The 972,307-nt window shown below is 36.8% G+C and overlaps 2 protein-coding genes and 2 long non-coding RNA genes across 16 annotated transcripts; 3 read left to right on the top strand and 1 right to left on the bottom strand.

Moving 5' to 3' along the window:
* Positions 1-7,712: 7,712 nt before the first annotated feature.
* LOC307185044 lies at positions 7,713-10,036 on the top strand. The gene is made up of 3 exons (XR_013827865.1): positions 7,713-8,033; positions 9,155-9,208; positions 9,596-10,036. It is a non-coding gene; the product is annotated as an uncharacterized lncRNA (long non-coding RNA).
* Positions 10,037-32,892: 22,856 nt separating this feature from the next.
* On the top strand, positions 32,893-37,946 carry LOC307185043. 2 transcript variants are annotated; one of them, XR_013827863.1, is made up of 3 exons: positions 32,893-33,174; positions 34,902-34,989; positions 35,367-37,946. It is a non-coding gene; the product is annotated as an uncharacterized lncRNA (long non-coding RNA). The 2 variants fall into 2 exon arrangements; XR_013827864.1 differs by having other exon boundaries at positions 34,902-35,003.
* A 10,685-nt stretch (positions 37,947-48,631) lies between these two features.
* On the top strand, positions 48,632-741,685 carry LOC307183788 (uncharacterized protein). Of its 11 annotated transcripts, XR_013827611.1 has the most exons (13): positions 48,632-48,752; positions 83,805-83,960; positions 197,924-197,966; positions 332,343-332,450; positions 350,196-350,330; positions 361,636-361,717; positions 378,789-378,856; positions 472,330-472,441; positions 590,648-590,717; positions 736,022-736,177; positions 737,737-737,946; positions 739,973-740,139; positions 741,551-741,685. XR_013827611.1 is itself a non-coding variant. In XM_079916852.1 (12 exons), the coding sequence occupies exons 1-4, from the start codon at positions 66,917-66,919 to the stop codon at positions 350,307-350,309; spliced, it is 429 nt and encodes a 142-aa protein (XP_079772978.1). In that variant the 5' UTR covers positions 66,913-66,916; the 3' UTR covers positions 350,310-350,330; positions 361,636-361,717; positions 378,789-378,856; positions 472,330-472,441; positions 590,648-590,717; positions 736,022-736,177; positions 737,737-737,946; positions 739,973-740,139; positions 741,551-741,685. The 11 variants fall into 11 exon arrangements, 8 of the variants coding, with proteins under 8 accessions (XP_079772978.1, XP_079772985.1, XP_079772980.1 ...); XR_013827610.1 differs by lacking the exon at positions 197,924-197,966; XM_079916852.1 differs by lacking the exons at positions 48,632-48,752; positions 197,924-197,966 and adding an exon at positions 66,913-66,972 and having other exon boundaries at positions 350,201-350,330.
* Positions 737,665-947,248, bottom strand: GABRG2 (gamma-aminobutyric acid type A receptor subunit gamma2). Of its 2 annotated transcripts, XM_079916851.1 has the most exons (9): positions 857,014-857,168; positions 828,706-828,857; positions 826,939-827,006; positions 824,432-824,652; positions 822,093-822,175; positions 819,379-819,516; positions 747,041-747,193; positions 741,488-741,693; positions 737,665-738,006 (listed from the first exon to the last, which is right to left on the bottom strand). In XM_079916851.1, exons 1-9 carry the CDS (start codon positions 857,118-857,120, stop codon positions 737,731-737,733), a joined length of 1,404 nt encoding a protein of 467 aa, XP_079772977.1. In that variant the 5' UTR covers positions 857,121-857,168; the 3' UTR covers positions 737,665-737,730. The 2 variants fall into 2 exon arrangements, with proteins under 2 accessions (XP_079772977.1, XP_079772976.1); XM_079916850.1 differs by lacking the exons at positions 737,665-738,006; positions 741,488-741,693; positions 857,014-857,168 and adding exons at positions 906,821-906,898; positions 947,057-947,248 and having other exon boundaries at positions 743,645-747,193.
* Positions 947,249-972,307: the final 25,059 nt, after the last annotated feature.

The following is a 972,307-nucleotide window of genomic DNA, read 5'->3' as shown; positions in this document are numbered from 1 at the left end:
AAAAACCATTTGTTCCTTCTATGGTAGATAGGTAGTTTATCTTTATTGTTTGGTTGCTCAGGATTGATTTTTCCTTTTATGTGTAAAAAAGCATCACAATTTCCCACTCTTGTATGTTTCACATTTGGGTAAACTACTTCCCCCTGCTCCAGGTCTGGGCTCGTATGAACACATCGATATACGTATCCTCATCCTCTAAGACTGAGTAAGTAGTGCAAGCCAGGTTTGTATCAATTTTGGGATTTTACTACAATGAGAGAAAAGAAGTTCTCTCTCTGTTATTCTCCAGGATTTTGAAAACAACAGAGAAAATTATAGCAGAGAAATGGAGGGAGAAGGGGGAAATGGTGAGGAGAGAAAGAGGGGGACAGGAGGAGCAAGACAGAGTTAGTGGTGCCTGAAGCAAGAGCTTCTGCTGTACTTTACATCAACATGAGCCAATCAATTCCATTGGTGAGTCTACCTTTCCTCTTACTCCTTTTTAAAGGCACTGATCCAGCAATTTCTTTTCTATAATGTATATAATGTATATACAATATAGTCAGTATAATGACTATAATGTGTAGTCATTATTCAGTCATCTAGAATGTATTCTTAATCTTTAAAGGTAAAATAATTATTTTTCAGTCATCACAAATAATTTGGAACCAAATAAACATGTTTTTCATTTTCTTAGCATTTACTATTACAAAATGTTTACTATTACAAAAAGGTTCACACAAGGTAGGTTGTTTGTCTCCTTGATAAAGTAGAGAACAGAGATAAGAGAAGACTTTTTTCTCATTCCTTCCTCACCTTTCAGCTTTGGCTATTATATTAGCAATCTAATGGTGACAAGTGACTTTGGTTCCCTGGTCACCTCATTAATCACATTAATGATGTCAGACACCAAAAGGAAGGTAGAGAAATCGCTTGCCTTATCATCTAATGTCTTTCCATTAGGGACCCAGTCAAGGAGTTTTAAAGACATTGACATTGACAGCAAATAGGCAGTTGATATTAAATCAGCTGAAAGCAATAATAAAGCATTCAGATTCCAAACAAGCTGGCAGTAACCTAATGGGACTAGGTTAATCATTTCATTTATCAATGTTTAAATTATTTTCCAGGAAAGCTCTTTAGGAGGCTGGAGGATAATATTGTTTTTGAAAAGATAATCATAAACTCTGGTATTTATTTGCACAACTCATTCCTAGGCTTGATGGAGCTCCCAAATTTATTACTGGACCTAGTATGAAAAAAGAGTCATGTCTTTTGTAGGAATGGCCAAGGGTTACATCTGGGAATAAGAATAACAGGTTAATACTGAAGAGAAGTTGAAAACCATGCTGAAACATAGACCACCTTCCCAGAGAGATTCCAACAGGAATTTAAACTTTGGGTCAGTGTAGCATTTGGCTTATCAATAAGGTATAGACTTGGTTTAATTTGATTAGAAATAGATGAGTACAAAAATGCTAAAACATGCCTCAGTATAGCATTAAATTAAGTGCTGGGAGCCAGTTCTCAAAAAATATATACAACCCCCACTGAAAAAAATGTAAAAATATACTACATATGCCTTTGGTTTTATTCATGCCACGTGAATAGCAATAATGCACTAAAGACAGCGGAGGTACTTTAACATCTTTTTCATTATAGTGATCAGCATTTGATTAAATTGTCTTTTGCATCCTGTTCTAAGAAAATGTTCATGATATGTTCCAAGTACGAGGCACATACCAGTACTGAAGAAACAACATCTTTCTTTAATTTTTCTTCCTTGGAAAACCACTATACTCTGCATTCAGTAATTCCTTAACAAATATTCTAGACATTCTTGTAGAAGATAGGAATCTAACAATAAACATGATGTACAAGTTTCCTATCCCCAATCCAATCTATATTGTTATAGTGACAAAAAGACAATAAGCAAGTAATCTAGATAATTTCAGATAGGAGTAAGAACCATGAAAAACATAAAGCTTTACCTGGGGTATAAAGTTACCTTAGATCGGTCAGTTAAAAACATTTCAAAAGCTAACATTTGAGCTGAAACCCAAGTAAGAAGGAGTTACCTCTGTGATGACTGGGTGAAGGAAGAAAATTTCTTGTAGAGGAAAGTGAGCGAAGTCAGAAGGGACTTAAGTTTTGAGGCTATGGTAATAGGATAAGAGACTGGAGAGATAGGCAAGTCCAGTTCATGTAGAATCTTCCAAAAGAGGATAAGGAGATTATACTTGATTCTTAGCATAATTTATCTACTTCATGATAGTCCTTTCCTTTCTTTAAAATAGAGATAGCAAAACAAAGGGCCTATATTGTTCCTAGAAGGGTTGCATCAGGTTGTATTTTCAACTGAGAGAATTAGGAACACCCACATGTTTGGTACATCACTGGTCCTACCTACCATGGCTGCATCTTGTTACAACCTATATCACATCACAGAGTAATATGCCATTATAGGATAGTATCGATGACACAACTTAATCATCAGTCAACAGCCATCAGTTGTTTACATTGATTGGCAATATTTATCTCTTTCAGATTTTTAACCATTTATCCAAAGTTGCTTAAGACTGGCAAATAAAGGCTAACTCATGGAACGTTGGGAGAACTTTCTGCTCCATTAAAATTTTGAGAAAGAAATTTTTGGATTCTGGAAATTTCTAGAAAATTCCTCAGAATTATTTTCATTTCCATACTTCCCCTCAGGGTTCTTTCCTAACTTTTTCAGATGGATTGAGAAATAAAAGAGGGAATCCTGAGACCTTGTCTCAGAAGTCTGCAGAAAGCCACTTCAAGCCCTCTTTCTTTCTGAATGCCATGTTTTCCAACATCTAGTCCCAGCATAGAGCTTGTGTACAGATAGTATCAGTAAATGACAAATTCTAATATCTTGGACACCCCTTAAAAAGGATAGGTTGCCCCTGGCAAAACCAACCAATCAGCATACTTTGTAATGCTTCCTTAGCTGCTTAGTATGGGGAAGTCAAGTACTTGTTAACATGTTCTTTTGAAGTGATGATTTTTGTGGTGTATTGTCAGGGTTTGAATGCTCAAAGGTAATGAGTTTTGTTTCTTTTGTTGCCTTTGCTTGAAGTAACGCAAAAACTAGTTGGTGTTGGCTGCACAGCTTGAGCTGCTCACCCAGTAGAGAAAAATTAAATGTTTAAAGTATTGGGTTGGTCAGTAGTGCTTTTAAAATATGTGTAAGTGATTGGCTCTGCCTCTATCCAAGGGAATAACACCTGACTTTAAATGAAAAGTCCAGTGGTTGTATTGGCTAAGGCTATAGCACCCCATGGAAATCCTTACTAGTGCCTTTGACAGAGATTTTCATGCCATTCAGTGTGGTCTGTTCCCCTATTATCCAGACTAGAAAGATGACCTATCCTGCATTTGGGAGCCATACAGGATTTCTAAATCCTCTTCAAGTGGTATGCAGAGAGCAGGAGGATTAGGATGGAGCTACGTGCTAAAACACTTGCTTCCCTGAGTGGGTGGGGCTTAGCGGTAGTAGGTGCTGACAGAGGCAGTATTTGTACTTGAATATGCATTACTCTCCATGAACCATGACCCAGTAATGCTGGCATGTAGGAGGAGAACCTAAGGGATTAAGTGCAGGGAATTATATCTTGATAATTCTCTTTGGAGGGAAACCTAATATATGGGATTCCTTGCTGTCTTTGCCCAAGAAGGGATGCCAGGCTTATAGGAAAGCTAGTTTTACTAGTAGAAGTAGGTAGTTTCCCAGTAGCCTAAACTAGTAGCTTGGGCAAACCAAGTTATGCCCTCAACATTCCTAGGCTCTTTAAGTAATATCTATGTAATTATATCTGTAGTTAGAGGGAGAGAGATAGAAAGGCAACAGCCCATCTCTCTTTAGTCCTCCAATTTGAACACACTCCTTCTAGGTATGTGGCTAGTAATGAAAGCAGTAATTCCCCAGTTGGAATAGCTGAGATTTTGTTCCAGGGAAAATGAAGAAGTAGAGTTGTGTCTAGATGAGTAATGGCAATATGTGTTCTTAATTTTTTTTGTATATATTTCTTTTGCAGTTTTCCTAAAATGAGCATGAATTATGATTCAAATGAGACAAACGTTATATTTAAAATTATGTTCAGCATTTTCCAGCAACAAATTTCAGCACTTGTTTCTTACGCTACTCCCTTTCCCAAAGGATTGAGCCCAGGCGGAATGCAAGAATTTTAGTACCTTATCTACTCATTTCAAAAGCATTCTTGAAATCTATCACAAGTAGCAGCTATTATAAGAACTTTCTACTCCCTTAAACACCTAATCCCCTGTGACACATTCCATTTATCCTTCTTTTGTGGAGACTACAACTTTAGCTGCCCCATGTGGTGAGATGTGCTGATTTTATTTCATTGCTCTGGATTGCTGCTTTCAAATTGCTGGAAAAATGAACTTATTCTATGCCGATCAGTTTGTCGTATTCCTCCTTTCCCAAGTTACTGTTCTAAAGTATCATCCAGTGTCTGAGATAATTCTTTATCTACTCAATATAGTTCTTGTCTTTTACCTTGTACCTGCCAACCACTTTATATTGGTAATTTGTGCAGGCCTATGCTAAGAGCTTCTTTGAAGAGAAAGTGAATTATGACTGCTTTGAACTCCTTCTAATCAAAACCTGCTGTTTGAAATTCTGACTGTGATTTTGCTTCTGCTAAACCGTGGACAGTTTTGGCATAGTTATTTTTATTCTTTCCAGCTAATGAAAATCTGAGAATAAAGAAATGATCTTTTGGTTTTACATTTCTAAAGGTGCATTTGTTTAACTGGCAAAATTATCACAGAGTTTTGGAAAGTCAGATTTGGAAGGGACCTCAAAGACCATCTGGTCCAACCTTTTTATTTGTTAGGTTGAGAAAAACCAGCATCAGACCTCAAACATACAGTAACCAAACTGAAACTAGAATCCATATCTCAGGTCTCCAAGCTCAGTACCTTTTTCCCCCCACTATATCTGATCTGTTATAATTTACTCTCAGTGGAAAATGTAATTTCATTTCCTAATTTCCAAAAAAGAGAAATGTAAGGAATGCAATCTTGATTCATCAGAGGGGCTTTAGTTGCAAAGGACAGAAACTAACTCTGGCCAATTTAGAAATTTTCTGAAAGGTCATAAGAGGCTCACTTAATTCCTTAGCACAGGTTTTTAGAGTGGGGAGTGATTAGGGTAACTGAGGGAGAAGCAGCATGTTCACTGACAAAGATGGCTTCAGTGTTCTTCTCACCATCACTAAACATAGACAGTTTTCTTTCTGACTATAGGCCCCTGAGATTCCTTTCCTTAGAGTATTTACTTTAGAAACCTTGCAACTATAAAATCTCTCTCAGCCCCTTAGAGATATAAATCTTTTCCCAGTCTCCTGCCGGTTTTACAACCCAAGAATGTCTTCCTTAAGAACCTAGGAGCCATTCCTTTGAATAGTAACCATCAAAAAAGATAGAGCCTCTATCTCGCAGTCTCTGTGGAACAGTCAGAGCCTTACTTCAATAAATGTCAATTATTAAATACAGATGGTCTTCAAGATTTGTTCAGTGCCTGAGTGATGTCCGGAAGCCAGCCACTTTCTATCCTTTTGTTCTACTATCCTTGACCTTTTTTTTTTTTTTCATCCTGAAACAACTAATGGCTGTGGAATGGCTGCCAAAGGTCCATGTATCACATTTCTGTGCAAAAGTAGGAAGCAGGAGAGAAGTAGGGCAGCTTGAGAACTACTTCTTTCCTTTTATCTGGGAAGGATAGATTGTTGCTCCAGAAGCCCCCAGCATATCTCCCCTTATGCTTTATTCACTAGACATAGTTCACATGCTGCTAATTAGTGGCAAAGGCAATGGAATTAGAAAACAAAAAGAGATTTATCCCCTAACAATGGATGAGAAAAATAAATATTCATCCCCCCCCACCCACCCTCAGGGTTGGAAGAGAAGCCTACTTTCCTCAAGTACATTGCTAGCGATCTGATACCCAGACAAGAGCATGTCACTATTAGCCAGGGAGAATGGTGAAAAGGCAGTTATGTAGGGCGTCAACAGTGTGTGCTACAACCAACCTTGGGAGGCTCTGAGTGTGTAGAGTTATGCGGGGTTAGATCTGGATGAAGAGCAGAAGTCTGGAGCAAGGACTCCCAAGAGGAACAGACAGAGATAGAAATTGCAGTAGATACAAGAAGCCCTGTAAGATGAGTGATAAAGAGGACTGTAGAGATTTCAAAAAAGCCCTAGAAGACTCAAAAATATTACTGGTCTAAAGGGTAATTGAAATAAGTTTCTGGCGGGAAGTTTGCCAGCATATGTTAAATGCATTAAATTTTCATACAGTTTTTGACTTGAGAAACTCTACTTTTAAGAGTTTACACTAGGGAAACAACCAGCTCTGCACGCGAAGATTTACATATTAGCATGTTTATCATAGCGTCATTTATAGTTACGTAGGCCTGGAAACAGGTAAAATGTACCATGGTAGGGACTTATGCAAATAAATCAAAAGTTCATATTTTTGAAGAATATTTAATGATTTGAAGTATAGTAAATGCTTCTGAGGAAAAAAGCAGTTTTCCAAAAAGGTTATGTGTGGGTGGGGGGGAAACGCAACATAATCAGGATCATCAGTCTTACATGGTAGACTTGCTGCAGATTTTTTATGTTATTCTTTATATTTGGGGATCGTTTCCAAAATTTATACAGTACCTATGAAATAAATTCTGTGAAAGACAGCCCTTAGTTTTGCCTAGGGTAGAACTGGAACCTGATGTTTATTTCAGATGCAGAATCTGTGGTCAGCCAGCCAAGCTTGTTTCACTTTCCATGCAGAATTTAAGTTACATGTAAAAACAGCTCACTTATAGCTCACAGTCTGTGGGTGAGGGAGCTGAAGCCAGAGAGGCCAAGTAACATGTTCACAGTGCTGAGAAGCGGCATCATCACTTCTCACCGGGAAGAGTATTGCTAAGCTAGGCCTCCTTGTTCATTCTGTCCCACCTACTGTTAGTTCCCCATCCAGCAGTGAGTTTGAACTTAAAAATCTAAGTCAGATGATGACACACACACTTACTCAAACTTCCTAGAGGCTTCCGATCACACTCAGTAACACCCATATCCCGTGAGCCTATCTCTTGCTGTCTTGCCTACCTCATCCTCTGCATGGCTAATTTAGTCGTTACAATGGTTATCTCTTGTCCCTTAGACCCACCAAGACTCACCCTCTTGAGAACATTTGTGCTGGCTGCTCCCTCTTCTGGGAATACTCTTCTGTTAGGTCTTTAAATGGCTTACTTCCTCATCTTCATTCATTTCTGTCGTTCAAATGCTTTCTCCTTGAAGAAGCCTTCCCTAATCACTACATATTATAGTCCCCCCTCTCTCCATCACCCCCCATTTTTTCTTTTGGATCTATGTAACTCTTCTTTATAAAAGGAAATACTCTGTTCTGTTTGTTTGCCATTTGTTTGTCTGTCTTCCCTACTGGAATGTAAGCCCCGTAAGGGTAGAGATTTTGTCTTGCTTCCTGCTGTATGCCTAGTGCCTAGAAAAATGACTGGCACATAGTATGAGCTCAATAAAATCTGTTGAATAAATGTATCAATAACAGCCCATGCTGTCTCACCTCAAATCACATGCTATTTTTATTATACCTTAATCAGAGTATTTGTATGGTTATAGATCATTTTAGACATGTATCAATGAATTAGTGATTAGAACATGTTTTTCATAATTCTTTCATAATTCTTCATAAAAACTAGAACATCAAACTGTATTTCTTTTTTTCTTTTTTTTGTGGTATGCGGGCCTCTCACTGTTGTGGCCTCTCCCGTTGCAGAGCATAGGCTCCGGATGCACAGGCTCAGCGGCCATGGCTCATGGGCCCAGCTGCTCCGCGGGATGTGGGATCTTCCCGGACCGGGGCACGAACCCGTGTCCCCTGCATCGGCAGGCGGACTCTCAACCACTGCGCCACCAGGGAAGCCCCCAAACTGTATTTCTTAAGCAGCTGTACATCTGGAAAGAAGAAAGTAAAGATTCATGTATGTTAATATTCTAATTATTTTCAGAGTTTACTTCAAGAGGAGGGAACATTATACTGACCAGAAATTCAGTTTAACTTGTCTATGAAGATTTATCACAATTAAGTTTTTCCTACTGCTTAAGCCCTGCTATTAATTAAAACAGGTGATTATGTTATAAACTATTTATAATGTGTTATAGCTATTAATAAGCTGTAAGTATTTAAAGCATCATTAGTATGAAAGTGCTTAGAGATAGAAAAGTTTACTGTGTCATTACAGTAAATTATGCAGTCCTTTAAAGGACTGCATAATTTCAGTGATGTGTTAGTGATTCCTGGGTATAATGTCAAGTGACTGAAATGTTGGTAGGTGGGCAATGAGAAATGAGTTTGAAGCTGATGAGTTATTATCGCTTCATCTTTTGCCCTTTTTTTGGTCTTAATATTCAAAATTCAGTTTGAGTTACCTCCTTAGATAACTGATAAATTTTATCTCCTTTCTCAGTGGTATATATTCCATTTTCATTATTCTTAAGTTTCAATTCCTAGACTTAATAATTAAAAAATGATAGCTACCATCTAGAGAGCATTTATAATGTGCCAGATATTGTGCCAAGTTCTTTGCACACTCTCACATACAATCCTCTTAGCAAGCTTTTTTTTTCCTTTGTTTTTCTTTAGACTTTTAATTTTGAAATATTAGTTTGACTCATTAGAAGTTGTAAAATAATATAGTGAGTTCTTGTGTATCCATCACCCAGTGTCCCTCAGTATAATTGCTTACATAACCATAGTACATTGTCAAAACCAGGAAATTGACATTAATAAACTATTAACTTGAATCCAGACCATATTCAGATTACATCGGTTTTACATGCATTTTTTGGTATACAGTTTTATGAAATTTTACCATATGCATCTATTCATGTAACCATTATCACAATCAAGATACAGAGTTCCATCATTGCAAAGAAATTTCCTCAAGTTATCCCATAATAGTCACACATCCCAACTAAACAATCTGATAACCACTGATCTCTTTTCAATTGCTATAACTTTATTACTTTAAGCATATTATATAATTAGAACTGTCAGCAACCTGTTAAAGCAGGTACTGTTATTTTCTTCATTTTAACCTAGGACACGAAGATGCCAAGAGTCTGGGAGGATGCCGTGTTAAAAATCAGCTGGCCAGTAAGAAACGGGCTGGGATTCTAACACAGGCTTATTTGACTCCAAAGCCTATGCTCTTATCTATGCTGCTCATTTTTCTTCACCTACTTTGTAACTGATAAATGCCTAGGTCCTAATGATATTAAAATTATTATTTACAGGAGTTATAGACAAGTTTCCCTTTGAAAATTTTTGTTATTTTTCCAAGTGAAATAGTCTTTAATGAGTTAGTTTAGATATCTCTATTTGAGTAGAGTAGAACATTATAGCATGTATGGCAGTAAATGGATCTTTCAATGGAATGGAGCTTATCTTGGAGGACGTCTACTCTAGCACATTACCTGGCCCTTTCTTAATGTTATATGCAAAGGAAATTTTGACCATTTTGATGTTACTTATACCTTCCAGTTGAAAGATTTGCCAAATTGGAGGATTCACAGGGGACCATAAAGGAAAGTAAATCAAAGATGGTTACAAATGCAGCAGCGTTAGGTGAGTCACTAAATACAAATTTTGAAAAATGGAATAGACAAATATCTATACTAGGTAGTTTAAATCAGATTGAAAACTGGTGTATTGTGTATTAAATATGGCCTACAGGTGTTTTTATTTAGTCTGTGTAGTGTTTGAAAAACATCATTTTGAAATAGTTACAAATATCTAAAAATGGAAAGTTTTAATACAAACTCTGAGTTTCTGGCTTCTTTTGGAAAATGAAATAATCTGGGACATTGATTCTGCACTAAAGCTGAAGCTAAGTCATTACTTTCTCCTCTATGTTGGATATATTCTTTTCAGTGTGCTTTAGTCCTGCATTTGAGTTTGTGACATCTGGTCAGGAGACCGAGTGAGGTGATCTCTTGAGATCTCTTCTGGTTCTACAGTTTTAAAATTCTTTTTTTTTAAATTAATTAAGTAAGTAAGTAAGTAAGTAATTTTGGCTGTATTGAGTCTTCATTGCTGTGCATCAGCTTTCTCTCTAGTTGTGGTGAGCTGGGGCTACTCTTCGTTGTGGTGCATGGGCTTCTCATTGTGGTGGCTTCTCTTGTTGTGGAGCATGGGCTCTAGGTGCACGGGCTTCAGTAGTTGTGGCACGCAGGCTTAGTTGCTCCACAGCATGTGGGATCTTCCCGGACCAGGGCTCGAACCCGTGTCCCCTGCATTGGCAGGCAGATTCTTAACCACTGTGCTACCAGGGAAGTCCCAACAATTTTAAAATTCTTGAATTAGAATTTTAATTACTCTCCCTAGAAAAGCATTTTCTATACTTTGCTCTGTAGAACAATGCTTCTACAAGATGATAGCAGATGACAAGGACTTGAGGGTCAAATAAAATTGGAAATGCTGAGTACTTTATTCCACTTTGGAAATTCATAATCATATTTATATGTTAATAAAGGCTCTGAGAAATTGACAATTATAAGGCCTGTTTAGCCTTGTCTAACTCAGTATTTCCTATATTTATTTGACTAGATAAATACCTTGTGTGTATATATATAAATGCATGTCTTATGTATGTATATAGGTATGTGTGTATGTGTTTTTGTATACACACCATCACTTCTTAGAACAACTGTTTTTATTAAAAAGTTCTTTTGGCAACTGCTTATTCAGATTAGAAATGTTTGAGGGCTTTCCTGGTGGCTCAGTGGTTAAGAATCCGCCTGCCAGTGCAGGGGACATGGGTTCAAGCCCTGGTCCGGGAAGATCCCACGTGCTGCGGAGCAACTAAGCCCGTGCGCTACAACTACTGAGCCTGCACTCTGGAGCCCGTGAGCCACAACTACTGAGCCTGGGTGCCCCAACTACTGAAACCTGCACACCTAGAGCCCGTGCTCCTCAACAAGAGAAGCCACTGCAATGAAAAGCCCGTGCACCACAACGAAGAGTAGCCCCCCACTCACTGCAACTAGAGAAAGCCTGCGCACAGCAACAGACACCCAATGCAGTCCAAAATAAATAAATAAAATAAATAAATTTATTAAAAAATGATTAGAAATGTTTGAGCCTTCAGTTAACATCCAAAATAATTGAGTTTTTGGAAATAAAAGTCTTAAATTTTCATTCCACTTCTCTGAAATCAGCATGGCATACCCATTAATGCTGACTGAAACAAACACTCAGTTGAAAATGGGAAAAAGGTTAAAAATAAAATCCAAGATCTTTGAAGACTTGTGAAATTGGAGACATCAATGGAATACTCTATGGTTAGCATATTTCAAATGAGAGAGGAAATAGCATCCTTTTGCAGAAAAACACTGCCAGATTGTGGTTTCAGTTTTTGCTTTATTTACTGTTAGTAGGTTCTGAATTCAGTAGATTATTAGTGGTGATTTGCAAACTGGCCCCCATACATGGAGGGCAAGGAGAGACCAGAGAAAGAGGCAGACCACTCCAGATTGGTAGGTGGCAGTTTCACCGAGCAAGGGGACTTACATACAAAGCTTGTCTTGGGCAGCTGCAAAATGAGACCTTCGCATGCACCCACCAGAATCTTAAGTTTATGTAGAAGCCCTAACGGGATTCATTCATGTATATCGTCCAGATGGTCTCAACAACACATTACTCTCATAAGGCTGTGTCCTTGAAAACAGTTCCTACTTGGGAAGAGTGGGCAAAACATACATTCCAAGGACACAGGAGGGGGTGAGGAGACTCCAGTTCCCTGAGTCCAGATCAAGGGTCAACTGGAGGTCACATCCTCTTGATGATTTCCTTCAAAAATCAGCCAGGCTGATGTTTGAAGATGCATGCATGATTGTCCAAGGAGGAGCATTTATCACTTCACTGCATCCTTCATTCTTTCGGCAAATATATATCTACAATGTTCGACAGGCTAGGTGTAAATTAGTGAGTAAAACAAAGCCCAGCCCTCACAGAGCTCACAACGTTATGGGGAAAATGAGAAATAAGCTAGTAAACAAGGCAATCAACATCTAATTACCTGTTGCCCCAAGTACTGTGAAGAAAGCAAAGACTAGGCTGCTGAGTAGGGAATAAGGGTGAGGGGAGAAGATGTTTCTCTTCCAGTTGAGTGACTCTGGAAGGACTCTTTGAGAAGATGTCATTTATGCTGAGTCCAGAATATGAAAAGGAACAAAAAAGGATAAGCAGAAAGAATAAAATTCCAAGTGAAAGGGACAGCACGTGCAAAAATCCCAAAGTGGGAAAGACCTCAGCATATTTGACCAGCTCCTGACATGGCCCTGTGACTTGGTGACAGTGAGTACATGACAGTGAGTACATGGTGAGTGATGATGTGGGGTAGGTGGGAGAAGTAGGCAGAGCTCAGCCTGCAGGGATTCACCTTTGACCATGAAAAGGGGTTTGGGTTTAATTTGAAGTTCATCTGGAAGCTAGTGAAAGGTTTTAATCAGGTAAATGACACGATCATGTTTATGTTTTTCTAATATTGCTATGGCTACTATTTTTTTTTTTTTTTTTTGCAGTACGTGGGCCTTTCGTTGCTGTGGCCTCTCCCGTTGTGGAGCACAGGCTCCGGACGCGCAGGCCCAGTGGCCATGGCTCATGGGCCCAGCCGCTCCGTGGCATGTGGGATCCTCCCGGACCGGGGCACGAACCTGTGTCCCCTGCATCGGCAGGCGAACTCTCAACCACTGCGCCACCAGGGAAGCCCTATGGCTGCTATTAATTTGGGTAGGGGATGAATTTAGACGCAGGGAGATTAGACAGGGGGTAAGGTAGTTATGCAGAAGAGGATTGATGGTGATTTTGACAGTGCTAGTGGTAGCAGAGTTGGAGACTACTGTATGGATTCCGTTCATATTTTAGATATGATAGCAATAGGATTTGCTGACAAATTCTATGTGAGATGTAAAAGAGTAGGATGACTCATGTTTCTGACTTAAGCAGCTGGGTAGCTTGAACACAGTTTAATGTCATAGGGAAACCTAAAGGGTGGACAGCTTTGGAGGAAGAAGGTAGCAATCCATAATCAAATTTTAGAGCATTCTGCGGAATAGCCTAGTGGAAGAGTCAACATGGAGTGGGTATGAACCTGGAAGTCAGAGGAGAGGTAGAAGCTATGGTTTATATTTTGGGGCACCTCTACATTTGTTTCAATGTTTGAGAAACTAACAAACAGAATCTGATCACATATAGGAACCATTTCCTGTGAAGTTTTGGTTTCCTGGAGGCAAGTCCATTTGTACATCTAATTTTACTTATATGTCAGATTTAAAAAACTGTATTTTCCTCATTCATGTCTAGTAGTATTTCCAAAATCTAAAATTTAGGGAGTCTGATTCTTGACATTTCATGGATATAGTCCCAGAAGCAGGGAGAAGAGCCAGTTAATGGTACTCACAACTGGACAGTTCGCCACCCACTCTTGGTTGAAGTCAAGTTACCCTGAATAACTAAAGGCTGATATCGCCTATGGAAGAGATTCACCCTTGGATGTAACTCTGGGACCCCATTTTTTCTTAGTTTCCTTTTTCAATCCATTGATGGGCAGGTGGTGATGACTCAGTAATATTAAAATGTAAGCTTCATCTTTCATTTTTCTTGCTTATTTAGAATAATGACACTTGGATTAATCTACATGATAGAGAAGAGACTCATTTTAATAGAGGAACTCACGGGAGGTAAAAATGAAAAGTGTGGTTTGAGGAAGAGAGTCCTGGTCTAAGACACACCGTGATCCAGATGCCAGAACTGCTATTAACTGTTTATGATTTGGGGATATATTTATTTTCTCCCTTTAGTGTGTGGGGCTTAAACAAACATTTGAGGAAAATCTAAACTGAAGTGAGTTTTAAAATAAGTAGAATTACCTGACGTTCCAGTTTATATAGCTTTGTTTCCAGTGCTGTAAATATCATTGAGCTACTGTTTTTCTGGTTGGTGTATGGTTACAAGATCCCAAAGATCAAATGCTTTTTTGTATATTTATGGCATTGTTAGATGTAAGATAAAAACTATTCATTTGATGTATATGTTCTGTTTCTGTTGAAAAAATTAGAAAGAGGTGTTTTTTCTCTTTGCTTCATCAACCTACAAGTAAGCAGTTGTCTTATTTCTGAGATTCTATTGACAGCTCTGTGCCTTCTTTCCATTTAATTTTATTTGCCATTATGTCCCACTAAGTAATTAACTCTGCATTTTAGAAAATTTAGAGGGTAAAGAGAGCTATTTCAGAACACTGTTGAATAGTTTTCTTATTTATAATAGTTCAAGCTGTGTTAAGCTTTATCACAGGCTTTTAAAATGTGAGACCCACTTGCATGTTTGTGTCTGGATGGAAATTAACATCTGAGAGAAAAACAAAATTATCTCTAAGGGATTGAGAAATCAAGGCAATGGAAAATACAAAACAAAGCAAAAAAGCAACACCAAAAGCTACTGTCTTGACAATTTATTTATATCAAAATAACATGAATATTGACATAAACTTTCAAAGGAGAAATTGTTTTGCAGTTACACATTAGGTTTAATATATGGAAAATCAAGCTCCTCATGGGTCTCTTCTAACAGTAACTTCTCTCCCCAGGCAATCCCAAGTATGGCCAGGGCCTCAGGTAACAAATATATGTGACTATTCCCTTCTGTGAGCTATTGGCTTCCTTTTCCAAACGTTTACTGAGCAGCTCCACTTGAATGTCTCAAATGCATGTCCAAAGTGAAATAATCTTCCCTTATCTATATTTGCTCATTCTCTAATATTTATCTAAAATGTATCCAAATATAACTCTATATAACTCTCTCTGTCTCTGTCTCTCTCTGTCTCTCTCTGTCTCTGTCTCTCTCTCTCTGTCTCTCTCTCTCTCTCTCTCTCTCTCTCTCTCTCTCTCTCTCTATATATATATATATATAGTTTGTTTGTTTGTTTTTTAACATGTTCTATGGTCCAGAAGTGGAAGGGGCAGTATCTGCATGGATACTCCCTCTCCCGTAGTCATCATCAAATCCTGCCAATTTAAATCAATTCATCTATTTTTTAACTCTGTGTCTAGTGCAAGCTACCATTTTTGCTCCAGTGTGCTATACATGGCCTCAGGGTACTTCTTATACCTACTCTGCACTTTTCTAAACTAATCTCTGCAAGATAGGCATAGTAGTCTTTTCAAAACACACAAAGTTTTCTTGCCACAGATACTCCTTTCTTAAAACCTTTCAATGGATTTTTATTGATCTTATTTATCTATTGAATAAATTCAACATATAACATTGTGTAAATTTAAGGCATACAATGTGCTACTTTGATACATGTATATATATTGTAATGTGATTGCCATTGTGGTATTTCTAGCATTATATAATTATAGTGTAATAATTGTCTATATTTATTACACTGTGCATTAGGTCTCCATGGCTTATTTACTACTGGTTACAAATTTGTACCCTTGAACAACATCAATCTTATTTTAAGGACTACAGGTTATAATATGGCCTTTAAGGCCCAGAATGACCTACCCCCTGCTTGCCTTTTCAGACTTACCTCCTGCTAGTTTTCCCATCTTATGTCTACATTTCAACTCTATTTCCTTTTTTTAATTAATTGAAAGTATTTCTTAGTACATTCTCATTTATCTTTCATTCGTCATCTCAACCTCACTTTTTCTATGAAGCTTATTACCAATCTCCCAGATAAGACCAAATCATCATTTATATCCATTTCTTCTTCCAGAACTTCTTGAAACATGCTCCATATATTTGTTTTGGGTTGGCCAAAAAGTTCGTTCAGTTTTAAGTAAAAATAAAAGATACATTTTTCATTTTCACCAAGAACTTTATTGAGCAATGTATTCATTAACCGAACGAACTTTTTGGCCAAGCCAATATAATATTTTAGTTAATATCCTTTAACTACACGAGTCTACCAGTTTCAAAATGGGAGAGATTTTAATCTTTTATTTTCAACTTTGTATCTTTTACATTTAGAACAGTGCCTAGCACATAGCAGACACATAGTAGATAAGTATTGGCACTCTAACAGCATGTCATAGACCCATATCGGGATCTGTAGTAGATTCTGTCAGTTGTGTCACCTCAGCATACCCTAGGACAACTGCACATAGATCCCTTATATGCCCAGAGCCTTCTGTGCTTCTTTGCCCAAGGACTTTCTCTGGCTGCAGGAGTATGGCAACCAAGGGGAAGGCCAGAAGTGCTAGAGAGTTAATATCCTGGAGTGACTTTCAACCCAGTGAGGAATGGGAATCTTAGTGTGTGTTCCACAGAGACTCTCAGAGGGTCTTTAGCAGGATTGATATCCAATTGTCTACAGTAGTAACTTGCTTATTTGTGAACCCTGTATTAACTTTTCCTCCCTTCCCTCTCTCGTTTTTCTGTTCCTTCAAAGTGCTTCCTGGTATCATCTTCTAAATAAACTACTTGCACCCACATCATTGTTTATGGAGACACTCAAGCTAAGACAGGGCCAGCGCGTTGCAAAACTCCAGAGGCGCTGTTCATGTTGTATCCTGTCCTTCAGTGGGTGCCATTTACATTACGGTATCTAAACAACAGTGGAAGAAATATTTAAGGAATAGACTTTGATAATAACTAAATCTTAGTTTAAATCTTTCAGCTAGTGTTTATTGGATGCTTTCTGTGTTCTAGGAGTAGAAGAGAGGGAAAGATGGAAGAAAATTAAATGGTATGTCTTTGACTTCATTGAATTTATTGTTTATTGAATACAAAACAGTTTGGAATACAATATGAGACTTTCTATATCCAAGTGCTGATTTTGCCTAAAAGATTTTGATCTGTTCCTAATCACAACATTTGTGACACCAAATGTTACGGGGGTTTTTTCCCCACACCAACCAATTCTCCAACTTTCCAGACACCAACTGAGTGTCTTACAATTCAATTCAATTCTGACACTAACTACCATGTGTTAACACAGACCCCAGAGGTTAAAGGCTCAGTGCTACAAGACTACCTCTTATTTCACATGTCCGTTGCAAGTTCTGGGCCTCCCATCCTTCTGGCCAACTGACTATGAGTTGAGGGTCCCCATGAACCCCTCCTCATGTTCAGTAATTTGCTAGAATGGATCACAGAACTCAGGAAGACGCTCCATTTATTATCACTGGTTTACTATATTAAAAGGATCAGTCATGTTTTGTTTCAAGGAAAATTATACTCAGAGACTGAGATTGTTTTTGCCAACAGTTTATTTAACACAGGTTTACTGTGGAAATTGTAATAATTTCACAAGCCAACAGCATACAGGATAATGTCTCTTAATAAGCCAGTAAAGATGTAACATACTCCAAACCGATGACAGATTAATCACAGTATTGTTCCAGACAAGGGGAGATGAAAGAAATAAAGTTCAGATTTAGTTGAGGTGAACCGTTTCTACAAATTGCTTCTTGGGAGAGTGGGCTTAACCAACCGTGAGCTGACATCCAGCTGCCAGTGAAACAAAGGTCCCCCGTTGCTAGAGCACGTTGCTAGGGAACAATGGCCTTGATGCTGGTGGGCAAGATGATTCTCTTCTTGCAGCTACCGCACTGCCAGTAAAAGAGTCGCCTTTACTCCAGCGGGAGCTGTGCCCCACGGTCTTCGGAGAGCTAATTTAGACCATCAAAGGTTAGCATTGCCTAGATGAACGATCTCGGTTAGTGCTCGTAAACTTTTGGTATTTACAGTCTAAATGTTCCTCCCCATAGTTGCTTCTCCCTATGTTCTTACTAATAAGGCCCCAGCAGGGCCCCTCAGGAGCTGAGCTTCTGAGTGCTTACTGGAAACCACAGATGTGGATAATGACATCCTGACACACAATTTTACTTTTATATCAAGACAAACATTTCATTCTTAAAAACAACTTTACTCTTAAAAACAACTTCATTTTTGTCATAAACAAGTGGATTTGAAATCCTATCAAAACAATCCACAGCAATCCACATGAACAGGTGTACAGAGTGAGGTCTGGAAGGGTCCTGAGTACAGGAGCTTCTTCCCTGTAGAATTGGGGTGCACCACCACTGTCCCGGCACTGGATGCATTCCCCAACCAAGAAGCTCTCTGAAACCTGTAGTTTAAGGACTTTACAGAAGTCTCTTGACACAGACATCATTGATTAAATCATTGGCCATTGGTGATTAGCTCAAATTCTAGCCTTTCTCCCTATCCCACAGATGGGGAAGGTATGGAAAGTTCCAACCTTCAAATCATGATTGGTCTTTCTGGTGATCAGCCCCCATCCTGAAAGTATCTAGGGGCCCTCAGCACCAGTCATGTCACTAGCACACAAAAGACACATCACTCTGGAGATCCTAAGGCTTCTAGGAGATTTGTGCCAGGAATCTGGGACAAAGACCAAGTGTATATCCCCTGTTGTACCACAGAGATGAATACCTGAGAGACTCAGACCAGAGGTTGGTAGAGTTTGTCTCTTTGAAGCATTGTCTGATGGAACCTGTGAGTAAAGGTGAGGGAGGATTTTGATCAGGTAAGATGTGGAACACCTTAATTCCATTTCATCTTAAGTGACATAAGTAGGAGTATATAATGCAACTTAAAAAAAAAAAATCGGGCTTCCCTGGTGGCGCAGTGGTTGAGAGTCCGCCTGACGATGCAGGGGACACGGGTTCATGCCCCGGTCCGGGAAGATCCCACATGCCGCGGAGTGGCTGGGCCCGTGAGCCATGGCCACTGGGCCTGCGCGTCTGGAGCCTGTGCTCCGCAACGGGAGAGGCCACAACAGTGAGAGGCTCGCGTACCACAAAAAAAGAACCCCCCCCCAAAAAAATCGAGGTAACATTGGTTTATAACATTGTATAAGTTTCATAGCCTGCCCATGCACATGAATTTTGTTCTTACCAAAGCAGTGGAGATGCTTCATCAAACTAACTTCACTTCTGGTTATGTGCTCATTCTATCAACACTCTCCCTCTTTCAGATTACTGTTGAGTAAGGAAGGACCAAAAGGAAAAGGAACTATGAGTTACCCCATAGTTCTCTTTTCTTCTGAGTCATTATTTTCAGCATAAGTGGTTGCCTAATACAGGAAAGTAACAGTAAAAAATGAATACAATTGGGTTTTCTGGTCATTTATGTTTCCTAGAATGCTATTGCTTTTTTCTCCATTGAAGCAAACCTGATTCACGTGGAAAGTGTGGTTTTCAGGGGCCTCAATTACTCAGTTTTAGTAAAAATTCTTAGTGTTTGCTTTGAATCTTCATAACTCTACAGACTGGAATGTTGTATTCATGGGACCTCCAGAATGTGATATACAAATTTTATATGTGAATGGAGTGACCAGGAATGGTGCATATTGTATGTATTTTCTCTGCGCACATGTATATTCTATTGTCTCATGGGCTTTATTTACAAAACACAAATTCAAAGAGAAAGTTATTAGCACTTTGAAACAGAGACTGAAGAGCATTAAACCCAGTGTGAGGCCCTTATAAGTGCAGGGCCCTGTACACCTTCACAGCTCACATGCCTGTAAAGCTGGCCCTGCAAGGGCACGGGAAATACTCTGGTTCAATCTCAGTCACTTGCTTACCACTGGAGTTGTGAGTCATAATCAAAGTAACAGACTCAGAGTGGAAAAGGAAATGATTCTTTAAGAGAAGGGGAGAATGGACTGTGGAAAGATAAATGCAGCAGATGTTCACCATGGGAATAGAAGACAAGGGGGAATTGTCTGTGCTATTTTCTGCATCCATAAAATACCAAAGGGTTGTCCAGCCCAAGGGTAAGTGGAAAGTTTTTTCTCCAGAGTACCTTTTTATTTCTTGCTTGCTTTATGTGAAATTTATCTCTGCTAGGAACACAGAATCTAATCTGTTTACATCTATTTTTAGAACCTGTGCTATCCAGTACTTGTGAATAATATTAAGTTGATAATCCCAGGATTGTCTGTAAATGGAGATTACCATGGCTATAATGTGAGACTCCAAAGGAAATTGTCTTCAGAATGTTCCTGATGGCACTTGTTGGGATGGAAAGTTGATTCCATGTGCATGAATTGTTTTATCACATGATTCTGTGAATGTGTCCCTTTTATCTGTCCAAGCCCAGGATGAGAGGAAATGGTCTACTTATTTGTATTCCTAATAATAATATAAAGAATAATATCTGAAACATAATTCATGCTTACCAAACATTTGCTGACTATTGAATGAGTGCCATTATTACATGGTTGCTATTCTTTAGTTTTTATTCACAGGGCTTGTATTTTCCAGAGTTAAGAGACTATGATATGAAATTCATTTGGACATGCTTCTTTTTTTTTTAACATCTTTATTGGAGTAAAATTGCTTTACAGTGGTGTGTTAGCTTCTGCTTTATAACAAAGTGAATCAGCTGTACATGTACATATATCCCCATATCTCCTCCCTCTTGAGTCTCCCTCGCACCCTCCCTATCCCACCCCTCTAGGTGGTCACAAAGCACCTAGCTGATCTCCCTGTGCGCTGCTTCCCACTAGCTATCTGTTTTACATTTGGTAGTGTATATATGTCCATGCCACTCTCTCACTTCATCCCAGTTTACCCTTCCCCCTCCCCGTGTCCTGTCTTACAACTTGGTAGGATCCCTGTGTTTATTATGCTATTAATTCCCCTTGCTTTTCCAAGAGTTGTTATTGGTAAAATCACAGGGAAAACCTTTAAAGAATCTGTCTAAAGAAGGGGCAGGGAAAGGAAGGGAAGAAGTCTTAAAACTGTATATCAGTCCATGGCAAACTGTGTAGGAAAGTAACCCAAATATAGAAATCAGGGTGGCTCTGGAGGGAGATGGTGGCTCAGTCCTTGGAGTTCTTATGAGATAAAGTTAGGGAAGTGCCTTGAAGCATATACCAGCACAAAATGAATCTTCATTGGACATGCTTCTTTTTTAATGGTATCATGTTGTTCTGAGTAATTTGCCCAGGTCTCCACTGTACAGGGCTCAACTTGCAGCAGTGCCTCAGAGGACTTTCCTGATTTTGGGGAGGTCGTTTTGGGAAAGTCAAAATATTCCATGGTGCACTTACTGCATTGAGTGAAAAAAGGAGTTAGAAAAAAGATTGGCCACGCTGACTTCCTTATACTTCCTCACCCCAGTGTCTTTGCCTTTTTCTTCCCTCTGCCTGGAATTCTCTTTCCCCAAATATGCAAATGGCTTACAACTCACCTCACTGAGATCTTTACTCAAATGTTATCATCTTGGTAAGCCTTTCCCTGACTATTCTATTTAAAATTGAAACTTGCTCCCCACCATGGCAATTCTATACACCTTCACTGTTTATTATTCTCCAAAGCACTTATCATCGTCTGACACAGAATATATATTATTAATTTTTATGTGTCTGTCTCTGGACACTAGAAAGTAAGCCCAGGAGAGCAAGGGCTTGTTCTATATTATTTACTGCTGTATCCTCAGCATCTAGAATAGTTAATAGCACATATTACATCTAAGGAATATTTGTTAATGATATTGCCACTGAATTGGAGAAGTTCATGGCCCACTGTAAAGTGTGTGACAGCCCATAAAGGGCCATGGACCACACTTTGAGAATAACTGTCTGATAAGACACCAGTTTATTAGTATATTGAGAAATATTTTTCTGAGGCCCCTTGGATTTGTATCTTTTCCCTCTTTCTTTTAGATTTTGCAAAATCCTCTGTCACTGAAGGTTATCTGATCAGTCATGCTCATGTGGAAGTGTCAGCACATGTGTTGGTCTTGTCAGGTGCACAGTCATTTTTATAATTTAATTAGGACTGAATGGGTAAGCATCTGCTGAAAATAAAAGCAGATTAAAAGATTGAGTTGTGACTGAATAGAGTATTCCTAATCACTTAAAAAGATCATACTTTTCCTTTATAATTCAACTTCAGCGTCAACTTAGTAAGTTTAATTTACTTTCTGATTTGTTCTGGTTTTTCCTTTCAGCATATCTTCACATGTGGTAGGCTGAAATCAGTTTAGCCCTACAGAGCTGGGCTTAGAATAATGACATTGCTGCAAAAGGCACCAATGGGTTAGCTAAGGATAGTTCATGAAGTGGAACAACTCAGGTGGGAGGGGCAATTTCTACCAATAACTAGCAGGTATGGAGCACTTACTCTATACTAAATACCTTGATAAGTGCATGTGTAGACATGTATTTTGTCAGTTAATCCACACAACAATCCTATGATATTACTGTTATTCTCATGTTACTAATGAGAAACGGAGGCACATGGAGGTCAAATTGTTTACAGTTAAAACAGCCGGTGATTACTGAATCTGACATTCAGTTGTGTCTGCTTGGACTCAAAGCTCATGCTCTCACCACTGTCTGCTGGACTGCCTTAGGTAATTTAAACTTTCAAGCAACATAAAGAAGTAGAATTCATTGATTGGTTAATTAATTCTCCAGTGGGTGGTTGAAGCTGCCTATATTTACATTTATTGAGTGTTTTGTACTTTTCAAAATGTTTCCATATTCTCTCTTGTGTCTTCATCTCTGTTTCTGTCTCTCTGTCTCTGTCTTTCTTTCTCTGCATCTCTCTCATCTCTCTCTCCTCTACTTTTTCCTTTTTTTTTTTTTTTAAACTAGGAGCTACTTGTTTGTTTGGATTTGATGATTGAAAAGACCAGTGTATAATTGCTGTCTGAGATGGAGCTGGAATGAATGGATACTTTTCAGGTCTGTCTCTTTTCTCTCCACAGTAAATTGGTTGAAATGAGACAGCATTACTTTATTAATAAAAATTTGGTGATAATTGGGACAGGAGCTAGGCTATGTTAAAATGAAAAATACCTTTTGATATGCAAATGCTTTCTTTCTTAGGAAAATTAATCACATACATTTGATTTCAGGGGAATATTTAAATGACTTTGGGCAATCGTCCTCAAGGACCTTAAAGCCCTTCACATACTTAGTTAAAAAAGCAGAACATAGGCCCTCACTGAGCATTTGGTTCGACTACTTCGTTTTGCAGATTTGAAAACTGAAGCACCAAAAACTGACTTCTACAAGATCACAGTTTAAAAATTGGCTGAGTGAGATTTGAATCCAGATTTCCTGGTTTCTTGTCTAGAGATCATTCTTCCAAATCACAAGGATATAAAATACACAAACAATACTTGCAAATCCATATATTGTTCAACAAAATAGCATGACAGCTGAATTGAATTATTGCATCAAATTCTAAAAACTAAGGTAGCGTTTCTCTTATGATTTCCATAATCCAGAACTTCCCCTAATTTGTGTGGTACTTTATCCTTGTTTTGTTTGAAAATGTGGGTATTTAGTTTACTGCCTCTACTCCTCCTCCTGCTGTGGCTATTACTACTACTACCATTACAAGTTATCTTTATTGAGTGCCTACTCTGTGCTAGGCACTGCACTGTGACGAATACTTTATAGGTTTATCAGTCAGGGCAGTCAGGAAAACAGACATTATTCTAAGTATTTTGTGAAGAGAGGAATTTAATACAGGTGATTAGTTGATTACAAAATTATTGGATGGGCTTGAAGAGTGAAGGTCAGGAAAAGTCACTGACTTTCTGTTGGCTCTAGATCTTTAGAGGATCAAGAGGTTGCTGCTTTTGCCATGTTAGGAAAAGACAACTTGTAGCATGAAGATAGGTAATGCTGAGGTGTGGGTGGGGATGGGGGTGGGAAATATCCAGAGGCCTCTGTGAAGCATTATGTATGCCAGAGGTCACACGATTACCTGCTACTACCAAAGGAAGAGTAATGTACTGTAGCTGTCTTGTCTTCCAAAACTCACCCGAATTGTAGAAACTAAACTATATCTAGAATCACATTGGCAAAGGAGTCTGAGAAATATAGTTCCTAAGATTCTAGCCTCTGTTATAAAGGGAGAAGACTAGAAGAGGGTGAAAAGTCTGCTAAATCTCTACATTTAACTCATAGCAGAATAGTTGTTGTCTCCTTTTATTCTTTAAGGATTATACATGAGGAAACCTGAGACTTGGAAATTTTAAGGAACTTGTGTAAGTAGCCCCTGGATTACATAATAGGCTGACTGACACATGTTTAGTATAGCAGAGATAACCCCTGAAAGATAAAAAGTAATGAAATAATGTGTTATTTGACATTTTAAAAAGAGGCATTGAGGCAGTAATCCAGGGACTTATATATATAATTTTATATATAATTACATATTTTTATAATTTCAGATATATAAATATATGTATATTGATATTTTCTTTCCTTTTTATTTTTGAAATATAAAACTGGTGAGGATGTGGTAAGAAGAACATCGAGCTTAAAGTCACACAGTTGATCAGTGGGAGAAGCAGGATTTAAGGTCTCTGGAAGTCTGACTCCAGAGCCTGCTTCTTTGCAACAAAACCAACTCTGTTGGGCTTCCCTGGTGGCGCAGTGGTTGAGAGTCCGCCTGCCGATGCAGGGGACACTGGTTTGTGCCCCGGTCCGGGAGGATCCCATGTTCCGCGGAGCGGAACAAAAACAAAAACAACTATGTTGAGTCACTGAGGGGAGCTCCACTTAGTATGATTATTTGTTAATTGGCATATACTTTAATAACTTCTCCTTTGCTTGTCCTGGATCTGAAAGATATATTTTACTTACTGTCACCCTATTTTAGAAGGAAAAGAATAAAGGTTGTATTATATTTTAGACCTATTGCTTTAAGCTAGAAAGCAAACAGTCAGGGCTTGTGCTCTATGAGGAAATAAAGATCCCAAAGTAAATAGTCTTGACTTTTAGGGTGAAGAGGAACCAAGAAAACAGATGAGGATGAGGGATTGCAGGTTTCTTTGTTATATAAACCTGGCAGCCACCCAGCTCTGAAGAGAGGAAACTGAGGGGGCTGCACGTTATGATGGGAAGAGGTGGCAAGCACTGAGTGAGCAGGCAGTACCCTGGGGTTTTAATCCCAACTACCCTTGTCCCTTCTGGGAGTTAACTCAGATTGTAAGTATAATAAACAAATGTGAAACACAGAATTTCATTTAGGTGGTTGCTGAGATTTCTTTCTGCTCTGAAATTCAGACTTTGCAGTCTGTGAAGCATTATCATAGTATAAAGTTTACTCTTGCTTGCCAGGAACTGCTGACATTTTCCTTACACCTTTGAGATTTTGAAAGTTTAATAAGTTTGAAATTCATGGTCACGTGATGCAATTTTGAGGTAACTTATTTAAGCACAGATTTTTCACATTTCTAAGTATATTTTAGTCAGGCAAATTTGTCATTTTTAAACATTTCTCTATCTGTTGCGTATATTTTTAGTCCCAGGAGACAACTCTCAAGTTATTTAAAGGAAAAGATTTTTGCAGATAATTGCTAAATTTGCAAGTTTATTAGATGCATCTCAGCCTCAGACCGAAGAAAACTAATTAGGATCTACGTTGGAAAAATAGCTATGTCTGCTCAATATCTGATTATTTTGAAGTTCAAAGCTTCAAAGTACTTTTATTTAAACTGAACTGCTTTTGTGTTTTTCTCCATTTTAGTTTAAAAATTGATAGGCTGGAAAACCTAACTGTTTTAACCAACTCCCACTGAAGTGATTAATTTGAGGTATAGATTATTCTCATCCAAATTGAATTAATATAGTAGAAGAAATAGATCACTTTTTTGTTGATTACTTTTAATTAGTTCCAGTTTAATAAGCAAACATTACTTTAATGAAGTTTCTGGGTTTATTATGGTAGGAGGCTGTTCACTCCAGTTCCAGTATTAACTTGTCACCTTAGGGCATAGCTGCTTTATATTAGTACCTTTTCTTGTCTTTTAGGAATGGACTAGAAGTTTACTGTTATCGATTGTGTCAATTCTTATCCTGGGTAGAGGATGCATGGGGTACTGCATAGAGAACTATTTGAGTCTCTGTATATGCTCAATGAGTAAGTGGATTGCGATAGAAAAACCTTTGTCTATCCCAAGAGAAGGGAGAGAATGAGAGTGTACTGGGGAAGCAATGGCTATAAGAAGTAACAGGTAGCAGTCATTCGCTGTCACTGGTGTTATACACTGGGAGAAGCATGGCCCTGGAGACAGAGGGAATTCGGCTCTAGAATCCTGAATCAGCAGCTGCACGTATTTTGTAGGACAAGACACCTCATCTCTCTGCATCTCAGCCTCCTCATGTAAGAAATAAAGGTTTGACCCTGGTGACTTTGCCAGCTCTGAGAGTCCATGATCCTCTTTTGTTCAGTTGATTTGACAATTGACCACTGTCCATTCAGTCTTTGGCAGTTCATTTCAAGCCCATCTTTTTGAAAGTTTTGGTTAGAAAATAAGAACAAGCCTTCCTAGGAATCGAGAGTCATTCAGGGAGACAGTCTTATTCTTTAATAATACCAATTCTGTCCACTTCAGGTTTGTCCTGCAACTTTTTACTTGAGTCCTTTATTTTTTTCAGAAGTCCTGCTTCTTGGAATTTGCTAAAAAGTTGCCCTATTCTTGTAATATTCTTACATATTGAGAAAAATGTCCATCTTTCCCGTGTATAAGTTTTTAAGGTACTTAACCACGTAATACTTGGAGGTACATATTCATAGGATGCTATTTTTCTTTTTAGAAACTCATAAATGTAAAAATATTCAATTTGATTCATACATTCTTTAAATTCTTTTTATTTCTTATGATAGATGTTTATATTTAATAAACGTTTACATTTTATAGTAGTTTTAGACTTACACAAAAGTTGTGAAGATAGTACAGAGAGTTCCCATAATACCTCATACTTGGTTTCCCCTATTATTAATATATACATTAGTATGATACATTTAGCCCAACTGATGGACCAGCATTGATACATTCTTACCAACTAAAGTCCAGATTTTACTCAGATTTCTTTAGTTTTTGTCGTTTAATGTCTTTTTTCTGTTCCAGGATCCCATCCAAGATACCACATTACATTTACACGTCATGGTTCCTTAGGCTCCTCTTGTTTGTGACAGCTTCTTAGACTTCCCTTGTATTTGATGACCTTGATAGTTTGAGGAGTACTATTCATGTATTTTGCAGAATATTCTCCAGGTCAGATTGAGATTACACATATCTGTAAGTATTCCTATACATTTCCATCTATATTTATATTAAGCTAAACGTGAGTTTATACTGATGTCTCCCATTCTAATCCATTACCACAAGAGTCATTCTAGTCTTGTCCCCTTGCTTCTCTATAATTTCCTCTCAAATAGTGAAAAACCTGCTCCCACCACCCACCATCCATTTACTTCATTGTTCAATTCCAGTATACATACATAGTTGTTTAGAATTGTTAATCTAAGCCCCTGTGGCAAAAAATGTTATCAACTAGAGAACTGCTTATGTAAAAAAAATTTTTTTGCCTTTTCTTTTGCTGTAGCCTGCACTTTATATTTGAATACTTTTTTAAAATTGAGGTATTATCATTATAATTGACATATAACATAAGTTGCAGGTATAAAGCATAATGATTTGATACTTGTATATATGGCAGAATGATCACCACAGTAAGTCTAGTTAACATCCATCACCATCACCATACATAGTTACAATTGGTTTTCTTGTGATCAAGATTTTTAAGATCTACTCTCAGCAACTTTCAAATATGCAACACAGTATTATTAACTATAATCCTCATGATGTACATTACATCTCCATGACATTTATTTTGACCCCCTTTGCCCACTTACCTATCTCCTACCCCCCACTTCTGGCAAGTGTCTATGAACTAGTTTTTGTTTGTTCATTTGTTGTTTTTTAAAATTTCACATATTAAATAAGATCACATGGTATTTGTTTTTCTCTATCTGACTCATTTAACTTAGCGCAATGCTCTTAAGTTCCATCCATGTTGTTGCAAATGGTAGCTTTCATTTTTTTCCTGGCTGAATAGTATTCCATTGTGTGTGTGTGTGTGTAGTATAATATATGTATATACATGTACATATGTGTATATATACATATATGTATAGATATACACATACATATATATGTGTATATATATATAATAATCATGTCATCTTTATCCGTTCATTCATTGATGGACACTTAGGTTATTTTCATATCTTGGCTATTGTAAAAAATGCTGCAGTAAACATGAGGGTGCATATATTTTTTTGAATTAGTGCTTTTGTTTTCTTCAGTTAAATACCCAGGAGTGGAATTTCTGGATCATATGGTAGTTCTATTTTTAATTTTTTCAGGAACCCCCATACTGTTTTCCATAATGGCTGCACCAATTTACATTCCTTCCAACAGTGTACAAGGGCTCCTTTTTCTCTACATCCTTACCAACAGTTGCTATTTCTTGTCTTTTTGATAATGGTCATTTTATCAGGTATGAGGTAGTATCTCATTGTGGTTTTGTTTTGCACTTCCCTGTTGATTAATGATGTTGAACAACTTTTCATGTACCTGTTGGCTATTTGTATATCTTCTTTGGAAATATGTCTATTCAAGTCCTCTGCCCATTTTAAAATCAGATTTTTTTCTTTGCTATTGAGTTATATGAGTTCCTTATATATTTTGGATATTAACCCCTTATCAAATATATGGTTTGCATACATGTGCTCCATTCCATAGGTTGCCTTTTCATTTTGTTGATTGTTTCTTTTGCTGTGCAGAAGCTGTTTAATTTGATATAATCCCACTTGGTGATTTTGCTTTTGTTGCTTGTGCTTTTAGTTTCACATCCAAAAATATCATTGCCAAGACCTATGGCAAGGAGCATTTCGCTGTATTTTCTACCAGGAATTTTACCAGTTCAAACCTTATATTTAAGTCTTTAATGCATTGCATTTTTGTGAATGGTGTAATATAGGGGTCCAGTTTCATTCTCTTGCATGTGACTATCCATTTTTTTCCAACATCATTTATCGAAGAGACTATTCTTTCCCCATCGAGTATTCTTGCTTCCCTTGTCAAAAATTATATGAGCACATGTGCAAGGGTTTCAATCTGCATCCTTGATTCTATTTCATTGGTCTATGTGTCTATTTTTATTCCAGTATCATACTGTTTTGATTACTATAGCTTTATAATATAGTTTGAAATCAGGAAGTATCGTACCTCTAGCTTTGTTTTTTCTCAAGATTACTTTGGCTGTACAGGGTCATTTGTGGTTACATACAATTTTAGAGTTGTTTTTTCCATATCTGTGAAAAATGCTATTGGAAACTTGTTAGGGATTGCACTGAATCTGTAGATTGCTTTGGGTAGTATGGACATTTTAACAATGTTAGTTAGTTCTGACCTATGAAAACAGGATCTCTCTCCATTTATTTGTGGCTTCTTTAATTTCTTCATGAATGTATTATAGTTTTCAGTGTCTAGATCTTTCACTTGGTTAAGTTTATTTCTAAGTTTTCATTGTTTTTGACTTTGTTGTAAATGGGATTGTTTTCTTTATCTTTTTTTCAGATAGTTCATTGTTAGTATATACCAATGCAATTGATTTTTGTATGTTGATTTTCTATCCTGAAACTTTACTGAATTTGTTTATCAGGTCTAACAGTTTTTTTGGTAGTTTCTATAGCATTTTCTATATACAAGATCATGTCGTTAGCAAACTAAGACAATTTATTTCTTCCTCTCCAGTTTGGATGCCTTTTGCCTTTTATTCTTTTTCTTGCCTAATTGCTCTGGCTAGGACTTTCTGTACTATGTTGAATAGGAGTAGTGAGAGTAGGCACCCTTATCTTGCTCCTGATATTAGAGCAAAAGCTTTCAACCTTTCCCTGTTGAGTATGATGTTAACTGTGGGCTTATCATATAACGACCTTTATTATGTTGAGGTACATTCCTTCTATACCTAATTTGCTGAGAGTTTTTATCATGAAATGATGAATTTTGTCAGATGCTTTCTCTGCATCTATTGAGATCATATGATGTTAATCTTTCATTTTATTAATATGGTGTATCACATTTATTGATTTTTGTATGTTGAGCCACACTTTCATCTCAGGGATAAATCCCACTTGATCATGGCATAAAATTCTTTTATTTATTTTATTTTAATAAATTTATTAATTAATTTATTTTTGGCTGCATTGGGTCTTCGTGGCTGCACGCGGGCTTTTCTCTAGTTGCGGAGAGCGGGGGCTACTCTTTGTTGTGGTGCGTGGGCTTCTCATTGAAGTGGCTTCTCTTCTTGTGGAACATGGGCTCTAGGTGCGTGGGCTTCAGTAGTTGTGGCACATGGGCTCAGTAGTTGTGGCTCGTGGGCTCTAGAGCACAGGCTCAGTAGTTGTGGTGTGTGGACTTAGTTGCTCTGCGTCATGTGGGATCTTCCTGGGCCAGGGCTCGAAACTGTGTTCCCTGCATTGGCAGGCAGATTCTTAACCAATGTGCCACCATGGAAGTCCTAAAATTCTTTTAATGTGATGTTGAATTTGGTTACTTAGTGTTTTTTGGAGAATTTTTGCATCTATATTCATTAGGGATATTGGCCTGTAGTTTTCTTTTCTTGTAGTATCCATATCTGTCTTTTTTTTTTTTTTTTTTGCAGTATATGGGCCTCTCACTGTCATGGCCTCTCCCGTTGTGGAGCACAGGCTCTGGACATGCAGGCCCAGCGGCCATGGCCCACGGACCCAGCCGCTCCGCGGCATGTGGGATCCTCCCAGACCGGGGTACAAACCCGTGTCCCCTGCATTGGCAGGCGGACCCTCAACCACTGTGCCACCAGGGAAGCCCCATATCTGTCTTTGGTATAAAGTAATGCTAGCCTAGAAAACTGAGATTGGAAATGTTGCCTCCTCTTCAATTTTTTGGAAGAGTTTGAGAATGATTGGCATTCATTCTTATTTAAATGTTTGGTAGAACTTATCGGGGAAACCATCTGGTCCTGGGATATTCCTTGTTGGGAGGTTTTAGATTACTGCTTCAATCTCTTTACTGGTTACTGACCTGTCAGATTTTCTATTTCTTCATGGTTCAGGGTTAGTAGGTTGTTTGTTACTAAAAATTTAATTAATTTCTTCTAGGTTGTCCAATTTGTTGGCATATAATCATTCATAGTAGTCTCTTATGATCCTTTGTGTTTTATCAGTTGTACTGTTGCCTTTTTCATTTATAATTTTACTTGTTTGAGTACTCATTTTTTTCTTGGTGATACTAGCTAAAGGTTTGTCAAATTTGTTTATTTTTTCAAAGAGTCAGCTGTTAGTTTCATTGATCATTTCTTAGTTTCATTGATCATTTCTGTGTTTTTCATTCTCTATTTCATTTATTTTTGTTCTGATCTTTTTTTATGTCCTCCTTCTTCTAACTTTGAGGTTAGTTTATTCTTCTTTATCTAGTTTCTTAAGGTGTAAAGTTAGGTTGTTTGAGATCTTTCTTTTTTCTTAATATAGGCATTTATTGCTATAAACGTCCCTTTTAGCACTGCTTTTGCTTCATCCCATAAGTTTTAGTATATTTTTTCATTTTTATCCATTTCAAGGTATTTTTTGATTTCCCTTTTGATTTCTTGTGACCCATTGGTTGTTCAGTGGCATCTTGTTTAATTTCCACATTTTAATAAATTTTCCCATTTTTCCCCTGTTATTGATGTCTAGTTTCATTCCATTGTGGTCAGAAAATATATTTGGTATAATTTCAGTGTTTTTAAATTTTTTGATATTTGTTTTGTTACCTAACATATTACCTATCCTGGATAATATGCCATGTGTGTTTGAGAAAACTGTATTTTGCTGCTGTTGGATGGAATGTCTGTATATATTTGTCGGGTCTGTTTTGTCTAAAGTATAGTTCAAATTTAATGTTTCCTTATTGATTTTCTGTCTGGATTAATCTATCCATTTTTGAAGTGGGATGTTGAAGTAACCTACTATTATTATTATATTATTGTCTATTACTCCTTCAGATCTGTTAATATTTGCTTAATATATTTAAGTGCTCTGATGTTGGATGCATATATACTTACAATTGTTATATTATCTTAATGAATTGACCCTTTATCATTATATAATGACCTTCTTTGTCTCTTGTTACTATTTTTTACTTGAAGTCTATTAATTTTGTCTGCTATAAGTATAGCTACCCCGCTGTCTTTTGGTATCCATTTGTGTGGGATAACATTTTCCATCCCTTCACTTTGAGCTTATGTGTGTCCTTGAAGCTGAAGTAAGTCTCTTGTGGGCAGCATATGGTTGGGTCTTATTTTGTCTCCATTCAGCCATTTACATTTAAAGTAATTATTGATATGTAAGTACTTACTGTTGCCATCTCATTAATTGTTTTCTTGCTGTTTTGTAATTCCTTTATTCCTTTGTTCCTCTCTTGCTGTCTTCCTTTGTAAATTAATTATTTTCCATGGCAGTATATTTTAATGTCTTTCTCTATCTTGCATGTATTTACTAGAGGTTTTTGCTTTGTGGTTACCCTGAGGCTTACCTCAAATATCTTATAGTTATAACGGTCTGTTTTAAGCTGATAACAGCTAAACTTCAATTGCATATGAAAAGTCTACTGTTTCATTTCCCCCTCCACATTTTATATTTTTGATGTTACACTTTACATCTTTTTATATTGTGTATCCATTAATAAGTTATCGTAACTATAGCTATTTTTATTACTTTTGTTCTTAAACCTTTATATTAGCGTTAAGTGGTTAATATACCACCATATTACAGTATTAGTGTATTCTGAATTTGATTATATATTGCCTTCACTAGTATGCTATTTATTTTCATAAGTTTTCATGTTACTAGTTGGTATCCTTTCATTTCATCTTCAAGAATTGCTTTCAGTGTTTCTTGTGAGGTAGGTGTTAGGAAATTCTTTATCTCATCTTCATTTCTGAAGGATAACTTCGCTGGGTATTCTTGGGATGGCAGTTTTTTTTCTTTCACCACTTTGAATATATCTTCCCATTCTTTCTTGGTCTGTAATGTCTCTGCTGAGAAATCTGCTAATAACCTTATGGAGGTTTCCTTGTATGAAAAAAATTTGATTTTTCTTGCTGCTTTTTAAACTCTCTTTTTGACTTTGATTTTAGGCAATTTTCTTATGCTGTGTCTTGGAGAAGATTATTTTGAATTGAAGTTTTAACATGACCTATATGCTCCATGAACTTGAATATCCGAATCTCTCCTCAGGTTTGGGAAGCTTTCAGCCATTATTTCTTTCTTATCCTTTTCTCTCTTCTCATTTCCCGCTCCCTGCGTGAGATAAAAATGCAATAGTATTTTGGTAAGTCTGTAACTTTTTATATTTTAAATGTACCTCATAGGATGTCACTTCCTGTATCACATTATGATTATTTTTGTTTACATATCTGTATTATTTCCTGCTGGGCTATAAGCTGTTCCTGAGCTGGAAATAAATTGTCATCTCTCTAGTGCCTGATGTGATGTTTGTGTTATACGTAGTGCTAATTAAATGTTTGAATCAATGAATCTTTGAGTTTTATGCGAGCAGAGCAATGCTGTCATAGTGAACTAGGCTTACAGAGCTGGGTTGCCTTCAAACAGAAAGTTAAACTGCCTTTTGGGTGTTTACATGCAACATTTAACCTGATACATAGTGGTGTGATGTCCAGGATAGGGTCTCTGGAATCAGAACGTCTAGCAATGAATCTTGGCTCTACCACTTACAAGTTGTGACCTTGGGAAGGTTATTTAACTTCTTTATCCCTCAGTTTCCTTATCTGTAAAATGTGGGTAATAATAAAATCAAGCTCATAGCGTTCCTGTGGGTTGAATGAGGACATACTTGTAAAAGGACATGGACTATATATATACTGCTTTAAAAAGGTCAGCATTATTACCATTGAATAATTTTAATATAATTTTATTCTTAATTGGCATATTTAAAATATTCCTTCCCTTTTTCCTTTCCTTCTACTAGAATATTTTTAACCTTAGTTCTCAGCCTTAATTTCTATAGATTTGATTATTTTTCTCCTAATATTTGTGTGTGTATGTCTTTTCCCTCAGCAGTGAGCAGAATCATTGTTTCTCAGAGAGCACACTCTTAGCTTGGATCTTGGCTTGAGAAGTAATTATTTTGTCATTACCTCCCATTGCTCTGAATTTGCCATCTGTTGGCAACATCATTGAAATGATCCAAGTCTTCTGTAATCTGGCAGTAGTTAATTAATTAATTATTATTATTATTTTTTTGCTTTAATGCCAGCTTAAGTTCTGTCTCTCAGATGGGGAATTTGGCTAATATTAGAAGTAAGCCTGACTATTTGGCGTTTATATAGAACATCTATAGTTTGCAATTTGGAAAGACAGCTATTTTACTTTTTAAAATCCTATTAAATATGAGAGGAAAGACTAACTTAAAAAGAAAAGAATGGCAGAAAGTTGTTTTAATTTTGGTTTATGCTATTATTTGTATTAACTCAGAACTATGCAAAGAATGGCCCATCTTTGTAATTTCTACATTGGGTATGGCAGTGGTCTTTGAACACTGAGATGTTTTAAAGATAATCTGTGCCTTAGAAACTTTATCATACAGACCATCTAGTTTCAGATTCTAAGCCAATTTCCCCATAGGTCTTCCAATTGCTCGATGTTCTTTTACAACTGTCATTCTCAAGAGCTATTCATCAGGCTGAGTTTGCATCCCCGGAATCACTGTTCCTTGGGGTCTTCCATGTCACATGAGGAATGTCTTTACCACTGCCACATCCGTCTTTCTTTTGCAATTTGTATTTATCTTTCATGTGGATCTATTCCAAACCTCCCGTAAATCTTAGTAGAGTGCCTCTTAGCCTCTGAATTCTCTTTATCATCATGGAAGCATATTCTTGAAAGGATTCCAGGAGGGCAGTTATAATGAGTGATCCTCTCATTTTTCTCATTCTTTCTTTCAGACCTGCCAGAGAAATTGCTTATTTCACAGAAGGATGGTGCTGGCTGAAAGATGCTTTCTTGAAATGGAGGGATTACTGCCTTCCACAGGTTCCCCTGAAGATGTATTTTATTTGCATTTTAATTCTTAGAGCTAAAAGGCACGAGCATGAACTATTGAGGATATTAACTCGGAAACTTTATCTGCATTGTTTCTGTTTGCATGCTGTATAGTGTGTTACATAGGACTCTATCAACAAAAATATATACTCCTGGCTATAAATTAGGTTTGACTATTCATTTGATAAAAGCTACACCTATCCTTTTGATAATAAATAAATACACAATAGATTGATAATGTCTAGTGTTGGTGAAAGTATGGGGAAGCAGTTACAGTCATTCTTACATATAGTGGTGATTGCTGCAACATTTTGGGAAGGTAATCTGGCAGCATGTAGCAATATTTTAAAATCCTTTTTTTCTTTTAGGAATTCATTTAATGAAAACCTATTGAGCACAGACTATGGAGCAGCAACCATTCTAGTTACCGGGGATATGGCAGTGGCAAAATGAAGTCCTTAACCTCATGGATCATGCTTTTATTTGGAGTGGGAATGGAGACAGAAAATAAACAAACAACTAAGTACAAAGTATGTCAGATGGGGACTAATGCTCTGGACAAAATAAAGTAGGGTAAGGGGGAATAAGAATACCTGCTTCTTTTGGGGAGGCGTGTCATTTATTTTATATAAAGTGGTCATGAAAGGCCCCACTGAGAAAGTGACAGTTGAGTAGTAATTTGAAGGAAGTGAGAGAAATAAGGACATCTGGAGACCTGAGCAACAGAGTTCCTAGTAGGGGCAACAGTGAATATAAGAAATTCTAAGGTGGAGGCTTCTTATTGGATCAATGGACTAGTGCTGAGGCCAGTGTGTCTTTTGTAAACATTGATAATGGCATTTTATTATTCAAATTTCTGAAATGTTTATGTTTTCAAATCTATCAGCCTCTTTCTTTACAGTTTTGAACTTTGAAAATATGTTTAGAATGACCTTCCATGTGCTCACAATTATGAAAAAAAATACGGTTGGCCCTCTGTATCTGCAGGTTCTGTATCCATGGATTCGACCAACTGTGGATTAAAAATGTATTGTAAAAAAATTCCAGAAAGTTCCAAAAGCGAAACTTGAGTTTGTACCATGCCTGCAGCTATTTACATAGCATTTACATTTTATTTACAACTATTTACATAGCATTTACATTGCAATAGGTATTATAAGTAATTTAGAGATGATTTAAAGTATATGGGAGTTGTGCGTAGGTTATGTATGAAAATGCTATGCCATTTTATATGCGGGGCTTGAGCACCGTCCAATTTTGGTATCTGTGGGGGATCCTGGAACCAATCCCCCATACATACTGAAGGATGACTGTAGTTTTTTCTTTTAAACTCTACTGATAAGTGTGTTCACACTTAGAACTTTTTGAAACTAGATGTTAACTATGAAAATGATCATGCAGTGATTGTACATCACTACAGTATGTATCCTAAAATCATCTATGTTTATGTTGACAGATTCTTTGCTTGATTGACCAAACTTTAGTTAGGCTCCTGAACCTTCTCCTGGACTCACCTGTATACTTCCTTGTAAAATCCAGTTTTAGCAAGAACCCTGCCAAGTCAGTTTAGCAAGAGACCCCCATCCTCAATATCTGATCACCCTCTATATCTGATCAGGTTCTTCATCCTTCACCACCCCCAGATGATGCCTAATTACCCTGGCCTATCTTCAGCAAAGAACCCTGTTAGGTCAGTTTAGGTGAAATTCTCCTTATCCCTGGTGTTCCTCTTAATAATTTTCCATCCACTACCCTCCCTCCCCTTCCACTCCTGGGCTGTATATTCCCACTTGCCCTGTATTTGCAATTAATCCAGGTTTGGTACTGAGTCACTTTTACCTTATTGCGATAGTCCTGAGTAAAACTTGTTTTTGCTGCTTTAACTACTGCCCAGCTCTGGTTTTTATTCGAGAATGTTTAGTCTGCAGTGGAGCATCTGAGTCAGTCTAGAGTTTTGTAGGTTTCTTAATATTAGGAAGATCATTAGCTATTATAAAGTTAGAAATCTTTGTGTGAGTAGGTGACTATGTTTTTCTTTTTGTATTAGTATGAATAAGCATTTAATATGGTTATAATAGCATATAACTCAATGTCTTTTTTTGAGAAAATACTAATCATGAATTATTATGATGGATCAGTGTTGGATGATATTATTTTCTGTGGTTACCTTAAATATATAGTTAAAAATGCCTGTCAATGCAAAAGATCAAATTTGACTATACTCTACCCAGTGATGAATGGCAAATATGCTGAAAACTTAGGTTAACCCAGAATTATTTACTTTCTTCAAGATTCCAGTTATTAAAACTTGCAAATACAACACTAGATTAAACTTTCATTTTTTGTTTCTGGCTTGGTCTAGGTACATATGGAGTCCTCCTTTTGGAATGTAAGTCTTATGTATGACTTGCTTTGAGGAAGAGATGCTCGTTAGTATTAAAATTTGTATATGAACAGTTAAATGTTATACTATTGATGGGTTATATATCTTTTATTGTTACTAATTATATTGCCCTTAGAACCTTTGAAAAATCTGTTGATAACTTCCATTTCTAACAGGAATCATGTTATTCATAGGGCCTCAGCTAAAGGGATACTAATATATATATTAGAGGTGCATTCAGTGTTGGAATTGTGTGACCTCTTATACCATAATCATTAAAACCCAGGACTTCTTCATATACTGCCTTAAACGGGATTCTGGGATCCTTCTATGTATACTGGTCTAATTTCCTCAATGACATTAGAAGTTCCTTGAGGAGATTACACGTGGGAAAATAGCACAACAAGTTTTTAAGTGAAGTAGGGAGGTAAACATTACAATTTTGACCCATAATTTCAGAGTAAAATATGATCATTATCAGCTAGCAGTCATGTTTTTCCATTTCTGGTCAAATTAGGTGTCCACTGTTTCTCTAACATTTGCAGAAAATTGGTTCAATAGTCTGTACATGAATTATTCCCCTTTCTGGTATGAATAAACATGCAATGGAAAATATTAATTAAAGCAAGTCTGGTTATTCAAACAATGCATTATTTAGGAAAGATCTCTAATATTTAATGCTAATTTTCTTTCTTGTATGTCAACAATCTCCATGATTTTTTTTTGTTTAAATTTATAAGTGATTAATCAAAAGCACAAATAGATATAGGAATCTTAAGATCTAATATCCTCATTCATAACAACTCTTTAGTAGTGGTCCCTAAAAGATATCAAATACTTATTGTTTTACAAAGCCTGGTGGTAACATTCTCTGTGTTGCCTAAGGGTAGCAGTTCTTCAACTGAATGTTTTTACTATGACATTTTTTATTTCTTGTTGTGATGTACATTAAGGTTAATATAACTTGTGTTCTTAAAGCGATTCCTTCAAAAGGAAATGTCGTGAGCTAGAAGTTCATCTTCAAACCCAATGGCAAGGACAGCTCTTTAAAGTGATTTTAATGAATTATCAATTTTATTCTGATACACTACAGTGCCTATAAATACCTACATATTTTCTGGGAATGCATGCATGAAACTATACACACGGTGTCCTTTGTTAGAATGCAAAGCATTGATGTCTGTCTTTAAAAACTATTTTCAATTTCATTTGGAGATGGCCAAGTTTTAATTAAATAAAAATGTCAGGAATAATGAATAAAGATGGAAAAATGAGATAAAAATTCATCAACCTGGCAGACCTTGCTGATTTGGCATTAAAGAAGTTGTGTTTAAGATCTAATTTTAACAACATTCTTCAATAATGTGACACAGTAAAGGAATATTCTTCACGGACTACTTTACTTCTAATTTGCTAAATAATGCATTTCTAATTGCTAAAATAATAGTCAGTGAATGGACTTCCCTGGTGACGCAGTGGTTAAGAATCCGCCTGCCAATGCAGGGGACACGGGTTCTAGCCTTGGTCCGGGAAGATCCCACATGCCGCAGAGCAACTAAGCCTGTGCGCCACAACTACTGAGCTCTAAAGCCCACGAGCCACAACTACTGAAGCCCACGTGCCACAACTACTGAAGACCGTGTGCCACAACTACTGAAGCCTGCGTACCTGGAACCCATGCCCCGCAACAAGAGAAGCCTCTGCAATGAGAAGCCCTCACACCGCAACGAAGAGTAGCCCCCGCTTACCGCAACTAGAGAAAGCCCGCGAGCAGCAACAAAGACCCAACGGAGCCAAAAAAAAAAAAAAGGTCATTAAATTGTTAAATTGCATTATATTACTGAAGTGCAACATATATTTAAAATATAGCTTTTTAACTGAATACTTAAAATTTTTGACTCACAGTAATTGTGGTGGTTTTAAAATGTGTCCCCCAAACCTTTGGCACGCCTGTCTATAAAATGTGGAGCCTAATTTCCCTCCTCTTGACTATGGGCTGTACTTGGTGACTTTCCTCTAATGAATCAAATGTGGTGGAAGTCATGGTGTGTCACTTTCAAGGGTGGTTGTAAAATATACTGAAGCTTCTGTCTTTCTTTTGAATCACTTGGAAAGTGGAAGTTGCCTGTCTTGTGAGGACACTCAAGCAGCCCTAAGGAGAGATCCTTGTAATGAGGAACTGAGTCCTTCTGCCAAGAAACAGTACTGACTTGCCAGCTACTTGAATGAACCACCTTGGGAGGAAATCCTCCAGCCCATTCAAACCTTCAGAAAACTGAGCCGTGGCCAACATCATGGCTACAACCTCCTGTGACACTCCAAGCCAGGATCACTGGGCTAAGTAGTTCTTACATTTCAATCCATAGAAACTGGGAGGTGATGCATATTTTTTGCTCTTTTAAGCCACTAAGTTTTAAGGTAATTTGTTAGCCTTAACCCTTTAATACTTTGAAATCAGCCTGATAGAGTTTTTGGTTTAACTAGAGTGTCTATAAAGCTGTATTTCAGGATGCTTTTCTTCCAGTAGTTTTAAATTATCCTCTGGACATTTATTTTTAGTAGTAACTTTAGAAACCTTTTGAGTCTCTGTACAATAGGTAATTAAAGGCAAGCAAAAGTAGATACTTTAAGATTAAAAAAAAAACAAACCTTTTGGTCATATTTATTCTTGAAACAATGATTTTTAAAAGTCTTAAATGTTAACCTACATGTAAACTAGATGTTAAACAGGCTTTTATTGACCTGTAAGATTTGGAAAAGATTACTTGAAACTTCATTTCGTATATAACAGTATGACCACCTCTCCAGGATTTGCATGGTTCCCAAAGGGCTTACTTTCTTAAAATCACTGCTGCCTTTCAAATTCTCCATTAATTAATTAATTCATTCATGCATTCATTCCTTCAACCAACAAATATTTATTAAGCACCTACTACATGCCAGATACTATTTAAGGTCCTTGAGATGAGTGATGAATAAAGTCATCATCTTCTGATGAATAAGGTCAGTTTGGGGATGGTCTGTCCATTCTGCCTCTGTCTCTGTTTCACACCACATGAACCAAGAAGCAGCCTTCTTAGCCTTCCCCCTCACTTTTCACCAAACCATTTATTTAAGGAATTTGTGTCCAGGTTTTCCTGAATTTTTGAGTAGATGGAGAGTTTTACCCTGAAGAAACACATAGAACTTAAAATTCACAGTAAGACATGCCTGTTTTTAGAAGTCCTGTAGCTATTTCCAGAAGTTGAGTTTCAGGCTCCCTGGTTGTGTTTCCTCACCCTCTTCGTGCCTCCTTCTCTCTTCTTTGTTCTCACACCTTCCCCACTTTTGATTCTCTGTGTATACGATAGGTAATTAAAGGCAACCAAAAGAGGATACTTTATCTCTTTTTCTCCAGTGCGGAGAATTTTAAATATTTCTTCTGTTGTGCTTGTTTTTGCCAACCTATCACCACTTTCACTTTTCCCGAACTCGCTTTTGTTTCATTGCATTCCCTACACAAAGTTGGTTCCCTCCACAAAAAGAAATGTGGTGCTACCTGTTAAAGAAATAATTTTCACACTGCTCCAAGTATTTTTTCCCTGAAGTGAAACATTGATGAATAACATCCAACGAACGGTCGAACTAGTGGTAAAAGTAGTTCAAAGATTATTTGCTGTGCAGCCACATATATACTCTGTAAATCTTTATTTACCAGTGAATTAGGGACACAATGATAATCACGTAGTCCAAGAAGGCTATTATTTCCAGAGAAATAAAAAAGTTTTTTTTTCAATCTTTAATTTAAACCCCAAATTGGCTTTTTTCAACCTGTGTTCTGTTGTTTGACACAGCAGTTCCATCCAGACCATAGTTAATCTTAACATTAGGATCATTATTCCATTAAAAGTCTAGGCTATAAATCATACTTTTTTATGTGAGAAAAATACCAGGAAGAATAGTAAGATTGAGAAATGTATGTTTTGGGAAAAGTCATTATAAAATCTTTGCTTATTTTTCTTCTTGGTAAAGATATGCAAGATTCTTTACCTTTTAGAGGGTTCAATTATGGAATATCTTTGAAAGCTATAAAAACACAATGTTTTAACTTTCAAGTTAGGAGTATAGAACACAGGTTTATCATACTACTATTGTTATCCCTAAACAAACAAAAAACTTGTAAACATGTAGATTTTATAATGGATTTGGTTTCCCTATCAAGTGAAGCATATATATGTATATATTTGTATATGTGTGTATATATATATAGTATTGTGTTGCATTGTATGGTATGGTATGATATGGCATGGTATGGTATGGTCTGGTATGGTATTGCATTGTATTAGTATTGCATTGCTTACCACTTCTGACAATATTCTGCTATTGATGTTGGCAGAGACAAAATCCGAGAACAATATAAATTTTTTTTCTAAATCTGAAAACCTTGAAAAAGATTCGCCTTTGACAAAATACAAGGGCTAGTAATTAAGCTATTTCTTTCCCTTCCCTTCTCTTCCCTTCCCATCGCCTTTCTCTGTTTCTTCTTCTCCTTTCTCTTTTCATATTATAGGCTGGAGAACTTGAAAATATATCAAGCCAGATGAGTGACTATGTGGGACCATAGCATGTGCCCAGGCAGATGTAGAGACTATTATCTATTTCCTCCCTCAAACAGGGATCCATCAGTTGTCTTCTCTTAGAAGTACTTAGAGAATGTAAGTCTGGTTTAAAAATTGCTTTATGTTTTATCAATCTAAATTTTCTCTATAAAGATTGAGGTTTGTTTTGTATATTTTTTCTAAGCTGCTCAAAGAAAACATAAATATGAGTAGAGAAATATGGATTCTAGTTACAGTTAACTTTTAAGTTTGATGTTAAGCATGACATTTATGCTATTCAGGAAACATTTTTATTTATCTATCAAATATATATGTTACATTAGCTGCTCTCTAAGATTTCTTGTAGTTTTTAAGCTGTAAGAGTTTGTGATACTAAGTATCACTTTACTTTGTGTTAAAGTGTGGCATTATTTAATGTAAAATTATCACTGAGCATAACTGGTGCAGTCCATGGCTAACTCAACACCCCCTGGTAATAAAACTTACCCTTCAATTCTCCAAACAAACAAAATTTCAAAACCAGTTTAGTGGACATTTGTTGATATCTTCTTTTATAACCCTCTCCTCAATCCCTTTTGAAAACACTTGCCAGTTTCTCTTGTGGGCATCTAGTGGTGAAGCCAAAAACCTAGGTAGACTAAGCCAGTCAGATCAGTTCATTTCATTGATTGTATGCTTTGGTTCTGGGGTTGCCATCCCATTCTCATGTCACCTTAGTTCTAATAGAAGTGAAATTCAGGGTTTTGCTGAGAATTCAGGAGTAAAGATATTCTCTTTTCCTGCTACATGTGGATAAGGAAGCATGTATACCATGCATTAGCAGCCATCTTGAGATCATAAAATACGCTGGTTTTAGGAATATGTAAACATCTTGGCATGCAGAGTGAGATATGGGACGCACACACACATACATACACACATTCACATGCACACACAACTTTTGTGATACCGTTGAGCCTAAACTTTCTGGGTATTTCTTTTATTGGTGACCAAAGCCAATGTTTAGCTTTTTAAGTGTGCTAGCTAAAGTAAGTTCAGGGGATTAATCACAATTATATGGGGGGAAAGCAACTACATGATGGAACAAAATTAGGAGAGGTCCTTAAATCACGGTGAAGGATCCTCAGCTGGTTAAATAAATGGTGATATAATGTGAAAAGTATGAGCTTTGGAGGAAGGTAAACTTTAGTTTAAATCCTGACTCATTTACTTAGCATTTACTTAGCATTAGCTAACATTTATTGACCATTTACTGTGTACTGAGTGCTTCTTTTTATCTCATGTAATCCTTTTAATGATTCTTTTACAGGTACTATTTTTAATCTCCATTTTACAAATGAGAAAACTGAGGATTAGAGAAGCTAAGGACATAGTTGTTATGTGGCATAGTTCGGTTTCAAACCCAGGTGTGCACTATCCAGAATCTTCATTTTTTTACTTATCCACAGGTGTATTTTATTTGGCCTATGTATTATATTTTTAAATTGTTTGAGCCAGCATTTAAAAATTGAAGGACTTCATGTGAAAATCCAGACTTGCATCTTCCCTTGAAAAATGTGTCCATATCCTAGGGGAACTATCAACTAGAGAGTTACTCTGTCTCCTCCATTTAGTCAAGACATGACCTCTACAGTTTGCCATAATATCTATCCTTCTATATTGTTGTCCTGACTGCAAAGCTGGGACAATAAGCAGTGACCATTTCTTTCACATTGTTGCCTTTCTTATAATAGAGAAAATGTACCTTCAAAAATGAAGGATGGATCTAGAGGGTGGGGATTTTCAAGGAAAAGGAGACAGTGTTCTCTTTTTCTTCTTTCAGATTTATTGAGATATAATTGATATATAACATTGTCTAAGTTTAAGATGTACGTGTTGATTTGATACACTTATATCCTACAAAAGGATTAACACCATAGCATTAGCTAACACCTCCATCATGTCACATAATTACCCTTTCTTTTTTTGTGGTGAGAACATATAAAATTATAGTCAATAATACTGTATTGTATACTTGAAAGTTGCTGTACTCTTAATTCTAGAGGCAAAGAAAATTTTTCTTGTTTCATATGCAAGTGCCACACCTAATTTATTCGTTTGTCTTACCTGCTTGGCTCCTGTGAACATTTGAGTTTGTGAAACTTGCACTAAACAATACTTTTTTTTTTTCTGTGTAATTTGGGAGTCTCTTCTTCAAGCCTTCTTTTCCTCATTTTAAGAATGGAGATTTTATGACAGGATTAAATGAGATAACCTATTTAAACATCTTAGCTTAATACCGGTTCTGGTGGTTGCTCAGAAAAAGAAGCCTTAGCTTCTCTAATCATTCTTTTTCAGGTATGAATGTGGCCTACATTACTGTAATACAGTTGTTAACACAGTATTTTTTTTTAACATCTTTATTGGAGTATAGTTGCTTTACAATGGTGTGTTAGTTTCTGCTTTATAACAAAGTGAATCAGTTATACATATACACACATTCCCATATCTCCTCCCTCTTGCATCTCCCTCCCTCCCACCCTCCCTATCCCCCGCCGCTAGGTGGTCACAAAGCACCGAGCTGATCTCTCTGTGCTATGCGGCTGCTTCCCACTAGCTATCTATTTTACGTTTGGTAGTGTATATATGTCCATGCCACTCTCTCACTTTGTCACAGCTTACCCTTCCCCCTCCCCATATCCTCAAATCCATTCTCTAGTAGAAAAACAAATACCGTATGCTAACACATATATATGGAATCTAAGAAAAAAAAAAAAAGGTCATGAAGAACCTAGGGGCAAGACGGGAATAAAAACACAGTATTTTATTTTTTTTACCTTAATGGCTTTGCTGTCTATATCATTTGCAAACTATTATCTACTTGGTCTTTTGCCTCATGGACCTGTGGATAGTGCCTTTTGAATTTGAGGGCTGTAAAGGGAAAATGAATTAGTGCCATGTGGATGAGATTTCAGTGGGCTGAAACTTCGCATGGTATGAGAGAAATCAAGTAGCGGTGTCTGTTTCCTCAAACTGCCATCCGAGAGAGAAGGTTTATGACAGAAAGAGGCCAAATTGCACATCTAGAATAAAATAGGTACTGACTGTCAAGAAAGAGAGGCACTTTAATTGGTGATGGTACTGTCAAATTTCCCAGAAGCTGTCACCATGGGAGTGACCCCTCCAGAGGAATGTTAGGTCAAATGAGGGAAGAAAAATATATCCTTCTCAGTGCCTTGCCCTTTTGGAGCCATTCAGTATGCCAGGTAAAATAAGAGTTTCATGATAGGAAAGTCAATCCCAATATCTATCTGCCTTTAACTTTGGAGAAAAATAAATATTATTTATAGTCATCAACATATCCTGGAATTTAGCCCATCATTGAAAGGATTGAATTTTAAACATTTAAAGCAATAAAAAGTAATACTGTTTAATTTAACCCTTTTACTGTACAGTGACTTCTCTGAATTTTTCCAGCTGGTTAACTAGATACTGGAAACCAAGTCTTTTAACTTTCAGGGTAGTGGTCTTTTCACTGTACTATGCCTGTGATTGTGGTTCTTTTGTGAGCTGATGCTTAAAGGACACTGTTAACATTCAAAAAAAATATAGTGAGAGTGGATGCCTATCCATGATCCTCTCAGCCCCCTTAACTTATTGAGGTCTGCTTCCTTTTGGGGAGCAGGTAATTGCTCTCTCCACCCACATGGATTAGAGGGAGCTGCTATATTTGTACAATATGACCCTTGCTCTTTAACCACAACCAATTTGTTGAATGGTAGGTCTATAAATCAAAGCAGTCAAATCAATCCTTTCCATGAAAATTTGGAATTGGGACTTTGAAAAAATAAGATTGACCTCTTTTTGATTGGCTGAATTTGTAACATATAAATTCAGTAGCCTGTGGCTACTCTATTAACTAAAAAACAGAAAGCTAGTTGAAATGAAGAAGACATTAAATTAATTGCAGAGGGAAGCAGCAATGAGAGGGGGAGGAGGACTCCTTGCGTTCCCCATTTCCAGTCTTGTGCTCCATGAGATATCACTGTAATCTCCTAATGGAGTCCCTCTTCTATTTAAAGTAGTTCAAGGGGGTTCTCTCTAAATATCTTTCATTTTTTTATAATCAGAGTCCAAAATTCTCATTTGATATTTTGTATCTTTATATTTGGGGTTTTCTTTTTTTTTTCTTGCGGTACGCGGACCTCTCACTGTTGTGGCCTCTCCCGTTGCAGAGCACAGGTTCCCGGCGCGCAGGCTCCGGACGTGCACGCGCAGGCTCCGGACGTGCACGCGCAGGCTCCGGACGCGCACGCGCAGGCTCAGCACGCACACGCGCAGGCTCCGCGGCCGTGGCTCACGGGCCCAGCCGCTCCGCGGCATGTGGGATTTTCCCGGACCGGGGCACGAACCCGTGTCCCGTGCATCGGCAGGCGGATTCTCAACCACTGCGCCACTAGGGAAGCCCTGATATTTGGGGTTTTCTTGATGGCAAGTTGCATCTTGTTTCTTCTTATCAGTGGACGGTATATAATAGTATATACCACTTACAAAGCACTTTCTGTGTGCCAGGCACCATCGTAGGCACATTATAAACATTATCCCTAAGCCTTAGCCTACAAATAAGGAAATAATATGGACATTTTAGAAGTGCCATTTAGAATGATTAAGTAACTTGCCCAAGATTCCTCATCTCATAAGTGACAGAGCAAACTTTATACCTATTTCTTTATTTATTCCTTGCAAAACATCTCATTAAATGCCTACTATCTTCCAAGTATTCCAAAGGCACCGAATATGCATAAATGAGCCAGACAAGGTCTCAGCTCTCATGGTTCTACATTTTAATGGAAGATGCAGGCAATAAACAAACAAGTAAGTATAAATATAAAGCAGTGGTAAAGGATATAGTGAATACAATATGAGATGGGGTAAAAATGAGAGAATGGGGACTATTTTACGTTAAAATTGTCAGAAAAGTACCCTTTGAAAAAAGGACCTAAATGGAGAAAAGAGTAGCCAAGAAAAGACCTGCCGGAAATGCTTTCCAGGTAGAAGCAACAGCAGGTGCAAAAAAACTCTTGCTAATAGATAAATTAATCAATGGAATGTTAGAAATCCTAGAAATATATCCATATATCCAAATATTTCATGTTTATATATGAAAACATTATATTACAGAAGTGCTGTACTGATGATTTGAAAAAAGGTGGGCTTAGCAATAAAAAAGTTAATGGGCACACGTTTGTTTATGTGGAAAGATATGATATTGAATCCCACTTCTACACACCCACACACAAACATCAATTCTTGGTGACATTAATTATAAAAGATGTAATTACATATTTTTAGAGAAACATATTCTTTTTTTTTTTTTTTTTGCGGTACGCGGGCCTCTCACTGTCGTGGCCCCTCCCGTTGCGGAGCACAGGCTCCGGACGCGCAGGCCCAGCGGCCATGGCTCACGGGTCCACCCGCTCCGCGGCATGTGGGATCTTGCCGGACCGAGGCACGAACCCGCGTCCCCCGCATCGGGCAGGCGGACTCTCAACCACTGCGCCACCAGGGAAGCCCGAGAAACATATTCTTTATTATATTCTTAAACACGACACAAACCGTCAAATTATACAGGAGAAAATTACTAACTTTACATTAAAGGTAAGACCTTACATTTATCAAAAGACTAAATCATGAAAGTGCAAACTAAAAACAATGATGTATTTGTAATACTTATGACTCTCATAGGATTAATATCCAGACTGTCTTGTACACGATGTTCTAATGATGAATACATAGGTGATGATGATGATGACACAAAAACATCTTAAATAGTTCTTTCCATATAGTTATTAGATTTTCACACAAAGACACGCACACATACACAACAGATAGGTTTATTAAGTGTACAACATGATGATTATTTACTACATTAAGTAGAAATGGATCATCATAAACGTCTTCATCTTTGTCGCCTTCACGTTTAGTAGGCTAAGGAGGAAGAGAAGGAAGGGTTGGTTTTGCTAAGGAGTCACAGAGGCAGAAGAGGTGGGGGAGGTGAAGGGAGAAAAGAGGGGCAGGCACACTCGGCAAACTTTATGGAAATACACTGTAATTTCTGTCTGACTTTCTAATTTCTCTGAAGTTTTTTATATGGTGCCAATCCTTTGCTGGAATTAAACTCTCCAGCTTTATATACTTTGCCTTCCTTTTGCTTTAAGTTGTCATATATTGACTTCACTTTTTCTCCAATCCTATTAGGGTCTACAGGTATCCTTTCTTATAACAATCCTGCACCCACATAGAAGCTGCATTGTTAATAAGAGATTAAAAGTTATTTTGCAAAATACAAGGTTTTCGTGCCTGCTGGTATAGCTGCAGGGATGGCTTCATGAATTTGCTTTTCTTTTTTTACAATGGTCCTTACACAGGATTCACTTATCTTGAAATGGCAGCAACAACAGCTGCAGACCTCAATTTACGGTACATAGCAAGCAATTCAGACTTTTCCTGTAATGTCATGACCTTTCTCTGCTTCTTCGGAGCACTTCCAGCACCACTAGTAGCACTTTGCATGGGTTTCATGGTGTTATTCAAGGTTTAAGGTATTTCACTAAATACGATGGAAAACACGCGAGAACTGCGAGAGCTCATGTTCCCGCGAGATGAGATTTTACGGGCGAGACGCACGGGCTCAGGTGGAGATGATTGGCGTCTCTGGCGTTTGAAGCTGATGCAGCGCTCGAGCTCCCCGCAGTAGCAACAGGAGGTGGCTGTGAAATTATAACAGGACTACGGTATGTACTACCGTTAATTTTATGCAGTTATGACTTAATTCTTCAACTTTACATTTGTTTACATTTTTCTTGTCTGTAAGTGGCGCCATGTACAGTTTGTATACATAAGTTTTGGTAAATTTTAACTTTTTATGATAGATTTCTGTATATTTTATAGTAGTAAATGATAAAATAGACTAGTATCTACATATAATTTATGAATTTATGACGTACCTAACTTTTTCTTAATTTTTTCGATATTTCTAGACTACTAGGTTCATCTGCGAGTTTTTTCAAATTGTTGCAAATCTCCAAAAATTTTCCAGTATGTTTATTTTTAAAAAATCCCTGTATAAGTGGACCCCTGTTGTTCAAGGGTCAACTGTATAATCACGTGGGAAACGTTAGTATTATCTAGGAGAAAAGCAGATGCATGTACCTTAAGAACAGCAATTGTATAAGGTATTGCACGCTCACACCTTGGATAAACTCTTACACATTTCTAAGTGATAAGATACGTGTATTTATCACAGCTTTTTTTCTTAATAGAGGAAACAGTCCAACTTCCATCATTAAAAACAGTAGATAAGCAAATTTGGTTTGTGCCTACAGTGGTTTACTATTTAGTAATGAAACGTAGATGGATTTTAAAAACAATGCGGATCAATCAATAAATAAAAGTGGTGTAAAGATCTACCTAAACCTTAAAAACATGCATGAGCAAGCTTTTCAACTAGGGACATCTGTTTGTAGGGCAAGTCGAAGGAAAACCAAATGATGATTAAAAGAAATTTAGTACAGCTGTTACCTCTCAGCTGGGTATGGAGGGCCTCTGTTCAGGGAGGAACATGCAGAGATCTTCAAAATACCCATAAGGGTCTCTTCCTTAAGCTAGGTTCTGGGTGCTAGGTGTTGTTTTTATCATTATTTAAACCATACATCTAACAAACTTTAAGCATTATAGGTGCTATTTTCTATGCACAAAATAGTTCACAATTGAAAAATAAATAAAACATAAATACACCATAACACTATACTTCCACAATGCAAACAGAAAGCAATCATTTTCCCATGCTAGTACAATTCAGATTGATTCTCTTTATTTCTTCCTTTAAGCATCCCTAAAATTCTTTCACAGGAAACCAGTTTATTCCTCATTTATCATTTTATACCCTGTTTCTCGGCTTTAAAATTTGGTGAAAGAAATACCAATTTCATGTTTGGATATGGGTAATCAAATGTGCAGTTGAGTAAGTAAAATGTAAATTGTTATTGTCAAATACTGTTTTGCACTTCTTTATGTACCAAAGACAACTTGTTTTCTTATTAGATGCTTTGAAAGCCCTTCAGAACTTTGATAAGTAGCAATCTGTAAAGAAGAGTTTGAGCTTTTAATTTATTTTTTTCTATAGAGATGAACTAGAAAAAAATTCTTACTATAAGTGCATGAAATTGAAGGCTGGAAGAAGAGATGTGTAGTAAAGGAAGACAATAGAAATTTATGTGCATAGTATTCTATTTTTTCCCTAAATATTGTTCTCTGTTCTTCATGGCTGGCTTCTTATTCTTTGATAATACTGCCCAAGCATTTTGATCGATTAAGAAAGAACTTCTGATCCACCTATACAAAGGTAGTAACCTTCAACTAATGCCACTTTTAATTTCCCAGTAATTGTAATTTATAGTTGATATAGGAAGAAGACCAAAGATAAGGACCATTTAGGGAAAAGGCTTATTTTTCTGTCTCTGAAAGGTGCCACATGTAATATAAAGAGTAGTAAAGATTGAAGCTAGTTGGGCTCTAGGAACAAAGTTCCTTCTACTGAGTATCTTTTTTCCCTTATTTCTTACTGTGGCTCAGGTCAGAGTATCTAATTCTTTCCAATACTAAATCCTCTATTTAAAAATATAATAAAGGGCTTCCCTGGTGGCGCAGTGGTTGAGAGTCCGCCTGCGGATTCAGGGGACACGGGTTCATGCCCCGGTCCAGGATGATCCCATGTGCCGTGGAGCAGCTGGGCCCGTGAGCCATGGCCGCTGAGCCTGCGCGTCCGGAGCCTGTGCTCCGCAACGGGAGAGGCCACAACAGTGAGAGGCCCGCGTACCACAAAAAAAAAAAATATATATATATATATATACATATAAAAAATAAAATTGTACTTTAAAAACAGTGGTATATTGGTTCAAATCTTTAAATTTCCTTCAGTGCATCAGACAGCTAGAATTAAATCATTAAAAATACCTGTATGCCAAGACATGGACATGAACTGCAGAAGCTCTGAGTTATAAATCAAACTTTTGGAACTATGTAGCACTTTTTCTGTAGAGTTAACCTATATTTTTCTTTCAAGAATTGGGGGGGATTATCTTCCCCCCATTTGCTTTAGAAGCACAGCACTCAGGGATGTAGAGGGACTTTGGGGGCTTGTGCATTATCACATTTGGTCTTCGCTCTTCATATCAATTATGGTTCTTTAGTCGAAAGCAAATAAAACAAACTCGGATAAGCCTAAGCAAAGTAGATATTTGTTAAAAGGATATAGAGTAGTTCGGAGAATTGTTGAACAATTGTGTAAAGATTGTAAACTTTATAAATGACTACAGTTGCTCTGAAAATTCAGGGAGCAGAAATGGATGGTCCTTATAGGGTACTTCTTTTGGATGAATGAACTTGAACTTTTTAATCTGTGGGTTTTTCTGCTTAAAATTCAAGTTCCAGGAAGAGAGCATCTGGCATCCTGCTCACCCTTGGCCAGGAGTTGAGGGGATCTTGATCTATTTTCCCGCTAAATTTATATTCAAAGAAAAATCAGGGTCCTGTGACTGACACACACACACACACACACACACACACACACACACACACACAGGAATTGATGCTGGTATAGCAGTAAACTACAAACAAAACAAAACAAATTATGGAAACATATTGCCACAGCATTAATAGTCGGGATACATTGCCTAGCAGAGCTCTTTTGCTTCTCTCCTACTTTTACGATGACATACATCATTTCAGTGGACAACCCATTTACAATATTAGAAATGGGGGATGTTAGTAACTTTCCAACTAAAATAGGCTGCAAAGGAGGCAAAAGTGGAAGAATTACGATCAGTCTGGAAAGCATTAGTGAATATAGCAATCTGGACTAGAGGAATTCTTAGAATTAAATGACTAAGTCTGCAGTTTGTTCTTCAGTAGATGGATGTTTATGCCAAGGGAATGGTTGTTTCACTGTATTTTATTACGCTCCACTATTCTCTCAAATTAATAAAAAGTTCCTTTGCCTTTGTTGACCAGAAAACACACATAATTTGGTGGGCTCAGGTAAAGAATATGCCCTGGGATCCAATGAGGTGACATTAATAGCAGGTTAGGGAACTGAGTTACCCATGTTGTATAAACAAAAGGCTTCCTTAGATTTCTTATCTGGTAGCAGAGAACTTTGTGACCGAGTTTCCAATAACAATAAGGTGTTACCTCTGTCTGGGATTTGGGCTCATAAACCTTCCCCCTGGAGAAATTGGGAATGCATATTGCCCATTTATAGTATAGTGGCTCTACTTTATGATACCATTATCTTCTAAAATATGAGCACTCCTGTTCATTAAATTACTCCTTAATGTTTATTGTCTAATCAAACTGGATGAAATTAAAGTCAAATTGATTTTCATTTTAATTTGTGGGAGGCGTTATCAAGATTTTTATGGGAGAGTTTCTTGAAGAAACAATGAGTTGCTCTTGAGTTTGAGGTTTAAATTTGCAGAGTCTCAAGAACCAATGGATACTCACTTGTGCTGAACATTGTAAATTGTTTAATATTTATCTTCTCTTTCTTCATGAGTAACATTTCCATGAATTGTGGAGATAGGGAAGGGAAGCAATGTGCCCTGCTCAAGAAACAAAAAACAAAACCAAAGTCCTGCAATGCCCAGTCTTCCTGGCAGATAAAAATGACTGATGTGTAAGCAGGAGTCATTTATTTGGTAGAGACTCCAGGAAAAAATTTGTAAAGGGAGCAACTTGGTGACAAGATGCACGCTGTCTGTCCTTCCCCCTTTTCCCATCTTCCACCCTTCTCTGGGAACATTATGGTTGCAGTGGCATATTCTCTGTTTCCATTGAGACAACCTTGAGAATGAAAGGCACATGCTAAAGACGATGTGACAGTAAGATGGAAGAGGCTTAGGACAATGAGAATATTGTCCATCTTTCATATCAGCCCTGGTTGTCCTACTTCTTCTGGGCTTCCATATTGAGAAAATAAAACTGTATCTTGCTCAAACAACTGTTATTTGAGGCCTGTTTTAGCAGCTGAATACAATTCCAAATTCATGTGATGCTTTTAATAGTTTTATGTTCTTGGTCTGCTTTCCAAACTAAACCATTTTAAGCTCATGGGAAGATTGTGGGAAGGCCAAACTAGAGAGAGCAAAAATGAGAAGTAAGAAGGTGTAGAAGTAAACGAGGCAAAGAAATGCAGAGCAAGGGCAGAAATTATAAAAAAACAATTAAGAATTTTAAAAGTACCCCCAGGGAGCTTCTACGTTGATTAATACTGTAACCATATGAGTAACTCTGGTAGCACATGTTAAATATACAATACAGTACCGTTAGCTATAGGTACTATGCTCTATATAGTAGATCTCCAGAACTTATTTTGTATGGCTGAAACTTTGTAACCTTTGAGCATCACCTCCTCATTTCCCTTCCCCTCAGCCCCTGACAACCATCATTATGTTGTCTGCTTCTATGAGTTTGACTATTTTAGATTCCACGTGTAAGTAATATCATGTAGTATTTGTCTTCGTGTCTAACTTCTTTCACTTAGCACAATGTGCTCCAGGGCTACCCATGTAGATCTTATGTTACGTGTTCTTACCAGACACAGAAAATAAAAATAGCAATATTAATAGTAACAAAGGGAGTGAGAAGCAAGTTTGGGAGGTGATGGATATGTCTGTGGCCTTGATGGTGGTGATGTTCCATGCATGTATTCTTATCTCCAAACTCATAGATTTGTATACATTAACTATGTAGAGATTTTTACATGTTAATCATACCTTAATAAAATCGTTAAAAAAACGAAGCAGATAGGCTTCACTTCTTCATATCTAGGTTGACTCTAGTGTGGAGAACTCATCTCTTTCCGTCATGTGTGGGTTTTTAAATAGCAGATGTTTGTTCTTAAATCCTTCTTAGAACAGGAATGGTACCAATAAATGTATAAATTAATATCTAAAAAGTAACTAAATGAACATATATAAACTGTCTTGTAAAAGGCATATCTTGTTTCTGCCAGGCCAGTATCTAGTTTCCTGTCTTTTAGTAGCTGCAGCCTGATTTTGAGGAGTACCTGCCCCTACCACAGTCTAAGATTTGGATGAGACTGACCTCTATCTTGGCACCATGGTTAGGCAAACAACCCAGGCGTGGACATATTTCACCCCCTTCCACGATGACTGGTACAGGAATCATCAATGTGACATGAGTCAGACCAGTAGAATGTAATCTAGTAAAGGCTGGGGCAGAGGAGCTTCTGTTTTGCTACCTGTGCAGAACGAGGAATCTTGGAGCAGCCTGTGACATCTCAGGAGAGAGCCTGCCTGAAGATGATGCCAACACAGGAAAGCAGACTTGAGAGACAGAGAGGAACAGATTTCTGGCTACATCACTTTCAATAAGTTCTCCAAGTGATTTTGTGCAGGTCGTCCAAGGCTCAACTTTGGAAAACATTGTTTTATGCTTCAGCCTTACTAAAAAGGCTACCTAGAGAAATACCCTAAACAAATCAGAGACCTATTTTCCTAACATCCCTGTTACTTGCTTATTTCTTGTGTATGTTAAACTCATATTTCCATTGCTTGAGATTTTTTATGCTTGTTAATTTCAGGTGTACAGCATAGTGATTCAGTATATTTGCAGATTATACTCCATTATAAGTTATTACAAGATAATTCCCTGTGCTATACAGTATATCCTTGTTGCTTATCTGTTTTATACCTAGTGGTTTGTATCTGTTAATCTCATGCCCCTAATTTGTTCCTCCCTGCTTCCCTTTTCCCTTTGGTAACCACAGGTTTGTTTTCTATGTCTGTGAGTCTGTTTCTGTTCTGCATATACATTTATTTGCATTATTTTTTAGATTCCACGTGTAAGTGATATCATACAGTATTTGTCTTTCTCTGTCTGACTCTCCGGTTTCTTTATCACATTGGTCTCGGTGTTGACAACTTTATTTATCTTCTCCTTCTCCCTATGGGAAAAGGGCCAAAGCTGATGAGACTGGGAGCTGGAGCTAGTGACTGGGTGAAAAAGACTGAGGATTCATCTTTTCTCAGAATCTGTTACCCTGGTTACTGCACTTTAACCTAGGCATTTGTTCCCAGAAAACAGAAAAAGATTTTGCCACATTCATAGAAGCCCCCAATTCCAAAACACCATCCAGTAATCCCCCAAAGTACTATAACCTATGTTGAACTAACACACAGAAACAATCTCTTTTTCCCTAGATGCACATTCTGTGGCAATATTTTCTCAGAAACTGTACCTTGGTGGGCCATTCTGCTCTGCTACTTTAGCTATTAAGCCTACAGTGTGGCTTTGTTAGCACCAAAATATGTTTTCATATTATAATCATTGCTGTAATAAATGGGATAACAGAGAGTATCTATTGAGTAAGGCTTCAGTGGACCCACAGGAGTTGTATATTATATAAAAAACGAAAATGAATTCAAGACTGTAAAACACAAAACTTCCTTTCCCAGCAGCAGTATGCCAACCTGTAAACTACAGTCATAGGTGTTTTCCACAATCAAAAGTCTAATGCCAATCCCTATCGTTATTCCGGCTTCCTAAACGGAAGTATTTCTTCTGTAAACAACCTAAAGTTTGATTCCAAAGATAACCTTTTCTCCTAGAGGGAAATATCACAATCCTATGCTTTCTGAAGAACAGTGTAAAACTTGTATCTTATTTTGTGCTCCCATTTTAAGTGCATATATGATTTCTGTTAAGGTACTCTGTCTGACTTTTTAAGAACATATATTTTGTTAATTTAATAGCATTCTGGGTGAGCAGGCTAGTAAAATATTGGGGACCAGAAATTTAAAAAATGTAAGATCACAAAAGTTAAGAAATTGAATTGCCACTTGTTTTCAATTTACTTACCTGAGAAAATAGTATTTGCTATTATCTAGTACAAAATAATATTGCAGACTAAATTTAATATTTCTACATGAAATTATTTGAAGATGTTAGAATATGTTCTCTTAGGAAAAACAACGTGGTAAGTTATGTGAATGGGTAAATCCACATGCAGATATTTTTCTCCTTTCTGCCTTGTGTTTCTTTCAGTTCAAGGAAAATGCCCAGAGTACAAGATAACTCCCAAACCACGCCTAAGTCTTCACTTGCCTTCTGTTTATTCAATCAATCACTCGATTATATAGCAAGTATTTGAAGGACCTCCCTCCTTCCCCTCCTCCCTCCCTCCCTCCATTCTTTCCTTATTTCCTTGAATATTTAAGTTCTATTCTCTTAGCAAATATCAATTATATACTATAGTGTTATCAACTGTAGTCACCATGTTTTACATAAGATCCTCAGACTTCATTTTATAGCTGAAAATCTGTACCCGTTTACTAACCTCCACCTATTTCCTCCACTTTCCGGTCCTTGGCAGCCAGTTTACGCTGTTTCTGTGAGTTTGGCTTTTTTATGTGCCACATGCAAGTGAGGTCATACAGTATTTGTCTTTCTCTGTCTGACATTTCATTTAGCGTAATGTTCTCAAAGTTCATCCAGGTTGCTGCAAACAGCAGGATTTCCTGCTTTCTCTTGGCAGAATAGTATTTCATTGTGTACCTCTTTATCTGTTCATCCATTGACAGATATTTCGGTTAATTCCATATCTTGGCTATTGTGAATAATGCTGTAATGAACATGGGAGTGCAGATATCTCTTTTATATCCTGTTTTCATTTTCTTTGGATAAATTCCCAGAAGTGAAATTGCTGGATTGTGTGGTAGTTCTATTTTTAATTTTTTGAGGAACCTCCATATTATTGTCCATAGTGGCTGCACCAATTATATTCCCATCAGGAGTGCACGAGGGTTCCCTTTTCTCCACATCCTTGGCAATACTTGTTATTTCTTGTCTTTTTTTAAAAAATTTATTTATCGTATTTATTTTATTTTCTTGGCTGTGTTGGGTCTTGCTGCGCGCGGGCTTTCTCTAGTTGCAGTGAGTGGGGGCTGCTCTTCATTGCGGTGCGCGGGCTTCTCATTGTGGTGGCTTCTGTTGTAACAGAGCACGGGCTCTTGGTGCACGGGCTTCAGTTGTTGTGGCATGCGGGCTCAGTAGTTGTGGCTCACGGTCTCTAGAGTGCAGACTCAGTAGTTGTGGTGCACGGGCTTAGTTGCTCCACAGCATATGGGATCTTCCTGGAGCAGGTCTCGAACCCGTGTCCCCTGCATTGGCAGGTGGATTCTTCATCACTGTGCTGCCAGGGAAGCCCTATTTCTTGTCTTTTTGATAATAGCCGTTCTAAAGGGTGTGAGGTGTTATCATATTGTGGTTTTAATTTGCATTTCTTTGATGATGACTGATGTTGAGCACCTTTTCCTGTACCTGCTGGACATTTGTATGTCTTCTTTGAAAATATGTTTATTCAGATCTTCTGCCCATTTTTAATCATTTTGTTGTTGTTGTAGAGTTGTATGAATTCTTTATATACTTTGGATTTATTTATTCCTTACCATATGATTTGCAAATATTTTCTCCCGTTCCATAGGTTGCCTTTTCATTCTGTTGATGGTTTCCTTTGTTGTGCAGAAGCTTTTTTAGTTTGATGTAGTCTCACTTGTTGATTTTTGCTTTTGTTGCCTTTGGTTTTGTTGTCAAATCCCAAAAGTCATCACTAAGACCAATGTCAAGGCTTTTACCCCATGTATTTTCTTCCAGGAAGTTTATGGTTTCAGGTCTTATGTTCATGCTTGTTAATGCATTTTGAGTTGATTTTTGTGCATCATGCAAGATAGGGGTCCAGTTTCATTCTGTTGCATTGAGGATCTATTTTAGAAGGCATCAGAATCTCCTCAAGTGATTATAAATGAAAATTATCAGGCCTCATTCTCTGAACATCTCTCTCAGTAGATTAAGGATTTGGTATAAAAAAAATTTCAATTTTACCAGGTTTTGCAAGTACTTCTGATTCAGTCCTATAAGCCACACTAAGGAAAATATTGCCTTCCTGTATGCTATGTGTCCTAATGTCAGATGTGGTTGAAATGATCATACTATTTAAATCAGGGCTGGGTGCAGCAAGCAAGGAACCCAAGGTACAAAATTTAGGGAGGCATCCTTGCCATAACCCTGAGCTTGACCTATAGATTCAGGTAACCCAGCACTTTTTGTGAATTGTTGAATCCCCATCCCCACGCTGCGTCCAGGTGGAGGCTTGCATTTCATCATGACTTTGGCTCTCTGCCTTCTCAGAGAGAGCTAATAAAGTTCAGCTGATTGTCACGTAGATGGGCATTATGTAACTCCCTGTAATACCATATTTACTTTCAGATCATCAGTGAGTTAATTGAACAAATGGCAGAGATCCTGCCAAAATCTGAGGCCTTGTCCTCTGCCCTTGCAAGTAGTTTAAGTGTAATTTCATTTAAATAGTCCAAAAGCTTTTAAATAAATACAACTTGGCAGATAAATGATATTTGGGGAAGGTAAGAACAGAAGCTGTATGAAAGGGCCAAATTAAGTGAATAAATATTTCTCATAGAAGTAAGTCATATTAATTTGTGCTTTTCAAAGGTATTACTGTCCATACTTGCATTTACCTGTCAAGATGTTTATATTTATCTAACACATATTCTTTAGGGTATGTTGATCCTAGATGTAAGCAAAACATGACAGTGATGTGGCCTGTAAGCAGAGGGGCTCTGGATGTGACCAAGTGGAATAATGCTGTATTCCTCCTACAGATGACATTGCAGTTACTAATTGCTGAGTGCATTAGAATATACGTGAACCTCATACATCAGGGGTGTTTGTTCTACTCTTGAAGTTTTTCAGTTCAAAAAAGGTCAAAGATCTATTTCCTGACCAAAGAGAGTCAGCCATCTTCAGGTTTGCTCTGTACTATGTACTAAATTTAAATCTTCCTGTTATAATAAGCTAGTTGGGAACAGACCTACACTCTTAAATCTCTGATGCCGAGACTTTTCTTAACTCTGTTTCTGAGGATGTTGTCGGCCTCTCAGCATTTCAGTTGTTGCTAATCTTATTCAGCATCCCACATAGTTAGAGTTGCTACACATTCTAACTGTTCAGTCATCTCTTCCCTCCTTTATGAAACATGCTAACAGACTATGAAATGGAGGTGGGCTCCCTGTGCTCTTGCTTTGAGTCTAAAGGAAGTTAAATATAAAAACCCAGGAAGTGTCTGAATACACCTCCCTTTCAATGTGATCTTCAGTTAGTATATTTCCCTTGAGGTTGGCAGAGAAATGTGAATACAATTTTTGTTTAAAACTATCCAATTTCAACTTAAAATTTAAAGTCTTAAAATGTTCCTCTACTGATCCAGTGGGTGCCCTAGATTATAGAGGAATGGAGAGAGAGAGAGAGAGAGGAAGAAAAAACTTGGCTGAATCATTTGCTGTCTTGTGATATTTCATGTCGTATGCTGCTCGTCTTACTAGAAACGAATATATGTTAATTCAGATATTCAGATCTAAGAAGAGGGTATGACATGGGACAAACTAAGCTAGGTTGAAGACACCTACAGATATGTTGAGCTTTGGAAAACATCTGGATTTTGGAATGTTGGTCCAAACCTGTTTGCTTTCAGAGGGTCTCTCATAGGTGTGAAGAAAAAAACTTCCATTGTGATTTTTATTATTTTCTAATTTAGCAAAAGAGTAGAATTCATATCCCTAGTTTAACTCAAACCTGGGAATTTGCCTCTAATGCGTAGCCCAGTTTGTGAGCTTGACCTTTTCTAGAGTTTTTGGAAATGCAGGTGAGTAGAGAAGCTTGAGCTTATGAACTCCTGATTGTCAACAGTGTCTTCTTTCTTTTCCTCACATTTGAGAATTTTCTGTAATCAGTGTGACACTGGCTCCATAAAGCTTCTGTAAAAGTGCAAATAATTTTCCAATAAGGCACTGAACATTAAAACACCTGTCAGTACTTTATATTTGTAGTAGGGACCTAGTTTTAATGGAATATTGATAAAAGTCTCAACATTTGAGAACTTCCAAGAAAGGAGGGAAAACGGCATGCTGTCCAGGGGGGTCCTGGGTAAACTTAGGCACAGGCAGAATTAGGGCATCGAGCTCAGAGACAGGAGGACTGCCTCAGATATTGCTTATTTTAGTTTTCCTTGGGGCTGCCCACACAAAATTTTCGGTTAGTGACTCATCGAATTTCACCTCTCCTAAATGGATGCTATTTTCGCTATCTTAAGAGGTTCAACAAGGCTTTTCCACCAGAGAATATATTTCTGATAAGCAGAAGTCCTTAAGCAATTTTGTACCATGGACCTCTTATGGAACATGGTAAAGCCTGTGGACCTCTTTTTTGAATTATTAAAGGTAAAAAATAGAACACCTACGATTAAAGGAAACCTATCATGTTTAAATACAATCCTCAAAACAGAATAAAAACAAACCTGTGACATAGTAACATATATACTTCTTCAACACAATAATAGGATTTATTATTACCTAATTATTACCATAATTTTGAAGTAGTGGTGAACATTAATATATTGAACTATTTGCAGCAACTGCAGTGTAATACAAAAATATCTTGATTTTTCCTGATAGAACCATAGATTCTGCTAACAGTACTGGAATTTGTTGTCTGCATTCATGATTGAAGGAAAAGCTAAATCAGGTACAGGTTAGTGAGAAACAAAGGATATAATTTTTTTTAACATCTTTATTGGAGTATAATTGCTCTACATTGTTGCATTAGTTTCTGCTGTATAACAAAGTGAATCAGTGATACATATACCTATGTCCCCATATCTCCTGCCTCTTGGCATCTCCCTCCCACCCTCCCTATCCCATCCCTCTAGGTGGTCACAAACATGGAGCTGATCTCCCTGTGCAATGCGGCTGCTTCCCACTAGCTATTTTACATTTGGAAGTGTATATATGTCCATGCCACTGTCTCACTTCACCCAGCTTACCCTTCCCCCTCCCCGTGGACTGCCTGACTTTAATCCATGGTCTCTTTGGTGGCCTGTTGTTCTCCAGGTTAGACATTCTTGTTACATAGGTTAAGAAAAGATATATCAGATGACTTCTTATGTGTCAAATAGTTTTGATGCATTTCTCATGACATAAGTTATAACACTGAAAAATTATCCTTGAAATGATATTTCTGTAGGGAAATTGGGACTAGATGTTATTCTTTTTGCTTTTTTTATTATTATGAAACGAAGTGTTCCCTTGGCATGCCCATCTCAATTAAATGCATTTAATAAAATCCCTGTGGTATTGGTATACTCTGACATTGCTGGGGAAGGGTGTCTATTTATAAAAATAATGTTGTTAGACTAAAGAACTAAATAAAAGGATCTGATGAATCAGAAATAACAAATTTCTGTGGGAATAGGGATTTTTTTTAAGAGTAGATGAATCAATAGCATTTTACCTTAAGATGTTATTAATCTCTCTCAGTCAAGACCAGAACAGCAAGCCATTGCAAATTGATCACAGGACAAAAATTGGCACCAAGCTCCTTAGCTTCCACTTGAGCATGCTACATGGCTCATTTCATGAGTAATGAAAATAATGATGATAATGACATCTGTGAGAATACCATCCAAAATGTAGGAGAGAAAGAAACCAAATGGGGAAAAAACATACTTGTTTCTAATACTGTGTTTAAAGTTCTTGGAATTTGAATTTCCATAGTTAAATAAAGCTATCTTCAATAGCAAACCAAGCATAACATTCCTAATATCCAAGTCATGTTTTGTTTCTGTTTTCTGAAAATTTACATTTCCAGGGAACACAATGAGAAGAAACCAAAGGAAGTCATAATTCCAGATCAGGGTTATGACTCAAATGTTGACAGAGGTCAGGCAGGAAACATACAAGCCTATAATAGGCCAGGTACAAAATAGAGGAAGGGCTCATAAGATGACCATAGGTCACAGGGAGTGGGTTAAGTGAAAAGAAAATTGTGTAGCCAATGAGATTTTCATCTCGAACTATGAGAAAGATGGTCATGCCTAGATTCATAAATTTTTGGGTCTTCCATAGGTACAAACCAATGCCCTTGATTCTTCCCTTTTTCAGTTATGGATTTTTGGAAAGAGGTTTCGGGAGCCAGACACACTGGCCATGGTTTGAAAGAATGGTTGGAGAAAGGAAAATGTACTTTCTTAAAAAAAGCAAAATTCAGTATTTCCGTCCCGATTCTAATGGTATGCTCCACTGTACTCTGGCAACATTTAATTAATTGATCTTTTGTTTTGGTACATTCTTACCACTGATACTTCTACCTTGACTCATTATGTAACAATAGAGTTTCATGCAATAATTTATTTATTGGTTTATCCCAAAAGATTATGTATATATAGATACGGCTACAAAATAAAGCAAAGATATTAGTTTATTTAGCCTCAAGTCTGTGGAGTTTCTCTGATTTGAACTGGGTTTGGCTGATTTGGCTATGCTTGGTTGATGTCAGCTGGGCTCACTGTGTCTCTGCACTCAGAGCAGGTCAGCTGGGTCACTCTGCTCATCTTGGCTGGCCTCACCCACATGTTTGAGCATCAGCTGCCTATTACCTAATCTAGGATGGCCTTGTCTGGGATGACTTGAGCAACTCAGCTTTGTTCCTCATATTCCCTCTTCCAACAGGCAAGCCTGAGCTTGTTCTTCCCATGTTATTGGCAGAGAGCAAGGCATAAGCATTTTTTTAAAGATTATCATTGAGTTGCTGTGCTAATATTCCATTGACCAAAGTTAGTACCAAAGTCAGATTCAGGAGTAAGGGAATAAATTCAAATCAAAACCACAATGAGATACCATTTCACACTCATTAATTTCGTTGTAATCAGAAAGTAAGAAAATAACAAGTGTTGGCAAGGAAGTGAGCATAGCTGGCAGGAATGTAAAATGGTGTATCCCCTGGGGAAAATGGTATGGTCATTCCTCAAAAGATTAAATGTAAAATTCCACATCTGGGTCTGTATCCAAAAGAATTGAAGAAAAGACCCCAAACAGATATCTTCATACCCATGTTCATAACAACACTATTCACAGTAGCTCAAAAGTGGAAGCAAGCCAAGTGTCCACTGATAAATGAGTGGATACACAAAATGTGGTATACACACACACATAATGGAATATTATTCTATCTTAAAAGGAAGGAAATTTTGACTATGCTATAAAATGGATGAACTTTTATGATATTAATCTAAGTGAAATAAGTCATAAAAGGACAAATAGATTCCACATATATGAGGTTCCTAGAATCATCAAAATTGTGTAGACAAAATAGAATGATAGTTGCCAGGGGCTGGAGATAGGAATGGGGAATTAGTGTTTAATGGGTACAGAATTTCAGTTTGTGAAGATGAAGAAGTTCTGGAGGTGGATGGTGGTGATAATTGCACAATGTGAATGTACTTAATGTCTTTGAACTGTACACTTAAAAATGGTTATGATGGTAGATTTTATGCTATGTATATTTTACCACAATAAAAAAATATGTAAAAAGAGAGAATAGATTCAATCTCATTAGTAATTATTACTGCAAAGACATGTAGCAAAATAGGCATGGATGCACAGAAAAGCAAATAATTGGGGACATTCAACCAATCAGTCTACTGCCGAGGGGATTTTAAAGGCAGTAACATTTTTTTTCAAAGCACAGTGAATCATTGTAAAACTTAATTTTCTTCAGATGACTTTGACCTTCGTAACAGATTTAAAAAATTGTGGTGAGGTGTTATATCCATCTTAGCAGAGCACTTTGTATGTAACAGGGACTTGAATTTTGGAACTGAGTTCAAGAATATCAGTGACAGGACACCCAGTCTCCTTACCACACAAAATACTAGTTACAGTGACAAACTTGAGCTGTAGGAAAGGAGTCAAACCCCATTTATTATGCTTTGCTATGCTGCATATAATCAACTAAGCAGTCAAAATCTTCTGTATCAAATGGATAACATTAAGATATGTAAAAAAATTAAGTGCCAAACACTTTATTCAACTTCACTTACCTTTCAGCAGTTATATAAAGATAGAAATCTAGAGTTGCTGCCATAGCATTGTTATATGTCATCGTGATTTAAACTTAGAGTATTTCAGTATTAATTAAAATTCTGTGCTATTATTCATTATTTCCTTCATAATCTATGCTATTTCCAATTTTCTGGTAATGGAAATGCATATGGTACCCATCAGCAAGTCATCTGTCTGCCCAGTATTTGCACATTAGCATCATTAAGTATTTCCAATTTATTGAAATTCCTGTGCATGTTCTTTTTGAAATATTGGCTAATGACTCCATTCATAAGGGACATTTGTGTGAGTTCTAATTTCACTTAGAGAAAACTAAACATCACATAGTGTACATTTTTAAAACCACAGTACAAATAATAGTAATAATAGTAGTAGTAGTTACAGTAACAGTAATCCTTTTGAGTGCTTTATGTGTTTATTATTAATTTAGGAGGGATAAAAATCATGAAAGTAAAGTAAGATCAAAGTCATTCCTTATAATGTGAAACACATGTTGAATTACTTTAAAATTTAATATTTTATTCTTATAACTTCTCAGGGCAGATACAATGGATACTATGCCCATCTCACAGATGACAAAATGAAACATACAATTTAAGTGACATTTTCAAGGTTACCTTGTTTAGTGATGGAGTCGGAACAAGATTCTAAAATCACTTCCCTCTAGAACTGTGATGTTCATTACAGCAACCACCTGCCACATTTGGCTGTTGAGCACTTGGCATGTGAAAACTCTGAATTGAGATGTGCTTTGAGAGTAAAATAAACACTGGATTTCAAAGACAGTACTAGAGAAGGAACGTAAAATAGCTCAGTAATAATTTTATATTGACAGCACATTGGAGTGGTGAGACTTGGGATATATTGGGTTAAATAAAACATATTAAAGTAATTTCACTTTTTAAAAATTCTTCTAATATGGCCCCTAGAGAACTTAAACATTTTATATGTGGCTCTCATTCAATTTCTCAAGGACAGTGCTGTCGTAGAACTTTTTTTCTACTGATTTGGGCTAAGCATCTGAGTATGGGGTATGAATTATGTGTCTAAGTTCATATTGTGTGAGTCACAATTTAAGAATCAGGTTTGATATGAGTATTTCTATGTTGGTATAAACATCATTACTGGGTATTGTTCAATGAGTTCATAAATGTCATAATGAAAAAGTTAAATGTATTGCCTAGAACTTATAAGTTCTAATAAATAGGGTTCCTTGCTTTTTATCACAGATTTGTTAAGTTCCTTGAGGTTATGCATTTTAACATCTTCATTTTTGGTCATCATCTTTAATATGCAATGTCTAAGTGTTTAGTAGTAGTCAGAAAGCTTATCTGAGAGGAAAGAGCGTTCTGATTTCTCACCAATTGGGTTTTCTCCAATGCTTAGCTCAAAGCAGTAGAGAAAAATAAAGTTCTAGAATAGCACTGTCCACGAGAAATGTGAAAGCCACATATAAAATTTTAAATTTTCTAGTAAACCATTAAAAGAGTAAAATAAAGTGAAATTAATTTTATAATATATTTTATTTGATGCAGTATATCCAAAGGATATATTCAGTCTTTTAAGAGTAGCAATCTTTTAAGCAAAGCTGTCCATGTCTCCTCACTTCTTGTAACCCACCTATGCCTTTCTACTGTTCTCAGGTTCATTAAAATTCTTACCATGGTAGAGTTCTTGCCATGATTTATCCATCCTATGTGCTCACTCGCTGTCAGTCTCTTGCTCCACTCTGTTCCCACGACCAGGCCTAAGCTGTCTTCATTCCTGTCCTCCAACACTCTAGCATCCTCTCACTTAGCCCAGGGACCTACCTGTGTGATGCTTCCTCCCTCTGGAACGCTGTTCTCTTTTTGCCTAGTTAATTCCTGTTAATCCTCCAGCTCTCAGAACAAGACTGTCATTTCCTTGTGGACTATTTCCTTGACTTCCAAATGTAGATCAGTCATTTTTCATTATATGCGCTCATAACATTTTGTTTCTTTACTTTGGGTAAATTATTTGAATTTAGAATGATACATCCATTAACATGCCTATTTCATCCATATCTCTATGCCCTGGTGGACTCTGAGATCCTTGAGGGCAGGCTCCATGTCTGTTTATTTTCAGTATTGTATCCCCAAGGCATAGTCCTTAACACATAGTAGGTACTCAATAAATATTAGTTTAATGAAGGAACAAGCAAATGCATATATCAGTAAATGAACTAATAGACAGTCTTTGGTGTATGCATAATGCTCCCTTTATTATACAACTCTTGGTATATAATTTAAAAGAGTCCCTTGACATTTTACTAGCTATTTTATCTTCCCTATTTGCTTTTCAAAGTATTTCAGTTTCCAGCTAAAAATAAGATTCTCTATTGTAGTGTATCTTTGAATATTTGAACATTGTCAGTAATATTGCTTAACATTAACCATCATTAGTTACTTGGTTCACACAACATCCTTAAGAAGGAAATACTGATATTTCTACTTTGGGGAAGAAAAATTAAATTATAGGAAGGGTAGATAACTGCTCAAACTTAAGGGGACAATAATAAATATGGAAATGGTGTGTGTGTGTATGTGTGTGGAGAAAGAGAGATTGAGAGAGAATGATCAACCAGGGCTAGATTTTGAAATACTGCCATTTTTGGTGTCAGTTTTCACATGTGTGGGATTTTTATACTTTTTAAATGCTACTGTTGCCTTAAAAAATATAGACAATATAATCTTAACTTTCAATTATAGCAGAATGTTTTTACCCCTATGAAAAGAGGAAAATCATAGGAAAACTTTAATTTTAACTACAGATTACCAAGGAAAACTCTCAGAGACGCTATCCTGGGGTCACAGTAGCATATATGTTGATCATCTATTCTATCTAAAATTCTGAAGAATGAGAACTGATGTCCAAATGATGACTTAATGACCCAGAGGGATCCAGAGAGATCCTTTATTAAAGAAACATTAAATTATGTCTGGTAAGCATTATGAAATAAAAATGTAGACCTTTCCCTTTCAGAAGATTTTTTATCAGAAAGTTAAAAATGTTTGAAATTGTTTATGGTTTTCTAGTTGGTAATAAAATGTACTACACTAGACTAATAATTTTCAAAGTGTGGTACCTGACCAGGAAATGGACATCACTCTGGAACTTGTTAGAAATGCTAATTCTCGAGCCCCAATTCAAATCCACAGAATCAGAAATTCTCAAACCAGGAATTTGTGTTTTAATTTCTCTATATGATTCTGATGCACTTTAATATTTGAGAACAACTGAACTAGACTATTATATTTAAGGAAAATACTTAGTGGCAAAACATTATTGAGCCATGCCATAACAAAGGGAAAATTATAAATATTAGAAAACTTCTCTAAAAAACAGAAGTATGTGAAATTTTTCATTTCAAAAGTCTCTCTTAAATTTCTGTTTCAAGTTCCAAGTCCTCAAACATTTTTATAAGAGTAGAGGTTTTTAACTATAGGAAATATTTGGAACATATATGATTAGGGATAACAAATAGGCAAATTTGTTGGCAAATAAGTTCTCTGAAAAAAGCCCACATTTGTAGTATTTTCTGATTTTCATGGTGTATATTTTCCCAGCATGGCCAATTTCTAGCCTCTAATATAGTGTCACTGAAAATAGAGTTGGGGAGAAATGCTCAGAATAGGCCTTCTATTTCTCTGAACAGAGGGGGAGACTCTTTAGAAAGGTTTATCTTTTCTAGTCCTCTCATTTTTGGAACATTTCTTTTTACTGCATATTCTTTTCTGCCTTGTTAAAAAGAAGACACACAGGTTCTTAGATTCTTGACATTAAGAATTCTTATGTAAGAATAATTTAAAAAAATTTTTTTTAATTTAATTATAACTTGATTATAATATCCTTTTTCACAAGTAATGTGCTGAATTCTCAACAATTTATGCATAGAGGTGTCCTTTACAATGGGAAACGTTTGGAACATATGCAGTCTAGGTCAGATTTTATATAGATATGCCAATTATTCTGTTTTACTTAGGGACTCTTTGGTAACTGGAGTCAATCTTCAATAATTTCATCCTCTAGCAAAACCAAAAACCTTGAGTAATTAAGAATCAACATTTCAATTTTTCAAAACATTATTGAACATAATTATAATTGAAAATGGTGCCAGTGAGTAAAAACAAACATTGAAAGTGAGGACATCTTTTTTCAGAGCTGGTAAGAAACAAATCTGGTGTGTTGTTATTGGTGGTGAGGACTCCGTAAACAAATCTGGCTGGTTATTATTTCTAGTGTAGGCTGCTGTCCTGGATTTCAAAATATTTCAATTCCTCTTTGGGTCTTTCTGCTCTTTTTAAATTCCGTACTCCTGCCAGATTAATCTTAGTAAAAGTCTGTTTTGTGTCTGCTGCTCCTGTGCTCAGAAAGTTTTAATATCTCCCACTGCCTACAATATAAAGCCCAACACTTTAGCTTGGTACTCATGCTCTTTGACTATTTGGTCCCTTCCTAACTTTCCATCTTAATTTTCTAATACCGCTTTACATGAACTCATGTACTTTGCCAACTCTGCAGTATCATGTTTTTCCTGATGCCTGCAATATGTTCTCTTTGTCATGACTGGAAATACTATGTATACTTTATGACCCAGGGCAAATCTCGTATTCTTTCCGAAATTTTGTCATCCTTCCCACTACTGTAGGTGAACAGTGGGGTACAGTAGTTGGAGTCACTGCCTGGGTTTCAACACTTAACAGCTATGTTATCTTGTGCACATCACCCAAAACTCTCAGCATGTCTTCATCTGTAAAGTGAGTTTAATAATAATTATCTTATAGAGTTGCATTTTAAGGATTAAATGAGAGAAGACCTGTAAAGCGTTTAGCAAAGTGCCTGGAAAGAAATACTACCTTTGACTTATTTTCTCTTTTGAACTCAAAAGCTATGTCTAACCTCTTGTTTGGTCCTTATGTGCTTTTTTGTAGTATAGATTTTGTGTATACTATTGTACTGCCAATATATTTTAAGAATCTTGGCCATGGGGACCGACCTTTTGACATCTCTGTAGGACCTAACACATGCCTTGCATATAATAGATGCTGAGTAAATAGCTGATGAATCGATAAATGGAAGAGGGCAAGAAAAACTCATTTGGGTACTGGGAAAAGAGGGTCCTGGTCTCAGCTCTGCTTACATACTGTTTATTAACTAATTTTTTTGAGCTTCTGAGTCTTCATTCCAGAGGAAGAACTACTAGATAATCTCCATGGCGTTTTTCAACACCAATGTGTAATTATCTGGGATATGGTTTAAGCCTACTCATGTAAATATAGACCGTTTTTAATAATTATTTATTAATGCCTCTGTTGAAAAAAATGTTTTGTTTTGTTTTTAAGTCCCCAGCAGTGAGATCATCATCAGTTCATGGCACATAGTTATCCTTCATCTGTGGGAAAATCATTTTAGAAATTGTGTAACCGGACTCTCCCTTCAGCTTATACACTCTGTGGATTAAAGATTTAAATGTAAAAAATAAAATTGTAAAACCAACAGAAGAAAACATAAGGGACCTTTGTGACATTGGGTGGAATATATTTTTTGATTCGCAAAGGAAAAATCCTAAAGGGAAAAATGATGGATTTAACTATATCACTACTTTATATCTTACTTTTTCCCCCAGGCTATGCAAAAGTATTTAGAGTTAACATGCCCCAAACTGCCCTGAATTCTTCTATCGAATTGTTAATACAAACGAAACAACAAAAAAACAAGAACAAGCTTTCCTTGGTATTTCTTTCATCCTCACCTTCAATATCCAATCATTCAAAAGGTTCTGTTGGGCTTCCCTGGTGGCGCAGTGGTTGAGAGTCCGCTTGCCAATGCAGGGGACACGGGTTCGTGCCCCGATCCGGGAGGATCCCACGTGCTGCGGAGCGGGCTCGCTGAGCCTGTGCGTCCGGAGCCTGTGCTCTGCAATGGGAGAAGCCACAACAGTGAGAGGCCCGTGTACCGCAAAAGAAAATAAAGTAAAAATGTTCTGTTGTTTTTGCCATCAGAAATTTCTCTTGTGCCTTTCCATTTCTAACCATCTCTGCTGATAATACTAGTCAAGGTTACCATCATCTCTCTTTTTTTTTTTTTTGTGGTACGCGGGCCTCTCACTGTTGTAGCCTCTCCTGTTGCGGAGCACAGGCTCCGGATGCGCAGGCTCAGTGGCCATGGCTCACGGGCCTAACCGCTCTGCGGCATGTGGGATCTTCCCAGACCGGGGCACGGACCCGTGTCCCCTGCATCGGCAGGCGGCCTCTCCCCATCATCTCTCTTGTATTATAATCTCAATATTTTCTCCGAACTATTTTTGAGTTTTGAGTTAGGCTCACCCCTTATCAACTTATTTATTTACGTAGCTCAAGCTAGTTTGAAATGTGTTTTGCTACTTGCAATCAGAATATTTCTTATAATAAAAGAATCAGACTTTTGAAAATAGCATCATTCTTAAGAGCTGAAATGAATTTTAGAATGGATTTCTTATCCAACCCACTCATTTCATAGAAAATTTCTTATTAGCTCTGATTTCTTTGTGAGTCACTAAAAAGTCACATAACGTGTAGGTTCCTTCACACTAAGGGCTTTATTTTTCTCTCTCAGCAACAATGTCTGGGTTTTTTTTTTCCCACCCTTTCTTTCTCAGCAAGGACCAGCATTATTTCAATGTACAACTTTCTATAATATCAGTCCAGTTTTTATAATTCTTAATAGTTTTAGTGGACTGTGGGCCAAAAGTAGTAAAGTACTTACCATATGCTCTGCAGTAAATGAGCTAGTGATTTCATTTCCTCATTATATCAAATTAATTGGATTATCAAGTGCAGCATAATTTTTTCTGACCCATATTTTTAAAGAATTATTTTTTTCATTAAATCTTAACATCAGAAAGCAAACTAAAGAGTGTAGACCAATACTAGTTGAACTGCTTTCAAAATATGGAATATCTGCACATTTGGAAATGTTTAGGAAATTTAACTTCCAGTTTCCATTTCAATGTCTATGGCAGCAAATAATAATTCACCGTATATTACTCCAAAGCATCATCAAGAATAAAACAGCAAAACATGGAGTATTTCTATAGAATTGCCATCTACATGGAAATATAGGGAATGATATTTTAAATGTGTACTGCTGTTGGAAAGTACTATTTCTACCTCATCTGGTTTACATTATTTTTAGTTAGTTTGTTTAGTCATAGAGAAGCTTCTTTGATTTTCCTTTATGAAAGCATCTGGGAAACCCTCCCAGTAAAAATTCTGAGAGAATTTTTTTTTTTTTAGATTTTTTAGAAAAATTCCTGAAATTATTTAGATTTGCCTCTTTAATGTGGTACTTAAATTTTTCCATATTTGTTTGCATTTTGTTTTCAATTAATCATATATTCTTTAGGTCAGACATCATGGTCGACAACAATTAAAAACACACTGGACCTATAATCAGAAATCCCAGGTGAAGTCCCAATTCTGTCATTGTCTCTATGAACTTGGGTGAGTAGCAACCTCCCTTGGATCTGTTTTCCAGAGAGCTACTTCACTGTATTATTATGCAGGTTAAATGAAATGTAGTGAAATACCCTTTGCAAGCCATAGAGAAGTATAGAGATGTAAGTTGTGTTTATTTTTCTTTTGCAAATGCCTCAACACAGTGCAGAAAATAGAAAAAGAGATTAGATATTTATTAAAGGAACACAGGATTTTTTGAAGATTGATGAAAATTAGAAAGAAGTGACTGTGTTCTAAAGAATTCATTGAGTTCCTAAAGTACTAAGACATTATTTAAATCAATTAATTTCCCCTATCAGGTGGTCATAGAGCATGGACATGAAGAACAGAATGTGGTTAAGTTTGGGGTATTATCTTCAGAGAATTCCAACATCTGTTCCCAAACTCTGTCTAGGTTGTTGTGAAGACTTTATTGAAATATTGGGTAATTCTCACTTCTTTCTCTTCTTACAGGAATATGATTTTAATCTGACATACTCTGGTCTAAACTGAGCATGACACAATATATGCAATGTCCCAAGTTTCATGCAAATTAAAAAAATTAGCTATCTGTTCTGAGAAAGCAGATTAATTAAAAGACAATAATTTTCTCAGGACATTTACTCAAAGGCACAAGTCATATCCATTTAAGTACTTATTTATCTTACTGATTTAAGGAACTCAGCCAAAATAATTTCCATCCAGAGCTCAAAAGGACATTTGCTAACTGAATTTAGAGCTCTATGATAAGAAAGTAGCTAAGTAACAGATAAACAAAAAAAGAAGCTAAGATTATTTTTCTTTTATGGTGAGTAATAGTAATTTTAACCATTGGAAATAATTGGAAATGATTCCAACTTCAGAAACCAACTCATTTTAGAACCTAGATAGGGCACACAGAAATAATATACTTAGCAAATTCGGCTTCCTATACCTTCCCATAATGCATTTATAATCTATATATCCCATTTGTTAGGTAATGTTGCAAGTTTCGTTTGAGACTTTATATAGAATAAACCATATTATCCAAGGGAGACAAGTGAAAAGAAATCATCACATTACTTTTATGTAGAACCAAATTTATTAAAAAAAAACACACACACACACATACAGTAGGAGTATAGCATATATTTCCTAATACAGAGATGAAATACTTTCTTATTTAAATCTAAACAGATTCAAATTTTGTAAAACAATCAAAATTACTTATTGTCATATTATGGAAAATCTAAACAGTGCTTGCAAAATATCACCTTCTCTAAAGTATGACTCAGTATTGCTTGAGAGATTCGTCAGTCAAAACATGATTTGATTCTGTGCTGGTTTGTGCTCAATGTGATTTCAGAACCTGAAAGTAAATAATTAGAATGTGCCTTATCTCACTAAGCCAGTGGGAGAGGTTCATTATGAATCCAGCAACAGACTTATGGTCCTGTGGTCATGCATCAAAAAGAAGAGCTGAGATTGTGTTTAGACCTTCAGAAAGTTTAGTCATCCATCTTTGTAGTTTCAGCACCGTGAACAGTACACTTTCCTACAGTGGTGAGGGGGAAGGGACTGAAAATTCAGTTAGAGCTATAGTAACCTTAAAGGAACTCTTTTTCTATATTATCAAACTAATTTACTGGAGAGTGAGTGAAAATGTACAAAAATCTATCAGACTAGTAATTAGATATTCGAGATTGCTTTAGGATCTTGATGTAGATTTAGTTTGTAGGCAACTTTTTTACTTAGTAGTCAAAGGATTTGCCCTATACGTTGTCCAACTCTTTTCCACTCTTCCAATTTCCAACAACTTCTGCTAATTTTCTGTTTGTTGGAATGTATAATGTTGAGCAAAAGAAAGATAAAAACAGTCTCCTTTACTGACAGCCATGGGAAAAAAAATCTTCTTCTACATGTATAATTATTGATATAAATGAGCGTTCAGCCATGTATTTATTTTCATCTCTATTTATCATGTGTCCAGAGATAGCATTTCTATTGAAACCGTATTTCTGAGATCAATGAAGGTTAGTGTCAATTCTTATTAAGCTGGCCATTCATTCAGTCATTCAGCAAATATCTGTTGGGCCTAAATTCTGAACTAAACCCTCTTCTATGTACTGGAGTTAAAAGAAGTAAATAAAACTGATGCAATCCCTGCCACTCATGGGCAAGTCTAGTGAAGAGCAGGCATTACAAAAAAAACTATAGCATACAAATTATACATCTTAAATTGAGATAAATATGATGCAAAAAAAGATACCATTAAAGTACATAGTAGCTGGGGATAAACTCTTTGTCAGGTTTGATATTGGTCAGGGAAGACTCACATGAAAAGATGCCTTGATTTCTTGCCAGAATGTCAAAAATAACCTCTAAAATGGATTTCACACACTCACTCTATTTCCCATCCAAACTGTGTCCCACACTGTAGTCAGAGTTATCTTTGCCATTTGTTAAGATGACCATGCTTGTCTCCTCATTGACTGTCTTCAGTGGTTTCATGGCTTCCCGTTAGTCTTAAGAATAAAATCTTAAGATTAAAATCCTTGCTAGGAATGATCAGGAACTGTAATGACTATCTCTCTTTATATTTGGAATCCCATTTCTTCTATACCCCCTGTATTTCTCAGGCATACTTTCTCCATACTGGGGGCAAAGGTCCTCATGAAGCTCATGTTTATGCCATTCTAATGGTTCTCAATCTCAGTTCCCCAAATTACATGGACTAGGGGAGAGAAATCTTCCAAAAGAAAGAGATGAACAATGGATAAAATAACACATATTCTCTCTAGTCATATAATTAGAATAAAATTATTCTGCATATAGTATAATTTTCCAGCTGTCAACGAATGTTCTTTTTATTTAAACAAGTATATAAAGCAATTTGCTACAGTAAATTCCCACATAATGAAATAATTTAAAAGTCTCTTGGAGATATTTGGATACAGGTCGAAAGTTTGTGAGGTAAATTATTTTATGCTCTCTGTATTCTGGTTCTAGAAAATGACTGGATTTAAATGTTGATATTTTGAGTTCATTTAGTAATATTAAATATAGTTAACATTATTGATTTCCTACCATTTTCCAGGCACTTTGTTAGTTTGTGGGTACCTCTCATAACTTTCTTGCTCCTGTTGTTGTTATTCCTTAATTTTTGATGGGAACCTATGGAGAATTTCATGCTTACTGAGGTAACACAAAAGCACTGCTTTTTAAAGCATGTGAGTTTTCGTTTATTGACAATGGAGTATTGCAACATAAAAGGTGGATTGGGCAAACTCTATCATAAAGCTGCTTTTCTTCTTGTATAGCTTCTGTCTAGTTCTTTTATTAGTGTCCAGGAGGCTCAAAATCCTAGGCCAAAATCATATCTCTAATATCAAGATTATGACATGTGTAACAGATTGGGCATAGGAAAGTGTAAATCATTTGAAGGCTATAGATTTAGCTGCCCACTTGGAACAATAAATTATGTGTATGTACTGGGCCATTGGTGTATAACTGGACAAAGTATGAAGTTGATTTCAAGCTGGAAGGGTTATGAATCAAATGATATTAATGGTATAGCATGGATAGGTACCCTGGGGTAGATATCTTGGGATTATTGAGTAGGTAGTATGTTCTCTATTAGACAAGGTAGGTATGTCCCCTAAGAAATTCTCATTGAGAAGTTGAGAATTTATTCAGTTATTCACCTCTAAATCATATATGGCTAATGTTAAATTGACAATTATGCTAATTTTTGTTTTGTTTTATTGTGTTTTGTTTAAGTGCATAAATTTGTAATTTCCAACAGAACTATGTCACTTTTCATGTCTTTATTATCTTTTATTTTTATACTTATTTCTTTAGGTGAGATCCTGAGATACTTAAATTGGTCATCCAACAATTGAAGTTCTGTAATAGTAAAACTGTGGAAATCCTGTGTAATTATTACTCTATTCTTTGTGACAGGGTTTTTACTTTATATCAACATTAACAAAATACCCTGATTTAGAATCAGCATGAAGTAATGCATAAGCTTTCCCCTGTCTTTCAGTATCTTAGTGGCTTAAATTGATGTCTTACTGAAAGTCAAACTTTCTAAAAGAAGAGACACTTTCAATAGAGAAAATCCCCCAAATTCTCTTCTTTCAATCAAGTTTCATCCTGTGACACTTACCTAGGTTAGCTTGGAACATGTCACTATTATCTACATTTGTAGAGTGTCAGGCTGTTAATGTCCTAAATATTTTGACAAGCACCATCTAGTTTAACTTTCATAATTACCCCCTGAGATAAGTACAATCATTATTTTTAGGTGAGGTATGTGAATCTGGATTGTACAATAGAACAGTTTGTTAAAATGAAGCTGGGACTCAGAATTTCTTCTGTTTGACCAGACTTCACACTCTTAGTACTACATTAGAAATCAAAGAACAACTCATTTTAGGTGGCCCCAGGCTGCTTCTAGATATTACTTTACGGCACTGGCTTTTTATTAAAATTTTGTTTTGGTTGTTCAGTTTCTTTTGCCAAATTGCCAAGTACACAAAATGCCCCATAATGTACTGTATAGTAACTTGGCTTGTCCATTTAAGTATAGATAAAATTCTCAGAGCCTGTCCTAGATACACCTCCAGAATGTCAGTGTGGATTTAGAATTATACTGGAAAGAATGACTGAAGAGTTTTTCTTCCGTAGCCTTTATGAATGTATTCCTGGGATGAAGAACTTAATCAGGTGTCTGAAAAATGGAAAGATTTCAAAGTTTTTGTCAGTTTTCATATTCATTGACTTTTGTGGAGTTTGTAATGAGATCTGAGTATGTTTTTTTGTGACTTTAAGATGTTTCTTTTTGATTTATATCAGGATTTCTCAACCTCAGTACTACTGACATTTTGGATAGAAAATTCTTTATTACGGGAGACTGGCCTCTGCATTGTAGGATGTTTCAAAGCATCCCTGACCTCTGTCCATTAGAGGTCAACATCAGCACCCTGTTGTGGCAAACAGAAATGTCTCTAGGCATTTCCAAATGTTCTGTGAGAGAGGGCAAGATTGCCCCTATTTGATAACCACTGATCTATAGGTATACACTTCGCAGAGATGCAAAACGTCCTTATTTTATGGAATGTAAACAAATGCCAGTGCTTTTTAAAGTAATGAGTATCCTGATTTCATTGTTGTTAAAGGGGGACTCCTAATTGATCACTGTTGTGTGCTTTTTACTTACTGTTAGATACATTGATTGCATTACTCTCAAGCCAATTATTATCATTTAAAATCCTCAGAAAGGTCTTTGCTGTGTAAGTGTTCAAAGATCCCATATGAGGTGAAATGGCAGATCTTTTTATCTGAGCACTCAATAAAGGAAGTATTTCAGAGGAAGTAGCAGCTATATAAGCTATTTTTTCCTATTAAATCTACCGTTTCCTACAATCTCAGACTCTTGAGTTGAGGCAGAGTTGCCAGCTTGTAGTAGCCTCATTTTTCAAAGAAATTTTATTTCCTTGTCTTACCACTGGGCCTCGGTTGAAGCTATTCTGGGCCACTCCTCTAATTTCCAAACATCAGATCTCAAAGATAAGGATTTCAGGTATGACTCCTTTCCCTCCTTCAGGTTCTAGCCTCCTTAGGCATACTAGTCTATTCGTTCTGAGAAACCAACCTGGAATATGAAGGAGTGAAGATTTGCTAAGGTACTCAAGAATGTAACAACTGACTCCCACTTCTTTATACTGGCATAACTAAGTCATTAAAATGACCTTTTGCAGAACCAAAATTCTCTTCAAGGTGACTTTTCCATCCATTTCCATATTTTAAAGTAGATGTCAGCTTCTCTTTCCAAAAGACAAGTGATCTCTTAAGCTAAATGGTAAGGAGTTTTAGTTACCAGTTTTTATACCACACAGTGATGCAGTGTCCTTGCAAAAAGCAATCTGCTTTTTCGATCAGTTGCAAAATTCAGTGGCCACAAACAGGGAAGGGGGCAGGAAAGAAAACCCCACAGGCATAGTTGTCCTTGTTTGAGGATGCCATTAAGAAGCCTATTCTGGTTCATGGCCAGATACTTCCTGGCTGCCTTTGTGGAAAGCCAATCCACTCGTTTATGTTTGGTGATGCAAAGAGCTATTTTTGTTGTTGAGTGCAGTTGCCTCCACTTAGGAGTACTTAAAATGAGCACACATTCTTTCTGCAAAATTATTCCATTTTCATTTTATTAAATGATTTATTGGATGGCTCCCAAAATGATTACCTAGAAATGTCAGGTAAAGGTTAATTCAATACCATGGAGCAGGGTAGTATAAGACTTGTGTGGCATGAGGTTGATAATACCATTTGTTTCAGGAAAGAAAATGGAATGATTTAGTATAACACCATGGGTACCTGACATTATTTTTCAATTTATCTGTGGTAAATAAATACATTTTGAACGTCTTTTCCATTTCATAAAAAGTGGGAATGTTTTTGAAAGACTGGCCTCACATTGCTATTTGAAAATAAGTGCTAGAATAACTTAGGAATATTTTCATTTCTGCTGAAACATTATCTCCAAATGAAGTTATGATATGGAAGAAAAGTTAGATATGGGGAGGCAGGTGAAGTAAATTTTTGCAGACATATTATTACATAGTATTTTTGAGCATATAGAAGCTCTCAGTCAGAAAATGGGGGCTTGATTCCTGGCTGCAGTACCAGTTTATTGAATATATGATGTTGGGGAAATCACTCAACTTCTTAAGCTTTAGTTTCCTCATTTATAACGTGAATAATGCAGAACACAGTTCTTTGCACACAAGGAACTATTCCTTTATTCTACCTATTCCCTTATTCAAGAACTATTTATGAAGCACCAAATGTGTGCTAGGAATGTTTTTTTCCCCAACTTTATTGAGATATAATTTCATACAACATTGTGTAAGTTTAAGGTGTACAGTGTAATGATTTGCTACTCATATATTGCAAAATGTATATATTGCAAAACCCAACTAACAGTAGGGTCAGTTAGCATCTTCATCACCTCACATAATTACCGTTTCATTTTTGTGTTGAGAATGTTTAGATCTACTTGCTCAGCACATTTCAAGTGTATAATACAGTATTACTAACTATAATCACCATTCTGCATATTAAATTCCAAAATATATTCATCTTAGAACTGGAAATTTGTATCTTTTGACTAACATCTTTCATTTCTCCCACTCCCTAATCCCTGGCAACCATCATTCTACGCTGTTTTTGTGACTTTATCTTTTTTAGATTCTACATATAAGTGATATCATACAGTGTTTGTCTTTCTCTGTCTGACTTATTTCACTTAGCATAATGCCCTCAAGGTCCATCCAAGTTGTCCCAAAGCCATGATCTCCTTCTTTCTTATGGCAGAATTGTATTCCATTATATATATACATTTATATATATATGTAAATATATATATGTACATGTATATAGGTATGTGTATATATATATACACTACCCCTTCTTTATCCATTCATCCATAGATGGACGCTTAGGTTGTTTCCATATCTTGGCTGTGTAGTAATGCTACAGTGAGCATAGGAGTGCAGATATGTCTTCGAGAGTGATTTCATATTCTTTGGATATATACCCAGAAGTGAAATGCCTGGATCATGTGGTAGTTCTCTTTTAAATTTTGAAGAACCTTCATACTGGTTTTCTTAGTGGCTGTGCCAATTTACATTCCCACCAGTAGTGCATGAATGTTCCCTTTCTCCCCATCTAATACTTGTTATTACTTGTCTTTTTGATAATAGCCATTCTCACAGAAGTAACACCCTTGATTAAATTTATTCATAAGTATTTTATTATTTTTGATGCTATTGTGAATAGGATTGTTTCCTTTATTTTTCAGATATTTTGTTGTTAATGCATAGAAACACAACTCATTTCTCTGTGTTGAATTTCTGTCTTCCAACTCTACTCATTTATTTAACAGGTTTTGGTGGAGTCTTTAGGATTTTATATACTATATGATACATCATCAGCAAGCAAACATTTTACTTCTTGCTTTCTGATCTGGAGGCCTTTTATTTCTTTCTCTTGCTTGATCACTCTGGTGAAGGTGAAGACTTTAGTATTATACTGAATAAGAATGGTGAGAGTGGGCATCCTTGTCTTTTTCCTCATCTGAGAGTAAAAATTTTCAACTAAAAGCTTTTGAGTGTCATGTCAGCTATAAGTTTGTCATATGTGCCCTTTATTATGTTGAGGTACATTTCTTTTATACCCACTTTGCTGAGAGTTTTTATCATGAAACGTTGTTGAATTTTGTCAAGTGCTTTTTCTGCACCTATTGAAATGACCATATGATTTTTGTTTTTGTTTCTGTTAATGTGATATATCACATTTATTGATCTGCATATGTTGAACCATCCTTGCATCCCTGGAATCAATCCCACTTGATCATGGTGTGTGATCTATTTAATGCTATGTTGAATTCAGTTTGCTCATATTTTGCTGAGAATGTTTGCATCTGTATTAATCAGGGATATTGACCTGTAGTTTCTTTTTTTTCCTTCTGGTAGCATCCTTATCTGGCTTTGGTATCAAGTAATGCTAGCCTAATAAAATGAGATTGGAAATGTTGCCATCTCTTTAATTTTTTGGAAGAGTTTGAGAAGAATGAGCATTAATTCTTATTTAAATGTTTGGTAAAATTTATTGGGGAAACTATCCTGGAATTTTCTTTGTTGGGAGATTTTTTTTTTTTTTTGCGGTACGCAGGCCTCTCACTGTTGTGGCCTCTCCTATTGCGGAGCACAGGCTCCGGACGCACAGGCTCAGCGGCCATGGCTCATGGGCCCAGCCGCTCCGTGGCATGTGGGATCTTCCCGGACCGGGGCACGAACCCGTGTTCCCTGCATCGGCAGGCGGACTCTCAACCACTGCGCCACCAGGGAAGCCCTGTTGGGAGATTTTTGATTACTGATTTAATCCTTACTCATTATTTGCTGTTCATATTTTCTGTTTATTCATGATTCAGTTATGGTAGGTTGTACAATTCTAGGAATTTATTCATTTCTTCTAGGTTGCCAAATATGTTGGTGTATAATTGTTTATAGTAAGTCTCTTATGATTCTTTATATTTCTGTGGTATCAGTTGTAATGTCCCTTCTTTCATTTCTGATTTTATTTGGGTCTTTTCATTCTTTTTTCTTGGTGAATCTAGCTAAAGGTTTGTCAGTTTTATCTTTTCAAAAAGCCAGCTGTTACTTTCACTGATCTTTTCTGTTGTCTTTTTTAGTCTCTACTTCATTTCTTTTTGCTCTGATCTTTGTTATTTCTTTCTTCTACTAACTTTGGGTTTCATTTGTTCTTTTTCTAGTTCCTTGAGGTATAAAGTTATTTTGTTTACTTGAAATCTGTCTTGCTTCTTTTGTAGGCGTTTATTACTAAAACTCTCTCAGCACTGCTTTTGCAGCATCCCATGTATTTTGGTATGTTTTGTTTTCATTTTCATTTGTTTCAATATTTCTTTATTTCCCTTTTGATTTTATTCTTTGATTCATTGGTTGTTAAGTGTGTTGTTTAATTTCCACATGTTTGTGAATTTTCCAACTTTCCTCTTGTTATTGATTTTTAGTTTTATATTATTATGTTTGGAAAACATACTTAGTATGATTTCGGTCTTCTTAAATTGGCCAAGACTTGTTACCTATCACATAACGTATCCTGAAGAATATGTTCCATGTGTGCTTGAGAAGAATGTGTACTCTGCTGCTGTTTGATGCATGTTCTGTACATGCCTGTTAGGTCCGTTTGGTCTAAAGTATAGTTCAAGTCCAAGGTTTCCTTTTGATTTTTTGTTCCTGCTCACCTTTGAAAGTGGGTACTGAAGTCCTCTATTATTGTATTGTTGTCTATGTCTCCCTTCAGATCTGTTAGTATTTGCTTAATATATTTAGATGTTTGGATGTTGGGTACATATATTATTTATGATTGTTATATCTTCTTGATGAATTGACTTCTTTGTCATTATATAGTAACTCTCTTTGTCTCTAGTTATAATTTTTGGTTTAAAATCTACTTTGTCTGAAACATGTATAGCCATCCCTACTCTCTTTTGGTTTCCACTTTCATGGAATATCTTTCTCTATACCTTCACTTTGAGCCTAAGTGTGTCCTTAAAGCTGAAGTGAGCGTTTTGTAGGCAGCATATAGTTGGGTCTTGTTTTTTAAATCAACCAGCCACTCTATGTGTTTTGTTTGCAGAACTTATTCCATTTACATTAAGATTAATTATTGATAGATAAAGACTGACTAATGCCATCTTATTAATTGTTTTCTGGCGTTTTTATAGTTCCATTCTTCCTTTCTCTCTCCAGCTGCTTTCCTTTGTGAATTGATAATTTTTAATAGTGATATACTTTAATTCCCTTCTATTCTTCTTTTGTGAATCTACTGTAGGTTTTTGTTGTGTGATCATCATGAGGCTTACATTAAACTTCTTATAAATATCTACTTTATGTTGATAACAAGTTAACTGTTTTTGCATACAAAACTCTACTTTTTTATTCCTCCTTTCCATTTATGTCTTTGATGCCGTAATTCACCTCTTTTTATATTGTATGTTCAGTAACAAATTATTGTAGCCATAGTTACTTTGAATACTATTGTCCTTTAACCTTTATGCTAGAATTAAGCTGTTAACACATCACAATATCACAGTATAATAGTATTCTGAATTTGACTACATTTTACATTTACCTTTACTGATGTGTTTTATATTTTCATATGTTGTCATGTTACTAGTTAGCATCCTTTCATTTCAGCTTGAAGAATTCCTTTCAGTATTTCTCATAAGGCAGGTCTAGTGGTGATGAACTCCCTTCAGTTTTTATTTGTCTGAGAAAGTCTTCATCTCTTCTTCATTTCTGAAGGACAACTTTGCTGGGTAAAGTATTCTTGTTTGGCAGTTTTTTTCTTTTAGCACTTTGAATATATTATCCCACTCTCTCCTGGCTTAAATGGTTTTTGCTGAGAAATCCACTGATAGCCTAATGGGGGTTCCCTTGTAAATTGCAACTTCTTTTCTCTTACTGCTTTTAAGAAACTCTCCTTGTCTTTGATATTTGACAGTTTTATTATAACATGTCTTAGAGAAGATCTCTTGTCCTATCTTGTAATTCACAGATCATTTTTTCTGCTTGATCTAGTCTGCTGTTGATTCTGTCTGTTGCATTTTTTATTTTATTCCTTGTGTTCTTCAGCTCCAGAATTGTTGTTTGGTTCTTTTTTATGATTTCTGTCTCTTTGTTAAATTTTTTATTTTGTTCTCATATTGTTTTACTGATTTTGTTGAATTGTCTTTCTGTGTTTTCTTGTAGCTTAGTGATCTTCCTTCAAACAGTTATTTTCAATATCTTATCTCCATATCTTTGAGGTTGGTTACTGGATGATTATTTTGATCTTTTGTTGGTCATATTTTCTTGATTTTTTTCATGTTCCTTGTAGTCTTCTGTTGCTGTCTTATTTACATTTTAGTCACGTCCTCCTCCTGTCTTTACTAAACTGCCCTTGGGAAATAAATATCTTCCATCAGCCCTACTAAGGAAATATGAGGCTTTCTCAGACCTTCTGTGGATATAACTGCTCCATGCTTCTTGTTCCCTCTTGTAGCAGAATATGTAAGAGTGCATGGTTTCTCTCCACCCCAAAAAGCACCAGGCCAAATGCTGACAGCCTTCCTGTTGCTTTCTCAAGGGCCAAACTCAAGCTCAAATTTATGGTCTGTCTCTAGCTCACAGATTCAGGTCAGCTTTCTGCATGTGCTCATTAGCCATCTTCCAAACCTGGCTCTGCCATCATCTGGAGCAGGCACAGAGAGCTAGCTGCAGGGTGGGGATATGTGTTGGCAAGGCACCCAGAGCACCGAGGATACCCATGGGTTAATTGGGGGTATCTGTAGGTGAGGCATCCCCAGTGTCTCATGGACAGGCTTCTTGGTGTAGTTTATGATGTAGTTGGTAGGATCTATGTCTCTGTAAAGCCATCTGAGAGTCCTGTCTGCAGCTCTCTCCTTTTTCCCTCTCCTACTCACGCAGCTCATGACCTAGTAGCTGGGATGGGGCGAGAGAGAAATGGGATTATGGCAACATCTCATATAGCTGGGAAAGCTGGATACTCACCTACATGTGCTCAGTTTTCCTTGTGGGAGCAATCCTGGGCCTAGCAGGTCTCATTTGGCACACTGAGCTGTGGCACACTGAGCTGTGCCACCCTGGGGGAGGCATGACATGGGTAAAGGGAAACTTTTCCTCCAGTCTTCTTCAATGCATCTAAACTCATTTTTTTTTTTCTCCAACAGTGTGCTGGAACTTCTTTTTCGGAAACTTGGACTTCTGCAAGGACTCTCTTATCTGCATGATTGTCCAAGACAGTGTTCTCCAGGGCCTCCTGGACCATGGCTGAGAGTGGCTGGAGCCAGTTCACACACCCTGCAGTGTCCACAGTCAGGACCAAGGTCTGTATGCCTATTATCTAATGTATGGGTGAGCGAGACTCTTCCTGGGTTCTTTGGTGTATGGTGCTAGATCCCACAGCTCCCCCAAAGGCACTTTTGTCTGTGGATGGATGCCAAATTGTTGTTGTTGATGGGGGGGGGGATACAACGAGGGATGTCTTATTCAGCTATGATGCTGATGTCACTTGCCCAGGAACGGTTTTAAGTTCTGGGAATAAAGGGGTGAGCCAAGGCACATTCATTCTGCTTTCATGGAACCTATAAGTTGGGGAGTTTGTGAGCATAGTTGAGAAGACAGCTATGAATTAAATAACTACACAAATATGTGTAACATTTTAACTGTGACAAGTGATATGAAATAAAGCAATATAGTATTATAGCTCTGAGGTATTTTCTGAGTCTGAAAGAACAGGAAAACTTCCTTGAGAAGTGACATCAAAGTTAGATCTCAAAGATGAGTAGAAGTTAGCTAAGGGAAGATGGGGAGAGAGAGAGGAGAGGTTTCATCACGTGGAGAGTAAGATGTGCAAAGGCCCTGTGTCAGCAGGGAGCAGGAGGCTTCTGAGGAACGGAGTATAGGCCAGTGTGGCTGGAGCCCAGGGAACAAGAGGGATGAGTGATGTGTGATGAGGCTGGAGACGCTAGCAGGCGTCAGAACATGTAGGGCCTTTTAGACCATGTTATAGAGTCTGATTTTTTTTTTTAATTGAGATTTTTGAGAAACTGCAGAAGGGTTTTAAGAAGGATAAGGTGGTGGTGGTGTTGACATGAGTATGTTTGCATTTTGAATTGTGGTCACAGCATGAAGATAGGGGAGGTAGGTGTGGATGCTCAAAGACCAAAGTGAGGAGGCTACTGCTGTCCACCAGGTGAGGGCTGATGGCATCTCGGATTAGAGAGAAAGGGGAGTGGAGAGGGCAAGAAGTTCATGACTTTTCAAAGCTAAACTCAGTATACATTCGCCATGATGATTGTCGTTGTTATTGCTATGGTTCTTTCGCCATATGATCAGACTACTGACATTCTTCCTTTTGAGTTGGAGCCAGTAGCTTTTCCTTGATTAGAAAAACTTGATGATGGTTGGAAGCCCTGTTTTCTAGATGTTTATTCTTTGATGACCATCACATTTAAGGGAAAGTTTTCACGCAGTCCATTGAACCCATCTGATAGGCTCTGAGAGATCCAACAGCAGATCTCAGGTTGTTTCTAGCGTCTCCAGATTCTAAGTTTTCCAAAGAACAGTGGACCCCTGCCAGGGAGGACCCTGGGTCAGCCTGTTGGCCTTCCTAACCTTGACATGATTTAGTTCCCGGTTCCCTATCATTTTTGGTGAAGAAGTGTGGATCTTAAATTTCTCATTTTCTCCTGTGTTACTTGAAGGGTAAAACATTTTATACTCTCGATTTAGCTGTGAACCCAAAACTGCTCTAAAAAGCAAAGTCTAGTATTTAAAAAAATGTATTCCACATAATTGCAATCTGATGGGTGGCAATAACTGAGTCTCTACTCTGGAATACCTGGCTCCTTTTAATTCTCATTTTTAGTTCTAACAGTTAGTATGTGAACTTGAACTCATCTCCCCCTGCCCCCCACACTTGTACTCAAGTTTTGGACTAAAAAGTTGAAGATACAAGTATCTAGACACTCATAAAGATATTTTGAGGTTAAAACATTGTATGCATTTCCATAAACATACAAGTACCAACTATGTATTTATTCAACAAATATGTATTAAGCACATACTAAGTGCTTAGAAATGTTTAGGGATGAAAACACAAAATAGAGCTGTTCTTGTGGAACTTGCATTCTGATTATAGATGGGATAGGGGTGGGGTTTAGACTGCAATACCTCTCTGAAATTCATACAAGCAGGGCCATGTCCTGGGCCTTACATTAAGAGGATCCCACTTTGGCCCTACCCAGCACATCCCTCCATACTGGCCATGGTGTCCGAATGGCCAAGGGAAACTGCTGACTTGCCTCTCTTTTGAGATCATAAACCAGGTAACTGGCACCTTGGATTCCCTGCACAAACCTCCCTGAGCTGACTTGTAGAGAGTGCACAAGCCTGTTCCATGAATCCCTTCTAGTATGACACTGTTGTGCTCCCTTCTGTCTCGGGAGTGGCCAGGGCCTTGTTACTTGTCTGGGAGGAGGAACTGTAGATGAGACATGGCTGAATGGTGTGTTTTGTCTGTTAATATGAGGCTTTTTTTCTGAGTGGGACAATGTGAAACGGTGGGAAGGGAAAGGGGTTGGGCCATGAGCCAGGGTTTGCCCCCCTCTCCCAGGCTGCATATTCTGACATAGTACATCAAGCAGTCTGAGCATTCTAAATTTGAACTGGGCCTTTCATTATTAAACCTTTTTATCAAAGGTAGGAAGATAGAATATATTTTATTTAGCAGGTTTTTTTAGCTTGGTTTATAACTTTTAAATGTTTAAACATATGTCAGTGGGTGTTGAAAATCTTAGGGGTGGGCTTGTTGAACAGACGGCTAATCAATAGGTAAGCAAATACTTGAAGACAATATTTTAGACAGTGATAAATGTGTGAAGTAAGAGGGAGTTGAGAGTGAATTCAGGAGTAGCTGCTCCTTTAGATTGGATGTTGACAGTAGGTCTCTTCAAACATGGGGCAGAGAACTGAGTTGAATAAGAAGGTGCTCATTAGAAAAACCTTGGAGCAGTACATTCTGTCAAAGGAAAAGGCCGATGCAAAGGCTCTAAAGAAGAGAGGTACTTGGTGCACCCAAGGAATAGAAAGGCCAGTGTGGTTCACATATAGTAGGTCCAGGTTCCTAGCATGAGTTGGCATTGAAGAGGTCTGCAGGGGCCAGAACCCTATATAAGGCCTTGAAGATCATAGTTTGGAATATGGATTAATTTCCAGTGCAGTGAAAGCAGTGGAACAATTTATACAAGGGAGTGGCATGATCTGATTTAAATTTTACAATAACTCTGGCCACTCAGTGATGAACTTGTAGGAACAGGAATGGAAGCAGGAAAGCCATATAAAAGGCTATTGCAGTGGTCCAGTTTAATACTGATGGTGGCTTGGATAATGTTTCAGACCATGGTAGGCATTCAGTGTGAAAATAATTTGGCAGAACATGTACTTAGAACTGTTATTTTAAGTTCTATGAAACTTCTAGCAGCTAACACTTGTTCAGTACATTTTGTGACAATTCCTTTTGTGATCACTAAGCAAACTCACTTTTTTCAATAGTCCTCCTCTTTAATATGGAACCACCTATGATCCTAAGAGCATTGGAAAATCAAAAAAAATTATTTTAAACATTTGACAATGGAACATAGGGAACTGCAGTAGAGGCTTAGGCTGGGTTTTGTGATGGTTCACGTGTTAACAGCTGATAACGGAAAATGATTAGTAAGGAACAGGAAAGGGTATGAGGAAATAGCGCAGTTAAATTTATTCTAATTTCATTGTCAGACAGCATGAAAGCTGAAATACTTGGCTTACTAATAAAACTGTGGTATAACATGCAAGGCCTTTGCATAAGGAATGACTAAGCAATGTTTTCAGCTTTGCTATTGAATTATTAAAACACAGAGTGGAATTTACAAGGCCAGAAAATTTGCTTTATCCAACAAGTAATTCCTGAAAGCTTGCTGTGTGCAGACACTGAACCAGGGAATCTTGAGTAAGCTTTAGGATTTGACTACTAGATGACCACAGTTTGGTAAAGTCTTTGCATTTTAAATCTTAACCTGTTTTTCCCATATTTAGAAAACTTATAGTTGAAAAAAATTACCCACTCTATCTTATTTAATATTTTTTTCAGATTGCAAACTTTGAGAAAAGGGAGCCTGTGAATTTTACTAGGCTTTTCTTTAACACAGCCCCATTCCATGGATGTCTTTCATAGTTGGTGAAAATGTTCCTAGCCCTGGATTCTTTGTCTTTAGAATAAATTACTCCCTAGGTTATTTTAATGTTCTGGTAATGCAATTAACCTGCCTCTTGCTTCTCTTTGTCCAAAGTAGCCAGTTACCATTAAATTAGATCTTGATTCTGTGATTGGATGGCAAAGCACTTAGATATAAAGGAATGATGTCTGCCATAGTAGGTGTCATTTTAAAATAACAAAGTATATATATACTTTTTGCACAGTGTCAGTTTCACTGTGCTTATGTATCCTGTTAGAAACTGAGAATCTGCTTGCTTTGAAATCATTTTTTACTCGACTTTTATAGACTTCCACAGAAGTTGCATGTGCAAATTGCTTTTACAAATGCAACTTCCCGAAGCCCACAGTGTCACTAATAATATTAATGATAACTAAGCCTTATTCAGTATTTATTAGTAGGCCAGTGAAGGGATTTATATACATTATTTTATATAATTTTCACAATAACCTATAACATAAGCATAACAAAGGTTTTGTAAAAATATCTTCCTTTTACAAAACTGGCATTGTTTGTTCACTCCCATTTTGAATAATCTCCACGTGAATGTAAACTCTAGGAAGCCAGGGGTTACATCTGCCTGTTTCTCTATTATACGCCAGTAGTTTGCATGACACCTGATCCACAACCAATGATTAATAAATATTTAACTGCCTTCTTTTTTTTTCTTAACATCTGTATTGGAGTATAAATGCTTTACAATGGTGTGTTAGTTTCTGCTTTATAACCAAGTGAATCAGCTATCCATATACATATATCCCCGTATCTCCTCCCTCTTGCATCAATGGCAGCCAGAGGTTAAGTGGCTTGCCCAAGGTGATAAAGCTAGTGTCATCCTATCTTACTCCAAAGAGTGTGTTCTTAGTGTGCTTGATACAGTTTCAAGGAAGAGTTCATTGGCCTGCTGGGTTGGATATTAGGAATTCCTTATATCATTTAGATTTATCTCTCTATGGTACAGCTCAAGATCTGCTACACTTGGTATTAACTCATTTGGGAAAATGTTATTCTCAGATAAATAGCCTCAGGCTCCTATTATACACTAATGGCATACTTTGAACTTGTCTTTTTTTTTTTTTTAAATAATTCATTTATTTTGGCTGTGTTGGGTCTTTGTTGCTGTGCGCGGGCTTTCTCTAGTTGCGGCAAGCAGTGGCTACTCTTTGTTGTGGTGCACGGGCTCTAGGTGCGCAGGCTTCAGTAGTTGTGGCACGCAGGCTCAGTAGTTGTGGCTCACGGGCTCTAGAGCATAGGCTCAGTAGTCGTGGCACACGGGCTTCGGTGCTCCGCAGCATGTGGAATCTTCCCGGACCAGGGCTTGAACTCATGTCCCCTGCATTGGCAGGCGGATTCTTAACCACTGCGCCACCAGGGAAGTTCAGAAGCTTGTCCTTCTTACCATAGTGATGTTTTCCCATCATGTTCCAATTCAGTTCTAAAGGAAGTAACTGAACAATGAGTGTAAAGTTCCTCTTTCTCATATTACCCATATAAAGTTATTAACTTTTTCTTAGGTTCTAATTAAAGTCCTCCTGTCCCAACCTCAGTGAGTTTAGAAATAGCAAATTCTCCTTTCCAGGCAAATTATTAATCCTGATGTCATTGTTTAAACAGCAAGTTTTGGGTTGATTTCACATTTCCTGCTGAATTGAATTCCAACTTCTCTGATGGGCTTCCTTTTCTCACACTTTTCCAAACCTTGAAATCCAATTATATCTTCTGGTCTCACTCCCAGAAAATTCTACTGATACTCTATAATGCAGGGAGACTGGAGGGCTGGCTCAACATTTAACATACTCTGGGATCCTCTAGATCTGTACCTTTGTGTGAACTGGTATTACCACCACCATGCCTTTCTTCCTGCATCTTTGTTTATATGAAGCTTGCTCTCTCCCTTGGGCAGAACAGAGGCAAACTCTCTTTTGCAACTTGTGTCTTCCTTATGGCTGTCTCCTGTGGACCAGACTGTGAGATACAATACATCCCCTCAAGGTCTGGGCCTTTCATGACAGGAACTGAGGCTCCATCTCTTTGAGGGCCCAAAGCAATGCCCACTTCATAGCGTGAACAGAAGGGTACACGGCGGAGTGTTCTGTTTTCTTCCTCATTCTCCCCCCCACCCTTTGTTCTTTCTTTGAAACCACTTTCTACCCCAAAGGGTCAGGATCCTGAGCATCAGTTGAGGAGGATTTAGATTTTTTTGGATGGAGCATCTACATAAAAACAAAATTTCTTTTGCTAATATTAAACATCCCTTTACTCTGCCCTAGTGAAGAACTTCCTCCAAGCAAAGGGTCAGGGGGAAGGAGAAAAATGAGTTCTTCAAATGTAAACTCTGTGGTTATTGTTATAATGTGTGAGAGGGTATAGATATAATCCATTACCCAAAAGAAAATGGTACATACTAATTCTTGATTTTTCCATTAAATAATTTGTCAGTACATCTTGACTAGGCACCATGGAGTTCACTTCTTTGTCTGATAGTCTCCCTTTTTTCAGTGTGTTAGTTCTTTTGTTTTCTTCCACCTCCCTGAGGGTCTTAGTTCCATATTGGGGAGGTACTTCCAGGTTTTCCCCCCGTGTGTTGCAGGAGTAGGTTCTTAATAGTCTCTAGGGTGAAACAAAGACAAACACATCGTTCTTTGGATAATAAAGAATTTTTCACAAAATAATTTTGATGAAAGATCTAGAATGTAAGATCCATAAAAATACATGTGCTCTGTGGGCTGGACCTTATTAGCTCATTATGGGATTATCAGTACTTAGTGTTCAGGACTTACTTGTTAAATGTATGAATAAATAAATGTGTTAGAGTTCTAAGACATCTTTGCCCCTCTTCTCTGTTTATAGTACTGAATGAGGGGTGAGAGTGGAGGAGGTTGCAAAACAAGGAAGTCTGGGACAGGGAGAGAAGTCTTCATCCTGCTGCAAATAAAAATGTGAGGAACTGAATTTTTAATGCTTCTTTAGTGTTGCCAAACCCCTCTGTTAGGGACCTCTCTTATTTTTCCTTCAAATAGAGCATGCGGAATTTAACCTGTCACAGTGTCATTTTGAAAGGCTTTACTTCTTGAGGACGAGGAACTCAAGCTTTGCCCCGTCTGTTTTGTTTATGGTAAATTTAATAGCAAGATACAAGCAGTACCACAGAGACTTAACCTACCGGCAGTTTGAACCTCCTGATCACCATCCTTGGTTAATTTTTTATTCAGAGAACTCTCAGTAAAATTTTCCTGTCTTGTGATGAGGTCCATGAAACGTTTTTTCTTTGGGCTTCTTGAAATCATAGCTGAAAGCTCAGCCGGTGTAAAACATTTCCATTATCTGATTTGAATTTTTCAGTACCCCACCTGACTTTGCTCTAAACCCCATAGCTCAGATGCTTTAGTGACGAAGTATATTGTATTGTGCATATGTCCCAGGACAGAAAGGGGAACTTTCAAATTGTTCTGAGAACATGTGGAGGGAAACAGAAGTTTGGCCTTCACCAGTAGAAGCTAAGATCAACCAATCCATGTGGCTTCCCATGTATATTCAAAGAGCTTTTGCAAATTTTCCTAATACATTTACCTGTTTCTTTTTGTTGAAGCTATTACATAGTTGAGTTGCAGCTGAAATATTCCTTCCAAGAAATAATGTCTGATCTCATTTTTTTCCTCCTCTGTATCTTATTGTTTTCTCCCTTCTGTGATTTATGCCTTGAACTTGAGAAAATTTCTGTCTATGTTTTATCTTCCCTACTATGTTCCAAGCTACTTAAGAACAGGGAATACTTCTGTTATAGTTTTTAAATGTCTCCAGTACATAGATATATATTGAGGGCCATTAATTTTTTTTTCTGGGCCTAATTTGGGTGACTCAGCACACCAGTGAATGCAGGGCTAGGAGGTGAAAAATTTGCCTTGAGGAGGAGAGTCATAGGTAAGCCTATACATTTACCAGAGTTGGAGATCTGATCCTTTTGGTCCAGGTGCTCTGGACTCAAAGAACGACCTTGCGTAAACTCAGGACTCCCCCGTCCCAAAGCTAATGGGGAGTGTACAATATTCCTTAGTCTGCTCTTTGTCTGAAAGCACAAAGTCTGGTGTGTATGTGTGTGTGTGTTTGTATGTCTATGTGAGTGTGTTGTGTTAAAGGACTTGAAACAGCCGTATCTAGGCACGAGTGGGACTCAGAGCTGGCCGTAACCACTAGCCATTAGCTGTCCTTCCCAAATAGGCTATTAATGGCTCTAGAACTCTGCTCTGTACCTGCATTTCAAACTAAAGGCACACTCTCGTGATAGGCCAGAAGGACTTCCATCATTTGGCCCTTATTTTTCACTTTACCTGTTCCTTGGACCAGTTTCGCTTCTACATATAACACCCCAGAAATATTGGCTTGCTTTCTGTTCCCTGGCACGTCGAGGTATTTCCCGCTCTGAATCTTCAGACGGGCCTGTGATTTTTTCCGGTACTGCTACTCATTTCCTCTTCCCCATCCTGTTCATGCTTTACCTGGCTCACTCCTCTGTCTTTTAGATCTCAGTTCAAATGCGATTTCTTAGAGAGGATGTCCTTGCCACCCACATCTAAATCATGCAAATTTTATTCCACCTGTTATTCCTATTTATAGTTTTTCCTTTATTTTACACTCTCACAATGTAAAACTGTGCCAATTCGTTTTAGATAAAATTCCTCACTAAGGTCAAGAACTGAGATTAGCTGCTATATTGACAAAGTCCTGCATGATACTTGGTATGTTGTAAATGTCGCTAAATAGTTTTTTAAGTGTGTGAACTACCAAGGAAGACTAAGGAAAGATTGGAGCCTAAACTATACAGGCCAGAGGAAGGGGTTGTTTGTTCTCGGTATAAAATTTAAATGATGCATCTAAAAGAAATTTATGCAGAGAGTTTTCTCTTGTCTGTAAACATCGATGTATGTTTTTTACAGAGATCGGGTGGAGTAATTTAAAAATGATAAATGTGTCCAGATTTTCTCCGTGCTGCTTATTCACTCTGGTGTGCTATCCCTGCCACTGTCACTTCCTTTTTTACTCCCTTTTCACATTCCCCCTCTTTTAATTTGGTACATTCCGTTTATCTTCTAGATCACAGTTTAGACTTGCATATACTCAGGGAGACATTCCCTACCCCTAAATTAGGCTAAATCCTTTGCTATATACTCTTAAAGCGCTCTAAAAAGCCCTTGACTGGCTCCTGAGAGATAACATTTAAGCCCTTGGAATATCCTGCCTGATAAGAGTATCTTTGTACACCTGAGGCCTTGGGCCACAGCAGATACTTTATGCTAACAGTGAGATTCACAGGGTGGCCTTGAGCAGTATTGTGTCAGCTTGACCTCTAAAGGGGCAGGAGAGGTCACTGAGTAACCAGTGTCAGTGTTTCCTACCTATGTGATTGACCTCCAATAATAGACCCTGGACAGCAGGCTTAGGTGAGCTCCTTGGTTGGCAATATTTAATGCCTGTTGCCGCACATCATTGCTAGAGAATTAAGTGCTGTTTGTATGACTCCACTGGGAGAGGACCACGAGGAGCTTGTGCCTAATTTCTGCTGAATTCTGCTGTATGAGCCTTTTTCCTTTGCAGGTATCAATCTGTATCCTTTTGCTGTAATAAACCATACCATGAATATAACAGCTTTTCTGAATTCTGAGAGTACTTCTAGTGAATCATTGAAACTGAGAGTGGTATGGGGACCCCAAACATAGTCAGTTACTTGTCTAACATGCCAGACATCTATTAGGGGCAAGATTTACAGTGATGAATGAAGTAGACATGAGTCCTTTCTTCATGGGTGTATCAGCTGATGTTGGAGAACCCAAATTACAAACAAATAAGTGGACAAATAGATAAATACAAATAAAAAGTAAGTCCTATGAACAAACGAGCAGAATAAAATAATAGTGTGGTAGGAGAGTCTGTGCTTTTTTGCCACATACAAACTCTGTAAGAGGGACTGTGTGTGCATTTAAGTTAACCATTTATCTTCAAAGTGTAACAGGTTCCTGGCAGAGAATAGACACTCAATAAATGCTTGTAAACTTAAATCAAATACCTACTCCCTTTCCCACAGCTGTCCTTTTCCTTGCTGAAATTTTCCTGAGCAAAGTAAATTTAGGATGGTAAAATGTACAGAGCATAGCTAGATTACATAGTAAGCACGGTGTGTGTGGGTGGGTGGGTGGGTGGGTGGGTGGGTGTTGTGTGTGTGTTTGTGTGTGTGTTTCCTCTTATAGAGAGAAGCCTAAGCTGACTTTTGAGAATGAAAATCTCTAGTTTGCTGATTTGGGTTTTGAAAATTTTGTTGTTACTTCTGACTAATCATAAGTAAATAACTTTATATGGGAAAATCCATTTACTGATTTAAGAATAAATTCAATATGAAGATAACTGCAAGTGTTTCATTGCATGAGTATTATGTAGTGTTAAACATGCAAAATACTTATTGAGCTTTGAAGACTACATAAGGCAACATCAGATTTTCCTTTGAATCCTAATATCTAACATGTACTGTATGTTGAGTAATTTCTACATCTTAAACTCTGTGTTAAGAGATGAAGAGATTTTATGAAATCATCATCTTTCTAACAGGTTGAAACATACCACTTCTTTATTCCTCTAAGATGTTTTTTTCAGCGCTGCATTCTGGATATTCTCATCTGTGTTTATTGTGCATATTTCAGAGCTGAGGCAAGTGTAAACGCTGATCGTGTTTGTTTATCGATCCTTTCTCAAGGAACTAGGCTATACTGCATTCCTTCAGATATCTTTCTGTGATAGTGGGCCACGTTAGAAGTTACCAAATAAATGGTGCCATGTGGAAATTTAAATACTGTAACAGTAGTGATAGAATGTATTGTTTGGCAGTTGAAATATTATGATGGAACATTCTCCCTGGTTGTGTCGCTTGACCAAAGATGAATTTCTCCTTCCTTTTAGAAGTGCTAACACTAAATGCAAGGATATGTGATGGAGGTGGCAGTGGTGGTCAAGTATGTCTGTGTGTGTGTGTGTCAAAGGACATTAGTGATGGATTAACCAGAGATACGTGAGAGTTTTTTTTTTTTTTTTTTTTTGCGGTACGCGGGCCTCTCACTGTTGTGGCCTCTCCCGTTGTGGAGCACAGGCTCCGGACGCGCAGGCTCAGCGGCCATGGCTCACAGGCCCAGCCGCTCCGCGGCATGTGGGATCTTCCCGGACCGGGGCACGAACTTCTGCATCAGCAGGCGGACTGTCAACCACTACGCCACCAGGGAAGCCCCTTTTTGTGTGATATTTTAATTACTGATATCTTTACAAGTAAACCTTTGAAGGAAGAGAAATGTAAAGTAAAATTGAAGTATCAGGGGCTAAGTTGAGCCATTGGGTAATGGCTTGTTTCTAGAGGATCACATTAATCAGCCAATTCAGGAAAAGAAAAAAATCCATCAACAATTTGTAGAAATGGTAAGGTGGCTTTTTGAAATGACTGTTCGCGTCCAATAGATATTTAGAAGGCCATACCAGTAGCGTTCTGTCAAGTCAGCACGGTTACGTATGGTGAGTATAATAGTTTTGAGAGTATTATCAAATTAACTGATTTAGCAGTCTCAGGAGTGAATTCTGAACTTTCTGACTATGTTTCTGCAATGAGGAACAAGTTTCTGCAGGCATCCCAGCCTAGGGCATTAGAGAAGCTGGGGCAGGAAGTGAGAGGGTCCCAGTCCAGTTTGGAGGTGAAGGGCCGTGACTGTATCGATGACTGGATTAAGAGGTTAGGCGGAGAGGATTTGAAACAATGCCCAGCATGTCCAGTTCTGATCTTACAGTAATTTTATAGAAAAGAACAGTTTTCCTTCCTCTGTGGCTTGGTGTCAGTTTACCATGAGCAGAGTATCTGCTGACCTTTGACACCAAAGTAGAAATATAAGTTTTCTATTACAAACTGATATACAGTAAGTCCCCTACATATGAATGAGTTCCATTCCAGGAGCGCATTTTTTAAGTCCAATTTGTTTGTTAAGTCCAACGAAGTTAGGCTAGGTACCCAACTAACACAATCGGCTACATAGTACTGTACTGTAATAGGTTTATAATACTTTTCACACAAATAATACATTAAAAAAACAAACACAAAAATAAAACACTTTAAATCTTACAGTACGGTACCTTGAAAAGTACAGTAGTACAGTACAGCAGCTGGCATACAGGGGCTGGCATCAAGTGAACAGGCAAGAAGAGTTACGTCATGGAGGAGGGAGAGGAGGTGGGAGATGGTAGAGCTGAAGGATCGTCAGCAATAGGAGACAGAGGGCAAGCTGCAATGTCACTTACGCCTGACACTGATGGGATGCATGTTCGTACCTTTGAAAGTTTGCAACTTGATGGTTCGTATGTAGGGGACTTAACTGTGTTGCTTTGTTTCTAGAATTTATTCACTAAGCTTCTGAATACTATGAAAAAGACATTCTGGAGGGAGATAAAACTTAAATGGTTAAAAACATTTTCTTATGTATTTAAGCCAGGAAATACAGAGAATACCATAGTATAGAATTTATTATAGGTGGTGGGGAAAGCTTTAAAATAGAAAAAAACCAAACCAAAACACACATAAATGGATAATTCCTGCTCTTTATACACCAGAATTCTTTTCATTGCAGGACCCAGAAACCCAGAAAAGACTAGTTTAAGGAAGGGAAATATATTGTGTCATATATCTGGGAAATCCAGGATGTAGGATTGATCTACTCGCATTTTAGTCCAACTGCTTAACTAATGTTATTAGTATTTTTCTTTTCCTTCCTCCATCTCTCAGTTTTGATACCTTCTATGTTGGTCACATGCTGTGCTTTTCAAATGGCCTTTCTTTATGTAGCCAGGGAAAATGATGGCCAGCAGCTCTAGCTTCACGTTGGCCTTAATGCTTTTATTTCACATAACATTTATTTTATTTCTTAATAAAACAAAATGTTTACTATTAAAGGTGGACAGATAAGTCCAGCTACAATTTAGTATCTACCAATAAAAATATAGATCATAAGAACTCTTCTTCCACGCTATCCTAGACTTACACCTACGACCTTGAGCATAATGATTGACAGACTTGTGTCACATGAACACTCTGACTTCACAGGTTCATGAAAATCACATGGACTAAAGGAGGGATGTTGAGATAAAACAATATATATGCACTACAGGTGCTGAGCTTTAAGAATTTTAGGCTGTATTAGGAGAGAAAATATATGCCTAGTGAGTATGCTTTGTTCGATTAATGGAAAATTAAGTTCATCTATATGGGAATGAAGTTATATATTGAACTAACCAAGGCTGCGAGGGTTACATTAGGGATGCTTCCTAGAATATCATAAGAATATTAAATATTAAAGTATAAAAAGATGCTACTCTAATGCCTTTATTTTACAACAAAGAACAACTGAGATTCAGAGAAAAGAAGTAACTGTTTCAAGGGTATATATAAAATATTGTTGGCATGCATGTTGAGGAGGGGTGGGAAAGCGTAAAGGGAGGAGCCAGTAAACAGATTTGTGGAAGTGAGTGAGATTAACTTTGCATTTCATGAGGCTCATAAAATGGAGAAGGACTAATTAATAAAATACATACTTGATGCTTAAAATTTACAAAACTTCAGTATCAAGTTTTTGAATTTTTAAAAAATTTAGTTCAAACAATGTTTTTCTCATTGTAGAAGCAGTAAAGACATGCTGTAGAAAGTTATAAATGATATAAATATAAAATATATAAGTATATCATAATTATCCCAGTTGTAGTTAATGAATTATTTATATAGTATATAGTAAATAAAATATGTACAGACACTGAGATATATGCACTATATAAAAATATATTTTCCCACTGAACAGTTTTTTCCCAGTTATTTTACTATTGTGAACAGTATTTCAAGCACACTTCTGTAAGTAAATCTCTGTGTAAGTTCTTAATTATTGCTTAAGAAAATTTTATGAAAGAATTTCTAAGACAGAGTCTAATTATTTAAGAATCTTGTTTTTATTTTTAAGTAAAATTGGAAGTAAAGTATCTTTATAGCCTTTTTTTTTTTTTTTTTTTTGCAGAAAAGCAAAGAAAAAGAAAAGCCAGTTCATTTAATTCCTTACTCTTTTAAAAGCAAGACATATCTTTAGCAGCAGTGGTCCTGTAACATTTATGTCTTGTTCAAGGGTAATCAACTGAAATGGATGTCTCTGAAATTAATATCCCATCAAGAGCACATTTCATAGCAGGTCTTAAGGATTTCAGTGCAGCTAATGACCTTTTACATTTGTCAAAATTTATTTATGATTTTGAAAAGCAGAAACAGTTGTATGTTCAACCAGTGAAATAGGAAGTCTAGTATTTAATAGATATTGAATAAGACACAAATCTTCTGTAACATGGATTTTTCAGATTGCTATGCAGTAATCAAAATACTGCTCATAGTTACTTCAGTTAATATTTTAAATAATTGTATTTAAGCAATTGCTGGATGTTGGAATGTTTTAAAAATTCAGTGCCTGGCACATTGCTTTATAAATAATAGGTTTTTAATACTTATTTAAATGAATGAGTGAATGAATGAATGTAGTCTTTCCCAATTTTACATTAACAAGTTATGTACATTATATATAATTCTTATTCAAAAGTCATAGGTTGAGGGAGTAAATTCAAATATAATAGGTTTAAAACTATAAATATTGATTATTCTGATAGCAGATAATCAAAGAGGCAATTGACCTATGGTATATCCAAATTTGCTGCTTCTTAGCAGCAAATGTATATGTATACGTATACATATATATGTATATATACATTTTTTGACACATAAAATAACCAAATGAAAGGTGTAGGATCATGCCTACTGAAAAAAGCCATTGGTAACTCATTTTATATTGTCTTTCTGAGTCCTGTTTGAGATAGTCAATTAGATGCAATGTCAGCAGAGCCTCTTGCTTGGGAATCCGAGAAGTTTTAAAATAATTTTCTTAGGAGCATGAAACTATCAACCACAGAAGGCCATAAAAGTCTGAGAAGGCCATATGGAAAGTGACCTGACCTGTGAGAGTAATCTAATACCAACTCTTACTGTTTGGAAAACAGGCACAATTGTTTTAAGGAGAATGAAAGACCCCTGGAGACGCATGTAAATTTATTTTTTTCATTTGAGTCTATTTTCAGGCCTAATAACTTGTATTTTTTTTAAATGCCAATTAGCTTTATTAAATTGGCATGTGGCTTCTGGGAGTCTGAAATGAGAAACAGTTAAAAATGCCAGTGAGCTTTACCCAGAGAGCTCAAGTTTCAGGACCATGGACAACTCATATCCCCCCTCAACCAGCCTGTTCACAAGTGTCCTCTTGTTGGCAAAAGAGGCGCATAAGGTTGTGTTGCTGGAGTGGTATCAGTGCTCTAAGTGAAGAGAAATGCTTCATGGTTTGTGCTTTGTCCACGTTGGATTGACACAGCCTCTGCATATATATATATATATATATATATACACACACACATATATATATATATATATATACACACACACATATATATATATATATATATATATATACACACACACATATATATACACACACACACACTCTTTGGGCAGAACACATTTGAATATTTTGAGACTTTTTAATATGTTTATATTCCACAATGAAAGACATCATTTACTCAACAAATGTTTGTTAAATATCCACTGTATGAAAGGCATGGAGATAAGCAGAGATGAATGAAATAGATGTGGCTTCTTTCATTTCGACTTGGTCACTGAGTACTGTGTTATTCAGATAGTGACTGTTTCTTCTTTCTCTCAAGATACAATATTTCTTAAAGGCAGAGTGTCTGCTCTATAATATTCAGTCCTTTATAATATTTGAATTGTTAGAATGCTCTGTTTTAAAATAGGCTATAAGTATATGAAAGTAATATTGTAGAGTCAAAAGCTCAAGATTTAGAGCCAGACTTGAGTACGAATTAACTAATGCTATTTGGTAATTATGCACTATGTTTGGGAATAACACTTATCCTCTTTGAACCTTAATTTCCTCACCTGTAAAATGAAGATAATGATGCTTATTTTGCGGTGTTGTAAGAAATAGATAACATACCTATGTCTTCTCAATATATGATAATTCCTTGAACTAACTTTATTAATTTGAATGAATAATGTCATATAGATATTTTTACTTTCAGGGGAGGTCTTCTTCTGGGACTTTCAAAATTTTAAGTGTATTTGAGAGATAATATTTCTTTACAGATTTTATAAAAATTAAAACATAAAATAAATACTTTGTAATAATAATAAGGAAAATTACCCATGCTTTTGCAATCTAGTTTAAGGTAACTGATGTTGACAGTTTTGTAAACACTTTTTCATACTTTTTCTAGTATTAAAATAAGGCTGTACATAATTATAGAGGGATTTTGTTCATCTTTTAAATTAGGATTATTCTCTAATTTCCTTTTTCACTTAACAATGTAACTTGGAAAGTTTTCATATTTATATACATAATTTTTTCCATAGCTGCATTATGTACTACAATTATGGAACTTATTCATATGTTCCTCTCTTAGAGAATAAAGGGTTTTCCTTTGCTATTTCAAATGCTGCTGCTATACATCATAATAAGATCATATTAAATACTTTCCCATTTTGTCAAAACAAAATTAAGTCACTAAAGCTGGGAGGAGTGTGAGAAAGTGTCTTTAATGTGCTAATGCTGATGGCCATGATATTAACAACACCCTCATTTTCAGCAATGACCATTAGAGTTAATGATGTTTCTGAATTACAGTGAGTTTTTGGTAGACAAATGCATGCACGAGTAGATAGCGTAATCAGTACCTAGAGTTTATTAATCAAATTCATAGACACTGTTTTAAAAACTAATGACAAGAGTCAGGCTTTTAATTCTTAAGGATATCATTAAGTATGGTTGTTTGGAGTGAGTGTTGATGCATGCTCTTTATTAACTGAGTTTATTTAAGGATACATATGCGCAAGTACATATAATTACTGTCATACTAAGTGATATATAAGTGCCAATTGATATTTTTATGTATTATGTATGCTCTAATATTTTTATTTATCTTGTTTTGCCCTTTAATTTCATAATGTATTATTGAAATTTTTAAGATTTAGCAATAAAGATTTTGTTCGACACCTGTGGCAGACATCTATTTGACAGTCCCGTGGATGTAAAGATGAGACTGGGATAACAAGAGGCTGGATTCAGAGAGCCTCACTCTGACTCTTAGTCTCTACAAGTTACTCATCCTTTATGACTTTACAGACCAGGAAGGAACTTTAGGAATTTTTTAACAGCTTTATTGACGTACAGTTGACATATGATAAACTATACATATTTAAAGAGCACAGTTTGAGGGCTCCCCTGGTGGCGCAGTGGTTGAGAGTCCGCCTGCTGATGCAGGGGACACGGGTTTGTGCCCCGGTCCGGGAAGATCCCACATGCCGCGGAGCAGCTGGGCCCGTGAGCCATGGCCGCTAAGCCTGTGCGTCCGGAGCCTGTGCTCTGCAACAGGAGAGGCCACGATAGTGAGAGGCCCGCGTACTGGGAAAAAAAAAAAAAAAAAAAAGAGACCACAATTTGAGAATGTTCTATATATATATGAAAATATCACTGCAGCAATGATAATGAAAGTTTATTTGTGCATCTCTGTACTGTCTCCCTTACCCACTCCCTGACCCTCTTATCTCAGGTAACCACTAATCTGCTTTCCTTGACTATAGATTAGTTTGCATTACCTATAATTTTATATAAATGAAATAATACAGTATATAATCATTTCATCTGTTTTTTTAAAAATCTGCATAATTATTTTGAGTTTCTTTATCCTTTTCCATGTATCAGGAATTAATTCCTTTATTTTGCTAGGTAGTATTCCATTGTATGCCTGTATCCCAGTTTGTTTATCCTTTCATCTTGTGATGGACAATGGCTTGTTTCCAGCTTTTGGCTGTTACAAATAAATCTGCTGTGATCATCTGCATACTTATCTTTGCATGAATATGTTTTCAATTCTCTTGGATTGGATTGGAATATCTGGATTATATGGTGGACACGTTTCACTTTTCCAGAAACTATCAGATTATTTTGACTAGGTTGACCCATTTTACATTCCCTCCAGTTTTGTATGAGAATTCCAGTTTCTCCACATCCTTGCCAACATTTGATGCTGTCTTTTTAATTTCAGCCAATTTAATAAGTGTGTAGTGATATTTACTGTTGATCAATAATTAAGACCTGCTGGATTCACCACTGAGTTTAAGTTCGATTTAAAGATCAGAATATTCTAATGGCATTTAAAGTAGTCCAAGACATAGATAAAGATGAATTGTTTCCCAATTTATTTTGTGAAAACTAAAATTGCTTTAATAACTATAAATACATAGACATCTCGTATAAAGAAGAAACTAGAGACCACTTTCATTCTAAATGTTGAGCAGAGTTCTTGATAAAATATTAGCAAATGGTTCAGAAATGTGTCAAAGAATAATAGACTGTTAAAAAGTAGTTTATTTAAGGAATGCACGTTTATTTTAATATCTAGAAATATTATTGTACATTGTACTAACACATTAAGGTAGACAATTATATCAGTATGTATGAAATGTATCTGACAAAATTCAATGTTATTTCTTCACATGCAACTCCTATATATAAGTAATTTATCCAAAAAATATACTAATAAAATATGATACAGACCTTTCTTCCAAAGACTAAAGTATGTAGACATTTTGCATTTAGATCATGGTAGTTGTTGAGAACAATATATAGTGGGTTTGAGGTGTTTTAATGAATTGAATAATTTTTCACATTTGTCAAATATTTGAAATTCTAAAAAGGTAAAATTTGTAGAGTTTTAATTTAACATTAAATTAATACTGTTAAAAATAAAGCCGTTTGAATTCAATTAGAACAAGATAGGCATGTTTATTATCAACGTTATTATTCATTGACTTAAAAGTTCGTAAAAGTTAGTAACTCTTGCATAAACATTGGAAAAACTAGAATAAAATTCTGTCTTTTTTCTGATGTGTTGTATTTCTATAAAATGCAAGAAACCAAGAAAAAATATAAAAACTTACAGATTTCAACAAAAATTGGGTACTATGAATGGGGAGAAGAAATATCATAAACAAACCCATTTTTTCCTACTGCAGCAATACTTAGAATAATATAGTTAAATCTGCACTGGAAATAATCAACTGCAGCAAAAGTACGCTGAAAAGTACTTAGTAATAAATTCAGGAAAAAAATGACATAAGATTTATGTGTGAAAATAATTTTGAAAGTCATAAAACAAAATCTTAGTGAATGGATAAGAAAGTCATTCTTTTTTTAAATTTAATTTTTATTTTATATTGGGATATAGTTGATTTGCAATGTTGTGTTAGTTTCAGTTATACAGCAAAGTAATCCAATTATACATATACATACATACATTCTTTTTCAGATTCTTTTCCCACATAGGTTATTACAGAATATTGAGTAGAGTTCCCTGTGCTATACAGTTGGTCCTTGTTGATTATCTGTTTTACTTTTAGTAGTGTGTATATGTTAATCCCAAACTCTTAATTTATCTCCCACCCGCCTTTCCCCTTTAGTAACCATAAGTTTGTCTTCTAAGTCTGTGAATCTGTTTCTGTTTTGTAAATAAGTTCATTTGTATCATCTTTTTAGATTCCCCATATAAGCGATATCATCTGATATTTGTCTGTCTTACTTCACTTAGTATGATAATCTCTAGGTCCATCCATGTTGCTGCAAGTGGCATTATTTCATTAAAATCATATTCTTAACCGGGAAGGCTTCTTATGAAAAGATGAATAGTCCTCAGATTTACATAAATTAAATCCAATTCCTATTAGAGTACCACATGGATTTTTACTGGTATAAGATAATCTTAAAATTTATATGGAACCATAAATGCTGGCAAATACCCAAAGAACAACGAGAGGATAATATAAAGTCACTGCAACCAATTCAGTGTGGTAGTAGTATGTGGAAAAGGCAAATAAATTAGTGGACAAGAATATATCCCAGAATATTTGAGAAAGGAGACATATGATATACATACGATAAACTACCGTATGATATAAATGATAGCTTAACTCACTATGGGAATAGGATAGTGATGATATTGTCAAAACAGCTCTAGAATAAAATGATATTGGACCCTCCATCTCCAACTACATTTAAAAGTGTAGTCTATATGGATTAAAACTTTAAATTTAAACAATTGGACAATAAAAATGTTGCAAGATATATAGGAGACTATATCTATAATCTCACGGTGGAAAAACCTGAATCAAGGGTAAAAATGCAAAACTAAAGAAAAGCAACAGGAAAAAAGGTAAAAAACAATTAAATTATAAAACAAAAATATTTTTGGTATTATAAATACATATAAATATATTGTAGATAAATTATGTAACAATAGAATTCAAAATTAAAAACCAAACGAACAACTTCTTAAAATCTTAGTAATGGAATGGATATGGGAAGAGGATAGTCTCATACTTTGCTGTTGAAATGTAAAAAGCTACAGCTTTTGTTCTTGGTGATACTTATTTAAATTCAAACATATATAATTTTGACCCAACTCTGTTGATTTTAGAAGTCAGTCTCATTGATTGATGCATATAAATGTATCTTTATGTAAGGACATATGTACAAGGATACAGCAACATTATTCAGAGTGGCAAAGAGTGAAAAAAATAAATGTCCATTAATAGGGTTATGGCTGAAAAAATGTTTGAGTTGTTTAATGCAATATCATACATGATTGACAAAAAGAAACTAAAGCTTTATTGTCTGAATAGAAAAAAAAATCCCTCAAATTATTGTTTCATGAGGGAAAAAAGGTACAGAAATGTGTATTATATGATCTTATTTTAATAGCATAATGACCAACACTTCTCCCTCCCCCAAATTTCATGCATACATTTGTATTCATATTTCAGAAACCTGAGTCATTCTTTTTAGAAACATATGTTCAGAGTCTACTATATACCACACATTATTCTAAGGGCTGGGCTGAAGGTAAACTGTACAGGAAAGTCTCTGCTCTTTTAAAGTGTGTATTCAGGGGAGAGAATGACAAAAAAAAAAGAAGATTCAAAGAATAAGGCAGGGATTAGATGATAAGTGCCTTGTTAGGTAAAGAGTTTGGACTTTATTCTCAATGCAATGTGAAGTCAGTATGGGGTTTTGTTCAGCTTAGTGACACGCAATGATACTCTGTTTCAGAAGATTACTCTGGCTACTACTTGCAAATGGTCTGGAGAAGGGGCAAGAATAAAGGCAGTGATCTATTTCAGAGACTGCTGCAGTTTGCTGGGCAAGAGATGGTGGTGGTTTGGACTAGCATGGTAACAGTGAAGGTGGAGAGAAGTAGGCACTTTGGAGTTATATTTTACAGGTAGAACAAACAACTTGCTGGAGGATTGCATGGAGAGAATGAGGGAAGGCAAAGAATCTGGGACAATTTGTAGATTTTAAAATCTGTGCCATAGAGTAGATGGTAGCCCTTTTTTACCCCAATGGAAAAAACAAATTGTTAGAGGAGTTTATTTGACTTTTGGAGGTAATAGTTGACTTTTGGAAGCATGAAGTTTAAAATGTTCATTAGATGCCTATTCAAGTGGAAAGATCAAACTAGCAGTTGAATGAATGGATATGGAGTACAGTGGAGAGCACCAAGCTAGAGAAATAAACTTTAGAGACAATAGTAGCACATAATTGGTATTCAGAGATTTAAGACTGGATGAGAGGACCCAAAGGGAGAGTGTAAATAAAGAAAATGACACATGCCTGAGCTCTCGCTGTTGATACCACATCAAAGTTTGTTAAAACTTTAAGCTTTTATGGTGTTGAATGTGGATGATTCACTATAAAAAGGGGAGTTCAGTTAAAGTGTGTTAAGGGAGGCATATTAATTATTGATAAATTCCATGTAGATGATTACTTGGTCTTCTGAATAATTAAGGACATGGTTCAGGGCATGCAATTCCTTTTAAGGCTAAGACTAATCCTGTCATCCTATGGTATTGTTCTTGGTGTTTATCCATAATGAATGTAATAATTACCTCGTGGTGATAAAAGACCTGCATAAATTTAAAATACTGATACTTCCTAGCATGGAGAAGTTTTAGAGATTGAATTTTTTTCAGGCCATATGACAATTTAGAGAAATTTGGAAAATTGGAAAAATATTTGGAATTTTAGTGAGAAGATTCTCAAAGATAGAAGACATGTTACTTTCAATGGGGAATTGCCCAGAATGAGAAATGAAACATGATTTTTTTCCCCCAGAATAGCTGGACTGATTTTCTTTAGCAGCATGAAAAATACATGGATTTCTTTGCCTCTGGATTGACAGCTCTCTTAGCCTAACTGTTGTGTCAGAGTTAAAGTTCTTGTGCAAACCACACAGAAATTCTTCCCATGGGATCCAGAAAAGGGTTTATTTCGAGATTTAGGGATTTCCAAGCATGGATGTAATTGGAAAAGCCATGGCTCTGGCTCTTGGGAGAAAAGCAAACATAGGAGACAGGTTTTGAAGATCAGGTGGAAATTTAATTGAGATATAAAATGTTCATCTGAGCAACCTTTGTGAGGAAAGTGTTTTTGAGAACCTGACCTTTCAAAGTGTGGCTATCCTTTTCCCCAAAGTTGTTGCTTTTCTTTTAAATATATTTATTAATAAGTAAGAACTTGAGTGGTAAGATGACTACATGATAATTTATTCTTTACTAATTCAGAAATTCAGAGCCAGTAGTAATTTGAATTTAGCTCAATTTAGGAAACGGTATCTTCCTGAAGGTTACTTGTGGAGATAAGGCTTAATCTTAGAGAACAATTTTGTTCAGAATCTTAAAGCCCTAAATTGGCACATAGTTATCTACTGAAAATTAATAGAATAAATTCCAAGTTATTATTGTTTCTTCACCAAGGAAGTGATAAGACATCTATTAGGTAGTCCTTTTCTATTCTACTTAATAGTAAGCACTACAAATAATAAAACTATTTTTAAAAATTCTACATATGGACATTTTAAAATCAGAACTTTAAAAATCTACTTGAGAGACAATAAAATCTCATCATACTATTAATAGAAATATTTTTTTTAATGGAACAAATTTAGGAACCTTATTCAAAAAAGTATCTCTAGAGATCATGGCATTTGGAAGAGTTATCTCTTCTTGTTTATTTCTTGAATAAATGTTTAGCTGTAAGTCCCTGCTGAAACTTATGGGCAACAAGACTCTTTCCTCCTTAAAGTATTTCAAGATCTTACTTTCATTTTAAATTCTGACATTTTTGGAACATTCAATCCTTTTGCAATGATGATGCACATTGGATTCTATGTTTCATGTACCTGTGTAAAAGACCTGATAAGAATCTTAAATGTGGCTAAATTTTGACAGGCCTAGTATATTTCATACCACTATTCTCCTTGATATTTAACTAAGTTGCGAAGAGTAAGATAAACTGTGTTCCTGATTTGCTAGAAAATACTTAACTGAGAATACAACTGAGATATGGAGAGTTAATTTTGCTTAATTTTAATTCAACATATACTTTATATATTTTGCCTATGAATTTCCAGGATTTTGAAATAAAACTTAAAGTAATGTTTTTGATAATGTATTTTATAATTTGAGAAAAAAGGTACCACCCTATGCCCTCCCCCCCCCAAAAAAAAATAAATGAGGGAGGTTGATATTTTGGCTAAAAAATTTTGTTTCTGAAGTTCTTGAAGACATATATAGAGAAAAGTAGCCATGAATCTTGGATGTTTAGTCTAAGGTTCAGGTAATTTTGAAATCTTAGGATTCAGAATCAATACTTCTAAACCTAGTTCTGATATAAACTGTAAAGCATTCTCCCTCACCTATGCAGACATTGCTAATCAAGCATGACACTGTGCACCACCTCTAGAACTCCCACAGTCCTTTTGAATGCAGTCCTCCAGGAAGCTACTTTAATATTAGACGTGATACACGAGATTAAATCTGTTTGCCTATTCCTAAGGCACACACATAGAATTTTTTAAACTCATAAAAGTATAAAAATAAAGGTAATGGTTAAAAATGAAAATTACCTCAGTGAAAAGGATTATGAAAGAAGATTTGAAGATAAATTATAGGCTTGATACAATATGACTAACAACTTCCTTAGGTGTCACTGAGAGGCTATGATATAGTTTGCCTACTTCTATTCTACATTTTTCAGGGTAGAAGAGATTTTACATATTATCTAATGTAATTCTCATTAATTCAAAAGAGGAGAAAACTGGCAGAGAGATGTTAAATGAGTCAGACAGTGTCATAAAGCCAGTTAACAACAAATTTGATTCCAGTACCCAAGTATACACAGTCAACTGCAGTAATTCCATTCTGCCCATCTTCCTGAAGCCTGGACTACATATCCCTCTTCATTCCTGCCCTCCCTCCTGCTTGAGCACACAACCTAGAAGAACTTGAGGATGAACTAGACATCTAATTAGAACCATAGTGGGAGTGTTGCCCAGACTTTACCAATTCACATACAACTGCATGATTTTTGTCTTATCTGTGCTCTATCCTTCCTCAGACTTAGACTTAAACATAGTTCACAGATGCATTTTGTTTGTTTTAGCGTAATATTTTAGAAACATTTTCAAAACTATAAAAAATCAAAAGATTGGACAGCTTTGAACCTAAATTCTCAAAGGCAGTGGTAAGATAGGACTGGGGAATAGCTGACACCTTTGGTGAGATATGGGGTCTTCACTTTGCCAAAGTCCAAATGCTTCCCTCTTGTCTCTGACACTAGCATTGAACATTATTTACCATTCATCATCATATTTGTATAGTATATAAATTTTTACCTTCACTGTATCTCTGTCAAAAGATTGATGACGCCAGGCAGCCGGAGAGACCAGACTCTGCTTCCAGTCTGCAGAGAAGGGGTTAATGCCTTTTACCAGCCTGCCACCTTTGCCAGGGCTGTAACTGCCCACGCTGTGGAGAGAGGAATTGAGAAAGGGAGGCGGGGGCCTTTGTGGTTTCGGCCAGAGCACAGAGTGGGCTGGGTGGTTCTCATCCCCACCAGGCTTCCCAGCCCTGTGGGCATCTTCTAATTGTCTGGGGAGCTTTTACCACACACCACTGCCCACTGGGACAATTGAAATTTGAATGTGGAGGCCAGATTAAATAATAGTTCTGTGTCAGTGTTCAACTTCTCGATTTTGATAACTGCCCTATCCATAGGTAAGAGAAAATTCTTGTTCTTAGGGAGTAATATTTAGGGCTAAAGGGATACCATATCTCTAACTTATTTTCAAAGGGTTCAGAAATACACACACACACACATACAAATACACATATAGAGAGAAAGAGAACAATAAAACAAGTGAGGTAAAATGTAAATAATTGGTAAATGTGGGCAAAGAGTATGTGGGTATACTTTGGATCTTTCTTCCAACTTTTCTGTAAATTTGAAATAAAATGCTAAAAAAAAAAAAAAAAGATTGATGACAAAAATTTAGACCAAGATGGCCATGTGCTTTTTCTCCAACTGGGTTCACTTTACTCCTTGACTTTACCTGTATGGACCCTGAAAGACATTTGTGTTTACAATGCTCAGACAGACTATAATACACCCACGTGACTACAGTATGTATCAAAAATTTAGATTTAAAAGTATAAGACTACATGATCTTTCCTAAATTATCAATGTTGAAGTAAATAAATAACAAATTAGCCATTTCCATTACTCATATTATTGTTGTCAGGTACATAATTATTTTCTGTATAGCATTTGTACACCTAAGAAATGACTAAAAAAATACCTCTTCTTTTGAAGTTCAGTATTTATTATAAATTTGGCAATCTTTGTAACACTGCTAAATGTCACAAGATTTAGAAACACATGGCAAAGTAGTTTCTGAGCAGCAGATGAATTCTATAGCCCAAAGATTAGAATTGCAATTAAGCCTGTGACGATTGGTGATGCAGTTTTTTCCAGCAATATAGGAAATCCTTGGCTAAATCATTTTTCCCTTCTCAGAATGACCTGGCAGGCTATACTGTGGACATCAGACACCTCTTTCCTCAACTGATTCCATTCATTATGAACATTTTCATATGAATTCTAGACGAACTTGGCAAGTGATGGATTGATATCCCAGCTATGGCTTATTAAAACTGTAGGGAAGCACTCTGTTCTTTCTATTTCCTGACTTCTATGTAACTTTGGTGTTGATTTACACAGCATCTCATTTATTTCCAAGGAAATAATCTGATTAATTGATTCTTTTATGTTTTAAGAGCCAAAGATTTTACCTTTACATCCAAATATGAAGAAATCTAATTACAAAAATGGTCAGTGTCTCTCTTCATCCCTTTTTCATAAATGATAGCATAGCTTATTTCCTTATCTAATCATCCAGCCTTCACTGTGGCACATTTGGGCTATTGTCTAAATTTTTCTCTGACAAAGATTTCTGATATGAACTTCATTAAAGAAATAACAATGCTATAATTCCATCAAAAAAGAGAATCCCAGAAATGTTTTGGAAGTATGCGGATGTTACCAATGAATGTATGAATGAGCCCTCCCCCTCTCCCATTTGGAGCAAAGATGAAAAGATGGCACACATCTTCCTATTTTTTCTTCCTGCTGCTTTTTTTTTTCTTTTTTCCTACTCAGTGAGTGAGAAAAAAAAAAAAAAGCCACAGGAACAATCACATTTTTCAGCTATCTTTTTAGATTCTATTGTCAGCTGTCCTTGGTGGGTTAGAGATCATTCTTTTTAAGAGGCACCCTCCAGATATGGGAACATATGTATATGTATAACTGATTCATTTTGTTGTGAAGCTGAAACTAACATACCATTGTAAAGCAATTATACTCCAATAAAGATGTTAAAAAAAAAAAAAAAAAAAGAGGCACCCTCCAAAAGCTCATCTCCTGTTTCCTGTGCAGGATGAAATACCGAGCAGAATTCTGTAAAGGACGACTATGGGTTGTGGGACTTTATTATTGCCACTGCCTCCCTTTCTATGTGCTACTTTTACTCTTTTCTCCTCCTTTTGTCCTTTACTCCACCGTCTTTTGTTGTTTGCAACCTAGCTATCTTCTTTAGTCCTTACAGAATTATCACATAATTATGGGTTTTAATCTCAGCCCCTCTGGTTATAGCTCTGTGACCTATTGTAAATTGTTTATTTTCTTTGAGTTCCTGCTTTCTCTTTTGAAAATAGGATGGCTAATAGTTATTTTTTATGCTATTATTCACTTTAGCCTAATGCCTGGCATATAATAATTATTCAATTATAATACATAATTATAAAAGTCTTTTATGGATTTCCTGGAATTAAGAGATAGGGGGATTGCTAAATACTGAAGAAATACTTTCACTCCTGTGAGAATTGTACCTAAAAGGGAAGTGTACTTTGTTCAGTTTCATTCCTGAAAAGGATTTTGGTCAGTTGATATATAGTTCTCTAAATTTCTGCTCAGTCCAAATCCACCTTTAATCAGAAATTTGGTGAGCATGGTATTTTCAGAACTAGAAGAAAATAAAATGGGATGACCTAAGGACATGAAATAAATGCCCTAGGGACAGGTAGTACTCTTCTCTGACTTCCTTTATTTCTAAATCTCTTGTACTTCGAGGCTTTTTTTTTTCCCCCAAAAACATGAATTTTACAGGAAACACAGAAAGAGATTAAAAATGAGAATAAGTGAGAGATTGGATAACAAGAACTAAATTGTCAAAAAATAAAAATAAAGAGCCAAATTGTCACAGTGATCAATTATGAACTCTACTTAACCTTTTATTTTGTTGGTTTGTATGGTCTCAGTATTTTTGAGCCAACACGTAAAAATCAGTATATTTTACATAAATATTTGCATTTTTGGTTCGTCTTCAAAATCAGATCTGTTTTGCCTTCTGAGACTCATATGTGTTGATTTCTAAATTTTAACATAAAGGCTGGCACTGTTATACGTTATAGGTGCTCAGTAGATAGTTAAACACATTAAGGAGTGATTATACTAAACAAAGAATATGGCGTGATTGTGATTGAGTGAGTCATGCCCATGGGCCTTTAGGTTGCCAACAGAGGATACAGGAGAGAAAGCCAGTGGAATGATCTGTTTTTTTCCATCTTGAAATAGCTTTGCAAAATGATTCATATATACTAATCTTTAAGAAATGCCTGTTAGACATCCTGGACAATTTTTTCCCCAAAACATTACATGGGAACACAATAAGCTCCTGCCGTCTATCATCTTTAACTTCTCTTGCTCTTCTCGAATTGCATTCTTGTAATTTCAAGTGGCAGTCAGCTAGTCAAATCCAGTGATATCCTCTTAACTCTTATGCCCTTTGACTTTTTGCAGTATTTGATACCTTTTGTCCTCCTATTTTTTCGATTCTCCTCACTGGAATTTTGCTAATGTTTATTGAGAATTTACTTTGTCCTGGGCACTATTCTAGCCTTGAATAACTTATTTAACCTTTGTGAAAACCTCATGAAAGTATTTATTATTACCAATTTAAAGATGGGCAAATTTGCCCGTGATCACTCAGCTAGAACATGGGAGAAAAAGAATTTGATTCCAGACACTGAGCTCAGAGCACACCTTCTCATCACTGTTAAGATGATGACAACATAATGACCAGGGTCTTCTCAGACCACTTCTCTGTGTCCCTTTGTCAGTTTGGCTGGCTGGTTCTGTTTTACTATCTGCCCCTTTCCTTAGTAATGATAACAACCACAAAACAAAACAGTGATTGCCCTCGTTCTATTTTATCCTTTCAAATTAGTGTTCTTTGATCACATCCCATGAATTGTGGAACAAAGGGTAATTCTCACTGATTGTTTTTTTTTTAGCAATTGAGATTATTTACTTCTTGCTTCAAAAGAAGTTTAGGAGAGTGTTTTTAAATATCTGAGGGTCTGGATATAGTTTTTACTTTTGATTTCTGTTGCTTTTTAAAGTTGTAGTTGATTTACAACATTGTTAGTTTCAGGTGTATAGCAAAGTGATTCAGTTATATATATATATATATTCTTTTTCAGATTCTTTTCCACTATAGGTTATTACAAGATATTGAGTATAGTTCCCTGTGCTGTACAGTAGGTCCTTTTTGTTTATGTATTTTATATATAGTATCTATTAATCCCAAACTCTTTTTTTTTTTTTTGCGGTACGCTGCCAGCGTCACTGTTGTGGCCTCTCCCGTTGCGGAGCACAGGCTCCAGACACACAGGCTCAGTGGCCATGGCTCACGGGCCCAGCCGCTCCATGGCATGTGGGATCTTCCCGGACCGGGGCACGAACCCGTGTCCCCTGCATCAGCAGGCGGACTCTCAACCACTGCGCCACCAGGGAAGCCCCTCCAAACCCTTAATTTATCCTTCCCCCTACGCTTTCCCTTTGGTAACCCTAAATTTGTTTTCAGTGTCTGCGAGTCTGTTTTGTAAATAAGTATCTATTGCTTTTTAAACTTAGATTATAGTCATTGAATGTCATTTGTATGCTTTTCATTTTAAAAAAAATTAATTTTTTCCTTGTGGCCAAACGTATGATCAAAATTTGATTACTATTTCATGGATATTTGAAAAGGAAATGCACTATTTTTTTTTCCAGAGTACAGAGTTCAATTCTTATTACTTTTCTTTTATTCATCTCTCTTATGTCACTTTTGATTATTTTATTCACATAAAGAATGAGAACTGTGTTAAAACACCTTGCTACTTATACCTGTTTGTCTCTGCATACCCAGATGTTTGGACCCTAAGTGTTGTGTTACTATAGTAGTTTGCCCATAGGTAAACCACAGTTACATCTTCACTGTATATTGTACTCTTCACCCTTATAAGGATGTGCTCTACTTAATGTGTAATATTAACTGTTATTTCAACTTTTAAAACAATATAGTAACTCCTGCATATTTAACCATGCATCATGTATTATTTAATCCCAGCAGGAAGCCTCAAATGCCTGACACATAGCTGGTACTCTAATATTTGTTGTGTAAAGAAGTGAATACAAATTAGTTTACTGGGTTACATATATGGTTCCTCAGTCTGTTGTTTCACCCAAAGACAGGCACAAGGGCAAAATTATAGAAAAATTCTCTGAAGTTAATTTATAGAAAACATCTCTAACATAGCCCACAGTTTGTCACTAGAAGATTATCTAAACTTTTCAAAAATCAATATTTTGGGTCAGTATTACTTCTGTTTTCACAAATAATTTTTGTTTGAAGTATAGTTTATTTTATCTTCCTGAATTCAACAGGCTTAAGGTGTTAAAAAAAATTGGTCTTGCTTTATAATGTGTTAAAAAGTGTCCATTATAGCAGTATTGTCTCAAGTGGGAGGTAAGATCATTATTTATATTGAACTTTACTTCTTTAGATTTCCAGTTTTTTACTATTTAAAACAAAGTTTCAATCAGTATTGCTCTTATATGCAATGTTATTTGTCTAAAGCACTCATATAGTAAGAGTCCATCAAATATGCCTCTTTCCATAAACCTGGGAATATTCTTTATTGATCAGCTTGACCAAGGTATATTGGTATCTCTGGATATTGCTATCAAATGATGAGGTAAGACTTTTAGAAAAGACTCCTTTTACCTCATTTCAAAAGAAAATGAAAAATCTCTTGGGATGTTGTCCCTTTCAGATTTTTGATATCTTTTTAAAAATTTTTATTTTATTTATTTATTTTTTTATACAGCAGGTTCTTATTGGTTATCTATTTTATACATATTAGTGTATATATGTCAACCCAATTTCCCAGTTCATCCCACGACCACCACCACCCCCTTTCCCCCCTTGATGTTGATACATTTGTTCTCTACATCTGTGTCTCTATTTATGCCTTGCAAACCAGTTCATCTTTACCATTTTTCTAGATTCCACATATATGCATTAATATATAATATTTGTTTTTCTCTTTCTGACTTACTTCACTCTGTATGACAGTCTCTAGGTCCATCCACGTCTCTACAAATGACCCAGTTTCGTTCCTTTTTATGGCTGGGTAATATTCCATTGTATATATATACCACATCTTTATCCATTCGTCTGTTACTGGGCGTTTAGGTTGCTTCCATGACCTGACTATTGTAAATAGTGCTGCAGTGCACATTGGGATGCATGTGTCTTTTTGAATTATGGTTTTCTCTGGGTATATGCACAGTAGTGGGATTGCTGGGTCATATGGTAATTCTATTTTTAGTTTTTTAAGGAACCTCCATACTGTTCTCCATAGTGGCTCTATCAATTTACATTCCCACCAACAGTGCAAGAGGGTTCCCTTTTCTCCACACCCTCTCCAGCATTTGTTGTTTGTAGATTTTCTGATGATGCCCATTCTAACTGGTGTGAGGCAATACCTCATTGTAGTTTTGATTTGCATTTCTCTAATAATTAGTGATGGTGAGCAGGTTTTCATGTGCCTCTTGGCCATCTGTATGTCTTCTTTGGAGAAATGTCTATTTAGGTCTTCTGCCCAATTTTTGATTGGGTTGTTTTTTTTTTTTTGCGGTACGCGGGCCTCTCACTGTTGTGGCCTCTCCCGTTGTGGAGCACAGGCTCCGGACGCGCAGGCTCAGCAGCCATGGCTCACGGGCCCACCTGCTCCGCGGCATGTGGGATCTTCCCGGATTGGGGCATGAACATGTGTCCCCTGCATCAGCAGGTGGACTCTCAACCACTGTGCCACCAGGGAAGCGCAGGTTTTGTTTTTTTTTTTAATATTGAGCTGCATGAGCTGTTTATATATTTTGGAGATTAATCCTTTGTCCATTGATTCATTTGCAAATACTTTCTCCCATTCTGAGGGTTGTCTTTTTGTCTTGTTTATAGTTTCCTTTGCTGTGCAAAAGCTTTGAAGTTTCATTAGGTCCCATTTGTTTATTTTTGTTTTTATTTCCATTACTCTAGGAGGTGGGTCAAAAAACATCTTGCTGTGATTTATGTCAAAGAGTGTTCTTCCTGTGTTTTCCTTTGGTAGTTTTATAGTGTCTGGTCTTACATTTAGGTCTTTAATCCATTTTGAGTTTATTTTTGTGTATAAACTGTTAGGTGTTAGGGAGTGTTCTAATTTCATTCTTTTACATGTAGCTGTCCAGTTTTCTCAGCACCACTTAATGAAGAGACTGTCTTTTCTCCATTGTATATCCTTGCCTCCTTTGTCATAGATTAGTTGACCATAGGTGCATGGGTTTATCTCTGGGCTTTCTATCCTGTTCCATTGATCTATATTTCTGTTCTTGTGCCAGTACCATATTGTCTTGATTACTATAGCTTTGTAGTATAGTCTGAAGTCAGGGAGTCTGATTCCTCCAGCTTTGTCTTTTTCCCTCAAGACCGCTTTGGCTATTCGGAGTCTTTTTCATCTCTGTACAAATTTTAAGATTTTTTGTTCTAGTTCTGTAAAAAATGCCATTGGTAATTTGAGATTTTTGATATCTTGATATGTGTTTTTTCCCTTATGCATGAAATCAAATATTAATTAATGGATATAAATAGCATTGATTTAAAATGTAATTATAAGTATTACAATTTTCTGATAAATTTGAATATATGTTAAAATAAAACAGAAATCTCCCTCAAGTACTTACAATGGAACAGTTGACCACCATACATATAATTACTTTTATACCTATAGTTATTTTTAGTTTAAAATTATTCCAGTTAATCCAGGGATTGACATACCTCCTTTACCACCCAAGAAGATCAGAATGATTATATTAGACTCACTGAGGTTGTGAATGGAACTTAGTAGTGATCGATTTAGTGGATGTGAGATATATGTGGGTCTTCATGGTCCTTCTACTCTAAACACCTGTCAGAGATAGTCTTTCCTTCTTATTTCAAGGACTTTCTAAATCTTACAAGGTTCAAAGAGTTAAATGAGTTCCAGTTTATTTCTAGTCATTTCCCATCAAACTGATATGTGTTCAAATTGCTCACATAGTTGCAATTATTTTTCTTGTGGTAGGAACTTTTAAGATCTACTGTTTTATCAACTTTCTAACATACAATACAGTATTGTTAATTATAGTCACCATGCTGTATCTTACATACCCCAGCCCCCTGCCTTTGGTAACCACCAATCTGTTCCCTGTTTCTATGAGTTTGCTTTTTTTTAGATTTCACATATAAGAGATCATACAGTATGTCTTTCTCTAATTTACTTCGCTTCAAATTGTTTTTAAGTGTCATTATACAACCTTACTTACAAAATTTTGTTATAAATAGGGCCTGGTTTGGTTTGCCTAAACAGGAGGCTTCTGGTCAGTGTGGTTCCCTATGGCCCCATTTTTTGGTGTGTACATTCATTAATGATTAAAAGCCTCAATGTTAGATGTTAGAGAGACATCTCCACACTCTCCTCCTTAATGCCGTTCTAGTGTCACAGCATCTAACTTTTATTTTTATATTTGTAGAAGCATATTATATCTCTAAAATTCCTGCAGACGTAGTTAACACTTTTTTTGGATAAAGTGTGCTCAGTGTGGGCTCAAGGTTGTGATCCAGTGCTGACAATCCGTATTTTTTTCACAAGGACCAAATTCATTTGAGAAAAGAGGATAATCACATTTAGGCCAAATATAATCGTTCAAATGCAGTTTTAATGAAAAGGAGCTGTGGCCCAGTCTCCCCTGACTCAGGCAGTGGAACTATGGGATGAGTTTAAAGATTTACAAAATCTTTTCTATTTGCCTCGCTCTGTCTTTCTCTATCTCTCTCTGTGTGCACATATGTACATTAATATATGTGTGCATATCTATTTATTTATCGCTATATAAATATGCATATATTTATATGTATGTATGTATATATACTTATCTATCTATATATCTAGATATATAAACTTATTTAACATCAAACGTATATAATAGATATATATAGAGAGAGAGATAAATAAAAATTCTGATACCTTCATGGAATGACAGTTTTGTTAAGTAACCCAGGAAGTGAAGCCTGAGTTTGGAGTATTGTAGAGTTAAACAATGCATTTTGCCACTAGTGATTTTTATTATTGGATTCTTATATCTCTTGTATATATTCTTTTCCTTCCCTATAAAATGAACAGGCACATGAAGGAAAGAATCATGCTTAGAGCAAATGCTCAATAAATATGGCTGCTCTTATTATTCCCTGTCTTGTGATATTCTGGAAGGTACCCAGAACATGGAACACAGATTTAAACTCCTCTTCTTCCTTTCAGTATTCTGTTTCTTTGAGCCAGTTTCACCTCAGAATACTCTGGCTTCTGTCACTTTGCGTGACAGTTGAACCAAAGACGATTTACTCTTTGTAAAATAAAGGTAAATTGTCATGTTTTCTCTTTTCCCCTTTTAATTTCACCCCAAATTTATAGCTGAGAGTGTAATAGTGTTTCTAAGGTGATGTTCTCAGTGTGTACTGAGCAAAACTGAATATGCAAACATTCACATTTGTTCTGGTCAGCCCTTCTGTTGGGTTTGGAGTGATCATTTTTGCATACAGAAACATCAGACTTGGCATTACTTGATCTCTTACTATAGCTCATTGGTAATTACCTGCTAGTGTTCTGTTGCATACACAGTTAAGAAAGGAATGAAATAAAACTAGCTTGGAAGAACTAATCATCAGGAGTCCCTCTAACATTTGATTCAAAGCTGTTCAGCCCATACCCATAGGAGGAAAAGATTCCAGGTTTGATTTTAGCACCTTGAAGTGACACTAACATACTGACAACCACACAGGGCAGACACTCACTGTTTTAGCTTTTCCTTGTAGATTTTGTAATGTTAAGCTTAGATATGTAATGTCTGTAAAGTTGTTGGATAAAAGGAAGCTTTTGCAAAAGTATTTGAGCCAATGTTTTAGAAATGCACTGAAATTTTAGATACTCCCATATAATTTATAACATGGTATAAAAATGGATTCTAGTTTTAAACAATTTGTTATGACTAAAATCTGAATACCGGATGATATATTAAACTTACAGCCATGGATGCCTAGTTAACGTGCCATTCTAACAGAACAAAGAGAAATCTACACAGCACTGTTCTCACTAAATTTGAGCCATTAAAGACTGAAAGATTGACAAGAAGTGTGCAGCTCACCTTGTTTGCTTGTTATAATGTAAGCCAGAGCTGTTTGTTGGGTGATATGCTCAGCTGGTTAAGCTGGAGCCATCTTTAGATCTGTATTACACAAAACCTAGAAAGAGCTAAGGTATAATTCTCAAAACCAGGTATACAAAACCTACATTTTAAGCTGCATAAGGGAATTCGGCTTTACAGTATTGACTTCTAATAGACCCCTTGGCACTCAGATTATTATATTGAGATCTTAAAAGCAACATGGCACCTCATTTTAAACAGGCCACTAGCTTGTTCCATACACTGGACATAGAAAGGTTCTTTATTTATTTCGGGAAGATATTCAAAATCAGTCTGTCCTCTCTCTATGATAAGTCCTCCTTTAAATTCAATTAACAAGACCTAAATAGCCCATAAATGACTGACATGAGAATTATTAACCACATTTTAATTGCTAAAGGCATCATAGATTTTGGATGGGAACATTTTCAAAGCTGTTATCCAGTGCTTGATGCTCCCATCATATTTTTGGGGGGTTAAGTTAACAATTTTATTCTCTGTAGGAGGAAATTTTCTGAGGTTCACTTACAATGGATCAAGAAACATCTGCAATATGGTGCAGCTAGATTAGTAAACCTGTAATTTAGGACTGAAAATATCTATTTCATTTTTCTCCTCTTGTACTTTCTGCTTTCCTTTTTAATAGTTTCTTACTCATTATTTTTAATTTAGGCAAGGTTACAGACACTGAAGGGTGGAGTAAACTGCTATCTTCAGAGACAGCATTCCAGGGTGAACTTATTTCCTCTCCGCTGCAATTATTTACGTTTAAACAATATTTTGTCCTCCAGAAAGATTTCAAATTCATGCAAAGATAATTAGGAGTTATATGCATTCTGTTTTCTCTGTAAACTTTATCATACAGAGATTTATACTAAACCATTTTTAATTGCTTTGGGCTATAGCACAGCTTTTAAATGTAGTCAAACCACCCAGAGACAACATTTTAAAGATCTTTTAGCTTGAACTAGCAAAACATAAATGAGAAACATTACTGGGTATGATTAGGAGTACATCTGATTAAAAGAAGGAAAACAGAGAGGGAAAGAAGAAAATAAACGTAATAAAGAGAGAAGAATTCAGTGGTTGAATAAAGCCATATATACAAAAATAAAACACGATTTGACTGGAAATCAGGGGACTTAAAATAACAACCTTACACTAGTGAATTTTCCTGTCTCGGTCTCAGTTTCTTCAGGTGTAAAAGCCCAGATTAGGCAATTTTGTTGGTTACTTCTAGCTTCATTTCTGTGATAACAAAAGGTAACTAGTGCTGGAAGAGGTAGGTGCCCTGGAGGGTCATTTTTGTTCTTAGAGAAAAAGAAAGCTGTTGAGCAAAGACATTTTTTAGAGCCAAAGAAATATAGACCGTTAACCATTCCACTTTTGTATGTAATTTTGATATAGAATACAAAAGAAGAGTTTTTATATGTACTAAATTCTAAGATAGTGGATCTCAAAGTGGAATCCATGTCTTTAAATGTCTCCTGCCACTCCCTTCTGGCTTGCAGAGTTTCTGCTGAAAATCAGGTGTTAACCTTATGGAGATTCCCTTGTATGTTATTTGTTGTTTTTCCCTTGCTGCTTTTATTATGTTTTCTTTGTATTTAATTTTTGATAATTTGATTAATACGTCTTCGCATGTTTTTCCTTGGATTTATCCTGTACGGGACTCTCTGTGCTTCCTGGACCTGATTGACTATTTCCTCTCCCATGTTAGGGAAGTTTCCAACTATAATTTCTTCAAATATTTTATCAGACCCTTTCTTTTCTCTTCTTCTTCTGGGACCCCTATAATTCAAATGTTGGTGCGTTTAATGTTGTCCCAGAAGTCTCTGAGACTGTCCTCAATTCTTTTCATTCTTTTTTCTTTATTCTGCTGTCAGTTATTTTCACCATTTTATCTTCCAGCTCACTTATCCATTCTTCTGCCTCAGTGATTCTGCTATTGATTCCTTCTAGAGTATTTTTAATTTCAGTTATTGTGTTGTTCATCACTATTTGTTTGCTCTTTAGTTCTTCTAGATCCTTGTTGAATGTTTCTTCTATTTTCTCTATTCTGTTTCCAAGATTTTGGATCATCTTCACTATCATTACCATGAATTCTTTTTCAAGTAGGTTGCCTATTTCATCTTCATTTATTTGGCCTTGTAGGTTTTTACCTTGCTCCTTCGTCTGTAACAAATTTTTTTCTCATTTTGTATTATTTTTTTATGGGTGGGGCTGTATTCCTCTCTTACTGGTTGTTTGGCCTGAGGCGTCCCACACTGGAGTTTGCAGGCAGTTGGAAAGAGCCTGGTCTTGGTGCTCAGATGAGGACCTCAGGGACGCCTCACTCCGATTAATATTCCCTGGGGTCTGAGGTTCTCTGTTAGTCCAGAGGTTTGGACTCAGACATCCCACCACAGGAGCTTAGGCCTGACCTCAGGCCTGGGAACCAAGATCCCACAAGCCAAGTGGCATGGCAAAAAAAAAAAAAAAGGAGCAATATAATTACAAAGAATAAAAAGCAAAATAAAATTAGATAAAAAATATATTAGGAAAAATAAAATAAAATTGAAACAACTACAACCAGATAAAACCACAAGGGAAAAAAAAAAAACTCTTGGCTATAGGGGATGGAGTTTAGGCAGGTGTGGAACTTAGGCAAGGGCGGGGTTTAGGGAGTGGCGGGACCTAGGCGGGTTGGGGGTGACCGCTGAGCATGGGATGGGGCCTAGGTGTGATGACGTTCAAGTGTGGGGCGTTCAAGAGGCCCCCTGTGGGCGGGGCCTCTTCTTAGGACCTTTGTGCAGAAGGGTAGAGGCAGCACATCGAAAGGAGGGTCTCCGGAGTATGTAGTTCTGGAGTTTGGAGGTAAGGCCCTGGGTTAGGGTGTGTGGGTGGGGTTTAGGCCTAGCGCAGTTGGAGGGGGTCTCTGAGGGGGCCTCTGAGTGTAGAGTTAGGGCCCTGGGTGGGGGTGTAGCGGCGAGGCTTGGGTTCTGCACGGCAGGAGGGAGGCTCTGAGGTCAGAAGGTTAGACCCAGGAGCCCAACAGTTTCCCCGCTGCCTAAATGGACAGGGAAAGTCCTGGCCACATTCCCTTCCGTTCCATCGCGCCCCTCCCCCCACGGTCTCCCACAGGGTCTCCCCTGTCCCCTCTGGACCCCTAGCCATGGGTGGGTCCCGCTGGATGTAGGAATTCCACCGTTCCCCCAGCCACCCCTCAGAGGTGCCAGTCCTGTAGGTCTGGACTTTACTTTTGCTCCCCCTTCCTTCCCTCCCATTCCCTCAGGACCCAGGTGGCTGGAGGGTGCCTCGGTGGACAGAGGACCAAGCCCAGGATCTCATCAGGCTCCCAGGGGCCCAAGTGGGCAGGAGAAACCTGGCCACGCTCCCTTTTGATCCTCTGCCCTCCCAACTGTCCCCCAATTTACCCCTTTGAGCGTGGGATCCCTTCCCCTCCCTGCCAGCTGCCCCTCAGGGGCATCAGTCCCATCCCACCTCCACTCCTTCTCCCCCTTCACTCCTCCCATGCCCCATGTCCTACCCAGTTGCTGGGGTTCCTCCCGTCCCCTTAGGTGTCCATGGTCACCCACCGATGCCTGGTAGGGGCCCTAGTTGTGCGGAGATGCGAATTCTGCGTCCTTCTAGTCTGCCATCTTGACTCCACCCTCCCAACTATGCCCTTAACTGATTTTCTACCTGCTGCATCTGTCCATTTCTGATAGAAGGGTGTTGAAGTCTCCAGCTATGAAAGTGGATTCGTCTATATATCCTTACAGTTCAACTAGTTTTTGCATCATATAGTTTGGTGCTCTGTTGTTAGGTTTATCTGCATTAAGGATGTTTATGTCTTCTTGGAGAGTTAATCCCTTTATAATTATACAATGCCCTTCTTTATCCCTGATAATGTTCCTTGCTTTGAAGTCTTTTCCATCTGGAATTAATATAGGCAGACCTTGGAGATATTGTGGGTTCAGTGCCAGTCTACCACAATAAAGTGAGTCACATGAATTTTTTTGGTTTCCCAGTGCATATAAAAGTTATGTTTATACTCTACTGTACTCTATTACGTGGGCAATAGCATTATGACTTTAAAAAGTACATATCTTACTTTAAAAATACTTTATTGCTAAAAAAAAATTGGTAACCATTATCTGACAATGCAGTGTTGCCACAATACTTCAATTTGTAAAAACACGCAATATCCGTGAGGTGCGATAAGGCAAAGGGCAATAAAATAATGTATACCTGTATAGCTACTCCTAGTATCTTTTAATTAGTGTTGGGATTTTATATTTTTCTCCATCTATTTACTTTTAATATTTATGTACCTTTATATTTATAGTCTTGTGGGTTTCTTGTAGACAATATACAGTTGGTCTTATTTTTTGACCAACTGATAATCTATCTTTTAATTAGTGCATTTAGACCATTGATGTTCAAAGTGACTATTGGTATAGTTGGATTAACATCTACCATATTTGTTACTATTGTCTATTTGTTGCCCTTGTTCTTTGTTCTTATTTTTGTCTTTCACTCTTTTCCTGCCCTTTGTGGTTTTAATTGAACATTTTATGTGATTCCATTTTCACTCTTTCCTTAGCATACCAGTTATACTTCTTTTTTCCTTTGTTTTCCTTAAAGATTGCCATATACATTTACAACTAGTCTAAATCCACTTTCAAATAACACTGTACCATTTCACAGGTATATAATAACAAAATCATCCTAATTTCTCCCTCCTGTCCCTTATATCATTGCTGTCATTGTTTCTTTCCTCTGGCTTCTTTAGGGACTTTATCTTCGATTTTCTGTAACTTGATAATGATATGTCTATGTGTCATTTGTTTGTTTGTTTGTTCTCAGGGGTAGCATTTACATGCTTGATGTTCTCTGAGCTCCTGGATCAGTGGTTTGGTGTCTGACACTAGTTTGGGGAATTTCTCAGTCATTATTGCTTCAGATATTTCTTCTGTTTCTCTCTCTTTCTTCTTCTGGTATTCTCTTTACATAAATGTTACACCTTTTGTAGTTGTCCCACAGTATTTGAATATTCTGTTCTGTTTTTATCAGTATTTGTTCTCTTTGCTTTTCAGTTTTCAAGGTTTCTAATGACATATCCTCAAACTCAGAGATTCTTTCCTCAGCTGTGTCCAGTCTATGAATAAATCCATCAAAGGCATTCTTTATTCATGTTATGATGTTTTTGATCTCTAGCATTTCTTTTTCGTTCTTTCTTAAGACTTCCACCTCTCTGCTTACATTGCACATCTGTTCTTGCATGCTGTCTACTTTATCCATTAGAGACCTGAGCATATTAAGCATGGTTGTTTTAAATTCCTGGTCTAATAATTCCAACATCCCTGCCGTATCTGCTTGCTATCTCCTCAAATTGTGGATTTTGCCTTTTAGTATACCTTGTAATTTTTTCTTGCTAGCTGGACATAATGTACCAGGTAAAAGGAACTGCTGTATATAGGCCTTCAGTAATGTGGCAGTAAGGTGCCAGGGCAGGAAAAGAAATTGGTAATGCGATGATTAGGTCTCAGTCTTTTAGTGAGCGAGTGCCTCTGGACTGTGATGACAAGTGTTTCTCGTTTTTCTTTGTTTTGTTTTTTTTTTTGGATCCCCTCTTAGGTGGGAAAGGATGGCTAGAGTGGCCTGGAATTTGATATTTCCTTTCTTTCACTGTGGAAAGCTTGAGGGGGCTGGAGTTGGGCTTTCCCTTCCCCAGGTCAGTGAGGCCTTGTTAAGAAGAAGAGTGCTCTACATATCTCAAAATTATTCCTTTTCCCCTCCCCATGCCTGAAACACAACTAGATTTTTTTTCTGATATTTACTAAGAACCTCTTTGAGTTCCCTGTGGTAAGTCTCACAATATTCCAGGGCCCCTTTATGCCTGGGTTCCCCTGGAGTTCTAACTCTCAGAGTTGTCCACATTGAGCTTCCAGCAGTTCATCAATTACAGTTCAGGTTTCCCTACCCCAGTTCTACTTTCTGCTCTTGAGTCTCTGTTCCACTAAGCCACTACTCTTTATAGTTGCCTGTCTGTCTCTCCATCCTTGGGGCCAGCAGTTTGTTCTGTGTCCTTCCCTCTCTTTGACATCCAAGGAGAGTTGTAGATGTCTTAGTTTGTTGAGCTTCTTACTTGTTGTTAAGATGAGTAGTGACTTCCAAGCTCCTTATATGTGGAATCAGAAGTGTTTTTTTTTAAACCATGAGTAGCTCAGTAAAGAATATAACAACTGCTAGTACAATTTGCTGCCACTGAATTGATTTGTACTAAGGCACCAGCAATTTTACCTGTTATTGCTTTTTGTATAATTATGGCAAATTTCAAACACTAAAATAGCAAATAATGTGTTAGTATTACTATAAAAAGTTTTGACCCTGTGGATTCCTGAAGGAATCTCAGTATTCCCTAGGAGTCCTTGGGAAAGGGAAAAACTTAAAACCAAGATTACTACCCAGCAATGATCTCATTTGGATTTGAAGGAGAAATTAAAACCTTTACAGACAAGCAAAAGCTAAGAGAATTCAGCACCACCAAACCAGCTTTACAAAAAATACTAAAGGAACTTCTCTAGGCAGGATACACAAGAAAAGGAAGAGACCTACAATAACAAACCCAAAACAATTAAAAAAATGGGAATAGGAACATACATATTGATAACTACCTTAAATGTAAAGGGATTAAATGCTCCAACCAAAAGACATAGACTGGCTGAATGGATACAAAAGCAAGACCCATATATATGCTGTCTACAAGAGACCCACTTCAGACCTAGGGACATACAGACTGAAAGTGAGGGGATGGAAAAAGATATTCCATGCATATGGATATCAAAAGAAAGCTGGAGCAGCAATTCTCATATCAGACAAAATAGACTTTAAAATAAAGACTATTACAAGAGACAAAGAAGGACACTACATAATGAACAAGGGATCAATCCAAGAAGAAGTTATAACAATTGTAAATATTTATGCACGCAACATAGGAGCACCTCAATGCATAAGGCAAATGGTAACAGCCATAAAAGGCGAAATAGACAGTGACACAATTATAGTGGGGGATTTTAACACCCCACTTACACCAATAGATCATCCAGACAAAAAATAAGGAAACACAAGCTTTACATGACACAATAGACCAGATAGAGTTAACTGATATTTTTAAGACATTCCACCTGAAAGTGGAAGAATACACTTTCTTGTCAAGTGCACATGGAACATTCTCCAGAATAGATCACATTTTGGGTCACAAATCAAGCCTTGGAAAATTTATGAAAATTGAAATTGTATCAAGCATCTTTTCTGACCATAATGCTATGAGATTAGAAGTCACTTACAGGAAGAAAAGTAAAAAACACAAACACATGGAGGCTAAACAGTGCACTGCTAAATAATCAAGATATCTCTGAAGAAAGAAAAGAGGAAATAAAAAAATATCTAGAAACAAATGACAACGAAAATATGATGATCCAAAACCTATGGGACACAGCTAAAGCAGTTCTAAGAGGGAAATTCATAGCAATTCAAGCTCACCTCAAGAAACAAGAAAAATCTCAAACAGTCTAACCTTACACCTAAAGCAACTAGAAAAAGAACAAAGAAAACCCAAAATTAGTAGAAGGAAAGAAATCATAAAGATCAGAGAAGAAATAAGTGTAATAGAAACAAAGAAAACAATAGCAAAAGATCAATAAAATTAAAACCTGGTTCTTTGAGAAGATAAACAAAATTGATAAACATTTAGTGAGACTCATCAAGAAAAAAAGGGAGAGGATGCAACTCAATAAAATTAGAAATGAAAAAGGGGAGATTATAATCAACACCCCAGAAATACAAAAGATCATAAGAAACTACTACAAGCAACTCTATGCCAATAAAATGGACAATCTGAAAGAAACTGACAAATTCTTGGAAAAGTACAACCTTCCGAGACTGAACCAGGAAGAAATAGAAAATATGAACAGACCAATCACAACCACTGGAATTGAAACTGTAATTAAAACTCTTCCAGCAAACAAAAGTCAAAGACCAGATGGCTTCACAGGCGAATTCTATCAAACATTTAGAGAAGAATCAACACCTGTCCTTCTCAAACTCTTCCAAAAAATTGCAGAGGGAGAAACACTCCCAAACTCATTCTATGAGGCCACGATCACCCTGATACCAAAACCAGACAATGATATCACACAAAAATAGAAAATTGTAGACCAATATCACTGATGAACATAGATGCAAAAATCGTCAACAAAATACTAGCAGACAGAATCCAACAACACATTAAAAGTATCATACACTGTGATCAAGTGGGATTTATCCCAGGAATGCAAGGGTTCTTCAATATACACAAAACAATCAATGTGATACACAGTATTAACAAATTAAAGTATAAAAACCATATGATCATCTCAATATATGCAGAAAAACCTTTTGACAAAACTCAACACCCATTTATGATAAAAACTCTCCAGAAAGTGGTCATAGAGGGAACCTACCTCAACATAATAAAAGCCATATATGACAAACCTACAGCAAACATCATTCTCGGTGGTGAAAAACTGAAAACATTTCCACTAAGATTAGGAACAAGACAAGGATGTCCACTCTCATCACTATTATTCAACATAATATTGGAAGTCCTAGCCACAGCAATCAGAGAAGAAAAAGAAAGAAAAGGAATACAAATTGGAAAAGAAGAAGTAAAACTGTCACTGTTTGCCAACAACATGACGCCATGCATAGAAAATCCTAAAGATGCCACCAGAAAACTACTAGAACTAATCAGTGAATTTGGTAAGGTTGCAGGATACAAAATTAATGCACAGAAGTCTCTTGTATTCCTATACAATAAAAATGAAATATCAGAAAGAGAAATTAAGGAAAAAATCCCATTTACCATCGCAACAAAGAGAATAAAATACCTAGGAATAAACCTACCTAAGGCGGCAAAAGACCTGTACTCAGAAAAGTATAAAACACTGATGAAAGAAATCAAAGGTAACATAAACAGATGGGGATATATACCGTGCTTCTGGATTGGAAGAATCAATACTGTGAAAATGACTATACTACCCAAAGCAATTTACAGGTTCAGTGCAATCCCTATCCAATTAGCAATGGCATTTTTTGCCTAATTAGAAGAAGAAATTTACGATTTGTATGGAAACACAAAAGAGTCCGAATAGCCAAAGCAATCTTGAGAAAGAAAAACAGAACTGGAGGAATCAGGCTTCCTGACTTCAAACTATACTAGAAAGCTACAGTAATCAAGACAGTATGGTACTGGCACAAGAACAGAAATATAGATCAATGGAACAAGATAGAAAGCCCAGAGATAAACCCACACACATATGGTCACCTTATCTTTGATAAAGGAGGCAAGAATATACAATGGAGAAAAGACACCTTCTTCAATAAGTGGCACTGGGAAAAATGGACAGCTACATGTAAAAGAATGAAATTAGAACACACCCTAACACCATACACAAAAATGAACTCAAAATGGATTAAAGACCTAAATGTAAGGCCAGACACTGTAAAACTTTTAGAGGAAAACATAGGCAGAACACTAGATGACATACATCACAGCAAGATACTTTTTGATTCACCTTCTAGAGTAAGGGAAATAAAAACAAAAATAAACAAATGGGACCTAATGAAACTTCAAAGCTTTTGCACAGCAAAGGAAACCATAAACAAGATGAAAAGGCAACCCTCAGAATGGGAGAAAACATTTGCAAATGAAGCAACTGACAAAGGATTTATCTCCAAAATATACAACGGAGTTGGCTCAATTTCACAAAAACAAACAACCCCATCCAAAGATGGGCAGAAGACCTAAATAGACGTTTGTCCAAAGAAGACATACAGATGGCCAACAAATGCATGAAAAGATGCTCAACATCACTAATCATTAAAGAGATGCAAATCAAGACCACAGTGAGGTATCACCTCACACAGGTCAGAATGGCCATCATCAAAAAATCGACGAACAATAAATGCTGGAGGGGGTGTGGGGAAAAGGGAACCCTCTTGCACTGTTGGTGGGAATGTAAATTGATACAGCCACTATGGAGAACAGTAGGGAGGTTCTTTAAAAAACTAAAAATATAACTACCATATGACCCAGCAATCCCACTAGTGGGCATATACCCTGAGAAAACCATAATTCAGAGACATGTACCACAGTGTTCATTGCGGCACTATTTACAATAGCCAGGACATGGAAGCAACCTAAATGTCCATCAACAGATGACTGGATAGAGAAGATGTGGCACATACATACAATGCAATATTACTTGGCCATAGAAAGGAATGACATTGACTTGTTTGTAGTGAGGTGGATGGACGTAGAATGTGTCATACAGAGTGAAGTAAGTCAGAAGGAGAAAAACAAATACCATATGCCAATGCATATATATGCAATTTAAAAAAGGAGTACTGATGTACCTAGTAGTGGGGCAGGAATAAAGACGCAGATGTAGAGAACAGACTTGAGGGCACAGGGGGGATGGGGAAGCTGGGATGAAGTGAGAGAGTAGCATTGATGTATACTACCAAATGTAAAATGGATGGCTAGTGGTAAGCTGCTGCGTAGCACAGGGAGATCAGCTTGGTGCTTTGTGATGAGATAGAGGGGTAGGATAGGGAGGGTGAGAGAGAGGCTCAAGAGGGAAGGAATATGGGTATATATGTATACATATAGTTGATTCACTTTGTTGTACAGCAGAAACTAACACAACATTGTAAAGCATTTATACTCCAATAAATATGTGGGGAAAAAAAAGGACATAGTTGAACTTTAACGACACCAGCAATGAACTGGATATAATTGACATCTGTAGACTACTTTGTCAAACAACAGAAGAGTGCACATTCTACTCAAACTCATATGGACTGTTCATCAAGTTAGATGAAATTCTGGGCCATAAGACACACGTTAATAAATTTAAAAGAATAGAAATCAGAGAGTATCTGCTCTCAAACTGTAATGGAACAAATTTTTAGTCACTGACTGAAAGATAACCAGAAATTTCTAGAATACATGGAGAGTAAACAACACAGTTCTGAATAACACATGGGTCTCAAAGAAGAAATTTCAAGGAAAAAAGATTTTGAACTAAATGAAAATGAAAACAAACCTTACCAAATTTGTGCGATGCAGTAAAAACAGCACTGAGAGAGAAATTTATGACAGTGAACACATATATTATAAAAGAAGAAAAATCTAGAATCAATAATCTAATTTTCTTCCTTTGGAAACTAGAAGTGGAAAAACAAATTAGATCTAAAGTAAGCAGCAAGCAAGAAAGAAGTGTTTCTACAGAAATGAATGAAATTGAAACCAGAAAACCAATAGAGAAGATAAATGAAGCCAAAAGCTTGTTCTTCACAAAGACCCATAACATGATAAACCTCTAGCCAGGCTAACTAAGAAAAAAGAGAGCAGACACAAATTACTAAGACATGAAAGGAGGAACATCATTATAGCACTTATGAACATTAAAAGGATAATTAAAGGAATACTGTGAACAACTCTTTGCTCACATTTTGATAAACTAGCTGAAATGAACCAATTCTTAGAAAAACACAATTTGCCAGAACTCACACAAGACAAAATAGACAAACTTAATAAGCCTATCCTATTAAATAAATTAAATCAATAATTAATAACCTTCCAAAATAGCACTGGGCTCAGATGGGTTTACTGGTGAATTCTACTAAACATTCAAGAAAAAAATTATACCAATTCTTTACAATATCGTTCAGAGAATGGAAGCAGGTGGTATACTTCTTAAATCATTCTGTGAGACCCGTTTTAACCTAATACCAAAATCAGGCAAAGACATTATAAGAAAAGAAAATTCCAGACCAGTATCTCTCATGAACGTAAATACAAAACTATGAAAGTAGTAAAAAAGATCGGTGATTTCCAGAGCCTGACTGTGGGAGGAGGGATGTTCGGAGGGACACAGAGGATATTTAGGGCAGTGAAAATACTCTGTATCATACTATAAGAATGGATACATGTCATTACACATAGGTCCATACTCACAGAATGTATTAACACCAAGAGTAAATCCTGGGGTGAACTGTGGACTTTGACTGATTATGATGTATCAGTGTAGTTCATCAATGGTAATAGAAGTGCCACTCTGGTGGAAGATGCTGATAATGGTGGCGGTGCGTAGGGAGCCCTGTGCATGTGTCAGGGAGTATATGGGAAGTCTCATCACCTTCCTCTTAATTATGCTGTGAACCTAAAACTGCTTTAAAAAGTAAAATCTTAAAAAAACAAAGTTCAGTTTACATCCGTAAGGAACCCAAAAAAAAATAATTTTAATAAATCTCAGCCTTTGAGTACACATCTTTTTAACATTCTGTGTGACAAAATCAGATGTGCACATAAAGCACGTCCGCTGTCTTCCGAAGTAGTTGTTTGAGTTGCAGGCAGAACTAGCTGTTTTTCACATGAGGTACCATTTTTCAAACCCTCTTATCTGTGAGAGCCTGAGTTTCCTACACATACTTTAACCATCACAACAAATCACAACAGATTGAATTCAGAGGAAAATAGAACTCTGGTGTCTTCTATCAAGCCAGACATTGATAAGTTTTGCAAAAATGGGAACTAATGATACAGTTCCCACTAAGTTATTTTAAAATTACTTTTATTATTTTTATAAAAATATGCTCTTCATGTGAACATGTTATATAGGTTATTTAAATGAATTAAATATTTTTAAATTTCTCAATTTTTGTTTTGAAATCTGCTAAATATAAATAGATAAAATCCACATAAGCAAAGGCCTTTAGTGGTCTTCAGTAATTTTTAAGGATGTAGAGGGATTGTGAGACCAAAAAATGTAAGAATAGCTCTTCTATGTCGTCTCCTGAAAATTAATAGCAGCACATCTGATTGCATTTTTTTTTCCTGAAGATGCCTTTTCTGCAGTAAAAGTTTACCAGTTTCTCAGGACAAAATATGAGAAAGAACCATCTTTTGGAAGAGCCATGCCTTAACTTCTGTCAGAGTCCTGGAGCTTCCCAGAAGCCAGTATTTTAGGTTTGAGGACAAGGGAAAATGCTAGAATTATGCCACTGACCTTGGAACACATTTTTGAAACACCCAGAATCTCTAATTCTTCCTTTGGTTTTATTTTTTCATCCTGCTTTAAAATCATGAAAACACCTGGAGGATTTTTAATAGGGTTGTGTATAGTGAAAATGATTAAGGTGGCATATTGGGAGGTAGAGATTATTTCCTTTGGTCCTTCATCAATTCAAAAAAGTTCAAGGAGGCCTTCACAGGAGGTATATGAGCCAGTGGATAAGTTTGCTAAGGCATCAATTCATCTTAGCTCCTGAAATAACATTGAAACAATAATAAAAGGTAAAATCAACCAGTGGAAATAGGTGTAATGGATTGTGTAAATGAAGCATAACATGCATTATTAGAGGTGACTACATGTGAACTGCACTTAGGCCAGACCTTACTGCTAATTTCCCAAGTTATACCGGGAAGTTGAATGAAAGGCAGTAGATTATCAGACTGCTCTGAGCTGGGCAGGACTCTGTGAGTGAATAGTGATTTATTGGTTTGTATGCCATTCCATACCTCCTGGGAGGAAATTCTGGTTGGCAGTACATCACAAATTATAAACTTATCCTCTCCGCAGCCAAATCTTCCTTTCTTCCTCTTCTGTTTTTGCAGAGTACTTTATGATGTGCTAAACTAAACCGCACTGGGTGTTCCCTTGATGGAGCTTGAACAATCCCTCACGGATGTTTCCAGTGTAACTGTGGAAGTAGATAAAAAGTCAATTTGTAATATGCATGGGGTGCTTCTGAATGTCAGGCTCTGAACTAGGCTCTGTGGCGGAGAACGCAAGAAGCCAGAAGAAACTAGTTTCTCCCCGGTAGGGGCTTGCAGCCCACTAGGACATCATTGATGCAGCAAAGCGTGAGAAAGTCTAGAATTTATAAATTCTTCCAAAGCAGACTACACGACTATCAGAGGGGAAGTCACAGAGTAGTAATTGGTAGCCTGAGTATAACACAAAGACTGCAATGACATGTTTTTAAAAAGCCTTTAAAAATACTATAAAGTATTTTAAATATATTGCTCACACAGTGATGTGGTAGTCCTCTCTGTTATCACTGTGCACATTTAAATGTTAATATTTGGCTTTACTTCCTTCAAAATCTTGTCCCTCTCTGAGCATGTGTTCTTGGTTCTTTTGTAAAAATAGGGTCCTACAGTATGTGATGACACTCTACAATCTCTCAACCCCATACATGGTCCTCTTCATTTCTCTCCCATCTCTGTGAATGCAACACCTTCTACTAGTAGATTCTAGTTATATAAGCAGGACATGGAGTCATTTAAAAAATCTTTTTCCTCTGTCCTCATATCTAGTCCACCCCAATCCTGGTGATTTTATTACTAAAATATCTCTCAGGTCTAGAGAGTTATTTTCAGCTACACTACAACTGTGGCTGTCAATGGTCACCTTACCACCACGTTTCACTCGCGCTGCTACAATGACCTTCCAACTGCTCTAATTCCCATCCACACTTTGCCCTCCAAACTATTCTCTATCACTCTAGTGATCTTTGTGAACTGCACATTTGATCCTTAAACCATGCAGTGGCTTCCCTTTACACTTCAGATGAAGATAAATCTATCATAGATTTAAGACCCTGCAACATCTTACTTTTTTAGCAACATCTTGCATCAGTCACACTGTGCCTCAAGGCGGCTGTGTGTAGTTGTGTATGTTGCGTACTGTACAGCTCCAGGAAGCATTTGACACATTTTAGTCTGTGTGAAGAAGGCCCCTAGCTTTTGCAGTATCATGGTCCATACATCCATGTGAGGTAGCATTGCTCCCTCCACTCCTTTGGCTCTCCAACTCTACTGGCCCTCTTTTGTGTTCTGCAATGTATCCTCTCTTTTTTTTTTTTATCATAAGGCGTTTTTCTCCTGTTCTTACTTCCTCTTAGAATGTTCTTCTATCCCCTCTTTACCAAGTTAACCTCAAGCCATGCTTCAAATCTCTGCTTAGTCTTTGGACCTTCACTTGAGTCATGTATCCTTATTATACTTAGTAATAGGTCCATGTAAGCTGTCCTTTATATCATGTAATTATTTGACTAATATTTGTCACTTTCACCAGCCTGTGAAATGTGGGCAGTGTGTGCCATTTGTTCATCATCATATGACAAATAAGTGACACATAAAAGGAGCCTCTTAAATGTTATCAGTGGGTGAATTTATGATGTTTGTACCTCTCTTTTCCACATATCGATTTATTATATATGCTCTTGTACAGAATGCCTTTGCTAGTTGCATATTAGTTCACAATACACATATTCCATAGCTAGCTAATCTCATTTGTTGGACATATTCATTGTTTCCAGTATTCCAGTATTCACATTCCTTCATTTTATCTTATTAGTCATCAGTTGGATTGGGAGAGAGGGCTTGTGCAGAGATAAGAATGTTTTTTAGATGGAAAGAAAAGCATGTTAAATGATATAGTTAGGAGGTAACAAGAGTTAGTAGGGAGGTGGGCTTGGCAGAGTCAGAAGCAGCTTTGACATGTAATCAAAAGTAAGTTTCTTATGAAGAGGAAATGAGAAAAATTACTATTAGTTGAAAGCCTTGAAGTTTGGAGTGAAGTGTTTGGCTCCTGCCATATTGCTAAGTTTGACTAAATTGCTTGGTTTGGGATGAGTATAATGAGTGCAGAAGCTCCTTATTTAATAAAAAGAGACAATATTTTTTTACCTCTTTTCCCTTTTTCCACACTAATTATGTAATATCATCTTGCTTTTTCACCTCTAATTTCCCATTTTGGCCAATTTAGGGCTACCAAGACATACTGAGAACATCAAAGAAGCAACTGTAGCATACTTAGTCAATATACAAATAAGGTTTGGGATCCTATCAGCCAAACATCAAATGCCAACACTATCATTGGTGAGTGAGAGTATTGATGTGGTGAAGATCAGAGTTGTATCAGTTGGTCAAAGAGAATTCAGAGTATCAGGATTTAATGACCATCTACAAACATTGGATTGATGAAAATAGAGGAAGCAAGACTCCTTGGTGTTTGATGGGAAAATATCAGACGGAGACTCATGCCTCCATGAAGTGAAAGTTAATAGTGAAAGCTACAGAGGACAGCTTAGGATAGGGAAGTAGTTCTCTTGCCACCAGTTGTTTCAGTCTTTTGAACTTACCTGTGTTATTATAGGAAAGAGTGCTCTGGATAGCAGTGGTAATTAAAAGAATATTCTTTTGAGGGGTGTCTGAATAAATTTGGCTACATGTTGAAAAAACTCAACTACAACTGCTTTAATCAATAAAGAAATTCCTTGCCGTCATAACTAGAAAGTCTGAGGTAAGGTAGTTTGCAGGGGATGTCTGTTCAGTGGCTCAATGATATCATCCAGGACCCTTTCCTTTCCATCTCTCTGTTCTACAATCCCATTTCAAAATGGTGGCAGCAGTTCCACCACATCTAGACAGGATAAGAAGATACAGTATATCTTTCTATGCAGTCAGTAAAAAAAGAGGAGGTATTTCAGAGTCCCATCCAACAGATTCCTACGCATGTATGAAGAGCATTATATGACCAGTCTGTTCTTGAGCCAATTATTGGAAAAGGGATGAGCTTATCATTATTAGCTTAGAGGAATGATTAGGGGTAGAGATGACATGGGGTAGTCAAACACAGTAAGCAATATAGCAAGCAGCATATGTTATTGAAGGAATAAAAAGTTGTTAAAGTATTTGAATTCTGATTAATGAAGATGATTTATGGTAGGGTTGATAAGAATTTGTATATCTAGATTTCTTTATTGAAAGAGATGTGGCTTGAATTTTATGAATTTTCATAACATAGGTATTTTGGCAGTGTTATTTATATAATTATTTCCAATTTTTTTTCCTCATAATGTGTTTCTTCAAATATAATCTATTAAATCACTGAGGAAAGATTCTCATTCATTCATTTATTTATTCATTATAGGTTCTGGAGATAGAATACTGTAAAAGACAGAGAAAATTCTGTCTTCTTGGAGTTTATACTTACTGACAAGAGGTGGAAAATTAAAAAGCAAAAAAATATGTAAAAAATATAATTTCCAATATTAATAGTTGTCTTTCAAAACTGAAAAATCTCCGTATCACACAAGACACTCAAGTAACTACTTCTTCTGACAGGCATTTTAGTAAAAGTACATATCAATTGTAATTAAATCAAATTACCACCTTGATCAGCATTTGGTCGTGAAGAACCTGTGGCCCACCAGCACTTCATAGTACATGGATTGAGAACCACTAGCTGGATGACCTTGGGCCAATTATTTAACCTTTCTCTATGGTCCAGTTGCCTTGTCTTTAAGGTAGAGTCATATTCCCTATTTTAAGGCATTTCTGGATGATTAAATGAGATGATGTCTGTAAAAAGTTTAGAACAGTGCCTGGCACATGTAAGTGGAGTATGTGTATAAAATAAATAAAATTAAATTAATAAAATAAATGCATCTTATGAAACAGGAGGTAAAATGTGCTTCTGCCTTAATTCCTTTCCATCGTATTAGGTGGTTAGAAATGGCTTTAGTGTATTTAGTTCAATATTCTCATATTAAATGAGAGGAAATGAAGCTGAGAGAATGGGCAGTATTTCAGCCAGAATAAGGCCTGAGGTCTTTCTCATGCCTATCCAGTGCTCTTTCCAGTATTTTATTCTGTCATGATTTCCATGCACACATTTGTAAGTATATACATCCTCGGGAATTCAGAAACCTGCCTCTGTCTGAGGGTTACTTCTTCAGGACCTGTAAGCTCCTCTTTCCTGGAGTTGTAGTCACTACTTCACTTTTACCCTGGGGTCTGGATAAGGCGTTCGTTTGGTAAGAAGTGGGTGTTTTCAAAGCCAAGATACTGTGGTTAACTCAATGGGCAGTTCACGTAGTGGTGCTTTTGGTTAAAGTCCTAATTAGCCTTCTGTAGCTAATGAGTTTGGGGGTTATAAATCTACTCATTATTATGAATGATAGGGCCAGTGCTTAAAATTTGCCAGTGTTGCACTAAGACATAATTATTTATGAAGAGGCCTTGCCCCAGAAATGGAAATCATAATAATTAGATTTAACCTTTCTGTGGCTTATGTATTTTTTTTTTCCCCAGGGAAACAGATGTTTAGAGGGTACTAATTACTAGTAGTGGAAAGTTTCCTACCCAGACAAATCAGAAAGTCAGGAGGCTAACTCCACCACTTAGCTGTGAGCCTTCAGAAAAGAAGCAATACCAGAGGCTTTCTGTCTGTTAATGGCAGATTTGTGCTACATAATGTCACCAGCTGAGAATCCTCAGAGCTTTGTTTCTTCAGAAAACAATGGATGTTTTTTTAAGGTGCTTTTCTTTTTTGTTTTTAATTGAAGTATAGTTGATTTACAGTGTTGTGTTAATTTCTGCTGTACAGCAAAGTGATTCAGTTATACATATATATACTTTTTTTTTTTTTTTTTTGCGGTACGCGGGCCTCTCACTGTTATGGCCTCTTCTGTTGCGGAGCACAGGCTCTGGCCGCACAGGCTCAGAGGCCATGGCTCACGGGCCCAGCCACTCTGCGGCATGTGGGATCTTCCTGGACCGGGGAACGAACCCGTGTCCCCTGCATCGGCAGGCAGACTCTCAACCACTGCGCCACCAGGGAAGCCCAATACATTCTTCTTATATGCTTTTCCATTATGGTTTATCAGAGGATATTGAATATAGTTCCTTGTGCTATACAGCAGGACCTTGTTGTTTATCCATTCTGTATGTAATAGTTTCCATCTGCTAACCCCAAGCTTCTAGTCCGTCCCTCCCCTATTCCTCTGCCCCCTCCCCCTTGGCAGCCACAAGTCTGATCTCTATGTCTGTTGAGTCTGTTTATGTTTTATAGATTGGTTCATTTGTGTCATATTTTAGATTCTACATATAAGTGATATGGTATTTGTCTATCTCTTTTTGACTTACTTCACTTAGTATGATACTCTCTAGTTGCATCCATGTTGCTCCAAGTAGCATTATTTTGTCCTTTTTTATGTATTCCATTGTATAAATGTACCACATCTTCTTTATGCATTCATCTGTTGATGGACATTTAGGTTGTTTCCATGTCTTGGCTTTTGTGAATAGTGCTGCTATAAAGATAGGGGTGCATATATCTTTTTGAATTACGGCTTTGTATGGACATATGCCCAGGAGTAGGATTGCTGGATCATGTGGCAACTCTAATTTTAGTTTTTTGAGGGACCTCTTTGCTTTTTTCCAAAGTGGCTGCACCAACTTACATTCCCACCAACAGTACAGGAGGGTTCCCTTTTCTTCACATAAGGTGCTTTTCATAAATGGTAAAATCGATATAACAAACGCATTTCCAAGAGATTATTAATTTGGTTGAAACTGGACCATGAATAATGTTATATCAGGAAAAGAATGTGGAAATTACCCCTTTTGGTCAAGATCCTGAGCTTTATGGTCAAGTATGGGCTGGCCCAAGAGTTCTACAGCTAGTGGCACATCACCAACTGACACATGGGTATTCAATTCCTCAGAGTTATATCCAGTTTTCTTGAATCAAGTAGTATAACATGCATTCATTAAACTTAATGAAAATTTAATTAAAAATCCTGTTTCTAAGATTAAAAGATATTGCTGGGGGTCTTTGTGGCTAAAGATGTTATTTTTGGATTTTAATATAATAATACAATTAAATTAGAACTGCGATGATCTTTAGAGACTGTCTAAATTAATTTGGTCTAGTGCTAGACCCAACTCTTCATTTTAGATGAGGACACCAAGGTAGTGTGATAGGTTACGTGAGGTGAAATGCTAGATGCTTGTTAGTGGCAGAGCTGAAACTAGGACATAGATCTCCTGGCTTCTAGTTCAGTATGCTTCCAGCTACACCTTAAAGCCATCAGGTTGTCTTCAGCTAGTCAAAATATTCATCCTGCTGCTAATCTCCCACAAACCCTTGCCTCACATCTCCCATCTTCCCTGTAACACGGCTTTCTCCCCATCTAGCCCAGCTGAGGAAGGATGCACTGGCAATTTTATAGAAACATTTTCAAGTATTAATATTGCCCCTAAAAAAAGAGGTGTGCAATACATAGGTCTTTGTGCTTCTTAGTCACACTGCATGCTTTTATCGTTGGTACCCTAGCATGATGGGTGTGAATATGGCTTCTGAAGTCTGACTGCTTAGGTTCAAATCTCACTGCCCTCATTTGTAATCTATGTGACCTTGAGTAAGCAACTCTGCTTCAGTGTTCTCATGTAAAAAAACCCTGAGGTTATTAATGGTAAAAACCTCACATATTTTTGTTAACATTAAGTAAACTGATATTCAGAAAGCATTTAGGAAAGTGCCTGGTACACAGTATGCACTTAGTAAAAGGTAGCTACTATTTTTTATAGTATTAGGCAGAAACAAATCAATGTGTAAAATAATATGGATTAAAAATGCATTAAACTTCCAAGTACAATGCATAAATAAGCCCTTATATTCATTAGTCATCACGACAACCCAAAATTGGACATTAGCCCAATTTTATACACAATAGCACCAAGATCCAGAATGATTATATCACTTGCTCAAAGCTCCACAACTGGTTACTGACGGCGGCTTCCATAAGTCAGATTGTTGGTACGTTTGAAGCTCAAGCTTTTGCCTTTCTATTGATCCAGATTCCAGAGGCCAGTGATGGTCCACTAGGTTTTCTGTGAATTTTTTTTAAAGCTTTTTTTCTCTAAAAAAAAATCATAATTGATTGACAAGTAGTGCTAGCTGAGTAGGGTTTCCAGAGGTAAGGCTCAAAAAGGCTAAGGTTGTATTGCATCAGGTTATAATACAATCCATAAGGTTGTATTATAAGGCTTCAGAGGATTCTCAGCTTCGGAGGATTCTCAGCACTGGAACACACCTGGCCAAAGGGATGGCAGGAGATAGGTCTGAATTAAAAGGGCAACCACTTCCACCTCCTGACTCAGGCCATTCTTTAAGGTCCACACTGACAGGGTTGCTCACCAATAACGATCACCCACAGAATGACACCATCTGGCAAATGTCAGAGGAGAGGGGACAGGAGGAACAGCTGCTGGACTTCAGCTGCAGTCATCTGCCTGTGTTGCCAGTGACTTTAAAATGATTGGGCAGGGAGGGTTGATGCTTCCAGCTGAGTGAATATGCTGTCATGCCCAGTTCCATCTTTTTTTAGATTTTAATAGAGATACTCACTCCTTCAAAGATTCCTGACATCCTCATGTATTCTTTTGTATGTGGAAGTTAGATTGATGCCTGTAATTCCAGATGTTTTGAAATTGAACACATGGTTTCTTCAGCTCAACCTCTTTACTCCCCAAAATCAGAAGTGTCCCTGTTTCAACAAATAATACTCTAATCTACCAAGGTGGGCAAACCAGAAATATGTATGTTATCTTTGATACCTTGTCTTCTACCCTTTATGACTCAGACTAAGTTGGGTCCTCTTTTTGTGCTCTCATAATACTGTGTGAATTTTGGTTCATAGAATTTATTGAAGTTTGTGATCATTGATTTATATTGTGACTATTTCATGAATATATATATGTATGTGTATATATATATATATATAACTTCACTGGCCTGAAAGCTCCATGAGAGTAGGAATCATGTCTATGTTTACTCATCAGTGATTACATACTTGTTTATGCTATAACTCAGTGTTTATTACATAGTAAGGGCTCTAAAATTAATTGCTTAACAAGTCTTGAACAAATCTTCACTTTCCTTGCTTCATTATTTTCAATGCCTTGTCTTTAGAAAAGGATTTGCTAATAATGGCAACAATAAAATGGGAATCAGCCAACCCTGGAAATGGTAAGATCGCCATCACTGGTTTTCACCATCATCTGGATGGTCTTCTGTCATCTTGAATTTAGAGGAGTTTGGATTAGGTGATCTTTAGGTCCACCCCCAACACCGTGGCTTATTATTCCATTGTGCTCACTAAGGCCTTATAGATTGGTATAGTGATACCCTCTTTGCATTGGGGTGTCAAGAAACTTGGATTTCAGTGCAGATCTCAGTGACCTTGAATAACTCACTTCTATTATCTGCAACCCTGTTTCCTCATCTTAAAGTGGAGTGCATTAGTAAGGATGGGTTAAATTATTCAGAAGTAACAAGTAACCATAGTAACTCAAAATTTAATACAGTAAAGTTACCTTTTCACTTATTTTGCATGTCCCATGGGGTTGGACAGAGAGGTCTGCTCCACAGTCACTTGGGCAAGGAGATGGAGGCTTCTCTCTCTTGCAGTTGAGCCATTGTGAACATGCGTCTTCCCCACTTGCCATCTCACCTCATCAATAGAAGAGAGAGAGTTGGGAATTGTGTATGAGCTTGTTACTGCCTCATCCTAGAAGTGATATCTTTCATTGGCAAGGATCAGTCCTTGGTCCCCTCTAACTGTAAGAAAGCTGAGAAATAGAGGAGAACAGATGAAATATTTGGAGTGTGTGACTTTGTCTTTCACATGAGGGGATTTTGATTTTTTGTTTTATTTGCTTAACCAGTGGAAGCATTTCTTTTAATGAAATATATAAATATGTAAAGCAAATAAGAGTGAAACTGTACTAATGGAAGCAGTGCTGGAGAGGCCTGGGTCTCTGCCTGCTTGCCCTGTGCTTTATAAAAACCATTTCATGTAATTATACCCAAAGCACTTCCATTGACCTGCAATGGCTTTGTTGTGCATAGTGTGAAAACTTCCTGGCTGGCTGGCCTCTAAGGTCACCTTTACCTTTTAAAATTCTATTTGTAAATGATGAATTCTTCAAATTTGTTATGCAACTGTATATACATGTTAAAAGCCTGTAGACGATTCTTAAGGATTTTAAACATCTTATTATTTTAATTGAAAACATGGATGTCCTACTACTAAAAAAGATGTCCTCCCATAGTCCCTAACAAAATTATTTTTTACTTGCCTCTAGGTCTTGTCTATATTCCTTATATATATATTACATAGTTGCATTTATGTGGAATTTTTGTATTTTTTTATTTCACATTTTTTCATACATTTATTTCAATTCTATTTGGCCTTTGTAATAATTATTTTTATAAATAGAATATTATTAACTAAAGCAATCCTAAATGCAGTAATGTAAGTCGTTAACTCAGTATATTGAAATGTGTTAGTCCTCAGAAAAATGACAGTAATAATTAATAACAGGTTGAATTTTTAAGAGGAATTTAGAAGTTAGAAGAGAATTGTCCAAAGGAAATTAGATGAGTAGTACTCACTGTATGAATCAAATGTATTATCTGAGCTAAAATCAGAATTATGTTAATATTGCTGAAAGTATACTATGTATTGTGCATTGTCTAAGCATTGTCCATTAGTTTCTCACTTAATCCTCACAACAACCCCTATGAGCAATAGGTAAAATTTTTTTGTAAGTCATTTTACAGAGGAGAAAACTGTAGCTCAGTTTGTTAGCAGTCTGTCCTGAGTTAACTGACTAGATAGTGCTTTATCCTGGAGTCCAATCCAGGTCTGTCTCCCAAGCCTAGACCCTTGCCTCCCATTAAATGAGACGTTTAAAGCAATGCTGTATACCTGAAACTAATATATTGTAAATCAACTATACTTCAATAAAAATATAAAATAAAACTTTAAAAAAAAGAAGTGAAAAAAAGGCAGTTGTCTATGGTGAGGGCAAATTGGTGAAGAGGTATTGCAATTCTATTGCCGTGGCCTTCCCCAGTCCTACTCATTGTTTTCCTTTTTAAATTATCAGCGTTTAAAATTACATTGAAATTTAGCTTGAAGATTTAAAATATAAATAAAACGTCAAGGAAGACTTTTAATGCAAACCTACTTTAATATAGTTCCATGGTTCATTTTACCATAGGATTAATGAGAATATACAAGTAACAAATTACTCTTCGGGTTAATATTAATTCTGTCTCTTGACCCAGTGAAAAATATCTATTAGATTATATAAATCAAACCCAGTAAGAAAATGACGTATTTAAACTGCCTTCAAACCAGCGTACATAATAGTAATGACTCTAATAGTGTTGCAAAAGAGAGAAAGGTTACAAACAAATGTTGATTATTAATTATTCAAATATTAGCAAAGTCCATTCTGAAGGATCTTGACCTCTATGTAGTACTAACAAGTGCATGTAGGAGCAAAGACCAAATATCCATAAAACCAAATATCCATTTTCTTTTTAATATTTTTATCTTCATGCCAGTTCACTTAAGAAAGAACATTTTATTTTAAAAGATACAGCACAATATTGGTCTCGTTAGTAACATGTATCTCCTAAAGTAGAGATTACAAATTATGTCCCCAAGTCAAGATGTGGACCACAGACATGTTTTGTCTGGCCCAAGTGGTGTTAGTAATTACTTGTCAACATTTTAAATTTGGGCTTGTGGTAGGCAGAGTAATGGCTCCACAAAGACGTCCATGTCTTATTCCTTAGACTGTGTATATTTCCTTACACAGCATAAGAGACTTTGCAGATATAATTAAGATTATGGACCAGACCTTAAAATAAAGAGTTTAGCCTGGATTGCCCAGGTGAGCCCTATCTAATCACAATAACCCTTAAAAACAAAGAACTTCCTCCAGATGAAAGGCAGTGAGATGTGACAGCAGGGAATACCTGAGGTAGTCAAAGCTTTAGAAAAAACCCTCAACTCATTGCTGCAGGAGGGAGGCCACATGGAAAGCACGAGAAAGGATGTGGGCAGCCTCTAGCAGCAAAGACCAGCAAAGAAATAGGGACTTCACTTCTACAACCACAAGGAATTGAATTTGGCCAAATTTGCATGAGCTTGGAAGCCAATTTATCATTAGAAGCTCTGGAAAGTAACTTAAATTTGCTGACGCCTTGATTGTAGCCTTGAGAAACTCTAAGCAGTGGACCCAGTTGAGTTACGCTATAACTGCATTTCTGACCGCCAGAACTGTGGGATAATAAAAGAGTGTTTTAAGTCCCTAAATTTGTGGAAATTTTTTATGGCAGTGAAAGGAAACTAATACTGAGATATTTCACATAGAAATTCATGTGTCTAAGTATATTTTTTGGCCACACTGGATTAGAGTTGAGTAGTAGAGGCCCCATTTGGTTGAAACCTGGGACTCTTATTTATACAAGTTATCACCTGGCCCGCTTTACTCATTTGCCCTTTTGACACTTGTGTTTTAAACACTGATCTGTAGGGACTTCCCTGGCAGTCCAGTGGTTAAGACTCCACACTCCCATTGCAGGAGGCATGGGTTTCATCCCTGGTTAGGGAACTAAGATCCCTCATGGTCTAGCCAAAAAAAAAAAAAAAAAAAAAATTGGGAATCAAACACCGATCTGAAAGTTAAAAGGGACACAACTGGATAGGCATGGGTAGCTTGGGGATTTTTCTGTCCCTCTTCCAATGACCTTGACTTCAGCAGTCCGAAATTTTGCCTAATATGCTGTTTCACATTAGACACCACTCTGTCCCTCACTTCCATCTCTCTTTGTTTCTTTCTTCATTTTTAATAGAGCTTAGTGGATCCAACAAAGTTGATTGCAGTAGAAACATCATCCTTCGTTTTCACAAATGTTTTTCAGGAACAAATGTCAGCACGTAATTGTTTTATCAAGTTTTACTCGTAGCCTCAGTTGCTGTTGAATTTCCTTCCTCCATTTATTGAACCACATTGGACAGATGTTTTTACTGCAGAATCCAAGTAAAGGCACTGCTCCAATATTTTAAATTTAATTACAGTTGCTACATATAAGGACAGGGCACTAGATTATTTAGAAAGAGTAAATAAATCTTGTTCTTGGTGTAGAATTATTTTGCACTTGAAAGAAACAAGTCTAAACCATGAAACAAACATCTGCTTGAGCAATAGTTAAAGGAATTCCAAGCCCTCCATATTTGTATGCTTCTTGTTCCCATGATTAGAAATTTCAATAAAGCTTGATCATCACTTACATATTCTCATAATACCCCATTATCTCTCTTTTATCACATTCTATAACTGAAATTTAATGTTTATTTATTTAGTAATTTATTTAATCTCCTCTTTTTTTTTTAATTTATTTATTTTTGGCTGCATTGGGTCTTCATCATTGTGCACGGGCTTTCTCTAGTTGCGGTGAGTGGGGGCTACTCTTCTTTGTGGTGTGTGGGCTTCTCACTGGGTGGCTTCTCTTGTTGCGGAGCACAGGCTCTAGGTGCGTGGGCTTCAGTAGTTGTGGTGCACAGGCTCAGTAGTTGTGGCTCGTGGGCTTAGTTGCTCTGCAGCAAGTGAGATCTTCCTGGGCCAGGGCTTGAACCTGTGTCCCCTGCATTGGCAGGTGGATTCTTAACGCTGCACCACCAGGGAAGTCCTAGTCTCTCTTTTCTACTATACATATAAGCTTTCTGATGGCAAAGTCTCTATATCTTTTTTTTTTTTTTTTTTTTTTTTTGCGGTACACTGGCCTCTCACTGTTGTGGCCTCTTCTGTTGCAGAGCGCAGGCTCCGGACACGCAGGCTCAGTGGTCATGGCTCACGGGCCCAGCCGCTCTGCGGCATGTGGGATTTTCCCAGACCGGGGCACGAACCCGTGTCCCCTGCATCGGCAGGTGGACTCTCAACCACTGCGCCACCAGGGAAGCCCCCAAAGTCTCTATGTCTTGATTCCATTTTATATTATTTTAACCTTTCATTAATTCTTTGTTGAATGAAAGATATATTCGTTAGTTATCATTTGTATGGGTGGAATTGGGTGGGCAGTATCTAATTCTGAATCGTAACATTACAAAGCATTAGAGACAAAACATTTAAGTGTAGCATGATTCAGAAACCATTTGTTCAAGTTGAAAGAATTTAACTTCCCACATCTATCCACATTAGGGTAATGCCTTGCCAGAGAACTGAGTCTGCTCCATATCCTGTTAAATAGTAGCCTGATGGTGTCACGTATAGGATGCCAGGAAAGTAAAGGAATAAAAGTAATTAATGATGGCCTACAAGCTGTCTTGTTGTGGGTGCCAAGTATCCAGTAGTCTCTAAACAGTGCTCCTCAGAATCTTCAAGTAGTCAGTTTGACTGGTAGTTTGGACTCATTTGACGATCTTTCTTGCTGCTGTTTGCAAAAACTTTGGACCTTTTTCCAGCCTCACTGTGTCTCTGCCATCTTAATTTCTATATGCCTTGAATCTCTGTTGATCTCATATTTTATCTACCAATCTGTTTCATTGGGTTGCAGTTTTGTTTCTTATCTTCCACACAGTCTGATGTTGCTCATGACCACATATGTCATTTCATTTTCACCTCAGAGTAGAGCAGCCTACAGCTTGAGACAGATGCTTTTCCTCTAACAAGAGTTCTCAAAGTTAATCCTAGAAGAAGTCAATTTCTAGGGCTTGAAGAACTGCTAATATCCCTCTTTTTCAGGATGGAAAGAACAGTTGAAAAAATGTCACCTAAGAGCTTTTCTCTTAAAATTAATATTCACATATTGATACTGATACATTAATTTTCCAATTTAAAAAATAATGCATATTTATTATAAAATTTAAATAATTGAGATTATAGAAAATTGCTTCTTTTCCTCTACTCCTTACTTAATTCTACTCCCCAGATATAACCATTTTTGATGTTTGGCACATTTCAAGCGTGTTTTTCTTATCCAGGCTCTGAATTTGATCTGATCCAGGGTAGAGCTCAAGTTCTACCATTGCCTTACTGAGTGAAGATAAGCAAGTCACTTAATCTTTCTGAGCTTTAGTTTCTTCATTTTTAATTTTAAAATAGAATTTCTAATGGTACCTACTTAATAGGCTTAATATAAGGATTTAGTGAGGTAATGCACATAAAATGCTGAGGTAATGCACATAAAAAGTTTGGTATTCTTCACAGCAACTGGTATTAATGGGGTATTGCTATTCACTTTCTTTACGACATTTTACTAAAACTATGTTAATGGATATCTTTCCATGTCAATACATAAACATCAAAGTCCTCTTTATAAGTGACCTCAGAATATTCTAATAGATGGATGTACCATGATTTTCCTAATGATGAAAAATTCTCTTAATCTATGTTTCTATTCAAGTTGTTTGATTATTTCTTATAAATGTAAGATTGAGGTCATTAAGAAATCTCCCTAGACCAACCCTCAGTACTTAGCTATTGCCACTCAGAGGCTCTGATGTCCATTACCCACCTGACTGAATTAACTGTGATTCCAATTTAGATGATATCTTATTGAACACTAGTACCAAATTAGGGATTTAAAATGCCTATCAATAAACCCCTTTGGTTACTAACAATTATGAAGTCTGAAGGGAAGACAGTTAACTGGCTAAATTAAACATTGCGTGTTATTTGAAAACATTTGATATTTGTTTTATTTGATATAATAAAATAATATATAATAATAATAATATCAAATAATAATAATAATATCAAATAATATCATTTGATATTATTCCCCAAGAAAAAAGTAAACAGTTTATATCATCTGCCTTCTCTAAATGTCAGAGTTACCATAAAATTTTACGGTAAATTCACATCCACTTTCTAGAGTAATTGCTGATTAGTAGGTATCCATCCAGTTGAATAGGTTATGTTAATACATGTCAGTTTATACATACTTGAGCTATAAATTTTATTTATTTATTTTTTCTGCGGTACGCGGGCCTCTCACCGTTGTGGTCTTTCCCGTTGCGGAGCACAGGCTCCGGATGCACAGGCTCAGCAGCCATGGCTCACAGGCCCAGCTGCTCCGCGGCATGTGGGATCTTCCCGGACCGGGGCACGAACCCGCGTCCCCTGCATCGGCAGGCAGACTCTCAACCACTGCGCCACTAGGGAAGCCTCTAAATTTTATTTTTTATAAAAATCATTTGAAAGTATGAACTGATATTAGCAGGTTTCTGGTTAGATTTAGACCTAGGTAGTGACATAGTAACAGATCTGAAGACTAGAACGTTTCTGGAATCTGTATAGGATGAAACTTCCCTGAGAAGTCTCTTTGCCTAAGGTCAATAAGTAAATACATTTATAAGCAAGAAATTGTACAAATAAATTTATAGGTGAGCAATGATGGGATAAGAGAGAATGGAATTTTGAGTGAAGGAAGCTGTAATTTGCCAAAATAGCAGAATAGCTGCATTTTTGTCACCAGTGGTAGTGTCTTGCCTTTCTTTCTCCTATTGCCTACCTACTCTATTCGTGAAATTATAGGGACCTTAGTTCATTTTTATTATACAGATTTTAAAAGGCAACTTAAACTTCTCTGATAAAGATTAGAGAATGAGTAATTTTCATCTTGAGAATATATTATAGATCTCAGCTTCTAAGTTTATCCTAATTTTAAAGTTTAAAGTCAATTTTTGGATAGAGCAGCAGTTCTAATTAGAGAAATAACAAAGAAAGTATTTTAAAGCTTCAACCAGAAATCTCTGTTCTGGATAAAATGTCAATTTGGATGAAAGAAAATTGTCTTTAATGGTCAATGAAATCCTAAGAGTCAGGGTATTGAGGGAAATATTACAGATTCTCAATGGTTCATTGGCTCTAGAGTCACTTGCCACTGATACTTGGATTGCTGGTTTGTAACCAAATAGAGATAGCCTCACTTTCTTGTTGTTTTTTTCCTAAGAAGGCATCTGGAATACTTTCACGGAAAATGTCTCCTAGTATCAAAAATATTACTAACCGACTTTCCGATATCAAAAAGATTACTATAGAATGTAAAGGAATTGTAGAAAAAACCCAACTTTGGCTAACTTAAAGTCTTTAAACTTCCTCATTTTAGAATTTCTTTGTCCAATCACTGCAAGCCAAGTTGTTCCTAGTCTAGGTTTTCCTAGGGCTCTGTATCCTTTCTGGTTCTTTTTGGCTTTTTGTCTTGGTTCAGGCTATGTTTTTCTCCCAGAGACTTAAATTTCTAATGAAGAAAAGTCATGGACTTATCATTTCATTCATTCAGTACATATGTCCTGAATGCCTACCACATACTAGGCACTCTTCTGGGTGTCTGGGAATAAAACAGATAAAGATCCTTATCTTCATGAAGCTTACATTCTTATAACGGAAGAGCAGTAATAAATAATAAACACAATAAATAAGTAAATTACATGGCATGTTGGAAGGTGGTAAGCGTCATGGAGACAAAAGGAAAAAGTAGAGCAAGAACTGGGAATTGAGAGTGTGGGAGGCAGGCTGTAACTTCAAATGTGGTGGCTGGGATGGTCCTCCTTGAAAAGGCGACATATGAGCAAAGATGTGAAAAAGGTGTGAGGTTAGCTGTGTAAATATTGGGGAAGAGCATTCCAGGCAGAGGAAACAGCTGATATGAAGATTTTCAGGTGAGAATGTGCCTGCAACATTCAAGAAACAGCACGGAGGCTACCATAGCTGGCAGAGAGTGAAAGAGGAGGAGAGAGAAGGAGGTGAAGTCAGAGGTGAGGTGAGGCTGCTGTGGCTTTGGAGAGGCTGTAGGTGAGCAGATCACAGAAGGCCTTGAAGTTCCCTTTAAGGAGTTTTGCTTGGACTCTGAGTGAGGAGGCACCTTGGCAAGATTTTGAGCAGAGGAATGCCAGGATCTGCCCCCCGTTTCAAAGGGGTCACTCTGGCTGCTGTGCTGAGAATACCTTCTACCTTCTTTTATATCCAGTCTTACGCTGCATTTTAGGATCTAATTTTTTGCATATATCTATAATCAATTTTACCTCTGGGCACTTCACAATATATGGTTAAAAATGTGTTGACTTCTTTATATTTTAAAATAGTGAAGTCAGTCGGAACAATGATAAGTATAATTTCTTATCCCCAAATCCAAATATAAATTGAATAATTTAAGAAAACTTTCTGACTACTTACTACCACTCTTTATTTCAGATGCCTCAGGCAAGTTTTGCAGATTCTACCCTGTTTTTACTGTTCATAGTCAACTCCTACTAAGATTTTAGGAGTTAATTAATTCTTAACAGTTTTCTGCAACTTACTCTGAGTACTAGTTTTAACTGATAGATTTTTTTTTAATGCTAGGTGTTTTTTATTAAGAGAATTCATGTAGTAGAATTTTGTGTGACCCCATCTGCTCTTAATTCAGGTCAAAGTTTTATATAAATCCAATCGCCTGGTTTGAAACCCTGCTGCAAAAAAATATTGATTAAGCAAAGGTAAATAGGTCTATTCACAGGTTCCTTGCTTTGACCAGCAGGTTAATTTTTTTCACTCTTTTTCCCCTCTAGTTTTTAATTTTCAGAAGAATTCTTACAGAAACAGACCCATTGAAAATATAAGATTGTCTAAAATAGGATTATGATAACTTACAAATGTAGATACAACTTTCTTCAAAGCACTACTTAATACAATCTCACTTTTTATTGCTGGAAACATTATCCTTTTGAGTTATAAAAAATCACTTAAGGTTCAAATTAATGCAAACTTAATTTGATTGCACAGTCTCCCTAGAAAACTGATTTTTGTCCTGAAGCAGTAAACTATATGGCATGGTATAAGTGCTGTGGAATGTTGATGGTATGTGGAATACCCCATGAGTACCTCATGGGCAGTATATATGCCCATGAATACCATTTTTAATACCAACCAATTTGTGTTCAAAGTATCCAATAATATTCTCAGAGTTTTCACAGTATAATAGCTTAATCAGCACCTCTGAACTCCAGTAAACTTACTAACAAGGAATACTAAGGATACTAATGTTGTAGTCTTCAGATGTTTTAAGTATAAGATATGGTCTAATATCTAGAAGAAATAGTTTTAAGAAACTTCTGAGTCACGAGAAATAAAATACAAGTTCAAATGAGCAATGTGTTAAGAAGACACATGAACGGCAGTTTCTCAGTTATTTCATTCCAGGTTTCCCCTGCTTTGTGGAATAAAGCTGGCAAAGAAGAAACTAGAGAAAATGACTGTTGTTTCATAATTAGTTTTCATGAGAAAATTTGATGTCTCCTGATAGGTAAATTTCTCAACACACAATGTATTTATTTAACAAATATTTACCATGTTCCTGTCATATTCTAGACATTGTATTAAGTACTGAGGAAATGGTGGTGAATGAGATGTTTGTTCCCCACCTTCGAGGAGGGAGGAAAAGAGAGATTAAAAATAAAGAGACAGATGAGTTAAATAATTGCACATTCTAGTAAGAGCCATGAAGGAAACAAATAAAGGACTTAGGTGGTGATTAAGGAGAAGCTATTTTTGGTAGGGTGGTGAGGGAAAACTTGTCTTTGTCTGGCATCAAACTAAACCCTACAGGAGGAAAACAAACTGGTTACGTGAAGGGGAATGGGCTAAGATATAAGAAGAGGGAAAGGGAAAAGCATGCCAGGCAGAAGAATTAGAGACAGCCTATGCAAAACCCAAAGGAAAAATGAGATTGGTCTATTGCAGGATCAGGGGCTCCTAGAAAAAACTGATCAAGGAGTAGAGCCAGTCAGGGTGAAGATGGAGAGAAGCCCGTGATAAATCATAAAGGGTTTTGCAGAGTGTGGTAAACAGTGTGCACTGGGAATCCAATGGAGGGTTTAATCGTAATCATGACAATCTTATTCATATTTTTTAAGTTTATTCTGACTGTTGGAGAGAGAGAATGGATTTTGGTTTGGGTGAAAAAGGAATGGAAGCTGTCTACTGGAATAGTCCAGGCAAGAGCTGACATGGACTTTGACTAGAAAGTAGCGGTAATGATGGGGAGAAGTGAATGTATTCAAGACATTTTAGAGGTGGACTGTTATGACTATTAGGGATTGGATGTTGAGGGTGGGTAGAAAGAAAGGAGGAATCGGGAATTTCTGGTTTTAGCACCTGGATGAATTGTGACACTAGAAGAATAACTTTGAGGGGGCAAATCAAGTCACCCTGATTTTGGACATGTTGAGGTTGAAATGGCTGTAAGACATCTAAGTGAAAATAGGCATATAGATCCACACTTCAGAATAAAAGTATGGGCTAGATTTGAAAGTGTTAGTTTAAAAGAAATAATTGGCTGCCTCAATGGAGGACTTAGTTTGGGCTGCCTTAACAAAATGCCACGGACTGTGGGGCTTAAAAAAGAAACATTTATTTATCAGAGTTCTGGAGGCTGGCAAGATCAAGATCAAGGTGCTGGCTGACTTGGTTCCTGGTAAGAGCTCTATTGCAGATAGCTGCTTTCTCGCTGTTTTCTTACACAGTGGGGAGATCTCTCTCTCTCTTTCTCTCTCATTCACACACACCTCTCATCTCTTTTATAAGGGCACTTATCCCACCATGAGGGCTCCACCCTCCAGACCTTATTTCCTCCCAAATGCCCCACATCCAAACATCATTACATTAGGGATTAGGGCTTCAAAAGTGAATTTGGGGGAGCACAAACATTCAGTTTAGAGCAAGGGTTAAGTTGGCATTTACGTACAGAGATTTGCCTCCTTGGAGTGTTGTCTAGCTCCTTCCTGTGACCTTGCAGTTCCAGCTTTACCCTCTAACCTCTCTTCTCTAGGGATCATAGGATTGCTTCCTCCACTGCCTCAAATTCACCTTTGGAGCCGTGACTGACTCAGACCCATACTCTTTGCTTTTACTATACTATTTAATGCTCTGCTTTCTTGAGCCTTCTTTCTTGAGGTAGTGGTGGTATTGAAATATCACATCATTTTCCTATGATATAATAAAAAATGTGGAAAGGTCTTTAAAGACTATTTTATCATAATAACACCCTCACCCCCACCAGCACCCACACCTGTTAATAGATAAGAAAATAAGCAAAGAGAGAGTAAAGCAGTTTCCTCAAGTTCTAATATCTGGTAAGGGTCAAGCAGAGTCTTAAATTCAAGTCAGCTGACACCAGCATCTATATGTTTTTTAAACCTTCAGAATTTTTCTTATTTAGTTTTTGTCTCTGAAATAGGTTTTCACAGATTAATTTAAAATAATGGTTATGTGATATTGAAACAAGTAATCTAAAACATTTGATTTTCTAAGCTCTGCTGTAAGTTAAATTCCTCTTTCCTTTGTATAAGTAAAGGATGCCTTGAGAACTTAAATAAAATCATAATATTTTAGACGTAGAACTCCTTTAGAGATCAATCCTAATTGAGGCCCAGAGAAATTATGTATCTTCCCCAAGGTCATGCAGCTTGCTGGAATAGCCCATGCTGGAAACTTTTCTAAAGTTTAGAGCTTTCCTCCCCAACCTTCTAAAGTAATAAGCAGTAACTTTTATCAAGCTACTCCATGCATAAATTACTGATGATTCATTGTCAGATGTTTAGTCCTATTTTATCAACCTTTTCAGAATATTAATTTTCTTTTCTGTTAGTGACTTGACACAAAGAAGATTTTCAGTTTATATGGCATAAAATGCTCTTTATGCTGGAACATTTGTCAAAATAATTTTGGGCTTATTTACTGAACACTTATTCTGTGGACAGTTTGGACAAGAAAATCATTAAACACAAGCTCCTTCCCAAAGGGTTCTTCATAATGGTGAGAGAACATATAGAGAAGAAGAATATGAAAGGTTTTAATTAGTTATTAAATTTGTTCTTACAGATTATAAGCAGTAGTAGAGTATATCAGAGATGAGTTAGATTAACATGAACTAATTAAGACATGAGAGAAAAGTCAGAACTGAAATAGGTTAAGAATTATACTTTTCGGTAAAAGAGGATGATGCCTGTAAATTTAGGTTTGCAGGTATAATTTACATTAATTTTATTCATCTTTAAATGATTGGTTCAGTGCGATGTATGTCCACCTATCACATTTCAGTGATTCCCTGTTGTTCAAATGTTATCAGACTACCTATCTAGTTAATGCAGCTCAGCTTACTCATCAAAATTTACTTGGAATAAAAATAGCTAATTTAAATGTTACCACATCTAAAATGAAAAATTGGAAGTTTTAAATATTGTGTGTAATTATGCAACTCTCTCACTAATCTTTAAATGTTATCGATCCCTGTTTAATCTTAACCTGGTCTGATTTTGAAGCTAGATTCCTCTGGGGCTCTCTGTCCCTTTTCAGAAGTCAGCCTATATATCTATTTTTATACTTGTAAAACAACTGTGGGGTATAATGGAAAGGATGCTGGTTGGAAACACATGGCTTCTCATGCAGATTAAATCACTGACTTCCTGTGTGATGGTGAGCAAGTCTCCCAGCATTTTATATCATTTTATAAAATGAGGGGTTATACTCAATATTCCGTAAGAGCATTTCCATGTCTGCAGATTCATGAATATGATAATACCTTTTTCCAACTACACAACTTTTTGGTTTCAATTGCTTAATTACAAGGGCAAAAACAAAAATGTATTTATGAGGCTCTTATTCTTTCTCTTGTAGGAATTTGACTAGTCGTTATAAGATACGATTCCCTAGCAAAAGCTTGGCAATTATACTAGTTTGAAACAACTTTTAGGAAATGAGCCTATCCATTTCCACAAACCATAACATTCAAAAACAACAGAATGTTTTGTGAATGTCATTTTCCTGGTTTTAATAATGTACTATGATTTGATATTAACATCGGGGGAAACTGAGTGAAGGCTATATAGTAGCCCTCTTGATAGAAGAAAATTTCACATATCGATGTATGGAAAAGTCATTCTGACTTATACATGATTTAACTTAAACTTTATGCTAACTATCAAAAGAACAGCCTGTTTCGTGCTTCTTAAACATGCATTGTACATCTGCTTTAACCATTAAAGAAAAAAATGTATTCAAAATTCTAAATGGTTCAGCTGTGGTTCAGGCGCGCAGAATGGAGCTGGGTGGCTACTGTACACATGCTTTCAGACATGTTCCTGCATCACTGAGAACTTGAATTTTCTGAACTCTATTAGACTCAAGGACATCACCAGCTGTTTTCAAAACATTATCTGCTAGCTGCCACTAGCTGCAAACCTATGGTCTCAAGGTCTCCCCTTGAAACGATGCAACCATTTCAGACCCCAACTAATCCTTGCTTAACAAGCACCCCTACTTCTTGCCGGCTCCAGTTAAAATTCTTGACAAACAACTTATGTAATTTTTCAGTTTTTGCCTTTTTAAGCCTCCCGCATTTTGTACTCTGGCAGAACACATTTCAAGTGCTTCTGAATCTGTATCTCCCAGGCTGTAGTCCTCAGTTGGGCTCAAATAAAACTCTTTTCTATTCCTATTATAGATTGTTTACTTATTATTTTCAATAATACTCTGTACTGTATTTGCAACTTGTACTGAGTCTAAAATTATTGCCCAAAGGTGTTTTTTTTTTAAACATCTTTATTGGAGTATAGTTGCTTTACAATGGGGTGTTAGTTTCTGCTTTATAACAAAGTGAATCAGTTATACATATACATATGTGCCGATATCTCTTCCCTCTTGCATCTCCCTCCCTCCCACCCTCCCTATCCCACCCCTGAAGGTGGTCACAAAGCACCGAGTGGATCTCCCTGTGCTATGCAGCTGCTTCGCACTAGCTATCTATTTTACGTTTGGTAGTGTGTATATGTCCATGTCACTCTTTCACTTTGTCCCAGCTTACCCTTCCCTCTCCACGTACGCTAAAGTCCATTCTCTAGTAGGTCTGTGTCTTTATTCTCATCTTGCCCCTAGGTTCTTCATGACATTTTTTTTTAGATTCCATATATATGTGTTAGCATACGGTATTTTTTTTCTCTTTCTGACATACTTCACTCTGTATGACAGACTCTAGGTCCATCCACCTCACTACAAATAACTCAATTTCATTTCTTTTTATGGCTGAGTAATATTCCATTGTATATATGTGCCACACCTTCTTTATCCATTCATCTGTTGATGGACACTTAGGTTGCTTCCATGTCCTGGCTATTGTAACTAGAGCTGCAATGAACATTTTGGTGCATGACTCTTTTTGAATTATGGTTTTCTCAGGGGATATGCCCAGTAGTGGGGTTGCTGAGTCGTATGGTCATTCTATTTTTAGTTTTTAAGGAACCTCCATACTGTTCTCCATAGTGTATCAATTTACATTCCCACCAACAGTGCAGGAGGCTTCCCTTTTCTCCACACCCTTTCCAGCATTTATTTTTTTTATTTTTTATTTTATTTTTTGCGGTACACGAGCCTCTCACTATTGTGGCCTCTCTCTCACTGTTGTGGCCTCTCCCGTTGCAGAGCACAGGCTCTGGACGCGCAGGCTCAGCGGCCATGGCTCACGGGCCCAGCCGCTCCGCGGCATGTGGGATCTTCCCGGACTGGGGCACAAACCCGTGTCCCCTCCATCAGCAGGCGGACTCTCAACCACTGCGCCATCAGGGAAGCCCTCCAGCATTTATGGTTTGTAGATTTTTTGAGGATGGCCGTTCTGACCGGTGTGAGATGATATCTCATTGTAGTTTTGATTTGCATTTCTCTAATGATTAATGATGTTGAGCATTCTTTCATGTGTTTGTTGGCAGTCTGTATATCTTCTTTGGAGAAATGTCTATTTAGGTCTTCTGCCCATTTTTGGATTGGGTTGTTTTTTTTTTTTTTATATTGAGCTGCATGAGCTGCTTGTAAATTTTGGAGATTAATCCTTTGTCATTTGCTTCATTTGCAAATATTTTCTCCCATTCTGAGGGTTGTGTTTTCATCTTGTCTATGGTTTCCTTTACTATGCAAAAGTTTTTAAGTTTCATTAGGTCCCACTTGTTTATTTTTGTTTTTATTTCCATTTCTCTAGGAGGTAGGTCAAAAGGATCTTGCTGTGACTTATGTCATAGAGTGTTCTATCTATGTTTTCCTCTAAGAGTTTGATAGTGTCTGGCCTTACATTTAGGTCTTTAATCCATTTTGAGTTTATTTTTGTGTATGGTGTTAGGGAGTGTTCTAATTTCAGTCTTTTACATGTACCTGTCCGGTTTTCCCAGCACCACTTATTGAAGAGGTTGTCTTTTTTCCATCGTATATTCGTGCCTCCTTTATCAAAGATAAGGTGACCATATGTGTGTGTGTTTATCTCTGGGCTTTCTATCTTGTTCCATAGATCTATATTTCTTTTTTTGTGCCAGTACCATACTGTCTTGATTACTGTATATTTGTAGTATAGTCTAAAGTCAGGGAGCCTGATTCCTCCAGCTCCATTTTTTGTTCTCAAGATTGCTTTGGCTATTCGGGGTCTTTTGTGTTTCCATAGAAATTGTGAAATTTTTTGTTCTAGTTCTGTGAAAAATGCCTCTGGTAGTTTGATAGGGATTGCATTGAATCTGTAGAATGATTTGGGTAGTAGAGTCATTTTCACAATGTTGATTCTTCCAATCCAAGAACATGGCATATCTCTCCAGCTATTGGTATCATCTTTAATTTCTTTCATCAGTGTCATAACTTTCTGCATACAGCTCTTTCGTCTCCTTAGGTAGGTTTATTCTTAGATATTTTATTATTTTTCTTGCAATGGTAAATGGGAGTGTTTTCTTAATTTCACTATCAGATTTTTCATCGTTAGTGTATAGGAATGCAAGAGATTTCTGTGCAGTAATTTTGTATCCTGCTACTTTACCAAATTCATTGATTAGCTCTAGTAGTTTTCTGGTAGCATCTTTAGGATTCTCTGTGTATAATATCATGTCATCTACAAACAGTGACAGCTTTACTTCTTCTTTTCCAATTTGGATTCCTTTTATTTCTTTTTCTTCTCTGATTGCTGTGGCTAAAACTTCCAAAACTATGTTTAGTAAGAGTGGTGAGAGTGGGCAACCTTGTCTTGTTCCTCGTCTTAGTGGAAATGGTTTCAGTTTTTCACCATTGAGGACGATGTTGGCTGTGGGTTTGTCATATATGGCCTTTATTATTTTGAGGAAAGTTCCCTCTGTGCCTACTTTCTGGAGGGTTTTATCATAAATGGGTATTGAATTTTGTCAGAAGCTTTCTCTGAATCTATTGAGACGATCATATGGTTTTTCTCCTTCAGTTTGTTAATATGGTGTATCATATTGATTGATTTACGTATATTGAAGAATCCTTGCATTTCAGGGATAAACTCCACTTGATCATGGTGTATGATCCTTTTAATGTGCTCTTGGATTCTGTTTGCTAGTATTTTGTTGAGGATTTTTGCATCTCTATTCATCAGTGTTATTGGCCTGTATTTTTCTTTCTTTGTGACATCTTTGTCTGGTTTTGCTATGAGGGTGATGGTGGCCTCGTAGAATGAGTTTGGGTGTGTTCCTCCCTTTGCTGTATTTTGGAAGAGTTTGAGAAGGATAGGTGTTAGCTCTTCTCTAAATGTTTGATAGAATTCCCCTGTGAAGCCATCTGGTCCTGGGCTTTTGTTTGTTGGAAGATTTTTAATCACAGTTTCAATTTCATTGCTTGTGATTGGTTTGTTCCTATTTTCTATTTCTTCCTGGTTCAGTCTCGGAAGGTTGTGCATTTCTAAGAATTTGTCCATTTCTTCCAGGTTGTCCATTTTATTGGCATAAAGTTGCTTGTAGTAATCTGTCACGATCCTTTGTATTTCTGCAGTGTTAGTTGTTACTTCTCCTTTTTCATTTCAAATTGTATTGATTTGAGTCTTCTCCCTTTTTTTCTTGATGAGTCTGGCTAATGGTTTATCAATTTTGTTTATCTTCTCAAAGAACCAGCTTTTAGTTTTATTGATCTCTGCTATCATTTCCTTCATTTCTTTTCATTTATTTCTGATCTGATCTTTATGATTTCTTTACTTCTGCTAACTTTGGGATTTTTTTGTTTTTCTTTCTCTAATTGCTTTAGGTGTAAGCTTAGGTTGTTTATTTGAGATGTTTTTTGTTTCTTAAAGTAGGATTTTATTGCTATAAACTTCCCTTTTAGAACTGTTCTTGCTGCATCCCATGGGTTTTGAGTCATCGTGTTTTCATTGTCATTTGTTTCTAGGTATTTTTTGATTTCCTCTTTGATTTCTTCAGTGATCTCTTGGTTATTAAGTAGTGTATTGTTTAGCCTCCATGTGTTTTTATTTTTTACAATTTTTTTCCTGTAATTGATATGTAGTCTCATAGTGTTGTGGTAGGAAAAGATACTTGATACGATTTCAATTTTGTTAAATTTACCAAGGCTTGATTTGTGACCCAAGATATGATCTATCCTGGAGAATGTTCCATGAGCACTTGAGAAGAATGTGTGTTCTGTTGTTTTTGGATGGAATGTCCTATAAATATCAATTAAGTCCATCTTGTTTAATGTATCATTTAAAACTTACGTTTCCATATTTATTTTCATTTTGGATGATTTCTCCATTGGTGAAAGTGGGGTGTTAAAGTCCTCTACTATGATTGTATTACTGTTGATTTTGCCTTTTATGGCTGTTAGTATTTGCCTTATGTGTTGAGGTGCTGCTATGTTGGGTGCATAAATATTTACAATTGTTATATCTTCTTCTTGGATTGATCCCTTGATCACTATGTAGTGTCCTTCTTTGTCTCTTGTAATAGTCTTTGTTTTAAAGTCTATTTTGTCTGATATGAGAATTGCTATTCCAGCTTTCTTTTGATTTCCGTTTGCATGGAATATCTTTTTCCATCCCTTCACTTTCAGTCTGTATGTGTCCCTAGGTCTGAAGTGGGTCTCAGGTAGACAGTATATATACTGGTCTTGTTTTTGTATCCATTCAGCCAGTCTCTGTCTTTTGGTTGGAGCATTTAATACCTTTACATTTAAGATAATTATCGTTATGTATGTTCCTATTACCATTTTCTTAATTGTTTTGGACTTGTTTTAGGTTTTCCAAAGTTTTTTTTTTTTTTTTTTAAGAATCATGAATGACAGAGGAATTTAATTTTAAAATTACCTTCAGTAAACTTGACTAGAATTAGTTTTAATCTCACTACTTTCTATATGCTTTTAGTTATTTCATCCCCATCACTTTTATAGAGTAAGGAAACATTAAAACTGAGTTACTAGGATATGAATCTGAGATGTGCTTTCCTTTTCCTCCTGTCCCAAGTACTTATTGGACATCTACTATGTGGTTGTATGTAGTGAGATGAGGAAAGACTCTGGAATCAGGTGGTTTAGAATTAAACTCTGGTTTGACTGTAATTCAGTTCCCCCTTTTGGAAAAGTTGGTATGATAATAATACACATCTCACAGGGCTGTTGTGCAAATCAAATGAGGCACTACATGTAAAATCCCCTAGGAAAGTGTTTGGCATTTAGCCAGCTGTTTTTACAGTGAGCCAGGCAATACCATGCATATAAAGGAAGGACTTTTCTCAGTCTAGGGAACCAGACTAGACCACACTCTGCATTTAAGTGCTAATCCTTATGCTGCTCTCTGAGGATGAGCATAAAGAGGGAAAAGAAAGATGAAACTAATGCAGTGAGAGTGATCAGTGAAAGTATTATGGGGGAGATTGGATTAAGCAAATGTTATGTAATCTTGACAACAAAACAGATCTCAGTTACTTAAATCTTGCCTATTATCCTTATCCTAATCTACAGAGATAATATCATTTGTAAATTGCCTAAAGTATTTTGATTGTTAAAGTCCTTCTATAGAAAAAGTGCTATCATTGTATTCACAAACTATAGCTAACTCCCAAGTGTTTGAATGGTGTTTCTGCTAGAAACTCCACACTTAGCTGTGGGAAATTAAAATGACTGATAATTAAATTTATAATAAACCTTGAAGACAGAGATCCACAGTTTGAGCAGTGAGAGAATTTTTCTAACAGCAGAATATTTATTTCTGGTGAAGGAAAGTTGATTCGTCATACTCTACTTATGTGGTTCTTATGTCATTCTTTGAACTTGTAAAGTTGAACTGGAAATTTATAAAAATTTACTTTCAATTCACTCTTTTGCCTTAGATAATTTTTAGGTGGCTGTAGATATATAAAGGAGAAATTAATTTTTCTTTTCAATGGATTTGGATAGCTCTGTTTACAGGAATTCTTTTTAGACTTTTATCTTCATTATGTGGCCCTTATAAAACATAAATTTACTTAAATCAGTGATTATTTTTTGACGGAAATGTTCAATTTCATGTAAGTAAATAGGTAGTAATTGTGGTATTAAAAGCACCTGGGTTTGATCTAAGTGTCCCTGTTGTTTTTTGGCTTTCCTATGTAAACTGCTGTAAGTAAAAATAAAGCTATGCTTGGGCATGGAAAGAGAGATGAAGTAATTCACCCTGTGTAGCTGTGAGTTTGATTAATAACAGTGCACAGTCACAAATGAGACTATCAGTTTCATGTGCTCGCTGTCAGAACAATAAACTCCAGGTTATTATTGCTTGTAATTCAAGCAAGATTTCATTTTCAGAGGACATGAATGGATATTTTACAATGGTATTAAAGTAGTTTTTGGTGGTATGAATTTGTTTTTATTGTGCTATGGGACTTCCACTGATATACTTTCTCAGATTACTATACTGAAAATTTTCTTTAGATGCAGCTTAATAGCTATATTTTTATTGAGCCCTTTTTATTTTCCAGACACTGTAATAGTATTTCATATTCTTGCTTGGGGTCATACAACTACAGTAGGCCCTCCATATCTGCAGTTCCGTATCTGTGGATTCAGCCAACCACAGACCAACAATATTTCTTAAAAATCCAAAAAGTTCCCTAAAGCAACTATTTACATAACATTTACATCCTATTTACAACTGTTTACATAGCATTTACATTGTGTTAAGTATGATAAGTAATCTACAGATGACTTAAAGTATATGGGAAGATGAATGTAGGTTATATATGGGACTTTAGTGTCTGCTCATTTTGGTATTTGGTGGCTGGGGTGCTGGAACTAATCCTCCATGGATACTGAGAGATAATTATAGTAACTGTGGAACTAGAAAATTTGTATTAATACCTAAACTGTAATCCCATGCTATTATTCTGATACTTCAAAGGCAAATAATTAAAGAGTTATATTTTCTGTAAGACCAAAACTAAATCTTTTCAGAGGCATAGTTTATAAGTATTCATATTTTAAGCTACCTTTGAAAATAAATTATGATAAACATATAGTTTTGATCACATTTTATTAAGGAATATGTCAATGTATGTAATTGCACATTATTTAGTTTTTAAAGGATATTTATTTTAAAACTAATAATATGTATTTAGTAGAATGTTCACTATGAAAAAAAGATGAGAAATAGAGGAAAAATAAATAGGAGAGTGGCATTCTCTTAAAATTTTGACATATTTTCTCCATTCCTTTTTTTCTCCCTTCCTCCTTTCTTTCCTTCCAGTTTTAAAAAGTGCACTAAGTTCTTATTTTGTGCCCATGCCTGTACTAAGAGTTGGAGGTTCCAGAAGTAAACAAGACAGAAGTAACCCTTTTCCTCATGGATGGAATAGATGTATGAATACATTTTTAAAATAGTCTGCCACTTAAGTTTCTAGGACATATTTGGGTTTTAGTTTTCTCTTTTATTATTATAGTTTTATATTAAGCAATTCTTTTCATGTGCTGAATAATTGTGTGTCAAGTTGACTGGGCCACAGCGCCCAGATATTTGGTCAAACATTGCAGTTGTTTTTGTGAAGATGTGTTTGGATGAGATTAGCATTGAAATCGGTGGACTTTTGATGACTTTTGCTCTAATAATGTGGATGGGCCTCATGCAATCAGTTGAAGAGGAGTCAGTCCTCCTCTTCCAATCAGTCCCCCGAGGAAGAGGGATTCTGCCAACAGATGGCCTTCAGACTCGAATTGCAACATCAGCTCTTCCCTGGGTCTCTAGCCTGCTGGCTCACCCTGCAGATTGTGGACATGCCAGCATCCATAATTGCATGAGATCTCTATTTCTATATCTGTATCTATATCTACATCCTGCTGGTTCTGTTTCTCTGGAGAACCCTGATGAATACACTTTGTAATTCATTTTTCTTGATTTTGTGTGAGAAAGTACTATCTCACTCTAATATATAGTAAGTTATCCACTAATAGTTTCTATTTTTCATATTAGGGCTAATTTATTTTTTTTTACATTCATCTATGTTATTGCATTTAAATAATTAATGTAAAATTCATTTGTATGTGTGTGCATACATGCATGTGTATGTAAGAGAGAAAGGGTTTCAACTTCATTTTCTTCCAAATAATTGATTATATCAGGACTACTTATTTTTGAATGCTTAAACACACACACACACACACACACACACACACACACGATCACTTGTAACATTTCTAAGCACACTAAAAAGTACAATAAAGAAAGTTAAAAAGAAATCTCAGTAGCTAAAAACAACTTTCATAACTGTTAGTGAACATTTTAGTAGTTGTTTCTCCTTTGTGCATATTGATCTACCAAAATAGAAGGAAGAGAAGGATGAAAGGGGTAAAACAAAACAAAGAGAACTATAAGGAAAAAAGAAGAAACTATTTTAAATATAATTTAATTATACAGGCCATATTTTTAAATTAAAATTTCATTTTAATTAAATTTTCTTAAAAAAGAATCTGAAGAAAAACAGAATTAGTTCCTGTATCAGTCAGGTGTCTCCAGAGAAGCAGAACCAGTGGTAGATAGATAGGTGAGAGAGAAAAACAGAAACAGATGGGGAGGGGTTTCAAGGAACAGGTTTACACAGTTTTGGGTGCTGGCAGGTCTGGTATCTGTAGGGCAGGTGGGGAGGCTGGAAACTCAGTCAGGAATTGATGTTCCAGGCTTGAGGCAGAATTTCTTTTGTTTTGGGAAATCTCAGTCTTTGCTCATAAGGCCTTCAGTTGATTGGATGAAGGGTCATTGAAGGTAAGCTCCAGATCATTGATGGTATTTTCCTTAAAGTCAGTTGTTTATAGATGTGAACTACATCTATAAAATATTTTCACAGCAACACTGAGATCAGTGTTGTTTAAATAACGAGGTACTATAGTCTATTTAAGTTGACACAGTTGACACTTTAATGTGTTCCTAAAAGATCACACTAAACTTAAGAAAAAGATTATAAAAAGTTATAGGTTGAAATTCTTAGGTATTTGTACTATGTATTTTTATTTAGATATTTTCTGTTCCCTTTCATAAAAGATATTTTATTGTCCCAGTTTCATTTTCCTCATTTCTGCCTAGTCTACTTTCCCTCGATTCATCTTAGTTATATTATTATTATCTTGTTAGGGTTTATATCTATAAATATATATGTTAATGTTTGTAACCATAATTCCCACAGCTTTAAAAACTTGATTCTGTATTCAAATTGACTTATTTTTTTTCAGTTCCTCTATTCCTTAATTATTTATTTTAACCTATGTCTTCGTTGGATTTCATACTCAAGTGAGTTTTTTTGGCTTGTTTTATTTTCTAAGATAGCCTCTGTTTCCTAGTTTCTCGCGTACTCATGCATATTTGTCTGGGAATAATATTCTTTCCCTCATCATATCTTATACATTGTGATAGTTTCCTGTGGCTGCTATAACAAATTACCACAAAGTTGATGACAAAATAACAGAGATTTATTCTCTCACAGGTCTGGGGACTAGAAGCCTGAAGTCTAGCAAGGCAGCAATCCCACCGGGGGTTTAGGGAAGAATCTGTTCCTTGCCTCTTTCAGCTTCTGATGGCTGCCTTAGCCTTCTTTGTTTTGTGATTATATCATTCTGCTGCCTGACTCTTGTCGTGGCCTCTGTATGTCTGTGTGAAAGCTCCCTCTGTCTCTGTTTTACAAGGACACTTAAGGATGGCATTTAGAACCCACCTGGATAATCCTGGGTAACCTCATCTCGAAATCTTAATTTAGTCAAATCTTGCAAACACCTTTTTTCTAAACAAGGTAACATTTACAAATTCCAGGGTTTAGAACTTGATATCTTTGGGTGACCATTATTCAACCTACTACACACATTAACCCACTTTATTTTGGCATTGAGTATTGCCATAGAGTAGTCTGAGGTAAATCAGTTTTTCACTAGTACATTATTCAGTTTTCTTGCTTAGATGCATATGAGATTCATTCCTTATTTTTGATGTTCAGTAATGTCTCAATATATCACTGGAATACTGTATCAATATATGGGATGCTCTTTTAATCTACATCTCATTGTCTTTTCTTTAGTTCAAGGAGAGTTTTATCTCATCCCGAATATTTTTTTTCTTTTGCATTTTGGGACTCTTCTTTGGATATGATTTGTGTATTCTCCACATTTATCATTTGCTCTGTGCATTTTCGTGCATACATCTTGTGGTGGTTTGTTTCTGGTTACTGTTTATTCCTTAAGAAGCCTGGCTCCTTCCTAAGAATAAAGTGAGGAGGGGTGTGTGCAAACTGGCACAGTCCATGGCTCTAACATGGTTCTGTTGCCTTATACCATTTATCACCATATCTGTTAACCCTATTATTTTTCCCCTAATATTTTGTTGTTGAAGCAAAATCTTTGAAAGATCCCCGATCTATCTGTTGTAGTCCTAGACAACACTTTCTATATCTCCTTAACTGTACTTTTCTTCTTCTAGGAGGCTTGGTTATAGAGCGGAGCTTCCTAAGGTTGTAAAATTCCTTTATCCACCATTGAGTTTTTTTTTTTTTTTTTTTTTTTTTTTTTGTGGTATGCGGGCCTCTCACTGCTGTGGCCTCTCCTGTTGTGGAGGACAGGCTCCGGATGCGCAGGCCCAGTGGCCATGGCTCACGGGCCCAGCTGCTCCGTGGCACGTGGGATCCTCCCAGACCGGGGCAGGAACCCGTGTCCCCTGCATCAGCAGGCGGACTCTCAACCACTGCGTCACCAGGGAAGCCCCACCATTGAGATTTTAAAAAATCATATTGTCTGCATGAGTTTTACATAGTATTTTTCTTTAGATCAACTTACTTCTGTAATTTAATTAATCTCAGGAAGAGATCTTATACCACTATGGTGAATTAAACTCTAGGATCATTTGCCATAAGGAGTAACAGTAAATTAATACAGTGAAAACACATTGCTTCTAAAGGCCTGCCTACCCTTTGTGAGATGAGTGTAACACATTTTAATGATAAAGAAATACTGTTATCAAACAAAGACAATCTTTGAGCCTACTCGGAAAAATTGAAAAGAATTGAGGGAGGAATAACTATGACTCAACTGGAGCAGTTGCATTGTTTAGCCATTTTATTATATTTTCATGTAAAATTTGAAGACAGGTTTCCTCTACTAAAAAGATTTAAATTCACTATTCTAGATTATACCTACAACTTTGAAAGATGGAAAAATACTGAAGCAAAAGTATGCTAAATTCCTCAGTTTTCCCAAAGATAGTCACTGAATGCTATCTCTTTCTGGCAGTATTTTAAAAATAAAAGTATGTAGAGATATATTTTTTTAAAACCTAAAAGAAACCATCAAATTTCAGAATATATATAAATATAAATACATATATATACATATGCATTTAACTTACTAAAAGTCAAAGATTTTTATTTGAATAAAAAAAGCCATCTGCAATATATTTCATTGTTATATATTATTACTTACAGCAGATATACCTAAAACCAAAATTATGTGAAGTTTAAAAAATAAAAAAATTGTCAAAGTATAATGGGCAAAAACAAATAAAGCAAAGGCATTAAATCCAGCAGTTATGCTTCTATGTGTTTATTCAACTGATTTGAAAACCTGCCCACACAAAAACATACATTCAGGGAACACTGGGGCGAACTGGAAAAACTTCCAATGGAGAAGATGAAACAATTTGAGACAGAAAATAAAGAAGTATTGCATTATAACCCAAAGTATAAATTAAACATCTATGAATCCATACTGATATAATTAATTGATTGAAAAAAATAAATTGGACAGAATACACAAATCCCCTGTGAAGAACTGTTTCAAATAACCTATATGAGAATGCACTCTTAAGGAGTATAACCTCCAACTTTTTACATGTGAGCTATGTATAGTGACTTCCTTCCAAAGGGTATAGTATGGAGATGGCAGAATAAAGAGTCACTTTACAGTGCAGAAACCTGGCAAACAGTGTCTCAACCAGGTGACCAAGGTTAACACCCACAGGTGTAAATCATCTTATAGTATCTATTCTTAATATGATATGGTGAAAATGGCACTTTACCTCTGTAATCTTCTCTAAATTCCATAACTCTACTCCAGTCATGAGAAATATATCAGATAAATCCCAGCTGTAGAACATTCTACAAACTACCTGATCAAAATTACTGAAAACTGTCAAGGTCATCAAAAGGTAAGAAAACTCTTAGCCAAGAGGAGATGAAGAGACATGATGACTTAATCTAATATGGTACCTTAGATGGAATCCTAGAACAGGAAAAGGATATTATGTAGAAACTTAGGAAATATGAATAAAGTATCCAGTTCTTTTTCATCTTTCTACTTGCTGACTACTATATGTATTAGCTTTTTCGCAAGTTGGCTTCCCTCCGTGTTACAAGATAGCCAACAGCAGAATCGGTATAACATACATTCTTGTTTACAAACATCAAGAGAAAGAAAGAGAAGCCTCTTATTCAAGCATGGAATATAAGATTATCCTTTCTGTGGAGTTGGGCAAACCATTAGGAATATGCACATAAATGCTCTCTCAGGCTTTTGACAAAGGATGAAAATAAAAGCAAGGCTTTAGAAAACTTGAAATATGAATTAATAGGCTATATGTGGTATATAAATACAAATTTTTTTGTGTTACAGAGAGTACAGGAATTTTTTTATAAATGTTGACTATTGTTGGGGAGGGGGAAATTTCCCTCTCTACCCTTCTTGAGTTCTTATGGCTGGACTAATAATAACATTGACACAGGACAGATTAACAGGAGAAAAAGAAGCAAATTCATGCCGGTGGAGGTCTTAATAGAAATGGGATCTAAGAAGTGGCCAAAGCAGGCAGTTTTTATACTTTTTAGAAAAAGAAACAATAAATTGGAGAGAAATTGACAGGACAAAGAAACTTAAGTTTGAGTGGTTAATTAGTAAGGAATTTAAGCCAAATTTGGGCTTGGGTAGTAAATTAGTGAAGAAGTAACAAAGTTAGTTTATACAGGCTTCTTGGCCCTGAATTCCCTGTCTCTGGTGATGAGGATGTCTTTCCACCTCTTGTTACAGGAAGGGTACCTTTCACACTGGAGATTTACTTCCTGCTTTCAGGGAGATATAGAGGAGGGTCAGAGTGTCCTCTTGCATCGGCCATTTCTTAAATAGCTATAATTCAAAATAATCAATACTCTGCTGAGGTATTTTTGGGTAGACTGCCCTGGGTCCTAACACTATTCACATTCTAGGTCACCAGAATAAGTTCAATGAATTTTCCAAAGTAGAAGCCATACAGTTTACATTTACCATTATCAATACCATATGCTAAATATGAATTTTTAAATAGAAAGCACTAAGACATTTGAAATTAAAAAAAAAAGAATCTAAACACTCAACATAAGGTAGACATAAAGCTCAAATTATATACCATTTAGTAAACAATGTCAAAGAAATCATTATAAAAATTGTATGTCATGCTACAAAAATCAGGTGAATGTACATTCTTAACGCTGTTTATTGTTAAATAAGAAAAAGAAAAGAATTTAATTTTAGAAATTAACAAAACTATAGTAAAATAAACAGAAGATGTTAGTAAATCTAGAAGGAGGAACTTGTAGAAAACAGAAAAGCAATAAATAAATTCCAAATAAAAGGTAAATTCCACATATACACAATTCAACATTAGAAATATGACTAGCAATCCAGAGAAAATTGGAAATTCATGAGAATAGTATATATGTTATATGTATTAAATATTTCAAAAGCTCTGAAATGGACTATTTTCTAGGAAAATTTAAATATAAAAAATAATTCAAGAATAGACTCATGATTATGAAAGGAATTATGAAAAAATTTCACAAAAATTATGTTTTCTACAAGTCATTAATGGCCTTCACTTTGCTGAATCCATTGGTGAGAGCTTCTAGAATAGCACTATCCAATAGAAATATAAAGTGAGTTACACATGTAATTTAAAACTTTATAATGTGTTAAAAAAAAGTAGAGAAATGAAATTAATTTTAATTATATATTTTATTGAAATCCATGTATCTAAAATATTATTTTAATCCATATAAAATTATTAATAAGATATTTGACACTCCTTTTTCATGTTAAACCATTAAAATCAGTGTTTAATGCAACACATCTCATTTTGGACTGGCCATATTTTAAGTGTTTAATAGATTTATGGCTATTGCACTGGGCTCTGTAGTTCTCATGTTTAAGTAGCATTGCTTTTGCTTAGAGGAAATGTGACCAGATCTTGTGGAAGTGAAGAGTTTTCATTTTTCATTAAGCAGCCTTGGCAAGCATGGTTGCATCTGGCTGTAGTTTTATTTATGTTAAGAGAATGAAACAGATGTACACTATTTTTTTTTTTAGAAAATTGGATGGTTGAACATAAATGAGGATGATTTTAAGAAACCTGTAACAAATTAGTTGAAGTATGTTTCTAAGTCTCTTTTCATTAGGGAGAGATAGGGAGAGAACTGTTTTCCAGTGTCCACTTTGGCTCTTGGAAACCATGTGACTTTAAGAAAGAAGCATACTTTTTTAATGTCCAGTTCAAAAATTAGAAGACTCTTGCAATGTAAAGTTTGGGCAAGACCAGATTTCAAAATTCTATCACTCTTGCACCAGTTGGGTACCTTATACATAAGTTAATGGTGTAATTTCAATGAATAACAAAATAATATTGAATTCCACTTAGAGATCAAAGGCTCTGAGCTCTTTCTTTGCTAAAAAAATGGTTAGAAAGTTTAAAAGAAGTCTGAAAGACATACTAGTATTGATCTGAACATTTATCCTTGACTAATCAGAAAATAAAGAGAAAGAGAAAGGGAGCATAATACATTTATTTATTAATGCCTGTCAGTTTGTACCACCTATAATTATGTTACACTCCTCAAAACTAACTTTTTTTTCTGTTAATCTACTTATCCTTATAATAATAATTATTTTGTTAATCTGTCTTTTGACCTCTTGCTTGGCTTGTATCTTTGTCCCTTGCTTTTTAAATTTGGACCTTTCAGCTTCGACCAGTATTTTTGTTCTTTAATTGTTTCTTTTTCTATGATATCATTATTTTTATTCTTTTCCCATCTTTTGTTTCTTCCTTTCTTTTTAAAATTTCTTTTCTCCTCTTTCCCCCTCTCTACCACCCTAACCTTCCCTCCCTCCCTACCTCCCTCCCTCCCTTCCTAACTTCTTTCCTTCCTTCCTTCCTTCCTTCCTCCTTTTTCTTGTTCTATAATTCATCCTAGGAATTACATGTTGTCTAAAACTGAAGGCAGAGTCTGACAACTGAAGTGTATAAGTGCTTTAGTATTCAATGAATGGGCCACAAATGTGCTTGGATGACTCAGGGGTGGTCATTGGTGGGAGAGGCTAGGATAGCTGAAAATACTCTTGGTCACTTACCTCAGTGTGCTACATAAAATTACCATTATTTAAGTATACCATGAAATATTTGAGAAGCATTGCCTAAGACTACACCAGTTAAATTTAAATAAATTGTGTCAAAAATCAGAATAAACAACTTCTGTCATGAGTTTTGAAGGTTAGACTATAATATTTTTCAGTGAAAAAGGATATAAAAGATGAATGGTAACAGTAGTTCAGGACAAATGCAGCAACAAAGAATAACTTCCAATTTTCAAGTTTCTTAGATAATTTCCTTAATTTTTTGAAATTTATAACTTACCTTTAAGATTCTGCCAGAGGTAGAATGGCAGTCACATTCTACTTAGTCAAAGTGCAACTGAAAATGGAAATACAATTAATACTGCCACCCAAGTGTTAGCCTATCACTGAGGCATGGAAGCCTACCAATGGGAATTATAATCACACAAGACTAATTATCAGGACTTTGTATTTCTACATAGAGAATGAGGACAATTTTGGGAAAATGCTTTGTTTCTGTTTTTGACTTAGGTTCATGGAAATTGCCATTTTTCCTTCCAGCTGCGTTCTTGGTTCATATTTAAATTTGACCCTTAGTGGCAATATTGAATGTCTCTGGTCTTAGTACCTTATTTCAAATTTATGTCACATATTTTCAAAGTTTTAAACGATACTGGTGTTTTCCCAGCATGACCCTTTGACTCTCTGGAATGTTACATTTATATAAGATTAATAATGGTTTGAAGGAGGTAACTATTTCAGAAGAAGGTGGCACGGAAATTGAATTTAGACATATGTAGACAATGCTGTCTAGAATATATGACGATTTTAAACAGCAATTCTCAAACAGTATTCAATGGCCCTTTCAGAAGGGCGAAGGATACTGCAGACCGTATGCTAACTACCTGTATTTACTGATCAGAGTAAAAACAACACCCTCTGAACTGTCAAAACAAATACTGAGAATGATGCTGGTTTTAGCAAAACATCAGTGGGGGGGCTTAACATCTTTTTGTTAAATATTGAAAGTAAGTTATTCAGATCAGAATAGAAAGTGTAAATCTCATTATCCAGAAATCTAGATTATCTAGACAATCCTCATGGACCATTACTCATATAGGAAGGACAGTAGATTTGTTTTTCATTTGTGTTTTTGGACTATCACTGAGCTGGGCTTGGATGTAAAGTGTTGGTCTAGGTTTGAAGATTGGTGATGATGCTAACTCATTAGGATCATGCTGGCTTTTGTTTAATTTAATTTTAATCAGGATCTGAGCATAATAACCACAGGTATGCAGTAGTTCAGGATATAAACATAGGGAGCTCTGCAAGTAGCCAACACCCTCCTGGTTCCTAGGAGAGATAAGCCTAAAGTTCCGGGACCAGCACAGCCCATGTGGAGGTAGAAACTCTTCAGGGCAGAGGAGCTCTGAGGCCTGGTTCACTGCAAGGGGAGATGCCAGCATGCAAGAGTCCACTGACTACTGTAGAAGAACATGCTAATGCAGTGGTTCTGAAACTTAACATCAGAATCAACTGGAGGCCTTGTTGAAGCATAGATTACTGGGCCCATAATCTAGAGTTTCTGATTTAGTAGATCTGAGACAGGTCTGAGAACAGCATTTCTGTCAGGTTCTCAGGTAGTGCTCCTATTGCTGGTGCAGGGACTACACACTAAAAACCATAGTTCACGATCGACCTATTTTCATTTTTCTTCCTCGCTTTGTCATCAAATCTACAACCTGAGTATAGCCTACCAGTAGGTACCTGGGAGTAAGCCATAAAAACTGATGTGTACATTCTGGAAAAAGTCATTAGATTTGAATTGGTCCTACCAGAATTAAGCAGAGGATAATTCAGACCCAAGCCCACTTCTCTCTCAATTTCACAAGCAGAGTCAAGCAGTTTGATAAGCAGGATTTAGAAATGCTATTGGCCATGACAGTTTTTAGGAATATAAATAGCAGACTCTTCTAATCTTTGCTCGTGAATATTGATATGCATCAGAAACTTTAGAGGGTCAACCAACTTGTCACTGAATTCATTGTTACAGTGAATCAGTAAATGTACTTACAGAAGCAGCAGTAATTGCAACATTGAAGATTGCCCAGTTTAGGATTTTTTGTTGTTGTTTATCAAAACAAGGCCTGATCTCATGATCTGCATTTAATATGGTGGTGGTGAAGCCTTAATTCAGTAAGGGGACTGAGTTAAGTTTGTTTAGCCCTAATGTTAAAAATAATTAGCAAATAGTTATTGTGAAAGTTGTTTTTTTTTTTTTTTTTTTGCTGTACGCGGGCCTCTCACTGCTGTGGCCTCTCCCGCCACGGAGCACAGGCTCCGGACGCGCAGGCCTAGTGGCCACGGCTCGCGGGCCCAGCCGCTCTGCGGCACGTGGGATCCTCCCGGACCGGGACACGAACCCGCGCCCCCTGCATCGGCAGGCGGACTCCCAACCACTGTGCCACTAGGCAAGCACGTGCAAGTATTTTTGATCAAGAGAAAATTCTGTGTAAGGAATTTTTAACTGTAGGAAAGCAGTTAAAGATGAACTTTTTCTGAAAGGATTAAAATCTAGTTTAACACATAAATCAAACTTAAACCTCTTTTAAAAAGGTAGACAATGTCTTGACAGTATATTTCAATGAGCAAGGACTTAAGGGTATCTGATAAATCCCTGCAAGATCTAAAATACACAGATTCAGGTATTTCTTTCTAGAGTTCTCAGGGATGGCTTCTTAAATTCATTTCTAATTAGAATTTTAATTAATCTGAACATATCATGCCCCTTCTTTGAGTTATTCTTAGTATGGATCAAATTAGAAATGCCAGCAATTCCTTGAGATTTCTAATTCCAGTTTCAAGCAAGAGTAGTCTAATCTGTAGAGGTATTCAAAACAATTTGCTAAGAAACAGCCAACCTCTTAGCTATTAATTATTTGAATTAATTCTTTCAAAAGTCATGCCTTTGAAGAAAAACTTGATCAATTGATGATTTAAAAAAATTCTTTAGTGTGCAATTTGATCTATTTTTGTAAAATTTAAGAAATCTTCAAGGAATTTTGAACTCTTATGTAAGTTTCAGGACATGTTTCTCAAATCTTTTTTCTGTTCAGGATCCAATGATATTCCTAAAAATGGACATAAGTTTTTTTTACTAAAATTTGAAAGAAAAAAAGAAACAATCCCATTTACATGTGATACGAGGGGGTTCATTAAAAATGAACTGTATTTTGTATAAGATAATTCCTACAATGGGAAATATAAGTAACTATCAGTAGTTTCATGTTTTATCCCTGTTAGAGCCATTCAGTTTGTGGAATAATGTTGACTGACTTAATGACTCATTTATTTATGAAAAAATATTATTGAGTGTCCATCACTGCCTAAATCTAGGAAGAAGGTACTAAAAGAGATAGACATGGCTCCTCCCCTCATAAAACACAGATCATAGGGGGAAATAACAGCCAATAAGCAAATACAAAAAAGTAAATTAATTAACAGTTACAAATTATGATAAATGCTCTGATGGAAGCAGTGCAGTGGATATCAAAGAGAAAAAATGGAGATCAGCAGTAATTTAGAAAAATGGCTAAAAAAGTCTGCTTTGGAGGATCAGATTCAATGCAGAGAAAAAGAAGAGTATGAATAAAGACAGGAAAAAAAAGTGCTTTAGGCTGTGCTGCATCTTCTTAATCTGAGGTTGTTAAACTTTGCCTCTGATGCTCTGAATTGATTCAAGTTTATCCATTGTGTTCCTCTGCTTTACAGTACTAACATTTGATGTAAAGCTAGCAGAATTAGGGGCCCAAGTCTCTACTACTGTAAACTTTTTCCACCTGAAACACCACAGGTTTCAACAGTTTATATGAGATACGTGCTGGTGGAACATGAATCTTACTGTTTACTACCGGATACCACACAAAAGTGAAATCGTAGGCATGAAGCTGATATAAACTATCACCTTTCTGAGATTCTGCTGCTAGTTCTTTATTCCAAACAGAGCTCCCATGACTTATCTTGTTTCCTATACTTTTCTACTAAAAGATACAGTTTTCAGGGGTGTAGAGGTTGTATTTATTATTATAAATTATTTTGAAAATTTATAACATTACTACATGCACAGTGCAGAAAGAAAGCCATGCAAGTATGTGAATGTTAAAATCTCCCTCTATTATAATATTAATTATATAATTAATATTTATTTACAGTTAATCAGTTATTTTAATCAGTTAAAATTAATAGTTACATAATTATAACTACTAATTAGTTTGTGTTATTCTTCTAGACCAATTATGTTGTGCATATACATACACACTGAAGATATGCATTCAATTATATGTATGTATTCTGTTTTATTTAATTAGATTACACTAAGTCTTGCATTACAGTAAGCACTCCAAAAATTTCCAGTCTTAAAACAGTGGTTTGGTTTTCTTATACACATGACATGTCCAAGATGGGTTGGTAGAGACCTGCTCTTTGTAGCTGCAGAGACCCAAGTTCATGGAGAAGCTACCATGTGGGATCTTGCCAGTCGCAGTGCCAGAAGGGGCGTCCAGGTGGAGAGCAGTAGGGTAAGGGAACCCAGGAGAACTGCTCTGCCACATGGCTCAGAGTCTCATAGAACTCTTAATGTCTCAAACCAGCAATTAAATGCTTTGTCCCAGACGTGACCCATGTCACTTCCACTCACAACTCATTGTCTAGAACTAGTTGTCTGTTTCCACTGAACTGTGAAAGGCCAGGAACTGCAATCATACTCAGTCTAGAAGATGGAGATTAAGAAATATTTCAACAGTTCTAGTGATGACCACAGTTTTCCTTCATTTACTTCTTTCTTTCAAGAATATGCCATGAACATTCTCACTTTTTACATATATATATATACCTATTTTTATACTTAATTTTTCTTAACCTATTAAATCACATTTAGGTAAATACAACATTAAAGGTAGTCACTTCTGTTATTCTTGTTGCCTTTGTTAAGGAAGACATATCTGAAAGAATTTGTGTAATTCTGAAAGCTTAGAGACTGACTCAGACTAGACAAAAAATTTATTTGGTTGTTATGTTGAAAGGAGAAATCAAGGAGGGAGAGTTTCTTCAAATTAAACTGACATTGAATACCAATTTGATACTAACGAACTTTAGATGCTCATTCAGATGTCAGCTTAATCAGGTGTTGTCACTTAAGTATGGGTGGCCAAATTCAAAGTATGAGGTAATAAAGGGAAGGTCTGTCTGCTAGTTAGAAAACACAGATTTCACACACTAAGAATTCATCAGGGTTTTATTTCATAATGTAAAACTCTCTTTGAAGTATTTACAGATGATGTACAGGCTCACCTTCGTCATACATGAGAGATTTTAATGGATAGACAATGGTCCCTTGTACTTGACAACTATTCATTGGATACCTACTATATGCTAGGCATTGTTCTAGCCACTGGGGATACAGTTGCAGATTAAAAAAATACCCATTACTTTTATTTTTTTTTTGCAAAGATATTAAACTCTGAAATACTTAGTTTTGTTATTCATCTTTTGCTGTAGCAAAAACAACCCCAATACCACGGTGACATATACCAATATGTATTTCTTGTTTATGTTATGTGGCTCTATGAAGGCTTTGATTCTGTTTAGATTGCTTGAGCTCCATATATCTTCTCTAGAATCCAAGCTGAAAGAATAGGTGACCACTGAACATTCAGTTCTCATGGTATTTGTCTCAGAGCAAGAAATTCAACACAAAATGACATAACTGCTGTTCAAGCTTTTGCCCAAGTGCAACAGTAGTCACATCCATTCACATTTCTTTGACTAAAGCAAGTCACATAATTAAGGCTGAGATTGATGGGGCAGGTAACTATAATCTGCCTGCAAGGAAGCATGGGAGGGGTGCAGAGGAAGCAAAAAATTGTGAGCAATTTAATTTGTTTATTGTTTAATACAATTCACCCCTGTAGTAAATATTTTTCTAGTAGTTACTTTTTGTTCTACTTGGTGTCACTATTTCAGCAGTATTATACACATAAACAATAATATAGGAATTCATTTCCACAAATGCTTCTCATTACTTTTTAAAAAGCTTTTTTAAAAAAAGCTTAAAGACCTAAATGTAACCTGAAACCATAAAATTCCTAAGGGGGAACATAGGCAGAACACTCTTTGACATAAGTTGTAGCAATAATTTTTTGATCTGTCTCCTAAGGCAAAAGAAATAAAAGGGAAGATAAACAAAGTGACCTAATTAAACTTAAAAAAAACCTTTTTCATGGCAAAAGAAACGATCAACAAAATGAAAAGACAACCTACAAATGGGAGAAAATATTTGCAAATGATATGACCAGTAAGGGGTTAATATCCAAAATATATAAACAGATCATACAACTTAATTTATATAAAAAAATACCCAAACAACCCAATTGAAAAATGGGCAGAAGACCTGAGTAGACATTTTTCCAAAGAAAATATACAGATGACCAACAGGTACATGAAAAGGTGCTCAACGTTGCCAATCAAGAGAGAAATGCAAATGAAAAGCACAATGAGATATCACCGCACACCTGTCAGAATGGCAATCATCAAAAGACCACAGATAACGTTGGCAAGGATTTGGAGAAAAGGGAACCCGCATACACTCACTGTTGGTGGAAATGTAAATTGGTGCAGCCACGATGGAAAACAGTATGGAGGTTCCTCAGAAAATTAAAAAAAGAACTACTATATGATCCAGCAATCCTACTACTGAGTATATATCCAAAGAAGACAAAAACACTAATTCAAAAAGATACATGCACCCCAAGGTTTGCATTATTTACAGTAGCCAGGATATGGAAGCAACCTAAGGGTCCATCAATGGTAAAGAAGACGTGGTGTATATACATACAATGGAATACTACTCAGCCATAGAAAATAATGAAATTCTGCCATTTGCAACAACATGGATGGACCTAGAGAGTATTATGCTTAGTGAAATAAGTCAGCAGTGAAAGACAAATACTCTGTTACCATTTATATGTGGAATATAAAAAATAAAACAAATGCATATAACTAAACAGAAACTGACCCACAGGTATAGAGAACAAAGTAGTTGTTACCACTGGGGAGAGGCAAGTGGGGGCAAGATAGGGGTATGAGATTAAGACATCCAAACTATGTATAAAATAGATAAGCAGCAAAGATATGTTGTGTAGCACTGGGGAATATAGCCATTAGTTTGTAAAAACTTTAAATGGAATATAATCTACAAAAATATTGAATCACTGTGTTGTACACCTGAAACTAAAATGATATTGTAAATCAACCATACTTCAATTTAAAATTTGAGGACATTGAGAGGTCAATTTTAATAGGAACTTTCTCACCACTGATTTATTCACTGATTCAACAAATTTATTGAGTGTCTACAATGTCCCAAGCATTGTTCTAAGCACTAAGGTTTCAGAAATGAATGAAACAGATAAGCTCATAGGGAGAATATTCTTGTTGGGGAAGAGATACAATTTAAAAAATGAATAATTAAATATATAACAGATGATGATGGATACTATAAGGATAATAAAGATGAATAAGAATTTTGAGAGAGCATGGCTGCAACAGTTTTAGATAGGGTGACCAAGGATATTCTGGTGAAGTGATAGTTGAACAAAGACCTGAATGAAATGAGGGAACAAGACATGTGGCTATCTAGGAGAGGGAATAGCAAGTGTAAAAATCTGGGGGCATGATCATGCTGATAGCGTTTAAGGAGGAACAGAAATGTGTCTGGATTACAGTAAGGGGAGACAAGTCAGATTCTAGGTCTGAGAATAGTGCAATGCAGTATCACAGTGGGCTTTACCAGCCACCAGGGAAGCCCTAGACAAGTATTCTTAAATGTAGTTATCCAGTTCACTTAATTATTTTGTGCTAAAACTCAGTTTTAAAAAAGGTAAACCCATGATTCTCTTAAAAATATAAAATGAACACATATTCAAATTGTTGTTTTATTTTGAATAAGATGGGAAATCATTAGGAAGGTTTGAGCAGATTCTGTTGCTCTACTAAATTCAGATGTCATCATTTAGTTTTCTTTCTCTCAGTTCAGAATATTTGTTTAGCTTGCAAATGATGTGTTCTCTTTTCAGAACCTTGTTTTGTGCTTTTCTTAAATATATTGATGTGCTCTTGTGCTCTTTTTAGGTTTGGTCATGTTGTTATCTTTCTCCTTCAGAATCTCTAGTATCTGTAAGGGCTCATTTTGCTTGTCCATTTCCTCTTTCATGCCGATAGAGTGCCACTGAGCTTGTGGTAATTTTCTTTTGTATGCCAGTTTCTTGGTACCTTAAGTGTTGGCATCCCATGAGTGAGGTAAGTTGCAGGACTCTGAGGGCTTGGTCTCCAAGGAAAACAGGCCTATTTTGGCAATCTGTATCCTGTCTCAGGCCTCTCTGTTGCTGTTCTCCTGGTCCAGAGAGACTGTCCGTCTCCGTGAGGAGGAAGATGAAGTTGTAACCTCACATTTACCCTCCTAGACTCTGCCTACCTTTTCTTCTCAGTAGGGGCTTGTTTAGCAAAAGTGAACAGGTGAGAACTGAGAGGCTAACCAAGGTGGGAGTCATTCAAGCCACCATCTTCCAAGAATCCTTGTGCTGTGGAAATAATTGTATTTCCAAGGAACTTTCCTAACTGCTAGATTAAACTAATACTTCTCAATCATTTGAATATACCAAAAAATTACTTTAAAATGCCATTTTCATTTTACATGTTTATTTTGTAAACATGAAGAACTCAAGGAGTGGGACTTCCCTGGTGGTCCAGTGGGTAAGACTCCATGCGCCCAATGCAGGGGGCCCAGGTTCGATCCCTGGCAGGGGAACTAGATCCAGCATGCTGCAATTGAGACCCAGTACAGCCAAAATAAATAAACAAATAAATATTAAAGGAGTATAATCATTAGTGATTAAAATGTCTGTTAGAACAACGCTATTTGCTTCTAGTTTGATTACTACTGAAAATATACTGTTCAATTTCTTGAAAATAATCAGCTCCATGCTGACTTTGCAAATGTCCAGGCAATGTGTTTCTAGTTAGTTGTGGGTATGACTTCAGAGTGGATTCTTTTTGTAACAGCAAACAGTTATGCCAAATGACTTGCTCAAAATGGGTATGAAAGGATGTAAAACATTTATAACACATCAGGGACAAGGTATTAGGTAAACCTGCCCTAGCTGGAAGCTTATGAAGCATATTTTATGAATTCAGTTCAATTAAAAAGATAGAAACAGTTGTGCAAATAGTGGGAATCATTATTCTTCTTGAGCTTTTGAAACACCTGAGTGAAGAAATGGCAGGTGAAAACTTTAAAGAGAGAAAAATGTGTAGCTCATTGTGTGACCAATGGAAAAGCATAGATTTTTTTAGTAATTTTTTAATTTCACTGTCAAAAATTTAAAGACAATCAATTATGAAGAAGGTGACAAAACTTATCAACCATAAACTTCTTCGGGAAATAGTACTATTAACAGTTCAGAGGGTTTCTTTCCAGTTTATATATGCCTGTGTACATGTGTGTATATATAAAACATACATAGTTGATTTTTATTCATTTGACATTTTATGTAATATTTTTGTTTTGCATTTCAAATTATATCCTGTTACTTTTTCATAATTACAAATACTTAACCTATAGTAAAATATTAAAACATGGTTGGAGGCCAAATCTGAAGTGTTAGAAAATATGGAGCATGTTGATCTTAGAATTATCTCTCACAAGATTGAATTAGAAAATTCCACCTGCACCGTCATGTATTTAAGAGTAATAGTGTGGCTTGGTGTGTTTGTTTCTTTTGATGCGGTCATTATACAAATGGCTTTTTCTTTGTATTTGAAGGTGAGTCTATCTATACGAATCACTAACTAGATAAGGTGAACACTTAAGGATAGTCAAAATAATGCATTCCCTGAGTCATGAAAGTGTTTATTTTTGAGGTAAATGGAATTCATAAAAGAAGTAATTTCCATGGCACCAGTGAATTAAGATCAGTAAGTCCATACTTATTTTCTTAAAAGGATCATGGTTTACATTTTGTTAATTTATGCCTACTTTTTCAAATAGCACGTTATTATGCAAATTTTATTTTACAGGTGTAATTAAAATATTGAATAATTTATTCTATTTCATTACATGAAAACTTAGGGCATTAATAATATGTTGCGAATATTTATGCTAAAGTATGAAGCTAGACCATATAGTTGTTAGGCTGAAATTTTCCAACTGCATTTTTTTCCCCATTTCAACATGTTTTTCTCTTAATCCCTAAGGGAACTTGTTAGACAAAGTGCAGGTTTTATTGCAAAAATAGCTCCACAGTGACTAAGGATATACTCTTGAACATTCTGGCTAATACTCAATCATTTCTTTCTCAATACAATAGAGATTCTATTACTATACAGATATGTACAGTTCTAATTTGATTAGATGTATTTTACTTTATTTGTGGTTGACAAAAATGAATATATTCAAGTTGTGAATCCATATAAATGGGAGACTGTGATTTTAAAATTATTAATGCTGTGAGGTTGATACAATGACGGTTATTAAGAAGATCTGGAGGGCAAGCTTCTAGACAGGTTTTTTTTTTAAATTTTTTTTTTTGCGGTACGTGGGCCTCTCACTGTTGTGGCCTCTCCTGTTGCGGAGCACAGGCTCCGGATCGTGCAGGCTCAGCGGCCATGGCTCATGGGCCCAGCCGCTCCACAGCATGTGGGATCTTCCCGGACCGGGGCATGAACCCATGTCCCCTGCATTGGCAGGCGGACTCTCAACCACTGCACCACCAGGGAAGCCCTAGACAAGTATTCTTAAATGTAGTTATCCAGTTCACTTAATTTTTTTGTGCTAAAACTCAGTTTTAAAAAAGGTAAACCCATGATTCTCTTAAAAATATACAATGAACACATATTCAGAATTTTATTTGCTTCATTAATTAGTGAGGGAACCAATAAGATGTTAAAACCAGTTTAAAAAAAAATTGAAGAACTGATGTGTGTGTGATTCTATGTGTGTGTGTGTACATGCATGCACATACAGGAATGTAAAAATGAAGTTGCTAATAGATGTAAAACTGGTTAACATCATATAGGACAATAAAACAGTGTCATGTTGATCTATTCTACAAGGTATAAATAATTGATTCTCCACCAGATGATCTTCATTTGCATTGTTATGGGTAAGGATAATTTGCATTCCTATCAGATTTCTTCAAGTTATCTTCTGCCACTAGAGAGATGTAAAATAATCTACTCAATAGAAAGTTAGATGTTCAACTAATAGAATCAGATAATTCCCAGAGGGCATGCTAGAAAACATGGACATACTCCTTAAAGACACCCAGTGATCTCTTGCCCATTAATTTCCAAGTTTTGAAAAATTTTTCCTGACATTTGTGATTTAATTGTGCTTTGGAGGAATAAAATTTCAATGACCTAGTTTTCCAGATTTGCTTTTCAAGGTAGAACAACAAAACAATAATGGGTGAGAGAACAATATTTTTTAAAAGGTCATTAAATCCATCTTCAAATCTCTAACCAATAGCTAGGAATTCTTGGTTAAATATGCCCAAAATTTATATAATATATTTTAATTTTAATATATTTAATTTATATAATTAATATTAATGCTTGGTAAATATTTTAAGTATCATGTGACTCAATACAAATGCAACACAATGCTTGATGGTCTTTTAATACCATTGACCAACTTGTATTTCTGATTTGAGAGGCTGTGTTCTGAATTCCTAGCCCAGACACTTTGGCTTTGTTGAGCAACTGTGGAGAAATGAGTTAAATGTATGTGTGTATGTGGGTGTGGTGGGAAGGTTATACACATCTGGTGTAAAAAATGACCCATGTTTCATTGATATTGACCCTCAACTTTTGTCACCTTGTGTATTTTTCAATGTTATAGATTTCACAGCCGTTTTATCTCCATCTTTCTAATCACTAGATTAACAAAATTATTTTTGCTACAGTGTAATTTGTAGTCTTTCCCTTCTGATGTATACCTTTCAGAAGATAAGTGTACATTCCAAAGAAAATAGAATCTATTAGTTTACAACATTTATCACTTTTCTTTTTTCAGTTTCTAAATATACCTAAAAAGAGCCATGTGTCATTATAGCAGTCTTATCTGAGAGTAAGCAGTGCATTTTACCTTTTACCTTAAGATTAAGCCTCTCATCTACTGCAAATTCTTTAGGACTTTGTGCATTCGTCTTTGCCTCTCTATGCAACCCCTTTATTTAAAAGCCCTTTTGTTTAAAGCACACTGTTTGCTCCTCCATCTCTGAACAAAAATAAAATGATACATCAACAAAAAACCTGCCCTCATGCTTATTATTGCTTTCAGCTGCCTCCATTTTGTCACTCTCTTCCATCCTTCTGGAATTTCTAGGTAAAGTCGTATATAATTATTTTTCCCACATCATCACCTCATTTCTACTCTTCAGCCAGCTGACACCTGGCTTGTATTTCTACTACACAGAGAGTCTTGCAAAGTCCAGGGGCTTATTTTCTAATTGCTAAATCCTATGACCTATTTTAGTTTGTCCTTAGACCTTTTCTTCAGTTTTTCTTGACCAAGTCCTCCTGTCTTTCTTCCTTGATGTAATCTTGTCGTGGCTTCAAGAAAACTGTTCTGCTTTGCCATTAGCCACTCCCCTGACCTCCGTGCCCTTAGATTTCCTCTAAAATTTGACCCCTTCTCACTTTCCTTCATTTCTTAGACTTTGACACTCCCTGAAATTTTATCCTTGATTCTCTGCTTTTTCTTCCTCTTCTCCCTGGGTGATAACATTAGCTTCAAGATTTCAAGTACCGTACCATCTAGAGCAGTTAATTTCCAACTACATGATTCCTGTACCTGATCTCTCTCCTGAGATCCACTTCTGTATTTGTAACATAATGTTTGCATTTCCAGTAGGTGTTTCTTAGGAAATTCAAACTTGAAATGTCCAAAATAGAATTCACTGTCTTGATATTAATTCCTTATTTCTATTTTCTATCTTGGTTAATGACATTGCTATTAACTTTAAATCTATACAACAAAGACTGCTGTCATTCTTAACTTCTGTCTTTCCATTCATTTCCCAACATAATTAATTATAAAGTTTATTGATTAGGCCCCTTAATGTTATCCCTACTATACTATAACTGTTCAAACTGCTGTCTCTTGTCTGAACCATTGAAAATATCAAAATTTGGTAACAAATCTCTCTTTAGCTCTATTAGCTGCCTCATCCTTTGCATTCTATGCTCTTGTAACATGGAATTTTTCACAGTTCTTATATCACCCATGAGTTTCAAAACTCCAATCCTTTTCTCAGTCTGTGCTCTTTCCATAGATTGTCTTCTCATATTCTCAGTATTGCAAACTTATTCCTCAAGACTAAGTTGAAATGCTACTTTCTCTGTGGACAGTCTCTTGAATGTCCCAGGTAGATCAGGCATGATTCCTCTGAGCATGGTTCTGTTACAGGACTGTGCAATCCGTATGTGTGCCTCGCTTCCCCACTGTGTGAGTGCGGCTTATTTATCCTTGTATTCTCAGCTCCTTTTGCATGTCTTAGCCCGTGGTTGATTCTCATGAATGCCTTTTGACTGAATGGGAAACATTATTTTAGAGTGAAAGATTTGCCATTATTGAGAGATTATGGAATAACTTCTCAGTGTAACTTCCTCTCACTCTTACTCTTAGAAGGGGTCTTGGAGATCTTTTCAAGTGAACAAATGTGTTTTCTGTGTGGGAACATAAAGCTAGTCAAAACTGACTCATTCCTAAGGGTTTGTTCTTCAGAAATGACAGAATGTTCTTTAGGGTCTTGGGTTTTTGTAAACATAAATCATTTCAATGCTTTAGGCCACATGTCCTTTGTGGTTGTGCATAAAATTCCTCGTTGTGAGCTAACACTTGTGCTCTGCTTCACGGTTGCTACATATTTCAAAGTTTGAAAAATATCAGCGCTAATGGCACAGCGTTTCTAAATTTTAATTTTGACTCATCAAATGCTGCCATTGATAATCACAAATACCACACACCTGAAGAAAGCGATTTTAATTTACCATAACTTTTGACAAAAAGTATGAGGATAAGAAATATGACTTGCTTCTTTATGAAACTCTGACATATATACTGTAACAGTTATGGTTTAAATGGTTTTCCTGTGTCCCGTATGACCACATGGTCCACAGGAAAGGTTGGCCATTTGGCAAAACTGACTTCTCAGGAGGAGACATGCATATTTTGATAAGATAATCTTATGATCCAAGGTCAGTGAGCAGTTGATGAGCTATGTGCAAGTTTATATCTCTTTTTATCTTGTAGCTACACATCAGTATTGCATATTTTGGAAATATAATTCTTCACGCAGAAAAATGTTCCATGTGGCAACTTGAAAGACAACCTGCTGAGGAACCAAGAGAATATTTAATAATGTTCATGAGCAATGAGGCATGAATGATCAAATGAAGGTCTTCCTAGTTATCTATTGATTATTCTATCATGGCAGGTAACTTCAAAACCACACACAGTCTTTTGAACTTTACCTCCATCTCCTAATATTTCTCCCTATCATTAGAAGAAAATTACTTTTCTTGACCTTCCATAACAGGCAAATGTATTTTGTATAATTTATTGATCTTATAATATAATATTCTAGCGAGGGTAAATGGGACTCATTAGGTTCAAATGAGTTATAATTGTAGGAAACGTAAAGGTAACTCTTTAATCCTCCTATACTTGATACGGAAAAAAAAAATCCATTTCTTATAGAAGGGACTTCCAGAACACTATCAGGACTTAGAGTTTAAATTGAAAATGAGTTTTTATTTTATACTCTTTAACATCATAAGGGGAGTGTGCCATTTGGCAAATATACCTTAATATACAGGAAACTAGTAAATATATAGGAAACTAGTAGCTAGGTTTCACCTTAGCTTACCAGTCCTCATGGTTACCTCCATTTCCTAATTGACAAAAGAATTCTAAAAATTAGCTTCGAAACAGAAGAGGAAAACATACATGCTCAATAAACCCTATTCACATGTGGTAATAGTCTTCAAAAATGGCAATAGCCATAAAGGCAATAAATAAATGATTTAGTTTGAAATTAGAAGGGACAGCAAAAGCACAATCTACTACCTTGCTAATCCTTGTGGGAAATTATTCCATTTACTGACTGTAGCTATTACATATACACTGAATGAGGTCAATTTAAAATTGTTTAATTTGATAAGGAAAATTTCTATATAAGCCCAAAATAATGAACATGTAATTAAAAATATATTACAAAAAGATGAAGGCTATTGTTGTTGTTCCTTGGTGTTCATTTTCCATGTGGGAAATCTGATTATATGCTGGAGCCTTTTTCCATTGTACCAAATTCTGGTCAGTAAACATTTCATGCAATACCCTTAAAATTGTTTAATACCTTGTCTCCCACTGCAGTTGCTTTGTTGAGTTCACAGATATGTACTTGTCTCTTTTTACATCATAAGGCAGCAAAAGCAAAAGCTGCTCTAAGAAATAAAATTGGTTTATTTTCATAGTTAACAATTTAATTAATTAAACTGCTTGTTTATTGCTTATTGGGCTTTAAAGAAAGAGCTGAGTGCTATAGTAGAAAATAAAGAGGACATGTCTTACAAGGCTGAGACTGGACAAGATAACCTATATACATGTGTAAATGAATAGCTGTTATATTGGTTCACAGGGCTTATGATTTATGATATATGCACATTTATAAAATAATAAACCAGTATATAGAAATAGTCTTCTTGTATTTGCTTTGATTCATTGCAACAATGTCTTTATTTTTTTTCACAGCATTTACAAAACATAACCTAGGTGAGAGCTATAAGAATTGTTTCTCTTTTTCTGTAGTACCTTACTTACCCTGAGATTTATCAGTTTTAAAAAGTTAATAAAAATAACCCTTTCTTACATTTATGCTGCATCCTTCTAAAAGCTTTATGATTCACCATTGTGCTCATTTCCATGGCAACCGTTTAAGTCAGGTTTCTCAAAACTAAATATTATAAAGGAAAATAGAAAATCCAGATGAAGCTTTGGAGTTTTCTTACCTGGGAAGATCAGTTATGTCCAACATGTGTTCCAAAGGTCAATACTTTGATGAAACTCTTTTTAGACCAAAGAGACGGTCGATGTTATGTTCTTAGCTTTCTCAAGAAAAATGGTATCTATCTTTCAAAAAACTTAAGGTCTGAGGAAAACAACAGTTTCGTGACACTTTCCTAGCCCCTGCCCTATAACCAACTGCTCTTTAGTCATAGGAAATATTTATAAATGTTTGTAGATTCAAGATATTTTCAGAATTTCTTAGTTCAAGCAGGTAAATGAAATTGGGAGATTAATGAGTGTTTATTCATTCTACATATATTTGTTGAGTGCCTATCGTGTCATATACTATTCTTGGCACTGAAGATGAAGCAATGAACAAGAAGGATAGGTTTTCTGTTTCATCGTGGTTATATTTTAGCAGGAGGAGAAAAAAATATTAAAAAGTAACAGTGATAAGACCTATGAAGAAAATGGTACCAGGTAATTTGGTTTGAAGAGGGAACATGAACATTTGGTATTAAGAGAACATGGCATTTCAGAGACATTGAATATAAACTGCAGGTAAAAATTTTCCTAGTGCTTCATGAATTTCTGGAACTGTAAGCAATACCTGTAAGACACAATAAACCCTCTCACCCCTAGGCAACGACTCATCTCCTTTCTGTCTATAAATTTGCCTAATTGGGATTTTTTTTTTTAAATAAAAAACCTCACATCTGTATACAAAAGTTATGCACTTGTTGAAAATTTAAAGTAATAGTGAAGTACATATATATGTATATGCAGGAAATAGGTGCGTGCGTGTGTGTGTGTGTATTCAGGAAATACATATCTGTGGGAAGTATTTATATATCTGTAGGAATCAGGACATTTCCAAATAAACTGGCACATCAACAATTGACAAACATGATTTAGATTTTTTTTTAGTATTGGATTAATGAGTAATTAAAATAATGAAATAAACTATTGAGTTTTTAATAGTAAACACATTTTAAATGTTAAGTAATAATAAATTTAAAGAAAAGTTAATAAAGTTAACTTAGTTCAAGAAACAGTGAGACTTTTATTAGTTTAGTTTGAAAATTACGTTTTCCCCTGAGTGAATTTAAATGAGCTTCATTGGCTGTTAAAAGCCATTAATCAAGCTTTTAGTTGTATTTGGAGAGTATTTGGCATCATTCAGGTAGCCTTTGTGTAAATTATGTAGTTTCTGCATCTGTGCTTTTTCTGTTTTAGCTAATGAAGGCCAGCATTCATGAATAGTGAATTTGAAGGTGATCTACTGTTTTCTCCTAATGAGTTAATATTTGATTTCTCAACATTAATTTTTCTTTAAACCTCAGGTAATTATGGTTAATGGAAAAAACTCATATTTTTTCTTTGCTCTTGTGGATCATAAAAAGCAATCCCTGTTACTGTCACTGATATGATTGTTGTTTGCTTGCTGTAATCTGAATTTTGAAGAGACTCTTCACTTTTATCTGCGGAGTGAGATGTGTGAAGTTGTAGGTAACAAGTAGCAGGGATGACACTGAATGAAGGTGCAAATACAGACAAACATAAGAAATCTTTATGATTTGTCCTCCTTTAATTTGATAGTTTTTATAGTGCTTTAGCTGCCCATTTTGATTTTACTGTTTGAGCAAGGGAAAGGTAGTTAACAACCTCAGCAGGCAGAAGAGATGAATAGGGAAACACAATCTCAGTGTTTATATTAGGGAATATCCCAAAGAACTTTTTATCCTGCTTTCACTAATTCTATTGAGCTGAGAATTACCTTATTATCACGTTATATTGTCACTCAAGGAGAGGTTTTTGTAGAAATTATTCCCAGTCAACTGCCAGTTACCACCCACATGCTAGTCATCCCCTTGCCCTACATATAATGCCTCAGAACAGGTGGTGCCTGCTCTCGGAAACAGACTGACTCCACGGGTTAAATTAAACGTGCCTCAAGATTCCAGTTGTCTCTGCCTGTAATTCAGTAGGTGGCAGTCTTTTCATTTTGACTAAAGCTAGGACCTGAATTACACACAGACTTAGAGAGAGGAGGCAAGGCTGGTATTAGGCATAGAGAAAGTGTCCATGGTGGTATGATTTGGGGAATTGAAACATCTTCTTTGCCTGGAAATTGTTTTCTGAACAGGCACTCACATTGCCTGGTCAGTTAGTTGGTGCTCCTGAAGAGCCTTTTAAAAATGGTTCTATTCATTAGAGCCATTGGAATGACTTTGTATCAGAAAAAAAAAAAAAAAAAAGTCAAGTGTGTTTGTGTGTAGAGAGGGAGCATGCAGTGGTGTGAAAGAGGAGAAGAGAAGATTTGGGATTCTGGGTCCTTGTCCTTGGGTAAGGATACCAAGTGATGGTGAAAGTAGGCAATGGAAAGAGGAAATGATCCACATTTTCATGCTTCCTCACACCCATATTGTCTGTGGCTATACCTAAGAAGACACACTCTGCTCATGTTTAGGGAAGAATGAACTTTATTTTAAATATCTGCTCGATGTGTAATCTTTTAATCAGGAGTTCTCATCCCTTCTAATCCTTAGTATATGCTTAAAAAGCAATGTTTGCTCTGTAACTCTAATGTTTATAAATGGTACTAAACTATAACATCTTCCTAAATAACATTTCTGGATTTGTATATTAATAAAGTAACAACTTAGCCTTCCATAGTCATTGCAAAACAATTGTAAAAATTTTTTCTTGTGTGTATTATTTTTTTGTTGCTTAACTTTTAGTCACACACACATCCCACCAACAATAAAAGTATAGCTGAAGCCTTACCATGCAGTACGTTGAAATGATAATATTTTTGAGCATGGAAATGATTCTAGGTATTGTCTATTAATATTAGAATATCAAATAAAATATTGAATCTAAAATATTTTTGAGCACTTGAGTTAGAGCTTACAAATTACATATTTCACATTCATGCTTTTGACACACATAAAAAACCTTTTTGAAAAGTGTTAACGAGAACTTCTCTAGGCTGTTATTACTTTGGTAAAATCAGCGTTTTGGGAGTCCAGTCATTTGACCACCTGGAAATATATATAGCCCATCTCAACATCATAAGAATTATGACTGAATGCCTGGCTGCAATCCAGATACATTGTCCATCTATCCATTCAGTCATCCATCCATGCACATATCCATCTATCCAGTTATTCATTCGACATTCATTGAAAGCCTAGTAGCTATACAGAGTGATGAACATGGCAGAAAGGACCCCAGTTCTCCTACAGCCGATATCTTACTGGGAAAAAATGAACAAACTACAAGTAAATAAATACATAAACTAGATAAATTCCATGGTTTCAAAGCGACATATACCTGGATGTATATGGATATATATCTGGATATATGATAGGCATACATGTTGGTATTTTTGGAAGGGCAGTCAGGGAATTCTCCCTGTGGAGAAAACCAAGCTGAGATCCAATTGTTGAAAAAGAGCTCCCTTCAAAAAACAATGGGAAAACATTCTAGGCAGAGGGAACAACATGTGAAAAGATGTTGAGGTGGAAATAAGCTAGAAGTCTATTTATTCATTCACTCAACAAATACCTACTACTGCATGCTCAAGATGTGCCAGGCACCCCCATTGTGGGGGACTGCATTTTGCCAATGGCATTTCAATTGTGTCTTTTTCTAACAAAGGTAGATCTAAAGTGCAGATGAGAATCATGCCACGCTAGGTCAAATTCTGACTGCCAATGGTTATTTATACGACTTTGGAGAAGTTACTGATTTATCTAAGTCTCAGTTTCCCCTCTGTAAAATGAGGATACTAATAATTCCTATCCCATAGGATATTTGTGGGGTTAGGTGAGTCAATTTTTATATGAACTATATAGATATAGTTGGAGTAGTGCCTCGCACATAGTGAGTCCTCAGTAAATGTCATCTACTATTTTAGTGCCTACTGATTTAATTTACTTTTTTTTAACGTCTTTATAGGACTATAATTGCTTTACAATGGTGTGTTAGTTTCTGCTTTATAACAAAATGAATCAGTTATACATATACATGTGTTCCCAAATCTCTTCCCTCTTGTGTCTCCCTCCCTCCCACCCCTCTAGGTGGTCACAAAGCACCGAGCTGATCTCCCTGTGCTATGCGGCTGCTTCCCACTAGCTATCTATTTTACGTTTGGTAGTGTATACCTGTCCATGCCACTCTCTCACTCTGTCACAGCTTACCCTTCCCCCTCCCCATATCCTCAAGTCCGTTCTCTGGTAGGTCTGTATCTTTATTCCCGTCTTGCCCCTAGGTTCTTCATGACCAATTTTTTCTTTTCTTAGTTTCCATATATATGTGTTAGCATACGGTATTTGTTTTTCTCTGTCTGACTTACTGCACTCTGTATGACAGACTCTAGGTCCATCCACCTCTCTACAAATAATTCAGTTTCGTTTTTTTTTATGGCTGAGTAATATTCCACTGTATATATGTACCACATCTTCTTTATCCATTCATCTGTTCATGGACACTTAGGTTTCTTCCATGTCCTGGCTATTGTAAATAGAGCTGCAATGAATATTTTGGTGCATGACTCTTTTTGAATTATGGTTTTCTCAGGGTATATGCCCAGTAGTGGGATTGCTGGATCATATGGTAGTTCTATTTGTAGTTTTTTAAGGAACCTCCGTACTGTTCTCCATAGTGCCTGCACCAGTTCACATTCCCACCAGCAGTGCAAGAGTGTTCCCTTTTCTCCACACCCTCTCCAGCATTTATTGTTCGTAGATTTTTTGATGATGGCCATTCTGACTGGTGTGAGGTGATACCTCATTGTAGTTTTGATTTGCATTTCTCTAATGATTAATGATGTTGAGCATTCTTTCATGTGTTTGTTGGCAGTCTGTATATCTTCTTTGGAGAAATGTTTATTTAGGTCTTCTGCCCATTTTTGGATTGGGTTGTTTGTTTTTTTTGTTATTGAGCTGCATGAGCTACTTGTAAATTTTGGAGATTAATCCTTTGTCAGTTGCTTCATTTGCAAATATTTTCTCCCATTGTGAGGGTTGTCTTCTCTTCTTGTTTATGGTTTCCTTAGCTGTGCAAAAGCTTTTAAGTTTCATTAGGTCCCATTTGTTTAATTTTGTTTTTATTTCCATTTCTCTAGGAGGTGGGTCAAAAAGGATCTTGCTGTGATTGAGGTCATAGAGTGTTCTGCCTATGTTTTCCTCTAAGAGTTTGATAGTTTCTGGCCTTACATTTAGGTCTTTAATCCATTTTGGTTTATTTTTGTGTATGTATGGTGTTAGGGAGTGTTCTAATTTCATACTTTTACATGTAGCTGTCCAGTTTTCCCAGCACCACTTATTGAAGAGGCTGTCTTTTCTGCATTGTATATGCTTGCCTCCTTTATCAAAGATAAGGTGACATATGTGCATGGGTTTATCTCTGAGCTTTCTATCCTGTTCCATTAATCTATATTTCTGTTTTTGTGCTAGTATCATACTGTCTTGATTATTGTAGCTCTGTAGTATAGTCTGAAGTTAGGGAGCCTGATTCCTCCAGCTCCATTTTTCTTTCTCAAGATTGCTTTGGCTATTCAGGGTCTTTTGTGTTTCCATACAAATTGTGAAACTTTTTGTTCCAGTTCTGTGAAAAATGCCATGGGTAGTTAGATAGGGATTGCTTTGAATCTGTAGATTGCTTTGGGTAGTAGAGTCATTTACACAATGTTGATTCTTCCAATCCAAGAACATGGTATATCTCTCCATCTATTTGTATCATCTTTAATTTCTTTCATCAGCATCTTATAATATTCTGCATACAGGTCTTTTTTCTCCTTAGGTAGGTTTATTCCTAGATATTATATTCTTCTTGTTGCAATGGAAATGGGAGTGTTTTCTTAATTTCGCTTTCAGATTTTTCATTATTAGTATATAGGAATTCTAGAGATTTGTGTGCATTAATTTTGTGTCATGATAATTTACCAAGTTTATTGATTAGCTCTAGTACTTTTCTGGTAGCATCTTTAGGATTCCCTATGTATAGTATGTCATCTGCAAACAGTGACAGCTTTACTTCTTTTCCAATTTGGATTTCTTTTATCTATTTTTCTTTTCTGATTGCTATGGCTTAAACTTCCAAAACTATGTTTAATAATAGTGGTGAGAGTGGGCAACCTTGTCTTGTTCCTGATCTTAGTGGAAATGGTTTCAGTTTTTCACCATTGAGGACGATGTTGGCTGTGGGTTTGTCATGTATGGCCTTTATTATGTTGAGGAAAGTTCCTTCTATGCCTACTTTCTGGAGGGTTTTATCATAAATGAGTGTTGAATTTCGTTGAAAGCTTTCTCTGCATCTATTGAGACAATCATATGGTTTTCTCCTTCAATTTGTTAATATAGTGTATCATATTGATTGATTTGCGTATATTGAAGAATCCTTGCATTCCTGGGATAATCCCCACTTGATCATGGTGTATGATCCTTTTAATGAGCTCTTGAATTCTGTTTGCTAGTATTTTGTTGAGGATTTTTGCATCTCTATACATCAGTGATATTGGTCTGTAGTTTTCTTCCTTTGTGACATCCTTGTCTAGTTTGGTATCAAGGTGATGGTGGCCTCGTAGAATGAGTTTGGGAGTGTTCCTCCCTCTGCTATATTTTGGAAGAGTTTAAGAAGGATAGGTGTTAGCTCTTCTCTAAATGTTTGATAGAATTCCCCTGTGAAGCCATCTGGTCCTGGGCTTTTGTTTGTTGGAAGATTTTTAATCACAGTTTCAGTTTCAGTGCTTGTGATTGGTCTGTTCATATTTTCTATTTCTTCCTGGTTCAGTCTCAGCAGGTTGTGCATTTCTAAGAATTTGTCCATTTCTTCCAGGTTGTCCATTTTATTGGCATAGAGTTGCTTGTAGTAATCTGTCATGATCCTTTGTATTTCTGCAGTGTCAGTTGTTACTTCATCTTTTTCATTTCTAATTGTATTGGTTTGAGTCTTCTCCCTTTTTTTCTTGATGAGTCTGGCTAATGGTTTATCAATTTTGTTTATCTTCTCAAAGAACCAGCTTTTAGTTTTATTGATCTTTGCTATCATTTCCTTCATTTCTTTTCATTTATTTGTGATCTGATCTTTATGATTTCTTTCCTTCTGCTAACTTTGTTTTTTTTTTTTTTTGTTTTACTTTCTCTCATTGCTTTAGGTATAAGCTTAGGTTGTGTATTTGAGATGTTTCTTGTTTCTTAAGGTAGGATTGTATTGCTATAAACTTCCCTTTTAGAACTGCTTTTGCTGCATCCTATAGGTTTTGGGTTGTCATGTTTTCATTGTCGTTTGTTTCTAGGTATTTTTTGATTTCCTCTTTCATTTCTTGAGTGGTCTCTTGGTTATTAAGTAGTGTATTGTTTAGCCTCCATGTGATTATATTTTTTACAGATTTTGTGCTGTAATTGATATCTACTCTTATAGTGTTGTGGTCAGAAAAGATAGTTGATATGATTTCAATTTTTAAAAATTTACCAAGGTTTGACTTGTGACCTAAGATATGATCTATCCTGGAGAATGTTCCATGAGCACTTGAGAAGAATGTGTATTGTGTTGTTTTTGGATGAAATGTCCTCTAAATATCAATGACGTCCATCTTGTTTAATATATCATTTAAAGCTTGTGTTTCCTTATTTATTTTCATTTTGGATGATCTGTCCATTGGTGAAAGAAGGGTGTTAAAGTCCCCTACAATGATTGTGTTACTGTTGATTTCCCCTTTTCTGGCTGTTAGTATTTGCCTATGTTGGGTGCATAAGTGTTTACAATTGTTATATCTTCTCCTTGGATCAATCCCTTGGTCATTATATATTATACTTCTTTGTCTCTTGTCATGGTCTTGATTTTAAAGTCTATTTTGTCTGATATGAGAATTGCTACTTCAGCTTTCTTTTGATTTCCATTTGCATGGAATATCTTTTTCCATCCCTTAACTTTCAGTCTGTATGTATCCCTAGGTCTGAAGTGGGTCTCTTGTAGACAGCATATATATGGGTCTTGTTTTTGTATCCATTCAGCCAGTCTGTGTCTTTTGGTTGGAGCATTTATTCCATTTACATTTAAGGTAATTATCGATATGTATGTTTCTATGACCATTTTCTTAATTGTTTTGGGTTTGTTATTGTAGATGTTTTCCTTCTCTTGTGTTTCCTGCCTAGAGAAGTTCCTTTGGCATTTTTTGTAAAGCTGGTTTGGTGTGCTGAATTCTCTTACCTTTTGCTTGTCTGTAAAGGTTTTAATTTCTCCATCAAATCTGAATGTGATCCTTGCTTGGTAGAGTAATTTTGGTTGTAGGTTTTTCTCCTTCATCACTTTAAATATGTCCTGCCACTCCCTTCTGGCTTGCAGAGTTTCTGCTGAAAGATCAGCTGTTAACCTTATGGGGGTTCCCTTGTTTGTTATTTTTCCCTTGCTGCTTTTTATATTTATTCTTTGTATTTAATTTTTGATAGTTTGATTAATATGTGTCCTGGCATTTTTTTTCTTGGATTTATCCTGTATGGGACTCTCTGTGCTTCCTGGATTTGACTAACTGTTTTCTTTCCCATATTAGGGAAGTTTTCAACTATCCTCTCTTCAAATATTTTGTCAGTCCCTTTCTTTTTCTCTTCTGGGAACCCTATAATTTGAATGTTGGTGTATTTAATGTTTTCCCAGAGGTCTCTGAGACTGCCCTCAATTCTTTTCATTCTTTTTTTTTTATGCTGCTCTGCAGTAGTTATTTCCATTATTTTATATTCCTGGTCACTTATCTGTTCTTCTGCCTCAGTTATTCTAGTATTGATTTCGTCTAGAAAATTTTAAATTTCATTTATTGTGTTGTTCATCACTGTTTGTTTGCTCTTTAGTTCTTCTAGATCCTTGTTAAATGTTTTTTGTATTTTCTCTATTCTGTTTCCAAGATTTGGATCGTCTTTACTATCATTATTCTGAATTCTTTTTTGGGTAGACTGCCTATTTCCTCTTCATTTGTTAGGTCTGGTGGGTTTTTGCATTGCTCCTTTATCTGCTGTGTGTTTCTTTGTCTTCTCATTTTGCTAAATTTACTGTGTTTGGGGTCTGCTTTTCGCAGGCTGCAGGTTCGTAGTTTGCGTTGTTTTTGGTTTTTATCCCCAGTGGCTAAGGTTGGTTCAGTGGGTTGTGTAGGCTACCTGGTGGAGGGGACTAGTGCCTGTGTTCTGGTGGATGAGGCTGGATCTTGTGTTTCTGGTGGGCAGGTCCACATCTGGTGGTGTGTTTTGGGGTGTCTGTGGCCTTATTATGATTTTAGGCTGCCTCTCTGCTAGTGGATGGGGTTGTGTTCCTTTCTTGCTAGTTGTTTGGCATAGGGTGTCCAGCACTGTAGCTTGCTGGTCTTTGAGTGAAGCTGGGTGCTGGTGTTGAGATGGAGCTCTCTGGGCGATTTTTGCCGTTTGATATTACGTGGAGCTGGGAGGTCTTTTGTGGACCAGTGTCCTGAACTTTTCCGCCCCCCCCACCAGATGCACAGCCCTGACGCATGGCTGGAGTACCAAGAGCAGCCTTTCATCCACACAGCTCAGAATAAAAGGGAGAAAAAAATAGAAAGAAAGAAAGAAACAAGATAAGGTAAAATCAAATAAAGTAAAATAAAATAAAGTTATTGAACTAAAAAATAATTATTAAGAAAGAAAAATTTTAAAGTAATAAAAAAAAAAAACAAAACCCAAAATGGACAGACAGAACCCTAGGACAAATGGTAAAAGCAAAGAAAGCTATGCAGACAAAATCACACACAGAAGCATACACATACACACTCAGAAAAAGAGAAAAATGGATAAAAAAATATATATCTTTGCACCCAAAGTCCACCTCCTCAATTTTGGATGATTGGTTGTCTATTCAGGTATTCCAGGGATGCAGGGTATATCAAGTTGATTGTGTAGATTTAATCCTGTGCTCCTGAGCTGCTGGGAAAAATTTCCCTTTCTCTTCTTTGTTTGCATAGCCTCTAGGGTCCAGCTTTGGATTTGGCCCCACCTCTGGGTGTAGGTCTCCTGAGGGCGTTTGTTCTTCGCTCAGACAGGACGGGGTTAAAGGAGCCGCTGATTCGGTAGCTCTGGCTTACTCACACTGTGGGGAGGTATGGGTACGGATGAGGGGCGAGCCTGCGGCGGCAGAGGCTGGCGTGACGTTGCAGCAGCCTGAGGCGCGCTGTGCGTTCTCCCCGGGAAGTTGTCCCTGGATCCCAGGACCCTGGCAGTGGCGGTCCGCACAGGCTCCCAGGAGGGGAGGTATGGATAGTGACCTGTGCTTGCACACAGGCTTCTTGGTGGCGGCAACAGCAGGCTTAGCGTCCCATGCCCGTCTTTGAGGTCCGCGCTGATAGCCACGGCTCGCGCCCATCTCTGGAGCTCCTTTAAGCGGCGCTCTTACTCCCCTCTCCTCACGCACCAGGAAACAGAGGCAAGAAAAAGTCTCTTGCCTTTTCAAAGACTCCACATTTTTTTCCGGACTCCCTCCTGGCTAGCTGTGGCGCTCTAGCCCCTTCAGGCTGTGTTCACGCAGCCAACCCCAGTCCTTTCCCTGGGATCCAACCGAAGCCTGAGCCTCAACTCCCAGCCACGCCCATCCCGGAGGGTGAGCAGACAAGCCTCTAAGGCTGGTGAGTGCTGGTGGGCCCTGATCCTCTGTGCGGGAATCTCTCCGCTTTGCCCTCCACACCCCTGTTACTGTGCTCCCCCTGTGGCCCCGAAGCTCCCCCCTCCGCCACCCGTAGTCTCCGCCTGCGAAGCGGCTTCCTAGTGTGTGGAAACCTTTCCTCCTTCACAGCTCCCTCCCACTGGTGCAGGTCCCGTCCCTATTCTTTTGTCTCTGTTTTTAATTTTTTCTTTTGCCCTACCCATGTACGTGGGGAGTTTCTTGCCTTTTGGGAGGTCTGCGGTCTTCTGCCAGCGTTCAGTAGGTGTTCTGTAGGAGTTGTTACACATGTAGATGTATTTCTGATGTATATGTGGGGAGGAAGTTGATCTCGGCGTCTTACTCTTCCACCATCTTGAAGCTCCTCCCGTAATTTACTTTTGAAATACTCATACATTTTCTGTATAGTAAATAGCTTAAACATTTTTTTATAGGAGTTCTGTTTTGAAATTTGGCCTTTTTTTCCCTCTGAAAATAGTCAGAACATTGGACCATATGCAGTTTATTCTGAATTCTCCGTGATTCCCCAAACAGCACCACTAACCTAAACCATGTTTGAAAAGCAGTTCCTCTGTACTTGAAAAATCAAACCACTTAAAAGCAGCTTTCTCTTCACCTTTCCTTACTCCAGTTAATTTTTATATTAACACTGCTCCTTCTAATTCAATTGCAGTTCACGCTGACACCGAGTTGAATATTTCTACTTTCTTTGACAGGTAGGAATCATACCATACCTACCTTACTGTTTTGGGGAATTGAAGAGTTAATGAGATAATAATATGTAATTTTACTGACACATAGAAAACATGTTAACTATTGTTATTTTGTCTCAATATTGTGGTTCTATCTCCTTGTTCTTATTTGGACTTTTAAATATTCCTGTTTGTACATGCCGAAATAGGTTTTTTGGTTGTTTTTTTGATTTTGTAATAACATTTTGGGTATTTTTTTCTCAGTGATTTTCTTAAGCTTGTTCTTGTTCTTCTTTGCTTTTATTGCCCTTGTCCTCATACGTATCTACAACTACATTCTGGAACATGGTAGAGAATGAGTTTATTTTGAATGAATGGATGAATGAATGATACTTTTTGCATCTTTAAAAAACTGGATTTATTAATGAGACCTTTATATAATCCTATTAATTTAATTAGCTTCTTTCTCCTTTTTTAAATCATTTATCTAGTGCCTGGAATAGAGTTGGTGTGTGGTATGTGTTCAATATTTGTTGAAGCAATGAATTAATATGTTATGGCGTTTTCAAAATTTAGTTTTGAATGGAATAGTTTATGAGCTTGTATTCATAAGAGAAAATGCATACAATATTTTAACTTCGAAATGTCTGTTTATCTTAAAACTGGTGACTTTTGTAAAATAACAGAAAGAGTTTGTCTACTGTGGATATGACTCATATTGTATATATAAATGTAAATATGATATGGTTTATATTCCTCTGAGATGCTCATCTTTTTTTTTTTTTTTAAAGAAACCAGAGCTATATTATGTCTTCTGTGATTTCAAAATGCAATCCAGTAGGTGAATTAGCCTTTTTATCGTTTACAAGTTGTTTAATTCAGGGAAGTAAATTTATTAAATTTTAGTAAACAAATATTTATTTATATGACTCTGGAGTCAAATACTCCACCTTTAAATTGTAATTTTGACATTTACTAGCTGTATGACCTTGAGTAATTGGCTTAATTTCTTTGTATATTGATTTCCTTTTTTATAAAGTGGGAATGATATTAGCATAATCTTATTGGTTTGCTGTGTGGGTTAAATGAATTAATCTATGTCATGTGCTGAGAGCAGTGCCTTGTATATAGTTAGCAATATTTAAGCGTGTTAGCACGATTACTAGTATTTCTGTTAATACTGTACACCAAACACTATACTTGGTCCTGGATTCAGGAGATCTTTGGCAAATATGCGTGATAAAACTGTATGCAAGAAGCAGAAAGAAAGCAGTACTTTAATTAGCAAATGTTCCCTTTCAGCTGACAAAGAGGCACAATTCTTCTGTGGTTCTGCTTTGTTTCTCTTAGGTGTGAAAAATAAATGACAGTCCCGCTGAGTCTGATGAGCTGTTTATGATACCTGAAGTCATATGTTGGCTTCTATATGTGATGAAAAGAATTGAATGTTAGTTTATATAAAATTCAGATAATTTTTTTTACTAGAATTCTATAATATTTCAAAGCAGTCTCAAATTTTTAGGAAAGTACAAATAACTTTTTGTCACTATAACATTTGAGAGGAGGTGATCTGACCTGATGTCTCCTGACCCCCTGCTGGTTTAATGTGTGTATATTGTATTTATTTAATATATTACTTTAGAATTTTTCCTACGATATCTGTGGTTTTGAAATTTGTCCTTTATCCTCTTGAACCAACCAGAATGTTGACCTACATGCAGTACATTCCCAGTTCTCTTATAGCATCACAATAAACTACCAAGATCAGGAAACTAACACAGATACATTACCATCATTTAATCCTATTCGAGTTATACCATTCTCCTGATAATATATTTTATAGCAAAATAATCCATTTCAGAACTTTATACTACATATGGTTGTCATGGATCTTTATTCTCCTGAACTATGGAAGTTTTTTTTTTCCAATTTTTATCTTGACATTCAAGACCTTGACCCATTAAAGATAAGCCTAGTTATTTTTTTCAGATGTTCTTCAATTTGTGTTTGTCTTTTGCTTACTCATGATTATATTAAATTCTGCATTTTTAGGAGCAATATTGCAAATTGATTGTATGTCTGATGCATCCTGTCACATGGCACACAGTTTTGATCTGTGGTGTTACTAATGCTGTTTGCTTTGATTACTTAATTAAGGGGGTGTCTACCAGTCACTGTTTTCTCTTTTGAAATTAATAAGTATCTGTGGACCTTACTATTTAACCATTACTTATCAAATTATGGACTCATGGTTTCCTACTTTTGTCAATGCTTTATAATCCATTAATTTGATTATTTATTTTGATACCCAAGTTTGCTTCAGATCTAGTCAACAAGAGTTCCTCCAAGGTGTTCTTTATGTCCCTTTGACATGGTCTAATCATTTCTTAAATACTTACCTGCTTTAGGCACGCAAAAACTTGTCTTTGGCTCATTCTACTTTTTGTGCCTCAGCTCTGGAAACAGTCATTTCTACAAAGGGTCCTATGTCCTTTTGGTGAAGCATGATATTTGGTGAAGACCTGGGCATTAGGTATATTTATTGCTAGGGTGTCATTAGTCCTAGACCATTGCTTTGAACACAATATGCATTGCACGCATAGGTGTATATACACTTACTTTTATGTTTGTTTGTATATCTATCTGTATATGTTGAAAACCATGAATTCACACCATACTCCCAATTGCAGTCCCCCACCACATGGGTCATAATAGAGTTCTCCTTTTGCGTATTTGTAACTCCATTTTCTGACAGTAGGAAGACTGGCTTGCATCATCCTTATATATTTATTTATATGACCAATACCCTCTATACAGCCAATCTTCTACTACCATTGCCACCCCTTCTGTGTGCTGATGCCCCCTTCACTATGCTGGGCTCTGACTCCCCACTCCTGGATGCCTGCTCACACTATGTAGCCACCCTTCTTCTCACCCTGCATGGGCTCCCACCATGCTGGACCACACCCTCATGGGGATGCTTTGCTTTCCTTTCATCAAGTGGTGCCATAAACTCCTGACTACACCTTCCCTCCCTCCACTCTATGGATGACATTCCCATCCCACGTGATCCTATGCAGACCCTGGCACTCCGTACCAGGTCGCCCCTTTTCAGATTTGCCTTCCTTGTCTTGCACAGGACAGGCTCTGATACTCTGCCTGAGGTCCCCCATCTATGGCAATACTTCAGCCTGTCCTTCTCTGGACCAACGCATTCTTCCTCTCCCAGTGTGTGAATACCTACTTTGCTTTGCTGTACTTAATGGATATAAGAATTAACTATTAAGGAAGCTAAGAAAATGGAAGGGAAGGGAGAGGGTGGAAAAGGAAGGGAAAGAACAAGCCAGATATAATTAGCCAGATTATAATTAATTATAATGAATCATTTTAGAAGGATGCAAAAGAAACATTGCTTGTGGCTGCAAATGAAAGTTGAATTAGTTTATATTGGTTCTTAATAGCATTGGTTGGTTTACCAACATGCATACCTCCCACTCCCACATCCCTAATTCTCTTTTCTTTCATTAATTTTGTGTTACCTAGAAAGAGAATTAGGTCAGTATCTGTAGTGTCAGGGTGTGTCTTTTGGGGGTCTCAGTTTAGGGTGCATGTAGCTTAGTATAGAAAAAGGAAACTTCAAATAGTAATCAGAAGATCAGGGTTGCCCCTTTCTCTGGGTGGTCTGAAGCAATCATCTCATCTTCCAGTCATAATTCTCCTTACTTATAAAGTGAAACGGGCTGATAATCTTTGAGACCTCATGGAAAACTGGGACTGTATTAATAAATAAGTGTGCAATGTAGTAATTCAATAAATATTTACTGCATGACATTGGGATTGGTTCTTTAATCAATATATTTTATTATTTGATTCCATGTATGTAAAATGTTCAGATGAGAAAGATCAAAGAAATAGTAAACAGATTAGTGGTTTTCAGGGACTGCAGGGAGGGGGCAAAGGGAATAACTGCTAATGTGTATGGGGTTTCTTTTGGGGATGATTGTAATATTCTGGAATTAGATAATGGTAATGGTTGCACAACTTTGTAAAATATACTAAAAAAATCCCAAACTGTAAACTTTAAAAGAGTGAAAGTTATGATATGTAAAGTACATTTCAGTAAATGTGTCATTTAATGTATTCTATAATGGGAAAGTTGTGGTATAACATGGCAGGGTTTGGGCACTAAAACCAGTTATATATATAAGCATCTTTCACACCTTAGAAATATGTGGGTTGAACCATTATATGTTGGTTACTATAAAAAAGCAAAAGTAGCCACAATTGGAATTGAGCCAGTTGTAAAAATTCTGAAATTTTGGAGAAGATGCAATCAAAGGAAATGTAGTTCACATGGCTAAAAAGACCAATAAGGGCAAGAAATATCAGCATCATTTATAACAGTGAACATCAGAAAGAGCTCAGATATTGGCCATTGGAGACATTAGATCAGCTGTGTTACATCAAGTGCTGGAATGCTAAGCAGCCTTAGAGACTAGGAAACGAGACATTGACATGAGAGAAAATGTATGACTATAAATATATTTTGAAAAAAACAACATAAACTGGGTGAAAAATAGCAGTTGTAATAGCCACAATGTAATTCTTCAAATATGTAAATACACACAGAATGAAAATGTTAGGATCTGTATCCTTTGAAATATTGATATATTGCTATCCTTTCTTTTTGGGGTAGTGAGATTATGTATAGTTTTAAACATATATGGTCTTAAATATTTTCCAAGTGATAACATAAATAGCTTTTATGCTTACAGAGATAAAAATGTATGTTTTTGGGAAAAAATGGGATTCTGATAGTGAGATACGGATAATACTAAAATGAAATATTAACTGAAATGCTTCATTTATCAATATGCATTGAAAGTGATCTTGCCATCTCTCTTTACAGGTATTTAGTATTGTTGGCCTTACAGCTAAGTGCTAGTAGCATAGTCATTAAGTATTGTGACAATCAGAAATACTCCCCTCACCACATTTCTGAATACCCTGGGAGAGGGATAGTTACATTCCTATTTAAAAATAACTAGGTAGCCATACGTATTCATTTGGCTACATTTAGGTAGCCATATGTATTCATGGGTATTTTGCCCTCATTTTCCTTCTTCCATCACAGACTTTCTTTTGGGGTCATTTCCTTCTTTTTAAAGTATATTAATAGAAATTTTTGTAGTAAAGTTCTGTAAAATTGATCACATTTTTGTTTATCGAGAAATGTTTTTATTTTACCCTTGTCCTTGAAAACTAGTTTTGCTGGGAATACAGTTTTAGGATGACTTCCCCCCCTCCCCTCCACCTCAGCTGTTTGGACATATTATGCCATTGTATTCTTGTTTTCATTATTGCTCTTAGAAGGTCTGCTGTTACTCTATTTTTGTTCCTGCTCGATTAACCTTTTTTATTCTGCTTAAGTTTAATATTTTATTTGTTTTTTGTGCTCTTTAGTGTCACTACAGTAGGTCTAATATTGGATCTCATTTAATTTATACTGTTTAGTTTATAATTTACCTTTATCTCCATCCTCAGTTCTGAAAAATTCGTAGCCATTATTTTTTCAATACCTCTTCCCCTCCACTCTTCTATTCTTTCCTGATAGAACACTGATTATATATGTTTGACCTTATTCTGTTCTATATATTCTCTTAATAACTCCTTCATATTTCTTATCTTGTCTCTCAATGCTTTACTTTGAGTAATTTATTTAAATATATATTTTGTGCAGTTATTTTCTCTTTAGTTGGTTCCTAGTCAACTCTTTGTCCACTTATTGTTTTTTGTTCCAATAATTATATTTTTAAGTGATAGAAATTCCCTTTGAATTTGTATTTTAGATATGACTGGTCATTCTTAATAGCCTCCTGTTGCTTGTCATTCCATCCTCTAAAATATGTTTCTGTATTAGCTATTATCTATTCATTTTGACAATTCTAAAATCTTAAAATCTTGGGAGCGTCTGCCCGTTGTTTATTTTTGGTTTTGGTGTCAATCTCATGCAGACTTTTGTTTTCTTGTACATCATTTTTTAATGTTAGTTTATATGCTGAGGTTAATCTGTGAGAATCCCAAGTGTCTAAACTAGGGACAATTTTTATTTTCAGAGAGGATTCATAATTGTTCTTCTGATTGCCAGGAATTTGTCACACCCTTGGATCACTGTAATTCTCTGAAAGGGAGTCTCTGGGTCTACATCTTTCTCTTGTAGGACTTAAAACTCGGTCTTATATTTGTCCTGGAATTGGCATTGCCTCCCTCTTGGCTCTTGCATTATTTATGGCTCTCAGGTATCAGCTTTCTCTTCCTCTCTTCCCCTCCTGCTTGGGAAATGCCTTTAATTTTTTCAAGGGTCTAGTTATATGCTAGTTACAAATCAATTCAGAGAATCTAGTCCATTAAGGTATTGAAAGCAGAAAGCCCCTCATACCTTTATGACTAGAGAAGTTTCTATTTATCCTCCATGTTGCTAATTAAAAATGTTGCATCTTCTTTTCGCTTGAAATCTAAATTCTAAACTGTTGTGGTATAGTTAGCTTTTCTAATTAGTCCTTTTCTTGTCTGTTTCTCTTTTTACATATTTGAATTCAGGAAAAGTTTTTTTTTTTAATGAATACACTGCTGCTTAAAAAGATTCATATCATTTCCCATAAGTCAAATCTTGTAAATACGATTATGAGAGGGTCATGAATCCCTCTTTCTAACTACTCTCAATTAGTTTGTTATGCATGTTTTTATTCTGCTGTGATTTAAAAAAAAAAAAAGCCTTTATTTTTCCCAGTTGACTTGTGAAGAGAATCATTGTTAAAGAAATACAATTCTAATACCTGAAACATGTAGAATAAATGTGAGAAAGCAGAGATTAGTTGGGGTACAATGATGCTTTACTTAGATTTATTTAGGTGAGTGTGGTACTATTGATTAAATTGGTGTCCTTAAATATTATTTACAAGAAGAAAGCAAGCGCTGGAAAGGTCCAGATTAAATGATTAAGTTGATGGCAATATCACCAGCATATGGAGAATTCCACTTTATCTTGAGATGAAATTGCTCTGAAATATTTAAAGCAAAGTATCTGCTCAAATTAATTTGCTTCCATCACACCTTTCTCCTAGCTGCAAAAATAAATGTTAATCTCTGAGCATTTTGCTTCTCATCTGAAGTTTTTATATATATAAAATTAAACAGCCTGCTTAGATTGCATTCTTGCCTTCAGCTGTGATCTCCCAAGAGTACATCTAAAGACCATTGGAAGCCTCAATTCTCTTTGGATTGAGGTTAAAAATAGGTTTTCACATGAGAAAGAAAAAATGGTGGATAGGGTTTAGAAAGGGGACATAAAAATCTTAACTGTTAGGACTTGATTATCCAATCCTAGAAACATCCTCTGAACTGTGAAGGAGGTAGATATAAGAGAAACAAATTGAGATCTTATTTCACGCAGTATATGGCAAATTCTCTGATTTTATTTGTACCCATGTTGTTTCCTCTATTAGACTGGGAGACTTTGTGGGCAGGGGTCTGTTCCTACACATCTTGTCATACACGTCTGCCACAGTACAAAAGGTGTCAAAGACGAATGGATGAAGAAGATGTGGCACATATATACAATGCAATGTTACTCAACCGTAAAAAGGAACGAAATTGAGTTATTTGTAGTGAGGTGGATGGACCTAGAGTCTGTCATACAGAGTGAAGTAAGTCAGAAAGGGAAATAAAATACTGTATGCTAACACACATATATGGAATCTAGAAAATTGGTACTGATGAACCTAGGGGCAGGGCAGGAATAAAGATGCAGACGTTGAGAACAGACTTGAGGACATGGAGGGGGAAGGGTAAGCTGGGACAAAGTGAGAGAGTGGCATGGGCATATATACACTACCAAATGTAAAATAGATAGCTAGTGGGAAGCAGCCACATAGCACAGGGAGATCTGCTCGGTGCTTTGTGACCACCTAGAGGGGTGGGATAGGGAGGGTGGGAGGGAGACGCAAGAGGGAGGGGATATGGGGATATATGTATACGTATAGCTGATTCACTTTGTTATAAAGCAGAAACTAACACACCATTGCAAAGCAATTATACTCCAATAAAGATGTATTAAAATAATAAATAAACATAGTGGCCAAGTTAAAAAAAAAAGGGTCAATATATGTCCATAGAGCTGAGTTGAATTGAAATTGACTTTCTCAGAAGGTTAACTGGGGAAAATGAAGAATTTAGAGGTTTTCCAAAAAAAAGTTATTTGTGGTATCTCTCTAGCAGAGGACTAATGTAAGCCAGGGGCTGCTTTTTGGGAGTCCTATGCTGGTCAAAGTTTGGGTAGTTATCTCTTGTCTATTAAAGTAGCATCCTGATTGGTCTGTTTGCTTCCAGTTTTGATGTGCTACAATTCATCTTATACAGAGCCACCAGAGTTGTAATATTAAAACATAAATCATCCCCAGTTTCAAAACTCTTCAGTGCTTTCTCTTAGCACGATCTGTGGGGGCCCTGCATTGTCTTCTCCCTGCAGTTATAGCTGATGCCACCTGGCTCTCTCTCTCGAACTATATGCCTCAGCCACACTGGCTCCTCACTGTTCTTTCAACAGCTCCTGTGGGCCTACTTTTCCTTCTTACTGTCAGGTTCTCTCTTAGACTTTTCACGTGTTAATAATAGAATAAATGTTCATCTTTTAACTCCTTCAATCTCAGATCCAAATGTAATCTGAGAGAGACCTTTCATATTCTAAAGTAGGCCTAACCCAGATTCTTTCTGTACATCACCCTGATTTATTTGCTTTGTAACATTTGTCACAATTTTGATAATTTTGCTCTTATTACATTTTACTTTTTTTTTTTTTTTTTTTTTTGTGGTACGCGGGCCTCTCACTGTTGTGGCCTCTCCCGTTGCGGAGCACAGACTCTGGGCGCGCAGGCTCAGTGGCCATGGCTCACGGGCCCAGCCGCTCCGCGGCATGTGGGATCCTCTCAGACCAGGGCACGAACCCGCGTCCCCTGCCTCGGCAGGCAGACTCTCAACCACTGTGCCACCAGGAAGCCCAACATTTTACTTGTTTTGACTTTTTTGTCTCTTGACCCTAGACTAATGTCCCTGATGACAGAGGCTTTATTCTTTGGTTCTTTTGTGCATCTCCAGCACTTACTAAAGTTACCTGAATATAGTAGACACTCAGTAAAAGTTTATGAAGGACTGAATATATGAATAATGTATGTAAGCCTAAGTTCTTAAGTTTAATGTCATAAGGCATTTCCCCCTTGGTTACAATTATGTATGATTCCTTTAACCATCCCACTGGAGCTGCTAGTTAGAAGAGATATGGGTCCTCTTTATACAGTCTTGAAGTCAGGGGCAGATTGTGAAACATACACATGACTAAATGGGACGCAGTGAAATGATAAATGCTAAGTAATGTGGAATTTAGGACCAAAGGGACCTTTTGCTATTGAGTGTCATTACTTCTAGGGCCTCTCAGAAGATAGAGCTAGAAAATACATGTGTGAATACCAACCTGTGTGTGCACACATAACATGTATTTATGTATATAATCATATAGTGCAATGTCCATCTGTATCAATGTTACACTAAACACGAATTCACCCTGATGTCTCTGACTTTTATCCAGTACCACATGGATTATTCTAGTCTTCTTCCCTTGCTTATCTGTAACTTTTCACTCCAACAGTGGGAATCCTGGCTCCTTCTGTCATCCATTTACTTATTTGTTCAATCCCAGTACACTCGTCCTGTGATTTTAGAATTGTTAATCCCTATCCCTATGGGAAACCACTTTAGCAACTGCAGTGCATAGCGTGCTTGCCTGCAATTCCTTTTGTCTTTAGTTTTACAGTCTGACATTGTTTCCCGTGTTACTTAGGGCAGCACTTTTCCTCACACCCACTTCAGAGGTGTGTCATACATTTTTACACAGTTAGATACTTTTGCCAGTGTCCGCATTGCATCTTGGGCTCCTCAATCTCCTAATTGATTTTTTTATATTTGTATATATTAAGGTTCATTCTTTGTGCTGTAAGAATCTATGAGTATTGATAAATGCATAGCGTCATGTATCCAACATTACATTGCTATACAGAATAATTTCACAGCCCTAAAATATCCCTTATTCTTTACCTCTTCAAACACCTGGAAACTACTGACCTTTTTACCATTTCTATAGTTTTGCCTTTCCCAGAGTGCCATACAAATGGAAATGTATAGAACGTAGACTTTTTAGACTGGCTTCTTTCACTTAGCGATATGTATGCAAGATTCGTCATTGTCTTTGCATGGTTGAATAGCTCATTCCTTATTGCTGAAAGCATTCCATTGTATGGACATATCAAGTTTGCCTGTCCTTTCACCTATTGAAGGACATCTTGGTTGCTTCCTATTTTTGATGATTATGAATAAAGCTGCTATAAACATTCATGTGAAAGTTTTGTGTGGACATAAATGGCAACTCATTTGGGTAAATCCTAAAAGCCTGATTGCTAGGTAGTATGGTAAGGCTTTACTTAGCTTTATAAGAAACTGCTAAACTTCCAAAGTGGCTGTACCATTTACGTTCTCACCAGCAATGAATAAGAGTTCCTGTTGCTCCATGCAAATTGGTAGTGTTAGCGTTTTGGATTTTAGTCATTATAATAGGCATGTAGAGGTAACCAGTTATTGTTTTACTTTGCGTTTTCCTAATGACAAATGATGTTGGACATTTTTTTTCATATGCTTATTTACTATCTCTGTATCTTCTTTGAGGAAGTGTCTGTTCAGAAATGTTGGGTATTTTTAAATTGTCTTGGCTATTTTAAAGTTTGTTTTATTGTTGAGTTTTACGAGTTCTACGCATATTTTAGATACAAGCCCTTTACCAGATTTGATTTTCAAATATTTTCTCTCAATCTTTGGCTTGTCTTTATATTCTTTCAGCAGTGTCTTTCACAGAACAGTGTTTAATTTTAATGAAGTCCAACTTATCAAATATCTTTCAGGAATTATGCCTTGGTGCTCTGCCTAAGAACTCATCACTAAACCTGAGGTCACACACATTTTCTCCTGATGGTTATTTTTCAGAGTACAAATAATTTGTAGTGCAGGAAGCTCCTGTGATAACTATAATAAATGATTTTTTTTTAAAAAAATTATCACCCAAATCTTTATGTTTTATTAATAAGCAAGATGATGATTTTTAGTTTTGTACAAGAGATGATCATGAAATACTGCTTACCTAATGTACAGAAATAAAATCAAAGGCATTTAAAGGCATTTGTAAAATATTTCCAATTGCGATGCTAGCCAATTAAGGATTAATTTTCTTTCATTACTCTTAGACCTGCACAGATAATTGGTCAGTTCCTCCTGCTTTGTGTGTAGATAACTCCCTTTATCATTAAGTGGAATTTTATGTGTAAGAAACATTTAAACTTTATAGGGAGAAACCATTATCAGCTGTCCAGTAGGCCGAATTCTCTCAACCAGTAGATGTCATTCTCCCTCTATTTTAATGTGAATTTCTAACCGCTACCTTTAGTTATGTGTTTTGACGACAGGTGAGGAAACCCGTTTCATTTTGGTCTGATCATTGTTATATTATAGTTCTCTTGATCATTGTTCCAAGTTAGTATCTTTTCCCTTCCATGATAGGAAGAGTGCCAGAGTGTGAAATTGGGACAGTTTGACAAAAGTGGCAGTTGATAAGCTTCTGTCTTTCAGTCATTTAGCCCTTGGTGTGGAATATTTATCTAGTTATTCATTCAATTCACGGTAAAACGTTGATTAACCTGAAATGGAGAGACATTCTGTTATCTGTCTTTCAGAGTTAGGGCATTCCATGATGTTTTTTGGGGTAAGGATAAACAGGAAATAGCTGTTTATAATTTGGGTAAGGTTCCAAAAAAGCAGTCAGGAAATGCAAGGACCTTGTTTCCTTCTAGTGTTATACAGCCCTTCGGATGCAGACAGCTGTAGGTGTTGTCTCTCCCTTGAGAGGACCATGGCTCACCAAGTCCCAGTTAATTGCCTCTGCTTCTCGCTCTCATCACACTCCATAACTACTATAGGGGTGCATGTATAATCCTGCAATATCTATGTCTGTTTACTGTACTCATTAAAGAGTAAGTGTTTGGAAGGTGGACACACCACCCCTGCATTAACCCACATTAATTTAATGAGTAAATATTTACGGATATCTGATTGTTTCAAGCACATTTTAGGCCATGGAAACACCATGGTGAATGCCAGAGTGATTGCTTGTAGGACACTGAGGGGCAGGGAGAGTCTGGACAAGAAAATAGCCAATGACTGTCCAAGATAAAAATGTTACAAAAGAACTAAATAGAGAGCATTGTGGAAGCATATGGAAAGAACGTCTTTCACTCTTGGAGCATCAAGTTAGGTTTTCCAGAAAATATAGTGCCTAAGCAGAGTTCTTAAGTATAATCAGAAATAGCCAGGAGGAAGGCGCTAGGGTGGAATAGCAAAAGACAAAACAGAATTTCAGGAAAAGTGCATTTACTTTCTTCATTATTTTATTCCCTGTACTTAGAACCGTAAATGGTAGATACATTATAATTGTATGAATGAGTAGGTAAATTTCAAGAATCCAAGGTTGAGTTGAAGAGGCTAAACTCTCCTAAACATAGAAAAATTAATATGCCTGCTATTTTAAATAGCCTCATAGTCATATTAGCAAGAGAAGAGAAGAAAAAAAACACTTTTCCCCAACTACTGGATTCTCTAGAAGACATAATCATTTTGGAGAATATATTTTCAAGATGTATTATTCTCAGTGAATGGCCATAATGGTAAATGTAGTTCTCATGTGCATTTTTAAATTTTGGAAAATATGGAGTCTAAATACATGTACTTTGAAATAAGAGTATGTTTGTTAAACCTAAGTCATGCCATTTATTAAGCTTTTAAGCCCCTAATAACGATTCACTTGATTTTCTCTATAACTTACAAAAAACAGGAAAAAATGATTATTTTACTTGAGTACGTATTTTTATACTTCCATTGTTCATAAATGTCATGAATTATCTATCAATTTGGATAGGTATTTAGCATGGTTCACCCCATTTTTGTTGTGTGTCTCCAATCAACTATCTAAAATGAATACCAAACATCCTTAGTGCTAGTAAAATGTATTTTAATAAATGCATACGTTTATAGTTCTCAGATTTCATAAGTTTAAAAGATTTATGTAGGGCTTCCCTGGTGGCGCAGTGGTTGAGAGTCTGCCTGCCGATGCAGGGGACACGGGTTCGTGCCCCGGTCCGGGAAGATCCCACATGCCACGGAGCGGCTGGGCCCATGAGCCATGGCCGCTGAGCCTGCGCGTCTGGGCCCTGTGCTCCGCAATGGGAGAGGCCACAACAGTGAGAGGCCCACGTACCGCCAAAAAAAAAATTTGTGTAGTTGTTGAAAAGTTTGGAAGAAAATAGGAATTATTTCCTCAAGAAATGGAGTAAAGGGTTTGAGTATAGGTATGCGTCTGAGGTGTTTATGTAGTAGGAAAATTTTAAAGTATGAAACCTTATTCTTTAAAAATAGTGTGATAAAATATCACAGTATATATTGGAATACTTGGAATAATCAGTGACTTTCAAATATATTTTTTACAGCTCTTTCACAAGTGGTCCAGTTACAACGGCAATTTTGACCACCATGAGCTCTCATGCATCTCACCCCTTGATATGGGTGTCCCAAAGTCTTCTCTAATAAAAGAGATCAGAATCCCTTGAAAGGGCAGTGCTGGAAGAAAATAGAGCTAACTTAAAGAGTCTCCATTGGCCAAGAAATCTGAGCACAGTTTCAGTAAAAATGACAGCAGCAAAAACCATCATAGCTATTATGGCTGATTGAAATAATTTTAGTTTGTTAAGGTTACTGTGTTCATAATGATAATTAGAAAAGAAAATACAGAGTATAAAAAAGTTACATAGTGTTAAAAAGGTTCAATAAGCATGACTTGTGGATGTACCAGCGGTTCTTTAGAGCTGGCATTCATTGTTTTGCAGCTGGCATCTGTTTTGATGAACTGGCATTTGAACTCTTCCAGTTGTTAACTTTTAAATAGCACTCCTTGTTTCAAATTTATATTCATGAGTCAGGATATATACACACACACATGCATAAACACACGTGTGTATATGTGTGTATATATACATATTTAAAAAAATTATTATATTCATTAGGTATTTGTCTACATATTACATCTAACAAAATTATTTTCTAACTGTATAAGCAGTGAAGCATGAACATAGGGAGTTGTAAATTAAGACAAGTAGTCCTTGAAATCTAAGAACTCTATTGTATGGCAAGGAATGATAAGTTCCTACACAATTATCAAGTAACAAAAGTTATACAGCCTGTTCCTGGATAACAAATTAGCAAATTTCTCAAAAAAGACAGCTAACTACATAGACTCAATCTCTTACTTTCTAGGATATGAAACCTCTACATGGCCCTGCTAATTATAATATTATGTTAATAAGGGATGCATCAACTTTTAAATAATTCTAACAAGTCAGGTCAATATGGCAAACTGACAGAACAATGGATTATGTCATGCAAACTCTATTTTTATTTATTTATTTATTTTTAAAATTAAATTTTATTGGAGTATGGTTCCTTTACAATGTTGTGTTAGCCTCACTGCATGACAAAATGAATCAGCCATACCCATACAGATATCCCCTCCCTTTTGGACTTCCCTCCCATTTAGGTTACCATAGTGCATTAGGTACAGTTCCCTGTGCTATACAGTATGTTCCTATCAGTTGTCTATTTTATACATAGTATCAATAATGTATATGTGTCATGCGAACTTTAAAAGTGGGACTTTAAAAGTTCATCTCACCGTTACAAAAGGCTTTCACAGTCATTTTCCTGATGGACATTTCAAACTAAGCCTATCTATTATTGTAGGGTGACGTAAAACTATTTCAAAATAGTTCACTAATTTCTTAAACCTTTGGTGTTATTTTTAGAATAGATTTGTCTAAGTATAGAGCTAACTTGTATGATACTTGTATTGCTGTGGTTTGTCTGCTTTACATGGTTTGAAGCATCCAAAAGCAGCAGGTACACAGTGGCAGGCAGAATAATGCCACACTCCCCTGACAGTGTCGTTTCCTAATCCTCAGAACCCGTAAATGTGTTACCTTACATGGAAAAGGGGACTTTGCAGATGTGATTAAGGTAAGGACCTTGAGATTGGGGCAATATCCTGGATTATCTGGGTGAGCTCAAACTAATCATGAGTCCTTAAGATCAGAGAACATTTTTCTACTGTGGTCAGAGGGACATGTGACCATGTAACAGGAGCCAGAGAGATGCAGTATTGTTGGTTCTGAAGATGACCATGGGACAAGTAATGTGGGGGGCCTCTGAAAGCTGGAAATGGTGAGGAAACAGATTCTCCCTGATAGACTCCAGAGAAGAACACAGAGTTACTGACACATTGATTTTAGCTCAGTGAAACCTGTGTCAGCATTCTGGCTGTCAAAATGGAAAGAGTATATCTGTGTTGTTTTCAACATTACAGTAATTTGCTGCAGCAAAAAAATATATATCAAATGTGCCATATAGTTTAAATTGTTTAATGGAGTTTATTTAATTATGATTATATCCAGTGATAAAATGCTTAGATACAGTTTACCTCTAAAGTTTTAATTTGGTAGATATTTATTATTTAGTGGATACTTATGATTTATTATTAGACATATAATGTGCCTAATTATCATGAGTTCTAGGTGAAGATATTAACAAACAGAATGTTATTAAGTTGTTTGCTTATTATTTTTTGCCTTTAACAAGGAGCTGCAAGAAACAGATAACTCAGAAAATTGTTGGTCATTGTATAAGCATGAATAAAGGGAGAAGGAGAGAGTTTAGAATTTCAGGGTTGGAAGGGGACTGATTGGGAATTGAGTCTCATTTCCATTGGGTAGAAGATAACACAGAGATGGGCTTTGCACTACAAATGCAAGTTAGAACTCATATGGTTTCTTTTGGCCTATGAATTGCGAGGGGAAGGGACATATGCAGTCTGTCAAATTCTCTCTTTCCTGGAGCTGTGATCATGGGAGCCTGTGTCATGATGGTGCTTCCATCAGCCTGAGTCCTGGAAACATGCCATTAGGCAGGGGCCCCTTGCCAATATAGAGCGTGATCTACCCGAACCTGATGGGTAGTCAACTTTGCTAACAGTTCAGGAAAAACTCCTAGAAGTAAGTTTTTATGGTTATAATTGTTATAATATAAGCCATAATTCCATCCTTGAACAAATCACTGCTGTCAAAAGAATAACATATGCTGAGTAGTTTAGGCACAGGTTATGGGACTTGCTGGAAGATGAGGCATGTCATCAGATCACCAAGTTTGGGGTGAAGGAAAGGAGTTGGTTTTCACAAATCTAGCATTTAATGGATGTTCTGTTTATAGAAGTGGTTGAATAGAGGAGGGACAGTAAAATTCATACTTATCTGATCCACTAGTAATTCCACGTCATCAGTGTCATCTATACCTAGCTCCTTGATAGTTCTGTTTTCTTCGGATTTATACCAGTACTCTTCAAACATTTTTTTTTCTTACATGAGAAAAACTGAATTGACTTTCAGTCACTGTCAATGCGACAAACTAACCCAAGTCAAAACTGAATTCTCAAATTAAAACTCATCAGTTTAGATGATATGCTGTAATGATAAATACTGATGGTTCCCACTATTTCATAAACTCTACAATGTAGAAGAATCTCAGAGAAAGACTGTAGCACTGTACCACCTTCAAAATACAGAATATATATTGGGCTTCTTATAAAATTTCTAAACATTTCAACTACTCCAAAAAGCTAGTTCCTCACCACCTCCTAGTTTATACTAACTCTAAAAACTCCAGTTAGTTTGCATATTATAACTGTGAAAAATACTGTCCTTGGAATTAATTTTCTTATTTACTGTAGTGGTAATTATGGATTGCATGCTCAAACTTCACACTTCTAGAAAAATATTGTACTTAACAAAACCCCCAGGATTAATGTATAAATGCACTTTTTTGATCTATTTCAGCCTGACTCTGAAATTATCTGTGTTTGGAATTTACCTTTGAGATGTTATAATAAGAGCTTCGATGTGACTTTAAAATAAACAAAAGGCTATCCAAACAAGTTGATTTTATTGCATTGGTTTTAGCAGTGAACTGTATAATTTGTTTTCCTGCCAACAATATTTTGTTTGGTTAGGCTTGCTGAAGGAAGAACAGAGTAAAATCCTTTTTTGAGTAGAGGAATATTTAAAGGATCGAGAGGCTTCTTTAACAGCTAACCTTAAATATGGCTTTCATCTGTAACCTGCACAGCCAACTGTACAACTACCTTGCTTTTATAATCCAAAGAGGCCAGAGGATTTGGACAGCTTTGCACCAACGCCTTGGCCGATAGAGAATGGAGTCTAAATGCTCCTGAATTATAGCTGCTCTCCAAACTGTATTTTAAAGTGCATCCAGTAGGTTTAAATTTTACACTAGCCTTCTCACTAACAACTTGATCTTCAGTTCTCCCCTGCTTAGCTCCATTCTCTGTATTACAGCTAAAACCAGCATGGCATCGTCACACTTCTGCTTAAAACATTTTGGTGGTTCTTCATTGCCCATGGAATAAAGTTTTAGATCTTTTGGTCTTCTGTGTCCTAGTCTCTATCTACTTCTCAGCCACTTGCTGCTGAAATGATACCACATTATTGTGAAGTCTTTACATACCTTGTGTGGTTTCTCTCCTCTGTATTTGCTCCTGTGCCTTCTGTCTGGAATGCCCTTCTCACCCTTTTTTCAATTAGTCTCATTCTAATTCTTCCTTCAAGATTCAGGTCAAATGCCATAACCTCCAAGTATTTCCTCTGAGCCCTTTCTTTGTGCTCTTACAGCAGAAGAACTGTACTTATCGTCTTGTGTTGAGATTATCTATTTGTATTTCCCTCTTTGGATAAACTCCTCGAAGAACCTGACTGTTGAGAGTGTATCCTCTATAACCCAGCTCTGTTCCCCAGCCACTCCTCCTCCTCATGCCCCACTCCTGCCCACAGGCATCTACTCATTTCCTAGCATAGAGCCTGGGTATAAAAAGTGCTCAGTGGGGGCTTCCCTGGTGGCAGAGTGGTTGAGAGTCCGCCTGCCGATGCAGGGGATGCGGGTTCGTTCCCCAGTCCGGGAAGATCCCACGTGCCGCGGAGCGGCTGGGCCCGTGAGCCGTGGCCGCTGAGCCTTCGTGTCCGGAGCCTGTGCTCTGCAACGGGAGAGGCCACAACAGTGAGAGGCTCTGCGTACCGCAAAAAAAAAAAAAAAAGTGCTCAGTGGGAATTCCCTGGCAGTCCAGTGGTTAGGACTCTGCACTTTCATTGCCAAGGGAGGGTGCGGGTTCAATCCCTGGTCAGGGAACTAATATCCTGCAAGACGCCACGTGGACAAAAAAAAAAAAAAAAAAAATTGCTCAGTAAATATTTGTTGAACTGAATGAAATAGATTTGCCTTAAAACATCCTAGAAGAGTAAGTAAAGCACTAGAATTCAAGTACTGATTTAGTCAGTTCAAAAAGAAATGCAAGACCAGCATTAATGAAGTTAGACTCATGGATTTGATGCTTATCCAAATCCATTTTCTAACTGTATCTGGCTGACTGTCTATGTCTTAGAATATTCCTGACCAACAATGTACTTTCAATTTTCTATAATGGCCAAGCTTCTATTCTTTTAACCCTCAGTTTAAGTATTATCTCTTTGGGAAATCTCACATTCTGCAGTTATCTTTTCACACTTTTTTCTTGCCCTTGTATCTCACTGCGTAAATAACTCTGGTACTTATAATATCATATTGTAATTGCTTATTCATCTGTCTCTCTGCACTTTCTTTAATTCAGTGCTCCTTGAGGGCAGGATTTTCTTTTTTCTTTGTTATCCCCACACCCCCTTCCATCCATTGATTAATACAAGGCTAAAAATTGGATGTTGGATAACCACTTAGTCTCACTGTGCTGGTGTCAGCCACTGTCTCAAAACTGTGCTCCATGGGTGATAAGGAAGATTGAGATTTCGAGCACAACTGACAAATTACCTCCAGCTAGAGGGACAAAAAGTCTAAGTATATGATGCCTTCAAGGACAGCAAGCATTAGACTCTCACACCAACTTCCAGCACATGCTCTGTAGGGTCTAGAGACCTAGTTTTAAACCTCGCTTCACCACTTTAGTGGCCTTGAGTAATTTATTTGATATGTATTTCTCATCTGTAAAATGGATTTCATTCATAAAGTTTAGTCTGGCCTCTTTTGGCTAGAGGTGTCAGAAATCCAAATCCAACTCCATTGACTAGAAAAGGAATTGACTGGTCACGTAACTGAAACCCAAGTGTAGTTCTGGCTTTAGGCATAGTTTGGTGCGGAGGTTTCAAAAGATGTTGCTGAGACAGTGTTTCTCTTTTCACCTGTTGGCTTGGTTGTTCTTTGCTCAGCTTCATTTCATACTTTCTCTGGATCAGGCAGGAAGGCCTCTGCCATCTCCACTTACATCTCCACAATAGAAAGCCCAGAGGAATTGCTGCTCACAGAGGCCTTGGCAGATCTGACTGGATCTGCTTGGGTTATGACTGTGGTCAGGCAAATGAAGGCATTCTCGATGGCCAGTTTGGGGTTCGTGCTCCCTCCCTTTGTTTGAAGAAGGTAGGGCAGCGTGACTGAACACACCCAGAGAACAGAGTATAGGAAGGATATTCCACAAGAACTATAGAAAAGGAGGAGCCATGCTACACTGACACTATTTTTTATTCAAACAACTGTTCATTATGCTCATCTCTCAAAAAATTGTTATAGGAATTAGAGATAATTGATGTAAAGTGTTCAGCTCACAATTTAGCACATAGCAAACACTCAAAAAAAGGTGACTGTTATTACCATTAGTTAATTGAACCAAAGACATTTTGTTGCATACTTAATAATCCCGTACCTGCTGTTCATTTACAGTGAAAAGTTTCTAAAGGGACGATTGATTGGCAGATTGACTTCTAGACATATCTAGATAATGTAATTGTTTCAAAATACCTTTTGCCATTCAGATATGAGGACATTAATCAGCTTTATTTCTTTGAGAACATTAAAATAGCAGCAACAGTAATAACAACAACAAAAATTTTAAAACCTGGTCTTCTCTTTGCACCTAGAAACTTCCAGGTATTATTTTTTACTTCCAGAGCAGTAAAAAAATGAAGCCTCAGTATTTTGGTGCAAAAATGATTTTTTTTTAATTAATTAATTTTTGGCTGCATTGGGTCTTTGTTGCTGTGTGGGCTTTTTCTAGTTGTGGAGAGCAGGGGCTACTCTTTGTTGCGATGTGCAGGCTTTTCACTGCAGTGGCTTCTCTTGTGGAGCATGAGCTCTAGGCGTGTGGGCTTCAGTAGTTGTGGCACACGGAGTTCAGTAGTTGTGGCTTGTGGGCTCTAGAGCGCAGGCTCAGTAGTTGTGGCACATGGGCTTAGTTGCTCTGCCGCATGTGGGATCTTCCCGGACCAAGGCTCGAACCCGTGTTCCCTGTGTTGTCAGGCGGATTCTTAACCACTACACCACCAGGGAAGCCCTTTGGTGTAAAAATGATTCTTACTATGAAACCCTACCGTCTTTGAAGCAACCTCTCCTTATAGTATCCTCATAAGAATTTAATCCTCTGTGGAAAGGTCATATGGCTGAAAATCAAGATGGCAGTCAGTTGTGCCCAAGCATCATGAGAAGATGCTCCTCTGAAGAGGCTTTTGCATTTGTCCCATTGCTGGCTTTAATCAGTGCCCTAGACATAAAGAAGAATCTGAAAGACCTGCTGGCTTCAAAGAAATGTAAATTCTGGGACAAGGTGGAGATCTTGGAGCTGGTTCAGAAAGCTCGGGCCCCCTGCCCAACAAAGAAACAATGTACCAGTCAGGAGAGCATATTTTTAAAATGGGCTCCTGCTTCCATCTGTGACTTTGAGCTTGATATTTAACATGTCTGGTTGTTAGTCTCCACATTTCTAAAATGGGACAAGCTAACTACTAGGGTCAGAAAAATAAATAATGCTTTTAAATATGTACTCTGATCTTTCCCTAGAGGCCTTCAGAAAACTCTGGATACCTCTTAAGTAATTCATTCATTAAACAAAGAATTGAAATAATGCTGCATCTTTTGCTTGATAAAGTTAGACAAGGCAATTGCTACTAGAACTCATAATTCAGAAATCCTAATACAGAGCTAATAATAACAAATTATGAGGAACTTCCTGCCAGGACATTAAAACTTTTTGTCAATTTTAATCAGTGTTTAATCCTTTGAATTGTGTTAAAAGTTACAGAGCAGAATCCTGCTCTTCTTTCAACTTTCTTTTTCCCATGTGCTACACTTCCTGCTCTATCCTTAAAAGAGAAACAGAGAGGATGAGAGTAATAGTTAGAAAGTAGACTATATTATAAATGGATGAACAGGAACGTGGGCCCCTTGGGAGACCTTGAAGATATTGGATGTTTTCCTATTGTGCACAGAATGGATCAGCGTTATCTGGATATTGCAGATGGACCCCCAAAGGCCAGAGGACTTTGAGACATCTGGGTTACACTAAGAAGACTTTCTTTTATGACTAATGTATCTATATAAATGGTATTTCATCCCTACTCACTTTGATGCCTCCCTTGACGATTTCCAGGCAACTGTTCTTTTCATCGCTAAAGGATGTGGGACTATTGCTGCAATTTCCTAGAACCTGGGCTTCCTCTGTGGATTTGAGCCCTGTGATTCAGCACTATGGGGGTTTGTGTTATAAGCCTGTCTGGAAGAATATGCCCATTACAAAGTCCTACACCATATAAACGTGCTTGAATGATACTGGCCCCTTATTTTAGCCTTACAAAGGATCACAGCTGAAGGGAGGAAAATCAACCCAAGCAACCCTGTCTTTTGCCTCTTCTCAGACATGTTTCTTACACTGTCTTTTTTTTGTCCAGTTCTGGTTTCTGCTGTTTGGTTTGATATTCTGATAAGCACAGACTCAAGAGGGAACAGAACTGCAGGACTGCTTTCTTTGATGCATATTAAAGTCACCTCTGTGGAAAATATCTAGAAAGCGCTGAGGTACCAGAAAATAGGAAATTATAACACACAACTTACTAAGTCTACCAGCACTATAGTATATCTTTATGGTAAGCTATTGATCGCTTGGTTTTAGAGATACCATGCTGAATCTGTGGCTCAGTTTGTGGCATTGACTAAAAGCAAATCTCCATAAGACACTGAACAGTGGTTGTTCCAATTGCCATTTCCCCCCTGTATTTTAAAGTACAAAAACATGCCCAGACCTAGTTTGCATTTTTGCCTGGAACCGCTGTTTATAATTCGAGTGATTCAACACAAGTCATTGGAGCTGAATGTGTCATGTCATGCAATAAAAATTAAAATATACCTTATTGTTTTATGGGAACATGCAGTTCCAAAAAAAAAAAAAAAAAAAACCTGGGGTAAAAAATACCAATTTATGATTTAAACAACGAGATGCTTATTTAGTGAATAGAACATGTTAGTTCAGGGATCAGTAAAAAGATAGGCAGATGGTGCTGTCAGGGCTTTACGACATTTTGATGGTCTCAGTGCCCATGAAGTTAAAGAGGATTTTATTAATATTGTCCTACTTTTAGTATAGCCATACCATCTCAGTGATGATATCTATAAAGCCCACTTTGAATCAGAAACCTGGTCAAGGGGATCTGATGCCTTTTTTCATTCATTTGGAGACAAATCCTTACCAGCTTCCACAACCATCAAACTAGAGGTACTAGAGATTCATTTTATTTTCTGACTTTAAACACATATATTCAAGTTTCACTTTTTCTCCCTCCCTGTTTTCCTCAAGGTATTTTCCTTAGGACATTTAGTCTGGGTTGATGTTGTGGTAGTCCATAAAAAACATGATAGAAATGTGAATTAGGGAGATTGAATAGGCACATGATGGGTATTTATACACCTGGAATTTGGATAAAGAGATAAGAGGAAATCAAAGCCGGTTACAAAGTTTTGAGCCCAGGTCCAGTATTTTTCTAATACTAGAAGTACCTCTCAGGCAAAGAACTTGAAATGACTTACAGGGGAAGATAATGAACTTGGTTTTGGATATGTTGCAGTAACCTCTAAAATTAAAACATATGACAAAGAATAATAATGGTAATAGTACCTTATGTACATTTATTTGTACCATAAACTGCTAAGTTCTATGTACATATTAATTAATCATTACAACTTTTATGAGTAGATGATGTTAATTCCATTTAAGAGAACAGGAAACTGAGAATCAGAGAACTTAACTGACTCTCCCAAGCTCACACAGCTAGAAATACACAGAACCTTAGTTTAAATCAGGTCTGTCTGACTATCCTGTTACATACTGTCTCAGTGAAATAGAAGAGCATAAAATAGCATAACTATTTTTTAATAGATCTTTTTTGGAGTATAATTGCTTCACAATACTGTGTTAGTTTCTGTTGTACAACAGAGTGAATCAGTCATATGCATACATATATCCCCATATCCCCTCCCTCTTGCATCTCCCTCCCACCCTCCCTATCCCATCTCTCTAGGTCATCGCAAAGCACCGAACTGATCTCCCTGTGCTGTGCTGCTGCTTCCCACTAGCTAACTATTTTATATTCGGTAGTGTGTATATGTTGATACTACTCTCCCTTGACCATTGATCCAAGGTTGAATTTTCAGTTCTCCTGTATAATGCCATTCCAACATTTTGATTCTATCTACTTTTAAATTTGCTATTTTCCTGATAGATTTACATTGATTTTGAATTAGTGGTCCTTAGAACCTGAACTAGTAATAGTCTGCCTTTGAAATTCTGTTGTCAGTCAAGATGAACTTAGTTGTACTGTTGTTGAGATGCAGACGACTAAGTGACTATCAAAAACACTTTGTCCTTTTCTGTGTCAATAGAAGCATTGTATGGTGGCTGCCCAGACAGGAACTACACTTCCCAGCCCCTTTGGCCTTTCTACGGGGACATGCACCTAGTTTTCATTAATGTGAGTGGACTTGCTGTGTGCCTTTTCTGGTTTATGGCCTTTAAAAAAGCTGGTGTGGGTCTTTATCCCCTTCATCTAGTGGGGTATGGGCACTAACAAGGTTCTGGAGATGTAAGAATGGAAGAACTATGGACCCAGATCACTGTGCAGAGAAGAGCCACCTGCCAACATCACCTGTTTTGCACTGAGGCAGAAATAAGCAGCTACTATGTCTGAGACATTAGAGTTTTGGACCTCTTTTTAGAGTATTCTAGTCTAACATTACTAACATTTCTATTATCAACAAAATGGGTCTTCTTTTATAATAGTAATAGTGGAATATAATTCTATATTATCTTCTATAAGACATGTTCAGACACCTAGTGTCTCTTCCAAGCTACCTGGCATCTTAAGTTCTTTTGTGGCCTGGATTTAGGCTTGGGTTGTGAACTGTGCCCTGCATCCTCAGGTCAGACTTCTTTCTGTTTGAAAGTGCAGAAGAAATTTTGATTGCGCTCTTATTTATCATATAATGGTCCATGGCGTGATGAATGAATGTTTATTGAAGTCTTGACATATGCTTAATCACTGAGCCTGAGATGGGCTTTTTAGTGGATCCATCGGAAGGAAAACACACTTCTTTTTACAAATGTCCCCGAATACTATGCAGCCTATTTTTTCACAACCAGATAATTTTGTTCTATTCAAATTCCTATCAGTCTTTGAAATTTAATTTTTCATATGCAGAAAAGTTATCTTGCCGCTACAGATGTCTCTGAGAGAGAAGCTTATGGTCAGGCAAATCCTGAAAGGAATTCTACAGGAAGACTTGGGTTAGAAAGTCTGTCACTTAGAGGAGTCTGTGGACAATATTCACCCTCTTTTACTTTGTGTACTTCAGAAGGGCAGTCTCTGATTCTGGCATTTTGAATACATGTTAAGAGAAGTATTTTCAAGCAAGTTCTCCAGAGGTCAGGAGAAAACTTTCACTTCAGCTTTTATTTGAATTGTATCATCTCTTCCTTTTTGTTGCTGTTGTCCAGCAGTTACACTCCCCAGTTCTGGCTGTGTGTCTAGGGTCTTCAGTTATTGCCGTCTTCAGGCAATGCCAGAGAGTAGTGTTTGAAGAACAAGCTTTGAAAGCTTAAAAAATTAATCTACCTAAAAGCTGGACCAAAAGCTTTTGCTAGAGAACAACTTTCACTTTAAAAACCAATTACTAAGCTCTCAGAGCAGAGCAGAAGCAAAAAGCAGAGCAGGCAAGAAGGGCAGTTGTTATAAGGAAACCTAGCTCCTTTTCCTTGAGCCTCTGAAGGTTTTCTCATTCATTTCTCTGCCACTTCTTAGCAAGGCAGTCTCACCACTGGACCAGGACCTGGAAAGATTCCACCTATATTTTGCATCAGTATGCTTTATGATTTTATTTTTTCTGTAAGAAGTAGGTGGTTTATTTTTTTTATGATAACTAGAGTTAGATTAGGTTGGGTTCAAATTCCAGCCCTGAGGTTTTCTAGCTCCATGGTCTTGAGTCTCAGTTGACTCACCTGTAAATTATAGGTAATAATATTTATTACAGTTACTGTGAGAAGTAAATGAGTTGCTGCACGAGAAGGGCTCCACTCAATTTTTTGCTTTTGTAAATGTTCAGTAAATATCAGCCCTTCCTGTGTTCTTCGGGGGTGGTTGTTGATGGTAGAGGTATACCTTTGTGAATTCCCTGTTCCCTTCTGATTAATGCCCTCTTCTCCTTTAGAAGTTGTAATGTATTTAATCCAGTTTTGTACTGAATATCACGGATAACATTTTATATCGTTAGTATGGCTCTCTCAAGCTCTTCTGTGATACATACTGTTTCATAGTTAGCTGGAAGATCCCATTTCCACTCACATCCAAGCTGTTTGGAAGGGGGCATTACTATAATATACATTTGATTGAAAATGATAAATGTTTCTTAAATGGTCGCAATTGAATACCTTGGTTTTCTTCCAATTTTTACAGCAGTTACAGCTGTAAAAGTAGCAAGGAAAGTTCAGTTAAATAAAAATCCTGGTGTATATTTTGTGAGGTAGTTAAAACTTTTACATTACTGAGAGCAAAAATAGTGTGATTGTCCAGGACGTGGTGTGAACCCAGAACCAGACTGTTCTGGATTTTAATCCTGCCTCTGACCATTCATAGTTGTGTGACCTTTTCAGATGACTTGTGATTCTTTGTGACTCCATATTTTCATCTATGAAATGGGCATAAAAATAATATTTACCTCTTAGGACTCTTGTGAGAATGAAATTATTTAATGTATGTAAAGTGCTTAGAATAGTACATGAGTCATAATAAAGTTTTTATGTTTTGGTTGCTGTTTTGTTACTGTTGTTGTTACTGTTGTTCTTTCAGATTTCACTGCTGTATAGCTTGAGGAGGAGTTAGCTACAGTGTTTGTAGAGTCATTTGCTTGTAGTATAAACTTTAAATAATGTGTGTTTCACATGGCATTGGGGAGCCATTTAGTTTTTAAAGGCATAGGGAATAGTGAGATCAGTGATCTCCATTTAAAATATATCACTCTCTTGGGACTTTCCTGGTGGTCCAGTGGTTAAGACTCCACACTTACAATGCAGGGGACCCTGGGTTCGATCCCTGGTCAGGGAACTAGATTGTGCATGCTGCAACTAAAAGAGCCTGCATGCTGCAACTAAAGATCCTACGTGCCACAACTAAGACCCGGTGCAGCCAAATAAATAAATTATTTAAAAAAATAAAAGTAAAATGTATCACTTTCCCTGGGGCAGCCCAGAGTAGACTCGGGCAGACTTACTAGGAGACTGTCAAAACTCTGAGCATGAAAAAAAGTAGTATGTACTAGGCTAGAGCTGATGAATATGACAAGAGTGGATAGAATGAAAGATATTTAAGTGGTAAAGTTTACATAATTTTGTGATTAAGTGGATACAGAGGTCAAAGGAAATGGAGATTTCAAGAATAACATTTAGGTTTCTCAGTAGCACAACAAGATGAGTCAAGAATCCAATGACTGTGTAGAGAAATGAACAAAAATAGGTGTAGAGATGACATGGTCATAAGTTTTATTTTGGACACATAGAGTTTGAGGTGCTCTAGGATATGCAAAGGAAATGTCAAATGATCAGTTGGACACAGTGGGTTGGTTCTCTGAGGAGAGACCTGGGGTTATTGTGAGCTCTCACCATATACATTTCTATTAAAGCCATGGGATCTCTGAGGCATAGAAGCTTGAGTGAAAGGAAGAGGTGAATTAGGACTCTGCCTTGAGAAACACCACCATTCTATGGCCAGGTAGTGAAGAAGAAGAGAGGAAGGGAGAAAGGGAGAGAGGGAGGGAGGAGAGAAAGTGGGGAGAGAGAGAGATTTCCCAGAAAGGAAGGAAAATTGGGAGACTGTTATGCACAGAAGCCAAGGAAGGAGAGGGACTGATGGAAATCAGTTTGGAGTGGAGTAAGGAGTGAAAGGAAAGTGAATAAATGACCCAACAAGAATAGATGTCTCTCCAAGAAACTTGGGTTATGAAGGGGAGAAGAGAGACAGGACAGGGTTCAGACAAATGTAAGGGGCCAGATAAAATTTTTAATTAATTAATTAGTATTCTTAAAAGGGGGTAGCTTGTGTATTTAAAGGCAATGGAAAGAATCTAATTAAAAGAGAGAGAGTTTAAAGATTTTGGAGAGATGATTATAGAGAGGGTAAGACTCTTGCAAAAAATGTCAGGGGTGAGTACAAGAAATAGGTACAGAAGGGAGTAACTCTAGAGCAGTAGTTATTGACTGTGAGTGATTTAACCCATAACTTCCTCTTCCACCCCTCAGGGCATTTGGGAAATTCTGGATATATCTTTGATTGTCACAAGTGGGAAAGTGGTGCTACTGGCATTTAGTAAGTTGAGGCCAAGGATGGTGCTAAACATCCTACAACATACAAGACAGTCCCCACAACAAAGAATTATTCCATTCAAAATGTCAGTAGTGTTGATGATGAGTAAGCATGTTTAGAAGAACAGACAACTTCAGTGTAAGAAAAGAGCAGAGGAATAGAGTGGAGCAAGAAGTGGGCATATTTTTACATCCAGTATTTATCACATAGTGACTACCCAATAAATATTAGCCACGGTTAATTAAACTATGTCTCTAGTGATGTCTACTTCCTAGTAACATGGGAATAATGAGCAGTTTTAAAAAATGGAATTAGCTGAATTCATTACAGAGTTACTATAATTTGTTTTTATAATATGAAATGTGAATATTATAGGTGCTCTTGACCCCCGACATTGAATTCTACCTCCTTTTAAATTATAAAATTTTATAGACAACATCTGTGACTAAGTAAATACAATTAAATTTGAGCCACTTGATAGGAATAAATTAGATTCATTTTTCTTAAATATTGTGCAAAGCTGTCTGATGATTTTTAGAGAATTATGACATAGTGGATAAAAACTGAGGTCCAAGAAGCCTTAACCACCAGTTCTAAGCATCTACTAGCTAAATGATTCTAAGTACAGTATGTTACTTAACCACTGTGGGCTTTATCATCTTTACCTATAACATGGGAATAGGACCATTCTTCTTACTAGTGGCTGTAGACATCAGTGACTGTTGTCTGCACAGCATCCATCACAGGGCTGAAATAGCAAATTTTAGTGATTGTTGCTGCTGATAATGATTTCATTTAGGCTTACTAAGCACATAATAAAATAAAATTCATCAGTCAAAATGCTCACTGTGCATATTGGGCATGTAAAACTGTTTTTAGGTGTTCTTGGTAAATAAATAAATATTCCCCCAATCCTTATTTCCACATCAAGTTTAAAAGATTGTAAATCTGGGAATTCCCTGATGGTCCAGTGGTTAGGACTCCGTACTTCCACCACAGGGGGCATGGGTTTGATCCCTTGTTGGGGAACTAAGATCCTGCAAGCGGCGAGGCCTGGCCAAAAACTAAATAAGTAAAAGATTGTAAATCTGAAAGACGGAAATTGGTTATTCACCTCTGATTTATGTAAAACTAAGTTTTCCTTGTTTTAATACTTCTTCTGTTATGATAAACTCGTATACTGATGTGTAGCAACACCCAGAAACTATTGGCAGTGAGCAGTTATATTTTCTACAAAGTAAAATAAAACAGAACCTCACAGATTTTCAGCTTGATTCCTGTTAAATGGGTCTTGGCAGTTTGTTTGGTTTCCTTTTTGCGATAAGAAGGGCAAAACAACAAGAATCCCCACGTGCAGGCCTGGTCTCAAATCAGTATTGAAAATATACCTGCAGTCAGGCAGCAAGGCTAGAGTCACATAAAGACAAAAACAGAGAGGCATGGGTATAAGCCTGTACTGATGTTCTGGGCCTCTGTTGCAATCTGCCTTTTCAGTCTTATCCTGATCAATGCCTAAATGTGAAGAGCAGTGTAGTGCCTGTTTATTTTATTCCCCTCTCTCCCATTTGATAATAGCATCCCCTTTTCCTTTTGGGGAATCACCTTTGCCCTATGCAGTTTTGTTGGAATTACCAGTTAAAGCATTGTGCCATCTCTGGGCGTAATGTCCCAAATAAGACCAATTGGATGTGTTCCTCTGAGAATTCGAGCAGATTCCCTGAACTGTTGTCCTTTTTTGAGTCTGGCTCACTAGTATTATCTTTGAATCTATACATAACAACCTTCTAGTTAATTTCTTAACGTCTGTAGTTATTCAGTGTTGATTTCTGTTGATTACAACCAACAAAATCCTAACTGACATAGGCAGTACTAATACTGGAGGCTGGATAAACAGTCTTGGGACCAGGAAATGACTGAATAACTATAGTTGTTTAGCAACTAAGGGTCAGTGAGAAGAGCTGTATATCATTCTTATATTCTAGATGAGAATGTCTATGTATGTCTTTAACAAATTCCGGTGTGTGGTTTTATTTCCATTACTGCATGAATATCTTACTTCCTGACAAACCTTTTCCATTTTTCTAAGACTCTTTTGCTTGGATCAGAACATGATTCAATCAAATAAGACACTTTTGTTGAATGAACACATTTATTCCTAATGCTTTGAGTTTGCAGTTGCCAAAAAGGAAATCAATCCAACCCATTCATACAAATAGATTGGGCTGCATTCTCCCATCTTTCATCATTGTGTTCAAGGTAGAGCTATGCTTTTATTTCAAGAATGAACAAATTTCGAGGAAAGATAACTTGTTACTGAAGAATTCCTATATAATCAGAAGCCTTAGAGGCAAATAATAATTATAATTCGGACTCAAGAGATTGGAGCCACTTCAATAATGGTACTCATCAGATTTTTTGCTTCTCTGCTCTTGACTATTTAGGAGCAACAATTGCTTAATGTCCTGATGGACATACCCAACGTAAACATGGTGATTATTCCTGGCACGATGTCATCCTTGCAGATCACCAGATTGAAGGCTCCAATTGCTTGCCTTGTCTCATCTAAGCAAAAACAAATCTTTCCCAAGATGCAATAACACACGGTTAGGATGTGCAAAAAAAAAAAAGTGGGCTGATAGTCTATCTGCAAATTACTTCTAGAAAGCAAAAATGTATTATTCTTTGGTTTGTCCTAACAAACTTTCTTTTATTAATAGCAGACTATGAAGATCCATGCCAGGCTAACTGCAGAGGGGATTATAAAATGGTTTATTGTTCTCTCCAAGGAGATAGGTATGCAAATGTAGCAGAACTAGATATGAATAAACAATATGGTAGGCTCAGTTTTTATTGTTAAGTCCACCTCTGAGAATAGAAAATTTTGGTTCTTTGTAACTTGTAAAGGAGGATCACTTTCCTATCGAAACCTAGGTATGTTTATAAGGTTTTTTCACTATATTTTACTTCATGTAGTAGTCTTTTGTTAATAGGAAAAAGCAAAAACAACAGAGAATTAGGATTACTAGAGACATCAATGTACAATTCAACACCATTTTTATATACATGAATATATTTGAAAGGCCAGAATGATAGGATCTGGATATTGGAAAGAGAATCAGTTGTATAATATAAAAGTATACAACCAAGAGACAGAACACTTAGAATCTAGATCTAGCTTTGCCACAACTTAACTATAATGGCTTTAAGTCAATATCCACTGCAGTTTTCTATCTGTAAGATAGCTGAACATTAGACCTGGAATTTCACCTAGTTGACTCGGAGTCAGATCTAGTACAGGCAAATGTTTGTTTCATCATCAGGGAATTTTTATAAATTGAATGTGATGCATTTCGTCAGGGGAGAGTCTGCAGTTCTCCACAAACTCTGTCACTCTCTGATGTCTTATATTTCTATTACCTGCCTGGTCCTTGAAGACAGTTGGTTCTGTGTTCCCTTCAGGAGATGTTCCCTTAGGATAGTTATGTTCTCAAAATCTTATGATTCTGACTCTGTAGGTTTGGAGTGGGTCAACTAGCCCTGTTGGAGCTTACTTAGTATAAGTGAATAGCAAAAAGATTGGGGAGCCAAATTATACATTTAATTTTATCCTATAGTCAAATATGATTTTAGAATGAATTTCTGATTTCCCCAGATATGTCTAAAAAATGTGTTTATTTATATGTAACCTCAGATAAATATATGTGTACTATACATATACAAGAGGTTTTCAGTATAGCTCATGGAAAGTTATGCATTCTGAAAACTGATTTAAATTTATGCCATCAGTTTCAGTCTGAACGGGCTATAGAGTTAAATGAAACAAACAAACTCAAGTCACTAAATATTGAGTCATAACTTATTTCATGAAACAGTTTTCATTTTGATCATATGTCTCAATATTGTTTTCCTAGTATTAACTCTAAATAAAATCAGTTTTTCTCCTTTCAAGTTATTTCTGAGCAGAAAGTTCTTTGAAGTTTATTTTCAAAACAAAAGCAACTCATGCCTCCACTAATAGAAATGATAGGTAAGTTGCATATTCACGTTGAAAAGTATGTTTTTAATCATGCATTTGACAACAGCATCTAAGTCATAAGCATTCACTGTGAAAATGGTGAATAAGAACTAATTGGTTTTTTCCCCCTCTCCTTTTACCACTTAGACCCATCATCTTCAGAGTAATGGCATATTAGCATATTACTCAATGATATTTCATTGGAGGAACCTGTTTCTATGAATGACAATGTCTCTCCTTTGCATAATGTTGTTAATTTTAAAGTTACTATTATATTCACTATTTTCTTTTATTGTCAGAAAACAAACATTTATTAAGCATGTACTGTTTGCAAATCGCCATTTACAGTGCTAATAATATATAGAGGCATGTGATAGTGATACTGCCCCATGAGTCTTAAAAATATAGTTAGGAAAGCCAGCGTAAAAGTAAAAGCAATAACACAAGTTAAAGAATTCACACAAAATGCTGTAGATACTGTTGCTTATCTAAGTACTGCTTACATTTTCTCTCATGAACAAGGGAGCCAGTCTTCACACTACCATAAAAACGCATCCTTGGATATTTTCCTTTGAGTAACCTTTCTGACTTAGCCATGAAAAAAATGAAATTTTTGCATATTTTTTGCATTATCTTCTGTTGGAATATTCCTCTTTCTGCCCCCACCCCCAGGACCAGGGTCATTAAAAACAGGGAGGTGCCAGATGCCACTCCCTGGTTCCAAAGGAGGGACACTATGGAAGGGGCATGTTGTGGGCAGTGCAGAGGTCTGTTGTTAATGCTGGAACCTGGTATAGCTCTTTACTCCCAAAATGAGAGCCTGCTGTCACTGGGTCTAGGGAAAGTTCCATCTCATAATAGAGCTGCAGTCGACATTGGTAACCTGACTCACCTCGCAAACTGCTGCATGTGGCTTGTCTCTGAACTCCTGGCACACACCTCCAGTCCTCCTCCTGCCACTTCTCCTTTGCCACTTGTCACATGTATGGAAAAGTGCAAGGTCCTTTAGATCTTCTGATTCAAAACTTCCATCTTCTTAATAAGTACACAATTCCAGCAGGACAACACTGTTGACATTCTATTTCTAACTTTTAATGCGTCCAAATCACAATCCCAGACCTGCGTACAGAAGCATAGCATTTTCAATCTCTTCTGACTGTGCTGATGTCCTGGCAATAACTCTGTTTTTCTTTTCTGGTAGCTCTCAGATGCTGAACTGAAAATAATTTCATGCAGTAGGAAAGAGCACTGGATATATTCACAATTTTTTTTTTTTTCGTTACGCGGGCCTCTCACTGCTGTGGCCTCTCCCGTTGCGGAGCACAGGCTCCGGACGCACAGGCTCAGCAGCCATGGCTCACGGGCCCAGCTGCTCCGCAGCCTATGGGATCTTCCCGGACCAGGGCACGAACCCATGTCCCCTGCATCGGCAGGCGGACCCTCAACCGCTGCGCCATCAGGGAAGCCCCTATATTCACAATTTTAAAGTAATTAGTTGGAAGAGACTTTGGAGCATATCTAGTACTATCTTCTGTATAGCACACTAACAGTTGATTGATTACCTAGCCTATGCTTGAACCCTTCTAGTGACAGAAAGTTCATTACATTGCAGCTTTGTGTTTTCACTTATGGACAGCCCTAATTGCTAGGCATATTTCAACTCAGATTTCTTTTTTTCATGTGGTGTTCTACTGACAACACTTCTGAAACCTTACTTGTCCTGGGTAGTCATCCCTGATTGTTTGAAAGTTTGTTCTTATGACAGATTCCAAACACTTCACTTAGTCCTACTTAGGAGGCTCTCAATGTTCTGAGCAATGTCTGCTTGATGTGACCAGTACAGTGTGTGGTACCCTGTCTGTCCCTTGAGCTAGACAATAGTTGTATTTTGTAGTCTTGGATTTCATTAGCCTTTTAGCAACCAGTTAATTGAGATGTCCCTTCATAGGCGATTGTAATCTTATTTTAACATTTCTTCTATCCTGTATTTGGACAGTTGATTTATTTTGAGGAATTGACTTTTTGAACTTAAATGCCAAACTTTACATTTACCTACTATCTCATTTTAACCTTACAATGATCTTGGGAGATAGGGAGAAACTATATTAGTTTCATTTTTATTGATAAAAATAGTGTCTCACAAAGAACCTTTCCTAAACTCAAATAGCAAGTTAGTGGTAAAGTTAAGTACCAGAACATATGCGTTTTTGATGTGGTGAGAAAATGTCCAACATTGACTAATGACTTAAAAATGCATTTATGTGGTAACCTCTGTTGGTAACACATAGTTGAGAAAAGAAGTAAAACTTCTGATATTTAATCTATTTCACTCTTTTGATTTCATCCTTATCAGAGATTCCTTCATGTTTCTATGTACCTTCTTAATTATCGGTAGAATTCTTCTCTATCCAATTGCACAAATCAGTCATGTAACAAAAAAGATCTGTATTTGTTCTTGCTTTATCCCATAGAGATATAGGCATTGCATTTTAGATCCGCATGGTTCTTCCCAAATCTACAGCTATAACATGTGCTTGTCTTACTAAACTGAACATTTGCTCAGTTTGAATCTCAATTTCGACTGTTTGTATCCAGTGTTTAAATGAGAATTCTCTGGTGACCAAGCTGGGAATTAATGCACATTTTAGCTTTTACTTAAGAGGCACAATTAGAAGATGAGAAAATAGAGTTTCAGTGACTTGAGAGTAGCACCTCCTTTTTTCCAGAAGAATCCCTAAATATTTTGCTTAGTTGTCTCTTCTGCAGATATTTCTGTATTAAATGGTACATTCCTCTGAGCCATCTGTTTATCACTCTCAAAGCAACAGTGCAGTCACTTTTTTAAGGACATGAAATAGCTGGAAAATGCTTACCTGAAAATATATTCTTTCTTTACACTATCATGTGTAACCCTGATGTGATGGCTTATTACGCATTTCCATATAGAGATTGGTGTGGGCAGGTGTTACTGACACATTTGCCAATTCCAGCCTAGAGCTACAAAATTCCTTGTCCAAGGACACAGAATCGACACTCAGTATTAATGTTCAAAAAATGCCAGAGACAGTTCTGTTCTCTCACTCATTCCATTTGGTCTAATTGAGCTTCGCTAACCTTTTCTCTTTGACAGAACAACTTTGAATGCATGTCAGGAGAGAGCTTTATAAATATTTATAGAATAAAACAGTTTGTTTGGATATGAAATGAGTGTAGAGACAGGAATTAAATCCAGTCAAACTCTAACTTTCCGGTGTGGAAAATGTGTGCTGGGAGAATGCCCAACATCAAATTTTAAATAATAACCAATTTTGCTTTTAGTGTTCAACTTAATGTAGTGTTATATTGAACTTGCATTTGCCCATTATTTGTAAAAATTTTCTGGAGGGATAGGTTTTATTTATTATTCACTCATTTACTCATTAATTCACTTATTCATTTGTCTGTACGGTCATTCATTCCTCAAATTTCTAAGAATGATTTAAGGTCATTTAAAGAAATATATATGACATATTTTAAATTGTACTCAAGATATCCAAGCAAAGCAAGAAAAATATGATAAATACAGGGATGGTATCTAAAACAAAATTACACTCTATAAGGCATGAACATTTGCATCAGGAGGATTTTAATATAATAAACGCAAAATAGTTTATTAGAAGAAGCACAACATCTTTCTGGATGTCAGACTAGAGTGAAAGTTTTCCTCTGGGTATTGTAAGATATAAGAAAAAAAAATCTCTGATAACTCCCACATGATAAACACAACTTATAACTATGCCTTATACTTTTATTATTTATGCATGATAATTGGAGGTGGGGCATCTGTGTACTTTGTGTTTTTTTCAAATGAGTGGTCTGTTTTGGCATTGCTGGTGATAATATATGTCTTCAGTGGTACCTCATCTCCTTGTCGCTGTGCATTTTAAAATGCATGCCCTTGTCCCTTGCCGTTGTTTCCCCCACTCCCTCTTGCACAAGACTTCATCTCCTTACTGTTCCTCTGCACACCTCTTGATAAGATCCACATTGTCCAATCAATGAATGGTAATTTACAAGAAAAATTCCTCCTTTTCCCCAGAACTATCTTTCATCCATTGTTCCTGAAAATGGCTGCATTTTGGCCAGCCTCCTCATGCTAATGCCCTATAACACAAGTTAGATACTCCTTAAAATCCTTCTGCCAGGCATTTTCTAATAAAAGCTCATGCAAATGATTCTGTGTTTGGCTTTCTTCCTTACCTAGAGCAGGGGTGACTGGTGCTTAGTAAATGGTCAAAAATCTTTGTGGAATGAAACAGACCTTTAAAGAATCGTATAAAAATGATTCTAAATCTAAAATGATTTAGATGGTTTAAATCAGCAGCCCATCTGAATACTTTGTTATGTCTATTTTCCAGTCAACTCCAGTAACTAAGAAGAGTTTTTCTCTCATATTCCTAAGTTATCAAGTTTAAAATTTTTTGCCGGTAATTTATTTCTTTTTTACATGTAGATTTGTGTTATGAAGTTGAATGGCTGAATCAAAATATTTCCTTATGAGCGTAGAGTTATTAAATAGGCAAAGGTCTGGCTAGTCAATTTAATTTTCTGGTAAGATACCATATCTCTCTTCCAGTAAATCATGTAGGAGCTAGACTCTAAAAATGTGAAGAGTTTATATATTTTATTGTCCTACTTGACATGGATCAGAATGAGTCATCACAAATCATTCTTTTTATGGTGTTGCATCCTATAAGACATAGACTTCCCAGAACTATATAAAGGTTAAAATACCAAGTCAGAGCTTGCTTGTTATATCATATGGGTATTAATAGATATAGGGGTGAGGAGAGAGGAATAATTTTCTGAGAGTTTAGAGTTGTGAATTTCTGTACTCACTCACTTCCAAAAATTGTTCATTCATTCCTTAGACAGGAGCAGTGATGGGCTTTCGGGGAAGAAGATTTCAGAGTTGAATAGAATATAGTCTCTTGTTTCAAGGGTGTCACAGTGTCATGGGACAGAAAGTATTGTTGCAAGTTCTAAAATCAGGAAGTATACAATATTGTAGGCACATAAATCTATGAGGTGGAGTGCCAATGCCCTCATCGTATTATCTGAGTGTTAAAGATTGACAAGTCATAGTTTACAAGTTAGAGAGAAAGGAAAATAATTCCAGAAATAGGGAAAACAAATTTCAAGGGCACAGAGACATTGAAGAGAATACTACCCTGAAATCTAGTGGTGGGAGAAAGAAATGAGTATTTAAAAATTATAAAAAAAAAAAACCACAATGGAGCTTACTTAACAGTAATAGTGCACTTTCATGGGCTATATGTTCCATATTACCCAAATGATAATATTTGATGAACTTGACAATTTTATCCTTTCATTAATGTTACAGGTTTAAAGTTTAAAAAATAAAAATATATTTCTTGGAAGGTTAAATAATTTTTCTTCTAAAATGGCCATTGCTTTGCTTAATATTTAATCATGATAATTATTTTGATCTCTCTGTTTTCATGAGATATCATTAATGTAAAGTTTTAGATTGTTCCTCAAATTGGAGGGTTAATAATGGTTGATAAAACCTGAGAAAACCACTTTGGTAAGAATTCATATGTGAGGAATGAGTGGAGTGAATAGGTATAGTGGGAAGAGGCAATTTGCTAGAAAGAGAAGCAGAGGAATCTTTTTTTTTTAATGTTTCTTTATTTATCTAGCTGTACCGGGTCTTAGTTGCGGCACGCGGGATCTTTAATTGCAGCATGTGATCTCTTAGTTGCGACATGCCTGTGGGATCTAGTTCCCCGACCAGGGATTGAACCTGGGTCCCCTGCATTGAGCTCGTGGAGTCTTAGCCACTGGACCACCAGGGAAGTCCCCAGAGGAATCATTTATGCTTTAAAATGAATCTTTTGAGTATTCCATTATTTAGAGGTTCATTTTTGTAAATAAAGCCCTTTTAAAAATACAAGAATAGTGAATTCCCTGGCGGTCCAGTGGTTAGGACTCCTTGATTCCACTGCAGGGGGCTCAGGTTCGATCCCTGGTCAGGAAAATAAGATCCTGCATGCCACACAGTGTGGCCAAAAAATAAAAACAAACAAACCAAAAACAAGGGTAACAACATTCTTTTTTTTAAAAAAATAGAGCAGTTAAAATAATAAACTTGGAATCTTGGAGTGAAAATACCCAGATCATATTCTGGCTTCAACATTTACTAATTTCATGGGAGAAGAAGTGCCGTTCTCTCCGAAACATTTTTTTTTTTTTTCTGTTTCCCTAGAGAGAGAAATCTAATTCCTCAGAGTCTGGATCAGTGGTTGGACCACTGTTATTAGTAATTAGGGTCTTTTTTCTACTGCAGCTCTTTTTCCTACTTTCTCCTCCTTATCTAAAGGACCTGTGTGAGACCAAGGCCCACACTACAAGGGAGGGTTAGTTACCCATCCTGTATCTCTGTGCTTCCTCTCAGAGCATTCCTCAAGCATTGGGGAATCATCATCGCTGGGTTCCATTCTTTGACTAGAGAAGGCTGTTTAGGGCTTGGGTGTAAGCTGTGTGTTTGATCTAGGTTACAAGAAAGTCTCACATTTGGGTATCACTGTTAGCCCACCTAATACTAAAGTGATGTTTTGGGTTCCCATTTATTAGTGAAGTACAAATTTATCTGCCTTAGCAATTATATAGAAGAAGAGGGTGTTTGGTGGAAAGGAATTGTGGGGCTCTTAGATTCTTATTCAAATTCCATCAACTAGTGCTTCAAACCCTACCTTGATTACTAATATTAGCATTTGAGGATTAGATATCCAGACACTTAAAAAACGACACTATCTAAACTTGGACTTGTTAAATAATTTGTCACATCTTTTAAAAAATATATATTTATTTATTTATTTGGCTGCTCCAGGTCTTAGTTGCAGCATATGGGATCTTTAGTTGCAGCATGAGGGAACTTTAGTTGCGGCATGTGAACTCTTAGTTGTGGCATGAAGGATCTAGTTCCCTGATCAGGGATCGAACCTGGGCCCCCTGCATTGGGAGCACAGAGCCTTAGCCACTGGGCCACCAGAGAAGTCCCTATCACATCTTTAAAATAGGATTAACTCTAGGTCAATGAGTTAATCTTTAAAATAGGATTAACTCTAGGTCAATGAGTAAAATGAGCTACTATACTTTGATCATCACCTGTTGGCATATAGTAAGGGCATAATAATTTTTTATTTATTAGACTCTAAGCAATTTGAGGGAAGGAAATTGTTCACCATGGTTTCTTCAGTACTTACCATATTGTCAGCTTATTGTGTGTGTGTGAACACTTAAATGTGTGTTTGTATACTTCTTAATGAATATGAGAGTGTTAAATATGAGAGTGTTAAAATTTTTTTACGGTGTCAAGTAATAAGATAATCATCTATTTTACATTCTGGGATATATCTTCTGATTGATATGGGAAGAGAAACAGAAGAGACATTTTATGGAGTAAAACAAAGAGATCTTAGTATTAGAGTACAATTTGACAGCTCTGGGCAGCAAAGGATAATGGGTATCTGAAGAATTTGAGGAGAAGAGTCAAAAGGTAGGATACCCATTTATGACATAGTTTTAGATATAATTTCAATTTAATGTTTTCAACCCACATTTGTGTGCATTTATGTGTGTACATATTATATGTATTATATATATAAACGTGTATGTTATACAACTGTAAATACCACTTGAAAGTTAAATAATTATCAAATAATAATAACATGATATATTAAAATTATTTTCCCAAATCAGAATGCCAACAGGCTTGATTAGACTAGACTACATAACTGGAGTAATATTTAAAGCATAGTTCATAAAGTATAATCTATAAGTTTATTTTAAATCAGTAGCTGTATCTATGGATAAATCATACTCATAAACAGGATATTTACTGTCAGAATCTTTTAGTCTGATCTGTGACTTTTCCAGTGAAGTGGCAGAGTAAACTGTCGCAAACATTCTTTGTCATCTGCTTACAAATTGGTTGCTTGAGCTACTTAATTTTTCTATTCCTAAATGAAAGACAGAAGGAATAAAACAAGTACAGGAGAAAAATTATATGTGATTCTATTTTTAATCTTCATTATTTTTTTGGTCACATTGTCATTAAAGATGCTCCCAGTCAAGAGAGTTTTGCTTCAAATATGTAATTGTGAACAGTAATTGTGAACAAGTAACTCCAAAGATTTTGGAATATTGCTTTATGTACAATTTGATTAAAATTTTAATTATTTCCTTGTTCTTTAAAATGGTCAGTTTAAAATGGTCACTCAGCTATTTCCTTTTCAGAATGCAAATTTTAGGACTTTTTCATTACTTTTTTTTAATTTTTGGTACCCTGAGGCCCCACCTGATAAGTGAGTTATTTGAAAATTTATTCAGCAGCTTCCTCTCTATTAGTCTGTTGTCAAGAGCATTTGCAGTAGTCACCTTTCCAGATTTCTGCGTAGGACATTGACAACTGTGTATATACCTCCTCCCTTCTCCCCCACCAGTGTCGATAAATGATAGGTCATAAATGACCTAAACTAACTCAATCAGATTATTTCTCAAGATAATTTGGAATTACTGTGTAGTGAGAGAACTAACATTAATTTGGAAGCTGTGGGGCTGCTTTGTGACCTTGGAAGCAGGGAAACTAGTTTTAGGGAGAAAAGAATAAAGCAAATGCATGGGGAAAAAAAAGAAGAGAAGCTGTGTAGAGAGAACAAGAAGGTGAAGGAGAATGAGAAAGAGAGAAAGAGAAGCAGACAGGTACCAATGCGTACTAATTAATGAGTCTTCATCTCAAACAAATAATTAGAATGCATTCATTCTTTATTTTCTTCATTTGTTTAACATTTATTTTTGTTACTGTGTGGCAGACACTGTTAAGATTCTGATGATAAAGTGGTAAACATGGGACTCTGAAGTCTCTTTTTCATGGAGATTTTATTCTAGAGAGACTGATCCTTCATGAGTAAACAACATATTAATTTAGGGTTATAGTGAATAATATGAACTGATACAGAGAGTAATGAAGGGTTAACTTGCGGGGAGTGACAAAAGCAAAGTCCTCTGTGATGAGGTGACATTTTTAGAGCCTGGAATAAGCAACTAACACCACTCATTTTCTGTTTTCCCATTTCTTCTCCTAGAGTTTCAAGCTCATTAATGATGTGATCATAGTTACTGTAGGTAGTAGCATGATCACATGTTTTGCTACTGGTAAGAGAGATTAATATCTTTTCAACGTTCAATTTCACTTCCCTGGCTGTCCTAGCACTTGACTCCTAAGCAGATGCCACATGTTTTGCTTTTTGTCTTCGTTAGAGAAGCTCCTGCCCATTCCTGGTACCAATCTTATCAATTTTTAGAGTAATTAACACATCCCAAAATCATTTCACTGTCTCATGCAGTTTGGGCAGATCTCCAAAGCAACTCTCCTCCAAACGGTGACTGAAGAATCCACATACCTTCCATCTTCTAGCTACTATCTGGAACACGTGGCCTTCAAGGTCACTACAGCAGAGGAAGAGAGAGATGAAGGAGGCACACCAACTCCTAATTATCTTAGACTGGAAGTGATACTGATTATTGCCATTCAAACTTATTTAGCTTGAATTAATTCCATGGTTTCAACCTAACAGCACTGGGACTGGGAATGTGAAGGGGAATGGGGATGTTTATTGAACATTAACAATTACTTCTATAAGGGACATGTTTTGAAAATAGAACTACAGGCCGTAGTGATGAATGGACTATAAGGGTGGGAGAAAAAAGGGTTCAACCTATGTAATTGGGGGAAAGGTAGGGCAGGGTTATTGACAGTACAAACCTGACTTTAACTCAGAAGTGTGCTTTATTTATCTATATCCATAACTGTTACTGCTTGGTAACACTATTTGTACTTGATTTAGTAATATGATGATATATCTGTTTTATAAAGTTATTTTTAGTTCATAAAGTACTTATTTTTTGTACACTGGATTTTCAGCTTCTCAGGTATATATAACATATGTAACCTCTATATAGAACCTATATATATAACATATATCCAGGGTTGAGAACCTCTGGTATTGGCCCTTACAGACCACTGTAGCAAAAAACGAACGAACAAACAAAACCCAAAAACCAAACAACAACAAGAACAAAACTGGGCTTTTCTTTGAGAAGAGAAATTATGGGATGGTTTTTGGGAGAGGAGTGACATGATTGGTGTTTTAACATAACTGCTTTGGCTGCTTTATTAAAAAACAGATTGCATGGTATCTACAGCAACAAGACTAGTAATATTCGCAAGAGTGTAGGTAATGAAAAGAAGGGAACAGGACTAGAAAGGGAGTCCTGGGGCACACTAGATTAGAGAAATGACAAAAGAGAGTAAGAAATAGTGGCCAATCAAGTAGATGAAAAATCCGCCTATGGTGTCTTATAATCTACGTGAGTAACGTGTTTCAAGGAGTATGAGGAATAAAGTGTGTGTCCCAAAAGAATGGATTCTCTGGCAGACCCACTCTGAGACCAGTTGCAGTATATGCCATGTTTATTAGGGAACGCTGGTAGGAGGAAAACCTGTGGGAGGAAGAGGAAGAAAGCAGCATGGGGCAGAGAGAGAGATGGAGCTGCAGTGATCTGGTGACAGCTTAGCTTGATCCCACAGAAGTAAAATGGCTCATCATAGTTGTCCCCTGTTAAATGGAAATTGTTGGACTTTTAATGCCCTACCGCAATTAGTCATTAAATACGTGTTTCCCTGGGAAGGGTGTAACCTTGAGCCAGGTGACTCTTTGCAGCTGAGGCAATTCCTTAAGGGTCTGACAACCGCAGGCTGTTGACTGACATCCTTCTTAATGGCTGAGGCAACAAGTCCTTTCTTGAGTGGTGCATCTTTGTGCCCACTATAATCCACTCTTTGCACTCAGATTCCAACTTGGATTTGATCTGAAAGAGTCCACTTATATGCAGAGTTTTTCAGTAAGTACAGTACCAGTATTTTCATTTTACAGATCTTTAAATTAACTAAATATGGGGAAAATTTTGTGTTCGATTACAGATCACAGTGCATGGAATCAAAAGAACTAGGGTTTGAGTCTTGATTCTATCCATACTGTTTCAGCTTCCTGCCCTTGTGTGTGTCCTTTATCAATTCCTTTGTTTTTGAGGCAGAGATATCAGTACGTGGACTTTTGACTGTGTGTGTGTTGGGTGGGTTGGTGCCTGTGTGTGTGTGTGTGTGTGTGTGTGTGTGTATATGTATATATTTGCATTTGTTGTTTGTTTTGTTTTACTTTAATTTCAGAGAGCAGATCCTCCATGGTTCTGATTGGTTTTGGGGTCACAATGAATGCTCATTTTCTTTCTCCTCTGCTGTATATTCCAGATTTCCCTCAACAACAGTTAGCATCGCTGGTGATTTCGGGGCTTGTCTGGTAGCATGGCCCAGAGCCTCATTTCTGGTCACCATGCTCTTCTCAAATTGTTACTTCACTTGTTGATTTATCATGAAAACTTGGCAAGAGAGTATCAAGTGGCACCTAAGTGTATCACTGGAGTGCCAGAAATACTCCTTCTTGCCCTCATTGCATAACAGTAACCCTATCAGGATGGTGACTCTTTGATGTCTGGTCTCTGGACATAAGGAGCACCAAATGCTTAGGCAGCATCTATAGTTTATAATTCAAAGGGACTCTTGCTTGGTCCCCTAGCCTTATTTAGTTACTAAGACCTCTAATTCTGCAGTACCTAGAGTTTTGGGGAGAGAAATTACAAATCCCTCAAGTGACAATTAAATCCTAGGTCTGGTTCTTAACTTTCTCTGGCTTGCTGCAGGAGGTGAGAGCTTAGTTGTATACCACCAAAGAGGCTCTCTGGCTCTCACACTTGGCTTTCAACTGCCTGTTAATTGCTCTTAGCTTTTATTGTCTTTTTCTAGCTCCATCAGTGGAGCTTAGTAATAGCCACTTAATTCCATTATCATTATAGTTACTATTTCCCCATATTTTTCAAATGCCTGATGCAGTGTGTTAGCTCTTGCCTTCCCCTGAACTAGCACATGATTACAATTCACTACCAGTGAAAATTGTAGCAATTGGGACATTTTGTTTTACTAGCGTCTATTTGTGTTATACCTATCACCAATGATGTGACTAGGCAGACAGTGACAGGCAGACAGTGACTAATCCAGCTACAAAAATCCATTCTATTGCCTAATTTTTTTGTACCACTCCTGTTACATACTACTGCATGTTGAACTTTCTGGGAATTGGACCATGAGATGGGTTTAGTGTGCCGGCCATTTATTAGGGTGGGATCCTGGGCAAGGTGGCTTTATACAGCTGAGGCAAACTATGAAGGACTGACCCTTGTAGGACATTTGGTCCTGCCCAAATCATCTATAAGATATTTGGTCCATAAGACATTTGGTCTATGGCAAAAGGTCTTTGAAATTTGGTGCTGTCCAAAACGTCTGTGAGCATATTTAGTTAATGCCACTGGCTTTTGGACAGGACCAAATATTAAGGACCTTTTGGCATGGACCAAATGTCTTATGGACGTTTTGAACATGACCGAATGTCTACTAACTGAACTGACAGATGAAGATGGTGGGCCACCACTACTCCTAGCAGCTGGGGTAAGATCACTCAGCAATGTAGAAGTCATTAGCGAATATTGAATATGCTTTTCTGATAATATTTTATTGTCATTCTTTTCAAAAATTCAAATCAAAACCAACTTGACTTCTGTTGGAGTCATATTATATTAGGAAAGATACAGATTAAGTTGCTTTAACTAAGAAACCCTACTATTAAAGTGCCTGGAACTTTATTTCGTTTTCATGTAACAGTCCAGTGCAATCATCTACCATGTTTGCTTTATGTAACCAAGGAATATCCTTTAATTCTCACCATCCATCAACCTGTAGGAAGGAGCAAAGCCTAGAGGATACACATCCACTCCTTTTAAAGGCAATATCCAGGCATTGCACACTTAATTTCTTCTCATATTCCAATGGCCAGAACTTTAGCATATGGCCACACCCAGATGCAAGGGTTGCTGGGAAATGTAGTTTAGCTGGGTGGCCACATCCTCATCCAAAACTTTATGAGAAGGGGGGAAGTTATTCAGGAACAACTTAAAATCAGTCACACCTGTACCATGCAAAATAATCTCCACAGGTAGAAACTTACATTCAGCCTTCCATGAGCTTTTACCTATTTTAAGAGTAACTCAAAATAAAAATTCTCTGTGATAGACCTCACATTCACACTAAGCAGTCTAACCTAGAGCTTACAGTAACCACTGTGTTACTACTATTCTATAGCAACATTTTGATGGCAGTGTTTGGTTTTCTAAGTTTTCTCCATCTTCTATCCTGAGTTTTATGTATTCCTGGTTATTTCAGATATTTATAGTGTTTGTCTCTGAGTCACCCCTTTATTTCCTCTGATTCCATTGTAAGGCTTTGACACAGTGTAAATGTAAGCAATATTTAGAGATAGGTATATAGACTGAAAGAGTTTGTATTGAAGTTAGTTACCACTTTTGCATTTTTATCAAGTTTAAAGTCCCAGAAAAGTAAAAAACAAGAGACATCTACATATTGGTTTGGCATAGTATCATTGCTATCCGAGCAAAAGATGAGGACAAATAATACCTGAAATAATGTCTGAAGGTTATGTTTGAAAATTTGGTTTAAAAATTCTGGGACAGTCTTTTTTTCCTTCAGATTTTATCTTTTGACGTCTGGGACTAAATTGGCATCAAAGTTAGTGAAAACAGATTCGTCCTGTAAGATATTTTGGCAAAATTTATCAGGCAATTTAAAATGTTTATTCCTTGATTTGGTAATTTCCATTTTGGGAACTTCAAAGATTTGACACTAAACATGAGAAAATCCACGCATAAAAATATTTATATCAATATAGTTTATAATAGTAAAACTGAAAAGAAACTAAATGTTCAATTAGAAGAGAATTGTTGAATAAAAATATTCATTTGATAGAAAATTGACAACTATTAAAAATAACATGAAAAATATTCATAATATTAAGTGAAAAAATCAGGATACTGATTAGCTAGCACATATTCTACATTTACTATATGTTAGGTGCTTTTCTAAGTACATTAAATGTGTTAACTCTGAATTGTCATAAAATCCCTGTGAAGAAGACCCTGATAGTATCCCTATTATGCAGATGAGGAAGTCTAGACACAGAAGATTTATAGAATCTTGATCAAGGTCATAAAGAAAGTAAATGACAAAGATGAGATTTGAACCCAGGCTCTGAAGCTTCAGAACCCATATTCTTAACTGCCAGGAGATGTTGCCTTATATGTAGAATATAGTGACTATGCCTGGTGGGGTAAAATTCTATTTTGTCTGCTTGAGGAAAGCATTGATTGATGTGACTTGAAATTTGTCTTGGAATTAATGGGCTCATTTACCTAAGGTGCCAGGGAGGTTTTTGAAGAGAAAGAATCAAGACCTAACTCCTTTCTCCTAAACCAGTTGGACTGAGGTGGCCCTGAATGATGCTCTGGGATCAGGGAAGAGCAATTATGACTCCAGAGATAAACTTTGAATAAAAGCAGAAAAGTACAGAATGACCATGTGGGCTCTCCACTGCTCTAAAGCTATAGGTCAAAAGGGAATGGTGTGCTTCTATGGGTGATACAGGGATGAATGATATAGGGATATGCCCTATGCTAGCCAGGCTTGTGCCCTGCAAAGTGGTTTTTGTGACTGAATCCAGTTATAATCCTGGGATCCAAGACTAATGGTAGTGCAAAGATGTTTATCTTTAGCTCCCATCACACTGATGGAAAGTTCATCCTGTCTCCCATCTTGAAGAAGCCCTGTGATCTGCCTGGAGGGTAATAACTTCTTCAAAAGAAGGCTCAGGGCCAAGCATTAGCGTTGGAAACATACAGGATTATGATGTATTTCAACATCCACAGTGGTGACTCTGCCTTTGTCCACTTTTCAATTCAACCCCAGGCATCTGTTTTGGGAACTGTTTGGACCAGACTAATCAGCTCTGGTCGTTATTCTGGAACCTTTCATCTTCAAGGTAGTACATACATATTCTGGCTCAAGTAAGAAAATGAGGGTAAACAGGACTTGTCCTTTGGATGAGAGAATTGCAGGTGAAGTTGTGTGTGTATGTATGTGTGTAAACATGGCCTGATTCCAGCTTAAGTATTGTGCTTTGGAACCAAACTGTAAAGATAAACAGTATGGTTACAAGAGATGATTGATGCTTTGCAAAACAAACAAAAATTATACATGAGGAGGAAAGATGGGAGGAAGTACAGCAAAACATTAACATTAATTGTTTTATGATAGTGTTTTTTTTCTTTTTCTCTGTTTTATTGGACATTTTTGAACATAAAAGTAGAGAGAGTAGTGTAATAAACCATGTGTTTCTATTACTCATCTTGAGTGATTTTCAACATTTTGCCATGTTTGGTCATCTTTCTCCCAACTATTGTGGGGAGGATGGTGGATCATTTTAAAGTAAACCCCACACATTCAACTGAGGACATTTCTTTTTTTTTTTTTTTTTTTTTGCGGTACGCGGGCCTCTCACTATTGTGGCCTCTCCCGTTGCGGAGCACAGGCTCCGGAGGTGCAGGCTCAGCGGCCATGGCTCACGGGCCCAGCCGCTCCGTGGCATGTGGGATCTTTCCAGACCGGGGCAAGAACCCGTGTCCCCTGCATCGGCAGGCGGACTCTCAACCACTGTGCCACCAGGGAAGCCCAGGACATTTCTTTTTATGTCTAGCTGTCCCTCACATTTTTATTTGTTAGTTTGTATTTTGTACTAAAACTCATTTTTTGTTTAAGTCCAGTATAATATGTTTACTGTGGAGAGTTTGGAAAATAGAGAAAAGTATTAGGAAAACAAACCATCTGTAACCCAACTTTCAAGACGTAACCACTGCTAACATATGACCATGCTGAATTTATATTTTTATACCCTATTTTTTTCATGTCTTATATCTTCAAAGATATTTTATGGAAATATATGATGGTGGTTCTTGAGGTATTAAAAATGTTGTCTATGTTCAACCTTTTCTTTAAGGAATAAGCGTTACTTTTCTAATGAAAATAAAGGTAACAATTCTTTATCATTTTATCTATAACTATTGTCGGGGAAAGACATGTTTCCTTAGGTTCTCTTCAAACAATTAATATCTCTTAAACATATTTATTTGTTTCAGTCTAACATTTAAAAGTATATGTATAGCTGATTCACTTTGTTATAAAGCAGAAACTAAACATTGTAAAGCAATTATACTCCAGTAAAGATGTTAAAAACAAAAACAAGAAAAAAAGTATTTCTTCATCAATTCATTGTACCTTTTGAAGAAGAATCAACGTTTACGGAAGCAATTTTACTTGCTAACTACATAGAGGGGACATGATTTCAGCATTTCACTTGAATAATGCACTGCCTTCTAAACAGATAACATAAGGACCTTAGGGAAACACCAAGGATATGCATTTACGATCTGTGTACACAGTGAAATCTCAAGGAACTCAGCCCTTTACACACTTCATCTCAAAATGCCCAGATCAACCATGCATTAAAATTGAGTGGTTTAGGGAAATGCTCACCAATGTCATCTTTATAACCTCTTACAGGGAGCAAGGTTAATTCTATAAAGTTGTTCCCTGCATTTTAATACCTCTTTAGTCTGCACTTGGGGCATGTGAAAATTAAATTAAGGGAAACAAATTAAATTGCCGAATTCTATCATATGTTAATTTTTTTTTTTTTTTTTACATTTCTCTAAAACTAAAATGATTTACGTTTTGATTTGAAGGTTGCTTGGGTTGCTTTACTGTAGAAGGTCACCGAGACAAGTTTATTCATCCCGACAGCAGTCCATGACTCCAACCAGCATACTGGTTCCTTTTTAGAGAGGTGCCTTGCAGATGTCAGTAAATGCCTTGCTTTTCCTAATGCTGATTTCATGGGTCTGGGTAAGAATAATAGAAGGCAAGGTGCATGATAAATCTCAGTAAACAAATCAGGGTGTATGTTACCTTTGGGAAGTTCAGATACTTAGTAGTAAACCTCTATTACTCTTTGGAGTGGCCCAATCAGGATAACTGTGTACTGCTGTTCATATGGTACCCTCCAAGGGGGTGCCATTCACTGTACTATCTTGTCAATGGCACCTTTTAAAGTTATGTAACACATCAGGAAAAAAATTCTGTCACGGTGGTATCATGGAAAAAACATTGTTCTGAGAGCAGGAAGAGTGCGATTCCTTACCTGACTTTGCTAGTGTTGAGCCATTATCTTGTCAAACATTGTAAAGAATAAAAGCATAATTTCCTCATCTGGCTAATCAATTTATATCAGTAATGGGTGTTATACTTTAGTGACTATTTTTACGTTTTGTTTAAGATCATATTGACAAGAATTAGACACCTAAAATGATAGCAACTGGCATTTTAAAAATAATGTCTTTGTAAATAGTGCTGCTGCAAACACTGGGCCAAGACATGGAAACAACCTAAATGTCCATAGACAGATGAATGGATAAAGGAGATGTGGTACCTATATACAGTGGAATACTACTCAGCCATAAAAACAATGAAATATTGCCATTTGCAGCAACATGATGGACCTAGAGATTATCACACTAAGTGATGTAAGTCAGAGAAAGACAAATAACATAAGCTATCACTTACACGTGGAATGTAAAAAAAAATGATACAAATAAACTTATTTACAAAACAGAAATAGGCTCACAGATGTAGAAAACAAACTTATGGTTACCAAAGTGGAAAGGGGAGGGATAGATTAGGAATTTGGGATTAACATATACACACAATTATTTATAACTTAGGTAAACAACAAGGACCTACTGTATAGCACAGGGAACTATACTCAGTATCTTGTAGTAACCTATAATGGAAAGGAATCTGGAAAAGAATACGTGTGTGTGTGTGTGTGTGTGTGTGTGTGTGTGTGTGTGTATATAGGTAGGTAGATAGATATCTGAATCACTTTCCTGTACACTTGAAACTAATACAACATTGTAAATTAACTATACTTCAATTAAAAAAAGAATACACCAAAGGAATCACAACAGGAAAAAAATAGCTTTGAGATATAATTCAACTATTTAAAGTGGAAAATTCAGTAGTTTTTAACGTATTCACAGAATTGTGCAACAAACAACATGGTTTTAGAACATTTTCATCACCCCAAAAAGAAACTTCACATCCATTAGCAGTCAATCCCCATTTCCCTCCAACTTCCCCTATTCCCATATTCTAGTCTTGGGAAACCACTAATGAACTTTTTTGTCGCTATAGATTTGCTTATTCTAGACATTTCATATAAATGGTATCAAGCAATGTGTAGTCTTTTGTGACTGACTTCTTTTATTTAGCATAATATTTTTAAGGTTTGTCCACGTTGTACCAATACTTCATTCCTTTTTATTGCTGAATAATATTTCACTATATGCATATACCACCTTTGCTTATCAAATGGTCAGGTGGACAGGCATTTGGGTTTTCCTCATTCTTTGACTATTATCAGTAATGCTGCTGTGAACATTTTTGTGCAAGTTTGTGTGTGTGTGAGAACAGATGTCTTTATTTCATTTGGGTATGTAGCAAGGAGTGGAATTGCTAGGTCAAATGATAAAATCTGTGTTTAACATTTTGAGATTTTAGGTTGTTTTCCAGTGTGGCTGTACCATTTTACAATCGCACCAGCAGTGTATGATGGTTCCAATTTTCCACGTCCTAAGAACAGTTGTTATTATCTGCCTCTTTGATTACAGCTATCCTAGTGGGTGTAGAGTGGCATCTCATTGTGTTTTGATTTGCATTTCCCCAGTGGCTAACGTGCTTATTGGGCAGTTGTATTTCTTCTTTGGAGAAATGTCTATTCAGCAATCCATTTTAATTGAGTGTTTCTCAAATAATAATTTCTTAGTGGAAACTTGAGAGTTCTCAAATTCTTAATAAGTGAGATATACTAGACTTTTTAAATCCTAAGTTTAATCTGTCATTTTGTGTGATGTGTATAATCTGAAGAGGGTACACAGCCCATAGTATCTCTCCCCACCAGACTATATACTCCAAGAAGACAAATACAGTCTGTTTTAGTTATTAGCGAGTTTTTAGCAGCTAGTACTGGACTTTTAATATGAGAGATAATAAAATTTATTTGATGGATAAATGAATGGAGACATCTCTTGTTCAAAAACACCAACCTATTCTGCTCACCTGGTCTGGTTTATATGACCTCTTCTATCCCCACTAGGTCAGGTTTATCCTGAAATTATTAAAAGTAACAGTAAAATCTTAATCACCTGCAACTTAAAAATTATTATAATTAACCAAAAATATACTTGATTCAAGAGAATATCACCCCTATGAAGAAAAGAACATGATTCAGATCATATCTTCGGGTCTTTCCAAGTAGGGCATTGTGATATAATAAGAAATATATATTTGATCTTTGTCCTTGGTTCTTAGCACAGAACAACTAATATAATAAAATAAAATAATATTTGCTTTTTTTCCCCTCAGTTCCTGAAATAGCTCCAAAGTGATAAAGGTAAAAGGAGCATCTTTTGTTATTCATAACAAGTCCTTTTCAACTACACCTGCACTTATTTTAATGAGATGACTTTTGGAAAGTACCTAGGATAGGAAGCTGATTACTGTGATTAGAGAGCTGGCACTTTTGGGCCCAACCCCCAATCCCTGGGGAGGGGAGAGGAGCTGGAGATTGTTAATCACCAGTGGCCGATAATTTAATCGCTCATGCCTATTTAGTAAAAACTTCATTAAAAACCGTAACCAAAGAGGTTTGAAGAGTTTCTCGGTTAGTGAACAAGAATGTATCCAAGTGCCAGTAGGGTGGTACACTCCAAACTTCATGGGGAAAGAAGCTCCTGTGCTTGGGACCCTTCTGGACCTCATCCTATGTATCTCTTCATCTGGCTGTTCATTTGTATCCATTAATGTATCCTTCATAGTAAATTGGTAATAGTGAGTCAGCTGTTTCCCTGAGTTCTGTTAACCATTCCAGAGAATAATTGAACCTGAGGAGAAAGTCATGGGAACCTCCAATTTATAGCTGCTCATGCAGAAGTACAGTAAGTCCCCTACATACGAACCTTCAAGTTGCGAACTTTCAAAGATGCAAACGTGCCTCTGGTTCTAGCATGGAACCAGAACCTGTGCCATCAACGTCAAGCATCAGTGACATTGCAACTTGCCCTCCGTCTCCTATTGCTGATGAACATTCAGCTCCACCATCTCCCCACCTTCTCTCCCTCCTCCAGTCAGTAACTCTTCTTGCCTGTTCACTCGATGCCAGCCCCAGTATCCCAGCTGTTGTACTGTACTACTGTACTTTTCAAGGTACTGTACTGTAAGATTAAAAATGTTTATTTTTTTTGTGTTTGTTTTTTATCTATTATTTGTGTGAAAAGTACTGTAAACCTATTACAGTACAGTACTATGTAGCCAATTCTGTTAGTTGGGTACCTAGGCTAACTTTGTTGGACTTACGAACAAATTGGACTTATGAACGTGTTCTCAGAACGGAACTTGTTCGTATGTAGGGGACTCACTGTATCGGTGACAACCAGGGCCTTGCAATTGGCATCTAAAGGTGGGGGCAATCTTGTGGGCTTGATCCCTTAAACTGTGCTGTCTGTATTAACATCAGAAGGATCCCAAGCACAGTAGCCATTTTGGCAGATGTGAGGTGATATGTCATTGTTGTATTGATTTCATTTCCCTGATGATTAGAGATACTGAGCATCTTTTCATGTGCCTTCCTTCTTTTGTAATATCTTTTCTATATAAAGTTCTAAAATGCTCATATTTAGCATAACAATGGATATAATAGATTTTCTTTCTTCTGGTTCATATATGTTTACTATTTATTTTATATTATCGTGTACTTTTTTTCCACTTTGTTTTTCATTGGTTGGACCAAGCTGCTTTTTTTCCCCCAATCTCTTTTGCTATTTTGGAGTTTAATTGTTCTTTCTGTTTCTCTAATATCCACCTACGTTTGTTAATGGCAAAATACATGTATCATTTTATGAAAGTAATTTATAAATAATTCTCATAATAAACTATGTTTTTCAATTCCAAGAAGAGACACTGAGAATAGTCTACATCTGTATCCTACTACATTTTAATGTTTTATTTATTTTTTCTGAGATATCTTAGTACTTTTAGTTCCAGATTATTGTTTTTTATCTTTTTTAAAAAAATATTTTTTAAAATTTATTTTTGGCTGCATTTGGTCTTTGTTGCTGTGCGTGGGCTTACTCTAGTTGCGGCGAGTGGGGGTTACTCTTTGTTGGGCGTGGGTTTCTCATTGCAGTGGCTTCTCTTGTTGCAGAGCATGGGCTCTAGGAGCGTTGGCTCAGTAGTTGTGGCACACGGGCTCAGAAATTGTGGCACGTGTAGGCTCAGTAGTTGGCGCCAGGGTTTAGTTGCTCCACTGCATGTGGAATCTTCTTGGACCAGGGCTTGAACCCGTGTTGCCTGCATTAGCAGGTGGGTTCTTCCTCTATTTTGGGGGGGGGGGAGTTGCACATTTTGACTTTTAATTTTTTTTTTATATCTTTATTGGAGTATAATTGCTTTACAATGGTGTGTTAGTTTCTGCTTTATAACAAAGTGAATCAGTTATACACATACATATGTTCCCATATCTCTTCCCTCTTGCATCTCCCTCCCTCCCATCCTCCCTATCCCGCCCCTATAGGTGGTCACAAAGCACCGAGCTGATCTCCCTGTGCTATGTGGCTGCTTCCCACTAACTATCTGTTTTACCTTTGGTAGTGTATATATGTCCATGCCACTCTCTCGCTTCGTCCCAGCTTACCCTTCCCCCTCCCCATATCCTCAAGTCCATTCTCTAGTAGGTCTGTGTCTTTATTCCTGTCTTACCCCTAGGTTCTTCATGACATTTTTTTCCTTAAATTCCATATATATGTGTTAGCATACAGTATTTGTCTTTCTCTTTCTGACTTACTTCACTCTGTATGACAGACTCTAGGTCCATCCACCTCACTACAAATAGCTCAATTTCGTTTCTTTTTATGGCTGAGTAATATTTCATTGTATATATGTGTCACATCTTCTTTATCAATTCATCCGATGATGGACATTTAGGTTGTTTCCATCTCTGGGCTATTGTAAATAGAGCTGCAATGACCATTTTGGTACATGACTCTTTTTGAATTATGGTTTTCTCAGGGTATATGCCCAGTAGTGGGATTGCTGGGTCATATGGTAGTTGTATTTGTAGTTTTTTAAGGAACCTGTATACTGTTCTCCATAGTGGCTGTACCAATTCACATTCCCACCAGCAGTGCAAGAGTGTTCCCTTTTCTCCACACCCTCTCCAGCATTTATTGTTTCTAGATTTTTTGATGATGGCCATTCTGACTGGTGTGAGATGATATCTCATTGTAGTTTTGATTTGCATTTCTCTAATGATTAATGATGTTGAGCATTCTTTCATGTGTTTGTTGGCAGTCTGTATATCTTCTTTGGAGAAATGTCTGTTTAGGTCTTCTGCCCATTTTTGGATTGGGTTGTTTGTTTTTTTGTTATTGAGCTGCTTGTAAATTTTGGAGATTAATCCCTTGTCAGTTTCGTTTGCAAATATTTTCTCCCATTTTGAGGGTTGTCTTCTCTTCTTGTTTATGGTTTCCTTAGCTGTGCAAAAGCTGTGAAGTTTCATTAGGTCCCATTTGTTTATTTTTGTTTTTATTTCCATTTCTCTAGGAGGTGGGTCAAAAAGGACATTGCTGGGGCTTCCCTGGTGGCGCAGTGGTTGAGAGTCCGCCTGACGATGCAGGGGACATGGGTTCGTGCCCCAGTCCGGGAAGATCTCACATGACGTGGAGTGCCTAGGCCCGTGAGCCATGGCCGCTGAGCCTGCGTGTCCGGAGCCTGTGCTCCGCAACGGGAGAGGCCACAACAGTGAGAGGCCCGCGTACCACAAAAAAAAAAAAAAAAAAAAAAAAAAAGGATCTTGCTGTGATTTATGTCATAGAGTGTTCTAGCAGGTGGATTCTTAACCACTGCGCCACCAGGGAAGTTCCAGATTATTGTTATGTTTTCCCCAGTAGTATTTCTTTTCTATGCCAAGAATCCTTACTTGGCTCTTAAATTACATACCCTCAACCACTATATTATTATCCATTTAGATTCAACTGTGTATACTGCAAAGTTCATTGTTCTATTTTCTTTCAATTTTTTATCTTACTTTGAGGTCTCTGCCCTAACACTTGTATTTTCGGTTATATTTTTTTCCTGAATTTTTCTCAGAAAATTTTCTTTAATTTACTTAATGATATTTTATTCCTGGACTACCTATTATTTTTAGCTAGTACTCTCAGAGTCATCATGCAAGTCTTGCTTCCCATCTCTTCTATTATTATTTTTTGTATTATGTCTTTCTCTTAATCTTCCAGACCTCTAAGTTGGATTTCAAAAATGCTTATTCGGTTCCTCATCAATTTGTCCTTGAATTTTAAGTTGTATATCACTTTCTTTCATGTAAGCTTTTTTTGTGCTAATTTTGAATGTCTTTAATTCCTCTTATTGTTTTTTTCTGTTACTCAAGTTACTATCTTTTTCCCCAGTAGTTCTGTTTCACTGAGTCTCTCATTCTGTTTTTTTCTGCTTATGTTTTCCTTATCTAGTGGCCTTTTTTTTTTCCCTCTGTGTTTGCCTCTTGGTGCTGAGGTTGAATTTCTGGAGCATGTTGAGTCCTGACCATCTGCAGTATCTATCCGGTTAGTCTTGGTTGAGCTAGTGAGCCAGGCAGCAACTTGTAAGGCTCCTTCTCGAGTCTAGATCCCTGAGGGAAGCTTCTCTGCTTACCAACTTCATTATTGCTAAAGCTGGTGTTCCTCATCTGTGAGAGAAGAGATGTTTTCATGCAACATTTACTCCTTTTTAGGTCCTCTGATCCAGAGTCACATCCAACTTCCAAGACACATTACTTATGCAGGGGCAGTATGTCAGTATTTCTTCACCATGTTTGGTTAGATACCCATTTTAGAGGTCTCTCCAGACCATTACCAGACTCTCACTTCTTCCTTATCTCTTCTTGAGAACTCAGCATGGCCAGAGGACTTGACTCTATCTTTCAAAAACCAGCTTAATTTGGGAGATGATCTGTTGGATTACACTTCATGAGCAAGGGAACCAGAGCCAATTTCAGTTTGTCATTTTATAAGAATCTCCTTCTGTCCATCAGTTCTTCAGAAGTTATTACCCATATAGGAACTGAAATGTGTTTTCCATTCTTATACTTATTCTTTGTTTCTGAGAACCAGTGAGCTACATCCATCATTAGGTATCTTTTGCAGTGAAAAACAACAGTAAATTTTCTGCTTTTGAGTAGAGTTAAAGTCTGAGAGAAAAGTCTTTTTTTTTTTTTCATTTACTTGAAATACCAACATGATTATACTGTTGATAGCATAACCTGTAGTCATTGAAGAGAAAAACTAGCTTCAGAATGGTAAGACACATATAAGTCAGTGTATTCACATGACTACCATATTTATAGAGTCAGTTAGCTACTGAATGTCTGATTTGGATCAGTTCCTATGTCAGAGATGATTGTTTGTAGGTAACACCGGCTGTTGCAAATAAGTAGGTGCTGGAAGGAATTCATCTTCTCGAGAAGCATGAATTTATTGAATACCTGTACAAAGAATTGTATTGTCTTGAGAGATTATGTTGGAGAAGGGATGGGCAAAGAGGAGAGTGAAAGCAGTAAGAGTTTAGACCCTACTCCTGAGGACCTCACACATCTAAGTATATAGAATATATTATATCTGTATAATGAAGATTGTATTAGAAACCTGTACATGAATGGATGATTACAAAAAGACACACTTAAAGATATATATTGAGAGACCATCTATTGAATCCTTGTAGTGTAGAAGAAAGATCAGAAAACTGTGGGCTTAAATGCCAATTTGCCTACTTACTAGATGAGTAATCTTGAGTCTTAAAAATAGGAATATAGTTAGGGAGAAATAAGATGGTTCTGTTTCAGAAATTTAATTTTAGAATTATGTATACCAGAATGCAGAATTAAAGCTGTATAACTTCTATCTTCCTATTCACAATCACTGGAAAGGCACATTAGTTATAACATCACTTAAATAACAAAAATAGCTAACATATATTGAGCCCTAACCATGGATCAAGCATTGTGCTAAATACTTTACATGTATTATCTCATTTTACCCTCACAACAGTCTTATGTGTTACATACTATTATTATCACTGTTTTACACATGGGAAAATTTAGGATTAGACAAGTGAGTGTGTATGAGTGTATGTGCCTGGATATGGGCATGGACAGTAGAGATATGTGTGTGTGTGTGGTTGTATGTTAAATTGTTTTGCAAAGCTTGCCTCAGACACTTTTTCTTTTCTTTTTAAACTAGTTCAGTATGATGAAAATTGACAGTGCAAAAAATCTTGGCTCTTATTGGAATTGGTAAACTGGCTTCCCTTTTGAGTTTTATAGTTGTGTTCACTCTGATGTCAATTTATGATTCTCTTAATGCTAAAGTCAAATCATAGGATATATATCTAAACTTAGCACAACTTGAAAAAGATGAAACTAGAAACTAGTACGTATTACTGATCTCAGGTAAGACAATCAGCACTTGTCTGCCCAGTACTATTGCCTAAAGCCCAGGTTACATTTCATTCCTGCTGCTTTAGGGCCTCCTATATATTTCATTCCAATTAAAGCATCAAAACAAAACAAAACAAAACTAATGAGATCTTGATAAAAAATAGATTCTTGACAGCATTTAAGGGTCACTTAACATTTATGTGATTTATAATCAAATATTAGACTATCTCTTATACTGTTGGTTCCTCATTTTGCAATTTCCTATGTTCCTGTACTAAAGATTACCAAGAACAAGCTTTATTATGCCTAAATAGTGATATAATTGAATTGCCGTGTACACTAATGAAATTAATTTAGAAAAATATTTTCTAACCTTTAGATTTTAAAATAACAAAACACTTTTCAAAAAAATAGCATCTTATTTGGAATTAGCTGGTGGATTTAAAACAAATTCTTCAACACCCTTTCCACCAAAAGGAGGAGTCTAAGTCTTCCTGCTTTGACTGTGGGCTGGCCTTACTGACTCTCTTCTAACAAATAGAATATGGCAATAATGATTGTGAGTAACTAGGTCAAAAATGACATTGGGGTTCTCTTTCTTCTCTATCTCTTGGATCACCACTCTGGGAGAAGTTAACTACTGTGTCATGAAGATGCTCAACAGTGTTATGGAGAGTTCCACACAGTGAGCAACTGAGGCCTCCAGCTAACAGCTGTGTGAATGAGTCATCTTGGAAACAGATGACTGTAGCATTAGGCAGGAACTTAACTGCAACCTCATGAATGACCCTGAACCATAACCACATAGCTAAGCTAGCTCCCACATTACTGACTCTAAAAACTGTGGGAACACATAAATATTTTTTAAGTAATTACATTTAGGGATAAATTTGTTACACGGCAATGATTAACTAATAAAAGGACCAATATATAAAATAGTTTTAAGTGGGACTGCTACTTTTGAAGATTTTTATTTAGGAACCAGGAGAAACTTGTCTCCCTAGGGCTACTTCTGTTTCTCCAGCTCAGGTCTGTGAAACACCTTAGCATGGATATAATGACTTAACAGAGCATTAGATTGTGGCCCATTGGTATAGAAGCCTCTTCTGTGTTCTTGAGATGATGATTCAATTTGATTTAATTTGCTAAATCAGAAATATCTTCCTATAATGAAAGGAAAGAAGAGGCTTGATCTACAACATCCTAACTTTCCCTAACTCAATACACCAGGATAGAAATTACCTGCAGACTGAAGGTAGATAGTATTCCCTTCCCAGTGTGTGAACATGGAGAAAAGCTCTCTGATATTCTGCATACTGTGTGTGCATATACTAGATGCATGCATGTGTGTGTGTGTGCATATCCTGGAATTATATTTATTTATCCTTAAAACTCTTAATTATGATCTATGAAGGCTATTTTGGTGTAGCAAGACCAAAATTCAATACTGGGTATGCCACGGTTCAGTCATATGAACTCTGGAAAATTATTCATCTCTTTGGGGCTCAGTTTTCTTAACTGTAAAGTAAGGATAATAGTCATATCTCAAAGAATTTATATTCTTGGTAATATATATGTGTATGTCCTAGTACAGTTCCTATAACAAAGTAGGCACTTAAAAAATGATTCTTGTTTTCCTCTTGTCCACTGCTTTTCACTTTTTCCTTAATGCAGAAATATCAACTTAAATAGCAGTTCATATTCTTCTCTCTCTTCCCTCCCCCAACTTTCTCTCTCCTTCTCTTTCTCTCTCTTCTATTTTGCTATAAAAATAAAGGAGATTAAAGCTCATATAAATCAGAATTATGTATTATACATGTAGAAACCACATTAGCTGAGATTTTTGCCATAAGTTTTCTTTCTTTTCCATGGTTCATTATTTCTATTTCTGTTTTAATGTGCTTTATTGTATATGTGAGATTTTCTTTTTTTGGATAAGCTGACTACAGTCCTTTTTGACAGTAGGCAAGGCATATAAATAAATAATAATGGTTTTTAAAAACTATGGTTTTTTAGGTTGGAAAGGCTGTTATATTAATCAAAAAAAATTGTAACTCAAAAACTCTGAGCATTCAAGATCCTTTTTGCTGTGATGTTTTCTTGAACATACTCACTGGCTGAGAATGGAACTTATGAATGCCTTCCAAGGACTCTCAAGTCTGTAACAGTAATACATTTATATATTTAAAACTTTTTCTTTCTCTAAATATTGAGGACTATACGAAACTTTCTACTGATCTTTTGGTTGATGCTGGGGAAAATATTATAGAAATAAAAATACATAGAAACAGAGATGATGATATTTATGAGAAACAGGTGAATTCAAGGCAAAAGGCATTAGATAAATAAAACAGGAATATTTGACATAGTTTAGGTACAAGTCACTGAAAAGTTATAAAAATGATATATAATCATAATACAAATAATATAACCCTAGCATCAAAGTGTATAAAGCGTCAGTTGTTAAAGAGAAAAAGATAATTTGATAACATACATTAATTTATTCAGTCATTAAAATATATTCTGAATACTTTGGCTGTTTGTACTAGTCATTGGGGACATAGCAAGAAAAAAAACAAAAAAAGTCATTGTATTCAAGGAGTTCACATTCTGCTTTATGGAGAATAACCACATACCAAACATATATCCAGTGGGTCAGATGAGGATATGTAATTTGAAGGAAAATAAGGCATAGTAAAGAGTGATGGGATAGGGCTATTTTATATCAGGTGGTTAGGGAAGACCTCCGCAAAGATTTGATATTTGAGTACAGATCTCAAAGAAGCACACAAGCCGTGCTGATATCTCAGGTAATAGCTTTTCAGGAAGAGGACACAGCAAATGAAAATCCCAAAGTAAGAGCAACAGGAGGCCTGATTGATTAGAGTAGATAGAGCCAGTATGAAATCAGAGCAAACAAGAGGCTAGATATCCCACCTTTTATTTCTCTGGGAGAAATAAAATGAAAAAAAAAAAAAATGATGGGCTCCCCTATAATCTCTGTTATAATTTCTTATCAATCAATGAAGTTATTGCTGTTAGCTAAAAGCATGGATCAGTACACTATGGTTTGTTGAGATAACTCAATAAACATAAAGAACATGTTTATAAACATAAATTTATAAACATAAATTGTTCTATATGTTCAATAAACATATAGAACAATTTAACACAAATGTTCAACAAGTACATGCTTAGTAGGATACAAGCTGCAGTAGTTAACTGTTGTTACTCACAACTAATAAGTATATTATTTTGCTTGAGGTAGGAGTATTGACAATATTTAAATATTGACAATATTTGGAAACTTATTGTATAGCTGAAGGTTCTCATGATAATGACAAATGACAGTTATATCACAATTTCCACTCAAAGGTTTTGACACAAAGTATGCCACAACCTTTTAAATGACATAAATATGTCACACACAAGTAAAAACAGCTACTTATCGTGTAAAAAGCAGGAGGCAACTTGTAAAAGGCCTCAAGAATGTACATATGTAGGAAAGTTCTACACTTAAGAAAATAAATTTGTAAACTTCTTAAATGAAAAAAACATCTTCTCAAAGCCTCTTAGATAGCCTCATCCACCAGAGGGCAGACAGCAGAAATAAGAAGAACTACAGTCCTGCAGCCTGTGGAATGAAAACCACATTCACAGAAAGACAAAATGAAAAGACAGAGGGCTGTGTACCAGATGGAGGAACAAGATAAAACCCCAGAAAAATAATTAAATGAAGTGGAGATAGGCAACCTTCCAGAAAAATAATTCAGAATAATGATAGTGAAGATGATCCAGGACCTCAGAGAAAGAATAGAGGCAAAGATTGAGAAGATGCAAGAAATGTTTAACAAAGACCTAGAAGAATTAAAGAACAAATACCTAGAAGAATGAAAGAAGAAACAGAGATGAACAATACAATAATTGAAATGAAATATACACTAGAAGGAATCAATAGGAGAATAACTGAGGCAAAAGAACAGATAAATGACTGGGAAGACAGAATGGTGGAATTCACTGCCAAGAGAATAAAGAAAAAAGAATGAAAAGAAATGAAGACAATCTAAGAGACCACTGGGACAATATTAAACGCACCAACATTCACATTATAGGGGTCCCAGAAGGAGAAGAGAGAGAGAAAGGACCTGAGAAAATATGTGAAGAGATTATAGTCAAAAACTTCCCTAACATGGGAAAGGAAATAGCCACCCAAGTCCAGGAAGCGCAGAGAGTCCTAGGCAGGCTAAACCCTAGGAGAAACATGCCGAAACACGTAGTAATCAAATTGACAAAAATTAAAGATAAAGAAAAATTATTAAAAGCAAAAAGGGAAAAATGACAACATACAAGGGGACTCCTGTAAGGTTAACAGCTGGTTTCTCAGCAGAAATTCTACAAGCCAGAGGGAGTGGCACTATATATTTAAAGTGATGAAAGGGAAGAACCTACAACCAAGATAACTCTACCTGGCAAGGATCTCATTCAGATTTGAGGGAGAAATCAAAAGCTTTACAGACAAGCAAAAGCTAAGAGAATTCAGCACCACCAAACCAGTTCTACAACAAATGCTAAAGGAACTCCTTTAAGTGGGAAACACAGGAGAAGGAAAGGACCTACAAAAACAAACTAAAAATAATTAAATTCTAATAGGAACATACATATCGATAATCACCTTAAATATGAATGGATTAAATGCTCCAACCAAAAGACACAGGCTCCCTGAATGGATACAAATACAAGAACTGTATATATTCTGTCTACAAGACACCCACTTCAGACCTAGGAACACATACAGACTGAAAGTGAGGGGATGGAAAAAGCTATTCCATGCAAATGGAAATCCAAAGAAAGCTGGAGTAGCAATCCTCATATCAGATAAAATAGACTTTAAAATAAGGAATGTTACAAGAGACAAAGAAGGACACTACATAATGATCAAGGGATCAATCCAAGAAGAAGATATAACAATTATAAATATATATGCACCCAACATAGGAGCACCTCAATACATAAGGCAATTGCTAACAGCTATAAAAGAGGAAATCAACAGTAACACGATAATAGTGGGGTTAACACCTCACACCAATGGAAACATCATCTAGACAGAAAATTAATAAGGAAACACAAGCTTTAAATGACACAATAGACCAGATAGATTTAATTGGCATTAATAAGACATTTCATCCAAAAACAGCAGATTACACTTTCTTCTCAAGTGCACATGGAACATTCTCCAGGATAGATCACATCTTGGGTCACAAATCAAGCCTCAGTAAATTTAAGAAAATTGAAATCATATCAAGCATCTTTTCTGACCACAACACTATGAGATTAGAAATCAGTTACAAGGAAAAAAAATGTAAAAAACACAAACACATGGAGGCTAAACAGTGCACTACGAAATAACCAAGATATCACTGAAGAAATCAAAGAGGAAGTCAAAAAATACCTAGAGACAAATGACAATGAAAACATGATGATCTAAAACCTATGGGATGCAGCAAAAGCAGTTCTAAGAGGAAAGTTTATAGCAATACAGTCCTACCTCAAGAAACAAAAAAACATCTCAAATAAACAACCTAACCTTACACCTAAAGAAATTAGAGAAAGAAGGACAAAAAAATTCCCAAAGTTAGCAGAAGGAAAGAAATCATAAAGATCAGAGCAGAAATTAATGAAAAATAAAGAAAGAAATCAATAGCAAGGATCAATAAAACTAAAAGCTGGTTCTTTGAGAAAACTGATAAACCTTTAGCTAGATTCATCAAGAAAAAGAGGGAGAGGACTCAAATCAGTAAAATTAGAAATGAAAAAGGAGAAGTTACAATGGACACCACAGAAATACAAAGCATCATAAGAGACTACTACAGTCAACTCTATGCCAATAAAACGGACAACCTGAAAGAAATGGACAAATTCTTAGAAAGGTATAACCTTCCAAGACTGAACCAGGAAGAAGTAATGAAATTGAAACTGTGATTAAAAATCTTTCAAAAAACAGAAGTCCAGGACCAGATGGCTTCACAGGTGAATTCTACCAAACATTTAGAGAAGAGCTAACACCCAATCTTCTCAAACTATTTCAAAAACTTGCAGAGGAAGGAACACTCCCACACTCATTTTACGAGACCACCATCAACCTGATACCAAAACCAGACAAATATATTACAAAAAAACAAAATTACAGACCAGTATCACTGATGAATATAGATGCAAAAATCCTGAACAAAATACTAGCAAACAGAAGCCAACAACACTTTAAAAGGATCATACACCATGATCAAGTGGGATTTATCCCAGGGATGCAAGTATTCTTCAGTATATGCAAATCAATCACTGTGATACACTATATTAATAAATCGAAGAATAAAAACCATATGATCATCTCAGTAGATGCAGAAAAAGCTTTTGACCAAATTCAACATTGATTTATGATAAAAACTCTTCAGAAAGTGGGCATAGAGGGAACCTACCTCAACATAATAAAGCCCATATATGACAAACCCACAGCAAACATCATCTTAATGGTGAAAAACTGAAAGCATTTCTTCTAAGATCAGGAACAAGACAGTGATGTCCACTGTAACCACTATTATTCAACATAGTTTTGGAAGTTTTAGCCACGGCAATCAGTGAAGAAAAATAAATAAAAGGAATACAAATTGTAAAAGAAGTAAAATTGTTACTGTTTGCAGATGGCATGATACTATACATAGAAAATCCTAAAGATGCCACCAGAAAACTACTAGAGCTAATCAGTGAATTTGGTAAAGTGGCATGATACAAATTTAATGGCAGAAGTCTCTTGCATTCCTATACACTAACCATGAAAGATCAGAAAGAGAAATTAAGGAAACAATCCCATTCACTATTGCAACAAAAAGAATAAAATACCTAGGAATAAACCTATTTAAGGAGGTAAAAGACCTGTACTCAGAAAACTATGAGGCACTGATGAAAGAAATCAAAGTTGACACAAACAGATGGAGAGATATACCATGTTCTTGGTTTGGAAGAATCAATATTGTGAAAATGACTATACTACCCAAAGCAATCTACAGATTCAATGCAATCCCTATCAAATTACCAACAGCAATTTTTACAGAAGTAGAACAAAAAATCTTAAAATTTGTATGGAGACACAAAAGACCCCAAATAGCCAAAGCAATCTTGAGGGAAAAAAACAGAGGAATCAGACTCCCTGACTTGGGACTATACTACAAAGATACAGTAATCAAGACAGTATGGTACTGGCACAAAAACAGAAATATAGATCAATGGAACAGAATAAAAACCCCAGAGATAAACCCATGAACCTATGGTCAACTACTCTATGACAGTGGAGGCAATGATATACAATGGAGAAAAGACAGGCTCTTCAGTAAGTGGTGCTGGGAAAACTGTACAGCTACATGTAAAATAATGAAATTAGAAAACCCTTTAATGCCATACACAAAAATAAACCCCAAATTGATTAAAGACCCAAATGTAAGACTGGACTCTAAAACATAGGAAGAATGCTCTTTGACATAAATCACAGCAAAATCTTTTTTGACCCACCTCCTAGAATAATGGAAATAAAAACAAAAATAAACAAATGGGACCTAATGAAACTTCAAAGCTTTTGCACAGCAAAGGAAACTATAAAGAAGACAAAAAGACAACCCTCAGAATGGGAGAAAATATTTGCAAACAAGTCAATGGACAATGGATTAATCTCCAAAATACATAAACAGCTCATGCAGTTCAATATTTAAAAAACAACCCAATCAAAAAATGGGAAGAAGACAGAAATAGGCATTTCTCAAAGAAGACATACAGATGGCCAATAGGCACATGACAACCTGCTCAACATCACTAATTATTAGAGAAATGCAAACCGAAACTACAGTGAGGTATCACCTCACACCAGTTAGAATGGACATCATCAGAAAATCTACAAACAACTATTGCTGGAGAGAGTGTGGCTAAAAGGGAACGGTCTTACCCTGTTGGTGGGCATGTAAATTGATAGAGCCACTATCTCCATATTGAGAGCAATATGGAGGTTCGTTAAAAAATGAAAAATAGAATTACCATATTACCCAGCAATCCAACTACTTGGTGTATATCCAGAGAGAACCATAATTCAAAAAGATACATGCACCCCAATGTTCATTGCAGGACTATTTACAATAGCTAGGTCATGGAAGCAACCAAAATGCCCATCAACAGACAAATGGATAGAGAAGATGTGGTACACGTATACAATGGAATATTACTCAGCCATAAAAAGGAACGAAATTGGGTCATTTGTAGAGACGGGGATGGACCTAGAGACTGTCATACAGAGTGAAGTAAGTAAGATAGAGAAAAACAAATATTGTGTATTAACACATATATTAACAATCTGGAAAAATGGTACAGATGAACCAGTTTGCAAGGCAGAAATAGACACACAGATGTAGAGAACAAACGTAAAGGATACCAAGTGGGTAAAGTGGGGGTGTGGTGGGATGAACTGGGAGATTGAGATTGACATATATACCCTAATATGTATAAAATAGATAACTAATATGAACCTGCTGTATTAAAAAATGAAATAAAATTTTAAAAAAATCATCTTCTGCAAAATGTCATTCAAATCTCCTTAGTTTTTATAACTATAAGTGTTTTGGCCTTATTTAGAAAAGGTCACTAAGGGCTTTTTTTACTTACATTCATCAAATATAAGAATGTCAAATATAATTCTTTGTATAAAAGTAGATATTCAGTAAATTTTTGTTTAGAGAATATGTAAATGGTAATAGGCTTTGGTGTCATGGATCCTTTATATTATCAATTCTTAAACCTTGATGTGTACATCTGCATAATAATCATAAAATAGCCATTGATGATTGTGATAAAGGGACCCTTAAAGGAACTCTTAAAAAAACCTGGAGAACTCTTTATCTAGAATAGTATTTGTCCTTTTCATCTTCCCAATAATTTTTTCTCAATATAAAATTTCTCTTTCCTTAATTATATACTATTCTGAATTAAAGGGGGGAATTTCAGAGTTTAGCATTGTGTGCCATGCTATGTGTTGACATAAACAAAGTTTATTGTTTTTTAATTTTTAGTTAGAACAATTTATTAAAAGGGTTATGAAACTTCTTTTGAGGATTCAAAAAGATGGGCCATAATAATAGGACAGTGATTTGTGAGAGTACAGTTTCTGAGTTTTACATGATATACTAAGGTATGAAAGTAAATTGTGAGACTAAGCACAGTTTCTGTTTTAATTGACTGGTATGGAAAAGTTTTAATTTCATGAAGATACTCATTAAATTTAAAAAACACTACAAAATATGATTTTAAAAAGTACTTGCTAGTAACCCCCTAAGTAATCCAGTTTCTCTGCTAAAACAGTATAAACAAATACTGTGTAACTTTCAATAGAAAAGATGATATAAAAGTAATAGGTGTAGCTACTAGGGCACTTGCTACTTCTACCACCTTTTGTCCATTGTATCTTTTTTTTTTTTTTTTTTTTTTTTTTTGAGATATGTGGGCCTCTCACTGTTGTGGCCTCTCCCGTTGCAGAGCATAGGCTCTGGACACGCAGGCTCAACAGCCATGGCTCAAGGGCCCAGCCGCTCCACGGCATTGGGATCTTCCCGGACTGGGGCACGAACCCGTGTCCCCTGCATCGGCTGGCAGACTCTGAACCACTGCGCCACCAGGGAAGCCCCATTGTATCTTATTGTTAAAAAAGAAAAAGACCAAATCATGTAAGGCTTAATATATCATGGTGAGGCCTTTTGATACTATTCTATGGAATGTGTAAAACCCTGGGATATTTTAAATAGATGGGTCATATAATCTTATTTATACTGTAGAAGAAAGACTAGTCTGCAAGGGGCAAGCACTGAAGTGTGAAGAACAGGTGAGAAATGATAATTTGGACCAGGATGATAGCAATGAAGGTTTGCAGAACTAATAAGATTCTGGGTATATTTTGAAGGATTGTATTTTCTGATGAATTCAGTATGAGATAAGAGAGTAAATTAAACATTAAGAATGATTTGAGGACTTTGGTTTGAGCAAATGAAGGAATGTAGGGCCATTTACTGAGATTGGGGAAAACGTTGGTTTGAGAGAACAGCTTAAGAATTCCACTTATATGATTAGGTTGAGATGTTTATTAGACAATCATATGGAGATGTTGAGTAGTTGGTAGAGTATATGAATCTTGAATTATGGGTGAAGTCTAACTTGGATATGTGAATATTGAGTTGGCAGTGTGCATTATAGTATGTTAAAAGCTGGAATAGATTGTTTAGGGAATGTAGAAAGAGAATAGGTCTAAAGCCTGACCTTGGACCCTTTAATAGTTACAAGAGGAACTAAAGGAAGGAAGAGCAATGGAGTAGAAGGATAATAAGAGATGAAGTGAAGAAAGTTCTTTAAGAAGGAAGGATTTAGAAAATGCCAAATATTACTGATAAATCAAGTAAGATAAGGATTGATCATTGACCACTGGATTTGTCATTATGGGAGTCTCATAAAGTAATATCCAAAATATCCAGGCTTCAGTAGGAAATAACTTGTCATACCAAGAAGCAGGAAGATTGCACACTGAAGGGGCATAAAAATCAACATATAGAAACACCAAGATGACAGGGATATTAGAATTGTCTGAAAGATTTTAAAGCAGCCATCATAAACATACTTCAGTGAGAAATTATGAACATATTTGAAACAAATGAACAAATAGAAAGTCTCAGCAAAATAAATAGAAAGTCTTAGCAAAGAAATAGTTCTGTCAGAGGAAGTAAACAGATTTTAGAACTGAAAAATACAGCAACCAAAATCAGTCAGTTGATGGGCTCAAGAACAGAGTAGAGGGGGAAAGAAGGAAGAATCAGTGAACAAGAAGATAGAACAATAGAACTTATCCAATTAACAACAGAAAGAAAAAAGAGTGAAAAAAATGAACATAGCCTCAGGAACCTGTTGGACTATAACAAAAGATCTAACTTTTTTGTCTTTGATGTCTCAGTAGAAGAGAAAAAATAGAACTGAGATAAAGAAGTACTTGAAGTACTGAAAAGTACTTGAATGGCTGAAAACTTCCAAAGTATAGCAAGATGTAAACATACAAATTCAAGATTCTAAGCAAACTCTAAATAGAATAACCTTAGGAAATCTACATCATGACATATCATGGTAAAACTTTTGTCAACTAAAGACAAAGAAAAATCTTGAAAGCAGAAAGAGAAAGAAATGATGCCTCGCCTATAGAGGAACATATTCAAATGACAATGAATTTTAATAGAAAACCATAGAGGACAGAAAGAAGTGACCCACCATATTTGAAGTGCTGAAAGAAAATAACTGTCAACCAGGAATCTTATACCAAATGGAAATATCCTTCAGAAATAAAGGGGAAATCAAAACATTTTCAAATAAGGAAAAACAAAAAGAACTTGTTTCCAGCAGACATACCCTAATGAACGGCTAAAAGGAGTTCTCTAAACAAAGTAATGGTAAAAGGTGAAATGTTGAAACATCATTTCAACACGGTAAGCAAAAATATGGAAAAATACTTCTCTTGAATTTTTTAAATTTTTGATGGTTGAAGTGAAAATTATAAAACCATCAGATTTGGTTCTACATGTATGCAGAGGAAATATTTACAAAAATTTTAAATGGAGTTTAAGGGGACTGAAAGGGAGGTAAAGTATATATACTATACTTGTAAAATGTTGACAGTAGTAGTCTGTGATAAACTGTGTAAATGTATAATGTAATATCTAAAGCAAGTTATACAAAGTTATAACTCATACAAAGTTATACAAGTTATACAAGTTACAAAGTTACAAGTTATACAAGTTATACAAAGTTACAAAGTTGTAACTTTGTATACAATGTAATATCTAAAGCAAGTTGTAACTTTGTATACAATGTAATATCTAAAGCAAGTTATACAAAGTTATAACTTATACAAAGTTATACAAGCTATACAAGTTACAAAGTTACAAGTTATACAAGTTATACAAGTTACAAAGTTATACAAAGTTATACAAGTTATACAAAGACATACACTCAAAACCAGTGTATAGATATGCTAACGCACATATATGGAATCTAAAAAAATGGTACCAATGAACCTAGTGGCAGGGAAGAAATAAATATGCAGACAGAGGACGGACTTGAGGACACAGGGTGGGAAGGGGAAGCTGGGACGAAGTGAGAGAGTATCATCCAAATATAAAATGGATGACTAGTGGGAAGCTGCTGCATAGCACAGGGAGATCAGCTCAGTGCTTTGTGATGACCTAGAGGGGTGGGAGGGAGGCTTAAGAGGGATATGAGGATATATGTATGCATATAGCTGATTCGCTTTGTTGTATAGCAGCAACTAACACAACATTTACTCCAATAAAGATAAAAAAAAAAAAAACAGTACAGATCAAAATTGAATTCCAAAGAAATATGTTTAAGTATTCCATAAGATGACGGAAAAAAGAGAAAAATGAAAAATATTGAGGTAAAACAAAAGTAAAATGGCATAGTTAAGCCCTAAAATATTAAAATTAAATTAATATAAATGATTTAAAAAATCAGTTAAAATACAAAGATTGAAAGAGTAGACTTAAGAAAACACCACTGGCAACACAACAATAAAAAATAACCCAATTATTTGTTGTCTAGAAGAACCTCACCTTAAATGTAAGGATATAGTCCAGTTGAAAGTAAAGGGATAGAAAAATATACAAAAAGATTCATTAAAATAAAGCAGGATATTAGTATAAGATATTAATATCATATAAAGTAGACTTCAGAACAAAGAGAATTTCTGAAGACATAGAAAGTCATTATATAGTGATAAAAGTGTTAGTCCTTCAGAAGACATAACAATCCTAAATACGTATCCACAAAATAACAAAGCTACAAAATATGTAAAATAAAAACTGAAAGGAGAAATAACTGACCTGAAAGGATAAGTAGACGAATCCATAAATATAGTTGAACTTTAACAGTCTTCTCTCAATAATTGATTAGAGTAATAGAAAATTAGCAGGGATATAGAAAAACTCAAAAGTACTATTAACAAACAGGATCTAATAGATATTTATAAAATATTCCACCCAACAATAGCAGAATACACATTTCTTTCCTAGTGCCAATGGAATGTATACCAATGTGGGCCATATCTTGGTCCTTATAAAAAATCCTGAGCAAATTTTAAAAAATTGAAATCATACAAATTGTACTCTCTGACTAAAATAAAATTAAACTAGAAATCATAATAAAATATATCAGGAAAATCTCCAAACACTTGAAAATTAAACAGTACACCTCTAGACAATCTGTGAGTAAAAGAGGAAGTATCAAATGAAATATAAAAAACATACTTAGCTGAATGAAAAGGAAAATACAACATATCAAAATTGATGGGGCTAAATGGCTAAAACAGTGCTGATAGGAAAATTTATAGCACTAAATACATATATTTGAAATGAAGAAAAATCTCAAATCAGTAATTTATGCTTCTATGTCAAAAATCTAGGAAAAGAAGAGCAAATATACCCAAAACAAGCAGAAGGAAGAAAATAATAAACATAAGAGCAGAAAGCAATTAAGTTGAAAACAGAAGCAATAGAGTACACCTATAAGAGAGATTTAGCTCTGAGAAAAGATCAGTAAAATTGACAAAATTCTAGCCAGACTGACGAAGAAAATATAAGAAAAGAAAGAAAGTACAATTTAGCAATAGCAGAAATGAAATAGGGGGTGTAACTACAGACCTGCAGACAACAAAAAACCTAAAAGGGTATGTTGCAAACAGCTCTTCACATGGAAATTTGATGACTCAGATGAGATAGGCAAATTTCTCAAAAAGTACAAACTAATACAAATCACCCAGTATGAAGTAGTAATTTGAATAGCCCTATAACTATTAAGGGAATTGAATTTGTAAGTAAAAACTTCCCCAAAAAGAAATCCTCAGGGGCACAAGGTTTCACTGGAGGATTCTACCAAACATTGAAAGAAGAATTAACACGAGTTTTGCACAAATGCTTCCAAAAAATAGACGAGGGAACACTTATTAAGTCATTTTATAAAGCAGTTATTACCCTGATACCAATATCAGAAAAAGACAGTGCAAAAATAGAAATAGAGTATACACGGATATCCCTCATTAATAAGATGCAGAACTCCAGAACATATTATCAAACAGAACTGAACAATACGTGAAAAGAATTATATACCATTACCAAGTTGGGTTCATTCCAGGGATGCAAGATTGGTTCAGTATTTTAAAAAATCAGTGTAACACATCATAATAACAATCACAGAACAAATCACACAATTTAAGTATTTGAGAAAGTTTAACACTCATTCATCACAAAAATCTCTCAGAAAAATAGGAATAGAGGGGAACTTCCTCAACTTGATAAAGAGCATCTAAAAAACCCCCCACAAAAAACATATATAATATTTTACTTAATGGTGAAAGACTACATACTTTTCACCTAAAGATTGGTAACAAAGCAAATATGTCAGCACTCCCACTCAACATATTGCTGGAAGTTCTAGCCAGTGCAATAGGTGAGAAATGGATATAAAATGCATAGATTGGAAATGAAGATCTCAAACTTCCCCTATTTGCAGGTGACATAGTTTTCTACTAGGAAAGCTCCTAGAACTAATAAGTCAATTCATTACGATCACAAGATACAATTTAAAAAATCAATTTAAATACAATTTAATATGTATTTCTATATATTAGCAATGAATTTGAGACACTGAAGTTAAAAACACAGAGCTGCTTATAATCACTCAAAAAATTAAAGTACTTAAATGTAAGCCAGTCAGAACATGTACAAGAATTGTATGCTGCAAACTATAAAATGCTGATAAAAAGAATTCAGAGAAGAATTAAATACATTCACAGATGTACCATGTTCATCAAAAGAAGACTCAACGAATAATGATATCAGTTCTGCCTAAATGGATGTACAGATTTAACACAATTTCTAGCAAATTCTCAGTGGCACTTTTTATATAGACAAAATTATTCTGAAATTTAATAGACAGCAGATGTGGAATAGCTAAAACAATTTTGAAAAAGAATAGAGTGGGAAGCATCAGTCTACTTACTTTCAAAGACTTATGATCCAAACTATACGATATTGGCAGAGATAGACAGAGAGACCAATTGAACAGACTAGAAACAGAGAAATGGACCACACAGATACATCCAACTAACTGTTGACAAGGGAGTAAATTAATTCAGTGGAGAAAAACCTTTTCCACAAATGGTGCTGGAGCACATACGTAGCATAAACAAAAAAGCGAGCTCCAACTTAAGTCTCACACAGTATGCAAACGTTGAGTTAACATTGATCGTGAATTTAAATGTAGCACATAGTGCTGTAAAACTTTTAGAAGAAAAGTTAGGATGAAATCTTCAGGATTTAGAGCTAGTCAAAGTGTTCTATCACTTGACATGATACATAAAATAAAAATTTGGTAAATTGGACTTGATCACAATTAAAAACTTTGGCTCTGTGAAACGCTGTTAAGAAGATGAAAAAGACTAGCTACAGCCTGGGAGAAAATTTGGCAAACTGCATATCTGACAAAGGACTAGAATCTAGAGTATATAAAGTTCTCTCAAAGCTCAGCAGTATTTTTGTTTGATTGTTTTTTATATTCCACATACAAGTGAAGTCATACAGTATTTGTCATTCTACATCTGACTTATTTCACTTAGCATAATACCCTCAAGGTCCATCCATGTTATCATAAATGGTAAGATTTCATCTTTTTGATGGCTGAATAGTATATATATGGAACTTACGTTATAAATCAATGTTACCTCAATTAAAAAGCCAGACAGTAAAAAGAAACCCCAAAACATTCCTATTCCAAAATAAGCAAAAGATGTGAAGAAGATATATACAGATGGCAAACAAGTTCATGAAAAGAAAATCAGTATCATTTTTATTAGGAAAATTAAAACCACAATGAGATCTCACTATACACTTAATCAGTATGTCCAAAATAAAAAATAATAACACCACCAAATGCTGGCAAGAATGCTAAGAAACTAGATCACTTATACATCACTTTTCGAAATGTTAAATGGTACACCTATTCTGGAAAACAATTTGACAGTTTCTTGTATAAGTAAACAAGCAACTACTATATGACTTATCAGTTGCATTCCTGGGCATTTATCACAGAAAAATGAAAACACATTCACACAGAAGTCTGTATGTGAATATTTATAGTAGCTTTATTCATACTATCTAAAAACTGGAAACAATCCAGTTGTCCTTCAATGAATGAATGGTTAAACACTTGTGGAATAATAACTCAGCAATAAAAAGGAACAAACTCTTGATAAATGCAACAACCTGGATGAATCTCCAGAGAATTATGCTGTGTAAAATAAGCCAGTCCCCAAAGATTACATATTCTATGATTCTCTTTATATAACTTTCTTGAAATGACAAAATTACAGACACAGAGTACAGATTAGCAGCTGCCAGGGACTGAAGAGAGGCTAGGACTGTCAATAAAGTGGGTTTGGTTGTAAAAGGTAACATGAGGGATACTTGGTGACATGTTCTGTAACTTTATAGTATCAGTGCCAATATCCTAAATGGGATACTGTACTATAGTTTTACAAGATGTTACCATTGGGTGAAACTGAATAAAGGTACACAGGAGCTTCTTATAGTATTTCTTAACACTATAGTTTGTGGATTAAAATTGCCTCAAAATAAAAGGTTTAATTATAAAACAAACAAAAAATAGTGTATCCTTTCATATTTGCTATAGACTGATGTTTAAATAGTCTTGTGTAGCTCAAAATAAAGTCATCCATCTTCCTAAGTGATAAGTAGGAATTGACTAAATAAATATTTAACAATAATGTGTAAAGTTCAGGCACTTTTTGTAAATCATGCACCAAACTTCAATCTGCTCCACAGCTGTAAGCCTATGTATTACAGCTCCAATCATGGAGTTGAGAACTCAGTGTAGTGCTAAGAGAGATTCTAGTTAGCATGACGACTAAAAGCTAAAAGTGCAGCCACCAAATTGAAGCCACCAAAGTAGCCCTGAAGACATGTTATACTCAATATGCATGACTACTGCTGACTTAAGTAATTATGAATTCTACAGAAATATAGAAAATTTAATGTATATTATTTTGCCTTGAGTAAATGGGATCTGGATTATCAAAGTGTGGTTTCATATTTTTATTTTATAGGAGAGTATTTACGTTTTGTGCTTCCAGTGACGTTGAAGGCAGCACAATAATTTATGCAAAAGGCTTTGGTCATGACTTTTGAAGTTGTATGGATAGAGCCTCCCTGTATTTGTAATCCTGATAATTCATTATTAAGACTGGCAAAATAATTTCTATATAAAGATTTTCTATGAACACGCTTCTTATAGTTATGTTAGGGCTCTCTTGAGTCTTTAGTCACTAATATATTCTGATATATGGTCAGATTCTCAAAAGAGTTATCACTTCTCAAACTTGCATGTCCAGTGGCAGAGCTCCCTATTCTGTGTCATATGGGACTTCAGTAATGGCTTGTTGGCTCCTGTGGACTCTGCATCAGCAAAAATTACTTCTTAAAACAGCTTCTCAAACTAAGTAGCAGGTTTGCTAATACCTTGCTTTCCTGCCCAGTATTTTATGTTTTTCAGTGGTGAGATCTTTGCTGCAATTAAATTTCAAATCCTTTTTCCTGCTAAGAGCCTTCCTGGGCACTGACCATTTGGGGTTCCAACTGTCAAGCAACTTCTCTTTTTGTTACACTTTGCTGGCATTATTTGCTCTTGAGTTCACTTGCTAAGCACAAGCCACACCCACCCTAGGCTTCTCTTAGTCTCTTGGGTCTTGCCTGCTCTGTGGCTAATGGCACCTTAGTCTTGACAGAAACTAGGTCTTGACTACCCAAGGCTATGCAGCGTTATTCTTGTTTAGGTGCTGAATCGGGTGGTGCAAGTCAGGCATTGCATATTTTGAGATCAACTGAAATTTTAAGAGGAGGATTAAAGTATACAAATTATAGTGTGTTATATTTATGTTGGAATGAGTGAGGGCTCAATAATTATTTGCTGACTGGAATATTTTTTATATTTTAATATTGACCCAAGAGCTCCACTATACCTATGTCAAATTGTACAAATCAAGTATTGCAAATGAAGGCAGAGGCACAGTATAAAGGATGGATGGGGAAAATCTGACATCCAACCAACCAAAGCCATAACTTTTAATGAATTGCCTTTTTAACAAGCTTCCCTGCTAATTACTGTCACAGAATCATATTAGCATAGAGCAGTCTCTGTTTCTGATTTATTTGTTGTTTTAAGGCCACACATCTTTTGTTTTCCTTGCTTTGGCTTAACTCTGTGACTTCTAATATGATTTATACATTATTATAATCAATAAAATTTTGAAACAGTGGGGGTTATGATCTGAGTGTTTCTACAATAATGATTTTCATTTTAAAGTAAAAAATGCAGGACCAAGGATAATGAAATATGAAAAAAGTTTTTTATTTCTTTGGAGACTTAGGCAATCATTTTATTTGAAATTGGCAGTTTCAAAAAACAATTTTTGCATCGTTTTGAGTACAGAAGTGCTTTAAGTTAGATTTTTTCCATTTAATTGTATTCTGTTTGATCTAGATATGTCAGCTAAACACAAAAATCCCCATTGGATCCTATTGTTACCATAGCAACCACATTGCAGTTTCCAATATCTGTGTAATGAAGTGCTGACACGTTTTCAGCACAAGGTGTTAAGTGGAGGTTCGTTTCACTAATTAGGTGGCAAAAATAATTAATTCCTTCATGATTAATGATATCACAAATTATGCAGTAGACAAACCTGAAAACTTTCTTAACTAGTACTTTGTTGCTTAGAGGGAAAGGTAAAAATGATAAAAGTCATTTTTCAATTCTTTTGGTTAACTAGTAAGAAAGGCCTAAGTTCCTGGGACCATCTTACTCCCCGTTAATAGATATGCTCTGTGCTTTGCTTAGATTTTAAAGTCGTTAGCCTTGTTAACATTTTATATGATTTAGTATCAAAAGAATGACAGTTTGATGTTTGCTTGGATGGTAGAGGACAGAAATGGATTGTAATTGTTTCGTAATCTTATTGCCATCTGAAGTTTACTGGTCTTTCAGAAGCCTGTGCTTTCTCTTATCTAAATGAGCTTCTCTTTATTAAGTATGTTTTCGATGAATGGGACATCTTGGGTAATTGAGTTAATTAGTTAATAGGATGACTACTATACCTCTAGGATGAATCGAATACCATTCTTGTCCTTTAGAGGTTTATAATCAAGGTGAATTCATAAGATATACAGACATGGTGATAGTTTTTCCAAAATCCTTCCAAATATCATATAGACCAAGGCTTCCTAATTCAGAGCAAATGGGAAAAACTACATAACAGTTCCCATACTTGGGCACCCTTAGTTTAGGGACTTACAAGTGACCAGGACTATTGGTTTAGTGGGTTGTCCTTAGATAATGGGTCCTCCATTCTTCAGAAAAATTGGGAGAGTTGTCCTTTCTATGCTACTTCCTGGTCCTCCAGAATGTAAACTTCTTTTTTCTTTGGTTACTCAGAACCCTTCACTCTTTCCGCAAATCCTGCCTTTATAAAAGCACGGAGTCCATGATCTAGAAAGAAAGTAAAAAGAAAGCATAGGGATAAACGCTTTGTCTAGTACTCAAGGGGAGGCACAGTCACTTTCTAGTCAAGAATGTATACTGATGTCAGCATCTTTTTTGAGTCTTTGTTTCTACTTTGGCATAGGCTGGGTAATGCAGAAGGCTGTTGTCAGGATATACCTGAGCTACAACCATGACACACATCTATGAAGCAACCAACGTAGCACGTAACACATAATATATAAAGAATAAAAGGAATCTATTGTTAAAAATAATAGTGATCATGATGAAATGATAATAGGACAAGCTATATATGCTGAAATTTTATGCGATTGGCTATGCATAGTGAAATAATAGAGGACAGATCGTCCATAGGCAAATGACACAGGGCAGGTTATACATGGTTTAGGAATTCAGAGAAGGAAGAGATTACTTCAGAATGTACTGATTGCATAAATTGTTATAGAGAAAAGGGGCATTCCTGTGAGTATAGGAGAGCTGAGGAGGATACTTTTGAGGTTGTCATGCCCTGGGAAATTAAAACAGGAATGAGCAATGTTTGTATAAAGGGTAGTATCAAATAAAGCAACAATATGGTTGATCTGGGAGGTTGCATGTGAGGTTGTTTAGGCCATTTCCTTTCCTCTAGATGGCGAAGGGTGAGAGCCTAGAGCAACTTGGCTACAATATCTTCCATCCCAAGATTAAGTTGTACTGCCTATCTAGATGGATGAGATCCTCTTTTATTCCTTCCTAGGAGTCTTACTTGAAGCTGTGGGATTGTATGAAAAAGGATGACCTTACCAAATACAAGAGAACCATTTTTTGGTCAAAGTTTAGTGTCCAGAGCAGACCATGATTACGCCAATGACCCTAAACCTAGTGGAGTTCTTAGGTATTATCGGGTCTGTGAGTTACTTTTTGTGTCCTGAGTCCCTACTGGAAACCACATATTACCCACTGTCAGTTTATAAATGCATAACATTTATAAAACTAAAATCTAACAGTTCTTCACTCTAGCTCATAATGATCTAAATTGTGTGGTGTCATATATGTCCTCATGGTTCAAAAAATTCATAGTACATGGAGTTTGAAAGATATTTTATAAAAATATCCATGATGTAGAAAAGAAATTAAAAGGGAAACATAGTGATACAGTTTGGAGACTTACTGATTTATTAATTCCCTCATTCATTCGAACATTTATTCTGCAAAAAATTTTGAGCCACTACTCTGTGCCAGGCATTTTGCCCACCATTGGGAACTCAATAATAAATAAGGCAAAGGAAGGGCCTTGCTATCAATGAGCTTGGAGTCAGCCTTGCCAGACAAATGACTCATTACTGTATTTTAGAATCATTCAGCTTTATGCATGCTTACCAAGGCTGAAACTGCCATGGATTTATCTCTGAAGGGAAGAGGAATAAATTCATTGAAAACTTTGTGTCAGTAATCATTCCTTTTAGACACAGTGTTAAGCAGCATTAAGATCCATTGTCTGAGTTCCCACTAGATGCTTTATTTACCTAAGAGTTAGCACTTCTGTATTTTCAATGAAAGTATCCCCCAAAGAAATCCAAGTGGGTAGAAATTAAATCTCATTTACTTTAAAGAATTGTCATAAATAATTGTGTGAGTGTGTGTGTGTGTGTGTGTGTGTGTGTGTGTGTGTGTGTGTGTTTCTGCTTATGCATTCCTGGGCCTCACAGCTGCTTTGACATGGTTACTCTAATAAAAGAGACAGACAATCGCTGGGACAGCGAGGCTACAAAAGCCACACAGAAAATTGCGTAATTAGTCTTCAACTATACAGTGTACCTTGTTGAAAACGGTGCTGTGAACCCATAGGAATCTGCATTAGAGATCAGCAAATTCTTCAGGCTTAAAAAACTCACCCTCTTTTCTCCTATGCTTTGTCTTCTCTTCTTTTCTCAAAATTAGTGTGACAAGTACTTAGATGTGAACATTTAAAAATACCTTTTATCATTTCATTTAATCTGCTTAATTTCAAGAGCAAGTTTTCAAAAATTTAATTGCCTATTGTTACAGCTCTAACATAGCAAAAAAACAAGGAGACAGTGGACTGCCAGTGCTTTACAAGCCCTTCGGAGAGATTCCTAGTCTTCCCCATGTCACCATGCCGTTGTACTTACCCAAAGAGCTCAGTATTGGTTAGAATGATTTCAAAAACAACTATTGAGCTTCCCTGGTGGCACAGTGGTTGAGAGTCCACCTGCCGATGCAGGGGATGCGGGTTCGTGCCCCGGTCTGGGAAGATCCCACATGCCACGGAGCGGCTGGGCCCGTGAGCCACGGCCACTGAGCCTGTGCGTCCAGAGTCTGTGCTCCGCAACGGGAGAGGCCACAACAGTGAGAGGCCCGCGTACCACAAACAAACAAACAAAAAACTATTTTAAAACTTCATTAGTAGCGGCTTCCATGTTACATGCAGTTATTCTGCTTACATGGTGACAAGTCTGGGGGGAAGTGGTTCCAGGGTTGATGGGTCAGTGGCAGTTGTTGGTGCAGCGTCCCTGTGATTGTCTTGGCCCTTCCTTCTTGATTGGAAGTTGGAGGCAGCAGAGCTCTGCCTGAGGAACTTAAAGGACAGATTCTCATGCAGGAAGTAGGATGGGTGGTTGTCAAAGGATTTCTCTTGCGTGCCTCTTTTCAAGGAGGAAAATCTTTCCCTGGAGCACAAAATAGATTCACCCTGCTTGTCATTGGCCAGAATTGAATTAATGTCTATCACAAGACCAATTGTAGGTAACAGAAATATAATTTTAATGACTTGCTTCAACCAGTTATAATTTATTTCCCAGGGAGAACACCTGGTTGCCCAAACAAAATTGGGATCTGTTAGCAAGGAATAAAGGGGAAATAGCTTTTGTGGGGACAATTAAGAATGTCTGCTGTTTGGTTCTGATCTAAACAAATGTCTGTCTTTAGTTGTCATATTTTTAATTCTTTACTGTTACGCTACACCATTAGCAAATTATATTTGTACAGTTTCATATCTTTGCAAGGAATTAACATCTGGGTTATGTTGTTTGTTCTTCAAAACCACCCAGAGAGGAAAGAAGTGAGTATCTTTACCAGCGCCTTGTGATGAATAAACTGAAGTTTAGCTGGATGAGGCAACTTGTCCAGAGCTGCAGGGGTTAAAAACAAAAACAACAATAATGAAAAACATGGTCAGAATTTTAATCTAAATCTTCTGCAAGCCTATCCTCCTTTTTAAGCTATTCTGTTGGTTTGTTCTTTAATTGTAACAAAAGTTGCATTGTCTCCACAGTAACTATGCCTGTGTGCCTGTGAATAGCCTAGGAAGTGCTTGGCTTTCTCTTCACCTCATGCTACCAGAGTGTTATGAGATTATAAACAAGGAGATTTATTTTCCCATAAGACCATGAGCCCTTCATTAATTATTTGAGAATAATTCACTAAGCAGCAGCTCTACCAAAAACTGTGTTATGAGGTTAATATAGCAGACAAAACATTCCTTGTCACTGGAATTTGGAATCTGAGAAAGATGACAGAATGTTAAACATGCTTTCACATTAAAGTGTCACGCATGCTCTGAGGGAGGAGTAGACGGTGTGTTGAAAGCACATAGTCAAAGGATCAAATCAAGTCACTGGGAAGGGTAAATACAGTAGTTGCTCAATAAACATTTTAATGCCTTTTTTTTTTTTGCGGCCTCTCACTGCCGTGACCTCTCCCGTTGCAGAGCACAGGCTCCAGACGCGCAGGCTCAGCGGCCATGGCTCACGGGCCCAGCCGCTCCGCGGCATGTGGGATCCTCCCGGACCGGGGCATGAACCCGTGTCCCCTGCATCGGCAGGCTGACTCTCAACCACTGTGCCGCCAGGGAAGCCCTTAATGTCTTTTTTAAAAGAGCTTTATTGAGATATAATTCACATTGCATGCAATTCACCTATTTAAAGTATACAGTTCAGTGATTTTTAATATATTCTCAGAGTTGTACATCCATCACAACAACCAATGTTAGAACATTTTTATTACCTCCCCCAAAACCCCACACCCCTTCGCACACACCCCTGCAATCCTCATATTCCCTCTTCCCCAACCATAGGCAGTTACAAATCTACTTTTTGCTTCTATAGGTATGCTTATTTTGGACGTTTTATATAAATGGAATCATACAATAGGTGCTCCTTTGTAGCTGAATTTTCTTACTTAGCATAAAGTTTCAAAATTCATCCATATAGTAGCATGTATCATTTTTTTTTATTGCCAAATAGTACTCCATTGTGTGGCTATAACACATTTTATTTATCCGTTCATCATTTGATGGATATTTGGTTATTTCCACTTTTTTGGTTATTAATGATGATGCTGTGAACATTCATGCACAAGTCTCTGTGTGGTGTTGAGTTGTAATAGTCCCTTATCATATGCAGGATTTGCAAAATTTTTCTCCTAGTCCATAAATTGTCTTTTCACTTTCTTTTTGGTGTCCTTTGAAGAAAAACTGTTTTAATTTTGATGATGTCTATTTATCTATTTTATTTTGTTGTTGCTGGTGTATAATTCAAGGTCATGAAGATTTATGCCTACATTTTCTTCTAAGTTTTATTTTTTTATAGCTTCTAAGATTTTTACTGCCTTTTAAAATAGTTCTCACATTTAGGTCTTTGATTACATTTTGAGCTAATTTTTGTATATGATGTGAGTTGAATGCCTTTTGAAAAGTTGAGATTCTTCTTCAGGTTAGTGAGTGTTCTTCAAAATGTGTCTGAGATCCAATAACAGCAGCATCACCTGGAAGCTTGTTAGAAATGCAAATACGCAGGTTTCTACTCCCAACCTATTGAGTCAGAATCTCTGGGGGTATAGCCCCAGAATTTGCATTTTCTCAGATTCTTAGGTGATTCTTACACATTCTAAAGTTTGAAAAGTACTACCTTACAGAGTTGCAAACAACGTTACTATCCAATCGTACTAACCACCTCTTCAGCTTCACCATAGGAAGGTATCACTTTAGTGGAAATCAGCAGTCCTCCTTCCATTTTAAAATGGCAGATAGCAATTTTCAGCATGTCAAACTGTTTCAAAGAAGAAGAGCTCAGAGATCACCTTGTCCAAAAATTACATTTTACATAGGAGAGTGCTAACATGCAAAGTCTGTATTTTCATATGGCTCAAATGTATACTCAAGTAAAACCTTTCTGTGGACTAACAAAAGCCTGTGACCTCTAATTTTGTGGTCTCTGATTTATAACACACACATTCCAGGTTTTAAAAATTTCCTTTCAAATATTTTGGGACATAAACAGAGAAAAATAGTATTCCTTGGTGAAATGTCTGTTTTGAGAAAAACAGTTATTTTATAAATCGTTTTTAATCTGAAAACTAGTAACACATGGTAATGCAAAATATATACAGTTCTAGGCCTATCATAGCTTAGCACTAGCTTCTGTAATGTGGTTAGCTATTTATTTTAGGCTTTTCTGATATATTTCTATTTAGCAAGCATCAGAGCAGTAAATCAAACTCAAGAAAGACAATTTCAAGAGTGTAATTTTGGCTGCATACTTTTAAAGGATAAAAATATTCAAAGTATTGAAGAAAATTCAACTAATGCATGAATTACAGAATACATGGGATTCTTTAAATAAGTGATTAAAAATATCCTTTGCTCTGAAGACATATATCATTTGGTGACTCTTAAAATAAATCTGTGAGGCTAGATGGTTCTGAATACTCTCCTTTTTCTCTATGTCCACCATATGCAAACTCCCACACATACTCACATGCATACTAGAAGTAAGCCAAGTGAACCACTCTACTTTCCTGTGTATCTAGGACATATCCCTGGTCCATTATATAATACTACAAAAATACTGAGTCACCAGGTCACTGTTTACAAGTATATTTGGTCTTAATAGTTGGAACTTTCGGACATAAAGATTAATATAACTTCAGGTTAAGCAGAAAGCTCTGAGTAGATTGGTAATCATGTCATGGTCTTTGGGGAAATTTCAAATCTTCTCTACTCTTTTAGAGAGAAATGAAAATCATTAATGCACAAATGGAAAAACTCTGGCGTATGTGAAAGACTTTTCCTCCCACTGCCAAAGATAAATAGCACAGTACAGTTGTTCCTACCAAGCATAGATTTAATCTCAAAATTGTCACTTGTATGATTTACATTTATGATATAAACGTTTGTGACCCTCTATGGGGATGTATTTAAGAATTTGAACTATGTAGCCACATACACCTGTGTTCAAATACTGGCTCTACAATTTACTAGCTGTGCCACTCTGGGCAGGTAACAATTCTTTCTAAGCCTTAGTCACACCATTTGTAAAATTGAAATAACATGGATACCTAAATTATGTTATTTTGAGGACAAAGTGCAATGATGCAAATATAGTGTCTAGCATTTAAATTATTAGTATTAGCGTCTTTGTTCCATGTTTTCCAAGAAAAACAGTTGAGAAGAAGCTTATTTGAGGAAATAGAGGAAGTAAAGAGTTGTGGAAATTTTAAAATTTAAACTAGTTTTATTTAACATATATAATTTGATAGAGACACCATTTAAAAGCATTAAGATGCCAAAGAGAAATGAGATATGTTACTATATTTTATGTTGCTTTGTTATTGTTTTTATAGGAAATCTGTTTTGTGGAGATGTTAGATCCAAGGTCAACCAGTTTGTTACGACATACTATTACAGGGCTTAATTTGTTTACTGAATGGAGAATATCAACAAAAAAATTCCCACCTAGAAAAATATAAGAAAAATGTGAACACATGAAGAGTGACATAATATTTGTCAGTGTTTTTGCAGAAAATCATGAATTTATGCATCCAGTTAAGCCAATTAAACACGTGAACCCATATTGTCACTTTAAGGGTAATCATAGAAGATGTAAAGGTGAGGACCTAAAAGATAACCAAGTTTTAAATGAAACCTCCAGAGAACGTATCCCCTCTGATGACTGTATCTTGCTTTTATGGTGCTAGGTGATATGGGGTCCATAATTAATTTCCCATTTGAACCAAATTGAAGATTTCTCTAAGCTACATTTATTTATGTAAGTCTGGTCCCAAGTACTCATAGAATTAGTCATTCCTAGGTCACAGTTGACTCCATAGCTCTCAATTGATTTCTATTTTCCACTGCCTAACCTGTAGAGAATGGCATTAGCTTGGCAGTTAAGACATTTTTTGTCTCTTCTTTCCCTCCTGGATCCTAATGAGAGAAACATCTAGAAATCCCAGGAGAATTGGAGGAAGAGAAGGTCTTTAATGCGGTTTGGCCGATGACTTTGTCTTTTTAAGAGTGCCATTTCCCATGAGCAAAACACAAAAAGAAAATTGTACTTAAAAAATAGTGTTCCATGGGATGTGTGGAAAAGTTTGGAAATCCACTTGGGCCCTGCAGAAAATTAAAGAGCAGGAAAAACTGGACCAAAGAGATTAAGACAATTTTTAGATTACAAACACTTTCTGGGAAAGAATTCAAACCAATTCAAATGAGCAGCACAGAGGAGAACAAGAGAGGATTCAAGGACGACTGGGTAAAACTAAATTGCAAGGTTAGGTTAATTGGTATGGGCAGGAAGGCTTCATATCAGGTTTAAGCAGTGAGTGTGTCTAAATAATGCTGAGAAAATTGAGTTAGAGAGTGTACACACAGCACTTAGGAACCGTGATGATTGCATTTCTGCTTAAACCAGAGATCTAGCTAACAGAAATCATTTCCCTATTTATTTATATGTGCAGGAGGGAAAGGACATCTAGAATTAAATCTGAAGGCAAGCTCATGAGCCTGAGTTTGGTTGTCTGCAACTGTAACAAAATGATGCTAGTTGCAGATCTTTTTTAGAGCTACTTTACTTACTTAGCTTCTCATTTATGTCAAATAAAATGTAAACAGTGAAAGTACATAAGTTCAATTGTAGAAGGGTAGGGATGCAAACATAATGAGTTTTCTAAAATTTTGTATGTAATGGTGATTGCAGTCAAAGTTGATTTTATTAATATTTGTTTAATTTTATTTTTATCTTTTTTAAAGGGTACATATTTGCTAAATGAAAGCTTTAAACTTCACATTTTTTAACCTTAAAAAATGGGATGATCTTACTTGGAAAAGAGAATACTGAGATATTTTCATACAGTCATTCTCATGCTATTAAAAAAGGAGATGGAAAGGCAGGGGGTTTAAGATAATCAATTAGCATTTGCAAACCTAGCATCAATATTCTTTTCCATCCTTTTTACCCACACGTACAATTACTTTTCCTGAATGTCTGTCACTGTATGAGTAGTCAATACCATGCTTTAAATCCAACAGTATAACAGTCAGGGCTCTTGAGTTTTTTAATTTCTTTATTGCAAGCAACTGAAACCATCTCTAGCTGTCCTGAGAGGAAAAAAATATTTAATGAAAAGATCTTTGGAATTCACAGAGGAGAATAAAGGCTGGAGAACCAGGTTTGTAAAGTGTGCATGTGGGCAGGAGGGATAGAAAGAAAGCTGGTTTGACAGTAGGAAGCATATACCATGCTTAAAGAGGCAGGTGCTTGTACTCTTTACCTCACAATCAAGTGAATAAGAGTAGATTTGGGAACTTGTGATTGGTGACCTAGTCCGTGTACTTGCGTACAACTGTAAGCAAAGTGGACAGAATAAGGATTAACGATTCTGTAGCTCTCCCCGACCAGCCTTCTACAGAGGGATGTGATGTAAAGTATCCCACCTATTATATTTGCAATGAAGGGTTCCCCTCGAGGAGGAAGGGCATGGAGCGTTGGACACACACACACACTCACACACACAGAAATGTACATACATACCCTGAAACAGTGCTCAGAAAACACTTACTTGTTTATTTATTGCAATTAATATTGGTAAGACTAAATAAATCTAATTTAGCAAAACAGTCATCTGGTATGGTTTACTAATAAAGATTTGTTAAAGCTAGTCACAGCTTAGGGAGCTTTGGAATCTGTTTTCTATGAATTTTAAATTGGCACAAAATAAATAGTGTTTCTGGTAAAAGCTTCTTTTGAAAAGGCTGGGGAAGAATCATAATTCACAAAAATGTCATGTTTTAAAGAATTTGTTAGTATTAACATGACCTTTAAAACTGTATCTCATAATAAACCAAGTACAAGTATAGAGAACCAAGTCAGTTACACCCACCGTCCAGACTCAGAACCAGGCTTTGTTTTAAGGTAAGATAGAGAATACAAAGGTGTATTCTGGGTAACTTGACTATTTACATTTCTAGCCGATATCTGAAACAAAATGGAAGTAGTATCAACAAACAATAAATATTGATGTGTGACTTTTATGTTCTTTCTCTTTTTCATTGACACTCACTTATAATAGATGTCTGTCTCCAATATTACTCATCATCCAGAGTTTTGGAGGACATTGCCACAATTAGATATTTAAGCTCTCTTTAGCTCCATATTATCTATAGCAAAAGAAAGAGTGGGAAATGGAAGAATAAAAAAAATGCATGGTGTGGCCAAATGAATAATTTAGGCTGGATGCAATGTTTAACTTTGACTTTTTGTTGTTTTTGTCGCTCTTGTTTGAAATTACTTTCAAGTCTTCCTTAAGAACATACAGAGTTTAATTTTACTCTTCTAAATGAAAAACTTTATTTTTCATTAAAGGAAAAATATGCATGGTTTTCCATGTAGCTCTGAATTTATTTCACTGGAATGCAATTAAAAATCATTACACTAATTTCTTATGCAAATGTGTCAAAACTGACAATTTTTATTTTGCTTATAACTCATTGAACACTTTAGTCATGTAAATAGAAATAAATAGTGACTTGATAGCAAAACAAAGTATGAATTAAATTGGCAATTTCCAAATGCATAGTTAAATTCTTTCAAATGAAATTCCTTGTATGAATGACAAAACTACATCAGGGGCAAGGCTGTATTCTACCCTCTCAGAATCTAAGCCCTGGATTGCAGTAAATCAGGTCCCCTGTGAAGTGCTCTTAGCTCCTTCAGAGTCTCCATTAGCACATTTGATGTTGTCTGTACTGTTCAGTGTTCTTGGTTGAAAGCAACTAAATCAGACTTTAGCTGAGTAAACAGAAAAAGAATTTATTATAAGGATATTGAGAGTTCATAGAATTGTTGGGGTGCTGGAAAACAAGACTCAAAGGTATGCAGCCAGAAACCATGTCTAAAACGGAACCATAGAGCTTGTTTGTTAATAGAACTGGCAATTTTGATGGGATTTATTATTTTCAGAAACTGTTACTGTCGCTATAAAGAGAGAGATCCTTACCACCCTTGCTGATCCAGTCACTAAGCCTGATGCACTGTTAAGGCTACATCTAGGTTACATGTCTCTGTCATAGCATTGACACCTAGGGAAATGAGTATCCAGTATTTTCCAGCTTTTATGGTTGGAGATACTCATTCATAAAGTGAGGAACTCCCCAAACGTGAGAAAGAAGTTCAGTATTCCAAAAAATGCAATACAGAATTTATCACCCTCAGGGAATTCACAGGAAGACACAAAGTACACTATAACTGTAGACAAAATGTTTTATAGCATGCTTCAAAGAACCTGAAGAAACTTCTCTTATCAGCCTTTCTCATTACCTAAACACCTGGAAGGTGTATATTAAACCCAGATTTGGAAGAAGGACACTACTAAGCTCATATCACCATTAATCTTCAATAAAATGTAAATTCTTTCCCTTAGTTGATAGAATAAAATGTATGACAATTACATATTGAAGGATGGAGAAGTAGTCAAAATTCTAAAGATTGCTCACTCCCCAGATAAACATGCCTTAATTTTACAACTAAATATTAATCCAAGTTGTTGAGCGTTTTCATCACTAAAATGTTTTGAATTTTATTGAATAAAATTTATTGAATTTTTCTGCATCTATTAAGATAATTATATGATTTTTATCCTTCATTCTGTTAATGTCTTGTATCACATTTATTGATTTGTGTATGTTGAACCATCCTTGCATCCCACTTGATTATGGTGTATGATCCTCTCTATGTCCTGTTGAATTTGGTTTGCTAGTATTTTGTTGAGGATTTTTGCATTTATATTCATCAGGAATATTGGCCTGTAGTTTTCTTTTCTTTGCCTAGCTTTAGTGTCAGGATAATGCTGACCTTGTAAAATTAGTTTGGAAGTTTCTTTGATTTTTTTGGAAGAGTTTGAGAAGGAATGGCATTAATTCTTCTTTAAACATTTGGTAGACTTCACCAGTGAAACCATCTAGTCCTGGGTGCTTTTTTATTAGGAAGTTTGTTGTTGTTTAAGTTTTATTTCTTTATTTTTTTTAATGTTTATTGAAATATAGTTAATTTACAGTGTTGTATTAGTTTCAGATGTACAGCAAAGTATATATATATATGTGTGTGTGTATATATATATATCTATATATATGTGTATATATAGATAGATATATATTCTTTTTTAGATTCTTTTCCATTATGGGTTATTACAGGAAACTTAGTATAGTTCCCTGTGCTCTACAGCAGGTCCTTGTTGGTTATCTATTTTATATACAGTCGTGTGTATATTTTAATCCCAAACTTCTGTCCCTCCTCCACATTTTCCCTTTGGTAACCATAAGTTTGTTTTCTATGTTTGTGAGTCTGTTTTGTAAATAAGTTCATTTGTATCATTATTTTAGATTCCACATATAAGTGATATCATGTGGTATTGGTCTTTCTCTGTTTGACTTCACTTAGTATGAAAATCTCTAGGCCCATCCATGTTGCTGCAAATGGCATTATTTTATTATTTTTATGGCTGAGTAATATTTCATTGTGTATATGTACCACATCTTCTTTATCTATTTCTCTGTTGATGGACACTTAGGTTGCTTCCATGTCTTAGCTATTGTAAACAGTGCTGCTATGAACATTGGGGTGCATGTATCTTTTCAACTTAGAGTGTTCTCCGGATATATGTCCAGGAGTGGGATTGCAGGATTGATCATACGGTAACTGTATTTTTAGTTTTTTTAAGGAAACTTCATACTGTTTTCCACAGTGTCTGCACCCATTTACATTCTCACCAACAGTGTAGGGGGGTTCCTTTTTCTCCACACCCTCTCCAGCATTTATTATTTGTAGACTTTTTGATGATGGCCCTTTAGATTACTGATTCAGTGTCTGTACTGCTTTTTGATCTGTTCAGATTATTTTCTATTTCTTCATGATTCAGTGTTGGTAGGTTATATGTTTCCAGGAATTTATTCATTTCTTCTATGTTTTCCAATTTGTTGGTGTATAATTGTTCACGGTCTCTTATGATTCTTTGTATTTCTGTGGCATCAGCTGTAATGCTTTCTCTTTCATTTCTAATTTTATTTGAGTTTTCCCTCTTTTTTCTTACGTAGTTTACTTAAAAGTTTGTCAATTTTATTTATCTTTTCAAAAACCGAGTTCTTCCTTTCGTTGATCTTTTCTATTGCTTTTCTAGGTATAGAAGGAATGTATTTCAACATATTAAAGGGCATACATGACAAAGTCACAGCTAACATCACACTCAACAATAAAAAAACTAAAAGACTTTCAAGATTAGAAACAGGACATGGGTGCCCACTCTTGCCACTTCTATTCAACATAGTACTCAGAGTATTAGCCAGAGCAATTAGGCAAGACAGTTAAATAAAAGGCACTCAAATTGGAAAGGAAAAAAATAAAATTGTCTCTTTTTACAGATGACAGACCTTATATGTAGAAAACCCTAAATTTCACCAGATAAACTTAAAACTAATGAATAAATTTGGTAAAGTTACAGAATGGAAAATAAACATACTAAAATCAATTGCTAGTCTCAGTACAAACAAGAACCTATCAGAAAAGGAAATTAAGAAAACCATCCATTTAAAATAGCATCAAAAGAATAAAATAGGGGTAAACTTAACCAAGAGGTTAAAAGACTTATACACTGAAAAGTATAAAACATTGATGCAAGAAGTTAAAGAAGGCACAGATAAATGGAAAGACATACCATGTTCATGGATTATGCAAAAGAATGAGACGGGATTTCTATTTTATACCATATACAAAAATCAACTCAGAATGGATTAAACACTTAAACATAAGATCTGCATTGTAAAACTCCTGGAAGAAAATACAGGGAAAAACTTGTTAACACTGGTGTTGGATATAACAACAGACACAAATATAAACAAGTGGGACTATGTCAAGCTAAAAAGTTTCCTAGAGAAAACAATCAACAGAGTGAAAAGACAACCTGTAGAATTTGAGAAAATATCAGATAAAGGGTTAACATCCAAAATATCTAAGTAGCTTCTACAACTCAAAAGCAAAATACAAACAAACAAAAACCCTAACAAGTAATGCAATTAAAAACTGGACAAAGGACCTGATTACACAGTTATCCAAAGAAGACATATAAATGACTACTAGGTATGTGAAAAGCTGCTCCACATAACTAATTATCAGAGAAATGCAAATCAAAACCACAATGTGTACCACCTCACACCTGTTAGGATGGCCATTATCAAAAGTACAAAAGATAACAAGGGTTGGAGAGGATGTGGGGAAATTGGAGCCATTGTACACTATTGGTGGGAATGTAAAAAACTACAGCCACTGAAGAAAACAGTATGGAGGTTCCTCAACAAACTAAAAATAGAATTACCATGTTATCCAGCAATTCTACTTCTGGGTATATATTCAAAAGAATTGAAATCAGGTTATCAAAGGGATATCTGTACTCCCATATTCATTGCAACATTATTCACAATAGCTAAGATATGAAAATAACCCAAATGTCCATTTACAGGTAAATGGATAAAGATAATGTGATATATACATACAGTGAAATATTCACTTTAAAAAAGAAGCAAACCCTTGCCATTATGAACCTGGAGAACATTACACTAGGTAAAGTAAGACAGTCACAGAAGAACAAGTACTACATGATTCCACTTATATGAGGTGTCTAAAATAGACAAACTCATAGAAACAGAATGGTGGAATGGTAGAATGGTGGTTGCCAGGAGCTGAGAGCATCAGGAAATGGAATTTGTTGCTCGATGGTTGTAAAGTTTCAGTTATCTAAGATGAATAAGTTCTAGAGAGCTGCTGTACGATATAGTGCCCATAATAAACAGTATAATATTGTGTACTTAAAAAAAATTGTTAAGAGGGTAGATCCCGGGTAAAAGTGTTCTTACTACAACAAAAACGAAAACAAAACACAACACAATAGCAAGAAACAACATGGTGACACAGAAACTTTTGGAGGTGATGGATATGTTTAGTACCTTGAATGTGGTGATGGTGTCATGGGTGTATGTATATGCCCAAACTCATCAAATTGTATACATTAACTATGTGTAGGTTTTTTGTATATCAGTTATATGTCAATAAAACTATTTTAAAAAGTTATCTAGGTACTGCTGTGAACAAACTTCACAGAAGGAATTTGTCTACTAACCCACTGACCTTAATATAAAGAGATTATCCTGGTGGGCCTGATGCAGTCACATGAATCCGGAAAGCAGAAGAGGAAGGCAGAGAAGAAATGAAGTTAAAGGGTAGGTCAGAGAGATTCAGAGCATGAAAACTAAATGTGCTGTTGGCTTTGAAGATGGAGACAGAGAGCTATGAGCCAAGGAATGGGGATCTGAACCATCAGAAGTTGAGAAGGACCCCCAGACAACAGCTAGTCAGGAAGTGGGGACCTCAGTCATACAATCACAAGGAACTGAATTTGACCAACAGCTGGATAACATTGGAAGCAGATTTATCCCCAGGGGATCCAAAAACTGTCTCAGTCCTGCTCACACATGAATTCAGCCTGGTGAAACGTGGAGCAGAAAACCAGCTGAACCAGGGATAGCCCAGACTTCTGACCTTCAGAACTGTAATATGACAAATTTGTGTTGTTTCAAGCCACTAAGCATATGGTAATTTGTTTTGAAATAGAAAGCTACTACAAGGTAATAAGAAAAGATGAGGATAGAGAGTGATAGCTGGCCTTCTGTTACAAAAAAATGAGCCATATGGATAAAGACAGCATCCTAGCATCAAGTGCTAGGATGTGTAGGGATTGAGAGGAATAGGAAACAGAATTTGGAGAGAAAAAGAGGACCATAAAAAGCAATTTGAAGGCTACTGAAGACACATTTGATCTTTGTTTGATTGGCTATTCTTGTTTTTAAGTAGTTTTCACCCTAAACAAGCTTCTCCTGATAGAATAATATTACTATCATTTACAGATCAAAAGATACTTATTTTCTCTCTGCAAGAAGGACCAATAAATGGGGCTTCCCTGGTGGCACAGTGGTTGAGAGTCCACCTGCCGATGCAGGGGACGCGGGTTCGTGCCCTGGTCCGGGAGGATCCCACATGCCGCGGAGCGGCTGGGCCCGTGAGCCATGGCCGCTGGGCCTGCGCGTCCGGAGCCTGTGCTCTGCAACGGGAGAGGCCACAACAGTGAGAGGCCCGCGTACCGCAAAAAAGAAAGAAAAGAAAAGGACCAATAAAAATGAAGGACAGTTTGGAATTTCTGCTGATTGGTCTAGGGGATGAAATATGTTGCACTGACCCATAAACCTTAAAATATACTAAGAACTCTTTATTTTTTAGAATTTTTCTCTCAATGAATATGCAGGCATAGGCATAAAAAGTAAACCAATATCATATATTCAGTATTTACATAGAAAAAATCCCTCATTTCCCAAAACTGAATTATTTTTTTTAACAATGCCAACATTTGCTTTTCTTTATTCTTCTACAAATACAAACATATGAAGGTTTTGTTTTAAAAACAGAAACAAAATACTTACAGATGGGTGAGTTATTTCCAAATAGACTTTTTTTTTTTTACTTGTGATAAGAAAATAAAGACTTCTGGGCCAATAAATGTAACACTGTCAAAAGTTTATTGTCCAGTTTAATATATGACTAAATTGAGATTTTGGGATGTTGGGGGTAAGTTAGTTTAGGGTACCTGGGGTTGACAACAGCTAAGCTAGTTGGAACCAGGGAGAGAGGGTCAAGATGTACCAGCTTTGTTCCCACATATTCCTTGGTCTAGAGGTAGGATTTTGGTAGAATAATGTATTTTTATTCATATCAGCTTTTGACTCATCACCTGAGGCTGCATGTCAAGGGCTGCAAAACACTAGAAAAACTAGTCACTTAAAATTGATGAACTAGGAACTGTATATGTTAGAAACGAAAACAAATGAACAACAGAAATGGTCCTCTAAACAAACAAACTTGGATACTCTCTTGCAATAATTGAAAATACAAAGTAATTTAAAAAATACAGGGACTTTATTGACTCTGATAATTTGAAAATCTAGGAGTAAATGTGGCCTTAGTTTGTTTTGTATTACTGGTTCTAAGATGTCATCAAGGTCTGTGTCGTCAACCACATATGAAGTCTTGTTTGTCATGATAGAAATATGAATGTAGCAGTCCTAGCTGTCAAACAAACCATATCACACTATTCAAAAAGAGAGACATAACGGCTTCTGGTATCATTTTTCAAAAGTGTAAGGAAAGAAATTTCTATCTCCAGAAAATACCCACTTTTTTTTTCTTTGGCCCCAGCTGAGTCACATTCACATTTCTTGCTTTCTCCCTGGTTTAGGCCTAGGTTAGATGAACCAATAGAATCTCGAACTGGGGGATGGAGTCCATCTCCACAAACCACATGGCTCTCACACAATGGATATTGGAGTCACCATCAATGCCCATCTAGAAATCATTGATTTTCATCTAGAAATCGTTGACTTCTTCCTTTATCCCTTAGACAAGATTCACTCCCATAATATTTTGTATATCTCTCTTTATAGCAATTATTATACTTTATAGAATTGCTTGTTTTATTTTCTATCTCTTCTACTGAACTTTTCTCTGAAGTTTTACTGTGAAAAATTTCCAGTGTACAGAAAAATGAAACAATTACAGATTGAGCATCTATATTAACTCTACCACCTAGATTTCATAATGAATATTTTGCTATCTTTATGTTAATATATCTATCCAACTCTTCCTCCCTCAATGTAGTCATTATTCCAGTTTAGTATCTATGGCTGGATTTTAATACCCTTGAAGGAAAATGAGCTGTTGTCTTGTTCAATATTATAACCTCTACATACTAGTATGGTATCTGAAACATAGAAGGAGCTCCATAAAGACTGAGGAAGGAGAAAGTGAAGGAAAGGAGGGAATAAAAAAAGGAAGAGAGAGAAATAAGGAAGCAAGGAGGAAGGAAGGGTATCTTTTGTGGAAAGAGAGCTTATTTTTGGCTTAACCAGAGCAACTTGTACCACTATAGGACATGACCTAATTTAAGAGTTCACAAAACAGTACCTAATGCCAAAGTCAGCATGAAATTCAAACTGTGTCTTTGGAAATGATTACAAAACTAGAGATGTTAGTATTTTGTCAGTAATGGGGTGTGTGATCAGAATTCTGCATATTTATGTTGGCTGCATGGATTGGTGGCATGTGACCATTGAATGTGACTTAAAAGTATTCATATCTGTTTTCTTATAGCCAGGCATTATTCATAACATAGTTCACGAAGTAATTTTGGAGGGATTAAACTTGAAATGTTCATAACTGTATAATTAATTATACTCATCCTTGGTTACATTTGCTAATTAATGTCAATTTATGAGCATGGACGGTACCTGGTGCAGTCAGCCACACAGCAGGAGGTGTGAGAGTGATGGGGGTTTGTGTATGGCATTGAATTCAAGTAGTCTTGTTTGCAGTTTGTTCTGAAAAGCTCAGACAGGCGGCCTATCATGGTCAGTGGGGGTGGCTTTTGGCCTTTAGTTTCCCAGGCTGTAGGTAGAGTAAGAAATCATTTGGGGATAAAGGGTGTGGTCAGTTCAAGTGTGGTAAAACACATGTGGAGAAGTGACAATATCAGCAGGACAGCAGAAGGAGGCTGCATCTGGCAGGGTGCAGAGGTAAACAGCCAATAGCATTTACAGAGGACAACCGTAATACCCTATAAGAAATATGGTAGGGACCATTGGAAAAACACCAATAATCAACTTCAGGGTTAGGATCTGGGACATCTGCTTCTAGAGACTCAGAAATGGCATGGTTCCCAACACACAGGAGATAGACATGCTTAACTTTATCCCTTTTCTTATGTCTCAAGTGGCTGGAAAACTAAGGAGGCATAACTTATACAAGTAAAATGCCTTTTTAAAAAAGAAAGTCACAAAAGATGTTTCTGTTGGGATGGTAAAAACTGATCTATGTGTATGATATAAAGTCAGCATTATGTTGTGAAATAGGTTTTAGTGATTAAAGTAGTCCAGACAATAAAGCTTTGCTATTTATGTGGGTCATGTCTTCCAACTGGTTACATATAAATGCACTGTAATATTATCAATAAAGCTGAGGAGCACACAGAGAATATTTTATTATCCTCATTTTATAGATGAGAACATTGACAACCAGAGAGGAAAAAGTCACAGGTGTTGAGAACCCAGTCTATTGATTCAACTTCACCTTTATGCATTGTCTCTTATTTGACTGTTATCTCCTTGCCTTGTTAGGAAGCTATGTCTTTTAAGTTAATGCTGTACTTTCACAATCAAAAAGAATTATAAATTCTCTTTTGGAGTTAACTCTAGAATAAGTGGATATATTTAACTGTGTTATATTGTGTTCACGTAGAAATTTTGAGGACTAAGGCTAGAAATCCATTTCATACAACTTCTATACTGTGCCTAATTGCCTTCTATCATAGAGAAGAGATGTCCTATAGGAAGATGATTTTTAGTCTGAAATAAATAATCCTCTCAATTTTGCGTGTTGTCACATCTTGGTGAATATTTTTTTCCCTTTGTGTTAAAATATACTAGCAAGACTCTTTTGGGTACAAGTCCTAAAAACTCAGCTCACACAGATTATACAACATAAAAAATTTATAGGCTCAGGAAATAAAAATCTACCTGGAAAGATCAAAGCTTCTGGCACAGTTGGACCCAGGAATTTCAAAATGTCTTTACGACTCTTTCTCTACCTTTTCTTGGATCTGCTGTCCTAGAAGTTGACCTTAGTCTCTGGCAAGCTGTCCTGTAAAGTAGGAGAAGGACCACCAGGAGATCCAGGCTCACATTTTACCAGCTTAGTAACTCTATGTGAAAGGTACTCTCTTTCCCAATTCAAACAAACAAAAAAAAGTTCTAGACTTGAGTTCAGTGGCCTGTATCAGGTCATTTGGCCATATTTAAACCTCTGACTAGCCATATGCTAATCTCTCAGTCCTTGGACTAGTCTCAGACCCCTTTAAATCACGTTGTCTGAGCATGAGGTGGGATGACCCACCAGAAAAAAAATCAAGGTATCAGTTAGCAGAAAGGAAAAATAGATGCTGGGCATACTCAAACAATGAAGTCGTTCCTTCAAGTTTAAATAAAGTGATGTGTTTTTTGATGTATTTGTAGGAGAAAAAAAGTAATTTTACAAGATATGCTTCCTTGAGAGATGTAAGTTGATAATACTTACATGATGTTAATGAGCTATTCATATTTGATATGTCAAAATAGAAAAATATTTGTTGAGTAACAGTACCGATCATAGTATTCCAAAGCCTAGTCTTCCTTTAAAGGTTGTAAATAAAGAATAAGTATTAACACACTGGTTAATTAATGTTATGTCCTCGCTTTTATTGGCAAATGAAAAATAAGTTTAAAGGGAAGTTTATTTAAATTCCTGTCTTTTATTTCTGCTGGTCATTATACTTAATTTTCAGAATATATATATTCCTTGCCAAAATATACTCTATAAAGTTCTGGAAGCTTTTGATTTTTTTTTAACATTTCATTTTTCACTTTCACCATGCTGAGAAAACAATTCAGAAAGGACATGTCTGTAAGAGTTGACACCTTGATATTCTATATTCACAGACTAAAAGTGTTATGCAAACAGAAGAGCTCTGGGTGAAAATTAGTTTCCTACAATCCAGTCAGGTTGATGGGCCACGCTGAGGCATAATTGAACAGGGGCCATCAAAATTGATGGTTTAGCATTTGTGCCTTAGAATCAAAGAGAATTGGGTTGAGTCACAGCTTCATTATTTACCAGCTGTGTGACCTTGAACAGTTTGCCTCACCAGTCCTCAGTTTCCTCATCTTTGAAGTTAAAATCAAAGGTTTTCTTCCAAAAATTGTCAGGATTATATGAAATTAAGCAACTGAAACATTCATTATAGTTCCTGGTACAAAGTAAGTATTCAGTTTGTCATTTTTTATTTTCTTATTGGAACACACTAAGTAATGACTTCTAAACCATAGTGATTCAGGGCATAACCTTTCCAGCTGGCTGTTTGAAACTGTTTTATTTGCTCTGTCAGTGGACTACCTTCTCATTAATGAAGACATTTGGAAATACACCATTCAGTCCTAATTCAAGTGAATTAGATTTTCATCAGCTTCAGTGTGCACATGACTGTAATTAACAAGTAAAATGAACACATACCATTTAAAATTCATTAAAGTGTGGGAGAAAAATTCCATTTGATCACACGTAGAATTCTGTATTCATGTTTACTCACTTAGTGGAAGACATTTGGGGAGAAGCACTTAACTTGCTAATGTGTTAGCACATCGCAAATGAAACTGCTTGTAACCTCCTGCTGCCATCATTATGAAATGTAGGCAACATTAATTGAAATATCTGAGTGCTTAATGTCACAAACCTGTGAGCCAGGCGTGAAAATCCGTTGTATATTTTATTGTTTTCTCCATTATGACTATTAGAACATTAGGTTTTCATTTATTGCTTGTTCTGTTTTGATAATTATTACAGTAAATGGTTTCTCTAAAATATGCCTAGGAGATACCCATGAAAGAGTTAATATCCCAATCTGTGCCAAGTGAACACAAGGAAATTAGCTGTTTGCAATAAAGGTTCAAAACTAGACAACCTCAACTCCATCTTCAAAGGACTGACATTGTGAGATTGAGTGGAATCCTATAATGTTTTGAAAAAGGGAGGAAGAAAAGGCTGTTCCTTCACTGGGTGTGGGGGAGAGAGGGATTTGCTCATAGTGTTTGGGACAACATGATGCTAATTAGTTTTTGTCACTTACTGAAATGGTGGCTTAAAAAGCCCACAGGGCCTTTTTTGGTAAGTACTTTCCTGAACTCAGCCTTCTTTATTCTGTTTGCCTTGTATTATTTTTTAACATATGCCAAAGAAAGAAAATGAAGGAATATTGCACCGGTACAAAAGCCACTTTGTAAACTCAAATATACAAACTGATTTTGAAGGCCTTGTCACTTAATAAAATAAAATAAAATGATTTAGCAAAATGACTACTGAGCTATTATGCCATCTTTTTATTTTTTCATTAAAAATCACACACAAATATTTATGAGCCTCTGATGAGCTTGTCCCTGTTCTAGTATCTGGAAACCTGGAAAGAAGAGCACCTCTGCCGCAAAGCTGTATACAATCTTCTAGAAGATTATGTTGATTTAATGATTTCTCAACAATAGAAGCATTGGTGTATTAGCAGTATGTTAAAAATTGTTCCTTAAATCCAAAGGCTAGATTACAACCTCATTGATCCATAGGATATAAGAGCTAATAAAGCTTTAATTAAGTAGTCCAAAAGATTCTATAACTTTATTTTTTTATAGTGGAACCCATTTTGACAACATTTTATTAAGAAAATGTTCAAATATAGAGAAAAATTGAAATAACTTCATAGTGAACACCATATTCACACATGTAGATTCTACTATTAAAATTTTAACTATATTTTTATCACATACCTATCAATGTATACAGAAACATACATTTTAAAATTTAATCTTACATGGAACCCCAATATTTCCTGAAATCAACTCAAGGATGCTCTTGTCACACTAGATCTTAACATCCAGAGGTCCACTTGCTCTAGTTAGCCCTTCCCTGAGGGGACCCCTGTGTCGGTTCCTTTGTACACAATATGACAACCAATGATCAAGTCAAACCTCATTATTATGCAGATAAAAATCCCCTGAGATGTAGAAACTTGAAGTCTCTAATGTAATGCTACCTTCTAAGCTGTTGCCAGAGCTGGAACTAGAATTTAATTTTCTGTCTTTGCTGCAGATGTAATCATTTTTTTAAAAATCACATCATGTTGTTTAAACAGATGTCAGGATAGTCTAATCAAGCTGTATATTTTATATTCTTGAAGAATGACAACATGTGTGGTGCTGGTTAGAATGAGTGTGGAATAGCTTAGCCCATGTGATGCAGGGACAATAACTATTGTTGAGACATTGGTCAGGATTATATTTAGGCCACAGGGCATTGGTAATGCAGAGAGTCATCAGAAAATTAAATCTTACCATAGACCCAAGTTATTATACAAATCCTCTTAAGTAACATTTCTTTACTTGCTGTTAGACTCATTGCTTTACTCGTGCATTCATTCAGAGAGCTCCTCTTTGGTATTTTTATTCCTTTCAGTTACATAGCATTTGGATATTTCCTTTAATACGGGGCCTTAATATTTGCAGTTTCCTCTACTGGAGTATTTAGCCTCTAGCTTTTTCAGTGGTTAGCTTCTGCTTAGCCTATAGGCATCAAGTTAAATAGCACTTCCCCAGAAATGTCTTCCCAGGCCGACTTAAGGTAGTCTGGATTGCTATAAAACACATCATTGTATATATTTCCCTCACAGCACTTATTATCATATGTAATTATCTGGATTTTTGTCTTGGTTATTTATTTTCTATTAGTTTATTTTCTGCATGAGGGCAGGACCAGAAAAAAAAAAAAAAAGCCTGGCTTATAGTAAATGTTCACTCAAACATTTATTTGAGTATATTTAAACATTCACTATGTGTCAGGCATGGTTTAGACTCCAGAATACTACAATGAAAAAATAGACAAAGTCCTTGCTTTTTAAACTTAATATTTTCATGAGGGAAGACAAATAGTACACAACAATGGGTAGATAAATAAAAGAATCAGGAAAATATAAAATAAAAATTTTAAAATGTAGGAAGTGGATAGAGAGTGATGGAAGGTGCTTTTTTTTTGATATGGTGGTCAGATAAAGTCTCTTTGGGGAGATGATATTGCAACAGAGATGAATTAAGTGAGGGGGTACGTCATTGAGACGTCTGGGAGAAGAGCCTTCCAGGCAGAAGGTAGAGCATGTACAAAATATCTGAAGTAGTATTGTTTTGGGCATGTACAAATAACAGAAAAAAAAAAGTTTAAGCCTGGAGAAAATCATAGGAGATAGGACATTTGGGGACCAGGTAAAACTTACAAATTGTATTTGTAAAGAGAGGCTTTTACTTCTCTTTAGCATGAGGCAGTGATGGCTGATTTGACACATATTGTACAGTAATGACTATGGCTAACATTTGGAGAGGAGAATGATGCTAGGAGTGGAGGTGTCGAACAGGGGAACTAGTTAGAAGGTTGATGCCGTGGCCCAGGTGAGAGGTAATTGTCCCACAGGTTGGAGCAGTAGAATCTGTAGGGGAGGTTGGGGCAGGATGGATTCTGAAGGGAGTAACGGCAAGATTTGCCAAAAGTGAATGCCAGATTTTTATCCTGAGAATTGGAAGAATGTTACTGTCATTTATTGAGGTTGGGAAGATTGAGGAAGAAGCAGGGGAGAAACATCAAGTGTTTGTTTTGGGACATGTTAAATTTGAGGTTCCTATTATGTATTCACAAGGATAAATTAAGGAGGCAGATGGATATAGGAGTCTTAAGTTCAGAAGAAAGCCAAGCCCGAAGAAATTAAATTGTGAGTCATCAATATAAAGATGGCATATAAACAGTGAGGTCACCGAGAGATTGAGTGTACCTAGGTAAAATAAGATATCCAAGGACAGACCCTTGCGCACTCTATTATTTAGAGTTTGGGAAGAAAATAAAAATTCAGCAAAGAAGACAGTGAGCTAGGAAGTAGGATGAGGTAGGAGGAAAGGAAAATACAGGGTATCATATAAATCAAATGACAGTATTTCTAGAAGAAAGGAGTGATCATCTACATTAAATGCTAGTTAATAGATTAATAAAAGAACTAAAAATTGGCCATTGTATTTCTTCACATAGAGGTCATTACTGACCTTCAGAAGAATGGATTGGATGATTGGAGTAGATTGAAAGAATGTGAACAGATAATAAATAGAGACAGCATTTCAAAGAGTTGTGCTGTAAAATGGAGAAGATAAATGGGTGGTAACTAAAAAGGAATGCAGAGTAAGAGCTTATTGTTAAATGCAGAATTACCATAACAAATTTTTTGATGATGGAAATGATCCAGTGAAAAAGATACTAGTGATGAATGAGATAGAGCAGACAACTGGAGAGAAAATGTTCTATAGTGAGCAAGAGGCATGGTTCAAATAAATGGAGAAAGACCAGTTCATTATCACAGCAAGGAAAGAGTGGGACAAGTGATTGGAGCATTTTGTAAGAGCGTGATTTACATGGTAAATTTGGAATCTAAATTGATTACGGAGGGAAATGCGAATATAAGGGAGAAGGGTCAGCAGATCAGAAGTCTCTATGTGGTTGAGGAACTGGTGATTTCAGCCTATTTGAGGGAAATGAGATTTCAGAGTTACGGTTAATAAAAAAAAAAAAGATTTCAGAGGCAGGGGAACTATTGGTAATGAGAAAGGTCTAGAGTACAGCTTCTTTTTCAACTCTAACGTATTGTAAAATCCCTCAGGAAATTTGTCTGTTTATTTATTTATCCATCCATTTATGTATTCTTTCCTTGCCTGCCTGCCTGCCTTCATTTCTTTATTTTAAAGAGAACTGTTGCCTGGCCCCATTCCCTGAAATTATGACATTAATTGGTCTGGGCTGTGGAACCAGAACACTGAAATTTAAAAAAGGTTCCCAGGTGCTGTTGATACAGAGAACTACTGGTTTATGACACTGGTTTGCACCCCTAGCTACTCATGGGAATCACTCATTGTGGTTTGAAGTGAGCAAATTAAGGTATTGGTTGAACTGTTTCTTTGGATTGTGAAATCGCAAATAAAAATGATAGGAATAGAAGATGCAAGAAAGTATTTGAGCAAGGTGCTAAAATCTTGAAGGAATGAGATGGCACCACAGGTTGGGAAGCATGGTGCGCTATGACAGTAAGAACTGGGGGCTCATTAGGGAGAAGGAAGGAATGGTGATTTGAATGCAGCAGTGTGAGGCAGGGTGATCAGTTACCCCACCTCTAGGTCTAGGATATGGCAGCTGAAGCAGCCACCAATCGAGAGAACTTCAGGGGACCCCAAGGGAAAGCTCGATACCTGTTACTACTAGAAGGTGAAGAAGATGTTACTGAAGTGTTTTACGTTTCCTGGGATGTGACAACCAAACCACTGCAGTGTTCAATGAATCTTTGTGAAGTGAAAAAGTTTTTTTTTTTTTTCCGGATCATTGTTGTATGTATACAAGGACCATATGATGCTGGATTAAAAATAATTATTTGGACATCTCTTTACCTTATTTGTTTAATTAGAATTTATATTGTGAAATATCAACAGATACTTTTATTAGCTCTGGGTTCTCGCGAAGGAGTTCATCTAATGGCAGGTCCACATGAAGATGTAGGAGTCCTGTTGTATTGAAAGAATCCTTACACAGAGGTTTTATCCATTAGGAAGTGCTAATACATAGGTCAAGCTATTAGCTTACATATAAAAATGTTATTTGAAGTTATAAATATTTACCATGACAAAGTTTATTTATAATCTCTGATTAAAAATGTAATGTATTACTTCACAAGTGCATTATGGCTTCAGTGATTCTTCATGTGTGAACCATGGACCAGTGGCATCACCTGAGAACTTGGAAGAAATAAAAATTCTCAGGCCCCATCCCAGATTGACTAAATCAGAAAGTTTGGGAATGGGATTGAGAAATTTGTGTTTTAGTAAGTCTTCCAGGTGATTTTGTTGCATACTAAAGTTTGAGATCCTCTGCTCTATGTAATGTTCCCAGTTAATCCATGGAGACTTCCAACAATAACAACACAAAAGAATGTGTGGGGCTTCCCTAGTGGTGCAGTGGTTGAGAGTCCGCCTGCCGATGCAGGGGACATGGGTTTCTTCCCTGGTCCGGGAAGATCCCACATGCCGCGGAGGGGCTGGGCCCGTGAGCCATGGCCGCTGAGCCTGTGTGTCCGGAGCCTGTGCTCCGCAATGGGAGAGGCCACAACAGTGAGAGGCCTGCATACCGCAAAAAAAAAAAAAAAAAAAGATTGTGTGATTTACACAGTAAACGCTATTAGGCTTGATTGAAGTTTTATGAAAATTACTAAATATACCAAATATTTTGTTGCCATGGAGATAAGGCAGTCAGAAGAGTTTCTGAATTTGGGGTGAGGGGCAATAGCCTATAAGGGTTGCTACTATTTCTTTCCTAAAGTTTTATGCCTAGTTGGGTAATTCAGTCAATTTACAAAAAAAACTAAGGAAATTGGGTAATATTATAGTTTAGGAACCTTCAGTAGTCCTCAACCCTCTATTTCATCATGAAAAATAGAAAGTCTTGATTCTTTTAGTAGTTACTATAGTTATCTGCTGTACCTCAGTTTCATAGAGCAGGGATCCCAAACTTGAATGCGTTCACGAACAAGGTTGATAACTTGATTGCAGCCGGTTGAATGGAATCTTCACTTCTATACAGAGAGTTGTTTTCTTCCACTTCCACTGGAATAGGCAGGCCTTTCAGTTTATCATGAATTTTGCCACTTTTGACAGACATGGGAACAAATAGTACATCTCATTCTTTCTGATTCTAGGAGAACAGCAATGCAAGCACAGCGATGACTATGAACAGACCCTCCATCTCAGTGTTATGAAGCATAAAGAGAGAAAGGGATTGTGGCAACTTAACTGCTGTATTGTCTTAATGACAGGAAGGGAGCCCAAGAGGTGGGGAGGAGCTTCTGCTCAATACCTACCAAACATGGCCATATGTGAATGTGAAGTTGACAGCGTTTTAGCTCCTACTCTCCCCACAAAGAGAGACCAGAGATTAAATTTTCCATCTAAAATTTGTTTAAAAAAACATTTTTGTGTGTGGTAAGGGCACGTAATACAAGATCTACCCTGTTAATAAAATTTTAAATGCACAATACCATATTATTAACTACACGCACACTGCTGTACAGCAGATCTCTAGAACTCGTTCATCTTGTGTAACTGAAACTTTAAACCCAATGAATAGCAACTCCCCATTTCCCTCCTCCCAGCCATAGGCAACCACCGTTCCACTCAATGTTTCTGAGTTTGGCTCTTTTAAATACCTCATATTTGTGGAATCATGCACTATTTGTCCTTTCATGACTCGCTTATTTAACTTAACATAATGTCCTCCAGGCTCATCTATGTTGCTGCAAATGGCAGGATTATCTTCTATTTTAGGGCTGAATAATATTCCATTGTATGTATATACCACATTTTCTTTATCCATTCATTTGTTGACAGGTATTTGTGTTGTGTCCACATTTTGGCTATTATGAATAAGCTGCAATAAGTATAGGAGGGCACATATATCTTTGAGATTCTGATTTCAGTTCTTTTGGAAATATACCCAGAAGGGGGTTGCTGGGTATATTCTGTTTTTTAATTTAAAGTAATAGTAATTCTGTTTTTAATTTAAAGTGACCCAATAGGACCCACAGTCTTTGGCACTTGGTAAACTCTATGTAGAGACTTTTTTTAAGGTAGAAAGTGAACTCTCAGTATCTTCTTGTTTGTCTTGGAGAAAAGAATGTGGATACAGGAGGTTGAGGAGTTTTTTCCATACCTTGTATATTTCTGAATCAGAACTATCTAATATCCCTAATCACACAAAAATAAGGGGGCATCTTATTCAAGCATGTTAATCTTTCCCTGGTTTCTTAACCAGCTGATTTTAGAGGTTGTATCACTCTAGTACAACCAGAAAATGGTTTTAGTCAACATCTGATTAAGCTTTAAAAGCTTCAAGGTGACACTCAAAAAATCTGGTCTATGTACTTAAAGTAGCTTAATAATGAAAAGCTTTTACAAAATTCTTTTTTTTCCTGTCTTTTATCCTTACTCTCTACCTCCCTTTCTTTTTCATGACAGACATTCATTCTAACATGTTTAATGAGTTTCTTTTGGTTTATTTGTGTTCCTGCTAAATAGGTGGTGTTGCTTTATATGCATTATTTTTGATTCATATAAAAGTAATTGGGGGCTTCCCTGGTGGCACAGTGGCTAGGAGTCCACCTGCCAATGCAGGGGACGCGGGTTCATGCCCCGGTCCGGGAAGATCCCACATGCTGCGGAGTGGCTGGGCCCGTGAGCCATGGCCGCTGAGCCTGCGCATCCGGAGCCTGTGCTCCGCAACGGGAGAGGCCACAACAGTGAGAGGCCCGCGTACCGCATTAAAAAAAAAAAAAAAAAAAAAGTAATTGGGTTACATTAAAAAATTTTGGCATTGTAAATTACTGTATTATCTCCAACTATGTTTGTCTATAAAGTGACAAACTGCAGTTATTTAAACAAAAAAAAGATTTCCACCTTATTGAGGTACAGTGAAGCTTAAACAATTAATCTTTATAAGAAGTTTTGACATTTTTCAATATATTTATGGTCTTTAAAGAAAACTTTAATTTCTTCCATAACTTTCCCTTTCTTCAGAAAAGCATAATTGAATAAGCCCCAAATTTTTAGAAATCAGCTATTTTTCAAGTTTCTCTTTTTTGATTTTAGGGTGAACATGTCTAGACTGCTAAATATATTAAATGCATATATTCAGGGTAAAAAATTCACATAAGGGATTTTTTTCCTTTAAAGTCTCGTAAAATAGGTCACTCAAATATTTGGATCTATGTACTAAAATGACAGGCAATAAGTTTAAAGATAAAGTAGAATTTAAATTTAATGTTCACTTGCTCTTAATTATTAATTTTAGTTCACTCATTCATTTCATAAGTGAAAATACTTAGGTATAAAAATAGACATATTGTCAGACCATGATGCCTAATGGATAATTATTACTCTGGAGGTATAATGAAAGATTTCCCCTGTGTCTTTACATGAACATTTTCTCTCAGTGACAGCACATATTCTGTCTTTAGCATTCCACTTCTTGACTGTCATTTTTGCTGTCTTTTTTTTCCCCTCTGGTTCTAAAACACTCTGTCAAACGTGGTTTCCCAAAAAAAGGACATGATCTTCTAGAAATAGAGAGGAGTATAGTAAAAAAAGGGAAATGAAGCATAATAGGAAATAAGGCAACACTGAAACATAAAATTGTAGAATAAGCTCACTTTTGAATATGGATATAAATATACTGGATGAGTTATTCTCAGAGGGAATTTAACAGTATAAGACACAATTCTTTGTGACTTAGTTGGTTTTACCTCAGGAATGTAAGGTTGGTTTAACATCTGTGTGTTGAATCACATCAATAAACAGAACAAAATTATCTTGGTGTTACTAAACATCATTAGAGAAAATTAAATACACATTCCTGAAAACACACATAAACATATTAAACTCCCTCTAGAAGGATTTTTAAGGTTAATAAGTTGTTTTCTCTATTAAATCAAATGAAAACATTAAATATAACAAACACTAGAGATATTCCTACAAATATAAGAACTAAATAAAGATCCCTACTATTAACATATTATGCAATATTGTTTTAAAAATGCTAGCCTATATAATGAGACAAGAAAATTAATAAGTAAACATATTGTGAAGGAGCTAAATATCATCTTTTGTGATGATAAAATTAGTGTCAGTGTGATTTTCATCTAGATGAATACATCCTTTCTCAAGTGTATTCCTAAGATGATGACAGGTAAAAGAATGAGGCAATGAAGAAATGGAACTGCATGATTTTTTTTTTTTTTTTTTTTGAACTGCATGATTTTAACTGCTGAATTGGCCAGGTATACTGGAAAAGATAATTTGATACTACCCCAGGTGCTCACTTTAAATGTTTTTATTTTATTTTAATTAATTTAATTTTTTAGCCTTCTTTCTCTCATAGTCTCACTTTGAGGAACTAATTGTTCCAAATTCTTCCACACAGTCTCCCCCAAGTGATTCTGAATAGATTACATTTGGCTTTGTAACTACTTAATTGCCATGACTCTATGAGGGTGGTGAGTGGGATATTGCAAGGAAATTGTGAGTGTACATGTGCGTCTCAGCCTTAACTGAAAACTTAACCCCATGGTTAACCTCTGTGTCTTCAGCTTTCCTTATTCTTGTGTTTCAAATAGTGCATTGCATTCTAATATTGGGAGAATCTGCATTGCATTCTAATATTGGGAGAATCTGAAGGATTCTCCCTCTTTTATTTTTCCTCAAGATCTTGGTAGCATGCACACAGCCCCCAGATTTCATGGATTTTACATTCTCTTTCTTCTGCCTATCCCCAAGTACTTTCCATTTGCTTCTAAAACACATTCCTATTTAGATAAATATTTCCCTATCAACAACAAAGAGACTCAGTGTACTGTATTATCTACCTCCTTCAAGCCCAGAGACTTCACATTACATTTCCTGTTCTTCTAGCTTGATATCATTTCCCTTTGAATATCATGGCTTTGTACAGAATGAATGAAACTATGACTTGACAAAAACACTTAATACAACTCCAGACAATGTGAAATGGAAACTTTTTAGTTGGCATTGTAAATGTATCAATATTATAACATATATTTATTTGTCTAAACATATTGAAATAGGTTTAAATAAACTTTCTGTCCCTTTCTCTGGGGGGAAAATAGAGGAAGGCGGACAAAGAGTACAAACTTCTAGTTATAAGATGAATAAGTTCTGGGGATGTAATGTACAGCATGGTGATTATAGTTAACAGTACTGGGTTGTATATTTGAAAGTTACTAAGAGTATATTTTAAAAGTTCTGACCTTAACGCCCCCCCCCCCAAATTTTAACTATGTGAAGTGATGTATGTGTTAACTAACCTTATTGTGGTAACCATTTTACAATATATACATATTTAAAATTACTATATTTGTACACCTTAAACTCACACATTGTTATCTGTCAGCATATCTCAATAAAGCTAGAAAAATGTTGCTGAAATTGGTTAACATGGTAAGCAATGGTAATAAGTAACATCAGATTTAAGAACTTCTTTACGTAGAAATTCAAGACTGATAGTTTTTTTTTTTTTTATGATAAAGTGAAGAGTGAAAGAGACAGAGGTGGGAATGGTAGATGAATCAAGTTCTAAGAGATAATTGTAAGAGAAGAACACTTCTATTTCTAAACAAGAAGAGAAGTAAAAAGTAGATCTTAAAGGAAGATGTATTAAGAAGAAAGGAGCAATAGGAAGAGTAGCTTGTCAATTCAACTATAATGTTACACAAAAATAGTAGTCGATTTAAGATACACACACACTCATATACACATTTGTACATTCTGAGTTTAGTCATAGATTCAAGCAAGTGATATCATTGTGTTCTCTATAGAGATGTTCAAGGTTCAAGTTGTTCTTTGTTGTACTCTAGGACTCCGTGAATATCCAAAGATGTGCTAGGAAGGAGAGAGAAAGAGAGAGAGAGACAGAGACAGAGAGACAGAAAAGAAAGAAACAGAAGGGTTGAGAGTAAGCGAGTTTTCTCTGCATCAAGAGTAGTTCTTTCTTCTTACACACTGAGTTGCTTGTAGAATAGTTACTTTGAAAATAGTTATCATTTCAAAAAGTGATGGGATAACCATTGTTCATTGTTCTTGGTTAATAGTTTCCAGGAAGGTCATCAGGAGCTGGTAGTTGATTCAGAGGATAAGAAAAAACCCTAATATAATAATATAGAACTATGATAAAGGTTCAGACATGTTATCACTGACAGTTCTTTCTGATACTTGCGGGTCTGGAATAATATGAAATGGAGTCATACGAAGAAATATTTAGAACCCGGTCAAGGAAGATTATTATCATCCTATTATCAGGAATTAAAGGAGAGAGACCAAGAGAAGATCTTAAAAGATGATGCCTCTTTGGCTCATTGTCATGGCATTAGCAAAGAGTGTACTTTTCACCCAATAAGGAGAAATAGCTCAGTTCCTCTGGTCCACAGTGGCCTCCCTACAATGGACTCCATTAAGCCAGTGGTTAATAAAGACCAGAACTGTGATCAGATGCACAGATACTGCCTTTGGTAGCTGTGAAATGATGCAGTATCTCACTGTCTCTAGCACTATTTTACGCTCACATTAGGATCACTGAATAAATGAATTTGGGCAGTCATTCAGGTCCTAAAGCAGAAGTCTTAATCTAGCAGCTCATTAGCTAGGTCTGGCCTGAAAGTTTAGTGTGACACACAAAATATATTTTAAATATGTGAATTCATTACCGGCATTTAAAAGTCAAGAAATTCACAGTCTACATTTTTTTCTTCCTGTGGAAAAAAAATGTCAAAATACTGCAGTACCAGACCCTATTCCTACCTGGCAGGCATCAACTATAGGTTAGAAGTTGCTGTTACCTGTCTGAATCTGCAGACTTTGAAGAGAGTGACCTCTGACTTTATGAGTGGCCCTAGTTGTGTTTCTGTCCTGAGACAGAAGTAAATTGAATCTGAGTATGACTGACTATTTTTCTATACCTGGAAATCTCAAGAAGTGCCCTTGGGCAATTCTGTACTTAGGCAGGAACAATTCTTTGTACAAAAATAAGTTATGACTAGAAGTGCTCACATATGCTTCACTGAGAGAATCAGAAAGTATACTGCATGAAATGTCTCCTGGATTTTTTTTTTTCTTTTTGCTCAAAAACTGCAGTAGCTTTCCTGCAGAGAATAATCACTTAAGTAGCATCGTTGTGATTATGCCTTGACTGTTTTTAATAATTGTATCTCAAGACAGATGAACAAGGGTTTGAAAGTAAGAAAATAGTTGGAAATCCAGTTGTAATGGGATATTAATGTTCTGTGCTGGTGGCCTGAAACTCTGAGAATATTTGTTACCAAGAGATACATTAAAACTAAAACCCTAATAGAAACTGGAAAAAAAGAATAGAGTAGCAATAAAAAGTGCTTCTTACACTAGGCCTTTACTTAGAAAAATTTACAAAGATCACTTTTGTTTAACACAGTGGCATTGGAGTTTCCTGCACTGGTTAGATCTCCTGATGAAGGGCGTTAAGGTGGGAATAAAGCTATTAAGCCATTAATCTTAAATAGCCCAGTGGGACAGCTATCAGAAAATCTAATTACCTGGCCTGAGACCAAATATTAGGGTATGTGCAACTTAGGCTAAATCTACAGCCACAAATTATTTTGACAGATTCAACCAGGTGAGTCAGCTTCATCAAAAACACAGTCAAATCACCTTTCAAGTTGTCTGCTAAAGAGCACCAAACTATTTTGAATGGAAATGGGGAAATAGTGTTGATAATGCTAATAGCCGGTGTTTACTGAAAAATGCGCTAAGCACTTTGCGTATGTTATCTTATTTAATAGTATCAACCACCCAATGACATAGGTTCACCACCCAATGACATAGGTTCTTGTATTATTCCCATTTGAAAGATGAGAAACCAAAGTTTAGAAAAACTAAATAAATTGTCTCAGCTCATGTGGATAGTCAGAAAGAGATAAATCTGATTTCGAACTTATATATAAGTGTATGTGTGTGTGTAATATTTTGCTCTGTCATGTAGACATAGCCTGTGGTACTTACCTACAGTTGAGTTAATAAATTTTAGAATTTTTAAATCATTGCTAATAAAATACTTTTTCCAAGTATGGGTTTTAGTCACCAACCACCATCACACAGAATGTGAAAAAGGTAATGAACTTTGCATGTTTGCTCAGCAAACTTTTAAAGTAACTTTGACTTCTCACCCTAGTAGTAGAAAATAGCTCACCTCATAGCACTGACCTCATCTCCTGTTGCTAACTTATTTTTATCCAAAACAAATGTTAAGATCTTTTCTTATCAATGTAAGCATCTTACTTTTGCTGACACTGAGTTCTTCAATAGGCATTTTGCAAAGTGAGGCTTATTTGCATTCAACCAGACATCACTCTGCAAGGTGTAATTTGAATTTCTGATCATGAGTATAATTTTCCATTTACTTTGTTGCAACATAGAACATAGTACTGATATTACTTTAACTTTAATTTTAATATAGGGCATAATTTTAAAAACCAATCCAAATTTCTATCTGAGTCTTGTGAACTGCTTTTTTTTTAATAGGCATTCAGTTCTATTATTTACTAGCTGCAGAATTAAAATAATTTATTCTCAAATCAGACAGACTTGTGTTTATACCTCAGTCTTGATACTTACAAAATGTATCACATTAGGCAAGCAACCTAAATATGCTGAACTTCAGATTTCTTATCTGTAGAATAAGCACACTAACGGATTCATAGCAAAGGGATTTTGTGAGGATTAAATGAAATAATACACAAAAAGTACTTTTCCTAATAGTTGGCACATAGAAAATACTGAACACAGTCAGTTTGTTTTCTCTTTTTTTTCAGCTGCAATTTTAATTTTCCTCTTGTTGTCTTGATTATTCAATCATTACTTCTAGTTATTTTCACATTTTATATTAGAGAGGATTATTTTATGGACATAGACATGAATTCTGGAATTGGTCAGGGGACTTTGGCAGAGGAATCAGGTAACAGATCTCCTTGAGCAGGGGAGAGTTCGTGGAGGATAAAAGGGGCAATGGAGCCTCTGATCATCCCCAAGAATTATACCATTTGCACTGGCACTTTCATGGAATATTACTGATAATTGATGATATGGTATATTTCAGTTTACATGTGACTAAAAATTAAAAAACAAAAACAAAAAACAGGAGCTGACCTGGGTATGATGACACTGGTGATTTAGTTCCAGAGCCCATAGTTCTACTAGTGGTGGGTATTACAATGAATGATCATTAGTCAGGGTGGTATTAGTCAGTCAGATGGTCAGGAAGAAAGCACAGAAACTCCCGTATGAACAAATATGAATGTGTTTCAGTTTTGGAAGATATCTAAGTGGACTTCAGAGAAGGTACTTGTCTTGGGTATAGAATTAAGTAGGGTTACTTTGAGGTGCATGAATCTAGAAGAAATTTGCTTTGAGAGACATGAGTCCTGAAAACTAAGTAGTCTGGATAGAAGAAAGATTCATCACAATGAAAGCAGGCTAGGTTCAATACTGGAGTAGATAGGACATGAGAATAAATCTCAGAAACATCTTCTATTGTTTCCTGCTCTTCCATCCATTATAATGTACATGACTTTATGCAATTAATATGACAAAAATAACAAAGTTGTTTGTAAAAGTTGATATTAAGTCTACATCTAGTTTACATAGGAAAACTTGAAAAGTGTTGTTACTACCATTATTGAAAATTATGAGGTAATTAGGAGTGTAGACACTGAAACCCGAATGTCTGAGTTTAAACCTTGTGCCACTACTTACTAGCTATGTGACTTTTAAAAAAAAAAAAATTATTTTTTGGCTGCATCAGGTCGTAGTTGTTGCACGCGGGATCTTTCGTTGCGGCGCGCAGGCTTCTCTCTAGTTGTGGCATGCAGGCTTCTCTCTAGTTGTGGCACGTGAACTCCAGAGTGAGTGGGCTCAGTAGTTGCGGTGCGCGGGCTTAGTTGCCCCGTGGCATGTGGAATCTTAGTTCCCTGACCAGGGATCGAATCAGCATCCCTTGCATTGCAAGACGGATTCTTAACCACTGGACCACCAGGGAAGTCCCTTTTTTACTTCTTTGTATCTGTTTCATCTATAACGTAGGGATAATCAGACTACCTACTTCATAGGCTTTCTGAGAGGATTAAGTGAGTTAATACATATAACATGGCTTAGAACCCAAGTGCCCTGTATTGACTTAATGTTAGCTATTACATCACTAAGTAAAATAGTGGAAGTCATTCTTTATATTGCCATTTTTATTAATGTTATGAGATAATATGTACCATATATTAAAAATTCCCCAGTTATTTATTCCTAAGACTAGAGCTAAGAACATAGCAGAGAGATGCTCAGGATGTGTTGTTTGGGTTAGTTAAGACCCATCTGAATGGTTATAATTTGAATCATACCTAGTAAGGAAATTTAATTTTTTTATTTAATGTGCATCTTATATATAGTCCTATTTATGACAGAATAGTCCATTTCTTGGAGATTTGTGAGATACATTAAAATGAATCTATTCTTCTGGTTTGCTGAGAAGGTCCCGAGTACTAGAAATAATTTTTAAATATACAACTGACAAATTTTGAGCCACATCATCATGATGATCAATCCAATCAGTGTTTCATTCTGATGACAGTGGCAGAGAGGCACTGTGAAGGCAGGTAGCAGAAACCAAAATAAGAAAACAGTATCCTGTGCTGAGCCAGTCAAATAACTCCAAGTATCACTGAAACTGATTTGATCCCAAATTCACTCCAAAAATGCAGCATGCATTTTTTAAACAGTCATGCAAATAACCCATTTGCATACAGTGACCTTTCTGATGGAAATCATATTTAAAATTTGCAATGAAAACATGTCCTTACTTGTCATATTATAGCTTAATTTTAAGATGAAGAGTAGCGTACATTAAAATGTTTGGTGCTTCCTGCCTGTTATCCTACTGTTAGCAGATAATAAGAAGAGTTATTATGATGATATTTATTGGGTGTTCACCATAGACTAGTCACCATACTAAATCTCACCTGTTATTATTCATTTAAACTTCCCAATAATGCTATAAATTATGCACATTTATTATCTTCAGTTATCCTTAGGAGACTGTGGCTTAAATTAGTTATTTATCCAAGGGTACCCAGCTAATATGTGGCAGACCAGGTTTGAACTCAGGGCTCCATTCTCAACCTCTGTGTAATCCTGCCCATATATGGTATGATGGATAGTAAGCCTATTCATTGAAATTTAGTGAGAAACATGGTTTTTTCCAACATCTGAATATAAGGTATCATCTAATAGTTCTAAGCATATGGGGTGCTCAACTCTGACAATATACGAGAGTTTTAAGTGGTTTAGAGCAGTGGTCCCCAGCCTTTTTGGCACCAGGGACCGGTTTCATGGAAGACAATTTTTCCACATATGGGGGCGGGGGCTGTGTGTGTGTGTGTGTGTGTGTGTGTGTGTGTGTGTGTGGCATGGTTAGTTCAGGTGGTGATGGGGAGCGATGGGAAGCAGCAGATGAAGCTTGCTTGCTTGCTTCCTTCCTTCCTCCCTCCCTCCCTCCTTCCTACCTTCCTTCATCACCTTGAGGAAAGGGAAAAAATGCTGTCCCTGCATCAGATCTCCTTATGGATTACCATCATGCCAGGCTCCTTTTAAGTCTCATGTCATGTCCCTTGCTCATTGCCTTTTCCTGACATTTTGCAAGCATCAAGGCTGGCCCTTGAGATCATTTACTCTGACTCATCTGGTTTGATTTCCTTCACAGTAGCTCTAAACCCAACAGAATTTCCCTTTCCTGTCTGTTTTTTTTTTTTTTTCATGCAAAGCCTTACCTTCTTGATCACATTGTGTTCTCTTTTCTTTCCTCTTTGCAATGATGAAGCGTCACCGGAAAATGGAGGAGACTGAATAATTGCTGCATAAGCTTCCTAGTGCATGGAAAAACATTGAAGTCATTATTGTAAGGTGCATTGTGAATTTTAAGAAGGACTGTATGATATCTCATTCCTCCTCTAATTATCTCCAGCAAATAGTAACATGGGTAATGAGAATTGGAATTCTGGCCACAGGCAAGATATTAATGTGAACTTGAACTTTCATTTAAATAGTGATTAATAAAATGGTATTCTAAAGGGAAATTAAGCATTTAGTCAATGTAAAAAAGTTAATATACCAAGCAATTTTAAGATGTGTATTTTAATAGATGCCAAATTAAAGTTTGATTTAAAGCTGCCAGAAACATTTCTCTGTGTAAAGATTATTTAAATAAATTCAACAATATGCATTATTTTTTCCACAAAAAAAAGGCACAATAAAGATCACATTTTTTTTTATTTGTAAAGGCAAATTCTTACCATTATGTTTTAAATTTCCATTGCAATTTTTTTTTTCTTGAAAGCTTCTCTGAGGAAAATCTGATGAAGCTGTGATAAAAATTACTGCTTAAATTACACATGAAAGAGTTGGAAACTTTTCAAAATTTGAATAAGAACTATTTTATGATTCTAATACAGTTCTCTGACCTGTATTTTATTTTGTTTCTCTAAGTGATAGCATTTATTCTTATATAATTTCCAAAGCTGTTATCTGATTAGCTCTATTGAAAGTAATGTCTTTATAGATAGTGATGCCTGATTTTTAGGATTTAAGATACATGATGTCAGTTGGAGGAAATAAAAGAGATATGCCTTTGGGATTTAGTATTTATCATCTTTTTGGAAAATTCTCATTGCTCTGCATTAGCCAATGATATGAAACAAAATGTGAAGTGGAAGTCATAAGGTCTGCTGTAGTATTACAGGTTGATTTGTGCTAATTACAGCATAAATGCCACATTGGTTTTCAGCAATTCATTTGCTAGACAGTTCTTCAAGCAGCCCGAGAAAGAAGCTAGAGACAGTTTCGGCAGTGCTGAGACTCTTTAATTAAACTATGGCTGATGCCCCATAACCTCTCTTCAGAGCCTGAGGGAATAATAATGTTTATTTACAAGGCACCTCTTACCCTAAGGCTTTCAGCTCTCCTAGAAAGGAAAACCAGGCATTCCGTTTGAATTTATAACACTTTTGTGCAAGTGTGAATTTCATTGATTAACGTATTCCAGATTCCATTTTGTCTTTGATACCCATCAAAATAATTCTTTCTATAAAAATGTAGTGAGGAAAAAAATAGGACCCTTTCCGTTCCTGACTAGCTCTCACCCAAGCTCTCTTCATATGACTATATAATTACAAATCTGATTTGGTAAACTAAAAATGCTCTTGAGAGAATTCAATTAATTTTCCCTAGTTTTTAATCCCATTTCTTGCATATTCAACTATTTATATGTAACTATAATTTTTTTTCTCTCATCCAACTCCCCAAACTTACTTCGTGAATATTTAGTGGCTTATTAGAAGGCATATAATAAAGAATGAATACACTTAAAACCAGGCTAAAAATTGAGGCAAAATAAGATATAGAAATAACATAGAGCCAGGTATTAAAATACTGTGTAAAATAAATGCTCTTCAACCTCACACACGACTTCACCAGAGAATATACATATATGGCAAATAAGCAGATGAAAAGATATTCAACACCATCAGCCATTAGGGAAGTAAAAATTAAAACCACAATGCAATGCCATTTCATACTCATTAAAACATCTAACATAGCCAATATCCGGTACCTGTGAGAATGTAGAGCAACTGACACTTTCACATGCTGGTGGGAATACAAAATGTCACCAAAAAACAGTTTGGCAGTTTTTTACATAGTTAAACATACACTTTACTTATGACCCAGTGATTCGTTTCTTGGTGTTTACCCTAGACAAATGAGGTTATAATCACACAAAACCCTGTACATGAATGTTTATAGCAGCCCTATTTGTGATTGCCAGAAAATGGAAAAATCCAAATGTTCTTGAATGAGCGAATAGGTAAACTGTGGGATATCCATACAGTGGAATACTATTCAGAAATAAAGAGGATGGACTACTGATGCATACAAAATCATGCGTGTATCTCAAAGGCATTATGCTGAGTGAAAGAAGCCAGTCCTCAAAGGTTCTGTAATGGATGGTTTCATTTAGACAACTTTCTGGAAGAAAGCAAAACTATAGTGATGGAGAAGAGATTACTGGCTGCTAGAGGCCAGGGTGGAGGTAGAGTATGATTGCAAAGTGAGGTAGCATGAGAAAGGTTTCTGGGTCGTGAAATTGTTCTGTATATTGATTACGGTGATGTTTACACAGATATTTACTTTAAAATACATAGAAATATATACCAAAAAGTCAATTTTATTGCATGATAATTTAATAAATGAAATGATACAAAGAACACTCACACATTTAGAAGAATTAAGCCACAGTTTTCCCTCTGAGTTCTCCCTTGAGCAGAGAATATAATAATACCTACAGATAAAGTCAAGCTAGCTACTCAGGGTCATATTTATTCCTAATAGAATAATATAATACATATATCCAATATAATAAAATGTCTCTTTTACTAACCTGCAGTATAAATCAGCAGTGAATCAAATTATGCCTCCTGCATGTCTGACCATACTTTTTTTGATCTTCTTCATGCCTCTGTTTCCTCTCTTTGCTTTTAAAGTATAGGTATTCTCCAAGTTGTATCTTCATCGTAATTTCTTCTAACCCAGCATCACCTCCCATGGAAATCTCTTTCAGTCCAGTTGCTTGACCTAAAAACTCCTTAATGAAGATGACTTCTAAATCTGTACCTGCAGTCCTAATGTCTTTTTATCTCTATTTACAGTTCTTTGTGTAATATCTTCTTTTAAATATCCCACTAGTCCAAAAAAATCAAATCCAAAACAATTTAATTAGTAGCTTTTCTGAAATCTAAGATTCTTCTGAAATCATTGATTGTTAAAGCTAGAAATACTATCTTTTTATCCACCTCCTTATACTCTCCCTCATAAAACTGGTCACTAAATTTATTCTGATTCTTTAAATTATACATTTTTTTCCATCACACAAACCTAAATTAGAGGTTTGATCATGGGTACTTTGCAATGTTACATAGCCTTCTCTATGGTCTCTCTGACTCCCATCTGTTATTTCTGTGATTCATTTTTGTACTTTTGTTAGCATTTGTTGCTTTATAAAACTTTTTAAAATTTTCCTCCTGCACCATCTTGAATAGAAATCTTATTTTCAGAGAAAAGGAAATCCAAATTTCATATGATATTCTTAACTGTCAATAATTTAAATCTCCCTAATTTTTGTAATATCTTCCAGCACTGCTAGTATATCACCACTACTATCTACTTACCCACTGTCCACCTGGAATGTAGCCACATTCTATGTCTTGTTCCTTGAAACCATCGTAGTTCTGATCATCTAGTTCACTTTCTATGGCCAATGCCCAGTATGTGTTTGTCTCCTCTGCCTGTTAGAATTCTGTGATTCCTTCATATCTCTACTCTTACACCATATCTTTCTTTAGAGACTTCCCCAATTCAGCAATTTGGAATTCATCTTAGACTCCTTTGAGCTTTCATAGAATGGTTATTTTGCTTTGTTTTGTTATGCATGCATATAATTGCTATTGAGATGATAACATTCTTAAGAGAAGCAATCATATATTAATCACATTTTCTTGCCTTAAATCCTTTCCGGAATGAGGTGCAGAACATGTACATATATAAAGAAATGGTCTTCGCTTTCTTGTTAGATCTGGAACAGTGCCCCTCACACATAAGATATACGATAGATATTTCCTCTATGAATAAATGGATGAATGAATAGCAGGCAGATTAAGCAGGCTAGGGAGTGTTGGAAATGTTATCCTGTACATTACAATTATAGGAAGATTATCATTAGCAATAACGTATTATTACAAATACCATTCTGCATGATCAGGTAATGTCAACATTTATTTATTGTACACCTGCACATACCACCCAAGGCCAAATTATTTTCATGCTATCATTCAACTGCTCAAAATTCAGTATCTGCCTAGGTACGTTAATGATTGAATTTAAAGGTTTTTTTAATTTGCATTTATGGCATTTTTATTAGCTGTGCTCTTTATCCAGTAAAGGAACACACATATCTGAATATATGAATATTGCATCCTTTCTCCCTTCCTTCCTTCCACTCTTCTTTTTTTTTTTTTTTTTTTTTTTTTTGCGGTACGCGGGCCTCTCATTGTTATGGCCTCTCCCGCTGTGGAGCACAGGCTCCGGATGCACAGGCTCAGCGGCCATGGCTCACGGGCCCAGCTGCTCCGCAGCCTATGGGATCTTCCCAGACCAGGGCACGAACCCGTGTCCCCTGCATCGGCAGGCGGACTCTCAACCGCTGCGCCACCAGGGAAGCCCCCACTCTTCTTCTTTGTTCTTTACTTTTTATTTCTTCTCCGCTTCCCTGTCACTGTCCCTCCTCCTTCCTGTACTACCTTTATCCCATCTTCCTCCTTTCCTTTATATCATTCCTCTTTCTCTTTAACATTTCTTATTGCTTACTGTCTACTACATCTTGATCTGAAAATGCCACAAACTCTATGAAATAGTTACTTCGCTTAAGGAGCTCACAGTCTAGGGTGAGCCTGGTCAGTTTTTTGCTTATTTTTCATTTGTTTTGTATTATGTGCTTCACTCTTCTCAGTAAGAATCATGCTTATTCTCATTGTGGTACAACCCACCATTACCTTTACTCAGCCTTCATTTGATATCTGCAGTAATATCATTCTGCCCCATCTTCATTCTTGCTTTCTCCAGAATGAACAAACCTTCCTTAACCATCTTTGTGGCAGACGTGAGCTCCACTACATTTGCTACTCTGCATTTCATTTCTCTGGTTGTGACTTATTTTTATAACATTATGCTGCCATTCATGTTCTGCAGTTGGTTGTTTCATGTGTGCTTGTTATATGTTCCTCAAGGCTATTGGGTAGTTTTTATAATAGTCCTCATTGTTCCTGGCATAAATCTTCATGGGCGATATGCTTGAGCAATTGAACTTTTAAGATATTTGAAAGAACCAGTCAAGAAGAAGATAAGATGCCTTTTACATTGAGTAAAAACAAAAGTTTACTTAGGAATAGTTGTGATTTTTTGGTAAGTATTCAATAAAATTGTGTACAATAAAGTCTGGAAGTATAGCATCAGATGTCACTAGTGTTTATCTATGAGTATAGGATTTGGGGGTCTTTTGTTCTCTTCCTTGAACGTTTCTATGTTGCGCAGTTATATTTAAATGTGTATGTATTATTTTATTGAAATTAATAAGTTAATTTTAATAAATCTTGATAGTATATCATATTGTGTCCTGAAGTATACATGCCAAAATAAAAACTTTTACTAATGGATTTTGGATTTCCAAAGAAAAACTACAAATGTTTTACCTTCCAGAGAATGCTCTAGGTGATCTATAAATATATTGGAGACAGATATATATGATTGCTTTGTAAAAGACATTTCACTCGATTTCACCCTGTTCAAGGACCTTATTATTCAGTTTTTAACAATAGAGGGCAGTAGAATAATGGCTCATAAATTTATTTTAGGCAAGACTAACCAAATCCCTCATTCTAACCTCTAGAAAAATGATCAAAATAGTTCTAACATGTTTATAAAAGAAGAAAAGTTAGTGTCATGATTTATGCTTTTTATTTGCCCAAAATAATGTTTTTCTTTTCTTTCTTTCTTTTTTTTTTTTTTTTTCTGAGAGAGAGGAAAAGGCAGCGTGGAGGTGTTCAGAACCTGGCAGTCTTTCTTTGACCTTGTGTTAACTTTCCTGGGCTTTGAAGTTTCCATCAGAGCTCTAATAAGCAATATTTATGTGGTCCATTGATGTTGTCACATAGAGTATGTCTATTCACAAACAAGTTTAGAGAAAAAGAAGAACAATCTGCTTAATCTAGCTACTAAGTACTGAATGATTGTTGACAAAGGTAACAACACCTTAAGTGACTGAATTAAACCATTTGTGTTCAAATGTGCTTATTCATATGGGTTATGTAAAAATCAGCTACTGCAAACTAAGTATCCTCAGGTGCTGAGAGTGACAGTGCAAACCCAGGGAAATTCTGATTAAAGAGGCATCTACCGGTGCCATGTGGAGCCGTATGGAGCCTACGTTACAAAAAAAAATCAGTATTATGATCCTGTCTTTATTTAGAATTTTGATGTTTTGTTCGTCATGGATTTTCTTATGTTAATTTTAGTTTAAAACATTCACTAAAATATTACTTATTTTGATTAGTGTTTTATTTTTTGGCATCTCCTTGAAATCTGTCCCTAAGGAGGGGATCTCATTCCCCTCATCCTAATCCCAGCCCTGATAGCTACTCAAACCAAAATATTGTTCACTCACATCAACATAAGAAAAATTGGTATGAGGTGGGATGCTAGAAATGGAAATAGAAGTTTCAGAGAAAGTATCATGAGAGTCCCGGTGTGGAGAATTCTTAGTCTGGTACATAATGAAATGTATATCAATAAATTATGCTTCCAGCCTATTTGGAAGGCCTCTCTCACTACTTCAAGAACAAGTATGCACTACTACCTTGATCACGTAATTTCTTTAGATTATGGAGTGCACTGGTTTAATTGCTTATTCCAGAGAGAAAAACAAACTAAAGAGGATCATGTTAGATCTATAAACACAATCCACAATTCATATTTTCCTTTAGTCCTCTTCTCCCCTCTTCAGAACATGGTTCACCGTCTCAGACCATGTCTGTCCTAAGAAAAATGATATTAGTTCTCAAAGTATTGGATCTTCTGGAAAAACTCCAACTACCCTAGCCTCACACAGCCTGGTGCTGTGCCTCTGCCTTTCCCATGTGTTTTCTAAACAGAGCAACATGAGAAAGAAAGAAGGGAAGCGGGAAGGGGGAAGGGGGAAGGGAGAAATAGTTATCAACTTAAAATAGTCTTGACCAGGAGTGGCAGTGGAGTGAATTCTAGCCAGTCTTGGACTTAACAGAAGTCCCTTAGAGTTCAAATTGCACACATCAGAAAGATTATTTTTCAGTGAAGTGAGAGAAAAAATTTCTCTGCTCAAATAAGTTGTGTAACTGCTGTGTCCTCTAGGAGAATCATATTAAAGGCTCAGAAAAGTCCTGCAGATTCTCCCTGAAGGACTAACCCAGCATTTTCCAAGCATGTTTGACACTGAAAGAAACTTCTCTTTTTAAATATAACACTAACACAAAAGTTTCACAGAATTAATATTCTGAGAAGTGCAATTTAGGGAATGTTGACCTATATTCAGAATACAGAGTTATCAGTATACCTTGGCACAGGTTTAGGGAATGGTTCTTAATAATGTTAGAAATAGTAATAATAATTAACAGTAACTAACATTTGTAGAGTATTAGTGTTTTTCTCTGGGTTGGGGCCTGTAAAGAACAGACAACTGGTTTACTTTTCCTTCCCTTCATTGTTTGTCAAAATGTTAACATTTTTAAAAATTTGCACATCACAAGTTAGAAAATATTTGACTTATATACCAAAATATATATGTGCAAAATATTTGTGATGGATGCCTGGGGAGTATGTGGGCATTTTAAAGCTAATAGAAATGCCTTCTTCATGACCTAAATTTGTATTGTACTGGACCACTTTCTCTTAGTTCGGAACATTTATATCTTCATATCATAGTTGTTATAAACCTCTTATCTTCCCCACTAGATTTATATAGTTCCATGAAAGCAAGATATTTCTGTTTCAAATGCATTGGATTATTACTACTATATTCCCTGAAGCTCTTCTTCATACCTGATACAATGTAGGCCTGCAGAAAGTACTTATTAAGCAAACAAATTTCTAGAACCTTGTTTCCTAAAATTTTAGACATTATGATATCTTTTAGATGATGATTTGCTTATTCATTAGGTATCCTCGTTGCATTTATTCAAATAGAAACCTGCGATGCAGAAGGATGATTCAATAGATCTAAAAGTCAATTTTACATTTATTAAAAGGAGTTTGTGCAGGAAGAGATTATCATTTATTGTTTCCCATGCCTCAGAAAGAGATTGGTTTTAACTTTGATAAATAAAACCTAAAGGTATCTATTTTTTTGCAATTTGAGAATCTTAGAGCATATCCCATATTATTGATACAAGTGACCAAGAAGTAGTCAGGCTGTGCGCCAAATGGCAGAATTATCCTTTTACTTGCCTCAGACACAATTTGTTTTTCTGAAAAATCAAGGAATATGAGGTCATAATGTGATTGGTTGAATATTTCAGTATATCTGTCAGACATCAGTTTGTATGTTTAAAGTATGATGGTTGAGTCTTTGGAACCTTCTAGTTGGTGGGACCTTGAAGTTTTATCTGTAGACACTATCTCTGGACCTATGAGAGGGGTCACAAAGATCCTTGCCAATACAGTGACATAATGATTTTGAGATTCTGAAGCTACAACTTTGGAGGCTATTGAGATTTTCCTTTTTTTTTTTTGTACACATTTTAATTTCTCAACTTTATTTTATACAAAGGAACCACTACAAGATGACCTTTGCATTAGATTTTATGTAATATTCACATATCTTTGTCCATTAAAAATTAATGAATTCACTATTCAGAATCTCCCATTCCAAATTGTAGAAAACCTAGACATATGATGTAATTATAAATTATGACTCAGAACTTACTGTCTTAGCTATTGTTCTAAAGCACATGACATTTTGTGGGAACTATCTTTAAGCTCTTTTGTCTTGGTCTCAGAGCCCTGTGATATACACACTTTCAATTTGAAGCACCACAATTGGAGTGCCTCTCCTCTGTCCTGCTCCAAACACCCTCCCTATCTTGCTCCCTCCTAACAGTTTTCTTTGACTGTATTTTTTTTTCATCTTCCAAAATAAGTTGTATTCTCATTTATGTTTGGAAGCATTTTATTACTGAATTCCCCAATGTATTTCACTTCTCAATTAACCAAGACTACTAGCTGTTCTTTTTTGTTTCTTTGTTTGTTTCCATAAAGGCCATTTGGGTAAGTGGCTTTACCACCTCAGCACTTCATTCCTCCTTTACCTTCTAGGTACCCTTATGTGGACAGTGCCCAGTGGAGCATTACTTCTGTGGTTTCAGCAATGCTGCAATTATCATGTGTTGATACCTGTGCAAGAGCTTCAGCTTAGCTCATTATTGTGAACATTAATAAGTTGGTGTGTGTGCATGCATGTGTCAAGGTTTTCCTTTTTTAACTCACTATTATCACCAAGTGTCTATCACTTTTGATGATATTTTCTCTTGATGTGAGAAAGTATAAGCCTTGGGGGTTTCGTATGTTTTATTTTTTTTTTTTTTCCTGATAAGTGACCTCATCTCACTCAAGTTAGCTTGGTTGCATGAATACATACACACACACACACACACACACACACACACACACACACACACTCACTATAAATGTGTGAAATAAACCAGCTCACAATTCCACTCACGGATGTTAACCTACGTTGAATGTTCATTTTTTGAAAATAATTCTTAGTCCGATTTTCAAGAGGCAATTCAGCTGTTTTAATTTATAGTTCATTAAATTTTGCTAGAAAGGAGCAAGAGAGTCATTATAAATATAAACTGCCTCATAACTATATTGACCCAACATCTAACAGCATCTATTGACCTCCTTGCAGTGTAAATTTAATTAAAATAGCATTAGACAGAACAAAGTTAACTTCAGATAATAAACAGAGCAAATGGCTATAATAAATACAATTACCTATTACTGTTGTTTTACATCATCAAAAGACTTGCATCAATATTTTCTGAAAGATAAGTGCCTATAAAATTCAGGTGTAAAATATTTCCCCATGAACTTTTAATGTTTCCTTATTTTCAGGATAAGAGTTGTGTTTTTAAATTTTTATTTAAAGGCTGAACTTCTGGGGGTCGAAGGGAAGATGGCGGAAGAGTAAGACGCGGAGATCACCTTCCTCTCCACAGATACACCAGAAATACATCTACACGTGGAACAACTCCTGCAGAACATCTACTGAAGGCTGGCAGAAGACCTCAGACCTCCCAAAAGGCAAGAAACTCCCCACGTACCTGGGTAGGGCAAAAGGAAAAAAGAATAAACAGAGACAAAAGAATAGGGACGGCACCTGCACCAGTGGGAGGGAGCTGTGAAGGAGGAAAAGTTTCCACACACTAGGAAGCCCCTACGCGGGCGGAGACTGCGGGAGGCGGAGGGGGGAGCTTCGAAGCCGCGGAGGAGTGCACAGCAACGGGTGCGGAGGGCAAAGCGGGGAGATTCCCGCACAGAGGATCGGTGCCGACCGGCACTCACCAGCCCGAGAGGCTTGTTTGCTCACCCGCCGGGACGGGCGGGGCTGCGAGCTGAGGCTCTGAGGCTAGGGTTTCGGTTTCGGACGGAGCGCAGGGAGAGGACTGGGGTTGGCGGCTTGAACATAGCCTGAAGGGGTTAGTGCACCACAGCTAGCCGGGAGGGAGTCCGGGGAAAAGCCGGCACCTGCCGAAGAGGCAAGAGACTTTTTCTTCCCTCTTTGTTTCCTGGTGCGTGAGGAGAGGGGTTTAAGAACGCTGCTTAAAGGAACTCCAGAGACGGGCGCGAGCCGCGGCTAAAAGCGCGAACCCCAGTGACGGGCGCGAGCCGCGGCTGAAAGCGCGGACCCCAGAGACGGGCGCGAGCCGCGGCTGAAAGCGCGGACTCCAGAGACGGGCGCGAGCTGCGGCTGAAAGCGCGGACCCCAGAGACGGGCGCGAGCCGCGGCTGAGGGCGCGGACCCCAGAGACGGGCGCGAGCCGCAGCTGAGGGCGCGGACCCCAGAGACGGGCGCGAGCCGCGGCTGAGGGCGCTGACTCCAGAGACGGGCGCAAGCCGCGGCTGGAGGCGCGGACCCCAAGGCGGGCGGGAGACGTTGGGGCTGCTGCTGCCGCCACCAAGGGGCCTGTGCGCGAGCGCAGGTCGCTCTCCACTCCCCTCTTCCGCGGAGCCTGTGCAGCCCGCCACTGCCGGGTTCCCGGGATCCGGAGACGACTTCCCCGGGAGAGCGCACGGCGGGCCTCGGGCTGGTGCAGAGTCACGCCGGACTTTGCCGCCGCAGGCCCGCCCCGCATTCCGTGCCCCTCCCTCCCCGCCGCCGGCCTCCGTACGCCAGAACCCCCGAATCAGCGGCTCCTTTAACCCCGTCCTGTCTGAGCAAAAAACAGACGCCCTCCAGCGACCTACACGCAGAGGCAGGGCCAAATCCAAAGCTGAGCCCCTGGGAGCTGTGAGAACAAAGAAGAGAAAGGGAAATCTCTCCCAGCAGCCTCAGAAGCAGCGGATTAAAGCTCCACAATCAACTTGATGTACCCTGCATCTGTGGAATACATGAATAGACAGCCAATCATCCCAAATTAAGGAGGTGGACTTTGGGAGCAAGATCTATGATTTTTCTCCCTATTCCTCTTTTTGTGAATGTGTATGTGTATGCTTCTGTGTGAGATCTTGTCTGTATAGTCTTGCTTCCACCATTTGTCCTAGGTTCTATCCGTCCATGGTTTTTTCTTAAAATTTTTTTTCTTAATAATCAATTTTAATTTTAAGAACGTTATTATACTTTACCTTCGTCCTTTCTTTCTTTCTTTCTTTCCTTCCTTCCTTCCCTCCTTTAGACAACGAATCATCCCAAATTGAGGAGGTGGTCTCTGACAGCAAGATTTATGATTTTTCCCCCTTTACCTCTTTTTGTGAGTGTGTATGTGTACGCTTCTGTGTAAGACTTTGTCTGTATAGCTTTGCTTCCAACATTTGTCCTAAGGTTCTATCCGTCCCTTTTTTTTTTTTTTTTTTTTTTTCTAATTAAGAATTTTTTAATTCAATAACTTTATTATACTCTATTTTATTTTTACTGTATCTTCTTTCTGTTTTCCCTTCTTTCCCTCCTCCCTTCCTTCCTCCCTCCCTCCTTTCGTTCCTTCTTGCCTTCTTTCCTTCCTTGCTTCTTTCTTTCTTCCTTCCTTCCTTCCTTCCTTCCCTCCTTCCTTCCCTCCTTTAGACAACGAATTATCCCAAATTGAGGAGGTGGTCTCTGACAGCAAGATTTATGATTTTTCCCCCTTTACCTCTTTTTGTGAGGGTGTATGTGTACGCTTCTGTGTAAGACTTTGTCTGTACAGCTTTGCTTCCAACATTTGTCCTAAGGTTCTATCCGTCCTTTTTTTTTTTTTTTTTTTTTCTAATTAAGAATTTTTTAATTCAATAAATTTATTATACTCTATTTTATTTTTACTGTATCTTCTTTCTGTTTTCCCTTCTTTCCCTCCTTCCTTCCTTCCTCCCTCCCTCCTTTCGTTCCTTCTTGCCTTCTTTCCTTCCTTGCTTCTTTCTTTCTTCCTTCCTTCCTTCCTTCCTTCCCTCCTTCCTTCCCTCCTTTAGACAACGAATTATCCCAAATTGAGGAGGTGGTCTCTGACAGCAAGATTTATGATTTTTCCCCCTTTACCTCTTTTTGTGAGGGTGTATGTGTACGCTTCTGTGTAAGACTTTGTCTGTACAGCATTGCTTCCAACATTTGTCCTAAGGTTCTATCCGTCCTTTTTTTTTTTTTTTTTTTTCTAATTAAGAATTTTTTAATTCAATAACTTTATTATACTTTATTTTATTTTTACTGTATCTTCTTTCTTTTTGTTTTTACTTCTTTCCCTCCTTCCTTCCTCCCTCCCTCCCTCCCTCCTTTCGTTCCTTCTTGCCTTCTTTCCTTCTTTGCTTCTTTCTTTCTTTCTTCCTTCCTTCCTTCCTTCCTTCCCTCCTTCCTTCCCTCCTTTCCTTCTTTCTTTCCTCATACGTCTACTAATTCCCTCTACTTTTTCTCCCTTTTATTCTGAGCCGTGTGGATGAAAGGCTCTTGGTGCTCCAGCCAGGAGGCAGGGCTCTCCCTCTGAGGTAGGAGAGCCAACTTCAAGACACTGGTTCACAAGAGACCTCCCAGCTCCAGATAATATCAAACGGCGAAAATCTCCCAGAGACCTCCATCTTAACACCAGCACCCAGCTTCACTCAACGACCAGCAAGCCACAGTGCTGGACAACCTGTGCCAAACAACTAGCAAAACAGGAACACAACCCCACCCATTAGCAGAGAGGCTGCCTAAAATCATAATAAGGCCACAGACACCCCAAAACACACCACCAGACGTGAACCTGCCCACTAGAGAGACAAGATCCAGCCCCTTCCACCACAACACAGGCACTAGTCCCCTTCACCAGGAAGCCTACACAACCCACTGAACCAACCTTAGCCACTGGAGACAGACATCAAAAACAGGAGGAACTACGAACCTGCAGCCTGCAAAAAGGAGACCCCAAACACAGTAAGATAAGCAAAATGAGAAAACAGAAAAACACACAGCAGATAAAGGAGCAAGATAAAAATGCACCAGACCTAACAAATGAAGAGGAAATAGGCAGTCTACCTGAAAAAGAATTCAGAATAATGATAGTAAGGTTGATCCGAAATCTTGGAGATAGAATGGACAATAGAATGGACAAAATGCAAGAATCAGTTAACAAGGACCTAGAAGAACTAAAGATGAAACAAGCAATGATGAACAACACAATAAATGAAATTAAAAATACTCTAGATGGGATCAATAGCAGAATAACTGAGGCAGAAGAACGGATAAGTGACCTGGAAGATAAAATAGTGGAAATAACTACTGCAGAGCAGAATAAAGAAAAAAGAATGAAAAGAACTGAGGACAGTCTCAGAGACCTCTGGGACAACATTAAACGCACCAACATTCGAATTATAGGGGTTCCAGAAGAAGAAGAGAAAAAGAAAGGGACTGAGAAAATATTTGAAGAGATTATAGTTGAAAACTTCCCTAATATGGGAAAGGAAATAGTTAATCAAGTCCAGGAAGCACAGAGAGTCCCATACAGGATAAATACAAGGAGAAATACGCCAAGACACATATTAATCAAACTGTCAAAAATTAAATACAAAGAAAGCATATTAAAAGCAGCAAGGGAAAAACAACAAATAACACATAAGGGAATCCCCATAAGGTTAACTGCTGATCTTTCAGCAGAAACCCTACAAGCCAGAAGGGAGTGGCAGGACATACTGAAAGTGATGAAGGAGAAAAACCTGCAACCAAGACTACTCTACCCAGCAAGGATCTCATTCAGATTTGATGGAGAAATAAAAACCTTTACAGAAAAGCAAAAGCTGAGAGAGTTCAGCACCACCAAACCAGCTTTACAACAAATGCTAAAGGATCTTCTCTAGGCAAGAAACACAAGAGAAGGAAAAGACCTATAATAACGAACCCAAAACAATATAGAAAATGGGAATAGGAACATACATATCGATAATTACCTTAAATGTAAATGGACTAAATGCTCCCACCAAAAGACACAGATTAGCTGAATGGATACAAAAACAAGACCCTTACATATGCTGTCTACAAGAGACCCACTTCAGACCTAGAGACACATACAGACTAAAAGTAAGGGGATGGAAAAAGATATTCCATGCAAATGGAAACCAAAAGAAAGCTGGAGTAGCAATTCTCATATCAGACAAAATAGACTTTAAAATAAGGACTATTAAAAGAGACAAAGAAGGACACTACATAATGATCAAGGGATCGATCCAAGAAGAAGATATAACAATTGTAAATATTTATGCACCCAACATAGGAGCACCTCAATACATAAGGCAAATACTAACAGCCATAAAAGGGGAAATTGACAGCAACACATTCATAGTAGGGGACTTAAACACCCCACTTTCACCCATGGACAGATCATCCAAAATGAAAATAAATAAGGAAACACAAGCTTTAAATGATACATTAAACAAGATGGACTTAATTGATATTTATAGGACACTCCATCCAAAAACAACAGAATACACATTTTTCTCAAGTGCTCACGGAACATTCTCCAGGATAGATCATATCTTGGGTCACAAATCAAGCCTTGGCAAATTTAAGAAAATTGAAATTGTATCAAGTATCTTTTCTGACCACAACGCCATGAGACTAGATATCAATTACAGGAAAAGATCTGTAAAAAATACAAACACATGGAGGCTAAACAATACACTACTTAATAATGAAGTGATCACTGAAGAAATCAAAGAGGAAATCAAAAAATACCTAGAAACAAATGACAATGGAGACACAACGACCCAAAACCTGTGGGATGCAGCAAAAGCAGTTCTAAGGGGGAAGTTTATAGCAATACAAGCCCACCTTAAGAAGCAGGAGACATCTAGAATAAACAACCTAACCTTGCACCTCAAGCAATTAGAGAAAGAAGAACAAAAAAACCCCAAAGCTAGCAGAAGGAAAGAAATCATAAAAATCAGATCAGAAATAAATGAAAAAGAAATGAAGGAAACAATAGCAAAGATCAATGAAACTAAAAGCTGGTTCTTTGAGAAGATAAACAAAATAGATAAACCACTAGCCAGACTTATCAAGAAAAAAAGGGAGAAGACTCAAATCAATAGAATTAGAAATGAAAAAGGAGAGGTAACAACTGACACTGCAGAAATAAAAGAGATCATGAGAGATTACTACAAGCAACTCTATGCCAATAAAATGGACAATCTGGAAGAAATGGACAAATTCTTAGAAATGCACAACCTGCCAAGACTGAATCAGGAAGAAATAGAAAATATGAACAGACCAATCACAAGCACTGAAATTGAAACTGTGATTAAAAATCTTCCAACAAAGAAAAGCCCAGGACCAGATGGCTTCACAGGCGAATTCTATCAAACATTTAGAGAAGAGCTAACACCTATCCTTCTCAAACTCTTCCAAAATATAGCAGAGGGAGGAACACTCCCAAACTCATTCTACGAGGCCACCATCACCTTGATACCAAAACCAGGCAAGGATGTCACAAAGAAAGAAAACTACAGACCAATATCACTGATGAACATAGATGCAAAAATCCTCAACAAAATACTAGCAAACAGAATCCAACAGCACATTAAAAGGATCATACACCATGATCAGGTGGGGTTTGTTCCAGGAATGCAAGGATTCTTCAATATACGCAAATCTATCAATGTGATAAACCATATTAACAAACTGAAGGAGAAAAACCATATGATCATCTCAATAGATGCAGAGAAAGCTTTTGACAAAATTCAACACCCATTTATGATAAAAACCCTGCAGAAAGTAGGCATAGAGGGAACTTTCCTCAACATAATAAAGGCCATATACGACAAGCCCACAGCAAACATCATCCTCAATGGTGAAAAACTGAAAGCATTTCCACTAAGATCAGGAACAAGACAAGGGTGCCCACTCTCACCACTCTTATTCAACATAGTTTTGGAAGTTTTAGCCACAGCAATCAGAGAAGAGAAGGAAATAAAAGGAATACAAATCGGAAAAGAAGAAGTAAAGCTGTCACTGTTTGCAGATGACATGATCCTATACATAGAGAAGCCTAAAGATGCTACCAGAAAACTACTAGAGCTAATCAATGAATTTGGTAAAGTAGCAGGATACAAAATTAATGCACAGAAATCTCTGGCATTCCTATATACTAATGATGAAAAATCTGAAAGTGAAATCAAGAAAACACTCCCATTTACCATTGCAACAAAAAGAATAAAATATCTAGGAATAAACCTACCTAAGGAGACAAAAGACCTGTATGCAGAAAACTATAAGACACTGATGAAAGAAATTAAAGATGATACAAATAGATGGAGACATATACCATGTTCTTGGATTGGAAGAATCAACATTGTGAAAATGACTCTACTACCCAAAGCAATCTATAGATTCAATGCAATCCCTATCAAACTACCACTGGCATTTTTCACAGAACTAGAACAAAAAATTTCGCAATTTGTATGGAAACACAAAAGACCCCGAATAGCCAAAGCAATCTTGAGAACAAAAAAAGGAACTGGAGGAATCAGGCTCCCTGACTTCAGACTATACTACAAAGCTACAGTTATCAAGACAGTATGGTACTGGCACAAAAACAGAAAGATAGATCAATGGAACAGGATAGAAAGCCCAGAGATAAACCCATGCACATATGGACACCTTATCTTTGATAAAGGTGGCAGGAATGTACAGTGGAAAAAGGACAGCCTCTTCAATAAATGGTGCTGGGAAAACTGGACAGGTACATGTAAAAGAATGAAATTAGAACACTCCCTAACACCATACACAAAAATAAGCTCAAAATGGATTAAAGACCTAAATATAAGGCCAGAAACTATCAAACTATTAGAGGAAAACATAGGCAGAACACTCTATGACATAAATCACAGCAAGATTCTTTCTGACCCACCCCCTAGAGTAATGGAAATAAAAACAAAAATAAACAAATGGGACCTAATGAAACTTCAAAGCTTTTGCACAGCAAAGGAAACCATAAACAAGACCAAAAGACAACCCTCAGAATGGGAGAAAATATTTGCAAATGAAGCAACTGACAAAGGATTAATCTCCAAAATTTACAAGCAGCTCATGCAGCTCAACAACAAAAAAACAAACAACCCAATCCAAAAATGGGCAGAAGACCTAAATAGACATTTCTCCAAAGAAGATATACAGACTGCCAACAAACACATGAAAGAATGCTCAACATCATTAATCATTAGAGAAATGCAAATCAAAACTACAATGAGATATCATCTCACACCAGTCAGAATGGCCATCATCAATAAATCTAGAAACAATAAATGCTGGAGAGGGTGTGGAGAAAAGGGAACCCTCTTGCACTGCTGGTGGGAATGTGAATTGGTTCAGCCACTATGGAGAACAGTATGGAGGTTCCTTAAAAAACTACAAATAGAACTACCATATGACCCAGCAATCCCACTACTGGGCATATACCCTGAGAAAACCGAAATTCAAAAAGAGTCATGTACCAAAATGTTCATCGCAGCTCTATTTACAATAGCCCGGAGATGGAAACAACCTAAGTGCCCATCATCGGATGAATGGATAAAGAAGATGTGGCACATATATACAATGGAATATTACTCAGCCATAAAAAGAAACGAAACTGAGCTATTTGTAATGAGGTGGATAGACCTAGAGTCTGTCATACACAGTGAAGTAAGTCAGAACGAAAAAGACAAATACAGTATGCTAACACATATATATGGAATTTAAGGAAAAAAAAAAATGTCATGAAGAACCTAGGGGTAAGGCAGGAATAAAGACGCAGACCTCCTAGAGAACGGACTTGAGGTTATGGGGAGGGGGAAGGGTGAGCTGTGACGGGGCGAGAGAGAGTCATGGACATATACACACTAACAAACGTAGTAAGGTAGATAGCTAGAGGGAAACAGCCGCATGGCACAGGGATATTGGCTCGGTGCTCTGTGACAGCCTGGAGGGGTGGGATAGGGAGGGTGGGAGGGAGGGAGACGCAAGAGGGAAGAGATATGGGAACTTATGTATATGTATAACTGATTCACTTTGTTATAAAGCAGAAACTAACACACCATTGTAAAGTAATTATACCCCAATAAAGATGTTAATAAAAAAAAAAAAATAAAAAAAAAAAAAAAAAAAAAAAAAAAAAATAAAAATAAAAATAAAAGAGGCCTCCAGCTGACCTGAAAGAATTCAATTTTGGAAAATTACTAACCAAGTACTAGCTACTAAGGTCTTACCATGCATTTTAATATACTTGTTTGAAAACAAAAAAAAAAAAAAAAAAAAAGGCTGAACTTCTTTAGTGTTATTTACAAAAAAGATACTTTAATGATTAAATAAATCTGCATAACAGATGAATAAAAATAGGCCACTTGAGAAGATTTGAATTAAATTCCTTAAATTTGAAAAAGGCAGAAAAATCTGTTTTTAAACTTTCTAACAAGAGAGAATAAAAAATAAATGTAGTTAGCATAGAAAGTATGTGTGGGTATAATCGTTGGGTATGAAATAAATACATTTAACAACTCAGCTCATTTGTGCTCCCTAAGGGCAACACTAAAGCAATTTGACATAGCTGCAACATTACATCAACAAATGAATATAGCCAGAATTTAAGAGAAAAGGGGTATATGGAAAGCTTTTGATGTTGATAAGTTTTGGTGTCTTTACCTTGATGATAGAACATAGCCTTCTGGGGTTATTTTAGTTCTGGGGTTATTTAGTTGCCATAGTTCTTTTAGTTCATAAGCAATTCTGGAAAAATTCCAAAGTAAGTAAATTAAAACATGTATAATGTCACTTCTTCTGGGTTTGAGCATTTCAGACTAGTGCTTTTGCTATTGCATAAAGTTTTGTTTATTTATTTTAGTTGAATATAGATAATTACATATCAGAATGCAAAAAGGTAGGCAGTTTGGCCATTTGGTTGTAACTATTATAGAAGTGAACTAAATTTCACCTTTCAGAACAGAATGCAAAACTCTTAGAGGAAAAGTAGCCTATTAAGTGTCTTAAAACGGTTCTTTTCACAGTTATTTTGGACAGCTGCAAACAGGAGAGATGAGTCATCATGTGGAGCTCTTGAGGTCATGGGAGGATTCCAGATACCCTTATCCAGTACACACTCAAAACATCCCAAGGTAGGGAACATATTCAATTTGGAAACATACTAGTATTATCAAAATATTTCTTTAACTATGTAAATTAAAACAGAAGTTACAGTATTAATCATTACATAGCATTATAAAACTAAAGGTTTCAACATGGTGGAGAGTGGAATAAGAAACCAAGGGTCTCTAGGAGAGGTTGGATCAGTGATAGAAACCTCCCAATGTTAAGAGAAGTCATACTGTCTTCCATAGGTAGTTATGTCTGTTTTAACTGCTGAAAATCCAATGCCTATTATGGTGACTGACACAGAGTAAGCACTCAAAAAATGTTTGCTTTTTGACACCGTAACCTGCCATAATAAAATGGGATCATGGGCTAATGATCTCATGGATTCTCCTCCATGATATTTTGGTCGTGTTCCACATTTGCCAGGAGCAAGCTAAAACAATGGTTGGCAAGGTATAAAAGGAAAAGGCTGGATCCAGAACATGGACCTGGAGAAACTGAAGGAGGAAATAATAGTTAAAACACCTTCAATTTTCAAGTAAAACTCTTTGTCCGGGAGACTGGACCTCTGTTATTTTCTTCTTTTCAGTTCAGAAACAGACCCTGAATAAGCTTCACTTGCTCATTGACAATTAAAACAACAATGATTATTACAAGAACATAGTGAGAATTATCTCTGATTCTAACGCATAATATGTAGAATGAGCTCCTAAATCAGGTGGTATGACATACAGAAATCTTTCTATAATTGGATAGCTTTTTAGGCTTTCCTTCTAACTCCAGCTCCTGGGAAAGAGAACTGAAGAGTGCATAGAGCAGATATGAATAACATTTTGAAAATCTTACACATCTGGAGTTACTACCTTGCAAGCTTCTCAACTGCTTTTATTTACTTTTTTAATGATTGTTTAAAATATCTTATTAAATTTAAAACCCAGCATGTAACTGTTTCTCCATATATTATTCAGATGCTTATTTTTGAAAATATTCTTCATAATATATAATGCACAATAATTATATTCCTTACATTTATTCTGTAATTATTTATTTTATAAAAAAAGTATATAAATTAACTTGTTCGTATCCAAATTTAAAAATAAAATTAATGTAAATGTAATGTGCATGTCACTAAAATGAGATGTTCTTAGCTGTTAATAGAAAATAAAACCACATGGAAAACGAACTTTTTCACTTAGAAATACATAACATATAGCTCGCTTAGTGGGATGAGTATTTTTCTTCCGTGATGTTCCAAGTCATGTTAGCTGTTTGACCTCACTGGTTTGTTTTGAGCTTTACTGAAAGAAAGAAAGAAGGAGAGAACAGCAAACTCTGAATTTAGATACAGACTCCTCTCAGACATCTCTCCTTTAAAATAGAAAATGGCATGGGATTCTCATGCTTTATTCTACCTAGTTCTAAACTCACTTAGTATACCTTTAAATTGACCTCTCTCTTTTATTATTATTATTATTATATTGAGGGAATCAACCTTTCACGGGCAATGTGAACTGGAAATTCAAATGAATTCAGTTGAATTCATCCTTAAGCCTTCTCTAACAGTGTTCTTTTAAAGGATCATTACCTGTTTTGAGTGCTTAATGACATCTGAAAGAACGTCCTTTAAAAATGTGCCCAGATTCAAATAGCTTGGAAGATTAGATTATGTCTCAGCTCAGCTACTTACTTGTGCAACTTTAGGCAAGTCAGTTTACTCTTCTCTGCCTTGGTTTCATCATGCAGCTGCGAAATGATTCTTGAGCCACAAGTATGATGGCTAGATGAGACTATATTTTGGAAAGTACTTTCTAAGCTCTGAAGATGTACACGTATGACAGATACTCTTATTCATCTACTCAACAGACATCGCACCTCTCTTCTTTGCTAAAAGAATTTTAATTATGTTGTGCAAAGCAATGTACCCAGCCCCAGGAAATAACTTATTATTGATCTAATCTAGTCATGGATAGATACTAATTTCTCAGCCTTGCTTGCACTGAAGGGTTTCCATGTTACTCTCTTCTGGCTGAATAAACAGAACAGGAAGTCTGCTAGCATGTTAATGGGAAAGATCTTTGCTCTCTAATGTGAGGTGAGAGAAGATAAGGTCCTTACTTTCCTAGTTAACCACTGCTTTCTGTCTTTGAATGAAGACATACAGTCCAAAGTCAATACCCTTACTAAGAAAGGGAGAGAAGTTAGTTGAAAGCGGTTGGGTCTTAGGTGAAGTCATTGAGGACCTGAAGAAAACCCAGCAATTTCCAACATCTACAATTAGTTTTAAGTGAGAAAGACAAAACTATATTAGGTTAATACATATTACTTGAGATTTCTATTATCTACTGCCAAATGCCTAAGACAGGTATTATTATGAATAGCCTTGTAGCCACTTTGGGAATGAGAAAATGGAAGCAAGATAGGTAGCTAGGGAATTTTAACCAAGAGTGTATGAATCTCTGGGTTCTATGAACTCTGTGGAATTGTGTGCTAACCTGTGTGTGCATATGTATACACTTCAGGAAATTGTTGAATTAATATTCAAATAGGTATGTGATCCAAAATATCTTCTCCCACCTGCTATATTGGTTGTGCCGGCACATGGAAGACACTCAATAAGTATTTGATGACTTAATGAATGAATAAATGAATAATGTCAACATTTTGCCTTTTATGTTCTGGATAGTTGCTAAAACCTTGAGATTTCAGGAGTGCCAACTCATGCTCCCACTCCTCAAAAAGCCTGCATTCTCAAAGAAAAACAAGGAATAGAAAAGATTTCTCTTTTTTGTAGTGGTACTTGATGAGGTAGATTTGTGCAAGGATGCTGTAGAAGCAGGGCCCTGTGCCCCCACAAAAAAAGCACAACATACTTCATATACCCCAGACTTTTTCAGTGGTAAGAGGAAATCCACTCCAGAGAAATGACAAGAGTGTAAATTTTGTTGAACTATGAAGAAGAGTCCAATACACAATGTAGCAGGTTGAATAATGTTCCCCCCAAATTTATGCACATCAGGAATCTCGTAATGTGGCCTTATTTGTAATTAGTTAAGATGAGATCATATTGGGTCCTAGAAGAAGTCGTAATTTCAATGACTGGTGTACTTACAAAGAGAAGAGAGGACACATAGAGAAACACACAGGAAAGAGGGCCATTAGAGAGGCAGGGATCAGAGTAATGCAGCTACAGGCCAAGCAATGCTGAGGATTACTGGCAACTACCAGAGCTAGAAGAGAGGAATAAAACAGATTTTCAAAGGCTCCAGAAGGAACTAACCCTGCTGGTGTCTTGATTTCAGACTTCTTCACTCCTGAACTGTGAAAGAATAAATTTCTGCTGTTTTAGGCCATTTAGTTTGCAGTAATTTGTTATGGCAGCCCTAGGAAACCAATACAGATGTAGAGCCAACAGGAAGGCTCGGTAAAGTCCTCAAAAAGAAAAAAATTATGAGCTCAATTTAGAAAGTATTTCAAGATTTTTATATTACTTCATTCAAATTTAAAACAAAAAAATCCACAATACAGTATCTCAAACCACTTCATATACTCTAGGCTTTTTTAATGGTTATAAGAAATCCACACTAGAGTCAAAACCCAAAAACCAAAACAAATACTGCCAGAGTCTGAGCTTTGTTAAACTACAAGGAAGAGCTGAATACCAAGTGTTTCCATTCTTGCTGTTGAAGTACAAATTCAAGACTCAAGCTGATAACATTTATTAAAAAGCAAATTTTGTGCCTACTGTTGTCTAGAACCAGTCCTCCAGTATAATTTTGACTCTTCTGAGTAGTTCAGCGGTGAGAGGGGGCTTGAAAGATTTGCACTTTTAAAATAAAATAAAATTGGGGCAATAATTATTGATATTTCTAAGCATTTTTCAAGAAATAGATGTATATACATCGCAGTGGATGTTTTTCTTCTGGTCAGCATTCATTACTCTCTCTTCTGGTAACCTCATTTTGATTTCCCTTTGTGGAACCACCATTCTCTCATGTTCACTAGACATGGTTTGGGGAATTCTGGTGTGCGCACATGCAAATAAGACAAATCTGGAACTTTTGCTGGAACTACCAGGAGAGAGACACTATTTTATGCTAAGGTTGCTAAAATTGATGGGCTAGGTGAGGCTAAGGGACAACCTGGCAATTCCTGGAAGTGGAGGAGTAAGAAGAAATGAAAAAGGGGCTCTCTTCTTTATCAAACATCTCTCATATCACAGGCAGTATGTGAAGTGTTTTACACAGAGTGTTTCATGTAATCTCACATAAATCCTGTAAAGCCAACGTTATCTCCCCCTTTTTCAGAGGAGACTTAAAGAGGTTAAGTGACTTGTCTAAGATTACAGAGTGTCAAAGCAAGAATTTGAACTCAGGTCTGTGAGATATGGAAATGGGTTATATTTACCATTTCTTTCCAATCTGAGTATTCTGCTATCTTAAGAGTATACATATAAGTTTATGTATATGTTAAGGTTATCATGATGGGCTGAGATAAAATTACATATTATACGGTGGTTTTATATCATATTTTAGCAACTCCATCAATCCTGATAAGAAATCTGCTCTCTGGTCACAGAATGCTTTTGGCCATGGCCAAACTGGTGACCAAGAAATGTCTCCCTCTATGGTGTGCTGAGCCAAGTGGACATTGCTAGTCATCTTCCATGTAAGATTAATTGTGTAGCATAGAAGCTTATGACAACCACATTTGCGTTAAATGGAGGCAGCATCCATTCACTTGCTCAGGCCAAAAATGGGGTTCATCCTTAACCACCCTTCTTCTCTCATTGCCCATAGCCATTAACAAGTTATGTCTACTTTACATCCAAAATATATCCTGGATCAATATTTCCCCATCTCCTCTGTCACCGTTCTAGTCACGTTACCATTTTCTGTTAGTACCACAAAGTTGTTTTCATGATCTTTTAAAAACAGAAATCAGAAGGTATCACTTCCCTGCTTAAAGTGCTTCAAATGGCTCTGTACTGCAATTAGAATAAATTCCTAGCTTAGTACCATGCCTATGGGACTCTAGTATCTTCCTTCTACCTACACCTAAACTCATTCCCTACTATTGTCCTCTCTCCTGCACTCTAGCAATCCTAACCTTTACAAAAATATATTATTTCTTAAGCACACTGAGGCTATCTGTTTCAGGGATTTTACATACTGTTTTGTCTTCTTGAAATCCTCTACTTCTGTGTCTTTGCACAGCTAATGCCTACTCATCATTTAGTTGTCATCTCAGTCACCCCCCCACAGAGGACTTTTTGAGCATCCTACCTAAAGTAGCACCTGATGTTAGTCACTTTTCTCCCATTAGCCTGTTTTAATTTCTTCATAGAATTTGTAACTAATTGAAATTATCTTATTTATGCATTTATTTACATTTTTATCTTATCTTCCTTACCTTCCACTTACTCAAGCTCTGTAACTTAAAGCCCCATGAAATGCAGGGACTGTTTCTGCCTTGTGCATACAATAGTGTCTGGCATGCAGTATGTGCCCAGTAATAATTGTTGAATGAATGAACCAGAGTTGGAATAAAAATTAATGAACCCAGTATGAAAAGTTGTCATAAATCCATTTATTAGTATTTATTTTTCTGCTTTTATGTATTTATTTTTCTGCTTTGGATACAAGTGGGCAACCAGCCAACTGCGGGAGCTGCAAAGCCACTTCTACAAAGTGGACATGTTATTGGATGGGAAAAAGACAATTAACTGTCATACTTGTGTAGTCCTCCCTCCTTGAACCCAAGCATTCAAAATGAAAATCAAACAAGAAAGCTTTGTGTTTGAAAATGAATTCCCTGCAGTAGAGGTTAGCATGTTTTTGACATTTGTACCCAAATTCACTTTCCCAGAAATGAACAACCACCAAGGGTGAAGGATAAAGGGTAGTGTAATTTCCATCAATAGCAGACACCATACTTAATTTTATTTTTGGCTCAGAAACTCTGGTCAATTTTAGAACAATGCATCACATAGAAAGTATACCCTGCCACCAAAAGAGTATATAGAGGAGAGAAATAAATGTTTTATAAAGCCTAATATGCTGGGTTGTACCTTGCTATTTCCATAATGTCAGAGCACAATATTTCTCTATTTGTGGACTACAAATAAAACAGTTCTTCCATCAGCAAAATGAGATTATTCATTGTAAACAGGGATCATGTTCATGGAGACAAATAGCTCGAAGTAAATTATAGGTAAATGAATCTGTTATAGGTTAATAAACTACCAGTCTGTTGGTTGTAGTACAATATTTACCCCAACTACTTGTGGAGTTTTCCACAGAAATAATATCATGAGGCAATTAGATACATGGTTATACCAGTGCTGCCCAGTAGAAGTTTCGGTGATGCTGGAAATGTTCTATATCTGTGTTGTCCAAAATGGCAACCACTACACACATGTGCTTATTGAGCACTTGAAATGTGGCTAGTATGACTGAGGAACTGAATTTTAAATTTTATTTATCTTTAATTAATTTTAATTTAAATAGCCACATGTAGCTACTGGCTTTCATGTTGGACAGCACGAGTAGATAACAATATCCTTAACGGAACTAACTATACATAGAGATCTGGACAGTATGAATTAAACTATCCAGAGAAATTCAGCGCCTAGCCAAAGATGAGGCAGTTACCTTTCCCATAAAGCATTTTCCTTTTCACTGGTCTTCAAACCATTTTCTACCTTGGTAAGACCTGTGAGATAATCAGGTGCACTGAAGTGGCAGTAGGGAGAGTTTGGGGACAGGAGGTTCTTTTATGATTAGTGGAGTCATAGACTAGGGTACATTTACATGATGTACTAACTTTAGAATCTAACCTCTCACACCAGCTAATAAATCTCTTAAAATAACTTGAGATAAGGGCGTAATGTTAAAACTGGTTAAACTGATGTGTAAGGACAAACACTTTGCAATCCCCACTCACCCCAGCTTACCTCTACAGATTTCATCATTGCATTTAAAGCAGAGAGGTATATAGAATTTCTTTTGTTCTTTCCTTAGTTCAATGTTTCTCAAATTTTAGTGTGCAATTTTCTGGATTAAATGGGGTACACAGAATTTTGTGTACTGTATTTTCCAGGTAATTTCAGGGCAATTTTTACATAATTGATATTGTCTTCTGTACTGACTTAACTAACTCCCGTGTGACTCGTCTACCTCTCTCAGCGCTTAATCCTAGCTCTTTTATATAAAATTATTTTCACCCAAGGTTGTGAAGCAGATCAATTCAGTATTGCTTCAATTACATTTAAAGCTTTTAAAACATTCATACCTACAGTTGCCTAAATTTTCTAAGTATTTGCAAGCTCAAAGGCCTAATTGCTAAGAGCAGAGTTCGAAACAATCTAATACACTTCAAGCATCTGAATACTGAATGGTAATACCTATTTCTACATTTTTTTCATCTTTTCCAGGCCAATGGAAGCTTTACATTTTTAGAATCTTTTCAGAGTTAGAGTCAACTCATGAAAAAATATTGTTTGAGATTTTAATTATAGGAAACTAAATATTCCCTTTTCCACTCTTAGAGTTTTCTAGATAGGTTTCTTAATATCTTCTTACCTCGAAATCATATTATATAGCTTCAGATTGTCCAACAATTAATGTCTTTATGTAAGTTAGTAAATTCCTGAGTATCATCCTAGAAACTGTTGTGGAAACAAAAAGATATCTAATAGTATTATCAATATTCAGGTATTTTACAACATAGTTGTGGTCACAAGATAATCATAGGTGAAATAAATGTGAGTGAGTAATATTTTAGAGCTTGTTTTATAAGTTACTATTTTACAAGTCAACTTGTGTCAAAGTATTTAAATCAGTGGTTTCTGACAAGCATTGCATGTTGTGTAAAACCTATCACAGGTTGGCAAATAAATTGTGATCAACACATAAAATAGATTTGGTGCTTCTGAAACACACACGCACACACACAGGGTTTATGTTTTTCACGGGGAATGTTTTATTTTTATTCTTAGAGATGGAAGTTTATCAGGAACCTGTATTTAGGAGAAATACCTGGGTAATTTATTAAGCAAGAATAGCCCAAGTCTTACCATCTTTATGAAACCAACAGTAATATTACAGTCCTATGTATTTAACGATGTCGGCATTTTAAAATTTGACACTGAGTCTTAAATTCTGTAATAGTGCCCTCTGCAAATGTGCTCACTGTTTAACAAAAGCAAATCCTTCTTTATGTCTAGCTTCTATGACTAGACTGTAAGACGGGCAAGAGAAGGGACATAGTTCCTCACGTTCCTGCAGAATTCCAAGAAGAGTGAGCAAGTGATACAAATTGGGTCTTCCGTGTCCTTCTTTAAATTCCTTAGCTACCCTTTCAACTCATTTTCAAATAAAATTGAGTTTGCTCTCCTAATTTCTTAGTTTAGGTCCTTTTCCTGATTGCTTCACAATTCACTTCTGCAACTGTTTATTGAGTACAGCCACCTTGCTGGGTACTTAAAAACAGTCCTTGCCCTGAAAACGTTCATCATGTAGTGAGTAATGTTATCCTCCCACTTATTCTTCTACAGTCTTATTTATCTTCTTTCCAACTTTGAGTTATAAGACTATCATAAATATTTATTGAGCACTTAGTAGAAGCTCAATAAATATTTATTTGAATAAAAGAAAACATAAATGTGCGGGGCACTGTGCTAGGCCCTGCATTTTAAAAGATCAGTGACTGGCTGAGTGTGAAGTGGAAACCTGGAGCTACAAAGCATATTAAGGAGCAAAAAACTAATTTTGTATTTGCTATAATATCAGAAAATATCATTTTCCCCTCCTTCCTAAAAAAGATGTCATCATAAATCTAATTGAATGGAGCTTGGCTATGCTTTCAACAATCCTACTTTTACTCAGAAGAGAGGCTATATATCAGGTTATCAGGTTTAGCATCTAGAAATCAGATTGAACAAAATAATCACATCAGCATCTCCCATGTTCTTTTGGCCCAGATAACTGTTGCACAGTAAGGCATCCCTCAGTGTGGCCCTACTTGTGCAGAATTACTGCTCCTTGAGATAGATTTAACCTTGATTGCTGGGATAAGTGCACTGTTCAGCTGTTCCAAGGGAAATGCTCTTCCAAGGGAACAGGAGCAACAATGGCCTCTCTGTTGGCCGAGGTAGTAGAAGATAAAGAGGACTTTATGGATTTTTTATATCTTTGGCATTTTTTTAGGCTAGGGGAAAATCCAGGTTCTCAATGAAAGAGAATGCTGTGGAATACAGACAAGTATGTTTCAGATATACCTACCCTTTTCCTACCTCTAAATAATCCCACAATATTTCATTTCTACAACTGTCCCATACATCTTTATTGAAAGTCAAGCTTTGGGGATACAATCCTCCTTCTCAAGGAGTTCCTATTGTGCATGGAAGAAAATCACATGTAGCAGCATTACTGGTACCATAATTCAGATTTATGTAACTCAAAGGTGGAACTAGGCAACCCCTAGCAACTCTCTCACAGTCATTTGCATCCACTGACTTACATAAGGATAATCACTCAAATTGTGTCAATGACTAGGGTTCAAGCAGAACCCTAGTTTAACTATTGTACTGTGGACTGGGAAGAGGGGAGACAATGGGATTCATATGGCAGAGGAGACATAAGAGAATATGTGGTCTGATTTAACTAGATTTCACAGCAGAACATTGTCTTCAGAAGCAAGCAGATTTTTGGACGTGTTATGGTGACTAATACTGCTCTGATCAAGAAAAATGATAAATGTTTTTTCATCTTGTGGGGGAAGTAGAGTTTGTTCATTAAAAGATCTTAATCATTTAGGGACATGTTGGCGCCCTGAGCGCTTCACTGTCGGTAATTCATGGGGAGCATCTTTGTTTAAGTAGAGATTGTTGAATTGTTGTGGAATACAGGAATCGAAGCATGAAGGAGGTGCATCAGCAGCATCAAAATCCAGAAATTATTTTTAAGTGAATATAAGTGCATGGAAACTTCAAAATTACTTTGGACAGATTTTTAAAGGAATTCTGTATCCCGTGAGTAGAAAAGGGGGTTTGGAGCCAGTAGAAATTGAGTAGGATGTTCAAGAGCTAATGGGATGTGGGGACGTTAGGATAATATAGGAAAAATAAAGTATGACAGTTAATTGGTTGCATCCTTGTCTTCACGTTCATACCTGTGAGTTCCTTTATTGTGAACTAGGCTCATCTGGGCCACTCAGGCCCCACTGTCTTCATTAGTAGTCTAATGACATTAGACATTCATTTTTGGCAGATGTGCTATAAATAATCTGAATCACTCCTGACCCACACCAAGAAACACAAAATATCCAAACACAGACCAATGGGATAGGACTTCAGATCCTGGAAGAGAATTTGGGGAATAATGAACAGGAAGACAACAGATACAAGTGACAGTGTTATACGAAGGAGAATCATGATAAAGGAAAGAGAGAGAAAGAGAGAGAGAGAACTAAAAAAAGGTTTTCTAAATGAATAATTCACTCGGCTCAGAAAAATTACATCCAGAAAACACCTTGGTCTGATAACAAATTCATGGTAGATGGGAAAAAACCCAACAAGAATAACAAGTAAAAGTTAATATTCTAATTTCTTTCAGTGATAGGATAAATTTACTATTTAACATATTTCACATGTCCTCCAAGAATATAGTGCTTTGTTTTCAAGTAGCATTTTGAGAAATATTTGGAAAATATCTGAAAGTATTAAGAAAAAATAAAAGCGACTATAATATTAAAGAATGTGTTTCTGCTATACAAATTTCTTGGTTCTTGAGGACCTACCAGGTTTTCCCCCAGTGGTCCTAAACTGAGGAATGCTTGTGCTTACTCTATCCTCTGTGGAGATATGGACTTTTTCATCTTTGTATATTAGCCACTTAATGCATCTTGGAAAATTAGTAAGCATTTCTTATTCAACAAACAGTTGATGAGAAAGTTTGCTACTAAAACTTTTTGGTACATCTATGTCTATTATTCTTAGAAACTCAGGGAAAAAATACTTAAATCCCCTTCACTGTAAACTTGAAATTACTACTTTGGATATGTGTGTGTGTGCACACGTGTACTTTCTAGGGTACTGAATCTCAATCCTAGCAGCACATTGGTAGCACCTAGGGGGCTTTGAGATAATACCAGGGTCTGGGGCTTATCTCCAGAAAACCTTAACTTTTTGTTTGTTTGTTTGGGTTGGGGTCTAGGCATGAGTAGTCTTAAAAAGCCTCCTCATTTTTTCCCCCAAATACAGGACTTTATTAATAAAGTAATCATTATTATGATTTTTGGGAAAAAAAGTTTAAAAATGTTCAGTCTTCATGTTAATGTAGGTTAGGCCACCCAAAAGACAAAGCAAAGATAACATTAAGTCATGGTCCAGGGTTATACTTATGAGAAACAAATACAAGACTTATGGGACTTGATATGTAAAAACAACCAAAGTAAACTGTATTTCAAATTTGTTTATATAAAAACATGTTAAAGATCACTTTAAAATAGTGTCCATCTTTCCTTTAAATGGGAACAGACTAATCTGCAATCATGTACAAATATGATAAACTCAACTAACAGCTTGCTGAAGCTTTTAATACAAATCCTTGCTTCTTTATGCAACTCAACAAAATAATATAAAGTGAAGTCATTAGAAAAATATGGACCTTTCTGAATCTATATTGCATTTTTAATTTAAGTTGGAAAATACAATTCAGATCATATGAAACACGTGAATTTCAGATTTACATATTAGCTGTATCTTACAGAATATTAGATACGGTCTTTATTTTGGCTGAAATGCAAAAATATGGTTAATTTCTCAATAACAGACTAGTTAAAAATACTTTCCATTGACAGCAGTGCTAGTCCTAGAACAAAACGTAAGCAAAACATATTTGTAAGTCATTTGTCTTTTCAGTGCCCCAAATATGCAGATCCTAACACTAAGCCCTTAAAATGCATCTGCTTTAAAGATGACTGAAGGGAAATCTTACATGACTGAAAATCTGAAAATCCTACAAACGGTCAAAATCTGCTTTTAATAGAAATAAAATTCAAGTAAACATTGCATATTTGATTTAAACTAAGTTAAATTGACTTATGGCACGTTGGATCATGACCACTAAATATGTAAAAGGATTTTAAAAAATCATCCATATGCAAAGATGAAACTATACTGTGTAAGCAGTGCAAGTTTAGTGACCACTAAGATGTAGCTGCTCTTCGGTCTGGCACAGTGACAGTGGTCAGAGGCCTCAGGTACTGAATATTCAAGTAAGTTTGTACTCAGGTAAAACCAAGCTTCTTGTGTAATTTGTTTTTAATGGCAATGGCAAGACCTGAAATTCAACTTTATTTTCCTTAAATATTATCACAACTGTTCAAGTGTTTGAAGGAACAAAGACAGTACTAATAAATTTTGACAGGGCTTCATTTTGACCGTTTCTCCCCAAAGGTTGGCAGCACTAATCAATACCAGATGAAATACCAAAGAGGTAGCCTTTCCCTGATTCCCATTACCACTTATAGGCCCTTGCCAAACAGTCTTTAATATGGACGACTAAACTAAGCCAAATAGTATTTAGAACGTGGCAAATGTTGGCCATAAATTAATTAAACCAAAGGTAACTAAATTAAAAGCCTTCAGCTGAAAATTCCTGAAAAGATGTCTACTATGCTATTAAGATGATGTTAACAGATACTGAAAGAACTGAAAAAGACAAAAACACCACAAAAGCACCCATATAGGTTAAAGGGAAAATTAAGTTTCCTCAGTTGTTAATGAGGTGCATGCAAATCCTTTGACCTGAATGTAGAAATACCCACAAGAAGTACCAGGAGGACATTTCTGAAAGCAGTCACTTACGTTTAAACATCTACTATTGAGAAACACTGTTTTAGGGGAAAACAGTTTTCATTTAGCTTGCAATCCTTAAAACTTTCCTAGTGTTGATGAATTATATTTCTCTACACTTTACATTGTCAGAGACAAGGTAGAAAGAAGTCTCTGTATGATGAATGCCTATCTTAAACACATGCTATTTGTATGGAAGAATCTTTAAAGCCTATGAACATGGTCCACACTTAGTTCCCATGGGTCAGTGTCAGAATAGTCCTTAAGTATGTCTGTCTCAATCATTATTACCATGTGTTAGCTTGAAAAGTTATTGGAACGTAAGTTGGTTCCCATGAAACGTATCTTGATTTGACTATATTAAAGATTCATGTTTTAAAAAGTGATATTTCCATTTTATAATCAAGAAACTGAACGTAAAGCATATTGACTAGTGGCTAAATAATTCATCTGTTTAGACCCCACAAGGATTCACTAGAACTGCTTTAAGACCTACTTTGCTGGAGAGGAGCTAGCTTCATAGTGACATAAACCAATAGGGGAGGCTGATACTGGGAGTGAATGTAGAATGTTAAGTAGAAAAGCAGATGGGTAATATAGGTGAGAACAGAAATTAAATGTCACAAAGCAAAACTTTCTAAGTTTAGAAACAGAAGCATTTACATTTAATATGATTTCTGCTTATGATTCTTAAATACTTTCCCTAATCACTTGTCTCTTAATACCTGATTGCACTTGACTTTTTAGTGCACCTTGGCTGATTAGCAAACTGGCTTCATCAGGAGGAAAATATGTGTGTTTTTCCGAGGAGAGGAGTTGCAAGAGCCTCTGAGAAAAAGAAAATATTGTTGCCGTGTTAATTTTCATGATAGAATGGATGAAAAACAGTGTGGACCAACATGGTCAAATTCTTCTTAGGATTCAGTTGCCTCACTCCTTCCTGTTCTGCTGGGATTCCAAAGGTTTCTCAGTGACCTTTTCAATTTATTCTATTGGGATACTAGCCATTTATGAAAAAAACACTTTGAAAGTAGCTTTCTACTGTAGCAGCAGGAATTCTAATCCCACTCAAGGTGTATAAAGTTCATGAAACTCTGCAGAGAAGGAGAGCACTATTTCAGGAGAAGGAAGTCTCCCTGAAGAATCCCAAGCAATCTACCAATGTTTAATGAGCCTTTTACTGTGTTTTAAATAAACTCTGCTACTTTATTACTCTTAATCACAAATATGCATTAAAATTTATTTAAAAAGTCACAGGGGATGCCCTGGATTAGAAGCAAGTTTTGAAGTTTAATAGACTGTGAGTTCCTTTATTGCACTAAAAATATTAAAATATAACATCTTTAAGGATCTAAATATTTGCTCATAGGGTGCAGTCCAGAAATAGATTTTCAAATATTTCATGTGTTTGTAACTACTTTGTTTTTCAAACATTTAGAGGCATTGTGTAGCTGGATTATTTTAGAGAAATCTCTGAAGGTGTATTTATATACGGGAAAAGATATCCCTACACACACCACGCATAAACACACACACACGTACCATGATACCATAGGGAGTTCTTCAATGTCCTGTAAAGTTCAAGAGAGTTGTTTTGTTGTTGTTGTCGTCGTGGTTGTTTTCTCCATGTTTTAGCAGTAAAATGATCTCTTCTGCAGTGGGTAGAGGAATAATCTGACAAATGGGAGGAGTTAGTGCATCAGGAATATTATGACAAAAGAAGGTAGCCAACCTTAAATTTGAGTTTACGGTCAACTCACAAACACTTATCATTGCTTTCCAATGGTGAACTGTCACACTGGCGCCCACGTAACATTTCTCTGCCTAGAGATCTGTTTTCTCTTTCCTGTAGAATATCACAAATTGCTTCATCAAAAATTCCATTAGCCCTGTGCATCTAGCATAGCTCTTATTGTACTGTAAACTTAGTTGCCTTTCCTATTTTTATTAGTAGTGACTTGAGTTGAACAACCTAATTTGATTTAATTTTCAATTCCCAATTTATATTACGTATTATCTGATACATTATAGGCAAGTACAACATAGGCTTACTGGTGTGAAAGCCGATTATTCTGTCTTCGTATTTGCAAGGAAAAGAAACTATGGATGATTTTAGTACAGAATAAATTTATCCAAGGATATCTGTAAGTTACAGGCCAGATATCCAATTATAAATTCTCTCCCTTGCTGCATATCTTCATTACGTATAATCTTTGGGGGACTTTTAAACAAAGTAACCTATGCTCAACCAGCCAAGAGATGGACATGAAACCCAAACTCAGGTTTTTCTCCTGAGAAATTGAATCCTGAGCAGTTCATGGAAGGATGGCCTAAAGTGATTATCCAATTGTTTCTGCTCCCTAGTTCCTCAAGCTTCTCTTGTGCCTGCCCTTTATGAAGTCTGGTGCTTCATATTTTTTTCTTTTTTATAATTCCCTATGTAAGTTTACTTTACCTCGCCAGAGTTGCTTTCTACTCATAGTTACCCAACTACCCTTTCCAAATGTAGATACAGTACATAAATATAAACCATGATGAAGAAAAATATCACTGGTTTCTTAATCCCTTTGCTTCAACAAACAAAAAAAATGATAAACAAGTGAATACATGGATTACTTTTGCATGATCACACAAAGCATTTTCATTCTGAAAGGTGACCTTTTATTTGTGAAAAACATAATCTTTTTGTTTTGCTCATCTGTGAATCTGGCTGACCTGATGCTGATGATTTTTTACTTTAGTTGATGTTAACTTTAAGTTCCTGGAAAATTACTACATGGGCTACTGAATTGTACTCTTGATAATCTAGGCCAAGTCTGTTTTTGAACAACTGTCTGATATATGATAAGCTCGGTGAGTCATTTAAAAAGAGGCAGCTGCTTAGAGTAAAACCAAACCAAAATTTGCTACAGTAAGGCCAAGTCTCCACATTCAAAAGCAAAGTGGAAGATCATTACAATAATTTATGTAGTTTATGTAGAACTTATTTTAAAAATATGGGATTGTGCTTTGTTTTCTCTGCCTTAATGTGCCATGAGGGATAAAATAAGACTTGTCACTATATTTCTCTGATTGTGAACGTGGAGGGTTAGATTAACTCAAAATCAAAAGAAACTTTCAGTTTCCAAATTAGTAGAGTTGGCTACTACCATATGTTCTAATTTCCTTTCAAGGAACACATTTCCTGCCATACTGAGTCTCATTTCTCTATTTCTGTGGACAGGTAGTTTCATGTGTATAGTGCCTCCTAGAATCCAGTAACATGAATTAGCATGAAAAGAATGTTGGCTAGTTTGTTTTTTTGTTTTGTTTTGTTTTGTTTTGTTTTTTGTGGTACACGGGCCTCTCACTGCTGTGGCCTCTTCCGTTGCGGAGTGCAGGCTCAGCGGCCATGGCTCACGGGCCTAGCCGCTCCGCGGCATGTGGGATCTTCCTGGACCGGGGCACAAACCCGTGTCCCCTGCATCGGCAGGTGGACTCTTAACCACTGCGCCACCAGGGAAGCCCTGTTGGCTAGTTTTGTAATGCATTTTACTTTTGTCTGTGAAGCCTGTGAGGTTTAATTTACATTCCCCTCGAAGTAGGTGGAATTGTAGTCATTATACAACGATTTCTGTATCTGTCCTAAGTTTTCTGATTTTCTTTGTGGCTTCCTTGGCTGCCTGAGGCTGGAATATGCCAGATTCATTTTGTTTCTAGGAAATGTCCCAGTCTCTTTCTCTCACTCTTCTTGGGAGTTCTTGTTCCTAGACTAGTTGGTGTGTTTGTTTTGTTTGCCCTAGAGCGAAAGCATGATACACTGCATTACCTATCAAACTAATTATACAGTGTTTAAAGCCTTCAGAAGAAATACCTTTAAAATATAGATGAGGACTATTATTAGGCCATTTAAAAAGTCCATTTTCCTGAATGTGAGCCATTATTTAGTCAGTTTGTTAAAGCATGAATTCCAGTATATGGTTGATGGATTGTTAGTGATTGTTTGGCTTTCTTCCATCTGCCCAAAGAAAGATATATGAAGAAAGTGAAGATGTCTGTGATACTTTTAAAAAGTTATTTAAGTGGGAATAGCTTATAAATTTACCAAACTCTAAGGTCATTTTCGGATGGCTGTAAGTCCATGTCATTTTTATTCCATCTGTCATGAAATGTCCTTTGGATTGAATGTGGAAGATACTTATGGCTTTAAGCCATGTAGTAGCAATATCTTCAGTATTCTTTTTGAGCATTGGTTAAGACAGCAATGGAATTAATGAACTTTTCACAAATTAATTGTACATTGTATACTGTATAATTTATTTGTGGATTGGACTATGAGATAGTTGTATAAAGAGCTAATTAATTATCTGCTGAATTTATCTGTGCTTGAATGCTGTAATTCAGAATCCAAATATTTTTCCCTAGAGAGTAAAGTATATTTCTAAAATCAGTCAAATACTTGTATTTACAGAGGACATCTGCCTATTTGTATTGTTAATAGAGTAACTTCCTCAGATATATTTTTAAGGATCTGTTGAAGGTTTCATTCCTGATTGTCCACTGAAGAAATATTTCCACATATTTATTTTGAATATACTGAATAGAGAGTTAGTGAAGAAACACAAGATACACATAAAATATGGAGGAATTACAGAGTTGAATTTTCTCATCGGAAACAGAAAATAAGTGGGTGAAGAAAGATGGATGATAGTTGGAAAGACAGAGTAGGTAAAAACAGAAAGAGAGAAGGTTTTTGTGTGGTGTGTGTATGTATTTTCATAGTAATTTATAAAGTCAAAAAAATCATGCAATTTGGAACTCTTCCCTACTTCTTTTTCTATAAAAAGATGTGTCTGTGCATAAATTATGAAAGTATGATGAGAAAGTGGCATGTCTGCTTACCTAGATTGTCTTTATTTTCTGTTCTTTTAAGAGAAGAGGTAAAACGATCCAGTGCATAATGTGCCGATTCCAGATTCCGATTCCGATTCCAGAATCCTTCAGGAATTTTGAAGACAAAGAAGACAAGGAAGGGATGATTACCTGAGCTGAGCTATATAATATTTAGGTATGTGAAGATTTACTATTGCTCGTGGCAATGCCATGCTTTGTATTTTTCAATACAAGGAGAAAGGTAAGCTAGTTTCTGTATATCTCCATCTCGTGTCCTTTGTGCCTAATTATCTATTAGCAATTTTTTTCTCTCTTAGGTCTGAAACCTCTCTTTCTGCCAACTTCTTCCTAAAAGAAAAATTTAAAGGTGCTCACATATCTGTCAACTTAAACAAATACATATTCATATTCATATGTAATTTTCCCAATCTAATACCTCTTATTCACCAAACATTTAACACATGGTAATTTGTCTTCTGTGCTTACCACTCCATTGAAAATGATCTCAAAAACCAAGATATGAACCATTCTCCAAATGTTAAATGCAGTGACCACTTTTCAGGCCTTATTTGACTTCTCTACACTGTTTGTCACTGTTAAGAACAACTACTTCCTCCTTGAAACACATTCTCTTGGCTCCTGTGACACTCGACTTGCTGTTCTTCTATCTCCTGCTGTGGATAATGCTTTGTTTCCTTTGACCCTGTTAGGGCCCTTTGGCCATGTTAGTCTTTCCCTGTAGTCTGCATGAAGCCTGCTTTTCTCCAGTCTCTACACTTTCTAGGAAACTCCTTTACTCTCATGGCCTCAAACTCCAAGATTATGCAGATGATTCACAAATCTTCATCTCTAGGACTCCAGAGCCAAATCCCTAGTATTTACTCTCGGATATCTTTCTCTAAAATTTTACTTCCCTGCTTCCCGAGCCCCTCAAACCTGCTGCTCCTTTCGTATTTTCTCTTTCAGTAAGATTGTCTCATGCATACAGTTGGTGACAACTTGTACACATCCTTTGGTCTTATGTGGTACCTCGTCTTGGAACCTTTGCTGAGCCCCTGAATTTGAGTTATGTGCTCTCCTATGTGCTCCTATACACCCACACCAGCCTTTGCTGTCTAGTCTTATTTATCATGAAGCATGGTCTGCCTACCTCACTAGACATAAAACTGTGTGAGGGTCAGGACTTTATGGTGTTGTTCACAGACTTGTATTACCCATGATAGTGTAAGAACCTACCACATAGTGGACTTCAAATATTTCCTCAATGAATGAATGAAAGAGAAACAAGAGATGGACCATTTACGGCAAGCCAGAAGGAAATCAGTCTTATCAATAGCAATGGGCCTTTTCCAGATGTTGATTGACATGTAGTGTGTGAATTTCAGATCCTGCCAAAAAAGCATGGTCATCAAGTATAGTTTTACTTGCCACATTTTCTTAATTGCATACATTAGAACACAAATAAAAGTGACTAAAACTGAAACCAAACTCAATTAAGCAAAATAAGAGGCTTTATTGCCTCTAGTCACTGAAAAACTCCAGGTAGTACAGTAGTAGCTGGATCGAGGGGCTCATGTGATATCAAGAGCCATTTCTCTCTCTGTCTTTTAGCTTCCTTTTGTGTTGGCTTCACACTCAGGCAAATCACTCTCCAAGCTCTAGGTCTAATTTAGAGTCTCTCTTCTTTATGGCAACAAATGTTTTGGAATTGAACTTCATTAGTCTGAGTTGGATTGTTTCTGTACCTGAACTAGGGGGTCATTTATGCTCTGATTTACAAGCCTTGGTCACATACTATCTCCTTGAACAAGAGGTACTGTCAGATAAATTAAGTTACATGAACTGAGGGTGGGGGAGATGATTCTCAAATAAAACACATTCTATTACCAGTAGCAGCGGGAATGGATTCTGAGCAGGCAAAACTGGAAAATTAGGTACTTGAAAATGGTGGTACCAGCTATGTTCTTGATTATAATGTCCTATACGGGGGAAATTTTAAAATCTCCTAAAGCTGATGCATACTTTTTTTTTTTTATACAGCAGGTTCTTATTAGTCATCAGTTTTATACACATCAGTGTATACATGTCCATCCCAATCACCCAGTTCATCACACCACCACCCACACCCCCTACCGCTTTCCCTCCTTGGTGTCCATACGTTTGTTCTCTACGTCTTTGTCTCAATTTCTGCCCGGCAAACCGGTTCATCGGTACCATTTTTCTAGGTTCTACATATATGCGCTAATACACGATATTTGTTTTTCTCTTTCTGACTTACTTCACTCTGTATGACAGTCTCTAGATCCATCCACATCTCTACAAATGACCCAGTTTTGTTCCTTTTTATGGCTGAGAAATATTCCATTGTATATATGTACCACATCTTCTTTATCCATTCGTCTGTCGATGGGCATTTAGGTTGCTTCCATGACCTGGCTATTGTAAATAGTGCTGCAACGAACATTGGGGTGCATGTGTCTTTTTACTTTATGGTTTCCTCTGGGTATATGCCCAGTAGTGAGATTGCTGGATCATATCGTACTTCTATTTTTAGTTTTTTAAGGAACCTCCATACTGTTCTCCATATGGCTGTATCAGTTTACATTCCCACCAACAGTGCAAGAGGGTTCCCTTTTCTCCACACCCTCTCCAGCATATGTTGTTTGTAGATTTTCTGATGATGCCCATTCTAACTGGTGTGAAGTGATATCTCATTGTAGTTTTGATTTGCATTTCTCTAATAATTAGTGATGTTGAGCAGCTTTTCATGTGCTTCTTGGCCATCTGTATGACTTCCTTGGAGAAATGTCTATTTAGGTCTTCTGCCCATTTTTGGATTGAGTTGTTTGTTTTTTCAATATTGAGCTGCATGAGCTGTTTATATATTTTGGAGATTAATCAGTTGTCCGTGGATTCATTTGCAAATATTTTCTCCCATTCTGAGGGTGTCTTTTTGTCTTGTTTATGGTTTCCTTTGCTGTGCAAAAGCTTTGAAGTTTGATTAGGTCCCATTTGTTTATTTTTGTTTTTATTTATATTACTCTAAGAGGTGGATCAAAAAAGATCCTGCTGTGATTTATGTCAAAGAGTGTTCTTCCTATGTTTTCCTCTAAGAGTTTATAGTGTCTGGTCTTACATTTAGGTCTCTAATCCATTTTGAGTTTATTTTTGTGTACACTGTTAGGGAGTGTTCTAATTTCATTCTTTTACATGTAGCTGTCCAGTTTTCCCAATACCACCTATTGAAGAGACTGTCTTTTCTCCATTGTATATCCTTTCCTCCTTTGTCATAGATTAGTTGACCATAGGTGCATGGGTTTATCTCCGGGATTTCTATCCTGATCCAGTGATCCATGTTTCTGTTTTTGTGCCAGTACTATATTGTCTTGATTATTGTAGCTTTGTAGTATAGTCTGAAGTCAGGGAGTCTGATTCCTACACCTCTGTTTTTTTCCCTCAAGACTGCTTTGGCTATTTGGGGTCTTTTGTGTCTCCATACAAATTTTAAGATTTTTTGTTCTCGTTCCGTAAAAAAGGCCATTGGTAATTTGATAGGGATTGCATTGAATCTGTAGATTGGTTTGGGTAGTATAGTCATTTTCACAATATTGATTCTTCCAATCCAAGAACATGGTATATCTCTCCATCGGTTGGTATCATCTTTAATTTCTTTCATCAATGTCTTATAGTTTTCTGCATACAGGTCTTTTGTCGCCATAGGTAGGTATATTCTTAGGTATTTTATTCTTTTTGTTGTAGGGGTAAATGGGAGTGTTTCCTTAATTTCTCTTTCAGATTTTTCATCATTAGTGTATAGGAATGCCAGAGATTTCTGTGCATTAATTTTGCATCCTGCAGCTTTACCAAATTCATTGATTAGCTCTAGTAGTTTTCCGGTGGCATCTTTAGGATTTTCTATGTATAGTATCATGTCATCTGCAAACAGTGACAGTTTTACTTCTTCTTTTCCAATTTGTATTCCTTTTATTTCTTTTTCTTCTCTGATTGCCGTGGCCAGGACTTCCAAAACTATGTTGAATAATAGTGGTGAGAGTGGACATCCTTGTGTTTTTCCTGATCTTAGAGGAAATGCTTTCAGTTTTTCACCATTGAGAATGATGTTTGCTGTGGGTTTGTCGTATATGGCCTTTATTATGTTGAGGTAGGTTTGCTCTGTGCCCACTTTCTGGAGAGTTTTTATCATAAATGGGTGCTGAATTTTGTCAAAAGCTTTTCCTGCATCTGTTGAGATGATCATATGGTTTTTATTCTTCAGTTTGTTAATATGGTTTATCACATTGATTGATTTGCATATACTGAAGAATCCTTGCATCCCTGGGCTAAATCCCACTTGATCATGGTGTATGATGGTTTTAATGTGTTGTTGCATTCTCTTGCTAGTATTTTGTAGAGGATTTTTGCATCTGTATTCATCAGTGATATTGGTCTGTAATTTTCTTTTTTTGTAGTATCCTTGTCTGGTTTTGGTATCAGGGTGATGGTGGCCTTATAGAATGAGTTTGGGAGTGTTTCTTCCTCTGCAGTTTTTTGGAAGAGTTTGAGAAGAATGGGTGTTAGCTCTTCTCTAAATGTTTGATAGAATTCACTTGTGAAGCCATTTGGTACTGGACTTTTGTTTGTTGGAAGATTTTTAATCAGAGTTTCAATTTCATTACTTATGATTGGTCTGTTCATATTTTCTATTTCTTCCTGGTTCAATCTTGGAAGGATATACCTTTCTAAGAATTTGTCCATTTCTTCCAGGTTGTCCATTTTATTGGCATAGAGTTGCTTGTAGTAGTCTCTTACGACGCTTTTATTTCTGCGGTGTCTGTTGTAACTTTTCCTGTTTCGTTTCTAATTTTGTTGATATGAGTCCTCTCCCTCTTCTTCTTGATGAGTCTGGCTAATGGTTTATCAATATGGTTTATCTTCTCAAAGAACCAGCTTTTACTTTATTGATCTTTGATATTGTTTTCTTTGTTTCTGCTTCATTTATTTCTGCTCTGATCTTTATGATTTCTTTCCTTCTGCTAACTTTGGGTTTTGTTTGTTCTTCTTTCTCTAGCTCCTTTAGGGGTAACGTTATATTGTTTACTTGAGATTTTTCTTGTTTCTTGAGGTAGGCTTGTATAGCTATAAACGTCCCTCTTAGAACTGCTTTTGCTGCATCCCATAGGTTTTGGATCATCGTGTTTTCATTGTCATTTGTCTCTAGGTATTTTTTGATTTACTCTTTGATTTCTTCAGTGATCTCTTGGTTATTTAGTAACGTATTGTTTAGCCTCCATGTGTTTGTGTTTTTTACGTTTTTTTCCCCTGTAATTAATTTCTAATCTCATAGCATTGTGGTCGGTGATTTCAATTTTCTTAACTGTACTGTGGCTTGATTTGTGACCCAAGATGTGATCAATCCTGGAGAATGTTCTGTTTGCACTTGAGAAGAAAGTGTAATCTGCTGTTTTTGGATGGAATGTCCTATAAATACGAATTAAATCTATCTGGTCTATTGTGTCATTTAAAGCGTCTGTTTCCTTATTTATTTTCATTTTGGATGATCTGTCCATTGGTGTAAGTGAGGTGTTAAAGTCCCCCACTGTTATTGTGTTACTGTTGATTTCCCCTTTTATAGCTGTTAGCAGTTGCCTTATGTATTGAGGTGCTCCTATGTTGGGTGTGTATATATTTATAATTGTTATATGTTTTTCTTGGATTGATGCCTTGATCATTATGTAGTGTCCTTCCTTGTCTCTTGTAACATTCTTTATTTTAATGTCTCTTTTATCTGATATGAGTATAGCTGCTCCATCTTTCTTTTGATTTCCATTTGCATGGAATATCTTTTTCCATCCCCTCATTTTCAGTCTGTATGTGTCCCTAGGTCTGAAGTGGGTCTCTGTTAGACAGCATATAGATGGGTCTTGTTTTTGTATCCATTCAGCAATCCTGTGTCTTTTGGTTGGAGCATTTAATCCATTCACGTTTAAGGTAATTATTGTTATGTATGTTCCTATGACCATTTTCTTAATTATTTTGGGGTTTTTTTGTAGGTTCTTTTCTTCTCTTGTGTTTCCCACTTAGAGAAGTTCCTTTAGCACTTGTTGTAAAGCTGGTTTTATGGTACTGAATTCTCTTAACTTTTGCTTGTCTGTAAAGCTTTTGATATCTCCATTGAATCTGAATGAGATCCTTGCCAGGTAGAGTAATCTTGGTTGTAGGTTCTTCCCTTTCATCACTTTAAGTATATCATGCCACTCCCTTCTGGCTTGTAGAGTTTCTGCTTAGAAATCAGCTGTTAACCTTATGGGAGTTCCCTTGTATGTTGTCATTTTTCCCTTGCTGCTTTCAATAATTTTTCTTTGTCTTTAAGTTTTGCCAGTTTGATTATTATGTGTCTTGGCATGTTTCTCCTTGGGTTTATCCTGTATGGGACTCTCTGCATTTCCTGGACTTGGGTGGCTATTTCCTTTCCCATGTTAGGGAAGTTTTCAACTATAATCTCTTCAAATATTTTGTCAGGTCCTTTCTCTCTCTGTTCCCCTTCTGGAACCCCGTATATTGCGAATGTTGTTGCATTTAATGTTGTCCCAGAGTTCTCTTAGTCTGTCTTCATTTCTTTTCATTCCTTTTTCTTTATTCTGTTCCATGGCAGTGAATTCCACCATTCTGTCTTCCAGGTCACTTATCCGTTCTTCTGCCTCAGTTATTCTGCTATTGATTCCTTCTAGTGTAGTTTTCATTTCAGTTATTGTATTGTTCATCTCTATTTGTTTGTTCTTTAATTCTTCTAACTCTTTGTTAAACATTTCTTGCATCTTCTCGATCTTTGCCTTCATTCTTTTTCCAAGGTCCTGGATCATCTTCACTATCGTTATTCTGAATTATTTTTCTGGGAGGTTGCCTGTCTCCAATTCATTTAGTTTTTTCTCTGGGGTTTTATGTTGTTCCTTTATCTGGTACATAGCCCTCTGCCTTTTCATCTTGTCTGTCTTTCTGTGAGTGTGTTTTTTGTTCTACCAGCTGCAGTATTGTAGTTCTTCTTGCTTCCACTCTTTGCCCTCTGGTGCTTACCTTTTTATAAACAAAGAAAATATAAGCTTTTGGGTTTTTAATTGTTTTCCCATTGTGTATAACTTTATATTCCAATGCCAGTAAACTCGTCATTTTAATAATGATGGCATCTATAATTTCTATCTGAATGTTTGAAGAAACCAAGTACTATTAATTAAAAGTTAAAAAAAAATTTAATCACTTTTGTAGCTTGCCATGGCTCATAAACCTTGAATTTTCCTCCCTTCTTCCAGTATTTTTCAACTGAGCACTCACATATGTATAAAAAGAATTATCACATTTACAAAGCTACATGCTGAAAGCATAGTGGTACCTGAAGGTCCAGTGTGTAATCATTTCTGAAAGTCACAAAGCACATTAAGTGAAATTTCCCTCCTGGATTGGGGGTGTCTACATATGTAGCTTAGGAAATGTAAAGCCAGCTACAAGGTATTTCTCCCATCTCAAGGCAAAAGCAATTAATATGCCAAGAAGTACGTGTCCTTCTAGGTCATTTTAGTTGCAAAGCTGTCTTTTTAAAGATAAACTGGGCTTTCTTGTGAAAAGAGACAGCAACATTCCTTTTAGTTTCTGATAGAGACACACACAGGCACACAGATACAGACACACACACAAGCAAACTTGGAAGTTAGAAAAGCAACACAATTCGTAACATTTCTGAATCCCTGGATTATCATTTGTTCTGAGATATCTTTTTCTCACTAACTGTAAATTGATATCTGTGTTTGGAAATGTAATTGTGAAACACCACTATAAAAGTGCACTGTGCTTAGGCTGTAATTTGTAGGACATCTAGGCTAATGAACATGTATCATTCCAGCCTTTGAAAACATGCTGTTTAGAAAAGGAATAGTATCTTCATTTCTTAGACTCTTTATGGTTTCCAAAAAGAGTCAACCCCAGATTGTCTTTGTTACTGTGGATTTATAATAAGGACACAGAGAAAGGAAAGTAGCAGGGGAAACAGCCTTAGTACCTTAACATTTCTTCTGGATCTCACACTTCCCATGTAGCATAGGTGGTCGCATGGAAAGGTGGAAGCTGAGCTCAGCATTATTCAAAGAATTCAGTCTGAGCTCCAGTAACCTGCTTCTTCCTGGGCACCTGGAATTTATACTTCCTGGAGTGTCAATCTTATTAGGGTAATGTGCCATCTCAGAGAGCATCAACTTTCCTCATATCCAGGTCTTCACAGAGTGACTTTGGCTTGGGCACTAGTCACTGTTCCCACCAAAGAAAGCCGGGGATATTTTGTTGATGCTGCACACATGACATGAGCAATACTGTTCAAGAGAAACCACTTGGAACTGCTTGCTTTCAAGAAGCATACTGTGCAAGATTATAAGCTTTGAACTTAACTCAAAATTACTCAACTTTTTCCCAAAATTACAACTTACAATACATTTTGGGGTCTCAGAGTATTAATTAGGGTTGGCTAGGTTATGCTGTGGTAACAAATAAGGCCCCCAAATTTAGTGGTTTAACACAACAAAGATGTATTTCTTGCTCATTTAATCTGATGCAGATCAGTGACTCGAGGGTAGCTTAATGCCACATATAACTCATCTTCCCAGCATGATTCAATCTTGTGACATCATCATCTCAACAGATAGCTTCCAGGGGAAGAAAGAGCTAAGCAAACTCACACCCATTCTAAATATTTGGATTAGCACCAATCAATTCCAAACATAGTCCATGGTCCAGAACTAGTTACATTCCTGTTTCCTACAGGAACATTGGGAATTGTGGAGAAGTGTATTCAGTGAGTATGCAATTTTTCTTTCACACTCAGTTTCTTATCTGTAAAATGGGCATGCTCACAATAATGCATAGGATTATTACAAATTAGTGCTATGTAGTAATCTAGGACTACTGTATAACAAATTAAGTTATAAATCTAATGTGCTTAGCACATGTTTGTTATAGAGCAAGTACTAAAGAAATATTTATCCTCATTGTTATTTTTCTCTCAGAAAAGGAGCTATTGGTGTAGTCATTACTTATATTTTCATAGACTCTTTCTATAGTACAGCTTTCAAGATGACCTCAAAACATTTTCATGAACTTTAGATATGTTTTGTTTTCTTTCCTCTGTCTTGTCTTCTTAGTCACTGAACTGAAACCCCATAGTGAGATTTTGACAGTAGTTTGAAACACTTCAACATTAGATTGAATTATAATAATAACTGAGAACATATTTTTTTCAAGTTGGAACTTACTTTACGACTACAGGTACACACATATTAGGAATGGCTCTAGTTGTTGGGGGTCAGAATACATTTAACCAAAACTTCATGCTCTTTCCACAGATTAAGGAGCCAAATTCAAATTCATTCAAGGCAACATGTTTATTTTGTGCATATAATTGTACTATGGGAGCTAAGGATGACTCAGATATATCTGTGGTTTTACCATCTTAAACTATTGATGAATACATAGAACAAACATATGCATAATCATAATACATGTAGATTAAGCTCTAAGTATCAGCAAGAAAATATAATACCCAGTCAGGCAGCTGGGGAAGGTGACCTGAGAGAGGAAAGGTTTTGAGATGATATCACTGGGTATGGAGTATTTTAGAACGTGGAGATGAGGGGAAAGGCAAAATAGGCAGAAAGAAAAACACAAGCAAGAGGAGAGCAGGTCCTAGTCTGTAAGTAAAGAATGCTGTGAAGGGCACTTTAAAAAATAGATCAAGCTCGTGTATAATACTAGGGGACCTTGAAGGCTGTAATCACAAATACTGTTAACCTACTCAATAAAGTGGATCTGCAAAAGGTTTATTTAATTTTTCCACATTATAGTCAGGTTATAGATAGATAAAATTTTCTCTGCATTCTTTAGTCACTAGGAAATTTTTCTTGAATTGGGCATCTGTTCCAATATAAAAAATATGAAACTTTGTATCTTTAAAAACTTATTTGACCTTGTGTCACTGTCTTTCTTTTTTTTTCACTGTCTTTCTTTTGAAGACTTTTTCAATTAACTTTTAATCCATTTGAAACCTGATAAAAGAGATGAAAGAATATTCCCCAATATAGATAGTAACAGCTGATATGTATATAAGTTAATGCAGTAGATTTCCATTCTTAGACTTTTAGGAGCTTTGGAGGAGTGAGAGAAAAAGTCAAATAGAGAATATTTTTTTGAAAATTGTCAAGGTTTTCCACGTAGAAGTTGAAAAATATTTTTTAAAAATTAATAGAAGGCTTGATCCTTTTCATGTGTAAGAAAGTTTTCAGAAAGATTGCTTTACTTGTCGGATCTATCAGAGAGAAAGACTATGTAGATAGTATATTCGGCCTTTATAGTTGGAAAAATGAGAGGATTAAGTAGAACAGGAAAATAGTTTGAAATTATATTTGAATGATGTGTTCAATGTTCACTTGTGGAGAATACCATCACTAGAAACATCTTTGTTAGAACTGGAGAAACGAGGCCACAGAAAGGATGCTTTTCAAAATAACTTTATTTAATTAATATGTTCTCCTTTGTCATTAAGCCACTTGGGAAAAATCAGTTATAGATTCGTTTAATAATTACCTTTTTAAAAAATGTTCTGGTTGACTAATGTTTTTAATTAACTATTGATTATTCATAGCAGTGTCCTGCAACAAATCATAAAGTGTGTATTTTTAAAATCAAGTAGTAACATAAATTATAAGAAAGTCTTGTTATATTTGTATCTGCCAAAAAAATAGGCAGCTTAGGATAATTGTTGTCCTTTAATCTGTTTACACATGTTTATAGGTGCCTGGAATAAGTGCTCAGATGAAAACATTATATCTAAATGTGTCAGGCTTTACACACTGATACGATGCTGTAGGAACATAAGCAAACAGGATTTTTTGGTTCATTTTTTTGGAGTGGGTTATTTTCTGCTATTTATTTGTCAGAGGCCTATAATAAAATTATATTTTTGGCTTCATTTCAGTACAAAACTAGAAATAGTGATTGCTTCAGAGTCACTTAAAGGCATCTTCCTTAGAAACATCATGCTCTTGCCATTTTGCAAAATTATGTCCGAGAAATGAAATGATTCCCAGCATTCTTGAATATGTGAAGGAATTTCTACTATTTTAAGTTAAACAATGTCAAATTCTATTGGTGGCCAGTGTAAATGCAAACCTAAAGATGGTGTGGTTGAGAGAAATCAACCAGCATACTATATATTATTAGGTAGTATCTATGGAATGGCTTTTTTGTAATTTATTTCATGTTCTTAATAATTTTTAAAACTTTATTTTAAGCCAAATGTAGGATGTACCTACAATCTGAGATATTTTATATTAATAATTGTCAACCTGAGGTCAATGCAAGCATTTCTTTTTTCTGAAAGTGACTGTGTAATGGGAAAGGGTACATTAATTCCTATCTCTTATTCTTTTCTTTGGTTCTATATCTAGGAAACCAATGCACTTCCCAGACTAGAGACTTGGCTTCCCAGAATGGAGCTTTAAAGAAAGAAGGAAGCCTGAAGAATAAACAGTAAGTGCAGGGGGATGCCATCAAAGATGTGAACTATTTGGTGAGTTCAAGATGTATAGTATCAAAACCAAGATGAAAGAATGGGATAAGGACCCACACACATTTTTATTATGTTTGATATTATTTTTAACAATAGCAGCATATTGAATTTTGCTATGTTTTACTCAATTTCTGATTCTTATAACAATCTATATTAAGTTGAATTGAAACGACTCCTTTATTTTCACATGTTGTTGCTTCTTTTTCTAGAAGTTCTAATTCTTTTCATTAAGTTATAGGTCAATTCTTATTCAGTGCTATACAGTTTAAATTACTGTAGGTTTATAATGTATTTACTTTTCAGTGAATATAGGCTGTAGTGCACTCTCTCTATTTCTTCTCTTCCTTTTCATAGAGCCTCTTTCATTCACCTGCCTATTCCAAAGCCTGATACCCAAGGTATGACAAATCTCTTATATTCACAGTAAGCCACTGTGATACACATTCCCACCCAGACAGCTCCCATTTGAGTGCTGTGAGGAAGCCCCATCTCTCTGACCATCTACACCTTTTCCCTTCATTATTTCTTACACCTGGTCCAACATTGATGCCTCTTCAAACCCTTTCCTTCTCCCATAATTCTCAGCTCAGGATGGGAATGTCTTGTTCCAATAGGTGTGAGTGATTAATTGAGAGGAACAAAAATTCATTAGAAAATTAAGCTAGATGAAGCTAGAAAAGGGGTAGAGAGCAGAAATATTTTATCTAAGTAATAGGGAAGCAAACATGAAAAATGGAACTCAAAGCAGACTAAGTTTCATGTCTGTGTGAATGACATATTTATGACTATGGTCTTCATGCCCAGTAATTATCATAAGGAACAATATCAGAAAAGTCCTTAAATCTCCTCTTTTCGTGTGTAAATAACAACCTCTGTTTTCATCTAAATGCAATAACCAGTAGATACTCATGAAAACCAGCCAAATATACTTTTCTCTCAGATATCATACACATATATTCCTTTTTCTTCCAAAACAGCATTTTCTTATGAAGCCACATTAGTTGTTGACATAGTCTGTGTAGCATTTCTTCATAGGAAGAAGTTATTTGAAATTTTGCTGGTAGGCTTCCCCAGGTTTGTGCAAAGAATTACCATGCTTGTGCCTCTAGGCAGTTTTTCCTGTCTAATATATTTTATTCAAAACAATGATTTCCAAAAACTTATTTGCATATCAGAATTCTCTAGGGAGTTTTATAAAAGCTGGACAAACAGCTCTCTAAGCCTAGTGAGTCAGAATATCTGGGCTGGGAACTGTAGGTTGCATTTTTACCAAACGGGCAGGTTTATTTCCCTGAATCTGGAAAGCACTGTTTTGAATATTTTCTGGATATGCATACACTGAACATCTTAGATGAACAGATCTTAAATCTGGCCAGTTTTCATAATCACCTTGGGAGCATTTAAACACTTATAGTGACAGGTCCCATCCACAAAAATGTGATTATGTAGATCTTAAGATGGGCAACCAGAATCTATATTTTACAAAAGCACCTCAGATAATTCTTATCAGAGCCATACTTGGGAATGACTTTCTAAAAACACATTAATATCAGCCTCATCTTTAGTATTCTACAGTTTTGGAAATATCTGAATGTTTGCAATCGTCTGATTTTTTTTAAGTCTACCAGAGTTAATATATTTGACTTCTTAAATACCTAAACATGGAACTACCCTTAATTATTTTTAGACTCCTTAAAAATTAAGTTATTAAAATCTAGTTTTTTAAAAACTATGCTAAAGTTTTACTGAAATATTCAGTAAATTTTGGATATTACTCATATGTATATGTATACAAATGAAATATCTAAAGTGGGTCCCCTCCTTAGTTACCATATTGTCTTATTCAATCCCTTATAAAACATCAATTTTAAAAATTTGTTTATTTTATCTTCTGTTAATAGACTGTTAGCTCCACAAAGATAAGAACTCTCTATGCTACATTCACCACTGCACTCCTAGGGCCTAGAATAATGGTTGGTACATAATAGGGGTTCAGTACATATCTGTTTAATAGATAGGGTATTATATACGTATATGCTATTTGTGTATATATTGTTTATGTAAGCCATATGTCCATATGTGAGGTTGACATATTACCCAATTATGTGCACACACAATCCAGGTGTAATATCTTAGATGCTAATAAAAGTGCATTTTATTAGTCATGAAAGTTCTTTTATTCAAAGGCATAGGAATCTCCTCTAAATCCCAAATAAAAAGGGAGTAATAGTCTTGAATAGATAGCCTCATCCCTTTCATTTGAAAGGGACCTGGAGGTTTTGATTTGGATATTCCATTAATATTTCTTTTCAGGAGGGGTCATGCCACTCAGGTGTTGTGAATCACTCTCACTTAATGTAGGTGAAAAGCCGCTGAATCATACTGAAGTCACATTGCCCCATGAGGAATGTGTCAACTATTTGCCTTCATTCACATAATGAAAAGTGTAGTTAATGATATTGTCACATTGAAAAACTTTAGAATCAAGTGGCTAAAAATACTTTCTTACCATATAAGGGAGTGAGGACACTAAAAGCTTACCTTTAAAACTATTTTTAAAGGATGAGGCTATTATAATTGCATCTTTTCTGTCTGGGTAATAGCCTTTTCAAGTGAAGAGTGCATTTCAGAGGTGTTCAACATAGCCGTTCCTTGGATCCTCAGCCAGGCTGTAATGCTGAGTGTGGTGCCTGGGAGTCTGGTGGATGTATGGCATATTCATTATGTTGTTCATTTATACATTCATTCTTTCAACAACATTCAATCTAGTATTCTTTGTATTCCAGGAACTGTGTTAAGTACCCTCTAGAAGGTGAGAGAGAATAATAATGATGGCTTCATAGTACATATGTTACATAGTACATAGTATAATGTTATATATGCTATGATAGTGGTATATATGCAGACTGCTCTGGAAATAAGAACAAGGACATCTACAGGCAGATGTCATCAAGGATAGCTCCCTGGAGTTCCAAGTACTTATGCTGAGTCTGGAGGATGCGTTGCATTTATCCATTCCACAGATATTTATTGAGTGACTTTTATGGAACTAGGCTACACTCTGAATATACTATGAGGGAACAAGACAGGCATGAACACTGCCAGTCATGAACTCACAGCCTGTGAGGGGAGGCAGACATAAAACAAATAACCTCCAAGTAAAAATACGTGATAAGTGAGGAAAATTTAATAAGACAGCATTGCAGATAGACCAAAATCTTGATAAATTGCTCAGGGAAAACCTCTCTTGGAGAAAATCATATTTGAGATGACATCTTAAGTGGAGTAGAAGTTAGCTAAGCAAAGACAGAGAAGAGCATACCAGGTAACAAAAACAAGATTCCCTTTATTTTACTCAAAGAGTTTTGCTCTAAAAAAAACCCCCCAAAACCCCCCAAACAAACAGAAAACTAGAAAAGAATTGTTAAAGCATTACCTTCACTGAACATTTTGCTTGTAGAAAAATTTCAGAATACCGTGCATAGTTACAAAAAAAATGAAGACTAAATTTTTTTGTAACAATGCATGTTGACAGATGTTAACTAGACTTATTGTGATCATTTTGTAACATACACAAATATCAAATCATTCTGTACTATACCTCAAACATAGTGTTATATGTCAATTATTCCTCAATTTAAAAAGGTATAAAAAATTTCAGAACACGACCAAAAGTGATGGTTTGGAAACTCCTAGGAAAAGAGCCTGGAATATCTTTTTCTTTTTTTTCCCTTTTTTGATTTCTTTCTCTTTCAAATTTTTTTCTTGAAAGAGAATAGAAGGTATTTTAGAAATAGTCATCAGAATGTTTGAATTTTATTTTGTTGTTGTTTTTAAGTTATACAGTAACTTCTGATTTCATGGTTTTATTGCTTTTGGGTTTTTTGAATTTTCAAATGTCAGCTTATACTTGGCTCATTGCAGCCATGGAACACTGTAAAATACACAAAGACCCAATGTGGAGTTACTGCCTTTCTAACTTTTCATTCTCCAACAAACTTTGCTGTTTTTTGCCATCTGGCCATAATAACTCACTCTTGTCAGATTGTATTCCTCTCTGCCCGTCTCCATTTTCAGTACATTTCTATTCTCATTCAATATTGGTTATGCTGCAATATAGCACATTCATGAGATCTCGGCTTCTGGTCTCCAGTGATGCAAATGCTTTCTCATGTGCCATGAGGCAAAGGCTTTCGTTTGGTTTTAATCTAACAGGGCAATGGGTACATCAAAGTCTCAGAACCTTTACTCCAAGACTTCCTTGAGGAACTGACATTTAAATGGAGAATTAATGGAGTTGGTCATGCAATAAGAGTGAGAAAGAGTGAATAAGGGAGAGAGAGGAATTCCACGAAGTAAGAACTGGCATGTACAAAGACTCAGAGAATTAAAACACTGTAATCTATTCAAGGAACTACTCTTAGCTGTGTGAGCTACAGTGAAGTGTAAATATACAGAGGAAAAAGGAAGGTTTTAACAATTTTTTTATTATTTAGAGAGAGAAAATGGAACAAAGGTAAAGGGAACATTTGTGGCTTTGATCTCTCCAGCACCCCTTCCTGCTTTGCCCAGCGATAGTGTCTTAATCCAGTTTCCAAGGCATTCAGCCTTCCCTTTAGCCCCACTGGTTTGAGTAAGAACTCAATCCACCTCTGGATCTAAGCATGCTTAACAATCTGCTAGTTATATCTCCTTCACCAAAGTGACTGGTTCAGGGATTGACTTATTTACCCAATCAGGGTAAGCAACCTTAATTCTAGAACCTTTGCCCAAACTCTTGGGAAGAGAGTATCTCTCTTTCAAATGGGATGGGAGGTAGAAACTATAAAGGGTGGCATGGAGAAGGCCAAACATAGTAAATCCAATAGGGAGAAATACAGATCTTAAAGATGAAGAGAAAACTACCAGCACATAAAGACATTGTTTGAACCTCTGGGCACAGTCATATCCCAGGCTACATGCCTTTCAGTTACAGGAGCTACATCAAGTAAGCTTTATATAAAGTAAGCTTGAGTTGGATGTCTGTTGTTGCAATGAAAGCATCCTGAATAATATACAGTTTAATGGGGGAAGCTTTACTTTGCCTGAATCTAAGACATCAGATGATGTTAATCTGGGGCTCCTCAGATTAATTTCAACAGCACTCCACAGGTAGCTTTAGTTGTAATGAACCAAGTTAAGAGTTTTACATTATATTTGACTTACCGTTTTTTTAGTTATAACAGGAAAATACTCCCATTTATCAGCTTCCTAGTATTTTTTTTTCTATCTAGAACTTATGTCACCTCAGAACAAATGTATATCCTATATTGGAATGTCATTTCTGTCCCAAAATAATGTGTAGTAAACTTTTAAAAAATTACTTGCTGGGAAAAAATTTATTTCAGTCACATGCTGTCCCACAATAGGTGTTTTTATTTTTAGCATTATCTTTTTTCGTTATTTTCTAAACATTCTTATGTCCTTCAACTTATATTCCAGAATGTTAAGCAATTTTTGCATCTTTCTAAAGCCATTGGAGATTTAACTCCCTCAAATGATTGCCTAGAGCCTACATAATCTCCCTTAAATCTTCCAGGTTATTTGATCTGCCATTTCAAATGGTTTCATCAGCAATTTTTTTTTGTGCTTTATCGGTCTGATAAACTAACTGGAACAGAAATGGAGGTACTAATGTAGTCAAAATAAGGAGGCTTAGTGAAGCAGGGCCTATACTGAGAGTTAATAGACATGTTTAAAGAGATTTTTTGAAAAAGCTTCTGTATTACATTCACAAATGAAACAAACAAATGTTTCTATATATTCACAATCTAATCCAGATACACAATTCATCTCATTTCCCTTAATTCCACACATAGTTTGAGATATACAGGAGAATCCTAAACCCAAATGTTATGTGGATTTCTTAGAGGTACAGTAGAGTTGGTACATTTGAGGTAATGAGAGTTGCTTTGCATACAAGACATGCTAAAACGGGTTGATGAAAAGGGGGACTCTGACACAAAGATCACCCTGTCAAAAGATCCTTGTTTCTTAGAGGGACATTTGGACAAATGGCCAAGACAACAGGCCAAAGTCAGGCTTTGAAAATGACAAGGAAATGTGTCAGTTGATGGGGGAGAATATAGGGTTATTTATTAAGAGACTGGACTTAAAAGAATAAAAAAATTGAAAAGAAAAGAGACTGGGCTTAGTTGACAGTCATGTAAATTGAATCTTGACTCCATAACTGAGTGGTCTTGGTCAAGGGATTTCACTTTGAACTTGGACAAGCAACTTCTGAGAGCCTCAATTCTCTTATCCTGGCAAGTGGTTTAACTGCAGGTGTCAGTTTCTTCATGTGTATGAAGACTAATTGATGAAATTAACATTATCGAACTGTTGTGAAATGCAATGAGATAATTCATATAGGGCTCTCAGCAGAGCGTCTGACATATAATAATAACTCTGCAAATGTTAAATATTATCATGATTAGGATTAAGATGGTGATAGCTAATTGTGATTTAGAATTCCGAGGGTTAAGAGAACGTGAAGAATGAGACCCTGTTACTCAGGGAAGAACTAGCACTTGCATAAATCTAATTAGACAAAACTTTAGGGCAGGGGCTTAGTCCTAGAAAGACATTATGGTTGTCGAATAGTTCTGCTGTCAGCAAAGTAGGGATAATACAAGTTGCTAGGCCAATATGGATGGGTTTTTGAGAAAGACAAATATTAAAACTTTCTGTGTCTATTCTAGTGCCTACAACAAATTGAGGTTATCAGGAAATTCAAATCAGGCCATCAGTAGATCCAGCTGTGACCACTGGAATTGGCAGAGACAGGGAAATAAAATTAAATAATTCATGTAAAGCACTTGGCACAATGCTCCTTAAACAGGATTTGTAATTCTTGTGTTTTCCTTGAAATATTTTCTACTCTTGACATCCCTGATAACAAAGGTTGCCAGATTTAGCAAACAAAAAATAAAGGATTCTCAGTTACATTTGTATTTCAGATAAGTGATGAATAATTTTTAGTATTTCTCTGATAGTGCATATACTTAGGAGCTTTACTAATCGATAATCCACACTTTTTTCCCTGCTATACCTTCTCAGTCTTCTCTGGTGGCTTCTTTTTTTTTTTTTTTATTGGAGTATAATTGCTTTACAATGGTGTGTTAGTTTCAGCTTCACAACCGAATGAATCAGTTATATATATACATATGTTCCCATATCTCTTCCCACTTGCGTCTCCCTCCCTCCCTCTGGTGGCTTCTTGAGTTACATGGACCTTTTATGCTACATGAGAAACTTCTTACTACCTTGTAAGGTTTGCATATTGTATTCTCTTTGCCTAGAAAAGATCATTCTTCTACTGTTGGCCTGGCCATATGATTCTCATCTTTTAAGTCTTGGAACACTCAGATTAAACCCCAGACTAGGTTCAATTCTTTATTGTGCATTTTCGCAATACACTTTGTAATGCATATTACACTTACATTTAAAGGATGTCTGTTTCCCTTTCTAAACTAAACTCCATGGGGCAAGAATTATATTTGACCAAATCTCTACTGAGCTGCTCAAACACAGCACAGGAAACCCACTCAATAAACATTTGTAGAATATGGAGGGAAAAATAATTGTTGTTATTATTATTTATCTTTTAAAAACAGTTTTATTGAGGTATAATTTACATACAGTAATCAGTAAACTCCATATTTAAAATGTATAGCTGACACATGTACACACCCATTAATCATCACCATAAAGTAGTAAACATATCCATTACCCCAGAAAGTTTTCTCATGCCCTTCTGTAATCCCTCCCTCCTCCCCTTCCCAGTGCCCGAACTCAGCTTCTTTTTACCTATAGATTAGTTTTATTTTCTAGAGTTTTAAGTAAAAGAGATCATCATACAGTATTACTTTTTAAAATCTGATTTCTTTCGCTCAGCATAATTATTTTGAGAGCCATCTGTGTTGTTGTATGTAATATCAGCCTATTTTGGTCAAGAAGGTTCATTTAACTGTTAAAAAAGATGGAAGTTCCAGTGATTCATGATAATTTTCTTCTACTAACAGGAGAAAGCTCAAAATTGTTCTTTTCTAGAGTATTCCTAGGGAAATATTGCCCAGCACTAAAAAAGAATTAACCATTGATACATACAACAACACAGATGATTCTCAAAATAATTATGCTGAATGAAAGAAGCCAGAGTATGCTAATTTTTAGCAAGCATTAGCCTTTGCTTTGCATGGCAGATCTATTCAGTGTATTTCAAAGACACTAAGAAGCCCCCTCCTATGACACACTAATAAGATACTAATCAACAGTAAATTTGTATTGGGTAGCGGTCAGTTCTAGTTTCTAGTGTAATAACAAACATTTAATGAGCACCTGCAATGTCCCAGGTGTTTTTGAGGTGCTTAAAATATCTAATTTTATCCATAGCCTACTCTAATCATATCAGTACTAGCTCAGAGAATACTAATTAATGATCCAGAATGATAGCTGCTTAATTTTATATTTGGCAGGTTACTGATATTTGGAACAAATTAATTATTAACAAAGGACATCACTCTGTATAGGTAGGACCATTCAAGAATGAAGTAACAAAACAGTTTTTTGGTTTTTTTTTACCATCTTTATTAGAGTATAATTGCTTTACAATGGTTTGTTAGTTTCTGCTTTATAACAAAGTGAATCAGTTATACATATGTTCCCATATCTCTTCCCTCTTGCATCTCCTTCCCTCCCACCCTCCCTATCCCACCCCTTTAGGTGGTCACAAAGCACTGAGCTGATCTCCCTGTGCTATGTGGCTGCTTCCCACTAGCTATTTGACATTTGGTAGTGTATATATGTCAATGCCACTCTCTCACTTTGTCCCAGCTTACCCTTCCCGCCCCCCGTATCCTCAAGTCCATTCTCTAGTAGGTCTGCATCTTTATTCCCGTCTTGCCCCTAGGTTCTTCTGACCTTTTTTTTTTCTTTTCTTTTTTTAGATTCCATATATATGTGTTAGCGTACGGTATTTGTTTTTCTCTTTCTGACTTACCTCACTCTGTATGACAGTCTCTAGGTCCATCCACCTCACTACAAATAACTCAGTTTTGTTCCTTTTATGGCTGAGTAATATTCCATTGTATATATGTGCCATATCTTCTTTATCCATTCATCTGTTGATGGACACTTAGGTTGCTTCCATGTCCTGGCTATTGTAGATAGAGCTGCAATGAACATTGCGGTACATGACTCTTTTTGAATTAGGTTTTTCTCAGGGTATATGCCCAGTAGTGGGATTGCTGGGTCATATGGTAGTTCTATTTTCAGTTTTTTAAGGAACCTCCATACTGTTCTCCATAGTGGCTGTATCAATTTATATTCCAACCAACAGTGCAAGAGGGTTCCCTTTTCTCCACACCCTCTCCAGCATTTATTGTTTGTAGATTTTTTGATGAGTAAAGGAAGTTAATGGAAGAACAAAGAGACAATGTCATAAGGCACAAGTATTTGATATTTTCTTTTCCAATATAGGGAGTTAATTTCTGTCTAGCTAATGAATATTACAATTATTAAAATCAAATCATGCTTTTTATTGACTGGAAATTTCTACTTATTATCTTTTGTTTTACTTAGCCATTAAAAAAAATGACTAATAACTCATCCCACCTGAAATATTACAATTTTCTAAATATTTCTTCCATTTTACATATTTTAAAATGCCAGTATAGGGCTTCCCTGGTGGCGCAGTGGTTGAGAGTCCACCTGCTGATGCAGGGGACACGGGTTCGTGCCCCGGTATGGGAAGATCCCACATGCCGCGGAGCGGCTGGGCCCGTGAGCCATGGCCACTGAGCCTGCGTGTCCGGGGCCTGTGCTCTGCAACGGGAGAGGCCACAACCATGAGAGGCCCGCATACCGCAAAAAAAAAAAAAAAAAAAAAAAAAAGCCAGTATATATTTAAGAACCGCTGAAGTCTTATAGATAACTTAGATACAAATTATTTGTTGTAAGTAGCTTCCATAATGAGTAATCTAACCCTTGCTATGTGGATTTTTATTCAGTTTCTGCAAGTGATATTTCCTACCCTTGTTTCAAATGCTTGGGATACATCTTTTTTGAGGCTTTCAACTCCCTGTTCACAGATTACAAAGTGTTTTGAATTATTCAAAGACAAGAGAAATTATTAAATGAAGGTATAGTTAAGACGTTATCATAGTTACTGGACTATTTAACATGCTTTCATAAGAAAATCAAGGCCACACACACACTGTCAAATTTTATATTATTTATTTTATTTTTAATACACTCTTAGTACAAGTTTAATGTATTTACATAAAAGTGTATGAATCACAACTGTATAACTTAAGAATTATCACAGTGTGAACATACTTTTGTAATGTACCCTACAGATCAAAAAGTAAAATATTTCCAACATACCAAAAGATACTCTCAGGTTTCCATATCACTATCTCTACCGTACTCATCAAAGAGGAAAACTTTTCTTGTAACATTTTAGTTTAGTGTGGCTTTATGAATTCCAACGTTTGTTCAAGCCATTATGTGTTTGGTTTCAATATATCGCTGAACAGTCTATGTGGCTTTCTAGTTCTGTGTCTTATTCTCTCCATGCCTCTTGCTTCTCATTTCAGCATTAAAAATTGTAACCATCTCTGAAGATCTTCACATGTTTCCTGCTCCACAGAGTCAACCCTTTTTGTCCTTTCCATACAATCATAAATGAAAGTGACCACTCCTATTCTAAAATTCAATGAAGACAGTCTTTCTCTTATGACAGGATTACATTCTAGTTGCATTAAAATTAATTTTATACATGTTTAACCAGCGCTGCTAGCTTGAAAACAACATGAAGGCAGGGACTCTAATTTATTTTGTATTAGCACAATGACTTTTAATTCGTATACAAGCAATACATATTTTCTGAATAAAAAATAATTATTTTATAATTACAATCTCAGGTGAAGTCTTTTTACATTCCATGAATAAGGGTTTTTGATCAACTCATCCCTAAAGACAGTTCCTTTAAGAACTGAGCTGACCTCCATGTACTAAGTTGAAATGGCTTCTTAGTATTTTTGGAATACTATAAAACAGAAAACAGAGGTTCAAAATTTGTCAAAGTTAAGAAAAATGGTTGATGTGATTATAGAGCCCCTTCAATTGGAAGGCTATATCAAGGAATTAGTGTCAGCTGGGCTTCTACTCATAAAAGTTCACTCTTCACAGTAACCCATCTGTTGATTCACATAGTAGGCTTGCTGTTGATGACATTCTGATTGTGCCATGGGAAAAATCAGTGAAAAAGCTTAAGGTAATTTAAAAGAAACCAGATTTTAGTTGAATCAGCTAAATATCTGTATCTTCTCTCCATGTTCCTCCCCTACTTCAGAGCATTAAAATATTTTTATTACAGGAAAGTTTTGTGGGAGGGTTATGGGTAACCAAACCAAAGACCAAACCAAAGATGATTTGGTCTTTTGTTAGGTATCTTTAACAAGTCAGAAACTACTGCTCTAAAAGCTTTCATAGATGCTGTTCTTTTTCAGAAAGTGGAGTCTCAGTTCTTAGAACTACCCTTTAGGGTAGCCGCTTTATGTTAAATTATTTAAAAGTAGAGGTTATAGAGTTTCAGTTATGCTGTACAATAAAAATGCCAACATTTCATGAGATTTAGAAGAAGCATCTGTAAATAAATTGGTAAATTTTTATGTAAAACTAAGTGAAAATTGAAAAAAATCTAGCACCTTAAGCATCATTGTGACAGTTACACAGGAGCAAAACAATGACACATGATCTGTGAGGGTATATGCATTCCTAATAGTGTGCTACAGCCAGAAGGTGCAGTGACTGTTAATCTGTGGCTGCTTAGATAATGTTGTTTCCAGTTCTTCAAATTTTGCAAACAAAACTCTCATCCTCCTTTACACAGAGGAAATGTGTAACCTTCCACAGTCACTTAACCTTTCTATGTTTTCTCATCTTGAAAATGATAATGTCATAATCAACACAGCTCCCGTTTGAGGCAATGTATATTTTCTTCCTCACTTTTGAAGACGTTTTATATAAAGCAGTATGAGCTCTGCCAAGCATGCTGTGGTATAATGAGAATTTTTTATTAGAAGTCATAGTGAGAGGCTAGTTGGCTGACTTAGAGCACAAGACATAGAACTTGGATTGAAGGCTGCATTCCTATGTGAGCAGACACATATCCAGTTCTGTGAAACTTGATCTGTTCTCTGATCTCAGAAAGCCTTTTTAAAAATGACTGTCAAGGGTAAAGAAAAAAAATGATGAGGAATGACAGAGATTTTAAAAAGAATACTGAAAGGAAGGTCTTTGAATCACCCTCTACTTTGTCTGCCTAAGCTCTTTGCTTTGTCATATTTCAGAGCTATGCTTATAGAAAATCAATTTGGCGTTAATTACTTATATTTAAAATAATAGTTAAAAAAATCCAAGCTACGACAAAAAAAAATCATAATGTGTTTGACTAATAGTTCATCTTTTCTGAGATTTTGAAGCCCTTTATAAATTGCCCTTATAGGAGGGCAGGATTTTAGTGGGATATACCTCTGAAGTTCTTGATATTCATATATAAATCTGAATTTTAAGAAAAACATATTATTTTTACAGATAAAAATTTGAAGAAAACATATGTACTTTCACTTGTTAAACTACTTCTGTTTCAGTTCTAGAAAATGGATCTGAATAAACAATCCTCCCTAAGTTTGATATCAGAGCTAGTTTAATTGGTACTGATTGACAATAAGGGACAGTTGTCAAGAGTGACTTTGAGGTCAGTAGGCCTGAGTGTGAGTTTTGGTTTTACTTACTTGGTACATTACCAAAGCTTCAATGTAATTTTCTGTAAGGTGAGAGTACAGTGGATATCTGTTGTTTTAGTCAGCACAACTCCATTTAGCTCTCTTCCAATGACAGCTTCCTGAGTTTCTTCTGTGAACTAACCTCCCTTAGATTCAATGCTCATGTTTCAGAGGATGCTGAACCTGCGGTGTGGCTTCGAGGTAGGCAGATGATTTAGGCACAATCACAGAATATCAATGAGCAAGCAACATCCCAGGATCTTAGTTGGAATTACTGGAAAATCTACTAGGATGGCAAATCCAGAGGTGTGGTTAAATGTTTTTTTAAAGAATTTGCTTCCAAATAAAGTCAGCAGAATGGAAAACAAAACAACTGGAGAGTAAAGAGAATTCATGCAATATTGTTTGGGCATCTGAATCTTGCTGTGCCGGAAGCCAAATCCCCTCCTTACAATTTCAGTTTCATGAACAAATAAATCTCATTTATTATCATCATCATTATTATTATTATGAAAAGAGTGTGTTGAATACACAGAGTAAGATTTGTAATATTTATATTCTTCTTGTAGGAATTTTGTGCATATAAAGTATGTTTTTGCCATAGTGACTGGCGGGTAGGCACTCAGTGTGATTTGTTTGTGTGTTACCTGAGTCAATCTGAATCAATGGCTGAACCTCACTGACACTATAAACTGAAGATTGAGGGACCATGACAGTCTTCTACAGAATATTCTCCTAGCACTGATGAGCAACTTTGTGAAACAGAACAGATGAGTTTGAAAAAGTTAGAACCAATTATCTTGAGCAACTTCCCTGGGATGCCTTTATGGAGCACATTCCATGTATCAGACATGTATTCATGCTCTTAGCCACCATCCATGCTCCTATCTAAAGTCAGACTCTCCCTTGACAATATCAATACCAAGACTATGGGACAAATGGCATAAAATTCATAAAAGGATATTAACCAATGTAAATAATATATATTTTAAAAAATCTGGATCACACAAGAACTAGAGACACTGAATCACATCTATTTAAAGATTTTCACCTGTATCTTTGGAAGGAGAAACTGAAAAATTATCTAATTTCACTATTTGAGTCCAGCCATTCTTAAAATTTTTTTTAACTTCCATCATTTCCAGAAACTTCTACATTTAGGGTACCTTTAAATTTTATTATATGCAGATCTGGACCAGGAGGCAGAGATCCTATCTGAGTATTTCAGATCACTATTCTGGTTTCCAGAGTGGGCACACCTGAATAAGCAGCACACCTTGAAGAATGTTACCTTAAAATTCTCAGCCATCTGGATCTATTACACTGTAGATATCTGCATGCAGAAAGAGTCTGGGCATCTATCCCAGTGTTCCTGTGCAGTACTCCTTTAACATGGAGAATTTGACTTCAGAAATGGCACAAAAAAATTGCATTCTTAAGAGTCTTATAATAGAGCTGTTAACATATTAGCAATCTGTTAGCAGTCTGGACTGTCATGAGCAAGAACCTACGCACAATATGAGCCATCGTTTATTTTTGACCACAACGAGAATGTACAACATTTATTTTAGTAAACTGAGACATAAAAAAAAACAGGTTGAGATGCACCAAATGGGGTACTGAGAGACAACAAAACGTTGTTGGTGCTTTATAAGGACAGAGGACAGACTAGGAGCTCGCAATTTGTTTTTAATTCTCACACATATAGTCAAGCCATTCCCTTGGTCACTCTAGGAGAAATATCAATTACTGTGTTACCTTTTTTTAGTGGTGATTGGTCAACGCCATTATTTACAATCCACAGGAATTGTTTTCCAGAGAGATACTCCATTGGTAACATGCCACAGTATGCTTTTAGCTGGTTGCTAAACACCAAGTTATTTTATTCCTCTTTAGGGATAGGGAGGTATGAGTCTACACGTACTGGTACATGATTCTGGCAAGACATTTTAAATGGGAAACTATTTAGGGTGAATGTATGCGTACCAGGGTGAAAATTGGGATGTTCCTGCAGAATATAACACACATTATCTGACCTCTGGAAGTTAATATTCTGAAGGGGAAAAGCCCATAGTCTTATTATACATAATGCACATACAACTATGGAGGTGCTATGTACACTTAATTTTTGAATTTTGGTCTTCCTCTTGGAATCAGAGGAGGAAAATTACTGATTGAAAATCAGAGGCAAAAGAAAACAGAATCAGGGTTTTGGTGTGAAAGCAGAGGCTTGATGTACAGTGCACAGATTGCACTTGCATAAGGATTACATATTTTAAGTGGATTTTTCCAAACTCAAAATATAATGTAATCTTTGCAGAAGAATGTCCATCACAATTGGGAAGCAATTTCAGGCATAGTACCTTGCTTGATAGAGAGGTGGGATGAGAGTAAGGGGCATCATTAGTACAACAGAATACTGTGCAAGGTGAGAACTGTAGCAGTAGAGCTGTGATCTTCATGCAGGACAGGTAATTTTCCTGTTCGCTTTTCACTTCATAGCTTAAGTAAGAAAATAAGTTACTCTTTTTCCTTTCTTCTGCAAGTTTCTTTTTTGCAGACGTCCATAGCCCACAACCATACATGACTCTTTTCCTGAGAATCAGCTATTGATCCTCTTCTGTCTGACTGATACGAAACTTGGATAAACTAGCCTTGTTAGGATGAGTCCTGAAGAGACAGGACAGGTACGGGGAGTGCTGTTGGTTCACAAATGGGCCCCCCATATGCGAGGGCAAGGAGATAGTGAAGAAAGAGGGCGACCACTCCACATTGATAGGTGGCCACGTAAGCCAGCTGCCTGATGCACATAGACGCCAATACTATGGCACAGGCTTTTGAGAGAAGAAAAAGCTTTATTGCAAGGTCGGCTGGCAAGGAGACAGGAAGCAAGGCTCATACCTGTCCAGCTTTTATAAATCAGGGGAGGACAGCTGGTATGCTAGAGTCCTGGTGGTGCAGGTTCTGACTGGAACATGGCCATTTATGAAAAAGCGTGGGAAAAGGGCTTCAGCAGCACAACCTCCTGAACACCGGACCCGTCCTCTTTGAAAGGGTCCCGGCGTTCAGCTTCCGGTCATGCCCTGATTCTTTGGTTCCGTGGGAGGGGGAAGTTTGGTTCCGGGTGTTGAGGTCAAAAGTTTCTCCTCTGCGCATGCTTCGGCGGTGTGAGTTTCGGTTTTGTTCTGTTACCGCTGAAAAACAGCTCAGTATCTTGTTAGAATCAGGACAGGGCCAGTGGCGGGGGCTGGTTCTGCGGTTAGAGCAGGTTTACTAAGCACGGGAACTTACATATGACGCTTGTTTTGGGCGGCCGCAAAACGAGGACATCTCCGCACCCACCTGGCAGAGTCTTAAAAGTTTATAGAGGCCTGAGTGGAGGTAAGTCGCCTTACTTTCCAGATGGTCCGAACAGCACGTTACTCTCTCAAGGCTACGTCCTTGAAACAGCTCCTTGTGTGGGAATGATGGTCAGAATATACATTCCAAGGACAAGGGAGTGGGTGAGGAGCCTCCAACTAGCTTGAGGGTCAACCAGAGGTCACAGCCTCTCGATAGCCTCCTCCAACAAGTGTTTCTTATGATTGCAAGTTCACTCAGCCTGAGGACAAGTATGCAGTTTCATAGAGTACAGGGGCTAGAGTTCAAAAGAACGTACTTGTGAGTTTTAGAAACATGTAGCAGGTATCTAGACTGCGGTACTGAACTCTGCAATTATAGAAGAAGGAATGGTGACCTTAAATGGTGAACTGGTGAGTAACTTCTGGCATCGAGACAGTTTTAGCAAGCTGTTTGTTGCGTGAAAGGGATAAGTTAATTTAAAAGGCATAAGGTATAACTGCTTTTAAGAGTGTTAGAAACACAGCTGTGAGTAAGGAAATACCATACTTGCTCGTGGTGCTTACAATCTCAGTCCAGTTCTTATTGATAAGATACTTGTTTCTCTCAGGAAATGATGTGGACGTGAAGTTGATTATAGTGGCACAGGTATCAGGTTAAGTGCTTGTTTTAAATAGGTCAAAGTATAACAATTTGCAGTAAAGGACTTCAGTTTGGTCTTTTCCAAATTTATCATGAAAATACTCTGATCACACGTTTTCAGCAATATGTAGATTTTTAGATTGTATAAAATGATTAATTTTCTTGAACTACATTTAATTTTCTGGAGATAAACTGAAAAGATGACTGTTTCAATTGGCAGGACTGGTTGCTCATTCATCTCTCTTGTCAACATTTGGAAAAAAGAAAAAGAAGAAAAGACTCCTAAAGGTACTTTGTAGAAATGGATCTCTCTGTCTCAATGTGGTCAGTAGCCACAGGTTTACTTAACTATGGCTATTGACCCAATTAAACCAATTAAACTACCCTTATGGTTCTTGTTTCACTAGGAATTTCTCTCCACTTAATATTTCACCTCTCTGTAGCACCTCTGCTACTTACATTACCTCTATTGACTTGCTTATTTGACTGTTTGCACCTTTGGCAGCTACTAAGATAATTTCCAGAGAGAACCACAATTTTTTATTATAAAAATATAATTCAGAGAAATATTAGTTTTTAAAACATGTAAGAAAATACAATATTTTAAGGAATAAATTTGTTATTAACAATATTAGTTGTAATATCCAGTTTCAGAATATCAAAAACAAGAACTATTCCTGTCATATTAAGTCATGCAGTTCATACAAATAGTGAGTTTTGAAGAGTATGATTTTGCATTTTGCAGCTTGTCAAAAGCATTTCTCAGTCTGTTGGAGAAGCTGGTATTAAACCTTTCAGCAAGAAGACTGTTTCCACTATTGCCCGTTTATATACAACTGCTTAACTGGCTTTCCTTTGTTTAGACGTCTTTGAGAGCCACTGTTTTAGAAGGAACTAAGAGGAATAACTTAGCAATTATGTGAGAAACTGGAATTAGTCCGGTGAACCTTGTGAAAAAACTTATTTAATGGGAGTCCCAGAGGATGGAAAATAGAAATGCCTTGTTCCTAAGTCATATACCAGCTTTTCTTGGTTAAGGCATAGGTATTAATAAGAGTCTCCTCTGAGTATAGGAAACATCCACTTCATTGAACTGATATAATAAGATTCACATCGGGTATGGCTATGGGGAACTATGTATGAATATATCTTACCACTTACCAGCTGCATAATCTTGGTTAAATTACTTAATTTTTTTGTGCTAAAGATGCTTCAACTGGAAAACGGGTATATAAAACGGTATCTACTTAACTGGGTCATTATGCCGATTAAATGAGTTAATATTGTAAAGCACTGAAACACCACCAACATTTTAGAAGCACCTCATTGTTTTTGTGCTGTACAAAAACAATTACAAGGGTACCAGGATGAAACAATACAGTGTCTCAATGCTTAGTGCACACTAGTTTTCATTAAATATCAAATTCCTACTCCCCATTTTCCCATATGGGAAAAGAAATGGAGTAGACAGTTCTCTTCGAAATGAATGAGAAATTTTAGAGTGTGTCATTGGTTGTCACACTCACTGCCTAGGTTCAAATCCTGACGACTGTGTACTTGTTGTGTGATTTTAGGTAAGGGCCTTAAACCACACTGTGCTTCGTTTTTCTCGTTTGTGAAATAACACATGGTACGTACCACATAGAGTTTGCTATGAGGATTAAATAAAATAATGGCTGATAAGGGCTTATCCATTACAATGCCATTGTAAATTTTCAATGATGATGTTTTTATTATTGTTAGTATGTTACATGTAGACAGTTGAATAAAATATTAAATCAATATACTACAGAAGGGTAACATTTTTCACCCAAGTTGGACTGGTTAGTCAATTTTATGTCTTTTGATTTAAGGAATGGTTTCCCAACATTTTTTCCTTATTGGCACACCTATGAATTTAGTGAATAGTGTTGAAAGAATTAAGTAAAACGGATATGAAAATAATCTAATAAGTAAATTATTTCTTCCCTGATCATCTGAAGACTAATATCACTGTATTTAAATATATAAAATTGGGTATTTTATTACCCAGGTGATTTTCCTACTATTTGAAATTTTTACTTGTCCTGATATGAGGTATATCAAAGTGAGATTCTAAAATTTTGCTCTCAGACTGCAGAGCTGGTGAAGAAGAGCTGTGAAAAGAAAAATGGAGCAAGGTAGAGATATTCAAGACATGAAATGTCCCCAGGGGGTCTTAACAGAGTCTGGGCTGGAAAAGGGTTTTGTAGTTCTACTTTCATGAAAAATATGGGTTGGAAAGTAGTAGAAAACCTGTCCTTCCTCCTCCACTGATTTCCATTTCAGTATTGAAGTATCTCAGTTCCCTGGAAAATAAAGTCTGGTTGCAGATGATAGATGGCTTTCCAAAGGCAATATTGCTCTTCAGCACCACCTGAAATAGCAGGTGGGACTTCTGTGGTGGTTTTGCCTGAAGGGCAATGCTAAATCCTGAGAAATAGAGAAGCCCTTTGAAGAAAAGCACCCCAGGCTCTATTCCACAAGCTTGCTTTGATGATAGATGAATTATAATGGCAATTACTGTATTTAATTCCAAAACTTAAAGAAACACCTACTTTCTTTCAAGCTTTGCTATAGTATGCAACGTTTTTTCAAAGATACTCAAACCCATTTGTTGTTTGCCTCAGGTTTTGCATGTATGGCTCACCCTTCTAGAACTCTAAAGTAGGTCTTTCTGATTTGCACTCACCTGAGGTATGCAGGCGTGCTTCCTACCACCTAATCGTTCTGTCCTCCAAACCAAAGGGTGTCATCCTTCTCTAATGTTCTGGACCGCTGAAAATTGGATGCTTTATTTTCAAACACAAACGAAATGTGGCTCTTTTTTTATTTCTCTCCACAGGGAGGCCATTTCATTAATGTGTTCAGCTCTTCTGAGGGCTCAGATTGTTTGGGTGGATGCTTTGAAATGTTTGGTCATTATAATTCAGTCACCCAAGGCCTTTCATTTAAAAACTTTATTTATGGAATAGTTTTGATGCCATAGGAACAAAATTAAGCAAGCTGTCTGCTCTCATTGGGAAATATTGCAAATGCTTATGCATACTGGGAAGAATCCAGGGGCAAGAAAATGAGCCATACTCGGTCAGAATAATTTACTATGCTGTTGTTAATGTCTTCTTAGTTGTTGAGAGGTTATTAATTTTTATTAAATACCAAGAAATGGGTCACTGAAATTATTGAATTCCAGTTGTTTTGGTGAAAGATATATAAGATGAAAATTAAATAGTAGCTAACAGTTTTGACAGCTGATTGTAAGGGAGGAAAAATAAATTTTTGTCTGCTTTTTTGAATTTTTAGCTGAGACCCCTGTAATAAAAGACTTACTAACAAGAGAAAAACAAACAGAAGTTTATTAACATGTATATCTCATGTACATATGGGAGATACCCAGGGAAAAATTAGTAACTCCCTGAAGTGGCTTAGAATTCATGATTAAATACCATCTTAATAGGGAAAAGGGAGGGGAAATATAGGCCTCTTAGAGGAGAGTGAATGATTTTTAGGAAGGGTTGAATGGGGTCTTAGAAGAATAGATGGGAGGTATGACAGTTTGAGACAAAGTTTGGCTGTGGTGTCAATGTCTAGTCTCATCTCCTGTGATAAGAGTCTTTCTTTCTTGGCTGGTGAAACTCTAGGGGAGGGGATCTATGACAGCTGAGTTTCTTTTGGAGGCTATGTCTTTAGGATGATAAGGGCAGTTCAGAGAAAGCCTCCCCCTGCATTTGCTGCTGAATTGCTAGTGCTTCCAGTTCAAAATAATCAGCATACCAAAGTGGCATATTTTGGGGTAGTATGTCCTGAACTCCTGCAGTCATGTTTTGGGGTTGTATATTCTGCTCCCTTTCACTGATCATTGGTAAGATTCTGTGTTTAGGACTCTATTTAAAATCCTTCATTTAATTTTCACAGTGATCTGTGATCTAGGGTTCTGATGAAGATGCAATGAGATAGTGCCTATAAGATACTTGGAATTAATGGTTTCTGACACATAGTAATTATGCAATGAATGGTAGTGTTATTCCTTTTATTATTTCTTGCTACTATTGTATGAAACTTAAACATACATGGACATAAAATATATAATCATAAATATCTGCAGTAGTTGCAATGACAACGCCCCCCCCCCAAAAAAAAGTTCAAACACATTTGAATGATGATTGCATTTGAAATAGAAATTGACTCAAGGGAAGTATTTTTGACCAGGACCTTTCAGTTGTATTCACTTATATTTATTATGTACTAATCTGTATGGCTAGAAACTTGAGAACTTTTTAAAAAAGTGGTCTTAGAAAGCATGTAATAGAATTGGGAAGATGTCAAGCTTGCAAAACAATTACAGAATAATAGATAATGTTGTGTGATCAAATGCTAAACAGTAAGATACAGGCGATATGACTGAAAATACAGTTTGGAAAAGTATTCTTGAAGAGAAAAAGCTTGCTTGGGTCTTCAGGTTTGATGAGAATTTAGGTGATTTTATTTTAAAGAGAAAAAAGAAAGAAAATCAAACATGAGTAATACTGAAGAGTTCTTTCTCTCCACGGTGAACAGTGGGATGAGTTCTTTTAGATGCTTAACACTATCTAAAAGTGATTATATAATCTCTCACCAAAAGTACTCTGCAAATGTATGGCCCATCACGAGTATAACTCCATACTTTTCATCTTAGAACCTAACACTCTACATCTTGACTCCAGCCAAAGGCCCTTAGCTAGGCCTAAAACAAGTGTTCCATGCCTAGGCATCAAGAACGCTGAAGCTGGAATCTCACTCACACACACAGACACGCACACAGACACACACACACACACACACACACACACACACGCAAACCTTGAGTATTGGTTGAAGACAACCTACCTTCTAAGAGTTGAACTGATGTGCTGAAACCTCAAGTGAAAGATCAGGGCTGAGATTTTAGGCTGGAGTAAATCTGCTAACTTCAATAGCATTCGAGGCCTGTCTCTTGCGTTTCTCTCACTCTCCTTCCCTTTCCCTTCCCCTCTGTGTCATAGTTATTTATTTATTAATATTTTATAACTTAGTTTCAAAAATAAATTGAGGCCACCATACAAAAAGTACTCATATGTTCTTGGAATCTTGTCAATAATATGTAACATCTGTAAGATGACTTGATGAAACAGGAGGTGGGATTTCTATCCAAGAGTGTTCTCTGGGCATAATCTGTGTTTTCCCTTTTTTCTGTGCTTTTCTTCTCATGGATCCCTTTTTCTTTGTCCTAATTCTTGGAACCTATGCATATGCTAGGTTAGCTGGCAAAATGGAATTGAGGTTGCAGATAGAATTAAGTTTGCCAATCAGTTGACCTTAAAATAGGGATAATATCTTGGGTTATCCAGGGGACCCCAATATAATCACAAAGGTAGTTAACTGGAGGAAAGATACAGAAGAAGACAGGCATAGAGAGATGTGACTGTAGAAGAAAGCCATAGAGAGATGCAAAGCTGATGACTTTGAAGGTGGAGGAAGAGATCATGAACCAAGGAATGTGGGCAGCGTCTAGAAGCTGGAATAGGCAAGAAAATGGATTCTCCCCTAGAAAGGCATGCAACCCTAACTACATCTTGAATTTACAATTGGACTTCTATAGAATTGTAAAATAATCAAATGTTTTAAGCCACTAAATTTGTGATAATTCGTTACAGCAACAATAGGAAACTAATATTCCTTCATAAATTCAAATACATGGTGTAGATTCCATTATGATAGGAGCTCTGTCATGAAGTTCTGTGGCTTTCACAATTGTTGGGACTATGATATATATATAGAAGAAATTTAGTGAATACCTGTTGGGTTGGTAATGAGTAGATGTCTCCCCATGGAAAAATGACAATCTATATGTTATACTGGGTTGAAGGATTATGCTGACCAGTGTATATGCGGACAGGTTGATCTATACTTACTAGGGAATGTTCCTGAGATATATTTGTAAGGAATGGTAGTAGGATATAGCTGAAATCTAGCAAAGAAGGATGAAGGTGGGATCAAGTACTGCTGCAGCAGATTAAGCACTAGACAAGAGGACTGAAGTAGGATCTTCCAAGGCAGAACAAGTGTATTAGAAATAGAGAGCAGGAGAAGAAGAAGGAGGCTGTCTGGTACTGGTAGCTTCCTGGTGGTAGAGGCTATGTATAGGAGTAGTCTTGCTTAAGGTGGGGTGGAAACTGATTGATTTGAACGTGATAGGGGATTCTGAATTACATTCATTCACTGAGATTGCCTTGTTGTTGTTGTGTTAATTGACTAAGGTCTTAAAAGCTTTAATGCATGAACTTCGGAATGAACCAGACTGAGTTCTATTTCTGGGTCTTTTATGTGCTGTTTGAGCCTCAGTTTCCTCCTTTGTAAAATCACGGTAACAATTATAACTGTGATAAAGTTGTCAGGAGGATGATACAATTTTTACACATGTAAAAATCTTAAGTGTCTGGAATCTAGTAAACATCAATAAATGGTAACTTTCATTATTATGATAATAATTATATAATACTTAAAAATTTGGGAAGACGAAGCCTCTGATGTTTGGCTCACTGATGCTTCTGTCAATTGTGCTAAGAAGTGCCCTATTTTCCTAGAGGTTCTACAGTTGGCAAATACTGCATTTTATTCCAGTGTGGGCTTATAGAGCATTCTACTTAATGTTACAGAAAGATTTGTTAATTGTAGCTGTCACAGCTGGATGTTTATTACATGTAAGCATTTCATCAACAAGAACAGGAATTTCAAAACACATGCAAGCATTCTCTTATATAATTAGGACGTGTAAGTTATTGACATTTCTGTTCCACATGGCTTACAAACTCATGATATTTATGGGTTATATATATTGTATATATGTGTATGTATATGTATATATATGTACGTATATGTACATATAACATCTTACAGAAAAACCCAAACGAACCTTTTGGCCAACCGAATATATATGTATGTATATGTACGCACACACACACTAAGTTCTGTAGGGTTCAAAAGTAACATAATGTAACCTATGATAATTAAAAGGCACATGTTCATGTTAGATATATGAAATGATTGTTGAGAACTAGACTATATGTAATAAATTGCTAATTTTGTGCAGTAGAAAATAGCCTGTTAACAACCAAATTCTAATCTTGTGATTGAAAATAATATTAAAGAGAGCTCAGTTAGAGAGGCGGAGGGTGACTAGAATAAGAAGGCTTCATGAGGAGCTGGACTTTATTTGGGCTTTGAAGCACAAATTGGTAGAGAACAATGGAGGTGGCAATTTCAGAAAGGAGAAATGATATGAGAAAAGGATTATAGGAAGCATGACAGTATTGAAAAATGGGAGACGATAATAACCATCCGTCTCCAAGGGGAGCTGGGTAGAGGAGACATCTGGAAATGTGTTTAATTCCTGGAAATTTTGTTCCGGCTCCCTAACTACCCCAAATAAGGACAGGGCTGGCATGAAGTAAATGGCCTGCAAAACATAGTGCTATTATTACCTTTGTCATAACTTTACCTTGGCTTTTTCCTTTGTCTTAAATCTGAAATTTATGGGTACTTTATTTAAACTTGCAGAGAAAAAGAAATGAGAACAAATGAATTAAGATAATTAGGTTTAATCTTAAACCAACTATGCCTTCTCGGATCTTCTCTAAAGATGTTCAGGTTCCTTCTTTACTAATTGGCCCTATTATATATAATTTGACTGTTCAGAGGTTTTTTGTTGGAGAAGGCAAATAAATGAAGAGCAAACTGCAGATGTTCAAGTATCAAGCCTCATTAATTAGATACATGTTAACTAATTCTAAAGACCACGTGCTGTGCCTCAAGGGATTGATGGAGAGGTTAAAGAGGTTTTATTTTATGTCAGTCTATCCTGTTTTCTTAAGTTTTATGCTAGGCCCAAACAATATCATTCTGTAAATATTCCAATGTGGGATGGATAAAACATCACCATTTTCTCAAACTTAGTCATTTGCCTATCCAGTTGAAGTTTTAAAATATACACTTTTTCTTGTATCATCTTAATTATTTTTTGCCATATTTACATGTAAAAAGCTTGTCAGTTATTCAAGATTTCTCCTTAAATAAATTTTTGGTTTATTAAATAAATATCTTAGAGGAGGACTTTATGCCAAGAATAGGAGTGGAAAGCCAGTACTGTTTGCTCTGAATAGAAAATGTGTATTCAGTGGTAAAATAAAGCCAAAATATTATTCAATCCTATATTCAATCCTGTAAATATGGTTGTTCCCTGAAAATTCTGAGTGAGAAGCTGTCACTCTTAGTTAAAAAGCAAGATTTGTAAAAGGAAGAATGACAGTAAGCACGACTTGAATTTCTCATGATGGGATTCAGTATTATTTAATGCTGTGTCCAGGCACTGTGTAAAGCCGTTTGGCTCACCGCTGGCACTGTGAGAGACGGTAGTGAAAAGAAAGGATGGCCAGAGTGATATGAGCATGTTGTTTCCCAACTGGGCAGCGGCACAGTTCTGTTTTGCATATGCCACAAGCAGTGTAGTGACTTGAAATCCCTGTTTTCCACTCTGACATCGATAGTTTACACTAAGTAATTTTTATAAGATTATTATTATAATATCTCACTACCATTTTAATACTCCATAGCATTTTAACCTTACTAAAACTAGTCCATTCATTTACTCATTGAGACATTAAACAAATATTCCTTGAGTGTCTATCAGGTGCCAGACTCTTTTCTATGTACCAGAGATTCAGTAGATAAACAAAACAGACAAAAAGAAATCCCATAAATAGGTAGGTAGATAAATAGATAGACAGACGTAGATAGTGATCGGTGTTATAAAGGAATGTAACCTTGGAAAAAGGGGCAGGAAAGGGATCAATGAAAGGGTGATATTGGATCTAAGGCCTGAATGACATGAAGAGTAGAATTGATACATGGATGTTAAATATCTTGGAGAAGAATATTCCAGGCAGAGAAAGAGTGAACATAAAACCCAGGTATCAAGACACTGCACAGTTGTCAGTGCTGCTAGTGTAGAGTGATAGAGGGAGGAAAGGGGAAGAGATAAAGTCAGAAAGGTTATGAGCGGCTAGATCATGTAGGGTTGTGGAAGGCACTGCATGGATTTTGGCTTTTCCTCTGAGTGAAATAGTAGTTACGTGGCGTTTAGGAGTATTGTCCAAGTTACATTTTAAATGATCTTCAGACTGCTGTGTAACTGAAGATGGGCAAAAAATTAGATAGCTGTTGCAATGATTCGGGCAAGAGATACTGTTGATTTGGACCAGAGTGGAACTATCAGTGATGAGTTTTCTGAATATATTGGAAAGTAGAGACAACAGGATTTGCTGGTTGTTTTAAAATCAGGAATAAATCCAAAGGTTTTGGCCTTAGAAACGGAAGGGACGGCATTCCCATTAACTAAGATGGGTAAGATTATGAAAGGAGCATATTTTGGTGGGCTGGTAGGGTGAAATTAGTTTGGAATGTAGTTCTGAAATATCTGTTATTGAACATCTAAGTGGAGACGTCAGATAAATTACTAAACATTTAAAAATGAAGTTCATAGAAGGAGTTCGGATTGGAATAATCACTTTGTGAGGAGATATCTTATAGATTGGATTTAATACAGTGAGCTTAGATGAAATCAGCAAGATAATGGGCATTGATAAGATTAGAAAAGAAAATTTAGAACTGAGCTTTGCTTAGTGGTTGAGAATATGAGGTGACAAGAGCAAAGAAGATAGAAGAGTGACAGTAAGGTAGGGAGAAAAGCAGCAGTATGTAGTGTTCTGAAAGCCAAGCAAAGAGAGTTATTTAATAAGGATGGATGAAATGTTAAATATGCAGAAAGTTCAACAGTGATGATGTCTGAGGCTTAAATATTCTCTTTGATAATATGAAGGTCATTGGTCGCTTTGACAACAGCAGTTATAATGGAGGATTGGAGACAGTAGAATGATTTGGTGGAGAGACATAGGATAAAAGGAGTATATAGGACTTTCGGAGAGTTTTGATGTAAATGTGAATGGAATATTGGTGTTACTTGAAAGGGGAAGTGAGGTCAAGAGAGGGCTTGTTTATGTGATGGCAGAAATTGCAATGTGTGCGTAAGCTAAGAGAAACCATCTGCAAGAGAGAGAAGAAATAGTGTCAAGATGATGAGAGGAAATTTCAGGATCTGTGTTCTTGAATAGGCAAAAGAATATGGGATCTAGTGCCTAAATGGAGGGATCAGCTTTTCATAAGAATATGGACAGCTCATCTGTAAAAACAGGAGGGAACAGGAGGAGTATGTGGGCTCAGGTGTTCTTTGTCCCACCATTGTGAGTCATTCTTCCATTTTGTACAAATTTTATAAATTTCAGTGGTCTTTTTGTGGTTTCTCTACCCTAGAATACCTTACAAGACACAGATCAATTTTTTTTAGAAGCTTTCTTCAATAACAGTTGCTCATACTTTGTTGAACTCTAATAATATTTAGTAATTAATACAACATATTTCAGTATTTAACATAGAATGCCTTCTTTTGTCTTCTGTTTCTACATTAAAAGCTGAAGATCTCTGTAGTGTATTCACACAGTCACCTTGTAAGCTCATATGCATTTTTTATTCAAATATTATTTTATTGTCGAATTCACAAGGATAAATTTTTGACACGTTTTTAATGACAGAAGATAATGCTGATGAAACAGATAACTTGAAACAGTATTGGTGGTAGTTTATGCCACAGTTGTTCTGGAAAACAATCATGAGCTTTTCTTTAGCATCTTTATTGGAGTATAATTGCTTTACAATGGTGTGTTAGTTTCTGCTTTATAACAAAGTGAATCAGCTTTACATATACATATATCCCCTTATCCCCTCCCACTTGCATCTCCCTCCCACCCTCCCTATCCCACCCCTCTAGGTGGTCACAAAGCACCGAGCTGATCTCCCTGTGCTATGTGGCTGCTTCCCACTAGTTATCTATTTTACATTTGGTAGTGTGTATATGTCCCTGGCACTCTCTTACTTCGTCCCAGCTTACCCTTCCTCCTCCCCATGTCCTCAAGTCTATTCTCTACATCTACGTCCTTATTCCTGTCTTGCCCCTAGGTCCTTCAGAACCTTTTTTTTTTTTAAGATTCCATATATATCTGTTAGCATATGGTATTCGTTTTTCTGACTTACTTCACTCTGTATCACAGACTCTAGATCCATCCACCTCACTACAAATAACTCAATTTCGAATCTTTTTATGGCTGAGTAATATTCCATTGTATATATGTGCCACATCTTCTTTACCCATTCATCTGTCGATGGACACTTAGATTGCTGCCATGTCCTGGCTATTGTAAATACAGCTGCAGTGAACATTGTGGTACATGCTTGTTTTTGAATCACGGTTTTCTCAGGGTATATGCCCAGTAGTGAGATTGCTGAGTCGTATGGCAATTCTGTTTTTAGTTTTTGAAGGAACCTCCATACTGTTTTCCATAGTGACTGTATCAATTTACATTCCCACCAACAGTGCAAGAGGGTTCCCTTTTCTCCACACCCTCTCCAGCATTTATTGTGTGTAGATTTTTTGATGATGGCCATTCTGACTGGTGTGAGGTGATATCTCACTGTAGTTTTGATTTGCATTTCTCTAATGATTAGTGATGTTGAGCATCCTTTCATGTGTTTGTTGGCAATCTGTATATCTTTTTTGGAGAAATGTCTATTTAGGTCTTCTGCCCATTTTTGGATTGGGTTGTTTGTTTTTTTGATATTGAGCTGCATGAGCTGCCTGTAAATTTTGGAGATTAATCCTTTGTTAGTTGCATCATTTGCAAATATTTTCTCACATTCTGAGGGTTTTCTTTGCATCTTGCTTATGGTTTTCCTTTGCTATGCAAAAGTCTTTAAGTTTCATTAGGTCCTATTTGTTTATTTTATTTCCATTTCTCTAGCAGGTGGATCAGAAAGGATCTTGCTGTGATTTATGTCATAGAGTTTTCTGGCTATGTTTTCCTCTAAGAGTTTGATAGTGTCTGGCCTTACATTTAGGTCTTTATTCCATGTTGAGTTTATTTTTGTGTATGATATTAGGGAGTGTTCTGATTTCCTTCTTTTACATGTAGCTGTCCAGTTTTCCCAGCACCACTTATTGAAGAGGCTGTCTCCATTGTATATTCTTGCCTCCTTTATCAAAAATAAGGTGACCATAGATGCATGAGTTTATCTCTGGGCTTTCTGTCCTGTTCCATTAATCTATATTTCTGTTTTTGTACCAGTACCATACTGTCTTGATTACTTTAGCTTTGTAGTATTGTCTGAAATCAGGGAGCCTGATTCCTCCAGCTCCGTTTTTCTTTCTCAAGATTGCTTTGGCCATTCAGAGGCTTTTGCATTTCCATACAAATGGTGAAATATTTTGTTCTAGTTTGTTAGGCATTGCATTGAATCTGTAGATTGCTTTGGGTAGTATAGTCATTTTCACAAGTTGATTCTTCCAATCCAAGAACATGGTATATCTCTCCATCGGTTGGTATCATCTTTAATTTCTTTCATCAGTGTCTTATAGTTTTCTGCATACAGGTCTTTTGTCTCCTTAGGTAGGTTTATTCCTAGATATTTTATTCTTTTTGTTGCAATGGTAAATGGGAGTGTTTTCTTAATTTCTCTTTCAGATTTTTCATCATTAGTAAATAGGAATGCAAGAGATTTCTGTGCATTAATTTTGTATCCTGCTACTTTACCATATTCATTGATTAGCTCTAGTGGTTTTCTGGTAGCATCTTTAGGATTCTCTATGTATAGTATCATGTCATCTGCAGGTAGTGAAAGCTTTACTTCTTCTCTTCTGATTTGGATTCCTTTTATTTCTTTTTCTTCTCTGATTTCTGTGGCTAAAACGTGCAAAACTATGTTGAATAATAGTGGTGAGAATGGACAGCCTTGTCTTATTCCTGATCTTAGAGGAAATGGTTTCAGTTTTTCACTATTGAGAATGATTTAGGCTGTGGGTTTGTCATATATGGCCTTTATTATGTTGAGGTAAGTTCCCTCTATGCCTACTTTCTGGAGGGTTTTTATCATAAGTGGGTGTTAAATTTCGTCAAAAGCTTTGAAATCATTTCTTTGTCAATGACAGTGAAAGCTTGTAACATAGAAAATGGTATCAAATGGTGCCTTTAAATATAGTACACAGAATACCTAAAAATAAATGAATGCTTTATTGAGTGTATTTAATATATTGACACTAAAGAGAAGTTCTTAAATATGTACATGAGTCACTATGAATATTTGGAATCTTAGGTTTGAAGAATGAAGGAATTATTTTTACTATGCAGCTGCTTCTGAAGAGAGCCTGGCTGTATTTGAAAAACAGCAGCTTAAACAAGAGATATAGGTGTTCTTAGATGACCTGAATGCTGCCTGTGGAAGGAAGTTTATATTTGTTATGTCTGTTTTGCTAGTTTTTAAAACTTCATAAATGGGGATTTTGTGTATTTCCATGTTGTATCCTTTTTACATAATTATCTCTTTTTTAATTTTCATAATAGGAACACTGCTGTAGAAATTCATTCTGGATAAAGGAAAGGATTTCAAATGTTAGGGAAATGGTGAGGTCAGCAGCTGTCATATTAGGACATTTTGTATGCTCTTCTGCTAAGATTTTGCTTGAGATACGGGCATGAAGGCCCATGAGTTTCTCCTAACTCGAGTATGAGTTGCAAGCATGAGTAGAGAGCCTGCTGCCTAGGAGGCTTCTCTCTCCTGAGAGAGGCTACCATTGTGTGGGGGCAGGGAGTATATGGGAAATCTCTACTTCGCTCTCAATTTTGTAGTAAGCCTAAAATTGATCTTAAAATATACAGTCTTAAAATAAAAAATAAGTTATATATAACAAACTCAAAAGATATATACTAACTCATCTTTCTTTCCTCATCTTCTTTAACAGACATAAAATAATAAGTATAACAATATATGTTGGGCTTGTAATATAATTAGACATACTATGTATTGTATAATAGCACAAAAAGAGGGAAGAGAAGGTAGAGCAGTATGGGAGTAATGCTTCTATATTTCACTAGAATTAAGTCAGTATACATCTGAAGTAGATTCTGGTAAGTCTTATAAGATTAGGAACTACTAGAAAACAACTTGAAAAACATAGTGAAAAAGGGGCTTCCCTGGTGGCACAGTGGTTGAGAGCCTGCCTGCCGATGCAGGGGACATGGGTTTGAGCCCTGGTCTGGGAGGATCCCACATGCCACGGAGCAGCTGGGCCCATGCCACAACTACTGAGCCTGTGCGTCTGGAGCCGTGCTCCACAACGAACGGCTGCAACAGTGAGAGGCCCGTGCAGCGTGATGAAGAGTGGACCCCGCTCGCCACAACTGGAGAAAGCCCTTGCACAGAAACGAAGACCCAACACAGCCAAAAATAAATAAATAAAAATAGTGAAAAAAATCTTTAAAGGAATTAAAATATTACACTCAAAAATATTCACTTAATGCAAAAGAAAGTAATAAAGGAGAAATAGAGGAAGAAAAAAGCAGTAAAACATATGAAAATAAGTAAAAAGGTAATAAAAATTCAAGTATATAAATAGCATTAAATGTGAATGGATTAACTAATATAAGAGGAAGATATTAACAGACTGGATTAAAAAGAAAAAGGAAAACACATTCAACTGTGGGCTATCTAGAGACTAAAAAATATAAATAGGTTGAATGTAAAGGGTGGAAAAGGATATGCAAACTGAAACCCTAAGAATACTGGAGTGCCTGTACTAACATTGGTCAAACTTGACTTGAAAAGCTATTTAAAAAAAAAGGTTACCAGATATAAAAGACAATATTGTGTAATGCAAAACGGGTCAATCTGTCAGTAGGCTGTAATAATTCTCACCATTTATGCAGTAGATAATAGAGTCTCAAAACACGTGAGGAGAATTGAGGAGCGAAATGGACAATTTAACAATAATGGTCAGAGATTTAAATGTCCCACTTTCAATAAAGCATAGTATATCTAGACAGAAAACCAATGAGGAAAGTAAAGGACTTGAACAACATTATACACAAACTAGACCTAACATATAATTCCACCAAACAACAGAATACATATTCTTCTCAAGTCCACGTGGTCCATTCTTTGGGATAGGTCATATGGGAGGCTACAAACAAGTCTTAATAAATTTAAAAATATTGAAATCATAAAAAGGTTGTCTGGGCCACAGTGGAATGACGATAGAAATCAGTAACAGGAAACCTGGAAAGCTCACAAACATGGAAATTATATAACCAATGGGTGAAAGAAGAAATCACGAGGGAAATTAGAAAATACCTTGACACTAATGAAAATAAATACACAATACACCAAAACATATGGGTTGCAGCCAAAGCAGTGCTTAGAGGGAAACATGGCAGTAAATGCTTAACATTAAAAAAAGAAGAAAAATCTCAAATAAAAAACTGAATTTTCAACCTTAGGATACTGAAAAAAGAAGGGAGAACTAAACCCAAAGCAAGTAGAAGAAATGAAATAATAAGGATTGGAATGAAAATTAATGATGAGAAAAATATAGAGAAAAGTCAACAAAATAAGAAGTTGGTTCTTGGAAAAGATCAACAAAATTGACAGACTTTTAGCTAAACTGAGAAAGGAAAAACTCAAATTGCTAAAATCAGAAGTGAAAGTGGGGGACATTACTACCAACTTCACAGAAGTAAAAATAGTTATAACAGAATATCATGAACAAATGTGGGCCAACACATTATATAACCTAGATGAAATGGATAAATCCCTAGAAAGATAAAAAATACCAAACCCAAAGAGCAAGTTTCCAGGAGGCCTTTTAGTGTCTGTCTGCCAGTTCTGCAGAATCTTTAAACAGACCACTTAGTGACCAAAGTTCAGTAAATGTATAATTAAATATTACCTCATCAGCAGAGCACGGGCCCCTGATGGCTATTTGCTGGTGCTAATCTAGACCATTGGTGAATGTGTAATAGTGAAAAGAAAGGAGGGTATACTTAAAATGGCCTGAAATATATCAATTGAGTCATCTTCTTTGCCTGATATGTATGGTATTTCTTTTCAACCAAATATATTTTAGCTAATAATGATGGTTTTTAGCTAAGTTGCAAGTGGTTCACATTGTACTATTACTTTTAATAATTTCAGAATAAAACTAGTCTGGGGAGAATAAAAAAGAACAAATAAGCTGCAGGCAAATGGAATAGCGTGGTGTTTTGTGTGTGTATTTTTTTTTTTTTTACAGCGATGTCTCCATTTCTCCATCAAATAATTTTGAATATCCACCATATTAAAGGAACTTTATTAGTTACTAACATCTCAATTATGATAAAAACAGACTGTTCTTTTCTTGTTAGATTTTACAGTCTGGTAGGGAGTGATACTGGGGACATATGCCCTCTTCAGGTTACATATATCATAATGATGATAAGATATTAATGATGCAATGAAAAACCTGATATTTCTCAAATTCATTTAGAATTTGGGTACTCTCAGGTTTCTATAAAAATTATCGTTTTGAGAGATGCTTCATTAAATATTGATTTCTCAATAGATATTTTTCTAAAGAATATATACTAATGGCCAATCAATACATGAAAAGTTGCTCAACATCATTAGCCATCATGGAAATGGAAATCAAAATCACAATGAAATATCACTTTAACTGCTAACATGGCTATAATAAAAAAGATAGATAATAACAAGTATTGTTGAGGATGTGAAGAAATTGAAACCATCACATACTACTGGTAGGAATGTGGAATGATACAGTCACATTGGAAAAGAGTCTGACAGTGCTGCAAAATGTTAACTGTAGAGTTACTATTTGACCCAGCAGTTCTACTCCTAGCTATATACTCAAGATAAATAAAAGCATATGTTCACTCAAAAACTTGTATATGAGTTTTAATACCATCATTATTCATAATAGACAAAAAGTGGACACAGCCTGAAGGTCCATCAACTGATGAATAGAAAAAGAAAATGTGATATATCCATACAATGGAATATTAAGGGATAAAGAGAAATGAAATACTGATGCATGCTACAACGTGGATTAACCTTGAAAACATCCTAAGTTAATTAAATCATTCACAAAGGACCACATACTGTGTGCTTTCATTTATATGAAATGTCCAGAATAGACAAATATATAGAGACAAAGGTAATTAGTGGTTCCTTATGGGTAGAGGAGATGAAAGGATTAAGGGGTAAATGGTAAGGTGTAAAGGGTTTATTTTTGGGGTAATAAAAAGAGTCTAAAATTGGTTGTGATAAAAATCACAAAACTGTGCATTGGACTGGAAGAGTCATTGGGTTGTATATTTTATTTTTATTTTTTAAATTTAATTTTTATTTTATATTGGAGTATAGGTGAGTTATAATGTGTTAGTTTCAAGTATACAGCTAAGTGTTTCAGTTATATATACATATATCTATTCCTTTTCAGATTCTTTTCCCATATATATTGTTCCAGAATATTGAGTAGAGTTCCCTGTGCTGTACACTAGGCCCTTGTTGATTATTTTATATAAAATAGTGTGTATATATTAATCCCCAATTCCTAATTTATCCCTCCCACCCACATTTCTTCTTTGGTAACCGTAAGTTTGTTTTCGAAGTCTGTGAGTTTGTTTCTGTTTCGTAAATAAGTTTGTTTGTATCATTTTTTTTAGATTCCATATGTAAGTGATATCATATGATATTTGTCTTCCTCTGTCTGACTTACTTCACTTATTTTGATAATCTCTAGGTCCATCCATGATGCTACAAATGGCATTATTTCCTTCTTTTATATGACTGAGTAATATTCCATTGTATATATGTACCACATCTTGTTTATCCATTCCTCTGTCAGTGGAGATTTAAGTTGTCTCTACGTCTCAACTATTGTAAATAGTGCTGCGATGAACACTGGGGTTCACGTGTCTTTTCGAATTGTGGTTTTCTCTGGATATATGCCCAGGAATGGCATTGCTGGATTATATAGTAGTTCTATTTCTACTTTTCAAAGGAAGCTACATACTGTTCTCCAGGATCGTTGTACCAATTTACATTCCCACTGACAGGGTATGAGGGTTCCCTTTTTTCCCACACCCTCTATGTCATTTATTGTTTGTAGACTTTTTGATGATGGCCATTCTGACCTGTGTGAGATGATACCTCATTGTAGTTTTGATTTGCATTTCTCTAATAATTAGTGATGTTGAGCATCTTTTCATGTGCTTCTTGGCCATCTGTATGTCTTCTTTGGAGAAATGTCTATTCAGATCTTTTGATTTGGTTGTTTGGTTTTTTTTGATCTAGAGCTGCATGAGCTGTTTGTGTATTTTGGAGGTTAATCCCTTGTCAGTTGCTTTATTTGCAAATATTTTCTCCCATTCTGTGGGTCGTCTTTTTGTTTTGTTTACGGTTTTCCTTTGCTGTGCAAAAGCTTTTAAGTTTCATTAGGTCCCATTTGTTTATTTTTGTTTTTATTTTTATTACTCTAGGATGTGAATCCAAAAAGGTATTGGTATGATTTATGTCAAAGCGTGTTCTGCCTGTGTTTTCCTCTAAGAGTTTTATAGTATCTGGCCTTACGTTTAGGTCTTTAATCCATTTTGGGTTTATTTTTGTGTGTGGTGTTAGGAAGTGTTCTAATTTCATTGTTTTACGTGTAGCTGTCCAGTTTTCCCAGCACCACTTATTGAAGAGGCCGTCTTTTCTCCATTGTATACTCTTCCCTTCTTTATCAAAGATAAGGTTACCATATGTGCGTGGGTTTATCTCTGGGCTTTCTATCCTGTTCCATTGATCTATATTTCTGTTTTTGTGCCCGTACCATATTGTCTTGATTACTGTAGCTTTGTACTGTAGTCTTAAGCCAGGGAGTCTGATTCCTCCAGCTCCATTTTTCTTTCTCAAGATTGCTTTGGCTATTCGGGGTCTTTCGTGTTTCCATACAAATTAGAAAATTTTTTGTTCCAGTTCTGTGAAAAATGCCGTTGGTATTTGATAGGGATTGCATTGAATCTGTAGATTGCCTTGGGTAGTATAGTCATTTTGACAATATTGATTCTTCTAATCCAAGAGTATGGTATATCTTTCTATCTGTTTGTGTCATCTTCGACTTGTTTCATCAGTGTTTTATAGTTTTCTGCATACAGGTCTTTTGTCTCCTTAGGTAGGTTTATTCCTAGGTATTTTATTCTTTTTGATGTGATGGTAAATGGGATTGTTTGCTTAATTCCTCTTTCTGATCTTTCATTGTTAATGCATAGAAATGCAAGAGATTTCTGTGTATTAATTTTGTGTCTTGCAACCTTACTGAATTCATTGATGAGCTCTAGTAGTTTTCTGGTAGTGCCTTTAGGGTTTTCTATGTATAGTATCATGTTATCTGCAAAGAGTGACAATTTTACTTCTTTTCCAAGATGCATTCCTTTTATTTCTTTTTCTTCTCTGATTACCGTGGCTAGGGCTTCTAAAACTATGTTGAATAAAAGTGGCTAGATTGGACATCCTTGTCTTTTTCCTGATCTTAGAGGAAATACTTTCAGCTTTTCACTGTTGAGAATGATGTTAGCTGTGTGTTCGTCATATATGGCCTTTATTATTGAGGTAGGTTCCCTCTATGCCCACTTTCTGGAGAGTTTTTATCATAAATGGGTGTTGAATTTTGTCAAAAGCTTTTTCTACATCTATTGAGATGATCACATGTTTTTTATTCTTCATTTTATGAATAAATGTGTATCACACTGATTGATTTGTGAATATTGATAAATCCTTGCATCTCTGGTATAAATCCCACTTGATCATGGTGTATGATCATTTTAATGTATTTTTGGATTTGGTTTTGGGTTGTATCTTTTGAATGGGTGAATTGTGTGGATATGTGAAATATATCCCAATAAAGACATTTTAAAAAATAAGCAAAGAAGAGAAATTTTATATACCAGAAAGAAGAAAGAATTCAAAGCCAGAATCATGAGCAGCAATCGACATTATATAGCCCACCAGAGTAGCAGAAAAATTATTAGATTGCAGGAGTTGAGGCTTCAACAGGCAAATGAAAATAAGAAAGTGGCCTCAGCCTTGTGCATTGCGGGGAACAATTTCTGAGATCCCTGCCTAAGTTGAAAATTGAAGTACTGTCCATTCTATGAGATAGTTTAGAAAATTTCCTCTCCCTGGGATGGGGATGAGGTACAGAAGGCCACATTTAGAAACAGGACCTCCAATCTTATGTATCATGAGGGTAGCAAGTCAGATTTCAGCACTATTCACATTAAAGCATTGCAGGTGGAGAAATTAACAGGTAAACTCACCCAGAACCAATAATCCCAGGAACCCTGTAGAGACAATGCAGAATCACTTCTCATAAATCTGTTGCCTTCAGATTTCAGCACATGAACAACTTTTGTGTGAAAAAAATCTTTTAAAACTAAATAAATGCCTCTTACTGAACATCACTTTACTGTTAGAAAGTGTAAAACACATGAAAGGTGACAAATTAAGAGGTTCCCAAATGGTTACTGGAGATTTCAAATGCCAACAACCAAAGGTGACGTGTCACATGGAAGTAATATAAAATTCTGTAGTTGTTTTCCTGAAGTGATTTTATGACTTCTTTACCCTATAGGTCATGGGAAATGACCTATTTGATTCACGTGCTCCTGGACGTGGCACAAATTGACCCTTTTTCCATTCTCCACTGCCCTCACTCAGTTCTTCAGCATTTACTATCTAGTTTTGGTTCTTATTTGTTGCCTATAATCTATCACTTCCCTAGAACTTGGCTTAAGTTCTACTTGGTAATTTCCTACATTTTAATAGCCTTCTGATGCTTCCTATTCAACCTTTCAAAGCCTACTTTCTGCTCTCAGCGTTACCTGATCCTTCCAAGAGACATATTTTTTTCCTCTCAGAATGTTATGACTCTTCTGTTACTCATCTGTTACTTAGAACTTACCATAGTGCACTCCCTTTGGAGTCCTATTCATGTCTATCCACTCTGTAAATTACAAATTTCTGAAAGTAGTTCTTAACCATTTTTATATTCTTTTCCACAACTTCTACACCCCATGTACACCATAAAGATCTGCCACAAATCAAGACAAAAACAACATTAAAAGTGTAGGCATGAAAATACAAGTGCTTGAAAAAAGACAGTTTAAAAATTTTATAGTCCTTTATCTAACTAAGGTTCCCCACCATTGTCAGGAAGACTTGTAATATCAACAATGAATACCTTGTTGCGTTTAGCAAACTGAGAGAAATTCGGAAAAATCTGCTGCAGACAGATAACAAAAGCAGTAATAGTAAGCTGACAGACACTGTGCTACGCTTTGTCTCATGTGAATCTCACAGTATTTCAGCTTTCCCTCTTATAAATGAGATTGGTTAGCTAGCTCACCCATGGTTAACTAGCTCACCCATGGTTTTTCAGCTAAACAGGGCTGGGTACCAGATTTGAACCCAGGTCTTTCTGATTTGTAAATTACTTCAGAAAGTCATGATTTTGCTGGCATATTTACCAATGCAGAAAAACCCAGGGTTATGTATGATGTGACGCAAATGTCTGCGTGTGTTTCTGATTCCTTGTCTGGGTCAGTTTACCTTCACAAATCAAAACAGTGATGACTCTCAGATGAGCTCAGTAGCTCAGAATGTATTGTGACATACAGTATTTCTAGATTCTCTCCCCTTCATCTACCTAGGATCACACCAAGTTATTTGATATTGCATTAGCTATCAGAGATTTTGGCAGCTTCATCATTATTATACACATGTCCTTTTATGCAATAATAAGGTGAGAAAATTATGATTACAGGATGTCTTCAGTAATAGACACTTGAAAACTAAGTTGTCTATCAAGTATGTCATATCCCTAATTAAAAATATTCATGGATTTATGGAAGAATGTTTGCTGATAACTAAGACATTCTTCTACCTTCCCTGGCATGTGTTAATCATAACTCCTGGTGTATGTTCAAAAAATAATGGAAAAAGTTATTTTTTTAAAAAAGGCGAATAAAGAGCTAATAGGTGGATAACAAAATGTTTGTCAAAAATATATTTATAAACCATGGAGCATAGTTTAATCCACTCTGTGATATAGTGAGAAGATGTGTACATTGGCACTAGAAAATCAAGTTTAAATTCCAGCTTTAGTAGCTGTGTAATCCAGAGGAAGTCACTCAATTGCCTGAGCTCTCTCTTTTTTTAAATTAATCTATTTAATTAATAGATAATTATATTTGCTTCAGCATGTTTTTCATTGAAATTAAATGAGTTAAATTAAGGAAAAAAACATAGTTCAATATCTGAAGTAATAAATATTAATTACATTTGTTAAAATCTTTGATGGTGTCTTTTTAAGAGTTCATCAGCAAAAATAGCCATTTACTAATATTAATGCTTATGAAATACTTTAAATATATAGCATGTAATTTATATATAAGATAAATATCCATATAATGACAAATATATCATTACAAATAACATATATACCCATGTATAATAATAACAGACACACACATACGTAATCACCTTAAAGAGGTAAGGAGACATTTTAATTTAGTTGTTAAATGTACAGCCTTTAGAACCAGACAGTTGGATATAAAAATGGCTCTCCCACCTACCAACTTTGTGACTTTGGGTAAGTCACCCAAACTTTTAAAGGCTTAATTTCCTCCTCTATAAAATGGGCATATTAATAGAACTTGCTTCATTGTGTTTTCCTGAAAAATTGAATGATGTATGTTTAAAACAGTGCTTTGTACATCATGGATACTCAATAGATGTTAGGCATTTCTATTATCTTCAGTTAACCAATGAGAAAACAGAGTTTCAATTAAGTATCCTGCCTATGTCCCCACAGGTATAAATTAGCAGAATCAGAATTTGAATTTGCTTCTGTACAACTCTAAGACTCATACTCTTTTCTGCAACATGCAACAGTTCCCATTCAACTGATTTATCTTCCCCGATCATGGAGTTTTCTCTTTGTACCATCATAGTCTGATTCCTACAATGACTATCTTCTAGTACAAAGTATTTTAATTATGGATCACCAATAAAAAAGAAATCCAAAGTAAATCTAAAAAAATCCAACCCAAATCTAAAAATCCAAATATTAGACCAGTATTGCAGAGGTATAAGTGGTAGAGCTGAATTTGAACCCATTGCTGCCTCTCTGTGGGAGTGCACCTTTAGGGCATTGCTGTTATCAAGCCCAAGTACTTTAGGCAAGAAGTAAGTGCTTTGCAACCCAGTCACATCCGGTTTTAATACTGGTGCATTTTTTTCCTCCTAACTGACATTTACTTCAAAAACAAATAGAGAATCAATGGCCTTTGAAATAAAGGGCAGTCATTGTTCTTTACGCTGGACATAATGCTTATTTAATATTGACATAATGGAGACAGAATAATGTAGGGTAGACAGTTGTTATTGCAAAGGATCCAGAGTGTATTTGTGTATGTCAAATGAGGCTTCAACTGTGTGGGCTCCATGTGGCCACTTGGGAATAAGCCTTGACATAAACTGATGAAGTGGGAGGATTGTTTCCGTGTGTTCTCTCCACCTCTAGTGAGAAATGTTTTCATGTCATCACCCAGACTTTATGTGGTGGTTGTTATTTGCATTCCTCACAGAGATATCTTTTCTGTACATCTCTTAAGACCTTAGTAAAAAGTAAATAACAATAAGAAAATAAAACACTGTGTGATATATCCTCAATTCTGAAGATCCAGTGGCATGGAAAAGAAAATATGATTTGCTTCTCAGAACACCAAAGACTCTTATCAGACAGCTGACTGGAGATGACTCATAAACTCTGACTATCCCCAAAGGGAAGAAAATCAGTTTGTCAAAATGACAACTAGATAGGCCATGTGCTGTTCTGTGCTATGTTTTCTATGCCATAGCTCTTCAGTTTCCTAATCAAAATCTCTTTGGCTTGTTGCCCTCTGCTCTGAAAATTCTGGTTCTATTCATACCTACAGGTTATCCATTCTGAGACACAGAGCTGATAAAGAAAATGAAGAGTCAGTAGATAAACCAGTGACTGAAAACTCCTGTAAATATCTGGAGGATGAGATAGAATATGGAGGATAGCATAAATATCTTATTCTCACACTTTACAATGTGGGTGCCAAAATATGGGTATTAAAAGTTTAGGCTCTGGATCCTTTTTTTTTTTTCCTCACTAGCTCTGTGTCCATAGACAGCTTAACCTGTTAATTCCTTCAGTTTTCTAATCTCTAAAATTAATAATTAAGATGCATAACCAATCAGGTTTTTTGAGGATTAAATAAAGTAATATATTTAAAATTCTCAAAATAGTTTTTGGTGTTAAAAAGGCCATCAGTGAATGCTAGCTGTTATTTTTTTTTAACATCTTTATTGATGTATAATTGCTTTACAATGGTCTGTTAGTTTCTGATTTATAACAGAGTGAATCAGGTATACATATACATATATCCCCATGTCCTCTCCCTCTTGCGTCTCCCTCCCACCCTCCCTATCCTACCCCTCTAGGTGGTCACAAAGCACCGAGCTGATCTCCCTGTGCTATGTGGCTGTTTTCCACTAGCTAATCTATTTTACATTTGGTAGTGTATATATGTCCGTAATGCTAGCTGTTATAATTATAAATGTATCATTTGACTGCCACAAAAGTCATGTGAGATTGGCACATTAAGCAGCATTAGACCTAATTCATAGATGAAGAAAATATGTCCTAGATGGTCAAATGAACATAGGCTACTTACGGCATGTCAAAATGAGAAGGTTGGCAAACCCTCTTCCTCAAAAGTAAAAATATAGTTGGACAAAATTGCCAGAAACAACCATTTTGGTTCTCTGGGATTCAGCCAAATGCATACAGCAAATGGAAATGCATTTTTTTTTCATGAGGAACTACTAACTTTCAGATAAAGAATAGTGGGTGTCTGCAGCATTCTTGCCTGGAGCTGCTCCCATCTATTGATACCTGCCCTGCAGCTTAGTAGGCAGGGTGATTCTATCAGAAAGGGACAATCTGGGAAATCAGCAGCATTGATGCTGGAGAAGGAGCAATTAATTTAGAGTACAAGGCAAAAACCCTGCACCCAGCAGAGAAAAGCAAAGACCTGAAGATATCCTAGACCGAGATTGCAGTCCCAGTTGGAGTAAGTGGCAGAGCCAAAGACTAAACAGGGATTTAACAGGAAAATCTGGAAGGTGAGATAGCCATAGACAACCTTTATATGCTCTCTAAGTATGCCTGGATTTGAACAGAGGCTGTGCACTTTTGTATCAAACACTGGATATAGTTCAAGATATCAAAATATTGCCAACAGAAGGAGGCTGCACACACATGCAAAGGACACATGAGAGGTTCTAGCAAAAAGAAAATAGGGAGAGATTGAAAAATATATAACATTGAGTGTGCTACTAAAACTACACACAGACCCATCAATCAATCCTGTATTGCACAATACTGAGAACAAATACCTCCTTAAATTTCCCTTTCAAGGGTCCTTACTGGTCTCACCTTAGTCCTGGCCCTGCAATGCAGAAACACAGGCTACTCCTGCTAGCCATGTTTAAAATAATAATAACACCACCAACAATAATAAAACTTAACTAAGCCAAGATCTCAGCTAACACACATTGTGAGAAAGAAAGATTTTATTAATAACGTCCAACCACATTACTAAATACACAAAAAAGAACAATAACCTTCAGAGGGAGGGGGGAATAAAAATCAGAAACAATAGTTACTACAAGATATTATCTAGAATATCCCTTTCAAAGACTTCCTTTACTATTTCTTATAAACCAAGTCTGTTAGCAGTTGATTCTATTAGTCTTCGGTTATGTATGAATGTCTTTGTTTCACCTTCAATTCCGAAGGGTAATATTGCTAGATACAGAATTCTTTTTTTTTTTTTAAACATCTTTATTGGAGTATAATTGCTTTACGATGGTGTGTTAGTTTCTGCTTTATAACAAAGTGAATCAGTTATACATATACATATGTTCCTATATCTCTTCCCTATTGCGTCTCGCTCCCTCCCACCCTCCCTATCCCACCCCTCTAGGTGGTCACAAAGCACCAAGCTGATCTCCCTGTGCTATGTGGCGGCTTCCCACTAGCTATTTACCTTACGTTTGGTAGTGTATATATGTTCATGCCACTCTCTCACTTTGTCACAGCTTACCCTTCCCCCTCCCCATATCCTCAAGTCCATGCTCTAGTAGGTCTGTGTCTTTATTCCTGTCTTACCCCTAGATTCCATATATATGTGTTAGCATACGGTATTTGTTTTTCCTTTTCTGACTTACTTCACTCTGTATGACAGACTCTAGGTCCATCCACTTCACTACAAATAACTCAATTTCATTTCTTTTTATGGCTGAGTAATATTCCATTGTATATATGTGCCACATCTTCTTTACCCATTTATCTGTTGATTGCTTCCAAGGTTGCTTCCATGTCCTGGCTATTGTAAATAGAGCTGCAATGAACATTTTGGTACATGACTCTTTTTGAATTATGGTTTTCTCAGGGTATATGCCCAGTAGTGAGATTGCTGGGTCGTATGGTACTTGTATTTGTAGTTTTTTAAGGACCCTCCGTACTGTTCTCCATAGTGGCTATATCAATTTACATTCCCACCAACAGTGCAAGACTGTTCCCTTTTCTCCACACCCTCTCCAGCATTTATTGTTTCTAGATTTTTTGATGATGGCCATTCTGACTGGTGTGAGATGATGTCTCATTATAGTTTTTTTTTTTTTTGGTACGTGGGCCTCTCACTGTTGTGGCCTCTCCTGTTGCGGAGCACGGGCTCCGGACATGCAGGCTCAGCGGCCATGGCTCAAGGGCCTAGCCACTCCGCGGCATGTGGGATCCTCGTGGACCGGGGCACGAATCCGTGTCCCCTGCATTGGCGGGCAGACTCTCAACGACTGCGCCATCAGGGAAGCCCCTCATTGTAGTTTTGATTTGCATTTCTCTAATGATTAATGATGTTGAGCATTCTTTCAGGTGTTTGTTGGCAATCTGTATATCTTCTTTGGAGAAATGTCTGTTTAGGTCTTCTGCCCATTTTTGGATTGGGTTGTTTGTTTTTTAGTTATTGAGCTGCATGAGCTGCTTGTAAATTTTGGAGATTAATCCTTTGTCTGTTGCTTCATTTGCAAATATTTTCTTCCATTCTGAGGGTAGTCTTTTGGTCTTGTTTATGGTTTCCTTTGCTGTGCAAACGCTTTTAAGTTTCATTAGGTCCCATTTGTTTATTTTTGTTTTTATTTCCATTTCTCTAGGAGGTGAGTCCAAAAGGATCTTGCTGTGATTTATGTCATAGAGCGTTCTGCCTATGTTTTCCTCTAAGAGTTTGATAGTGTCTGGTCTTACATTTAGGTCATTATTCCATTTTGAGCTTATTTTTGTGTATGGTGTTAGGGAGTGTTCTAATTTCATACTTTTACATGTAGCTGTCCAGTTTTCCCAGCACCACTTATTGAAGAGGCTGTCTTTTTTCCATTGTATATTCGTGCCTCCTTTATCAAAGATAAGGTGACCATATGTGCGTGGGTTTAACTCTGGGCTTTCTATCCTATTCCATTGATCTGTATTTCTGTTTGTGTGCCAGTGCCATAGTGTCTTGATTACTGTAGCTTTGTAGTATAGTCTGAAGTCAGGGAGCCTGATTCTTCCAGCTCCATTTTTCGTTCTCAAGATTGCTTTGGCTATTCGGGGTCTTTTGTGTTTCCATACAAATTGTGAAATTTTTTGTTTTAGTTCTGTGAAAAATTCCAGTGGTAGCTTGATAGGGATTGCATTGAATCTGTAGATTGCTTTGGGTAGTAGAGTCATTTTCACAGTGTTGATTCTTCCAATCCAAGAACATGGTATATCTCTCCATCTATTTGTGTCATCTTTAATTTCTTTCATCAGTGTCTTATAATTTTCTGCATACAGGTCTTTTGTCTCCTTACGTAGGTTTATTCCTAGATATTTTATTCTTTTTGTTGCAGTGGTAAATGGGAGTGTTTTCTTAATTTCACTTTCAGATTTTTCATCATTAGTGTATAGGAATGCCAGAGATTTCTGTGCATTAATTTTGTATCCTGCTACTTTACCAAATTCATTGATTAGTTCTAGTAGTTTTCTGGTAGCGACTTTAGGATTCTCTATGTATAGTATCATGTCATCTGCAAACAGTGACAGCTTTACTTCTTCTTTTCCGACTTGGATTCCTTTTATTTCTTTTTATTCTCTGATTGCTGTGGCTAAAACTTCCAAAACTATGTTGAATAAGAGTGGTGAGAGTGGGCAACCTTGTCTTGTTCCTGATCTTAGTGGAAATGCTTTCAGTTTTTCACCATTGAAGACGATGTTGGCTGTGGGTTTGTCATATATGGCATTTATTACGTTGAGGAAAGTTCCCTCTATGCCTACTTTCTGCAGGGTTTTTATCATAAATGGGTGTTGAATTTTGTCGAAAGCTTTCTCTGCATCTATTGAGATGATCATATGGTTTTTCTCCTTCAATTTGTTAATATAGTGTATCACATTGATTGATTTGAGTATATTGAAGAATCTTTGCATTCCTGGAATAAACCCCACTTGATCATGGTGTATGATCCTTTTAATGTGCTGTTGGATTCTGTATGCTAGTATTTTGTTGAGGATTTTTGCATCTATGTTCATCAGTGATATTGGCCTGTTGTTTTCTTTCTTTGTGACATCCTTGTCTGGTTTTGGTATCAGGGTGATGGTGGCCTTGTAGAATGAGTTTGGGAGTGTTCCTCCCTCTGCCATATTTTGGAAGAGTTTGAGAAGGATAGGTGTTAGCTCTTCTCTAAATGTTTGATACAATTCTCCTGTGAAGGCATTTGGTCTTGGGCTTTTGTTTGTTGGAAGATTTTTAATCACAGTTTCAATTTCAGTGCTTGTGATTGGTCTGTTCCTATTTTCTATTTCTTCCTGGTTCAGTCTCGGCGGGTTGTGCATTTCTAAGAATTTGTCCATTTCTTCCAGGTTGTCCATTTTATTGGCATAGAGTTGCTTGTAATAATCTCTCATCATCCTTTGTATTTCTGCAGTGTCAGTTTTTACTTCTCCTTTTTCATTTCTAATTCTATTGATTTGAGTCTTCTCCCTTTTTTTCTTGATGAGTCAGGCTAATGGTTTATCAATTTTGTTTATCTTCTCAAAGAACCAGCTTTTAGTTTTATTGATCTTTGCTATCGTTTCCTTCATTTCTTTTTCATTTATTTCTGATCTGATCTTTCTGATTTCTTTCCTTCTGCTAACTTTGGGGATTTTTTATTCTTCTTTCTCTAATTGCTTTAGGTGCAAGGTTAGGTTGTTTATGCGAGCTGTTTCCTGCTTCTTAAGGTAGGATTGTATTGCTATAAACTTCCCTCTTAGAACTGCTTTTGCTGCATCCCATAGGTTTTGGATCGTCGTGTCTCCATTGTCATTTGTTTCTAGGTATTTTTTGATTTCCTCTTTGATTTCTTCAGTGATCACTTCGTTATTAAGTAGTGTATTGTTTAGCCTCCATGTGTTTGTATTTTTTACAGATCTTTTCCTGTAATTGATATCTAGTCTCACAGCATTGTGGTCGGAAAAGATACTTGATACAATTTCAATTTTCTTAAATTTACCAAGGCTTGGTGTGTGACCCAAGATATGATCTATCCTGGAGAATGTTCCATGAGCACTTGAGAAAAATGTGTGGTCTGTTGTTTTTGGATGGAATGTCCTATAAATATCAATGTAGTGCATCTTGTTTAATGTATCATTTAAAGCTTGTGTTTCCGTTTTTATTTTCATTTTGGATGATCTGTCCATTGGTGAAAGTGGGGTGTTCAGTTCCCCTACTATGATTGTATTACTGTCGATTTCCCATTTTATGGCTGTTAATATTTGCCTTATGTATTGAGGTGCTCCTATGTTGGTTGCATAAATATTTACAATTGTTATATCTTCTTCTTGGATCGATCCCTTGATCATTATGTAGTGTCCTTCTTTGTCTCTTGTAATAGTCTTTATTTTAAAGTCTATTTTGTCTGATGTAAGCATTGCTGCTCTGGCTTTCTTTTGATTTCTATTTGCATGGAATGCAAATAGACCTTTTCTGTTTGCATGGAATGCAAATAGACCTTTTCGATCACCTCACTTTCAGTCTGTATGTGTCTTTAGATCTGAAGTGATTCTCTTGTAGGCATCATATATATGGTTCTTGTTTTTGTATCCATTTTGCCAGTCTGTGTCTTTTGGTTGGAGCATTTAGTCTATTTACATTTTAGGTAGTAATTGATATGTATCTTCTTATTGCCATTTTGTTAATTGTTTTGGATTTGTTTTTGTAGGTCTTTTTTCCCCTTTCTTCTTCTGTTCTCTTGTGATTTGATGACTATCTTTAGTGTTATGTTTGGATTCCTTTTTCATTCTTGTGTATATATATATCTATTATAGATTTTAAGTTTGCAGGTGCCTTCAGGTTTTTTTATAGGTGTATATATATAGGTATATATACATATAAAGTATACCTATATTTTATAGGTATATGTGTGTATATAGGTTTAAGTTGCTGATCTTTTTATTTCAAATGGATATTAAAAACCCTGCATTTGTACTCTTCTCCCCTCACAATTACAGTTTTTGATATCATATTTTACATGTAATTGTTTTATGTACCCCTTGACTGCTTATAATGGATACAGATGATTTTACTGCTTTTGTCTTTTAAGCTCCCTAGTAGCTTTGTGTGTGGATGATTTCCTACCTTTACTGTATGTTTACCTTTACTGGTGAGCTTTTCTGCTTCTCACTCTGTGCATCCATTCTCCTCTAGAGTTCTTGGATCATCTTTAAGATCGCTATCCAGAACTCTTTCTTGGGTAGATTGCCTGCCTCCACTTCACTTAGTTCTTCTTCCAGGGCTTTATGTTGTCCTTTCATCTGGAACATGTTCCTCTTCCAACTCATTTTGTCTAAGTTACTATTTGTATTTTTATGTATGTGGTAGGTTAGTTATGTTTCTTAACGTTGGGTAATTGGCCCTCTGTAGGAGGTGTCCTGTGTATCCCAGCAGTATACTCCCCTCTCATCACCCAAGCTATATGCTCTAGATGTTCCCCCTAAGAGGGCTGCATGGGTCCTTCTGTTATGGTGGGAGGACTATGTGGGCAGTGTTGTAGGCTTGGTTGGCCCCTAGTCTCGTTGGTTGCCAGGCCCTGCCTTGTGTGGATGCTACTTCCTGCTGTTTAGGGGGGCCTGGTCCTGAGGCACTGGTTGTGGAATCCTAGAGGGCCCTGGGGCTAGTGCTGGCTCCCTGATGGGTGAAGACAGGGTCCTGAAGACTTGTGTGTGTTGCCCATCCACTGGCAGGTGAAGCCAGATCCTAAGCTCAGTCTCAATATACTGGCAGGCCGTGCTAGTCTCTGGAGTCCAGCTGTAGTATCCAGGAATCCCAGATCTCATTTCAGATTGTTGGTGGTGAGAGGCTTGTTCCTGACACAGTTGGGTATGGGGTCCATGGATTCCTGAAGGTTGTGTTGGCCTGATATTGAGCAGGGCCAGGCCCCAGCTGCTCCCAGGGTAGGGTCTGAACTGTATTGAGGGATCATAGTTTTCTTACTTCTGGTGTCTGTCCCCTGGTGGGTTAGGCTGGTCTAGAGGCTTATGCAGGCTTCCTGGTGAGAGGGGCTGGTGCCTGTCCACTGGTGGGTTGAGCTGGGTCTTGGCCTTCTTGTGGCCTGTGCTGTGTCTAGGGGTGAGTCCAGAGGCGTCTGTGAACTCTTTACTCTTTAGGCCGCCTGTCTGCTGATGGGTTGTGCTGTGTCCCTGCCCAGTTAGTTGTTTGGCCTGAGATATCCCAGCACTGGCGCCTGGGCTTTCAGGTGGTTCCGGATCTTGGAGCTAATGAGCCAAGATCTCAGTCACCAGCAGCAGCCGTGTTTATGAGGCTGAATGTTCCCTAGTATGTATACCACCAGTGTCTGTGTCCCTAGGGTGAGCCACAGCCTCTACCACCCTGCCTCTCCATGAGACTTTCCATGCCCAGCAGGTAGGTTTGGCCCAGCCTCCTATCACATTACTGTTTTTGCTGTGAGTCCTGGTGCATGTGAACTTTGTGTGCACCCTTTAAGAGTGAAATCTCTATTTCCCCAAGTCCTGTGGGGCTCCTGCAGTTAAGCCCCACTAGCCTTCAAAGCCAAATGCTCTGGGGGCTCATCTTCCTGTTCCAAACCCTTAGGCTGAGGAGCCTGACATGGGATTCAGAACTCCCACTCCTGTGGGAGAATCTCTGCAATAGAATTACTCTCCAGTTTGTGGATTACCCACCTGGGGGGTATGGGATTTGATTATATCACGAGTCTGCCCCCCTACCTGTCCTATTGTGGTCCTTCTTTATGTCTTTAGTTGTAGATCTTTTGTGGTAGGTTCCAGTCATTTTCATTGGTGATTGTTCTGCAGATAGTTGTGATTTTGGTGTACACATGAGAGGAGGTGAGCTCTGGGTCTTTCTACTCTGCCAGTTTTGCTGCTCTAACCCATTTTTTGAAAAAATGTAGCTTGTCTTTAAACATTTATTTCAGATGAATAATGGAAGGCAATTACATTTACCCTAAATAAAAATTAAGTAGAAATAAATGTTCTCTTCGTAGAAAAATCTGTGGCAAAAGTATGTACTGGAGAAGAGACAGATACTGTCTGTGCCTCACCACCTGCCCTAGGACTGCCTGCATCATCCTTTTAGATCAGTTATAGCCCCACTATTCAAAGTGTCTCCTGTGAACCAATCCCACTCCACCAACTCTGTTAAGAAGTTGCAGCAAATACAGAAATTTAGAGACAATGTTTAGAAACCTTAAAATATTTTGGACATTGCCTTGACATCTATTGCCTGATCAAAAATCTTGTATTTTCTGTGTTTTCCTTTGTATTTTGTTTTACTATTAATTTACTATTAATTCTTAATTATATTAATAATATAACTAATAATTATAATTATTAATATATTAAAATTATATTTCTCAATTCAATCCACATGCAATGAATTGAAAATTAAAAATAAACTGAAAATCACTGATCTTTTATTAGATAATTTGAAAAGTGAGAGAGTGCATGTATAGTAAAAAGTCTTTTTTGTGGCATTAGAAATTCTTTTCCTTTTATTAACATTACCATGTTTTTTTTTAACATATACAATATGCCAAATGTATTATTAGATTGTTTTCAGAACATGAAGAATAGATATGGAACAGATTTATGGAATTATTTATAATTCCTTATGGGATAGATTTGATTACTAATACGTGCTTTGTCATGGTCATTTTTATCTGCTTTGGGAACTATCTGGAAGATAATCAGACATGGAAAAGTGTGGAATGAAAACTGTCAATAACATTACCTTGAAATCTCCTCTGGCCAGGCACCTTATCGCCCTCTGCTTCTGACTATCATTTCACAGTACTAGTTTGAAAGGAGGAGCAAATCCGTATCATGTCAGAATGCTTTAAGTCTCTTGACATCCACCTGCCAGGTTTCCATATTGAACACTATATGCAATAGAAATAGAGACAGCTTTGTTTCCCAAGAGAGTTTAGAAGTCAAGAGGAGAGAGAGAAAGATGTTCATCCTGGTGGTATAAAGTGTTTTTAAATAATAATAAAATTTAAAAGTACTGTAATAGTAGTATAATTACATATGTCAATATATTCAAGCACCTCTTTTAGGTTTCTAATATGTATAGCACCTGCCCTCCTGCTTTCTGAAAGCCAAATTTCTGAACAGGTTCTTCCTGGTCTGTAATTGTAAAGGCCTTTTAATATGAGATAAGCTAATACACAATATCAAGGAAAGATACCAGGCAAAAAATGTTAAATGATTTGTAAGTTCATCTCATATCTATCTATTCTGAATATAAATGGCACAAAAGACAGATGTGGAGAAAGATACAGAGCAGAAGACAAAATGTTGCTGTTAAAAGCACAAAGACAAAAAGCATAAATAGGAACAAAAATCATTAAGTATCTGACAGTCTATTTTTCTTCTTAAATAGGCGGTAGAATGCTTAATTAAAGACATAGATTCTTGGTGTATGTGCCTTACAGAGAGGGCTTCCATTTCTCTGTCCCTAGACACATAACCACCACTTCTTTACAGAGGACAGTGTATGTCCATAATACAAATGCTGCCAAGCAGAACATTAAAAGAGTTTGTTGAAATATCTGCCAGAAAGATAATTTAGTTTAGGCTTTAAAGTTTTAAGCAGTGCATGAGGTATAACGGTAACAATCTCTACTCCCTTTTAAAACAAAAGTAAGGGGAAAAAACCCCACCTTTTACTGAAACCCTCTAAAGCTACCAGAATTATTTGTAAACTATACAATATGCTGTTGTACTTGTTATGATTGAAAACAAGGAAAAAGAAAGGGGGAAAAATAAGGAAGAAATGCTGTAAACCAAGTCACAACACAACCGCATACTGATTAGAAACCAAAGACTTGTTTCAAACAAACTCCATTTAAATCACCTTGTTATCCTGTGGGGGCTGCTTTCAGTGGGTCATCTTATATGACCCCCAAATTATTACTTGTCAAGAAAAGCAGACAGATGCCTACATATAAGGGTGTCTGATTTCTACTGAGCTTAGCATGGCAATTGAGAGTTAATGTACAACAGTATAAGAAAATAAAAGATGAAATCCACGCTCCATGTTGTTCCGCAGCCGTGAGTTGAGAGAACATCTCCTTACTCCAGTCAGTCACCAGTTCCCCAAAAGGCCAACCAGAAGCATAGGGAAGTTTGGCACATAAATGACAATACTATGGAGACTTTTTCTATAATTACATGTCCTACCCAAAGAATCATGCCACCACATGAGGAAAAGCTTGCCTTTTGCTCAGGAAACAACCATACTTACAGGTGTAATGATAGTAGGTGACACTGATTCACAAACCCATTTTGAATACATTCATAAGAACAATACCGTTGAAATAAGTATGTGGATAAAATTCATACCTTCTTTGTACACTATTCTGGTTATGTAAATTGAGAAAGTTTGGAGTATTGCCTATTTATTGCTGTGTAACACATTATCTGAAATTTGGCATGTTGCAAACAACAAATTTTTTTTTTATTTCACACAGTTTCTTAGGTTCAGGAATCTGAGACCAGCTTAGCTGAGTCATTCTGGCTCAGCTACTCTCATGAGCCTGCAGTTAAGCTGTTAACTGAGGCTGCAGACTCTCTGAAGGGTCTGGGCCACTTCCAAACTCACTTACCTGGTCATTGGCAGGAGGCTTCATTTCTTTACCATGTGGAGCTCTTATTAGGGCTGCTTATAACAAAGCTTCTTCCATAGAATGGAAGAGAGGAAAAGAGGGAGAGAAGGAGAGAGTCGGGGGAGGGGAGAGTAGGTGGGGAGAGAGGTAGGGGAGAGGGAAGGAGAGAGACCACATTTTGGAGGTCATTTGGAATGCTGGTTACGAGAGTCTGCCCTCTGGCTCAAATGGTTCAATTTCCCCCCACATGTAGAATACACTCACACCCTCCCATTCTTCCCCCCATCCCCACCTACATCTCATTCCATCACAGCATCAGATAGACCTCTAGTGTCAACTCATCTAAATCAAGTCCAGGTGTAGATGAGTTTCCTCACATGCAGTTTTTTACTTGCTATTCCTGGAGTAAAGTTCCTTCAGACTTGCAGGCCTGTGGAATAAAGAGACAACTGCCCCTATACATCTAACATACAAGTATGCTTAAGGCAGTGGATGACCACTATAGACATTCCTGTCCCAGAAAAGAGATGATGAGAAACACAAAAGAGTTACAGATTTATAGCAATTCTAAATTCACCCAGGTAAATGCAGGATGTTCTTCCTGGAAATGATTCTCCAAAGCCTTCACTCCGCTCTCAGAGCTCTTGGTGCTTTTTGGTAGGTTATGCTTTTGTCCTCCAAATCGCCCTTCTTTGGCCATGAAAGGCAGCACAGGCTTGTAGCTAAGTAGATTCCTCAACCTATTTCTGGCTTTTAAAAGTTTGGAGTTCCAAAGGTTTTTTTTTTTTTTTTAATTTTGTAATTTTTTTGTTCCTTTTGCTCTGAGCTGGAGCATCTATGACTCTGCATACATGATTCTCTTAAAGGTTTTATGCATCTCCTGTGACTGTCAGTGGGGTTCATTTCATTAGACAGCAGTCATGCGCACAAATGTCTTCTGGATAAAAACTTCTTTACCTTAACCCTTTTCTAAGGTATAACACCCTTAAGAATCTTAGAAGCCCTGTTGTTTTGTTTAATACTTTTTGAAGTATAGTTTATTTACAGTGTTGTGTTAGTTTAAGGTGTACAGCAAAGTGATTCAGTTATATAGACTTTTTCAGATTCCTTTACATTATAGGTTATTAAAGATGTCGAATATAGTTTCCTGTGCTATATAGTAGGTCTTGTTTATCTATTTTATATATAGTAGTGTGTATCTGTTAATCCCAAATTCTTAATTTATGCCTTCCCAACCCCCTTTCCCCTTTGGTAGCCATAAGATTGTTTTCTATGTCTGTGAGTCTGTCTGTGAGTCTGTTTCTGTTTTGTAAATAAGTTCATTTGTATCACTTTTTTTAGATTCCCAAATAAGTGGTATCATATATTTGTCTTTGTCTGACTTAGTATGATAATCTCTAGGTCCATTCATGTTGCTGCAAATGGCATTATTTCATTCTTTTTTACGGCTGAGTAATATTCCATTGTGTATATGCGCCACATCTTTATCCATTCATCTATTGATGTTCATTTAGGTTGTTAGAAGCCCTGTCTTTGATTGAGAGAATCTGTGAGTCACATCATTAGACAGCATTTTGTAAGACTACAGATCTAAACAAAACTGTAAGTAAAACTGGCTTAATATGAAAGAGGACTCCAGCTAACAACTGAAGAATACACATTCCACTTAAATACCCATGGAAGAATTATGAAGACAGACCACACTCTGGGCAATAAAGACAGCCCCAGCAAATTTAGAAGAAGTAAATTCACATGAAGTGGGGACTTCTACTTCAGGATATAGACGCAGTTTTTCCCTACTCCTCCTGCTAAGTACAGGTAAAAAGCCTGGACATTATGGATATAAAGCAATGTAAGAAGACTCTGAAAGGAGGAAAGAAGGCAGACTGACTAGGCCTCCAGTTCAAGGAACTGCCATTCTCTGAGTTTTCCTTTGCTTCAGCATCACAGATTGGAATGCTGGAAAAGACAGCAATCTAGCAATGCCCATGAGTGAGGACAAAAAACTCCAAGAAATGCCTTGTGTCTGCAGCTAAAAGCCAGAAAAGGGTCAGCCTAGCAAGAAAGAAAATAATTAGATAATAATTGCCCTGCTTCAGCCACAGGCCACAGAAAAATCTGCAGCCCCTCTCCCAGTGCTGTCAGTGGGAGCCTAGACCAGCCTTTACCAGACTAAAATGAAGCAGCCCTCTCCTTCCAGCCTGGGTGGTGTCAGAGAAGACTGACAGACTTCAGAAACAGACTTTCTTCCTAGCTTGTGTCCAGATCACAAGGGGAGCCTGGATTTCCACCCCCATGTAGTGGTACATGTCTTCCTCCACATTGTATTGGTGTCAGGGAAGGCCATGAGGGAAGCCAGGACTTTTACAACCTTCCAGGGGTACCAACTCCCTTGACAGGGAGTAGTGAGGGCAGAGTGGGTAGTGAGGGCAGAGTGCTAGTGGGAGTCTGAACCCCCCACCTCTGCCCAGCTGTAATGAGGCAGGAAGAATCCTGAACAGGGTGTGGACAGGGGCCACGTGGGGAACACAGACAGGCTTCAGGTGAGGCTCGATCCAGTGGCTCAAGTAGATTGTCCAGGATGGTTTTCATTCTCCATTTCTTCATTCTACTCTGGTTGGCCCCATTCTTCGTAGGCTTTCACTTTATGACAGTGAACTAGCAACTACCAGCTCCCGGGGCTACATACACTCATATTCAAGCCTGTATCTGGTCAAAAGTAAAAAGCCTACTTCCCAATATTCCCAACAAAGATCATGAGATTGAGTCTTCCTAAGGCATTTTGTATGAACTGAGTCATGAATCACAGTAGGAAAGGAGTGTGAGACATGCTTAAGGACTTAAGCCACTCACTACCCCTGTTATCCAGATAAAATTTAGGATATTGTTGCAAAAGAGACAGTGAGTGGGTACTAGGAAAGCAATTAACAAAACCACACTCAAACATATAAACTCAGTTTTGGAAATAACACATATGATATCTATTTTTTGGGTTTTTTTTTTTTTTTTTGCTGTTTTAAACAAGGTTGCATTAAATATCTTCATGTGTAAAGCTGTTTTAAAGCACAACCCAATTGGAGTTACAATTTCAGTAAAAAGGAAAAAAAAACACTTTCTGTTTGCCTTTAAGAACTCATGGGGGGGGAAGGGAAGCAATTTCAAATATGAAAAAAAATACGTCACCTGATGTTATATGAACAGAACAGATGGTAAGTGTAATGTGTAATTTTAACACATTTCAGGTTTCTGCATCATGTTAGGTATTAAAACGTATCCTCCCATCTTCCTCAAGTGCATTGATTTTAAGCTTCTTAAATTCTCAACCACATAGAGTATGGTTTACAATATAAAATAGAAAAGTTAAGCACTCAGCTTTATCTCTGATTTCAGTGAGATAAAAGCACACACACAGTCACCTCGTCACTGTAAATACTTCAGGCAGTGGGCCTGATACTGCTTAACATTTTCTGATGCTTCTGTTCAATGCTCCAGTTTCCTATTTTGAAATATCCCTGCTAATTTATGAGCTTACCATGGAATGCTACAGAAGTAACAACAACAGATGCTTCAGTATGTCTATTTTGTCAGGAGTATCAGGACCTCCAAAAGGCTATTTACAAACTATATTTTACTTTCATTTCCACAAGAAGATGGCAATTCCTTTTTGTTTTTGTTTTTGTTTTTTTGCGATACGCGGGCCTCTCACTGTTGTGGCCTCTCCCGTTGTGGAGCACAGGCTCCGGACGTGCAGGCTCAGCGGCCATGGCTCGCGGGCCCAGCCGTTCCGCGGCATGTGGGATCTTCCCGGACCGGGGCACGAACCCGTGTCCCCTGCATCGGCAGGCGGACTCTCAACCACTGCGACACCAGGGAAGCCCGGCAATTCCTTTTTAAATGCAAAATACGTATTAAACCAAAAAGGGAGAAAATGGAAGGTTTAGCATCTTAGTTGATGTCATTTTGATTTTCTGATGAAGGATGAACATTTCTGTTGATTCTGTCTACCAATGGTGTTATTTCGCTTTTCTTTCTCTTTAGCCCATGTTAGGTCACTCTTTTGCACCACTTGAGGTTAAAATATTGAGAGTTTTCAATGTATTATTACATTTTAAGATACACTAGTGCCAAGAATGAGAGCACCTTTCCCTCACTGCAAAATTTGTTTAGAAGTTTTTCACAGTGGTTGCAGTTGTTTAAATGTTCAATGTAATTTTTCCCCCATTTAGGAGCTGACCGAAGTAGCATAGCTAATTTGAATAATTATAGTATCCTTCTCTAGATTTTAAGTGGAATCCCACCTACGGTCTCTCTTATCTTCAGGACAACCCTTGGGACAGGGAGTTATAACATCTTCATCTTAACCAGTAGAGAAACTGAGCAGTTTCTGCCTTTGTCTATTCATGTCTCTGGTACTGGTAGAGTGAGATCTAGACTTCAGGCAAGTCCTGTTTTTACTAGATCTGCCTTTGGCTAGTCCATATTTATTTGCATTGATCCTGTATTTTAAATCTTCTTTTCTTACTGTTTTTTTTTATTGCATTTCAGAACTTTTTTTCTTTCTTATTAATCCTCCTTCTGGAGTATTTTTTAAAGGAAGTTCATTTAATAAGGGCAGATTTATGGGAAACTCTGTTTTTAGTAATTTGAAGTTGTCCTTATTTTATCCTTATTCTTGAAAGAATTTACCTAAATTGAATATAGAATACTGACAGTTATTTTTTCTCAATAAGTTAAAGTTATTGTTTGATTCTCTTTTTTTAAATTTTTTATCATCTTTATTAGAGTATAATTGCTTTACAACGATGTGTTAGTTTCTGCTTTATAACAAAGTGAATCAGTTTTACATATGTTCCCATATCTCTTCCGTCTTGCATCTCCCTCCCTCCCACCCTCCCTATCCCACCCCTCTAGGTGGTCACAAAGCACTGAGCTGATCTCCCTGTGCTATGCAGCTGCTTCCCACTAGCTGTCTACCTTACATTTGGTAGTATATATGTCCATGCCTCTCTTTCGCTTTGTCACAGCTTACCCTTCCCCCTCCCAATTGTTTCATTCTCTTTTGACTTAGCTATTGCTATTGGCGAATCAGCCAAATATTGTTCCTTTGCTCTTTTTTTAAATTTGGCAAATTCTTCTATCTGATTCCTTTGGAGAACTTTTTTTATGTGTTTGTGTTTTGCAAAATTCCCTGTAATATGTCTAAGTGTGAAATGTTTTTTTTTTTTTTAATTTAGACTGCTATTCATTGACAATCCAGAATCTATCGGGTTAACTATAGAATAGAATCAGCAAAGGCAAGGGCACGTGGGGTGAAGTCTAGGAGACACCAGACACAAAGATTCTCATCCTAGAGAAGACCCATGGGGATGCACTTAATTCTCTTAGCAAGGATGTGTGACAACATATGCAAAATATTGTCAGCCAGGAAATCTCACCCCAGCCTTGGTTACCAGGGTTTTTATTGAGGGTCAGTATTGTAGGTATCCAGCATCCTCATGTCTGACCAACCTCAAGCTACTCAGACATTAGCTCCCTTAGAGCAAATTCATGTATTCACCATAATCAAACTGTTGGGATAAACTTCAGTGGTCAAATAGGTACATCACGGTCTAATACCTCAGGCATAGAAAAATATTCTTATCAGGCAGCATATTCCAAGGGCTCAGAGATTATCTCCCAGGAGATACTAATGAGTCAAGGGAGGTAGGAGGTTCCAGAAACTTGCTAAGATAGGAGACATTCCACAAGAAAAAATAAGCTGTAGAAAATCCTTATTCATCAGATGGTCACTGTTTTCTTCAGCATGAAATCTTGATTGCACGTATTTCCGGCTGTATTGACATTAAAAATTCCCTAAGGGACCTGTTGGGAGTAACTAAGTGACTATACAGGCCTGGGTGGTTACTACACGTGAATACTGAATGCACACATCCATAGAACACCACATTCACTCTTGAGGCAAGGAAAGTAAAATAATAGGAAGTGTATATGTGATAGGCATTGTTCTAGACAATGAACCCAATGAAGAAAACAAGTTAAAGACCTGTCCTCTTAAGATTTACATGTACCAACGGAAACAACAATATACAAACAAATACAGTCATTTCAGTTGGTGTTAAATGCTTCTAAGAAAAACAGTAATTGAAGCAATAAAGCACTAGGTTTCATATAAGCCATCAAAATTTCTCATTTTAACCTAGTATATGTCTGGAAGGCTTAAGGAAAGGTAGAAAGATTATCAGTTCCTAGAAAAACTTATCTATGAGCTTATTAGTTTCTTGTGCTGTAACATCTAAAATGGGTCTCACTGGACTGAAATGAAGACATGTTCCTTCTGGAGGCTCTAGGGGCCAGTCTGTTTTCTTAGCTTTTGCAGTTTTTAAAGGCTGCCTGCATTCTTTCATATCTAGCTGCTTTCTGTCTTCAAAGCTAGTGATGACCAGTCGAGTCTTTCTCATGCTGAATCACTTTAACACTGGCTCTTCTGTCTCCCTCTTCCACCTTTTCAGACCCTTGGATTACAGAGGACCCACCTAGATAATCCTATTTTAAGGTCAGCTAATTAGCAACCTTAATTCCATCTGCAACCTTAATTCCCCCTTACCAGGTACCATAACATATTTACAGGTTTTGGGGATTCACATATGGATGTCTTTAAGTGGGGGGGGGGGGGAGGGGGGCGATTGGAGGTGGTGGTCATTATTCTGCATACCACAGTGAGCTACCTTTACTTGAATACAGAAGAAGCACTCTGTCCAAATATCATAATTTTTTTGTATTTGAAAGTTTTTTCCTTTATTTTAACGTGTTAAATTCAACATTGTTGAAATTAAAATTGCCGTCTTTTGGGTGTATATTTTTTAATAGGTAAATACCATTCCTAATGTTAATAATTCACATGAGCATGCAGACAATTTCACACACCCATGTGGGTTTGCAAAATGTTAACGAATATAGAGAATAAGTAAAGTTCAGAATAGAGTTTGCAAAACCATTGTTTACTATATGCAAGAAATTCATTATGCAAAGCTTTATTATGTATGACTCACATCATAGGTAAAGACAGAAATAAAATGGGAATATCCTCTACTGTGTTATATGCTAAAATAGCTAAGGGAAAAAGGCAGGTAATAAAAGTTGCTTCCATTAGAAGTAGATATTCTAAAGGATACTACTCAGGGGGCAGCGTAGTGAGGGCAAGTCAAATTTGGTTAATTTGTATCTGTGGTCAGGCATATTGGATAGATATGACATTCTACCATCTGCAATAATTTACAGTCATGTTTCTTACAGTACATTTTTTTTAACCTTCTAACTGAAATACAAAATCTGTATAATATGCTATTCATCTGATCTATTGGTGGTGGAGTACCCAAGTATCACTTCATGCCAAGCAATTGAGTAAAAGTAAGATTCATCTGGCAAATTTCCAGTGTTCATGGGCAGGTACAGAAGACACATGGAGCACATAAAGAATATAACTTGAGAAAACCAAGGGTAAAACATTTTAAACTGGAAATGAAGTCCTCAGCGATCTCACTTCCTAATCATTCCTGAAAGTGCATATACTACTTATTATGTCATGTGGTTTTTTTTATGGTGATGAAGGTGGGAAAAGATGGTCCGGTTCATTCAGCATGCTAGAGGGTCGTGTATTTTAGTACCTAACACTGGAAATACAAGGCAAGGAATTATTGGTCAAATTTGGCACCTTCAGATCTCTGTTCTGGGGAGAAAATGTCCAGAAAATCTACCTTTTGTTCAGTGGATCCACCCTTGTTTTGTGTCTTGTTTCTTTAATAAAAATAGTTGGGAGCTAACGTTAGATAAGAACCGTGAAAGATTGTGAGGATCAAAATGTATGTTTTTGTGCTAGGGTGAGAATATCTATAGCCTAGCTCTGCAAATGTGACAAGAGTCGTGGTATCAATTCAATCTCAGAAGAAATTAAAACGAGTACTGTCCTCTTGTGTTGCCAGAGGACTCAAGATTTCCCAGGAGAGTCAATGATAGTCATAGCAGGAGTTATTGCTTTGGACATTGTTACAACCATCTAGGATCCATTTCACCTGTGGCTGTGACCTTTAGGTCCTAAGGAACACAGTTTAAGACAAATATTATTTGTCTGGCAGAATATTAGGAGGATTTTATTGCTCATATGATGTACTCTGTGTCATTGAAACGAAGCAAAAATCTGGTCTTTGTTTAACTCAAAAGAAATGCATTTGCAGTATTTCATGAACTCTAAAATTACAGTTATGTTTCAGGTCCCCTGAAATCTACTTCATCTCTCTAAACATAATCCCACAACAACCCATATCCTCAGGATGGGGAAGGAGAAATGATGGTTGGGTAGAAGAGAACTTACTAAAGGATATGCTTTTTACTGCAATTTATGTGCTCTTTTATGAAATAACTTGCCTTTTTCTTTAATGTTTCAAATAGGTCAAGGCCAGACGGTTTTGACTGTCCTAATCCAAACAGAAAATATCTTTAATTCTAGGGTTTATACAGACAAAAGAGAAAAAAGTAATTATTTACCATCCTCTATACCCTTGTTTACAAAGGGCTTTTGCTGGGTCTTGGGGATTTTTTTGTTATGGTATTATTCTACCTCAGTTTAGCTGAGAATGAAAAGAACAAAGAGAAGTCATTATCCCAGGGAGATTTTTAAGTTTCCTGAAGTCACTTGAAATACTAATTTAATAGTAAACATAAAGAGTCATTCAGTGCCTGGGAGGACATTTCCAGTAACATCATGGAGGCACTAAGGGGAAAAAGCAGAAGCACTGGACTAGGGTGAGAGGAACAGGATTCCAGCACAGTGCATGCTGGTCATTAAGTTTGCCATAGGCAGTACCTTCTCTTTGGGTCTCAGATTCCTTCTATCCAAAAATAGAGAATTGAAGGCTCAGGGATGACCTAGGAGAGTAGGTGGAGCGTTATATTGATCTGTTTTACAAATTAAGCTTCCATCTGGGAGTGACACTCCTAAACCAAGGCTTGAAAGCTGGATTTCATGATTTTATCTGTTGTCTCTGAAACTGCTTTGGTTTCATGAAGTAAGATTTCTATGCATTAGTTTCACTCATTCATTCATTATTCAACAAATATTTATTGAAAACATACTCTGTGCCAGTTAATATTTAGCAATCAAGGAATAAACAATGGTTCTCTTCCATCTGGCTGTGGTGTTGATTTAATTAGGTTCTTGTTTTCTCCCAGTCTCAGGCATTCCTTACATTGAAATGTTGCTGATTATTGATGACTGGCAAATTTTGAATGTAGAAGGAGAGCTAACCTTATGCTTCGGCAGATTAAATTGTGATCTCTGTGGTATGATTTGGGCAGCACAAAGAATTCTGAAATAATCAGCCCACTGCCCTTTTCCTGATGCCTAAAATTTCATCAGTAAAGAGGCATGACCTTTTACTCTTTTCATCTGTAAAAGTGGGAGTTCTAAAGGGAGGAATAACATATAACATCGTAAATATTCAGTGCACATTTATTGTAACCTATTTTGGGTTAGGCATAGTTTATTTTTTAACATGACAACAAAGAATTCTGAAGGAGAGAAACTGCAGAAGGGAAGTGAAAAGACATTTATCTACTAATTTAATGCCTTAATATTTTTTGAGAGTGCATTTTATATAAGATACTATATCATGTATTGTGGTCTCTGAGGGGTACTCCTTTTCCCTGGCCAGGTCATGAATAAAATGAGAAATAAAACAAAATATAATATGGATGAAGATGCTTATTTAGAGACTTCGAGCCAAAAGATATGTATTTAATAATATTAAACCATTAAACATTAAAAAAAAACCTGAAAAAAATTATTCATCCTTCACCTAACCCTAATTATAAAGCTTATTCTAGAAAACACTGGGCCAAGAAAATAATTGTAACATGAAATAACTCTGTTTCTGACAGTACAGCAGTCCCAGCCCCCAGATGAAAATTAAGGAAGCTATTAAATTTAATTGAATTTTTATATAATTTAATCAAATATTTGAGAAAAATAATTGGTCAGTATAGAATTATGTAACTAGATAAGTTACCTTTCAAGAATGAAGATGAACTAAAGACATTGTTAGATGAACAAAAATTGAGAATGTTTAACAACATTCTCAGTAAGGGAACTAACACGAAGATGAAAGTGAGAGTTGCATGGAGGAAAAATGTATATAGAAATTGATGAACATGGGATAAAGATAAACAAATAGTTTTTTGGTGAAACAATATAGGCTTACTTCAGAGATATTGCAGGTTTTGTTCCAGACCACTGCAATAAAGTGAATATCACAATACAGCTAGTCATGTGAAATTTTTGGTTTTCCAGTGCATATGAAAGTTATGATTATGCTATACTGTAGTCTGTTAAATGTGCAATGTGTACATACTTTAATTTAAAAAACAAAAATAAACAATTACAGTAGTAACACCAAAGATCAATAATCACAGATCACCCTTACAAATATAATAACAAAAAAGTTTAAAATATTGCAAGAATTACCAAAATGTGGCACAGAGACAGGAAGTGAGCAAATGCTGTTGGAAAATGTGCACCAATAGACTTGTTCGATACAGGGATACCACGGACCTTCAATTTGTAATAAATACAATATCTGTGAAGCACAATAAAGTGAAGCACAATAAAATGAGATATGTCTGTACTTACAATCGTTAATTTGTGGTGTAAACAATGAAGTATTTAAAATATTGGGTGAAAATAACATACAAGTTGGCATAGAGGCAGAGTTAAAGCATTAACTAAATCTCATTTGTATAGAATATAAAGAAACTGAGGAACTTTAGAATTTGTGAAGTATATCTGTAAAGTTTTTGAAGTTAAACACTCAAGAATCCTATTTTAAAACTTCCAAGTTAGTAAAGGATAAAAATGGGAACAAGTTAAAAAATCTATTGAAGGCAAGAAGATTAGGGGAAATATGGAGAAAGTCCAACAACAAAACAGCAACAAAATCCCCCACAAAATATATTAGAAACAAATTGGATCACCCATAATCAAAACAGTTGTAAAGAAAATAGATTCAGTAACTAAAAGAGAAAAATTATCACTTTGGATTAAAAATCAAACTTACGTTGTTTATGAGAGATTCATCTAAAACATAAAGACAGAATACTGAATGTATAAGGATGGAGAAGAAATCTTACAGGAAAATGATAAAGTTTGAATAACTATTAATATAGAAAAAGAAGAAAACTTACCCGGAAAAAAGCATCACTAGAAATGCAAGTAGTCATAACATAATAAAGGTGCAATTTCCAAGGGAAACATAATTTTATCTTGCTTGATCCTAATGAAATAGCTTCAAAAACACAAAGAGAATAGTCAATAAAACTACAGGAATAGTTGAAAAATTGAGAATTGTGATGGGCCATTTTATTACATCACTCAGTTATAGGTCAAGCAAATAAAAAGTGTAAAGATACAGAAAATCTGATCATAAAAAATCTTGACAGAATGTGCATCTATAGAACTCTTAACCCAGCATATATCAGTAGTTCATTCTTTGTAATTACTGAAAAGTATTCCACTATATGAATATAACAACACTTTTGAAATCAGTTCTCATTTCCCAGGCTTGACCCTTTTGATATATCATGTTCTCATGATTTTTATTTCTCTTGCAATGTAAAGAGATTCTCAGGGTGTTCTGCTGCATGAGATTGTAGAGAAAGGCCAAAGGGATTCTGCTTCTTCAGATATCCACAGCATCTCCATTGAACCTACCATATCCTTGTGGCATTTTTCAAGGGTATGCAATAATTTCTTAGCAGAGAAGAAGTGTTGATGTTGTTTTTCCTTCCCCATCCATTAAAATACTCATCTTTTATAGCCCTCTACAAAATGAGTCTATTCAGGGTGGTGAAACCTACTCTGTATGATACTATAATGATGGGTTACATGCCATTATACATTTGTCCAAACTTACAGAATGTACATCATCAAGAGTTAACCCTAATGTAAATTATAGACATTGGGTGATTATGATGTGTAAATGTAGGTTCATCAGTTGTAACAAATGTACCACTCTGGTGAGGGTGTTAATAATGGGGGAGGCCATGCATGTATGGGGGTGGGAGGTGTATGGGAAATCTCTGTACCTTCCTCTCTTCTTCTGTGAACCTAAAACTGCTCTGAAAAAATTATGTCTGTTTAAAAGACATTCAGTTTATGCAAAAGATAATGGTTGTCAGTTGTTGCTAGGCATATGTGGTTCCCTCTGAAGTCTCTTTCAGCCTGTATGTATCTCAGTGCTGACAGGATGCTGTGAGGGATGCAGGAAGAAAATCCATCCAGAAGCATTTGCTATTAGACATATGGAGTATTTAGGATTTTTTTCCTCCAAAGACACACAGCAGTGTTAGCACTGTATTTATTTGCCTCTGAAACAGCAATTGAGCACATTGTTCTTCTTTCTTCAGAGACCGTTTAGGTGCACACTGAGTTGTTGGTAATGAGTATCTTAAAACCTTATGGAGTCACATTAGCCCATCTTTACAGAGCAGTAATACTGCATGCTTAATCATGAGAAGCATTTGGACAATGATCTTCACAAAGTGAAATACCCAAACGTGGCATGAGGAGGTGTGTGGTGTTCAAGTTTATTTTGGTTTTTTGTTCAGAATTATGACAACTTAAACACTGTTGTGGTGACCATTTGTGTTTGCTTCTTCTCCAATTTAAAGATTGTTTTTGCAAAGGCAGGGAATGGTAATAGGTGCTAAGGGATGAACTTTTGGGACTGACTTGAGTTCTGGGTTAAAACAGATTCTGTGGGTGGATCCAGACTCAACAGGATTAAATGTTCTATGATCAACTAGTGATGGCTGCTTCTGGTTGGGTAAAGATACCTGTGGCACATGTGAGTAATCTTAGTCGCTTTTGTTAGAACCAACTTCTGCTTAAGTCAAAATCAGAACGATCGGAAAAGTCTACAAAATGTTTTTCCGTCTGTTTGAAATTAAATCTCTTGGTTTGAAGACAGGTTACATTATATATTCATTATAATTTTAGAATTGGATTTTTCAATTGTTCTCATTCATTAAAATCAATCATTTTTATGATTTATTCCCTGGCCAGGGGTTAAGACTCCATGCTTCCAAAGCAGGGGGCACAGGTTCGATCCCTGGTTGGGGAGCTAAGATCCCACATGCCACTTGGTGTGGCCAAAAAAAAAAAAAAAAAAAACCAATTATTTAAAAAATAAATTTATTTATTTTTTATTTTTGACTGTGTTGGGTCTCCGTTGCTGTGCACAGGCTTTCTCTAGTTGTGGCGAGCGGGGGCTACTCTTTGTTGTGGAGTGCGGGCTTCTCATTGCGGTGGCTTCTCTTGTTGAGGAGGACGGGCTCTAGGTGCATAGGCTTCAGTAGTTGTGGCATATGGGCTTAGTAGTTGTGGCTCACGGCTCTAGAGTCCAGGCTCAGTAGTGGTGGCGCACTGGCTTAGTTGCTCCGCGGCATGTGGGATCTTCCCGGATCAGGGCTCGAACCCGTGTCCCCTGCACTGGCAGGTGGATTCTTAACCACTGTGCCACCAGGGAAGTCCAAAAAGTCAATCATTTTTACATGTTGAATATAATATTTCTTGTGGAGGAGTACAAATTTATTATATAGGTGCAAATTTAACTTGAATGTCATGATTTATTTCTAGCAAAACAATATTGTAGCTCAACTGCCTGGAGTTCAAACCTTATTAATAACATGTATCTCAAAATGTGTAATATGCAAAAATCTTTCTCAAAGTCTTTATTTTAATTTCGAGTGACTCTAAATCCAGGAAAGGAAAAAAGAGGAGTTGAAACTAAAGCCAAAAAACAATATTGTCATGGACTATTTTAATGCCCTTATCAAGCTGATAGACTTGTGTTTGAGACTCGCTCTAACAATACCTTATATGCTGTAGACTACATGGGATTTTATTTTTATTTTTTTGTGTGTGTGTTTTTTTGCGGTACGCGGGCCTCTCACTGTTGTGGCCCCTCCCGTTGCGGAGCACAGGCTCGGGATGCACAGGCTCAGCGGCCATGGCTTACGGGCCCAGCCTCTCCGCGGCATGTGGGATCTTCCCAGACCAGGGCATGAACCCATGTCCCCTGCATCGGCAGGCGGACTCTCAATCACTGCGCCACCAGGGAAGCCCAGCTACATGGGATTTTATCTATGGATTTGGGAAGACTAATTGACCTTGGAAGTAATTGTCTCACTGGAGGAGAAGGTAGTGAAAACTAAAACTTCAGCCACTTAACCATCCCTTTCAGCTAAGTCCCTTGTTGATCAGTGAGGAAAAATAAAGCGACCTGCTCCATCTCCTAAGAACTATCTTGCTATTGTCAACACTCCAGCGTTTCTCATTTGAGACTCAAATTAATTTAAGTTCCTTACATGCTCTGTGCTATCTGCCTATATTACCATAAATTATTTCCATGAGAAATGTGGAATTGAAAAACAGAAAGCACTGGGTGTTTTCATGCAAAAGAAATGAATCTTACCCAGAGGAAATAATGCCCCCACTTCACTCTGGTGCACAGGCTTGTATATTCAGAATCTTTGTCAACACCTCATGTGGCGGCCATTATATTATTGTGATACAGTTGCTACAAATGATTAAATGCATTGCTAATCTAATATGAAAGCAAAAGGCCTATAGGCCTCCTACCTCAGAGCATTTAACCAACATCTTTTAGTACTAAGCATTTTTTTTCTTTTTTGTTCCATTGAACTTACATACATCTACGCTTTTCTCTTTTGTTTGTTTGAGTTTTTGTTTTGTTTTGTTTTCGGCCATGCCACACGGTATGTGGGATCTTAGTTCCCTGATCAGGGATCGAACCCATGGCACCTGCAGTGGAAGCGTGGAGTCTTAACCACTGGACCACCAGGGAAGTCCCAGCATCTGTGCTTTTCTCTCATAATCATCTATAAACACACTGACCTTAAGCTCATCTCCAAATGCGTATGCAAATATTTTGTATTAAATTTCTAATAACTAGTTACTCTGTTAGATGCTTTCCAGCTCAGTAAACTCCTGAGGTTGTTTTCCTCATTTAATTGATGATTAGTTTAGATAAAATAAACACAACCAATTTCCATCATCTACTGAGAACTTGCTATGTGACAGGCTCTATGTGAGGCACATTATGTGCATCATCTCCTTGAAATCTCACAGTGAACTCACATGAGAGATTCTGGTATTATTCCAATATATAATGAAGTAACCTAGATTTTCCAAGGGTCATGCAGCTTGTACTAGTGGAACAAAAAGTTAAACACAGGTTCATCTGAGTCCAACTCTAGCTCCCATTTCTCTTTTACATATTCAGATCTCTCCTATCCTTCAAGACTCAAAATGAATCTCATATCCATCCATAAAGCCTTCCCTAACATTCTGAGGTGGTGTTAGTTCTGGGACTTACAGAGAGCTTACAGCTGGCACTCTGAACCTTATGGTACCACTCCTGGCTTGTTCAGATTTCCATCTTGAGTATGTCTGCTTCGGCATGTACCATTAGAAAAGCCCTTCTCACTGCTTTGCCCTTTCTGTCAGAGAATTAAAGTATGTAGCCACTTAGCCTGATTGTCAATACATTCTCCACCTCATTGCCTTTTAAAATCATTTTAATAAACACAACTTGAGGTGGAAAATAATAGCAACCTCATCAAGTTATTATTGCAACTGGAAAAATAATTCCTCCCAACAGGATACCAACTGTTCAGTTTCCCACTTTAGGCATTATCTTTCCTGTTCCAGAAAATATACACGATGTACACTGTGGGTTGTCTTAGTTACCTTTTTTTTTTTTTTAAGTGGGCATGAAGGACAGTGAAATCCAATTTTATGGAGTATTATTTCGGTAGATGAACAAAATGAGAGTGAATGATAGCTAGTAAAGAAAGATGAAATGATCATGAGATTTTTATATAATTTTAGATGATGTTCAGAATATCATCTGAATTAGGTTCAATCATTATTCAAATGTAAAATATTTCTGTGTAAAATTAGTAAGTAAATTTCCTTCCTCCCTCCTCTGGGATTTATGAACTAAGAATGAGCCCAGATAATTTATACATTCTGGTAATATTTATTGCTTTCATTCATTCACACTATATTAGTATGTTTCATTAATATATAGATATTGCCACAAAATAAATATACATTGAATTTCAAAACTGTACTGTAGTTAATAAATCTGAATAGTGACATAATTCATGAGTGCATATCTCAGACCCTGATTTTTGGTGTGAGGGAAGTAGCAAATTCCATTATCTTTGTCTGCACACCATTTCACTGACCATGTGAAAAGATGCAAATTCAGACGTCGTGTTTTGTTTTCAAGATTCCATGGAACCAGTTGGATGGATCTTTTGTCTACTGCATTATTTACTATACAAAATTTAATAACAGAATTAAAATTTAATAGCTCCTTTTGTTAAATTCTTCCTATATGACAGACACCGTGCTGTATGCATTGCATACATTATCTTTTATAATCCTCAAAACAGCTTAATGTGGTAGTTATTGATTTTACATCTGTTTTAAAAATAAGGAACCTAAAAGAGGGTGAGACTACTTTAGCTAAGGTGAAACGTGGCTAAAGAAGGGGTAGAGTTTGTATTTGACTCCATGTCCATTGCACACAGAGGTCAATGATAAATTTACAACGTACTGAGGCATAACTGTGCCTAATTTACTGTAGCTAAACAACCTTTCTGGCTTTGCTTCAGTGAAGCCCTCCTTCTTGCTTTTCTGCCATGGTGCTTACTTAAAAGGCAGAACAATAAATTGTGACTCTGTAGTTTTTGATAGAAGGAGAAGAGATCAATACTCCTCTTGCTTTCTAAATTTTAAGTCATGTTGAGGTCACCATGCTCAGTCACTCTCCTCTCTATTTCCACTTTGAATCTGGTCTAGAAAGTAGGACTGTTATTTCTGAAAATCATTAACCTTGCTGTGCTTTCTCCCTTCTTCCCACACCTTTAGGGCTTAACCACAACTATTATGGAAACCAAGGCAAATATTTTCTCATTTATTTTAAAACTCGTAATTAGAAGTACATTAAAAGTTCAGTTATCTATTTTTGGTATTGAAGTTGAAGAGATTAGTTATTGTATTCAACTAAAACTATTTAGGAAGTCAGGAGGTCAGCTTCATAATCTAGAATTAGAATAAATCGATGTCCTTGATGATACACTCTATCGTATTTAGAATTGTTCTGCCTATTAAAGGCACAGGTATTCCTCCAGCAGCGTCAGTGTTGTAGAACTGATAGTTACACAGGCAGAAGTGGTTTCACACACAACTGACTTGGCAAAGAGTTCTGTTCCATATCACAATATACCTTCGAAGAAATGAGTCTGTTTATCTGTTACTGGCTCTGTTACCACACCGATCCAAGCCACTCTCTTGCCTGGGTAATACAGTGGCCTGATTAATGTGCTACCTGTTTCTACCCTTTTCTAACTATTATATTTTCTTGGCTCAGCAGTCTGAGTGATCCTATTAAAATACAAGTCAGGTTAAAGTCAACGTTCAACACAAATTATCCCTTGGCTCCCCATTTCATTCATAGAACAGTCCACATCCACACAGTGACCCACAAGGTCCCTCATCATCTGTCCCTTTAATCCCCCCTCTGATCTCGACTCCTGTGATTCTCTCCTTCTACTCTACTCCTAGAAACTTCTAGGCGATTTCTTCACTAGTACCCAATTCTTCACTATTACCCAATTAGGCCAGACGTGTTTCTGCCTCAGGGCATTTGCATTTTCTGTTCCCTCTGCATGGAATGCTCTTCCTCCAGATATCCACCTGGATAAGCGCAGGACTCCTTGAAGTTTCTGTTCACTTAATATCTTCTCAGAAGTCCCACCTTAACTACCTTCTTTAAAACTGCAAGACCCCCACCACTCCTGACCTCTCACAGCATACTCTAATTTTTCTGCCATAATACTTACCATTTTTATGAATGATGTACGTATAATAATTTACTTGTTAGGTTGTGAGTTCCAGAAGGTAAAATATCTTTTTCATCTGTGTTCATTGATGTATCTTGAGCATTTAGGAAAGGGCATTATACTCAGTATTTGTTGATTCAGTTAATTAAGTTAAGAAAAGTCTTGATAGATCTTAACCAATTTATATAAGATGGCCTGACTTACAACATGTACCATAGCACATACACATGTGCATTTCAGGTGTACCAATCAAAGAGATAAACATTTATTTTTGGATAGCTTTGGTATCCGACCTAGCTACTTTGAATACAGACTACTAGGTTCCAGATGCATAACTTCATATATTTAATTAAGTACAGTTAAAAAGTTTATTAGTATTAAATGAATGTGGTGTATGTATATAAAAAAACACACACACATCTGAAGTTAATTATAATTATCCTATGACATTTATCTTTCTCTAAAACATCTGTAATATAGCAATGCTTACTTTACAGGACAATACACCTGTTTAGTAATAGTAAATAGTTAAATTTCATAATGCTAACTAACCAGTGTCCTTTAGGGTACCAATATATCCATAGCATAATTACCATACCCTGGCTTGATTTCTTTCTGGCATCTTGCTGCTGCACAGATGTTAGCAAGGAAGCAACTGTCTTTGGTTGAGGATTCTTGATAAAGTTGATAGTCTTTAAACCTGGAAAAACTCCAAGTCATGCTAGCATCTGCCTTTAGAAATGATATGAATATGGAATCCATTTTACAACATTGTTAACTTCTTTCTGGAAAGCAAAATATTGCCATTCTCTGGCATTTGCTTAATGATAACATAATATTCTCAGGTATCCATAATATCTATACTACATGTAGCCACCATTTCTTTCTTGATTATAACTTCAAACTACTTCCTTTAAACCCTTGGGTTTCTTAAGCAGTGCAGGGAAGATGAAAACAGAGGCCATTGCAATAACAGCAACAACAAACACAATGACAACAACAAAAGAGGAGAAAAAAAGTGACCATAATGCAGGAGCAAGATAACTATAATAATAATAAAAGATAACTGTGTGAATGCCTAGAGAACATCACTGTTCTTTTCTCAGGCAACCTATTAGAAGTCTTCCCGCTTCCTAACATTTCTGAGGCATCTCTTTGGAGAAGATGGCCTGTTACAGAGAGCACTGTACTCCTAACTGGGCAAACCATTCCATCTATCTGTAATGCTGTACTGATGCTTTATCTTACAAACAACCAAAGATATGAGAACATAAAATAAGATCTGGGAGGAAAAAATATGATAGTATAAAAAAGAGAAGGCACAAAAATACAAGCTGGGCAATTTATTTGGTTCCAAAATATACTCACGATATGAAAAAGCTTTATAATAGACTGGGTTTGGTGGTGGCCCTCAGGCCCTGATAGAAGTAAATGCTCTCCAGAGACCTCACTTTCAACCTTTGCCTTGAAAAATTGTCACAAATTATTTCTAGGGAAAACAAATATTTCTAGGGAAATCGCAATGAAAAAATAATGAAACACATAGGAAAAGGTGCTGGAAGTAAGAAATTACCGAAATAACTGTATTGGTGTCCTACCATTGCTAATTACCACAATCTTGGTAGCTTAAAACAATATACACTTATTATCTTATAGTTGTGGAGGTCAAGCATCCTAAAAATAAAGGGGTCAGTAGGACTGTATTCCTTCAGGAGGCTCTCAAGGAGAATCTCTTTCCTTGCCTTTTCCAACATGTAGAGGCTCGCCCACGTTCATTAGATCACGGACCCCTCCTCATATTACTTCCATCTCTCTCCCATCATTATATCTTCTCTTCTGACTGACCATCCTGCCTTCCCATGATAAGGACCCCTTGTGATTACACTGGGCCCACACCAATAATCCAGGATGATCTCCTCCTCTCAAAACTTTAATCATGTCTGTAAAGTTCCTTTTGTCATATTTGTAAGGCACATATTCACAGTTTCAGGGAAAAGGGTGTCAATATTTTGGGGAGTCCATTACTCTACCTTCTACAATAATATGTGGGGATAACAAACTCTCAGACTTCAGATATTGGGATTACCAAAACAGCTATTATAAAATTAGGCTTTTTTTTTTTATGTTTAAAGAAATAGAAGACAGACTAGAAAAATGTGTGTATGGGACAAGAAACCATAAAAATGACCTGGCACATTTTAAAGAGTATCAAATAGGACTTCTAGAAATGAAATGGAGTAAATTAATGTTTTAAAAGTGGATGAGTTCAATAGCATACATAAAAATATACAGTTAGTAAGATTATTTCAAAATATTTTCTAAAAAATTTCAAATTTTCAAAATGCATAGAGAAGTGTTTCATTTTCTGGATGAAATTATCACAGGTGTTCATTTTATAACGTTCTTTAGAGTCTCCATGTATGATTTTGAGCTGTTCTATATGTAAGAAATATGGAATGTTAAAATATATCAGTAAAAGTTTTGTGTTATTGATTAGACCCAAACAGAAGATAAACTTGAATGATGAAGTAGACGAGATCTCACAGTATCAAATAAATAAAAGATAAATTATGAAATTGAGGTGATACAGAATATACATATGGGAGATTTAATATCAGCTAATAGAAGTTCCAGAAGGCCTGAACAAAGTTTAGGGGATTAATATTCTTAGAAACCAAAAGGGACTCAAGTAGTAAATATGGGACAACCGTCTCCAAATACATCTATAAATTTGTTACAATTTTAGGTATAAAATAAATTTACCATAGAGTAAAAGAGAATAGAGTTCAGAAATCTGTACAAATGAGATTGAGTATATGATAAAAGTCATGCTGATCATCAGTGGGTAAAGAATGAACTTTGATAATTACTGTTAGGACATCTAATTTTTCAATAAAAACATCTTTTAGATTTTCTACTTTATCCAAACTATACTCTATTTGGAGCCAGAATATAAGTGTAAATCAACAGTGATAATTATTATGAAAGAATAATAAGAAAACAAAAGACAATATTTGCTCAATCTTAGGGTACTCACGCCTTGCCAAACTGAGATAAAAATAATGTATTCATAAATATAGCTCTTTTCTGATTTGATAACATAAAACATTGAAAACTTATTTGGAAAAAGTAATCATAAATGATTCAGCAAATATTTTTAGATGCCTAACATGTACAAACTAGTGTTCTAGCTTTTGGAGATACCTAGGGAATAAAAACAGACAAAAATTCCTACTCTTGTGAATCTTAAATTTTAGTAGAAAAGACAGAAAATAAAAAAGAAAGAATATATATGGTCTGTTAGAAGTTCCTAAGTGCTATGATAAAAAAATAGAGTATAGGAAGCCTGATCTGGCTTGGCTTTGGCAGGAGTGGAAGTGTACTGAAATTATTTACAGTGTTACGTGTAGGCCTTAATAAGAGGTGACATATGAGCTTATGAGCAAAGACCTAGAGAACGTAGAGGGTGAGCATCTAGGGAAAAGCATTGTTGGCAAAGGGAGGAGCCACTTCAAAACCTGTATGTTCAAAGTACATTTAGGAGGCCAGGTGTTTGAAACAAAGCAAGTGTGCGGCGGGGGGAGTAAGAAATGGAATAAAATTAAACAAAGTGAAGAGACAAGTGAGTTGTCGGGGGAAAATATTTGCAACATTTATAGCAAGAAAAGTATTGATAGTTGTAAAAAGAGCTCCAACACATAAATAAGAAAACAGCAAACATCCCATAAGCATATCACTAAAGATGCAAATTAGCCAATAAAAATATTAACCTCTCTGGTGGTGAATGTTATCAGGGAAATAACAATAAAGTAAATAAAAATTATTAGTTATTAATTATGGTTAGGGGCACTTTTCTAAACACTTAATTAACTCATATGCTTCTCATAACAACCTCGTAAAATTGTATCCTCATTTTAGAGATGCGCACATTGCTACACAGAAAAGTAGTCTGACCAAGTTCACACAGTTTGATAGTGATGGATTATTCAGGTATTCTGACTCCAAGACCCACTATCTAAACATAAGATTGGTTTTTACTGTTCATCAGTGAAATGGAAAAACTAAATAAAATTATGTTATCTCCTATTGGTAAAATGTGGAGAAATAGGAAACTTCATCGTGACTGACTTAAAAATGATATATAACTTAGCTTGAACATTTACAGTGAATTGGACATCATATTACTAATCCTAACATCATCTTTATGAAACTTATAAGGTTAAATATCTCTCACAGAGTAACCCAGCTTAACACTGGTGGAGCTTGGATATGAATGACATTGACAACCCCCTTTCTTTTAAACAATATGCTTCAATTCCAATATTGTTGGGAATAGAGATTTTCTATAGTGTTTTTGTAAAGTAATTTCAGAGCACTTATCAAAATTTAATATGTGCATAACCTTTGACCTAGTAATTCTACTTCTAGGAACATTTTAATATATTTGCACAGATAAATAAGAACAAAATGTTTATTTTATTTATATATATATACTTTTTTTTTGGTATAAATGAATAGCAACTAAAAGTCCAGCAGTAAGGGAATTGCTCAATAGTTTATGGTAAATCAGTAATATGTAATACTACAGTGCCAAAAAGGAAAATGAAATAGAGTTGTATATTCTGGAGGGGAAAGTGGAATATGATTATTATGTTTTAAAGTAATTTTCAGGATAATATGCTACATCATAATGCTATTTATGTTAAAATAACCTTTAAATGTGTTAAATTTATAAAATGAATATAAGTTAAATGAATACATACTTAAATTATAAGCATGTCATATGCACAGATATATATGTTTTATATATTATCATTTATTTGCATATATCTAAAATATGGTTAATTAAAATGTATTAAAATACATATTTAGAAACATATTCAGTATTATATGTTATGAACAGATTATTGAGATATTAAATTGCCGTAAAAAATAGTAATTTAAAGTATAAGATTCTGTTTTTAGTATATTCATAGGATTGTGCAACCATCATAACCTGTTTATAGAACATTTTATCTACCCCAAAAGAAATTCCGTACCCAATAGCAGTCATTCCCATAACCCCATTCCCTGTACCACAAACCATGTAGCACAAGGCAACTACTAATCTCCTTTTTTTCCTCTAGATATGCTCATTCTAAACATTTCATGTAAATAGAATCATGTAATTTGTAGCCTTTTGTGACTGGCTTCTTTCATTCAGCATAATTTTAGGGTTCATCCATGTTATAAGATAATTAAGTTCTACATTTTATTTATGATTAATATTAAATTGCATAGATATACAACTATTTATCCATTCATCAATTCATAGACATTTGGGTTATTTCCACCTTCATGAATATTATATAGGTTATTTTTGGCTATTATGAATAAAGCTGCTGTGAACTTGTATACAAGTTTTTGTGTGGGCTAATGATTTATTTCTCTTGGTCATATACTTCAGAGTGGAATTGCTGGGACATACAGTATTTCTATATTTAATAATTTTATAAACTATTTTCCAAAGGGGCTGCACCATTTAAAATTTGACCCGCAACCTATTGTTATTTTTCCACATTCTTGTCAACACTTGCTGTTTTATATCTTAAGTGTAGCCATCCTAGTTTGTATAAAAGATATCTCAGTGTGGTTTTGATTTCATTCTCCTAACGATTAATGATGTTGAACATTGCTTTGTGTGCTTATTGGCATTTCTGTATTGTATCTAGGGAAATGTCCGTTTAGATCCTTTGACCATTTTTAAATTTCATTTTTGTCTGTTTATCATTGAGTTCTAAGACACAAGATCCTTATCAGATACATGATTTGCAAATAGTTTCTTCCATTCTGTGGACTGTTTTTTGCACTTTTTCAATGGTATAGTTTGTAGTGCAAGTTTTTAATTTTGTTAGAGTCTAATCTATCTGTATGTCCTTTTGCCACTTGTGCTTTTGGTGTTGTATCTAAGAAACCATTGCTTAACCTAAAGTAAAAAAAGAGATGTTTACTGTATGTTTTCCTCCAAGATTTATATATTTTAAGCTCTTATTTCAGTCTATGAGCCACTTAAAATTAATTTTTGCATATAATGTGAGGTGTGGTTTCAGCTTCATTCTTTGGCAAGTGGATATCCAGTTGTTCCAGTACAGTTTATGAAAAGACTATTCTTTCCCCATTTACTTGTCTTGGCCCTCTTGTCTAAAATCAATTAGCCACTGATCTATAAGTCTATCTTTATGCCAGTACTTCATTGTTTTATTATCACAGATTTATAGTAAGTTTCAAAATTGGGAAATGTGAGTCCTCCACCTTCTTTTTCAAGAACGTTTTGATTGTTTTTCACCCCTCACATTTTCATGTGAACTTTAGGATCAACTTGTCAGTGTCTGCAAAAAAGCCAGCTAGGATTTTGTTACCAAGTGTGTTGAATTTGTAGATCAATTTGAATACCATTGCTATCTTAAAATATTGAGTCTTCTGACACAGGAGCATGAGAAGTCTTTCAACTTATTTAGATCTTTAATTCCTTTCAACAGTGTTTTGTAGTTTTTAGTATACGAGTCTTATACTTCTTTTATGAATGTATAACTAAGTATTTTGTTGTTTTTGATCTATTATAAACAGAATTGATTTCTTAATTTTGGTTTTGGAATGTTCATCACTAGTGTATATAAATACATTTTTTTAATTGAAGTACAGTTGACTTAAAATGTTTCAGGTGTACAGCAAAGTGTTCAGGTATACATGTATATGTATATTCTTTTTCAGATTCTTTTTATTATAGGTTGTTACAAAATATTGAATATAGTTCCCTGTGCTATACAGTAGGTCTTTATTGTTTATCTATTAAATACAATTGATTTTTGCATATTGACCTTGTATCCTTCAACCCTGCTTTACTTGTTTATTAATTCTAATATATTTTTTGTATATTTCTTAGAATTTTCTAGATACAAAATCATGTAATCTGCAAATACAGATAGTTTTATTGCTTTTTATCCTGGAAGCTTTCTATTTCTTTATCTTGCCTAATTGCTCTGACTAGAACCCCTAGTACAATGTTAAATAGAAATGGCAGGAGTGGACATCCTTATCTTTTTCATGATCTTGAGAGAAAGCATTCATCTTTTTCACCATTAGGTTTGATGATAGTTGTAGGTTTTTTGTAGATGTCTTTTAATTGAGGCTTCTGTTTCTAGCTTGTAGAGTTTTGTGTTTTTTTTTTTTTTTTTTTTTTTTATCATGAAGGGATTCTGGATTTTTGTCAGGTGTTTTCTGTATTTACTGAGATGATCACATAGTTTTTGTCCTTTATTCAGTTGGTATAGTTTGTTATTTTAATTGACTCTGAGTGTAAAACTAGACATACACTATGGAGTTTCCTTAAAAACTAAAAATAGAGCTACCATATTATCCAGCAAACCCACTCCTGGGTATATATCCAGAAAAAAATGAAAACTCTAATTTGAAAAGATACATGCACCCCAGTGTTCATTGTAGCACTGTTTACAGTAGTCAAGACATGGAAGCAACCGAAATGTCCATCAGCAGAGGAATGGATAAGATGATGTGGTACATATATACAATGGAATATTAGCCATAAAAAGGAATGAAATGTTGCCATTTGCAGCAACATGGATGGACCTAGAAAATATTACACCTAATGAAATAAGTCAGATGTAGAAAGACAAATACTATATGATATCACTTATAAGTGAAATCTGAAAAGTAATTCAAATGAACCTATTTACAAAACTGAAACAGACTCACAGACATGAAAAACAAACTGTGGTTACCAAAGGGGAGAGAGAGGGGCAGAGGGACAAATTAGGAGTATGGGATTAACAGATACAAACTACTAAATCCTATATAACAAGAATTCACTGTTCAGCATAGGAAATTATGGAATATAATCAGTAAAAAAAAGTAACTGAATCACTATGCCGTACACCTAAAACTAATACAATATTGTAAATCAACTATACTCCAATTAAACAAACAAACAAAAAAACCCTAACCATACATTCTTGGGATAAATTCTACTTGGTCTTGATGTATAATTCTTTTTATATATTACTGGATTTATTTTGCAAATTTTTTTGTAGCATCTTTACATCTATACTTACTTTGTCTTTTTTCCTTAAGTTCTTTGAGCATGCTGATAATATGGAGCCCTTCAAGGTTAGATTTTACTGCCTTCTCCCTGTGTATGGGACGTGTTTATGTTCTTTGCATGTCTCTTAACTTTACATTGAAAAGTGTACCTTGTAGATAATGTACTGTAGCAACTATGGATACACATCCCCTACAGGAGGGAGGGAGGGTCATTGTCGCTATTTGACTGGTTATTATTTAAATTTGTTTAGTGACAAATTCTGTGAAGTCTGTTTACCCTGCAGTGTGCAGCCTCCAGTATCCTTGCTCAGGTGTTTTTTTCTTTGCTTTAATCTTTTGGTTTGGCTACTTAGAGGTCAGCCATGATTAGCTTAAGCCATTTATTGGTCACAGACTATGCTTAAGTCCCCTCAGCCAGTAAGATTTTTACCCTTTAATACTGGATATGTGTGTAGTTAATAGGCTACTACCACTGTTCAAGGTGTTTACATTCTTATGACCTGCATTCGGCCTGGAACTAGTAACTTGGTGGTTACCTCTCTAATCAGTCATGGAGAGGGTGAAGCATTGATCATTGATACTTGTCCAGACTGCCAGTAGTAGGTATAATTTATTTTTATACCTGGATTCCTAGGAATCACACTTGGGTCAGAGAAACTTACTTGCCAGCCAGGATCTGGTCAGAAGTTGAATTTAAGCCCTTTGTGCCAATGAGCTATGTTCCCTGGGTTGATGGGTCTGTGTGGGCCTTGGAGAGTGCTTTCAAGTGAGCCCCATGTCCTGCTCTGATCACTCCTGAGTAGGTACAGCTTAGTGCATGAGCACAGACTTCCTGAACCCCAGGGTTGACTGTGATTCCAGAAGTACTCTTCTTGGATATTTCCTTATGGGGGAGGGGAGATGGTGAATCCTGTGTTCTTGGCTGCACCAGTTTGCAGTGGTGTTTTTGCACGCTGGGTTGGCCGGGGGAGAAAGGGAGTGGATCATGATTCAAATGGTAGACTCTCACTGTTCATACTGAGGTTTTTCTTGTGAATATTTTTTCATTTGCTCTATGCTATTAGGAAAATTTCCATAGACTTTAAATGATTGCTTTTTATAATTTTCAACAATAAAATTTTTGTTTTCCTGGGAAGAATGTCCTCAGAGCTCCACACACTGCCTTTCCAGAGGACCTACCTCCTATATGTCTTTGCATATGCAAGTCATGTGCTGAAATGCTTTTATAATGTATAGGCACCCACATACGTTTACAAATGAATAGGAAAAGATCTGGCAGCCTCCACACACACTAATATGAGCAGAATAGAAAATTGGGTATGGCTGGCTAAGTGCAGACTTTAATCTTTACTTTAACAGTTATTTCTGTTGATATACTTCTGTCACTCTCCTGCTTTATACACCTTAAGTTCCTGCCAGTCAAAATATTAATTACCTAAATGTTGGTATTCTAGGTTCTTCATAGTCTGTCTCCAAATTATTTGCCTGATGTGTCCCTTACTCTCCTATTAAAATCCTACTTATTATTCAGGGCTCATCTGCAATACTCCCCTGCCCATGATTCATTCCTGATCACTCCTCCGTACTCCACATGCGTTTTTATACGACTGTATGGGATAGATACATGGTTCAGTTAACATGTTTTTTCCTGCTAGAGTTTAGTGCCTTCAGAGCAGACACTATGTCTTAATCTTTTGCCCCTATCAATTTACACAGAAACTGTCACATAGTAGGAACTCATTGGAAATATGTCACTCTTTAATGAATATATTTCACCATAATATGTGGCAACAGAAATCTCTTGTTTAAGGCTGTAGTTATGGACATTAAACATTAAGTGTAATTAGGAATTTGTGTTCCATGCGGTACTTGGTGAAAACACATGGCGCTGAAGTCTCTGACTACAGGGCATGAAGTATACGCAACTGAGGATGGGAAAGGAATAATCTAAAGTTCTGGCTCCCAGAAAAGGAAGTACAAGGAGACTAATGTTTTCTGATGGTCTTTTCTGCTCCATGCAGCACACTAAGCACTTCGCATAAATTAACGTACTATTAAAAAAAAAAATAACCCTGAGACTTAGGTATTATTCCATTCTATAGGATGACAATTTGGGGCACAGACTTGGTAAATGACTTAGCATTACAAAACCAGTAGCTGCTGGATCCAGGACTCAAACTCAGGCCTGACCCAGAGCTTGGCATTCCTGAATTTTAATTTCAGTCTTTGTAATAAAACTATTTTACTTATCACATAACTGGCAGTGATCTTTAGCTTCTGTTTTCCCTGTTTGGGGGCATCTTAGAAATCAGTGGCATACTGGACAGACTGCATCTTTCTCTCTCAACAGATACTGTCACACGTGCATGGACACGGTCAGGGGTGTGACCTATAACACCTACTGGCTGTAAGTAAGACCAGCAAGTCAGCCTGTCACTTTCTCCAGAAGCAGCCTTTCAGATGTCTCTGGGTAGGAGAGACAGAGGGTGTTGCCAACTAGCTAATAGGCAGACCGACCTTTGAGAAACCCTGCCGGATAATGATCTCGAAGCCGAAACCGTTTGTCCATACTTGCATATTAAGTGCAGCAGGTTATCTCTGAATTTTCCCCTTCCCTCCCTCTACAGTAACAGATAGATGGTGGCTGTTTGGATAGTGCCTCATCTTGTTCATTGCAGCTCCTCAGTTATACTGGATGCTATGAAAAAGCAGTGTTATGCAGGGGGCAAAGTGTATGTAAACTCATTATAAAGATTCCCTGGTAATTGGAAATTACTTGTTCGCTTTCAGCAAGTAACTGGAATTCAGCCTAATAGGCCAGTGGTTTGTTTCTTAGTGCTGGATATCACATAAGCAGTACATCAGCATGCTCTGCAAGGACAGATTTCTAGAGCTGGAATGAGTTCTAATGATCTTCTTCATAGAACTTACATAGCCCAGTTTTACAGACATGTGGCTACTTGGTAAAAAGCCTTGTGGTCAATTCGACCCACTAAGTTTTTTTTCTAAGACTTCTCTAGGGAAATTCCTTTAATATGTGGCTTCCTGTCGTTCCCAGGGCCAACAAATCATGTCCTATCACTGCAGGCAACAGAGTTTTAACATGGGTCTTGGAACCAGGCAAACCTTGACTCAAATCCTGTGTCCCTATTATTAACAGCATGACCTTGGTTACCTTGCTGATGACCTCTAGACTTTGGTGTCCTCGTTTGTAAAATGGGAATAGTAACAACTAGTTCCTTGGTTTGTCATAGTGATTAGGTGAAATGATGAAGGTAAAAAAAGAAAAAATTCAAAACCCAGAACACTTGGTTGTGGTGCTATCTGAAGTGCTGTGTTGAGAAACTTTCAGAAATGAGTCTTGGGCTTAGCATGGGAGAGACTCCTGTTGATGTTTCTGTGAACATAGGAGGGGGGATGGCAGCACAATTTGCAGTCTCATATTTCCCACCTTCGTGTCTTACTATGTCATTGTCATTAGTTTCTCCAGCCCCAGGTTGGAGAAAAATAATTTGAATAAAATGATATAGTTCTACCAATACAGGATATTTCTTTCTACAGAGGCCGGATTTAAAAAATTATAATTTAGAGTAAAAGAAATATAAATTTATGTAAGCAAGAGATTTCTGATAATTGAATCTGTTTGCTCATGGGAATAAAGTCCTGAGAGGTCTGGAATTATTTAGGAATTTTAACAGAATAATAAATATTGAGCCATATCTCTACAGTCTAAGAAATTAGTCTGGGGCAAAAGAAACAGAGCATTGAGTCTAAATTAAAAGGTAAGGAGGGTTTGGGGGGGACATTTTAAGTTATATTTTTATTTCATAGTATAATACATTTCAGTGAGTTATTTTTATCATTGCTGCAGTTATAATTACTGTTATTTCAGGCAGTTAGTAAGTCAGAAAGGAAATATCTTGGGCACTGAGGATCAGCAAAGAGGGAGCGGGGGACAGAGAGAGAGAGAGAGAAAGGTAGAGAGAGAGATTTAAGAGAGAGAGAGAGAGAAATGTAGAGAGAGAGATTTAAGAGAGAGAGAGAGAGAAGTAGGGAGGGAGAGAGAGAGCAGAAAGAAGAAAGAAGGGAGGGAAACAGTTCCTTCAAGGAACTGATAGCCTTGAGGGCCTGCTTTAAAATGTTTTATTTAGGTAATAATTTAAAAATCATTGCAAATAGTAGAGCCATTTTAGATGTGGAAGGCAACTGCCAGTGCACACTATTTGTTTCTTAAGATTTAATCTGCCTACGTATCATCTAGACTTGGTATTAAAATTTGGATTTTGACTTAATGAGTCAGGTTGGGGCCCAGATTATGTATTTCTAACAAGTTTCAAGGTGATATTTGATGCTCCCGGAAGCACACTGGGTGAGTCACGAACATCATATGGGCCCAGCCTTACCAACAATGAAGAGTTCATTCTGAGGCAGTTTAGGACCCCGTGGAGACAACTGAGAATATTTACAGTGGCAGTTCTGAAATACGGCTGCACATTGGAATCTTCTAGGGCCGCGGTCCCCAAGCTTTCTGGCACCAGGGACCGGTTTCGTGGAAGACAGTTTTTCCACAGATGGGGGGTGGGGGTGGGAGGATGGTGCAGGTGGTAGTGTGAGCAACGGGGAGCGATGGGGAGCTGCAGATGAAGCTTCGCTCTCTCACCCACCGCTCACCTCCTGCTGTGTGGCCTGGCGCTTGGGGACCCCTGCTTTAGGGAGCTTTAAAATATTATTGATGTCTGGATTTCATCCTACCCCCATCCACATCCCCCAGAGATTTTAATGTAATTGATTGTTGTGGGGTATGATCTGGGCATCAGGATTTTTAAAAGGTCCCCAGATTTATTGTCTCGGTTACTGCTGTGACAAATTACCGCAAGCTTAGCGGCTTAAGAAACACAAATTTATGCATTTATTATCTGACAGTTCTGTAGATCATAAATTTGACAGGGATCTCACTGGGCTAAGATTAAGGTGTCAGAAGGATGCATTCCTTGCTGGAGTCTCCAGGGGAAATCTATTTTTCTGTCATTTCCAGCTTCTGGAGGTTGCTTGCTTTCCATGGCTGGTGGCCCACTTTTAAACTAGTAAAGTGGCCCAAATCTTCCTTATGCTGCCATCTCTCTGGTTTTCTCTACAAATGATCTTCTGGGTACAGGATCTTATGATTACCTTTGGTCCAGACAGATACTCCAGGATAATCTCTGTTTTAAGGTTAGCTAATTAGCAATCTTAATTCCATCTTCCACTTTAATATCCCTTTACACGTAAACTCTCATATTCACAGTTTCCAAGGTTTAGTACATAGACATCTTTGGGAGCCATTATTCTGCTTACCACACCATGTGACTCTAATGTGCAGCTGGGGATAGAAACTAAAATAGAACATCTCGTCTCTTAAATCAGACGAGAGAGAAATAAAAATGATCTAGAGGCATTAGAAGGGAGGTAGACTTAACCTTTTACACTTGTCATATATCCCTTGCTTTAATAATATATGTGTATTTCTTCTTGCCTGAAGAAATAAAATCTCCTCTTTAATACATTATCATAGTTCCTGTTAGATATACAAGATATAAGATGAACTGAGGAGGAAAAGATCCTAAGGAAGGAAAATGGGTGATGATGGGAGAATCTTCAAAAAGCAATTTGGTATTTGTGAATTATTCACACACTGTGGATTGAACCTTTCCATGGTATTCTTCACGTTTATGATCTTCACCCTTTTCTATGCCTCTAGCCACTGCCTCGTTTTAGATGTCTGATAAAGATCTTAAATGCCAATATCTGGGCACCGAAGACCACACGATGGCACATAAGCTTTAATGTGACAATTCAAAGGTAAAGGTGATACTAAAAGAGTAGAATCACCTTATTATTAATGTGAACCCCATTATAATGCAAGTATAGTTGTTCTGAGTAATCTTATCCTTCAAAATTCAAAATAGCATGGTTTGACAGTTAAATGTGATAGGAGAAGTAACTACATTATAATGAAAGTAATCAATGTCTCAAATCTGCCTATTTGCATGCCAAATGAATGAATAAAAATCTAGGCTGGGGAAAAGGGAAAAATATTTTAAAATTCCAAATACAAGGGATCAGAATTATTTATGTAAAAAGAGTTAAATATCTGATATCACATAATTAGCATATGAATTCCTTCTTTCCAATTCTCATTTTACATTAAGTACAACTTTCTGGAAGCCCAAACAGTAGACCAGGTAATTGGTTATGCTTGACGTGAATATATAAAGATAATACATAAAACACCCAAGGGAAGCAGATTATCACAATAAACCCTAGTTTAGAAAATTACTTTTTTCAGAAATCCTTTCTTACCCCAAGCCTGGGTTAATTGGTTCTCATATATAATTCTGACAGAATCTCTACTGCCTCCATCAAAGCCTTTGTCATTACTATTTGGTAATTGTCTTTATATTAATCTTCATCCCTACCAAATGTTGAGACATAGAAGCATAGAAATCTCATGGGCTTCCTCATCGATATATCTATTATGTTTGGCACATAGAGATCAGTCAATTAAAATTTGAATGAACAAGCAAATTCATATTCCAAAGCTACTTAACTGAAGCCACAGATAAAATCTCCAGACTTAGATTGAAAATAATAACTTTGTTTTAATTCAGAAACATTGTCAAGGGCATATTCTAGTGGCTGGAAATACAAACTGCAGTAAGATCAGATCCTTGCTCTTCAGAAACTCACAATCTCAGGCAAGGGACGGATACCTAGACAGAAAATTATAACATGCTCTGGTAAGTGCTGTGGTAGAGATGAGCACAGCATGCTCTGAATGGAGGAAGGAAGGGACCCAACATATTTTACAGGGGCAGAGAAATACTTCAAGACAGACCTCCTGGAAAAGTTGACTTTAAAGATGAACTCTCAATTCCTATTATAATTATAGTTACAATAGGAGTTAATCATGTGGGTTGAAGGAGTGTATTTCAGACATAGAAGATACAAACCATCTGGAGAGGGGGAAGAATAGATATAGTGAGGGGTACAAATAGGAGATCGGATGCTCTGGAAGGTACTTAGTTTAATGAACTGAACTGGCCTAGGGGGATACCAAGCCAAGCATCTTTTCTGCTGTCAGGGATAGGTCATACTGTACCCATGTATATTGTATTATATCAATAGTTATGTAGCATCCATTATAATGTAGTTATTCCTCTCTCTTATTACACAACTGTCATACTATCCTATTTTGAATTTTGAAAAATAAGACTATTCAAAACAACTATATTTACATCATAATTGGGTCTATAGTAAATTTCACTGAGTGAAATCATATTAAAATATTTTAAATGATTCTTTCAAAGTGTGTGTCCTCAGACCAGGCACAGCAGCAGCATCTGGGAACTTGTTAGAACTGAAATTTCTTGTGACCCATCCCACAGCTACTGAATCAGAGAGTTTAAGGGTAGGGCTGAAAAACTTGTGTTATAATATGTTCTCCAGGTGATTTTTGTACATGCTCAACTTTGACAACCACTGTATTAAATGAACGCTAGAGCAGCTTTGTAGGAAATTTTGCTAATTTGTTGTTATTAATGCTGTTAGTGGTGGTGATGGAGGTGGTAGGTACAGTGTTATGAAAAGGCTCTGTCTTGGTGAATCCTCTTTGGATTTTAGACATTGGTATCTTTAATGTGAGGACTTTTTGTATTTGTTTTCCTGTATTCTTTAGAGAATCCAGGACTTTCTCCTCATATCCTTTTAATCACCTATGTTCTAGAATGATGGAAAGTGAAAGTCTCATAATGTTCTGGGGATAGGAATTGCTCTATTCCAATGTTAGAGAGTTCAAATTAAGACAGTAGTGTAATATTTTCTTAGAATTTGTGAAATCTTCTCCATTGTGACTCTGCAGTTTTTATAAGAAAGGAGAAAACAATTTTGAGCTAGCCTAGATGCATTGGAGATTTATTTTGCTTGCAAATAGAAACTACTTGAATTTTACATTTTAATTATCAGTTAGTTGATAAGTACTTTAATTACCCAGTTGTTATTCAGAACCACCATTGGTTCTTACATTACTAATTAAAGATTAGTTTGGAAACACCTGTCAGTGTCTTCAAACGTCTGAAGAATGAAATAAAATATATATTTTTCTTCGACTTTTATTCTGCTTAGAAGAATTAATCAGAGGCAACTTTCCTTTTTATAAAGCTTCCTACAGACTGTTGACATCACTGCCACTGGTATAGGTAGTGACTTTGAAGATTTGTGGTAGGTGAAGTTCTGGATTTCTAAAACTATATTGGGAACTCTGCTAGCACAACTGTGCACACTGAAACAGAGTTTCAGAGAAAATTCCCTTTATCCCAGCAGGAATCGCCATGCCATGGAAAAGTTTCACTGAATAAACAAATTAACCAGAAAGTTCTGTTGAACATACACTACATTTTTCAAGCATTGCAGTTAAATGAAATTCTCTAGTGCTTCCTATTTCACACTAAGTGGGAAAGAATGTCAAGTTTGACTATTTTAATCACCTAATTCTTATTAAGACTAGACTGGTACCATCCCATTAGAATATTGTCCAATATTCATTAAAATGGTATGGATTTGCAATATTTCTAAATCATTTCTTTTCAAAGTACATTCTTCAGAACAGTAGTTCTCCGTGTGTGTGTGTGTGTGTGTGTGTGTGTGTTGTGGATAGGGGTGCAGAGGTATGGGGATAGTTTTGAGATAGAATACGTTTGGTTAATGCACCATACAATAGATCCCTGTTGGAGATACATAAGAAATAATAACATTTTGAAGACTTTCATACGTTCTGAAATTTGTTTAATAGAAGCATCTAACACTTTTTTGAATATGAGTCCTTTAACTCTAAAAGTAACTGCTATAAGCACATCTTTTAAAATGTCCTTCTAAAAAGTTTTCCATTAAAGTTGATGGGTTTTTTTTTTATCATTTTGTTTGTTTGTTTGTTTTATACTGCAGGTTTTTATTAGTCATCAATTTTATACACATCAGTGTATACATGTCAATCCCAATCGCCCAATTCAGCACACCACCATCCACACCCCACCACGGTTTTCCCCTTTTGATATCCATACATTAGTTCTCTATATCTGTGTCTCAACTTCTGCCCTGCAAACCGGTTCATCAGTACCATTTTTCTAAGTTCCACATACATATGTTAATATACGATATTTGTTTTTCTCTTTCTGACTTACTTCACTCTGTATGACAGTCTCTACATCTATCCACGTCTCAACAAATGACTCAATTTCGTTCCTTTTTATGGCTGAGTATTATTTCATTGTATATATGTACAACATCTTCTTTATCCATTCGTCTGTTGATGGGCATTTAGGTTGCTTCCATGATCTGGCTATTGTAAATAGTGCTGCAATGAACATTGGGGTGCATGTGTCTTTGTAAATTATGGTTTTCTCTGTGTATATGCCCAGTAGTGGGATTGCTATATCATATGGTAATTCTATTTTTAGTTTTTTAAGGAACCTCCATACTGTTCTCCATATGGCTGTATCAATTTACATTCCCACCAACAGTGCAAGAGGGTTCCCTTTTCTCCACACCCTCTCCAGCATTTGTTGTTTGTAGATTTTCTGATGATGCCCATTCTAACTGGTGTGAGGTGATACCTCATTGTAGTTTTGATTTGCATTTCTCTAATAATTAGGGATGTTGAGCAGCTTTTCATGTGCTTCTTGGCCATCTGTATGTCTTCTTTGGAGAAATGTCTATTTAGGTCTTCTTCCCATTTTTGGATTGGGCTGTTTGTTTCTTTAATATTGAGCTGCATGAGCTGTTTTTATATTTTGGAGATTAATCCTTTGTCCTTTGATTTGTTTGCAGATATTTTCTCCCATTTTCAGGGTTGTCTTTTCGTCTTGTTTCCTTTGCTGTACAAAAGCTCTGAAGTTTCATTAGGTCCCATTTGTTTATTTTTGTTTTTATTTCCATTACTCTAGGAGGTGGATCAAAAAAGATCTTGCTGTGATTTATGTCAAATAGTGTTCTTCCTATGTTTTCCTCTAAGAGTTTTATAGTGTCTGGTCATACATTTAGGTCTCAAATCCATTTTGAGTTTATTTTTGTGTATGGTGTTAGGGAGTGTTCTAACTTCATTCTTTTACATGTAGCTGTCCAGTTTTCCCAGCACCACTTATTGAAGAGGCTGTCTTTTCTCCATTGTATATCTTTGCCTCTATGTCATAGATTAGTTGACCATAGGTGCATGGGTTTATCTCTGGGATTTCTATCCTGATCCAGTGATCCATGTTTCTGTTTTTGTGCCAGTACCATATTGTCTTGATTACTGTAGCTTTGTAGTATAGTCTGAAGTCAAGGAGTCTGATTCTTCCAGCTCTATTTTTTTCCCTCAAGACTGCTTTGGCTCTTCGGGGTCTTTTGTGTCTCCATACAAATTTTAAGATGATTTATTCTAGTTCCCTAAAAAATGCCATTGGTAATTTGATAGGGATTGCATTGAATCTGTAGATTGCTTTGGATAGTATAGTCATTTTCACAGTATTCTTCCAATCCAAGAACATGATATATCTCTCCATCTGTTGGTATCCTCTTTATTTTCTTTCATCAGAGTCTTATAGTTTTCTGCATACAGGTCTTTTGTCTACCTAGGTAGGTTTATTCCTAAGTATTTTATTCTTTTTCTTGCAATGATAAATGGGAGTGTTTCCATAATTTCTCTTTCAGATTTATCATCATTAGTGTATAGGAATGCAAGAGATTTCTGTGCATTAATTTTGTGTCCTGCAAATTTACCAAATTCATTGACTAGCTCTAGTAGTTTTCTGGTGGCATTTTTAGGATTCTCTATGTATAGTATCATGTCATCTGCAAACAGTGACAGTTTTACTTCTTTCCAATTTGTATTCCTTTTATTTCTTTTTCTTCTGATTGCCGTGGCTAGGACTTCCAAAACTATGTTGAATTATAGTGGTGAGAATGGACATCCTTGTCTCGTTTCTGATCTTAGAAGAAATGCTTTCAGTTTTTCACCATTGAGAATGATGTTTGCTGTGGGTTTGTCGTATATGGCCTTTATTATGTTGAGGTAGGTTCCCTCTGTGCCCACTTTCTGGAGAGTTTTTATCATAAATGGGTGCTGAATTTTGTCAAAAGGTTTTTCTTCATCTATTGAGATGAACATATGGTTTTTATTCTTCAGTTTGTTAATATGGTGTATCACATTGATTGATTTGCGTATATTGAAGAATCCTTGCATCCCTGGGTTAAATCTCACTTGATCATGGTGTATGATGCTTTTAATGTGTTGTTGGATTCTGTTTGCTAGTATTTTGTTGAGGATTTTTGCATCTATATTCATCAGTGATATTGGCCTATAGTTTTCTTTTTTTGTAGTATCTTTGTCTGGTTTTGGTATCAGGGTGATGGTGGCCTCAGAATGAGTTTGAGAGTGTTCCTTCCTGTGCAATTTTTTGGAAGAGTTTGAGAAGGATGGGTGTTAGCTCTTCTCTAAATGTTGGATAGAATTCCCCTGTGAAGCCATCTGGTCCTGGACTTTTGTTTGTTGGAAGATTTTTAATCACAGTTTCAATTTCATTACTTGTGATTGGTCTGTTCGTATTTTCTGTTTCTTCCTGGTTCAGTCTTGGAAGGTTATACCTTTCCAAGAATTTGTCCATTTCTTCCAGTTTGTCCATTTCATTAGCGTAGAGTTGCTTGTAGTAGTCTCTTAGGATGCTTTGTATTTCTGCGGTGTCTGTTGTAACTTCTCCTTTTTCATTTCTAATTTTATTGATTTGAGTCCTCTCCCTCTTTATGGGCCTGGCTAATGGTTTATCAATTTTCTTTGTCTTCTCAACGAACCAGCTTTTAGTTTTATTGATCTTTGCTATTGTTTTCTTTGTTTCTATTTCATTTATTTCTGCTCTAATCTTTATGATCTTTCCTTCTGCTAACTTTGGGTTTTGTTTGTTCTTCTTTCTCTAGTTCCTTTAGGTGTAAGGTTAGATTGTTTGCTTGAGATTTTTCTTATTTCTTGAGGTAGGCTTGTATAGCTATAAACATCCCTCTTAGAACTGCTTTTGCTGCATCCCATAGATTTTGGATCATTGTGTTTTCATTGTCCTTTGTCTCTAGTTTTTTTTTGATTTCCTCTTTGATTTCTTCAGTGATCTCTAGGTTATTTAGTAACGTATTGTTTAGCCTCCATGTGTTTGTGTGTTTTACGTCTTTTTCCCTGTAATTGATTTCTAATCTCATAGCGTTGTGGTCAGAAAAGATGCTTGATATGATATCAGTTTTCTTAAATTTGCTGAGGCTTGATTTGTGACCCAAGATATGATCTATCCTGGAGAATGTTTCGTGGGCACTTGAGAAGAAAGTGCAATCTGCTGTTTTTGGATGGAATGTCCTTTAAATATGAATTAAATCTATCTGGTCTTTTGTGTCATTTAAAGCTTCCATTATTTATTTTCATTTTGGATGATCTGTCCATTGGTGTAAGTGAGGTGTTAAAGTCCCCCACTGTTATTGTGTTACTGTCAATTTCCTCTTTTATAGCTGTTAGCAGTTGCCATATGTATTGAGGTGCTCCTATGTTGGGTGCATATATATTTATAATTGTTATATCTTCTTCTTGGATCAATCCCTTGATCATTATGTAGTGTCCTTCCTTGTCTCTTGTAACATTCTTTATTTTAAAGTCTATTTTATCTGATATGAGTATTGCTACTCCAGCTTTCTTTTGATTTCCATTTGCATGAAATATCTTTTTCCATCCCCTCACTTTCAGTCTGTATGTGTCCATAGGTCTGAAGTGGGTCTCTTGTAGACAGCATATAGATGGGTCTTGTTTTTGTATCCATTCAGCAAGCCTGTGCCTTTGGGTTGGAGCATGTAATCCATTCACTTTTAAGGTAATTATCGATATGTATGTTCCTATGACCATTTTCTTAATTGTTTTGGGTTTTTTGGTAGGTCCTGTTCTTCTCTTGTGTTTCCCTCTTAGAGAAGTTCCCGTAGCATTTGTTGTAGAGCTGGTTTGGTGGTGCTGAATTCTCTTAGCTTTTGCTTGTCTGTAAAGCTTGTGATTTCTCCATCGAATCTGAATGAGATCCTTGCTGGGTAGAGTAATGTTGGTTTTAGGTTCTTCCCTTTCATCACTTTAAGTGTATCACGCCACTCCCTTCTGGCTTGTAGAGTTTCTCCTGTGAAATCAGCTGTTAACCCTATGGGAGTTCCCTTGTATATTATTTGTTATTTTTCCCTTGCTGCTTTCAATCATTTTTCTTTGTCTTTAATTTTTGCCAATTTGATTACTGTGTGTCTTGGCTTGTTTCTCCTTGGGTTTATCCTGTATTAGACTCACTCCCCTTCCTGGACTTGGGTGGCTATTTTCTTTCCCATGTTAGGGAAGTTTTCGACTATAATCTCTTCAAATATATTCTCGGGTCCTTTCTCTCTCTCTTCTCCTTCTGGGACCCCTATAATGTGAATGTTACTGCGTTTCTTGTTGTTCCGAGGTCTCTTAGGCTGTCTTCATTTCTTTTCATGCTTTTTTCTTTAGTCTGGTCCACAGCAGTGATTTCCAGCATTCTGTGTTCCAGGTCACTTATCCGTTCTTCTGCCTCAGTTATTTTGCTATTGATTCCTTCTAGTGTAGTTTTCATTTCAGTTATTGTATTGTTCATCTCTATTTGTTTGTTCTTTAATTCTTCTAGGTCTTTGTTAAACATTTCTTGCATCTTCTTGATCTTTGCCTCCATTCTTTTTCCAGGGTCCTGGATCATCTTCACTATCATTAGTCTGAATTCTTTTTCTGGAAGATTGCCTATCTCTACTTCATTTAGTTGTTTTTCTGGGGATTTATGTTGTTCCTTCATCTGGTATATAGCCCTCGGCCTTTTCATCTTGTCTATCTTTCTGTGAATGTGGTTTTTGTTCCACAGACTGCAGGATTGTAGTTCTTCTTGCTTCTGCTGTCTGCCCTCTGGTGGATGAGGCTATCTAAGAGGCTTGATGGGAGGGACCGGTGGTGATTATTTTTTATCATTATTAATAGAAAAGTCATTTTCAAATTCAGGTCTAAAGACTAATTAGATGAGGTTATCAAGTAGAATAAATATTTTACTTTTCTTCTCCATAAAATTCCTTTAAAATATTTTGATATAAAATATACTGTCCACACCAAAGAACAACTGTTCCCATTCCTGTATAAATTTCTGTTTGCCATATACAGCACACTATGTTAGTGTGCTCTTGTATATAAAAGGTAGGATTGTGCCTTGGTCTAAACAGCAGAAACATACATGAGAGATTATCTTGCTGTGAGACCATACTATATTTCAATAATTTTTGAGCCATTATATTTATAGTGTAACACTTACAAACTGGGAAGCATGGCAAAGGACACTGATAATTTAGCAAACATTTATTATCTACTATGTTCCAGCAACTGTACTGGCCCCTGGGTTTACAGTGGTTCTTGCTCTCATGGGGCTTATGGTAGAGCTCTTACTTAATTAAGCTATCTTTCTTAGGGTTGACTAGCTCAGAATTTCCTTTATTTAATCTAATATTAAGAACATAAGGAAGTATAACTGTATTTATTGATCATGTACTTTTATGTCAGAACTAGTTTAATTCCATAAACAATCTTGTGAGATATATAATCCTATTCTACTTATAGCTATGGAAATAAAAGCTATGAGAATTTAAGATATAAATAATCAGAGTAGAAACAGATTTTGAATCCAGGTTGTTCCAGTTTGTAGTTTTCTCCACTAAATTATACTGCTCGTATTGCCAAACACTGTGTAAGTTTTTACTTAGAAAAGAATAGCTATTTCTGAAGGAAAAAAATAGAAATTCTGTGTTATCTGTTCAGGTATCTAAGATAGAGCTCTAGGACCTATAAAGTCAGAATTTGGCTGTGTTTTGACTCTATTCCTACCTTGCTCTGTGACCCAAGGCAGATTTCTTTTATTTCTTTAAATTTTTGTCCCACTTAAAAAACATTATATAAATATGAAAAAAGGCACAAATCATATGTGTTACAACTTGATGCCCTTTTAGAACATGAACACATCTGTATAAACAACACGCAGATCATTACAAGCCCCTTAGAAGCTCCTCCCACCCAGTCTTGTACTCCCCTCTGATTACTGCTCATGCCAAGGATAATTACTCTCCTAACTTATAGCAGCAGAAATTAGATGTCTGTGTAAGTGAAAGCATACAATATGCATTCTTTAGTGTTTGGCATATTTCACTCAACCTTATGCTTGGGAGATACGTCCATAATTTTGTATGTGATGAGATTCATTCTCACTGTTGTAAAGATGCTGTAATTTATTTATCCATCCTGATATTAATGGGTTTTGGGGGTAATTTCTAGTTTGGGTAAATTATGAAGAGTGCTCTTTGAGCCATCTCACGTATGTCTTTTGGAAAATATTTCTGCTGTTATATATTAAAAGAGTGAAATTGTTAGGTCATAGGATTCCATGTATTTGCTTTGGTAAGTATGTTTTTACCAATGTGCACTCCCATCCAAAGTGTTTAAGAACTCTTCTTGTTCCACATCTCCACTGATACTTGGCATTTTCCTTAATATTTTTTTCCTCTTAGTTATTTTAGTGTGCACATACTCATTGTGATTTTCTCATTTAATTTTATTTAATTGGAATTTTCCTCATAAATAATGAAGATAAATCTTTTCCCATCTGTTTGTTACCCCTCTGAATGTGCTTTCTGTGAACTATTTGTCTTTGACTTATATACCCATTGGGCTGTCTTTTTCTTATTGATATTTAGGAAAAATATTTAATATATTTTGAATACAATTATAAATATCTCTCCCACTCTGTACGTACACTCTTTAAATATGAAATAAAGCATCTGTCCTACTTTTTGAGACTAATTTTGAAGGAATACAAAGTACTTGAAATTGAGTCAAAAATCACTGGACAAGGTATTATGAAATAAGTATCAGAGGATTGATGTTACATAGAATTTCATGACTGCCTTGTCAGAAGTCTCTATTGTTTAGAAGTCTAATATTTCATATTGGTCCTCAATAGGCATTTATCACTGAGCATCTCAAATGTCAGGTAGAAATCATGCCTCTCAGAAATTTACCCCAAGTTTGAGCTGCCAGTCACAAGTAATGAGGCCAGCTATTAATTCAACCTTAAAATTCATCTTTAGAACTGAAGCAATTCATTCTTTGATATGAAGTTGCCATAAGGAGTACATTTCACTCCTTATTATCTTTCCATGTTTTAATTTGGAAAGATTGTCTAATGTCTTTTTTTCCCTGTGGTTTAGTTTTCATTTTTGGCATTTTGTTTTCCTGTTAATATCCACTGAATAGGATGATCTACCTGTACGCCCTTGCTACCAGCTTAAGGATTTCACTGGAAACCTATTCTGAAGGAAATATCCTAAGCAAATATATGAAAAGCAACATCGTATTTACTTTACAAGCACAATTTCATATATAACATTATATTAGTTAAGATCAATTAGGAACCTATTTGTTTTATCTCATTACTAGCCTAACACGAGAGTCTTTTTAAAATGTAAGTGCCACCAAGCTATTAATTTCCTTGAATCTGAGTACTATGATGATAAGACAGTGGTGCTGTGGTTGAGATAGTTTTGTGAAACTTTATAAACCTATGCTGTGAGTCTTTCTTTAGAGCCTTCCGATTCTATGGCAGCAAAAATTTTATGTGGATCACATCATTCATTTGCAAATAGCTTTTCTGGAATTACGTGACTCAAACTCAGTAAGATGTTGCTTTCACCTACATGAAAAAAATCTTCATATTTAGCCTAAATCCAGGTAGACTATATATGAGTTACTATTTTAAATGTCTTGTGCATTTTTATTGTTTTAAAAATGTATTAGTTTTAAATGGTCAGGCAACATGCTCAATGTCATGTATCATAAACAATTTTGTCATCTTTGTATGAGGATTTTTTCTCAGATGAACGTTTTCAACAGGGAAATACAAAATCTGGGCGAGTAAAGCTACTTCTCTTTTTTAGAGAAACATATTTTTTAAAATAATATAGAATGAAAGCAGAATATTTGTAAAACAGAAGTTAAAACCTAAGAAAAAATACAAATATCCATAAACTCACATTTAGCAATAACCAGTAATAATATTTTGATTTGTATTTTCCCTTCATTTTTATGTTTATCTAAATTTATACATACCCCCATAGGCACACATATGCATACACAGATACAAGACTTTAAAACAATGTTTAGTGAGTTAAAAAAATGAGTTAATACAGTTATAACTTTAAAACAATTTGGAAAAGTTTACCACTATATCCAATAGTATGCTGAAGCTGGCTTCTAGTGGCTCTTGAGACCCTATAGTTTGCATTTTTTCCCTCCAACTCTGAATTTAGTGATGTCGTGTTGATAGACTGAAATCATGCATGGTGGTAGTGTTTATGCCATGGAAATAGACATGTGCTACAGATGAGAGAGCTGGTTATTAAGCATTCACCATCACATCATACTTCCTCATGTAATCAAGTTTTCTATGACATTTATGCTTTTTTTAAAACATCTTTATTAGAGTATAATTGCTTTACAATGGTGTGTTAGTTTCTGCTCCGTAACAAAGTGAATCAGCTATACATACACATATATCCCCATATCCCCTCCCTCTTGCATCACCCTCCCACCCTCCCTATCCCACCCCTCTAGGTGGTCACAAAGCACCGAGATGATCTCCCTGTGCTATGTGGCTGCTTCCCACTAGCTATCTATTTTACATTTGGTAGTGTATATATAGGACATTTATACTTTACTTTCTTCTCTTGTCATAGGAATGGGAGGTAACAATGACAGCATGTGATTAAAGTAGGAGAGAACAAGAAGGGAATTTTGAAATTTTTATGGGAGGAAAATAAACTGAGCAGAAGTCATAAAATGTTGCAGTGAAAAGTCTTTTGAGCCAGTTAATCCTGAGGTTTTTAATGTTCTCTGAGTTTGATCAGTAAGAGATTCATACTTTAGCACTTGGTTATCTTTGCTTTCTGCAGTTCTCTCAAAGCTTCATGGCTATTATTTATATCTCACCAAGACTGTAAACTCTTGGTTCTGCTTATTTTATGTTTCCTTCCTAGCATAATACCCAATATATATTTGTTGCTCTATAAATTTCTGTATGTAAACAAATAGCTTCATTTAAATAAAACCATATTTTATCAAGTGAAAGGTAAGACAACATCAGGAAATGAGAAAAAAAACAGTGCTCTGGAGTTTGATACTTGGTTCAGCTAGCTGGGATCAGATAAATTTTAGGATGCATGACATTGAAAGTAAGAGTAAACCAACATCATGTTCTTAAAAAGTGGAAGTATTTGAGTATTTACTCAATACTCAGAAAAGAGTATTTGGGTATATAGTTATATTTTCTTTTATGCCCCCAAAGATATAAAAGTTCATATGATGTCATAAGTACCTGTTCAATCTCTCATTCTGCCTCTCTTCATATGTAAATGCACTCTCCCTATGGATTTGAAAGATAGTTTTCAGCAGGTTCAAGAAATGACCCATCCCTAGTTAAGATTCAGAATGAAGAGTATCTTACTTGTCCCAATCGCAATAAAAATTTCTAAAATTAAAAATTCATTGTGATCAGACTGGCTTACATCCTAATCACACCCTTGAATCAGTTCTGATAGACATGGGGATGAGCCTAGGTTTAGGTCTACATGTAAAGCCCTACTCAGACAACTGGACATAACCCTAAAGGAAGTCTAAAGTTTTAAGAAAGGAGATTGGGTGTAAAATCGAATTGTCTACTCAAGTAATAAGTCCTATAGCTTCTCTGTACTTCAGGTTTCTCATCTTTAAAGTAGAAGTAATGAAACTCAAAAGGATTTTAAAGTGTCTATCTAGCACAGTGGCCAGACCAACGTAGTGGTCAATTAAAATTATTTCTGGGGCTTCCCTGGTGGCACAGTGGTTGAGAGTCTGGTTGCCGATGCAGGGGACACGGGTTTGTGCCCCGGTCCAGGAAGATCCCACATGCCGCATAGCGGCTAGGCCCGTGAGCCATGGCTGCTGAGCCTGCGCGTCCGGAGCCTGTGCTCTGCAACGGGAGAGGCCACAAAAGTGAGAGGCCCGCGTACCACAAAAAAAAAAAAAAAAAAAAAATTATTTCCATCTCCCAATCAGACGCTGTGTGAAACAACTGTCAAAATTTTACTAATTGATTTAACAAACAGAATATTAAGAAATTGAATCCAGTGAGATAATGATGGAATAATGTATCATGACTAAGTATTTTTTTTTAACTTTTTATTTTATATTGGAGTATAGGTGATTAACAATGTTGTGGGGTTTTTTTCACATAATGAAAATTTACAAGTTGGCTGGGCTTAAGCCATGCTGCAGTAACAAACTGCAAAAACCTTAGGGGTATAATACAACAGAAGTGTCTTCATTGCTAAGATCAGTCTGATACAGGTCAAGTGTTTTCTCTCCCAAATAGTAATTCAGAAACCCAAGCTATTTGCATCCTGTGGCCGTAGTTCACCCTGGCTTTATCCGGCCAGCAGTAATAGACATGAAATGTAAGTGTGACTTAGAGATAACCTGGAGGATCAGTTAGTATGTGTTATGACCATGTCTGGAATATTATGAATCATTTATGCCCATAGTCCATTTGCCAGAAATTAGTCATGTGGCCTCAACTGCAAGGAAGGCTGGGAAATAGACTTCCTTGTGTCCAAGAAGAAGAAATGATACGGTGAGTGTCTAGCCAGTCTCTATCATAGTCCCCTGTACATCCTTCTAAATCCTATCCAAACCAAATCCCTTCCTTCCATATATGTAAATAGTTACCCCTTCACAATGATGACAGCTCCAAATTCTACCCAGGCCCTGAACCATGCTGCTCAGTCCTCTTCATAAGGTCTGGGTTTAGTTAGTGGCCTAGGGACTGGTAACCTATGAAATAAAGATAAATAAAAATGAAACTGATCTGCCCTCCACGTCATATATTTCAATATAAAATGGTGAAACTGGGTGAGGATAATGACAATAAATCTTTCCATTCAAAAACTGGAAGAATGAGAAGAATAAAGCAGTCATTGGTCCATGGAAATTTGAATAGCCTAACTCCTGCTCTAGAAGATTAGATACTGAAGGACAGATAACAAAGCCTGCTTAAGTTTCAAATACTCAACGGCTTTTTAAGCTTCAGGTATATAGTTTATCTGGCAATAGAGTTCCCTCAACTAGACAGTAGCTTTCCGATATATTTAAATCTACTAAGCTTCATGTAAAGAAACTATACCCAGAGATCTTTCCTAGACACAATTCTCATATCCAGTTTATTTCTGTGCTTTCTCACTCCCATGCCTCTCCTCTTTCTCAAATTGAATGGGAAGACACAGTCCCTAATTTGATGTGTTCTCCGAGTCACTGAAACCCCTCAGTCTTTTAATCGCATTCCTTACATTTGTAGTCTGAGAAACTCTCTGTTCCTGTACTCCTCATTCACTTTCATCTCTGTTTGAAAACTGACCCATTCTTTCCTGGGAGTTTTCTTCATTCCTGCAATATCTTCCCAAATGGGCACAATAAAAACTAACACCAAATATTTGCATTCTAGTCTCAGTTCTCTTTGTTTAGAACTGCTCTGTGGGGCAAAGAAGTGTTGATCTGTGGCAACACTTTTACCAAAGCTTTGACTGTGAATACCATTGATGGACATATTTGCAACTTCTGATATTGATTCTTTTAAACGACTGCTGACCAACTGATAAGCAAATGCTATTTAATTCAGGCTTTTCTGAAAGCAACACTACATCTCGTGCCAAATTTTCTGTTAGTCAGAGTAGGCAGTCAGTGGTGGAGTTGTAAATTCTGAAGGCTTAGTGGCTTATCAGGGAGCTTATTTCTTACATTGAAATCTGAGGCAGGCCAGGGGGCTGTCTTCCAAGTGGTGATGCTAGAACCCAAGCTGCTTACGTGTTATGTCTCCATCATGTTGAGGCCCAGGGTCAGCCTCATGTCATCCACCAGGTTGACAGGGCAGGGGGGTGTGGGGATTTGGTGGCGGTGGGAGAGGAATTGGATGAGACCTTCTGCTCCTAGACCTGGAAGCAGCACATTATCACTTCTTTCCATGTTCTCTTGGCCTGAACCAGCCATATAACCTAAGAACAAAAGAGGCTGGGAAATGTGGTCTTTCTCTGTTTCCATGAGACAAAATGGGACCAGTGAGCATCTAGCCAGTCTTTTCAATAACAAGAAAGAAAGACCATTCTCAAAAAATCAGTTCAACTAATACTATTCAATGATAGTATGCCGAATAGGAATTCTAGAACAAGCAAATTTGTGTGTGTGTGCATGTGTATGAGAGTATGCACATGCATATGAGCATTCATGCATCTGAGTAGGTATTGTGGACATTTAATTCCTTGGCAGTTGCTGATCTTGTCACTGGCTACCTCTGCAATGTTGTTATTCCAAAAGAGGAGACTTGATTCCAGCATAGACAAACAGATACGGCTTTCAAAGTTGTTCAGCAGCCACAGGCTAAAGCCTTTAGCTACATAATTTCACAGAGTCATCAGTAATCTTTATGCTTGCCATGCCTGCGATTGTCAAGCAGAACTTCTGAGGGTGAGATAACACTCTTATTACATGGAAATACCCGGGGATGCAAAGAAAGAAGCAAGGGAATTTCCAATGATGTCTTCAATGCTCCTGGAGCACCTGCTGTTCTTTTTCTGTTTACTGAGTAAGAATTCTCTAGTCTAGGCTATAGGGTTCCTTCTTTGTCCTTTTTGACAGGGCTCAGTCTTTTATTTTTAAAAGTGTGTTTCCTTTTAAAATAAAGAATAAAAGAGATGCATCTCTGGTTTAAAAAGTCATCAGTTAATAAGTGACGATGAAGCGCCTTTGTCACTCAGCTATTAGTCACATATTTTCTCATGTTTAACAAAACTGGAATTTTCCCCATTAGTTATTAGTGACATTTAACAAAAATAATTATCCCCTTATACGGTTGTATTAGCAGTTGAAAGTTCTATTTTAGCCCTTTTCTATGAAACCAGCAGGATGGAGTCTTAATTTCTTAGGATGAACCAGTTTGTCTTAACCTTGCCAAATAGAGCAAACTCGCGTGCGTTTCATTAATAAAGTAAGCACCTGTGTTGTTGAGAGCAGCAGTGTGGTGGTTCTGTCCACCTTTATTTTCTTCTCCATAACACAAAGCTTCCACAGTTCTGAATCATCACATCGGTGCCTGTTCCTAGATAGAGTAACAGTTGGGTAGATCACCCTAAATCAGTTCTCACTTGTCCTAATGGTTCAGAGTTGGCAGACCAGTGATTGAATCCTAGCTCTGTCTCGTACAGGCAGCCAGAATAACCTTGGGTCAATCTCATTACCTCTCTAAGCTAAGGATTTTTCATTTATGAAATGGGGTTAATAACAGTATCACACCTGCAGTATAATAAATACTCAGTGATATTAACTTACATTATTCAACACATGTTTTCCTTCTAATCTCATGTAGTTCAGTGACAGACTTAAGACTTAAGTTTATTTGAAAGAACCAACTACAGATTTATTTGTAAAGTGCTTACTCTTTACCAGCCCTGGAACATGAGAGAAAAACAGTCTCTGCCTTTTAAAAACTTGCAGACCAGTGGAGAAGATGGGTGGGTAACCAGATGATTGCAATATGGTAATTCATGATGTTGAAGTAGAACAAAGGAGTTGATGATTCATCTTGTTAGTGTAGGTCTGAGAAAACGGCAAAGAGGAGGAAGAAAATACATGAGATGTTGAAGGATGAGTAGGGGTTCACTAGGTGACTGAGGCAAGGACATCTTAAGCATTGTGCATGGGGCTTGTGCATGGGGCTGGTGGTATGACAGAGGGAGATGCTGGGGAGTTATAAGTAATTCACTGTAACATTGTCCATAGACTGTGCGTGTGTATCAGAGTAGCAGGAGATGAAACCCCTTGTGCCATTTAATATACCAAAGTGGTAACGTTGAAGGACTTTAACCTTGAGTGAAATCTAATTTGCCGAAGTTTACTGGCAGCTTTTCTTAGGGAAATCTCCCTTATCTTTAATCCAGGTAAGCAGAAAAAACAAGGGGATGACAAAGGCAGAAAGCTAATCTCCAGTCCTCAGAATCTAGTTTTTGGAATGAAACATGCATTGATAGATTTATTTACATAGTAAATATATTTGAGAACATACTGTGGGTGAAAGAATTCACTTAGTACAGTGAAAAACAGGCTTCATTCCTGTGCTTGAATACTTCTTATGATCATAGTTTCAATTTTACTATGTACTGTCTTATAACATGTTATAGCCTAATTTTTAAATTATATGTAATATAGTGTATATACAAACATATATTCATATATAAATTACAAATATGTATATAATATATATAATGTTTATATCCATATACATGTATATAAATATAAATTTCTATCATCTATTTTTTATCTATCTATCTCTCCGACTAGATATTAAGTTCCCCAACAGCAAGAACTGTGTATAACACTCTTTTGCTTGCCCAACAGTAAATATTCCACAAAAATTGTTAAATATATAAATTTATGAGTTGCGAATAATCACATAGTTAGGAGAGAATGTTTGTCTCTTTCAACCCTGCCATGTCTTTTCCTTGGTTTCTGCCCAGGATTTCTTGTATTATATTTTACACTTTCCATTATTATTATCTCCTTGCTGTCTAAGAGTCTAATTATGTTGGGCTCGGGGAAGCATAACGATTTAGTAAACATAATATTGATGATACTAACTTTTACTGAGTGCCAACTATATGTTATATTTCCTTGTTTATTAATTTTACACAATAGTCTTACAAGGAATTATTGCTATCTTTTTATAGATTACATATCTTCAACCCAGAGAGGTATGCAATTTACCCAAGACCACACAGCTAATATGCTGCAGGAACCAGGATTCTAATCTATGATAAACTATCTCAGAAACTTTCTTAGTGTATTATTCCAGAGTTTACAAAGCACTTATGTGCCTTATTTCATTTGAACCTCACAACTTCTTGCTGTGGTATATAGTTACCAGATTTTACAGAGGAAAGAACTGAGACTCAGAGAGGAACAGTGACTTCCTTATGGCATAGAATTGAAAGATGGTAGAAAATTTCATTCTATCCACATTTTCTTTTTAGCTACACTCTGGTTATTCCACAAAGCTCTGTTGGATAGACTACTTTACTACTAGAATGTTATAGGCAACTCTGGATATTTGAGTAAATCAAACTGGCCATACAGTTTTAAGGGGAAAAAAATGTAAATAAGTTCTTCACATCAAAACAGAAATTTATATTAAGGTTAAATAGTTTTAATAAAAACATTTTTTATTTTAATAGACTCTTCTCATTTAAATACAAATCCATTATAACCATCCACACAGCCCTTTAATGAGAAGCAAATTAAGTTGTTTGAAAACAAACTCGGTAAGCTGTGTTTTTCCATTGACCAGTGGCAGAAGGAAGAGAAAGTGATTGTGGCCGGCATTTGGCTGACTAAAGCTAATGGCATTCAGTCTTGTGAAATGGATATTAATGATTCTACAGTGTTTAACTTGGTTTGCTCTTGATGGATTTTCCACTTCTGAATTAATGTCTGTCTACTCTTGATTAATTTATAGTGATTGTACTTTGAGGCAGTTAATTAATTTCTTTCTAAAGTCAAATAGCATTCACTGTGATGAAGGCAGTCATTTTGATTTCTCAGAAAAATAGTCCCTAAGTGCCTCAAGTATAGATCTCACAAAGTTAGTAGGAAAAGTTTTTCATTCAGGAAGCCTCCACCAAAGCCAGAGAAGCCTTGTCATAAATCTCATTTAGAATCTTATCCTGTAACTCCACAGACAGAGCTATTTGAGGTATATGTGGTAGTGTCTGAAACCAAAACCTTTCCCTAGCTTGTGTATAAAATATTTTTTAAAATGTCTTCGGAAACCTTCAAGATGGTAGAGGAGTAAGATGTGGAGATCACCTTCCTCCCCACAGATACATCAGAAATACGTCTACACGTGGAACAACTCCTACAGAACACCTACTGAACGCTGGCAGAAGACCTCAGACTTCCCAAAAGGCAAGAAACTCCCCATGTACCTGGGTAGGGCAAAAGAAAAAAGAGAGAACGGAGACAAAAGAATAGAGATGGGACATGCACCTTGGGGAGGGAGCTGTGAAGGAGGAAAAGCTTCCACACGCTAGGAAGACCCTTCACTGGCAGAGATGGTCGGTGGGCAAGGGGGAAGCTTCGGAGCCACGGGGGACAGCGCAGCCACAGGGGTGCAGAGGGCAAAGCGGAGAGATTCCCGCACAGAGGATGGGTGCCGACCAGCACTCACCAGCCTGAGAGACTTGTCTGCTTACCCGCCGGGAAGGGTGGGAGCTGGGAGCTGAGGCTCGGACTTCGGTCGGATCGCAGGGAGAGGACTGGGGTTGGCTGCGTGAACACAGCCTGTAGGGCTAGTGTGCCACAACTAGCCGGGACGGAGTCTGGGAAAAATTCTGGACCTGCCTAAGAGGCAAGAGACCATTGTTTTGGGGTGTGCGAGGAGAGGAGATTCAGAGCACTGCCTAAATGAGCTCCAGACACAGGTGCGAGCCGCGGCTATCAGCATAGACACCGGAGACGGGCGTGAAATGCTAAGGCTGCTGCTGCAGCCAGCAAAAAGCCTGTGTGCAAGCACAGGTCACTATCCACACCTCTCCTCCCGGGAGCCTGTGCAGCCTGCTACTGCCAGGGTCCCGTGATCCAGGGACAACTTTCCCAGGAGAATACACAGTGCACCTCAGGCTGTTGCAATGTCATGATGGCTTCTGCCACCACAGGCTCGCCCTGCATTCCATACCCCTCCCTCCCAGCCACCCCCAGCCTGAGTGAGCCAGAGCCCCCCTAATCAGCTGCTACTTTAACCCTGTCCTGCCAGGGTGGGGAACAGACGCCCTCAGGCAACCTACACGCAGAGGCAGGGCCAAATCCAAAGCTGAACCCCAGGAGCTGTGTGAACAAAGAAGAGAAAGGGAAATCTCTCCCAGCAGCCTCAGGAGCAGCCTGTTAAATCTCCACAGTCAACGTGACGTACCCTGCATCTCTGGAATACCTGAATAGACAATGAGTCATCCCAAAATTGAGGCGGTGGACTTTGGGAGCAACTGTAGAATTGGGGTTTCCCTTCTGCTTCTAATTAGTTTCTGTTTTATTTTGATCTTAGTTTAGTATTTAGAGCTTATTATCATTGGTAGATTTCCTTATTGATTTGGTTGCACTCTTCCTTTTTTTTAATATATAAATACTTTTTTTTCCGTTTTCTCTTTTTGTAAGTGTGTATGTGTATGCTTCTTTGTATGACGTTGTCTGTATAGCTTTGCTTTTACAATTTGTCCTAGGGTTCTGTCTGTCCGTTTTTTTTTTGTTTCTTTGTTTGTTATCATTGGTGGATTTGTATTTTGGTTTGGTTGCTCTCTTCTTTCTTTTGTTGATTTCTTTTATTATTACTTAAAAATTTTAATTTTAATAATGTTTTTTATGTTTTATTTTAATAACTTTAGGTTTTTATTGTATTTATTTTTCTTTCTTTCTTTTTCTCTCCTTGGTAAATTGTAAGAAAATTGAAATCATATCAAGTATCTTTTCCAACCACAATGCTATGAGACTGCATATCAATTACAGGAAAATATCTGTACAAAATTCAAAGACATGGGGGCTAAACAAATACACTACAAAATAACCAAGAGATCACTAAAGAAATCAAAGAGGAAATCAAAAAATACCTAGAAACAATTGACAATGAAAACACGATGACCCAAAACCTATGGGATGCAGCAAAATCAGTTCTAAGAGGGAAGTTTATAGCAATATAATCCTACCTTAAGAAACAGGAAACATCTTGAATAAACAACCTAACCTTGCACCTAAAGCAATTAGAGAAAGAACAAAACAACCCCAAGGTTAGCAGAAGAAAAGAAATCATAAAATTCAGATCATAAATAAATGAAAAAGAATTGAAGGAAACGATAGCAAAGATCAATAAAACTACAAGGTAGTTCTTTGAGAAGATAAACAAAATTGATAAACTATTAGCCAGACTCATCAAAAAGAAAAGGGAGAAGATTCAAATCAGCAGAATTAGAAATGAAAAAGGAGAAGTTATAACTGGCACTGCATCAATACAAAGGATCATGAGAGATTACTACAAGTAACTATATGCCAACAAAATGGACAACCTGAGAGAAATGAACAAATTCTTAGAAATGCACAACCTTCCAACACTGAACCAGGGAGAAATAGAAAATAAAAACAGATCAATCACAAGCACTGAAATTGTAACTGATTAAAAATCTTCCAAGAAACAAAAGCCCAGGACCAGATGGTTTCACAGGTGAATTCTATCAAACATTTAGAGAAGAGCTACCACCTATTCTCCTCAAACTCTTCCAAAATATAGCAGAGGGAGGAACACTCCCAAACTCATTCTACGAGGCCACCACCACCCTGATACCAAAAGCAGACGAAGATGTCACAAAGAAAGAAAACTAGAGGCCAGTATGTCTGATGAACATAGATGTAAAAATCCTCAACAAAATACTAGCAAACAGAATCCAACAGCACATTAAAAGAATCATACACCATGATCAAGTGAGGTTTATCCTAGGAATACAAGGATTCTTCAATATACGCAAATCAATGAATGTGATAAACCATATTAACAAATTGAAGAGGAAAAACCATATGATCATCTCAGTAGATGCAGAAAGAGCTTTCGACAAAATTCAACACCCAGTTATGAGAAAAACCCTCCAGAAAGTAGGCATAGAATGAGCTCACCTCACCGTCAACATAATAAAGGCCACATATAACAGACCCACAGCCAATGTCATTCTGAATGGTGAATAACTGAAACCATTTCCTCTAAGATCAGGAACAAGACATGGTTGTCCACTCTTACCACTGTTATTGAACACAATTTTGTAAGTTTTAGCCACAGCAATCAGAGAATAAAAAGAAATAAAAGGTATCCAAATTGGAGAAGAAGAAGTAAAACTGTCACTGTTTGCAGATGATATGATAGTATACGCAGAGAATCCTAAAGATGCTACCAGAGAACTACTAGAGCTAATCAATGACTTTGGTAAAGCAACAGGATACAAAATTAATGCACAGAAATCTCTGGCATTCCTATACACTAATGATGGAAAATCTGAAAGAGAAATTAAGGAAACACTCCCATTTACCACTGCAACGAAATGAATAAAATACCTAGGAATAAACCTACCTAAGGAGACAAAAAACCTATATGCAGAAAACTGTAAGACACTGATGAAAGAAATTAAAGATGATACTAACAGATGGAGAGATATACCATGTTCTTGGATTGGAAGAATCAACATTGTGAAAACGACTGTACTACCCAAAGCAATCTACAGGTTCAATGCAATCCCTATCAAACTACCAATGACATTTTTCACAGAACTAGAACAAAAAATTGCACCATTTGTATGGAATCACAAAAGACCCTGAATAGCCAAAGCAATCTTGAGAAAGAAAAATGGAGCTGGAGGAATCACAGTCCTGGATTGCAGACTATACTACAAATCTACAGTAATCAAGACAGTATAGTACTGGCACAAAAACAGAAATATAGATCAATGAAACAGGATAGAAAGCCCAGAGATAGTCCTATACACATATGGTCACTTTATTTTTGATAAAGGAGGAAAGAAGATATAATGGAGAAAAGACAGCCTCTTCAATAAGTGATGCTGGGAAAACTGGACAGCTACATGTAAAAGAATGAAATTAGAACACTCCCTAACACCATACACAAAAATAAACTCAGAGTGGATTAAAGACCTAAATGTAAGGCCAGACACTACAAAACTCTTAGTGCAAAACATAGACAGATCACTCTATGACATATATCACAACAAGATCCTTTTTGACCCATCTCCTAAAGAAATGGAAATAAAAATAAACAAATGGGACCTAATGAAACTTAAAAGCTTTTGCACAGCAAAGGAAACCATAAACAAGATCAAAGGACAGCCCTCAAAATGGGAGAAGATATTTGCAAATGAAGCGAGTGTCAAAGGATTAATCTCCAAAATTTACAAACAGCACATGCAGCTCAATATCAAAAAAACAAACCACCCAATCCAAAAATGGGTAGAAGACCTAAATAGACATTTCTCCAAAGAACATATACAGATTGCCAACAAACATATGAAAGGATGCTCAACATCCAGTAATCGTTAGGGAAATGCAAATCAAACCTACGGTGAGGTATCACCTCACACCAGTCAGAATGGCCATCATCAAAAAATCTACAAACAATAAATGCTGGAGAGGGTGTGGAGAAAAGGGAACCCTCTTGCACTGTTGGTGGGAATGTAAATTGATACAGCCACCATGGAGAACAGTATGGAGGTTCCTTAAAAAACTAAACATAGAACTACCCTGTGACCCAGGAATCTCACTACTGTGCATATACCCTGAGAAAACCATAATTCAAAAAGAGTCATGTACCACAATGTTCATTGCATCTCTATTTACAATAGCCAGGACACAGAAACAACCTAAGTGTCCATCGACAGATGAATGGATAAAGAAGACGTGGCACATATATACAGTGGAATATTACTCAGCCATAAAAAGAAACAAAATTGAGTTAATTGTAGTGAGGTGGATGGACCTAGAGTCTGTCATACAGAGTGAAGTAAGTCAGAAAGAGAAAAACAATTACCGTATGCTAACATATATATATGGAATCTAAATATCTATCTATCTATCTATCTATCTATATATATATATATATATATAAAAATATATATATGTATATGGTTGTGAAGAACCTAGGGGCAGGACAGGAATAAAGCAGACATAGAGAATGGACTTGGGGAGGACATGGGGAGGGGGAAGGGTAAGCTGGGACGATATGAGAGAGGGGCATGAACTTATATACACTACGAAATGTAAAATAGATAACTAGTGGGAAGCAGCCACATAGCACAGGGAGATGAGGTCGGTGCTTTGTGACCACCTAGAGGGGTGGGATAGGGAGGGTGAGAGTGAGACGCAAGGGACAGGAAATGTGGGGTTATATGTATATGTATAACTGATTCTCTTTGTTATAGAGCGGAAACTAACACGCCATTGTAAAGCAATTATACTCCAATAAAGATGTTTAAAAATAAAAATAAATAAATAAAAATAAAAAGTGTTGTAAATTGTTTGCTTGAGGACATGACAGTGTAGGTGAAAGTGTTTTAAAGTACTTTAAGATTTTTCCCGGGAGAGAGAAAATAAGATATTATAAAGAGAACAGTGAATGTAAAACCATTTAAGTCCAGATATTTTTTTTTAATACTAATTCAGTCTCTGATCTAACCTCTTCTGTAAGTAAAATAGGCATTATATATCTGCCCTACAGATTTAAAATATTTTGCATGAATCATGTGACCTTTAAAGAGTATATTATAAAATTTAGGTGTGCAATATAATTTTCACTATTTTCCTGGGCAACAGTTCTTAACTGTTGAGTTGTGAATATTCCCTTGCTCCTTCCAAAAATCAGTTTATTTGGAGCAGTGTAGGAGTTGAAGGTCATTCCCAGTTCTATCATTCCACTGTTGTGCATGTTATTAGACAATAAGCAAACGATGGATCCTTTCAGATCTTAAGTTCATTGTCTATTAAGAAGATATTAATTTGTCTTTTAAAATTGTAACTTCTCTTGTAAGCGTATTTTCATAGGATTTTAAACAATAAATGCTGACATTCCATTGCTTAGCAAAGCTGTACTGACCAATGATTTAGGACTTCAGATTTGGAGTTCTCCAGACCTAGGATCATATCCGTGGCCCTCTGTTATCATGTGTAAATCCTTGGGCAAATTCCTAAATTTGCTGGGTTTAAGTGTCCTAATCTGTAAAATGTGGCTGGCAATGGTAACTTCCTTGTACCACTGTTGAAAGGATTCAATAAAGTATTGAATGTCAAGGAGCCAGCATAATTCCTTGCCTCACACTGCTCAATTAATGATAATACTTCATATAATACAGTTTCTAAAAATATTTGTTTATTTATTTGGCTGCAGTGGGTCTTAGTTGTGGCACACTGAATCTAGTTTCCTAACCAGGGATCGAACCCAGGCCCCCAGCATTGGGAGCGAGGAGTCTTAACTACTGGGCACCAGGGAAGTCCCAATAGAGTTTATTTTTGTAGAGAATCACTTTTCAGATAATTTCAGTAAACTTAACCCTCCAAGTTGTCTAAAAGCCAGTTGAGGCTCAGCACTCACCGGTTCTGATCACAAAGTAGCTGAAGGCATTGGCCTTGTAGTTCTCACTGTAAGGTGTCTGTGGACTGCACATCCCACTTTCTGATTTGTTGTGTACGTCAAACCTTGTGTCAGATATCACCATCTATATACATTTCATTGGGAGAATTGTGGGGTGTTTTTTCCCCTAGATACCTAAATATGTCTGGCACTGTCCTTGGTACTGTGCAAGGACACAGTATTAAGTTATGTGGGGCATAACTTAATAGTGGCATAATTTTACAAATGGAGAAAGTTAAAGAAGTTAAATGATTGTCCAAGGTCACACAGCTGGTAGGTGGCAGAGTTAGTGTTCAAACCAAAGGCTGTTTATTCCAGCCCTGCACAACTTAACTTGATTGTGCATCTGAAAACAGTCAGTTTCATAAACATATACATTAGATAGCTTTCTGGAAATACGTTTACCCAAATGTTAACTGGGATTATGATATTTTGGAGGTAGGATTTCAAATGAAATTTGGTTTCTTCCTTGTACTTCTAAAATACTTGTAAATGCTTTTTCCAATGAGTATATGTCTACTTTTACAAAATAATAAATTTTAACTGACTAGTTCATAGTGAGATTTCATGTCATTTCAGGTGATCTACAGGAACAGAAAAAGCTATTCACTCATTTGAGACTGGTTTTCAGCCTTACTGTCAAGCTGGGCAGATAACTATTGTTTGTGCAAATAGAATTCTGTTTTTAGAAAGGGTGACTCATTATAAAGCTGCATGATTTGTCTGTCCCCACAGTCTGAAAATAAATGTGGAAGGACAACAATAGAAAGAAGCCACAATGCAACACTTGTTTTGGCTTCAAACTTTGAAAGCTCTCTTGGCTGACATTAACAGTAGTTTCATTTTCTTTTTTAAGTTGACAGAGGTTGCTTTGTAATTAACTTACATACCCAGAAATTTCTAGGGCCCCCAAACTGTGGGCTCTGTGAAAGCAGATGGTGAAAATATGTCTCTTTTTTTTCTTTCTGACAGTAAAGTCTCTGAGATGTCTCCAGTGCTATCCTTCCAAGAAACTGCCCATTTCCAAATTTAGCCTATTGGGGAGCAGCAAAAAGAGAATGGGATTCAGAGTCAGAAGACCCAGGTATGAGTCTTGGCTTTATCACTAATTAGTTGTGCCTTTGGTCATATGTTATAATTTCTCTGCACATCAAATTCTTCATTATTTATTTATTCATTTAACAAATATTTATTGAATTCATGTTACGTGCCAATTATTTTTTACGTGCTGGGGATACAATGCTGATAAAAAAAAATCAGTATAGTTCATGATCTCTTACAGTCTCCATTCTACTGATATAGGAAAGACTTGGTCAAATATTCACAATGAGGAACACAAATCTGCAAAGTATAATAAATTTTCCAAAGAGAACATTCCTATAATGGTACTTGTGGGAGGGGAAGAGTTTGAGGAAGAGTTCTCTGAGAAGGTTATGCTTAGCTGAGATTGCAAGAAAATGAAAACCAACTAGGTAGAAGGGTTGGGGGAGAGGGAAAGGGAGTAGGATAGGAAAGAGTATTCTCCGCAAAGGTAAAAGGCATGCACATGCCCTGTGGGAGGAGGGAGTGTGGCCTATTGAAGAAACTGTGTATAGCTGAGAGCTCAGTGCAGGTAGAAGAGTGATACAGGTAAGGATGGACAGGTAAGGAGGTGAGGAAGGGACAGTGGTGCTCGTCAAATGTTCATTTACTCACATGTTCCATACCCCTCCTCCCTTTCGGTTGGGTGAGCTGTATGAATAATGTCACATTTGTGCTGAGGGATTAAAGTCCATGCAAAATTACCTCGTTCCTCTTCCCATCCTGTGATGAATGAGGACACCTTGTATTGATATGGCAAAGCCTCCAAAGCTAAACGGCCCGGATGTAACTCACTGTCTGGAGGACAAGTGATCTGGAGGGACGAATAATTTGCAGACTTCGAGTAAATAAAAAATAATAATTTGCTATGTTAGGCCACTGACATTTTGGGGTTGTTTTTTACTGTAGCACACCATAGCCTAACCTGACTATTACAGATGGTCTCTGGCTCCTTGGGGCCTTACAGATCAAATGAATAATTTGGATCACTTTTCTGAGACCAATGGGGAAGTACTGAATTATATTAAAAAGAGCAGAAATTCTTAGGTATTTTTCTTTGAGAAAAATCATTCCATAATAACTACTTGAAGGAATGATGAGGAAAGTGAGGTTAAGAGAGTTCTGATAACTATAAACTAAGAATCATAGCTGCTCTTATCCTCGCGAAATATTGAAGAGTCCAAATAAGAAAAATTCAATCTGGAATTCTGCCAAATGTGAACCATCAAACAAATACTTTGGATTTTTGTCTTGAATCTATTGTCTGTGCTGCTGCTTTCCCTTAGCCCTAGGAGCCAGCATCTTTGATCAATTGCTGTTTTCTGTGCGGTTGTAATCCACATACTGAAAAGTAATTCTGTGTAATTGGTTAGGCTGTTCTGCCCTGCCGTCAATAGCAATTTGGTATTTATGGATTTGAGAGTGGAACATTGCTTAATGGGAAAGTCCTTGAATGTTTCAGAATCGAGTTTTCAATCTCCACCTTTGTTGAGATGCCAATATGTGTTACTTTAACTCAATCAGAAATAAGATATTCCCATTTCTTTGTCTTTTGCTAATCGGTGAAAGTTTGGGTTGATAAATGTATTTAGAACCTGGCTGAGTAACATAGTAAATTCTAGATAATGAGATTTTATGATATTTGTTTTGACGCTATTTCTACAGAGCAAATAACGAAGAATCTTGATTCTATGCTCTGTGAAGTTAATAAAGACAGAGGGACATTTAATCAACAATGTACAAAAAATAGTACACATTATGTTTTAGATGCTCTGTTGGGGGGAATAGGCTAACTAGAAGCAGACACAGCCCCAATCCTCCCTGAGTTCACAGTCTAGTAAGGAGATTGTACAACTGTAGCTATCTTCTTTGGTCAAATTTGCTTTTATCAATGAGGGAAAGGTAACCTAACTTGTTACTGTTTATTAACCACCTGATAGATAGTAGAGCTTCTACTAGGGCATTTTCAATCATTATTTAAATTTTAATACTTCTCATGTAATTTTTATAATAACAACACAAATTTTCCTCTGTGTGCTAGACAATGTGTTAAGAGTTTTGTATACATTATTTCAGTGACTCCTTACTGCAGCCCTGGGAAAAAGGGGTTATTAACCAGAGACATGCCTTGATGACCTCAGTTACATGTGATATGCATCCCATCTCCATGCTCTTCTTCTGCTACCATGCATAGCATCCCTTTAGGATTATCTCCTCCAAAGTAACTAGTTAAGATGACTTTTAGACTTATATCTAAAACTGTATTCAACAGAATGCTGTGTAGCAGAATGTTATTGGTGTTTTGGAAAATAAGCTTCCATAAGTGTACCCAAAAGAAGTCTGGGTACAAGGTACAAAGTTACAAATATCTTTTTACCACATCCCTTTATAGAGATTCTTTCTGTTTTGCGTACTTCCAGAAGAAGATACGGTATGCAGCATTTTCTAAAGTTATCTGATTGAAGTTGTTTGTTTCATGGGGCATCTCATAGATACTGTTTTCTTCAGAAAACACATTAGTGTGTGCTGTCCAGCACACTCTTCTGTCTCCTGAACTTGCTTCATGCTCACCATAAAAGGATCAGAGATCAGAATAGTACTGTCCATTGTAGTTGAGGAGAGGCCAGAAAATCCCTGAGGGGAGAGAAGAGCTCTTTTATTGTTTCCTCCTTGGTCCAGCGTAGTACCTGCGTGACATCTTCCATAGGTGTAAGGGTATTTTAAAACCATCGAAGACTTAACTACTCCCTTTATATCAACTAGGGTTGCAGCAGCAGCAGAAACCATCTATAGCTGCTTAACACAGAAAGCAAATGCACTGAAAGGAACTGAAAGGACATTAAAGAGCTTAGGGAATTACTGAGGAGGCTGAAGAATAAGGTTTGGGACTGTATGTCCTGGGTCAGTGCAGATCTGCGGGAGCACTGTGGTCATGAAATCCTGGTCCCTGAAGCTTGTCATACTGGTCCCCAAGCTCAGCACACTCTGCATTGCCAGCCACATGGCTGTCACTGATTCCTTGGGAAGCCAGTCCCCCTACATTTACCACTGGAACAGCGGAATCCCTCCTGGTTCATGGGGCTCTAGGGTCAGTTCATCCAGTTGGTGAGGTTAGCTCTTGTACCTGATTCATGGCTACAAAAGGAGGCTTCACAAAATAACCGTACCATATTCATCTTTCATAAGGTAGGAGACAGTTTTTGCCTTGCAATGCACACAGTTCAGAAAATTAGACAGCTAAAATGAATGTATTGACAAATTTATCATTTTCTATATAATTTTCCAAATTAAAATACACAGTTATGTTGTCTTAGTGAACTGTACGTGACCTTGTAATTTTTATGCCCATTTTTGAGAGTAACAGGTAAGGGCAGTACTTAGATCAAGATCTGGAGCATGATATGTACTCAATAAACATTTGATAAATGAGTATCCATAAAGTTCAAATACATACCCAGGGCCATATTGTAGTAACAGAGTTGGGATATAAATGTAAGTCTTTTTTCTAGTCTTTGGTTTTTTGATCTCCTCATATAAACACTATTATACTATTTATAAGTAGTATTTTTCTACTACTTACAGAAGAATTAAAGATGCCATTGTGTTCTAGGCATGTGAAAAAATGCTAGAGTTCTCAGTTAGATATGAGCTTATATGGGTAGCATGATTTTTCTTCCAATTTTTATTACTAGCCCCAATTCAACAAGAATGAATGAATCATTTGTTTTATCACATGGTTTGCACAGTTAGTTTTCTGGATGTAGAGGATAGGAAGCAAAGAAACCCTTTGGATTCCATGATAATTAGCACAGAATATCATTTGTTGAACACTGTATGCATAGTATTTGGCTTTTAGATTTAAAGAGTGGCCACACTCTAGGAAAGGTAAGCGTTACCTAGAGGGCTCAGATTGGCATTCCTAACTTAAGCTACCTGAAAAATAAACATAAGTTGGTTGCCCAGAAAGTTTTCTACATTTCAGATTTTAAAAATTTCCTCAAGTTCTTGTAAGTGGCCCTGATGGAAAGTAATCTATAATAAAGAAATTAAAAATAAAAAAACAACTGTGGTATTCTGAATCATTCATCCATGAGGAAAAATTCAAGGCTCTAATTTTAAATGATGCAACAGAAAAAATGCCCATGTGGGAGACATAGTGCAGGTGATAAGGAATGGCTCCGGGACGGCTGGGAAGGCTGGTGGGGAAGGTGACTGGGGGGGTCCCGTCATCCACGGCAGGCCCACCTTCCCTGAGCGTCACAGACCCCGGCATCTTATCATCTCAGCCCACATTTAGTAAATAAAAACCGCAGCAAGGAAACAGCTGGCTCTATTTGTGAACTCAAATCTCACTGAAACTCAGGAACACTCTCCCTCAGGCTCTTGCTAGCAACTCACCAATATTCCTCTCCCGAAGCCCTCTCCTGAGTCCCAGTGCTGGCATCTATGAGTCACATCTGAGCGCCAAAGACTTTCTAGGGAGAAAGAAATAACTATTACCAAATTTGATCCAGAGTAACGATGTGGATGAATTAGTATCACTTCAGTTACTCTCAGTTTTCTTTCTTTCTTTTGCTTAACTCTGGATATTGAGTTTTATTTTCCTTGACAATTAAACTTTTAAAAAATTTATATACTTTTTATGTAGTAGGAGCTGGGTTTTATGTGCATTATTTCATTTAATCCATATGATAGCAAAGCAGGTTAGGATTATTATCTTCACTACACAGATAAGGAAACATGCCTGGTGAGTTATAGTGACATAATCTAGGTCACACAGCTAATAAACTCAGAAAGCAGAATTTGAATCCAGCTCCAGGTGCCTCCAAAGGGATTGAACCCAGGTCTGACTAATTTCAGACATCAATTTATACTGTCCCACTGTAATAATAATGACTATTTATTGAGTGATTCTCTATCTGTCTAGTTTATTTATATATGTAACTACTGTTGATTGAGAGATGAAGAATGGAAGGGAAAGATAAGGAAGGCTAATCACTAATATGTGTAATATGCTGTTTTCCTGCCTGGGAGGTCCTTCTCACATTCATTGCTGAGTAATTCCTGTTTACCCTTAATGACTCGAAGCTAGATATCACTAACCCTATTTTCAGTAGATGCCCCTTTTCTCTGTACTTCCATTTATTCCAGCACTTATCATAATTAATTGCCATTTAATATATATTAGTTTATAAACTCCTTAAACTATCATCTTCTGGGGAATTATGACTGTATTTCCCCCCTGCCACCCCTTTCTCAGCAAGTGACAAAATACCCAGCCTCTTGAGTAAAGAACAAATTAACTGGTCACAGACTTGGTTATCACACAGGGATTCCAGGATTTGGGTCCCTCATTTTGAGGATGTATTTATATACACTAGTTTGCCACATGAGAAATAGCAATCTCTGGACTGCTATATGGAAATGGCCTTTCGTGTCCCAACCCCCCACCCCTGGCCTGCACCCCCAGACACTGTTATTTTAATTGAATTTTGAAGGTTTAAGTAAGTTCTAATACTCTTTACCATTCTATAATGATTGCAAGCCAACATGCACATTTACGATACTTTCCTAGCCTGTAAGTATTTGAGTCTGCTACTCCTGCTCTAGATATTCCTCCATTAACTTCACTATAAATTTGTGTATTATACATCTAATAGGTTAGCCCCTTTAGTTTAATGAGAATTTGGATTCAGTCCCAGAATCAGTTATTCCATGTCCTTGTGTTATTTTCCTAAACCATCAGTATTATAAATGCATGAATTTCCTCCATACCATTCCATCCTCAATAGTGAAAAATAATAGCAATGACAGAACAAGCAAACATTAACTGAAAGTATCTGCCATACTGACAGTGGCCTCCCCTCTTTAAAGATGCCATTATATTGTTTGAAATTAACTGTCTCCTGAGTAAATATACCCAAGGTTAGATTATCAAAACATATCACTTCTAGTGATCAATATTCCTTAGAAATGGGCATGCTGCTTATACTTAATTAAATGAGTTTGACTATGTTTCCTCCAGCTTGCTTGTGAGTTACTAATTAGTGATATTATTCATGTTTCAAAACAATTAAATCAATGTGTTCTTTAGACCAATGCTCAGGATTCTTGTTTTGTTGTTGTTGTTCAAGATCTCCAAAGTATGACTCATGTATAATGTCTTGAATTTTGAAGCATTGTCCAAAATAATCATTATGATTCATGTCATGTAACCAGTAAGGAATGATTATTTCTTCTTCCTCTCTATCACCTAGAGAGGGCAGGCAGATAAAATGTATTACTTCTTTGAAAAACTCATGTATGATGGAATAGAATAATACTGAGGCTGATGTTCATTTACAGCTATGCTTGCAATAGTAACAGATCCTTCAAAAGTCCACATGGGAAGAAATTCTCATTGGACCCCATTTGTTGGGGAAGAGAGACATTGGAAAGATGAAAGAATTGCCCTGTGTTTCTTACTTTTCCTTAGTCATTCTGACTCATTGGTTTATAGTTGGACTGGAACCAGTACATAATATAATATATAAAAATTATATGGTGTATTAAGGCTTAAATAACAACTGGTGGGGGAAAGCATTTACCTAGGCATCTTCAAAGAGGATCATGATGATACAAAGACATTTTAAAATTAACTTTGGGAAATTATGGAATGATTTTAGGACAGTGATAATTGACATAATCACATACTTATTATGTGCCTACTGAGTATGAGTTACAGTGTTAACCACTCTAGGCCTCTCTTGGAATAAAACTGGCACTAACACCAAAAGTGCCCTTTCTGGCTTCAAGGAGTTTATAGTAGCTTACCTGTATATATATATTTTATATATTTTGTATATTTCATTAAAATATTGGCTTTATTTGTTTTCTAGTTACAAAAGTAATATGTCTTACAGCACAAACTATTAGTAATTATAAGTGTAGCCCATTTTTATAAGTGTACACTATATTTTATTTATGTGATTCCCCTATTGTTTGATATGATGTTATCATTAATCTTTCTGTTTTGTTAGAATAAACAATGATGTGATGGACATCCACTGAAAGTAAAAGTGTTGAGTGAAAAACCAAGCATGTTATAAAAATTTTCGTACATATTGGCTAAAGTATGTTCCAACATAGACTCTACCAATTTTAAATTTAAATCTATCTTGAATTCACTTTGGTATTTTTTTTTTGACACAAGGATCTTACTGTTTTTTTAATAGTCAGAAAATTAACCTAGAACCATTAGCAAGTTCATCTTTCCCTTGGCAATCTGAAGTGTCACCTTTATACTAATTTAAATCTTATACTTACTTGAATCTAAATTTTCTATTTTGTTTCATTAATCAACCTGTCTATTCTTGTTGTAGGACCACATTGTTTTAATTATTACAGTTTCAAGACCAGTTAATATTGAATAAATTACTTCATACATTAAAATCACATTTTTAATTTATTTCTTGGTCAGATTCTTATCCAGATGATAGAGGAGATCAAAAGTGATATGATAAGGACATTTTTAATTCACACCTGCTGTAACACCTTCCAAATATAGCAATCTCACTTCTTGTGAGAATGTCACCCAATACATTCTAAATGTATGCAGACTATTTTTCATAATGTACAGAAACTTTAAGCCTTGGCAAAAAGCTTCCTGTAGTCTATTTCTTGAAGATAATAAAAGTGAGAAGAATAGTAAAATCTTATGCAAGTTTTTATCCAACATCTTTTAATTTTGTTGGAAACACAAAGGCTGTGTGACACAGTAGGTGAGTGGGTAGCAGTTAAGTTTCAGCTTACCAACTTACTAGTGTGTAACTTTGGTTAAACTTCTTAACCTTGTGAGTCTCATTTCCCAGTAAAAGTGGGGATATGAATAGTTTTTAATCTCATATCATTTTTCCAACTGGGCACTCAAAAAAGGTAGATATTATTGTTATTATTACGTGCATTCGAATTCTCAAGTTGTCACAAATAAGAAAAATACAGGTTAGAGGAAGGCAGCTAGCTTTCTGAATATTTAGGATGGGTTTGATGGTGATAGACTCATATTAGAAGAAAGTCAGAAAGCCATCAACAGAAAGAAAAATAAGGAAATAATTTGTTTTTCAAGCTTTATATATATTTTCTATTTTTAAAAAAATCCATTGTATAAAGCAGTTTTAAGGTTGTGTGTGTTTCTGACTGTGTGTTCTAACAGAAAAAAAAATACTTACAGTGGTTTGATTCTGTGAAAAAAGAACATAATGCTTAAGTGTGGGGAGTGACTATGCCTGAAGTTTAAAGAACATGGAACCGACATTTCTGACACATTTAAGATATGTCGTATTTTTTTTATATCAAATTTCAGATTTATTTCTGTATTCCAGAGGTTCCTTCCGTGATGGTGATTCAGCTCTAGTTAAGCTGTGGTGCAATATTTTATTTATTTATTTATTTAAGGATATGTCGTATTTTGACCTAAACCTTTACATTTAGAATCCTTTGTGCAACTTTTCCAATAATGTGTGTATTATGTTAAAATGAAAGAGAGAAAGAAGAAGGAAGGAAGGAAGAAAGAAAAGAAAGAAAGAAAGAGGAGGGAGGGAGGGAAGAAGAAAAGGAGTGTTTGTGTATTTATCTGCCCTGGTGAGTCAGGCTGGCCAGGGTTCCAGTGCAGGCCTCAGCTCCTGGTCCAGGCTGCTGTATTGACAGGAGCTGAGACTTGGCCACTGCCCTACTTTGTCAAGGAGACTTCAAATCACAGTCCCCTGAGCCTTGCGAGAGTGGAGAAAGCAGCTGAGCAGCATGCTCTGCTTGTGGTGTGAAAAATAAACCCTTGACCAAAGGCACAGGCTGCAAACTCACAAACAACCCCACCCCCAGCTTGGCGGAGCTGCTGTCAGCTCTCATGAGCTCTTCTGACTCTGAGATTCCTGGGCTCTAACGATTGCTCTGTCCCCTCAGTCCTCCCAGCTCCTCCTACAGTTGGCTCCCTTTCCTGTGAGATGAGCTGTCACAGCTGGCCGATCAGACTGCCACCCAATCAGCTACTCCTTTTACTCAGACCCCTGACTGACCTTGTTCTGTCTTTGCCTTTCCCATTCTTCTGATCCTCCGGCAGTCGAATCTCCTACCCCTGCTGTCTGATCCCACCGCTTGTCTAGTCAGCACGTTACACAGTTTGATTAGCTGCCCCTTCCCCTCACCCTGCCAGCTCTTCCTGCTGCTAGCAGCTGTGCACAGGGCCTGCGAGTAACTCACTATCAGTTCTTTCTGACCCTCCATTAGTGCTGCTGGCTGATCAACTTAATATATTTCTCAGCAACTCTCTGATCTACTGCTGTCTCCCTCTGCTGTAGTCCTCTGATGAGCCTCCTGAAGTCTTCCCTCTCTGTCACCTATGTGATTCTCTTGCTGTTAATTGAACCGTCTGGTGTCCTGTGGCAGGCGCTTTTTCATTAGCTCTTCGAGGCTAGGGTTACCTGGGTGGCTACCTATGGCAAGTAGTAACACTTGAGTGCAGGCAGAGTTCAAGCACCCATGTCACAGCTTCCCCCAAATCCCAACAGCTGGTGTTGCTGTTTGACTCCTTGTATCTAGTGAGCTGCATCAGCAGTTCCATCATTCTTCATGGGACAACCTGACTTTTAGGATTTTGTGACTAATTTTTGAGGTGTTTCCTGGGCATCATCTTCTTCCTCATTTTCCCTCTGAGTAATACTTTATTATAGTCACAGTTCCTGACTGAGAATCTATGAGGATTATTTGAATAAGAGGGGTGATACGATCTACTTTACATGCTGAAACCATTTTGTTGCTGGATGAAGAACTGTGGAAGCAGGGAAACTAGTTAGAAGGCTATTATCTTGTTCCTAAAAATGAAGGTGGCTTGGATTAGAGGGGAGCTGTAAAAGGGATGAGAGATGGTCAGATTTGGGATATGTTTTGAAAGTAGAGACCGTAGAACTCACTGCTGGATTATGTGTGGTTGTGAAAAAAAGAGGAATCTAGGAAGTGTTTACTAAGTGAATAAATTGAATGAAAATTTGCTGGAGGGACCTTTTCAAGGTTTAGTACAAGTACTTTGCACAGAGCACACTGTCTGGCACATATTAAATTTCCAATAAGTGATAGGAATTATTTTTATTTTTATTATTATCATTACTCTACAAGCACGTTTTAAACCCTAAATAGGTGAATGTATCAGGTAGTATTCTTGGTTCTATAATAAATATAAATTTCAGAAAGACAACTTCCCTCATAATGGTTTGTCCATAGGTGATTAGTAGCTCTCCCTTGCTTTTGTCTATGTTTCTTTCTTAATAATTTACATTTTAGCAAACTTACCTCATATGTCTTATCTGTTCCACTTTTGATCTTCATTTTACCCTAGACTTGTTTCTGAATTCACCATCTTCCTTATTTCTGCTCTTTTCATTCACTTTTATTCTTTATGGAAGCTTGAGTCCATATGGAGTCCTCTTCTGCAACATTTTATATTCTTTCAACCAATTTGATAAATCAGTTATGTTACATTAATTTTGTAAAATATCATAAATCTGTTGAAAAGAATAAAGTGGATTAATGTGGACTAACAACAGTGATTTTCCAAGTTAAAAAAAAGAGCAAGTTATAGAAAAAATACAAAGTAGTGTCAACTGGAAAAAAGTGCACAACCTAGTTGAGAATTATTTTTTATTATTTGGTGGACATACTGAGGACTTAAGCCTGGGAAACAGTCTCTTAGATAGCTCTAAGGGACTGTTCCAAAGAAGTAAGGGAAGAGCCAGGATATGTAGGAGTTTTTGCAAAAGAAACCAGGACTGTTAATTAAAGGAAAACAGACATCTCAGCTTACTGAATTTAGCCCTTTTCTGTATATGGTAAGATGAAAGAGTCTGGGCTCACTGAAATCATTTCTTTCATATGCACTTTAAGTATCTAGGGCCAATATCCTGTTTTCTCCATCCTGAATCCCCTCAAGGTGCACCATCCGAGGTAGGGCAGGATGACTGTAGTGGCTGATGGCTTTATGGCCCCAACATCCTTTGTTTACTGATATGGCAGGTGACAATCTTTGTCCATAGTAGCATAAACTTGAATAATATGTTATAAAATAAAAGAATACTTTTTTATTTTATGAGAGATATAACTTTCATATCTAAAACAGTAGGCTAGATTACACTTTGCAAATCAACAAACTAAAGATCTCAATAGATTAAAACAAGAATTTAGTTCTCCCTCATGCCTTAAGTCCACCAAAGAGTAGAAGGGAACTCTACTTAATGCTGTCTTCACTACAGGACCCAGGACATTGGGGCCTGGGGTTAATGGAAATGTTCACTTTTAAACTATATACTTTTCCTCAATATGACATTTAACAAGGGATACACAATATTCAGGAACTGCTATGTAAGTAAAAAAAATATTTTTCTGAGAATGGAGCAAGGATAACATATAAAAGTTATATGAAAAGGCTTTTATATTATGAATAATTTTTCTTCTTTACATTTATTTTCTTAATTAAAAATCATATTATTTTAGAAGATAATTCAATGCTTTCACATTATGCTGAATGCTTGTGGAACATTGGCTGTTCATGAAGCCTATTTTTTTTTTTCCCTATAAAGCTTTTGCCCTTTCATTGAGTAATGGGGAAGAAGGTTGATTGAGTTAGTTTGCAAGCAAGCAAGCATCCCTTCAAAAGAAGTGAAAACATAAAAAAGAATTTTTTTTTAGTATCTAGCAAAAGATTTCTCTACTCCACTTCTTCTGCAAAAGGGCCCTACTATAGATAGCTAAAGCTAATGTCTGTAAAGATGAGAGGGATTATTTTCCAGTGCTTTCTGTTAGTAAAGGCTGTGATGTCTGGAAATTACTAATGGCCAAAGTCTTTGCAGAAATTATTAGATGTCCAGAAGCATCTGGAAAATATAGGAACCCTGAGAGGGACAGAGTTTATTTTCTGGGAAACTCTGAAAGCCTCATTAAAATGGATCTAAAAGTGCCATGGCAGAAACAAGGTATCACTGGGATTTTCTGTCTTCATCCATTTTTTTCCAAGTCATCCGAGGTAGACTGGCAAAGATGAGAAACTGTATCTTGTTCTGTACTTCTAATTCCCTGTCCCTCCTTTTTTCTTTTTCCTGTTGCCTGACTACATCTATTTGCTCACCTTCTCTCTTAACTCTTTAAAAGCGGAAAGGTAATAATCATCTTATTGTCTCTGAACTTTATTTTCATATTCAGGAGATGCTCCTTGCTGATTATTTACATACTGCTGATTTTTTTTTAAACTTCATAATATTTACTACTTAACAGATGAGAGGGAATTTCATTATGGGTTCTGGGGTAGAAATTGTTTTCTTATTTTAACATATTACCTTTCTTCATATAACCCAGAAGTCAGGCTTATCATTGATTTTTCAGCAAGTTATATGACAATATTTATCTTAGACCAATTAATATTTCAAGAAAAATATATTGAACTGTATGTGCTGTACAATGTTGAGCTAGGTTCTGAGGGCACAAAGAACAATAAGATGGGGCTTCTGAATTTGGAATGATAGCATCTGAGTAGAGAAATATAGAAAATAAACTAAGTGTAAAAAAAATATGGTAAATTTTCAAATAAAGTAGCATGTAATGGAGACATAGAAGGGAGGCCACCTTGTGGAAGTTCAGGTAAGCCTTTTACGTACCTGAACCTAGAACTGGGTGTTAAAAGACAAAAGGGTTTTAGACAGAAAGCATCACCCAGAATTATTGGACCCTAAACCTAAATCTTGACATCTACTTATCTTCCCCAGGTCCACCCACAAACAAACAAAAAAACACTGAATACCTTTCTGACATTTTTTGCCATAATAACTCTCATTACTCCTTTCAAATCTTTACTGTTGACTCTTTCTTCAGAATTAGTTGTTAGAAACTTCTCACTGTGAAAGCTACTCTAAGAAGTCCAGTTTACATTTATCTTTCAAATTCCATTGGTATTTAGAAAACGTCTTTTTGAAACTTAAAACAATTTCAGAGGGACCAGGAGGAAGCATCTGTTTCACACTTGATTCTTTAACATCACAAGTTCATTGTTAACTCTAGCACACTGACCATTAGAGAAAGTAGGTAAAAAATACACTTTCTACACGGGACTGTAGAGATAAACCTGCTGAGTCTGTGAAAACACAGTGGGAAGCTCTCCATCGATTTAGTCAAGGCTTCTATGTCATAACAGTTATTTGAGGTTGAAAAATACCCCACAGAGTTGTGTCAGAAGTGACTCAGAAGGATTCAGTTGGGCAAAGAAATTGGGGAAGTAGTATTTTCCACACATTACAATGTCCTTTTATTGATCAGTCAAGTAGTTCATCAAATAGATATTGATAAACTAAGTGTTGATTTACCAGTATCTGGTCTAAATGCATTGAACCAGAGAGACAAATTCTGGTTCTTATGAGACCTATATGTTAGTCATTGATGCCAATGAGCAAGTTAAACTGACAAAGAACAAGATAAATAAACAAACAAATAAATAAATAAACAAGTAAATAAATAAATGGCATAGCTTTGGAAGATTATTATAAAATGATCTATGTGTAAAATGGAGAAAAGATTTTCTTACTGTCATGTCTAAGTATAGTGAATATTGGCTTTTCAAAAAAGTACCTCTATAGTCTTCACCCCCTTTTTCCTTTAGAGGAGGAATTTGCATTTCAAGTAGCTTTGGTGCAAGGTTGTACTAACATGCTCTAGAACTAAAACTAAAAGGATCAGACTGTCTCTTACCTCACCTGCGAGAACCAGGGCATAGAAATGTGAATTAGCTTAGCTAATTGCATACTCCTGCCCAGAATTTTGAATCTTGATCAAATGATGCAAAGATGCTGTAGGATACTTCTAGAAATCATTCACTGCATCAGCTACAGAGGGGTACCCAAACTTTTCTTTTTAAAAAGAAAAAGTTGGGGGAACCTTCAAGTTGGCAGAGGAGTAAGATGTGGAGATCACCTTCCTCACCACAGATACATCAAAAATACATCTACATGTGGAACAACTCCTACAGCACACCTACTGAACTCTGGCAGAAGATCTCAGACTTCCCAAAAGGCAAGAAATTCCCCATGTACCTGTGTAGGGTAAAAGAAAAAAGGAAAAACAGAGACAAAAGAATAGGGACAGGACCTGCACCTCTGGGAGGGAGCTGTGAAGGAGGAAAAGTTTCCACACACTAGGAAGCCCCTTCACTGGTGGAGACGGGGGGTGGGCAGGGGAAAGCTTCAGAGCCACGGAGGAGAGCACAGCAAGAGGGGTGCAGAGGGCAAAGCAGAGAGATTCCTGCACAGAAGATTGCTGCCGACCACCACTCACCAGCCTGAGGCTTGTCTGCTCACCTACTGGGGCGGGCAGGGGCTGGGAGCTGAGGCTTGGGCTTCGGAGGTCAAATCCCAGGGAGAGGACTGGGGTTGGCTGCGTGAACACAGCCTGAGGGGGCTAGTGCTCCACAGCTAGCCAGGAGGGAGTCCGGGAAAAAGTCTGGAACTGTCTAAGAGGCAAGAGACCACTGTTTCAGGGTGTGCAAGGCAAGGGGATTCAGTGCACCACCTAAAAGAGCTCCAGAGATGGGTGCGAACCGCGGCTATCAGCATAGACACCAGAGAGGGGCATGAAATGCTAAGGCTGCTGCTGCAACCAGCAAAAAGCCTGTGTGCAAGCACAGGTCACTATCCACACCTCCCCTCACAGGAGCCTGTACAGCCTGCCACTGCCAGGGTCCCATGATCCAAGGACAGCTCCCCCGGGAGAACACACAGTGCACCTCAGGCTGTTGCAACGTCACGATGGCCTCTGCCACCACAGAGGCTCGCCCTGTGCTCGCCCTGCATTCCGTACCCCTCTCTCCTACCCGCCCCCAGCCTGAGTGAGCCAGAGCCCCCCTAATCAGCTGCTACTTTAACCCTGGCCTGCCTGGGAACACATGCCCTCAGGTAGCCTACACACAGGGGCAGGGCCAAATCCAAAGCTGAACCCCAGGAGCTGTGTGAACAAAGAAGAGAAAGGGAAATCTCTCCCAGCAGCCTCAGGAGCAGAGGATTAAATCTCCACAATCAACTTGATGTACCCTGCATCTGTGGAATACCTGAACAGACAATGAATGCATCATCCCAAAATTGAGGCGGTGGACTTTGGGAGCAACTGTAGAATTGGGGTTTGCTTTCTGCTTCTAATTCGTTTCTGGTTTTATGTTGATCTTAGTTTAGTATTTACAGCTTATTGTCACTGGTAGCATTGTTTACTGATTTGGTTGCCCACTTCCTTTTTTTTAAAAAAATATATATATATATATTTTTTTCCTTTTTCTTTTATTGTGAGTGTGTATGTGTATGCTTCCTTGTGTGATTTTGCCTGTATAGCTTTGCTTTTACATTTGTCCTAGGGTTCTGTCTGGCCGTTTTTTTTTTTTTTTTTTTTTTTTTTTAAGTATAGAGTTTAGCACTTGTTATCATTGGTGGATTTGTTTTTTGGTTTGGTTGCTCTCTTCTTTCTTTCCTTCCATTTATTTTTCTTTCTTTTTTATTTTTAATTTTTTATATTTAATAATAATTATTTTAATAACTATTTTACTTTTTCTTTCTTTCTTTTCTTTTCTCCTTTTTTCCTTTATTTTTTCTTTTTTTTTTTTAACATCTTTATTGGGGTATAATTGCTTTACAATGGTGTGTTAGTTTCTGCTTTATAGCAAAGTGAATCAGTTATACATATGTTCCCATATCTCTTCCCTCTTGCGTCTCCCTCCCTCCCACCCCTCCAGGTGGTCACAAAGCACCGAGCTGATAACCCCGTGCCATGCCTCCCTTTTTTTCTGAGTCGTGTGGCTGACAGGGTCTTGGTGCTCTGGCCAGGTGTGAGGCCTAAGCTTATGAGGTGGGAGAGCTGAGTTCAGGACATTGGTCAACCAGAAACCCCCCAGCCCCAGATAATATCAAACATTGACAGCTCTCCCAGAGATCTCCATCTCAATGCTAAGACCCAGCTTCACTCAACGACCAGCGAGCTACAGTGCTGGACACCCTATGCCAAACAACTAGCAAGACAAGAACACAACCCCACCCATTAGCAGAGAGGCTACCTAAAATCATAAAAAGGTCACAGACACCCCAAAACACGCCACTGGATGTGGTTCTGCCCACCAGAAAGGCAAGATCCAACCTCACCAACCAGAACACAGGCACTAGTCCCCTCCACCAGGAAGCCTACAAAACCCCCTTAACCAACCTTACCCACTGGGGGCAGACACCAAAATCAACGTGAACTATGAACTGGCAGCCTGCAAACTGGAGACCCCAAACAAAGTAAGTTAAGCAAAATGAGAAGACAGAGAAATACGCAGCAGATGAAAAAGCAAGTTAAAATCCCACCAGACCAAACAAATGAGGAAATAGGCAGTCTACCTGAAAAAGAATTCAGAGTAATGATAGTAAATATGATCCAAATTCTTGGAAATAGAATGGAGAAAACACAAGAAACATATAACAAGGACCTAGAAAAACTAAAGAGCAAACAAACAATGATGAAGGACGTAATAAATGAAATTAAAAATTAATTGGAAGGAATCAATAGCAGAATAACTGAGGCAGAAGAAGGGATAAGTGACTTGGAAGATAAAATAATGGAAATAACTACTGCAGAGCAGAATAATGAAAAAAGAATGAAAAGAATTGAGGACAGTCTCAGAGACATCTGGGACAACATTAAATGCACCAACATTCGAATTTTAAGGGTCCCAGAAGAAGAGAAAAAAAAAAGGGACTGAGGAAATATTTGAAGAGATTATAGTTGAAAACTTCCCTGATAAAGGAAAGGAAATTGTCAGTCAAGTCCAGAAAGCACAGAAAGTCCCATATAGCACAAATCCAAGGAGAAACACACCAAGACACATATTAATCAAACTATCAAAAATTAAATACAAAGAAAAAATATTAAAAGCAGCAAGGGAAAAACAACAAATAACATACAAGGGAATCCCCATAAGGTTAACAGCTGATCTTTCAGCAGAAACTCTGCAAGCCAGAAGGCAGTGGCAGGATGTATTTAAAGTGATGAAAGGGAAAAACCTACAACCAAGATTACCCAGCAAGTATCTCATTCAGATTCGACGGAAAAATTAAAACCTTTACAGACAAGCAAAAGCTAAGAGAATTCAGCACCACCAAACCAGCATTACAACAAATGCTAAAGGAACTTCTCTAGGCAGGAAACACAAGAGAAGGAAAAGACCTACAAAAACAAACCCAAAACAATTAAGAAAATGGTAATAGGAAAATACATATTGATAACTACCTTAAATGTAAATGGATTAAAGGCTCCAGCCAAACAACATAGACTGGCTGAATGAATACAAAAACAAAACCCATATATATGCTGTCTACAAGAGACCCACTTCAGACCTATGGACACATACAGACTGAAAGTGAGGGGATGGAAAAAGATATTCCATGCAAATGGAAATCAAAAGAAAGCTGGAGTAGCAATTCCCATATCAGACAAAATAGACTTTAGAATAAAGACTATTACAAGAGACAAAGAAGTACACTACACAGTGATCAAGGGATCAATCCAAGAAGAGGATATAACAATTGTAAATATTTATGCACCCAACATAGGAGCACCTCAATACATAAGGCAGATACTAACAGCCATAAAAGGGGAAGTTGATGGTAACACAATCATAGTAGGGGACTTTGTAACACCCCACTTCCACCAATGGACAGGTAATCCAAAATGAAAATAAATAAGGAAACACAAGCTTTAAATGATACATTAAACAAGATGGACTTAATTGATATTTATAGGACATTCCATCAAAAAACAACAGAATACACATTCTTCTCAAGTGCTCCTGGAACATTCTCCAGGACAGATCATATCTTGGGTCACAAATCAAGCCTTGGTAAAGTTAAGAAAATTGAAATTGTATCAAGTATCTTTTCTGACCACAATGGTATGAAACTAGATATCAATTACAGGAAAAATGTAAAAAATACAAACACATGGAGGCTAAACAATACACTACTAAATAACCAAGAGATCACTGAAGAAATCAAAGAGGAAATCAGAAAATACCTAGAAACAAATGACAATGAAAACACAACAACCGAATACCTATGGGATGCAGCAAAATCAGTTCTAAGAGAGAAGTTTATAGCAATACAATCCTACCTCAAGAATCAAGAAACGTCTCAAACAACCTAACCTTACGCCTAATGCAGTTAGAGAAAGAAGAACAAAAAAACCCCAAAGTTAGTTAGCAGAAGGAAAGAAATTATACAGATCAGATCAGAAATAAATGAAAAATAAATGAAGGAAATGATAGCAAAAATCAATAAAACTAAAAGCTCATTCTATGAAAAGACAAAATTGATAAACCATTAGCCAGACTCATCAAGAAAAAATGGAGGAAGACTCAATTCAGTAGAATTAGAAATGGAAAAGGAGCGGTAACAACTGACACTGCAGAAATACAAAGGATCATGAGAGATTACCACAAGCAACTATATGCCAATAAAATGGACAACCTGGAAGAAATGAACACATTCTTAGAAAAGCAAAACCTTCCAAGATGGAACCAGGAAGAAATAGAAAATATAAACAGACCAATCACAAGCACTGAAATTGAGATTGTGATTAAAAATCTTCCAACAAACAGAAGTTCCAGACCAGATGGCTTCACAGGTGAATTCTATCAAGAATTTCAGAAGAGCTAACACCTATCCTTCTGAAACTCTTCCAGAATTTAGCAGAGAGAGAAACACCCGAAACTCATTCTATGAGGCCACCATCACCCTGATACCAAAACCAGACAAAGATGTCACAAAGAAAGAAAACTACAGGCCAATATCACTGATGAATATAAATGCAAAACTCTTCCACAAAATACTAGCAAACAGAATCCAACAATACATTAAAAGGATCATACACCATGATCAAGTGGGGTTTATCCCAGAAATGGAAGGATTCTTCAGTATATGCAAATCAATCAATGTGAAAACCGTAATTACAAATTGAAGGATAAAAACCATACGATCAACTCAATAGATGCAGAAAAAGCTTTCAACAAAATTCAACACCCATTTTTGATAGAAACCCCGCAGAAAGTAGGCATAGAGGGAACTTACCTCAGCATAGTAAAGGCCATATATGACAACCCCACAGCCAACATCATTCTCAATGGTGGAAAATTGAAACCATTTCCTCTAAGAGCAGGAACATGACATGGTTGCCCACTCTCACCACTATTATTCAACATAATTTTGAAAGTTTTAGCTACAGCAATCAGAGAAGGAAAAGAAATAAAAGGTATCCAAACTGGAAAAGAAGAAGTAAAACTGTCACTGTTTGCAGATGACATATTAGTATACATAGAGAATCCTAAAGATGATATCAGAAAACTGCTAGAGCTAATCATTGAATTTGGTAAAGTAGCAGGATACAAAATTAATGCACACAAATCTCTTGCATTCCTATACACTAATGATGAAAAATCTGAAAGAGAAAATAAGGAAACATTCAATTTACCATTGCAACAAAAAACATAAAATACCTAGGCATAAACCTACCTAACGAGACAAAACCTATATGCAGATAACTATAAGACACTGATGAAAGAAGTTAAAGTTGATACAAATAGATGGAGAAATATACCATGTTGTTAGATTGGAAGAATCAACATTGTGAAAATGACTATACTACCCAAAGCAATCTACAGATTCATTGCAATCCGTATCAAACTGCCAATGGCATTTTTCACACAACTAGAACGAAAAATTTCACAATTTGTGTGGAAACACAAAACACCCCAAATAGCCAAAGCAATCTTGAGAAAGAAAAATGGAGCTGGAGGAATCAGGCTCCCTTACTTCAGACTCTACTACAAAGCTACAGTAATGAACACAGTATGGTACTGGCACAAAAACAGAAATTTAGATTAATGGAACAGGATAGAAAGCCCAGAGATAAACCCACGCACATATGGTCACCTTATCTTTGGTAAAGGAGGCAAGAACATTCAGTGGAGAAAGACAGCCTCTTCAATAAGTGGTGCTGGGAAAACTGTACAGCTACATGTAAAAGAATGAAATTAGAACACTCCCATACACCAAAATAAATGCAAAATGGATTAAAGACTTAAATGTAAGGCCAGACACTATAAAACTCTTAGAGGAAATCATAGGCAGAACGCTTTATGATATAAATCACAGCAAGATCCTTTTTGACCCACCTCCTAGAGAAATGGAAATAAAAACAAAAATAAACAAATGAGACCTAATGAAACTTAAAAGCTTTTGAACAGCAAAGGAAACCATAAACAACACAAAAAGACAGTCCTTGAATGGGAGCAAATATTTGCTAACAAAGCAACTGACAAATGATTAATCTCCAAAATATACAAGCAGCTTATATGGCTCAATATCAAAAAAACAAACAACCCAATCCAACAATGGGAAGAAGACCTAAATAGACATTTCTCCAAAGAATATATACAGATTGCCAACACACACATGAAATGAAGCTCACCATCACTAATTATTCAAGAAATGCAAATCAAAACTACAATGAGGTATCACCTCACACCAGTCAGAATGGCCATCATTTAAAAATCTACAAGCAGTAGATGCTGGAGAGGGTGTTGGGTAAGGGGAACCCTCTTGCACTTTTGGTGTGAATGCTAATTGATATTGCCACTATGGAGAACAGTATGGAGGTTCCTTAAAAAAACTAGGAATAGAACTACCATATGACCCAGCATTCCCACTACTGGGCATATACCCTGAGAAAACCATAATTCAAAGAGTCATGTACCACAATATTCATTGCCGCTTTATTTACAATAGCCAGGACATGGAAGCAACCTAAGTGTCCATTGACAGATGAATGGATAAAGAAGATGTGGCACATATATACAATGGAATATTACTCAGCCATAAGAAGAAATGAAGTTATTTGTAGTGAGGTGAATGGAGCTAGAGTCTGTCATACAGAGTGAAGTAAATCAGAAAGAGAAAAACAAATACCATATGCTAAAACATATATATGGAATCTGAAAAAAAAATGCTTCTGAAGAACCTAGGGGCAGGACAGGAATAAAATCGCAGACATAGAGAATGGACATGAGGACACAGGGAAGGGGAAGGGGAAGCTGGGACGAAGTGAGAGAGTGGCATGGACATATATACACTGCCAAATGTAAAATGGATTGCTAATGGGAAGCAGCCACATAGCACATTGAGATCAGTTCGGTGCTTTGTATCCACCTAGAAGGGTAGATTAGGGAGTGTGGGAGGGAGACCCAAGAGGGAGGATATATGGGGATATATGTATACATATAGCTGATTCACTTTGTTATATAGCAGAAACTAACACACCATTGTAAAGCAATTATACTCCAATAAAGATGAAAAAAAGAAAAATTAAAGTTTAATATTTTAAAAAATAAATAAACTTTTTAAACAAAGAAAGAAAGAAAAAGCCATGTTTTCTGTTCAGTAGCTGTCCACCCTAACATGAACCTTTGTTTTCTAAGTCTGAGTCTCCAAACTTCCAGTGCTCTATGGAGTCATCGTATTACTCAAATAGATATCCATCCACTTTCTTGCAGCTACCAGAGTTGGTTTCTGTTGCTGACAGTAAATGTAACTTAACTAATAAACTAGGTCATGTACTTCTACCATTTAAAATGTATCTGTCATACAAATATATTTCTGATGGTCTGATGGTTGGAATTACCTCCAGTTAGCTCTGCTGTATTTCACGTACCTGTGTCTCCCTCAAAAGCCTAGACATTATATCTCCCTCAAAAGCCTATCTTATTTACTGAGAAAAATAATTTAGATAGCAGAGAGTTTTTCACATGGGATCTTGAAGATGTATTTCATTTCCCTCAACGGTCATGATGATAATGCCTTGCTCTTCTTTCTATAATCTGTAATTAAGGAGGTAGACATTTTGGGGGTTTCTCTGAGAAGTAACTTGGTTGTTCCTACATCTTCAGCAGTTTTTTAAACTACTTGTAAAGGAACTATGTATATAGAGATGAACAAAAATATATTTAGACGATGTCTTAATATCATCCCATACTTAGAACTTTGGATTTTATATTATACTGTGTGTTATATAGTATCAGTATTTATAATGTATTATATAATATATATTTTATAATTAAAATGGATAATGATTATTTCATATAATTATATTATGTACTTCTATATTAACATTATAATACAAGGCTATACATACTGTCACTATTAAGTAGTTTGTGTTCTGTGGACAATAGAGCCTTTAAATTTTCCTTTATCATATATAGTTAGAAAGCAATTATTGAATGCCACTATTGTATTCCTTGTCTTCAATATAAGTGCTGTAGAAAGAATATAAAAATAAAATAGAAGACCCAAGCAATATGCTTAAGGAATTTAAGTGTTTTTCAATGTGTTTTAGAAAGGAAGAAAGAGAGAAAGAGAGAAGGAAAGAAAGAGAGAGAGAAAGAGGGAGGGAGGGAGGAACATCTTGCATGTGAATCTATTAAATGTGTGTGTGTGTACACATACACAATTACATACATGTAATGTATATATTCACATATATATTCAGTGATTTTAAACACTATAATTTAAAAAATTTGTGTTGCTTCTGGACCAACAATCTTTACAGTAGAAAATGTGTTTTGACCTTTTAGAAAACATTTGCAATACCATGATACATACTTTAGTTTGAAGTACTGCAAATGTCATTTTCTTGTGGTTATTTGAAGGAAGGGGGGTAGTTTCTAGAAAAAGAAAGGCATTTTATGAGATTAAGTAGAAAATGAATAGAGTCTCTTTTTTTTAGCTAGAATGCTTACCTTTAATTTCCTGATTCCTTCTCAGTTCGTTCATACACAAAGAAAAAAAGTCATAAATTGAAAATGGATGGTTCATCTGCAGTGAAATGTGGTCTTTGTGATTGTTGATAAATAAGCAAGTTAACTCACAGGATTTCATCCACTATGCTGGAGGAAGTATTATTGAGAGTACAGTGAAATGGAATTTTGTGGGATGGGATATGACTGATACACTCCATTGAGTTTATTTTGATTGAAGCCCAAAGTACTGAATAATTGTTGATCTTTGTCTTGTTTGTAATTTAGAAACAATAATAACAAATGAAGAATTCTTATAAGTATCTGATTAAACAATGATGGCAGTTGCCAAACCCAGTGAATGTCAAATATGATTCCGTTCTGCTCCATCAAGGGCCTACTATGGATAAAACAAAGTGTTTATTCTGGGAATAGACCATTTGAGTCACCCAGTTGACTGATGTAAGATATTCCATTGACTTTAAGAAGTGTTCCCTGGTGGTGCAGTGGTTGAGAGTCCGCCTGCCGATGCAGGGGACACGGGTTCGTGCCCCGGTCCGGGAAGATCCCACATGCTGCAGAGCGGCTGGGCCCGTGAGCCATGGCCGCTGAGCCTGCGCGTCCGGAGCCTGTGCTCCGCAACGGGAGAGGCCACAACAGTGAGAGGCCCACGTACCGCAAAGAAAAAAAAAAAAAAGAAATGTTGGGTATTGCAATTTTATTATTGGTATTCCTGTTGCAGGGCATTTATGATTCTCATTATGTTTTACTTTAATCAGTGTTAGCCCAGTGGCTTTTTCTTTTAGGCTCTAAACAAATATTTGTTTAATGAATTAACCAACGTATATTGAAATTAGTTCCTATTTCCTGAGGACATATCAAGAGGAAACACTGGTAAAAGGAAGAGGCAGCCCTTGAGTAAATGAGAATCTGGGAAAGTTACCCTGGTATAGTGGGATGGTAAAAAAATAGCATGCAACTTGATGAACATATTCTTGAATGCTTGAATTGGTTACCTGATCAAAATATGAATTTCAATTTTACTGTTGGATTCAGTCCTAAGACAGACCTAGACCTTGAATGTTTTAGGGTGTGGAGAGGTGGGTTTTTACTCTGGCTGTATTCTGCTCTTTCCATGTGACATAAAGCCACACGGTAAACTCTCCGATTCTGAGTAATTTTCTATCTTAGGCCTGGTGGAGGGAGAGAAGCATTAAAAATGGTACTTATCAAAGGAGTCATGACTCAAAAGTAATAGTAAAACCAGCCAGCTCATATTGAGAGACTTAAAGTGAAATTACTTCCACGGTAGTACCATTCATATACTCAGCATATAATCCCAAAGTGTCCTTTTAACAGCAGAATTATATAGCACAGGCAAGGCACTGCTTATAAGGGAAAATGTTGGAGGGATTTAGTCATGATTCTTTTCTCAAGAGTAAAGAAGTCTATATAAAATATCCATGTAATCGAGAAAATATATTTTGGCAATGTTTTTTTCATAAAATATTTTTTTCATCATATTTTTTTTCATCATATTTTTTTCATCATATTTTTTCATAAAATATTTTTTTCATCATTTTTTTTCATAAAATAGTAACCAGTGGGCAACATCACCCCACATATGCTAGTTTGAAGGTAAAAACCAAAGATAGCCAAAGCTTTAGAATGATGTGAGGTAGCATATACTGTATATAAGAAAGTACCTACATATAATTTGCATTTTAATACTTGTTTCCTCATTCTTCCTAGCTCATTTTCAGTAGGCATGCCTACAAGTAGGGCTGTACTGATTGTTTGTGGCTGCCCAGTGTCTTCTGATGGCGCTGGTGCCATAACAGTTGCTCCGTTTTTGACTGTCACTTCTGCTGTCTTCCATCCATGCATCTGTTGATGGTTTACTATGTGCAAGCGGCATAGTTGGTGCTGGATTTACAGTGGTTAACAAATAGATACCAGACAGAGTCGTAGTCCTCACGGAGCTCATGATATGATGTGACAAAAACTGTACAATTGACAATTTTAGTAGCTTTTGTTTACCGTTCACAGCCCCTCTATTATGTCAGCACAGTGATTTACTTCAGTCTACTACTGAGGATACTAAGGCACTAAAAAGTTTTAAAAACTTAGCCACGGTCACACTTGTTTCTGTTTATTAAAGATTTGCCTATTGCTGAAAATTTTTTAAAGAGGACATTAATATTACTTTCTATATTATAATAACCTGATAATCTAATATTGCATTTAGAAGCCTTCCAGATTCAAATCCAAAAGTCTTACTCCAACCGACTTATTCATGGAGGTTATGGTCACCCAGGCTGGCGGGGACAGGGACTGCACCTCTAAATGATGGCTCAGAACCTAATTTCTCTCACCCTTGAGCTCTCAGCTCTCTCTCACTGATCCACACCGAGAGGTTCTTTCCCTGTGATCACATAATGGCAGACAGAGGTACCAGGGCAGAATCTTTCCAACTTCAGCTCCAGAGCAAAGATCTTTTCTGGTATTCTTAGCAAAGATCCTAGTAGTTAATCTGCCCTTTTTAAACTGTCCTGACTTAAACCAGCATGTTCTCACCCTGATTCATGTGAACTGAAAGGATGTGCATGGGGGAGCATCATCCCCATACAAAAACTGACGATGTTTGTAGAAGCAGAATACCTTCCACATGGGCAAACATAAATGAAACACTACACGCATGATGGACCTGATGTTCATCTGCTCTCCAGCTGGCCTCACTCCCCTTCCAGGCAAGTCCTGTCTAGAAGTCCTGACCAGCTCCCAAGTCTCAAGAGTAGCCAAATCAGGGCAGTAGAGAGGGAAGACACACTTGAAACTTTAGACCACAGGAAGTTATGATCAAGTGCACCATCACTTTAAGTGGCAGGGATTAAAGCAGTGCTGAAGCTTCCTCCTTGTATCCTCTCAGGCATTACCAGTGTCATGCACAATTGCCCTTACTTCCTGCTGAGGATTCTTTCTAGCAGCCAGAGCCTGCTCTCCCCAGGCTGCTGCAAGCTTGAATGGCCAGAGAATTAACGCTTAGCTAGTGATCCCTGATAAGATGACTCTGAGACACGGGTGCCATGCTGGCCCCCAGCTTCATCCTAGTGGGGACTGAGATCCAGTTAGTTGACATGAAAACGTGAACTTTGTGGGCTCTCTTTCCTTCTCTGTCTCATTTCCCTGTTCCTCTGTCAGGGTCTTCCAGGGTCACCTCCCAAATAAACCACCTGTCCTTGAACCGTTGTCTTGGGATCTGCAAATAATCACATAGACAGTGATCACATAGGATCCAGCCTTTTAAATACATTCTCAAAATACTTTTCTTTAATTGTCATAATCTTCTTGTAAAAGTATAAAAAGCAAGGGGGAGAGGGATGCGTAATGTCCTTCCCAGACATCCACTTAAAATGTTTCCTATAACAAATACAAATGACATACCTTCGTTATTGTATATTCTATAGATAGAAAATGTAAATAGTATGATCAGATAAAAATATAAAAATAGAGTTTCCAATCCTGTTTTCCTTTCATAGTTAATTATTGTGATTCCTCCCATAAAAAGGATATAAGGAGAGAGAGAAAAGAGAAAAATAGAGAAAAAGGAGAAATTACAAAAATTTTTATATTGAGCTGGCTACTAAATAAGTGAAATAAGTTTCTTTAAACCCTGCTGCAAACAATAATTCTATCTTTGAGTACTTTTTTTAAGTAACATAACTGGTACTTTATGCACAGGTATTTAAATGATGTCGTTTTGGCCACTGATATGCCATGGATTAATTCAGTTAACTCAGTACTAAAGATCTACTTGAAGTCTGCTTAGTGAGTACTACTGAAATTCTAATCATAACACTCATGGGGATAATTTTATTCTCCAAGTAGCAAAAATGTTTATAAAATGAGCTAAATAAAAAGATAAAAAATGGGCAGCTAATTTTTGAATATTTCTAATTATCAGGTTAAATTTGTATTCAACACGTTTTTCTTAAGTAATGGTGTAAAATCTAGAATATGACCATATAATTAATCATTTGTTCTTTAAATGTAAGCATTATTCAGAAAATTAGTAACTATGATAAAAAATCCAAACCTTTTACTAATTTTAGTGAAAAACAAATTTTAATAAAACAGTATAATATACTAAATATAAAAGCATATAAAAGCTGAATATAGTTTTTGGTATGGTTATTCTTTAGCATTTTTTTCAAAACAAAACATTTGTTTCATTTGATGTTGATAATTAATTTACCTGAATTGTAATTTACTAAGATAAATTGATATATAAGAAAATAGTACCTAAGAAAACTGTTTTCTTAAGCAGAGAGAGAAATTCACACACACACACACACACACACACACACACACACACACACAAAATATTGGAATCAATATATATTTTTTAAATAGGTGAAAAAGCATCCATACATCCTCTGACATTTTCTTCTATGCTCAGATTATCATGGATGACTGTATTATTTATTATGTATTTTTTCTTATCTCATTATTCATTTATTTGAAAAGGTAATAGATGCTCATAGTCTATAATTTGAAAACAAAAAAGTCATTCAATAAAAAAAGAAGTTCCTCTCACATTTTTGCTCCCTGGCCCTCCAGTACCACTATCCACTGACTACTAACTTTCCTAGTTTCTTGAATACCCTGCCAGTAGTCTGTGCATATATATAAGAACATAGAGATACATGGCCTCTAGCATGTAACACAACTGTAACCTACTATAAACATTTTTCTTCACCTTGCTCTTATATATTTTGGCAATTCTGTATCACTCAGTGGAAATTACCCAGTCCTTTTAAGCTACTGCATAGCTTAATGTTGCATGAACATACATTACTTATTTGACTAGGTCCTTGTTTATGAATATTTTTTGTTATTTTCCGTTCTTTTCTATCACCGAGCTACCATATTGAAATTCTTCGATACACATCCATGGGTAAATCTTTTGGATACATTTGTAGAAATAGAATTTCTGATGCAGGCATATGCATTTCAAATTTTTAAAAATGTCATTTAGTTGTGTTCCATGGTGGTTGGAACCATTTATGTCCCATAGTAATCAAAGGTAAATGTGCCTTTTTCACCTATATCCTATCTGATATGGTTATTTATTAAACTTTCTTAGCTTTGTCAATCAGGCAGTTTAAAAATGTCAACTTTTGGATTTCAATTTGGATTTCTTACATTATGAGTAAGGCTGAACATTTTTCTCAAAGGTTTAAAATTACTTACATTACTTTTCTTTGAGCTGTATTCTTGCCATATACTCATTTTTTCCTACTGAATGTTTTATATTTTTATTGTTTTGTAAGAGCAACTTATACATTAAGGAGATAAATCCTTCAATATTTGGTGGAAAATAATTTCTTCCAATTTGTCCAGTGTTTTTGGCTTTTTAGTCTGTATGTCTGTATATATATCTTTTCCCAAGTAGAGAAATGTTTTCCCCGTGTATTCGAGTTTATTGATAACTTTTGAAAGTAGTTTTTGAGCCATATTTAGAAAAACTTTCCCACTCTGAGATGTTTAAGAAAAAAAATATCCAGTGTTTTGTGTTTTTTTCTTTACCTTTAAATCTTTGATTTGACTGATACTGATTTTCATAGAAGGAATGAGGTAAAGAATTAATTTCATACTCTATAGATGGGCTCTTCAGATAGTAAGGTGGGCCTATGATTAATGGGAAGAAGTAGCACATTGTCAGAGATGCTCACACAATATAGAAATAAAAAAAGATTCCCTCCCATGTCATGAGTGGACACAGCACTTTTCACAGGAGCCTTCTCTGTCCCTCAGAGTCTTGAAGATGTCAGGCAGCTGTGGGTGATTTCCTGCTCAACTTACTAGGGCCTGCTGGGCCTGGAAAGCTGAGTTATTGCCCTAACAAAGCCACCGTTTACTTGTGGCCTTCATTATCAGTCCAAGAAAATTTATGAAAATATGTAGAGACATCCAAGTTCCTGTATAAGCTCTGTGTCAGGAGGTCCCTATTCTCACCAGGGGGAGAAAAGGGAGTTCAAGTACCCAGGTGTTCTGAAAACTAACTCATCATTCTAAAAATCCACTTTTCAGTTTCCCATCTTCCTCAATGGAATATGTTGACTGTAACTTTTTCCAATTATTTGAAATGACTTGAATCAAATGCAAAATTTCTGTGTATCTTTAAATTGATTGTGAACTCTTTTCTGTTTCTTTTTTTTTTTTTTAATCTTGTTCTGCTTCCGGACCAGACTACTTTAACTATGGTAGTTTTCTATTATATTTTCCAAACAATATTGCTAGGCTTTCCTCCTTATTCTTCTTTTTTTAGGAGTCTTCATCCTGTGCCTGTATATTTGTGTATGTGTGTAGATTTTTTAAAGATAGACTAAAGATGCTAATCTCAATATTGTATATAAGAAAACTGAATATCAAAGAAAATGACTTACACCAATTCATATAACTGATAAGTGCCAGAACAGGGATTTGAACTCAGTTTGTCTTATTCCCAAATCTAAACAGTGAGTCTTTACATAAATAATAATGCCAGAGATCCTAGGATTTTGAGGGAATTTTCTAAACAAACTTCCTGCAGTGCAGTGAGAGCAGATATGGGGCAGGGCACAAGGTGAAGTTTAAGTTTTTGTGGAGAGCTGACTATGGAGAAGCTTTTATTATGGGAAAGAACTGCCAAAAAAGGAGCTGTCAATCTTGATAAAACCCCATCATATGGCTGAGAAGGTGTGGTGTCCTAGACCAAGGCTCATTAAAATTGGAGGGCAATTGAGGAAGTCAAAGTAAATGATGTAGTGCTTGATTTCAGCAGTTTGTAATCTTAATAATGAAACTGACATTAGTCCAACTCTGTTATATGTATAGTTCACATGTAGACATATGTATGCATGTGTGTGTATAATATATACACACAGTCAAGTGACTTCATTATTTATTTTTGAAAATATTAGAAAGTGAATAGTAGGTTGGGTGAAGTTATAGAATAGAATAGAAAAATCAAGCAACCATTCACAGAGGAAATAACTATGTATGTAATTCAGTACAACCATAAATCCTGCTCTGTGTAATCCCAGGTGATCTCATAAGAAATTGGATTTTGCTATGGAGAAATCCTCACTCACTTTCCACAACACACTGTGTTTAGGTGTGTGGCTTAGAGTAGGATGTAGGAGACTTGAACATTTAAAATGTTAGGGGTGATAAGGACCTGGGAGAGAGGTACCAGCAGGGTAGGCACTCCATGGGTAGATGAGGGGACTTGATAGACCTCAGGGCAGAACACCTCAAAGGACATGGAAGACAAACAGTTACTAAGAGAGGTTGTTAAATTATTTACCATGGGATGTGCTAGCACTACCCTCTTGCTTTGTCACTCTTATGATATATTTAATTGAGGATATATTGCTCAGTCGTGTGTGTGTTTGTTTGTTTTTTTGTGGAAGTGGGGTTTGGGGGTAAACTTCAAGTTGGGACTGGGTTCTATGTCTGGGTTGATCCAAAGAAAGACCAGATTTTGTAGGGCAGCTGGAGTTAAAAGAAGAAATTCTGAGAGTAAAGACATGGGGATGAGCAAAAATTCCTGCAAAAACTCCAGTCTTTGACGACCTTGAAAATGATGGGGTCATTTCCAAGAACTCAAGGAGTAAAGCTGCACCCAGCTAATATTTGGCTGTATGTGGAAGAAACAGTAGATCCTATTAAGGTTCTTAATCCATACTATTGTATCAGATCAGAAAGGTACAATTCTGGCCTCTTTACCGAATCACCTTTCCCTCCTTAGACACCCTTCTGAGGGTTCAGGAGCAGACTCCATAACCAAGGTTTCCCAGTTCCTTGGAACAAATCATTAAGAAGTTCATGAGGAAGAAGTAATCACAAAGCAGATGCTGCCCACCATGGATAGTACTATTGCTAACCCATACCTGTGGATGCAAAAGGGCAGGTAGTTCTGAGATGGTCCCACTTTGATACTGGCCATAGACTTGCAGAGGCACATCAGACTGGGGAACAGAGGAAACATATTTTTCAGTCCTCTCTCCCTGCACCCAAAATAAAATCTGGCACAGTGTAGCTGAACTACACAGGTGGAGGAAAGATAGGGCACACTCAATAGGCAAGAGTATAAATCCCTAAGTTTTAATTCCTGAGAAAGAGTTAGAGCGCTGATTTAGACCCAAAAGAACAGAAAGGGCTCATATTAGGAAAGCATTCAGAAGTGGATTCTGGGTTGGGGACCTCCCTTGCCAGAGTGAAGTTAAGCTTCACTCTGGTGCCCAGGACAGAGACCTTCTTGAGAAAGACACCTCAGATCCTTCCCCATAAGGAACAGGATCTTCAAAAAAGTAAACCCCATACTTACCTGGCAGGGGAAATACCATGATCACGAAGGTGGTTTTCCCAGGGCAAGGCTTATCCATTGCACTCCGGATGTGCTGACCCCTGTGATTTCCCCAAATGTGGGAAACTCGACTGCATAATTTGTGGTAGTGGGGGACTACGTTTGCACTTTCCCCTAAGGAAAAAAAAAAAAAAGTAAACCCAGGCAAAGGATGAGACATTTGTTACAGTGGATTTGTCTCAGGAGAAAGAAAAGTCAGTAGGTCACTCAAAACAAACTAGTACCAACCTCTGAGCAGAGCCCAGGCAGGCCCTGATCCAAACAGTCTGGTCTTGCGATAGTGGAGATACTGAAGGCCAGGATCAATGCCAGTCATGAACCTGACCTTACAGAATGGACTGGGTCTAAGTTGTGGACTTCATGTAAGGGAACGTAGTCAACACAAAAAAGTCCTTCAGGCCCAGGTGGGACCCATAGCTAAATATTGCTGTGATTGCAGGCCCCCTTCCTTCCTAACGCAAAGCTGAGAGACAAAGGCCAGTCCTCAGAACTAAACAGGTTCTGCGAGCATGAAAATCCTGAGGGAGCAGCAAGCAGGTCAGATACAAGTGCAGACTTCCTACAAGTGTCGAAGATGTCAAGAACCAGTAACTGTGCCCTTCCATGCCTCCCAGAGAGCCTTGGATGTTAGGTTCCTCAGGTTTCCTATGTCACTGCTCTGGGCAGTGTCTTCTGGGTTGTGTCACATATAGTTTGTCTGTTTTACCCTCCAACAGAAAAAAAATCCTTTCAAAGAGAAAATTTAGACCATAAAAACAAAATATTTTATGCTAGCAAATTCTATAAGAATGGACTTGAGGACACGGGGAAGGGGAAGCTGGGATGAAGTGAGAGAGTGGCATGGACATATACACACTACCAAATGTAAAATAGATAGCTAGTGGGAAGCAGCCGCATAGCACAGGGAGATCAGCTTGGTGCTTTGTGACCACCTAGAGGGGTGGGATAGGGAGGGTGGGAGGAAGACGCAAGAGGGAGGTGATATGGGGATATATGTATACATATAGCTGATTCACTTTGTTATACAGCAGAAACTAAAACAACATTTTAAAGCGATTATACTCTAATAAAGATGTTAAAATAAAATTTAAAGAAAAAGTGTGGTCCCTGTTTAACCTAACCCCCAATATTTTCCTTTGTAATAGATTTGTTTCTTCTAATAGGAGGATGGTGTCTTCTGTTTCTGCCACACTTTAGGGTTGAAGTTTATGGCATCCAAGTAGCTCAGGCAAAAAGAAGAAAGGTGCTAGTTTCAGCTGCTGTTGAGTTTCTGCTTTGGCTGCTAAGAGGAGACGCTGCTCATGGAGGGAGGGTGACAAGGACGTTGAACACCCCACTACCGTGCTGGTTCTATTATTTGCACCTTCTCAGATATCCTATTTTTTTTAAATACATGGTATATTCATAATATATAATTTGTTACTAGTGAAAACATACAAATGGACAAATTACTATAAAAACCTTCAAGTCTTTTGAAATTAAAAAAATAATAAACCTGAGTCCCAGGTCCTGGCTTAAGAATCCCTTCTCCTGTTCCCCGGTTTCTGAACTCTATGTAGCTTCAGATAACAAGATTAAAGTTTAATAGGATGCAACGTTCCCCAAAAAGACTCCTGGAAAACTGAGAGGAAAGTAGCCTCACATATCAGGAAAGGGAACATTGCAAATATAGGAAGGCTAAGAATTGAATTCTGAAGATGGGGGAGAAATTCATGTTCCTGATTCTCTTGGTGGGGATAGCTGGCATCTACACCCAAGGCCTGTCTTCCCTTCCTGAGGAAGGGTTATTCTGAACTGCTGTTAGTTATTTACAATTTACAGGGCTGTACAATAGCTCTAATAGAAACAGAATCCGATAACACAGAAAGATTTGTTTCAGTTGAAGAATAGATGTTTTCCGTTGAAGAATAGATTTTTTCCCTATAGTCTTCTCCCTTATGATAGAAAAAGAAAAACCATAGAAAGATGTTTTTGTTTGGTCACAAAATAAGGCTACCAGCTGTATTGGGTTTAACCTGGTTATTTGCATAAGAGCAGAAAAAGCGCAAACTTACCATGTAGGCCTTCTTAAGCTTGCTATGCCGGATGTTTTCGTGAAGAACCTCATATTGGACTGTAAAATCCTTTAAAAGTTTTTTTTATTTTTTACTATTTGAAGCTAGGACACAAACTCAAGAAATTCTTTCTTCAGATTTCACCTATTTTATATATATATACATGCATATATATATATATAAATTATTTGGGCACATACCTCTCTTTTGGAGGACCCCAATATCCAGTGTTACTGGCCTGCCTGGAAGTAACCTTGCTTACATCCTGTAAGCCAGATAGATACCAGACCACTTTTCCTGGGCAAGCTTTGTAAGAATTGGTTCCATAAAGCACCTTAAAGCGGCTGGGCAAACCCGATTATATGAGCATCGTTCTTAAACAGGACATTCCAGACAAGTCTTTGGTTGCATAACCAACATTTTCAATTATATCCTGGGAAAAAAGAGGACAGATTTTTAAAGAACCTATGGAAATAACTATACTACCATGAAAAGTAAAGAGATGGCAATTAGAGTTTCTGAATTTCTGGGTGTCAGTGAAAATGTATCTTAATTTTAAAAGTTTCACTTCAGCCTACCAGTGCAGTCTATTAAAATATTAAATCATTAGGACTTACAGATAGCTCCAAATTAAAGGCTTTATATGTGTTTGTATGTATAATAGATAACACAGGATATGTATTAAATTTCATATTTGTTAATATATATTAAAATGTCAACAATATTTTTTAAAACCCACCATCATCCCTCATCAATTCATTTAGTCCTATGTAATTAATTCTTGTTGCAATGGATTTGGGTTAGCAGTCTCATGAATTCCATCACTTTTTAACTGCAGAGTTCTGGAAATTCTTATTCAGCATCCTTGTATGGTGTTAATGTTGTCTACAGGATGCCATCAGAAGCCTGTACTCAAAAGTCTATTCTTCCAAGTTCAAAATACCTGGAACAGTCCTTTTTCACAGAACTCTGGGACAGTCCTTTGAGTACAACAGGAACTCTAGCTTATAGCTACAGAACATTCAGAGAAGGATTGAAGTAAAACATATTCTATCTGTAGATGACAAAGATTTTAAATGGCTGGGGTTAGTTTATTACTGATAATTTTCAAAAGTGAAAAGTCTGATGACAGTTCATAACAAGAATAATATATGACAAGGAAATTAGACTGATGCTGTGGCATGTGGGGGGAAAAAAAACCAGATAATCAGGTCAGTCCAAAATAAGTTTTAGACAAAATGTCTTCTAAGCTTAATGATTAAGGATATTTTCAAAGGATTCAAGGAACATTACATCTGTTATAAAAATGAATACACAATTTTTATAAAGAAATATCTTGATACATAACATAATAATTCCAAAAGTTTAAAATATATATGTATACTATATATCAAGTCTTTAGTAAGAATATATCAACACCATATAGCATATAGAGACTATTAAGAAGTTCATTGTATCTGAAGTCTTAATATTGATATTAAACAACAAAACAACAACAGAACTCAATGTTGTTAAAATCGATGTTTATGGTTAACTGAAAATCACTAGAAGATGCTAGAACCAAATTAAAGAAATGAGCTTACAGCCATATAAATATTTTAAATAATAACTTATGCCTGCTAACACCATACTGTTTGCCTAATGTCATCAGGCAAGCCACCACCAGGACTCTGCTACATAGAGGAAAATGTGACAGAACTATTTCTTACTATGTTTTTTCAGTGTTTCTTAGGTTAAAACCTATTATAAAAAGCAAGGACATTGACTAATATCTGGAGATGTCTTATGAAACATGCCATCTCTATAATAGTTATATTGATAACATTTTAACTATATAAATTTAACCTATGGAAGACTGAGCAGCTTTCCCATTTGACGGTGCTTTCGAAGAGACTCATAAATAGTAATAAATCAAAAACACTATTTTTAGAGCTTCTCTTTTCATAAGAAGAAAAAATAAATCTGCTATTTTATAGGGTACCTCTATAGGAAATCTCAAAGATATTTTTAGGTGTAAAAGATAGCCTGAAAATTGTACTTTATTTTACATTTAAGATTTGAATTTAGGAAACTAAAATCAAATTTTTTAGGTGATTTGGAAATTTAATTTAGAACCGTAAGTGCCTGAGAAATTGTAATTGGCTACCCATTTGAAAATAATAATAAAAAAATAAACATATACAGTAATGTGATTGTAAATAATCTTAGGTCCTTCAAAATTGAGGAACCTTTATTTTTCTTAAACAAAAGACAATAAAATCAATATAAATCAAAGAAAATTATTCCAATGCGATACAGAATCTGTGCTATCATGTCAGATTGCAAAGAAAAGGAAAATAACTTTTCATACTGTTGGTTAAGGCAATAAACAGCAAACCAAGGAGGCAAGCCCATAAAAATTGAGCAAGTTTCCTAAGATTTTAACACATAGATTTTCAGACTCATGTAGTACAGTAAGGCAAATAAAATTAATTTCCCAGTCTTGTCTGTTATTATGCTCTTTTGTATTCTGGAACAAACTTTAACTTAGGGCAGATCTCAGGGTGTGTGTGAGCTCAGAACTAACTTTATAATATCATTAATCTTATTAGTATCAGTAATTTATCATTGCTATCTTCAAATCAATAAATAAGCATTTAGTGAACTTCTTAGTTTCAATTTTCAGTACTAATTGGTAAATATCATTAATTATAACCCACCTACACATAAAAAGAAGAATTCTTTGGGATTCTCAGTAAGTTTGAAAAATGTAAAGAGATTTAGAGGGCAACAACAAAAAATTCTGAACCCAGTGTAGGATTACTTTGTTCAGGGGAAGAGATGAAGTGGATAATTAAGAATGTCTTGTCATACACTTTTATTTCAGAAGGCTTGCAGAGCTAATAAATACATGTAACACAACTTTCTCTATCTACTAACAACTGTATACAACTTCTTAAAATGGCAGAGATGGCAAAATAGCAAAAGAATCAAATATTCAGTAGCAGACTCAAAGATGCCTCTGTATAGTATATAAAAATAAGCAAAAGCGTATAAACAAAATTATACTTAGAGATCAACCTTTTAGTATTCTGTTCTTACTTAGACATGATCTAGGCATCTAATGAATATCCATTCACTTAATTTAATATCAGTTCCAGGTTTAAGTCACCTAAAGATCTTGGAAGTTTTATTCAAGGTGACATACCATAAAAACAATTGCTGTTGAAATAAAGTTTTTTGAATAATGATTTAATTCAGCAAAACACAGATTTACGCCTTTCAGTATCTTCAACATTAATTTGGTGTTATTTTAGCTTATTTGATCTGAAAATCTTTATAAATTTAGAAAAGCATACCTCAGTAGAATGTTTAAAAGTTTGTATCACATTTAACACTGATAACTCAGAGAAGACATAGCTGTTTTATTATACCAAAATTGTTAACTAATCGCATATGCCAAAGATTTACCTAAATTATATGAATTCGGACTCTTTAAATGTTTTTAAAAAATATTTCCTTAATCTAGCATATTTAAAGCATTAGAAATCAAACTTCCTTATTTTCTTGGGAGTTTAGAAATATTTTATTTATATATGTCCTTATTAACCTCTACAAGCCAATTGGTAACAATGCTCTTGTTACTAAAAAGACTTTGTAATGTAATATATTCCTACCATCTAGCAGTAAATGGAATACCTATATTCAATATTTTTATATATAAAATAGAAAGTGTTAAATACCCACAAAATAAGAGACGAAAGCTTTTCTGAATCACTGACATACAGGCATAGAAACAGAGATAAAGAGAGCTTACATCTTTAAATCTAAAATGTCAGCTGTGGGTCAATAGTAAAGACTGGAATACAAAAACTCACTGGTCCAGCTATTAAAGAGCTGTTCTCTTCCTGATGGGCATGAAATTCTCAATCGGTTTGAGCTCAAAACTGACATCTCAGTGGAAGACCTCCAAAGTTGTTAAAAGTGATTTTCAAAAAAAGAGTAAAATTTTGACTGTCATACAAATGTAAAATGAACACACGTTAAAGATTTTATTTCACTCATAGTAAAGGAACCAGACATATGTTATAGCCTATTTAAAGGTGAATTCAAAAGAACAGAAACACTTATAGATCAGGAATATTAAAATAAATGAGCAAATGGACACAATATTATTTTTTCCCCAGGTGTGGGGTACAGGTAGGGAGAATAGGGGGTTGGTCTCTCCACTCTAAACAACTCATTTGCATGTCTACAGACAAGATTTATTTTATATTTTGTATTGTTATCAGTGATCCATAACTTATAGAGTCATAAAATAACTCCTATAGAATCAGAATCAGGAAATGTTGAAGAGTATGCTACAATATATGTATAGTTTTCCACTGAAGCACAATTTTTTTCCTACAACATATTCAAGTAGTACTCAGGTCCCTCTGGCTTGGGCTAGATCTCTGAATCTCTCACTCATCACAAGACAGTCTATGTGTTAAGGGTTTTGGGAAAGGAGACCCTTTTTCCCCTGAAAATAATTGCTTTTTTTTAACATTTTTAAAGATAGTAGCCAGAATCTTTAGATTCAGAGCTGGGTGATCTTTGGATGAGGTTATGCTTTTGGAAGGTATTGGTATGTGGTACAGGGGTGGCTTAGGTAAAGCATTAAAAAAGGGGAGGCACAGCTTAAGGATCTTTACTAGCTGTGGGAAGAAACTTTAAACTGGACCTTTTTCTGTGGAGTCTCTGTCCAGTGCCTGGCTTTATGACTTTTATCGCAAGGGAAAGGAAACACCCAGACATCAATGTTGGAAATATGTAGCTTGAGGAAATTACTGATGTACAGTAACAAAGAAAAATTGAGACATAATGAGGAAAATGTTATGAGTAGAGTGAGTGAGGAGTTATGAACAAGAATAAGGAGGGGAAACGCTCAACCAGCTGGTTGGAAGGAGCGGGAATGTCCTCATCTTCCCTAATCAATTCTCTCAACTTGGTTCTTCATGAGGTTGATGTAGGCATGATGGGTTCCCTCCAGAGATACCATAGGTGAGCTCTGCACTTTTTGCTGAAGGTACTGTGATTATGGGGCTTGCCTAGGATCCTACTCATCCCTTTGAAGCGACAGCTATCAAAGGCACCAAATGCTATTTCATCTTCATCCAGATCACCTATTGAAGGCCCTACCGTAGTGGTTGCAGACAAAGAAGAATTTAAGAGGGTGGAAACCACCAAAGAAAGGGGCAGAGTTGGTGAAGGGGTCCTCATAAATAGTGTGGTAAAGAAAGACCCTGAAGCCTCCTGGCATACCATTGCCAGTCTTCACGCCTAGAGGGTTGGACAAGTTAGGGGCAGTGTGGCTCATGTTGACTTCATTGCAGTATTTTTACCCTACCCTAGCACCTGAGTGATTGGCTTAGAAAAGTAACGTTGGTTCTAATAACTAAGTATTTGCTTAGTTCTTGTCCCCAAAGTCTTCCTTGTAGTTTAGTTTAAGTAACTTTACTGCTTGTCTTCTGCTCCAAATCTCCTGAACTGTATACCTGTTTTGTCCCATCTGTAATTCCTTTACAAATTCTGGAGTTCTATTTCTAAATAATAACCATAATGATTGGTTCACAACCATCTGTTTCCAGACTTTTCTAATGTGTTGAGCTAGCAAGTGCTGGTACTGGGATTCCAGAGTCTGCATTCTTAAATACAACAATCTGACTATGATATTTCAATCTCCATGCTGTCTACTCTGCAGATAAAAGAGGAGAGAAAACTAGCACAGAATGAGCATCTGTTCTGTAGTTACTATAAGGTTTGATAAAACTTCCTCTAGTTACTGGTATACCTTATGACAGTTGACATTTCCATTTTAAAATACAAATTATTATGAATCAACTTATGTGAGAAACTCTATAACTTTCAATAATTAAAGTATACTGATTTTGCCTCCAGACAGAAGTGATGTATGCTTTTGTCTAAGTCAGTGAAAATATTGTTTTAGTCACTATGTCAGATGATTATTAATAAGAATAATCACCTAACCAAAATAGATTGGCTATAAATATGAAGCATCAAAAAATTCTATGCAAACACCTTTCTGGATTCCACTCCTAAGTTGTCACAGTGCTGCTTTGCTTCCAAATTGCCATCCACAAATTTTACTTAATATATTAAATCATTAGTTAATTAGTTAATCAGTTAACTGGTCACTAACTTCTAATGTGAATAAAAGTTGTACTTTTATTCTGGGAGAAAGGTAAGAGAATAGCCAGTTACTATACTGATAAGTTACCTTTCTAAGTATTAAGTGATGAGTCACAAGATGTTTCAGTTGTTAAAAGTAGAAATGAAGGGTTGGATGTATTTTTCCATTGGAAATGAACACTGAAATTTGATATAACTCACATCAATAATATGTACACATTTTTACACCTGTCTCTGTCAAAATTAATCGTATATAAGATTATTATTGTTGAATTAGGGCTGAAAAAATGAGGTGGGAATAGTCGTAAGGGTTTGGAGTGAGCTTTCTTAGATTACAACTCAGAATAATAGTGTCGTCCAAAGTTTCAGGATACAGAGGTAGGCCAGTATCACAGCACAGGAAAAATTAAGAATTCTATCATTGACTGTTCAGCACTGTCTCAACCACACATGAAACCTAAGATTTCAAATAGCAGGATTCAGGGGAGGATTGAAAGCTCTTTCCCAAGGGAAGCCTGGTCATAGAAAGAGCCCCGTGGAGGCAGCCTGAGACACTGACATTGGATCATGGATAAGTTCACCAGTGGTGGAGAGGCAGTCCAGGCAAAGGGCACCTCAGGGGCAAGAGCAGTGACACAGGAATTAAGGCCGCATGGTCTGCAACATCCAGGAAGCCAGTCGTGCCAAACTGAGATCAACTTTGCTTAATATATAGAAGTGAGAAGATTACTGCTTTGGGACAGCAAGCATTGGTTTGGGTTCCTGCTCTGTCTCTTTGGGCCAGTGATCTACCTAATTGAGCTTCAGTTTCTTCATTTGTAAAATGAAGATATTGATTGTATGATCCACAAAATGTTGTTTTCAGATTCTATTCAAACATAATCCCCAATTATTTTTCGTACAAAATGTTAATTATAGGGAGAAGAAACAAGCCAGTAGAATTCAGAATGAATTAGAACATATAACCTACTAAAGGTCACGTAAAACAAGGGATTTATCTTAGGATGTCTACTAGTTTTTCTTGCTTCAAGATTCCTACATTACCTATCTTAGTAATTCTTTTATTTCTTCATATATACAATTATAAACATGGCTTAATCTTCAGTTCCTTAAAGTCTCAACTGAAAACTACCTACGTCTCAATGACCTTCCTTGGTTGACCACCTCCTATTAAACAGGGCATCCAACTCTTAGCCTCCTCATTAAGATTTATTTTACTTTATAGTATATGACACCAACTAAAAATTTATGTGTTTGGTTATTGTTCCTCTTATCCCACTAAAATATTAACTCCCTCAGGGGAAAGACTTTCCCTGTTATTTTTCACTGTCACATCCCTTTTGCTTAGTTACTGCCAAATAATAGGGTATTCAAGAAATACTCATTAGTCTCCATGGGTTTGAGAAATCAAATGTTATCATATGGTCCACTTTAGAATAATTGACGTGAACATTCAAAATATGTTTTAATTAATTGAAATGTGCATAGATAAGCTATTTATCCAGTACTAATGGAGACAGCTTCCTCCAAGAAGTATCCTTAAAAATAAATATTTTTTGTGAAAAAGAAAGTTATCACATTTATGAAATTATATACAAGGATTTTATCAGTCCTTTCTTGAAATTCCCTCATTATTTATATAGAAACAGCCTTATCAACCTACTCATCATGTCATTTTTAAACAACAAAAATGATGTTCTTAAACATAAAACCAATTTCACCTTTCCTTAAAGGTAAATATTAATAACAAACATGTATTGGAGACTAAATTATTAAGCTTTTTGGTGTTCTCCCAGTTTTTGCACAAGATAAATTAACTTCTTTTCTCTGTGGAATATTGCTGCCTAGAGTTAGGCATGCTCCTTTCTTTTCCAAGATGGTAAGTATAAATAATGTGCTCTGGCTATACATTTCTCCACTCCCCAATGTTTGTTTGACTTCTACAACTTAATGCGCTTCTCTGCAGTATTTCTAAGTGTAATTTGAAATCAAACTCTTCAGTTTTATTACTTTTCATACAGAATGAATAATTTTTATATTGATGGCATTTCTTTCTTTCTTTTCCTTCCTTCCTTCCTTCTTTCTTCCCTCCATTCCTTCCTTCCTCATTTCTCATGTTGAGTTGGAAGCAAATGAAAAGCAGATTGCAGATATATATAGATATAAATACATAAATGATGTGAAAACCTTTTGGTAAGAAAGAAAAACAAAAAACAGGAGACAATAGAGTGTTCCTGGAAACAGAATTGATCAAGGTAGACAAATATGGATAAGCACTAAGTTTGTGAGAGTGATTGTCCCTGGAGGGAGAGGAAGGGTAATAAGATGACAAGAAGTGCAAACAGGATGTGTATCTCATCTTTAATAATTTATTTTAGATAAACAGGTAAGGAGAGAGGGGGTTGGAGAGGGAGAGAGATAGGGAGATATATGTGAAACAAATGTGAGAAAATATGTACAGTTGATGGTGGTTTCATGTATATTTTTTATTTCTATCCTTTGTACTTCTCTGCAATTTAAATGTCTTTTCTAAGTTAAAAATGGAAGTCATATTTTTATATTTATTGAGATGGAAAGATTAAAGAATAGAGAAAAAGATTTCAGTACTGAAAAATGACTTCTCGCCTTCCCAATCACCTTCTCCTCTCTATCAGTCACTTCGTATCTCCATTTTTTAAAAGTCCATGAAAAAAGAAAAAAAAAAAGTCCAGAAATATTTACCAAAGTATTAATAACATTATTAATGAAACCATGAAATAGTTTCTTTCCCCTATTGTAATTGTCCTCTATAAAATATTTTGGCCATAAAAATGAAAAAAAAAAATAAAACTGCCAAAGAATATGAATGCCTTATAAAATTTGAATGCTACACTGCTATGTAGCAGTGTAGTTATTGGTAGGCTTTTATTACATAAGTATATCCTCTGATAACCAAATATTATGTACAGAAACCCTTGGATCTAAACAATGCTTTGATCCTTCCTCATGTGCATTGGTGTCAATTACAAAGAGGTTCCACTCTATTTGTTTTTGTCACATGCACCACAAGAAGTATGACCCATAATCAGGACTTACTGAAGGAAGAAAGATCAGAACTTTGTCCTCTCTTCTTTGAAGGAGTATATGCTTACTAGGTCTTCCATTGCCTTGAAAATCTTTATACCCTGAAGTATGACCCATTACAGTGTCTGGGATGAGACCAACCAGATCAGCACTGTTCCTCTGTAAGGGATTTATTAATTAAACAAAGTCCCCTAGGTGCAGGGATTCAGTGAGGAATAGGATGTATGTGGTCTTTTCCCTGAAGGATTTATATTAAATTGGACCGGAAGAGGGATGAATCCCTTAAATAGGTCAACAAATACATAAGAGTTTCAGATTGTGAAAGTAGCCATAAAGAAAACAGTAATAGGTTAGAGAATGATGGGATGTGGGTAAAAGATAATTCAGGTTTTAATTAGGTTGTTTCTTTAGGTAGTTCGGTCAGAGAAAAAGTTTCTGAGGAGGTGACATTTGAAATTAGAACAGCATGTTAATTAAGAGAGAGTACGCTAACACATATATATGGAATCTAAAAAAAAAAAAGGTTCTGAAGAACCTAGGGGTAGGACAGGAATAAAGACACAAGCGTAGAGAATGGACTTGAGGACATGGGGAGGGGGAAGGGGAAGGTGAGACGAAGTGAGAGAGTGGCATGGACATATATGCACTACCAAACGTAAAATAGATAGCTAGTGGGAAGCAGCTGCACAGCACAGGGAGATCAGCTCGGTGCTCTGTGACCACCTAGAGGGGTGGGATAGGGAGGGTGGGAGGAAGACGCAAGAGGGAGGGTATATGGGGATATATGTATATGTGTAGCCGATTCACTTCGTTATAAAGCAGAAACTAACACACCATTATAAAACAATTATACTTCAGTAAAGATGTTACAAAAATATATATATATATATATATATATGTTGGTGTAAATGAAAACTCATGCTTTCCCATTTTAATATCCCAAAGATAACTTTGCACATTTATTTTAATAAATCATATTCAGTAACTTGCTTTCTTTATTCAGCAATAAATCATGAGTACCTTTCCATGTTAAAAAAAAAAAGAGAGAGAGAGTAGAATATTACAGGCAAAGAACATAGCCAAGTGTAAACACCTCACCTGAGCATCAAGCATGGAGATTTTTTTTTTTGCGGTACGCGGGCCTCTCACTGTTGCGGCTTCTCCCGTTGCGGAGCACAGGCTCCGGACGCGCAGGCTCAGCGGCCATGGCTTATGGGCCCAGCCGCTCCGCGGCATGTGGGATCTTCCCGGACCGGGGCACGAACCTGTGTCCCCTGCATCGGCAGGTGGACTCTCAACCATTGCGCCACCAGGGAAGCCCAAGCATGGAGATTTTGAAGAAGAGAAAGAAGGCCAGTATGGATGGGTGTAATGAAGGAGCTGCAGTGGTAACTGATGGGAAATGAGTTCAGTAGGACTGGAACTGATCAGTGGGGCCCTTTAGGGTGTTTGGGTTTCATTCTGAAAGTAATGTGAGGTCTCTGATATATGAAGGACATCTGATTTATGTTTTTGAAAAGATGACTCTGGGTGCTGTGTGAAGAATGGATTTGGAGTGGGTAGAAGGGTGATATAAGCAGAATTAGATAAAAATGACAGAAATAATCTTTATGAGATAGATTGCACTGCACACTCTCATTTCTCTAGTGTAATCAGGAAAACATCTCAAGTTAATTGAAATTATTGACTGGTTGAGAACTTTAATATATTTTAAATGAGTTATTTCTCTTTTACTAAAAAAATTTTGAAAATGAAATTTTATATAGCATTGTAATTAAGTTTTATTGGGTCGAAAGTTACCTTAAAATCTGGTCTTGAAGTTGAATTTCCTGTAGAAAGCAGTGAAAAAATTCAGAGTGAAGTGGAAAAATGTCAGTTTTCTGAATGTGAATGGAATTATTATGTTTAAAAAGATCAGTGAGGCATTGCTATTTGAGCGGAGGAATATTTTGAAAAAATGTGATTTCTGTTTAGTAGGTGTGTGAATTGGAGTAGCTTATTATATCTTTTTTGCTTCTCACTGTAAATGAAAAAGTCAGACAAAGAAAACACTGTGCTTTCCAGTTTATGAAAAATACCTAGAAAACAATAAGCATGTCTGTTTGTGTTATATAAGTGCTTATAATGTGTCAGGTCCTGAACTAGGTATATAAGCATGACTTCACCAAATTCTTAGAACAATCCTATGAAAAAATATTGTTTCTCTGCATTAGGAGTGGAAACCTGAAACTTATTGAGTCAAATTAATTTGCTTAAATTCACATAGTTTATGAATGATGGACATAGCTTTATCCTAGGCAGAAAAAAAATTACTATTAAAAGAAAACTTTAAAACAAACTAATTATCAATAATTATAAGCAATTCAATATTTGCCTTAGAATTCATGTCTTTTGATCAGAATTGTATAATTCCAGTAGTCTCTTTTGCTAGTTTGAAGGAAAATAGAGATCAGTTTGGTGTATCTAAAAAAGTAAAGAGCTAAAAAAGACTGATGACTAAAAAAGAAAAGAAAGGCAGAAAGAACAATTGGAAAAAATAGACATAAAAAGACTATAGATATATAAAAGACTAGGTTTTATTCCAAGTGTTTCTGCAAATATTCTACAGTTGCACTGCCCAATTTGGTAACCACCAAATACATGTGACTACTGAACACTTAAAATGTAGCTATTCCAAATTACTTGTGCTGGAAGTGTAAAACACACTGGATTTTAAATACTTAGTTTCCAAAAAAGTAAATATCTTATTAATAGTTTATAGTGATTACATATTGAAATGATATTGTTATATATTGTGCTAGATAAAACATATTATTAAATTTAATTTTACCTGTTTTTTATATATTATTTAATGTGACTACTAGAAATGTAAAATAACATATGTTGCTCACATTTGTGGCTAACATTATATTTCTGTAGGATAGCACTGGTCTAGAGAATTTACTGTGTTCCATTCAGAGTCTGAGAATCTGGTAATATCAATAGAAAAAATGCTTTTCTCTTATCTTTTCAAAGAGGAGATATTTACTAGGTGAGCTTAAGAAAAAAGTGCTTAAAAAGTTCCAGGGGATTGATTTTCATTTCCTTCATTTCCCATGACACTAAGTAAATTTTATTTTATTTTATTTTTTGAATTTTATTTATTTTTTTTATACAGCAGGTTCTTATTAGTTATCTATTTTATACATATTAGTGTATATATTGTCAGTCCCAATCTTCCAATTCATCCCACCACCAACACCCCTGCTTTCCTCCCTTGGTGTCCATACATTTGTTCTCTACATCTGTGTCTCTGTTTCTGCCTTGCAAACCGGTTCATCTGTACCATTTTTCTAGATTCCACGTATATGCGTTAATATGCAATATTTGTTTTTCTCTTTCTGACTTACTTCACTCTGTATGACAGTCTCTAGGTCCATCCACATCTCTACAAATGACCCAATTTCCTTCCTTTTTGTGGCTGAGTAATATGTATGTTGTACGTATGTACCACATCTTCTTTATCCATTTGTCTGTCAGTGGTCATTTAGGTTGCTTCCATGACCTGGCTATTGTAAATAGTGCTGCAATGAACATTGGGGTGCATATGTCTATTTTTTTTTTAACATCTTTATTGGAGTATAATTGCTTTACAATGTTGTGTTAGTTTCTTCTGTATAGCAAAGTGAATCATCTATATGTATACATATATCCCGATATCCCCTCCCTCTTGCATCTCCCTCGCACCCTCCCTATCCCACCCCTCTAGGTGGTCACAAAGCACTGAGCTGATCTCCCTGTGCTATGTGGCTGCTTCCCACTAGCTAGCTGTCTGTTTTACATTTGGTAGTGTATATATGTAAATGCTACTCTCTCACTTCGTCCCAGCTTCCCCTTCCCCGTGTTCTCAAGTCCATTCTCTATGTCTGCCTCTTTATTCCTGTCCTGTCCCTAGGTTCATCAGAACCTTTTTTTTTTATTCCATATATATGTGTTAGCGTACAGTATTTGTTTTTCTCTTTCTGACTTACTTCACTCTGTATGACAGACTCTGTATGAGTCCATCCACCTCACTATAAATAACTCAATTTTATTTCTTTTTTATGGCTGAGTAATACTCCATTGTATATATGTGCCACATCATTTTTATCCATTCATCTGTCAGTGCACACTTAGGTTGCTTCCATGTCCTGGCTATTGTAAATAGTGCTGCATTGAACATTGTGGAACATGCTTCTTTTTGAAGTATGGTTTTCTCAGGGTATATGCCCAGTAGTTTGATTGCTGGGTCATATGGTAATTCAATTTTTAGTTCTTTAAGGGACCTCCATACTGTTCTCCATAGTGGCTGTATCAATTTACATTCCCACCAACAGTGCAAGAGAGTTTCCTTTTCTCCATGCCCTCTCCAGCATTTGTTTTTTCTAGATTTTCTGATGATGCCCATTCTAATTGGTGTGAGGTGATACCTCATTGTAGTTTTGATTTGCATTTCTCTAATAATTAGTGATGTTGAGCAGCTTTTCATGTGCTTCTTGCCATCTGTATGTCTTCTTTGGAGAAATGTCTATTTAGGTCTCTGCCCATTTTTGGATTGGGTTGTTTGTTTTTTAATATTGAGCTGTATGAGCTGTTTATATATTTTGGGGATTAATCCTTTGTCCATTGATTTATCTGCAAATATTTTCTCCCATTCTGAAAGTTGTCTTTTCATCTTGTTTATAGTTCCCTTTGCTGTGCAAAGGCTTTTAAGTTTTACTAGGTCCCATTTGTTCACTTTCCCATGAAACTAAATAAATTGTATTTTAGTAATATCATGAGGCAAAAATGATTTTTATAAGGGTGAATCTTTATGGTATTTAAAGGTGAATGGGTATCCATCCATTTTCACTTCAAGGTCAAAGATCACTCTTGAAAGAGAAAACGTAATTGCTTAGGTTGGAAGAGTTCTCGAGCTTAAGAGCTTAAAAAACTCATTTCCTGAGAAGTATAGAACTGAGACCTTGAAACACTAAGAAAAAAAACTGAGGGGTTGCCTTTCTCACAACATTGCCAAATTAGAAAATTGATCTTGTTTCTCTTAGGAATTGTATGGAAACTTGGTCAAATAGGGCTCCTTCTAAGTGGTATCTCTATTACCTAATACAGTATTTTTTATTCACTGATCAAATCTATATATTGGCGTCAACACCTTTCTTGGTGAACCCAGACTTTGGAGAGAAAAAATTTTAGTTTATGTCTCTGCTTCAGGAAATTAATGTTGTATTTCCAGCAGTGAGGATTACTGAGTTTCAGTAACATTAGAATCTGGTAGTACTTATTCACCATGCCTCATTTCATCTTCAGATCAGTTCAAAGTAGGTTTGCCTTGGAGAAAAATATGTGGAGTCTTTAGGAGTGACAAATATGCTGTTGAGGGATATTAATCAGATGCAATTTAAAAGACATTTGTGTCTGGTCTTAAAGTCTTTGGTCTGGAACAAATGGCAGTCAGAATCACTCAGTCTGAAGTGTTGGAAAATGATAAGGAGTTTGTGTGAGTGACCAGACAGCTGTTGTATGTGAATTTCTTGTGCATCTGTCATTTAAAAGGGGGGCATACTTTTAATTTCTGTTAAATTCACACTTGTATACAGTTTACATTTCAAAGGTGAATTTTTAATCAATGAGAATAAAACACCTTGGCAGCATTTAGACAATTCCAAAACCTTGAAGAATCATATTTTTTTTTCATTTCTCAGTCGTTTACTACACAGTTTTGGATCTTTAGTCTGTTTTTGGCAAACTAAATCTCAGAAATAAAAAAGATCATTATAGAACTAGCCATTCCAACTCCTTCAAATTTTCAGATCATCTGAAAGTTTTATCAAATATTAAACATGAAATAAAAGTTATCCTCTAGGAACTTTGTAGGAGTGGGTAGTTTCAAGATATTTTACTGGTGAAAAGAAGATAGTTGAGGAGTTGGATACAGATTCAGACACACATTTTGTATGTTTTCAGAATTATTCAGTTCAAAACTCTGTTATTAGAACATATTCTAGCTCTTATAAAGTATAAGGTAAGGTATTTTATTCATTATAAATATGTAGAATATTTAAAAGAAAAGATAAAGAGAATAGCTGTGCAATTTGGGGGTTAGCAAAATTTTTTTTTAATTGGATAAAGGTGCTAAAAAGAAAAAAATAGAATACCGTAAATTTAGAAATTTTACTCATCAAGAAACACCACTAAGAGAGGGAAAAATGTAAATTATTTGGTAAGAGAATATGTTTATAACACATATCTCAAATAAAAGATTTGCATCCAGAATACATTTAAAAATCTTAAAAATTAATAACAAAAAGACAGATAACCTCACATAAAATTGGGCAGTTGTCTTGAATAGTCACTTCTCAAAAGAAGATACCCAAATGGCCAGAAAATACGTAAAAGATTCTTCAACTCCACTAGTTATCAGGGAAATGAAAATTAAAATGGCAAAAAATACCACAACACACCACTAGAAGAGCAAAATTTAAAAGGACAAATGCTAAGTTATCTGATGAATTATAGAAACTCAAAGTGCCTGTACAGTGATGTTTGGACTGTAAAATTACTGAACCATTTGAGAAGCTCTTCTGCATTATCTGCTAAATCAGAACATGTTCATGCCATCAAAACCATCAGTTTGACTATGTATCCACTGAAATGTGTGCATATGTTCACCATGAAACTGGAAGTGGCCCAAATGTGTTTCTAAGTAGCATGAATAAATGAATTATAGTATATACATACATTGGCATATTATCCAGCTAAGAGAATGAGTGAATTATAATTACATAATACAACATGGATAAATCTCATAAGCATTAGATTGAGTGGGAAATGGCAGTCACACATACACAAGAGCATACCGTATGATATCATTTCATAAGTGGCATATAATAAATTTGATACACAGAAAAATAGATATCTCTATATAAAAATCAATTTTACATGAACTGTGAATCAAATTGTAAAATATTTCTAGAAGGAAGCATAACAGAAAATTTTCATTACCTAGAGATAGACAAATATTTCCTAAGTAGGTCTCCAAAAGTCACGAACATAAAGGAAAAAACATCATAATTGGACTATCTTTTAAGCAAAGAATTCTTGTTAATTAAGAGACATCATGAAGAAAGTGAAAGTCATGAGACTAGTGAGAGAAAAAATTGTGATACTTTTATGCAAGGAAGGACATATATTTGGAAAAATATACCTATATATCCTACAGTCAATAAGAAGGCGGCAAATAATGCAGTAGAATATCTGGACAGACTTGATAGATATTTCAGAGAAGAAGGTATCCAAATATTTAATAAACATATGAAACTGTGCTCAACAGCGTTAGTCATTAGGAAATGCAAATAAAACCATTATGAGATACCCCTACATATTCACCAGATTTCCTAAAATGAAAAGACTGACAACTGCAAGCATTGGTGAGAATGTGGAATAATTAGGAACTCTCAACACACTAATGGTGGAAGTATCAATTAGTAAGATTAGTACAACCACTCTGGTGATATCTTCTTAAATACAACATATGCGAAGCCTGCAACCTTGCAGTTCTACTCCTACATATGTGCCTAGTAGAAGTACTTTTTAATAATGCTGGAAGTGGCCCTAATATTCATCATGAGTAGCATGGTACATCAATTTTGATAAATACGTACAGTGAAATACTGCATAGGAATGAGAATTAATATAATATACCTCTATACTACAGCATGATGAAAATCATAAAAAAGTACATTCTGTATGCTTCCATTTACATACATTTTAAATCAGGCAAAATTGTGTGTTAAAAGTCAACTTAGAGGTTATTTTGGGAGTAGGAGTTGAGATTACGAGTGGTATGAAGAGGACTCTGGACTGCAGGTAATGGTAATGTTCTGGTTTTTTAATGTCTTCACAGTTGTGTTCTCTTTGTGAAATTCCATAAGCTATATATCTATTATTTGTGCATGTTTTATTAGGTATGTCATGCTTCAATAAAAATGTACTTAAAATATATGAAATATTCAATAATTTAAGGCAACATATTTCTATAGCAACCAAATTATAACATATAAATTGATGTCTCCAAATGCAAAATTGAGGAAATGAGGTTGATAACTGGGGAGGCTCCACATGAATGGGGGCAGGAGGTATATGGGAAATATCTTTACCTTCTGCTAAAACCGCCCTAAAAAATAAAGTCTATTACAAAATAATAAATACAATGATAAATGTTTGAATTTAAGTACACTTAGAAATCATGGCTAAGATGAGTGTCACTGAGATTATCTGAGTTCATTTACACAGAGGAAAAATTTTCTGAAATTATTGTTTATTCATGTGTTCCTCTGTGATTCCATTAATATCCATATTGATGTAATTATGGCCTTATCTGTCCCAGGCACAGATTATGAAGTGAACTTGGCTCCTCACTAAATGTTCTAGTTTTCTATTGCTGCAAACAAACCTCTCCAAGACAGCAATTGGGTGCTGATTGTTGGCTAGGAACTCAATCATTTCTGGGAGCCAGGAGCCCAGTTTCTCTCCACAAGGGACTCTTCATGTGGCCTGAGATTCCTCATGTTATGATGGCAGAGTTCCAAGGGTGAACATCCTGAGAAAGAACCAGGCAGAAATCCTATCTTTGTATGGTTTGAATGTCATAGAGTCTTACTTCTGCCTTACTCTATTACTCAAGGCAGTCAGAAAGCCCAGCCTAGATTGATGTGAAGGTGAAATGGATGCCGTCTCTTGATGGGGAAAGTGGCACAGTTTTGGAAGAACATGTGAGACAGGCTATTTGTTGTAGTGCTTTTTGGAAAATACAGCTTTGTACAAGGTAGCTTGCAAGGCTTTTATTATCTGGTTCCTGTCTACTTCTTAAACTCATCATTTACTCTGTAATGTCCTTATTTCTGTTTTTATAACTTATCAAAATCAATTTAATCTCAGGGACTTTACACTTGCTATTTTAATACCATTTTTTGTTTGTTTGTTTGTTTGCTTGCTTGGAGGGAGAGCTGTGGGGAGGTGGTATGTTCCATCTCATAGCTCTGACCACCTCATTCTCATAATTCAAATCCTCAAATATCCTCAATTATCAGCAGCTTGAAGTGGTCTACTCTGACCACCCTAGCTAAAAGAGACTCCCAAGCACTCTTTTTAATTGCTCATCATTTTATTTTCTTCATGGATCTTTAAAATTTTTTTTTTTTTTTTTTGCGGTATGCGGGCCTCTCACTGTTGTGGCCTCTCCCGTTGCAGAGCACAGGCTCCGGATGCGCAAGCTCAGCGGCCATGGCTCACGGGCCCAGCCGCTCCACGGCATGTGGGATCTTCCCGGACCGGGGCACGAACCCGTGTCCCCTGCATCGGCAGGCGGACTCTCAACCACTGTGCCACCAGGGAAGCCTGGATCTTTTAAATTTTAATGGAAAATACTTGTTCACTTTTGTGGTATCTGTTTCCCTATAACAAAAACTACCAAGCTTATATTATTCACTACTATATCCTCAGCACTTAGAATAGTGTCTATGCACAGTTGGTATCTAATAAGAATTTTTTAATAAAAGATAACTAAATTACTGATGAGTAAGAAATAGTGCTCACCAAAAGCTTGGAGCATGATAAATGACGTAGTCACATAAATAGTTTTAATACAATATGATGAGCTCCATAATGTACCTAAGAACTAAATCTGCGAGATTACAGAGAATAGGCAAAATCACTCTGTCAGAGTGAGTAGGTCAGAGAACTAGAAAGTTCACAAAAAAATAAGCATTTGAGTGGGGTCTTTAAGTGAGTATAGCATTTCAATAGGCTGAGATAGGTAAACATTTTTACTCATAAATTGTTTTCAAACTCATTGATAAAAATAGGATCATGATAAGTTTAACCATCTCTGTTATTCTGGTTCTTAAAATCATTCTATGTTTATTTCAGTTTCAGCATTTCACAAGGTATTTAAATATTAATTATGATCCAGATGTATGTTAGCACAAGGTGAGATATAGGTAATAATATGCTCAACTAAAACAAGCCTGGTATATGGTAGTATACTACCCATATGCTAAATCAGAGATCTGCAAAGTACAGCCTCAAAACCAAATCATACTTACTGCCTGTTTTATAAATAAAGTTTTATTGGAACACAGCTACTTACGTTCAATTACATAATGTCCATGACTGCATCGGTGCTACAACTGCAAAGCTGAGTAGTTGTAACAGAAACTGCACGGCCCACAAAGTCTAAACTATTTACTCACTGGTCCCTTAAGGAAAGGTTGCCAATCCCTGTGTTAAATGAATGATACATGGAGTTATAATGAATAAATATGAGGAATTATCTCTTTAATAGAGAAAATTTTACATTTACACAACCATACTGTCACCCCCTGTCTACTGAATATGAACCTATATGAGGCTTATTCTGGACCCTTGATAATCATGGAATAAAAAAGCTCATAGAACCATCTGGAACCAAAGTTATGATCTTGGCATCATTTATGATGGACTAAGACACTGAGTTGATACCAGATATCGTATCTAGCAATCATGAATTAGTGTTCTCAATCATGATACCTCTATGTAGTCACTTTATCCATCTTATTATCTTAGCACCTAGACCAAAGCACTGACAATTCTTGCCTTTATTAGAATGTTCTATTTAATGATCTCTTAACTGCTACCCTTCCAATACAATCTCAACACAGAAACCAGAATTTTTTTTTTATTACACAAATTGGTAGAAATTAATCCTTTGCCTAAAGCTTGCCAAAGCCTTCCTAAAATTTTTTGAATAAATCTAACTTTCACTGTCAAGGCTATGAATGTGCAGTTAGATCTTTAGCTCTTAGCCTCATTTGATTCCACCTCACTGTTACTAAATCGTAACCACAAGACTCTCTATCCATTCCTTAAAATGCTCAACTTTTTCATGCCCCAGGGTCTAGATTCAGGCTGTTCCCTCTGCCTAGAATAGTCTTACTACCACACAATTACCACAGTTACTGGCTCTATTTTATCCTTCCAATCTTTGCTCAAATGTTACCTCCTCACAGAAACTTCCTGAACTCCTTAAGTAGCCCCAACTTCTATCTTCTGTTACATTATATTATTCATTTCTGATATAAAACTAATCAAAAGGTATGTCTGTCTATTTAATTTTATTGTCTGTCTCCCCTACTAGATGGTTAGCTTTATGAGGGAAGAGACTGTCTGCTTTGCTTATCACTTTATCCCCAGAGTTTAGTACGGATTCTGGAATAATAATCACCCAGTAGATTGAGTAAATAAATGAACACATATACATATAGCCGTTATGTATATGATGGCTATGACAGATAATTATTCTACAAATATGAATAAATTCCCATATACATTTAGCGCCTGTTCATCATATTAAAATAATATACTGACTTTAATTTGAGAGCTGTTATTAAGCAAGTGGGAATCAGAGTAAATTAAAATAGAGATTTAATGGCAGCAACCGCTTCATAGAAAAGACTCCTATGATTTTAAGGATACTCTGAATGCCACTTTTTTTAATTTATCCATTAAGCAAACACTAATTTACCCAGGCAGGTTTTGTTCAAGGCTTCAGAGACAGAGGTTACTAAGTCATGGTCCTGGTCCTTGAAAAACTCACAAAAATGTCACAGAAAATGACCTGTATAAAAATCAGATACAAATAAGTATGTCCAATACAATGTGGTAAGAGGTACATACAAAGTACTATTACGGCTCATTAGAAAACACTAACATTTAGGCCATTGGTAATCAGAAAGGGCTTGGCTGTGTATGTGACATTTAAGAAAGGGCTTAAAATATGAGTAGGAGTTTGGTCGATTAAGGAGGAGATAGGCATCCCAAGAAGAGGAAACAATACATGCAAAAAGCAAGATGCTGGTGAAAAAAATGGTATAGGGTAGCTGGGTAATAGTCTTGACTTTATGCAAGACAATGAGTAAGTCTAATTTAAATTAATTTGAGCCTAGAATGTGAAGAGCTTTATACAAGATGCTAATAAATTTGGACAATTTTCTTAAGCTCTCCGAAAGTTTAATAGACCCGTTTCTTTTTTTTTAAATTTTATTGAATATAGGTGATTACAATGTTGTGTTAATTTCTTCTGTACACCAAAGTGACTCAGTTATACTTATATATATACATATATATATACATTCTTTTTCATATTCTTTTCCATTATGGTTTGTCACAAGATATTGACTATAGTTCCCTGTGCTATACAATAGAAACTTGTTGTTTATCCATCCCGTATATAATAGTGTGCCTCTGCTAATCCCAAACTCCAAATCCTTCCCCCCCACCCCCTCCCCCTTGGCAACCACAAGTCTTTTCTCTATGTCTGTGAGCCTATTTTTGTTTCATAGATGTGTGATTTGTGTCATATTTTAGATTCCACATATAAGTGATATCATGTGGTATTTGTCTTTCTCTTTCTGACTTACTTCACTTAGTATGATAATCTCTAGGTCCATTCACATTTGCTGCAAATGGCACTATTTCATTCTTTTTTATGGTTGAGTAATATTCCAGTGTGTGTGTGTGTGTGTGTGTGTGTGTGTGTGTGTGTGTGTACCACATCTCTTTACACATTCATCTGTCAGTGGACGTTTAGGTTGTTTCCATTAGACCCACTTCTTTACCCATCATTAGTATTGAAGGTGAATTGATTATGGTGGGACTACAGGAGACCAGTTAAGAAGATGTTGTATTCATTCAGGGAAGTAGTAAGGAACTGGATTAGCTTTGTAGCAGACATAATGGAGAAGGTGAATGAAATAAAGATTTATTTATTTAAGAGGTAGGAGTAACAAGATTTGATGAATAAGAATGTGGTATTGAAACATAGTAAACAGTCTAGACCAAGGATCAAAAATTTTTCTGTATATAGTCAGATGGTAAATATTTTAGGCTTTATGGGACATATGCCCTATTGCAACTATTCAACTCTGCCATTGTGCATGAAAGAAGTAATAAACTATAAGTACAGGAATAGGTATGGCTATGTTCCAGTAAAACTTTATTTACCAAAAAAAAAGGCACCAAGTTGGATTTAGCTTGCTAGAGTAGTTTGTTGACTCCTGGACTAAACAGAGTTTCAGGTTTTGATCTTTGACAACTTATTGGACAATAATGATAAATTTATAAATATCACTCTTTTACAAGTCTTATGGATATTTGGGTAGAATCATAGCAATTCAGAATTTCAAGTTTTAGAGGACAGAATTATGGATAATATATTCTGGATCCTTATGTGGTGAAGAAAATGGTACAGGGTAGCTGGATAATGGGGTACCTTGAGTTTATGCAAGGTGTTGGAAAGTTTATTTCTTAATAATCATTGTTATGTAAATAAGTTTATTTCTGTTCATCTTATCTGCAAACAGTTAAAACTTTAAAAGAAGTAGATGACTAATATTAATGTACCTTTACTCTAAGAAATATGCAGTCAAAGAGACACCTCATGAAACACAATGCATTCATAAAAGTATTCATCTCTTCCTGCTAGTGGATTCCAAGGGTGTTATCTTAACACAGATCATCTACCATATTGAGAAAAATGTATACAACTATGAATGTCAGATAGTTCCAGGGACCCTGAACACATGGTTTCTACATAGTCAATTAATCTTCAAATGGCCTATTATGTAACACAAATTATTAATAGAAAAATCTCCTGTAGGTGAAAGATTTGCAAGATCACTATTTTAATTATGTTTAAAATCTCTCTTCCCCTTTCAAAGTAATAAAGAACCATTGCTCAAAGGAGAGTTTTACCTTCTGGGTTTTCTGGAATTGGAATTTCTGTTAGGGCCCCATACAGTTTTTTTTATCTTTAACAAGTCTAAGAAAAAGACGGCCATTATAAATAAGCATTTGCCACCTTCACTTATATCTCCCAGTAAAGTAACAGATGGTTTCATATTCAACAAAACAATTCATGCCAAAGACAAAAACAATGGGCTATCCATTTCATTTCATACCTCAAAACTTAACAGAGGTTAATACTTGCAGATTACACCAAGGTATATTTTTCAGACCATGTTTGTCTGGTTCACAATTAACTGGATGAAAAATTGCTGGTTTTAGCAAGAGCCAGTGCCCATCAGCCCAGTTGAGTAGGACCTAGTGCCATGGTTCAACCCCTAGGGCTTTACTCAGCTCTACAGTCATTTTCTATACCACTGCCTTTAGCAATTTATTGCACCAACAAATGAATCTCATTCTCAATCTGAGACGCCACAACAGCATCAGTGTTCCTCTTAGTAAAAGTTAATTTTGTACCTATGTCTCTTTGACTAGGTTGGTATCAACACCTTTGTATATGGAAGGTCTCTGTTGCTATACCTCTACAGTGATTTTATAAAAGCCTCTGGGTCTGTGAGCTATTAGGTGCCTAAAACAGGATCCGACACCTATTAAACATTCAATAAGGAGTTTTGTAATAAATGAATGAGTGACATGAATAAAATCATGTTTCATTTTTTATCTACTTTATGAATAGTATATATACTTTAGTTTGTAGATGTATACACCTCAGTCATAATTCTTCTATAATATAGGAACTGAATTGGAGTCCTCAACTGTGGTTTAAAATCATAGATTCTAGTCCAAGCTCTTTTTATTGATCATACTTCTGCCAACATATTTTTTTCTCCTTCTGGATCTGTTTCTTTAGTTTTAAAAAGAGGTCTAAATCATACTGTTAACAAAAATTCTGGAAGAAAGATTTTGCAGATATTTGCAATCAAATGAATTGAGGGGACTTTAGAAGGTTCAACTTTTGGAACGCTAGTCTTGATTTGTTTTTTATTCTTTTTTAAAAACTTTATTGGAGTATAGTTGATTTATACTTCACTGTACAGTAGAAGCTAACAACATTGTAAAACAACTCTACACCAATTAAAAAAGAAAACAAACATGGTTACCAGGGGTTAAAGAGGTATAAGTTGGAAGATTGGGATTGACATATACACACTACTATATATAAAATAGATAATTAATAAGAACCTGCTGTATAGCACAGGGAACTCTACTCAGTACTCTGTAATGGCCAATATGGGAAAAGAACCTAGTCTTGATTTTAATTATATACTTTTGCAGTTATAAAAAATAGAGGAGAATTTGTTGCAATTTATGTATTATTTTTCATTGTCCAGGGGAATAGCATAGCAAGACTTTTTCTATAAATGGGATTATCAATATGAGCATGGAGAGTCTTGGGAAATAGTGAGTTCATTGTCCCTGCACTGTATGCAATTACAGGATGGATGAGCATCTGAGAGGTATTCTGTAATGGAGGGTTTTTTTGGGGTTTTTTTTGTTTTTTTTTTTTTGCGGTACACTGGCCTCTCACTGTTGTGGCCTCTCCCGTTGCAGAGCACAGGCTCTGGACGCGCAGGCTCAGCGGCCATGACTCACGGGCCTAGCCGCTCCGTGGCATGTGGGATCTTCCCGGACCAGGGCACGAACCTGTGTCCCCTGCATCGGCAGGCGGACTCTCAACCACTGCACCACCAGGGAAGCCCTGTTTTTGACATTGCTCAGTTTTTGACATTGCTCAGTAAATTGACTTTTAAAACCCTTCTAACTCTGATCATATATTTCAGAAACTTGCACAATCCAAAATCTTTATTGGTGCCAAGAAATCTTGATTTTAAAATGGAAAAAAAAATGTTTATCTGTGTTATTTATTTATTTTCATCCTATGAATATATCTTCAAATATGTGAATGTTTAGCACCGTGCAGACAAAATTAAAATGCCATCTCTAAGCATTCAGGCATTTTTTATTGAAATGCATGTAATTTCATCTCTGAAATAGCAAAATGCCAATCCCAAAATAGTTTTAATATTGACTCAGATTTAACACAAATTAAATTTTTTTAAATAAATTTTTCATTTTATTATAGCTGTTTTCCTCTTTTATATAGTTAAAGGTTTAATAGTCAATTTATAATTTTTAAGCTTGACTGCTAAATATTAGTGAAACTTCTTTAGTGTAGCTAGACCTATATTTTGTCTGTATTAAGAAAAATATTTTAACAAATTTAAGAAAAAAAGATGTCATTCATTGTCAGATTCATCACATATGTTGATATTTCAGTACTTGTGAGTGTTATGAGTCATCATTTTACAGTGAAATGTCCAGAAACAAATGGCCCTAATAGTCATTAAGAAGAGAAAGATAGGACTTCCCTGGTGGTGCAGTGATTAGGAATCCGTCTGCCAATGCAGCGGACACAGGTTCGAGCCCTGGTCCCGGAAGATTCCACATGCCACAGAGCAACTAAGCCCGTGTGCCACAACTACTGAGCCTGCGTTCTAGAGCCCGTGAACCACAACTACTGAAACCCATGCACCTAGAGCCCGTGCTCCACAACAAGAGAAGCCACCACGATGAGAAGCCCGTGCACTGCAACGAAGAGCCCCTGCTCACCGCAACTAGAGAAAAGCCCACGTGCAGCAACAAAGATTCAATGAAGCCAAAAACAAACAAATAAATAGATTAAAAAAAAGAAGAGAAAGATAGTTGGGCATTATGAGAAAACCAATATAAACTGAAACTTATCTAGAAAGTTCTTAGATAGTTCTTTTGAAAATTGTGTTCATTTTACTATTTTAGTCCTCCGTTGGATTTAGCTCAATCCTTGTTGCTTCTGTATTATAATTTCTAAATTGGAAACAGTCTGTGTAAATAAAATATAAGCCATCTTTTAAGTAATAAATATCACTAAACCTTTCTCTTCCTATCATCTTAAAATATACATTTCAACTGAATGATAATTCATCAATATATAATCCTACAGCAATATTCTCATTTTACATATAGCTAATAATTACTGTTTTTATAGACCCTCCAATGATCTCCACCTTGGGCCAATAACGGAATAGTATTTTCTACCTATTGAAGTGTCAGTGTCCATAGGTATTTCTATCTTCATGAGACCTCCTCTTGGCTTTAGGATCCCAGAGTGCTCAATAATAATGTAGTGTCTAATAAGTACCAGGTGCATTCTAAGTACTGAGGACACAGCAATTAACAAGCCAGACAAAATTCTGTCCTCCTTGGCGCTTACATCCATGTGTGTGTATGGCTGGGTATGGGGGTGGGCTGGGTTGGCAAATTCTGTAATAAACCCACACAAACACACAGATCAGATTGTGAAACTTTAAATGAAAACAAAGCCTGATAAAAGGAAGCAATGGGGGTGGAGGAGCTGTGACATTAGAGAGAGTGATTGAGAAGTTCTCTCTTTAAAGATAAAATTTATGCAGAGATCTTGTGGTAGATTGAGTTATGGGTCCCAGTCCCAATTCTTCACTTATCCCTATATCCACACCCTATGTCATATAACTTTGTAGCTCCTGCCACCAAAGGAGGAGGCCACTACCCTGCTTCTTTTAGATTTGGTGATGTGACTTGCTTTGATCAATGGGATGTTAGCAGCTATGAAGAAAACAAAGGCTTGAAATGTGCTTATGCAGTGAAGCATACTGTTTTGTGGCTCTACCATTTGCATGAGAACATTTCTTATAGATAACTATTGTCCCTTCACTACAGAATGGATATATATGAAATGTACATGGGCTCAACCCACAGTGGTACCCTCCAGTCCTGGGGTCCACAGCTTGAAGCAGAAACCACAGACAAGCCCATTTTAGTTCATTTGACCCCCAGAAAATCCACACACACACATGATTGAGAATAAAATAATGCTGTTTAAGCCTCTGAGTTTTGCAGCAATTTATTATCCAGTAATCACTTTTATATAGATCTGGAAGAAATTGGAGAGGAATAATGCAGGTCACTAGTTAATAATTATCCAGGCAGAAGGAACAGCGAGAACAGAATGTCCTGAGGAGGGGGGTGTGTGAGTTGCATTCAAAGTATCAAGGAGATTCTTTTCCCATATAGGTCATTACAGAGTGTTGAGTAGAGTTCCCTGTGCTATACGGTAGGTTCTTATTAGTTATCTATTTATATATAGTAGTGTGTATATGGCAATCCCAATTTCCCAATCCCACAACATTGTAAATCAACTATACTCCAATAAAAACTAATTTAAAAAATAAGTCTTATGAATAATCTGACAAAAAGACAAAACAAACAAAAAACCCAAATTAACTTACATACAAAACAGAAATAGAATCACAGACATAGAAAACAAAGTTATCGTTACCAAAGGGGAAAAATGGGGGTGTGAGGGATAGATTAGGAGTTTGGGATTAACAGATACACACTATTATATATAAAATAGATCACCAACAGAACCTACTATATAGCACGGGGAAATATACTCAATATTTTTTAATAACACATAAGGGAAAACAATCTGAAAAAGAATATTTATAACTGAATCACTTTGCTGTACACCTGCAACTAACACAATATTTTAAATTAACTATGCTTCAATTTTTAAAAAGTGAAGGGCAGAAAACAAGTAGCAAGGAGGATTGTGGCTGTAGTAAAGTGAGCAATAGATTATTTTTGTTGTTGTTGTTATTATCATCAGTGCCCTCTAGCCAGAGACCTCCAGGAACATACCTGTAGCTGAGGAAGTTGGGCTTATTATTCATTTCAGCAAGGGAGAATACACATCATGGGGAACCGTGCACTAACTGTCTCAGTAAGAGGGTGTTAGAAAGAGCCTGTATAGGATTTGAGCTTTGGTCACGTAACTGGGGGAAGGTCTAAAGTAATGCGAGGTCTCTCTAGATTGGATGCTGCCAGAAACGGAGGGCAATTCTGTGGTTGAATAGCTCAAGTATCATCTATAGTGAGGGAAGACGAGGAAGAGGAAAGGTTGTGACTAGTAAAGAAGTAATGTTTATTTATGGGTGGTCTATAGACATCGTTTTTATTGTGCTTAGACACAATTACTAAGTGGTATCATTTTATCATAGTTTCAGTGAAACCTTGTGAGAGGATGGTATTTTGTGAGAATGTTTGTGTCTGATAGAATAACATGGCCTAGCTGTGCATGTCAGGCCAACTTCTGAATGTCAGAAGCTGCGTTTTTTTTCACTCTCTCTCATCACTATCATTATCAAAGATAGCACCAGGATTCTGACACCAGTCCCATAGGAAAGTCTTTCATAAGAAAGATTAAAACAGTATCAGTTGTCTACTACCACTACAATTAAATACAAAGAGATCAGGCAGCTACACACACACACACACACACACACACACACACACACACACACACACACACACACACGCATGCACGCATACAAACAAAATAAGATGACCTTATCAGTTTTATAGTATCTTGAAATATCTACATATCAAAGAAAATGATTAGATGACCACAAAACAAGCCCCACGTCCTCATGTTCCGTAAACTCTCATTAAATGAAGGTATATGTGAACTATTATCTTTCAGGTGCTGAGTATTCAGTGAATAAAATAAAGGCTTTTCTCATATAGGGTTCAGAGTCTGTTTATACATTAAAATAAATTAGGTACTGTCCTGTGACTGGGAAGCAAGTATCTGTGTTGGTTCACAGTAAATCTGTGTACAAAGAGCATGGGAAATAAAAATTGTATATCAGTGCCATTATTAAGTTATATTTATTTTAATAGAGCATCTCAAATATGGATTACATGCCTCAACAATGGAAACTAATAATTAGCCAGACAAATAACAGAAAAATTCATCAATTTTCCAATATTGCAGTAGTCAATAGCTGTGGGAAAAGCATACACAATAGAAAAAGAAATCTGATTTTTAAATTAAACTGAATGATTAGAATCAAGCCTGTAGGTAAAATACATGGGTTATTTTGTTAATGCACTAGTTAAAATATGACTGCCTCTTTCTCAAAGTAGGAGAGTACTCAGCAGCCATTCCATAAGACTTTGTTTCCTTTAACTCGGAAATGTAGAGGTTATAGTACTCTGTTACATTTATAAGTATTCTTACACAAAATTTTTCAATTCAGATTTTTATTTTCTTCCCATTTTAATTAGCTATAACAATACTAAAACAAGCCAGAACTTATTAAATCATTTGTAATAACAAGAAAATAAATGGGATGAGTGAAGGCGGACTCAGGCAGCTAATTCAGTGGACGTGGCTTCAGATTCCAGTCACAATGCTTTGTACTCAAATCGTCAGCTTTACTATTCAGCTTTGTCTAGGAAAGAATAAATATAAACAAAATGCCCTCCCCGCTACAGAAAGCCAATATACATGTTACCCAACTCATATTTATTTCTGCTAGTAAGTCTTAATCTGTTGGGCTATAGTAAGAATAATAATTAGAACTCTTAGATTTTGAATATAAAATAATTTGTTCTTGAAAACTTCCTGTATGTCTTCAGAAAATGGAGACCTAATTCATATGTATTCCCTACTTGCCAAGTTAACTTTATTGATAGGGATGGTATTACTAGAACTTAGGAACAGGCATAGAGAAAGATACACCCCTGCTCTTTTTTAAATCTGTGAAGATATGCTAAAATCCAATAGCTGGAAGCTTCTTTGAGTTCCTCCCTCCCTCCCTCCCTCCCTCCCTTCCTTCCTTCCTTCCTTCCTTCCTTCCTTCCTTCCTTCCTTCCTTTTTCCCTCCCTCCCTCCTTCCCTCCCTTTCTCCATCCCTTTCCTCCTTTAAATTATGCTCAAAATTTTCAGATTGCCTTTTTGACATAGAACTGTTGGATTTCTGGCTTCTCAGGAGGAATTGAAATGTGTCCTTCCCAGACCTGTGTTTCTGCATGGCTACTGTCAGCCAGAGCTGAGTGCCAGCTGCTCCTTCCACTCTTGACAGCTTTGCTCATTTATGTTCCCGTCACTTCTTCCAGATTTCGCTTTTTGATGTCTGATCCCATCTAATACCTTGCCTCAGAGAATTAAATTATTCAAGAGAGATACATGCTTTCTTCATTTTTTCCACCATCTTCTCTTTCCTCAGGGTCTTCAAGTTCCACATCTTCTATAAAGTAAATGCCTTTTGGTAATTTGAGTACATTTTCTCCAAATATGATTTACATGATTATAGAGAATACCATCTGAGTCATAATATCCTTCTTGCATTAAAGACAGATAGATGCTTGGTCACATAATTCCTTTTAAACCTGTGCTTTTTCTTCCCCTTCCTTTAAATGTAGGTAATCATGATTTTACCCATCCTCTAATGGGCTATGGTGTTTAGTGAAATAATAGTGAGTAGGAAGTGTATTGCTGTTCAGCTAAGGGAATTGTTTATTTTAATACCATACGTGGGGAATAGATTAACTTGTTCTACAATGAAGTTTCCAACCCCTTAAAGTTCAGCGAGAGAGTGCACAGGAGTCACTACTCACATGGTAAAGGAGAAAACGTTGCCATAAGTGTTTATATTACAGCTGCTATGATTACCACTAAGAGCCCCAAAAGTCAAGACAAGGTCTAGAAGTAGCAAGAGGGCTTCATGCCCGAGGAAAAATTCAGATGATTCAAAAGTTCCAGGCAAATAGTTAAAATGACAAAAAATCATATCAGAATATGTGGTTAAACATTGCCAGGGCCACTTTCTTTTTTATATTATACATGTAACATATTTATAATTTCTAAGTAAATTTATCAAAGTTATGCTTGCCTATGTTTAAACAAGTCACATAGTTCTAAATTTTTATTTTGGAATTAGTATTCCTCCAACCACTCCTATCCCCATTTTTGACCTCTAGAAAAACATTTTTTTCCTTTTTGTGTGAGAGAGACCATTACGTTTTGAAATAACATATATGTAGGTTGCTTCTTCTTGTTTTTTTCCAGTTAGGGATGTCTTTCTCAGTGCAGAAAATGAATATTTAGCTCCCTTTCTTTCCATCTTCATCTCTACCATACACACATACACTTCTACTTCTCTATTAGTATTACAGTTACACCATCATTTTATTTAGGTCAACATCATTTGTTTAGGTCAATCTCTTACAGACATTTTTCTTGTGCTTTTTATGTGTCAGACATTTTCCACAAACTTTACAAATATTTATTTAATCCTCACAACATTATTTCCTAGTCTAGGAGGTAAGTACTATTTCATGTATATTCTACAGAAGGGAAACTGAGGCACAGAGGGGATGAGTAAGAATAAGTGGTGTTCTGTTAGTAAACTACAGTCTCAAAGATTGAACTTCAGGCCCAAGGAGTTTGGCTTCAGAGGCCATGTTTTAACTACTACGTTATGTTGTCCCTCAGTTGTCAGTGTTTATATTATGGTCAAGAAGCTGTTATTCTCAGCTAACCTATTCAATAAATGAGTATATTTTTTCCCAAACTTAATAACTATTTTCCCTAAATATGAAAATACCTTCTAAGAGTCTTTTCTGGCTTTGGTGTGCGTTTCTATTTATTTTTGTCTGCCTTTCATGTTAGATGCTTTCTTTAGCTATCTGGTGATACCTGGTTCATATTTAAGAGTAGGGGAACTAAAACCCCCATTGGAATTTCTGCCATTATGGAAGGAGACGCTTTATGCTTATCAACTGTCATCTTTATTGTAAGTTAGTCTGAATGGGTTATTTCCTTGGAGAACCTCCAATGTCAGTGACTCTTTGGATTGTTTTTATATCCAAAGTGTGTGGGAGAGTAAAGTGATAATCCCTAGTGAAGAGACTGCCAGTCTCCTGCACGATGAGCATCATATCCCCTTCCAGAAGGCTGGCAGTATTCTGCTGGAGAGTGGGAGAACTGATTCCCTATTGCATAGATATGGGCACGGGACTGGGGAGTCAAATTACTTCTTAAACAGATTTTTAAACAGTCTCTTGTTTATAAACCCACTTACCTTATGCAGTCAATGGCTAAGCCATTTAAACTCTTTTATGCAAATTGGGAATGCCTTTCCCATTTCTATTTTAAGATTAAGTTTTTTTGGAACTGCTATTAATAAGTCAGACACTATTGATTTCCAACTTTCTATTGTCTTGTATTCTGCACTGTCACTGAAGATGTATATACCTTTGTACACATTCTCATGCTCTGTCACTTAGGAAAGAGATCAGATAAACGGCATGTTCACTTTGCCAAATTTAATCAGGTGTCCATTTTTTGTTTCTTTCCAGAAAGATTTGTGGGTGAATGTGACCTAAATTCAGCTCCAAATATGAGTTGTAAGCAATATAGAAAATAATTAGTGCTTGACTAAAATAGCATTCTTTGTTTTCTACTTCTGAATTATATTGGGAGAACATGGCTCAACTTTTGCCATTTATAGGCAAGAAACAGTCTATCTTTGTAGAGAAAACTGCCTTTCAATCTGGAAATAGGCCTTTTAAAAAAGAAATCGCACCCAATTTCTATTTAATAAATCAATAAAATATAGTTGGAGGGTGTATCAGCACAGCAGTGAGAATCATCAATAAAACAAAAATATATTGTACATGTATCTGGCCACTTTCTTCTGAATTGTACTACTTTTTGGCATTGAACACTCTTTGGCATCCTTGAAAATCGGGTTTCTAATTTTCTCTTGATCTGGTGTAAAATATTGTGTGTGCCTTCTTCCCTTACCTATTAATGTGAGACAGTTATTTAAGAGCATGGATGGTCTTGGGTGTACTGGGCGTCTTTTTTCTGTGTTAAGATATGACCAACACCAAGATCAGAATATATCAGTAAAGGGGAAATTGCTTGAATATTTACAATACAAATTACAATGAGTTGACAGTGATTATCCATGGTATAGCTACTCTCACCTACTTGTGATTTTCAAAAGCCTTTCAGAAAAGGTTAAAACCTTCACAGCCCTGTGTGTTAGTTCCGGCTGCTATAGCAGAATACCATAGACTGGGTGGCTTATAAATAACAGAAATGTATTTCTCACAGTTCTGGAGGCTGGGAAGTCCAAGATCAAGGCACTGACAGATTTTGTGTCTGATGCAGGTCTGCTTCCTGGTTCATAGAAGGCTGTCTTCTTTCTGTGTTTTCACATGACAGAAGGGGCAAGGGAACTCTCTTGGGTATCTTTTATAAGGACACTGATCTCATTCATGAAGTTCCACCCTCATGATTTAATCATCTCCCAAAGGCCCCAGCTCCAACTTTAAGCTCACTGGGGGCTGGGATTTCAACATATGAATTTTGGAGGTACATAAACATTCAATCTATAGTACCTGGAAAATCTTAATGTAAAGACTTAAGAGATAAGGAAGTTCCCTTAGTCCAAACTTCCAGAAAAATGTTGGAGGTGCCCCATGTTTTGAATCATGTGTTTCACATGTAACTACCAGATTGAAAGTGATTCAAGAAAGCAAACACCCTTTGGCAGGGCCTAGTGAGAGGCAGTAAAATGAATTGGAAAGAGTGCTAGAGATAGTCTATCTTTTCCACTTAGGTGAATCCTTGGGCAAGTTATTTCATGTCCCTAAGCCTCAGGTGTCTTCATTTGTAAATGAAAGACAAAATAAAACAAAACAACAACTGGCCTACTAAATAAAACCACTATAAAGATCAAAAGATATAACAGATACACAGGGGCTCAATTGATATTATCTCTACCTATTGCTCAGATAATCTTTATAAGATTCTCATCAGCCCTACATTATCTAGACAAGGCCGATTAGGATGGAATAAACATGTATGTTTATATCTCCTTAATACTGAATTTTGGAAAACTGGTATTAATGGTGTTATTATGGTATATGGTCTTTCTTGCATATTGGATCTACCTATCAATCAGTCCATCCACCCATCCATCCATCCTTTATCTATAGATATCTATTTAGCATGAAATTTGTACTGCGTCTATGGTAGGTTCTTTCATAGAAGAATAAATAATAGTATTATTAGCAATAGCTTTTTAAAATTAAATTCCCACTGTATGTCAGAATTTGTGCTGAGTGTTTTATATGAATTTTTCATTTAATTCTCACTACTACCCTATGAGATATGTATTATTATTTTTCCTCATTTTATAATTTCAAGGTTTAATCCTTACAATCAAGAAACTTTCAGTCTGAAACACAACAGATTTTTGCGCTAATACCAACAATAAAGAGTAATAATAAAGTCAAAGAGAAATTATTGAAACACTATGATACTTTGGAGTAGAGAAAAGTTACATGCACATTTTCAAATATAAATTACTCATCTTAAGAGAATTAGAATATTTTAAAATACCAATAGCAACATTCTGCTGACTATAATTTAATCTTTCTGTAATGATTTAGAAGTTACTTCATTTGGCTAGATCATCATTATAAATGGTTCAGACCTAAGAAAAACTTTCAGTTCTTCAGATTCCAGGCTGTTGTCAATGGGACTGATCCAGGACCAGAATAACTACACATTTCAATTGATTATACTTACATCGAATATCCTGTGTTAACAAAAAACAAATTTATTTTGCCTGAACAGAATATACCATGTTCTGATAATATCTAAAGTACTGTTTTTGGAAAGATTAGTTAAGACAATGATCTTATAAACATGTGTAAAATTAATCAGATTCAGTAAAATGTTATCAAACTTGAGAGACAAAGGAAAAACTTGAGATACAGAAAAAAACAAAAGAATGTCATTGCATTCAAAGACCTTAGATTTTTCTTCTAAGAAAATAATACTGTTTTTCATAATTGCCAAATATGTTTGACATTCAAAACTCTTTCTGTAAGGGCTCATAGGAGGGAAAGTTCACCATGAATAGGAATATTACTACAGATTATACAGAAGACATGGGACTTGGACGAAATTAGAAATAAAGGCCAGGCTAAGAAGGAAGAGGCAGTGGCATGCATGGAAAATGAAAAGTCTAAGCAAATGAGCAGGAGGTGAGAACGTTTGACATTTATGTAGTCACTCCACAAGATTACATCAAGGCTCAACTCTATGCCAAGGATATTGTTGTGTGCTAGAGATGGAAATATAGAAATGAAGAAGTCTGTGGTCCCAAGACTTTTGGTTTTAAAGAGAAACTCAATATGCATGCTTAACAAATAACAAAGCAATGTTGTATAGGATGGTACAAAGTGTCACATGAAAGATAAAAGAGGGCCTGGGACTTAAAAGTGACAAGTGGGGAGGGGCAGGGTGGTACATAATAGTTTAAATGGGTGGTTAATGAAAACCATTGTGTCAAAGAGATATTTGAGTTGAGACCAGAAGGAACTGAGGAAATGAGTGAAGACTAAAGTAGATATTCAAGAAAAGATCAGTGCAGGGCTTCCCTGGTGGCGCAGTGGTTGAGAATCCGCCTGCCAGTGCAGGGGACACGGGTTCAATCCCTGGTCCGGGAAGATCCCACATGCAGCAGAGCAACTGAGCCCGTGTGCCACAACTGCTGAGCCCGTGTGCTACAACTACTGAAGCCTGCACACCTAGAGCCCGTGCTCCACAACAAAGAGAAGCCACCGCAATGAAGTGTAGCTCCCACTCGCCACAACTAGAGAAAGCCCATGTGCAGCAACGAAGACCCAACACGGCCAAAACTAACTAACTAAATAAATAAATTTTTTAAAAAAACAAAAAAGAAAAGAGCAGTGCAGGCAAAAAGAACAGTAAATGCAAAGATCCTGAGGTGGAAGTATATTTGGTATATTGAAGAAAACAAAAAGGCCAGTGTGGTTAGTATAGAATAAAGTAGGGTAGAAAGGTAAGTCATGGAGAGGGGGTAGGGAGTGGAGACTGATGACAAAGGGCCTCGTGAGCTATGATAAAGGTAATTTGTTTTTTATGAGTGACAAAGGAAACTATTAGAGGGTTTTGTGCAGAGGAAAGTCATGCTATGGCTTATAATTTTTAAAAAGTCACTTTGATACTGTGTTAAAAATAGATGGTCAGGAAGTAAGAGCAAAGTCGATGTTGAGGCAGAGTGAAGAATAAAGGGCCATCTTGCCTTGAACTGGGTAGGCTTGAGATGCGAGACACGCTTTGAAGGGTAAATTGAAGTCAAATTTTAAAGGCTTTGAATTGTCCATCTAAAGATTTTTCTATTTTATTCTGTAGTCAACTTATTAAATGTTATCACCGAAACATATAACCATATACAGAGGAAGCCAAAGAGACAACATTGATGAGTTTGCAGGAAGGGAGATCACTAGAGACTAGGGTGATGAGGAAAAGACTGACAGATAGCACACAGACACCCTCCAGACCTCAAACTGCATCTGGCTCCTTGAGCAGCTTATTACCATTGCCCACAGTACCCTGAGAAAATGTTGTGGCCAAAGCCCAGAACGCAGCCAGCCTCACTGGTTGGAGAGTTGCTCCACCGTTAATCTTTCTGACTGGGCATGTGCAGAGGATGGATGGTCGCAGAGCCTTAGGAAAGCTGTTCTGAAGAGAGCTGGATCAGAACAACTGCAGGCCAGAAAAGCAGGAGACTTACTTTTGTCATTCCCTAACATTCAATGAAACTGGCTGAGATCCAGGTATGTAAATCTGGGAAATGGTGGGGTCCCAGGACAAGTCTTAGGTACAGAACATAGAAGAGGCTGTTCCTAGGCTAAGACACGGGCAAATCCAAATCTGAAGAGGCAGAATTGTGACTGAGACTACAAGTCAAATTGTCCTGGATACCAGAGCCTACCTGCGTCCAGCAGCCATGTCCTTTTAGGTCCCCTGCATAGTGACATGCACATGAGGGAAGCAAGCAAAAAAAAAAAAAAAAAAGTTCGATTTGAAAATCTAATACTATTTTATAAACTTCATGGTGTTCCCCATGTCATAAAAGTCAGGTGATGTCCTGGTATTACCCAGACCCAGGGAAGGAGGCTTCACAGGTTATATAAAACCCAATATTATAATGTTTTCCCACTTTCCTTCTAATTTTGTCACTCCAATACTTGCTTCTTTATAATTAATATCAGACCTCACACATATTAGGCCTCTACCACATTAACTTCTTAATACTCCTCAATTGACAATATTTTATTTTTTCTGTGGTATGAACAAAATGCATTATTCTTTGTATAGACTCAGAGAACATTAGAACTTGTATATTTCAATACTTGTACTCACAGGGAAGATGAGGAGAAAAGGAACCAAAGATCTATTTGGCATCATTATGTAACAGATATATTACAACCCTAAGTGGTGGGAGTTATTTCCATTTTACACAGGAAGGACAGTGAAAATTAGGGATATTAAATAATTATCCAAAGCCATGACATGTTAGAAAATTGGAATTTAAAGAGTGGTTTGATTGTCTTCAAATCCCATACTCCATTTCTCTTTTTCTCTCCTTCCTCCCTCCTTTCCTTCCTTCCTTCCTTCCTTCTCTTAACCATTTAATCAACCAATATTTATTGATGCTCTGCCTTATAGTAGCCATAATATTAAGCATTGGTGATATAATTATGAATAATTTATATCCTCAAGTAGCACAGAATTTTGAAGAGGATACAGAAGGTAAGCAGACATCTAGAATATACTGTGATAAGGGCTACAGTAAGAGAAGAAAAGAGTTCTATGGCGGGGGAGAGTCCATCAAGAGCAGCTTTCAAGAGGAAGACATTTCAGCTAAGACTTGAGTGAGGAGTAGAAGATATTAAGAGAAATAGAGTGTGAGGCTGTTTCAGGTAGAGGACACAGCACATGTGAAACTCTGTATACAAGAGAGATAACAGCTGCGGTGGATGCTGTGATGCATGACACACATTCTTGGAGAATGAAGAATTTTGTCCCCTGGCTGCTAGAAATGCTGCCAGCAGACAGATCTCAGCAGACAGCTGTCTTTAGGAAGTGCTTTTATTAGAGAGAACTGCCTTGTTTAAGGTCACACCTTTTTCCTAGACCAGACTGCATGCAGTGACTGATCAACTGGGAATATAATAAGCTAACCACCACTCTCCAACTCAAAGCAATTATGAAGGACAGTCCTATCTTCAGAGCTCTCCATGGGGTTAGCTGCAGCCTTCATTAAGATTGCATTGCAGTTCAATTTATCCATCTGTCCAATCCTGCTTCCTTCCCTTACCTTGCATGGGTATTAATCCCAAGAGATCCAAACAAACCTCTTAACCTCAGAGTCTGCTTTCTAGGGAATTCAGTCTGTGACAGTGGCATCACTGAGGTTTTATAAATAGTTAAATATGACTTGTGCTGGAATTGGATAGGATGAGATTTGGATAAAAGTCGAAAAGAATTACAAGAAATGCAACCAGAAAAGTGATGATGTTTCTGATTTTGAAGAATGATAGTGACTGTGTAACCTCTCAAGGAACAGTACCTACCAACAGCTGACCTCTGGAATGGGAAGCTCTTTGAAACATGACCAAAATTCTCTCCACCACTCTGCAGTCTAATTTTGTGTCACACATTCTTGTCATGCATAGCACTTATCAAAACTACAATTTTTAAGTTGGTAATTGGTAAATAGTTCAGTCAACTGCGAACTCAGTGGGAGCAGGGTATGAGTCCGTCTTGTACACTGCTATAGCCTTCGGGGCTTAGCACAGCATTGGGCATGCTGAAAGAGTTCAATATAAATTTGTTAAATCACTAAATGAATTTTGGCTCACACCCAGCCAAGGGCAGTATATAATTTTGAAAAGAACTCCTTCTTGCCAAGGGTGTGGGACTTCACTCTTGGAGAGTTAAAACATGTAAGCCATCAAGATCATTGAAAACAAATGCCATCTTATATCTGCATTAAAGCAATCAAATTCCACTTTCTCAGTGACAATGCCCTTGTAAAATTCACTGGGTAGCTATATTTTTTACTTGTATCCTGAGAGGCACTGAATAGTTATGTTATTAGGAATTTATCAAAACTGGAAGTTAGTCTATTGAAGGTCCTGGGTTGATGAAGTGTATCTATATTTTGAGGGCCTATGTCTAGCTATCAATATATTTTATTAAAACAGCCTTAAATCCAAGCCTTTCACTCAATAGAAATCATGGGATTTCTAGTAGCAATTGTGGGTTATAAATTCTCTGATCTTGTGAGAAAGTGGAAACCTTATTCTGAAGGTGACACTACAGTTTTTAATTGCAGATAAGATGAACCTGAGAGTACTGACGAATGTTTGCTCTTAGTCTCTGTAGAGTCCATTATTGAAAGTCTGAGTCTCCTAGAAACGTGACTGTTTTGCTGCAAGAAGTTCCTTTAACGCAAGCACTTGGAGCATCTGGAGTGGTCAGGTGATCACCTCAACACTGCGAGTTTATTAGGAAGAGCTAACCTGCCAAAAATGCAGAGAAGACACAAGAATTCTGTCTCAAAAAGAATTTCTCTATCCTCAACATTATTTACGTATTTTTCCCCCTGGGATCACACAGATTCATAATAATTGCCTCAGATAGCCTCTCTGTTAACTGGATTCTTGGTTCATGAAATGAATCTTTGAAAAAGCAAAATCATAAAGCCAGTGAAGATATGTTTCCATGACTTTGTGTAAGAAAGCTGATTTCACAGTGTGAGAATTGAGAATATGGCAGAGGTCAAAAGTAATACAAAAAAGTGTCAATCATTGTGCAGAATATGAGATTTTGCCCTACTTACCGTCTAACAAGTAAGCCTATCATATTTTTACAGATCATGGCAGAAAACACAAGACTCCTAGGTCAGAGATAAAAGACTATTCCTCATGGCACAGCAGGTGGTATGAGTTTCAATATTGACATCAGTTCCCTTTGTCCCTGCCTCCCTAGTTCCCTTAGAGTGATGCAGAGGAGGACCCAAATGGATGCAGTACATCCAGTGAGTTTGCGTCACTGCTGAGAAACTAAGTTTAGGAAACACCAGTCTTATAAGAGGGCAAACACTGCTGGCAAACGTTCCCAACTTTTGCCACAAAGGGAGATTGCATTTTTATTATTCTGATCTAGAAATACATCTGCCCTCTACTCTGCAAGGAGATACTTTCCCTATGTTTCAGTGCTGTTTTCTGTACAAATACCCTTAAAATAATTTGGAGTGGAAGGTGTCAATGCCTCTTCACATAACATGCAGATCCAAGAGAGACAAGGAGAAGTTTCTCCTAACAAAAGGGCTATAAGCTTAAGTGCCTTCTATTTTTAAAATGAGTATGTATATTTTTTATAGTTTATGTATTATATGTAAGGGTTTCTACTTTATTATATTATTACTGTATTTTAAGAAAGGCATTGGCACTGTTAAACTCAGCTATATCAAATAGGGAAACAAGGAGCTACAGAGAAGAATACAGATAGAATTCAAGAGCCCTAAGTTCTAACATCCCCACTTCACCTTTAATAGTGAAATGATTATGCAAGTAATGGAAATACTACTCCAGTTTGATAAACACTTACCCACTTATGTACTGGGTAAGCATTTACAAGCGCTATGTAATTTAATACAGTAACTATAAGAAATGCAATACTTTATCTGTATTTAAAATAAACAGTGAGTTAATGAGCTCAAAAGTTAAGTACACCATTGATATTTTATGATCGTTTGTCAAGGTTTCAATCTTTTAAACTCACTGCAAGAGACAACATAGATGACATACTTGTACGAGAACATAGAGATAAAATTGTTGTTAAGTTAATAAAAGCTTAATGACAGTTTGTGATGTCCCAGCTCAAAGTCCCTCACCCTCTACCACTCAAGAAAGTGTAACGTAAGGAATTGAAAGTGACTTTCTTATGAAGATAATTTTGAATCCACCTAATTAAGTCATTCACAAAATGTGTTACTTTATAAGAAGTAGCAAATTGTCTCTGGAACACATTAGAACTGAATGTGGTATTATCAGTGAGTTGTAATTTTATAATAATTAAGTCCTTCCCCCAGTGAGTAATGAGGTATAAAATATAATAACATAGAACCATTATTAGGTAGGTACATATGTGTTTATAATTGTTTGGTATACACATTAAATATCATAGGCCTCTCATGAGTAAGGACCTTCTGACAGGGTGGTGTACAAGGCTAACCTTTGATTTAATTGTGGGGGGATAGAAACGAGAAAGAGGTAACAATTCCAGAATACAAAGCTTCCTGTTGATATAAATGCAAACATGCCAGATAGCTCTTCTTCACACATTTTCTCTTATTTCTCTTTCTCTCTTCAACCCTCTTTCTCCTCTTCCATTCCTGGAATTACAATATTATTACGAGGCAGAATTAGTCTTAAAGCCAGTAGTTGCGGCAGAGTGGGGTATTGGAGACTGAGCAGAGGCAGGAGCCTGTCCATGTAGGAGTGCTACACAGTATGAAGTTTTAGTGCCCAAACAGGGTCAGGAGACCATTCAGGCCGGTCCGAGGTGGTGACAGTGATGGGGATGGTTATATACAGGGTTATTTGATTAAATGATATACATGTAGAAGATAATGGAAGCCAGGCTTCTCATTGTCAGAGAATGGAAGTACAAATATGGAAAGGAGAAAAGTGGAACAAACTCTGTTGCGTTGAATTGGAATTTGAGGTATCAGTGTGAATTTATAGTTTTAATAGACAAAATGTAATAAGGAATGGGATATTTACAGAATTTGAAAGTACCTTCCCACGAAATACATAAAAGTCACAAATATAATATTATAGTGCTTTTATAGTGGAAAAATTGTAGCTTTTATAGTAGAAAAGCCTGGCACTATCTTAGTCATATACTCAAAGCATACGTCATCTGTGATGGGGCAAATTAAATTTGTTACTTGATACAGTGCAATGAGAAGAACACAGCATCACTTCTGTGCTAATCTTCACAAAGAGGCAGACTTAATACTGATGAAGAGGAAATATCACGCAGCCTCAAATCAAGAGACACTCCAGAAAACACCTGGTCTGTAATCACCCATAATGACAAATTCATAAAAGTTAACGAAAGATTGGGGATCGACTGCAAAGTAAAGAAGCCTGAAGAGACCTGAAGACGCCTAACAAAAGGCAATCAATGCATGATTCTGAACTGAATTCTTGTGCCACTAAGGGTGGTGTTATTGGGACACTGGCAAAACTTGAATGGGATCTAAGTATTATGGTAGTAATGTATCAGTGTTATTTTTCTAGGTTGATGGATGTGTGGGGTTGTGAAGGGGGATGTCCTGGTTTGTAGTCAGTACACACTAAAAGGATGATGGAGTGGTATGGCATCAGGTTGACAACTTGATCTTAAATTGTTCAGGGAAAAAAAAATGTACCTTATATTCTACTTGCAACTTTTCTGTACATCAAGTTGTCTTTCTTTTTCAGTTCTGATCACTTAAAAAAATTTTTTTATTGAAGTATAGTTGATTTATAGTTAGTTTCAGATGGACAGCAAAGTGATTCAGCTGTGCATACATGTATCTATTTTTTTCAGATTCTCTTCCCTTATACATTATTACAAAATGTTGAGTACAGTTCCCTGTGCTACACAGTAGGTCCTTGTTATCCATTTTGTATATAGTACTGCGTATATGTTAATCCCAAACTCCTTATTTATGCCCCTCCCATTCCCCTTTGGTAACCATAAGTTTGTTTTCTATGTCTATGGGTCTGTTTCTGTTTTGTATATAAGTTCATTTGTATATTTTTTTTTTTAGATTTTACATATAAGAGATATTATATGATATTTGTCTTTCTCTCTCTGGCTTACTTCACTCAGCATGATAATCTCTAGGTCCATCCATGTTGCTGCAAATGGTATCATTTCTTTCTTTTTTATGGCTGAGTAATATTCCATTGTGTAAATATACCACATCAAATACAGTTAAACCTCCTTGAACCACACTGGTTTGAACTATGCAGGTCCACTTATACTTGGAACTTTTTCAGAAAATACCTACCACAGTACTACATGATCCAAGGTTGGCTGAATCTGTGGATGTGGAACCACAGATACAGAGGGCTGACTACAAAGTTATACGTGGACTTTCAACTGTGCAGGCATTGGCACCCCTAACCGATGTGTTGTTCAAGGGTCAAATATATATGTATATAAGTTAAAAATAATAAATAAATAAATCAAATAAACATATGTGAGATACTGTTCCCACCTATTATGGACTAACAGCAGGAACTATCTGTAGTGGACGCAGACACAGGGTCATTTTAGTCATTAGGCAAAAAAGAGGATGTTTAGGACCTAGGAAAATATCTAAGACCTGAAAAACAGACAAAATTATCGACTTGAAATTTAAGCCATGATATAAAAATTAATGAACGTTTAAGTAAGCATATTATTATGTCAACCTCATTAACTGCTAGATTTAGTATTTATAAAGTTTTCACTACATTTGAAAGCAACTTGCAGGTTCAATTTCTCACAGTGAATGATCCCCCAGGCTTATGCAATAATTGCTAAAAAAGTCAGTCAACCATAAATGAAATGAGTTTCTCAGCGCTAAGCAAATTCAAAAGTAAAAATAACAAAAATCCTTTCAAATTTTCAGAGCAGAAAATAGATTTGATGTGGGATGGAGGTGTATTTTAATAGCTTTCATATTGTATTTGGTAGGGTCTCCAAAGGCAAAAATATGGCCTTCTCAAAACCATATGGAAGACAGTTTGATACCTGTTAATCAGAAAACATGACTGTTGATCAAGAAGGGAAATTCTAACATCTTGCTTTGAAGAACCTGACAAAAATATAAGAGAGATGGGATTTTTAGAATGAACAGTCTCCTTAAAAGAGCAGATAATCCAACACTATCCAGGTGACTGCCACATAAAAATAACTCACTTTCCTTAATCTACTACTTCCTTATCAGCCATCACAATTGTCAGTGCCCTTTGGCCAAAGACCAACAGGAACATGCCTGTAGTTGAATTAGTGGTTTGATTACTTATTGAAACCAGGGAGAATACACACTATAGGGAACCTTTAGGTGTCTAAGTAAGATGATGCTAGAAATAACCTATTAAAGGATTTGGGCTTTGATTGGGTAATATGGGGGAGGGTCTAAAAAAGCAGGGATTTGCTCTAAATTTGGTCTATCAGAAAGTGGGAGAAACTCTATGATTAAACATTTCCAATCCTATTTACAGATAAAGGAGACTAGCAAGAGGACAGGAGATCTAATTGTAAAGAAAGAGCAGTCCCTCATTTTGGCCAAGAGTGAGAGATGTATGATATTGTGAATTGTACAATGACTGTGTTTTTCTATCACTTTATGATGGTCTCAGAATGATCTTCTCTGATGCTGATTTTCTGTGAAACATTTTATGTTCAAGTGGAGAGAAACATGGTCCAGGTGTAAGCATCAGGCCCACTTGTAGTAACACTGGGGCCAACCTGTGAGCATCACACAAGTTTCCAGATGTCAGTCTTTTGTCTCACGATTCTGGGCAGGACTTATTTGTTTCAAAGGTAAATACTTTGCACAGGGAATGTAGGCAATATTTTATAATAACTTTAAATGGATTATAACATAAAAATATTGAATCACTATGTTGTATACCCAAAACGAATGTAACATTGTAAATGAACTATAGTTCAATTTTTTTTTAAAAAGTAAATATTTTATAGCACAAGCTTCCAGTCTCTTCCCTTTTCACTATTCATCTTATCATTACTTCTGCTTTTAGGGACATTTTGGAAGAATTGGAATGCAGTGGACAAAAGCATAGGGTCTGTAGGCATATGACTGTCTTCGTTGGAAATGAGGATCTGCCTCCTCTTGGTTCTATAAATTTGAGCAACTTACTTCACATTGCTAAGCCTCAGGTCCTTTATCTGTGAAATGGGATTTGTAAGATTGCTTAAACGATATTAGGTATGTGAAGTGCTTATCATAGTATCTGACAGTGGATGTAAAGTAAAAGCTCTTACAATCACTCTCGCTGGAAGCTCACTAGTAATTGTGACCCGGATCAACTCCTTCACTGTGTGGTGAATTTATCAGTGTCCTGCTAAACCCCCAATCCAACCTCAACTCAATCATTCAACAAATATCTATTAATCTCCTACTGTTTTAGGCCCTGAGAATATAGTCTTGAATTTTTAGAGACCTTACTTTCTAATTGGGGAGACTAGCTAAGAAATAAGATGTTTGTACAGTAATAAAAGAATGTCTATAGTGGCTGTTTAAGAATATTTGGTCAGGAAAGTCCTTTAGAAGTAGGTGGACATTTAAATAAGCAAAAGTAGGGATAATGGGAAGAAATCAGCTACACAAATATCTAGGGAAACAGCTTGCCAGAGGGAGGAGCTGGCACAAGGGACTTAAGATACCAAAGAGATAGACCTATCAATAATCTCCAAAAATGCTGCCATTTGATCTTGCCTTGCATAAAAATGGAATTTGAACTAGTCATTAAGAGCCTTGAGCAGTGGAATTGATAGCATAACAAGAGATGTACTCAATTCTAGGATTTTATCAGTTGTTCAAGGTATTACTGATGTAGTAATAGCTTTTCTTAGAAAGAGTAGAATCATGGCTCCAATAATTGTACACATTCATTTATAAGACATTCCACTCAGAGAAACCTCAAAACGTGAGGGGGAAAATTTCTTTGAACCAAAGAATGGCTACCATTTATTGAGTACTTACTGTGTGCCAGTCACTGGGTGAAATGCTTCAGTGTCATTTCATGTAATCCTCACAGCACCAATATGGAATAAATACTCTTATTATCCTTATTTTTTAGTGAAAAAGCTGAGCCCAGAAAAGTTAAAAAACTTGCCCAAGGTCACACACTTGATGAGTGACAGACAATTCAAACTCAGATTTGTCTCATCTCAAAGTCTTTTCCTTCAAACACTGTGTGACCAGAGCAAGACTTTTACCCTCTCTGGGCTTCAGTTTGCAATCGGTAGGATGAGTCATTTTATTTATTCACACACACACATATACACACAGACACAGACACACACACACACACACATTTCTATTATTGAAGTATAGTTGTGCAATATTATATGTTACAGGTGTACAATATAGTGATTCATAATTTTTAAAGGTAATACCCCATTTATAGTTATATAAAATATTGGCTGTATTCCCTGTGTTGTACAATATATCCTTGTAGCTTATTTTATACCTAGTAGTTTGTACCTCTTACTCCCCTACCACTATATTTTCCCTCCCTCCTTCCCTCTCCCCACGGTAATCGCCAGTTTGTTCTCTATATCTGTGAGTTTGCTTCTTTCATGTTATATTCACTAGTTTGTTGTATTTTTTAGATTCCACATGTGACATCATACAGTATTTGTCTTTCTCTGTCTGACTTATTTCACTTAGCCTAATACCCTCTAAGTCCATCCATATTGTTGCAAATGGCAAAATTTCATTCTTTTTTTGGCTGAGTAGTATTCCCTTGTATATATCCTCCACATCTTCTTTACCTATTTATCTGTTGATGGACACTTAGGTTGCTTCCATGTCTTGGCAATGTAAATAATGCTGCAGTGGGCCTTAGGATTGAGGTGCATGTATCTTTTCAAATTAGTGTTTCTGTGTTTTTGTTTTGTTTTGTTTTGTTTTTTAATATACCCAGGCGTGGAATTGCTTGGTCATATGGTAGTTCTGTTTTGGTTTTTTGAACCTCCATATGTTTTTCCAGCGGCTGCACCAATTTACATTCCCACCGACAGTGTACGAGGGTTCCCTTTCTTCCTTACCAACATTTGTTACTTGTGTTAGCATGAATCATATTAAGTAGACATGAAGTCCCTCCAGCATTAATGCCTATGAATGTTTAAAGTATACTAATTCATAGACTGTAACCAACCATCCCTTGGAAAACTCAACAATATTTGCTTGTGAACACCATTTATACAAGTTGATTATTCTCAAACTTTAGCAGTTCTCAAACTGAAGCCTGTATCAGAGCCAGTTGTAGGGCTTCATTCAGTAGGTCTGGAAGGGGGCCTGAGAGTTTTCATGTCTAACTGGTTCCCACTTGATGCTGATGTTGCTGGTCTGGGAACCCACTTTGAGAAGCACTGGTATAAATACACAACCAGCAAACCAGGCGAAATATGTATTTGTCGTTTCAAAAGTGATACATATTTGTTATGTGAATGACCTGTTTGGGATTAAGATTGGAGACTTGTTTTTATTAAAAGTTTCCAGAATAAATGCCCTATTTCTTAGTGTTATTTAAAAACTTACTAAGTTTTTTTTTTACACCTTGTATAATGGGAGAGCCTGGACTCTAAGCTAAATTATCTGACTTGAGAGGAGACCTTTCACCACACGGTTAAGTGTAAATACTGCATTTAATTTTTTTTATGTAATTTTTTTTTCAGCACAGGTCTCATACCCACATTTACTCTTCCCTTAACACTCAGAGTGATCATTCCTTAAAATATGTAACTGTTTTCAAAATATGTAGCTTCTCTGCTTAAAAATGTTTGGTGGCTTCCAATTACCCTTAGGATGAGGTACAAATTTTTTACCATACCTTGAATGATCAATCATTTACTTAATAACCAAGCATCAACTACACAGGATGTCTTTCAAGTTTTAGTCTCGCCAAGGTTCCTTCTTTCTTTGCGCGGACATGTGCACAAAGCTGGCCATTCGGTTAGCCTGTAAAACCCCCCTCCCTTGTCCTCATCACTACTCATTTTTTCCTAGCAAGTTTCTACTGATCCCCCATGTAAGTGTTTAAATGCCCTTTCTGTAGAGAATGATTTTTCTGATAGCCAGTCCTTGCCCTCATGAGGTTAATCTCTCAAAAATCCTTTGTTTCTTCAAAGGACTGAAAGAATCCATAGTCACATATTTCATTGAATAGTTTGTTTCATATAACTGGCTCCCCCTGCAGTTAGCTTTTTAAATTCCTTCAGGACATTCAACACATCTGCATCACTCAGTGGTGAAACCCTAGTGTGTAGCATAGTGCCTGGCACACAGGAGACACAAAAATACATATTTCTTGAATGACTAAATGAGTGAACTAATGAACCAAGAAACAAACCATACCTTATGGACATGTGTAAATCCTGGGAACATTCCTTTTGGTTTAACAGAAGCTACAGACCTAACATTTTTAATAATTTTGTTGTGATAATGTGGATTTATATTTAATGCCTTAAGTTTGATTGAATATTGAAATAACATCTGGAGATTTTTGAACTCTTGAGATAGAGCAGTGTCTACACACATTTGTCCTATAAATGAGGCTGTTCTTCAGTCTTCTCCCCAGAGCAGGGTGACATAACAAAGGCATGCTGTCTGGCTGTAGCAAGGTTGCAACATCTACAGAGACTGCTCTATTAAATGCTGTCTCTCCACTAATCAGAAAAAGATGTCCTGAAAGCTTCCAAGATGAATTCCAAATTCCTTCTTTTTCTGTTAGCATGGAGAAGAACTGGTGAGATTGAAGAACAGTCACTTCTTTTAAAGACCTCCCTTATCTCCTTTGGTGAAACAATCAATAGGGACAAGGATCAATGAAACAATGAAAATGTTTACTTGCATAAATGTGTATGTATGTGATCCTTGTTATTAGAAAAAACATTTTAGAGAACATGGACAGGACTGTGACCTGGGTGATTTTGCCTGGACATAACGAACCCAGTGCTCTAGAAAATCTTGGCGTCTGTAGCTTTTGTGACAGAATTCACAATATTATTCTTCCCAGAGATTAGTTGGATGCCACTCAGAGTTGTTGATTTCCATTTGGTGAATAAAATGAACACAAGGTGAGAGGTCTCTGGATACCACAGATGCAGAAAGAATCTAAGGCATTCTTATTAAAAGGTGAAAATCAAAAACCAGTGGGTGGTATTGGCATACTTATTGCTTGAAAGGGGAAAATCTGCTTCTCTTCTCAAATTTGGCTAAGGCAGTTAGTTACCTTGACTGCATCAGCGTTAACATAAGGCAAAACATTTGAATCCGTCCATTGTTTGAGTCCTTCTCATTTTCTAGGTTTTCAACTAAAATAATGGGAGCCCAAAGCCCTGTTTTTCACCTTATCACACTGTACTTTCTTCTGTCTCCTGTCTTGATCACATAGCAAAAATTATTCCCCAGCGTGGCCATTCTTGATGATTCTGTTTATCTCAGCTAAGTCCCCCTTCACCATTATTTTCTGTTTCAACCACTTGTATTTACTTTATGGTATGTATCACAATTTGTTTATTATTTATTTTTCTATTTCTTCTTTTTTTTTAAATCTTATAAGGGTAGGAACCATGTTCATTTTTTTCCCTTCCTCTCTTTATATCTACAATTCCTAAAAGAGTACCAAGCGTTTAAAAGTGCTCAAAAAATATTGGATGAATTGATTATCTGATTAAATGGTTTATTTATTTCTTCATGAATATTGGGTATCTATCATCTGACTGATTAAACATGTTAATTTGATTCTTATTAAACTTGTAGAAAACTGAGACTTAAAGAAATTACATGACTTGCCCACAATCTTTCAGCTAGTAAAGGGACAGAGATAGAATTTGAATCCAGAATTTTTTATTTCACATTACTGTTCTAAAAGTATTTTGCTTACTCTTCCTGGTATCCTGAGGAAGAGTGAAAGAGCAGGAAACTACCATTTCTTGATCCTCTCCAGGGAGTTGTCCACATTATCTTACGTGTTGCTTCAAAGAATCCTGTGAGGAAAGTATTGTTATTCTCCTTTTCTACATCCATTTATTTCAGTTTCAGCTGAGCAACACATTAGCCCATGAGGTTTTTTGTTTTTTGTTTTTAATAGATTTTTATTGGAGTATAATTGCTTCACAATACTGTGTTAGTTTCTGTAGTATACCAAAGTGAATCAGCCATATGCATACATATGTCCCCATATCCCCTCCCTCTTGAACCTCCCTCCCATGCTCCCTGTCCCACCCCTCTAGGTCATCACAAAGCACCAAGCTGATCTCCCTGTGCTGTGCTGCTGCTTCCCACTAGCTAACTATTTTATATTCGGTAGTGTATATATGTCGATGCTACTCTCGCTTCCCTCCAGCTTCTCCCTCCCACCCCGTTTCCTCAAGTCCATTCTCTATGTCTGTTCTTTATTCCTGTCCTGCAACTAGGTTCATCAGCCCATGAGGTTTTAAAACATGCATAAAAATCCTGTTTCTCATTTCATAAGCTCTGGTTTGAGACAGTGTCTCTATTTTTTTTTAATTAAACAAATGATTCTAATGTGTAGTTAAGCTTGAAATATTTTTCTGTATGTGAACAAAAGAGGCTATTAGAGATTAAATCATTCAAGGTTACCTTAATAAATGGTAAATCTAGCACTTGAATGTCAGCCTCCAAAACCCATCTTTTTTTTTCTGCTACTATAGCATTATGTATTTTCTCTTTCCTATTAAAATTGATTGTAAAGTACCCAATAGTTTCACCCTATAACCAACTCTTTTAGTCCTCTCATAGAATTTTTTTTAACTCTTTATTTTATTTTGGAGTATAGTTGATTAACAATGTTGTGATAGTTTCAGATGTACAGGAAAGTGATTCAGTTATACATATACATGTATCTATTATTTTTCAAATTCTTTTCCCATTTACATTGTTACATAATATTGAGCAGAGTTCCCTGTGCTATACAGTAGGTCCTTGTTGGTTATCCATTTTAAATGTAGTAGTGTGTACATGTCAATCCCAAATTCCCTAACTATGCCTTCCCCCTACCCTTCCCCCTGGTAACCATAAGTTCGTTCTCTAAGTCTGTGAGTCTGTTTCTGTTTTGTAAGTAAGTTCATGTGTATCATTTCTTTTTAGATTCTGCTTATAAGCGATATCATATCTTTTTCTCTCTGACTTAACTTCACTCAGTATAACAATCTCTAGGTCCATCCATGTTGCTGCGGATGGCATTATTTCATTCTTTTTAATGGCTGAGTAATATTCCATTGTATATATGTACCACATCTTCTTTATCAATTCATCTGTCGATGGACCTTCAGGTTGCTTCTATGTCTTGGCTATTGTAAAGAGTGCTGCGATGAACATTAGGGTGCATGTATCCTTTCAGACCATGTTTTTCTCTGGATGTATGCCCAGGAGTGGGATTGCAGAAACATAACGTAGCTCTATTTTCAGTTTTTTAAGGAACCTCCATACTGTTCTCCGTAGTGGCTATACCAATTTACATTCCCACCAACAGTGTAGGAGGGTTCCCTTCTCTCCACACCCTCTCCAGCATATATCGTTTGTGGATTTTTTGATGATACCCATTTTGACTGGTGTGAGGTGGTAGCATTTCTCTAATAACTGCTGATGTTGAACATCTTTTCATGTGCCTCTTGGCCATCTGTATGTCTTCTTTGGAGAAATGTTTATTTCGGTCTCTGCCCGTTTTTTGAATGGGTTGTTTAAGCTGCATGCCCTGTTTGTAAATTTTGGAGACTAATTCCATGTCGGTCACATCATTTGCAAATATTTTCTCCCAGTCTGTGGGTTGTCTTTTCATTTTGTGTGTGGTTTCCTTTGCTGTGCAAAAGCTTTTGGATTTAATTAGGTCCCATTTGTTTATTTTTGTTTTTCTTTCCATTACTCTGGGAGGCAGATTGAAAACAATATTGCTGTGATTTATGTCAAAGAGTGCCCTGCTTATGTTCTTCTCTAAGAGTTTTATAGTGTCCCATCTTTAATCCATTTGAGCTTATTTTTGGGTCTGGTGTTAAAGAATGTTCTAATTTCATTTTTTTAAAGAGTAACTGTCCAGATTGCCCAGCACCATTTGTTGAAGAGGCTGTATTTCCAGCATTGTATAGTCTTGCCTCGTTTGTCATAGAAATTAATTGACCATAGGTGTGTGGGTTCATTTCTGGGCTTTCTGTCCTATTCCATTGATCTTTATGTCTGTTTTTGTGCCAGTACCATACTGTTTTGATGACTACAGCTTTGTACTATAGTCTGAAGTCAGGGAGCCTGACTCCTCCAACTTTGTTTTTCTTTCTCAAGATTCCTTTGGCTATTCAGGGTCTTTTGTGTCTCCATACAAATTTTAAGATATTTTGTCCTAGTTCTGTGAAAAATGCCATTGCTAATTTGATAGGGATTGCATTGAATCTGTAGACTGCCTTGGGTAGTATAGTCATTTTGACAGTATGGATTCTTCCAATCCAAGAACATGGTATGTCTTTAGATCTGTTTGTGTCATCTTCCATTTCTTTCATCAGCATCTTATAGTTTTTGGAATGCCAAGCTTTTGTCTCCTTTGGTAGGTTTATTCCTAGGTATTTTATTCCTTTTGATATGATGGTAAATGGGGTTATTTCTTGAATTTGTCTTTCTAATCTTTCATTGTTTGTATATAGAAATGAAACAGATTTCTGTGTATTAATTTTGTAACCTGCAACTTTACCAAATTCATTGATGAGTTCAAGTAGTTTTCTGGTATCATCTTAAGGATTTTCTATGTATAGTATCATGCCATCTGCAAACAGTGATAGTTTTACTTCTTCTTTTCCAATTTGGATTCTTTTTATTTCTTTTTCTTCTCTGATGCCATACCTAGGACTTGCAAAACTACATTGAATAAAATGGTGAGAGTGGACATACTGGTTCCTGATCTTAGAGGAAATGCTTTCAGGTTTTGACCATTGAGTATGGTGTTAGGTGTACGTTTGTCATATTTGGCCTTTATTATGTTGAGGTAGGTTCCCTCTATGCCCACTTTCTGTAGAGTTTTTATCATAAATGGGTGTTGTCTTTTATCAAAAGCTTTTTCTGCATCTATTGAGATGATCCTATGGTTTTTATTCTTCAGTTTGTTGATGTGGTGTATCACACTGATTGATTTACAGATATTGAAAAATCCTTGCATTCCTGGGATAAATCCCACTTGGTCATGGTGTATGATCTTCTTAATGTATTGTTGGATTCGGATTGCTGGTATTTTGCTGAGGATTTTTGGATCTATGTTTATTGGTGATATTGGTCTGTGATTTTCTTTTTTTGTGATATCTTTGTCTGGTTTTGGTATCAGGGTGCTGGTGGCCTCCTAGAATGAGTTTGGATGTTTTCCTTCCTCCGAAAGTTTTTGGAATAGTTTCAGAAGGATAGGTGTTAGCTCTTCTCTAAATGATAGAATTCACCTGTGAAACTGTCTGGTCCTGGACTTTTGTTTGTTGGGAGTTTTTTAATCACAGCTTCAAGTTCAGTGCATGTGATTGGTCTGTTCATATTTTCTATTTCTTCCTGGTTTAGTCTTGGGTGATTGTATTGGACAAATTTCTAAGAATTTGTCCATTTCTTCCATGTTGTCCGTTTTATTGGCATATGGTTGTTTGTAGTAATCTCTAATGATCCTTTGTATTTCTGCTGTGTCAGTTGTAACTTCTCTTTTATCATTTCTAATTTTATTGATTTGAGTCCTCTCTCTTTACTTCCTGATAAGTCTGGCTAAAGGTTTATCGATTTTGTTTATCTTTTTTTTCATAGTTAGTTATTATTTTGTTTACTTCTTTTCCAAGAAAGATATATTTCTGTTTCTGTGTAGCATCAGCTTATACATAAACTTGATTCCTAGGTAGACTAAGTAATTGAATAATATTATGCAATCTTTCATAATATTAATAGTTATTGATGAGTGCTTACTAAGGTACTCTGCCAAGTACTTCACGTGCATTAGCCTATTTTATCCTCACAACAACTCTGTGCAGTAAGATTTTATATATATATATCTTTATCGAAGTATAATTGCTTTACAATGTTCTGTTAGTTTCTGCTGTACAACAAAGTGATTCAGCTATATGTGTACATATATCCCCATATCCACTCCCTCTTGAGCATCCCTCCCACCCTCCCTATTCCACCCCTCTAGGTGGTCACAGAGCACCAAGCTGATCTCCCTGTTCTATGCGGCTGCTTCCCACTAGGTGTCTGTTTTACATTTGGTAGTGTATATATGTCCATGCCACTCTCTCACTTTGTCCCAGCTTCCCCTTCCCACCCTGTGTCCTCAAGTCCATTCTCTACGTCTGTGTCTTTATTCCTGCCCTGCCACTAGGTTCATCATTACTGTAGTTTTAGATTCCATATACGTGCGTTAGCATATGGTATTTGTTTTTCTCTTTCTGACTTGTTTCACTCTGTATGACAGACTCTAGGTCCATCCACCTCATTACAAATAACTCAGTTTTGTTTCTTTTTATGGCTGAGTAATATTCCATTGTATATATGTGCCACATCTTCTTTACCCATTCATCTGTCCATGGACACTTAGATTGCTGCCATGTCCTGGCTATTGTAAATACTGTTGCAGTGAACATTGTGGTACCTGTATCTTTTTTTTTTTTTAACATCTTTATTGGAGTAAAATTGCTTTACAATGGTGTGTTAGTTTCTGCTTTATAACAAAGTGAATCAGTTATACATATACATATGTTCCCATATCTCTTCCCTCTTGCATCTCCCTCCCTCCCACCCTTCCTAACTAAGTGGTCACAAAGCACCGAGCTGATCTCCCTGTGCTATGCGGCTGCTTCCCACTAGCTATCTATTTTACCTTTGGTAGTGTATATATGTCCATGCCACTCTCTCACTTTGTCACAGCTTACCGTTCCCCCTCCCCATATCCTTAAGTCCATTCTCTAGTAGGTCTGTGTCTTTATTCCCGTCTTACCCCTAGATTCTTCATGACATTTTTTTTTCTTAGATTCCATATATATGTGTTAGCATACGGTATTTGTCTTTCTCTTTCTGACTTACTTCACTCTGTATGACAGACTCTAGGTCCATCCACCTCACTACAAATAACTCAATTTTGTTTCTTTTTATGGCTGAGTAATATTCCATTGTATATATGTGCCACATCTTCTTTATCCATTCATCCGATGATGGACACTTAGGTTGCTTCCATGTCCTGGCTATTGTAAATAGAGCTGCAATGAACATTTTGGTACATGACTCTTTTTGAATTATGGTTTTCTCAGGGTATATGCCCAGTAGTGGGATTGCTGGGTCATATGGTAGTTCTATTTGTAGTTTTTTAAGGAACCTCCATACTGTTCTCCATAGTGGCTGTACCAATTCACATTCCCACCAGCAGTGCAAGAGTGATCCCTTTTCTCCACACTCTCTCCAGCATTTATCGTTTGTAGATTTTTTTGATGATGGCCATTCTCACTGGTGTGAGGTGATACCTCATTGTCATTTTGATTTGCATTTCTCTAATGATTAGTGATGTTGAGCATCTTTTCACTTGCTTGTTGGCAATATGTATGTCTTCTTGGAAGAAATGTCTATTTAGGTCTTCTGCCCATTTTTCGATTGGTTGTTTGTTTTTTTGGTATTGAGCTGCATGAGCTGCTTGTAAGTTTTGGAATTAACTCTTTGTCAGTTGCTTCACTTACAAATATGTTCTCCCATTCTGAGGGTTGTCTTTTTGTCTTGTTTAAGGTTTCCTTGCTGTGCAAAAGCTTTTAAGCTTTATTAGGTCCCATTTGTTTATTTTTGTTTTTATTTCCATTTCTCTAGGAGGTGGGTCAAAAAGGATCTTGCTGTGATTTATGTCATAGTGTTCTGCCTATGTTTTCCTCTAAGAGTTTTATAGTGTCTGGCCTTACATTTAGGTCTTTAATCCATTTTGAGTTTATTTTTGTGTATGATGTTAGGAAGCGTTCTAATTTGATTCTTTTACATATAGCTGTTCAGTTTTCCCAGCACCACTTATTGAAGAGGCTGTCTTTTCTCCATTGTATATTTTGCCTCCTTTTTCAAAGATAAGGTGACCATATGTGTGTGGGTTCATCTCTGGGCTTTCTATCCTGTTCCATTGATCTGTATTTCTGTTTTTGTGCCAGTACCATACTGTTTTGATTACTGTAACTTTGTAGTATAGTTGTTTATCTTTTCACAGAAACATCTTATTGTTTCATTGATCTTTGCTATTGTTTTGTTTGTCTCTGTTTCATTTATTTCTGCTCTTCATGATTTCTTTCTTTCTCCTCACTTTAGGTTTTGTTTGCTCTTCTTTCTCTAGTTGCTTTAGGTGTAAGGTTAGGCTGTTTATTTGAGATTTTTCTTGTTTCCTAAGGTAAGATTGTATTGCTGTAAACTTTCCACTTAGTACTGCTTTTGCTGTATCCCATAGATTTTGGATCATTGTGCTTTTCTTTTCATTTGTCTCTAGGTATTTTTTAATTTCCTCTTTGATTTCTTCAGTGATCCGTTCGTTGTTTAGTAGCATATTGTTTAGACTCCATGTGTTTGCGTTTTTACAGTTGTTTTCTTGTACTTGATTTCTAATCTCATAGCGTTGTGATCAGAAAAGATGCTTGATGCAATTTCAATTTTCTTAAATTTACTGAGGCTCACTTTATGGCCCAGCATGTTGTCCATCCTGGAGAATGTTCCATGTGCACTTGAGAAGAATGTGTATTCTGTTGCTTTTGGATGGAATGCTCTATAAATATCAATCAATTTCTTCTTTTATGGCTGTTAGTATTTGCCTTATGTATTCAGGTGCTCCTATGTTGGGTGCATATATATTTGCAAATGTTATATTTTCTTCTTGGATTGACCCCTTGATCATTATGTAGTGTCCTTCTTTTTCTCTTGTAACAGTCTTTATTTTAAAGTCTATTTTGTCTTATATGAGTATTGCTACTCCAGCTTTCTTTTCATTTCCGTTTGCATGGAGTACCTGCTTCCATCCCCTCACTTTCATTCTGTAGGTGTCCCTAGGTCTGAAGTGGGTCTCTTATAGACCCCATATATATGGGTGTTGTTTTTGTATCCATCCAGCCAGTCTGTGCGTTTTGGTTGGAGCATTTAATCCATTCACATTTAAGGTAATTAACGATATGTATTTTCCTATTACCATTTCTTAATTGTTTTGCGTTTGTTTTTGTACGTCTTTTTTCTTCTCTTCCTCTTTTGTTATTTTCTCTTGTGTTTGAAAACCATCTTTAGTGTATTGTTTGGGTTGCTTTTCTTTTTGTGGTTTTTGTGTTTTTGTGTATATATTGTAGTTTTTGTGTTTGCTATTTCCATGATTTTTGGTATAGCATTCTGTATGTGTACAAAGTTGTTTTAGTTGCTGGTCTCTTCCCCACCTAGAGGAGCTCCTTTTAGCATTTGTTGCAAAGCTGCTCTGGTGGTGCTGAATTCTCTTAGCTTTTGCTTTTCTGTAAAGCTTTTGATTTCTCTATCAGATCTGAATGAGAGCCTTCCTGGTTAGAGTATTCTTGGTTGTAGGTTCTTCCCTTTCATGACTTTAAATATATCATACCCCTCCCTCTGGCTTCCAGAGTTTCTGCTAAGAAATCAGCTGGTAACCTTATGGGAGTTCCCTTGTGTGTTATTTGTTGTTTTTCCCTTGTTGCTTTTAATAATTTTTCTTTGCCTTTAATTTTTGTCAGTTTGATTACTGTGCGTCTTGGCATGTTCCTCCTTGGGTTTATCCTGCCTGGGACTCTCTGCTTTTCCTGGTCTTGGGTGACTGTTTTCTTTCCCGTGTTAGGGAGTTTTTCAGCTATTATCCCTTCAAATATTTTCTCAATCTTTTCTCTCTCTCTTTTCCTTCTGGGACCCCTATTATGAGAATGTTTGTGCATTTAATGTTGTCCCAGAGGTGTCTTAGACTGTCTTCATTTTCTTTTTCATTTTTGTTCTTTATTCTGTTCTGCAGCAGTGATTTCCCCCGTTGTGTCTTTCAGGTCACTTATCCATTCTTTTCCCTCAGATATTCTGCTATTGATTCCTTCTAGCATATTTTTCATTTCAGTTATTACATTGTTCACCTCTGTTTTTTTGTTCTTTAGTTCTTATCGTTCTTTGTTGAACATTTCTTGCATCTTCCCAATCCTGCCTCCATTCTTTCTCTGAGATCCTGGATCATCTTCACTATTATTATTCTGAATTGTTTTCCAGAAGGTTGCCTATTTTCACTTCACTTAGTTGTTTTTCTGGAGTTTTATCTTGTTCCTTCATCTGAGATATAATATTCTGCCTTTTCATTTTGTCTAACTTTCTCTGATTGTGGTTTTCTTTACCCAGGCTGGAAGATTATAGTTCTTCTTGCTTCTGCTGTCTGTCCTCTGGTGATGAGGCTGTCTAAGAGGCTTGTGCAAGCTTCCTGATGGGAGGGAGTGGTGGTAGATAGAGCTGGGTCTTGTCCCTGTAGTTGGGCACGGCCATGCTCAGTAAAACTTTATTCCACTTGTCTGCTGATGGGTGGGGCTGTGTTCCCTCCCTGTTGGTTGTTTGGCCTGAGGCGACCCTGCACTGGAGCCTACAGGCTGTTTAGTGGGGCTAATGGTGGCCGTTGGGAGGGCTCACACCAAGGAGTACTTCCCAGAACTTCTGCTGCTAGTGTCTGAGTCCCTGCAGTGAGCCACAGCCACCCCCCGCCTCTGCAGGAGACCCTCCAATACTAGCAGGTCAGGTAGGTCTGGACCAGTCTCTTACGGGGCCACTGCTTTTTTCCTCTGGGTCCTGGTATGCATGAGACTTTATGTGCCCTCCAAGAGTAGAGTTTCTGCTTCCCCCAGTCCTGTGGAAGTCGTGCATTCAAATCCTGCTGGCCTTCAAAGCTGGATTCTCTGAGGACTGCTCCTCCTGTTGCTGCACCCTCAGGCTGGGAAGCCCAGTGTGGGGCTCAGAACATTCACTCCGGTGGGAGAACTTCTGTGGTATAATTGTTTTCCAGTTTGTGGGTCACCACCTGGCAGGTTTTGGATTTGATGCTATTGCGATTGCACCCCTCCTGCCATCTTGCTGTGGCCTCTCCTTTGTCTTTGGGTATCTTTTTTGGTATGTTCCAACAGTTTTCCATCGATGGGTGCTCTGCAGTTAGTTGTGATTCCAGTGCTTTCGCAAGAAGGGGTGAGCACATGTCCTTCTACTCCACATCTTGAGCTGCTCATAGAATCTTATTTAGAGAAGCAGTTCTTTTGCAGTGATTCTTAACCACACAGGTTTCTGTATTCCATGCGTGGACATGTAAATAAACCCATATTAATAACTTCTGACTTATATGTTCAAATACTCATAAATTCAATTTTCCATGAGAGGATATAAAGCAATTTTTAGTTGATTAGAATGTTCAAATGAGTATTAAAATCTTCAAATTCATATTCCTTTATTCTTTCAATATTTATTTACTGAACATTTATGAATTTCGAGGTAGTGTACTAAGTGCAGAAGGTCTTGAATAGTATAGAGTTATGAATAGTAATGAATAAGATTAACTCTCACCCACCCCTTAAATGGATTTAGTATTATAGTGGAGAGACATGCACATTTAAGTAAAATTGTATTGAGCACTGCAGAGAGATGGAGGGTGCCAAAAGTTATACAGCAAAGGATTCTGGAGAATTACGACAATGTATATGAGCCATTTATTGTATTTACTGGGAGAAGGAATGGAAATGGGAGGAAGGAGAAAGAATTGTGAAAGTGATACCATGATTCAGGTTTCCACAACTGTGTATAGATGGTGGTAATTTACTGAGCTGGGTGACAGTGGAAGAATGCCATATTTCTGTGGCAAAATGGAGAAAATGTTAAGGAGAGATGTGTACATATTGAGTTTAGGATGTCTTTAAGATATCCAAGTGACAATATAAGTAGCCTTTTGGAGTTCCATGATCTAGAGCATAGAGAAGGGGACTGGGATATATAAATGCATAGGTAGTCAACATGAAGTGACAGAAGGAGAAAAGCTCACAGAAGGGCAGAATACTGAGTGATTAAAGTCAAAATCTTCAGACTAAGCCTTCAGGAATTCCAGAATTAAAAAGCCTGATGGAAGAGGAAGATCCAGGAAAAGAGATTGAAGGAATACACATAGAAGTAGGAAGATGAACATGAAAGGATGGTATTGTGATACACAAGGGAAGAATTTTTCAAGATGGTGGAAATTTTCTACTATGTTGAAGTTCTGAGAGATAAGAAAACGAGAACTGAAAAGTAGAGTAGCAGTTCCTCAGTGATCTTTGTAAGAGCCCTGTGGCTTAGGGGCTGAAAACAAAGCCAAACTGCAATAAGTTGATGAGTGAGTAGCAAGTGAGGAAAGCAGGAAGATACAGAAATCCAGAGTGCAGATGGAATGATTTGCTTTAGATATAAGAGACACGTTCTTTTTTGTAGGAGGAAAAGTTGAGGAGAGATGCCAGATTCATTTTCAGTAATTTGTAAGTATGGGATCAAAAAGAAAATTTCCTGTCTGATGGCTTCTACTTTCTCTGTGTAGAAGGATATGTGATTTTTCTGCGAGTGATGGTGTATTATCAGATAGCTATTGCTGAGTAGCAAACAATCTCAAATCTTTGGGGCTTAAAATGGCAACCATTTATTATTCTTCATGAGTCTATGGAACCTAGCTGATCTGGCTAGGTCCCATTGATTTTGTCTGGGCTTGATCATGTGGCTGCAGTCAATTGCCAGGTTGGCTGCAGGCTAGTTGATCTAGGATGACTTTAGCTGAGACAACTCATTTCCCCTCCATGTTCTCTGATCCTACAGAAGGTTGGTCCAGGCTGTTCTAATGGTGGTAGCAGCATTCTAGGAAAGCATATTGTTATGCACTAAATGTATGTGTCCCCCCAACTCTCCTGGAATTTGTACGTTGGATCCCTAACCCCCAGTGTGACTGTCTTTGCAGATTATAGACATAATTAAGGTTAAATGAGGTCATAAGGTTAGACTATGATATCATAGGATTATAGTGTCCTTATAAGAAAAGATATCAGAGAACTTCTTCTCTCTTTCTTCACTATGTGAAGACACAGCAAAAAGGTGGCTGTCTTCAAGCCAGGAAGAGAGCCTTCAACAGAACCTGATCATGCTGGCATCCTGCTTTCAGACTTCCAGCCTCTAGTACTGTGAGAAATAAAATTTCTTTTGTTTAAGCCACTCAGTCTATGGTATTTTGTTATAGCAACCCAAGCAGTCTAATATAAAAATAAAAAACCCACATATATCCTTTTGCAAGCCTCTGTTTGCTACTACCCCATTGGCCAAAGCAAGTTGTATGCCCACCTCCAGATTCCAAGTGGGAAAGATCCTCAAAATTACAGAGAGGACATTCATTGGAGCCATTATACAACAAATCCAACAGAGAAGGAAAAATGGATATAGATGTTTGAGTAGAATGGGCAGCGTTTAATTCATTCATTGTGGATCACAGAAAAACTTACTGATAAGAGGTATACATTAGTGATTTTTAGTTTGTAATGAGTCATACTAATCAAATTTGTGGTATGACTTTTTTTTTCCAGGAATGCTTAATGACCCAGGTATATTAGTCAGATGGAGCTGCCATTTAAAAAATACCATAAACTGGGTAGCTTAAGCAACAGAAATTTATTTTCTCACAGTTCTGGAGGCTGGAAGTCAGAGATCAGAATGCCAGTGTGATCGAACTCTGGTGAGATCTTTGTCCTAGCTTTCAGACAGCCACCTTCTCATTGTGCGTTCACATGGCCTTTCCTCAGTGTATACACATGGAGAGAGAGAATGTCTCTCTTCCTCTCCTTATGCCAGTCCTGTTGGATAAGGACCCCATGCTTATAACCTCATTTAACCCTAATTGCGTCCTAAAAGCTCCATCTCTAAATGCAATCATGTTGGGGTTAAGGCTTCACCATATGAATTTGGAGGGGAAATGATACAGTCCATAACATCAGAGTACAGAAAATAGAAGACATGTTGTTATTTATTGTGGGTTTTTTGTTTTTTTCCCAAGGGTTTTTTTCTATGATGGTGAAAGTACAGAGGTACAATGGAATTAATGTTATTGATTAGAGAACATTTAAAATACAAACTGAAAATGGAGGCAGTGGTGGATTAATCAAGCTGAAAAGACCTACAATAGGCTATTAGAATTAATGATTTGAGAAGTAGAGTGGCTTCAGGGATGACAAGACTCAGGGTGTATTCATGGACATGGATCATGGAGGAGTTGAGAAAATACTGGAGATGAGGAGGTAATGGAACTGAGAAGCAAGTATGTGGAAAGGTTGTACATGTGTGTACAGAGATGTACATGTACAGGGTATCATACACCCTGATGGCAGGGACCTGGTGGGAGAAAGCCCATGAGGGATAGCATTGTCTTTAATAAATAAAAGAAATGACTCGTAGGGATGTGGATAACACTGACTAGGACATTTCCCACACCTTAATTTTTCTAGATAATCAATCATGAGATGAACATACTATCTTAAAAATTATTTATGTGAATAATTATCTTACAATTTATAGGGTACAGCTCCCATAGTAGTATCTGTACAATGCAGCAGAGACAAAATACAAAGGCAGCTCAGTTAGACACTTTTGGTCCTAATTGTTTTCTGAGTAAATGTGTGGTTTTAGAAGTACTCAGAGAAAAGAGATATATCAGCTCTTACCTCCAAATTTAAAGCCACATTCAGATAATCAACCAAAGGAAAAGACAAGATTCAGGTTGCTTGTCTTGCTATTATATCGTTTTTTATAACCTTTCAGCTGACAGATGGCCCCTGAATTTCTTTCCCCCCCGCCACCCTTCTGCTTTGCTAAGTCGGTCTTCCATTCTCACATCCCTGAGATCTGGAGGGGCTCAGCTGTCTGAGTTATTTTTTGTGTGTTTATATGGCACCTCTCACTGCAGTCTTTTGGAAGAAGGTTAACCATCTTCAAGAAAGATGTCCTCAGTTTCTTCCCCGGCTGAAAAATGCTAAATACAGGAGCAGCCAAGGATAAGGGTAAAATCCTCTGGCCAGACCTTACCCTACACCCTCTCTATCTTTCTTTTCATATTTTTCAGTTGGAAATTATAGGACTTTTAAGTGACATGGTTTCTGATGGAACTTTCAAGATATTCTACCTCTTTTTATTTCTTTATCTACAGTTGCACAAAGAAAAAAAAGAGGCTGAGGTTCTGGTTACAACATAACATTTCTCTATTTGGGAGGACTTTTCAAAAGGCCTTGGGCAGAAATCAGTGTACCTTCTCCCCATTAATAAAACCATTATGAGGACCTCTGTATAACTCACTGTGTCATACCTGTTTCCTCTACTAGACTATGAGCCCTTTTGGGCAGAGTGCTAATCATCTTAATCTTGAAATGACCCACAATGGCCCAGTACTTGGCAACTCATAATAGTAGGCATTTATCGAATGTTATTATGTTCCAGAAACTATCTAAATACTATTATTCATTCATTTAACTCTCTCTAAAAACAAAAAGATAGGTACTGTATCTCAGTTCCACCAATGCCAAATTTAAGGCATATTGAGGTAGAGCTAACTAATCCACGTGGCACAGCCCTTAAGAGGTAGGGCCAGAACTCAAACCCAAAGAGTCTAATTCCAGAATCTATTCTATTCACTACACTATCATTCAACAAATATTTATTTAGCATGAGCCATGTTCTATGTCCTGTGCTAATCACTGAAAATCTTCCAGAATCTTGTGATACTTGTACTTATGGGGTTAGACGTACAAAGTGATTTATGTAAAAGAAAGTACAGATTGATATTGGGAGAGATTATGAGTTAGGACTTTTTTTTCTAGCTGCAAACAATGAGACATCAAATTGACACTAGCTTAATTCCTAAGGATATTTACTGTTTACTTAAGAAGAAATTCAGAAGTAGGTGGTGTCAAGGTTACTTTTTTGGCACAGAGTGTCATCAGTGACCCAGTCTCCTTTGATCTTTCTGTTCTGCCTCCCTCGGTGCAACTGTGATTTTCCTTTCATCGTTTTAAGATGGCACCTCAGCTTTGAATAAACATCACAACTGCAATTACATTCACAGCCAGAAACTAGGAAGGGTATCTTTTTTGTCATTTCCAGCTAATGTTTCCTTTATGTCTCATTAGTTTGGCAACTGATAAAGGGGCTAGCACTTCTGTGATTAGATTAGATAGATCATGATAGGTATCCACAGCAAAACATGGTTGTCTTAATTAGAAAGAAAGGGGAGGGTGGATGTTGAATAGATTCAATCATATTACCATTGAAAAACCCCAAAACCCTAGTTGGATTTAACAATTATTGGAGAGTTGGGAATAGCTTCCTTTGAAAGAAATGACATCTCTCTAAGGTAGTAGAAACTGTTCAGTAAGAATACATGTTGAGGGAGAGAATTCTAGGCAAAAGGATTGTGTAAAAAGCCCAGAGTCAAGAGAAAGCTTAGCATTCTTGAGAGTATTAAGAAGTCTGGAGGTATTAAGAATGCCTGGACTAAAAACAATTAAAGAGAAGTCATAGGGAAGAGCCTCAATTTGCAGTCAGGTGTCATACTCTAGAGGACCTTATAAGTCACTTTAGGATTGGGAATTTTATATTAAACAGAATGGAAAGCCATTTAGAGTCTCAGAAAATAATTACTGAATAAATGTTGCATAAGTAACTAAAGATAATATTAGTAATATTTATAGTATTTTTTGAGGCATATCATAAGAGATTTCAGTATCTGTATTACTATTTTTTTTTTCAAAACACGTATTTCTACCAGCCCTCTTAAAACACATTTTATTCTGTGGCCCTTATGTAATATGGTATGATAAGCAGTTATAATTTGTAGGGAAATTGTAAAGGAAATTTATGGAGGAAAGAGACCAAGGCTACTTTAAAGGTAGGTCTCTCTCCTTATTTTTTTTTCTGATTTCCTGCTAAAATCCAGTAGTAAAACCTTAATCCATTGGAAAGTTAGAGGGAAAAGGAGCTCTGATGTGGCCCATGCAAGTCAGCCTACTGGGGCAGAGAGCAGGATGGGAAGGATGGGACAGAACTGGAGCTAGATTGAGGACTTGAGACAAGTGTGCCTTAAAACACTTGTGCTCTAGGTGCTTTTCTAATCCCATTCTTGTCCTAGCCCTGGGATTTGAGGGCAAATCTGGATTTTTAGCTACTTGTAGCCAGAAATATCCTCACTAATGGAAACCGTTTAGCATACTTGAGTTTGAATAGTTTATAGTTACATGCCTTCAGTTAAGTTACTCCACCCCCCTATACCTTAACTGTCCTCTTGGATAAAATGCAGTTGCTCTGAAGGGTCATATGGAACAACTTAGGTAAAATGCTTTGGATGGTAGGTAGGTAGAACGCTATCACTGTAATGCTCAGAAAATAGTAGAGAGTATTAGCATTATGCTGATGATGGATTGGAATTCAAGTTTTACTCACACTTGCTATGTCTTTGTCTTCCTTGAAACTTGATGTCTTTCCAAGGGGTGTAGGTCACAATGGGAATTTTAAGCCACTAAAGCAAGTAGTGAGGAGAGATACTTTGGAATTGAGACGATGTTGTATGGGTTTTCATCAGTGTTGCCTTGAGATATGACATATCCAGTTTCAGTCAGTATGTATGGAAGCAGTGTTCTGGTTACTTAGAATGATTCAAAGAATATGAACATATTTTCCATCATTGGGAGCTTACAGGCAAATTATAAACACTAAGAATATTATCCTATGAAATAAAGCTGCGTTCTCGGAATTTAAATTTTCTTTGAATTCTTCACAAGGCCAAAATGAGGAGTTGTAAAGCATAAAATGATTAATGTCAGCCTACACCAAAATCAAAGTTCAAGATTTATAACATTTTCCAAATGAATAGGAGAATCTGGGGTTATTTAATGCACAATATAAGATGCAGCCTGTTAAACAATTTTAGAAAAGAAATTAAAGGCTGTACTATAATATACATAAAAATTCCATAATGATCTATCACAGTGCTTTGGCATCAGAAAGAAATCCATGATACTTAAGTTAGCTAAGAGTGCAGAGTTGGTGGAAAATGAACACTGTTACCATGGCAACGAGATTTGAGATTCACAAGGTGGGTTTTAACCTAAGGCTCCTGTCTTCAGAATGAATACATGCAAGTAATTAGATACCTAAATTGCTGAGACAGCATGTGAGAAACACAAGCATATTTAAGGAAAAATATCTCTCCCAAATATAAATCATCATCAGTTGTAAACAGAATCAGAATAATACCAGACTGCACTGAGCAGTGACTTCCATTTTATACTCTTCCATGTTGAGGTGTGGGTTCTTTCTTTTTATCTAGAGCAAAAATATTCCTTTTTGAAATTGTTATTGAACTGCATAAAATGTGACCATACAGAGAGTTTCCTTATCTATATAGTGAAAGCCTTAGAATATATGGTGTTTCAGTGTCCTAATTAGAGGGATGCTGTTGGTTTAGAATTCCAGACTTTTTAGCAGTAGTTTGAAGAGGGCTCTTTCATTCTTCCTTAGTAGATTTAAATGTTCTTCCCTCAGTTGTTTGGCATGTGTCTTAGGCGTGGGATAACTTGGGGCAAGTGTGAAATACCTGTTCAAACGAGATTAAGCTAGGAAATAAAATACACTTATTAGAAGAATTCAGCTGTTAGCATATGGATTTCAAGGCAAGGAAGTTCTGTCACATCTTAATTATGGCTGGGATTAGAACTGGAAAGTCATCTGCAACTTTGCAGCCTCTCTCTCTTACCATTATCATGTCTCTTCTCTACTTTCCTCTCTACGTTTGCTTTATTCTTTTCTCTTTGTTGCCAACTTTTCTTTTTCTGCTCTATATGCATATGGGGCCAACATGGTTGTCCCATACTAAGATCTGCATTACACCCCAGTTCAGGTACCCAGTAGATGTTGTCTTGGGCAATGATTTCCAAATATTTCTTTGTGAGATCTGGAGCTATGATTTCCCTGCGTGAGGCCAGACAGCCACAGATAAAAAGAGTTAACTGATCAGCTCTCTTTGTTGCTAGTATACTTGGGCTCCAGGAACCAGCAAAGCAACTCACATACTCCTTAGGCCCGGTGCTGCAGACAAGGCATGCATGTGGCCATTCACTCCTGCTTAGAACACTGGCTACTCTTGCTTGTGGCCACTGCATGTTAAAACAAAATAGAATGACCTGTGGTCAGTGAATTCTATTGCTGCAGATCATTCCAGGAACTCCCTAAAAGGATACTGAAATGTAAAAGTGATCTCCTAAGATCCCACTCTGCCAAAATAGAAGTCATAGCTGTGTTCAAGAATGGGCAATAAGCTCACCTCCACCCCAGGTTAAGAAAATTATTGACACCCATGATGCTCAACAGTTGTAACTCCATCAGTGAGCTGTTGTTGTGCCTATAGCTGCATTTAATGAGAACAATTATAAGAATGGAAATAATCAACTCCTGAAAACATCTAGACTATTTTGAATATTTTTTACTATTATTACAGATTTTCTCTGGGGTTTCAGGAGTCAAATGAAACTGCTACTGATAAGCTCAACTGTGTACAGCTCTAAGGAGGGTGCTTCACTGGAGAATATCTACAAGACTGTGTATCTGACCTTTATGGCTGGAGAAGGAGGCTCCCCCTTTTCTGTTGTCATGTGGGTCTCATGGGAGTGTCTATTATTGACAAATATTAAACCAGAGCCCTATTGGCAAGTAGATCTGAACCACAGGCCCATGCAACTACTCATGCCCTAAGGACCTAATTAAACTGCATTTTAAATATTCCACTTCAACTGGGTGTTACGGTGCTGCTGTGAATTTCTGCCCTATGGCTTATTGATTATGATAGGCAGCTCAGATTGCAGAGTCACGTGATGTTCCACAGTTACAGGTTCACACTATCAAAGTCCAAGAGCAAACCAGAAGCTTTTTTGTTTTGCAAAAGGAAAATAGAAATTTGCAGAACTCATGACTTTGCCTCAATACCTACCAGTGTGTACTGTGTTTTTCTTATTAGAACTTGCCAGAGGGTCTATAGAGCATACACGGTTGTCACCTACACTTGTGGCATCATTTCATTTACTGAGTCCTACAGACAAAGGTGAAGAGCAACTCGTTCTGTAGAGCAGGCCAGCTGTAGGGTCTTTGTTAAAACAAACATGAAAAGAATCACAAGCAAATATGATCAAAAATTAATGTTATTCTAGTGCATTTAAAATTTTAACAAAATGCTTAATTTCCTAGAAAATTTTATAATTTACCAAAACTTACTTCAGAAGTAGAAAACCCAAAGTAGACCCATTTTAATTAAAGCAATAGAATTATTTGTTTAAAAAAATTTAAGAATATTGAAAAACAAATCGTCTATGTCCAGAGGTTTTATAGGTGATCATCTTCGAAATCATTTTGATCTTTTAAAAAATTAACAATCTATTCCAGTTACAATAAAAAGGAGTATTCTAGTTCATTTGTGAAATTATAATATTCTTTATATGAAAACTAGATAAGCATGGCATGATAGAGAAAAGTTATATGGCAATGTCAGATAACATATTGAGAAACACAAAAGCAAAACACTAATAAACAGAATTTAGTAGTGTATTAAAATACACTGGGTAAAGTGATGATTATCCCATAAAAATTTATTAGTAAATTCACTTCGTGTGGAACGGCTTCAAGATGTCTTTTCAAATCTGTTCTTTCTTCTATTGACTTGAATTTGTACCTGGGATGTAGCAACTTACCTAGCAACTACATTTCCCAGCCTTCTTGCACTTAAGTGGTCAGTGTTTGCCAGTAGATTATGGGCTGATATGATTGGGCCAAGGCCTGTAGCAAAGTCGTAGGGGATGCTGGAGCAAACTTGATTTCAAGAAATCAATGTCTGCAGATGGTTTTGCTAGTCTGGACTGCTTAACTTGGACTATTGCATGATGGAGGAAAATTACTAGTATTGATATGTATGTGACTAGGCACATACACACATATATACATGTATTCACTAAAATAACTTTTTAAATTATTTAAATCTTAACATATAGGTTTAAGATTTTTTTTTCACATTTTATTTTAAAAAATTTTTAACGTCTTTATTGGAGTATAATTGCTTTACAATGGTGTGTTAGTTTCTGCTATACAACAAAGTGAATCAGCTATACCTATACATACATCCCCATATCTCCTCCCTCTTCCATCTCCCTCACACCCTCCCTATGCCACCACTCTAGGTGGTCACATAGCGCTGAGCTGATCTCCCTGTGCTATGCAGCTGCTTCCTACTAGCTATCTATTTTACATCTGGTAGTGTATATATGTCCATGCCACTCTCTCACTTCGTCCCAGCTTACCCTTCCCCCTCCCCGTGTCCTCAAATCCATTCTCTATGTCTGCGTCTTTATTCCTGTCCTGCCCCTGGGATCTTCGGAACCTTTTTTTTTTCTTTTTTTTTTTTTAGATTCCATATATATGTGTTAGCATACGCTATTTGTTTTTCTCTTTCTGACTTACTTCATTCTGTATGACAGTCTCTAGGTCCATCCACCTCACTACAGATAACTCAATTTCATTTCTTTTTATGGCTGAGTAATATTCCATTGTATATATGTGCCACACCTTCTTTATCCATTCATCTACCGATGGACACTTAGATTGCTGCTATGTCCTGGCTATTGTAAATAGAGCTGCAATGAATATTTTGGTACATGACTCTTTTTTTTTTTAACATCTTTATTGGGGTACAGTTGCTTTACAATGGTGTGTTAGTTTCTGCTTTATAACAAAGTGAATCAGTTATACATATACATATGTTCCCATATCTCTTCCCTCTTGCGTCTCCCTCCCTCCCACCCTCCCTATCCCACCCCTCCAGGCTGTCACAAAGCACCGAGCCAATATCCCTGTGCCATGCGACTGCTTCCCACTAGCTATCTACCTTACTACGTTTGTTAGTGTGTACATGTCCATGACTCTCTCTCGCCCTGTCACAGCTCACCCTTCCCCCTCCCCATAACCTCAAGTCCGTTCTCTAGGAGGTCTGCGTCTTTATTCCTGCCTTACCCCTAGGTTCTTCATGACATTTTTTTTTTCTTAAATTCCATATATATGTGTTAGCATACGGTATTTGTCTTTTTCTTTCTGACTTACTTCACTCTGTATGACAGACTCTAGGTCTATCCACCTCATTACAAATAGCTCAATTTCGTTTCTTTTTATGGCTGAGTAATATTCCATTGTATATATGTGCCACATCTTCTTTATCCATTCATCTACCGATGGACACTTAGATTGCTGCTATGTCCTGGCTATTGTAAATAGAGCTGCAATGAATATTTTGGTACAGGACTCTTTTTGAATGATGGTTTTCTCAGGGTATATGCCCAGTAGTGGGATTGCTGGGTCATATGGTAGTTCTATTTGTAGTTTTTTAAGGAACCTCCATACTGTTCTCCATAGTGGCTATATCAATTAACATTCCCACCAACAGGGCAAGAGTGATCCCTTTTCTCCACATGCTCTTCAGCATTTATTGTTTGTAGATTTTTTGATGATGGCCATTCTGACTGGTGTGAGGTGATGCCTCATTGTAGTTTTGATTTGCATTTCAATAATGACTAGCGATGTTGGGCATCCTTTCATGTATTTGTTGGCAATCTGTATATCTTCTTTGGAGAAATGTCTATTTAGGTCTTCTGCCCATTTTTGGATTGGGTTGTTTTTTTGATATTGAGCTGTATGAGCTGCTTGTATATTTTGGATATTAACCCATTATCAGTTGCTTCATTTGCAAATATTTTCTCCCATTCTCAGGGTTTTCTTTTCGTCTCTTGGTTTCCTTTGCTGTGCAAAAGCTTTTAAGTTTCATTAGGTCCCATTTGTTTATTTTTGTTTTTATTTCCATTTCTCTAGGAGGTGGGTCACAAAGGATCTTGCTGTGATTTATGTCAAAGAGTGTTCTGCCTGTTTTCCTTTAAAAGTTTTATAGTGTCTGGTCTTACATTTAAGTCTTTAATCCATTTTGAGTTTATTTTTGTGTATGGTGTTAGGGAGTGTTCTAATTTCATTCTTTTACATGTAGCTCTCCAGTGTTTGCAACACCACTTCTTGAAGAGGCTGTCTTTTCTCCATTGTATATTCTTGCCTCCATTATCGAAAATAAAGTGACCATAGGTGTGTGGGTTTACCTCTGGGCTTTCTATCTTGTTCCACTGATCTGTGTTTCTCTTTTTGTACCAGTACCATACTGTATTGATTACTGTAGCTTTGTAGTATAATCTGAAGTCAGGGAGCCTGATTCTTCCAGCTCTGCTTTTCTTTCTCAAGATTGCTTTGGCTATTCGGGGTCTTTTGTGTTTCCATACAAATTGTGAAATTTTTTGTTCTAGTTCTGTGAAAAATGCCATTGGTAGTTTGATAGGGATTGCATTGAATCTGTAGATTGCTTTGGGTAGTAGAGTCATTTTCACAATGTTGATTCTTCCAATCCAAGAACATGGTGTATCTCTCCATCTGTTTGTATCATCTTTAATTTCTTTCATCAGTGTCTTATAGTTTCCCACATACAGTTCTTTTGTCTCCTTAGGTAGGTTTATTCCTAGGTATTTTATTCTTTTTGTTGCAGTAGTAAACGGGAGTGTTTCCTTAATTTCTCTTTCAGATTTTTCATCATTAGTGTATAGGAATGCAAGAGATGTCTGTGCATTAATTTGGTATCCTGCTACTGTACCAAATTCATTGATTAGCTCTAGTAGTTTTCTGGTAGCATCTTTGGGATTCTCTATGTATAGTGTCATGTCATCTGCAAACAGTGACAGTTTTACTTCTTCTTTTCTGATTTGGATACCTTTTATTTATTTTTCTTCTTTGATTGCTGTCACTAAAACTTCCAAAACTATGTTGAATAATAGTGGTGAGAGTGGGCAACCTTGTCTTGTTCCTGATCTTAGTGGAAATGGTTTCAGTTTTTCACCGCTGAGGACAATGTTGGCTGTGCGTTTGTCATATATGGCCTTTATCATGTTGAGGAAAGTTCCCTCTATGCCTACTTTCTGGTGGGTTTTTATCATAAATGGGTGTTGAATTTTGTCAAAAGCTTTTTCTGCACCTGTTGAGATGATCATATGGTTTTTCTCCTTCAGTTTGTTACTGTGGTTTATCACATTGATTGATTTGCATATATTGAGGAATCCTTGCATTCCTGGGATAAAGCCCACTTGATCATGGTGTATGATCCTTTTAATGTGCTGTTGGATTCCTTTTGCTAGAATTTTGTTGAGGATTTTTCCATCTATGTTCGTCAGTGATATTGGCTTGTAGTTTTCTTTTTTGCTGACATCTTTGTCTGGTTTTGGTATCAGGGTGATGGTGACCTCATAGAATGAGTTTGGGAGTGTTTCTCCCTCTGCTATATTTTGGAAGAGTTTGAGGAGGATAGGTGTTAGCTCTTCTCTAAATGCTTGATAGAATTTGCCTGTGAAGCCATCTGGTCCTGGCCTTTTGTTTGTTGGAAGATTTTTAATCAGTTACAATTTCAGTGCTTGTGATTGGTCTCTTTATATTTTCTATTTCTTCCTGGTTCAGTCTCAGAAGGTTGTGATTTTCTCAGAATTTGTCCATTTCTTCCAGGTTGTCCATTTTATTGGCATATACTTGCTTGTCGTAATCTCTCATGATCCTATGTATTTCTGCAGTGTCAGTTGTTACTTCTCCTTTTTCATTTCTAATTCTATTGATTTGAGTCTTCCTTTTTTTCTTGATGAGTCTGGCTAAAGGTTTATCAATTTTGTTTATCTTTTCAAAGAACCAGCTTTTAGTTTTATTGATTTTTGCTATCGTTTCCTTCATTTCCTTTTCATTATTTCTGATCTGATCTTTATGATTTCTCCTAACTTCGGGGTTTTTTTTGTTCTTCTTTCTCTAGTTGCCTTAGGTGTATGGTTAGGTTGTTTATCTGAGATTTTTCTTCTTTCTTGAGGTAGGATTGTATTGCTATAATCTTCCCTCTTAGAACTGGTTTTCCTACATCCCATAGGTTTTGGGTCGTCGTGTTTTCATTGTCATTTGTTTCTTGGTATTTTTTGATTTCCTCTTTGATTTCTTCAGTGATCTCTTGGTTATTTAATTGTGTATTGTTTAGCCTCCATGTGTTGCTGTTTTTTACAGATGTTTTCCTGTAATTGATGTCTAATCTCATAGCGTTGTGGTCAGAAAAGATACTTGATATGATTTCAGTTTTCTTAAATTTACCAAGGCTTGATTTGTGACCCAAGATATGATCTATCCTGGAGAATGTTCCATGAGCAGTTGAGAAGAAAGTGTAATCTGCTGTTTTTGGATGGAATGTGCTATAAATATCAATTAAGTCCATCTTGTTTAATGTGTCATTTAAAGTTTGTGTTTCCATACTTATTTTCATTTTGGATGATCTGTCCATTGGTGATAGTGGAGTGTTAAAGTCCCCTACTGGGATTGTGTTACTGTCCATTTCCCCTTTTATGGCTGTTAGCATTTGCCTTATGTATTGGGGTGCTCCTATGTTGGGTGAATAAATATTTACAATTGTTATATCTTCTTCTTGGATTGATCCCTTGATCATTATGTAGTGTCCTTCTTTGTCTCTTGTAGTAGTCTTTATTTTAAAGTCTGTTTTGTCTGATATGAGAATTGCTACTCCAGCTTTCTTTTGATTTCGATTTGCATGGAATATCTTTTTCTATCACCTCACTTTCAGTTTGTATGTATCCCTAGGTCTGAAGTGGGTCTGTTGTAGACAGCATATATATGGGTCTTGTTTTTGTATCCATTCAGCCAGTCTGTGTCTTTTGGTTTGAGCATTTAATCCATTTACATTTAAGGTAATTATCGATATGTATGTTCCTATTCCCATTTTCTTAATTTTTGGGGGTTTGTTATTGTAGGTCTTTTCCTTCTCTTGTGTTTCCTGCCTAGAGAAGTTCTTTTAGCATTTGTTGTAGAGCTGGTTTTGTGGTACTGAATTCTCTTTGCTTTTGCTTTTCTGTAAAGGTTTTAATTTCTCCATTGAATCTAAAAGAGATCCTTGCTGGGTAGAGTAATCTTGGTTGTAGGTTTTTGCCTTTCATCACTTTAAATATGTCCTGCCACTCCCTTCTGGCCTGCAGAGTTTCTGCTGAAAGATTAGCTGTTAACCTTATGGGGATTCCCTTGTATGTTAATTGTTGTTTTTCCCTTGCTGCTTTTAATATTTTTTCTTTGTATTTAATTTTTGATAGTTTGATTAATATGTGTCTTGGCATGTTTCTCCTTGGATTTATCCTGTATGTGACTCTCTGCATTTCCTGGACTTTATTGACTATTTCTTAACCCATATTAGGGAAATTTTCAACTATAATCTCTTCACATATTTTCTCAGTCCCTTTTTTTTCTCTTCTTCTGGGACCCCTATAATTCGAATGTTGGTGTATCTAATGTTGTCTCAGAGGTCTCTGAGATTTTCCTCATTTCTTTACATTCTTTTTTGTTTATTCTGCTCTGTGGTAGTTATTTATACTATTTTATCTTCCAGGTCACGTATCCGTTCTTCTTCCTCTGTTATTCTGCTATTTTTAATTTCATTTATTGTGTTGTCCATCGTTGCTTGTTTCATCTTTAGTTCTTCTAGGTCCTTGTTTAAAGTTTCTTGTATTTTCTCCATTCTATTTCCAAGATTTTGGATTACCTTTACTATCATTACTCTGAATTCTTTTTCAGGTAGACTGCCTATTTCCTCTTCATTTGTTTGTTCAGGTGGATTTTTACCTTGTTCCTTCATCTGCTTTGTAGTTTTCTGTCTTCTCATTTTGCTTAATTTACTGTGTTTGGGGTTTCTGTTTCACAGGCTTCAGGTTCGTATTTCCCATTGTTTTTGGTGTCTGCTCCCAGTGGGTACGATTGGTTCAGTGGCTTGTGTAGGCTTCCTGTTGAGGGGACTGGTGCCTGTGTTGTGGTGGATGAGGCTGGTTCTTGTCTTTCTGGTGGGCAGGACCACGTCCGCTGGTGTGTTTTGGGGTGTCTGTGACCTTTTTATGATTTTAGGCAGCCTCTCTGCTAATGGGTGGGGTTGTGTTCCTGTCTTGCTAGTTGTTTGGCATAGAGTGTCTAGCGCTGTAGCTTGCTGGTCATTGAGTGGAGCTGGGTCTTAGCGTTGAGATGAAGAATTCTGGGAGAGATTTCGCCATTTGATATTACGTGCAGCCAGGAGATCTCTGGTGAACCAATGTCCTGAACTCAGCTCTCCCACCTCAGAGGGAGAAACACTTAAAGCAGAGGTAGTTATGGAAAAGTGATAGTCAACAGACCTTTTCAGAAAGATCACCTTTACCAAAGGTCCACATTCAGAAATTGAGAATCTGGATATGTATTTTCTCAAAATCATACATGCCTGTATATCCCCTACAAGTCTGTGTATCCTCAGGGGACAACTTCCCCTATTTGAAGATTGACTTCTAGACTAGGGCAGTGCTTCGGGTATTGTGATGTATAGATCATGTGCCCTAGAAATACCTAGGATGTTTGTTAAAAGTGAAGATATTGGAGATCTAGCTCCAAATTCCATCCATTAATTGTAGAGCTGAGGCCATAGAATCAAGTTTAATGCTGTCCAGGTAATCCTGATACCGGTGGTCTCTTCTAGTCCAAACACAAAAAACCAATATACAAAGAAACCACAGTCTCTTTCCTACCTCTCAATACACATAAAAGGAAATTCAGTTCATAACTCCCAGCAATATTTCTCAAGCATTCCATTCTTTCTTCCCAACTCCCTCATACTCAGACTAACTCTGTTCCTTTTATTCACCACTGACATCTTCCACCACCCAGCAATTTCACCAAACAATAAACATGCCGGCCCCACCCACCTCCCATTCCTGGTTATGTGGATTGACCTCGCAGTGTCCTTCTCTTTCTCCTCTCAACTCTCTCCATTTTCATCTCTCATTTCTATCATAGTGCATCACAAATGCCCAAGACTCATGAGGACAAAAGTAGATTTGCCTCCATGGGCAGACAACATGCAGTCTTTCTGATGCAGAGTGTAGTAGATTTGATGCCTTTCTGCCAGCTCCAGAAACCTCAGTGACTGAGAACAGTGTCATGGAAGAAACCGTTCACAAATTCTAAGAGTGACATCAACCAAAAAATTAATATATGAAAATTCACAGGATCACTGTACCTTTCTAACTGCCCTGTATAAGTTAACTCCATGAACTTATGAGAGAGGTGTTTTTTGTTGCTCAAGTTACAAGACTTTCTTCTTTTTGATCAGAGCAATGTGCAGAGAGAAATAAAGGAAATTCAGTTTGGAAAACGGGGTTCATTTCTATGTGAATTGACAGAGCTTTCTCCTGAAGAGGAAAATAGACACGCCAAGTCTTGCAGACTGTGTTCTCTAGATTCCGTGTCTAGTGTGAGAGGTTTATTTGGTCAAAACCATGAAAGGAAAGGAGAGAAAGCAGGACGGGGCAAAGGGAGAAAACTAATTCCATGCAGGTCTGACAAGGCCTCAAGGAACCCCACTGGGATGAATCTCTAGGGTATATGTGGACAGAGTTATCCCACTGTGGGATGAAGTGTCTGGGGCAGGTCTTTTATATCCCCACTTCTCTCAAACACCAGATGTGAGCTGCCCTGGGAAAGGTGAGAGCTGGGAAGAAGAGATTGCTCTCTCAAGCTGAGGAATCCCCCGAAAGAGCCTACAGGTGAAGACTGCCCGCTGACTACCCTCCTCCAACTTGGCAAGCACTTCCATGAAGGGGGATTTGGTCTATGTATCTCCAGGCTCATCTTGAAAAGGATCTGTAGAATGAAAGGAGAGGGACAGAGAGAAAGCCTGGAGTGGTTCTGAAAATGGAGATATGGGAGCAATTTTGAAAAGGGCATGAGAAAAGGAAAAAGTAGCAGTTATGCTGGAATGTCTTTGATTTAGGAAAGATAGACAGTAAAACCGAATGCTGGGATCTTGTGGACTCTATTCGATTTAATCTCCCATCAGCATTTTTTTTTTTTAGAGAGACTTAAGTAAACATTTAAATTCCTTTCAGTTCCTTTTGGATCTGTGATAATGAGCATAGGCTAAATTCTAGCTTTCTATTGGTAACAAATGGATTGTCACTCCCTTGCTTAAAACTCTTCAGTGACTTTTCATGACCCTCATAATGTAATCCCTCCTTCCTAAAATGCCAAACAAGGTCTGTAGTTTTCACCTTTTGTCCGTTTTTACATTCCCTACTTCATTCTCCTTCTCTGTCCTCTCTAGCCATAATGAATGCTTAGCTCGCATTCTCTCTTCCTCCTAGCTTTGCACACATGCCTTTTTTTCTGTTTGAGTCACTTCTCACTTAGTTTCCTCATCTTCCAGGTTTCAACTTAAATCCCACCTCCTCAGGGAGCCTTTCCTGACCCCCAATACCCCAATTATACTCTCCATCACAGCTATATTTTGTCTTCCAAAACATTCATAATACTCCAAAGTATTTATTTATCTCAGTTCCTACATTCTCTGAGCAGCTGAAAATTTTATGAGGGCAGGGAGGCATCTCTTTTGCTTATCACTTTATCTTAAGTGCTTTATGTGAGAAAGGATGTTTTTTAATGTTAGGGTTTTTAGTCATAAGCAAGTGCACATGGTAGAGGATTCTAAAAAGAACTGCCTGAAGTATTGAAACAGAACTGAATTTTTGGTACTTTAGGTTGGACTGGAATATGAGTAATTACTATTATAATAACTATGATCATAGTTAACACTTCAGTGATGCTTACTCCATGTTAGGTATTATTTTAATTCTCACAACAATCTGAGAGAGTCTGGTTATGTGAAATGATTATAACAATTCATTACATCTATATTTCGTCAGATGCAGGAACTAAACAACAGATTTTTTAATTTCACACACTGTGTAAGTATTACAGGCCAAAGATATGAACCCTGGCTCCCAACCCAATGCTCTTAAGTAATATTCCATTATACCATTTTATATTTGAGTTTGCCATACATAATAACAAGAGAAGGGGACCGTATTTCCTCCCTATCAGGATTGTTTTAGTTAAGAAACTAGAGGGTATATATTTCTGTGTTTTTTCCTGCTGAAAAATGGACTCCCCTCTTCATTGCTCTTATATCAGATATCTGAATGTGCATTTAACAGTTACCCTGGTCAGCTGTTAGCTGACCTCCTCTTATTCACAAAGAGAATCTGCAGAGAGTATGGATAATTTAACAATGGCTTTTAAAGTTAGATACTGTCGAGATTGAATGCATGGGCTATAGCAGAGATTGACCTGGGTTCAGCTGTCATCTACTTTTGGGCACAATCTTTTGAACATATTTTCTCAGTTGTAGATAAAGATAATAATAATAGTACTATCACACTTTCAAGGTTACTTGAAGAATAAGCATAGTACTTGTCATTTACTTCAAATGGCAGAGAGAAAAAGCCTGTTTTCTCTACTGTCATCCAAAACGTTTCCATGCTACCTGTTGTAACAGCTTCGAACTGCTTGTTATAATCTAACGGTAGCTAGTTTTATTTATGTATACTCATCTGGATAATGGAATTTGAGCAAAATTTATCTGACTGATCATTTCTATGGTTGTAGTGACTTATAAGTTTATGGTTCAAGATGATGGTAACTCAGCAGCGCAGTTGCTAATACTTTCATGCCCAAGGTAAAAGTAACCGAGGTCATCATAACCCTGCTTGATACTCATACCTAGCTGGATGTAAATTCAGTGTGGAACTTTGGGATTTCACCAGGTCCTGATTAGTGTTTTTAAAATACTTCTGGTATTTTTCTGCTGTAAGCCCTGTGTTGTTTCCTTAGTGCTGATCTAGCCTAAGGCCAGCCAATCTCCAGTCAGAGCCCACAGCACACACTGCTCATCATCAAGTTTCTCTTTCCAGCTGAGCCTTAATGGGTCCTCCAAATCCTCCCAAGCAGCCAAACAACTGATTGGAGTTGGCCAGAAAACTACCTATCATCCCAGGAATGGGAATTCAGAGAAGTGATGTTAGTAAAGGCTAGAAGAATTAGATGAGGCTTATGATGGAGATCAGACTTCAGGCTTGAATTATGAAGACAGGGGATAACGGAAGAATTCATTTCAGTATTCTGATCCTAGTCATATAACATACAACATTTATGTTTTAAAATACGCCATTCTATTTTCTGGATGCCGATCCACATCTCCAGCAGCAAGTGCATAAGACGTGTTTTATACTAAATTATTATTCGTGTGTTCTCACCCTAGCCAATTCAATTTTATATTTCATCCCGACCACAGATGGGTTTGCTCATTACCAAGGATGAGAAAAAGAGGGAACGTACATGGCTTGTTCCTACTAATTTCTAGTGGTCTTTCAAGCAGCCAGCTCATATTTGCAACACTTGGGAAAAACAGATAAAGAGCAGCAAATAAAGAAGTAGACAACATAAGGGACATTGGGAGTGATTAATATTGGAGATTTTAATTCTGTGCTTCTTAATATTTTAAGGGTCTCATTTCTTTTGGAAATGTTCATGAAGGCTATTGATTCTCATGCCAAGAAAGACATGCCTATTAAGACATTTAAAGTGTGTATATGATCTCACAGACCACTAGGGGCATCCATGGATCACAACATAATAACCTCTGTGTTAGATTGTGGCTTCCCAGAATAAGACATCCTATTACTACTCGCCAGCAGTTGAACAAGGGCGTGATTTTTCCGGAAACATAGCACCTTGTAATGCAGGGGCCCCCAACCCCTGGACCATGGACCTGTACTGGTCCACAGCCTTTTAGGAACCAGGCCTCACATCAGGAGATGAGTGGCCGGCAAGTGAGCAAAGCTTCGTCTGCCGCTCCCCATCGCTTGCATTACCGCCTGAAACATCTCTCCCCCAACGCTCCCCCACCCCACTGTCCATGAAAAACTTGTCTTCCACAAAACCAGTTCCTGCTGCCCAAAATGTGGGGGACCACTGTTGTCATGCATGTTGGATGTTACATGAGCCAGAGCTTCCTCAAACTTCTATTCATCATTTTAGAGCACTGTTCTCCCATTTCAGCTACTTGCATTCTACTTTCATGATTTTACATATATCTGTATAAAATAAAAATTTTAAATAGTTTGTTTAATATTTTTCTTTAAATTAATTTTCTAACAAATTATTTTCTATAAACTTTATATTCCTACAGTGAATGTAAAATAGATATAACGTCCATATAGATTTTCATTCCCATAATGATCTTAAGAGAAATTATTATCACTGTTTTATATATGTGGATACTGAGGTCAGAACATTGAAGCAAGTTGGGTAATAAGTGGAACAAGTAAGATTCAGGTACAGATCTAACTGGCTTTAAAGCCTCTGCTCTCAGCCACTGAGTTTATTACTTCTTTTGTTTTCAGTAGGCTATAAGATGAGATGTATAAATGAAGACATTTAAGGAATCTGGACAGATTGCACTAATAATTTGGCTATAAATTGACTTTCCCTCATAAAAAAGTTAGCAAAAGATCTCATAAGCATTTATATAAACACCTGAGCTTACGTAAGAATTTTTACTCTTTCTTGCTTTCCTTTCTTATTACAAGAAAAATACTTGTATTGCAAGAAATTTAAAAACCACTCTCCAAAATATTATCTGGAGATAACCACTAATAACATTTTTATTTCACTGGGTTTCTTTTCCATCCATAGAGGGAGCTGCTATAATCCTATTTCATAAATTTGAAGTTCAAATTAGAGTCAAAATGCTTTTTTATTCACATTATAATTATTCTTAGCATTATGCTGTATGACTCCTGCAATCACAAAGGGAAGTTCCATTGCTAAAATGTAAATACATAACTAAGAAGAAAATATAGGTAGAGGAATGACATCAGCGAGATGGCAGTATGAGAATTTGTAGAGCTCATCCCCTCTCAGAAACATCAATTTGGACAACTATCCATGCGTGAAGATACCCGTATAAGAGCTAAGGGTTCCAGGTGAGAGATTACAGCATCTAGATGGAGCACAGAAATAGGAAAAGATGCACTGAAGAAGGTAGGAAAGACAGTTTCATATCACCCCCGTTACCCCTCCCACAAGCCTGGACAGCCCAGTATGGAGAGAGACACCTCCTCCATGGGGGAGAGTGAAGTAAGCACCTGACCTCATTGGGGATCCCACACCAGGTCCACGGCAACACCACGCAGACTTGTTGCAGTCCGAGGATCTCAGTCTACTGCAGTACTAGGTTGGCTTTCATGGTGCCTCGCATGGCCCAGGTTCCTGGTGGGGTCCCATGAGCCTAAGATTTCAGTCCAGCACAGCACCAAAGCAGCCCCCCAAACCTAGGCTCCAGGTAGGTTATTTGGAAACAAGCTCCGGGTCCAACCTAGCACCAGGCCAGTTTTTCCATGAGCTTAGCTTCCCAGCCAGATCACATGTACCTAGACCTACAGATAAAAAGATGTTCAGCATCACTAATGATCAGAGAAATGCAAACCAAAACCACAATGAAACATCACCTCGTATTTGTTAAAATGACTGGGGCTTCCCTGGTGGTGCAGTGGTTAAGAATCACCTGCCAAGGCAGGGGAGACGGGTTCGAGCCCTGGTCCGGGAATATCCCACATGCCGCAGAGTAACTAAGCCCGTGCACCGCAACTACTGAGCCTGCGCTCTAGAGCCTGCGAGCCACAACTACTGAAGCCCGCACCTAGAGCCCGTGCCCCGCAACAAGAGAAGCCACTGCAATGAGAAGCCTGCGCACCGCAGCGAAGACCCAACACAGCCAAAAATAAATAAATAAAAGTTTTTAAAAAATGGCTATTATCAAAAAGACAAGCCATGACAAATGTCAGTGAGGAGTGGAGAAAAAGGAACTCTTGTACAGTGTTGATGGGAATGTAAATTGGTGCAGACACTATGGCAGACAATATGGAGGTTCCTCAAAAAAAACCAAAAATAGAACTAACATGTAATCCAGAAATTTCACTTCTGGGTATACATCCAAATAAATGAAATCACCACCCTCTTGAAGAGATATCTACACTCCCATGTTCATCGCAACATTATTCACAATAACCAAGACATGAAAACCACCTAAGTATCCATCAGTGGGTGAAGAAGATGTGGTATATGCATACAATGAAATATTATTCAGCCATAAAAATGAAGGAACTTCTGCCTTTTACAACAACATGCATGGACCTTGAGTGCACTGTAGTAAGTAAAGTAGGTTATACAGAGAAAGACAAATACTGTATGATCTCGCTTACATGTAGAAGCCAAAAAAAGAGCTGAATTCATAGAAACAGAGTAGAATGGTGGTTGCCATGTCTTGGGGGGAGGGGTGAGAAAACTGGAGAGATGTTGGGACAAACAAAGGGTATAAACATCCAGTAATAAGATGAAAAGTTCTGCAGATCTAAGGTGTAGCATGGTGACTATAGTTAACAGTACTGTATTTGAAATTTACTAAGAAAGTAAATCTTAAATGTTCTGACCACACACAACAAAAAATTATGTGAGGCATTGCAAGTGCTAAGTAACCTTATTGTGGTAATCATTTCATAATTATATGTGTATACCTAATTATACAGTGACAATATAATGTGTCAATTATATTTCAGTAAAGCTTGAAAATATATATAAAGATTTGAAAAGAAAAAATGTATACAATAAAATTACTTAATTTTCATATGGTACTTTCTCATCAGTACATTGTCAACTAAACAAAAATTGAATTATACTTTTAACTTTCAGACCCTTAGCCTGTTTTTTTAATTTCATATTTTGTATGGAATTTTTCAGCTTTCTCATAAAATTAACTACTAGATGTAAATCTTGAAAACATCTTTGACTATTTCCCCAGGTTATGACCCAGAGGTCCATTTCTTGATCAAAAGGAATACTTATTTTAAAACCTTTTGATATAAGTGATGGGTCTGTTTGTTTATCTGTTTATTGGCAACAACCTTTTCCTTTGGAATACATTCTTGTGAAAACGTTGGTTAAGGTTTCTTGCTCTGGCTTAGAAAAATAATGGACATGTGACTCAGGGCAGGTCAATCAAATGCTACCTCTTTGAAAATGAAGAGTATAGTCAAAAAAACTAAAAATACTTTGACCTGGTTCATTTCATTTCAGCCTCCCTAAGAGTTATCCATTAGCTCATGCTTCATGTACTTCCTCCCAGTGTTTTTCTACCTCTGTCTGAACCTGCTCCCTTCAGTTCTAAGAACTCTGAGGTATCCTGCTAATGAAGTCCTATCTGCTCCAGTTGGCTAGTCAGTTTCTAATGCCTCAAACAAGAATTCTAAAGAACAACATTCTTGTTTGTAAATTTCTCTCCAAAAAGATCAAACCAATTTCCATTTGCATCAGTAATATATGAAAGTGTTAAGGTAAGATTCTGAAAGAAATGGAGAATACCCAAATGACAAACTGGAACTGACTGCGTTTTCTTTAAAATTTGCTTGATCAGAAGCAACATTCTCTCTTCTTTCATCGAAACTAAGTAATTCCTGTCTTGCAGTTAACATCACAGTGAATGAATGAAATCTCAACCTCAAAATTAGAACTCATTTTGTGATGGGGGCATAGTAGTTTCTTCAACAAACACAAATGTGTTTTGCTGTACTCTGTGGAGACTTTCTTTTTAACAGTATGCTTGAATCTCCTTTGGAGTTACTTTGAAACTTGTCCAGTCTTGCCAACAAGTGATTATCAATTAGATGTTTCTGTGAATAAACATCCAATTTACTGCAGTGATTTGCAGATACAATTTTACCCCTTTCTGTGCATCTGTTTTTATTTAACAGCATATAGCAATAATGAATATATAAGCATAAAAATAGCCAGGTATGTATTATTTTAAGTGGTAATTAGGAAGCAAATCACCTGTGGAACTCATGGGATGATTGTTAGGGTCTATTAGGCTTGCATAATCCCATTTACATTTGGAGTTAAATTTAAACATAGAGCAAAGGATTAAAAGCCAAAAGAAAACACAGGTATTTAAGTATGAAGATGATATGGTTACTTAACTGACACTGAGGCTGAAGACAGTTGTTAAAAACAAATTAAGATATTCCCTTTCTGGAGAATGGAGGCAGAGAAAGAAACCTTTAATTAAGGCGTGGGTGGGGGGGGGGGGGGGAGGGATTCTTCAACAGCTGTAAACCCCTAAAAATAAACAAGTTGACTGATTCAACTCAAAACAGAGCAGATGGTGTTCAATAAAGGGAATATATAGTTACAATTATGAAGAGTAGGTATGCTCTCATAATTATCGGTAGAAAAAAAGCGTATATCAGTTTGAAATGTTGGCAGTAATCAGGCAGGAAGAGTTTGCTACCATTTCAGTTGAAAACATTTTGAGCTATGGAATCAATTATCTACTGTGATCATTCCATTGAATGCATTCAATGGAGAAGGACTACGTGAGAAGGGATATGCATGTAGGTTTTGGCCTCAGAATACCTAGGTTCAATTATCAGCAAGTTAGCTAATCATTTCAAGTCTTAGTTTCCTAAAATGTAAAGTGGCAATGAATACAATTGACTTCAGTGTATTTTTGTGAAGTTTAAATGTGCACAGTGGTCTACCATGTAATAAGTAGTCCAGAATGGAAAACTCCCATTATAACAATCATGTACTATTTTCTCTCATGCCATTGTATTTGTATTTGACAAAATTGGATTGCTATGAATTAAAATATATGTTTCAAACCAAGCTATCTACTAATTTATATCAGGGTTTCTTATTAGTGACACTAATGACATTTTGGACAGTTCTTTATTGTGGAAGGTTTATCTTACGCACTTTAAGATGTTTACCAGCATCCCTGGCCTCTATCCACTAGATGCCAGTAACTGCCTCCCCCAAATGCACAGCCATGACAGTCAAAACTGTCTCCAGAAATTGCCAAGTGCCCACTGAATGAGAGCCACTAAACAAAATCAAAATGCTTAGATGATGGTTTCGGGAGAGTATTTCAATGATATTTTTATTTTAATGACCATGTGTATGTGTTCACTACCTTAGATGAATATTTACTAAAATTTACTAGTAAATTAAAGAAACTGACTAAATTATGATATGACAGTAAACACCCGTGGACACAATCAGTCATCTTTGAGGTATTGCTGTGTTTGAAGCCAAAGTGGAGAGTCCAAGGTGCACCGTATGCTTAAGTCCTTTCCATTCTCATCTTTCATTACAGCTGAGATAGAACACAGATGAGAACACAGATGAGATGAGCACAGTGAGATGAGCACTAAGAACCAACTGAGGTAAATTTTAAGTGTTTCTATGTGTAAGTGAAATGCTAACTGTCTATCATGGAACCAAAACCAGTGGTTGTTTAGTAACATCATTTTGTATTAATATATTTTCAGTTACTGAACTTCTCTTTCTGGAAGTCACCTCTGCGCCAAGTATTGGGCTAGGGGTTGACAATACAGAGACATATTCACCAGTCTTTGATCGATAGTGTAATAAGGGATTCATCTATGTATCTTGCTTGACTATATCCGCAGGTACATTGAGGACTGCAAGACACATTAAATACATGTAAGATATTTATATAATACATAAGTGAATAAGTAAAAAGCAAAAGAAGAATTTCTGTGTCCACCCTTAGTCTGTCTCCTACCTGATCAAAGCATTCTGGCCATCTCTTAAATTCCTGTAATATAGGTTTTCAGATAAAATTTACAATGCCCAGTTAAATTTGATTCCAGATAAACAACGTTTTGTTTTTGTTTTTACTGTATGTCCTGTACAACATATGAAACATACTTATATTGAAAAAAATTATAGTTTATCTGAAGTTCAGGTTTAATTGTGCATCCTTTATTTTTATTTGCCGATACTGGCAACCCTACCTAAAATTCTTCAGTAAATTTTCTCTGTCCTTAAGCTTTCCCTCTTCCTAGAATGTTTTCCCCTTCCATTGCAGCCTTCCTTTTTAAAAATTTACTTTTCCTTGTCATTTCATATTAATCCTTCAAGTCTTAGCATAAATACTGCATACCCAAGAAAATGTTTACTGCCTCACCACACCAAATTGGACTCTCTATATTATATGGCATCATAGCACCTTGTTCTTCATAATATATTTGATAATTATAATCAAATTATTATATGTGCATTTATTGGATTGCTGTGTTTCTTTCTAGCTAGATTTTAAACTCCTTGCCAGCAGGATCAGGATCTGTGTTTTTCAATTATTAGGAGCAGTCTCAGTATCAGTTATTACGAGCTCAAGAAGTATCTGTGGAATAAATAATTAGATGTGTTCATCTGGAAGAGATCTACTATTGGCTTGACATATTTCTATGTCAAGTGCTTATCAGATGTGATGGGGTTTTTTCTCTTCTAGCATCATAGTGAAGGTAGCCAAAATGGAGCTGAAAATCTATGTTGGATGATCAGATGCAAATTTGAAAAGGGAAAGGATACTCAAAAAAATATTTCTCCCTCTTTCATGTCACTCTGTATACATGAGCCAACACCAACAAAAAATAGGAAATATTTATTGAGCATTTATTACATGTGAGGCACTGTTCAAGAAACTGGAGCCATAGTTGTGAACAACAGAGTCAAACTGCCTTTCCTCTCTGGAAGAGACACAGGCATTTAAAGTAGTGCGTGTGTGCACGTGAGGGAGATGATTTCAGGAAGTGATATAAGCAAGAAAGACTATTAGAGTATGATAAAGGTAGATGATGCCTATTTTAAATAGCATGGTCAGGAACAACCTCTCTAGACGTAACACTTGAATAGACTCTTGAATGAATTTCGAAAATGAATGGAGATCTTCTTGCTGAAGAAACAACAAATAAATGTGTTCAGGAATAGGAATAAATTTGACACTTTTGAAGATGAATAGGGAGGCTTATATATCTAAAGTTCAGAGGGAGAGTGAGAGAGTGGTAGGCCATGATGAAGGGGAATTCTGTAGGAGCAGAGCATGTAGGGTCTATAGAGCATGAAAACCAGTCTGATGGTATTTTACAAAGTGACAGGGAGCCATTTGAGTCTTTTGATCACAGAGTCATGGTTGGCCATTTCCTAGTTTCCTACCTCTTTCCCATTTGACAGAAGACTGTGTGTGATTGTGGGTTGGTGTCTGTCTTGCATTCATTAAGGATATTTAGAGTCTAATTGGATATAAATATGGTTCCACAGTGTTAGTGAACTTCATTTTTTAGCTACACTTGGCAAAAACATAGGAGACAATGCTAAGGTATTTAGAATTTAGAACCAAAGAGGTGTATTTATACCTAAATAGATGACTGGGTAAGTACTCTCCTTCACACCTGGATGTGAGCCTTCCTTATTTTCATAAGAGAAACCAACCAAGATGAGAATGCTGTTACTTCAGGCAGTGCCTTTGTAGACTAAACTTTGTCCTTCAGACACAGTGCTCACGTTAATTAGAACAGAACAGTAGGGAATATTAAAAGCTTAGGATAATGTGTAGGTTTACATCACCAAAATGCATCAAAGTGAATATTTGACAAGTTTCTCTTTATAACTGAATTGTCTTTTTTATTTAAGGGAGCACATTAAATACAAAGTAAAAGCTCTATTTTTCTAATTTTGTCTACTGAAAATATTAATCTAGATTTTACCAGTCAATATAAAGGAACTTCACCAATTAAAATGAAACTGTTATTGAAGCCCCTGCTATTTGCTTAACTTTGTGCTAAATTTTGAAGAAAATCTTTCCATGCATCCAGCTGTTACTTCTGCCTGGAATTTTCTCTTTCTGATCCCTTCTCTAAGTTTTATCCTAAGAAACTGTATTTGTTTTTTAGGACCCAGATTAAGTATCTATTAATATGACCACACTGGGCAAAATTAATTGCCCATGTTTTATATTTTCACAACTCTTCGTCTGTAGAACTGATTACATCTTCCTGAATTCATCAATTCACAGATCTGTCACCTCCACTTGATTGAGAGCTTCTCTAGAGTTTGGATTTGAATGCATCCTCTCTGTATCCTCAAATATTAACCTGGGTTTGGCATGTGATGTATTCTCAGTAAACAGCTGCTCAGTGAAGATCTGTGGAGGTAACACAGTAAAGATATAGTCCTTTTTTTCAAGGAGCTTCTGTCATATCTGAGGATGAAATGCTAATGAAATAATGAGAAAAACAGTAAGGTACCAAACTTCCTGGTTGTAGACATTCAGAAAAGAGATAATAGTTGTTGCAGAAAAACTTCATGAAGGAAGACAACTTGAGTGGTGGTCTCAAATATAGAAGGTAGAGGAGATTTAACAAGTACTGGTGAAGCTTGTTGTAATAATTGGTATATACATGCAATGTAACTGAACCAACAAGAAATGGCTCTGGTCCTGGGTAGAATAACAATTCATAGAGAAGGTATCTACTTAATTCAGGGTTCTACTAATTACACAAGGGCTCTTTACAGAATGTGTTGGGGGAAAAAATGGACTCCACAAAACACTGCATAGGTATTCCAACAAATAGTTTAAGTTAGGCTAAATTAATTAAATGGGCACTAGCAGTTATTCAGCAGATTAATTTTTCTTAGTGAACAAAAGCAAAAAAGTCCTTGGAGAGAAAGCTAGTTTCAGAGCAGGACAAAGAAGTGACTTCTTACCATCTGATTCCTTTTCTTTCTTGCATGGTAACAGCCGTGCTTAGGCAGCCTAGATAATACCAGTGTACCAAAAATTAGATAAAGGGCTAAAGAAATCAATTAGTACACATTTATATAATATCTTCTATTCATCTAGATTGGGTCCAGGGTTTTCGATTACTCAAAGCATAATGCTTGTTTCATGTTCACAGAGAATTCCCAGTCTCGGGAGGTGAATGAACACACGTGAAGTGAGAACAAGGCAGTGTTTATTATTGTGCTAGTTTGTATACTGACTAAATTGGCTGATCAAATTCTAGACGCTAAAGTTTTCTCAGAATAGATAATATGGATTAGTCTTTTAGAGAATGAGATGATGATGTGCCAGGTGTATGTGGGTTCCTAGAAAAACTAGCTTTGGCTAGAGCTAAGGGTAGATTGTGCTGTGGACATAATTTATATGTACAGGATTGGATTAAATAATGTGGAATGAAATTTTGGATGCTCTTTAAAAATAGGAAGACAAGAACTGATCTCCTTAAATGGCCGATATTACTTTTATACGCATGAAGAAAACTTGATTTGGGGTAGGTATAATTAGATTGGAACATTTTAAAAAATGTTTGAACTAACCATTTGTGGAAGAGAAAAGAGGGAAAATTATTTTTATTGACTTTTTTCTTTCTCCTTTTATTTTTTTTTCTTTTTTATCTCCTGTTTCTTTTTTTCCTGCTTTTTCTTCTTTGCCTCCTCCTAACCCTTCTCCTAGCTTGCTTTACTTTCCTCTGAAAAGTGATGATCAGAGCAAAAATATGTGAGATCTGAATATCAGTCTCAATTGCCTGCATGATAGATTTATATCAAATTACTCAGGTCAAAGATATTTAATGTGCCTTAGACACAGTGGTAAATTAGATTTTGAGCACATTGTATAACATATTGGTAACTGAAAAAATATTTTTGAAGAGCATTTTCTTCTTCAAGAAAATTCACTTTTTGTTTTAATTTGTTATAAAATTGAGAGCTTCGGCATACGGTCACTTCACTACTGTAGCATAGTTGTAAAGTGCATTGCCTTCTTACTGCTCACTTCTCTAGAAGGCTTAGCTGGCAATTGTCAAACAGCCAGAGGAAGAAGATGATTCTCATTACCATAGAAATGGCAACTGGTCAAGAAGAAAGTCTAAATCAGTGTTGTTGCCATGACATGTTGTAGTGAGGATTCATAGGGTGCACTTTTCATGGGCAGATGAATATGTGTCTGCTGAAGACTGGCCCTAAGGATGGCTGACGTCAGTCCAGCACCTGCCCTTCTGCAACATGCTGGGCCCTTTTATTACTGGAAATAACTCCGCTGAGTAGTCTGGGCTTGCTGGGGATAGAGCAGCCACTGTGTTCTTTTCCTCCTTCCCTAAGAACACAAATGACTGTGTTTACGAGAGGGGTCTGAGTGGAAAGCAGATTTCTCACTTTGCTTCTTTTTTCCATTGGGTTACATCCACACAAGAATGTGGGCAAAGTTAGCCCATGATCTACAACACTCTGAAGTGTTTAGTGAATTTAAAGAATTCATTTAGAACTTTAGTACATGAAAATAAAAAGGATGTGGTTGGAGGCACTTGGAATGATACATGTCCTTCCTATTATGGTTCCTGGTAAATCAGTGAGGGTCACCATCATCGAAGCTAATTTTACATGTAAGGTTCAGTGCCTAGGGCCATAGAGCTTTGAAAGGCTTCTGAAAATATTGAAATAATGTATAAAATCTACATACGCATAGATACAAACAGAAAAATTTAAATTAATAACTGCTTAATTGTTTACAAATTGTTTTATGACAACTAGACAACGGCAGTTCATTGCAATTCTTATATAGATATTAAAATAGTGAAGTATAATCAAACCCAATAAGATTCAAATCATAAGAAAAATGAATAATTTATCTTATAATAAAGTCAAAATTATAAAAATTAGAACACTTCAATTTCATTTATTATAATTATTCATGATATTTATTGGGTTTGTGGGTATATTTTAATATGCCTAATACAACACTGGGTATGGACTCCAAAAGAAGAAATATATGAACTATGAAGGTCCTAAAATGGACCTACCATCATCTATTCGCATAGAAATTTTGAGTTTTCTCTTTGCTGTGTCACTCATCTATTGACTTCTTTTCATTCCCATGCCACTTCATCATTATTTATCATCTGAATCACCCCAACTTTTTAGTAATAGTACCTCTTGCCTCCAGTTGTGCCTTTCTCTTATCAATCATGCCCGCTGCAGCTTAGCATCATTCTCCATCCAGCTCTGACCTTGTTCTCCCTTCTCAGTGTCTCCCAGTGCTTGCAGAGTAAAATCCAACTTTTTTAACATGATAAAAAATAACCTCCTGCTGTGATTTATGTCATAGAGCGTTCTGCCTATGTTTTCCTCTAAGAGTTTGATAGTTTCTGGCCTTACATTTAGGTCTTTAATACATTTTGAGCTTATTTTTGTGTATGGTGTTAGGGATTGATCTAATCTCATACTTTTACATGTACCTGTCCAGTTTTCCCAGCACCACTTATTGAAGAGGCTGTCCTTTCTCCACTGTACATTCCTGCCTCCTTTATCAAAGATAAGGTGACCATATGTGCGTGGGTTTATCTCTGGGCTTTCTATCCTGTTCCATTAATCTATCTTTCTGGTTTTGTGCCAGTACCATACTGTCTTGATTACTGTGGCTTTGTAGTATAGTCTGAAGTCAGGGAGCCTGATTCCTCCAGCTCTGTTTTTCACTCTCAAGATTGCTTTGGCTATTTGGGGTCTTTTGTGTTTCCACAGGCACTATGGAGAACAGTATGGAGGTTCCTTAAAAAACTACAAATAGAACTACCATATGACCCAGCAATCCCACTACTGGGCATATACCCTGAGAAAACCATAGTTCAAAAAGAGTCATGCACCAAAATGTTCATTGCAGCTCTATTTACAATAGCCAGGAGATGGAAACAACCTAAGTGTCCATCATCAGATGAATGGATAAAGAAGATGTGGCACATATATACAATGGAATATTGCTCAGCCATAAAAAGAAACGAAATTGAGCTATTTGTAATGAGGTGGATGGACCTAGAGTCTGTCATACAGAGTGAAGTAAGTCAGAAAGAGAAAGACAAATACCGTATGCTAACACATATATATGGAATCTAAGAAAAACAAAAAATGTCATGAAGAACCTAGGGGTAAGACAGGAATAAAGACACAGACCTACTAGAGAATGGACTTGAGGATATGGGGAGGGGAAGGGTAAGCTGTGACAAAGCGAGAGAGTGGCATGGACATATATACACTACCAAAGGTAAAATAGATAGCTAGTGGGAAGCAGCCGCATAGCACAGGGAGATCAGCTTGGTGCTTTGTGACCACCTAGAGGGGTGGGATAGGGAGGGTGGGAGGGAGGGAGACACAAGAGGGAAGAGATATGGGAACATATGTATATGTGTAACTGATTCACTTTGTTATAAAGCAGAAACTAACACACCATTGTAAAGTAATTATACTCCAATAAAGATTAAAAAAAAAAAAGCTTAAAAAAAAAAATAACCTCCTGATTATGGCCCAAATAACTCACCTCCCCAGACTCATGTGTCTCAATCCCAAACATTGTCTTCTCTTCTTTTCCATAGACACTTTACCTTTTATTCATATTGAGTAAATAGTTTCTTATGTAATGAATACTTTTTGTTTTCTTTGGGCTTTTGCATGTATTGTTCTCTCTACTGGAAACTTATCCCTCACCACAATAGTGCACAGTGGATCTCCTCATCATTGACATCTTAGAAATCATTTGTTCTCCTTGTCAAGATAAATTGGGTGGTTATTCTATCAGCTCCCAAATCTCCCTTTTCGCTCCTTGAACCTTCCACTCTCCAGCCATAATACTCTACTGATTTTTCCCTTTCCAAGTTATACTCAGGCCTCCTTCTCTGTGTTCCTTTCACATTGTTTTCCTCTTTGGAATTCCCTAGCTCATTCTTTTACTATTCAACTCATATGCATTCTCCAAGGTCTTTAAACCATACTACCTCCAAGAAGGTGTCTCTGGTTACTACTCCCCACTGTAAAAAATTTCATTCTCAGAACACATAGCATAATTATCTGTTTAATTTACTCAACATTTAGCATATATGTCTCTGAAACATCACTGGTGTCTTGTTATATATGATTATTCAGTTGTAGTATAAATAGTTCTGATATGAAAAGAATCTGTTGCAAGTTCTTTTAGGGCAAAAAGTATATATACGCCCAGTTAGCACCTAGCAGAATAGTCTGTTTACATATCAGAGGCTTGGTAAAAATTAAAATAATTAATTGAATGAATAAGTAGATAAATGACAAAATAATGATTTTGTTGAATGAATAATAGTGGCAAATGGGAAGGGGTGATTTTATCAGTTGAGAAAAAATTGTGAAAAGTTATTTAAAAATCAGATTATACTAGCCTTTAATAAATGTGGCTTTGAGAAATCACTAGTGGTAACTTGCTATGAATTCTTGACCAAAATAAAATTGACTGGTGAGAATCTTCTCAGGGAAAAAGTATTGCATACGTCAGATCAGTGTTCTGTGCACGTCTCCATATTCTCTTAGTTTGCACACTATTTTTATGAGTTTAGACTTCGCTTACATCTAAAACTGAAGGAATTAATATAATGCAACATCTGCTGATAGATTATTTAATTTGCCAGTATTTTAACCTCAGAACAAAATATTGTGGTGATTACCACCTGTTTTTGTGTTTCAGTCTGTAAGATAGTGTTGTAACCTTTAGCCTTCATGTTTTATGAAGATGTTAAATAGCATACTGCTGTGTTAAACATACCAAACCGTTAATTAGCATCTTCTTGATGAGATAGAACATAGTAAATATGGGATAGCGCATAGACATTGTGATTATATATGCTAACTAATATAATTTATTTTGGGGTTAACATTTAAAAATATTAGAAATAATAAGAGAAATTAAGATCTGAGAGGGAAGTCACAAAACTCTGTTGTAGCTCTTATACTAACCCAGCCTGAGGCTGTATTTCCACATGATTTCAAAAAACAACGTGAGCAGTAAGAAACAGAAAACAGAAACAGAACCATAAAAAAGAAAATAGGTCAGCAGGTTTCCATTTCTGTGTTTTTGATGTTTTGTTTTGTCTTCACTACAGAAAAAATAGCTGAGTGCCTGAATTGTTCATTTTGCTGCCAGTTTTGTTGATAAGATGTTCCATAGCTTTTTGAATCTTAGAAATCAGCTTACTGGAGACTTTGTCTACTGTCTGTAAACAGTGTACTGTCTACTATCCAAACAGCAATCAGTAGCTGCCCACCGAACATTCTTACTTATTCCATCCATACTATATGGCTGTGCTGGCATGTGGCTGGTTAGCTAGAAGCTACAATTCCCTGCATCTAGATGGGACCATATGACTAGTTCTTACCAATGGAATATGAGCTGTAGTGATGTGTTTTAATTCTGGACTAAGTTGATTAACAAAATTGGGCATGTCTTCTCCATACTCTTGTTCATCCTCCATCTTATTGCTGGATGCATCTCAAGCTCCTAGAGATGGTGGAGCCATAAGATTGAAGGAGTCCCTGAATTACCCAACTGAGAAAGGCTACTCACTGACCAGGAGTATCTGCACAGGAGTTATGTGAGCAAACGATACACTTACATGTGTAAGTTACTAAAATGTGGCAGTGTATTTGTTATAGTAACTAGAATTATCATGTGACCATTAACAGTAGCATTGAGATCTTGATGGTGCCCTGGCTATTCACGATTAGATTTTTTGCTGCCAAATTTGATTGCATACTCCAAAGAAGTCTTAACAAATGCAATTCTAGAGTTAACATTCTTTTTAATCATCTGTCTATTCCTGTAAAAAAATACATATTCAGTGCTTTTGATGATAAAGCGCTATCAGTGCAGAAGTAAATAATTTAGGCAGTGCATCTGTTTCCAAGGGAAAACAAATATTGCCCAATTATTTACAATTACAGTAATTGCTATAAGGGAAACAAAAAACAGGAGCTATAAACAGGTAAACTCGATGTCCTACTCTAGTCGGGATGGGAGGGGTGATCAGGTAAAGATTCTGAGAAGATGATATTTAAGCTGTTTAGAAGTGGGCCAGTTAAAGAGGGGTAATAGAGAAGGGAGACAAGAGAGAACAGAATGTGAGAAGGCCTTGAAACATGAAAAGGCTTGGTGCTTTGGAATTTTGTGGCCATGCCAAGATATTTTGTGTATTTAAGTAGTATGGTATCCCCTTGTCATAAGCATTATGTTGGCACTCAGTCAGAAAGCAGCTAGTATGTATGAATCTGTTGTTATGGACACAGCCGAATCCTTGGTAGAATAGGGGAGGTAAACATCTATAATGAAGGGTCCTGACACTCAAAGTGATACAGTCTGGCATGGAGTCAGTATGAACACTCACATAACAAAGAATAACACAGATATCACATAATCAGATCAGATTTCCTGTTTATTGCTAGCATACACAAACAGAGCTAAGGTGACTACTCTCCTGGATTTATGTACAGAATCTGGGACAAAAAACATTAAGTTTCTTCCATTGGGGTAACTAAGCGGAAATGCTGTGACCTTTGATTACCCATTAGTTGATGACCATGTAAAAGAGGCCACCACGCAGAGAGAAGCAGAGCGGAGAGTTGGGGGATCAGGAGTGTAGGCAAGATGAGGGTCCTGCGTCAACGCCTGGATCCAGCTGTACCTAATGCCATCTCATCCTTAATTCTCTCCTTCCTTCTCCTCCTTATCCATGTTCCTCTTCCTTTTCTTCATCCTCTTCTTCTTTTGATTTTTTTTTCGGGTGAACTTTATTTATACCTTTTCTTCTTTAATCGGGTTTGAGTGTGTCAACTGAAAGCATACCCAGAAAAATAATGCCAGGTTCCACAGAGACCTATAAATCAGAAGAAGGAGCTTAGTAGTTGCAATTAGGCATAGAAAGTAAAGTTAGTTGCCACCTAAAGTCAAATTTAAGTATAAAATCATGCCATTCAAGGGGATGTTTCTCATATATGAAGTCATTTTAGTGACTGTATCCCAGAAAAAGTTTTAGGATAAATATGACATACTTTATAAAAGTTGCTGAAGCATAGCAATGCATCAAAGAAAAGCTTTGACTTATTAATAGTTACCTAAAACTGTATGTATCTTTCAATTAAAAACTCAGTAAAATATAAGAGCTGAGGCATTTGTTCCATAAAATATAAATGAATTACAGTCAAAAGCTTTCATTCTTTCCCACTTTTTTTAATGACCTACATACTGTAAACCAAAAATATATTCCTCCTGGAACCTAAGTCAAATGGACAGTAGTTTGACCAATTTATGTGGCATTTTACAGCTAACTTTTAATTACGACTCAAGGAGCGGTCCTGAAAGGTTGAAGTCTAATGTATGGAGCCTTAGGCCATACCATAATAGGTTCCTACAGGAAAAGCCACATTTTGCTCAAAGAAAGAATCATAGTGAATAACATTTCACACAAATTCAAACATAAGAATGCAAAATTGAAACACTAATACCTCAAATGTGGGTGATGCCAAGCATTTTTCATAGTATAATCACAGTAACAGGGGAACAAGTTTTCCTGGCTAAATGAGGCTCCTTTTCCTATTGCCTGTACTGACTTTCAGAGTTTTCAGTACACTTTACGCTAAATCTCTTTGGGATATAATTCCCATCAAAATCACTCATTCAGAAATTAGATATATTGTGTATCAAAGGTATTACTACAAGAGATTATAGGCTGCTCTACTCAGAAAATTTAGCCCCGTTGGTGAATTTCACTGGAACTACCTCAGCAGCCATAGGATGAAAAACACACTATAAAAGGCTTTATCTTTAGGGAATCTGCCTCACCTCCACATTTCAGCCTTGCCAACAACTCTTTTCTGGACTTATTCCCAAACTTTGGCCTCAGATCTAGATTTTTTTTTTTTGCCTGTCTTCTCGGACTTTATCTGTAGAATAAACTTTTCTAAGTCAAGACACCCTCATGTTGTAGGCTTTTTTATATATCTTAGTCCACACTGGATACCCTTCCCCATTCTTGTCTCATAGAACCCTAACTTGGGCCCATATTTTTCAAAGAGGAAAGCTTGAACAATTCTAGATTACTCCTAGAGACAGAAAACAAACCAAAACTGACCTAGGTGAAAAAAATAGGTGACTTGCATAACTTAAGAATACAAGGGCAAAGTAGAGTGATTTTTTCCAGGAAGGTCCAGAATCAGGATCTCAAGTGATGTCACCAGAACTCATTTTCTCTCCGTGTTGTGATTTTCCTTCATTTCGGACCCATTCAGTCAGTCTCTTCCCATGTGGAAAACACCAACACTATCAGACTTATATGTGGTCCTCTGAGTAGTTAGTCCCAGCATAAGAGAAAGTTTCACTTTCCTAAGTTCCAGAAAATCCAAGGATTCCTGGCTGACTTTGGTCATGTTTCCATTCTGCTGTGGCCAGAAGAGAGAACATGCTGATTGGCCAAGGCTGGATAATATACTCATAATTGGAGCCCAAAGACTGATAATAAGAAATGGGTGAATCCAAAAATTAAGGTCAGTGTGCTATTATCAAAGGAAGGAAGGGTAGATGTTGATCAGGCAAACAGATCAAAACAAATGTCCTTTATAGACCCACTGCCATAATAAAAGGCACACCTAGCTTCTCCTGTGATCAAGGCGTCATTTCTTTCTAGTACTTACTATATTTGATCCCAACTAGAAATTGCAGTGATTGCAAAGATTACAAATTGCAATGATTTGTAGGGCTCAGTCTTTTTCTTACTGCAGTCTCTATGGACCTGTGATGATTAATCCACGTCCAAATGTATCTCTAAAGGAGTTACGGTGATGGTATAGTCAATCCCAAGAGAAGCATGTCTAGTTTAAACAGCCCAAATAATCACAGTGCCATTTCCCCAAATTCAAGGAGCCTATCCCTCAGCAGTGAACTGAAGCCAAACTCCTCCTGGGAGACTAAATGCAGAAAAGGAATTGCTTTTGTTCGGTTTCTCACAAACATTAATTACCATTCTTTGATGTGCCTCAGATGCTCCTTGACAGTGAGATGATCTACTTGTGGCAAAAAGCCATTCATTTCCATCTGTAATGAAGCTTGTCTTTGTCCTGGGTAAATACAGACTGGTTACGAGGGTCACATTATTTGAAAATGTGTTACCTGCCTTCAAGAGACAGATATTGATATGAAGTGATCTTTCTTTTTTCCTCAGAAGACAATTTGATAAATTTCAGGCATATATTTAGAGCACTTGTTGGCTTCTAATGGAATGAACTGGGGACACAAATTATGGCTTGGACTTCTATTACAGGATGTTAAGGGAACTAGTAGGTACATAATATATGAGTTTCATAAGATGAGCAAGCTGTGTCTTATCCATAATTGTACTTATGATAATAGTGCCTGGCATATAACAGGCACTCACAAAATATTGGTGGGGCTTCCCTGGTGGCACAGTGGTTGAGAGTCCGCCTGCCGATGCAGGGGACACGGGTTCGTGCCCCGGTCCGGGAAGATCCCACATGCCGCGGAGCGGCTGGGCCCGTGAGCCATGGCCGCTGAACCTGCGCGTCCGGAGCCTGTGCTCCGCAGCGGGAGAGGCCACAGCAGTGAGAGGCCCGCGTATCGCAAAAAAAAACCAAACAAACAAGCAAAAAATATTGGTGAACAAATAGATTACAGGATAAAATAAAATTCTGAAGCAGTCCAATTCTAAGTCATATTTAATCTGGTGAAAAATTAATTGAAACTCAATCCTCTTTGAAATTCAGTACAACATGGGAAAAATAAACAGGTCACATAGCTAGAAGATCAATAAGTTGAACCCAGGTACGTTTGATTCCAGAGTCTACTCTTTTTTGTCTTTCATTCACTTTGTCAGCACAGCAGATTTTATGCCTGAGGGGCATGGACTCCAGGAATAAACTCTTGGGTTAATTTCCAGAATTCCACCACTCACTACCATGTGACTTTTGGAGGAGCTGCTTAATCTCTCTGTGTTTCAGTTTCAGCAACTGGAAACTGGGACTATTATGTGACAACTTAAAAACATATTTTTTAGGTGATTAAAAGAGTTCCTGACCGTAGAAAAGTCTACACATTTTCTTGTTAAATAAGTTCCAGAAACAAGTGCAATTTTTAGTCAAAACAAAAAAAATTCAACAAAAGCAACCAGTGTTTTAAACAAAGGTCATTTTTATCAGAAGTTACCCCATATTTATTTTATTAGATCATACTCTAAATCAATGTCAAAGCCAAGAATATAGAGAAGACTTCATGATACCTGTAGCCTTATTTATAAACATGCTGGAAATGTCAGAGGGCTTTAGTATACATGGATACACCTGGTCATGAATTCCATCCATTCTGATGATAGCTTATTTCAATTACTTTATAGAGTTCCCTGGGGTGGTTCTCTGCCTTCTTTGCACACTCTTAATTCCAATATAGATCTCTACCACACTTCTTTGATATTGATGGTTTCCTGAGTAGAGCAAAATTTGAGTGCAGTCATATTATTTCCACAAATATTTGTTGGTTTTGCAAAGCATTTTAAAATTGAAACCAGGTATTCCTATATATAGGGTTCAGTTATCACCAGAAATTTCTCATTGGTCACTCTTCTCTGCTTCTTCCAGCCTTTCTTCGGCTCCTCTTATCCTCAAGATGCCACTCAGATTTTCCAACTTCTCTGTTTTAGCCACTTGCCTGTTCCCATAGTTTCTATGCCGAATAATTTAGATCTTTGTCCCTTACTTGACTTTGGACCTTTCTTTGCATTTTTGAAGATTGATTAATGTACTCACATAAGACAAGGGCAATGTGCTTTGAATTCTACACTTTATATCTGCAGAGGGTTTGACAGTTCATTCTTTCTTTAGTTTCAAGCAACCCAGGCTGGTTCTGCTTAATTAAATGAATGGAATTTACTGGAAGGATATGAACTAGTTCTATTTTTAAAAAAAATTACAAAATCAAGTCTCCAATAGGACAGGATCTGGGAAGTCGGGACTAATGGAGAGTCTCAGCTATCTTCTGTTTTCTATCTCTCCTCCAGGCTCACATTCCATGGAGAGGATATTATTTGTCCTAGTTTACAAGAAGTATTCATTTTTCTCCTGAGAGAAGTACACAGTCTTTGACAGTTCCACCTAGATTGTATCTAATGAGGAAAGTGTGGTTCCCCAGATAAAATCAGAGTTTTCTTATTAGAAGGTGGAGAAATGGAAGCTGGGCAAAAAAGCTGATATGTGCTACACTCTGAGTTTAGTTACTTAACATAAACCATTAACAGTTTTAGGTCACATTATGTTGAATATATTAAAATATGACATTTACTACAATAAAAAATTTATATAGGTTGAATAGATTCAAAATAACTTTTGATTTTTATGGCTCAGGTTTTCTATAAGCCAAACTGAAATTTCTGGAGTAAGTACAGGAAAAAAACAAAGATTGCTAAGGAAACAAAAATTCAATATAGCAGATTTACTCTAGATACTTAAAAGCATTAGGAAATTTTAAAAACAGCAATTTTCATTATGTCACATTATTCCTGAGATTCAAATAATAAAAGACCGAAATATTTGAGGATTATCATCTGTAAAAGGAAAGAACAATCCCAATTTTTTTCCCTAGTTTTCTAGTGGAATTGTTATGATGAGAATATCATCCATTTTAAATGATTTCAACTACTTTCCATGGACTGAAAAAACAAAAAACCAAAAATACAACGTAGCATATATATTTTCCCAAAGGCATAAATTAGAGGAGGCTTCATCTAAACATCTGCTGTCTGGTTTATTTTCTGCCTTGACCTAACAAGTAGGTATGAGATTGTTAACTGATTTGGAATGTATATAGTTACCATCTACCATTCCCAAATGACTACAGTATCAATGCTTAGCTGCCATTTCATTGTAGCTTAATGTTTCCACTAATTCAATTAATGAGAAAGTGGTATGTGCTAATCTAAGAGATACAAAGATAAAATACCTATTTTTCCCCAAGGAGTTTATAATTTAACAAAAATATACAGTAAACAAAAATGGCAATATAACATAAGAAATATTCTAATGGGTTGTATAGGTTAAAAGAAAAAAATGTTTATACTTTTTTTTTTAATGGGTACTTAGGGGGAAGAGAACAAAGTTCTATGAGGCAGAGCTGAGGACAGTTTTTAAGAGATTAGACTGGGGATTGGTTAGCATGAGATCAATATAAAATTTTTGCCTATAAAATTAAGCTCAAAGTGATTATTTACACTAAATAATTAAGATAACTCATTGCTCAAAATCTTTGAGTATTTAATCAGAGCTTCACTGTATATAGGACTTTCTGAAGGAGCAAATACTGAAACAACTGCTTAGTAGGACTAATGATAAGTAATGTGTCTAATTTTAGGCTTAGCGTTTTAGAAAATAAAAATACAAGATATCCAGTTAAATCTGAATTTCAGATATATGATGAATAATTGATTTAGTATAACCATGTGCCATGTAATACTTGGGACATATTTATACTAAAAAATATTCCTAGTTATATTTGAAATGCAAATTTAAGTAGGTATTTTCTAGTATATCTAGCGATCGTAGCCAGGCTGGAAAAAAAAAAAAAAGAATAGCTTTGAGATGTGAAAATGAAGCAAAGACTGAGAGGAAATGGTAACCAATGTGTATATCTCGGTGGGGGTTGGGGAAGTATTACATAGCCAAGAGATGTTTTTCATCAAAGCAGTATTATTATCTGAAGACTTTATGATTTTTTAGTTACTTAAGTACAATGGGATATTTTATGCCACGCTTTATATAAATACCCTCTGTCTCTGAGAAACTTCAGGAAAAGTAACTTTCTGTCTATAGGTTTGAAAAAACATCCCAACTACGGCTTGGCATTAATCAAAATCCAAACTAACATAAATACCAAATTCTTCTATGACTCTATTGATTGTTTAGTCTTGGAAAGATTGCATTGTTTTATGTGGACTAAAATTCTGGTTGCATTAATTGTAAAACAGTTATGACCTTAGGAATCATATTATAATTCTCATAGAGCTTGAAATTGGTAATCAAAATCCTAAAAGTTTTTTTTTTTGATATATTTTGGAAAGTTCATAGACTTGTCATCCTGGTCAGAACAGATTTACTCTTGTACATGATTCCTTAATTTAAACAAGCTTTATACTGATGTCTTCAGTGATGAAATGAATGCAAGGAACTAACAGAAACTCTTCTGTGGCACTTTAATCTATATAGTGTCATTCCTTTAGATAGAAATCATAACCTAAGAAACTCCCTCTGATATCCTGAAAATTAATCTGTGCATGGACTATATGAGCAAAGAGGACTGCAGAAAAATAACCATTACATTTGTTTCACCCAATTCTTAACTGAGAAGCTCTTAAAAATCAGGAAAGACTGAAAACATTGTTTTTGTATAAGATTTCTTCTTAAGGGGCGGGAGCCTCCATTTATACATTCTGTTTGGGTAAAGCAGTTCACTTCTACTCGCTTATGTTTAGCCCTTAACAATACTATGGAAGAATGTAAAGGTCATTTTTCATGCCTTGAAAACTGCTGCATAAGATGAAAATATGAAAGCATAGAGCATATGAAACATATTTTCATAGAAAATATGAAAAAAAAACTTTCCTAGAAAAATATGAGTATGTAGAATAAGATCTCCTTGCTATCATTTTTATGTATTTCTAAATATTTAAATAGTTCCTTATATACTATTTTAAATCAATACAATAATCACTATAAATGACATACCTCCAAATTCACATCAGAAAACCTTTAGCAAAACAATTATATTACAGTCACCATTGAAAGCAGTAATTATTTTCTTTTTCTTCCATAATTCTTTTAAAGAGAGTATGAGAGAAAGCCAAAGGAAATAAAATCATAAAACAACTTATTGTAGAGCCATGGCATTTTTGAACTAAAAAGAAACTCATGAATAATCCTTCCAGTTCTTCATTCAAAAACATATATTGAGTCCTGTCATAGCTTGAGCTGCTACAGAAAAATACCATAGACTGAGTAACTTTAACAGCAGGCATTTATTGCTCACAGTTCTGGAGGCTGGGGAATCCAAGATCAAGGTGCTGGCAGATTTGATTCTTGGTGAGGGCTCTCTTCCTGTCTTACAAATGGCTGCCATCTTGCTCTGTGCTCACATGACTTCTCAGTGAGCACGTAGAGAGAGACAACAAGATGTCTGGTCTCTTCCTACGAGAGCGCTAGTCCTATTATGAGGATCTCTCCTTATTACCTCATCTAAAACTAATTATCGCCCAAAGGACCTACCTCCACATACTATCACATTGTGGGATAGGGCTTCAATATATAAATTTGGGGGGGACTTAGACATTCAGCCCATAATAGGTGCCCACATAAGCAAGGAATTATTCTGTATACTAGGTATACAGTACTAAACAAATCAGATAAAAAATTCAGTCCTCTACATACTGTATGATTTCAATTACATGGCATTTGGGGAAAGACAGAATTGTAACAGTGATAAAACAATCCCAGTGGTTGCCAGGGCTTTGGAGACAGAGGATTGAATTGATGAAGCACAGGGAATTTTTTAGAGTGTTGAGACTGTTCCATATGATACCGTGATAGTGGATACATGACATTATGCATTTGCCAAAACCCATAGAAATTTGCAGTACAAGGAGTAAATCTTAATGCATATAAGTTAAAACAAAATCATTTAAGACATTGAGATTTCTCGAATAGAATGTGGAATGTGACCAAATAATCCAACTGTGTTACGTATTTTATGAAACAATCTCACTGTAGAAATTGGAGGGGAGAACAACTACCGACCCAAGTAAATTTAGAAATGACTGAAGTCTGTAAGAATAAAGGCAAAAGAAACTTTACATAAGTACTGTTCTCTAGTTGATGAAATAGTGTCCCATGGGAGTATGAGTTAACAATTGTGATATGGTATACCTGTATACCAGAACTGAACAATTAAATAAATGGATGCCAGAGATTGAGGGGCAGGTTTCTCACTGTTGTAATGGAAGTTTACAGATCAGCATTGGGAAGAGGCTAGAATAATCTATGTGGTAACATATTAGAGAATGCTCCAGTAAGAAGCAGCAAGCTTTACACCCAGATTGTGTTTCTTTTTTTTTTTTTTTTTTTTTTTGCGATACACGGGCCTCTCACTGTTGTGGCCTCTCCCGTTGCGGAGCACAGGCTCCGGACGCACAGGATCAGCGGCCATGGCTCACGGGCCCAGCCGCTCCGCGGCATGTGGGATCCTCCCGGACCGGGGCACGAACCCGTGTCCCCTGCATAGGCAGGCGGACTCTCAACCACTGCGCCACCAGGGAAGCCCCAGATTGTGTTTCTAATACCACTATGCAATAAAAGGAACCACTGTTTCTTAAAGAAGTTGTTGATTCTAAGACTGAGATGGAAGAAATACAGAATGAGCCTGAAACATCTTGTATTGCCAGAAAGCAAAGAAATGCTTTTTCTAAAAAATTGGTAGTATGTTCAAGGGAAGCAGAAGCCAACTAAAAGAGCTACCAATGACAGAAGCTGAGCTAAATAAATAAATAGAGTATTGGATTATAACCCAAAGCATAAAATAAATATCAATGGATCTATGTAGGTATAAATAAGTAATTGAGTAAATAAATAAATGGAGGGGATACGTGTAGATAAATCTCCTGAGTAGAAGAATCCCAAATAATTTTTGTAGATACTCCACTGAAGGAGGTGGAACATAACTCCTTTCTCCGTAAATGTGGGCCCTGCATAATGACTTCTTTCCCAAGTGTACAGTATGGAAAGGAAGAAAAAAAGTAACTTTGCAATGGAGAAACCTAACAAATGCTACTTGGACCAGCTGATCAAGGTCAACATCAACAGTGATACGTCATATTAGTAGTATCTACCCATCATATGATATGATGAGAATAGCTTTTACCTGTGATCCTCCTTTCCAAATCCATAACCCTAGTCTAATCAAGAGAAAAATATCAGAAATCTCAACTGAGGGCTATGCAACCAAATACTTTACCAGTATTCCTCAAAAATGTTAAGATTATCAGAGACAAGGAAAGTTTGAGAAACTGTCATAGCCAAGAGGAGCCGAAGGAGACATGAGGGCTAAATGTAATGTGATATTCTGGGTGAGATCTGGAACAGAAAAAGATCATTAGGTAAAAACTAAGACAATTAGAATAAAGTGTGGATTTTAGTTAATAATATGTATTAATATTGATTCATTAATTGTAACAGATGTGCCATATTAATGTTTAATGTTAATAGTAGGAAAATTGGGTGGGGGGTATATGGATGTCTTCTGTACTTACTACCTTTAAAATTTTTCTGTAAACCTTAACTGTTCTAAAAAACAGAATTTATTTTTTTTTTAATTTCCGCGCTTGTGAAGGTTATATGTTTGTGGAAAGAGATAGAAACATAAATAAAAATAAAATATATGATATGAGAGTTGGTGATAAATCCTGTAAAGAAAAATAGTGTGACAAGGAACGGAAAATATTGGCCAGAGTGGCAGTGAAGGATTTGCCTCATTGCTTATCCACAGATCTCTGGGGATAGAGCCAGGGGTTGAGCGATGACCTGGATATAACAGGCTTCTAGTAGTGAATGATGTAAATAAGATAAGAGGAATGATAAGTCCTGGGAAATCTCAAGGCAAATATTATTAGTGACACTCTAGAAGGGGAAGGAGAAGTAAAAGTCTTTACCAGGAAAATACAGAATCGTCTGGGCACTCCTTCATTCCAGTCGACAATGTGGAACCAAGGGAAGAGGTGATTTGGAGCGTGTAGAGTGTTGAGACTCTTATTTTAAATGGAGAAGATCAGTGCAATTTGCTCCTTTCATAGATGAGAAATCTGAGACTGAAGAACTCAAAATAATCATCTCTTGCTCCCATACCACGATAGTAACAAATTTTGGACCAGCACCCAAGTTTCTAGATTTCTAAATCAAAACACTTTCTTGTACCCCAAATGCTTCCCCTTGTTGATGATGGTGAAATACACCAGAGGCATTTGCCCTTTGAGAATATTCAAATAAAGGAAATAAATATAAATACTTATAATAAATAAATATAAAATAAATACATTTGTTATGGCATAAATGATCAATAAGATCATACTTTGATTTATGTATTTTACTTGGGTTTCTGTTTTGAATATTAATTATTGAGAAAATTTTTGGTCTGAAGTGGTAAATACAGCCCTGACTTCAACTTATGAGTCTCAACTTGTGGAGTTAGCCAATTTAATTTTTGCTTCCTAGAATTTAACTTTTGCTTCCTAGACCGCTCAGATTCCATTTAGATTGGCTTATTGGTATTTAAAATTAGCTTCTCCATATATGTTAGGTTCTGCCATCCTTATGTAATAGCCACTTGAATATAAATAAACTCAAAAGTAAATAGAAGTTAGCTGATTCAAATGAAAATCATTTAATTGGGATATAGTCAAGATTTAAAAAACATATTGAGAACCTGTTTTATGGTTGAGATTGAGTTGTATTCACACATGGCACCACTTTGATCCTTAGCACAAATACTTTACCCATAGTAAACATTGAATTAGCATCTGTTGTAGGAATGAATTGATTTTCTATGACATGTCCTTGTTCTGAAGCCTATTATGTGATAAATAAACCAATCCATTTTGTCAGTTCTAGAGTTCTTTTAGCAAGATGAGTTCCCAAGGGAAAAGTAGAGATGAGTGTGTATATATAACATTTCTGTAAGTATGTTTTATTTTAAATTAGAAAAAGAGAAGGAAATAAAAAAACTTTGGTATGAAAGAAGTCAAAATGAATAGAAGGAAACTGAATGAGGAAGCTTGAAGAATAGAATTATTTGTTTAGATAAGAATAAAGCAGAAGAAAAATATCTGCACCAGCTTTCCTGGTTTTGAAAATGCCATGTAGTGAAATTTACTTAATATTTTATCATGGGCTAAATCTACAATCTTAGATTTATTATTCTGAACATCATTTTCAATTGAATGGAGTATTAGGTGTAATAGGTATAAAGAAAAAATTATAGAATAGTTTAAAATGCAAGTGAAGATGCCAGGAAAGTTATGCTTTGTGAGTTGTGTGTATGTGTGCTTTCTTATTCATGCTGTATTCACTACTTACCTTGTGTCTGAATTTCCTCTAAAAATAGACTGCCAAAAATCAACTTTCTGTCAGATTTGCAGTCTAGTTTTATGTGACTCAAGTTTTATTGAATATTCATGACAACTTAATAATTAACAAGATATATTTAGAAATCTGTTTTCCTTTTATTTAGATACTCCTTACACACTTATTCCTATAATCCATGAAGAAGAAGACTAAGTTTTTATTACACAAAGTCATGAGGCATGATTAATAACATAGTTGACAATATCAGCATTCAGAAGGTTTCAAATATCTTGAAGAAAAATATTGACCATCTCTTCCCCCAACCCCCCTACCCACAAACAAATGTTAAACAAAAACACACATATAATATTAGATGGGGGAAATTTGGCTTGACAGAAATCCATAGTAATAAAGCACAGGCTTTTAGATGATGATAACCTCAGTAAATATTGACAGTGTGAAATGATTCTGAAAACTCCTAATACAACCTTGGGATGAATAGAATAAACAGAGCAAAAAAGAGGACTATCCCATTGTGCTTCATGCTAATGGACACAGTGTCTAATTTTTTATAAGAGCTCTTTAAAAAGGATGTTGATCAACCAAACTGCTAAGAAAACTGGAGACGTTCTAGTAAAGAATGTCTTTTATTTAGAGGATATTTAGAGGCTAAAACCGTTCTTCAAATCATGGCTGTGTGTTAAGAGAAATTAAATTTTATTAACTACTAAAGCAAATGTGATGGGATACAACAAGAAATTTGGCTTCAACCTAAGAACTTTATGTCATTTTGTTAGTCTTCGGATGGTATAGTTTGCAATATAAATTAATGAGATCCATCACTTAAAGAAGACTCACTGTTAAAAATATTTTCAAGAGTATCTTACTCTGAACAACCCTATATCAACTCGAGCCTTCATGGCTTTTTATACGACTCCTCGCAACAATTGCCTTTATCCCCATGCTCTGAGGAATATATTCCTGAGTGTTCTCATTTATTTTCAAGAGCAATACATGCAGTCTATTCATTCCTAATGTTTTCTCTTGTTTTGGTGGATCAAGTGACCAACTGAATATGGGGCTAATTAAAAAAGCACAATGTATGGACCCCAGGACTAGATTATCAAACCAGTGGTAGCATTAAATATGCTTAGTATGGAAGGCAGATTTTAAATTTTAATTAGAAGCAGAGGCTATGGTACCTCTGTTTTCTGACAATTGTCTAAGCTACAATTAAAATAAAAAGTCATTTTACACACGCCTCTTAATAAAAATGTTTGCTGGTCAACACTACCTCCAATTGCTGTATCCCGCTGTTATGAAAATTGAATGTTGTTGTACATGCAGTTTGTCCCAAAGTTTATAATTGTCACCATTTCATCACGGCTGATTATAAACTGCTTGTTGTGCCTAACAGCAGAGTGCAAGGATGACACTAATTAGAGCATTACTTTTAGGGTAGAAACAAGGAAAGAAATCATTGTAATGTAAGGCACAACACACATTTGGTAGCAGAGGGTCATTTCACATTCCTAACAGATGCTGTTTTTTTCTGAATTTCTTAATGCAAGTGAACAGTCCTTTGAAAGTTGTTGCTAGGTTGGAAAAGAAAAGAGGCCTTAAAATAAATCTCTGTGTTATTCAGTAAACCTAAATTCAGCTATGGAAATATAGAAGACTCATCTACATGTTTTACATAACAAAACAACTGCAGCATCAATATGTATGTATATGTATAAAGAGATAGATAGGTAGATAGATAGATAAAGAGTCACAAACCTTTCGTATATTGAATAAGCAGACCACAAGAAATAATAATAATAATATAAGTTAAAACCAAGGCAATAGAGAGACGTGGAAGTGAGGCTTAAAAACATATTTGCAGAGATTATGTTGGGAAAAGCAGTTCTAAAGATAGAAATCTGGAAATTACTTCCTTTGGGAAAAGTACTTAGCACCTTTTGCAAAATATAATAATTCTCTAACTTTTTAATCAAAAGAATTTTCTCTTCTAGCTGACAAAGAATTGTGAGGACTACTACTTCCAGTTCCTAACCAAGGCACAGTGAATTTAATGATTGTCATTCCAATGTAGTGTGATTTTTTTTCTCCTCTGAGAAAAACTGAAATTCTAGGTGTCAACACATCATCAAGTCTGCCTTGCAGGAAACTAGGTGCTGGCCTGAGCTATGCAATAAATAAACAGCTGCCATATTCAATTGATTCTTAAGAGAACCAAAAGAAGACTTTACAAATAAAGATGGCCATGCATGTAAGTGACATCATGAACATAGGGCTATTCACATGAAAAATGGGACCAAAAGCATAAAGGAAAGAACTTTTCCTCTTACTGGTTTAGAAAAAGGACTGAAATTTCTATCTTTGCATGATACCCAGAAATTTATCCTCAGTCGGTCATTAGCTTCTGTAATAATATAAGAATGAAATAAGGGCTTCCCTGGTGGCACAGTGGTTGAGAGCCTGCCTGCCGATGCAGGGGACATGGGTTCGTGCCCCGGTCCAGGAAGATCCCACATGCCGCGGAGCGGCTGGGCCCGTGAGCCATGGCCGCTGAGCCTGCGCGTCCGGAGCCTGTGCTTTGCGACAGGAGAGGCCACAACAGTGACAGGCCCGCGTACCGCAAAAAAAAAAAAAAAAAAAGAATGACATAATTTGGTAGACAGAAAAATACAGCCCAAATATTTTGTGCCTTCTGCAATGCAGAGGTGGATTCAATTTCCCCATGTCGAGTTGGGACTGGTCTTGTGATTTGCTTTAACCAACAGACTATGGCAAAGTGGTATTATGGACCCAATAGTCTAGACCTCAGTTGGTCTAGCATTCAGTTTCATCCTTTTTGGATGTTGCCGTGAGGCACCATATAAAGAAGTTGGTCTAGAATACTGGAGGGTGAAAGGCATGAGGAAGGGACTTGGGTTTCCTTGGTCATCAGCCAGATCAATGCCAGACAAGTCATTGATGCCATCTTGGGTCTTCTAGTCCAGCCAGCTCTTGAGCAGTATGTAGTCACGTGTGTGAGCACAGACAAAATCAGCAGAGAAGCCATCACGCTAAGGAACGAAATACAAAATAATAAAATGTTGTTTTAAGCCACAAGTTTATTACACAGCAATAGATAATTGAAATATAAATGGTTTATAAGATTAAGTTAGAGGTCATTTCAGAATTCTTTGAAAGTGGCTTATCAGATAATTATAACAATATCAGTAATAACAATTTCTCTTTTTTCATAGATATACATTTGATGAACAAAGTTAGATGTGTTGTTTTCTGAGCACACCCAATATGTACTAGTTTGTTGATGCCAGAAAACTGATAATAATAGCAACTGCATTTTTCATTTATTTGCTTTTATTGTATAGATTAACACAGTAAAATTGACCTTTATTTTGGTGAGCAGTTCTATACATTTTAAAATCAGGATACAGAACAGTTCCATTACCCACCAAATGTCCTTTCTGCTATCCTTTTATACTTAAAACCCCATTCTTTCCCCCTGGAAATCACTGATTTATTTTCAGTTACTATAATTTTGTGTTTTCAGGAATGTCATTTAAATGGACTCATACTCTGTATAAGCTTTTGAGGCAGATTTCTTCCATATTCTGCATGATATTCATCTTTAAGCTCCATCCGAGTTTCTGTGTGTAACAGTCATTCCTTTTTATTCCATTGTATGCATGTACCACAATTTCTTTATCCTTGTACTTGATTAATAACATTTGTGTTATTCCAGTTTTTGATGCTTATGAAAGAGTAGCTATAAGCCTTTGTGTACAGGATGTTCAGTTAACATTAGTTTTTATTTCTCTATGATACATACCCAGGAATGAATTGCTAGGTCATACAGTAAGTGTATTTTTAACTTAATAAGAAACTTCCAAACCATTTTCCAAATTATTTGCGCCATTATCCATCCCCACCAGCAATGTGAGAGAATTCTCAGAGCTTTGCATCCTTGCCAGGATTTGCTATAGTCAATATTATTTCATTTTAGCTATTATAGTCAGTATATAGTGGAATCTAATCATGGTTTTAATTTGTATTACCCTATGGCCAGTGATGTTTAACATCATTCATGTGTTCATTTGCCTAGGTATACTTTCTTCGGTGATTCAAAAACTTTGAGGAATTTCTTCTTGGGTTTTGGGGGTTTTTTTTTCTTCCTTTCATTAGTACTATAGTAAAGTTGCAATGGAGAACACTGTTAGAAGAGCGTGATAACCAGCTTAAAAGATTTCTCCAAAGCCCCCCACCATCTGCTAGTCACACTTTTGGGTGGTTACCTCATAGTGGTTTGTATGACCAATAGCTATAGTTTGCTGACCCCTCATCTTTTTGATTGTTTCCATCTGCACTTGAACAGAAGTTTATTCTGCTTTTGCTGGAGTGTCCTATAAATGTCAATTAAGTCTAATTAATCCATAGTGTTGTTACACTCTTCTATATCCTTGCTGATCTTATGTCTACCAGTTCCCTATAATACTGAGAGGAAAGTGTTGAAGTTTTCTCCTATAATTTTTATTCAAGATGTTTTCTGTTTTGTAAGGTAGGATTGTATTGCTATAAACTTCCCTCTTAGAACTGCTTTTGCTGCATCCCATAGATTTTGGGTCGTCGTGCCTCCATTGTCATTTGTTTCTAGATATTTTTTTATTTACTCTTTGATTTCTTCAGTGATCACTTCGTTATTAAGTAGTGTATTGTTTAGCCTCCATGTGTTTGTATTTTTTACAGATTTTTTTCCTGTAATTGATATCTAGCCTCATAGCGTTGTGGTCGGAAAAGATACTTGATACGATTTCAATTTTCTTAAATTTACCAAGGCTTGATTTGTGACCTAAGATACGATCTATCCTGGAGAATGTTCCATGAACACTTGAGAAAAATGTGTATTCTGTTGTTTTTGGATGGAATGTCCTATAAATATCAGTTAAGTCCATCTTGTTTAATGTATCATTTAAAGCTTGTGTCTCCTTATTTATTTTCATTTTGGATGATCTGTCCATTGGTGAAAGTGGGGTGTTACAAAGTCCCCTACTATGAATGTGTTACTGTTGATTTCCCCTTTTCTGGCTGTTAGTATTTGCCTTATGTATTGAGGTGCTCCTGTGTTGGGTGCATAAATATTTACAATTGTTATATCTTCTTCTTGGATCGATCCCTTGATCATTATGTAGTGTCCTTCTTTGTCTCTTGTAATAGTCTTTATTTTAAAGTCTATTTTATCTGATATGGGAATTGCTACTCCAGCTTTCTTTTGGTTTCCATTTGCATGAAATATCTTTTTCCATCCCCTCACTTTCAATCTGTATGTGTCTCTAGGTCTGAAGTGGGTCTCTTGTAGACAGCAAATATATGGGTCTTGTTTTTATATCCATTCAGCCAATCTGTGTCTTTTGGTGGGAGCATTTAGTCCATTTACATTTAAGGTAATTATCGATATGTATGTTCCTATTCCCATTTTCTTAATTGTTTTGGGTTCGTTATTGTAGGTGTTTTCCTTCTCTTGTGTTTCTTGCCTAGAGAAGTTCCTTTAGCATTTGTTGTAAAGCTGGTTTGGTGGTGCTGAACTCTCTCAGCTTTTGCTTGTCTGTAAAGGTTTTAATTTCTCCATCAAATCTGAATGAGATCCTTGCTGGGTAGAGTAATCTTGGTTTCAGGTTTTTCTCCTTCATCACTTTAAATATGTCCTGCCAGTCCCTTCTGGCTTGCAGAGTTTCTGCTGAAAGATCAGCTGTTAACCTTATGGGGATTCCCTTGTGTGTTATTTGTTGTTTTTCCCTTGCTGCTTTTAATATGTTTTCTTTGTATTTAATTTTTGACAGTTTGATTAATATGTGTCTTGGCATATTTCTCCTTGGATTTATCCTGTATGGGACTCTCTGTGCTTCCTGGACTTGATTAACTGTTTCCTCTCCCATATTAGGGAAGTTTTCAACGATAATCTCTTCAAATATTTTCTCGGTCCCTTTCTTTTTCTCTTCTTCTTCTGGAACCCCTATAATTTGAATGTTGGTGCATTTGATGTTGTCCCAGAATTCTCTGAGACTGTCCTCAGTTCTTTTCATTCTTTTTTCTTTATTCTGCTCTGCAGTAGTTATTTCCATTATTTTATCTTCCAGGTCACTTATCCGTTCTTCTGCCTCAGTTATTCTGCTGTTGATCCCATCTAGAGTATTTTTAATTTCATTTACTGTGTTGTTCATCATTGTTTGTTTCATCTTTAGTTCTTCTAGGTCCTTGTTAAATGTTTCATGCATTTTCTCCATTCTATTTCCAAGATTTTGGGTCATCTTTACTATCATTATTCTGAATTATTTTTCAGGTAGACTGCCTATTTCCTCTTCATTTGTGAGGTCTGGTGGGTTTTTATCTTGCTCCTTCATCTGCTGTGTGTTTTTCTGTCTTCTCATTTTGCTTATCTTACTGTGTTTGGGGTCTCCTTTTTGCAGCCTGCAGGTTCGTAGTTCCCGTTGTTTTTGGTGTCTGTCCCCAGTGGCTAAGGTTGGTTCAGTGAGTTGTGTAGGCTTCCTGGTGGAGGGGACTAGTGCCTGTGTTCCGCTGGATGAGGCTGGATCTTGTCTTTCTGGTGCTCAGGTCCACGTTTGGTGATGTGTTTTGGAGTGTCTGTGGACTTATTATGATTTTAGGCAGCCTCTCTGCTAATGGGTGGGGTTGTGTTCCTGTCTTGCTAGTTGTTGGGCATAGGATGTCCAGCACTATAGCTTGCTGGTCGTTGAGTGAAGCTGGGTGCTGGTGTTGAGATGGAGATCTCTGGGAGATTTTCACCGTTTGATATTATGTGGAGCTGGGAGGTCTCTTGTGGACCAATGTCCTGAAGTTGGCTCTCCCTCCTCAGAGGCACAGCACTGACTCCTGGCTGCTACACCAAGAGCCTTTCATCCACACGGCTCAGAATAAAAGGGAGGAAAAAGTAGAAAGAAAGAATTAGTTGAAGTAGAAAGAGAGAAAGAAAGAAAGGAGGGAGGGAAGGAGGGAGGGGGGAAGGAAGGAAGGAGGGAAGAAAGGTAAAAAGAAAGGAGATAAAGTAAAATAAAATAAAGTAAGATAAAATATAATAAAGTTATTAAAATAAAAAAATAATTAAGAGAAAAAAAATTAAAACAAACAAAAAAAAAACACACGGATAGAACCCTAGGACAAATGGTGGAAGCAAAGCTATACAGACAGAATCTCACACAGAAGCATATACATACACACTCACAAAAAGAGGAAAAGGGGAAAAAATCATAAATCTTGCTCTCAAAGTCTGCCTCAATTTGGGATGATTCGTTGTCTAAGGAGGGAAGGAAGGAAAGAAAGAAGATAAATTAAAATAAAGTTATTAAAATAAAAAATAATTATTAAGAAAAATTTTTTTAAAAATGGTCAGATAGAACCGTAGGACGAATGGTGGAAGCAAAGCTATACCGACAAAATCTCACACAGAAGCATACACATTTATTATTTTTTCCCCTTTTCCTCTTTTTGTGAGTGTGTACTCACAAAAAGTACACAAAAAGGGAAAAAATAATAAATCTTGCTCTCAAAGTCCACCTCCTTAATTTGGGATGATTCGTTGTCTATTCATCTATGCCACAGCTGCAGGGTACATTAAGTTGATTGTGGAGCTTTAATCCTCTGCTCCTGAGGCTGCTGGGAGAGATTTCCCTTTCTCTTCTTTGTTCTCACAGCTCCCAGGGGCTCAGCTTTGGATTTGGCCCTGCCTCTGCGTGTAGGTCACTGGAGGCGTCTGTTCTTCGCTCAGACAGGATGGGGTTAAAGGAGCCGCTGATGCGGGGGCTCTGGCTCACTCAGGCCGGGGGGAGGGAGGGGCATGGAGTGCGGGGCGAGCCTGCGGAGGCAGAGGCCGTTGTGACGTTGCACCAGCCTGAGGCGCACCGTGTGTTCTCCCGGAGGAGTTGACCCTGGATCCCGTGACCCTGGCAGTGGTGGGCTGCACAGGCTCCCCGGAAGGGAGGTGTGGAGAGTGATCTGTGCTCGCACACAGGCTTTTTGGTGGCGGCAGCAGCAGCCTTAGCGTCTCATGCCCATCTCTGGAGTACGCGCTTTTAGCCGCGGCTCGCGCCCGTCTCTGGAGCTCCTTTAAGCAGCGCTGTTAATCCCCTCTCCTCACATACCAGGAAACAAAGAGGTAAGAAAAAGCCTCTTGCCGCTTCGGCAGGTCCAGACGTTTCCCTGGACTCCCTCCTGGCTAGCCGTGGCACACTAACCCCCTGCAGGCTGTGTTAACACCGCCAACCCCAGTCCTCTCCCGGCGCTCCGACTGAAGCCCCAACCTCAACTCTCAGCCCCTCCCGCCCCGGCGGGTGAGCAGACAAGCCTCTCGGGCTGGTGAGAGCTGGTCGGCCCTGATCCTCTGTGCGGGAATCTCTCCGCTTTGCCCTCCGCACCCCTGTGGCTGTGCCCTCCTCCGCATCTCCGAAGCTTCCCCCTCTGCCACCCGAAGTCTCCGCCCGCGAAGGAGCTTCCTAGTGTGTGGAAACCTTTCCTCCTTCACAGCTCCTTCCCACTGGTGCAGGTCCCGTCCCTATTCTTTTGTCTCTGTTTAATCTTTTTTCTTTTGCCCTACCCAGGTACGTGGGGAGTTTCTTGCCTTTTGGGAGGTCTGAGGTCTTCTGCCAGCGTTCAGTAGGTGTTCTGTAGGAGTTGTTCCACGTGTAGATGTATTTCTGGTGTATCTATGGGGAGGAAGGTGATCTCCGCATCTTACTCTTCGGCCATCTTCTCGGAAGCCTGGCTCTCCTATAATTTTGTGTTTGTATATTTCTTCTTTTAGTCAAACTTTGCTCCGTATATTTTAAAATCCTGTTGTTAGCTGCAATTACATTTAAGGATTTTTTTTTGGGGGGGTCTTCTTGGTTAATTAACCCTCTTTCCTCTTATCATTGGGTAATATCCCTCTTTATCCCTGGTATTTTTCTTTGCTCTGACAATTACAGTTTGATATCTATAGAGTCACTCCAACTTCCTTTTGATTAGTATTTATACAGTATATCTTTTTTCATTCTTTTACCTTTAACTCATTTACATAATTATATTTGAAATGAGTTTCTTGTGAACATAATACTTGAATATTTTAAAATCCATCTCTGTCTTTTAATTGGTATGAATTAACATTTTGTAGTTTAATGAAATTATTGATCCACTGCACTACATGTTATTGTGAACTAAATTGTGTTCTCCTCAAAATTCAGATTTTGAAGCCTTAGTTCCCAATGTGGCTGTATTTGGAGACAGGACCTATAATAGAAGAAGGTAATAAAGGTTAAGTGAGGTCATAAGGGTAAGACTTTAATCCACTAGGGCTAGTGTCTTTATAAGAAGAGGAAGGGACCCCAGATCTCTTTCTCCCTCTCCATGTGAGCACAAAGGAAAGGCCATGTGAGGACACAGCAAGAATGCAGATGTCTACAAGCCAGGAAGAGAGCTCTCAATAGAAGCTGAATTTGCCAGCACTTTGATCATGAACTTCTAGTCCACAAACTGTTAGAAAATAAATGTCTGTTGTTTAAGCCACTCAGTTTGTGGTATTTTGTTATGGCAGCCTAGGGAGACTAAGGTCTACCATTTTATTATTTGTTTCCTCCTGTTTGCTTGTTTTTTAAAAAAAATCCCTGTTTCTTGTTGTTCATCTTCCCTTTGGGTTATTTAAACATCTTTTAGTACTTTATTTTGATGTGTCTGTTGTTTTTTTGACTGAAACTCTTTCTGTATCTTTTTAAGATAGGGATTACAGTATACATATTTTATAGCCTGTCTATGGTGTCAGTGTTTTACAACTTGAAGTTGAATGTAAAAATCACCATATAGGTCTTTTTACACCTCTTTATTTCATGGTTTTCTTATGTGTGAATGTCTATGTACATTAAAAACCCCAACCATTATTCTGACACTGAATGGTGTGCTGCCAGTCAATTCTCATACTAACCACCAGGAGTTAACATCAGACTCCACTGGTTTAAAGACATGATCTCCAATAAGATTGCTTCTACTTCAGAGACCACTACATTTCAGGATTCCCCAGGCCACTGACACTTCTAACGAGCTGTGAATTCAAGGGTTCCCATGACCTCCTCAGGTTAAATAATTCACTAAAATGACTCACAAAATTCAGGAAAGTGCTATACTTAAAATTACAGTGCTATTATAAAGGGCACAAATTAGAACCAGACAAATGAAGAGACACATAGGGTTAGGTTTGAAAGAGACCCAGGCACAGAGCTTCTATACCCTCTCCCCAGGAAATCAAGGCAAGTTATGCAGTGTGTTCACCAACCAGGAAGCTCCATCAAACTTTGATGTTCAGAGTTTTTATTGATGTTTTATCACATAGGTATAATAGATTGAACCACTGGCCATGTGATTGAACTCAGTCTCCAATATCTTTGCCCTTCCCAGAGGTCAGACTGGCTCAAAGGCTCAATCCTCTAACCACATGGTTGGTCTTTCAGACGTTGCCAGTATAATTCTCAAACTGTCTAGGGGCTTGTCATCTCATTTTCAGAAGCAATGAAAATGTAATCCAAAGGGTAATCCAAAGGGGCTCATGAATGACAAAGACACTCCTATTACACAGGAAATTCTAAGGGTTTTAGGAGTCTAGTGCCAGGAACCTGGGACAAAGACTAGGCAAATTCTTATACAATAATCTTATATTTTTTGTTTCAACCATCACATATACTGTACAAATCTCAAAAGGAAAAGAATAAGCTAATATATTTACTCAAATATTTACCATTTTTGTTGCTTTTCTTCATTCCTCTCGTTCCAAGTTTGTTTTGTTTTGTTTTTCCTGGTATTATTACCTTTATATCTTAAGACTTTCCTTTAATTATGCTTTACAGCAGTTTCATTGGAAATAAATTATCTTAGTTTTCCTTCATCTGATATGTCTTATTTTGCCATCGTTTGTAAATATTTTTACAATTTTATAATTGCTGTTTCACTATATATAACATGTCCTTTCTCTAGCTGTCTTCAAGAATTGTTCTTTATCTTTGGTTATATGCAGTTTGATTATAAAGTCACAGGAATAGGTTTCTTTGAGTTTATTCTGTTTTGAATGTCTGTGCTTCTTTGGATCTTTGAGTTTATACTGTTTTGAATGTCTGTGCTTCTTTGGATCTGTAAGTTTGTATCTTTCTCCACTGAAGGAGAGTTTTCAGCAGTAATTTTTTAAAATATTATTTCCAGTGCTACACTCTTTCTCCTATCCCTCTGGAACTTTAATGACACATATTTTAGATCTCTTGTTATTGTCCAATAAGTCCTTATTTTTCTTTTAATTTTTCTGTTCCCCAGATAATAATTGAATGATGTTGAATAATTTCTATTGCTCTGTATTAAAATCCACTATAATCTCCATCCTGCAACTGAGTCATCCAGTGAATTTTATGTACTGAGATTTTTATTTCTAAGATTTACTTTTTGTTTTTTTCTTTATATCTTCAAATTTGTTTTGCTCTGATTTTCTACTTTTTAAATTTTGTTTCAATCATGTTCACAGTTCTAGCAAGTTCACAGCTTGCTAGACTATTTTTTTCCAGTTTTATTAAGAAATAATTGACATGCATAACTGTATAAGATTAAGGCATAAAGCATGATGGTTTCATCCACATAGATTGTGAAATGATTACCATAACAGGTTCAGCTAACATTCATCTTCTCATATAGGTACAGGAAAAAGTGAAAGCAAAAAAAGGGAACAATTTTTCTCCTTGTGATGAGAACTCTTAGGATTTACTCTCTCAACAACTGTCCCATACAGCTGACAGCTGTGTTCACTGTAGTCATCATGTTGTTCAGAATCCTTCAGTATCCCTAGTACTTATTTATCTTATGGCTGGAAGTTTGTTCCTTTGGACCAAATTCCTTCAATTCCCTCACCCCCACCCCCACCCCCATCTCTAGTAACTACAGTCTGATCTCTTTTTCTATGAGTTTGGGTTTTTTTTAGCTTTTGGTGTTGTTTTTTTTTTTCTTTTTTTTTTTCAGGTCCCATATACAAGTGAAACCATACAGTATTTGTCTTTTCTGTCTGACTTATTTCAGTTAGCATAATGCCTTCACAGTCCATCATGTTGTTGCAAATGGTAGGATTTCCTCATTTTTTAATGGCTGAATAATATTCCAACGTTTGTGAATGTGTGGGTATATGTGTGTGTGTGTGTGTGTGTGACAACTTCTTTATCCATTCACCCATCAGTGGACACTTAAGTTCTTTCAGTGTCTTGGCTATTGTAAATAGTGCTGCTATGAATGTGGGAGTACTGATATAATTTTGAGTATTTTCATTTCCTTTGGATTGAAGTGGAATTGCTGGATCATTTGGTAGTTCTGTTTTTAATTTTTTGAGTATCCTCCATACTGTTTTCAATAGTGGCTAATTTACAATCCCACCAACAGTGCATAAGGATTCCCTTTTCTCCACATCCATGTCAGCAGTTGTTATCTCTTCTCTTTCTGATGATGGCTCTAATAAGCATGAGGTGATACCCCACTGTGGTTTTAATTTGTATTTCTCTAATGACCAGTGATGTTGAGCGTCTTTTCATGTACCTGTTGGCCCTTTGTATATCTTCTTTAGAGAAATGTCTATTCAGATTATGTGCCTATTTTTTAATTGGGTTATTTGGGGGTTCTTCTCTTGAGTTGTATGAGTTCTTTATATATTTTGGATATTAACTCCTAATCAGATATATGGTTTGCAAATATTTTTTCCTATTCCATAGGTTTTCTTTTGCTGGGTAGAACTCTTTTATTTTGATGTAGTCCCACTTGTTTATTTTTTATTTTGTTGCTTGTGCTTTAGGTATCATATCCAAAAAATCACTACCAAGACCCATGTCAAGAGGCTTTCTTACTGTGTTTTCTTCTAGGAGTTTCAGGTCTCAAATTAGAGTCTTTAATCCATTTTGAGGTAATTTTTGTAAGCGGTGTAAGATATGGATCTAGTTTTATTCTCTTACATGTGAATATCTAATTATCCCAGCACCATTTATTGAAAAAGACTGTCTTTACTGATTATTCTTGGCCCCTTTGTCAAATATTAGCTGACCGTATATCCTTGGGTTTATTTCTGGGCACTTGATTCAGTTCTATTGGTCTATTTGTCTTTTTTTTTAATGCCAGGACCATAGTGTTTTGATGATAAGAGGTTTGTTTTGTAGCTTGAAATCAGGAAGTGTGGTGCCTCCTGCTTTGTTCTTTCTCGGGTTTTCTTTGGCTATTACGGTCTTTCGTGGTTTCATATAAATTTTAGGAGTGTTTTTCTACTTCTTTAAAAATTGTAAAAAATGCCATTGGAATCTTGATAGTAATTGCATTGACTCTATAGATGGCTTTTAATAGTATTGACATTTCAATTTCTTTAAAATATTTGTCAGGTAATTTCAACATTTGTGACATATTATCATTGTTATCTGTTGATTGTCTTTTTCCTTTTGATTTGAGGTTTTTCTAGTTATCTGTATGCCAAGTAAGTTTGGATTAAATACTAAACATGTGGAATATTATCATATGAGACTGAGACTTCACTAATTTCTAAATGTGGTATATTTGTTTTAGCAGGTAATAGACCAGTTTAGATTCAACTGTAATTTCCAACTTGTGGTTTTCAAAGCCATTGCAGTACTATTCTGATCTGTCCTGGGCATATATCACCCAGTCACCAGTCTTGGACCTGGGCAGTGGTCTGTTAATTCAGTTCTTAGTATCTTTAGTATGCTAAATAATGTCAGATTTGTGTGTGCAGCTTGGGGTGAGCATAGGAGATGACAGAAACCTTTCTTGGGCTACTTTCCCAAGTTCCTGCCTCTCTTCAACCATCCTAATATTTTCTCTTTCCCTGGGGCTCCTGTTTTTGGTCCTGTGACCAAAAAGCTGAGGCTGTATTTACCTTGTTCCTCCATATACTTTATCAACTGATCTCATGTGGGGGCCAACCAACAGATGAGAGGGAATAAAAGCAACAAAGGATAGACGCCATACTCTTAAAGCCATAACTCTGCTGATCCAAGAGGACAATTTCCCTAAACCAAAGTTTTAGTTTGTGTGGTTACTGCTGTCTACAGCTGTTGAGGGCTGGGTTGTAGGAGAAAAGAGAGCAGGAAAAACCAAAGGGATGTATTTCCACAATCTTCTGAGGGTTAAACTTCCTTTTCCACTATGGAACCAGAGCTAGAGGATTTTAACTAGAGTTTTCTCTCTCTGTGCCTCAGTGCCCACTTCTGGCACATTGAATTCAGGCTGGGGGTTGCCAGAAGGGAAAAAAAAAAGTAGACTCATGGATATGTCAGTTGTATTCAAAATTTGATCTTCCTTTCCAATCTCTCTGCTACTGTCTACTTTCACAGCAGTCAAATAGCTGTTCATGCTTTCTGTCCAGGTTTTATAGCTATATTTAGTGGGAGAAAGAGAATGGAGTAAGCTTATTTTATCTTACTCAGAGCCTGAGCCTAGTCTCCTTGATAACAAATAGAGTGAATTTCATGTGACAGGTCCTATGCTAAGTGATTTATATAGATGATCTCTTTATCTCTGACAGTAGGCCACTGAGGTTGGTTCAGTTTTACCGATGATGAAACTGAGTATTTGAGAGGCCAAATAACTTGCTCATGGTCCCACTGCTACTAAGAGCTCTCTGTGCTCAGACTCCAGGCTTATTGAGTTATAGAGCATAAAGCACTTTCCTGGAATAATTTCATCTGGGGCAATGACCCAAATTGAGGATGGGATCTTGGATATAAAGAAATTTGTGTGAAAGCTCTGAGTAGGACTTGAAGAAAATTACGTAAGTAACATTGAAGACTAATTTGCCTCTTTCATTATTTTACTTGGCTCTAATCCTGCTGTCAAAGTCTTTCCAAGGTTAGAACTGTGGTTTTTCCTTGCAGTGAGAAAATGTGCTCTAAGACTTCTTAAAGCTCGAGAAGGCTGAGGGCAAAAAACCTGCAGCAAAGATTTTTAAAACAGAACATTGAGATGGAGAAAAGCAATGAAAGACCTCCCTGATCACTCTGTCTTTAGCTTTTACAATAGCTACATATTTAAGTCTGAAGAAATGTTACGGACATTTAGCAACCCAGGATCTTGTTCTAGTATGTATATGATGTTTAAAAGCTCTTAAAAAGCATTTTATTCAGTTGATAAAACTTTATCATCTGGAACTTTTTTAGACATCTGAGATTTCCTCAAGGAAGTATTTTGCTAAGAAAATACCGAGGGGAGGCCAGAGGCCCAAGAAATGAAAAGTTAACATAAGTTGAGAGATAATTAAAAGATGAATACGTTTTAAGATAATCTGATCTTGACTTGGGACCTAGGGATATCTGTCATCATTTGACATCATGAAGTATGCAGTTTCAAATATAGTTCTGTGATGTTATTTGTTCAGTGCAGTTCCTTTTTTTTCTTCCTCCTTTGTAAGCAAAGAAACCTGCAAATAACAGCAGCAAACTGAAGCAAAGGAAAAAATTGCCCAGATGCAGCAGCTGTATGGTAGGAACCTGTAAACAACAAGTTTATAATCTAATTCCAAGCTCTCCCACTGGACTGTAGAGTTAGATGTGACTATTTTTGGAGTCCACCTGTTCGCTTTATTCAATTTGTTAGTTCAACAATGTTGTTGAAAGTAAGGTGAAGTCCTGTGACAGAGACTGTGGTCACACAGCAAAAAATGAATTTTCTTAAGCTGTTTGGAAATAGTTACACCTCCTAATTAAAGCTTCCCAAAGCAAGGTCATTGGTATTGGAGCCATTAAATGAGGGAGTATGATGGAAAGATCACCATAGCTCATAAATCAACATCTGTGATTTCTAACTCAGAGATGACTTACGTAGTCAAAATACATTCAACTTTGTTATAACTATTCACACATTTTTAACTGGATGGTAATTGTATTAGTTTGTTAGGGCTACCATAACAAAGTGCCACAGAGTAGATGGCCTAAATGATAGAATTTATATTCTCATAATTCTGGAGAAAATCTGAGATCAAGGTGTCGGCACAGTTGGTTTCTCTGCTGCTCCCACTCTCTTTAGCTTGTGTATGGCTATCTTTTCCCCGTGTCTTCCCCTGGTTTTCTCTCTAAAACCATCTGTGTCCTAATGTCCCCTTCTTATAAAGATACTGGTCATCTCAGACTATGGCCCATTTTAACTTAATTGCACCTTTAAAGACCTTATCTCCAAATACAGTCACATTCTCAGGTACGAGGGTGAGGACTTCAGCATATTAATTTTGAGGAGACACAATTCAGCCCCTAAATAGATATTTAGATTTCATAAATTATTGTATATAAATATACACATATTGATAGATATGTAATCATATACACCCATATGTGTATATGTATGCATATGTACATATGTACATATGATATGCACGTGTATGTGTGTGTGTAACTCAGTAGAGAATAAAAAACACTGTACTAAATTGCTTTCTTTTAAAATTGGAAGATGTGGGTACATATAACTTACATTTACACAAAGTAACAATGGGTTAAGTCATTTTTACTTGGTTTTAAAACTTCTCTTAGCTCTAGCCAATTTTTCTCACAAGCTATGGCATTTAGAAAGACAGGTAGAGAAGCCTGTGACTCTGTTGTGCCTGAGGACATCTGCTCCTGTGTCAGCATAGCCTCCACACCCAGATTGCATCAGTTATTTAGGTTTCCTACCTGGCCTTTAGGCAGCTGAGTTTATAACAGATGCTCTGACCACTTACAGACCATGTCACTTCTGCCAACTAGCCTGATTTCAGGCTTTCTCTTCCTGGAGGGAATGAATGGTGTTTTTGATTTATTGCCTAACAGAAGTTTCTGAGGGCATGGCTTAGTTAAAGTTTATAGCTCAACCTCAAGTAAAAAAGATTCAGTATCCTTGATGTTTGCTTGTTTGGCTAGTTATCCCTGAAAGCATATCTTCACACATAGACTGGATCTAAGTGTTTGATATAGCTGTATCAATGCAGCTGTCAATTAAAACTGCCTATATAAAAACAATTGAAAAGTAAAATTTTAAGCCAAACTCCTGTGGTTTTCTAACTTATATTATACCATTTAATTAGCTATTTCATTTATTTATTTTTAAATAAATTGACCAAAGTTGTATGCATAACTAGCTATGTTTTTGGAAGGAAATGAAAAATACCAGTAAAAGCAGGTTGTTTCTGTGTTACATAATTTTGAAAAAGCTATTTAGGTGATTGAATTTTTTCACTCCTCCCTGAAGTGGTACTATGGGATAAATATGACCACAGTTACTTACGCAGTTTACGTTCTGTGAAAGCTGGAAATTCACGAGTACTATGACCAATTATGAACAGATTCAGATAATTCTCAAAAGAAGAGGCTTTCGAAGTTTTAACTCACATGAACAGTCAAATAATAATAAAGGTCCCTCATTTTAACCTCAAAAAATATTTATGATGTTGCTAATTTAGTGGAATTCTAGGTTTGATCTGCCTTGGATGAATTTCATAGAGACAGAATTTATTCATCAAGTGATTCACACGCCAGGATACATCATTCTAGGGTTCCTCGGGTGGTAAACTACTTGTGCATTTTAAACAGTCAAATGATGCATACACAGCTCAGGTGCTCTCAGAGCTGGTGAAAAATGAAAATATTAAATGATAAATGAGTGTATTAAATCAGATATTTTCTTTTCTACCTACCATCTTTCCTTTCTGATTTTAATCTGTTATTGTTATTGTTATTACTTTCTGATAATCTTTCAGCAAATACTAGATGGCCAGTCAGCCCCCTGTTCTCCCTTTTATTCGGCATCTGTTGCTAGTATCTAACATTTGCATTTTGACAGAATTATCTGGGAGAAAATCCAGTGGAGATTCTATTTATCCTGCCTGAGCATGGCTTGCATTTTACCAGCATCCACTCCTACTTTTGTTTATTAAGTTTTCTCACCCTAGTCATGCAGATTGGCCTTAGCAAACTGTGAGATATAGTTAGGCAGGCAGCAAAGCCAAGCCTTTAGTTTGGTTTTCCAGTTGTCACTTCCAGTGGGCCCACAAAATGCTCCAAAGATGCCAGTTTAATTCTGCAATGACCTATGCTGCTTGTCTTATTTGAGGACTCACCTCTCTGAAAACTTCCCATGACTTTGGGATATAGGGATGATTACCATGGCCTAAGATAGCTTCACCTTATGCCTGTACCTCTTGAGCAAGCTGAAAGTCAAGTCTGTTTCCTTTCTTATTGTGCCACTGAGCAGAAAGCTGCCAGTCCACCACGCTACTGTGACTGACTAAAGCCCAGGGCAAGTGTGTTTTGTTAGAAATGGTATCAGGAGATGGGGTATGGAATAAGAACCAGATCTTGTTTGAAAGAAAGCATTTCTTAGTGATGTTGACATGGGCCCAGAGGCTCTGACAAAGAACAGAAATGTGACCTTCATGATTTGGTAGGCAGCCTGGCATCTGTCTTGGCACACTCTAGAAAGATGCCCTGAAGAAGTACAAACCCTAAACTTCCCTCTAGGACTGGCTGGAAATACAAGTCTTCACCACTGACTTTATGCTAGGTGGTCATCCCATTTTATTTTTGCCGATTAATTAACATCCAACTTAATTGCCAACTTGCCATTCCTAAATTCATTCACAACCTTAGACTATTTGATTTTTCCTCCAGTCCCCCAGAGTTTTAACCTCCCAGTGGCTCCAGCCCCAGATGACAGTTCTTTCTCTTCCTTATCCCTACATTTTTTTGTGTGAAGCTGGTGGTTTGAAATGAAAGGTGATCTTGAAAAGAAAAAACAAGCTTCTTTACAGTCTCAGCAGCATCTCCAGTCAGCTCTTCGGTTCTGATTCAAGGTGACTGCTTTTTGTGTTGCATTTCTTATCTTAACATTCTGTTTCGGGAGCTGCCAGAACATTCATTTCATTTTTAAAATGAATGCAGAAATTCCCAAAGCCTCTACAGGACCATTGAGGCTTACTAATTAGATTCATTAAACAGTACTCAAGAGCAAAGGGAATTTGTCTCTTACTCTGTGTTTCCCCCCTCCCCCCCTCAAGATTACCTCTCCCCACCACTTTATTAAATAGTATGTTGTACTTAATGGTCCCTTTGGCTAAAACATCGGTTCACAAAGTGTTGGCTCATTAGACTTTGTGTCAGTGCCACTTGGTTAGTGTCAGTGTTTCTCATCCTATGGCTGCATCTGGTATGCTGTTATTCAGGGAGTTATAAAGTAGTCAAAAAATATGATTGGCATGATGTCTAATTCTGGAGCTATAAATGTACTAGAGGAAATAGCATAGAAAACCTTCTTGAGGATTCCTTTTATTTTAAACAAGAGTAAAAAATTCTATTACTGTATTGGCTTTTAAAAATTCACGTAAAGTAAAATTCACCTTTCTTATTGTACATTTCTGAGTTTTTAACACATCCTAGACTTATGTAACAAAAACACAGTCAGGACACAAAATAATTCCAACTCCTCAAAGAATTCCCTTGTCTCTTGACAAAGTCTGAGTCCAGGAGATCCAATCATAGAGGGACCCCCATGCTTTCTTTAGTTTTACCTCCAGAAACTTTACCAGGTTCTCATAGTGAATGTTGGGAAAAAAATCCCCTCATACCTCCATGCTTCTGGCAGGGAGAGAGGAAATCTAACCATTTTGAAACATGCCGAGAATTCTGTTCTTCTTAACAAGGCCTGCCTCAGGAGAAGCTAGTTAGCCAGAGGCTGCGGTGCTTGAGTTTTATCAGAGCCACACCTACCTTGGGGAAGAGAAATACCCAACTCCAGCCCACTCTAACCATCCTGTCCCACCTAAGGTGGAGAGAATTGAAAAAACTGAGAAGCACTGGTGAGCCTCACAGTCCAGGGGCACCGGCCCACCAAACTGAGACCTGATCACAGAACTATAGAACACTTTCTCTCCGTGGACACCTTACCACTACCTTACAAAGGCTTATTTACTGAAGTTCCTTTTACCTAGTACAGCTTTCAACAAAAAATTACAAGACATACTGAAAGGCAAAATATGCAGTTAGAAGAGACAGAGAAAGCATCAGAACCAGATTCCGACATGTCAGGGATGTTGGATTTATCAAAATGAGAATTAAAACAACTAGGATTAATATGCTAAGGGTTCTAATGGATAAAGTAGATAGTATGCAAAAACAGATGGTCAATATAAGCAGGGTGATAGAATTCTAAGAAAAAAATAAAAGAATGCTGGAGATCAAAAAACTCTGTAACAGAAATGAACACTGCTTTTAATGGACTTATTCATAGCCTGAACATGGCTGAGGGAAGAATCTCTGAGCTTGAGGATACGACAATAGAAACTTCCAAAACTGAAAAGCAAAGAGAAGAGAGTCTTAAGAAAGAAAGAGCAGAATGTCCAAGGACTATTTGACAGCTACAAAAAATGTAGCATATGCATAATAGGAATATCAGAAGGAGAAAAAAGAGAGAAAGGAACAGAAGCAATTTGAAGCAATAATGACTGAGAATTTCCCCAAATTAATGTCTGACATCAAAGCATAGATTCAGGAAACTCAGAGAATACCAACCAGGAAGAAGGCCAATAATAATAATACAGTCAGGTATATCATATTCAAAGTTTAGAAAGCCAAAGAGAGTGAAAAAATCTTGAAAGAAGGAAAGAACATCTTTTCTATAGAGGAGCAAAGATAAGTATTACATCTGACTTCTCAGAAACTATGCAAGCAAGAAGAGAGTGGAATGAAATATTTAAAGTGTTATGATTAATGATCAAACTATTTTCCTGAGTAGCTGTACCATTTTCCTGCCAGCAGTACACTTCCAGTTGCTCCACTTACTAACCAGCATTTGGTATTATCAGTGTTTTTCATTATAGCCATTCTAACAGGTGTGTAACAGTATGGCATTATGGTATTTATTTGCATTTCATTAATGACTAATAATATTCAGCATCTTTTCACATGCTCATTTGCAACCCATATATCTTCTTGTTAAAGTGGCTGTTTAAATCTTTTTGCCCATGTTTTGATTGGGTTGTTTGTTTCCTTATTCTTGATTTGTACAAGTTACTTATATATTCTGAATATCAGGTCCTTTGTTGAACATGTGAGTTGAAATATGTTTAAGAATTTTTTGCCTAACTGGAGGACACATAATCTATTTTTTTCCTACATTTTCTTCTAAGAGTTTTAAAGCCTTACATTTTACAGTTTATTCTACAATCCATTTTGCATCAGGCATGGGTTGTGATACTTTCTTTTCTTTTTTCTTTTTTTTTTTGTAAACAAATGTCCAAATGTTGAAGCAGTATTTGTTAAAAATACTCTCCTTTCTCTATTGAATTGCCATTCCTCTTTGTTAAAAAATCAATTAATCATATTTATGTAGGTTCCCCCCCCTAGATTTTCTATTCTGTTCATTGATCTATGTTACTGTTCTTTTTCCAGTAACATACAGTCTTGATTGCTATAGCTTTACAGTAATTTTTTTTGGCTGACTCTTTGGCCTTTTCATATAAATATTGAAACTAGTTTGTATATGCCTACAAAAAATCCTGTAGGAATTTTGATTGGGTTTGACATCTTAATTATGTTGAATCTTGCAATCAATGAACACCATATATTTCTTCACATTTTGGATCTTATTTGATCTTTCATCAGCATTTTATAGTTTTCAACATATACTATGCATATGTTGTTAGATTTATACCTAAGTAATTCATTTTGGGGGAACTTATGAATGGAACTCTTAAAAATATCTGTATCTAACTGTTGATAGTATGTAAAAATATTATTGATTTTATTATGTTCACATTATATTCTGTGATTTGCTAAACTCACTTATAAGTAGTAGGAGCTCTTCTACAAATTATTTAGGATTTTCTACATAGAAAATCTTGTCTTTTATGAATAGGGACAGTTTCATTTCTTTCTTTCCATTTCAATGCTTTTTATTTCTTTTCCTTGTTTCACTGTGATTAATAGAATTTCTGCATAATGTTGAATAGGAGTGGTGAGAATGAACATCCTTGCCTTGGTCTTAACCTTAAGGGGAAGCATTCAATCTTTCACTATTAAATATAATGTTTTAGGTTTTATGTAGCTGCCATTTATCGAGTAAAGGAAGTTTCCTGCTTTGCTGAATTTTTTTGAAATCATGAATGGATATTGATTTTTGGCAAATGCTTTATTTCATGTACTGTGCTTTTTCTTTTGAAGCCTGTTGATACGGTGGATTATACTGATTGATTTTCTAATATTGATTTTTAATACTGCATTCCTGAGATTAATCTCACTTGGTCATGATGTTTTATGTTTTTTATGTATTGCTAGACTGAACTGCTAATATTTTGTTGAGGATTTTAGTATCTATGTTTATGATTAATACTGTAATGTGATTTTATTTTCTTGTACTGTTTTTGTCTGATTTTGGTATGAGGACAATCCTGGCATCATAAAATGAGTTAGTGTTTCCTTTTCTGTTTTCTGAAAGATATTATGTAAGATTTGTGTTATTTTTTTCTTTAAACGTCTGGTAGAATTCACCAGTGAAACCATCTAGACTTAACATTTTCTTTCATAATGGGTTCTAACCATGAATTCAATCTCTTTATTAGATTTAGGACTATTTATATTATCTGTCTTCTCAAGAGAGTTTTCTCAGTTTATGTTTTTCAAAAAAGTGCTCCATTTTCCTCATTTTGTCTATTTATGTTGATAGTGTTTTCTGTGGAGTGAATGGTTGTATCTCTCCCAACTCTTACACTGAAACCCTAATTCCAGTGTGATAGTATTTGGAGGTGCAGCCTTTGGGAAATAATTAGGTCACGAGGGTCGAACCTTCAGGAATGGAATTATTGCCTTAAGAGATCATGGAGCTAATTAGCGCTTTCTCCATTATGTGATAAAGCAGCCATCGTAAACTAGAAAGAGGGTCTTTGCCAAGAATCCGACCATACCGGCCCCTGATATGGGACGTCCAGCCTTCAGAACTGTGACAAATAAATGTATGTTGTTGATAAGCTACAAAGTACTTTTTTTTTTTTTTTTTTTTTTTTGTGATACGCGGGCCTCTCACTGTTGTGGCCTCTCCCGTTGCGGAGCACAGGCTCTGGACGTGCAGGCTCAGCGGCCATGGCTCACGGGCTTGGCCGCTCCACGGCATGTGGGATCCTCCCGGACCGGGGCACGAACACGTGTCCCCTGCATTGGCAGGCGGACTCTCAACCACTGCGCCACCAGGGAAGCCCAAAGTACATATTTTTGATGTTTGATATATTTTATAGCAGCCTGAGTTGACTAAAACAGTGTTATTCATAGTATTCCCTCATTAAATTTTAGTGTCTGTATAGTTTATAGAGATATTCCTTCTTTCATTCCTGATACTAAAACTTTATGTTTACTAATTTTCTTGGTCACTGGATAGAGTTTATCAATTTTATTGGTGTTTACAGAGAATCAACTTTTGACTTCATTTTCTCTATTGTTTTTCTGTTTTCAGTTTCTTTGATATCTGCTCATATCTTTATTAACTTTTGATACATACTTTGGGTTTATATTGCTCTTTCTTTCCTAGATCCTTGAGGTATAAAATTAGTGATTTGAGACCTTTATTCTTTTTTCCAGTATATGCATTTAATGCTATAAATTTCTATAACTCCTGACTTTGGTGCATTGCACAAATTTTGATATGATATATTTCACTTTCATTCAGTTCAAAATATATTTGAATTTATCCTGAGACTTCCTCCTTAGCCAAGTGATTATTTAGAAGTATGTTGTTTAATTTTCAAGTATGAAGGGGTTGTCCAAATATATTTCTGTTGCTGATTTCTAATTAAATTCCATTATGGTAACAAGATAAAGTTTGCATGATTTCCTTTTTTGGTTAATTTGTTAATATTTTTTTCTATGACCTAGAACGTGTTCTATTTTGGTGAGTATTTCATATGCATATGAAAAGAATGTGGATTCTCATTTGTTGGGTTGAGGGTTCTATAAATGTCAGTTAGGTCAAGGTAATTGAAGATTAAAGCTTCTAATTCTGATCTCACTTCTGATCACCAACTGAAAGGTTCTGGACCCAATTCCAGCATTTGCAGGGGTGGGTTTTTTTCCCATACCAAACAATTTTCCAGATACCAGCTGGGTGTCCTACAGTTCAACTTAATTCTGACACTATCTAACTGAAGATAGCATCAGATCCCCCATGTTAAGAGCTCAGTCCTATGAGACTGCCCCCCACCAACTTCAGATGCCAATTGAAAGTCCAGGTCCAGGTTACAGATTGGAAGTTCCAATGACTCTCTCCTCAGATGCAGTTAATTTGCTAGAGCAGCTTCCAGAACTCAGAGAAACATTTTACTTACTAGATTACTGGTTTATTATGAAAGGATATAACTCAGGAACAGCCAGATGGAAGGAATACATAGGGCAAAGTATGGGGAAAGGGCACTGAGCTTCCATGCCCTCCCTGAGCACACCAGTCTTCCCAAATCTCCATGTGTTTACCCACCGGAAGCTCTGCAGATTCTCTCCTTTTGGTTTTTTAGGAGGCTTCATTGCATAGGCATGATTGATTAAATCATTGGCTCTTGGCAACTGATTCATTCTCCAGCCCTTCTCACTTCTCCAGAGGTCAGGAGTATGGGACTTAAAGTTCCAACCCACTAATCACATGGTTGGTTCTCCTGGCAGTCAGCCCTCATCCCTAAGTATGGTCTAAAAGTCATCTTATTAATATAAAAAAAGACACTTTTTTTGTATTTATCAACTTTATTCTAATTTTAGAGTCCTGAGAAATTTATGACATTGAAAAATTAGGTGCTCAGGCCACTGTCTCCCACTACCCAGCCCCATTCATCAGAGTGGTAGTTTGTTGTGATTGTTGTTGTTTCTAATTTTATTGGAGTATAGTTGATTTACAATGTTGTGTTAGTTTCAGGTTACAGCAAAGTAATTCAGTTATACATATACATATATTCATCCTTTTTTAGATTCTTTTCTCATATAGGTTATCACAGAATATTGGGTAAAGTTCCCTGTGCTATACAGTAGGTCCCCGTTGGTCATCTATCTTACATACAGTAGTGTGCATTTGTTTATCCCAAGCTCCTGATTTATCCATCCCCCCAACAATTCCCCTTTGGTAACCATAAGTTTGTTTTCAATATCTATAAGTTTACTTCTGTTTTGTAAATAAGTTCATTTGTATCTTTTTAACAAAAGACAATTTTATTGCTCTCAACACTTAGGAAATTCCAAGGGTTTTAGGAGCTCTGTGACAGAACAAGAGACAAAGTCCAAGTATATACTTCTTACTATATATCACAGAGGTATAGTTCAAATCTTCTATTACCTTGATGATTTTCTATCTCTTTGTTCTATCAACTACATTGAAGGGAATGTTGATTTCTCCAATACATACACATGTATTTTGGAATTCTTTTGTTAGGTGCATACAATTTATGATTATTATATTTTCTTGGTGAAATGTTCTTTTTTATTACTAGATAATGTCCCTCTTTATCCCTGATAACTTTCCTTCCTGTAGCCACTCTAACTTTCTTTTGATTAGTATTTGCATGGTATAACTTTCTCCTTTTTTTTTTTTTTTTTTTACTTTATAACATTATATTTAAACTGAGTTTGAGATAAACAGCATATATTTGGGTATTTTTTAAACGAATCTGATTAGCTTTGTCTTTAAATTAGTCATCTTAGGTCATTTACATTTAATGTAATATTAATGTTTGGACTTAGACTACCCTTTTATTATTTTTTTCTGTTTGCTTAATCTGTTTTTTGTTTCTCTTTTTCTTGCCTTATTTAGATTTTGTGAATAATTAGAATTCCATTTTAATGTATCTATTGAATTTTTCACTATATATTTTTTACATTTATTTTACTGATTGCTGTAGGGTTTTTATAACTTGTCACATTTCACGTAGAATCAATATTTTACCTCTTCAAGTGAAATGTGGAGCCCTTAAAACCTTTTAATCCCTTTACTCTACCCTTCTTATGTTGTAATTGTCATATGTATTATATCTGGATAAACTGAAAACCCCACCAGCCAATTTTAAATATATGTTTTCACTGTCATGCATACTTTAAAGAATTTAAGAGGAGAATGATGGCTTATTATATTTACATATATATTTACCATTTCTTTTCTCTTATTTCCTATTTTTCAGTTTTTCTTCTGGCATCATTTCCCTTTTGCCTAAAAAGCTGTCTTTAACATTTCCTTGAGAGTAGTGTTGCTAGAGATAACTTATTTTAGTTTTCCTTTATCTGAGAATGTGTTTATTTTATCATCATTCCTCAGTATGTTTGCTGGATACAGAATTTTTGGTTAGCTTTCAAAATTGTTGTTTGCTTTCAGCACTTAAAAAAACATGTTCAACTGTCTGCTGGCTTCCATAGTTTGTAATAAGAAATCAACAGTCCTTAGAGTTACTGTTTCCCTTACATATCACATGTAATTTTTCTGGCCGTTTTAAAGTTTTTTTTTCTTCATCTTTGATTTTAAGCATTTTAATTAGGATGTGTTTGTAGTTTTCTATGAGAAAACTATCTCGTAGTTTTCTATGAGATTATTGTATTTGCAGCTCATGGAGGTTCTTAAATCTGCAGATATTTTCTATTTCACCAAATTTGGGGAGTTTTTCAGGCATTATTTTTTAATTTCAGGGAGTGACACAAACCTTCCCCTATTCTTATGAGACTACAATGACAAGAACATTAGACTTTTGGGTATTATTCCATGGGTCTCTGGGGCTTTGATCATTATTTTTTTCAATTTTTTTTTGTCTCCCTTTTGTTCAGATTGGATTATTTCTCTTAGTTTACAGTTAAGTACACTGTTTCCTCTATAATTTTCAATATGTTATTGAGTCCATCCAGTAATTTATTTTTAATTTGATTGTTGTGGTTTTCACTTTTAGAATAACATATTACTCTAATGAAATTTTCAAGGTTTTCATTGGTTTCAAGACTTTGTACTCCTAATTCACAAAAGTTGGTTATAGTAATTGCTTTAAAATCTTCGTCTGATCATTCCAAGATATGTCTGTGTGTTTCACATTGATGCATTCCCATTTTCCTTGAATGCTGTTGAGATGTTCATGTCTCTTTGTATGTTGATTAATTTTGTATTATGACCCAGTTATTTGATATATTATTTTCTGAGTCTCTGGGTCACATTAAAATCCTCTAGAGAATACCGACTTCTTTGTTTTAACAAATAATTAGTCTTACTTGGTTTAGGCTTCACTTCCTCTTCTGTCTTATGTGGGCTTTGGTTCTAATGTCAGTTCAGTTTTTAAAGCCTTTGTTTTTCTATTTGGATCAAGCCTGCTTATGTCATATCCAGGGACATGTCTGGAACCTGGATACTGGCCTACACCATAGGGCAGTTCTCACATCATTAGTTTGGAGATCATTTCCATAGATGCACAGCTACAATTTCACGTATAACATTTCTTCCTTATTTTCTTATCAAACTTTCTCTTCTCCATAATTTCCCCACTTCACTGTCTTTCAGAGCCTACCCTTCTTCTTCTCTGGCCAAAAGGCAAGATTTTAAATCACATTGTTTTAAATCTCCTGAAATGTATTCTTCTCCAGGGCAAATAAATGGACCTAGTTGCTGTGACCAATTCCACAGCCTAGGATTGAAGCTTGGGGACTGAGTTTGGTATCCAGGGAAGGCAGAGCTAGGAGAGAAAAATAAAAAAGAATATATCCACCATTCTCTCTGTTCCAGAGATTTCCTCTCCCACTCCTCTGACCAGAAAGAAAGGGTTTTCCATGGCTACACTCTTTATGCAGTTGCCAATTCATCAAGACTGTGAGTCCAAGAAACATGATAGAGGGATAAAAAGAAGATGAGGGAGCTGGCCACTGTGTCAGCTTTTCTTCACATTTTGATTTTCCTTTCCAATCCACCAGCTATTATTTACTTTTTAGAATCCTTGTTTTTATGGGCTAAATTGTTTTATGCAGTTTATCCAATGTTTTAAATTGTATTAGATGGAAGAGATAGGATGTTTTCTGTATCTTCACCATACCAGAATCCTGTTGTATTGGCATTTGAAAATATAGTTTAAAAAACAATCTTCTTTTCCTAGAAAGTTTGAGAATTAACTCTAAACTAAGGAGAGAAGCAGAGACAGAGAATGCTTATCTCAGTTACCACATCTATATGAAGATGGGTGGAATTAATTGATCTTAGTTGATCTCAGTGATCTTTTGGTTTTATGTTGTATTTTATATTAATGCTAAATGAGGTTAAGGATCACAGGGTGAGTTGCAAACATAAAATTAAAGTGCCATTACCTGGATTTCAAAGATATCCTTTTACTTCACCACCGGCATAGCCTTATCTCACCACACAGATTATTTCTCGAGTATAGTATAGTATTTCTCACACAGTTTCTTCTGTGTTCAATTCTGAAAGAGAAGAGCCAGTTCCAATAAGTTTTCAAGCAGGAATACCTATTTTCCTACCATGGAAACTAGTCAGCTCTTTTTTTTTTCCAGTTTATTGGGACTTCCAGATGAGATTGCGTGAGGGTTGCCAGTTACCAACACAGAAAACATCCCCTAATAGTTCCACATTTGAGGGAGCTGCAGGAGGCTGGTGTCCATCTAGCATTTTATATCATAGCATATGTGAATTGCTATGTGGCAGATGTGTGCACATATGAGACTCAATTCAGTAGAACATTTCTACAATTTCCTTTAAGGGGTGAAAAATGAATTTAAAAAAGCAAAGAAGCCTAGCAATTGTTAAACCAAGTCTCTAAAAATAGAAACCCAGTTTTTTTCTCCAAATGCTTCCAAATGCTTTAATTGGAAAATCTTACTGAAAATGTTTTAAGACAGCTTCTCTCCCTTAAAATGTAGTATGTATCCTATGCACTTAAGTTAAAAAAAATCCTTAGTTATTAATCTATTTAAGTGAAAAATTTTCACTTATGAAAATTAAGTGACTTACAAAGAGTTTGCAAGAAAGATGATCCAAAAAACTTTGATCTTGAGCTGGAAGCAACCTTGACATTCTTTTCCAGATCATCATGTTATATATTCTATGTGAGATTCACAGAATGACATGGCTTGATATTCATATTATTAACTTATCGGTATTATCATTTTTAAAAGCAACATTCATGAAGCACTTACCATATGCTGGGAACTGAGTTAACCTTTATGTACATTTAATTCTCACAATAACCATATGTATTACATACTGTCGTTATTTCCATTTTTAAGAAAAGTGAGTGAAGCTTGGAGAAGTAAAGTAAATTGCCCAAAGATTCATAGATAGAAAGCAGCAAAGCCAGGGTGTACATACAGTCCTGCAGAACTTTAATGTGCATACTCTAAACCACTACAGAATACTTTGAATTAATACAACGAGGTTAAAGGCTAATAATATATTTAATTATTGACCTACCAATAAAATGTCTTTGAACTTAAACCAGGTTCTCAGTGCTAAAGGCTTAGAAGGCCTGGTCATTGAGAGAATTTTAAGCAGGTTAATAGTTGATATAATTTGAGTTAGAGACATCCTTCAGTAGCCTTTATATCATAAATACCAGGCAGTTGACAACTGCACCTATGAATAGGTTCCATCTTGGTACCATTACTGTGTCAAATCCCCAAAACTGTGTGACATTGCACAAGGAAGCTGTCCCAAATCACCATAGTTATTTATATGAATACAAATCGGTAGTACCTGGGTGATTGAGATGATACATATTAAGTCCAGGGTTTATCAAAGTGTGAATTATACCTTAGCATTGTGATCAGTAAATTCAATTTAGTAGATGGTGCCAACCTTGAAAAATCTAGGGAGAGAGAGAGAGAAAGTAATGAGAGAATAGAAAATATCAACATGCATTGTCAGTTATTGTTTTATAAAATATTTATTTCTATTATAAATACTAGTATTCAGTCAATTCACACTAACATTTGCTGAACCATTTGTTAACAATAATGAAATATTTGTCTATAGTTAGTAAAAAGTCAGGAGCTCTGTGGATACTGGTGCCCTCTGTCCCAGGAACACAGTAACATTTTGGGTCCTCCCATTAGAACTCTTCAGAGTCCAACAGCTAAAGAGATTTCCTGATGCCTTAGGATCTTCTAGCATTACCACCACTGTCTATTTTGATTGATCAGTGACCATGCCAAAATAATTGTTTAATATTTCATATACATATCCCCATTTGTGTGTGTGTGTGTGTGTATATATATATATATATATATATATATATATATATTTGGGTACTGAGTTGCGATTTGAAATGTATATTTTATTAATGATCATAGCAAAAAATTTAACCCCCCCAAATTAGTCAATATAATCTATGTCAGTAATTTTCAATCAGGAACAATTTTACTCTTGAAGGATATTTGGCAGTGTCTGGAAACATTTTTGAAATATCACAAAAGAAGATGGGAGAGTGGAGGAGAGGAGTCTTATTGGCAGCTAGTGCGTAAAGGACCAACAATGCTGCTAAATATCCTATAATGCAATAAACAGCCTCTCAAAGAATTATCTGGCCCCAAATGTAAATAGGGTCGAGGTTGGGAAATTATAGTCTATCTGGTACCATACAGAGATGAGGTCTTCCATTTTCTTGTATATAACATTCTATAACTGTCATTCTAAACCCATTATCATAAGTAGGTTTTAATTTTCTGTGTGTTCTAAATTATCTCGCTTGAGCAAGCTGTTTACTCTTAGATTTGGAGAATTCTGCTGTTCATTTTCATGTAGTTTTTAATTTTATTTTCTGTTGTATCTGGATTGTAAAATGCCTTTTTTCTTGTTTGAGTTTTGATTTGCAGGATAATTCCCACAAAATTATGGTTATTACAATCTGAATAGTTTCAGAGGGATTTTCATCACCTGGATGAGGAATGAAATTTTATTTTCCTGATGAGAACTATGAATAACGAAGCCAAGGCCACTCCTTGGTCTATTGCTGGGTTTATAGGCTATGGCTGAATGAACATTCACAAATTGGCAGTAGATTATTTCTTATACTATGCAAATTATAATGGTGGGTTTAGGATAACTGTTGCAAAGCTATTTTATTGAGTTGTACAGTCTCCAATTAAACATGTTTTGTAGTATATTTTTTTCAGAATGTGATTGATGTGAGCAGCAAATTTTAAAAAGAAAATTAATTTCTGCTATCTCTATTATTTTTAATATTAGTTTGTATTGCTGACATATTTAACTTAAAAAAATAAAAATAATATATGTGTTTCACCCAAATATGAAATATTTCAGACCTAAAACACTACTAAATTTCTAGGTATTTAATACTCTACCAGTTGAAACATTACACTTATTTTGCAAATATAGGCTTATACTATAAAACATGTTCTGAACCTTACTTTTTGGTAAATAAATCTTAGAGTTTGTTCCATATAAGCATGTATTTTTCTTCCTTTCATATTTTGATCATATCACAATTTAACCATAAGTTGAGGATAGCAGCAATATACTGTAATAGATCATAATTTAACTTAATATATCATGTCTCTTACGGTTATTTGGCACTCTCTCTCTCCCTCTGTCTCTCCTGTTACAAACAATGATGTCATAAACATCATCTTATTTTTTTTTTTGAATTTTATTTTATTATTTTATACAGCAGGTTCTTATTAGTTACCTATTTTATATATATTAGTGTATGTATGTCAATCCCAATCTCACAATTCATCCCACTACCATCATCCCTACTGCCCCACTTTCCCCCTTTAGTGTCCATACATTTGTTCTCTACATCTGTGTCTCTATTTGTGCCTTGCAAACTGGTTCATCTGTACCATTTTTCTAGATTCCACATAGATGAATTAATATACGATAGTTGTTTTTCTCATTCTGACTTACTTTACTCTGTATGACAGCCTCTAGGTCCGTCCACGTCTCTACAAATGACCCAGTTTCGTTCCTTTTTATGGCTGAGTAATATTCCATTGTATATATGTACCACATCTTCTTTATCCATTCATCTGTCAATGGGCATTCAGGTTGGTTCCATGATCTGGCTATTATAAATAGTGCTGCAGTGAACACTGGGGTGCATGTGACTTTTTGAATTATGGTTTTCTCTAAGTATATGCCCAATAGTGGGACTGTTGGCTCATAGGGTAATTCTATTTTTAGTTTTTCAAGGAACCTCCATACTGTTCTCCATAATGACTGTATCAATTTACATTCCCACCAACAGTGCAGGAGGGTTCGCTTTTCTCCACAGCCTCTGCAGCATTTGTTGTTTGTGGATTTTCTGATGATGCCCATTCTAACCGGTGTGAGGTGATACCTCACTGTAGTTTTGATTTCTCTAATAATTACTGATATTGAGCAGCTTATCATGTGCCTTGTAGCCATCTGTATGTCTTGTTTGAATAAATGTCTATTTAGGTCTTCTGCCCATTTTTGGATTGGGTTGTTTGTTTTTTTAATATTGAGGTGCATGACCTGTTTGTATATTTTGGAGATTAATCCTTTGTCCATTGATTCGTTTGCAAATATTTTCTCCCATTCTGAGGGTTGTCTTTTTGTCTTGTTTATGGTTTCCTTTGCTGTGCAAAAGCTTTGAAGTTTCATTAGGTCCCATTTGTTTATTTTAGTTTTTATGTCCGTTACTCTAGGAGGTGGATCATAAAATATCGTGCTGTGATTTATGTCAAAGAGTGTTCTTCCTATGTTTTCCTCTAAGAGTTTTGTAGTGTCCAGTCTTACATTTAGGTCTTTAATGCTTTTTTTTTTTCCCCGGTATGTGGGCCTCTTACTGCTGTGGCCTCTCCCGCTGTGGAGCACAGGCTCCGGACGCGCAGGCCCAGCAGGCATGGCTCACGGGCCTAGCCGCTCCATGGCATGTGGGATCCTCCTGGACCAGGTCACGAACACGTGTCCCCTGCATCAGTAGGCAGACTCTTAACCACTGCACCACCAGGGAAGCCCCTTAATGCATTTTGAGTTTATTTTTGTGTATGGTGTTAGGGAGTGTTCTAATTTCATTCTTTTAAATGTAGCTGTCAAGTTTTCCCAACACCACTTATTGAAGATACTGTCTTTTCTCCATTGTATATCCTTGCCTCTTTGTCATAGATTAGTTGACCACAGGTGTGTGGCTTTCTATTCTGTTCCACTGATCTATATTTCTGTTTATGTGCCAGTACCATATTGTCTTGATTACTGTAGCTTTGTGGTATAGTCTGAAGTCAGGTAGCCTGATTCCTCCAACTCCTTTTTTTTCCCCTCAAGATTGCTTTGGCTATTTGGGGTCTTTCGTGTGTCCATACAAATTTTAAGATTTTTTGTTCTAGTTCTATAAAAAATGCCATTGGTAATTTGATAGGGATTGTATTGAGTCTCTAGATTTCTTTGGGTAGTATAGTCATTTTCACAGTATTGATTCTTCCAATCGAAGAACATGGTATATCTCTCCATCTCTTTGTGTCATCTTTGATTTCTTTCATCAGTGTCTTATAGTTTTCAGAGTACAGGTCTTTTGCCTCTTTAGGCACGACTCTTGTCATGTTCCTGATCTTAGATGAAATGCTTTCAGGTTTTCACCATTGAGAATGATGTTTGCTGTGAGTTTGTCATATATGGTCATTATTATGTTGAGGTAGGTTCCCTCTGTGCCCACCTTCTGGAGAGTTTTTATCATAAATGGGTGTTGAATTTTGTCAAAAGCTTTTTCTGCATCTATTGAGATGATCCTTTGGTTTTTAGTCTTCAATTTGTTAATATGGTGTATCACGTTGATTGATTTGAATATATTGAAGAATCCTTGCATTCCTGGGATAAATCCCACTTGATCATGGTGTATGATCTTTTTAATGTGTTGTTGGATTCTGTTTGCTAGTATTTTGTTGAGGATTTTCACACCTATATTCATGAGTGATATTGGTCTGTAATTTTCTTTTTTTGTAGCATCTTTGTGTGGTTTCAGTATCAGGATGATGGTAGCCTCACAAAATGAGTTTGGGAGTGTTCCTTCCTCTGCAATTTTTTGGAAGAGTTTGAGAAGGATGGGTGTTAGCTCTTCTCTAAATGTTTGATAGAATTCACCTGTGAAGCCATCTAGTCCTGGACTTTTGTTTGTTGGAAGATTTTTAATCACAGTTTCAATTTCATTATTAATAATTGGTATGTTCATATTTTCTTTTTTTTAACAACTTTATTGGAGTATAATTGCTTTACAGTGGTGTGTTGATTTCTGCATTACGTCGTGTTTTCATTGTCATTTGCTTCTATGTATTTTTAGATTTCCTTTTTGATTTCTTCAGTGATCTCTTTGTTATTTATTAGTGTATTGTTTAGCCTCCGTTTGTTTGTATTTTTTACAGATGTTTTCCTGTAACTGCTGTCTAGTCTCATAGCACTGTGGTCGGAAATGATACTTGATATGATTTCAATTTTCTTAAATTTACCAAAGCTTGACTTGTGACCCAAGATATGATTAACCTGAAGAATGTTCCATGAGCACTTGAGAAGAAAGTGTATTCTCTTGTTTTGGGATGGAATGTCCTATAATATCAATTAAGTCCATCTTACTTAATGTATCATTTAAAGCTTGTGTTTCCTTATTTATTTTCATTTTGGATGATCTGTCCATTGGTGAAAGTTGGTTGTTAAATTCCCCTACTATGATTGTGTTACAGTCGATTTCCCCTTTTATGGCTGTTAACGTTTGCCTTATGTATGGAGGTGCTCCTGTGTTGGGTGCCTATATATTTATAATTGTTGTATCTTCTTTGTGGATTGATCCCTTGATCATTATGTAGTCTCTTTCCTTGTCTCTTGTAACATTCTTTATTTTAAAGTCTGTTTTATCTGATATGAAGATTGGTACTCCAGCTTTCCTTTGATTTCCATTTTCATGGCATATCTTTTTCCATCTCCTCACTTTCAGTCTGTTTGTGTCCCTAGGTCTGAAGTTGGCGTCTTGTGACAGCATGTATATGGGTCTTGTTTTTGTATCCATTCAGTGAGCCTGTGTCTTTTGGTTGGAACATTTAGTCCATTCACATTTAAGGTAATTTTGATATTTATGTTTCTATTACCATTTTCTTAATTGTTTTGGTTTTGTTTATGTAGGTCCCTTCTTCTCTTGTGTTTCCCACATAGGGAAGTTCCTTTAGCATTTGTTGTAGAGCTGGCTTGGTGGTGCTGAACTCTCTTAGCTTTTGCTTGTCTGTAAAGGTTTTGGTTTCTCCATCGAATCTGAATGAGATCCTTGCTGGGTAGAGTAATCTTGGTTGTAGATTCTTCCCTTTCATCACTTTAAATATATCGTGCCATTCCCTTCTGGCTTGTAGAGTTTCTGCTGAGAAGTCAACTGTTAGCCTTATGGGAGTTCCCTTGTATGTTGTCATTTTTCCCCTGTTGCTTTTAATAATTTTTCTTTGTCTTTTAAGTTTTTTCCATTTGATTAGTATGTGTTTTGGCATGTTTCTCCTTGGGTTTATCTTGCATGGGACTTTCTGCCCTTCCTTGGACTTGGGTGGTTATTTCCTTTCCCATGTTAGGAAAGTTTTTGACCATAATCTCTTCAAATATTTTCTTGAGTCCTTTCTCTGTCTCTTCTCCTTCTGGGACCCCTCTAATGTGAATGTTGGTGCATTTAATGTTGTCCCTGAGGTCTCTTAGGCTGTCTTCATTTCTCTTCATTCTTTTGTCTTTATTCTGTTCCGTGGCAGTGAATTCCACCATTTTATCTTCCAGGTTACTTATCCGTTCTTCTGCCTCAGTTATTCTATTATTATTTCCTTCTAGTTTATTTTTCATTTCTGTTATTGTATTGTTCATCTCTGTTTGTTTGTTCTTTAATTCTTCCAGGTTATTTTCTTTAATCCTTTTACCTCTTTGTTAATCATTTCTTGCATTTTCTCAATCTTTGCCTCTATTCTTTTTCTGAGGTCCTGGATCATCTTCACTATCATTATTCTGAATTCCTTTTCTGGAAGGTTGCCTATCTCCACTTCATTTAGTTGTTTTTCTGGGGTTTTATCTTGTTCCTTCATCTGGTGCATAGTCCTCTGCCTTTTCCTTTTGTCTGTCCTTCTGTGAATGTGGTTTTTGTTCCACAGGCTGCAGGATTGTAGCTCTTCTTCTGCTGTCTGCCCTCTGGTGGATGAGGCTATCTGAGAGTCTTGTGCAAGCTTCCTGATGGGAAGGACTGGTGGTGGGTATAACTGGTTGTTGCTTTGGTGGGCAGAGCTCATTAAAACTCCAATCTGATTGTCTGCTGATGTGTGAGGCTGAGTCTGTCTCTGTTGATTGTTTAGCCTGAGGCAACCCAGCACTGGAGGATACAGGCTCTTTGGTGGGGCTAATGGTGGACTCCATGAGGGCTCATGCCAAACAGTACTTCGCAGAACTTCTGCTGCCAGTGTCCTTGTCCCCACAGTGAACCACACCCACCCCCTGCCTCTGCGGGAGACCCTCCAGCACTAGCAGGTAGGTGTGGTTCTGTCTCCTACGAGGTCACTGCTCCTTCACCCTGGGTCCTGATGCACACACCACTTTGTGTATGCCCTCCAACAGTGGAGTCTCTGTTTCCTGCAGTCCTGTTGAAGTTGTACAATCAAATCCCACTAGCTTTAAAAGTCTGATTCTCTGGGAATTCCTCTTCCCATTGCCAGACTTCCAGGTTGGGAAGCCTGACATGGGGCTCAGAACCTTATTCCAGTGTGTGGACTTCTATGGTATAGTTGTTCTCCAGTCTGTGAGTCACGCCACCCAGTGGTTATGGGATTTGATTTTATTGTGATTGTGCCCCTCCTACCATCTCATTGCGGCTTCTCCTTTGTCTTTGGATGTGGGGTATGTTTTTTGGTGAATTCCAGTGTCTTCCAGTCGATGATTGTTAAGCAGTTAGTTGTGATTCCAGTGCTCTTACAAGAGGGAGTGAGCGCAAGTCCTTTTACTCCTCCATCTTGAACCAATCTCCCCATTAAACATCATTTTACATTTATACTTTCATATTTGTTCAGGTATTTTTGTAGAATTGGTTTTTAATATGTGGAATGGAATATGTATTTTCAATTTGGTTGAAGTTGTCAAACTGATAAAATCTGATTTTTGACACCTAGTTTATTAAAATGTTAATAATACTGGAGAAGAAACAACTGTGTGAGGTTGAGATAAATAAAAGGTTGACAATAGATTCCTTTCTTTTTAGGTCTAGGAGACAAATTCAGGCTTAGATAGGATAAATAATAGCAGTCGAAAACATAAAATTTCTCTTTAGATGCTTCTTGTTGTTTTAATCTTTAAAATGTTATGATGCTATCGTTTCTAAGTTGTCTAGTGTGTTTTCATTTCTTTAAATCTTGTTCTAACCTGTATCTTCTTTTTGAATAGGTACTTGAGATTTTTGTTCACTATTTCATTAACAATTATTAAGTAGAAAAAGGATAATTTACTATAATGATATGCTAAAAGTTAAGATTCATTTATTTGAAGATAATTTATATTTAAATTCAGCTATCATACCATAACCTGGGCACCACTGTTTTCTAGTTGGCAGCTTGGTCAAATTACACAAATAATATGTAGGAGGGAATAATCTCATGTGTGCCAGAATATTAAGTGATAGCACCCAAAACAGTTAGTATTTTCTTTTCAAATTTCAGTGATGCACACAATCTAACAATTTACTTTTGATTTCATCAAATGTTGCTCGTTATAATTTTTTTTTAATAAAATTAGTTTTGCAGTTTGGGATGTAGGAGTCATGTTTATTAGAAACTAAACTATGATAACAAGGAAATAAGATTGATGTCTTTTTTTCCCTTCTTATTTGACTCAGATATTTGATAATGTCTTGATAATTATGTTTAGTCCCAATTTGTTAAAAGACTATAAATCTATTGACAAATTTATCAGCCTAAATCAAACATACCAAGCAAGTTGGGGATAAAAGTCAGAGTTGTATTCCTTCTAACCATTAATGAGAGCTACAAATATGTTGAGACACAAGGAAACACAAATTCTCTTTCAAAGCCAAGGGTACTGAAAAATGACTCTCTGATGTTTATCAGAGTGTATTTTATTCATTTTTTTCTTGGTGTCACAGGAGCAGTCTGTTGGTTTTGCAGGATTTGTGAATAACGTTTGGATTGTTTTTTATTGTCCTAAAATTGTTATATTTCTTTTTTAGACATTTTTTTTTCTTTTTCTATAGCATTCTAGTTTTACCTCTGTGCTTTAAGGAGTTGGTTGCTGTTCCTTAGCAGCTCTTTAAAATAATCTGTTTATATTTATTGCAGCAGTCCAAAGTTTTTCTTCTTTATCTTCCAGTACTTCCTTTTGTATTGTTTCTTTGTATTGAAATCCCTCAGAGGGCAACAACTTTGTTGCTCTACTTTTTCTACTTTGCACCTACTCTCCAGTCCTTTGCCAATTGGCACTTCACTAATTGTATTTCCACTGGGCATTATGAACTGTTCACATTTCTAAAAGAGAAGAAGGATAAATTAAGATGTATGACTTCTAAAATTAATGTTGTGAACTGGCACCTTGATGATTCTGAAAATAGAAATTAAGTTAAAACCACAAGGAATATAATATAATTTCTTTAGGAGAGTGTGCTTTTCTTTTTTTTAAAAGACTTTATTTTTTGGAGAAGTTTTAGGTTCAAAGCAAAATTGAGTGGAAGATGGACTTCCCTGGTGGTCCAGTGGTTAAGATTCCAGACTTCTACTGCAGGGGGTGTGGGTTCAATCCCTGGTCGGGGAAGTTCCGCATGCCGTGGGGTGCGGCCAAAAAAAAAAAAATTGAGTGGAAGATGCAGAGATCTCCCACACCCTCTGCCCCCACTCAATCATAACCTCCCCCCATTACCAACATCCCCCACATTTGTTACAATTGGTGAACCTACACGGAAACATCATTGTCATCCAAAGTCCACGGTTTACATTACAGTTCATTCTTGGTGTTGTCCAGTCTATGAATTTGGAAAGATATATAATGACATGCATCCATCATTATAGATGGATTCCTCCATGCTAAGCCTACTCCTTCCTCACTCCCCAAAACCCTTAGCAACTACTGATCTTTTTTTTTTTAATGTCTCTATGGTTTGTCTTCTCCAGTATGTCATATAGTTGGAATCATACAGTATTGTAGCCTTTTCGTACTGGCTTCCTTCATTTAGCAATATGAATGTAAGTTCCCAGCATGCCTTTTCATGGCTTGATAGCTCATTTCTTTATAGTGGTGAATAATATTCCATTTTCTGGATGTATCACAATTTATTTATCCATTCACCTACTGAAGGGCATCTTGGTTGCTTCCAGGTTTTGGCAGTTATGAAAAAGCTACTATAATTATCTGTGTGCAAGTTTTTATGTGGACATGATGTGCAGCATGTTTTCATATGCTTATTTGCCATATGATACCTTCTTTGATATTTGACCACTTTTTAATTGGTTTGTTTGTTATTTTTGAGTTTTAAAAGTTCATTGTATATTTTGGGTAACAGTCCTTTATCAGATGTGTCTTTTGCAAATATATTCTGCCAGTCTGTGTCTTTCTTTTCCTTTTCTTGATACCACACAGTTTTGATACTGTAGCTTTGTGATAAATTTGAAATCAGGCTTTGTGAGTTCTCCAACTTTGTTCTCCTTTTTCACAATTGATCTGATGTGATTTTTTTAGAAGAGTGTGATTTTTTTAAGGTGATAATTGCAACTTTAATTATTTTACTGTCATATGCAATTAAAATATTGACTATTAAACATGACTTGGACTGTGCAGTTTTCAGTGGAGAAGGACGCTTTGACATAAAGTGGAAAAGAGAGTGGCATAAGGTATATCCTAAATAATAATTAAAATGAAGATGTTTGCTTGCAGAAGCTGTTTACTTTATTTTAATTTTCTGCTAATGTTACTAAAATATTCATAAGATAGTATTCACTGTAATAAGATAAAGCTCTACTTAATATAACCTTGAGAATTATTAAGATTTTAGCAAACATGAAGTCTTCATTTCTAATAGGAAACATTGATAACTGAAAGAGACAGGTGATTTTATGTAAGAATTGACAAATAGAATATTACCTGAAATTCGCCAGAAGCAAGTGAGAAAATAGATTAAAAAGAAACAGGCATAGTATAACCTAGTTATTGTTTAGGGAACATTGCTTTTGTCTTGAAAAGAGTTTCTTTTAAGAATCATGCAAGTCACTTATGAAATAAATCTATGTAATCATTGTGTTTAGAGAAACTGTGGTGTTCCCTATTTTTTGCTTTTAGAGGGGATTTTTTTTATAACTCTCTAGGGCAAAGGAAGGAGTCCTGGTGTCAGGCTCAAAACTCAACTCCCCAAGCAGGCTGTAGCTGCAAACAGTGGGTAGAAAAGTGTTCAAGGATAAAGCAAGTGTCAAAAAAATCAAAAGATGCCCAATCAAAGACAACAGCCAGTAGAAGTGAAAAAGATTTTTATGTCAGGAATCTGGAACCCAGGATAGTCAAAGTGAGTGTGGGTTTGAGAGAATGAGCAAGTAGTGCAGGCAGAACACCAAGAAATACACATATCTGTATTTTAGATTCCTCCCTATCTGAGGGCACTTTTCACATGAGATACAAAGCCAGTTCAGACAATAACCCTAGAAGTAAGGCATCGCTTCTAAATTTCACAATTGATCAATCTAGGAATCTTCCATTCTCTGTTAGAATAGAATAATACAAGACGCATGTGAGTCATAGGTCTACCACTTGCCTCTAACTTAAATCTCTTTAACCCCCAGTTTACTCATCTATGAATAGAATCCAAATGGTAGACTCACCTTACGAAGTTTTAGGAAAATTAAATGATAGTATGTTTCCATAGACTTTAGCCTTTCATCTGACGTATAAGAAGCACTTGATGAACTTTAGCTCTTTTGCAGTCCTACCATATGCTTAGCTATGTTCCAAGTGTAACTGCCATGAGTGGGGGAGGGGAGGAAAATCAAAATACATTTATTTATGACCCAATTAATTTAATTGTGGGGCAAGTTTCTACCGTATTCTAGCCTTTAAATATACAAAACTAACCAAAATAAAGTTCCTATTCTCTGTGAACTTTGGAGGGTCCCAGATTCTAGTTGGAGAAGGGACAATATTAAGTATGAATGGGATAACCTCTCCTCTCAGTGTGGGCAATCCAATGCCACACCTGTAACATAGTCAATGTTCAGTAAACATTTATCGGCATATAATGAAGAATGCCTGACTAATACATACACAGACACACAACCAATAGCCAAAAAGGTATAGGTAAGCAACATAGGGATAAAAATAACAGAGTATATAGAGCTGAACTGAGTTAGGAAGTAAGAAGAATGAGCCATTCAAGATACGTGATTTGAACTGGCTGTGAAGTAGTATGAAAAATATAAGAAGAGATTATTGTGATCCTGTAATGCCTACAAAACCCTGCTAACTTTGGGGGATAAGAAATTAAGTTAGACAGCAGTTTCTGCCCTTAAGGTGCCTAAAGAGACAGATATAAAAACAAAAATTTGAAATACAGTGGATCAGTGACATATTATACATATCCATTGCTATTTATCTCTCACATTTATTACAATGTCTAGTACATTGTAGATATATAACGATTTTTGATGCATGAATACATAAATTAAGATTTTTTTTTAAAAAACTAACCAAACTAAGTAACTAAAAAGCAGTGAGAAATGCCTAACCCTGCCTGCTAGGATTAGGAAAGAATTCACAAAGGAGGTAATATTTCACCTGGGCTTGGTGATCAGCAGTGACTCCCTGCATACCCTGATGGGTCAGAAGATTGAGTAGTACTGTGTGCTATCTTTCACCTTATCTCTAAGTGGTGGGTTGAGTAAGGTAGGCCACTAAGAAGAAGGCATGATTCCTGCCCCTAAATATCTTACTTAAGATAGGTTTCATTCTCCTTTAAACTTTAAGCAGTTAAGACTTGTAAAATAATCACCTTCTTTCCTGCTAAGATGGAAGATCAGTTTATTGATTGTCTTGGTGTAGCACAGCGTGTTGGTTTGTTTTCTGCTGCTACAGTCTTTCTCCCTGGTTAACTATAATTGAAATTGTAAATTGTCATTTTGCCACCAGGAATCGGAGTTTAATCTCAGAGTTTATTAGGAATCATCTCCTTTAGGCTCCAGGATATATTTAACAATAGGCAGTGGAATCAGTTATTCAGCCTCCACAGAGCTGTGCTTGATAACTTGTCATCCAGCTGAGGCTTTGTGGTTAGGAAGATTTGTGCTTAGGGATGCTCCTGTTTCCAAACCCTGTCCTTTTCTTCAAGTAGATGACTTGGAAGGCTGCCCCTTTCTCAAGTAACATCTCCTGGTTTAGATACTTAATACATTATTCATTTGTCCCTGATTTACTTTATCTGAGTGTCATAATCATAATGTCATAATCCTTGATCATAATCAAATTTTAATTCCCTCATATTCTTACTGATAAACATGTACGACGATTACAAAAGAAAACTTGAGTGCAAAATATACCTTCATTAGGTATGATGACAAAGTTTCTCACCTAAAGACTTTCAACAGGAATACCTCAAACCACTAACAATCTGCACTCTTAGCATTATCCACAATCAGGTTGTGTAATACCAGGTGTTCGTGGATTTATTTTCTCTGTTGAGGATAGTAGGATGAAGTTGCTAGCGCAGAGTCACAAGGATGAGAATCCATGTCCTGAAGATATTATACTGAACCCCCAAACGACTACCAGGCCAGACTCAAACTCACCCAATGCCATACTTTCCAAATTTATGCAACTCATCATTCACAGTTTCCCAGAGCTGGGCTGATTTTGTGTTTCTTGTTATGTCTTTCTGTGCTTGGCTTTTCTAGCCTCTGTATTTAGTTGGAAATTCCTCATGGATCCAGAAGGCTCCTGTTACTGATTCCAACCAGGAAAGATCAAATGGGCCCTGCTTAATCTTTACCTGTCTAGGAATAGCTTAATATCCTGCCTGTCTCTGAAATCCTGACACTATTGGTTGTTGGTGGCATATCAAATGAGTTAATTTGCAGGGATTTGTTGATTGTGGTAGAAGAACCGTGCCAATGACTGTTCCCAAGACAAGGGGCGGGAGAGGGTTTAGAGGCAGCTGAATATCCAATGAAGGGAAAACCCTCTCATTTAATGAAATAAGAAATTTCATCTGTAATTTGTATTTTTAATAAAAAGTTAATTAACATTTGAGGGGAAAAAGTACTTTCAAGAGGTAAATGAGAGTACAGCAAGATGACGATGGAAATGATAATGATGATCCAGATTATGTACTAAGACTTATGGTTTGAGTCAAGGTTTTTTATTTTCCTCCCTCCCTTCCCTCCCATCCTCCCGTCCATCCTTTCTTCCTTCCTTCCTTCTTTTTTAAACTTTGGAGATATATAATATTTCACACACTGTGTGGAAAGGTAGAGAAAGATGTAATCTTAAAAAAAAAAAAAAATCTCCACTCGGGGGGGGAAACAACCCTGAATATCTTAAAAGTTCTTCATGGTAAAGTTACTACCTCTTATTATTGCTGATGTATCTGCTGGTCATGTGTCCCTTTAGAAACACTGACCACATTTATCACTTATTTAATTTTCTGAACTGAACTTTTCCCTGCCTCTACTTATACATTATAAGCAACTTAATTTGTATCTTCTCCTAGATACATGTTCCTGAGCTTCTTACATGTTTGTTTAGTATCCCATGGCAGATCTACAAATATTTGAAATATATTTTTGCTAAGAATAATTAAAATTTATATTTTTATTATTTATTATCATGGAATAATAAAAAATTAATGAGGCCCCTCAGTTATCTCAGAAACTCCATTTTCAGTTAGGTAAGATCAATTAATTTGGCTTACTCTTGAGCTGAGTTACCTCCTTGTAGGAAAATTATCCAAAATTTGAAAAAAATCAACATGTTGATTATGTGACTCCAATATGGTGCTAGATTATTTTCTAGTAAGCTCATATGAATGATATTTGATGCTCTCAGAAAATATAACTTTGGCTAATGGTCAGAGCTTGGATGTTTTACAGCCCTCTTAAGTTAGCCATTAACTTGTAGAAACTGGTATCAAATGATGATTTTTTTCTCCTATCTAATAGAGATAATAATCCCAAAGATGATGGTTTATTGTTTTGTAGGATATTTTCCAATACAGCAGTCTTATTTGGGCAGTCTTTTCCCCACTAAACACGTATGCCAGTTTCTCAAATCCTTTCTACATGATCTCTTAACATTCTGCTGGTTCTCTCATTAATGACACAAATTAAATTTTGGCATATGCTCACTCGCTGTTTGTATGAAAATTATGTGTTTAACAATTTGAAAATTGTCCTTTCCTCTCTAATATCTTGAGACATTCTGGTTGAGTACACAAAGTTTTGCAAAGAAAATAACCAGTACACATAAAAGACAAAGTCTCCATATTTATATTCTCACATTCACTTGGAGAAGCTATGATAGAGGGGTTAGCATGATTTTTTAAAAGTATTGTTTAGGGCTTCCCTGGTGGCGCAGTGGTTGAGAGTCCGCCTGCCGATGCAGGGCACATGGGTTCGTGCCCCGATCCGGGAAGATCCCACATGCTGCGGAGCGGCTGGGCCCGTGAGCCATGGCCGCTGAGCCTGCGCGTCTGGAGCCTGTGCTCCGCAGCAGGAGAGGCCACAACACTGAGAGGACCGCATACCGCAAAAAAAAAAAAAAAAAAAAAAAAAGTATTGTTTAGTATGAATTTAATATATTGACGGATCTGTTTATTCAGATCTTTGGTCATATTTAGGTAATTTAGATAAAAATTCTCCGGCTTCTAGATCACTTAGGTCCAGACAGCCGTATGTGCATATTCATATGCACATCTATCACTACCTGGCACCTGTGCATTGTAAATATTTTATAAATATTAGGGTTTTTTAAATTATGAAATAGTGGTAAAAGTAGCTATTGCGTTCTTCTATGATCTCTCAGAAGAACCTTGATTTTAGTTGAGAGAAAGAACAGTTTCTTCCCCTGTTAAAATCTTCCATGTAACAGATCAGAAACAAATGACTTGCTGACTCCCTAATTTGAAGGGCATATAAGTCCCAGTCCTGTGGGACCGGCTGAGTCAAAGGTGTTGGGCACATACAAATCACCTCTTTCTTTGTCTCCCTATAACCATATAGGCCAACCTGTTAAGTCACTTGTGAATTATGAGAGAAATGAGCTCATTAATCATCATTAGACTTTTTTTTATTTAATTTTTATTTTATATTGGAGTATAGTTGATTTACAATGTTGTGTTAGTTTCAGGTATAGAGCAAAGTGATTCAGTTATGCATATACATATATACATTATTTTTCCGATTCTTTTCCCTTGTAGGTTATTACAGAATACTGACTATAGTTCCCTGTGCTATACAGTAGGTCCTTGTTGGTTATCTGTTTTATATATGGTACTGTGTATATGTTAATCACAACCTCTTCCAGCACTTCTATGGAGAGGATCTGTTGACAGGCACATTCTTGGCTCAGCTAACTCAACCATTGTCATAAACATAGTGTCCCTGATTATAGCTACTGTATCCTGAGGCAGGGGAACCAACTAAAGAAACACCAGCAAGCCATGGTAGCATTGTCAAGGACAGAAAAATTATGTCAAGTGGGCAGTTGAGAGACAAATATTCCTACTTACTTCCAGCGAGTTCCATGGTTATTAGAAGAGTGGCAAGTTTTACTTCTCTTCCTTTCTTCTGTTCACTAATGTTTTCTTTACTTCATTACTCAGGAGTCATTCAATTTTAAATTATATATCTACCTCAAAGCAGTTTAAAGCAAAAAAAAAAAAAAAGTTTGTTGTGCTCATTGAACAGTCCAAAGGCAAACTGATCTGACACACCGGGGTTCATGAGTGCAGTGTCAACAAAGTTCTCTCTTTCTTTGTCTCTTAGCTCTGCTTTTTCTGCTTGCTTTAATTCGCAGATACATTCTTTTCATATGTCACTAATGTGCCTACAGGTAGCCAGCAACTTCCATTATCCTTATAGCTCTTTATCTGAAAAAGGTACCATCTTTACTGGTAGCTGGGGAGAAGGTTTCAGGAATAACTCTGATTGGTCCAGTGTGAGAAATGCAGCCATCCTAGAAGCTATAAATGTGGCCAGAGGACTGAGGCTCTCTGATAAGCCAGTACTATATACTTTACCCAAATCATACTTATGGAGAATAAAATTCTAGAAAACAGTCTGTGCAGACTATGATAGATAACACCAAAAAAGATTTCAGTAGTAATTTTTTAACATGTTTATTGCAGTATAATTGCTTTACATTGTTCTGTTAGTTTCTGCTGTATAACAAAGTGAATCAGCTGTATACTTATATCCTCATTTCTCCTCTCTCTTGCGTCTCCCTCCCACCCCTCAAGGTGGTCACAAAACACCAAGCTGATCTTCCCTGTGCTATGCAGCTGCTTCCCACCAGCTATCTGTTTTACATTTGGTATTGTATATATGTCAGTGCCACTCTCTCACTTCATCCCAGCTTACCCTTCCCCCTCCCTGTGTCCTTAAATTCATTCTCTACGTCTGGGTCTTTATTCCTGTCCTGCCTCTAGGTTTTTCAGAACCTTTTTTTTTTACATTCCATATATATGTGTTACCATACGGTATTTGTTTTTCTCTTTCTGACTTACTTCACAGATCTAGGTCTGACAGATTCTAGGTCCATCCAGCTCACTACAAATAACTCAATTTCATTTGTTTTTATGGCTGAGTAATATTCCATTGTATATATGTGCCACACCTTCTTGATCCATTCATCTGTCATTAGACACTTGGGTTGCTTCCATATCCTGGGTATTGTAAATAGTGCTGCAATGAACATTGGGGTGTATGTGTCTTTTTGATTTATGGTTTTCTCTGGGTATATGCTCAGTAGTGGGATTACTGGATCATATGGTAGTTCTATTTTTAGTTTTTTAAGGAATCACCATACTCTTCTCCATAAGGACTGTATCAATTTACATTCCTACCAACAGTGCAAGAGGGTTCCCTTTTCTCCACACCCTCTCCAGCATTTGTTGTGTGTAGATTTTCTGATGATGCCCATTCTAACTGGTATGAGGTGATACCTCATTGTACTTTTGATTTGCATTTCTCTAATAATTAGTGATGGTGAGCAGCTTTTCATGTGCTTCTTGGCCATCTGTATGTCTTCTTTGGAGAAATGTCTATTTAGGTCTTCTGCCCATTTTTAGATTGGGTTGTTTGTTTCTTTAATATTGAGCTGCATGAGCTGTTTATATATTTTGGAGATTAATCCTTTGTCAGTTGCTTCTGCTAACTTTGGGTTTTGTTTGTTCTTCTTTCTCTAGTTCCTTTAGGTGTAAGTTTAGATTGTTTATTTGAGATATTTCTTATTTCTTGAGGTAGGCTTGTATAGCTATAAACTTCCCTCTTAGAACTGCTTTCGCTTCATCCCTTAGGTTTTGGATTGTCGTGTTTTCTTTGTCATTTGTCTCTAGGTATTTTTTTATTTCTTTAGTGATCTCTTGGTTATTTAATAACATATTGTTTAGCCTCCATATGTTTGTGCTTTTTCCGTTTTTTTCCCTGTAATTCATTTCAGTCTCATAGCGTTGTAGTCAGAAAAGATGCTTGATATGATTTCAGTTTTCTGAAATTAACTGAGGCTTGTGTTGTGACCCAAGATGTGATGTATCCTGGAGAATGTTCCATGCACACTTGAGGAGAAAGTGTAATCTGCTGTTTTGGGATGGAATGTCCTATAAATATCAATTAAATCTGGTCTATTGTGTCATTTAAAGCTTCTGTTTCCTTATTTATTTTCATTTTGGATGATCTGACCATTGGTGTAAGTAAGGTGTTAAAGTCCCCCACTATTATTGTGTTACTGTCGATTTCCTCTTTTATAGCTGTTAGCAGTTGCCTTATTTATTGAGATGCCCCTATGTTGGGTGCATATATATTTATAATTGTTATATCTTCTTCTTGGATTGATCCCTTGATCATTATTTAGTGTCCTTCCTTGTCTCTTGTAACATTCTTTATTTGAAAGTCTATTTTATCTTATATGAGTATTGCTACTCCAGCTTTCTTTTGATTTCCATTTGCATGGAATATCTTTTTCCATCCCCTCACTTTCAGGCTATATGTGTCCCTAGGTCTGAAGTGAGTCTCTTGTAAACGGCATACGTATGGGTCTTGTTTTTGTATCCATTCAGCAAGCCTGTGCCTTTGGGTTGGAGTGTTTAATCCATTCATGTTTAAGGTAATTATCAATATGTATGTTCCTATGACCATTTTCTTAGTTGTTTTGGGTTTGATTTTGTAGGTCCTTTTCTTCTCTTGTGTTTCCCACTTAGAGAAGTTCCTTTAGCATTTGTTGTAGAGCTGGTTTGGTGGTGCTGAATTCTCTTAGCTTTTGCTTGTCTGTAAAGCTTGTGATTTCTCCATAGAATCTGAATTAGATCCTTGCTGAGTAGAGTAATCTTGGTTGTAGGTTCTTCCCTTTCATCACTTTAAGTATATCATGCCACTCCCTTCTAGCTTGTAGAGTTTCTGCTGAGAAGTCAGCTGTTAACCTTATGGGAGTTCCCTTGTATGTTATTTGTTCCTTTTCCCTTGCTTGTTTTAATATTTTTTCTTTGTATTTAATTTTTGAGTTTGATTAATATGTGTCTTGGCATGTTCCTCTTTGGATTTATCCTGTATGAGGCTCTGTGTGCTTCCTGGACTTTATTGACTATTTCCTTTCCCATATTAGGGAAGTTTTCAACTATAGTCCCTTCAAATATTTTTCAGTCCCTTTCTTTTTCTCTCCTTCTTCTGGGACCCGTATAATTCGAATGTGGATGCATTTAATCTTGTCCTGGAGGTCTCTGGGACTGTCCTCATTTCTTTTCATTCTTTTTTCTTTATTCTGCTCTGCGGTAGTTATTTCCACTATTTTATCTTCCAGGTCACTTATCCTTTCTTCTGCCTCAGTTATTCTGCTATTGATTCCTTCTAGAGAATTTTTAATTTCATTTATTGTGTTGTTCATCATTGTTTGTTTGCTCTTTATTTCTTCTAGGTCCTTATTAAATGCTTCTTATATTTTCTCCATTCTATTTCCAAGATTTTGGATCATCTTTACTATCATTACTCTGAACTCTTTTTCAGGTAGACTGCCTATTTCCTCTTCATTTGTTAGGTCTGGTGGGTTTTTACCTTGCTCCTTCATGTGCTATTTCTCTGTCTTCTCATTTTGCTTAACTTACTGTGTTCGGGGTCTCCTTTTTTGCAGGCTGCATGTTCGTAGTTCCCGTTGTTTTTGCTGTCTGCCCCCACTGGCTAAGGTTGGTTCAGTGGGTTGTGTAGGCTTCCTGGTAGGTGGGACTGGTGCCTGTGTTCTGGTGGATGACGGTGGATCTTATCTTTCTGGTGGGCAGGACCACATCCAGTGGAGTGTTTTGGGGTGTCTGTGAACTTATTATGATTTTAGTCAGCCTCTCTGCTGATGAGTGGGTTTGTGTTCCTGTCTTGCTAGTTGTTTGGCATGGGGTGTCCAGCACTGGAACTTGCTGGTCATTGAGTGGACCTGGGTGTCAGTGTTGACACGGGAGAGCTCTCGCCGATTGATATTACATGGGTCTCGGAGGTCTCCGGTGGTCCAGTGTCCTGAACTTGGCTGTTCCACCTCAGAGTGTCAGGCTTGACATCTGGCCAGCGCACCAAGATACAGCCACACAGCTCAGAAGACACCAGAGCTACGCGGCTTAGAAGAAAAGGGGAAAAAAAGAAAGAAAAAATAAATAAATAAAATACAATAAAATAAAGTTATTAAAATAAAAAAATTAAAGTAAAATAAGAAAAATAAAAAAGTAATTAAAATATAAAAGAAGAGAGCAACCAAACCAATAAAGAAATCCACCAATGATAAGTGCTAAAAACTAAACTAAGATAAATATAAAACTCAGAAACTGGTCAGTTGCATACAGCAAACTCCAAGTGTACAGTTGCTCCCAAAGTCCTCCTCCTCAATTTTGGGATGATTCGTTGTATATTCAGGTATTCCACAGATGCAGGGTACATCAAGTTGATTGTGGAGATTTAATCCGCTGCTCCTGAGGCTGCTGGGAGAGATTTCCCCTTCTCTTCTTTGTTTGCACAGCTCCCGGGGCTCAGCTTTGGATTTGGCCCTGCCTTTGCATGTAGGTCGCCCTCTGGCATCTGTTCTTAGCCCAGACAGGAGGCAGTCAAAGGAATGGCTGATTCAGGAGCTCTGGCTCACTCAGGCTGGGGGAAGGGTTGGGTATGGAATGGGGGGCTAGCCTGCAGGGGCAGAAGCCGACGTGACGTTGCAACAACCTAGTGCATGTCATGTGTTCTCCGGGGAAGTTGTCCTGGATGACGGGATCCTGGCAGTGGCAGGCTTTACAGGCTCCCAGGAGGGAAGGTGTGGATAGTGACCTGTGCTTGCACTCTGGCTTCTTGGTGGCTGCCACAGCAGCGTTAGCGTTTCATGCCCGTCTCTGGTGTCTGCACTGATAGCCTCGGCTTGCGCCCATCTCTGGAGCTCTTCTAGGCAGTGCTCTGAATCCCCTCTCCTCACGCACCCCGAAACAATGGTCTCTTGCCTCTTAGGCAGGTCCAGACTTTTTCCCGGACTCCCTCCCGGCTAGCTGTGGCGCAGTAGCCCCTTCAGGCTGTGTTCACAAGCCAACCCCAGTCCTCTCGCTAGGATCTGACCTCTGAAGCCTGAGCCTCAGCTCCCAGCTCCAGCCCGCCCCGGCGGGTGAGCTGACAAGCCTCTCAGGGTGGTGAGTGCCGGTCGGCACCGATCCTCCATGGGGGAATCTCTCCACTTTGCCCTCTGCACCCCTGTGGCTGCGCTCTCCTCCGTGGCTCCGAAGCTTCCCCCACCACCCACCTCCCATCTCTGCCAGTGAAGGGCCTTCCTAGTGTGTGGAAGCTTTTCCTCCTTCACAGTTCCCTCCCAGAGGTGCAGGTCCCATCCCTATTTTTTTGTCTCTGTTTTTTCTTTTTTCTTTTGCCCTACCCAGGTATGTGGGGAGTTTTTTGCCTTTGGGGAAGCCTGAGGTCTTCTGCCAGCCTTCAGTAGGTGTTCTGTAGGAGTTGTTCCACATGTAGATGTATTTCTGATGTATTTGTGGGGAGGAAGGTGATCTCCACATCTTACTCCTCCACCATCTTGAAGCTCTTTGTGGACTGAAATGATGTAGACACTGTTTTTACACTGTCTCAACTACATATGCAAGGCTGCCTCTCACACATACAATGTCTTTGAGAGATTGGGGGGAAAAAAGCCATTTATCTGCCTCTTCAGTGCATATGAATTAGAAAAAGACACTTCGTCTTGGTTTATACAGGCCCATGAAAAATAGGTTGGCCAGGAGTTTGAGGACTGAATTTCATCCCTCATTTGGTTCCTTTTCCATACAATCAGAGAATCTACAAAAGTTTGTGTGAGTGAGTCTGATTGGCTAATAATAATGATACCAAAAACTTGTCCTCTTTGTACCAGTGCTGAATCGAATCTCGGAGACAGAGTTTTGGGTGAAGTAGAAAAGAATAGCTTTATTGCTTTGCCAGGCAAAGAGGGACACAGTGGGCTCCTACCGTCAAAAACTGTGTGTCCCTTGGTACTTCCCTGGTGGCACAGTGGTTGGGAATCTGCCTGCCAATGCAGGGGACATGGGTTCAATCCCTGCTCCGGGAGGATCCCACATGCCACGGAGCAACTAAGCCTGTGCGCCACAACTACTGAGCCTGCACTCTAGAGCCCGGGAGCCACAACTACTGAGCCCAGCTGCCACAACTACTGAAGCCCAGGTTCCTAGAGCCCATGCTCTGCAACAAGAGAAGCCATCACAATGGGAAGCCCACGCACCACAAAAAAGAGTATCCCCTGCTCACTGCAACGAGAGGAAGCCCACGTGCAGCAACAAAAACCCAATGCAGCCAAAAATAAATAAATTTAAAACAAATAAATTAAAAAAAAGAAAACAACTGTGTGTCCCAACCCAGGGAGCATTTGGTGAGGAGTTTTATAGCAACAGTTCAAGGCTGGGGGGTTGCTGATAAAGCTCATGGTGTGTGAGGCCACTAATCTGGCCTCAGGTGGTCTCCTGATAAGCCTCTCGGGTTCCCGAGGCTATCAAACTGTGACCTTCTCTGGAATGAAGAATGCTTCATCCAGTAATTAATGTCTTCCATTTGTTGGGGGTTTTAGTTTTGTACAAGAGCTCAAAAATATTATGTATCTCCCTTGATTTGGAACCAGGACCCTGCCCCAAGTCTACACTATTGTTTCTTGACTGCTCCTGGCTTGTCTCTGCATCCCCTCCCTTCTCTGATTAGTAACTGTTTGAACCAGCCCTTTGGAACTCAGGGAAGGTCATGGAGGCTGAAGCCTATTTCCTACAAACAAGAAATGGGGAACAAGGAAAGGCGTCTGTGCCCAGGAGCCCCACAAGGTCCTGCTTAGTTTCAGTAACACCTTACTTGTTTGTGTGAAGGATCTATGCCTGTTTGCCCTATTTGATGTCATAAGAATAACAAAACAGTTTTGTGTCGTAAAGAATTTAATCTTAATTCTTTAATCTTAATTCTTTAAAGAATTTAAGAGATATCTGAATTTTGCCCTAAGTTTCTGGGAGGTAATCTCTTAAACCCTTGGAGACTTTTGTTTGCCTGGAGGCAGTGTCATTCCAGATAGTCTAAAGGTGTGATTTAGGGTGGGGGGTTTTGAGTCACATGATATCAGCTCAACCTCTGGAGGGCCTGGAGAATGAGATCAACCATGTCAGAGGTCAATCTTACTTGCATGATGGAGCCCCAGTAAAAATTCTAGACTCCGAGCTCCGGTGAGCATCCCTGGTTGGCAACATAATGTGCATATTGTCACACGTCCATACTTGGAAAGTAATACTATCCATGACTCCATGGGGAAAGAAAAACTAGAGAAGCTCTACATTTGGAACTTCCTTGGAGTGTGTACTGTGGTTCTCTTCTCTTACTAATTTTAATCTGTATCTTTTAGCTGTGATAAATTGTAACTGTGAGCATAACAACTTTGAACCTCAAAGGGTCATCTCTGGGGCTCCCAAACTTGCAAATGGTGTCGAAAATATTGAGTCCTGTGAACTGCACTCTCTCTAACTTAACAGCATTTTACTTAGAAAATGGCCCCACAGGCTTTTTTTTTTTTTTTTTGCGGTACGTGGGCCTCTCACCATCGCAGCCTCTCCCGTTGCAGAGCACAGGCACCGGACGCACAGGCTCAGCAGCCATGGCCCACGGGCCCAGCCGCTTCACGGCATGTGGGATCCTCCCGGACTGGGGCACGAACCTGTGTCCCCTGCATCAGCAGATGGACTCCCACCCACTGCGCCACCAGGGAAGCCCACCACAGGCATTTTTGTGGCTTATTTGCTTCAGTCCTTCTCTATCTCTTATGATGCCCCATTCTCTAAACTTCACACACATAGAAGCATACATATATATTTTCTATGAATTAGCTTAATGTTAGCTTTTATAATAAGTAAACCCCCAAATATGTAATGGTTTTAACACATGAGGAGTTTACTTCCCATTTTTTAAAAATTTCAAAATGTTATCAGTGACCTGAATTTTGTCCTTCTTCAGCATGCAGCTTCCTGTAGTATCTCTATGCTCATTTATCGAGGAAGAGGAGTGGGGATATTTGGGAAATTTTTTGTGGTCCAGGCCTGGAAGGAGCACTTGTCACTTCTGATCACGTAACACTGAGCAGAACTTAAGCTGGTGCTCACACCTAACTGGAAGGTAGTCTGGGGCATGAAGAGCATCTGTGTGCCCACAAAAAAGAGGAAGTGGATGGGTGAACAGCTAGCAACTATCTGCCTCACACATTCATATTTTCTCTTCTGCAATCCCCTCAGGTCCCTCAGGCTATCAGTCGTTAATAGGATAAATGGGTTAATGATTATGTGTTAATTGGTGATTATGCCTTAATCCTATATTACACATTGGTAACACTATAATGTCTCAACCCATAGAAGTGAACATTTTTAGAAATTTGGGCCACCCAAGTTTTGTGATCCCTCTGTCTCCAAGCTGAGGACAGTCCTGTCATTCTGCTCATAAGAATGAAACTTTAAATATAAAGAGTATCGTCAACATGATGAAAAATGTACAACATGGGAGTTGCGAGTTTAAGATTTTTTCAGGGTCTTACTGAGGACTATAGCCTGGGAGTCAGCCATTCAGCAGCTCTGAATAAACTGCTCTGAAGAGATAGGGGAGGAACCAGTATCTATATGGCCTCTTTTTTGTCTGGGAGATATGTGCAGTCAAGCATACATCTTGGTAAAAAAAATTACTGTTAATCACAAAGAACATATATCTCAAGTTAATGATTTTAGTGCTTTTCTGTGTATGGCTAGATGCAAGAATCAGGGGTCATTGAAATTCTTCCTGAGATATGCATCTAATTCCTTAGGGGCCCATTTATCTAAAGCACAGAGTACCTCCTCCTGTGGTTTTTCATCCTAAAGTCCTTTCAGGACACATTGTCCGTAGGCTTTTGCAGTGGATTGCCACTTAACTGTTGTATAACTGGTTGATGAGTGAGCCTCCTTGCTTATTTGCTTTTGTGTTAACAGTATGGTAATAACTCACTTTCATTGCGTGCCCACAATGGGAAAGGCATTGTTTGAAGAGCTGTGCCTGCATTATTTCATTTAATCTTCACAACAACCCTAAATAATAGGTATTATCTAGGAATTGTTAGGGCTGGAACACCTGTCAGTGTAGTTTGACCCAAAAACCTAGCCACTATAACTATACAATTTATCATTTCATTGTCATTAAGTGGCCTATGGGAGCTCAGCTACTCCAACTTTTCTGCAAGTTAGAGAAATTCTGTATTTTTGTTGTGAATACATACCATAGGGGATCAGATTTTGCCACCCCAAAATATGTCTTTTTGCCATGAGAATTCATTTAGGTTGATTATTTTTAAGACACAAATCAGGAAGTCGTTTATTTTTTTTAAACCTCCCCTTAGCTGCCTAAAGAACTTAGATAAAGGTTCTGTTTCTGGAATAGAGCTATCATCAGAGATATCTGCAAAGAATATTGGCTAGGTATGGTGCAGGAAACTCAGCAGGGCCTAGAAATCAGATTCCACTCTGTGTCCTATTGTCTCTGCACAGCCCAGCAAATCTTTATTTACCAAACATTTGCTTTTCCGTCTCCATGTGCATTGCCTTCCTCCTCTTGGAGGTCCCAAACCACTACCCCTCTTTTGTCTTTAGCTGTAGATGGTGTTTATGTTGAGGGCTTTGGCCATTTTGGTGAGTTACTCAGTTTTCCTGAGTCTCTTCCATGTGTACATGTTATTAAGTTTTTTGTTTGATTTTCTCCTGTTAATCTGCCTCACGTCAATTTAATTCTTAGACCAGCCAGAGGAACCTAGAAGGGTAGAGGAAAATGTCTTCCTCCCCAACAATTAGGCACAGTATCAACTACCGCCTCAGGTTCCATTCCTTTTTATTGTCTTTTCTCTCCTTCATATCCTGAATCCTTTCAGTTCCCACTGCCTCAAGCGCCACCTGCTCTTCTGAAAATGAAATGTGGCATTGACCACTTATATTTGCTATGCTCAGCCGTGTCCTGGAAAACAAATATAAAACGACAGCTCCACTCCACACTATCTCTGAGTTTCACACTTCTGTCTCCTTTTGCAAATCTGGGGACAGTTCAGAATTCCGGTAAGAAAAGTTGTTGATGGAAAATGCTGCTTCCATTTTCTGACCTTTAGAAGACTCCCAAAGTACCTATCTCTTGAGGAACAAAAAATGCAAAATAAAGCAACCACACTGTTCCCTAGAGAGAAAGAAGAATATTATTATGCCTAGTCTATCATCATTATCATCACCCAAATAGTGTTTGCTGAGCTTCCAGAAGCACGAGGCAGTGGGGTGGTTAAATTGGCATCTTCTCCTCCTCCCAAGAGCTTGCAATTTAAATAGAAACAGAGCAGCAAAGGCAAACATATACAAGGTCAGGCTGAGACAAACACCAACACGTTAGCATACTCATTAAAACAGAATAGCACTTATTATAATTCAGTAAGAATGGGAGGTGGCAAGATGCAATATAAAAATGTGCTAAACTAGGAGTCAAGGGGCTTTGCAACAGGCTGGGGATATGGGTTTGGGCACATCACCTTACCAACCCTAAGGTTGAAATGCTTCTTAGGAAGTCTTGGGAAGGTGAACCAAATACAGACTAACATGGAAGTTTCTAAAATGGAAACTTCTAAAATGGAAGAAACTGAGGTTAGGAAAAGCAAGTTCTTGCTTGGCCATCATTTTTGGTTAGAAAAAGCAGAGGCCAAACAAAACTATGGACATAGGGAATTGTAAGTAATGGAATTACAGAAAGCCTCAGGGAAATGGGAAAGTGAGCAAACTATTCTTCCTGTGTCTTCCTCCCTTAGGTTGTAAGGTTCATCTTTTGACTCATATGTATAATTTAATATGTAAACATATATATTCAGCAAATATTTATTAGAGTGCCTACTATTTGCCAGGCACAGTTTTATGTACTTAGGATCCCATGGTATGCATAAGTATAGTTGGATTTTCTGTTCTTTATAAGTGCCTGACTTACGCTTTGATTACTGAGACATCCACTTCAAAGATGGCTGTCTCAAACTCATTGCCAGCCACAGCACTAGATAAAGAGCCAGGCCACACACTCCCTCCTTATCCCCTCCCACTCCACCTCTGGCTCTTTCGTTTTAGAGATCTTGGTAGGTTTTGGTAACTAACCATTTGGGCCATCTTTTTTTTTTTCTCTTCCTGCTCTTTAAATTCCACTCTCATGTTTTAAATTCATCAATAGTGAGCCCACAAAACCCTAGGACCCCACTCTCAATTCCAATAAAAGTAGAACCCCAGACTCTCTTTCTCTCTCTCTGTACACATGACCTCGCTATGTGGCCCCAGGTGTGCCATGTATTGATCATTTCCAGGACTTGTAAGTAATAACCCTTTTTTCCAAAGTTTTCTAATGGATTGCTGAAGGGTGTCTTGAAATCATAATAAGAATCACAGGAGCCAGTCCAGCCACAACGTTGGTTACAGATAGGCTGAGAGGGGCACAAAACAATGAGCAGTTAAGTTTCCCCTTTTTGTGGAGCTGCTGTTCTAGGAAATGGGGAGAGACAAATGATAAGCAATTAAACACACAAGAAAATATCAGCTAAAAGGGAGTGTCAAATAGAGAATTAAAGCAGGATGGTGTTATAATGAGTTATTAGATTACTTCTTATATTCAAGGGTCAGGGGCAACCTCTTTGTGCATTTAGTATTTAAGGTAAGAGCTAAATATTAGCTAGGAAGATGTTGAAGATGAGGGAGAAATAGAAATCACCTGGGAATGAAATCCCTGAGATGATAATAGAGTTTCTCATTTCCACAAAGCAACAACCCCTACAGGGACTCTTAGTTTCTGTCCCAGTATACTAGGCCACCTGATTAGCTAATCTGTATCTCACTTCCAAACTAAAAAGAAAAAGAAAAAATTAAAAAGAAGATCTGATGATGCTAGATTGGCTACAGTACAGCTGGGTCTTTGCATTTCCAAATAAACATGTGAAGAACATGTGGCTTCCTACTGTTTATCTGTAACACATTTGTACTTTATCGCAAGCATCCACACCCTAGTTAGTGAGGGGCAGGGGGCAGACTAAAAGACAACTGCGTTTGTACAGCCAATATATTCTCTTTGGTACAATGATTTATATACAGTATTTTAAACAAGACAAGGATCAGTTTTGGAACTAGGCCTGAATTCAGATTAAACACTGACCAGAATAATTGTGCAGTACAATCATCAACAATTTGTAATATTTCCCTACCCCAACTTCTTGAACAAATAATATTACAAGTACGAGCAAATGACATGAGTTCTAGGGTGATACTTTCAGCTCTTGAGAATGTTGAAATGTCCTCAGGTTACGAATTCTTAGTTATTTTGTTTGACCCCCAATTCCAAAAGGTCTTACATGTGTTACTCAAAATCCATCCCTCTATCACCACCAGTGACGCCTTTTGTATCTTCAGTTGCTTGTGGAGATCGTGTTTTTTAACATGACTATGGTATGTGATCAGAATCACTGTCTCTAAGAAACAAAAGGCTCAGAATTCCATCTGTTCTTCTTTCTAAATGTCAGAGCAAAATATTAACTATTTCTTTCATTATTGTGAATATTGCTATAACAATTTATTTTCCTACCATCAACTTGGATGCTTTGGACTCACCAGGAAGAGTGTCAAGCACATGGAAATGTGAAAGAGGAACACACAATAATATATTTTAGAATACCACCCTCTTTATATAGTAAACTCTTCCTGTTTCTATCAGGAATGGCCTGAGTGGGGGAACTTACTGTTTTAGATTACTCTTTCCAGGCAGTATAAAGGCAGAGCTTTGAAACGGGGATACTTGTGGGGAGAGCATGGGCATATAAAGCTTACTGTGTTTTTTTTATATGGCCTAATGTAGCTGAGTGATTAGAAAATTCATAATCCTAGAAATCATCACATCTTGTGTTAGATTTTGCTATTAAAATTTGAATTCTCCCAAGAAAATTTTATTGACTATGAGAAACCTGGGCTCATCCCTATGTTTATTAATATAAAGTGGTATCTAACTGGGAGTTGGTAATTAATCAAGAGGTGTCCAGGACAGGATCAGTTTGGAGGGAAAAGAATCCATTGGAGGGGTAGAAGCTGAACAGCTGACATTCAGACATTAAAGGACTCTGCTCACTTCACAATTGGGAACTGAGCCAACTCTGCACCAAACTCAGGAATTCTGAGCAGTAACCTTCCTGTTGGTATGAGAAAGCTATAAGCAGCAAGAGTCTTCCTCCAAAGAAATTAGACTCCAGGGGCCATCTGATAAGAAGTGTAGAATGTAAGTCCCTAGGGTAGGCAGGAGCAGACCAATTAGCATCTCATTTTCTACCAGGGCTAATTAAGCCATTGCCTGCTGCACTCTGCCTCACCACCCTCTGTCTCAGAACCACGGTGCCTCTTGAGCCTGAGGCTTGAAGATTGTGCTTTACCCTCTGCTTCTCTTCAGCTGGAGTCACTTTCCCCCTTGGAATTAATGGAATGAGACAGGTTCAGTAGTGCTAGGAACTTGTGGGTGAGAGAATCCTTTCCTAAGGGTACTGGTTCCATCAGAGGTGCAGAAATTCAACTGAGAATGGAACAAGAAAGGATACTAAAGGCAAATTTGATGTTTAATTTCAGGAGACCACATCATCCTCTGATGGCAATAATAACTAAGGTTTATTGAATGCTTAATATGAACTAAACACCGCACTAGCGTTTTACGTTCATTATTTTATTTAACCTTCACAACCATCTCATGAGATAGGAATTTCCACCGTTTCACAGATCAGAATGTGTTCACAGAGCTAGAAAATTGTAGCCTGAATTCAAACCCAAATCAGGGGAGCCCAGAGCCAGTGCTCCATCCATTACAGTATAGGATCTTGGAACAGTTATATATTAAAAGCCCTTTCTCTCAATTCTCTTTAATCTCAGAGACATTGGCTCTTTTTTTCCTAATCAGTTTCCAGCTAATGATAAATAGATTAAATTTAGGAACTAGTAAATCCACTCTATCAAGCCCTTTTATATATACATCAAATTATATATAATATATCTGATATAGATCAGGTTATTATTACATATTATATTTTATATATTATGTATTTGATATATCTTGTTGGGGAGGGGGAAGTTTCCCTCTCTACTCTTCTTTAGTTGTTATGGCTGGACTAACAATAAAATTGACACAAGAGAGATTAACAGGAGAAAAAGAGACAAATTTTAATTCATGTGCATGGAGGTCTCTTAGAAATGGGACTTAAGAAGTGGCCAAAGCAGGCAGCTTTCATACTTTTTAGACCAAGAAACAGTAAATTTGTGAGGAATTGACAGGACAAAGAAACTTAGGCTTTGTCTGCTTAATTAGTGAAGAATATAAATAGAGTTTGGGCTTGGGGTAGTAAATTAAAGAAGTGACAGAGACTTGTTTATACAAGCCTGTTTGGCTCCTATCTCTGATGATAAGGGTGTCCTTTTTCCCCCAGATGCAGGGAGTGCACTTTTCATGTGAGAGGTTTATTGCCTGTTTTTAAGGGAAACAGAGGAGGCTCAGAGCTTCCTTCTTGCATCACCGCTTCTCAAGCAACTTTAAGTCAAAATAATCATATGCACTAAAAATAACCCCAAATAATCAATATGCCATTGTGGCATATTTTGGGGCTGCCCACCATGAGCCTCAACTATCCCTCTGTATATAGTTATACACACAGACACACCATACACACACACACATATATAGTTTATATATAGGTATGTATAAACTATATATATTATATGTATGTAAATTTTTCCTGTCACTACATTTTTAGGAGTAAGAGGTGAGAAGATCACAGCCACAACAACAAATACAATTTTCAAAATAGGAAAAGTCAGCTCATTTAAGTTCTCACCTATTTCTTTAGGATAATACAGTTCTAACTCATGTTCTTAATGTTGACACTAAGGCCTTCCCAGGTATTTAATCATCAAAGATAATATTAGATTACCTAGAAGAAATTCATTATGAGAAGTCTATGGTTTATAAAGATTTTCAATTATTATTATTGAAAGACATTTATAGCTATCTCGTCAATACTCTTATAATCTAATTACCATACTCCATTTATAAATCGTTCTAGGAAATAAAAGTCTTACTGTATATAATTTGAATGATGTATTTAAAAGTTCTTCCTCTTCCCCTCAATAAAACGTGTGTGAATACACACATACATGCATATATAAATGTGTGTGTAATAATGAACAGCTCTAACTCTAGAGAGCATCAGATCTCAGCATAAATCTCAGCTCTAATACTTACTTGCTATGTAAACTTGAGAAAATTACTGAAACTCTCTAAGCCTCACTTTCCAAAAGCTGTTAGAGTTGCTAGAAGCATCAAATAAAATAACTGTATGCAAAGCACTAAGCCTAGCACATGGCTCACGATAAGCAAACCCTGAGTAGTTGCTGTTATTATTTTAATTTTCTTCTGGAATCACAGCTTGTTCCACTTGTCCATCTTATTCTTGTTACAAGAAGCTGGAAGGGATTACGAAGGTTTCTGACCTTTTTAAAAAAATTTCATTGGTGCTGATATCATTTCTCATTTCTTCCTTTCTTCACCAGCTCTCTGCTTGTAGGGCCAACCACTTTTCGTATTGAGTATAAAGAAAAAAAATTAGGTATGGGTGTATTAACTATGTCTTTCATTTTCTATATTCTGACGCTTTGACATCAGGGGCCTGGTGACGCTGGAGGGACTGTCTGTCCAGGGTCAGCCAATCCCTAGACATAGTAAACCACTCCCCCAAGAGCACACTTCAGACGCACACCAGCTAGTCCAGAGCCGACGTCCTCAACCACCTCTCTCACGGGGCTCTCGCATTCTGCGGCCCTATCCACTTGCCCCTGTCACCCCAGGGTCAGGTACCACAAAACTAGGGACAGCCCCTATGCCCCAGATCCCGCTGAAATTATTCAAGCTAGCCAATCCTAAGCACGCTTACCCTGCCTCGCCCATTCTTTCCCATAGAAACCACCGTGAAGGCTTGTGCTCACATTTCCCCCTCTCCCTTTCCTCCTGACCAACTCCACTGCTTCCCTAGTGGCACCCACAGAGTGTGACATTTTCATGGGATCTGTGAGTGTAACAAACTCTTTTCTTTTTTTTTTTAATGATTTTTCATTGTGGTAAAAGTCACATCACATAAAACATACTATTTTAACCAGATTTAACTGTACAGTTCAGGGGCACTAACTACATTCACATCATTGTGCAACTCTCACCATCATCCATCTCACAAATTTTTCACCTACTTAAACTGAAACTCTGTCCCCATTAAACACTAACTCCCCATTCCCCCTCCCCGCCACCCCAAACCCCGGGCCCTGGCATTTACCAGTGTACTTTCAGACTCTATGAATTTGACTATTCTAGGTACTTTATATAAGTGGAATCAAACAGTCTTTGTCTGCACGTAATGTATATTGGACTGCATTTTTAAGGTTAACTTAATATATGTCCTGTAAACAGATTATACCTTCTTTTTTTTCCCCCTGTGCTCTATAGTAGGTCCTCACCAGTGATCCATTTCATACATAGTAGTGTACATACATAAATCTCAACCTCCCAATCCATCCCACCCCCCACTTACCCCCTTGGTCCATACATTTGTTCTCTGTGTCTGTGTTTCTGCTTTGCAAATAGGTTCATCAGTACCATTTTTCTAAATTCCACATATGTGTGTTAATATATGATGTTTGTTTTTCTCTTTCTGACTTACTTCACTCTCTATGACAGTCTCTAGGTCCATCCACATCTCTGTAAATGGTACAATTTCATTCCTTTTTATGGCTGAATAATATTCCATTGTATATATGTACCACATCTTGATCCATTCGTCTGTCAGTGGACATTTAGGTTGCTTCCATGTCCTGGCTATTGTAACTAGTGTTGCAGTGAACATTGGGGTGCATTTATCTTTTGGAATTATGGTTTTCTCTGGGTATATGCCCAGGAGTGGGATTGCTGGGTCATATGGTAGTTCTATTTTTAGTTTTTTAAGGAACCTTCACACTGTTCTCCATAGTGACTGTACCAATTTACATTCCCACCAACAGTGTAAGAGGGTCCCCTTTTCTCCACACCCTCTCCAGCATTTATTGTTTGTAAATTTTTTTTAATGATGGCCATTCTGACCTGTGTGAGGTAGTACCTCATTGTAGTTCTGATTTGCATTTCTCTAATAATCAGTGATGTTGAGCATCTTTTCATGTGCCTCTTGGCCATCTGTATGTCTTCTTTGGAGGAAGGTCTATTTAGGTCTTCCACCCATTTTTTCATTGGGTTATTTGTTTCTTTGATGTTGAGCTGCATGAGCTGTTTGTATATTTTGGAGATTAATCCCTGTCAGTTGCTTCATTTGCAAATATTTTCTCCCATTCTATGGTTGTCCTTTCATCTTGTATATGGTTTCCTTTGCTGTGAAAAAGCTTTTAAGTTTCAGTAGGTCCCATTTGTTTATTTTTGTTTTTATTTTCATTACTCTAGGAGGTGGGTCAAAAATATCTTGCTGTGGTTTATGTCAAAGAGTGTTCTTCCTAAGTTTTCCTCTAAGAATTTTACAGTGTTTGGCCTTATATTTAAGTCTTTAATCCATTTTGAGTTTACTTTTGTGTATGGTATTAGGAAATGTTCTAATTTCATTCTTTTACATGTAGCTGCCCAGTTTTCCCAGCGCCACTTATTGAAAAGACTGTTCTCCATTGTATATTCTTGCCTCCTTTGTCATAGATTAGGTGACCGTAGGTGTGTGGGTTTATCTCTGGGCTTTCTATCCTGTTCCATTTATCTATATTTCTGTTTTTGTGCCAGTACCATACTGTCTTGATTACTGTAGCTTTGTAGTATAGCCTGAAGTCAGGGAGCTTGATTCCTCCAGCTCCGTTTTTCTTTCTCAAGATTGCTTTGGCTGTTCGGGGTCTTTTATGTTTCCATACAAATTGTGAAATTTTTTATTCTAATTCTGTGAAAATGCTATTGGTAATTTGATAGAGATTGTATTGAATCTGTAGATTGATTTGGATAGTATAGTCATTTTCACAATATTGATTCTTCCATTCCAGGAACATGGTATATCTCTCCATCTGTTTGTGTCTTCTTTGATTTCTTTCTTCATTGTCTTATAGTTTTCTGGGTACAGGTCTTTTGCCTCCTTCAGTAGGTTTATTCCTAGGTATTTTATTCTTTTTGTTGTAATGGTAACTGGGATTGTTTCCTTAAATTCTCTTTCTGTTCTTTCATTGTTACTATATAGGAATGCAAGAGATTTCTGTGCATTAATTTTGTATCCTTCAACTTGACCAAATTCATTGATTAGTTCTAGCAGTCTTCTGGTGGCATCTTTAGGGTTATCTATGTATAGTATCATGTCATTTGCAGTGACAGTTTTATTTCTTCTTTTCCAATTTATATTCCTTTTGTTTCTTTTTCTTCTCTGATTGCTGTGGCTAGGACTTCCAAAACTATGTTGAATAATAGTGGTGAGAGTGGACATCCTTGTCTTGTTCCTGATCTTAGAGGAAATGCTTTCAGGTTTTCACCATTGAGAATGATGTTTGCTGTGAGTTTGTCATATATGGCCTTTATTATGTTGAGGTAGGTTCCCTCTGTGCCCACTTTCTGGAGAGTTTGTATCATAAATCAGTGTTGAATTTTGTCAAAAGCTTTTTCTGCATCTATTGAGCTGATCATATGGTTTTTATTCTTTAATTTGTTAATATGGTGTATCACAATGATTGTTTTGTATATATTGAAGAATCCTTGCATCCCTGGGATAAACCCCACTTGATCATGGTGTATGATCCTTTTAATGTGTTGTTGGATTCTGTTTGCTAGTAGTTTGTTGAGGACTTTTACATCTATGTTCAGCAGTCATATTGGTCTGTAATTTTCTTTTTTTGTGATATCTTTGTGTGGTTTCTGTAGCAGGGTGATGGTGGCCTCGTAGAATGAACTTGGGAGTATTCCTTACTCTACAATTTTTTGGAAGAGTTTGGGAAGGATGGGTGTTAGCTCTTCTAGAAATGTTTGATAGAATTCACCTGTGAAGCCATCTGGTCCTGGGCTTTTGTTTGTTGGAAGATTGTTAATCACAGTTTCATTACTTGTGATTGGTCTGTTCGTATTTTCTATTTCTTCCTGGTTCAGTCTTGGAAGGTTGTACCTTTCTAAGAATTTGTCCATTTCTTCCATATTATCCATTTTATTGGAATATAGTTGCTTGTAGTAGTCTCATATGATCCTTTGCACTTCTGCTGTGTCATTTGTAATTTCTCCTTTTTCATTTCTAATTTTATTGATTTGAGTCCTCTCCCTCAAACTCTCTTTTCAATGGCAGGCGTCTCTTGATCTCTTGGCCTCACATTACCTAAAAAATGCTAAACCCTATATTTAAAAACAATGATTAATTCCAGATTTAGTAACAAATAAGGCTGTCTCTTTCATTTGACTATAGAGGCCTTGAGAATAGAGACCATGTCTACACCAACCAATTGATGCTTAGGACATATTTGTTACATATATCTAAACATATCTAAAATTCACTGATATATATCTTTATTTGGAGAAAATGTCTGCATTTTTGAAACCTGAATTAACATATACTCATTGTATGTCCCCTAGCTTGTTCCCAACAGGACTTTGTTTGCCATTTAAATGCATATAAACATGCTTATTAGATATACCAATGGGGAAAACATGACCCAGATTTAAAGGACAGTCCTGGGACTTTGGAACAGTGCCTTAATATATTGAAGAAAGGGTTTAAGGTTAGGTGTCCTTAACTTTTTAATGGAGGACAGAAGATGCATCATATTCTATCAGACACAATGCTCTTGGCAAGCTTCCCTTCTGGAGGCTTCTTTCTACTAAGGCGGTGTGATTTTTTTTTTTTTTTTTTTTTTTTTTGCTACAATAATGTGCATGTGATTAGGAAGCCTCTGGCAAGAGGCAAGTATTTCAGATGAATCTGTGGCTCAAGGAATACCAGGGATTTAGGAAGGCAGTGGAATTTGCCTTTTTGGGGTAGCAAACAGTCTGGAAATAGCCTCTATAGAACTTTTTGGGAATTACTGCAACTGGGGATCCTTTGAAATATTAAAGACTAAATCTAAAACATCTTTCTGCTTTATTATCATCTGCTCTGACAGGCTGAAAATAATATCAAATGAACTTATTTTGCCCGTGCTAATTCTGTTTCTGCTTTGAAGTGCTTTATTTACAACCTGTACTCAATAAATACATGTCTAACACATGAATCTAAGTTTAGCTGCATCTTTTCTAGTAAACTCACATAGAAGATGCCTGATTCATTAACCTTTTCTTGCTAAGAAATTGAAACGTTTCTGGAGAAGACAAACATATATATATACATATATATATACACACATATACATACACACATATATGTATATATGCATAGATATTTTAAATTATTTTCTGCAATGCTCAATGCCTTTTACAGATAACATCTTTAATATAGCTTACAGATCCTCATTTACATATTCACACTTAAATAAATTGTTTTTAAAATTTCACATATACATCAGGACATTTCCATAAAACTCTAAACTTCACTTAAAATAAGATTCTATTATAGGGAAAAATTACAAAAGACTGGAAATGGGCCAAAAGATTATTGAGTGTCATGTGTATCATTCCTCTCCAGGTTATCTCTGCTTTTCATTTTTTTTTTTTTGAGCTGTTTTACAGGTCTATAAGTTGTAGAAAACTGATAATTATGCATAGATTCTTATCTATAACAATGTATATTGTGTCCAGTGGAGATTCAGTTGATTATTGATTATTGCCATGTGCAGATTGACCAGTTGTGCCTGTTCTGCATCTGTTAAGCACATTCATTTCAGCATTCGTGATAGGCCAATACAGTCACCTTCCTATCAGATTTTCTTTTCTTCTGAAAATCTAAAGTAACATCCTACTCATTCTCTCCTTAATTAACGAGTTAAGTGTAAGCTTTGACATGTTCATTTTATATCTATGTGTCTAGACCCTCTTTTGAAAACAGATCTTTGAGCACTAGTACTATAAAAAAAACAAAAATGAAATAAAAATTCCTGGGGAGGAGTTTAGATAAATACAAAGGCCTATCCCATAGTACTCATGCCTAGGTAATGGCTAATTTGATAGAGGTGTGACCTCTCCTTAGGCTCAACTCAGGAGTATTTTCTAGTACTAGATAATGAAGCTTTTTCATTCTTCCAAGGGAAGTCTGTTCCCTCAATAGTTTCTTTTTCTAAATGACTTTCTGGAGCTGAGCCCCTACAGCTTCCTTCCAAGGTGGCAGCAGTTTCTTTGATGCCCCTTGAGTTACTTCCTCCCAACCCTCTGAACAGTTTCCAAAATTACCTTGCATTTAGAGGATCCAGTCTAGAAAAAGAATACCCTGCCTTGCACTGTCTTGTGCACAACACCCTGATACTTCAGCAGGTAAAGCAAAAATTATGAAATCAGTTCCTCCAGCATATTAGCTTTAGAGATGGAACATCATGGCTTTTGTTTTTCTTTTTTATGTAATCTTTTAAACTGCTGTTGTATTCCACACAGTTGTGCTGTGAGTGCCTATGACGATCATTAATGCCTTATGAAGTGGTGCACTATTTGTTCAATGAAATTCAAAATGTGTTCTGAACAACTTCAAATGAGAGGTGACTGACTGCCTGGATCCCTGACAAATATCTCTGTCTCTGGCTGGTTAAATGGGCAGTGAACTAGACAGCTATCCCTGGGCAGAATAAACTACATTTCTGTAAAAGAAGATGTACTTTTACCTTAAATAGATTTAAATAATTGAAGGAAATTTAAAACTGAATAGGTTAAGAGGGAGTTGTAACAGTGACTGCTGAAATTATGTCCCAAATAATGCAACATATTTATTATATTCTGGAGGGGAAATAGTGGACTTTGTTTGGCATTGGATAATGTTAGGTTTAGTTTATAAGCACTCCACTGACTATCTGTGATAGATGGACATGTTTCTAACTACTTTAAGCATCAGATTATTCATCTGTAAAATTAAAATAACAACATTCCTGAAATTCTATGAGGGTGAATTTATATAAGGCATGAAAATGTTTGCTTAACATAGTGTTGACATATACTAAATGTACAATGAACACTAGCTATTTTATTAATTAAAACTTTAGAGCTTGAATTGAAGTCTCTGATTAGGTGCCTCCATTGATTTCCAATGCCCAGTGTGATGCCTTGAATGTAGTAGACACTTAATATCAATAGTACTTTGCTGAATGAATGACTTATTCCATTCCTGAATATAAGAATGAATTCTATTCCTGAGTATTAAAGGGTTAAGCAATGATGGTGAATGACATTGAAAGAAGAAAGGAGGAAAATGAGGCAAAGCACAAGTGTGAAAAGCAAACCAATAGGTTCCTATTGGGTCTGGGGGCCGATTTTCCCCAGTTATCCTTTCAGGGTAATTGCATGTGTCAGAAGGAGTCCTTTTAGAGAGAAGATATAAATGGAAGTAAGAAGTGGGTGAAAGAGAAAGGAAGGAGTAAAATACAAAGCAGTTTTATTTTCTGGGTGAAATACTAAAACAAACAAAATGACTAAATTATTACAGGCTGTAATTGGAGCAACCTTTGTGACTTACAAGTTCATTGGGTAAAAGTTCTACACATTAGAGCTGACAGAGTTAACTACCTGCAAATTCTTCTTCTGTCTATTGGGTTTGTTCAGTGATAGTCTCATGTTCCAATCCTAATCAGAATACAGGTAGGACTTTAAAAAGAGTGTTATCAAATTAAAAGGCAAAAAAAGCAAAGACTTAAATGTACAGGAATCAGAACCTTGTGTCATGAGTAAAAGTTGACAAAGTAACAGATATTTATTTAGCTTGAAGAAGAAAAGACCCAGGATGATATAACTTTCTCTAAATACTTGAGGTTCTTAAGGAGTAAAACTTGACTGTACTTATTCAGTGAGACTCCTGGGAGGTAATTGAGAACCATGGATGCAATTTATGAACAGACGAATTTCTAAGAATGAACGCCACCTAGTATTGTAATAAACCTCCTCGGAGCTTAGTAGATTTCTTCTCATCAGAGATTCAAGCAGAAGCTGGACCATCATATCTTAGGGATATTACAGGGTTGGAGTGGATAAACTTTGAAGGCCCTTCCAACTCCAAGATTTTGTGTTCTGTGATTGCTTAGTTCCAGCGGATGTCAAAATTCCAGACCCCAGGCTGGTTGTGCGTGCATCAGAAAACTCTGAGACATTCAGAGCCCAGAATTTCTTCTGTTTCCATGAAACAACAGAATATGTGGTCCAAACTTACATTCCTCTCACTTCATTCTTCATGACTTAAATGGGGAGAAAGTATCTATTACACTGTCTGGATTCCTCACTGAGAAACTCTCATCTCACTGGGATACTTTCTGAATAGGAAACATTGACTTTTCCGTTCTCAGAATCACCCAGAGATTCACTCAGCATGTTCCCATGCTGGCTTTCCCTTTTCCCCATGTATGACATCAGTCAATTTTTACATTTAGACACATTCCAGGCTACACGATAGGAGTTTCTGAGTTCCAGTAACAATAGGAGGTTACAAGGCATTAACTACTGGTGAGTAATGAGACAAATTGGGGGCACATGGTAAAATGCAGAGTGATAGACGCGAGAGAGAGAGCCCTGACTCTAGATATTGAAGGAAACAGCATCAGACACTTCAATTTTCTAAACTTTAGCTTCTTTTTCTGTACCATGGGATTAATTGCCTTTGCCTTGCTTTTCTTTCTTTCCTTTTTAAATTTTTATTGAGTTATAATTTACATACCATACAATTCACTTGCTTTACTCGTACAATTCAATGATTTTTGGTATATTTACAGAGTTATGTAATTATCACCACAGTCATAGAGGTTTTTTTTTTTTTTGGGCCCTACAGTATGTGGGATCTCAGCTCCCCAACCAAGGATTGAACCTGCACCCGCCGCACTAGAAGTGCGGAGTCCTAACCGCTGGACCGCCAAGGAAGTTCCTGCCTTGCTTTTCTTAATGAATAGTTTTGATGCTTAAACAAGCCAGTCTATTTGAAAACTTCCTATAAATTATTGCTAAAATATGAAAATTGTCGAATATAATGATGTTTGGAAAATCAAATCAATGAATGAATGCATTCTGTTGAGCACACATATACTGTACCTTAAAGTCATATATGTTTAATATCCTTGTTATTTTTTTTTGAGTTGGGCTTGTTAAGAGGTTTGCGTCAGAACTTCACTCAAATCTAGGCCTGCTTTTCTATGCTGTTAGGAAAATCCCTTAAACTTTCTGAGCCATAGTCTTTTTAAAATACATTTATTTATTTATTTGTTTATTTCTTTTTGGCTATGTTGAATTGTTGCTGCACGCAGCCTTTCTTTAGTTGAGGAGAGCCAGGGCTACTCTTCGTTGCAGTGCGCAGGCTTCTCATTGCAGTGGCTTCTCCTTGGGGTGGCTTCTCTTGCTGTGGAGCATGGGCTCTAGGCGCGTGGACTTCAGTAGTTGCAGCACACGGGCTCAGTAGTTGTGGTGCACAGGCTTAGTTGCTCTGCAGCATGTGGGATCTTCCTGGACCAGGGATCAAACCTGTGACCCCTGCACTGGCAGGTGGATTCTTAACCACTGCACCACCAGGGAAATCCCTGAGTCATAGTCTTCTTACCTGTAATAAGGAGAGATTTGCTGTTGCTTTATAACACATTCTTAACAGTTAAGAAAGTCAGTAATGTGAAAGCAGTTAGCACAGTGCCTGGCATATTATAAGCCTTCAGACAATAATTGTTAAACTTGAATCTGAGGTTTTAGCAGCAGTACATGTCATTTGTAGCAGTACTTGGCTTAACTCCTTTAAAAAGGCAGTTTTTTCACATCCTTAGAGGCGAGATAAAGCACATTATTACTTTATTCTTCCTAGTGATCACTAAGGTCCTAAGTTTTCAGCTGCTGGCTTTTGTTTAGCAGGTAAATGGTAAGAAGACTTCCTAGAAGCACAATTAATGCATAAGGTAGCTTGTTGTGTTAGCAGTTTTCAGAAGACAGAGAAACTGTCTCTTCTACCTGGCCCCTTGTAGACACAGTGCCATAATTAGTAAAGTAAATAGGTTTCCTCTGTCCCCTTCCCACTTGTGTCTCTTAATATGCATTGTTTTCAGGGAAGACCCTGGCAAGCATCAGGCTTTAGAAAGCAATGATAAAAGGTGACCATAGCAATGAAAATAATGGCAGGAAGTAAAACTGTACTCCATTCTGTTGGTAGAGAGGATGGCTGACCTCTTGTTCCCTCCACTTTGCCTTTTTAAAGAATATTACAGTCTGGCAGGGAGAGAACTTTCACTACTAACAGTAATGGCATTATTGTTCCCTTGAGATGTTTTGGTCCTTTGGAATTCTTCTCTTTCTTTCATGGGGCAGGTAGCCAAATAAAGCAGCCTGCTTGGTTCTCCATTATATGTTCATTGCCCATGACCTGGCCCTAGTAAAAATGCAATTTCTATGGAATGAATGAATGAATGAAATGGAAATGATTTATCTCAAAACACATGCTGCAAGAAGCAGAAAACTTGTTCCAGATGGGCTCCAATAGCTACTGTTCACGATAAGTTCAGTGTTACTGAGTGGAACTTCCTGTCAGATTCTACTACAAAAGAAAAATATGGAACCTATGCAAAGTATATATTACAGCCCACACAAAGAAATACCTTGAAGAATCAGAGAAAAAATTTTGTATCTGAGAAAAATTTTGTGTAAAAACAAGAGGGGATTATAAAAGCTGTCTAATCTATGAAATTAAAGCAAGCAGATGTGAAGTGGGGAAAATCTAAAATTAGAAAAATACATTTGATGAACAATACAATTACTAAATTAAAAATAAAGATAGAGAAAAATCAAACAAGTATAGAGGACAAAAATGAGATATTCACTGAGATCCACAGTATAAAAATAAAGTGATATAATAGTTGAAAGACATTAATATATACAGCACTTGCAGTTTCTATGTATGAGGATGACTCAATTTTGGGGGTAGAGTGGGTGGTGTTGGAAAGAATGCACAGAGAAGAAATATTCAATGAAATGTACAGCATACTCAAAATTTTCCTTAGAGGAAGATTTGAACATACAGATCAATAAAGTTCACAAAGTGTAAAAAATTCGCACCTAGATATGTTATTTTAATTTTATTTAAAATTGAAGAATAAAGAAAATGTAACCTTTAGATATCAAGGGGGAAAATGTTGCCTACATAGGAAAGAAAACGGCTGTCTTAGAATTTTCCTCTATAGCATGAAAGACTCAAAGGCAATGCAATGATGTTGAGGGTTTTGACGAAAAAGAATTTTGGCTTAAAAAGTCTATATTGATTTAAGTTGTCATCTGTATGCAAACAGAGAGATAGATGATAGATAGATGATAGAGAACACATATGTGTGTATGTATTTTCAGAAATCTTGGGGATAAATTAAAAATCTATGTCTGTCATAAATCCTTTATAATGGAAATACACACACATGCATACACAGCCTGAAAATTACATTTAAAAATTTAAGATTAGGTAAGCGACGGTATAAGATAACTAATAATGTTCAATAAAGCAAGTTATTCAAAGTGTAATGTTATAAAACTGAATCTTCTCTGGATACAGTTGTTTTCCATTCAAGAGGGGAATGGAGAAGGAAGCCTCATTTTGACTTCAAGCTTAAGCCACCTTCTCCAATATTCAGAAGCCCTTCGTTTAGTGAGTTAGAGAGTATTGCTCCAGATTAATAAAGTAAAATTCTGTTTCCGATTTGGATATTCATCCTTGATTATATGCTCCCCTAATTTTACAGCCACAGGGAGCAGAAAGATTGAGTTGTGGCCCCTTTAACCGCTAATACGCAATTGTTATGGGACTGTTCTCTTGAAATCGTTAAGTACAGTGTCATTACTGAGTTAAACCCCGCTTCATTTCACTTCCAGTGTTAAGAATAAATCACCACCATTTTTTTAAAAAGAGTATTTAATTATGCCTTTTGAAAAGACAGCCTTCTCAGCCTTGCTGAGACTCTAGGGGTCTTGTCACAGGAGAGTCTCCTTTGAAAGGTAAGAGACATTGAAAATTCTATATTGACCCAGCTCTGGGAGCTTTATGGAAAGATCATTAGTGACAAGAGTGACAAGAGTAAAAGGGCTTTAAGCATTTATTTAAAGTAAAAGATTGCTGGGAATTCCCTGAAGGTCCACTGGTTACGACTCCGTGCTTCCACTGCTGGGGGCCTGAGTTCCATCCCTGGTCAGGGAACTAAGATCCCACAAACCGAGTGGTGTGGCCTTAAAAGAACAAAAAAGAAAAGGAAAAGATTACTATGAGAAAGAATTTTTCCACTACTGTATATACTCTTTAACTGGGCTATTTTTAAGAGGTTACAAAACAGCCAGGCAACTTTTCCACGTTTTGCATTCATAGCAATACTATGAATGGCTACAGAGTGCGAGGTTTCAATCTTCCTTGGTTGTGTAAAGAAATTTCTAGTTATATTCAAAGAGCTAAATAAATAGGGAGAGATATACAAATTTCAGACTCCTGAGAAAGCAGTTACTTCTGGGCTTTGAAGAGAATTGCTTTTCGGTGAGGAAGAGAGAAAAGGGGAGGGGAGAGGGAAGAGAAAGGTGGTGGGAAAATAATTGCAAGTCCTATTACTAAAGCTATATGACATACCTTTAATTTACTACCAGTCTATCCTTGGCCAAAATCCAAAATAAATGTTTTAAAGCAGGGTTTTATTTAACACTATGACAACCAAAATTTACCAAACAGAATACACTGGAAAAAAAAATGTGAATGGAGAATAATTATACTTCATTTTATGTAATTTATCCTGTTAGTTTTAAAGGGGATCCTGAGACTCTTGTACATAAGTTTTCTCATAAACTTGAAGATTACAGCTTCCAGTAATTTAATTTAGCGTCTGCTAGATTTAATTACGGTTGAGCAGTGCTGAACTCCCTGGCAAATGATGATAACACCTTTCAGATGCTGAAATCACTGGCAGAATTGCTCAACTCCTTTAATCAGATGCGTGTCCTCGTTGTTCATCCAGCACCTTGTCATCATCACGCTCTTTGGAGTAACCCCATTCTTCCCTTAATGAGATCAAACTATAGCCATTGTTTAAGGTTCATATCAAGTACTTTTCCTCCATGAAACTGTCTCCTACATCTCCATCCCACATGGACTTTCACATTCTCTTATTTCTTTGTTGTAGATATAATTAAATTGACGTGATTAAACCATTAACTGACTCCTATTAACGCAGGAGGGTTATCCTTGTATCCTGACCTTGAACTTAACCAATGCTACTCGAGAACTACTTTATCTTAGTGATCAATTATTTCCTTTTGTATTCTTTATTACCTGTGTTTTTCTTTGAAATATATATATAATGTAAATAAAAAATATGTATACATTTATATTTATATATTGAATTTAGCCCACTACTGGCACAGAAGTTTATAGTTCCCATCTCCTTTTTCCATTCTCCTTTTCCTTTCTTTTGCCCTTAATGAACAAAGATGCTAATTCATATATTTCAGTTCTGGGTAAATTGGGTTCTTGACAGGCACTTAAAGTATATTTACAGATTAAAAGCTGAATGAAAAAGAGTAATGGTATTCTCTCTAGAACAGTGGATCTTTTTAAAAAAATTCCCTGGGAAAGAATAATTGTTCTATTTTCACGATAGACTTTATTTAAAGAGAAAAACAGAAGAACAAATGGTCAGCCCGAATTAGTATTATAGCTTGTGTCAAGAAGGTAGAGTCTAGAAGGCTATGGCTTTCTTTCTCACTCTGTCAAGCTAAACCATGTAATAAATGCATTTCTATAGGCTAATTTACATCTGTGGTCAAGGGAAATCAATATAGCTAAGAATACACTTTGGAATGTTAAAGAATTAAAATACTTCTGGAGGTTTTTAGTATTACTTTTCCCTTTAATAAATTGTTATGTTTAGATAAAATCTGGAATAGAGACTGTCCTTAGTAACAGGATTCCCTTGTCTCCCCATTGAGCAACCTGCTTTTATGGAACAAATAATTTGTTAAGCTGCTTGTAGTGAGAACAGAGGCCCTGAGTTTGTTCAAGTAATAATGATGGTGGTCACAAAAGTGCCTTTTTTAAAGGGTAAATGGTTACAGGGCTTTGACTTAGTGGGTAAGTCATCAGGGGCTGGAGCAGAGTTGCTTGAAGAGGGGGTTATTGGTTGCAGAGAAAAGAGCTGGCAAGGAGGAAGGGAGACTGTTGTGGCTGAAAGCAAAAGACAGAATTACAAAGTGAACAAACATATCTACTCTGTATTTTTAGTAAGTGGTCAAAAATATAACATATGCATCTTTTAGATAACCTCCTTAACAAACCTTTTCCCGGCTCTGCCTATAATCAGTTTTGGAGGGATTTGAAACTTACATCCAAAGAAGTCTCTGATACAGGAAAACCATGACTCCTGCAGTCTTCTTTATGTCTGTTTTTTTTTTTTAATTTTTAAATATTTATTTATCAAACAATCCATACATTGTTAGTATAGACATCGTGCAAGGTTAAAACATATTCAAACATCAAGATCCACATTCAGGGCTTCCCTGGTGGTGCAGTGGTTGATAGTCCGTCTGCCGATGCAGGGAACGCGGGTTCGTGCCCCGGTCCAGGAGGGTCCCACGTGCCGCGGAGCGGCTGGGCTCGTGAGCCATGGCCGCTGGGCCTGTGTGTCCGGAGCCTGTGCTCCGCAGCGGGAGAGCCCACGGCAGTGAGAGGCCCGCGTAAGTTCTAGGGGCTGGAAGTCTGGCGTCAAGGTGCCAGCGTGGTTGGGCTCTGGTGAGAGCTCTCTTCTTGGCTTGCAGCTGGTTGCTTTCTTGTTGTGTCCTCACATAGCAGAGAAAGAGAAAGAGAAAGAGGAAGAGGAGTGTGAGGGAGAGGGGGAGGGGGCGGGGGAGGGGGAGGGGGAGGATGTCTGGTTTTCAAGGATGTAAAAAAATGCTACCACTTCAAGGTCAGTGCAGGCAAAAGCAGAAGCTGACAGTGGGAGCACACCCAATGCTAACAATAGTTTGTCAAGGTTCAAGGCAAAAAGTACAACACAGATGAAAATTTTTATAGGGTATCTTCTCATGAGTACCCCCCGCCCCAGGACTTTCACCTACTCTCCTGCCTTCGTTTCCCTTGTGGAAGATAGATATTTTCTTTATGTTATTATACCACAACGTGGGGTGCTGTCGATGATTATTATAATTACTATTATGGTACTATTACTATGTACTGGGTAGTTTTATAAACATTTTCCATGTATTCAAATAGATCCCTACTATTATTTATATCATCTGGAGTATCCATCCATGGGGTTTGGTCTTACAGCAGGACCTATTCCTCACCCCTCCCCTGTCCACCAGAAAATCTGTGGAACACACACATACACATCAGCAGCAACAGCCACCATCCAGAAATACATTTCCCAAAGACAGAGTCAGGTTATTCATTCCAAAATAATACCATGGCAGGATTCACATAGATACTTAAGTGAGCTTTGGCACCTTAGGTCCTGCAGACAGACGTAGCTATTGAGACAGGCAGCAGACTTTCATTAGTACTACCCAGGAAATTCACAACCTGGAAGTTAATATTGCAGATAGAAATATTACACAAGAGGAAATAAGCTATAAAAATGAATCTTTGTTTTATATCTTAACAGCTGCAATATAACTATATTCCTGTGAAGAGCTAAAATGTAAAATGATTAAAAAGTGATAGCAAACATCTCCCTGTTTCAAAATTTTGTCCATAATTTTCCTTCCTTGAGTGCTTTCAGTTATTCATTCATTGAATATTTTCTAAATCTTTGCAATAAACACAAATGAATAAAATAAAATAATTGAATGTCTTCTAATGGGAGTTCATAGTTAAATGAGGCCTGATCTTATTTAAATCTCCTGAATGATATAGTGGCTTTTCAATAAAGAGAACATCTCTGCCCTAGGATAAGCTTTACTTACTTTATCATGATAGAAAGGAGATAAGACATGGTAAAGATGTAAGACTACAAGATGAAAAGGATATGAACCTGTTATAACAGTAGATGACATAGAACAAATACAAAGTAAATGTTAATACACTAGGGACAATACATTGAAATCAGCTTATGATCTGGACAGGAACTAAATCCTCAGTGTGGAAAATGGAAAATATTGGCCACCTTCTCTTACAGTAGCTAGAATATCCCTTCAAAGTCAATTCATCTGGTTAATATTTCCTAGAACCAAAGGGGGAGCATCTGACCTGTTCGTTGAAATCTATCATTGACTGTTTAATGTGGGACTGGCAATATGTACCTTGAAACTGGACTAGGAACCAGTGGATGAAAATCAAACTTAGGATCTCAGAGTTATCCAACAGAAAATTACTCCTGGCTCTAGTCCTAGTATTTTCCTTGGCTTCTATTATTCTTCAACCATTGAATATCTCCATTTAAAACTACCTGGCTTTAGTCCTCAAACATAGGTTGTGAATATATAATATCTAGCAATAATATTAGCTATGCTAGATCAGGTTTATAGGGCTATCAAACATTTCCTGATGGTTAATTTTATTGTTTGGTGAAGTCTATGGTATTGTTGCTCTAACATAATTCTACAGAAGAGGGATTAAAATAGACTCGCCTCATCCAATGATACCTCTGGTGGTGATGAATAGGTCAGCTAAGATGCCTGCAGTGTAGTGTAGAGAATTATAAAGGCATAATAGAACCCGCTTCAACACACACACACACACACACACACACACACAGAATTCTTTAATTATTGAAATTCCTTCATAAAATTTTTGGTAAAGAATTTTATAAGCAATGCAGTTTGAAAGGTTGGAAAATAATTAAGTGGATGCATGTTAATTTTTTCCCTTTTTGATTCATGAATTACATGATGCTGGATAGCCTTCTATGTCCTCCAGATCATCTTCCCTATTATATAGCCTGCTTCTCTGCCTCCCAAAGGCTAACCTTTATTTATTCCTTGTTCTCTTCCATTGGATTGCAAATGGAAATATAGATAGAGGGCATTCAGGGTATTTATTCACCCAACTCTGTGGTTTCTCCTTGGCCTAGCTGCATCCTTTAACTAAAGGTCAAATCTCCTCTCCAGGTGGCCATCTCCACATGACACTCTTTAAGAATTTCTATAATTACTCTGTCCACTCACCCCTTCAGGGGTGCAAACAGCCCTGGTATTGACACGGCCGCATCTTTGGAAATAGCCCTTTATTAAACTCCCTTGAGTAATCCAATTCGAATATGCCATCTGTTTCCTGCTGGCACCCTGACTGATATACACATGACCAGATCTCAAAACTTAGTAACACTAGGTAGCTTCTGATGATTGAATAGCTTTATTTTAATAATTCAGAAACTAATTCCAAGAGGTTCTTTCTATTTCACAAGTCACAACCAATAGAGCAAGATCTGCTAAACTTCATGGATTGCTCTTCCCATCAGATACTATCATCATGTTCCTCTTATTTTGTTTTTACAGGATTTTCCAAAAGTATCTCCCTGTAAAATAAAAAAGAATTGAATAGCCCACTTCAAGCCTTTTGTACCATCCACAGGCCTCAAATACCAACCTTCACAATTGAATTTCTTTCCCTTCCTTCTTTAGAATTGGTTTCAATGTCTTCACCTTTGAGAAGCCATGCCAGATTGTACAGTGTTGAGATCTGTGCCACTTTTCTGTGTTCCTTTAATATTTTATAGTTACTAGGATATAACATATATTAAAAATGTTGAAATTGCTTATATAATTGGTATCTATATCCATATATATAATATGAGATCCTTGAAGACAGGAACCCTGTCTTGTTCATTTGTGCATCCATTACATCTACCCCAGTACCAGCACATAGTAGGCACTCGATACAGCAGTCCTTTCTTGTCTGTGGGGGATATGTTCCAAGATTCCCTGTGGACTCCTGATACCAGGGATAGTATCAAACTCTATATATACACTATTTTTTTTCCTATACATATTATAAAGTTTGATTTATAAGTTAGGCACAGTAAGAGAACATCCAAATTGCCAGAATCAATACTCTTGTGCTTTGTGGCCATTATTAAGTAAAATAAGGGTTACTTGAACACAAGCCTTATGATACTGTGATAGTAGATCTGATAACCAAGAAGGCTACTAAGTGACTAATAAGTAGAATACTCTAGAGAAAGAAAAGGATGATTCTCATCCCAGGCAGGATGGAGTGGGAGGACTTGAAATATCATCATGTTACTCAAAATGGTGTGCAATTTAAAACTGATAAATTGTTTATTTCTGGAATTTTCCATTAATATTTTTGGACCATGGTTGACTGCAGGTAACTGAAACCACAGAAACTGAAACCACAGATAAGTGGGAACTACAGTACTGTGGGATAGAGCTACGACCATAGTAAAGTTGGATTCGGTTCACCTAGCATTATGCCTACAACCCAAACAACTCCCCTAGATTTGAAAAGACACAATGGGGATTATAGAACAGCCCAATTCTCTGTAATCTTTAACTCCCCATGACTTATATAATGATCACATATTAGACAGTGTGATGCCTATGTGTTGAGCGCTCAGCGTTAACATTATGAATACAGTTCATTAAGGTGTTGTTGAAGTAACAAGGAAAATACAAAGATTAATATTTTTTAATATGATGATAATTTTATTGTTACTGTTCCAGAAAGTATATCAATACACCTCGATCTTTTCTACACCAGTATTTCATTAGGGACATATTTTATTTTCAAATCTTCACACAATGTATTAGATGCATTTAATCCTTAATGGGATTTCTTCCTTCAGTAGCTCAACAGTTCATTTTGGCATGCACTTGTAAAATCCCTCTCTATTATTCAATTCACTTTACAAGAAAGCTAAAGAGCATGTGCTCTAAAAAATAATATTTTGCATTTATATAATTTATTTTAAGAAATAGTTTATAGTAATTTGGACCTTGAAATTTTTCATGACATAAGTCCTTATGTACCCAAGGAATGGTTAAAAAATACATAAATATATGTATTTTTTTGCAATGAATAAAACGTAAGTGGAATAAATAAAGGAATGAATGAATGAGATTTATAGGTGAAAATTTGAAACAGCCGAATCATAGCAAGTTTACGTCATATAATTTGCCAGGTTATACAGGAACAGAGTGAGACACTGAAATATTCTTCCATGAATGTTTAGACACCTCTTGAGTCTGCTACAGTATAAGCTGTGATAATTCCATACCGTGTAAGTATTTCCAGCTATAAAAATACACTAGAAAAAGCTTAGCATTTTATAGTGTTCTCCAAGACAGTAGATACTATAGTAATGGTATATTCACATTTACAAACATTTAGTAAAGAAAAAATACTGTAGCAGGTACTGTGTGGTACAAAGATAAAATGACACAGTCCTACTGTTAAAGTAGAATAATCATGCCTAACAAATAACAGTGTTTTAATAAATACTTTTTTGAATAAATGAATAAAAATGCAAAGAAATATCATTAATAACTAAAATATATGTCACATCTATGGGCCTAGCATTATACATATATTTGTTTTAATTTTCTTCTTAGAAATTTCTAAAGTAGGTATTATTATTTCAGTTTCACCAATTAGGAGGCTAAAATTGAAGAGGCTATTAATTCTATTCAAGGCATAAAAATTGGAAGCCATAGTACCGTGATCTGAACTCATGTTAATCTGAGCTCAAAGTCTGTGCTTTTTCCATGAAACAAACCACCTGTCGAGTGCTAGAAAGAAACCATATACAATGAGAGAGGTCCTAATACCTACCAAATAATAGATGCAAGTAATTGTTATCCAAAGGACATGTTACGTGCTATTCAACAGTTTGATGGAATAAGAGCTCAGGACTCTGAGGTATAAAAACAAGAATAATGAAAAACAGCAAATTGCCTCTCACTGTCTTACTATCTCCTGGATGTTAGGCTTTCTGATGCCAATTCAGCTTGATCACAGGTATTAAAAATAGAAATAATGATTATTTAACCCCTGCTGTTAGCCATATTGTGTATTCTGTTTATCTCTTTATTTGCATTACCTCATTTTATTTTTAGACATCACATAAGTTAGCTTCTACAGTATCTAAACATGTGATAAGACCATCCATATTTAGGAAAATTAAGTACTAGTACATGGTAATAGCACTCATAAATGGCAGATTAGACTGAAAACCAGGTCCATCGAAGTCCACCGACATACATACACTACCAAATGTAAAATAGTTAGCTAGTGGGAAGCAGCAGCATAGCACAGGGAGATCAGCTCCGTGCTTTGCGAAGACCTAGAGGGGTGGGATGGGTGGGTGGGAGGGAGATGCAAGAGGGAGGGGATATGGGGATATATGTATGCATATGGCTGATTCACTTTGTTGTACAACAGAAACTAACACAGTTATTGTGAAGCAATTATACTCTGATAAAGATCTCTTAAAAATAATAAAAAATAAAATAAATAAAAAGCCAAAAAGAAAAGTCCATCATCATATTTTTATGCTATAATGTTTACTCTCTAGGTTTCTCTGAACAACTCTCTCCTTCACACCATGATAGGCTTGGCTTTGGTTTCTTTCAAACGTCATTTGTTTGTGTACAACTTTCATAATTTTTGTATGTATCATCAATACTGCAGCTAGTCAGCACTAACACTTACATAGTGCCTACAATATTCTGTTCTGCACATTTATTTGTATTAACAATTTTAATCCTCCAGTAATCCTATAGGTAAATATTATCATCTGTTTTATACTTAAACAAGTTCATTTCTAAAGAAGTTAAGTGACAGAATTTATATTGTAGTCTGACCTGAGTTTAAGTTCTTAAATGTTATACAATATTACTTCTCAATATTATCAAATTACTAAATAGTTTTCTTAAATAGATTCACTATGCATACATTTATTTTAAAAAATCTTTATTCATTGTCACTATAAATACTAGTTAAATGTTTTCCTAATACTTTTTTTTAAAATTGAAGTACAGTTGATTTACAATATCATGCTAGTTTCAGGTATTCAGCATAGCAATTCAGTCATATATATATTTATATTTATATTTATTCTTCTTCAGATTCTCTTCCCTTATAGGTTCTTGCAAAATATTGAGTAGAGTTCCCTGTGCTATACAGTAAGTCCTTGCTGGTTATCTGTTTTATATATAGTAGTGTGTTTGTGTTAATCCCAAACTCCTAATTTATCCCTCCCCCACACTCCCCTTTCTCCTTTGGTAACCATAAATTTGTTTTCTTTGTCTGTTAGTCTCTTTCTGTTTTAGAAATAAGTTCATTTATATCATTTATTTTTCGTTCCACATGTAAGTGATATTGTATGATATTTATCTTCCTCTGACTGGCTTACTTCAATTAGTATGATAATCTGCAGGTCCATCCATGTTGCTGCAAATGGCATTATTTCATTTTTTTATGGATAAGTAATATTCCATTGTATATATGTTACCACATCTTCTTTTACACTCATCTGTTGATAGACATTTAGGTTGCTTCCATGTCTTGGCTATTGTAAATAGTGCTGCAGTGAACACTGGGGTGCATGTATCTTTTCAAATTATACTTTTCTCTGGATATATGCCCCGGAGTGGGATTTCAGGATCATATGGTAGCTCTCTTTTTAGTTCTTAAAGGAACCTCCATACCGTTCTCCGTAGTGACTACACCAATTTAAATTCCCACCAACAGTGTAGAAGGGTTCCTTTTTCTCCACATCCTTTCCAGCATTTCTTATTTGTAGGCTTTTTGATGATGAGCATTCCAACCTGTGTGAGGTGATACCTCATTGTAGTTTTGATTTGCGTTTCTCTAATCATTAGTGACGTTGAACATCTTTTCATGTGCCTCCTGGCCATGCTGTATATCTTCTTCGGATAAATATCTATTTAGGTCTTCTGCCCACATTTTGATTGGGTTGTCTTTTTGTTATTGAGCTGTATGAGCTGTTTGTATATTTTGGGTATTACATCCTTGTCAGTCACATCGTTTGCAAATATTTTCTCTCATTTTGTAGGTTGTCTTTTCGTTTTATGTTTTCCTTTGCTGTGCAAAGGCTTATAAGTTTAATTAGGTCCCATTTGTTTATTTTTGTTTTTATTTCCTTTATTCTAGGAGATGGATCCAGAAAGATATTGCTGCAATTTGTGTCAAAGAGTGTCCTGCCTATGTTTTCCTCTAGGAGTTTTATAGTATTCGGTCTTACATTTAGGTCTTTAATCCATTTTGAGTTTATTTTTGTATATGGTGTTAGAGAATGTTCTGATTTCATTGTTTTACATGTAGCTGTCTCGTTTTCCTAGCACCACTTATTGAAGAAACTGTCTTTTCTCCATTGTATATTCTTGCCTCCTTTGTCATGGATTAATTGACCATAGATACTTGGGTTTATCTCTGGGCTTTCTATCCTGTTACATTGATCCATGTGTCTTTTTTTGGTGCCATTCCCGTACAGTTTTGATTACTGTGGTTTTGTAGTGTAGTCTAAAATCAGGGAGCCTGATTCCTCCAGCTCTATTTTTCTTTCTCAAGATTGCTTTGGCTGTTCAGGGTCTTTTGTGTTTCCATACAGATTTAAAAATTTTTTTTTCTAGTTCTGTAAAAACTGCAATTGGTAATTTGATAGGGATTGCACTGAATCAGTAGATCACCTTGGGTAATATAGTCATTTTGACAATATTGTTTCTTCTAATCCAAGAACATTATATATATTGCCATCTGTTTGTGTCATCTTTGACTTATTTCATCAGCATCTTATATAGTTTTCAGAGTACAGGTCCTTGGCTTCCTTAAGTAAGTTTATTCCTAGGTATTTTATTCTTTTTTGATGCTATGGTAAATGGAATTGTTTCCTTAATTTCTCTTTCTGGTCTTTCCTTGTTAGTGTATATAAATGCAGCAGATTTCTGGGAATTCCCTGGCAGTCCAGTGGTTGGGACCCCATGCTTTCACTGCTAAGGGCATGAGTTCAATCCCTGATCAGGGAACTAAGTTCCTGCAAGCCATGCAGTATGGCCAAAAAAAAAAAAAAAGCAGAAAAAATGAAACATTTCTGTGTATTAATTTTGTATCTTTTCCAGTTTTTTGTTTTTTTTTTTTTTTTTTGCGGTACGTGGGCCTCTCACCACCGCAGCCTCTCCTGCTGCGGAGCACAGGCTCCGGATGCGCAGGCTCAGCGGCCATGGCCCATGGGCTCAGCCGCTCTGCAGCACGTGGGACCACTCCCGGACTGGGGCATGAACCCATGCCCCCCGCATCGGCAGGCGTACTCTCAACCACTGCGCCACCAGGGAAGCCCCTTCTTTTCCAGTTTTGATTCCTTTTATTTCTTTTCCTTCTCTGGTTTCTGTGACTAGGACTTCCTAAATTATGTTGAATAAAACTGGTGAGGGCTTCACTGGTGGCGCAGTGGTTGAGAGTCCGCTTGCCGTTGCAGGGGACACGGGTTCGTGCCCCGGTCCGGGAAGATCCCACATGCCATGGAGCGGCTCGGCCCGTGAGCCATGGCCGTGGAACCTGCGCGTCCGGAGCCTGTGCTCCGCAACGGGAGAGGGCACAACAGCGAGAGGCCCGCGTACCAAGAAAAAAAAAAAAAAAAAAAACTGGTGAGAGTGGACATCCGTGTCTTGTTCCTGATCTTAGAGGAATGCTTTCAGCTTTCCACCATTGAGTATGATATTAGCTGTGGGTTTGTCATCTATGGCCTTTATTATGTTGTTAGGTTCCCTCTATGCCTACTTTCTGGAGAGTTTTTATCATAAATGATATGTTGAATTTTATCAGAGCTTTTTCTGTATCTATTGAGATGATATGGGTTTTGTTCCTCAATTTGTTAATATGGTGTATCACACTGATTGATTTGGAAATACTGGAAAATCCTTGCATCTGGGATAAATCCCACTAGGTCATGGTGTATGATCATTTTAATGTAATGTTGGATTCAGTTTGCTAGTATTTTGTTGAGGATTTTTGTGTCTATTTTCATCACTGATACTGGCCTGTAATTTTCTTTTCTTCTAGTAGCTTTGTCTGGTGTTGATATCAGGTGATGGTGGCTTCATAGAATGAGTTTGAAAGTGTTCCTTTCTCTGCAATTTTTTGGGATAGTTTCAGAAGGATACGTGTTAACTCTTGTCTAAATGTTTGGTAGAATTCACCTGTGAAGCCGTGTGGTCCTGGGCTTTTGTTCATTGGGAGTTTTTTAATCATGGAATCAATTGCAGTATTTGTAAGTGGTCTGTTTGTATTTTCTGTTTCTTCCTGGTTTAGTCTTGTGAAACTGTACCTTTCTAAGAATTTGTCCATTTCTTCTAGGTTGTCCAATTTATTAGCAAGTTGCTTATAGTAGTCTCTTAGTGTGAGTAATTTTTATCATGAGACTCTTGCTTCAACACGTATATAATGACAAATATTTAATTTATATCACCTTTAAATTGAAATTTCATAAATAGATTTTTGTTAAACAGCCATAGAAGCATGAATCCATAAAAGTCATCCACCTACCCCTAAGTAGGGTGTTAGTCAACAAAACAGTTATTGGTTTTACCTCTGCTGGATCATCTCAACATGTATGCAATATTAGCTTTCGTTTTCTCTCTACCTCACATATTACTCATGACACAAATTAGATGCTAGAATTATAATTCTGATCTATAACAAGCAACATCAATCTTATGGAATATTTTGTGCTATAGATATGAAGGTACAAATATCATATACCAGTAGACATTAATCAATATAACTGCAGTAATGACTATTTAGATGACAGTTTTCTCCTCATGATTTCTTTCTTAGTCTCATTTACAGCAAGGATAGCAAATGGGTTTCAACTCTTATTTCAATGCTGATTACTTTGTAGGGGGTAAGCTCATTTCCTCTTGTGCGTTGCTCCTAAAACCAGTGTTTCCAACTGTGCCCAGAACATGGTGCTCAAGAAACGCTCAGGAAATGCTTATTGAATGGATGAAAGGTGCTAGATAGAGAATTGTCTTGACAAAGATTTTTTTTGCCTATTCTCTAACCTCAGTGTTAAAGAGTGATATTACCTTTTTATACTGGCAGAAATAGTGAAATTTACCTCACACATCTGTCAAGCTTGTAGAGCAATGCTTCTTCAACACATATGTAGAAGCATATTACTTGGGGATCCTATTAAAATGTAGATTCTGAACCAGTAGGCATGGAGCCCCAAATCTGTTGATTTAACAAGTTACCATGGGCTCCCAATGTTGCTGGTTTTCAGGCAACACTTGAGTATCATGGAGCTAGACTGAACAGTAGTCCTTGTTAAAACCCAGATTGTCCCACCCACAGAGATTCTGACTCACTAAATCTTCAGTGGAGCCTGATAATTTGCATTTCTAAGAAGATAGGAGCAGATGCTGATGCTCCTTTTTCCCTTACTACACTTTGAGAACCACGGATCCAGAATATGTCCGTAAGAAGGGGTGCAATCTCCTCCCCCCACCATCCCCCAATAATGATACATGAACCAACAGGTTTTAAGGCATATTAAGTCTCCTAATTTTATGACCCAACTTGGGTTATTTCCAATTGCTGGTACTTCCTTTCTCAGCATTCCAGAAAGAGCCCTGGACTACCATCCATTTAAAAGATTTCTAAAAAAGCAATAACATTTGCAAAATAACTTCTTGTATATGTGTTGAGGGATGAAGAGAGAAATTATTTTCTCTCTAGCTGACACATTTAGATATTATAGAAATTCTCTGGGGTTTTAAGCTGAACCATCTGTCCCTCTAAAGAGAAAAACAATCTGATATCTATAGATACGTGTCAGTCACAGCTCAAGACTCTTTTCCTCTGCTTAGGGAGCTTTAAATTAAACAAACAGAACAGAGTCATAAGCATGATTGTAACTGGCATTTATCCATAATGAGCTATCTATAGCAGAGTTGAGGAGGTATTGACTTACCTTTTGGAAAGTTTCATTTATCACTCTTCTATGAACTGTGAAATCGTTTTCAGAATTTGGTGCATCTAGCTCTGTGGTTTATCATTTATCATCATTATACTGGGAAAACAAAGACCACATTCTGCCATTTGAGTCCCTAGAGAAAATATTAAAGAGAAAAGAAGAATCTGATGATTTCTGGGAATGTAATTTGCATAGGCCAAGGAGAAAATACTTTAAGTTCAAAGTCCAGGAAGCAAAACGTTCATCATTATTTACACTTTCATGGCTACATTCTGATATCTTCAAAATTTAAGTATTTGTGAATTAAAATGTATTCTTCAACATATCTGTAGGAGAGGAAGGGGAAGAGCCTTTTGCACTTATAATTTGCGGTCTCACAATTAAAATAAACTGCTGATTAGAATTGCTTGTTAGATGACTGAGAACAATGATAATTTCATGGGTTTTTATCCATGAAATACTTGTTGGTGAAACATTCTCTTGTATTTACAATGCACAGATTTTCATATACTTAATGCCTGTCTTGGTTAACCTTGGCTAGCATCAGAACCAGGGCAAGACCAATTAACAACTTTCCTTTAGAATTCAGTTTTCCTTTCTAGTGCAGAATAACAATTAATTTTTAAACAAATCACACATATTTATTGATCAGTTATGTTCATTTGTACCTGCTCTATTTCTTTTACAGTAAGGATGCAGATTCAGGCAGTGTTTCTTATGCTAATGCCTGTGATACAGTCTAGGGCTTTGCTTATATTCTCAAATAGTACAGGAAAAAAAAAAAAAATCAATGGTGCTAGATTTTAATCCGAGGTTTGGCAAGTGGTAAATGTGTGACACTGGGCAAGTCACTTAAAATTTCTGTCTTCACCATAAAATGGGAGCACCAAAACTTATCTCACAGTGTTGTTGCGAAGACTAAATCCGGTTGTTTATTAATGCCTGTAGCATGGTACTTGACACTTATAAACCCTCACTAAATTATAATTGTTATTGTCGTTGCAACATTATTTTTTCTCATAAAGGCATATACAACTCCAACAGATGAATTCTATAAGAAAAGCACTGTAAAGAAAACTTAATAGAAGCTTTTAGAAACTCAGGGTCTTCAAAACGTTGCTCTGATTTGAAAAGCAACAGGCACTCTTCCCTCACAGCATGTCACAGTGTATTGTTATATTCCTATGCACAAAACTGCATATTTTTCTAAAATCCATTTTGAAGTATGATACATATAAGAAATCAAATGATTTCTTGCTTTCTCTATAGTTTTATTGTGACACAAGACAGGTACTAGTAAGGGACATTACTTTAAAAATACAAGTTTAGATGTAGAACTAATCTCATTGTTTTTAATTATTTTTGAAATGAATGTTTTTTGTGTTTTGTTTTTTTAACATCTTTACTGGAGTATAATTGCTTTACAATGGTGTGTTAGTTTCTGCTTTATAACAAAGTGAATCAGTTATAAATATACATATGTCCCCATATCTCTTCCCTCTTGCATCTCCCCACCTCCCACCCTCCCTATCCCACCCCTCTAGGTGGTCACAAAGCACCAAGCTCATCTCCCTGTGCTATGCGGCTGCTTCCCACTAGCTATCTATTTTACGTTTGGTAGTGTTTATATGTCCATGTCACTGTCTCATTTTTTCCCAACTTACCCTTCCCCCTTCCCGTATCCTCAAGTCCATTCTCTAGTAGGTCTGCATCTTTATTCCCGTCTTGCCCCTAGGTTCTTCTGATCATATTTTTCTTTTTTTTTATTAGATTCCATATATATGTGTTAGCATATGGTATTTGTTTTTCTCTTTCTGACTTACTTCACTCTGTATGACAGTGTCTAGGTCCATCCACCTCACTACAAATAACTCAGTTTCGTTTCTTTTTATGGCTGAGTAATATTCCATTGTATATATGTGCCACATCTTCTTCTTCTTTTTTTTTTTTTTTTGTGGTGTGCGGGCCTCTCACTGTTGTGGCCTCTCCCATTGCAGAGCACAGGCTCCGGACGCACAGGCCCAGAGGCCATGGCTCACGGGCCTAGCTGCTCCGCAGCATGTGGGATCTTCCTGGACCGGGGCACGAACCCGTGTCCCCTGTATCGGCAGGCGGACTTTCAACCACTGTGCCACCAGGGAAGCCCTGCCACATCTTCTTTATCCATTCATCTGTTGATGGACACTTAAGTTGCTTCCATGTCCTGGCTATTGTAAATAGAGCTGCAATGAACATTTTGGTACATGACTCTTTTTGATGAATGTTTTTTTATTTCAAGATTTCTATGCTTTATTCCATCTTTTATGTTGGATGATTTTATATCTCCTTTTTAGCTGACATAATTAATGGAACATCCTATAATAATAAAGCATAAAGAAATGACATTTTGGGTGGAGTTTCAGAAATAAATCATAAATGTTAGAAGTGAACAACTTATAGAGCACTACTTTGGTCAGTGAAGTTATTTGATAACACCTTAGGTTTTTTCTTTCTTGAATTCCTTGAGATTATTTTCACTGAAAAAGAGAACTTTGAGGAAAATATACCTGTGGTTTTTGAGAAGTGCTTTTCTGATTTTTTTTTCTCTTTGCTCAGAAAAATTGGGTATGGTCTATAATTAATAGTATATTTTATCAAATCTTTCCAAAAGCCTCTTGGAAATGTTGTAGCTTGGAAATCATGAGAACAGCAATTGAAAATGGTGCCCCACTACTTATATAAAATAAAACTGTCTGCCCCTAATACAAATAGATACAGTTTTGTCTATGTGAATTACTTGTAGAAATTTACAGAAGAGAAAGTTAGAAGAAAATATGGATAGCTGAGAAATGTATTAAAATTTTAATATGAACTCTTTTAAAATGAGAACTTATATCAAGAAATACCACAATCCTCTTTAAAATCAACTAGTTTTTCTTGTAAATATGGCTCAGGAAAATAATAACTAATAATTTTAGTTATTATTTGTTAAAAATAATAATTAAAATATAAGCCTAATAGTAAATATTTACTTTCCATTAGGATGTTAAAACATTTTAAGAGACTATCTTCCTCATGCTAACAACCACAGCAACAAAACTAGAGAAGCTACAAAGTCATCATTAAAAAAAGAAATCAAAGAACTGAGAATTCAAAACAGCAATAGTAAAAAGGTGTATGAACACAAGTTCAGAACACAAGTTCAGAAAGTGATGAATCCCTCTAAAGAGGGAAGAGCCTGCAGTTGCTTTGATTTCTGGTAGAGAGAGAGGAGGATAAGAAATCTTTCAGAGAGAGGCATGTGGAGAAATCTGCATTTAATAAACATTTAATGGCCATTTGTGGGCTGGTTGGATAGATGAGAATACTGAGGAGTTTCAGCCAGTGAGCTACTTGCATCCTTCAGCTAACTTTCTTTCTACAAGCCACCTCCTTAGTCAAAGGCTGAGGCAGGACAAGAGAGTTAAGGGAGGTCCCTCCACTCCCACCCCGCCCCGCCAAACCCAAAGGTGCTTTTCCAAGTGTAAGGCAGTGGCTTACTGAAGCTGAGCACGGCTGGAGAGCTGAGAACAACCCCCCGGGATGCAGTAGGCTATCATCAAATGCCAGGTATAGCTGCCAAAGGCTGGGAAGAGGGCAGGAAAGCTGAGATAAATCCAAGGCACTCCAAATCTTACCTGAGTGTATTGCTGAAACCCCACTGAACCCCCTGCAATCTTGGTGTTTACTGAGGACGTTGCAGTGGAGCTTTAAAGGGTTACATGTAGGGCAGCCAAGGACGATAGATTCCCAAAGGCAGAAAAACTCCCAGGAATTAACCTGGACATCAAAGAGAATTCCCCTGTGGCCCAAAGAGCTGATAGCCAGACTGAAATCAGGAAGTGATTTTCCACAGTTTGCTGGCATTCAGCTCCCAAGCTTTGATGAAGAAAACATCATTCCTTACTCAGATAGCTGAAGTCACTGGTGAAACAAATAAATCAAACTGCAGCAAAGTCTGGATCGAGATGAAATAAATTTAAACTCAGCTGCATTATTAGAAACCTTACAGAAACAGGGGTGTACCCTTTTCTAGGCTGAATATTACTTTTTTAACTATACTAGGTACTTTTATATCCAATGTCTGATACACAATAAAAGTTACTAGACATGAAGAAACAAGATGTAACCCATGGTGAAGAGAGGAAATAGTAAATTTAAACAGATGCAGAGATGGTCTAGATTTTTGAATTTTCACACAGGGAGTTTTAAAAACTATAATAAATATATTAATGGATTTAATTGAAATTATGTGCAGTGTTTATGAACAAATGGAATATATCATCAAAGAGATGCAAACTATAAAAATAAACCAAATGAAGAAATTGATTGATAGATTTAACAGCACCCCTAGAAGCAATGGGGGAAACAATCAGTGAACTGAGAGGCAAATCTATAGAAATAATCCAACTGAAATACAAGAGTACCAAAAATAAATTTGTGTAATGAAAGAGCTAAAAAACTGGATATTTGATTTTAAAAATGAACCTTAACCCCTTTTCTCTATATATACAAAAAATAATTTGAGTTAGATAATAGACATAAATATAAAACCAGAATAAAATCTCTGAATGAAAATTTGAGAGAATATCTTCACAGTGTTGGAACAAGCATATATTCCTCAGACAGGGCAGAAAAGTATTAACCATACAAGTAAAAGTGATAAATTGTATTCATCAAAATAAAAAAGTCTGCCCATCAAAGGACACCAGTAGGAAAATGAGTAAACAAGCCACACACTGGGAAAAATGTTTGTAATACATACACCTGGCAAAGGACTCACAGTCATATTTTTTAAAAAACTTCAGCATATAAATAATAAAAAGGCAAACAATCCAATTATAAATGGACAGAAGTCTTGGATACTTCTAAAGAAAGATAAACAGATAGCCAATAAACTTGTTCAAGGTGCTCAAAATCATTAATCATTAGGAAAACAAAATTAAGACTACAAAAAGATATTTCACAAACCCTGGAATGGCTAATATAAATACTAAAATACCAAATTTTGACTAGAATGTGGAACAAGTGAAATCCCCATTCTTAATCAGGAATCATTGAGCACAAAATAACAGTAATAATAGCATAGTAATATGATAATACCATTCGAGTGAACAAGTGGCTTATTTGATGAGCACGCTAAGCAACTTTATTGACAGAACAAAAAAATTCAGTCATCACACACAATGACAGGAATTTCTGCTTCTAAGTCTTGCTATGAGTCTTCCTAATTCTCCATAGTTTACTTGTAAATCAGCTTTTTCTAGCTTTCATGGCTTATCTGAGCTTCTAAAATTGCTGTTTATGCATGGGTTTGTTCTGACAAGGTACAGATTCTGGCCTATACTGTTCATTGTCTTCTAGTTTAAGCCCACATCATTTAATTTCCTTGGTCTTCTAGTGTCCAGTCTGGAACAGGAGAGAGAATCTGTTGTGCTCTGCTCAGTTGTGGTCAAAGGGATAGGATTATCTCATGTAAGTAAGTGTAATACTGAGGCCCATCTATTCATATGGTAGATGGTAATTTCAAAGAAGGGATCATGAGCTAAACAAGAAAACTTAAATGTATTTATTGCAAATTTTGACCTCATAAAGTTGCTACATGTACTCAATAGGAAAATGTACATAAGATGCAAAGCAGAGTACCTAACACATAGTAAGAAAACAATAGCTCTTTTTATTATCATAGTAATTATTTTAAAATGTAAGAGGGCATATAGCATGGTGTGAACATTTTTAAGTTCACAGTATTTACTTATTCTTTTTTTCCTCTTTCACTAAAATAGAAGGATAACTATACAACGCAAAGAACACTATGTCCTTATGTCAACTTGACCTCTATTTTTTATAGCATCATTTGAAGGGTGGAATATTTCAAAATAGAGCCATATCATTTAATTTAGATATGTCTTACTAATGTCAAATGTGTTGCGTATATAATACAGCAATTAATCTAGAATAAAAAGAAAGTATATGACTCTCTAGAAATATAGTTCTGATCTGTGTTACCATTGTTAAAAGACAACTGAGGCACATTACAAATTTTCAAGAGTTTATTTGAACACACATCAGTCAGAATCTGCCAGTGGCAAACAGAAGATGGTTAGGAGCGTTCCATCTGACAGGAACTAGGGGAGAGGTTTGAAAGAGAAGATGCAGAAGCAAAGCAAGGAAATTATTGATTGGCTATAGCTTAAGCAGTTACCTTATTCGGGAAAGCCTAGGTAGCCATGATTTTGTGATTGGCTGTTCTTTCATTTTCTTGGATTCTGGTGCATTGACTCTGGCTTAGGTTTTGGTTTGCTTAGTAGGCTACCAAGGTATTAGAGCCACCCCAGTCTAATAGCTTCCTCCTTTAATCACTTTAACACCAGCTTCTCTTTGATTTGTATGAAACTCATTCTATGCTAATAGTGCATTCATAGCGATGGAGAAGATGGTATATAGCTGGACTGCAGAAAGTATTTTGTCTCTTAGACAATAATTTTCTTGAGGGATGGCATATTTTGATCCTTACTTTATCTCAGCATTTAGTAAAATGCTGGTAGAGTGTAGGTACACATTAACTATTTGTTGTTATATAAATTGAAGACATTGCATTTTCCTTTGTCCTGCTCCACCTATTCTATATATTGGACATTTGAAGAATACCTCATGATATAGAAAGTGTGATTTTGAGAAACTTATGATGAGTTATCTCACACTTGCCCCTATTAGTTTGTGTGGATAAAAATTATTTAATGTATTTTATTCAATGTTAATGGAATAGTAAATGGGAAAAATGAGATTACAAATAGATCTTTTGACTATATACTGAATGTTCTTTTCAGAGTTATAAAGATGCATGAAAATTAATTAAAATGGTTCCTATTTTCACCAAAAGAAAAGTCTGCCCTGAAATTTTTTTTTTTAATATATTTATTTATTTGACTGTGTTGGATCTTCGTTTCTGTGCGAGGGCTTTCTCTAGTTGCGGCGAGTGGGGGCCACTCTTCATCATGGTGCGCGGGTTTCTCACTGTCGCAGCCTCTCTTGTTGCAGAGCACAGGCTCCAGACGCTCAGGCTCAGTAGTTGTGGCTCATGGGCCCAGTTGCCCCGCGGCATATGGGATCTTCCCAGATCAGGGCTCGAACCCGTGTTCCCTGCATTGGCAGGTAGATTCTCAACCACGGCGCCACCAAGGAAGCCCTGAAATTTTAACTAACTTCCCAAGAGACCCCGTAAAGTGACATTAATTCTAAGAAAAGACATGGGAATAGAAATTCTTTATTTTTGTGCATTTTTTTATTGAAGAACAGTTGATTTACAATGTTGTGTTAGTTTCATGTATACAGCAAAGTGATTCAGTTATGTGTACACACACACACACATATATATATTCTTTTTCAGATTCTTTTCCATTATAGGTTATTACAAGATATTGAATATAGTTCCCTGTGCTATACAGTAGGTCCTTGTTGGAAGTAGAAATTCTTGATTTGAAACTCTTTATTAATATAAAAATATGCTCACTAAAGGACCAACCCACTGCATGCAACATTTTAGAAGAGCTAAATTAAACATTACTGAGCTGTAGGTTTGCTTTGATAAGTATATATTTACTATTTCTGTCATATATTTTCTCTAATTAGTATAACTGTTACGTCATTCTGCAGATAGCAGGGAAAATGTTCTTTGGAACAGTTTTCACTGAATCATTCCTCTTCTCAGAAGTATTCAGTGACACACTGTCTTAAAAAAGAAAAGAAAAAAAAACTAACAAATCAAATCATCTCGTGTATTAAGCCCAACATTCAAGGTCCTTCTTCACTTACTCTATTTCTCAACCTGTCTCTTCTGACCTCTTATGATATCCTTTATTCCCACAGAGCTTATATACTTTGACCTACATATTTTGTGAATATACTCTTCTTCCTCTACTCTGTTACATGCTCACTCTTTAACACCTGCTGAAATCTTTCCCAATTTGGCATGAATTTCTTGATTAACCTTTGCAGCAGCCTTCATTGTTTCTACAGCTTAGAATTCTACTCCCTTCTTGGAAAACCTATAATCTGATTGCCAGTGTGGAATTGGGCTCTTTCATATTCTGAATCAACTTATTTCTAGTTAATCTGGTAACACTGAATGTGGTGATTGGGAGTGATACTTAGTCTGAGACCTGAATGATTAAAAAGTATCAGTTCCACAGAGAACTGAAAAGATCATTCCATGCAGAGAAAAAGGCCAGGGCAAAGGCTTAGAGGCAGGAATGGACTTTGCATTTTTGAGCAACTGAAAGAAGACATAGTAGGTGAAGTACAGTGAATGATTGGGGAATGGTGGGAGTTGGGGTTGAAGTTTGCAGGTGAGATCCTAATAGAACCTTACATGCATGTTAAATGTTTGAATTTTATGTTATGGGGGACGCTATTGGAAGATTTTAGGTAGAAAACGTATATGATCAGCTGTATATGAAAAAAATCAATTTGATATTGAGGGGAGAATGTGGTAAAGTGTATTATGGTGTAAGCCTACTCACAGGCCATGAGCAAGCCCTCTCCTGCAATCTTCAGCTGTCAAATGAGGATAACAGCTTCACTAAGTAAGAAATAAATATGGTCTTTTATGAGAAATGTTTAGGCAAGAATGTGATGGAAAAGCAATGATATTAGAAAAGATCTTGGAATTTATAGAAAAAAATCTAAGGTAATGGAAAGAACCTATCTTGTCTAGTCAAGGTATCAAAAAAGTGAAGATTAACAGGAATAAGTTATTCAGAATAACAGGAATAAAGGAACAAAGGAGCAAAATTTTTCTTCTGAGCAAAATTCCTAACTCATGGGTTTCCCTTGTCCTTGTTAAACATTTATGCCAGTGCCCTGGTGACCTTGTACAACACAGGCCACCTGGGTAAGATTCAATCACAAATGACATTAGGTTTATCAGAATGCCCTGTGAGTCTTACGAAACAGGGAGAGATAAGCAGTGTTGTGAGGGGCTAATTCAAGGCAATTTCTCACTGACTTCCGTGTCTTGAGAGAAGCTTTCCCAGGGCAGTTTCTATCTGTCTCCCTAATTCTTATAGGACGAGGGGCTTTCTGCCTTGTCCCCTCGTAGGGTATAGCTGCTGTTGATAAAACGACTTTGTTCCTATGTGGAATTGGTTCCTCAGAAACAGCCTGGTTCCTAACTCGTTTGCGTGTCACCTGGTCCCTTTTGCTTTAATGTCGTCTTGTGACATGGGGAGCTGACATCATTGCTGATCTTGTTCTCACTGTCTATGTAAGTCATAAACTATGTGAATCTATCTGGGCTTCTATTTTCTTTACTTGTCACATCTGTCGGCCTTCTTGACAAATTTGGCTTCCAGTCTTGGGCTGGTAAGGGCATGATGCTCTTTTGGAAGAATGACAACTGGAGTCCTGTGGACTGGCTGGTTAAGTGTGGTAACCTGGTAGGTCGGAGTGGACATGGTTGCTGAAGTGTTCAGTAACAACAGAGACAACTAGTTTTGGATCATCATCCTTGAGATGACTGATGAATTGCCTTCATGGTTAGAATCAGGTATAAAGCAGCAGGATCATGGGAAGCTAAAAAGAGTGTACGGTGGTTGTCAGTCACCATCTGCACCACTGGCAAATGGAGGTCACTTTCCTCCAACTCGTAGTTGTGTCAAAAGATGAAATATTTGGGAATTCCCTGGCAGTCCACTGGTTAAGACTCTGCACTTCCATTGCAGGGGGTACAGGTTTGATCCCTGGTCTGGGAAGTAAGATCCCGCAAGCCATGTGGCTCGGCCAAAAATTTTTTTTAAAAAAAGATGAAATGCTTGCTGGTGATCAAGGGCAATTGGTTACTCACAGAAGGAGAGAAGTTAGAGTTCTATCTGGTTAAAAGCCTAATGAGATCATAGAAATGTGACTTATCTGGTTAGCATGTTAGGGAGCTATACAAGGGTTGCTGGATAAGAAGGAATGGAATTCATTTAGGTGGTTAACAATCAACCCGGTGCTCCAAGCCACCCTGGCCACAGTTGCCTTGCTTGATGACATGGGCCCAGGGGAAAGAACATGTAAAGACTGATCAGGACTTACTGCAATGGGTCTTTATATCCATATGAAACAGTGGCCTGGCCAGGATGAGTTTTTAATCTTCTGAAAAGCACCCATGGAAGACTTAGGAGAAGCTCTACCTTCTCTTAGAGTCCCTGTAACCCCAACCTGGATTAGTAATGGAGATAATGAGCACCCAGGTGCAAAATAGTCACCTGGGCCAGACAGATCAGTTTCTGCAATCAGCACCACCATGCTGTTGGGGAAAATGAACTGTCCTATTGTGTCCTGGGAATAAGCTCTAGAAAACTGTTCAGCTACTAGGAAATAAGCTACTGGAAAAGCTTGGACAAATGTCAAGAAAAGTGACCTGCAGGCTATGGGAGAGAAAAGGAAATTAATTAAAAGTCCAACCGGTAGGGCCATGTGAATCTGGCTATTACATCAGTCCCTAAGAAGATGAATGATTTGCCCCCAGATGATATCACCCTTCACTTTCAGGCCATGAGAGGGACACACAACTTGAAGATCTGGGCACTAGCAGAGGAGAATCCCTATTTAGTTGTGCCATTTGCTATGGACAAATAAGAGGTGAGCTAGGAGGATCTCAACCCCCTTGCTGAGGTCTCTGCTGTTTGGACTGGTATTGACACAATAACATTGATGCTACCTCTCTACCTAGATTTTACCCTCTTCAGGAACAAACAGGACTAGGGTAGGGACTAAGGTTACCTAAAGAGGACTGGAGGTCTGATTCACTGGTCAGGATGTATTGAGAATTTTACAGCAACCAAGGTTGCCAACACTTTTCACCCTCTAGTTCTGGGAAGCACCCATGGGTGTGATTTTTTTAAAAAATAACTGGGTTTGGAAAAATTCTCAAATTTAGCAATATACTGATTAAATATCTGGGTGAATCCTTTTGGGCCAGTGTACAATTAGTAACTGCTAATACTGAGTATATTGTGGGATTTAGATGTGTTAAAGATGTTCTCATGAAAACTGTTCTCATTGGGGAAATACCATGATGAGAACAGTGGTAGTAGGAAGATTGCCTAACTGGGAGTCCATCAGTCTTCCTCTGCCTAGTCATGTCTTACTGTGAAGCAGTGTAGGATACTAGAGGGGCAAGGGTAGGAGGACTTCATGGCACTGATCAAGGTGGTAGTGGAGACAGAGTTGCTTAAAGAAATATTATCAGCTTGTAAGAACCTTGTGTGGCCAGTGAAAAAATTCCGTAGTACACGCTGCCTCTCTATGGACTACTGCAAGGTCTATGTGGCAGTAGTCCCTCTTGTCTTTGCAATTCCAGACATAACAGTCTGAGTCCATTGCACTGACTGAAGGTGTTAGTATACAGTGGTACACATTGCTAACGCCCTCTTAAGCACCCCAGTACTTACAGATGATCAAAACCAATTTTGTTTTTCATGGCTTGTGTCACAACATAATGTTACTGTGCTGCTTTAAGGCTATCTAAACTCCCCCATGATTTGTCTCTGGTAGTTAGGCAGAGACTAGGAAGAACTAGGATACTACTGCTACTACTGGTACCATCATATCGATGACACTATTCTGATTGGAAAGACAGACTGCCTTAGATAAGATGTTTCAATATCTGAGTAACTAGGGCTGGAAGACTAACTCTGGCAAATTAGAGTCTGGTCACCCTAACAAAGTTCCTAGGAAACATATGGACTAATATTCAGAGGACAGTCCCTGAACCAGTTAAAAAAGACCTGTTGACCTTAAAAATTCACAAACAAAAAGAAGGCACAGCATCTAATAGGCCTATTCGGGTATGGGAGTTATTTTATACGTCACGTGAAGATGCTGCTCAGCCAGTTACATGAGAACACCGGAATGACAGCCGCTTCCGAGAGAGGCTGTGGCCAACACCAGGCCCTAGGATCTATCCACCAAGCCGTACAGACTCTATTGAGCCTCTGAGATATAAATGTCTGTGACTGATAATTATGTGGATTGCAGCTTATGGCAAAAAGTTGTTCCCACTAAGGCAACGATGCCCCCTGGGTTTTTGGACACAGTAGTTCCTCTGTGCCTGGCAAACCTCATTGGGTGGCAGTTACTGATTTGTTATTGGGTGTTGTTGGACGCTGAGAGACTAACTAAGCAACAGCAGATTGGTAGCTTGATATCCTGTCCTGGGATGGGTCCACATGAAAGCACCAGCAAAAAGGGTATTGACCAGTAAGCATGTTTTTTAAATGGAAATAGTATATCCAGGAAAGAGGTAAACCAAGGATTAAACAAAGCTACATTAGAAAGTGCCTCGTCACCCCCAGATGGGACCATCTCAAATGTGGGGTCCTTTTATTCTCTGTGCATCCTCCTCCACTTCTGTGCCTCTCCTGTATCCCTCCCTGCCTAGGAATTTGGAGGTATCCTTCCGGGCCTGCCTTTGCTGGCCGCCAGTGCCCACAACCCCCATTGAAGTAAATCTCTCCTCTGTCCTATGATCTCAGGGTCCTATTCTTTGTTAACTGGTGTGTTTGCTTAATTCATGTCAATTTTCATGGTAATGGATGTTAAGAAGTCTAACGTATTACCCCATCTTTCAACTTTGTGCCTCATTAGAGCTTTTAGGACGAAAGTAGTTACTAACGTGGTAAATGTTAGACCTAGTGACAAAACAGTAAAGGGAAATTTTTCCCGTCCCACAGAGGGATGGTATCTTTCTCTGTCCCATACATGTTTGCCATGATACAGCTGGGTATGTAGTGATAGAGAGGAAACTGCAGAGAAAGGCAACACCAGCAGAGCCCGGGAAATGCAAATGCATGGTGCTGGGCTCCACCCCACCGCTCCTGAGCCAGAGCACCTGGTACAGAGGCATCTCCCCCCGCCACTCTGTTTTAAAGAACACTTCAGGGGATTCTGATGCTTTTTCAAGGTTGAGAATCCCTGGAATAAATTCATAGACTGATTTGGACAAGGTGTTTCTAACTATTGATAATTTGTTTTTATTTTGTGTTGCTTTTGACTGTAGTCAAGGACTATTTTTCCAGCAAATAGAGGAGAAATTCCAGGAAGAAATGCAAGTTTTAAGGCTCAGAATTTTCCACAGTGCTGTGAGTCACCACGCCTAAAAAATCTTCATAGTTTTTTCTTCTTGTTTCAAATAGGAGTGTTGTGTTCACTTTGAGAGTCAGCTGTGTGGCCTCAGAAGCCTGGTTTCTGGCATGGACTCCAGGTACCTGCCGTGAGATAGTAGTTGCTTCTCATCTCCATCTCCCATTCTCCCTCTCTCCCACATCCCCTTTCAACACTAACCTATTCTAAAATATCTTTAAGGTAGCAGTTATATGACTTGAGTTCACACCAAGCGTCTGTGTGTCCCCACTTACATATACAATGGAAGGGTCAATATTTATTTTACCTCTCGCACAGGTTTTTCAGGAAGGTGAAATAAAATCACATATGTAAGGTTATTTATAAACTGTGAAGTGCTTTGCAATCATAAGATAGGAATAGTAATAGTATGATTCTTAGCTAGACGTTTTTTAACTACCAGAAAGCACAATTCTTGCTTGGTCAATTGTGTAAATTTTGTAAGGAGACTTGATTAAAATAATAGTTTCTACTGTGAATGTTTTCATATTGAGAGAGAGAGAAAGAGGGAAGAAAGGAAGGAAAGAGGAAGAGAGAGGGGGGAATAACGTATTGCAAAAAAAAAAAAAAAAGGCATTTATTTTCTTATTTAAATAACCTATTTAGTTTCCCCTCTGACTGTGAGAATAGGAGCTAAAGCCTTCACAAGTATTTAACCTGGAAAGGTGTCTCTGGTTTCCATCTCTTCCTACGTACAACATTAATTTCCTCTGGGATAGTCTAACAAACACCAGTTGGGAAAGGCAAGGATGAACAAATAAAGGACTGAAAAACAATGTCGTACTTTGGGGGTTGCATGATCGTTAGTGAAACCACACAAGAAAATGGAAACTGGTCTCTGTGGACTCTTAAATTCATCTTAGTGCTCACCAGGGTAGGGCCTTTGTACAGGCATACTTGGCTGTTGGGTCAGATATTTCAACACTATTAAGTGAGTCAGAATATAACTGATCCTGGCCCTGGCAAGTGGAAGGGTGAGGGACAGTTAGTTACTGCCAGAGCCAAAACTGTGATCCTGACTCCCCCTCGGCCCCCAGAATTGAGCCCATCTGTGATGATTTCAAAAATATGTCATCGAATTCTTTGATACTCCTCCCTTGAATTGGTCTTGACTTAGTGTTTACTTCTAAAAAATAGAATAAAGTGGAATTAATGGTATAAGCCTCTGAGATAAGCCATAAAAGCACTGGGACTTCAGCTCTCTCTCTTTGGATCACTTTCTCTGGGGGAAGCAAGCAGCCATGTTCTAAGCAGCCCAGTAGAAAAGCCCACATGACAGGGAACTAAAACCTCTGGAAAATAGCTGGTGAGAACTGCATGCTTGCCAACAACAAGTTGAGCCACGAGATTTTAAAAATTTGTTATTTTAAACTACTTATTTGGGGAATATTTGTTACACAGCAATAGATAGCTGATACAATATATCTTGATACAACTAAATGATTGTTTAGGTCTTTTGCTTTTAATTGATCCCCAGATGACTGCGGAGGTATTTCATGTAGGGAATAGGGATGGACACTTGATCATATTCAATTCAAGAGCTTTTCCTACAAAGTGTTTCTACTAAAACATTTGAATCTTCAAAACTAGATTTTTATTAACCAAGACTTTAAGACGTTATTCTTTTAGAGCAGTTTTAGATTCACAGCCAAATTGAGAGGAAGGTACAGAGATTTCCCATATCCCCCTGCCCCCTACACATGCATAGCCTCCCCCATTATCAGTACCCCCACCAGACTGGTACATTCATTACAATTGATGAACCTGCATTGGCACATCATAATCACCCAAAGTCCATAGTTTAGGGTTCACTCTTGGTGTTGTACGGTCTATGAGTTTGGACAAATGTATAAAGACATGTGTCTGTTATAACAGTATTATCCTAAGTAGTTTCACTGCCTTAAAAATCCTCTGTGCTCTGCCTTTTTATCCTTCCCATAGACCACCACCCTTTTTTACTAGCTCCACTGATATTTTCACTAACTCTGTAGTTTTGTATTTTCCAGAATATCTTAAGTTGGAATCATGCAGTATAGCACTTTCAAATTAGCTTCTTTTACTTGCTAATAATATGCATTTAAGGTTCCTCCATGTCTTTTCTTGGTTTAATAACTCATTTCCTTTTAGCACTGAATAATACTCCATTATCTGTATATACTGCATTTTATTTATTCATTCACGTACTGAAAGACATTTTGCTTGCTTCCACATTTTGGCAATTATCAATACAAATAAAGCTGCTATAAACATCCATATGCAGGTTTTCATGTGGATATAACTTTTCAATGCCTTTGACTTTTCAGTACTGTAATTTTTCAATACCAAAGAATATGATTACTAGATCATATAGTAAGAGTGTGTTTAGTTTTGTAAGAAACTACCATACTGTCTTCCAAGGTAGCTGTACCATCTTGCATTTCCACCTGTGATGAATGAGAGCTCCTGTTGCTCTACCTCCTGGCCAGCTTTTGGTGTTGTCAGGATTCTGGATTTTGGCCACACTAATAAGTATGTAGTGGTATCACATTGTTGTTTTAATTTTCATTTCCCTGATGACATATGATATAGAGTATCTTTTCATGTGCTTATTTGGCATCTGTGAATCTTCTCTGGTGAGGTGTCTGTTAAGGATTTTGTCCCATTTTATAATTGGTTGTTATTTTCTTATTGTTGAGTTTTAAGTGTTCTTTGTATACTTTGGCTAACAGACCTTTATGATGTGTCTTTTGTCAATATTTTTTCTCAGTCTGTGGCTTGTCTTTCCATTTTCTTGAAAACTAAGACTTTAAAAAAAAAGAAAGAATTTCTTGACTCATGTGTCATAGCCAAAACTTGACCCTGGGAGCTCATCCTTACCTTGCTACAGCAAAGATTTTTCTGAGCACTTGTTATGTAGTGGGCATGGTTGTAAGCACTCAGGATTTGACTGAACAATACAGCTACCCTCCTCCATTCAGCACTGGTCATCAGGTCTGATTTTCCTTTACCTGATCACTGAATTCCTAGAATTTTCAAAACTATCCTGGCATAAAATTTGTATCACATCCCTTCCCAGTTTCCTTTATCCTCCCATTATAAGAAAATAGTCTGCAAGAGAGGAGAGAGGTCATATTTGTGTTAGTTAGGGAATATGGGTATCAGATAATGAGGGAAATTACAAAATTGCTTTCTTGTAAGAATGTTTATTTTTTTCTGGATACAGATGAAATAACACTTATGTGCTTATTTTATTACAAAAGCAATACATATTCCTCTTGAAAAACACAATAAGTACAAAATCAAATATTACGTATAATCACACCAAAGATGGTAATAATTACAAGTTTTTTTCTAACCACTGTCCCTCTGTGTATCTTTCCTTCTCAATGTGTGTGTCTGTGTCATGTATGTGTATGCATAGGTGTAGATTAAATATTCTGGTGAATCCTTGTATTGATGTAGTGCTTTATGTTTTAAACATTGTTTTAAATCATCTCTAATTGCTCAGTAAATAGTTGTTGGACTGTGAAGCCTTTGGAGGCAAAGAATGCATCTTACACATTTTCTATGTCTATCAGGGCACCTAATGTGTATATGGATCTAATAATTGTTGCAAGTATTATTCCCATTTTATATAAAGTAAAATGATTCAAGGAGAAAGCAAAGGGCATATTCAAGTCATACTGTTAACTCTCAGTAGATTCTGGAGCAAGAGCTACTATAACTGCAGTAAAGCTTCCTCTTTTCTTTGAAGGCACATGACTGCCTCTGGGAAGGTAAACTGCTCTCTTGGGAAATGGATCAGTGGGGAGAATAACCAGACCTTGGAGACCAGAGTGCAGTTGCCCTCTGAGCCTGGCTTTCCCTTTAGTTTTGAAAACCACACTGTTTTACCCACAGTTGATCAAAGACCAGGTCCTGCCAGAAGTGAAAGATGATGGGAGAAAGACCACACCATCAGAGTCTGCTAAAAGTGTGGCTTCTGTAAGACTATACTGCTTTTCATTTCCAAAGTGCTGTCCGCAGACAGTATGGAGCAGAACAATTTTGAATTTTTAATGTTTCCTTCACACAAAGCTATTTCGGAAATCGTTTCAATGCTGCTTGCTCATTCATTCACACCAGACAGAAATTCTGTCAGAACTTGTCACTTTTATTTAAGGAAGTCCCTGACATAGAGCAGCTTTATTCTAATCATGCTCACATTCGATTTGACAGTTGCACAATATCTTGTGTGTCCACCGTACGTGCTCAGAGAGATCATTTATCACTAAACATTTCTCTTTTGGCAACTCTGATAGATTCACACCTTCTTTTAGCCCAATATCTGGGGAGTAAAAAAGCCTATATTAAAAATATCGTAGTTTTCATGTTCTCTGTAGATAGTGTGAGATGACATATTATAGAAACAAACACAATTTATTTGTTGCAGCTGCGGGAGCAGCGGGGGCAGCGGGATGCCAATGGAAACTAGTAGAAAAGACGTAGTGCTCACAAAGAATTGAATCCTGAACTTTCTGAGTTTCTCTTTGAATCCTATTTTCCCAAAGGAATAAATTACGTTCCAATGAAACTAGTTGGTTTCATTGGAGTTTATAAAGCATATTAAAATGCAAGTTTAAATGTTATATTAATACATAAACTGAATCTCCTAGTCATATCTAGCCTTAAAAAGACTCAAGGTCAGAGGTGGACATTACTGAATAATCTGCTTCAATTGGTGCTGCATTAAAAACACTGTCACAGTAATTATTAGTATTTCTCATTTCTTGAATGTGTAGTATGGCTCAAGCATTCTATTTGCTTTATATACATTATTTCATTTAATCTTTGCATGCACTCTATAAGGCATTATTATCTCTATCTTGCAGAAAAGGAGAATGAGCCTCAGAGCAGACAAGTGTTTCATTCAAGGTCATTCTAAAAAAAGGTCATTTCAGGGAGATGGTCATCTATGAATTTTCTATATAGACAATTAGGTAATTCCATAAGTGTATTTTGAGAGCTGGGACACAAATGTGTGCCTCGTTATGGGCTAGAGGAGTGATTGGGGAAAATAATCCAAATGGACTTCCACTAGCAGCCTTTCACAAAGTGTCTGTCAGCAACACACTTCAATAGATAAGGAAACTAAAATGAGTGATTCCCCATATATTGCAGCCCCTACTTTGCACATGGTGGTGCATGTGTGTTACCACTCTCGACATCCAAACCAAATTTTTGGTGGGGGTCCATCCTGTCTCTGAGGGAATAACCAGATTATCTTGTATGTTTTTTATTATAAAATGGGGATAATAACATCTCTTTTGAAAAGTTACCAAGAAAGGAAATAGGAGTCTAATGCATTGTCTGAAAGTTCTACTTCTTACTGCAAAGCGACATGGGCACATGCAAGATCCCTGGGGTGCCAGCTGATACTTTCATAAAAATAAATTATAAAGAAACTGGCAAAGGAAATTGAATACTTAAAAACATTAACATGAGAAAATTAGCAGCACATAGTAGGACTCAACAATTACAGACTATTACTATTTCTATGTTAATGCCATAGAATAGTAAAATAGTAAGGATAATAGGCAAGCTTCCAAATTATGTCTACATATAAATCATTGATAAAGCTTTAACATAAAACTTATTTTCAAACTCTAGTAGTTGATATAGACCTTTCATTAAGTGGAAATGAAATGATTCCAATGATTAAGAATCTACATGAAGCTTTCTTGATAAGAAAACCACTAGAGTGAACTGAAGGAAGAATAACAGAACCAGAATTCCCACAGCTGGAAAACTCAATTCCTATATCTCTCTTATATCTCTTTCTTCACACCCTTGGGAAAATTGTCACAAGCATCTAAATTAAACAATGTCTTTTAATAGTTATCTCTTTGGAAGTAACGTATTAATGGTGTAAGACGTATTAATGGTGCATGATAGTTGAGTGAGGAAATTCACATCAATCCATTTAAAAAGTAGGCACTGTAAATTGTGATTTTACAAGGAGTAGTTTGGTAATGTTTACAGATTTCACCCGATGGATCATCCTGTTGTATAGTTTATAATGCCAGGTAATATATTTTATGCTGTATAGCTTTAAAAAGCTAGCAGATAGGCAAGAAAGCAGGTAAACTGTCTTAAGAATTTTAATAACCTTATTTTTATTTCTCTAATTCAGTTAATATGCTCTGGTTTATTTGTGACAGATATATACAAAATCATTGAATATATGGTTAATTAAAAACCAAGAACATTGATTGCACACATCAAAAAGTACCTTGCTTTCCCACACTCTCCTTCTCTGAAATTGCTTTTCTCAATGGAATTACCTTTAATCAATCAATTTGAGGACTTGAATCTTTGGTGTGGCAGTAGTTGGACTGAATGAATGCAATTGTCTTCAAGAAAAGCTAACCCTTGGTGCCATACTTGCAAAATTGAGGGATAGGCCTCTGAAATACGTGGTTTCTTGGAGCTGGTATGCAAAATCCCAAAGTAATCAATCTGTATCTTCTGGAAGTGTCAATTCCACTCAAATAGTTTTGGAAATATTAATAAATAAAAGAGCCACAAGGAGATAAATTCACCAGAATGACTAAAATTAAAAGAAATGACACCAATGGATGTTTCAGTGATGTGGAACAACTGAACCATTGTTGATGGACTGGTAAATATTGCAGTATATTTGGAAAATGTTCTGGTGATTTCTTATAAAATTAAACAAATATCTACCCTATGAGCTAGCAAGTTCATTATTAGATATTTACCCAAGATAAATGAAAGCATATACCCAAAAGTTACTTGAAAAACAACGTTCATGTTAGCTTTATTTGTAAAGCCTTAAACTAGAAAAGAATATTAATTTTCCATCAGAGAAGAAAGAATAAAGACATTTTACTATATTTGTAGAAGAGGATAGTACTCAGAAATATAAACACCTCTAATGTATGCAATAACATGGATGAATCTTAAAAGCATTATCCACAAGAAAGAAGTCTTACTCAAAAGAATACAGATAGTATGCTTCCATTTTTATGACATTCTAGAACAAGTGAAAGTCAACTAAGGTGGAAAGATTACAATAGTGATTGCCTCTTCGGAGATGACAGATGGAATTTCCTGGGAAGGGATATGAGGGAACTCTCTGTGGGTAATGATAATGTCATATCCCTTTGCACTACATAGGCATAGTCATTTGTCAACAGTCATATAATGGTACCCTTGGATTTGTGTATTTCACTGTATAGAAATTTTACTCTTAAAAAAGAGAATGGGTTAAGAAAGTGGCAGACAGATGGATAATATATGAAAAAACAAATACATCAAAATATATACATATTTACACTGTTACATTAACACAGGAAGATAATTGGTCTTTCTAGCGTTAAAAACAAAAAACCTAGGTCGTATGTAAATGCTTATATACAGTTTGATTTTAATGTTGTAACACTGCAAATACTAGATTTTTAAGTCGCTTGTATATGAGAACATACTATATTCCTCAGTTGTATAAACCCATTAAATTCTGGTTCTGGCACAGTTCTAGCTACAAACCTCTTAAAATTCTGGATAGCATAAATCACATTATTTTGCAGGCAAGGTTGGACTTACACAAGAAGAGGAAAATCCATAGTGTCAGACATGAAGTGTACACAACACCCAAGTAGCAAGAGGGGAGTAAAGACTATGGTTATCCATCGTTTTCATCTAGGGATTTAGGATTTAACAATGACTCAGGAACAAGAGACAAGTCTTTGGTCTGAATGGGAACTAAGACCCCTGTTTAAAGCCATGTCACATGATGGGTTATTCTTCCTACCTGCTTGGGACCCTGTACAGAAAATGTGTGCATCCCTGAATGATCTTAGATAATCTTCCCCCCTGAGTCTCAGTTTTCTTATTTATAAAATGTGTATTGTAGTTATTAGTTGTTGGGCAGTTTTTATCAAAAGAGGAATCTACTATATTGGAGGACTGAAACACACTAGGTTTGATAGGTAGTCATGGAATAATAAATCAGTACACTCAAGAAAGCTTAGGAAGAGAAACAAAATAAGAGAAGGCTAAATAATATTTGAACCCTTATAACCACAAGAGTGAGGTAAAACAGAGTGCAAACAAAAAGCTGGTTCTTTTGAGTGGCTGACATTTTATAAGCATCCAATCATAGCACCTGCCTCTGTGAGTTTTTTGTTCTCAGATATTTTAGTCTCCTATTTTGTGCCTCTTGAATTTCCTATCGGTTTCTAAAATTATCTTGTTTGTTTATTTATCATTATTTGTTTTCCCCATCCTATCATGCCTGCTAAAACCTGTCAACGAAAGATGAAGGTCCAAAGTCTTTATGGCCTCAAGACCCTTCCTCGTCTAACCAGTGGTTGACTTCCTTCCTTGCTTACTCCCTCCAGCCACACTGCTCCTAAACTAGCCTCAGTCAGGAATTGTGTTCTTTGTTCCCTCTGCTTAAAATACTCTTTCCATGAATATATTGCAAGACTCCCACTCCTGCTCAATTCAGGTTTCTACTCAAATGTCACTCATCAAACAGGACATTCTGCCCACACCAGCTCATATAATATCTCCCTTACCTTTCAGTACAGTTTTCCAAGTTAATACAGCCAATGCATTTGCAAGTGTTCTATTAATCTATGAGAGGAGAAAACTTACCTTTTTTTGTTTTCGCTTGATAAGACCTAATTAACTATGTAGTTCTGGCTCTGGGTATGATTATGGAAACTGATATATGCACATCTAACCATATAGATATTTCCAATTTTTCTGATAATAAAAGACAAATGCTCATTGTCTAATATTAAAACCGTACATACAGGGAGAAAGAATAAAGTGAAAATTCACCTTCTAACTGTTCCTCCTCCCTTCCACTCACCCACCTGCCCTCCCTTCTTCTCCTCTTCCTCTCTCCCACATGCCCTTCCTCTCTTTCTTCCTCATACCCTAAACATGACATGTGCCGAGATCAACAGTCTCAAGAATTTAGTGTAAACCCTTCCATGTTTTTAAAATATGTATTTATGATGCAATGTATCTGTGTATATATGGGCATATATGTGTACACCTTTTTTACATATGGAATATAAGTGCAAAGTGCAACTTTGTGACTTTTATATGTATCTATAAATAGATAGATATAATTTTACAGAGTACTTTTTCCACTTAGCAATATATTGTGGATTTTTTTATATCAATGAGCTTAGATCCACATCTTTATTTTAGCTGCTGCATAGTAACACATTACATGGAAGTATGATGCTTATAATAATCAGTTTCTTCTTAATGGCTGCTTTCAAGTTTATATTATTAACATAAATGCAGCAATGCATACATTATATATTTATATATCCTTTATAAATTTGTGTGGACATTATGTTATGCTGTGGTAGACCAATAAATAAGACGGATCAGATAGAGATTCTGAAAATATATATGTATTGTGTAGCAGTAATAGCACATATTTTAATGTGGGAAGTAATTGGTTAGTGAATAATTTTTGTTGGATTAAGTAGTTAAGCATATGAATTAAATTAAATCCTTTAAATCATATAAAATAAATTCTAATAGGAATAAATAATTTAAAAATAATTAAAAGTACAGAGCTATTACAATAAAATATATAAATATAGTTTTTATCCACTGTTTAGGGAAGACTTTCTGAAGAAAAAGTACACAAACCTAATTACAATGAATTAAAAACTTCTGTAAGTGATAGCATAAAGTTTAAAAAACAGTGGGCAGACTTGAAAGAAGATACTTAGAACATCTACTCATCTACAGCAAAGGCTAAATATGCAGACCACACACACACACAAAAAGCCTACAAATGAATAAGATCAAACAAAGAAAAAAGAATGAAAGGAGAGATAGGAAGAAAAATGTATGATGGATGTGAATAGGTGATTTACAAAAGAGATTTGGATGATCCCAAGCACAAGGAAAGATTTTGAACCTCATGAATATAAGAGAAATGCAATTTAAAACAAAGCACAATTTCACACCCAATAGATTAGAAAAACTATTAAAAATTTTAAAGTAATATGTATCAACAGGAGTATGAAAACCATTATTCTCTCATGTTCTTTCTGGTGAAAGTCTAATGATGCAGCTACTTTGGAGAGAAGTGGTAGTAGATAGGACAGCTAGGAACAGGATGAACACAACTACCCAGCATTTCTTTCAAATTATATACACTGAAGGTTCTCCTTTGATTTGTTTGAGTTGAAAAAAAATGCACAGAGGGCTTCCCTGGTGGCACAGTGGTTGAGAATCTGCCTGCCAATGCAGGGGACACGGGTTCGAGCCCTGGTCTGGGAAGATCCCACATGCCACGGAGCAACTAGGCCCATGAGCCACAACTACTGAGCCTGCGCGTCTGGAGCCTGTGCTCCGCAACAGGAGAGGCCACGACAGCGAGAGGCCCGTGCACCGCGATGAAGAATGGCCCCTGCTTGCCACAACTAGAGAAAGCCCTCGCACAGAAACGAAGACCCAACACAGCCAAAAATAAAAAATAAATTAATTAATTAAAAGAAGGCTCAACGTTAAAAAAAATGCACATAAATTTAGAGTATTTACAGAATCCCTGAAATCTATCCATTAATATTCTAGAGTGTTCATTAACTTCTGTGCCAATGACCCCTGGTATGTAATTTCCTTGTTTGAAAACTAACAGCATCCTATAATAATTATCCAATAACTAACAAAGCCCTTATAGGAGACTGAGAACAATTTAAACATCGTGTATATATATGTATATGTATATATGTGTGTGTGTATGTATATGTGTATATATATATATATACACATATACATACACACACACATATATATATATATATATATAAAATCTTCCAATGAAGATGTATGTGAAGCTAACCATGATGGCACAGGAAAGGCATGTGCCGCATCAGGCATATATGATATCAACCCCCATCTCCAATCCCCTTTTCCTTTCTTAGAGCATACAATGCCATGCTCTTAGGTGATTTTTCACGGACATGAATCCTTATCCAATGACATTTCAATGAATCGTTTTTAACTTGCTAAAATTGGCACATGAGGTATGTAGTGGTTTGAATGGACATTCAATAAGCCTCCAATAAATGTCCATGTTCTGGAACCTGTGAATATGATCATTTTTGGAAAAATGGTCTTTACACATGTAAGTAAATTAGGGATCTCAAGATAAGATTATCTTGGGTTTTCCAGGAGGAACCAAAAATCCAATGCAAATTGTTCTTATAAGAGACACAGAGAGAAGAGAAAGCCATGTGAAGACAGAAGCAGAGATTGGAGTTATGCAGCCACAAAATCAAGAAAATCCTGGAGCCACCAGAAGCTGGAAGAGACAAGAAAGAATTCTACCCTAGAGCCTTTGGAGGGAGCATGGACTTGCCGACACCTTGATTTTAGACTTCTGGCCTCATGAACTGTGAGAGAACTAATTTCTGTCATTTTAAGCCAGGAATCTAATACAAGGTGAAAACGATTCAACTTCTCAGGGCTAAGTGCTCCCAGGTACTTAGGTTAAGTGATTGGACAGGAAGTCTGTCTCCTAGATGCTGGTTAACTCTGCTTCAGGCCGTAGTAACTAACCCCATCCAGTCAACTAGCCTTGACAAATTTGAGTACAATGCAAAGCATTTACAACTAGAGAAGATTCTAGAATTTCCATATAAATCAGTGAGTTATTTTGGCAAGCACATTTGCTAGTTATGTTTTAGACCATAATTTACCAATGACTAACTTTGTAACTTTTGTCAAGTTACTTAAATCTGTGGGTCTCCATTTCTTCATCTGTAAAATATAGAGGTGATATAAGGGAGAATAAATTATAGCAGAAATCAAGGAAGTTAGAACTTTTATGGAGAAAAATTCACTTTTTTTCTCTGGCTCTGTTTATTCTTCTGTACCAACAAATTTGCTTGGTGAGACCAGAATTATCCTTAGTTATGAGATACCATTCTAAGCAATTATACCTTCCTAAACTATTTAAAAATTAAATTAAATTAAAAAATAAAATCATTTGAGAGGTATGACTTTCAGTTATATCACTGTTTACTTCTACTCACTGGTGATGTTCACAGATCTTCCTGTTTCTCCCCATCATTTACTGGAGAATTAAGCATCTGACTGACAGCCTTGCTCCTCATCCTAAATCTTAAAAAAATCCTCAGTTTCTTCAACATCTGTATGGATCACTCATCCAATAACATAACCTGAGTCCTTCAAACATATAAATTCTCAAGACCTTTGACCTTCAGTCAGTGTCAATAACCTGGACTTTGCTATGATCAGCATCTCTTTCCTCTAATCTCCCTGGTCTATTGTTTCATCTCTTTCTTTGACCTATTCTTTAATGCCAAGCAGGTCACTGCTTCCCAAATGCTTCTTCATGAATTGGAAGTACTTCTATTTCATAAAAATTACTTAGGATGTTGTTAAAAGTATAATGTTAGGTCAAATAATTCAGCGATTCTGATGCTATAGATCTGGATTGGTGTCTGTGAATCTGTGTAATGTAGGTTTATTCTGTGACTTTTCACCATCTCCATCAATATTTACTGCATTCGCTCTCCTTCCTGGATCTTATGATACATCAGTTGTATAGTATCTTTTTGACAAGCCACGTTCACACCGCATCACATCTGCACCAATTTTTTTGTTGTTGTTCTTTCTTTAGTCATGAAATTAACGGTGTTTTCCTTCACCTGTGCACCAGATCCCATTGTATTCAGTCTCTTTAAGAGTCTGGGTCATTAGTGATACAATTTATTTTCTTAATCTTCAACCTTTTCTTTTCTATGACTCCTTCCCAACAGTATTTAAACCTGTAAAATTCTCTCCCATCTTTAAAAGATAAAGCTTTCCCTTCACCTCTTTTAGACTCCCTGGAGCTATTTTCTTCTCTCTCTTCTTCCCTCCAAAACCCAGTGTCTTAAAGAAGTTGTCTCCAATTGCTATCTCTATTTTTATAGCTTCCATTTGTGCTTCAGACAACTACAGTCTGACTTCTGCCACCTCCACTCAGCTGAAATTGTTGTAGACAAAATCACTGTTGACTTCTTTGCTACTAAATTCAATGGAAACTTCTCAATCCTAGGTTTAGCTAACTTTTGTGCAGAATCCGATCTGTTTGTGAACAGATCACATCACACTGAACTTTAGAGGGGTTGAGGTTCCTGTGACACCGCACCTTTCTTGCTGTGTCCTTCTGGGCCTCCTCACAAGAATTTCCTTTTATTTTCCTCACGGTTACATCTTCTTTTTTTTCCCCCTTTTCATTCTAAACCTTTTCCCTCAGTTATCTTCTCCATTTCCTGATCTTCACGTACTGTTTTATATTCTAATAATTTACACTCTATTTTTGGCTCATTTCTTTCTTCTTGGCTCCAATCTAAGTACCTCAGATCCACGTATCTACTACATTATCACCACTCAGATGCTAATACTACTATTAAATGTAAAGGTCATAATAATCGAGAAATAACTACTGAACAGGCTCTCTGCTAAACCCATTTCACAAATTATCTCATTGTAAGATGTTCCCATTTTAAGATGAATAAACTGAGGCTTGGAGATATTTAATAAATTACTCAATGCATACAACTAGAATCCAAATGTGCTCGATTCCTAATTCCATACTGTTAGCCATTTTTAATACTGCTTCTAATGATAAATATGCAAAGGTTTCTCCACAAAAACTCAAACCCAACAGATCCTAAACTGAAATCTTCCATTTGGTTTACTATCGCAATGATTTTCCAATCTCCGTCCATTTACACAAGCAAGAAACAGGACTTTTTACCTTATAGACCATATCTAATAAATCACAAATTTTCTAACTTTTACTTCCTTAATACCTTAAAAATACAGCACATTCTACCTATCCCCATGGTTCAAAACACTATTAACCTTCCCCTGAATCAGCGTAGCGCTTCCTAGCTGGTGTCCCTGCTTCAGGTCATGACCCCTCCAGTCCATTTTTCACAATGCAGTCTGAGTGATTTTCTGAAGTCAAATCCAATCATGTCACTTCCTTGCGTACTTAAAGCCTGTCAATGCCATTCCACTGCCCTCAGGATAAAGTTCACTCTCCTTACTAGGGGTTGCAAGGTCATTTGTGACCTAGTGTCTGTTTAAATCTATTTCTTCTTCTCTATCCAACTACTCACTTTTTCCTAAGCTCCAACCATTGGACACCATTTGTAGATCCCTAAGCAGGCTGCCCTTTCTTTCAGTTCTAAGATTTTAAAAAGATTTTTTTCTCCTGCCTAAAAATTTTATCCTTCCTCCGTTCAGTGGGTTAATTGTAACCCATCCTTCATGCTTCAGTCTAGAGAGAGTTTTCTCTTATAAACCAGCTCTCTCCCACCAAGATCTCCCTATGTGCTTCCAGAGTGCATGGTCATTTTACTGATCACACAGTTCATTACACTGCATTTGTCATTACCCATTTTCTTACCTGACTTTGTTACTACACTTTATGTCCCTTCAAGAGTAGGTATCATGGGCTTCCCTGGTGGCACAGTGGTTGAGAGTCCGCCTGCCAATGCAGGGGACACGGGTTCGTGCCCCGGTCCGCCATGGCCGCTGAGCCTGAGCGTCCGGAGCCTGTGCTCTGCAGCGGGAGAGGCCACAACAGTGAGAGGCCCGCGTACCGAAAAAAAAAAAAAAAAAAAAAGAGTAGGCATCATGACTTTATTTTGGCCAAGCTTTCCCCAGAAGAAGAGCCTGAGAGAAGGATTATTCAAGGGCAGATAATTTTGGAGGTGATATCAGGAAACTGGAGGCAGAGTAAGGAAGTGAAACAGGGAAGGGAAGTAGCCAGTGAAGAGCCCAAGTGCATTACCGCTCTGGGTAAGTGGAGTTTAATATGTCGAGGCATTCTGGGAGCCAGTGTAAAATCTGTGCCTCAGAGTTGTTAGGACAGAGTTGGCATATTCACGTACTATCCAGGTTGTGCTGAAAGTTACACTTTTAGCCCTGGGTAGCCCCTTCATCCCAGACTAGTCAGTCACCCTATCACCAGCTCTCATCAGGTAATGGTTGAAGGCAGCTAAGGGGAGGGCAGGGGACTGGAAGAGAATATATTAACTTCCTGACACTTGTAACCTACTGTGTAGACAGCAAAATTAACTCCAATAACCCAAGGCAAAGAAATTTAGGAGCTGGCAGTTGAAGGTTGGGCAAGTATACATTGGATATGGGTCTCTGCACCACTTGCTGCAGGTTTACTGTTCTAGACCTAATGCTTCACAGTGTCTCATACACAGTAGGTACTCAGAAATATTTATTAAGTAAGGGAACAATTTTTTTTCTGAAAAAGGAAGAAGCGAGTTTCTGTGACTTTATTGTTCTACCCTCAGCATGGAACATCATTTCTAGCACTTAGTAAATGCTTAACAAATATTTTGAATGAATGAATGAATAATTGAATAAAAGTCTCACTGTATGAAGGAGATGATCTTGAAGGTCCTTGTAAGGTGTGAGATTCTATAATACTAAAAAACAATCAATATGCATATTCTACCATGTCCTGTAAACATGTCACTTAATTATCTCTGTGTGGGTATTGTGGAAAGCAAAGCACACTATTTAATCATTCCTAACCAGTCCACATTAGGGAAGAGGAATGTTGCAGTATTCTTCCATCAGCCTCACAGCACAGTGGCTGTGATGAATTGGAGGAGGGCCACCATGACCCAGTTTGGGGGCCCCATCACTGTAGAAACATTTAAAATCACACTGTGGGGTGGTGGAACACAGGTTAACTATTGCCACATGGGCCCCTCTAATGATGGAAATATAAAGAGAACTCTAATCTCCAGAGCTATTACCTTGGTGCTTCCCTTGAGCACTTTCTGTATTTTTCAAAGAGAAAAGAATGAAAGTGGAGGTGCGGGTGTGGGACGGGCTGTCTTCAAATAGTTTCCTGAAATGCCGTCTGAAACAAGAAGGGCTTGGAGGAGAGGACAGGGAATGTGTTTGAGCAATAGCAGAAAGTAAATGCACTCTACTTCTGGTTTTCAGAACATATAACAGTTAAAAAAAAACTTTTTATCTTGTGTATGTGTAATTTGTTTATGTGTGTATGAATAGTGTACGTACCACGGCAGTCTGCTTTGCCAAGTAGAATTCCTTGTTCTCTAAGAAAGTTCTTTTCTAAGCTGACTACATATAATGTACTTTTAAAATCCAGATTTTTATCATAGCAATTTTTAAATTTAAAAACATCCCTTTTCTGATTGTAGGATTAATTCATGTGAACAACTGAGGATTTTAGAAAACTGAGAATGGGATTAAAAAAAAAAAGTCCAATGCTCTAAACATCATTTTTTCTTAAAACTTTCTGTCTGTCATCTATCTATCTTTCTAACAAATTCATAAGTTATCTTTATGATTTTCTCATTTAAAATACACTAGGTGGCCAACTCAAAATTTACTTTGAAGGACCCAGTGTTAGGATCCCAGAGAAGTTGCAGGTCATGATTTGCTTTGAACATGCGTGACTTTCATGGCTCATTCTCAGACGGGTGGCAAAAGACTCGATGATTCTCATGGGACAGCTCTCTCTGAAAGCTGACTCTCAAAGTGACTGAGATTTAGACACAGCTAGAGGGCCATGTGACTCTGGTCAGGGGAGATAAGCCTGCAGGTACTGAGACTGTGAATAGAGAAAACTACTTCAGGTCACGTGTCACAAAGACAATCAATTTTTATGTGCCTAATTCTTGGTTGGCAAATGTATATAGCACAAATCAGGGTGAATAGCATTAAGGATTTCCTCATTTGCTAAGGGTTCATAATCTCAAACTAAGAGATGAAGGCTACTGTATGGATATGGATATACATATAGGTATATTTTCGCAATTGGATTATTTTGTTCATACATCTTATAGCATATTTTTCAACTAAAATATTATTTTAATTTTTTCTACATGTAGTTGTATAGTTAAAATTTGTGACCAATCTAAGAAATGCATTTTGTAAAGTGAACTAGTATAAATCTAAATAAACATAATAACAGGTCTGCTGATACTCAAGAAGCTACATCCATTCGCTTCATTCTTTTTTGAAGGAAGTGTTCGTACTCACGATGTTTATGTGAAATTTCATACATAGCTTATATATTCAATAATATAAGATATAAAAGGTAAACCTGGAGTTCATATGGTCCAAATCCCTCATTAGAAAATTCTGAGCCTGCTGTTCCGCCCTCCCACCCCAGGTCATAATGCTTGTTAGTTGTAAAAATAGAGCTGGAATAAAATTGATTTGATTTTCTATCAAGGTCCTTTATATTGTGCCCCATGGCAACTTCCCATATATATATATATATATAGGATCTGGGATGGGGTAAGAATTCTGTAATCAGATCTTTAGTTATACATTAATAATTCTCACCACCTACTGAATTTCCAATTTAATACTTTTTCGGCATTACATTGTAAACTCTATAAGGACAAGGCCCGTGCCATGATAGCTCCGAAGCATAGTGCAGTGTTTGGCATATGGTAGGTGCTCAGCATACTTACTGAATTGAATCACATGTTCATTACCTTACAAAGGGATCAAGTTGTTTTGGGGAAGAAAAAAAAAACAAAGTGAAAGAGTGAAAGGGGAGAGACAGAGTCAGTAGAGGCTTAGAACAGGAAAGGGACTAAATTGAAGTACCGAGTAGAATTGCCCTATTCTTCTGTTCAGCAGGGTTCAAATCCGGTCCTAATGAGGACTTACTTCTTCCCGTGACTTTCAAAAGAGTGGGGGGCACTTCCCTGGGAGGAAATCATAGTCTTGTACTCTGTTGGACACTGGGTTCAAAGCATCTACTGAATTTATCCGTTTGCCAAATGGTTCGGGTGTAATCACTTTCAGTTAAGTTATGCCAGTTAAGTTTTAATTGTCCTATAGTCATTTTGTTTACAGAAATAGGACTCTGGCTTTGCTATTTTTAGCCTTGAACCCAGTATAGAATTGTACCCTTGGGTTCCCACTGACTCAGAAGCCTTGTCTCCTTCTAAACTGAGCAATAGTAGATGAGAAATACTGGATCAGAAGGTCCACCCTCTGTTAAAACATCTCCAGGCTGCTTTGGACTGCAAATCACTGCCTGACTTGGCATCCTTGCCATGGGGCTCACCAGAGGGCCATGGCTATTAGCCCACATTAACTCCCAGAAAGCAGTTTTCTGAAGGTGTTTGCTTGACTCTTGTAAAGCCAATTGGAAAATTATTTGTGCTGAGTAGAACACATGGTATAAAATATATGGGTCTCTAGAATTCCACTGTGATTCCTTTTAAAGATTACTTTTTTCATAGAATAGGAATCCATTGAAATGACCTAAATTTCACCTTTATCATCAGAGTGTTATGACAGCTAGGATGCAAAGAGGCTGTGCTACATGTGCTAATGTTGGGAGAGATTTGCCAGATAGTTCCCATCCATTTCTCTAGATTCATTCTCCACCATCCTCACTATGTGGTACGCCTACTACATTGACCTCTCTGGCCCGAGCTATCTGGGTGGGTTTCCTTGCCTTCTAATACTATCCATTTGGTTTGACCAATGGGATGCTTTATGAGGAGAAGAGAGAATGCTGGGTAATATCCTCACCCTCCCTCCCTACCTGACCACTATTTGGCAGTGGCTATATCATCTATCTAAATCCACAGCTCCTGTTGGGTGGCTTCTGTTGCACAGTATTTTCTAGGTTCCATTACTGCTCCTCCTTTTTGCACTTTTCAGGACTGGAGGGGTGTAATAGGCAGAATAATTGTCCCCCAAAGATGCTCATGTTCCAATCGTCGGAACCTGTGAATATACCTCACTTAGTAAAAGGGATTTTGCAGGTGTGATTACGTTACGGATCTGGTGATGAATATCCAGGATTATGTGGGTGGGCCCAGTGTAATCCCAATGGTTCGTGTAAGTGGGAGGCCAGAGATAGAATTGGAGATATGATGAAGGAAACAGAGGTTGGACTGATGTGATTGCTGGCTTTGAAGATGGAGGAGGGTCACTAGCCAAGGAATGCAGAAAGCCTCTAGAAACTTGTAAAAGCAAAGAGCAGATTCTCCCTTAGAGCATCCAGCAGAAAGTCAGCTCAGAAGACACTTCTGTTTTAGACAGTTAGACTTCCAACGTTCAGACGTGATGATGAATTTGTGCTGTTTTAAGTCACTAAGTTCGTGGTAATTTGGTACAGTGGCAATAGGACACTAATTCAGGCAATAATGACTTTCCACTGTTGTTAGACCCATGGTACTACATCATCCTTTTATTGGTGGGTCTTAACCTTGCCCACATCTTTGCAACTAACCCCTTCATTAATTTTTCTTCACTTATCCGTCTGAGTGTACCATCTGGTTTCTGCCCGGACTCTGTTAAATGCTTATACTGTTTTATTCATTAAAGCCACTTTTAGGTATTTATTCTATAGAAATGCTGGGAGATATGTACAGTAACTGAGATATATACAGATATTGATTATTTATAACCACAAAAATAAGCAGAATAGGGACTGGCTAAATAAATTATACTATAGCTGTGTGATATAATAGAATGCCAGAAAACATTTTTGTTACATATATTCACACACATGCATAATTGTGTGAAAAATCAGGCTACAAAACATACCTATGTATTTTACCTATGCCTGTATCTGGTCTACACCTTTATCTATGTATCATTTATCTATATATCATCTGCCTGTTTAAATATATAGAGAAAGAAAACTGAAAAAGGAGAAAAAGATAAATGATGCTTTTAGTGGTTAACTGTTGCTAGTGGATAAAGGATAATATTTCTTCTTTGTGCATTTTCATATTTTTCAAATTTTCTACAAGGCTTTCATTAGTAGTCAGAAAGACAGTTTTAAAGCAGTAATGGGTCCTCCTCACATGCAGTAGAATGCTTTGTATTACAGAGGAAATCTTTTCTGGGTCACCCACAGTTAGAACAATTTCTTGTACATACAACTATTTTGTGCAGCTTCATTATAGTTACTTGTATTCTTGTCTGACTCCTCTGTCATATTGTGGGTATTTTGAAGCAGATAATATCCTAAAATGCATGTCTTCCTGCACACTCACAGTGCCCTATGTGAAACTTGCAATATGTGTTTACTGAAAGCTTTATATTGAATTGAATTTATAGATGCTTAATCAAAACTTCTTTGACGGGGGTCTTATTTACAGACCCGTAAAAAATACAAGTAACAGGAAAGAAACCTAGGAGGCAAATTTGTATAGCAAATTTGTATATACAGAGGATAAAAAACCTGATTTAAGATGCAAATGGATAGTGAATTATTTATATCATATTCTTGTCACAGAATGGTTCATTTAAAATTGGTTTACTAAGAGGATTAGATGAATGTAAGTACTTAGCTGAGGTAAACATTAGGATTAGACTATTCAAAAATCAGATCAAGTACTGGAGGAGGTGAAAGAAAATAGCCTATCGTACTTTAGCCACACTGGAAAGACTTCATGGACCAGGTTGAATCCTTAATTGGTGACTCTTCAGTATGTTGAGCGACAAAGGTATTCTAGGAATATGGCACTATTTTGGAGAAGACTCGAGGAAATAGGACAGATGAGTCAAGACAGCTGTGTGGCGATATGGAAGAGTTTAGGAGAGCCTGAATGTTAGATGATAATCAATAATATCATACCATAATAAACAGCAGAGGAGTGATAGAATTAAGATATGTCAGAAGGAGAAGAGACTAAACCCTTTCATTCACATGTGAGAGACTGAGTCTCCCAAGATAGGAATATTTGGAAAATCTTCAGATATGACCTAAAGTCTCTATCCCTGGTCCAGTGACATTTTTTTTCTCTTTATATGGGAAGAGTCCTCAGTAACGATTGAGTCCTCATGTTCATTTCATTAAGGATTTTTAACACTTAGCTACAAAATAATGTATTTGACTTAGTTATATTGCAAAAAAATACTATATTAAGATAGAGCTACATATTTATTGATAATGTTTCACATGTTTATTTAGCAATCATCTTATTGGGGATTTTTAAGGGAAATCATCATGTTTAATTTTCAAAAGATATCTACATGTTTATCTTCATGCATACCACGTATAGTGATTTAAATGATACACTGTTCCATTTGGGAATAGTTATTTATTGATACTTAGCTCTATAATTTTCTTTATGTACATGAACTTCCTAAGTATGGTGTGATGCCAGTAAAGATGTTTATTGTACTGCATTCCTACAGTGGAAAAATGTAGTAATTAACTTCATAAATGATAATCGTTATTCTTAAGCAAAGTAGACTATGAGCCTTGTGCCCTTTGTTTTCTGACATTCCGTATCTGTGCTGAAGAAAATGACTGACAATCCAGTAATTCCTTGGTATTGCTTCAGTCATTCCATATAATAAAACTATGGGTTATAAACCATTATTATCCCCATTTTCCAGATGAAGAAACCGAGGCAGAGAAAAGTTGGATAGTAAGTCTTGGCAGGGCCAGGATTTGAACCTGTGTAATCTGGAGTAAGAGCCTCTGCTTTTCCATTTTGTTATACAAACAATAATAAGAAAAAGCCTTTTTTTAAAAAAATCCTGAATAGAGAGAAAGTCACAACTGGATTTTGTAATTGGCCTATGGTTCCTAACCTCAGACCAAGTAATAATAGAGCGTTCCTACCACTTTTCTGATATAGTTGAAAGAACGAGCCTGTAGAGACTAGCTATAGGAAACTCTGGTTTTCTGTTGCTCCAAGCTCAGAGGGACAAAGGCCAACTCTGGGTCTACAATTTTTCAGATGATTGGAGATCCCTTCTTTGCAACAGAATTCTGAAAGCAGTGGGTAGCACTGAAAAGTGATTGCTCATTACATTAGAGAATAAAATAAATGTAAAATCTATCAACTTATCTCTGTTGCTACATATTTTAAAATTTATCTCATTGCAATTAAAGTGAAGTCAAGATCAGAGAAAGAAGGCGTCTTCAAATTTGGCAGATCCGAAAGAAAAAAGCATTAACAGGAAGATAATAATATATTCCACAATTTTACTTCCAAATCCTAAAACACTGTGAGGGGCAGTAGAAAGAGTAATACTTGGGTGGCTTCCTGGGTTTGTCATTAACTGGCTGTGTGACCTTTGGCAACTCAATGAGCATTAAAAATATTTAGCAGAGCTGTTGGTCTAGGTCATCCTCTCTTTCTTCTACATGTTTAACAAAAATCCATAGTGACAGTCATAGAGAGAACAATTTTTGACATAATCCCCAATGACCGCATCATTTGGTTAAATTTAATTTGACCTTCATTAGAGACAAAACTTGCTGCTACTAGTCAGAATAATATTGAGACTTTAAAAAAGGATGAAGGCCATCCAATGAATATGTACTTAGCTAAACATAAGGTCAAGGAGTTAGACAGAAGACAAGACCAAAGTGAAAACTAATTTTTTTACGTGTCTGGAAGGTGAGAAATAGATGTTTAAATTGGACGCAGGAAGCCACGAGGGGCCAAGCGAATGACAGCTAGAGGAAGGTTATGGCAGCTGTGTTTGTAAAGGGTTATGCTAACTCTGTTCTTCTGAGAATTTCAAAGGACTTCAAGAAAATAAGATACTGGCTCCCTATATTTTTAATTTTGGGGGCTACAGAGAAGTGTTCTTTGGCTGTGAAAATAATCTGTGAGACTTCTTTCAATAAGAGATTTGTATTTTCAGCCTATAGTTTAAAGGAAGGTTTGCAATTCAAGTACTCTAAAAATGAAACATCATGCTACAGAGCCACATGTAAGACATATGAAGAGTGCTGGATGCTTTTAGAGAGCTGATCTGATGGGAGTGGGAGGCAGCAGAGTGCTGGTGTTGCCACATGGGGTGGCCTTATTATACCTAATTTACAGCTGGTAAAATGGAGGCTTATAAAGGCTGAATTGACAGTTGTCAAACAACTAGTCAGTGGTAGAGTTGGGATCCCAATGATGTCTGACACCAGTGTCCATATTCTTAACCACGCCGAAGTTTTAGGCACAGAAGTCTTGAGCTTCACCCACTTCATACCTTTTCTGTCTTGTATCTCTACTCCACACCCCAAACACATCTCTTAATTTCTTTGAAGTGAGGAACATTATCATGCAAAACATGATCACACTGCTCACAGATACAATTCACATAAAGGGAAGGAAGTGTTGGAGAATGAGACAGGGAAGAGGGGGTCACACTCTTCAAGACAAACAAGTCCAACCAGACACTGACCTGACACCATAGATTAGAATGCAGCATTTTTATTGTAAAAGTCCACATATTAAGCAATTCCCTTTGTGAAAAGGTTTTCAAATACATAGACCAGGAGCAGCTGATAATTAAGAATTAGATCATGTATAATATATATTCATGTTGCCAATACTATGCACACATTGGAAAGCTAGCTTTTTTGAGTGTCCCCATTAACGGAATACATTTCAAGTCGACAATAGTAACATGTTTCTCGTCATTGAAAATTTGCCAACAACTCTCCCAAAGAGTCAACATTTAATATGTTAACAATTCAAAACAAGAAAATAATTCTATTTACATGTGTTTGAGGTTATATACTAGAGCACTGATACAGTAAAGGTTTGTAAAATTGGCAGCTAAATGTATTTCAAGATTCATCCAGATGACTTGATCATGACTTTACATGGTTTTCTATTAACAATGCCACTTTCTCTTCTTTTCTACTCTTTTTAGATTATCTATAGCTATGATTGAATTCTGACTTAGAGCAATGATTGCCAAAAGGAAGAACTTGCAAAGGGTGCTGTTTTAGAAAAATAAGGATTCAGGATGAATACATGAACATGGAGCTCAACTCATTATGTTTGAAGTCTGGGACCACCACTTCATGTGAGTACAGTATCCTTGAATGAGGACACAGTCATAGGCTCAACCTCCATGTAAGTCTTTCATTTGTTCTTTCATTTTTTTAAATGTAAACTTCAGTACATTTTGGTTTTCACAGAGCGTAGATTACTCCATTCTGAACACCAGTCAGGTATGACTCCTGCTTATGTCTGTCATGTGTCCTCAGTGAAGGGGTGGATGGGTCAGAGCTGACTCCCCTCCAAACCTGGAACAATAATACACAGGTTCTAATTATGCCCTACTAGACTCATTTCTGTACATAAATGGAGGATGTCAATATTGTTCTAAAAGGAGTATGGACTTTGCCTAAAGTAAATGTTTGATAAGGAACAAAAATAGCCAAAATTCTTTGGATCCTTCTGTTTACTTCTACAAGATCAAAGAGCACTGCCTAATGCCTATGTGAGAAGATGAATCACTGGTTCCAGACCAGCTCAGAGAGATTCACCAGAAGCATATAAAGCCAGTTCACTTCCAACCACATTTATTGAGCGCCAGCTATGTGCCAAGCACTATACAAGGTGCTGAGGACCCAAAGAGGAAATGACAAGGATTCTGCCCACAAGGCATTCACAGTCACTAGAAGCAGATCTTGAAATGGAGAGTAAGTTCTGTTATGACCTATCATCCTAAAAGGAAGAAACAAAGTAGCAGCGAGCACACACATTTACTTTATTCTCTATGAAACTGGGCATATTTCGAGGTGGCAGATGTCAATTATCCAGTCTGTATTTTACTTAAGGTGTTTCAATATGTCGTACGAGGAAAACATAAGATGTTTGAATCTTCATGCATGAGGGAGAAGGTAGAGAAAATTCCTCCCTCCAATTCCAAACCCTAAACCCTTATAATTACATTCATGATTCTTTTACAGCCCAAAGACACAGAATAAAATACTTTATGATGTTAACTTCAATCCATTTGTTTTGGCTCTAGAGAGATGCATGCATTAAACTTGAAGCATTCTACGTTACTGAAATATTTACATCATTGTACATGTGATGTGGAGGAAATTTTCCTCATATCTTGGGCTGGAGATGAAATCGATTTCTAGTGTAGGCTCCTATATTTAAAGCAGGTTGTGATTTTTCTCAGATAAGGGAGATCTCCTATTGGGATCAAATTTACCACAACTTGACCCCAGATGAACAGAGGATACAGTTTGGGATCTTTTGCATCTAATTGTATTTTGAATTGAGTAAGGATACCACCACTGTAAATAGTCATGGCTTTCACTATTGCAATTCCTGTTGTGGAAAACAAAATCTTGTTTGGTTTCAATGTTCCTGCTCTAATTTCACTTGCCCTTGCAGGTTTGAGACACAGCGAACAGTATAGCTCAAATTACACTTATTTACCACAGGAGAGTTGGGTGCAAACCATATGACATGAATACAATTTACCAGGTTAGAACACAGAAACAAATTCAGAGTATTATAAACCACTCAGGGGATTATATAAGTGGACTTAGAAAGGACATTCTCTCTCCATGAGATTTAGTGAGTAAGACCCACATCAGTAACACCCATACCTCTTCACAGGTAAAGGTAGGAAACCCAGTAAACCAGATTGAACAAGCAGAAGGCAGTGGGGAAGAAGATCCGCGCATAGGAGTCCATCTTGGCGATACGGATGTGTATCCTCCCATGTCTCCAAGCTCCTGTTCGGCAGTCTTCGAAACAGCAGAAAAAACTGGCACAGTCCTTGCCGTCCAGACACTCATACCCATATTCTTCATCTCTCTCTTGAAGGTGTGTGGCATTATTCATTTGAATGGTTGCTGATCGTGGGCGGATATCAATGGTAGGGGCCTGAGATAAGGGTAGGGAAGGAGAGGGATCAGAGTTAGTTATACTTGCTAAATCCTAGACCATTTCTCCACAGTGTCAACCAATGTGAATGATGAATCTGAAAATGAGTACTCAGGGAATTGCTATGACATCATGATCTACAATGGTAAAATTGAACTTAGAAGGATAGCACATTTGCAGAGTTCAAATTTTGAGCTTAAGCAGTGCAGCTGAAAATAATACCACCAAGCTAATAGCTATAGCAAGAAGATTGAACACCAAAAGAACTCAAAGTTTAAAGATTTAAATCACACAGCTACATGGAATCTTATTCTAGTAAATATTAGATGTGAGGTTGGTTACATGAAGGCATTTAATGGTGTTGCACATGAGTAGAACAGAGAAATAAAAACGCGTCAATTTTGAAATCAAATTTTCTGTCATGCTCATCTATATAGGCAAATACTATAACCCCATTACACTGAGCAAATGTATTGAATGCTTTTAATAGAAAATGTCAAGATATATATAAATGTAGAAGTTTCCTGAGTTTATACCACAATGGTATGACTTACTTATGTTTTAATGGAATATATAAGTACTTTGTCTAACGTTCACCATTTAGAAGCTTCAGAATGTCAGCAATATTAACCTACATGTGAGTGAAAAATTCTTTTAAATGTTACTAGCTATCAAACTCTGTCTGGCATGAGAAGAAACTAGTACCAATTAACTAAATGTTAATCTAATCTTTTCTGCTGCACCAATTACAAAATTGCTAGAAAACTCAAACATTTATTTAATGTTAATTTGGATGAGTTAGTTTTAGGGTAATATAAATCCAAATCGTATTGTCTGTGAATCAGCTATCAGAATCCAGCTGAGAATAGAAATCTCATTAAATACTGCATGGTAGAGCCAAAGGCCCCTGGATCACCCTGGAAGGGAGGGATGGGTGTTTTAACTTAAAGCATTTCAGAAAGACTGTATTATTTTTATAGAACTGACAGAGTTCAGGTCAGTGGAGATTATTGCATGTACTTATTGAAAAACAATCCTTTGTTGAATTAGGATTTACAGAGTCAAATTTTAGGGCATACATGGTATATATGGGACATGGTAGGTACAACCAGTGAAACTGGATTCCATTTTTATCTGAGAGGAGAGGGTAAGTCTTGGCTTTGACGTTTAAAGAGGCCCATTTTACTAATGACATCTCATAGAGCTTACAGATATTTTTAGCCTCACGTTAGGTCAAAACCTCTGAATTAATGTAGGGTTGCTGAATCAATTCTAGAAATCTATAGAACTTTCTCCATCTTAAATGTGTTACCTCTAGTGGAATGCTAAAATGTCTGCTCATAAAAAATAAATAAAACACCATGTAAGCATTAATAGTCAAATTCAGCAGTTGCATGCAGTGAATTTCCATTCCAAAAAACATTATACCTTGAAGGAAAACATCCGAAGAAGCTTTGGGTTTGTAGACAGAAAAGAGAATCACATTTTTTTAATGAAAAAAGGAAGAAAAAAAAAAAAGAGAGACAAAATAAGATAAATTAAAAATACATTTTGAAAGCATAGCAAGTGAAATGAACTGAAATTGTAAACAAAGAAGGACAGTTCTGAGCTTGGAATAAAGCATATGCCTAAAGTTGGACAATGAAATTTGGTGATTGATTGCTAGTGAAATCTCCAGTAGATTAATCCACAGTGATCTAACTGCAAAGGCCAGTATTGTTCACGTGTGAGGAAGCTTTCTATTGCCCGTTTTCCCTGATCAGAAATACTGATTTCATTTTCTAATTATCATCAAGGAGGCCTTACTAGGAGAGCCCTGACACAATGAACCCAAGGGCATATTAAATGGGAAACTGAAATTTCAGCTTCTCATTCACAGCTTGGGCTCTTGATAGTTCTGATAAATCATCTAATTGGCTTAAAAGGGGGAAATGCATGAAGTTCTCAGGTAATTTCATTTTTGCAGGTTCTTCAATTCCCTTTCTCCTCTGCCTTCTTTTCTTCTGCCATCTCATGACCCTGGCTTAAGGAATCCAAGTGTTTTGTATCTCTGCAACAAAATCCACTCCACAATAGAGAGGACCAGAGGGCTTTGTCCTCAGCCAGTCCTCACATCCCTGTTTCTACTGCCAGGTAATAATGCTGAGTGTCTGTAGAACCATCTTTGGGGGGAAAATGAAATAGCAAGTGAAGGAGGGGAAGAAAACAAAAAACAACACAACAAGGAAAATAAACTAAGGATAGAGAAGATGCAAAGGTAAAGAGAGGCAATACAGACAGAGAAAGAAAGGGCTGCATAAAGTATAGTGAATATTTGGGCAATTAAAGATAACAGTTTCTTTTGCATTAATCATCAAGAATAATGATGTTTCTTCACCTGTTATATAATGTCTTACATTCAAATAAACACGTGCAATTTGTAGAATTTCACCTGGGTTTCTGGAGATGCATCAGGATGCAGTCTAGCATTAGCTAGATTCTGTGGTTATAATTCAGCTCCCCAAAGCCTGTGGGTCAGAAAGCTGGCCACTATCATGACCCTCATAGCCCTTAGAGCAGAAGACCAGGAAAGGCTATAAATTCAGGAGTTCCTTTGCCCCCAGTATTGTAAGGAAATGGACTAATTTTCATGGGGCCTCCTATGAACCAAACACTGTGTTTAAGTGGGCAAACGGGTAGCTACATGCTCTTTTCAACATCCATAATAAAAGACAGTTGCTTTAGGCATTTATATTTATGCTTCATCAACTCTATTTAAAGTTAGGTGGCAAGGTGAAGCCATCCTACCTGTTTCCAAGTCACTGAACTCAATCCAGGTTGGTAACTGCGTAAATCATCAACATCAACCACCATCATCAACTATAATTGCAAAGTACTGTGTAATGTTTTTTACATCCATTACCCCATTTATTCCTCACAGCAGCCTCATAAGATATGTCTTTTTTGTAATACTCATTTTATATATGAGAAAATAAAGGGAGGCTAAAAAAATACATTTTAACTATAAAACCAATAGAAGTCCTCTGGCAATGCACACACATACACACACACACATTATTTGCAGCAGTGTGGTGATCCCTGAAACTTTAAGAACCTTGTGGCTTCCTATTAGAAATCATTGGATGAAAAATTTAAGTTAAAACATCAATAATTTAAAAATATTAGTTAAGAGGCAGAAAGATGAAAATCAATGAAACCTAAAATAACAAGCTACTAGAATATGAATGCATTGTTCAGCCATGGTTATACTTCCAATGAAATAGAGAGAGCAAGAGTCTGCCTTAGTGAATCAGGTCTCTCCCAAGTAACTGATGACCTTAATGAATCCTTATGGCCTGGCCAAACCCACACAGTCCCTTTTCATCTTGCAGCCCAAAGTGTGGATAGACTGCAGACAGGCTAAGCAAGACCAAACCAAAACAAAACCAGGTGATCTCTGTGCATACAAATGTCAAAGGTCCCAATAAGAAATGATACATACAGGGTTTTTCTTCTTTTTGTCTTTGTCCTTGCTTGGTTTCCGGTTGCTGACAAAATAATGCAGGGTGCCGTACTCCACCAAAGCAGAGAAGACAAAGATGAAGCAAACAGATACGAAGAGATCCATTGCCGTGACATAGGAGACCTTGGGGAGCGACTTCCGGGCAATGGTGCTGAGGGTAGTCATCGTCAAGACAGTGGTAATGCCTGCAGGAAGACACAACAAAACAGATCATGTGACCACACCAGCAAGGGGGATAACTGTCACTAATAAAACCAGACGTGTTTTGTGACTTCTGAGGAGCAACCTCAGTATTGGGAAAGGAGGTGTAACTCAGATTCATTCACTCAGTTCACAGATGTGTATTGCCCGCCTGCTACATATCATCTACCGTATGTGCTGAGAAACGTGCTGAAAATGTGCTGAGAAATAAAATAGACATGGTCCCTGCCCACATGTTCCTCGTATTTCAGCAAAAGACACCACCGTGGATCAAGTAAGCAAAGAAAAGTATAATTACAAATTATGGTATGTGCCATGCAGAAGAGCAGGGATGATCAGAACTTACTTAGATGGAAGGCCTCTTTGAGGAGGTGATATTTGAGGCGAAGCTTAAAAAATTAGAAGAAACCAACCTTTTGGCTATTAGCACTAAATAAATTAAAGGGAGGTTCTGAGGAAGGGAAACCTTACCTGTTTTTGAATTTTTAAACTACCTGGCTTCTGGGGATGGGTGGGGAAATCATGGTGATGCTGGGGAAATCGAAGTTCAATCATGCAGAGCATGCACAGGAGTTTGCATTTTATTCAGAGTGCAAGGAGAAGTCATTTAAAAGTATTTATTAAATAGAGGAGGTGCGTTGTGTACGACTGACATGTTCTGATGGATAAATTCTTTAGAGGCTATTTGTGATGAAAATAGGTATCTCAGAAGTAATATCATAACTAATATTTACTGAAAACTTCCTCATGCCAGGCACTCTGATAAGCATTTTATGTGCATTCTCCCTTTGAATCTTTACAGCAGATATTTTCATTTTGATTTTATAGTTGAGGAAAAGGAGGCTAAAGGACCAGTGCCATGCGGTAAAGTAGCAGAAGGATTTAAACACAAAAATTAAATGTCTGATTTCAAAACACTTCTTTTCCCCCTTGTGCAACAGTGCCCAAGCAAACAAGTCCTCCCCCATAACTGTTTAATAACAAAGAACAAAATTAAGACAACCTATATGTATCTACAGGGGAAGGGTCAGGGGCTTACCTTCTGTAACAGCTATGTTAATTATAATAAAGGCAACACAGATTCAGTATCTGCATAGGTTATAGCTCCAGTTATAGGAACTTAAGTCACTTCAACAGTCTAAATTTCTGCATCTGTTAGTGATCGTGGAGTCATCCGTCTCCCTGTCTAGTCTATATACTTTGTGACAACAGATAAGAAATATATCTTGATGTCCATTGTAATCCCATAATGAGTATAGTGCTAGGACTCAATAAATATCAAATGAATAAATAAAACAATTGAAGAATAGTGTATATATGAAAGACTAGAGACTCAACCTACATTTGAAAGTAGGAATCCACATTGATGACTTGGGGGAGATAGATACTGTTCTGTGCAATTAAAACTAACACTTAAGAATCTCTTCCTTTGTCCAAGTACTATGTTAAGTACTTGTATAATTAATTATCCCACAAAATCCTCACAATGACGTAAGCACTGTTATCCTTGTTTTGTTTTGTTTTGTTGCAGGTGAAAAAACCTGAGTACAGAAGGAATAAACTAGTTAAGTGATAGAGATGACATACAAGCCTAGCAAGTCTGACTTTAAAGGCAATGCTCTGAACCACATTGTTGTATTTCCTCTCTATAAATAGGTCCATAATATGCAGGATGTTTTTGTTCTTAAGGCAGGTGGGTTAAAACTTTCAAGTGCACATACGAGTTATATACATGCTTACTTTCAAACACTTTCCAATTTTGTTAAGGGTTTTCATGGTCTATTTTTGTTCTGGGAGCTATTGTAAATTCCTAATTTGGGATATGATGTAGATATGTGGGTCTTCCATGTTGTCATGACGGAAACGTAAGAATGGGCAAGTTTCTCAATTACAAACTGGGGATGGTACAAACTGGGGATGGTAGTGACTGGGGGAACTCCCTAAGGCTCTTGGGAAGACTCAATTAAATAAGGCACATAGAGTGACAATTCCTAGTAAAGTCTCAATAAATAGAAGGTGTTATTATCATTTATTTTAGAGAAGAAAGATCTGCTTCTCAAACTAAAAAAAAGCTTCACTTAGGTTGTCTATACGTTAATTCATGTAGAAGTTTTTGATTATACCTAATCACAGCTGATGTTTTTGTGGGGGAATTTCAAAACTAAATTGGCACTTTGGTCTTCACATTCAGGCCTCAAACCACATATGACCTATGAGAAGTGAAAATGTCAGTATTCACAGTAGATAACATGGATAAGTTCACTTAAGACAATATGGCCTGTCTCATATTATTAAGTTCACTTAAGACAGTGTGGCCTGTCTCATATTATTAGGCTACATGGAAGTTCATCACAGCCATGTAAAAGAAGAATCTTAAAAAAATGCTTCAAGATATTTTCAGGTCTGCCTGGAGCCACAGAGAAGAGAACAATGAAGAATAGACAAATGGTAGTTTTAAGTGATTTGCCAACCAACAACAAGATCGCCTCATGTGGTTTTTTCGTTTGTTTTTAATGTGTTTAAGCCTAGTTTTGCTAAGCAAAGAAATTAGAGTTCTCTTACCTGAGATACATGAAAAAGATCCATAGCTTCTTTCCATTCCTCCAGCTTTGGCATGAAGTAAGCTCTTCAGGCATGTTACCTTACCTCATAACTTGGGTGAAAAATACCAATTCGTATTGTCCTTGTTTCATCCATCATCCTTACATCATGGTTAAACCTCACCAGCTACCACTTGTGTACCAAACTATACTCAAGTGTTGTAAGTTCCAAAACGAATATTCCCCATTCTGTGGTGATCTGAGTTTAGAAAGCAGTCAGTCTCTGAGCCACATGGGTATATTTATCTCACTCATCAAATAACTTGGCTCTCTAACTGTTCAATGGCAATAAACTTGAAGTTCACAGGTGTTTAATGTCATCTGGTTCAACTCTTGATTGTAAACACTGGAAAAGGCAATTGGACTCAGTGAAATCTAGGTCAGTGTTCTTAAACCTGATCACACATTAGAATCACCTGGGAAATTTTGTTTTTCTTTTAATCCTGACACCCAGCCCATGCTGTCAACAAATTAAATAAGCGTCTCTTCAGGTTGGACTATGGCAGCTGTACTCTTGAAGGCCCCCTACTGAGTTAAATGTACAGTTAAATCTAAGAAGCACTGATCTAAAGATGTGAGACAGCAAAGCTAAAACAGAGAAACCAGCTCAGCTCAGCACCCTACCTTTTCCCACGACTGGCCTTCAACAAGGTCTCACCCAGAGCAAATCTAGGTGTCCATCAGCCAAGGTACAGATCTACTATCTACTGGCTGTGTGACCTTGTAAATGTCATTTAACCTTACAGCACCTCTGCTTCCTTAGCTCTAAAAGTGTGATAATAACCTTTATTATCATTACAACTTCTATGTGAGGCTGTTGTGAAGAGTAGAAAAAGCATGGGGACCATGTTGAAGACGCCTGACTTATAGTAAATGATCAACAAATAAGAGGAGCACCTACCTGCTATTTGCTTGGGGACCCGTCCCTTGTTCCTCAGCCCACTCACCTTGATCCCTTCTCCCACCATGGTCTTGTGCCAGTGAGCACTCATTGAATAAGTCGTGGAAATGAGCTACTAGAGTGGTCTTAAGAGGGATTTTGACTAGCAGGAACTAGACTTCAAGAGAATAGATTGATCTAAAATCCTTCCCTTAAAATATTTTTGGAATGGGTAGATTGGAATGCATCAGTGCATTTTTTCCATCCATTCATAAGTGCATACATTCCTTGAATAATCACTGAGGTACCAGCCATGTGCCAGGCACTATACTGGGAGTGAAAAAGACATTTACATTCTGATGTAACAGACATATAAGCATGTAATGCAGTACACTACTCACAATCACAGGTAATAGTCCTTAAGTAATAGACTCAGCACATTTTGGGTTTGTCTTAGCATGTAGCGTTAGACAGGACATTATAATTGTTAAGTACAGCCTGTAACATAAAGTACCTCATATAACAGAAAAACTCAAAATAACTTTATTTTGAAACAGATGGGAGACTAAATTAGGTTTGGAGGAGAACAGAAATGCAAATGATGTCTTTTTTTCCCAGTAATCATTTCTGCCCTCAGTTTTAATAACGTGGTACAGATCACTTTGTCAGAAAAGACTATAAATGCTAACATTTCTGAGGCCCTACTATGCCTTGTGAACTTTGCATGGAACACCTAATTTCACCTAATAAAACCCCACAGTTAGGTACAGGAAATGATATATGTTTCACATGTGAGTAAAATGTGATTTGTAGAGACTAAAGGGTATATCCAAGGCCATACCATATGTGTGGGTTGAAATCCAGATTCTCTGGACTTCAAAATCCAAGCTCTTCACTATTACATGATACTGCCTCTCTAGTCAAAGAGTGAGCAAGAAATATGGTTCTAGTTTTCATACAGATGATAAAAGAGGACAGTGGTTTTATAATTCATTTTTCAGTAATTTAAGTCTTTAGGAAATTTTATGTAGTATGAGAATTTTATTCATGGGCCTAGACTCCAATGTCCCTGTGAGTCTGTGGCTTTGTCGTAATCTACGTGAGTCCTCTTTCCTTGTGTGAGGAAAAAGATGTGAAACTCCAAGGCAGATATCACCATATACAAGAGATCGAGCAAACTGCAAATAATATTGAAAGTGGAGAGAGGGGTCCCAGAATTTCACAGGTAATTATGTTTTCCCCCAAATAATCTTTTCAATGGTTCTTCTGTAAGGAGCCAATTACTGTGTATGTGTGTCTTCAAATGTCACAATAATTATGCATGTTGAAATTAATCAATAGCCAGTGGTGTGCTAGTAAATGTGTAACAATTGATTCCCTAGAGAAAAGGTGCCCCTGAGTTTTAGTGTTTGCCTATTTCCATGTTGTTAATATTTTCACCATGGTTGATTTCACTACCAATGTGGCATCACTGAACACAACGTGGGGAAAAGATAAACACAATCAACTCTCATGAGCTGGTGTGAGCAGCTCTAGTGTACTACTGCCCCGAGATCAAAACAAAAATATCTAGTGAAAAGAAAAGGTTTCTTTTTTCCCCCCGAAGTTAATTTAAATTACTTAAAAACTTACTGAAGAAAGCCTATGGAGGTAATTTAGCAAAACAAAACTAGGAAGCTTTATACACTGCTTCTTTTTTGTAATATGCTAGTTTTCTTTAAAATGAAACAAATGGCATTTCTATGTAATTGATGACTGAATTAAAAGCAAGTCAGTTTTTAAAGGGGAATAAAGATTAGTCATATTTGGTACTTACCTTGGGACAGTACAACACAAAGAACTGTGTCTCACCTAAAGAAGTTCTGGCTGGAACAGCATCCTTATTGATCCAGAAAGACACCCAGGATAGGACAACGATGAGTGTGCAGGGGATGTAGGTCTGGATGGTGAAGTATCCCATTCTTCTGCTCAGGTCAAAATAGACAGTCATGACCACGTAATCCCCTGGAACAGAACAAAGATAGACCATGAAAACCCTTAACAAAATTGTAAAGTGTTTGAAAGTAAGCATGTATATAACTCGTATGTGCACTTGAAAGTTTTAACCCACCTGCCTTAAGAACAGAAACAACAAAAAGCAAACCCCAACCTGTACTGAATTCTGATCCTTTTAGAAGCAATGTGATTACTGACGGAAGGAAACATTTTTGAGCACATTGCTCATATTTTCTTCTTTCGTGTGATTTTTGACATTGCCTTCTCTGCCTACTTAATACACACAATGTGAAATTTTTTGTTTGGTGGAGAGGGAAAGAAACAGTGTTTCTGCTCTGTGCCTTTCTCGCCTGCCTGCGGTGAATCCTAAGGTTTGTAACAATTTCCTCTTGCTCTCAGGACCTTTCTCCATACAAACCAGAGAGAAGTATCCTGGTACTTGGTACTAATAAATGACTGTTTTACTCAGTTTATAACCACATTTCTGTGCTGAGTCATTTTCTCATATGTCCGTTGAATCCTGTGATTTTCCTTCATAGCAGTTAACTTCAGTTTGTAATTTCTTACTCCTTCGTGTGGTTATTTTTGTAATATCTGTCCCACCTATTAGACTTTATCTTCATGAGTCCACAGACTGTGCCTCCTCTAGCCCATCATTGCCCTATCAGTACTTAGCATCCTGCTTGATTCCAAATAGGCATTCAGTAACATTTGTTGAGTAAATGATTAAATGAATGAATATATTTAAATATAGAGAAAGAAACAAAAATCAAGAAGTTGTATTCTGGAACATTTGGGTTACGAAGGAGTTTATGTAAATAATACAGAGAGTAATCAAGGAATCCAAGAACGACCGTATAGCTATGCATGAGAACAATGTAATGTGACATAATCCCAAGTCTCTGATTCGTTAAAATCATGATGCATGCATTGTTTTTAAAATTCCATGTCTTTCATTTTGTATGATTCCAAGTGAAATTTTACAAAATTTTAATTTTGAAGTTAGAAAATATACTATAGAGACATATCCCAGTTACTATATATTTATGCTTCTTTATAGTACTGTTTGACAACATCAGTTTCAAAGACTATATACGCTCTCCCAATGTGAGGCAAAACATGAGACCACTTTTCAAATGTTGCTTCTTTTTCCTTTACTAAATTGTGATTTGTCCTAAAACGCATGGACAATGAAATCCAAATCATGTGTTTTAGTTGAATTACTTGGCTTCATGTCTGTGTTTCTCTACTTACTTAGATGATTTAGATCTGATTCGAAAATAAGGCGCTTTAGAAGCTTCATGGGGAGAAGACTGACTTAGCTGGGTGAATTTTCACTACCTAGTCCACTTCTTCCTTCCCCCTCTCAAGCTTCACTCCACACCCTTCTAAGCTGCTGAGATAGAAAACCCTTCACTGGGTACTCGTCAAGGGAGTAAAGACTCCTCTAACCCTGCAGTGTTTCCTAAGTGGGGTTATGAATACATCCTAATACTGCCCTTCGGTGGACTGATGGACTGTCACTTGTCTAATTCAGTATCCTGGTTAAGGCAACATTAGTGACCCAGACACTAATTAGGGAATTAGGCTCCCATGGGAATATTGGTTCCCTGTCCAAGAGCAGTGATTAGCCATTATTCAGCAATTATCCCTGAAAAGTTAAAGGTAGGAATTTTCTTATTGAGCATAACTAGATTTTGGTTAGTTCCCTGAGATGATGCTTCTCTGTGTTGATTTATTTGGACTTAAGCTATTTAAAGTCATAGCATTTCATAAATTTGTTTGGTCTTTGTTCTAATTTAGAATATAACAGACGCAGGCGATGATTGAGGAATAAAGACATTTAACTTGAGATGATCCCTGTTAATATCTATCTTTTTCTTTCCTGTTTCTTTGATCACAATACCAGAGGCGAATTCAAGTTTCTTATTCTACATAGGAAACACAAAGAGAGAGACGTTTTCTTTTTAAATACTAATATTCAGGGGCACTTTTTCTCCCTATTTTCCAAGCCCTTGAGAATACTCTGCGTATTTTAAACATGTTTTTAAATGAAACTTTATGAATTATAGTATTTTAGATAAATCTAGACAATTTTAGTAACTCCTTTTTTACTCCTTATCATGTAAGTGAATGAGAATCTACACTTTGGCATTAATGATCTGACTCTTTTTAAAGGTGAACTTTAATTTTGCCTCAAGTGAACAGATAATTATCTCAATTTAATTCTCCACTTCCCTTCAGGTCAGAATCTAAACTTCTACAGCCTATTTATCTATCAATTTCTATTTTAAGGTAATAGCTTCTGAGCATCTTTCATCTTTGCCAGCAAATCCAAAGCTTTTCTGTCACTAGATTATGGATTCAAACTTGGGAACAGGCCATTTAAAAGCAAGGCAGTTTCACAGTGACAGCCTGATGCCTGTCATATCTACGGCTCTATCACTTTTTGTATTTTTAAAAACTCTCTGGCTGAGAACCCTATAAAATCAAATCTCTTGAAAGTGCCACATCAGTGATTTCCCCAAGCCCAAAAGGATTAAAGTCAAAGGTGGTTATTTCAGCCACTTCAAATTTATTCTATTGACTTATTCTAACATATGATATTTAAAGTCATAGCATTTTATAAATTAGTTTGGTTCCCTGTTTTTGTCCTAATTTAGAACACACAGAGGCTGTGACTGAGTAGAGAAGACATATAAGTTGAATAACACCCATTAATGTTCAGTTTTTATTTTTTGTAAGATTCTTATGTCTAGTTTTAGGAAGACAGCAACATTAGTGAATAATGAACTTCAGTTATTATTTTTTTAGTTGTGATGTTAACCATTTGAAAGCTTTAAAATTCAGATTTGTTGGAGTGGTTAGGCTCTTATTTCATACATGAAGCTATCTCCTCTTAAAAACTTAAAGAGTCTGTGATAGAGACATCTTCCCCTCCAGTGAATGCCTGAAATAATAACTATTTTCTGTTTACCAGGAAGGAGGACCTACTATGTGCAGACACTGGGCTGTATGGTTTGCAAATATTTAAACCTCCTAAACGTTTTGTCAGGATGCTGAAAAAACTAAAACTACTTTGTTCCTCTTCCAAGTTTCTTACTCTACTTAAATATAGTTGAATAGAGTATATATTCCCCACCAGGTTAAGTTGAAGGCATAATTAGTGTTAATATTCTCTTCCTTACATTCCTTTCTCTAGTTTCTTTTTTATTTGTCAACAAATATTTTAATCATTTTTATGCAAAGAGCACTATGTAAGGTAATGTGGAGATACAGACCGATGGAGTCTCACAGACTGATTCTAAATTAAATGGATTAAATGAGAACAAGATTATTTTGTCTCTTACTACAACTCAGAGAGACAGAGAGAGAGATGTATTGAGACAATGCAATAGATCTTCCTTTATCACTCCTCATTGAATCTGAGGCATAATTCCACAGGGCTGGTTTTGACCACAGGCAGGCAGGAGAGTTTGTTGGCTACAACTTCATTTAGGAAAAGTGTTTTCTGAAATTAGATCTGTACCTCACCTAACACACAACAATAAATTTAAGATCTACTGAAGATTCAGATTTAAGCATGAATATAAATACTACTTAAGGAAAAAATATAATAGAACATCTTCATAACCTTAGTGTGGAAAAGGCTTTGTCAATTACACCATAAAACAAACATAAAGGAGAAAAAAATTACAGGTTTACCATGTAAAACTTAGAACTTCTGTATTATAGGTATTTTTCCTTTAAATCATTTTAGAAGGCAAAATACCACATTTGAATAAAATATTTCCCAAATAAATAAGAAATCAAAGGCTAATATCACTTATACATAAGTAATGCTCTTAATTATTGAGAAAGAGACCCACATTTTTAGCTAGGCTGAAAAAAATGAATCGACAATTCATAGATACTAAATACAAGAAAAGATTCTCAACTTCAGTAGTGATCAGTGAAATGCAAAGTAAAATCATAGTATTTCATTCTTAGCCTATCATATCAGGGAAAAAAATAAACTGGTAATTTCTAGTACTGACAAAACATGGACAGAGAACAGAGCTACACACTCTTGGTAGGGGTGTACACTGACGTAAGCTGGAAGGTAACCTGGAAGCACATAATATATTTTACTTCTAGATATTTGGAATAAACACTGCAAAAAAAAAGTTTATTAAATATTGCCTTTCGATTGGCACCAAGTTGTTTTCAAGATTTGCTCCGTGCCCAAAAGTATGAGCAGAATACCCAGTCCTTGGGCAGAATCCCAATCCCTGACCTTATGCACCTAGAGCATTGTGGGAGAGGAAAGGCTTTCAAATTCAATCAGCTGCTAACGTCTACGCATGTCACTCCCAAGTGTTTCTGCATCTGTCACTCACTAACCATTCCCAGTCATGGCTTAGGCTCTCAGCTCTTCTGGAATTACATTCAACGTTTTTCTGGCAACTAGGTCCTTGGAGGTCAAGAGAGGGCAAAATAGCTAAACTGTAATCCTTGCCATGAGGGAGTCCTCAGGCTAAGAAAGACATATGAATATACTGTCACTACTCCAAGGCACAAGGACTCTAATAAAACACACAGATGCTAATTTATCTTACATACCCTGATTAGATGAAGTTTCTGCCAAGCACATTTTTGAAAGTTCTGCTTAAATGTCAATCTTCCCAAACCTTTAGAGATCCATGCTTCTCTTCACAGAAAGTCCAAACGCCTTAGTGTGGCATGCAAGGCTGTCTGTAATTTGAGTTTAATCTAGGTTTCTCTCCCTCTCATTATTCCCTTCATGTTCTCTAAGCCCTAGACAAAGTAAATATTTTCATTTCATGCTTCTATGATTTTCCTGTCTTTATTCTTCCTGGCATCATATCTCTCCCAGATTCCCAACTTATCTCTTCAATCCTTTTCCTCATTCCAACCTTCCAGCTGCCCCCAACACCAGCACACCCTGCACACATATACCCCGTACTGTGACTAGACCTGTGCTAAGTGGTAGCCATCTTAAGTAAAATTGAAAACTAAAAAAAATTTTAAATTCTATTTCCTCAGTTGATCAAGCCACACTTCAAGTGCTTAACAGCTATTTATATATTTATATATAAAATTATAAAAGTTACTAAATTATAGAAAGCTCAGTTGGACAGTGCTGGTCTAAGCTAATCCTTCTAGAATGCATTTATGCTCATGCCATTCCCTTCAAGTTTTTCAGAATAAAATCCATTCTACTCAACACGTGATTCTAGTCCATTTTGCCCTGGTCCACAATGAACCATCCCAGCTGTGTCTCACACCATTTATAATCTCTCCACTTTATGCCCACCCAACCTGATTTACCTTCTGCTGTCCCAAGGGGTCCTGTTCATTCTTTTGTCCTCATTTGCCTATGTTGCCTCCAATTTCTGAAATACTTTCCACACCTCCAATCATGTCATATACAAATACCTCCAAACCCTTCCACTATTGTCCACTGATATCAGGACACATTAAAAGTCTTTAACTTGTCCTGTAAGACTTCGTGTCGTCTTTTCCCTGACTATTCTCCAGCTTCATCTTAAATAGTATTTCTTTACACTCCAGCTGGGGTTCTTGCAGTTCCTTAAATGCTCTCTGCTACCTCTCACGTTAGGGTCTTTTCACATGCTGATTCCCTCAGCTCAAAGTCTAATATCCCCATCTCTACTTAACTCCATTCTTTCTTCAGATGCCAATTAATGTATCCCATCATCAGAGAAGCCATTATTCGATCAGATGTTCTCAGTAAGATCTCATAGCACCACATGACTCTCATAGAGCTGATCTTAATTGGAAGTATATGATTGGTATGAATATTGAATTACATTTTAGACTATAATTAACCCATGGGCTCCATGACAGAAGTAGCTATAGCTATCTAGCTCACTATTTCATTCTCAGCATCTAGTACAGTGCCTGGTACACAGAAGGAATTCAACAATTATTTGTTAAATGAATAAATGCTGTAGCTCAGATGGCCATGAAAAAGAATTCCGGATGAACTATACACCCAAAGCATTTAAGACCAAGGCAGAGATCAACATGGGCTTTTAAAATATTAAACGTTACTTTAGAAATTATTGCTTCTGGAAATATTTTTTACTGGATACCTTGCTGAACTTAATCCCCAAAGATGTGGATATAAGGACACAGTGAGCTGTTAATAGTCTTAGCTGCTTGCCAAGAAGAAAAAAAAGAAGAAAAATCAGCTGCATCAGAGTGGCTACACCATTCTGGCTTATTAAAGAATCGATTGGTGATTTGAGCGTCTCAGCTAGATGCAATTAGGGAAGGAAGAGGACAAAGGGCTGAAAAAGCCATCACAGTCTTCCACATTAAGTCTAATACGTGTGCTTTCATTTCAAAACTTCACCATTATTATTTCATCTGTTGTTTGTTCAAGCTCATATGGTAATGAAAAAAGAACAAAATAGCAATTGGGGAGAATACAATGAAAAATAAAAAGTGTAATTTATAATTATTTTCCAGGCTAAATCTATCTTTTCAAAACTCCCTGTGACTGTCTGCACTGAGGAAAGGGAGCACAGATTTGTCTTGAAGAACAGGAGCTGCTTCAAGTTAGAAGCCAAGGTGGAGTCCAGAATTCCTGCAAGGGTGACTTGTTGGGGTTTAGCTGTTAGAAAAGGGGGAGTGAGGGAAGCAGGCAAGGGCAGCAGAAAAAAGCTAAGCATGGATTTGCTTCAGCCTGAGGAGGAGAGCTTCCAGGAGGTTCTGGAACAAACTGCGCCAGAGTTAGTCCCACCCACCCTGAGGCCAGAGCAGCAGTCATTTGTACTCCACAGGCTAAGGTGGGGTGGTCTTAATCTCCTAGTTCATATGGCTCTAGGCTGGTCAAAGGCAGTTCTCCAGAGAAGCGGACAGTCATGAGCTGCTAGCAGCCAACCCTTGCAGCACCCGAGCAATGGGCGCACCAGCTCAGAAAAGGTAATGGGAAGGAGGGGATATCAAAGTGTCCACTGCAAGGACTGTGGTGTCAGGCTGGGTTCTAAAGGTCTAGTCCTGTCACTCACTGGTTGTATGATTTTAGGCAAGTGCCTTAACTCTCTTCCTTATCTGTAAAGTAGGGATGATAAGAGAATATACCTCATAGGGTTATCATGACCATAAAAAGAGTTAAGATATATGACGTGCCTGGTAAATTCCTGGCACACAGTAAAAGGCCTATTAATGTCAGTTATGATTACAAAGTAGTGTAATCTGTGGAATATAATTAACACCATTCTGGCACATACAAGCATAGAAGTGCTACTAAACATTCAAAAGAGAAAGTTAGAAAGGGTCTTAGCGTTTATACAATCAAGTCTATCCTCTTCAAGGTTCAACAATTGAGACCCATTGAAAAAGAGAGGTGTTTTATCCAAGGACACAGAATGGCAGACCCAAGACTCCCGCCTCCCAAACCAGTACTCTTTTTGTAGTAAACAGCCTGCCCATTTTGAGCCAGTGGTAAGGATCATGGAGAAAAAGCAAAAAAGCAGAGAGTTGAGCAATTACTGAATGGGGTTAATATAGAAAGCTGGTATGGATGACTGGGGGCCCCAATCATAACAAGAAAAATTCCTCTCATTTGTTCTTAAACCTTATATAATAGACCTGTTACTTTTAGGAGGATTGAAATTCATTTGTCTAGAATGCCAGCCTAACAACCATTCTAGAATTTTCCTCTTGGAGAACAGCTCTAGATGAAAGGAAATTCAGTATTGGCAAAGCCTCCAGATAGTGGTTTTCTCTAGGTTCAAACAGGACCTAGGTATTTGCTAAGATCTCAGTTCTCTGCACTCTTTTCTAGAACACTCTTTTTTTTTTTTTTTTTTTTTTTTTTGCTGTACGTGGGCCTCTCACTGCTGTGGCCTCTCCCACTGCGGAGCACAGGCTCCAGACACGCAGGCCCAGCGGCCACGGCTCATGGACCCAGCCACTCCGCGGCATGTGGGATCCTCCTGGACCGGGGCACGAACCCGTGTCCCCTGCATCGGCAGGAGGACTCTCAACCACTGTGCCACCAGGGAAGCCCCAGAACGCTCTTTGTATTAGTGTAATAGCTTCTCTTCCTTACCCTCTGAAAAAGCCACCACTAATTCTTAGCTCAACGAGGCTTTTGTAATTTTGAGCCCATCATCAAATTCCCACACTGTAGCAAATGAATCCACCTTGGGATTTATATAAATAAAACCACTCTGGCTCAGAAATCTAAAGGTGAAGATACAAATGAATGCATTTGCTACTTTGATCCATTCAAAAGAAACGCAACGTCCCAGTGTATTTAAACTTAACTCTTACAAACATCTGACTAGATACTAAAACGTGTTTTACATAAGGGCAGAGTAGTTCACTGTAGTGGAAAATATACAGGATCCAGTCTGAGAACTCAAGTATTAGTGATGTCATTAACAAGGTGCAGGGATTTGGGTAAATTGTTCAAATTCTCCCAGTAAAATAGGGATAATCACACCTATCACTAGGGCTGTGGTGAAAAACCATATTTTCTAATGGTAGGGAACGTGTTTTGTCACCTTTCAGAGACAGTGTATAGATGAGTGGTACATGCAGCTTCCTGTTCAGTGATTTTTGTTGTTGTTGTTGTTAGCGTCTGTTAAAAGGCTACCTGCAACTGTCAGGAACAATAGTTAAGAAGTCAGCCTTGTTCTTGTTTATATGAACATATCATTTTAATATAGTTCACAAATTTATGTCACAAAAATTGCATATTTTTTTCTGTTCAACTTGGACTCTGAAGTACAGACTAATTACATAGCAACATGGCTTGGTATTGAAAGGTAACAAAATATCCTTTTATGTGTGGTTACTCCTTATGTAGCATATTACAGTGATACCACCAGATCTCACAATGTTTCTCTTTGAGAAGTCTCATTTCAGGTAAAATTTTAAAATGTGAATTCATATTCCACTTAGTTCTCCTGGCTTCAAGTTGCTGACTGGAAATATTTTTAATAGCTCAGAAAAGAGATACCAATAAGAAACACACACCATACTAGAGTAATATCTGTCTGTCAACTTTGATAAGAAAATTAGACTGGCTTAATGGAGGTATCAGTGAAAATCTGAGAAATCCTGAGAAAGATAGCAGTCATTTACTTCCAGTCAACCTGAGGTACATGCTAGCTGGGGAAGGACTTTATGCTCCTTGTAATTAGAAATTTCAATTGATTTGTCACAGTTACCATCCCAGGGCTACAGAAAAGTGACCAATATGTTATATTTTGCCATTCTGGCATAGAAATGATGAGACTGTACTCCTTAGGAGACGAGTAGAAATCCCAGGCATCATCTTTGGAAAGAAGCAAGACTTCCCAGTAGGAAAAGGCATGGTTCATAGTTCAGCCCCCGGAAAATGAAGTCTTTAGGCATAAGCGGCCACAGGTTTTCATCATCTCTCATTTTTTCCTGACCTATTAAATAGGAATTCCCACCCTTTCAGAAGTACCGGATAGAAAACATTGCCCGCTGACTTCTTCCCAATTTATTCATTCTGTGTTATCTGATTGATGAAATTGGCACAGTTAGCCAATTTCCTTTCTTGTGTTTCCTTACTAGATGGATCTGACAGTCACTTGTGTCTGTTCTCCATTTGGTTAGCTCTCCTGAGTCAAACCATGGACTCATTTTTAGAGGTTAATCTAGAGCTTTATCTCACTTAGTCCCTGCTACAGGGACTCAGTGGGAGCCAGCCAGTTAAGCAAGTATGTTGGTCTTGCACACCCAACTCTCCTTTGAGTTGGTTAATACCAAAGATTAGATTTGGATGAGCTACAGTAAGAATCCCAACTCTGACTACAAATTTATCCTCTAAACCAATGCTACCAGCAATGAAGATGATATTTGAACTCTGTTGAATTTATGAATGCATCTCACAAATGGTTTCAAAGTCAGGAGACAAAGAGAAATATTATTAGTAATTGTACCTCAAAACCCAGAAAACTCTTCTGGAGAAATAAGCATATTAGCAAAAATACTTTATTTTCTCATTTTTTTTTCACTCTTTCAATGGGCCTGGCATAACTTTGCCTTTGAAGGCAGACGTGCTTAGTCTAACCCAGGCACTGACATTTGCTTAAAGAAAAGACACCACAGAGGTTGAGAAACCTAATGTTACCAGAACACCAAGCTTTCTAAAGTGACTTTGAAAGCAGCTGGAAAAAGAACATCTGAATTCAGGCAACTGCAGGCAATCATTGCAAAAGGTCAGATCACAAAATGTTCCCAAAGATGTCAAATCACTCCTAGGGATACTCTGCACAATTGTAGGCTTAAAAACTTGATCTCACTTGCTCTTTGCTCTATGCCCAAGCACTCCATTTTAAAGGTTTGTTTTTTGTTTGTTTGTCTTGTTTCATTTTGTTTTCCTTCCTGCTGGAATTCTTTCACCCAGGAAGTTGTGCATTTTGTGATATTCAAGGTAGTTTTTAAGATGTCTGTCAAAAGTCATTACTACCGTAGAATATATCAACTACATCATAAAATATATCTACTACATCATAAATTGTATCTACTACATAGAGTTGGTTCTAGAAAAGCACTGCGACTCACAATCAGTGCGTGGTTTCTAATTCCTGTCTGGCTATGATCTTGTTGTGTGATCTTGGGTAAACCTCTTTCTCCTCTTTTGTCTTCTTTACAAAATATGACTAATTTAATTAGATAACAGACCTTGTGGAAATCCTATACCAAATGTTAAGTATTATTTTAATATTGAAAAATTATTATTAGTGATGTTATTTAAATCTGCATATTTGAAATATATGTCCAGATTTCACCAATGGGAGTTTTAAAATCTATTAAAAAAAAAAAGAAGGAATGAGACATTTAACCAAAAAAAAGAAAAAAACACTAGCTATTTCTTAGTTGGACACTCATTTGCTCCATAACCTTGAGCAGATTATTTAATGTCTGTTGTCTCGGTTTTCTCACATGGAAAAATGCAGATGATAGTCACCCTTACATCACAGAGTTGTGATGAGGATTAAGTAGAATGATTCCTGTAGAGTGTTTATAACATAGACTGAGACATAGTAGGTGCTTAATATGTGTTCCTGAATGTTATGACCATTTTTTTCCTTTTTAAATGTCTTTACATAAGTCAGACATATGTATGACCTTGAGAATTTAGTTGTATATAGAGCTTTTCATATTGATTTATATTTACAATAAATATTTCTGTTTTTCTCCACCTGTCAGAAAATCAAAAGCTTAATCTCATTTTTTCCTCCTCTGGTTTTAAACCTAAAGATTCTATAGCTCTACACCTGACAGGACCTCACCTTTTGCTCTGTAACGGCCACTTGGGGTAAAAGAAAAGAGAGCAGAATAATCCATTCTCTTCCTTCCCCTGAGAAGACTCCATTACAGACAAAAGCATGAGAAGGCCACAGTGCAGCCGTGAGAGCAGAAGCCTCCCTATTTGTGGGCAGCAGGCCTTGTGCTTGAGGTGTGAGTCTTTGCAGACTCAAGAGTCCACCTCAGAGCTGGTGAGACGACATCTGTCCTGCCTCTGCTTCACTGGTAGCACAATCGCTTCCTTCTATCCACCAAAACACCCCTGTAGTGGACTTGCTTGTGTAATCAATGAAAACAATATGAAAACTTGAAAAATGTAGTCAACCACATCCACTTTCAGATTACATTTGGGATTCAGACCTCAGGGCTGTCTTGGTTTTCAATTTATATGTCCAAGAATAAATTCTAGCATCATTGTGTTTGCCACATAGAGTGTTGTGTCTCTTCCATTATGTACAGGACAGTCTAGACCAGGGGGTTGATGCCCAGCATTCTCTGCCCACAGGGAAGATGAGGATTTTGTTTCTGAGCAACATGGGCCTCTATGAGCAGCTGTTCTGCGAGGACGATCGTGTGAGTTGTAGTATGCAGCATTTGCTATCTGACTTCTGCTATGGCAGGAGTGATGTAGGAGATTATCAAAAGCCTTCCAAATCCATGTGTTGTTTTTTTTTTTTTTTTGAGTTGGCACTTGCTTTATTTTCGCAGATGGTATTCTGTGTCTAATCAGCGTCAAGAACAATGGTGTAATGCTCTGCTCACCAAAACTGGAAGTGTCTTTGGCCTCATTACATAGGGAGTTTTTAATGCTTTCATTGCTGAATTAGAATTTGGATTTGATCCTACAGTGTCAGAGCTAAAAGAGAGTTTAGAGATCAGGCCAGTTTCTTCATTTTCCAAAAGAGAAAGTGGGGCTCTGGGGAGTACAGGGGCTTCCCAAAGGTCAGGGTTCTCACCATGGAACTTGCACGAGGAGCCACGTCCCTCAATTTACCCTGAGAACCTTTTCGTTTTCATTAATACTGTCATTTAAATAACTATGAGTTGTAAAACTGAACTGTAGTTTTATGCATTAAAGATTTAATTTGATTTTCTCTCTTCTTTCCCTTGCTTGAGTTTCTGAATAAACTTTAGAGTTAACCAATGCTTACTGTGGAGTAACTGCTTTTATGATTTGCAAAGAAACAGAATAAAATAATAATCCTTAACTTTAGACAGTTATGTTATTTGCTAAGCACTATTGTTCTCTCAGCATTAAGGAAACAACTTCTCAAGCAGCTGATCAGGAGAGATTTCCCAAGGAGGATTTGGTGTCGGCATTAATGAAATTGTAGCCCACTTGGAATCTGGTGTTTAAATAGTGAGAAAATGGAAGTCCCTTTCTTCCTCTCTACAGCCTTCTCTGTAGGGAGGAAAAATCTCACTGACTCTTTTCAAGCAGTTTCTATAGGATGTGCACTTTGTAGAATTTATTAATGTATAGCTCCTTCACCCCCCCAAAATTCTGTAACAACATACTGATTTTTGTGGCATGGAAGTAGTAATGGGAAACATTTGTAAACTGGTTTGCAAGTATAGGACGTTACAGAATTGAAAATAGCTGCTTTAAGTTAAACGTTAGTATCTTTAACCTTTGCAAAGGTAGGGAAGATACTCTTGGTGATGTTTTAAGACCAAACATTAAAAAGAGAAGATCCCTTCTCTGCAAAAAGAGAAGGTCTCTCTCTTTTCTTCTTTGCCCTGCATCAGCTTTTTTTTTTTTTAACATCTTTATTGGAGTATAATTGCTTTACAATGTTGTGTTAGTTTCTGCTGTATAACATAGTGAATCAGCTATATGCATACGTATATCCCCATATCTCCTCCCTCTTGCATCTCCCTCCCACCCTCCCTATCCCACCCCTCTAGGTGGTCACAAAGTACCGAGCTGATCTCCCTGTGCTAGGCGGCTGCTTCCCACTAGCTATCTATTTTACATTTGGTAGTGTATATATGTCAATGCTACCCTCTCACTTCATCCCAGCTTACCCTTCTCCCTCCCTGTGTCCTCAAGTCCATTCTCTACGTCTGTGTCTTTATTCCTGTCCTGCCCCTAGGTTCATCAGAACCTTTTTTTTTTTTTTTTTTTAGATTCTATATATGTGTTAGCCTACGGTAATTGTTTTTCTCTTTCTGACTTACTTCACTCTGTATGACAGACTCTAGGTCCATCCACCTCACTACAAATAACTCACTTTCGTTTTTTTTATGGCTAATATTCCACTTTATATATGCGCCACATCTTCTTTATCCATTCATCTGTCGATGGATACTTATGTTGCTTCCATGTCCTGGCTATTGTAAATAGAGCTGCAATGAACATTATGGTACATGATTCTTTTTGAATTATGGTTTTCTCAGGGCATATGCCCAGTAGTGGGATTGCTGGGTCGTATGGTAATTCTATTTTCAGGTTTAAGGAATCTCCATACTGTTCTCCATAGTGGCTGTGTCAATTTACATTCCCACCAACAGTGCAAGAGGGTTCTCTTTTCTCCACACCCTCTCAAGCATTTATTGTTTGTAGTTTTTTTTTTGTTTTTTTAGTTTTTTTCGGTACGCGGGCCTCTCACTGTTGTGGAGCACAGGCTCCGGACGCTCAGGCTCAGCGGCCATGACTCACGGGCCCAGCCACTCCGCGGCATGTGGGATCTTCCCAGACCGGGGCACGAACCCGTGTCCCCTGCATCGGCAGACGGACTCTCAACCACTGCGCCACCAGGGAAGCCCTGTTTGTAGATTTTTTGATGATGGCCATTCTGACCAGTGTGAGGTGATACCTTATTGTAGTTTTGATCTGCATTTCTCTAATGATCAGTGATGTTGAGCATCCTTTCTTGTGTTTGTTGGCAATCCGTATATCTTCTTTGGAGAAATGACTATTTAGGTCTTCTGCCCATTTTTGGATTGGGTTGTTTTTTTGATATTGAGCTGCATGAGCTGCTTGTATATTTGGGGGATTAATCCTTTGTCGGTTGCTTCATTTGCAAATATTTTCTCCCACTCTGAGAGTTTTCTTTGCATCTTGTTTATGGTTTCCTTTGCTATTCAAAAAGCATTTAAGTTTCATTAGGTCCCGTGTTTTTGTTTTTGTTTTATTTCCATTTCTCTAGGAGGTGGCTCAAAAAGGATCTTGCTGTGATTTATGTCATGGAGTGTTCTGCCCATGTTTTCCTCTAAGAGTTTTATACATGTGTCAGCTTTAATGGACAATTCATAATCTATGCGAATGTCAAAGTCACCAAGCTTATGTGTAGTTCATCTTTTGTAGATACCAAAAAAATTGTGGTAACCTAAACATTCCCCATATTTCCTCATAGTTCTCTTATATTGTCTAGCCGTTGTTCTTATTAAGAAAAGACACTGGGCTTCCCTGGTGGTGCAGTGGTTATGAATCCGCCTGCCAGTGCAGGGGACACAGATTCGAGCCCTGGTCCAAGAAGATCCCACATGCCGTGGAGCAGCTAAGCCCGTGTGCCACCCATTACTGAGCCTGTGCTCTAGAGCCCGTGAGCCACAACTACTGAGGCCGTGTGTCACACTACTGAAGCCCATGCGCCTAGAGCCTGTGCTCTGAAACAAAGAGAAGCCACCGCAATGAGAAGCCCATGCACCACAACAAAGAGTAGCCCCCACTCATCACAACTAGAGAAAGCCCGCGCCCAGCAACGAAGACCCAATGCAGCCAAAAAATAAAGTAAGTAAATTTATAAAAACAAAGAAAAGACACTGATAAAGAATAGAATATAAATAGACCCCCTTTGTTCCTAGTTGTAAAATCATTCCTTTAAACCACTATCACTTTAAAGTAAGTAAAAAATGTATTAAAAGGAAAAGAGATAGCATATAGCTTAGACTATTTAGAATTAGAAGGAATCTCAAGCATCATCTAGTCCAGCTGAAACTTGGAGACTTAAAATTATACCTCCAGGGACACAAAGGATCAGATCTAAAATACAAAATTTCAGTAGCTTGATTCTCAATTTGAAATTTTCTCATGGTGACTTTCCATTAAAAGCATGACACCAATTTTGGGGTGCATGATACTGAAATGATAACACAATAAACCCATAGAAATATGCAATTTTAGACATCAACTTGTTCAGTTCTCTTATCTTAGAAATGAGGAACGTAAGAGAGGCCCCTCACTCCCCAACCTTCCTCCTAGAGAACTGGAAGCTCTCAGTTCATCCTCTGTCATAGGTTACCACACGTAATACTGCAGAAGATGGAGAGGAGAGGAGTGGAAGGAGGTTGGCTTTGGGGGAAATTGATTATCTGCCAGCTGAGAGCTGGGCTTGGAGCAAGAGTATTTTTCAAGTGCTGATGTTTCCTTCCTGTATGTTATGAGAAGGGAAGCCAGGGCAGTTTCTAGCATTGTTCCTTGAAGAGCTGTGACATGCTGTTATGTAAAACAAACCCTGAAAAGGGAAGGGATGCCAACAAACAGTCTCACCACACTTAGTCAACTGTCCTCCATGGAGACACTGACAGTGTGTCTCTGCCTGCACGAGTAAAAGCACACCACTAGCTGAACGTAGGTTGAATGACCCAGATGAAAATCTGAGCTGTAATCAATATACCTCCCCACTGTATCTTAGCCAGGGAAGAAAATTAGGGATAGCTAAGCAGCAGAGATACTTGGCTTTGTGCTTCCAGGGGTTGGATTGTGCTTCCAGGGGTTGGATTACATGATGAATAAGAATATTCCCAACTCTATATAATCTTACAAAAAGCTTAAGTTTAGTCATAAACTCTAAAGCAAATCATATCAGTGTTTAGATAAAGAAGATAGACTAAAACATCCTAATACGAACCTAGAATACTCTCAATTTTTTTAGCATAGTTTTAATTTGGGAGAAAAATCCATTTACCCCAAATATCTAAAGTTTAGGCAATAGTGAAGAGATGAGTCTCATGCCAAAAGAAATGACATTCATATTCAAAACACATAGATTTGTCAGTGTGTGATTTGATGACTTTGCTAAAAACAATCCTTAACATGAATCCAGGAGCTCCAGGCAATTCTGGTCTCTTAATCTCCATTACTTATGTGTCTTAAGATATTTTTACTGTTATCCTTTAAGAGTACCACTGTTGAATTCTAATGAGGTAGATTTGCAGGGATAATGATGTCTGGGAATTACATCTGGAATTTTGGAATAGTGAAAATAAAAGTTCAGGAAGCTCAATTACTACTGGGAGTTAAATAGCTTTATAGCAACTGATGTCTATTGATCACCTGCTATAAGCAACTCCCAGCTTCCCTGAGCTGGAAGCTGCCTCATGGACACAACCTTGAGAGAGTAGGTGTTGTTGAGACCATCTGGATAGTATATTACACTGAACCTAGTTAAAGCCTCTATAGAGAAGTTTCTATAAACACTTATAAGATTCTGGCAGGCAGAAAACGGAACTACTTGTCTCGTGGCCACCCAGGACAAGCCTCGTGAGTGCTTGATGCTTCCTGTGTGGGGAGAGTTCTGCTGTCTAACCAGGTGGCTTCCCTGCCAGTCCTCTGAATTGGAGTCAGAAACATATGGATCCTCTTTTTAATACAAGGGGGAAATCAAAGCACACTGGACTTGGGGTCACAAGGCAGGGAATGAATCCCAACTTTGCAGCTAAGTAGCAGTGCTGTGACCGTGGGTCTTAGTACTCCGGCCAGGTGTCAGGCATGATATTCTGAGGTGGGAGAGCCGAGCTCAGGACACTGCTCTACCAGAGACCTCCCAACAGCACGTAATATCAAACAGTGAAAGCTCTCCGAAAGATCTCCATCGCAACGCTATGACCCAGCTCCACTCAATGACCAGCAAGCTACAGTGCTGGACACCCCATGCCAAACAACTAGCAACACAGGAACACAACACAACCTATTAGTAGAGAGGCTGCCTAAAATCATAATAAGTTCAGAGACACCCCAAAACACACCACCAGACATGGTCCTGCCCACCAGACATGGTCCCGCCCACCAGAAAGACAAGATCCAGCCTCATCCACCAGAACACAGGCACCAGTCCCCTCCACCAGGAAGCCTACACAACCCACGGAACCAACCTTAGCCACTGGGGGAAGGAACCAAAAACAACAGGAACTACAAACCTGTAGCCTGCGAAAAGGAGACCACAAACACAGTAAGTTTGGCAAAATGAGAAGACAGAGAAACACACAGAAGATGAAGGAGCAAGGTAAAAACCCACGAGACCAAACAAATGAAGAGGAAATAGGCAATCTACCTGAAAAAGAATTCAGAGTAATGATAGTAAAGATGATGCAAAATCTTGGAAATAGAATGGAGAAAATACAAGAAACATTTAAAAAGGACCTAGAAGAACGAAAGAGCAAACAATGATGAACAACACGATAAATGAAATTAAAAATTCTCTAGAAAGAATCAATAGCAGAATAACTGAGGCAGAAGAACGGATAAGTGACCTGGAAAATAAAGTAGTGGAAATAACTATCGCAGAGCAGAATAAAGAAAAAAGAATGAAAAGAATTGAGGACAGTCTCAGAGACCTCTGGGACAACATTAAACACACCAACATTCGAATTATAGGGGTCCCAGAAGAAGAACAGAAAAAGAAAGGGACTGAGAAAATATTTGAAGAGATTACAGTTGAACACTTCCTTAATATAGGAAAGGGAATAGTCAAGTCCAGGAAGGGCAGAGAGCTCCATACAGGATAAATTCAAGGAGAAACACGCCAAGACACATATAACCAAACAATCAAAAATTAAATACAAGGAAAAAATATTAAAAGCAGCAAGGGAAAAGCAACAAATAACGTACAAGAGAATCCCCATAAGGTTAACAGCTGACCTTTCATCAGAAACTCTGCAAGCCAGAAGGCAGTAGAAGGGCATATTTAAAGTGATAAAAGGGAAAAACCTACAACCAACATTACTCTACCCAGCAAGAATCTCATTCAGATTTGACAGAGTAATTAAAACCTTTACAGACAAGCAAAAGCTAAGAGAATTCAGCACCACCAAACCAGCTCTACAACAAATGCTAAAGGAACTTCTCTAGGCAGGAAACACAAGAGAAGGAAAAGACCTACAATAACAAACCCAAATCAATTAAGAAAATAGTAATAGGAACATGCATATTGATAACTAACTTAAATGTAAATGGATTAAATGCTCCAACCAAAAGACATAGGCCAGCTGAATGGATACAAAACCAAGACCCATATGTATGCTGTCTACAAGAGACCCACTTCAGACCTAAGGACACATACAGACTGAAAGTGATGGGATGGAAAAAGATACCCCATGCAAATGGAAATCACAAGAAAGCTGGAGTAGCAATTCTCATATCAGACAAAACAGACTTTAAAATAAAGACTATTTCAGGAGACAAAGAAGGACACTACATAATGATCAAGGGATCAATCCAAGAAGAAGATACAATAATTGTAAATATTTATGCATTCAAAATAGGAGCACCTCAATACATAAGGTAAATGCTAACAGCCATGAAAGAGGAAATCAACAGTAACACAGTCGTAGTACGGGACTTTAACACCCCACTTTCACCAATGGACAGATCATCGAAAATGAAAATGAATAAGGAAACAGAATCTTTAAATGATACATTAAATAAAATGGACTTAATTGGCATTTATAGGACATTCCATCCAAAAACTACAGAATACACTTTCTTCTCAACTGCTCATGGAACATTCTCCAGGATAGATCATATCTTGGGTCACAAATCAAGCCTTGGTAAATTTAAGAAAATTGAAATTGTATCAAGTATATTTTCCAACAACAACATTGTGAGACTAGATATCAATTACAGGAAAAAAATCTGTGAAAAATACAGACACATGGAGTCTAAACAACACACCACTAAATGACCAAGAGATCACTGAAGAAATCAAAGAGGAAATCAAAAAATACCTAGAAACAAATGACAATGAAAACACAACAACCCAAAACCTATGGGATGCATCAAAGGCAGTTCTAAGAGGGAAGTTTATAGCAATACAATCCTACCTGAAGAAACAAGAAACATCTCAAATAAACAACCTAACCTTACACCTAAAGCCATTAGACAAAAAAGTACAAAAAGCCCCAAAGTTAGCAGAACGAAAGAGCTCATAAAGATCAGATCAGAAAAAAATGAAAAAGAAATGAAGGACAACAGTGAGAGGCCCGTGTACCACAAAAAAAAAAAAAAAAAAAAAAAAAAAAAAAAAGAAATGAAGGAAATGGTAGCAAAGATCAATAAAGCTAAAAGCTGGTTCTTTGAGAAGATAAAATTGATAAACCATTAGCTACACTCGTCAAAAAAAAAAAGGGAGAAGACTCAAATCAATAGAATTAGAAATGAAAAAGGAGAAGTAACAACTTACATTGTAGAAATACAAAGGATCAAGAGAGATTACTACAAGCAACTATATGCCAATAAAATGGACAACCTGGAAGAAATGGACAAATTCTTCGAAAAGCACAACCTTCCAACAGTGACGGAAGAAATAGAAAATATAAACAGACCAATCACAAGCTCTGAAATTGAGACTGTGATTAAAAATCTTCCAACAAAAGCCCAGGACCAGATGGCCTCACAGGAGAATTCTATCAAACATTTAAAGAAGACCTAACACCTATCCTTCTCAAACTCTTCCAAAATAGAGCAGAGGGAGGAACACTCCCAAACTCGTTCTATGAGGCCACCATCACCCTGATACCAAAACCAAAGATGTCACAAAGAAAGAAAACTACAGGCCAATATCACTGATGAACATAGATGCAAAAATCCTCAACAAAATACTAGCAAACAGAATCCAACAGCACATTAAAAGGATCATACACCATGATCAAGTGGGGTTTATCCCAGGAATGCAAGGATTCTTTAATATACTCAAATTAATCAGTGTGATAAAACATATTAACAAATTGAAGGAGGAAAACCATATGATCATCTCAATAGATGCAGAAAAAGCTTTTGACAAAATTCAACACACATTTATGATAAAAACCCTGCAGAAAGTGGGCATAGAGGGAACTTACCTCAACATAAGTTGAGGTAAGGCCATATATTACAAACCCACAGCCAACATCGTTCTGAATGGTGAAAAACTGAAACCATTTCCACTAAGATCAGGAACAAGAAAAGGTTGTCCACTCTCACCACTATTATTCAACATAGTTTTGAAAGTTTTAGGGACAACAATCAGAGAAGAAAAAGGAATACAAGGAATCCAAACTGGAAAAGAAGTAAAGCTGTCACTGTTTGCAGATGACATGATACTATACATAGAGAATCCTAAAGATGCTATGAGAAAACTACTAGAGCTAATCAGTGAATTTGGTAGAATAGCAGGATACACAATTAATGAACTGAAATCTCTTGCATTTCTTTACACTAATGATGAAAAATCTGAAAGAGAAATTAAGGAAACACTCCTATTTACCACTGAGACAAAAAGAATAAAGTACATAGGAATAAGCCTACCTACGGAGACAAGAAACTGTATGCCAAAAACTATAAGACACTGATGAAAGAAACTAAAGATGATACAAACAGATGGAGAGATATAGCAAGTTCTTGGATTGGAAGAATCAACATTGTGAACATGACTATACCACCCAAAGCAATCTACATATTCAATGCAATCGTTATGAAACTACCAATGGCGTTTGTCACAGAACTAGAACAAAAAGTTGCAACATTTGTATGGAAACACAAAAGACCCCAAATAGCCAAAGCAATCTTGAGAAAGAAAAACTGAGCTGGAGGAATCAGGCTCCCTGACTTCAGACTACACTGCAAAGCTACAGTAATCAAGACAATATGGTACTGGCACAAAACCAGAAATATAGATCAATGGAACAGGATAGAAAGCCCAGAGATAAACCCACACACCTGTCTTCAACTTATCTATGACAAACGAGGCAAGGATGTACAATGGAGAAAAGACAGTCTCTTCAGTAAGTGGTGCTGGGAAAACTGAACAGCTACACGTAAAAGAATGAAATTAGAACACCCCCTAACACCATACACAAAAATAAACTCAAAATGGATTAAACACCTAAATGTAAGACCAGACAGCATGAAACTCTTAGAGGAAAACATAGGCAGAACACTCTGTGACATAAATCACAGCAAGATCCTTTTTGACCCACCTCCTAGAGAAATGGAAGTAAAAACAAAAATAAACAAATGGGACCCAATGAAACTTAAAAGCTTTTGCACAGCAAAGGAAACCATAAACAGGATACAAAAAAAACTCTCAGAATGGGAGAAAATATTTGCAAACAAAGCAACTGACAAAGGATTAATCCCCCAAATATACAAGCAGCTCATGCAGCTCAATATCAAAATAGCAAACAACCCAATCCAAAAATGGGCAGAAGACCTAAACAGTCATTTCTCCAAAGATTTACAGATTGCCAACAAACACATGAAAGGTTGCTCAACATCACTAATCATTAGAGTAATGCAAATCAAAGCTACAATGAGATATCACCTCACACCGGTCAGAATGGCCATCATCAAAAAATCTATAAACGTTAAATGCTGGAGAGTGTGTGCAGAAAAGAGAACGCTCTTGCACTGTTGGTGGGAATGTAAATTGACACAGCTACTATGGAGAACAGTATGGAGGTTCCTTAAAAAACTACAAATAGAACTACCATATGACCCAGAAACCCACTACTGGGCATATACCCTGAGAAAACCATAATTCAAAAAGAGTCATGTAGCACAATGTTCGCTGCAACTCTATTTACAATAGCCAGGACATGGAAGCAACGTAAGTGTCCATCGACAGATGAATGGATAAAGAAGATGTGGCGCATATATAAAGTGGAATATTAGCCATAAAAAGAAACGAAAGTGAGTTATTTGTAGTGAGGTGGATGTCTCTCTCACTAGAGTCTGTCATACAGAGTGAAGTAAGTCAGAAAGAGAAAAACAATTACCATATGCTAACACATATATAGAATCTAAAAAAAAAAAAGGTTCTGATGAACCTAGGGGCAGGACAGGAATAAAGACACAGATGTAGAGAATGGACTTGAGGACACAGGGAGGGGGAAGGGTAAGCTGGGATGAAGTGAGAGGGTAGCATTGACATATATACACTACCAAATGTAAAACAGATAGCTGGTGGGAAGCAGCTGCATAGCACAGGGAGATCAGCTAGGTGCTCTGTGACCACCTAGAGGGGTGGAATAGGGAGGGTGGGAGGGAGCTGCAAGAGGGAGGAGATATGGGGATATATGTATACATATAGCTGATTCACTTTGTTATACAGCAGAAACTAACACACCATTTTAAAGCAATTATACTCCAATAAAGATGTTAAAAAATATATTAAAATTAAAAAAGCCACTCCCAGTGGTAAGAACTGCAGATGCAAGGGTAAACAAGAATGTCCCGGCTGAAAAAGGGCCACTCACGTACTTCAGGAAAACTGGCAATTTGTGGTGCCGTTATAAGTGCCCTGAAAGAGGAGAATAAAGGAAGAGAGTTCCAAACATTCTCAGAGGTTGCTTCATGTCAACTCAGTATGAAGGACAAATAGCAGTTGTCAAGTGAAGAATACAAGAAGAACATTCTACAGAGGAAGCAGCAAATGCAAATTCCCTAAGGCCCGTAAGGGCCTGACACGTTTAAAAAGCTATAAACAGTTGTTGTGACTGTGATGTACAGTGTTTGGACTAGGTGAAGGAGAATGTAGAGAAGGAAAGCTTGGAGAAGTAGATATTGAGTTTCATGTATGTCATACTAAGGAAGTTGGAATTAGTCCTAGGGCAATGTGAAGCATGTCCCAGGCCTTCTATCACCATTATCAGGCTGAGTAGGGAAACCCCATGCTAGGATAATATCTGCCTTCCCCAAAAGTGTCAACTTCATTTAAAGGTGTCAAGTGGAATCTCACACTTGGTATAATCCCATCCTCCCCAACATAGGTCAAGAGTGAATCAATGCACTAGTCTAAAACAATGACTCTCTAGGCCTTTCCAGTCATCAGGTGTCAACTACTGTGGTGGGCTGGACCACACACTGGGGAAACCTGTTTCTTCAGAATGTCTTTCCTCATTTATAGGGGAAGATTAAGTTGCAGATAACTCCTCCCGAGGCATATCCTCTACAACCACATCAACACTAGCTACCTTGAATTTACCAAGTCTAATCTTAATATGCCCAGATTTTCTTCCCCTAGTTACTTGAAGATTTTTAACTCCTGGCTCACTGCCACACTCTCTGACATCTCTGATATCAATTCTCAGTTTTCAGTCTACAAAACTCTGTCCCATGAGTTCCCTGAATTCCTCTGGTCTGATGCAGTGATGTTGTACTGAGGACCTGTCAGTGTCCATGTCACCCACAATGTCAGTGGGAAATGGCTTAGTCACTAAAATTTAGACACCACTGATTATTTTATAACTTCATAACAAAATTTTAAATGATTTGTAAAAATAGGCACTAACAACAGAAAGGATACATGAGGAGACAGCAAGGTAACAGCGAATATCCAGAGGATTAAAAAGGACTCCAGTATCAAATATAGTTAGCCAAAAGATTCAACACAAATAAATATAAATTGTAGGAATTAGGAAAAAAAATAGACAATAGATTCCTTTAGTTGTTCCTTTACCAGAAAGTGAGAATCTCTGTCATCTCAGGTTACAGCATATTTATCCCAAAGTCTTAATCATTTCATATTCAATTATTTGAACTACTGAACACAGATGAGGTACAGCTGAAAAGGTAGCATGACCCAAGGTGAGAAACCTTGTCTTCCAAGCACTTTTTCATATGTTTAGGTGAAACTATACACACAAGTCCCTCCATTCCAAAAGGAACAGAGGACAGTGTATCTTATTTCAAGACTGTTCTTATGTTTAGGAGATGCTCTTTTTAGGTCACTTATGAGATCCCTTGAGCCTTTTTGCAGAGGAGTAATTTCAACTCTATTTAATTGCTACAGGAAATATTTAAGAGGAGCAGGAATGAAAGAGTGGATCTCTACCACTGTGTCAGGTAGAAAATTAAGAAAAATAGCCAATTTGGGGGATTTTAGGTATAGATTTTCAATTTGGTCAAGGTGGAGGGATGCTGCATATCTACTCCTGATGTTCCCATCCCTGTGAAGGAGCTCTGCTAGAATAACTGTTAGCCTTTCCACATCCTTTTAGTCCACCCCAGGCGAGATGGAGTTACTGGGATGAGTAGTGAGCTTCAGAAGGATAAACTGGACATTCATTGCCCAACTCCTTCCTGTTCCTCCTCCTTCTTGGGAGTGAGAGCCCTACAGGGCACATGTGTTCTACTCTGCTTTTCCAGGCATGGCTAATCTTAATTCTTCTGGGTGGATAATTCTAGTTCTGGGGTTTAATGTTATAAAGTCTGCTATCTCACAGGTGTTTATGAGATTTTCCAGTTATCAGCTTTGCTGGTAATAAAGAGGATACTGTGGTCACTTTCTACTTATTCATTTGTGAGATTTTCCAATTGTTTTTGAACACGAGACAAAAATGAGGTGCTCCTAACTGGACTCCTTAAACACTCAACATTCACAGTTGCTTGAATAAGCGTGGTCCTTCTATATCTGAGCCTTTATTTGTGCTATTATCCTTGCCTAAATGCTTCTCCTCTCTCTTCAGCCTATCAAAATCTCACTTCTAGATGATCTCACTTCTAGCACTCTATTTTCCAGGGGGACCTTCTTTGGTTTACCAAGCATCTCTGTTCCTATACTGGGCATTACTTTAACTCTAGTTAGTCCTAATCTTGATTTGCTGGTTACTACTATATTTTGCTCATGTGGACATAAGAGATTCACTTTTTCCCTAGATTTTTTGATGACTGTAGTTTGAAGACATGGCTTGTATAGTGGGAATTATTTCAAATATTTCACACAAATAAAAGCCTTAGCACAGTTATGAGTACATTCTTTGGAGTGTGGCCCATTTTCAAGTCTTGGCTTTGCCACATTCTAGGTGACCCCAGCCAAGGTTCTTAACCACTCTGTGTCTCAGTTTCTCATCTGTAGAATAATAATTTAATTCTTCATAGTTACTGTAATGATAAAAAGAGCAATGCCATAAGACACTTAGCTTAACTCCTAACACATGGTCAATACCCAATAAATGATAGCTACAGTTAGTCTTTATAAATATCCCTGTGTGTAGAGCACGCACATGCATATATATGTTCCTTTTCATTTTTGATATAACTCCCAAGACATATTGAACTAAACCAGAATTTTTTGTATTTGTCTTGAAAATGTGTAATTATTTTTTTAGTGGTTAATGCCCATCAAATTCCATAGGAAAATACTGTTAAATATAAAGTATTCTATGAAAATCCCATAATCATACAAAATAGTTAAAGGATAAACAGAAGTTTCTTCGATACATAGAAAATCTTGAAAGATTTCAACAAGTATGACTGTATTCCATCCATCAGTAATCCCAGATAAACATACCCTTGACGTTCAATATATGTTTAAAGCAAGATGGAGCAGAATTTAGAAAGGAAGTAATATTAGAAAGATGATTTTCAGACATTGTATCTGTGCCCCATCTTTTCACAAAGACAGTTGCTAAGTCTTTGTAGAATATCCAAACATTTAATTAGTCATCTTTGAACTAAAAGGACTTTGTTTTCAAATATAAATGATTATCATGTTCAATATGTTCTACGGTGTTTTAATATTGGTACTCTCTTAATTGTGCCAGAATCTACTTGCCGCACAGGTACTGTGAGATAACAGTGGTTTTAAAATGCCTTGACTTTAGACAGATTAAAATGTAAAATAAATATGCACCTTAAAATCAGTAAAGTAAGGTGATTTTTCTCAGTAATATTTATTGAGAATATATGTCAGATTCTATGCCACGGTATAAAACAGATGCCAAAAAAGGCAGTTTTCCTGCCCTAATGAATACCAGGAAAAATTATGTGGGAAATGTATGAAAAATACAGTTAGGGCTTAAAAGCATCAAAGATTTTTATCAAAATTTTTATTCATAGCTAATTTTGACTTAACTGCAATTAAAGAAAAAATTCAAAACTAAAATTTTAATGGATGCTAATAATGGTAAGAGTAAGAAAAATAATCATACTGACTCCTACTTCAAACTATAAAAGGAGGAGCTTATATTTCACCAAACCTCCTGATGAGATAAAACTATAAAAGCTGGATAAAGTTTTTTTTAAAGGAAATGAAAGCATATTGTTTGAAGGCATCAGGAAACAAAGGAGGCATCCAGAATCTCTCTCAAAATGTTAATGAGAAGAAAACTGCAGTAACTCATATTTTTTGATTCAGCAGTTTCATGATGCTATGGTAGTAAAAAACGAAGTTCCAGGACAGACCAGACAGAGGGGTTTTGGAAAACAATCTATGCCATCAGTTGATTTTCTAATTATTGTTTCTAGTATATAGAAATAATTTTCTATTGACATTTGATTTTGTGACCTTGTTAAATTTTTATTCCAGTAGAAAATCTTCCAATATTTTACAATGTATAATGTTTGCTATAGGTTTTTTTTTTTTTTTTAACTATTTATTTATTTATTTATTTATGGCTGCGTCAGGTCTTAGTTGCAGCACGCGGGATCTTTCATTGTGGCACATCGGCTCTTTGTTGCGGCACACGGGCTTCTCTCTAGTTGTGGTGTGTGGGCTTCTCTCTAGTTGTGGCATGCAGGCTCTAGAGCATGCGGGCTCAGTAGTTGCAGCACATGGGCTCTCTAGTTATGGCACACAGGCTCAGTAGTTGTGGTACGCAGGCTTAGTTGCCCCCTGGCATGTGGGATCTTAGTTCCCTGACCAGGGATCGAACCCACGTACCCTGCATTGGAAGGCAGATTCTTAACCACTGCACCACCAGGGAAGTCCCTATATGTTTTTATTTTGGATACCATTTATCATACTAGAGAAATTTCTTTCTATTCTCATTTTACTAATTGTTTTTTATCATTAATGGGAAGTAGGTTTTCCAAATGAATTTTCTGCATCCACAGAGATGATTGCATGCTTTTCCCTTTTTATTCTCTGACTGTGATGAGTCTGACATATATTGTTTGAATTTATATATTAAGCCAGCCCTGCATCCCTGGAATAAAACTCTACTTGGTCATGAAATACCATCCTTTTTATATAACATTGGAGTAGATTTGTCAATGCTTGGATTACAGTTTTACTTCTGAGTTCATGAGCAAGACTGGCCTGCATTTTCTTTTTTCTTGTTCCTCTTCTCACTCTTCTTCTTCTTTTATTTGTTGTTGTTCTTGCTTTTGTTTTTCTTGCTTTTGTTCTTCTTGTTCTTCCTCCTCCTCCACCTCCCTCCTCCTCCACCCCTTTTTCCTTCTCATTCCCTTCTCCTCCCCCTCCTTCTCCTTCTTCCTCTTGCCTTATTATGCCTTTGTCTATTATTATGTCTAATAAAAAATGTGCAGGACCTATACACAAATGCATGCATGCATACACACCTGTGGGTGCAGACACAAACTAGAAAGTTTGAGATAAAACTAAAGAAGATCTAAATAAAGAGATGTATGTATATACCTTGTTCATGGAAGGCTCAATATTATAAAGATGTCAGTTATCCATAATCTAATTTGTAGATTCAGTGCAGTGTCAATCATAATTTCAGGTACTTTTAAAATTGATAAGATCTGGGTTTCCCTGGTGGCGCAGTGGTTGAGAGTCCACCTGCCAATGCAGGGGACACGGGTTCGTGCCCCGGTCCGGGAAGATCCCACATGCCACGGAGAGGCTAGGCCCGTGAGCCATGGCCGCTGAGCCTGCGCGTCCAGAACCTGTGCTCTGCAATGGGAGAGGCCACAACAGTGAGAGGCCCACATACTGCAAAAAAAAAAAAAAAATAAGGTCGTTTTGAAATTTATGTAAAAATCAAAAGAACCAGTGATAGCCAAGAGAAAGAATAAAGCTAAGGAACTGTAAGACTAAATATCAAGGTATTTATAAACAAGAGTAATTGAAACACTGGCACAAAGAATATCAGACTAGATTTCATCTCAGAAACATACATGCAGTAACTCAATTTATTACAGAGTTGCCACTGAAATGCAAATGGAAAGGACTGTCTTCAAAAATTACTGATAGATCTGTTATATATACATTTGGCAAAAGTTGTTTCTTGATTGCTACATTACTCCTTACACAAAAATGATTCCAGATGGATCATGGTCATAAATATTAAAGGTCTAACTGTAAAATGTGAATTCTAGAATACACATAGGAAAATTTCTTCATGACATTGGGGTAGGCAGATATTTCTTAAACAAGGTGCAAAAAAAAAAAACCTACTACTAAAATTAAAAAAAAAAACTATTGCTTTAAAGTAAGAAATTCTGTTCATTAAAGGATATCATAAGTGAGAATGGAAGCTAAAGAATAGGAGAAGATATGTATCTATTTGTTAAAAGACATGTATCCAGAATATATAAAGAAATCCTACAAACCAATAAGAAAAAGATAAAAACGATGGACAAAGTCTTGAGGAGGCACTTCACAAGGAAGAATAGGCAAGTGACCAATAAGCATATGAAAAATTGCTCAACTTCAGTAGTCATCAAGGAAATGTAAGTTAAAACTACAATGAAATACCACCGTTCGGGGCTTCCCTGGTGGCGCAGTGGTTGGGAGTCTGCCTGCCGGTGCAGGGGACACGGGTTTGTGCCCCAGTCTGGGAGGATCCCACATGCCACGGAGCGACTAGGCCCGTGAGCCATGGCCGCTGAGCCTGCGCGTCCAGAGCCTGTGGTCCACAATGGGAGAGGCCACAACAGTGAGAGGCCCATGTACCACAAAAAAAAAAAAAAAAAGAAAAAGAAATACCACCATTCATCCATCAGAATGGATAAAAAAAAATTTTTAATTAAATTTTTAAAAAGACACTGGAAATCCCAGTATTGCCTAGTATGTAGGCATACTTCATGATTCAGAAATTTCACTCATGGGTATATGTCCATAAAAAAATCTATAAATGTGTATTTATGTCAAACCTAATCTCCCAATTCGTCCCACCCTCCCCTTCCCCCCCATGTCCACGTCTGTTCTCTATGTCTACGTCTCTATTCCTGCCTTACAAATAGGTTCATCTGTACCATTTTTCTAAATTCCACAAATATACGTTAATATACAGTGTTTGTTCTTCTCTTTCTGGCTTACTTTGTATGACAAATTCTAGGTCCATCCACATCTCTGCAAATGACCCAATTTCGTTCCTTTTTATGACTGAGTAATATTCCATTGTATATATGTACCACATCTTCTTTATCCATTCATCTATCATTGGACATTTAGGTTGTTTCCATGTCCTGCCTATTGTAAATAGTGCTGCAATGAACATTTACTCCAATAAAAAAACTAAAAAATTTATATATGCACCAAAAGACATACACATGAATGTTTACAGCAACATTATTTATAGTAGTAAAAACTAAAACAAGTTCATCATGAATAGAATAAATTGTGGTATATTCATGAAATTGCATATTATATATCAGTGAAAATAAATGAACTAATGCTGCTCAAAACATAGATGGATGCACTAAATCTAAGATACCAGATGAAAAGGTATACACACTATATAATCACATTTATGTAAACTTTAAAACTCTGCTAAGAAAATAAAAATCCGAATAGTGATGGGGGTAGTGATAAGTGGGTAATAAAGATTTATTAGGGAGGCTTCTGCGGTGTTAGTAATAATATTCTATATTTTTATCTGGTTAGTGACAACATGGGTGTATTCCCTTTGTTAAAATTCATTGAGCTGGTACAGTAATCAAAACAGCATGCAATTGGCACCAAAACAGAAATATGAATCAATGGAACAGAATAGAGAGCCCAGAAATAAACCCACACCCTACAGTCAATTAATCTTTGACAAAAGAGGCAAAAATATATAATGGAGAAAAGACAGTCTCTTCAGCAAGTGGTGCTGAGAAAGCTGGAGCCACATGTACATCAATGAAGTTAGAACACGCCTTCACACCATATACAAAAGTAAACTCAAAATGGCTTGAAGACTTAAATATAAGACATGACACCATAAAACTCCTAGAACAGAGGCAAAACCTTCTCTGACATAAATCATAGCAATGTTGTTTTAGGTCAGTCTCCCAAGGCAAAAAAATAAAAGCAAAAATAAACAAATGGGTTTTAATCAACTTATAAGCTTTGGCACAGCAAAGAAAACCATAAACAAAACAGAAAGACAACCTATGGACTGGGAGAAAATATTTGCAAACAAGGCAACCGACAAGGGCTTAATTTCCAAAATATACAAACAGCTCATACAACTCAATAACAAAAAAGCAAACAATCAAAAAATGGGCAAAAGACCTAACAGACATTTCTCCAAAGAATACATACAGATGGTCAATAAGCACATGAAAAGATGCTCAACATTACTAATCATTAGAGATATGCAAATCAAAACTATAATGAGGGCTTCCCTGGTGGCGGAGTGGTTGAGAGTCCACCTGCCGATGCAGAGGACATGGGTTCATGCTTCGGTCCGGGAGGATCCCACATGGCGCAGAGCGGCGAGGCCCATGAGCCATGGCCGCTGAGCCTGTGCGTCAGGAGCCTGTGCTCCACAACGGGAGAGGCCATAGCAGTGAGAGGCCCGTGTACCGCAAAAAAAAAAAAAAACAGACTATAATGAGTATCACCTCACACCGGTCAGAATGGCCATCATTAAAAAGTCTACAAATAAATTCTGGAGAGAGTGTGGAGAAAAGAGAACCCTCCTACACTGTTGGTGGGAGTGTAAATTGGTGCAGCCACTACAGAGAACAGTATGGAGATTCCTTAGAAAACTAACAATAGAGTTGCCATATGATCCAGCAGTCCCACTTCTGGGTATATATCTGGAGAAAACTCTAATTCGAAAGGATACATGCACACCAATGTTCACAGCAGCACCATTTACAACAGCTAAGACATGGAAGTAACCTAAATGTCCATCAACAAATGAGTGGCTAAAGAACATGAGATATATGTATATATATAGCCACGTATCCAATATATATATTGGAATATTACCCACAAAAAGAATGAAATAATGCATTTGCGGCAACATGGATAGACCTAGAGAGTATCATACTAAGTGAAGTCAGAGAAAGACAAATATCATATGATATCACTTATATGTGGAATCTGAAATATGATATAAATAAACTTATTTACAAAACAGAAATAGAGTCACAGACGTAGAAAACAAACTTATGGTTACCAAAGGGGAAAGTGGGGAAGGGATAAATTAGGAATTTGGGATTAGAAGAGAGATACTACTATATATATACATATATATATATATACGTAAAATAGATGAACAACAAGGTCCTACTGTATAGCACAGGGAACTACATTCAATATCTTGTAATAAACTGTAATGGAAAAGAAAAATAATTTTTAAGTGACTTCATAAAGCTGAAAAAAACCCCACTGAGCCGAAAACATTGTTTTTGCACTTGGATATCCTTCAATAAAAATGTTCATTAAACAAAGCAAAATATTGCTGCAGCTAGAAAAGCCATACTAAGCAAAGTTTTAGCCTGTAAGTGGTATCTAGATCTATTTAATTGTTATTTGGCTTTTCTGATTTATACTCCATTCATTTCATGGAACTTCATAGACCCCACAATAAATTGTCAGTATTCTTCCTCCGTTTCATTGGTGGAGCCTGTAATGCCACTAATGTAAATGAGACAAAGTATATGATGAATTATGGACAGAGAAGCAAAGAAGAGACTCATGAAATATTTGAAAAGTCTCTACATGTATGATGAAAGTTTCATCAATGACATGATCCCTATAGTGTGTAGAACACTGGATATCACAGCAATCAAGCCCTGTTGTTTCTAATCTTTGCTCTGCCACTATTAAACCCAGTGTTTCAGAAGTGCTGCCTGGCTTCATAAAGCCTCAACTTCCCCATTTCTACTGAACAGATTGGGCTTCCAGTCGAAGAATTCAAAATATATACTGCAGCATGCTTATGGAAGAATGTTAAGACAAAGACACAAATGAGCAACTTTTAGAATTATCTTTGGAATTTCTTTTAAAAGATTCCTATTTTATACTTCTTAGCTCATACTCCTCTATATTTTGCTATACTTGTTGATCTCAGTGGAGTTTACAAATACCCAGCTGGGTGAACAGTTTTATACCTCTTAGCCTATATTTATCTTTGCTTTGCCATTCATGTTGTCACTGACACCCACAGAGGTTACTCAAAACTTACTCAACACACAGTTTCATTTTCTTGGGGCTAGTAACTTCCACTTGTGCTGTGTATGAGGATGCTCACATGTGTATCTTGATTTTCCTGTCTCTCTGCAGCTATTTTGCTAAGAAAATAATTCAATTCTAGAATGACTTGAAGATACTCTTTTGTTACATAAAATACTGAATGCCCACGTGCTATATTTTGCCCCCTATATAATTCATTTATTCCAAGTAAACTCTGAGGTACATATTATTTTCTTCATTTTATAGATGAAGAAACATCCATTTAAAATAAATAATGAGTGACTCACTAAACTGGTCAATTGGGAGTTTGTGGTTTAAAGCTCAATTTTTCCAATTATTTAGCCCATGTTTTCCCCATGCTTGTTTAAAGAGCTGCGGCCAATTGGAAGTTAATGATTCTAAGGTACAAATTAATGTCTACTTAGGTGTTTCCCTTTGAAATATGTGAAGCTCCATAGTACTGTCTGACCACAGAGACGCCTACATTACCAAACAACTCTTAATATATTTGGTCAGATGTTGTAGTAAGAAAGAAACCATGCCTTTGGTTATACTCCTGCCATTTCTAAAAGGAGAACAAGAGTTTCCTTAGTATTCCTTGCTCTCTCTGGATTAATTTTCTGAAGAAGGTTAATGCACTTTCCTTTTCCAGAAGATGTTCAGACACCTCCACTTAGAAAGCCCAGATGCCAACCACTGGCAATAAGAAAGGTACAATTAAATATGCCAGGGCATATCAAATATAATAGAAGGGACTTCAAATGGTACCCCTGGAAGTAGGAATGCAGAATGCGTTATACAGTGTAACATGGGAAGAAATTTGTTGGGGTGAGACGGAATCACTTATGCAAGAGGAAATAAGAAAGCCAGCTTATGCTTAGGATCTGAGGCAGCACTTCTCAAACTTTATTACACCTAAGAATCACCTTGGGACCCTGTTTAAAATGCTGATTCCAAGGCCACACCTCTGGAAATTCTAATTCTGCAGATATGGGGGAGGCAGTCTGCAAATCTATACCTTGATGAAGTAGCTGGAGTGATGCTGGAATATCCATAATGTATTGTGAGAATTCATACTCTAAACAAATCAAAGAGGTAAAGGACTAATTAACAAACATTTGGAATAAAGCAACAGCCGAGTGATTCCAATCCTACTTCTTTTTATTTCAAAGCCCTTTCATTGCCATAAAGGGGAAAAAGAGTCAATCGTCTCTCTAAGTCATTTTAATGACTGCCATGAGTGGTAACACAATCATTTGGATCAACTACAGAGATTTAAGTAAAGACTTCATTCTTTATCCCACACCTCTTTGGGGGTAGATATGCTTTGAAGCAATTTTCTAAAAATATTTTACAAAAGTAACACAAGGCATATGACACAGTCATGGAACAATTCAGAAGGGTCTGGGGCAGTAGCCATAATCAAACATATTTATGTTTCTGCAGGGAAAGGTATGGACGCTTATACTTTAAATGAGATTAGGTCTATGACAAGCTTCCTGTCTTTTCAGGTTAGTTCTTTCTGTCAAATGAGTTGAGATCAAGTCGTTATTTTTATGATAATGGAAAAACTTTAATTTTCAAATTAGTACTGTAGCTTGAGAGCAAATACTGTGGATAAGATACTATGGACTTTAAAAGCTGTAGTTTATTGAATACTTAATATTTGTCTGGCATTGTAGGTAGTGTTTTATATATGATTTTTTGTTCTTGCTGTTGTCTTCACAGTATTCCTATGAAAAGAAATGTCTTATTAGTCTTACTGTAAAGAAGAGGAAACTGAGGCCCAGAGAGTTAAAGTGATTTGCTCAAGGCCAGGCTAGTGAGTGGCAGAGCCAGGATGAGAACACAGCTGGTCTGACTTTAATGATAATATTTTTATACCATGGTATACTGCCTTACTCCAAAGTCCTCTCTTCACAGCTAAATTAAGAACTAAAATTTGCTTCAGTGATAATATAAATACAACTTTGAAATCTCTTTCCATTAATTCCTAAAATATTTCATTAAATATATGTTATGCTTTTGTATAGTTCTTTGTGCAGTTCACAAGTGTTCCCATTTTCCTTTCTGCCTGGACCATGGTAGAAAACCACTGAATCATCCCCTATGAAGATAGACACGGCCTTGTGATTGCTTTGGTAGCATCATCTCATTGGATTGTTACAGCATTCATAATCTGCTGGTTACCCAGCTTTCTTGCTTTGCATCTATATTATTGGCTTCAGTTTCCATTCCTAATCTATAAAGTGACCAAAGTAAACATCATTTAATAATGTTGTGTAATAATTTTGCTATTGACAATGCCACTGTTTCCAACTCTGGGCCATTTCTACCAACAAAACATCATTAAAGAAATATAAGAAAGGGGCACCATCAAGATGGTGGAGGAGTAAGACGCGGAGATCACCTTTCTCCCCACAGATACATCAGAAATACATCTACACGTGGAACAGCTCCTACAGAACACCTAATGAACGCTGGCAGAAGACCTCAGACCTCCCAAAAGGCAAGAAACTCCCCATGTACCTGGAAAGGGCAAAGGAAAAAAGGAAAAACAGAGACAAAAGGATAGGGATGGGACCTGCACCTCTGGGAGGGAGCTGTGAAGGAGGAAAAGTTTCCACACACTGGGAAGCCCCTTCACGGGCGGAGACTGCGGGTGGCAGAGGGGGAAAGCTTCGGAGCCACGGAGGAGAGTGCAGCAACAGGGGTGCGGCGGGCAAAGCAGAGAGATTCCTGCACAGAGGATCAGGGTCGAACGGCACTCACCAGCCCGAGAAGCTTGTCTGCTCACCCGCCGGGGCGGGCAGGGCTGGGAGCTGAGGCTCGGGCTTCAGTCGGAGTGCAGGGAGAGGACTGGGGTTGGCGGCGTGAACACAGCCTGAAGGGGCTAGTGCACCACAGCTAGCCGGGAGGGAGTCCAGGAAAAACCCTGGACCTGCCTAAGAGGCAAGAGACCACTGTTTCCGGGTGCCCAAGGAGAGGGGATTCAGAGCACTGCCTAAACGAGCTCCAGAAACGGGCACGAGCTGTGGCTATCAGCACAGACCCCAGAGACGGGCATGAGACGCTAAGGCTGCTGCTGCAGCCACCAAAAAGCCTGTGTGAAAACACAGGTCACTCTCCACACCTCCCCTCCAGGGAGCCTGTGCAGCCTGCCTCTGACAGGGTCCCGTGATCCAGGGACAACTTCCCCGGGAAAACACCCGTGCGCCTCAGGCTGTTGCAACGTCACAGTGGCCTCTGCCGCCACAGGCTCACCCTGCATTCCATAACCCTCCCTCCCCCAGGCCTGAGTGAGCCAGAGCCCCCGAATCAGCTGCTTCTTTAACCCACTCCTGTCTGGGTGGGCAACAGACATGCTCAGGCAACCTACATGCAGAGGCGGGGCCAAATCCAAAGCTGAGCCCCAGGAGCTGTGCGGACAAAGAAGAGAAAGGGAAATCTCTCCCAGCAGCCTCAGGAGCAGCAGATTACATCTCCACAATCAACTTGATGTACCCTGCATCTGTGGAATACCTGAATACACAACAAATCATCGCAAAATTGAGGCAGTGGACTTTGGGAGGAACTGTAGACTTGTGGTTTGCTTTCTGCATCTAATTTGTTTCTGGTTTTATGTTTATTTTCGTTTAGTATTTAGAGTTTATTATCATTGATAGATTTCTTTATTGATTTGGTTGCTCTCTTCCTTTTTCAATTTATATATATATATATTTGTTTTCTTTTTTCTCTTTTAGTGAGTGTGCATGTGTACGCTTCTTTGGGTGATTTTGTCTGTATAGCTTTGTTTTGCCTTTTTTTTTTTTTTTTTTTTTAGCAGTACGCAGGCCTCTCACTGCTGTGGCCTCTCCCATTGTGGAGCACAGGCTCCGGACGCGCAGGCTCAGCGGCCATGGCTCACGGGCCTAGCCACTCTGCGGCATGTGGGATCTTCCCGGACTGGGGCACGAACCCGTGTCCCCTGCATCGGCAGGCGGACTCTCAACCACTGCGCCACCAGGGAAGCCCTATTTTGCCTTTTGTTTTAGGGTTCTGACTGTCCGTTTTTTGTTTTGTTTTGTTTTTTTAGTATAGTTTTTAGTGTTTGTTATCATTGGTGGATTTGTGTTTTGGTTTGGTTGCTTTCTTCTTTCTTTCTCCCTTTTTTTAAGTTACTTTTAAACTTTTTTATTTTTAATACTTTTTTTCTATTTTAATAACTTTATTTTATTCATTTTTTTCTTTCTTTCTTTTCTTTTTCCTCCATTTTCTTCTGAGCCATATGGCTAACGGTGTCTTGGCACTCTGGCCAGGTGACAGGCCTGAGTCTCTGAGGTGGGACAGCTGAGTGCAGGACAGTGGTCCACCACAGACCGCCCAGCACCACATAATATCAAACGGCGAAATATATCACAGATATCTCCATCTCAATGCTAAGACCCAGCTCCACAAAATGACCAGCAAGCCACAGTGCTGGAACCCTGTGCCAAACAACTAGCAAGACAGGAACACACTCCCACCCATTAGCAGAGAGGCTGCGTAAGATCATAATAAGTTCACAGACACCACAAAACACACAACCAGACGTGGACATGCCCACCAGAAAAACAAGATCCAGGCTCATCCACCAGAACACAGGCACCAGTCTCCTCCACCAGGAAGCCTGCAAACCCCACTGAACCGCACTTACCCACTGTGGGAAGACACCAAAAACAATGGGAACTACGAGCCTGCAGCCTGCAAAAAGGGGACCCCAAACACAGTAAGTTAAGCAAAATGAGAAGACAGAGAAATACACAGCAGATGAAGGAGCAAGGCAAAAACCCACCAGACCTAACAAATGAAGAGGAAATAGGCAGTCTACCTGAAAAAGAATTCAGAGTAATGATAGTAAAGATGATCCAAAATCTTGGAAACAGAATGGAGAAAATACAAGAAACGTTTAACAAGGACCTAGAAGAACTAAAGAGCAAACAAACAATGATGAACAACACAATAAATGAAAATAAAAATTCTCTAGATGGATTCAATGGCAGAATAACTGAGGCAGAGGAACAGATAAGTGGATTGGAATATAAAATAGTGGAAATAACTACCTCACAGCAGAATAAAGAAAAAAGAATGAAAAGAATTGAGGACAGTCTCAGAAACCTCTGGGACAACATTAAATGCACCATGATTTGAATTATAGGGGTCCGAGCAGAAGAAAGAAAAAAGGGACTGAGAAAATATTTGAAGAGATTATAGTTGAAAACTTCCCTAATATGGGTAAGGAAATAGACAATCAAGTCAAGGAAGTGCAGAGAGTCCCATATAGGATAAATTGAAGAAGAAGCATGCCAAGACACACATTAATCAAACTATCAAAAATTAAATACAAAGAAAAAAGTATTAAAACAGCAAGTGAAAAGCAACAATTAACATACTAGGGAATCCCCATAAGGTTAACAGCTGACCTTTCAGCAGGAACTCTGCAAGCCAGAAGGGAGTGGCAGGACATATTTATAATGATGAAAGGGAAAAACCTACAACCAAGATTACTCTACCCAGCAAGGATCTCATTCATATTCAACAGAGAAATTTAAACCTTTACAGATAAGCAAAAGGTAAGATAATTCAGCACCACCAAACCAGCTCTACAACAAGTGCTATAGGAACTTCTCTAGGCAGGAAACACAAGAGAAGGAAAAAACCTACAATAACAAACCCAAAACAATTAAGAAAATGGTAATAGGAACATGCATATTGATAAATACCTTAAATGTAAATGGATTAAATGCTCCAACCAAAAGACACAGACAAGCTGAACGGATTAAAAAACAAGACCCGGGGCTTCCCTGGTGGCGCAGTGGTTGAGAGTCCGCCTGCCAACACAGGGGACACGGGTTCATGCCCCAGTCCGGGAAGATTCCACGTGCCATGGAGCGGCTGGGCCCATGAGCCATGGCAGCTGGGCCTGCACATCCGGAGCCTGTGTTCCACAATGGGAGAGACCACAACAGTGAGAAGCACGCATACCACAAAAAAAAAAAAAAAAAAAAAAGACCCGTACATATGCTGTCTACAAGACACCTACTTCAGACCTAGGGACACACAAACACCAAAAGTGAGGGGATGGAAAAACATATGCCATGAAAATGGAAATCAAAAGAAAGCTGGAGTAGCAATTCTCTTATCAGACAAAACAGACTTTAATATGAAGACTATTTCAAGACACAAAGAACGACAATACATAATGATCAGGGGATCAATCCAAGAAGAAAATGTAACAATTGTAAATATTTATGCACCCAACATAGGAGCACCTCAATACATAAGGCAAATGTTAACAGCCATAAAAGGGGAAATGGACAGTAACACAATCACAGTAGGGGACTTTAACACCCCACTTTCACCAATGGACAGATCATCCAAAATGAAAATAAATAAGGAGACACAAACTTTAAATGACACATCAAACAAGATGGACTTAATTGATATTTATAGGACATTCCATCCCAAAACAGCAGATTACACTTTCTTCTCAAGTGCTCATGGAACATTACCCAGGATAGATTACATCTTGGGTCACAAATCAAACTTTGGCAAATTTAAGAAAATTGAAATCTATCAAGTATCTTTTCTGACCACAATGCTATGGGAATAGATATCAACTACAGGAAAAAATATCTGTGAAAAATAGAAACACATAGAGGCTAAACAATAAACTACTAAAAAACCAAGAGATCACTGAAGAAATCAAAGAGGAAATTTAAAAATACCTAGAAACAAATTACAATGAAAACCCCATGACCCAACACCTATAGGATGCAGCAAAAGCAGTTCTAAGAGGGAAGTTTATAGCAATACAATCCTAGCGCAAGAAACAAGAAACTTCTCAAATAAGTAACCTAAACTTACACCTAAAGCAATCAGAGAAAGAAGAACAGAATACCCCAAAGTTGGCGAAGGAAAGAGATCATAAATATCAGATCATAAATAAGTGAAAATGAAATGAAGAAAACAATAGCAAAGATCAATAAAACTAAAGGCTGGTTCTTTGAGAAGATGAACAAAATTGATAAACCACTAGCCAGATACATCAAGAAAAAAGGGAGAAGACTCAAATCAATAGAATTAGAAATGAAAAAGGAGAAGTAACAACTGACACTGCAGAAATACAAAGGATCATGAGAGATTACTACAAGCAACTCTATGCCAATAAAATGGACAACCTGGAAGAAATGGACAAATTCTTAGAAATGCACAAACTTCTGAGACTGAAACAGGAAGAAATAGAAAATATAAACAGACCAGTAACAAGCACTGAAAGTGAGACTGTGATTAAAAATCTTAAAACAAACAAAAGTCCAGGACCAGATGACTTCACAGATGAATTCTATCAAACATTTACAGAAGAGCTAACACCTATCCTTCTCAAACTCTTCCAAAATATAGCAGAGGAAGGAACACTCCCAAACTCGTTCTATGAGGCCACCATCACCCTGATACCAAAACCAAACAAAGATGTCACAAAGAAAGAAAACTACAGGCCAATATCACTGATGAACAGAGATGCAAAAGTCCTCAACAAAACACTAGCAAACAGAATCAACAGCACATTAAAAGGATCATACACCATGATCAAGTGGGGTTTATCCCAGGAATGCAAGGATTCTTCAATATATGCAAATCAATCAATGTGATACACCATATTAACAAATTGAAGGAGAAAAAACATATGATCATCTCAATAGACGCAGAAAAAGCTTTTGACAAAATTCAACACCCATATGTGATAAAAAACCCTCCAGAAAGCAGGCATAGAGGGAACATACCTCAACATAATAAAGGCCATATATCACAAAGCCAGAGCCAGCATCATTCTTAATGGTGAAAAACTGAAACCATTTCCACTAAGATCAAGAACAAGACATGGTTGCCCACTCTCACCACTCTTATTCAACATAGTTTTGGAAGTTTTAGCCACAGCAATCAGAGAAGATAAAGAAATAAAAGGGATACAAATCGGAAAAGAAGTAAAGCTGTCACTGTTTGCACATGACATGATACTATACATAGAGACTCCTAAAAATGCTACCATAAAACTACTAGAGCTAATCAATGAATTTGATAGAGTATCAGGATACACAATTGATTCACAGGAATCTCTTGCATTCCTATACACTAATGATGAAAAATCTGAAAGAGAAATTAAGGAAACACTCCCATCTACCACTGCAACAAAAAGAATAAAATACCTAGCAGTAAACCCACCTAATGAGACAAAAGACCTGTATGCAGAAAACTATAAGACACTTATGAAAGAAATTAAAGATGATACAAACAGATAGAGAGATATGCCATGTTCTTGGATTGGAAGAATCAACATTGTGAAAATGACTCTACTACCCAAAGCAATCTACAGATTCAATGCAATCCCTATCAAACTTCCAATGGCATTTATCACAGAACTAGAACAAAAAATTGCACCATTTGTATGGAAACACAAAAGACCCCAAATAGCCAAAGCAATACTGAGAAAGAAAAATGAAGTTGGAGGAATCAGGCTCCCTGACTTCAGACAATACTACAAAGCTACAGTAATCAAGAGAGTATGGTACTGGCACAAAAACAGAAAGATAGATCAATGGAACAGGATAGAAAGCCCAGAGATAAACTCACACAACTATGGTCACCTTATCTTTGATAAAGGAGGTAAGAATATAAAATGGAGAAAATACAGCCTCTTCAATAAGCGGTGCTGGGAAAACTGGACAGCTACATGTAAAAGAATAAAATTAGAACACTCCCTAACATCATACACAAAAATAAACTCAAAATGGATTAAAGACCTAAATGTAAGACCAGACACTATAAGCCTCTTAGAGGAAAACAGGCAGAACACTCCATGACATAAATCACAGCAAGATCCTTTTGACCCACCTCCTAGTGAAATGGAAATAAAAACAAAAATAAACAAATGGACCCAATGAAACTTAAAAGCTTTTGCACAGCAAATGAAACCATAAACAAGACCAAAAGACAACCTTCAGAATGGGAGGAAATATTTGCAAATGAAGCAACTGACAAAGGATTAATCTCCAAAATATACAAGCAGCTCATGCAGCTCAATATCAAAAAAACAAACAACCCAATCCAAAAATGGGCAGAAGACCTAAACAGACATTTCTACAAAGAAGATATACAGATTACCAACAAACACATGGAAAGATGCTCAACATCACTAATTATTAGAGAAATGCAAATCAAAACTACAATGAGGTATCACCTCACACAAGTCAGAATGGCCATCATAAAAAAATCTACAAACAATAAATGTTGGAGAGGGTGTGGAGAAAAGGAAACCCTCTTGCACTGTTGGTGGGAATGTAAATTGATACAGCCACTATGGAGAACAGTATGGAGGTTCTTAAAAAAACTAAAAATAGAATTACCATACAACCCAGCAATCTCACTACTGGGCATATACCCTTAGAAAACCATAATTCGACAGGATTCATGTACCACAGTGTTCATTGCAGCTCTATTTACAGTAGCCAGGACATGGAATAAACCTAAGTGTCTATCAACAGATGAATGTATAAAGAATATGTGGCACATATATACAATGGAATATTACTCAGCCATATAAAGAAATGAAGTTATTTGTAGTGAGGTGGATGGACCTAGAGACTGTCATACAGAATGAAGTAAGTCAGAAAGAGAAAAAAAAATACAGTATGCTAACACTTATATATGGAATCTAAAGAAAAAAAATGGTTTTGAAGAACCTAGGGGCAAGACAGGAATAAAGACGCAGATGTAGAAAATGGCCTTGAGGACACGGTGGGGGGGTAAACTGGGACAACGTGAGAAAGTGGCATGGACTTATATATACTACCAAATGTAAAATAGCTAGTGCGAAGCAGCCGCATGGCACAGGAAGATCAGCTCAGTGCTTTGTGTCCACCTAGAGGGTTGGAATAGGGAGGGTGGGAGGGAGACACACGAGGGAGGAGATATGAGCATGTATGTATATGTATAGTTGATTGGCTTTGTTATACAGCAGAAACTAACACACCGTTGTATAGCAATTATACTCCAATAAAGATGTTAAAAAAAAAGAAATGTAAGAAAATATATTCTGCTTATAGTCTGACACCAGAGATTGCTCTTAACCTCTAGGCTTAATATTAAATGAGAAACGGTAAATTTGATGTTAATATATTTTTTAAGTGATATCTCTTTTTATTTATTTTTCTTCCTATTACTGGAATTTCATTCTAATGTTCTGTAGGCTTAAGAAAAACAGCACCAATGTTATGGATCTTTACAAGTCATTTACTCACTAGCCCCTCCCTCCCTTCTTCTTTGACCAAAACACCCTAATTTCCTTTGGAGAATTTCCTGTTCTCCTTCGTCAGTCATTGAATTTGGGTGGTACACACCCGATTCCACATCCTAGGGTGTGGATTTATTTTATTTTATTTTTTTATACAGTAGGTTCTTATTAGTCATCTTTTTTTTTTTTTTTTTTTTGCGGTACGCGGGCCTCTCACTGCCGTGGCCTCTCCCGTTGCGGAGTACAGGCTCAGGACGCACAGGCTCAGCGGCCACGGCTCACAGGCCCAGTCGCTCCGCGGCACACGGGATCCTCCCGGACCGGGGCACGAACCCACACCCGCTGCATCGGCAGGCGGACCCTCAACCACTGCGCCACCAGGGAAGCCCTAGTCATCCATTTTATACACATCAGTGTATACATGTCAATCCCAATCTCCCAGTACGGTGGGGATTAATGTAAGGGTCCTGTTCTCATGCCTAGAGCAATTGGTTTAGTGATGTGAACCTCACCCAATTTAAAGCTAATAGAAGAGAAATACCAAGCACTCCAAGGAGAGAGTATCTTTGACAATGCGGCGGGATGATATAAGGTCTGGTCTCACTGCAGCCATTTTACTACAACAAAGTGAGAATTTGGACCTCCATGGTGGTTTTGTGTAGAGTCTGAGTATGAAACCAACACCATGGATAAAAGATGGGAGACATGGAGAGAAGCCAGATCTTTGATAAACACTTTTTGACTTACTGAATCTGATATTCGTGACTTAAATAATCAGTCTGACACATATTTTGATTCTAAAAGTAAATTTTACTTAGACTACATCGAGACAAAAGCAATATAAGGATCTTTCCATAACTTGAAAAATGTTGGCTGTGTTTTCTCAAGAAGACCAAGTGACCAACTAGGCTTTTGACATTTCCCCAAGAATGCCCTGAGCTTCCACCAAAAATCCACTCAAAATCATGCCACGAGAGGTGTCATTTAATACATTTGTGTTTTCAGTGTATTTACAACCCATTTGGAGAGGCAAGAAACATAGGTGCCATAATTAAAGAAACACAAAGTTCTTAGCTGCATGGTGGTGAGTTGTCAGTACAATAAAAATGGTAAAGATAGCAATATATGCAGCAACAGTTGGGGAAAAGGTCACATACAATGTCACCAGATCTTGGGTTTGAAGGTTGTGTGTGATTTAGCCATAGAGAAAAGGACTGAGTGTTTCAAGGAGGGGGAATAGAATAGTAGTGGGATGACAGTGGAGAAACAGAGACTGCTCCATCATTTACTCTGTCAGCTATGGGGCAAGGCCCGTTTCCTACAGTGTGTCCTACAGTGTGTCCCTGTGCATCTCATGATAATCCTGTAATGCAGACAATATTAACACTTGGCCAGTTAGTTTAGTCTTGGTTTGGTTCGATTTGGTTCTTACAGGTATAACGTTGCAACAGGTCTAACTCTTACAGTTATTAGGACACAGGATCTATGAATTGCACTTAAATATTCAACTTCCTCCTTAATTTTAACCAATACAACTTCCTTTTGACTCTGAACAATTCAAAATTACTTCAAAGTATACAAGTACATATTTTGTTAGATTTTAAAAGAAGCATATGCATCAGTGTGTTTGTATGTGTGTTTCTTTGTGTGTCTCTCTATGTACCTTATACAGTCAGCAAAATATTTCAAGCTCTGGGCTAATGGAATAAGGAAAGATAGATATTAAACTTGTCTCATTCAATTCCACAAATTGTATTATGCTTCTTCATGTAATTTTAATAATTTCTGAATCTGATTTTCGCCTTCAATAACATGAAGACATTGCAGTGTTAGTGATGGCATTAATTTATCCCTGCATGCATGCATGTTTCTGTATGACCCTTTGATATCTAGCTCTTCCACATTATACAGGCATAGACATTCAAGTGCCAAACTAAGCTTTTTCAGTAAGAACAGGAATTAATTTTCCTGATGTCATACTCTCACTCTCTATTGAAGGCCAACAATTGTGAGAAGTAGAAGCCCAGAAGTGTGAATCATTTTTCTGAGATATGCCTACAAATCTTAATTACATCAAACCTTAATCCCTTACTCTCATGAGGACACGCTGATGTTCTTTCTGCTCTGTCCACGTCTCTAATAAAACCTAATATCTCCCTGTTTTCAAGATTCAGTTCAAATGTTTCTATCTCCATGATTCATTTTGCTAGCTATCTTCCATTCTACAACAGACATTTATTGAGCATCTGCTATGTGTCAGGTCCTGTACTAGCTGCCAAGGAGATAATAATGAAGTTGGACTTTATGGCAGTTTATCTATGTTCAGTCCTATAAAGGAGAAGCCCTCTCATCAAACAGAAAGAGCTTGTGGTAGGTTAGTTAATCAGAAGTGATCTTTTATCAGGTTTTAACAATTTATACAATGTTTTAAAAGGATTTTAACCTAAAAACCTACAAAGTGCACACTTTTCCACCATTAAAATAGGCTCAAGGCTCTTTTTCATTGAACAAGAGTCTGCCAGTTGGTTTTCAAAGTGTCACCTTTCACACATAAATAGACCCTAAATTAATGGACCACACATCTAAATTCATCCAGTTAAGATATATCAAGTGCAAAAATTGTTTTAATATTTGTCATTTTTATAATCATTCTTAACCCACACCTAAATGTATGACTTCATGTAATAGTTAATATATCATTAAAATAGTAGTTCAACATTCATGAACGGATTTGGGCAGAAACCCAACTTGTTTTGGGTAAATATTAAATATGACAGAATTATATGGACATGTAATAGAGTAAACCACGAGCCTAGAGTATTCAAATTGCCAAGGACGTCAGTCAACACTTTCTACAGAGGGAATGGAAAGGGTAGCTGTGTAGACTAGTTTAAGTGAATTAAATAAGGAGAGTAAAGAGAGCGTCTACAGTTTTATAATCATTGAATAAATAACTAAAATAAGTAGGCTTTAAGCTTCTTGGAAGTGAGATTCTTACCTCATATAACTTGAAATCTAATACCTCTTGGTACAGATTTTATTTATCATCTATGCCATGGAATACTAAATGAATAATAAAGAAAGTAACTAACTGAAGAATACCTTGGTTAATGAAAGCAACGTTGGATTTCAGTACCATGTTTCAATGGAAATTTTTCATCTAACCTGGCTGGTTTCCTTCCTGTACAATGCTGTACAAATGATCCAATAGAGTTCAATGATTATATAATGCAATTATATAATATGGTTTACCAAATAGAATATTTCAATTATTATTTTTATAGGCATGGAAACCACGACTCAGGCTAGAAACATGCCCAAGCCTATGATGCTTGCAGAGATGGCATCAGAGCTCAACTTATCTGACTCCTCATCCAAAATTCTCCCAACTCTACCGCTTAGACTAGAAGGCTGCATTATTCAAGTAAAAGCCACAGTGCTGGGGCTTCCCTGGTGGCGCAGTGGTTGAGAGTCCACCTGCCGATGCATGGGACACGGGTTCGTGCCCCGGTCCGGGAGGATCCTACATGCTGCGGAGCGGCTGGGCCCGTGAGCCATGGCCGCTGAGCCTGCGCGTCCGGAGCCTATGCTCCGCAACGGGAGGGGCCGCAACAGTGAGAGGCCCGCGTACCGCAAAAATAAAATAAAATAAAATAAAAAGCTACAGTGCTGGAGTGCTGACTGTAACCTCCTAATATCTCCTTTGTACAGAGAAATCTAGTAGGTATAATTTCATATTTAGACATGAAATTGTACCACTAGAGCAATGGATCTCAAAGAGGTCTCAGTACTGTCCTTGACCATGATCTATTATATTCTCCTAGGCCACAGAAAAGACTCCTGAGGGACGGAGGGTAAATTCAAAGGTTGGATGCAACGTCAAATGATTATCATATCTAGAGCTACAGACACGTTATATTTGTCTAGATGCAAAGCTCATGCTGGTACTTCCATGGACCAAAAATTGAATGTAAAAGACAGGGGAAGACATGCAGAAACCATGCAGCATCTCACTCAACATGAAATTGGCACAGCTATAGGAATGCCACATTGGCTAACGTTTTAGCAAAGGTTTCCCAAGCAATCTCCAGTTTGCTGGGCTGGCAGGTGATCTATACAGACACCTCTCTCCCACCACCTCTGTCTGGGAGGCACCAGGCATTGCATGAATGGGGGTAAGCATCCTAACTGCCAGAAAGAGGGGTGGGTGGAGGTAGGCACCTCTCTAAAATAAGCCCCTGGAGCAGTCACAATTATAAACTACAATAGCCCTTAAACTGGATAATGACTGTACCGATGCTTTCAAATTATATTACAAACACATACTAAGGTATTTTCAGAATCTGAGATATTTTAAAGGTAATGGCTTCTTTAGTCAGAAAAAGAAAAAAAAGTGAGGATGACATGCTATTGAAGCATATGTGCATTAAGGTGTTCTGGTGTAGTAAAAAGTATGGATTTTTGTGTGTGATGCTTTACCAGGCTTGTCACATAGAGAGTAACGTAAAATACTATTTAAAATTCGGTTAGATCCAGCTCATTGTCATTCCATTGGACTGAGAGCTGCTCAAAGGCAAGGACCACGTCTAATTGCTTGTATTGAACCCTATTAATGATGCTTGGAACACAGGAGCCCTGAATAAATAACCAAGGAGCTCAGCTTAGCTGACCCTAAAGAAAGGAGCTAACCAGAGCTTGGAGCCACTCCTGGGAGAGTTTGGCAGTGTTGCATAGATGTATACAGGCAGGTTTGCAGTCTGGACTGAGTCTGAATTCTGGCTCTTCCACTCACTGGCCATGTGACCTCGAGCAAGTTATTTATCCTTTCTGAACTTCCATTTTTGTAATTTGTAAAATGGCTGTATTAATATTCTCTGCATGGACTAATTGAGAGAATAAATAACATTGCCACTAGGAATCAATAATCTCAATAGCAAAAAAAAATAGTATTCGGGGATTTTTTAAACGTTTTCCTAAAAGGTACATTGTCTTTAAAGCAATGAAAGTCTTGAGTCAGTTAAAAGAAAAAAGTGTGGCAACCATATTTCTATCCAATATGTTTTGAGTGGGTTTACCCACTAATTTGCATGAATTCCCTAATCTACGTTGAGTTTCTATTCCTAGAGTTGGTGAAATTCAGTGGTAAATAAGCCTCTAAGAAATAAGGAAGCTGACACATTCAGGTGCCCAACAGGTGACCTTTACAAAAGAACAGCGCCCTTGAACCTGCCTTTGGCATAACCTAGTACTATTTTGGCAAGTACCTCCTAGGCAAGCTGGTCTCAACTTACAGTGGGTTTTAAATACATTTTAACTACGGAATTCTTTTTCTTCTTCCTCTTCACCCCCTATCCCTCACCAAAGGCATCCTTGGAAAGAATCTTACAGAACAGAAAGTTTAAGAACCTGGGATTTGTGGCATGTTTGATCTGATTTCAACCCCTACTTATCTCATTGGCTGTGAAGACTCAGACTAATTTCCTTGAGTCACAGTTTTCTAATCTCTGAAAAGAGGGTACTCATCATATTTGCTTTGAGGTACTTATGAGGATACTTGAAAGAGATACTTCATAGAAATTTCCATAGGCCCTTTGTTGCACATAGCATGTTTTCAATAAATAAATCTAATTATTACAATACTGGATAATGGTGATGTCTTAAAATACAAAATACAGCAATTATCTTGCTAGAAATGTTCAAGGAGGCCATCAGTTCTCAAGAAATCAACATTTGTTTCTCTCAGTCCCAAACAGAACAGAGACTAGCACTAATGCAGAGTTTTGTAACTTTCCTTGCATCCCTTCCTAGAGGCAAGAGACTGCCCTGAATGCTTTGAAATGAAAGGATAATCCTCCTAAAATTTGTTTCCAAATCTCTACATGAATTCTCATTCCAAAATGTTTTCCATCCTACACTCCTCATCTAACAGTTTAACTTTTGATTCCCAGGAAAGTTAGAGGACTGAATGTAGCTTGCTCGCAAGCTCGCAAACCCCCCACGGACTTCAAAACTGTCAAAGCTACAGCTCCCTTATTGGCTTTGGGTGAAAATGCATTCATCCCAGGGGCCACCCAAATTCCATCCTTCTCTATCTTCCTCTGAGTGTAACTCCCTTCATCCTTTCATTTCCACATTTAGCCTTGATCTTTTAATAGCAGTTTCCCCAAGAGTAGCAAGAAAGAAAAAAGAATTTTGCCTTTTATGTTGCTTTAATAATATCCTTGATTGTTATCAGCTTGTCATCCTTATTAAGTTCTGATGACAAAATCTGATCCTAGGAAGCCAGGAGTGAGAAACAGGAAATTGAGTCACATTCCCAGTCCAGCCTTGCTCCTTCTGGAGCTGGGATAAATAATTAATTTTCCTGATGTCTCAGTCTTTACTGGCACAAAGGTGTGTGTGTGTGTGTGTGTGTGTGTGTGTGTGTGTGTGTGTGTGTGTGTGTGTGTGTGTGTGTGTGTGTGTGTGTGTGTTCAGCTCTGAGGGGTCCTTATGGATAATAATTAAGGCAATGATGACGATGCTTTGCACGTGCCACACTCCCAACTTGTTGTAAAGCATTTTCACATCCATTCTCTCATTTGATTATCTCCATACATTTTTGAGAAAGGACTCCAGCTAATGTCATGTACATCTTACTGATAAGAAACTGATACACAAAGGGATTTGATCAAGGATATAATGTAGCATGTTAGAGGCAGTCCTGGAAGTAGAACCTGGGTTTTAAGACTCTCTACTCCAGCTTTCCTTTCACCACTCCATAATATTTCAACTAATACTGCATGGTATTCCACCATCAAAAAAGCTAAGCCAATGTAACTTACTCCTCAGAAAGCAACGATTGCCAACATTTTCTAGCAAACACAGAAAGTAGCAGTAGGTCACCTTTTAACTCAGTCATTCTTTCCCTCTTGATTTTTATTTTTCTTCTTTCTATTTTACTTCAATATCTGATGCAAGAGAGAGGAGCTGCCAAAGTAAACTTTTGAGTTATAGAACTTAACAAAGAGGCTTGGATGAGACCTGGAAACCAATGATTAGGTGCTTCATTTCCTATGAAACTAGCTGCGAGACCTTAGGTAAGCCATTTTACTTCTCTGGACTTCATTTCTTTAATCTTGGAAATAAGGTAACTTGACTGGGCAAGTCCAGGGTCTCTTTGACTTGGGTATTTTTGTCTTTGTTACATAACTATGGCATAGAGCAGGGGTCCCCAACCCCCAGGCCGTGGACCACTACTGGTCCGGGGCCTGTTAGGAACTGGGTCGCACGGCAGGAGGTGAGCGGCGGACAAGCAAGCGAAGCTTCATCTGCCGCTCCCCACCGCTCCCATTACTGCCTGAACTACTAACCCCCATCCGTGGAAAAACTGTCTTCCACAAAACCGGTCCCTGGTGCCAAAAATGTTGGGGACTGCTGGTACAGAGTATTGTTAGTAATGCAAAGTGAAAAATAATGAACTCCTCTGATGCATCTAGCAAATGTGTGTGTGTGTTAGACACTCCAAATTACTCAGGGTCAGTCAACAAGTCAGCTTAATATCACTTTCCCAAATCCTCAAGCACTTTTCTTCCAAAGCCACTTTATGGGACAGCTATTAAAAGAGCACTCCCACTCACACTTCTGCTTTTTGCACACAATTCAGCTTTCTCCCTTTTCTTTGGTCTAACTGGAAGGTTACAAAGCAAACAGGAGTGGATCATTGCATCAATCACTACCTTCTACAAACTTTCAATAAATTATAAATACTTTTCTCAGAGTCATTAAATATGCCTGGAATTTTCATGCAGAAACTTTTTTTTTTAATTTCAAGAGTTAGAGAGAGGAAAATATAATTATCTTATGATCATATTGTCATCTATCTCCGAAACTATTCACAATTTCCTAAGCATTTTCAGATACTTACCTCAGTTAAGTCTCATAGCAACTCTGATAGGACAATTATAACTCTTCCATTTTACAGATAAGCAAAGTAAGGTGCAAGAGGTTAAATGATTTGCCCAGATGTATATACCTATTAATAAGGTCTGCTAGGACTTAAGGCCAGACCTTCTCGCTCCTAACCAAATATTTTTTTTCCCTTCAAATTTTACTAAGAGTGATGTTTTACTAATATAATATTGATTTAATTTTATCCAGAGTTTTCCCCGAGTCGTAGATACTATTTCTAGTATCTAGAAAGTATTTTACCGAGCTTTGTTCAACATACTTCTATTACTTCCTCATTCTTATCTTTGTAAGAAGAAAACTGGACCTATCAGGTTAGAGTCAGTTATCAACACTCTGAATATTGCCATCAACTTGAAAAACAAAACATACCAGGTTGTTACAATACGCAAATCACATAAGGTACCTTGAAAACATGTGTCCTTTATTATGTGTTACACATACACACACAACACACACACATCTATTCATGTGAATAGCCTTCTTCCTTAATGAAAAAGAAATCGCTACGTCCTACAAATGAGACCCAACAAAAACTCTATGACCCTCTCTCAGAGCACAGGTTCAAATCCTAGCTCTGCCACTTACCAGCTATGTGATCACAGAAATAACAATAAGATCTACCTTCTAAAGCTGTTGCAGGTTTACATAAATCTTGAAAAGTACTTAGCATAGTGCCCGTTGCATGTGAACTGCTCAGTGAAAGCTGTCTTTAACGTACACATGATCATATCATTATCAACACTATTTATTTCTGTGTAGATTAGTAGTGGCAGATTTTTTAGAACCAAAATATCTCCTACTATTCACTAATACAGTATAGCCAATGAAATGAAAATTTCTTTTTATATTAGCTTAGTCTTAGGTAGTGGCCAGGGTATAGTAGCTTGGGGACATAGATGCCCATTGATTAGTTCTAGTTCCATTATAACTAGCCATGTGGAAATATTTTAAATTATTCATAGCACTATATTTCATGTACTTCATCTATAAAACAGAGGAACAGAATTAATTGTAAGAATGTTTCAGAGAGGAAGTAGTTAAAATTGTAGCACACTATTAAGATTAAATAAAAGAAAGCATTTAAGTTTTACTTGAAACCACTTTGTTTATACTCTTTTCTAACATAGGACTATTAGAAATATTAAGGATTTTTTTCCATGCAAAAAGTTACAGTAATCAAGAAAGCTTGACCTTTTCATTATTTTGTGGCCATTCATTATTAAATCATGTTCAATTATCTCCCCCTCCTGACAAAAGGATGATTCTGGTTTATTGTTTCTTAGAAGTTACCACTGCCTAATATCTGTAAAATTGAATCTAGTATGGGACCAATATTTACAGACTTGTTTTCCATTATAATTAATAAAGCTGTCCCAGCAGTACAGCAAGGGAAATCTTCCCCAGATTTATAAAACTTGACAGTTCCCATCACCTTATGATAATTTTCACGTCAATATTGTGTCTTCTTACCTGCTCCTTCTGAAGCCAATTTTACATAAATCATGGCTCTAGGTCATTGACAAAGTGAAGCAGGCTTGTCAAAAACAAGAGGAGAATTCCTTTTCAAGAGGAGTATTCTCAGAGTAAGAGACATTTTTATGCCTGTGCTCTATTTTCTTTGAGAATAACTCATTCTTTTCCTTTGCTGGGGGTGACTTATCCTGACGTGTGATCTCAAGCTATAGGTACTTACATGGCCAGGTAGGCTGGCTAGGTATAGCATGAAGGATTATACTAATGGGAAATTTTGGTTACAGTTTTGTAGTTTTAAATATTTGCTGTCTTTTTCTACCAAATCCATCCCTACAGAGGCCTTCACTTGTGGCCCTTTGTCTAAGAGAAGCATGCATCCCACCTTATAGACTTCAGGGTTGCTCATGTGACTTGCTTTGGCAAAAACAAACGAATTATGCCTATCAAGCAACAGTAACTTTTTTTTTTCAGTAACTCTACCACTTTATTGACCTTAGCCAACAGCAGAATATCTAATATATTAACAGAAAAGTACTACTGGTTGTTATCAAAATTCTGCCAATACATTGTTTACTTTTATTTTGAATTTCATCTTATTTATTTTTTATACAGCAGCTTGTTATTAGTTATCTATTTTATACATATGAGTGTATACATGTCAATCCTAATCTCCCAATTCATCCCATCACCACCACCACCCCACGCCGCTTTCCCCCCTTGGTGTCCATACATTTGTTCCCTACATCTGTGTCTCTATTTCTGCCCTGCTAACCGGTTCATCTGTACCATTTTTCTAGGTTCCACATATATGGGTTAATATACGATATTTGTTTTTCTCTTTCTGACTTACTTCACTCTGTATGACAGTCTCTAGATCCATCCACGTCTCTACAAATGACCCAATTTCATTCCGTTTTATGGCTGAGTAATATTCCATCGTATATATGTGCCACATTTTATTTATCCATCCATCTGTCAATGGGCATATAGGTTGTTTCCATGAACTGGCTATTGTAAATAGAGCTGCAGTGAACATTGTGATACATGACTCTTTTTGAATTATGGTTTTCTCAGGGTATATGCCCAGTACTGGGATTGCTGGGTCATATGGTAGTTCTATTTGTAGTTTTTTAAGGAACCTCCATACTGTTCTCCAGGGTGGCGATATCAATTTACATTCCCACCAACAATGCAAGAGGGTTCCCTTTTCTCCACACCCTCTCCACCATTTGTTGATTGTAGATTTTTTGATAATGGCCATTCTGACTGGTGTGAGGTGATACCCCATTGTAGTTTTGATTTGCATTTCTCTAATGATTGGTGACACTGAGCATCCTTTCATGTGTTTGTTGGCAATTTGTATATCTTCTTTGGAAAAATGTCTATTCAGATCTTCTGCCAATTTTTGGACTGGGTTGTTTGTTTTTCTGATATTGAGCTGCATGAGTTGCTTGTATATTTTGGAGATTAATCCTTTGTCAGTTGCTTCATTTGCAAATATTTTCTCCCATTCTGAGGGTTGTCTTTTTGTCTTGTTTATGGTTTCCTTTGCTGTGCAAAAGCTTTGAAGTTTCATTAGGTCCCATTTGTTTATTTTTGTTTTTATTTCCATTTCTGTAGGAGGTGGGTCAAAAAGGATCTTGCTGTGATTTATGTCATAGAGTGTTCTAACTAAGTTCTCCTCTAAGAGTTTTACAGTGTCTGGCCTTACATTTAGGTCTTTAATCCATTTTGAGTTTATTTTTCTGTACAGTGTTAGAAGTGTTCTAATTTGATTCTTTTACATGTAGCTGTCTAGTTTTCCCAGCACCACTTATTGAATAGACTGTCTCTTCTCCATTGTTCATCCTTGCCTCGTTTGTCATAGATTAGTTGACCATTGGTGCGTGGGTGTATCTCTGGGCTTTCTATTCTGTTCCATTGATTTATATTTCTATTTTTATGCCAGTACCATACTGTCTTGATTACTATGGCTTTGTACTATAGTCTGAAATCAGGGAGTCTGATTCCTCCAGCTCTGTTGTTTTCCCTCAAGATTATTTTGGCTATTCATGGTCTTTTGTGTCTCCATATAAATTGTGAAATTTTTTGTTCTAGTTCTGTAAAAAGTGCCACTGGTAATTTCATAGGGATTACATTGAATCTGTAGATTGCTTTGGGTAGTATAGTCATTTTCACAATATTTATTCGTCCAATCCAAGAACATGGTAAATCTCTCCATCTGTTTGTGTCATCTTTTATTTCTTTCATCAGTGTCTTATACTTTTCTCAGTACAGGTCTTTTACCTGCTTAGGTAGGTTTATTCCCAGGTATTTTATTTTTTTTTGTTGTTGCAGTAGTGAATGGGATTGTTTCCTTAATTCCTCTTTCTGATCTTTTGTTGTTAGTGTATAGGAATGCAAGAGATTTCTGTGCATTAATTTTGTATCCTCCAATTTTACCAAATTCATTGATTAGCTCTAGTAGTTTTCTGGTGGCAGCTTTAGGATTCTCTATGTGTAGTACCATGTCATCTGCAAACAGTGACAGTTTTACTTCTTCTTTTCCAATTTGTGTTCCTTTTATTTCTTTTCCTTCTCTGATTGTAGTGGCTAGGACTTCCAAACCTATGTTGAATAGTAGTGGCGAGAGTGGACAACCTGGTCTCGTTCCTGATCTTAGAGGAAATGCTTTCAGTTTTTGACCATTGAGAATGATGTTTCCTGTGGGTTTGTCACATATGGCTATTATTATGTTGAGGTAGGTTCCCTCTGAGCCCACTTTCTGGAGAGTTTTTATCATAAATGGGAGTTGAATTTTGTCAAAAGATTTTTCTGCATCTATTGAGATGATCATATGGTTTTTCTCCTTCAATTTGTTAATATGGTGTATCACATTGATTGATTTGTGTATACTGAAGAATCCGTGCATCCCTGGGATAAATCCCACTTGATCATGGTGTATGATCCTTTTCATGTATTCTTGGATTCAGCTTGCTAGTATTTTGTTGAGGATTTTTGTGTCTATTTTCATCACTGATATTGGCCTGTAATTTTCTTTTCTTGTAGTATCTTTGGTTTGGTATCAGGTGATGGTGGCTTCACAGGATGAGTCTGAAAGTGTTCCTTTTTCTGCAATTTTTTGGAATAGTTTCAGAAGGATACGTGTTAACTCTTGTCTAAATGTTTGGTACAATTCACCTGTGAAGCCATCTGGTCCTGGACTTTTGTTTGTTGGAAGATTTTTAATCATAGTTTCAATTTCATTACTTGTGATTGGTCTGTTCATTTTTTCTATTCTTTCCTGGTTCAGTCGTGGACTGAAATTCTAAGAATTTGTCCATTTCTTCCAGTTTGTCCATTTTATTAGCATAGAGTGTTTGTAGTAATCTCTTATGATGCTTTGTATTTCTGCGGTGTCCACTGTAACTTCTTTTTCATTTCTAATTTTATTGATTTGAGTCCTCTCCCCTTTTTCTTGATGAGTCTGGCTAAAGGATTATCAATTTTGTTTATCTTCTGAAAGAACAAGCTTTTAGTTTTATTGATCTTTGCTATTGTTTTCTTTGTTTCTGTTTCATTTATTTCTGCTCTGATCATTATGAGCTCTTTCCTTCTGCTAACTTTGGGGCTTTTTGTTCTTTGTCTAATTGGTTTAGGTGTAAGGTTAGGTTGTTTATTTGAGATTTTTCTTGTTTCTTGAGGTAGGATTGTATTGCTATAAATTTCCCTCTTAGAACTGCTTTTGCTGCATCCCATAGATTTTGTATCGTCATGTTTTCATTGTAACTTGTCTCTAGGTATTTTCTGATTTCCTCTTTGATTTCTTCAGTGATCTCTTGGTTATTTAGTAACGTATTGTTTAGTCTCCATGCGTTTGTGTTTTTTTATATTTTTTCTCTGTAACTGATTTCTAATCTCATAGCATTGTGGTTGGAAAAAGATGCTTCATATGATTTCAATTTTCTTTCTTTTTTTTTTTTTTTTTCAGCAGCCATGGCTCACGGGCCTAGCTGCTCCATAGCATGTGGGATCTTCCTGGACCGGGGCAGGAACCCGAGTCCCCTGCATCGGCAGGCGGGCTCTCAACCACTGCACCACCAGGGAAGCCTGATTTCAATTTTCTTAAATTTACTGAGGCTTGATTTGTGACCCAAGATGTGACCTATGGAGAATGTTTCCATTCTCCAATGGAGAACATCGGAGAATGTTCCGTGTGCACTTAAGAACAAAGTGTAATCTGCTCTTTTTGGATGGAATGTCCTATAAATATCAATTTAATCGGTCTGTTCTATTGTGTCATTTATAGTTTGTGTCCTTATTAACTTTCTGTCCATTGTTGTAAGTGAGGTGTTAAAATCCCCCACTATTATTGTGTTACTGTTGATTTCCTCTTTTATAGCTGTTAGCACTTGCCTTAGGTATTGAGGTGCTCCTATGTTGGGTGCATAAATATTTATAACTGTTATATGCTCTTCTTGGATTGATCCCTTGATCTTATGTAGTGTCCTTCCTTGTCTCTTGTAACATTCTTTATTTTAAAGTCTATTTTACCTGATGTGAGTATTGCTACTCCAGCTTTTGATTTCCATTAGCATGGAATTCTTTTTCTCTCCCCTCACTTTCTTTCTGTTTGTGTCCCTTGGTCTGAAGTGGGTGTCTTGTAGATAGCATATATATATATGGGTACTGTTTTTGTATCCATTCAGCGAGCCTATGTCTTTTGGTTGGAGCATTTAATCCATTCACGTTTAATGTAACTGTCGATATGTATGTTCCTGTTACCATTTTCTTGATCGTTATGGGTTTGTTTTTGTATGTCCTTTTCTTCTCCTGTGTTTCCCACTTAGAGAAGTTTCTTTAGCATTTGTTGTAGAGCTGGTTTGGTGGTGCTGAATTCTCTTAGCTTTAGCTTGTCAGTAAAGCTTTTGATTTCTCCATCGAATCTGAATGAAATCCTTGCTAGGTAGAGTAATCTTGGATGTAGGTTCTTCCCTTTCATTACTTTAAATATATCATGCCACACCCTTCTGGGAGTTTGCTGAGAAATCCGCTATTAACCTTTTGGGAGTTCCCTTGTATGTTATTTGTCATTTTTCCCTTGCTGCTTTCAATAATTTTTGTCTTTAATTTTTGTCCATTTATTACTATGTGTCTTGGCATGTTTCTCCTTGGGTTTATCCTGCCTGGGACTCTCTGCGCTCCCTGGACTTGATTAACTATTTCCTTTCCCACGTTAGGGAAGTTTTTGACTATAATATCTTCAAATATTTTCTCAGGTCCTTTCTATCTCTCCTCTCCTTCTGGGGCCCCTATTATACGGATGTTGTTGTGTTTAATGTTGTCCCAGAGGTCTCATAGGCTGTCTTAATTTCTTTTCATTCTTTTTTCTTTTTTCTGTCCCATGGCAGTGAATTCCACCATTCTGTGTTCCAGGTCACTTATCCGTTCTTCTTCCTCAGTTATTCTGCTATTGATTCTTTCTAGTGTATTTTTCATTTCAGTTATTGTATTGTTCACCTGTTTGTTTGTTCTTTTTTTTTTAACATCTTTATTGGAGTATAATTGCTTTACAATGGTGTGTTAGTTTCTGCTTTATAACAAAGTGAATCAGTTATACATATATATACATTCCCATATCTCTTTCCTCTTGCGTCTCCCTCCCTTCCACCCTCCCTATCCCACCCCTCTAGGTGGTCACAAAGCACTGAGCTGATCTCCCTGTGCTATGCAGCTGCTTCCCACTAGCTATCTATTTTACATTTGGTAGTGTATATATGTTCATGCCACTCTCTCACTTTGTCACAGCTTACCCTTCCCCCTCCCCATATCCTCAAGTCCGTTCTCTAGTAGGTCTGTGTCTTTATTCCTGTCTTACCCTTAGGTTCTTCAGAACCATTTTTTTTTCTTAGATTCCATATATATGTGTTAGCATACGGTATCTTTCACTTTCTGACTTACTTCACTCTGTATGACAGACTCTAGGTCCATCCACCTCATTACAAATAGCTCAATTTCATTTCTTTTTATGGCTGAGTAATATTCCATTGTATATATGTGCCACATCTTCTTTATCCATTCATCTGATGATGGATACTTAGGTTGTTTCCATCTCCTGGCTATTGTAAATAGAGCTGCAATGAACATTTTGGTACATGACTCTTTTTGAATTATGGTTTTCTCAAGGTATATGCCCAGTAGTGGGATTACTGGGTCATATGGTAGTTCTATTTGTAGTTTTTTAAGGAACCTCCATACTGTTCTCCATAGTGGCTGTACCAATTCACATTCCCACCAGCAGTGCAAGAGGGTTCCCTTTTCTCCACACCCTCTCCAGCATTTATCATTTCTAGATTTTTTGATGATGGCCATTTTGACCGGTGTGAGATGATATCTCATTGTAGTTTTGATTTGTATTTCCCTAATGATTAGTGATGTTGAGCATTCTTTCATGTGTTTGTTGGCAGTCTGTATATCTTCTTTGGAGAAATGTCTATTTAGGTCTTCTGCCCATTTTTGGATTGGGTTGTTTTTTTGTTATTGAGCTGCATGAGCTGCTTGTAAATTTTGGAGATTAATCCTTTGTCAGTTGCTTCATTTGCAAATATTTTCTCCCATTCTGATGGTTGTCTTTTGGTCTTGTTTATGGTTTCCGTTTGTTCTTTAATTCTTCTAGGTGTTTGTTGTTTAATTATTCTAGGTCTTTGTTAAACATTTCTTGCATCTTCTCCATCTTTGCCTTCATTCTTTTTCCGAGGTCCTGGATCATCGTCAGTATCATTATTCTGAACTCTTTTTCTGGAAGGTTGACTATCTCTACTTCATTTAGTTGTTTTCCTGGGGTTTTATGTTGTTCCTTCATCTGGTACATAGTCTTCTGCCTTTTTATTTTTTCTCTTTCTGTGAATGTGGTTTTCGTTCCACAGGCTGCAGAATTGTAGTTCTTCTTGCTTCTTCAAGCAGAAACTTTAAGAATCATTTTATTCTTTTGTTATTTCACCTTTGACTCTGAGAATGGCATGCCACAGAATGAAAAAGCACAGCGGAAAGAGCAATACAAGAATATGTATAATATTATATATAAATTTTAAACCAATGAGATTTGAGGGTTATTTTCTATCATAGCATAGTCTAGCTTGACCTGACAAATACAGTCTGATTCTACCTTACATGTGTGCAGTCAACTTACATAGATAGATATATGCCATAACAATAAAGAGAAAAGAAATTACACACTAGGCAAAAATATAGCCAAGGACAAGTCTTTCTGCAAACACAAATTCAGAACAGCTCAGTCATCACTGGATTGGAAAACTGGCCTCTCAGCAAACACAGGTATCTGTTTAGTAACTTATTCTATGGTCTTGGACGAAGTCTCTACCCTTTCTGGATACTCTTCTACAAGATTGCTTGTACATCATGCCACCTGGGTGATGAATATCACCTTATAGAATTACTGTGAAAAGTGAATGAGATGATATATATATATATATAAAGGTCTTACAAATGCTAGCACATTATATTCTTATTATTTTTACAGAGTTGGTAGTATCAGTACTATTTTAATGGACTGCTGATTTATAGCAGCCCAATTTACATAATTAAACACAAAATAATAAATTAAGTTCATACCATGTGCTCTTGATTGCAAGTGTTATTTCTGTTTGAGGAGGCCAGGTGTCTATTCTTTCTCTTCTATGAAAGCCATGTCACAGCCATTGTCCTATCTTCATCCTCTGCAATTTCTCATTCACATGAATTCAATGAAATTCCACCCTCGCTATTCACACCCACGGTGGGCCTATTTTTCCCAGGCCAAATTCATTTTTTTCATACCTTACCTAATTTACCAACCATCTCTATGGCAAACCCCGGGCCTCTTCCCCCACAATAGCTCCCAGAGTTCTCTATACTTGACAGATAAACTAGATCTATTAATTGCTGAGTTTTACAGAATAAGAAAACATGAAGAAATTTCTCTTAGGAACTCATGGGAACATGGAAAACCTAAATACCCACCAGACATTTGCTTTATGACAGAGCTGCTAAATATCAGGAAATACAGAACAGCATTTTAGGGGTGAAAAGGACCTTCACATTTAATCTAGTTAAATTTTTTATTTTGAGATGAAGATATTGAGGGCTGAAAGAGAAGATGACTTGCTCAGGGCCATTCAACTATATGGTAACACAACCACAAAGGAAACGCTTAAAAGGAATCATAGTTTTTTTTGTGCTATATCCAGTTGCCTTATTTTATCAAAGAAGATGAAGGAAAAAGTGTTCATTGGCTATGCAAGGCTGCTAATCAGTAATGTGCAGGAAAACTGCAACACACGTTTTAGTTGCTTAGATGTAAGCTGAAAGAAAAAAAAGGAAAATAGAGACGACTAGATGCACAGATGTCCATATATAGAACTTCACAACTCTGTTTAAAATCCATTTTCCACGAAAGCAGGTGGTAGAGATAAACTGAATGAACTTAAAATCAATTTACATTGCATATGCTAGATATTTATGATAAATAAACCCATTTGTAGAATGTGAAAAGCAAGTGAGACCTAGGTTGGCTAGGTTCTGACACTTCTCTGCAACTCACTGTCTACTCTCAGGCAAACCTTGGTTGATTAATAGTTTTCACATTCATTTCTTACAGTATCATTTTGTGATAGAAATTCTCTCCGCCTATTAAAAGTAAATGAATATTCTTCATTTCCACAGATACGTATTTGTTCTCATTTGGGAAATGATTATCTTTTATTTCCCCCTATTTCGAGTGAGATATATATAGTTCGAATGAGATGCATATAGCTTTCTAAAATAAGGAAACAGTAGTTCAAGAAGAAAATCATATAGTCCTGAAAATACAACAGGGGGTGTTAGGAATTTTGGTAAAGGAGATTGTGTGCCCACTAGGACAGGTGAGAATTCAACTCTAACCAATCATTTTCAAATGCAAATGACAACCCAGATATTTAAGATGTAAAGATGTTTAAGATTTGCATATGAAATTTCTCAATTGTTCAATGTTGACAGAAATAAATAAAATTTAACTCTGTCCATGTCTAATTATCTGTGCTATAGGCCGTGGTTACACAACTGACTACCAAATTACAAACAGTGACTTTTACCTCTTTGGAGTAATTACCCAAAGTAAAATTACAACTGGCCTTAATTTTTGATATTTAGCCCTAAAATTTTATTTTTCTATCAATCTAATTTTACTCTCAGTCACTAATACTGGTAACAAGAAATCACCAACTTAGAAAATGTAATCAAGTGGTTACAATTAATGTTCGTGATTGCATTATATGTTTAGCAAGGAGGTATTTCACAGCTCATGCATTACACATTGTCTTTTATATTACAAAGCTCTTCACCACTTAGCAGTGAACAGTAGATATGATGAAAATCAAAGTGGATGGTGCTGTAAGTCATACGAGTAAAGGCAGATTAGAAATCATGTTTGGAAACTATTCCAGTAAACTCAGTTATCTACATTGAAGCTTTCGTCTTATTATCAATGTCATTTATTATATTTCAGTATTCACAAATAAAGATACCATCTTATAGAGCTGATAGAGAAATGCTTACGGGCAAAACAATTAGGTTTGTGCAGGGTAGGGGAGAAGAACTAGAGAAAATGCTATTTTTAGTATTTCTTTGACATTATTCTGAGAGATGATGTATAACAAGGAGTAGTTAATTTGGGGGTGGATCAATTCGGAGACAAATGTGAAAAATTAAACATTTATGATGTGGTTTATATGTTAAACATGCAGCACTGTCAGTTTCTTGAATAACAGAGACACCATATATAAAAGTAAACAAGGGGACTTCCCTCGCAGTTGAGTGGTTAAGACTCCATGCTTTCACTGCAGGGGGTGCAGGTTTGATCCCTGGTCAGGGAACTAAAATCCCACATGCCGCAAGGCATGGCCAGGAGAAAAAAAAAAAGAACAAAATAATGCCATTTGCAACAACATGGATGCAACTAGACATTATCATACTAAGTGAAGTCAGAAAGAGAAAGACAAATACCCTATGATATCACTTATATATGGAATCTAAAATATGACACAAATGAACCAATCTATGAAACAGAAAGAGACTCACAGACATAGAGATCAGACTTGTGGCTGCCAAGGGGGAGGGGAGGAGGGAGAGGGATGCACTGGGAGTTTGGGGTTGGTAGATGCAAACTATTATATTTAGAATGGATAAACAAGGTCCTACTGTATAACACAGACAGGGAACTATATTCAAAATCCTGTGATAAACCATAATGGAAAAGAATTTAAAAAAACATATATATGCGTATAATTGAGTCACTTTGCTGTACAGCACAGATTGGCACAGCATTGGCATAACTATACTTCAATAAAAAAAATTTTTTTAAGTAAGCAAAAAAATAATATACTTAGTCATGCTTAACATATATGTCAATTCTCTAGTCCTTGGGCTTTTCTGATCTCTTTCTGCCCTGGATTAATAAAACTAACTGTTCTTGATTTCCTAAACGAGATAGACTTCAGGAGTGGCAAATGAGAATAGTGAACAGATTCTGCTCAGCCCCAGCATGTATACCCCAGAAATGCTTTTCCGGGCTATTACACCTGCAGTGTGCTGTGACCTTCATAATAACCTCCTTTTGAAGAAAAGAAAGTTAAGTGTAAAACAAAATTAAAAAAACCAAAGCATTATTTTCCGCACTGCTATTTGATGCCCTTTTCAGTCTCTGACATGCTCAAATTTGCATAGCTGCAATGCTGGATAGCATTATTTTCTGAAAATGCAAAAATAAGATGAAGGAATTATTTGACTGCATCAAATAGAGTGAAAGAAACATTCAGTGAGTCTGTGTACAGGGCACAATGTCTATAGAGTCAGTCTCCACCATCTCACATTTTCATGTTTTAAAAAATTATTTAATGGTTTACATTTATTTGGGGACAGCAGCTGAACAGGAGAGCTCTTTTAGTTGGATCAGTCACATTGATGAACATGTCTTCTAAATGTAGCAAAAGAAGAATTTCGATTGAATTAGGAAACACCATATACTTGGATAAAAATTAATGTTGTCTTGACCTGGTTGGTCTTGATAGACAGTCAAAATAAGATATTAGTCCTCAAAATTACTGTAAATAGTAGTCATGCAATCCTTTTATTATGTTTTCTTTCTGATGAGACTTCTCTGCAAGTAACACTATTATACAAATATACTGGATCCAACAGTTTCTTAGTTAAGGCCAGATTTGCCTGGTGATCCATAGGTTCACTTAGAAGTGAATAATAATATCTTATAAGCAATAAATATGTTTCTGAAAAAGTAAAATATTGTTGCTAAATTGTTTCTCACTTGATTTTATTGCCCCAGGTAAATATAATTGCTATTCCTATAAGTTAACATTTTGTTGATATATGTATATAGTTATCATATTAAATGCTATTACTTCATTGCACTGTCTCCATAAAAGTAGCTATTATCAAGTTTAGAAATAACATTTTTATTTTAATTGATTCATCTCTTTACCTCATGTGTTTGTGAAAGGCAGTGGGGTAAAAACTTGGGATCTGGGTAAATAACTCTATTGAATAGCCTTGAACAAATTACGTAGCTCCTCTAAACTTAAGTTGCTTCATCTGTAAAATGAAAAATATTACTTCTCTGAGAAGCTTGTGAGAAATAAAATGATGTCACGCATGTTTCACAGATGCTAGAAAGTCATAAAACCCACTGTCCCTTCCTAGCATACAACTGAGCTACACTTCCCAGACCCATTTTTATCTCCACAGGAACACACAGCTAGTTCTTGCCCACAGAATGTAAGCAGAAATGAAATTTGTCACCTTGAAAACAAACAACCTTCCTTAGACTTCCTATGACTCCTCTGTGCAGCCCCTCTCCACCTCTGAAGCCCCATTTCCTCACTAGGTACTGTCAGAGCAACCTTGGAATTTAAAATTCCAATGTGGGATTATTATTATTTTTTTTTTTTTGCTGTACGCGGGTCTCTCACTGCTGCGGCCTCTCCCACTGCGGAGCACAGGCTCCGGACGCGCAGACTCAGGGGCCATGGATCACAGGCCCAGCCGCTCTGCGGCACGTGGGATCTTCCCGGACCGGGGCACGAACCCATATCCCCTGCATCGGCAGGCGGACCCTCAACCACTGCGCCACCAGGGAAGCCCCAATGTGGGATTATTTTTTTAATAGTTAAACCTTTTTTTTTATTTCAAGTATAGTTGATTTACAATATTGTGCTAGTTTCTGCTGGACAGCAAAGTGATTTTGTTAGATATATATATTCTTTTTCATATTCTTTTCCATTATAGGTTATTACAAGATATTGAATATAGTTCCCTATGCTATACAGTAGGACCTTGTTGTTTATCTATTTTATATACAGTAATTTGTATCTGCTAATCCCAAACTCCTAGTTTATCCCTCCCCCACCTTTCACCTTGGTAACCATAAATTTGTTTTCTTTGTCTTCAAGTCTGTTTCTGTTTGTAAATAAGTTCATGTTATCATATTTTAGATTCCACATTTAAGTGATATCATAGGGTATTTGTATTTCTCTTTCTAACTTACTTCACTTAGTATAATTTCTAGGTCCATCCATGTTGCTGCGAATGACATTATTTCATTCTTTTTTTGTGGCTGAGTAATATTCCATTGTATATATGTACCACATCTTCTTTTCCATTCATCTGTTGATAGACATTTAGGTTGCTTCCATGTCTTGGCTACTGTAAATAGTGCTGCAGTGAACACTGGGGTGCATGTATCTTTTCGAATTAGAGTTTTCTCCAGATATATACCCAGAAATGGGATTGCTGGATCATATGGTAACTCTATTTTTAGTTTTTTAAGGAACCTCCATACTGTTTTCCATAATAGTTGTACCAATTTGCATTCCAATGTGGAAGTTTTAAATGTAGTACATGAATATTCCAGTATATATATATACTAATAACAAAACAGATTTTTAAAAAGGAGTGGGAATGTCATCCCTTTTAAGTTAAAAGCCTAAAGGAGTTTATCTTTGCATTTGACTTGCTTTGAAATTGTTGAAAACTTGATGAAGGGAAACATTCTAGGAAATCATTAATTTATAAAGAAAGTTACTCCTACATTGAGACATCTATAGTGTAACCTTGGTTACATCAAAGATTATAAATAAGTCCAAGGACTTTAAAGAAGCATCTAGTCAAATGCATTCTCTTTAGAAATAAGGAATTTTCATCCCAGAAAGGGCAAGTGACTTCTCCATGGCCATTCCTCGCCCAGCTCTTTATGTAATCCATTCATTTTCCTCTCCTGAAACCAAAGTTAATTTTTCTAAATTGAAGCTTAAAAATAAAATAAAAATCTATTACTGTGCAGTCTTTCACACTGATTTCATTTAATATATTAGGTTGCTTCAAGTAGTTTGAAAAGTTTATTATTGACTAAAATGGGCTCACAACTTACTGTGATTCCAAAGTAACCCAAGACTGTAGGACTGGGTTACAGTTGTTTATTTCTCTCCTATCATTTAGGTTTATTAATTTTTTTATTCCAATCTCTTCAATAAAACAATTACCATTAACTTATATATGTTTTCATTTCTCTTTTTATTCCCCCCACAATAGTTTATGTCAATGATGAGTATCTTTACCTGTGTTTGCCAAAGACATATAAGTTAAAACACAGCCTAGAAGATGGAGCTATTTTTTTCTTTTTAAAAAATTAATTTATTTAATTTATTTATTTTTGGCTGTGTTGGTCTTCATTGCTGCGCATGGGCTTTCTCTAGTTGCGGTGAGCGGAGGCTCCTCTTCATTGTGGTGCGCGGGCTTCTCATTGCAGTGGCTTCTCTTGTTGCAGAGCACGGGCTCTAGGTGCACGGGCTTCAGTAGTTGTGGTGCACAGGATTAGTTGCTCTGCGGCATGTGGGATCTTCCTGGACCAGGGCTTGAACCCGTGTCCCCTGCATTGACAGGTGGACTCTTAACCACTGTGCCACCAGGGAAGCCCTATTTTTTTTTTTCTATTTGGAGAATTATTTGACCCATATGTATACACTGATATAGGCAGAGAAGGTTGAACTTGAGCTTAGTATTAAGAAAAATGAGCACGAAGACGTGAAATAGGTTCAACTTATCCAAAAAACCTCAAGAAAATAAAGGATATGGTGTGAGAATAATGGGCAATATTTGAAGATATAGGGTAGATTACATATATTTTAGAAATTAAGCAACAAACATGGACTTCATCCACGGAGCTGGTGTTTCTAAAATTGTGGTCTGCATGCCACTGTTGAAAAGTCACATGAACTTAGTGATACAGAGTTCTTTTTTAAATTTTATTTTAGTATTTATGCATTTCTTGTAATAGAAATCAAGAAAATAAAACTTGCACATGGAATCGAAGCCAAAAAGGTGGGTTAAAGACAAAAAGGAAGTATATAATAGTTAATGTACATGGGAATGCCAAAAAACTATGAAACAATGACGTTTACATTTCTAAGGACGATATGGAAGATTTAATGGTTTTCTAGACTTATCATGGTGACCATTTTGAAATGTATAGAAATATGTTGTGTACCAGGAACTAACATAGTGTTGGAGGTCAATTAGACTTCAAAAACAAACAAACAAACTCATAGGAAAAAAAGATCAGATTTGTGGTTATTAGAAGCGGGGGTGGTGGGAGGGAGAACTGGATGAATGTAGCCAAAAGGTATAAACTTCCAGTTATAAGAAATAAATACTAGGCATGTAATGTACAACATGACAAATTAACACTGCTATATGTTATATTTATAAGTTAAGAGAGTAAATCCTAACCATCACAAGGAAAAAATTTTGTTTTCTATTTTTTTAATTTATTATGTATATGAGATTATTGATGTTCACTAAAGTTATGATGGTAATCATTTCATGATCTATTTACATCAAATCATTATGCTGTATACCTTAAACTTATACAGTTCTGTATGTCAATTATATCTCAATAAAACTGGAAGAAAAAAGATTTAACGTTTTTCTAGTGTAGGAAGTACATGATCTATTTCTTTTTGATTCATAATAATGGCAATGGTGTCCCAAGAAGGTAGGTTCTCCTAAGAAACTCATTTGCCCATTTTTCTAACCCACATCTCAGGATGAGAACATCAGGAACAAAGCTCTGCTTGATACCAAAAATCATGTAGATAATTTGGTGAAATGTCCATGGCAATATGACTAGAAAGAACAGGTCTTCTCCTTGAGAGAAAACAATGAGTAATGGAAAAATATATAGAATTCTGCATTTCTTATTTAATTGAGGGAAATTTTATGGTTTTATCAATATAATTGTCACAAGCAATCCATTTTATAATTACCTACTAATCAACAACTCTAAGCAAATCACCAGGCTAATAGCATCACGGATACAAAGATGATTAAAAGAAGGCTTCCACTGGGAAGTCTATGACTAACTGGAATGAGAGGGCAGAAAAGAGGGAATAAAACAACTGATAAAAAAATATAAGGTGGAAATTCTGTTTTCATAAAGTAGGTGAAAATGCCCCGGGGGAGTCTGATGATGATGATGATGATGGTGCCTTCCATTTACTGAGTCCTTTCTATGTGTTAGGCACAATTTTAAGCATTTTCAGTGGATTATTTTACTTAATCCTGAGAGTAACCCTGTAACATTGGTGATATTGAGCTTAGATATATTCAGTAATGTATACAAATCAGTGTTCAAACCTGAGCTGTCTGGCTCCAAGAGTGCGCATTCTGGCATTAAGGTCTGAAAGGTTTCAATGAAGAGAAGCTGTTTTTTTATGTTTTAAAGTCATAAAGAAGGTAGGGCTGAGTTGATAAGCCATTCAAAAAAGAAAGGAGACTGAAATTCAATGTGTGTATAGGATTAGCTATTTATATTCATAAAAATATTAACAAAGTAGTTCTGTCACAAGCTGAGAAATTATAGAAAACCAAGCTGGAAGGTTCCTGAGATCAGGGGCTTACATATTAGGAACAATAGCTTGTGCTGAATTGAATCTCCTGAATTCTTGGGACATGAGGAAAGCCGTGGTTCAGGAAGACTTACTGGGACACAGTGCGAATAAAAATAGTGCAGTGGTTAAAAGCATGAGTCTGAAAGCAAACCACCTGAATTCATGTCCCAGCTGCCAAATCTGATCCCTGCAAGTAAATGAACCCCTAGAAGTCTGTTTCCTTAACCGCAGTGATACCTTCAGTGTTAATGACATTAAATATGACTATGGTAATGAGAATTAAAGTAGGTCATGTATATAAAGTGTTTGCTATGGTACATGTAGTTAGTGCTCAGTAAGTGCTAGCTTTTATGATTAATGTATAAAGGATAGACTGTAGAAAAGAGAGACTGACAGCAGGGATGTAGTTTAATAGGCTCCCAGCAGAGTCCAGATGAGAACAGACACGATCGTGAACTAGGACAGTGGCAATGGCAACTGAAAAGAGGACAGTTACGCAAGATATTTCAGAGGTATACGTGTCTTCATGATTCATTAGATGTGGGAGGCAGACATGTGACTCTGAGTGTTCACGCCTGGCTCACTGGGACAATGACGGTGCTATTACCACATACAGAGCAATCAGGAAGAGGTGATGGTTTGAAGAGAAATCATGGATCCAGAATCTATCTTGATGTATTGACCAAGAATTAAAGGTATTCTTCAAGTCTTATCAATCTACCACCGAGGAATATTTTTCTCAGGAGTGACACACATATAAATGGTGATAAAGATGATTCAGGTGGTGTATACAGAATTATCACATAGCCTCGAATTATGTGTAAGAAAATTCCTTCCTGCTTCTTCTACCCTTCTGTTTAAATCAAGGAAGTGTTTTACTTTGGTGCTAGTTACCCTCTTCCTTTTCTCTACTATCTCTTTCTTTCTTTTTCCACATACTCAGAGCCCAGGGAACACCAATATGTGCACTTAAAATTTAAGAACATTTGTTCACTTTTCATTATATTCTTATACCAATTTCTATTTACGTCAAATGCTTCTCATTTTCCAATTATGGTCCTAATGTGAATTTTCCTTTAAAAAAATCATTTTACTAATAACAAGGAATCAATTTAAAGAACAAATATACTAAGGAACCCACAGTACAGTCACCACTTAGATATAACAAAATCATGAAAGGTGGACTTGAATGAGTGAAGGTTAGCAATCTCCGCAGTAAACTAGGCCTAATTTTAGGCACTATTCTCTCCTAGTTTTGACAGAGGCTTCTCAAAGGGAGATACATTTACTATAAGTCTAAGAGAAAACCACATTGTTGTAATGGTCAAGATTCAAAAAGGCTATAATTTTGATCTTCTGATAACTTCCCAAGAAAGTTGTTAATATAACTTCCTTGTAGATATTAACTAGTTATGGAGCCATGCTTTGAAGATAAGAATGGCATCAGAAATAAAACAAAGATCACACAGAAACTTCCAATCATTACAAAATCAACTCTCACAATAATCAGGCTGCCTGTCGGCATTGGTGTTAACTTTCAACTCAGCCCTTTCTCTTCCCAGAGGCAACTGGAATGATACCACACACAAAAAACAAACCAGCGAGAGCAGGGAGTGTACAAGAAGACCAAGGTGGAGGCTAACCCCCATATTAAAATTCACAAGGAGTTGATACAATCAATTAAATGATGCTACTCAATATCAAATCTGATATCAATACGGTTTTGCTTTGATTTCTCTAGGAAGAGTGATAGCCTTGTGATACCTTGATAAATTTTCTTGCCATGCTTTAAGTAAATAGAGTATTTTCTTTTGGATGTATCTCTTATTAGACAGTAAATACTCTAGATTATTCTCAGTATGAGACTTTGGGAAGGGGATGATGTCAAAACCTATGATATAAAGCCAACACTTCCCTCACCACTGTTTGGTTTTAACGCCACTCCGGGCTTAAATGACTGAACAAAAGATCTGCTAGTCATAAATTTGTGGGTTTTGTTTTAGGGTGCTGTAATAACTATACAGATATGAATATACAACAGAACTTAATGCCCAATTTCTTATTCTGGAAGCATACAGACTTAGAGGTTATTTTTACATGTGCTGTCTCACAGATGGAAGACCTGTTCTAAGGCAGTCCTGAATCTGTTTTGGGGACCAAAATAAAGACTGTTCTAGTACTTGATGGTCAGTATTTCCAATGAATAAGCGAACATAAGGCCACATTTTAAAAATAAACTAGAGCATTTCTTTGATTTTATTTCAGATTCTTTTTGCAACGTAAGAATTTTTTTTTTTTGAAGAAATCTGCAAATGCCAAAAACAATGTTAGGTTTTTGATTTAGAGGATGATGCTTATGAAGGTAGAATCTTAAATTTCCATTTCTGTCTAGGTCTGTAATTTGTTTCTCCTTGTACAACAGACCAAGGCCTTTTTCTAAATTAGTCAACACAAAAATATGTCCTATTAATTTCAGGAGGAAGACAATCAGGTATGCATGAATAAATCAATAGAAAACAGCTTAATTCATGGTAACAAATACAAAAAGTATGTCTTAATATGGTAAGCTATGAACACAATGTTTATATTTGAAATTAGGACATTTAAATTCACGTAACTTTAAAAAGGTGCAGCTGGAATAATCTATATAGAATATGCACTCAGGGGCTCCCCTGGTGGCGCAGTGGTTGAGAATCTGCCTGCCAATGCAGGGGACACGGGTTCGAGCCCTGGCCTGGGAAGATCCCACATGCCTCTGAGCAACTAGGCCTGTGAGCCACAATTACTGAGCCTGCGCATCTGGAGCCTGTGCTCCGCAACAAGAGAGGCCGCGACAGTGAGAGGCCTGCGCACCGCAATGAGGAGCGGCCCCCGCTTGCCACAACTAGAGAAAGCCCTCGCACAGAAACGAAGACCCAACACAGCCAAAAATAAATTAATTAATTTTTTAAAAAATTAAAAAAAAATACGCACTCAGCATTGCAGAGGGTTTGTATTAACCTATAGCCACCCATGAGACAGATCTGGTCTGGAAATATGTTTGACTTACCCCACATGGTTTTTTAAATCACCTTCAATTAATACCATTAAAAATTATGATATTTGATATAAAAATACTATAGATTTTTAGTTTCTCTTGAAAAAAACTGAAGTCCTGACACATTAGGTCCCATGCATACTTGATATTTATAACTAATACTATTAGGCACTACTACTTATTGAATGCTAAGTGTTAGGTATCATTCTAAGCATTTTACCTTTTTCTTTTTTTAAATACATACAGTATGACTGTGAGGCAGATCTTTTGTCCACATTGGTTATCTGTGAGAGGTGGTCCCCTGAGAAATTCAGTAATTTCTTAAAATATGTAGCTGGTAAATGATGGAGTTGGGATTTGAACACAGGCCTGACACCAAAACCCAGTCCCTTATCCACTGATGAAGCCAGTTCAAAATATTTAATTACTGAACATGGAATTAGTCATATCCACTCTGGTCACTTTTCTGCATTTTTGAGAAGTTAATCTTCTCCATGTGATACTTTAAATATGAAATATATTTCTTAAAAGAAACATTATGCCTATTAAGTATTTTCTTCTTTTTAATAACTGTTACTTATTTTTCATAAGGGAATTAAGCAAATAATTTGCTTATCCAATTTGAATCTAATTTGCTTTAAATTGATAAAATCCATTTATGTATTACACTAGAATACCAATTATCATTTTCTCTAGTAAATGAAAACACTTCATTTAATTTTCTGAATATCATTTCTAGACAAGTGTTGAGAGCTTCTAAATCATATACACCAGAATTCAAACTCTGGAAGGGTCACTCAAAATTATTTTCAAGTGCGTCTTACCAGAAGTTGTCTTCACTACTTCAGTGGTATTTCTCAGTCCAACAAATGAAAATTGATAAAGCCTCCAAGATCTTGTGTCCCCCACTTCAACAGAACTACGCTTCCATTGATAGACAATTTCTTCACGTGGATAGCCATCTGCCATGAGATAAGAAAGCACACATTTTAAATGATTAAAAATGAACATATGTGGCAACCACCTTCTATGAACAAGACACTGAGGGAGATACCAAGAGAGATAGTCTTGACTTCGATGAGGATCTTGGACTAAAGAGCATTACCATACGGAAGATCAATACAATTTCCCATATCCTAATGGGAAATTAGATTTAAAAACCATGAGGTCAAAATTACCCATGAAAAGCACTTAAATTGCATAGAAGGTATACTATACATGGTTTTGTATATACTATACACATACTTTACATTGTCTGGGGTAAGATATAAAAAGTAGCCAGTATATAGTACATATGCAAGATATTGTTTATGGTGAAACCGAGTCAACAGGGCAAGATTTTGAGAGTCATGCAGAAAACAGAAAATAATGGAAGAAGAGCAGACTCAAATCCCTCCCCAGGGCATGTCCTTGGAATAGAAGATGATTGGGAAAAATTACCTCAACTATTTACATTATTCTCTCTCTCAATTTGTTGAGGCTTCATTTTAATATACACAGAAATCTGCAACTAAAAGCAGTAAGTAGAAATGCCGAGGAGAAGATACCAATGAGGACTATGTAGATTCCTTACAGCTCAGTTATGTTCAGCCAAAACAACAGAAAGCATTCATGAAAGAAATATTACCCTGATAATATAATGATTATCAGTACCTTTTCCTAGCCATAATATCCCAGAAAGCTTTCTCAATTTTTCTTCTAAATTATTCATTTACTTATGGGGATGATGATCATACTTATTTCATGGAATTGATGGTCAATATATATTTGCTGAATGCATAAACATAATTTTATAAGTAAGCTGCAGAATAAACTCAAGTAAGATAGATAGATAAATGATAAAACTAGAAATCTTCTCAATTGTTTATCTTCTAATAATGCTGTGGAAAGGTAATTTTGATTATGGAGGCTGATTGACTTCTTGGAATAAAATCCCTTGTTTCCTTTTTTTCCTTTCTTTTGGTCCAACTCTTTGTCCACTATATTTTATTAATAAGAAGAAAGAAAAAAGAAAGCCGAATCCCCAGATTGCTATTGAGTGGTGGTAGCACGCTGGTAGGGCTGGATGTGGTGAAAACTGAGAATACGAATGATAATATTAAGGAACTTCCTATGGAGAACATGTTGGTGATTGAACTGTTTTAATAGCAATAAGTAATATTAAGTTGATTTGGGGTTCAGAAGACAATTGTCAATCAGGAATCTGATGGCATAGAAATCACTATTTCTTAAGGTTTAGCTGACTCAGTAGAGGAGCAGTCCCAGTTGGAAAATTAAAAGAAAAGAAATCCAATCTCCTAAACCTTAGGTAAGCTTTCACTAAAAAATATTCTATTCTTGGATGAAGTAGAACATATGAAGTAAGATTTATAATGGAAATTTTTCTCAATATATATAATATACAGTGAAGTTTTCCTTCGGTTCTCTCTGGAAATGATGTTTATTGAAAACAGGTGATTGGTTTTCTCATCTTTTTTCTTTCTTTCTTTTTTTTTTTTGAAAGTATTGTTATTATGATTTAGTTGGTTCTTAGGAGTCTCCATCACTCCCTGGCTGGGAGATTATATTAAAAACTTAAAACTCATAGCCAGTTTTTCATTCTACCCAATATGCACAATTGACAGTCCAAAAATAAGAAGGAGATGAGCAATCTAACACAAATGCAGAACAAAGAGTGAGGCAAACGTAGGGGAAACTGAGGCTTCTTTTCGATTCAGACAGAAAATATCTGCGAAGGTTACTAAAGTTTAATTTGTATTACAATCATCATGCTCTTCTTGCTATAGTCTATTATCTGATGATAATAATAATTAATAAAATAATAGAGCTTTTGATTAAATCTTATTATGTGTGAGGTAGTGTACCAACCATTTTACATATATCAACAAAACAATATTGAGGTGAGGCAGGTCTTATAATTTCTATTGGGCACCTGTGTCATGAACTCATTGAGAGATTTAGTAATTTGCTCAAGTCTTTAGTGATGGAGTTGGGAGTTGAATTGGACCCACATGACACCAAAAATCAGCCTTTTGCTCACTGGTAGATAACTAGTTTTAGGTATTACTAGAACTCCAGGTGGAAGAGGTAATTTTCAATTTTGTTATCTTTATAGATATATCAAAACTGGAATGAACAAACAACATTGTTGGATCTCTGTGTGTCCTGATATGTAAAGGGAGAAAACAACTAGCAAATGTACTGCTACTCTCTTCTGGACCCGCGGAGGGAGTGGAGATGTATAATGCACATTTACCTCTTTCTACTGAGGCCAGGACAAGCTTTACAGTCCTTCTCAACAAAGGGCTCCAGGAAACAACTGCCAGTTTATTAAAAGTTTATGCCTCAATGAAATCTATTCGTAATTCCTGATAAAATAGATCCTTTTTTATGACGAAAGAGATTGTCAAAATCTTCAAAGTCAACAACACTGCTTAATGCAATTTTGCATTGTTTAAGTCTCCCAATTAACTGATACTGCAATCAGAAAGACTAAGTGGTGAGAGGGGATGCAGAATATAGAATGAGTATTACTTACAACTGGAGAATTCCAAGGGGCAGGAGTGTTCATCCATTGGAAAATTGTGCAACTGTAATTGGCACTCAGCATCAATTGTCAACCTAAACAGGAAGATATGAAACATGAATAGAAAGATTTTAGACTGTTTTAAAAAATGTACATTAGCACAATTTCTAGTGACCATTTGTTTTTATTCCTGGAGAGTATGTCACACATTCTTATTGATAACAAAAGGTGATCCTCACTGAAGAAATTCACCAAGTCCAGGAGAAAATTGTTTAAGACTTAATGTAGTCCATTTACTTTCAAAGACTAAACAATAGGATCTCGTTGACCTGCAACTCCATTTACTCAATATTTATCATCCCATAATTTTTTTGGCAAATTAATCGCACACATGAGATTGCTCAGTGAATGCACTTAACTTACTGAATAGAACTGTTTTAAGAACTTAAACTCATTCACTGTTTGCATGTAAATGAATGCAGATAATTCTCAGATCTTATCTGCTAATTAAAGCAGAACTTTCTCTTTATAAGTACTTGTTAGCTGTTAGCTTTAAATTACTATATGTGAGTTTAAAAATACCTATGTTTCACAATGGAGTATTATGCATTCTTACAAAGGAACACTATAAAGGCATTATATAGGATGTTAAAGAGTAGAAGAATATCTAATAGCAATCAAGAAATGTTAAACACATATACACAGACATATCAGAAAAATGTTTGCCAATGAGTCTCAATTATTTTGCATCTGAGGTGCTTACTAAACATACAGATTTTCTTTCCCAGTAGAGCCTGGGACTCTAGGAGGGAGAAAATTTAGAGGAGTCCTAGATGTTTTGACCACCTTTGGGGAAGTATGAGTATATTGTTAAATTGTAATGGTGATGGGTTGATGATTTGTTAAATTTCATATTTGTTAGCTATATTTCTTACAATTACAGATATCAATCTTAAAGTAATAAAAGTTGTTTTATAAACATTTTATATTAAAAGTTTAGAATAAATTTTAATGGGGGAGATTTTATTTTTCTATGGTATAACAGAGCAATTACTGATCTTAAGATATAATTAATAATCATTGAGCCCGTAACTATCTGCATGGCACTGAGTAAGGTGAATTTTTCTCTCATTTAATAAGAGTTATTATGGCTTTATTGTACTTGGACTTGTCCAAAGTCACAAATCTAGTGGCATAGTTGAGATTTGAGCCCAAGATTATGTCTCCAAAGCTAGAGGTTTTAATCACTGTCACTCAGTAATTATATGCTCTTCCAAAGAAAAGATTAGTTTTATTCATAAGTGAAATTATAATTAAATTAGATATTTTATTAGTATCATTTCTCCAAATTAAACTGGAATTGTTAAAATTGAAGATAATGTAGATTGCAGATAGGTACATAGATATATATCTATGTGTATACACACATATTCATAACTCATTATAGATAAGCAACTCATTATAAACAACATATTCATAACTCATTACAGATAAGATAATGCTTATCATTATAGATAAGCATTATAGATAAGAATAAAATCATCTCTCTATATAGATTGACAAACTCATTCAAATCTTGAATGAATCTTATGAGAGATATTTTTGAGCTGGAGTCCATAATTTAATATTGTACAGTGACTCTGCAAGTTAATACAAGTGGAAAAACGACTATAGTATTATGAGAACGATAAAGGAACTTGAGATAGTGTGACTTGACTTAATACTTCAAAAGTTAGACTGAGTTCTTATTTAGCAGACAAAATTTGATTTCCATTAGAGTCTAATTCCAGTCATTACCTTACATCTAATTTAATAAAACCCATGATGAAATCAAAATATATGCAATGAATTTCTTTTGTAATTGTGGCTCTTTTTTCTAGTAACTGATATAACTCTGATGATAAAGGCTTTGGATCCAGTTTAAAGTATTATATTTTATATCTTGAATATTACCTACGGCATAAAATATATGTTAGAAAGGCATTTAACATTAACCATTTTGAAGCTACAAGTTCCTGGATGGTAAGACCTAGAAGAATCATACTATTCATAACTATTATTGAAAATATATACAAATAATTTAACTATCTGCTGTGCTTACTTTTTTATTAGGCTCATGTCCCTGTGAGAAAACAGAGTTCTCACATCAGTCAAAGACAATGTTATACCTATGTCCTTTGAAAAAGTTCATTGATAACAGAAAAAAACCTAATTTTGTATCATCACGTACTATTTTGATCAAGCATGCCAACCCTGATTTAGGCTTGACATCTTTCGTTCTGTTTTAAGAGAACATGATTGATCTTTGCTTTATTCCCAGCAATTACTCCTTTCCTTTTCCAAAAGAATACCTTAAAGTGTAGAGCACTCGACCATCATTCCAAATTCTCAGCATCCTATTGGGGGTGGTTATCCAGTGTGCATCGGCCTTTTTGGAATTTCTGAAGAAAGTGTCTGGAATCCAGATTTTCCCCACCATGTTGCTATTCAATCGGAGGACTTTAATGGTGCTGTTAAATTTCAGACGTCTGTCATACCATGTTTGGGCAAAAAATATATCAATTGTATATTCCTGTTTTAAAGAAAAAGATGAAATGGAACATCTTTTATATAGTAGGATTGTATTGTAGAGGATTTGTGTGTATTTATCACATATGTTCTCATTGCCAAAACAAAGCAAAGCTACTTTGGCTTTGAATCGTCCAAAAGAAAGCAGAAGCTTGGCTAAGGAGACTCACCCATCTTTTGTAGACAATACATTACGAAAAAATAGACCTAAGTGAATTCTGGTAAAAGATCATAGCCCTGACACAGTTGTTTGCATTAGGTATTTATGGAGCAGTTTCTCATGTTATTTTGGGCCAGCTAATTCTTTGTCACGGGGGCTGTCTTGTGTAGTTTAGGATGTTTACTACCATTCCTAGCGTCTACCTACTAGGTGCCAGTAGCACCAAAAACAAACCCCACCCCCAAGTTGTGACAACTAATAATATCTCCAGACATTGCCAATTGTCTCTTGAGGAGATCAGTTACTCAGGTTCAAAAACCACTGCTACAGAGTAAAAGAAAGTCCAGAACCGTTCTCAAAACAGTTCTAAACCAGAGCTCTGGAAGCTAAGCTGCCTCACCTCACAACTAAGTGAGGATCCTAGAGAATCTATCTTGTTAGGCAGTATGAAGATAGAAATGGGGAATACACTATACACAAAAAGCACTTTGTGCCCTGTCTGGCAGACAGCAAACATCCAAAGTAAGGTAACTATTTTTAGTTTTTACTATTACAGTTGTCGTCTTCTTTTTATAAACAAGAGGAAATGCACCAATTAAAAGACAATCTTTACTACTGTACTAATCTCTATCACAGAACATATTTAAAAAGTGCTATGATGACAAGTGACTCTGTAATAATTATACCCTCATGTATGTATATATCACTAAAGTGGCAACTTTAATCAAAGAAAAGAAAGTGTGATGTGAATTAGTCCTGGAATCATAACACCTGAGATCTAATTTGCCTATCATATTTAGATATTATTTAGCATGATTTTATAATTCTATTTTAACCATGTCTGTAAATGAGAAAATTAAAGAACAAACCCTTGGTGTTCTTAGAACATGACCTCCAGTGTTCTTAGAATATGAGAATTGGGGGATGGGAGTCATTCACATTTCCTAGTCTAATCCCCTCAACCCACCACCATGTACGATGAAGAACACAAAAAATCAGGATGAGACTATAATCTTCTTCCTTTGACGAATTTGCATTGTTCTGGATTATATCCTTGCACTCCTGCCCCTGTATCTCACTGTAATTCACTACATTGTCACTGGAGTAAGTCATACCACTTTGTTTACTGGTTAATTGCATATTTGCAGTCCACAAGTAATGAGAGGGGAACTTCTTCTATGAAATTCTTTATCAACTAATCAGTGATGTGGCAATAGGTAGAGTAACTCAATAATTTCTGATCCACATTTTGGCAAACACACACACACAAACAAAAGGTTTAAAATTCTTTAAACCAGCATTTCATAAACTGTGATCCTGGGACAGTAGTTCTGGGCACTAGTATTCCCAAAACTGTAAGTTCTGTGTTTAAATAAACTACATATATAGCTGATTCTTCTTAGATATTTACAACTTACATCAGAATTTTAGTTGTAAAGAAGTAACATGTTAGCATTTGTTTAATAGTTAAACAAGCAAACTTACTTGTATGGAGTATGCAGGTGGTGGTATACTTTTTTTTAATCAGCCCAGTTGAAAGCAATAAATGCTTTTCATCTCTCTGACTCAGCAGAGCGTCCTTATTGCTTGCTTGGCAAACACTATTTTAAAGTTACAGTATCACTATGTTATGTTACGTTATGTTATGTTATATTATGTTATGTTCTACTCTATTCTATATAGGCTCCAATCTAATTTCTTATTTCAGATTTGGATAGAAAGCTTTATAAAAGAACAAAGTTACATTTATTGTTAAATCTAATGCACTATTTCTTCTGAGAAACAATTCTGATTTGAAGCAAACTATGATCTCTTCACACCTTGAATATTCTAAAAAGTAGTAAAGCACTATATTTTATTTTGTAGTAAGCAGGACCTACCAAATAAGCAGTGAGTGTTGAATTTTAAGATTATAGCATTTACCCAAGGTAATTTTATACATATTATCACATTTAATTTTTGTAACAAATCATTTAAAATAATTATCTTTATATTACAAGGGAGAAAAAAGGATCTGAAAGATTCTCTCTCCCTTCCAAATTTTTTTGTTGGTATAGCCCTTGCTATTTCCGTGTTACCACATTTCCTCTCTAATATGTTAATAAAATAGACAAACAATTAGAAACTTACCATATTGATAGCATTCACTGGACCAATGCTATTCACATACATGTCTGTGTGAATTAATGTTGGTTTCACTGTAAAGAGAACCATAGAAATATGTGCATATGGAGAAGCATAATATTTTAATGCTTAGTCCTTGTTATTCTAGAAAGATTTATTTATTTTGCTACATTAGAAGTGATTTATTCACAGCTAACTTGTTGCTAATGACTAATTTGCTACATTTAGCTATTTATTTTCAAAGAAGTATCTTAAGCACATAAATACAATAACAAAGCAGAGCAGAGTTTTGAAACTGATTATCTTTGTAAGACTAGATAAAAATGAATACATAAGAAAACACTGCTCAGATTTTCTTCATCCATCTCTCAGATGTCCTGAATTTTATTATTTTTCCTTTAAGTTCTAGAATTGATTTGGGCATTCTAACTTGACTGGGCCCATATAGAAAAAAATAGCTACTTAGTGATCTAGAAATTAATATGCATTAGAAACATGGAGGCATAAAAAGCAACAAGTATTATGAATTGTTTTTGAAACATTCCTCCCTGTTGATTCCTTTTATGACCACTTTATCCTCATTCACCTCTAGCCAATACAAAATCAACCTTCCTCAATGATTTAAAGAATTCTGTGACTCATCAAATAATATGAGGAAACCATATGGAAACCCAATACACACCACCTATTCGTCAAAGAGGACTGATATTAAAAATCATGTAGTACTACATCCATGGCCTAATGAATATGCTCCATTTTCATTTAACATTTAATGAACGAGGATTCATAATACCATTCATTCTGGGCTTCAATTCAACAAGTACATTTCTCTCATCTTTATCCATTTTCCTTGAAGTGCCATGCTGTAAGTCTCTGTGATGGATTGGATTCTTCACTCCTCCCTGCATCTGTACCCTTGCCTTCACATCAGTGAGGCTACTTCTCTGCCTCTGAACTTTGAGCCTGACCATCTGACTTGCATTGGCCGATAATATATGGACGAAAGCATTAAGCCTTATGAGTTTCTATTTTCTCTCTTGTTCTTTGCTATTGTCATGAGAAGGATACTTCTAGCTAGTCTGCTGGTCCCAGGAGTGGAATGAGACTACAGCTTTCTTAAATGAGCAGCTCCGACCTGGCTGAGCTTAGATTAGACCACCCCCAGCAAAGTGCTAAATAAATGCTTATTACTGTATACCACTGAAATTGTGTGGTTGTCTGTTACACAGCTATAGATAAGCAGTATGTCCTTTCTTTCTTTTTTCTAAATTAGTTTTTATTGGAGTATAGTTGATTTACAATGTTGTGTTAGTTTCAGGTGTACAGCAAAGTGAATCAGTTACACATATACATATATCCACTCGTTTTTAGATTCTATTCCCATGTAGTTCATTACAGATTACTGAGTTCCCTATGCTATATAGTAGGTTCTTATTAGTTATCTATTTTATATATAGTAGTATGTGCTTGTTTGTTTTTGATGTTTCTTCAAAAAGAAGTTGGCACTTTTCTTCTATAGTCTTTGTCTGAGATGTCTAGGAAAATTTAAATTTCTATCTCTCAAGCTAACTTGAAAATCATCTTTCTTCATTTTGAACTTATCAGTGCCCTGTCTACCCCCAGACCTGAATGCTGTTTATACATTCTTTATTTTTACAGTATTTAGTAAAAGTATCATTTATATCCTTCTGGTTATTGAAATGGGCTGATGCTTTCTCCTCATGTAGTAGACTTGCTTTTATCTAACACACATCACAAAAGGTTTTAGCATACCTCCTATATCAGGTCGAAGTTTATTATCATATCCTTCCAGGAGGTTGTTTAAGATGACAGTGACATCACCCTCCGGAACCTTTGGAGTCAAGACCCATGTTTTGTTAGAAGCATAATCTTCATAGTCATCATCAGATTTTTGGCTAGTGAGGCTAAGAAAACAAAATATTGGTCAAGAAACATACAGACTCCATCCAAGTTGACTTTTACTCACAGACCACTGGTAGGAAAGGAGAAATGAAACAGGATGACAGGAATGCGTTACACTGGATTACAGTGAAGATTCTCAGCTGAGGGTTAGTCTAGCTAATTAAATTTCAAAGATGTAGATTAAAACCTATTAAAGTATACTCTTCAGTTTTCCAGAATGCTCTGTCCTCCCATCTATAAGTATACCATGTTTTACCAGTTACTTTTGCCTTTCCCATAGTTGATGTTCTTCCTGTCCACCTGCCCAACTTTACAAAGGGCTTATAAAAAAACAAACAAACACGGGCTTCCCTGGTGGCGCAGTGGTTGAGAATCTGCCTACTAATGCAGGGGACACGGGTTCGAGCCCTGGTCTGGGAAGATCCCGCATGCCGCGGAGCAACTAGGCCCGTGAGCCACATCTACTGAGCCTGCGCGTCTGGAGCCTGTGCTCCGCAACAAGAGAGGCCCGTCCACCGCGATGAAGAGTGGCCCCCGCTTGCCACAACTAGAGAAAGCACTCGCACAGAAACGAAGACCCAACACAGCCAAAAATAAAAATAAATAAATTAAAAGAAGGCTCAACATTAAAAAAACAACAACAACTCTGGCCTGAATCATGAAAAAAAAAAAAGACTACAACTATTTTTGTGAAAGCAATGCTTAAATGATCATAATGTAGTCTAGGAGTTCAGGCATAATGTCTACTTCTTCCTCCTTTGAGAAGTTAACTTGCTCCAACCTATTAATGAAAGTAAGAGACTGGTAATTAGATTCACTCTCACAAACTGCCAGACAAGTCTCTCCCCCCTCAACTGAACTACTAAGGAGAGGCTCAGTCTTGCTGCCTTTCCTTCCTCCAGGGTGTGTGTACGTGTTTTTTTTTTTTTTTTTTTCCCTCACTTGCACTGAAAGCAAGGGCGGTTCATTTATCTTTGATTGTTAAGAACCTGATACTATGAAGAAAGATGTAACTGTAGACTTTAAACCACTCTTTATTACAGCAAAAGCTCCTGAGCTAGAAACTCACACTAATGGTTAATGTAGTACAATCATAGAAGTGAAATGACCTATTTTGAATAATCAAAAAGTGACATAATAATCTATGATTCAGTTTTCTATGCCAAAACCTGTCAGAAAAGCCACAATGGGACCAGAAACTAAGGCTGATTTTGGACGGATACTGGAATTCCTATAGTTTGCTTCTCCCCTGCCCCAAACTCCATCCTCCTCCCCTCCACAAACAAAATGATTTTATTTGCCAGATCTAGGGGCAATGTAAAACCTTGCAAAAGCTGCTATTTTAATTTTTATCAATATTCAGTAAATACTGGTTACTTTTGTTGCTTATGGTGAAATAAAAAAATACAAAATAAAGTTTCTCATCCCATTTCTCATCTTCAGTTTATTTTCTTGAAGATATGGTAAGAAAGAATCTTGTCAGAAATCAAATCACTGCCACAGTACCCCGAACATGTATCATATTCTCAAACCATATATTACACTCAATTATACTCATTTGTCAAGATAGATAAATATATACATATATAACATATGTATATGTATAGATAAATAGATAGATGACTAAATATGGTAGGAGAAAGCTGATTATGTGATTAATCTGGTTTGAGAATGAGGATGGGAGATGAAATTTTAAAAGTAATCACTGGCATGAATCAACTTAGTAAGCAAGTAATCTTTTTATTCCTTTAAAGCTTTATGAATAGGAAACATAAAAACTGAATCACACATTTGCATAAAACCTGACATAGCCAGTCTTATATCTTGCACTTCAGTTAACATAAGAACTTTAAACAAAATTTGAATTTCATAGAGCACCCCTAGAGGGTATGTATGATGGGCTGGACAAAGCTTCAACCACCTCTCAAAGAGAATTACTTCAATGCAGGCAGAGAGCAGTTGTCTGATACGAAAATTCCTCTTAAGCCTCAATTCATTATTTCTCTAGAGCACTGATGAACTCTGTGTAATAGAGTTCTAATCCTATGACCTAAATCTTACTGCTTCTTCCTCCTTTGAGAAGTTAGCTTGCTCCAACCTATTAATGAAAGTAAGAGACTGATAATTAGATTCACTCCCACAAACTGCCAGACTGGCATGAATCAACTTAGTAAGCAAGTAATCAATTCATCATTTCTCTGGAGCACTGATGAACTCTGTGTAATAGAGTTCTAATCCTATGACCTAAATCTTACTAGTTTAAGAAGAAAAAAAAAGTTATCTGACAAAGGAATTTTCAAATCCCCCTGACAACTCATTGAGAAAAGAACGTAGTTGGCCCACTGGATGTTGGATGTCATCATTATGAAATTTTATCGCTATTTAATTTGTTCAGGCAAAAGCGCCTTTTCAAAAAAATCTCAACTTCTTCCTTCCTTTCTCTCCGTCTCTGTCCTTCCCCCTTCCCTCGATAAAAGCATCCTATTAAAGTTTCTTCAAGGAAAGGGAATATATATTAAACAGTTTGGTATGCTTGTTCATTGCACTTCCTCATACTAACAAATAAATAATCCAGGTGTGATGGTGCCATGTTACCATTATTACTATTTTCTGGCAGACCAAGAGGGAAAATACATTAAGTGAAAAGAAAAGGGATACTTCTGGGACTTCCCTGTTGGTGCAGTGAATAAGACTCCATGCTCCCAGTGCAGGGGACCCGGGTTTGATCCCTGGTCAGGGAACTAGATCCCACATGCTTGCTGCAGCTAAGAGTTTGCATGTCACAACTAAGGAGCCCACATGCCACAACTAAGGCGCTGGCAAGCTGCAACTAATTTCCTACTTTAGTTCTTCTGACTCTGAATCTCTCTGTTGTAAATTAGATTTTTAATTTTCATCTTTACATTTTTATGCATGATTTGAATTTATGCATGATTACAAACATGTAATGAGTTCATGTTTATAATCAGAAACAAAAATCAATTTTATTTAAGAATAAAGAAGCTTTTAAAAACAAACAAATACTGAAGAGATGTACAGTGAGAGGTTGCTCACAATTAGAAGATTTTACTTGAATTTTGGTACATATTTTGGATATTTGTCACTGTGAAGATTAATCATGCAGTTTATACAATTTTAATCCAGGTATTTCATATTTTCACGGATTCAATAAGCTGTGAGTTTTGTAGGAAGAAAAATCTAGTCACTATACTCTCCTAGGGTAGTATAACAACAAACATCTGGGTGAGAAACAAAAACATTTGTCTTTTCATTTGGGTATCTTCAAATCCATTGGTGTTTGGTATCATAAACACAGAATATATATTTTTCTTTCTCTGCCTACCATCTTTTCTTCTCTCCAACTCCTAAACCAATATTGGGCATGGCTTATTCCTTCTAAGTTTTCAATTTTCAACACAAGAATCACCTTCTGAATAGGAGTAGAGGTCATTCCTGTTCTATCTACCTTTGTCACCCACCTGACCCTTTATATGTTCTAGCCAGTCCTTTGACTGATTCATAGCATTTGTTACAATGTATGTTTACTGACTTGCTTATTGTTTGTTTCCATTACTAAACTATAAATTCCATGAATGCATGGAATTTACAATTAAAATTTGTGAAAAGAATCTTTTTTTTTTTTGCTAACTACTTTTCCTAAGATAAATAATATTACCAACAACGGCTATTGTTAAATATTTACCATGTTCTACAGATAACTTTAAGGACTTCACATACATTCTCCCACTTAATCTTTAAAACACTGATATTCCTACAATTATTTCCACTTCGCAAATGAAGAAAAACGATGATATTTACCAATAGTCATTTTAGTTTGCCAAAACCAAAATGTTTAACCATTATGCTGCTAGGCTTTGAAAAAAGAAATGGGACCAAAGAATCTGTGACTGTACATTCATCAAAAAAATAAGATCATCTAAACCAAATGGCTGCTCAAGCTCATTTTCCCTTAGGACAATAAATTAGTTTATGCCTGAGTTCAATAAAAGTAAGGCACCTTCAGCACAAAGTTAATAACATTCAAATTTCATAAACTTGCCACTGCAGATACCAATGATTTGATCTCCCCACACTGAGGAATAGAAGCAGAGCTTGTAATTTAACTTAATGGATGTGTTCAGCTGCCTCACTTAAACTCTTTCATGACTTGGAAAGCAATGCACACTGCAAGGGTAAGGCATAAGCTAGTTCATTTCAAAGAATGTCTTCCAGGCACAGCAAAAGGTGGACTTTGGTATAAAGTATAGGAACAGCTATGCTAGGTGAGTATATATCCTCGGAGGGCACAGGGGACTTACAATCTGATCATGGGAGGAGGAGACTTCCTCTGTACTGTCCTGGAGGACCAGGGATTCCTGAGAAACACTGTGGTTTAGCGAGTAGGAGCACTGGGGCACAAGTTACTCTTTCATACACAGCCTTTAGTGGCCTATGGGATTCTATTATCCCCTATTAAGGACATGTAAGAACCTGTGCAGAACTTGTTGGGAAGGGTGCTCTACGCACAGGTGAGTATGTCAGTGTGTACATGCACAGAGGGTAGAGGGCGGGGGGGTAAATTCTAACTATCGATTCTGGGTGAATTATTCTGCCTACAATGATCCCCTTAGCTCACACCTCGTTCAATCTTTTTTTTTTTTTTTTTTTTTTTTTTTTGCGTTACGAGGGCCTCTCACTGCTGTGGCCTCTCCCGCTGCGGAGCACAGGCTCCGGACGCGCAGGCCCAGCGGCCACGGCCCACAGGCCCAGCCGCTCCGCGGCACGAGGGATCCTCCCAGACCGGGGCACGAACCTGTGTCCCCTACAACGGCAGGCGGACTCCCAACCACTGCGCCACGAGGGAAGCCCCCTCGTTCAATTTTTTGATAATTAGGTCAACAGCTGTTGGTAAGTGTGTTTATTTGACTGAGTCAATTATCAGATTATATATTCCTATGTATGAAATGCAAACAGTTTATTAGCAATCGCCAATGACCCGTATCAAATCAATTTCTCTGGGGGTTTATTAGCTAAGATGAATTTTTTTTGCAAGTATCAAAACATTCAAACTAAATTGGGAGGGATATATAACTCTAAAGCTTAATGTAGGATAAGCCTCATGGTGCTTTGATTCAGCTTCTCAACAATGTATTTAAAAACTCAGACTCTTGGGCTTCCCTGGTGGCGCAGTGGTTGAGAGTCCGCCCGCCGATGCAGGGGACACGGGTTCGTGCCCTGGTCCGCGAGGATCCCACATGCCGCGGAGCGGCTGGGCCCGTGAGCCATGGCCGTTGGGCCTGCCGGTCCGGAGCCTGTGCTCCGCAGCGGGAGAGACCACAACAGTGAGAGGTCCACGTATAGCAAAAAAAAAAAAAAAAACCTCAGACTCTTTCTGTCTCACCCTTCTGTCCACCATGCTATCACCCTCAACCCAAAGATGGCTTGAATGTACAGTCACAAGATGCTAGCAACGACTCCTTACCTCTATGCTTCCTTGTTTATATCCATGAAAACAGAGATAAACTCTTCCAGTTTACTTTTCTAAAAGTCCCCAGAGGGTCTCATTTTGTGAATCAGTGGCCTGAATACATATGAATTCATACATATGAAGCCACGTCTATAGCTAGAGGGTGGGACTCTGTTCATTATTTTAGTATAATTATATATCCTACCACTAGCGTCAAAGATGAAATCGACATCCCCTAAAGCATGAGGACTTCACAGAGAGCAAATGAAAACTGGGATATTTAAGATAAGGAGGGAAAATGTGGAGAAGAGAACCACAGCAGTCACTAGGAACAGAGGGTGTAAATAGGAAAAAAACATATCAGGTCATGTTCTAGGCATATCATTGAAGTCCATTTTCCTACAGTTAGTGCCCTCACTGCATTTGCTGTTGCTGTTGTTGTGTATTTGCTTTAACTCACTCATAAATAAAAGAGGGAGAATGTGGAGTGGCTAGCATTCATACACTGCTGGAAGGAAAACATTTTGGCATTATATTCTAATGATGAACACCTGTGTATCCTATTAACCAGCAAGTGCATCCCTAGATTTATTCCGAAAAGAAATGCACGCACACATCTACCCCAAGACATGTACAAGAATGTTCACAGTTGCATTATTGGTAATACAAATCTATATAACCTAAATCAATAGTAGAATGAATAAATAAATTATGGCATATTTACATAATGAAACACTATACAACAATACCAACTAGTGAACTACCACTACGTGCAGCAACATAAATCTGAAAAATAAGCATTTGAGCAAAAGATGCAACACATACACCCAAGACACACACACAGACGCTGTGTTTCTGTTTGTATAAAATTTAGTATCAGGTAAAATTCAACTATGGAGGTCCAAGTCAGAACAGTGATTACTTTGAGGGAGAAGAAAGTAGATAGAAATCAGCAGGGAGTTGAGGATGTCTTCTGGGGTGTTGGCAATATTTATTTCCAGAAATGGTGGGTGGTAACATGGTTTTTTATTTCAATTAATGACAATGCACTGGTCCATATTTATGTACTTATGTACTTCGTATACATTTTATTTCACAATAACAACAAAAAGAGTGTTTAAAATTTTGGTTTAGACTTGAATGTTAATAGCAAAATAATAGGCAAGAAATATCTGTCTTCAACAAGAAATATGTCTTCAACAGTGTTGTTTCCCAAAACTTTGCAAGTGTCTGGTGCTTGACAAAACACCCAATGAATACTTTTTCAAAATACTGAATGAATCAGTCAGAGTATAGATTATTTTTAAAGGTTCAATATTTGTGAAAATTAACTTGGTAAAACTCACTCTTTACAAATGTGCGTATGTCACAGTTATAGGTAATATTAAAATGAACTGCCTATATAAAACGCCATCCAGCAATCATCATCACTCTCTCGTCATTAAATGCCATCGATTCCTTGCATATGAAAACTCAAATAACATATATTGAAAATATTGATATTTAGGGAGGTTAAAAAGGAAAAAAGGCCAAGGTTAACCCAAGAAAGCAATTCTAAAGTCATGTTAACTGTCTATGGCTGTCAGAATAAAAATAAAAGTGTTGATGCTAAACTGTGGTAAGAAAGACGTATCAATGGATACAGGAATTCTTATGTCATAAATAATAATACGTTTTGGTAATGACAATGATGATTGTTAAACTGACACATTCTTAATTTATTCCTTTACTTATAAAGCACTTTTATGTGATAATTTACAAAATGATAAAAAATAATAATCTCAGAGAGCAGCCAAGATGGCAGAGTAGAAATACCCTGGGCTCACCTCCTCTCACGAGCACACCAAAATCATAACTATCTGCAGAACAACCATCGATGAAAAAGACTGGAACCTACCAGAAAAGACCTTCTCCAACTAAAGACATAAAGAAGGAACCACAATGAGACAGGTCGGGGGGAGGACTGGCAATATAATCAAATCATATACCCCCTAGTTGGGCGACCCACGAAGTGGAGAAAAATTATATTGCAGAGGTTCTTCCACAGAAGTGAGAGTTCTGAGCCCCACGTCAGGCTCCCCAGCCCAGGGGTCTGGTAGCTGGAAGATGAGCCCCCGGAGCATTTGGCTTTGAAAGCCAGCAGGGCTTTGCAGGAGCCCCACAAGACTGGAGGAAACAGAGACTTTACTCTTAAAGGGGCACACTAAACCTGATGCACACTGAGACCCAGGACAGAAGCAGTAATTTGAGAGCACTGTGGGCCAGACCTAACCTGCTGGTCTTGGAAAGTCTCCTGGGGGGAAGGGGGTGCTGTGGCTCACCCTGGGGACATAGACACTGACATCAGATGTATTGGGGAACACAGCAGCTGCGACAGCTCATTGGCACCAACACCTGGCCCTATCCAGGAACCTATAAGTGCTAGTGCTGTAACGCCTCAGGCCAAACAACTAACTGGGTGGGAACACAGCCCCACCAGTGGCAGACAGGCTACCTAAAGACTAAAGAGCCCACATCCACCTCTAGACACGCCCCCTAGACATGGGCACAGGTCACTAGAGGGCCAAGACCCAGCTCTACCCACCAGTGGGCAGGCACTGGCACCTCCTGCCAGGAAGCCTGCACAAGCCTCTAGATCAACCTTACCTGCCAGGGGGCAGACACCAGAAGTAAGAAAATTATGATCCTACAATACAGTTCAGACCCTACCCTGGGACCAGCTGGGCCCTGGCTCTGCCCACTAGCAGGCCAACGCAACCTTCAGGACACCCCAGCTGTGTGTGTCAGAAACCGCACCTACTACCAAAGATCTGAAATGAGCTCTGGGACCCCTGGGCCCTGCAGCCAGATTCCAGGAACCAGCTCTGCCTGCCAGAAGTCCAGCACTAACCCCAGGACCTGGCTTCACCTGCCAGTGGGTAGGCAATGGCCCCAGAATCTCTGACACCCTGACTCTGCCTACCAGTGAGCCAGCACTAGCCCTGTGGCCCCCTAGGGTTCCTCAATCAGCCACCACGTGACCAGGCCCCACTAAACAGCAGCCGGCAGCATCCACGCAAGGCAGGGCCTGGCAACCAACCAGACTAGGGACCAACCAAGCCTACAAGACAGCCCACATAGTCAGCCTGCCACAGGAGAAGGACCCAAGCAGCCCTCTTAGGGGGAACCACCAGAGCGTATAGTTTGGGTGCTGAGAGGGGAGTGTACTGCTAGGACTCATAGGACGCCTCCTACAGAAACATAAGTAATCTACCACAGACATAAAAATACAAATAGCAACTTAGGCAAAATGAGACATCAGAGGAACATATTCCAGATGAAGGAATAAGACAAAACCCCAGAAGAAGAAGCGAAGTGGAGATAGGCAGTCTACCTGAGAAAGTGTTCAGAGTAATGATCTAAAGATGATCAAAGACAGGTTCCAAAAAATTACACACATTCAAGTTACCAATTCTCAACCTGTCTAAAAACCAAATACCCCTTCAAATAGATACAGTCCACCCTATTCTAGTTAAATATTTTTGTTTTATTTTATAGAAATTATTTTGCTGAATTCACAAACAGAATTTGATTTAAGAAGAACTTTTTGTCCTGTGGTGTGTTTTGGTTACTTTTTTTTTTTTTCCTTTTAAGGACTGCATATTAAAGTTAATTCTGTGCATAGCATGCCTAGATACTGAATTCAGGAGTTCAGTCACATTGAGTTTTTGTGCACAGAGAGATGTGACCTTTGGCCCTTTACTAAAGATTTAGGGAAAAACAGGATTCTTAACACTGTAAAAGTTTCCTAACGTAATCAATCTTGTACTTTTTGTATGTTTTTTATATACATGTATATTTAATAAGCACAAGCTTGGTTGTATTTTTTACAGTTCAGTTAATAGGAAAATGGTTTGTTAAAAAGGCTACAGTTGGAATTGAATAAAGCAGAAACGAAACTGAGAACTGTGTTATTTTGTGATTAAAAGGAGCAGGTATCTAAAGAAAAAAAAAAAAAGATGATCAAAGAACTCAGGAAGAGAATGGATGCATAGAGCGGGAAGTTAGCTTTTAACAAAGAGTTAGAAAATATGCAGAACAAACAGAGATGAAGACTACAATAACTGAAATGAAAAATACACTAGAAGGAAAAATATTCTCAATTTTTTGCTTGTGTACACTCTGCCACAGGTAGGAAGTGGTAAAGCGTACATGGCTTCAAAATCTGAATTATCCTGGGGAAACTGAGACAACTCATCTTGTACACTGTACACCAAAGTAGAATTTTTAGAAGGCAGTTACCTGAATTGGGGCCCCAAGTATGTTGGTCTCATGCAGTAATTTTTTTTTCTACAAGATAACAGAACTTAGATACTGTACTTGCACTGTTGTGGAACTATTACAACACGGTGACAAAGTAGCCAGCACAGCTTTTGGGGCTGCTCTCTCTCACTCTAGAAACACAAATGAAGTTTGCATATCTTGCTATCTATCTATCTATCTATCTATCTATATCTACGTATTTATTTATGGCTGTGTTGGGTCTTCGGTGCTGAGTGCTGGCTTTCTCTAGTTGCGGGCTACACTTTGTTGCAATGCGCAGGCCTCTCATTATGGTGGCTTTTTTTGTTGCCTTCATGGGCTCTAGGTGCACGGGCTTCAGTAGTTGTGGCACATGGGCTCAGTAGTTCTGGCTCGTGGGCTCTAGAGCGCAGGCTCTGTAGCTGTGGCGCACGGGCTTAGTTGCTCCGCGGCATGTGGGATCTTTCCGGACCAGGACTCAAACCTGTGTCTCCTGTATTGGCAGATGAATTCTTAACCACTAAGCCATCAGGGAAGCCCTCTTGCTACTTTCTGACTATTGACATCCAAGACCAATTTTAACCACAGAAGATATGCAAAACATAAAGCTACTGTCAGAGAAGAATATAATTATTTACCATCGAGAAATAGTACAAAAAGGAAATACTTTGAATTTCTTCATTTATATGATTACTATCATTCACTAAGAATGTACAATGTCCAGCACACACTGAATGTCTGATGCTGGATACAGACCAGTTGTTCTTACCCTGGCTGCATGTTAAAATTACCTAGAGGGCTTTTAAAAACTAATAATAATAATACCAGGGCTTCCCTGGTGGCGCAGTGATCGAGAGTCCGCCTGCCGATGCAGGGGACACGGGTTCGTGCCCCAGTCCGGGAGGATCCCACGTGAGAGGCCCGCGTAACACAAAAAAAAAAAAAAAAAAAAAAAAAAAAAAAAATTCCAGTGCTGAAGGCTTACCTCTTAAGTTACTAATTTAATTAGACTAGGATTAGACCAAGCCATTGATATTCAGCTAAATCTAAGGTGTAGCCAGGATGAAGAGTTACTGCAAGAAAACATGACTCAGTTGCTTGAACTTTCTTTTCTGAATAAATAGCACGTTGGTAACTGCTTTCAAGCGAGTCAAATAAATGTTACTTACTATAGTGTTTCAAGGTGTACTGGAAATTCAAATTAGCATCATTTGCAATTAAGAGCCTATGTCCTATTAAGATAACTTCATATCAGTGCTTCCCAAAGTCTGGGACACCTGATGCTAGTACCCAAGACAATTTTAAGTGTCACATATGCATAGCATTAAAACACATTGAAATTCATAATTAGAAAGTTTTTCTCTTTTAAATTTTCTTTCCGCTCATCCAATCATATTAAAGACAAAGTCTTAGTTACAACCATGTTCTCCAATTCGCTAACCTACTTTCTAAAGAAGAACAACAACAAACTTAGCACCTCTGGTAGACAATAATGTATAACTGAAACTTGATAACATTGTTCTGGCTTCACTGTATTTACTTTGCAGTTTTCTTCTGTTATGAAAAATGAAACTGATTTTCTGGGCTTAATTACTTTTAAGTTTATTAAATAAAATAATTAGATTTAAAAGACATTGGCTGGGACTTCCCTGGCAGTCCAGTGGTGAAGACTACTCCATGCTTCCACTGCAGGGGTCATGGGTTCGATCCCTGGCCAGGGAACTAAGATCCCACACATGCTGCATGGCACGGCCAAAAAAACTAATTAATTTAAAAAAAAGACATTGGTTTATGAAAAATATTAAGTAAAAAAATAACCAAGTGTCACTTAGATGTGGCAAAAATCATGAAGGTGGTTGAATCGGGGGAACAATGCCTTGTGAATCTAGATTCCTCATTCCCTCAGTTAATTAGCCTGTATATGAGACTCTTTTGTTCAAGTACAGTTGCAGATGGAAAGATGTGCAAAGTACAATGCTGATATCAAAACACCTCTCATCTATTTGGAGAGACAAACAAATATCTGAATACCTAGAAAAAATGCAACACTTATTAACAGCACAAGGCAATAAGAAAAACATTGTCACATGGTAGAACATGACTCATCTGTTTGCCAGCACCTCCAACTTGATATGAATGAAGGTTATTTCTATCAGCATGCCTCTGTAATCAGTTCCAAAACTCAACTTCTATGGTAAGAATAATATTTTTCTCTAGAGCATAAAATGTTTGGGGGAAATTATAAAACTTTTCATTCCTCTTCGAGCAAAATAGAAGGTAATATATATAAACATGCAAAATTGTCCACTTATTTACAAGGGAGCAACAGGTGGGTAAGAGAACAAATGTGTATTTTCTCATAGTCCATGAACAAGAGGTCAAACTGTTCCAAATTTAGTAGAAAGGTCATCGAGAGCCAGTTTATAAAAATGAAGCCTGATTATATTGCATGCAATATCAACATATATTCAGATGTATATTCAAGTGTATCAAACTCAAGTGAACTTTAGATGTATTGAAAATTCACATCACTATAGTCTATCATAGCAAGAAATGAAATATTCTGATTTTGCTAAAATACAGACGTTTGAAACTATGGAACAAATTTGGTCAGGTGGCTGACTGAATTTTCATTTTCATGCAGGAATTTTATCAATATGTGTCCATCTGAGTGACCATGATTCTGGGAATTTTTCTTTCTCTACATTTTTTCATTTCTTTTCCCTTGTTTCTTTTCTAGAAGATCATGCTGTAGTCTTTAAGTTCAAGTCATACAAATTGGACATTTGTTCCTGTGGTGTGGCCACTTTTAGAAGATTATTCTTAAGTTTTCATTATTTGACTCTTCCTGGATAAAACATTTTCTGAAAATCAGTGTGTTATCAATCACTTGAAAAAGTAAATCAAGTCTTATGTTTCAGTTTTGTTGCCCTCATTTTTCTTCCTCCTCATTCCCTCTACCTTCATTATATCAATAGTCCATCTTTATCTCTACATAAATTTACGTAACTAAGAATTATGAATACTCCAGATCATAGAAGTTGTGTATTTATTCACTCACTTGTGATTATTCACAGATATCTCCTATGAGCTAAACACCATTCTCAGCACTTGGAATTATTACTTTTTTTTCCTATGAAAATATGGTAGATGTTTTTTAAAAAGTTCTGTGCTGGCAGTGAGCATAAGTAAGTATTCTATGGATGTATTTTAGAAAGTCCAAAATTACTTTTGTTCTTAGAATTCTGGAACAATGTAAAAAAAAAAATCCCAATGGATTTGAAATCATCTTAACTTCACCTGAAGTTTAAGGGTGTTTTAAATCAGCATGCTGGTTTCATAAAAAAAACTAAAAGTTTGTATAATAGAAAAAAGGTCAGTTTGTGTCATTCATATTTTTGCAAATTTAGATCCCTGTCACACGATAGCTTAAATGCTCTAAATGATAAAGAATTCATATTACAAAGAAAATACCTTAAGGGAATAACAACTTACTGTCTTTTCTCAGTAGTATATTTTTACCTTTTTCAAGAGACTGCAAACCTATTGCACAAATTAAAAAAGGAGCTCCCACAGAATCCATGCTTCTCCCTGCATCTTCCCTATCATTATTCTTTCCACTCTTTCCAATATCCTCAGGTACATGATCACAAGTAATATCAAAGCAGATCTCATAACCATTAAGAAACTTCTGATTGGGCTTCCCTGGTGGCGCAGTGGTTGAGAGTCCACCTGCCGATGCAAGGGACGCGGGTTCGTGCCCCGGTCTGGGAAGATCCCACATGCCGCGCGGAGCGGCTGGGCCCGTGAGCCATGGCCGCTGGGCTTGCGCGTCCGGAGCCTGTGCTCCGCAACGGGAGAGGCCACAACAGTGAGAGGCTCGCGTACCGCAAAAAAAAAAAAAAAAAAAAAAAAGAATAAAACTGATGGTATTATATGAAGTATTTCCCAGAATTCAAAATATTCACTATGGCCTCAAAGTTGTACCACAGGAAGCTGCTTTCTGACTCCCAAATCCTATATCCTGACTTTTTCATCCATGATCACTGTCCTCCAGCCATGTGGGCTAATTTTAGTTCCTAAACCACACCAAGTTTTTTCTCCATTCAGGGCCCTTGCAATCTGCTGTTACCTATAATGAGAGAGGTCTTCCCTTCAATCTTTTCATGGCTGAATTTTTTTAATACTCTTATAATCTCAACTTCTTATCCATTACTCAGAGTGGCCTTTCCTGAGTATTCTATCTAAAACAATTTTTTTCTTTTCTCAATCAGAGCACATCTTTTAGTTATTCAACATTTACCACAATTTGAAATTTGTTTGTTTACTATCTGCCTGTCCCTAGACTGCAATGTCTAAGAGGATTAAGATGTCTGTATTTCTTCCTGTTTTATCTCCAGTCCCTAGTACAGTGCCAAACAAGTATTAGGAATGCAATACCTATTTATTTATGGCAGAAAGGCAGGAAGCCTTCATAGGAAATTTGTCTTCCTTCATAGGAAGGCGGAAATTTGTCTACTTTACATTTATTTTCATTCTGCATTTAACATAGTGCTTGAAAGCTCAACAAGAGTCAAATGATATCCCATGTTAGCCAGTTTCAAGGGGGAAATGGACAGAATCACATGGATATGTGGATTTAAAAAATGGTTGAGTGTAAAATGTCTATCTGGTTACACAAATTTACTTAGATCAGAGGCAATAAGTGAAACAAATCAATATATATGTAGGATATTGTCTATAAGAATATATATCACAGTATGGTTATAATATATGATATATATAATGTAGTACTATGTTTTTAAAAGCATGTCTTTATTCTAAAATATACATTCCACAAGTACAAGGACTGCGTTTGCCTTGTTCAATGCTATAGCTTCTGCATGTTGCATAGTGCCAGGAACACAGTCACTGGGGATTAAACAAAATGTGATTCACAAGATAGCAATTCAGAAGGACACTACTGAGGTCACCTGAGTCAGAGTGTATAACCGCTATCTTGAAACTTCTGCTTTATGTACAGCTTCATTTTTCTGAAATATTTCATTGATACTTAAACATCTATTAAGAATGTGCTTGGGAGATTACTTATAGTCTGAAGTCAAGGAGAAGGCAGGTGCCTAGAAGGGTGATTAATTGGAAAGGGCAGAAGAAAACCTCCAAGTGTGATGGAAACCAATATATATTGGAAACTAATATATGTATGTATATATACATATGGGTGGTGGTGATACCGGTGTACACATTTGGAAAAGATTTTATCTAACGCTACACTTAAACACTCAACAGTTATTGAATCTAAATTATGTCCTTATTTAGGAAAATATCTGTTAGGAAAAAAGTCTCTCTGCTATGTGGTGAATAAATCAGAAGGTAGCAAAACTGGCATCAGAAAGGTACTTTAGGTGGCTGATGCAGTAACCTAGGTGACAGAGGATGTTGGATTTCACTCTATTATCAGATCCATAAGGCACACACAAAAAATGAAGACTCAGTTATGACCTTGAATAGAAAAATACCAGTTCTCTCTTTTTTTGCATATAGTTAAAGAAGCTGTCTTCAGGAAGAAGTCCCATGTGTCACCACATATTTTATTGTTATTGGGACCTAATCCACACGTGTTAGGAATTTTATCAAGTTTTTAGTATTGATCTAAAATGAATGAACAGTATAGTCATTCCAGAAACTTATGGACCTTTATCCAATTTCCTCATCTTACACAAATTAAGACAGGGGACTAGAGAATTACTGAATTTTTATTAAGAAACCCCTCTCCTGTACTTTACCCAAATTTAGCATTTAACAGGGGTGGAGAGACTATTTGTGTCTCTAGGAATATCCCCAGGAAATAAATAATGACCCTGAGGTAGTAACAAAAACAAAAACAACATGTAAGAGAAGTTTACTATGTGCCATGTACTATGTATTATGTCAATTGCTACTCAAAAGTAGCTTTTGAAGAATTATTATCTTCCTTTTTTTTATATGAAGATACTAAGGATGAATGCAGTTAATAAATTTACTGAGGGCCATCAAGTAGTAAATGTCAAGGGTAGAAATATGAATCCTGGTCAAGTATGGCTCCATAGCTTATGCTCTTAAGGACTACACGATTCTGTAGGATTTGTTTGTATTTTTTGTTTTGGTCACCAGCCATATATGCTGAACTTAGAGTGAGGTACTATGGAAAAGATTCTCTTTTCCTTTTTTTAAAAATTTATTTATTTATATTTTTTGGGCTGTGTTGGATCTTCATTGCTGAGCATGGGCTTTCTCTAGTTGCGGCGAGCAGGGGCTACTCTTCATTGCGGTATACAGGCTTCTCATTGTGGTGGCTTGTCTTTGTTGCATAGCACAGGCTCTAGGCGCATGTGCTTCAGTAGTTGCAGCACGTGGGCTCAGTAGTTGTAGCTCGCGGGCTCTAGAGCGCAGGCTCAGAAGTTGTGGCACATGGGCTTAGTTGCTCCGCGGCATGTGGGATATTCTCGGACCAGGGCTCGAACCCGTGTCCCTTGCATTGGCAGGCGGATTCTTAACCACTGTGCCACCAGGGAAGTACCTTTTTTTCCTTTTTTAAGAGAAGATAAATTTCAGGGAAAAGGAGATGCAGTTTTTATTATTTAATTAAACAGTAATTATTGAACATCTATTAGAAGCAAGACACTTCTCTAAAAGCCTGGAGTATAACAGTGGAAGAAACAGCATCTCTGCTCTCATTAACCCTGGATTCTAGCTGAAGAAGACAGAAAATAATAAATCAGTAAGCTACATAATAAAAAATTTTCTACTTAATTACTGAAGACTAACGAAAGGTAAAACACAGAAGAGAATAAGTGGAATTGTGAGTATAAGGTTGAGGGACATTTGCAGTATTACATTGAGTAATCAGTGTAGGCACTGAGAAGGCAATATTTGAGCAAAGATTTGAAGAAGGTGAATTAACTAGTGGATATCAGGAAGAAATGAATTGCACGGGTAACGTAATATTAAATATACTTTCCCCATTGTTATCATAACTGATGTCCCAGCACTGAGAAAAATAAGTGAGAAGTGTTATATTCTCATTTAACACAAATGTGGTAGGCTGCCAAGAAGAGGCAGAACTTGCTAGAGAAGGCCAAAAACCAGTCCTGGGTTCTTTTTCCTTCACCCACTTTAGGGCTGTAAAATAGGAGTCTAAGGATTCAATAAGAGAGCAGTTCTTATGGAAAAAGTTTATTGGCCTAAGTGTAGAAAGAACGGTGCAGTTTCATATCCCCTCCTCACAGTGATACATGTTCCACCTCTACCTCAAGGCAACTAGAAAACAAAGTCAAGAAACCCACTCATTGATGTCTACCATTTAGGGGAGACTAACAGGGGTAACTGCTATCTCTACCCAAAACAGAAAACTTACATATCTGCTTCTTAATGATGTTTGAACACAGGGTAGATAGAGAATTCTTAGCAAAATTTGGCCTGTGGTCTCTAATTTAAGCAGTCCAAATGACTAACGTAGCCTGACTTTTTCCTGGAAAAGTCTAAAGGTGATAGGCTGGCTTGAACAATCCCAATAGTGAATCTGAGTGAGGAAAGGACCTTCACTTTCTGAAGCTGACAAGCAATTTTCCTGAGTTTGTTTTTCATTCATTCATTCCTCCTGAGCTAAATGGATGCCAGAAAAACAGTCTATTTGGCAAGAAAATGCTAGTAGAAGGTCAGGGTAGATGTGTCTTTAGAGTGGAGCTGAGGGCCTGTCATAAAACATCAAGCCCTCATACAGCATGACCCATGTCAGGGAACAGTGCAATTCTAAAGGTCCCCAGGAGGAGGAAGGAGGAAGAGGGTTAGCTCCACAGAATCCATCCAACCCCCCATGAAAGAATGACTAAACATTTAGGCGTTTTTCACCCAGAGAACAATAAGATCTTTCCACAAAGGTAACTGCCCTTCCTCCCTCCACTCTAATCTTGAACAAGCCAAAAGCAGCATAATAAAAAGAGAAGAGGAGCCTAACAAAAAAATGAAGAAATAGTGTCAGGCAGGCAGCAGAAATCTTAGGTCAGGGCTGATCAGAGAACAGAAAAAAATTTAAAGTGAGTGAGAGTTTGAAGGATCAATTTAGATGAGACTTTAACACCTGAAAATGAGATCATTATAAACTCTAAAATGAATGGAAAATCCATTGCTTTTACGTTAGGTATTGTCCAGATGTGGGGAAGAGAGATGACGTTTAAAGAGAATCATAATTTCTAGACCATAGCTATCTATATCCAGCATTTTCAATAAATCAGTTACTGGAAAATTCGGGCATATTTTAAGTATCATTTTATAATAGAAGGCATAAAATTAAAGATTTTTAAATTAATAACATTTAAACATGGCTATATTTCTGTTATTCACTCTCCACATTTTTAGGGGTGAACATTACATACTACAATATACCAATATCAATTAAATGTCTTACAGATATAAAACAAATGGTGCTTATAGGGTTAAGGGACTTCCCAAAGATAATTTAGTTTATAAATTATACCATACACAAAAATAAACTCCAAATGGATTAAAGACCTAAATGTAAGACTAGATACTATAAAACTCTTAAAGGAAAACACAGGCAGAGCACTCTGACATAAGTTGCAGCAATATCTTTTTCGATCCATCTCCTAGAGTAATGAAAATAAAAACAAAAATAAACAAATGGGACCTAATGAAACTCAAAAACTTTTGCACAGCAAAGGAAACCACAAACAAAATGAAAAGACAACCTACAGAATGCGAGAAAACATTTGCTAATGATGCGACCGACAAGGGATTAATCTCTAAAATATACAAACAGCTCATGCCGCTCAAAATCAAAAAAACAAACAACGCAATAAAAAAAGCGGACAGAAGACCTAAATAGACATTTTTTCCAAAGAAGTCATACAGATGGCCAAGAGGCACATGAAAAATTCTCAACATCGCCAATTATTAGAGAAATGCAAATCAAAACCATCAATACAATGAGATATCACCTCACACGGGTCAGAATGGCCATCATCAAAAAATCAACAAACAATAAATGATCTAGAGGGTGTGGAGAAAAGGGAACCTTCCCACACTGTTGGTGGGAATGTAAGTTGGTGCGGCCACTATGGAGAACAGTATGGAGGTTCCTAAAAACTAAAAACAGAACTACCTTATGATCTAGCAATCCCACTCCTGGGCATGTATCTGGAAAAAACATGGTTTGAAAGGATACGTGCACCCCCGTGTTCACTGCAGCACTGTTTACAATAGCCAAGACACAGAAGCAACTTAAATGTCCATTGACAGATGAATGGATAAAGAAGATGTGGTACATATATACAATGGAATATTACTCAGCCATTAAAAAAATGAAATAATGGTATTTATAGCAACATATATGGACTTGGAGATTATCATACTAAGCAAAGTAAATCAGACAAAGACAAATATCATATGCTATTACTTATATGCAGAATCTAAAAACAAATGATACAAATGAACTTATTTACAAAAAACAGACTCACAGACTTAGAGAACAAAGTTATGGCTACTAGGGGGGAAGGGGAGGGGGAGGGATAGATAGGGAGTTTGGGATTGACACGTACACACTGCTATATTTAAAATAGATAACCAACAAGGACCTACTGCATGGCACAGGGAACTCTGCTCAATATTCTATAATAACCTAAATGGGAAAAGAATTTGAAGAAGAATAGATACTTACATATGTATAACTAAATCACTTTGCTGTACACCTAAAACATAACATTGTTAATCAATGATACTCCAATATAAAACAAAATAAAAAGTAAAAAATAAAATAATGAAAAATTTACCTGGATGTAGAATAAACTAAAAGTGTCTAAATTTTTATAATTTCTAATAATTTGATTAATAAAGTATGGGTTTATGAAGGTTATGAAGTAATTATTTAAATAATTTAAGTAATTAATTAAATAATTTGTTGTGGAATTTAATGAAGAATAATCAATTTCAAATGTACACTTTTTTAAAATTCAACAATTTTTTTCTGAAAATTGTTGAATTTTAAAATTTAAGAATTTTTAAATTACGAATTAATTTTAAAATAAAGAATGCAGATTTTTATTAATAAAGTTAAGTTAAAAGGAGGTAATTTAGTTAAATGATAATTTTTACCTGGAATCACTGAGATGTTGTTATTGACTTTAAAAATTATCACTTTAAATTTTCCCTCTAAGAAATACTAAGGAAAATTACTTTTCTATTAAAAACAGGAAATATCTGAACACTACCTCAGATTTAAAATACCGTGTTTGTTCTTTCTTTTGGAATAATTTAAGAAGAATATATATTTACTCAATCTCTTTAATATAATGGGAAAAGGATTCTTTTCTGAGATTAAAAAGGGCATTATCCAAAGCTGCAGATTTGTGTGTATGTGTATGAGTATAGGACACTTTGCTTTTAGAATGATGATTAGTTGAAAGGAACTAAATACACACTTGCTAATTCTAAGAATAAGATGAAGGGGGATACTGGAACACAATAGGTAAAATAGATTTTAAAAAAAAGGTGATAATTTATTAACATATAATTACTAGCATCTATTCTCTTGCTGAAAGATTATAATTTATCAATATTGAAAAGTCACTGCGGGAGTTCCCTGGTAGCCTATCAGTTAGGATTCCAAGCTTTCACTGCAGTGGCCCGGGTTCAATCCCTGGTCGGGGAACTGAGATCCCACAAGGTGTCGGGTCTCCTTCTGTACACATTTTTATAGGTCATACACAGTGCATTTTGCATGTAATTCTAAAATCCCCAAAATATTCACTGTATTTTTCTTATCGTATTATATCCAAGTCTGAAATTAACTGACGTTCACAACTGGTATTTATATTTAAGATGGTCATGTGTTTTCTCCCCCTGTTTGATTGTAGTTGACTATTTATATTGGATTGACAAAGAATCAGAGATGTCTCAGCTGGAGGTGGTGGTAGGAAAACAGATCTACTTTTATGCATATATAACTTGAAGACGTACTGGATGGGGGTGAGTGGAGCAAAAGCCCATCAACTGGCCATTGGTTAGTAAATTTAGTTTGTGTTAAAATAATGTCATAAATGATGTGTTACTTTATTTAATTATCCTTAATATAGTTCTTGTCTATTACATAATTTTTTAAATAGTAAAGAAAAATAGTTTTCAGAACATTAAAAAAATTTTCACCACCTTTCTTCCCCGAAAATACCATTCACTTTTCAAGTGACAACCTCTTCAACCGAGGGCAAAAAATCCAGCAAAGACTATTATAACCAAGAAAAGAATGTTGAAATATTAAAACTGACCAATTAGATGACTGTAGATCAGTTTCAGCTAGTTTGTGGATCTCACTCAGTTTCTCTAGCCTATGCTTTCATCAAGTTAGCTGTTATATTCTCTCATAGCACCATATGACTTTCCTGTGTAGCATTTACCTGAGTTAAAACTTAATAATTATTTGTATATTGGTTTGATCATTGCCTGCCACCCCATGAGACTGCAAACTCCATGATGGCGGACATCAAGACTTTTGCCCCATAAGTATATACCCAGTTCCTAGAACAGACCTGGCTGCAATACTATTCCTTTAATGAATTAAGAATTAATTCATTTCTATAGTTTATATCTAGAGTTTTTTCCCTCACTTATGGTATTTCAAATGTGTTTTCAAAAGCAGTTTATATAAAGGGACTGTTAACCTGCACAAAAGATCATAAATAAGAGTAAGTCATTTATTTCTTCCTACCAAGATAACACTGAAAAGTTATATTCAGTTTGTTTTGGCCATTTTATTTAAATATGCCTAAATAAATTACAGAACTTGATATTTATCTGTCTCACCACATAGACTTTGGTTCTACTACTATACTTGAGTGCATGGCAGGGTTTCAATTATTACAAAGGACCTTTGCTTAAAAAGCATTCTTTATTTTCCTCACTATGTTATTTGGTATTCAGATGGTTTTCTTTATGAATTGGTGGAGAATGTAATATCAGCACTATTTACTTAGCATTTACATGGTACTTTATAGAGTTCCATAATGATTTTTATAATAATATAGAATTATTACCAGATTTTGCCCTCTTATTTCATAATACAGTGGGGATTAATATGATTTTGAGTTAAATTTTATCTAAGCTACGAATGTATAACTTAAAAGGAGGTTTTTATTTCCTTTTAAAAGATGTGTATTCTCTAGAATATGGAAGAAATGAATAGCAAATAACTTTTCCAGTAAAGCCTTTTACACCTCAAAACAATCCAAGTATTTTCTTACTTTTACGAAGAAAAAGGGTGACTATTGTTGAGTGGTATGGGGTATTGCACTAGGAATATGGCTGGGGAAGTCTCAACCCTTGCTCTACAACCAACATTCAAGAAGACTTGGACAAGGGGCTTCCCTGGTGGCGCAGTGGTTGGGAGTCCGCCTGTCGATGCAGGGGACACGGGTTCATGCCCCAGTCCGGGAGGATCCCACATGCCGCGGAGCGGCTGGGCCCGTGAGCCATGGCCGCTGAGCCTGCGCGTCCGGAGCCTGTGCTCCGCAACAGGAGAGGCCACAACAGTGAGAGGCCCACGTACCACACACACACAAAAAAAAGAATATTTGGACAACCTAAAATGTTATCTTCCTTATCTAACTTACAAAGCTATAGAGAGAATAAAAGTGTGCACGAAAACATTCTCAGAAAAAAAAAATAAAGCCTTAATTTGTAGAAAGTGTAACTTTTTATTCCTCTAGAAATTAAAACTTAAGCACTTTGATATTAAGTTTTCACGTGCCACAGTTAATCGAGCTGTTGCTCGTTTGACTGAGGTGATTAAAAAGGTCAACTTTAAATATCTATATATTGAAGATAGAGCTATCCAGATATTGAAACAGTAACATTATTTCTACTTTAATATTCAGAATGGTTGCCTCAATATAGAATTTCTGTAGGAAAACTATGGGACAACATTAAGCAAATTATCCTATAAATTTTCTCAGTGGAGGACAAATCTCTTCTTTGAAAATGGGATGACAAGCAGTAGTTAAATTTCTGGGTCATGACTGAATTGCAGATTAAACTATGCTTTATTTATACATAACCATTAAGAAAATATACTTTCTTAATGTATTTTTCCCCAGGGACTAAATAATATCATTTAACATGTTATTAAACTCATGAAACAACTGAAGAGTGGTTTATTTCTAAGCATATCTGTTTAGAGCTTTCAATCAAAATTGTGAGGTAAATTTAGAAATGGAGTGACTGATGGGACTGAGGACCTCAAACCACACTACTATATGGATTCAACATTTTAATTTATTCAGTGGGCTGATTGGATGCAAGGTATCTATTCTAACTTCTATTATATGAAGGTGAAATCAGATAATTATAAAAACTAAAATTGACTGGTAACTTAATAATCTAGTCTAGTTACTACACTTATGAGCAAACAGTACTGATGAAATGAAACTGATCAAAAAATTCAGAAGGAATAAAACAAAACAGAAAACACAAAATTCAGAAGTCATTAGTGACAGATCTAAAATACAATCAGTTATCATTATCTTGTATGTATACATTTTACAATATTTTTTCAGAGAACAACTCCAAATCATTTTTTATTTATACAGAAAAAGTGTATTTAGCAAAAGATACACTGAGATCAGAGTGGCTATGGCCCAAGAGACAAGGGAGGGAGGTGAAAGGCCTTCTGAGATCCTGCTATGGGAGAAGGGGTCTGGAGCAAAGTGGTGAAAAGTACTGGGTTAAGTGCTGAGTTGCGGGGGAGGGGCACTACAGAAGGCAGAGAGCTCCAGCTGCATCAACACTGTTGGCAGGTCATGCGTGGAACTCACAGTGACTCGCTGCAAACTATGGGGGGGTGGGAGGGGGGCGGGTTGATTAGTGCTGCTGACTGGAGTGAGAAACATGTCCTGGTTCCTGGAAAGCACCCACCAAGGGACCCAGAAAGGAACCCCAGGATGGTGGGAAGTATATATAAATGTATACACCTATCATTATAGGACTCTATTTCTATCCACATACATAATTATCATTATTTGATGTTACTTCTAATTATCTGTTGCCTTTAAACAAGTCATTTAATCTCTCTATAATGTTCGTTTCCAAGTCTGTCGAATGTGGTTGACAACAACTATGTCGCAGATTTTAGTAAAAATTGTGTGTGTGTGTGTATATATGTTATGTATAATATAATTATATTTTATGCATTTAAAATATATAACTTTTGTATATGTTAATTAAAATCTATTATATGTTAATATTTATATATTTAAAAAATTTGATTCAGTGTATGTATATACATGACACAAGTAGATTGGAAAATCTGAAAATATTGTATTGTGACTATCTGGTTTCTGACTTTGAAGATGTCACATGGATCTCTTCTAACCCAGTGGCAGAGGATGAATTCTTTCTTTCACATTTACCTGAATAGGTAATGTGCCCATCCCAAATGAAATCCTGAATTTTTAAATTGTTCTGATACCTGGGTGGTCAAACAATTCCTGAACTGCACTAATTTTAACTTTTTACCAATCTTCTGTGATCACTGAATTCAGCAGAAGTACTTTGGATGACCATGTAGGGGAGGAAAAATAATTTTCCTTCTACTCTTCTAGGTTCTTGGTTGAGACATCCTTGTAATAAAAAGATTCACAAGAGGAAAAGAAAAAAAAAACAGAAAAGTAACAACATGTATATTTCCTGTATACATGGGAGATACCCAGAAAGCTGAGTAAGTCCTTCAAATGGCCCAAGCCATCATCTTAAATACCATCTCCAGCTAAAGACAAAAGATGTTGGGAGGAGGGGAAGCCAGTTATGGGAGGTTATTAAGTAAAGCACAGTCAACAAGGGGACGGTTGTTAGGCAGATTTAAGCCCCTGCCTTCACCATTGGTAAGTTTCTAGGTATTTAGCCAAACTCTTCTTTCTGGTACAGGGAGGGAGACACCCTTAAACATGGAGATTTCCATTATAAATGTGAATGCCTCTTACAAAAGGGTAACTTCCACTCAGTTTTAAGCTTCACCTGTATCTGCTGTTTCTTAAAAATAATCAGCCTTAAATAATCCTTATGCCAAAGAGGCATATTTTGGGTTGGCAAATTCTGCTCCCCTTCAACAAGTATATGTCATTCCAATAAAGCCTACTTGTACTTAAGCTGTGGAAAGTCTGCCTTGGAATGACTATGAAGTTATGATGGTGAGAAGCAGCCACAGCCCTGGTAAAATAATATTTACAACAAAGATAAACTCTCTAAAGTCAGTCTTAACATTCTTCCAGTTTGAGCAGAAATCCTTGATATGAAGCAAATTTTAAAATACGGAGAACAGAGACCTCTACCACTAAATATTCTGTAATTCAATCATTTTGAGATTAGGTATTCTAAACTGAGTCTAGGATATCAGAGACACTTACGTAACGAATTTAAATTAAAAGCTAATTTTTAAATTCCTGCCTACAATCCAGATATTTTGTCTAGAGGGTAGTGGGCAGCTGGATCCTGGGAAATACTGGGTGATAAATATTTTTCTTTTTTTTTCCAGATAGATGTTTGCCTCAGCATAGACTATTTGAAATGTTATGTCTATAAGCAATTAAATATGCTGAGGAAGTGATTTCATTTTTCTTTTTCTAATAAAACCAAGTGGAGAATTTGGAAGGATAGTAAATAACAAGCTTGTATGGTTCAAGAATCATACAAGTTTAGCAAGTTTCCCAGACCATTTCTATGATAGCATTGTATATAAGATATGTGACAGTTTAGATAGTTTTGAGTTTCAGAAATTAACTATCCCACATATAAGAAGAGATATTAGCTATTAACATCCTCACTTCAATGCTTCATATTCCTCTTTGTTTTACTTTTGTAGAGATACAAACTAATGAATTTAGTCATTTTAATGAGAGTGAAAAATATTCTTTGGAGTTATGTAAATGAAAAGTCATTTAAATGTTTCTTTTTTTAAAAAAAATTCCCTTCAAGTTTCTAGGTAGTTCTACTACCACTGTTTACCCAAAAAGCCTTTTTCAAACTGCTCCCAGAATCCCACATTTTTCTAGTCACTTATCTTTCTTCAAGATCAGCTTCAGAGATCAAAGCTCCTATTTTCATCCAGCTCTATTCAGCCATTCAAATGGCTTTTTTTTTTTAAATGGGATTGCAGCAAACTGAAACTCTGATCACATTCTCTGCACCAAACTGCAATGACTCCATTCTGTTATTACTGAGAAAATGTGAATATCCTCCTATTGGAGAGTTTATATGACACATAACTCCCATTATTTAGAGCTGTTTAAAAAGCTCATCTAAGCTACTATGGTAAGTGAAAATTAAAATGTATCACTAAGTATTACTTTTTATATGATAATTGGAAAAGAAAAGGTGGGACTGTTGCAATAAGAAGACATCTTAATATGATAGTATTAGGAAAAATAATAAAATTGCACATTTTAGGTTAAAATAAGACCATTGGAGTAAAATATATAAAAATATTCTCATCTATTCAGTTATAAAGTTGTTTACTAAGATGGATGTAAGTGTGTAAGAAGGAAAGACATATTTCCCTATGTCTTGACTAGATTTTAATCCACAGGTTTCATAAATGGTAAGAACATGAGAATGATATTTCCTATCAACAAGTAGCTATAAATTCTCTAATGTCTGAAACAAATTAAGAGTTACATACAACATTAAATAGTAAAATATGTGTGCAAATTTTAATTAAAAGAACTGTTTTTCCAGTATTCCACTAAAATGTATTACACATAAACCATTTCCAGTAAAAAGCCTTCTTCTAAGAAAACTACTTAATCTTACACTCTTAAAGAAAATATATTCTATTTTTATAGTAAAGCAGGGAGGTATGAAAAGTGCTGGTAGAATTAAGCAGGCCCCTCTCTCTGCTTGGAAACTCCAAAGACTCCAAAGAGAGACTTTCACTCCTTTTTTGCTTGGGGCTCTTTTTTACTGAAATCTGTACCTCCTCATTACCTACCCTAGAGAATGGAGGACCAGTGAAGTTAACTAGAAATTTTCAATAAAATAAAATAATCTTTTAACCCCCATCCCTTTTATCTCCCGTTGTTACAACTACTACATAAGAGTGTCAACTCCCAGGAAAACCTTAGGGCAATGGCTTGATTTCTTCTATAGCTAGTTTTTCTTTCTTTCTTTCTTTTTGAGCAGATTTGGGGTAATATTTTTACAGCTTTATTTCAAAGTGACAGTATAGAAGAGTGCAAGTAATATAAGTACAATGGACCTCTGGAAATCCTGATGGTACGTGTTGGGCAGGGGGGTTGTTTTGGTGGGTGGATAAATGATGAACTATATGTGAAGGGATAGTTCTTTGATACCTTTGGTGCAGGGAAGTTCAAAAAAATTTAGGTGCAAAACACTTCGCAACACACACCTGCTCAGGATTTTGGGAAATCCACCACCCCCTTTTCCCATCTTTTCTATTCAGTGCAACAAGGCTCTAAGACATTAATGCATAACTTCACAATTTTGGCATCACATTCCCCTGGCTCAGCATATTTTTCAACACTGCAGCAAAGCCAACTCTTTTCCAGACATATATCCCTCCATGCACTGATTAACTACATTCTCTACCCCATGCCCAGCAATGCCCCTCCTATCTCAAGGAGGGGTTAGGGATAATCAGAGCAGGGTCCCCAGATGTCACTAGTGCTCTTCGGCTCCATCGGCCTTCTGTCTATACTATAACGATGTCCTGTGTAGATGTAAAGTTGTCCCGTGGGGTTAGACAAGCCTCGTTCCATTTGGCCCTGACAGGACTGCTGTCCCTGGTGCTGAACCCTGTTAGCCCACCAGGGAGTCTGCTGCCAAGTCAATGGGGCTGGATAGAAAACCTGGCTGGCTGATCTTAAGAATGCCCAGGTGCAGGAGCAAGCAATACTTTGGATACAGGAACAGAACCCATCCACACACACACACACACAAACACACACACGTCTCCCGGGTGTGCGCCAGGACCCCATTTGCAGTTTTCTCCTCCAGACCCGCACCCAAACGCCTCCAACATGGCCTCAAATGCCGGCATGTATCAGCACAGCCCACCTAGACATCAGACTGCAGTACTATCAAAATGCTACTCCCCAAACACAAAGTCTTTATGACGTTAGCATTTCCATTCTAAAACAAATAAAGAAAATCCAATAAATTAATAAATAAATGAAAGTGACCTTTCTCTTTCCTCCCTCCTTTTTCCCGCCCCAAATATTCACATTCCCCTAAATTACAAAGCCCCAAATCCTATAAGAGTCTTTTAAATCTGGGTGGTCTCCCGAGTTCCTCTGTCCCCACCCCTTCCCCCAACCTCTCTGAAACAAAACGACGCCGGAAAGGGCATATCTTACCCCGGGTAGAGCGATAGCAGGAGCAGAATCCACACCGTCATTTTCTGTGAAAATACAGGAGTCGAGTAGACTGAGCTTCCTGTGCTCCATGTATTTGTCGAACTCATCGCTTTTTTTTTTTTTCTCCCCTGCCTCTAGCCTCTAGGTTGCAGAAGAATCCCTCCCCTTTGTATTATTATTATGCTTATGAACTGATGGTGGCTCCCCCCACCTGCCTCTAGTAGGTCCCGTCACTGGGGAGCTGTATTGCTAGCAGCTTCGGGAATTAATATTCAGGGGGCAGAAATAAGATCAGCACAAACGCTTGCAGATACCATCAAAGCGTCAGCTCAGGGAGCATCTTCCAAGTCCCGGGGAATAATATAATTGAGGCAGGGGGAGGGTACAGGGAGAGACGCACAGGAGACAAATAAGGGAAAGGGAAACGCATGCACACTCGTACACATACTCATGCCCCCCACGCTCACACATACTCCTCCAGGTCCATCAATTGAGGTTTGTTTATTTGATTTGTTTTGATTTTTCTTTTAGAGGGCAGCAGGTGTGTGTGTGTGTGTGTGTGTGTGTGTGTGTGTGTGTGTGTGTGTGTGTGTGTGTGTGTGTGTGTGTTTAAAAGAAATGCACGAGTCTCTGCGTGAGTTAACTATCACGCAGATTAACTATGAGGTCAAAGTGGAAGCAATGCGCGCTGCTGCAGCAGGAATTAACACATGCGTGGTGTCTTTCCAGCGCCTTTTAACCCTTTATTGCCCACAAAAGTATGCAAGGACGGGCTTTCACGGGGACAAGAGGTGCTTAGGAAGACCATATACTATATCACCAACGACAGAAGGTTTCTCTCTTCAGATCTGCCAAGAATCCTTATTTAAAATCATGCAATATTAGAAATCATGGTTACATTGTAGAGGGAGGGGGAGCAGACGGTGGGGGAGGATTGGCTGTTTCTCTGTAAACCATCCCGTAAGAAAACAGATTTGGTGAATTTTCAACTTTAATGAAGGGAGAAAACATTGATAGAATTACAAAACAAGAAGAATCTATGATCCCCAGTATTCACTCCTTTTTCTGCTCTCCATCTTTAGTGAAAATGTACAAATACAAACTTCTTGAAGGTTGAAGAAAATAAATGCATGAAAATACCTGCCTGAGTAAAGTCTACAGACCACAAAATAGGGGGCTGCTCTTTGAAAGGAGGTTGGACAAAGGGGAAGGTCAAGAGGACATTAACAATATAAAGGGATTTCTGTTTGCTCTATGGGATTTGACTTTTGTTATTGTTGCTCTGCTTGGTGACAATTCTGAAAATTTCTGGGGTGGATGAGTGGTGTTAGCATGCTGCCTTCTTGCCTAGAATGTTACCATGGATACTGATACATGGGAGATATCCCTTTATGCCAACCTAGCTCATCCATCGCAGAGGAAATCCCATTCACTCATCATGGAGAAGAAAGTGGAGGAGTGTTTCAAGGTTCCTGCAAAATTGAGACCACAGCAAAGATGTTCATGTAGAAGTACAAGTGAAGAGGACGGATCAGATCCCTTCCTGGAACATAGCAGGGAGTCATTTCAAAACCAGTGCCTTTTCTACAAGAACGTCTTCCAGGTGGGGAACTTGAGTAAGGAGTCCAGGAGGCATAGAAATAGAACATGGGATGAGTAGGTGCACACTTCATCTACAATCCTAAAATATACTTAAGGAAAGCAGAGAGAAGTACTGGTGGCTTCCTTGAGGCTGAGGAGACACATTCTGAAGCAAAAAAGCCCTAACAGACACGCCTGGAAACCTGCATGCCTTTAGAACTTAGGCAGTTATTTTACGGCGTTTGAACAAAATCCAGTTAAAACAACAGCATTCACATGCAGTAGCCAATTGACTTCTTTTTTGGTGATTAAATTAGGGGCAGAACAAATGCAAATCCGTTTTTTTTCAATTTTCTTATTCCTTACTGCACTGTGAGGAATTTTGGCCTTCCTTATATTTATAATTTTCTTTTTTTTTTTTTTTTTTTACAGAAAGAGCCTAGGTTGTTAATAGGTGTATACTGTTGTGTTTTCAGTAAAGACATTCTCTCATATTTTGGTAGGCCAACGCTTACATGTTCCCATGCCTACAAAAACCAAGCAAGTGAGATAAGTAAAAGAAAAGGGCTAGTTGTGAAACAGTAAAGTGGTGGAAACCATGCACACCGGGGTGGCCATACCCCATCTGAATGGAGTTGCCACTGCTCTGTTCCAGGCAGTTGCCGGAGGAAATGGGAATGTAACTGTGAGAAATGTCCTAATCTTTAAAATACAAAGGAGGCCAAACCCAACATATATGCAAGGCCACTAGGTTGTAAATAAAAACTGATGTGACAATTCTGCCTTCTACCAAATACAACATTTCCAATTTTCCAATGTAAGTTTTTTCCCCCCCTTGAGTTTAGTGATAAGCATACTGAAGCTGTGAGAATGAATGCTATCACGTTCACAAAGTAGTAATTCAAATTCTGATTCCTTATTGGTATCATAATGATCCCTGTAAATTATAATCTATTTCAATAATGGAATACCTCTCAGCATATTAAGAGAATCCACAGAGGAAATTTTACTGTTTATAGTATCTGGGTACAATTTTAACTGTGCTATTCCTGGCTAGTAAGCTTCAGTTTTCCTCTGTGGAGCTTTCCTATCTGGCGGCTGCTCTCTGAAAAAAAAAAAGTATTTTAATAAATTTTCTAAGATTTTGCCACACATATATTCACTGGTATTTATAAGATACTTCATCTAGTAATTTCTTTTGTAATCACATTTTAGCTATTATTTAATCTTGCCCATTTTTAAGAAGATATGTTGTGATACATATTTAAATTCCCATTATTTGATAAATGTGATGTTCATATTTTCATTGCAAACAATATATGTGTATATATGCCTACATTTTATACTAATATTTTTACGTTATTAAAACGTAGAAAGATAAAAACTACCACCTGCAACCTCTTATTCAAACAAGCCCTTGTCAATATATTGGAGAATTGTTTGGCAGGTTAATTTTCTCTGAATGAAGTTTACTTTTACTTTGATATTATTATTATTACTATTACTATTATTATAATTACTACACACAGAAGTGAATTATAAGGTCAAAATTTGGATCAATTTGGTTGTTGACACCAAATCTCTTATCACTTGCAGAATTAAAATACTTAGGTTAATGATGAAGTAGACTAACCATCCTGCAGATAACATTTATAACTGGGCGACAAAACATTAAATAAACAACTACGTAAAGTACTAGAAAGTCACCAAAAGCAGGCTGAAAGTGGTGAAGGTTTGACCATAAAAAGAGGAAACTGAATTGGATGAGATCTAGGATTATGAGGATTTTCCCTGAGGATGCTTAAAAAATGATCAAGTTCTCCCTATTTGCCTGGAACTTCCCTGGTTTTAGCTTGGAAAGTCCCCTATCCCTGGAAAACCCTGAATTGCAGAGGTAAAGGTTGGTTAAAATTATTAGAAGGCAACAATCTTACTGATTTGAGGTTTCAGAGGAGAGTTGGAGCTGCCAGAGCAGCTCAAATTAAGGGCGGGGGGTGGGGTGGGGTGGGAATCATAGAAACAAAGTAACAACAGAAAGGTAAGACTCCAGATCTACATGCAAACTTTGTTTAGATATTTGTTTTTGAATGGAAAGAGCAGAAGGGCACCAAGAAGACTGCAAGAAAGCAAAAACTGAAAGACTGAAAAAGTTGAGCCAGTGTTTCGGCTGCCATTCCCTGTACGAGATACTGAGTTTGGAGTTTGAAGGATTTGCTCTAAGCCTAAGGACAAAACTGAAACTAACCTGAAAACAGTAGAAAACTAATCTTACACAACATTAAAGTGATTTGTCAATAATTTAACTCCGGGAATTCCCTGGTGGAGCATGGTTAAGAATCTGCCTGCCAATGCAGGGGACACGGGTTCGAGCCCTGGTCCGGGAAGATCCCACATGCCACGGAGCAACTAAGCCCGTGTGCCACAACTACTGAGCCTGCACTCTAGAGCCCACAAGCCACAACTACTGAGCCCATGTGCCACAACTACTGAAGCCTGAGCACCTAGAGCCCATGCTCCGAAACAAGAGAAGCCACTACAATGAGAAGCCTGCGCACCACAATGAAGACCCAATGCAGCGAAAAATAAAAGCAAATAAATTTAAAAAAATTTTTAACTCCTAATAGAACAAAAATCAATATTCTTCAGAGGAGTATTATAATCTGAATGTTGGTAATATATAAAACATCTGAGAACATGGTAAAAAAAAAAGTCGTAAGACATACAAAGTACAAAACAATAAGACATATTGTTTTAAAAATTGCATTTAGTACAAACCAACCAAACCTGAGATGCAATGAGCGAATAAGGACATTCAATCAACTGTTTTAAATAGTTCAAGGACTTAAAACAAAACATGGCCATGATGCTTATATGATCAATGAGTGTACCGTAGGGACTCTCAGAAGAGAAATGGAAACTATTTTTTGAAATAAAGCAAAATAGAAAGTTCTAGAACTGAAATTTATAATGCCTGAAAGAAAAAAAATCATGCATGTTTTAATATCAGATTGGCAATTGAAGAATAACAGTAGAAGAAATGATTGGTAAACTTGAAAACATGTCAACAGAAATTATCCAATATGAAAACCAAAGAGAAAACTATTGAAAAAAATTGAACTACTGGAAACTGTGAGACAATATCTAGCCTCCTGATAAAGTAGTGTAGAAGGAGAAGAAAGAGAGAATAAACATAAACATATTTAAAGTAATATTGGCCAAAAACTTTCCCAAAGTTTGTGAAAATATTCCATATAGATCCAAGAAGCTTAGTAGACCCCAAGCAGGGTAAACACAATGAAAACTATACCTGGGAACTTCATAGTCACACACCTAAAATCTAAAGATTAAATGAAAATTTTGAAAGTAGCCAGAGAAAAATGAAACATTACAATTGCTAGAGGTTAATATTACATTGATGGCTGACTGATCAAAACAACAGGTCAGGAAACAGTGGATGATACCTTTAAAGTGCTGAAAATAAATTATACATAGAATTGTATATCCAGTAAATAGGTCCATCAGACGTGAAAGGAAAAAAAAAGACATTTCAAATAAAGGAAGGCTGAGAGAATCTGTCACCAGCAGAGATGAGATGAAAATAATGCTAAGGTAAATTCTTCAGGCTGAGGAAAGTGATGGCAGATGGGAACCCAGATCAATGGCAAGCGCCCTGAAAATGGGTAACATGTGAGGAAACTATATAGTTTTATATATATTTCTTTTAGGTGACACCTGACTTTTTAATGCAAAACTTATAACACTGCATTTTGGAGTTTATAACACATATATGTATAAAATACATGTCAACAACTGCACAAAGTAGCCTAGAGTTGGGGTCAAATAAAATTATACTTTTGTAATTTCTTGTCTATTTCATGAAATGATATAGCAACTGTACACGGGGTTTGGTAAGTTAAAGGTGAATATGATAATCTTTAAAGCACCACTAAAGGTAATATGAAAAGTTGTACCTAAAAATCATTAGAAAATTTAAAATAAAATACCAAAAATTATTTTGTAAATGCAAAAGAAGGTAGAAAGTACCAGAGGGGAAAATAATGGGACAAGCCGAATGCGAATAGCAAAATGGTGGTAGAAAATAAGCATGAACACAAGGAGTATTACAAGAGATAAAGAGGTATTCTTTATGATGACGAAAAGATCAACTCATCAAGAAGACATAAATATAATATTTTACACACCCAGTAACAGAGCTTCAAAATAAATAGAAGCAGAAACGGACAGAACAGGGCTTCCCTGGTGGCGCAGTGGTTGAGAGTCCGCCTGCCGATGCAGGGGACGCTGGTTCGTGCCCCGGTCTGGGAGGATCCCATGTGCCGCGGAGCGGCTGGGCCCGTGAGCCATGGCCGCTGAGCATGCGCATCCGGAGCCTGTGCAACGCGAGAGGCCACAACAGTGAGAGGCCCACATACAGCAAAAAAAAAAAACAACAAACAAAAAACGGACAGAACAGGAAAAATAGACAAATTCCACAATCATAGTTGGATACATTAAAAGTCCTCTGACTTAACATTTGTAGAATAATATACCCAATAATTGCAGAGTAAAGTAAAAAAGGTACATCTTTTTCAACTGTTCATAAAATAAGCCTCAATAAATTTCAAATTTTTGAAAGCTTGTGTATTTTCTAACTACAACAGATTTCAATTAGAAATCAAAAATGTAAAATATGTAGGAATGTTTCAAAAAGCTTGAAAATTGAAAAAATAATACTTCTAAATAATATGTGAATCAAAGAAGAAACCACAAGAGAAGTTGGAAATGCTTCAAAATAAATGAAAATGCAACATAACATTTGTTTTGTGAAGCTAAAGCAAGTCTTAGAGGAAAATTTATGCCTGTAAATACACTGAATAAAGAAAACAGTGATCTAAACTTCTGACTTTAGAAGCTAGAAAAAAGAATAAAGAGCTCTATACATATATTCATTTGATTTTCAATAAAGGTGAGGCATTTTGAAGGGGAAAGATGAATGTTTTAAAGTAATGATGTTGGAATAAAGGATTAAATTATTTTAAAGAATAACATGTGCCCTTTATTTTATGTCACATGCAAAAGCTAAAATTATTAATTTTAAGAAAACAGAATATCTTTATCACTTTGGGGTAGGCAAAAATTTCTTAGAGAAGGTATAATGTATTAAATATAAAATATGACTGATAAATTGGTCTTCATAAAAACAAAAAATATCTGTTCATCAAAAGACTACTAAAAGATGAAAAGGCAAGTCACATACAGGGAGAAAATATTCACAATATAAGTGTCTTACAAAGGACTTGTATCCAGAATAAAGAACATAAAGAAATCTTACATCTTAATAGTGAAAATGCAAACAACCCAATAGAAAAAGGTCAAAGTACTTGAACAGACTCTATGAAAAAGTTGTAAGTGTATCTAATAAGCACATGAAAAGTTTCTCACCATCAGAATTCATTAAGAAAATTCAAATTGAAACCACAATGATATCTTTCACATGCACTGTAATGGCTAAAATCAGCAAAAGTGACAATGACAAATTTTTTGAGGCTACAGAAAAATCCTCATGCATTTCCTAGAAAGAATATTAAATGGTACAACTATTTGAAAAAGATTATGGCATTTTCTTTCAGTGTTAAACATTCACTTTCCATATGACCAAGACATTCTACTTCAAGATGTATATCAAAGAAAAATAAAAGTATGTTTACCTCAAAAAGCCCTGTGTAAGAATTGTATAGACAAATTTGAAGCAATCCAAATATCAATAGAAGAATGGATAATCAGATTCCAGGGTATATTTAGAAAATGGAAAAACATATTATTCAGGAATAATCTAATGAATAATTTATTCACATATATTAATATATAATATACATATATATACACATACACACACACATATATACATTCAACAACATGGTTGAATCTCAAAAGTACTATGTTAAAAGAAGCCAGGCAAACACCAGTATATATTATATGATGCCATTTATATGACCTTCAAGGGAAGCAAAAGAAATCTATGTGATTAAAATCAGAACAAGGTTGCTTATCATGGTGAGGCACAGGAGAAATTTCTGGGTACAGGAAGTATTCTTGATTAGGAAAGTTATTACGCAGGCTTATACACTGATAAAACTCATAAAATTATGTACTTAAGATCAAATCATTTCACTGTCTATTAATTTCACCTTAATAAAGTTTCTATTGATAAAATAAACATTATCCTTATCAACAGCATAATCTGTGACAGGCAAAGTGCTGTGTGACAGGCCTTATTTGATCCTCATAAAAAAGCCAGAAGGCAGGTAATATTATTGTCAAGTTTTTACACATGGGAAGATTAGTTTAGAGAGGCTAAATTACTTGTCCAAGATAACCCACAGTACCCAGTTTATAGTCTATGGCAGAGCAGATTGTAAACCCAGACAGTCTGATCTAAGAAACTGATCTCTTAAGCATGGTTGTATACAGTTTTCCAATAACATAACTGTGGCAATAAATAACATAGTTACTAATTCACTTCCTTAATCATGAGCTATAATAAAACTTCAGAGGAAACATGATTTAATACAAAGATCATAGAGTCTGGAGTCAGAAATCTTAGTTCTGTCATTAACTCTATGACTTGGGAAATTACTTCATTTCTCTAACGCTTATTTTCTCATCAATAAAGTGATGGATGATACAGGTGATATATAAGGATCTTTTCAGTTCTAAGCATTCAGTGACCTATAATTTGACTAGGATTTCCTTGGGAGTGAGGTGGGAGGAGATATCTACAGCTCCTTCAAGGAAGTTAGCTTAACAGCATGACATTAATAGGGTCAATGTCCTTGTTATTGCACACTAAAATAAACTGGAAAAAAAAAAGTTTGACTCGGTCATCTCAATCTTAGTCTTCTTAAATCTTATGGGAGAGTTAAAGTACCTCATTGCTCAGGATATTAGATGAGTCTGTCAGAGTCTATTTCTCCCGCTCTGAATTTGAGCTGACCTCAAATTCCCTTTGTCCACCGGAATGTACAAATATGTCAGTTCTAAGTCTGGGCCTCAAAGAGCCTCTTTATTTCATTCTTCATCCTCTTATAATGCTCCTGTCATCATGTAAGTACATCAGTTCTTCACGACAACATTGTATTTGTATACTTGTCAGATCCAATGCTCTCTCCCCAGCATCTAGAAGAGGGCCTGGTACATACTATAGGCTTATTGACTATTTGTTCAAATCTAAAAGTTGAGTCTTAGAAAGTATCCTCTGGAAACATTGTGTCAGTTTATATTTGCAACAAAAATGTATGAATGCCAATTTGGCCATTCTTTTTGAAGCCATTCTTTTGAAGATATATATATCTCCACACACACATATATATATACACACAGGTTTTGTTTCGTTTTGGTTTTTTTTGTCAAAAGTAAGGCCTGAAAAACTAAGGCATTCTCAACATTGACTCAGAATCGCACATGATATAAGAACTTGATCAACGCTGTGGATTATCTTGTGATGATTTTCAGATGTTCTAGGCAATCATGACACAGTAAAAGACTTTTCTCAGGCTAACGTCTCTCACTGCTAATGATATGCCTTCTAGGGACTTTCTTTTAGACTTTGGAGTCACAGGGGCATCATTCAGTGTGACCATTAGTGGATGGCACTCTTGGGACAGAGAGGCCTGGAACCACAGTATGAATTTCCCCCTCCTGGCTTCAGAATCCCTTCAAGTACCCAATAAAAGAGGATTTTAAACTGCAGGGGAATAAAAAGGACAAACGAAAATGACAGCAAATGATTATAGTGATAATTTATGGCATTCTTGGAATTCTTTTAATTAATTTCCCTTTTTGGGGGTTCAGTCAAAAGGTGAATCAGTTCTTAAATGACTGATTTCATCTCTTAAAAAATTTAATTATAAAACACAAATATAAATAAAATCATTATTGTAGCCATCACAATTTATTTGGCACAGTTTACAGCAGAAGAAAAAAACATAGAAACTCGGGAAATACAATATGGGCCTACCAAACTATAGTTTAAAACCATCAGACTACTTTATTGAGCAAAAATATTTCAGCACTTCAAATTAATACTTCATAGAAAATATGGTTTCTTTAAACTTACAGAAAATATGTAATAATTTCTATTGCCTTTGTCAAAAAATAAGAGGTTTCAGCAGGAAAAATTAATCCATGTTTTTTTTTTGTTTTATTTTTTTTGCGGTACGCGGGTCTCTCACTGCTGTGGCCTCTCCCGCTGCGGAGCACAGGCTCCGGACGCGCAGGCTCAGCAGCCATGGCTCACGGGCCCAGCTGCTCCGCGGCATGTGGGATCTTCCCGGACTGGGGCACGAACCCGTGTCCCCTGCATCGGCAGGCGGACTCTCAACCACTGCACCACCAGGGAAGCCCTATCCATGTTTTAAGTTTTACTAGAAATTTTATCAGTCACAACTGATAAAGATTTTTTACATTTGTCTCATCTGCATATGAGCAAATAATACTAAGCTCATAGAGCTGTGTGGGTTAAATGAACTAATACATGTAAACAATTTATACAATTTCTGATCCGTATTAAATATTCAATATTATTATTATGTGTTTTTCTATTATCGGACAACATTCACCAAAATTTATTAGTACCTAATAATTACAGGCCTCAATCTAGACATCATTTAAACAAAGTTGCATTAAATACATATTTCCTGCCCTTGAGGAGCTTATAGTTTAGTGACTTAATTTTCTGCCATTCTCACTCTCACTGGAACACAATGTAATAAGTCCTTTCCCAATGCTCTTCTATGTTTCACAAATACATATCCAACTGCCTTGTAGACCCCTTCACTTCAGAGTCTCCTGGAACAACAAGTTCTGTATATCTGAGACATAAGTTTGTAAAAGGTCTTTCTCACAAAACCTCATTTAAAGTCTCTCTGTGGACTCCTCATTTCTTCCACATGAAATCCCAGGCATAGCTTCACAGCTTTCCCTGGCCCTGTAGCTAATAAATTAAGAGGTATTTAACAGGGCTTAACATGTACTGACACAATTCAACTTAAAACTCTAAACACTTTGCAATTTAAAACATTCCTGCTGCACTGAAAAGATTTACTTCAGGATAAGAAATCTGAAAAGAAAAGGGGAAGACTAAATGACATTTCTTATTTTTCTTGGTATACCTTCCCTCACTCTTTCCCTAACACAAACACTCCCACGCACCCATATGTGCACGTGTAAACACAAACAGCTACATGCCATATAGCTGCTTTTTAACAAGGAGTGGGGTGAAGGGTAGATATCACTTGACTGGTACATTAAAATCTGGTGACAGAACCGCAGATACACAATTACTCTCTCTCTTTTATGAGGCATTTTTGAGAGTTCTTAAGAGATACCCGCTAAGCTAAGGGCTACCAAGAAGTTTCCTGGTGTAGAAAATGTATTTGAGTGGTGGTGATGATCTCCCTCAGTTGTTGCATCTCTAGGAGATCCCTGTCATTTTGAACAGAAGTCCTTTATGTGAAATATTTCAAGATGGCGCACAGCCAACCCCCTTTCCTGGGAGCCACATATGACTCATGGAAAACACACAATTTTGTTGCCAAGCTCTGAAAGGGCAGAATGTTTCCAATGTACCCAGTCTCTTCCTCTGTTACCAGAAAGCTCTAGCCATAGTCTCTTGCCTTTAGACTGTTATAATTGAGTCATGTACAGATCCCTGTGTCCTCCAGATTCTTCAAGGAACACATGTCATTCCCTTAAGTAGTTTTCTTGAACTCCAAACCTGTGGCTCAAAATGAGGGGTAAATTCACGATAGCTAAAAAGTGGAAGCAAGCCCAGTGTGCATCAAGAGATAAATGGATAAGAAAATTGTGCTACATATGTATGTATGATGGAATATTATTCAGCCTTAGAAAGGAAATTCTCACACATGCACAGAATGTGCATAATGAGGACATTATGTTAAGTGAAATAAGCCAGCCACAACAAACATTGCATGATTCCACTTATATGAGATATTTAGAGTTTTCAAAATCCTAGAGACAGGAAATAGAATGGTTGCCACCATTAGTGGTGAGAGAGGAATGGGAAGTTATGATTAAATGGGTATAGAGTTTCAGTTTTACAAGATGAAATGAGTTTCTGGAGATGGACGGTAGTCATGGTTATACAATATTATGATAATAATTAGGAGAGAGAATTCCTTTGACATTATCTCCTCAATTCACATGAGTAAAGCAGCTATTTACTTATAAAGTTTATTCCTACTTGTTGAAATCCTATTTTGAGGGAAAAAAAATTGAACTTAATTATCCAGAAACCTAGCCAAACCAGTATGCTTTCAAGTCAGTTTATCAAATCATTCATTCATTCACTTAACTAATATTGTTAATTGTCCACTAAGGTGTCAGACACTGTGCCAGGTGCTGGGGCTATAAAGGTGAGTAAGCCATGATTTTTGTCCTCAAGACCCACACAAATTCATGAGGAAGGCACTGTGCATACACTTTGGAAAAATGATTGAAGATGGTGAAATAAATGTTGACATTCTGAGAACTTACACATGGCTGGTTGTGGGGACTTAATACTGAATGGAGTATCAACTAAAACTTTGTGAAATTACTGTAGTTCATTGATGTTATGTTTGTGAAATTAGATAGTTTAACACTTTTATTACTTCAGACATTTCCATTAATCAGTATAAAGTTAATTACTCAGTGAAAAAGTATTGAATGTAATGTAAGGCCTGAAATTGACTTTAGAAAATATGCAACCAAAGCTCCTCTTTGTAATAAAAAGGCAAATTAGGCCCAGAGAAATTTAATGACTGATCCAAAGTTACCGAGCTGATTAATAACAGAGCCAGGATGGGCAATGCAGATTTCCTGACTACTAGGCCTCATCTGCAAGAAAACTACTGACTACTATGACCCCCACCCCCAAGAAGAAAACTTCATTTTGTAGATTAAAACAAAGGTGAAGATTATCACTATAAAGTATTTTTCTTTCAGTTCTTCTTATGGAATACGCTGCAATATGTGAGATTGTTTTCTATTTATTTAATCCAATCTTCAAAGGATGATTTACTTTTTGAGTCCTGATATTTAACTCTTCTATATAGCAGAACACCATTTGTCATTTATGATACTGGGGATACAGAAGAAAAGTGTCCTAGGGCATGGAGGGGATTCAGTTAGGTAGTTTTCGCTGGCTGAGAGTTTAGTTTAATGATAGAACTTGGTTTGAGCCATTGAGTTGGTGACAGTCTCAACCTCCTATTCTTCCCTTCAGATTGTTTTCCTTTATTTCTTTCTTGGAATCTCAATTCTACCCAGGTACTTACCCAACTGACAACCAACTATTTTATTTTGGTTACTTTTTAAAAAGTACTTATACCTTAGGTCTACAGCAATGTAAGCAGTGATTATACATTTTATTTCTATTTGAGAAAAATTTGCGTTTTATTTCTATTTGAGAAAAATTTGTTCATTTTAACTACACTAGCATAAGGCTTTTAGTATGAGCAAAGAAAAATGAAAAAAAATGTTCCTTTCTAACATAAGAACTCAGACTTTCAAACATTTTTCATTTTCCTTTAGACCATATTAACCTTGTCATCTCCAGCTGCCTGGGGAAAACCTATTTAGTCATTTATCATTTTATTTCAGACTCTGGGCTTCTGTCTTTAAACAAATGAAAAACTTTTGGAAAATTCAAACTCCAATGTGATATGTAGCTACTTAAAGGGACTATTCTTTTTTTTTTTTTTAAACATACTTAATAAATACATAAGGAATTAGTGAATGCTTTTACCTTAGAAAGTACTGACTGTGCCAATGTTATTTCTGAGAAATGTAAGTCTTTATATTTTTATAATATTCACATGTGGCTAGTTGTAGAAGGAATCCATACTCTAGGTACAATGTTTGGAAAAATACTGAATAAAAATATTTGAAATTCCCTTTTAATGCTATTCCATTGGTCACAACATTCTTTGAAACCCTAATTGTGATGACTAGATAATATTTCATCATTTTTATGTTCCAGTTTTTTAACAAGTCCTCTTTTATTGGGCATCTACACTGTTACCAAATATCCACCATTACAAATAACATAGTAAGGATATTCTTGTATGTAAAGCTTTGATTGTCTCTCTACTTAGTTTCCTGGAATCATTTCTAGACATCAAGTTGCTGAGTCAAAGGACAAGTATTTTTATAGTTCTTGATTTTTTTTTTTTATCAATATTGCCAACTTGCTGGAATGTGGCAGCAACCAATTCTTAGAAATGGTCTCTCCAGGGTAATAGCTCCTTTCTTCCACTTGCTCAACTACTGAAGTTTCAATGTTCTCATGTTCTCTTTCCTCATGAGATACCTTCCTACTTCACCCTGTGTTAATTACTTCACTTAACATACGGTATGGAAAACTTATCATGTGCCAAACAATATGCTCTAGATGTCCTGATGGTACACCAGTGAATAAAGCAGGAGGGGGTTTGTCCCTTCTTTGAGTTTGTTTTCTAGTTGGGGAGATAGATATTAAACAGAAAACACATACTAATAAATATGAACTAACAAGTTGTCATAAGCACCACGGAAAAATTAAATAAGTTGCAATGAGACATAGTAACAGGGTGGAGGATGTGACTATATTGAGATGGGACTCAAGGAAGGCCACATGTAGTCCTTAACAAATCCTGCTTTCTAATGTGTCATTTGTTCTAATTAATATGTGCCTAATAGCAACTCTCTCCCCGTTTATCATAATACTTCACATCAAAAGATATCAAAGCCGGTAAGTAAATGCATTAGATTTTACTTCCATAGTCACAGGAAAATATTTTTGTAGCGTATAGCTTCAGACAAAAATCCAGAATCCATAAAGGTGGGTGAGGTGAAGAGAAATCTTCATAACAAAAGTGAACTGTAAAAGTAATCAAAGCCAAACTATAGACTATGAATTTTTTAAAAAAATATTTGACTCTAAAGTTAATATATTATTCTGCAAAGAGCTCCTATAGTTGGTAAGTAATTTTATCCCAACAGAGTAATGAGAAAAGGATCAGACTGGTGCAGCCTCTCCCCCCTAAGATGGAAAATATCCGTGGCAGACATTGATGGTTGCTTAACCACAACCAATTACCACTTTATTTCAAAAAACAATTAATTTTGTCCTCTACCCTTCTCAGCACACACACTCACTGCAGAGTATGCTGGCCCTCGTTCCAATTCCAGGGTTGAATCCTGGTGAGTCATTTGGTTTCCAGTGATTGGCTTAATCGTGAATTTCTGACACAACTCAGGCCAATAAGAGGAGAAATCTGCTGCTAAAATTCTGCAGAAGACTTGCCCACTATTTAAAAAATAGATCAAAAGATCCATTTCTGCCTCTGGATGGTGTCAGGTCTAAAACGGACACCTGGAAGAGATGCAGCTCCTTGTAAGCACCTTGGAGAGCTAGGTGGGGATGGGATAGCGGGGGGGGGGGGGGGGGGAGACCTGAAGACGACTCTCCTCATCCCCCAAATTAGGGTTACACAAGACAATGACTTTTCTTATTTAAATAAACTAAAATTGACACTCTGTTAGTTGCAACTCAAAGTAGACTGATAATATGTCAAACACTGTCAATGGTAACATAAATCATGGTAATATTTTTGGATACTCATCAGCAAACAACTGTAAATAAATTAAGATGTTCACCTCCTATTGTCCTAGCTAGCAATACTAGAAAATCTTAGGCATATGTCCAATTTAAATATAGTATATACCTTGTAACCTTACTTTTAAAAGCAAAATAATAAAAGCCTAAATAAACTTGGTACATTATGGAATATCATAGAGTTCTATGGAGCACTATAAAGCTTTAAAATGTAAAAGGTGGATCTATAATACTTAGGTTGGAAAGTGTTAATGTCAATACAAGTTAATCTATCTATGTACTTATCTATCCATTCATTTATTTATTGTATGGTCCCACTTTACAAAAGAATCATATATGAAACAAGTTTTAACATCATACTCTTAGGCAGAAAGGGAAAATTGTGATGGAATTCTGAACAGCGTTCAATCATCTTAAAGATCATCTACTCCAGCCTTCCCATTATATGAAATGGGAAACAGTTCTGAAAGGGGATGTGACTTGCCTCAGTTCTCACAGACAGAAAACAATCCCAGAATCCTGAATTTTACACTGTATATGGATAAATTTGTCCCTGATGATGAGATAAATGTGAGAGTGATGCCAAACTGGCCTTATGTAGAGGGGATATCACAATAATATTATTTCAGGGTTTCAGAAAAGTTCTCTTCTACTGATACATTAACTGACGCTTCTAATTTCTTTAGGGACAGCATGCCATAGTGCTTAAGACATCGAGGGCTAGCTAGAGTCAGAAACATTTAAATTGGAATTCTGAATTTGTCATTTCCAGGTTTTCAATCTCGGTTAGTTGTCTTAATCTGAGAAATGGCTTCTTGTTTTATATAATGGAAATAATCATCAGAGCAATGTGTAAGAACTGTTTCAAAGGCTTAAGAAACACATTAACATCTGAAAAATATTAGAATTTACCATCCTACAGTTTTGTACTGCCAAAGTCCCCCTAATCTTTTTAAGAGGTACACTTTATACCAAAGATTTGCTGAGAACTGAGATTTCCAGTTCTCTGTCAGCAGAGCAGTGCTTCAGCACAAGATAAAGAATGGAGAGGTATCATTCCCCTATATTTTTCTACACATTGGCTGATGCTTCAATTGCAACACCTGATTATCCCATGCTCATGTGTACAAACAATTCATGTGGAAGTTGCAAGAGTCATTAATAAATATAATTGCCAGTTGAAGTTTAGCCAACAGCTGACATTACCACCACAGTTCATTTTCTGAAGGCTTCACAGCATAAGCTTGGACTGATGCTGAATAGTCCACAGACTATTCTGTGGACTGAATAGAATACAGAGGGATCATGTTGAGTGATAGTTTTCCAGTTTGACAAAACTATAAACGTCATCCAGTCAATAGACCAGGAACTATGGAATCAAGCAGTCCGTTATCTGCCTTATTTTTTTATTTGTTTAATTTATTTAATCTATCCAGCTTCTGCATGCCATATTATTTTTGTTTATGTCCTAGCAGACAGGATTCCTCCATCCTCTATTATAGATCAAGGGGCTGTAATATCCCTCTCCCCATGCCTAGCCAAGTGGGAAACAAGCAGTGGACTCCCAGTCAGTCAGCACATGCTTCCACATTAGACTCAAAGATGAATGGCTGATTTAGAAATTGATCAAGGTGGTAAATGTGGTTAGTATCAAATATCAAAACTATTCCTGACATACAGCCTTGGTTGTATTCCCTGTTGCCATATTTCCCTGATGTTACTGGAAGAAAATTGTGACTAGAAAGAACATTATCATAGGATAGAATTCAACAGAGTTAAATCTGGAATCAACCCTTAATGCCCATTTAATCCAACCCTCTCATTTTATGACAGCAACACTATACTCTGTGACTATATAGGTTACCTAAATTTGCTGTGTCTTGCACATTACTAATCATCACATAAAAACAAAAATAATCATCCTATATATACACAACCTTGAAAAAGTTGTGAAGGAAATTGGTATGTGCAAAGTTACTTTGAAAATTCTGAAAACCATAAGGCATTAATAACAGCACGATAGGTTATTTTTCCCCCAGTTTCACACTTAAATAAAACATAGCTCCCTCTGGAGGGTTAAATAATTTTATTCCATTTCATTCAGAACATTCACCTGACTTCTCTCACCTTTTGGCCTTATCCTTTTATGAGGACTAAGAATCTAAAAACAACCAAGTAGGATGTAGGTCGCATGATATTTGTAGAGAAACTTGATTGAGACATACTTCTATATTTAAAGTGAAAATTCTTTGGCCTGATTAAAGAGAAGATGAATCTACCCAAAGACTCCTTTTTTTTCTTCTTCTTTTGTTTAACTCTAGAGATCAGATTAATATTATAGGGTCTAGATCAGGGGGAAAGAAAGGTACAGCAGGATGAAAAGGAAATATTAAGGACAAAGGGAACTTTTAATAACACCTTGAGAGATCAAAAGATAAAAAGTATGCTTTTAAAAAATACCTTTTTTCTAATATTTTTATAGAGTGTATATATACATATATATACTCAATTTCACTTCAGTTTGCTTCTTTGCCCATTCTGCCACCCCATAATATATTCTAACAATCTATTTATATAGCCTAAATTCTCTAATTACTATACCTTTTTTAGAAAGGGTAGAGCATAGAATAGAATAAATTTTAGCAACATTTCTCAAAGTCTATTATACAAATCACTAATCCCATGAGATGATCCTCCAAAGGAAAAAAAGCATCATAATCAAATGAATTTGAGGAACAATGTGTGCAATGTCTCCGATTTAGAGGAGAACCAAAAAAGAGTTTAGAGGTTTTACATCCTCTAAAATGTTCTTCCGTAAAGAAACCTATTACCTTTGGCAATATACTTCCCAAACATATTTGCCAGTGAAAACATATTTTGCAGAACTTATGTTAGGTGGAATCAACGTTATGGTGGTTAAACATCTGAGCATTGGTGAAACCTGCAGCTGTGGCTAGACATGGGTGTTGAAGGACTGACGTGGACCTTGGGCATCTGACGTGTAACACAGGAAGATGAAATCTGTGTGAGTTGACTTTAATACTTTCTAATTCCCGCAACTCTTTTTTGAAGCCTGATAGCTTGACTTCCCTTGTGATGGACAATTCACAATGGAATAATAGTGATATATCATCTTACAACCAGATTCAATTCATCAGACATACGTCATAGCTCTTGAAAAAGGGTGTCAAATGCATGAAGTATTGACCTGGATTTAGTGTCTGGCTGTGCACGCACGCACACAAACACGTACACACACATGAAAACATACCTCCAAGAAAATGCATACTAAAAACTTGGCTAAGAACCTGGCTTCTGTGAGAGTCAAAATGATACAGTTCTTATCAGTATTTTTTTAAATATAGTATATGCCAAAATTAAGATAGTATATGCCAAAATTAAGATGCAAAGCCTAAGGCCTCACATTAATTACACCACAGATGACAAATAGATAATGACAGTGGCTAATGTCAGGAATTTAAAGTAATACTGTGTGTTTTGTTCCATCTCTTTTTAAATTTTGTTTGGAGTTTTGTTATTTAATCAAAACAATACCTATTTTAAACACATATTAAACAATTTTGTCTCATTCTCATTAAATGATTTTTAAATTAAATATTTAATAGTTGTAAAAGATTACTTATAAAATATATATAAAGTGTAAAGAATAAAGATGCGGTGATCGCCTATGGGCACAACACTCAGTTTAATAAAAAGATTATTATCATTATCCTGAGGTCCTCTGTGTTCTCAATCCTTTCCTCATCTTCTTTACATCCTCAGAATGGCCACTGTATTGAGTTTCTTTGCTTTTCTTTAGCTGTATATGTTTATATCCCTAAAAATACCCTGTTTCATTTGGAATATATGTTAATAAAATTATATTATATATTCTTCAATTATTCTTTTTACTCAGCTCAAATCTTGTGATTCATCCATGTTGTTTAATGTAGCTATAATATAATGATTTTGGCTCTGCTATGGGACAGTTTGTTGAATTAATATATCACAAGTTATTTACCTCTTCTAATGTTGATAGTTATTTGGATTATTCACTGTGTTTTCAGTTACAAACTATTCTTTTATAAACTTTCTTGAATATTTCTTCTGGTGCACATATAGAAGGATAGAGAATAGACGAAGCATATACTTAGAAATGGAATTGGTGGGCCTCGGGTATGTGCAATTTTATAGGGCACTGCTAAATTATTTTTCAAAGTCATAATAACAATTTACTCTCCCACCAGCAATATATTCCAATAGCTTAACACTGTCACTAATATTTAATATTATCTATTCATTTTTTTAAAATTTTTTAAATTTTATTTATTTTTATACAGCAGGTCCTTATTAGTCATCAATTTTATACACATCACTGTATACATGTCAATCCCAATCTCCCAATTCATCACACCACCACCCCAACCCTCCTGCCGCTTACCCCCTTTGGTGTCCATATGTTTGTTTTCTACATCTGTGTCTCAATTTCTGCCCTGCAAACTGGTTCATCTGTATGATTTTTCTAGGTTCCACATATATGCGTTAATATACGATATTTGTTTCTCTCTTTCTGACTTACTTCACTCTGTATGACAGTCTCTAGATCCATCCTTGTCTCTAAAAATAAACCAGTTTCATTCCTTTTTATGGCTGAGTAATATTCCATTGTATATATGTACCACATCTTCTTTATCTGTTCTTCTGTCGATGGGCATTCAGGTTGTTTCCATGTCCTGGCTACTGTAAATAGTGCTGCAATGAACACTGAGGTGCACGCGTATTTTTGAGTTATGGTTTTCTCTGGGTGTATGCCCAGCAGTGGGATTGCTGGGTCATATCGTAATTCTATTTTTAGTTTTTTAAAGAACCTTCATACTGTTATCCATAGTGGCTATATCATTTTACATTCCCACCAACAGTGCAAGAGGGTTCCCTTTTCTCCACACCCTCTCCAGAATTTGTTGTTTGTAGATTTTCTGATGATTTCCATTTTAACTGGTGTGAGATGATACCTCACTGTAGTTTTGATTTGCATTTCTCTAATAATTAGTGATGTTGAGCAGCTTTTCATGTGCCTCTTGGCCATCTGTATGTCTTCTTTGGCGAAATGACTATTTAGGTCTTCTGCCCATTTTTGGATTGGGTTGATTGTTTTTTTAATATTGAGCTTCATGAACTGTTTATATATTTTGGAGATTAATCCTCTCCCCTTTGTTTCATTTGCAAATAATTTCTCCCATTCTGAGGGTTGTCTTTTCGTATTGTTTACAATTTCCTTCGCTGTGCAGAAGCTTTGAAGTTTCATTAGGTCCTATTTGTTTATTTTTGTTTTTATTTCCACTACTCTAAGAGGTGGATCAAAAAAGATCTTGCTGTGATTTATGTCAAAGAGTGTTCTTCCAATGTTTTCCTCTAAGAGTCTTATAGTGTCCGGTCTTACATTTAGGTCTCTAATCCATTTTGAGTTTATTTTTCTGTATGGTGTTAGGGACTGTTCTAATTTCATTCTTTTATATGTAGCTGTCCAGTTTTCCCAGCACCACTTATTGAAGAGACTGTCTTTTCTCCATTGTATATCCTTGCCTCCTTTGTCATAGATTAGTTGACCATAGGTACGTGGGTTTATCTCTGGGCTTTCTATCCTGATCCAGTGATCCATGTTTCTGTTTTTGTGCCAGCACCATATTGTCTTGATTACTGTAGCTTTAGAGTATAGTCTGAAGTCAGGGAGTCTGATTCCTACAGCTCCGTTTGTTTCCCTCAAGACTGCTTTGGCTATTTGGGGTCTTTTGTGTCTCCATACAAATGTTAATTTTTTTTTATTTTAGTTCCATAAAAAATGCCATTGGTAATTTGATAGGGATTGCACTGAATCTGTCGATTGCTTTGGGTAGTATAGTCATTTTCACAATATTGATTCTTCCAATCCAAGGACATGGTATATCTCTCCGCCTGTTGGTATCATCTTTAATTTCTTTCATCAATGTCTTATAGTTTTCTGCATACAGGTCTTTTGTCTCCCTAGGTAGGTTTATTCCTAGGTATTTTATTCTTTTTGTTGCAATGGTGTTTCCTTAATTTCTCTTTCAGATTTTTCATCATTAGTGTATAGGAATGCAAGAGATTTCTGTGTATTAATTTTGCACCCTGCAACTTTACCAAATGCATTGATTAGCTCTAGTAGTTTTCTGGTAGCATCTTTAGGATTTTCTATGCATAGTATCATGTCATATGCAAACAGTGACAGTTTTACTTCTCCTTTTCCAATCTGTATTCCTTTTATTTCTTTTTCTTCTTTGATTGCCATGTCTAGGACTTCCAAAACTATGTTGAATAATAGTGGTGAGAATTCACATCCTTGTCTTGTTCCTGATCTTAGAGGAAATGCTTTCAGTTTTTCACCATTGAGAATGATGTTTGCTGTGGGTTTGTCGTATATGGCCTTTATTATGTTGAGGTAGGTTCCCTCTATGCCCACTTTCTGGAGAGTTTTTATCATAAATGGGTGTTGAGTTTTGTCAAAAGCTTTTTCTGCATCTATTGAGATGATCATATGGTTTTTATTCTTCAATTTGTTAATATGGTTTATCACATTGATTTATGTATATTGAACAATCCTTGCATCCCTGGGATAAATCCCACTTGATCATGGTGTATGACCCTTTTATTGTGTTGTTGCATTCTGTTTGCTAGTATTTTGTTGAGGATTTTTGCATCTATATTCATGAGTAATATTGGTCTGTAATTTTTTTTTTTTTGGAGTATCTTTGTCTGGTTTTGGTATCAGGGTGATGGTGGCCTCATCAAATGAGTTTGGGAGTGTTCCTTCCTCCAAAATTTTTTGGAAGAGTTTGAGAAGGATGGGTGTTAGCTCTTCTCTAAATGTTTGGTAGAATTCACCTGTGAAGCCATCTGGTCCTGGACTTTTGTTTGTTGGAAGATTTTTAATCACAGTTTCAATTTCATTACTTGTGATCGGTCTGTTCCTATTTTCTATTTCTTCCTGGTTCAGTTTTGGAAGGTTATACCTTTCTAAGAATTTGTCCATTTCTTCCAGGTTGTCCATTTTATTGGCATAGAGTTGCTTGTAGTACTCTCTTAGGATCCTTTGTATTTCTGTGGTGTCTGTTGTAACTTCTTTTTCATTTCTAATTTTACTGATTTGAGTCCTCTCCCTCTTTTACTTTTCTTTTTTTTTTTTTTTTTTGGCAGTACACGGGCCTCTCGCTGTTGTGGCCTCTCCCATTGTGGAGCACAGGCTCCGGATGCTCAGGCTCAACGGCCATGGCTCACGGGCCTTAGCCGCTCCGCAGCATGTGGTATCTTCCCGGACCAGGGCACGAACATGTGTCCCCTGCATCAGCAGGCAGACTCTCAACCACTGCGCCACCAGGGAAGCCCTCTCCCTCTTTTTCTTGATGAGTCTGGCTAATGGTTTATCAATTTTGTTTATCTACTCAAAGAACCAGCTTTTAGTTTTATTGATCTTTGCTATTGTTTTCTTTGTTTCTATTTCATTTATTTCTGCTCTAATCTTTATGATTTCTTTCCTTCTGCTAACTTTGGGTTTTGTTTGTTCTTCTTTCTCTAGTTCCTTTAGGTGTAAGGTTAGATTGTTTATTTGAGATTTTTCTTGTTTCTTGAGGTAAGCTTGTATAGCTATAAACTTTGCTCTTAGAACTGCTTTTGCTGCATACCATAAGTTTTGGATTGTCGTGTTTTCATTGTCATTTTTCTCTAGATATTTTTTGATTTCCTCTTTGATTTAATCAGTGATCTCTTGGTTATTTAGTAATGTACTGTTTAGCCTCAATGTGTTTGTGTTTTTTACGTTGTTTTTCCCTGTAATGCATTTCTAATCTCATAGTGTTGTGGTCAGAAAAGATGCTTGGTATGATTTCAATCTTCTTAAATTTACTGAGGCTTGATATATGACCCAAGATGTGATCTATCCTGGAGAATGTTCCATGCACAATAGAGAAGGAGGTGTAATCTGCTGTATTTGGATGGAATATCCTATAAATATCAATGAAATCTATCTAGTCTATTGTGTCATTTAAAGCTTCTGTTTCCTTATTTATTTTCATTTTGGATGATCTGTCCATTGGAGTGAAAGTCCCCCACTATCATTATGTTACTGTCAATTTCCTCTTTTATAGCTGTTAGCAGTTGCCTTATGTATTGAGGTGCTCCTATGTTGGGTGCATATATATTTATAATTGTTATATCTTCTTCTTGGATTGATCTCTTGATCATTATGTAGTGTGCTTTCTTGTCTCTTTTAACATTCTTTATTTTAAAGTCTATTTTATCTGATATAAGTATTGCTACTCCAGCTTTCTTTTGATTTCCATTTACATGGAATATCTTTTCCATCCCCTCATTTTCAGTCTGTATATGTCCCTATGTCCAAAGTGGGTCTCTTGTAGAGAGAATTTAGATGGGCTTTGTTTTTGTATCCATTTAGCAAGACTGTGTCTTTTGGTTGGGGCATTGAATCCATTCACGTTTAAGGTAATTATCGATATGTATGTTCGTATGACCATTTTCTTAATTGTTTTGGATTTGTTTCTATAGGTCTTTTTCTTCTCTTGTGTTTCCCACTTAGAGAAGTTCCTTTAGCATTTGTTGTAGAGCTGGTTTGGTGGTGCTGAATTCTCTTAGCTTTTGCTTGTCTGTAAAGCTTTTGATTTCTCCATCGAATCTGAATGAGATCCTTACAGGGTAGAGTAATCCTGGTTGTAGGTTCTTCCCTTTCATCACTTTAAGTATATCATGCCACTCCCTTCTGGCTTGTAGAGTTTCTGCTGAGAAATCAGCTGTTAACCTTATGGGAGTTCCCTTGTATGTTATTTGTCATTTTTCTCTTTCTTCTTTCAATAATTTTTCTTTGTCTTTAATTTTTGCCAGTTTGATTACTATGTGTCTCGGTGTGTTTCTCCTTGGGTCTATCCTGTATGCGACTCTCTGCCCTTCCTGTACTTGGGTGGCTATTTCCTTTCCCATGTTAGGGTAGTTGTTGACAATAATGTCTTCAAATATTTTCTCTGGTCCTTTCTCTCTCTCTTCTCCTTCTGGGACCCCTTAATGCGAATGTTGTTGCATTTAATGTTGTTCCAGAGGTCTCTTAGGCTGTCTTCAGTTCTTTTCATTCTTTTTTCTTTATTCTGTTCCACAGCAGTGAATTCCACCATTCTGTCTTCCAGGTCACTTATCCATGCTTCTGCCTCAGTTATTCTGCTACTGATTCCTTCTAGTGTAGTTTTCATTTCAGTTATTATGTTGTTCGTTGCTGTTTGTTTGCTCTCTAATTCTTCTAGGTCTTTGTTAAACATTTCTTGCATCTTTTTGATCTTTGCCTCCATTCTTTCTCTGAGGTCCTGGATCATCTTCACTATCACTATTCTGAATTCTTTTTCTGGAAGGTTGCCTATCTCCACTTCATTTAGTTATTTTTCTAGGGTTTTATCTTGTTCCTTCATCTGGTACCTAGCCCTCTGCCTTTTTATCTTGTCCATCTTTCTGTGAATGTGTTTTTTGTTCCACAGGCTGCAGGATTATAGTTCTTCTTGCTTCTGCTGTATGCCCTCTGGTAGATGTGTCTATCGAAAAGGCTTGTGTAAGTTTCTTGATGGGAGGGACTGGTGGTGGGTAGAGCTGACTGTTGTTCTGGTGGGCAGAGCTCAGTAAAATTTAATCCCATTGACTGCTGATGGGTGGGGCTGGGTCCCCTCCCTGTTGGTTGTTTGGCCTGAGGCAACCCAACACTGGAGCCTACCTGGGCTCTTTGGTGGGGCTAATGGCAGACTCTGGGAGGTCTCACACCAAGGAGTACTTCCCAGAACTTCTGCTGCCAGTGTCCTTGTCCCCATGGTGAGCCACAGCCACCATCCGCCTCTGCAGGAGACCCTCTAACAGTAGCAGGTAGGTCTGGTTCAGTTTCCCCCGTGGTCACTACTCCTTCCCCTGGGTCCTGATGCGCACACTACTTTGTGTGTGCCCTCCAAGAGTGGAGTCTCTGTTTCCCCCAGTCCTGTCGAAGTCATGCAATCAAATCCCACTAGCCTTCAAAGTCTGATTCTCTAGGAATTCCTCCTCCCATTGCCGGACACCCAGGTTGGGAACCTGACGTGGGGCTCAGAACCTTCACTCCAGTGGGTGGACTTCTGTGGTATAAGTGTTCTCCAGTCTATGAGTCACCCACCCAGCAGTTATGGAATTTGATTTTACTGTGATTGTGCCTCTCCTACCGTCTCATTGAGGCTTCTCCTTTGTCTTTGGATGTGGGGTATATTTTTTGGTGAGTTCCAGTGTCTTCTAGTCAAGGACTGTCCAGCAGCTAGTTGTGATTCTGGTGCTCTCGCAAGAGGGAGTGAGAGAATGTCCTTCTACTCTGCCATCTTGGTTCCTAATTATTCATGATTTTTTAAAGAGGTATTAAGATTACCATTTCATAGTCTCTAATCAGTGACTAAGAATATAAACCTCATAGTTCCTAATCAGTGATGAAATTCATAGTCCTTATCCTCTCATCTAGAAAATATTTACATTCATCAATACACATTCCTCACAAAAGATTCATATATACATAGTTGAGAATGCAATGAAGCTAACTTCCTATGACATGGTTCAACCTTTGTTAATTTAATTAATGAATATATTATGTCTAAGGATTGGGATGCTGTCAATTACTTTTCACTAACAATGCCCTAGAATAAAAAGCCAAAATGAAAAATGTAAGTGCAAAGTTAACTAGCATGTATACCTAACACATTGGAAAAAAATCACATAATCTTTCCTTTTTGAAGGAAGGTCCCATCTTGTTAATATAAAACATAATATTTATTCATAATGAATGTACATTTTAAGTTTAGAACTTTCAACCCACATATAAAATTGAGACCAAAGAAATGTAATGTTTTCTGTCCAATGACAGTTGAAAGACCTTGAGTGATGGGAGGTGCGCAAATGGGTATTTATACAACCACCCTTGTGACTCGTTTATTCAAAAGCATAAATAAATAGATAGATAGATAGATAAAACCTGCCATTTAAAAGTTAAGCTACAATGAATATATATATGAATGCATATATACAATGAATATATATTTCACCTACATTTTGGAAATATTTTAAAGCTTTCTTCTGCATGAATATACCTCAGGCAAATATAGCAATGAATGGCCACCATCAAAAAATCTACGAACAATAAATGCGGGAGAGGGCGTGGAGAAAAGGAACACTCTTGCACTGTTGGTGGGAATGTAAGTTGATACAGCCACTATGGAAAACAGTATGGAGGTTCCTTAAAAAACTACAAATAGGGCTTCCCTGGTGGCGCAGTGGTTGAGAGTCCGCCTGCCGATGCAGGGGACATGGGTTCGTGCCCCGGTCCGGGAAGATCCCACATGCCGCGGAGCGGCTGGGCCCGTGAGCCATGGCTGCTGAGCCTGCACGTCCGGAGCCTGTGCTCTGCAACGGGAGAGGCCACAACAGTGAGAGGCCCACGTACTGCAAAAAAAAAAAAAAAAAAAAAAAAAAACTACAAATAGAACTACCATATGACCCAGCAATCCCACTACTGGGCATATACCCTGAGAAAACCATAATTCAAAAAGAATCATGTACCAAAATGTTCATTGCAGCTCTATTTACAATAGCCTGGAGATGGAAACAACCTAAGTGCCCATCATCGGATGAATGGATAAAGAAGATGTGACACATATATACAATGGAATATTACTCAGCCATAAAAAGAAACGAAATTGAGCTATTTGTAATGAAGTGGATAGACCTAGAGTCTGTCATACAGAGTGAAGTAAGTCAGAAAGAGAAAGTCAAATACCGTATGCTAACACATATATATGGAATTTAAGGGGAAAAAAATGTCATGAAGAACCTAGGGGTAAGACAGGAATAAAGATACAGACCTACTAGAGAACGGACTTGAGGATATGGGGAGGGGGAAGGGTGAGCTGTGACAAAGCGAGAGAGAGGCATGGACATATATACACTACTAAACGTAAGGTAGATAGCTAGTGGGAAGCAGCCGCATAGCACAGGGAGATCAGTTCGGTGCTTTGTGACTGCCTGGAGGGGTGGGATAGGGAAGGTGGGAGGGAGGGAGACACAAGAGGGAAGAGATATGGGAACATATGTATATATATAACTGATTCACTTTGTTATAAAGCAGAAACTAACACACCATTGTAAAGCAATTATACCCCAATAAAGATGTTAAAAAAAAAAAAGAGGCATGTACCACAATGTTCATTGCAGCTCTATTTACAATAGCCAGGACAAGGAAGCAACCTAAGAGTCCATCAACAGATGAATGGACAAAGAAGATGTGGCACATATATAAAATGGAATATTACTCAGCCATAGAAAGAAACGAAACTGAGTTATTTGCAGTGAGGTGGATGGACCTAGAGTCTGTCATACAGAGTGAAGTCAGTCAGAAAGAGAAAAACAAATACCATATGCTAACACATATATATGGAATCAAAAAAAAATGGTTATGAAGAACCTAGGGGCAAGACAGGAATAAAAAAGCAGACCTACTAGAGAATGGACTTGAGGATATGGGGAGGGGGAAGGGTAAGCTGGGACCAAGTGAGAGAGTGGCATGGACATATATACACTACCAAATGGAAAATAGATAGCTAGTGGGAAGCAGCCGCATAGCACAGGGAGATCAGCTCGGTGCTTTGTGACCACCTAGAGGGGTGGGATAGGGAGGGTGGGAGGGAGGGGGACGCAAGAGGGAAGAGATATGGGGACATATGTATATGTATAATGGATTCACCTTGTTATAAAGCAGAAACTAACACACCATTGTAAAGCAATTTTACTCCAATAAAAATGCTAAAGATATATGCAATGAATGTCTCTCTGTGCCAATTTAGTATTTATTGTAACTTAACTTGAAAGCTATAATTATATATATATTCATATATATGCATATATATATATATTCATATATATGCATATATATATATATATATAAATATATATATGACTTTATTTCCATAAAATGGACCTTTGGTATTGGTAGTTAGGTCACAGGAGGTGTACCTTTTAAAGTATTTAAAATTACTTGCTTACAATTATCTGGAAAATGTTGCAATGTTTTACATCACCACTAATAGTGTTTGAGATATAGTATGAGGGTACTTGGGGTTGCAAGTTGACAGTGTTGACATCACTTAACTTAAAGAAAATTTATAATTTCTCATAACTGGAAGTCACAGAAAAATACAGGTGCTTTCCCCACAATAATAAAATTATTTAAATTATATTTAAATAAATACCTCAGTTCCAACTATATTTACAGGATTGAGAGTCACAGTGTCTTTGCTTCAATACCATTTGTGAATGTGTGCACAACTTTGTTGCTTTTTTCATGCAAGGTGGAGGGATGTAAGGTCAGGAAAGTAGACAGCGATTCCAGGTCCGCTGTGAGGCTGCACACACACTGAGCTCTCAGCTCTGCCTGTGCCCCACCACAAACACTCCAGTGTCCTCACGTGTTGTGGAAGGTAAGCGGGGGTGTTTCATGTGAGTTATGATAAAATACTGAATAATTCCTGGGATTTAACATAACTGAATAAGTTAACAGGAGTTACCTGGTAGGCAAATGAGGTCACACTTGATTCTCAGAAGATTCGTGGAAAAGAAAGCATCGTTATTTAACACCATCACAAAGAGAGAGCAAGTGGGAGAAAACAGGAAACATTTATGTTTCAAATAACCACCCCTGATGGATCTTATAAAGAAGGTGCTAGAGAAACAGAGGACGGAACATCTATGGAACAAAAATCCAGGAAGGCATAATGACTGTTTACACAAGCTATAAAGGAGTTAACAAAAAAGGAATTTTGGTTCAAATCTTGCCTTCAGCAAAGGTTCATTGTATATGGCACCTGTCACATCTTGTGTCTTTTACACATTTTGAGATTTGTTTTGCAAATACAGCTATTTCAAAACCATGTACACAAGTCAGAGAATTCAGGTTTGCCCATGCTTACACAGTAAGGCTGAAGCTCCAGTGAAGTGAAATTCTTTGCAATAAATCTTCAATAGCACCTTGTCAAAGCTAACACAAAATAACTAAAGGAGGCAAAGAGAGTAGATGGCTCTATTCTTGCCTTTAGAGATTATAACACTTCAATTAACAGGAGGCAAAAAAACACATTGGACCTTTTTGGCAATAAGAATATAAATATTCTTTTAATCATAGTTTGGCCATAGTAAAACAATATGGAAGTACACTTTACCAAGCTATTTCAGAGTTTAATAGTTGAATCAAGCTATCTGTTTGCCTTCATTTGTCCTCCAAATGAAGAATATGCTTAAAGTCAGTGGTACGTTTTCCTCTGTGTAAGGCAAGTTTCTAACTGCCTCTACTTACAGAGCTTTTATTTGATGCTATCAGGAAACATTACAAATGAAAATTTAACTCAGATGTTACCCTAGTAAAGTTAACGGTCAATAAACATAGCAGTGTATTATCACGGTGGTAAGAATTTTGTGGCTATTGATTTATTAAAAAAAATTTTTTTTGTTCTTCTTTGTCTAATTGCTTTAGGTGCAAGGTTAGGTTGTTTGTTTAAGATGTTTCCTGTTTCTTAACGTAGGATTGTATTGCTATAAAATTCTCTCTTAGAACTGTTTTTGCTGCATCCCATAGGTTTTGGGCCATCATGTCTCCATTGTCATTTGTTTTATTATTTTTATTTATTTATTTTTTTTGCGGTACATGGGCCTCTCACTGTTGTGGCCTCTCTCTTTGCAGAGCACAGGCTCCGGAGGCTCAGGCTTAGCGGCCATGGCTCACGAGCCCAGCTGCTCCGCAGCATGTGGGATCTTCCTGGACCGGGGCACAAACCCGTGTCCCCTGCATTGGCAGGCGGACTCTCAACCACTGCGCCACCAGGGAAGCCCTTTTTTAAGTATTTTTTGATTTCCTCTTTGATTTCTTCAGTGATCACTTCGTTATTAAGTAGTGTATTGTTTAGCCTCCCTGTGTTTGTATTTTTTACAGATCTTTTCCTGTAATTGATATCTCGTCTCATAGCGTTGGAAAGAAATCATAAAGATCAGATCAGAAATAAATGAAAAAGAAATGAAGGAAACAACAGCAAAAAATCAATAAAACTAAAAGCTGGTTCTTTGAGAAGATAAACAAAATTGATAAACCATTAGCCAGACTCATCAAGAAAAAAAGGGGGAAGACTCAAATCAATAGAATTAGAAACGAAAAAGAAGAAGTAACAACTGACACTGCAGAAATACAAAGGATTATGAGAGATTACTACAAGCAAGTCTATGCCAATAAAATGGACAACCTGGAAAAAATGGACAAATTCTTACAAGTGCACAACCTGCCTAGACTGAACCAGGAAGAAATAGAAAATGTGAACAGACCAATCACAAGCACTGAAATTGTAACTGTGATTAAAAAATCTTCCATTAAACAAAAGCCCAGGACCAGATGGCTTCACAGGCGAATTCTATCAAACATTTAGAGAAGAGCTAACACCTATCCTTCTCAAACTCTTCCAAAATATAGCAGAGGGAGGAACACTCCCAAACTCATTCTACGAGGCCACCATCACCCTGATACCAAAACCAGACAAGGATGTCACAAAGAAAGAAAACTACAGGCCAGTATCACTGATGAACACAGATGCAAAAATCCTCAACAAAATACTAGCAAACAGAATCCAACAGCACATTAAAAGGATTATACACCATGATCAAGTGGGGTTTATTCCAGGAATGCAAGGATTCTTCAGTATATACAAATCAATCAACATGATACACCATATTAACAAATAGAAGGAGAAAAACCATATGATCATCTCAATAGATGCAGAGAAAGCTTTCGACAAAATTCAACACCCATTTATGATAAAAACACTGCAGAAAGTAGGCATAGAGGGAACTTTCCTCAACATAATAAAGGCCATATATGAAAAGCCCACAGCCAACATCGTCTTCAATGGTGAAAAACTGATACCATTTCCACTAAGATCTGGAACAAGACAAGGTTGCCCACTCTCACCACTATTATTCAACATAGTTTTGGAAGTTTTAGCCACAGAAATCAGAGAAGAAAAAGAAATAAAAGGCATTCAAATTGGAAAAGAATAAAGCTGTCACTGTTTGCAGATGACATGATACTATACATAGAGAATCCTAAAGATGCCACCAGAAAACTACTAGAGCTAATCAATGAATTTGGTAAAGTACCAGGATACAAAATTAATGCACAGAAATCTCTGGCATTCCTATACACTAATGATGAAAAATCTGAAAGAGAAATTAAGGAAACACTCCCATTTACCATTGCAAGAAAAAGAAAACTGGACAGGTACATGTAAAAGTATGAAATTAGAACACTCCCTATCACCATACACAAAAATAAGCTCAAAATGGATTAAGGGCCTAAATATAAGGCCAGAAACTATCAAACTCTTAGAGGAAAACATGGGCAGAACTCTCTATGACATAAACCACAGCAAAATCCTTTTTGACCCACTTCCTAGATAAATGGAAATAAAAACAAAATAAACAAATGTGACCTAATGAAACTTCAAAGCTTTTGCACAGCAAAGGAAACCATAAACAAGACCAAAAGACAACCCTCAGAATGGGAGAAAATATTTGCAAATGAAGCAACTGACAAAGAATTAATCTCCAAAATTTACAAGCAGCTCATGCAGCTCAATAACAAAAAAACAAACAACCCAATCCCAAAATGGGCAGAAGACCTGAATAGACACTTCTCCAAAGAAGATATACAGATTGCCAACAAACACATGAAAGAATGCTCAACATCATTAATCATTAGAGAAATGCAAATCAAAACTACAAAGAGATATCATCTCACACCGGTCAGAATGGCCATCATAAAATAATCTAGAAACAATAAATGCTGGAGAGGATGTGGAGAAAAGAAACACTCTTGCACTGTTGGTGGGAATGTAAATTGATAGAGCCACTATGGAGAATAGTATGGAAGTTCCTTAAAAAACTAAAAAGAGAACTACCATACGACCCAGCAATCCCACTACTGGGCATATACCCTGAGAAAACCATTGTTCAAAAAGAGTCATGTACCACAATGTTCATTGCAGCTCTATTTACAATAGCCAGGACATGGAAGCAATCTAAGTGTCCATCGACAGATGAATGGATAAAGAAGATGTGGCACGTATATAAAATGGAATATTACTCAGCTGTAAAAAGAAACGAAATTGAGTTATTTGTAGTGAGGTGGATGGACCTAGAGTCTGTCATACAGACTGAAGTGAGTCAGAAAGAGAAAAACACATCCCATATGCTAAACCTAGGGGTAAGATGGGAATAAAGACACAGACCTACTAGAGAATGGACTTGAGGATATGGGGAGGGGGAAGTGTAAGCTGTGACAAAGCGAGAGAGTGGCATGGACATATATCTACTACCAAATGGAAAACAGATAGCTAGTGGGAAGCAGCCGCATAGCACAGGGAGATCAGCTCGGAGATTTGTGACCACATGGAGGGGTGGGATAGGGAGGGTGGGAGGGAGGGAGACGCAAGAGGGATGAGATATGGCAACATATGTATATGTATAGCTGATTCGCTTTGTTATAAAGCAGAAACTAACACACCATTGTAAAGCAATTATACTCCAATAAAGATGTTAAAAAAATTAAGCCTGAATTGTTTTTTGTTTCATTATAAAGTAAACATCAAGGAAGTGTTTGGTTCATACAAGCTGCAAACAGTTATTTGGTTCAGGAAAACCAACTACACTGCAGTGCCCAAAAGACTACTGCGTATTCTGACTACATTTCTCCCATTCCCCTGGTTGATGACTGCCATTCCTAACATATTAGGGAAGAAAGAAAGTGACTACCAGCTCATGGATTGACACTCCCCTTCCACTAAGGCAGATCACCCTCCTCTCACTATTTGAACCACGCACAACAAGACTAACAATGGCAAAAGAGGCCCTTTGAAATGGTAAGGAACAAGTATTAGAAAAAAATCACTTTTTCTTTGAACTTATACTACTGCAGGAACCAATTATTCTTTAAAGAAAATAAATGTCCTTACTATAAAGTGATATCTGTGATTAAAAAGAACATTAGCAATAGAAGGATTCATCTACATCTGAGGAGCTCAATGACTCTTCCTCTGAAGCAATATTAAAGACATGGAGAACAAATCTGAATTTGAATTAACCAAACTCAAGGCTTGACAGGTATGAAATTCAGGCTTCAAGATGTTGAAGCTGAGTTTTATTAAATTATTATTATTTTATTAAATCCAGTGTTACTTCCACAAAGAAGGGCTCCCCTGACCACGTTAAGTTTCATTCCATTTCTATCATATTTCATAATTTTCATAGAACTTATCACTATGAGAAATTATTTTGTTTTTCTTATTATGCTTACTGTCACTCTTCCTTACTAGAATGTAATTTCCATAAGGCAGGAATTTTGTCTGAGTTGTTTAAATTTCTACTGCTTGGGGGTTGGGGGTGGGGGAAGGCATTTAATAAATATTTGTTAAATGAGTTAACAAATGAGTGAATAATGAAAATGAATACCCCATAGAGGTGGAGGTAGAAGTGGTCTCACTCTCTCTGAACTTGTAATTTAGTTGTCTAGTCAAAAACTTAACTTATTGAGTTAAATTTGCATAACTGTCATATTAGCTCAAAGACAAAATGGCAAAGTCATTGAGATCCCTAGTTCTGGGTCCAGGAAGACATGGGGTAAACTTGGCTTTGACACTGACTAGCTCTCAGAATTGTGACAAATCACCTAACTATCTGGGGTCACAGTTTCATTTGCTACACAATGGGGATAATACTTTATAAAATATTGGGAGAGTTACTACAGATAACCTATGTAAAGTGTTTGACAGTGTATTAGGTACTCAGTAGGTGGTAGTTCTCAGGATTTTTTATTAGCAATCTGTAGGGCTCCTGCATAAAGCAAGTTCATTTGTTCACAGGTCATCAAGTACAACAAAGGTCAGATAAAATTCTCCTCAGTGTCCTTTAATCTTTAATTCTAGATGTCAGAGTTTATATTTAGAATGGCAATATCTATTATATGACAAGTAATGAGTTGACACTAAGGGAGATTTTCAACACTTTCTTCTTAGAGGCAATTTAACCACCTATATTTGGGAAATATTTCAAAGCATGAATATACCTCAGGCAGTTACAGCAAGGAATGTCTCTGTGGCAGTTTAGTTTTCTTTATTTCAAATTGGGTTGAGCTCACTGGAGGTAAATGATAAATCAAGGACATTTACTTGCAATAGGTTTGTAATTTTACAAATGCAATTCTGGTAAATACAAATGACTTGGCTTTATTTTTAACATCCACAAACATCACTTCAGAGTGGAGAGAAGGATGTGAGTTGAATTAAGTTAGAATTTGAACGTCTGCATGACCTTGAGACACAAGCACTGCCTCTAATTAAGCTTTGCGGGGTTTTTTTTTTCCCTTTCTTTCTGCTTAGGAAAAATATCACTTAGTTTTTCTTTGGGTTTCGAAAACACATTCTTGAAGGAAAATAATTTCTATCTTAAGATATTTAAGCTTTAAATTGAAAATTCTGTTAAGTAACTTTTCTTGTCAAGTAACATTATTATTTAAGCCCTAAAACACTGCACTCCCAGTGCATCTTAAATACAGATAATAACAGCAGCTACCGATTGAGTACCTCTTAATTACACATGTTAATGGAAATGGGGAATAGTTCCAAAAATTTCAAACTTCAAGCAAGCTTCAAATTATGTATATGTCCCTGATCAGAGTATATCTAAGATTTAGGGAAGAAAGAGAAATGAGAAATGACTCACCAAATTAAAAGCAAAAACACTTGCGATTCAGTTAAATGTTCACTTTTTGAGACAGAGACAATGTAATTTGGTTTTATATATACATATATATATATGTGTGTATATATATATACACACACATATACATATATTTTTTATATATATATATATATATATATATATATATGTTGAAGCAAAGCAACATATAAAGATTCCCCCCACCCCTTTTTTATTTGCCTTCATTCCAAGTCCCCTACCCCGTCACTCTCTAAACTTTATACCTCCCATCTGCCTTTGAGGTCAGCAGAGGAAATTTAGCATTACAATATAAGTGATACTTTCTTTTTTATAATTGAACTATAAACTTCATGTGGAAGTAAGAATAGGAAGAGATGGCTACATATTCTGATAAAGATGGAGTAGCTGTCATTAGACCATCTCACTGTTTAAAAAAAAGGAGAGAGAGAGACTATAAAAGGCGTATAGGATATTTTAAAAAAATCAGTTGTTTGCTGTTTTGTGTATTCTCAAGGGCAGGTAAAATTATTGAGAGAAGGGATGCATAGGAGTTGGACTTCACCTTTACTTTGGCTTTTACCTTGAGAGCATGTTGTAAACATGGGTCAGTAAACTATAGCCACCACCCCCATTAAAATTTTTGTCAATCCCTGTTCTAAAATGTGGTGCAGGGAAATAGGTTTCAAGTAGAGAGCAGTGGTCAGTCAGGCAGAGAACATAGAGTTGGACTCGAGGACTGCCCACACAGCTGAGATTTGGAAAACCTGGCCAGAGAGAAAAGAAAGCAGAGGGGATCTTCAAAAGTCTGTATAAATCACCACATTTCTTCCATGATGCCCAATGCACATTAAATAAAAGTATGTGAGAAAGAAAGAAAAAGAAACAGGTAATCAAGAGAGGAAAAAGGTTCAGCCATAGCATAACCAGATATGACCCAGATACTGATTGTAGACAAAGTCGTCAGCATAACTATATGTTAAAGACCACTGAGAAAAACATGGAAAAATGAAGAAGAATAGAGAATTTCAACAGATAAAAGAAATTTATTTAAAAACAATGAACATTCTAGGACTACAAAACTTAATATTTGAACTTAAGAACTGTTTGGGTGATTTTTAAGAGCAGACTGGAGACAGAAGAAAGCAGGATTTGTGAATTAAAAGACAAATTAACAGAAAAGATCCAAACTGGAGTACAAAGAGATTGAAGAAAGTCTAAGAAACGTGTAAAGCACAGTCAAAATTTATAACATACAATTAGAGTTTCTTAGAAAAGAGAAGAGTAACACTAGAGCATAAATAATATTGCTTAAAGAAATATTATCCAATCATTTTCCTAGTATGATGAAAAAATCAATTCATAGCTTCAAGAAACTCAGCAAATCCTATACAGAATCAATACAATGAAACCACACCTAAGCATATGATAACCAAAAAGTGGACATCTTAAATAAACATAGCTAGATGAAAAATACAAAAACAAAAGGGAGGAAAAATATGACTGATGGCAAACTTTTAACAAAACTTGTGAAAGTACAAAGTGGATCTTTACAGGACTAAAAGAAAAGAAAAATACTGACAACTCAGAATTCTACACAACTAAAATATTTCCCAGTAATACGGTGAAAGACAAAGTTTTGTTTTGTTTTTTTTTAAGATAAAAAACTGTGATATGTTTGAATAGTTTATTGCCAGCAGGGCTAATCCACAGAAACTAGCAAAAAGATGTCTTTAGATTAAAGGAAAATGATCCCAAATGGAAGCATAGAGTTTTAAGAAATAAATACAAAACACTAGAAAGGCAAACATGATAGTAAATACAAATGAGTATTAGGTATTTAATAAAAGAAAAACATTATCTTGTGAAATTTGAAATTTATAATGTATTAAAATCATATTTAGCACAAAGAATAGGAGGTAGTAAATAATGACAAAATGTTTCTTTTGTTCTTTGGGAAATGATAATGAACCAATTCTAATTCAATCAATAGTGCAATAAATCTAGAATGCATATTTTAATCTATAGAGTAACCACTAAAAGAATAAAATGAACAAAAGTGTTAGTAAAAAGCTAATAAAGACATAAAATGGAATAGTTAAAATACTAAGTTAATCCAAAGATATGTGACAAAAAATAGAGGAAAACACAACTTATGGGAATCAAAAAAAAATAGTATACCTAAGTACAACTATATCAGTTATCATGTTAAATGTATATGACAGGGGAGTTCCAGTTTCAGCTCAGTTATATACTGTAAATTATAGGGCATCATTTTTTAAGTATAATTGATATGCTAAGAGAGGAGATAATTGGAACCATATGAAATTTTTAATTAAAAACAGAGAAGGCACAAAAATTTTAAAAAAGCAATAAAGAACAATTATAAGAAACAGAGGACAGTTTCAAACATGGTAGATATTAATCTAACTAGAACAATAATCACTTTAAATGCAAATGGTATAAAAACAAGAGATGTTAGAGAAGAAAGATCCAATTATACATGGTCTAATAGAAACTCATTTTTAATATAAAGATTTAGCTAGCTTAAAAGTAAAAAGATGGAGGAAGATATACCATGCTGATCATAATCAAAGAGAGCTGAAGTATGTTAGTTTCAGACAAAAACAAAAATGAAATCTACTACGCAACTAAAAAAAATTTTTTTGATTAGCCAAAGCTTCAAACAGGTGCTTCTCAAGGTTATCAACTGAACAGCAAACAAAAAGTGAGCAATGTCATTAATCATCAGAGAATTACAAATCATTAACACAATGTAATACAACTATGCACCCAAGAAAAATGACTAATAATAAAAAGATGGACAATACCAGTGTTGCCAATGTGCTGCATGTTACATTGCTAGGTTGCTAGGAAACTGGTATTGCCACTTGGAAAACTATTTGGCAGTTTCTAAGAAAAAAGTGAAACATATGTATACTCTATGATCCTGGAGTAGTACAACTGAGTATAAATTATAAATTCAACAAAAGTAGTTCTTAGGTCCACTGAAAGACATATACAACATGTTCCAGCAGGTTTATTTTTCCCTGTAGCAGTCTAAATTAAAAATAGCTCATATGTCTATCAACAGTAGAGTGGATACATACTGTGTATATATGACTTGTATATACATGCATCTGGGAGTGAAAACATCAAAATGCTAAAAATTATCCTGTGAGTGGTGAATTATGAATGATTGTTTAAAAATTAAATTTCTCTTTTCTGTTTCCTAAGCTTTCTGCAATGAGTGTGTATTACTCTTTAAAATTTGAAACACACATACAAACCAAAAGCAAACAAAAAGAAACAGTGAGGTGAAGCTTTCTTCAGAAAACACTTCACGATCAATTTCACAAGAAAACTTCAGTAAACAAGAAATGACACTCAGACATTGAGAGCATTACCTTTACAAATTAGCATATACACTTCCGTTTAGTTTTGGGCAAAATAAAAGACCCTGGAAGGATTTTTACGCAAATTCTTTCAGCCCTTGAGAAGTCTCAAGCCCATTGAACCTTGAGGCATTGATGTCAGGGTGTAGTCATCCTATGTTAATTTAGACCCATACTGATAGATAACTACTAAAATTAGGATCTTTCCTTTGCAGATGACACAATGACAGCCTAAGTGAATTTTGCTCCCTCTTGAGTTAAAGCTAGGAACAAGGTACCATCTGGTAGGTGTATGTACTCATGTCAGTACGTAAGAACTCATCATGTCCTTCTGAGAACAGTAAAGTGGCTGCAAAATCAAAAGTTCACATTTTGAACAGTGTTATTTCACAGGTCTGTTTACTTTATACCTAATGTTCTTCCTAATATTTTCAGGAATAAAGAACAATGGATTACAGAATATATTTCATAACACTGTAATCATGATGATAAATTTGAGCAAAAATCATACACATCTTGAAATATGAAATGGAGTTTCAATATGGGTGACCACACATATTCCCAAATATATTTAATTGACATTTTGTTACAGTAAGATGATGAAGGATGGCATATGACTTTTTAAATGATTTTCTATAGAAAAATAATTATTTTACATAGAAATAATTTAGATAGCATTTGACCATTTATATTTTTCTCTATATATGTTCATCTCTTATCTACTCCAAGCTTCTTTATGAATGTTAGAAATATCCTAACAAAATAATAGCAAACTAAAACCAACAACTTAAAATGAATAATAACGTTACAGGCACCACAGAAGGGGAAGGAGGTAGTTTAACTTTAGAAAATTAATGTATTAATTAAGAGATTAAAATAGAAAATCCCTTTACGTTGCTTCCAGGGATTTTCTGTTTTAATCTCTTAATAAATGTCCATTGACAGATGAATGGATAAAGAAGATGTGGTACATATTTACAATGGAATATTACTCAGCCATAAGAAGGAATGAAATTGTGCCATTTGCAGAGACAGGGATGGAGCTAGAGACTGTCATACAGAGTGAAATAAGTCAGAAAGAGAAAAATATCATATATTAATGCATGTGGAATCTAGAAAATGGTAGAGATGAACCTATTTGCAAAGCAGAAATAGAGACAAAGACGTAGAGAACAAATGTATGGACCCCAAGGCGGGAAACGGGGGAGCAGGGGTGGGATGAATTGGGAGATTGGGATTGACATATATACACTACTATGTATAAAATAGATAATTAATGAGAACCTACTGTATAGCACAGGAAACTCTACTCAATGCTTTATGGTGACGTAATTGGGAAGGAAATCAAAAAGGAAGGGATATATGTACACGTACAGCTGATTCACTTTGCTGTACAGCAGAAACTAATACAACATTGTAAAGCAACTATATTCCAATAAAAAAGAACAGAAAATCCCCTGATGTTGATAGATTTTTTTTAAAAGTTTGATAAAATTCGGTATATTTGTTTTTAATTTTTAAGTAGCAAACTAGGAAAGTCCTGATGAAATTTGTTTACAAAATTTCTATCAAGATTTCTACTAAATAGAATACATAGTTGCTACAGGCCAAAGCTCTGACTGTATCAACAAGATAAAGCCAAATGTACTACAAATATTGTGTATTTAAGCCACCAGAGGACAAATGCAGTGCAATAAAGACGGGGAAACAATGAGTACAAATAACATTTCAGAGAGGGGAGAATCTTTCTGAGGTGAGTGGATAACTGCCAGCTGGCCAACTGTTTTTCTTGCTGTCACTGTTGTTTTTCCCTTGGGAGATTTTGTTAATTCTGGGCTTAGGTTGAGGCTCTCATTTATCCCAGGAAGATGGCTTATATTGGTAACTGTAAAAGTTTCAGTGAGAGTACGCAGCTATGATAACAAACTGGAAAACTGTAGACTCTGAAATTCATGGCTGGTTTTCCCCAGGGGACATTTCCTGCATTTGGAGACTGCATGGGAGCCTGAGGATCTAGGACAAAAGCAGGGTGAAACCCCTGGAGTTCTCACTTTGCTTAGGAGACAAAGAACTAATGGAGGCCTGCCTCAGCTCCAGTATGTCTCCCTCTAAAGACATTGGCCAAATGTTGAAGCTTTCTAGGGCAAGAAGCTAAAAAGCTAAGTTCAAAACCCTGGAAGGGCTAAGTGGAGTCTCCTGGATTCTTTTAGTGCCAAAGAGACACAGATGGGCAAGCTCCCAATAAAAAGCCAGTGGGAATAGGAGTGAGTGACACTTGCTCAGAATAAGAATGATTATCACAGAATTCAGTATGGTGATTACCTCCAGGGATAGAAGGATGGTTTGAGTGAAGAAGGGAATCAGGGAATCTTCTAAGAAATTTTCAATATTATATTTTTGACAGTGGTTTAATGAGTTTTCACTCTTTAATTAAATATGAATTATGTAATTACATATTGACACATTTTTATGTGGTCAAAATGTCACAATAAAAAGTAAAGTTTAGGGCTTCCCTGGTGGCACAGTGGTTGAGAGTCCACCTGCCGAGGCAGGGGACACGGGTTCTTGCCCCGGTCCGGGAAGATCCCACATGCCGCGGAGCGGCTGGGCCCATGAGCCATGGCCGCTGAGCCTGTGCGTCCGGAGCCTGTGCTCCGCAACGGGAGAGGCCACAACAGTGAGAGGCCCATGTACCGCAAAAAAAAAAAAAAAAAAAAAAAAAAAAATCCCAAAAAACAAACAAACAAAAAAAAGTAAAGTTTAAACAAATACCATAGGTTACAATAAAAATCAGAAATAGCAATATAATCAACCTCAGGTCACCTATATAACAATCTTAGATAATTTGTAGGTAACATAAAATGATGCTAGAAATTCATGGGAATTCTTTCAATTTCACAGATAAAAATTTGAAATATTCACTTGGTTTGTGGTTTTGCAGTATTCTGGGGGTTTTTCCCCCAAATATGACTTTCAATGAAAAAGACAAATCAAGAACAATATTGTAAGATCACTTAATCATAAACTAGCAAAATAAATATAGAATAATCATTCAGAAGAACAGCTTCTCATTGTTATCAACCTGACCTTAACTTTTAAAAGTAGCCTAAGGTTACTTAGTATTGGCAAGTCTATTCATCTGCTTGAGCTGGCATTACAAAACACCATAAGCTGGGTGTATTTTTTCACAGTTCTGGAGGCTAGAAGGCCCAGATCAAAGTCCAGCAGGGTCAGTTTCTAGGGAGAACTCTCTTTCTTGCTTACAGAGTTCCACTTTGTCCTCACATGGCCTTTCTTTATAAGTGAGCTAGAAGAAAGTGAGCTTTCCTGTCTCTTCTAAGGACATTAATCCTATCATATCTGGGCTCCACCCTTATGACCTCATTTAACCTTAACTACTTTCTTGGAGGTCCCATGTACAAATATGGCCACACTATAGGTTAGGCCTTTTTTTTTTTTTTTTTTTTCCGCGGTACGCAGGCCTCTCACTGTTGTGGCCTCTCCCGTCGCGGAGCACAGGCTCCAGACGTGCAGACTCGGCGGCCATGGCTCACGGGCCCAGCCGCTCCACAGCACATGGGATCCTCCCGGACCGGGGCACGAACCCGTGTCCCCTGCATCGGCAGGCAGACTCTCAACCACTGAGCCACCAGGGAAGCCCTAGGTTAAGCTTTTAACATATGAATTTGGAAGGTACACAAAGCATTCAGTCTGTAACAGCAAGACATATATATATTTTTTTCTTTTTACAAAAAATGAATATATTGATAAAGATAAAGCATCTGTTTACATTTTATGATGATTGGTTGCATGTCTGTTCTGAGGGAAGATGGGTGATATTCATACTTCTTCTGGTTAAAGTTCACTATTGATTACGCATATTCTTCTCTTGCTTTTTGATAATGTATCTCCATAAATATATTAGGCAGAAACTTGGTTCACAGGAATTAAAAGTACTATAAAAAAGAAGTTGAAATTGGATCTCGTTATAGACCCATAGCTTAAACAATGGAATTGCAGGGTAATAGCGCCTGCCAGAGTCTGGGTTGTGAGGATTTGACAATCATTACTCCCTTCCCACAAGCAAATGCGTTGGTAGCTGTGAGGTCCTTGAACTTCCAGGAAATTGAAGATATCTACTTCCAAGCAGAGATTTAAAAACTGGAAGAGTAATATGTAGAAGTAAAGTGGGCAATTGTAGCTGATTAGGTATAGGGGTCGGGTGAAACTTTTTGTCCACTCTGTAGTAGAGTCCTGAAATTGCTTCCTCACTATAATTACAGTGAATCCAAGCAAAGTCTAACAGAGCATGGAGGCCTCTTCCCTGTCCAAAAACCTCAATATGAAGGTAGATGCTGAAGGAACCTAAAATTTTAGAGTTAATCTTTTCTTTTTTTTTGCAATTTCCGTCCTTCTTTTTATTGTTCAAGATTAATGGCAAGCAAGATTATCAATTTCACGCTGCAGTACTGTGCTTTTATTTCATATCTTGTGGTTTTGCTCAAAGTGAAGGGGGGAAAGAGAGGAAGGTGACTGTGACTTTACCCTATGAATGAAAAGTCAACACATTTTTTACAATCCTCTTTTCCCTTAAGCTTTCAATCATTTTGGAATTTCCAATTCAATCTTTAAACTATGAAAAATGCTTTAGGTAATTTGGGTAGCCCACCAAAACACTGACATTTTCAAATGATGTTTAAAAGGCTCTCTAACTTGAAACTTTAAAAATGAACCATCAATTTTCATCTCACTGTTGTTTCAGAACTGCAATTAAACCTGCCATATGTTAGCTAATCTGCAAATAATACATCTGTGATCATTTGTGGAATTTCCCTCCTCCACACTTCTATTCCAAGCTCCACATAAGCAAAGAAGTGCCTTGTGAGTTACAGTTACCACGCTTTCCTTCCAGGGGCTGAAGATTTTGAAGGCCTCCATGTAGCCATGCATTATCTGAATTTAGCATAAGAGGATTAGGTTCATGGAGGGGAAGGGAGACAGAGGGATGATAGAATTTTTATCACCTTCTCATCAACAGTCAAAACACTAGCCTTTATTAAGTATCTGCAATTCACTAAACAGCTCTGTTAGGAACCGTAAGTGTAATACGTGGTTTTAACCTAAAGAAATGTATCATACGATTGAAGAGACAATGTACAGACAAGCACACACAACCACAGATTGCAGCAAGTAATATATTCAGGGGAGAAAACTATGGATTCAAAGAGTTAGGAGAAAGGAAAAAGAATCACATCTTTGCAGCTCATCTTCTCTCCTTCTGGAAACTTCATTTTTCAAGATTCCACTTACTGTCACTTCATCTATACATACTTTTCTGCCCCCCACCCTTGGTCCTACCTGCACCCATAGACAGACAGAAATCATCCTTCTCTGTGTTCTCACAGCACTTAGCACAGATTGCCAAAACTTTCACTTTCTGAGCCCTTCCCTAAACCTTGTACGTGAAGAGGATTACAACTCCACCAAAGATGTTTTGTTGTGTTTCTCTTCCACAGTGTGTAGGAAAGTGTTGTCCCCTTTTTTTAGGTAAATGATTTTGGTCTTGAAGAATCTAGAGCAAAGGAGGATGGGAGAAGGATGAGAGGTCTTTGGACCAAGTTCAGGAGGGAATGCTTATCTCTGCACTTAGAGATTAAAAGGATATATTCACAAATTTTCTAGGCACTTATGAATCAGGCCATCTATAATGGCCTCCAGAACATGTCAGTTGTAAATCATGCTGCAAAACGGCAACAGTCATTAAAGACTAAATCATATGGGTTATGGCTCCATAACCACAGATCCACGGCTTCATGGACATGCAACACAACTATTTCACTTGTCGCAATACATTGAAATAATCTATTTCAATTTATTGTGCAGCAATATTTTGATATACAATAACTACTAGAGATGTCTTTCCCTATCAACTATCCTCCCTGCCCACGCTGCCCCTCTTTTTACATAGCTAGTCACATTAAAATAGATCAGAGTGATGAATCAAAGGTACAGGAAAAAGAAGTAAAAAAACAACAACAAAAACCATCAAAACAAAAATCAACCTCTTGAAACTTTCTGGAGAGAATTTAACCTTGAAAACAAAAGATTTAGTTTTTTGGGGTTTTTTTTTGTTTTTTTGCGGTACGTGGGCCTCTCACTGTTGTGGCCTTTCCCGTTGCGGAGCACAGGCTCTGGACACGCAGGCTCAGCGGCCACGGCTCACGGGCCCAGCCGCTCCGCGCGACATGTGGGATCTTCCCAGACTGGGGCACGAACCCGTGTCCCCTGCATTGGCAGGCGGACTCTCAACCACTGCGCCACTGGGAAGCCCCAAAAGATTTAGTTTTTATGAGCTTGCTAATTTAGAAATCAAAAGGGTAAGCTTTGAAAGGAGTTTATACTATAAAAAATATATTTGAAAGAAAATATAGACAATCAAATCTGCTCTCACCCTTAAAGCCTAGGAATCACACTCAATAAGGTTAGAGGGTTTTGTGGGACTCTATAAAAAGGTAACACACAGTGTGAAGGGACATGTAATGATTGACTGCCCCAGGAGCCAAAGGGTATCTGTGGCACACCCACAGACTCATCGTGAGCACCATCTAATGCCTATATGCAGGTTATAGTCCATTCAGAGCTGCTAGCCCAGGTTAACACGTTCAGCAGAAAGGAGGTGCAGTCTGCCATTCTCTGTCCAAATTATTCCTTGTAAACAAGGTCCTTCCTTTAGTCAATAGTGCAGAATGCTAAAAACATCAATGCAAACAAAGAAGCAGGCAAAAAAATAGTTATGAAAAACAAGGAGCAGAACTCTAGATGCTTAGAACAGGTGGTAGTTTGAGAGTAGAAACGCTCAGAGTGTACACATATGTTGGACTATAAGGGACTGCCTGAAATCTTTTCCTATATTCGTGGTTCTCAACCAGGATGACTTTGTCCTTTCCTTCTGGAGACGCTAGACCATGTCTAGAGATATTATGGGTTGGCACACCTTTGCAAGGGGGATGTACTATGGGCACCTAGTGGGGAGACGCCACAGCAATGCTGCTAAATATTCTACAATGCACAGAACAGCCTTTCTACAAGAATCAGTTATTCAATTATTTGGTCAAAGATGTCAATAGTGCTGAGGTTAAGAAACCATGCCCTAGAGCATGACTTGTAGTAAAACCAAAGTTTGTTATGCTTACCCTGTGTTAGACTATAACCTACTGGAGGGTGCCTAAGAAATCTTACCTTTGTCTAGATATTAAGGAGAAGTGGAAGAGAGGAATATTCTCTGTAAGTGGCAGAGAAAACTCCCAAGATGTTTCCTTTAAATTCTTCATAATAAAAACCACCATCATACTGTTTTCTTTTTATCAAAATATAAAATACCTATGAAGAGGTCTCCCTATATATTACAGTAAAATTATTTTTTCTGTGTAACAATTGATACCAAAACTTAATGGCTGAAAACAATAAAGATGTATTTTCTCACAGTTTCTGTGAGTCAGGAATCTGGGAGTAGTTTAGCTGTGCTCCTCGGACTTAAGGTCTCTCATGAGGTTGCAAAGAAGCTGTCAGACAGGTCTGCAAACTTAACTGGGGCTAAAGGATCCATTTCCAAAGTCATTCACATGATTTCCAGGCTTTAGTTTCTTACCGGATGTTGAACTGACAGCCTCAGTTCCTAGTCATACAAAATGAGTCTGTCTGTACTTAGCTCACAACATGGAAGTTGGCTTTCTCAGCAGAAGTGAGCCAAGGAGCAGAGAGGGAGGGGAAAAAAGGAAAGGGGCGGGGGAGAGATAGAGAGAGAGAGAGAAAACACAAGATAGAAACCACAGTCTTCTATAACCTAATATCAGAAGGGACATTATATCACTTCTGCACTGTGCTATTCATTAGAAGAGAAGAATTTCAGCTCACACTCAATGGGAGAAATACCCAAGGGTAAAAAGACCAGAAGGTAGAGATCACTGGGGAAACAGCACACCCCCTTTTATTGATTAGGATGCTAAAGATTAAATGAGGTTCAGTGATTTCATATCACTATGAAAGGTGGATCTGGTAGTTGAACCCAGGACTCCCAGGACTATAAGTAGATCTTTCTCTTTAAAAATAATTTATTGAAATCATTTGAGTATATTTATGACGTCATACATTTTATTATTTTAAATTTTTAACAATACTGTGATATATTTTCTACCTCCCTCCTTTAGTTAAGTTTAAATTCTGCCAAATAAAAAAATCATATTGATATCTGTCTCATGGAGTTTTGGGAAGAAATAAATTAAAACCACACATAAAGTTTGTAGCATAGATCACCAGACTGGCATGTTGTATATGCCTGACCAGTATTACCTGGTAGCTATTATAGGGCAAATTAACCACCTTATTTTTATTATATGTGAATCATACATTTTTCTAAGTCCTAAAAAATAAAGTATGCAAAGTTCTGCTCTATAAACTAGAAACTAAAGCATAGTATGGCAAAGCAAAATTCCCATGGCAAAATAGCTAGTGGGGGGGAAAACTGAGATTCAAACTCAGATCTGTCCAACTTCAAATTAATTGCTCATTTCAGTATGAAACTACATCTCATATATAGACCGACTTCTAAACTTCTCTATTATTAGCAGTAACTCCTAATCTAGCTATAATTGTAAATTCTTTAAGTCATTGCTTAATATGGCAAGAAAAAATACCAGTTATATAATACTTTATTATTTTCATGTCTGTTACAGGCAAAATAACAGATTTGTTCAGGTTAATAACTATTTATTAAGTACCTAATATGTCTTAGGTTCTGCACTAGTTTAGAAAATAAGTGAAAATTAAGATAAAATTTACAAATTTCCTAAATCTCCCAAATTTAAAAAGTCTGATGAATTCAAATATTGGTAGTTATAGCAAAAAATGGTAACCCGTTGCTGGGATTATAAATTAGCAAATTAACTTTGGACAGTAATTGGGTGTTATCTACTATAATGGAAATTATTGAATATCTGATTCTACTTTAGGTTCATAAACCAGATATTCATCTGCACATGTGGAAGGAGACATATGGAAAGATATTTACTGCAATATTATTTGCAGCAGAAAAAAAGGTAACACCCTAAAGTTCAATAAGAAGGTGAATGGTAATTATGGTGTATCTATGCTCTGGAATTGTATAAAGTTGTTACAGAGATGAGGGAGATTCATATCTATTTTTCCAGAAAGAATTATAAGGCACTGTGGAGAGAAAAATGTCTCAGAAACAGTGTGCTAATATTCAAACACACAGAGAAATTTATGTGTATTTCCCCCATTTTGCTAAAGAGGAAGCCATCTGCATAGAGAGCATAAAAAGCTTTCCAAGGCTCATGAAGATCCTTGAATACAAACCTAGAATCTATCTGCTACCTACAGACCATACTATAGACCATACTCTTGCCAGGAGATAGTCTTTTCCATTCACCTGATAAGGCTGCTTGGAACCCAAGAGTCTCCAATTTCTGGAGGGACCAGGCAGAGAGACAAGAAAAAGCTTTCAATTCTACCCACAGGTGTAGTTTACCAAATTGCTGTAAGTCATAATTAACTTGAGAGGAAGGGCTTCCCTATATCTGGAAAACACAGATCAAAACCAGTCATATTCCAGACAAAAACCATAAAAATTACAACCATATTCACCCATTCACTAGGTAACCAAGCCTTCTGTTAACTTTTTATGAAGCCATCAAGTTTTCCCATAGGATTCTTTAATTTCTTACCCAGTTCAGTGGTATGATCTGAAATTTATCACAGACCTGTACTTATCAAAAGGCCCTTCCTATGAATCTTTTTAAAGATGAAGCACTTTTACGAAAGCATCAGAGTGCAACAACAGTCTATAAATGACAAGAGAACTAAAAAGGCAGTTAAACACCTGATTACAACGTAATCGATAAAGCAACTTGGTTACAATAACTAGAATTCTGACTGATTATAATCAGAACCCTTAAAAACTTTAATATCTGGTAAAAACCAAGAAGCAAGTAACTGTGAATGTTTGTCGTATCAGCATTTCTTGAGCGGAAATCTTATGCTTTAGTCTTTCTCTCCTAAGAAGGCAAAGGTAGGCAAACAGACCCACGCAGCAATTAACGTTACAAGATTTTATCCCATTTGAAATGACCCGGATGGTCAATGAATTCTCTTCATTTAACTTACTTTCACGTAACCAAAATCTAGAGAGGCTACTTTAGATAGACATTCCCAAAACATAATTATTCCTATAGAGTTTACCTACAAGCTCTTACCTCATTTACATTTACTTATAGTTTTATCATATCAAGTTACTTTCCTTGCTGACCAATTTGCAACAGACATAATAAGGTCTTATTTGACTTTTAGTAAACCTAGGTACAACAGAAGTATCATACTTAATACTGATGACTCTAAATTAATCAGACCAACAAGCTTATGTACCTTCAATACCAGCTATCAATTCAGTACTGCTATTTCCCAGATTACATGAACCTGAAATTCATTTGGGACAGAGCCCACATGATCATTTACATCTCAAAGTCACAAGAAGAAGAGAAATACCAATTCCTTCTAGAAAGTTAACTTCCTCTAAGGGCATATGCAAAAAAAACCCAATTTTGTAATATCAAAAGAGCCCCATCTTGGACATTTTCAGGGATTTTTTTTTTTTTTTTTCAGTTTCTAAATAGCCAATTCAGTTTCAACAGCTAACAGTAATAGACAATAATACAAATCATTCACTCACATTCACATGCCTCACTTTCAGAGGAACCAGAAGCAGCATTCAAGCAAAGCTTCGCCTCGCTGTCAGCTCTGCCTCTGTGGCCTTTCTTAATGCAAAAAGCAACAGGCAGCCCACAGCTGCGGCCACTTCTTTCTTCCCCTACTGGAAAGACGGCCAATATCTCCCCAACAGCCATAGGGGCGTCTGTGAGTTCTGCCTACTCCCTTGGCGGACCCTGTCCATCAAGGACAGCCACCACAGGGCCCACATTAGTGGACAGCCACCCAGGGTTTCCTCTGCAATTTGGGGGATCACCCCTGGAACTTTCAGGACATTCATGGACGGCCCCCCCTGGGGTTACCACCTGGAACTTTCAGGCCCCACAACTTTCCATCCCTGCCCATCCCGGTCCTTACATCGCGGCGCTTACGGGAGTCTCCTCGGCCTCCTGGCCTGCTCCGCCAATTGCTGGGCTGCACCCCGCAGGCCTACAAGGCCTGTACTTGCCCAGCTTCAAGACCCAGGAAAGAGCCCGGAGTCAGCAACAGAGACATCAGTGGTTTAATGGAAGGGGGAGCTTACCTGTCCGAAGCAAGGTCCTGGAGCGACACCCCAATGTGTGCAGCAGAGGCAGGCAGGACGTGACCGCAGTCTTCACTCCTGGGAGGAGGGGAGGTTACCAGTTATAGGGGGAATTGATGTCAGGTGGGCTCATCCGTTACCCGGGAAACTAGCAGAGGGGCACGCCCCTCACCACCACTTTGATACGCTATCAGGTGGAGATGTTCTGATCTGAAGGTTAGGACAATCACCACCTGGGGCAGGGGCAAGTATGTAGGGAGGTCAGTCATGTGAGTAGGGTGCAGGTGAAGCAGGCACTGGCTGAGCAGGGGATGTACCGAGAGCAAGAGAACACCCATCTTGGGTGACCTGTTTATATAATACTCCTGGACCAGGAAGAATGAGTTACTAGACATGAAGAGAACCACAGAGATTGTCACATATATACCTAAGGGCCTGAGAGGGACTGTGAAGGTAGTAAGAGGGACTCCCCTTGGCTTTTCCTCTTCCCCGCCACTACTGCCCCTTCCTACTTTAACAGAGCAGCTGTAAATTGTTGTGGGTTTTCATGTGAGAGTTTGATGGGAAAAATTTTTAAAGTGTTTTATGGAAACACCCGTGTGAATCCAAATACCTCAGATTAAAAATAAGGAAACTGGGCTTCCCTGGTGGCGCAGTGGTTGAGAGTCCGCCTGCCGATGCAGGGGACATGGGTTCGTGCCCCGGTCCGGGAGGATCCCACACGCCGCAGAGCGGCTGGGCCCGTGAGCCATGGCCGCTGAGCCTGCGCGTCCGGAGCCTGTGCTCCGCAACGGGAGAGGCCACAACAGTGAGAGGCCCGCGTACCGCAAAAAATAAAAAATAAAAAATAAGGAAACTGAAACCCAGAGAGGCAACCTAGGTTGCCCAGAGTCAGAAAGCAAAGAACCGTAAATCAGAGCTCCGTCCTCCAAGTCCAGAGTGCCTTCTAGGTCACCACGCTGCCTCTATGTATTCTTAGATCTTAACCTGGGTGCCTCTGAACTATGAGAAAAAGTTCCTACTGGAAAAGGCCGCATGCAGGAAATTATCTTAGGGAGGCACCAAAGACCAAACAAATGGCAGTTGGGCCAAAAGAGGGAAACTAAAGCTGCAGATGGATAAGAAAGCGTGAGGAGAATTGCTTCAAAGCATTTTTGCTTTCAACATACGTTTTCAGAGGTTCTGCTTTTCTCCTGGAGCTGGAATAAATTTTCAAAGGGGACTAATTGCACTTTCTTAGGGGAAAAAAAGAGTAATTGCTTCGCAGTTTAATTGAATGAGGATAGATTAGTTTCCGCCGATGGTTTGTCTCCTTTTAGTAGTGGAGACTCGCTGAAAAAGAACAGCGGATGAGCAGAGGAAACCAGCTCTTAGGGCCCAGACTGATGGGCACCCAGAATATAAACACTGGTCTCATTTTCTCTGTTGAAATTCTGGGGCATATTTGTCTTCTTTCATTCACCCTTCATCATTAGTTCCTGTAGCCTTCACAAGTCACCAAATAGCTCCTAACCCGGAAATACTTTTTCATGATGTTGTATGAAAATATTGGACTAGAAAACAGGACACCTGCCTTAAATAAGCTGGGGAAAATCCCTTTTAACCTCACAGTGTCTCCTTTTTGCCATCTATAATGATAACTAAAGAAAATGAATTCATTCCAAGAGTATGTGTTGATTAGTATTTAGGGAGTAACAAATCTCTCACGCTGCATATTTCCTTCCATATGAAAGGAGATCACTTCATGTACCTATCGGCTTCTCTCTGCCTCTGTACATACTGATCCTCTGGGAAGACAGTGGCCTTATCTGATTAGCTCCTTCCTTTTTTCATTGTAAGCTAGGAATCTGATCTGATTTTCCAGGGGTATATTTTTTTGCATCAGGCCAGTCTGGTATTGCCTGAGATACAGAAGGAGAGTCAACTAATTCTCCAGTTAGTTGACCCATTTGGTTCTCATCCTAGCTTACAGCCAGTAATGTAGATAATGCTTTCACCCTCATCTACCACTCTGGTTCCTTCTCTCTCTCTGTTTTCCTGGAACACATATGGAAAAGATGTGGCCTCTCAGAGAATGTGACACCTTCAATGTGTCAGCTACTCAGCTAGATCTGGGTTGCAGTGGTGACATGGACAGAGAAAGACTCTTCAAATGGAGCTTGCAGTCTAGTGGAAGAGACATAACATAAAAAGGAATAAACACATCTCTAAGATAATCATTTTATAATAATCTTATGAGACAGAGTAATTACCTGAGGGGGGTTACTTCAATTGGGTAGTAGTTACTTCAATGTATGAACTGGGTCTGAATAGAGAGAAATAGGCAGGTGTGTGAAAATTTGGGAAAAGAACATTTAAGGCAATAGGAAGAGCAAGTGAAGAAGATCTTAGCATGTGCAAGGAACAGGGAAAAAAATGCTAATATAACTGGAGAAAGTGATAGATGGGGAAAATGTAGGGATATTAGAACAAAGTGATAGGTAGAAACGTATCTGTTCAAGTTAAAGTAATGCAAGAAACACTATTGGATAAAATATCACAGGCATGCTACTTTTTTTTTTTAGGTGAGTGTAGGGAATAGATATTCAGATCTTAAAGTGAAGTTTGAAAGTTTAGAAGAACAAGGAGTTTGATTACTGAAAGATTTAAATGGATATTTTCTTTGTTTTTTTACTTATTTTTTTCATGCCCAACCCTCATTCTCCATTCTCCATTTTCATTTTCAGATCTTCCTATGAACAAGCACAGAAATGAGGCTGTCTGTGACAATTTTGTTATCTCACTCTGTAACACGCACACACAGACATACAGAAACACACACACACAGTCTGAGAGAGAAAAAAGAACCTATTGGAAGTTTTCAAGAGATAAGTGACTGACAGCTGGAAGTTACAACATCTGGGTTGTTTTAAGGCTATCTCTGCCCTTAATTGTGGACTGACACAAGCCCCCTTGATCTGTTTCTTCATTTAGTAACAGAAGAATCTCAACAATTCCTTTCTCTCAGCTACCCAAAGGACTTAAATCCTTTCACTTCTATCTCTGAAACATTTTTAAAATTATCTCTCTCTTTCATCCCCATGTTAACTAGACAGAATCATTCTGATCTTCCTCTTTTTTTTTCTATACCATTTGCCTCTTCTTCAACTTTCACAATTTATAGAAGTTGAATAATAATGCAACAAAGAAAGCAGAGGGCAAAGAGAAACGATGAAAAGCAAGATTAAAGTACGCAGCTCATTTATCTAACGAATAGCACAAAGCTCCTTTGAATTTATTCATTCTAGTAACAGCAGGTTGAGAAAGGTGGAGTAAACACACTTAATTCTGCAGTGTTGACATTGAGTAGGAGCCAGGGCATTGAGCTATTTAAAAAAGCAGACCGTACATGGATGGCATAAGAAATATTTTGTGTGGCCCACACAGTTGTTTTTTTTTTTAATAGATTAGATGCTCAGATTTAAATTAGAGGAAATTTCACACAACATTCAAATATTCAGCCTCTTTTTAATATTTGGAAGGTCTGGCATATATGGCCTACATTTTTGTACCACAGCAATTATCTGACACTAGTAGAAGCTGTTCCCTCTGGAGAAGATATGAATACTTGTGACTTTGTTCATCTCTACCTTGCTTACTTCATGAATTTATATTGCCTGCCTCACTTCTATAGACAGTGGAATTTATGTCTCAAGACTTAAGCCAAGGAAATGCAGGCTGATGTCCCTAAAATAGCAAGGGACTTAGATTAGGCAGACATGGCTCTGTGTACTTGGTCTTTACTTGTCCTGTGGTCATGCACAAATCCCAGATCAGCTTCAGTTTCCTCATTTGCAATATGAAAATGATAATATTTACCTCACAAGGCTGATATGCAAATGAAGTGTTTCAAATTATTTGAAAGCACAGTGAAAAACAATTTAGAGCTTTCTCATCAAATAGTTATTGCTGAAGAAGATTCGACAGGAATTGTAGGAGCAGTGCCGTAGTAAGAACTAGCGTAAGAACAGCAGTGTATGGGCATCTATTTTGGAATGTTCCAGGCATCCATACAATCGTCTATTAATAGCATGTTGATTTTTTTAAACATCTTTATTGGAGTATAATTGCTTTACAATGGTGTGTTAGTTTCTGCTGTATAACAAAGTGAATCAGCTATACGTATACATATGTCCCCATATCCCCTCCCTTTTGTGTCTCCCTCCCATCCTCCCTATCCCACCCCTCCAGGCGGTCACAAAGCACCGAGCTGATCTCCCTGTGCTATGCGGCTGCTTCCCACTAGCTATCTGTTTTATATTTGGTAGTGTATGTATGTCCATGCCACTCTCTCACTTCGTCCCAGCCTAACCTTCCCCCTTCCTTGTTCCTTGTGTCCTCAAGTCCATTCTCTACATCTGTGTCTTTATTCCTGTCCTGATCCTAGATTCATTAGAACCTTTTTTCTTTTTTTAGATTCCATATGTATGTGTTAGAATACGGTATTTGTTTTTCTCTTTCTGACTTACTTCACTCTGTATGACAGTCTCTAGGTCCATCCACCTCACTACAAATAACTCAATTTCATTTCTTTTATGGCTGAGTAATATTCCATTGTATATATGTGCCACATATTCTTTATCCATTCCTCTGTCGATGGACACTTAGGTTGCTTCCATGTCCTGGCTATTGTACATAGAGCTGCAATGAACATTGTGGTACACAGCATGTTGATTTTTTTTCCACTGGAGAACCAACCCTTCCATAATAACAATCCATTTGATTTGGTTCTGGTGGTATGGAATTCACCTCTGGCTTTAGGAGTAGTTGTGTGACTCAGACAGGACTAATTTAAAGCATTGCAACTGTCTCCCTCTGTCCTCCCTCATACATGGATAGTGATTAGTTCAGGTGTGGGCATTAGCCAAGCCAGAACTAGTGATATAGTTGGGCTAGTCATGGGCTTTTACTGAGATAATTAAAGGAGTATTTTTCTCATGACTTTGGGCTGTCAGGAGCCACCTAGTGGACAGAGTTTGAAAGAAAGCATATATAACAGTCAAGGAAAACTGGCTGAAAAAAAAATGGATAGATAAGAAGCAAAAAGAGAAAAAAGACTTCATGATATTGTTTGAAGAAGGATTAAGTTGTTTCTGAATCTAGCCCTTCACTTTCCAGTAAAATTATTCTCCCCCAATGCCGCTTGGTTTGATGAATATATTCAAAATTTGTTTCTGCTAATTGTAAATAACACACCATTATTAATCTTTATTGATATCTATTTATCAATCAACTACCTATCGCCTCCAGAAATAGTCTTTTCAACATCATTGTTTTTTTGTTTTTTGTTTTTTTTTAAGAAGATGTTGGCGGTAGGAGTTTATTAATTAATTTATTTATTTTTACTGTGTTAGGTCTTCGTTTCTGTGCAAGGGCTTTCTCTAGTTGTAGCAAGTGGGAGCCACTCCTCATTGCGGTGTGCGGGCCTCTCACTATCGCGGCCTCTCTTGTTGCGGAGCACAGGCTCCAGACACGCAGGCTCAGTAGTTGTGGCTCACGGGCCTAGTTGCTCCGTGGCATGTGGGATCCTCCCAGACCAGGGCTCGAACCTGTGTCCCCTGCATTGGCAGGCAGATTCTCAACCACTGCACCACCAGGGAAGCCCAACATCATTGTTTATTAAATGGGATCACTTGGAAAGAACCCACATTTCATTTATTTCTCAATGTTTTGTATCTCCTTTTTCCCAAGTTAAGAAATAGAATTTTCACTTTAGTATTCAATTTCATTTTAGACAAGATCGGGCGCATTCAGGGTGGTATGGCCATAGACTGGGATGAAGTGAGAGAGTAGCATTGACATATATACACTACCAAATGTAAAATGGATGGCTAGTGGGAAGCTGCTGCATAGCCCATGGAGATCAGCTCAGTGCTTTGTGATGACCTAGAGGGGTGGGATAGGGAGCGTGGGAGGGAGACTCAAGAGAGAGGGAATATGGGGATATATGTATGCATATAGCTGATTCACTTTGTTGTACAACAGAAACTAACACAACATTGTAAAGAAATTATACTCCAATAAAGATAGTTTTAAAAAGCTGAAAAAAATTTAATTTTAGCATTTATCTAAACTATTGGGGGAGGGAGGGAGCAAATAATAGATATTAAATAGTCTAGGTCCTTCTAGGAACTTTCAGTGTCTTTGATTCAGAGAACAACATATAAGGTCAAGAATCTTTGAGGACACAGTCTTCGCCACCTCAATGTCAGTGAATTGCGTTACCAGTCAGCCCAGTTTTTGAACAGCTGGGAAAATTTCAATATAAGCTCTACATTTGATGGTATGGAATTATTAATACTATGAGATATAGTAACAGTATGTTCATTAATAGACAAGAATCTTAATTCTTAGGTGGTGCACGTTGGAGTATTTAAAGATGAAGTGTCATAAAGTGTGCAAATTCTTTAATTTTTTAAAAAAATATATAGATATGCACTGATAATAGCATCTTTTGTTTTGGGAAATTACTTCTCCATCATGGTCAATTCTTATGTTCAGTTTTCCAGATCCAGAAGCGCTAGACTCCGACCTGACTGTATATTCTCATCCCCTTGTCCACAGTGATCGGTTCAGGATGGGCCTGAGACTAGAGATCAGTGAGACACATTCTCTGGACTTTGGCTTGCTAAACTTTGAGTCTATGAGTCAGGAGATGTCAACAACAATTTCACCAGTTTATAATGAGGGCCTCTATGAAAATGAAGCCAACACAGAAAAAAATAATAAAGAAATAGAAACTGATGACTGATAAAACTATTTGATTCCTTGGATCCAGCCATGCCCAGTATCTGCCCTGAATCTTTCATTATACAAGCCAATAAATTCATGTTTTTATTTCATCTAATTTGAGTTGTATATTTCCATTTGTAGGTGGAGTACTTCCTACCAATAGACTACAACATCAACACTTTATATAGCCTTTAGTTTTATAGTCCATTATATTATTCATGAATGACTCACACCAATTAGGCTTCTCTAATTCATCCCAAAATGCAAGTTCTTTAACAGCAGAGGCGATCCATGCCTTATACCCCTAAAATATCTCCCATTGGACCTTTATATATTATTATATAGTAGATACTAAATATATGATGGCTGCTAATACTTATTTGTTGATTGATGAGGAATAATTGTGAATGGTTGCTCTTTGTTAAACACATTTGATCATGAACTAGTGACACAAGAGGAGAAAGCTGCCCCCAGGTTGGGGGGCAGGGGGAGTTAAATACTTTCTATCTTCACCAGTATTATTCAGAAGTCCAATTTGGCTTATTTTATATTTTTTTGTAGTCAAGAAGCACTAACATTCATAATAATTGCCTAAGAATAAAAGTGATACTGATAATACCTAGCTAATGTTAACTGAATACTTTCTATATGCCGGATACTCTGAAGGCTACTTCAAGTGTATCATCATCTAATTTTATCGTATAACAACCCTAGGAGGTATTTAACTTAGTATTGTTCTCATTTTACAGAAGAGGAACTTGGAGATGCTCATGATTAAAGGTTTTTCCTAGTGTCTCATAACGGTGGTGCTAGGACTCAAACCCACGTAGATTCCAAAGACTGTGCTTTGAAGTAAGTCCATAAATATTTTCACAAGAGAACAGGAGTTAAATCACCAAAGATTTATATTTTATCAGGTAAGGAAGATGTACCTTTAAGTCAAATCATTCCAAATGCTCTTTCCTTTCTGATAAAAATCTAACCAGCACTTTTTGCACAGTCTAGTAATAGAGGAATACTTGAACCCATTTTTTATCTGTACAGATTTACTAGGAAAAACTCTAAATAAAACAAGATCTCTCTGGCTTTATATGAGAAGACATAGTTTTTCAGAAAAGAGTGTCTTGGTAAAATTATCCAGACAGCAACTGTTCTTCATGTCTTGAGAGCACCACATTGGCCTCATGTCCTTTACAGGACATGAACTTATACAGAGTGAGAGTTCATTAGTTTTCTGATGAATTAGAAACATCTGTGAGTCTGATAGATTGCTCATTTAGAAAGGACAAAGTAAAATACTATTAATTCTTTATCAAGGAAAAAGAAATAACAACATTTCCAGGAAAACTGATATATTTATCCAGCTAACTGAAGGTTTATATTCACTAAATGTATTGGAAGCTATTCTTTATGTGAGATTTAATTTATGCCACTGTGATTGGCTTTTTAGAAATAAGTAAACATTTTGTTTCACTTATTAACATCTAAGTATACATTCTCTTTTAGGGGAATTTAGTTCAGTTTTCTACTACAATACATATCAGTTACTTAACCTTGAAGAATGAATATATGATATAATGACTATATAAAAATCAACAATGTTTTAAAATTAAAACTAAAAAGAATGAAAATAAAGAGATTTCTAAACCCAGGAAAGTTTACTCTGAAATATTTTAAGAATTAAATCTTATTTTCCTTCAACTTCTTTAAAGAACAGTTGGTTCTTGAAACAGAAAAGTAAAAAGATGGCCTAAAACCTTTTTCAACTTTAAAAGGTCAATATTGATTATATGGAGTTATTTTTAGCTGTGCTTTGTAATATCTTTAGCGATCAAGAAGACAGAAGATTTATGCTTTTACTCTTTCCTTAGATGATATAAAGATCAAGACCTGGTATTAGATTTTTATTATTCATTATGGTATAATATATATTTATAAAGTTTCTTTTCTAACAATTATTCATAATGAAAATAATTTCCAGAGCCCATATAAAAGAGTCAAGATGAAAAATATTAGAAGAGAAGGATCTATAATCTGTTTAACTTGTTACCATAAATTGACTTTGGTGGTAATACCAAAGCAAATAATTTCTTAATAAAGATTACACAGATTATGGATTCTTTAAGTATGTAATTAAACCTATTTCATAGTCTAAGGTCTGAGTGACAAAGCTATACTCTGGTACAATGTAAGACAGTCAACATTTTATTAAGGATAAAGGCCATAGCAAATCTGATTAAAGGAGGCTTTTAAAACATTGATTTTAAAACTTTATAGGGCATGAAACAAATGCCAAAAGAAGATGAGTCCTGTTCCTGTGAGCCTTGGATAAAAGGATTATGACTTATATGCCACCTGTATTTCTTTTTTGTTTTATAATTGGAGTATGGTTGCTTTGCCACCTGTACTTCTGATTTGGTAGGTATTTATGAATATGAAGAACGATATTATTTCTTTACAAAGAATATGCATTAAAAAGAGATCTGTGCTCTTTCAAAAAAGTTTGTGGATATCTTCATGAGATGACTATGCTCCAGATTCATTATCTCCATTGTGAATATGAGAAAACCTAACTGGAGGACTAATGGGCAAGGGTGTGGGTCAGATATCCAGGCTAAGAATATGTATACGAGAGCAGGCCTGGGAATTGTCCAGAAGCAAACCAGACAAAACACTGAATCCAATCAGTGGAAAATGATTTTATTTGAATCTTGCAGGGTTTAAATTATTTCAGTCTCTAGGTACACATTTTCTTTTAGTTAAAATGAAACCTAATAGAGCTGGAATCAAAATAGCGAAAGAAATTGATTAAAGTACTTATTTTATAGAATTATTTACCTTTATATTAATAGCTGAATCCTTTAATATCATAATATTAGACTCATAAGTAAACTAAATTTACACACAAAAAAAGTATACACAAATTTTCAGAACCAAGTCTATTACCTAATTAATAGCTGCTAGTAGTGAGCAATGCATATGAGGAAGTCTCTGTTTCAGCACATAACAGGCATTAAATTATACAGTTATCACCGAGTAAAGTGGATACTATTATTTCTCCAACTTATTAAACTAGGCACAGTGAGATTGAGAAACTTAACCAGATATTCCCCTCATAAGTGGCAGGAGTGAGTCTAGCACCCAGACTTGTTCCAGAGCCTATGTTCTTAACCATGACACTTCACTGTCTCTCTCAAAAATGGAAACACTCATTTTTTTTTTTTTTTTTTAACATTTAAGAGAGTTGCTTCTACCTAGCTGGTATTTGCTAGGAACAAAAATGTGTCATAGTGACCCTTGTAGAATACAAAGAAATTTCATCTTCTCAGGATGACTGTGAAAGTCCAAATTATCTAGATATTTACCATTCCATTCTCTAAATCTCTAATACTTTATGTCCAAAACATCATCATATCTCACCTGGAGAACCTCTTGCAAAATACCTCCAACTGACATTTGCTTTCAATTTCGCTCTCAGATAATCTATTATCCACACAGCAGTTAAGAAGGAGGTCTTTTAAAATGTAATTTATATTATGTCATCCCAAGTTTAAAGTTGTCAATGGCTTTTCACTGCACCTTTTACAAGATCTGAGTCAGTTCCCTTTTCCAACACCACCCCATGCCATGTTATTCCTCATTCAACATTGTCCTGGAATACTGGCCTTCTTTCTTTTCCTCAAAGATTCCAAGGCCTCCTCATCCTCCAACTTACTGCTCTTCTTTCTGCCTGAAACATTGTTACATTCAAACTAACCCACTTGTCCAACTGATAATCATATTCAAATCCACAAATGACTAGCTCTTTTTCATCTTTCCAATCTAAACTTAGATACTGTCTCCTCAAAGAGGGCTTCCTTGTTTTTCACTATCACAGTCTATGCACAGTTCATCAAATCAGCAGATGTTTTCACAAAGTGGGGGTCCACGAGCATCTAACATATGGGCCACATAGAGTGGATGGCCAACTCAGGATTTCCCTCGAGGTAGCCCCTTTCCCAAGACTCATTTCTCCAGTCTCCTGGATGGCTTGCCATTTGTTGGTTTGCAATGTTGGTAATTGCTGGGTATAATCGAAAACTATACACGGAGGGCAAGGAGAGACTGAGACAACTCCAGATTGGTAGGTAGCTGTTTGAATAGGCATATGAGGCAACCACAAGCTGAGTGTATCTCCACACCCTTCTGCCAGAATCGTAAAAGTCTGTATATTGGGTGGCCAAAAGCTTCGTTTGTTTTTTCCATAAGATGGCTCTAGTAGCACTTAGTTGTCTTTAACTTCATTCAAAACAATTTTGTTAGATTGTATGTGACAGCTGTCATATCAGCGTGCATTTAAAAAAAGACTTATCAAAATTGGTGAATTTTTGTGTAGTCATTTTAATATTGAAAATGGAAGAAAAAAAGCAACATTTTCAGCATATTATGCTTTATTATTTCAAGAAAGGTAAAAACACAACTGAAACGCAAAAACAGTTTTGTGCAGTGTGTGGAGAAGGTGCTGTGACCAATCAAACATGTCAAAAGTGATTTGCGAAGTTTCGTGCTGGTGATTCCTCACTGGACAATGTTCCACGGTCGGGTAGACCAGTTGAAGTTGATAGCGATCAAATGGAAACAATAATTGAGAACAACCAACGTTATACCACACGGGAGATAGCCGACATACTCAAAGTATCCAAATCAAGTGCTGAAATCATTTGCCCCAGCTTGGTTATGTGAATCATTTTGATGTTTGGGTTCCACATAAGTTAAGCGAAAAAAACCTTCTTGACCGTATTTCCGCATGCAATTCTCTACTGAAACGTAATGAAAACGTTCTGTTTTTAAAAGAAATTGTGACAGATGATGAAAAGTGGATACTGTACAAAAAGTGGAATGGAAGAGATCGTGGGGCAAGCGAAATGAACCACAACCAACCACACCAAAGGCTGGTCTTCATCCAACGAATGTGATGTTGTGTAGGATTGGGAGGGAGTCCTAGTATGAGCTCCTTCAGGAAAACCAAACGATTAATTCCAACAAGTACTACTCCCAATTAGACCACCTGAAAGCAGCACTTGATGAAAAGCATCTAGAATTAGTCAACAGAAAACACATAATCTTCCATCAGGATAACACAAGACCATATGTTTCTTTGATGACCAGGCAAAAACTGTTACAGCTTGGCTGGAAGTTCTGATTCATCCACCATATTCGCCAGACATTGCAACTTCGGATTTCCATTTATTTCAGTCTTTACAAAATTCTCTTAATGGGAAAAATTTCAATTCCCTGGAAGACTGTAAAAGGCACCTGGAACAGTTCTTTGCTCAAAAAGATAAAATGTTTGGGGAAGATGGAATTACGAAGTTGCCTGAGAAATGGCAGAAGGTAGTGGAACAAAGGGTGAATATGTTGTTCAATAAAGTTCTTGGAGAAAATGAAAAATGCATCTTTTACTTTTACTTAAAAAACCAAAGGCACTTTTTGGCCCACCCAATAGAAAATTTAACAGAGTTCAGTCATGTACACAGTTCAGATGGCCTCAACAAGACCTTACTCTCTCAAGGCTATGTCCTTGAAACAGCTCCTAGTGTGGGAATGGTGTACAGAACGTACATTCTGAGGACAGGGAAGGGGATGAGGGGCCTTCAACTGCTTAGGTCCAGCTCATGGATCGACTGGCAGTCACATCCTCTGGATGATCTCCTCCAACACAGTAGCACTCCCAGACATTTTTATCAGAAAAGTGAAAACTTCTGTCCACTCAAAAACCTATATAAGATTGTCATAGCAACTTTATGGAATAGTAAAAACATGGAAATGACCAAAATGCCTTCAGCAGGTGAGTATTTAAACAAACTGCACTACATCCATTACTTGGAATATTATTCAGCAAGAAAAGGAACAAATTATTTCACTCATGATGACTGAGAGAAAGATAAAATACTCTATGATTTCATTTATATAATGTTTTCCATATTCTGAAATTATATAGAGGAAAATAGATTAGTGGTTACTATAGTTTAGGGATAGTTAAGTGGAGGAGTTGGGTGTGACCATAAAATGGTACTACCAGGGAGATCTCTGTGGTGCTCAAAGAGTTCCATATCTTAATTTTGGTGGCAGTTACACAAAATACACATGTGATAAAATGATATAGAATTGTATACACACATTGTACATGTAAAATAAATTCCTTGTTTTAATATTGTACTATGATGTGTCCATTAGGGAAAACTGGGTGATAGGGGCACAGCACCTCTCTGTGCTATTTTTCAACTTTCTATGAATCTATACTTATTTCAAAATAAAAAGTTAAAGAATTAGAGTACATGTAGTAGAGGAAAAATGCTGAAAAACTTAAAAGGCAAAATGACAATGTTTTGGGGTACAGGGCATGTAATCCTTATAACTAAGAAGGCTTATGATGTTTTCTAACAAAAACTTCCCAGCGAAAGCAATAAAGAAATGCTTTTTCCAAGATTGTGGTCATGGTGGTATATTTTCTCCTAGGAGGAGAGGTATTGAGGTTTGAACACAGTTATCTTTTTATGTGTATTACTTTTTAATAAATTCAAAAGGCCTACATTTTTCTACCTGATGTTTGATTTTCTAATACATGTCCATTCAACCTCTAAAGTGACTAATATTTAATAAAGATATTCAGTTACACAGCCCTGTTAAATTCAAAGTTAGCATCACAAGGCACACTTAAAGTTACTGACAACTGCATTATGGTTACTATGCAGCAGGAAATTTTGGTGAAAAAAAAAGATGATAAAAAAGGACGAGCTAAGTTATATCAGACAAGAAAAAAGTCTAATTAAAATCCAGTGTACCAGAAAGTAGTTCAATTAATACCAACTTATCTACTGGGGTTTTTAGCTCCAAGTAAATTTCCAATGACATGGAGTAAAGTTTTTACTACACCATTTTTCTAGCTCAGCAACTCTTCCATCTACACTTAAATTTATTATACACATTTGACCATACATCCTCTGGACACTTGAAACTTGGGTTTTTCAGTACGTGACATTTGATACTCACTCAATCTTTAAACTTATATGCATTTACTCATTCAGAACTTCAAATAAGATTTAATGTTCCTACTGAGCATGAAAAGCAGAAGAGTAAATAAAAAAGACTCGGCCCTGCCCTCAAGGGGCTCACAATCTAGTTGGGAAAGACAGAGAGATAAAAAGGTGATGACAATGCAGTGTGATAAGGACTATGATAGAGAAATACAGGGCACCACAGAGGCACATGGAAGGTCACTTGAAAAATGTTGGCAGTAGGGGAAAACAGGAAGTAATACCTGGACTGATATTGAATGATCAATAAATCTTTCCCTATGGAGACAACTGGAAATCGTATTTCAGGCTTAGAGAAGAGCATGCATGATGGTCCAGAGCCAAAAGCCTTACCATCAATGGGGACTTACTGGAGTGTTCTAACTGTTCTTCCTTTGGAGTTAAGAAACAACAGTTTCTATGGAATTTTGCCTTTCTAATCCAGGCTAGAAAGGATAATAGCAGTGGGAATGGAAAAAAGTGCATGGTCTTGTGAGACGGTTAGGGAAGAATCAGCAGGACATTATGAATGTTTAGATATGACTGAAGAGACTTAAAAGATTTCAAGGATGATGTTCAGGTTTTTGTTACAGCATCTGCTCTGCCCATTGGCTTGAAGGTCAAACCAAGATTATTCATGCAGGATGGAGAGGTAACATTAACCATTTTTGGAAACAAGCAAGCAATTTTGTATGCGTGTATATACACACATATACAGTGGGAAATAAGCAAAATACAGAGATAGAGACAGAGATAAAGATAGAGATACCCGATAGCAAATAGTTGGAACATATGAGGTGCAAATGAGGGCTGTGGGAAGGTCTACAGAAGAACAGCTTTACTGTTTCTAAATGCACTTTTCTTCTCAATAAGCCTAAGTTCTTTTGTCTGAAAATGTTCACTGACTACAAGAATTTGAAGAGTCTGGACACAGAGCAAGCTGGAATTGCTAGGAAGTTAATGCCCCAGGAGTTACCCTCAACTAATGAGGGACAGAGTTGATGGAAAAATAAACCAGCTCCCAACTTCTCTGGTGGTATTAGGACACCTAAGTGTATGCCAAATGCCCGGCACAGACCAAAGATAAATATATAAACATTTATACTACCCAAGAGGAAGCATTAGCTTCTCTTTCCATTTTAAAAATACAGCAGGTATGCCCATGATGGGATTAGTAGAAGTATATGAGTTCTATGTTTCAGGGGCCAGTAACCTAACTTCATACACTCACAGGAACTGAACTCTTTGCGGAGGGTTGCACTTCACTTTTGTTCTGTAGGAATTTTACTTTCCACCACCTGTTTCTTTCATTCTCTTTACCCCGAGGCTTCTAAGATCTGTCTGGTCCTCCTCCAGGAGCAGTACTCTTTCGAGATGGTCATTTCTTGTTCTGACCAATTTCAAGTCCCTTGCTGTTGATTTCCCTGTAGCCAGTGTTCTGACACCCCAGGGTCTTGGATCTATTATTATTTCCTCCCTCAGGTGGGACTTCCTCTTTTAGGGAGTGCTTTCACCTGTTTCCCACCATCACTGGGCCCTCACTCAGTGTAGGCTCTAGAGCAAGCTGTGCCAAGCCTGGGCATTTAACTTCCTACTTACGTGTAAATCGAGAGTAGTAGTACCCCATGTTTCTTCATTTTACTGTATGCATAAGTTAATAGGTTTTTTGTTTTTGTTTGGAATCTCTTCTTATGGATCTGCTTGTATGGTTATTGAAAAACATATTTTAATTTAATTAGCTGCCATTATCCTATGAATCTGAAAACCCACTATTAGGAATTCTGAAGTACTTAGCTTTAAGGAACCTAAAAATCTGCTCATGGCCAATCTCAGATATCAAAGAATGAGACAATAGTCACTGGAAAAAATAGAAACAGACACCTCTTAGTACCAAAAATGAGAGCAAGAGTAACAGGTTCTTTTTTTCCCTAAGTTCTCTTTATGTTTTCTCATTTGATTATTAGAGTGGGGAAAAACGACATTGGGAGAGGTCTGGGAAACAAATCTGTTAACATTTTTGAATAATAATTATTGCTATTTGATGAAAGCCAGATTTCTCCCCTTACTATGTAAGCTGGGCAGGTTACATAACTTTCCATTTTAGTTACATCTCAATTATTTAGAAATAAATTAGATAAGTTCTAGCAAATTCATAGAACAGTCCCTGTACATGGTAAGAGTTCAAAATATAGTAGTCATAACTGTATGATAAGAGAATCAGAAATAAATTATTCAATTACATTTGAGTAAGTTGTTTCCTGCTTAACTGGCTTCCAAGTTTCTACAATTTCTTTTGCCTAGCTGTGATTCTGCCAGCACTGTCTCTAAGTGCTCCAGCACCATCTCTAAGTGCTCCAGCAAAACAGACTTGGTTCTTTGTTGTGCCAATATGTTTGAAGAGGCCCTCTTTGCATGTATCAACAGAACTGAAGCAGTGTGTAGATTCTGAGATGCATATATTTAAGAAAAAAAGAGAGAGAGAGAGACACTGTGCTGTTACATAGAGAGGAAAAGGACAGACAATGCACGTGTTCTGGTTTTTAAAGTTCAGTGTGTTTGGAGCACTGTGAAAATGACTGGCTTCTGGGTGTGCCAAGTTGAAGCCAGCTGGGCCAGGTATTGCTAGAGCCCCTCCTAAGGGAGGTAACTGATGAAGGTGGGAGGCTGGTTAGCATGTTCTCCTCATGCCTGTGTGTGTGAGTAACTAGTAAAAACTCAACACTCTTCCAATTTGCAGTTGGTGGAATGGTTTAGAGCAAGACAAATGTTCCTCTTGTAATACTAGGAAAAACGCTTCTAGTTCCAACAATGAGGAAAATGGTCCAGTTATTTCTGTGGATATGGAAACACAACTGCTTTTAACACAAAGAGAGCTGATTGAGTGTCATCTTAAGATAACCATGGACATTTTTCTCAACTAAGTCATTCCATAGCAATTCATGCACAGAATATTCCTTGAAAACTAAAAAAATAAAAAATCTGTATTCAGAAAGCATACACATTCAACTTAAACCATTAAAGACTGCCCTGTTAAATTTAATGTGGGGCTCACAATAAAATTTCAGAATTTCCTGTCCTACTTCAGGGCTAATGCATGTCACCACTTGTTGCTTCAGTAAGAGGCAAACACAGTCTTAATTTAAGTTGATAAGCTATTTCTTTTTATATATAAATTTATTTTGTTTATTTTTGGCTGCATTGGGTCTTCGTTGCTGCACACGGGCTTTCTCTAGTTGTAGTGAGTGGGGGCTATTCTTCTTTGTGGTGCGCGGGCTTCAGTAGTTGTGGTGCACAGGTTCAGTAGTGTGGCTCACGGGCTCTAGAGCGCAGGATCAGTAGTTGTGGCTCATGGGCTTAGTTGCTCCGTGGCATATGGGATCTCCCCAGAGCAGGGATTGAACCCGTGTCCCCTGCATTGACAGGCGGATTCTTAACCACTGCACCACCAGGGAAGCCAGATAAACTATTTCCTTTCCAGACAAATATTAAGGGTATTATTTTCAATTAATGAAATGATATATCTAGATTTCCATCTTTGTAGATAAGTATTATTTATCCATCTAATTAATTCAGATGCCTTTATGGTTTTCTTTTTCTTTGAAAAGGAGTCATCTTAAAATACTTTCAAAACAAATTGCTTTAAGGAAATAAATTGCTTTAAGAAAATTTTAAAAAGGGCTTATTATAATCCTATGAAATATTCTTAAATGGCTATTCCTGTCAGATAAGTACAAAAGAACATCAAACAAATAAAAGGTGTTTTATTACATTATATATGATGAATAAATAAGCATTTTATCCAAAATATTATACTAATTACTTGTTTCTTTTTTCTTTACAAGGGAAAAAATGTTGGCATCAGTGAAGAAATCAGAAAGGATATAATTTAGGAGAAAGGACTTTGAGAAACTATTGAGAAGTGTGTAATGCTAATGTATGCATTTAGTTATATGTAGCCTTAGAAAAGATTTATCTGATTGGTTCTAACTGAGAATGATGTTTTCTTCTCAAGAATAAAACACCTATCCATAAAAAGCTGGAGACAATCAATCCACTTCACCTTTAACCAAGAATTATATCAATAGTAGATAATGTTTATTGATTCTGGATCAATCCTTTCTGGAGAAAGGCCAAACTACTGATACCACGTTTTTAAATGTCTACTTGTTAACTTGAGAGATACTCTCCATGAAAAAAGGTCAATGGATGTATCTTAATATGCTCCTCTTTCCTTTTAGGGGGGACAAATAATAATTAGAAACTAACTGATAGCAATCAGTAAATAATTTGACTGATTGAATAAACATTGATGCTAAATATTAGGTTAAGTGATAATTTGAATTTTAGAATTATAAAATAACAGAAATATAACTGTTCCTTCAGGGAAGGGACTATTTCTTATTAGCCTGTGTATTGTTGATATCTAACACGTACCTAACACATAGCATATGTTCTATAAAGATTTACTGAATGAGTGGATAGAGGGAAAAATAGATTCAAGTTAGACTGGGCTCCATTCTATGCTTTTAAATTTTGGGAGGCTAGTGACAAAGGCTATCATCATATTCTTCTCTCATTATTAAAAAACATGGTCTTTTTTTATTCTACTTATTGATTTATTTTTCTTGTTTCTTCATAAAATAGACTGAGAGTACATATTTTGTCCATTATATATGACATTCAAACTCACTGTCAGGCACTTGGTAAGTCAATATTGATGATATTTTATAAAATATAATTGGGTTTGAAATATACTTGGCCTGATAGTCTAAGAGATTTAAGTGATACTTAATATAATAAAGTACATTTCTTTGTAGTGTCATCTAGTGACCTTGCTAAATATTTCCTCTAGCATCTCCCAAATTTAAAAGGGAATCCAAGTTCTGCCTGCTTTCTGAATTAAACTTCAGAAGAAACATGCAGAGTCAATAAATCCATAGATCTTTGAATATTTAAGTAACAATGTGGTACACTCTGTTCAGTAGACTTTTTTTAAACGCCTCACATGCCGCAGACACTCAAAAAATTATTTTGAATGAATACAAAATGTGTGAAAGACAAGTTGATGAGGTTATGGGTTGGCTTAGAGAATAAATTGCATCTGTCACAATGGTGATGCAAAATTCAGCCAAGTTTAATATTTCATTTTCACTGTAAGTAATTCATCTTATTTTTTTCCATTAAATTTCAGCCTGCTTTTCTGTTGTATTTAATTCTTTAAGGAGTCTTAAAATAAAGAGAAAGGAAAACTAACAACAAAATCAGTTGTAGACATCTTATTGTTGAAATCAGCAAATGGTTCACTCATCTGACAGATCATAGTGTTCTAATTGAGGATACTGGCTTCTTCTTGAAAAGAAAGCCACTTCTCTAAAAGGCTCAGCAACAGACACAAGGAATCTCTTTAATTTTCCCATCAGCTAAAACTAATATCTGAATGTCCTAAATCTAACATTCTAATAACAAGAACAACAAAACATATTTTAAAGTAATGATTAATTTAAGATTAAAATGATTAATATTCCAGTCAGGTTCTAGAAAACCACAAGATCAGTTTGCTCATTTAATCTGGTCAGGTGTGGTTTTATAAAACAAATAGAAAGTCATTTTCTTTGAACACACCTCTGTGAAACTCTACTGGATCATGATGAATTATTTCAGAGTCTGTTGTTATTAGGAAGCAGTGTAAAACAACATAATAATACATGATTTTTATTATCAATCATGCTCACTCCTAAAGTATTTCAGAAGAAGTAATTCCTAGCTACAACTAGCTAGTTGGAATGACTAGCTAGGAATACTAGCTAGTAATTCCTAGCTAGTATTCTTAGCAACAACCCTACACAGCAAGCATTTTACTATTGAATTTTTATAGATGAAGAAACTGATGCATAGGAAGGCTAAGAAACTGTTCCAGAGTGACACAGTTAATAAATAGTAGTTAATAGGCAGTAGAGTTGAAATATGAACACTGACAGTCTGGCTTCAGAATGCCCAGAGCTACTCTCCTGTAGTTGTACAACACAGAAGCTAGAGTATGGTAGACAAAGTTCTGGTCCTAGTAGTCTCGGACCAGCTTTTTGACTGAGTTCCTCAATTTCAAAATAGAGACATTATGTATTTCCTATGGCATAATGCAGTATTTGAGAGCATAGATTCTGGAGCTAGACTGGGTTTGAAGACAAGTTCTGCTACTCACCAGCTATATCACTTGAGCAAGTTGTGTAGCCTATTTGTGCCTTGGTTTCCCCATAAATACTAAGGAAATAATAATATCCATACCTCATAGATGTTCTGAGAAATTAATTCCTCTCTCTCTCTCTTTCACTTTCTCGTTCTCTTTCTCTTTCTGTTTGACTTAGAAGAGATTCTGGTAAATGTAAGCACTTTACAGTGCTTGTTAAATATAATTAAAAAATGTAAGGATGAAATTAATTTGAATAAATAATGTGACTGTAAAGCACCAAGTATAGAAACCAAATAGAAACCAGGCATTGTTGTCTTCAATAGAGAATAGAGGATATTCAGTAAAGAATATCTCTATTTTATTTTCATGTCCCATCAATCTTATCCTTAGATTCTGTGCTTTATTCTAAACTAATTTTAGTTATTGTAAAATTCCAGTTTTTGTTCTTAATGCCTGGCCACAGTACTTCTTCCTAATATCTGGACAACCTTTCCTCTCTGTATCTTTTCCCTCCTTCCATACTGCTCTCTATTATCATCATAATCATAGTCAGCATCATTAGCACCATGAGGTAGCTTTTAACTTAGCCCTCAGTTTCCCCGGGAAGCCTTCTCTGGCTTGTTCAAGATCAGTATGGGAGCCCTCACGCTATGTTCCCACAGCTCCCTAGGCTGATCCTAACACTCACCACCAGTCTATATGACAATTAATTTTCTACTTGCCTGTCTATTATTTATCCTCAACTAAGCATAGCTTATGAAATTCTCTATCCCTCTAGCACCTACCACACTTCCTGACATGAAGCATTGTTTTGTATGTGTACTGAGCAACTGGAATCTTTCTTTTTCAATTGATGAACAATAAGGTCTAGATCAGTGGTTCCCAAAAGATGGTATGTGGAAATATTTTCTCAGCCAGTGAAAACAAACAAATAAATGTGTGTATGTGGTCACTTTTCATAAAGGTAAATTTAGTTACTTTTTTTTTAAGTTCTGATATTATGCCCATGATTTTGATAAAAAATATTCTTCATTAAGTGAAAGTAATAATACTTATTTGTAGCCTTTTAGAAAATTAAAAAGCTGGCAAGGGCTTCCCTGGTGGCGCAGTGGTTGAGAGTCCGCCTGCCGATGCAGGGGACGCGGGTTCGTGCCCTGGTCCGGGAAAATCCCACATGCTGCGGAGCGGCTGGGCCCGTGAGCCATGGCCGCTGAGCCTGCGCGTCCGGAGCCTGTGCTCCGCAACGGGAGAGGCCACAACAGTGAGAGGCCCGCGTACTGCAAAAAAAAAAAAAAAAAAGCTGGCAACTTATTACTCCTGGATCTCTATTTTTTAAAATTTAACTAATCCATGAGATCTAAAATTCTGGTGTAAAGAAATTGAGGCACAGAATATGGACCTAAATGGGTGATGCAGAAAAGTATGATGGTGAAGAGGTTCTAAAAAGGATGTGTGGTATCTTTTTTTCATAATATTGCTTAGAATTAGTGAAAAAATTATTGAGATAGTCATGAATTTTAAACTAGTTATTATAATCTAAGTGAATATTCTATTTATTGTACCTGTTCCAATACCTAGATTTCATAGACTGAAGTGACAGAACTACTTCATTTCAGTTAGGCATTTGATAGAGTTCCAAGAAATATTACTATTGGACTAGTTGTAGAAATAGTTCATAGCTAATAATGGAGAGAGGTGAAATCATAGCCTATAAGCCATGGATATATGTCACTGTCAGCTTGGGATGTTATGGCATTTTCTTTGGATCAGACACATTCAAAAATTTATTATTGACTTGGATGAGGACATTGATAGCTTGCCTATTTAATTTTTTTTTTTTTTTTTTTGCGGTACGCGGGCCTCTCACCGCTGTGGCCTCTCCCGCCGTGGAGCACAGGCTCCGGACGCTCAGGCCCAGTGGCCATGGCTCACGGACCCAGCCGCTCCGCGGCATGTGGGATCCTCCCAGACCGGGCACGAACCCGCATCCCCCAGCGGACTCCCAACCACTGCGCCACCAGGGAAGCCCGCCTATTTAATTTTGACATGACAGGTATAAGAAACAAACATGATTGATTACAGAATCAGATACAAAAAAGTCCTTGAGAGGTTAAAGTAATTGATCATTTTAAGTAGAAAAAATATTAAGTGACAATACAAATGTATGCTTGTTGCCAAAAGGAAGTTCACAGGAATTTACTCATCAAAATAAAGGTAGAAGAGATGTAGGAATTTTAATTCAATATGAGCTAATAGTAGAAAGTGCCTAAAAATAGTTGTGCTTTCCTTTTGTATTAATAAATTAAAGGATAGAATCTGTATAAGGGAGAAAATTCTTTGCTTTTGAGTAGTGGATAGATACCACATTGCAAGATGGTTTGATAAAGCTACCAAATGTTGAAAAGGATTGACCTGAAAGAAGAGAAGATTTAGAAAAATTTTGTCTGTATCTTCAAATATTTATTTGAGTTAACTTTTTCATTCTGGGGTATGTGTGTATAATGTAAGTGTGAGTGTATGTCTGTGTGTTTATATGTTGTCCAAACTTACAGATTATAGAAAGGTATCCATGAAGAAAAATGTTTTCTCATTTATTTATAAAAATATTTCAGATTATGTCATGTCAAAGTAAGTGATTGTAGAAACTGTCTATTATAGAGGAAGCAATAATGAAGTCATTCTCCTGCAGGTAAAGGTAAAAAATAATAGTATTTTACATCCTCCCAAGCAACTGTTGAGAAATGCAATTACTGTTCAAACTTATTTAAATATTGTGAGTTGTAAAATATACATCCACTGTAATAAACTTGCATTTGATTTTTGAAGATAAGGTCATAAGTGAAGGTGTAAGCCATGTTAAGAGGACGATAAGTCAGATTTAAATATCTTTTATACATTTCTCTCTCTGAAAATGCATTTTATTCATGATAACTAAAGAGAACAAATAATAGAAAGCTGAGAAAATGGCTTTATAAAATATGTTTGGTTAGTGTTGACCAAATATTCTGTCTGGGTACTGAAGAAGAAGGAATGGAGTCAAATATGTCACTCTAGGTGGTTTCTTTCCCCAAATATTGCACTTCCATCTTGTTCCCACTTACTCTAATAGGCCTGTGGGGTGAAATAAGCATGCTGGTAAATTTGGAGTTACTGTAGTAGAGGAATACTCTGTAACTTGAATAAACGGACTTTCTCTCTTCTTCACTACTTTTTTTTTTACTATGGGTGTCATACTTCATTGGTCCAGCCTACGGGTAATGTGTCATCATGATGAATGCCACCCAAGTCTATGAGACAATAGTCTAGTGAAATGGGGATTCCATTATGAGCTGTAGTTCATTTCTGATTATAACACAAATTGGTTGCGTCACCTTGAGTAAATTGGGCCATAGGAGCATATTGGATCTTTCGGCTGCATCTTCGCTTGCCTCATGTATAATGAATGTATTGCATATGGTAACCTTTCAATATGAATAATCAAAGTTATTAAAAAGGTAGTAACAATACTGTAGTATTTTGTAACTAATATTGTTGATTTACTAAATTCATCTCAATAGCTAGTTTCTTTATCGAGACTATGGAATCTTTTTCTATCTGTACATTGTATATTTTTCTTTAAAATATTGAAAAATTATTTTTCTTCATTAAGGTATAATTGACAAATAAAAGTATAAGATGTTTAAAGTATGTACTGTGATAATTTGATGTATGTACACATCGTGAAAGGATTCCCCCCATTGAGTTAATTAACATATCCATCATCTCGCATATTTATGATAACAGTAGAAAGAGGAAATCTTTGATAAGACAATGTGCCATTCTTCTTCAGAAACTCTAACTAAACTAAATAAACTGTAAAAGGGAAACATTGATAATTTCCAAAGAAGAAAAGAGAATAATGTGAGAGATGTTAGAAACATATAGAAAGCCTAAAACTTAGAGTTGGATTTAGTTGCAAGGCAGTGATGCACAGTACTGTATGACATCACTTATATGTGCGATCTAAAAAACCCAATTTGTGGAAATACAGAGTAGAATGGTGATTACTGTGGGTTGGGGAGTGGGAGAAATGGGGAGATGTTGGTTAAAGAATAAAAGCTTCCAGTTAGAAGATGAATAAATTCTGGGGATCTAGTGCACAGCATTGTGATTACAGTTAACAATACTGTATGATATACTTGAAACCTCCTAAGAGTAAATCGTAAATGTTCTCTCCACAGAAAAGAAAAGGTAGTTATATGACAGGATGAAAGTACTAGCTAACACTACAGTGGTAATCATATTGCAACATACAAAGGTATCAAATCAATATACTGTACACCTTAAGCTTACACCATGTTGTATATCTATTATATCTCAATAAAGCAGGATGGGGGGCAACAAGAAGAAAAAACCCTTCTGATTTTCAAAGCTTGACAGAATAAAAAATAAATGCTTTCAATGAAATGGGTTTACAACAGATTATAGATGACATACAAAAAGCACCAAGCACAACACATGATAAATGGCCCTCAATAAATGGTACTGATCATTAACCCTAGATATAACACTAAAGGTAAGAACTTATGTAATTACAAACTCTGTGGTACAGTCTGTAAAAGGCTGGTAATTTAATTATGCCAATATATCCTGTAAGTTTCTGAAAACAAATGTAAGTGTTAGATGATTACATATGCGCCTTTGTATACTGGGTATTTATTGTTTTTGTCATGCACATTCATTCTCCCTTCTTTTGGCAGGGGGTGTTTAGGTGGGTCTGAGCCCACCTTTGTCTTCAAGGTATCATATAATTCAGTCCAGGGCAATCAAAGCATCACGTTCTCTGTCCATAGTTATTACTCTCAAGATGGACACATGGCCCAATCAAAACTTATTCTTGTCTATATGTACAAGGGTTTTTCAAGAGAGAGACATTCTTTTTCCTACAGTCTTAAACTTCTAAATGTAGATACTGTCCGGCAGGCAACTATCTCACTTTCATGGGGAGGCAGAGAACAAAGCCAACATGTCTGAGTACCTGAATTCAATATGTGAATAATAAATCCTTCTCCTTTTTATTTGCTTAAGCTAACCATCCTCTCTGCTTTCCTAAATCTTTTCTTTTTCTTTCTCAATGTCTAGTTCAGATTTGAACAACTCTCTTTAAAAAAATTTTTTAACATCTTTTTTGGAATATAATTGCTTTACAATGCTGTGTTAGTAGTTTCTGCTTTATAACAAAGTGAATCACCTTTACATATAAATATATCCCCATATCTCCTCCTTCTTGCATCTTGTAGAATATATTAACATTAATGTATAGCTCCTTCACCCCCCCCCCCAAATTCTGTAAAAACATATTGATTTTTGTGGCATGGAAGTAGTAATGGGAAACATTTGTAAACTGATTTGCAAGTATAGGACATTACAGAATTTTAAAAAGCTGCTTTAAGTTAAAAATTAATGTCTTTAACGTTTGCAAAGGTAGGGAAGATACTCTTGGTGATGTTTTAAGTCCAAACATTAAAAAAGAGAAGATCCCGGACTTCCCTGGTGGCGCAGTGGTTGAGAATCCACCTGCCAATGCAGGGGACACGGGTTTAGGCCCTGGTCTAGGAAGATCCCACATGCCACGGAACAAGCAAGCCCATGCGCCACAACTACTGAGCCTGCACTCTAAAGCCTGTGAGCCACAACTACCCAGCCCACACACCTAGAGCCTGTGCTCCGCCACAAGAGAAGCCACCGCAATGAGAAGCCCTCGCACCACAAAGAGCAGCCCCCACTCGCCGCAACGAGAGCCCATGTGTAGCAATGAAGACCAACACAGCCAAATATAAATAAATAAAACTAAAAAAAACAAAAAAGAGAAGATCCCTTCTCTGCAAAAAGGGAATATCTCTCTCTTTTCTGCCATGTGTCAGCTTTTTTTTTTTTTTTTTGCGGTACGCGGGCCTCTCACTGTTGCGGCCCCTCCCGCCGCGGAGCACAGGCTCCGGACGCGCAGGCCCAGCGGCCACGGCCCACGGGCCCAGCCGCTCCGCGGCATGCGGGACCCTCCCGGACCCGGGCACGAACCCATGTCCCCTGCATCGGCAGGCAGACTCCCAACCACTGCGCCACCAGGGAAGCCCAGCTTTTTCTTTTTTTAACATCTTTATTGGAGTATAATTGCTTTACAATGTTGTGTTAGTTTCTGCTATATAACAAAGTGAATCAGCTATATGCATATGTATATCCCCATATCCGCTCCCTCTTGCATCTCCCTCCCACCCTCCCTATTCCACCACTCTAGGTGGTCACAAAGCACCAAGCTGATCTTGCTGTGCTGTGCTGCTACTTCCCACTAGCTAGCTATTTTACATTTGGTAGTGTATATATGTCAGTGCTACTCTCTCAATTCAGCCCAGCTTACCCTCCTCCCTCCCCGAGTCCTCAAGTCCATTCTCTACATCTGTGCCTTTATTCCTGTCCTGCCCTTGGTTCTTCAGAACCATTTTTGCTTTTTAGATTCCATACTGTGTTAGCATACGGTATTTGTTTTTCTCGTTCTGACTTACTTCACTCTGTATGACAGTCTCTAGGTCCATCCACCTCACTACAAATAACTCAATTTCATTCCTTTTTATGGCTGAGTAATATTCCATTCTATATATGTGCCATATCTTCTTTATCGATTCATCTGTTGATGGACACTTAGGTTGCTTCCATGTCCAGGCTACTGTAAAGAGAGCTGCAATGAACATTGTGGTACATGACTCTTTTTGAATTATGGTTTTCTCAGGGTATATGCCCAGTAGTGGGATTGCTGGGTTGTATGGTAGTTCTATTTTTAGTTCTTCAAGGAACCTCCATACTGTTCTCCATAGTGGCTGTATCAACTTACATTCCCACCAACAGTGCAAGGGGGTTCCCTTTTCTCCACACCCTCTCCAGGATTCATTGCTTGTAGACTTTTTGATGATGGCCATTCTGACCAGTGTGAAGTGACACCACATTGTAGCTTTGATTTGCATTTCTCTAATGATTAGTGATGTTGAGCATCCTTTCATGTGTTTTTTGGCAATCTTTATGTCTTCTTTGGAGAAAGGTCTATTTGGGTCTTCTGCCCGTTTTTGGATTGGGATGTTTGTTTTTTAGATATTGAGCTGCATGACCTACTTGTATATTTTAGAGATTAATCCTTTGTCTGTTACTTCGTTTGCAAATATTTTCTCCCATTATGAAGGTTTTCTTTTCGTCTTGTTTATGGTTTCCTTTGCTGTGCAAAAGCTTTTAAGTTTCATAAGGTCCCATTGGCTTCTTTTTGTTTTTATTTGAATTCCTCTAGGAGGTGGGTCAAAAAGGATCTTGCTATGAATTATATAGTAGAGTGTTCTGCCTATATTTTCCTCCAAGAGTTTTATAGCGTCTGCCTTACATTTAGGTCTCTAATCCATTTTGAGTTTATTTTTGTGTATGGTATTAGGGAATGTTCTAATTTCATTCTTTCACATGTAGCTGTCCAGTTTTCCCAGCACCACTTATTGAAGAGGCTGTCTTTTCTCCATTGTGTATTCTTGCCTCGTTTATCAAAGATTAGGTAACCATATGTGCATGGGTTTATCTCTGGACTATCTATCCTGGTCCATTGATCTATATTTCTGTTTTTGTGCCAGTACCATACTGTCTTGATGACTGTAACTTTGTAGTATAGTCTGAAGTCAGGGAGCCTGATTCCTCCAGCACCATTTTTCTTTCTCAAGATTGCTTTGGCTATTCGGGCTCTTTTGTGTTTCCATACAAATTGTGAAATTTTTTGTTCTAGTTCTGTGAAAAATGCCATTGATACTTTGATAGGGACTGCATTGAATCTGTAGATTGCTTTGGGTAGTATAATCATTTTCACAATGTTGATTCTTCCAATCCAAGAATATGGTATACCTCTCCATCTGTTTGTATCATCTTTCTTTCATCAGTGTCTTATAGTTTTCTGCATACAGGTCTTTTTGCCCCCTTAGGTAGATTTTTTCCTAGGTTTTTTCTTCTTTTTGTTGCATTGGTAAATGGCAGTGTTTCCTTGATTTCTCTTTCAGATTTTTCATCATTAGTATTAGGAATGCAAGAGATTTCTGTGCATTAATTTTGTATCCTTCTACTTTACCAAATTCACTGATTAGCTCTAGTAGATTCCTGGTAGCATCTTTAGGATTCTCCATGTATAGTATCATGACATCTGCAAACAATGACAGTTTTACTTCTTCTTTTCCATTTTGGATACCTTTTATTTATTTTTCTTCTCTGATTGCTGTGGCTGAAACTTACAAAACTATGTTGAATAATAGTGGTGAGAGTGGGCAACCTTGTCTTATTCTGTGTCTTACTGGAAATGGTTTCTGTTTTTCACCATGCAGAATGATGTTGGCTGTGGGTTTGTCATATATGGCCTTTATTATGTTGAGGTAAGTTCCCTCTACGTCTACATTCTGGAGGGTTTTTATCATAAATAGTGTTGAATTCTGTCAAAAGCTTTTTCTGCATCTATTGAGATGATCATATGGCTTTTATTCTTCAATTTGTTAGTATGGTGTATCACATTGATTGATTTGCATATATTGAATTCTGGGGATAAATCCCACTTGATCATGGTGTATGATCAAGTGAGTTGTTGGATTAATGTGTTTAATGTGTTGTTGGATTCTGTTTGCAAGTATTTTGTTGAGGAGTTTTGCATCTGTATTCATCAGTGATACTGGTCTCTAATTTTCTTTTTTTTTTGTAGTATCTTTGGTTTTGGTATCAGGGTGATGGTGGCCTTGTAGAATGAGTTTGGGGGTGTTCCTTCCTCTGCAGTTTTTTGGAAGAGTTTGAGAAGGACAGGTGTTAGCTCTTTTTGAGATGTTTGACAGAATCCACCTGTGAAGCCATTTGGTCCTGGACTTTTGTTTGTGGAAGATTTTTAATCACAGTTTCAATTTCATTACTTGTGATTGATCTGTTCATATTTTCTATTTCTTCCTTGTTCAGTCTTGGAAGATTATACCTTTCTAAGAATTTGTCCATTTCTTCCAGCTTGTCCATTTTATTGGCATAGAGTTTCTTGTAGTAATCTCACATGATCCTTTGTATTTCTGCAGTGTCAGTTATTACTTCTTTTTCATTTCTAATTCTATTGAGTTTTCTCCCTTTTTTTCTTGATTAGTCTGGCTAATGGTTTATCAATTTTGTTTACCTTCTCAAAGAACCAGCTTTTAGTTTTATTGATCTTTGCTATAGTTTCCTTCATTTCTTTTTCATTTATTTCTGATCTGATCTTTAAAATTTCTTTCCTTCTGCTAACTTTGGGATTTTTTGTTCATCTTTCTCTAATTGCTTTAGGTGTAAGGTTCAGTTGTTTATTTGGGATGTTTCTTGTTTCCTGAGGTTGGATTGTATTGCTATAAACTTCCCTCTTAGAACTGATTTTGCTACATCCCATAGGTTTGGGGTCATCATGTTTTCATTGTCATTTGTTTCTAGGTATTTTTTGATTTCCTCTTTGACTTCTTCAGTGATATCTTGGTTATTTAATACTGTATTCTTTATCCTCCTTGTTTTTGTATTTTTTACAGATTTTTTTCCTGTAATTGATATCTAGTCTCATAGTATTCTGGTTGGAAAAGATAGTTGATACAATTGCAATTTTCTTAAATTTACCAACACTTGATTTGTGACTCAAGATATGATCTATCCTGGAGAATGCTCCATAAGCATTTGAGAAAAAAGTGTATTCTGTTGTTTTTGGATGGATTGTCCTAGAAATATCAATTAAGTCCATCTTTTTTAATGTATCACTTAAAGCTTGTGTTTCCTTATTTATTTTCATTTTGGATGATCTGTCCATTGGTGACAGTGGGGTGTTAAAGTCCCCTACTATGATTGTGTTACTGTCAATTTCCCCTATTATGGCTGTTAGCATTTGCCTTATGTACTGAGGTGCTACTATATTGGGTGCATAAATATTTACAATTGTTATATCTCCTTCTTGGATTGATCCCTTGATCATTATGTAATGTCCTTCTTTGTCTCTGTAATAGTCTTTATTTTAAATTCTATTTTGTCTGATATGAGAATGTCTACTCCAGCTTTCTTTTGATTTCCATTGGCATGGAATATCTTTTTCTCCATCCCCTCACTTTCAGTCTGTATGTGACCCTAGGTCTGAAGTAGGCCTCTTGTAGACAGCATATATACAGGTCTTATTTTTGTATCCATTCAACCAGTCTGTCTTTTGGTTGGAGCATTTAGTCTATTTACAGTTAAGGTAATTACCAATATATATGTTCCTGTTACCATTTTCTTAAGTGTTTTGGGTTTGTTATTGTACATCTTTTCCTTCTCTTGTGTTTCCTGCCTAGAGAAGTTCCTTTAGCATTTGTTGTAAAGCTGATTTGGTGGTGCTGAATTCTTAGCTTTTGCTTGTCTGTAAAGGTTTTAATTTCTCCATCGAATCTGAATGAGATCCTTGCTGGGTAGAGTAATCTTGGTTGTAGTTTTTTCCCTTTCATCACTTTAAATATGCCCTGCCACTCCCTTCTGGTTTGCAGAGTTTCTGCTGAAAGATCAGCTGTTAACCTTGGGGATATTCCCTTGTATGTTATTTGTTGCTTTTCCCTTCCTGCGTTTAATATTCTTCCTTGTATTTAATTTTTCATAGTTTGATTTATATGTGTCTTGGCATGTTTCACCTTGGATTTATCCTGTATGGGAAACTCTATGCTTCCCAGACTTGATTGACTATTTCCTTTCCCATATTAGGGAAGTTTTAAACTATAATCTCTTGAAATATTTTCTCAGTCCCTTTCTTTGCCTCTTCTTTTTCTGGGAACCCTATAATTCGAATGTTGGTGCATTTAATGTTGTCCCAAAGGTCTCTGAGACTGTGCTCAATTCTTTTCATTCTTTTTTCTTTATTCTGCTCTGCAGTAGTTATTTCCACTATTTTATCTTCCAGGTCACTTATCTGTTCTTCTGCCTCAGTTATTCTGCTATTGGTCCCTTCTAGAGTATTTTTAATTTCATTTATTGTGTTATCACTGTTTGTTTGCTCTTTAGTTCTTCTAGGTCCTTGATAAACGTTTCTTGTATTTTCTCCATTCTATTTCCAATATTTTGGATCATCTTTACTATCATTACTCTGCATTCTTTTTCAGGTGGACTGCCTATTTCCTCTTCACTTGTTTGGTCTGGTGGATTTTTACCTTGCTCCTTCATCTGCTGTGTATTTTTCTGTCTTCTTGTTTTGCTTAACTTACTGTATTTGGGGTCTCCTTTGCACAGGCTTCAGGTTCATAGTTCCCGTTGTTTTTGCTGTCTGCCCCCAGAGGGTAAGGTTGGTTCAATGGGTTGTGTAGGCTTCCTGGTGGAGGGGACTAGTGCCTGTGTTGTGGTGGATGAGGCTGGATCTTGTCTTTCTGTTGGGCAGGACCACGTCCGGTGGTGTGTTTTGGGGTGTCTGTGATCTTATTATGATTTTAGGCAGCCTCTCTGCTAACAGGTGGGGTTGTGTTCCTGTCCTGCTAGTTGTTTGGCATGGTGTGTCCAGCACTGTAGCTTGCTGGTCATTGAGTGTAGCTGGGTCTTAGCCTTCAGATGGCGATCTCTGGGAGATCTTTCGCTGTATGATATTATGTAGGTCCGGGAGGTGTCTGCTGGACCAATGTCCTGAACTCAGCTCTCCCACCTAAGAGGCTCAGGACTGTCAGCTGGCCAGAGCACCAAGACTCTGTCAGCCATATGGCTCAGAAGAAAAGGTAGAAAGAAAAGAAAGAAAGAAAGAAAGAATAAAATAAAATATATTAAAGTTATTAATATAAAAAATAAGAAAAAAATAAAAAGGTATTAAAAAAAAGAAAGAAGAGAGCAACCAAACCAATAAACAAATCCACCAATGATAACAAGTACTGAAAACTATACTAGTAAAAAAAGAAAAAAGAGAGACTGAACCCTAGGATAAATGGTAAAAGCAAAGCTATACAGACAAAATCACACAAAGAAGCATACACATACACACTCACAAAAAGAGAAAAAGGAAAATAATAGATACATAAAAATAAAAGGGAAGAGAGCAACCAAATCAATAAACAAATCTACCAAATGATAATAAGCTCTAAATACTAAACTCAGATAAACATAAAACCAGAAACAAATTAGATGCACAAAGAAACCCGAAGTCTACAGCTGCTCCCAAAGTCCACTGACTCAGTTTTGGGATGATTCATTGTCTATACAGGTATTCCACAGATGCAGGATACATCAAGGTGATTGTGGAGATTTAATCCGCTGCTCCTGAGGCTGCTGGCAGAAATTTCCCTTTCTCTTCTTTTTCCGCACAGCCCCTGGGGTTCAGCTTTGGATTTGGCCCCGCCTCCTCATGTAGGTCACCTGAGGGCATCTGTTCCCCACCCAGACAGGACGAGATTAAAGTAGCAGTTGATTAGGGGACTCCGGCTCACTCAGGCCGGGGGGAGGGAGGGGTACAGACTGGGGCAAGCCTGTGGTGGCAGAGGCCAGCGTGACGTTGCAACAGCCTGAGGCGTGCCATGTATTCTCAGGGGGAAGTTGTCCCTGGATCATGGAACCCTGGCAGCGGCGGGCTGCACAGGCTCCCAGGAGGGGAGGTGTGGATAGTGACCTGTGCTTGCACACAGGCTTTTTGGTGGATGCAGCAGCAGCCTTAGCGTCTCATGCCCATCTCTTGTGCCCACACTGATAGCCGTGGCTCGCGCCCATCTCTGGAGCTCGTTTAGGCGGTGCTCTGAATCACCTCTCCTCGCGCACCCCAAAACAATGGTCTGTTGCCTCTTAGGCAGTTCCAGACTTTTTCCTGGACTCCCTCCCGGCTAGCTGTGGTGCACTAGCCCCCTTCAGGCTGTGTTCACGCAGCCAACCCCAGTCCTCTCCCTGGGCTCTGCCCTCCTAAGCCTGAGCCTTAGCTCCCAGCCCCTTCCTGCCCCAGTGGGTGAGCAGACAAGCCTTTCAGGCTGGTGAGTGCTGGTCAGCACTGATCCTCTGTGCGGAATCTCTCTGCTTTGCCCTCTGCACCCCTGTTGCTGTGCTCTCCTCAGTGGCTCTGAAGCTTCTACCCCACCCACACCCTGTCTCCACCAGTGAAGGGAATTCCTAGTGTGTTGAAACTTTTCCTCCATCACAGCTCCCTCCCAGAGGTGCAGGTCCCATCCCTATTCTTTTGTCTCTGTTTTTTTCTTTTTTCTTTTGCCCTACCCAGGTATGTGGGAGAGTTTCTGGCCTTTTGGGAAGTCTGAGGTCTTCTGCCAGTGTTCAGTAGGTGTTCTGTAGGAGTTGTTCCACATGTAGATATATTTTTGATGTATTTGTAGGGAGGAAGGTGATCTCCACATCCTACTCCTCTGCCATCTTTAAGGTCCTCCTTACCCACCTTCTTAGTTGAATTCCCAGAGCACATATGGCCAAGATAACACACATTTTGGGCATTTCCTTCTAGTCTACCTTGGATTGCTGCAGCTTAATTTTTCTCATGCCCATATTTTACCATTACCCTCAATGCTCCCCATAACATACAAATGTACATACACATACACACAGTACACTCACACACAAACACACATCTTGGTTAAGAACTCAATCAGTATGGGGAATGTACTTGTACACATTGTATTCCCTACAAGGCTAACACATGTTACTTTTTCCTGACCAGATGCTTAGAAAACACTAATTGATTTACATGTATTTCTCAAAATTTCTTCAAAGTACAAAAAAATAGCCAAAGTGATGAGTTTGATCCCATTGTGACCTTTGAGATATTCAAAAGTCTACATGGTTTTATAAAAGGGAATATGTTCTGATATTATGACTAACTTGACTTGAAGGAATGAGAGTATGTCATTAAATATTATGCCAAATATGATATCCATACATAGAGAGAGATCCCTTGGGCAAAGGCATATGTACAGGCACCAGAGATAATTAGGAAATATTCTTTGAAATGTGTCTGGAGCCAGGGAGATAATTTAGAGCCTGAGAACTTCTTTGGAATTATGCTTCAACTGCAAATATCAAAACAACTATATTACTTTTATAACTATATTTAATACTTTGAAACTTTAAGTGATTTCTAGATTGAGACTTCTGGAATCAATAAACATGCAAAATGAAGAGGTTGCAAATGGTATATAAACATTTATGTCAGCCAATATATGCAATGTCATTCCATGAAAATCAACTTAAAGATAACAATATTTCAATATTAAATATATTTAGGCTTAAATGTACTATATCTACCAGCTATTTGAAAAGACATTAGCTAGAAAAAAAGTATTTTACTTTCTGTTACTTTTTTTCCCCGTTTCATTGACATTCTACCCAGTAAGAGATAAGCATTGATCGGTAGCACTGATTAGAGCTGTACCTTTATATGAGAGATATTTTTTATTAGATCTGTATATATGATTGATATCTCTTATAGCTACCCAATTTTAGAGGTTGCATTTGAAGATAACCCTGAAAATTGAATATCATTTTTTAGATGATTCTCTGCTACTTTTTCCTTCAAACAATCCTAAAGACAAACCAATGAGAAGTTAAATACCAATTTCTAGTTCATAAAATTTTCATGATAAATACATGTGATTTATCATAAATTGCTGATAAAATACATTTTAACATTATGTCTTTGCATGGGAAGTCCAAATACCACAGAAAATAAGATTTTCTTGGTATATTCGTTTAAAATTTTGTATTCTGCCACCTTTTTTCCACTTGATTTTAATCATAGTTTATTTTAGATTATGTAATAATAATTCCTGAATAATTTACCTATTCTGCATTTGGAAATCTTTAAAATGTTATTTTTCAATGTTCCTAATCTACACTTGAAAATATGTGTCATTCTTTTTTGATTAAAGTTATTCTTTAGTGTGAATCTGAGTAAACATAAGCATGATTAAATTTAATTAGATTTAGTTACCATGGAGAATGTATAACATCAAACAAGTAAATAAACAGGAATATCCTTAGCAGTCCAAATATAGGATGGGTATTCTGAGCACACACCTTGATAGTATATCGCTTATTCTTCATACATACGGGTCATAGTATTCACATGCATAAATCTTTTCCCATCAATTGTCTTACAGTGGTATAGAGAATGATATATCAGCATATTGGAGGTTGTATTTTATTCCATTATCACTATCATCTTTTAGAAGACATTTTTCTGTACTGTCTTAAATGGAGCTAACTTTTTTTTTTTTTTTTTTTTGTGGTACGCGGGCCTCTCACTGTTGTGGCCTCTCCCATTGCAGAGCACAGGCTCTGGACGCGCAGGCTCAGTGGCCATGGCTCAAGGGCCCAGCTGCTCTGCGGCATGTGGAATCTTCCCAGACCAGGGCACGAATCCGTGCCCCCGGAATCGGCAGGCGGGCTCTCAACCACTGCGCCACCAGGGAAGCCCCAAATGGAGCTAACTTTTTATTAATACATTTTGAAAAAGCTACAAATTATATTACAAATATTATTGTAGCTTTATACAAATAACTCATTATTTGCATGGCCATTTTAGTGCCTTTTATAAAATGTGACTTTAAGTTTTATATTTTATCCTAACCCCTCAGCTGCTTTACTCTTAAGTTTCTAGTTGAAAGCCATTTCAAAGGGAGGGCATTGTATGGATTTAGTAACTAATCTTAATTTTATTAAGGACAACAACAATAGTAATAATGCTACATTTATTACATTATGTACCATATACCAAGTATAGTGCTAAGTAGTTTTATGAATAATCTCCTTGGTTCATACAGCAGCAGAAAGGACATGGTAAGATTATTCCCCCAATTTAAATTGAGCAAAGTTTGAACTATAAGGATTTAGGAATTTAAAAAAGATCCTGCCTAGCTAGTGGGAAGCAGCCACATAGCACAGGGAGATCAGCTCAGTGCTTTGTGACCACCTAGAGGGGTGGGACAGGGAGGGTGGGAGGGAGGGAGACGCAAGAGGGAAGAGATATGGGGACATATGTATATGTATAACTAATTCACTTTGTTATAAAGCAGAAACTAACACACCATTGTAAAGCAATTATACTCCAATAAAGATGTTAAAAATAAATAAATAAATAAATAAAAATTAAAAAGACCCTGCCACTAATAAATGGCAGAGCTAGGCTTGAGCTCAGGTGTGTCTGGAGATTTGAATGGTTATAAATGGAAGAAATGTATCAGGAGTATGATGGAGCTTTTGTTTGTAACAAGTGATGAGAATGTGAGAGGATAAAGGACACATAGAAGTTCAATAACATTTCTTTCTTAAGCCATAAAGGGTCCTTATTTTTTTAAGATAAAACCTATAACAGTATTTTAAATAAAAATCTCCCAGGCTAGAATAGTAAGATTAGAGGTGAAATATATTAGCTGTATAATTGTATTTATTTTAAACTATTTATAATTTTTAATGAACATTGGCAACCAAAGGAAATGTATAGCATGATGTTTTTAATCCAGTGTGAGTGGGAAACAAATAGCACATGGAATTATGACCCCACCATTTTGTTCCTGCTCTTTTGAGCCAGACCTTTTAACTCTCAGTTTATTAGGGAATATTTTAACCCAATTATACCAACATTGATGGATTTTTATCAAAAGTTTTTTTCTGATACTATCCCAGAGAAGCAAATATAATTCTTTGATTTAATATTATGAACAGGACAGTTTAAACATGATTGTAAAGAAGAACAGTTATTTTCTGACACATTTTACAATGAAGATTTGCTTAATTTACTGAATTTTTGTTTATTTTGAATCTTGTTGATTATAGTTTCTGTGGTTTTGTTTCTTTTCATTTCATTGTATTATATTTTCCAAAAATGAAATTGATAAGGCAGCAGTCTCATAAGGAAACAAACCACAGAAAAACAATTTTTTTCAGACATAAGTTTTGTCAGTAAGAATTGATTCTCGTGACAATTTTAGGCAATAAAAAATTTACCAAGCAGTTTTAGAAACTGTAAGTTTTACTCCCTGTTGATTGTGTCTACAAAGTCATTTTTTACTGGGTCAATCAGTGTAACTTTTAAATGGTATTTACATTAATTTTTAAATTTCTGTCAAAGCTCACTGCCTGCAGTGCTAGCTACTCTCTATTTTATTTTAGGTTGATGTTCTTATGCAGTGATATGGCCTATGAACTGAATAAAAGATTTATGATTTGTATTTTATTACTCAGCTAATTTATAAAAATTTACAGCAGATTATCTCATATATTTCAATAGTGAACTATGATTCAAGATGGATAGATATTATCATTGTAATAGTTTTTCTGTATATTTCTCAGCAGTTTAAATCTGTACTTGAAACATCCATGCTATTTTCAAAACAAAAAGCAAATGAGTGATAAGATCAAAATGTTTTCTTAGTAAACAGGTTCTTATGACCAAATTAATGTAGATAGGCAAATTCAAGACTTGGCTTTACTGGAAAAGTGCATGCCAAAGTGCTCAAAGTGATTCACCTTGATCTGAGTGGTGCTAGTATGGGTAATTTTATTTTCTTCTTTTTGATAATCTGTCTTTCTATATTTTCTGTAATAAACATGTATTACTTTTGAAATAAGGAAAAGAAATGAAGCAAGAAAGCAAGCAAACAAGCAGAGACAAATGATATACAGACTTAGAAAGGCCTTCTGGGTGTTTTGTAAATGGCAGTCAATACATCACAATTGCAGAGGCAGATTCAGGTTTTGAAAAAGGTAGTAGCTATGTGTGCAAAGTCCCCAAAAATGGACCATTCTGGAGGCTGGGAGCCCAGTTAAGGAGGCTGTCATTGCATTGCGGGTGAGGAATGATGGCTCCTTGAACTGAACAGGGCATAGGGATGGTGCAAAGTTAGCAGATAACAAAGAGCTATGGCAGGAGAAAGATATCACCCAGTAGAAATAAGAAATAATAAATGTCCAAAGGGAATGGGTTTCAGCCTGAGGCTCTCAATTGGCTCTCAATGTCAAGAAATAAAACATACACACACACACACACACACACACACACACACACAAAAGAAGAAGAAGAAATATATGGTTATGTGTTAAGAATCCTATAGAAAAATATTCTTAGTGTTTCTGGATATTTTCATTCAAAAACATGGATTTCTCTAGAGAAAAGTTATCCCATCCACCTGGAGTTGGCTGGAAGTGAGGGTTGAGGCTGCCACCCCATGCCTGGATGCCAGCCTTCTGGGAAATGAGCAGAAGAAAGAGGTTGGGGATGTCCCACGGTACAGTACTTTTACTTTATGTAATTTACTATGTTGGTTCATAGGTTTCCCTAGAAAGAGGGTGAGTTTTCCGTCTTCTCTCCCCAACTCTCACTAATTCCATTATCTGATTCGGGAGCATATCAGAGGAAACTGACTATGCTCAGCACCACCCCTTCTTCTCTGTCATTTTGGGAGCCAGCATGCAACCACAAGCAACCTCACGTTCTCTGTGCTCTAAACGTTATGGTGGAGATGTCTACAGGGAAAACCTAAAGCTTCAGAGTTCTGATTTTGATAGAGTATGTAAGTCAATATAATTCTTCAGAGAAAAATTAGGAAGTCTAATTTTGTTTCAGATCTAAAGGCATAGACTACCAAGTGGTCTCTGCTCATCATAAATCTTATATTTTGATTTCCACCTATCAAAAATATGTCTATATCTCAGATGATTCTAAACTCAGACATGAAAGAAGGTTGTTACTTATTAGGACTTCTCAAATCCCCAACCCGCTGTTGTTGGGATGTTGTCACACCTGCTTCTTGGTGCCCTCGTGTGGAGCTCACCAGATTCAATTCATCCAGAGAATGAATCTGCTGTCTGCCATCAGGTTGGAGAGGTGTCTTGTAGCTGCATGCAGATGTAAGTGAGTGGGGGAGAGGCAGGATGTGAGTAAGGAGATCTGGCGTGGAGGGGAGGTCTAAAACTTCTTAAATAGCTTTCCAAGTCGTTCAAGTTTTCAGGTCCCTTCCTCAAGTCCTACGGTCATAACTATCTGGTATTTCCAATGGTGAACCTTTTTTTTTAATTGAAGTATAGTTGATTTACCATATTTGTTTCAGGTGTACAATATAGTGACTCAATACTTTTATAGATTATAGTCCATTTAAAGTTACAAAAGAATGGCTATACTTCCCTGTGCTGTACAATATATCCTTGTTGCTTATTTATTTTATACACAGTAGTTTGTGTGTCTTAATCCCGTACCTCTATCTCTCCCCTCCCCGCTTCCCTCTCCCTATTATTAACTACTGGTTTCTTCTCTATACCCGTGAGTCTTTCTGTTTTGTTACATACATTTGTTTTATTTTTTAGATTCCACATATAGGTGATAACATAGAGTCTTTCTCTATGTGACATTTAACTTAGCATTATACTCTCTAGCTCCATCCACATTGTTGCAAATGGAAGAATTTCATTGTTTTCTTGGCTGAGTAATATTCCTGTGTGTGTGTGTGTGTGTGTGTGTGTGTGTGTGTGTGTGTGCCACATCTTCTTTATCCATTCATGTATTGAAGGGCACTTAGGTTGCTTCTATATCTTGACTATTGTAAATAATGTGTCTATGAACCTTGGGGTGCATGTATCTTTTTAAATTACTGTTTTCATTTCCTTTGGATATATATCTAGCAGTGGAATTGCTGGATCATATGGTAGTTCCATTTTTAGTTTTTTGAGGGAACTCCGTATTATTTTCCATAGTGGCTGCACCAATTTAGGTTCCCACCAACCGGGTAAAAGAGTTCCCTTTTCTCCACATCCTCGAGAGCAGCCAAGATGGCAGAGAAAGACACTGAGCTCACCTCCTCTCACAAACACATCAAAATAACATCTGCAGAACACCATCTATGAAAAAGACTGAAACCTACCAGAAAAGACCTTCTCCAACATAAAGAAGGAACCACAATGAGAAGGTAGGAGGAGCAGACGCGCAAAGTAATCAAATCCCATCCCCCGCCCCTCAGGCGGGCGACACACGCGCTGGAGAATAATTATTTTGCAGAAGTTCTCCCACAGCAGTGAGAGTTCTGAGCCCCATGTCATGCTCCCCAGCCCGGGGTCCTGCACCGGGAAGGCGAGCTCCCAGAGCATTTGGCTTTGAAGGCCAGCGGGGCTTCATTGCAGGAGCCCACAGGACTGAGGGAAACACACTTCACTCTTAAAGGCACACATAAAATCCCAGGGCAAAAGCAGTCATTTGATAGGAGCCTGGGCCAGGCCTACCTGCTGGTCTTGGAGAGGTCCCTGGAGAGGCGGGGTGGCTGTCCCTCACCTTGGGGCCGTTCATCCACGTGAACATGGCGGCTGCGTGTTTGCCTCGTTAGCACCGATTCGGCACCTGGTCCCACCCAACAGCCTACAGGTGCCGGAGCTGGGAAACCTCGGGGCCAAACAAGTAACGTGGGAACAGTGCCCTCCCCGTGAGCAGGCAGGCTGCTTAAAGACTGAAGAGCCCTCCGCTCTCTCTACAGTCGCCCCTAGACCCGGCCCAGCCCACGTGACGCCAGGGCCCGGCTCCACCCACCAGGGGGCAGACTCCGGCCCCTCCCACCCGGAAGCCCACACAAACCTCTAAAGCAGCCCCACCCACCGGGCGGCAGACACCAGAAGCAAGAAAACTAGGATCAGCAACCCAGGTCAGACCCTACCCTGGGACCGGCTGGCTGGGCGTTGGCCCTGCCCACTAGCAGGCCAAGCCAGCCTTCGGGACAGCCCACACCCCATACGCAACTGTGTCAGGAGCCGTCTCCCCACCCCCAGCCCAACCACCCCCCTACTCCGGCCTGAGGAACAATCTGAAAAGAGCTCTGGGCTTCTGGGGCCTTGCCGCCAGACGGCAGACCCAGAACCTGGTTCTGCCTGCCAGTGGTCCGGTGCTAACCCCAGAGTCTGGCTTCACCTGCCAGTGGGTGTACAACAGCCCCAGAGAATTCAGAACCCTGACTCTGCCCACCACCACCAGTGAGCCAGCACTGGCCCTGGAGCCCCCCTAGGGTTCCACAACCAGCCATCCACATCCTCGCCAACTTTTGTTATTTGTAGACTTTTTGAAGACAGCCGTTCTGACAGGTGTGAGGTGATACTGCGGGGTTTTTTTGTTTGTTTTTTTGTTTGTTTGTTTTTTTGCGGTACGCGGGCCTCTCACTGTTGTGGCCTCTCCCATTGCGGAGCACAGGCTCCGGGCGCGCAGGCTCAGCGGCCATGGCTCACAGGCCTAGCTGCTCTGCGGCATGTGGGATCCTCCCAGACCGGGGCACGAACCCGTGTCCGTTGCATCGGCAGGCGGACTCTCAACAACTGCGCCACCAGGGAGGCCCCAATACTGCGGTTTTGATTTGCGTTTCCCTGATAGTTAGTGATGTTGAGCGTCTTTTATTGTGCCTGTATGTCATTTTGAGGGAAATGCCTATTCAGGTGCTCAGCCCATTTTTTGATCAGGTTGTTTTTTTTTCTTTTGATACTGAGCCATATGACTTCTTTGTATTTGTATATTTTGGATATTAACCTCTTATTGGTCATATTATTTGCAAATATTTTCTCCCATTCAGCAGGTTGTCTTTTCCTTTTGTCGATGGTTTTCTTTGCTGTGCAAAAGCTTTTTAGTTTAATTAGGTCCTATTTGTTTATTTTTGCTTTTATTTCCTTTGCCTTAAGAGACAGATCCAAACAAATACTGCTACGATTTAGGTCAAAGACTGTTCTGCCTATGTTCTCTTCTAGGAGTTTTATGGTTTCAGGTCTTGTATTTAGGTCTTTAGCCATCTTGAGTTTATTTTTGTATATGGTATGAGGAAATGTTCTAATCTCATTCATTTACATGTAGCTGTCCAGTAACCATATGGCCTTGTGTGCGTGGCATTGCTTCTTGATGAGAAAAGTCATGGGCATACATGTTCAGCTTTCTCTGCTTTGTCATGTCAATTACCACTTGACCATCTGATTTCTGTCTCGCAATATTCTGTTGACAACTCTATGCAATAGTTGTTTTTCCTCCATGCATTTCATCATTTTAGATATGTGCCTGTGTTATTGGCTTATGGACATTTTAATGGGGGTGTACAGAGGAAGCGGTGTTTATAGCCCAGTGTTGAATTGGCCATATTTTGCCAGCAGTCCTCAAGTGTCATTACCAAGTGGTTAACTAGCCAGAACTGAAGGTATCAAATTCTTCTACAAAGAATCATTAATTAATAACAAATCTTAGCAATCATTTTAAGTACTTTATATCTATAGAAATGGTGGGCAGATGAATTGTTATTTCTTATTTATCACTCTAAACTTACATTCTGAGATGAGTGTTATGACTTATGATGCATTAAAAAAAAGTATTTAAGATAAATAGGAGAAATTTTGTGGAAAGAGGGCTGACCCTGGAGTAAGAAACCCCTGATTCTATCCTGGTGCTATTCACTGACTACTTGTGTAGCTGTGAAATGTTGAACCATAGCTGTGCTGTAAATTGTAAAATGAAGGTGGGAATGTGGTTATAATAGACTGGCTTTGGGCTGACATTTAGTTTTAAATTTCTGTGTTTCCTTCCCTTTTAACATTTTAGTAAACATGCCTAAATCAAAAGTTTGAGTGCAAATTACATGCTTATTAATAAACAAAAGGCGAAATAATATAAAGTAACATTTAGTGCCTACTTATTATGTACTAATTTTCTGTGTGTCTTAGTCTGCTTGGGCTGCAATAATAAAATACCATAGACAACAGATGGTTTAGACAACAGACATTTGTTTCTCAGAGTTCTGGAGTCTTGGATAGTCCAAGATCAGGGTGCCAGCATGGTGGGGTTCTTGATGAAGGCCTTCTTTCTGGCTTGCAGGTGGGTGCCTTCTCCTTGTGTCCTCACATGGTGGGGAGAGGGCAAGCTCTGCTCTCTTTGTCTCTTTGTAAGAATGCTAATCACATTCAGGTGGCTTCGCCGTCATGAAGTCATCTAAACCTAGCTACCACCCAAAAGCCCCACCACCAAATACTATCACATTGGGGGTTGGGGCTTCAACATAAAAATGTTGGGAGGACACATACATTGGGTCCATAACATTATGTGTTCTACATGTATTAATTTGTTAATTCTCTTACCAAAACTATGGGACTAAGAACTTTTAATATCCCCCTTTAGAAGCTGAGGAAATTAAGACACAGAGAAGTATAGTAATTCACCCTAGATCACATAGCTAGAAAAGCTTATACCAAAAAATGCAAATTACAAAACATGTTCTTAACCACGGTGCTGTACAATTGTGATGGATTGTATGTTGTAGCTACTCAGTGAAATAAATTATATCTATATCTTTCTCATTAGGTTTTTGCTTTTTTTCAATGTAATATACCATTTTATTCACTCTAACAGTTAGTTTCAGGGACGGGACTGAAATGATCCTAGGTGTTGAGTATGACATGACAATAAATTCTAATTCTTATTCTAATCTTTGTGCTTTTCTGAAATATCCAGATAAATTTTTAACAATAAAATTTCCCAAAGTAATATATTTTGTTAGAATATAAACCTCAAAAATGATAAATACAATACCACTAATGCCCCCACATATAAAAAAAATTCTGTAATTGTGCATGAAAAAATACTTAAAAACAAATAAATTCCTAGTAGCTAAAAAGCATTTAATCTGAGTTCATATTTTAGCAAATAGTAACAAACATACTTTTATTTTAAATCTGTCAACAACTATTTGTTCCAGTTTTTTTTGCTGCTTCCATTTTAGTGATGCCTTTAAACTCTCTAAACCTCAGTTTTATGAAAGAGTCAGCACTAGAAGAGGCTGCACTAGGAAAAACTTTTTTTAAAACTAATATTTTATTAGTTTCATTCTATTCTGTCTCTGCCTCCCCCTCCCTCTCCATCCCCTCCCCCTTTCTCAAAGAACAATTTTCAATTTTGTTCTATTAATTCCCAGATCATTCAGTCTGACTACTCAATTTACCTTTAAGGAAAATGTTGAAGTTACATGATTCTGTGCATTGATTTTTGGAAAATGCTTCAGAAATGATTTACGATATAATGATAAAATGCGTTTTCAAAACATAACCAATGATGGAATCTGGGGCACTAGGATAGGAATGAAAAGAAGTGGTCAGTTGATGATACAATGAATAATTGGCAAAATCAACATTTAAATTCATATAAAAGAAGTAATTGATCTCCAGATGCTTGAGTGTAGGCGTTCCATTATTAAACCTGACTAAAATAGAAAGGAATTAAGCAAAACAAGTAAGTTTACAAGAAAAGAAGGCAAAATTTTAGTGAAAGAAATTAATGTTAAATACGATTGAAGAACTAAATATTTTATATTAATATTTAAGTAATGCAAATTCAGTTTTAGTATTCATATCTGATAAAACTACAAGGATATGCTATACATGTATGTAAAGTGAGTCTGTAAGTGTGAAATGTTCTTGAAATCTATGCTGAAAATGTCTCATTAATTTAGAGGAGGGACTATAAACATAACTGCTACTGGGGCCAGCAGATAAGATGAGGATTAGTTGTTGTGTAAGAAAAACTAGAAAGTTTTATTTGAAGATAAAACTCCAATGTAGGTCTTCCCTGGTAGTGCAGTGGTTGAGAGTCCGCCTGCCGATGCAGGGGACACGGGTTCGTGCCCCGGTCCGGGAGGATCCCACACGCTCTGCGGCTGGGCCCGTGAGCATTGGCCGCTGAGCCTGCGCGTCCGGAGCCTGTGCTCCGCAACAGGAGAGGCCACAACAGTGAGAGGCCCGCGTACCACAAAACAAACAGACAAACAAACAAAACTCCAATATAGTAAACCATTTAAATAACTACACGTGACTCAGCACATGCTTTACAAAATTTAACATGGTCAATTTGCTTTAAATAATTTTCAAAGAAAAAATAAATAAATGTTGAAAGAATTGAAATTCCCTGGGTAACCATCCCAAATCAAACCAGGCATTGTTCTAAGACTTTACATATACTACATATATTAACTGACCAAATGCTCATAACATTTTTATGAAGTAGCTTTAATCATTGTCCTTTTTACAAATAAGGGAATCAAATCAAGACTTTATGATAGTTAGAGAAGAAGGATTTGAACCCCAGCTAGCTAACTGCATGTGACATTGTACACATAGCTTATTGGGGCAAGCACATTCAAAATCTACCAGATGTTGTCCAAAATTGTTGTATTAATTAACACCCCCAAAAGTCAGGTTTGAGAGGTTATGATTTTCCACATTCTTGTCCATAGTTGGTATTCTCAGACATTTTAATTTTTGTCAATTTGATTATGGTGTACATTGCATTTCCCTAAATCTGAGTAAAGTTGAGTATCTTTTCATATGCTTATTAGCTATATAATGTTTTTCTAGATTTTTCCTTATTACATTTTAATTAACTAAATTAAGGTGTAATTTAAAAATAACAAAAGTCTATAAATTCAACAAATTATGACAAATTATTCAACTGTTTAACCTCAGTGAAGCTCATTTTCTATCATTACCGCACATGCTTGGATCCAGACAAACCTTGACTTGCTTTCTGTCGCTATCAGATTTTTCTTTTCTAGAATCTCATGTAAATAAAAATCATACAGTGTCTAGTCTATTTGGTTTGGCTTCTTTCACTCAACATATTTTTGACTTTCATGTATGATGTTATGTGTATTAGTACTTTCTTCCATTTATTTATAAATAGTGTTCTATTAAATAAATATATTACAAACTGTTTATCCATTCACTTGTTGAAGGACATTTGGATTGCTTCTCACTTTTTTTTTTGTTTGTTTTTGTTATATTTTTTGCTATTATGAATAAAGCTTCTATGAGCATCAGGTACAAGTCTTCACGTGGACATATGTTTTCATTTCCCTTGGGCAAATACCTAAGAGGGCAATTGCTAGATCATATGATGAGTCCACATCCTTCAATACTTTTCATTTTAGCCACTTCAATGGGTGATTAGAGCCATTCATTGTGGTTGTAATATGCATTTCCCTGATTAATGATTCTTCTCAGGGAGATTACAATGCTCCATGTAGGATCACCCTCTCTGGACTGTTAGGAAGTTGAATATAGACAGAAATCTGGGGTGATCACAGGGCTCATCTTATTTGTTTCCCTTTTCTTGGTGATCCCAGTCCTTGCTGTCTTTCCTACGGTGTCTAAAAGCTGCAGACTTTTGTGCTTTTCCAGTTTTCTAGCCGTTTACTATGAGAAGGGAAATTAGATCCCAGTTACTCCATTATGACCAGAAGCTGAAGACTCTTTATTGTTCCTTTTCAAAATAAATACTAATATTTAGTATTAACTACAATTAGTAGTTAATTGAACTTAGTATTGCTAGTGAAATTTGGTTTAATTATAAAGAGTTTAGAAGTTTCTGTTTTTTTCATTATTTATATTCCATATTTCTGGATTCTACATTACTTAATTAGGACTTACTTTTGTAAACTTAATTTGGTGATAAACTCTCACATTCTTTATAAGTCTGAAAATGTCTTTAGTTTTCATCTCACTTTTGAATGATAATTTATGTGCACATTAAATTTTAGTTTATCAGTATTTTTTTTTTTTAGTATTTTGAAGATAATAGTTCTCTACCTTCTTGTATTTTTTCTGATGATACCTTCTTATCTGTCTTATCTTTTTCTTGGGTTTTAAGATCATGTTGTTAACCTTAATATTCAGTAGATTGACTGTGAACAGAGAGCAGAATAGAATGTTGGTTACCAGGGGCCAAGAGGTGGGGAAATTGGGGAGATGTTGGCCAAAGGGTACAAACTTGCAACTAGAAAATGAGTTAAGTTCTAGTGATCTAGTGTACAGCATAGTGATTATAGTCAATAACATTGAATTATATACTTCAAAGTTGCTAAGAGACTAGATCTTAAGTGTTCTCACCACACAAAAGAAATGCTAAGGGACTTTATAGAGATATTAATTAACACTATGGCGGTAATCATATTACAATATATAAATGTATCAAATCAGCCATTGTGTGCTTTAAACTTATACTATGTTACATGTTAACTATATCTCAATAATAAGAAAACAGAGAGAGAGAGGGGAGGAGAGACAAAGAGAGGAAGAAAAGGAGAGGTTTACTGGAAGATTGATAGATGATATTCTTTCAAATTTGAAGAGTTCATTTAAATTGCAACAGTATGTCAAAACTGCCCTTACAATCAGATTTCCTCAATCAAGAGTAAGCTTCAGTTGTAAAAATAGCTCATTTTTTCCCCCTTTGAGGTCAGCTTGTTAAAGATGGAACAGCACAGCACAATGTTTATGCTGAAATGGGTTTTTGAGCTGTGCAGGAGCAGAGGTGGTAATACATGGCATGATTACATTTAATTTACATTTCAATTCTATGTCTCTTGAGCCTGGGATCTGCTTTCTCATTTTCCTTTTTTGTGACAGTGGTGCATAGTGTGATAACTATAGATTTCCATGAGTAGCTCCCAAATCCCTCCTCTCATTGGTATGCTACAGCAACCTTCTCTCTAGAATGTTTCTTTTTCTTCTGTTTTGGAAATTTGGTGATTTTCTTTTTACCTTGTTCATCCCTCTCTGTTCCCAAAACACAAAATTATCTGAAATTTGGGCTGCCGTTATACTAACTTAACATATAAATTTATTGAATTAATTTAAATCAGATTATATCAAAATCTGTTAACATCCATGTCTTCCAGTTAATTGCTGTCAAATTCCATGTGCAGAGGAAATTATTTCTATGTTCTCAGAAATGGGTAAAGAGCACTGATGTGTTTGTTATAGTTGGGGAAGAGAGAGAAGCTGAAATCTAAGCTTTGTAAAACTGCTATCGGTACCAAACCTAAATTTTTAGGACATTTATGAAAATTACTCTTACATGTCCACTTACCAAGGTTTGTTTGTTTTTTTTTTTTTTTTCGGTACGCGGGCCTGTCACTGTTGTGGCCTCTCCCGTTGCGGAGCACAGGCTCTGGACGCGCAGGCCCAGTGGCCATGGCTCACGGGCCCAGCCGCTCTGTGGCATGTGGGATCTTCCCAGACCGGGGCACGAACCCACGTTCCCTGCATTGGCAGGTGGACTCTCAACCACTGCGCCACCAGGGAAGCCCTTACCAAGGTTTTATACCTTCTTAAATTTTAAGCAACACCTGCAAGTTTGGAAACCTTTTTTTTTTTTTTCCTACATGTTCCCTTTTCTTCTCAGTTGGAGATTCTCTTTGAAATGAAATAATTTCATTCTCCCTATGAACCACTGTGTACTACTTACAATTAGGCAGCAAAACTATAAAATTGTGGAATTGAGTCATACAATAAATGATGTGAAAAAGGAAGAACAAGTTGAAAAAATTCAGATATTGTGATGCACAGAATATATACAAATGTCAAAATGTACTAAGCACCTTCTAAGCCAGATTTCTGCATTTAAGTCTTGTCAATAGATATTTGCTGAGCTCCTGCTTTGTTCATGGAAATACACTGGCTACTGTGATACATATAGTATTCCCTTACCCTTTTCATTCTACAGGACTCATATCTCTTAAACCAATTTTCTTTTCTCTGTCCCTTCTACGACCTCCTTTGTACAAATTTCCATCCATCATCTCACACCTGTATGTCTGCACGCCTCCAGGAAGGTCCACCCCTTAGCCATCCTTCCTTGTACTTTTCCTTAAATACAGACCTGCTCAGAGCATTCTTCCATTCAGTGCCAATCCATTGCCCTCAGTTTAGCATTCAAATGTTTTATCATGACATAGGAGGCATTTCTTGAGTTTGTTGTACTTTATTGCTTACAGCTCCTTTGGCCAACATAGCACCCTCCTGTGCATATGTGTTTTGGCGTACACTGCCCCTCCCATTTCATAGTGTTCTATTAGAACCACCACCAACTGTGTCTCTCCAAGGAGTAAGTACCTGACCCAAACTAGACCGATCAAAATCTTCTAAGAATTGAGCCCAGAGTAGAGTGCCAAAAAAGAACTAAGGTGGTTGTAGTTGAACCAATGCAATGACTGTGCCTTAAAGAAAATACCATAAATTCCTGCTACTGAGTTCCCTGGGAATATTATAGTTCTTATATTTCTTGTGTACTGGCTATATAGCTTTTCCATCAGTTTTGTGATTTAACCATTTCAATAAGTTCTTTCATTTTCTAAAAAGTTATCCATAGTTGATTTTGATTGCTTTCAAGGACATTTATTAGTAGACGCCTTCATAGACCTTCAACCTTATCTCTTAAAATGTCCCACCTTGCATCTTGGACTTACTGAATTCAGTGTTCTTCATTAATTTACCAGCCTTTTTGTCTTATTCTCACAATATACCATGGTTGTTTCTCATCTGGTTCTAGATATTTGCCCCTTATGCCCCCTTTCCATGGAAACCCCCTTCCTCATATCTATACTTCTCTAATTTCTACATACCCTCTAGAACTCAACATTATTTTCTGTATGAAAACTTCCTTCATGTCCCAGATGCTGCTACTGCTACCATGTGTGCCTATATCTTGTTTAACATCTTTTTCAGTTGTTGCTTATCTGCTGTGAAATAGGAAGTTTCATAAGTGTAGTCTATGTCTATCTTATTTATATTTTATTCATAGTACCTAGCTCAGCACCTAGTATGTAAAAACAAATTTGCAAATATTTGTTGAATAATGAGTAAATGAATGAACCTAAGAATAACTTATTTAATTTTATAAAACGTTGTATAATCATGCTCCAAATTAAATATAATCCAAGTTGAGGCAGTAAGGCTTCTGGCAAGATAGAAAGCAAGAAAGGAAGGAAGGAAAGGAGGGAAGGAGGAAGGAAGGACGGTAGGAAGGAAGGAAGGAAAGAAAGAAAGAAAGAAAGAAAGAAAGAAAGAAAGAAAGAAAGAAAGAAAGAAAGAGAAAGAAAGAAAGAAGGGAGATTGGTTCAAAATGGTGGAATAGAAGGACGTGTGCTCATTCCCTCTTGCAAGAGCACAGGAATCACAACTAACTGCTGAACAATCATCTACAGGAAGACACTGGAACTCACCCAAAAAGATACCCCACATCCAAAGACAAAGGAGAAGCTGCAGTAAGATGGTAGGAGGGGTACAATCACAATAAAATCAAATCCCATAACCACTGGGTGGGTAACTCACAAAATGGGGAACAGTTATACCATAGAAGTCCACCCACTGAAGTGAAGGTTCTGAGGCCCACGTCAGGCCTCCCAACCTGGGGGTCTGGCAATGGGAGGAATACACAGATGTAGAGAACCAACTTATGGACACCAAGTGGGTAAAGCAAGGGGGGGCGGGTGGTGGGATGAATTGGGAGATTGGGATTGACATATATACACTAATATGTATAAAATAGATAACTAATAAGAACCTGCTGTATAAAATAAATAATAAAATAAAATTCAAAAAAAGAAAGAAAGAAAAAGAAAGGAAAGAAAGAAAGAGAAAGAAAGAAAGTAAGAAAAGAAAGAAAGAAAAAGAAAGAAAGAAGGAAAAGGTAACAGATGGAAGCAAGGAAGGAAGGAAGGCGAGGAAGGAATGAATTAGTGCTGGTGAGGTTACTAAGGAAGGATGCAGGAAAAACATGGGGCTTGATATGGTCCATGAAGACAGATAGCATCCAAGGAATTGAAAAAAATGAGAACAGTTTGTCCCCAGCATTGCAGACTTGGTACTTCAAAATGGTGTTTGTGAAACCTGCAGCACTTTTCTAGGGTAGCCTTTCATCACTGTGTAGATGTGTTGACAAATAAGTTTTATTTCACATGTCAATTCTGATTTTTAGTGGGATAATGTGGCCAGTGTTGGCATGAATGAGTATGGTGATTGAATAGCAATAGCTCTCTTGGAAGAGGAATGAGGGAGTTTGAACAGGAGTGACAGGTGTTTTCCATTCATGTGCTGGTATAATCCATTATCCTCTAGTTACCTTTTTGAATTAAAATTTCCCATAAATTTCCCACGGAGATGTAGAAAATGCTCATCTGAGAAATGTATTGAGGGCTCATATAAAATCATAGAAACATAGAATTGTTAAGATGTCTCAAACCTATCTATTCATTTTACAAATTTGGAAGTCAAGATTTGGAGAGGATAAGAGGGCTTGCCCAAGAATGCCCTTCCGTTGATCAGCAAGAAATTATTTTTTCTATTTCTTGGTTTGGAGTTTTCAGGTTACATAATCAAATTTAAGTTTTCTTTTAAATTCAAAGACTCTGAATTAACAAAGTTCACTTATTAGTTGTGATGACCTGCCCAATTTATTTTCACTCCTCCATGTTTAAGTAAGTAACAATTTGTCAACAGTTGGATCACACCATATCACATGTAAAGTTATTAGCCCGTACCTGGCACAGAGTAAGAAATTAAGTGCTAGCTGATACTTTCATTGTGATATTTCAGTTCAAACATAATATTTAAGTGACTCAACTTCCAAATTTCTTGAAAGAACTTGGTATCAATTTTCAAGTCTTGGTAAAATCAGCTGTGTTTAAGGGAGTAGGGCCCCATGTTATATATGTTTAAGGGAGTAGGGCTACCCATTCCACTATGACTTCGTTATGAAACCTTTTCCCCTACTTCTTAGAGCACAGAAATGAAGACAGTCTAGGAAAGTGTAGCTAGGACTTGGGTCACGAAAGCAAGTGGTGAAGACAACTGGAGGATAGCAAGTCTGGAGAAAGAGGAAATGTGAAAGAGAAACCAGAGTTATGATATTTTAAGCCAGGTTTTCTCTAATTCCATCTCTTTTGTAACCTGGAGTTCCACCTTCAAGCTTAAGTTTTCCTTTTCTCACTATAAATTTTATGGATTATTATACTTTTATTTGTACAAGCAGAGGTGGTGACAGCAGCAGGCATGGCTTTGGAACTCTGTCTAACATTCTGAAGCCAAAGTTATTATCATTAATAAAATAGTCAGTGATAAGCAAAGCTAGCCAATACGGAGTCCTGGTTATAGGCCAGGCACTGAACTAATTGCTTATTTACATTATCATTGTTAATCACCATAGTAACTCTATGAGAAATACTGTCTCCATTTTACGGATAAGGAAAATGAGATTTGCAGCAGTTAACTTGCCCAGAGTCACAAAGGTGACAAGCAAGTATAAAAATACAGAACCGCCGTGTCTCCAAAGTCCATGCTTTGAACCCTCACAGCAGATTGTATGGAGCACATTACCTCCCTCCTCACATTACCTCCCTCCTCGTTCCTTGTGATTTGTACACAGAAGGTAACATCTGAGCCTGCACCGTCCCCACAGCAATCAGGGTGGAACAAAAGGCAGATCCTTGGGAAACCCTCCAGTCCCAGCTCCTGTCCTGCCTGGGTGTGCTCCAGGTGCGTCATTTGGCTGGGCCGTTATGAACCATGTGAAGCCTTGGCACCTGCTGTTCCTTCTGCCGGGAAGATCCCTCCTCCATCTTAACAGCTTGTTATTTCTGTGTCTTGGAAATCTTACCTGACCTCCCAGGTATGAATCAGGTAAACTCTTCAACCCCTCAGCCCCAGGGGCTGCTTACTCCACCTCAGCAGATCCAGGGCCTTTGTACTTACTTTAATCACAGTATGTATGATATGGTACTGAATTTGTTAGCTAACTTCCCACTTTCTTCCATAGATAGTGAAATTAGAACAGGAACTCAATTTTATTATACCTTTTTTAAATTGAAATATGGTTGATTTACAATGTTGTGTTAGTTTCAGGTGTACAGCAAACTAATTCAGTTATTTATTTATATTTTCATTCTTTTCCCTTATAGGTTATTATAAAATATTGAGTATAGTTGTCTGTGCTATACAGTAGGTCCTTATTGGTTATCTATTTCATATATAGTAGTGTGTATATGTTAATTCCAAACTCCTAATTTATCCCTCCCCCCACCTTTTCCCCTTTGGTAACCATAAGTTTGTTTTCTATGTCTGTGGGTCTATTTCTGTTTTGTATGTAAGTTCATTTGTATCAGCTTTTTAGATTCCACATATAAGCAATAGAATATATTTGTCTTTCTCTATCTGACTTACTTCACTTAGTATGATAATCTCTGGGTCCTCCCATGTCCCTGCAAATGGCATTATTTCATTTTTTATGGCTGAGTAATATTCCATTATGTATTTTATATATAAATATATATATTATATATATATATAGTATGGTGGTGTGTAGATAGGTAGATAGATAGATAGATAGATACCACATCTTCTTTTTTCATTCATCTTTTGATGGACATTTAGTTTGCTTCCATGTCTTGGCTATTGTAAATAGTGCTGCAATGAACACTGGGGTGCATGTATCTTTCCGAATTATGGTTTTCTTCAGCTATATGTTCAGGAGTGGGATTGCAGGATCATATGGTAATCCTACTTTTAGGTTTTTAAGGAACCTGAATACTATTTCTCCAGAGTGGCTCCACCAATTTACATTCCCACCAACAGTGCAGGAGGGTTCCTTTTTCTCCACACCCTCTCCAGCATTTATTATTAGTAGACATTTTGATGATGGCCATTCTGACTGGTGTGAGGTGATACCTCATTGTAGTTTTGATTTGCATTTTTCTAATAATTAGTGATGTTGAGCATCTTTTCATGTGCCTTTTGGCCATTTGTATGTCTTCTTTAGAGAAATGTCTATTTAGATCTTCTGCCTATTTTTTGATTGGGTTGTTTGTTTTTTTGATATTGAACTGCATGAACTGTTTGTATATTTTGGAGGTTAATCCCTTGTCAGTCACATCATTTGCAAACATTTTTTTTTTCCATTCTGTAGGTTGTCTTTTCATTCTATCCCTAGTGCCCAACACAACAAAGAGAACCTAATAGATTCTCAAAAAAAAGTATCGCATGATTGAAAAATTAATAATAATCATATAATTCCTGAATAATTCTATGTGCTAAGCAATGTACTAAGTTCTTGCATGCATTAACTCATTCAGTTTTTTCAGTCAATCTGGAAGCTAAATAATATTTCCACCCTAAATCAGAAAACATAAGCCTAGGTAGGATATGGGGTTTACCTTTGTTCACACAGACAGAGGAAATTTGGATTTTGTTTTCTCTAAAGTAGAATCCATACTCATAAGCACTGCACTTTATTAGATCCCTTCATGAATGGAAATAACGCAAGCATCAAGACACATGACTTTAGAACATGGTCTTACAATGTAGGCTTCCACTCTTGCTTTCCCATTTTTCTCATCGTTCTCACAGTATGCCCAGGCTGTTTCTAACTTGGCACCTTTGTCCTTGTGCAGTCCTCTTCGTGATGCTCACAACTTCTGTTCTGCTTATTCACACCTAATCTAGCCACTTGGGAAGAAGGAGCATTCTTCCCTGATGTTTTGAGCTCGGATGGGTATACTCACCTCTGAACTCATAGTGCATTTTGTCTCTTCTATTTACTCTTTTTCTTGTGGTTTTAGTGAAATTCTGTTGAGGTTAAGAGGAGAGTCTTTGCAGTCAATCGAAGCTGAGTTTGTAGGTGACTCAAAGCAGACTAGCTTTGCCGTTGGGTTAATACTGATTTTACATGTCGGATCCCTCCATGGTCGGTCTCTGGGCCAGTAAGAGTCTCAGGATCCAGGGACAAGTGGAGGAGTGAGCGGCTAGTGAGGCTGTGGATGCCTGGCAAGGCAAATGAAGGTTGCATTGCTGGTGAAGAGAATAAGGAGAATAACAAAAGGCAGACCTGCAATTAAATGGGAGGAAATAAGAATTAGAAATTGATCTGAAACAAAATTCCTGCCATACAGGTTAGAGAAGACTTTGGGGTGGTGGAGGTGTAACCCATAATGCACATATTTACAGGGAAGTTAGGTTTAGCCCAGGGACCTAACCAAGCCCATGCAGGAGGCAATCCTCTCCAGGGGAGGTAGAGGTGAAAACCACACATTCTATCTGTAATATCTGTAGAAATCTTTGGCTTTGTGGCTCTCTGCCCTTGTCTGCTTCTGACAAACAGGATCTTTTTTTTTTTTTTAATTTTTCCCCTTAGGTTTTTATTTATTTTTTTATTCTTACAAATAAAAAAAATGATATTGGACCTGTCCTTAAAAGCAGGTCCCTTTTGCTCCCAAGGACATTTGTACTGAACGAAGAGAAGCCAAATGGAACAGGTGGAAAGGGAGTATTCACTTATTTCTCCCACGTCATACTAGGATGCCCCAATCTCCATGCCACCTGCCTTGTTTAGCAGTCCTCATTAAAGAGAACAGGGCCTGGCAGTCTGTGAAGGCTGCTACCTGGCACTGCCTGGACTGCTGTGGGCTGGTAGCAGCCTTATGGTCTCCAGACAATCTGTCATTTCTGCTTTGTCCCAATAACCTTTGGCAAAACAAAAGCAAACAGGTACCTGAAAGCCAAGGATGCCAATACAGAGAATTTGCCCTTTCTTTATTTTAAAAAGTGCAGGTGTCATTGACCCCACAAGAAGGCATTAGCTCTTCAGAAATTTCATTTAGAATCTAGATCACCTATGTGCTTGTTATATTTCTAGACCAAAAAAATCCCCACATTTGGTTACCATCTTTGTTATACTTTTTACCCTCTCTTCACCAGATTCTGCAAATAGGAGGAAATATGTGGGGAGATAATAACTACATATGTATGTGTGTGTATGTATCTGCGTGTGCCTATGTTTTTATCTGTCTACTTCTGTATTTTTCTCTCTACGTATGGAAAGAGAGAGAAAGAGAGGGAAAGATATAAATAGACACATACTGCATGACACATATATGTACACATACATAGTTATTATTTTCCCAAATATAAGAAAGAGAGAGAAAGTTATAAACTAAAATATATGGAGAAGGCACTGCATCAAAAAGTCTAACAGCTCTGTTTCCACTGAGATGTGCAGTGTTGTAGACTAGGTAGGGGCCTCCAAATGCCTACAAAACTGAAAAAAGATAATGTTAATGAATGAAGCTGAGTCTCAATTTCCTACAACCCTCTGATAAGCCCCACTGGTTTTCAAACCAGCCACTCCTCACCCCTTAGGCAGGATTCTTTAGCCTGTGATATCCCGCCTCCTCTTTTGGGTCACCCACCAGGGGTGTGGGTCTAGACTAGACTGTGTCTCCTTCCCTCCTACCAGACTCTCTGTGGTTGTTTCTTTATAACCTTGGTTATAGAAGAGCTGTCGTAGTTCTCAGAGAAAGTGGCTCCATACATGGTGGTAGTTGTTTTTTGGTTTTTTTTTTTAGGGGGAAATGAGCTTTATTTGCTCCTTACAACAATGAAAAGTAGATAGGAAAATGTTAGGAATTACCTTTGTTTGATGGCAATATTTCTAATAGTTTTGATGTGTTTGTGGGGCGAGGTGAGCGCAGCATCTTTCTAGTCCAATATCTTGATCTCACCTCCACAACTGGCCCTTCCTAATTTACTGGTGGCAGTCTTCTTTACTAAAAAAGACAACGCTTATAACAAATTCCAATCTGTACTTACAATTTTCCATATTTCCATTCCCCTCCCCACCACTTGTACCACACCCTGGCATTAGACAATCAATAGGAAATGAATAAAATTCACATGTTAAAACATACCTAAGCAGAAGACACACTGTTTAAATTATTGTTCCAGGAAAATTAGATTTCGTTGGCAGACCCAATAATCTCATTGTTGGGTTTTTTCAACTATTTTTCCACTTGGAAAAATAGGTTTTTTTCTCATATTTTTTTATTGGCATTCAAAAAATGTGCACTATAATCTTGAATCTACCTTTAACAGGGAGTTTATCCATGATGGCTTTCATTATTTTTTATTTATAAAGTAAAGGAATTAATTTAGAGAAAATTTAAGCCCATTTAAACTCATAAAAAGTGACCTCATTCCAATCCTGTTTCAAATTGTGGTTTGGCATTTTATAGCTACACAGCAGTGGGTTAGTTCATTTATCTTTTTAAACTTCAGTTTTCTCATCTGTAAAATGGGATTGTCATCACAACATCACAGGGATATGAGAATTAAATAATATATGAAAATGATACAGTGTAATCCCTGTCACTAAGAAAGCAGTACATTATTGGGAGCTATAGATTAGTGATGATTATCCCTGTTATATCATACAGTGGTTTATTTTCCTATGGAAAGTTTTGTTTAGGATCCGTAGAATACACAGACACTTTTCGAGGGTGCCCTGGCCAAACTTTGTTGGGGAGAAAAAGTCCCATTTCTTTGGGCCACATAGCACTTTAATCTTACCTTTGAATAATCCTTTGCTCAAGAAAAAGTTTTTGAATCACAAATGTTCCTGAGAATACTACCTAAGGCTTGAATTTAAAAACAGTTTTGTTATTTCTGTTTCTTTCTATTTTTTGCAGTGGCCATGAAGGACAAAAGCTGAATTTATGTGGACAACTGACCTACCTATGTGTGTATTCAGTTTCCACATGTTAATTCACCAACTCCCAGTGGTGGTCAGTGCAGAAATAGGGCTGCTGAGGAACAGAGACTCACTAATATTAATAAAAACAATTTTAAATGTTTACCTTTTAATAGTTGAATAAGTTTGTTAAAGAAAAATACTCAACAATATTTTGAAGAGACCTTATTGCACCCTTCACCTTGAGATAATTGTGATGACAGAAATCCAAATTATATTCAACAATGTCGTTTTGTAACCATGAGTGTTATAAACATCTAGGCAGTGTTTCATTATTTCATGGCAAGCTCTAAAACTAGATCATTCTGAGCATAACCTATACTTCATCTTTCAAGATTATAAAAATTTGTAATAATATCTACAGACTTCTCCCTGATCTTATATTAGTTGAAAATTAGAGCTAGTGGGCAAAATAAAGATAGCTACAAACAGCAGGAACAAATGTTTCTGCTTGACCTACAAATAGCTGTGCTATAATGTAGAGGGGAGAGTATAGTCTTATTTATGATGTCTGAAATTGAATTTCCTCTTTAAAGGACAAAACAATTTAATTTTCAAAAAATATTTGTGTTTTATTATGAAAGAAAAAACCCTCTGATTCAACAGTTCCGTCGAATTTTATTTTTCCATTGAATTTATATTCACTCTTCCATTTATGGAGGGAATTTATTATAGTTACTGGTTTTATACTGAATGAGACAAAATCTCCAAGATTTATTTTAATGAAACTTTTAATTCCTTGTCATTGACAGCAAACTGTCTAGATTTTCCTTAGTAATGCTACACTTTATTGCTTAAATCCCCAGTCATCCCTCCTTCCTCACCCCGCAAGTAGTGTTACTTTAGTTTCTGAAATAAAACCAATGAATCTGTAAACATAGGCTGTGGGTAATGTTGATACAATATGCAAATAATAAAATAAAATCTCCAATCTGCTTCTGAGCTCCTCTAGTAACTTAATTACTTAAATTATCCTTATTTCCAAGTCCAGATTCTCCCTTTAGATTTACTTTTTTAATGATTTCTTCTCTTTATTGAGATTCTGTATTTAATGTATATCATTGCTATAATACTTTTCTTTATTATTTGAACATAACTTTTTTCATCCTTTGAACATGCATATTATACTGATTTGAAATCAGCCCACTACAGATGACTTTTTTTCCTTATCCTCCTGTTAAATTTCCATTTCTTCCTCTTTTGCCAGTCTTTTGTTTGCTTTAATAAGGATTGTAACTTCTGGTTACCTTAAGTATTGGCTTTCCTATTCATTTGCCTACAAGATTACTACTATTTCCATGGGTATAGAATTTTTGCATACTTTGGTCCAATTTAAGTAAGAGCCCCCATCCCCCCAGTGGTGAAGATGCATATTTATACAGCTTGTGCTTCACTGGTAGCATTATTGCAAAAATGGAGCTGAAGGGGCCATGAGTGCAATTGCAAGTTAAAATGTTACATATGAACATTCTTACAAAAGTTTCAGTAGTGCTTTTTTTTTTTTTAAAATAAATACCCCTTACATTGTTGTTGATTTCTAGAATCTGGAAAGTTTTGCTTTTAGATTAACCTGTCAAGTTTTATTATTGCTTTTGGGGAGAGGAATTGTTCAGGTCCTCACTGCGCCACTCTAGAAATGTCACACTAACTACTATTATTCTTTTTTCTGCGTAAATGAGGCTCAGAAGGAACTGTGCAATGGGTCAAGTCAATATTTAAAGTGGGGTCTCTGACTCCAGTGGCCATGCTCTTTCTGCTTCAATGGATACCAGAGTGTTTGTGCTGGCCATCCCCATCATCTCTAGTTTGTTTAGGATGACTTTTCCTTTTGACCTGAAATGCCAATTTTTTTCATGTTCTCATACTTTATATGATGATTAAGTTTTCAAATAAAACATAGACCAAGGAGATCCAGTGTAAGATTTTTAAAGATGAGTTTTGAAAGTATCTTTATAATTCAGTTCAAATTATTTTTTTAATCTGGCAAAATCACTTACACAGTGTTGTAAACGAATCAATAGCCCTATATGAATTTCTTCTTTTATAACTACTCTATGGTAAGATCAGAGAAGGTAATATGCATAAATTATACTTTGATGGACTATTAATTAGGACATGATCTTTTCTATAATAACATGTTACAGAGAAAGACAGGTGAATTATCAACCAAAACCAAAAAGAATCTTAATATTTTACAATCCTATGGAAACTTTGATCTCTTTTTAGACTATAAATGTTTTATTGAAAAATAATGTGGCTTTTGAAAATGTAGTAAATCAGCATTCTTTCAAATAGAGTTTTGACGTTTGCTAACTAATACAGAGGACAACCTTCCCTTTCTCTGTGAAATAATCTTAACGCCAAACATAGTATAGGTGTTCAATTAATGATTACCCAATGAATGTGTGGATTTGTATAGATATTCTGAAAAACAGAGATCACTAATCAGCTGAATTAGCCAAATTCAACTGGCTGATACATTACATGTGACAAACAATAGTTTCAAAATTGGAGTTAAAAAGAAATTCAGAATCAAGTGTTTGGTTTTTTTTATCCTAACACTGTAATACATAGCAATATGAGGACCCTTTCCCCACATGGCACCAAATAGCTGGAGCTGAGGCTAAAGAGACTGGGGGCATGTACTGTTTTTCACAGTCCCCAAAGCTTCACTTGATGTGATATTGTCTGCTTTACATATACATGTTAGTTCCCTGGCAGTAGACTTTGTGACTGAGTTAAGTTTTAACGTGTTATTATCTTTGAATAAAAAATATGTCCCTTCTCATCAGCAGCCTCCCCAACACTAAAGTGCCGGATAAATGTTGAATCATCTTTCAAAACGTAGCTCAGCCAACACTTTCATCTGAAGACCTCCCTCATACCACTTCCCAAGTATAAATGCCCTGTACTTTGTCCCTTTACATCTTTTTTACTGTTATAACTTTAGGTTCACTTGGATTGTCTATGAAATTATGATCTTTCCAAGAGCATACTGTTATCTTCATCTCTGTAATCTCAGTAACTACTATAATACCGGAAGGGTTCTAAGATGTCCCAACTGTTTAGTCAGTGGTTAAATGGCTAACACCTCATAGGTTGGCCTTAAATCCCAAGGCCACTGTCCCGTGGTGCAGGACTACTTCATTTCCTCTTATATTTCAAGTTTCATCTTAGACATTATTAGTTCCTACAGATTCAATAACCTAACCTTATGAAGAGTGGCAAGGAACCCCTGTTATGTGTTTCATAGCATCCTCTACTTTTCTTACAATATTTTTATCATTATTTTTGCCTAATTCTTTGTTTTCCTCCCCAATGATAGCATTGATTTCCAAATGGAAAAAGGCCATGAAATATTTATCTCTACATCCCTATTGACTAGCACAGTACTTAACACAGGGTAGAGACTCAGCAAATGTTAGTAGAATTTAGTTTAATTAAATTAACATTTGGAGTTAATTTATTTGACTAAATCATGGCTATAACATAATCAACTCAGACTGCTCTTGTTGGTCACAAGAGCTAGATGGATGTTAGAAAACTCCAACAGAAGAGATTAACGAACAGGTATAATTAAATTCAAACAGATGGTCAGTTATAATGCCAAGTCCATTCTTATTCTGATTCCTTTGATAATTGTTATGGTTAGCCTTGACATGGATATAGTTTGATAGCCAAAATAATCATCATTCACTACGTTCATTTTTATGAAAGCCAACAAATCAATGAATGTTATGGTTCACCTAGTTTTCATGGGTAGTTTTATTTGGCTTGAATAAGTCATTTCACTGGAGGATTTTAAAAGTATTAATTTTCCTAAGTCCTGAATCATTTTTTTAAGAAGATGCATGTTGTATTGTAGAAATATAATTTACTTTGTTTTCACCTGGCAACCATCTGACATAGAAAGATTTGGCCTCACATGGTCTTGTCTGTAGGAAGCAGGTACAGTTTTGTGCCTATTGTTGAAATTTCTCCGTTGTCTTTCAAGCAATTACAAGTATTTTGAACTTTTATTTTTTACAAAGGTAATTTTTATTTTTTTTAACATCTTTATTGGAGTATAATTGCTTTAGAGTGGTGTGTTAGTTTCTGCTTTATAACAAAGTGAATCAGCTATACAGATACATATATCCCCATATTTCCTCCCTCTTGCATCTCCCTCCCACCCTCACTATCCCACCCCTCTAGGTGAACACAAAGCGCCGAGCTGATCTCCATGTGCTATGCGGCTGCTTTCCAATAGCTATCTACCTTACGTTTGGTAGTGTATATATGTCCATGCCACTCTCTCACTTCATCTCAGCTTCCCCTTCCCCGTCCCTGTGTGCTGAAGACCATTCTCTACATCTGCGTCTTTATTCCTTTCCTGCCCCTAGGTTCTTCAGAATCATTCGTTTGTTTTTTTTTTTTACATTCCATATATATGTGTTAGCATACAGTATTTGTTTTTCTCTTTCTGACTTACTTGGTATGACAGTGCCTAGGTCCATCCACCTCACTACAAATAACTGAAACTCGTTTCTTCTTATGACTGAGTAATATTCCATTGTATATATGTGCGACATCTTCTTTATCCATTCATCTGTCGATGGACACTTAGGTTGCTTCCATGTCCTGGCTGTTATAAATAGAGCTGCAATGAACATTGTGGTACATGACTCTTTTTGAGTTATGGTTTTCTCAGGGTATATGCCCAGTAGTGGGATGGATGGGTTTTATGGTAGTACTATTTTTAGTTTTTTAAGGAACCTCCATATTGTTCTCCATGTGGCTATATCAATTTATATTCCCACCAACAGTATAAGAGGGTTCCCATTTCTCCACACCCTCTCCAGCATTTATTGTTTGTAGATTTTTTGATGATGACCATTGTGACTTGTGTGACATGATACCTCATTGTAGTTTTGATTTTCATTTCTCTAATGATTAGTGATGTTGAGCATCCTTTCATGTGCTTGTTGGTAATCTGTATGTCTTCTTTGGAGAAATGTCTATTTAGGTCTTCTGCCCGTTTTTGGATTGGGTTGTTTGTTTCTTCGATATTGAGCTGCATGAGCTACTTGTATATTTTGGAGATTAATCCTTTGTCTGTTGCTTTGTTTGCAAATATTTTCTCCCATTCTGAGGGTTTTCTTTTCTTCTTGTTTATGGTCTCCTTTGCTATGCAAATGCTTTTAAGTCTCATTAGGTCCCATTTGTTTATTTTTGTTTTCATTTCCATTTCTCTAGGAGGTGGGTCAAAAAGGATCTTTCTGTGATTTATGTCATAGAGTGTTCTGCCTATGTTTTCCTCTAAGAGTATTATAGTGTCTGGCCTTAGGTTTCTAATCCATTTTGAGTGTATTTTTGTGTATGCTGTTAGAAAGTGTTCTAATTTCATTCTTTTACATGTAGCTGTCCAGTTTTCCCAGCACCACATATTGAAGTGACTGTCTTCTCTCCATTGTATATTCTTGCATCCTTTATCAAAGATAAGATGACCATATGTGTGTGAGTTTATCTCTGGGCTTTCTATCCTGTTCCATTGAGCTATATTTCTGTTTTTGTGCCACTACCATACTGTCTTGATTGCTGTAGCTTTGTAGTATAGTCTAAAGCCAGGTCTGATACCTCCAGCTCCGTTTTTCTTTCTCAAGATTGCTTTGGCTATTCGGGGTCTTTTGTGTTTCCATACAAATTGTGAAATGTTTTGTTCTAGTTCTGTGAAAGATGCCATTGGTAGTTTGATACGGATTGTATTGAATCTGTAGATTGCCTTGGGTAGTATAGCCATTTTCACAATGTTGATTCTTCCAATCCAAGAACATGGTATATCTCTCCATCTGTTTGTATAATCTTTAATTTCTTTCATCAGTGTCTTATATTTTTCTGCATACAGGTCTTTTGTCTCCTTAGGTAGATCTATTCCTAGGTATTTTATTCTTTTGTTGCAATGGTAAATGGGAGTATTTCCTTAATTTCTCTTTCAGATTTTTCATCATTAATGTTTAAGAATGCAAGAGATTTCTGTGCAATAATTTTGTATCCTGCTACTTTACCAAATTCATTGATTTGCTCTAGTAGCTTTCTGGTAGCATCTTTAGGATTCTCTACGTATAGTATCATTTCATCTGCAAACAGGGACAGTTTTTTTTGCCGATTTGGATTCCTTTTATTTCTTTTTCTTCTCTGATTGTTGTGGCTAAAACTTCCAAAACATGTTGAATAATAGTGGTGGGAGTGGGCAACATTGTCTTATTCCTGATCTTAGTGGAAATGGTTTCAGTTTTTCACCATTGAGAATGATGCTGGGGCTTCCCTGGTGGCACAGTGGTTGAGAGTCCACCTGCCGATGCAGGGTACACGGGTTCATGCCCCAGTCTGGGAAGATCCCACATGCCGCGGAGCGGCTGGGCCCGTGAGCCATGGCCGCTGAGCCTGCGAATTCGAATGTTGGTGTGTTTAATGTTGCCCTAGAGGTCTCTGAGGCTGTCCTCAATTTTTTTCATCCTTTTTGCTTTATTCTGCTTTCAGTAGTTATTTCCACTATTTTATCTTCCAGGTCATTTATCCGTTCTTTTGCCTCAGTTTTCTGCTATTGATTCCTTCTAGAGGACTTTTAATTTTATTTATTGTGTTGCTCATCATTGTTTGTTTGCTCTTTAATTCTTCTAGGTCCTTGTTAAACTTTTCTTGTATTTTCTCCATTGTATTTTCAAGATTTTGGATCACCTTTACTATCATTACTCTGAATTCTTTTTCAGGTAGACTGCCTATTTCCTCTTCATTTGTTTGGCCTTGTGGGTTTTTCCCTTGCTCCTTCATCTGCTGTGTATTTCTGTCTTCTCATTTTCCTTAACTTACTGTGTTTTAGGGTCTCATTTTCACAGGCTGCAGGTTCATAATTCCTGTTGTTTTTGCTCTCTGCCCCCAGTGGCTAAGTTTGGTTTAGTGGGTTGTGTAGGCTTCATGGTGGAGGGGACTGGGGCCTGTGTTCTGGTGAATAAGGCTGAATCTCGTCTTTTTTTGGCAGGATCGCATCTGGTAGTGTGTTGTGGAGTGACTGTGGACTTATTTTGATTTTAGGCAAACTCTCTGCTAATGGGTGAGGTTGTATTCCTGTCTTGCTAGTTTTTTTGGCATAGGGTGTCCAGCACTGTAGCTTGCTGGTTGTTGAGTGGAACTGGGTTTTAGCATTGATATGGAGATCTCTGGGAGGGCTTTCGCCATTTGTTATTACATGTCGCTGGGAGTTCTCTGGTGGACCAATGTCCTGAACTCGGCTCTCCCACCTCAGAGGCTCAGGCCTGACACCTGGCCAGAGCACCAAGACCCTGTCAGCCTCATGGCTCAGAACAAAAGGGAGAAAAAAAAGAAAGAAAATAAATAAATAAAATAAAGTTATTAAAATAAAAAAAAATTGTTAAAAATAGAAAAGTAATAAAAAGAAAAGAAGCAAAGAATGAAGGAAGAGAGCAACCATACCAAAAACCAAATCCACCAATGATAACAAGTGCTAAAAACTATTTAAAAAAAACCCCGAAAAACAGAAATGGACAGACAGAACCCTAGGACAAATGGTAAAAGCAAAGCCATACAGACAAAATCAAACAAGGAAGCCAACATGTGCATACTCACAGAAAGAGAAAAAGGAAAAAAAAAAAATATATATATATATATATATAATCATTTTAAAAAGTAAGAGAACAACCAAATCAATAAACAAATCTACCAATGATAATAAGCTCTAAAGTCTCAACTCAGATAAATATAAAACTAGAAACAAATTAGATGCAGAAAGCAAACCCCAAGTCTACAGTTGCTCCCAAAGTCCACCACCTCAGATTTGGGATGATTCGTAGTCTATTCAGGTATTCCACAGATGCAGGGTACATCAGGTTGATTGTGGAGATTTAATCCGCTGCTCCTGAGACTGCTGGGAGAGATTTCCCTTTCTCTTCTTTGTTCGCACAGCTCCTGCGGTTCAGCTTTGGATTTGGCCCCACCTCTGCGTTTAGGATGCCTGAGGGCGTCTGTTCTTCACTTAGACACGACGGGGTTAAAGGAGCAGCTGATTAGGGGGCTCCGGCTCACTCAGGCCGGGGAGAGGGAGGGGTACGGAATGTGGGGCGAGC

This window comes from Stenella coeruleoalba (assembly GCF_951394435.1).
Source record: "Stenella coeruleoalba genome assembly, chromosome: 3".
In the NCBI taxonomy this organism is placed as follows: domain Eukaryota; kingdom Metazoa; phylum Chordata; class Mammalia; order Artiodactyla; family Delphinidae; genus Stenella; species Stenella coeruleoalba.
The sequence above is the reverse complement of the archived record's forward strand: the minus strand, read 5'-3'. Positions and strand labels throughout refer to the sequence as shown.

What these genes read in the sequence shown, in the direction of transcription:
- LOC307183788 (XM_079916856.1), top strand. Translation starts at nt 66,917, where the DNA reads ATGACCCAGAGGGATCCAGAGAGATCCTTTATTAAAGAAACATTAAAT. An exon ending in GAAACATTAAATTATGTCTG is followed by an intron (nt 66,973 to 83,804) that starts GTAAGCATTATG and finishes TTTCTCCAACAG; the next exon opens with TGTGCTGGAACTTCTTTTTC. An exon ending in TGTCCACAGTCAGGACCAAG is followed by an intron (nt 83,961 to 332,342) that starts GTCTGTATGCCT and finishes TTCTTTTCACAG; the next exon opens with TTATTTTGGACAGCTGCAAA.
- GABRG2 (XM_079916851.1), bottom strand. Translation starts at nt 857,120, where the DNA reads ATGAGTTCGACAAATACATGGAGCACAGGAAGCTCAGTCTACTCGACT. An exon ending in ACTTCGACCTGATATAGGAG is followed by an intron (nt 827,007 to 828,705) that starts GTATGCTAAAAC and finishes TTCTCTTTACAG; the next exon opens with TGAAACCAACATTAATTCAC. An exon ending in AGTAGTGAAGACAACTTCTG is followed by an intron (nt 747,194 to 819,378) that starts GTAAGACGCACT and finishes GTTCTGTTCCAG; the next exon opens with GGGATTACGTGGTCATGACT.